Source organism: Phyllobates terribilis, unplaced genomic scaffold (assembly GCF_046119375.1).
Source record: "Phyllobates terribilis strain yellow unplaced genomic scaffold, ASM4611937v1 Scaffold_4__5_contigs__length_816908805, whole genome shotgun sequence".
Classification (NCBI taxonomy): domain Eukaryota; kingdom Metazoa; phylum Chordata; class Amphibia; order Anura; family Dendrobatidae; genus Phyllobates; species Phyllobates terribilis.
This window is the reverse complement of record NW_027362764.1, coordinates 39,534,878-40,688,310: the sequence shown is the minus strand read 5'-3', so window position 1 is coordinate 40,688,310 and position 1,153,433 is coordinate 39,534,878. Positions and strand designations below refer to the sequence as shown.

At 44.9% G+C, this 1,153,433-nt stretch overlaps 2 protein-coding genes, 1 long non-coding RNA gene and 1 pseudogene across 11 annotated transcripts in view; 2 read left to right on the top strand and 2 right to left on the bottom strand.

The window, feature by feature from the left end:
* ETV1 (ETS variant transcription factor 1) overlaps window positions 1–21,873 on the bottom strand; it is a 61,859-nt gene extending 39,986 nt beyond the window's left edge. The window contains exons 1-5 of one of the 4 annotated variants that reach the window (XM_073677275.1): window positions 21,640–21,873; window positions 21,013–21,141; window positions 19,622–19,709; window positions 19,119–19,166; window positions 7,481–7,534 (exon numbers count right to left, since the gene is read on the bottom strand). In XM_073677275.1, coding sequence (XP_073533376.1) covers window positions 7,481–7,534; window positions 19,119–19,166; window positions 19,622–19,709; window positions 21,013–21,057 — 235 coding nt within the window. In that variant the 5' untranslated portion in view covers window positions 21,058–21,141; window positions 21,640–21,873. Of the gene's footprint in view, window positions 1–7,480; window positions 7,535–15,741; window positions 15,875–18,568; window positions 18,986–19,118; window positions 19,167–19,621; window positions 19,710–21,012; window positions 21,142–21,393; window positions 21,529–21,639 lie in introns of those variants that run through there. The other 3 variants (XM_073677276.1, XM_073677278.1, XM_073677277.1) reach the window with 3 other exon arrangements.
* A 19,322-nt stretch (window positions 21,874–41,195) lies between these two features.
* LOC141264159 (uncharacterized) lies at window positions 41,196–165,047 on the top strand. The gene is made up of 4 exons (XR_012319810.1): window positions 41,196–41,291; window positions 141,385–141,472; window positions 162,367–162,456; window positions 163,592–165,047. It is a non-coding gene; the product is annotated as an uncharacterized lncRNA (long non-coding RNA).
* Window positions 165,048–193,181: 28,134 nt separating this feature from the next.
* Window positions 193,182–1,082,588, bottom strand: DGKB (diacylglycerol kinase beta). Of its 6 annotated transcripts, XR_012320016.1 has the most exons (26): window positions 1,082,034–1,082,587; window positions 923,057–923,289; window positions 876,111–876,187; window positions 832,312–832,332; window positions 822,576–822,729; window positions 817,556–817,699; window positions 814,268–814,317; window positions 803,674–803,748; window positions 801,698–801,817; window positions 794,094–794,211; window positions 776,938–777,026; window positions 776,727–776,843; window positions 761,572–761,670; window positions 691,680–691,796; window positions 684,745–684,818; window positions 675,547–675,621; window positions 674,287–674,372; window positions 671,682–671,771; window positions 646,557–646,717; window positions 577,804–577,868; window positions 430,829–430,919; window positions 397,778–397,973; window positions 249,611–249,731; window positions 248,679–248,739; window positions 201,313–202,523; window positions 193,182–201,226 (listed from the first exon to the last, which is right to left on the bottom strand). XR_012320016.1 is itself a non-coding variant. In XM_073677272.1 (25 exons), the coding sequence occupies exons 2-25, from the start codon at window positions 923,133–923,135 to the stop codon at window positions 202,416–202,418; spliced, it is 2,385 nt and encodes a 794-aa protein (XP_073533373.1). In that variant the 5' UTR covers window positions 923,136–923,289; window positions 1,082,034–1,082,588; the 3' UTR covers window positions 193,182–202,415. The 6 variants fall into 6 exon arrangements, 5 of the variants coding, with proteins under 5 accessions (XP_073533373.1, XP_073533370.1, XP_073533371.1 ...); XM_073677272.1 differs by having other exon boundaries at window positions 193,182–202,523; window positions 832,312–832,329; window positions 1,082,034–1,082,588; XM_073677269.1 differs by having other exon boundaries at window positions 193,182–202,523.
* Window positions 509,286–510,286, top strand: LOC141264111 (polypyrimidine tract-binding protein 3 pseudogene; annotated as a pseudogene).
* Window positions 1,082,589–1,153,433: the final 70,845 nt, after the last annotated feature.

Genomic DNA, 1,153,433 nt, shown 5'->3' with positions numbered 1-1,153,433 from the left:
AGCACATGCAAACGTTAACTGTCTCCGCAAACATTAACACTGCGCCGTGTAAAGACAACGCCGAGCTGTGCTTGACATGAATAAAGCAAACTGTATCTCCAAGCTGCGGGTAATTAGCACTTACAGGGGTAGAAACACCCTTAAGATGTCATTGATGAACAAGAAGAAATGACGTAGCTCCAGAGATAAAACTCAAAGCTGACATTTCAGAAGAAGCCGTCCAGTCTGTACACGAGGAATATCATCGATCCAGGCCATTAGATCACTTGTATCCTGCATTTATTAATCACCACTTTCTAATTTTCAGTTGACTCTGAGCTGGTGTGCAGATTAGCTGTTATGATGTCTCCCATAGACATGTAGCGCATAAACAGGACATCATACAGCAGTATCGATCAGTGTAGCTGGGAATCCAGCTCTGGTGGGAGAAAAGCACTTACTAGAAAGCAGCGGCAGCAGTCTCTCTAACTCTGTCAGTCTGGCTTTCTCTAGTCTCTCCAGTTGGTATGTATATCATGTTCAGAAGCAGCATGAAGGAAATTATACATCAGTACTGAGCAGTGTAGCTGGGAATCCAGCTCTAGTGTGAGATAAGCACTTACTAGAAAGCAGCGGCTGCAGTCTCTCTTAACTCTCTGTCAGTCTGCCTCTCTCTAGTCTCTCCAGTCTGTATGTAGAACATGTTCAGAAGCAGCACGGAGGAAATTATACATCAGTACTGAGCAGTGTAGCTGGGAATCCAGCTCTAGTGTGAGATAAGCACTTACTAGAAAGCAGCAGCAACAGTCTCTCTCTCTGTCAGTGTGCCTCTCTCTAGTCACTCCAGTCTGTAATCATGTTCAGAAGCAGAATGAAGGAAATGATACATCAGTACTGAGCAGTGTAGCTGGGAATCCAGCTCTAGTGTGAGATAAGCACTTACTAGAAAGCAGCAGCAACAGTCTCTCTCTCTCTGTCAGTGTGCCTCTCTCTAGTCACTCCAGTCTGTAATCATGTTCAGAAGCAGAATGAAGGAAATGATACATCAGTACTGAGCAGTGTAGCTGGGAATCCAGCTCTAGTGTGAGATAAACACTTACTAGAAAGCAGCAGTCTCTCTAACTCTGTCAGTCTGCCTTCCCTCCATAGACTTTAATAGACAGCTGTAATCTGATAATGCAGTGAAGAGACAGTCCTCTATACTTGACAAAAATAAGTTTTGAGAGTCGATATCAGGAGGCAGGGAGAAGGAGAAGTGGCTCTTAAGTCAAGAAAAAGAGCATATTTTTCTGATCGGATATATTACAAGGTTCCTTAACTTGCAACTACAAATGCAAAAAGGAATTTATTTTTAAAAAGCTGTGTACTGCAGCACTTGTGTATGTACACGAGGAAGAACACTGTTTCTAGCCATTATATATATTTCTGCAGCCTCTATTTCTAATTTTCAGTTATCTTGGAGCTGGCGTGCAGACTAGCTGCTATGTCGTTTCTCATAGACATGAGGGATTCCTGCTCTCCTGTGTAGCACATAAACCGGACATTATACAGCAGTACTGAGCAGTGTAGTTGGAAATCCAGCTCTAGTGTGAGATAAACACTTACTAGAAAGCAGCGGCAGCAGTCTCTCTAACTCTCTATCAGTCTGCCTCTCACTAGTCTCTCCAGTCTGTATGTAGAACATGTTCAGAAGCAGCATGGAGGAAATTATACATCAGCACTGAGCAGTGTAACTGTGAATCCAGCATTGGGATCAGTTAGCTAGAATCTGCACAATCAGTTTCTCTGCATCTCACACTTCTGTAATCCTAATACTGTAGTGACAGATTCATTTTAGCACTTTTTCAGAGTGAATGAAGAGTTCATGTGGCAATGAGAGGAGGAGATGTGGCTCATAAGTGGAGAAAAAAAAAAAAAAAAAAAGGAGCACTTTCCTCTAAGATATAAACATTTCTTACATTCAATTGCATTAGGTCCTAACATGCGCAGCTAAAATTGTTGCAGATATTAGAAAAATTAATTCATTTTACCTATTAAAATAAGTATTTTGTGTGTGTTCTAATAAACCCATACACTGCAGAACTCTGCTTCTTTCAAGGAAGGACCCACAGCAGTGTTCATCCCGAGCCTCCTGGTTCACGAATAGTACGCTAGGTCTACAGTGCGGACTGACATTAGGAAACAGGGAGCAGAAATAGGATAAGAGTGTGGATGTCATTAAGGGCAGTTCCTTACACTCAATGTCCGCTAGATTCTAGGTGTCTAGGGAATATTAGGGTTAGTGCTGTGATCCCAGCATAATGTTAAAGGGACCAAAATCACAGTGGTCTGCAGCCTGACACTATCGCACTACAACCCCCAGCATGTCCTGCTCATCATCACTGGGATGTTCTCTATGTTATTGCTTTTTTTCTACTGACTGAATTTGAGAACTACTACTACTTCTTTCAAGGTTTTTGCAGCATTTTTGAGAATGTGCAAAATGCACAGCAATCAGGTTTGGCTGTTTTTTTTTTTATTTTGCAACATTTTTTTGCTGTGTTTCTTGGCGAGGAAAACTAAAACTTTTAGAAACATGTTCTGTAGACAAAACCACACATTTAATCCACAACCCCACAAAAAAAAAAAAAAAAGCTAAAAAAAAAAAACAGCAAAAACTTGACTTTTGAATGCAGCGTTTTTTACTGAAAAAAGAACAGGTTTTGGCTGTAACAAGAAAAAAAAAAAAAAAAGCCGCTGCATGTGAACATAGCCTTAAAGCGTCTCTCAGAGCAGATACAAAGGTTGCGATACTATTCTGAAGTCTAAAACTAAATGTATCGATCTAGTTCGGAATGTGATCTGCTGTGTATCCAGATGTAGCAGAGCTGGATAAGTCATTATACTTTTCGGAGATGCATTACTTGTGTAGTTGTAATATAAAAAAAAAAACAAGTTATAGTTTGGGATAGGACAGTGAAAAGGGACAAACTCAACTCTGCTACATCTGTATAATACTCTGTTATCTGAATGTAAATCTGCAGTCATTTTACAACACAAAATAAGCTTTGCTACATTCGAATCATGAGACTGAAAACCTCAGCTCTGCTATCTTTGTGTAGTTGTTAGTGCCAGAGGACAACCTCAGCTCTGCTATCTTTGTGTAGTTGTTAGTGCCAGAGGACAATTTCAGCTCTGCTACATTAGTCGGGAAATAATGACAGACTCCACTCCGCTCCATCTCGATCACAAGTTGTACTAAATGATGCAGATGTAGCAGAGCCGCGTCAGTTATAAGCGACAGACTCGGCTCTGCTACATCGGACAAGCTCAGCTCGAACCACAAGGACTTAGCGCAGGTTTAAAGACCATTGAAGTTATTACTGTAATTCGCAGCGGCGCACTGAAGATTAATGAGAATTTAAGGCACAACCACAAACCTCCGCAATAAAATCACCATTGAGCTGCAGAGACATAAAATATCCTTCAAGGCTTCTTCAAGAAAAAGAAGTAGGAACTCTCCATCTCTCTTACGGTCAGCGGCAATATGGGGTACACAATAAGGAATGCGGGGGAGACCCCAATCTCTGGCTGCTCAGTGCCCCTTCTACAAGGTTGATGTGAACCCCCCCCCCCCATCTTCACCAAAACAGTAGCAACACAATTTGTCACAAGGAAACCATCAGCAAGCAGCTTGCAATGATTTTTTTTTCCCTTAGACCCCACCTACTGCACAGGAACAAAGTAAGGGCCCCGCTCCAAGACTGCACATTCACAAGCCCATGTGACACCCACAGGTCGGGTGGGAGACGTCCAGTGCTGGCTCCAAAGAGAAAAGGACCCCTCGTTCAAGTTGTCAGAGGCGGATTATAATCAGGGCGGGACCACGGCCTGAACAGTAACAGACCCCATCATGGAGAGTGGTGTATAGTGGTGACCCCCACTGTGTATCATGTGCAAGCGAGACACAGAATTCAAGATAAGGTCCAAATATACAAAAAGGATAGCACACGTCAAGTTTATAGCGAGAGAGCGAGCGATAGAGAAAGGAGAGCGAGCGAGAAAGAGAAAAAGAAAGGAGAGCGAGCGAGCGAGAAAGAGAAAAAGAAAAGAGAGCGAGCAAGAGAAAAAGAAAGGAGAGCGAGCGAGAAAGAGAAAAAGAAAGGAGAGCGAGCGAGAAAGAGAAAAAGAAAGAGAAAAAGAAAAGAGCGAGAAAGAGAAAAAGAAAGGAGAACGAGCGAGAAAGAGAAAAAGAAAGAGAAAAAGAAAGGAGAGCGAGCGAGAAAGAAAAAGAAAGGAGAGCGAGCGAGAAAGAGAAAAAGAAAGGAGAGCGAGCGAGAAAGAGAAAAAGAAAGGAGAGCGAGCGAGCGAAAAAGAGAAAAAGAAAAGAGCGAGAAAGAGAAAAAGAAAGGAGAACGAGCGAGAAAGAGAAAAAGAAAGAGAAAAAGAAAGGAGAGCGAGCGAGAAAGAAAAAGAAAGGAGAGCGAGCGAGAAAGAGAAAAAGAAAGGAGAGCGAGCGAGCGAAAAAGAGAAAAAGAAAAGAGCGAGAAAGAGAAAAAGAAAGGAGAACGAGCGAGAAAGAGAAAAAGAAAGAGAAAAAGAAAGGAGAGCGAGCGAGAAAGAAAAAGAAAGGAGAGCGAGCGAGAAAGAGAAAAAGAAAGGAGAGCGAGCGAGCGAGAAAGAGAAAAAGAAAGGAGAGCGAGCGAGAAAGAGAAAAAGAAAGGAGAGCGAGCGAGAAAGAGAAAAAGAAAGGAGAGCGAGCGAGAAAGAGAAAAAGAAAGGAGAGCGAGCGAGAAAGAGAAAAAGAAAGGAGAGCGAGCAAGAGAAAAAGAAAGGAGAGCGAGCAAGAGAAAAAGAAAGGAGAGCGAGCAAGAGAAAAAGAAAGGAGAGCGAGCGAGCGAGAAAGAGAAAAAGAAAGAAAAAGAAAAGAGAGCGAGAAAGAGAAAAAGAAAGGAGAGCGAGCGAGAAAGAGAAAAAGAAAGGAGAGCGAGCGAGCGAAAAAGAGAAAAAGAAAAGAGCGAGAAAGAGAAAAAGAAAGGAGAACGAGCGAGAAAGAGAAAAAGAAAGAGAAAAAGAAAGGAGAGCGAGCGAGAAAGAAAAAGAAAGGAGAGCGAGCGAGAAAGAGAAAAAGAAAGGAGAGCGAGCGAGCGAAAAAGAGAAAAAGAAAAGAGCGAGAAAGAGAAAAAGAAAGGAGAACGAGCGAGAAAGAGAAAAAGAAAGAGAAAAAGAAAGGAGAGCGAGCGAGAAAGAAAAAGAAAGGAGAGCGAGCGAGAAAGAGAAAAAGAAAGGAGAGCGAGCGAGCGAGAAAGAGAAAAAGAAAGGAGAGCGAGCGAGAAAGAGAAAAAGAAAGGAGAGCGAGCGAGAAAGAGAAAAAGAAAGGAGAGCGAGCGAGAAAGAGAAAAAGAAAGGAGAGCGAGCGAGAAAGAGAAAAAGAAAGGAGAGCGAGCAAGAGAAAAAGAAAGGAGAGCGAGCAAGAGAAAAAGAAAGGAGAGCGAGCAAGAGAAAAAGAAAGGAGAGCGAGCGAGCGAGAAAGAGAAAAAGAAAGAAAAAGAAAAGAGAGCGAGAAAGAGAAAAAGAAAGGAGAGCGAGCGAGCGAAAAAGAAAGGAGAGCGAGAAAGAGAAAAAGAAAGGAGAGCGAGAAAGAGAAAAAGAAAGGAGAGCGAGAAAGAGAAAAAGAAAGAGAAAAAGAAAAGAGCGAGAAAGAAAAAGAAAGAAAAAGAAAGGAGAGCGAGAAAGAGAAAAAGAAAGGAGAGCGAGCGAGAAAGAGAAAAAGAAAGAGAAAAAGAAAGGAGAGCGAGCGAGAAAGAGAAAAAGGAGAGCGAGCGAGCGAAAAAGAGAAAAAGAAAGAAAAAGAAAGGAGAGCGAACGAGCGAAAAAGAGAAAAAGAAAGAGAAAAAGAAAGGAGAGCGAGAAAGAGAAAAAGAAAGGAGAGCGAGAAAGAGAAAAAGAAAGGAGAGCGAGAAAGAGAAAAAGAAAAGAGCGAGAAAGAAAAAGAAAGAAAAAGAAAGGAGAGCGAGAAAGAGAAAAAGAAAGGAGAGCGAGCGAGAAAGAGAAAAAGAAAGAGAAAAAGAAAGGAGAGCGAACGAGAAAGAGAAAAAGGAGAGCGAGCGAAAAAGAGAAAAAGAAAGAAAAAGAAAGGAGAGCGAACGAGCGAAAAAGAGAAAAAGAAAGAGAAAAAGAAAGGAGAGCGAGAAAGAGAAAAAGAAAGGAGAGCGAGAAAGAGAAAAAGAAAGGAGAGCGAGAAAGAGAAAAAGAAAGGAGAGCGAGAAAGAGAAAAAGAAAGGAGAGCGAGAAAGAGAAAAAGAAAGGAGAGCGAGAAAGAGAAAAAGAAGGAGAAAAAGAAAGAAGGAGAAAAAGAAAGAAGGAGAAAAAGAAAGAAAGCGCAAAGGAAAGAGGGAACGAGAGTAAGCGCGAGAGAAAGAGACAACGAAAGAGAAAGAGGGAACAAGCGAAAGAATAAGGGAACAAAAGTTTACATCTGTCAGTATCAGCTGGGACATGTAGTTTCACAATATGTGACAATAATACAAATTATATAAATGTAATTAACAAATACAAAAATCTATACAATTCCTGTGGCTTAAAAAAAAAAAAATCATAAAACTTTGTTCCAGATGATTTCCTTCATGTCACCACTGATACAGAAGAAGACTGAGCTCTCTGCCTCCTGCGGCCGCCCCCTCTGTGGACCGTTCTGATAATGCACAGAACGTAATAAGGGAATATGTAAAAATTACAAAGTAACAGAGAAATATCGACATCAATGAGGCCCCAGATCAGGACAGGAGGGGCCCCGGCAGCAGGTCAGGACAGGAGGGGCCCCGGCAGCAGGTCAGGACAGGAGGGGCCCCGGCAGCAGGTCAGGACAGGAGGGGCCCCGGCAGCAGGTCAGGACAGGAGGGGCCCCGGCAGCAGGTCAGGACAGGAGGGGCCCCGGCAGCAGGTCAGGACAGGAGGGGCCCCGGCAGCAGGTCAGGACAGGAGGGGCCCCGGCAGCAGGTCAGGACAGGAGGGGCCCCGGCAGGTTTCCACCCTCATTCCAAGTGCACTATTGCTTCCTGTTCACTGCAACAAGTGAGACCAATGAGGGTCCTGGTGCCCATTTACCCAAAGTGCTTACAAGGGGAGGAACAGGGTAAAACTAGCAAAGGACACAACTCCTATGAAGAGGGGATGGTATGAGCTGCACAGGGGGGTATGCCAAATTTTGCAATGGGGCATCCTCTCTACATTCACATTAGTCCAGCTATTCAGTCATGGTCCCAAGACCGGACACCGGCAAAGAAAAGATGTAAAGGAGGCAGGTGTACCAGAGACACCTACAGACACGATGGGTTAAACTGGCGATCACCTCTGCTACATCTGTCCATATAAACACAGTGATTTGCAGATGGCAGAGAACGCCGGACTCCATTCATTTCAGGTTTGCTTCATTACTCAGAATACAAATCACTTGAGAAAAAGTTCAAGCTGCAGGTACTAGCAGAGTAATGGCGGTACACCGAGGAGGTGGGGTACTCACAGTTATCAGCCTGGTAGTCTGGAACAAACTGCTCATCATTGTCCGGCACCTGAGCTGTAAAAAATGGGAAAGACAAGAAAGTTATGTTAAAAATTTAAAAAAAAAAAAAAAAATGACAAGTAAATAAATAATCAAGAAGCAATAGAGCAAAAAGAGATAGATATCGGACACAGCAGCGACTGGCAGCAATGCGTTATCTGTGGTTTTACATAGGACTGCTAATAAACAATCATTTCAGCTCTGCTACATCCGCACATTCCTCTGTAGAATTCATACATATATATATTACACAGACACGTATTATTCCACTTTGAGCACTTGGTAAATCACAAACAGCGGAACATCCATCTGTAGATCCCCGGCCGGCGTTGAATCCACCGATTGTGCGTGTATGTAAATCAGCCATTGTGCTTTGTATCCGCGAGCGATCGGATGGAATCGCTGGGTATTTAGACAGTAAAATAAAGGGTCATTGTGCCAATCAGTAACGGTACTAATGTTTTCGCATTAAGAGATACGGGAGAATCTTATGGAGTCTGACAAAGACACATGACCTAAAGTTTTCAGAAAGTTTCCAGGAATTAAGAGACATTCTAGGAAACGTTTCACTAAAACGCTTTGTCCAGTGCACTGATGGGACGATGAAATCTCAGTTTCAAGCCTTTGAGTCCTCAAGGTGCAGCTTTCAGAACATGCTGGGGGTTGTAGTCATAGATACATATGAAAAATAGATATGGGAAAGGGAGATGCTGTAACCTGCTGGGAGTTGTAGTTTTACAGAAGGATAGATAGACGGACTGATAGACGGACTGATAGACGGACTGATAGACGGACTGATAGACGGACTGATAGACGGACTGATAGACGGACTGATAGACGGACATACAATATAGATATATGACACAGATACCATACATAGATGCCAATCTCTCATATATACACACACAAGGTATAGATACATATGATAGAAAGATAAAATAAGAGATATAAACAGATGGGAAATATAGAAGAAAATAAATATAATAGATGGAAAATCGATAGATACAATATAATTCTAGAAGGAGGAGAAGAAGAAGATGAAGAAGTTTTACACAAGCAAAAGAAGAAAGAAAAAGTGCTATAATCCAGGAGGACATTTTGGGAAATGCCACTGAGCATTTGAATGACAGATCCGAGTAATGCAAACAAGTCATTAGTACGTCCATGGCACAAACAGAGTTAATGCTGCCAAATGGTCTCTGCTACATCATCCTTGGATTACACAGCCATCAATCACCATAATGAGAAGAAAAAGCAGAGGAGACCAATATAAACCCTTTATTCTCTGTACTCCTTAAAGGGACAGTAAACCGAAACTTTTCTATTTTCTGTGTGGACGGATGCAATCTATTGTCTTTGTTATCAGCCATTTATAATGGAAGGAAGTACAGAGAAGTCCCCCAACCTCTTCTTTATATCACAAATCTCCAGTTCTGAGAACCTGCAGAGACATTTATGTCCATAGCGGAGGCTGATATGAGGTTCGTACAACACCTCTACAGTCAATGCCCCCCCCAAAGAAAAGGCCGTATATTACAATAGTCAGCGCAATATAGGTGGAAACCAAGTCACTATACAAGACTCCCATTATACCGCCATAGGCTCCCATTATACCGCCATAGGCTCCCATTATACCGCCATAGGCTCCCATTATACCACCATAGGCTCCCATTACATCATCATAGGCTTCCATTACACGGCCATAGGTTCCCATTATACCACCATAGGCTCCCATTACATCATCACAAACTCCCATTATACCGCCATAGGCTCCCATTATACCGCCATAGGCTCCCATTACACGGCCATAGGTTCCCATTATACCACCATAGGCTCCCATTATACCGCCATAGGCTCCCATTATACCGCCATAGGCTCCCATTATACCGCCATAGGCTCCCATTACATGGCCATAGGCTCCCATTATACCGCCATAGGCTCCCATTATACCACCATAGGCTCCCATTATACCACCATAGGCTCCCATTATACCACCATAGGCTCCCATTATACCGCCATAGGCTCCCATTATACCGCCATAGGCTCCCATTATACCGCCATAGGCTCCCATTATACCACCATAGGCTCCCATTATACCGCCATAGGCTCCCATTATACCGCCATAGGCTCCCATTATACCGCCATAGGCTCCCATTATACCACCATAGGCTCCCATTATACCGCCATAGGCTCTCATTACATCACAGTACATACTGGAAGCCTATGGTGGGCAAAGACAATTCAAGCGGCCATAATCTGGTCATATTATAATGTATATTTTAAGCCTGAAAGACCCAAATTCTCATGCTTGTACTGATCCAAGCGTCTCAGCAGAATCGTGGCTGGTACCAATCTTGTATCCATAAAAGAGAAGCCACTTACCCGAATTCTCTACTGTCAGAACCATTCACCCAAACCAACCAGACAGGGATTTTACATAGGACAGAGATAAGCGGCTGCCATACTGTCTCTGGTGCTGCTTATCCCCTCGACCCACTAAAAAACTGTAGGATTTTCAAGTAATTACCTAATGTCTACTGCCACCGTCACTTAACTTCTAGAACATTCAGACCAAAGATAGGGAAAATTACACCCAGAGTCAAGAAAACTAAAGAACAACTCGCCACCACCCGGGGCACTGACGAAACGTTATCAGCTCCAACCCTGCAGCTCACAAAGGGTTAAACAAAGCACATATTGCGTCTATTGTATATCATGGGAAACCAATTAGACATAGGGGTATCCCCGCCCCCCTAAAAAAAGGGTGGGGAGGGGGGACAGCATTAAGAACAAGATGCAACCAATTAAAGTCAGAAGGGTAGAATGAGGGCGGGGGGGGGGGGGTCCGAGAGAGGGGACCCCTGGGTTGGTAGACCCCCCTCGAGTACACAATGTCCCTTCCAAGATTGATGGGTTTTCCCATTGAAATGAGCCATGATGTTCATTTCCTCCAAACGCTACCAAAGCAGCATTCAAAAGAGAAGAAGTAGCCGCTATCCTGCAAAAGATGGAAACATCAAAAGCTGGAGGGTCTCAAGGGTTAAATTTAAAAAAAAAATGCAGCAACTTGTGCCAGGCGATACATGGGGATACAGGCATCCACAGACTGGTATACAGATGCTTCCGTGCTGCAGAGACCCTGATACATGGGGATACAGGCATCCACAGACTGGTATACGGATGCTTCTGTGCTGCAGAGACCCTGATACATGGGGATACAGGCATCCACAGACTGGTATACAGATGCTTCCGTGCTGCAGAGACCCTGATACATGGGGATACAGGCATCCACAGACTGGTATACAGATGCTTCCGTGCTGCAGAGACCCTGATACATGGGGATACAGGCATCCACAGACTGGTATACAGATGCTTCTGTGCTGCAGAGACCCTGATACATGGGGATACAGGCATCCACAGACTGGTATACGGATGCTTCTGTGCTGCAGAGACCCTGATACATGGGGATACAGGCATCCACAGACTGGTATACAGATGCTTCCGTGCTGCAGAGACCCTGATACATGGGGATACAGGCATCCACAGACTGGTATACAGATGCTTCCGTGCTGCAGAGACCCTGATACATGGGGATACAGGCATCCACAGACTGGTATACGGATGCTTCCGTGCTGCAGAGACCCTGATACATGGGGATACAGGCATCCACAGACTGGTATACGGATGCTTCCGTGCTGCAGAGACCCTGATACATGGGGATACAGGCATCCACAGACTGGTATACGGATGCTTCCGTGCTGCAGAGACCCTGATACATGGGGATACAGGCATCCACAGACTGGTATACAGATGCTTCCGTGCTGCAGAGACCCTGATACATGGGGATACAGGCATCCACAGACTGGTATACAGATGCTTCTGTGCTGCAGAGACCCTGATACATGGGGATACAGGCATCCACAGACTGGTATACAGATGCTTCTGTGCTGCAGAGACCCTGATACATGGGGATACAGGCATCCACAGACTGGTATACGGATGCTTCTGTGCTGCAGAGATCCTGATACATGGGGATACAGGCATCCACAGACTGGTATACGGATGCTTCTGTGCTGCAGAGACCCTGATACATGGGGATACAGGCATCCACAGACTGGTATACGGATGCTTCCGTGCTGCAGAGACCCTGATACATGGGAATACAGGCATCCACAGACTGGTATACGGATGCTTCCGTGCTGCAGAGACCCTGATACATGGGAATACAGGCATCCACAGACTGGTATACGGATGCTTCCGTGCTGCAGAGACCCTGATACATGGGAATACAGGCATCCACAGACTGGTATACAGATGCTTCTGTGCTGCAGAGACCCTGATACATGGGGATACAGGCATCCACAGACTGGTATATAGATGCTTCCGCGCTGCAGAGACCCTGATACATGGGAATACAGGCATCCACAGACTGGTATACAGATGCTTCTGTGCTGCAGAGACCCTGATACATGGGAATACAGGCATCCACAGACTGGTATACAGATGCTTCTGTGCTGCAGAGATCCTGATACATGGGAATACAGGCATCCACAGACTGGTATACGGATGCTTCCACGCTGCAGAGACCCTGATACATGGGGATACAGGCATCCACAGACTGGTATACGGATGCTTCCGCGCTGCAGAGACCCTGATATAATCGCTATTTGGAGACAGAAGCGGAAGCCTGTTTTCGCTTTATTATTAGCGGGTGCGGAGGTGGAGATGGGAGCTGCATTAACATCGACGTGCCAGATCCAACCCACCCCCAAGATGTCAGGCTTTTTACTAGAAAAATCAACAGAATCAAGGAAATATAATGGAACTTTCAGAAAGAGACTCCTGTCAAGACGTCTCAAAAGAAAAGATAAAAAAAAAAAAAAAGAAAAATTAAAGGAGCAAAACCGGCGGCGGATTCAGAAGAAAGAAAAAAAAAAGAAAGAAAGCGAGAGACGAAAGGGTTAACGTTTTAATTAAAACGAGCTCTATCCACTGTAGAAGCCAAAGAAGACAGAAGATGCGTGAGTCACTCTCTGCCAGTGAATGAGACAGCTGATCCTGTGCAATTTCTCAAAGACAAGGAGCGAGAAGGACTGGAGTTCTGCCTCCATTCACAAAAATACACACAGAGGTCCAGCACCGAGCATGTGCACCAGCCTCACGGGCGCCCCCTGCTGCCGAAAGGGAAGAAGAAATATGGAAAAAGTCAAACTCCTGCGGAAACGAGAAAAAGGGCTTAAAAGGAACAGCAACCCCGAAGCCTGGAGATTGTAACAGCGTGACGTATATAGAATCTGGGGGCAAAGTAGCGATTATTGGGGGCGGGGAGTTTTCTGTACTTTAGACCTTTAAGGCTATGTTCACACATTGCGTTTTTTTTTGTAAAATTAAAAGCTACTTTTTACTATACCAGCAAAAGCTATGAGACTTCAGAAATCTTCTGCACATGTTTTTTTTTCCCTGACTGAATTGGAAAACTGCTACTTTTTTCTTTTTTTTTTTAATCTGCAGCGTGTCAATTCTTTCAGGGACTTTGCAGCACTTTTTTCCCCCCCTTAGAAAAAAACGAGAAAGTGCAAAAATACAGCAGGAAAAACAGCAAAACTTGCATTTTGGCGGCAGCATTTTTACTGCCAAAGAGATTAGGTTTGCGGCTTCAGAAAAAAAAAAAAAAAAAAATTCAGCAAACATGCAACATGTGAATATAGCCTGAAACTCACTAGTGTGTCTCTACTTTGGCTGATAACAGAGAACAGAAGGCTTTATCCACCTGTCCCTGAAGGATGATAAAGGGGACAACAGACTGCAGTCACCTACAGGACAAATGGGAAACAAGATTTTAGTGGGGGGGGGGGGTTTGTACTTAGTTCAAAGAGGTCATAAAGGGGGCGTCCGATGTAGGAAACATTACGGGTGGGGGAGGCGGTGATTCTCATGGGAAAAAAATATTCTTGGACTGAGCAAAAAAAGTTCCTAATCCTTGATCAAACGATCAACGAGGATTCGCTCGATCAAAGATCATGTGCTCTTCTGATGTTGATCAGAGGTTTTATGAAGACCTGATCATTTTGGCGGATTCGTTACATGACGCTCATTTTTTTTTATTTATTTTTTTTTTACAAATCTATCTTCGTGTGTAAAGATCAGCCGGATCGACCGTCCGCCAGATCCTCAACATGCCTGATCAAACTAGCGGAACATGGCAATGCAAAGTAGTAAGTGACAAGCCAAATTTGGCCAGTCACGCCATATGTTTATTTTTTTCAGGTGACAACAGCCAGCAAAAAAAAAAAAAAAAAACATGATAGAACAGATTTTCTCAAAGAGGTCATAAAAGGGGGCGTCCGATTTGGGTAACACGTCAGTGTTCTCACTGGGTTACGGGGCGATTCAAAAATATTGTTGGAATGAGCAAATAAAAGTTTCCAATCCTTTACCAGTGATCAAACGATCAAAGAGGAAAAAAGAAGTGAGAGAACGATCAAAGATCACGTGCCTGCTTGATGTTGATCAGGGGTTTCACGATGACCCGATCATTTCGGCGGATTCGTTACCCGCCTGCTTAAACTGGCAGAACATGGCAATGCAAACTAGCAAATTTGGCCGGTCGCACCATATGTTTATTTATTTTTTTTTTTGTTTCAGGTGACAACAGCCAGCAAAAAAAAGAAAAGAAACCATGATTTAACAGATTATTTTTGGCAGTAGTCCCCTGCACCAGCAAACAAGTTTCTAAAGATCGTCCACCAAAATGGTTCAAATCAGCCCACATTCCGCTTTTTATTTTGACAATAAGTTTGGGGGGGGAGGAATTATCCGTTATTCTGAAGTAAAGGCATGGGGTGGGGTAAAGAGCAACCCCCCCCCTTAATTTTACATTAATAATGTTGTTGGTCTCCAACCCAAAAAAATAAATATAAAAAGAATAGAAATCAACCTTGGCTTACAATGTACATCGTCCTCAAGGAAAATTACCTAACTCTTAAACCTTTCTACCATAGATAGAAAACTTTTAGAATGGCGTAAAAACTTTTAAAAGCATTCCCGAAAACCCTCTAAAAAAATGCCCCATCGCCCACTGGGCCGCCATCGAGTGCAGCTCCGGTCGCTTCCTATTGGTCAATAAGCCGAGGATGAGATGAGAAACGTCAGTGATAAATAGATACAATGTTACTATTCAGAATAAGAAAACAAAACAAGCGAACAAAAAAGTGAGCAAGCGTACCCCCAATAAACTTAATCATATCCCCCTGATCGGACGACTTCCATATTTTTAGGAATATATATTTTTCCCTTAATGAACATCTATAGGCTGAGAAATATTTAGTCGTAGGCAGATTTTCATCAGTGAAAAGCGACGGTCACCAAAGACCAGTCAACTCGATCCGGCAGGAGCAGATTCACACGCGACAGATGCGTTACTAGAATTTCTTGGCTGTTCCATCACCTGCATGAGACGTTTAGAAGTCTATGGGAATATATCCTAAATCTTACAGTGGCTGAGACTTGTAGTTACCCAGCAATTAAAGACCCACAGGTTGTTGTCCACTGATCACATGTTAAAGGGTTAAAATATAATTTGCAGAATTCTAAAAACTAACAGAGAAAAAAAAAAAAAACACATCTTCAGAGAAGGGGTGGTGGGTTTAGTTAACATGGAACGAAGCATCACGTTAGATCATATCTAATCCGTGCTCCATCACCAAGACATTAGACGTGGGAAAAATAAGCCTCAGGGTATATTCACACCCGGCAGATTTCTTCCAAAAATTTCTGCAAAAGGAAAAAACAGGGAATGGCGTCGCGTCAGCAGCAGGTGCATAACTATAGAAGGGGAAGGAAAGTTGTAGAAACTTCTGCAACTAAGTTGCCGTGTGTGAACTCGCCCTTAGACTCGAGGGATAGAACCTGACATTTTTATTTTCAGCCTAAAAAAGTCTTTTTGTACTATTGTGTAGAAATGGAATAGAAAGCAAAAATGTTCAAAATTCCCTCCCCCCCCAAAAAAAAAAAACTATCCTTTTTTTGTAATATTGACTTTTGGTACAATCTGAGACCTACCTGCCACTCCTTATTAAAAATCTCTAGTCTTGAGGGTGGTCTCTCTACATTGGGGGGTAACAATGAATATTACATATGATGGTAAATACTCAATGGCACAAATCATCTGCTCCTATTCTCTGGGGGAAAAAAAAGCAACAACAAAAAAAAATACAACTTACCAAGAACTTTGCAGCTCTCGGACTGGATGCAGTTTAATCCATGTCGTACATGAATATCTTGCTCTCCGAGTGGCGTACTGTCACATCGCTGCAAGGTAGTCAAAAACTCACTGGCCATGTAGGAGTCAAGTCGGAGTCATGATAAGTCAGCCCTCCCCTCTACCCATGGCTAGTGGTCACCTAAGTATGTAGACAAGAATTGTTCTCCCTACTCTGCACAGGTGTACGTTCACACACAGCCGAAAATATTCCAAAAATACACAATTTACTACCATTTTGTGAATTTTAGGGAGGCAAAAGATTTATATAAAAGTATAAAAATGGGAGAGAAAGAAAGAAGGAAGGAAAGAGGAGAAAGAAAGAAAGAAAGAAAGAAGGAAGGAAAGAGGAGAAAGAAAGAAAGAAAGAAAGAAAGAAAGAAAGAAAGAAAGAAAGAAAGAAAGAAAGAAAGAAAGAAAGAAAGAAAGAAAGAAAGAAAGAAAGAAAGAAAGAAAGAAAGAGGAGAAAGAAAGAAAGAAGGAAGGAAAGAGGAGAAAGAAAGAAAGAAGGAAGGAAAGAGGAGAAAGAAAGAAGGAAGGAAAGAGGAGAAAGAAAGAAGGAAGGAAAGAGGAGAAAGAAAGAAGGAAGGAAAGAGGAGAAAGAAAGAAAGGGAGAAAGAAGGAAAGAGGAGAAAGAAGGAAAGAGGAGAAAGAAGGAAAGAGGAGAAAGAAGGAAAGAGGAGAAAGAAGGAAAGAGGAGAAAGAAGGAAAGAGGAGAAAGAAGGAAAGAGGAGAAAGAAGGAAAGAGGAGAAAGAAGGAAAGAGGAGAAAGAAGGAAAGAGGAGAAAGAAGGAAAGAGGAGAAAGAAGGAAAGAGGAGAAAGAAGGAAAGAGGAGAAAGAAGGAAAGAAAGAAAGAAAGAAGGAAAGAGGAGAAAGAAAGAAAGAAGGAAAGAGGAGAAAGAAAGAAAGAGGAGAAAGAAAGCGAGAAGGAGAAAGAAAGAAAGGAGAAAGAAAGCGAGAAGGAGAAAGAAAGAAAGAAGGAAAGAGGAGAAAGAAAGAAAGAGGAGAAAGAAAGAAAGAGGAGAAAGAAAGAAAGGAGAAAGAAAGCGAGAAGGAGAAAGAAAGATCACTTCATACATTAATTTGACTCTAAGGCATTTGATTTAGCAAAACAAGGATTTTTTTCTAGATTTTTGTCTACATTAGGCTTCAAAATCAATTCCAAAATTTGCTCTGGAGCCTAAGTTTAAGATTTCATCGCTCCAATTGAAAAAGGGAAAACAATTAGGAAAGAAAATCCAAACTATGGAAAGCATAAGATGTTGTCTGGATCTATAGGGAGGGGATGGGTTAACCAGGATATGAAGGGATCAGATTCCGTATTGAATGGTGGAACGCTAATGATATTATCGAGGTTTAACTCTACGAAGGTTCAATAGTCGTACCTGCAGGGGGACAAGCCAACGAGCTAAGTCACGACCGACATGCAAGTCATGGAATCCCAATAGAAATATACCTGTACTCTAAGGTGTAACATTTTGGGAACCAATATACTGACATAACATCTACCAGAGTACAACTTAAAGAACTTTTCTAAGCCATGGGTCCCTACCATATTCTACAATAATAATTTTGAATATACTTTGCATTTTTCCATGGTACATAAGAAGAAGATATAAAAATAAATGAATAGGATGAAAATCTAGTCCAAAAAGTATTAAGCAAGCCCCCCCCAAAAAAATCACATTAAATTCTAAGAATATTTCTAAAGCCAAAAAGTTATAATTTTTCAGCAAGTTTAGAAACTTAAAAGAAAACAACCAAATAAAAAAAGCAGAAAAATTATATAAAGTTGCTGTGTGTAATACAAACACTATATTTATCTCAATTCTAAATCCACTGCTTTATAATATCAAGATAGACGGCAGTGATTATAATAACAATTCAGTGTATTAATACCAAGAGATAATAATAATAATAATAATAATAATAATAATAATATAGAAAATCCAGAGCCCTCGAGACACACAAATATTCTACACAAGGTCTATAATAAAAACTTGCCCCAACAGGTAAAGTCTACACCTGGTGTGTCTGAATCATCGGCTTGACAAGTCATCCTTCATGGAAGCAAAGTGGTGGAAATGATTATAAAACTATCCAACAATCATCTATATAAAAGGAATAATTAAATACTTTTCTTACACGTCACACTACATTGTAGGTTTAGATGCTCCGTCCCAATTTTACAATGATGGAAAATGTTTGTATATTCTTAATGAATTTTTTTTAAAGAACTTTCCAATGTCAAAGTATAAATCAACCTAGTCAAGACTTAATGTAACTTTGGAATAGATCTTCACAATACTAAATGCTTCTGCCTTTTCTATTAAAATTCCAAAATTGAACAAAAAAAAGAAGTGAAAATGAAAATCCACCAAGGTAAAAGTTTTTAAAAAAAGGAGAGGTCAGTCAACCTCCGTACTGTAAGATATATACCGTATAGAAAAGTCACACAATATTCTGCAAAAAAAAAAAAAAAAAGCATGGAAATAAAAATATACAAGAAGACTTCAAAATACCTATAGAGAAATAATGTATCAAAAATATAGAAAGTTGCTTAAAATATACAATAAAAATCCAACAAAGGGCTAATGGTCACGATGACTTTACATATAGAATTACAGGGATACGTATAACAGCAGTATGCAGAATAAATCATGGAAAAATATATAAGAAAAATGGAAAAAAATAAAATAAAGAAAATAATAATAATAAAATGGGGAATTTTTTTTTTTAAAGTAAAATATAAATAAAGAATTCCAAAAAAAAACCGAAGCATACACACCTAGAGTCCTATGCTGCGCGCAAGGGGGAAAGAAGACACTGGCACTCAATTCTTGAAGCATCCCGTCCTCCTAAACTCAGAGATACCAATTTCTGCCATCAGAAAGCTGCTCTTCCAGAACACCAAAGAGTCATGTGTGCTGCTCAGAAGACAAGAGCGAGCCCTGTTCTGGTTGTATACAGTCTCTGGAGGTGCACTGATATAAACCTGATCAATTGCAATTAAAACCTGAACAGAGGCTCAGAACTTCCAAGTCTTGCTGCATTAGTTCTTGCCAAAAGCAGATGTGATTGTGAGCTGGAAGCAATTTCTCCTGGTAATTTGTGATGACACTGGGTAGAGCAGCCCCTGAGTCCCCAAAGACAAACTCATCAGTCTCTCTAATGTATGCATGACACATGAGGTGGCTCTTTTAAAGCTCAATTAATTGGGCTGAACATTAAGACAGCAAGTTCAAGACTTTTTTTTTTTTTTTCTCCCTCCTCTCTCTCCTTACATCCATGCATTTAGGATTTTTTTTTTTTTTTTTAATTAATTTATTTTTTCTTACCTTCTGCAAGCCACGTCTCTTGCAACTGACTCAGATCCTGGAAAAGCTCTGTAGGTAAAAGTTCAATAGTTGCATTTTAGTCCATTATATAAATCGTATAGAGTATATATATAGGTTATGAGAGAGATTGCAACTGTTTCTCCAGCTTGACAACAGGTGTCAATGTTCTTCTATGGGAAAGTTACAGGTTTTGGCTGCAGGCACTTCATAGCACATTGATCTCACTAATCGTATATATTGGACATAGCTTGTATTACAACCCTGACATACATAGAATATGAAATAGGGTCCATTATAGGAAGTCTAGACCATGTGTGACGCATGGAATAAAGACCAAGCATCACCACATAAAAGAGACACAATGTGCCTATATTATAAGGATGTATATATCATGCAATGGTCAATATTAAAGACTTATTTAAAGTTATATTATAGCTATGAAAAGTCCATAAATGACTATATACACAATTCACCCAAAGCCTTGCACATCTTCCCATTCTCACCTTCTGAGTCATGAGCCAGATCTCTATTTAAGAACTTTCTTTTCCTGCTATTCGTGGTTCTCTCATGGCAGATTGTCCCACTTTGATTCTAAAAACAGCAAGAATCAGAGTCTGAGACCAAAGTCACTGAGAAGAAGGAGCCATAGAAACACACTGCCACATTATATACAGAGATTATATAGTGAGAAGCCTGCTGGGGACCTGTGCAACATTGTATCATCTGTAAAACTAAATATTTACACTATTTACCTTTTTGCAACATTCTAACTATTGATATCAATATTGCTGCATTATATTAACCTCTTCGGGAGGCTTTTGCAACATTGTAACAGAGAAACTAAATATTTTGATACTGTATTAACTTTCTATGGAGGGTGAGGGGTGAATTTTGCAATATAGAAACTCAAAAGTCACATACATTAACCCCCGAGAGGGGCTTTTTTTTTTTTTATAATATTAGTGATCACCTAGCGCAAGAGTCAAAACACTTTCTGCAAATATTTTAACTTTTTTTTTAAACCATTTTGTAACATGAAAAGCGAAGTAATGGAAGACAAATATGCTATATGGGTGTTTATTGAGACGGTCCCAAGTTATATATAAGCCCCTTAGTGCAAAATAGGAAATAATTTGCAAAGCCAACAACTATATGTCAGTCCATCTTGTGGAGATTGAGAAGGTCCCATGTTATTTAAGTCCCTAAAGAGGAAACAATTGCAAAACCAGCTCACTATATACAGGACCAACTGTGTTTATTGAGAGGGTCCCCAGTTATTTAAGCCCCTTATTGGTGCAAAATAGGAAATAATTTGCAAAGCCAACAACTATATATAGGACCAACTTATTGAGAGGGTTCCCAGTTATTTAAGCCCCTTTATTAGTGCAAAATAGGAAATAATTTGCAAAGCCAACAACTATATGCAAGTCCAACTTGTAAAGATTGAGAGTCTCATGTTATTTAAGCCCCTACACAGGTAACGATTGCAAACCAAACACACTATATATAGGTCCAAGTGGTGTTTATTGAGAGGGTCCCATGTTGTCATTTAAGCCCCAGTATTAGTGCAAAATAGGAAACAATAACTATATGGAAGTGCAAACTGTAAGGATTAAGATGGTCCCATGTTATTTAAACCCCTAAACAGGTAACAATTGCAAAACCAGCTCACTATATATACAGGTCCAACTGGGGTTTATTGAGAGGGTCCCATGTAACTTAAGCCCCTTATTAGTGCAAAATAGGAAAGAAATGGCGACATTTTCAAAAGCAATCACAGAGGAAACTGAAGGTAACAAGAAAGTAAATATTTCATAAAGGAAAGATGAAGGAAAGGGGAAAGTAGAGGAAGTGCAATAAGTTTCTAAACTTTATGTGCATTGAAGCCACTCACATTGGGAACCATGTAAGGCACTTGCTGATCATAAAATCCATCCATCCTGGGGAGATTATATTTACACCACTCTTAAGTCACAAACTATCCTTTGCCTGCATTTATCTTGTGATTTCCTCAGGATCTGAGCTGCAAGGGAAACAAGATGGCTTTAGGAGAGGAAAAAAAAATCATGAATGAGAGGCTTGCATTTGCATAGCTAATTAACCTTCAACAGTCCCATTCATAAAAAAAAAAAAAAAAAATCCCTCCTCAGCACTGAGCTACATTTGCATGAGAGGCTGTGGCTTCAGCTGAAAGGGGGGAGAAGAAGGAGAAGAAGAAGAAGAGAAGAGAAAAAAAAAAAAATCAACAACAGGGCATATAGGAAAATAATCCAACCTGGCTATTGTGGGGCCAGGTGGTGAGGCCAGAGGGTCCACCTCCCTCCCTGCACTCTGCCTCTCTCCCTCCAAGGGCTGCAAGTGGAAATCACTGATTTGCAAACGTGTGCACAACTAGTAATGGCGATCAAGATGATTTGCAGTGCGAGTGAGAGGAGGCTACATTGTTATTTCTTGCCTCTAAACTCCACAAGGGCTGAGGATTGCATGCAGGAAAGGCAAAGTTGTTGCAAAAAAGACCCACCTGATGGCGACTGCTTGCACCAAACTCCTTGCAAATTTAATAAAAAACCATTAATTATTTCCCAAGCACTTCCCCCTGTGCAGGCTGCAAGCTCCACTGACAGAGCTGGATTGTGTGGTTTTTCCTCTGCTTCTCCTCCAGGGGCCTCCTATCCAAACTACTGAGAGATCTCTCCCTCCCATTTGCTCTCTGTCTCTTTCACAGGATCAGATTTCTGACTGTCAATCAAGCTTCTCTCTCTCTCTCTCTCTCTCTCTCTCTCTCTCTCTCTCCCTCTCCCTCCACCTTCCCCCCTGATAAGGAAAACAATGGCTCCTGCCTGATCTCCCCCCCCCTTCCCCACTTCACCTTCTCCTGCTCCCCCAGGGGATCTGGAGCTCTGACCTTTCTTCACCCTCACAGTGAAATTCGGAAATGGTTTTGTTTTTACTCCAGTTCCATTAACTTCCTAAAAACAACTCAGGGGGGGAAAAAAAGACAGACGTCAGGCGATCCTGCTCCAGGACACAAGGGGTTAAGAGGCGCACGGTTCGCGCTGCAGGGGCAGAAAGGTTTGCGGTTTGCACGTGATTTAGTGAATGTTGATATATAAAATGATGCATGTAGGAAGCCTGATAATCCAGCGGTTATCTTCTAGGGAAGATTGTAGTCACGGGACCAGATTATAAAAGTTAGAATAATTCTAGTAGCAGAGAAGGACGTCATGGTCAGAGGAAGAGAAGGAACAAGGCGAAGAGGAAGACCAGCAACCCGATAGCTTGATACTATCAACGGTGGAGAAGACCCTGGTGGACCTATCTAGGCTTGGACAAGATCCATCTTCCTACAGAGCGTTCATCCATCAGGTCGCCATGGTTCGATATTGAGCAGAAGGCCATTGTGAGAGCAAATTTGGGGGTAACATTTTATTTTTTGGGGTCCTGGATTTCCCTGAAGGATTCTTCTGATTGTAAGTGAAGTTTGATAATCTGGAGAAGTTGATAATTCATCACCGGTGAGATCCAACTGATGCCAGATTATGGCCTCATTCAGACGTCCATTTTTTTCCCCTACGAGAAAACGGACATATCTTGATCAGAGTTTGGTCCGAGTGTCATCAATTTTTGTCATATTTGGAGAAAAAAAAATAGTTTCTACACCTTCTTCTATGTGACAGTCTGGGAAAATCGGACCGGTCTTATTTTTTTTTTTTTGACCTATCCATTGACTTGCTTTACCAATTCTGATCCGACACTCAGATCGAAGTTGGGCGCGTCTCTGCAATTTTCTGCTCGGTCCATAGAAAATCACGTACATATTAATGGCCCCATACACTATCATCGGCACAAGTACTATCCGTAAAAAACATGGACAACTCTCATAAGCGAAAAACGGACGTCTGAATGAGGCTTTAGGCTGTGGTTACATGGAGACTTGGCCTACAGGCAAAAATTGCTGTGTGCTACTGCTACAATCAGTGGCGTAACTAGAATCTGAAGGGCCCCGGTGCAAGATTTTGACCGGGTATCCCCCCCATCCTGGTATATACATACTGTATGTCCTCCAATCTGGTATATATATCCCCTAGCCTGGTATATATATCCCTAATCCTGTAATATATATCACCTATCCTGGTATATATATTCCCTAATCCTGTATATATTGTACTGTATGTTCTACCGCTGTTCTTTAATGAATTGAATAAAAAAAAAAACAATTCTACTCACCTCCCATCCGCACCCCCGGCGTGCAGCGTCCGCTTCTGAAGCCGGTAGCTGACTTCGACGTGCAAGCGACGGGAGCGCATGATGTCACTGCCACACGCCCCCAGTCATGTGCACGCCGACGTCAGCTGCTGGCCTCTAATTGGCCAGCAGCGTGTATTGCAACGCACGGACCCGACGGATCTGCGTACGGTAATACACTTCAACTGGATATGCATCCGAGGACACACATCCAGTTGAAGTTTCATTGGAAGCTCACTCGCAAGGGCCCGGTCTTGGACGCGACCTCTACAACCGCGGTTGTTACGTCCTGGCTACAATGCAGCCTCATGCAAGTGAATGAGGTCACAGTCCTGCGACCGGGAAATATCCTAGTCATTCTGACTTTTTGTGACTTGTGGTTTTGGTATCTTGTGGTTCTGAAAGAGACCCCAATTAGTTTGCATTATGCTGCAATGTTGCTCCGGCATACAGCCATCATTCTGTGTCGTGATCAAAGTCTCCATTTAATCCCAGCCTTAGGGACCGGGGTCGTGTGACAATGAAATCGCAGTGTTGCATTGTGACATCACATATAATGGCTTCCTATGGTGCTGCCTTACAACCTATAACCTCCTGCGTCTGCGGCAAAGTCATAAATATTTCCAAAATGCATTTATTATGACTGACAAGTCGTACAACCAAAAACATTTGTTCAACTTGTCTGCCGTTTGCGGTTGCTGTGACTTTGCTGTTGCTGTGACTTTGCTGTTGCTGTGACTTTGCTGTTGCTGTGAATGTGCTGTAAAAATAATTGTTAAATTGGACACAAGTGACAGTTACATGCAACTTTCAATGAAGCCTATGACATGTGAGATCACAGCCAGCGACAAAAAATCCAGTGCATTTGGAAGCAGTTGCAATTTTGTTCGGCAGTCATGATCAGTCGCGGGTCGCAATGCATAATCGGAGGAAATCGTTGAATGTCATGTCGCAATACCACAATGATCTCAGTGTCGTGTGACACACGTCGCCATGTGGCCTTAGCTTATCTGGTGCTGGTGGCAAATGCTACGCGATTCGCTTGCTACAGACTTTAATTCAAGTTGCATGTGATTGCGACTTGGTTGTTTTTTCTTTTTACAGCAAAGTCACAGCTTTAAAATAGTCACCCGACAACAAATCATAGACAAGTTACATAAATGTTTTTGCTGGAGTGACTTGTCAAAGAATTGCTGTTGCGCAGCACATCTCTTTGTAGCCCCAGCCTTAAAGGGAATCTGGCGGCGGAATTTCTAATTATATGCGCATGTGGCTCTTTCAAAGACAAGTCCAGCAATATCTTTGCATGACCAGTCCCATCCTCCATTACCACGAAATAAACATTTGAATTGATATGCAAACGAGGCTAAAGAGCTATGGAAGAATGGAAGCCTCTGTCACTCCAGCTCTATTCCCCGCCCAGCGCCGCCTCCTCCTACTCCTTTGCCTGAAGTCACACAGCATGGAGACTGTCAGTCAAGAGGGAAGAGGCGACCAATTCTTGCTTCCTGTCCTGACATAGACAGTGCAAGACCGCTGCATCCGATCAGTGGCCAACGAGTCCCACCTGCATCTAGCGATTGGCTGCAGTGGTCCCTGCTGGGAAAGGAAGCAAAGAGATCAGTAGGGAACCCAGCAATGACTAAGGCTGGAGATCATTAGGTGAGTATAATTTTTTTTTTATATTATATTCAATTATTTAATATATTTTTATTATTAATGGGTCGATGTTTTGAAAAGGAAAAACATACTTTTTTTAATTTTTTTTTTTTTTTTACGTAGCTCATATCTACAAACTAAAATGTGATTTTGTGCCATTTATTATCTTCTGTCCATACACCGTCCTATATATACGACTGGAACCATTATGCTTCTTAGGCTATATTCACACAAGTTTAGTTTTTCAGCGTATTTTGCTGCAGATTTTTATGCAAATGTTCAGCTGCATTTTGCGGTACTAGCAAAGTCTTTGAGAATTCTCTGTTCGCACGTGTTTTTTTTTTTTTTTTTTTTGCTGCGTATTTTGTGACTTGGTTGTGTTTTTGGAAAATAGAGCGTGTCACATCTTTCAGCGTTTTTTCAGCATTTTTGCAGCATTTTTTTCCCATAGGAAGTAATGGGTGGTCAAAAAAAGCAGCAAAAATTCAGCAAAAACGCATAAAAAAAAGCAACAAAAAATGCACCAAAACCTTCGTTTTTAACGCAGCTGTTTTCCCGACAGAGAAAAGTTAGCAGATTTGCAGCAGAAAAAAATCACATGTGTGAACGTAGCTTTACACGTGGGGCCGATTTTGTAGGTTTTTACATAAGTGTGTTGCAGAAATGTCCTGTGGCAGGAACCCCAATGATCGCTCATGTATAGAGAACATGTATAGCTCCTCTATCCCGTACACCTGCACGGAGCGAAGGAAGCTTCTGCCAGATACCTCTGTTGGTAACTTACCTCCTTTGGGGAATATTGGATCATCCATTGTAAAATCCAACTTGTCCAATCCTCCTCTGCCCCAACATTTGAGCCGTAATCCTAAAATGGTTTTCTGGGACTTGGTATGAGCCATCAGTGTTTGATAGGTGGGGTCCGACCTCCAGGATTGCTGCAGCTCAGCAAAGTAAAGGGGCTGCGACGCTCCAGCAGTCATTGATCTTTATGCCGGCTGTAGTGAACGGCTGCGCCTCGTACTTATAGGACACTTACCGTTTTGCTTTCTATCTAAAGTAATCAAGTCCTAACGTGCAGCAGATCCGAGGTGGTTCTGATCTTGATACCCCTACCAAAAAAATCGTGTTGAGCTTCCGCATGAGCATACGCACATAGACATTCTATTGAGTCCATACCCCACTCTATGCATGCGCAGTCCTTCTCCCTGCAGAGCATTTCTTTTTTTTTTAACAATGGGTTCTCAAGAACCGGACCCCTACCAATATGTTTCACTTGTAAAGAAGGAACTAGAAAAATGATACATTCCCTATAAATTCCTGGCGCTATAGTGCTTATAGGGGGGTTAATAATTTTGTATTCGTAAATGTTGTAGCATATAGGAAAATAATGATGTAAAATTATCCCCAGCGTTAGACACCGTCCTAAATCGATCCCATGTGACAGCTCCATCCTCTGAGTATTATCAGTATTACATGTAGCAGGGGGCAGTCAGACCTCGTCTTCCTTGGACTTATGGACTCGCGCTGGTCCGTAACTGCTGTGCCCCAATATGTGTACGATCGTATGTATTTCTGTGTATATGTATGCATGTATCTATGTCAGTGTGCTGCACCATTGATTAACGTGTTACTGATCTGCAAATGGTGAAAAAATGGAAACAAACGTTTTATACCATCTGAATTTCTTCAGTCCGGAGTCTGAGCGACCTGCAGAAATCCTGGCACCTCCAGCCTCGGCTTTTATCACTGAGGTTATTAATGGCCATCTGAGGAAGGTTCTGCCGCTGAATGCACTAAGGCAAATCATCAAGATCCTCTGCTGGCAGCTCCTGTGTAATCACCGACCAATGACGTCCCAGATGTGCTTGATGGGAGACAAGTCCGGTGACGCTGCAGCCATGGGAGCCCAAACTGCACAAACCCCTGGTCCTGCTAATACCCCAATACTGAGTCGCTTCTGCCACATGGCACTCCTCTTACTGCACCACATAATATTGCCCACCACTGTGCCCCTTACATAATCCCACCACTGTGCCCCTTACATAATAATAATGCCTCCTTTGTGCCCTCTAGATGGTAAAATTGCCCAGTAGAAAAAATTAATGCCACATGCAAATACGTTAGAAAACAGTGCCCATATTTTTCCCCTTTCACGGCCACAATACTCTGAGTGCCCCTATAACAATAATGATTTTTAAGTGCCCATTTAACATTTAATAATGTCCACTGAGTCCTCCAATGTACAGCTCCTCTATATACAGTATGATGTCCCCACAGCTCCCATATACACAGTATGATGGGTCCATAGCTCCCATATACACAGTATGATGTCCCCACAGCTCCCATATACACAGTATAATGTCCCCATAGCTCCCATATACACAGTATGATGTCCCCACAGCTCCCATATACACAGTATGGTGGGCCCACAGCTCCTTTATACATAGTATGATGTCCCCACTCAGGGCCGGCGTCAGCACCCGGGCAAGTGCCGGGGCCATGAGCAGGCGGGGGGGCCCACTCGCCAGGGCCGGCGTCAGCACCCGGGCAAGTGCTGGGGCCCTGAGCACTGTTTTTTACCCCTATGGGTACATTTAGGGAATACATAGGAACCTTTGCTTTGTTTAGGGTACTTGCACATGGTAAGTATTTGGTGCAGAATTTTCTGCACTCTTCATCTCTTGGCAGGAAAAACGCTGCTTAAAATAAGCGAGTTTTTGATGCATTTTTTGGTGCAGATTTTTCCCCACTCATTAGTATGGGTGAAATCTGCAGCAAAAATGCTGCAAGAATTGACATCCTGCAGATTTAAATCTGCACCAAATCTGCAAGTGAAAAATAAACAAGGAGTGCATGAGACTTCAGGATTCTCATTCACTTTACTGGCAAGAGGAAATTCTTCAGATTTTGTGACAAAACTACACAGAAGAAAACGGGATAAATCTGCATTAAATCTGCAACATGTGCACAGGCCCTTACTCTACTCATAACTAGGTGTGTATATATGTGTGTAATATATATGTGTAATGCAAATCCTCCTCTTGCACAATGGAGGAATGAACTTGACATTTCCTCTTTCGCACACACATATAATTGTAGACAAGGATCGGGCACTGGATACGTTGATATAAGCTGTTGGGGGGCAGGGTGGTCTCTCCTTCGGTTACATTGTTTCTAGGAGTTTATTTTATACTATGTATTGTATGAATAGCGCTGCAGAATAGGTCGGCGCCATATAAATAAGGAACATTTTTCCAGCTTGCTCTGTGCTTTCTGTAAGGATATTAAGTATCTAGGCTCCTGCCTCCTTGTAATGTGAGCAACAGTTTGCACAGAGACCGTCTGGAGCGGCCTGAGCAGGATTGGTTGCCCTGGTAACCCTGGCGGGGTTTGGATTCTGTCCAGTCTGCCTGGGCGGCTCAGCCAATGGGAGCGCGTGTTTTTCTAATCTGATTGATGTGTTTATTCATAGACTCTCAGCCTAGATATGCCTCCAGGCCCTCAGCTATAGAGCTTCATTCACAAAAATTCCACAAAGGGTCACATGGAACTAAAGGGGTGGAAAACAAGCCAAAGTTACCAGAGCTATGAAAGAGACAGAGAGAGAGAAAGAGGGAGGGAAGAGGAGAGGAAAGGAAACATTTACTTAAAGAAAAGGAAATGCATGTGATGGCCTCAGTGTGTTACTTTGTAGCAGTTATTATCCTGCTTATTTCTCCAAAGTTCTCGGGAGTTGCTGCAGGAAAGTCAGGGGTCCTGGTAGAGAAGAAGCTATAGGGGTGCACAGATACTGGGGCCCTGTCTCTCAGGGGGCCCAAAAGTCCGTTTTCTGCGGGAATTGGATGTTTCACCCCCAGCAATTCGCCCCCGGGTACATTTCACCACCGCACATTTCGTCCCCAGCATTTGGCCCCCAGGATGTTTTGCCCCTGCACATTTCACCCCCACACATATCGCCCCCAGTTCGCCCCGGTCCGGGGGCGAAATGTGCGGGGGCGAATCTTCCTGGGGGCGAAATGATAGGGGTGAAATGTGCAGGGGGCGAAATGTACCTGGGGGCGAACTGCTGGGGGCAAAACTTCCTATAACCGTTTTCTGCTTACAAGAAGGAGGGGAAAGTTTTTATGTATTTTACTCACTTATATAGCGCCATTAATTCCACAGCGCTTTACAGATATTATCACCACTCTCCCCATTGGGGCTCACAATCTACATTCCCTGTCAGTATGTCCTCACTGTGTTTCCATGAAACCAAAACACAACCCACAGCACTGCTTGATTGTCACCAATCCATGAGATCCCACGTCCACTTTTTGCAGTGGGCTCTAGGACACGGGCCAGTGGCCAGAAGTAGTGATGAGCAAGCATTCTCACTACTGCTCGGTACTCGCCCGAGCATCACAGTGTTCGAGTATGTTTCCTGCTGTTTTAACAGTAAATGAACATGCAGGGATTGCCTGCCACTCACTGTAATGCCGTAGCCATGTTGGTTGTGACATTACAGTGATTGGCTGGCCGCGCAGCGTCATCAGGTCTATATCAGACCCGGGACCCTATGCTCATCACAGTCTACCCTTCAGACAGGCAGAGTAGGGAGAGGTGCTGCTGAGCTAGGGAGAGAATTGGCGGTTTATTAGTGAAGTATTAGGTATTCCACAGGTATATATACATCTGGACTAACAGTCCTTCTAAAGACTAATCCGGGTGCATATATTATTCCTGGTGATAACAGGAGTTAGGCAGGCAGAGTTTGTGGAGAGTGTATAGAGCAGAATAGGGTCCATTGCACATTCTGTCTGCTGCTGTTATAGATATATCCATGGCCCTAGATATCAGGGGCCTAATTTTTTTCCTTGCTCTTAATCCTGATTATTTGCTTAAAAAGCAATACATTACTCCATTTTACTGCTCCATGTGCTTGTTAGCAGAATACAGGCAGATTTGTTTGATTTTATTCACATTGCTGTATTGTGGAAGCAGAGAAACTTGTCCATCATCAGACGTGATCCGATATTACTGCCGTAATAATCGTGACATTTTTTTGGAGCGTGCCAAATATTACACTCCAGTTAAAGTCTTCCATTTGTGTGTTGTTCAACCTATTCACGCTTGGTCGCTGACCAATACTATATCTCTAACGTCACTGCCTAAAACTGTGATCATCAGACGTGAAACGATATTACTACGGTAATAATCGTCATATTTTTTGAAGCGTGCAAAATATTACACTACAGTTAAAGTCTTCCAGTTGTGTGTTGTTCAACCTATTCACACTTGGTTGCTGACCAATACCATATCTATAAGGCCACTGCCTAAAACAGTGGTCATCAGACGTGATATTACTGCGCTAACATTTTTTGGAGCGTGCCAAATATTACACTCCAGTTAAAATGGGCAAGGCTCATGGCAAGGGATGGGGAAATGGACGTGATGCTGCTAGTGCCGCAGAGGCAGAGGCCATGGGCAAGATGAAACTGTGCCTGCTGAGGGAGCACAACAAACACCCACATCATGTCGAACTACCTTCCTGTCCCAATTTCTAGGGGATCACGGAACACCACTCTTGAAGCCAGACCAGTGTGAAAATTTTGTTGGTTGGATAGCAGATAATGCTTCCAGTCACTTAGCCACCACCACAACGCTGTCTTCCACACAGTCCAGTCTCAGTAGCCGTGAGTCTGGACCACATATTCATCACCCTGATCCTTCTTCCTCCCACCATGCCGAGTGCCGAGTGCCCGGAGACAACTGATCCCACACTTGGACACTCCAAAGACCTGTTCATATTTCCATTTAAAGATTCGGGCCTCTCATTCGGCCCGCTTCAAGTGGGGCAAGAGGAGATCGCATGTAGTGATGCCCAAATATTTGAGCAGCCACGGTCACACGAAGACGGCGGAGAGAAAGTACAATTACTGTCACAAAAGGAGGATAATGATAATGAGACACAATTACTAGCAAGTCAGGAGGAGGCCCAGGGTGCATACGTGAAGACAAGGTGGTGGACGATGAAGTCACTGACCCAACCTGGAAAGGTGACATGCATAGCGAGGACAACAGCACAGAGGGCGAGGGAGGTGTAGCACCACAACAGGCAGGAAGAAGCAGTGGGGTGGCCACAGACACAAGGCGGGCAACTGTTCCCCGGAACACCAACACGAGGGAAGATGCCAGTCCAACTGTTAAGTCTGCCAGAGTCTGTCTCTTTTTTAAAGACTGTCCAGATAACCCAAAAGGCCATTTGCAGCATCTGCCATGCCAGCATCAGCAGAGGCAGCAAAACTACCAGCCTGACCACCACCAGCATGCTCAGGCACATGACAGAAAAGCATCTGACTAGGTGTGCTGAACGCCTGGGTTCACAATCAGTGTCTGCGGGAGACACCACTGCCTGTTCCGCTGTTGTGCGTGCACTCCAATCCTTTGTCCATGGCGCAGGCAAAGATGCCTCTCGCCCCGCACCTGTCGTTGCACACTTGCAACCACCACTATCAGCAACCACGTCCACGTCCTTGTCCCAGCACAGCGTTCACTTGTCCTTATCCCAGTCCTTTGAATGCAAGCGCAAATACGCAGCCAATGCTCCACAGGCTACAGAGCTAAACTGCCACATTTCTTGACTGCTTGCACTCGAAATGTTGCCTTTTAGGCTCGTGGAGATGGAATATTTCCGCAACCTCATGGCAGCAGCCGTCCCTCGGTACTCGGTCCCCAGCCGCCACTATTTCTCCCGGTGTGCCGTCCCCACCTTACACAAGCACGTGTCCCAGAACATTACCCATGCTTGTGGTACATCTCGCTCATGGCACACTGGGTTAATATAGTGGAAGCCCGGACCCTGTTGGACCCTGGGACTGAACAAGTCCTCCCGATGCTGATGATTGCAGGCCCTAGGTCAATCAGGGTTGCCCCCATGTTCTACAGCTCCTGCACCTCCTCCTCCTCTTCAGCCTCCATCTCCGCAATGACCACATCAGTTGCAAGCTGGAAGCACTGCAGCACTGCCTCGGCCATGCGGCAACAGGCTGTGCTGAAGCTAAGGTGCTTAGGGGACAAACCGCTGAAGAGTTGTTGACAGCTGTAACAGAGCAGGCAGATCTGTGGCTGTCACCGCTGAACTTACAGCCAGGCATGGTCATGTGTGACAATGGCCGGAACCTGGTGGCGGCTCTGAAACTAGGCAAGCTCGCACACGTACCATGCCTGACCCATGTGCTCAACCTAGTGGTTCAGCATTTTCTCAAAACCAACCCGGATCTGCCTGATCTGCTTGTGAAAGTACGCCATGTGTGTGCCCATTTCCAAAAGTCACCTACAGCTTCCGCCACCCTCGCCGTACTTCAGCAGCGTTTGCAGCTTCCTGCTCACCGACTGGTGTTCGATGTTACCACATGTTGGAACTCAAAGTTGCATATGTTGGGAAGGATTTGTGAACAACTGAGGGCATTTTTTGAGTACCAGCTTCAACACACCCGTCGGTATTCAGGTCAGCCTCCGCACATAAGAGCTGATGAGTGGGCATGGATGTCTGACATCTGTGCCGTCCTCCAAAACTTTGAGGACTCCACCAAGATGGTGAGCGTCGATGATGCTATAATTAGCGTCACCATCCCGCTTCTCTGTCTACTGAAACGCTCGCTGCTCGCAATTAAAGAGGAGGCATTGCAGGCAGAGATCAATGAGATGAGCAAGGAACCATACAGGGTGATGCCACACAGCCCAGCTTCATCTCATCTCAACGCAGATTGGATGATAATGAGGAGGAGGAGGAGGAGCAAGAGGAGGAGGAGGAGGAGGAGGAACAGGCGCTGTTTTACTTTGCTGCAGACAGTACTACCCACACAGCATTCATACCGTCTGTTCAACTTGGATGACCTGAGGAGAGGGAGAATGAGGAGGAGGACCAGGAGAAGGATAAGGAGGAGGAGATCATGGACAGTTGTCCTCTTGGTCAGGACAGGGAAGTCTTGGCTGTTGGCAGTCTGGCACGCATGGCTGACTTTACGTTCCACTGCTTTTCCCTTGACCCCCGCGTTGTACACATTTTGGCCTAATTACTGGTTGGTCACACTTCTAGAACCACGCTGCAAGGAGAACTTTCTATTTCTCCTTCCCATGGCGGAGAAGTCTAATCAAATGTTGCAGTACCAGAAGGCCCTTGTTCAAGAATAATTTAAAAAATTCCCATTTGACAACGCTGGCGGCAGAGGTCACTGTTCGTTGGACAACCAAGGAGTACAGGCGAGGGAGACACAAATACGATGCAGCAGAGGAAGAGGAACACTTCCAAAGGTGTGGGACAGTTTTCTCAGACCCTCCCAGCGCCCAGGCCTTGATGCGTGGGGTACTCTGACAAGGAGGGAAACGTTTTGGAAGATGCTGAAGGAGTACCTTGCCGACCGTACCAACGTCCTCCGTGATTCCTCTGTGCTTTATAACTATTGGGTATCCAAGCTGGACATGTGGCATGAACTAGCTCTCTACGCCGTGGAAGTCCTGGCCTGCCCTGCTGCTAGAGTTTTGTCAGAGCGGGATTTTAGTACCACCGGGGGCATTATAATTGATAGGCGCATCCGCCTGTCAACTGAAAATGCTGACAGGCTGACTCTTTTCAAAATAAACAAGGGCTGGATTGGGCCAGACTTCTCAACACCACAGGATGATAGCAGCGGAACATAAAGTCAAATCCAGTTTTTTTTTTGGCGGGGTCCATTCCCATGCTCCTCTTCACACCCAGACATGGGTATACACTTCCTGATTTTGTCTATTTTCTGTTGTCCTTCTCCTTCTCCTCATCCTCCACCACCATATCACCAGGGTGACCGTGATACAACAGCCACATAAATTTTTTAAGGGTGTTTATGATGCCGTAGGAATTTTTTTAGAGGCCTACCTCCACCATTCTGTATGTTATACAGTATGCTCATGTATACCCCCCAGGGGTAAATGTTTTTCAGCCCATGCCCTTAGTGCATGGGCATTACCTGCATAGGCAACCCACTCCTTAACAATGGTAACATTTTTTTTTAAATGAGGACCTCCTCTACGTCTCTACGTCTTTTCAAAGGGGTATTGTAGTGCATCCAATTTTTTAGCAGCTCTTGCAGTCACTGCATAGGCATTACCACTATAGGAAACGACCCACTCCTTACTAATGGTAACAATTTTTTTAATGAGGACCTCCTCTACGTCACTTCAAAGGGGTATTGGAGTGCGTCCAATTTTTTGGCAACAGTTGCGGTCACAGCATGGGCACTATCACTATAGGAGACCCACTCCTTAATAATGGGAATAGTTTTTTTTAATGAGGATGTCTTCTATGTCTCTTCAAAGGGGTATTGGAGTGCGTCCTAATTTTTGGCAGCCCTTGCAGTCACTGCATACTCGATAACAGTATAGGAGACCCACTCCTTTATAATGGGAACATTATTTTTAATGAGGACCTCCTCTCCATCTCTGCAAAGGGGTATTGAAGTGAGTCCAAATTTTTGGCAGCCTTTGCAATCACTGCATACACAATAACAGTATAGGAGACCCACTCCTTAATAATTTGAACAACAAAGCATAACCAGCTGATGGCCCTCTAACAATAGTGAGGGACGACTGCTGGCCCTTTAAGAATAATAAGGGCCACCTGATGACCTTGTAAAAATAGGTTTTGGGACTTTCACAGTCCCTCCTTCATAAATGAAACAGGATGTGTCTGATCATGTCTCACACACCACATGGCCAGATAAGGTAATAAAATGTTAAAATTACATTTACCGGTGAATTTATTTTTCACCGGTGTAAGCAATGCAAAAGTACAAAAATACATCAAAAACGCTATGTGTGAACATAGGCTAAGATGTGGAGGAGTAATTTTGTTTTAGGTGATTTATTTTTCCTTATTTATAAGTCATTACCCTGGAAAGAATGTTCCTTAACATTTTTTCCAGGAAAATCCATTTTGGCTTAGTTTTTGTATGTTTTATTGTCAGTCCGTAAAAGTGGCGTAATACTCTGACAGCATTGTTCACAGCAGTGATCTGGGAGTCAGAGATGCTTCCAGGGGTCTTCCCCATGCTGTTCCCATATCATTTGAGCACTGTTTCCATTGATTTGGCCAATTTATCCCCTTAACGACTGCCATAACGCATTTTTACGGTGGCAGTTAAGGGTACTTATTCCTTAGTTAGTGTTAGGGTTAGTATTAGGGTTAGGGTTGTGTTAGGGTTGTGTTAGGGTTAGTGTTAGGGTTGTGTTAGGGTTAGGCTTGTGTTAGGGTTAGGATTAGGGCAGTGTTAGGGTTAGGGTTGTGTTAGGGTTCTGATAGGGTTAGGGTTAGGATTAGGGTTAGGGCTGTGTTAGGGTTAAGGTTGTGTTAGGGTTATGGTTAGGATTAGGGTTAGGGTTGTGTTAGGGTTAGGGTTGGGGTTAGGGTAGGGTTAGGGTTGGGGTTGGGATTTTTTCAAAAGTATAGAAAAAAAAACGATGACGATATGGCAACTACTGTTGAGCTCACGTGCTCGCTACTTGAGTTTGCATCGGGTGCTCGGGTATGCACCGAGTATCGCGAGTGCTCGAGTGACATGCTCGAGTCCCCGCCCCATATGCTTCGAGGCCAAAAAACCTCACAGGGATTGCCTGCCATGCACGAGCGATCCCCGTGTGGGTTTTTTTGGGTGTCTAATAACCGTGAAACATGCGGGGTGGGAACTCGAGCATCCGTGATACATGGTGCATACCCAAGTACCTGATGCAAACTCAAGTAGTGAGCACTTTCCCTCAAGACTAATGACAACTTATTCATATGATGACCTGATGTTATCAAATTCTGTGTCGTACCTCTCGGTTCAAAATGTTCACTATACCCCTTGATAAAATTTTTGAGGGGTCTAGTTTCCAAAATGGGGTCACTTGTAGGGGGTTTCCACTGTTTAGGCATTTCTGTGGCTCTCCAAACAATGCGACATGGCGTTCGCTCTCGATTCTAGCCAATTTTGAGTTCAAAAAGTCACATAGTGCTCCTTCCCTTCTGAACCCTGCCGTGCACTCAAACAATGTATTTTCCCCACATATGGGGTATCAGCATACTCAGGAGAAACTGCACAACAGTTTTTGCGGTCCATTTTCTCCTCTTACCCTTGTGAAAATAAAAAAATTTGGGGCTAAGAGATAATTTTTGTGGAAAAAGTTTGATTTTTTTATTTTCACGGCTCTATGTTATAAACTTCAGTGAAGCACCTGGGGGTTCAAGGTGCTCACCACACATCTAGAGATGTTCTTTGAGGGGTCTAGTTTCCAAAATGGTTTCACTTGTGGGGAGTTTCCACTGTTTAGGCACATCAGGGGCTCCCCAAACGCGACATGTTCAAGCTAATTTTACAATCAAAAAAGTCAAATGTTGCGTCTTCCCTTCCGAACCCTGCCGTGCTCCCAATCAGTGGTTTTCCCCCACATATGAGGTATCGACTTACTCAGGAGAAATTGCTCAACAAATTTTGGGGTCCATTTTTTCCTGTTACCCTTGCGAAAATAAAAAAAATTGTGTCTAAAGTAACATTTTTGTGAAAAAAGTTAAATGTTCATTTTTTTCTTCCACATTCCAAAAATTTCTGTGAAGCACCTGAAGGGTTAATAAACTTCTTGAACGTGGTTTTGAGCACCTTGAGGGGTGCAGTTTTTAGAACGGTGTCACTTTTGGGTATTTTATGTCATAAAGGCCCCTCAAAGCCACTTCAAATGTGATGTGGTCCCTAAAAACTGGTTTTGTAAATTTTGTTGGAAAGATAAGAAATCGCTGGTCAACTTTTAACCCTTATAGCTCCCTAACAAAAAAAAAATGGGTTCCAAAATTGTGCTGATGTAAAGTAGACATGTGGGAAATGTTATGTATTAACTATTTTGTGTGACATACACTACCGTTCAAAAGTTTGGGGTCACCCAGACAATTTTGTGTTTTCCATGATAACTCATACTTTTATTTATCAAATGAGTTGCAAAATGAATAGAAAATATCGTCCAGACATTGACAAGGTTAGAAATAATGATTTTTATTTGAAAGAATAATTTTCTCCTTCACACTTTGCTTTGGTCTCAGAATGCTCCTTTGCAGCAATTCCAGCATTGCAGACCTTTGGCATTCTAGCTGTTAATTTGCTGAGGTAATCTTGAGACATTTCCCCCCCATGCTTCCTGAAGCCCCTCTACAAGTTGGATTGGCTTGATGGGCACTTTTTCCGTACCATACGGTGAAGCTGCTCCCACAACAGCTCAATGGGGTTGAGATCTGGTGACTGCACTGGCCACTCCATTACAGATAGAATACCAGCTGCCTGCTTCTTCTCTAAATAGTTCATGCATAATTTGGAGGTGTGCTTTGGGTCATTGTCCTGTTGTAGGATGAAATTGGCTCCAATCAAGCGCTGTCCACAGGGTATGGCATGGCGTTGCAAAATGGAGTGATAGCCTTCCTTATTCAAAATCCCATTTACATTGTACAAATCTCCCACTTTATCAGCACCAAAGCAACCCCAGACCATCACATTACCTCCACCATGCTTGACAGATGGCGTCAGGCACTCTTCCAGCATCTTTTCTGTTGTTCTGCGTCTCACAAATGTTCTTCTGTGTGATCCAAACACCTCAAACTTTGATTCGTATGTCCATAAAACTTTTTTCCAATCTTCCTCTGTCCAATGTCTGTGTTCTTTTGCCCATATTAATCTTTGCCTTTTATTAGCCAGTCTCAGATATGGCTTTTTCTTTGCCACTTTGCCCTGAAGGCCAGCATCCCGGAGTCGCCTCTTCATTGTAGACGTTGACAGTGGCGTTTTGCGTGTACTATTTAATGAAGCTGCCAGTTGAGGAGCTGTGAGGCATCGATTTCTCATACTAGAGACTCTAATGTCCTTGTCTTGTTGCTCAGTTGTGCAGCGGGTCCTCCCACTTCTCTTTCTACTCTGGTTAGAGCCTGTTTGTGCTCTCCCCTGAAGGGAGTAGTACACACCGTTGTAGGAAATCTTCAGTTTCTTGGCAACTTCTCACATGGAATAGCCTTCATTTCTAAGAACAAGAATAGACTGTCGAGTTTCACATGAAAGTTCTCTTTTTCTGGTCATTTTAAGAGTTTCATAGAACAGACAAATGTAATGCTCCAGATTCTCAACTAGCTCAAAGGAAGGTCAATTTTATAGCTTCTCAAATCAGCCAAACCGTTTTCAGCTGGGCTAACATACTTGTGCAAGGGTTTTCTAGGGCTTTCTAAACATCCATTAGCTTCTTACACAGTTAGCAAACACAATGTACCATTAAAACACTGGAGTGGTGGTTGTTGGAAATGGGCCTCTGTAAGCCTATGTAGATATTGCAATAAAAACAAGACGTTTGCAGCTAGAATAGTCATTTACCACATTAACAATGTATAGAGTGGATTTCTGATTCATTTAATGTTAGCTTCATTGAAAAAAAATGTGCTTTTCTTTAAAAAATAATGAAATTTCTAAATGACCCCAAACTTTTGAACGGTAGTGTATCTCTCTGATTAAAGGGCATGAAAATTAAAATTTTGAAAATTGCGACATTTTCTAAATTTTCACCAAATTTCCGTTTTTTTCACGAATAAACGCAAGTCATATCAATTAAATTCTACCACTATCATGAAGTACAATATGTCATGAAAAAGCAATCTCAGAATCAGTGGGATCCATTGAAGCGTCCCAGAGTTATTACCTCATAAAGTGACACTGGTCAGAATTGTAACATTTGGCTTGGTCATTAAGGACATAATTGGCTCCATCCTTAAGGGGTTATAGGCCCCCTCCAGACCTCCGAGGGAAGGGGGGGGGGGGGGGCGCTGGAAAAATGAGCATTCCAATTTGCTCGACCCGAGCTACGAGCACCTGAGCATTTTAGTGCTCGCTCATCGCTAGCCAGAAGGAATGTAATGTCAGTCTGCAGTATCAAAAGCAAGAAGCTTCAAGAGCTACTAGGTTTAGAGCAGCTCAGGGACACCATTTAGAAGGAAGCGGCCATAGAGAGAGAAGACAAGCCCAACAACTGCCCAAATTCTTGATGATAGAGGCAGAATGTCATTTGCTAAACAGCAAATTAAGCAGTAATTAAACTTTTTTTAAATATTTAATTATTGAACAACCCATGCAAAGTTATGAATCTTTGTATTATACTGCACTACTTATTTGGCTTCCCAAACTCTGATGAAAGTGTTGTTTTTACTGCCTTCTTCATGCATTTAGTGCACCTGATCTGCACTGCGGCTGGGAGAGTGTAAGTAAATAGGGCATGAGGGAGGGGAGCAAGGAAGCTCATACTGGAATATCGATGGGCATGAAGAAGGCAGGTAAAACAGCACTTTCAGCATGATCTTTAGGAAAAAAAAGGGTCAGCATATGGTAATGGATTACACTACAAAGCTTCATAACTTGAGAAGATTGATTAATACTTAAAAAAATAAAAGTTTAGTTACTCTTCAACCAATTCTTTCATGTTTCTGCTGCAAGATTGGATGCCAGTAATCATATTAGTGGCACCAGCAGATGAGGCTTTCATTTCTTAGCTGTGGTACCTTCAGGAGGACTAACTAACTCATTCATGGGCCAATCCGAGCCCCCACCAATCAGCTACTTTCAGCTCCCATGGCAGTTGGATGTCCACAGTGTACGGCCAGAACGGCACAGCTCCATACACTGTGTAGTGGTCATTCTAAGGCACTGCAGTTCGCATCACATACACTTCAATATGGAGAGGGAATCACAGGTGTGAATATTTATTCCAAGACTGATCTATAGAGGGAAGAAAGGTAAGGACAGGGGCAGCAGGGTGGCTTAGAAGTTGGCACTGTTGCTGGGGTCCTGGGTTCTAATCCCACCAAGGACAACATCTGCAAGGAGTTTGTATGTTCTCCCCGTGTTTGCGTGGGTTTCCTCCGGGTTCTCCAGTTTCCTCCCACACTCCAAAGACATAGTGACAGGGGATATAGATTGTGAGCCCCAATGGGGACAGTGATAATAGTCTTTGTAAAGTGCTGTGGAAAATGAAGGCGCTATATAAGAACATAAATATTACGCCTCTTTATCAGCGGCCGGTCTGTCTATGATGTTCTAGACCAGCCTGCGGCAGTCATGGATGGATGTCCGCTCCTAGTTCATGACAAGGCAATTCCTGACAACCCAAAATGAGTCCTTAATACAGTTTATAAGGTGCCAGATCTCCTGTATATCTAAGGTCATTTGATCCACATGATATGGTCCACAAAGCACCAAAAAGAGCACAATTCTGCTCTTGGGAGCAGAGTCTCTGAGTAAATTTTTCAGGGTGTCCAACAGGGGTTATGCAAAAGGTACCAAGATGTTTCTTCAGCGAATGGGCACCTTGGGCAATACATACTGTAGCACAATCCAAAGGCTATGCATGAAAGTTCTCAGGGTCAGATTCCCCTGAATAGCCATCCATGTCAGCTTTTGTTCCTGTTGGTTACCTGCCAGAAGCCACTTTTCTCCAGTTCCAGCTGTGGGAGTAAGAAGCCCTGCAGTGATCTCCATTAAGTCCTTTGTTTGTATAAGCTTGTGGATAGTCTTTGGTTTCCACAAGTTGGGCTTCAGTCTCTCCACATGGTATTCCCTGATGAACTTGATGACATCCGTCAGGGATTATGCACATGCACGATCCCGATTACTCACTACATAGTTATCGGCAAGCAAACAGTGAGCGTATGGCGTACACTCCTCCGGATTCCAAAGCATGGAATATATGTATACGCTCCCGTAGGTCACTGCCAGCTTGCCGATAACCCAATTAAGATTATTCGCTGCCACCACCAATCAGTTGTGGCCGATTTTGACACATTATGGGTAGCATATGGCTTTGGGGGAGGAACGATTACAGGACAGAAGAAACAGAACTATTACATTTTATATTTAATAAAAAGGAGGGCAGTGTTTATGAAAAAAATCTACAAAAGGTTTTACAAATAGGGACAATACAATATACAGTACAGACCAAAAGCTTGGACACAACTCATTTAAAGATTTTTCTGTATTTTCATTACTTTGAAAATTGTACATTCACACTGAAGGCATCAAAACTATGAATTAACACATGTGGAATTATATACTTAACAAAAAAGTGTGAAACAACTGAAAATATGTCTTATATTCTAGGTTCTTCAAAGTAGCCACCTTTTGCTTTGATGACTGCTTTGCACACTCTTGGGATTCTCTTGATGAGCTGTACCGAAGAGCCTGAGGACTGGAGCCGAGCCGGGGGATGGTGAGTCTGTGTGTGTGTGTGTGTGTGTGTGTGTGTCTGTGTCTGTGTGTGTGTGTGTGTGTGTGTGTGTGTGTGTGTGTGCAGGCAGATATCATTGTGTGACGTTGGTTTATATGTATTTTTGTGTTTCAAATGTGTTTATGCGTGTATGTATATCTGTATATGTTTGTGTGTGTGTGCGACTGCGTGCGTGACTGCGTGCGGCCTCCTGCTGAGTATAGATGGTGCCGTGCGGCCTCCTGCTGTCTCTGGGGGGGGGCGCCGTGCGGCCTCCCACTGTGTATAGATGGCGCCGTGCGGCCCCCTGCTGTGTATAGATGGCGGCGTGCGGCCCCCTGCTGTGTATAGATGACGCCGTGCAGCCCCCTGCTGTGTATAGATGGCGCCGTGCAGCCCCCTGCTGTGTATAGATGGCGCCGTGCGGCCTCCTGCTGTGTATAGATGGCGCCGTGCGGCCGCCTGCTGTGTATAGATGGCGCCGTGCGGCCTCCTGCTGTGCATAGATGGCTACGTGCAGCCTCCTGCTGAGTATAGATGGCGCCGTGCGGTCTCCTGCTGTCTCTAGGGGGGGGCGCCGTGCGGCCTCCCGCTGTGTATAGATGGCACCGTGCGGCCTCCCGCTGTGTATAGATGGCTACGTGTGCTCAATATTGAGTCATACAATTAATGTAAGGCTATGTGCCCATGATACAGAAATGTTCCGGATTTTTTTTGAGCGTTTCTGCATCTCCCTGGCAGAAAAAACGCATGCGGATTGTACATGCGGATTGTACATTCGTTTTTCCTGCCAGGGACATGCGGGTTGTCAAGCGATTTTAGCATCACTTGGAAAGTTCTTGACAACTTGGTTACACTATATAAATCCATGCAACCAGCGTGGATTTATATAGTGTGACCGTAAAAGAATGGTAAAAAATAATAAATATATACTTACCTTCTGATGGCCTGCCGACATCAGCGGTCGCATGACCCGTCACATGACTAAATGACGTCACGGCAGGTCCTTTTCAGACCATCGCGAGCTGCCGGAAAGCCAGGACGCGTGGGATAAAGACACCGGGGGCCATCAGAAGGTAAGTATAATATTTTTATTTTATTTTATTCTTTTTTTACAGGTTCTATGGTACCCGGGTCCGGAGGAGGGTCTCCTGTCCTCCACACCCGGGTACCATCCGCACATTGAAACGCATGGATTCCGCATCTACAGATGCAGTGATGCGGATTCCATGTGGTCTAATGCAAGTCAATGGCGGCGAAAACGCCGCGCTTCCGCAAAATAATTGATAATGCTGCGGATTTTTCCGCAGCGGAAATTTCCGCAGCATGTACACAGCACATGCGGATTATCATTGGGGAACATGGCAGGCCTTCTACCAAGCGTTTTTTAAGCATTTCTGCAGCGGAATTGCCGCTGCAGAAATGCTTAAAAAACGCATAGTGGGCACACAGCCTAAAAAAAAAAATATTATAATTAATATTGTGCCAAATTAATTTCACGTGAACTATCACATGATCTATCACAGGGGATCATGTGACATGTCACGTGATAAATCAGGTGTGTGTGTGTTGGGTGGGGGGTGTCTGGGGGGGGGGCCCGCGCCTTCTAAACTGCCCGGGGCCCTTGCTACTCTTAATCCACCCCTGAGTGTGAGCTCTGTCTCCTTTGACAAATAGTAGAGTGGAGGGGAAAAGAGGGGTTTGGAGGGAGAGAGATATTTTTAATATTTTCTATGACAATATCCCACTAATAATGTCAGGAGATGTCCCAGATGTAACTGTAGTATCTTTCTTTCTTTCTTTTCTTTTCTGTTCCAAACCTCCTCCTTAGAGATAGGAGAAAGAGGCGAGACATATACCAGCCCCCCAAGCAATGGACACTTGTTTTCAGAGTCCTGCAGATGCCGTCACACGCAAAGAAGACCTACAGCAAAGTGGTGATGTCTGGATCTCCCTTCACACCTTTGTGGGGTTCCTTGTACATATCTGTTTGTTTCACTCTGTCCATTTTGGAACCCCAAATGAAGTAAAAGACTGTGTTAGTAATGGCCTGGTGTACAGTAAAGTGGAGAGGCCAAACATGGACTATGTATTGAAGCAGACGCAGACTCTCATTACACAAAACAAGCGTATTTCCTTCAATGGTCAGCTGTCTGAGACTGAAAAGTCTGATGTTTTGGTTCTCCTTGGCCAAGCAATCTTACCAAGACTTGAGGGCTACTCCTTTCTTCTTGAACCAGACCTCCAGGATCTTGATGAAGTAAGGGTGAATAGAGAATGGGAAGCAGTTGCCAGGGGCCAGAGCCCATTCCCCAAAAAGCATGGCTTCTGACTTCCCACAGTTTACCTATGCCTCCCAAGCTCAGAGGTCTCCAAATTTCTTACATGTCTGGACAAAAGCTGTCATTGAAAAAAAGATGATTATGTACAGCAAACACTACGCCATTTGTCCGTTGGGTGATGCACCTGACCTTGGGTTTTTGCCTAACACACTTTGGAAATAAATGTATACTACAAATGAGCTGGAAGAGGACAGTTTGTCTGACCCCAGAGAACACCAGAAAGGGGGCAGTGTTTCAGCCATTCACCAATACCCTGCTGTACATGTCAAGGTATGTAAGCATAACATATGAATGGAACATTTTCCTAAATCCAAACTTTCCAGTACCTTGTCCATGGACACTTGTGACCCATGATAAAATGCCTTTATCTGGTGGAGACTGACCATGGCTGCAAACATGAGTTGATCCTTGATGAATTGCACAATGCTGTCTGCGATCCCGCATCTTGGAACACTAAAGGTCTGATCGGGGTGGATGATCAATCCAGTGACAACCTCCTGCCAATAGGCTAGTTCCTTGGTGAGGATCTTGTAGTCTTCAGGTGAGAGATGGGGCACCAATTTTTCAAATCTTATCTCTCTCTCTTCCACTAATAAAAAGAATAATCATTCCTTCCCTCAATAATAGAGGCATTCTGCCCTGTACCACCAACTCCCTATATAACTCCAACAGGTCCGAGCCAATGAGGTCCCACTGCGCTACATAGAGCTCTGCTGGTAGACCGTCACTGCGAGGGTTCCTGCCAGGCCTAAAGAATTTAGGCCAAAGTGCAGCTCCTCCATTGTCACAGGAGTATCCATGGTTGATTTACTGCTACCTGGTTGTTGACTTCCATCCCTCCATCCTTCCTGTTGTGATGTTTCTGGCACCGTATCACAGCTCTGTCAAATAGCATGTGACTGGGCATGGAGCTCCCTGAAAAAGAGTGAGTTACACTTCTCATCCCTCTCTAGGTGCTCTCCATTGGAACATTGGTTGCGCTTGGTCTCCTCTTCAAAGTATCTCTCCAGGATCTTATTGGTTTCCTGCAGTTCATCTTTGACCTCCCAACCATACTGATAATAGTCCTATAGGGAACGCAGCTGTTACTGCAGATCCCTCAAGTGCCTCCTCTGCTCGCATGCTTGGTGACGTCCTTTTGTCTGAAAAAAAACAACAAAACTTGAGTTTTACATATTCCCAGCAATTAGATCTGTTGTTGAAAAGACATTTATCATTGATCCAGACAATGCAGGCATGCCTAAGTTCCTCCCTTACCTCCTAGATTTGCAGTAGGGTACAGTGGAGCTTCGAGGAGTCAGGACCAAATGGAAACCTGGCACCTAGAACTGCCTAAAGATTGATAGCCCTCTGATCAGAAAAGAAGAAGAATACCCAAGAAGTTTTAGTGCCATGGAAGCAAACACAAAGTCGAAACGGGAAATCTGCTATGCCATTGGCATTGCCCCAACTATAGTTGAGGGAGTCAGCCCCCATGGATCCCACAACAGCATGCAAGGACACGCGTAATCATATTTATCAGCAGCTTAAAGGAAGCACTCAAGTCTTGTTTCTGCTGGGGTATTCTTCTACAATGGGACAAAGTCTCCTCTCAGCACCGCTGACAAACTGGGTGCACAAAAGCTGCAAAAGATCCAATTACTCATTCACGACTCGACCACACAGACTCTCTCGCCCAGGAACCGTCTACCATCAGATGAGTTCCTAGATGGAATTAAGCTTGAAAAGCGCTGCCTCGGACAAGAATGATGTCCTCCGCGGCACCTGTGCTTAGGCCACCAGATCAGCAAGAAGGGTTGTGAGACCGCTGCCAGGCCAAAAGCATGTAAGACCCAGAAGAAGGCAAAACATGTTATTGCAGCATACTGCATATATGTCACATCCCTGGGAAGGCACAAAAGTTAGAACATACTAGATTTATCTCCAATGCTTTTCACATTGATGCTAAAGATGTTTAGATTAGATTCTGTAAGGAAATAAAGGAGGGTTATCACAGAACCATGCACTTCAGTTATCACTCTTGTAGTGTAGATTTTCATCGTTGAAGTCTGCCAGGTCTGAAAAATCTACCAATCCCCCTGCCGCAAACTGGTCAAGCAGAAAAAAGGTCCCTTGCATGTCTAAAAGTTACTGGGACTCTGGTTCATACACCAATTCCTCCACTATCTGCTCCATCTCCTCTTCAACAAGGAGCAGGTCTTGAGTGACCTCCACCGCCTTCTTCTTGGATGGATCTGCACAAACATTGTCCACCCTTTTCTCTTCCCTGAAGAATACCTGCTAAGGCAAGAGGGGCGTGGGAAAGGAAAGCAGCAGTGGTCGGAGGGAGGGTTAGCGCTGCCTTAGTGAGGCTGGGTGGTGCCAGGATCGGTTGAAAGAACCACTGAGTCAGGTGCTGGGAAGGTAAAGGTGGCAGCCTGAGTGGGATAGGCAGGGGGCTAGGGACTTGGGGAAGGCTAGCACTGAGTGCATGTACTTTTATGCATTTGACCCTGTCTAGCCTCTGTGCCCTGTTATTCAATGCCAAATTTTGTTGGGTAAATGGGTTCGACTATCCAAGTAAATTCTGTGACGCTGAGGTTTGCGGCTGTGCACAAATATAATATGTTTGGCAACTTTTGCAAAGTGATTTATACTTGCAAAACCAGAGACTCACCTGTAAGTTCTCCAAATTGGAAAGTTTGAGCTACTTTGCATATTTAGTTATTTTTTTTACCATGGAGCATTGCCTTGAAATTAAAGGGATTCCGCCAGCACAAAATGACTGTTCAAACCAGGTACAGGCACTTGGTGCATCGTGGCGCGGCCAATCACTTAAATGCATTTTCCCACCTGCTTATTTTCCATCTTTCTCCACCTTTCTCTGACTCTATAAAGCCAGAGCTGTCAATCAAAGAAAACGAAGGTGGAGGTAGAGGGAAAACAAGCATGTAGGAAGGTGAACTTAAATGTTTGGCCATGCCATGGAGCACCGAGCACCTGTACTTGGTTTGAACAGTCATTCTGTGCTGAAAGAGCTCCTTTAAGCCTTCGTATGGAGTTGGGTCACTTCAATGAGAACCAGTATCCTCCATGAGTTTGTAACTTTTTCTTTTAAATAGTTTTTTCCTTAGATTGCAAAGTGAAATAAACGTTTTTGAATTCTAAGCCTCCCAATTTTCCAACTTTTTGAATTGACATCAGTCTTACGATAAAGTATCCCGGTGCCATAAACAGAAAAACCTTTGGGATCGTTGCTTACTCGGAAGTTGTAGTAGGCTTCTACAATTTTGCTTACTCTTCCAGGGGTCAAGCATAGAGTATATTGTAGACCAATGGAAAAGGGCATTCAATGGACAAAGCAATTTCATTCCTTTCTGGAAACAGTCTCAAAAACTAAATGTAACGATGCCAAACCGATGAGCACTCGTGTCGCATGTGCGCACTGCCCCAACGAAAGGCTCGTAAAGTGCTATTATTCTAAATTAATATTTATTTTGGAGGCGATGAATCCCCCCCTCCCATCCATTCTTTCTAACAAAATCAGGAGATCAAAAGGACAGATGCCCCAGCATGCTGCGAGGAGAGAACTGGTTACACGAACACTTAATTATATTTATTTCATTCCATCTGTGGGCAGACATTCTCCTCCTCGTGACTGCTTGATGAAAGCCACAGAAAAAGTGTCTTAGTAATTAATATGCATATTAACGATGTTAATACCGTCAGAACAAGTGTTAACCCCTTGGTCTCAGAAACAGATGGGACTTTCTATTGATAACAAGCTGGTCTTTGCCCTCCCTCTTGAACTCTGCACCTGGGGCATTGGCCCCATTAGACACCCGGGGTTTTTAATCATATTGAATGGAAATGATCATATATATATATATATATTTTTTGCAGAAAGTCTTGCAACCTCCTACGTGGAGCTTAGAAAGGATTTACAGGCTTTATGAATAGGAAAAATATACTGGAGTTTGACAAATCTGTCACTGTCCAGAAAATTATATTTAAAGGAGTTCCAAGTTTTACACATTTTGTTAGCTGCTAAGTTTTTTTTGTTTTTTTTTTATAGGATTTTTATCTGCTAGGACATAATCAGCTGTGATCAATCGGAGAATCCGTCAGCAACTATTCAATTTCCCCACAGCTCCACCACAGGACAAATTGAGCATTACACCCTTTACATTAAAATCAATGGGCTCTGATTGAAATGTATTGATCAGCCAGGTCCTCAATAGTTAAATATCTTACTTGTAGTCACCCTCTACTTTGGCTATTAAAATGGAATGTCTACTATAAATTAGGAATAATAATGTAGATAGGTTTACTTAACTACGCATTCCCTTTAATACCTAGACTCTCAATTCAGAGCTGAAATGATTTTGGGGAAGAACAGTTTAGCTCAATCTCACACTCCCCCCCCCCCCCCCCCCCCCATAAATTACTTTCCAAGGGGTCCAAGAAGCTGAAATCTAAGCTGCTGCTCTACATTTGCTTTTCCTGCTTTGCAAAATGTCTTATTAAAGTGAGAACACTGGGGTTAACCTACTGATTATTACCTCCATTGGGCTGGTGAAAGACTAAAGTCCCACCCTTATAGCCAAGGGCTGGGCTTAGTAACCTTCTGTGCAACTACAGAAGAGGCAGTGGGGAGAGGCTCCTGCTGCAGACAGTTATCTCACAGCCACACACAGGACAGTGAGGAGGAGAAGGGGGGAAATGGCTTATCTCCTGAGACACGGAGATTTATTTTTATATTTCACAGTAGTAATTGAAATATGAGACAAGATTGGATCAAAGAATAGAAGTAGATTAATAGAGTAGGTCCTGGGATACTTTTTATTTTTGTGAAGTTTTTTGAGGTTTAGTATTCCTTTAAGTAGGGCAAATGACCAGTGATCTTACTAGCGATAAAAAGTTGCTTGGCTGCTGTACTGGGAGAAAATTAACTGTTTCTCCCTGCATCCACCAGCTTTCAGTCATGTAGGCAGGCGTGCCCGGAGCAAATACAGCACAGAGAATAGTGGCTGAAAGCACAAACCAGAGTACCTTGCCTGACAGCCGGCTCTGTAGTACATCAGTGCAAAATAAGCTGTCAATCAAAATACTGGGGCGTGCTTATATCCACCACCCACTATGTACTGAGCGACGACTGTAGCTGCTCCGGTCACACCTTTATAACTGAAAGCCAGCAGCTCCTGGGAACCAAAAAAAGTTAATTTTCATTTAGGTGCCGCACTTTCAGTATGCAAATTTATTAAGGTATTTATCTGCAGATTAACCCTATATCTGCAGGTTAATAGAGTTATCAGACCAGACAGGTTCCCTTTAAGACATCCTATAAAATCTAGTGACGTTGAAAGCCAAAATATATCACAAAAAATGCATTGAGCGCAATGTGACCCAGATTCACCCAGAATAAGCTGTGGTTCTGGTAGGATCTGGGTTCTCCACTGTAAGTGATCCATATATTGTGAAATCCTGATAAACTGTGGAATCTGGTAGGTTTCTGAAATATTTGACTTTCTTCAGCACCATTGAAAATAACATGGAGGAGTAATGAGGGGCAGTTTCACGCCGCCCCCTGTCATCCCTGCTGAACCAATATATAAATATAAAAAAGACCATATATATATGACGCACCCCCTGGGCCGTGTGTGCACGTGTGTGGGATACCCGGCGCCGGCTTTCTGGGGGTTGTAGTCTCTGTGGCGGCGACCCGGTCCCGTGGCTCAGGGTGGTCAAACCAGTGGCAGTCTTTATAGGGTTTTTGTGGTTTAATGTTCGACTACGCCACCCGTGGATTGCGGTCAGGGTGTACCGCTGCTGCGAGGCAGACCGCTGAGGCTGGTGTGGTGTGCGCAGCAAAGGATGGGATAACTCCCCACGGGAAGAGTATAGCCTCAGGGCAGGGAACGTGGATGATGGGAGTGATGGTGCACGGGCGCAGCAGGAATGACTCAGAGTCTTTGCAGTGCAGTCCAGGGTCTTTACTAATGATAATAAGGCCGACCCTCCCGGGAGTACTGGCTAACATAAGAGGCCTGGTCAGTCTGTGAGCAAACAGGAGTTCCCCTGACCAGGTAGAGTTGTAGGCTTCCCCGTCTGTCTGCACTCTTCCTGGCTACCTTGCTGTAAGCGAGTGGAAGTAGCCCACATCCCTGAGTGTACCGTGTAGTGCTCACCCGTATGGCTGGTGACTTGGGGCCTTCTGATAGCCTCCGCTCCTCGATGGCGGTGCTGGTCCCTTGCTCGTGACTGAGCCTCCGGGCTTCTATGGCCAGAGGACCTGGAATCCCCTGCCGGCTGGTTTCTGCTGCTGGACTTAAAGATCCTTGCAGCCTCGGACTCCGGTGTCCGGTTCTTAGATTCTTCTGCCAGGACGAACTCCGCTTAGCTCAAGTCCCTGGTCTTCAGCTCCTGCTCCTACAGAGCTCCTTGCTGTTACTTTCTCTGTGTCTGGAACTAACTCCAGGCTTTGACTGTCTAACCCCGCCCCAGATCCAGTTTATATGGGGCAGGTTCCTCCCCCATCTGGTCTGGGACAGGAGGTGTTGTATGTCCTGACCAGGAAACCTCCCACTTGCTCTCAGACGTTATATTTCTATTACTGTGGTAACCAGACCCCTGGGGTGCCACATTCCCCCCTAGTAAATTTTAGTACTCCGGGACTAAACACATTTTTAAGAAAACACAAATACATGGTATAACAATAGCCTAACATATGTACAAGGACAATTTTTCTTTAAGGTCACGGCTCTTCCGTAACCGGGTGTCCATATCACCCAAGGTGAAGTTTTAGAGTAGGGGACCTGTCTAAAGCAAACCCCAAACGCCAGACAGGTTTTCCTTCCGTGGCCGTCTTCGCAAGAGGCACAAAGTGCAACTATCTACAATGTAGTTCAGGTTATTCAGCGTCCATAACCTGTCAGTCCAAATAAACCTGAAGGGTAACTAGAGAAACATAATTAATAAACAGGCAACAAACATAAACCATTTTCAACATTTGCAGTTTACAGGTAAATTCACATTACAATTTAGATTCTCCAGCGAGCGGGCATCTGTCCTCTAGTGCTCCTGGTGGACCTATGTAACCCACTATCTGATTCTGCACTACAGGGTGTAGGAGGTGTTACGGGCAGGCCTGGAAGCTTTCTGCGTACTCTTTGGCTTACTAGGGGCACGGCAGGCTCACTACTAGCAGAGGGTTGATTCTCCTGGGCTGCTGGTATGGATTCTTCTGCCTCTTGGGCCGGCTGCTCTTCCGACACTACCTGTTCTTCTGTAGGCCCTTGAGGGGCTGGCTGGAGAAAGGTGAGGACGGGTACCACGACCGCGTTGTTAATTTGAGTCCAGGAACGGGGAAAGTCTCCGAGTACGGTACTGATCATTTCTCCCCTTTCCTCTGCGGGTTAAGGGTTCTCTTGATCTTCGTCAGTGCTTTGCAGCTGCTTGGAACACTTTTTCAGGTGGTCTCTGGAAACAATGGCTGTGGTTTCTCCTCCATCCTTACTGATTATGCAGACTTTTGGATTATCATGGCTTGAGGGCAGTACTGTGTACGAGTCCTTCTCCCACTGGTCCTCCAACTTGTGGAGCTGCCTCTTTCTCTTCAAGACCTGCTCTCCAGGTACCAGGGGAACAGCGGGAGCATGCTGGTTATAAGTCTTCTCTTGCCTTTCTCTTGCTTGAGACAGACTTCACTCGACGCTCTCCTGTACTTTCTGATACTGCTGCTGCCGTTCTGTATCCCAGTCTGCCTCTGGCAAGGTGTCCTCAGGTGTCAGGACTCCCATATCCAGGTCAATAGGCAGCTTACCTGGTCTTGCTTTCATTAGGTAAGCCGGGATACAGTTGGTGGAACCTACGGGGATGTGATTATACAAGTCCACCAGATCAGGCAGTTTTTCAGGCCATAGACTGCGTTCTTCCAGGGGCAACGTTTTTAGCAAGTCTATCACCACCTGGTTCATTTTTTCACATAGTCCGTTGGTCTGAGGGTGATAGGGCGTTGTTCTTATCTTCCTGCAGCCATACATATTGCAGAACTCTTGGAAGACCTCCGCTTCGAAGGCTGGTCCTTGGTCCGTCAGCACTTGCTCCGGATTCCCGTGTGGACGGCAGAAGTGCAGCTGGAAGGCTCTGGCTGCTGTTTGAGCCGTTAAGTCTTTGACAGGGACCACCACCAGGAACCGGGAGTAGTGATCTACGATGGAGAGGGCGTAGACGTACCCAGATTTGCTTGGAGCCAGTTTCACATGGTCCAGGGCTACCAGTTCCAGTGGCTGCCTGGTGATGATGGGCTGCAGGGGAGTCTTCTGGCTGGCATGGTCTCTTCTTCTTAGGCTGCACGGGCCCACAGTCTCTGCACCACCTCTCGATGGCTCCTCTCATGCCTACCCAGTAGAACCGTCCACGCAACAAGAACTCCAGCTTCTTCCATCCGAAGTGTCCTGCTCCGTCGTGGTATGCCTCCAGAACCATAGCCGCGTCTCGTCTTGGGACCACTACCTGCCAGGTCAGCTCATGTGTTCTAGAGTTGACCATTCTCCGGCACAGCTTCTCCTTGTAAAGAAACAGTTTACTTTTATCCTTCCACAGTTGCTTGGTCTCCTCCGGAGCGTCTGGGTCAAGACGGACTTCAGCCTGTGTCAGCATTTCCTTCACCAGACGGACTGCAGGATCACTGTCTTGTGTCTCCGCCCAGCTGTAGGGGGGTAAGGGATTGAACGTAACAAGCGCCTGTCCCTTACATGGTGGGAATACAGGGTAATCCCATGACGGTGGAACGCAGGGAGTTCGACTTCTTCCAGTTCTTCTGGATCTTCCCCTACGTCCGGTAAGTTTGGCATTCTGGACAGGGCATCAGCGTTGGCATTTGAGCGTCCCGCCCGGTATTTGATGGTGAATTCATAGTTGGACAGGCGGGCCATCCATCTCTGCTCCAGGGCACCAAGTCTTGCAGTGTCCAGGTGTGTCAACGGGTTGTTATCTGTGTACACGGTGAACTTGGAAGAGGCAAGGTAATGCTTGAAACGTTCGGTCACTGCCCACACTACTGCCAGGAACTCTAGCTTGAATGAGCTATAATTCTCAGGGTTTCTCTCTGTGGGCCGTAGTTTTCGGCTGGCGTAAGCGATTACCCGTTCTTTCCCCTGCTGGATCTGGGACAGTACGACTCCTAGCCCGATGTTGCTCGCGTCCATGTGGAGGATAAAGGGCTGGCCATAGTCAGGGTACGCCAGGATTTCATCCCCCGTGAGGGCCATCTTCAGCTGGCGGAAGGAATCCTCTTCCAGCTTTTCCCACCTGAAGGGCGGCTTCTGGTTTTTGGCCTTCCTGGATTGACCTATCAGGAGGTCCTGCATAGGAGCTGCCATTTTGGTGAAACCGGGAATGAATCTTCGGTAGTAGCCTACCAACCCGAGGAACTGCCGCACTTCCTTTATGCTAGAGGGTCTTGGCCAGTCTTTAATCACGGTGATCTTATCGGGGTCGGGAGCCACTCCGTCAGCACTCACCACGTGTCCCAGTTACTGTACCTTTGGTTTCAGCAGGTGACACTTGGAGGGTTTCACCTTTAGGCCGTAGCTTGCCAGGGCGTCAAACACCTCTGCCAGGTGTTTCAGATGGTACTCGTAGGTTTTGGAATAAACGATGACATCGTCCAGGACCGTCTCGAAATTCCGGTGTCCCAGACAGCATTCCATCAACCGCTGGAAGGTTCCTGGTGCGTTGCAGAGCCCAAACGGCATACAGTTGAATTCGCGGAGACCCATCGGGGTGGTGAACGCAGTCTTCTCCTTGTCCGCCTCTGCTACAGGAACTTGCCAGTACCTGCTAGTAAGATCCAAAGTGGAGAAGAAGTTAGCAGATTTTAATGCAGCTAAAGATTCTTCTATTCTAGGTAACGGGTACGCATCTTTGTGTGTGATACGGTTGACCTTTCTGTAGTCTACACACATTCTCATTGTGTTGTCCTTCTTTTTCACTAGAACTAGTGGAGCTGCCCAGGGGCTACAGCTGTCCTTGATTACCCCAGCCTCCTTCATGTCCCGCAACATCCCCTTTGTATGCTGATAGTGTGCAGGGGGTACAGGTCGGTATCTTTCCTTTATGGGTGGATGGTCTCCTGTGGGGATGTGATGTTCTACCCCCTTTACTCGCCCGAAGTCTAGCGGGTGTTTACTAAAGACTCTTTCGTACTCCTGAACCACCCGGTAGACTCCCTGCTTTTGGTGTGAGGGAGTGGAGTCAGTACCCAAATGCAGTTGCTGACATCAGTCCTCGATTTGTTTCTTAGAGCCGTTACCTTCCTCTGGTTGAGATGGAGGCAAGGGTTCCACGGCCTTTACAGAATTTTGATTTATGGTGAACAATTTGGCTAGTGTGGCATACCGGGGCAGGTGTACTTCTCTCTCCCCGATATTTCCGATGCGGACAGGTACTCTCCCATGGCGTACATCGACCACCCCCGTGCTGTCAAAATGGTGGGCCTACTGTCTGAGTAAACGGGTTCCACCATTGCTTGGTAGTCTCTACCTCTTAGACCAATAGCTTCCCGGCACCAGATCATCATCACACTTTTCGGGGGCATGGCAATAGGGAACGGGTCACACATTCTCACGCTACCAATCTCACCACCAGATAGTTCCGCTTGTTGCCGTTTCATCAGTGCCCGAATCTCTTTTTGGAGAACACGCTGCTGGCTGGAACTGGCGTTCATGGCAACCTGCTGTAAAATGAGAATTATCTCTGCAAGACAATTTTCAATCACGTTAGTACCCAAGGTTATTTTAGGGTGACTCTCACGACGGTCAATGTCCACTATTATCAGTCCTTGTGCCGCCAGTTCGACTTTACCAATTTAATGGTCACCTCTTTGAATCCCACCTGCGGCACGGGCTGACCATTGCTGGCGATGATACTCAGGTCGTCATCTGGGTAGCGGGTTATGTCCGAGTCATTCCAGTACCGCTTAAAGAGCACATAAGGGATGGTAGTTACCTGTGACCCGGTGTCTAATAGGGCACTCATTGGAATGCCATCCAGTACCACAGGCAAGACTGGACATCCCCCTATGTATTTATCACGCCAGTTTTAGGGGCCTGATGATCTTATGCCTGGAGGTTGGCCCTCTGCCCCAGGTTGTGCCCGTTTAAATGACAGTACCTTGCCATATGTCCGGGTTGATTGCAGCGGCGACAGATGGGTTGTCCGTCCTCGTTGTATCTGTCACTGGGTCTTCCTCTGGACGATGGGATCCTCCTCTGTCGGCGCCACGGGACGTCCTCCGGTCCGGATGCCAGCTGGATCTTTCCTGGAGGAGAGACCTGTAAAGACTGCACAGTTCTGATTAGCGCGGCTACGCTTTTAGTCAGCTCTTGGACCTGATGGTGCAGGTCTGTTGCCGGGTTGTTGTCCAAAGCCTGCGCACCAGCTCCTACAGGCTCTGCAGACAAGGGCGCCACCTCCTGGTGATAGGTAATAGCAGGGCGCTGGTGGGTTACAGCGCTACCCGGTGCCGGTTCTCGGAGCACCCGGATGGCCCTGTCTTTGAACTTTGCAAAGTCTAAACCAGGGTTCTGCAAGGTCATTGCACGTAACTGGGTTCGGTGGGCGTTGGACAGCAGACCCTCAATGAATTGCTCAGTTAACAGTTCATCTGCATTCCGCACACTGTCAGGGTCTGCCTGTTTAATGGCTCCCAGGGCCTCTTGCAAACTCAAAGCATAGTCTCTTATACTGTCTTGGGCCCGCTGCTTGCACCCATAAAATCTCATTTTGATCTCTGCTGAGGTGCGGGTATCAAAAGTGTCCTTCAGACGGGCCAAGATCTCCTTTACGGTCTCCTTGTCCCTGACTTACCAGGACTTTACTTCGCGTTGGGCTGCGCCGGTTAGCTGGCCTATCAATATGCTCACTTTCTGGCCCTCCGTCAGGGGGTATACCTTAAATAGGCTGTACAGTCTCTCTTTAAAGTCGCTTAGGGTATGCGACTCCCCTGAGTATTAGGGCAGCCAGGCCGCTCCGGGGATGTAAGGCATTGTGAACGGCATTACTGCGGCAGCGGCCGCGCTGGTGGTAGAGGGTCCCTCCATGTCCGTCATCTTCCTCCCCCCTAGTTAAGTGTGGCCTACCTTCCGTCGATCCTCTTCCGTAGGCCGCGGCTTCGCTGGTGCTGCTCCGGGCGAGGACCTTGCGTCGCGCCCTGGTGACGTCAGCGTCGCTCCCTCTCCCTTCCAGGACCTTGCGCAGCCTCGGTGCGTGGGGCGGAGCTTCGGGTCTCGCGCGCTTTCGGCGTCCACGCCCCTCTTCTTCCCGCGCGGCGTCCTGAAGATGGCGTCCGATGGCGGGAAAACTGCTGAAGACGGCGGGAAACGACTGAAGATGGCGGGAAACGACTGAAGATGGCGGGAGACGACTGAAGATGGCGGGAAACGGCTCCGGATGGCGGGAAACTTCACTCAGGTAAGTACAAAGTCTTTTTCAGGCACACAATACCTGTTTGTGGCGGGTTGGTCACAATCCTGCCGACTACGCCAAAGTTGACGCACCCCCTGGGCCGTGTGTGCACGTGTGTGGGATACCCGGAGCCGGGTCTCTGGGGGTTGTAGTCTCCATGGCGTCGACCCGGTCCCGTGGCTCAGGGCGGTCAAACCAGTGGCAGTCTTTATAGGGTTTTTGTGGTTTAATGTCCGACTACGCCACCCGTGGATTGCGGTCAGGGTGTACCGCCGCTGCGAGGCAGACTGCTGAGGCTGGTGTGGTGTGCGCAGCAAAGGATGGGATAACTCCCCACGGGAAGAGTATAGCCTCAGGGCAGGGAACGTGGATGATGGGAGTGATGGTGCACGGGCGCAGCAGGAACGACTCAGAGTCTTTGCAGTGCAGGTCAGGGTCTTTACTGATGATAATAAGGCAGACCCTCCCGGGAGTACTGGCTAGCATAAGAGGCCTGGTCAGTCTGTGAGCAAACAGGAGTTCCCCTGACCAGGTGGAGTTGTAGGCCTCCCCGTCTGTCTGCACTCCTCCTGGCTACCTTGCTGTAAGCAAGTGGAAGTAGCACACGTCCCTGAGTGTACCGTGTAGTGCTCACCCGTATGGCTGGTGACTTGGGGCCTTCTGATAGCCTCCGCTCCTCGATGGCGGTGCTGGTCCCTTGCTCGTGACTGAGCCGCCGGGCTTCTGTGGCCAGAGGACCTGGAATCCCCTGCCGGCTGTTTTCTGCTGCTGGACTTAAAGATCCTTGCAGCCTCGGACTCCGGTGTCCGGTTCTTAGATTCTTCTGCCAGGACGAACTCCACTTAGCTCAAGTCCCTGGTCTTCAGCTCCTGCTCCTACAGAGCTCCTTGCTGTTACTTTCCCTGTGTCTGGAACTAACTCCAGGCTTGGACTGTCTAACCCCGCCCCAGATCCAGTTTATATGGGGCAGGTTCCTCCCCCATCTGGTCTGGGACAGGAGGTGTTGCATGTTTAAGGGCTCCTGACCAGGGAACCTCCCACTTGCTCTCAGACGTAATATTTCTATTACTGTGGTAACCAGACCCCTGGGGTGCCACATGTGTGTGTGTGTGTGTGTGTGTGTGTGTGTATATATATATATATATATATATATATATACATACATACATACATACATACATACATACATACATACATACATACATACATATATATACATATACAGTACAGACCAAAAGTTTGGACACACATTCTCGTTTAAAGATTTTTCTGTATTTTCCTGACTATGTAAATTGTACATTCACACTGAAGGCATCAAAACTATGAATTAACACATGTGGAATTATATACTTAACAAAAAAGTGTGAAACAACTGAAAATATGTCTTATATTCTAGGTTCTTCAAAGTAGCCACCTTTTGCTTTGATGACTGCTTTGCACACTCTTGGTATTCTCTTGATGAGCTTCAAGAGGTAGTTACCGGAAATGGTCTTCCAACAATCTTGAAGGAGTTCCCAGAGATGCTTAGCACTTGTTGGCCCTTTTGCCTTCACTCTGCGGTCCAGCTCCCCCCAAACCATCTCGATTGGGTTCAGGTCTGGTGACTCTGGAGGCTAGGTCATCTGGCGTAGCACCCCATCACTCTCCTTCTTGGTCAAATAGCCATTACACAGCCTGGAGGTGTGTTTGGGGTCATTGTCCTGTTGAAAAATAAATGATGGTCCAACTAAACACAAACCGGATGGAATAGCATGCTGTTGCAAGATGCTGTGGTAGCCATGCTGGTTAAGTATGCCTTCAATTTTGAATAAGTCCCCAACAGCAAAGCACCCCCACACCATCACACCTCCTCCTCCATGCTTCACGGTGGGAACCAGGCATGTAGAGTCCATCTGTTCACCTTTTCTGCATCGCACAAAGACACGGTGGTTGGAACCAAAGATCTCAAATTTGGACTCATCAGACCAAAGTACAGATTTCCACTGGTCTAATGTTCATTCCTTGTGTTCTTTAGCCCAAACAAGTCTCTTCTGCTTGTTGCCTGTCCTTAGCAGTGGTTTCCTAGGAGCTATTTTACCATGAAGGCCTGCTGCACAAAATCTCCTCTTAACAGTTGTTGTAGAGATGTGTCTGCTGCTAGAACTCTGTGTGGCATTGACCTGGTCTCTAATCTGAGCTGCTGTTAACCTGCGATTTCTGAGGCTCGTGACTTGGATAAACTTATCCTCAGAAGCAGAGGTGACTCTTGGTCTTCCTTTCCTGGGGCGCTCCTCATGTGAGCCAGTTTCTTTGTAGCGCTTGATGGCTTTTGCAACTGCACTTGGGGACACATTCAAAGTTTGCCCAATTTTTCGGACTGACTGACCTTCATTTCTTAAAGTAATGATGGCCACTCGTTTTTCTTTAATTAGATGCTTTTTCTTGCCATAATACAAATTCTAACAGTCTATTCAGTAGGACTATCAGCTGAGTATCCACCTGCCTTCTGCACAACACAACTGATGATCCCAACCCCATTTATAAGGCAAGAAATCCCACTTTTTAAACCTGACAGGGCACACCTGTGAAGTGAAAACCATTTCCGGTGACTACCTCTTGAAGCTCATCAAGAGAATGCCAATAGTGTGCAAAGCAGTCATCAAAGCAAAAGGTGTCTACTTTGAAGAACCCAGAATATAAGACATATTTTCAGTTGTTTCACACTTTTTTGTTAAGTATATAATTCCACATGTGTTAATTCATAGTTTTGATGCCTTCAGTGTGAATGTACAATTTTCAAAGTCATGAAAATACAGAAAAATCTTTAAATGATAAGGTGTGTCCAAACTTTTGGTCTGTAGTGTATATAAAAATATATACAGAGGCTATCAAATTATTATCCGCCATATTTGTGAGCTTTACTGGCTGGAGTTCTGGATATTAGAGTGATAAGAAAGGAGCAATACAGATAGGACTATCGTTGATAGCCCAATATGCTAAAAAATTGCCAAATTGCGAAGATTCTAAAACTCCAATTTCAAAAAGTTTGGGACTCTGTGTAAAATGTAAAGAAAACAAAAATACAATGATCGGGAAATCTCTCTTATAGCCATAAATTATTCACAACAAAGCATAGAACACATACGAAATATGAGCGGATCTGGCAAAATTAAAATTTGCCTTTTTGCATGGATTTTCCCCAAGTGCTGAATTCCGGGCTGGGACAGTTCTGTGCAAGCACGCATAAGGACACGATGTTCATCATGCGCAGAAACTTCCTGAGCCTCATCAGAGTATAAGCATTATTTTTTTCAACCTTTTGATGGCCCTTAATAGTTCAGAAGCATGGCAGCGGCCGCTGTTTTGTTGAATCTGTCCCCAAGCAAATTACAAAAAATTTTGACGAATGCAGATTTTTATAATATTTGAGTAGAATGCAATTCACCTCAAAGCTATTTTCTTATCTCTATTACTAAAAGTTGAAAGGCAGATATTTTTCCATTTTATTTGAAAAAAAAAACTAATTTAGAAATTGATGACAGCAACACATCTAAAAAGCAATTGGGACAGGGTCAACAAAAGGCTGGAAAACTAAGTGGCACTAATAAAAACAGCTGGAGGGCCATTTGTCAACTAAGTCACATAACTATATAAAAAGAGCATGTTAGAGAGGCACTCTCAGAAGCAAAGATGGTCAGAGGTTACGAATCGGTGAACAACTGCATCCAAAAATTGTGGAATCATTTCAGAAAAATGTTGTACCGTTTCAAAGTGCAAAGACTTTGAATATTCCACCATCTACAGGACATATTATCATCATAAGAATTAGAGATTATGGAGACATTCATGTGAACAAGGGTCAAGACCGACGGTCAATATTGGATGCTCGAGATCTTAGATGGGACCCCATCAAATACAGACATGATTCACTTGTGCAAATCACTGCATGGGCACAGAAATACTTAGAGAAATCATTGTCTGTAACACAAAATAAAACTCTACCAAAGAAGAAGCCGTATATCAGCACAATCCTGAAACACTGCCATATTCTTGGGGCCAAAGCTCATTTATAATGGATGGAGGGAAAATGGAAAACTGTTCTGTGGTCGGAGGAATCAAAATGTGAAATTCTTTATGGAAACCAGAGACTCAGAAGGAGAAGGACCATACAGTTTGTTATCGAGAAAAGGGACCATCCAGCTTGTTATTGAGGAAAGGGACCATCTAGCTTGTTTTTGAGGAGAGGGACCATCCAGCTTGTTATTGAGGAGATGGACCATTCAGCTTGTTATTGAGGAGAGGGACCATCCAGCTTATTGAGGAAAGGGACCATCCAGATTGTTATTGATGAGAGGGACCATCCAGCTTGTTTTTGAGAAGAGGGTCTATCCAGCTTGTTATCGAAGGGGAGAGACACTTCCAGCTTGTTATCAGTGCATAGTTCTTCATCTCTAATGGTACGGGGGGAATTACATTACTGTCTATAGCAAGGGCAGATTACCCATGAGAGGCACTATCAATGCTGAGCATTGTATAGTGGAGCTAGGACAACATTTGCTCCATCCAGACAACACCTATTTCACGGAATGACTTCTATATTTCATCAAGACAATGGTAAACCACATGCTGCCTCCATCACAGCAGATCAGCTCCGCAGAAGAAGAGTTCGAGTGATGAACCCGCCACCTACAGTCCAGACCTTTTATCAACAGAGAACATTTGGGGCATTTCTGAAACTAAAAATCTGGCAAAGACTCTGAACATGTGAAGCAGTGAGTATCCGACAACTGACAATAAGGGGAAACTTTCTTCTCCCAAAATTCCAGCAATTGCCTCCTCACATTCCCGACGTTTACAGACTGTTGTAAGAAGAAGAGGGGACGCTGCACAATGGTGGACAAGGCCCGGCAGCAACTTTTTTGAGATGTGTCGCTGCCATCAATTTCTAAATTAGTTATTTTTTCCAAATAAAATGGAGAAATATCCAATATTGAACTTCTGATCTTTGTTCTATGGGAATAAAATATTCCAGATTTTTGCATTCTAGTTTTCTTTACATTTTACACAAAGTCTCAATTTTTTGGGAACAGGGGGGTTGTACTTCAGTTTGCAAATTTCTACTTAAACTCCAGCATGTCACCACTTAGTCGGTGCTTGTTTGTGATGAATGATGAGATGGTGATAAATGATGGGTAGATGATGACTGATTTACAGATGATTAGCGAGCAGATAAGAACTGACAGATGATGGATGATGAGCTGATGATGGGCAGCTGATAACTAATGGGAAGGTCATGATTGATGAATGATGATGGACCAATAATGACAGACAGGCAGAAGACTACTTAGAGATTATGGTCAGATGTTTAATCATTACCAGATAATGGACAGTTGATGACTGATGGACAGATGGCAGATGATAACTAATGGGCAGATGACAATTGTTTGATCGAAAGATCATGAATCATCAGCAGATAATGGACAGATAATGACTAATGGGCAGATGATGTCTACTGACCAATAATAGGCAGATGATGACTAATGGGCACATGATATCTACTGACCAATAATTTGCAGATGATGACTAATGGCAGATGATCTATACTGACCGATAATGGACAGATGATGAATGATGAAATAATGAAGGGCAGAGGACATATATTAATGATTGATCAGATGATGATTGACATGCAGATGACAACTGACTGATTATGGGCAGAAGATAAATGATGAGGTGACGAAGGGCAGCTGATAAGTGATGGGCAGGTGATGGGCAAGTGATGATTGATTGACATAACTGTGTCAGATGATGCATAATGGACAGATGATGACAGACAGGCAGGTGACAACTAACAGATAATAGAGAGATATTTAATGATAACCAGATGATGGACAGGTGAAGACTAATGGGCAGATGACTACTGATGGATGATGGAAAGATCCTGAATCTTGATCTGATATGGTCCAATGTTGACTAATGGGCAGTTGATACCTACTGATTGAGAATGCACAGATGATGACAACTGACTTATAATGTACAGATGATGAATGACAAGCCAATGATGGACAGATAATAACTGTCTGACAGATGATGAGATGACTAATTGACAGATGATGAAAGGCGAGCAGATAAAAACTTTCAGATGCTGGACAGATATTTAATTATGAGCAGATGATGATCAAAGGATGAATAATGGTGATTGAGAGGCAGATAACAACTGACTGACAGACAGGATTAATGATGAGCTTACGATGGGCAGATGATGACTGATGGGCAGGGGATGATTGATTGACATAACTGTGACAGATACTGTTTTATGGACAAATGATGAAAATGTATAATGAATAGTGTTGAGCGAGCACTAAAATGCTCGGGTGCTCGAAGCTCGGGCCAAGCTCGCCGTGATACTCGGGTGCTCGACCCGAGCAACGAGCCCAATGTTAGTCTATGGGAGACTCGAGCATTTTTTCGGTGGCACCCCCGGCAGCCTTTTAAAAGCCTAACAAGTGTCCAAAACGATAGTAACAGTGCTCAAATGACATGGGGACAGCATGGGGATCGCTCCAGGAAGCATTTCTGACCCCCAGGTCACTGCTGTCAACAACGTGATCAGAGGTATTAAGCCACTTTTACAGGCTCACAATAAAACGTTCAAAAACAAAAGTGAAACTTTTTTCCTGTGAAATATGTTAAGGAACATCCTTTCCAGGGTAAAGACTTGTAAATAAGTTAAAATAAATGACCAAAAACAAAAATACTCCTCCACACCTTCGGCTATGTTCACAAGTAGCATTTTTTATGCGTTTTTGCACTTTTGTATTGCTTTCAACCGTGACAAATGCATTCACCAGGAAATGTCATTTTAACATTTTACAACCTTATCTGGCCATGTGCTGTGTGACACATGCATAAAGTGCTGAAAAGACAAGGGAACAGCATGGGGAAGAACCCTGGAAGCATCTCTGACTCCCAGGTCACTGTCTAAAAGTGTGCCCATCATAAGTGATCCTTACCGCATCAGAAGATGCAGACTTGCAACTATCCCCATGCAAGTCCTAGTCCCAGGGCAGTGTTCAATTGTACCTCCCCCATTCCTTGCAATACAAGCTCAAGTATGCAGCCTGCCACCCACCCACCCCCAGGCTGCAATACCATACTGCTTGCTTGCTTGAACTTGAAATTGGGCCTTTTAGGCATGTGGAGGCGGAATCTGGCCACCACGTCATGGCTGTGTTGGCGGCCTGGAATCCATACTCAGTCCCCAGCCGCCCGGCGGCCGGGTGTCCATACTCGGTCCCCAGCCGCCCCGCGGCCGAGTGTCCACACACGGTTCCCAGCCGCCTGGGGCAGCCGGGTGTCCATAAACGGTCCCCAGCCGCCCCTATTTCTCCTTGGAACGTCCCCCCACACACTTTTCTTAGCCCGGCCTGCTTTAGGCAGCATTGGACGAGCCCACCAGAGAACCAGACTCCTCCGGTGGGCCCTGACTTCTCCATCGGTGGAGTTGAGAGTGCCAAGGTGAGGAGCATGATGATGATGACAGAAGTTAGCATCTGCTATGTTTTCTTTTAATGCAAGTGTAAGTGTGCAGCCTGCCACCCACCCACCCCCAGACTGCAATTCCATACTGCTAGCTTGCACTTGAAATGGGGCCTTTTAGTTTGGAGGAGGCCGAAGCTGGCCACTACCTCATGGCTGCTTCGGCAGCGAGGTATCCATACTCAGTCTCCAGCCGCCCATATTTGTCATGGTGTGCCTTATACATAAGATTAAGCGCGTATACCAAAACATTACCTGTGCCCTCTCCAGTGCATTTAGTGGGAAGGAGAGCCTATTCCGCTGTAGTGTGTGCATGCCAAACCCCTGTTCATGGTACATGCGAAGATGCCTCCCACCTTGCACCTGTCGTTGCAGACTTGCAACTATCCCCATTCAAGTCCTTGTCCCAGGGCAGTGTTCAATTGTACCTCTCCCATTCCTTGCAATGCAAGCGCAAGTATGCAGCCTGCCACCCACCCACCCCCAGGCTGCAATACCATACTACTTGCTTGCTCTTTAAATTGGGCCTTTTAGGCATGTGGAGGCGGAATCTGGCCACCACGCCATGGCTGTGTCGGCGGCCTGGTATCCATACTCAGTCCCCAGCCGCCTGGTGGCCGGGTGTCCCCGCTTGCTCCCCAGCCTCCAGGGGGTGGCCGGGTGTCCATACTCGGTCCCCAGCCACCCCTATTTGTCCCGGTAACCTTTCCCACACTTTTATTAGCCTGGCCTGCTTTAGGGCAGCATTGGCCGAGCCCACCGGACTATCAGACTCCTCCGGTGGGCCCTGGCTTCTCCATCAGGGGAGTTGAGAGTGCCAAGGTGAGGAGCATGATGAGGATGATAGAAGTTAGCATCTGCTTTGTTTTGTTGTAATGCAAGCGCATGTATGTAGTAGCGGCTAGGCCTGAGGTGGTCAGCGTTTTGGCGCATATCCTACCTCCTCCGAGGATTGCTGGATGTTTTCCTGCTACTATCCAAGTTCTATGACTCCCGTTAAAACAAAGCTTCAGGTGATAAATGATGGATGAGGTAGTGGCAAAGGAGAAAGAGCAGGAGGAACAGGGATCATTCACATCAATATCAGGCCAGTCAACCAGATATGTCTTGTAGGATATGTTTCTGTAACAAAAGGAGCGGTTCGGCTACACAGTTATAGGGCATACAGTGAGTGCAATGCCTACCAAAAATTTCGAGCCACTCCAATGCCCCTTGGAAATGACATGGACGTCAGAGGGCGTTAACTAAACCTTTTTTTCTATTTATAGCAACTGGGTCTCCCGTGCACTGTTGGCCTAAGCAGTGAATGGAAGGCTTTCCAAAAATTATGAGGAACTGCAATGCCCTTTACAAGAGCCATGTGTGGCACCCCAGGGGTCTGGTCACCACAGTAATAGAGATATTATGTCGGAGAGCAAGTGGGAGGTTTCCTGGTCAGGATCCCTTAAACATGCAACATCCTCCTGCCCCAATCCTGGGAGGGGAGAATTCTGCCCTTATAAACTGGATCTGGGGCGGGGTTGAGTGAGTCAGAGAACAGTCAGAGTCAGAGTGAGAGCAAGGGAAAGTAACAGCAAGGAGCTCTGTAGGAGCTAGGAGCTAAAGACCAGGGGCTGGAAGCTGAGCAGAGCTCGCCCTGGCAGAAGACAATAGGAACCGGACACAGGAGTCCGAAGCTGTGAGGACTTATATATCCAGCAGCAGAAACCAGCCGGCAGGGGATTTCAGGTCCTCTGGCCATAGAAGCCCGGAGGCTCAGTCACAAGCAAGGGACCAGCACCGCCGTCGTGGAGCGGAGGCTAACAGAAGGCCCCAAGTCACCAGCCATACGGGTGAGCACTACACGGTACACTCAGGGACGTGGGCTACTTCTACCCGCTTACAGAAAGGTAGCCAGGAAGAGTGCAGACAGACGGGGAGGCCTACAACTCCACCTGGCCAGGGGAACTCCTGCTTGATCACAGACTGACCAGGCCTCTTATGCTAGCCAGTACTCCCGGGAGGGTCTACCTTATAATCATCATTAAAGACCCTGAACTGCACTGCAAAGACTCTGAGTAATTCCTGCTGCGCTCGTGCACCATCACCCCCATCATCCACACTCACTGCCCTGAGGCTATACTCCTCCCGAGGGGAGTTATCCCATTCTATGCTGCGCACACAACACCAGCCTCAGCGGTCTGCCTCGAGGCGGTGGTACTCCCTGACCGCAATCCACGGGTGGCGCAGTCGGACAATTAACCTCAAAACCTAAGAAAGACTGCCACTGGTTTGACCAGCCTGAGCCACGGGACCGGGTCACCGCCACGGAGACTACAGACCCCAGAGACCCGGCACCGGGTATCCCACACACGTGTACACACGGCCCAGTGGGCGCGTCACATGCTGTACAGCATATTACAAACATAAGTCCCATTATTGGGGAGTGGGTGTCCCATGGTATTTGCTTATGCTTTCCAAGCAAAAGCTGCCAAAAATTAGGATGGAGCAACTTGCAATGCCCCTTACAAGAGCCATGCAGTACAGCATATTACAAACATAAGTCCCATTATTGGGGAGTGGGTCTCCCATAGTATTTGCTTATGCTTTCCAAGCAAAAGCTGCCAAAAATTAGGATGGAGCAACTTGCAATGCCCCTTACAAGAGCCATGCAGTACAGCATATTACAAACATAAGTCCCATTATTGGGGAGTAGGTGTCCCATAGTATTTGCTTATGCTTTCCAAGCAAAAGCTGCCAAAAATTAGGACGGAGCAACTTGCAATGCCCCTTACAAGAGCCATGTTGTACAGCATATTACAAACATAAGTCCCATTATTGGGGAGTGGGTGTCCCATAGTATTTGCTTATGCTTTCCCAGCAAAAGCTGCCAAAAATTAGGACGGAGCAACTTGCAATGCCCCTTACAAGAGCCATGCAGTACAGCATATTACAAACATACAGTTAGGTCCATATATATTTGGACAGAGACAACATTTTTCTAATTTTGGTTCTAGACATTACCACAATGAATTTTAAACAAAACAATTCAGATGCAGTTGAAGTTCAGACTTTCAGCTTTCATGTGAGGTTATCCACATTAAAATTGGATGAAGGGTTTAGGAGTTTCAGCTCCTTAACATGTGCCACCCTGTTTTTAAAGGGACCAAAAGTAATTGGACAATTGACCCCAAGGCTATTTCATGGACAGGTGTGGGCAATCCCTTCGTTATGTCATTCTCAATTAAGCAGATAAAAGGCCTGGAGTTGATTTGAGGTGTGGTGCTTGCATTTGGAAGGTTTTGCTGTGAAGTAAACATGCGGTCAAAGGAGCTCTCCATGCAGGTGAAACAAGCCATCCTTAAGCTGCAAAAACAGAAAAAACCCATCCGAGAAATTGCTACAATATTAGGAGTGGCAAAATCTACAATTTGGTACATCCTGAGAAAGAAAGAAAGCACTGGTGAACTCATCAATGCAAAAAGACCTGGGCGCCCACGGCAGACAACAGTGGTGGATGATCACAGAATAATCTCCATGGTGAAGAGAAACCCCTTCACAACAGCCAACCAAGTGAACAAGACTCTCCAGGAGGTAGGCGTATCAATATCCAAATGTACCATAAAGAGAAGACTGCATGAAAGTAAATACAGAGGGTTCACTGCACGGTGCAAGCCACTCATAAGCATCAAGAAGAAAAAGGCTAGACTGGACTTTGCTAAAAAACATCTAAAAAAGCCAGCACAGTTCTGGAAGAACATTCTTTGGACAGATGAAACCAAGATCAACCTCTACCAGAATGATGGAAAGAGAAAAGTATGGCGAAGGCGTGGTACAGCTCATGATGCAAAGCATACCACATCATCTGTAAAACACGACGGAGGCAGTGTGATGGCTTGGGCATGCATGACTGCCAGTGGCACTGGGTCACTATTGTTTATTGATGATGTGACACAGGACAGAAGCAGCCGAATGAATTCTGATGTATTCAGAGCCGTACTGTGTGCTCAGATCCAGCCAAATGCAGCCAAACTGATTAGTCGTCGTTTCATACTACAGATGGACAATGACCCAAAACATAAAACCAAAGCAACCTAGGAGTTTATTAAAGCAAAGAAGTGGAATATTCTTGAATGGCCAAGTCAGTCACCTGATCTCAACCCAATTGAGCATGCATTTCACTTGTTAAAGACTAAACTTCAGACAGAAAGGCCCACAAACAAACAGCAACTGAAAACCACCGCAGTGAAGGCCTGGCAGAGCATCAAAAAGGAGGAAACACAGCGTCTGGTGATGTCCATGAGTTCAAGACTTCAGGCAGTCATTGCCAAAAAAGGGTTTTCAACCAAGTACTAGAAATGAACATTTTATTTACAATTATTTAATCTGTCCAATTACTTTTGGTCCCTTTAAAAACAGGGTGGCACATGTTAAGGAGCTGAAACCCCTAAACCCTTCATCCAATTTTAATGTGGATACCCTTAAATGAAAGCTGAAAGTCTAAACTTCAACTGCATCTGAATTGTTTTGTTTAAAATTCATTGTGGTAATGTCTAGAACCAAAATTAAAAACATGTTGTCTCTGTCCAAATATATATGGACCTAACTGTAAGTCCCATTATTGGGGAGTGGGTGTCTCATAGTATTTGCTTATGCTTTCCCAGCAAAAGCTGCCAAAAATTAGGACGGAGCAACTTGCAATGCCCCTTACAAGAGCCATGCAGTACAGCATATTACAAACATAAGTCCCATTATTGGGCAGTGGGTGTCCCATAGTATTTGCTTATGCTTTCCCAGCAAAAGCTGCCAAAAATTAGGACGGAGCAACTTGCAATGCCCCTTACAAGAGCCATGCAGTACAGCATATTACAAACATAAGTCCCATTATTGGGGAGTGGGTGTCCCATAGTATTAGCTTATGCTTTCCAAGCAAAAGCTGCCAAAAATTAGGACGGAGCAACTTGCAATGCCCCTTACAAGAGCCATGCAGTACAGCATATTACAAACATAAGTCCCATTATTGGGGAGTGGGTGTCCCATAGTATTTGCTTATGCTTTCCCAGCAAAAGCTGCCAAAAATTAGGACGGAGCAACTTGCAATGCCCCTTACAAGAGCCATGCAGTACAGCATATTACAAACATAAGTCCCATTATTGGGGAGTGGGTGTCCCATAGTATTTGCTTATGCTTTCCCAGCAAAAGCTGCCAAAAATTAGGACGGAGCAACTTGCAATGCCCCTTACAAGAGCCATGCAGTACAGCATATTACAAACATAAGTCCCATTATTGGGGAGTGGGTGTCCCATAGTATTTGCTTATGCTTTCCCAGCAAAAGCTGCCAAAAATTAGGACGGAGCAACTTGCAATGCCCCTTACAAGAGCCATGCAGTACAGCATATTACAAACATAAGTCCCATTATTGGGGAGTGGGTGTCCCATAGTATTTGCTTATGCTTTCCCAGCAAAAGCTGCCAAAAATTAGGACGGAGCAACTTGCAATGCCTCTTACAAGAGCCATGCAGTACAGCATATTACAAACATAAGTCCCATTATTGGGGAGTAGGTGTCCCATAGTATTTGCTTATGCTTTCCAAGCAAAAGCTGCCAAAAATTAGGACGGAGCAACTTGCAATGCCCCTTACAAGAGCCATGCAGTACAGCATATTACAAACATAAGTCCCATTATTGGGGAGTGGGTGTCCCATAGTATTTGCTTATGCTTTCCAAGCAAAAGCTGCCAAAAATTAGGATGGAGCAACTTGCAATGCCCCTTACAAGAGCCATGCAGTACAGCATATTACAAACATAAGTCCCATTATTGGGGAGTAGGTGTCCCATAGTATTTGCTTATGCTTTCCAAGCAAAAGCTGCCAAAAATTAGGACGGAGCAACTTGCAATGCCCCTTACAAGAGCCATGTTGTACAGCATATTACAAACATAAGTCCCATTATTGGGGAGTGGGTGTCCCATAGTATTTGCTTATGCTTTCCCAGCAAAAGCTGCCAAAAATTAGGACGGAGCAACTTGCAATGCCCCTTACAAGAGCCATGCAGTACAGCATATTACAAACATACAGTTAGGTCCATATATATTTGGACAGAGACAACATTTTTCTAATTTTGGTTCTAGACATTACCACAATGAATTTTAAACAAAACAATTCAGATGCAGTTGAAGTTCAGACTTTCAGCTTTCATGTGAGGTTATCCACATTAAAATTGGATGAAGGGTTTAGGAGTTTCAGCTCCTTAACATGTGCGACCCTGTTTTTAAAGGGACCAAAAGTAATTGGACAATTGACCCCAAGGCTATTTCATGGACAGGTGTGGGCAATCCCTTCGTTATGTCATTCTCAATTAAGCAGATAAAAGGCCTGGAGTTGATTTGAGGTGTGGTGCTTGCATTTGGAAGGTTTTGCTGTGAAGTAAACATGCGGTCAAAGGAGCTCTCCATGCAGGTGAAACAAGCCATCCTTAAGCTGCAAAAACAGAAAAAACCCATCCGAGAAATTGCTACAATATTAGGAGTGGCAAAATCTACAATTTGGTACATCCTGAGAAAGAAAGAAAGCACTGGTGAACTCATCAATGCAAAAAGACCTGGGCGCCCACGGCAGACAACAGTGGTGGATGATCACAGAATAATCTCCATGGTGAAGAGAAACCCCTTCACAACAGCCAACCAAGTGAACAAGACTCTCCAGGAGGTAGGCGTATCAATATCCAAATGTACCATAAAGAGAAGACTGCATGAAAGTAAATACAGAGGGTTCACTGCACGGTGCAAGCCACTCATAAGCATCAAGAAGAAAAAGGCTAGACTGGACTTTGCTAAAAAACATCTAAAAAAGCCAGCACAGTTCTGGAAGAACATTCTTTGGACAGATGAAACCAAGATCAACCTCTACCAGAATGATGGAAAGAGAAAAGTATGGCGAAGGCGTGGTACAGCTCATGATGCAAAGCATACCACATCATCTGTAAAACACGACGGAGGCAGTGTGATGGCTTGGGCATGCATGACTGCCAGTGGCACTGGGTCACTAGTGTTTATTGATGATGTGACACAGGACAGAAGCAGCCGAATGAATTCTGATGTATTCAGAGCCGTACTGTGTGCTCAGATCCAGCCAAATGCAGCCAAACTGATTAGTCGTCGTTTCATACTACAGATGGACAATGACCCAAAACATAAAACCAAAGCAACCTAGGAGTTTATTAAAGCAAAGAAGTGGAATATTCTTGAATGGCCAAGTCAGTCACCTGATCTCAACCCAATTGAGCATGCATTTCACTTGTTAAAGACTAAACTTCAGACAGAAAGGCCCACAAACAAACAGCAACTGAAAACCACCGCAGTGAAGGCCTGGCAGAGCATCAAAAAGGAGGAAACACAGCGTCTGGTGATGTCCATGAGTTCAAGCCTTCAGGCAGTCATTGCCAAAAAAGGGTTTTCAACCAAGTACTAGAAATGAACATTTTATTTACAATTATTTAATCTGTCCAATTACTTTTGGTCCCTTTAAAAACAGGGTGGCACATGTTAAGGAGCTGAAACCCCTAAACCCTTCATCCAATTTTAATGTGGATACCCTGAAATGAAAGCTGAAAGTCTAAACTTCAACTGCATCTGAATTGTTTTGTTTAAAATTCATTGTGGTAATGTCTAGAACCAAAATTAAAAACATGTTGTCTCTGTCCAAATATATATGGACCTAACTGTAAGTCCCATTATTGGGGAGTGGGTGTCTCATAGTATTTGCTTATGCTTTCCCAGCAAAAGCTGCCAAAAATTAGGACGGAGCAACTTGCAATGCCCCTTACAAGAGCCATGCAGTACAGCATATTACAAACATAAGTCCCATTATTGGGCAGTGGGTGTCCCATAGTATTTGCTTATGCTTTCCCAGCAAAAGCTGCCAAAAATTAGGACGGAGCAACTTGCAATGCCCCTTACAAGAGCCATGCAGTACAGCATATTACAAACATAAGTCCCATTATTGGGGAGTGGGTGTCCCATAGTATTAGCTTATGCTTTCCAAGCAAAAGCTGCCAAAAATTAGGACGGAGCAACTTGCAATGCCCCTTACAAGAGCCATGCAGTACAGCATATTACAAACATAAGTCCCATTATTGGGGAGTGGGTGTCCCATAGTATTTGCTTATGCTTTCCCAGCAAAAGCTGCCAAAAATTAGGACGGAGCAACTTGCAATGCCACTTACAAGAGCCATGCAGTACAGCATATTACAAACATAAGTCCCATTATTGGGGAGTGGGTGTCCCATAGTATTTGCTTATGCTTTCCCAGCAAAAGCTGCCAAAAATTAGGACGGAGCAACTTGCAATGCCTCTTACAAGAGCCATGCAGTACAGCATATTACAAACATAAGTCCCATTATTGGGGAGTAGGTGTCCCATAGTATTTGCTTATGCTTTCCAAGCAAAAGCTGCCAAAAATTAGGACGGAGCAACTTGCAATGCCCCTTACAAGAGCCATGCAGTACAGCATATTACAAACATAAGTCCCATTATTGGGGAGTGGGTGTCCCATAGTATTTGCTTATGCCTTGCACGCAAAAGCTGCCAAAAATAAGGACGGAGGAACTTGCAATGCTGGCACCCTGGTGGTATAGTGGTGGTGGAGGCTGAGGATAAGGAGAAGAAGATTAAACAGCCGAAACGAGGAAGAGTATACCCATGTGTGGGTGTGAAGCGGTGCATGTGAATACACCTCCCGAAATAACACAGTGGATTTGACTTTATGTTACTCTGCTGTCATTTGGTGGTGATGAGAAGTCTGGCCCAATCCAGCCCTTGTTCATTTTGATAAGGGTCAGCTTGTCAGCATTGTCAGTTGACAGGCGAGTGCGCTTATCGGTTATAATTCCCCCAGCGGCACTAAAAATACGCTCCGATAACACGCTAGCGGCAGGGCAGGCCAGGACCTCCAAGGCGTACAGAGCGAGTTCATTCCAAGTGTCCAGCTTGGATACCCAATAATTAAAAGGCACAGAGGATTCACGAAGGACGCTGGTACGATCGGCAAGGTACTCCCTCACCATCTTTTGAAACTTTCCACTCCTTGTGAGAGTACCCCGCGCCTCAGGGCCTGTAAGCTGGGCGGGTGTCAGAAAACTGTCCCAGAACGTTGACAGTGTTCCCCTGCCTCTGCTGGATTGGAGTTGCATCTCTCTCGCCTGTACGCCTTGGTTGGGCAACGAACTGTGACCTCTGCCGCTAGCGTGTTCAGATGGGAATTTTTTTAAGAGTTCTGCAGCAAGGGCCTTCTGGTATTGCCCCATTTTTGTAGACCTCTCCACCTCAGGAATAAGAGAGTGAAAGTTCTCCTTGTAGCGGGGGTCTACAAGTGTCACCAACCAGTAATGACTGTCACCCAACATTTTGACAACGCGAGGGTCACGGTTAAGGCAGCGTAACATAAAGTCAGCCATGCGTGCCAGACTGGTAACGGGCAAGATTTCCGTGTCCTCACCAAGATGACGACTGACCATGCTCTCCTCCTCCTCTTCCTCTTCCCCCCTGTCGTCAGGCCACCCACGCTGAACCGACGGTATGACACTTGTACAGGTACTACCGTCTACAACGCATGATAGCAGCTCCTGTTCTTCCTCCTCCTCCTCTCCCTCATTGTCCACCAATGCACGTTGGGATGAGATGAGGCTGGGCTGTGTGTAATCACCCGCTACGGCTTCTTGATCCATCTCATCATACTCTGGCTGCAATGCCTCCTCTTTAATTCTCTGCAGAGAGCGTTGCAAAAGACAGACAAGTGGGATGCTGACACTAATGATGGCGTCATCGCCACTCACCATCTTGGTGGCCTCCTCAAAGTTTGTCAGGATGGTACATATGTCAGACATCCAGGTCCACTTCTGAGGTCTTATGTGTGGAGTCTGACCTGAATATCGACGGCCTTGTTGCAGCTGGTACTCCACAAATGCTCTCTTCTGCTCACAAATCCTTTGCAACATGTGGAGGGTAGAGTTCCAACGTGTGGGGACATCACACACCAGTCGGTGTGCCGGAAGCTGCAAACGCTGCTGCAACACAGCAAGGGCGGCGGAAGCTGTAGCCGACTTGCGAAAATGAGCTGACAGGCGGCGTACTTTCACGAGCAGATCTGGCAACTCGGGGTACGACTTAAGAAACCACTGAACCACGAGGTTAAGCACATGAGCCAGGCATGGTACGTGTGTGATCTCACCTCGCCTCAGAGCCGCCACCAGGTTACGGCCATTGTCACACACGACCATGCCGGGATGTAGGTTCAGCGGTCTCAGCCACAGATCTGCCTGCTCTTTCACAGCTGTCCACAACTCACAAGCAGTGTGAGATTTATCACCTAAGCTTATGAGTTTCAGCACAGCCTGTTGCCGCTTGGCGGAGGCAGTACTGCAATGCTTCCAGCTTGTAACTGATGTGGTGATATCTGAGATGGAGGCTGAACATGAGGAGGAGGAGGAGGATGCGCCGGAGCTGTACACTGTGGGGGCAACTCTGACTGACATAGGGGCCGCAATCCTCGGTGTGGGGAGGATGTGTTCCGTCCCAAGGTCCGACTGGGTCCCAGCTTCCACTATGTTTACCCAGTATGCCGTCAGAGAGATGTACCGTCCCTGGCCACAAGCACTTGTCCACGTGTCCGTTGTCAGATGGACTCTCCCAGTAACTGCATTGTTGAGGGCACGGCAGATGCTTTGGGACACGTGCTTGTGTAGTGCGGGGATGGCACACCGGGCAAAATAGTGTCTGCTGGGGACCGAGTACCGAGGGACGGCCACCGCCATAAGATTGCGGAAGGATTCCGTCTCCACCAGCCTAAAAGGCAGCATTTCTAATGCAAGCAGTCGTGAAATGTGCGAATTTAGGACTGTGGCCTATGGGGCGTTAGCTGCGAATTTCCGCTTTCGTTCAAAGGTCTGGGATATGGACCATTGAACGCTGCGGTGGGACATGGACGTGGACGTTGATGCTGTTTCTTGAGAAACTGCCATAACAAGTGAAGACTGAGAGGAGGGGGCATCTTTACATGCAGTATGGACAGGGGATTGCCTTGCACACACAACAGGGGGTTCTATTGCACGCACAACAGTGGAAGAAGCAGTGGTGACACCCGCTGACACTGGTCGTGGACCCTGGGTTTCGCCCCACAAAGTCGGGTGCTTTGCTGCCATGTGCCTGATCATGCTGGTGGTGGTTAGGCTGGTACTTTTGTCACCCCTGCTGATGCTGGCATGGCAGGTGGAACATATGGCCTTTTTGGGGTTATCAGCAGAGTCTTTAAAAAAATTCCAGACTCTGGAAGACCTACCGCTTGTACTGGCAACGTCCCTCGTGTTGGTGTTACGTGGAACGGTTGCCTTCCTTCTGTCTGCGGCCACCACACTGCTTCTTCCTGCCTGTTGGGGTACTCTGCCTCCCTCCCTCTGTGTGCTGCTGGCCTCACTCTGCATGTCCTCCTTCCACGTTGGGTCAGTTACTAGATCCACTTGCGCACCACGATCCTCCTCCTCACTTCCTGGCAATTGTGTCTCATCATCGTCCACCTCTTGTGACAGATTGCCAACGTCGACTTCCTGTGGCCGTGGCTGTTCAAATATTTGGGCATCGCAACATGGGATCTCCTCTTCCACCACTTCAAGCATATCAGGCGAGGGGCCCAAATATGAAAATGGACCAGTGAACAGCTCTTCAGAGTGTCCAAGTGTGGGATCACTTGCTGTCTGACGACACTCGGCATGGTAGGAGGAAGGAGCATCAGGGTGAGGAGGAGTATGCGGTCGAGACTCACGGCTACTAAGAGTTGACCGTGTGGAAGACAGACCGGAGGTGGTGGTGCCCAGGTAACTGGAAGTATTATCTGCTATCCAATTAATAACCTGTTCACACTGATCAGTTCTCAATACTGGTGTTGTTCTTTGCTTCCCTAGTAATTCGGTCAAGAAGTGGGAGCGAGAAGATGTGGCTGTTGGTTGTGGCACATTTTCACCTTGGCCACGGCCCCGTCCTCTGCACGAACCATCACCAGAACGTCCACTTCCACGTCCCTTGCCACGCGCCTTGCCCATTGTAAATGAAGTAAAATAGCTTACACTTGCACTATCAATGGAAAAAGGATAATAAAGAGTAGATTAGAACCGTGGAAGAGGAAAACCACAGTTATTGTTTACTGGGGTATACCACACTTTTTTAAATAGAGATATTTGCGGCTGAACAGTGAGCGACACACTCAAACTGCTTTTTTTTTAGATACCAAGGCCCAAAACTGGATAGTACAGCGATTTGACCCGTGGAACTGCGAAACCACACTGGAATGTCGGGCCTACACAAGACTATTTTCAACAGATATATTTTTGTGTCACAACAGTCAGGAGACACTACTGTTTTTCTTTACGGAAAAAACTACCAAAACCTGAATAATAGAGATTTTTTACCGTGGGATGGCAAAACCACAGTTATTGTTTACTGGGGTATACCACACTTTTTTAAATAGAGATATTTGCGGCTGAACAGTGAGCGACACATTCAAACTGCTTTTTTTTTAGATACCAAAGGCCCAAAACTGGATAGTACAGCGATTTGACCCGTGGAACTGCGAAACCACACTGGGATGTCGGGCCTACACAAGACTATTTTCAACAGATATATTTTTGTGTCACAACAGTCAGGAGACACTACTGTTTTTCTTTACGCAAAAAACTACCAAAAGCTGAATAATAGATATTTTTTACCGTGGGATGGCAAAACCACAGTTATTGTTTTCTGGGGTATACCACACTTTTTTAAATAGAGATATTTGCGGCTGAACAGTGAGCGACACACTCAAACTGTTTTTTTTTTTTAGATACAAATGGCCCAAAATGGATAATACAGAGGTTTGAACCGTGGAAGTGCAAAACAATACTTCTGTTTCTCTAGCCTACACCAGACTATTTTCAATAGTTATATTTGTGTCTGAAAAATTAGAGACACGCTTTTTTTTGGGGGGGGGGGGGGGCACACCAAAAGGTTAATAAGACGGGTATTTGTACAGTGTGAAGGAGGAAAAAAAAAGGAGGATTTAGATGAAAAAAAAAGGATTTTTCCTGGTCCCCGACACCTGGTGCTAAGTCCAGCAATTTCAGCAACAGGAGCACACAGGACTGTAATGCAGCGTTTGCTGGTATAACCACTGCGTCTCCTATACATCCTGCCTGCCTGGTATCTGGGATGGATATTAGTCCTGAAAAGGACTGTTTGTTTGTTCTGGCAGCCTTTACAGACCCTACACTAACTATTTCGCAGTTTATATCTCTCCCTAAATCAGCAGCGCTGTCCCTACACTGTCTAATCCGGAGCGACTGTGTCCAAGATCGCGGCGCCCCATTTTAAATACTCGAGGTGACGCTGTGCGGCCAGCCAATCACTGTAATGCCCACAACCAACATGGCTGCAGCATTACAGTGACTGGCAATCCCTGCATGTTCATTGGCTTTGTAAAGAGCGCCAAACATGCAGGGCGGAGACCCAAACTCCCGCCTGAGTAACCCGGAAATGCTCGGTGCTCGCCGAACATCCCGAGTAGCGTGATGCTCGGGCGAGTACCGAGCAGTGTCGAGCATGTTCGCTCAACAATAATGTTTAATAATAACCAGATGATGGACAGATGATGACTAACAAACAGTTGACAACTGATGTATAATGGACAGATAATGAATGATGATTTGATAATGGATAGATGATGGGCAGAGGATTACTAATGAGCAGATGATGGACAGATGATGCCTCCAGTACTGACTGATAATGAACAGATGATGTCTGATGAGCTGATGATGGACAGATAACAACTAATGTGCTGATGACAACTTACAGATGATGAACAGTGATGATGCATGGAAAGAAGATGACTAATGTGCAGATGATAACTGACTGACATGACGACAGTTGATGAGTGATTGATAGATGGTGACAGACGGGCAGATAACAACATAAAGATGATCTACAGATTTTTAATGACGACCAGTTAATGTAGAGATGATGATTTATGGGCGGGTGATGGGCAGAGGATGATTGACCGACTGATGACAACTGACGGACAGATGATGAATGATGAGCTGACGATGGAGGAATGTGACAGACGATCATTACTAGAGACATGTAATGTATGTTGGGTTCTTGATGATGTGCACAGCACAGAGCCCTATATATACGTATATATACTCTACCCACAGGTGACCTTTTCATAGGCAGCTCTGGCCTTCTTCACATCCACATGAGTCATCTATTTTATGTCATTTCCATTGTCGTTTCTCCAGCTGCTGCGTAATCGAATACTCTGTGCAGCCTGACAGCGCTCAGCAATGTATGGCTGGAAAAACGCTTGTTTCCATCATTCCATACAGGACCGCACGTCTTCTGCATTATAATAGATGCAGCCTTCAAGCAAAACTCACTAATGTTTCCATCCACAGCGGCAGCTGTCCGTGGGTTGAGTCTGGTATTGCAGCTTTTTGAAGGGAATGGAGCTGATCTGCAATGCCATATATAACCTACAGATAGGTGTGGCGCTATTTCTAGAAGAAAGCAATCATGTTTTTTAAATTCTTGACAACTCCAATGATGTCTTCCATTGTAACAAAAGGTGGTCCTACCAACATATATGTCCTATTTACAGGACAGGCGAAAAAGTATGATCAGTCAGTACTCTCACAAGAACCAGGGTCCTTGTCCCCCGTGTGAATAGATCATTGATGTGCAGTAGTCACTGGCTATAGACTGGTTGTCACATTTACACACTACCGCTCCCATAGATCCACAGAAGGGAGTAGATCAGTGATTGCACATGCAGCTTGCCATTCCCTTAGAGCCATAAGGCTATGTTCCCACCATGAGGTTTTGGTGAGTTCTTGATGTTGCAGATTTTTTGCACCCATTAAATAAAATAGGTTACTTGCATTTTTTCGAAAACATGCAGCATCAAAAACTTATCGTGGGAACGTAGCCTAACAGTGAGTGGAGCAGACGGCACACAAGCGCTCTACCACCTCTATAAACATCTTAGACCTCAGTTCACATTGCTTGGTTTTCTGTCTTGTTTGCATTCTGTGCAATTTAAGGGTGTGGCATCCCCTTTGTTGAGCTGATTAGTATATGTGTAGCTTACCACGGGCCTGGGTGGTCTGGAGTTGGGACCCGGTCCTATTTGTCTACCCTTTTATATGCATTACTTCAACTTTGATATACAGTAAGGTTTTTAATATAGACAGTATAGGTACCGTCCCAATTTAGGGTCACCTTGCCGCTGGTGGGACGGCTTGTATACTTTTTTTGATCAAAAATAGTTCACTAAGTACCCTATATTTATTATGCAACTTTGCTTTACATTTATATATAATGATGGTAGGGTATGAGATATATTTTTTGTCTTCTGTAGGTTTTGCTTCTTTTTGCTAGTGTGAACATGCTCCTATTTCTTGCATGTCTACCATCTTAGACCTCAGTTCACATTGCTTGGTTTTCTGTCTTGTTTGCATTCTGTGCAATTTAAGGGTGTGGCATCCCCTTTGTTGAGCTGATTAGTATATGTGTAGCTTACCACAGGCCTGGGTGGTCTGGAGTTGGGACCCGGTCCTATTTGTCTACCCTTTTATATGCATTACTTCAACTTTGATATACAGTAAGGTTTTTAATATAGACAGTATAGGTACCGTCCCAATTTAGGGTCACCTTGCCGCTGGTGGGACGGCTTGTATACTTTTTTTGATCAAAAATAGTTCACTAAGTACCCTATATTTATTATGCAACTTTGCTTTACATTTATATATAATGATGGTAGGGTATGAGATATATTTTTTGTCTTCTGTAGGTTTTGCTTCTTTTTGCTAGTGTGAACATGCTCCTATTTCTTGCATGTCTACCATCTTAGACCTCAGTTCACATTGCTTGGTTTTCTGTCTTGTTTGCATTCTGTGCAATTTAAGGGTGTGGCATCCCCTTTGTTGAGCTGATTAGTATATGTGTAGCTTACCACGGGCCTGGGTGGTCTGGAATTGGGACCCGGTCCTATTTGTCTACCCTTTTATATGCATTACTTCAACTTTGATATACAGTAAGGTTTTTAATATAGACAGTATAGGTACCGTCCCAATTTAGGGTCACCTTGCCGCTGGTGGGACGGCTTGTATACTTTTTTTGATCAAAAATAGTTCACTAAGTACCCTATATTTATTATGCAACTTTGCTTTACATTTATATATAATGATGGTAGGGTATGAGATATATTTTTTGTCTTCTGTAGGTTTTGCTTCTTTTTGCTAGTGTGAACATGCTCCTATTTCTTGCATGTCTACCATCTTAGACCTCAGTTCACATTGCTTGGTTTTCTGTCTTGTTTGCATTCTGTGCAATTTAAGGGTGTGGCATCCCCTTTGTTGAGCTGATTAGTATATGTGTAGCTTACCACGGGCCTGGGTTGTCTGGAGTTGGGACCCGGTCCTATTTGTCTACCCTTTTATATGCATTACTTCAACTTTGATATACAGTAAGGTTTTTAATATAGACAGTATAGGTACCGTCCCAATTTAGGGTCACCTTGCCGCTGGTGGGACGGCTTGTATACTTTTTTTGATCAAAAATAGTTCACTAAGTACCCTATATTTATTATGCAACTTTGCTTTACATTTATATATAATGATGGTAGGGTATGAGATATATTTTTTGTCTTCTGTAGGTTTTGCTTCTTTTTGCTAGTGTGAACATGCTCCTATTTCTTGCATGTCTACCATCTTAGACCTCAGTTCACATTGCTTGGTTTTCTGTCTTGTTTGCATTCTGTGCAATTTAAGGGTGTGGCATCCCCTTTGTTGAGCTGATTAGTATATGTGTAGCTTACCACGGGCCTGGGTGGTCTGGAATTGGGACCCGGTCCTATTTGTCTACCCTTTTATATGCATTACTTCAACTTTGATATACAGTAAGGTTTTTAATATAGACAGTATAGGTACCGTCCCAATTTAGGGTCACCTTGCCGCTGGTGGGACGGCTTGTATACTTTTTTTGATCAAAAATAGTTCACTTAGTACCCTATATTTATTATGCAACTTTGCTTTATATATAATGATGGTAGGGTATGAGATATATTTTTTGTCTTCTGTAGGTTTTGCTTCTTTTTGCTAGTGTGAACATGCTCCTATTTCTTGCATGTCTACCATCTTAGACCTCAGTTCACATTGCTTGGTTTTCTGTCTTGTTTGCATTCTGTGCAATTTAAGGGTGTGGCATCCCCTTTGTTGAGCTGATTAGTATATGTGTAGCTTACCACGGGCCTGGGTTGTCTGGAGTTGGGACCCGGTCCTATTTGTCTACCCTTTTATATGCATTACTTCAACTTTGATATACAGTAAGGTTTTTAATATAGACAGTATAGGTACCGTCCCAATTTAGGGTCACCTTGCCGCTGGTGGGACGGCTTGTATACTTTTTTTGATCAAAAATAGTTCACTAAGTACCCTATATTTATTATGCAACTTTGCTTTACATTTATATATAATGATGGTAGGGTATGAGATATATTTTTTGTCTTCTGTAGGTTTTGCTTCTTTTTGCTAGTGTGAACATGCTCCTATTTCTTGCATGTCTACCATCTTAGACCTCAGTTCACATTGCTTGGTTTTCTGTCTTGTTTGCATTCTGTGCAATTTAAGGGTGTGGCATCCCCTTTGTTGAGCTGATTAGTATATGTGTAGCTTACCACGGGCCTGGGTGGTCTGGAGTTGGGACCCGGTCCTATTTGTCTACCCTTTTATATGCATTACTTCAACTTTGATATACAGTAAGGTTTTTAATATAGACAGTATAGGTACCGTCCCAATTTAGGGTCACCTTGCCGCTGGTGGGACGGCTTGTATACTTTTTTTGATCAAAAATAGTTCACTAAGTACCCTATATTTATTATGCAACTTTGCTTTACATTTATATATAATGATGGTAGGGTATGAGATATATTTTTTGTCTTCTGTAGGTTTTGCTTCTTTTTGCTAGTGTGAACATGCTCCTATTTCTTGCATGTCTACCATCTTAGACCTCAGTTCACATTGCTTGGTTTTCTGTCTTGTTTGCATTCTGTGCAATTTAAGGGTGTGGCATCCCCTTTGTTGAGCTGATTAGTATATGTGTAGCTTACCACGGGCCTGGGTGGTCTGGAGTTGGGACCCGGTCCTATTTGTCTACCCTTTTATATGCATTACTTCAACTTTGATATACAGTAAGGTTTTTAATATAGACAGTATAGGTACCGTCCCAATTTAGGGTCACCTTGCCGCTGGTGGGACGGCTTGTATACTTTTTTTGATCAAAAATAGTTCACTAAGTACCCTATATTTATTATGCAACTTTGCTTTACATTTATATATAATGATGGTAGGGTATGAGATATATTTTTTGTCTTCTGTAGGTTTTGCTTCTTTTTGCTAGTGTGAACATGCTCCTATTTCTTGCATGTCTACCATCTTAGACCTCAGTTCACATTGCTTGGTTCACCTCTATAAACATGTAGAAATAAGTAGAGCGCTTGCCACATGTGCAAACTGACGCTCCTGTGGCACCCCAGGGGTCTGGTTGCCACAGTGACATTGCCTCCCTCAAAAGGGCTGATACCATGCCTGGAAGCATGGAGGGGTCCCCTAATCAGGTTTACCAGCATACAACACTTTCCTGGCTCCAGACCAGAAAGGGGAGCTCCTCCCTTCAAACTGGATTCTGGAGGCGGGGATAGTAAGAGTGAGTTGAGAGGAGTTGTAGACAGGAAAATGATGAGGAAGGACCTGGTGAAGGGAGCTGTGGATAAGCTCACCCCAGAGAGAAGCATAAAGGAACCAGATACCGGAGTCCGTGGTTGTGGGGCACTGAAGGCCCTGCAGCAGAATCCGGAGGGCAGGAGACTGCAGCTCTCCTGGCTCCACCAGACGCCCGGCGACACAGCAGCACCATAGGGCCCAGCACCGCCACGTGGGAGCAACACTTAAGGAAGGCCTGAGCTGCCTGCCATACGGGTAAGGTAAAAAAACGTTTTACTCAGGGACGAGGGCCGCAGCATAGCTTCAAGCAGCAGGGCCAAAGAGATTAGCTCAGAGGGAAGGCCTACAACTTCACCTGGCGAGGTGGATCCCCAACTTGCTTCCAGGCCACCCGGACCTCTACTACCAGCTAGTACCCGTGCCCCGGTCTGCTCAACAAACTGTAAGTAAAGATAAGAGGAAACCGCCATTAAGCTGTGGACTGGTCATTATCTGCGCCATCACCTGCATTACACCGCACCAACAACATCTACCTCATAAAATCACCATCTACTGCCCTGGAGCTTAGCTCTGCCTGTGGAGAGCTGAACCAACTCTGCTGTGTCACCATCAGCTCCAGAGGATCAGCACCGCAGCGGCGGCCCCATATAGCCGCATACCACAGGTGGCGTCACAAACATTATCTATAAAAACTTTATTCTCCTTTTATTTTCCCTTTAATTGACCGCCCTGGGTCACGGACCGGGTCACTGCCACTGTGACATTCCCCCAGCATCGACCGGTCTGGCTACCGAGTACCCCACGGCCCAGGGGGCGCGTCAACTTGGCGTCACAAACAGGATTCGAAGCCCGGTATAACCGGGTACTGTGTGCCATGGACTTTGCTGAACTGTATCATCATGTCATTTGCCATCAGCGGAGGGGAAGCAGGAGGCCCCGATCCGGAACCGCCGGGTAAACGATCCCTCTCGCCGGCAGAGCAGCATACTGGTACGTCAGCAGAAACCCAGGACCTGGCTGAGGTTCATAAGGGGGGAGGAAGATACCCAACCTGGAATTCACCCGCGGGCACAAGCCGGTGTCACTGTAATGCCGATATCAATGCCATATATACCAGGGGCGGCGTGGTTGCCCCAGTACTCAGGGGAGTCGCACACCCTGAGCGACTTTGGGGAGAGACTGCGCAGTTTGTTCCAAGTGTACCCCCTGTCTGCGGAGCAGAAAGTCAGCATCCTTATAGGCCAGCTAATCGGTGCAGCCCAGAGGGAGGTGAAGTCCTGGCCGGGCAGGGACAAAAGCACTGTTAAGGAAATACTGGCCCGGTTGAAGGATACCTTTGACACCAGCATAGCAGTGGAGATTAAAATGAAGTTTTATGGGTGCAAACAAAGGGTGCAGGATAGTGTTGAGCGAGCATGCTCGACACTGCTCGGTACTCGCCCGAGCATCTCGCTACTCGGGATGTTCGGCGAGCACCGAGCATTTCCGGGTTACTCGGGCGGGAGCTCAGATCTCCGCCCTGCACGTTTGGCGCTCTTTACAGAGCCAATGAACATGCAGGGATTGCCAGCCAGTCACAGTAATGCCGCAGCCATGTTGTTTGTGGGCATTACAGTGATTGGCTGGCCGCACAGCGTCACCTCGCCGCCATCTTGGACACATGCTTGCTTTTTTCCATAAAAAAAAACAGTAATAGTGTCTCCCTGACTGTTCAGACACAAATATATTGTAACATACCTGGCGGCATACTTGCATAGGGCACCATCTCCCACTATGCAAGATCGCAATCTTAGCCTTCAGTCCAGTTTGTAAGCCATGCTCCTGTTCTTACTGTGTGCATATGTAGAACAGGCAAGAAAGCTTGTACAAGAACTTCAACATGACGTTTCAAGGATGGAGCGAGACTGCCATCTACTGGCCAGATACAGTCAAGCGGAACCAAAATATGCAAGGGAAGTTGCAGGGAGAGCAGGTTCAGACGCTGGACCCGATCAGGTGACTTCCAGGAAGGAGTTCCAGGAGATAAGAGGCCAGCGCGCCAAACCTGAGGGGTCTTTGGCGCCAAGCAGCAGAAAGGAGCAGACGTGCTCCCTGCGTCCTGAGAAACCCCGTGTGACAGGCCAAATCCAGAGGCCTGAGAGGTGCTCCAGCCGGGCACCGGTAAAAGAGCACCGGATCCCTCACAGTTGTGACCCGAGTGCTGTGCCTGCTGAGGAGACTAGGAACCTGATCGCGGTGCAGAGTGAGTTCGCGGAACCCGACGTCGCCCGCCGACAGACGAGGCCTGGACCCCCCTATCCAAGGCTCAAGTATCAGTTTACCACATAAATGCAAACTGTGAGTGGGATTAGCATTGCTAACTATAGGAATATTATACTGGAATATGTGAATATATTTGATTAAGGACTACGGGTATAAGGCTGCACCCTTGATATATATATGTGGTATATTGATGTAGCTTGGGAAATAATAGATATGCATTCATAAGCCCCATCTACAACAACCTTCTCCTGCTGTTTTTAAGTTTAGTGACTTGTGTATAGGCTGTTTTTGTCCAAGTTCACACCTATAAATTATATATCCAGTAGTGGAAGACTATCGTCGTCAGCAATAAGGTGTGTAAAAAGAAAAAATAATCATAAAAATAATCATGATAAATGAACAGTTCTACCTGCACTAGGTCACTTTTTATGGGCACTTTATGGGCACTTGTATGTTATATGTGTCACGTATGACTATTAAAGATTACCTTTTAAGATAAATAGACAAAGGGTTTTTTGTGTTAGCCTGTAGGCCAGAAAACTAGAAGTTTGGTTTTGCAGTTCCATGGTTCAAATCTCTGTATTATCCAGCTTTTGGCCTATTTTACATAAAAAAAACAGTACTAGTGTCTCCCTGACTGTTCAGACACAAATATATCTGTTTAAAATATTCTGGTGTAGGCCAGATAACTAGAAGTTTGGTTTTGCAGTTGCACGGTTCAAATCTCTGTATTATCAAGCTTTTGGCATTTTTTTACATAAAAAAAACAGTAATAGTGTCTCCCTGACTGTTCAGACACAAATATATCTGTTTAAAAGAGTCTGGTGTAGGCCAGAGAAATAGAACTGTGGTTTTCCTCTTCCACGGTTCTAATCTCCTTTTTATTACCCTTTATCCATTGATAGTGCGAGTGTAAGCTATTTTACTTAATTTACAATGGGCAAGGCGCGTGGCAAGGGACGTGGAACTGGACGTTCTGGTGATGGTGCGTGCAGAGGACGGGGCCGTGGCCAAGGTGAAAATGTGCCACAACCAACAGCCACATCTTCTCGCTCCCACTTCTTGACCGAATTACTAGGGAAGCACACTACAACACCAGTATTGCGAACTGATCAGTGTGAACAGGTTATTAATAGTGTTGAGCCACCCCCGTAGTGTTCGGGTTCGGTTCGGTTCGTCGAACACCGGGATGTTCGAGGAACTGTTCGTCGAACTGTTCGTCGAACACCTTAGAACACCGTCGAACACCGTTAAAACCAATGGCAGGCAAACAAAAACACATAGAAACACATAGAAAACACCTGCAAAGGTGTCCAAAAGCTGACAAACTGCTCAGAAGACACTCTCTTTAAAAAAGCCGGCCGGCAAATTCAGCAGCGGCATACACCGGTACCCGACAATTTAGACAAGAAGGAATAGAGCATCACACATAGATTAGATAGATAGAAACATGTCAGTCACACATATAAGAAGCACAGTGACAGTGTTGGTTACTGCACTTGTCATTTAGTGTAAAGGATTTATTAAAAAAAATATTAGTGTTTTCATGCACCGTCTCTTTAAGAAAGCCGGCCGGCAATTCAGCATCTGTACCCGACAATTTATAACAGACAGAATAGAGCTTCACACATAGATTAGATAGATAGAAACATGTCAGTCACATATATATGAAGTACAGTGACAATGTTGCTTACTGTACTTGTCATTTAGTGTAAAGGATTTATTAAAAAAAATAATAGTGTTTTCATGCACCGTCTCTTTAAAAAAGCCGGCCGGCAATTCAGCAGCGGTACCCGACAATTTAGAACAGAAAGATAGAGCATCACACATAGATTAGATAGATAGAAACATGTCAGTCACATATATATGAAGTACAGTGATAGTGTTGGTTACTGTACTTGTCATTTAGTATTAAAATAAAGGATTTATTATTAAAAAAATTGGCGTGGGGTTCCCCTTAATTTTAGGCTCTAGCGGAGGTTAAGCAGACGGCTGGGGCAGATGTTTGAAGCCTGGGAAGGGGGTAATACCCACGGAGCTTCCCAGGCTACTAATATCAGCCCCCAGCTGAATACATAGCCTTTACTAGCTATTAAAATGGGGGACCCCCCAAAAAAAATGACGTGGGGTCCCCCCTAATTTAATAGCTAGCAAAGGCTAGGCAGACAGCTGGGGGCTGATATTAATAGCCCAGGAAGGGAGCCATGAATATTGGCCCCCTCCCAGGCTAGAAACACCAGCCGTCAGCCGCCCCAGAAATGGCGCATTCATAGGATGCGCCAATTCTGGCACTTAGCCTCGCTCTTCCACGCTGCCCTGGTGCGGTGGCAGGGGGTAATAGGGTTGGGGTTGATGTCAGCTTATAATGCCAGCTGACATCAAGCCCAGGTTAGTAATGGAGAGGCGTCTATAAGACACCCCCATTACTAACCCCATAGTCAAAGTTAAAAAAAGCACAAACACCCAGAATAAAGTCCTTTAATTGAAATAAAGACACAATCCTTTATTGTTCTAAATTAAACCATACTTACCATCACGCCCATTCCAGCTGAAGCCAACGATCTCCTGCAATAAAAGAAAAATAATAAAGCAACCTCATCCTTACCTTTCCATGGTTCCCACGACAGCTTCAGCTCTGCTACATCGAGATGACAGGCTGGACCGCAGCAGAACGCTGCCATCCAGCCTGTCATCCCGCAGACACTGAGAAGCGCAAGCTTGCTTGCGCTGCTCAGCGTCTCTCTGTGACGACATCCAGATGAGCCGAGTTCATGTCCAATGAACTCGGCTCACCTCATGCACGTCACTGACAGCGTGGGAAAATTCTCACGCTGAAGCGCTGATTGCAGGAGAATTTTCTCACGCTGTCAGTGACGTGCAGGAGGTGAGCTGAGTTCATTGGACATGAGCTCACCTCATGCACATCACTGACAGCGTGGGAGAATTCTCCTGCACTCAGCACTTCAGCGTGAGAATTTTCCCACGCTGTCAGTGACGTGCATGAGGTGAGCCGAGTTCATTGGACATGACCTCGGCTCATCTGGATGCCGTCACAGCGAGACAGTGAGGAGCGCAAGCATGCCTGCGCTTCTCAGTGTCTGCGGGATGACAGACTGGATGGCAGCGTTCTGCTGCGGTCCAGCCAGTCATCTCGATGTAGCAGAGCTGAAGCTGTCGTGGGAACCATGGAAAGGTAAGGATGAGGTTGGTTTATTATTTTTCTTTTATTGCAGGAGATCGTTGGCTTCAGCTGGAATGGGTGTGATGGTAAGTATGGTTTAATTTAGAACAATAAAGAATTGTGTCTTTATTTCAATTAAAGGACTTTATTCTGGGTGTTGTGTTTTTTTTAAATACTTTACTAGAAATTCATGGCGGTCATGTCTAATACTGGCGTAACCCCATGAATTTTGGGCTTGGGGCCAGCTGATAATACCAAGCTGGCCCTAACCCCTTTATTACCCAGTGAGCCACCGCACCAGGGCCCTGGATGAGTTGGGTACAGCGCCAGAAGATGGCGCTTCTATGAACGCGCCATTTTCCGGGGTGGCTGCGGACTGCAATTTGTAGCGGGGGGGGGCCCAGAAAGCTTGGGTCTCCCTGCGCTGCAGATTCCAGCCCCCAGCTGCCTAGTTGTACCTGGCTGGACACAAAAATAGGGCGAAGCCCCACGTACTTTTTTTTTAATTATTTCATGAAATTCATGAAATAATTAAGAAAAAAAGGGCTTCCCTATATTGTTGTGTCCGGCCAGGTACAAATAGGCAGCTGGTGGATGGGGGCAGCCCGTTCCTGCCTGCTGTACCTGGCTGGACACAAATATAGTGCGAAGCCCCACTTCAATTTTTTTTAATTATTTCATGAAATTCATGAAATAATTAAGAAAAAAAGGGCTTCCCTATATTGTTGTGTCCGGCCAGGTACAAATAGGCAGCTGGTGGATGGGGGCAGCCCGTTCCTGCCTGCTGTACCTGGCTGGACACAAATATAGTGCGAAGCCCCACTTCAATTTTCTTTAAATTATTTCATGAAATAATTAAGAAAAAAAGGGCTTCCCTATATTGTTGTGTCCGGCCAGGTACAAATAGGCAGCTGGTGGTTGGGGGCAGCCCGTTCCTGCCTGCTGTACCTGGCTGGACACAAATATAGTGCGAAGCCCCACTTCAATTTTTTTTAAATTATTTCATGAATTTCCTGAAATAATTAAAAAAAATTGACGTGGGGCTTCGCACTATATTTGTGTCCAGCCAGGTACAGCAGGCAGGAACGGGCTGCCCCCAACCACCAGCTGCCTATTTGTACCTGGCCGGACACAACAATATAGGGAAGCCCTTTTTTTCTTAATTATTTCATGAAATAATTTAAAGAAAATTGACGTGGGGCTTCGCCCTGTTTTTGTGTCCAGCCAGGTACAACTAGGCAGCTGGGGGCTGGAATCCGCAGCGCAGGGAGGCCCAAGCTTTCTGGGCCACCCCCGCTGCAAATTGCAGTCCGCAGCCACCCCGGAAAATGGCGCGTTCATAGAAGCGCCATCTTCTGGCGCTGTACCCAACTCATCCAGGGCCCTGATGCGGTGGCTCACTGGGTAATAAAGGGGTTAGGGCCAGCTTGGCATTATCAGCTGGCCCTAAGCCCGAAATTCATGGGGTCACGCCAATATTAGACATGACCACCATGAATTTCTAGTAAAGTATTTAAAAAAAACACAACACCCAGAAAAAAGTCCTTTAATTGAAATAAAGACACAATTCTTTATTGTTCTAAATTAAACCATACTTACCATCACGCCCATTCCAGCTGAAGCCAACGATCTCCTGAAATAAAAGAAAAATAATAAAGCAACATCATCCTTACCTTTCCATGGTTCCCATGACAGCTTCAGCTCTGCTACATCGAGATGACAGGCTGGACCGCTGCAGAACGCTGCCATCCAGCCTGTCATCCCGCAGACACTGAGAAGCGCAGGCTTGCTTGCGCTCCACAGTGTCTCTCTGTGAGGGCATCCAGATGAGCCGAGTTAATGTCCAATGCACTCGGCTCACCTCATGCACGTCACTGACAGCGTGGGAAAATTCTCCTGCACTCAGCGCTTCAGCGTGGGAGAATTCTCACACTGAAGCGCTGAGTGCAGGAGAATTCTCCCACGCTGTCAGTGACGTGCAGGAGGTGAGCTGAGTTCATTGGACATGAGCTCACCTTATGCACGTCACTGAAAGCGTGGGAAAATTCTCCTGCACTCAGCGCTTCAGCGGGAGAATTCTCACGCTGAAGCGCTGAGTGCAGGAGAATTCTCCCACGCTGTCAGTGACGTGCAGGAGGTGAGCTGAGTTCATTGGACATGAGCTCACCTTATGCACGTCACTGACAGCGTGGGAGAATTCTCCTGCACTCACCGCTTCAGCTTGAGAATTTTCCCACGCTGTCAGTGACGTGCATGAGGTGAGCCGAGTTCATTGGACATGAACTCGGCTCATCTGGATGTCGTCACAGAGAGACGCTGAGCAGCGCAAGCAAGCCTGCGCTTCTCAGTGTCTGCGGGATGAGAGGCTGGATGGCAGCGTTCTGCTGCGGTCCAGCCTGTCATCTCGATGTAGCAGAGCTGAAGCTGTCGTGGGAACCATGGAAAGGTAAGGATGAGGTTGCTTTATTATTTTTCTTTTATTGCAGGAGATCGTTGGCTTCAGCTGGAATGGGCGTGACGGTAAGTATGGTTTAATTTAGAACAATAAAGGATTGTGTCTTTATTTCAATTAAAGGACTTTATTCTGGGTGTTTGTGCTTTTTTTAACTTTGACTATGGGGTTAGTAATGGGGGTGTCTTATAGACGCCTCTCCATTACTAACCTGGGCTTGATGTCAGCTGGCATTATAAGCTGACATCAACCCCAACCCTATTACCCCCTGCCACCGCACCAGGGCAGCGTGGAAGAGCGAGGCTAAGTGCCAGAATTGGCGCATCCTATGAATGCGCCATTTCTGGGGCGGCTGACGGCTGGTGTTTCTAGCCTGGGAGGGGGCCAATATTCATGGCTCCCTTCCTGGGCTATTAATATCAGCCCCCAGCTGTCTGCCTAGCCTTTGCTAGCTATTAAATTAGGGGGGACCCCACGTCATTTTTTTGGGGGGGTCCCCCATTTTAATAGCTAGTAAAGGCTATGTATTCAGCTGGGGGCTGATATTAGTAGCCTGGGAAGCTCCGTGGGTATTATCCCCTTCCCAGGCTTCAAACATCTGCCCCAGCCGTCTGCTTAACCTCCACTAGAGCCTAAAATTAAGGGGAACCCCACGCCAATTTTTTTAATAATAAATCCTTTATTTTAATACTAAATGACAAGTACAGTAACCAACACTATCACTGTACTTCATATATATGTGACTGACATGTTTCTATCTATCTAATCTATGTGTGAAGCTCTATTCTGTCTGTTATAAATTGTCGGGTACCGCTGCTGAATTGCCGGCCGGCTTTTTTAAAGAGACGGTGCATGAAAACACTATTATTTTTTTTGATAAATCCTTTACGCTAAATGACAAGTACAGTAAGCAACACTGTCACTGTACTTCGTATATATGTGGCTGACATGTTTCTATCTATCTAATCTATGTGTGAAGCTCTATTCTTTCGGTTCTAAATTGTCGGGTACCGGTGTATGCCGCTGCTGAATTGCCGGCTTTTCATGTTTCACTGTTGGCACTGTTCCCATCGATTTGGGCAATCACTGTAATGCCACAACCACCATGGCTGTGGCATTACAGTGAGTGGCAGACAATCCCTGCATGATTGGTGCTCTAAATAGCGCCAGACATGCAGGACACGCTTTTGGTGCACGAACAGTTATCGAACATAACCTCGAACAGCCGAATTTTTTGCAAATCGTTCGGGTTCGTCGAACAACTCGAACACCGCCAAAAACAGCTCGAATTTGAGATTGGCGAACAGTTCTAGTCGAACACCGCTCATCTCTAGTTATTAATTGGATAGCAGATAATACTTCCAGTTACCTGGGCACCACCACCTCCGGTCTGTCTTCCACACGGTCAAGTTTTAGTAGCCGTGAGTCTCGACCGCATACTCCTCCTCACCCTGATGCTCCTTCCTCCCACCATGCCGAGTGTCGTCAGACAGCAACTGATCCCACAGTTGGGCACTCTGAAGAGCTGTTCACTGGTCCATTTCCATATTTGTGCCCCTCGCCTGCTCCGCTTGAAGTGGTGGAAGAGGAGATCCCATGTAGCGATGCCCAAATATTTGAACAGCCACGGCCAGAGGAAGTTGATGCTGGCAATTTGTCACAAGAGGTGGACAATGACGAGACACAATTGCCAGGAAGTGAGGAGGAGGATCGTGGTGCGCAAGTGGAAGAGGAGGAGGTGGTGGATGATCTAGTAACTGACCCAACGTGGCAGGAGGACACGCAGAGCGAGGCCAGCAGCACACAGGGGGAGGGAGGCAGAGTACCCCAACAGGCAGGAAAAGCAGTGTGGTGGCCGCACACAGAAGGCGGGCAACAGTTCCCCGTAACACCAATACGAGGAACGTTGCCAGTACAACCGATAGGTCTTCCAGAGTTTGGAATTTTTTTTAAAGACTCTGCTGATAACCCCAAAAAGGCCATTTGTACCACCTGCCATGCCAGCATCAGCAGGGGTGACAAAACTACCAGCCTGACCACCACCAGCATGATCAGGCACATGGCAGCAAAGCACCCGACTTTGTGGGGCGAACCCCAGGGTCCACGACCAGTGTCAGTGGGTGTCACCACTGCTTCTTCCGCTGTTGTGCGTGTAATAGAACCCCCTGTTGTGCGTGCAAGGCAATCCCCTGTCCATACTGCATGCAAAGATGCCCCCTCCTCTCAGTCTTCACTTGTTATGGCAGTTTCTCAAGAAACAGCATCAACGTCCACGTCCACGTCCCACCGCAGCGTTCAATTGTCCATATCCCAGAGCTTTGAACGAAAGCGCAAATTCGCAGCCAATGCCCCACAGGCCACAGTCCTAAATTCGCACATTTCACGACTGCTTGCATTGGAAATGCTGCCTTTTAGGCTGGTGGAGACGGAATCCTTCCGCAACCTTATGGCGGTGGCTGTCCCTCGGTACTCGGTCCCCAGCCGACACTATTTTGCCCGGTGTGCCATCCCCGCACTACACAAGCACGTGTCCCAAAACATCTGCCGTGCCCTCAACAACGCAGTTACAGGGAGAGTCTACCTGACAATGGACACGTGGACAAGTGCTTGTGGCCAGGGACGGTACATCTCCCTGAGGGCACACTGGGTAAACATAGTAGAAGCCGGGACCCAGTCGGACCTTGGAACGGAACACATCCTGCCCACACGGAGGATTGCGGGCCCTATGTCAGTCAGAGTTGCCACCACAGTGTACAGCTCCTGCACATCATCCTCCTCCTCTTCCTCATGTTCAGCCTCCATCTCAGATATCTCCACATCAGTTACAAGCTGGAAGCACTGCAGTACTGCCTCCGCCAAGCGGCAACAGGCTGTGCTGAAACTCATAAGCTTAGGTGATAAACCTCACACTGCTTGTGAGTTGTGGACAGCTGTGAAAGAGCAGGCAGATCTGTGGCTGAGACCGCTGAACCTACATCCAGGCATGGTCGTGTGTGACAATGGCCATAACCTAGTGGCGGGTCTGAGGCGAGGCGAGATCACACACGTACCATGCCTGGCTCATGTGCTTAACCTCGTGGTTCAGCGGTTTCTTAAATCGTACCCCGAGTTGCCAGATCTGCTCGTCAAAGTACGCCGCCTGTCAGCTCATTTTCGGAAGTTGGCTACAGCTTCCGCTGCCCTTGCTGTGTTGCAGCAGCGTTTGCAGCTTCCGGCACACCGACTGGTGTGTGATGTCCCCACACGTTGTAACTCTACCCTCCACATGTTGCAAAGGATTTGTGAGCAGAAGAGAACAGTTGTGGAGTACCAGCTGCAACATGGTCGTCGATATTCAGGTCAGACTCCACACATAAGACCTCAGGAGTGGACCTGGATGTCTGACATATGTACTATCCTGACAAATTTTGAGGAGTCCACCAATATGGTGAGTGGCGATGACGCCATCATTAGCGTCAGCATTCCACTTGTCTGTCTTTTGCAACGCTCTCTGCAGAGAATTAAAGAGGAGGCATTGCAGCCAGAGTATGATGAGATGGATCAAGAAGCTGTAGCGGGCGATTACACACAGCCCAGCCTCATCTCATCGCAACGTGCATTGGGGGACAATGAGGGAGAGGAGGAGGATGAGGAAGAACAGGAGCTGGTATCATGCGCTGTAGACGGTAGTACCTGTACAACTGTCATACCGTCGGTTCAGCGTGGGTGGCCTGAGGACAGGGGGGAGGAGGAGGAGGAGAGCATGGTCAGTCGTCATCTTGGTGAGGACACAGAAGTCTTGCCCATTACCAGTCTGGCATGCATGGCAGACTTTAAGTTACGCTGCCTTAACCATGACCCTCGCGTTGTCAAAATGTTGGGTGACAGTCATTACTGGTTGGTGACACTTTTAGACCCCCGCTACAAGGAGAACTTTCACTGTCTTATTCCTGAGGTGGAGAGGTCTACAAAAATGGGGCAGTACCAGAAGGCCCTTGCTGCAGAACTGTTAAAAAAATTCCCATCTGAACACTCTAGTGGCAGAGGTTACAGTTCGTTGCCCAACCAAGGCGTACAGGCGAGAGAGATGCAACTCCAATCCAGCAGAAGCAGGGGAACACTGTCAACGTTCTGGGACAGTTTTCTGAGACCCACCCAGCTTACAGGCCCTGAGGCGCGGGGTACTCTCACAAGGAGTGGAAAGTTTCAAAAGATGGTGAGGGAGTACCTTGTCGATCGTACCAGCGTCCTCCGTGATTCCTCTGTGCCTTTTAATTATTGGGTATCAAAGCTGGACACTTGGAATGAACTCGCTCTGTACGCCTTGGAGGTCCTGGCCTGCCCTGCCGCTAGCGTGTTATCGGAGTGTGCTTTTAGTGCCGTGGATTGCGCACTGCCTGTCAACTGACAATGCTGACAAGCTGACCCTTATCAAAATGAACGAGAGCTGGATTGGGCCAGATTTCTCATCACCACCAAATGACAGCAGAGAAACATAAAGTCAAATCCACTGTGTTATTTCGGGAGGTGTATTCCCATGCACCGCTTCACACCTACACATGGGTATATGCTTCCTCATTTCGGCTGTATTTTGCTCTTCTCCTTATCCTCAGCCTCCACCACCACTATACCACCAGGGTGACCGTGGTCCATGTTGCCAGCATTGCAAGGTCCTCCGTCCTAATTTTTGGCAGCTTTTGCTTGGAAGACATAGGCAAAGACTATGAGAGACCCACTACCCAATAATGGGAATAATGTTTTTAAAATGCTGTACTGCATGGCTCTTGTAAGGGGCATGAAAACAGTCTTGTTAAGCTACTGTGACCTCCACGTCTCTTCCAAGGGGCATTAAAACCATCTTGCTAAGCTACGACGACCTCCACCACTCTTCCAAGGGGCATTAAAACCGTCTTGTTAAGCTACTGTGACCCCCACGTCTCTTCCAAGGGGCATTGATATTGTCTTTTTATTCCACTGCGACCTCCTCCACTCTTCCAAAGGGCATTAAAACCGTCTTGCTAAGCTACTGCGACCTCCACCACTCTTCCAAGGGGCATTAAAAGCGTCTTGTTAAGCTACTGCGACCTCCACGTCTCTTCCAAGGGGCAATAAAACCGTCTTGTTAAGCTACTGTAACCTCCACGTCTCTTCCAAGGGGCATTAAAACCGTCTTGTTAAGCTACTGCGACCTCCACCACTCTTCCAAGGGGCATTAAAACCGTCTTGTTAAGCTACTGTGCCCCCCACATCTCTTCCAAGGGGCATTGATAATGTCTTTTTATTCCACTGCGACCTCCACCACTCTTCCAAGGGGCATTAAGTCTTGTTAAGCTACTGCGACCTCCACGTCTCTTCCAAGGGGCATTAAAACCGTCTTGTTAAGCTACTGTGACCTCCACGTCTCTTCCAAGGGGCATTAAAACCGTCTTGTTAAGCTACAGCGACCTCCAGCACTCTTCCAAGGGGCATTAAAACCGTCTTGTTAAGTTACTGCGACCTCCACATCTCTTCCAAGGGGCATTAAAACCGTCTTGTTAAGCTACTGCGACCTCCACCACTCTTCCAAGGGGCATTAAAACCGTCTTGTTAAGCTACTGCGACCTCCATCACTCTTCCAAGGGGCATTAAAACCGTCTTGTTAAGCTACTGTAACCTCCACGTCTCTTCCAAAGGGCATTAAAACCGTCTTGTTAAGCTACTGCGACCTCCACCACTCTTCCAAGGGGCATTAAAACCGTCTTGTTAAGCTACTGTGACCTCCACCACTCTTCCAAGGGGCATTGATATTGTCTTTTTATTCCACTGTAACCTCCACGTCTCTTCCAAGGGGCATTTAAACCGTTTTGTTAAGCTACTGTGACATCCATGTCTCTTCCAAGGGGCATTGATATTGTCTTTTTATTCCACTGTGACCTCCACGTCTCTTCCAAGGGGCATTTAAACCATCTTGTTAAGCTACTGTGGCCTCCACCACTCTTCCAAGGGGCATTAAAACCGTCTTGTTAAGCTACTGTGACCTCCATGTCTCTTCCAAGGGGCATTGATATTGTCTTTTTATTCCACTATGACCTCCACGTCTCTTCCAAGGGGCATTAAAACCGTCTTGTTAAGCTACTGTGACCTCCACATCTCTTCCAAGGGGCATTAAAACTGTCTTGTTAAGCTACTGCGACCTCCACCAATCTTCCAAGGGGCATTGATATTGTCTTTTTATTCCACTGTGACCTCCGCGTCTCTTCCAAAGGGCATTAAAACCATCTTGTTAAGCTACTGTGACCTCCACCACTCTTCCAAGGGGCATTAAAACCGTCTTGTTAAGCTACTGTGACCTCCACGTCTCTTCCAAGGGGGATTGATATTGTCTTTTTATTCCACTGCGACCTCCACGTCTCTTCCAAGAGGCATTAAAACCGTCTTGTTAAGCTACTGCGACCTCCACAACTATTCCAAGGGGCATTGATATTTTCTTTTTATTCCACTGTGACCTCCACGTCTCTTCCAAGGGGCATTAAAACCGTCTTGTTAAGCTACTGTGACCTCCACGTCTCTTCCAAGGGGCATTAAAACCGTCTTGTTAAGCTACTGTGACCTCCACATCTCTTCCAAGGGGCATTAAAACCATCTTATTAAGCTACTGCAATCTCCACCACTTTTCCAAGGGGCATTGATATTGTATTTTTATTCCACTGTGACCTCCACGTCTCTTCCAAGGGGCATTTAAACCGTCTTGTTAAGCTCCTGTGACCTCTACATCTCTTCAAAGGGGCATAAAAACCGTCTTTTTAAGCTACTGCAACCTCCACCACTCTTCCAAGGGGCATTAAAACTGTCTTGTTAAGCTACTGCGACCTCCACCACTCTTCCAAGGGGCATTGATATTGTCTTTTTATTCCACTGTGACCTCCACGTCTCTTCCAAGGGGCATTTAAACCGCCTTGTTAAGCTACTGCGACCTCCACGTCTCTTCCAAGGGGCATTAAAACCGTCTTGCTAAGCTACTGTGACCTCCACGTCTCTTCCAAGGGGCATAAAAACCATATTGTTTAGCTACTGCGACCTCGACCATTCTTCCAAGGGGCATTGATATTGTCTTTTTTTTCCACTGTGACCTCCACGTCTCTTCCAAGGGGCATTAAAAGCGTCTTGTTAAACCACTCTGAACTACACAGCTCTTCCAACGGGCATTGAAATGTTGTTTTCAATTAACTCTAACCTCCACGACTCTTCCAACGGGCATTGCATTTCCTCCTAATTTTAGTCAGCTTTTGCTTTTCAATGCATAGGCGAACACTAAGGGAGACCCACTCCCCAATAATGGGTAGAAGGTTTTTAGTATGCTGTAATCCACGTCTGTTTCAAGGGGCATTGCAGTTCCTCCATAATTTTTGGAAAGCCTTCCATTCACTGCTTAGGCCAACAGTGTACAGGAGACCCAGTTGCTATAAATGGAAAAAACGGTTTAGTTAAGGCCCTCTGACCTCCATGTCACTTCCAAGGGGCATTGGAGTGCCTCGAAATTTTTGGTAGGCATTGCACTCACTGTATGCCCTATAACTGTGTAGCCGAATCGCTCCTTTTGGTACAGAAACATATCCTGCAAGACATGTGTGGTTGACTGGCCTGATATTGATGTGAATGGTCCCTGTTCCTCCTGCTCTTTCTCCTTTGTCACCACCTCATCCATCATTCATCACCTGAAGCTTTGTTTTAACGGGAGCCATAGAACTGAGATAGTAGCAGGAAAACATCCAGCAATCCTCGGAGGAGGTAGGATATGCGCCAAAGCGCTGACCACCTCAGGCCTAGCCGCTACTACATACATGCGCTTGCATTCCAAGGAACAGAAAGCTAAGGAGATGGATGGTCTCATGATCATGAATAATTTACTCGTTGTGTAGGAGGCCGACCACTGCTGCTGTCTACCTTCTGAACTTTGTGTTGAAGCCTGATTGACACAGGACGCGCAATCCTCTATGTCTGGAGGACGTGTTGCATCCCAGTGTCCAACTGTGTCCCGGCTTCCACAATATTAACCCAGTGTGAAGGCGTCATTGAGATGGACCATCCCTGGCCACATTGTCCACGTGTTTGTGGTATGGCTGTCCTTCAAATAGGGGCGGCTGGGGACCGTTTATGGACACCCGGCCGCCCCCTGGCAGCTGGGGACCAAGCATGGACACCCAGCCGCCGGGCTGCTGGGGACTGAGTATGGATACCCGGCCGCCGACGCAGCCATGACGTGGTGGCCAGCGTCTGCCTCCACAAGCCTAAAAGGCCTCATTTCAAGTGCAAGCAAGCTAGCAGTATGCTATTGCAGCCTGGGGGTGGGTGGGTGGCAGGCTGCACACTTATTCTTGCATTCCAAGAAAACAAAACAGATGCTAACTACTATCATCATCATCATGCTCCTCACCTTGGCACTCTCAACTCCCCTGATGGAGAAGCCAGGGCCCACCGGAGGAGTCTGATTGTCTGGTGGGCTTGGCCAATGCTGCCCTAATGCAGGCCAGGCTAAGAAAAGTGTGGGGAAGGTTACCGGGACAAATAGGGGCGGCTATGGACCGAGTATGGACACCCGGCCGCCGGGTGGCTGGGGACCGAGTATGGACACCCGGCCGCCCCCTGGCGGCTGGAGAATGAGTGTGGACACCCGGCCGCCGGGCGGCTGGGGACTGAGTATGGATACCCGGCCGCCGACGCAGCCAGGGCCCACCGGAGGAGTCTGGTTGTCTGGTGGGCTCGGCCAATGCTGCTCTAAAGCAGGCCAGGCTAAGAAAAGTGTGGGGAAGGTTACCGGAACAAATATGGGCGGCTGGGGACCGAGTATGGACACCTAGCCTCCCCCTGGTGACTGGGGACCAAGCGTGTGTGGCGCCTTGCTGCGCATTGGTGCCACAGAACCCAGAAGGGTGCATGGATGGACTTCTCCACGAGAGGCCCTCACACATTCACACACCTCCACCCTACCACCTCAGACCAGCAGAGGGAGCCCTGATAAGGATATATATAGGGAGGGTGGAGTTAGGCAGCTAGTTAGTTCAGTTCCTGCTCAGACACAGGGAGAGACAGAGCTCAGAGTTGAGCAGAGAACGTTCTGACGCTCAGAGAGCAGCGGTGCTTAGGCGAGCCAAGGCCTACAGCACGTGTGAAGGCCTAGTGAGGGCCTTGAGTGGGCCAAAGGCGAGAGGAGAAGGAAGAAGTAGTAAGGGGGGCAGAGGAGCAAACCAGGCTCACCCTGAGATATATACTTGACACTGGGTCCGCGCCTACAGGGACTCTTTACACCCAGTAGGGACTACCGGAACCTCTGGAGGACTACAGGTCCCAGGTTTGCCAAACGCTGACTACAGTACCAGGGCTAGGAGTCACGGAGGCCCCAGCATCCAGGGAGAGTGATCTCCAAAGAGAAGGCCCTACCCCCAGGTCAGCAGTTGCAAGGGAGAGAGAGACAGTAACCAAGCTAGGCCTAGTTCCAGGCAGGCCAGAAGCTTAGCGAAAAAAGCTACGGATCAGGAGGCCCTATACCCGCTCACTGGGGAGAGTCCAAAAGTGCACCCTTCTCCCGGAGTACCCTGGACTGTGCGTGCACCATCACCAGTAAAGGTACTGAAGCTTACCCCCGTGTGAGTGTCCGTCTTTCCTCCGGGACCGTCCTGCCGTCTCTCCCCAGCATCCTCCATTACACCCCACGCTGCCCTGGAGCTAGCTCTACCTGTAGAGAGCCACACCATCCCTGTTGCCGTAACACCCGCTCCAGAGGACTGCTCCGCCGCGGCGGCACCCCTTTTGCCGCATTCCACAGGTGGCGTCACGAACTTTCCAAATCCCCTATAAATTCCCCTTTTTACTGACCGCCCTGGGTCACGGACCGGGCCGGCATACGCAGAGGCCCGGCTGCCGAGTACTCCCACGGCCCAGGGGGCGCGTCATGTTTTGGCATCACAAACAAGATTCCGTGCCCGTTGCCACCGGGTACTGTGCGCCTTAAAAGACTGTGATACTCACTGTGGTGAAGGTTTCCCGCCATTCCCGAGATTTCCCGCCATTGTCCGCCATTTTCCTGTCGTCGCGCGGGAAGAAGAGGGGCGTAACCGCGGGAATGGGAGAGGCGTAACCGCTGGAAGCGCGTGAAGCCCAGGACTCGCCCCGCCCCTGACGTCGAACCAGGAAGCGACAGGTCCTCGAAGGAGCCCAGACGATGCTCTGACGTCAGACGCGAGTGACGCAAGGTCCTGGAAGAAGACCTTCGCCCGCGGAGCTGCGGCCTACCGGATGAGAAGTGAAGATGGTAGGCTCCGGTTCACTAGGGGGGCGCAACCATGGCCAACGACCAGCAAGCCACCGGAGCACCGGTTAATGCTCCTGATGCTCAATTTGCGCCCGGCGCTGCACAGGCCGGAGCGGCCGCTTCACCAGCAGGGGTTGTGACCCCGTTGATACCCATGGCCCTACAGTACATCCCTGGAGCGAAGTGGCTCCCTCAGTACAGCGACAGAATAGATACGCTGTCCGGATTTAAAAGGAGAATATGCGGTGTGCTGGACATGTACTCGATGACAGGCAAACAGAGAGCCGCTGTTGTACTTGGACAATTGACTGGTGCTGCAGAGCGGGAAGTTGAAACCTGGCCAGCCGCAGACCAGGAATCAGTATCCATCATCTTTAAGAGACTGCAAACTGTGTTTGAAAACCGCACTTAGACAGATCTCCGGATGAGGTTCTACCACTGTGTCCAGAACCCTGAGAACAGTGTCCGGGACTACGCCTGGCGCTTACAGGAAGCCCTGCGGGCCCTGAAACAGGTTAGTCCAGCCAGCATACATAACGAAAATAAAATGCTGACGGAACAGTTCATCCGGGGGATGAGTTCCCAGGAGGAGAGCAGGACTGTACGGTGGTGGGCCTTAGACCATCCAGATGCCACCTTTGACACCCTTAAGGACATGGCTATAAAGGGTCTGCAACCCCTGGAAACAACAGATACTGCTATCCAGCGTTACCAGGGTGGGGCCACCCCAGTGCCCGCAGCACCCACTGCTTCTTCAGTAACGGCTGAAACAAAGATGCAAACAGTGCCTCCTAGCGAGTTGGACAGCCTACGCTCTGAAGTGCGCCAGTTAAGTAAAACCTTGGCCACTGTCCTGAGCACCCTGCAGCTAAAGATGGAGCCTGAGCCGGAAGGAAGGATCCTACTGGCCGACAGCCCTGTGGACATCCCCTGTATGAGGAGGAAAAGGAGGACAACGCCACCCCGTAGGAGGACAACACCACCCTGGAGGAGGACAACGCCACCCTGTGGGAGGACTAACGACCAACGTCACCCTCCAGGAGAATTCATCTGCTACCACTGCCAGAAGGCAAGCCACACAGCGCGGAACTATCCTTTAAAAGAGCAAACCCTGGGGCCGAGGGCCGACACCCAGGAGTAGATCAAGCAGGCCCATCAGGCTGGTACCATCGGTTCGTGGGAGGAAGACCTTTCCTGTCCATTGTGCTGGATGGCATCGCGACACCTGCCCTCCTGGACACTGGATCTCAGGTAACCATCATACCTGATGGCCTCTACAAAAGGTACTGGTCCGTAGATGAACTCCAGCCGCCAGCCCCGAACCTCTCCGTGTATGCCTCTAACGGCCTTCCTCTTAACCTAGTAGGGGTTAAGAACGTGACAGTGAAGGTGGGGAGAGTGGAGCTAAAGGACCAATGACTGATTGTAGTGGAGTCTAATCCTGGTGATACAGACTTGTATATGATACTTGGTACAAATATTGTCGGTAACTGTTTGGGAGAAGTGTTGTTTTTGCTCCAACAGATTGCTGACACTGCCAAACCAGGGCAGAGGAGGGTGCTCCAGAAAGAGATATGAGCCCTTATGTACCAGCAACAGGTAAAGCTAACCGGTGGTGAAATTGGGAATGTACGGGTGACAGACCCGATACTCATTGTGATTCCCCCGATGAGTGAAATGCTGATTTGGTGTAGGGCAGCAATAGGTCTCAAGGGACAGAGCTACCAGGTGGTAGTGGAACCCATTAGCTCAGAGCACAGACCTACACTCTTAACTGCCAGAGGGGTGGTTGATGTATGCAATGGGAGGGTACCCATACGTCTCTTAAATTGTGGGGAGGATGAAGTCAAATTACCACGATATGCCACTGTTGCCAGATAGTACACTGTAAATAACAACGCTATCCACACCGTGGAGTCCTTAACCTCACCAGACAGAGTGGAGGATAACGACTCGGAAACCCGGGTGGGGGATTGGTGTCAACAGCTCCATGTTGGGACTGACGCCACTTCTGTCCATCAGAAACAAGGTGTACACAGGGTGGTTCAGGAATACGAGGGAGTATTCAGCAAACACCCACTTGATTTCGGGAGGATTAAAGGGGTACAACACCATATACACCATTTACCCACAGGTGACCATCCACCCATCAAAGAACCATCCACCCATCAAAGAAAGTTACAGGCCCATACCACCAGCACACTACCAGAAAGCGAAGGAAATGTTGCATGACAGGAAGAAGGCAGGGGTAATACGAGATAGCTGTAGCCCCTGGGCAGCTCCCCTGGTCCTAGTCAGGAAAAAGGATAGAAGCATGAGGATGTGTGTAGATTACAGACAGGTAAATCGCATAACACACAAGGATGCATACCCTTTGCCCCATATAGAGGAATCCCTGGCTGCACTAAAGTCTGCAAATTACTTCTCTACCCTTGACCTCACTAGTGGGTACTGGCAAGTAGCAGTTGCTGAGTAGGACCGAGAGAAGATGGCCTTCACTACCCCGATGGGACTCTGCGAGTCAACAGTATGCCGTTCGGACTCTGCAACGCCCCGGGAACGTTCCAGAGATTGATGGAGTGCTGTTTGGGACACCATAACTTCGAGACCGTGCTGATATACCTGGATGACGTGATAGTGTACTCCAAGACTTATGAGGACCATTTAAAGCACCTGGCGGAGGTATTTGAGTCGTTGTCCCAGTATGGGATGAAATTGAAGCCTTCCAAGTACCACCTGCTCAAAAAGAAGGTTCAGTACCTGGGTCACATCGTCAGTCCAGAAGGAGTAGCACCAGACCCGGAGAAGGTAACGGCCATCCAGAAGTGGCCAGAACCGAAGAGTCTCAAGGAGGTACGTCAGTTCTTGGGACTGGTCGGGTATTACCGGAGGTTTGTAAAGGACTACACCAAGAAGGCAGCACCTTTGCAAGATCTCCTGGTAGGACAGTCCTACAGAGGCAAGAACCCCCCCCTTCCAGTGGGGTAAAGAGCAGGCTGAGTCCTTTGTAGTGATGAAAGAGATCCTGACTGGCGAAGAAATCCTGGCCTACCCTGACTACAGCCAACCGTTCCTGCTATATACTGATGCCAGCAACGAGGGACTAGGAGCTGTGTTGAGTCTGAAGCAGTATGGCAAGGAGAAGGTGATCGCCTATGTGAGCAGGAAGCTTCGTTCGACCGAGAGAAATCCGGAAAACTATAGCTCCTTTAAGTTGGAGTTCCTGGCCTTGGTCTGGGCCATCACTGAACGATTCAAGCACTACTTGGCCTCCAGTAAATTCAGAGCTTACACTGACAACAACCCCTTGACTCATCTAGAGACAGCTAAGTTGGCAGCCATGGAACAGCGTTGGATGGCCCGGCTGTCAAACTATCAGTTCACCATCAAGTACCGGGCAGGCCACAAGAACGCCAACGCCGATGCCCTATCCAGAATGCCGCACCAGTCGGATACTGAAGAAGAAGTGGATGACCTGGAGGAGATTGAGCTACCTGCCTTCCACAGAAATGGGATGGTCCACGAGCAGCGCACCTCCAGGAGGTATCGTGGTAAGACACTAAACCCTTTGCCTCACCACAGTTGTAAGGAGACCCAGGACAGCGACCCGGTTGTCAGCCGTATCAAAGAACTGATAACCCAGGAAGGTTCCTCCCTGGAAAAGGACGCGTCTCCACAAGCCAAGCAACTGTGGAATGAGAGAAGCCGGCTGTTCATCTATAGAGAGATGCTGTGCCGAAGGTATGTCAACCCTAGGACCCATGAGATGGTATGGCAGATCGTAGTGCCCAGGACAGACATCCAGATGGTGTTGGAGGCCTACCACGATCAAGCGGGGCACTTTGGCTGGAAGAAACTAGAAACTCTGCTGAAGGGTCGGTTTTATTGGGTTGGAATGCGCAGTTCCATAGAGAGATTGGGCCGGGATTGTGGACCCTGTAGCCTCAGAAGAAAAGACTACAGCAGCCAGAAGGCACCCCTGCAGTCCATCAAGACAACCCAGCCTCTGGAGATCGTCGCTCTGGATCACGTCAAGCTGTCATCCAGCAGGTCAGGCTACTCGTATGCCCTGACCATGGTGGATCACTACTCCCGGTTCCTGGTGGTAGCCCCCGTCAAGGATCTGACGGCAGAAACTGCACCAAGGACGTTTCAAGCATACTTCTGCAGGCCCCATGGATACCCGGATAAGTTGCTGACGGATCAAGGCCCTGCCTTTGAAGCCGAATTGTTCAAGGAGTTCTGCCATCTGTACGGGTGTAAGAAGATCTGGACTACACCGTACCACCCCCAAACCAATGGGTTATGTGAAAAGATGAATAACATAGTCATCGACCTGTTGAAGACCTTAACGCTAGAGGAGAGAAATCATTGGCCAGACAAACTACCTGACCTGGTTGATCTGTACAATCACATACCTGTGAGTTCCACCAATTGTACTCCAGCGTACCTCATGAGAGCAAGACCCGGAAAGCTGCCCATGGACCTGGAGCTTGGTGTGGTAGAACCCAAAGCAGATATGTCCACTGAAGACTGGGATACGACTCGACAGGAGCAGTACAAGAGAGTACAGGCCTGTGTCGAAGACAGTCTGATTAGCTTAAGAGACAAACTGGAAGCACAGTACAACAAGAGTGCACCAGCAGAACCCTTAACACCTGGAGAAGTTGTGCTAAAACGAAAAAGGAGAAACCACAAACTTGACGACCAGTGGGAAAGAGAACCTTGCACTGTGTTGAATTCCAGATTCGACAATAGGAAAACCTGTCTAATTAGCAAAGACGGAGGAAGAACAACTGCAACGGTATCAAGAGACCATCTGAAGTTGTGCCCAAGTCTGTTGAAGCCTCAGGAGGAAGTGCCTCTCACCGTACCGGAGGAGCCTAAAGAAGAAGTACTCCATACTGACTTAGGAGATTTCCCGGCAGATTGGCCTCAATTGGATGGAGCGGTAATAATACCTGTGATACACTTCTACCAACAGCAAGAAGACCCTCCACTGCAAGTAAGACCTGTAAGTGCCCCAGAAGAGCCTGCTCGGGAGGAATCCCCGGAAGAAGGATCACCGGCAGAAGCAGAGCCAGTAGGCCCAGTAACCAGTGTACTTGCCAGTCCCGTAGAGAGGTTAAGGCAGTCTTGCAGTTCACCAACACATAGAGCGGAAAATAGCGCAAGCATCCACACTACACGCATCCCCGTACTACGTAGGTCATCGCGTAGCACCAAAGGCCAGACCCCTGTCAGGTATAAGGAGTAGTGTTGAGCCACCCCCGTAGTGTTCGAGTTCGGTTCGGTTCGTCGAACTGTTCGTCGAACACCTTCGAACACCGTTAAAACCAATGGCAGGCAAACAAAAACACATAGAAACACATAGAAAACACCTTCAAAGGTGTCCAAAAGCTGACAAACTGCTCAGAAGACACAACTAACACATGGAAAAGTGACAAGTACATATAGTCATGCGAAAAGAAAAGAGGTGGAGGAGTAAAAGGAGGGGGAGACACAGATATAGGCATGTCATGCCCTTCTAAAATCCAAAAAGTGAGAAGCCGAGACGGCCAGTCCGCTCCTGCCCGTGCCACCTCCGTGTCGCCGGGTTTGTGCCAGAGCCGCGGTGAACCCTGACGGCCAGCCCCCCTCTCCCAATACTGGTGCCTGTCCGCTGGTGGGTCGAGAGAGCCCCCCTGTTGGTGAGGCAGCTCTAAGCTTTTTAATTTAAATTGTCCCTCTAATTTGAATGAATACACTTTAAATCCATTTACAAGGATCTATTGGAGGGCAAGTCTCATGCCAGCAGCCGCGTAATTCCAGCTCCAGTAGCGTCCACTAAAGCTGCTGCAGTTAAAAAGCTTTTATAAGGATCGAGCTCGGCTGTCCACCGCAAGGCATCCTAGTGCCAGTCCCAGCCCCTATGCCTTGGGGTGCCTCCTGATGCTCTTCACTAAGTATCCCGTGGTCCCGAAGCATTTCCTTTGAAAAAATTAAGTGTCCAAACTACAGGTGGTGTAGCTTGCTTAACAGCCGGGATAATCCGCTGACTAGCAGACACTGCTACTAGGCACAAAGTATTTCCTGGGCTAGATGCAGTTAAAAATTTGTAAGTAGATACTCTCGTTGGATGCTGAGAAAGCATTCCATAGAGTCTCCTGGCACGCCATATATGATTCTCTTAAAAAGCTTGGGGTAGGGGTCTAGGGGACCCTTTTATAGCCAAAATCACGGCCCTGTATCACAATACGTCACCTAGGCTGAAGATAAATGGAACTGTAGCACCGAGGGCTCGGTTGCTACAGACGTATTGCACCTCACCCAGAGGTGTGATATCTCACTCTCAGATAAGGATGGAGTGTGGATCAGGACCCGACACCTGCATGCATTACACCACATTGCCGTGGGGCAGGGCGACCAATATGCCCCTGAGATGGGCACGACAGTCCCTGTCCCTGGCTGGAGTGGGGGGAGGGAACACTGAGGAAGGGGAACCCTGCAGTGCAGGAGCAGGGAGGAAGCAGTTCCTGGGTGCATTGAGATGGGAGTATAAAAGGTGGGCACCATCTTAGTTCAGTGCAGAGAAGTCTGAGCAGAAGTGGCAGGGAGCAGGAGCTCTGCATGAGCTTTGCTCCGGAGGCGGGCCTAGTAACAGAGGCCCAGGCCTGCAAGAGGGAGAAGGAAGGAAGAGGAGCGGAGAAGGCTCCAGGAATGAAGGGATCCCAGGGGTGCGGACGGGCGAGTCGCCACCGCACGCCCGAATCCACCTGCGTGGAGGGGTCAGGCCAAAGGGGGAGACCGGTCCCCGAACTAGTGGAGGCAGGAAACGACCCTCAGCTAGAAACCGGAGGCTCTGACATTTTATGTGGCGCAGCCCCTTGCTCCACCCGCTAGGAAGGCACCACATAGGGTCAGGGAAACTGGCGCCAAGTTTACCAAGAGGAGGCCCGAGGCAGCCGGACAGAAGTGTTGGTAAGAAAGGCCAGACAAAGGACACACAAAGGGGGTCCTGTGAAGCGCTCCAAAGTTATCTGGGAGTTGTCTGAGCCCCTCACCTGGTGAGCACAGTACGACGTGGGCAGCCGTTACCTGCAGACGTGGTCTGGATAATAAGAACTGTGAGTAAAGGCCCTGAACTGCATCACTGACTCCGTGTCGTTACTGCTGCTGCCCTGCACCATCACCCCCATCCTCCGCATACACTGCCCTGAGGCTATACTCCTCCCGTGGGGAGTTATGCTACGCTCTGCTGCACCCACAACACCAGCCTTAGCGGTCTGCCCTGTAGCGGCGGTTCACTCTGACCGCAATCCACGGGTGGCGTAGTCGGACATTTAAACATCAAAACCACATAAATAGTTCCGCCACTGGTTTGACCGCCCTGAGCCACGGAACCGGATCGCCGCCACGAAGACTACAACCACCAGCATCCACCAAAAAGGGTCCGGCTCCGGGTGTCCCAAGGCCCAGGGGGTGCGTCAGAACATTTTCATCACCTTTCACAATCACCAATGGGACAAGGCAGGGATGTCCTCTGTCCCCTCTCTTATACATCCTAGTGACGGAGCACCTGCTCTCATCAATTCGCCATAACCCCAATATTAGGTGGATTGAGGTGGGAGGCACCGAGTACAAGTGCTCTCTATTTGCTGATGATGTCCTAGTATATATCACTCAATCACATATATCCATCCCTGCTGTTATGGCTGAAATAGATCACTTTGTTACATGGTAAAATTTTAAAATCAATGCAGCGAAGTCTGAGGCCCTCGATGTCTCCCTCCCCAAATCCATATAGGATTCCATCCAGTCCAACTTTCCCTTTGCCTGGCCCTCACAGGGTATCAAATACTTAGGAATTCCTATTCATAGAGACCTCTCCCATCTATGTTATCTTAATTTTGGGCCCTTTATTGAACAATTCCATACAGACCACGGTTGGCAAGTTAGAACTGTAAGATTCACTACGTGAACCACTGGTGTTTTGTGGAAAAGCACATGTACACCGCGTTCCAAATTATTATGCAAAAAGTGTTTAGGAGTGATAAGGGAAGAATTTGTTTGTTTGTCAGTTAAACTCATTGATGGTGATGTGTGTCAGGGCTCTTTATATCACTGTAAGCAATTGCAGACACCTGTGCTAATTAGTTTGGCAGGTGTGTCCAATGAAAGGCAAGACTACTTAAGAAGGCTCTCTCACATTATTAAGCAGCCTACATTTTCTGCCAAAATGGGAAAGAAAAAGGATGTGTCGGCTGCTGAGAAGCAACAAATTGTGGAGTGTTTAGGTCAAGGCATGACTACAATCAACATTGTGCGATGATCAGGATGAAGTGTCTTGGCAATCAAGAAGTATGTAGCTGATTCACAGTACACACGTGTGCGTGCTGATAAGGGCAAATTGAGGACTCTTTCCTACAGGCAATTACGTCAGGTTGAAAGAGCAGCGGCAAAAAAGCCTTGTCATAGCAGCAGACAAGTTTTTGAAGCTGCTTGTGCCTCCAACGTCCCCCGAACAACAAGATGCAGGGTCCTTCAGAGGTTTGCAGCTGTGCATACGCCATCCTGTCGACCTCCTCTATCCACTTCACACAAGCAGAAACGGCTCCAGTGGGCCAAACATTACATGAAGACTGATTTCAAAACTGTTTTGTTCACGGATGAGTGCCGTGCAGCGCTCGATGGTCCAGATGAATGGAGTGGAGGATGGCTGGTTGATGGACACCCCACGCAAACACGGCTACAGCGCCAACAAGGAGGAGGTGGAGTAATGTTTTGGGCTGGAATCATGGGGAGAGAGATTGTCGGCCCCTTTAGGATCCCTGAAGGCGCTAAAGATGAACTCCATAATGTATGTGGATTTTCTCAAACAGCACTTCCTGCCATGGTTCAAGAAGAAGAACCGTGTATTTCACAGCAAGATCATTTTTCTGCATGATAATGCACCATCTCATGCTGCACATAAAACATCTGCATCTCTGGCTGATATGGGCATAAAAGGGGACAAACTTATGGTGTGACCCCCATGCTCCCCTGACCTCTACCCCATTCAGAACCTTTGGAGCATCATTAAAAGGAGTGTCTATGATGGCGGGAGGCAGTTCACATCTAAGCAACAGCTCTGGGAGGGTATTCTGTCCTCATGCAAAACAATTGAAGCAGAAACCATCCAAAACCTGACAAATTCAATGGACGAGAGAGTTCAGAAGCTCCTTTCCAACAAGGGGTCCTATGTGAAAATGTAACATCACCTAGAATAAAGTTTTGAGTTGAAAACTGTTTGATTTCAGTTTCTAACAACCTGCTAATGCTTATAATTTCAAAAATGACCATTTTTTTGGTCTTTATTAAAATGAAAAGGTTGATCGAAAAGTTTGGGGGATCTAAGAGTGTGGCAACCCAGTAGTCATGATTACTTCGAATTCTGACAATATGAGGGTCATGCTGCAGGTAGTGCAGCAAGAAGGCACTTATGTGTCTTGCGCATCTCGGAGCCCCAAAATTATTTTCCGGGCTAGATGCAGCTAAAAATTATTTTTAATTTTAAATCTGGTGAAGCTTATTATAGATGGCCTAATAGGATCAGTGCTGCACACTGCTACAAAGCCCAAATTATTTTCCAGTCAAGATACAGATAAACATGATTAGTAATTTGAAAGCTTAAAACGGTTGGTAGGGTGATTTTAACCAATCATCAAGCTTTTACTCTCCCCAGGATGACACAGGGGTAGAAAAGTCGTTTCGGATCCATGATTTGTTCATCTTTATGAACGTGAGTCTGTCTACATTATCAGTGGAGAGCCGCGTGCGCTTATCTGTCAGCACACCACCAGCAGCGCTGAACACACGTTCAGACAGAACGCTGGCTGCGGGGCATGACAAGATCTCCAAGGCGTAAGTGGCTAGCTCTGGCCATTTATCCAGATTGGAAGCCCAAAAAGAGCAAGGGTCCAGTGACACAGTCGTGGCTTCAATGTTTACTTGGAGATACTCCTGTACCATCGTCTCTAGGCGTTGACTATGTGTCAGACTTCTTGTCTCCTGTGGCCTTGCAAAGGATGGGCTAAAAAAGTGGTGAAATGATTCCGCAAAATTGATGTTACCAGCAGATACTGTGGTTCTGTTACGGTTTGAGTGCTGAACACTTGACGGTCCCACGGTTGGCAAGTTGGAACTGTGAGATTCACTACGTGCACCACTGGTATTTTGTGGAAAAGCACATGTAAGATTCTGCAACAGTCTCTGCTGATACTCCTGCATGCGTGCATCCCTTTCTATGGCAGGAATAATTTCTGCAAATTTACTTTTGTACCGGGGATCTAACAGTGTGGCAACCCAGTAGTCAGGATTATTTCTAATTCTCACAATTCGAGGGTCATGTTGCAGGTAGTGCAGCAAGAAGGCACTCATGTGTGTTGCGCATCCAGGAGCACCAAGTCCCTGTTGTGTTGGTGGCGAGGTAGCAATCATGCTTCCTTCCTCTGTCCTCTCCCCCCAACCTCGCACAACAGAAATGTGATCAAGGTCTCCCTCATCTGATGAGTCTTCCATCAGTTCGTCCTCCACTTCTTCCTGGGCTCCTGCACCTTCCTCACTAGTTTGGCTGCTACCATGCGCCCTGGTAAAATCATCTCCCCCACCCTCACATGCCTGCCGCCTTGGTGCTGCCGACCGTCTGGACCTTGCAGATGTTAGCCCTTCCGCATACAACTCCTCCTCCTCTACTTCCTCCACCTCCTCTTGTGCCACCACCTGACTCCGAATTCTGTTTAACATGTGCTCCAGCATGTAAATCACCGGAATAGTCATGCTGATAATGGCATCGTCAGCACTAAACAGCTTCGTCGCCATTTAAAAACTGTGCAGAAGGGTGCATAGGTCCCTGATCTGAGACCACTCCTCCAGCGTGATTTGCCCCACCTCTGAATCTCGTTGGCCCAGGCTATACGTCAGAACGTATTGCACCAGGGCTTGTCGGTGCTGCCACAGTCGCTGCAACATGTGCAGAGTTGAATTCCACCGGGTAGGCACATCGCATTTTAGCCGGTGAAGTGGCAGGCCCAACGACTTCTGTAGAGATGTAAGTCGCTGAGCTGCGGGATGCGAACGGCGGAAGTGAGCACACCGCGACCGTGCCCTCTGCAGAAGGCCATCTAGTCTGGGATAGTGGGCTAAAAATTGCTGGACAACCAGGTTCAACACGTGAGCCATACAAGGCACGTGTGTGACATTGCCCCGGCGAAGGGCCGCACCCAGGTTTGCAGCATTGTCGCACACGGCCTTCCCTGGTTTCAGGTCCAGTGGAGACAACCATTCATGAAATTGGTTCTCCAGAGCTGACCACAACTCCTCAGCTGTGTGACTCACATTTCCCAGACATTTCAATGTAAAAACCGCCTGATGACGTTGAGCCCTACTGCCAGCATAGTAAGGAGGTGTGCAGGATCCCTTCTGCGCAGTTAGAAAGCTTGTGGCATGACCAGACAGCCTTTGGGTGCAGGTGGAAGACCGAGAGGAGGTTGAGGAGGCAGAAGCAGTGGAGGAAAAATGACATAAAGAGGATTGACGCACAACTCGTGGGGACGGCAAGACTTGGACAGCAGCCCCTTGTCCTGCTGTCACCATAGTTACCCAGTGCCCAGTCAGCGACATGTAACGCCCCTGTCCATGCCTACTCGTCCAAGTGTCTGTGGTGAAATGCACCCTGTCACACACAGAGTTTCTCAAAGAAGCGGTGATGTTGTGTGCGACATGCTGGTGGAGCGCAGGCACACCTTTCTTTGAGAAGTAGTGCCGACTGGGCATCTGGTACTGGGGCACTGCGACGGACATAAGGTCTCGAAAATCCTCTGTGTCCACCAGGCGGAAAGGCAGCATTTCTGTAGCCAAGAGCTTGCAGATGGTGAAATTCAACCTCTTAGCTTTCTCATGGCTAGGAGGAAATGGTCTTTTACTTGTCCACATCTGAGGGACCGAGGGCTGGCTATTGTGCTTAGACGGGGTTGATAAGGGTGTCCCCGGCAAACTGCCGGTCTGTGAGGAAGATGCAGGCGGACATGTTAGGTTGCCTTGATCCAAAGGTGGTGCTATCGATGTCGGACAGCGCTCAAGACCAGCTGGTGTTACCACCTCCAAAGAAAATGATGACCTGCCAATCACGCTGGCTGTTGCGGGTAAAGAGGTGGCAGGTCTGCGCCCCAAAACAGGTGTGACTGCTGTCCCCCCAGTCACAGAGGATGAAGAGGCCGCGGATGCACAAGATATGGCAGACGGTGGTTGGCCCGGCCGGCTAGACCGCATTGTAGCACACTGAGCTTCCCACTGCAACTTATGCTTCATGTCCATGTGCCGGTTCATGCATGAAGTACTCAAACTATGTATTTTTTGGCCTCTACTTAGCTTTTGCTGACAAATGTTACAGATAACACGAGTTGGGTCATCTTTATCGATCTGAAAAAATGCCCAGGCTATGCAAGGCTTAGCACCCATGCGACCTGAAGAGCCACCACGACTTGTGGTGAGAGGCAGAGTTGTGTTTGAGGATGCAGTTGTTGACGTGCTTCCAGTACTACGTCTCTGTCCAGGAAGGCGCAACCTGACCTCGTCGTCACTAGCATCTTCCTCCACCTCCTCTGCTGACCTCATCTCTTGGCTGACTGTGGGTTGACAGTAAGTGGGATCTCCGACCTCATCATCATCACCCTGTGCGTTATCACACCCGTCGTCCTCAGAGCCAACCTGTTCCTGCCCTGACAAAAAACTAAAGTTGTCGCTCCAATCAGGTATTTGAGTCTTATCATCGTCTTCCTCATTGTCTCCACCAACAGGAGTTACAGTTTGGGAATGAGGGTCTACATTATGGTCAGAACCTTCTGCGTCTGGTCCTGGATCCGACTCATAAAGATTCTGGGCATCAGTGCAGATCATTTCCTCGTCTGGATTCACAGAAGCGCTGGAGTCGACCTCTGATTCCCAGGCTATAGTATGAGTAAACAGCTCTGCAGACTCAACCATCTGTTCTACCTCATACTCAGACGGGCAGCTGGAGATTTGGGAGCTGTGAGGAAGCAAGTGCGATTTGGGTGACACCTTTGAGGACTGGAGTATTTGTGATGTTGAAGTTGATGTGGAGGAGAGCCCACTTAAAGGAGCACTTGATATCCGTTGAAGCACCTGCTGTTTTTGTGCCTCATCTGGAATTTGTAGCGATTGGCGTGGCCGTAAGAAAGGGATCTTATCACATTGTCCGCTAAAAGAAGTAGACATTTTAGTTTGGCTGGAAGATGGTCTTTCTTCTGCACCTACCCCACGGACACAACCTTTTTTCCCCTTCCCAACACGCCTATTCCCCTTTCCACCAGCAGCAGGCCTTTTTCCACTCATTTTGGTGGTTAACTAATTCACAACTCTGGAGTTGTTTGCACAAAAAAACAATGGATGGTAACCGAGCAGAGCTGAGTGGCCAAACTGTGGTATTAGGCCAAAACTATTGGCTGGGTTAGATGCAGAAAAAAATTATTTTTAATTTGCAACCTGATGGAGGTCAGTATAGATGGACTAATAGACCAAGTCCCACACACCGCTAGAAGCCCAAATATTTTTTCAGAGCTAGATGCATAAATTTTTTTTATTCAATTTGCAACCTGATGGAGGTCAGTATAGATGGACTAATAGACCAAGTCCCACACACTGCTAGAAGCCCAAATATTTTTTCAGAGCTAGATGCAGAAAAAAATTATTTTTAATTTGCAACCTGATGGAGGTCAGTATAGATGGACTAATAGACCAAGTCCCACACACCGCTAGAAGCCCAAATATTTTTTCAGAGCTAGATGCAGAAAAAAATTATTTTTAATTTGCAACCTGATGGAGGTCAGTATAGATGGACTAATAGACCAAGTCCCACACACCGCTAGAAGCCCAAATATTTTTTCAGAGCTAGATGCAGAAAAAAATTATATTCAATTTGCAACCTGCTGGAGGTCAGTATAGAAGGACTAATAGAACAAGTCCCACACACTGCTAGAAGCCCAAATATTTTTTCAGAGCTAAATGAAGAAAAAAATTATTTTTAATTTGCAACCTGATGGAGGTCAGTATAGATGGACTAATAGACCAAGTCCCACACACTGCTAGAAGCCCAAATATTTTTTCAGAGCTAGATGCAGAAAAAAATTATTTTTAATTTGCAACCTGATGGAGGTCAGTATAGATGGACTAATAGACCAAGTCCCACACACCGCTAGAAGCCCAAATATTTTTTCAGAGCTAGATGCAGAAAAAAATTATTTTTAATTTGCAACCTGATGGAGGTCAGTATAGATGGACTAATAGACCAAGTCCCACACACCGCTAGAAGCCCAAATATTTTTTCAGAGCTAGATGCAGAAAAAAATTATATTTAATTTGCAACCTGCTGGACGTCAGTATAGAAGGACTAATAGAACAAGTCCCACACACTGCTAGAAGCCCAAATATTTTTTCAGAGCTAAATGAAGAAAAAAAATATTTTTAATTTGCAACCTGATGGAGGTCAGTATAGATGGACTAATAGACCAAGTCCCACACACTGCTAGAAGCCCAAATATTTTTTCAGAGCTAGATGCAGAAAAAAATTATTTTTAATTTGCAACCTGATGGAGGTCAGTATAGATGGACTAATAGACCAAGTCCCACACACCGCTAGAAGCCCAAATATTTTTTCAGAGCTAGATGCAGAAATTTTTTTTATTGAATTTGCAACCTGATGGAGGTCAGTATAGATGGACTAATAGACCAAGTCCCACACACTGCTAGAAGCCCAAATATTTTTTCAGAGCTAGATGCAGAAAAAAATTATTTTTAATTTGCAACCTGATGGAGGTCAGTATAGATGGACTAATAGACCAAGTCCCACACACTGCTAGAAGCCCAAATATTTTTTCAGAGCTAGATGCAGAAAAAAATTATTTTTAATTTGCAACCTGATGGAGGTCAGTATAGATGGACTAATAGAACAAGTCCCACACGCTGCTAGAAGCCCAAATATTTTTTCAGAGATAAATGAAGAAAAAAATTATTTTTAATTTGCAACCTGATGGAGGTCAGTATAGATGGACTAATAGACCAAGTCCCACACACTGCTAGAAGCCCAAATATTTTTTCAGAGCTAGATGCAGAAAAAAATTATTTTTAATTTGCAACCTGATGGAGGTCAGTATAGATGGACTAATAGACCAAGTCCCACACACTGCTAGAAGCCCAAATATTTTTTCAGAGCTAGATGCAGAAAAAAATTATATTCAGTTTGCAACCTGATGGAGGTCAGTATAGATGGACTAATAGAATGATGCTATGCCCAAAAGATTTTACTTCACTAGGTGCAGTAAAAAAATTGGTATTCTATACACAGGTGGTATATCTTGCAACACAGATAGGCTACTCCACTGACTAACACACTCTGCAATAGGCCAAAAAGGATTAGCTTTGCTAGATTCAGCCAAATGCTGTGAAAAAAACTTGCACAGCACTGGCACAGATCTGCCTGGCAAAAACTGATAGGAACTGATGTAACCTAGTCCTGAAAAGGACTCCAATTACAATTAGTCTTTACTCCCACAATCTATCTATTTAAGAGCACAGACCTGCCTGATAAAAGTCGTAGGAAATGCTGTAACCTAGTCCTTAAAAGGACTGCAATCACAACTATTCCCTACTCCCAAGCTATCTGTATATTTGTGCGAAAATTGGCTTGAAATTAACAAGGTATAGCGCACACAGCAACAGCGGTGCCGTCTAACACGCAGCTGCAGCAGTGAGAAAATGGTGGCGACGGGGAAAATGGCTTGGTCTTATAGGGCAAGGACATGTGACATACACTGCCAATCACACATGCCCTTGCTTGTGTGAAAAAAAGCACTTCGCTCCGTGTGTGCGCTGCTGATAGGCTGACAGATTGCACCTCCCCACTGCAAATGCGGGAAAGAGAAAAAAAAATGGAGATCTTCATTGTTCCTGCAGAGATCCATCCCCTGCCCCTCCCCCCGCCCCGCTGTACACTCAAACTGCGTATTAACATTAATTTTCATCATTACTGAGAAAAAATCCAGTTATGATTTTGGTGCACGAACAGTTATCGAACATAACCTCGAACAGCCGAATTTTTCTCAAATTGTTCGTGTTCGCCGACCGGCTCGAACACCGCCCAAAACAGCTCGAATTTGAGATTGGCGAACAGTTCGAGTAGAACAACGCTCATCTCTAATAAGGAGTAAGTTAAAAAAAAAATACCTGCCGTATAAATAGTTAACCAGTAGGGTATTGCATAATGTTTATTGTATAAACTGAAAGATATGTGTTTATTTAGCAACCCGTAAGGGTATATATAAAGGACTCGGTGGCTGAGGACTGTGAGCAGCCCAAAAGCAGTCATGTACATAGTTGCACTCCCTTTAGTGCCCCTTGAGTGACCACAGAAAAAAAACCTGTTTGGCGTGGCCAAAGACGTGGTCCAGCATCTGGATCACATATGCCCTGTAGCCACACCCAGGGCCTACGTTGAGGGTTTTCAGGCGGGTCCCTTATGTTCCTCATGTTCCTTCATCGGTGAAATGGACACCAGGTTATGGGACTTGCTGTAACTTTAATGTTATTATAATTGTTATTGTTGTTACCTGTAATGTTCAAGAAAAGTGCCTCCCATAAAGGGAAGAAATGTTATTGTTAAACCTGTTTTTGAATAATGCTTCAGTCCAGGAGTACTGAGTTTTACTAGGGGGGAATGTGGCGCCCTGCTGCGCATTGATGCCACAGAACCCAGAAGGGTGCATGGATGGACTTCTTCACAAGAGTCCCTCACATATTCACACACCTCCACCCTACCACCTCAGACCAACAGAGGGAGCCCTGATAGGAATATATATAGGGAGGGTGGAGTTAGGCAGCTAGTTAGTTCAGTTCTTGCTCAGACACAGGGAGGGACAGAGCTCAGAGTTGAGCAGAGAGCGTGCTGATGCTCAGAGAGCAGCAAAGAGCAGCACGCTGCTGTGGTGCTTAGGCGAGCCAAGGCCTACAGCACTTGTGAAGGCCTAGTGAGGGCCTTGAGTGGGCCGAAGGCGAGAGGAGAAGGAAGAAGTAGCAAGGGGGGCAGAGGAGCATACCAGGCTCACCCCGAGATATATACCGGACACCAGGTCCGCGCCTACATGGACTCTTTACACCCAGTAGGGACTACCGGAACCCCTGGAGGACTACAGGTCCCAGGTTTGCCAAACGCTGACTACAGTACCAGGGCTAGGGGTCACGGAGGCCCCAGCGTCCAAGGAGAGTGATCTCCAAAGAGAAGGCCCTACCACCAGGTCAGCAGGTGCAAGGGAGAGAGAGACAGTAACCAAGCTAGGCCTAGTTCCAGGCAGGCCAGAAGCTTAGCGAGAAAAGCCATGGATCAGGAGGCCCTATACCCGCTCACTGGGGAGAGTCCAAAAGTGCACCCTTCGCCCGGAGTACCCTGGACCGTGCCTGCACCATCACCAGTAAAGCTACTGAAGCTTACCCCCGTGTGAGTGTCCGTCTTTCCTCCGGGACCGTCCTGCCGTCTCTCCCCAGCATCCTCCATTACACCCCACGCTGCCCTGGAGCTAGCTCTACCTGTGGAGAGCCACACCATCCCTGCTGCCGTAACACCCGCTCCAGAGGACTGCTCCGCAGCGGCGGCACCCCTTTTGCCACATTCCACAGGTGGCATCACAAACTTTCCAAATCCCCTATAAATTCCCCTTTTTACTGACCACCCTGGGTCACGGACCGGGCCAGCCACCGTGATATCCCCCACCGGCATACGCAGAGGCCCGGCTGCCGAGTACTCCCACTTCCCAGGGGGCGCGTCACGTGGACACCCGGCCGCCGGGTGGCTGGGGACTGAGTATGGATACCAGGCTGCCGACGCAGCCATGACGTGATGGCCAGATTCCGCCTCCACATGCCTAAAAGGCCCAATTTCAAGTGCAAGCAAGCAGTATGGTATTTAAGCCTGGGGATGGGTGGGTGGCAGGCTGCATACTTGCGCTTGCATTGCAAGGAATGGGAGAGGTACAATTGAACACTGCCCTGGGACAAGGACTTGCACGGGGATAGTTGCAAGTCTGCATCTTATGATGCGGCAAGGATCACTTCTGATGGACACACTTTTAGGCAGTGACCTGGGTGTCAGAGATGCTTCCAGGGGTCTTCCCCATGCTGTTCCCATGTCTTTTCAGCACTGTATGCATGTGTCACACAGCACATGGCCAGATAAGGTTGTAAAATGTTAAAATGACATTTCCCGGTGAATGCATTTGTCACGGTTGAAAGCAATACAAAAGTGCAAAAACGCATAAAAAATGCTACTTGTGAACATAGCCCAAGGTGTGGAGGAGTATTTTTGTTTTTGGTTATTTATTTTACCTTATACACAAGTCTTTACCCTGGAAAGGATGTTCCTTAACATATTTCACAGGAAAGCAGTTTCAGTTTCGTTTTTGAACGTTTTATTGTGAGCCCGTAAAAGTGGCTTAATACCTCTGACCACGTTATTGACAGCAGTGACCTGGGGGTCAGAAATGCTTCCTGGGGCGATCCCCATGCTGTCCCCATGTAATTTGAGCACTGTCACTATCATTTTGGGCACTTTTTAGGCTTTCTACAGACTGCCGGGGGTGCCGCCGCAAAAATGCTCGGGCCTCCCATAGACTAACATTGGGCTCGTTGCTCGGGTCGAGCACCCGAGTATCATGGCGAGCTCGACCCGAGCTTCGAGCACCCGAGCATTTTAGTGCTCGCTCAACACTAGTGCAGAACAGTGTACGGGACTATGCTCTAAACCTGCAGGAGGCGCTGCCGGCTATTAAACAGGTAGACCCCGACAGTGTGCGAGACGAGGACAGATTGCTAACTGAACAGTTTATTGAGGGGCTCCTGTCTAACACTCACCAGACACAGCTGCGCATTATGGCTTTGCAAAACCCTGATCTGGACTTTGCGCAATTTAAAGAACGAGCCATTCGGGTGCTACGAGAACCAACCTCAGGTGGCACTGCATCTCTCCGGCGCTCAGCTATCACATACCACCAGGAGGTGGCGTCCTTTTCCCCAGCACCTGTGGAGGCTGACGCGCAGACCCTAGATAATGACCCCTCTGCATACCTACTCCTTCAGGTCCAGAAGCTGACCAAAAGTGTGGCTACACTAACCAAAACCGTGCAGGCCATGCAAGTGTCTCCAAAGGGAAGAATCCAGCTGGCTTCCAGTCCAGATGACGTCCTGTGGCGACGACAGAGAAGAATTCAACCGACCAGAGGGAGAAACAGCGATCGCTACGACCAGGACGGACAACCCATCTGCCGCCGCTGTCAAAAGGCGGGGCACATCGCAAGATTCTACAATGTAAAAGAGCAACCCCTGGGGCAGAGGGCCAACCCCCAGGAGTAAGATGACCAGGCCCACAAAGCTGGCGAGACAAGTACGTGGGAGGACGACCGGTCCTATCTGTCGTGCTTGATGGTATCCCGATGAACGCATTGATAGACACCGTTTCCCAGGTGACAACGATGCCATATATCCTTTTCAAATGATACTGTACTGATTCAGACATTACCCGCCGTCCAGATGAACATCTTAGCATCTATGCCAGCAATGGTCAGCCCTTGCCTCAGGTGGGGTATAAAGAGGTGACCATAAAGGTTGGCTGAGTAGAATTGCCATCACAGGGAATGATTATTGTTGATATTGATCACCGAAAAAGTCATCCAATGATAACTATAGGCACCAATGTGATAGAGAATTGTCTTGGGGAAATTATTGTTTTGTTGCAACAGGTCGCAGAGACTGCCAGTTCCAGTCAGCAGCGAGTTCTGCAGAAGGAGATCAGAGCCCTGATGAAAAGACAACAGGTAGAGCTGTCTGGTGGAGAAGTCGGCAGTGTCAGAATGAGTGATCCATTCTCCATTGCAATGCCCCCTAGGAGTGAAATGTTAATATGGTGTCGGGCAGCAATAGGTCTCAGGGGCCAAAATTATCAGGCCCTGGTGGAACCCATGTACTCTGATAGTAGGCCCACCATCTTGACAGCCAGGGGGGTGGTTGATGTCCGCAAGGGAGAGTACCGGTACGCATCCTGAATTGTGGGGAGAAAGAGGTCTATTTACCCCGGTATGCCACCCTTGCTAAGCTGTTCACTGTCAGTAATAATGCAATAAAGGCAGTGGAACCCTTGCCTCTGTCCAAACAGGCGGAGGATAATGGCTCCAAGGGGCAGGTGGAGGATTGGTGTCAGAAGCTACAAGTAGGCACTGACTCCACCCCTTTGCACCAAAAGCATGGGGTGTACCGGGTGGTCCAAGTATATGAGTGAGTCTTTAACAAACACCCACTAGACTTTGGGCAGGTAAAAGGGGTCCAACATCATATCCCCACAGGAGATCATCCGCCCATTAAAGAGAGGTACTGGCCTGTACCCCCAGATCAATATCAATGTGCCAAAGGAATGTTACGGGAGATGAAGGAGGCTGGGGTGATCAGAGATAGTTGTAGCCCTGGGCAGCTCCATTAGTCCTCGTTAGAAAGAAAGATGGTACAATGAGGATGTGTGTTGATTACAGGCAGATTAACCGCATTACACATAAGGACGCCTACCCATTACCCAGAATTGAGCAATCATTAGCTGCACTAAGATCCGCTATTTCTCCACTTTGGATCTCACCAGTGGGTATTGGCAGGTTCCCGTGGCAGAGGCGGACAGAGAGTAAAATGCATTTACGACACCAATGGGCCTCTGCGAGTTCAACTGCATACCATTCGGGCTCTGCAACGCCCTGGGAACTTTCCAGCGGTTAATGGAGTGCTGCCTAGGACACAAAAACTTCGAAACCGTCCTGCTGTACCTAGACGACGTAATCTTCTACTCAAAGACATATGAAGACCACCTGGAGCACCTGGCCGAGGTGTTCGAAGCCCTATCTGGTTATGGCCTGAAGGTAAAGCTGTCCAAGTGCCACCTGTTGAAGCCCAAGGTGCAGTAACTAGGTCATGTGGTAAGCGCCGAAGGTGTAGCACCAGACCTGAAAAAGTCACCGTGATCAAGGACTGGCCAAGACCGTACACTATCAAAGAAGTGCGGCAGTTCCTAGGTCTGGTAGGCTACTACAGGAGATTCATCAATGGTTTCACCAAGATAGCAGCACCCATGCAGTACCTCTTAGTGGGCCAGTCCAAGAAGGCCAAGAACCAGAATCCTCCGTTCAAGTTGAGTAAAACAGAAGAAGAATCCTTCACTCGACTGAAAGTGGCTCTTACGGGAGACGAAGTCCTGTCCTACACCGACTATGGCCAATCCTTTATACTCTATACGCATGCCAGCAACGTGGGATTGGGAGCGGTGCTGTCCCAGGTACAGCAGGGCAGAGAGAGAGTGATTGCCTACGCTAGCAGGAAGCTCCGTCCCACGGAAAGGAGCCCCGACAGCTATACTTCCTTCAAGTTGGAGTTTTTAGCCATAGTCTGGGCTGTAACAGAGCACTTCAAACACTACCTCGCCTCCTCCAGATTTACAGTCTTTACGGTTAACAACCCGCTGACGCACTTGGAGACTGCGAAGCTTGGTACCCTAGAACAACGATGGATGGCTCGACTGTTCAACTACGAGTTTACCATCAAGTATCGGGCGGGGCATAAAAACGCTAATGCTGATGCGCTGTCCAGGATGCCCAACTTGCCAGATGGGGGAGAAGACCCGGAAGAGCTGGAGGAGATAGAGCTACCGGCTTTCCATCGTCACGGGGTGACCCAGTGCTCCCACTGTGTGAGAAACAAGCGCTCCGCCAACAGAGAGGTCACGTTTAACCCATTGCCCCACCATGGATGGGCAGAGACGCAGGATAGCGACCCGGCTGTCCACCTAGTAAAGGAGTTGCTGACACAAGCTGACTCGCACCCTGATCCAGATGCTCCACAGGAGACCCAACAGTTGTGGAAGGAGAAGGGCAAGCTGTTCATCTACGAGGGAAAGCTGTGTCGGAGAAGCATCAACTCCCGGACACACGAACTGGTCTGGCAGGTGGTAGTCCCGAGGCGGGATGCGACAATGGTCTTAGAAGCGTACCACGATGGAGCAGGACACTTCGGGTGGAAGAAGTTGGAAGTCCTGCTACGTGAGCGATTCTACTGGGCTGGCATGAGGAAAGCAATCGAGAGATGGTGTCGAGAATGTGGTCCATGCAACCTGATACGGAAATACCGTGATAGCCAGAGGGCCCCCCTGCAGCCCATAATCACCAAACAACCACTTGAACTGGTAGCCTTTGACCACGTGAAGCTAGCTCCAAGCCGGTCAGGCTATGTCTACACTCTCACCATAGTAGACCACTACTCCCGATTCCTGGTAGTAGTGCCAGTGAAGGACCAGACGGCTAAGACGGCAGCCAAAGCATTTCAACAACACTTTTGTCGCCCGCACGGTTACTCTGAGCGAGTGCTTACCGACCAAGGCCCAGCCTTTGAAGCAGAAGTGTTTCAAGAATTCTGTAACTTGTATGGCTGCAAGAAAATAAGGACGACGCCGTAACATCCCCAGACCAACGGGTTGTGCGAGAAGATGAACCAGGTGGTAATAGACCTGTTGAAGACGTTGCCCCTTGAAGAACGTAGCCTGTGGCCAGAGAAGTTACCGGATTTGGTAGACCTATATAAACACATCCCGGAGAACTCCACCAACTGTACACCCGCCTACATGATGAGAGCAAGACCTGGCAAGCTACCCATTGACTTAGACATGGGAGTTTTAACACCTGAGATGACATCACCAGATGCAGATTGGAATACGGAGCGGCAGCAACAATACGGCAAGGTGCAAGAATGTGTAGAGAGAAGTTTGTCCCAGGCGAGACAGAAGCAGGAAAGAACTTATAATCAGCACGCGCCTGCAGTTCCCTTGTCACCTGGAGAACAGGTACTCAAAAGGAAAAGACGAGTTCACAGATTAGATGATCAGTGGGAGGTTGAGCCATACACCATCTTACCTTAGAATTTCGACAACACCAAGGTATGTCTCATCAGTAAAGATGGAGGAAAGACTTCAGCGGAAGTCTCAAGAGACCACCTGAAGATATGTCCTGATCAGTTGAGACACAAAGAGGAAGATCAAAACAGCCCCCAGCACACAGAAACGGTGGAAGAAACAGTTCAAACCATCCTTGGAGAATTTCCCCGGTCTTGGACGCAGGTGAACCAAGCAATCGTGGTACCTGTCCTGACCTTTCCCCAAGCAGAGAGACCAGTCGTCCCCAGAAACAGATGCTTCGTCAGCAGTGGAACAAGTGAATCTAGCCCCTGCTAGCGGTGAATTTGTCATACCCATGGTGAGTCAAAGAAGAGGTAGAAGACTACCAAGCCTACCAGTATTACCTCAGACTAACCGTAGTATTGAAAAAAGCCTTGGACAGGCTGAAACGTCTTGTGAGTTGTGGAATAAATGAATCAACCATCAACACGTGAGTGCCGGGATTTGCTTTTCCTAGAAACATTGTTTTCCACGTGCACCACCCTAGCTATACTGAGTGCCAACTATATTCTCCCATCCATATCTAATAGGGTGGGTTTCTTTCCCTTATTCCCGATGTGGAGATGCATGTGCCATTCCCCTGATGACTCAGATTCCTGAAGAAACGCGAGGGAGGCACTAAAGGGTCAGTTCAGGGCTGTGCTAGTTTAATAGGGCTGGCTGTGTACTGCCCTTGTGAGGGCGGGAGTTTTGGGGTCTCAGGGCCAGCTCCAAGATACAGGGACTGGCAGGGACAGTAGAGGATGAGAACTCCGCCACACACAGGAAACCTTGAGAGGATACAGAAGATAAAACCATACATGGGTGAGATCTTTCTTTTTTATTCCTCTTGACACTCAAATATTCTATTTATATGAGCCTGATCATTCTATAGGCTTATTTGTATTGTGACATTTTTCTATATAGATGTCTCTACCCCGCTTGTTGTTCTGACCACTGTCAGTAAATGTTCTCCTATAGGGACAGGGGTATCTTTTTCTTTTAATTTGAATTTGTAATATGTTTGTTTGCCCTAAACAGTGATTGAATTTTTAAACATATCTAGTAAAAGTTACGTTTTAAGTCCACAATTCTGCTGTTTCTGACAATATTGCCTATGTGGATTTTAGAATAGGTCCTAGTTAGGGTCTATCTCCTATACTCCGGCATTGTTATATTTTTGCTTTATTGGCATTGAAGGCCCAGCAGCAGAATCCAGAGGGCAGGAGACTTTAGGTCTCCTGGCCCCACCAGACGCCCGGCGACACAGCAGTACCATAGGGCCCAGCACCGCCACGTGGGAGCGACACTTAAGGAAGGTCCGAGTTGCCTGCCATACGGGTGAGGAAAAGGCGTTTTACTCAAGGACGAGGGCCCCAGTACAGCTACAAGCAGCAGGGCCAAAGAGATTAGCGCAAAGGTAAGACCTACAACTTCACCTGGCGAGGTGGATTCCCAACTTGCTCCCAGGCCGCCCGGACCTCTACTACCAGCTAGTACCCGTGCCCCGGTCTGCCTAACCACTGCAAGTAAAGATAAGAGGAAACCGCCATTAAGTTGTGGACTGGTCATTATCTGCGCCATCTCCTGCGTTACACAGCACCAAACACATCTACCCTATAGTATCACTACACTGCCCTGGAGCTTAGCTCTGCCTGTGGAGAGCTGAACCAACTCTGCTGCGTCACCATCAGCTCCAGAGGATCTGCACCGCAGCGGCGGCTCCATATAGCCGCATACCACAGGTGACGTCACAAATTATATATATATAAAAACTATATTCCCCTTTTATTTTCCCTTTAATTGACCGCCCTGTGTCACGGACCGGGTCACTGCCACTGTGACATTCCCCCAGCATCGACCAGCCCGGCTACCGAGTACCCCATGGCCCAGGGGGCGCGTCACTCCCATAGACCCATAGAAGTGAATAGAGTGGTCACACATGAGCACTACCACTCTGATAGACCCACAGAGGTAAATGGAGCGGTGTTCCCATAGGCACTCTTTCTCTCCCATAGACCCATAGAATTAAATTGAGCTTTACACATCCACATTACTGCAACTATAGACCCATAGAAGTGAATAGATCATTGGCCACACAGGTGCAATACCACTACTATAGGCCCATAGAAATGATTGGAGCAGTGGTCATGTGGCGTCCCTGAGGGTTCGGTCGCCACAAGTGGGGATACTGCAGCCTGTCAGCAGGTGTAGTGTCTCCTCACCCAGGTAAGGAAGGTGCACTGGTCAGGACCCTGAATCTACATTCAACACTACACACTCCTGATCTATGGGAGGCAAGTATGCACCATAGTGCTGCCTCAGCAGGATCACGAGTGGGGGGAACCAAAAGTTAGGGGAACCATGTAGTGGGTGAAGGGTAGAACACAGTTTTAGTTTACACACATAATTTCATATATAATAGCCAGCCATCTTAAGCACAATGTTCTTTGATTGTGGTCTTTGCAGCTGACAGTGGCCTTGTGTAGGAGCCTGCAGTGTGCTGAAGATGCACGGTCCTCATGCTCTGACCTTGACACGAGGAGCGGGTATGAGTTAACAGTGTCTCTACCCCGGTCAAGTTCCCTTGCTTAAGAAGGTCGGGAGCTATAGTAACAGCTCCACAGGCAAAAGGATCCCAGGGAGCACGGACGGAGCAGCGTACGCCACCTGTACTCTCCATTCTGGCCTGGCCAGAGGGACTCCTGCTGCAAGAGGGGTACCGGCCCCCGATATCTGACTTTGCCACTTCACGTCTCTGTCAGAGAAGCCCGGTAGGCTACAGTGGATCCCGTCGGGTGACGGGCGGAACGGAATTGCCGCCTTACCCTATATCTGTGCATAGTCCAGCGGGAGACCCAGCCTTTGCACGCACACGGACAGGAGAGGTTCAAAGGGGACTATTAGGAACACTCGGAGGGTCCTGATCGAGGTACCTGAATACCTTGGGTGCGCTGAGCCCTCATCCCTGGTGGCCGCAGTGATCCGTGAGGAGCAGGGAGAAGCCTTGCCGCTGCTTAAAAGAACTGTGAGTAAAAGACCTGGAAGACTATCCCTATGGCCTCTGGTTCCTTCATTTCTGCACTGCACCACACAGCACCTGAGTGACCCAGGACTACTCTCCCCATCCTCCTGTCACATCTGCCCTGAGGCCCTGCTCCGCCTGTGGGGAGTTATAACATCGCCTGCTGCCGCTACATCCAGCCTCAGAGGACTGCTAGCAGCGCTGGTAGCGCATCCCCAGACACCACAGGTGGCGTAGTCGATAAATACCACTCAACCCTGAAAGCCCTTACATCCTTTTTAATGTGACAGCCCTGGGCACGGGACGGGTCCAGGCCACGGCTGCATCCCCTCAACATCTGACCCGGCTCCGAGTATCCCCCATCTTCCCAGGGCAGGGCTGCGAGCGTCACATCACTGGCGTAGTCGGCAGGATTGCGTGCCCGCAGCAACGGAAAGAGATTGCCCATTGCTACCGGGTACTGCACTCCTTTTTCAATAGACTGTCGTTTTTCACTTAAAATGGCGCCCACCCAAGAAGAACGGATGCCATAATATGCAGAAAGGACAGCGTCTTAGCACCTCCCATCGTGGGCCTGGCTCCCCCATGGCGCCAAAAGTGCAGACCGCCCCTTCAATTAGAGACTGTCCGCGGGGTAGTGTCTGTCACCCCGGAGGGGACGACCGAAGGAGTGCCTGTCATCCTGCCGATTACGCCAGGTTGCGACGCCTCTACTCGTAAAGCCCGTGTTTTACCCTGGGTGTTGGGGCACTCGGTGTCGGGCCCTGTTGGAGAGATGGGATGCAGCCGTGGCCCGGGCCCGACCGGTGCTCAGGGCTGTCACATTAGAAAGAGATGGTGTGGGCTTGTCCGGGTTTGAGTGGCTGATTAACGACTACGCCACCTGTGGTGCCTGGTGAAGGGTCACCAGCGCCTCTACAGTCCGCTGAGGCCAGGTGTCATGGCGGCCAAAGTTCTCACTGCTCCCCACAGGCGGAGCAAGGCCTCAGGGCAGGCAAACAGGAAAGAGAGGGGGTAGTAGTGCGGGGAGTACGGGCACCGCGTCGCATGGTATGGCGCGTAATGAACAGTCCGGAGGCCATAGGGGTGAACTTCCGAGGCTTTTACTCACTCAGAGATGACAGCGGGAAGGCGACTCCCTGCTCCCCGCGGAGTCCTGCGGCCACCAGGGACGGGGGTCCGACTACTTCCGAGAAAGTCCAGTGTTCGGTAGCGACCCTACACCAGAGTGTTCCTGCACTACAGACTTCACCCTTTCCCGTCTGTGCGTGTGTAGCTAGGCCGGGTCTCCCTCTGAGCTCCTCTCAGGACTAGGGCACGGGTGGCAATTCCTCTCCATCCGACGCCCGGCGGGATCCTCAGGGCCTAACCGGGCTTTCCCGTCCAGGACATGGAGTACAGTGTCGGGGGCCGGTACCCCTCTTGCAGCCGGAATCCCTCGAATAGATCAGGTAGGCGAGGACAGGTGGTGTACTCCGCTCCGTCTGCATCCTCCCCGGGACCCATTTGCTAGGGAGCCACAATCTAAAGCTCCCGGGCCTTCTTGATCCTGGTCCTTGGCCGGGTTGAGACATTCCTTGTCTGCAACCTACCTCTCGTCCCAAGATCAGGGTACGAGGGCTGTGTCCCATACCGGTGCAGGCCCACACAGGATCTGCACTCCCAGGCGGGAGTCACATTACACACAGTAATTGGACAGCACAGTGACAGTCAACAGACTAGCAAAGGCTAGACAGAAGAACGGACGGACCAATTGCCAGAGACCAGCAAAAGACCAAGATTAAAGATGGCTTTCTATTAAATATGAAATCAAAAGTGTAACTTACTGGTAAGTCCTCCACCCTCACCCACTAACTGGTTCCTACCACTCTGTGTTCCCCAGTCTCCCTGTAACCAGGGGAGCAGCACCTAGTGCATACTAGCTCCCTCTGGTGGAGAAGTGTGGTGTTGGATGCAAAAGGTTAGGTCACGACTATCACACTGTTCTTACCTCAGAGGAGGAACACCACACTCCATTAGAGAAGTGCAGCATTCCTGTGGTGGTCGAACCCTCAGGGGCGCCACATTCACATTTGTACTCCTCACCTCCCATAGATTCATAGAAAAAAATCGAGCAGGCATTACACATGCACATTACTGCAACAATAGACCCACAGAAGTGAATGGAGCAGTGGTCACACATGCACACTACCACACCTTTACAGTTTTTGTGATCATTAAAGGGTCACAGCAGTCAATGCCTCCTGGTCATATATATATATATATATATATATAGTGATTAAATATTTCATGCAATAAAATGCAATTTAATTATGTAAAAATCCTACAATGTGATTTTCTGGATTTTTTTATAGATTCTGTCTCTCACAGGTGAAGTGACCTATGATGAAAATGACAGACCTTTCCATTCTTTGTAGGTGGTAAAACTTGCAAAATCAGCAGAGAATCAAATACTTATTTTGCCCACTGTATATGCGTTCCTGTGATATATGACGCGCCCCCTGGGGCTGTGGGGTACTCGGTAGCTGGGCCGGTCGGTTCTATTGGGGTAGTCACGGTGGCAGGGCAGTCAATAATTAAAGGAATAAAGGGAATAAAGTTTTGGGGATAAAGTTCGTGACGCCACCTGTGGTATGCGGCTATATGTGGCTGCCGCTGCAGTGCAGATCCACTGGGGCTGATGCTGACGGAGCAGAGATAGTGCAGCTCTCCACAGGCAGAGCTAAGCCCCTGCTCAGTATATAGGACTTGATGAGGTAGATGTTGTTGGTGCAGTATAGTGCAGGGCCGGTGACGCAGCAATAAATCAAGGACACAGTGGGGGTGCAGTCTTCAGGCTTTACTCACAGTTCTTAGGCAGTTCCAGGTTACCGCTGCAGCCAGTTATAATTTACCACGTCGTCCTGTGTCCTCCGGTGAAGTGATCCAGCCAACTCTCAGATAACTTGGGTGCACTTGAACGGGACCCCCTTCTTATGTACCTTCCCGGGTTGTCTCTCTGCGCTGGCTCTCGCCCTCCTGCCCTGCGCCTCACACACAGTGTCCTGAGCCAGTGGCCACGGGCCTTGTTGGGTGACGTCCTCTTTGTCCCCTTTGTCCTATATAGCCACCTTTTCAGCAATTGTGTGTGGATTTTGGCTACGGCACATGAAGATACTGCAACCTCTGCTTTGCTAGCTGAGTCTTGCAGTCCTCCACTAGTCTGGAGCCGGTCCCCTACTGCGGCCTTGATCCCTCCACAATCAGTGTGAACTCGGGCGCACGGGTGGCCTCCGCACTTCCCGTGCCCCTAGGATTCCTTCTATCTCTGGAGCCCCTCTCACTGCTCCGGTGTTCTCTCTTCACTCTCCTCCTGGGCCCCTCTGGCTGGGCCCCCTCGCTGTCTGGACCTTACTCCACACGGTTCTCCCTTGCTGAACTCACTCCTCAGAACCCCTTTTAGATGTTTCTACCTTGCTTTTATACTCTCCCTTCAGTGCTCCCCTAAACTACTTCCTCCACCCACCTCCTCTACTTAGTTCCACCCTCCTGACAGGGACCGGGTCTGTGCTCTCCCTTAGGAGCTATCTGGACCTTCCCTTATGAAGTGGTGTAGTGTTGGATGTGAGTGTGTGGGTCCCGGATAGTACTCCCTCCTTACCTGAGAGTGGGGTACCACACCTCTGGCTGAGATGCCGTACCTCTGTGGCAACTGGACCAGCAGGGGCGCCACATTCCCCCCCCATTAAACACAGCACATCCGCAGGATGGGACAGAGTAAAACAAGAATTAAAGACACGCAAAATTTTTAAATGCTTTTCCGGATAAAACTGTAAATAAATAACTTTTCTTCCCTTTATGGGAGGCACTTTTTTTTTTAAACGTTATATATAACTGCCAGGTGTATAAAACAATATAAGATCACTTTAAATAACATTTTATCAAACAAGATCAGTAAACTGTAGTGAGATCCCTTTCCGGGTGTCCATCTCACTGGTGTAAGTGCAATGTGAGGGACCCGTTCTAAAACCCCATCGTAGGCCCTGGGTGTGGCTGCAGGGCATAGCTGATCCACTCGTTGGACCACGCGTTTGGCCACGCCAAATGGGTTTTTGTTCAATGGTCTATAGAACCAACAAGAAGCACCTTAAGAAGTGCTAACTTTTTACAATAAAAGTTCTGGCTGTTCACTGTCCACAATCATAATGTCCTTTTCTTGTACGGGCACAACAAAGTTATCAGTTTATAACTTTTTCTATAACAACACCCAATCGGGTAACTATTTAACATTAAGCTGCTCAAAGATGCATCAGCTTAGGGCTCCTGCCGCTGCTGGGGTGGAACTTTTGGCTGCTTCCACGGCAGAAGCTGAGGGCGAGCTCTTTCTCCCTGTCCGGGAAGTTCACCTGATTGTCTACCACTAGACGGCAGATCCGGGTACTTAGCTGCAGTCGGAGCAGAAGCTGCTGTTTATGGCGCTCAGGATCGACACCAGAAGTCAGGGGAATGTCCTCCGCGATCGCCTTATGCACATCAAGCGCGTACCACCCCCTCTCTCCTCAATGCCGGGTGTAGGTGACTCAGTCATGAGGCTACAAGTCACGATCAGGGTGTACTTGTTGAATGTGAGATTCCACGTCCCTCCTGGTAGCAAAGAGATCCTGGGCAGCATTGGGCTCTCTGATTAAACCCCAGCCCTTTCGTAGGTCAAATTGTACAACAGTGCCCAGCATTCTCACACTTGTATGGTATTCACAGAGCTGCAGCAGCTGTGATCTTCGGATGGATGGATGGGATCACACAGCACAGGGCTGCAGCAGATGGGTGGATGGGATCACACAGCACAGGGCTGCAGCAGATGGGTGGATGGGATCACACAGCACAGGGCTGCAGAAGCTGGATGGATGGGATGGATGGGATCACACAGCCCTCTGCAGGGGGAGGTGACAATCTCCCCCTCAGTCTGATGCAAAGGGGAAGGCTGGCACCTTTCAGCCTGAGTGACAGACAACTCTGGTACAGTCTATGCAAGTGGGAGGGACCTATTATGGCGCCTTTTCCGAGGCTTTGCCCACCATGGGACACCCCACATATCATTGACTCCGCATGTGCTACAATAATGGCTGCGGTTTATACAGTTCTACAAAGCCTTTGTGGCATACAGGACCCGATGAATGGGTCGGTTCATCCTGTTCGTGACGCCAAAGTTGACGCGCCCCCTGGGGCCATGGGATACTCGATAGCCGGGTCGGTCGGTTCTATTTGGGGTAGTCACGGTGGCAGTGACCCGGTCCGTGGCCCCGGGCGGTCAATAATTAAAGGAATAAAGGGAATAAAGTTTGTGACGCCAACCGTGGTATGCGGCTATAGGTGGCCGCCGCTGCTATTCAAATCCACTGGGGTTGATGGTGACTCAGCAGAGATAGTGCAGCTCTCCTCAGGAAGAGCTAAGTCCCAGGGCAGTATAGAGGACTTGATGAGGTAGATGTTTTTGGCAGGGACAGTGTAGTTCAGGGCCGGTGACGCAGCAATAAATCAAGGACACAGTGGGGTGCAGTATTCAGGCTTTACTCGCAGTTCTTAGGCAGTTCCAGGTTACCGCTGCAGCCGGTTATAATCGCCCACGTCGTCCTGTGTTCTCCGGGGAAGTGATCCAGCCAACTCTCAGATTACTTGTGTGCACTTGAACGGGACCCCCTTCTTGTGTATCTTCCCAGGTAGTCTTTCTCTGTGCTGGCTCTCTCTCTCTCCTGCCCTGCACCTCACACACAGTGTCCCGAGCCAGTGGCCACGGGCCTTGTCGGGCGACGTCAGGTCTTTCCCCTTTGTCCTATATGGCCACCTTTTCAGCGATTGTGTGTGGATTTTGGCAACGGAACATGAAGATACCACAACCTCCGGTTTGCTAATGTGGCACCCCAGGGGTCTGGTTTCCACAGTAATAGCAGTATTACGTCTGTGAGCAGGTGGGAGGTCTCCTGGGCAGGAATCCTAAGCATGCCACACCTCCTGCCCAGTCCTGGGAGGGGAAGAACTTCCCCTATATAAACTGGGGCTGAAGCAGGGTTAGAGAGAGGAGTTCCAGACAGAGACGGAGTCTGGTCTGGACACGCAGAAACAGGGACAGATAGACATCAGGAGCTCTGTAGGAGCCAAGGAGAAGCGCCAGGGGCTGGAGCTGTGCAGAGTTCGCCCTGGGAGAAGGTACTAAAACCGGACACAGGAGTCCGAGGCTGTGGGGACTAAGATATACCCAGCAGCAGAATCCATCCGGCAGGGGATTCCAGGTCCTCTGGCCATAAAAGCCCGGAGGCTCAGTCACAACGAAGGGACCAGCACCGCCATCCCGGAGCGGAGGCTAACAGGAGGCCCCAGGTCACCAGCCATACGGGTGAGCACCACACGGTATACCCAGGGACGTGGGCTACTTGTAACCGCCGAAAGCAGGGTAGCCAGGAAGGGTACAGACTAACGGGAAGGCCTACAACTCCACCTGGCCAGGGGGACTCCGGCTTACTCGCAGACTAACCAGGCCCCAACTACTAGCCAGTACTCCCGGGGGAATTTGCCTTATACCATCAGTAAAGACCCTGAACTGTACCCTCGCGTTTCCGTGCTTCCTTGTCGCACCGTTAGTGCTGGGACATCCACACCATCACTCCCAACATCATCCACATCCGCTGCCCTGAGGCCATACCTCTCCCGTTGGGGGGTTATATCAACATTGCTGCACACCTATACCACTGCCCTGCAGCGGCGGTTTCATAACCGCATTCAACGGGTGGCGTAGTCGGACACTAATACCATCATACCAATAACCGCCACTTAGTTTGACCACCCCGGGCGTGGACCGGGTCACCGCCACACGAAGACTACTACCCCCATCGGATCCGGCTCCGGGTATCCCCCGCGCGCACGCGCGCCGCACTACAGCACTGGCCCAGGGGGTGAGTCAACTTTGGCGTAGTCGGCATGATTTCGTGCCCGCAACCACCGGGTACTGCGTGCCTGACAAAAAGACTTTTATACTTACCTGTGGTGAAGTTTCCCGCCGTCCGGAGTCGTTTCCCGCCATCTGGAATCGATTCCCGCCATCCGACGCCATCTTCTGCCTTCTTCCCGCCATCCGTGGAGTTTTCCCGCCATTGGACGCCATCTTGAGGGCGCCGCGCGGGAAGAAGAGGGGCGTGGACTCCGAAAGCCTGCGAGAACTGAAGCCCCGCCTCACGTCCGGACGTTGCGTAAGGTCCTGGAAGGAGCCCAGCAGACGCCGACGTCACAGGAGCGCGACGGAAGGTCCTCAACCCTGACGATCCACTGCGGAGCCGCGGCCTACGGAAGAGGATCATCGCAAGGTAGGCCACGGTCCACTAGGGGGGAGGAGAATGTCGGATACGGAGGAGAGCTTCACCACCACAGCCGCCGCCAGCGCCACCGCTGCTGCGGTCATGCCTTTCACCATGCCCTATATCCCGGGGGCAGCCTGGCTACCCCAGTACTCAGGGGAGTCACATACCCTAAATGACTTCAGAGAAAGGCTGGATAGCCTCTTCCAGGTGTATCCCCTCACGGAGGCGCAAAAAGTGAGCATCCTGGTGGCCCAATTAATCGGGGCAGCCCAAAGGGAGGTAAAGTCCTGGCCAACTGGGAGGAAGAGGACTGTCAGAGACATACTAACCCGGCTGAAAGACACATTTGACACCCGCACCTCAGCCGAAATAAAACTAAGATTTTATGGGTGCAAACAACGGGCACATGAGAGTATAAGAGACTATGCTCTAAACCTACAAGAGGCCCTGAGAGCCATTAAGCAGGCAGACCCTGACAGCGTGGGAAATGAAGATAAGCTGTTGACTGAACAATTCATTGAGGGTCTACTGTGCAATGCCCACCGAACCCAGTTGCGGGCAATGGCCTTACAGGACCCTGACCTGGACTTTGCACAGTTCAAGGACAGAGCCATCCGGGTGCTCCGAGAACCGGCACCAGGTGGCGCTGTGACCCACAGGCGCCCTGCTATCACTTATCACCAGGAGACGGCGCCCTTGTCTGCAGGGCCTGTGGGAGCTGATGCGCAGGCTTTAAACAGTGACCCGGCTACACACCTGCACCATCAGGTCCAAGAGCTAACTAAAAGCGTTGCTGCGCTAACCCGAACTGTGCAGTCTTTACAGGTTTCTACTGCAGGGAAGATCGAGCTGGCATCCGGACCGGAGGACATCTCGTGGCGCCGACCAAGGAGGACCCCACCGACCAGAGGAAGACCCAGCGATCGATACAACGAGGACGGACGACCTATTTGCCGCCGCTGCAATCAACCCGGACATGTGGCAAGGTACTGTCATTTAAACGGGCACAACCTGGGGTAGAGGGCCAACCCCCAGGCATAAGACCATCAGGCCCATCAAACTGGCGTGATAAATACATAGGGGGACGTCCAATCTTGCCTGTGGTACTGGATGGCATTCCTATGAGTGCCCTACTAGACACTGGGTCACAGGTCACCACCATCCCGTACGTGCTCTTCAAGCAGTAGTGGAATGATTCGGACATAACCCGCTACCCAGACGACGACCTGAGTATCATCGCCAGCAATGGTCAGCCCGTGCCGCAGGTGGGATTCAAGGAGGTGACCATTAAAATCGGTAAAGTCGAACTGGCGGCACAAGGACTGATTATAGTGGACATAGACCGTCATGAGAGTCACCCTAGAATCACCCTGGGAACCAATGTAATTGAAAATTGTCTTGCAGAGGTGATTCTCATTTTACAGCAGGTTGCCAAGAACGCCAGCTCCGGTCAGCAGCGTGTGCTCCAAAAAGAGATCCGGGCACTGATGAAGCGGCAACAGGTGGAACTATCTGGTGGTGAGATAGGTAGCGTGAGAATGTGTGACCCGTTCCCTATTGCCATGCCCCCAAAAAGTGAGATGATGATTTGGTGCCGGGCAGCTATTGGTCTAAGAGGTAGAGACTACCAAGCAATGGTAGAACCCGTCTACTCAGACAGTAGGCCCACCATTTTGACAGCACGGGGGGTGGTCGATGTACGCCATGGGAGGGTGCCCGTTCGCATCATAAATATCGGTGAGAGAGAAGTACACCTGCCCCGGTATGCCACGCTAGCTAAATTGTTCACCATAAATCAGAATTCTGTACAGGCCGTGGAACCCTTGCCTCCATCTCAACCAGAGGAAGGTAACGGCTCTAAGAAACCAGTGGGGGACTGGTGTCAGCAACTACATCTGGGTATTGACTCCACTCCCTCACACCAGAAACGAGGAGTCTATCGGGTGGTTCAAGAGTACGAGAGAGTGTTTAGTAAACACCCGTTAGATTTCGGGCAAGTAAAGGGGGTAGAACACCACATCCCCACGGGAGACCATCCTCCCATAAAGGAGAGATACCGACCCGTACCCCCTGCACACTACCAACACGCCAAGGGGATGCTTAGAGACATGAAGGAGGCTGGGGTAATCAGGGACAGCTGTAGCCCCTGGGCAGCTCCACTAGTCTTAGTGAAAAAGAAGGACAACACTATGAGAATGTGTGTAGACTACAGGAAGGTCAACCGTATCACCCACAAAGATGCGTACCCGTTACCAAGGATAGAAGAGTCCTTAGCTGCATTAAAATCTGCTAACTTCTTCTCTACTTTGGATCTCACTAGCGGGTACTGGCAGGTTCCTGTAGCAGAGGCAGACCGGGAGAAGACCGCATTCACCACCCCGATGGGTCTCAGCGAATTTAACTGCATGCCGTTCGGGCTCTGCAACGCACCAGGAACCTTCCAACGGTTGATGGAATGCTGTCTGGGACACCGGAACTTCAAGACGGTCCTGTTATACCTGGACGATGTCATCGTCTATTCCAAGACCTACGAGGACCACCTGAAACACCTGGCAGAAGTGTTCGAAGCTCTGGCAAACTACGGCCTAAAGGTGAAACCCTCCAAGTGTCACCTCCTGAAACCAAAGGTGCAATACCTGGGACACGTGGTGAGTGCTGACGGAGTGGCTCCTGACCCTGATAAGATCACCGTGATTAAGGACTGGCCAAGACCCTCCAGCATAAAGGAAGTGCGGCAGTTCCTCGGGTTGGTAGGCTACTACCGAAGATTCATTCCCGGTTTCACCAAAATGGCAGCCCCTATGCAGGACCTCCTGATAGGTCAATCTCGAAAAGCCAAAAACCAGAAGCCGCCCTTCAGGTGGGAAAAGCTGGAAGAGGAGTCCTTTTGCCAGCTGAAGATGGCCCTCCAGGGGGATGAAATCCTGGCATATCCAGACTACAGCCAGCCCTTTATCCTCCACACGGACGCAAGTAACATCGGGCTAGGAGCCGTGCTGTCCCAGATCCAGCAAGGAAAAGAACGGGTAATCGCTTACGCTAGCCGAAAGCTACGACCCACCGAGAGGAACCCTGAGAATTATAGCTCATTCAAGCTGGAGTTCCTGGCAGTAGTGTGGGCAGTGACCGAACGTTTCAAGCATTACCTTGCCTCCTCCAAATTCATCGTGTACACGGATAACAACCCGTTGACACACCTGGACACTGCAAGGCTCGGTGCTCTGGAACAGAGATGGATGGCTCGCCTGTCCAACTTTGAATTCACCATCAAATACCGGGCAGGACGCTCAAATGCCAACACGGATGCCCTGTCTAGAATGCCGAACTTACCGGACGTAGGGGAAGACCCAGAAGATTTGGAAGAAGTTGAGCTCCCTGCGTTCCACCGTCATGGGATTACCCTGTATTCCAACCGTGTGAAGGACAGGCGCTCCGCGATGTTCAATCCCTTTCCCCACTACAGCTGGGCGGAGACGCAAGGCAGTGATCCTGCAGTCCGCCTGGTGAAGGAAATGCTGACCCAAGCCGATGCCAGTCTGGACCCAGACGCCCCAGAGGAGACTAAGCAACTGTGGAAGGAGAAAAGTAGGCTGTTCCTCTACAGGGAGAAGTTGTGCCGGAGAATGGTTAACTCTCGAACGCATGAGTTGACCTGGCAGGTAGTGGTCCCCAGACGAGACGCGGCTATGATTCTGGAGGCGTACCACAACGGAGCAGGACATTTCGGGTGGACGAAGCTGGAGTTCTTATTGCGTGAACGGTTCTACTGGGTAGGCATGAGAGGAGCCATCGAGAGGTGGTGCAGAGACTGTGGACCGTGCCACCTAAGAAGGAAGGACCGTGCCAGCCAGAAGACTCCCTTGCAGCCCATCATCACCCGACAGCCACTGGAACTGGTAGCCCTGGACCATGTGAAACTGGCTCCAAGCAGATCTGGGTATGTCTACGCCCTCACAATCGTAGATCATTACTCCCGGTTCCTGGTGGTGGTCCCGGTCAAGGACTTAACGGCTCAAACAGCAGCTAGAGCCTTCCAGCAGCACTTCTGCCGTCCACACGGGTACCCGGACCAAGTGCTCACAGACCAAGGGCCAGCCTTCGAAGCGGAAGTCTTCCAGGAGTTCTGCAACCTGTATGGCTGCACGAAGATAAGAACAACGCCCTATCACCCACAAACTAATGGACTCTGCGAGAAGATGAACCAGGTGGTGATAGACCTCCTGAAAACATTGCCCATGGAAGAACGCAGTATGTGGCCTGAGAAGCTGCCTGATCTGGTGGACCTATACAACCACATCCCTGTAGGTTCTACCAACTGTACCCCGGCTTACCTAATGAGAGCGAGACCTGGTAAGCTGCCTATCGACCTGGATATGGGAGTCCTGATGCCCGAGGACAGCTCGCCAGAGGCAGACTGGGATACAGGGTGGCAGCAGCAGTATCGGAAAGTGCAGGAGAGCGTGGAGCGAAGTCTGTCTCAAGCTAGAGAAAGGCAAGAGAGGGCTTATAATCAGTATGCTCCCGCTGTTCCCCTGGTACCTGGAGAGCAGGTCTTGAAGAGGAAAAGACGGCTCCACAAGTTGGACGACCAGTGGGAGAAGGACCCGTACACCGTACTGCCATCAAGCCATGAGAGCCCAAAGATTTGCGTGATCAGTAAGGATGGAGGAGAAACCACAGCCGTTGTCTCCAGAGACCACCTGAAGAAGTGTCCCGAGCAGCTGCAAAGCCCTGAAGAAGATCAAGAAAACCCTCAACCCGCAGAGGAAAGGGAAGAAATGATCAGGACTGTACTCGGAGACTTCCCCCGGTCTTGGACACAAGTAAACGGTGCTGTCGTGGTACCCGTCCTCACCTTTCTCCAGCCAGCCCCGCAAGTGCCTACAGAAGAACCAGTAGAGCTGGAAGAGCAGCCGGCCCAAGAGGCAGAAGAGTCCACACCAGCAGTACAGGAGGATCAACCCTCTGCTAGTAGTGAGCCTGCCGTGCCCCTAGTGAGCCAAAGAGTGCGCAGAAAGCTGCCCAGCCTGCCCATAACACCTCCTACACCCTGTAGTGCAGGACCAGTTAGTGAGCTCCGTAGGTCCACTAGGGTTACCAGAGGCCAGATGCCCGTACGTTGGAGAATCTAAGTTGGCTAGTTGCTTTAACTATTTTATGTTTACCTGTTTTGTTGTAGCCGTTGCTAATTATGTTTTTCAGTTACAGGTTTCTTTATATGGACTGACAGGTTATGGACAGTGAGTAACCGGAACTCTGTTGTAAATATGTTTGGAGCGTAACCCAGGAATGGACTACAGACTGTTAAAGACTCGGGGCAGGACAGACCCCTACCTGGTTACGGCTCCCTGTTCTTTGGTGAAATGGACACCCTTATTGCTTCCTGGTTACGGACACGCCGTGACCATCTCATGTATTTAATTGTTATTGTTTATACCCTGTTATGTTTAGTCCGGGAGTACTAAATTTCACTAGGGGGGAATGTGGCACCCCAGGGGTCTGGTTTCCACAGTAATAGCAGTATTACGTCTGTGAGCAGGTGGGAGGTCTCCTGGGCAGGAATCCTAAGCATGCCACACCTCCTGCCCAGTCCTGGGAGGGGAAGAACTTCCCCTATATAAACTGGGGCTGAGGCAGGGTTAGAGAGAGGAGTTCCAGACAGAGACGGAGTCTGGTCTGGACACGCAGAAACAGGGACAGATAGACATCAGGAGTTCTGTAGGAGCCAAGGAGAAGCGCCAGGGGCTGGAGCTGTGCAGAGTTCGCCCTGGGAGAAGGTACTAAAACCGGACACAGGAGTCCGAGGCTGTGGGGACTAAGATATACCCAGCAGCAGAATCCATCCGGCAGGGGATTCCAGGTCCTCTGGCCATAAAAGCCCGGAGGCTCAGTCACAACGAAGGGACCAGCACCGCCATCCCGGAGCGGAGGCTAACAGGAGGCCCCAGGTCACCAGCCATCCGGGTGAGCACCACACGGTATACCCAGGGACGTGGGCTACTTGTAACCGCCGAAAGCAGGGTAGCCAGGAAGGGTACAGACTAACGGGAAGGCCTACAACTCCACCTGGCCAGGGGGACTCCGGCTTACTCGCAGACTAACCAGGCCCCAACTACTAGCCAGTACTCCCGGGGGAATTTGCCTTATACCATCAGTAAAGACCCTGAACTGTACCCTCGCGTTTCCGTGCTTCCTTGTCGCACCGTTAGTGCTGGGACATCCACACCATCACTCCCAACATCATCCACATCCGCTGCCCTGAGGCCATACCTCTCCCGTTGGGGGTTATATCAACATTGCTGCACACCTATACCACCGGCCTCAGCGGTCTGCCCTGCAGCGGCGGTTTCATAACCGCATTCAACGGGTGGCGTAGTCGGACACTAATACCATCATACCAATAACCGCCACTTAGTTTGACCACCCTGGGCGCGGACCGGGTCACCGCCACACGAAGACTACTACCCCCATCGGATCCGGCTTCGGGTATCCCCCTACTGCGACCTGATCCCTTCACGGTCAGCGTGAACTGGGGCGCACTTCCCGTGCCCCTAGGATCCCCTCTCTCTCTGGAGCCCTCCTCACTGCTCAGGTGTTCTCTCCTCACTCTCCTCCTGGGCCCCTCTCTCTGAGCCCCCTCGCTATCTGGACCTTACTCCACACGGTCCCCCCTTGCAGAACTCACTCCTCAGAACCCGTTCTAGATGTTTCCACCATTCTTTTTATACTCTCCTTCAGTGCTCCCCTAAACTACTTCCTCCACCCACCTCCTCTACTTAGTTCCATCCTCCTGACAGGGACCAGGCCTGTGCTCTCCCTTAGGAGCTATCTGGACCTTCCCTCAGAAGTGATGTGAGTGGTTGGGTCCCGGGTAGTGCTCCCTCCTTACCTGAGAGTGGGGTACCACACCTCTGGCTGAGATGCAGTACCTCTGTGGCAACTGGACCCGCAGGGGCCCTCACATATACCTTAAAAAAATATTAGCGTCGGTTTAGAACATATAAACCCCTATGTAGCCGACTTTGTGTTTGTGCCAGCAAAATACATTAGTGACAACCCTAATGGCAACCACCTCAGTGCCCATTAGTCTTTTGACTGAGCTCTACCTAGACTGTGTAAGGCTGCCCGTATTGTGCCATGCTGGCGTCTTCCCGCATGGATCTATGGGAGATTCCTGCTTCACTTCCCGTCACATTCTGAACATTGTATCATTACCATTTTGCTACATTCGGAATGTAACTAATATCCAGCACGCGGGGCAATCTGTAACCCGACGTTCACACCTTTAATAATTAACTTCTGCATTCATTTGTACATCTTGTTTGGCTACAATTTAATTAAAGTGCTCCACATTTATCTATTTTCATGCCATCTGTGTTTGATGATTCACCAATTACGCTTCTGTAATTACATTTATTCTATGTGCATGTCATATTTTAAACCTGTTTTCATTATGAAACATTAGAAGGAAAATCAAGGCTGAGCCTGTAATAACGCCTCACACGGAGCGAAGCCCGAGACTGGTCACATCAATGGGAAAGTCATCTGGAAAGGTGAGATGCCGGATCATCAGATGCTATATCAATCTACTTCTATTAGTTTCATGGGTGTTTCTTTATTGCAAACTGCAAACCTTGGTTGACCCACTGGCATTTCTGCCATGTGATTATGTTTGGGTGGGCACCATCCTATTTTTACAAGATATATATACAGTATCTTGCTGGAGGCATTTGGAAACTTGCTCTCTCTAGGGTAAGCCCAATAGGCGTTGAGCATCTTCTGTCATTATTTAAAGGGACATTACAGGCCATGAGGACCTAGGCACCTACGTTGAGCTTTAGTGTCCAACTTGATGTTCTGCAGCCGCACAACTTATTTCCTAAGTTTTTATTTGGGCAGCGTTGTTTCGGATGGTCAGTATTATCTTGGCGCTCTATGGAACGGTTATTATTTTGGCTTTACACCATAAGATGGGAGGAGGCATCAACAGAATATTTTGCACAGGGAACAATCAGGACCACAACCATCCCAGGTTATCTCCTGTACTGATCAGGAACAGATTTAGGATGGTGGAGATCCCAGGGGAAAATATTTAATGATGTCTGGAGCCTGTTCCCTCTGTGCCCCCTATAGTAGCTGCTACAATTACTTCATTAACATTGAAAACTGCCTAATGGGTCAATACTTCTGCTCCTCCGCAGAAAACAGTGTAGGGACCACAAGAACTTCACCTGCAGTCTCATCTTTCGGAGGATCATTCTGGACTCCAACAATTGATCACGTATCATAAATATCTGCCCATCTCCATTCACATCCAAAGCTGCATTCAAATTCGTTGGGCTTTTTTAGGTAAGAGTTAAGTTACATCTACACTGCAATCCTCCTCGACTATCCTTCCTAGGAACACTCATTTTATGATAATCATTTAGTCTAAACCGGCAGACGATCATCCGACGAATGAGCAAAACTCATGTTTGTTGGGCGAAATGATCCTTAATGATCATCATTCTCGGCAGCACATCGTCCTGTGTAAACAGTGTGTGCTGCCGAGAGCAATGTCAGCCTATGAGCACTGAATAGGAGAAGTTTTGGAATTTCTTTTTTTTTGAGCCATTCCGGAAAACACTGATGACACCTTTGAAGACCTGGGGTTTTCCTTGGGCGTAATACTACTCAGACAACACAGGGTGATGGTAAAACAGGGTGGCAATAGTATATTGAACCACAAAACAGACAATAAACACACAGAACAGTTCCAGCAGATGCCCAAGACGGTACAACATTACACAGTCCTCACCCTTCCGCTGGCCCCCAGGGAATATAACAGCTGTGACTTTGGGACTTCCAGGGTCAACTACCTCAAGCAGTGGCCCCCTGCTTTTGGCGGGCCCCCAAAGAGAGGAGATAGCGGCAAACTGATAAAGCTGACAGTCCATCGTGGTACAAGGCCAGGAGACCCGAGGGTCGCACCCTGGCCTCTCCGAGAGTTTCCATGGGGCCAGATGACCGGCTGGTCCCAATCTGGCTTCTCTAATTGTCTCCATGGGTTCCAGGCGACCGGAGGGTCCCACCTGGCAACCCCAAACAACATATCCATGGGGCTAGGTGACTTCACTGTCCCAACCTGGTCTCCCCAAATGTATACATGGACTCTCTGATGGCCAGGGGAGCAGATCCGTATACTTCCAGTCATACCCTTAGGCTAGAATCATGTAGAATCCAAATCTGTGTCTCTTTGGATCGAGCCATGCTGCCAAGCTGATGTTCTTACGAGTGTCTCTGATCTTTGATTCTCCTTTTAAAGTCCGCCTGCTACAGAGGCATATGTCCCTTAAAAATAGTTACAATTGTCCTAGGCCAAGGATTAAGGAGGGTATTATTCCACAGGTCTCATTGTTTGTGCATTTAATCAATTTATATAGTTGGTATAGCAGGGGGCTCTTTAAATCAACATCTAGCTGGCTTTAGTACAATATGCTATTAGCATAGTAACAAACATCATTTTTTCACCCGGAATCACTGTCCTTGACCAGCCAAAGAAACACACATATATTCACAAGTCAACACAAACACAATAGTGTATTTCTCTTGGCTTAACAAATCTTGATATCTGGCTGATTAAGATAAGAAGCTGTTTCATGACACCACCCATACTGTTTTTTCCGGACATATGAAGGGGGCCTTACTGATCTCTCAGCGTGCATTTGAAAACTGGTCGGCTATCAATGACTGCCGACCGGAAAACATGTTACTGATTAGTGATCATTTAAAGGGAGTCTGTCCGAAGTTCTCTGCTATATAATGTCAGGGCAGAGAGACTGATTTCAGGGATGTAACCCTTGCTCAGTAGTTTAATATAAAAAAATGGAAAGTTCGTGATCTATATTCGCCCTGCCAGCTATTGAAAAGACATCAAGTGCCAGGGATAATGTAACATAACATTTTTTTTTATTTTCTACGAGTTTCGAAGTGTAACACACTTTTTCTTCAGGAAACAAAAACCATATGCATATACAGGGTCCACAAAGGTTTATATAGAGGAATATTTTGAAAAAAAAGCGCCAAGAAAGACACATGACATTGTATGGTGTGTCAGAGTTCATTGGGTTCGAACACTGAAATGCATGTGGAGTAACATAGTGGTGTACTCCACACTAGTGTTGAGCCACCCCCGTAGTGTTCGAGTTCGGTTCGTCGAACACCCGTGTGTTCGCCGAACTGTTCGTCGAACTGTTCGTCGAACACCTTCGAACACCGTTAAAACCAATGGCAGGCAAACAAAAACACATAGAAACACATAGAAAACACCTTCAAAGGTGTCCAAAAGCTGACAAACTGCTCAGAAGACACAACTAACACATGGAAAAGTGACAAGTACATATAGTCATGCGAAAAGAAAAGAGGTGGAGGAGTAAAAGGAGGGGGAGACACAGATATAGGCATGTCATGCCCTTCTAAAATCCAAAAAGTGAGAAGCCGAGATGGCCAGTCCGCTCCTGCCCGTGCCACCTCCGTGTCGCCGGGTTTGTGCCAGAGCCGCGGTGAACCCTGATGGCCAGCCCCCCTCTCCCAATACTGGTGCCTGTCCGCTGGTGGGTCGAGAGAGCCCCCCTGTGGTGGAGGCAGCTCTAAGCTTTTTAATTTAAATTGTCCCTCTAATTTGAATGAATACACTTTAAATCCATTTACAAGGATCTATTGGAGGGCAAGTCTCATGCCAGCAGCCGCGTAATTCCAGCTCCAGTAGCGTCCACTAAAGCTGCTGCAGTTAAAAAGCTTTTATAAGGATCGAGCTCGGCTGTCCACCGCAAGGCATCCTAGTGCCAGTCCCAGCCCCTATGCCTTGGGGTGCCTCCTGATGCTCTTCACTGAGTATCCCGTGGTCCCGAAGCATTTCCTTTGAAAAAATTAAGTGTCCAAACTACAGGTGGTGTAGCTTGCTTAACAGCCGGGATAATCCGCTGACTAGCAGACACTGCTACTAGGCACAAAGTATTTCCTGGGCTAGATGCAGTTAAAAATTTGTAAGTAGATACTCTCGTTGGATGCTGAGAAAGCATTCCATAGAGTCTCCTGGCACGCCATATATGATTCTCTTAAAAAGCTTGGGGTAGGGGTCTAGGGGACCCTTTTATAGCCAAAATCACGGCCCTGTATCACAATACGTCACCTAGGCTGAAGATAAATGGAACTGTAGCACCGAGGGCTCGGTTGCTACAGACGTATTGCACCTCACCCAGAGGTGTGATATCTCACTCTCAGATAAGGATGGAGTGTGGATCAGGACCCGACACCTGCATGCATTACACCACATTGCCGTGGGGCAGGGCGACCAATATGCCCCTGAGATGGGCACGACAGTCCCTGTCCCTGGCTGGAGTGGGGGGAGGGAACACTGAGGAAGGGGAACCCTGCAGTGCAGGAGCAGGGAGGAAGCAGTTCCTGGGTGCATTGAGAAGGGAGTATAAAAGGTGGGCACCATCTTAGTTCAGTGCAGAGAAGTCTGAGCAGAAGTGGCAGGGAGCAGGGGCTCTGCATGAGCTCTGCTCCGGAGGCGGGCCTAGTAACAGAGGCCCAGGCCTGCAAGAGGGAGAAGGAAGGAAGAGGAGCGGAGAAGGCTCCAGGAACGAGGAATGAAGGGATCCCAGGGGTGCGGACGGGCGAGTCGCCACCGCACGCCCGAATCCACCTGCGTGGAGGGGTCAGGCCAAAGGGGGAGACCGGTCCCCGAACTAGTGGAGGCAGGAAACGACCCTCAGCTAGAAACCGGAGGCTCTGACATTTTATGTGGCGCAGCCCCTTGCTCCACCCGCTAGGAAGGCACCACATAGGGTCAGGGAAACTGGCGCCAAGTTTACCAAGAGGAGGCCCGAGGCAGCCGGACAGAAGTGTTGGTAAGAAAGGCCAGACAAAGGACACACAAAGGGGGTCCTGTGAAGCGCTCCAAAGTTATCTGGGAGTTGTCTGAGCCCCTCACCTGGTGAGCACAGTACGACGTGGGCAGCCGTTACCTGCAGACGTGGTCTGGATAATAAGAACTGTGAGTAAAGGCCCTGAACTGCATCACTGACTCCGTGTCGTTACTGCTGCTGCCCTGCACCATCACCCCCATCCTCCGCATACACTGCCCTGAGGCTATACTCCTCCCGTGGGGAGTTATGCTACGCTCTGCTGCACCCACAACACCAGCCTTAGCGGTCTGCCCTGTAGCGGCGGTTCACTCTGACCGCAATCCACGGGTGGCGTAGTCGGACATTTAAACATCAAAACCACATAAATAGTTCCGCCACTGGTTTGACCGCCCTGAGCCACGGAACCGGATCGCCGCCACGAAGACTACAACCACCAGCATCCACCAAAAAGGGTCCGGCTCCGGGTGTCCCAAGGCCCAGGGGGTGCGTCAGAACATTTTCATCACCTTTCACAATCACCAATGGGACAAGGCAGGGATGTCCTCTGTCCCCTCTCTTATACATCCTAGTGACGGAGCACCTGCTCTCATCAATTCGCCATAACCCCAATATTAGGTGGATTGAGGTGGGAGGCACCGAGTACAAGTGCTCTCTATTTGCTGATGATGTCCTAGTATATATCACTCAATCACATATATCCATCCATGCTGTTATGGCTGAAATAGATCACTTTGTTACATGGTCAAATTTTAAAATCAATGCAGCGAAGTCTGAGGCCCTCGATGTCTCCCTCCCTAAATCCATATAGGATTCCATCCAGTCCAACTTTCCCTTTGCCTGGCCCTCACAGGGTATCAAATACTTAGGAATTCCTATTCATAGAGACCTCTCCCATCTATGTTATCTTAATTTTGGGCCCTTTATTGAACAATTCCATACAGACCACGGTTGGCAAGTTAGAACTGTAAGATTCACTACGTGAACCACTGGTGTTTTGTGGAAAAGCACATGTACACGGTGTTCCAAATTATTATGCAAAAAGTGTTTAGGAGTGATAAGGGAAGAATTTGTTTGTTTGTCAGTTAAACTCATTGATGGTGATGTGTGTCAGGGCTCTTTATATCACTGTAAGCAATTGCAGACACCTGTGCTAATTAGTTTGGCAGGTGTGTCCAATGAAAGGCAAGACTACTTAAGAAGGCTCTCTCACATTATTAAGCAGCCTACATTTTCTGCCAAAATGGGAAAGAAAAAGGATGTGTCGGCTGCTGAGAAGCAACAAATTGTGGAGTGTTTAGGTCAAGGCATGACTACAATCAACATTGTGCGATGATCAGGATGAAGTGTCTTGGCAATCAAGAAGTATGTAGCTGATTCACAGTACACACGTGTGCGTGCTGATAAGGGCAAATTGAGGACTCTTTCCTACAGGCAATTACGTCAGGTTGAAAGAGCAGCGGCAAAAAAGCCTTGTCATAGCAGCAGACAAGTTTTTGAAGCTGCTTGTGCCTCCAACGTCCCCCGAACAACAAGATGCAGGGTCTTTCAGAGGTTTGCAGCTGTGCATACGCCATCCTGTCGACCTCCTCTATCCACTTCACACAAGCAGAAACGGCTCCAGTGGGCCAAACATTACATGAAGACTGATTTCAAAACTGTTTTGTTCACGGATGAGTGCCGTGCAGCGCTCGATGGTCCAGATGGATGGAGTGGAGGATGGCTGGTTGATGGACACCCCACGCAAACACGGCTACAGCGCCAACAAGGAGGAGGTGGAGTAATGTTTTGGGCTGGAATCATGGGGAGAGAGATTGTCGGCCCCTTTAGGATCCCTGAAGGCGCTAAAGATGAACTCCATAATGTATGTGGATTTTCTCAAACAGCACTTCCTGCCATGGTTCAAGAAGAAGAACCGTGTATTTCACAGCAAGATCATTTTTCTGCATGATAATGCACCATCTCATGCTGCACATAAAACATCTGCATCTCTGGCTGCTATGGGCATAAAAGGGGACAAACTTATGGTGTGACCCCCATGCTCCCCTGACCTCTACCCCATTCAGAACCTTTGGAGCATCATTAAAAGGAGTGTCTATGATGGCGGGAGGCAGTTCACATCTAAGCAACAGCTCTGGGAGGGTATTCTGTCCTCATGCAAAACAATTGAAGCAGAAACCATCCAAAACCTGACAAATTCAATGGACGAGAGAGTTCAGAAGCTCCTTTCGAACAAGGGGTCCTATGTGAAAATGTAACATCACCTAGAATAAAGTTTTGAGTTGAAAACTCTTTTTGATTTCAGTTTCTAACAACCTGCTAATGCTTATAATTTCAAAAATGACCATTTTTTTGGTCTTTATTAAAATGAAAAGGTTGATCGAAAAGTTTGGGGGATCTAAGAGTGTGGCAACCCAGTAGTCATGATTACTTCGAATTCTGACAATATGAGGGTCATGCTGCAGGTAGTGCAGCAAGAAGGCACTTATGTGTCTTGCGCATCTCGGAGCCCCAAAATTATTTTCCGGGCTAGATGCAGCTAAAAATTATTTTCAATTTTAAATCTGGTGAAGCTTATTATAGATGACCTAATAGGATCAGTGCTGCACACTGCTACAAAGCCCAAATTATTTTCCAGTCAAGATACAGATAAACATGATTAGTAATTTGAAAGCTTAAAACGGTTGGTAGGGTGATTTTAACCAATCATCAAGCTTTTACTCTCCCCAGGATGACACAGGGGTAGAAAAGTCGTTTCGGATCCATGATTTGTTCATCTTTATGAACGTGAGTCTGTCTACATTATCAGTGGAGAGCCGCGTGCGCTTATCTGTCAGCACACCACCAGCAGCGCTGAACACACGTTCAGACAGAACGCTGGCTGCGGGGCATGACAAGATCTCCAAGGCGTAAGTGGCTAGCTCCGGCCATTTATCCAGATTGGAAGCCCAAAAAGAGCAAGGGTCCAGTGACACAGTCGTGGCTTCAATGTTTACTTGGAGATACTCCTGTACCATCGTCTCTAGGCGTTGACTATGTGTCAGACTTCTTGTCTCCTGTGGCCTTGCAAAGGATGGGCTAAAAAAGTGGTGAAATGATTCCGCAAAATTGATGTTACCAGCAGATACTGTGGTTCTGTTACGGTTTGAGTGCTGAACACTTGACGGTCCCACGGTTGGCAAGTTGGAACTGTGAGATTCACTACGTGCACCACTGGTATTTTGTGGAAAAGCACATGTAAGAATCTGCAACAGTCTCTGCTGATACTCCTGCATGCGTGCATCCCTTTCTATGGCAGGAATAATTTCTGCAAATTTACTTTTGTACCGGGGATCTAACAGTGTGGCAACCCAGTAGTCAGGATTATTTCTAATTCTCACAATTCGAGGGTCATGTTGCAGGTAGTGCAGCAAGAAGGCACTCATGTGTGTTGCGCATCCAGGAGCACCAAGTCCCTGTTGTGTTGGTGGCGAGGTAACAATCATGCTTCCTTCCTCTGTCCTCTCCCCCCAACCTCGCACAACAGAAATGTGATCAAGGTCTCCCTCATCTGATGAGTCTTCCATCAGTTCGTCCTCCACTTCTTCCTGGGCTCCTGCACCTTCCTCACTAGTTTGGCTGCTACCATGCGCCCTGGTAAAATCATCTCCCCCACCCTCACATGCCTGCCGCCTTGGTGCTGCCGACCGTCTGGACCTTGCAGATGTTAGCCCTTCCGCATACAACTCCTCCTCCTCTACTTCCTCCACCTCCTCTTGTGCCACCACCTGACTCCGAATTCTGTTTAACATGTGCTCCAGCATGTAAATCACCGGAATAGTCATGCTGATAATGGCATCGTCAGCACTAAACATCTTCGTCGCCATTTCAAAACTGTGCAGAAGGGTGCATAGGTCCCTGATCTGAGACCACTCCTCCAGCGTGATTTGCCCCACCTCTGAATCTCGTTGGCCCAGGCTATACGTCAGAACGTATTGCACCAGGGCTTGTCGGTGCTGCCACAGTCGCTGCAACATGTGCAGAGTTGAATTCCACCGGGTAGGCACATCGCATTTTAGCCAGTGAAGTGGCAGGCCCAACGACTTCTGTAGAGATGTAAGTCGCTGAGCTGCGGGATGCGAACGGCGGAAGTGAGCACACAGCGACCGTGCCCTCTGCAGAAGGCCATCTAGTCTGGGATAGTGGGCTAAAAATTGCTGGACAACCAGGTTCAACACGTGAGCCATACAAGGCACGTGTGTGACATTGTCCCGGCGAAGGGCCGCACCCAGGTTTGCAGCATTGTCGCACACGGCCTTCCCTGGTTTCAGGTCCAGTGGAGACAACCATTCATGAAATTGGTTCTCCAGAGCTGACCACAACTCCTCAGCTGTGTGACTCACATTTCCCAGACATTTCAATGTAAAAACCGCCTGATGACGTTGAGCCCTACTGCCAGCATAGTAAGGAGGTGTGCAGGATCCCTTCTGCGCAGTTAGAAAGCTTGTGGCATGACCAGACAGGCTTTGGGTGCAGGTGGAAGACCGAGAGGAGGTTGAGGAGGCAGAAGCAGTGGAGGAACTTTGACATAAAGAGGATTGACGCACAACTCGTGGGGACGGCAAGACTTGGACAGCAGCCCCTTGTCCTGCTTTCACCATAGTTACCCAGTGCCCAGTCAGCGACATGTAACGCCCCTGTCCATGCCTACTCGTCCAAGTGTCTGTGGTGAAATGCACCCTGTCACACACAGAGTTTCTCAAAGAAGCGGTGATGTTGTGTGCGACATGCTGGTGGAGCGCAGGCACACCTTTCTTTGAGAAGTAGTGCCGACTGGGCATCTGGTACTGGGGCACTGCGACGGACATAAGGTCTCGAAAATCCTCTGTGTCCACCAGGCGGAAAGGCAGCATTTCTGTAGCCAAGAGCTTGCAGATGGTGAAATTCAACCTCTTAGCTTTCTCATGGCTAGGAGGAAATGGTCTTTTACTTGTCCACATCTGAGGGACCGAGGGCTGGCTATTGTGCTTAGACGGGGTTGATAAGGGTGTCCCCGGCAAACTGCCGGTCTGTGAGGAAGATGCAGGCGGACATGTTAGGTTGCCTTGATCCAAAGGTGGTGCTATCGATGTCGGACAGCGTTCAAGACCAGCTGGTGTTACCACCTCCAAAGAAAATGATGACCTGCCAATCACGCTGGCTGTTGCGGGTAAAGAGGTGGCAGGTCTGCGCCCCAAAACAGGTGTGACTGCTGTCCCCCCAGTCACAGAGGATGAAGAGGCCGCGGATGCACAAGATATGGCAGACGGTGGTTGGCCCGGCCGGCTAGGCCGCATTGTAGCACACTGAGCTTCCCACTGCAACTTATGCTTCATGTCCATGTGCCGGTTCATGCATGAAGTACTCAAACTATGTATTTTTTGGCCTCTACTTAGCTTTTGCTGACAAATGTTACAGATAACACGAGTTGGGTCATCTTTATCGATCTGAAAAAATGCCCAGGCTATGCAAGGCTTAGCACCCATGCGACCTGAAGAGCCACCACGACTTGTGGTGAGAGGCAGAGTTGTGTTTGAGGATGCAGTTGTTGACGTGCTTCCAGTACTACGTCTCTGTCCAGGAAGGCGCAACCTGACCTCGTCGTCACTAGCATCTTCCTCCACCTCCTCTGCTGACCTCATCTCTTGGCTGACTGTGGGTTGACAGTAAGTGGGATCTCCGACCTCATCATCATCACCCTGTGCGTTATCACACCCGTCGTCCTCAGAGCCAACCTGTTCCTGCCCTGACAAAAAACTAAAGTTGTCGCTCCAATCAGGTATTTGAGTCTTATCATCGTCTTCCTCATTGTCTCCACCAACAGGAGTTACAGTTTGGGAATGAGGGTCTACATTATGGTCAGAACCTTCTGCGTCTGGTCCTGGATCCGACTCATAAAGATTCTGGGCATCAGTGCAGATCATTTCCTCGTCTGGATTCACAGAAGCGCTGGAGTCGACCTCTGATTCCCAGGCTATAGTATGAGTAAACAGCTCTGCAGACTCAACCATCTGTTCTACCTCATACTCAGACGGGCAGCTGGAGATTTGGGAGCTGTGAGGAAGCAAGTGCGATTTGGGTGACACCTTTGAGGACTGGAGTATTTGTGATGTTGAAGTTGATGTGGAGGAGAGCCCACTTAAAGGAGCACTTGATATCCGTTGAAGCACCTGCTGTTTTTGTGCCTCATCTGGAATTTGTAGCGATTGGCGTGGCCGTAAGAAAGGGATCTTATCACATTGTCCGCTAAAAGAAGTAGACATTTTAGTTTGGCTGGAAGATGGTCTTTCTTCTGCACCTACCCCACGGACACAACCTTTTTTCCCCTTCCCAACACGCCTATTCCCCTTTCCACCAGCAGCAGGCCTTTTTCCACTCATTTTGGTGGTTAACTAATTCACAACTCTGGAGTTGTTTGCACAAAAAAACAATGGATGGTAACCAAGCAGAGCTGAGTGGCCAAACTGTGGTATTAGGCCAAAACTATTGGCTGGGCTAGATGCAGAAAAAAATTATTTTTAATTTGCAACCTGATGGAGGTCAGTATAGATGGACTAATAGACCAAGTCCCACACACTGCTAGAAGCCCAAATATTTTTTCAGAGCTAGATGCAGAAAAAAATTATTTTTAATTTGCAACCTGATGGAGGTCAGTATAGATGGACTAATAGAACAAGTCCCACACGCTGCTAGAAGCCCAAATATTTTTTCAGAGATAAATGAAGAAAAAAATTATTTTTAATTTGCAACCTGATGGAGGTCAGTATAGATGGACTAATAGACCAAGTCCCACACACTGCTAGAAGCCCAAATATTTTTTCAGAGCTAGATGCAGAAAAAAATTATTTTTAATTTGCAACCTGATGGAGGTCAGTATAGATGGACTAATAGAACAAGTCCCACACGCTGCTAGAAGCCCAAATATTTTTTCAGAGCTAAATGAAGAAAAAAATTATTTTTAATTTGCAACCTGATGGAGGTCAGTATAGATGGACTAATAGACCAAGTCCCACACACTGCTAGAAGCCCAAATATTTTTTCAGAGCTAGATGCAGAAAAAAATTATTTTTAATTTGCAACCTGATGGAGGTCAGTATAGATGGACTAATAGACCAAGTCCCACACACTGCTAGAAGCCCAAATATTTTTTCAGAGCTAGATGCAGAAAATTTTTATATTCAATTTGCAACCTGATGGAGGTCAGTATAGATGGACTAATAGACCAAGTCCCACACACTGCTAGAAGCCCAAATATTTTTTCAGAGCTAGATGCAGAAAAAAATTATTTTTAATTTGCAACCTGATGGAGGTCAGTATAGATGGACTAATAGAACAAGTCCCACACGCTGCTAGAAGCCCAAATATTTTTTCAGAGATAAATGAAGAAAAAAATTATTTTTAATTTGCAACCTGATGGAGGTCAGTATAGATGGACTAATAGACCAAGTCCCACACACTGCTAGAAGCCCAAATATTTTTTCAGAGCTAGATGCAGAAAAAAATTATTTTTAATTTGCAACCTGATGGAGGTCAGTATAGATGGACTAATAGAATGATGCTATGCCCAAAAGATTTTACTTCACTAGGTGCAGTAAAAAAATTGGTATTCTATACACAGGTGGTATATCTTGCAACACAGATAGGCTACTCCACTGACTAACACACTCTGCAATAGGCCAAAAAGGATTAGCTTTGCTAGATTCAGCCAAATGCTGTGAAAAAAACTTGCACAGCACTGGCACAGATCTGCCTGGCAAAAACTGATAGGAACTGATGTAACCTAGTCCTGAAAAGGACTCCAATTACAATTAGTCTTTACTCCCACAATCTATCTATTTAAGAGCACAGACCTGCTTGATAAAAGTCGTAGGAAATGCTGTAACCTAGTCCTTAAAAGGACTGCAATCACAACTATTCCCTACTCCCAAGCTATCTGTATATTTGTGCGAAAATTGGCTTGAAATTAACAAGGTATAGCGCACACAGCAACAGCGGTGCCGTCTAACACGCAGCTGCAGCAGTGAGAAAATGGTGGCGACGGGGAAAATGGCTTGGTCTTATAGGGCAAGGACATGTGACATACACTGCCAATCACACATGCCCTTGCTTGTGTGAAAAAAAGCACTTCGCTCCGTGTGTGCGCTGCTGATAGGCTGACAGATTGCACCTCCCCACTGTAAATGCGGGAAAGAGAAAAAAAAATGGAGATCTTCATTGTTCCTGCAGAGATCCATCCCCTGCCCCTCCCCCCACCCCGCTGTACACTCAAACTGCGTATTAACATTAATTTTCATCATTACTGAGAAAAAATCCAGTTATGATTTTGGTGCACGAACAGTTATCGAACATAACCTCGAACAGCCGAATTTTTCTCAAATTGTTCGTGTTCGCCGACCGGCTCGAACACCGCCCAAAACAGCTCGAATTTGAGATTGGCGAACAGTTCGAGTAGAACAACGCTCATCTCTACTCCACACGCATTTCAGCGTTCGAACAAAGGAAATAAAATAAACAAAAATATTTTCAAGAGTAATGAATAGTGATGAGTGAATGTGCTCACCACTACTCAGTACTCGCCCAAGCATCACCATGATCGACAAGCTTGGCGCTCACCTAGTATTTCCGGGTTGTTCGGGAGGGATATGGGGTCCCCTCCCTGCATGTTTGGCGCTCTTTAGAAAGCCAATGAACATGCAGGGATTGCTTGCCACGCACTGTAATGCCGTAGCCATGTTGGTTGTGGGCATTACAGTGATTGGCTGGCCGCACAGTGTCATCAGGTCTATATAAGACCTGGTGCCACTATGCTCGTCACAGTCTACCCCGGAAACAGGCAGAGAAGGGAGTATAGGTATTCCACTACATATATATTTATATATATCCATCTGAACTAACAGTCCTTTTGAGGACTAATCCAGCTGCAGGCAGGCAGGGTATGTGGCAGACTGCAGTGTATGATGCAGCACAGTAAGGTCCATTGCACATTCTGACTGCTGCTATTACAGATATTTTTAGAAATAGGCCCAGGTATCAGTGGCCAGGGCTAATTTTTTTTTTCATCTTAATCATGGTTATTTGCTTAAAAAGCAATCCAGAGTACACAATTTTTCTGCTCCATTTGCTTGTTAGCACTGCAGAATACAGCCAGATCTTTTCCATATTACAGCGATAAAAATCCAGAAATTTGAACTGACCGTGGAAAATATTGGCCTCCTTTTCCATTTTGTTGCAATGTGTCGGTCAAGCTATTCACACAAAGTCACTGTGAAGAATAGTATTCGTAAACTACAGGCCTGCTATTTAAAACCGTGGTTCTCTGTCAGACGTATCACATATAACTGTGTTCTAAAATCAGCCATTTGTAGTGAACATGGAAAATATTGTCCTCCATTTAAAATGGGCAAGGTGCGTGGCAAGGGACGGGGAAGTGGACGTGCTGGTGATGGTGCATGCAGAGGCAGAGGACGTGGCCATGGGCAAGGTGAAATTGTGCCACAACAAACACCCACATCTTGTCGCTCGACATTCCTGCCCAAATTACTAGGGGACCGCTGAACACCACTATTGAACCCAGAGCAGTGTCAAAAGGTTGTTGGTTGGATAGCAGATAATGCTTCCAGTCACTTTGCCAACGCCACCACCACCACCACCCTGTCTTCGACACGGTCAAGTCTCCGTAGCCGTGAGTCTGGATCGCATATTCCTCACCCTGATCCTCCTTCCTCCCACCATGCCGAGTGCTCAGAGACAACTGATCCCACACTTGGACACTCAGAAGAGCTGTTTACTTTTCCATTTGTAGATTTGGGCCTCTCGCTCGGCCAGCTTCAAGAGAGTCAAGAGGGGAACACGTGTAGCGATGCCCAAATATTTGAGTAGACACGGTCATATAAAGGCAATGGTGGGAAAATGCAATTACTGTTGCAACAGGTGGATGATGATGAGACATAATTGCCAGAAAGTCAGGAGGAGGACCAGGGTGCGGAAGTGGAAGACGAGGTGGTGGATGATATAGTAACTGACCCAACCTGGCAGGGGGACATGCAAAGCGAGGACAGCAGCACACATGGCAGGAAGGCATAGCACCACAACAGGCAGGAAGAAGCAGTGTGGTGGCCGCAGACACAAGGCGGGAAAGCGTTTCCCATAACGCCAACACGACGGAAGTTGCCCATACAACTGTTAGGTCTTCCCGAGTCTGGTGGTTATTTGAAGCCTCCGCAGATAACCCCAAAAAGGCCATTTGCACCACCTGCCAGGCCAGCATCAGCAGGGGTAGCAAAACTAGCAGCCTGACCACCAGCATGATCAGGCACATGGAAGCAAAGCATCTAAGTGGGCTGAACCCCAGGGTTCAGAAGCAGTGTCTGCGGGTGACACTATTGCTTCTTCCACTGTTGTGCGTGCACGCCAATCCCCTGTCCATGGCGCATGTGAAGATGCTTCCCGTCCTGCACCTGTTGCTGCAAACTCTCAACTAACACCATCAGCAAGCATGTCCACGTCCTTGTCCCAGCGCAGCGTTGAGTTATCCCTACCCCAGTCCTTGGAACCCAAGCGCAAATACGCAGACAACACCCCACAGGCCGTACTACTAAATTCACACATTTTGCGAATGCTTGCACTTTCGCAACCTGATAGCGGCGGCCGTCCCTCGGTACTCGGTCCCCAGCCGCCACTATTTCTCCCGGTGTGCCATCCCCGCATTACACGAGCACGTGTCCCACAACATTAGCCATGCCTTCAGCAATGCAGTTACTGGGAAAGTCCACCTAACCATGGACAGGTGGACAAGTGCTTGTGAGCAGGGACGGTACATCTCGCTGATGGTACACTGGGTTAATGTAGTGGAAGACGGGACCCAATGGGACCTTGGGACAGAACACATCCTCCTGACGCCGAGGATGTGGGCCCTGGGTCAATCAGGGTTGCCCCAACATTCTACATCTCCTGCACATCCTCCTCCTCTTCAGCCTCCATCTCTGAAATGACCACATCAGTCGCAAGCTAGAAGCACTGCTGCACTGCCTCGGCCAAGCGGCAACAGGCTGTGCTGAAGTTAATATGCTTAGGTGACAAACCGCAGAATGCTGAAGAGTTGTGGACAGCTCTGAAAGACACCACTGAACCTGCAGCCAGGCATGGTCATGTGTGACAATGGCAGGGACCTGGTGGCGGCTCTGAAGCGAGGCGAGCTTGCACACGTACCATGTCTGGCCCATGTGCTTAACTGCCGGCTCAGCAGTTTCTCAAAACCAATCCAGATCTGCTGGATCTGCTTGTCAAAGTATGCCGCGTGTGTGCCCATTTTAGAAAGTCACCTACAGCTTCCACCGCCCTTGCCGTGCTTCAGCAGCGTTTGCAGCTTACAGCTCACCAATGGTGTGCGATGTCTCCATGCATTGGAACTCTACATTGCAGATGTTGGAAAGGATTTGTGAGCAGAAGAGGGCAGTTGTTGACTACTATCATCAACAATGCCGTCAGTACACAGGTCAGACTCCACACATAAGACCTCAGGAGTGGACATGGAAGGCAGACATCTGTACCATGCTCCAAAACTTTGAGGACTCCACCAAGATGGTGAGCGGTGATGACGCCATAATTAGCATCACCATCCCGCCTCTCTGTCTTCTGAAATGCTCTCTGCTCACAATTAAAGAGGATGCATTGCAGGCGGAGCACGATGAGATGGAGCAAGGAACCATACAGATTGATTCCACACAGACCAGCCTCATCTCATCCCAACGTGGATTGGGTGACAATGAGGAAGAGGAGGAGGAAGAGCAGGAGCTAGTTTCTTGTGCTATAGATGGTACTACTTGTCATACTGTCTGTTCAGCGCGGATGACCTGAGGACAGGGAGGAGGAGGAGGATGTCTCTTATTCCTGTGCCGGACAGGCCTAATAAAATGGGGCAGTACCAGAAGGCCCTTGTTGCGGAATTAATGAAAAAATTCCCATCTGAAAACGCTGGCGGCAGAGGTCACAGTTCATTGAACAACCAAGGAGTACAGGTGAGAGAGACACAAATGCAATCCAGCAGAGGCAGGGGAACACTGTCAAAGTTCTGGGACAGTTTTCTCAGACCCTCCCATATCACAGGCCCTGAGGCGCGGGGTACTCTCCCAAGGAGGGAAAAGTTTTGGAGAATGCTGAGGGAGTACCTTGCCGACCATACCAACATCCTCCATTATTCCTCTGCGCCTTATAATTATTGGGTATCCAAGCTGGATACGTGGCATGAACTGGCTTTCTACGCCTTGGAGGTCCTGGGCTGCCCTGCCGCTAGCATTTTGTCAGAGCGGGTTTTTAGTGCCACTGGTGGAATTATAATCGATAGGTGCATCCGCCTGTCAACTGAAAATGCTGACAGGCTGACACTTATAAAAATGAACAAGGGCTGAATTGGGCCTGACTTCTCAACTCCACCGAATGATAGCAGCGTAACATAAACTCAAATCCAGTGTCTTTTTTTTGGGAGGTCTAACTCTATTCCCATGCACCTCTGTCTTCACACCCAGACATGGGTATACGCTTCCTGATTTTGTCTATTTGCTCTTGTCCTCCTCCTTCTCCGCATCCTCATCCTTCACCACCATATTACCACCATATGTACCATATCAACATATCTACATCTCTTGCAAGGGACATTGGAATTCCTCTAAATTTTTGGCAGTTGTTGCTTCACTGCATAGGCAAACAGTATGGGAGACCCACTTCCTAATAATGGGAACATTGTTTTCAGGAGGCCTTCCGACCTCTACAGTGGGTACGGAAATTATTCAGACCCCTTTAAATTTTTCACTTTGTTTCATTGCAGCCATTTGGTAAATTCTAAAAAGTTGATTTTTTTTTCACATTAAAGTACACTCTGCACCCCATCTTGCCTGAAAATAAACAGAAATGTAGAAATTTTTGAAAATTTATCAAAAAAGAAAAACTGAAATATCACATGGTCATAAGTATTCAGACCCTTTGCTCAGACACTCATATTTAAGTCACATGCTGTCCATTTCCTTGTGATCCTCCTTGAGATGGTTCTACTCCTTCATTTGAGTCCAGCTGTGTTTAATTAAACTGATAGGGCATGATTTGGAAAGGCACACACCTGTCTATATAAGACCTCACAGCTCACAGTGCATGTCAGACCAAATAAGAATCATGAGCTCAAAGGAACTGCCCAAGGAGCTCAGAGACAGAATTGTTGCAAGGCACAGATCTGGCCAAGGTTACAGAAGAATTTCTGCAGTACTCAAGGTTCCTAAGAGCACAGTGGCCTCCATAATCCTTATATGGAAGAAGTTTGGGACCACCAGAAGTTTTCCTAGACCTGGCCATCTAGCCAAACTGAGCAATTGTGGGAGAAGAGCCTTGGTGAGAGAGGTAAAGATGAACCCCAAGATCACTGTAACTGAGCTCCAGAGATGCAGTAGGGAGATGGGAGAAAGTTCCACAAAGTCAACTATCACTGCAGCCCTCCACCAGTCAGGCCTTTATGGCAGAGTGGCCTGACGGAAGCCTCTCCACAGTGCAAGACATATGAAATCCCCCATAGAGTTTGCTCAAAAACACATGAAGGACTCCCAGTCTATGAGAAATAAGATTCTCTGGTCTGATGAGATGAAGATAGAACTTTTTGGTGACAATTCTAAGCGGTATGTGTGAAGAAAACCAGGCACTGCTCATCACCTGCCCAATACAATCCCAACAGTGAAACATGGTGGTGGCAGCATCATGTTATGGGGGTGTTTTTCAGCTGCAGGGACAGGACAACTGGTTGCAATTAAAGGAAACATGAATACGGCCAAGTACAGAGATATCCTGGATGAAAACCTCTTCCAGAGTGCTCTGGACCTCAGACTTGGCCGAAGGTTCACCTTCCAACAAGACAATGACCCTAAGCACACAGCTAAAATAACAAAGGAGTGTGACCATTCTTGACTGTCCCAGCCAAAGCCCAGACCTAAACCCAATTGAGCATCTCTGGAGAGACCTGAAAATGGCTGTCCACCAACATTCACCATCCAACCTGACGGAACTGGAGAGGATCTGCAAGGAAGAATGGCAGAGGATCCCTAAATCCAGGTGTGGAAAACTTGTTGCATCATTCCCAAGAAGACTCATGACTGTATTAGCTCAAAAGGGGGCTTCTACTCAATACTGAGCAAAGGGTCTGAATACTTATGACCATGTGATATTTCAGTTTTTCTTTTTTAATAAATGCAAAAATTTCTACATTTCTGTTTTTTTCAGTCAAGATGGGGTGCAGAGTGTACTTTAATGAGAAAAAAAATTACGAAATGGCTGCAATGAAACAAAGAGTGAAAAATTTAAAGGGGTCTGAATACTTTCTGTACCCACTGTATGTCTCTTGCAAGAGACCGTGGGGCTGAATAGTTACAGGATTCATACACGTTTTGCCTTAGAATAGCTCATCCTTTCACTCTATTTTTGCTCACTAAATCTAGAACACTACTTGAAGTTAATTAAATTGTAATGCCGCTTATCTGGTGAGGTTTACACAGCTGTTTACTACATCTCTCTATATATAGCAGACTGTGATTAGCGGAGTGAATACAGGGCACCCGGAACATCATTATGTCATCACCATCAGGTGGGAAGTGTCACAATGTAGCTTTATTTTTTCTCTATTTGCATAATTTAAATAATAAACTATAAATATTATCAAGTGCGCCATTCCCGCCGCTTCATATAGGAAATAGCTGTCTATGTAATGTATAGGGCGGCTGACAGCCTCACGGGGTGCAATGCTGTTCCCCATTAATGTTCCTCTTTCTTATGAGGAATATCAATGTGTTAAATGATTGACGAAGTTTATTGCAACTTATTAAATTGAATCTATCAGCAGAGTTGTGTTATGTAATCCGAGAACAGCATGATATAGGGGCAGATATCCTGATTCCAGCGATGTGTCACTTACTGGACTGTGTTTTGCTGTTTCAATAAAATCAGTGTTTTTTTCAGCAGGAGATTATCACTACAGGACTAGGTGTCTCATGCCTCCTAGTCCAACCTCGCCCCCCACCACTGATTAGCAGCTTTTTGTTAATATAAAGTGTACACAGAAAGCAGCCAATCAGTGTTGTGGGTGAGGTTATAAAGGGCTCAGAATTCAGAGCTTCAGCAGAGAAAACAGTGATTGCATCACAACTGCTGCACCCAGTAAACTAAGTGACACATCGCTGGAATCAGGGTCTCTGACCCTACACCAAGCTGCTGTCACATAACATAGCAAAAACCCACTGACAGATTCTCTTTAATGTTCTCATCAGTTCTGATCAGCTACTAGAACTATTACTACTAAGAACTTGTACTACCTCTACTATTGTAATATTAGCAATGGTAGTAATAAATGACGACTACTACAGCTGTCACTACTACTACTACTATTAAATGGTCACTGTAGTTTCAAGAAACTTTGAATAAATTAATAGTATAATATAAGAAACTTATACTTCTATACTTATGAGCCACTTTTACTCCCCCGTCTGTCTTCATCAAAGGAAAACAGACAGCAGCGTAGTGAGGTGTGAGGTTTTGGAGTATATTGATGTCTATGAAGAGGGTAGTAGCAATCAGCACAGTGAGCAATCAGGCAGACATAAGCAAGATTAGCTGCAGCTTCTTGCAAATTTATTTAATTTCAGTTCTGGATTTACATATACACTGCACAGTACTGGTGTATACTGTCCTCCATGCCGCTTCTGCTAAGTGTTTTATATCACTTCAGAACTGTATTCACAGTTATACTGCTCAGTTCTGTTGTATAATGTTCTCTATGCTGCTTATATTTTCTATTAAGTGTTTTATCTCACTCCAGAGCTGTAGTCATATCTACTCTGCTCAGTACTGCTTTAAAATGTCATCCATGATGTTCCTACTTTCTAGTAAGTGTTTTATCTCACCCCAGAGGTCTATTCACAGCTACACTGCTCACTACTGCCATATAATGTCCTATATGTTGCTTCTACTTTTTATAAGTGTTTTATCTCACTCCAGAACTGTATTCACAGATACACCGCTTACAACTTCTGTATAATGTCCTCTATGTTGCTTATACTTTCTAGTAGTTTATCTCACTCCAGAGCTGTATTCATAGCTACACAGCTCGGTACTGCTGCATAATGTCCTCAATGCTGCTTCTGCTTTCTAATATTTTATCTCACTTCAGAGCTGTATTCACAGCTACGCTGCTCAGTACTGCTGTATAATGTACTTCCTGCATCTTCTACTTGCTAGTAAGTACTTTATCTTCCTCCAGAGCTGGATTCACAGCTACAGTGCTCAGTATTACTGTATAATGTCCTCCATGCTGCGGCTGTTTCTGAACATGTGCTACAGAGAGACACGAGAGCAGTGTGTTGCTTACAAGCTAGCCAACAGTGGTGGTCGGTCTCCTTGGCAATGGAATGTAAGCAAGAGGAAAGTGTTAATATCTCAAGAGCAGATGATACTTTTAATGAGCAGTAAATTGAAAAAGTGCTTGTTTTTTACAGACACTATCCAACAATTGCATCTAAGAAGATGGGAATCACCCTTAAAGCTCTTCCTGACTTTCTGAATCCAGGAAAATGGAGGCTGTTTGGGTGAGAATTCAAACAAATTTGATTAGTTAAGAATAAATTCCCTCGTCTCTTACTTTTACCATTAAGAACTAGAAATGCTCCGTCCTCACCATTTGTTCTATTTCTATTACTACTGGTAGCAATAATACAATTATAATAATTAAGAATCTGCATGATAATAAGATAAGAGATGTGCTCCTGTCAGGAATATTCCCCTATAAGTGATGTCTGATTCTTTCACTAATGGCACTTTTCCTCCCATCTGTTCCTATCAGTGTATGATCAGTGTTATAATACTGATACATTGTTTCCTCCCTTGATTTGGTTATGTATAGCCTGATGCTCGGGCCGGAAATTCCATACACACCAGCAGCAGCGACGGAAGCTTCTTCCATATGATCCTGGCCCTGTGATGTGGCCCTGTGCCCTGATGTAATAGTAATAATGACATTATTTCCAGGGTTTGTAAGAACAACCCTCGCCGTGGGATTGCATAACAGTCTGAGAAATTCTACAACAGCTGCTCATAAAATCCGGGCCCGGGAACACGCGAACACGCCGCGCTCCACAACCTCTCCATTTTATATATATATATATATATATATATATTTTTTTTTTGCAAATTGTGCAATCTGACCCCTATGAAAAGTTTCCGTTGAGTATAGTATGTGCTCCCAGATATTCGCTTCTGTTTATTTAGGCTTAGCGGCATCTCTATTTAAGTTCTCTATTGTTTTTTTGGGGTTTTTTTGTCTATTTTCATTCATTTTTCATTTAAAGTTTGTGTTTACTTTTACAACTATTACTTTTAAAGGTCTTTTGCATCTGAAAAAAATAATAATAATAAAAAAAAAATCTACAGTCGTGGTCAAAAACGTCTAATTGTTTTGTGTACACAACTCCAACGCAATTACATATGTGTCCATGGTTACAGGCTAAGCACATACCCATACATATCCTCTGCTACGTGTTATGATGGAGTGATACTATGAAGTATATCAGGATGAGACTGCACAAGGTTTATTTGTAGTCTGCATGGTAGCCTACATATGTCTGCATTGGAGCTGTAGACACAAAACGGTAGATGTTTTTTTCTTTTTTTAAAAATTCTAATCATTATTATTTACAAAGTTGCTTAATTTTTTTTATTTTCTAGGAAGCTTTTATTAAAGCATGGCTGCCGTCTTACAAAAACAACGTCATCGATCTAAGGGGTTATATAGCTTGTATTGCTGCTCAGCTCCGTTGAAGTGAATAGTTCTTTTTCCGAAGAAGGCTGCCATATTTTTCTAACCCTGGACAACCCCTTCAAGGAAACTGCTGTTGCAGGAAAAAGTGACGTCATTTTGTCATAGCAGATGGGCTCACACTATTTGATCAAAATTTACAGCAAGAACCCCACATTTATAAGTATCGAAACTAAAGCAGCAATGCACTTTAGAATATTCCGTGTTTGCACGTATCTTGATGCCCTTTGGGAGCTGTTGCTGCATTCTAGTATTTTATCTCACTTCAGAGCTGTATTCACAGCTACACTGCTCAGTACTGCTGCATAATATACTTTCTGCAAGTTCTACTTGCTGGTAAGTACTTAATTTTCCTCCAGAGCTGGATTCACAGTTACAGTGCTCAGTATTGCTGTATAATGTCCTCCATGCTGCGGCTGTTTCTGAACATGTGCTACAGAGAGACACCAGAGCAGTGTGTTGCTTACAAGCTAGCCAACAGTGGTGGTCGGTCTCCTTGGCAATGGAATGTAAGCAAGAGGAAAGTGTTAATATCTCAAGAACCGATGATAATTTTAATGAGCAGTAAATTGAAAAAGAAAAGAAACATGTTGACTTTGTATTGTACCGCTCCCACGCATGGTAACCAGCTCTTACCATTGTCTCCTGCATCTCTGAGATCACAGTCCTCACTGGCGGCATTTCTGTAGACTGGACAATGAACCTATGACTTTAGACTGCAGATGCGTTTAGTGGCACCTTGTGCTGGACTCTTTATTTTTGCCCAAAACAGACCAAGCCATCATTATAAATGTGCACACACGGACATCTATATTCCTTGCCAAGTCTACGAAAATATCAGCGAGGCCACCGAAAAAAAAAAAGGAAGACCACCAGGACATCCAGAAAAAGCCATCAAGTCTCTGGACAATACCTTTGTGTGGCGCTAGAATGCTGGAACATCAGATCCAGTGCCCGGACACAAATATTGCAGCAAAACACCACCCTTGTGTATGTTTTTTGTTTGTCTTCCTTATCTGCTGTGACTATTTTTCAACCTATGCTCTGGTGATTGTTGGTGGCGTTGGCATCCGGTGATCTCCAAAGCAATTGAAAAATGAGTCTCATGGTGCCCCTTTTCCTGCTGGGAGGATGCTGTGGACATCCATCTTCACCCATTAAATGGGTTATCTGTAAATTTTAGTACATTTCTTTTTAATAGAGGCTTCTTTTTCCAATTTTTGGACAGCCCCTTTAATTTATTTTTCCTTTTATTTTCATGCAAGGAGATAAGTGGCCACTAGAAACCTATGACACCGATTATCTCGGAGAATACAATAGGCTCATTTTGGTTTGTCCCGGATGGGAGATGTTAGCGTATCACCATATGCATTTGACTTGTGTTGGGTCCCACCAATTTGTAACCTCAAAGTCAGTGGGATCCAACAATCTTCCTCCATTATTCCATTGAATTCTATCATGTTTGACATTCATAAAGTGAAGGCTTTTCCCACGGTTAGGAGGAGAAATTAATGGCTTCTGGCTCTTCCTGGGAGAAAACATAGAGGTACGATTTCATTGAACATTATATCACGTTGCTCTAAGGTGCTACTATGTAGCCCAGCCCCCTCCCATGTTAGAAGACCTCAGTAATATGACACATGGTAGATGGGGGTCCTTTTGTTTGGGACCCAGGATCCTGACATTGCACCTCCACTCCTATGTGCAGACATCTCACCTGAGTTGTTTTATGGTCGACCCCATCCTAAACCGCATGGTGACAGGCGGAGGAGCGGTGGGAGCTGTGAGTTATGGGTCTGCCGCTAATCTCCTCCTTGGTATTTCTTCTCCCGGTCTCCATAAGCCAACGCATATCTGAAATCTTAAGAGACTTTCCTTTTGGATTGATGAAGCCATTGAAAGCCGAGACCTACCACAAGGACAGGAAATGTAATATGTGGTCACTTTCTAGAACCTTTTATGATACAAAATTACCTTGTGTTCCTTCTGTTATTGATGCCAGATACAAAACCTCAGACTAACAAGTAGAAGATGCTACATGAGTGTTAGTGATGAGACCGTGGTAACGCCGGAATCTTCTGGGATCTTTTTTAACTTTGACTTATCTGGATAATGTATTCTATCTATTATCTATCTACATATTTATTATCTATCTATTATCTATCTATTATCTATCTATCTGTCTGTCTATCTATCTAGAATAAAAAAATGAAGACAGCACTCATTATTAGAAAAAATAAATGGTGATAAAATAGCCCATATGGGCTTTAGGCGACGTTTCGGCTCAAGGTGTGAGCCTTTTATTCTATATTGAGGATTGGTGTATGACTGGAGGACTTGGCACCCATACTTTGCTAACGGTTTGCTAGTGCTGCTTTCTGTCTCTTTTTTCTATCTATCTATCTACAGTGGGTACGGAAAGTATTCAGACCCCTTTCAATTTTTCACTCTTTGTTTCATTGCTGCCGTTTGGTAAATTATAGTGATGAACGAACGTGCTCGCTACTACTCGGTGCTCGCCCGAACATCTCACTGCTCGAGATGCTCGGCGAGTATTTCCGGGGTTGTTCGAAGGGAGCTTGGGTCCCCACCCTGCATGTTTGGGGCTCTTTAGAGAGCCAATGAACATGCAGGGATTGCCTGCCACTCACTGTAATTCTGTAGCCATGTTGGTTGTGGCATTACAGTGATTGGCTGGCCGCACAGCGTCATCAGGTCTATATCAGACCTGGCGCCGCTGTGCTCGTCACAGTCACTCCAGAATCAGACAGTGTAGGGAGAGCTGCTGCTGAGCTAGGGAGAGATTCGCTTGTTTCTAGTTAGTGTAGTTGTACCAAACTATATTAGAGACACATATCCATCTTAACAAACAGTCCTTCTGAGGACTAATCCATCTGCAGAGATATCAGGCAGGCAGTGTATATAGGCAGGCAGGCAGGGTATATAACAGACTGCAGTGCACATAGCACAAGAGGCTCCATTCCAGTTCTGCCTTCTGCTGCTGTTAGATATTTCTAGACATAGGCCCAAGTCTCAGGGGCCATGAATAATTGTTTTTGGTATCTTAATTTGCTTAAAAAGCAATCCAGAGAACACCGTTTTTCTGCGCCATTTGCTTTTTGGCACTGCAGAATACAGCCAGGTCCTTTCCATATTACAGCGCTAAAAATCCAGCTATTTAAAACTGTCTTTTGTCCGTCACACGGATCACATATAATTGCACTGAAAATACTGCTGTTTCTGACCTCCATTGAAATTTTGTTTCAGTGTGTCAGTGAAGCTATTGACCCCAGTTTGCTGTTAAAAATAGTTACCTACAGGCCAGGTAATTAAAACTGTGGTTTGTCCGTCACACGGAACACATATACGTTTTCAGAAAATACTGCCATTTATGGTCTCCATTAAAAATTTGTTTCAGTGTGTCAGCGAAGCTTTTGACACTGGTTTACTGTTCAAAATAGTTACCTACAGGCCAGGTATTCAAAACTGTGTTTTCTCCGTCACACGGATCACATATATGTTTTCAGAAAATACTGCCATTTCTGGCCTCCATTAAAAATTTGTTTCAGTGTGTCAGTGAAGCTATTGACACCAGTTTGCTGTTAAAAATAGTTACCTACAGGCCAGATATTTAAAACTGTGGTTTGTCCGTCACACGGATCACATATAAGTTCGCTCCAAATTCAGCCATATGTAGTGAGCGTGGAAGATATTGTCCTCCATTTAAAATGGGCAAGGCACATGGCAAGGGACAGGGGACTGGACGTGATGGTGATGGTGCATGCAGAGGCCGAGGCCAAGGGCAAGCTGAAATTGTGCCACAACAAACACCCACATCTTGTCGCTCGACCTTCCTGTCTCAATTAATAGGGGACCGCAGAACACCACTATTGAACACAGAGCAGTGTGAAAAGGTTATTGGTTGGATAGCAGATAATGCTTCCAGTCACTTAGTCACCACCACCACCACCACCCTATCTTCCACACGGTCAAGTCTCAGTAGCCGTGAGTCTGGACCGCATATTCCTCACCCTGAACCTCCTTCCTCCCACCATGCTGAGTGCTCAGAGACAACTGATCCCACACTTGGACACTCCAAAGAGCTGTTCACTTTGCCATTTATAGATTCGGGCCTCTCGCCAGGTCCACTTTAATCGAGGCAAGAGGAGATCGCATGTAGCGAAGCCCAAATATTTGAGCAGCCACGGTCACACAAAGTCGATGGTGGGAAAGTGTCACAAGAGGTGGACGATGATTAGGCACAATTGCCAGAAAGTCAGGAGGAGGACCAGGGTGCGGAAGTGGAAGATGAGGTGGTGGGTGATATAGTAACTGACCCAACCTGGCAGGAGGACATGCAGTGCGAGGACAGCAGCACACAGGGGGAGGGAGGCATAGCACCACAGCAGGCAGGAAGAAGCAATGTGGTGGCCGCAGACAGAAGGCAGGCAACTGTTCCCAGTAACACCAACACGAAGGAAGTTGCCAGTACAACTGTTAGATCTTCCCGAGTCTGGTTGTTTTTTACTGACTCTGCCGATAACCCCAAAAAGGCCATTTCACCACCTGCCAGGCCAGCATCAGCAGAGTTGGCAAAAGTAGCAGCCTGACCACCACCAGCATGATCAGGCACAAGGGAGCAAAGCACCCGACTTTGTGGGCCGAACCCCAGGGCCCAAGAACAGTGTCAGCAGGTGGTACCACTGCTTCTAACGCTGTTGTGCATGCAAGCCAATCCCCTGTCTATAGTGCATGCGAAGATGCCTCCTGCCCTGCACCTGTCGTTGCACACTCTCAAGTAGCAGCATCAGGAAGCACGTCCACGTCCTTGTCCCAGCGCAGCGTTCAGTTGTCCATACCCCAGTCCTTGGACCGCAAGCGCAAATACGCAGCCAACGCCCCACAGGCCACACTACTAAATTCCCACATTTCACGACTGCTTGCGCTCGAAATGATGCCTTTTAGGATCATGGAGACGGAAGCATTCCGCAACCTGATGGTGGCGGCCGTCCCTCGGTACTTGGCCCCCAGCCGCCAATATTTCTCACGGTGTGCCATCCCCTCATTACACAAGCATGTGTCCCAAAACATTAGCCATGCCCTCAACAATGCAGTTACCAGGAAAGTCCACCTAACCATGGACACGTGGACAAGTGCTTGTGAGCAGGGACGGTACATCTTGCTGACGGCACACTATGTTAATATAGTGGAAGCCGGGACCCCGTCGGACCTTGGGACGGAACACGTCCTCCCGACGCCAAGGATTGCGGGCCCTAGGTCAATCAGGGTAGACTCCACAGTCTACAGCTCTTGCACCTCATCCTTCTCAGCCTCCTCCTCCTCTTCAGCCTCCATCTCCAAAATGACCACATCAGTCACAAGCCCAAAGCACTGCAGCACTGCCTCGGCCAAGCAGCAACAGGCTGTGCGGAAGCTAATATGCTTAGGTGACAAACCGCACAATGCTAAGGAGTTGTGGACAGCTCGGAAAGAGCAGGCAGATCTGTGGCTCACACCGCTGAACCTATAGCCAGGCATGGTCATGTGTGACAATGGCCGGAACCTGGTGGCAGCTCTGAGGCGAGTTGAGCTCACACACATACCATGTCTGGCCCATGTGCTTAACCTTGTAGTTCAGCAGTTTCTCAAATCCTACCCGGAGCTGCCGTATCTGTTTGTTAAAGTACACCGCCTGTGTGCCCATTTTAGAAAGTCACCTACAGCTTCCGCCGCTCTTGCCATGTTTCGGCTCACAGACTGGTGTGTGATGTCCCCACGCGTTGGAACTCTACACTGCAGATGTTGGGAAGGATTTGTGAGCAGAAGAGGGCAGTTGTTGTTTAACAGCATCAACAAGGCCGTCGATATTCAGTTCAGACTCCACACACAAGACCTCTGGAGTGGACATGGATGTGAGACATATGTACCATCCTCCAAAACTTTGAGGACTCCACTAAGATGGTGAGCGGTGATGACGCCATAATTAGCGTCACCATCCCACTTCTCTGTCTTCTGAAACGCTCTCTGCTCACAATAAAAGAGGATGCATTGCAGGAGGAGCACGATGAGATTGAGCAAGGAACCATACAGGCTGATTACACACAGCCCAGCCTCATCTCATCCCAACTTGGATTGGGTGACAATGAGGAAGAGGAGGAGAAGGAGGAAGAACAGGAGCTAGTTTCATGTGCTATAGACGGTACTACCTGCACAACTGTCATACCGTCTGTTCAGTGTGGATGGCCTGAGGACAAAGAGGAGGAGGAGGAGGAGGAGAGCATGGTCAGTCTTCCTCTTGGTGAGGACACAGAAGTCTTGCCTGTTAGTAGTCTGGCAAGCATGGCTGAGTTTATGTTACACTGCCTTTCCCATGATCCTCGCGTTCTCAAAATTTTGGGTGACAGTCATTACTGATTGGTGACACTTCTAGACCCACGCTACAAGGAGAACTTTATATCTCTTATTCCTGAAGAGGACAGGTCTACAAAAATGGGGCAGTGCCAGAAGGCCCTTGTTGAAATATTTAAAAAATCCCCATCTGACAACACTGGCGGCAGAGGTCACAGTTCGTTGGACAACCTAGGACTACAGACGAGAGAGACACAACTCCAATCCAGCAGAGGCAGGGGAACTGTCAAAGTTCTGGGAGAATTTTTTCAGCCCCTCCCATTGCACAGGCCCTAAGGCGCGGGGTACTCTCACAATGAATGCTAAGTTTGGGAAGATGCTGAGGGAGTACCTTGCCGACTGTACCAACGTCCTCTGTGATTCCTCTGTGCCTTATAATTATTGGGTATCCAAGCTGGATACGTGGAATGAGCTGGCTATCTATGCCTTGGAGGTCCTGGCCTGCCCTGCCGCCAGCGTTTTATCAGAGCGAGTTTTTAGTGCCGCTGGTGGAATTATAACTGATAAGCGCATCCGCCTGTCAACTGAAAATGGTGACAGGCTGACTCTTATAAAAATGAGGGCTGTATTGGGCCAGACTTCTTAACACCACTGAATGATAGCAGCGTAACATAAACTCCAATCCAGTGTCTTTTCTTGGGAGGTGTATTCCCATGCACCTTTTCACACCCACACATGGGTATAAGCTTCCTGATTTTGGCTATTTGCTTTGTCCTCCTCCTTCTCCTCATCCTCCACCACCATATCACCAGGGTGACCGTGGTCCGTGATGCAATACCCACATAATTTTTTTAAAGGGTGTTTATGATGTTCATAAGAATTTTTTTTTATACAGTATGTTCATGTATACCCCCCAGGGGTAAATGTTTGTCAGCCCATACACTTAGTGCATGGGCATTACAAATATAGGAGACCTGCTCCTTTCTAATGGGAACATTTTTTTATGAGGCCCTCCTCCACGTCTCTTCCAAGGGAAACCCACTTCCTAATAATGGAAACATTGTTTTCAGGAGGTCCTCTGACCTCCACATCTCTTCCAACGGGCATTGGAGTGCCTCCAAATTTTCGGCCACCCTTGCATTCACTGCATAGGCAAACACAATGGGAGACCCACTTCCTAATAATGGGAACATTGTTTTCAGGAGGCCCTCTGACCTCCACGTCTCTTCCAAGGGGCACTGGAGTACCTCCAAATTTTTGGCAGCCCTTGCATTCACTGTATAGGCCAATACTATAGGAGACCCACTTCCTAATAATGGGAACATTTTTTCATGAGGCCCTCTACGTCTCTTTCAAGGAACATTGGAGTGCCTCCAAATTTTTTGGATGCTTATGCATTCACTACATAGGCAAGCACAATGGGAAACCCACTTCCTAATAATGGGAACATTGTTTTCAGGAGGCTCTCTGACCTCCACGTCTCTTCCAAGGGGCATTAGAGTGCATCCAAATTGTTGGCAACCCTTGCATTCACTGCATAGGCAAACGCTATGGGAGACCCACTTCCTAATAATGGGAACATTGTTTTCAGGAGGTCCTCCTCTAAGTCTCTTCAAAGGGGTATTGGGGTGTGTCCAAATTTTCAAAGGGGTATTGGGGTGCGTCCAAATTTTTGGCAGCCCTGCCACTCACTGCATACGCAATAACAGTATAGGAGACCCACTCTTTAGTAATGGGAACAACAAAGCCTAGCCGGCTGATGGTTTTCTAAGAATAGTGAGGGCCGACTGCTTGGCCATTAAGAATAGTAAAGGCCGTCTGATGGCCCTATAAAATTAGGCTTTGTGACTTTCAGAGTCCCTCCTTCATAAATGAAACAGGATGTGTCTGATGATGTGTCACACACCACATGGCCAGATAAGGTTGTAAAATGTTAAAATTACATTTACTGGTGAATGCATTTGTCACGGTTGAAAGCAATGCAAAAGTGCAAAAACGCCTCAAAAACACTACGTGTGAACATAGCCCAAGGTGTGGAGAAGTATTTTTGTTTTTGTTTATTTATTTTGCCTTATATATAAGTCATTACCCTGGAAAGGATGTTCCTTAACATATTTCCCAGGGAAATCCATTTTGGTTTCGTTTTTGTATGTTTTATTGTGAGTCCGTAAAAGTGACGTAATAACTGACAAAATTGTTGACAGCAGTGATCTGGGAGTCAGAAATGCTTCCAGGGGTCTTCCCCATGCTGTTCCCATGCCATTTGAGCACTGTTCCCATCGATTTGGGCAATTTTTAGGCCCTCTGCAGACCGCCAGGGGGAGCCGCCTGAAAAATGCTCGAGTTTCCCATAGACGTAAATTGGGGGCATTGCTCGGGTCGAGCACTCAAGTACTCCAATGTGCTGGACCCGAGCAATGAGCACCCAAGCATTTTAGTGCTCGCTCATCACTAGTAAATTCTAAAAAGTTCATTTTTTTCTCATTAAAGTACACTCTGCACCCCATCTTAACTGAAAAAAACAGAAATGTAGAAATTTCTGCACATTTATTAAAAAAGAAAAACTGAAGTATCACATGGTCATAAGTATTCAGACCCTTTGCTCAGTATTGAGTAGAAGCCCCCTTTTGAGCTAGTACAGCCATGAGTCTTCTTGGGAATGATGCAACAAGTTTTTCGCACCTGGATTTGGGGATCCTCTGCCATTCTTCCTTGCAGATCCTCTCCAGTTCCGTCAGGTTGGATGGTGAATAGCCATTTTCAGGTCTCTCCAGAGATGTTCAATTGGGTTTAGGTCATGGCTCTGGCTGGGCCGGTCAAGAATGGTCACAGAGTTGTTCTGAAGCCACTCTTTTGTTATTTTAGCTGTGTGCTTAGGGTCATTATCTTGTTGGAAGGGGAACCTTCGGCCAAGTCTGAGGTCCAGAGCACTCTGGAAGAGGTTTTCATCCAGGATATCTCTGTACTTGGCCGCATTCATGTTTCCTTCAATTGCAACCAGTCGTCCTGTCCCTGCAGCTGAAAAACACCCCCCATAGCATGATGCTGCCACCACCATGTTTCACTGTTGGGATTGTATTGAGCAGGTGATGAGCAGTGCCTGGTTTTCTCCACACATACCGCTTAGAATTATCACCAAAAAGTTCTATCTTTGTCTCATCAGAACAGAGAATCTTATTTCTCATAGTCTGGGAGTCCTTCATGTGTTTTTGAGCAAACTCTATGTGGGCTTTCATATGTCTTGCACTGAGGAGAAGCTTCTGTCGGGCCACTCTGCCATAAAGGCCCGACTGGTGGGGGGCTAGTTGACTTTGTGGAATTTTCTCCCATCTCCCGTTTGCATCTCTGGAGCTCAGCCACAGTGATCTTGGGGTTCTTCATTACCTCTCTCACCAAGACTCTTCTCCCACGATTGCTCAGTTTGGCTGGATGGCCACGTCTAGGAAGATTTCTAGTCGTACCAAACTTCCAAACTTCTTCCATTTAAGGATTCTGGAGGCCACTGTGCTCTTAGGAATCTTGAGTACTGCAGAAATTCTTTTGTTACCTTGGCCCGATCTGTGCCTTGCCACAATTCTGTCTCTGAGCTCCTTGGGCAGTTCCTTTGAGCTCATGATTCTCATTTGGTCTGACATGCACTGTGAGCTGTGAGGTCTTATATAGACAGGTGTGTGCCTTTCCAAAGCAAGTCCTATCAGTTTAATTAAACACAGCTGGACTCCAATGAAGGAGTAGAACCATCTCAAGGAGGATCACAAGGAAATGGACAGCATGTGACTTAAATATGAGTGTCTGAGCAAAGGGTCTGAATACTTATGACCATGTGATATTTCAGTTTTTCTTTTTTAATACATTTGCAAAAATTTCTACATTTCTTTTGTTTCCCGTCAAGATGGGGTGCAGAGTGTACTTTAATGTAAAAAAAAATGAACTTTTTAGAATTTACCAAATGGCTGCAATGAAACAAAGCATGAAAAATGTAAAGGGGTCTGAATACTTTCCATACCCACTGTATCTATCTATCTATCTATCTATCTATCTATCTATCTATCTATCTATCTATCTATCTATCTATCTATCTATCTCTGTTATCTATCTATTATCTATCTATCATCTATCTATCATCTATCTATCATCTATCTATTATCTATCTATCTATCTATTTTTATATACAGGTGCATCTCACTAAATTAGAATATCATCAAAAAGTTCATTTATTTCAATTCTTCAATATAAAAAGTGAAACTCCTATATTATATAGAGTCATTACACACAGAGTGATCTGTTTCAAGTGTTTATTTCTGTTAATGTTGATGATTATGGCTTACAGCCAATGAAAACACAAAAGTCATTATCTCAGTAAATTAGAATACTTTATAACACCAGCTTGAAAAATGATTTTAAAATCTGAAATGTTAGCCTACTGAAATGTTCAGTAAATGCCCTCAATACTTGGTTGGGGCTCCTTTTGCATCAATTACAGCATCAATGTGGCATGGATGGATCAGACTGTGGCTGCTGAGGTGTTATGGAAGCCCAAGTTCCTTTGATAGCCGCCTTCAGCTCGTCTGCATTGTTGGGTCTGGGGTCTCTCATCTTCCTCCTGACAATATGTGGCGCCCCTGAGGGTTCGGTCGCCACAGGGATGCTGCACCTCTTCAATGGGGTGTGGTATCCCTCCTTCGAGGTAAGAACGGTGCAATGGTCAGGACCCCACCTCCACATCCAACACCACACTTCTCCCACCAGGGGGGGCAAATAGGCACCAGTGTGCTGCCCCTCCCGGGAAAATGGGAGACTGGGGAACCAAAAGATAGGGGGAACCATCTAGAGGGTGAGGGTGGAGGACGCACATTTAGTTTACACGTAATATTTCATATTTAATAAACAGCCATCTTGGGCTCACGGTCTTTTGATTGTGATCTTCATCCCTGACCGTGGCTTCTGGGTGAACCTGCAGTGGATGGAGACACGGTCCTCGTACTCTGGCCTTGAGTCGAGGGGCAGGTTTGAGTTAAGTGATGTCTCAACCCGGTCAAGGTCCATACCCAAGAAGGCCTGGAGCTTAGGAGTGTAGCTCCATCGCAAAAGGATCCCAGGGGGATGCAGACGGAGCGGTATATGCCACCTGTCCTCGCTTTCTGGCCTAGCCAGAGGGATTTCGGCTGCAAGAGGGGTACCGGCCCCCGTCACCTGACTTTGCTACTCTACGTCCTAGTCAGGGAAGCCCGGCAGGCCCAGAGGACCCCATCGGGTAACGGAAGAAGCGGAGTCGCCACCCGTACCCTTATTCTGAGCGTAGTCCAGAGGGAGACCCGGCCTATCTACACACACACAGACAGGAGTGAACTCAGTCTGAAGTCTAGGAACACTCTGGTGCGGGGCCCTGATTTAAGCCCTGGAATTACCCGGAGGTTGTCGTACCCCCGTTCCTGGTGACCACAGAACTCTGTGAGGAGCAGGGAGAAGCCTTGCAGCTGCATGTTTTACCGTGAGTAAAAAAACTCTGGAAGTCTACCCCTATGGCCTCCGACTCTTTATTTCTGCACTACACCACACCACGCAGCACCAGACCTCCTTCACTACGATTCCCTCCATCTTTCTCTCTGCCCTGAGGCCCTGCTTCGCCTGTGGGGAGTAGTATCAACGTCGGCTGCCACAACATCCCGCCTCAGAGGACTGCAGCAGCGCTGGTGGTCTTCACCAGGTACCACAGGTGGCGTAGTCGATAGCACCACTCAACCCTGATAGCCCATTACATATTTTTTTTAATGTGACGGCCCTGGGCACGGAACGGGTCAAGGCCACGGCTGCAACCCACCAAACATCTGACCCGGATCCGAGTAAACCCCCCATCTTCCCAGGGCAGGGCTGCGAGCGTCATAAATACCCCATAGATTCTCTATAATAGATCCTCTATGGGGTTAAGGTGAGGCGAGTTTGCTGCCAATCAAGCACAGTGATACTGTTGTGTGTAAACCAGATATTGGTACTTTTGGCAGTGTGGACAGGGGCCAAGTCCTGCTGGAGAATGATATTTCCATCTCCAAAAAGCTAGTCGGCAGAGGGAAGCATGAAGTGTTCTAAAATGTCCTGGTAGACGGCTGTGCTGACTTTGGTCTTGATAAAACCCAGTAGACCTACACCAGCAGATGATATGGCTCCCCAAACCATCACTGATTGTGGAAACTTCACACTAGACCTCAAGCAGCTTGGATTGTGGCCTCTCCACTCTTCCTCCAGACTCTGGGACCTTGTGGAGTGTGTCAATGACTGCCTTCTGGACTGTTTCAGCAGTCTTTCCCGTGATTGTGGAGCCTACTGAAACAGTCTAAGGGACCTTTCTAAATGTTTAGGAAGCCTTTGCAGGTGTTTTTTGTTAATTATTCTAATTTACTGAGATAACGACTTTTGTGTTTTCATTGGCTGTAAATAGTGTTGAGCGAGCACTAAAATGCTCGAGTGCCCGAAGCTCAGGCCGAGCTCACCGTGATACTCGGGTGCTCGACCCGAGCAACGAGCCCAATGTTAGTCTATAGGAGACCCGAGCATTTTTGCGGCGGCACCCCCGGCAGTCTGTAGAAAGCCTAAAAAGTGCCCAAAACGAAAGTGACAGTGCTCAAATGACATGGGGACAGCATGGGGATCGCCCCAGGAAGCATTTCTGACCCCCAGGTCACTGCTGTCAACAACGTGGTCAGAGGTATTAAGCCACTTTTACGAGCTCACAATAAAACATTCAAAAACGAAACTACAACTGTTTTCCTGTGAAATATGTTAAGGAACATCTTTCCAGGGTAAAGACTGGTGTATAAGGTAAAATAAATAAACAAAAATACTCCTCCACACCTTGGGCTATGTTCACAAGTAGCATTTTTTATGCGTTTTTGCACTTTTGCATTGCTTTCAACCATGACAAATGCATTCACCGGGAAATGTAATTTTAACATTTTACAATCTTATCTGGCCATGTGGTGTGTGACACATGCGTACAGTGCTGAAAAGACATGGGAACAGCATGGGGAAGACCCCTGGAAGCATGTCTGACACCCAGGTCACTGCATAAAAGTGTGCCCATCAGAAGTGATCCTTGCCGCATCAGAAGATGCAGACTTGCAACTATCCCCGTGCAAGTCCTTGTCCCAGGGCAGTGTTCAATTGTACCTCCCCTATTCCTTGCAATACAAGCGCAAATATGCAGTCAACCACCCACCCACCCTCAGGCTGCAATACTATGCTGCTAGCTTGCACTTGAAATGGGGCCTTTTAGTTTGGAGGAGGCCGAAGCTGGCCACTACCTCATGGCTGCGTCGACGGTGAGGTCTACATACTCAGTCCCCAGCCGCCACTATTTGTCCCGGGAACCTTCTCCACACTTTTCTTAGCCTGGCCTGCTTTAGGGCAGCATTGGACGAGCCCACCAGACAACCAGAGACTCCTCCAGTGGGCCCTGGCTTCTCCATCAGGGGAGTTGAGAGTGCAAAGGTGAGGAGCATGATGATGATGAAAGAAGTTAGCATCTGCTTTGTTTTCTTGGAATGCAAGCGTAAGTGTGCAGCCTGCCACCCACCCACCCCCAGGCTGCAATACCATACTGCTAGCTTGCTTGCACTTGAAATGAGGCCTTTTAGGCATGTGAAGGCAAACGCCGCCACCATGTCATGGCTGCGTCGGCGGCCTGGTATCCATATTCAATCCCCAGCTGCCCCGCAGCCGGGTGTCCACACTCGGTCCCCAGCTGCCGGGGGGCGGCTGGGTGTCCATACTTGGTCCCCAGCCATCCCTATTTGTCCCGATGCGCCTTATACACAAGCGAGCATACCAAAACATTACCTGTGACCTCCCCAGTGCATTTAGTGGGAAGGACAGCCTAACCACAAACACGTGGACAAGTGAATGTGGCCAGGGATGGTCCATCTCACTGACGCCTTCACACTGGGTTAATATTGTGGAAGCCGGGACACAGTTGGACACTGGGATGCAACACGTCCTCCAGACATAGAGGATTGCGGGCCCTGGGTCCATCAGGCTCCAACACAAAGTTCAGAAGGTAGACAGCAGCAGTGGTCGGCCTCCTGCACAACGAGTAAATTATTCATGATCATGAGGCCATCCATCTCCTGAGCTTTCTGTTCCTTGGAATGCAAGTGCATATATGTAGTAGCGACTAGGCCTGAGGTGGTCAGTGTTTTGGCACATATCCTACCTCCTCCGAGGATTGCTGGATGTTTTCCTGCTACTATCCCAGTTCTATGACTCCCATTAAAATAAACCTTCAGGTGATGAATGATGGATGAGGTGATGGCAAAGGAGAAAGAGCAGGAGGAACAGGGACCATTCACATCAATATCAGGCCAGTCAACCACACATGTCTTGTAGGATATCTTTCTGTACCAAAGGAGCGGTTCGGCTACACAGTTATAGGGCATACAGTGAGTGCAATGCCTACCAACAATTACGAGGCACTCCAATGCCCCTTGGAAGTGACATGGAGGTCAGGGGGCCTTACCTAAACCGTTTTTTCCATTTATAGCAACTGGGTCTCCTGTACACTGTTGGCCTAAGCAGTGAATGGAAGGCTCTCCAAAAATTATGAGGAACTGCAATGCCCCTTGAAACAGATGTGGATTACTGCGTACTTAAAACCTTCTACCCATTATTGGGGAGTGGGTCTCCCTTAGTGTTCGCCTATGCATTGAAGAGCAAAAGCTGACTAAAATTAGGAGAAAATGCAATGCCCGTTGGAAGAGTCATGGAGGTTAGAAGTAATTAAAAACAACATTTCAATGCCCCTTGGAAGAGCTGTGGAGTTCAGAGTGGTTTAACAAGACAGTTTTATTGCCCCTTGGAAGAGACGTGGAGGTCACAGTAGCTTAACAAGATGGTTTTAATGCCCCTTGGAAGAGACGTGGAGTTCAGAGTGGTTTATCAAGATGGTTTTAATGCCCCTTGGAAGAGACGTGGAGGTCACAGTAGCTTAACAAGATGGTTTTAATGCCCCTTGGAAGAGACGTGGAGGTCACAGTGGAATAAAAAGACAATATCAATGCCCCTTGGAAGAGACATGGAGGTTCCAGTGGAATAAAAAGACAATATCAATGACCCTTGGAAGAGACATGGAGGTCACAGTAGCTTAACAAGACGACTTTAATGCTCCTTACAAGAGCCATGCAGTACAGCATATTAAAAACATTATTCCCATTATTGGGGAGTGGGTCTCCCATAGTCTTTGCCTATGCCTTCCAAGCAAAAGCTGCCAAAAATTAGGACGGAGGAACTTGCAATGATGGCAACACTGACCACTGTCACCCTGGTGGTATAGTGGTGGTGGAGGCTGAGGATAAGGAGAAGAGCAAAAAACAGCTGAAATGAGGAAGTGTATACCCATGTGTGGGTGTGAAGCGGTGCATGGGAATACACCTCCCGAAATAACACAGTGGATTTGACTTTATGTTACTCTGCTGTCATTTGGTGGTGATGAGAAGTCTGGCCCAATCCAGCCCTTGTTCATTTTGATAAGGGTCAGCTTGTCAGCATTGTCAGTTGACAGGCGAGTGCGCTTATCAGTTATAATTCCCCCAGCGGCACTAAAAACATGCTCCGATAACACGCTAGCGGCAGGGCAGGCCAGGACCTCCAAGGCATACTGAGCGAGTTCATTCCAAGTGTCCAGCTTGGATACCCAATAATTAAAAGGCACAGAGGAATCACAGAGGACACTGGTATGGTCGGCAAGGTACTCCCTCACCATCTTTTGAAACTTTCCACTCCTTGTGAGACTACCCCGCGCCTCAGGGCCTGTAAGTTGGGCGGGTCTCAGAAAACTGTATCAGAACGTTGACAGTGTTCCCCTGCCTCTGCTGGATTGGAGTTGCGTCTCTCTCGCCTGTACGCCTTGGTTGGGCAACGAACTGTGACCTCTGCCGCTAGCGTGTTCAGATGGGAATTTTTTTAACAGTTCTGCAGCAAGGGCCTTTGGGTACTGCCCCATTTTTGTAGACCTCTCCACCTCAGGAATAAGAGAGTGAAATTTCTCCTTGTAGTGGGGGTCTAAAAGTGTCACCAACCAGTAATGACTGTCACCCAACATTTTGACAATGCGAGGGTCACGGTTAAGGCAGCATAACATAATGTCAGCCATGCGTGCCAGACTGGTAACGGGCAAGACTTCCGTGTCCTCACCAAGATGACGACTGACATTGTTGCAGCTGGTACTCCACAACTGCTCTCTTCTGCTCACAAATCCTTTGCAACATGTGGAGGGTAGAGTTCCAATGTGTGGGGACATCACACACCAGTCGGTGTGCCGGAAGCTGCAAACGCTGCTGCAACACAGCAAGGACGGCGAAAGCTGTAGCCAACTTCTGAAAATGAGCTGACAGGCGGCGTACTTTGAAGAGCAGATCTGGCAACTCAGGGTACGATTTAAGAAACCGCTGAACAACGAGGTTAAGCACATGAGCCAGTCATGGTACGTGTGTGATCTCGCTTCGCCTCAGAGCCGCCGCCATGTTACGGCCATTGTCACACACGACCATGCCTGGATGTAGGTTCAGCGGTCTCAGCCACAGATCTGCCTGCTCTTTCACAGCTGTCCACAACTCACAAGCAGTGTGAGGTTTATCACCTAAGCTTATGAGTTTCAGCACAGCCTGTTGACGCTTGGCTGAGGCAGTACTGCAGTGCTTCCAGCTTGTAACTGATGTGGTGATATCTGAGATGGAGGCTGAACATGAGGAGGAGGAGGATGATACGCAGGAGCTGTACACTGTGGGGGCAACTCTGACTGACATAGGGCCCGCAATCTTCTGTGTGGGGAGGATGTGTTCCGTCCCAAGGTCCGAATGGGTCCCGACTTCCACTTTGTTTACCCAGTGTGCCGTCAGGGAGATGTACCGTCCCTGGCCACAAGCACTTATCCACGTGTCCGTTGTCAGGTGGACTCTCCCAGTAACTGCGTTGTTGAGGGCACGGCAGATGTTTTGGGACACGTGCTTGTGTAGTGCGGGGATGGCACACCAGTCAAAATAGTGTCGGCTGAGGACCAAGTACCAAGGGACGGCCACCGCCATAAGGTTGCGGAAGGATTCCGTCTCCACCAGCATAAAAGGCAGCATTTCCAACGCAAGCAGTCGTGAAATGTGGGAATTTAGGACTGTGGCCTGTGGGGCGTTGACTGCGAATTTGCGCTTTCATTCAATGGTCTGGGATATGGACAATTGAACGCTGCGGTGGGACGTGGACGTGAACGTGGATGCTGTTTCTTGAGAAACTGCCATAACAAGTGAAGACTGAGAGGAGGGGGCATCTTTGCATGCAGTATGGACAGGGGATTGCCTTGCACGCACAACAGGGGGTTCTCTTACACGCACAACAGCGGAAAAAGCAGTGGTGACACCCGCTGACACTGGTCGTGGACCCTGGGGTTCGCCCCACAAAGTCAGGTGCTTTGCTGACATGTGCCTGATCATGCTGGTGGTGGTCAGGCTGGTAGTTTTGTCACCCCTGCTGATGTTGGCCTGGCAGGTGGTACAAATGGCCTTTTTGGAGTTATCAGCAGAGTCTTTAAAAAAATTCCAGACTCTGGAAGACCTACCGGTTGTTCTGGCAATGTCCCTCGTGTTGGTGTTATGGGGAACGGTTGCCCGCCTTCTGTCTGCGGCCACCACACTGCTTCTTCCTGCCTGTTGGGGTACTCTGCCTCCCCCCCCTGTGTGCTGCTGGCCTCGCTCTGCTTGTCCTCCTGCCACATTGGGTCAGTTACTAGATCTTCCACCACCTCCTCCTCGTCCACTTCCGCACCACGGTCCTCCTCCTCACTTCGTGGCAATTGTGTCTCTTCATCGTCCACCTCTTGTGACAAATTGCCAGCGTTGCCTTCCTGTGGCTGTGGCTGTTCAAATATTTGGCCATCGCTGCATGGGATCTCCTCTTCCACCACTTCAAGTGGAGCAGGCGAGGGGCCCAAATATGGAAATGGACCAGTGAACAGCTCTTCAGAGTGTCCAAGTGTGGGATCACTTGCTGTCTGACGACACTCGGCATGGTCGGAGGAAAGAGCATCAGGGTGAGGAGGAGTATGCGGTCGAGACTCACGGCTACTAAGACTTGACCGTGTGGAAGACAGACCGGAGGTGGTGGTGCCCAGGTGACTGGAAGTATTATCTGCTATCCAAATAATAACCTGTTCACACTGATCAGTTGGCAATAGTGGTGTTGTTGTGTGCTTCCATAGTAATTCGGTCAAGAACTGGAAGCGAGAAGATGTGGCTGTTGGTTGTGGCACATTTTCACCTTGGCCACGGCCCCGTCCTCTGCACGCACCATCACCAGAACGTCCACTTCCACGTCCATTGCCACGCGCCTTGCCCATTGTAAATGAAGTAAAATAGCTTACACTCGCACTATCAATGGAAAAAGGGTAATAAAAAGGAGATTAGAACCGTGACACTCAAACTGTTTTTTTTATGTAAAAAAGGTAAAAAGATGGATTACACCCAGATTTGAACCGTGGAAGAGGAAAACCACAGTTCTAGTTCTCTGGCCTACACCAGAATCTTTTAAACAGATATATTTGTGTCTGAACACTCACAGACACACTCAATTTTTTTTTGTGGGGGGGATACCAAAAGGTTAATAAGACGGGTATTTTTACAGTCTGACTGAGGAAAAAAAAAAAAAGAGGATTTAGATGAAAAAAAAGGATTTTTCCTGGTCTCTGAGACCTGGGGATAAGTCCAGCAATTTGAGCAGCAGCAGCAGCACACAGGATTGTAATGCAGTTTTTGCTGGTATAACCTCTGCGTCTCCTACACAGACTGCCTGCCTGATATCTGGGATGGATATTAGTCCTGAGAAGGACTGTTTGTTTGATTTTGCAGGCTTTAAATACTCGAGGTGACGCTGTGCGGCCAGCCAATCACTGTAATGCCCACAACAAACATGGCTGCGGCATTACAGTGACTGGCTGGCAATCCCTGCGTGTTCATTGGCTCTGTAAAGAGCGCCAAACATGCAGGGCGGAGACCCGAGCTCCCGCCCGAGTAACCCGGAAATGCTCGGTGCTCGCCAAACATCCCAAGTAGTGAGATGCTCGGGGCTCGGGCGAGTACCGAGCAGTGTCGAGCATGCTCGCTCAACACTAGCTGTAAACCATGATCATCAACATTACCAGAAATAAACACTTGGAATAGATCCCTCTGCGTGTAATGACCCTATATAATAGATCCCTCTGTGTGTAATGACTATATAATAGATCCCTCTGTGTGTAATGACTCTATATAATAGATCCCTCTGTGTGTAATGACTCTATATAATAGATCCCTCTGTGTGTAATGACTCTATATAATAGATCCCTCTGTGTGTAATGACTCTATATAATATGAGTTTCACTTTTTCCATTGAAGAACTGAAATAAATTAACTTTTTGATGATATTCTAATTTAGTGAGATGCACCTGTTTATTATCTATCTATTTATCTTCTAGTGTACTGATCTGTTTTGACTACTTTGTAACATATTCTATAATAAGATGTCAAATAATAAAACTTTTTTTTAATTCTTTTTTTCTTATTTTTATCCTTCGCGTTCACCAATCTTCTCTCTCCTCCCTTGAGCAGAATAGCCTCAGCTTTTTGTGGTTGTAGATTTGAGGGAAAATTAGAGGTCAGAAAACACCTTTGTTAGGAGAGCAGTGGGGTATTGTTCTGTGAGAGTCACATATGTAATAACAGCAGACAGGAAACAATGAAATGCTGATTTCTCTTTTATATGTATAATAAACCAATTTGTGTCTGAAGATCTATGTCTCAAGATGGAGAAGGAATCACTGGGAGGAGTTCGCTGGATGATGAGTGTGTTTGTTTCTCATTGGAATATAAATGTATGGATTTATATGTTTTCAGGGCAGATAATTATAGTAAATCAGAGAGAAAATATCCACTATCTATGTAGGAATGTATTCTTGTCCACTATCTTAGAAGTTCTCGTTTCCCGACTCTCCCAGAATGTCTGGGAAAAGGATTCACCATAGAGAAGATCAATCTCAAGTGCCGCCTCTTTGATATATTCATATTTCCCTTCTCATACAGTCCTGTATACATGCAGATGTGGCGCCCCTGAGGGTTCGACCGCCACAGGGATGCTGCACTTCTCTAATGGAGTGTGGTGTTCCTCCTCTGAGGTAAGAACAGTGCGATGGTCAGGATCCCACCTCCACATCCAACACCACACTTCTCCCACCAGAGGGGGCTAGAAGGCACTAGGTGCTTCCCTTGCTGGAAGTTGGGAGACTGGGGAACCAAGAGATAGGGGAACTAATTAGTGGGTGAGGGTGGAGGATTCACATTTTAGTGACACTTTAAATTTCATATTTAATCCACAGCCATTTTCGTTCTGTGTTCTTTGACTGTTCCTTATCGTGACCTCACTCCCTGAGCGTGGATCCTGTGTGGACCTGCAGAGGACGGAGACACGGCCCTCGTAGACCGGCCTTGGGTCGAGGGGCAGGCTGCAGACAATGTACGTCTCAGCCCGGTCAAGGACCATGACCAAGAATGCCCGGAGCTTAGGAGTGTAGCTCCACCGCAAATGGATCCCAGGGGGATGGAGACTGAGCGGTATACGCCACCTGTCCTCGCCAACCTGATTTATTCAGAGGGATTCCGGCTGCAAGAGGGGTACCGGCCCCTGACACCTGACCTTGCTACTCTACGTCCTGGTCAGGGAAGTCCGGTAGGCCCTGAGGATCCCACCGGGTAACGGAAGGAGCGGAGCTGCCACCCGTACCCCTTTTCTGAGTGAAGTTCAGAGGGAGACCAGGCCTATCTACACACACACAGACAGGAAAGGACCCGGTCTGAAGTCTAGGAACACTCTGGTGCGGGGTCCTGATTGAACACTGGACTTACTCGGAGGTTGTCGGACCCCCCGTCTCTGGTGACCGCAGAACTCCGCGAGGAGCAGGGAGACGCCTTCCTACTGCCATCTCCATCGTGAGTAAAAAAAACCCTGGAAGTTAACCCCTATGGCCTCCGGACTCTTTATTCTGCATTACACCGCACTACGCAGCACCAGACCTCCTAGACTACAGCCCCCTTCTTCCTGGCTCTCTGCCCTGAGGCCCTGCTCCGCCTGTGGGGAGTAGTAACAACGACGGCTGCCATAACACCATGCCTCGGCGGACTGCAGCAGTGCTGGTGGCCTTCACCAGGTGCCACAGGTGGCGTAGTCGAGATCAGCTACTCAACCCGGATAACCCCATACCATCCTTTTTAGTGCGACGGCCCTGGGAACGGGGCGGGTCCGGGCCACGGCTGCACCCCATCTACCATAGAGGACCCGGCCCCAAGTCCCCCATCTCCCAGGGTAGAGCTTTCGAGCGTCACACACAGAGTCTGGGGTATGCTGAGTATATGTATCTGTACATGTGTCCGGTCTGTATTTTGTGGATTGTTTGGTCTGGCATAAGTAATTTAGGGACCGTCTACATTGGGGTCAGTATTTTTGGGATAGTCTACATTGGGGTCAGTATTTTGGGGATAGTCTACATTTGGGTCAGTATTTTTGGGATAGTTTACATTGGGGTCAGTATTTTGAGGATAGTCTACATTGAGGTCAGTATTTTGGGGATAGTCTACATTGGGGTCAGTATTTTGAGGATAGTCTACATTGGGGTCAGTATTTTGGGGATAGTCTACATTGGGGTCAGTATTTTTGGGATAGTCTACATTGGGGTCAGTATTTTGGGGATAGTCTACATTGGGGTCAGTATTTTGGAATAGTCTACATTGGGGTCAGTATTTTGGGGATAGTCTACATTGGGGTCAGTATTTTGAGGATAGTCTACATTGGGGTCAGTATTTTAGGATAGTCTACATTGGGGTCAGTATTTTGGGGATAGTCTACATTGGGGTCAGTATTTTTGGGATAGTCTACATTGGTGTCAGTATTTTGGGATAGTCTACATTGGGGTCAGTATTTTGGGATAGTCTACATTGGGGTCAGTATTTTGGGGATAGTCTACATTGGGGTCAGTATTTTGGGATAGTCTACATTGGGGTCAGTATTTTGGGGATAGTCTACATTGGGGTTAGTATTTTGGGATAATCTACATTGGGGTCAGTATTTTGGGGATAGCCTACATTGGGGTCAGTGTTTTGAGGATAGTCTACATTGGGGTCAGTATTTTGAGGATAGTCTACATTGGGGTCAGTATTTTTGGGATAGTCTACATTGGGGTCAGTATTTTTGGGATAGTCTACATTGGGGTCAGTATTTTGAGGATAGTCTACATTGGGGTCAGTATTTTGAGGATAGTCTACATTGGGGTCAGAATTTTGGGGATAGTGTACATTGGGGTCAGTATTTTGGGGATAGTCTACATTGGGGTCAGTATTTTGAGGATAGTCTACATTGAGGTCAGTATTTTGGGGATAGTCTACATTGGGGTCAGTATTTTTGGGATAGTCTACATTGGGGTCAGTATTTTGGGATAGTCAACATTGGGGTCAGTATTTTGGGATAGTCTACATTGGGGTCAGTATTTTGGGGATAGTCTACATTGGGGTCAGTATTTTGGGGATAGTCTACATTGGGGTCAGTATTTTTGGGATAGTCTACATTGGGGTCAGTATTTTGAGGATAGTCTACATTGGGGTCAGTATTTTGAGGGTAGTCTACATTGGGGTCAGTATTTTGAGGATAGTCTACATTGGGGTCAGTATTTTGAGGATAATCTACATTGGGGTCAGTATTTTGGGGATAGTCTACATTGGGGTCAGTATTTTGAGGACAGTCTACATTGGGGTCAGTATTTTGAGGATAGTCTACATTGGGGTCAGTATTTTGGGGATAGTCTACATTGGGGTCAGTATTTTGGGGATAGTCTACATTGGGGTCAGTATTTTGAGGATGGTCTACTTTGGGGTCAGTATTTTAGGGATAGTCTACATTGGGGTCAGTATTTTTGGGATAGTCTATATTGGGGTCAGTATTTTGAGGACAGTCTACATTGGGATCAGTATGTTTGGGATAGTCTACATTGGGGTCAGTATTTTGAAGATAGTCTACATTGGGGTCAGTATGTTTGGGGTAGTCTACATTGGGGTCAGTATTTTGAGGACAGTCTACATTGGGGTCAGTATGTTTGGGATAGTCTACATTGGGGTCAGTATTTTGGGGATAGTCTACACTGGGGTTAGTATTTTTGGAATAGTCTACAATGGGGTCAGTATTTTGAGGATAGTCTACATTGGGGTCAGTATTTTGGGATAGTGTGTAGAGGGGTCGGTATTTTGTGGATAGTCTGCAGAGGGGTCAGTATTTTGTGGATAGTCTGCAGTATTTTAGGAATCATCTACATTTGGGTGAGTATTTTGGAAATCCTGAGCACATGACGTGTTGGGGATCACGAGCACTGGAGTTTGGGTAACACTGGTATAGACAGAGCAGAGAGGTATGTGCTTTACTGCAGCTTGGTTTTTGGATACCAAAGTGTCAACAGATTAATATATTCTACGGGAAGTAATGGAGCACAAATCCCTCTCCTGGGAAGTGGCAGAGGAGCTGCATACCTTATCTGCCTGTATTGTGTTCCTATCCTGCCTTATCCAGCCCTCTTACAGCACAAATCAGAGTAATGTCGGTAAACTCATCTCTAATGATAACGAGATGACTCATCCAATTCTGTCCCAATCTATACAGCAAAACTTTATGAATTATGCACATATAGATTGCATACTTGATAAATGAAACCCAGAGGATGTGAACTCCAAGATTTATACAAAGCTGAAGCACATCGCATGGTTAATAAAATGAGATACTTGATTTTTTTTTAAATAAGGTTCTTAAAGGCATTGTCTCAACTTCAGAAATGGGTAAAATTGGTAAAATTGCAAAATGCGTGTAAAAACGAGGCACTCTGTAATTCACCTCTTATAAATCCTCAAGAACAAGGGGATTTTTAATTCTATAGTTTACTGCTCGTTGCTTATGTTACTGGCAACCTGTGGAGTGGTCGCCAATTTTCAAGGCACAGAGCTTGCATGCTGTTTGCTATACCGCCTCAGTCCCCCAATACACCTCCAATACTGCAGAGAATAAAAAGCTGCCTCTGCTCACAGCACCTGAGAAAGCACAGTACGGAGCAGCGAAGCAGACATGCCGCAGGTCTGTACTGTCAATCATTAGGAGGGGAGTGCCTCCACCCAGCAACCAGGAAGCTGTTGAGCAGAGGAGCGGTGTGCTCCCGAAGAATGAAGAAGGAAATGACCTTTAAGACTTTGTTTCTATTTTTTACTAAAGTTAATTTCCAAAAGAGTCAATTATGGAGTCTGATTGTTTCCATAATAAAGAAGCTTCTATGTAAAGTGTATTCCTGTGTATACATTGCCTCGTCAGTTATTTCTATTTTCTACAATCACTTCCAGAAATTCATTAAAATAATAACTCATTCAATATAAATAACTTGTCTAAAGTGGCTCACAAGGTCGAAACATGGGTATATTTGATTTTCAACAGATGTTCAATAAAAAGAAAAAAAAACACAGGCTGAAACTGTCAGTAGACAGCAACTGAACTATATTGTTATACGGCTTGTAGTATATCTGTTTTTTTGTTTGCTTACTTTATGAAGTCCACTACTTTAAACCAAGCAAATACTGTAACACAGCCCCCTAAGTACAAGAATATAACTACTATAATACTGCCCCTATGTACAAGAATATAACTACTATAATACTGCCCCTATGTACAAGAATATAATTACTATAATACTGCCCCTATGTATAAGAATATAACTACTATAACACTGCCCCTATGTACAAGAATATAACTACTATAATACTGCTGCTATGTACAAGAATATAGCTACTATAATACTGCCACCTATGTACAAGAATATAACTACTATAATACAGCCCCCTATGTACAAGAATATAACTACTATAATACTGCCCCTATGTACAAGAATATAACTACTATAATACTGCTCCCTATGTACAAGAATATAACTACTATAATACTGCTCCTATGTGCAAGAATATAACTACTATAATACTCCTCCTATGTACAAGAATATAACTACTATAATACTGTCGCTATGTACAAGAATATAACTACTATAATACTGCCCCTATGTACAAGAACATAGCTACTACAATACTACCCTTATGTACAAAAAAAACCTACTATAATACTGTCCCTATGTACAAGAATATAACTACTATAATACTGCCCACTATGTACAAGAATATAACTACTATAATACTGCCCCCTATGTACAAGAATATAACTACTATAATACTGCTCATATGTACAAGACTATAACTACTATTATACTGTCCCTATGTACAAGAATATAACTACTATAATACTGTTCCTATGTACAAGACTATAACTACTATTATACTGCCCCCTATGTACAAGAATATAGTTACTATAATACTGCTCCTATGTACAAGAATATAACTACTATAATACTGCCCCCTATGTACAAGAATATAACTACTATAATACTGCTTCTACGTACAGGAATATAACTACTATAATACTGCCCCTATGTACAAGAATATTACTACTATAATACTGCCCCTATGTACAAGAATATATCTACTATAATACTGCTCCTATGTACAAGAATATAGCTACTATAATACTGCCCCTATGTACAAAAATATATCTACTATAATACTGCTCCTATGTACAAGAATATAACTACTATATTACTGCTCCTATGCACAAGAATATAACTACTATAATACTGTCCCCTATGTACAAGAATATAACTACTATAATACTGCCTCCTATGTACAAGAAAATATAACTACTATAATCCTTCTCCTATGTACAAGAATATAACTACTATAATACTGCCCTATGTACAAGAATATAACTACTATAATACTGCTCCTATGTACAATAATATAACTACTGTGATACTGCTCCTATGTACATGAATATAACTACTATAATACTGCTCCAATGTACAAGAATATAACTACTGTAATACTGCTCCTATGTACAAGTATATAACTACTATAATACTGCTCCTTTGTACAAAAATATAACTACTATAATACTGCCCCCTATGTACAAGAATATGACTACTATAATACTGCTCCTATGTACAAGAATATAACTACTATAATACTGCTCCTATGTACAAGAATATAACTACTATAATACTGCCCCCTATGTACAAGAATATAACTACTATAATACAGCCCCCTATGTACAAGAATATAACTACTATAATACTGCTCCTATGTACAAGAATATAGCTACTATAATACTGCCCCCTATGTACAAGAATATAACTACTATAATACAGCCCCCTATGTACAAGAATATAACTACTATAATACTGCTCCTATGTACAAGAATATAACTACTATAATACTGTCCCTATGTACAAGAATATAACTACTATAATACTGCCCCTATGTACAAGAATATAACTACTATAATACTGCCTCTAATGTACAAGAATATAACTACTATAATACTGCCCCTATGTACAAGAATATAACTACTATAATACTGCCTCTTATGTACAAGAATATAACTACTATAATACAGCCCCCTATGTACAAGAATATAACTACTATAATACTGCTCCTATGTACAAGAATATAGCTACTATAATACTGCCCCCTATGTACATGAATATAACTACTATAATACAGCCCCCTATGTACAAGAATATAACTACTATAATACTGCTCCTATGTACAAGAATATAACTACTATAATACTCCTCCTATGTACAAGAATATAGCTACTATAATACTGCCCCTATGTACAAGAATATAACTACTATAATACTGCCTCTTATGTACAAGAATATAACTATTATAATACTGCCCCTATGTACAAGAATATAACTACTATAATACTGCCCCTATGTACAAGAATATAACTACTATAATACTGCCCCTATGTACAAGAATATAACTATTATAATACTGCCCCTATGTACAAGAATATAACTACTATAATACTGCTCCTATGTACAAGAATATAACTACTATAATACTGCCTCTTATGTACAAGAATATAACTATTATAATACTGCCCCTATGTACAAGAATATAACTACTATAATACTGCCCCTATGTACAAGAATATAACTACTATAATTCTGCCCCTATGTACAAGAATATAGCTACTACAATACTACCCTTATGTACAAAAAAAACTTCTATAATACTGTCCCTATGTACAAGCATATAACTACTATAATACTGCCCCCTATGTACAAGAATATAACTACTATAATACTGCCCCCTATGTACAAGAATATAACTACTATAATACTGCTCCTATGTACAAGACTATAACTACTACTATACTGTCCCTATGTACAAGAATATAACTACTATAATACTGCTCCTATGTACAAGAATATAACTACTATAATACTGCTCCTATGTACAAGAATATATCTACTATAATACTGCCCCCTATGTACAAGAATATAACTACTATAATACTACCCCTATGTACAAGAATATAACTACTATAATACTGCCCCCTATGTACAAGAATATTACTACTATAATACTGCCTCCTATGTACAAGAATATAACAACTATATTACTGCTCCTATGCACAAGAATATAACTACTATAATACTGCTCCTATGTACAAGAATATAACTACTATAACACTGCTCCTATGTACAAGAATATAACTACTATAATACTGCCTCCTATGTACAAGAATATAACAATTATAATACTGCTCCTATGTACAAGAATATGACTACTATAATACTGCCTCCTATGTACAAGAATATAACTACAATAATACTGCCTCCTATGTACAAGAATATAACAATTATAATACTGCCTCCTATGTACAAGAATATAACTACTATATTACTGCTCCTATGTACATGAATATAACTACTATAATACTGCCCCTATGTACATGAATATAACTACTATAATACTGCCTCTTATGTACAAGAATATAACTACTATAATACTGCCCCTATGTACAAGAATATAACTACTATAATACTACCCCTATGTACAAGAATATAACTACTATAATACTGCCCCTATGTACATGAATATAACTACTATAATACTGCCTCCTATGTACAAGAATATAACTACTATAATACTGCCCCTATGTACATGAATATAACTACTATAATACTGCCCCTATGTACATGAATATAACTACTATAATACTGCCTCTTATGTACATGAATATAGCTACTATAATACTGCCCCCTATGTACAAGAATATAACTACTATAATACTGCCTCCTATGTACAAGAATATAACTACTATAATACTGCTCCTATGTACAAGAATATAACTACTATAATACTGCCCCCTATGTACAAGAATATAACTACTATAATACTGCCCCCTATGTACAAGAATATAACTACTATAATATAGCCTCTATACACAAGAATATAACTACTATAATACTGCCCCTATGTACATGAATATAGCTACTATAATACTGCCCCTATGTACATGAATAACTACTATTACACTGCTCCTATGTACAAGAATATAACTACTATAATACTGCACCTATGTACAAGAATATAACTACTATAATACTGCACCTATGTACAAGAATATAACTACTATAATACTGCCCCCTATGTACAAGAATATAGCTACTATAATACTGCTCCTATGTACAAGAATATAACTACTATAATACTCCCCCTATGTACAAGAATATAACTACTATAATACTGCCCCCTATGTACAAGAATATAACTACTATAATACTGCCCCCTATGTACAAGAATATAACTACTATAATACAGCCTCTATATACAAGAATATAACTACTATAATACTGCCCCTATGTACATGAATATAGCTACTATAATACTGCCCCCTATGTACAAGAATATAACTACTATAATACTGCCCCTATGTACATGAATATAACTTCTTTATTACTCCCCTTGTCCCTGTAATGTACTGTAATACTGAGTTACACTGATGTCATACAAGACGCTCTGAATAGTTTGACACAGATTCAATTTACATTCAAATTGTAGGTAAAAGTGATTTTTGACGATTCGCTCATGTCTGCTCACATTTGTGTTGCAAATTTCCATTTGTTCCAAACAAATCAATCAATGTCTATGAAATAAACAGCACACAGGGTTCCTTGAAAGTGCAGAATTTAATTTTCAATTGTAACAATAAAATAAGCAAAAATAACATACAAAGTTCACACTTTCAGGACGTCTCGACAATCAGTGAGGCACGAGCCATGTAGCTTCATGTCAGGTCAGCTCTGTTCTCCACTCACTGTCAGTGATCGGCAACTTTTGTCCACAATGACAGCAATTTACCATCATGCTACAAACTTTCCCAGTGCAACATGCTCGCTGCTGAAATACCGAAGTAGCAGATCATATTCTCCACCCATGCAAATACAATTCCACTTTTTCTAGTCCAAGTTTGCTGTATTTTTTTCTATCAATGGTTTTCATTTTAAAACTTTTTTAAGTTTTCAAATTTCCTTTGCAAATTTTTCCTATGTAAACGTCTAGAAAAGTTATCTTGTGCCGATCTTTTCCTGTTCTCCATTCACAGATATAGCTGTTGGATTCCTGTTAGCTCTCAGGCGCCATTCTGTCACTGATATAGACTATCTCCATTTGGCAAAATGTCCAATATTGCGACCAATATCCTGTGACCGCAATTGCACGATTTGCATACTTCGGGACACATTCCAACTAGACGTATCCGGCGTCACACAATTCACTTGTATTGAGCAAGGCTGTGCACGTCTAGTTGGCTTGTGACCGCATGTGTGTAAAATCGCATAATTAGGCTGCCAGGCGCCTGCACCAGAGAATCCTGACAGTGTGCACACTGCGCGCTGTGAAGATTCACAAGTCTGCAGTCACAAAGAGTAACTGCAGACTTGAACCCCAAGACCCCTTTAAAGGAGAACTTCATGTTATGTGTTCTGCCATCCAGTCTTATCATAGTAACAGTGTGTGGATCCAAACCCCCACCCTAATAAATGTCCTCTCACCTTCCCTAAAGCGATATTTGCTAGCTAATAGGTGGACATTCATATAGATGGAGATTTTGATTAAGAAAATATCTAATTCATAATTGAGAACGGCCCAAATATCAGTAAGTGTTGTAATAGCAAGACTGGTGACATTGAGGCAGAAGAGCTCTATCGCTCATCTCTGGATCTTTTTGATATAAAGGGGCATTTATATATCTCCTTAGGAAGCTTCTCTTACAAGACAAGTACAAATTAGATACAAGACTGTTAAAGAATTTACAAAACTGTTCAACTTTAGTAGTAAATCCTCTAACTGTCCCAGACAGTCAAATTAGAGATGTTCCAAAATGAAAACCATTGGGGTGGACGTACAAGATCGGTTATGGATCTTCTAGAGTTTCTTTAAATGACTTTCCAGGAATACACATTGATGACCTATCATTAAATTATTATAGGATAGATGATATCTTGCTGATCGGTGGGGGTACGAATACTGCAGAGTCCTGCCTGAATGGAGTGGTGGCCCCGGCATGCTCCCCAATCTCCATTTATTCTCTGTAGGACTGCCGGAGAAAGCCTAGTCCTGTTCTTCATCATCTTTGGTAGTTCCATTGGGAATGAATGGAGCTGTGTTGAACATTTAGAGTCAACACTCTATCCAGATGAACCAAGTTCTTGGGATCAATGGGGGTCCCAATAATCAGCAAGTTATCGCTTATCCTATGCTTAGTTGATAACTTCTAAAGATGGAAATAAACCTTTAAAATAGGCCAGTTATTTGTGATCACGAGTGACCTTCTTTGATCAACAGAATTGTTGACTAATGGTTGTCCAAGTCATCAGGCCTTGCCTTGGCTCTCAAGTTCTGAAATTCTTTAAAGAAAATAGAAAAGCTAGGTAGAACCTTAAAAGAAAACCTTTAAGGGGCGCTTTATTAAGAACAGTTGGTACCCAAGGGAGTCTTTACTCCTGCCATTGTATACATCCACCCCTAAAAACCATCATATCTTAAAACCCATTCATTTTTTATGACCCGTTCTGAGAATTAACAGTGTATATACATAGCTAATAAGATATCACGCCTGCACAAAGAAATTCATTTCACTAATTGCCATGTACATGACAGTCATTTTCCATATTTTTTTTTCTATCAATCACATGTACAATTGTGACAAAAGACAACTGCCTCAATATATTGCATCATTTAAAAAATATATATATACTGACAACGAGTAACAAACATTGCATACACATATAGTAAGATATAGGTTATAAACTTCATTATTACAATAGGTGGAATGCTCATATAATGCACAACAAAGAGAAGGTAAAACTAAATTTACCTTGGTTTTCTCAAGACTTTGTTTTAAAGGAACAATCCAGGGAAAAATGAAGACATTGTGCCTAGTCCAAGACCTCAGGGGCAGAGCACATAAAACAGAAAAGAGACGACTCCACCCCTGCAGAGCACTGGGAATAACACAAGATATCAGTTTTGTCTGGTATGTTCCCTTAATTTATGTGCTTTGTAAACATTTACAGAAATTCAAAAAAGTGCAAAATGTATCGCGAGGTTGCAAAAGTAACGACTTCTACAACTCCACCGTCACATTTCGCTTAGTGGCAGGAAATACACCGATATTTCAGTCTATAGAATCAAATATACATAGATATGTTTAATCAAGCTGAATGAGATTAGGTCTTTGGATTAAGGCAGAAAATCTGATTTTGGATATTTCCATAGTATCTTGTGTAAGTGTTTGACGTGTACTGTATGCAAATGGGGAAGGGAAGAGAGTCACATTTAAAACTTTTGCAAAAGTTTTTGGAAATTGCATTGATGGATTTTCTTGTGTTTAAGGCATTTATTCTATTGGTAGTATTTCTTTTAATTAACGTTGTATTCTTTGAATAAAAATGTGTTGTAAATAATTAGTCGTTGTAAAACAATTTACTCATAAGGAAAATGTGAAAAAATTATGGTTTGGAAAAACACTTTTTTTTAATTATTATTAGAATTGTTCACTTAAAGCAAATGCACCTTCCTGGGGTGGGGCATGTCAGAGGATTTGGGGTTTTTTGGGTGGGAGGGGGGTGGGAGTTGTTTTGAATATTTGTGTCATGCCCCACCTCCTTTAGCCCTGGTATAAAAATAATACTGTATTACACAAGAATTATTAAATGGGGCTTTTTGATTTGCTTTGTTACAGAGTACCACCCTTTAGGTCCTCATTTTCCCTCAGAGTGTTCTTTAAAGGTTTAAAGGTTTGTTTTCGATTTATTTTTGATACTGAGCTTCAAAACCCCAGTAATGACATAGAAATATATGATAACATTCTGTCTTCTTGCCTGGAGGAAGTTTAAGATCTTATTTTCAGTACTTCAAGATCAGACAGATTTAAAGGTGTTGACTTAAAGTGGTCCTTTCACTTCCCATGAATATGTAATTTTTCTATCTGGTGTAAATGCCGCTGTTCTCCTGAATCCGACGATGTTTTTCTTTTGTTCCTACGACTCTAAGTTCCTGAGATATGGCCCTCTCCTTCCAGCATCTAAATCTAGGCTTTTTAACTAACTGGGAGTGGTCATCAGGAAGTCACCTACTGAGTTGGTGACCACGCACACTTAGCTAACAAGACTAAATATTAGATTTACATATAGGGAAGAGCTGGCCATATCTCAAGAACAGAGAGGAGCAGGAACAAAAGAAAAACATCGCCGGATTCAGGAGAAAAGTGCCAAGTAATAGGTCACCTTTAAAGTATCTCATATTGAAGTTCCTTCAACCTGAATTGTAGTATTTTGGGTTCCAAGGGTTAACGTTTCTCCTTGCGGAGAGTGAAATGGTAAGCATGTCAAGGTGAGGAGACTTTTAAACTCTTCTGATAAATATGCAAATTGTCTCTTCAGAGAAAAAGAGGACTAGACGAAGGGCAGTACCCCGAAACACAGTGTCTGCAAATTGAGATTATAGTTCTGGCTTTTATCCTAAGTCATGTGACAAGGCTCGATAGAGAGTCGATATTGACTTTTAGGATTGTCACTTCCTATAGTTGGCACTAGAGTTCTAGTCCTCTTCCTCTCTTGAGAGACAATTTGCAGTATTTTGGGTTCTGATTCACAAGGTCTGTTTTCTGATTCCTCAGTCTGGCTTTCAGTACTTTAGCAGAGCATTTCTTGAGTCTGACTCCTACATCCTTGTGTTTTTAATCTATGAGCTTGACTTCCTGTGTCTTAAATTTGGACTTAAGGGGTATAACTTCAAATTCTTTGAGTTTCATTGGATTTGATTTCTAGTACTTTGGGTATAACTTCATAAGTTCTGACTTATTATATCTTGGGTTAAAAATTATAATGTCTAAATTCTAAAACCTCATACGATGATGTATAGAATCAGATTTCTCGCTTGACAGCTTAGAAGAAGTTTAATGGTCCCAGCAATAGTCTTGAAGGGTCTCGGTCAAAGACAATTTAGCGACTCAAAGCATTAGCGAATATTGAAAATACAATATGTAAAAGTGAAAATTAAGACTTCATTTTGAAATAAGGTTAAAATTTGAAGAAACCTTGCAAATATAAATGGTTTTCCATGAAACAAAGGAGTCATTTAGACATCTTGATAGCTTAGAAGAAGGTCTATAGAAGTCTAATGGTCTCACCAACAGTCTGGAAAGATCTAGGTCAACGATATTTTATAAACAATGTTATTTACTTCACCAAACCATAGCTTAGCACATTTAACCCATTGGAAATCTTAATTTTATTTGTAATACTTTCCGGACTAGTAGTTAGCAATTAATTCATTTATAATAAGCATCTCGTAAAAAAAAAATATTATACTCCATACAGGGGATCGGTAACAAGAATAATTGACATTGTCTAAGCAAAAACAAATACAGGTCCACATGCTTTATATACAAGATAAATCAACGTGCAATGCCGAACCGATGAACAATGCCGAGCCTATGAACAATGCCGAACCGATGAACGTTTCCACTTCTTGAAAAGTTAGTAGTCTTATAAAAGGTTCATGCTGCTGCGACTTGTCACTACGTACACAGACTGTACTGAACAACTGAAATCTTATTGTTTGGATCCAGATTCACAAGAGCTCCTAATGGGCGGCTCCTCCTTAGAAATGCTAATCAACAGTGGCTCAATAAATTACATACAGAGTAACTATGTATAGTATATAGTTACATTTTACATAATGGTAGAAATGAAGCACAATATTTGGGGGATAAGGGATACATCTATGGTCCTCTTTAAAGTGGAAAATCATTGGACACATTTTAATTCAATTGTAATATTTAAAAAAATATAATAACATCTGCATCTAATTAAAATGATAAAAACTGCACCCATTGGTGCTTCCATTAATTTATTTTCAACGGGAGGTAAAATACTGAAGTTCTGAATGATTGCCCTCACAATCCAAACCAAACAAGAAGAAAGTTCTGCAGTCTTCATTCGGAGCAGCTCATGCAAAGATTAACTTAGGAGGTAACTGATTTTTGAGCACCATGCAGTGCAAAAGTAAAACTTATGTAAACTGTAACCTGCACCAATACTCATTGAGATAACCACTTAATGGTGGCCAAGCAAAAACAATGTGCAATCTGGTAGAACCTCATCGATTATCTGAAAACTCTTTTATTTTTTTAAGAATTATGCGTTTCTGCACATGGACCTTTTGTAAACCTTCATTTGCACCCAAACTCAACGAGCCCATCATTACCCCAGTGGCAACCAACTACAAGCATTGAGCCAATCTCCGTAAACCCTAAATGTCTCTATGTCTTGGGTTCAAGTACCTCATATTGAGAGGGCTGGACCTTCTCTCAGGGAATCGTCCACTCACCAAAAATGAAGTGTAAATATTTGTTGTGGGCATGCTGGATGTAACCCAAATTTTGGCTACGAGGTCCACTTTTTACATGGGTCACTTGACAAAAACAATGCATTGGGATGATGTCTCGCTTGCCAATCACTTGGGTCACTCTTCCGTCAGATGCAATATTGCTATAACTCAGATAGCCAAGTGCCGTGCTATTTCTGGTGGTGTCATAGACAATTTCAGAGCCCAGTTCTCAGGATGTCTGGGGGGCCGCTATGGTGAGACTCCAATCTAACTTGCTGAGTTGAGACATCTCTTACAAACCCTCCCACAGTTACTATTTTTTTGGTTTTTGGGCTTTCTTTCCTTTCCCTTCTTCCAAGGGATGATTAGCCATATGAGGGCTCGTTTTTTGTCGATCAAGTTGTACTTTTGAAAGAGACCCCGATAATTTTTCCATACAATGTACAGAAAATGGGGAAAAAAATTCAAAAATTCACCATTTTTTTGAGAGCCGTAACTCTTTCATTTCTCTGTTGATTGGGCTTTGCACAGGCTGGATTTTTTGATGTACGACATAACATCTGCTCAATATTGCTGCAGGCTCAGCCCTTGAGCCTGCTCCTTACACGCAGACCCGACTATTACATCCTACATTGGGAAATGGTTAATAAATCTCTCCATAGTCAATATAAGCATCTATGCAAATATATGTTCTAAATTATTTTACAAATATTTACATATATGAATTTTTCTATATGAAAATTTGCAGCAATTTACAGATTGATCCCTATATAAAACCGCTGGAATCTTACCCGGCAACAGAGGTCTATTTCTTAAAGTTTACTTAATGCATCAGGAATCTAATCTGAGCACTTGCCAAGATAATCAAAAGTGCTGTAATTTATTTATTTATTTATTTTCTCAGCTGCGAATTTCATTCAATGCCCTTGATTAATTATGCATTAACCCATTACTCCGACGTCTGGGTCAGTAAATCTTTGGCGGGAAACAGTTTATTAAGCCAGTGTTTTCTAAAGATCAGATTGTTTTTTTTGTGCCACTGTATGGATTTTCACAAATTATTTATGCATACCTTTCTGTGATGGAGGATGTTCAGATAAATAAAAATATAAGCCAAAAACATGATTGATGGATTGAAATGAATGTCCATTTTTTTTTTCAGTAAATAAGTCCAAAATCCCGTGCTCATTACATAGCCTTACACTGGTTGGAGCTACAATATTTAATACAGAGCAGACCTGTGCAGACCCGAAACTGGGAAAGAAATTTGTCTTCCTACAGCCACCACTAGGGGGAGCTTGAAAATTTTCTGCATACAATTAAAACATGGAACTCAATATTAAACCAGTATGCAGTAAGCTCACAAGTTCCCTCTAGTGGTGACAGTAGATACAATCATTTTTGTCTATACAATGGATTGGATCGCCAACTGCCAGGAACCTATATTAAGAAACTGATCAGAACACGATTTGCTGTGTTGAATATATATCATTTTTAAAGAGATGTTCCAGTTTCTAATCCCAAAATTTTATATGGGTGACAGCTTTTCTGCTTGTCTGCAATTAATACTTAGGGGTATGCCAAAAGTTTTACTCAAAAAGTTAGGTCACTTTTGAATAACATTATTTATATTGTAACAATTACGAGTTGCATCCTGTATTATACTCCAGAGCTGCACTCACTATTCTGATGGTGCAGTCACTATGTATATACATTACATTACCTATCCTGTACTGATCCTGAGTTACATCCTGTATTATACTCCAGAGCTGCACTCACTATTCTGCTGGTGCAGTCACTGTGTACATACATTACATTACTGATCCTGTACTGATCCTGAGTTACATCCCGTATTATACTCCAGAGCTGCACTCACTATTCTGCTGGTGCAGTCACTGTGTACATACATTACATTACTGATCCTGTACTGATCCTGAGTTACATCCCGTATTATACTCCAGAGCTGCACTCACTATTCTGCTGGTGTGGTCACTGGGTACATACATTACATTACTGATCCTGTACTAATCCTGAGTTACATCCCGTATTATACTCCAGAGCTGCACTCACTATTCTGCTGGTGTGGTCACTGGGTACATACATTACATTACTGATCCTGTACTAATCCTGAGTTACATCCTGTATTATACTCCAGAGCTGCACTCACTATTCTGCAGGTGCAGTCATTGTGTACATACATTACATTACTAATCCTGAGTTACATCCTGTATTATACTCCAGAGCGGCACTCACTATTCTGCTGGTGCAGTCACTGTGTACATACATTACATTACTGATCCTGTACTGATCCTGAGTTACCTCCTGTATTATACTCCAGAGCTGCACTCACTATTCTGCTGGTGCAGTCACTGTGTACATATATTACATTACTGATCCTGAGTTACCTCCTGTATTATACTCCAGAGCTGCGCTCACTATTCTGCTGCTGGGGTGTATAGACAGTCCATTACTTACTGTACTGACCTTGAGTTACATTTTACAATTTAATCAGTTACATTCCGTGTTACACTTCAGAGCTGTACTCACAATTCTGATGGTTTTAGGAAACAACCAGCAAGTTCTAAAACACACTCCTCAATGATGCAGTAGCCTATTTTTCCCTACATGTAATTGCTGCACTGAGTCTGCGGCAAGGAGAACACTACCCAGAATATAAAACCACCAGAATAATTTCTGGAATAAACAAGTACAGGAATCTATGAAGCTTCAACTCTGCAGCCAGTAGAATTATGAATACAGCTCTGGAGTAGAGGATGTAACTAAAGATCAGTGGAGGATATATAACATCTTGACTAATACCCCGTTATAGGAGGTCACAAATAAACTCTTCCTTGTGCAGCATACTTACACCGGATGGAAGTTGCTGCTGAGGATCTTGTAATCTTTTTGATTAGTATAGAAATAGTGACGAGTGATCTGTGCTGTCTAATAATTTTGTAATATGGAGCTCAATGATGGACATTGAATCATATTGGACCTCCGTTTACCTTCACTTTTATACAGAGATGCATGAGCCTTAATTGTGTGCATAAACTCTTAGATAATAACATTTTGGACACTGGATGTCTCTAAATAAATGATATTACGGAATATATATTTTTTTTAATTTTAAATAATTATTATAAATGTGCATGCACGTTCTCATCAGTTCCTCACTAAAGCAAAATATTTTCTTTTTTCGCTTCTTCCTTTTTTGTGTGCAACAGGTCTGATCTGAGCATTCAGATGCATAAAAGTAAAGTCAATGCATGCAAACATTACAGGCAGTAATGTTGCTTCATAGAAATAAATACTGACTGCAAATGCCAAACATTAAAAAAAAAAAATATTACAATAAATTAGAATCATAATTTAACTTTAAAATAATAATAAAAAAAAAAAAAAAAAACCTGTAAAAACAAGACCATTATTCCAAATACAGCTATTAAGCCCAGCAACACATGGTAAGAGGTCAATATGTCCATTGAATGTATATATGTAACATCATTCACTCTTTGTTTCTGCTCATTGTTCCTTTGATGAAGGATGTGAAGAGGCTGTTCCTCGGGGGAGGTCCCATGAGCATTGGAGCTTGGTTCTTGTGAGTAATCTTGATCTACGTAAAGAAATGAAAATAAACACATTATTACTAGAGCATTTCCAAAGATTTTTGGATGAGTATTTGGGTTGACTTTGATGTGGAAAACCTGTACAGAAAGTTTTAGGAGAAACTCAAAGGGTTTCACACGTTTGCCAGTTTTGATCAAATCAGGGAGTCGATCGATCGGAGACAAGGGAAAACACAACCATTTCTGTCTGTGTCTCAGACTTGTCTGCTCTCAGATGCCTGGTCACAAGTTTTCATTACAAACCATAAAGACAAGGAAAGTTTGAGTGGCTTACATTACGTTACCTAAAAAGGAAGATACGTTGGTAAAAACAAAGTCGTAAATTATGTCTTCTGCTGCATTCCTTAGGAGGCTGGTTATAACTAGTTTACTATATGTTCAGAAACAAAGGAAGGCCGTAATACATCTCCATATCAAAGACAACACCCTGTTATTTAAGAATAACACATAAAGCTAATTTTAAAATACAAAATTATCAAAGATATATGAATTGTCTAAATAATAAAGCAAAGTATAAATATTAACCATAACAACTACCACCTACATCACATTCAGGGGCCTGATAACAAAGCAATGATTCCCACAACATTGTAAATACATTAAAGTGACCCACATGAGTCTCTCTCTTAATTGGGGCTTAAAGCCAAAGAGGCAGTACTTCATTAAAAAGCATTTCTCGATAGGCAGATTTCTTGGTGTTGAGCACCAGTTGTAGAAATAGTGCCACTGTACCTAGTAGGTGGTAAGGGATACTGCAACTCAGCGGGCATATCTGGTGGAGGGCAACTTAGGTCATACGGCATAGGTCCTCAATTATAGGTTGTGCGCCAACAAGCCACTTTGTCTTGATGAGTGACCTGAACTTTTTCTTTGGCAGAAGAAAAATCTCAATTATTATTCTGCATTACCAGATAGACCCCATTGGCCAGTATGGCGCTGTTAAGAAAAACAACAATTCCTTTTCTTTAATCTAATATACTTAAATGATTATTCTGATAAGAAAAAGTTATAAACCAGCCATAAGATACAGGATAGCTTCTGGATTTGTGGAGGTCTGACTGCTGAGACCTTCACCGATTGCCAGAACTTCTGCTTGAATGGGGTGGTGACCAAGCATCTTAAAAAGACCAATAAAGAATAAATGGAACAGCAGTGCACATGCTTCACTGGAACGCGTAGCAGAAGTCCCCCATCCTGGTTATTGGTGGAGGTTTCAGTGGTCAGATTTAGTAGTCCAGTCTAGCAGTTACCATTTAGATGGGGATGGATCATAATTTCTTCTTATCTTGAATATTCTTTTTCTGATGGGTGAAGAAACACAAGAAGTGGCAACCAACAAACACACTGTTCTATGTCTTTCTTGATCAGATTCAAACCCACAACCCTACTACAAGATGGCAGCTACAAGATTGATGGGGGTCTAACTTCTGAGACCCCTTTTCAGTTGCCAAAATGGGGGACTTCTGTCACCTGGTGGAATCAAGTGGAGCATCTTTACCAACTGCTTAGAGAATATGTAGAGAAGCAGTGCGTGCATTTGACCGCTGAGCCATTAAAACAAGGGAAAGAAGTCCCCCAGTCGGGCTCTTTTGGCAGTTGTCAGGTGTTAGAGCTAGTACTTCAATCTAGAAAGCATCATCCTCCTGTGGATAACTTTTCCTTACATAGAATACTCCTTTAAGTTTTCATAATGGTTGAGGAAACCCTTACCAGATGGATCAACCTACAGTACAAACACCAAGTACCTGTTTTTTCTTGACCAGATTCAAACCTATAACTCAACATCAAGATAATATCTACTATATTATTGCAGATCTGCAGCTTGATAAGCTCCCCAATTGCCAAAACGGGGGACTTCTGTCCCACCCCGGTTGAATGCAGTGGTGGTCAAGCATCTTGGACAGTCTCGTAGAGATTGAATGGAACTGCAGTGCGTATGTTCAACCATGGCTCCTTTTAAACATGGGACAAAAGTCCCACATTCTGGTTATTAGTGGGGGTTTTATTGGTCCGATCTAGTAGTTATCACCTACTTATTGCTGGATGATAAAGGGGTATCCCAAAGAATAAAAAGTTAAGTTATAAGAATGGTTGAGGAATCCTTTACAAGAAGGGACAACCTATACAAAGCATACCTTTATTAGATGGACTCGAACCCTCAACTGAAGGCTGGACCCAACCTCAAATTTTTTTTTTGCTATTTTTTTTCCCAAATTGAAACTAAACAGTTGGAAATAAAGGTGTTTAACTAAATCCTATTTGAGAAGTCAGAACCCTTAAATGTTAATAATCATCCACGCACCAGCCCTTTTTTTTTGTAGGTAATAGCACCTTACGTTTTCCGTCACTCGGCCATAGATCTAACAGACACCGATAAAGACCGAGAAAGGTTAGCTCGCGGGAAAAGCCACCAAAGATGAACTAGTTGTCTAATCTGCTAATGATCTGGTAACGATATCACTCTTGTATAACTGCGCCATAGACTTAGGACAATTATACTATTTTTGATTTATTTTAGCATAAACTGCCTTAAATTATACACACTCTGGAAAGATTATGTCTACAGTGTTTCCTAATTCAAAATTAAAGGAGGAAGACATTTTACGAGCGCCCGCTTAGCTTAAAGCTAATTGAAAGTGATTATCAAAGTGGCATTTTCCTTGTGACTTTAAGATACATTGTTGTAAGATAATAGACATCCCTAATTAGGTAATAAAAAGGTTACACGTTGCCTTTGGGCTAGTGATGCGGAAAGTTTTTCCCAAGTATTAAGAGACATTTTTCTTTAAGATCCTTATGACTAATACAAGGATTCATCACTTATTAAATATCAGTTGTCAGCCTTCCCTTAGCCGTCTCACAAAAAGCATTTCCCTGGTCAGAAACACCAGTCTATTAGAACCTGCAAAATATATTTCTTGTAAAGTACATACCTGACATTTGCAACGTATAATGAATATCTTTTTTTTTTTTTCTCGTGCCATATATTAACTGTATTAAATAAAAAAGTATGTCACGCGTAGCAGGGCCATTAGAGACGAAAATGGAATTTTTTTTTTTCTTTTTTTGGAATCGGCAATTTTTCTTGACAAAGGATGGAAATAAAAATGTCCTTAAATTGCTGCTGACTATAATCTACAGAATGGAATTAACACAGACTTCGAAAAAGTTTGGTCTTAACGTGGACCCTCCGGAGTACCCGCCCCTTGCCTGATTTCCTTTTATCATTACTTGCAGCCTCGGATTCCGACTCAAATATTCAACTAGAGCTTCCATCACTCAAAGCCGTGGATGATCTCTCGTGAAATCCTCTGCCCAATGTCATGTTCCATTGCAGAGAAATATTCACTTGTAACTCCATGTAAATAGGGCTGGAAGTGCATTATGGGTGGGCTGATATGTGACTAGTAGTGATGAGCGAGTATGTTTTATTAACCCTTTTTGCGAGTATACTCGGGCGAGCAGCGAGTAGTTACAGCTGCTCGGTGATATGTCTGAATCACTCCCGTGTGCATGATTTGCGACTGTTTGACAGCTTTAATACATGGGAGGAATGTCTATTTCTTACACATTCCTCACATGTATTAAAGCTGTCAAACAGTTGCAAATCATGCACACAGGAGTGATTCAAACATAACACCGAGCAGCTGTAACAACTTGCTGCTCGCCCAAGTATACTCGCTGAAAGGGTTAACAAAACATACTCGCTCATCACTAGTGGCTAGCTCATCGTCCGGCCTCACTGCACCACACTTAGCACCCAAATACTATAGATCGACATTGAATTGCCACTGCTAAGTTACAAGTATCACCTGTGACATATTGAGCATGCACTGTCTGGTCCTGGGTTTGCACATGTGCAGTAGGTTGGTGATGCCTTTGCCCACAGAAGGGAGAGTACTGCACATGTGCAGAGCACAAAAGACAAGTGTGTAAGATATCACCGATGATACCTAACCTGTGGCGATCTCTGTGCTGCTGCTAAGTCAAAGAAATGCTCATGAAATCCTGCGCATGCGCAGTGCTTTCCTTTCTCTAGCAAACCTACCATGCACCAGGGTGGGCATAGATGCAACATATGTGATAGCTGTGATTGAAAAGTGACAATTTATGGGGTTGTCCAGTCTGCAGTTATTCTATGTGACTTGTGAATCCTCAGCGCACAGTGCGAACTGTCAGGATTCTCCGGTGATTTGCATACTTCCGGCCTCAATCCAACTAGACTTGTCCGGCTTCACTCAATTCACTTTTATTGAGCAAGGTCACACAAGTCTAGTCGGCATGAGACAGCATGTATGCAAATCACCATCTCCCGACATCGGAAAACTCACAGCGCGCACTGTGCACACGGTAAGGATTCACAAGTCAGTCAGCAGTTACATATAATGACTGCAGACTTAAAAGTCAAGTAATGTCACCATTGACTGGCTAGCCATACATCAGTCCTCCTTAAATGTTCTTCCACCTTAATTAACATTTAGTTTCAAAGCAGATTTTTCTATCCGTAGGAACATCACTTTGGTGCAAGAAACTTGACTCAATATCCTACAAAGCAATGTACTGAGTTTTCTGATTCTAAAGCTAATGACATTTCACCTTTAATAGGTCTCTGAAGGGGGTTGCCCACCCCTATTTTATATTGAAAAAAAAAAAAAAAATACAGTATGATATTATTTATTATCACACCCCTCATTACAATAATGCAACTTTTTTTTTTTGGGGGGGGTGGGGGTATATTCACAGATTCATTTCAATGAGGTTGTTGTACTAAATACATTAAAATAATAATAATAAATAATAGTAAATAAATAAATCTAACTTTTTTATTTTATTAATGCAAAATACAATTTGTGTATAACATTGGGCAGGTACGAATAAAGTTATGTTACTATAGTACGGAATTATTTATTAGCCCCTTAATTTCATACTTCATTACTTCACGTTTTATCCCCACTCCTATTGTACCAACAATGTATTGGCCTCTAAAGAGTAGATTGTGTACAACATTGGGCAGGTAAGTACAAAATGATATTACTATATTACGGTATTATTTATTAGCCCCATAATTTCATACTTCATTGCTTCACTTTTTATCTCCAAATAGAAATTTCAACAATTCATTGCTGAAAAATTAATCTCATGCATCCAAATGGGGTTATTTCATATGATAAATACATTAATTAAAATATAATAAATATATATATATATATATAAATAGAATAAAAATAATAATATAGGAATAGTGTTAGCAGTACCATTATTTTAAACTATGATCCTAACAAATATGTAAAAAAATAAATCCCAATCTCTTAGATTGAATTTAAGCTTCATTTGCTTACAAAATTGGGCTGGAGTTTATATTTATAATACCGTATTGCAATAAAACGGTTCTATTTATTAGCCCTTAATGTGGACCTGTCACAAGGTGAAAAGTAGCCAGTTTTTGCTCTTATCGTATTTCTCTCGCTCCGCTAAATATTTCGGGGTTTTTTTGTATTTTTTTTCCTTTTTGGCACTCACAGGATCCTCTGGGGCGTGTCTTTAGATGTTCTGCATTATTACCCTGTAAAAGACGCCTCCTTGGTAAATACCATAAAAATAAAAAATAACACTAAATAAAAAAGGCCCATATCTCTGGAACCATATGGCAGATTAAAAAAATGAAAAAAAAGAAAAAAAAAGAATTGGCATAGGAGTAAGGGCGATAAAAATAAATGCAAAAATTGGCCACTTTTGACCATGTCTTTTTTCCATCTACATTTTTTTTTCAACTGGGTTTCATTAAAATTTTTCCATCAATTTGGTTTTTACAGGCTTTTTGTTTCACTGCATATTGCTGGCTGCAGAATGAGTAATCTGCGAACCCATTTATAGCTCCTTTATCTGTCTTTATTTTCTGTTCTTCTGTGTCTTTGCATAACCACATCAAAGTTCAGCTCAACCTTGATGTGGTCTGTGGTCATAAATCAGTATGGAGGGGCTCAGAAAATGACAGATAAAAGAATTGCAAACTCATCGTCAGAGCTCACTTATGGATCCTTAGTTACCTCATTCTGCAGCCAGCTATTGACAGTACAAAACAGAGGCTATAAAAGGCAAAATTTGTAATAGAACCCAATGGCAAACATTAGTTTTAGCTTAAAATACAAGCATTTAAGTAAAAAAAATATACATGATTATCCTTTAATTTCATGCTAGATAAATTTAGCATTATTTTGACTTTTGCAGGCTCTTTGCTTCACTGCATATTGCTGACAGCACACTGAGTTATCTGAGAATTTGTCAGTGAGCATTTGTAGCCCTTTTATGCCTCTTTTTCTGCTCTTCTGTGCTTTTGATTGACCACATCAAAGTTCAGCTCCACCTTGATGCAGTCTGTGGCCTTAAATCAGTATAGCAGGCTCAGTAAATGACAGTTCAAAAAGTTACAAACTCCTGGCCAGAACGGCTCACTGATGGACTCTCAGTTACCTCGTTCTGCAGCCAGCAACTGGCAGTGCGACAGACAGGCTATAGAAGGCAAACGGTGCAAACTTTTGTAATAAAACCCAGTTGCAAAAATACAAGCATTTCAGTAACAAAAAATGTCCATTAAGATGTCTATATCCTATACGATAATTTGTTGCTAAATAAAGTATGGACACTTACAAGACAGATCCATAATATGACCGTGTGCATAAGATCTCACACTCGGTAAGTACAATTTTAAAGCGATAGTTTCCGATAGCGAGGATCCCCTTTAATATAGATTTACATGTTATCTAAGGGAAGCTTCATAATGCAAAACATCCCATGCTTCATGTTGCACATCACTTCTCATATATACAATTATTAATTAATATTCAAATGATCCGATGCATATTCATTTTAGGGCAAACCATTGAGCATGTAATTAAACGGTATTAAATGTACAATGACGTTCATTCTAGTGTTTGTCATCATCTTTATGCAATCAGTGGCTGACGTGAAGATAAGAGGGACTCTGGGCTGATTCCTGAAAGGCGGATTTGTACAGGTCTCCATTGTGATTTTGGCAGGGGCGTGTGCAGCTCACAGGAAAAATTACTGCAAAATAGCGAAAAACATTCCAAAACTTGTGCCAAAATGGGCAGAATGAAGTGCGATTAGGTCAATCCCCGACCATATGCCTTATAAAAGCAGAGTGGCATCAGAGAGGTGGCTCACAACACACGGGGACATCATAGATGAGAGGTGCATTGGGCATTTGGACAAGGTATATACAGTACAGTTGAAACCAGAAGTTTCCATCCACTATATAAAAAGACACATCTGCAGGTTTTTCTCAATATCTGACATGAAATCAGGATAAACCTTTCCCGTTTTAGGTCAATTAGGATTACCATAATGTTTTATATTTGCCAAATGGCAGAATAATGAGAGAGAGAGAATGTTTTAAGGCATTTTTATTACTTACTGCAAAGTCAAAAGTTTCCATACACTAAGATTACTTTGCCTTTAAACAATTCTTGACTGCCCATAAGATGATGTCATGTGTTTGGAAGCTTCTGAGAAAAAAAACTATCAGAAGCTTCCAAACACATGACATCATCTTATGGGCAGTCAAGAATTGTTTAAAGGCAAAGTAATCTTAGTGTATGTAAACTTTTGACTTTGCAGTAAGTAATAAAAATGCCTTAAAACATTCTCTCTCTCTCTCATTATTTTGGCATTTGGCAAATATTAAACATTATGGTAATCCTAATTGACCGAAAACGGGAAAGGTTTATTCTCATTTCATGTCAGATATTGAGAAAAACATGGAGATGTGTCTTTATATAGTGGATGGAAACTTCTAGTTTTAACTGTATATGTGAATAATAATAATAATAATAATAATAGTTTATTTTTATAGCGCCAACATATTCCGCAGCACTTTACAAATTTTAGGGGGGACTTATACAGACAATACAGAATAAGCATATCTCATATCGAACGGAGTGAGGGACCTGCTGCTCGCAAGCTTACAGTCTATGAGGAAATGGGGGAGACACAAAAGGTAAAAAGTACATATATTGTATAATGCAGCCTTGATATACTGAATAGGATAAATAATAATACATGGACTGGTCGCCAGCCAGTATGTGTGCAGTCCTGACAGAGGCTATTATGTGCATGGTTGGTTTGAACCCGAAGTTGAAGAAGATTTTAATATGGGGGAAAGCTGGGATGGACAGAGTGTGTTTAGGCGATACGCCAGTCTAAAGAAATGTGTTTTTAGGGTTCGCTTGAAACTGTGGGTATTGGGAATTAATCGAACTGTCCTGGGTAGTGCATTCCAGAGAATTGGCGCAGCACGCGAGAAATCTTGGAGACGGGAGTGGGAAGTTCGGATTATGGAGGATTTTAGTTTCAAGTCATTTGCAGAACGGAGGGCACGTGTAGGGTGGTAGACTGAGACAAGGGAGGAGATGTAGGGGGGTACTGAAGCATGGAGCGCTTTGTGGGTAAGCGTGATAAGTTTAAAACGAACTCTATATTGGATGGGCAACCAATGCAATGACTGGCACAGGGAAGAGGCATCTGAGTAGCGGTTGGCGAGGAATATGATCCTGGCTGCTGCGTTCAGGACGGATTGGAGAGGGGAGAGTTTAGTAAGAGGGAGACCGATTAGTAGAGAGTTGCAATAGTCAAGACGAGAATGAATAAGAGCGACAGTAAGAGTTTTTGCCGAGTCAAAGGTGAGAAAAGTCCTGATTCTTGAGATGTTTTTGAGGTGTAGATGACATGAACGAGCGAGTGATTTGATGTGAGGAGTGAAAGAAAGATCTGAATCAAAAATGACCCCAAGACAGCGGGCTTGTATACCCGTTAGCTGTTATCCCTGTTATAGTGGAGCGTCTGCTGTAAATCACAGGCGGCTCCTGCACATCTACTGTGCTCCGCTATAGCTGGGATGTACAATTACGGTAGTTTGCATTAAAGGGTTCTTTGATGAAAACACGTTATCACTGATCCACAGGTTAGATAGGTGATAATAACTTATTGGAATCGGACCATTGGAAACCGCACCTATCGGAAGAATGGGGCACTTTTATCCCCATTTTAAAATAGAGCAGCAGGTGAGACGTCTGACCGCAGCTCCATTCATCCTCTTTGGGGCTTCCAGAAAAAGCCAAGTGCAGCCCCTTAGAGAATGAATGGATCAGTGGTCGAGTCGTACATACTGCTCAATACTAATGGGGATAAAAGTTGCACATTCTGCAGATCGGTGCAGGTCCCAGCAGTCGGATCCCCACCAATCAATAACGTATCACTAATCCTTTGGCTAGGTTCACAGGTTCAGTATTTGGTCAGTATTTTACATCACTATTTTTAAGTCAAAACCAGGAGAGGAACAATCAGAGGAAAAGTAAAATAGAAACACGTCACCACTTCTGTATTTATCACCCACAACTGGTTATGGGTTACAAATACTGATGTAAAAAACTTACCAAATACTGAACGTTTCAACATGGCCTTGGGGTAGGTGATTACGTGTTTTCAAAGTAGAACCCCAGTAAGTGCATATTTGCTACTGTGTAATAGTCACAGGACAGGAAGGGGTTAAATATCCAAGTATTTAATATCTATTGGAAGTCAAGAATCTTTCCCTTATTAATATCAGAGAGAACAAGTGACCTCCATACACAACATAATCCACTATACCAAGACCAATAATACCACATACAAGGAACAAATACCACCACACAGTGACCAGACTACATATTATCACCACACAGTGACCAACTAATACCACTTTCAGGGGATAAATACTGCCACACCGTGACCAAACCACATATTATCACCACATAGTGGTAATACAGTGACCACTGGTGACATATTTAAATGAGCTCTGTATATAGTGTACAGGTAATAGTGATCACCGGTGACATTATCCACAGGTGCGCTGTATATAGTGTACAGTGTACAGTATAGTGTCAGTGTGCAGGTAACACACTGACTCACCAGTGACGTCTGTAGTTGAAGTCCTTCATCTTCGCTTTTCTTCTTCATCCAAGAAAGAACCGCAATCACTTCTTCCAGCCAGGACTCATCTTTGCAGAAAATAACACAGTTATCTAGAGCACCATTTCCAGAGCACATTCCCCACTTTTTCCTCGACTTCTACACTACGTCTGATGAAAAAAAAAGTGACATAATGCCGCCCTGCACAGTAACACGACCTCTCTTTTGTTACCCCTCATGGAAGACAGTATCTTCAAAAGCAAATTACATTACAGCAATAATAAAGTCCCCTGATTGGCCCGTACAGTAATTATGTCCCCACATGACACCATAAACCAGTAATGTATGTTCCTCATCCTGACCTCTGTACAATAATTATGTCACCACTTTATTTAATAAGGTCCCAGATCCTTGACCCCCTTTATTTAATGTCCCCATCCTAGGCCACTATGTTGCCCCATCTATGTCCATTTTAATAATGTCCCCATCCTGGGACCCTTCCAGTAATAATGTCCCTGTCCTGGGCCCCTTCCAGTAATAATGTTCCCGTCCGTCCTGGGCCCCTTCCAGTAATAATGTCCCCATCCAGTTATAATGACCCCATCGTGTGCCCTTTCCCGTAATAAAGTCCCCATCCTGGGCCCCTAGGTCCACTTTATTAATGTCCCCATCTTGGGCCCCTATGTCAGCCCGTATGTACACTACCCTGCCCAATCACTGAGGGGGAAAAAAAATTCTTCTCACCTTTCTGCTCTCCCCCGGCATCTTATTGTGGCTTCATATTCGCCGTGGTCGTTAAAATTGTATTATGTGCCCCATATATTGTTCCATACAGTATAATGGACCCCATATATTGCTCCATACAGTATAATGGGCCCCATATATTTCTCCATACAGTATAATGGGCCCCACATATTGCTCCATACAGTATAATGGCCCCACACAGTGCTCCATTCATTATTATGGGAAGATATATTGCTCCATACAGTAAAATGGGCCCATATATTGCTCCATACAGTATAATGGCCCCACACAGTGCTCCATACAGTATAATGGGAAAATATATTGCTCCATACTGTAAAATGGGCCCATATATTGCTCCATACAGTATATAATGGCCCACATATAATGCTCCATGGAGTATAATGGCCCCAGATAATGCTCCATTGTCACGTGTGTGTCAGGTGTAATAGACAGTCGCACTGGATCTAGCTGTAAAAGGTCACTGCACTTGGCATTGCAGACACCTTCTTAATCCTTCTTCCTTTAAGACTCAGGGGCGACCTCCCTCCTGCTGCTTTAACACACCCTAGTATGGGAGTTAAAAACCCTCAGTTTGCTTCAGGCAATCAGCAGTGATACTTCTTTGTTCGTTTGTCCATGGATTTTATTACTGACCTACCAGTATCTGCAGGCAAAACTGTGGTTTTGGTGGTAGTAGATAGGTTCAGTAAAATGGTTCACTTTGCCGCATTAACGGCACTTCCGAATGCAAAAACTCTCGCTGAGGTGTTTTTAAGTGAGATCGTTACGCTTCACGGGGTTCCCTCCGATGTGGTGTCAGATCGTGGGATCCAGTTTGTTTCCAAATTCTGGAAAGCACTCTGTCCTTGACTGGGGGTGCAACTGCCCTTTTCCTCTCCCATCCATCCTCAGTCGAATGGGCAGACCGAATGCATTAACCAGAATCTGGAGACTTACCAAAGGTGTTTTGTCTCCGAAAACCAGGAGGATTGGGCATCTTACTTACAGCTGGCAGAATTTGCTATTAATAATCATTGCCAAGAATCTACCGGCAGGTCACCATTCTTTGGTGCATACAGTTTCCATCCACAGTTTGGTACTTTTAGTGGGGGAGGGGCTTCGGGAGTTCCTGAGGAGGAATGCTTTGCTTCATCGATCTCCTCTGTGTGGCAGGGGGTTCTGAGTAATTTGAAGATCATGGGAGACAGGTACAAACGTATGGCTGACAGAAAACGCTTGCCAGGTCCGGACGTGAGTGTGAATGACTTTGTGTGCTTGTCTACCAGGAATATCAAGTTGAAGGTTCCTTCCTGGAAGCTGGGACCTAGATTTATTGGTCCCTATAAAATAACCTCCGTCATTAACCCAGCAGCGTTTCATCTCGAGCTACCTCAGGCCCTTAAGATCCACAATGTCTTTCATAGGTCTCTGCTGAAGAAATATGTAGAACCTCTTAAGTCCTCTCCCCTACCGCCGCCCCCAAGCATGGTTTATGGTAACTTGGAGTTTCAGATTTCGAGGATTGTAGAGTCTCATCTCCAGCATCGTTCCCTGGAGTACTTGGTGCACTGGAAGGGTTATGGTCCAGAGGAGAGGATGTGAGTTTCAGCATCAGAGGTGAATGCCCCCAGGTTGGTTCGTGCATTTCACACCTCTTATCCTGAGAAACCTAGTCCTGAGTGTCCGGAGGCCACTGGTAGAAGTACTGTCATGGGTGTGTCATTTGTAATAGAGAGTCGCTCTGGATCTAGCTGTAGAAGGTCACTGCGCTTGACATTGCAGACACCTTCTTAATCCTTATTCCTTTAAAACCAGCGGCGACATCCCTCTTGCTGCTTGGACACACCCTGGCATGGGAGTTAAAAACCCTCAGTTTGCTTCAGGCAATCACCGGTGATACTTCTATGTTTGTTTGTGCATGCTTGGAGCACTAGCTGTTGGCTGGATTCTTCTCTGGTGCCCTTGGAGGACAGTTGGCATTTCTCCTCTGGTGTCTGCTCAAGCTAAGTTAATCCCCTTTGCTTGTCTACCTTGCTGTCTTTAGTTTGTAGTGGGGCCTGACCAGTGCTCACCCCTCCCCCTCCCAATCTAAGGCCAAGCTCTAGGGATATACAGGATTTAGGGTCCAGCTCGGCGATTGGTGTGGAACCAATATAGGGATGGTAGGGTAGGCAGGGTGTTATTAGATCTGCCTAGGGGTCTCCATTCCCCCTTACCCTAGTGTTTGGGCTTCCTCCCCCTCTTCCCTTCTTGTTGCACTTAGTCTTTCCCACACCTTGCGTGACACCCATATATTGCTCCATACTGTATATAATTGCCTCCATATAATGCTCCATACAGTATAATGGCCCCATATATTGCTCCATACAGTACATAGTGGCCCCATATAATGCTCCATACAGTATAATGAACCCATATATTGCTCCATCCGGTATAATGGGCCCATATATTGCTCCATACAATATATAATTGCCCCCATATAATGCTCTATACAGTATAGTGGCACCATATAATGCTCCATACAGTATAATGGGCCCATATATTGCTCCATACAGTATAATGGCCAGATATAATGCTGTATACATAAAAAAAATCAAATACCTCTCCCGCTCCCGGCAGGTTCGATATACTCAACGCATCTTCTGACTCTGCAGTGTTCAGGACAGAGGGCACGCTGTAATGACGTCATCGCGCCCTGTGCCCTGAGACATCAGAGTCAGAAGACACTGAAGACAATGGAGCTGCGGGGAACGGAAGAGGTGAATATTTGAGGAAGAGGACCGCAGTCCCAGCGCGGGCCCCATAGTGTGCTGTCGTCCCCTCTTCCCTCCCGGGCCTCAGTACTTGCCTGGGTGTGCTGTGTGCAGACACCAGCCATGGTCGTCGTTGCGGGTCAGGTCAGCGTGCCCCTTCCGCCTTGCACTTTTAAAGGGCCCATGCCTAGTGTTGGTTATGTACTGCATGTAATATCAGTCATCCATATTCCTCAAATGTCTGGCTTGTGGGATAAGGTGGCAAGATTGAAGCCTTTATTTACAAAGAAAAACATCCATGCGCGTCTATGTTATGTTCTAATGAAACCAATGTAGAAATTTTTGGACATAATTCCAAAAGGTATGTTGGGCACAAAGCCAACACTGCGCATTACGAGAAGATCACCATGCTCATAGTGAGACATGATGGAGGCTGCCAGCATGACAAAGCTCCTAAGCGACCTCCAAATCACCAAACGGGTTCTCCGGAAGAAGATGAAAGTTCTGGAAGGGCCCAGATCTGAACCCAAGTGACAATCTGTGGGGACCTGAAGAGGGCGCTGTACACAGGGGATTCCCCCGCAATCTGACAGATGTGGAGCTACTGCAAGAAGGAGCGAGCAAAGGTTGTCAATTCTACATGTGTCGCGCTGATAGAATCTGTCCCTAAAAGACTCAATGCTGCTTGAAATTCAAAGGGACTTCAACAAAGTATTAACTTAAGGGTGTAAATATTTATGCAACTCCATTATTTTAGTTCTTTATTTTTCTTTTTCTACCCAAAAAGATTTCAGCTCATTTTTCATTTGAATTTAGGAGATTACGGGTGACATCATGGGTGTGTTAAGTATTTTCAGCAGACATTTCTGCACGTTTTTGCCACATTTTTGAAGCGTTTTTGATGTGTTTTTTTCCTTATTCATTTGAATGGGTGAAAAATGCTGCAAAAACGCTCAAAGAATTTACATGCTGCAGATTTAAAGCTGTGCATGAGATTTCAGACAGCTCATTCACTTTGCTTATAAAATAAAACGCTGTATTTTATTTTGTCAGCAAAACCACATCATAAAAATGCGGCAAAAATGCAACATGTGAACAAGCCCTAAGGCTGTGTGCACACGATGCGTTTTTTAAGCGTTTCCGCAGCGGCAAAAGCACTGCAGAAACGCTTAAAAAACGCTTGGTAGAAGGTCTGCCATGTTCCCCAATGATAATCCGCATGTGCTGTGCACATGCGGCGGAAATTTCCGCTGCGGATTATCATTGCGGAAAAAAACGCAGCACTACCAATTATTTTGCGGAAGCGCGGCGTTTTCGCTGTCATTGACTTGCATTAGACCACATGGAATCCGCATCACTGCATCTGTACATGCGGATTCCATGCGTTTCAATGTGCAGATGGTACCCGGGTGTGGAGGACAGGAGACTCTCCTCCGGACCCGGGTACCATAGAACCTGTAAAAAAAAGAATAAAATAAAAAATAAATATTATACTTACCTTCTGATGGCCCCCGGTGCGCTTGTCCTCCCTTGCCGGCAGCTCGCGGTGGACTGAAGGACCTACGCTGATGTCATTTAGTCATGTGACGGCAGGTCCTTCAGTGTACCGCGGCAAGCCAGGGCGGAGCGAAGCAAGACTGCGGGGGCCATCAGAAGGTAAGTATAGATTTATTTTTTACCATTATTTTGGTCACACTATATAAATCCATGCCGGTTGCATGGATTTATACAGTGTGACTAAGTTGTCAAGCACTTTCCAAGTGATGCTAAAATCGCTTGTCAACCCGCATGCGGAAATGCAAGTGAAGAACGCTTCACATCCGCATGTCCCTGGCAGGAAAAACACATGTACAATCCGCATGTACAATCCGCATGTACAATCCGCATGCCAGGGGAGACGCAGAAACGCTCAGGAAAAAATCCGGAGCATTTCTGCATCGTGGGCACATAGCCTAAAAGTGGAAAAAGTTCTGAAATTATTCTTCTTGGTATAATTTTTATTTTTAAACCTAGCATTTTAACATGGGTGTGTAGACTTTTTAGATCCACGGCATATGGCTGTGGCTAAACGAATGGTAACCAGTGTTCATTGCCCGGTGGATCCTGAGATGATACAAGCCTTCTCTGGCTGATGTAATCTTCTGCATTGTGTAAAATAGGAGTGGGAATTTTTGGTGATATCTTCAGGGAGAACAAGCCACCAGATTCTGCCTCTTTATAGGAAGACCTTCTCCTTTTGGAGTGGGCTGCGACAGATCACATCCTAGTTCACTTTTTTTGTGTCTCCACATATTTTTTTAAAGCACTTGGGTTGACGATCTCGTCCTTTGAAGGAAAAAAAAATAGAGATGTTTTTAGGTGGCTTGGTACCTTGCAACTCTTACCAGCTCCTTGACATGTCACTCTCCGCAAGGAAAAACATTACCCCTTGGATCCTAGTCAGACGCCTCTCACCCAGCCAAACCAGATCTCATACTTTGCACTGATGAGGGGCAGTACCCAAGTGTCTGCAAATTGAGATTTTGGTTTTGGCTTTTATCCTAAGTCATGTGGCAAGGCTCGTTAGAGAGTCGATATTGACTTTTAGGATTGCTGCTTCCAATAGGTGGCATTCTAGTCCTCTTCCTCTCTGAATATTTCTCAGAGGAGCATTGCAAGGCTTAAAAGTCTCCTCACCTTTGCATGTCAGACTTGACATGTCACTCTCCACTAGAAGAAATGTTACCTCTTGGATCTCAGCTTCTAGGGGAAAAATGGTGCACATGGTAGTCACCTATAGGTGGCACTTAGCGGACTAAGTTTTATGTCCTCCTCGAGAAAAGCCATTTTGCATATAGAATTCCAAAAAAAAGGTAGAAAAATCCTTAAAATTCTCCACGGCTGGAGTCTAGCGTGGGCTGTGTAGAACCATGTTTGCACAATCCACAGCCGGACCCACTGGTTACTTTATTAATAGTTGTTTTTACCACCCAGCACATATTAATGATTGTAGTAATTTGGTAATCCCATAAGTGGTAATTTCTTGATTAATTCTGGCCTGCGCACCTGTGATGGGGGGACGTGGGAGAGAACGTCAATGAATGGGCGCCCTTTATCAATGAGCATATTCATCCGTACGAGCCCTCGAATTCTGCATTGTAAATAACGGAGTGTTTTTGACACTTATGTTATGGCAGAGGTATTCAGAATAAGCTTAGCCCAGTGCAATAAAATTTGCTTTTGAGGAGCGAAACGATGAATACATCTTTTTAAGAAGCACATATGTGGACATTTCAGGAGCGGGGTACCTGCAACGCGTTTTACGGTCTATTTAAGAAAATATATGTCGGTGTGATGATGTTTTCCTAGCATATTAAGGGTTCCTTTAAATTTTATGCATACATTTTTGGGATCCCGTCAAAAATAGCATTTTTCTTTTTCTTTTTTCTTTTTTTTTTCTAAACAAAATTTAATGAGAAGAAACTCAAGTGTGAAATGTTATTTTGGCAGATCTCCTGGGGACCGACACCTTGGACGCTTGTGCAAATGTGGTCGAGGTTAGCTTCAGTTGTTGTTGGTGCAGCAGATTTTCAGGCTGTGATACATGTGATGTTTCTTTCATTTTTTTTTACTTTTTCTTTAACCAATAAAACAAAAAAACAAAAAAAAAATCTAATTTATATTGAATAATGAAATATGACAAATATGTGACTTGAAGATGCAAAAAGGACTTTTTACGAAACTTTGAAGGCCTTTCTCCCACGTGAGATAAATTAGTCTGTTCCAAAGCAGGGTAAGTACTGGATCTTTTGGAGACCACAGACTGGTTCCCACTAAGAATCCAGGTCCGAAATGTCAGATGCGGAAGGTCACATGACTAATGAAGATGGAGGACTCTTGTTCGTTTCCGTATCTGACATTCTGGGGTATCTGACTGTATTCAATACACTGTATTACTTTTTATTACAGTGCATCCCCTCACCTCAAAATAGTGGCCCTGTGCAGTCATGTTGTGGATGACACATGTCCTAAACGTGAAGCACATGCATCACCCCTTATGTGACTGACTGGGCCTCAGGGCTGAAAGAAAAAAGGACCCATGTGGGGGACCGGAGAGCTTCTCCAAAATGGCACAAGGAGAAGTGAGGGCCTAGGACAGGCCTCCATTTATTATGTGTTGGGGTTTGGAAAGAACCCAGTACATAACAAATGGAAACTGGGAAACTTTCGATTCCAACTTTGGACCACATCGAATCTGCCAGATGAATCGAGCAAATGTGCCAAAAATTAATTTTGGGAACTTGTTCATCTTTAACAAAAAGGAAAGCAGGTGCAGAGAGACAAAGATCATTACCCACTTCCTCGTGGGAGAAAAATACCTTCACAGAGAGGGGCCAGTAGATCGTGGCATCTGGTTACGCGAGCTCCTCCACTGGTTAGAATTGCTTCACCATCATACTATACAATGCAAGTTTTCTTTCCTCTGGCATTGCTAGGATTAATCAGTTCAGTTGATCTCCTGGAGCTCCATAATGGATTGCCTCAGCTGTTCTGTGTTGGACACTCCCCTCTGGTATATATGCTTGCCACTGGCATTTGGGAATTGCCAGTGATAGTTCATTCTGCCTGGTTTGGAGTTAGAAGAGTTGTTCGATGTTTGGAGTTACCGGTTGGAGAGTTGTTCTGGAGATTTCTGCGTGGAGTTAGTTTTCGTGTTCATCCTCTCCTATTTTGTTTTACCTACCTTACCCTTCCTTGTGTTGCACTCTGTTGTTTGGGGAGTGTATTTTGTATTATTGCAGTTTTCATTTATTCCTGTCTGTCTTCCCTTGTCTGTTCGATTAGTGTAAATCTATACATCCTTCATCCTCACACCTCCCTGGGTGGGGGAGGGAACAGATAAGGGTAAATCAGGAGCATAGCAAGGCACGTGACCCCGGCGTCTCCACTTTTCAGGGTAATCTGGGGGACAGGGATAGACTAGGGTGCCTCCTAGCGTGAGGGATAGGGAAGGAGCCCCTTTTCCTGAGAAATCCTGCAACAGTACCATCACACCCACTTTTTCCAGAGATATACACTTGCCCCAAATTCCTGTACAAAGATTCAGCCTCACTTCCCCTAATCTGAAAGACGAATTTATTCCTCTAGAGATGAAGAACTACTTAAACTTCCTATTGAGACAAAGTACTGCTCCCACTTCCTGTAATTTATGTCCGGGTCACTTCTGCTAGGGACAGATTGCTCTTAACAACAGGCAGTGTGCAAAAAGTTACATAGAAGGGAGACTCCTAGCTGGTGGCACTTTGGAGAGATTTTTTTTTTTTGCGTACAAATAAACATTTTCATTAGATTATCTATTTTTCACGTTATTTATCAAATCAGATCATGTTGTCTGAAAGTACAGTGACCCTTTACGGAATAGACTGTAGTTGTAGGCTCCCTTTAAGTCCTTTGTTTTCAGAAAGTAACAATATTGTGTAATTTTATTTTACTTTCTCTGTCTTCCATTAGTTCAGGTAAATAAGAAAATGTAATGGTCCCGTCATTAATCCTGAGCGCAAAGTGGAGGTGACAGAGCTGGAAACATTATGTAAATGATTCATACTATTTTTGCATGTTTTGTTTTAATAGGTATCACTGAGCCCTTACATTAATAAAGCCTTTGTGCTCTAGTCTGTAACAGATCAGTGTCAGACTATGGAAGTAATATATTCCACAGATACCAGGAAATGACAGTTTGGATTATTTTAAGCTTAATTAAAATGTGCAATTTTTTTCTCTTAATTATCCCAAATTAATTAGAAATTACTCATAGGTAATCTTTGCTCTTACCAGTCACAGATTTAAAAGCTTGTGCCTTTACACCTTCGCCTCCCAGTTTCTGCTACGCCGCGAGCAAGCATGCAGTAAATTGTGTTGTCAGTGCTAAGAAATAATATTGATGACTGTAAAATGAAAGTAAATTATGAGAAGGTAAACAAATGTAATTAATGGAGCTGAAGGCAATTGCCAAAAATATATATTACGCCTTAAATATTTAGGAATATTGTAGATGGTGATGGCCCTTTTAATGGTAACAAGGGATCATCTGCTGAGAGTGAAAACATTGTTATATTTAACAAAAGGAAAGTGCACCTGATTTTTTTTTAAATTAAAAATATATTCTATTTTTCTTATCTGCTTTATTTTTTGCATTTACTTTATTATATTCTCCTTTTTTATATAATTATGGGTTGATTGCTATTTTACTCGAATTGTGTAACATTATTTGCTTTACAGAATACACCTAGTCTTAATAAGAATATTGTATAATTGTATACTGAGCATTCTCCATGACTGTGTCTTTGTGCCTGTGCAGTAAGCATGCTTTATGACACTGTGGTGAATATGTTCTGTGACTGTGTAATGAGCATGCACTGTGACCCTGCAATAAGCATGCTTTATGACACTGTGGTGAATATGTTCTGTGACTGTATAATGAGCATGCACTGTGACCCTGCAATAAGCATGCTTTGTGACCCTGTGGTGAATATGTTCTGTGACTGTGTAATGAGCATGCACTGTGACCCTGCGATAAGCATGCTCTGTGGAGTTGTAGTGAGCATGCTCTGTGACTGTGTAATGAGCATGCTATGTGACCCTGCAATAAGCATGCTCTGTGGAGTTGTAGTGAGCATGCTCTGTGACTGTGCATTGAGCATGCTCTGTGACCCTGCAGTAATCATGCTTTGTGACACTGTAGTGAACATGTTCTGTGACTGTGTATTGAGCATGCTCTGTGATGGTGTAGTGAGCATGTTCTGTGACCTTGCAGTAAGCATGCTCTTTGGAGTTGTGGTGAACATGTTCTGTGACTGTATAGTGAGCATATTCTGTGTTCTTGTAGTGAACATGTTTGATGACTGTGCAGTGAGCATGCTCTGCCATGATGTAGTGAGCATATTCTGTGTGCAGGATGAAGGAGTAGGGACAGAGCACCGAGCTGAGCAGTCCATGGGGTGATTCTGCGGGTCCCCAGCCTTGCATTCAGGGCCGGCGTGAGCACCCGGCGCACCCGGGCAAGTGCCGGGGCCCTGAGCAGGCAGAGGGGCCCACTGGCGGTCGCGCACCCCGCAGGGCTATGGGCGGAGGAGAGCGGTGTCAGCGCTCGCCCTTTCCCCCGCTTGCTCAGGGCCCCGGCAGCCGGATACTTACCTCTCCCCGTGCCTCCGCAGATCCGCTGTCTTCCTGGTGCGCACTCCCTGTGACGTCTCAGGTCAGAGGGTGCGGTGACGTCTTTACACTCCCTGAGCCGTCACAGGGAGCGCTGAGCGGGAAGACGCCGACAACGCTGGAGTCCGGACCCGAGCAGCGGGCAGCAGGTAGCAGGTGAGAAGGAGGGAGGTGAGTATTTGATTTTTTTTTTTTTAAATGTATGGAGGCATGGGGCATTATAAAGAGAGGGGGGGTGGCATCCTGCATGGGGCGTTATAAAGGGGGGGGGTGGCATCCTGCATGGGGCATTATAAAGATAGGAGGTGACATCCTGCATGGGGCATTATAGAGAGAGGGAGTGACAGCCTGTATGGGGCATTATAAGGGGGGGGACAGCCTGCATAGTGCATTATGTGGGGGGAACAGCCTGCATGGAGCATTATAAGGGGGGGGCAGCCTGTATGGGGCATTATGTGGGTGGTAACAGCCTGCATGGAGCATTAAAAGGGGGGGACAGCTTGTATGGGGCATTATGTGGGGGGTAACAGCCTGCATGGAGCATTATAAGGGGGGGGGCAGCCTGTATGGGGCATTATGTGGGGGGTAACAGCCTGCATGCAGCATTATAAGGGGGGGACAGCCTGTATGGGGCATTATGTGGGGGGTAACAGCCTGCATGCAGCATTATATGGGGGCCAGTATCCTGTATGGAGCGTTATATGGGGGCCAGTATCCTGTATGGAGTTTTATAAGGGGACCAGTATCCTGTATGGAGCGTTATAAGGGGGCCAGTATCCTGTATGGAGCTTTATAAGGGGGCCAGTATCCTGTATGGAGCGTTATATGGGGGCCAGTATTCCGTATGGAGCCTTATATGGAGGCCAGTATTCCGTATGGAGCCTTATATGGAGGCCAGTATTCCGTATGGAGCCTTATATGGGGGCCAGTATTCCGTATGCAGCCTTATATGGGGGCCAGTATTCCGTATGGAGCCTTATATGGGGGTCAATATTCCGTATGGAGCCTTATATGGGGGCCAGTATTCCATATGGGGCCTTATATGGGGGCCAGTATTCCTTATGGGGCCTTATATGGGGGCCAGTATTCCGTATGGAGCCTTATATGGGGGCCAGTATTCCGTATGCAGCCTTATATGGGGGTCAGTATTCCGTATGGAGCCTTATATGGGGGTCAATATTCCGTATGGAGCCTTATATGGGGGCCAGTATTCCATATGGGGCCTTATATGGGGGCCAGTATTCCTTATGGGGCCTTATATGGGGGCCAGTATTCCGTATGGGGCCTTATATGGGGGCCAGTATTCCGTATGAAGCGTTATATGGGGGCCAGTATTCCGTATGGAGCCTTATATGGGGGCCAGTATTCTGTATGGAGCATTTTATGGGGGCCAGTATTCCGTATGGGGCCTTATATGGGGGCCAGTATTCCGTATGAAGCGTTATATGGGGGCCAGTATTCCGTATGGGGCCTTATATGGGGGCCAGTATTCTGTGTGGAGCGATTCGCCGGTTTCTGAGCTATTGAGGAATTTACAATAGATATCACTCATGTAATGTAAGAAGTGAAATCTTTGCATTGTACTATATATATATATATATTTCTCCGCCGTATCTCTGCATCATGAATCGTGGTATGTGTTAAAGAAGCCCACTGAGACTCTTTCGCCCGGGGCCCAGAAAAACCTGGAGCCGGCCCTGCTTGCATTGCACTTTCACTTGGAATTGCACTTTCAACTATATCGGCATCCTAAATGCTGATACAGTTGAAAGCACTCCCATCATTCCCCCTCTGAGTCTGACATCTCAGCACAGCGGAGGTGATGACGTCATTACAACACGCTCGCTGTACTGAGATGTGCAGAGGATCTGAAGACACTGGAGCAGCAGAGGAGCGAACAGAGGTGAGCATTCATTATTATTATTTTTTTTAATGAGGGGCCTATTATGCTCTATGGAGGACTATGTGGGGCCCATTATTCTGTATGGAGGACTATGTGGGGCCATTAAACTGTATGGGGGACTATGTGGGGCCATTATACTGTATGGAGGACTATGTGGGGCCATTATACTGTATGGAGGACTATGTGGGGCCCATTATACTGTATGGAGGACTATGTGGGGCCATTATACTGTATGGAGGACTATGTGGGACCCATTACTCTGTATGGAGGACTATGTGGGGCCATTAAACTGTATGGAGGACTATGTGGGGCCATTATACTGTATGGAGGACTATGTGGGACCCATTATTCTGTATGGAGGACTATGTGGGGCCATTATACTGTATGGAGGACTATGTGGGGCCATTATACTGTATGGAGGACTATGTGGGACCCATTATTCTGTATTGAGGACTATGTGGGGCCATTAAACTGTATGGAGGACTTTGTGGGGCCATTATACTGTATGGAGGACTATGTGGGACCATTATACTGTATGGAGGACTATGTGGATCCCATTATTCTGTATGGAGGACTATGTGGAGCCCATTATACTGTATGGAGGACTATGTGGGGTCCATTATTCTGTACGGAGAACTATGTGGGGACATTATTCTGTATGGAGGACTATGTGGGGCCATTATATTATATGGAGGATTATGTGGGGCCCATTATTCTGCATGGAGGATTATGCGGGGCCCATTATACTGTATGGAGGACTATATGGGGCCATTATATTGTATGCAGGACTATGTGGGGTCCTAGTACTATATGGAGGGCTATGTGGGGCCATTATACTGTATGGAGGACTATGTGGTGCCCACTATGTGGGGCCATTATACTGTATGGAGGACTATGTGGTGCCCATTACACTGTATGGAGGACTATGTGGGGTCCTAATACTGTATGAAGGACTATGTGGGGCCATTAGGCCATTATACTGTATGGAGGACTATGTGGGGCCATTATACTGTATGAAGGACTATGTGGGGCCATTATACTGTATGGAGGACTATGTGGGGCCATTATACTGTATGGAGGACTATGTGGGGCCATTATACTGTATGGAGGACTATGTGGGGCCATTATTCTGTACTGAGGACTATGTGGGGCCATTATGCTGTATGGAGGACTATGTGGGGCCATTATTCTGTACGGAGGACCATGTGGGGTCCTAATACTGTATGGAGGACTATGTGGGGCCATTATACTGTATGGAGGACTGTATGCAGATTACAGTTAGAGAATCATACTGTGATGGGGTCACCATTGTTTGTCGGGATGATTGAGGGAGGAAAGGTACAGTAGGGTCATCATAGCATGTGTGGAGAAATTCACTGTGGGTGTACCTTACTGTGTTTTGGGGCACTTTTGTTTGCATCATGTTTTATCTGTATTATTCAAGGTTTTTTATCCTTTGTTATTACACATTTAAATTAGGCCACAGGGACGTATGCGTTTTACTGATCTTACATAACCTTTTATTCCAATATTTTATTCTAAGATCTGTCTCTCTGTCTGGCTGTCTCTATGATGATGAACATACTTGTGCTTCGGGGCGGCCTGTGGTCTTATCTTGCTGATCTGACCTAGAGCACCAAGGAAAGACCCTGCCTACAGTCCCGCCCCGGAGCACCAGGATAAGCTCCGGCCTACAGTCCCGCCCCGGAGCACCAGAATAAGCCCCGGCCTACAGTCCCGCCCCGGAGCATGGGCAGATCATTAACTCCAAACTGAAAACACTTATTACACAAGAACCATAAGACGGATTTCTTCACCTCAGGTATCATATTAATCAGTACAGAAGCCCCAACATGACAATGCCTGTAGTTTACTTAGCAAAATCTTGCTGACAGGTTTGCTTTAAGTTTGTTTTCATATGAAAAAGTTAATTTTTATGTTTGATGATAAGGAAAAAGTTTCTCAATTGTAGACAATTTTTTAATAAATATCAAGGTTGGCCCATGCCTTTGTCCAAGCTTTTAATTTTGGCCCTCTGTGTATTTGTATCTTATGCTATCTTGCTCAAGTTGTGTAACATCATTTGCTTTTCAAAATACATCTGGACTTAAAGAGCGTACTCTGTACTGTAACATGGCATTGCCCTGTATCTGTGTATTGAGGATGCTTTGTGACTTTGTATTGAGCATGCTTTGTGATGATGTAGTGAGCATGCTCTGTGACTGTGCAGGAAGGAGAAGGAGTGACAACATGCTGAGATGAGTAGTCTATGGGTTGATCCTGAATTTTATACCTCTAACCTTATATGAGAGCCATTTGCATTAATTTTACTCCCACACTATGATAATACTTTGGAAAACAAAGTGTTTTGCTGGATATTATTTCTGCCTTTCAGCCATGAGGTCCTGGGTTCACAACCAATTCTAGATAATAACTACATAAAATTAATATCTTCTACCCATGTATGTGTGTTTCCCCCCCCCCCCCTCCCCCACCCCGTGCCAGCCTCGACACTATCGCTATAATATACAACAAAGAGTTTTGTGTATGGAAATAATGGAAAAAAAACTGTCTTCTTTCCGGGATGCTGGGCACCTAATTTAATATTGATCAGTATTAAGAGCAACGATTTTTAAACCTGCAATTGTAAACTTACTTTTTTGTTAGAATAAAGCACACAATCACATAAAATACAATTATGCCATGTAGCCATTAATGGGTTAAAACAAATATTAAAGGGAGAAGGTGGAAGAAAACCAACTGATAGGGTTATTGGTTTAGTCTGATAGCCAATCTCAATGGTTTGCAACTAAAATAGTATTGATGTCAAGATTGTGTTTTTAATCTGTAATATTTTGGTAGTCTATCTCTTGACCCCAATCTTGATGATGGAGACTCCGGCCAAGGGACAAGAATACTTGTAGATAACTTTCTTTCTTTATGGACACCCTGATGCTTTTACACAGAGTTTCCAAGAGGGCTTTCTCTTTCATTTTGAAACTGTTATATTGGCGCCATTTTGTTCTTTGATTCACATTATCCTTTGCCATTTGCATTCTTTCAAACTTGCTTTCCTCTGCCTGTTGTCAAGAGTAATCTGTCCCTAGCTGCAAAACATCAAGATAGATTACGGAGGTAGGGGTCTTTTTTCTCTACAGAAAGTGGGGACATATCTTTGCCTTTTTACAGTAAGTGGGGGCAAGTCTTTGCCTCTACAGTAAGTGGGAGCAGATCTTTGTCTCTACAGTAAGTGGGGACAGGTCTTTGTATCTCTACAGTAAGTGCAAGTGGGTAATTGTCTGTACAGACAGTGGGGGTGGATCTTTGTCTCTACAGTGAGGGCAGATCTTTGTCTCTACAATAAGTGGTGGCAGATCTTTGTCTCTACAGTGAGGGCAGGTCTTTGTCTCTACAGTAAGTGGGGGCAGATCTTTGTATCTCTACAGTAAGTGCAGGTGGGTAATTGTCTCTACAGACAGTGGGGGCAGATCTTTGTCTCTACAGTGAGGGCAGGTCTTTGTCTCTACAGTAAGTGGGGGCAGATCTTTGTATCTCTACAGTAAGTGCAGGTGGGTAATTGTCTCTACAGTAAGTGGAGGCAGATCTTTGTCTCTACAGTGAGGGCAGGTTTTTGTCTCTACAGTAAGTGGACGCAGATCTTTGTCTCTACAGTAAGTTGGGGCAGATCTTTGTCTCTACTGTAAGCGGGGGCAGATCTTCGTCTCTCTACAGTAAGTTGGGGCAGATCTTTGTTTATACAGTAAGTGGGGGAAGATCTTTGTCTCTACAGTAAGTGAGGGCAGATCTTTGTTCTTCTATAGTAAATACATCAGGCTTTTGTTTCTGTACCATAAGTGGGGGTTGGTCTCTGTATCTCTACAGTAAGTGGGGGCAAATATTTGTCTCTCTGCAGGACATGGTGGGGTCAGACCTTTGCCCCTATAGAAAGTGGGGGGGCAGATCTTTGTCTCTCCATAGTAATTGGGGCAGGGCATTGTTTCTCTACACTAACTGGGGGCGGGTCATTGTTTCCCTACAGGAAAAATGGGCTTGAGTCTTTTTTTTCATACTGCAAACAGGCATAACAGTGAGATTGGCTTTCAGTTCAGTGCAGGCTAGCTATCATAAATGACAGGTGCAACACATACTTGTAAGTTCCAGCACAAGTTGTGCCGGTACAATACTGTTAAAGATAAATCACCCTCTCAAAAAGAGTGGATGGCAAGTTACAGAGAATGAGAATTGGAACAGTTCATGGACATATTAGGTATATGCACCAAAAGAAGTTTTACCTTGTTATGAAGGGCTGCAAAAATATGATTTTCTACAGTTATTTTAGCCCCAAATACAGTTGTGCTCAAAAGTTTACATACCCTGGCAGAATATTTCCTTTTCTTTTGCTTTCCCCATGACTCCAGTCAGTGGCTGGATGAAAGTTGCAAGAGTCTGTCTGGATCCCAGAAACCCACTCAGCTTTTATGCACACACACACTGATTACAAGCAAACAGGTCACAGGTGAGGATGTTACCTTTAGTAGCCATTCAAACCCATTTGTGTCAAATTCTGTGCATGTTATTGACGCGCCCCCTGGGCCGTGTGTGGGGGAATACCCAGATCCGGGTCTCTGTGTAATGCTGGGGGTTTGTAGTCTCCGTGGCGGCGACCCGGTACCGTGGCTCAGGGTGGTCAAACCAGTGGCGGATCTGTTTATTTGGGTTTTCAATGTTTAAATGTCCGACTACGCCACCCGTGGATTGCGGTCACTGAGAACCGCCGCTGCGGGCAGACCGCTGAGGCTGATGTTGTGTGCGCAGCAGAGGGTAGTATAACTCCCCACGGGAGGAGTATAGCCTCAGGGCAGTGAGTGCAGATGGTGGGGGTGATGGTGCGCGGGAGCAACAGTAATGACTCAGAGTCCAGTGATGCAGTCCAGGGTATTTACTCACAGTTTTACACTCCAAGCCACTTCTGCAGGTAATGGCTGCCCACGTCATACTGTGCTCACCAGGTGAGGGGCTCGGCCAACTCCCAGGTACCTTTGGAATGCTTTTCAGGACCCCCTTCGTGTGTCCTTTCTCTGGCCCGTCGTACCCCACAATTAACCACGTTTCTGTCCAGCTGCCTCGGGCCTTGGTGGGCAAATGTATGTTCCGTTTCCCTGGGCCCTATATGGTGCCTTCCTAACGGGTGTAGTGAGGGGCCGTAACACGTGCAATGCCACGGCCTCCGGTTACTAGCTGAGGGTAGTTGCTCTCCTCCACTAGATGAGGGATCCGGTTCCCTTTCTTGGCCTGACCCCCCTACTCTGGTAGCGGCGGGCGTACGGTGGCGACTGGCCGGTCCGCACCCCTGGGGTCCCTTCACTCCACTCCTGGAGCCTCCTCCGTTCCTCTCCTCTCCTTTCTTCTCCTCCAGGCCCAGGCCTTGTGACTTGGCCTGCCTGCGGAGCAGGGCTCGTACAGAGCCCCTGCTCCCTGTCTTCTTCTCTCCCTTACTGAACTGAACTGATCTAAGATGGTGCCCACCTTATATACCTCTCTCATCAGTGCACCCAGGATCTACTCTCCCCACCCACACACTATCGGGTTCCCCCTTTCAAGGTGTTCCCTCCCCCCACTCCAGCCAGGGATCAGGGACAGTTGTGCTCACTCTTGGGAGCATTGTCGCCCTGTCCCCCGGAAATGTGGTGTAGTGCATGTGGGTGTTAGGGTCCTGATCCACACTCCATCTTTACCTGGAAGTGAGATATCGCACCTCTGGGTGAGATGCAATACCTCTGTAGCGACCGAACCCTCGGGGCGCTACATTATCAGGCCAAAATCACCAGGGTATGTGAACGTTTGATCAGGGTCATTTGGATGTTTTTGGTTGTCATTAAGATTTAAAAAGAGAAAACACCGTAGTTTGACAATAAATGGCTTCACTCAACCAATAACCATGAGTGGAGAAAATTTTTTTTGGTTATCATTCATATTCTCTGAAATAAGGCCAAGAAATGAGAAATTTTGCCGGGGTATGTAAACTTTTGAGCACAACTGTACATTCAAAGTAAGAAAAAATATTCCCAAAGGTGGACAACCTGTCTAATAAACCTTTGGACCCTCCATTTCATTTTTTCATCAAAAATACTGAAACCGTGACATAGACCTGATTTGACCTTTATAAGACTTGCGATTCATTGGAATTTTTTTGGATCACAACAGTTCTGGCATAATTGTCATGGCTTTATAATGCCACAGGTGTGAACAGAGACTAAAACGGTGTTCGCTGATGATACAAAATGTCAGAATAGTTCTGTAATAAAAAAAATATATATATATTTCTTATCTGCAATATTCATAACATCACAGATAAACCAGGTTCACATCAGAGACCCTGAAGATCCATTACTATTAATATCTTTCATGGTTTTCAGTGATCCCATAAATATCTTGTATGTCAGAACACTTCTCGGAGTGAGGTATGATAGAATTCCCTCTACAGCTAATTAATAGGATCTCGTAAAAAAATACAGCAGCGCATATCAGACGATGAAAGTCTTGCTAAAGGTAAACCTGTTTCTCAGAATCTATTTGAAGAAAATGAATTCAGTGAGTTTTATTTTATATCTGACTTAACACCTGCCTGTCCAAAATACACTAAAATGAGAGGAAATACACCCATAGTCAAAACAATCCCTTGCTAATAGAGGGGGACCAGCGATGATGGAGGAGCTGTAGCACTCTGGAACAACACAGAAGTATAGCTGTACAGGGACAATTGCAAAGGAGACTCACCCTCATGATCAGTGGTGACCTCTACAGTAGGACCACCACAATCATCATGTCACATCATATACTGGGTATATTGCATTCAATTACTTTGACTTGATTACCAGTTCAAGTAACTTTTGATTGTGTCTGTTCATGAGCTGATTACTAGACCGATGGGGCCATCTTCAACTTTGAGGACTATGACCCTCTAAACTTTTAGCTTTCTGCTCTCTGGATCTTCACGTTCATTCTGATGGGCCAGCCATGACCAAGTCCACTTCCTTCTTACGAACCAGTCTGTACTAAGAGGAAATGAATCAATCGGCCACTGAGTATATTCACTGACACACTATACAACTTCTCAGATTATTTTCCCATCTCGATACACACTACAGATGATTGGAAATTCGTATTATCCAAAAAATACCCACCAATATCTCCACCACAAATGAAAACTTTAATTTGCTAGTGATATAGAAATTAATAACGAAGTCCATAGATGGGTAGAGGTCTTGTCAACATCTAACATCAGTAAAATACTTTCTCATCTCCAGGTTACAGACTAGCAATGATTGAAAGTTCTACCAAAATAACAACAGCAGCTACTATTACCAGGACATGGCCACCACTATCATCATGGCTGGATTACCTTTCAATCTTCATGCCGACTACAGATTATTAGAAGCTTCATCTATAAAGGTTTTACCTCCTCTATCTTCATGGCTGGATTGACTTCCCATCTTCATACAGACTAGACTAGAAATTACTGAAAACTCTGTAAAGGCTCCACCACCATTGTTATCATGGCCATATTATTTTCCAATTGGTACATAGACTAGAGACTATTGGAAGCACTACCTATAAATTCTCCACCATCACTATCATCACCATTGTATTCCCATCTACACATTGACTAGAGATTATTAAAAACTCTACCCATAAATGTTTGACCACCACTATCATCATGGCTGGATTACCTTCCCATCTTCATACAGACTAGACTAGAGATTACTGAAAACTCTGTAAAGGCTCTGCCACCACTGTCTTCATGGCTGGATTATTTTACCACTGGCCCATAAACTATAGATAATTGGAATGTCTAATTATAAATGTTTGACCACCACTATCATCAAGTCTGGATTGTCTTCCTATCTTCTAAAAGCAAAAATATATTTGGAAGCTCACGTTACCAACATGGACTCAACCACACCATCATCATGACTCCCAAGTTATAATATTTAGGTGCACAACTGTATCATGTATCGCATTATGTATATTCAGTTCATACCTTTCTTGGGGTATGAAAACAGTGAAGCCATAAAAATCTCCTTTTTTTTTCGGCACCATGCATGGTAATATTATTCACTTCAGAGGTCAGTTTATAATGATTGATTAGTAGAGGTGATCACATCTTTTGGAATTAAAATTCATCAATTTTTCCCAACAATTCAATTTGCAATGAATACATTTTCCAAGAATTGCAGGCACTCCAATTGCCCTGAAAAGACGTGTTACACTCTGAGGTCTCCTAGGACTGTATCCGAAACCTTTCAAGCTCTTTAACTCAAACAGAAGCCCGGAAGTCCGTGTTACTGTTTGGGTTTGGCAGCCTGAACAAAGCTTGTTGAAAGGCTGCAGCGCAGCCAATCAACAAGCTTTTCCTGTGTGGACACTTCCGGCCCCATCATAGCCAGGTCAAGTATTGGCATGGCTGTGATTGGCCGGCGCACTGTGTAAAAAAAAAATTAAATGACAAACAAAGAAGATGCGGAGTCCCCTCTATTTTTGATAACAAGCGCAGGTAAAGCCGACAGCTGCAGCCCTCAGCTGTCAGCTTTATCTTGGCTGGTTATCAAAAATAGAGGGTGCCCCATGCTGTATTTTTTCAAATTATTTAAATAAATAATTTAAAAAAAACGGCATGGGGTTTCCCCCATTTTTGATAACCAGCCAAGCTAAAGCAGACAGCTGGTATTCTCAGGCTGGGAAGACCCATGGATATTTGGTCCTTCCAAGCCTAAAAGTAGCAGCCGGCAGATGCCCCAGAAAAGACGCATCCATTAGATGCACTGATTCTGGTGCTTTGCCCAGCGTTTACCGCTTGCCCTGGTGAGTTGCCAAGTGGGGTAATATTTTGGGGTTGATGTCAGCTTTATAATGTCAGCTGACACGAAGCTCAGGGGTTAGTAAAGGAGAGGCATTTTTTATCAGACACCCCCATTACCAACCCCGTAGTGAAAATTAATAAAAACACACACAGAAAAAAGTCCTTTAATGGAACAAAACACTCCCCGACAAATCATCCCCAAAGCAAAGAAAATTAACTAAACTATTATAAAATAAAAAAATAAGTCAGTAGGACCAGGTTATCCTAGATTTCAACTTTAGTTCCATTTTTTTTTTTACTTATTTTTTTCTTTGGGGGTAAAAAAAAAAAATACAGAAACCTCTACTAAACCCTTTGAATTTGTATTTTTCTGTAGTGTTGCATCGTTCAGTTTTACCGAGAAGAGGGAAAGAGAGCTTATTAATGCCTTTCCACTTGCACAACAAGCCGCGGCCAAGACAGAGTGAACTTGGCCCGTGAATGGCTTACCTTGATAGTAGTTGATCTAATGTATTTTTTGGCTAAAAACCCATCTTGCATGAAGAGTGAAAAAGCAAATAAATTATGTGAACGCTGTGAATACATTGCATTTAGATGCAGTCCAAGGCTCTTACGGCAGTTTAGGTATGAATACAAATGTACTTATGATCCATATAGAAATCATGTTCAGAGAAACGGGCAACAACATTATTATAAAGCATTACCCAGTAAAATGGACTTGGGTAGGCGAGAGTCTCCAGAATAAAGTAAGATAAAAGCCTCCGAGCTTCTACGGTTGTTCTTTTAACGATACAAAAATATAAACTCGGGTCAGATGTTTGTTGTTTATTTTCCCAGAATTTCTGACAGAATCCAAAAGGTGAGGAGGTAACAGGTAAAAGACCTTATGACTAGTGATGAACGAGCGTGCTCGTTTAACCCTTTAACCGAGCATGCTGGGGTGCTTACCGAGTATCTTCGGCATGCTCGTATATTATGTTCGAGTCCCTGAATCTGCATGATTTACGACTGTTAGACAGTCTCAATGCGTGAGGATTCCCTAACAAACAGGCAATCCCTGCATGTGTTGAGGCTGTCTAACAGACATAAATCATGCAGACGCAGGGACTCGAAAATAATATAAGAGCACGCCGAAGATACTCGGTAAGCACTCGAGCATGCTCGGTTAAAGGGTTAAACGAGCACGCTCGCTCATCAGTACTTATGACTATTTGTAACTCTCTCGATTCATTGAGGTTTTTCGCAAAAATAAAATGAATCATGTTCTGGACTTTTGGCAACAATGGCCACAAAATAAAAGAAAAAAGAAACAAAAATTAATAGTGTTTTCTACTAGGTTGGAGATGTTAAACTCAAATACACAGAGGGCCAAAATTAAAAACTTGGACAAAGTCGCGGGCCAACCTTAATATTTATTAAGAAAAATGCGTACAATTGATGGAGTTTTTCCTTATCATCTAATATGGAAGCAATCTTAAAGGGGTTGCCTTACAAGCAAAGTACATTTTAATTAATAAATCTACAAAGTAACTTTCCTCCTATTGAAGCCCCTAGCTTGCCCTTTCAATGCTCCCATAAAGTATGATGCCAATGCACGATATGACACTCCTACTGTACCCCCCTCAATTCCCCTGGCAAAGTATGGTGACCCCAACACAGTATGATGCCCGAACTGCCATTCCCATAAAGCCCTCCACACAGTATAATGACCCCCACACAGTCCTCCATATGGCATTACAGGCCAAATATACAGTTATATGAAAAAGTTTGGGCACCCCTATTAATCTTAAGCTTAATGTTTTATAAAAATTGGTGTTATTGCAACAGCTATTTCAGTTTGATATATGTAATAACTGTTGGACACAGTAATGTTTCTGCCTTGAAATGAGGTTTATTGTACTAACAGAAAATGTGCAATCTGCATTCAAACAAAATTTTACAGGTGCATAAGTATGGGCACCCTTATCATTTTCTTGTTTTAAATACTCCTACCTACTTTTTACTGACTTACTAAAGCACTTTTTTTTGGTTTTGTAACCTCATTGAGCTTTGAACTTCATAGCCAGGTGTATGCAATCATGAGAAAAGCTACTTAAAGTGGCCACTTACAAGTTGTTCTCCTGTTTGAATCTCCTCTGAAGAGTGGCATCGTGGGCTCCTCAAAACAACTGTCAAATGATCTGAAAACAAAGATTATTGAACATAGTTGTTCAGGGGAAGGATAAAAAAAAGCTGTCTCAGAGATTTAACCTGTTAGTTTTCACTGTGAGGAGCATAGTAAGGAAATGGAAGAACACAGGGACAGTTCTTGTTAAGGCCAGAAGTGGCAGGCCAAGAAAAACATCAGAAAGGCAGAGAAGAAGAATGGTGAGATCAGTCAAGGACAATCCTCAGACCACCTCCAGAGAGCTGCAGCATCAACTTGCTGCAGATGGTGTCACTGTGCATCGGTCAACTATACAACGCACTTTGCACAATGAGAAGCTGTATGGGAGAGTGATGCGAAAGAAGCCGTTTCTGCAAGCACGCCACAAGCAGAGTCGGCTGAGGTATGCAAAAGCACATTTGGAGAAGCCAATTTCTTTTTGGAAGAAGGTCCTGTGGACTGATGAAACCAAGATTGAGTTATTTGGTCATACAAAAAGGCATTATGCATGGCGGCAAAAAACACAGCATTCCAAGAAAGACACTTGCTACCCACAGTAAAATTTGGTGGAGGTTCCATCATGCTTTGGGGCTGTGTGGCCAATGCCGGCACCGGGAATCTTGTCAGACTGGAGAAGAGCAAATGTTGTTCCTATCTTCAAAAAGGGGAAGAAGGTGGACCCAGGGAACTATAGGCCGGTGAGTCTGACTTCTATACCAGGAAAGATCTTTGAACAAATTATTAAACAACATATATGTAAGTACATGGATAAGAATGAAGTGATTAACCAGAGTCAGCATGGGTTTGTAACTAACAAGTCATGTCAGACTAACTTAATTTCCTTCTATGACAGAATCACTGACTGGGTGGATCAGGGAAATGCTGTAGATATAGTATATCTTGACTTCAGCAAAGCATTTGACAAAGTATCTCACACCATCCTTATTGAAAAAATGACCAAGTATGCAATGGACCAGGCAACTGTTAGGTGGATTCATAACTGGCTTAGTGATCGGACTCAAAGGGTGGTTGTAAATGGCTTCACATCCAGCTGGATGAATGTCTCAAGTGGGGTACCACAGGGCTCCGTCCTGGGACCTGTATTGTTCAACATCTTTATCAATGATTTAGATGAAGGAATTGAGGGTAAACTGATTAAATTTGCTGATGACACAAAGCTAGGAGGGATAGCTAATACTAGAGAAGAGAGAGAGAGGATTCAAAAAGACCTAAATAAACTGGAGCAGTGGGCAGCAACCAACAGAATGGTTTTTAACAGGGAAAATGCAAAGTACTACATCTGGGCAATAAAAATAAAAAAAGCATATACAGAATGGGAGGAATAGAGCTAAGCAACAGTACATGTGAAAAAGACTTAGGTATACTAATAGATCATAGACTGAACATGAGTCAACAGTGTGATGCAGCAGCAAAAAAGGCAAATACAATTCTGGGATGTATTAACAGAAGCATACAGTCTAGATCACGTGAAGTCATTATCGGTCTTTACTCCTCTTTGGTCAGACCTCATCTGGAATACTGTGTACAGTTTTGGGCACCACATTTTAAAAAAGACATAGACAAACTGGAGCAAGTTCAGAGAAGAGCGACCAGAATGGTGACTGGTCTGCAAACCATGTCCTATGAGGAACGGTTGCAGGATTTGGGAATGTTTAGCTTGCAAAAAAGAAGACTGAGAGGAGACTTAATAGCTGTCTACAAATATGTCAAGGGCTGTCACATTGTAGAAGGATCATCTTTATTCTCATTTGCACAAGGAAAGACTAGAAGCAATGGGATGAAACTAAATGGGAGGAGACACAGATTAGATATTAGAAAAAACTTTTTGACAGTTAGGGTGATTAATGAGTGGAACAGGCTGCCACGAGAGGTGGTTAGTTCCCCTTCAATGGACGTCTTCAAACAGAGGCTGGACAGACATCTGTCTGAGATGATCTAGTGAATCCTGCTTTGAGCAGGGGGTTGGACCAGATGACCCAGGAGGTCCCTTCCAACTCTACCATTCTATGATTCTATTCTATGATTCTATGATTCCACTCAGTATCAGCAGATTCTTGACAACAATGTTCAAGAATCAGTGACAAAGTTGAAGTTACGCAGGGGATGGATCTTTCAGCAAGACAATGATCCAAAACACCGCTCCAAATCTACTCAGGCATTCATGCAGAGGAGCAATTACAATGTTCTGGAATGGCCATCCCTGTCCCCAGACCTGAATATCATTGAACATCTGTGGGATCATTTGAAGAGGGCAGTCCATGCTCGGCGACCATCAAGCTTAACTGAACTGGAATTGTTTTGTAAAGAGGAATGGTCAAAAATACCTTCATCCAGGATCCAGGAAATCATTAAAAGCTACAGGAAGCGACTAGAGGCTGTTATTTTTGCAAAAGGAGGAACTACTAAATATTAATGTCACTTTTCTGGTGAGGTGCCCATACTTATGCACCTGTCAAATTTTGTTTGAATGCAGATTGCACATTTTCTGTTAGTACAATAAACCTCATTTCAAGGCAGAAACATTACTGTGTCCAACAGTTATTACATATATCAAACTGAAATAGCTGTTGCAAAAACACCAATTTTTATAAAACATTAAGCTTAAGATTAATAGGGGTGCCCAAACTTTTTCATATAACTGTAATCACCATGAGGGCCAGAGTTTGACACGTATGTACTAGATTAAGTAACAATAATAATAAAAAAAAATCTTCATATCCTTTAGGGCAGGGTTCCCCAACTCCTGTCCTCAAGGCCCACCAACAGGTCATGTTTTCAGGATTTCCTTAGTGTTGCACAGGCAATAATTCCATCACCCCTGCAATACTAAGGAAATCCTGAAAACATGACCTGTTGGTGGGCCTTGAGGACAGGAGTTGGGGTGTTGAGGGAGGGCAGCAATGACCCTTCACGGTTAACCAAGTGAGTGTCAAATTATTATGTTACAAGGTTGATTGTGCAATCCAATAGAAAACCAGACGGAGGCAAAACTCTCTATGGGGGGGATTCGAGAATCTCTAACCCCGTTTATTTCTACTTAGCATTTTATATTGTTTTGAGTTTATTAATATCCAATCACCTACAGCCATACTACAAGCTTGAACCAATGTTAGTACAATTATTACGGAAATACACATATGGTCATATTATCGTTAGTTCGGTGCATGATGGAAAGTTACAAGGTTATACATCCCGGCTCAGACTAGCTAGATAACAGGAGCAGGGTGTCTCATAGAATGTTCTTGAGAGAAAAGGTTAGTGTGGGAAAGTTGCATGTGAAACAAGAGGAAAGAAGGAAAGAATGTATGTTATGCAAAGAGTATAATAACATGATTTTGAAGCAAGCAGACAAAATAGAGTTGCCATAGCATGAATATCAATATGTTCTTTACAGGGGAACCCTGCCTTAGGGGAGCCACTTCTCTTTCATTTGCTTTGGTCCCTGCCAGACTACTGGCATCAAAATCCAGAAGCGGAGAAGTCTACAGCCATAAAAGTATTGGACAACATTTTTAATGGTTTATGTCCAAGAGATGGGATCCTCATAGGACGCAGTATTCAATTATTGTTACATGTCTTAGGAAGTCCTGCCTCTGGAACATGCACCTATATGTAAAGCAAGGGTCTTCAACCCATCTGTAGATGTGGGATGTGCATGCACCTCACCAGAAGTGTCAGAGTATCTCTGTTCTCTGGAGAGATACTGGTCAGACCCATATCTATTCTATATTTATGCCATATCAAATAGATTTGACATAATTATTAGAATTAGGAATAACCCATTTAGAAACTGTATAGTTGTGACTTAAAAGGGAATCTGTTAGCGGGATTGCACCCCACAAACTAATTACATGACCATGTAGCTCATTAAAAATCAAGTCCAGCAATATCCTTACATGACCAGTCCATTCCTCCATTACTGAGAAATCAGCTTTTGAATTAATATGCAAATGAGGCTGAAGAGCTACAATAGATCTGAAGCCTCTGGTTATTTGCTTAAAAAGCAACCCAGAGTACACCATTTTTCTGCTCCATTTGCTTGTTAGCACCTCAGAATACAGCCAGATCTGTTCAGCGATAAAAATCAAGAAATTTAAACTGAATGTGCAAAATATTGGCCTCCTTTTCCATTCTGTTGCAGTGTGTTGGTCAAGCTATTCACACCAGGTGTCTGTGAAGAATAGAATTAGTAAATTACAGGCCTGCTATTTAAAATTTTGGTTTTCTTTCAGACATATCACATATAACTGCGTTCCAAAATCACCCATTTCTCGTGAAAGTGGAAAATATTGTCCTCCATTTAAAATGGGTAAGGTGCGTTGCAAGGGATGGGGAAGTGGACGTGATGGTGATAGTGCATGCAGAGGCCGAGGCCGTGGGCATGCTGAAATTGTGCCACAACAAATACCCACATCTTGTCTCTTGACCTTCCTGTCCCAATTACTAGGGGACCGCAGTACACCACTATTGCACCCAGAGCAGTGTCAAAAGGTTGTTGGTTGGATAGCAGATAATGCTTCCAGTCACTTTGCCACCACCACCATCACCCTGTCTTCCACACGGTCAAGTCTCAGTAGCCTGGACCACATATTCCTCACTCTCATTTTCTTTCCTCCCACCATGCCGAGTGCCTGGAGACAACTTATCCCACACTTGGACACTCAGGAGAGCTGTTCATTTTTCCATTTGTAGATTCGGGCCTCTCGCCCGGCCAGCTTCAAGCGAGTCAAGAGGAGAACACGTGTAGTGATGCCAAAATATTGGAGCAGCCACGGTCACACGTAGGCAACGGTGGGAAAGTGCAATTACTGTCGCAAGAGGTGGATGATGGTGATGATGAGACACAATTGCCAGAAAGTCAGGAGTAGGACCAGGATGCGGAAGTGGAAGACGAGGTGGTGGATGATATAGCAACTGACCCAACCTGGCAGGGGGACATGCAGAGTGAGGACAGCAGCACACAGGGGGAGGGAGGCATAGCACCACAACAGGCAGGAAGAAGCAGTGTGGTAGCCGCAAGCACAAGGCGGTAAAGCGTTCCTCGTAACGCCAACATGACGGAAGTTGCCAGTACAACTGTTAGGTCTTCCCGAGTCTGGTTGTTTTTTAAAGACTCTGCAGATAACCCCAAAAAGGCTATTAGCACCTCCAGCCAGACCAGTATCAGCAGGGGTAGCAAAACTAGCAGCCTGACCACCACCAGTATGATCAGGCACATGGCAGCAAAGCACCCGACTAAGTGGGTCGAATCCCAGGGTCCAGAAACAGTTTATGACAAGTGACATCACTGCTTCTTCGGCTGTTGTGCGTGCATGCCAATCCCCTGTCCATGGCGCATGCCAAGATGCCTCCCGCCCTGCAGGTGTCGTTGCACACTCTCAAGTAGCAGCACCAGCAAGCACGTCCACATCCTTGTCCCAGCGCAGCGTTCAGTTGTCCCTACCCCAGTCCTTGGAACGCAAGTGCAAATACGCAGCCAACGCCCCACAGGCCGCACTACTAAATTCACACATTTCGCAAATGCTTGCGCTAGAAATGTTGCCTTTTATGCTCGTAAAGAATGAAGCTTTCCGCAACCTGATGGCGGCGGCCGTCCCTCGGTACATGGTCCCCAGCCGCCACTATTTCTCCCGGTGTGCCATCCCCGCATTACACGAGCAGGAGTCCCACAACATTAGTCGTGCCCTCAACAATGTAGTTACTGGGAAAGTCTACCTAACCACGGACACGTGGACAAGTGCTTGTGGGCAAGGATGGTACATCTCGCTGACCGACAACTGGGTTACTATAGTGGAAGCCGGGACCCAGTCGGACCTTGGGATGGAACACATCCTCCCAATGATGAGGGTTGTGGGCCCTGGGTCAAACAGGGTTGCCCCCACATTCTACAGCTCCTGTACCTCCCCCTCTTCAGCCTCCATCTCTGAATGATCACATCAGTGGCAAGCTGGAAGCACTGCAGCACTGCCTCGGCCAAGCGGCAACTGGCTGTGCTGAAGCTAATATGCTTAGGTGACAAACTGCACAATGCTGAAGAGTTGTGGACAGCTCTGAAAGAGCAGGCAGATCTGTGGTTGACACCGCTGACCCTACAACCAGGCATGGTCGTGTGTGACAATGGCCGGCACCTGGTAGCGGCTCTGAGGTGAGGTGAGCTCACATACGTATCATGCCTGGCCCATGTGCTTAACCTTGTGGTTCAGCGGTTTCTCAAAAAATACCCAGATCTGCTAGATCTGCTTGTTAAAGTACGCCACCTGTGTGCCCATTTTAGAAAGTCAGCTACAGCTTCCGCTGCCCTTGCCGTGCTTCAGCAGCATTTGCAGCTTCAAGCTCATCGATTGGCGTGCGATGTCCCCACGCATTGGAACTCTACATTGCAGATGTTGGGAAGGATTTGTGAGCAGAAGAGGGCAGTTGTTGACTACTAGCATCAACAAGGCCGTCGGTATTCAGGTCAGACACAACACATAAGACCTCAGGAGTGGACATGGATGTCAGACATATGTACCATCCTCTGACGACTCCACCAAGATGGTAAGCTGCGATGACGCCATAATTATCATCACCATCCTGCTTCTCTATCTTCTGAAACACTCTCTGCTCACAATTAAAGAGGATGCATTGCAGGCGGAGCATGATGAGATGGAGCAAGGAACCATACAGGGTGATTCCACACAGTCCAGCCTCATTTCATCCCAACGTGGATTGGGTGAGAATGAGGAAGAGGAGGAGGAGGAAGAACAGGAGCTAGTTTCCTGCGCTATAGATGGTACTACCTGCACAACTGTCATACCGTCTGTTCAGCATGGATGACATGAGGACAGGGAGAAGGAGGAGGAGGATGAGAAGGAGAGCATGGTCAGTCGTCCTCTTGGTGAGGACACGGAAGTCTTGCCTGTTAGCAGTCTGGCACACATGGCTGAGTTTATGTTACGCTGCCTTTCCCGTGACCCTCGTGTTTTCCAAATTTTGGGTGACAGTCATTACTGGTTGGTGACACTTCTAGACCCACGCTAGAAGGAGAAATTTCTGTCTCTTGTTCCCGAGCAGGACAGGCCTAATAAAATGGTGCAGTACGAGAAGGCCCTTGTTGCAGAATTATTTAAAAAATTCCCATCTGAAAACGCTGGCGGCAGAGGTCACAGTTTGTTGGAAAACCAATGAGTAAAGGCGAGAGAGACACAATTTCAATCCAGCAGAGGCAGGGGAACACTGTCAAAGTTCTGGGACAGTTATATCAGACCCTCCCATCGCACATGCCCTGAGGAGCGGGGTACTCTCCCAAGGAGGGAAAACTTTCGTACCAACGTCCTCCGTGATTCCTCTGTGCCTTATAATTATTGGGTATCCAAGCTGGACACGTGGCATGAACTGGCTCTCTATGCCTTGGAGGTCCTGGGCTGCCCTGCCGCTAGCATTTTGTCAGAGCGGGTTTTTAGTGCCACCGGTGGAATTATAACCAATAAGCGCATCCGCCTGTCAACTGAAAATACTGACAGGCTGACTCTTATAAAAATGAACAAGGGCTGGATTGGGCCAGACTTCTCAACACCACCGAATGATAGCAGCGTAACACAAACTCAAATAAAGTGTTTTTTTTTGGGAGGTCTAACTGTATTCCCATGCACCTCAGTATTCACACCCTGACATGGGTAAACGCTTCCTCATTTTATCTATTTGCTCTTGTTCTCCTCCTTCTCCTCATCCTCCACATCAACCTCCATATCACCACCATATCACCATATCTACTTCTCTTGCAAGGGACATTGGAGTTCCTCCAAATTTTTGGCAGCCGTTGCATTCACTGCATAGGCAAAGAGTATGGGATACTCACTTCCTAATAATGGCAACAGCGTTTTCAGGAGGCCTTCTGACCTCTATGTCTCTTGAAAGTGGCATTGGAGATCCTCCAAATTTTTGGCAGCCGTTGCATTTACTGCATAGGCAAACAGTATGGGAGATCCACTTCCTAATAATGGGAACATTGTTTTCAGGAGGCCCTCTGACCTCTACGTCTCTTGCAAAGGGCATTGGAGTTCCTCCAAATTTTTGGCAGCCATTGCATTCACTGCATAGGCAAACAGTATGGGATACTCACTTCCTAATAATGGGAACAGCGTTTTCAGGAGGCCGTCTGACCTCTATGTCTCTTGAAAGTGGCATTGGAGTTCCTCCAAATTTTTGGCAGCCGTTGCATTTACTGTATAGGCAAATAGTATGCGAGACCCACTTCCTAATAATGGGAACATTGTTTTCAGGAGGCCCTCTGACCTCTACGTCTCTTGCAAAGGGCATTGGAGTTCCTCCAAATTTTTGGCAGCCGTTGCTTCACTGCATAGGCAAACAGTATGGGAGACCCACTTCCTAATAATGGGAACATTGTTTTCAGGAGGCCCTCTGACCTCTACATCTCTTGAAGGGGGCATTGGAGTTCCTCCAAATTTTTAGTAGCCGTTGCTTCACTGCATAGGTAAACATTATGGTAGACCCACTTTCTAATAATGGGAACATTGTTTTCAGGAGGCCCTCCGACCTCTACATCTCTTGGAAGGGGCATTGGAGTTCCTCCAAATTTTTGGCAGCTGTTTCTTTACTGCATAGGCAAACAGTATGGGAGACCCACTTCCTAATAATGGGAACATTGTTTTCATGATTCCCTCCGACCTCTACGTCTCTTGCAAGGGGAATTGGAGTTCCTCCAAATTTTTAGCAGCCATTGCATTCACTGCATAGGCAAACAGTATGGGAAACCCACTTCCTAATAATGGGAACATTGTTTTCAGGAGGCCCTCCGACCTCTATGTCTCTTGCATGGGGCATTGGAGTGCCTCCAAATTTTTGGCAGCCGTTGCATTCACTGCATATGCAAAAAGTATGGGAGACTTACTCCTTTTTAATGGGAACATGTCATACTCGTTATTGTGGCCCAGCACCATGTGTCTTTAAATTGTTAGTAGGGTTTTTCTTAAATTTTGGCAGCCGTTGGACTCAATGCATGCTCTATAACCGGATAGCAGACCCTCTCTTTTCTAATGGGAACATGTCGTTATTGTAGCCCAGTTCCATGTGTCTTTAAATTGTTAGTACGGTTTTTCCTAAATTTTGGCAGCCGTTTGACTCACTGCATACCCTATAACTGCATAGAAAACCCTCTCTTTTCTAATGGGAACATGTCGCTACTGTAACATAGCTTCATGTGTCTTTATATTGTTAGTGGGGTTTTTCCTAAATTTTGGCAGCCGTTGGACTCACTGCATACCCTATAACTGTATAGCAGACGTTCTCCTTTCTAAGGAGAACATGTTGTTACTGTGGCCCATATCTATGTGTCTTTAAATTGTTATTGGGGTTTTTCCAAAATTTTGGCAGCCCTTGCAGTTACTGCATGAGCATTACCACTATTGGAGACCCGCTGCTTTATAATGGAAACATTTTTTTTACTGAGACCCTCATCTATATCTCTTCAAAGGGTTATTGGGGTGCGTCCAAATTTTTGGCAGCCCTTGATGTCACTGCATACGCAATAACAGTATAGGAGACCCACTCTTTAATAATGGGAACAACAAAGCATAGCATACTGCTGGCCCTTTAAGAATAGTAAGGCTGTAAAAATAGTTTTTGTGACTTTCACAATCCGTCTTTCATAAATGAAACAGGATGTGTCTGCAAAAGTGCAAAAACGCATCAAAAACTCTACGTGTGAACATAGCCCAAGATGTGGAGGAGCATTTTTGTTTTCGGTTATTTATTTTGCCTTATATACAAGTCATTACCCTGGAAAGGATGTTCCTTAACATATTTCCCAGGAAAATCCATTTTTTTTTTTTTTTGTGAGTCTGTAAAAGTGGCATAATACTCTGACAACGTTGTTGACAGCAGTAACCTGGGCATCAGAAATGCTTCCAGGGGTCTTCCCCATGCTGTTCCCATGTCATTTGAGCACTTTTCCCACCGATTTGGGCAATTTTTAGGTCCTCTGCAGACTGCCGGGGGGAGCCGCCTGAAAAATGCTTGAATTTCCCATAGACTTACCCGAGTATTTCAATGTGCTCGACCCGAGCAACGAGTACCCGAGCATTTTAGTGCTCGCTCATCACTAGAGATTACACAAGATAATTTTTTTAGCCTATATTAGGCCCAGGACTGGCTCTTGAAGTGCTACCAACATCATCTATTCATGAACTAGGCAATAACTTCATGATCGCTCGGAGGGTAACAGCTATAACCCTCACTATTCTTTAGAACGGCAGTCCCATAGACAATTTATTGAGCATGGCACACATGCGTGGTCACCTCTCCATTCTAAGGAGGCATAGCAGAACCCCGAGGTATGACCCTCAGTAATCAGAAAGTCATCTTCTATTCTTTTTTCTTTTACATTATTTAAAAGTGAATAGTTAATGTGTAGAAGACCTTGCAAGACTTTGTGAAGGACGGTTTGACATCACGGCTTGATCATGTGATTGTGGTGAATAAGCGATAGCTTGATAAGATGGACATAACCTTACTGGTAAACATCACCAGGGCTGATGAATGAATATTGAAGAGATCCACCACTTTAGTCACTCAACTGAAATGACAAAACTTGAATCCTGGCATTGCCTCTGGGTGGTTGCTGTCACAGCTCTGCCCCTAATATGGATGCATCTAAAATCATCAGCGAAGGATGAGAAGAAGAGATGAGTCTTAGCCAAAGATGTGTTTTTATCCACCCTGGTCTCATGTTAGACCAATACGTCATGGAGGGTTCCAGTTATAGCAAGCAGCTTATATTGATTGGTATGTGAGGTGGGGTCAACATGGAGGTCTCCTGGGTCAAATATACAAAAAAAATTCATTTGTATGTTTTTTATCTTTATCCATTTTAATTGTATTAAGGGCCAGAACAAGGTCAAATCAATATAGTATGGTAAGAGTCTAGCAAAATTATTAAGTTCCTGTTGAAAACAAAGTTTAGGATATCTAGTACCCCAAGGATTCCCAGCCAGATAAACAGCATATTAACCCTGATATATTACATCCTAGGATTTTACCCGGGAAGAGGCACGCTATGTTCCCTTTGGATATATTTTTTCACAAAGGTTATGCAAAATGGTGTATGGCCATATACTTTGCAGAACTTTTACATACTTTTTTAGGTAGGGTTTTTTGTCTTAGAAGCCATAAGGATCCCAGCTGTACGTTACCTAGGATTCACAACTCTGTAGTGCCACAGTTCACTAACAAGCAGCAAATGATTAGTATTAGATTATGTAGCCCTCAAAAAAATTCTTTTTAGTATTTGTAACCTTTGGAGAAGTCATCGTTGCCTTCCCCTGGTTTCAGCCCTATTTATACTCAAAGTCTTTCTCTTTTTCTCATTTATGAAAAGGTCCACTAAAGGGATCTAAAAAGGAGAAGTTTTTGGAACTCAAGAGTAATGAATTGCTTTATTAAAGTCACTTCTACTTAGGAGTGTTTCTAGTTTCTCATATTGTTATAATGAGCTTGTGTCTACATTTTCAGAGCCGTTCATGGGAATGAACGTTAGTGAGCCGCAAACCCTTTCCTCGGCAGTAAATAACCGAACAATAACAGAGAGTGCTTACGAAAGGAATCCGAAATGAGGAATTCAGCCTTGTTATAATTTATACTTTGTAACGTTTTCTTGGAGATATTCTCTGCTGGGAGGTAAATGGTGGAGAAATGTGATGTGACATTGACATACTGTAATTACCGAATCACCATTTATTTACGCGAGACAGAAGATACAGCTGGAGAAGGTTGACAATCCAGAGGAGGAAAGTGGCTAACCTAGCAAATTTTTGATTTATTTTGGATTTGGTGGTTGGATCCAAATGATCAAAGGCTTTGGTTTTATTCTTGATGAAAATTTGTCCTGAGTCAATGCAGCTTGGATTCACCACCCACTTTAACATGATTCATGACTTTCTTTATTCCTCTTTTCTAGGTATGAAAACTATGTAAGGATTTAATTGACTGATGCAGGTAGATTGAGTTTGAAAGCTAGCCAAAAAAAATTCCCCCAGATTAAGAAAAAATATCATCAAGCTAAATTTACCATGAGTGGGGTCCTTGAGTTTAGAGTATTAGTCATTCTTAATCCAAACTATGACTTGTAAAACCTGAGGCCTTTGGTAACTAAGAGAAGATTTTATTAAAGGGACTCTGTCTGCACAGAATGACGGTTCAAACCAAGGAGAGGTGCTCAGTGCACCCTAGGTGCGGCCAAACATTTAAGTGCACCTTCCCATCTGCTTGTTTCCTATCCTATCTCCACCCTCCTCTCTTCTCTGATTGACAGCTCTGGGTTCACAGAGCCATAGAAGAGTAAATATAGATAGAAAACAAGCAGTTGGGAAGATGCACTTAAATGTTTGGCCACACCAAGGGTGCGCCGAGCGTCTGTACTTGGTTTGAACAGTCATTATGTGATGACAGATTCCCTTTGACAGTTTTTTTCCCTTGCAACACTTTAGACCAATAAATAAGCCCCATTTTGAGTAGTCTATTCTAGGATATAAAAAAGGTAAAGTTTTTGAAAAATGTACTTACCGTGCAAGGTGTCTGCATCCAGGGTTCCCCATCAATCTGCATAGGAAGAGACTTGCTGGTCCTTTGAATAAAGACAAGGGAAATTTAAATTTAACATGTCAGGGTGGATAACAGGTAGATAAATAAGATGTCTAACCCCTGTTGGGTTATATAAATTCCTTATTTTCTCTGTTGCTGAATGATTTGACTTTTCCCGAAGTGATGTATGCGCTTTGTTCTTAAACTTGCCATGCACATTACATAGTTGTGGACTGAATCCCAGTACAGGAACAGCAGTCTGCTCGTCCAGGTGTTTGTGTGTTCTCTATAAGAGCGCTGTTGCAAGAGTCATTTGACAGTGGCTTATCTCTCTGCTGAACAAAAGTCTTGGGTGATTGACTTCCAACCACCCAATCATTATTGCTACAGATCCTTGTACATGTTAAGTGGTCAGCATATCCCACTAAATTTGGCACATTTGACCATCTTTTATGTAATGTACTGTTTAATGGGGCCTTTAGTCAAACAGATACACATTCCCTGCTGCTTTTCTATCACTGCATAGTCGCAGAAACATGGAAAGAAATATTCTACAGCTACAGCTACCTTCTCTCCCTCCTTTCTGTCTTCAATTTATCACATTACAGCAGTTAGATTAGTTGATAACTAAGAAAGTTTTGGAATATTTACAAAGATCCTCAAGCTAGGAGAGCAAAAATACAGACTTCTGGAAGGTCAAGGAGATAACAATTTGCCCTAAAAAGATACTTTAGAACATTTTGGAGGCACTATAAAAGAGCAAAAATTGTATTGGCACAATAAAAGCTAAATTCAGTCCCATTTAAAAAGTGGGGCTGAATTTGGCCCCATTACGGTGCCGTCTAAATTTTTTAATTAAAGCATGTTTTTATTGAAAAATTTAAAAATAACAAAAATAATAATAATAATCCTACCTTATAACCACAGAGGAACATTGTGCAAGACGCCTCCCAGCACTTTTCAGTCCTGTGTAAATCTGTCCCATCTCCATTGCTCCTTCCAAGCCAACTACTTCCAACAGTTGATCACTTAAGTCTAAAAAAAGAAGAAGAAACAGCTATGAAACCACATTTTTGTCCTTCAAATCTACAAATAATCATTTTATCTCTATACTCATTTTCTACATATGTTTTGCAAAAATTATTCTCATAGCTCAAAAATAATTACAATTTATATAAACATATCAGAAAAGGAACTAAAGTAAACAGTTCATTTAATCAAGTGCGACTTCTAAAATTTCTGGATAACACCTTTGACTAGCGATTAGTTTGAATTGCACTGCCATATAGAAATGCAGTAAAAGAAATGGTTGACATGTAATATATGAAGGGTCGGATCTGCTACCGCGAGAGTGACACTTATTTAATAAGTCTATGCTCTAATTCATAAGAAAAGGTCTTGAGGACAGAATCACCCTTTATTTTCATATACCCTCATAGGTCATATGGACATGGGGGTGGTTGTGCTGTGACAATCCATATAATAGTTTGTGGCAAAAAGCAACGAAGATCAATGCAAATACCTCACCTTGTTTGAAAAAAAAATCTTAATACTTAGTGTATAATGGAGTCAGACCATGCCGCTGCTTTGGGACCCCAGAAGATAGAGTCCTAAAGCAGGTTGGAATCATTCGTTATTTAATAAGGGAAAACCCCCCCCAAAAAAACCAAAATGAGCAAATACCCTGTAGTAAGTACATAAGAAAATAGTAATAGTACATGTAAATAATATAGGGGACTTAGTTATCACTATTTTGATCAAAAAAGAATAAAAGACAACCCACCTCGACAAGGTGTACCCATCGGAGACAGTCATATCCTGCCCCTAGTATTAAAATCTCACCTTGTGGCAGCCAACCTCAATGTAGATGGGGGCAGAGCAGGACCGGGGTCAGATACCAGGCCATGGAAAGCTATATAAATGAAATGCTTGGCTCAAAAAAGGAGGCCACACCCCTGTTTGTACAAAGTACAAGAAACTACAGCAAAACCAATGAAATGAGCCGGAGCATAAGTTGGTATAAGTGCGATGTGTAAGAGCACGTACACATTGAGGCCATTTCACAGAGAAAATCCAAGAAACAAAAAAACAAAACAAAAAGAACAAATACCCTGAAGTACGTAAAAAAGAGTTTACTTACTACAGGGTATTTGCTCATTTTTGTTTATGTCTTAGGTTTTCTGTTTTGAAATGGCCACAGTGTGAACGTGCTCTTACACATCTCACTTATACCAACTTATGCTCTGGCTCATTTCTTTGGTTTTGCTGTAGTTTCTTGTACTTTGAATAAATAGGGCTGTGGCCTCCTTTTGAGCTATGTATTTCATCTAGCTTCCCATATTGGTCCTTCTCTGCTCTCTGCCCTCATCTACATTGAGGTCAGCTGACACAAGGTCAGGTTTTAATACTACAGACAGGACATGACTGCCCCCGATGGTTTTGCAATATTTTATAGGGGTTGCCCCATAAACAACATTTTTCTCCTACCCCAGGATAGATGATGACTGTATGATTGTTCAGAGTCTAGCTGCTGAGGCCATCTTCGAGATCAGGGGGGAAATAGAGAGTTACAGAATATGTTCGACTACCATTTCTATAGACAGTCAATGGAGTGATGGTTGCACATGCTAATTACTGCTCCATTCACACAGGGAACCATGGGACCTTGGGACTCCCATTTTTCTGATCAGTGGTGGTCCAAACAATTGGCCCTCCATCAAAAATACATTCATCCCTTATCCTGTAGACAAGTTATTTATGAGGATCCCTATTGCAGGCATTTAAAGTTATCAAAAATGAAAGTTGTCTCAAAAACAGTGCCACTCCTGGCCGCAGGTTATGCAGGGTATTACATCTCTGACTCAAATAATTAAATATGGAATATCAGACAGTTCTCCTGGACAGTTCTTCCCCAGTGATTTTAGGAGTTGCACACCCTATTTTACTCTTTGCTGGTCCCCATAACCTCAGAAGACTTTTCCATGCAATTCTAAAAATGTTGCAGCCCCATGTAAACTTCCTCATCTGTTTCCTCTAATTGAGTGCTCCCTATACGGTGGTCTGAAAAAAATAAGCCCCTTTATTAAAAGCCAGTGAATGAGGAGTGATCTGCAAGAGGGGATTGTCCCAGATGATGCAGACTATTTTTTTAAGGGAATGCATTGTGGAGGATTTGTGAATGAGGGTTTTGCAGGGTTTCACAGTCAATGAGTGGATATAGTGTGTGGGAATGTTTTCACAGCTCTATGTCTCTTCTGGCCTCTTCCATAAACGGAGCTACTTCACGTGTCTCCTCATATTAGAGCTAGGGGCAAACAAAGCGTGCTCTCATGAATGACGGCCGATGTCAGCACATTGTGAATGGCGCACACAGTACGTCTGACCCCTCGCACTCATTCTTGATCCTCGGATAAAAGTCACTAGGGAGATGGGCGTCCCACTTCCTTGCATCGTTTCAGCTGCTCTGCGAAATTAAATGAGTTGTCTTTTTTTTTTTTGTTCTTTTTTTTCCATTCATTACCAGAAATTTATAGAAAATATATTGATTATTATTATTATTATTATTATATTCTTATATTTATTATTTCATTTTAAAACAATCAGCAAATTATCCATTTTTTATTACAATTCTATTATTATTAGTATTAATAATAATACTAATAATAATCAGCAAATTATCCAATTTTTTATTACAATTCTATTATTATTAGTATTAATAATAATACCAATAATCAGCAAATTATCCAATTTTTTATCACAATTATATTATTATTGGTATTAATAATAATACTACAAAAAATCTGCCAAATATCCAATTTTTTATTACAATTATATTATTATTGGTATTAATAATAATACTAATAATAATCAGCAAATTATCCAATTTTTTATTACAATTATATTATTATTAGTATTAATAATAATACTAATAATAATCAGCAAATTATCCAATTTTTTATTACAATTCTATTATTATTGGTATTAATAATAATACTAATAATAATCAGCAAATTATCCAATTTTTTATTACAATTCTATTATTATTGGTATTAATAATAATACTAATAATAATCAGCAAATTATCCAATTTTTTATTACAATTCTATTATTATTGGTATTAATAATAATACTACTAATAATCAGCAAATGATCCAATTTTTTATTACAATTATATTATTATTAGTATTAATAATAATACTAATAATAATCAGCAAATTATCCATTTTTTTATTACAATTATATTATCAATAAGATTAATACTACTACTAATAATAATAATCTAATTGGAATAAAAAAATAATAATTTACTGATTGTTTTAAAATGAAAAAATAAATATAATAATAATATAGTATTATTACTAAAACGCAAATCATATTTTTCATGTTTGTGTAGTGAACAAAAATTATACTAAATATGCTTAAAAACAACAAATTATTATGCAAGTTACTAATATAGTTCATTTATTAAAAGTGCCACAATCTAAAGGGATCTGCAGTCCACTTCCCGCTTCTGCTCAAAATAATATAATCTTTCTTATACCGGGACATCATTGTTGTGTTCTGTATGAAGGGGACGGGTTGACAGGATTATTTCAATAGCAAAGCCAGTTCTATGTTCTCTCTATGCATCAGCTCTAACACTGAAGGATGGCTGGCTTTTCTGTAAATGAGTTGGTCAGCCAGCCCCCTTCACATAAGGAAATGCTAGCAGTGGACCTGAAGTGACCTGGGATTGGAGTCGATATCTTGAGCTTGAGGAACCTTTGACAACTGATCATATTATTTACAGTGGGTACGGAAAGTATTCAGACCCCTTTAAATTTTTCACTCTTTGTTTCATTGCAGAAAATTTGATAAATTCTAAAAAGTTCATTTTTTTCTCATTAAAGTCCACTCTGCACCCCATCTTGACTGAAAAAAAACAGAAATGTAGAAATTTTTGCAAATTTATTAAAAAAGAAAAACTGAAATATCACATGGTCATAAGTATTCAGACTCTTTGCTCAGTATTGAGTAGAAGGACCCGTTTGAGCTAGTACAGCCATGAGTCTTCTTGGGAATGATGCAACAAGTTTTTCACCCCTGGATTTGGGGATCCTCTGCCATTCTTCCTTGCAGATCCTCTCCAGTTCCGTCAGGTTGGATGGTGAACGTTGGTAGACAGCCATTTTCAGGTCTCTCCAGAGATGGTCAATTGGGTTTTGGTCAGGCCTCTGGCTGGGCCAGTCAAGAATGGTCACAGAGTTGTTCTGAAGCCACTCCTTTGTTATTTTAGCTGTGTGCTTAGGGTCATTGTCTTGTTGGAAGGTGAACCTTCAGCCAAGTCTCAGGTCCAGAGCACTCTGGAAGAGGTTTTCATCCAGGATATCTCTGTACTTGGCCACATTCATGTTTCCTTCAATTGCAACCAGTCGTCCTGTCCCGGCAGCTGAAAAACACCCCCATAGCATGATGCTGCCACCACCATGTTTCACTGTTGGGATTGTATTGGGCAGGTGATGAGCAGTGCCTGGATTTCTCCACACATGCCACTTAGAATTATCACCAAAAAGTTCTATCTTCGTCTCATCAGACCAGAGACTCTTATTTCTCATAGTCTGGGAGTCCTTCATGTGTTTTGGAGCAAACTCTATGCGGGCTTTCATATGTCTAGCACTGAGGAGAGGCTTCCGTCGGGCCACTCTGCCATAAAGGCCCAACTGGTGGAGGGCTGCAGTGATAGTTGACTTTGTGGAACTTTCTCCCATCTCCCTACTGCATCTCTGGAGCTCAGCCACAGTGATCTTGGGGTTCTTCTTTACCTCTCTCACCAAGACTCTTCTCCCACGATTTCTCAGTTTGGCTGGACGACCCTGTCTAGGAAGACTTCTGGTGTTCCCAAACTTCTTCCATTTAAGGATTATGGAGGCCACTGAGCTCTTAGGAACCTTGAGTAAGGCAGAAATTTTTTTGTAACCTTGGCCAGATCTGTGCCTTGCCACAATTCTGTCTCTGAGCTCCTTGGGCAGTTCCTTTGAGCTCATGATTCTCATTTGGTCTGACATGCACTGTGAGTGGTGAGGTCTTATATAGACAGGTGTGTGCCTCTCCAAATCAAGTCCTATCAGTTTAATTAAACACAGCTGGACTCCAATGAAGGAGTAGAACCATCTCAAGGAGGATCACAAGGAAATGGACAGCATGTGACTTAAATATGAGTTTCTGAGCAAAGGGTCTGAATACTTATGACCATGTGATATTTCATTTTTTCTTTTCTAATAAATTTGCAAAAATTTCTACATTTCTGGTCTTTTTCAGTCAAGATGGGGTGCAGAGTGTACTTTAATGAGAAAAAAAATGAACTCTTTAGACTTTACCAAATGGCTGCAATGAAACAAAAAGTGAAAAATTTAAAGGGGTCTGAAAACTTTCCGTACCCACTGTATATCATATTTTTGTGTTATTTGCATTTGGTGTTTTTCTCTCATACTTTATGATACTATACTTAAACAAAACTCTGAAATCTTACAGTGTTCACTCTGGTCACTATTTTATTCTGATACGGTGTTCTGTAGAAATCACTTTTGATAACTGATAAGTATCATCAATATATTAATAACACAGGATCCACCATTCACAATAGGTGATGTTACAGCTCACCTCCTCCTCCTCCTGTACAATGACTGATAACACATCTATATACAGTAGATAACACAGGATCCACCATTCACAATAGGAGATGTCACAGCTCACCTCCTCCTCCTGTACAATGACTGATAACACCTCTATATACAGTAGATAACACAGGATCCACCATTCACAATAGGTGATGTCACAGCTCACCTCCTCCTCCTCCTGTACAATGACTGATAACATCTCTATATACAGTAGATAACACAGGATCCACCATTCACAATAGGAGATGTCACAGCTCACCTCCTCCTCCTGTACAATGACTGATAACACCTCTATATACAGTAGATAACACAGGATCCACCATTCACAATAGGAGATGTCACAGCTCACCTCCTCCTCCTGTACAATGACTGATAACACCTCTATATACAGTAGATAACACAGGATCCACCATTCACAATAGGTGATGTCACAGCTCACCTCCTCCTCCTCCTGTACAATGACTGGTAACACCTCTATATACAGTAGATAACACAGGATCCACCATTCACAATAGGAGATGTCACAGCTCACCTCCTCCTCCTGTGCAATGACTGATAACACCTCTATATACAGTAGATAACACAGGATCCACCATTCATAATAGGTGATGTCACAGTTCACCTCCTCCTCCTCCTGTACAATGACTGAGAACAGAAAATCATAGCTTCATCCCAAGAGACATTGGGAGTCAAAACTGCGAAAACATATTCGACCATGTTTTTATGGTACAGCTATAAGTTGCTCAGTATGAACAGTGACCATGAACGTTCTTGATCGTATGCTCACGAGCACAGTGTCCCTTTAACACATGGGAAATAATTAAAACCAGTCAGCTGTAAAAACTGATTTTTGATTAAAAAGAGAAATTATGCATGGGTGACTAATTTGAAATCTCGGGATAGAGGGAGAATATTGAAAGCCTCCGTTTAATGCACTTAACAATGAATATTACACCAATTTCTAAGTGAACAATGTAAACTCAATTTGATATAATACAAATATATGACGTTGTCCCCGTACACTGGCACATCTGCCATCGACAATGCACGCTCGCTCCCAGCTGGACAGTTTCAGAATGAAATGAATCAATTTGTCTAAATTTTATGCAGATTTAAGTATCTTTGGTGGAGGCTCGGATGAAGGTTTTTGTTTTTTCTCGTTTTTTTTTCTTCTTTGCAGCGTGTAACTGAAGATATTTTGCCCTGCTGACAATTTACATGCAAATCAGTGTTTCTCCGGACAGCTTCATAAAGACAAAGTTTTAGCACTGAAGACAAAGCCCAAAGTTTACATCTAAAGTTTGTTTTTCAGGTCACTTAGATTTTGTGGACTATAGTTAAAGGGAAACTCTATCTTGTATTTGTTTTAATTTAAGTTTATTTTTCCACTCTGTTCACATTTAAAACTACATTTGGAATCCGGATGAGAAAGATGGACTCGACACTCACCAGCTTCAGTTAAAATCCACGTAAGTTGCCCTATTCAATCCACAAATGCAACAGTCAGGAGATAATAAAAAAAAAGCAGGCAGTCTATGGTCGTTTCGCATGCACTGAGCTTTTTCAAGGCATACCTAAACTTGATGTCCTTATGGTAGCTAAGGCTAAGAGTTAATGTCTGTGTTTATAGCCTCGGTTCTTGATCCACAAAAGAACACCAGAAATAAGGAAGCATGCTGAGCCATTTGGCCTAGCGTTGAGCAAATAGGTTTGCAGGACCCTGTCCAGCGGGCCCATCAGTAGTCTATGACCTGCAAATCACCTCCTATCTGTCGACATCCCCTGCACTTCTTCTGATTTGTAGTCTGACAAAGTCAACATTATAGCATGACGCACACATGATTGTGTGGCACCCCAGGGGTCTGGTTTCCACAGTAATAGCAATATTATGTCTGAGAGCAGGTGGGAGGTCTCTTGGTCAGGAAACCTATGCATGCCACACCTCCTGCCCAGTCCTGGGAGGGGAAGAACTTCCCCTATATAAACCTGGGGCTGAGGCAGGGTTAGAGGGTTCAGAGGGAGAGTGCAGCCAGGAGGGCTGACAGGGAGCTGTGGCTCCGGCTGGGCCCAGCTCCTGGGCCATGCCAGGAGTAGAGAAGAAGTAGAGACAGAGAAGAGAAGCAGCATAGGAAGAAACAACAGGAGCTCTGTGGGAGCAGTGTTACAAGGAGTCAGGGGCTGGCAGCTGCAGAGCTCGCCCTGACTGAGAAGATTTCTTACCGGACCCGGAGTCCGAGGCTGTGGGGACTAATCCTTACCCAGCAGCAGAATCCGTCAGGCAGGGGATTTCAGGTCCTCTGGCCAAGAAACCCGAAGGCACGGTCACACGCATGGGACCAGCACCGCCGTCGTGGAGCGGAAGCTACTAGAAGGCCCCGAGTCACCGGCCATACGGGTGAGCACCACACGGTACACTCAGGGACGTGGGCTACTTATACCCGCTTCTAGCAAGGTAGCCAGAAGAGTATCGTTAGTTTGGGAGGCCTACATCTCCGCCTGGCCAGGGGAGATCCCATCTGCTCAAGGACTGACCAGGCCCCAATCGCTAGCCAGTACTCCGGGAGGGTCTATCTTTGTCACCAGTAAAGACCCTGAACTACACCGTACCGTCCCCGAGTGGTTCCTGCTACCCCCATCATCCACGTCGGCTGCCCTGAGGCCATACCCCTCCCGTTGGGGGTTATACTATCACGCTGCACAATCCTACCACCGGCCTCAGCGGTCTGCCCTGCAGCAGCAGCTCCTTAGCTGTACTCAACGGGTGGCGTAGTCGTCCAACATCTACCGCTAATACAGCGCCACTTAGTCTGACTCCCTGGGCACGGACCGGATCACCGCCACGAGACTACAACCCTCAAGAGATCCGGCTCTGGGTAAGCTCCCGCGTGCGCAACGCAGCGCGACACAGGCCCAGGGGCGCGTCAATTGTCACACAAGGTGTGGGAAAGACTTAATGCAAAGCAAAGGGATGAGGAAAAGGGAGCCCAGACTCTAGGGAAAGGGGGGAAGTGGAGACCTCCTAGGTTGATCTAGCGTCACCCTGTCTCCCCTAACATCCCTGTATTGGCTCTTAACCAATCGCCACAAGCGTACCTTTCCCTGGCGTTTGGCTCAAGCTAGGGAAGGGAAGAGATGAGCACTAGTCGATCTCCACTAAACACTATAGACAACAAGGAAGGGCAAACAGGGGAAAAGTGCTTAGCTTTAGACGAACTCCAGACAAATGCACACACGTCCTCAAGCTCCAGAGAGGAAAAGATACTGCTCTTGCTGATCCTTCACAAGGATTAATGAATATCGCCAGCACCTCCCTCTGAAACACACCAGGTATTTATAAACCCAGGCCAAGGAGTTAATTAGCCAGAGGGAGGTAGTCGCTGGGTCCTAGAGACAGCCTCTAAGATGTCTGTAATGCCAAACGTAGAGATCTCCTGCAACCAACTGCAGGGCGACTGTCTGTCACCTCTGACACACCCGTGACAATGATATTGCAACAGACCTACTAATCAGAAAACGCATTAGGGATGCCAAGACGTAAGAGGAGCCTTGCAGAGCTCTGGCCTGGCAACCACGGACTACTGAATTGACTACAGGAACTGGGAGCTGTCAATCTGTTTGCTCAACTCTAATCTTGTCAGTTAAAATGGTGAATAGCATGTTGGAAACCCAACGAATCCCATTATAGTCAGTGGGGTCCATCAGGTGCGGCTGATGTCCGTCACGTGACAGACCAATCCGGCACTGCTACCAATTTTGGTGTTCTGCCCATATGATGCAGCAGAACAAAAGAACAAACACAGAAAGAAAAGTATAAAGGAACTAAAATAGGTAAAGCAAAAATATGTAGAAAGCTTTTTTTTGAACTTTTTTGATTTTGGACATAATCTCTGGTCTGTGAGACCCTGCTTACGGGGGGTCACCCCAACCAGACAAACACAGTCTTTATGCCCTACCTGTCAATATGAAAATAGAATCCTAGAATGTTAGAGTTGTAAGGGATCTTCAAGCTCATTGTGTCCAACCCGCTGCTCAATGCGGGAGTCACTAAACCATCTCAGACATCTCAATAGATTTATGGTTGTAGTTATTACGTGGTCAACCATTGGGTATCCAATGACAAGTAGAGAAGAGCTATTCGATCTACAGCTAATCAAATTCGCTACAAATTTCCCTAAATTTTCAGATTCTAGTAGAATCACACAGATCTGCCATTTTTCCTGAAAATTTTTGAGGACCAGGAAGGGATTAAAAATAAAATCCTTATTATTATACTCACCTGTCCTAGACCCTCACTTGGCTCCGCGGACAGCAGTTCCCCACCCATCGGTGTTGGTCTTTGCTTCTGCCGGCATTGAGACCCACCAGGTCATGCAGAGCATACCGGTGTCATTAACGTCAATTATGTGGATGGCCTCAAACATGTCTGCGTGGGCCTCAGCACCAGAAGAACTGAAGACTTGTGACAGGGACCGGAAAGCACCAGAAGAACTGAAGACTTGTGACAGGGACCGGAAAGCTGAGTGGGGGTGGAGGCGATGTAAGGAGCCAGATAAGGCTTAGGACCGGTAAGTATAATGTGTTTATTTTTTAACTCCTCTCCACAGTTTATTAAACTTTTGGATTCTGAGAAAATTCTGAGAAAAATAAATGTTTTTTTTCATGGCAATCAGGGAACTTTTGATTCAGACCAAATCGAATCTGTCACCTGATAAAAGCGGATTTGCCAGAAGTGAATTGCGGAAAATTCACTCATTTTTTAAAGGAAACTTTCCCAGCTGAATCTGGAACAATTAGCTGATCTCTGTGGCGGCTCACAGTTTCAACAGCAGTCAGTGATGACCCCCTTAAAAATAAGCTATCATCAGAAAATAAACAAACTATTGTATAAATCTTTGTGTTTATGTATTTTTACGAAAATTTGGGCAATGTATTATTTGTTAATATCTCAATCTAAACAATTAGTAATCTCGCAATTTTCACACAGGGAACTTTGACGTTTTTTTTTAAACTCAAACATCTTTTAGGAAGATTTTTCAGCAGGTTCATTACCAGCAAAGGCAGGATTACAATGGCTGATAACACCTCTTCACACAGCTGATACCAAAGTATCCACCAATCATAATAGGTAATATCACAGCTCACCTCTTCCCCTTTCCTTCACAATGACCTATGCACGCGCTCTTTAGATACTACAATACAAAAGATAACGTCGGGCTATGTACATGTGTTGTTTCCTGAAACAGCAGGAAATAAGAATCTAAAAAAAGCCCCAGTGGCCAATGTGAGAACTGCAAGATTTCTAATTTTTATTTTTATTACTGATTGTGAAATGAAAATAATAAAACCTTGCCAGAAATAAAAAATAAAAAAAAAAATCACAAAAACCTAAATCAAATAACAAGTCATTTTCTGATAATAGCTTACTTATGCTTTGAATGTGGATCTTTTTTTTTTGTCTGGTGTACACATACAACTTGTTTGCCAAATATTGCGGAAGTCTTTAATAAGTTTAACTCATTTTAGAACCTTTAAAATACTTTGAAAAAATTGTCCCATGGCACTTGCTTCACATTTTTCCCAAAGTATCTTTGAACCTATAGAAATCTCCTCTTCCAGAAGCCACTGTTATATTTTAGGCTCATAATAAGGGACCCTCTTACTGTACGGAGTCCAGTCTACTGCCCATACAATGCCCAATTTATTTTCTAGACAGAACTTAAAAATTAGTAGCCGAATGACAAGAGGGCACGACTCTGGCTCCGAGCTCCGAACATTAAGTCCACAGCTGTTTCAGGTTCACCTCCTAAGTCTTAATGAAGTATAATTAATCATGCGGTGAAAAGTCTCATAATATTTAGCAAGGAACCCAAACAAGTTTCTTTTCTGTTTCTTTATTTTCCAAGTGGACTTTTAATGCACATAAAAAGGACCTGTGAAAACATTTCCCGCATCTGTTAGCAGTATGTCATCATATATTTGTGAAAAAAAAAAAATAGACAGGCTGATTTTCTATTAAAGTAAAAAAAGAAGTTAAATAAATTCAGATTAATTAATAAGATGTTTAAAGGGGCTGTCTAGATTGGAAAACCCATTTTCTAATACCCGATCAAAGCATTTTTGGGGTAATAGACAGGGGCAACATCCATCAATTATCTAGAACAAAAAGTAGTTACAAAAAGCGCCTCTCTTTCTTTGGAGGACTCAACCTATCCTTCATTATACACTGATGGCAGTGGACACCATGTAATACCTTATCTGCCCTGTGGGAGTGCTGCAGGGAAAGTGAGAGACACTTGCTGGAAAAAAATGGATAAACATTTTTAGGTTCATATTTATACTCCTCCCGTTCTTCCAGCTCAATCAAGGATGAATCAGTTTGCTTCTTAGTTATCGCAAATGGTGAAATTGATGCAGAATTAAAAAAATTGAGAATTGGGCAAATTGATCTCATCCCTTAATAAATCATCCCTCCATTCACCCTCAAGCTTTTCTCTCATTATCCCCATTTCCTTGTTTCTATCATTTTTATTTTTTTTTTGCAATCCAAAAAGGCATTAATATCTTCAACAAGACTATTTTTTTCATTGACCGATTCATATTCCTTTGTCTTTCTGCCATATTCTGGTGCAAAACTGTTTCTAATAGTGATTTTTTTTTTTAGTTGCAAGTCCTCAAGAAAACAAGCAAACCCTTTTTTTTTCTTTTTTTTTTTAAATCTCAGACAATCCCTTATTATATGCCGAAGGGAAAACTATCATTGTTGCGTGACGGTGATAAAGTAAAATAAATAACAAATAGACAGCCAGGGGCTTAATGATAGAAGTCATAAAGGGGGAAGGAGAGGGGCCTGCTGATGCTAGCGCCTATCTAACCTGGATGTGCGTCCTTGGACACACGCTCAACTGAAATGTATTGTGGCGCAGAGACCTGCCGGCTCCCTGCACCGCATTACACGCTGTTGGTCAATCAAAGGGCGGCAGCAGACGTCGGTTTGCCAGTGACAGATGGCGCATGGCAGTGACATCATATGCTGCTGGAGTGGGGGGAGGGAAGTATAATTGTTTGTTTCTTTTTAAAATGTGCTGGAGAAGAATGGAAGGGCCACAGGATGGGGGCATTATACCAGGAAGGGGCCAAGGATGGGAGGCATTATACCAGGAAGGGTCACAGGATGGATGACATTATACCAGGAAGGGGCCAAGGATGGGAGGCATTATACCAGGAAGGGGCCAATGATGGGGGGCATTATACCAGGAAGGGGCCAAGGATGGGGGCCATTATACCAGGAAGGGTCACAGGATGGTGAGCATTATACCAGGAAGGGGCCTAGGATAGGGGGCATTAAACCAGGAAGGGGCCAAGGATGGCAGGCATTATACCAAGAAGGGGGACATTATTACAGGAAGGGGTCAAGATGAAGGAGATTATTACAGGAAACATCCAGGATGGGGGACTTTATTATATTGGAAGGAGTCCAGAATGGGGGACATTATACCAGGATAGGGGGCCTAGAATGGAGGACATTATACCAGAATGGGGAACATTATTACAGGAAGGGGCCAGGATGAGGGAGGTTATTACAAGAAACAGTCAGGATGGGGGACATTATTACATAGGAAAGTGCCCGGGATGGGGGACATTATACCAGGGTGGAGGATATTATGACAGGTAGGGGTCAGGATGAGGGAGAAAATTACAGGAAATAGCAAGGATGGGGAACATTATTACATAGGGGGTGAACACGTATGTCTTTATGGGATCTAGAACACAACAATGGCATATACATCTGACCAATATACAGTTGGGAGCCAAGGTCCAAATTTTGCCCCGGGACACATCAGGCTCTAGTTACTTCACTGTTTCCAGAGAGAATACGACACTAAAACTTTTTACTTACATATTTGCTAAAAGGTAGAACTTTTCCTTTAAAGGGGTTGTCGTTATTTTGTTTTTCACCTGTTTTCAAGAGGAATTATTAATGCAGTTTACTGCTCATTGCCTAAATTACCGGCCATCTCTGCAGTCTATGAAAGTGGCTGGTTTCCTTGACTAGAAGTGTGAGCTTACAAGCTGTTTGCTATACAGTCTGTGTAACGGGTCTGGGAGGTGGAACCTCTGAGCAACTATACAAAGGGGCAGTCCTTGTAAGGAAGCGGGTGGCTCCCAGGGAAGGCGGGCAGGTAGTCACGGCAAGTGACAGGGACAGTCTCTGGGTAGAAGGGGCAGGAAGTCACGGCAAGTGACGGGGACAGTCTCTTGACAGGCGGATGGTCACGGCAAGTGACAGCAGGGTAAGAGTCTCAAGACGGGCAGGTGGTCACGGCAAGTGACAGCAGGGAAAGAGTCTCTAGACGGGCAGGTGGTCACGGCAAGTGACAGCAGGGAAGAGTCTCCAGGTAGGCTAGCAGGCAGGTAGCAGGTGAGCGCTCCCAGGTGAGCGGGCAAGAGTCTCTGGACAGGCAGGTGGTCACAGCGAGTGACGGCTAAGCCTCCAGGTAGGCTAGCAGGTAGGTAGCAGGTAAGCGCTCCCAGGTGAGCGAGTAAGAGTCTCTGGACAGGCAGGTGGTCACAGCAAGTGACGGCTAAGCCTCCAGGTAGGCTAGCGGGCAGGTAAGAGTCTCTGGACAGGCAGGCAGGTATCAGGCAGGTATCTGGCGGGTACTTCCTGGTCCGCAGGCGGACTGATCCATAGACAGACTGGCAGGTGCTGGTAGGCGGACTGTCGGACCACAGGATAGCAAGCAGGTAAGCAGATATCAGGCAGGTATCAGGCAGGTATCAAGCAGGAATCTGGCAGGTGACTGGCAGGTAACTGGTAACGGGACCTGAGGGCTGAAGCAGAGTTGAAAGGCTTTGCAACAACATTGCTTGGGCACCTCCATTTTGGAGGAGGTGCCTTATATATGGTGAGGTCCTCTGGCCATTGGCCGGGGACTCCTTAGGACGGCGAGCGCGGTCCCTTTAAGAGAGGGGGAGCGCGCGTGCGCACACCCTAAGCACAGAGGCTGGGAAGCAGCGCGCGCTGCCAGCAGAGTGGGAGGAAGACGCTGGGCACGGAGCGGAGAGGTGAGGGGAACGGCGTCCCTGCCTAGCAGGAGGCAGGGACGCCGATGCTACAGTCTGTAAGTGCTGCTCTGAAGCCGGCCACATAGCTAGCATTTCCCTGCGCCCCTCCAATGCTGCAGAGGCAAAACAGCACCAGAGAGAGCACTCAAACATACCGCTGTTCTCACCTTTAAGTCTACAGAAACACACTACCCCCTGAAAAGCAGGAGGTGCAGATGCAAAGGAGTGAGGCGCTCCCGAAGACAGAAGATTGGAACAACCCTTTAAGCGCAGTTTCATAAATGACCAGCAGGGGCCATGGGGCAATATTCAATATTAAACTTGCCATAAATGGGACAATTTTCCCTGAATCTGATCAGCAATTTAATAATTTTTTAAGTTGTTAAAGGGGCGCACTGTTTACGAGATATCTTCTAGTGAAGAGCGAACGTGCTCGTCACCGCTCAGTACTCGCCCGAGCATCACTGTGGTCGACAGCGAGTATTTCTTGGTTGCTCAGGCAGGAACTCGGGTCTCCTCCCTGCATGTTTGGTGCTCTTTAGGGAGCCAATGAACATGCAGGGATTGACTGCCATGCACTGTAATGCCGTAGCCATGTTGGTTGTGGCATTACAGTGATTGGCTGGCCGCACAGCGTCATCAGGTGTATATCAGACCTGGCGCCGCCATGCTCGTCACAGTCACTCCGGAATCAGGCAGTGTAGGGAGAGCTGCTGCTGAGCTAGGGAGAGATTTGCTTGTTTATAGTTAGTATAAGTATTTCACAACATACAGGGTGGTCCAAAAGTAGGTGGACAGAAAGTGTAATAAGGTTATGAAGGGGGAGATTTATCAAACAAAATCCAGTAATTTTAGATAACATTATGTGGAGTGATGAAGCTTCTCTCCAATTCTCTGGCCATATTAACAGACATAATTGTATTTACTGGTATAATGAGAACATGCATTTAACATTAGAGCAACAACTAAATGAGCCTGGTGTCAATGTTTGGGGCGGTATTTCAAGTTTTGGTGTTCTAGGACCAATATTTTTTGATGGAACAGTCACAGGAGATAAGTATCTCGAAATTCTAATGAATCAAGCTGTTCCCCAGTTACAGCAACAGCCTAATTCACATGACCTTTATTTCCAACAAGATGGAGCCCCTCTACATTATTCAAGAGTGGTCCGCGAGTATCTTGATGAAACATTTCCTAATAAATGGATTGGCCGAAGAGGCCCACTTGATTGGCCGGCACGTTCACCAGACTTGACACAAATGGATTTTTTCTTTTGGGGAGTACTCAAGGACAAAGTTTATAGTCGAAAACCAAAAAGTGTCAGTGATTTGAAAAATTACATAAGAGATGCATTTCAAGAAATGAATACCCAAAGAGACTTGTGCAAAAAAGTTTGTCGAAGCGTAAGAGGCGACTTCAAAGCTGTGCAAATTGTAATGGAAAACAGTTTGAGCACCTGCGTTGATAAAATTTAAGGGCTTTTGTATTATTGTTCAGAATAAAATTAAATTGTCAATGTTATGCTTGTGTTAGTAAATATGATTTTATATATAAATCAAAATAAATGTTATTATTTTCTGGCCACCTACTTTTGGACCACCCTGTATATATATATATCCATCTGAACTAACAGTCCTTCTGAGGACTAATCCATCTCCATATATTCAGTGGTGATAGCAGAAGTAAGGCAGGCTGGCAGTGTATGTGGCAGACTGCAGTGCATACATAGCGCAAGAGGGTCCATTGAACGTCCTGTCTGCTGCTGTAATATTTACAAATATTTGTTGACATAGCCCCAGATATCAGGGGGCAATTTTTTTTTTTATCTTAATCCTGGTTATTTTCTTAAAAGCAATCCAGAGTACACAATTTTTCTGCTCCATTTGCTTGTTAGCACTGCAGAATACAGCCAGATCTGTTCTGTATTTCAGCTATAAAAATCCAGAAATTTGATCAGAACGTGGAAAATACTGGCCTTCTTTTCCATTCTGTTGCAGTGTGTCGGTGAAGCTATTCACACTAGGTCTCTGTTTATAATATATATTAGTAAATTACAGGCCTGCTATTTCAAACCATGGTTCTTTGTCTGACATATCACCTACAACAGTTTCCAAAATCAGCCATTTCTGCCTTCCATTTCGTTGCAGTGTGTCGGTTAAGCTATTCACACTAGGTCTCTGTGTAGAATAATATTAGTAAATTACAGGCCTGCTATGTAAAACCGTGATTCTCTGTCAGACATATCATCTATAAAAGTGTTCCAAAATCAGCCATTTTTTCTATTTTCATTTCGTTGCAGTGTGTCAGTCAAGCTATTCACGCTAGGTCTCTGTGTAGAATAATATTAGTAAATTACAGGCCTGTAATTTAAACCGTGGTTCTCTGTCAGATATATCACCTATAAGAGTATTTCAAAATCAGCCACTACTGCCTTCCATTTCGTTGCAGTGTGTCGGTCAAACTATTCACACTAGGTCTCTGTGTAGAATAATATTAGAAAATTACCGTGGTTCTCTGTCAGACGTATCACATATAACTATGTTCCAAAATCATCCATTTCTTGTGAATGTGGAAAATATTGTGTAGCATCGGTGTCTCTGCCCCCTGCCAGGCAGAGACACCGTCCCCCTTACTGCCGCGGTCCTGCTCCGGCATCTTCCGGCCTCCCTGCAGCTGCTGCTGGTGAACGCAGCTTCCCTGGCTCTGTGCTTAGGGCGCGCGCGCGCTCCCTCTTAAAGGGGCCGTGCGCACCGTCCTAAAAAGTCCCCGGCCAATGGCCGGAGGACTTTCCCTATAAAAGGCACCTCCTCCAATATGGAGGTTCCCATGCAAGGTTGTTGCTCTGTTATACTTACTTTGCTTCAGCCCTTAGGTCTTCTGCAAGTCAGTCCTGTCTGCCAGCCTGTTCTACAGTCCAGTCCGCCAGTCTGACTACTATCCAGCCCGACAGTCTGCCTGCCGTCCAGTCCGCCAGTCTGTCTATGGGCTCTGCACATTCAGTTACCTGGAAGCACCTGCCTGTTACCTGCCGTGCCCACCAGCCTGCTTTACCTGGAAGCACTAGCCTGTTACCTGCCTGTTGCCTGCCGTGTCTGCCAGCCTGCTTTACCTGGAAGCACCTGCCTGTTACCTGCCTGTTACCTGCCGTGCCCACCAGCCTGCTTTACCTGGAAACACCTGCCTGTTACCTGCCTGTTGCCTGCCGTGTCCACCAGCCTGCGTTACCTGGAAGCACCTGCCTGTTACCTGCCAGCTACCTGTTGTGCCCGCCAGCTTGCCTACCTGGAGCACTCGCCTGACTATCAGTCTAATCAGCCTGCTTGTCTACCCGGGCCACCCGTCAGCCTGCCTGCCGAGCTCATCCGCTGTACCGGTCAGTTCCTGCCTTCTGACCCGTGGGAGTCACCTGCTCTCATACAAGGTCGGTCCCAGAATGGCACCTGGTCCCTCTGCTTGGTTCCTCGCTGGTTCACGGAGTCGACTTGGTCGGGCCGAGTAGATACTTAGTCACGCCCCTCTGGCCCCTCCTTGCACCGCAACACAGAGGTTCAACCACCCGGATCCGTAACATATTGTCCTCCATTTAAAATGGGCAAGGTGCATGGCAAGGGACGTGGAAGTGGACGTGATGGTGATGGTGCATGCAGGGGCCAAGGCAGAGGATGTGGCCATGGGCAAGCTAAAATTGTGCCACAACAAGCACCCACATCTTGTCGCTCGACCTTCCTGTCCCAATTACTAGGGGACCGCAGTACACCATTATTGAACCCAGAGCAGTGTCAAAAGGTTGTTGGTTGGATAGCAGATAATGCTTCCAGTCACTTTGCCACCACCACCACAACCCTGTCATCCACATGGTCACATCTCAGTAGCCGTGAGTCTGGACCGCATATTCCTCACCCTGATCCTTCTTCCTCCCACCATGCCGAGTGCCCAGAGAAAACTGATCCCACACTTGGAAAGTCAGAAGAGCTGTTCACTTTTCCATTTGTAGATTCGGGCCTGTCGCCCGGCCAGCTTCAAGCAAGTCAAGAGGAAAACGCGTGTAGCGATGCCCAAATATTTGAGCAGCCACATGGACACGAAAGCAATGGTGGGAAAGTGCAATTACTGTTGCAAGAGGTGGATGATCATGATGATGAGACACAATTACCAGGAAGTCAGGAGGAGGACTAGGGTGCATAAGTGGAAAACGATGTGGTGGATGATATAGTAACTGACCCAACCTGGCAGGGGGACATATGTGGCGCCCCTGCGGGTCCAGTTTCCACAGAGATACTGCATCTCAGCCAGAGGTGTATAAAAGGAACAGTAGAAAGATCTAGAGAGTTCCAGTTCCAGCCCTGGGTCCAGCCAGACCCAGTGAGTGAGGGCCCTGTCAGAGGGGTGCAGTAAAAGAGAGTTAGTCAGTCAGAAGAGTTGGTGACAGGAGTCTGTCACAGGGAGTGAAGAGAGAAGACCGGAGCAGTGAGAAAGGCTCCAAAGACAAAGAAAGGATCTTAGGGGCACGGGAAGTGTGGAGTCCACCTGTGTGCCCGAGTTCACACTAACCGTGAAGGGATCAGGTCGCAGTAGGGGACCGACCCCAGACTAGTGGAGGACTACAAGACTCAGCTAGCAAACCAGAGGTTGCGGTACCTCTATGTGTCGTAGCCAAAAAGCACACATATTCACTAAAAAGGTGGCCATATAGGACCAAGGGGACAGAGAGGACGTCGCCCGACAAGGCCCGGGGCCACTGGCTCGGGACACTGTGTGTGAGGCACAGGGCAGGAGGGCGAGAGCCAGCACAGAGAGACGACCCGGGAAGGTACATAAGAAGGGGGCCCCGATCAAGTGCACCCAAGTTATCTGAGAGTTGGCTGGATCACTTCCCTGGAGGACACAGGACTCGGTGGGCTGTTATAACCTGCTGGCAGTTGTAACTTGGAACATAATAAGAACTGTGAGTAAACAATTGAAGACTGCACCCCGCTGTGTCCTAGATTTAATTGCTGTGTCACCGGCCTTGCACTACACCACCAACATCCAAAATCTCCTATTTACCTGCCCTGGGGCTTAGCTCTACCCGTGGAGAGCTGAACCATCTCTGCTGCGTCACCAACAGCCCCAGTGGATCTGAACAGCAACGGCGGCCACCTATAGCTGCATACCATGGGTGGCGTCACGAAACTTTATCCCCAAAACATTATTTCCCCTGTCTTTTCTTTATTTATTGACCGCCCTGGGCCACGGACCAGGTCACTGCCACCGTGACTACCCCTAAAAGGAACCGACTGGCCAGGCTACCGAGTACCCCATGGGCCCAGGGGGCGCGTCACATACAGAGCGAGGACAGCAGCACACAGGGGGATGGAGGCGTAGCACCACAACAGACAGGAAGAAGCAGTGTGTTGGCCGAAGACACAAGGCGGGAAAGCGTTCCTCGTAACACCAACACGACGGAAGTTGCCAGTACAAATGTTAGGTCTTCCCGAGTCTGGTTGTTTTTTAAAGACTCTGCCAATAACCCCAAAAAGGACATTTGCACCACCTGCCAGGCTAGCATCAGCAGTGGTAGCAAAACTAGAAGCCTGACCACCACCAGCATGATCAGGCGCATGGCATCAAAGCACCCAACTAAGTGGGCCTGTCTCGCCCAGGGGGACATAGGGGACTCAGTACCCGGGCCTTTTACCTTGTTTAGGATGTCACGGCAGTCGGCTCCCGGGCCCGTTCTCTGGGGTCTCTCTTGAAAAAGGGGTTTTAGTGTACAGTTTGTCTCGTGACGCCACCTGTGGTTTCCGGTAATAGTTACCGGCGCTGCTGCAGACCTCCGGGGGTGATGGGATGGCAGCTGGGATGTTTCTGCTCCCCACAGGTGGAGCGGGCCCCCGGGGCAGTGTAGGTGCAGATGGTGATGCTGGGCGTTGCAGTGCAGAAGAGAGAGATGGCGCAGCGGAAATAACTGACGGAGGCAGGGGAGTGCAATCATCCGAGTTTTACTCACAGTTCTGTTCAAGTTCCTCAGGTACGCTGTACGGGTGTCAGCCTCCCGCGTTGCACTGCGTCTACCAGACAAGGGGTTCAGCACTTTCTCAAGTATATCAGGAGCGCTTGACGGAACCCTGCTTTCTTTATGTTCCTTAGTAGACCGACTTCTCGTGCCGGGTCTTCTCCCTCCTGCCCTGCGTTTCCCCACACAAAGTCCCGATCGGGTACTCTGAAGTCCCTCTGGGTAACGTGGAGTTCCCGGACCTATTTGGTGCCCTTCACGGCGGCTAGGGTGAGCCTCCGTTTTTTCCAGCCGAGACCTGGAGTAACACGGCTGGTCCAGGGACCGGTTCCCTTCTTGCGGCCTGATCCCTCTGACACTTGTCAGACTCCGGCGTACGGGTGGCTTCCTGCTCCTTCCGTACCCCTGGGATCTCTTACGTTACCGGAGCCTTTCTCCTCTGCTCCCCTCCTGGGCCTCTCTTACTAGGCCCCAGTCATGGAGCAGAGCTCCTGAAGAGACTCTGCTCCCCTCCTCTCCTTACTACTCACTGACTGAACTTTTCTCTTTTTTAGATGGCTTCCCTATATATACCTCCTATAATGGTGCTCCCCTATTCTACATCCTCCACCCACACCCACTACTGGTTCCCCCTATCTTTGGTTCCCCCCACTCCAGCCAGGGACAGGGCAGCAGAAGAAGAGCATAATGCCCTTCCAGCCGGCCTGGAGTAGTGTAGTGTTGAATGCGGGTGTTGGGGTTCCGGGCAGCACTCCCTCCTTACCTGAGAGAAGGAGACACCACACCTCTGGGTGAGGTGCAGTACCTCTGTGGAGACTGAACCCTCAGGGGCGCCACAGGCCGAACCCCAGGGTACAGAAACAGTGTCTGTGGGTGACACCACTGCTTCTTCCGCTTTTGTGCATGCAAGACAATACCCTATACATGGCTCATTCCAAGATGCCTCCCGCCCTGCACGTGTTATTGCATACTCTCAAATAGCACCACCAGCAAGCACATCCACGTCCTTGTCCCAGCGCAGCGTTCAGTTGTCCATACCCCAGTCCTTGGAACGCAAGCGCAAATACGCAGTCAACGCCCCACAGGCCACACTACTAAATTCACACATTTCGCGAATGCTTGTGCTTGAAATGTTGCCTTTTAGGCTCGTGGAGACGGAAGCTTTCCACAACCTGATGGCGATGGCTGTCCCTCGGTACTCAGTCCCCAGCCACCACTATTTCTCCCGGGTCCCCGCATTACATGAGCACGTGTCCCACAACATTAGCCGTGCCCTCAAAAACACAGTTACTGGGAAAATCCACCTAACCACGGACACGTGGACAAGTGCTTGTGGGCAGTGAAAGTACATCTTGCTGACGGCACACTGGGTTAACCGGTTCAGGACCGCTCACTGTACATAAACGTCGGCGCTGCCTTGGCTCTGTGCAGCGCCGATGTTTAAAAACGGTGGGTGGTCCCGCAGCGCTCAGGACCCCCAGGATCCTGCAAGCGCTGCGGTTCCAGTGTAGAGCAATAGCTCTGATAGGGGACATCATCGGGACCTGATTGGATCAGGTCCCAATGATGTTAACCCTTTGCTATCTTCTATATGCCGCGATCTATAGTGATCGCGGCATATAGAAGATAGTGAGAGGAAAGGGGGTCGTCAACTTACCTCTCCGACGGCCCCCTGATATCTTCCAGGACCTTCCGTTGTTATGGCAGCTGGAGGTCACATGACCGCCTCCAGATCTGCCATATATGGTGTCCTGCTAGGCTCAGCCTGCAGCTGAAGCCTGGCAGGATACACTGACTGTGAAACAGTCAGCAAAGATGTCATTTAATGTAATACATGTCTATTACATTGCATGACATCAGTGATTAGAAAAATAAAAAATTAATGTCCCATACAGGGACTAAGTAAAAATGTAAAAAAAAAAGTCAAAAAAATGTTTTCAAACTGTTAAAAAAATCACAAAATAAATAAAAATAAATAAATAAAATATTAAACCAATAAATCCGTATATTTATGCAAAAACAAAAAAAGTACACATATTTGGTATCGCCGCGTCCGAAACAACCCGATCTATAAAACTGTCACACTAATTAACTCCTTCTGTGCACACCGTAATAAAAAAGAAATAAAAAAAGGAGCAAAAAACTATGCTTTTTCATCATATCGCCAAACTAAAAGTGGAAAAAAATGCGATCAAAAAGCAAAATGGAAATAAAATTGGTACCGCTGAAAACGTCATCTTGTTCCGCAAAAAAAAAGCCGCCTTACAGCTCCATCAGCCGAAAAATAAAAAAGTTATAACGCTCAGAATAAAGCGATGCAAAAAAAAAATTTTTTCTATAAAATTGTTTTGTGTAAAAGCGCCAAAACATAAAAAAAATATACAGTAAGTGTAGTATCGCTGTAAACGTACTGACCCGAAGAATAATGCTGCCTGATCACTTTTACCACACGCAGAACGGCATGAAAAAAAACCTCAAAAAACAATTCCTGAATTGTTGGTTTTTGTTAATTTTACCTCCCAAAAAACGGAATAGAAAGCGATCAAAAAAATTGTCACGTACCCAAAAATGGTACCACTAAAAATGTCAACTCGTCCCACAAAAAACAAGCTGTCACATGACTCTGTCGGCCGAAATATGGAAAAATTATAGCTCTCAAAATATGGCAATGCAAAAACTAGATTTTGCAAAAAAAAGAGTCTTTTAGTGTGTGACAGCTGTCAGTCATAAAAACCCCATATAAATCTGGTATCTCTGTAATCGCACTGACCCGAAGAATAAAGTAATCTCATCACTTATACCGCATGAGGAACGGCTTAAAAAATAATTAAAACCAATTCTTCACCTGCTACTGATTTGTTTATTATGTCTCCCAAAGATCGCAGAAAGGCTTTGCTCACATTTATCCTGCGCTCTGCGCTGAGCACTTACATCAGTGTTTCCGTGTAAATCTCTGAAATACGTGATTCAGACGGAACCCATGACGGAAGATTACCTGTAATGAGGCAGATATAGGCACTGTGGATGCCGTCTGGCCTGTGATCCCACGGTGTCAGTTCTTTTAGCCGTGCATAAAAGTGCGGTTGGCCTCAGTTTTGTGCACTTCTGAAAAAAAGGACACCGCTAAACAAAGGCCAGACGGAGTCCAGAGTAACTCTGCTGCCTCATTATAGTGAATGGATCCCGCAGGGGGTTCATCTGAATTACATCACTTGGAAATTTAGATGGAAATCCCGATGTAAGTGCTCAGCCTTGAGCGCAGGATAAATGTTACGTAAAATGATCCCAATAAAAGCTTCAACTCAGTATTCAAAAAAGCTAGTCCCCACTCAGGTCCGTCATCTGTTAAAAATATTCCAAGTTACTGGTAGCAGAAAGGCTCTGGAAAAGCGAAATGGCCCTTGCCCCCCAAAAGAAATTCAGAAAATTTTGTGCTCCCAAATCCAAATGCCTATTCTACAATAATTTGTTCTCCAATTGTCAAATAGCTCTCCGTCCCCCCCAGATCTCGCCGTATGGCTGAGCGGTACGATACAGCCACATATGGGGTATTGACACTTTTAGGCTGAGTTCACACGATGCGTATTTCATGCGTTTCCGCTGCGTTTTTGCAGTTGCGTAAACGCCGCGGAAACGCATGAAAAACGCATGGTAGAAGGGCAGCAATGTTCCCCAATGGAAATCCGCATGTGCTGTGCCCATGATGCGGATTTTTCCGCAGCGTAAACGCTGCGGTCAAAGATCCGCAGCATGTCAATTAATTTTGCGGAAACGCTGCTCTTTTGCCGCCATTGACTTGCATTAGACCGCATGGAATCCGCATCACTGTATATGTTGATGCGCTTTTCATGCGGTCTAATGTGCGGATGGTACCCGGGTGTGGATGAGAGGACTCTCATCCAGACCCAGGTACTATTAAAAAAAAAAGAATAAAATAAAAAATATATATATTCTCACCTTCTGACGGCCCGCGCTGCGTCCTGCCGGCTTCCCGCGCACTTCGCGGTTGAATGAAGGACCTTCGCTGACGTCAGAGTCATGTGACGGGTCACGTGACGCTGACGTCGGAAGGTCCTACAGTCTTCACTGCCGGCAGCCGGGACCGATGAAGCAGGACACCGGGGGCCATCAGAGGGTAAAGTATATATTTATTTTTTATTTTTTGACATCACACACTATATAAATCCATGCCGGCTGCATGGATTTATATAGTGTGAAGTTGACAAGCACTTTCCAAGTGATGCTAAAATCGCTTGACAACATGCATGCGGAAATGAAAGTGAAGACCGCTTCATTTCCGCATGTCCCTGGCAGGAAACCGCATGTACAATCCGCATGCGTTTTTTCCTGCCAGAGAGATGCAGAAACGCTCAGGAAAAAATCCTGAGCATTTCTGCATCGTGTGCACATACCCTTAGAAGAAATTGTGTGACACATTTCGGCACCATTTTTACCCATTGTCCTGTGTGAAAATGTAAAATCTGAGGGTAAAACATTTTTTTGTGCTTTTTTCACTGCCCAATGGTATAAATTTAAAAATTAAAAAATACTCACTACTTCCCTAGATGAATTCCTTGAGAGGTGTAGTTTACAAAATGGGGTCACTTGTGGGGGTTTCTGCTGTTTCGGCATGTCAGCGACTCTTCAAATGTGACATGGTGTCTGCAACCTATCCCAGCCAACATAGCGCTCCTTTCTCTTCCGAACCCTGCCGTACACCAAAGCAGTGGTTTTCCCCCACATATGGGGTATCGGCGTACTCAGGAGAAATTGCACAACAAATTTCATGGTGCAATTTCTCCTGTTATCTGTAACATACCTGGCGGCGTCCTTGCATGGTGGTCCATCTCCCACTGTGCAAGAGCGCGCACTTGATCTCCAGTCCAGAATGTCTCTCTGGCTTCCCTCCATGCTGTCTGTTTGTGTCTGTTTCTGCTGCTTAAGGGCGGCGCCCGATCACTTCCTGCTTTTTGTACCTGCTGTGGGTCACACCCCTTGTGCGTCCTCAGCCTATTGCTGTCTGTCACCTGGTATATAGCTCAGCTGCTCCCATCTATCCCTGCCTGAGCATAGTGTTTCATTCAGTGTGTGCATGCACTCTGAATGTGCCAGGTCCTGTTCTTTGTCTCCTGCCTTGCGGTATCAGTTCCCGTGTCTGAACTGAGTCCTGTCTATGTCTCCTGCCTTGCGGTATCAGTTCCCGTGTCTGAACTGAGTACTGTCTATGTCTCCTGCCTTGTGGTATCAGTTCCCGTGTCTGAACTGAGTCCTGTCTATGTCTCCTGCCTTGCGGTATCAGTTCCCGTGTCTGAACTGAGTCCTGTCTGTGTACTCTTGCCTGCTGCCTTTCCTGGAGGCTGTATTTCCAGGCCTGTCTGAACACGCTCCTAGCCTGTTCCTCCCGCCTTCTAGGGGCCGATTACCTAGACCCGCTCCTGTATCTTGTCTGTCCTGTCTGAACACGCTCCTTGCCTGTTCGTCCCGCCTCTCTGGGGGCCGATTACCCAGACCCGCTCCTGTATCGTGTCTGTCCTGTCTGAACACGCTCCTTGCCTGTTCGTCCCGCCTCTCTAGGGGGCCGAATTCCAGACCCGCTCCTGTATCCCGCTGCAGTGTCGGTCTCCTCCGTACACTCAGTTCCAGTCTGAACTCTCTCCTATCCTTTACCTATTTTGCCTCTATGTCCGTTCCCTTCCGTTTTCTGCAGAGTCTGAACTCGTACCTAACTCCTGCTTGTTGTCTCTGTACTCTCGTTTGTGAGTTTGTGGTCCACTTGCTACTTCACTGCAAGTACCCTGTGGGTGTCTGGCTCTGCCTTACCCTTCCTGTCTGTTCCGTGTGAACAGAGCCCTGTCCCCCCTACTCAGCCTAGCCTGCTCTGACTCCTTTGCTCACCGCTCCGGCGGTTCTAGCCTGCTCTGACTCCTTTGCTCACCGCTCCGGCGGTTCTAGCCTGCTCTGACTCCTTTGCTCACCGCTCCGGCGGTTCTAGCCTGCTCTGACTCCTTTGCTCACCGCTCCGGCGGTTCTAGCCTGCTCTGACTCCTTTGCTCACCGCTCCGGCAGTTCTAGCCTGCTCTGACTCCTTTGCTCACCGCTCCGGCGGTTCTAGCCTGCTCTGACTCCTTTGCTCACTGCTCCGGCGGTTCTAGCCTGCTCTGACTCCTTTGCTTACCGCTCCGGCGGTTCTAGCCTGCTCTGACTCATTTGCTCGCTGCTCCGGAAGCCTTGCTCCGCTCTGACCCTTTTGCTCGCTGCTCCGGCAGTCTCGCTCCACTCTTGCTCACCGCTCCAGACGGCCTCGTCCTGCTTTACTCTTGCTCACTGCTCCGGCAGTCTCGCTCAGCTCTGATCCTTTGTTCACCGCTCCTGGCGGCCTTGTCCTGCCCTGTTCTCGCTCACCTCTCTGGGCGGCCTCACTCTGCTGTGTTTGTCCGCCACATCTGTGGTTCTGTTCCTGAGTCCCAGTGTGTACTGGGTCCTATCCCGCCAGTGTCCCTACCTGCTAGTGCCTCCCTGTCTGCACTCTAGCTGTGCTTGCCTGTACCCCTCTGCCTGTATTGTTCCTGAGTCCCAGTGTGTACTGGGTCCTATCCCGCCTGTGTTCCTACCTGCTAGTGCCTCCCTGTCTGCACTCTAGCTGTGTTTGCCTGTACCCCCCTGCCTGCATACCCGCCTGCCTGCATACCAGTCGTGCCTGCCTATACCCACCAGTCTGTGTGCCAGCCTACCAGTCTGTTCCTGTATTCCCCTGTGTGGGTCAACAGCCGTGTCCGGGGTCTGTCCTGGAGTAGCACCTGGTCCCTCTGCTCGGTTCCTCCTTGGTGCACTGGCGTCGTATGCCGTCGTGCGACCCTGGTCGGATCGGGTGAATACCTAGTTACGCCCCTCCAGGCATTCACTCTCCGGCACGGTCCAGTGGAATCACTACAATCACACGCACACGCCGCTCAGCCCGGGCGTGTGCATTACAGCATGCTCAGGCCATGGTTCCTGTTGAGCCCCATGGCCTTCGCTCTCTGAGAAGTTTTCCAGTGAATACATGCATTAAAATAAATACATACATTTTTTTTTTCCTTAGCTGAGTTCCAGGCGAATTACGCACCGTCCAGATGGATCTATCAGCTCTCGTTCCTGCGGATCCGCCACGTTACCATGGGGATCCAAGACAGTGTTGTGCATTTGTGGAGCAATGCATGCTACACTTTAAGGCCTACCCTCTCTATTTTCCTTCCGATTGGGCTAAAGTGGCCTTTATGATTGACTACCTAGCGGGTGATGCCTTGAAATGGGTCACCCCCCTATGGGAAGCATGGGATCCTGTCGTCCTTGACCTGCAGGCCTTCCTGGTGGCCTTTCGTATGGTCTTCGAGGACCCTAACCCTGAAGCCCCTGCTGAAGCTTCACTTCCCAATATCCCGGAGCAGCCCCGACTGGTAATGTGTGTGGGTAGCGCAATAGTCCTCCAGCCCAATGAGACTACTGCCCACCCAGAATCCTCACTGGGTGACTACGCTTTCCGGAATACTTCTCCCAACCTCAAGAGGCAGTCCAGACGTGCTAGACGTAGAGACAAGCTGTCACGCCAGGGTCTGTCCTCCCTGAGACCTCCTGACCCCAACCTTGAAGTCCCTACTGAAGCTTCATCTCCCTGTATCCCGGAGAAGCCCCAACGGGTAATGTGCGTGGGTAGTGCACCAGTTCTCCTGCCCGAAGAGACTTCTGCCCATCCAGACTCCACACAGGAGAACTTCCTGCACCCGGCATCAGATGCTTCACCCACTTTAACCGGTGTGCATGTCCAAGGATGCTCCAAAGCTGTGGTTACCTCAGAGTCTGTGCACCTCTACTACCTGGTGGAGGACCCCCTGTTGCCTCCTGAATCCTCCGGGATACCACTCGATGACAAATGGAGAGAGGATTCTCTACACCTGGTACTCGATACTTTGTCCGCTTCGTCCTGTGAGCCTGACAATGGGTACCCCAAAGTGGAAGTTACCCCCGAGTCTCTACACCCCTCCGACCAGGCGGAGGACCTCCAGTTGTCTCCTGAACCCTTCGGGGTGCTACTTGGTAGCGAAAGGACAGAGACTCTCCTATACTCTGTACCTGATACCTCGCTCGCTTCGTCCAGTGAGTCCAACCTAGTGTACTCCGAAGCAGAGGTTACTCCCGAGTCTCTACACCCCTCCGACCAGGCGGAGGACCACCAGTTGTCTCCAGAACCCTTCGGGGTGCTACCTGGTAGCGAAAGGACAGAGACTCTCCTATACTCTGTACCTGATACCTCGCTCGCTTCGTCCACTGAGTCCAACCTAGTGTACTCCGAAGCAGTGGTTACTCCCGAGTCTCTACACCCCTCCGACCAGGCGGAGGACCTCCAGTTGTCTCCAGAACCCTTCTGGGTGCCACCTGGTGGTGAATGGACAGAGACTTTCCTATATCCTAGATCTGATACCTCGCTTGCTTCGTCCAGTGAGTCCGGCCTAGTGTACTCTTAAGCAGAGGTTACCCGTGAGTCTCTACACCCCTCTGACCAGGCGGAGGACCTCCAGTTGTCTCCAGAACCCTTCGGGGTGCCACCTGGTGGTGAATGGACAGAGACTTTCCTATACTCGGTACCCGATACCTCGCCTGCTTCGTCCAGTGAGTCCGACCTAGTGTACTCTGAAGCAGATGTTTTCTCTGAGCCTCTGCACTCTTCTGACCCGGCGGAGGACCTCCAGTTGTTTCCTGAATCCTCTGGGGTACCACCAGATAACAAAGAGACAGTGACTTTTCCTCATTATGTACCAGGATAACCCGTCTATTTCTTCATTGTGAGCTTGACAAGATGTACCTCGAAGCAGAGATTACCCCCAAGTCTCTGTCCCCCTCCAACCCGGTAAAGGACTTCCAGTTGTCTCCTGTACCCTCTGGGGTGCCACCTGAAAATATGTGGAAAGAGACTTCCTTGTGTGCTGTTCCTGGTACTCCACCTGTTTCGTCTGTTGCTGAGGATGGCTGGATAGGAGGTAGCCTCCTAGCTAACCAGATGAGATCTGTTTTTCCTGTGGACAGTGGAAGTGATCTCCTTGAAGTGAACGACTGGTCCTCGAATTCCCTGCGGAAGATTCTGGCAGGCCTGAAGAAGAGGGGGCGTAAGGGGGGGGGGGGTACTGTAACATACCTGGCGGCATCCTTGCATGGTGGTCCATCTCCCACTGTGCAAGAGCGCGCACTTGATCTCCAGTCCAGAATGTCTCTCTGGCTTCCCTCCATGCTGTCTGTTTGTGTCTGTTTCTGCTGCTTAAGGGCGGCGCCCGATCACTTCCTGCTTTTTGTACCTGCTGTGGGTCACACCCCTTGTGCGTCCTCAGCCTATTGCTGTCTGTCACCTGGTATATAGCTCAGCTGCTCCCATCTATCCCTGCCTGAGCATAGTGTTTCATTCAGTGTGTGCATGCACTCTGAATGTGCCAGGTCCCGTTCTTTGTCTCCTGCCTTGCGGTATCAGTTCCCGTGTCTGAACTGAGTCCTGTCTGTCTCCTGCCTTGCGGTATCAGTTCCCGTGTCTGAACTGAGTACTGTCTATGTCTCCTGCCTTGCGGTATCAGTTCCCGTGTCTGAACTTAGTCCTGTCTATGTCTCCTGCCTTGCGGTATCAGTTCCCGTGTCTGAGCTGAGTCCTGTCTTTGTCTCCTGCCTTGCGGTATCAGTTCCCGTGTCTGAACTGAGTCCTGTCTGTGTACTCTTGCCTGCTGCCTTTCCTGGAGGCTGTATTTCCAGGCCTGTCTGAACACGCTCCTAGCCTGTTCCTCCCGCCTTCTAGGGGCCGATTACCTAGACCCGCTCCTGTATCTTGTCTGTCCTGTCTGAACACGCTCCTTGCCTGTTCGTCCCGCCTCTCTGGGGGCCGATTACCCAGACCCGCTCCTGTATCGTGTCTGTCCTGTCTGAACACGCTCCTTGCCTGTTCGTCCCGCCTCTCTAGGGGGCCGTATTCCAGACCCGCTCCTGTATCCCGCTGCAGTGTCGGTCTCCTCCGTACACTCAGTTCCAGTCTGAACTCTCTCCTATCCTTTACCTATTTTGCCTCTATGTCCGTTCCCTTCCGTTTTCTGCAGAGTCTGAACTCGTACCTAACTCCTGCTTGTTGTCTCTGTACTCTCGTTTGTGGTCCACTCGCTACTTCACTGCAAGTACCCTGTGGGTGTCTGGCTCTGCCTTACCCTTCCTGTCTGTTCCGTGTGAACAGAGCCCTGTCCCCCCTACTCAGCCTTGCCTGCTCTGTCTCCTTTGCTCACCGCTCCGGCGGTTCTAGTCTGCTCTGACTCCTTTGCTTACCGCTCCGGCGGTTCTAGCCTGCTCTGACTCCTTTGCTCACCGCTCTGGCGGTTCTAGTCTGCTCTGACTCCTTTGCTTACCGCTCTGGCGGTTCTAGCCTGCTCTGACTCCTTTGCTCGCTGCTCCGGCAGCCTTGCTCCGCTCTGACCCTTTTGCTCGCTGCTCCGGCAGTCTCGCTCCACTCTTGCTCACCGCTCCAGGTGGCCTCGTCCTGCTTTACTCTTGCTCACTGCTCCGGCAGTCTCGCTCAGCTCTGATCCTTTGTTCACCGCTCCTGGCGGCCTTGTCCTGCCCTGTTCTCGCTCACCTCTCTGGGCGGCCTCACTCTGCTGTGTTTGTCCGCCACATCTGTGGTTCTGTTCCTGAGTCCCAGTGTGTACTGGGTCCTATCCCGCCAGTGTCCCTACCTGCTAGTGCCTCCCTGTCTGCACTCTAGCTGTGCTTGCCTGTTCCCCTCTGCCTGTATTGTTCCTGAGTCCCAGTGTGTACTGGGTCCTATCCCGCCTGTGTTCCTACCTGCTAGTGCCTCCCTGTCTGCACTCTAGCTGTGCTTGCCTGTACCCCCCTGCCTGCATACCCGCCTGCCTGCATACCAGTCGTGCCTGCCTATACCCACCAGTCTGTGTGCCAGCCTACCAGTCTGTTCCTGTATTCCCCTGTGTGGGTCAACAGCCGTGTCCGGGGTCTGTCCTGGAGTAGCACCTGGTCCCTCTGCTCGGTTCCTCCTTGGTGCACTGGCGTCGTATGCCGTCGTGCGACCCTGGTCGGATCGGGTGAATACCTAGTTAAGCCCCTCCAGGCATTCACTCTCTGGCACGGTCCAGTGGAATCACTACAATCACACGCACACGCCGCTCAGCCCGGGCGTGTGCATTACATTATCTTTATGATAACGCAAAATTAGGGAATGAAAAACATTTTTTGAGGGAAAAATGTGAATATTTTAATTTTACGGCTCAATATTATAAACTTCTGTGAAGCACCTGGGGTTGCAATATGCTCACCACACATCTAGATAAGTTCCCTAAGGGGTCTAGTTTCCAAAATGGTGTCACTTGTGGGGGATTTCCACTGTTTAGGCACATCAGGGGCTCCCCAAATGCGACATGGCGTCTGCTAATTATTCAAACAAATTTTACATTCAAAAAGTCAAATGGCACTCCTTCCCTTTCAAACCCTGCCATGTGCCCAAACAGTGGTTTTCCCCCACATATGGGGTATCAGCGTGTTCAGGAGAAATTGAACAACAAATTTCATGGTGAAATTTATCCTATTACCCTTATGATAATGCAAAATTAAGGGATGAAAAACATTTTTGTGGGAAAAATGTGAAAATTGTATTTTTACAGCTCAATATTATAAACTTCTGTGAAGCACCTTGGGGTTCAAGGTGCTCACCACACATCTAGATAAGTTCCCTAAGGGGTCTAGTTTCCAAAATGGTGTCACTTGTGGGAGGTTTCCACTGTTTAGGCACGTCAGGGGCTCCCCAAACGCAACATGGTGTCTGCTAATTATTCAAACAAATTTTACATTCAAAAAGTCAAATGGCGCTCCTTCCCTTCCGAACCCTGCAGTGCGCCCAAACAGTGGTTTTCCCTCACATATGGGGTATCAGCGCGCTCATGAGAAATTGCACTACAAATTTTGTATTCAATTTTTTCCTGATACCCTTGTGAAAATAAAAAAATTGAGTCTAAAGTAACATTTTTGTGAAAAAAAAGTTAAATGTTCATTGTTTTCTTCCACATTCCAAAAATTCCCGTGAAACACCTGAAGGGTTAATAAAGTTTTTGAATGTGGTTTTGAGCACCTTGAGGGGTGTAGTTTTTAGAATGGTGTCACAGTTGTGGACAGCTCTGAAAGAGCAGGCAGATCTGTGGCTGACACCGCTGAACCTACAGCCAGGCATGGTCGTGTGTGACAATGGCCGGAAACTTGTGGCTGCTCTGAGGCGAGGCGAGCTCACACACGTACCATGCCTGGCCCATGTGCTTAACATCGTGGTTAAGCGGTTTCTCAAAACCTACCCGGATCTGACTGATCTGCTTGTCAAAGTACGCCGCGTGTGTGCCAATTTTAGAAAGTCAGCTACAGCTTCCGCCGCCCTTGCCGTACTTCAGCAGTGTTTGCAGCTCCAAGCTCACAGACTGATCTGCAATGTCCCCATGAGTTGGAACTGTACATTGCAGATGTTGAGAAGGATTTGTGAGCAGAAGAGGGCAGTTGTTGAGTACCAGCATCAAGAAGGCCGTCGGTATTCAGTTCAAACTCCACACATAAGACCTTAGGAGTGGACATGGATGTCAGACATATGTACCATCCTCCAAAATTTTGAGGACTCCACCAAGATGGTAAGCAGGGATGACACCATAATTAGCATCACCATCCTGCTTCTCTGTCTTCTGAAACACTCTCTGCTCACAATTAAAGAGGATGCATTGCAGGTGGAGCACGATGAAACGGAGCAAGTAACCATACAGGGTGATTCCACACAGCCCAGTCTCATCTCATCCCAAAGTGGACTGGGTGACAATGAGGAAGAGGAGGAGGGAGAACAGGAGCTAGTTTCCTGCGCTATAGACGGTACTACCTGCACAACTGTCATACCATCTGTTCAGCGTTGATGGCCTGAGGACAGGGAGGAGGAGCAGGATAAAGAGGATGAGGAGGAGAGCATGGTCAGTCGTCCTCTTGGTGAGAACACAGAAGTCTTGCCTCTTTGCAGTCTGGCACACCTAGCTGAATTTATGTTACGCTGCCTTTCCCGTGACCCTTGCGTTGTCCAAATTTTGGGTAACAGTCATTACTGGTTGGTGACACTTCTAGACCCAGGCTACAAGGAGAACTTTCTGTCTCTTATTCCCTTGCAGGAAAGGCCTAATAAAATGGCGCAGTACGAGAAGACCCTTGTTGCAGAATTATTTAAAAATTCCCATCTGAAAATGCTGGCGGCAGAGGTCACAGTTAGTTGGACAACCAAGGAATACAGGCGAGAGTGATGCAAATGCAATCCAGCAGAGGCAGGGGAACACTGTCAAAGTTCTGGCTCAGTTTTCTCAGACCCTTCCATCGCACAGGCCCTGAGGCGCGGCGTACTCTCCTAAGGAGAGAAAAGTTTCGGAAGATGGTGAGGAAGTACTTTGCTGACCATACCAACGTCCTCCATGATTCCTCTGTGCCTTAGAATTATTGGGTATCCAAGCTGGATACGTGGAATGAACTGGCTCTCTACGCCTTGGAGGTCCTGGCCTGCCCTGCCACTAGCGTTTTGTCAGAGCGGGTTTTTAGTGCCATCGGTGGAATTATAATACGATAGGTGCATCTGCCTGTCAACTGAAAATGCTAACAGGCTGACTCTTATCAAAATGAACAAGGGCTGAATTGGGCCAGACTTCTCAACACCACAGAATGATAGCAGAGTGACATAAACTGAAATACAGCATGCACCTCTGTCTTCACACCCAGACATGGGTATATGCTTCCTGAATTTGTCTATTTGCTCTTGTCCTCCTCCTTCTCCTCATCCTCAGCCTCCACATCCTACTCCATATCACCACCATATCTACCATATCACCAAATCTACGTCTTTTGCAAGGGACATTGGAGTTCCTCCCAATTTTTGGCAGACGTTGCATTCACTGCGTAGGCAAACAGTATGGGAGACCCATTTCCTAATAATGGGAACATTGTTTTCAGGAGGCCCTCCAACCTCTACGTCTCTTGCAAGGGGCATTGGATTGCCTCCAAATTTTTGGTAACCCTTGCATTCACTGCATAGGCAAACAGTATGGGAGACCCACTTCCTAATAATGGGAACATTGTTTTCAGGAGGCCCTCCGACCTCTATGTCTCTTGCAAGGGGCATTGGAGAGCCTCCAAATTTTTGGCAGCCATTGCATTCACTGCATAGGCAAACAGTATGGGAGACCCACTTCCTAACAATGGGAACATTATTTTTTAGACGGCCCTCCGACCTTTACGTCTCTGGCAAGGGGCATTGAAGTGCCTCCAAATTTTTGGCAGCCATTGCATTCACTGCATAGGCAAGCAGTATGAGAGACCCACTTCCTAATAATGGGAACATTGTTTTCAGGAGGCCCTCTAACCTTTATGTCTCTTTCAAGGGACACTGGAGTTTCTCCACATTTTTGGCAGCCATTGCATTAACTCCATAAGCAAACAGAATGGGAGACCCACTTCTTTTTAATAGAAACATGTCATACTCGTTACTGTGGCCCAGCTTCATGTGTCTTTAAATTGTTAGTTGGGTTTTTCCTAAATTTTGGCAGCCGTTGGACTCTCTGCATACCCTATAACTGTATAGCAGACCCTCTCCTTTCTAATAGGAACATGTCGTTACTGTGGCCCAGCGCTAAGTGTTTAAATTGTTAGTGGGGTTTTTCCTAAAATTGGTCAGCCGTTGGACTCACTGCATACCCTATAACTGTATAGCAGACCCTCTCCTTTCTAATGGGAACATGTTGTACTCGTTACTGTGGCCCAGCTCCATGTGTCTTCAAATTGTTATTGGGGTTTTTCCCAAATTTTGGCAGCCCTAGCTGTCACAGCATGGGCATTACCACTATAGGAGACCTACTCCTTTATAATGGGAACATATTATTTTACTGAGACCCTCCTCTATGTCTCTTCAAAGGGGTATTTGGGTGCATCCAAATTTTTGGCAGCCCTTGCAGTCACTGCATACGCAATAACAGTATAGGAGACCCACTCTTTAATAATGGGAACAACAAAGCATAGCTGACTGCTGGCCCTTTAAGAATAGTAAGGCTGTAAAAATAGTGTTTGTGACTTTCAGAGTCCCTCCTTCATAAATGAAACACAATGTGTCTGATGATGTGTCACACATCACATGGCCAGATAAGCTTGTAAAATGTTAAAATGACATTTCCCGGTCAATGCATTTGTCACGGTTGAAAGTAATGGAAAAGTGCAAAAATGCATCATTTTTGTATGTTTTATTGTGAGTCCGTAAAAGTGGCGTAATACTACTGACAGCAGTGATCTGGGGATCAGAAATGCTTCCAGGGTTCTTCCCCATGCTGTTCCCATGTCATTTGAGCACTGTTCCCATCGATTTGGGCAATTTTTAGTCTTTCTACAGACTGCCGGGGGGAGCCGCCTGAAAAATGCTCGAGTTTCCCACAGACTTACATTGGGCTCGTTACTCGGGTCGATCACCCGAGTATTCCAATGTGCTCGACCCGAGCACCGAGCACTCGAGCATTTTAGTGCTCGCCCATCACTAATATCTGCAAATGATGGAAGTGAATGCCTATCATTCCCAGTATTGCATTTTTTAGTTCAGCAGCAGGCAAAACAGGGTTAAGCCTTCAATATCCTTATATACAGCACTGTTTGGGATATTTTTGAACACCCCCAATAAACAAATGTTTTTTTTTTTTTTTTATATTTTCCCATCTGCTCCATTATTTGGTCTCCGTTGCTTTTATGCTCCTGTTTTTTTGCAGAATAAATGAAGCTCCTGTAAGAAAAAGTCTAAACTTAAAAAAAAAAAAAAGTTCTCTGTTTTTATCAAATTTGATTGCTGCAGCTGTTCTCGGTTTCTGTATTTTACAAACAGGCTTATTCACTGGCTTTTGGCTACAGGCCAGGCGACCATTAGAACAGGCTGTACGAGAACCCTTCTATTCAGTTACAGATACTGAAATATGTTTAAGATCAGGGAGGGTCATCCGCAGCTACGACGCGCGTAGGGGGATGAATTGTAATGTGTTACGACTCGTTCACACCATCAGCAAGGTCCCGAGCGTCGAAAGAGTGACCAGAACATCACAGAAGTTTCATAATGGTGGGTCAAGACAAAAAAATGCTTTATAAGGTTATCTGCCTTAAAAATAAAACCCTTTCAAGATGCAGTGCCAAGACATAGGAATGTAATGGGTGGGGTGTCTCTTGCTTGGGACCCCACACAATGCAAAATATCTTTCTTGCACTGGAGGACCCAGCATGTCCATACATATCGAGGACAGCTCATTAATTTCAAATGGACCCTTGCAATGCTTCATTTCTCCTGCGGTGGTGCTGTAGAGAAACTGAACACTTACTGTCAAGTTCCTTCTTTCACTGATCACAGATGATCACTGTAGTTTTCTAACAAAGGCTATGGAAATGGGTTTTCCTGTCCCGAATGTTAATAACAATAATAATAATAATACAATAATAAAATAATAATATCAGTAATAATAATAATAATAATAATAATAACAACAATAATAATAATAATAATAATAATAATAATAATGATAAAATAATAATATCAGAGGTAGTAATAATAAAATAATATCAGTAATAATAAAAATAATAATATCAACAATAATAATAATAACAATAATAATAATAATACAATAATAAAATAATAATATCCATAATAATAATAATAATAATGATAAAAACACTAATAATAAAATAATAATATCAGAGGTAGTAATAATAAAATAATATCAGTAATAATAAAAATAATAATATCAATAATAATAACAATAATAATAATAATAATAATAATACAATAATAAAATAATAATATCCGTAATAATAATAATAATGATAAAAATACTATTAATAAAATAATAATATCAGAGGTAGTAATAATAAAATAATATCAGTAATAATAAAAATAATAATATCAATAATAATAATAATAATACAATAATAGCATAATAATATCAGTATTAAGAATATTAATAATAATAATAATAATAATAATAAAAATAACATCAGAAGTAATAATAAAAAAATAATATCACTTATAATAATAAAATAATAATATCAGTAATAATAATAAAAAATAATATCAATAATACTAATAATAAAATAATAATATCAATAATAATAATAATAAAAACAATAAAATTAAATCAGAGGTAATAATTAAATAATATCAGTAATAATAATATCAGTAATAATAATAAAATAATATCAACAATAATGATAATAATTAAATATTAGTAATAATAACAATAATAACAATATTAATAGTAATAATAATTACACTATCATTAATAATAATTCTTATTTTAAAGGAAAATTTTTACTAAATGTTTCAGCAGTAGGTGGGAAAATTTAGATTTCTTAGACCAGTAATTGGCTGCTGTGGTCACATGATTAGACAGCATAGTGGCTGCAGAGAAGCATATAGTAAGCATTGGGGTGTAGTAGCACTGACTTTAGGAAAATTTTCCTTGACTCTTGAAAACCCCTTTGGATTATATTTCCACAAAGCAAAAACTCTTGTGCAGAAAATCTTCTGTTTTTAACAGTTCAAACATAACAAGTAGCTGTGATTTAATGAAAATATGTTTCAAATTCCCTGCTTGAAGATGCTGTGGAACTGCTCAGATTGTGTAATATGTTTTTGTTTTTTTTCAGAAAAAATACCCTTGAAAAGTGCAATAGCATGTTTAAGTGCTGAATTCCAGTGTTTCCGTGTTAAAAAGCTCACCTCCTCCTCCTCCTAAACAATGATTGATAACACCTCTATATACAGCAGATAACACAGGATCCACCATTCACAATAGGTGATGTCACAGCTCACCTCCTCCTCCTGTACAATGACTGATAACACCTCTATATACAGCAGATAACACAGGATCCACCATTCACAATAGGTGATGTCACAGCTCACCTCCTCCTCCTCCTAAACAACGACTGAGAACATCTCTATATACAGCAGATAGCACCGGATCCACCATTCACAGTAGGTGATGTCACAGATCACCTTCTCCTCCTGTACAATGACTGATAACACCTCTATATACAGTAGATAACACAGAATCCACCATTCACAATAGGTGATGTCACAGCTCACCTCCTCCTCCTGTACAATGACTAATAACACCTCTATATACAGTAGATATCACAGGATCCACCATTCACAATAGGTGATGTCACAGCTCACCTCCTCCTCCTCCTGTACAATGACTGATAACACACCTCTATATACAGTAGATAACACAGGATCCATCATTCACAATAGGTGATGTGACAGCTCACCTCCTCCTCCTGTACAGTGACTGATAACACCTCTATATACAGTAGATAACACAGTATCCTCCATTCACAATAGGTGATGTCACAGCTCACCTTCTCCTCCTCCGGTACAATGTATGATACTTCTATATATAGTAGATAACACAGTATCCACCATTCACAATAGGTGATGTCACAGCTCACCTCCTCCTGCCTTCACAATGACCTTTGCACATGCTCATTAGATGTTTTTATTGAAGATAGGGTCAGAGTCTGTTCATTGCTGCTAATGTACATGTGCATTTTCTTAAAAAAAAAAAAAAAAAACAGGACGTTGGGGGCAAAAATGCCTTGTTGGCAGGTGTGAATATTGCCAGATTTCTATATTTTCTTTTTAATACAGATCTTGATGTAGAAAAAAAGCAATAAAAATGAGCACGTAACATAAAACACTTAAACAATAAGTCACCTTTTAATGACACATTCCCTTTAAGTAATTTAACACTGGAGCCATTAATGAAAACTTTGATAAGTAACAGGTGTAATTTTTTCTTTTTCTACATTTTTCACATTTTGGTTAGTCATTTCTTTTTTATTATATTATCCTATTGATAATGATTGCGATTGAATATACGTTTTTCCACTATTGTGTAATTTTTACTTTGATAGAACTTATCAGGGACTGGGTAATGACTTGTATATAAGGCAAAATAAATAACCGAGAAAAAAAAGGCTCCTCCACACCTTGGGCTATCTTCACACGTAGCGTTTTTGCACTTTTGCATTGCTTTCGTCGATGAAAAATACATTCACCGGGAAATGTCATTTTAACATTTTACTACCTTACTTTACTGTTATTGCGTATCCAGTGACTGCAAGGGCTGGCAAAAATTTGGACGCATCTTAATACCCCTTTGAAGAGACATAGAGGAGGGTCTCAGTAAAAAAAAATGTTCCCATTAAAAAGGAGCTGGTCTCCTGTAGTGGTAATGCTCATGCAGTGACTGCAAGGGCTGCCAAAAATTTGGGAAAAGCCCCAATAACAATTTAAAGACACATAGAGCTGGGCCACAGTAACGACAAATTCCCATTAGAAAGGAGCGGGTCTGCTATCCAGTTATAGGGTATGCAGTGAGTACAGCGGCTGCCAAAATTTAGTAAAAACCCCAATATCAATTTAAATACACCATACAGGTGGACCACAGTAACAACATGTTCCCATTAGAAAGGAGCGGGTCTTCCATACTATTCTTGTGTATGCAGTGAATGCAATGGCTGCCAAAAATTTTGAGGTACTCCAATGCCTTTTGCAAGAGTCGTAGAGGAGGGCCTCCTGAAAAAAATGTTCCCATTATTAGGTAGTGTTGATATGTTGATATGGTAGATATGGTGGTGGAGGATGAGAAGGAGGAGGACAAGAGCAAATAGACAAAATCATGAAGCGTTTACCCATGTCTGGATGTGAAGACAGAGGTGCATGGGAATAGAGTTAGACCTTCCAAAAAAAGACACTGTATTTAAGTTTATGTTACGCTAGTATCATTCGGTGGTGTTGAGAAGTCTGGCCCAATCCAGCCCTTGTTCATTTTGATAAATCAGCCTGTCAGCATCTTCAGTTGACAGGCGGATGCGCTTATCAATTATAATTCCACCAGCGGCACTAAAAACCCGCTCTGATAAAACGCTGGCGACAGGGCAGGCCAGGACCTCCAAGGCATAGAGAGCCAGTTCATTCCACGTATCCAGCTTGGATACCCAATAATTATAAGGCACAGAGGAATTACGGAGGATGTTGGTACAGTCGGCAAGGTACTCCCTCATCATCTTCCGAAACTTTTCCCTCCTTGTGAGAGTACCCCGCGCCTCAGGGCCTGTGCGATGGCAGGGTCTGAGAAGACTGTCCCAGAACTTTGACAGTGTTCGCCTGCCTCTGCTGGATTACATTTATGTCTCTCTCACCTGTACTCTTTAGTTGTCTAGCAAACTGTGATCTCTGCCGCCAGTGTTTTCAGATGGGAATTTTTTTAGTAATTCTGCAACAAGGGTCTTGTCGTACTGCACTATTTTATTTTGCCTGTCCGGCACGGGAATAAGAGACAGAAAGTTCTCCTTGTAGCGTGGGTCTAGAAGTGTCACCAACCAGTAATGACTGTCACCTAAAATTTGGACAATGCGAGGGTCACGGGAAAGGCAGCGTAACTGACCTCACTCTGCTCCTCATCCTCCTCCTCCTCCCTGTCCTCAGGCCATCCATGCTGAACAGACGGTATGACAGTTCTGCAGGTAGTACCGTCTATAGTGCAGGAAACTAGCTCCTGTTCTATATCCTCCTCTTCGTTATTGTGACCCAATTCATGTTGTGATGAGATGAGACTGGGCTGTGTGGAATCACCCTGTATTGTTCCTTGCTCCATCTCATCGTGCTCCGCCTGCAATGCATCCTCTTTAATTGTGATCAGAGAGCGTTTTAGAAGACAGAGAAGCGGGATGGTGACACTAATTATGGCATCATTGCCACTCACCATCTTGGTGGAATCTTCAAAGTTTTGGAGGATGGTACAGATGTCTGACATACATGTTCACTCCTGAGGTCTTATGTGTGGAGTCTGACCTGAATATAGACGGCCTTGTTGATGCTGGTACTCAACAACTGCCTCTTCTGCTCACAAATCCTTCCCAACATCTGCAATGTAGAGTTCCAACGCGTGGGAAAATCACACACCAGTCGGTGAGCTGAAAGCTGCAAACGCTGCTGAAGCACGGCAAGGGCGATGGAAGCTGTAGCTGACTTTCTAAAATGGACACACGAGTGGCGTACTTTGACAGGCTGATCCGGCAGATCTGGGTAGGTTTTGAGAAACCGCTGAACCACGAGGTTAAGCACATGGGCCAGGCATGGTAAGTGTGTGAGCTCGCCTCTCTTCAGAGCCGCCACCAGGTTCCGGCCATTTTCACACACACGACGATGCCTGGCTGTAGGCTCAGCAGTGTCAGCCACAGATCTGCCTGCTATTTCAGAGCTGTCCACAACTCTTCAGCATTGTGTGGTTTGTCACCTAAGCATATTGGCTTCAGCACAGCCTGTTGCCGCTTTGCTGAGGAAGTGCTGCAGTGCTTCCAGCTTGTGACTGATGTGGTCATTTCGGAGATGGAGGCTGAAGAGAAGGAGGTGCAGAAGCTGTAGAATGTGGGGGGAACTCTGATTGACCCAGGGCCCGCAATCCTTGGCATCAGGAGGACGTGTTCTGTCCCAAGGTCCGACTGGGTCTCGGCTTCCACTATATTAACCCAGTGTGCCGTCAGCAAGATTTACCATTCCTGCCCTCAAGCACTTGTCCAAGTGTCTGTGGTTAGGTGGACCTTTCCAGTAAATGCGTTGTTGAGGGCACGGCTAATGTTCTGGGACACGTGCTCGTGTAATGTGGGGATGGCACACCAGGAAAAATAGTGACAGCTGGGGACCGAGTACCGAGGGATGGCCGCCGCCATCAGGTTGCGGAAAGCTTCCATCCCAACGACCCTAAAAGGCAACATTTCGAGTGCAAGCATTCGTGAAATGTGGGAATTTAGTAGTGTGGCCTGTGGGGCGTTGGCTGCGTATTTGCGCTTGCGTTTCAAGGACTGGGATAGGGACAACTGAACGCTGCGCTGGGACAAGGATGTGGTCGTGCTTGCTGATGGTGCTAGTTGAGAGTGTGCAACAAAACATGCAGGGCAGGAGGCATATTCGCATGCACCATGGACAGGGGATTGGCGTGCACGCACAACAGCGGAAGAAGCAATGGTGTCACCCGCAGACACTATTTCTAGACCCTGGGGTTCGGCCCACTTAGTCGGGTGCTTTGCTGCCATGTGCCTGATCATGCTGGTGGTGGTCAGGCTGCTAGTTTTGCTACCCCTGCTGTTGCTGGCCTGGCAGGTGGTTATCTGCAGAGTCTTTAAAAAAAACAGACTCAGAAAGACCTAACAATTGTACTGGCAACTTCTGTCATGCTGGTGTTACGGGAAACACTTTCCCGCCTTGTGTCTGCGGCCACCACACTGCTTCTTCCTGCCTGTTGGGGTGCTCTGCCTCCCTCCCCCTGTGTGCTGCTGTCATCGCTCTGCATGTCCCCCTGCCAGGTTGGCTCAGTTACTATATCATCCACGACCTTGTCTTCCACTTAAGCACCCTGGTCCTCCTCCTGACTTTCTGGCAATTGTGTCTCATCATCATCATCCACCTCTTGTGACAGTAATTGCACTTTCCCACTGTTGCCTTCATGTGATCGTGGCTGCTCATATATTTGGGCATCGCTACATGCGATCTCCTCTTGCCCCGCTTCAAGTGGACCGGACGAAAGGCCCGAATCTATAAATGGAAAAGCGAACAGCTCTTCAGAGTGTCCAAGTGTGGGATCAGTTGTCTCCGGGCAGATTGCCCATGGCCATGGACTCGGCCTCTGCATGCACCATCACCATCACGTCCAGTTCCCCATCCTTTGCCACGTGCCTTGCCCATTTTAAATGGAGGACAATATCTTCCACGCTCACTATCACCATCACCATCACCATCACTTCCACTTCCACGTCCCTTGAAACGCACCTTGCCCATTTTAAATGGCTGATTTTGGAGCGCAGTTATATGTGATATTGTTGACAGAGAACCGTGGTTTTAAATAGCAGGCCTGTAGTTTACCAATACTATTCTTCACAGAGACCTAGTGTGAATAGCTTCATCAACACACTGCAACGAAGTGAAAATGGAAACCAGAAATGGCTGATTTTGGAATGCAGTTATATGTGATACGTCTGACGTCTGACAGAGAACCACGGTTTTAAATAGCCCACAACCAACATGGCTATGGCATTACAGTGTGTGGCAAGCACTCCCTGCATGCTCATTGGCTCTCTAAAGAGCACCAAACATGCAGGGAGGGGACCCGAGCATCCGCCCGAAGAACCAGGAAATACTTGCAGAGCGCCGAGCTTGTTGGGCACAGTGATGCTCGGGCTAGTACTGAGAAGTGGCGAGCACGTTCGCTCATCACTATTTATTACCAATTTTGAATGATGGATCCTGTGTTATCTACATGTTATGATGATGTTGAGAAGTGATCTCTACAAACAGCCAGGAGGTATCAGCCTATCACACAGCTCAGTAGCCAGGGAGAAATCTGCAAGATCCAAATTATCTGATAAATATTAAAAACACAAAAAAATTAGCTAAAAAAATTTTTTGATGATACATTCCTTTAATTAAATTGTCTTTAAATTATTAATTATATTGTCATTTTTTTAACCATTTTAATTTGATGTAGTTAATTTCGGAGTCCCAAAAACTTTACATTCTTTCAGCTTTCGCCTTACGATACCCTTCAAGTACAAAGTAAGACATTTCTTGCTTTTCTTGTATTACTTTCCATTCTCCGCAGAACTTAAACTTAGGGAAACACGAAGCGAGTCAGGAAACAATAAAAATGACATCCAGTACTTAAATCTCTCCAACCATTTAGCAAATACTAGGAGAAAATATTGATAACAGGAAGTTTCCCTTTATTCAAATCTAACGTTGAAATGTTTAATCAGACAATAATGTGATTCAGGATGTGGTTAGATGGACAATAGCTTTAATCCTTCCATGCGCTATTCTTGGAAATAACTACACAGTGTCCAATGTATTTTAGACTTTTGGCTTCGTTGCTATAGAACTTGCGGTAACTTTATAAAGTAGGCAGCTTTTTCTAATAATTGTAGGACACGGGGGGAACTAACAATACTTTTTTTTATGTTTGGGGGGATATATTTACGCTTATGGCTTCTCAATAGGGCTTTATTATAGCAGATGACAAAACTCTAAATTAATATCTTGTCCTAAATGCTAATCACACAAAAACGCCCAAAACAACAACAAAAAAACAAGGATACATATTAGAACAATGCCAAAACTAAAAATATCGCTGATCCGAAATATTGCTATATAAATAGTGGACAATAAACAAGTCATATATTCGCACGGTGAAAATATCTCGAAAAACAACTGGGCGAGAGCTGGTATTCAGAAAAAAAAGGACTTTATCAATATCCTGGTGCTGAAAGGAGCATTATTATACATTCCCAAAAGCTTTTTGATTGTAGGCCAAATTCCAAAAAACCCACAATTAATATAATGAAATTTGCAGCTTTTGTTGAGACAAGATAACGACGAACTGAGGCAGAAAGACTTCGGGGCCGTGAGACATTTGAAACCATTTCTAAAGTTCGGGGATAAAAAAATTCTTACCATTGGAATAGAAATGAAAAAAATGAGGCTGAAGGTTTTTATTGTAAAGTTGCTCATGAATTTTTCTATTACAGTAAGTTATCACCTCCGCACAGGCAGATCCAACCACATTTGTTGCCAATCGGACTGCCGGAGATAGATGAGCTCTGCGCATGCGCGTCACAGTTCTGTTCATAGTCTATGCTACTGTGGGAGCTAGCGCCACCACTTTCAGTTGAATTATGGGAATTCCTCCTCTACTTTTTTTTGCCTTCCTCTGGATCAACAAGTTAGGCTATGGGTTGGACTAGATGGACTTAGTCTTCCTTCAACCTTAAAAACTATGTTACTATGTTACTGTGCACATTATCTTCAAAAACGATGTTCTCCTCCGAATCTTCCTCGACAAAGCGATAGACGTCCGGTCTGGTGGCGGGTTCAGTTGGCCTCTTTACAATGGAGCTCAGCTATTCATATCGTCATATAGGCAATAAATGGAGCGGTGTTGTGCATACAATGCTCCATTTTTGCAACTAATTGGGGACCCTACAGTCTTGATGAATAACAAAATGGCCCATAATTGGTCACTTTATGGATCATTCTTGTAACAGGACATTCTAATATGTCAAATGTCTGATGATAGATATGGACTGAGGATGGCACTGGTTTAGTGCCGAAACATGTAATTTTAGGCATAGACCTTTGTCCCATGGATCACCAACATCACAACCGGAAAGAAAGTCCTATATTTATTGTAATACCAACTCAATACACCCGAAGGATCAGGATCAGCAGTAGCATCTGGATGTACCATCGCTTTCTACAGGTGTTGGGTTCTCAATATATTTGGCTTTTTCATTTTGCCATGTCAAGAAAAAAAGTCAATTAAGACTTTCAGACCTTTCCACTGAATGTACGACTTAAAGGCTGAGATCTCACACAGCCTAATAGGACACAGCTACAACTCCCGATAGAGCTGAGATTTTACACAACTGATAGTTCTGGCTCCCTACAAGGTTGAAGTCTAACACAACTCACACTGTCTAAAGGCACATTTCCAAGCCAACTTATTGACTGCAATTCTGGTCATCTTCGAGGGCCATGTTGTTCTCTGGGCATCTGGGTCCAGATCTCTAGCCCACACCAACAATCTCCTGCCTCTAATTCTAGGATCCCACTGTGTAGCTTTCCTCCCCATTTGATGTTCTCCATTTAAGTCTACCGGCAGACATGCTGGGTTAAGTATTCGCATGTAAACCAAAACAGGCACCTCATGCAATCACACACAATGTGCAGAGGAGGGCTTCAACGTTTTACTAACCCAACACAGAGATAAAATCATCTCTGCCCAAACTAAAAAAGTTCTTAAGACTTGTCTCACACGCTGCAGCTTTTAGTTGTTGTGTTCTCGAGTTGCCATCTCTTCAGGCGTATTTTACTGGGACTAACATGCCTTTTGGCAGTTGCAGCACTTTTTTCTGAATGCTCTGTAACTCCTAATTTTTAAATAATGTAAAACTCGGCACTCGAAATAAATTTTCAAAGTTTTAATAAGCCAGTCATTCAAGAGTGTTTAAACAGCGGCGCCGCATGCTAACAAGTGGTGGATACCGCGTTAGGACGCCGGATATCAAATAGGCACCGCTACTTGAGTTTTCTGAATCTTGCAGAAATAACTCCATGTATGTGAGGCACTGAGTCCCACACTTTTCCTCTATTACTCACCCATACAGAGTGTACTGATGAAGGTCTATCTGACCGAATTGTTGGCTGTTTAAACACTCTTGATTGACTGGCTTATTAAAATTTTGAAAATTTATTTTGAGTGCCGAGTTTTACATTATATATTTACTGGTGTTGGACCCAGTGTGCGACGCCTCAAAGCCTTCTGTAAGCCCCTTACCCTGGGAGATGGGGGACTCGGAGTCGGGTCCTGTGATGGAGAGATGGGGGTGCAGCCGTGGCCCGGACCCGCTTCGTGCCCTGGGCCGTCACACTAAAAAAAGGATGGTATGGGCTTATCCGGGTTGAGTGGCTGATTACGACTACGCCACCTGTGGCACCTGGTGAAGGGCCACCAGCGCTGCTGCAGTCCGCCGAGGCATGGTGTTATGGCAGCCGACGTTGTTACTACTCCCCACAGGCGGAGCAGGGCCTCAGGGCAGAGGAACAGGACGGAGGGGGGTGTAGTAGTCCAGAAGGTCTGGTGCTGCAAAGTGCAGTGTAGTGCAGGATAAAGAGTCCAGAGGCCATAGGGGTGAACTTCCAAGGCTTTACTCATGAAAAAGATGGCAGTAGGAAGGCGACTCCCTGCTCCTCGCGGGGTTCTGCGGTCACCAGAGACGAAGGGGGTCCGACAACCTCCGAGTAAGTCCTGTGTTAAATCAGGACCCTGCACCAGAGTGTTCCTAGACTTCAGACCGGGTCCTTTCCTGTCTGTGTGTGTGTAGATTGGCCGGGTCTCCCTCTGAATTTCACTCAGAAAAAGGGCACGGGTGGCAGCGCCATTCCTTACGTTACCCGGTGGGATCCACAGGGCCTACTGGGCTTTCCCAACCAGGACGTGGAGTAGCAAGGTCGGGTGTCGGGGGTCGATACCCCTCTTGCAGCCGGAATCCCTCTGAATAGATCAGGTTGGCGAGGACAGGAGGCGTATACCGCTCCGTCTGCATCCTCCTTGGGATCCATTTGCGGTGGAGCTACACTCTTAAGCTCCGGGCCTTCTTAGTCATGGTCCCTGACCGGGCTGAGACACACATTATCTGCAGCCTGCCCCTCGACCCAAGGCCAAGGTACGAGGGCTGTGTCTCCATCCGATGCGGGCCCACACAGGATCCACGTCCAGGGTAGGAGGTCACAGTAGAACAGTCAAAGAACCATCAAAAGACAAAAGACGACCAAGACCAAGATGGCTGGGTATTAAATATGAATTATTAAGTGTCACTAAAATGTGAGTCCTCCACCCTCACCCACTAAATGGTTCCCCTATCTCTTGGTTCCCCAGTCTCCCGATAACCAGGAGGGCAGCACCTAGTGCATTGTAGCCCCCTCTGGTGGGAGAAGTGTGGTGTTGGATGTGAAGGAAGGGTCCTGACCATCGCACTGTTCTTACCTCAGAGGAGGAACACTACACTCCATTAGAGAAATGCAGCATCCCTGTGGCGGTCGAACCCTCAGGGGCGCCACACCAGCTCTTGCACCACGCATAGGAAGTGCAGTGATCTATTACTTTATCCTAATTTTTAAAGTCCTTTCTTTAGGAGCCACTTTATTTAGGCTTAGTTTTCTCTGCTCAGTAACAGGAGACTCCAGCTACACCCTGATTCACTTCCTGTCAACAGCACCCTTATATTACTCCACTTGTATTTTCTATGACAGAGACATATTACATTAGCAGCTAATTATATAATGTTGCAAAACCAGGTATGAATGGGCTAAATCCTAGCACTGCAGGTCTTGATTAGATGCACCTGGTTAGCTTTGATTAATAACTAGGAATGGGTTCACCCTGTGTCAGTCTGCTGGATGTTGAGTAGTCTGTGTGTTGAAGCTGGTGAGTGGCCAGCCAAAATGTGAGCTGTAGATGGGAAACAGATAAACCTGAGTTTCTCTCTCAATCGAGACTATATGAATCAGCTGGAAAGCTGATCAGTCTGTGTGTTGGAGCTGCAGGGAAGGATTCAGCCTGTTCAGTTTGAACTGTTCATGGAGATCTTTTTGGCGCTGGAAACTGCTGTAGCTCGGGCTGAAGGTGATACTGAGACTGGTAGGGCCGTGCCTCTTCTGTGTGTAGAGTTTGCCACAGGAGAAAGGACTGTAATTTGTTTGAATGTGCCCACACTGACATATGTGTTGCTGAATGAACTGTTTATTTGATGTGATACCTTTGTGCCCAGAAGAGGCTGTATTTGGTTTTGAATCCCTTGGAGTTTTATGAAAGCAAGAAAATTGCACATTTGGACAAAACCGCATTCCCTGTGTGAATGCTACCTAATGCCCACCTGAGATAGTGAATCCCTTCAATAGAATAAGCTATTTTACATTGGTTTATGTACAAGAAATAGGAGAGAAAACAACGAACACATATACAATCACATTAGCAAAGAGTGGTAAGAGTATCCCACCTTCCAGTGATTTCAACATGTCCGTTATCTGTTCCCACAAAACATGCATGTAAGAGGAGCTGGCAGCCATGAAACTCCATCATTGCGCTAAAAACACACACTTACTCGAGCCAAGGGACACGTGTATGGGGGACACGGGAGCAATAACTCTTGCACTAATGCATGGTCACATTTAGATTAATCAGAAAATATATTTTGCTCACGCAAGGACATAAATAGAAAGATATAAATGGATACTGAAAATGCAAGCAAAAACCAACATTTACTGCCTGAAAGGGTGTACAGAGGTCCAAAAGTTCATGGTCAAGGTCAACTATTATATATTAACCCAGTTTATTAACTGTATTTTTAAACAACTATAATATATATACACTGCTCAAAAAAATAAAGGGAACACTGAAATACCCCATCCTAGATCTGAATGAATGAAATATTCTCATTGAATACTTTGTTCTGTACAAAGCTGAATGTGCTGACAACAAAATCACACAAAAATCATCAATGGAAATCACATTTATTACCCAATGGAGGCCTGGATTTGGAGTCACCCCCAAAATTAAAGTGGAAAAACACACTACAGGCTGATCCAACTTTGATGTAATGTCCATAAAACAAGTCAAAATAAGGCTCAGTATTGTGTGTGGCCTCCACGTGCCTGTATGACCTCTCTACAACGCCTGGGCATGCTCCTGATGCGGCTGAGTATTGTGTGTGGCCTCCACGTGCCTGTATGACCTCCCTACAACGCCTGGGCATGCTCCTGATGAGGCTCAGTATTGTGTGTGGCCTCCACGTGCCTGTATGACCTCCCTACAATGCCTGGGCATGCTCCTGATGAGGCTGAGTATTGTGTGTGGCCTCCACGTGCCTGTATGGCCTCCCTACAACGCCTGGGCATGCTCCTGATGAGGTTGAGGATGGTCTCCTGTGGGATCTCCTCCCAGACCAGGACTAAAGCATCCGCCAACTCCTGGACAGTCTGTGGTGCAATGAGACGTTGGTGGATGGAGCGAGACATGGTGTCCCAGATGTGCTCAATCGGATTCAGGTCTGGGGAACGGGTGGGTCAGTCCATAGCTTCAATGCCTTCATCTTGCAGGAACTGCTGACACACTCCAGCCACATGAGGTCTGGCATTGTCCTGCATTAGGAGGAACTCAGGGCCAACCGCACCAGCATATGGTCTCACAAGGGGTCTGAGGATCTCATCTCGGCACCTAATGGCAGTCAGGCTACCTCTGGCGAGCACATGGAGGGCTGTGCGGCCCTCCAAAGAAATGCCACCCCACACCATTACTGACTCACTGCCAAACTGGTCATGCTGAAGGATGTTGCAGGCAGCAGATCACTCTCCACGGCGTCTCCAGACTCTGTCACGTCTGTCACATGTGCTCAGTGTGAACCTGCTTTCATCTGTGAAGAGCACAGGGCACCAGTGGTGACTTTGCCAATCCTGGTGTTCTGTGGCAAATGCCAAGCGTCCTGCACGGTGTTGGGCTGTGAGCATAACCCCCATCTGTGGACCTCGGGCCCTCATACCACCCTCATGAAGTCGGTTTCCAACCGTTTGTGCAGACACATGCACATTTGTGGCCTGCTGGAGGTCATTTTGCAGGGCTCTGGCAATGCTCCTCCTGTTCCTCCTTGCACAAAGACGGAGGTAGCTATCCTGCTGCTGGGTTGTTGCCCTCTTACGGCCCCCTCCACGTCTCCTGGTATACTGGCCTGTCTCCTGGTAGTGCCTCCAGTCCCTGGACGCTACGCTGACAGACACAGCAAACCTTCCTGCCACAGCTTGCATTGATGCGCCATCCTGAATGAGCTGCACTACCTGAGCAACTTCTGTGGGTTGTAGAGTCCGTCTCATGCTACCACGAGTGTGAAAGCACAACCAACGTTCAAAAGTGACCAAAACATCAGCCAGAAAGCATTGGTACTGAGATGTGGTCTGTGGTCCCCACCTGCAGAACCACTCCTTTATTGAGGGTGTCTTGGTAATTGCCAATAATTTCCATCTATTGTCTATTCCATTTGCACAACAGCATGTGAAATTGATTGTCAATCAGTGTTGCTTCCTAAGTGGACAGTTTGATTACACAGAAGTTTGATCTACTTGGAGTTATATTCTGTTGTTTAAGTGTTCCCTTTATTTTTTTGAGCAGTGTATAAATATATACACTGGGTACGGAAAGTTTTCAGACTCCTTTAAAATTTTCACTCTTGTTTCATTGCAGCCATTTGGTAAATTCTAAAAAAGTTCATTTTTTTTCTCATGAAAGTACACTCTGCACCCCATCTTGACTGAAAAAAACAGAAATGTAGAAATTTTTGCAAATTTATTAAAAAAGAAAAACTGAAATATCACATGGTCATAAGTATATATATATATACTAGTGTTGGGTGAGCACTAAAATGCTCGGATGCTCGATGCTCGGGTCGAGCACATTGGAATACTCGGGTGCTCGACCCGAGCAACGAGCCCAATGTAAGTCTATGGGAAACTCCAGCATTTTTCAGGCGGCTCCCCCCAGCGGTCTGCAGATGGCCTAAAAATTGCCCAAATCGATGGGAACAGTGCTCAAATGACATGGGAACAGCATGGGGAAGACCCTGGAAGCATTTCTGACTCCCAGGTCACTTCTGTCCACAACGTTGTCAGAGTATTACGACACTTTTACGGACTCACAATAAAACATACAAAAACGAAACCAAAATAGATTTTCCTGGGAAATATGTTAAGGAACATCCTTTCCAGGGTAATGACTTGTATTTAACCCATTAATTATAAGGCACAGAGGAATCATGGAGGACATTGGTACGTTCGGCAAGGTACTCCCTCAGCATCTTCCCAAACTTTGCACTCCTTGTGAGAATACCCCGCGCCTCAGGGCTTGTTTGATGGGAGGGGCTGAGAAAATTCTCCCAGAACTTTGACAGTGTTCCCCTGCCTCTACTGGATTGAAGTTGTGTCTCTCTCGCCTGAACTCCTTGGTTGCCCAAAGAACTGTGACCTCTGCCGCCAGCGTTTTCAGATGGGAATTTTTTTAATAGTTCCGCAACAAGGGCCTTCTGGTACTGCCCCATTTTTGGAGACCTGTCCGCCTCAGGAATAAGAGATATAAAGTTCTCCTTGTAGCGTGGGTCTAGAAGTGTCACAAACCAGTAATGACTGTCACTCAAAATTTTGAGAACGCGAGGGTCATGGGAAAGGCAGCGTAACATAAACTCAGCCATGCGTGCCAGACTGCTAACAGGCAAGACTTCCGTGTCCTCACCAAGAGGATGACTGACCATGCTCTCCTCCTCCTCCTCTTTGTCCTCTGGCCATCCACGCTGACAGTTGTGCAGTAGATCAGGAAACTAGCTCCTGTTCTTCCTCCTCCTCCTCCTCTTCCTCATTGTCACCCAATCCATGTTGGGATGAGATGAGGCTGGGCTGTGTGTAATCACCCTGTGTGGTTCCTTGCTCCATCTCATCGTGCTCCGCCTGCAATGCATCCTCTTTGATTGTGAGCAGAGAGCATTTCAGAAGACAGAGAAGCGGGATGGTGACGCTAATTATGGCATCATCGCTGCTCACCATCTTGGTGGAGTCCTCAAAGTTTTGGAGGATGGTACATATGTCTGACATCCATATCCACTCCTGAGGTCTTATGTGTGGAGTCTGAACTGAATACCGACGACCTTGTTGATGTTGGTACTCAACAACTGCCCTCTTCTGCTCACAAATCCTTCCCAACATCTGCTGTGTAGAGTTCCAACGCGTGGGGACATCACACAGCAGTCTGTGAGCTGGAAGCTGCAAACGCTGCTGAAACACGGCAAGGGCGGCAGAAGCTGTAGGTGACTTTCTAAAATGGGCACACAGGCGGCGTGCTTTAACAAACAGATCCGGCAGCTCCGGGTAGGATTTGAGAAACCGCTGAACCACGAGGTTAAGGGCCAGGCATGGTACGTGTGTGAGGTTCCGGCCATTGTCACACACGACCATGCCTGGCTGTAGGTTCAGCGGTGTGAGCCACAGATCTGACTGCTCTTTCAGTGCTGTCCACAACTCTTCAGCATTGTGCGGTTTGTCACCTAAGCATATTAGCTTCAGCACAGCCTGTTGCCGCTTGGCCGAGGCAGTGCTGCAGTACTTCCAGTTTGTGACTGATGTGGTGATTTCGGAGATGGAGGCTGAAGTGGAGGAGGAGGCTGAGAAGGATGAGGTGCAGGAGCTGTAGGCTGTGGAGGCAACCCTGATTGACCTAAGGCCCGCAATCCTTGGCTTCAGGTGTACACTATGTTAACCCAGTGTGCCGTCAGCGAGATGTACCGTCCCTGCCCACAAGCACTTGTCCATGTGTCTGTGGTTAAATGGACTTTCCTGGTAACTGCGTTTTTGAGGGCACGGCTAATGTTTTGCTTGTGTAATGCGAGGACGGCACACCAGGAGAAATAGTGGCGGCTTGGGACCGAGTACCGATGGACGGCCGCCTCCATCCGGTTGCGGAATGCTTCCGTCTTCACGAGCCTAAAAGGCAACATTTCGAGTGCAAGCAGTCTTGAAATGTGGGAATTTAGTAGTGTGGCCTGTGGGGCATTGGCTGCGTATTTGCGCTTGCGTTCCAAGCACTGGGGTATGGACAACTGAACGCTGTGCTGGGACAAGGACGTGGACGTGCTTCCTGATGCTGCTACTTGAGAGTGTGCAACGACAGGTGCAGGGCAGGAGGCATCTTTGCATGCACCATGGACAGGGGATTGGCTTGCATGCACAACAGCGGAAGAAGCAATGGTGCCACCCGCAGACACTGTTCCTGGACCCTGGGGTTTGGCCCACAAAGTTGGGTGCTTTGCTGCCATGTGCCTGATCATGCTGGTGGTGGTCAGGCTGGTCGTTTTGCCACCCCTGCTGATGCTGGCCTGGCAGGTGGTGCAAATGTCCTTTTTGGGGTTATCGGCAGAGTCTTTAAGAAACAACCAGACTCGGAAAGACCTAACAGTTGTACTGGCAACTTCCTTTGTGTTGGTGTGACAGGGAAAGGTTGCCTGTCTTCTGTCTGCAGCCACCACACTGCTTCTTCCTGCCTGTTGGGGTGCTCTGCCTCCCTCCCCCTGTGTGCTGCTGTCCTCGCTCTGCATGTCCTCCTGCCAGGTTGGGTCAGTTACTATATCATCCACCACCTCGTCTTCCACTTCCGCACCCTGATACTCCTCCTGACTTTCTGGCAATTGTGTCTCATCATTGTCCACCTCTTGTGACATTTTCCCACTGTCGCCTTTGTGTGACTGTGGCTGCTCAAATATTTGGGCATGGCTACATGCAATCTCCTCTTGCCCCACTTTAAGTGTGAGGGAGAGAGGCCCGAATCTATAAATGGAAAAGTGAACAGCTCTTCAGAGTGTCCAAGTGTGGGATCGGTTGCCTCTGGGCACTCAGCATGGTGTGATGAGGGAGGATCAGAGTGAGGAATATGCAGTCCAGACGCATGGCTACTGAGGCTTGACCGTGTGGAAGACAGGGTGGTGGTGGTGGTAGCTAAGTGACTGGAAGCATTATTTGCTATCTAACCAACAACCTTTTGACATTGCTCTGGGTTCAATAGTGGTGTACTGCGGTCCCCTAGGATTTGGGACAGGAAGGTCAGGCGAGAAGATGTGGGTGTTTGTTGTGGCACAATTTCAGCTTGCCCACTGCCTCGGCCTCTGCATGCACCATCACCATCACGTCCATTTCCCCATCCCTTGCCACGCGCCTTTCCCATTTTAAATGGAGGACAATATCTTCCACGCTCACAACAAATGGCTGAATTTGGAGCGAAGTTATATGTGATCCGTGTGACGGACAAACCACAGTTTTAAATACCTGGCCTGTAGGTAACTATTTTGAACAGCAAACAGGTGCCAAAAACTTTGCTGACACACTGAAAAACAATTTTAATGGAGGCCAAAAATGGCAGCATTTTCAGCGCAATTATATGTGATCCGTGCGACGGACAAACCACAGTTTTAAATAGCTGGATTTTTAGCGCTGCAATATGGAAAGGACCTGGCTGTATTCTTCAGTGCCAACAAGCAAATAATGAGGATAAAGATCCCAAAAAAAGTATTCCTGGCCCCTGAGACCTGGACCTTTGTCTAGAAATGTCTAACAGCAGCAGAAGGCAGAACTGGAATGGAGCCTCTAGTGCTATATGCACTGCAGTCTGCTATATACCCTGCCTGCCTATATACACTGCCTGCCTGTTATCTCTGCAGATGGATTAGTCCTCAGAAGGACTGTTTTTTAAGATGGATATGTGTGATGTACTTTTTTTCTCTCTACACTGCCTGATTCCGGAGTGACTGTGACGAGCATGGCAGTGTCAGGTCTGATATAGACCTGATGACGCTGTGCGGCCAGCCAATCACTGTAATGCCACAACCACCATGGCTGCGGCATTACAGTGAGGGGCAGGCAATCCCTGCATGTTGATTGGCTCTCTAAAGAGCACTAAACATGCAGGGAGGGGACCCGAGCATCGGCCCGAGCATCTCGCAATTACTCGGTGAGCTCCGAGCATCTCGAGTACTGAGATGCTCGGGCAAGTACTGAGTACTTGCGAGTATGCTCGCTCATCACTAATATATACATACAGTACAGACCAAAAGTTTGGACACACCTTCTCATTTAAAGATTTTTCTGTATTTTTATGACTATGAAAATTGTACATTCACACTGAAGGCATCAAAACTATGAATTAACACATGTGGAATTATATACTTAACAAAAAAGTGTGAAACAACTGAAAATATGTCTTATATTCTAGGTTCTTCAAAGTAGCCACCTTTTGCTTTGATGACTGCTTTGCACACTCTTGATGAGCTTCAAGAGGTAGTCACCGGAAATGGTCTTCCAACAATCTTAAAGGAGTTCCCAGAGATGCTTAGCACTTGTTGGCCCTTTTGCCTTCACTATGCGGTCCAGCTTACCCCAAACTATCTCGATTGGATTCAGGTCTGGTGACTGTGGAGGCCAGGTCATATGGCGTAGCCCCCCATCACTCTCCTTCTTGGTCAAATAGCCCTTACACAGCCTGGAGGTGTGTTTGGGGTCATTGTCCTGTTGAAAAATAAATGATGGTCCAACTAAACGCAAACTGGATGGAATAGCATGCCGCTGCAAGATGCTGTGGTAGCCATGCTGGTTCAGTATGCCTTCAATTTTGAATAAATCCCCAACAGTGTCACCAGCAAAGCAACCCCACACCATCACACCTCCTCCTCCATGCTTCACAGTGGGAACCAGGCATGTAGAGTCCATCCGTTCACCTTTTCTGCGTCGCACAAAGACACGATGGTTGGAACCAAAGATCTCAAATTTGGACTCATCAGACCAAAGCACAGATTTCCACTGGTCTAATGTCCATTCCTTGGGTTTTTTAGCCCAAACAAGACTCTTTTGCTTGTTGCCTGTCCTTAGCAGTGGTTTCCTAGCAGCTATTTTACCATGAAGGCCTGCTGCACAAAGTCTCCTCTTAATAGTTGTTGAAGAGATGTGTCTGCTGCTAGAACTCTGTGCGGCATTGACCTGGTCTCTAATCTGAGCTGCTGTTAACCAGCGATTTCTGAGGCTGGTGACTCGGATAAACTTATCCTCAGAAGCAGAGGTGACTCTTGGTCTTCCTTTCCTGGGGCGGTCCTCATGTGAGCCAGGTTCTTTGTAGCGATTGATGGTTTTTGCAACTGCACTTGGGGACACTTTCAAAGTTTGCCCAATTTTTCGGACTGACTGACCTTCATTTCTTAAAGTAATGATGGCCACTCGTTTTTCTTTACTTAGAATTTGTATTATGGCAAGAAAAAAGCAGCTAACAGTCTATTCAGTAGGACTATCAGCTGTGTATCCACCAGACTTCAGCACAACACAACTGATGATCCCAACCCCATTTATAAGGCAAGAAATCCCACTTATTAAACCTGACAGGGCACACCTGTGAAGTCAAAACCATTTCCGGTGACTACCTCTTGAAGCTCATCAAGAGAATGCCAAGAGTGTGCAAAGCAGTCATCAAAGCAAAAGGTGGCTACTTTGAAGAACCTAGAATATAAGACATATTTTCAGTTGTTTCACACTTTTTTGTTCAGTATATAATTCCACATGTGTTAATTCATAGTTTTGATGCCTTCAGTGTGAATGTACAATTCTCATAGTCATGAAAATACAGAAAAATCTTTAAATGAGAAGGTGTGTCCAAACTTTTGGTCTGTACTGTATATATATGTATACAGTATGTATATATGTGTATACAGTACATATATATATATATGTATATGTATATATATATACACTGTATATGTATATATATATATATATGTTTGTTTTTGTTTTTTTTCCGATCTGTATATAGAAGGGACTTTATGGGAAGAAGTTCATACATACAATATTGGAATAAATCACATGTATCAATTTGGTGTCTAATAATGTAGAGCTTTTGAAAAAGCTTAAATATTTGATGAGACTTTTTTGTTAGCCTTACTCACATTTGGATTTATATATGTATTCATCTTTCTCATATATATGTATATATTTATGTCTCATGGATCACTACACAATAGTATCTGTGCCCATGTAGTCATCAACAGAAAGGTGACTCCAATAGATATTAAAAATAGCTTACAGGCCGGACATGTTGGCAAATCTGCAGGCAGCATAGCATAGAGCAGGAGGAGCTGACTAAATTGATATATAATTTTATGAGAAAAGAAACCGTATAACTTGTATTTTATCAATTCTATTCCCTGCTGTATCTATGCATAGGAGTCCAGTAGGCGGAGACAGTCTCTCTTTAGGACCGCCCATTGGATTCCTAAGCATAGATTAGAATGAATGAAACAGAAGATATAATAAATATTTTCCCACATGATTATATATTAATCTACCCAGCTCCTCCTGTTCTATAATATGATGCCCACAGATTGGACTAATATACAATGTGAAAGGTTTTCTCTAATGGCCAGAAGAATGGAAACCTTAGATCACAACTACTTCATCCTTCTGCACTAAAGGAAGTGAGTTCTTTCATTTCACCTTCCTAAGAATTTATCTCTGTAGCGACTGGAGCTTCAAATTTTCAGCTTCTCTGTTAAATGATAAATTGTGTCTTCAGCCACCACTAGGGGGAGCTGAGGAGCTGACTGCATACTGGGTCATAGGTGAGTTCAATGTATGAACAGTATGCAGGTAGAATTTTAGTTAAAGGAAATAAAGACATATAAATATTGCTACGTTCTTCTTTACTTTCTATTTTTATCCATATTGTGCAGAAATACCATAGACCTTAGAATAGATGGAAATAGACTAACGGATTGTGAAGCCTTATGTCACAACTACCTCACTCTTCAGCACTAAAGGAAGTGAGTTCTTTCATTTCATTTTCCTAAGAATTTATCTCTGTAGCGTTTGGAGCTTTACATTTTATGCTTCTCTGTTAAATGATAAATTGTGTCTGAAGCCACCACCAGGGGGAGCTCAAGAGCTTTCCGCATACTGGGTCATAAATGAGATTAATATATGAGCAGTATGCAGGTAGCTCTTGAGCTCCCTCTTGTGGTGACTGCAGGCAGCCAAAATGTTATCATTATGCATAAAGAAGTTAGAAACAAAAATTGGGAGTTCTGACCATAATAAAGATACAAATACAAATAAGATGCAAATAAGATACAAGTCAGTAAGATACAAGAAGTCTGAAACAAAAATTGGGAGTTCTGACCATAATAAAGATACAAATACAAATAAGATACAAATAAGATACAAATTAAGAGTTTTAGTTAAAGGTAATAAAGACACATAAATAATGCTACATTCTTCTTTGCCTTTTTTTTGCCAATCGGACATTTTAGTTTTATCCACATTGTGCAAAAATACAGTAGACCTTAGCAAAAATGGAAATAGACTGAGGGATTGTGAAATCCTTCCAAAAATACAGGTGCTGTAATAAAGTGTTGGTCTTGGATTACATCGCTCACATTCAGCACGGCAACTTTTTGAGCAGGAAAGTAATGTTGCACTTTCATAAAAATGTACAACAAGAACATCTGTGTTGAGTAACTGGCATGGCTCACACCTCCAGTGCCAGGTGCAAAGGAAATATCTGTACAGACTGGGTAATTTTTGACTGCTGCCATCTGCTTCTACAAGCAAATCGCTTTTACTCTCCTCTCTTCACTGCCCATTGGAATATCTGGGAAGCTCTAGAAAGCGGAGACACTTCATTACTAGCTTTACACATTCGCTTGCCATCTTTTTTTTTTTTTTCTTCAGGTGATCAGAAATGTTTACGCACATTTAATATTTCATTCCACTTGTTGTACAACGAAATGAAAAAATTAATATTTTTAGAATTATATTAAGCAAGACTAAATTGACATAGTAGCAGTTCGGCTGTGAAACATGCAAATAAAACAATATTCTAGTAAAATAAATAAATAAATAAATAAAATAACATCAAAAAATAAATCAGACATAACAATGAAAAAGAACAATGGCATGAAGACCCCAGCCAAAAGGCCTTTTACGTTTTTTAAAAATATATTTTGATACATTTTTGTTGAATTTTTAAATCTTGTTCATTATTAAATATTTTTTTATTATATATTTTAATATATTTTTTTATTATTATAAAATATAAATTATTAAACAAATGCTTTATTTTTAAGTAAATATTTGTTTTTGGTCTCCATTTAAATAATCAGAATAGGCTTCTCTCGGTCCTGATCCACATTATTGCCTAATATTTTTTTTTTTTTTAAAGAATTTTTCAAAAACTCTAAAACAATTAAAATTAATTATTAAATAAAACAAAAGCTTTATTTATTAGACACATTGTTATTTAACTCCAGGTAAGACTTTTGTAATGGATCCGCACAGAATAAAACGGTTTGCATTTGCTTTTTTCTTTTGATTGGATGTTGGCCAACCAAAAGATGGCCGCCGCCCCACGGAGAATTTCTGTTGCACACGCCCAGTTGGTTGAAGGGAAATTTTCCATTTTTATTACCCGGGTGGCATAACTTTGGAATGGAGGGGTGCAAAAGAAAAAGTAAAACTGTTTCAGAATCAGCGAAGCAGCACTAGAGATGAGCAAAGTTATTTAATTCTCTTCAAATTTTACAAAAATTTCACAATATGCATTGGATTTTTTGCAATTCGCTCCTTATGAATTGAGCAATATAGATGCCAGCTGCAGCCACCATTTTGCAGAACTGTAGAGGACGATCAAATGTTTAAAGATAAATAATAATACTCACCTCAACGCTCATCTGTCCTTCTGCCACCACAACCTGTTGTCTGGTCCTCCACCAAGCATCTTTCCACCTTCCCTGGTCGCACACATCTTCTTCGTCCTTCTTTATTCGAGGCTGGAACTTCCAGCTCAACCAGACCGCTGATGTCACTGTGCACCGTGACGTTGCATCCCCAGGGACTCTGACTAAGGCAACGCATGTCATAATGTCACAACATGCAGCACAACGTGCAGTGACATCAACTTTACCAGTTCAGACAGAAGAGTAAAGAAGGCCACAGCGAACGTGCTTGACTGGGAAAGATGAAAAGAAGGGATGCGGAAGACGGGACACCTGTATGTTGGCCGCATAGGGGGCCACAGAGAGGGATGTTACACCTGTATGGGGGCATAATGAGGGGACAACACTTCTGTACTGGTGCCACATTGGGGGCAATTCTTCTGTGTTTGTGCACAAAGGGGACATGATTATTCCTACTGTATCATGGACACATAGGGGGGCATCACTATTGTGCCATCATTGCATCACTGTGGGACAAATAGGAGGCACTGTTACTATAAAATTGATGGCAAAGTATAGATGATGCTCTTGAAGTAATCAGCTATAGATGTTGGTGTGTTACATTTTGCAGAGACAAGTCCTGTCTGGAAGAAGCCATTATAGCGGTCTGCACCGGATGAAGATAAAAATAATTACTTCAATTGGAGACATCAGCAGTATCTGGAGCTACCTGTATATACTGATACCTTCCACTATGTGGTCAATCTGTGGGTGTAATGTTATTGCCAATATTCTGTTTTTTATTAATAATCAGTATGGTGGTTGTGAAGGATCGCCACCCGCCTGACGTCTCTATTACGTCAGACGGATCACGTGATGCGGGTTCAAACTTTGCACCAACGTGACGTTCCCCACCCCTTAGGGACACATAAGGTCAGATTGGTACAGTTTTACATAGACTCCCCCTGTCCACACAGGTTCAGGAAGGTACTGAGAGTGACACCACACTCACTCAGACCCCTGACAGACTGAGAGGCCCCTTCCACTAGCCCCAGTAAAATAGAAAACTTATCAGCCCGGTAAGGCCGCCACTAGTTCCTATTCAATATAAGCCCCGGTCCATTCATGGGAATTATATCAGGCCAGAAACCAGCCCTGGTAGCATGGGAATTGAACCGAACAACGAACGTGTGGATTCGTGGATTGAGGTAAAAGAGCAGTCCATGATTAAATTATATATTTAATTGCTTTAAAGGCACATTAGACAATACACTATATACACAAGGATTAAACAAATATAATGGTCAGAGATGCAAATAATTCAGTGATAGGACAAAGCTATAAGCAGATGAATCATGTCTATTACCGGTGACGTCTGACCATGTGTGCATTGGGCCTCATGGGTTTCTCGGTCCTTTGCAGCATGTTACTGGACGTGAGCCCCTCTGTTCGAAGTGACCGCATGCATCAGAGAGAGCGAGAGACAGCCACATGGTCTTTCTGTAGCTTATATCTCCTAAGGGTACCTCCCCTTCAGCCCCTTGGGATGAATATACATCACTTCCCCGTGCCCCTGGCAGATAATAACTCCGAAACTTCAGATGGGTCATAACTCCTTAATGGACGGTCCTAGGGAGGCTGTTCTGGCGTCATCGGATCCAGACGGGCCCCTACTACGCATATAGACTAAACACAGCCATATTATCAGTTTCCAAATAGCTGTTCTGTGTATCTCCCTATCCCTAGGTGCTATACTGGGTCGAGACCCAGGTGGACATTCACCATATCTTGGGGATCTCGGAAATATATTCAATGTATGGCTAGGATGTATAGTATTTCCATAACTTGATATGAAATTCCTATCTGTCTGAACAAAGGAAAGCCGCATGGCTTGGATCCACATGGCAAGCAAGTCCTTTGTTCTGAGTTGAGCTGACTAGAGGTGTGATATCTGTCACTCACAGTCTCTTGACCCCTCCTGCTGCTGCTAGGTGTTCTGTTACAACTGCACACTGAAGGGGAGTTTATAATGCCAAATAGGATACAATGATTGACATGGAATTATATCTCCAATATTCTTCACAGTGGTATTATTCAGTCACTATCTAGTGGTAATATAGGGTCTGGTCATGGTGTGGTGGTATTTTTTCCCTGCATGTGGTATTATTCAGTCACAACCTGGTAGTAAGAAGTGGTCTAGTTAAGGTTTGGAATATTCATCTCATGTATCTGGTATTATCTGTATATTGGTATAGTGGTTTTGTTAACTAACAGAAAGGATGGAAATATTATTCAGTCACTATATGGTGGTAATATGTGGTCTGGTCATGGTGTGGCAGTATTTGTCCTTTGTATTTGGTATTATTTGGTCATTATCTGGTGGTAATATGTCATCCTGTCATGGTGTGGTGGTATTTATCTCTTGTATGCAGTATTATTGGTGTATTGGTCTTAGCATAGCGTTTTTTTTTTCATAATAGTATGGTGGTCATACTCATACACTACGTGGTGACAATATATGGTGTTTCTTTTATGTGGAATTATCTACTATATAATCGGCTTATCCTGTCTGTCTGTCCGTCCAGGAAATCCCACGTCGCTGATTGGTCCGGCCACGGCCAATCAGTCAGTCAGCAGGGCTGACTCCGCCCATGTGGTCATGTGACTCACCAACTGCCCATGACGTATTGAACATGTTTTGTCAGTCAGTGTGTGACGTACTTCTGTCACGTTTACTGAACACGTTCTGCCAGTCACAGCGCGCTGAACAGATACTTCTTCACTGTACGTTATCACGATTTACGCTTCCTGTCTTCCAATGGGTCGTAAGCGAAAATACGCCACTGAGGATGACAGAAAAGCAGCAGAAGCAGCAAGGAAACGACAACGTCAAAAGCAACAGACACCACAACAAACTGCTGCCACACAAGCCCAGAATGCGGAATCTCACAGAAAACGTCGGCAACAGGAGACACCACAACACACTGCCGCCAGACAAGCCCAGGATGCGGAATCTCACAGACAACATCGGGAACGAGAGACACCGCAACACACTGCCGTACAAAACCAGGATGAGGGGGCCATACAAGCCAGGATGAGGAGGCCATACAAGCCAGGATGAGGGGGCCGTACAAACCAAGATAAGGGGGCCATAAAAACTAGGACTAGGGCAATGACGGAGCCTTACAAACCACAATTAGGGGATGAGGGAGCCATACATACCAGGATATGGAAATTTAACAGTAGTTGCTGCATTTACCACCCTTATACTCAAGTCAATAAATTTTCCCAGTTTTTTGTTGTAAAATTAGGGGTCTCGGCTTATACTCAGGTCACCGCACACAGGCAGCATGTGACCCCCGGCAGCAGCTGGCTCTTGGTTCCGCTTATGTCACGACTATTTGCGGCTGCAGCCAAGGGGTCTCCTGTTTTGCGTTCCACGGTGAGTGATGGGCTGTGGGCGGGGTTATCCCCCATCCCGTCACACCCGGCATCCACCACGCGCGCATTCATTGACAGAGCGCGCGGTGGATGCTGGGTGTGACACGATGGTGGATAACCCCGCCCACAGCCCATCATTCACCATGGTACGCGGAACAGGAGACCCCTGGCTGCAGCCGCAAATAGTCGTGATGTAAGCGGAAGCAAGAGCCGGCTGCAGCTGGGGGAATTACATGCTGGCTGTGCATGGTCAGCGATGTTGTCACAAGCAGTATTGACAACATGACGTAATTACAAAATTCATTAGGGGTTCCCGGGGGGATACATTGGGGGGTTAATTTAAAGTAGTGCACAACCCATTTAAACACTGCTTCGCTGATTAGTCGCGCCTGGTCGGCCGCATACATATTCTAGAATACCCGATGCGTTAGAATCGGGCCACCATCTAGTTGGCAATATTGGTCTTGGAATAGTGGACACTGTTCAGTAATAGTATAGGGGATAATATTTGTAATTTGGTAACTATATGACAGTATTATTTTCAAGTATTATTTTGAAAATTATATTATTGCTGTATTATCTATCAGACTTATATATAGTATTTCTATTATTTTTATGGGGGCTAACACAGACTATCAACACCACTGGGGCCCACGTATCTGAGCAACATGCTAGTGATGGCGACCAGGTCCAAATATTACCCTGGGCCACTATCTATCTATCTATCTATCTATCTATCTATCTATCTATCTATTATGTATCTATCATCTACTATGTATCTATTATCTATCTATCTATTATCTATCTATCTATATCTATCTATTATCTATATATCATCTACTATGTATCTATTATCTATCTATTATCTATCTATCTATCATCTATCTATGTATCTATTATCTATCTATCATCTACTATGTATCTATTATCTATCTATCATCTATGTATTATCTATCTATTATCTATCAATTTATTATCCACCTATTATCTATCTATCTATCTATTATATATCTATTATCTATATATCATCTATCTATTACCTATCTGTCTGTGTATCTATTATCTATTAATCTATTATCTATCTATCTATCTATTATCTATTATTTATCATCTATCTATTACCTATCTATTATCTATTATCTATCTATCATCTATTTATTATCTATCTATTATCTATCATCTATGATCTATTATCTATCTATTAATCTATCATCTTTCTATTTATCTAATACAATTCAAAAACTAATTTATTGTAAAAGAATTCCATTTCACAACATTGAACCTGATCCCATTTTTGTGATCTTTTTCCGTCATTATCTTCCTCATGAGGATTGTAAACTTTTATAATTAATTTCTTACATTCTTCCAAAAAAAAAAGGAGACATAACTTGTGTTTTTTTACGACCTGAAATGTAAATTGTATGAAGTGTCTATGTAACGTTTAATAAGATAACGCGGCAGTAAAGTCTTTATAACTAAAGATAAAAATTCTGATTTTCAGAAGTTAAAGCTGGACATAAAAATCACGGATTTCTTTTAGGCGACATTTTGCTGACGGTTGCACCTACGGAGTCATCCTTCAAGGCTCTCGAAGGAAGAAACGGTTAAATTGGTTTCACCTACTTCCCTGTGTGCTTTGAGCTTCGTCTTGCAAGGTTCTACAAGGACAAGGAACGGGTCTGGTGGAGGAATCTATCTGAAATAATCAAAGCGACTTTATTCCGATGCCTAGAAATGCAGGTGAACAGGCACTGCGAGCAGAAAAAGTGGTGCTTCAAGATGAGTGGCCACTTTATTCACGGTTCAATTGGATCCTGGCTACAGAGGAACAAGGAGCTCAGAGTCTTCCAGAAAGGTTACGTGTGATGTAGACCATAGAAAGAGTATTTCACTGCTACTGATCATATTAGTGTAGTCATTAACCCCTAAAAAGGACCATAACATAGAAAAAAAAGGATAATTAAGAGAGTGGGGTCCCTATTTGGGGACATCCATCTACTAACCAGAGGCTACAAGGAGCTCCTCACTCTCTGGAGGACCCATCATGTTCTGCATTTCATTTACATCCCAATGATTATAATAGACATCATGTAATACCTCATTTTGCCTAGGGAGGCACTGCAGGGAAACTGAACACTGGCTGTTGAATTCTCCTGCTGATTATAACTCAGGGGTGCAATAGGGGACAACTTGTTAATTTGGGGGGGGGGGGAGGGGCAGAATCCTTTAAAGAATGATCACATAAAGGATACAAATTGTTAAAGCCAATGTAGCTTTCTTAAAGAGGTTGCACTCTTTGCACAATTCCTTTCTTTTACAAGGGTCACGGGACAATAAGGTCATCGTACGATGCTGCAGGTGGCAGGATAACTATGCTGTTCCAATTACGATAGATATAGGGATACCAGGTATGTAATATCCTTTTTAGCTTTATCATTTAAAGTTGTTTTTTCAAGAAACTAATAGTTAATGTTATCTATCCCGACTCCAGACCCATCTTCCCCACTTATCTACTGCTCTGTCCAGCTCCTTCTATGCATCTATGTGTTGGGTTACAGTTATTTGGCATGCCATGAATTTTTTTACGTATTTAAGTTTGCTACATTGCTGGACTCTGCTACATCAACAGTGTGGCAGCTGACACTCAACTCTGCAACGTTGTTGTGCTCTGCTTCTTCACTACAGTGAGATTCCTGACCTTCTCATTCTAGTACATCATTGAGCTCTGCTGCATCACTACAGAGAGTCTCCTTATCTACAGTGGTCTGCTGCTTTGCTGGGCTCTGCTACATCAATAGTGTGGCACCTGACACTCAAATCTGCAACATTGTTGCCCTTTGGTTCTTCACTACAGTAAGGTTCCCGATCTTCTCACTCTAGTACACCACTGAGCTCTGCTGCATCATTACAGACAGTCTCCTTATCTACCCTGTTCTGCTGCTTTGCTGGGCTCTGCTACATTTATGAATCTTCTCTCCTATGCTGTTTTCCCAACTCACCTTCATCGGTTCTTCCTTGGTTTAGTCTCTGGCTACCCTGAGTCCTACTATTGTACCCATACAGTTGCTGTCTTTTCGATAAGATATGTTGCTTTATCCTGTTCACCTTGCTGCACCAACATCATCTGTCCGTGTTGCTGAACAACTGATCTTCATAAGGCATAAAGAATCTATTTCTCCATGTAAAACATAATAAAGCAATGGCCTATTGTTAAAATCCCTGGAAATTTACCATAATGAATTCAACTGAGCTTCAGTAACAGGCACAGCACAGCACATATGATTTGTGGCTGTGCCTGGTTCTGAAGCTTTGCATTTCCATTTTTTAATAACCTAGTGCAGCCATAATGATGACAGCAGCCAATGCTCGCTACTTATTGCAATGGTTGATGTACGCATCTTATATTAATCCTTTACTCTTCTTTGTGCTAGAGTTTATATTAACTGTCAGAAATGTATTAGCTTCAATATAAATTTTGATTACAGTCACAATGATACACAGATAAACGAGGAGGCAGTTACACCACATCTACGTAGACGTCAACAGGAGTAGAAACTGGTAACCTAACATCAAGAGATACAAATCCCCGCTCTGAGGTCTGCAGGTGTATTATTACTTACTGTTGGCAGCCAGTGATTTGAATACACTTTCTGTGCTACAAATAGTATTATACTCCAGAGCTGCATTCACAATTCTGCTGGTTGCATTTCAAAACAGTCAGATTTTTGGCAACAGATAGTCCCCAACATTTTTAGCTGTGCCGTTAAAATGCATGGAAAGGTCGTTTTCTTGTATTTGATGACTGCATACACAAAGCTCCGGGTGGACATGAAAAAAAAAAAATGCAGGGATATTTCAGTTTTGTATCCTGTAGAATACTGAGTGCAGCATCTGAGTGCCATAATACATGTAACTAAGGATCAGTACATACTGACTGCACCAGCAGAATAGTGAGTGCAGCTCTGGAATATAATACAGGATGTAACTCAGGATCAGTAATGTAATGTATGTACACAGTGACTGCACCAGCAGAATAGTGAGTGCAGCTCTGGAGTATAATACAGGATGTAACTCAGGATCAGTAATGTAATGTATGTACACAGTGACTGCACCAGCAGAATAGTGAGTGCAGCTCTGGAGTATAATACAGGATGTAACTCAGGATCAGCAATGTAATGGATGTACACAGTGACTGCACCAGCAGAATAGTGAGTGCAGCTCTGGAGTATAATACAGGAGGTAACTTAGGATCAGTACAGGATCAGTAATGTAATATATGTACACAGTGACTGCACCAGCAGAATAGTGAGTGCAGCTTTGGAGTATAATACAGGATGTAACTCAGGATCAGTAATGTAATGTATGTACACAGTGACTGCACCAGCAGAATAGTGAGTGCAGCTCTGGGGTATAATACAGGAGGTAACTCAGGATCAGTAATGTAATGTATGTACACAGTGACTGCACCAGCAGAATAGTGAGTGCAGCTCTGGAGTATAATACAGGATGTAACTCAGGATCAGTACAGGATCAGTAATGTCATGTATGTACACAGTGACTGCACCAGCAGAATAGTGAGTGCAGCTCTGGGGTATAATACAGGATGTAACTCAGGATCAGTAATGTAATGTATGTACACAGTGACTGCACCAGCAGAATAGTAAGTGCAGCTCTGGAGTATAATACAGGATGTAACTCAGGATCAGTACAGGATCAGTAATGTAATGTATGTACACAGTGACTGCACCAGCAGAATAGTGAGTACAGCTCTGGAGTATAATACAGGATGTAACTCAGAATCAGTAATGTAATATATGTACACAGTGACTGCACCAGCAGAATAGTGAGTGCAGCTCTGGAGTATAATACAGGATGTAACTCAGGATCAGTAATGTAATGTATGTACACAGTGACTGCACCAGCAGAATAGTGAGTGCAGCTCTGGAGTATAAAACAGGAGGTAACTCAGGATCAGTACAGGATCAGTAATCTAATGTATGTACACAGTGATTGCACCAGCAGAATAGTGAGTGCAGCTCTGGGGTATAATACAGGATGTAACTCAGGATCAGTAATGTAATGTATGTACACAGTGACTGCACCAGCAGAATAGTGAGTGCAGCTCTGGGGTATAATACAGGATGTAACTCAGGATTAGTAATGTAATGTATGTACACAGTGACTGCACCAGCAGAATAGTAAGTACAGCTCTGGAGTATAATACAGGATGTAACTCAGGATCAGTACAGGATTAGTAATGTAATGTATGTACACAGTGACTGCACCAGCAGAATAGTAAGTACAGCTCTGGAGTATAATACAGGATGTAACTCAGGATCAGTACAGGATCAGTAATGTAATGTATGTACACAGTGACTGCACCAGCAGAATAGTGAGTGCAGCTCTGGGGTATAATACAGGAGGTAACTCAGGATCAGTAATGTAATGTATGTACACAGTGACTGCACCAGTAGAATAGTGAGTGCAGCTCTGGAGTATAATACAGGATGTAACTCAGGATCAGTACAGGATCAGTAATGTAATGTATGTACACAGTGACTGCACCAGCAGAATAGTGAGTGCAGCTCTGGGGTATAATACAGGATGTAACTCAGGATCAGTAATGTAATGTTTGTACACAGTGACTGCACCAGCAGAATAGTGAGTGCAGCTCTGGAGTATAATACAGGATGTAACTCAGGATCAGTACAGGATCAGTAATGTAATGTATGTACACAGTGACTGCACCAGCAGAATAGTGAGTGCAGCTCTGGGGTATAATAAAGAATGTAACTCAGGATCAGTAATGTAATGTATGTACACAGTGACTGCACCAGCAGAATAGTGAGTGCAGCTCTGAGGTATAATACAGGATGTAACTCAGGATCAGTAATGTAATGTATGTACACAGTGACTGCACCAGCAGAATAGTGAGTGCAGCTCTGGAGTATAATACAGGATGTAACTCAGGATCAGTACAGGATCAGTAATGTAATGTATGTACACAGTGACTGCACCAGCAGAATAGTGAGTGCAGCTCTGGGGTATAATAAAGGATGTAACTCAGGATCAGTAATGTAATGTATGTACACAGTGACTGCACCAGCAGAATAGTGAGTGCAGCTCTGAGGTATAATACAGGATGTAACTCAGGATCAGTAATGTAATGTATGTACACAGTGACTGCACCAGCAGAATAGTGAGTGCAGCTCTGGAGTATAATACAGGATGTAACTCAGGATCAGTACAGGATTAGTAATGTAATGTATGTACACAGTGACTGCACCAGCAGAATAGTGAGTGCAGCTCTGGAGTATAATACAGGATGTAACTCAGTATCAGTAATGTATGTACACAGTGACGGCATCAGCAGAATAGTGAGTGCAGCTCTGGAGTATAATACAGGATGTAACTCAGGATCAGTACAGGATCAGTAATGTAATGTATGTACACAGTGACTGCACCAGCAGAATAGTGAGTGCAGCTCTGGGGTATAATACAGGATGTAACTCAGGATCAGTAATGTAATGTATGTACACTGTGACTGCACCAGCAGAATAGTGAGTGCAGCTCTGGAGTATAATACAGGATGTAACTCAGGATCAGTAATGTAATGTATGTACACAGTATCTGCACCAGCAGAATAGTGAGTGCAGCTCTGGAGGATAATACAGGATGTATCTCAGGATCAGTACAGGATCAGTAATGTAATGTATGTACACAGTGACTGCACCAGCAGAATAGTGAGTACAGCTCTGGAGTATAATACAGGATGTAACTCAGGTTCATTACAGGATTAGTAATGTAATGTATGTACACAGAGACTGCACCAGCAAAATAGTAAGTACAGCTCTGGAGTATAATAGAGGATGTAACTCAGTATCAGTAATGTATGTACACAGTGACGGCATCAGCAGAATAGTGAGTGCAGCTCTGGAGTATAATACAGGATGTAACTCAGGATCAGTACAGGATCAGTAATGTAATGTATGTACACAGTGACTGCACCAGCAGAATAGTGAGTGCAGCTCTGGGGTATAATACAGGATGTAACTCATGATCAGTAATGTAATGTATGTACACTGTGACTGCACCAGCAGAATAGTGAGTGCAGCTCTGGAGTATAATACAGGATGTATCTCAGGATCAGTACAGGATCAGTAATGTAATGTATGTACACAGTGATTGCACCAGCAGAATAGTGAGTGCAGCTCTGGGGTATAATACAGGATGTAACTCAGGATCAGTAATGTAATGTATGTACACAGTGACTGCACCAGCAGAATAGTGAGTGCAGCTCTGGAGTATAATACAGGAGGTAACTCAGGATCAGTACAGGATTAGTAATGTAATGTATGTACACAGTGACTGCACCAGCAGAATAGTAAGTACAGCTCTGGAGTATAATACAGGATGTAACTCAGGATCAGTACAGGATTAGTAATGTAATGTATGTACACAGTGACTGCACCAGCAGAATAGTAAGTACAGCTCTGGAGTATAATACAGGATGTAACTCAGGATCAGTACAGGATCAGTAATCTAATGTATGTACACAGTGACTGCACCAGCAGAATAGTGAGTGCAGCTCTGGGGTATAATACAGGAGGTAACTCAGGATCAGTAATGTAATGTATGTACACAGTGACTGCACCAGCAGAATAGTGAGTGCAGCTCTGGAGTATAATACAGGATGTAACTCAGGATCAGTACAGGATCAGTAATGTAATGTATGTACACAGTGACTGCACCAGCAGAATAGTGAGTGCAGCTCTGGGGTATAATACAGGATGTAACTCAGGATCAGTAATGTAATGTTTGTACACAGTGACTGCACCAGCAGAATAGTGAGTGCAGCTCTGGAGTATAATACAGGATGTAACTCAGGATCAGTACAGGATCAGTAATGTAATGTATGTACACAGTGACTGCACCAGCAGAATAGTGAGTGCAGCTCTGGGGTATAATACAGAATGTAACTCAGGATCAGTAATGTAATGTATGTACACAGTGACTGCACCAGCAGAATAGTGAGTGCAGCTCTGAGGTATAATACAGGATGTAACTCAGGATCAGTAATGTAATGTATGTACACAGTGACTGCACCAGCAGAATAGTGAGTGCAGCTCTGGAGTATAATACAGGATGTAACTCAGGATCAGTACAGGATCAGTAATGTAATGTATGTACACAGTGACTGCACCAGCAGAATAGTGAGTGCAGCTCTGGGGTATAATACAGGATGTAACTCAGGATCAGTAATGTAATGTATGTACACAGTGACTGCACCAGCAGAATAGTGAGTGCAGCTCTGAGGTATAATACAGGATGTAACTCAGGATCAGTAATGTAATGTATGTACACAGTGACTGCACCAGCAGAATAGTGAGTGCAGCTCTGGAGTATAATACAGGATGTAACTCAGGATCAGTACAGGATTAGTAATGTAATGTATGTACACAGTGACTGCACCAGCAGAATAGTGAGTACAGCTCTGGAGTATAATACAGGATGTAACTCAGGTTCAGTACAGGATTAGTAATGTAATGTATGTACACAGTGACTGCACCAGCAAAATAGTGAGTGCAGCTCTGGAGTATAATACAGGATGTAACTCAGTATCAGTAATGTATGTACACAGTGACGGCATCAGCAGAATAGTGAGTGCAGCTCTGGAGTATAATACAGGATGTAACTCAGGATCAGTACAGGATCAGTAATGTAATGTATGTACACAGTGACTGCACCAGCAGAATAGTGAGTGCAGCTCTGGGGTATAATACAGGATGTAACTCAGGATCAGTAATGTAATGTATGTACACTGTGACTGCACCAGCAGAATAGTGAGTGCAGCTCTGGAGTATAATACAGGATGTAACTCAGGATCAGTAATGTAATGTATGTACACAGTATCTGCACCAGCAGAATAGTGAGTGCAGCTCTGGAGGATAATACAGGATGTATCTCAGGATCAGTACAGGATCAGTAATGTAATGTATGTACACAGTGATTGCACCAGCAGAATAGTGAGTGCAGCTCTGGGGTATAATACAGGATGTAACTCAGGATCAGTAATGTAATGTATGTACACAGTGACTGCACCAGCAGAATAGTGAGTGCAGCTCTGGGGTATAATACAGGATGTAACTCAGGATCAGTAATGTAATGTATGTACACAGTGACTGCACCAGCAGAATAGTGAGTGCAGCTCTGGAGTATAATACAGGATGTAACTCAGGATCAGTACAGGATCAGTAATGTAATGTATGTACACAGTGACATCACCAGCAGAATAGTGAGTGCAGCTCTGGAGTATAATACAGGATGTAAATCAGGATCAATACAGGATCAGTAATGTATGTACACAGTGACTGCACCAGCAGAATAGTGAGTGTAGCTCTGGAGTATAATACAGGATGTAACTCAGGATCAGTACAGGATTAGTAATGTAATGTATGTACACAGTGACTCCACCAGCAGAATAGTGAGTGCAGCTCTGGAGTATAATACAGGATGTAACTCAGGATCTGTAATGTAATGTATGTACACAGTGACTGCACCAGCAGAATAGTGAGTGCAGCTCTGGAGTATAATACAGGATGTAACTCAGGATCAGTACAGGATTAGTAATGTAATGTATGTACACAGTGACTGCACCAGCAGAATAGTGAGTGCAGCTCTGGGGTATAATACAGGATGTAACTCAGGATCAGTAATGTAATGTATGTACACAGTGACTGCACCAGCAGAATAGTGAGTGCAGCTCTGGGGTATAATACAGGATGTAACTCAGGATCAGTAATGTAATGTATGTACACAGTGACTGCACCAGCAGAATAGTGAGTGCAGCTCTGGGGTATAATACAGGATGTAACTCAGGATCAGTAATGTAATGTATGTACACAGTGACTGCACCAGCAGAATAGTGAGTGCAGCTCTGGAGTATAATACAGGATGTAACTCAGGATCAGTACAGGATCCGTAATGTAATGTATGTACAAAGTGACTGCACCAGCAAAATAGTGTGTGCAGCTCTGGAGTATAATACAGGATATAACTCAGGATCAATACAGGATAAGTAATGTATGTACACAGTGACTGCACCAGCAGAATAGTGAGTGCAGCTCTGGAGTATAATACAGGATGTAACTCAGGATCAGTAATGTAATGTATGTACACAGTGACTGCACCAGCAGAATAGTGAGTGCAGCTCTGGGGTATAATACAGGATGTAACTCAGGATCAGTAATGTAATGTATGTACACAGTGACTGCACCAGCAGAATAGTGAGTGCAGCTCTGGGGTATAATACAGGATGTAACTCAGGATCAGTAATGTAATGTATGTACACAGTGACTGCACCAGCAGAATAGTGAGTGCAGCTCTGGAGTATAATACAGGATGTAACTCAGGATCAGTACAGGATCCGTAATGTAATGTATGTACAAAGTGACTGCACCAGCAAAATAGTGTGTGCAGCTCTGGAGTATAATACAGGATATAACTCAGGATCAATACAGGATAAGTAATGTATGTACACAGTGACTGCACCAGCAGAATAGTGAGTGCAGCTCTGGAGTATAATACAGGATGTAACTCAGGTTCAGTATAGGATTAGTAATGTAATGTATGTACACAGTGACTGCACCAGCAGAATAGTGAGTACAGCTCTGGAGTATAATACAGGATGTAACTCAGGATCAGTACAGGATTAGTAATGTAATGTATGTACACAGTGACTGCACCAGCAGAATAGTGAGTACAGCTCTGGAGTATAATACAGGATGTAACTCAGGTTCAGTACAGGATTAGTAATGTAATGTATGTACACAGTGACTGCACCAGCAAAATAGTGAGTACAGCTCTGGAGTATAATACAGGATGTAACTCAGTATCAGTAATGTATGTACACAGTGACCGCATCAGCAGAATAGTGAGTGCAGCTCTGTAGTATAATACAGGATGCAACTCAGGATCAGTACAGGATCAGTAATGTAATGTATGTACACAGTGACTGCACCAGCAAAATAGTGAGTACAGCTCTGGAGTATAATACAGGATGTAACTCAGGTTCAGTATAGGATTAGTAATGTAATGTATGTACACAGTGACTGCACCAGCAGAATAGTGAGTACAGCTCTGGAGTATAATACAGGATGTAACTCAGGATCAGTACAGGATTAGTAATGTAATGTATGTACACAGTGACTGCACCAGCAGAATAGTGAGTACAGCTCTGGAGTATAATACAGGATGTAACTCAGGTTCAGTACAGGATTAGTAATGTAATGTATGTACACAGTGACTGCACCAGCAAAATAGTGAGTACAGCTCTGGAGTATAATACAGGATGTAACTCAGTATCAGTAATGTATGTACACAGTGACCGCATCAGCAGAATAGTGAGTGCAGCTCTGTAGTATAATACAGGATGCAACTCAGGATCAGTACAGGATCAGTAATGTAATGTATGTACACAGTGACTGCACCAGCAGAATAGTGAGTACAGCTCTGGAGTATAATACAGGATGTAACTCAGGTTCAGTACAGGATTAGTAATGTAATGTATGTACACAGTGACTGCACCAGCAAAATAGTGAGTACAGCTCTGGAGTATAATACAGGATGTAACTCAGTATCAGTAATGTATGTACACAGTGACCGCATCAGCAGAATAGTGAGTGCAGCTCTGGAGTATAATACAGGATGTAACTCAGGATCAGTACAGGATTAGTAATGTAATGTATGTACACAGTGACTGCACCAGCAGAATAGTGAGTGCAGCTCTGGAGTATAATACAGGATGTAACTCAGGATCAGTACAGGATTAGTAATGTAATGTATGTACACAGTGACTGCATCAGCAGAATAGTGAGTGCAGCTCTGGAGTATAATACAGGATGTAACTCAGGTTCAGTACAGGATTAGTAATGTAATGTATGTACACAGTGACTGCACCAGCAGAATAGTGAGTGCAGCTCTGGAGTATAATACAGGATGTAACTCAGTATCAGTAATGTATGTACACAGTGACCGCATCAGCAGAATAGTGAGTGCAGCTCTGGAGTATAATACAGGATGTAACTCAGGATCAGTACAGGATTAGTAATGTAATGTAAGTACACAGTGACTGCACCAGCAGAATAGTGAGTGCAGCTCTGGTGTATAATACAGGATGTAACTCAGGATCAGTAATGTAATGTATGTACACTGTGACTGCACCAGCAGAATAGTGAGTGCAGCTCTGGAGTATAATACAGGATGTAACTCAGGATCAGTAATGTAATGTATGTACACAGTAACTGCACCAGCAGAATAGTGAGTGCAGCTCTGGGGTATAATACAGGATGTAACTCAGGATCAGTAATGTAATGTATGTACACAGTGACTGCACCAGCAGAATAGTGAGTGCAGCTCTGGAGTATAATACAGGATGTAACTCAGGATCAGTACAGGATCAGTAATGTAATGTATGTACACAGTGACATCACCAGCAGAATAGTGAGTGCAGCTCTGGAGTATAATACAGGATGTAAATCAGGATCAATACAGGATCAGTAATGTATGTACACAGTGACTGCACCAGCAGAATAGTGAGTGTAGCTCTGGAGTATAATACAGGATGTAACTCAGGATCAGTACAGGATTAGTAATGTAATGTATGTACACAGTGACTCCACCAGCAGAATAGTGAGTGCAGCTCTGGAGTATAATACAGGATGTAACTCAGGATCTGTAATGTAATGTATGTACACAGTGACTGCACCAGCAGAATAGTGAGTGCAGCTCTGGAGTATAATACAGGATGTAACTCAGGATCAGTACAGGATTAGTAATGTAATGTATGTACACAGTGACTGCACCAGCAGAATAGTGAGTGCAGCTCTGGGGTATAATACAGGATGTAACTCAGGATTAGTAATGTAATGTATGTACACAGTGACTGCACCAGCAGAATAGTGAGTGCAGCTCTGGGGTATAATACAGGATGTAACTCAGGATCAGTAATGTAATGTATGTACACAGTGACTGCACCAGCAGAATAGTGAGTGCAGCTCTGAGGTATAATACAGGATGTAACTCAGGATCAGTAAAGTAATGTATGTACACAGTGACTGCACCAGCAGAATAGTGAGTGCAGCTCTGGAGTATAATACAGGATGTAACTCAGGATCAGTACAGGATCAGTAATGTAATGTATGTACACAGTGACTGCACCAGCAGAATAGTGAGTGCAGCTCTGGGGTATAATACAGGATGTAACTCAGGATCAGTAATGTAATGTATGTACACAGTGACTGCACCAGCAGAATAGTGAGTGCAGCTCTGGGGTATAATACAGGATGTAACTCAGGATCAGTAATGTAATGTATGTACACAGTGACTGCACCAGCAGAATAGTGAGTGCAGCTCTGGAGTATAATACAGGATGTAACTCAGGATCAGTACAGGATCCGTAATGTAATGTATGTACAAAGTGACTGCACCAGCAAAATAGTGTGTGCAGCTCTGGAGTATAATACAGGATATAACTCAGGATCAATACAGGATAAGTAATGTATGTACACAGTGACTGCACCAGCAGAATAGTGAGTGCAGCTCTGGAGTATAATACAGGATGTAACTCAGGTTCAGTATAGGATTAGTAATGTAATGTATGTACACAGTGACTGCACCAGCAGAATAGTGAGTACAGCTCTGGAGTATAATACAGGATGTAACTCAGGATCAGTACAGGATTAGTAATGTAATGTATGTACACAGTGACTGCACCAGCAGAATAGTGAGTACAGCTCTGGAGTATAATACAGGATGTAACTCAGGTTCAGTACAGGATTAGTAATGTAATGTATGTACACAGTGACTGCACCAGCAAAATAGTGAGTACAGCTCTGGAGTATAATACAGGATGTAACTCAGTATCAGTAATGTATGTACACAGTGACCGCATCAGCAGAATAGTGAGTGCAGCTCTGTAGTATAATACAGGATGCAACTCAGGATCAGTACAGGATCAGTAATGTATGTACACAGTGACTGCACCAGCAGAATAGTGAGTGCAGCTCTGGAGTATAATACAGGATGTAACTCAGGATCAGTACAGGATTAGTAATGTAATGTATGTACACAGTGACTGCATCAGCAGAATAGTGAGTGCAGCTCTGGAGTATAATACAGGATGTAACTCAGGTTCAGTACAGGATTAGTAATGTAATGTATGTACACAGTGACTGCACCAGCAGAATAGTGAGTGCAGCTCTGGAGTATAATACAGGATGTAACTCAGTATCAGTAATGTAAGTACACAGTGACCGCATCAGCAGAATAGTGAGTGCAGCTCTGGAGTATAATACAGGATGTAACTCAGGATCAGTACAGGATTAGTAATGTAATGTATGTACACAGTGACTGCACCAGCAGAATAGTGAGTGCAGCTCTGGTGTATAATACAGGATGTAACTCAGGATCAGTAATGTAATGTATGTACACTGTGACTGCACCAGCAGAATAGTGAGTGCAGCTCTGGAGTATAATACAGGATGTAACTCAGGATCAGTAATGTAATGTATGTACACAGTAACTGCACCAGCAGAATAGTGAGTGCAGCTCTGGGGTATAATACAGGATGTAACTCAGGATCAGTAATGTAATGTATGTACACAGTGACTGCACCAGCAGAATAGTGAGTGCAGCTCTGGAGTATAATACAGGATGTAACTCAGGATCAGTAATGTAATGTATGTACACAGTGACTGCACCAGCAGAATAGTGAGTGCAGCTCTGGAGTATAATACAGGATGTAACTCAGGATCAGTACAGGATCAGTAATGTAATGTATGTACACAGTGACATCACCAGCAGAATAGTGAGTGCAGCTCTGGAGTATAATACAGGAAGTAACTCAGGATCAGCACAGGATCAGTAATGTAATGTATGTACACAGTGACTGCACCAGCAGAATAGTGAGTGCAGCTCTGGAGGATAATACAGGATGTATCTCAGGATCAGTACAGGATCAGTAATGTAATGTATGTACACAGTGACTGCACCAGCAGAATAGTGAGTGCAGCTCTGCGGTATAATACAGGATGTAACTCAGGATCAGTAATGTAATGTATGTACACAGTGACTGCACCAGCAGAATAGTGAGTGCAGCTCTGGGGTATAATACAGGATGTAACTCAGGATCAGTAATGTAATGTATGTACACAGTGACTGCACCAGCAGAATAGTGAGTGCAGCTCTGGAGTATAATACAGGATGTAACTCAGGATCAGTACAGGATCAGTAATGTAATGTATGTACACAGTGACATCACCAGCAGAATAGTGAGTGCAGCTCTGGAGTATAATACAGGATGTAACTCAGGATCAATACAGGATCAGTAATGTATGTACACAGTGACTGCACCAGCAGAATAGTGAGTGCAGCTCTGGAGTATAATACAGGATGTAACTCAGGATCAGTACAGGATTAGTAATGTAATGTATGTACACAGTGACTGCACCAGCAGAATAGTAAGTACAGCTCTGGAGTATAATACAGGATGTAAATCAGGATCAGTACAGGATCAGTAATGTAATGTATGTACACAGTGACATCACCAGCAGAATAGTGAGTACAGCTCTGGAGTATAATACAGGATGTAACTCAGGATCAGTACAGGATCAGTAATGTAATGTATGTACACATTGACTGCACCAGCAGAATAGTGAGTACAGCTCTGGAGTATAATACAGGATGTAACTCAGGTTCAGTACAGGATTAGTAATCTAATGTATGTACACAGTGACTGCACCAGCAGAATAGTGAGTGCAGCTCTGGAGTATAATACAGGATGTAACTCAGGATCAGTAATGTAATGTATGTACACAGTCACTGCACCAGCAGAATAGTGAGTGCAGCTCTGGAGTATAATACAGGATGTAACTCAGGATCAGTAATGTAATGTATGTACACAGTGACTCCACCAGCAGAATAGTGAGTGCAGCTCTGGAGTATAATACAGGATGTAACTCAGGATCAGTAATGTAATGTATGTACAGAGTGACTGCACCAGCAGAATAGTGAGTGCAGCTCTGGAGTATAATACAGGATGTAACTCAGGATCAGTAATGTATGTACACAGTGACCTCATCAGCAGAATAGTGAGTGCAGCTCTGGAGTATAATACAGGATGTAACTCAGGATCAGTAAAGGATCAGTAATGTAATGTGTTATGCACACGCCCGGGCTAAGCGGCGTGTGCGTGTGATTGGTAGTGATTCCACTGGACCGTGCCGGAGAGTGAATGCCTGGAGGGGCGTGACTAAGTATTCACCCGATCCGACCAGGGTCGCACGACGGCATACGACGCCAGTGCACCAAGGAGGAACCGAGCAGAGGGACCAGGTGCTACTCCAGGACAGACCCCGGACACGGCTGTTGACCCACACAGGGAAATACAGGAACAGGCTGGTAGGCTGGCACACAGACTGGAGGGTATAGGCAGGCACGACTGGTATGCAGGCAGGCGGGTATGCAGGCAGGGGGGTAAAGGCAAGCACAGCTAGAGTGCAGACAGGGAGGCACTAGCAGGTAGGAACACAGGCGGGATAGGACCCAGTACACACCGGGACTCAGGAACAATACAGGCAGAGGGTTACAGGCAAGCACAGCTAGAGTGCAGACAAGGCTGAGCAGGGAGGACAGGGCTCTGTTCACACGGAACAGACAGGAAGGGAAAGACAGAGCCAGATACTCACACAGTACTTGCAGAGACAACAAGCAGGAGTTAGGTACGAGTTCAGACTCTGCAGAAAAAGGAAGGGAACGGACATAGAGGCAAAACAGGTAAAGGACAGGAGAGAGTTCAGACTGGAACTGAGTGTACGGAGGAGACCGACACTGCAGAGGGATACAGGAGCGGGTCTGGGAATACGGCCCCCAGAGAGGCGGAACGAACAGGCAAGGAGCGTGTTCAGACAGGACAGACCAGACACAGGAGCGGGTCTAGGAAATCGGCCACTAGAAGGCGAGAGGAACAGGCTAGGAGCGTGTTCAGACAGGACAGACAAGAGAACACAGAAAGGAGTCAGTTCAGACACGGGAGCTGATACCGCAAAGCAGGAGACATACAGGACTCAGTTCAGACACGGGAGCTGATACCGCAAAGCAGGAGACATACAGGACTCAGTTCAGACACGGGAACTGATACAAAAAGCAGGAGACAAGAGACGGGACCTGGCACCTGCAGAGTGCAAGCACACACTGAAGGAAACACTATGCTCAGGCAGGGATAGAAGGGAGCTGCTGAGCTATATACCAGGTGACAGACAGCAATAGGCTGAGGACGCACAAGAGGTGTGACCCACAGCAGGTACAAAAAGCAGGAAGTGATCGGGCGCCGCCCTTAAGCAGCAGAAACAGACACAAACAGACAGCATGGAGGGAAGCCAGAGAGACATTCTGGACAGGAGATCAAGTGCGCCCTCTTGCACAGTGGGAGATGGACCACCATGCAAGGACGCCGCCAGGTATGTTACAGTACCTCCCCCCTTACGCCCCCTCTTCTTCAGGCCTGCCAGAATCTTCCGCAGGGAATTCGAGGGCCAGTCGTTCACTGGGTTGGAGGGGGACAGAGACTTAAGGGTAATCTCTGCTTCGAGGTACATCTTGTCAAGCTCACAGGAAGAAATAGACGGGTTATCACGTACATAATGAGGAAAAGTCACTGTCTCTTTGTTATCTGGTGGTATCCCGGAGGATTCAGGAAACAACTGGAGGTCCTCCGCCGGGTCAGAAGAGTGCAGAGGCTCAGAGAAAACAACTGCTTCAGAGTACACTAGGTCGGACTCACTGGAGGAAGCAGGCGAGGTATCGGGTACCGAGTATAGGAAAGTCTCTGTCCATTCACCACCAGGTGGCACCCCGAAGGGTTCTGGAGACAGCTGGCGGTCCTCCGCCTGGTCAGAGGGGTGTAGAGACTCACGGGTAACCTCTGCTTCAGAGTACACTAGGTCGGACTCACTGGAGGAAGCAGGCGAGGTATCGGGTACCGAGTATAGGAAAGTCTCTGTCCATTCACCACCAGGTGGCACCCCGAAGGGTTCTGGAGACAGCTGGCGGTCCTCCGCCTGGTCAGAGGGGTGTAGAGACTCACGGGTAACCTCTGCTTCAGAGTATACTAGGTCGGACTCACTGGACGAAGCAAGCGAGGTATCAGATCCAGGATATAGGAAAGTCTCTGTCCATTCACCACCAGGTGGCACCCCGAAGGATTCTGAACACAACTGGAGGTCCTCCGCCTGGTCGGAGGGGTGTAGAGACTCAGGAGTAACCTCTGCTTCGGAGTACACTAAGTTGGACTCACTGGACGAAGCGAGCGAGGTATCAGGTACAGAGTATAGGAGAGTCTCTGTCCTTTCGCTACCAGGTAGCACCCCGAAGGGTTCAGGAGACAACTGGAGATCCTCCGCCTGGTCGGAGGGGTGTAGAGACTCGGAGGTAACTACCACTTTGGGGTACCCATTGTCAGGCTCACAGGACGAAGCGGACAAAGTATTGAGTACCGGGTGTAGAGAAGTCTCTCTCCATTTGTCATCGAGTGGTATCCCGGAGGGTTCAGGAGGCAACAGGGGATCCTCCGCCAGGTAGTAGAGGTGCACAGACTCTGAGGTAACCACAGCTTTGGAGCATCCTTGGACATGCACACCGGTTAAAGAGAAAGAAGCATCTGATGCCGGGTGCAGGAAGTTCTCCTGTGTGGAGTCTGGATGGGCAGAAGTCTCTTCGGCCAGGAGAACTGGTGCACTACCCACGCACATTACCCATTGGGGTTTCTCCGGGATACAGGGAGATGAAGCTTCAGTAGGGACTCCAAGGCTGGGGTCAGGAGGTCTCAGGGAGGACAGACCCTGGCGTGACGGCTTGCCTCTAAGTCTAGCACGTCTGGACTGCCTCTTGAGGTTGAGAGAAGTATTCCGGAAAGCGTAGTCACCCTGTGAGGATTCTGGGTGGGCAGTAGTCTCATTGGGCTGGAGGACTATTGCGCTACCCACACACATTACCCGTCGGGGCTGCTCCGGGATATTGGGAAGTGAAGCTTCAGCAGGGGCTTCAGAGTTAGGGTCCTCGAAGACCATACGAAAGGCCACCAGGAAGGCCTGCAGGTCAAGGATGACAGGATCCCATGCTTCCCATAGGGGGGTGACCCATTTCAAGGCATCACCCGCTAGGTAGTCAATCATAAAGGCCACTTTAGCCCAATCGGAAGGAAAATAGAGAGGGTAGGCCTTAAAGTGTAGCATGCATTGCTCCACAAATGCACGACACTGTCTTGGATCCCCATAGTAACGTGGCGGATCCGCAGGAACGAGGGCTGATAGATCCATCTGGACGGGTGCGTAATTCGCCTGGAACTCAGCTAAAGGGGGAAAAAAAAATTTATTTATTTTATTTTAATGCATGTATTCGCTGGAAAAACTTCTCAAAGAGCGAAGGCCGTGGGGCTCAACGGGAACCATGGCCTGAGCATGCTGTTATGCACACGCCCGGGCTAAGCGGCGTGTGCGTGTGATTGGTAGTGATTCCACTGGACCGTGCCGGAGAGTGAATGCCTGGAGGGGCGTGACTAAGTATTCACCCGATCCGACCAGGGTCGCACGATGGCATACGACGCCAGTGCACCAAGGAGGAACCGAGCAGAGGGACCAGGTGCTACTCCAGGACAGACCCCGGACACGGCTGTTGACCCACACAGGGAAATACAGGAACAGGCTGGTAGGCTGGCACACAGACTGGAGGGTATAGGCAGGCACGACTGGTATGCAGGCAGGCGGGTATGCAGGCAGGGGGGTAAAGGCAAGCACAGCTAGAGTGCAGACAGGGAGGCACTAGCAGGTAGGAACACAGGCGGGATAGGACCCAGTACACACCGGGACTCAGGAACAATACAGGCAGAGGGTTACAGGCAAGCACAGCTAGAGTGCAGACAAGGCTGAGCAGGGAGGACAGGGCTCTGTTCACACGGAACAGACAGGAAGGGAAAGACAGAGCCAGATACTCACACAGTACTTGCAGAGACAACAAGCAGGAGTTAGGTACGAGTTCAGACTCTGCAGAAAAAGGAAGGGAACGGACATAGAGGCAAAACAGGTAAAGGACAGGAGAGAGTTCAGACTGGAACTGAGTGTACGGAGGAGACCGACACTGCAGAGGGATACAGGAGCGGGTCTGGGAATACGGCCCCCAGAGAGGCGGAACGAACAGGCAAGGAGCGTGTTCAGACAGGACAGACCAGACACAGGAGCGGGTCTAGGAAATCGGCCACTAGAAGGCGAGAGGAACAGGCTAGGAGCGTGTTCAGACAGGACAGACAAGAGAACACAGAAAGGAGTCAGTTCAGACACGGGAGCTGATACCGCAAAGCAGGAGACATACAGGACTCAGTTCAGACACGGGAGCTGATAACGCAAAGCAGGAGACATACAGGACTCAGTTCAGACACGGGAACTGATACAAAAAGCAGGAGACAAGAGACGGGACCTGGCACCTGCAGAGTGCAAGCACACACTGAAGGAAACACTATGCTCAGGCAGGGATAGAAGGGAGCTGCTGAGCTATATACCAGGTGACAGACAGCAATAGGCTGAGGACGCACAAGAGGTGTGACCCACAGCAGGTACAAAAAGCAGGAAGTGATCGGGCGCCGCCCTTAAGCAGCAGAAACAGACACAAACAGACAGCATGGAGGGAAGCCAGAGAGACATTCTGGACAGGAGATCAAGTGCGCCCTCTTGCACAGTGGGAGATGGACCACCATGCAAGGACGCCGCCAGGTATGTTACATAATGTATGTACACAGTGACTGTACCAGCAGAATAGTGAGTGCAGCTCTGGGGTATAATACAGGATGTAACTCAGGATCAGTAATGTAATGTATGTACACAGTGACTGCACCAGCAGAATAGTGAGTGCAGCTCTGGGGTATAATACAGGATGTAACTCAGGATCAGTAATGTAATGTATGTACACAGTGACTGCACCAGCAGAATAGTGAGTGCAGCTCTGGAGTATAATACAGGATGTAATTCAGGATCAGTAATGTAATGTATGTACACAGTGACTGCACCAGCAGAATAGTGAGTGCAGCTCTGGAGGATAATACAGGATGTATCTCAGGATCAGTACAGGATCAGTAATGTAATGTATGTACACAGTGACTGCACCAGCAGAATAGTGAGTGCAGATGTGGAGTATAATACAGGATGTAACTCAGGATCAGTAATGTAATGTATGTACACATTGACTGCACCAGCAGAATAGTGAGTACAGCTCTGGAGTATAATACAGGATGTAACTCAGGTTCAGTACAGGATTAGTAATGTAATGTATGTACACAGTGACTGCACCAGCAAAATAGTGAGTACAGCTCTGGAGTATAATACAGGATGTAACTCAGGATCAGTAATGTATGTACACAGTGACCGCATCAGCAGAATAGTGAGTGCAGCTCTGGAGTATAATACAGGATGTAACTCAGGATCAGTACAGGATCAGTAATGTAATGTATGTACACAGTGACTGTACCAGCAGAATAGTGAGTGCAGCTCTGGGGTATAATACAGGATGTAACTCAGGATCAGTAATGTAATGTATGTACACAGTGACTGCACCAGCAGAATAGTGAGTGCAGCTCTGGGGTATAATACAGGATGTAACTCAGGATCAGTAATGTAATGTATGTACACAGTGACTGCACCAGCAGAATAGTGAGTGCAGCTCTGGAGTATAATACAGGATGTAACTCAGGATCAGTAATGTAATGTATGTACACAGTGACTGCACCAGCAGAATAGTGAGTGCAGCTCTGGAGTATAATACAGGATGTAACTCAGGATAAATCAAAGGTAAGTAAAGTAATGTATCCTCAGTTCATTCAGCTTTCTACATAGATTGTCCGTACAGTATGCTGTTTATAAATCTAAGATGTTATGAGTTGCTATAATATATACAGTACAGTGAGTTGTAATTTTACGTTATACTCATCGCCTGCCCCAATATCCCTATAAAATTCCAGGATACAATGGACACATTAACAAAGCCTTGTACTGTGCTCCTTTACTAGGAAATTGCTACAAGTTTTCCTTTGTCTTTCTCTCTGAAGGAGCAGGTTGGCGTTGTGCCAGTACAATGAAGCAGCTGCATCCAGGATTATTGATCATTTCATCATCTTAAAGGAAGTAAAGCAAGAGCGCAGCAACTCGGAAAGACGAATGCTACGCTGCTTTTATAGATTAATAATAATCACGGGCATATAGGAATAATTAACAATTGACACATCGTAATTTCAGGCACTATCCTACTGAGATACTTTTATTTCACTTGATGTATTTTGCAAATATGGGACCGTTATTACTGCGTATTATAAAGGGATAAAATAATAATAAAAAGTGAAAAGATTATACGAGAGATAAACGTGGAGCCAGCTTGTCATACGTAACCCTTGAATGTCTTCCAAGACAACGGAGGACGGTGTGTTTAGAGTCTCTCCATTCCATAGGCTTTATTAAGGCATGTAGATGTCACCGAAGGGGGGTCCGCAGTGTAGGACCCCTGTATGAGAAAGGGCAGAGCTCCTCTAACATGCAGAGGCTCTCTCTCTGGTAGATTCATCTATTACAAAACTCGTTTTTTTTTGGGGGGGGGTGCAACATAATGAGCCATCACAATTGAAAAAGCCAATTCTGCAGTCATCATGCCATTTCTTACATTAAAGGGGTTGTCTTTGTTGTAACAACCCCTTTAAACCTTTCCCGCCGATGTAAATTTTTGTTTATTCCCTTTTTTTTCCTTTCTTCCAAGAAAGAAAGCAACAAAACTTTTTTACATTTCCGTACGAGTCGTATTTTGGAATGAAACCATTCACTTTAACATGTAATGATCTGAAAAACAGTAAAAAAAATTCCCAGTGGGATGAAAAAGTGAAAAAAAAAAACCCATAATCCCACTATTGGTAATTGAGTTTTGTTGTTACTTTGTTCATTGTACAGTAAAAAATGAAGTAGTATCATTCTTCTCCCCGTCAGTACGATTACGGCGATACCGAACTTAAATGTTTTCTTTTTTTTTCTTTTTACATTTTAGTGGTTAAAAAAGTTCTGAACTCTTAAAACAATTTTCTTTCTGTTGACATTTTCTGAGACCCCTAAGTTTTTTTATTCTTCCATTAAAGGACCTCTATTATGGATTGTTTTTTTTTTTTTGAGCTGATATTTTTATTGATATGATCTTGGGATACATAGAACGTTTTTATATTTTATCGTTTATATTTTATTGCATTTATTTTTAAAGGGAAGTGTATCGACCTCTCAACGGAAATTCTAACATTTGGAATTATTTTTCCTATTTTGAAATAAATTCCACTTTTACAAATGTAGCCAAACCAAATCTGTTTATTTATTTACTTTTTTAAATTTCTTAATTTTTGTATTGGGAAAAGGAGGGGGAGCTGCTGATTCAAACTTTTTTTTACATTTTTCTAAACTTTTTAAAATCACTTTTTTTCTTTCAGGAACTTGAACTTGCACTGTGTGGACTTTGCTGCTAGAGGCAGGTGCCAGCTGTGCAACAGAGGTGGCACCTGCTCCATACACCCACACCGGTCATGTTGGGAAGGGGGTTAAGTATTGCTGCCATAGACAACCCCTATGCTATTGCTTGCTTGGAGCATATGGATGTAATAAATGGTGCTCCCCATAAGGAACTAGTCTATTAGCCTTAACAAAGAGCAACTCTCCTTCTGTGCTTTACATAGACCCAATGGTTTTAATAATGGCCGTGTCATACTTCACTCTACTACATTGGCAGAGTGGAAATTTGCATTTGTGTCAACACTACTGGGTTAGGTGACCAATCATATAATATATATCTCCATAACGAATATCGCTATTTCTGGCCATTAAGTCACTTGTATCTTGGATTTTTGCCAGTTTTCCTCTCTGTAGGCTCAAATTTAATTTTCAGTTGTCTCTGAGCTGGTGGGTGGATATTATCTGTAATGATGTCTCCCATACAAAGCACACACAGATATGAGGGATTCCTGCTCCCCTTTCTCTATGTAGGAGATGTTCAGAAGCAGCAGCAGCAGCATGGAGATACTATGCGGTAATACTGAGAATGTAGCTGTGAATCCAGCACTGGGATCAGTTTGTCTTATCTGTTTCCCGGCCTCTCTCTCTTCTCTATTGACATCAATATTCTGTGTAATCTCACACCTCACGGTGGTGGCGGTCCATCTTGTCTTGAGCAAGATAAGAATTAACCTTTCTTTTCAGAGTCAATGATGAGTTAAGGGTAGAAACGGCTCAGAAGTGGAGAAAGCGGCAGATCTGAGAAGATTTATTACAAAGTAGATTGGCTTGTACTATTGATTTATGCAAAGTTAGTTCAAAGTACATTTATTTTTTAAATGGGTTGCCCATGAAACATATAATTCCAAAGTCAACGGGGAGAGTGAAATATAGCGTACCTGCAATACACATCTATTAAAAATAGTGTGTGTTTTTATATGTATACAGTACAGACCAAAAGTTTGGACACACCTTCTCATTTAAAGATTTTTCTGTACTTTTATGACTTTGAAAATTGTACATTCACACTGAAGGCATCAAAACTATGAATTAACACATGTGGAATTATATACTTAACAAAAAAGTGTGAAACAACTGAAAATATGTCTTATATTCTAGGTTCTTCAAAGTAGCCACCTTTTGCTTTGATGACTGCTTTGCACACTCTTGGCATTCTATTGATGAGCTTCAAGAGGTAGTCACCGGAAATGGTTTTCACTTCACAGGTGTGCCCTGTCAGGTTTAATAAGTGGGATTTCTTGCCTTATAAATGGGGTTGGAACCATCAGTTGTGTTGTGCAGAAGTCTGGTGGATACACCGCTGATAGTCCTACTGAATAGACTGTAAGAATTTGTATTATGGCAAGAAAAAAGCAGCTAAGTAAAGAAAAACGAGTGGCCATCATTACTTTAAGAAATGAAGGTCAGTCAGTCTGAAAAATTGGGCAAACTTTGAAAGTGTCCCCAAGTGCTGTTGCAAAAACAATCAAGCGCTACAAAGAAACTGGCTCACATGAGGACCGCCCCGGAAAGGAAGACCAAGAGTCACCTCTGCTTCTGAGGATAAGTTTATCCGAGTCACCAGCCTCAGAAATCGCAAGTTAACAGCAGCTCAGATTAGAGACCAGGTCAATGCCACAAAGAGTTCTAGCAGCAGACACATCTCTTCAACAACTGTTAAGAGGAGACTTTGTGCAGCCGGCCTTCATGGTAAAATAGCTGCTAGGAAACCACTGCTAAGGACAGGCAACAAGCAGAAGAGACTTGTTTGGGCTAAAGAACACAAGGAATGGACATTAGACCAGTGGAAATCTGTGCTTTGGTCTGATGAGTCCAAATTTGAGATCTTTGGTTCCAACCACCGTGTCTTTGTGCGACGCAGAAAAGGTGAACGGATGGACTCTACATGCCTGGTTCCTACCGTGAAGCATGGAGGAGGAGGTGTGATGGTGTGGGGGTGCTTTGCTGGAGACACTGTTGGAGATTTATTCAAAATTGAAGGCATACTGAACCAGCATGGCTACCACAGCATCTTGCAGCGGCATGCTATTCCATCCGGTTTGCGTTTAGTTGGACCATCATTTATTTTTCAGCAGGACAATGACCTCAAACACACCTCCAGGCTGTGTAAGGGCTATTTGACCAAGAAGGAGAGTGATGGGGTGCTAAGCCAGATGACCTGGCCTCCACAGTCACCAGACCTGAACCCAATCGAGATGGTTTGGGGTGAGCTGGACCGCAGAGTGAAGGCAAAAGGGCCAACAAGTGCTAAGCATCTCTGGGAACTCCTTCAAGATTGTTGGAAGACCATTTCCGGTGACTACCTCTTGAAGCTCATCAAGAGAATGCCAAGAGTGTGCAAAGCAGTCATCAAAGCAAAAGGTGACTACTTTGAAGAACCTAGAATATAAGACATATTTTCAGTTGTTTCACACTTTTTTGTTAAGTATATAATTCCACATGTGTTAATTCATAGTTTTGATGCCTTCAGTGTGAATGTACAATTTTCATAGTCATGAAAATACAGAAAAATCTTTAAATGAGAAGGTGTGTCCAAACTTTTGGTCTGTACTGTATATACATTACATTTTCATCTGTAGTGGTGTTTGCTTGCTGGGTAAAATCTTGGCCCCCATCAGTGGTGGATGCACATGCTCAGTATCTTCCCTGTTTTGTCCTTGGTGGGATTTAAACTCAGGACCCAAGTGCTACAAAGTAACAGTGCTAACTAGAGATGATCTGTTAATCCCTTTCGGAGAGCATGCTCGGGTGCTCGACGAGTATCTTCAGCGTGCTCGGGTGTTATGTTTTAGTCCATCTGTGTGCATGATTTGCGACTGTTTGACAGCTTTAATACACGTGAGGAATGCCTAAGAAACAGGCATTCCTCACATGTATTAAAGCTGTCAAACAGTCGCAAATCATGAGCACAGAGTGCCGAAAACATAACACACGAGCACGCTGAAGATACTCGGGAAAACACCCGAGCATGCTCGGAAATCTCGAATAACGAGCATGCTCACTCATCACTAGTGCTAACCACTGAGCCAACATGCTGCCCTAAACTTTGGGATAAAATTGAAGAAAATGAAGCAGCATCAATCCAAAAAAGCTGAGTGCAATTTCCCAGATATTCACTTTTGTATTCACCACTCCAAAAATTAATTGTGAAGCAGTGACGTTTTGCTGTTTTGTTTTGTTCATGCGCTGTGACATTTTAGCTGAACAAGTGATTCAGAAAGGTTTCTTAATGTTACTAAAACACAGTCCAGCTCCCTTTTGCTTCCCAATTTTGGAGACTCTTTTTTGGAATCAAGATTGCTGGATTCCTGGTCACATGCGATCATGGGAGGGGGAGTGAACTGACGCTTCCTCCTCCATCATTCAATTGCATCTACGATGGTGATACAGTTGATCGCGGGGGGTGAAGGTCCTGGAGTCAGTGCTGGCACCACCGGCCGGGCCTCCCTGACTCATGGGCCCCATAGTGGCCGCTAATAGTAGCATGCTGCCTGGGGGCCCCTGGGTGAGTGGAGGCCCTAAGCAAATGCCTAATTTGCCCAGCCCTAACGCCAGCCCTGCATTCGATGAGCTGCACATCGACCACTGTAAATGAGGAGACCAGAGCAGCAGAGGAAAGGGGTTGAAATTCTTGAGTATTACACTGGAGAATGTCGCTGTTTGCAATGTTATGAATCCAATAGTGGTGGCCATTATTTCATAGATTTTCATTTTTTTCTTATCTTTTATTTTGCTTTTCATTTCATGTGATAATCACTTTTTGCTAAAATATACTGCCATAAGTACAGCCTCTACGTCACCTCCTTCCTCCTCCCCCAGTAGATTGTAAGTCCTCGGGGGCAGGGCCTCTCTCCCTCTGCACCGGTCCGTCACTCAGCCGTGTTTATTACACCTCGTCCTATGTATTGTTAAATGTATGTTATGTACTATGGACACTGTTGGCTCCTTTATGCACATGGACAGAATCCAGGAATATAAGGGGTATTCCTATCTGATACATTTATAGCACTCTGTCTATCTACATGTACAGTATATTCAGGGCTCATAAACGTCTTTAGAGCAGTGGACCTGACACAAAATTGTGTCAGTGGAGTGTATGAGATAGGAATAACCCCTTTAGGACACTTTAAAATAAATAATGTTTATACATTTTTATTTACCTTTTATCCTTCCTTTATCGGTTTATAAAATTGTCCTATTTGTAAAGTGGAGAAAAAACAGTTAAATGGAAAGAAGTAACAACAGCGACACCTGCAGGACTTGTGTGCATGTGTATAAATAGATACATAGAGATATACATGAGATAAAAAGATATATAGATGATAGATAGATAGATAGATAGATAGATAGATAGATAGATGGCAACATGGCACTCTTGAAATTGCTCCTGAAAACGAAGTATTTCTCCAAGAAAATTACTGCAATTACACATGTTTTGTTTTACACAGGTTTATTCCCTTTGTGTATATTGGAACATCACAAAAAAAAAAAAACACAGAAAAAAATTTAAATTAGATATAATTTCACACAAAACACCAAAAATTGGGCCGGACAACATTTTTGGCACCTTTCCAAAATTGTGGGTAAACAACTTTGTATCAAGCATGTGATGCTCATTCAAACTCACCTGTGGCAAGTAACAGGTGTGGGCAATATGAAAATCACACCTGAAACCAGATAAAAAGGGGAGAGGTTGACTCAGTCTTTGCATTGTGTGTCTGTGTGTGCCACACTAAGCATGAAGAACAGAAAGAGGTGAAGAGAACTGTCTGAGGACTTGAGAACCAAAAGTAGAAATGTGAAAACTATGTTCAATTTGCCTTTTTGTCTCTTGTTTTTTTTTTTTTTGTGTTGTTCCAATGCATACAAAGGAAATAAACATGTATATAACAAAACGTGTAATTCCAATAATTTTCTTGGGAGAAATATTTGATTTTCTGGAACAATTTCAAGGGTGCTAACACTTTCGCCCATGACTGTAGATGGATAGATAGAAGGAGGGTGAAATATTTATATCTGTTGCAGATTACAGACTGCTGTGCGGTGATGTACTTCCAATGAAGGCAGATCAGGCCGCTCCTATGGATTTCATGAGTTAAGATCCATTTACTCTGGAAGATTAAAGTGACCGAGTGGTCCTAGGAAAGCTCGATTCACGATTATCTTCCAAACTTGCTGCCGATCACCCGATGGACAAGCAAAATGCTCGTTCGTCGGGTGAAATAATTATTTATGCTGCACATAAACTGTAAACTGGATCTGCCCTATCTGTGTATCTGCGTTGTCAAGAAAAATGTCACTCTGAATGATCCATTACTGCTCTATTACTGATCGTCCAGTGCACTGCAATGCATTAGAATTGTGACCAGTTATTGGTAAGTGTGACACCTTTATTTCTGTGATTTTTTGGGGGGATTTGATGTCTTTATCAGTGAATTGCCTGCAAAAAAAAAATATCTCTCTAGAACTGCGGTGATACAATGTGTCAGCCTTAGAAGGGAAAAAGTTTAATATTGAGTCTTTTTCTCTAAATGTATTTTTATCCAGCAGTTCTAACTAAAAAAAAAAAGTCAAGATTTCAAGTCATTAAAAGTTTACTTCAATTACTGAATATTCCACATTTGGAGCCGCTGCCGCTATTGATTGGTGTGGGCTAAAAATAATATTTAGAAAAAGTTAAGGCCGGCGTGTTTTACCCTATAACGTCCCTCGTCTGTCATCTGAAAATTAAAGTAAATCAAAATTAAAGTTGGAAAATTGGATTGTCCGTGTGTCTCGCAGCCGTCTATATATGTCAGCTCCTTGTTATGTACCTATTGATATTGAGTTTCCTGCAGATAATTGGACGCTCTGAATAGTCATAAAACTTTATGATAGAAAACAAAAGGAGAACGGTGGATACGTAAGAAGAGACATGAAAGTCCTTACCAGCCGAATTATCATTTCTATGTAGATGTTGCCATAAAAAAACCTGAAAAGAGGTTAATTTAGGTGCGAAACATTGAAGTGAGATAATTATGTTTCATATTTTCTTAATTAGGTTTCATTACTGTTTTTATGTCACTTTTTTAATAGTTGATAATTTTGCTTATCACAGGAATTAAAGACATTTAAAACGATCTGGTAACTTTGTTTGAAAGATTGAGCAGCAGCGACACATTACACCTAGATACATATAGATACAAATACACACACATACAGTACGTATAAACAATTACATACATACATACAGTATATACACTTAGATACATACATACAAATACACACATACACTACATACATACACTTACATACATACATATATAAGCTTACATACATTCATACACACACATACAGTACATACATACCCAATACACATACATATATACACTTACATACATACCCAATACACATACATATATACACTTACATACATACACACAATATACATACATATATACACTTACATACATACACACAATATACATACATATATACACTTACATACAGTACAGACCAAAAGTTTGGACACACCTTCTCATTTAAAGATTTTTCTGTATTTTCATGACTATGAAAATTGTACATTCACACTGAAGGCATCAAAACTATGAATTACCACATGTGGAATTATATACTTAACAAAAAAGTGTGAAACAACTGAAAATATGTCTTATATTCTAGGTTCTTCACAGTAGCCATCTTTTGCTTTGATGACTGCTTTGCACACTCTTGACATTCTCTTGATGAGCTTCAAGAGGTAGTCACTGGAAATGGTTTTCACTTCACAGGTGTGCCCTGTCAGGTTTAATAAGTGGGATTTCTTGCCTTATAAATGGGGTTGGGACCATTAGTTGTGTTGTGCAGAAGTCTGGTGGATACACAGCTGATAGTCCTACTGAATAGACTGTTAGAATTTGTATTATGGCAAGAAAAAAGCAGCTAAGTAAAGAAAAACGAGTGGCCATCATTACTTTAAGAAATGAAGGTCAGTCAGTCCGAAAAATTGGGCAAACTTTGAATGTGTCCCCAAGTGCAGTTACAAAAACCATCAAGCGCTACAAAGAAACTGGCTCACATGAGGACCACCCAAGGAAAGGAAGACCAAGAGTCACCTCTGCTTCTGAGGATAAGTTTATCCGAGTCACCAGCCTCAGAAATCGCAGGTTAACAGCAGCTCAGATTAGAGACCAGGTCAATGCCACACAGAGTTCTAGCAGCAGACACATCTCTTCAACAACTGTTGAGAGGAGACTTTGTGCAGCAGGCCTTCATGGTAAAATAGCTGCTAGGAAACCACTGCTAAGGACAGGCAACAAGCAGAAGAGACTTGTTTGGGCTAAAGAACACAAGGAATGGACATTAGACCAGTGGAAATCTGTGCTTTGGTCTGATGAGTCCAAATTTGAGATCTTTGGTTCCAACCACTGTGTCTTTGTGCGACGCAGAAAAGATGAAAAGATGGACTCTACATGCCTGGTTCCCACCGTGAAGCATGGAGGAGGAGGTGTGATGGTGTGGGGGGGCTTTGCTGGTGACACTGTTGGGGATTTATTCAAAATTGAAGACATACTGAACCAGCATGGCTACCACAGCATCTTGCAGAGGCATGCTATTCCATTCGGTTTGCGTTTAGTTGGACCATCATTTATTTTTCAACAGGACAATGACCCCAAACACACCTCCAGGCTGTGTAAGGGCTATTTGACCAAGAAGGAGAGTGATGGGGTGCTACGCCAGATGACCTGGCCTCCACAGTCACCAGACCTGAACCCAATCGAGATGGTTTGGGGTGAGCTGGACCGCAGAGTGAAGGCAAAAGGGCCAACAAGTGCTAAGCATCTCTGGGAACTCCTTCAAGATTGTTGTAAGACCATTTCCGGTGACTACCTCTTGAAGCTCATCAAGAGAATGCCAAGAGTGTGCAAAGCAGTCATCAAAGCAAAAGGTGGCTACTATGAAGAACCTAGAATATAAGACATATTTTCAGTTGTTTCACACTTTTTTGTTAAGTATATAATTCCACATGTGTTAATTCATAGTTTTGATGCCTTCAGTGTGAATGTACAATTTTCATAGTCATGAAAATACAGAAAAATCTTTAAATGAGAAGGTGTGTCCAAACTTTTGGTCTGTACTGTACATACACACAATATACATACATATATACACTTACATACATACACACAATACACATACATATATACACTTACATACATACAAATACACACATACTGTACATACATACACTTACATACATACGCACAATACACATACATACACTTATATACATACAAATACACACATACAGTACATACATATGCAATAAACATATTATACATATATACACTTACACACATAGATATTTACACTTACATACATACAAACATACACACAAACATATACATTAAAAAAACACAAAAATATACGCAAATATTATACACAAAGATACACAGACATTCGTACACAGTCACATGCATTTATACACACATATACATATCCTAGTACAAGACAAAATTCCAGATTGTGGTAGAACTAAATAAAACTTCAATGATTAATTCATCTTATTTAAAAAAAGTAAAAGTCCATGTTGGTGGATCAAGTTCTACTCAGCGCGTTTCTGGCCTTATCGCCCTTAGTCACTAGTGGTGACTACTGTACTACTGTATCAGCAAGGTCTCTCCAGGCAAATATTTCAAAGCAGATTAGGGTTTCCTGATGTGCTGGTCAAGCTCTTTGAAGAAGCATCAATAAATGGGCAACATTGAGGACCAGATGAAAGACACATAATGATTACTTCCCTTCAAAACAGAAGATGTCCAGCAGTGCCATCAACTCAGAAATGGAAGAAACCAGTGGGACCCAACTACACCCATCTACTGTTCAGAGAACTCTGGCCAGAAGTCGTCCATATGGGAGAATTGTGGCCAAAAACCCCATATCTTACATAGGTAAACAAGGCCAAGTGAATCAACTGAAAACATAGGAACTGGGGTGCTGAAAATGGCAGCAGGTGTTTTGGGCTGGTGAGTCAAAATGTGATATATTTGGCTGGACTTTGGAGAAATGGCCACTGGTTCATGACCAAATCTATGTAACGCCAAGCTGTCAGTGTACCTAAAGTGAAGACTAGACGGGCCACTGTACATTAAACCCCTCACACACCATAATCTTGTTAGTAGGACTAGTGTGTTGTTCCCTCATTAAGGACTCTTGGTGGCATTGCCCACAACGTTTCCAGATCAATCTCTGTCTAGCGATGAGTCCAAGATGAGTCCAATTTCTGGCTAGCGATGAGTCCAAGACAAAAGCAGGATTGGCAGGATAGGCCTCAATTACAGCCTCCATTGCTGTCTAGCACTCCACCACGATTGCTTTTCAGAGTGTTGGCATGAGGTCAATGGACACCTCTACCTCTAAGTCATGCAAAGGGGCAGCATGGTGGCCTTGCAGTGCTGGGGTCTTGGGTTCAAATCCCACCAAGGACAACATCTGCAAGGAGTTTGTATGTTCTCCCCATGTTTGCGTGGGTTTCCTCCGGTTTCCTCCCGCACTCCAAAGACATATTGATAGGGAATGTAGATTGTGAGCCTCAATGGGGACAGCGATGATAATGTCTGTAAAGCGCTGTGGAATTAATGGCGCTATATAAGTGAGTAAAATAAATAAATAAAATGCATATGTCTTCTGATGGATGGACACTGTTAGACGGTATGTGACTTCCAAGTGCACTTATAGGATAAGATCAATTGTAGAATTAGATGCTGAACCTTTCAGACTCCGTGGATGGAGCTTATAGCTGTTACTGAAGAGAAGAGCGGCCATTTTACTATATATAGTGGGGAAAATAAGTATTTGATACACTGTTGATTTTGCAAGTTTCCACACCTACAAAGAATGGAGAGGCCTGTAATTTTTATCGTAGGTCACTTCACCTGTGAGAGACAGAATCTTAAAAAAAAAAACTGAAAGATCTGGGGAAGATCTGTATGGAGGAGGGGGCCAAAATCCCTGCTGCAGTGTGTGCAAACCTGGTCAAGAACTACAGGAAACGTCTGACCTCTGTAATTGTAACAAAGGTTTCTGGACCAAATATTAAGTTCTGTTTTTCTATTGTATCAAATACTTATTTCATGCAATAAAATGCAAATTAATTATGCAAAAATCCTACAATGTGATTTTCTGGATTTTTTTTAGATTCTGTCTCTCACAGGTGAAGTGACCTACGATACAAATCACAGACCTCTCCATTCTTTGTAGGTGGGAAAACTTGTAAACTCAGCAGAGAATCAAATACTTATTTTCCCCACTGTATATTACTATATTGTCATGGAGATTTTGTATGAAAATGTCAGAAATTGATTTTGTACATTGAGCTGTTTGTTTCTTATTCTCACTGTAACAGATGAAAAGAAACAATTGAGAAAATTTTCATTTTTTATTTAGTTGCCCAATAATTCGGCACATAGAGATATTCTCATAAGACAAAATCGCACCTTTACTTTCTTAATTATTCAGGTGGTTTATCAAATTTTTGGATTAACTGACAGCACTGTAGCACTTCAATAATAAAATGAATCATCAAAAATAAAAATTGCTCAATAATTCTACACACATTATAATTATATATATATATTTATATATATATACTGTAATGCAGCGGCTTGCTGCATTGCTAAAATGCCCAGGCGGTGTGTTCTGGCTGACCATTTACCTCCCCCTCAGGTGACTGATCACATGACTGTGACATCATCACAGGTCCTGTGTACACAGAAGGATATATAAATCCTGGTGGTTTTGAAACAGAGAGAAAGAGGCTGGATCCCTGTGTTTGGGATACCAGTAGCCTTGGAAGGCAAGAGGCCTGGTCCCTGTGTCTGGGACTCCACTAGCCTGGAAGGCAAGAGGCTGGATCCCTATGTCTGAGATACCAGTAGCCTTGGAAGGCACGTGGCCTGGAGACTACATCTGGTGAGCCTTAAAGCCACAGCTGTGGCAGAACAGAGCTAATAGAAGAAGCTGAGACCCGGCAAAGGTAAATCGGCGCTTTAAATGAATATTGTTGTTGTACCTTGCTGAAGTCTGTATCTGAAGCCAAGCAGGCATAGCTGCCACTGAAAAGGCTCGAGGATATACATGTGTAACATTCCTGCGAGCCATTGAGATGGACTGTGTTATAAGCAGTTTATGATGTGTAATAAACTGCTGGACTTCATATTATTGGAGAACGTTGCATGTGTGCTTTCATTGTGTCGATGAAGTGAGTGCTCTCAGCGTGATGAATACCGCTACCTTACAGTCGGTGGAGAATGCGGGCAACTGCAGCCTGGTTGCTAGGGGTAACGGCACAGGATGACGAATGTGGATGCAAGCAACTTGCTGTGGCTCGGCGAGGTCACGAAGATTAAAGCATCTGGCTGTAACTCAAACCTGGTTTGCTGTGGCTCGGTGGGGCCACAAAAATTTTTCCAGGGAGAGCGGTGTGAAGTGTCTAGTGTGAACAGCATACCGTGATTGGCTGTGAAGGGAGAAGCAAATGAGACTGAAGCTGTTGAGCGATTACAGTGCCTGTTAAAATTGCAGCAGCAGGTATTTAAGAAATGACAACAGGTCATGGTAAAGGAACGACAGGAGCTGTTGGCCCCTTATAAAATGGCGGCAGTGGACCATCCTTGAGTTCTCCTGTGGCACCGGTACTATCCCAGAGTGCCCAGGGAGGTGGTAAGAGATGTTGTGAACTGGGTCCTAAGACTATTGCTGTTTTTTTTCGTAAAGTACCCCCTACCGGTGTGGTTGTTTAAAAAGGGGGCGGAGTCAAAAAGGGGTGGAGCATACAAAACCAGAATTAGTTACTGGTCATGTGTTGGTACCGCCTAAAAATGACAATTCGACCGTATATACCTGGGTAGCTCCAGTAGAAGGGGTTGACATCTAAGTGGGAGGTGACTTGTTAGTCCACAACACCAGGGGGAGTGACACAGACCCTATAGCTGACGGTGACAGTACAAAAGTAGAAAGAGAGTTCAATCAGTTGGAGCATGACAAAGCGGAGTTTGAAGATGAGCTGTGTGAATCCAAGAAGGAGTATGGTGAACTCAGTAGGGAACTGCAACAAATTAAGAGAGACTATGAGGATCTCCTCAAGGTTAAGGAAAAACTAGAGGATGATAAGGCGGATGCAGACCACATGCACCAAGTGGTTGAGACCACTCTGCAGGACACCGGGGATGAGAATGGTGATCTCCGCAGAAAGATCCCAGGACTGGAAGCTCAGGGGAAGGAGCTGCAGACGTTCTGTGGTGATCTCCAGAGGGCAGAGATGTGCCTTAAGGATAGAATCTGCAGGATGGAGGAGTCTATCGGAGAAGGGAGGTATGAAGCAAATGCCTCTTCGAATAATGCAAGCTTGGGTAATTCGGTGGACGTAAGAGCCGAGATAAGGGAGCTCAAGGAGTCGCTACGAGCCCATTTGAAGCAAGAGAAGCTTGAGAGACTGGCTGTCGAGAGCTGAGTGGGCGCATTGGAGACAGAGAGGTCTGAGACAATTTTGCTGATAAAGGAGCAGTTGAAGCAGGAAGAGCTTCAGAGATGGGTTGCTGAGAGGCGAGTAGCTGAGCTAGAGGAAGAAGTTATCGAGCTCAAAGGTCATCTGTCAAAGTACCAATCAGTGAACGAGGCCTCCTTGGAGAAGAAGAAGGGCAAAAAAATTGCGCTTAATCCTTTAAACCATGAGAAGGTGGACCTGAGGGGAGCTGAGAGAGTGTTAAAAGAAGATAAGTACAAAATGGAAGTGGTCAAGACGAGAATTCTTGAGTTCATAGCTGTGAGTCAGCTCAGGGGAAGCATACAGGGTGAAGAAGCTGAAAGTCAGTTGTCCCTGAAACCTGAGCCAGATGATCATTTGGAGACCACTGGTGAGACAGAAACCTCTCGGTACAAGTGCCTCATAGATATACCTGAAGATTTGAGAGAAGAATGCACCAGAGTGTCAGTGCATGAAGAGTTTAAGAAGGCCGTGGGAGCCTGTAAGGTGTACTTGACCTCAGAAGCTAAACAGCTGGTGGTCCTGTCCACAACCGAAGTCACAGTGAAGAGGGTGGCTATCCTAAGTGACATACACTGGCGAAGTGTTCGCATGAAGCGGTTTGTCCAGTTGAAGATTGAACAAGCCATTAGACAACTGGAGCTTATGAGAAAAGCTCAAAGTCTGCGGGAAGAAGTCATCCGGGTGCCTCATGCTCTGGTAAGAAAGCTCATTGGGAGAAATGGCCGAGCCATGCAGATGATGGTAAAGAATTCTGGTGTGATGAAAGTAAGCAGTCCACGTGATCATCAGGACTGGATACCAGATGAAGACGACATGGTGTCATTCTCCGCTGTAGGAACGGAAGAAAATCTTGCATATATACGCATGCTGATGGAGTACCGAGTGACCTACCTGCGAGAGGTAGAACAGTTGAATCTCGCCAGACTGCGAATGGAAAGGCAGCATCGCCTGAGCAGAAGAAGGTGGCAGCCGTCTAGAAATTGAGAGACCAGACAGAGAAAGGGCCCTTCAAATAATAGAATGGCTACAGTAAAAGTTAGAGACCTTTCAAGATTTCCTGAGGATAGTGGATGTGGGTTTAGAGGTAGTGAGATCTCCAGTAACCCAGGTCTGAGAGGCCCATACAAACGACCCAATAGAGTACGGGACAGTACGGAGTCAGACCTGACCTTAGATACAAGGGCAAGTGAGTCACACTGCTGTATTGACCGCTGGGAGCGGGGGAGGTCTGACAAGGTTACGACTCGGAAATGTGACTTGACGAAGTCAGTGACAATGACAGATGGTAGGTCCCTAAGGAATGGGCTAATGTTGATGACTAATGTTCCAGGAGCTGAGCAGCGCACTTGTCAAGTACATGGTCTCTGTGTGAACCGTGGGTTATAATGTGATTGTGTATATTATGTGTTCAACCCCACAAGGGGGGGGATATGTAATGCAGCAGCTTGCTGCATTGCTAAAATGCCCAGGGGGTGTGTTCAGGCTGACCATTTACCTCCCCCTCAGGTGACTGATCACATGACTGTGACATCATCACAGGTCCTGTGTGCACAGAAGGATATATAAATCCTGGTGGTTTTGAAACAGAGAGAAAAAGGCTGGATCCCTGTGTTTGGGATACCAGTAGCCTTGGAAGGCAAGAGGCTGGATACCTGTGTCTGAGATACCAGTAGCCTTGGAAGGCGCGTGGCCTGGAGACTACGTCTGGGGAGCCTTAAAGCCACAGCTGTGGCAGAGCAGAGCTGATAGAAGCAGCTGAGACCCGGCAAAGGTAAATCTGTGCTTTAAATTAAAATTGTTGCTGTACCTTGCTGAAGTCTGTATCTGAAGCCAAGCGGGCATAGCTGCCACTGAAAAGGCTCGAGGATATACAGTACAGACCAAAAGTTTGGACACACCTTCTCATTTAAAGATTTTAACACATGTGGAATTATATACTTAACAAAAAAGTGTGAAACATCTGAAAATATGTCTTATATTCTAGGTTCTTCAAAGTAGCCACCTTTTTCTTTGATGACTGCTTTGCACACTCTTGGCATTCTCTTGATGAGCTTCAAGAGGTAGTCACCGGAAATGGTTTTCAGTTGATGACTAATGTTCCAGGGGCTGAGCAGCGCAATTGTCAAGTACATGGTCTCTGTGTGAACCGTGGGTCAGTAAGTCCGAAAAATTGGGAAAACTTTGAAAGTGTCCCCAAGTGCAGTCGCAAAAACCATCAAGCGCTACAAAGAAACTGGCTCACATGAGGACCGCCCAAGGAAAGGAAGACCAAGAGTCACCTCTGCTTCTGAGGATAAGTTTATCCGAGTCACCAGCCTCAGAAATCGCAGGTTAACAGCTGCTCAGATTAGCGACCAGGTCAATGCCACACAGAGTTCTAGCAGCAGACACATCTCTATAACAACTGCTAAGAGGAGACTTTGTGCAGCAGGCCTTCATGGTAAAATAGCTGCTAGGAAACCACTGCTAAGGACAGGCGACAAGCAGAACAGACTTATTTGGGCTAAAGAACACAAGGAATGGACATTAGATCAGTGGAAATCTGTGCTTTGGTCTGATGAGTCAAAATTTGAGATCTTTGGTTCCAACCACCGTGTCTTTGTGCGATGCAGAAAAGGTGAATGGATGGACTCTACATGCCTGGTTCCCACCGTGAAGCATGAAGGAGGAGGAAGTGTGATGGTGTGTGGGTGCTTTGCTGGTGACACTGTTGGGGACTTATTCAAAATTGAAGGCATACTGAACCAGCATGGCTACCACAGCATCTTGCAGCGGCATGCTATTCCATCCAGTTTGCGTTTAGTTGGACCATCATTTAATTTTCAACAGGACAATGACCCCAAACACACCTCCAGGCTGTGTAAGGGCTATTTGACCAAGAAAGAGAGTGATGGGGTGCTACGCCAGATGACCTGGCCTCCACAGTCACCAGACCTGAACCCAATCGAGATGGTTTGGGGTGAGCTGGACCGCAGAGTGAAGGCAAAAGGGCCATCAAGTGCTAAGCATCTCTGGGAACTCCTTCAAGATTGTTGGAAGACCATTTCCGGTAACTACCTCTTGAAGCTCATCAAGAGAATGCCAAGAGTGTGCAAAGCAGCCATCAAAGCAAAAGGTGGCTACTTTGAAGAACCTAGAATATAAGACATATTTTCAGTTGTTTCACACTTTTTTGTTAAGTATATAATTCCACATGTGGTAATTCATAGTTTTGATGCCTTCAGTGTGAATGTACAATTTTCATAGTCAGGAAAATACAGAAAAATCTTTAAATGAGAAGGTGTGTCCAAACTTTTGGTGTGTACTGTACCTATACGTATATAATACACATACACAGACGTGTGCACACATTTATACTCAGACATACACAAAGAAAAAAGATTAGCTTTATATTGACGATATATATTATTGTGCCCAAAGAGACACAATTCAGGTTTTAAAAGGATATTCCCATCTTAAAAGGTTAAGCAAGGAGTGGTCCAACTGCTGGGACTACTAGACGATTACGAGACAATCCCGTGTAAGCTAAACAGACCTGACTCCTTATACATTTATCTAATGCGGTACAAATAAAATGAGTTTATACAGGTTCTACTGGCTGAGACAAATCTGAATCAGTTTCCATCTCCGGGATCTGAATTAGAAAGTTTCTATTCATTTGTAACTAGCGAGCAGAGATCCCGAAAAATGTCAGGATTTGAGTAAAGACTATTAGAAACTAGTTTCCATTATACAAGGAAGAAGGTTTATTTACATAAAACTAGCAGATCCCTCTGAAAACAGATGGTTATGTGAGACATGCTAATGAGCAAGCAAAGTGTTAAAAAGTGGGCGTACATTATATTTACATATAGATTGGGGTGAGATAATGTAGTAAATGTGTGCAAGATACAAAAAATCATATATGATTATAATGTAATGTAACATCTACATAGGTATATACACATAAAAATATCTATATATCTACAGTATATATCTATCTCATACCAATTTATGTATCTATGTACAATATCTATATATCTATTATCTATCTATTATCTATCTATTATCTATTATCTATCATCTAGCTATTATCTATTATCTATCTATATATCTATCTATTATCTATCTATATATATATTATCTATCTATTATCTATCTATCTATTATCTATCTATTATCTATCTATCTATTCTCTATCTATTATCTATCATCTATCTATTATCTATCTATTATCTATCTATTATCTATATATTATCTATCTATTATCTATTATCTCTTATCTATCTATTATCTATCATCTATCTATTATCCATTTATTATCTATCTATTATCTATCTATTATCTATCTATTATCTATCTATTATCTCTTATCTATCTATTATCTATCATCTATCTATTATCTATCATCTATCTATCATCTATCTATTATCCATTTATTATCTATCTATTATCTATCTATTATCCATTTATTATCTATCTATTATCTATCTATTATCTCTTATCTATCTATTATCTATTATCTATCATCCATCTATTATCTATCATCTATCTATTATCTATCATCTATCTATCATCTATCTATTATCTATCTATATTATCTATTATCTATCTATCTATTATCTATCATGTATCTATCATCTATCTATTATCTATTATCTATCTATTATCTATCATGTATCTATCATCTATCTATTGTCTATTATCTATCTATTATCTATCATGTATCTATTATCTATCTATTATCTATCATCTATCTATTATCTATCTATTATCTATCATCTATCTATTATCTATCTATTATCTATCTATTATCTATCATGTATCTATTATCTATCTATTATCTATCATCTATCTATTATCTATCTATTATCTATCTATTATCTATCATCTATCTATTATCTATCTATCTTCCCTTTATCTCTAAACTCCTGGAACGCCTGGTCCACTCCCGTCTAATCCGCTATCTCTCAGACAACTCTCTTCTTGACCCTTTACAATCTGGTTTCCGCTCTTTACATTCTACTGAAACTGCCCTCACTAAAGTCTCTAATGATCTACTAACAGCTAAATCTAATGGTCACTGCTCCCTGCTGATCTCCTGGATCTCTCTGCAGCATTCGACACTGTGGATCACCAGCTCCTCCTCACTATGCTCCGCTCTATCGGCCTCAAGGACACGGTTCTCTCCTGGTTCTCCTCCTATCTCTCTGACCGCTCCTTCTCTGTGTCTTTTGCCGGCTCCTCCTCTCTCCTTCCTCTTACTGTCGGGGTTCCTCAAGGATCAGTCCTAGGCCCCCTTCTTTTCTCCTTATACACCGCTCCTATTGGACAAACAATCAGTAGATTCGGTTTTCAGTACCATCTCTATGCTGATGACACCCAATTCTACACCTCTGCTCCGGACATCACCCCTGCATTACTACAAAAGACCAGTGATTGTCTTTCTGCTGTGTCTAACATTATGTCCTCCCTCTGTCTAAAACTGAATCTGTCAAAAACTGAACTACTCGTCTTTCCTCCCTCCACTAACCGACCTGTGCCCGATATTGCCATTTCCGTTTGTGGCTCAACCATTACTCCCCAGCTACAAGCCCGCTGTCTTGGGGTCATTTTTGACTCAGATCTTTCTTTCACTCCTCACATCAAATCACTCGCTCGTTCATGTCATCTACACCTCAAAAACATCTCAAGAATCAGGACTTTTCTCACCTTTGACTCGGCAAAAACTCTTACTGTAGCTCTTATTCATTCTCGCCTGGACTACTGCAACTCTCTACTTATCGGTCTCCCTCTTACTAAACTCTCCCCTCTCCAATCCACCCTTAACGCAGCAGCCAGGATCATATTCCTCGCCAACCGCTACTCAGATGCCTCTTCCCTGTGCCAGTCATTGCATTGGTTGCCCATCCAATATAGAGTTCGTTTTAAACTTATCACGCTTACCCACAAAGCGCTCCATGCTTCAGTACCCCCCTACATCTCCTCCCTTGTCTCAGTCTACCACCCTACACGTGCCCTCCGTTCTGCAAATGACTTGAAACTAAAATCCTCCATAATCCGAACTTCCCACTCCCGTCTCCAAGATTTCTCGCGTGCTGCGCCAATTCTCTGGAATGCACTACCCAGGACAGTTCGATTAATTCCCAATACCCACAGTTTCAAGGGAACCCTAAAAACACATTTCTTTAGACTGGCGTATCACCTAAACACACTCTGTCCATCCCAGCTTTCCCCCATATTAAAATCTTCTTCAACTTCGGGTTCAAACCAACCATGCACATAATAGCCTCGGTCAGGACTGCACACATACTGGCTGGCGACCAGTCCATGTATTATTATTTATCCTATTCAGTATATCAAGGCTGCATTATACAATATATGTACTTTTTACCTTTTGTGTCTCCCCCATTTCCTCATAGACTGTAAGCTCGCGAGCAGCAGGTCCCTCAGTCCGTTCGATATGAGATATGCTTATTCTGTATTGTCTGTATATGTCCCCCTTAAAATTGTAAAGTGCTGCGGAATATGTTGGCGCTATAAAAATAAACTATTATTATTATTATTATCTATCATCTATCTATTATCTATCATCTATCTATTATCTATCTATCATCTATCTATTATCTATCTATTATCTATCTATCTATTATCTATCTATTATCTATCTATTATCTATTATCTATCTATTATCTATCTATTATCTATCTATTATCTATTTATCTATTATCTAATTCAAATTCAAATGGGCTTTATTAGCAGGACTAATTACATGTTAGCATTGCCAAAGCAAGTGGTAAAATAATGGGGGATGGGGATAGGGGTATCTATCTATTATCTATCTATCTATCTAGAGATTTTTCATGCAAAAAGAAGATGCAAAGCCTCCAAGGTGATCAATCACCCAAATGTATTGTATACAAATCAAAAACATGGGGGCAGCACTCCAAAGTCAGATGGTGAGAAAACAGATTTTAATAAGCCCATATGATGTTTTAGCTCAAAATAGCAGATAAAATGCTTGAGGAGGGCTCTGCTATTTTGAGCAGAAATGTCTCATGGGCTGATTAAAATTAGTTTTCTCTATATCTGACACTGAGGTGTTGCCCCCATCTTTTGGATCTATCTATCTATTATCTATTATCTATCTATCTATTATCTATTATCTATCTATCTATCATCTATCTATCTATCTATCTATCTATCTATCATCTATCTATTATCTATCTATTATCTATCTATCATCTATCTATTATCTATTATTTATCTATCTATCTATTATCTATCTATTATCTATCATCTATCTATTATCTATTATCTATCTATCATCTATCTATTATCTATCATATATTATCTATCTATCATCTATCTATCGATCTAATATTTATCTATCTGATATCTATTAATCTAATATCTATTAATCTAGTCTTCACAAAAAGTGTATCCTGCTATAGCACGCAATGCCTTTCTTTGATACACTGGCTTACTTTAGCAAAAGTATAAAAACAACAGAATTTGCTACAGTGCCTGTAGAAAAATCCATAGCGTGCGCCCCCCTCAGTGCCATTTTTTTTGTTTTCAAAGTAAGTAAAGGTTTGTTTGTTTCTGTTCCATTGGGCATTCACCCTGCTTGTATCCTTGACTATGCCTTTTTGTCTCCTACCCTTCCTGACCTTCATGCTTCCAACCAAACTCCATTAGTCTCTAGCAATGCACTGTCTAACTAGGATTCCTGCCTGCTGCCTTACTGATGAAGGCATAACCCCTATAGGAGCTCATACAACTTAGATAAATATCCGATGAATGCTTCTTTGGCCAACAACCATCTTTCCAAGCCACCGCACCATAAACATGAATGTTTGGCTCGGCCTATCTGACTTTAGAACAAAAGGATTTGAATTAATTCATGGATGTCGTGTCATGCTAGGTGAAGGGAGGATCAAGTGTACAACTATTGGAAAAGGTGTGAAGCCCAACAACTAGGGAAAGGGAAAGTGGAGACCCCTAGGCAGATCTTACAACACCCTGACCCCCCTATCGTCCCTAGAAAGGTTCTTCACCTATCGCCAAGCAGGATACCTAATCCCTTACTGTCCCTAGAGCTAGACCCTAGGTAGGAAGGGGACGGGGTGAGCACTAGTCAGCCCCCAATGCAACTAAAGACAAACAAGGAAAGCAGACAAGGGGAAACACTTAGCTTGCGAAGACACCAGAGAGAAGATGACAATAATCCACCAAGAAACTCCAAGAAGAAACTAGCCGACTCCTAGTACTCCAGGCCTGAGTAGGGCAAAATAGTTCTATCACCGGCGACTCTCTGGAGACACTGAGGGTTTTTATATATCAAGCAAGGGTGTGTCAATTAGCAGCAGACGGTGGATATCACTGCTGGGTCCTAGCGAGAGAAGGATACCTCTACACTACAGAGATGATAGAATCAAGAAGGTGTCTGCAAAGCCAAGCGCAGCGACCTTCTACAGCCGGATCCAGAACGACTGTCTGTCAAATCTGATACACCCGTGACATGTCGGGTGGAGAGTTAGGAGGTCTCCAGATACATCAGATGGTCCACCAATACGGTCCCATCAACATCAGGGGGTTAGTCTAATGTAGACACACACACAGGAGTGGTTTTCTTGTTCCATTAAAAATAATGTTGAAAAAAATTGAAAATGTAACAGAAAAATGAAATCTTTAATTTTGGAATTAACCCCTTTAATAAACTCTCCTTAGTGCTGTAAGAGGAATTCAACAGCCCAAAATGTGGTATCGCTGTCTCCTATCACAATAAGCAGCAACATAAAGGAAAGTACCGAGAGCCACGATCCAAATAAGATGGCGATTGGATTAAGTCAGGTGAAGGACGCTGCAATGTCAATGTACAGATGAACAGCTCTCCTGAATCATCCCGATGATGTGATGACTGGCCACACAAAGCTTTTATACCTTTTCAGGAAAGCAATAAAAACAACAGACCTAATGATAAAAATACTCTTGGCTTTATGACAGGCCAAGCGCCTTGTCTTTGATCTCTTCACAGATAAGTCAGATTGGGTGAAAGTAGCCTCAACTCTGAAGTTGTAAGAGAAACGTCGTAAAACCAGAAAAAAAATATCTAAAAAATAAATATATATATAAAATTATACAAATAAATCAGGAAAGTAAGAATAGCAATTAACATAAAATAAATATAAAAACATATAAAAAAAAACCCTATGCAAATAAATAGCGAGCTAAAGCTAATAAAAGAAAAAAATACTGATGATGAAAACGTAAATAATAATCAGAAGACAAAAATGGCGGCGCTGTCAGGAAAGAGTTACTAGAAAAAGACGTATAGATGAACAGGACAATAAAGGCGCAGACTGAGCCTGGAGCAACAGCAGCGGACTGGAAGATGGAGACAGAGGGAAAAATGGCGGTGCTTCACTTGAATGGTGTTGGAGTTTTTTTTTTGCTGAGGACTGTAATTCGCAGGACATTTTTTCACGTATACTACGTTAATTCTAATTCGTAGATAGATGAACACAAACAGACAGACAGATAAGACAGATAAATATTAGATAGATAATAGATAGATTATAGAAAGATGATAGATAATAGATAATAGATAGATAATAGATAGATAATAGATAATATAGATAGATAGATAGATAGATAATAGATAGATAATAGATAGATAGATAGATAGATAATAGATAGATAATAGATAGATTATAGAAAGATGATAGATGATAGATAGATAATAGATAATAGATAGATGATAGATAAATAATAGATAGATAATAGATAGATAGATGATAGATAGATAATAGATAATAGATAGATAATAGATAGATAATAGATAGATAGATAGATAATGGATAGATAATAGATGATAGATAATAGATAGATAATAGATAGATGATAGATAACAGATAGATAATAGATAATAGATAGATAATAGATAGATAATAGATAGATAGATGATAGATAATAGATGATAGATAGATAGATAATAGATAGATAGATAGATAGATAGATAATAGATAGATTATAGAAAGATGATAGATAGATAGATAATAGATAATAGATAGATAATAGATAGATAGATAATAGATAGATAATAGATGATAGATAATAGATAGATAATAGATAGATAATAGATAGATGATAGATAGATAATAGATAGATAGATAATAGATAGATAATAGATGATAGATAATAGATAGATAATAGATAGATAATAGATAGATGATAGATAACAGATAGATAATAGATAATAGATAGATAATAGATAGATAGATAATAGATAGATAATAGATAGATAGATAATAGATAGATAATAGATGATAGATAATAGATAGATAATAGATAGATAATAGATAGATGATAGATTATAGATAGATAATAGATAGATGATAGATAGATGATAGATAGATGATAGATAGATAATAGATAGATAATAGATAGATGATAGATAGATAGATAACAGATAGATAATAGATAGATGATAGATAATAGATAGATAATAGATAATAGATAGATGATAGATAGATAATATGTATATAATAGATAGATAATAGATAGATAATAGTTAGATAATAGATAGATAATAGATAGATAATAGATATATAATAGATAGATAATAGATAGATGATAGATAATAGATATATAATAGATAGATAGATAGATAATAGATAGATAATAGATAGATAATAGATAGATAATAGATAGATGATAGATAATAGATAGATGATAGATATATAATAGATAATAGATAGATGATAGATAGATAATAGATAGATGATATATAGATAATAGATATATAATAGATAATAGATAGATAATATATATATAATAGATAGATAATAGATAGATGATAGATAGATAATAGATATATAATAGATAATAGATAGATGATAGATGATAGATAATAGATGATAGATAATAGACAGATAATAGATGGATAGATGATAGATAATAGATAGATAATAGATGATAGATAATAGATAGATAGATAATAGATAGATGACAGATAATAGATGATAGATAATAGATAGATAATAGATAGATAATAGATAGATGATAGATAATAGATAGATAATAGATAGATAGATAATAGATAGATGATAGATAGATTAAAATACAGAGTTTTTATATTTATTCAAAACTTTATTACGGAAAATCTTTGTGATATAAGTTTTAGTGAAATGGAGGTTTTTATGAAAAGTCAAAATATAAGAATCTTCATCCTTGAGCTTGAGTGGTAAGAAATAATTTTCCATCAAAATACAGTAAATAATTCATGTTTGGATGGGCATAATTCTAGTCTTTTAGAAGGTGCCAACAGATGGTTTACATATATAGAAAGCGCACGCTGGCTTCCAAGAGCGATTAAAATGCATAAAGTATATCATTAGCGTTTCGGGAGCACAATTATGTTCCTCACGTGAGGCTCCAGCTCCCAGGTGAGTTAGTCTTATTTTCCTAAGAAAAAGAACAACGGATAATATCTTGCAGAAGTTCTGTCTTATTTTTTATATACACATTGGATAATTTTATATTTTGAATCAAGCAAATTCTTGAACTCATCTTGAGTTCTTGCCATCTTTGCTGCCATCTCTACCTGTTGTCATCAGCACCTGGGACAGTCAGGCCATTGTAGAGGCCACTGCTCTGTAATCCAATACACCATTTGGCTGTGGGTCAGTAGATGGGTCTAGGAGAATCAGTAGTTATCAATGTGCTTTAAAGGAACAGCAGGCACAAAACTGATGTAGTAATTTATTCACAGTGTTAGGACATGGATACACCCCAAAAGGAGCAGCTCCGCTTTATAGGGGTATTTCATTGCCCTGTTCCTACTCTGTCAGTCCCATAGACAATGAATGAAGCGGTGGCACACATTTTTGGCCTCCTTTCCAGTCTGACGTGGCATTTCAGAGACCTGCTCTCACACATCCCATTGCATATTTGGTTTATTAGCAAAATGTATAAACTTTCTGCTGTTTGGTTTATTGCAAATAAAGAAGAACAATGTAAATTGCTCAACACACAACTAATATAACAAATGGTTTCTCCAAATTCAGCACAAAATGTCACTTTTACAGACTACTGCAATCTCAGGATTATTTACCCCCTGAATAGAATCCATCATAAAAGAGAGTACGTTTGTCTCCAGCATACACGATGCATCTAATCTAGGGCTTCAATTGTTACTTTTGGGTAAAACACATCAAATACCTGGACTGGCTAGGGGGCTTGTTGACTGTGATGTGTAATTGCATGTTAGAAACATGGCTAAGGCAAGGGAATGGGCCAGAATGTTAAGAAAAAACAAGGAAAAGGATACAAGAAGATGTGAAGGCAATGACTGTTCCTAAAGATACAGCTGGAAGGTATAGGAACGCTAACTGGAAGAAGCAGAAACATGAAGGTGTCACCGGCGACCACCAGATTTCGGAAGAGGCAAGTGGTCAAAAACCCTTGGACCTGCAGCAAGATCTTGTGGAACGGGCGCTGAGGTTTCAGTTTGCACAGTAAGATGTGACGCGCCCCTGGGCCTGTGTCGCGCTGCGTTGCGCACGCGGGAGCTTACCCGGAGCCGGATCTGTTGAGGGTTGTAGTCTCGTGGCGGTGACCCGGTCCATGCCCAGGGAGTCAAACTGAGCGGCGATGTATCAGCGGTAGATGTTGGACGACTACGCCACCCGTTGAGTACAGCTAAGGAGCTGCTGCTGCAGGGCAGACCGCTGAGGCCGGTGGTAGGATTGTGCAGCGTGATAGTATAACCCCCAACGGGAGGGGTATGGCCTCAGGGCAGCCGACGTGGATGATGGGGGTAGCAGGAACCACTCGGAGACGGTACGGTGTAGTTCAGGGTCTTTACTGGTGACAACGATAGACGCTCCCGGAGTACTGGCTAGCGATTGGGGCCTGGTCAGTCCTTGAGCAGATGGGATCTCCCCTGGCCAGGCGGAGTTGTAGGCCTCCCAAACTAACTGTACTCTTCTGGCTACCTTGCTAGAGGCGGGTATAAGTAGCCCACGTCCCTCAGTGTACCGTGTGGTGCTCACCCGTATGGCCGGTGACTCGGGGCCTTCGGGTTTCTTGGCCAGAGGACCTGGAATCCCCTGCCTGACGGATTCTGCTGCTGGGTAGGAGTTAGTCCCCACAGCCTCGGACTCCGGGTCCGGTAAGAAATCTTCTCAGTCAGGGCGAGCTCTGCAGCTGCCAGCCCCTGACTCCTTGTAACACTGCTCCCACAGAGCTCCTGATGTTCTGTTCCTATATTTGCTTCTTTTCTCTGTCTCTGCTTCTTCTCTACTCACTAACCCTGCCTCAGCCCTAGGTTTATATAGGGGAAGTTCTTCCCCTCCCAGGACTGGGCAGGAGGTGTGGCATGCATAGGATTCCTGACCAAGAGACCTCCCACCTGCTCTCAGACGTAATATCTCTATCACTGTGGCAACCAGACCCCTGGGGTGTCACATTCCCCCCTAGTGAAATTTAGTACTCCGGGACTAAACATATTTTAGAAAACATAACAAGATATAACAATAACAATACAATAAAGAAACACATAAAGGTGGTCACGGCATGTCCGTAACCGGGTGCAGTCTTTGAAGAAAGCAAGGTGTCCATTTCACCAAAACAGGGAGACGTAACCAGGTAGGGGTCTTTCCTGCCCCGAGTCCTTAACAGTCTTTAGTCCGTCCTGGGTTACGCTCCAACTATGTACACAGGATTCCCGGTAAATCCACCAAAGACTCCTATAAACAACTAGAAACACATAATTATACACAAGCAACAAGAAAAACAGGTAACCACAAATAAAACAATTTATACACTTCAAATCCTCCAACGTGCGGGTAACTGGCCTCTAGTGGCCCTAGTGGACCTACGGAGCTGACTGTCTGGCCCTGAACTACAGGGTGTAGGAGCTGTCAAGGGTAAATTGGGCAGCTGTCTACGGGCCCTTTGGCTCACTAGGGATATGGCAGGCTCACTGCAAGCAGAGGGTTGATCCTCCTGATCTGCTGGTGTGGGGTCTTCTGCCTCCTGGACCGGCTGTTCTTCCAGCTCTACCTGTTGCTCCGTAGGTGCTTGGGATGCTGGTTGGAGGAAGGTGAGTACGGGTACCACAACGGCACCATTGACTTGAGTCCAAGACCGAGGGAAGTCTCCGAGCACAGTACTAACCATATCTTCCCTTTCCTCTACGGGTCGATGGTCTTCTTGTTCCTCTTCAGGGTTCCGTAGCTGTTCAGGACACTTCTTCAGGTGATCCCGGGATACAATGGCTGTGGTCTCCCCTCCGTCTTTACTGATGGTACAGACCTTCGGGTTCTCGTGGCTTGAGGGCAGTACGGTGTACGGGTCCTTCTCCCACTGGTCGTCCAACTTGTGGAGCCGTCTTTTCCTCTTCAAGACCTGCTCTCCGGGCACCAGGGGAACAGCGGGAGCATACTGGTTGTAAGTTTTCTCTTGTCTCTCCCTAGCCTGACAGAGACTTCGCTCCACGCTCTCCTGTACTTTCCGGTACTGCTGCTGCCTCTCTGTGTCCCAGTCTGCTTCTGGTGAAGTGTCCTCGGGTGTCAGGACTCCCATTTCCAGGTCAACAGGTAACTTACCAGGTCTCGCCCTCATTAGGTAAGCCGGGGTACAGTTGGTGGAAGCTACCGGGATGTGGTTGTATAGGTCCACCAGATCGGGCAGCTTCTCAGGCCACAGACTGCGTTCTTCCAGGGGCAACGTTTTCAGAAGATCCATTACCACCTGGTTCATTTTCTCACAAAGTCCATTAGTTTGCGGATGATAGGGTGTCGTCCTTATCTTCCGGCAGCCATACAGATTGCAGAATTCCTGGAAGACCTCCGCTTCAAAGGCAGGTCCCTGGTCCGTCAGCACTTGGTCCGGGTACCCATGTGGATGGCAGAAGTGCTGCTGGAAGGCTTTAGCTGCTGTTTGAGCCGTTAAGTCCTTGACGGGGACGACAACCAAGAACCGGGAGTAATGATCCACGATGGTTAACGCGTAGACGTAGCCACTTCTGCTTGGGGTCAGTTTTACATGATTCAAGGCTACCAGTTCCAACGGCTGCCGGGTGACGATGGACTGCAGGGGAGTCTTCTGGCTGGCACGGTCCTTCCTCCTCAGGTTGCACGGGCCACAGTCTCTGCACCACCTCTCGATGGTTCCCCTCATGCCTACCCAATGGAACCGCCCGCGCAGCAGGAACTCCAGCTTCTTCCATCCGAAATGCCCAGCTCCATCGTGGTATGCCTCCATCACCATGGCTGCGTCTCGTCGTGGCACCACTACTTGCCAGATTAGTTCATGCGTCCGGGAGTTAACCATCCTGCGGCACAACTTCCCCTTGTAAAGGAACAGTCTACTCTTTTCTGCCCACAGTTGCTTGGCTTCCTCCGGAGCGTCTGGGTCAAGGTGAGCCTCTGGCCGAGTCAGCATCTCCTTCACCAGCCGGACGGCAGGGTCACTGTCTTGCGTTTCCGCCCAGTTGTAGTGAGGTAAGGGGTTAAGCGTAGCGCCTTGCTTACTCCTTACCCGATGGGAATACTGGATAGTCCCATGACGGTGAAACGCGGGGAGTTCGACTTCTTCCAGTCCCTCTGGATCTTCTCCTACGTCCGGTAGGTTTGGCATCCTGGACAGGGCGTCCGCGTTGGTATTGGAGCGTCCTGCCCGGTATTTGATGGTGAACTCGTAGTTGGACAGGCGGGCCATCCATCTCTGCTCTAGGGCACCGAGTCTTGCCGTGTCCAGGTGTGTCAATGGGTTGTTATCCGTGTACACGACGAACCGGGAAGAAGCGAGGTAGTGCTTAAAGCGTTCGGTGACTGCCCACACCACTGCCAGGAACTCTAGCTTAAATGAGCTGTAATTCTCAGGGTTTCTTTCGGTGGGTCGCAGTTTTCGGCTGGCGTAAGCGATTACTCGCTCTTTCCCCTGCTGGATCTGGGACAGCACGGCTCCTAGCCCGATGTTACTTGCGTCGGTGTAGAGGATAAAGGGCTGGCTGTAATCCGGGTACGCCAGGATTTCATCCCCCGTGAGGGCCATCTTCAGCTGGCGGAAGGACTCTTCTTCCAACTTCTCCCATCTGAAGGGCGGCTTCTGGTTCTTGGCCTTCCGGGACTGGCCTATCAGGAGGTCCTGCATAGGAGCTGCCTTTTTGGTGAAACCGGGGATGAACCTGTGGTAGTAGCCTACCAACCCGAGGAACTGCCGCACTTCCTTTACACTGGAGGGACTTGGCCATTCCTTAATTGCGGTGATCTTATCAGGGTCGGGAGCCACTCCGTCAGCGCTCACCACGTGTCCCAGGTACTGCACCTTTGGTTTCAGGAGGTGACACTTGGAGGGTTTCACCTTTAGGCCGTAGCTTGCCAGAGCTTCGAACACTTCTGCCAGGTGTTTCAGGTGGTCCTCATAAGTCTTAGAATATACGATGACATCGTCCAGGTACAACAGGACCGTCTCGAAGTTTCTGTGGCCCAGACAGCACTCCATTAATCGTTGGAAGGTTCCTGGTGCGTTGCAGAGTCCGAACGGCATACAGGTAAACTCGCTAAGTCCCATCGGGGTGGTGAATGCGGTCTTCTCCCGGTCCGCCTCTGCTACAGGAACCTGCCAGTACCCACTAGTGAGATCCAAGGTAGAGAAGAAGTTAGCAGATCTTAAAGCAGCCAAAGACTCCTCTATCCTTGGTAAGGGGTACGCATCCTTGTGTGTGATACGGTTGATTTTCCGGTAATCTACACACATCCTCATGGTGTTGTCTTTCTTTTTGACTAAGACTAGTGGAGCTGCCCAGGGGCTACAGCTATCCCTGATCACCCCAGCCTCCTTCATGTCTCTAAGCATCCCCTTGGCGTGTTGGTAGTGTGCAGGGGGTACGGGTCGATACCTCTCTTTTATGGGAGGATGGTCTCCCGTGGGGATGTGGTGTTCTACCCCCTTGACTCGCCCGAAGTCTAACGGGTGTTTACTAAACACTCTCTCGTACTCTTGAACCACCCGATAGACTCCCTGTTTCTGGTGTGAGGGAGTGGAGTCAGTACCCAAATGTAGTTGCTGACACCAGTCCTCCATTGTTTTCTTAGAGCCGTTACCTTCCTCCGGGTGAGATGGAGGCAAGGGTTCCACAGATTGTATAGCATTTTGGTTAATGGTATATAATTTGGCTAGCGTGGCATACCGGGGCAGGTACACTTCCCTCTTCCCGATATTGATTATGCGAACGGGCACCCTCCCATGGCGTACATTAACCACCCCCCGTGCTGTCAAGATGGTGGGCCTACTGTCTGAGTAAACTGGTTCTACCATTGCCTGGTAATCTCTACCTCTCAGACCAATAGCTGCCCGGCACCAAATCATCATTTCACTTTTTGGGGGCATGGCAATAGGGAAAGGGTCACACATTCTCACGCTACCAATCTCACCGCCGGAGAGTTCCACCTGTTGCCGTCGCATCAGTGCCCGGATCTCTTTTTGGAGCACTCGCTGCTCGCCGGAGCTGGCGTTCTTGGCAACCTGCTGTAAAAGGAAAATCACCTCTGCAAGACAATTTTCAATTACATTAGTTCCTAGAGTTATCTTTGGGTGACTCTCGTGTTTGTCAATGTCTACAATGATCAGTCCCTGTGCTGCCAGTTCAACTCTACCGATTTTAATGGTCACCTCTTTAAATCCAATCTGTGGCACGGGCTGACCATTGCTGGCGATGATACTCAAGTCGTCGTCAGGGTAGCGGGTGATATCCGAGTCATTCCAGTACTGCTTGAAGAGCACGTACGGGATGGTGGTGACCTGTGACCCGGTGTCCAGTAGGGCACTCATAGGAATGCCATCCAGTACCACGGGTAAGACTGGACGTCCTCCCACATATTTGTCGCGCCAGTTCGATGGGCCTGGTGATCTTTTTCCTGGGGGTTGGCCCTCTACCCCAGGTTGTGCCAGTTTAAAGGACAGTACCTTGCCATATGTCCGGGTTGATTGCAGCGGCGGCAGATGGGTCGTCCGTCCTCGTTGTATCGGTCGCTGGGTCTTCCTCTGGCCGGTGGGGTCCTCCTTGGTCGACGCCACGGGATGTCCTCCGGTCCGGATGCCAGCTGGATCTTCCCTGGAGTGGAAACCTGTAAAGACTGCACAGTTCGGGTTAGCGCAGCAACGCTTTTAGCTAGCTCTTGGACCTGATGGTGCAGGTCTGGAGCCGGGTCATTGTTCAAAGCCTGCGCATCAGCTCCCACAGGCCCTGCCGACAAGGGCGCCGCCTCCTGGTGGTAAGTGGTAGTGGGGCGTCTGGGGGTCACAACGCCACTTGGTGCCGGTTCTCGAAGCACCCGGATGGCTCTGTCCTTGAACTGTGCAAATCCCAGATGAGGGTCCTGTAAGGCCATTGCCCGCAACTGGGTTCGGTGGGCATTGCAATATAAACCCTCTATAAATTGTTCAGTCAACAGCCTGTCCTCGTCTCCCACGCCGTCAGGGTAGGTCTGCTTAATGGCTCTCAGGGCCTCTTGTAGGTTCAGGGCATAGTCCCTTATACTCTCATGTGCCCGCTGTTTGCACCCGTAGAATCTAAGCTTGATCTCGGCTGAGGTGCGGGTATCAAAGGTGTCCCTCAGCCGGGTTAGTATCCCTGCGACAGTCCTCCCCCCAGGTGGCCAGGACTTTACCTCCCTTCGGGCTGCCCCAGTTAATTGGGCCACCAGGATGCTCACTTTTTGCTCTTCTGTGAGGGGGTACACCTGGAAGAGGCTATCCAGCTTTTCTCTAAAGTCATGCAGGGTATGTGACTCCCCTGAGTACTGGGGTAGCCAGGCCGCTCCCGGGATATAGGGCATGGTGAAAGGCATGACTGCAGCAGCGGTGGCGCTGGCGGGGGTTGAGGCAGTGAAGCTCTCCTCCGTATCCGACATCCTCCTCCCCCCTAGTGGACCGTGGCCTACCTTGCGATGATCCTCTTCCGTAGGCCGCGGCTCCGCAGTAGATCGTCAGGGTTGAGGACCTTCCGTCGCGCTCCTGTGACGTTGGCGTCTGCTGGGCTCCTTCCAGGACCTTACGCGACGTCCGGACGTGAGGCGGGGCTTCAGTTCTCGCGCGCTTTCGGAGTCCACGCCCCTCTTCTTCCCGCGCGACGTCTTCAAGATGGCGTCCAACGGCGGGAAAACTCCACGGAAGGCGGGAAGAAGGCTGGAAATGGCGCCGGATGGCGGGAATCTTCACCGATGGCGGGAAGAAGGCTGAAGATGGCGCCGGATGGCGGGAATCTTCACCACAGGTAAGTTTGAACAGTCTTTTTCAGGCACGCAGTACCCGGTGGTTGCGGGCACGAGATCCTGCCGACTACGCCAAAAAGTTGACGCGCCCCTGGGCCTGTGTCGCGCTGCGTTGCGCACGCGGGAGCTTACCCGGAGCCGGATCTGTTGAGAGTTGTAGTCTCGTGGCGGTGACCCGGTCCGTGCCCAGGGAGTCAAACTGAGCGGCGATGTATCAGCGGTAGATGTTGGAAGACTACGCCACCCGTTGAGTACAGCTAAGGAGCTGCTGCTGCAGGGCAGACCGCTGAGGCCGGTGGTAGGATTGTGCAGCGTGATAGTATAACCCCCAACGGGAGGGGTATGGCCTCAGGGCAGCCGACGTGGATGATGGGGGTAGCAGGAACCACTCGGAGACGGTACGGTGTAGTTCAGGGTCTTTACTGGTGACAACGATAGACGCTCCCGGAGTACTGGCTAGCGATTGGGGCCTGGTCAGTCCTTGAGCAGATGGGATCTCCCCTGGCCAGGCGGAGTTGTAGGCCTCCCAAACTAACTGTACTCTTCTGGCTACCTTGCTAGAGGCGGGTATAAGTAGCCCACGTCCCTCAGTGTACCGTGTGGTGCTCACCCGTATGGCCGGTGACTCGGGGCCTTCGGGTTTCTTGGCCAGAGGACCTGGAATCCCCTGCCTGACGGATTCTGCTGCTGGGTAGGAGTTAGTCCCCACAGCCTCGGACTCCGGGTCCGGTAAGAAATCTTCTCAGTCAGGGCGAGCTCTGCAGCTGCCAGCCCCTGACTCCTTGTAACACTGCTCCCACAGAGCTCCTGATGTTCTGTTCCTATATTTGCTTCTTTTCTCTGTCTCTGCTTCTTCTCTACTCACTAACCCTGCCTCAGCCCTAGGTTTATATAGGGGAAGTTCTTCCCCTCCCAGGACTGGGCAGGAGGTGTGGCATGCATAGGATTCCTGACCAAGAGACCTCCCACCTGCTCTCAGACGTAATATCTCTATCACTGTGGCAACCAGACCCCTGGGGTGTCACAGATGCATAATAATAAATGCTCAAGCAGGAACAGACACGGACAGAATAGGACCCCAAGCAAGGACAGTAAATGGGCGCTTTTGTAGTCCAAAAGTTCATCATAATGCATCCCTTTATGTGTCTGCAACAGAAGCTTATCGCAGCTTTGGAGGTAGATGTAGCCCCGTTACTCCTCTGCGCAGCTGCACAGGTTACAACAATGGTATGTCCGCCCCAGCGCTGAAGGTCTCTATGCCCAAACTCAAAGACTTCACCTCTACTGATATAAAAGTGACCTTAATATGATCAAAACCATTAAATAAGGCATAGAACTTCTGGGATTCTGTTCTATGGAGTGAAAGAAAAAAAAAATGGAAATTTTCTGGCCTAAGGATCAGCAGTGTGCTTGAAGGAGGAAGAATGATGCATACACTGAAAATAATGTGCTGCCTACAGTGAACCATGGTAGGAGCAAGTTGATGTCTACAGTGAAGCATGGTAAAGGCTCAGTGATGTATACAGTGAAGCATTCTGGGGGCTCAGTGATGCCTGCAGTGAAGCATGATGGAGGCAAGTTGATGTCTACAGTGAAGCATGGTAAGGGCTCAGTGATGTATATAGTGAAGCATTCTGGGGGCTCAGTGATGCCTGCAGTGAAGCATGATGGAGGCAAGTTGATGTCTACAGTGAAGCATGGTAAGGGCTCAGTGATGTATATAGTGAAGCATTCTGGGGGCTCAGTGATGCCTGCAGTGAAGCATGATGGAGGCAAGTTGATGTCTACAGTGAAGCATGGTAAGGGCTCAGTGATGTATACAGTGAAGCATGGTGAGGGCAAATTGTGTAATACATGGTGGCAGCCTGGTGATGTTTACAGTGCAGCATGGAGTTGTCACAGTGATTCCTACAGTGAAGCACGGCAGTGGCTCAATGATGCTGACAGTGAAGCATAGAGGTGGTTCAGTGATACCTACAGTGAAGCATGGTGGTAAATGGCATTACCCACTAGTGATGGATATTGTTTTGCTTAACTAGCTCTGCTTTCTTCTTGCTTGTCCATTTTTCTAACTACAAATACTTGTGAGTGTGATGAAGTCTAGATAGATAGACAATCCAGTAAGTTTATGTGATGTTTTGGTCTAATGCGATGAAGCATGGTGGTGGCTCAGTGACGCTCAGAGTGAAGCATTTCATTGCCTGGAGATGGCTACAGTGAAACATGGCGGTGGCTCACTGATGTCTATAGTAAAGCATGGCAGTGGCTCGGTGATGTCTACAGTGAAGCATAGCGAGGGTTCGATGATGTCTACAGTGAAGCACGGCAGGGGCTCAGTGATGCCAACAGTGAAGCATGGTGAAAGTTTGCCAATATCTACAGCAAAGCATGGTGGGGGCTTGGTGATGCCTACAGTGAAACATGGTGGTAGCTCATTTTTGCATACCATAAAGCATAGCGGGGGCAAGGTGATGTTTACAGTGAAGCATGGCAGTGGCTCAGTGATACCTAAAATTAAGAATGGCATGGTTTCAGTGATACTCGGAGCAGTTTTGCTCCCTCTGACACTGAAAAGCTGCAGTGTGTGGAGGGCGAAGGTAGCTAGAAATCCTAGGAGAAAATGTCTTGCCTACTGTATGGAAGCTGAAGCTTGGGCGTCATTGTACTTTCTGACAGGACAATTTTCCCATGCTTCGACCATACTCCACCAAGACTTGGTTTCAGAAGGAGTCCTGGAGAGATTCTAGAGTAGCCATCACAGCCCCAAGTCTGACACTTGTCATAAATGTTGCGAATAATTCTGAGGAATCAGTAAAAGGCATTTTCTGATGAATTTGGAGAAACCACTTACATTAGTTTTCTTGTGTATTTGTTCCTATTTCATTAATTTATTACAAACAGTAGAAAGATTATACAACCAAATTTAACATGGAAGGGAGTGTTTGTTATTGCAACTGTACATGAAAACGTCTACAACTGATATGTTTTGTATTTCAGCTCCTTACAATTTTCAAGATTTTGCTGTCAGTGAATGAGGATGACGTCGGCGGTCGTGTGACCTGTCACATGACTCAATGACATCACCGCAGGTCCTTTCACACCACCGCGACCCATACAACAGACCAGACGCAGCGGAGAAAGCACAGGGGGCCATCGGAAGGTAAGTATAATCTTTATTTTTTATTTTTTACCATTCTTATTCTTTTTTTTTAACTATTACTTGGTCACACTATATATGCCGGTTGTATGGATTTATATACAGTAGTGTGACCAAGTTGTCAAGCACTTTCCAAGTGATGCTAAAATCGCTTGAAAAAGAGCTTGATAACTCGCATGCAAAAACGCTTGACAAACGCTTCTACCTGGTGGGAAAAACGCATGTAAAATCCGCATGCGTTTTTCCTGCCAGGGAGAAGCGGAAAAAATCTGCAGCATTTCTGCATCGTGAGCACTAAGCCTGAGTTCTTCTGAGAATCTGAGAAGTGGATACAATTGTATCCAATGTACACAACATTCCGCAGAAGATGCACAAATCTCTTTGCTAGTTTGGTACAATGTATCAGTCCGGAGTCTGGCAGCTCAGCTCACAGAGCATTGGGCAGATTTTTGCACCCAGTTCTCAGCTGAGAGCAGGAATATGTATAAGATTACTCACTCTGAAAGGAAACACTGACAGTAAATAAGATCTTGAAAAATCATGACGATCTGAAACAAAAAGAATTTTAGAAAGTTGTAAAACTTTTGCAACCTACAGAGTTTAACCTTTATTTATAAAAGCCGTAAAAGTTCTAAATGTTCCAATCCATTTATAAATGGCCTCTGTGCTTGAAATGCTAATATTTCTGGAGAAAAAAAAAATAAGTTCACACATTTTCTCCCCTCCTGTATCTTAAACAAATATATCTATTTTTTCCCTCTATTTATAATTGAACTTCCGATGAAATGATGCATTAAATAATGCTGAGAACAGCTGCCGGAGGAGCTATTTTTATGGAATTCTTGACAGAATAGTCACCGAAAATGTAAATATTGATACGTGAAAAGAGACATTTTTAGCTGTGCTTCTCCAAATAAGACAAAACCTGAGAAGTTCCCATCTGCAGCCCCTGGCCGAACGAGCAAGACTTGCCTGTTAACTGAATAAGTACTGTCATTTACTTGCCATCACCCACTGTGCTCATTTCTCACCTAGAAGCAGGGGAGAGATAGATTGTAACTGTTAGCCTGCAAAAGAGAGCAAATGTCAATGGTTCGGAGGCGCCATGAGCTCCTGTAATGAGCGCCATATTAACCTGTTTAGCATATATCAAAGGCTCGGGATGTAGGACGGGAAAAGAAATAAAGTCTCCTCTGCTGAGGAGGGTGAGGGGTTTCCATCATGAGTGGGTCCGCTATCAGACGGGTACAATGTATGAGCATGATACCAGGAATTGTGAAGATTACAAAGACTGCATTCACATTATATGCGAGGAATCCCATTGTATAGGCATACAGCGGGAATAATTGCCCTTAGGTTCATATGTTAAAAAAAGTATAACACGGAGTATAGGTTTTTATTGGATGTCTCTATATCGAATAACATGGCAAGCTATGGGTTTTTCAGCATGGATATCCTCGTCTTAGTCAGTATACATTATACCCTCTTATTAGTCCTCAATATGGCCACCTGCACATCAGTTTCCAGCATGGCTACTTAGGCTATAGTATGGCTATCCTCCTTATAGTGTACAGCACGCCTGTCTACTTAGTCTGAAGCGTGGCCACCCTCTCTTTAGTTTTAGCTACCCTCTCCTCATTCTTCTACAGCATGGATATCCTCTTCAGAGTCTATAGCATGGGTGCCCTGTGCCCTTTCTTCAGTTTAAAGCATGTAGGCCTTTTCCTGTCTTCCCATAATGGCTGCCCGCTCCTCAGTCTGCAGCATGGCTGCCCGCTCCTCAGTCTACAGCATGGCTGCCTGCTCCTCATTCTCTAGCATGGCTATCTGCTCCTCAGTCTCTAGCATGGTTCCCCGCTCCTCAGTCTCCAGTATGGCTGCCCGCTTCTCAGTCTCCAGTGTAGCTGCCTGCTGCTCAGTCTCCAGCGTAGCTGCCTGCTGCTCAGTCTCCAGCATGGCTGCCAGCTCCTCAGTCTGCAACATGGCTGCCCGCTCCTCAGTCTGCTGCATGGCTGCCCGCTCTTCATTCTCCAGCATGGCTGCCCGCTCCTCAGTCTGCAGCATGGCTGCCCGCTCTTCATTCTCCAGCATGGCTATCCGCTCGTCAGTCTCCAGCATGGCTATCCGCTCCTCAGTCTCCAGCATGGCTACCCATTCCTCAGCCTACAGCATGGCTGCCCACTCCTCAGTCTTTAGCATGGCTGCCCGCACCTCATTCTCCAGCATGGCTATCTGCTCCTCAGTCTCCAGCATGGTTCCCCGCTCCTCAGTCTCCAGTATGGCTGCCCGCTCCTCAGTCTACAGCATGGCTGCCTGCTCCTCATTCTCTAGCATGGCTATCTGCTCCTCAGTCTCCAGCATGGTTCCCGCTCCTCAGTCTCCAGCATGGCTGCCCGCTCCTCGGTCTGCAGCATGGCTGCCCGCGCCTCATTCTCTAGCATGGCTATCTGCTCCTCAGTCTCCAGCATGGTTCCCCGCTCCTCAGTCTCCAGTATGGCTGCCCGCTCCTCAGTCTACAGCATGGCTGCCTGCTCCTCATTCTCTAGCATGGCTATCTGCTCCTCAGTCTCCAGCATGGTTCCCCGCTCCTCAGTCTCCAGTATGGCTGCTCACTTCTCAGTCTCCAGCGTAGCTGCCTGCTGCTCAGTCTCCAGCGTAGCTGCCTGCTGCTCAGCCTCTAGCATGGCTGCCAGCTCCTCAGTCTGCAGCATGGCTGCCCGCTCCTCAGTCTGCTGCATGTCTGCCCGCTCTTCATTCTCCAGCATGGCTGCCCGCTCCTCAGTCTGCAGCATGGCTGCCCGCTCTTCATTCTCCAGCATGGCTATCCGCTCGTCAGTCTCCAGCATGGCTATCCGCTCCTCAGTCTGCAGCATGGCTGCCCGCTCCTCAGTCTCCAGCATGGCTACCCATTCCTCAGCCTACAGCATGGCTGCCCATTCCTCAGTCTTTAGCATGGCTGCCCGCACCTCATTCTCCAGCATGGCTATCTGCTCCTCAGTCTCCAGCATGGTTCCCCGCTCCTCAGTCTCCAGTATGGCTGCCCGCTCCTCAGTCTACAGCATGGCTGCCTGCTCCTCATTCTCTAGCATGGCTATCTGCTCCTCAGTCTCCAGCATGGTTCCCCACTCCTCAGTCTCCAGTATGGCTGCCCACTTCTCAGTCTCCAGCGTAGTTGCCTGCTGCTCAGTCTCCAGCGTAGCAGCCTGCTGCTCAGTCTCCAGCATGGCTGCCAGCTCCTCAGTCTCCAGCATGGCTCCCAGCTCCTCAGTCTCTAGTATAGCTGCCCGCTCCTCAGTCTCCAGCATGGCCACCCGCTCCTTAGTCTCCAGCATTGCTGCCCTCTCCTCAGTCTCCAGCATGGCTGCCCATTCCTCAGCCTCCAGCATGGCTTCCCGCTCCTTAGTCTCCAGCATTGATGCCCTCTCCTCAGTCTCCAGCGTGGCTGCCTGCTGCTCAGTCTCTAGCATGGCTGCCCACTCCTCAGTCTCCAGCATGGCTGCCCACTCCTCAGCCTCCAGCATGGCTTCCTGCTCCTTAGTCTCCAGCATTGATACCCTCTCCTCAGTCTCCAGCGTGGCTGCCTGCTGCTCAGTCTCCAGCATGGCTCCCTGCTCCTCAGTCTCCAGCGTGGCTGCCTGCTGCTCAGTCTCCAGCATGGCTGCCCACTCCTCAGTCTCCAGCATGGCTGCCCACTACTCAGCCTCCAGCATGGCTTCCCGCTCCTTAGTCTCCATCATTGATGCCCTCTCCTCAGTCTCCAGCGTGGCTGCCTGCTGCTCAGTCTCCAGCATGGCTCCCTGCTCCTCAGTCTCCAGCGTGGCTGCCTGCTGCTCAGTCTCCAGCATTGCTGCCCTCTCCTCAGTCTCCAGCATGGCTGCCCACTCCTCAGCCTCCAGCATGGCTTCCCGCTCCTTAGTCTCCAGCATTGATGCCCTCTCCTTAGTCTCCAGCGTGGCTGCCTGCTGCTCAGTCTCCAGCATGGCTCCCTGCTCCTCAGTCTCCAGCGTGGCTGCCTGCTGCTCAGTCTCCAGCATTGCTGCCCTCTCCTTAGTCTCCAGCATGGCTGCCCACTCCTCAGCCTCCAGCATGGCTTCCCGCTCCTTAGTCTCCAGCATTGATGCCCTCTCCTCAGTCTCCAGCGTGGCTGCCTGCTGCTCAGTCTCCAGCATGGCTCCCTGCTCCTCAGTCTCCAGCGTGGCTGCCTGCTGCTCAGTGTCCAGCATGGCTGCCCACTCCTCAGTCTCTAACATGGCCGCCCACTTCTCAGTCTCTAGCATGGCTGCCTGCTGCTCAGTCTCCAGCATGGCTGCCCACTCCTCAGTCTCCAGCATGCTGCCCACTCCTCAGTCTCTAGCATGGCTGCCTGCTGCTCAGTCTCCAGCATGGCTGCCCACTCCTCAGTCTCCAGCATGCTGCCCACTCCTCAGTCTCTAGCATGGCTGCCTGCTGCTCAGTCTCCAGCATGGTTCCCCGCTCCTCAGTCTCCAGCATGGCTCCCTGCTCCTCAGTCTCCAGCATGGCTGCCTGCTGCTCAGTCTCCAGCATGGCTGCCCACTCCTCAGTCTCTAGCATGGCCGCCCACTTCTCAGTCTCTAGCATGGCTGCCTGCTGTTCAGTCTCCAGCATGGCTGCCCACTCCTCAGTCTCCAGCATGGCTGCCCACTCCTCAGTCTCCAGCATTGCTGCCCACTTTTCAGTCTCTAGCATGGCTGCCCACTCCTCAGTCTCCAGCATGCTGCCCACTCCTCAGTCTCTAGCATGGCTGCCTGCTGCTCAGTCTCCAGCATGGCTCCCTGCTCCTCAGTCTCCAGCGTGGCTGCCTGCTGCTCAGTCTCCAGCATGGCTCCCCACTCCTCAGTCTCTAGCATGGCTGCCTGCTGCTCAGTCTCCAGCATGGCTCCCTGCTCCTCAGTCTCCAGCGTGGCTGCCTGCTGCTCAGTCTCCAGCATGGCTCCCCGCTCCTCAGTCACCAGCACGACCGCTCACTCTGCAGTCTCCAGCATCGCTGCCCGCTCCTCAATCTAATGCATGGCTCTGAGCATGCTAGCCCTCTACTCATTTCCCAGGATAACCCTCTTATTCTTTATAGGATTACTCCATCAGCTTGTCAGGCACCATCACGACTCTGTTATTCTGCATTTTAGCTCCTGCATGCTGCAGAGAATTGGTGTGTGAGCCTACCCTTGTATCAGTAAGCATGACCGCTTTCTATTATGTTTTCTTCCCAGCTGTGAAATAAGTCACACAGTTGGCAACGCTCATGCAAATCTACATAAAAGTGGGTGCTATGGTGATGTTTTATGGTGCTCCTTGGGCAGATCCAAAATTTGTGACCTTGACGTATTTTTTTTTTTGAAGCTATATGCAGACTGAATGATTGTGTCAATGTATGTGTGTAGGAGAAGCATAAGGTGTACAGTATATTCCTAACCTATCTTTCCCACAACACCCATTCTGATAGATGACCACCCACCCTATATCCCGTATATCACGACACAGTGCTAATAGTGCTTATATATTGCTAATACTCCCAACTTAGTAATAGAAAAATAATATCAGAATGTTTCCCCTTGGCTCCATCCTCAACAACCGCAGGCGACTTACAAAAAAAAAAGAAGTGAACCTACAAGGAGTAGTTGTTGTGAAACCAATATTATACCTGTTCAAATCCATCATCTGAAAAGGAAAAAGGAAAATAAGTTTCTTCTAGATGATTACCGGTAATTGGTGGCAGCAAAAGAGATTGTAACGTGCACATTTCAGCCTCTAACCACAATTTACAAACGCAGGGCACGAGAGTCTCGAAACAGCACAACTGTACAACATGACTAATTTATCAAGTACTAAAAGCAGCCAAGCCAAGGATCCCAGGCAGACAATGGAAGTCGTCAAAGGGAAAGAGACTCTTGACATTTAAAGAAACAACGCTTCAGTCGAGTAATCAACCAAATTATGGAGCGCAGAACGCATAAGTACAGTCGTACACACTGACAGGCAAATGCATAGGAATGTATTGTATTATTTACATCCTGAAATGCGCCGGCCACGATGTACTAGAGCAAAAAGTCAAGAAGTATAAGCAAGAGCAAAGAAACTTAATGGGAAACTTTTAGCTACGAGACGTGACCAGCGAGAAGTGAGATGATCAGAATGTCATTGTCGGGAGAAAATTATTCTAAGTGTTATCTTCTCATTTGTTATTACCATTAGGTCAAAGCTCATAAATTTAGAAGGTAGGGGGAATCAACTGAGAGGATCATAGAATCGTAGAATTCTAGGATCCTAGAACGTTAGAGTTGGAAGGGTCATCATGTCCAACCCCCTGCTCAATGCAGGATTCACTAAACCATCTCAGACAGATGTCTGTCCAGCCTCTGTTTGAAGACTTCCATTGAAGGAGAACTCACCACCTCTCGTGGCCGCCTGTTCCACTCATTGATCACCCTCGCCTTTTTTCTATTTTCTAATCTGTATCTTCTCCCTTTCAGTTTCATCCCAATGCTTCTCATGTTTCCATGATTTCAGGATTAATTACCAGGATTGGTTTCTGTCTCTGGTGTATTTGTTCTTGTTCTGTTTGGTATCAGATCAGATGAGTTCTTGACCATGTCTTCTTGTCTCCCGCCCATCCTGACCTCCTTTCTACAGCTTCCAACAGTCTCAACTCAGGCACTGTCTGACTACCGTTCTTACCTTGATACTATGACTTAGTCACTTCTACTTTTCAACATAACAGCAGTTACTAAAGTAGATTAGTCTTGGTGTTAGCGACCTGGGTATTCCAAATGGGAAAGTGTGCACCTCATTATGGGTTTTAAGGGAGAAAGATTCTGGGACTCTCTACTGAGCCACTAAATCAACATTTCCTGTGCACCACTTGCACGTAATTTTTAGGAGATTCTTGCAACCTGTGGTCCTCAACCTTTCTGACCTTCAGAGCCACATTCAGCTATGATAGCGACGTGCAAAGCACTCCCCCGAATAGTGACATCTAGCTCCTACCCCCCCTTTACAGTAGTAAAGTTTAAAAATGGATCTGCACTCTGTATGTTCAGCTGGTGCTGGTAGAAAAATATGATAGCAAATTTCAAAAAGTCCCAGCACTCACGTTATGTTGAAAAAAATCTTTTTAATCAGTCAGCAAAGAAATTTCATAAGACGCATTTCAGCCTATCCCAGTTGATGAAAGCATAGGATTGGCTGAAATTCGTCCTATGAAATTTCTTTGCAGACAAATTAAAAATAATTTATTCAACGTAACATGAGCGTGGGGACTTTTTGGAATTTCCCATCACAGTAGTGACACCCAGAGACCTTATTACTGGTATAATAATAGCCAAAATTATCAGTATATCTAGGTCCAAGGGGTTTCACTTCACCCCCATTTAGTATTCTGGCCTCAAGCACTCCCACCAAACTATCACATCAAGCTTCAAGTGCCTCCTCTGACAGGTAGTATCATCCTGTCTTACCATACTTAATTTATCTCTCCAACCCCATGGCCAGTCCTTGCACTTCCACTAATCACAAAAGTCACCATCTGGAGACCTGTTCTTCACAGCGGTTTGCTAGATCTGGTGCTTATGCACCAAGCTGACAGACAGTCGCGAGCCACACATCCCAGGCCCAAGAGCCACATGTGACTCCCAAGCCACACGTTGGGGACTCATGCTCATAGAGCACACGCTCACTTGTCTAACACCTCTATCTCTCGGTTTTCCCATACACACGCACACTTGTCTCGGCTGAAAGCTCTCTCTCTATTTTTCCCAAATACAAGCACCCTCAGGTTGGCCAAATGCCCTTGTGATTTCCACATAGGAAATGGATTTATAGAAAGATCAAACATGTAAAAGTCCAACATGTCGATTTTTCTCCCATTCTAATACAGCAACCATTGGGAAGGAATAAGGACCCCCCCCATAACATTGCTTCATCAGTCAATCCTGCCTCGATAAGTGTGTTTGGTAAACTGACGTCTTATACATTTGGTTACATTTATTTCAAAAGGAAATTTGAATTAGAACATAAGAGAAAGGGAAAACATTCCTTAAAGAAATGTTAGGAAATCATAGAATTATAGAATGTTAGAGTTGGAAGGGCCTCCAGGGTCATCTGGTCCAACCCCCGGCTCAAAGCAGGATTCACTAAACCATCTCAGACAGATGTCTGTTAAGCCTCAGTTTTAAGACTTCCATTGAAGGAGAACTCACCACCTCTCATGGCCGCCTGTTTCACTCATTCTTCACCCTCATGGTCAAAAAGTTTTTTTTCTAATATCTAATCTGTATCTTCTCCCATTGAGTTTCATCCCATTGCTTCTAGTCTTTTCATGTGGAAATGAGAATAAGGATGATCCTTCTACAATGTGATAGCCCTTCAGATATTTGTAGACAGCTATTAAGTCTCTTCTTGGCCGTCTTTTTTGCAAGCTAAACATTCCCAGATTATTTAACCATTCCTTGTAGGACATAGTTTGCGGTCCGCTCACCATCCTGGTAACTCTTCTCTGAACTTGCTCCAGTTTTTCAATATATTTTTTAACATGTGGCGCCCAGAACTGGACACAGTGTCCAGATGAGGTCTGATCAAGGAGGAGTAGAGAGGGATAATTTCTTCACATGATCTAGACTCTATGCTTCTCTTAATACATCATAGAACTGTACAGTCTGATATCTATTTGGATCTATTATCTACTAGATCTATTAGAATCTATTATCTATTTTCACACGTTCTCTGGCTTAGTTATATTCCTCCCATTCTGTAGATGTTATTTTCGTTTCTCTTACACAGATGTAGAATCTTGCATTTCTCCCTGGTAAATATCATTCTATTAGTCGCTGCCCATTGTTCAAGCTTATCTAGATCCTTCTGAATTCTTTCTCTGTCATCTCTAGTGTTAGCTACACCTCCTAGCTTTGCATTTTCTGCAAATCTGATTTGTTTACCTTCAGTTCCCTTATCTAAATAATTTATAAAAATGTTGAACAACACTGGAGCCAGGACAGAAATTAGTGGTACCCCACTTGAGACATTCTTCCAACTGGATGTGCAATCATTTATTACCACTCTTTGAGTATGATCACCTGAATCCACCTAACCATAACCACGTCAATCCCATACTTGGTCATTTTTTCAATAAGGATGGTATGAGATACTTCATCAGATGCTTTGCTGAAGTCGAGATATACTATATCTACTGCATTTCCCTGATCTACCCAGTCAGTGATTCCATCATAGAAGGAAATTAGATTAGTCAGACATGACTTGTTTGCTACAAACCCATGCTGGCTCTGGTTAATTACTGTATTATTATCCAAGTGCTTACATAAATGCTGTTTAATAATTTGTTCAAAGATCTTTCCTGGTATAAAAGTAAGGCTCACAGGCCTGCAATTTCCTTGCTCCATCTTCTTTGCTTTTTTGAAGATAGGAACAACATTCTCTCTTATCCAATCTTCTGGGACTTCTGTTCTCCAGGATTTTTCAAAGATTTTTGCTAGTGATTCTGTAATTTCCTCAGCTATCTCTTTCAGTACCCTAGGATGTAATTTATCTGGACCAGGAGATTTAAATTCATTTAAATTAGCTAAGTGTTCCCTCACTATATTTCTGTTAATATTTAGTGTGGATTCTTTTATTCCTTCAATAGTACAGTGAAGATCAGTTGTTGTTACATTTGCTTTCTTAGAGAACACAGATGCAAAATAGGAATTTAAAAGTTCGGCCTTTTCAACATAATTTTTGACCACTTCACCCTATTCATCCTGTAAAAATCCTATAGCATCTTTGACTTTTCTTTTACTTTTGACATACCCCCAAAATCCTTTTTTATTGCTTTTGTTCTTCCTTGCAAGCCTCACTTCATTACTGGCTTTAGCTCTTCTAATGCTTGCCTCCATTCCCAGGGGACAGCATTATATTCTTTTTTAGATATGCCTCCCTCTTTTCATTTCATATACAAAAATATTTCCCTCCTAAGCATTACATTTTTAAAGGGTCTTAAGGTGGAAATAGAAAACAATAGATGAACGTCGGTCAAGCTTTCCACATTTATCAGATGTATATGGTGTTGTCCTGTGTCCCTATGACAATAAATGTCTAGGAAAGAAGAGTAAGGAATGCCAGATTTCAATATGCCCAAGCCTTTTGTTCTTAAAGAGAATCTGTCACCATATTTTTGCCACCTAATTTGACAGCAGCATAATGTCAAGGCAGAGACCCTGATTCCAGCAATGTGTTACTTACTAATCTGCTTGCTGTAGATTTGAACCCAAGAGGACTAGTAAACCTGCTGCCATGTAGTCATCCTTAGTCATGGGCTCTGTATAAGCCAGCGTCCACCACTGATTGGCAGCTTTCTGACTATGCACAGTGTACACAGAAAGTTTCCAATCAGTGATGTGGGCAGAGTTATACAGGGCTCAGCATTCAGAAAACTGCTAGATCTACTGCAGAGAAAACAAGTATTTTGGCAAAACTGCAGCTCAGTAAGTGATACATCCCTGGAATCAGGGTCCTTGCCTCTACACCATGCTGCTCTCTGATCAGGTAGCAAAACGTGGTGACAAGTTTCCTTTTAGGAAGATAAGTCATCGTCAGTGGAGTCTGGAAGTGGCTTCTCACCCTCTGTCTATTGCGAATGTATATGAGTGTTTGGTAGGAATAGCTTTTGGTCAACAGTTATCTAAAGTACAGTATATGGCCAGCATTAGAACTACTAGTAAGTTCCTGATAGTCTAGGGTCACAATCTCCATACCCAAAAGTCTTAGTTTAATTGCTATAGTGGGTGTTGAAGTAGCATTCACACCCAAGTCCTGGGAACCAAAGCCCCTCTGCCACAGAAGAAAACATCAGTAGAAAAAATAGCAGATGGTGCCCCATTACAGATTTTACATTGGGGCACAGGAGCTTCTAGTAACACACCTTCTCCAATGTCTATCTACTTTTCTCGTAAAAGTGGTCATAAATGATAGCTTGATTTGGAGACTTGAGAAAAGCTGTTGCTCGGATCAGGCACCCAAGGGACATGGGGTCGAGAATGGGCCAAGCATTAGGATAAGAAAAACCTACTTCTGGAGATTAAGAACTGACTAAGACGTAGGGTCAGAAGAAACTCTCACCAGTGATTAAGAATAGGCCAAGCAGAACGGTGAGAGTTATAATTTGGTATATAAAATCAACCTTTAGAGAATAACCACATTTTTAGAAGTAGTTGGACACTTCTCCATCATCAATCTACATTTCTCTTCGTATAAAAGGTCATAAGTGGTAGCTTGATTTGGAGACTTGAGAAAGCAGTTGCTTAGATCAAGCACACTTTGATTTGGAGTCAAGAATGGGCCATGAAGTATGGTAAAAAACAACCTACTTTTGGAAATTAAGAACTCACCAAAGAATGACCACATTATTGCAGTAATTGGACACTACGCCATTATAAATCTACATTTATCTTCGTATAAGAGGTCATAAGTGGTAGCCTGATTTGGAGAATCGAGAAAAGCTGTTGCTCACATCAGGCACCCAAGAGACTTTGGGTCAGTAACACACTTCCGGAGATTAAAAACTAGTCAAACTATGGGTTCTTAAAAAAGATTAAGAACAGGCCAAGAAGAATGGTGAGAAGAACACATTTCCCTAAAAAAATTGTTACATAAAATCAACCTTAAAGAACAACATTTTTGGGATCGGTGGACATTTCTCCGTTGTCGATCTACTTTTCGCCTTGCATAAACAGTCATTACTCTTGTAGCGTGACTTACAGAAAAGCTGGTGCTCAGATCAAGCACCCAAGAGACTTGGGGTTATGACTGGGCCAAAAAGTAGGGTAAAAAAAAAAACTTCTTCTGGGGGTCATGAACTGGCCAAGATGATAGTCCAGAAGAACTGATTTCCCACAACTTGAAAAATAAGTTGCCTATGATCAACCTTATAGAACCAACGCAGTTTTGTTGTAAATTCTCGAACACAAGTTTATATACATATAATTATTAAGCTATTTGAAAGTTGTTATAGAAATATATGACTTCAAACTGCGATAACGGTTCTGGAAGTCAAAGCTGTCAGCCTTAGTTATGCCCGCGACTACAGTATGTCTAATGACACACACTGCTTTTGTCTTCAATCCAGATGTCAACTATTGATGGGAACATTTGATCCGCAGGTGCATTAGTGTCTTTATATGCCAAAACAAATTCCGCAGAGAACATAAGATTTGAGGGGGTAATGCTATTTTTGTCTTTTAAGGTAACCATCTCAATTGTTGTCACAGAGGTGACAACAGCCTTTAAATCAATGACAATATTTCAAAACTAGAACAATTTTTCCTCAAACATTCGGGGATACAGAGAGATGTTCTTATTTTTTGAACGTATCAAAAAGTGTTTCTTCAGGTACAATTACAGTCTCGGCATTTATGTAACAAATGATTGGAATCTTTGTATTTTCCTTTTTTTCACAACTTGAGAAGAAGGATGTAAAAGTCCAAAATTAAAGAAGTTGTCTAAGAACAGCAAATCATGACCCTGCTTTCTTCTCAAAATAGTGTTATTGCTGTACATGGGTTGTATAACGGTACTGTTAGCTGAAAATGGACTTCTACACTAGGACTTTGCATTGGTTCCTCTCTCTATGGCAGGATTTAAGGAACGCCCTGGTATTCACTAGAGGTGAGAGAATCTTTTCAAATTCGAATTACCAACTTCACCCAATTTTATGGCAAAATCTGATTTGTAGCGAATAAATTTGTGCAAATCTCAATATTGGAAATATTGTAATTTCTCGGAAAATTTGGACACGCCTTCTCATTTAAAGATTTTTCTGTATTTTCATGACTTTGAAAATTGTACATTCACACTGAAGGCATCAAAACTATGAATTAACACATGTGGAATTATATACTTAACAAAAAAGTGTGAAACAACTGAAAATATGTCTTATATTCTAGGTTCTTCAAAGTAGCCACCTTTTGCTTTGATGACTGCTTTGCACACTCTTGGCATTCTGTTGACAGGTAGAAAAAGGAGAGAGGCCAGTGACCAGTAAGTGCAGGCTATGCCCTCTGCACTTACAAGCTCAATTGTCTAAACATTTGCCAATGGATTTCTGAAAAAATGGAGAAACGGACTTACAGTTAAATACAAGGATATAGACATAATCAACATTACAGATTCTTTACATCAGTGTTTCCCAAACTCCAGTCCTCACGGCCCCCACAGGTCATGTTCTTAGGATTTCCATAGTATTGGAAAAGTGAGAGAATTCCTGATGCCTTGATGAAATTTCCACCACCTGTGCATTACTAAGGAAATCCTAAAAATGTGACCTGTGGGGGCCATGAGGACTGGAGTTTGGGAAACACAGCTTTACATAGATGAGGTTAGTTTAGGGTCTAAAAACCTGCTGACAGATTCCCTTTAACCACTCTACAGGAATCTACATTTTGCTACAGGAGCTCCTAAGTTGCATCCCCAGAACTGTCTAAATAACTAAATAAGCTGAGGTCAGAACCAGAGATTTACTAGTTAATGAAGAGAATGGTCAGTAAAAAACAGGTCAGAATTCAGGAGTGGAAGAGTATTCAAGAAAAGGGTCAAACAGCCGGAAGTCAGACCAAAGTGGACATCCAAGCTTAACCCGGAAGAGCTGTCCAGTAATATCTGGGTCACAAAGCAAAAGAAAAATCCAGATTTGTAGTTTTGGTAGTATCTATAGAATTCAATAACTGGCATCGGGAGTAGTAAATAGGAAACTAAAATAAGGCATTGGGACCACTGATTGGCTGCTGCCGAGACCATCCTCTGATTAGCCAGCTGACCAGTCTACCGGATTGAATGCTTATACTGGCCAAGGAAGGTGTGGAAATCCAAGTGCACTACACAAGTGACTCACAACATCTCTACCAGCTGAGAAGACCAAAGAGAAGAAACAATGGAGAGATGGCATTCACTACGCTGCCGAAGACACCAGGAAACCAAGTATATTTCTGTGCAGTTTATGGTCGACGTGTTTCAAAGTTAATATGAATTGCGGTTTGTCCTGATGAAGAAGTTTGTTAACTTTGAAAACGCGCTGACGATAAACCGCACAGAACTTTCCTTAATCTCCTGGTTTCATCTACTGATATCTTCGGCAGCACAGTGAACCTCATCTCTCCATTGTTTCATCACCTTTGATTAACTTGCGGGTCTGCAGCAGCTGACATTTTTCAAGCTGCTTTAATTTTTCGTTTTTCACACAACTCCATCAGGTGAGCAATTCCCAGCACCCTGATCCCCCCTTATACACTATATGACCCAATTGTGCTATTGATTTTCCAGCTTTTTTTTTCACTTTTCAAGACCAAAGACTCATTTCCGAGTTTTCTGGGCAAATGCACTTGTAGTAAGGCTCCAAAATGTAAATCTACCTTTCTTCTACTTTATTAAAGTCATCCGGTGAGAATAATATGCCTGCCATCATTCTCCACTATACTGTATAGCCGCACGTCCACAAAAGTTGTAATCTAGGGTTATTTCAGGGCTAAAACTCGACGAGTCTTCTGGTAGTTGGGATACCTAGTGGCGCATGCACAAGTTCTACTTGCACACTGAACCTACAAACTAAACCTGGCTTGTTAGGTTCTTCTTCAGCACCACTACCTATTATACCGATACCCAGCTCTACTTGCGTACTGTTACCAAATACTTGACACTTTTGGTTGATGTATTGAATATTTCAGCACCAATCCGGTTTCTGATTGTGCTCAAATTCTCACACAAGACTTTTGGCTTGACAAATGAAGAAGTCAAAGTATGAGCAATCCACGAGTAAACAACATTTGGTTTGTTTACCATTGGAAAAGGCTCTGATCCGGAGGCCGAAACGCGTTGGTGTGAATCAAAAATCTTATTTTGAACTCAAAAGCTTCTTCATTTTTGCAGCACATAGTTCGCCTATCATGACACCTCGAACTCTAGTAAATATAAATTTTGGAAGAACTGTCTCCTTCAGCCACGAGGCAGAGGATATTCACACTTCTGTAGGTGTTGTGCCTAGATACAACACCTCCACCTGAGCGCTACTACCACTTTGACACCCTCTTTATCCTACGACATTGCCCAATTGTGTGCACTTCTGTCCATATCCACTAGGAGTTTCTACAATCCCTTAAGTGTGTTCCCACTGGGAGTCCCAGCGATCTGTAACCTGTGGGGAAACCTGTCAGCAAGTGTTCAGTATTCCTGCAGCACCCCCACAGGGAAAATTAAGCATTACACATTGTTCATTCACATCAAAAAGATGTCTGTGTGATATAGGACAGGAAAGGTCCTCCAAAGAAAGAGACAGTCTTCGTAAGCACGGTCAACTCTGGCTACGAGATGAGAAACCTCATAATAAAATCCCGAATTAGTTTTATAAAAAAAATAGGAAAACTCCAGGTAGATACTTCCCAATAGTAGAAAAATACTCTACATTCATTTTCACAGGGATCTTTTGCTGCAAAATATTTGAGGAACGACCATGAGCACCTTGCCACTTTAAGGTCTCCTCTTACTTGATTGGATGAAGAATAATATAGATTCCAGACCTATAGGACAATATGGATACAAAACACACAAAAAAAACAGCACATACTATATAGAAAAGACTTCTTCACACTGGCGGACTAGTGTAACGTCGCTTAAAACAATACCAACGGAAAACCTTCTGTTTGAGAATGGCGGTGGGGACACTAGAACTAAAATAGAAATGTTTGGCAAAGTCTCAGATTGCTCTGTCTTTCCAAAAGGCAATCAAATGTTACTTTTTTACTATCCGTGTTACCCGCTCACATTTCCCAATCTATTGTGTGTAGAATGGGATCTATCAGTCACTAATCAGCTCGTGTCTTGTATGGAACAATGAAGAGATAATTCCCCATTGACCCTTGGACCTTAGCGAAGAACACAAATACCCTGATTTAAGAATATATAGATAAAGAATATGGGACTATAAATAAGTATTTATTAGGGTTAGTCAAAAACGATAGAAAAAAAAAAAAATCGACATAAAAATAGGTTGGATACATCTGAACTTGTAGCAAATGAAATATAATGACCGGGAAATGCTCGTCATGAATTTCCTAGATGAAAGATATCTGGCCAAGAGATTCTAGAAGGGTTAGAAAAACTTGACTTCTTTATGTCAAAAAAAGTGCAACCCCCTTTCACCCTTATTTGGTCAGCATACTTGCACAGAAATGTTTGGATCTTCTATGCAAATAAATGGAGACAGCGGCGCATGTGCAATCACCTCTCCATTCCAGAGAGGACCCAGTTCACAAGCGTGATGCAGGTCCCACCACTTGGACAAGTTGATATGCCATTTATGTGCAAAATAGGAAAACCTTTTAAAGATATTCTAATTCTAAGTTAAATATTTGCTCAAATAAAACACTTTTCCTTTACAGTAAACTTTTGTCAGGAATTCTGTCGTCTTCTACAGTTTGACCACTAGTGGCCACTATTGTTCACGTTAATAATTGTGCTGCAGCTTCACTCCTTACCACTGGAGGCTACCGTTGTGTTCTATAATTGCCCTTTTCCAAGATGGCAGATTCTGAATCTGTGGAATCTATCTTGTTTCCTGTTTGGGCCTACTTAAAGCCGCATGGATCTTTCATTCATTGCTTGAGTATTGTGTCTAGCTGTTAGCTTAGCTTCAGTCTCCAGCTCCTGAACATTCTTACTCAGTCTTTTGTAATTTATCTACGGATTGTTTCCTACTACTCCTTTGCTATCTCCAAGAACTTCTACTACCGCTTGCTGTTCCTGCTTGTGCTCCTCAGGCTACTGGTTACCGTCAGTATCGTAACAGGATACTCAAGCCATCATCATGGATGCCGCCGAGGGATGAAAATTGGAGGAGATGAACTGTTTGCTTACCAACATCTATACAGATATGCAAACACTAAAAACAGAATTCCTGACAACTTTCTAGTTTGGGCATTTCTACATTCATACATTGCTTTATCTAGAAAAAGATATGACACTTGCCCCCCCAAAAATGTTTTGTTATGCTCCATAAGGATGAGTTTTCGTGTCACATTTTTAGCAAAAATTGTGATTATTTTTCATAAGTGGAATTGTCTTTATCATGCGATGTATTTACTTTAATTGCGGTGTAACATAGTTCAATCATTTTCTATGCATACACTGTTGAAAACCACCTCCAAAATTTGATAAAGGACTGCATAAATAATGGTTGACCGTCACTGACTGGTAGTAATATTGTGATTGGTCTCATCCAACAGATGTCTGCTTCCTGACTATCTGCCAATTGAAATTTGCCCTAAAGACCCCATATACATTGGGTGGCTGTGAGCCGAAGGATGATTCAGATAATTGTAGGCATCCTGCCCCCCTCCTCCATACATAGGAGCATCAGTCTGGTGCTGGATTTGAAATGTATCCAGGACCTTCTGTGGTCTCCCATTTTGGTCCAGCCAGGGTGGATGCTGCTCAGCATCACTGTCAGCCTCAACGCCTAGCTGGTCTGCAAGTGTTGTTTATTGCCCAGGTAGTTGTGCCTAGCAATGTTAAGCCTGGGTTGCAGAGGGAGACAGGGCTTGTGGAATCTAAGTCCAGGATTTGCCGCACTGAGCATGTCCGTGATCATGATTGGTGGTCTGGTACCCACCTGACCCGGTGACCTGGCACTGCCTGATTGGTTCATGGATAACGTCACCAATGGCGCGTCGGTGGGCAGGGCTTAGTCTTTAAAAGGCCCGCCCGCAAACATGGCAACGCGCTCAGATCATTGAGCATGTGTTGCGGTATGTGGACGACTGGTTCCACGTAGTTTCTGCAGGCAGGTTTAGAGAAAGTAGGCATGCTAGTGAAAGTAGGCAGGTAGCTTCGTCTAGCAGTCTGGCTCTGCCAAAGGGGTCGCCTAACACCCCGAGCAGCCTGCAGACGTCCTATTCACGGCTCTCGCCTGTCTGTCACGTGGAATAGCTCCCTTCAGTCCGGTAGCACACCGGCTGGAGGCACGTGTACCTGTCGGCGTAGTCACACCCGCACACTAGCGCCAACTCCTATTGCGTAGCGCCTGTATCGCAGACAGGGCTACTGCTTCTCCCCCGGTCACACGTCTCCCTGCGGTTCTTGGAGATTGTGTGAACCGTTATACCCACTCTGTTTGCATTAACACGGAGGGGTTAATCAGTTAGGTGCGTCTCCGGACGCTCATCTCCCGTGCAGTTAACGGAGATAGAGCGTACCGCTATACCCGCTCCTGTGTGGACAAACACGGAAGGGTTTAGTATTTAAGTTGTCGCTTTCCTTTCCACCCGGAAAGTGTTCGGCAGCAGCCTTCCAGGCTGCATTGCGGACCCCGGGGTCGGTTGCGTTCCATTTAATAAAGTTGTCTGCAACCTCCCTCCTAACAGTATCTGAGCGCCAGAGTCTTGCCGAACATGGCCGACAACCAACAACTGCAGCGGTATATACAGCAACTGGAGGCCAGACTTAGAACTCTGGAACAAACTGCTCCGGTCGCTGATATCACTGCAGTAGCTTCCCAGGCGGCTACTCTAGCAGCCAACATTATTAACTCGGCTGCGGTGAATACTGCAACCACTGCAAATGCCCCATTACCCCGGTTTGCTCTCCCGGAGAAATTTTCTGGGGACAGTAAACTCTGTAGGGGTTTTATTAACGTATGCTCCATTCATTTGGAGATGATGGAGGCACGGTTCCCCTCCGAAAGAGCCAAAGTGGGATATATCATTTCTTTACTTTCTCACAGAGCTCTGGAGTGGGCTACTTCTCTATGGGAGCGGAACGACCCGGTTGTAGTAAACGCGGGTCTTTTTCTTAAGACCCTAAAAAATGTTTTCCTGGGTCCCCAGGTCACGCATGATATGGCTCTTAAACTTCTTGCGTTGGTCCAGGGTTCAGCCACCGCCAGCCACTATGCTGTCCAGTTCAGAACCCTAGTGGCTGAACTGGATTGGTCTAAGCGGTCGCTTATTCCGGTGTTCTGGAGGGGTCTGGCTGGGCATATTAAAGATGCTTTATCTGCCAGAGAAATTCCAACCTCTCAGGAGGAGTTAATATCTCTCACTGACCGTATTGACTTGCGTCATGGGGAACATAAGTTAGAGCTGGAGGTTGCCAGACCTCAACATCTGTTGGCACCAGGCGCCTTTAGACCCAAACCTAAGACTCTCGACCCAGAGCCTGAGGCTATGGATATATCCCGGACTGAGTCTAGTCCCTCTCGTTCCCGACCCGCACATATCTTGGAGCACCCCGTAAATAAGGGTTCCAAGCAGTCGGTAAAACGAGTAGGTCTTACCACCGTTGGAGGAGGTGTATTAAAGTCCGGGACTTCTTCCTCCAAGTTATCATATAATGTGACATTGTCCTTTGGTAAATCTACAGTTACTGCCAAGGCGTGGGTGGACTCTGGTGCTGATGGCAATTTTTTATCGTCTACATTTGCCCAGAGGCATGCCATCCCTATTGAGTTACTCTCCAGACCAATAAACATTTGTGCTGCCAATGGTTCACTCCTGGATGTGCAAATCACTCATCAGTCGATCCCTCTCACCATGTCATTCCCTCTGGGCCACCGGGAGGTTATCTCATTTCTTATTATTCCCGGTGGATTAGACGAGGTGTTACTGGGTCTCCCCTGGTGACGTTGTCATACTCCACACATTGACTGGAAGACGGGGAGAATTTCTTCCTGGAGTGAGAATTGTGCATCTCAGTGTTTGGTCAAAGTCACCCGGAGGGTAGTCTCTGATCCTCCTATCATTGCGACATCCGGTACAGATTCCTGGTCTGTTTCCAGGACCCGGGCCTTGTCAGATTTTGTCGCAAAAAATTCTCAGGAGGAGAGGGTGGCTGCAGTGTTCCCCAACCCGGTTCTGTCGGGGAGGTCGTTTGTTTCCCCTAATCTACGAAGTATGGTGCTCTCCTGGGCTCATGCCCCTAAGACCGGAGCTCACCTGGGGGTCAAACGTACCAGTAAGTTCCTTCAACAGTCCTATTGGTGGCCCCGGTGGCGCCAGGACGTCAGGGACTTTGTTCTTGCGTGTCCCGTCTGTGTGAGAGATAAATCTTTCCACCAGAGACCGGCGGGTCCTTTCCCTCTGTCACCCGTGAAGGATCCCACACATAGAGAACCAGCTGTCACTTTTTGCCATCCTGCTTCCCGCCCTAAAAAAAGGTATCCTGTACACCGGAGGGGTCACAGTTTCGTGAATCCTCTCTGTGACCCGATGGACCACATCCTTGCCCCCCGGTCATGGAGGAAAATGAGCGTCAAGTGGAGGGGGATGTTAATGTTAGGCATCGGTCTGGTGCTGGATTCAAAATGGGTCCAGGACCTTCTATGGTCTCCCATTTTGGTGCAGCCAGGGCTGATGCTGCTCAGTATCACCAGCAGCCTCAACACCTAGCTGGTCCGCAAGCGCTGTTTATCTCCCAGGTTGTTGTGCCTAACAAAGTTAAGCCTGGGTTGCAGAGGGAGACAGGGCTTGTGGAATCTAAGTCCAGGATTTTCCGCACTGAGCATGTCCGTGACCTGGCGGATCATGATTGGTGATCTGGTACCCACCTGACCCGGTGATCTGGCACCGCCTGATTGGTTCATGGGTAACGTCACCAATGGCGCGTCTGTGGGCAGGGCTTAGTCTTTAAAAGGCCCACCCACAAACATGGCGACGTGCTCAGATCATTGAGCATGTGTTGCGGTGTGTGGACGACTGGTTCCACGTAGTTTCTGCAGGCAGGTTTAGAGAAAGTAGGCAGGCTAGTGAAAGTAGGCACGTAGCTTCGTCTAGCAGTCTGGCTCTGCCAAAGGGGTCGCCTAACACCCTGAGCAGCCTGCAGACGCCCTATTCACGGCTCTCGCCTGTCTGTCACGTGGAATAGCTCCCTTCAGTCCGGTAGCACGCCGGCTGTTGGCACGTGTACCTGTCGGCGTAGTCACACCCGCACACTAGCGCCAACTCCTATTGCGTAGCGCCTGTATCGCAGACAGGGCTACTGCTTCTCCCCCGGTCACACGTCTCCCTGCGGTTCTTGGAGATTGTGTGAACCATTATACATGCTCCGTGTGCATTAACAAGGAGGGGTTAATCAGTTAGGTGCGTCTCCGGACGCTCATCACCCGTGCAGTTAACGGAGATAGAGCGTACCGCTATACCCGCTCCTGTGTGGAGAAACACGGAAGGGTTTAGTATTTAAGTTGTCGCTTTCCTTTCCACCTGGAAAGTGTTCGGCAGCAGCCTTCCAGGCTGCATTGCGGACCCCGGGGTCGGTTGCGTTCCATTTAATAAAGTTGCCTGCAACCGCCCTCCTAACACACTTGCTCTGCTGAGAGCTCCTGTGCTCCCTATGAGAGCGGCTGCTAAATAAGGATCGTCAGTCGGAAATTGGACATGCCGGATAATTATTTACCAACGTCGCCTGTCAGAGGAGAGTTAAGGGCTGCCAAACTGTTGGAAGCACCCATCGTCATCGGCAAATTTGGCCAACATTAGTCTCATGTGTAATAGCTTATAGATTGGTGGGGGTCCAACTGCTGGGGCATGCACCAATCGGCAGAACGGGACACTTTTATCCCTGTTAAAATGGAGCAGCTGGGCATATTCTCGACCTGCACTCTATTAGTTCTCAACGGGATGCCGAGAGCCCGATTTTTCCAGCAGCCCCATATATAATGAATGGAGTGACATTTGGGCATCTGACATGCTGCACCATTTTGGAACGGGGATGAAAGTTCCCCATCACGGATAAAAGTTCCTCATTTTACTGATCGGTGCGGGTCAAAGCAATCCGACACCCGCTGATCAACAAATTATCAGCTAACCTGTGGACTACCTTATCCACACACATCTGGTTAGCAGCTAAAAACCAGGGAGGACAAATTGATCGGGCCTTAAAATTTTAAATATCTTCTAATCCGTCTCTCCTCAGCATCTTTTGGTAGAGTAATGCTATGTTCACACATCATGGTTTTTTTTTCTGCAGCAAAACCTGATCTCTTGCCAGGAGGTTGTTCAGGATTTTTGTTGCTGTTTTCTTGTTTTTTTTTTTGGTGCGTTTTTGGTGCATTTTTTCAACTTTTGTTTCGCTGTCCTTTGATCTCTGTTATTCATGTACATAAGGTTCAGTAAACATAAAAAAATCTCATTCTGGTTTAGGCACAAAAATTGCTGAAAATTTGACACTAGCATTTTTGGTAAGTTTTTTCAGCATTTTTTTCACCACCCATTAATTCCAATTGGTGAAAAAACGCTGAAAAAATGCAGAAAGAAGTGACATGCTCTATTTTGCAAAAAAAAATAAATAAGCAAAGCACAAACGCCAGAACAAAAAAAAAAACATGATGTGTGAACATAGCCTAAGGAGGACCCAATAATTATTAGGTTGCTCTCCAATAGAAAATGGTGTGTCGGGCTAACTTTAATGTTTAATGGGGTCTTTAAGTGGCCATGCGCAATCAATAGCTGTTGGTTAGCTACTAAATTCTCTCCTCATATACATACATGCATGGTGTGATCAAGTGTGCATATGTCGGTTTATTACCTCATAAACCGTCCATAAGCAAAAGCAAAACAAACAGCCTTTAGTGCAGGCAGAACAAAGTAAACACTCCTTTAGTCAAAGTCTCTGGTTAGCCTGTCCTGTAGTCACACAGGCTGGATAGTGTCCAGTACACTGGCTCAGTCTGGAGACAACAACACACAGGAGGCTACACCCAGAGATGAAGTATGTGGGCGACTAGACCCGCCCGTCTCTCAAGTTGCCTTTAAACCTGGTCCCGAATGCACCAAACAATCCTCTTAGTGCTTAGGTACACTAGAGGAACATTCCAGGATTACATCACAGATGACAACCACCTCGGTGACACATACCTCCCATCAACCATATGTCCAGTAGCTGCCTTACAGTGGTTATAGAGGGGGAAAAACTGCTGGCAGACACCTCTTCTTTAAGAAAAAAGGATCAGGCATGTTGAAATTCTACATGACCATTACATTTTTTAGCCGAGATTAGCCAAACAAACTGTGGGTGAAGACCTCATGCACATTATACTATGGAAGTTAGCAATATTGACTGACGTTAGTCAACATTAAAGTAGGCTTACAAAAGGTTCTGTGAAATAAGCGTCTTGAGGGTAGGCCATCAATATATGGTCAGTGGGGGTTCAAACTATGGGACCCAATAGAAAGAAACCGGTGCTGTATTGAGTATTGTTACCCTCAATACTTCCAGCCGTTCCTTTGAACTTGGGCAACTTGAAAGGCATAACCCAATAATTGTTTTTATTATCAACGATATTTCCTGGAAATTATGAACATGTATGGTCATTTCTTACAAGGAGGACAGTCTTTTGTCCTTCTTGCTCTTCAGTTTTTCTCTTGGACTTCAAGTTACTATTGTGTTTGTGAATTGGTCTATGTCTGTAAATTACATCTATGTAGGGTTTTTTTTTATACTGCTCATTGAATTAGTCTTCTCGCATAGAGTCATGACATCAGGGAACAACATCTAAGCTCACAGGCATTAAAGAGGTTGTGTCACAAGCATATGGTCGTCCATATGGACATCATAGAGAAAGGACCTTTGCTCGGGATGGAAAGGAGGAAAGGAGTGCTGCTCTGAACAAGAAGCTCCCTCAAGATTCTGCTACAGGGGAAAATGCCTGGATGGCCATAATGTCCCCTGGAATAATCAGCTGTTTGCCAGGGGGGGGGGGCAGAGAACAGCTGATTGGCAACCCTTGTGAAGGTCATGAGCTCTTCACTAACCATAACTGCAATGATACACAGGATTCAGATCCATAAACTGCAATTGAAGTTGAGAATTTAGGAGTTTTCAAACTTACAATCGGCCCTGGTCGTGTTCTAGTCATGGATACTTTTGTTCATTGGTTTCTTTACAGTTTTAGACCACCACTGTATGAAATAAAGTTTGCAAATGTGTTGTTAATAAAGATTTACAAACTACGGATTTCTTCTTTTCTCTGGAACCTCTATAGAAGATTAATCACTGGATCCTTTTCTCTGACCATTTCAAAATGATACAACCCTGGTCATTTCATCATTGCTTTGTCAGATTATGAGGAATGCCAGGTTTCAGAAGTGAAGACTGCACCAGTCTCGCTGCAACGGATCCCCGCATGAGACTCGCAAATCTTTCTGCTCAGCTGTAGACCAGAGATGCTCATAGTGGCAAGAATACTAATCTGGAGAAAATAGGTAGGGAAAAAAGTGATGCTATCAAGAAATTTGGGGAGGAGGTTCCAAAAACCCCCCCACAAATATTAGATGAAAGTTATCCAAGCCCTTAGATTTTGGCAGTTCTTATGTTTATGGGGCCTCCTGACTGTTCCACCATAAATGATGCGTGGAAGACAAGGATTGGGCAGTCAAAATTCAACAGCCTGAAACTTTTGCCCACTGAAAATATATGAGTTCTTGGCTGAGCCGAGCATGTATAATGGGGGAGGTGGGACAAAAAGCAAAGGTCATATTCACACCATGGTTTTTTTTTTTCATGTGAATTTTGGATCAAATTTCTCTCCAAAATCCACATGAAAAACATCTTCAAATACTCTGTGAATAAGCTTCGCCTATAGTGCCCGAGATGCTGTTTTTTCCAGCGTGCAAAACACCAAAAAGCAACATGTCGATTTTTTTTATGTGGATAATTCTGATGAAAAAAATACACATGAAAACAAATACCTCTGCAACCTGGATTCTGACTTGGATTCGGCGGACGGTACTCTTAGGCAGTCTCTTGGTACAATGTTTAGAGCTCCTCTTCCGCTGTTGACCTCTGCACGCCTAACTTCAAAAGCTTTCTCCACACATGAACGGCTCTTAACATCCTCTCCAATACAGGTCTACAAGTTTTTTTTTTTTCTTTTTTTATGGCATCAGCAACCCATGGAACCAGTAGATTACTAGGACCTCCACCAACCTGGCAGAGTTTACACCCTTGGTGTGTTCGGGAACAAGGTCCATACAAGACAAACAGAACAGGTCAGTGAGACCAACAGCTCGAGGAGACGTTCTTGACAAACTAAAAACTTCTTCACCCCAATGGACATATTTTTGCCCACGATCCCTGTGATTTTTTTTCCCCTCCGTATCAAACCCCTGGTTTGGCAAAGAAGGAGCCAAGAAGACATTTTCGCTACATTTACTTTGCATCCAATGGTCATCTATGTAATTATAGGACATCTTGAGTGCTCCAGACCAGGAGACACTCATTCTGACAGACTCTCTGTTCTGGATCATAAAGATGGGGGTCCAAAGTGGGCGATCGCCCCTCTAATAATGTATCACGTATTGAACAGAATGTGATATGTGTAAGATTTACTGCACCTTGCACTGCGAATTTGAGCTCTTTCACGTCAGTCACCGTGTTCCTCTTTTCTGGAGTCTTCTTTTCAATTCTTCGATTAATTCTTCTTTTTTTAGTCTCTCCCCAGAGGTTTGAGCCACCGTGCATGCTCGGGATGTTGAGAACAGCAATTCCTTCCAGAGAGATATTTCCAAGATCCATCTGAATGCCATCACACTGCAGGGAACAAAGGTGGGTTAATATCTCCATTTCAGCAAATTCAGGAAAGTCTCATTAGAAATCCTAAACTGAATTATATATACAGCCGGTGAAATAAATATTGAACACATCACCAATCTTATAAGTAAATCTATTTCCAAAGGTGCTATTGACATGAAATTCTCACCCGATGTCAGTAACAACCAATCCAATTCCTCACAGGCAAAAGAAATCAAACGATAGATTTAATTTAAGATAAAATCAGTCCACTTTTTTTTTGTATAGTTTTTAAAATTTAGCATTGACTTCTCACAATAATTGGAAGAAAATATTCCAAAATATCTCCAGCAGTCCTATAGACATTGGCATGGTAGTGCTCGAGCGCAGACATTGCTCAAGTAAAACCAGGCACATACAGGGGCTACAAGCTCAGACCAAGAATGCAGGATTGCGTTCGAAACGCGTGGATCCCCCCCCCTCCTTGATTTTTTCCTATGAGTGAAATGGAATTTTGAATCACGAACTTGGAAAGTTTGGAATTTTAATCAAAGGAGCTGGAAGAACCTTTTTAATTTTCTGCATACTTATAGGGGTTCTTCTTTCTTCAGGAGCACATAGCTGCTTTGCCTCTTGGCTTCCTGGTTGTCAAAGAAGGGCAGATACGTTTCCGATTGACTGTTTGGACCAGCGGAAAGTTCACTCTGCTGGTCTAAACTGTAAGTTCTCCCATTGCTGTTTGCAAAGGCAGCTCAGAGGAGTGCAGGGGAGTCTTAAACTGGCCGGCAATTTTAGCAGCACATAGAAGCTCTAAAGCAAAGAGTTTGCAACCACACGACTTGCCAAGAAAACCAGCCGCCTCTCCCAGATGTCTGTCCGATCTTGAGAACTTAGAGGATTTTTAATAAAAGGTAACTTGCAAAGTCACTTGTTCTTATAAGTACAACCCCCTGAAAGAGCCCCGTGGAGGTCCCAATGATAGAAGCCTCAGTGAACAGCTAATTGTCTCCTATATTGTGGGACAACCAAATATTTCCAAGGATATTTTGGACTTCCCGATGAAGAAATTCTCTTGTTCTGCCATCTACTATACAAGGAATACCAGACTAAGCTCTGCGGGATTACTTGATATGCTTCATTCACCCTCTTAAAGGCGATCTCCTGTTTAGACAACCAAAATTCATATACTCTGTTAAGGAATCTCAGTTATTAGAGAGACTTCTGATTATCATATTTATCTCCTGGCCAGATGAAGAAACGTTGCAAAGAGCATCTCAATCTGGAAGACCAATCATATCTTGCTTTACAAAGACATTGAATTAAATGATGTCATGCTTCATTTCCCCTGTGGAGGCGCTGCAGGGAAACTGAAGCCTTTTTGCAAGTTTTCCTTACAGATTACATCAGCTGAAGGGCACTTTGTGATCTGCTTATTATAAAGGGATCCTTCTAACACGTTGAGATTGTTCAAAGTGGAGACACCGAAGCTCGATGAAATCTTATCGTTCTCAGCCCTGAAGCTTTTGTTCAAGGGGTGATGAACTTTAGGCTATTAATTTTATTAGAGGGATCCACTGGCAGTCAGTTGATCAGAGATACACCAGTATCAGTCTGTGATTGGCTGAGCCGTGTTTCTTGTATACTGGGATGGGAATCAAGAAGATCAAACTAGGAGGAGCACATGCAGTGTCCAAAGGGAGATGCAGAGGATTGGGGGGGGGGGGGGACTAGTGCTTCTTTTATTTTTCTAACCCATTTTTCTGAGCCACTCATTAAAAACAATGACCTCTAAGATGACCCCTTTAAATTACATATCAGTTTTCTTTAACTCTAAACTACAGTAGAGACCAAAAGTTTGGACACACCTTCTCATTTAAAGATTTTTCTGTATTTTCATGACTATGAAAATTGTACATTCACACTGAAGGCATCAAAACTATGAATTAACACATGTGGAATTATATACTTAACAAAAAAGTGTGAAACAACTGAAAATATGTCTTATATTCTAGGTTCTTCAAAGTAGCCACCTTTTGCTTTGATGACTGCTTTGCACACTCTTGACATTCTCTTGATGAGCTTCAAGAGGTAGTCACCGGAAATGGGTTTCACTTCACAGGTGTGCCCTGTCAGGTTTAATAAGTGGGATTTCTTACCTTATAAATGGGGTTCGGATCATCAGTTGTGTTGTGCAGAAGTCTGGTGGATACACAGCTGATAGTCATAGAATCATAGAATCATAGAATGGTAGAGTTGGAAGGGACCTCCTGGGTCATCTGGTCCAACTCCCTGCTCAAAGCAGGATTCACTAGATCATCTCAGACAGATGTCTGTCCAGCCTCTGTTTGAAGACGTCCATTGAAGGGGAACTCACCACCTCTCGTGGCAGCCTGTTCCACTCATTAATCACCCTAACTGTCAAAAAGTTTTTTCTAATATCCTACTGAATAGACTGTTAGAATTTGAATTATGGCAAGAAAAAAGCAGCTAAGTAAAGAAAAACGAGTGGCCATCATTACTTTAAGAAATGAAGGTCAGTCAGTCCGAAAAATTGGGAAAACTTTGAAAGTGTCCTCAAGTGCAGTTGCAAAAACCATTAAGCGCTACAAAGAAACTGGCTCACATGAGGACCGCCCCAGGAAAGGAAGACCAAGAGTCACCTCTGCTTCTGAGGATAAGTTTATCCGAGTCACCAGCCTCAGAAATCGCAGGTTAACAGCAGCTCAGATTAGAGACCAGGTCAATGCCACACAGAGTTCTAGCAGCAGACACATCTCTACAACAACTGTTAAGAGGAGACTTTGTGCAGCAGGCCTTCATGGTAAAATAGCTGCTAGGAAACCACTGCTAAGGACAGGCAACAAGCAGAAGAGACTTGTTTGGGCTAAAGAACACAAAGAATGGACATTAGACCAGTGGAAATCTGTTCTTTGGTCTGATGAGTAGTGTTGAGCGATACCTTCCGATATCAGGAAATATCGGATCGGATTGGATCGGGCCGATACCCAAAAAGTATCGGATATCGCCGATTCCGATACCGGAAACCAATGCAAGTCAATGGGACACAAATATCGGAATGAAAATAAACCCTTTCTTTCCTCGTAGGTTAATTCTACATGAAGGAAAACAACTAAGAATAATGTAGAATGTATTGGGGGAGGTGGTTGCCCAAATCGATGGGAACAGTGCTCACAGTGAAACATGAAAAGCCGGCAATTCAGCCGCGGCATACACTGGTACCCGACAATTTATAACAGAAAGAATAGAGCTTCACACATAGATTAGATAGATAGAAACATGTCAGTCACATATATATGAAGTACAGTGACAGTGTTGCTTACTGTACTTGTCATTTAGTGTAAAGGATTTATTAAAAAAAATATTAGTGTTTTCATACACCGTCTCTTTAAAAAAGCCGGCCTGCAATTCAGCATCTGTACCCAACAATTTAAAATAGAAAGAATAGAGAATCACACATAGATTAGATAGATAGAAACATGTCAGTCACATATATAATAAGTACAGTGACAGTGTTGCTTACTGTACTTGTCATTTAGTGTAAAGGATTTATTTAAAAAAATATTAGTGTTTTCATGCACCGTCTCTTTAAAAAAGCCGGCCGGCAATTCAGCAGCGGTACCCGACAATTTAGAATAGAAAGAATAGAGAATCACACATAGATTAGATAGATAGAAACATGTCAGTCACATATATATGAAGTACAGTGACAGTGTTGATTACTGTACTTGTCATTTAGTGTTAAAATAAAGGATTTCTTAAACAATAAATTGGCGTGGGGTTCCCCGTAATTTTAGTCTCTAGCGGAGGTCAAGCAGACGGCTGGGGCAGATGTTTGAAGCCTGGGAAGGGGGTAATACCCACGGAGCTTCCCAGGCTACTAATATCAGCCCCCAGCTGAATACCTAGCCTTTACTAGCTATTAAAATGGGGGACCCCCCTAAAAAATGACGTGGGGTCCCCCCTATTTTAATAGCTAGCAAAGGCTAGGCAGACAGCTGGGGGCTGATATTAATAGCCTAGGAAGGGTACCATGAATATTGGCCCCCTCCCAGGCTAGAAACACCAGCCGTCAGCCGCCCCAGAAATGGCGCATCCATAGGATGCACCAATTCTGGCACTTAGCCTCGCTCTTCCCACTGCCCTGTAGCGGTGGCAGTGGGGTAATAGGGCTGGGGTTGATGTCAGCTTATAATGCCAGCTGACATCAAGCCCAGGTTAGTAATGGAGAGGCGTCTATAAGACACCCCCATTACTAACCCCATAGTCTAAGTTAAAAAAAAACCACAAACACCCAGAATAAAGTCCTTTAATTGAAATAAAGACACAATTCTTTATTGTTGTAAATTAAACCATACTTACCATCACGCCCATTCCAGCTGAAGCCAATGTCTTTTGCAATAAAAGAAAAATAATAAAGCAACATCATCCTTACCTTTCCATGGTTCCCAGGACAGCTTCAGCTCTGCTACATCGAGATGACAGGCTGGACCGCAGCAGAACGCTGCCATCCAGCCTGTCATCCCGCAGACACTGAGAAGCGCAGGCATGCTTGCGCTCCTCAGTGTCAGGCTGTGACGGCATCCAGATGAGCCAACAATGAACTCAGCTCACCTCATGCACGTCACTGACAGCGTGGGAGAATTCTCCTGCGCACGCGGTGAGCGTGAGAGACTCGGCTCATCTGGATGCCGTCACAGCCTGACACTGAGGAGCGCAAGCATGCCTGCGCTTCTCAAAGTCCGCGGGATGACAGGCTGGATGGCAGCATTCTGCTGCGGTCCAGCCTGTCATCTCGATGTAGCAGAGCTGAAACTGTCCTGGGAACCATGGAAAGGTAAGGATGATGTTGGTTTATTATTTTACTTTTATTGCAGGAGATCGTTGGCTTCAGCTGGAATGGGCGTGATGGTAGGTATGGTTTAATTTAGAACAATAAAGAATTGTGTGTTTATTTCAATTAAAGGACTTTATTCTGGGTGTTGTGTTTTTTTTACATACTTTACTAGAAATTCATGGTGGTCATGTCTAATATTGGCGTGACCCCATGAATTTCGGGCTTAGGGCCAGCTGATAATGCCAAGCTGGCCTTAACCCCTTTATTACCCAGTGAGCCACCGCACCAGGGCCCTGGATGAGTTGGGTACAGCGCCAGAAGATGGCGCTTCTATGAACGCGCCATTTTCTGGGGTGGCTGCGGACTGCAATTTGCAGCGGGTGGGGCCCAGAAAGCTTGGGTCTCCCTGCGCTGCAGATTCCAGCCCCCAGCTGCTTGTTGTACCTGGCTGGACACAAAAATAAGACGAAGCTCCACGTATTTTTTTTTTAAATTATTTCATGAAATTCATGAAATAATAAAGAAAAAAAGGGCTTCCCTATATTGTTGTGTCCAACCAGGTACAAATAGGCAGTTGATGGTTGGGGGTAGCCCGTTCCTGCCTGCTGTACCTGGCTGGACACAAATATAGGGCGAAGCGCCACATCAATTTTTTTTAATTCTTTCATGAATTTCCTGAAATAATTAAAAAAAATTGACGTGGGGCTTCACACTATATTTGTGTCCAGCCAGGTACAGCAGGCAGGAACGGGCTGCTCCCAACCACCAGCTGCCTATTTGTACCTGGCCGGACACAACAATATAGGGAAGCCCTTTTTTCTTTATTATTTCATGAATTTCATGAAATAATTAAAAAAAAAAAATATGTGGGGCTTCTCCCTATTTTTGTGTCCAGCCAGGTACAACTAGGCAGCTGGGGGCTGGAATCTGCAGCGCAGGGAGGCCCAAGCTTTCTGCCCCCCCCCGCTGCAAATCGCAGTCCGCAGCCGCCCCGGAAAATGGCGCGTTCATAGAAGCGCCATCTTCTGGCGCTGTACCCAACTCATCCAGGGCCCTGGTGCGGTGGCTCACTGGGTAATAAAGGGGTTAGGGCCAGCTTGGTATTATCGCTGGCCCTAAGCCTGAAATTCATGGGGTCACGCCAATATTAGACATGACCACCATGAATTTCTAGTAAAGTATTTAAAAAAACACAACACCCAGAATAAAGTCCTTTAATTGAAATAAACACACAATTCTTTATTGTTGTAAATTAAACCATACTTACCATCACGCCCATTCCAGCTGAAGCCAATGATCTCCTGCAATAAAAGAAAAATAATAAAAAAACAACATCATCCTTACCTTTCCATGTTTCCCAGGACAGCTCCAGCTCTGCTACATCGAGATGACAGGCTGGATCGCAGCAGAAAGCTGCCATCCAGCCTGTCATCCCACGGACACTGAGAAGCGCAGGCATGCTTGCGCTCCTCAGTGTCAGGCTGTGACGGCATCCAGATGAGCCGAGTCTCTCACGCTCACCGCATGCGCAGGAGATTTCTTCCACGCTGTCAGTGACGTGCATGAGGTGAGCTGAGTTCATTGTTGGCTCATCTGGATGCCGTCACAGCCAGACACTGAGGAGCGCAAGCATGCCTGCGCTTCTCAGTGTCTGCGGGATGACAGACTGGATGGCAGCGTTCTGCTGCGGTCCAGCCTGTCATCTCGATGTAGCAGAGCTGAAGCTGTACAGGGAACCATGGAAAGGTAAGGATGATGTTGCTTTATTATTTTACTTTTATTGCAGGAGATCGTTGGCTTCAGCTGGAATGTGCGTGACGGTAAGTATGGTTTAATTTAGAACATTAAAGAATTGTGTGTTTATTTCAATTAAAGGACTTTATTCTGGATGTTGTGTTTTTTTTAAATACTTTACTAGAAATTCATGGCGGTCATGTCTAATATTGGCGTGACCCCATGAATTTCGGGCTTAGGGCCAGCGGATAATACAAAGCTGGCCCTAACCCCTTTATCACCCAGTGAGCCACCGCACCAGGGCCCTGGATGAGTTGGATACAGCGCCAGTAGATGGCGCTTCTATGAACATGCCATTTTCTGGGGTGGCTACGGACTGCAGTTCGCAGCAGGGGGGGCCAACAAAGCTTGGGCCTCCCTGCGCTGTGGATTACAGCCCCCAGCGGCTTAGTTGTACCTGGCTGGACACAAAAATAGGGCGAAGCCCCACGTATTTTTTTTTTTTTACTTATTTCATGAAATTCATGAAATAATAAAAGGCTTCCCTATATTGTTGTGTCCGGCCAGGTACAATTAGGCAGCTGGGAGTTGGGGGCAGCCCGTTCCTGGATGCTGTACCTGGCTGGCATACAAAAATATGGCAAAGCCCACGTCAAAATTTTTGGGAAAAATTAATTAAAAAATAAATAATAATTTAGGGACTGCATCTTTATTAACTCCTCAAGTGTCATTTAGTGTTAAAATAAAGGATTTATTAAAAAAAAAATTGGCGTGGGATCCCCCATAATTTTAGTTTCTAGCGGAGGTTAAGCAGACAGCTGGGGCAGATGTTTGAAGCCTGGGAAGGGGGTAATACCCACAGAGCTTCCCAGGCTACTAATAAAAGCCCCCAGCTGAATACCTAGCCTTTACCAGCTATTAAAATGGGGAACCCCCCCCAAAGAAATGATGTGGGGTCCCCCCTATTTTAATAGCTAGCAAAGGCTAGGCAGACAGCTGGGGGCTGATATTAATAGCCCAGGAAGGGTGCCATGAATATTGGCCCCCTCCCAGGCTAGAAACACCAGCCGTTAGCCGCCCCAGAAATGGCGCATCTATAGGATGCTCCAATTCTGGCGCTTAGCCTCGCTCTTCCACGCTACCCTGGTGCGGTGGCAGGGGGTAATAGTGGTGGGGTTCATGTCAGCGCCAGCTGCCATGAAGCCCAGGTTAGTAATGATGGGCGTCTATAAGACACCCCCATTACTAACCTACAAAGTGTTAAAAAGAAAACACACACTACACCTAGAAAAAAATAATTTATTTGAAATAAAACACACCATTTTATTTAATTCTTAGTTTACTAAAAAAAAATAGTTACCTGTCCACGTTCCTGCGCTGATCTCCCATGCACAGCTGTCACATCTGGAGATGGTGACAGCTGTGCATGGCTGCTGTAAGCTCACACTGCCGGGAACACGTCCGCTCCCGGCAGTGTGAGCCCTGACTGAGGTCACCGGAGTGCATTCAGTCAGCGCTGCTCCGGAGACCTCCTTTACGGCACTGCTGTACCGTGGGAATTTCTCACGGTACAGCAGGGCCGTAAAGGAGCTAACAGGAGCAGCGCTGCCTGAACTCCGGCGAACCCGCTTATGCAATGACGGGTCATTCTGGCAGCGGCAGCGGTTCAGAGCGGTCACATTCTATGTGGCTGCTCTAAACTGGAGATCTTCGTGGGACACTCGTGGACTACTACGGAGAGGTAAGGATAAGGTTGTGGTTTATTATTTTATATTTTATTACAGGAGATTGATGGCTTCGGGGAATTAGGTGTCTAGGTGAGTATAGGTGTAGTTTTTTATTTTTTACTTTATTTTAGATGGCGATCGGCGGGGACAGGTAATGTATGAACTAATTTATTGTAGGTAACCACTGGCCACCAATGACATGTATTTAAAATTTATTGGGGACCAAAAAAAACATGTATAGGGGCAAAAATAGCACATGGGGCAGTTTAAATAGCAGGATCAGGCTGATGGGAACTACTGCTCCCATCGAGCTGATCCTGCTGGCACGAGTGGACGGGGGACAGACATAGGCCGATTGGAGTAGTAGTGTCACATCGGCCTATGTCTGCCTGCACGCACACACCCGCAGACATTGCACAGACACCGCGCACACCCGCACACACTTGCAGACATCGCACAGACACCGCGCACACACCCACAGACATCGCACAGACACCGCACACACCTGCAGACATCGCACAGACACCGCACACACCCGCGGACATCGCACAGACACCTGCACAGACCTGCACACACTAATCATGACGGGTCTGATGGTCTGAGTTCATGCAGTCAAGCATGAACTCACATGAACCCTCTAAGGGCACCGCGGCTACTTCAAATGAACAGCTGATCAGCATCACCTGATACCTCAGCTGTTCATTTGAAATAACCGGCGGGAAAGCGCAGCACAGAACGGGAAAGTCGGCGGTGAAGTCTTTTCACTGCCGACTTCCCCGCCCGGGTCCTTCGCTCCCCGCTCCTTGGTGCTGCGCTCCCCGCCCGGTCCTAACTTACGATCGGGGTGGGAGGCTGCGGGGAAGCAGTATGGAGCTGTGTGATTGCTTAAAAGCCGGAGGCTTTTTACCGCCCGCCGGCTTTTAAACAATCAGGAGAATTCTCCCACGCCATCCAGCTTGTCATCCTTCAGAGACACTGCAGAGCGCAGGCATTATGGGAACTTCCGATTCCGGTATTCGATATTGTAAAAGTATCGGAATGCTCAACACTACTGATGAGTCCAAATTTGAGATCTTTGGTTCCAACCACCGTATCTTTGTGCGATGCAGAAAAGGTGAACGGATGGACTCTACATGCCTGGTTCCCACCTCGAAGAATGGAGGAGGAGGTGTGATGGTGTGGGTGTGCTTTGCTGGTGACACTGTTGGGGATTTATTCAAAATTGAAGGCATACTGAACCAGCATGGCTACCACAGCATCTTGCAGCGGCATGCTATTCCTTCCGGTTTGCGTTTAGTTGGACCATCATTTATTTTTCAACAGGACAATGACCCCAAACACACCTCCAGGCTGTGTAAGGGCTATTTGACCAAGAAGGAGAGTGATGGGGTGCTACGCCAGATGACCTGGCCTCCACAGTCACCAGACCTGAACCCAATCGAGATGGTTTGGGGTGAGCTGGACCGCAGAGTGAAGGCAAAAGGGCCAACAAGTGCTAAGCATCTCTGGGGACTCCTTCAAGATTGTTGGAAGACCATTTCCGGTGACTACCTCTTGAAGCTCATCAAGAGAATGCCAAGAGTGTGCAAAGCAGTCATCAAAGCAAAAGGTGGCTACTTTGAAGAACCTAGAACATAAGACATATTTTCAGTTGTTTCACACTTTTTTGTTAAGTATATAATTCCACAGGTGTTAATTCATAGTTTTGATGCCTTCAGTGTGAATGTACAATTTTCATAGTCAAGAAAATACAGAAAAATCTTTAAATGAGAAGGTGTGTCCAAACTTTTGGTCTGTACTGTATATAACGATAGTTAAAAGTGTTTTTTTTAAACCAGACCATCCCTTTAATGGCATGAAAGTGGGGAAAATAGTCAATAAAGGAGACATTCCAAGCAGGAACATACAAAGAAATCATAGAGCCCAATAGCGAAAGTCGTAATTGGGTCTCACACACTCCAAAAAAATATTTGGCAGAGTAATAAGGTGCATAGGCGCAGTCACAGAAGGGTGTATATAGTATCCCATCCTACACAGTAATTTGACCCCTTTGAAGTCCCTTAGTGTTCTCATCCCTTTCATGATACCTATGGAGTGTGATGGCAAAAAATTCCCCCCACACACAGCATGATACCCTCACAGCGTCCTTCCCCCACATGCACAGTATAAGGACCTCACAGTGGCCCCACACACATTAAGTGGCCCCACCCCAAAGTATTATGACCCCACAAATCCCCTCCACACATTATGGGGCCCCTAGTGACACATTCCATAGTATGATGTCCTCATAGTCCCCCCATACACAGTATAATGTTCCAATAACCCCCCACACACAGTATGATGTCCCTACAGCCTCTCAAATTGTATGATGACCGACATACACAATATGATTATCCCAGTGACCCCCACATGCAGTATTATGACCCCCACAACTCCTCAAACAGAATACCCCATACAGCCCTCCACACAATATTAGGCCCCCACACCTTGATACTCACAGTATTATGCCGTCAGTGACCCCATACAGTATAATGCCCCCGCAGCCACCCCTCTCAATATAGTAGTGTCCTCCATAGCCATCTCCAAGTAATGATTAATAAAAAAAATAATAATAAAATAGAAACAATATTAAAAAACTACTACCCCTTTTCCCCGAAGCACTGCTCTGGTTTGTGCAGTGGGTGGACTGAGGCTCCATGCAGCAGGTGCTGTCTAGTGACATTATCATATGTGACATGCAGAAGTAGAGCTGTTGCTTCAGAAGCATCCAGCAATTAGAAGGATTAACACAGTCACAGGAGACAGGGAGTGTTTAAGCAGAGCCCCAGGGGGATTGTGGGGAATTTGTTATTGTAGTCTGGCTGAAGCCGAAGAGAAAGGTAGTGTGTTATCTGTATCTGACAGAAGGCAACTGAACAGGATTCAGATCAGGAGAGAAACTAAACACAGGGCAGATAAACTCCCTGAACTAACAGTGCAGAGTATTATCAGGCAGGAAGATAAGGACTAGAAGGAATTGGGATCATCTCCCTCATCAAACCCTCCCCCTTCCATCTCTATGCAGGATAAAGAATGTTGTGTACTATTGTGTCCTTGTGAAGGAAAAGCCTGTGGTTGTGTATACACAAGTGTGCTGCTAAGAGATCTAATCTATGCTGAATTATGCTACTGAAGAGACTATAATACTGTGCCTTGTGAAGAAACCACTGTATTGTTACTAGAGCCGGTTGCTCAAAAAACTCAGACTGTACTGTAATGAAGATTGTTGCTGTAATATCCCTGAATTGCACTAGCCGTGCTTCAGATTAAATTCCACTGTTAAACTGTTGAAAAGGACTCTTGTCAGATGTGTCTGGTCAGCAATTGAATCTATCGTGTGCCTGAGAGAAGCTGAAGCCTATGGTCGCCCTGAGTAACGGTCCCCCCAGGATTCCAAAGAATTAATGAAACCCGTCGCGCCCTATCTGAACCTAGCTGTGTGAGTGTAACACATGCCTGCTGCTCTGAATCTCAGAAGCATAGACTGAATGGATGAACAGGGGGCTAATGGCTTCTCTGCCATATACCATTGGATGCAGAAGCCTTTGAATTTTTAATACCTGGGAGGGGGAGAGGCCCTGACTCATGGGTCCTCGATCACTGGCCTCATAGCGTCTGTCTGGTTTGCTAATATTAGCGGTACATCACTCATCCCAAGAATATTTGATACCAGGCTGATGGTTGAGGTTCTGATTGTTAGGAACCACCCCACCCCAATCCTGACGATGGGGCTCTAGAATGTCACGATAGAATTGAGCGGTGGTCAACTACAGCTGAGTTTTATATACAATGAATGGTGCAGAGGTGCAAATCCGCCGCCATCACCACCCAATGGTGGGAGTCCGAGTGATCACCCTCCCTTTAAATTAGAGATGAGGGTGCAGCTAAGCATTTCACTAATTTTATTGCTCCCAATAGAGCAAGTCAGAACCCATCTCCAGGGTCGTCTCAATACAATAAAGGAAATAAGGAGCTCCATTGGATCCGTGGAGCGCGCTCATTACCACATTGGCCCCTTTAAGCCAGTAGACACCAGTAAGCTGGATCCATAATGAATGGTCCTACACCTGAGCTCATACAAGGTTATATATAGACTCCTAATCACAGTAATCAAAGCGCCGGCAAGAATTCACATAATTAGAAATGCATTTAAGGAAATGACCAACGAAATGTTCTGTTGAACCGAGGAAAGACAACTACTTCCTCCTTCTTCTGTTACATTAGTATCGGTGATAAGAGTTGAAAGCTCGATCGGCACCAAGACAATGGCATAAATAAAATATATAGATGGTCTTAGGAGATGATCAATGTCTGTTCTGCATGAAGTACTAAAGCCGCTCAGTTCCTTACTGTCCTGGATGATATCATAAAGCTCAGGAGGGGATCGGTAAATATACATATATAGCATGAATCAGACACACAAGGATTGTAGCGGAAATGTCATCTTAATGCCGATGTGAATTATCCGCTGTACATTGATTTGTTCTGGTCAACCCCCTCCCTCCCAAAAAAATGCCACAAAAATTATTATCCTTGTGCATGAGAGCAGTAAAATGACATTTATATTCTTATACATAGGTGGCAGTATTATAGTAGTTATATTCTTGTACATAGGGGCAGTATTATAGTAGTTATATTCTTGTACATAGGGAGCAGTATTATAGTAGTTATATTCTTGTACATAGGGGACAGTATTATAGTAGTTATATTCTTGTACATAGGGGGCAGTATTATAGTAGTTATATTCCTGTACATAGGAGCAGTATTATAGTAGTTATATTCTTGTACATAGGGAGCAGTATTATAGTAGTTATATTCTTGTACATAGGGGACAGTATTATAGTAGTTATATCCTTGTACATAGGAGCAGTATTATAGTAGTTATATCCTTGTACATAGGAGCAGTATTATAGTAGTTATATTCTTGTACATAGGAGCAGTATTATAGTAGTTATATTCTTCTACATAGGAGCAGTATTATAGTATTTATATTCTTGTACATAAGGGGGCAGTATTATAGTAGTTATATTCTTGTACACAGGGGCAGTATTATAGTAGTTATATTCTTGTATATAGGGGCAGTATTATAGTAGTTATATTCCTGTACATAGGGGGCAGTATTATAGTAGTTATATTCTTGTACATAGGGGGTAGTATTATAGTAGTTATATTCTTGTACATAGGGACAGTATTATAGTAGTTATATTCTTGTACATAGGGGCAGTATTATAGTAGTTATATTCTTGTACATAGGAGGACAGTATTATAGTAGTTATATTCTTGTACATAGGGGGGCAGTATTATAGTAGTTATATTCTTGTAATTAGGAGCAGTATCATAGTAGTTATATTCTTGTACATAGGGGCAGTATTATAGTAGTTATAGTCTTGTACATAGGGGGCAGTATTATAGTAGTTACATTCTTGTACATAGGGGAAGTATTATAGTAGTTATATTCTTGTACATAGGGGCAGTATTATAGTAGTTATAGTCTTGTACATAGGGGCAGTATTACAGTAGCTATAGTCTTGTACATAGGGGGCAGTATTATAGTAGTTATATTCTTGTACATAGGGGCAGTATTATAGTAGTTATAGTCTTGTACATAAGGGGCAGTATTATAGTAGTTATAGTCTTGTACATAGGGGGCAGTATTATAGTAGTTACATTCTTGTACATAGGGGCAGTATTATAGTAGTTATATTCTTGTACATAGGGGCAGTATTATAGTAGTTATAGTCTTGTACATAGGGGGCAGTATTATAGTAGTTATATTCTTGTACATAGGGGCAGTATTATAGTAGTTATATTCTTGAACACAGGGGACAGTATTATAGTAGTTATATTCTTGTACATAGGAGCAGTATTATATTAGTTATATTCTTGTACACAGGGGCAGTATTATAGTAGTTATATTCTTGTACATAGAGGGCAGTATTATAGTAGTTATATTCTTGTACATAGAGGGCAGTATTACAGTAGTTATATTCTTGTACATAGAGGGCAGTATTATAGTAGTTATATTCTTGTACATAGAGGGCAGTATTACAGTAGTTATATTCTTTTACATAGAGGGCAGTATTATAGTAGTTATATTCTTGTACATGGGAGCAGTATTATAGTAGTCACATTCTTGTACATAGGGGACAGTATTATTGTAGTCATATTCTTGTACATAGAGGCAGTATTATAGTAGTTATATTCTTGTACATAGGGACAGTATTATAGTAGTTATATTTTTGTACATAGGGGCAGTATTATAGTAGTTATAGTCTTGTACATAGGGGGCAGTATTACAGTAGTTATATTCTTGAACATAGAGGGCAGTATTATAGTAGTTATATTCTTGTACATAGGAGCAGTATTATAGTAGTTATATTCTTGTACATAGGGGCAGTATTATAGTAGTCATATTCTTGTACATAGGGGCAGTATTATAGTAGTTATATTCTTGTACATAGGGACAGTATTATAGTGGTTATATTCTTGTACATAGGGGCAGTACTCTAGTAGTTATAGTTTTGTACATAGGGGCAGTATTATAGTAGTTATATTCTTGTACGTAGGGACAGTATTATAGTGGTTATATTCTTGTACATAGGGGCAGTATTATAGTAGTTATATTCTTGTACATAGGAGCAGTATTATAGTAGTTATATTCTTGTACATAGGGGCAGTATTATAGTAGTTATATTCTTGTACATAGGGGGCAGTATTATAGTAGTTATATTCTTGTACATAGGGGACAGTATTATAGTAGTTATATCCTTGTACATAGGTAGCCGTATTATAGTAGTTATATTCCTGTACATAGGAGCAGTATTATAGTAGTTATATTCTTGTACATAGGGGCAGTATTATATAGTTATATTCTTGTACATAGGGGCAGTATTATAGTAGTTATATTCTTGTACACAGGGGCAGTATTATAGTAGCTATATTCTTGTACATAGGGGAAGTATTATAGTAGTTATATTCTTGTACATGGGGCAGTATTAAAGCAGTCATATTCTTGTACATAGGGGCAGTATTATAGTAGTTATATTCTTGTACATAGGGGCTGTATTATAGTAGTTATATTCTTGTACATAGGGAGCATTATTATAGTAGTTATATTCTTGTACATAGGGGGCAGTATTATAGTAGTTATATTCTTGTACATAGGGGCAGTATTATATAGTTATATTCTTGTACATAGGGGGCTGTATTTTTCATGATAATACCAACTGCCAGGGCCGGCGTCAGCTGGGGCCCTGAGCAGGCGGGGGGGGCCCACTCGCCGCCGGGTACCCCGCCACGCTATGGGACCCGTGAGCGGAGGAGAGCAGTGCCAGCGTCCGCTCAAGGCCCCGGCACCTGGCGCAATACTTACCTCTCCCCGTGCCTCCGCAGCAGCTCCGGTCTCTTCCACGGCTGCTGCACTGTGACGTCTCAGGTCAGAGGGCACAGTGACGTCTTTACACCGCGCTCTCTCCTGAATCGTCACAGCGCAGAGCGGGAAGATGCCGGCGCGTGTGAGGAGTCCGGAGCAGCGGCAGCAGGTGAGAAGTGAAGTGAGTATTTGATTTTTTTTTTTTATTAGTGTATGGGGGCATGGGGCATTATATGGGAGGGGGGGGTGTGACATCCTGTATGTGGCATTATAAGGGAGGGGGGGATGTGACATCCTGTATGGGGCATTATAAGGGAGGGGGGTGTGACATCCTGCATGGGGCATTATAAGGGGGGAGAGTGACATCCTGCATGGGGCATTCTAAGGGGGGGTGTGTGACATCCAGCATTGGGCATTATAAGGAAGGGGGAGGTTGTGACATCCTGCATGGGGCATTATAAGGGGGGGGGGTGACATCCTGCATGGGGCATTATAAGGGGGGGTGACATCCTGCATGGGGCATTATAAGGGGGGTGACATCCTGCATGAGGCATTATAAGGGGGGGTGTGACATCCTGCATGGGGCATTATAAGGGGGGGTGACATCCTGCATGGGGCATTATAAGGGGGGGTGACATCCTGCATGGGGCATTATAAGGGAGGGGGTGTGTGACATCTTGCATGGGGCATTATAAGGGAGGGGGGTGTGACACCCTGCATGGGGCATTATAAGGGCGGGTGACATCTTGCATGGGGCATTATAAGGGGGTGTGTGACATCCTGCATGGGGCATTATAAGGGAGGGGGTGTGTGACATCCTGCATGGGGCATTATAAGGGAGGGGGGTGTGACATCCTGCATGGGGCATTATAAGGGGGGGTGACATCCTGCATGGGGCATTATAAGGGCGGGTGACATCTTGCATGGGGCATTATAAGGGGGTGTGTGACATCCTGCATGGGGCATTATAAGGGAGGGGTGTGTGACATCCTGCATGGGGCATTATAAGGGGGGTGACATCCTGCATGGGGCATTAAAAGGGGGGGTGACATCTGGCATGGGGCATTATAAGGGGGTGTGTGACATCCTGCATGGGGCATTATAAGGGAGGGGGTGTGTGACATTCTGCATGGGGCATTATAAGGGAGGGGTGTGTGACATCCTGCATGGGGCATTATAAGGGGGGGTGACATCCTGCATGGGGCATTATAAGGGGGGGTGACATCTTGCATGGGGCATTATAAGGGGGGGGTGACATCCTGCATGGGGCATTATTAGGGGGGGACATCCTACATGGGGCATTATATGGAGGGAACAGCCTGCATGGGGCATTATTTGGGGGTAACTGCCTGCGTGGGGCATTATGTGGGGGGAACAGCCTGCATGAGGCATTATGTGGAGGGAACAGCCTGCATGGAGCGTTATATTGGGGCCAGTATTCTGTATGGAGCGTTATACAGGGGCCAGTATCTTGTATGGAGCGTTATATGGTGGCCAGTATACTGTATGCAGCATTATATGGGGGCCAGTATCCTGTATGGAGCGTTATATGGGGGCCAGTATCCTGTATGGAGTGTTATATGGGGGCCAGTATTCTGTATGGAGCATTATATGGGGGCCAGTATCCTGTATGGAGCGTTAAATGGGGGCCAGTATTCTGTATGGAGTGTTATATGGGGGCCAGTATTCTGTATGGAGTGTTATATGGGGGCCAGTATTCTGTATGGAGTGTTATATGGGGGCCAGTATTCTGTATGGAGCGTTATATGGGGGCCAGTATCCTGTATGCAGCGTTATATGGGGGCCAGTATACTGTGTGGAGTGATTCACCGGTTTCTGAGCTATTGTTGAATTTACAATAGATATCACTCACGTGGAAACCTTCAAAAGGAACCTGAAGACCCACCTCTTCCGACAAGCCTACAACCTGTAGTAACCCCTCGCTCCACCATACCGCTGCACGACCAGCTCTGCACTCACCTACTGTATCCTCACCCATCCCTTGTAGACTGTGAGCCCTCGCGGGCAGGGTCCTCGCGCCTCCTCTACCAGTCGCTGACTCGTTTTGTTAAGATTATGTAAATGCATATCCCTATCACATGTAAAGCGCCATGGAATAAATGGCGCTATAATAATAAATAATAATAATAATAATAATGTAATGTAAGAAGTGAAATCTTCGGCTTTGTATTATATATATATTTCTCTATGTATCTGTGCATCATGAATCGTGGTATGTATTAAAGGGGCCCACTGAGACTCTTTCGCCCGGGGCCCAGAAAAACCTGGAGCCGGCCCTGTCAGTTGCACTTTGAAAACACGTCCTATAGATTTTGGACAGTGCGTCATTATTACCTTGCGACACCCTGAAGATGTCAGCTCATCATATCATGAGTTCGATCCCATCATTAATGCTCGCTGACCGTTCCCGTTCCTGCAGTTCAGAAACCTGAACAGAAAGCCCCTTATTGTTAAACTAGTGCTGAATTTTATTTAACTTATTGGGTAAAAAAGAAAAAAAAAAAAAAGAAAAAGTGGAGATTGTTGGATAAAAATTCTCCTCATGCCTTCTCCGACTTCTATACATTTCAGATAAAAAGATATTAATTTCATAATTAAAAGTAATCTTGTGTAAATACCCTGCAGGCCTCAATGAATCAAACACATACTGTGTGTCAGACTTCCCACTGTCTTCAAGTGGAATGTACTGGATAGATAATTAGATAGTACACATTTTCCAAGCTTATTTGCATGCATATTATATTTTTTGCACACTGACAAGCAGCAGTAACAACAAAAGTCAGATTACCACAGGGAATTCCCACAAAGAAGTCTTCATTCCTTATAATTTACAGCCTAAATTAAAATAATTTGATCTTTGACAAGGATGAAATGTCAGACAGCATGGGGTCTCCTACAAGCCACGGCCTGTGGATTCTGAAATCTGCCTAATTTATGTCACTCACTTCATAATACATATTTAAGTATTACACAAAAAAAAAGACAATAAATATGCAATCTGGCACCTTTGGTATTTTCCTGCTGTTAATTTATAAAGGTCTGGAGTCCCCAAACCAACTGGAATGATTTCAGTCGGTGGCGACGCTTAGGACCAGTTATCGGCTGCTATTTTCACTTAATATTGAGCTCAGCGGGACGTACGATACTGCAATTATTCAGCTCGGCATCGGAACCCCATTGTGACTAGTTAGACTAGCTAGTCTTCACAATTAGCCAGAGGACCTCTAATTAACACCACGTTCGGAGAGATTAGTTTGCACTTTTGCAGTTGATAGCAGGGTCGGACGGTGACAGGAGTGGAAAGGTAGTGTTGATAATGTGACAGGGCATTATGGAGAACTCTACTTCAAACTCTTTGATCTCCGGGCTTTTTTTTTGAAGAAAGGGTATGTTGACATTGAATTTATTTTTGTCCAGGAGTTTTTGGTGGATGGCGGTAGTGATCAACGGATAAGGTGTACTCGAGTATCTCTTGCGTGCTCGAAAAATATGTTCGAGTTCCCGTGGCGTCATGTCTCGTGGCGATTAGACAGCCGCAACACATGCAGGGATTGCCTAACAGGCGCGAGACATGCAGCCGCGGGGACTCAAACATATTTTTCGAGCACGCCAAAGACGCTAGGTTAGCACCCTCGGATAACACCTTATTCGAGCACGTTCGCTCCAACACTAGGTGGTGGCTCCTTTCCTAAATCGGCTCAGCCATAATTTTTGCACTGATTTTCGAGGGGGGGGGGGGGCTCCACCTCCAGCGCCTTTTGCCTATATCTTCTATTATACAGAGCGGATGGTTTGCAAACGAAGCCACCCAAAGAATAAGGATGTCACTTCTATTAACATCATCAAGGTTTCCGAACCCTGAAGCGTTTAAAAGTAGTAACAAAAGATTGAACACGTGCACTGAAAAGTCATTTTTGCTGTGCATTATGTCCCTTTTTTGGTGCATCTTTTCGATACTTTTCTCAAGACATTGTGTGCACTCTCTAAAAACCACGAGGAGTTTGAAAACAGCGAGATGGAATTGGAGAGTAGGAAAGTTTCTGCTCCAAAAACTCCTGAAAAACACCCAGTGCGTACCTAGCCACGGTGTGCACGTAACCTTATGGTATTTCAGGCAGATACTGCAATGTAAAAACGACATTGCTGTGCACATGTTCAGTCTTTTGTTACTTCTTTTAATCGCTTTAGGCTACATTCCCACGATGTGTAATGCAAATAACCTGTCTTACTTAATGAGTGCAGAAAATCTGCAATATCAAAAACTCACCAAAAGCTCATCATGGAAACGTAAGCCTAAGGGTTTGGAAACTGTGAAACAGTTAAAAGAGGTAGCACTTTCATTCTTTGGGCAGCTTCCTGAGGAAAGCTGTTCTCAGGTTATGGTTTAAATAATAGAAAAAAAAAGATGTTGCAAAAACAACGGCAAAATTAGCAGCAAAAATGGTTGCTGGAAATGACAGTTGGCTCTTATCTGAAGTGGCTTTGCCTAGGAAACTCTGGGCAGCTGTGCTAGAGTCTTATTTATGCTGTGTGAACATACCCTAAGAATGGCATTCAGAAAAAAAAGACTCAATTTTGGAGCTTGTTCTCAAAAAATGGTCCTGTCTAGAGGATTTACCCTTTCACTGTTAGGATAAAACCTTTTTATTAATGTATGATCAGAAGAATAAGAGATTCAAAAAATGACATTGTTTGCAAATGTGGGAACCATTGATCTTCTATAAAGGAACCTGGCAGCAAGAAGTAAACTTCCCTATAGCACACCCGCAGGAGATATGAGGCATTACCGTATTCTCATGAAAAATAATAGCCTGCTGCATGGAAATGTCGGGTCCTCCAGAGTAAGGGTATTTAAAACGTACTTTTAGGGTAGGGGTACAAGACGACATGTTACGACTAGTGGTGAGCGAGTATATTCTGTTAACCCTTTCGGTGAGCATGCTCGGGTGCTCACCGAGTATCTTCAGCTGTGCTCGGTGTTATGTTTTCATCACTCAGTGCTCATGATTTGCGACTGTTTGACAGCTTTAATACATGTGAGGAATGCCTAAGAAACATTCATTCCTCAAATGTATTAAAGCTGTCAAACAGTTTCAAATCATGAGCACAGAGTGCCGAAAACATAACACCGAGCACAGCTGAAGATACTCGGAAAACACCCGAGCATGCTCGTAAATCTCGAGTAACGAGCATGCTCACTCATCACTTGTCACGACAGCACGTCTCACAAAAAACATCTATGTGAGTATTATAGGGCAGAGAATTTTGCTGTAGAAAAAAATGTCCAAGTTGCAGAGAAGTCACACGTAAGTCGAAGTCACATTAAAGTCTACAATAAATGAGTTGTGTGTGAGTTGCCACCGGCATCAAAACACTCGACTAAATCCTCTGCCTGCAAAAATGGAAAGGATCAATTCTCTATAGTGTATAAGGTGCAGACTGTGGGTCTGATCACCAACTCCTCATAGTCATAGCCAAAATCAGGGTAAGACCACGTAAGATCAACCATGCAGCCATGCAAAGGAAGATTGATGTCAGTAAGATTCAAAGCGCTCAGCCAGGAGAAAGGGGCACCAGATAATTTGTAGGCAGAAACCAAAGGAACCAACCCTAAAACTGCTCAAAAACATGTGCCATATAAGAAGCCAACATGTGGTGGGAAATGGTGACCTGTAAATACCCTCTAAATCACTAATAAGAGAAGAGAGGCCAAGGCTAAGGACAGGTCGAATGAGGTGACTCAATGCCGACTTCCAAAGAGAAGCCAGGAAAAACAAGACCAGCTTCTTGAATGCACCATGCATGAACCTCAAAGAAACCTATAAGAAAGGCCAAACCAGGGAAACAAGTGAAGAAGCCTTTTTCAGCGTGCCAAACAACATTCAAAGTGATAGGACTGTCATGAGAATAAAATTAGCAACCAGCAGAACATCAATCAGAAATAGAAAGAATACACAGAGGAACTACATGCCTACACAAGCACTGTCCATCAAGAGAAGCTCGGGGGCCAAAAATACCCAGAACCAGATCACCTATTGGAAAGTAAAGTAGATTGACACTGAGGCAGCTACCAAAAACCAACCACCTGGCATTGATGGTATCCCCACAGAGCTGCTTAAACCAGTCACAAGAACCCCACTGAGAGCACAATGCCAGAAGATCTGAAGGACCTCAACTTGGCCAAAAGACTGGAAAAGATCAGTTTTTCTCCTCCTCCCATTGACAAAGAAACGTGACGCCAAAGACAATGCCAACTATAAACAAATCAACCCGATCACCCACACCAGCAAGGTGCTTCTAAAGATCATTGAGAAGTGTTTAAGCAATATCCTTCACAGAGAACTTCTTGACACCCAAGCTGGATTTCATAGAGGCAGAGGGACCCGTCATCACATTGTAAAATTTATTAATCATAGAAAAATTAGGGACTACCAGAAGAAGCTCTACTTGAATATACCAATGATTTTGACTGTGTTGAGCATGATAAGCTTTGGGAAGGACTGAGTGAGGTAGGAGTGCAGATGCTCCTGATTAATGTCACATCTCCACCAGAACTTGCTCCGGCGACATCTGCTTCTGTCAACAGGTGCCACCGTATTCACTCTGTGGGCGGCGCTGGTGATTGATTGAACCAGAAGCTCCGTCCAGCCACTAAGGTTTGGATGGAAGTCATCAGCTCCTTACTTTAGCCTATTGGAAAACACCACAACCTACTAGATCTTCCAGCTTACTGCAGGAAGCTGCCAGATATAGCTTTGTGCTTCCCTGGTTAGGTGTGTGTCTACTATTTGGTTTTAGGGTTTTCCTGTTTTGACTTCGGCTTAGGTTTCTGACTATTCTTATGGATCCTTATTTTGCCCTTGACATAACCTCTCGGTGACCAGGCATGGAGATCATTCCTGCCTCGGGATGGCAGCCCTTCGGTGGTAGCAGTCCACTGGGTCTCTTGTGAAACTAGATCCTTCTACAGCAGTTAAAGGGTATTGGAATCTGCCAAATGGAGTGGCTTCTGCCAAATGGAGTGGCTTCTGCCAAATGGAGTGGCTTGTGCCAAGTATGTTCCAGACATCCTTTTGAGCCTATGACCTCAGACAGAGGTTACAATTAGGTTGTCAGGTCACTGTATCATATTCAGGAAGCTACAGTCCAAGCATGGTATGAAGATACAGAATGGTTCAAGCTCAAAAAGGGCATAAGACTAGGATGCATCCTTTCTCCTTTACTTTCAACCTTTATGCAGACATAATCATGAGGCAGCTGAACTTAGATGATTCGAGTGTCGGTGTCATAATATGGGGACGAACCATCAATAATCTGAGATATACAGATGATACGACCCTGCTGGCAGAGAGGGAGAAGCTCCTGAAGAAGCTGATACTCAATGTAAAAGAAGAAATCAAGAAGATGTGACTTTACGTGGACATCGAGAATAACAAAATCATCAGTGACACCAACGAGGGAGTCAATATAAAGATCAACATTACTGATCCAGTACTGATCCAGAGTCACATCCTGTATTATACTCCAGAGCTGCACTCACTATTCTGCTGGTGCAGTCACTGTGTACATACATTACATTACTGATCCTGAGTTACCTCCTGTATTATTCTCCAGAGCTGCACTCACTATTCTGCTGGTGCAGTCACTGTGTACATACATTACATTACTGATCCAGAGTCACATCCTGTATTATACTCCAGAGCTGCACTCACTATTCTGCTGGTGCAGTCACTGTGTACATACATTACATTACTGATCCTGAGTTACCTCCTGTATTATTCTCCAGAGCTGCACTCACTATTCTGCAGGTGCAGTCACTGTGTACATACATTAAATTACTGATCCTGAGCTACATCCTGCATTATTCTCCAGAGCTGCACTCACTATTCTGCTGGTGCAGTCACTGTGTACATACATTACATTACTGATCCTGAGCTACATCCTGCATTATTCTCCAGAGCTGCACTCACTATTCTGCTGGTGCAGTCACTGTGTACATAGATTACATTACTGATCCTGTACTGATCCTGAGTTACATCCTGTATTATACTCCAGAGCTGCACTCACTATTCTGCTGGTGCAGTCACTGTGTACATACATTACATTACTGATCCTGTACTGATCCTGAGTTACATCCTGTATTAAACTCCAGAGCTGCACTCACTATTCTACTGGTGCAGTTGTGGCACCCCAGGGGTCTGGTTGCCACAGTAATAGAAATATTATGTCTGAGAGCAAGTGGGAGGTTTCTCTGGTCAGGAGCCCTAAGCATGCAACACGGCCCACCCAGACCTGGGAGGGGAGGAATCTGCCCTTATAAACTGGGTCTGGGGCGGGATTAGGGAGTGAAGTCCCAAACAGAGACGCAGTCAGGTCTGGAGGACAGCAGACACAGGGAAAGGAAGACCTAGGAGCTCTGTAGGAACAGTAGCTGAATACCAGGGGCTGAGCAAAGTTCGCCCTGGTTGAAGACACTAATACCGGACACGGAGTCCGAGGCTGTGGGGACATCCAGGTCCAGCAGCAGACTCCAACCGGCAGGGGATTCCATGTCCCCTGGCCTTAGAAGCCCGGAGGCACGGTCACAAGCAAGGGACCAGCACCGCCATCGTGAAGCGGATGCTAACGGAAGGCCCCAAGTCACCGGCCATACGGGTGAGCACCACACGGTATACTCAGGGACGTGGGCTACTTCTACCCGCATAGAGCAAGGTAGCCAGGAAAGAGTGCAGATAGTCGGGGAGGCCTACAACTCCACCTGGCCAGGGGAGATCCTACTTGCTTACAGACTGACCAGGCCCCTACTGCTAACCAGTACTCCCGGGAGGGTCTGCGTTATACCATCAGTAAAGACCCTGAACTGCACCACACGTCTCTGTTTCATCGCCGCACCAGCACCATCAGTCCTGGGACGCTCACACCATCACTCCCATCATTTCTCACATTAGCTGCCCTGAGGCAATACTTCTCCCGTGGGGAGTTATCCCATACTCGGCTGCGCAAACAACATCAGCCTCAGTGGGCTGCAGCGCAGCGGCGGTCCCCACTGACCGCAATCCACTGGTGGCGTAGTCGGACATTGTTATTACCAAAGACTGCCACTGGTTTGACCGCCCTGGGCACGGACCGGGTCACCGCCACGGAGGACTACAACCCCCAGCGATCCGACTCCGGGTATCCCCCTGCACAAGCACAGGCCCAGGGGGCGCGTCAACTTTGGCGTAGTCGGCAGGATTTCGTGCCCGCAACCACCGGGTACTGCGTGCCTGAAAAAGACTTTTATACTTACCTGTGGTAAAGTTTCCCGCCGTCCGGAGCCGTTTCCCGCCATCGGACGCCATCTTGGGTCGTTTCCCGCCATCTTCTGCCATCTTCCCGCCATCCGCAGCTGCTTCCCGCCTTCAGACGCCATCTTCGGGACGCCGCACGGGAAAAAGAGGGGCGTGGACGCCGAAAGCGCGCGAGATCCGAAGCTCCGCCCCACGCTCCGCCCCACGCTCTGACGCTGCGCAAGGTTCTGGAAGGGAGGAAGAGCGACGCTGACGTCATCGGAGCGCGACGCCAGGTCCTCTACCCCGACGATTGACTGCGGAGCCGCGGCCTACGGAAGAAGAGCATCGCAAGGTAGGCCACGGTCCACTAGGGGGGAAGGAGGATGTCAGACACCAAGGGGAGCTCCACCGCCACACCGGCCGCCAGAGCAACCGCTGCTGCGGTCATGCCATTCACCATGCCCTATATCCCGGTGGCGACCTGGCTACCCCAGTACTCAGGGGAGTCACATACCCTGAGTGACTTTAGAGAAAAACTGGATAGCCTCTTTCAGGTATACCCCCTCACGGAAGAGCAAAAAGTAAGCATCCTGGTGGCCCAGTTAATCGGGGCAGCCCAAAGGGAGGTAAAGTCCTGGTCACCTGGGAAGAAGAGGACTGTCAGAGAAATACTAGCCCGGCTGAAAGACACATTTGACACCCGCACCTCAGCCGAAATAAAGCTCAGATTTTACGGGTGCAAACAACGGGCACATGAAAGTATAAGAGACTATGCCCTAAACCTACAAGAGGCCCTGAGAGCCATTAAGCAGGCAGACCCTGACAGCGTGGGAAATGAAGACAAGCTGCTGACCGAACAATTTATTGCGAGTCTACTGTGCAATGCCCACCGAACCCAGTTGCGGGCAATGGCCTTACAGGACCCTGACCTGGACTTTGCACAGTTCAAGGACAGAGCCATCCGGGTGCTCTGAGAACCGGCACCAGGTGGCGCTGTGACCCACAGGCGCCCTGCTATCACTTATCACCAGGACGCGGCGCCCTTGTCTGCAGGGCCTGTGGGAGCTGATGCGCAGGCTTTGAACAATGACCCGGCTACAGACCTGCACCATCAGGTCCAAGAGCTGACTAAGAGCGTTGCCGCGCTAACCAGAACTGTGCAGTCTTTACAGGTCTCTTCTCCAGGAAAGATCCAGCTGGCATCCGGACCGGAGGACATCCCGTGGCGCCGACTGAGGAGGACCCCACCGGCCAGAGGAAGACCCAGCGACAGATACAACGAGGACGGATGACCCATCTGCCGCCGCTGCAATCAACCCGGACATATGGCAAGGTACTGTCATTTAAACGGGCACAACCTGGGGTAGAGGGCCAACCCCCAGGCATAAGATCATCAGGCCCATCAAACTGGCGTGATAAATATGTAGGGGGACGTCCGGTCTTGCCTGTGGTACTGGACGGCATTCCTATGAGTGCCCTACTAGACACCGGGTCACAGGTCACCACCATCCCGTATGTGCTCTTTAAGCGGTACTGGAATGACTCGGACATAACCCGCTACCCTGATGACGACCTGAGCATTATAGCCAGCAATGGTCAGCCCAAGCCCCAGATAGGATTTAAAGAGGTGACCATCAAGGTCAGTAAAGTTGAACTGCCGGCACAAGGACTGATTATTGTGGACATTGACCGTCGCGAGAGTCACCCAAAAATAACCCTAGGTACTAACGTAATCGAAAACTGTCTTGCAGAGGTGATTCTTATTTTGCAACAGGTTGCCAAGAACGCCAGTTCCAGCCAGCAGCGTGTCCTCCAAAAAGAGATCCGGGCACTGATGAAACGGCAACAGGTGGAACTATCTGGTGGTGAGATAGGTAGCGTGAGAATGTGTGACCCGTTCCGTATTGCCATGCCCCCGAAAAGTGAGATGATGATTTGGTGCCGGGAAGCTATTGGCCTAAGAGGTAGAGACTACCAAGCAATGGTAGAACGCATCTACTCAGACAGTAGGCCCACCATTTTGACAGCACGGGGGGTGGTCGATGTACGCCATGGGAGGGTGCCCGTCCGCATCATAAATATCGGGGAGAGAGAAGTATACCTGCCCCGGTATGCCACGCTAGCCAAATTGTTCACCATCAACCAGAACTCTGTACAGGCCATGGAACCCTTGCCTCCATCTCAACCAGAGGAAGGTAACGGCTCTAAGAAACCAATGGAGGACTGGTGTCAGCAACTGCATTTGGGTACTGACTCCACTCCCTCACACCAAAAACAGGGAGTCTATCGGGTGGTTCAAGAGTACGAGAGAGTGTTTAGTAAACACCCGCTGGACTTCGGGCGAGTAAAGGGGGTAGAACATCACATCCCCACGGGAGACCATCCTCCCATAAAGGAGAGATACCGACCCGTACCCCCTGCACACTATTAACACGCCAAAGGGATGCTAAAAGACATGAAGGAGGCTGGGGTAATTAGGGACAGCTGTAGCCCCTGGGCAGCTCCACTAGTCTTAGTGAAAAAGAAAGACAACACCATGAGAATGTGTGTAGACTACAGGAAGGTCAACCGTATCACACACAAAGATGCGTACCCGTTACCAAGGATAGAAGAGTCCTTAGCTGCATTAAAATCTGCTAACTTCTTCTCTACTTTGGATCTCACTAGCGGGTACTGGCAGGTTCCTGTAGCAGAGGCGGACCGGGAGAAGACCGCATTCACCACCCCGATGGGACTCAGCGAATTTAACTGTATGCCGTTCGGGCTCTGCAACGCACCAGGAACCTTCCAACGGTTGATGGAATGCTGTCTGGGACACCGGAACTTCGAGACGGTCCTACTATACCTGGACGACGTCATCGTCTATTCCAAGACCTATGAGGACCATCTGGAACACCTGGCAGAAGTGTTTGAAGCCCTGGCAAACTATGGCCTAAAGGTAAAACCCTCAAAGTGTCATCTACTGAAGCCCAAGGTACAGTACCTGGGACATGTGGTGAGTGCTGACGGAGTGGCCCCCGACCCTGACAAGATCACCGTGATTAAGGACTGACCAAGACCATCCAGCATAAAGGAAGTGCGGCAGTTCCTCGGGTTGGTAGGCTACTACCGAAGATTCATTCCCGGTTTTACCAAGTAGGCAGCTCCTATGCAGGACCCCCTGATAAGCCAGTCCAGGAAGGCCAAAAACCAGAAGCCACCCTTCAAATGGGAAAAGCTGGAAGAGGAGTCCTTCCGCCAGCTGAAGATGGCCCTCACGGGGGATAAAATCCTGGCGTGCCCTGATTACAGCCAGCCCTTTATCCTCCACACGGACGCAAGCAACATCGGGCTAGGAGCCGTACTGTCCCAGATCCAGCAGGGGAGAGAACGGGTAATTGCTTACGCCAGCCGAAAACTGCGACCCACGGAAAGAAACCCTGAGAATTACAGCTCGTTCAAGCTAGAGTTCCTGGCAGTGGTGTGGGCAGTAACCGAACGTTTTAAGCATTACCTTGCCTCTTCCAGGTTCACCGTGTACACGGACAACAACCCGTTGACACACCTGGACACTGCAAGACTGGGTGCCCTGGAGCAGAGATGGATGGCCCGCCTGTCCAATTTTGAGTTCACGATCAAATACCGGGCAGGACGCTCCAATACCAACGCGGACGCCCTGTCCAGGATGCCAAACCTACCGGACGAAGGGGAGGATCCAGAAGAATTGGAAGAGATCGAACTCCCTGCGTTTCACCGTCATGGGATTACCCAGTATTCCCACCGTGTGAGGGGCCAGCGATCCGCTACGTTCAACCCCTTACCCCACTACAACTGGGCGGAGACGCAAGACAGTGACCCCGCAGTCCGTCTGGTGAAGGAGATGCTGACCCAGGCTGACGCCCGCCTGGACCCTGATGCTCCGGAAGAGACCAAGCAACTGTGGACGGAGAAGAGCAGACTGTTTCTCTACAAGGAAAAGTTGTGCCGCAGAATGGTCAATTCCCGGACACATGAGCTGATCTGGCAGGTTGTGGTACCGAGACGGGACGCAGCTATGGTGCTGGAGGCCTACCACAATGGGGCAGGGCACTTCGGATGGAAGAAGCTGGAGTTCCTGCTGCGTGAATGGTTCTACTGGATAGGCATGAGAGGAGCCATGGAGAGGTGGTGTAGAGACTGTGGCCCGTGCAATCTAAGAAGAAGGGACCGTGCCAGCCAGAGGACTCCCCTGCAGCCCATCATCACCAGGCAGCCGCTGGAACTGGTCGCTCTGGACCATGTTAAACTGGCTCCAAGCAGAAGCGGGTATGTCTACGCCCTAACCATCGTGGATCACTACTCCCGGTTCCTGGTGGTGGTCCCTGTCAAAGACCTGATGGCTCAGACTGCAGCCAGAGCCTTCCAGCTGCACTTCTGCCGCCCACACGGGTACCCGGACCAAGTGCTGATGGACCAAGGACAAGCCTTCGAAGCGGAGGTCTTCCAGGAGTTCTGCAACCTGTATGGCTGCAAGAAGATAAGAACAATGCCCTATCACCCCAAACCAATGGACTCTGCGAGAAGATGAACCAGGTGGTGATAGATCTGCTAAAAACATTGACCCTGGAAGAACGCAGTCTGTGGCCTGAGAAACTGCCCGATCTGGTGGACCTGTACAACCACATCCCGGTAGGTTCCACCAACTGTACCCCGGATTACCTAATGCAAGCAAGACCTGGTAAGCTGCCTGTTGACCTGGATATGGGAGTCCTGACACTCGAGGACACCTCGCCAGAAGCAGACTGGGATACAGAATGGCAGCAACAATACCGGAAAGTACAGGAGAGCGTCGAGCGAAGTCTCTGTCAATCAAGAGAAAGGCAGGAGAGGACTTATAACCAACATGCTCCCGCTGTTCCCCTGGTACCTGGAGAGCAGGTCTTGAAAAGAAAAAGGCGGCTCCATAAGTTGGACGACCAGTGGGAAAAGGACCCGTATACCGTACTGCCCTCAAGCCACAATAATCCAAAGGTGTACGTCATCAGCAAGGATGGAGGAGAGACCACAGCCACTGTCTCCAGAGACCACCTGAAAAACTGCCCCGAGAAGTTGCAAAGCACCGATGAAGATCAGGAAGACCATCAACCCGTAGAGGAAAAGGAGGAAATGATCACCACCGTACTCAGAGACTTTCCCCGGTCCTGGACACAAGTAAACAATGCTATCGTGGTGCCCGTCCTCACCTTTCTCCAGCCAGCCCCTCAAGTGCCTACAGAAGACCAGGTAGAGCTGGAAGAGCAGCCGGCCCAGGAGGCAGAAGAGTCCACACCAGCAGTGCAGGAGGATCAACCCTCTGCTAGTAGTGAGCCTGCCGTGCCCCCAGTGAGCCAAAGAGTGCGCAGACAGCTGCCCAGCTTGCCCATAACACCTCCTACACCCTGTAGTGCAGGACCAGTTAGTGAGCTCCGTAGGTCCACTAGAGTCACTAGAGGTCAGATGCCCGCTCGCTGGAAAATATAACTAATGCACTGTAAATTTACCTGTTTCTTGAAAATGTTTATGGTTTATGTTTGTTGCCTGTTATTAATTATGTTTCTCAGTTACCCTGCAGATTTCTTTGGACTAACAGGTTATGGACACTGGATAACCGGAACAATTCTTGTAGATAGTTGCACCTTGGTGCCTCTTGCGAAGACGGCCGCGGAAGAGAAAACCTGTCTGGCGTGGCCTCCTTGCGGCCCAAAGTAGCTAGCTTCAGCCTTGCAGCCACGCCCAAGTCCAACGCAAGAGGTTTGCTTTGGACAGGTCCCCTACTTCGCTTAAAGCTTCACCTTGGGTGACATGGACGCCCTCTTGTTTCACAAACTTCACCTTGGGTGATATGGACACCCGGTTGCGGACACGCTGTGACCTTTAAAGAACTAAAGCTTCTTGTAAATATGTTATTGTATTATTGTTTATACCCTGCATTTATGTTTCTTTAAAAATGTGTTTAGTCCCGGAGTACTAAAATTTACTAGGGGGGAATGTGGCACCCCAGGGGTCTGGTTGCCACAGTAATAGAAGTATTATGTCTGAGAGCAAGTGGGAGGTTTCTCTGGTCAGGAGCCCTAAGCATGCAACACGGCCCACCCAGACCTGGGAGGGGAGGAATCTGCCCTTATAAACTGGGTCTGGGGCGGGATTAAGGAGTGAAGTCCCAGACAGAGACGCAGTCAGGTCTGGAGGACAGCAGACACAGGGAAAGGAAGACCTAGGAGCTCTGTAGGAACAGCAGCTGAATACCAGGGGCTGGAGCTGAGCAGAGTTCGCCCTGGTTGAAGACACTAATACCGGACACGGAGTCCGAGGCTGTGGGGACATCCAGGTCCAGCAGCAGAATCCAACTGGCAGGGGATTCCATGTCCCCTGGCCTTAGAAGCCCGGAGGCATGGTCACAAGCAAGGGACCAGCACCGCCATCGTGAAGCGGAGGCTAACGGAAGGCCCCAAGTCACCGGCCATACGGGTGAGCACCACACGGTATACTCAGGGACGTGGGCTACTTCTACCCGCATAGAGCAAGGTAGCCAGGAAAGAGTGCAGATAGTCGGGGAGGCCTACAACTCCACCTGGCCAGGGGAGAACCTACTTGCTTACAGACTGACCAGGCCCCTACTGCTAACCAGTACTCCCGGGAGGGTCTGTGTTATACCATCAGTAAAGACCCTGAACTGCACCACACGTCTCTGTGTTTCATCGCCGCACCAGCACCATCAGTCCTGGGACGCTCACACCATCACTCCCATCATTTCTCACTCTAGCTGCCCTGAGGCAATACTTCTCCCGTGGGGAGTTATCCCATACTCGGCTGCGCAAACAACATCAGCCTCAGCGGTCTGCAGAGCAGCGGCGGTCCCCACTGACCGCAATCCACGGGTGGCGTAGTCGGACATTGGTATTACCAAAGACTGCCACTGGTTTGACCGCCCTGGGCACGGACCGGGTCACCGCCACGGAGGACTACAACCCCCAGCGATCCGGCTCCGGGTATCCCCCTGCACAAGCACAGGCCCAGGGGGCTCGTCACAGTCCCTTAGTACATACATTACATTACTGATCCTGTACTGATCCTGAGTCACGTCCTGTATTATACTTCAGAGCTGCGCTCACTATTCTGCTGGTGCAGTCACTGTGTACATCCATTACATTACTGATCCTGAGTTACATCCTGTATTATACTCCAGAGCAGCACTCACTATTCTGCTGGTGCAGTCACTGTGTACATACATTACATTACTGATCCTGTACTGATCCTAAGTTACATCCTGTATTATACTCCAGAGCTGCACTCACTATTCTGCTGGTGCAGTCACTGTGTACATACATTACATTACTGATCCTAAGTTACATTCTGTATTATACTCCAGGGCTGCACTCACTATTCTGCTGGTGCAGTCACTGTGTACATACTGATCCTGTACAGATCCTGAGTTACATCCTGTATTATATTACAGAGCTGCACTCACTATTCTGCTGGTGCAGTTGCTGTGTACATACATTACATTACTGATCCTGTACTGATCCTAAGTTACATCCTGTATTATACTCCAGAGCTGCACTCACTATTCTGCTGGTGCAGTCACTGTGTACATACATTACATTACTGATCCTGAGTTACATCCTGTATTATACTCCAGAGCTGCACTCACTGTTCTGCTGGTGCAGTCACTGTGTACATACATTACATTACTGATCCTGTACTGATCCTGAGTTACATCCAGCATTATCCTCCAGAGCTGCACTCACTATTCTGCTGGAGGATTCACTGTGTAGATACATTATTTTAGTCCAGAGCTGCACTTTTCTCATAGTTTGTCACAGTACTTGTTTTGATAAGAAACATAATATTTCACTTACTTCTATTTCAATTGCTTCATGAAGTTTTTTGCAAGTAGCAGAGAACGTTTCAGACGTGCCAAATTCAAAATACCAAAATTTGTTCTTCATTCTGAAAGATAAAGGAGAATACAGTTTGGGTTACCTCTTTATCTTTCTCACATACAGAAGTCACTCCGGCTTCACGGCCACATCATCTGTGATTTTATACTTTGCGTTGGTATTTAGTGCAGATACAATCAGTAACGTTTGGACAGAAGACATTTATTGCAAGTTCCTTTCCAGGATTTCTTCCCTTCTTGTCTCGTTCTAGCTGCAGTAATTTGCCAATCTTCATTATCATCAAGAGAAGGAGGGTTAGTTATGTGCAATGCATTGGGCAGTGGGGCTTGTGCTTTTCCTGCCTCCTCCTGGCATTGGTGCAATAAACCGCCGAGGGCAATCAGATGATCATCATGGATACTAAAGTTGAAACCACTGGTGACAGCAGCTGTAAGTGAATGGTAGTATTACACGACACCCACTTTATAAATTGTTGACCATGTAATACCGGGCTGCGCTAAGTCCTCCAGAGCTGATCTCTCTTTGCTCCAATATAATGGGTGTCCAGCTCGGGATTCCCATACAGGGTATAATGGGAGGACCTCTATAAATGATTTCATTGGGATGCCATGTCCCACAGCAGCAAACATTGAATATCAATACATCACATAGACTCTTTAAGAGGTATGGACAGCGTCACTGGCACTGATTTTACTTTAATGTATTTATATTTGGATAAAAATTATATTTATAAGTGGATCTCGTTAAAAAAATTTGGAACCATTTGCCTATTATAGCTTCTGTTTTGCATTATCCCAAGATCAGTGTGCAAATACAACCTAGTTTAAATCAGCTCTGAGTTGCATCTATCACTCTCCAAATGATGATCCCCCCCAGGCAGGGACATACCACCCATGGCGACAAACTACAAGGCTGCTATGGGCTCAGTAAGCCAAGGGGGCCTGGCGCCGCTCAGCACCGGGATCCTCCCCCCGCCCGTCAGCTTAATTTCAGCGTCATCTCCATCCTCAGGACATGGATAACGTTAAACAGAACAGTGGATCATGGAGACAAAGACTCGGTGATCCACCATTAGCTTGTGCCTGTGAGTCTGAGGCTACAGGTGTGGTGACATCACTATATCTCATCGGCAGTGTGGAGCATGCCGAGGGAATGAGGTGAGGTGAGTAGTTTTTACTTTTTATTTAATGTCAGTTAGTGTAGGGAACCTCATATTGATTGGAGGGTGGGCTGTTGGAACATCATTCTGTCTTGGGGGGGTAGTGGGAAACATCATAGTTGGGGGTGGACTGTAGGAGACATCATGTTGAACTGAGGGCTGTGGGGACATCTTACTCAGTGGGAGCGCTATGGGGCCATCATAGGTAAAATAAATAAATACTTTGTGTGTGTGGGGTCATTTTTGAGAGCATCAAATGATAATAGCAATGAAAGGTGTTTACTGGATGTAAACACTAAGGGGCTTCATTACTGTGTACATGCCACAATACATGTCTCTCTCCCTGTTTATAAAAGTTGGGTAATATGACCCCACCTACTTTGCTGAATATTTTTTTTTAGATAAGGGAGCCCAATTAAAATTCTTGCTATGGGGCCCTATAAATATTATTTACGCCCCTGTCCCCCCCCCCCCCTCCCTCCCGGATTCTCTTTAACCTCCATTGATGCTGAATCTGTCCTCCAGTATTTCTAATGCTTTTGGTCAAGCATGCTCAGATGCACCTATTGACCCTTTCTAATAATAAGACATCTGACAGTTGGGTTGTAGCACAATTCAGCTATGCTATGCTAAAGATTCCTGATGACGCTGTCTAATTTATGAAAAACAAATGCACTTATGATTCATCTGTCCAATATAACATCTGACAGCCGGGTTCAGCACAGCTCAGCTATGCTATATTGAAGATTCCATTTATATCATCTGTATTTTCACCTAATGATCCTGGTTCATTTATAAAAACAGATGCACCTAATGACTTTATCTCTTAAAACATTTGACAGCCCGATTTAGCACAGCTCAGCTATGCTATGACAAAGATTCCTGAGGACCCTGTCTAATTCATGAAAAACAAATGCACTTATAACGCCTATGTCTAATATAATATCTAACAACTGGGTTCAGCACAGCTTAGCAATGCTATGCTGAAGATCACACTTATAATATCGGCATTTTCACCTAATGACTCTGTTTAATTCATGAAAAACAGATGCACCTATTGATCCTATCTAATGAAACATCTGACAGCCGGGTTGTAGCACAGCTTAGTTATGCTAAAGATTACTGATGACCTGTCTAATTCATGAAAAACAAATGCAACAATGACTCTTCTGCCTCATATAACATCTTACAGCCGGGTTTAGCACAGCTCAGCTATGTTATGCTGAAGATTCTACTGATACCAGATGCATTTCCACCTAATGACCCCTTGAAATAAAACATCCCGCAGACCCTATCTCGCCATCCTCATTGCCTCGAGAGCTGTTTTTTAGCACAGTTCAGCTATACTATGCTCAGCTCTGCCATGCATGCTAAGGTATGCATAAATATGCTCTGAAAAATCAATGGAATATGTAAATAGCAATGCATATTGGTCAAATAACTAAATGACTAAATTAACTAAAGTCACTAAATTCAGAACCATCGCTTCATCCATATAAATAAAAATTGGCCATGTTGAGATCACTTTAGCTCTATCAGGAAGCATATAGAAGAGCAGAGTGAGGAGCCTGCAGCACTGAGATGAAGCAGGGTGCTGCTGGGAATTTAGTTTTAACTGATAAGGATAGAACCACCCATTCAGCTATGTGAAACTGGATGCCCCCAATGACGCAGGAGATAAAAAAAGAAGACACAAAGGTCTAAGAATGAAACTTTATGTTGGGCTTGACCTGTGAGAAAAACTATTGTTATTGGGGGATTGGGATTGAAGCATAATAATACTTAAAGATACTAATGTCACAAAAATATGATTCATTTCAACCAAAGGAGACAAGTCTATTTTATAGCCTTTAATGGAGTCACCATGCGCCGTACTTCAGTGCTCAGGGACAGTATGGAAACTTCTTATGCATAAAAAGCGCCAGTGTGTGTTTGGAAAATTGGACATAGTTCATGGCCGGGCATGAATGGGACTCTTTATTAACTTTAGCTTACTACTAAGTTTGCTGCAGCATGAAGAAAGTAAACACAGCTATGGTTCACTGAGAGAGCGAGGGCTCCGAGAATGAGCTCTCCTGGGTCTTCTGGGCTCTAGCACCACACCGGTCTCATTAACATGTGCTAAATCAGTTTATTGTAACTAATAAGAGCATCAGACATTGTAGCAAAAAGTTCTAACGTTACATACTTTACTGTTTTAACTTTCAATTTCTCTTATTCTTTTTCGATATATTTTTAACACAATTTACACGAGGTCTTTTTTTCATCGCTTATTACTTATATTCAGAAATCGTAATATAATACATGCTACATTAAAAATGTAAGGAAAAAATGTAATTAAATTCATTTCTTTGTTTTTTTCCGTTATTTGTAAACAATGACGAGCTTCTTTTAACCCCTTAGTGACAAAGCCAACCTTGACCTTAATGACCAAGCCAAATTTTACAATTCTGACCAGTGTCACTCCCCACTGAACGGATCCCACTGATTCTGTGATTGTTTTTTAGTGACATATATTTCTTCATGTTACTGGTAAAATTTCTTCGATATCACTTGCGTTCATTTGTTAAAAAAACAAACAAAAATTTGGCGAAAATTTAGCAGATTTCAAACTTTTAATTTTTATGTATGCCCTTAAATCAGAGAGTTATTTCACACAAAATAGTTCATAAATAACATTTCCCACAAGTCTAATTTACATCAGCACAATTTTTGGAACATCATTTTTTTTTTGTCAGGAAGTTATAAGGGTTAAAAGTTGACCATCGATTTCTCATTTTTCCAACAAAATTTACAAAACCAATTTTTTTTTACAGGGACCACATCACATTTGAAGTGACTTTGAGGGGTCTTTATGACAGAAAATATCCAAAAGTGACACCATTATAAAAACTGCACCCCTCAAGGTGCTCAAAACCACATTCAGGAAGTTTATTAACCCTTCAGGTGCTTTACAGGAACTGAAGCAATATGGAAGGAAAAAATGAACATTTACCTTTTTTTCACACAAATTTTACTTTAGACCCAATTTTTTTTTAATTTTCACAAGGGTAACAGGAGAATATGGCCCCAAAATGTATTTGTTGTGCAATTTCTTCTGAACATGCCAATACCCCTGATATGGATGAAAACCACTGTTTGGGCGCACGGCACGGCTCAGAAGGGAAGGAGCGCCATTTGACTGTTTGAACGCAAAATTGGCTGGAATCAAGAGCGGACGCCATGTTGCGTTTGGAGAGCCCCTGATGTGCCTAAACAGTGGAAACCCCCAACAAGTGACCCCATTTTGGAAACTAGACCCCTCCAGGATTTTATACAGGGGTATAGAGAGGATTTTGCGCCCACAGGTACAACACAGAATTTGATAACATTAGGTCATCATATTGAAAAAGTTATTTTTTTTTCACAGAAATCTTGCTTTAGCCCCAAATTTCTAACTTTTGCAAGAGGTTACACCGAAAAGTAGACCCCACAGTTTGTTTTGACCGGCAGGTCTATCAGATATACGTACTCCGATGTGAGCTTCTCTGCTCCACTCCTCCGTGCTCAGACACCATTTACAAACACGCTTCTGGGACCCGGTCCTACTTGTCTACCCTTTTATATGCATTACTTCAACTTTGATATACAGTAAGGTTTTTAATATAGACAGTGTAGGTACCGTCCCAATTTAGGGTCACCTTGCCGCTGGTGGGACGGCTTGTATACTTTTTTTGATCAAAAATAGTTCACTAAGTACCCTATATTTAATATGCAACTTTGCTTTACATTTATATATAATGATGGTAGGGTATGAGATATAATTTTTGTCTTTTGTAGGTTTTACAAACACGCTTCTTGTCTGAGCATAGAGGAGGGGAGCAGAGAAATTCACACTGGAGTATGGATATTTGATAGACCTGCCGGTCAAAACAGCTATACAAAGTGCATGAACAAGGCAGTCAAAACAGCCCTTTTCAGCACTGAGCTTCAGAGACAAGGAAGCAAAATAAGGAAATGGAGTATATTACAAAGATTCATAACTTTGCAAACAATGATCGATAACTAAAAAAAAAAAAAGTTTACGTACTGTTTAAGAAAAGCAAATAAAGGAAGCAAAAAGCAAGTAAAGACTTGTCAGCAATAGTCTAAGATGTGAACGAAGATCATCCAGTTGAGTTCACCACTTTATTCCTGACTCCTTCCGCTCAATTAGAAAGGCAAAAATAGAAATACAGATCTGAACATTTATTTGTACGCAGAGGTTTTAGGCAACTCAGGTAATTTCTTTCTTTAAATTAATAATTCCGAAAAAAACAGATTGTTATAATAATGGGCTACTAACTACTTACTGTGGCCTGTTACTTACAGAGAAATGTTAGCCTTTTTATGATTTCTTGATAAATCTGTTCTAGTCTTTAACCCCTTAATGACCATTCTTTCCTCCCCTTCTTCCAAGAGCCATCACTTTTTAATTTTTCCGTTGACATAGACGTATGACGAGTTTTTTTTTTTTTTACAGGGCTAGTTGTAGTTGTGAATGACACCATTTATTTTACCATATATGTAAAAAAAAAAAAAAAAAAACAGTAAAGTTGATCGGCACATCCAAAAAATAAATAAAATCTTCAAATTTTACGCCATAAGTATCAAACAATTAAAATACACATGCTGATGATAGAAAAAACACTGACGCATTTCTGGCGCTTTGTGCGCCCTTAGTCATAGTCAATTACCATAAAATGTACCGAAAAATGAGAACAAAAATTCCAAGATAGATGAAATGGTGAAAAAAATGCATTTCCGCCATTTTTTTTTTGGGGGGGGGGGGTTGTTCAATGTGCACCAAAATTGACCTGGAAACATGATTGTCCATGTCAGTACGATTATGGCAATTAGAGATGAGCGTTGTTCTACTCGAACTGTTCGCCAATCTCAAATTCGAGCTGTTTTGGGCGGTGTTCGAGCCGTTCGGCGAACACGAACAATTTGAGAAAAATTCGGCTGTTCGAGGTTATGTTCGATAACTGTTCGTGCACCAAAATCATAACTGGATTTTTTCTCAGTAATGATGAAAATTAATGTTAATACGCAGTTTGAGTGTACAGCGGGGTGGGGGGAGGGGCAGGGGATGGATCTCTGCAGGAATAATGAAGATCTCCATTTTTTTTTCTCTTTCCCGCATTTGCAGTGGGGAGGTGCAATCTGTCAGCCTATCAGCAGCGCACACACGGAGCAAACTGCTTTTTTTCACACAAGCAAGGGCATGTGTCATTGGCAGTGTATGTCACATGTCCTTGCCCTATAAGACCAAGCCATTTTCCCCGTCGCCACCATTTTCTCACTGCTGCAGCTGCGTGTTAGACGGCAACGCTGTTGCTGTGTGCGCTATACCTTGTTAATTTCAAGCCAATTTTCGCACAAATATACAGATAGCTTGGGAGTAGGGAATAGTTGTGATTGCAGTCCTTTTAAGGACTAGGTTACAGCATTTCCTACGACTTTTATCAGGGAGGTCTGTGCTCTTAAATAGATAGGTTGTGGGAGTAAAGACTAATTGTAATTGGAGTCCTTTTCAGGACTAGGTTACATCAGTTCCTATCAGTTTTTGCCAGGCAGGTCTGTGCCAGTGCTGTGCAAGTTTTTTTCACAGCATTTGGCTGAATCTAGCAAAGCTAATCCTTTTTGGCCTATTGCAGAGTGTGTTAGTCAGTGGAGTAGCCTATCTGTGTTGCAAGATATAACACCTGTGTATAGAATACCAATTTTTTTACTGCACCTAGTGAAGTAAAATCTTTTGGGCATAGCATCATTCTATTAGTCCATCTATACTGACCTCCATCAGGTTGCAAACTGAATCTAATTTTTTTCTGCATCTAGCTCTGAAAAAATATTTGGGCTTCTAGCAGTGTGTGGGACTTGGTCTATTAGTCCATCTATACTGACCTCCATCAGGTTGCAAATTAAAAATAATTTTTTTCTTCATTTAGCTCTGAAAAAATATTTGGGCTTCTAGCAGTGTGTGGGACTTGTTCTATTAGTCCTTCTATACTGACCTCCAGCAGGTTGCAAATTGAATATAATTTTTTTCTGCATCTAGCTCTGAAAAAATAGTTGGGCTTCTAGCGGTGTGTGGGACTTGGTCTATTAGTCCATCTATACTGACCTCCATCAGGTTGCAAATTAAAAATAATTTTTTTCTGCATCTAGCTCTGAAAAAATATTTGGGCTTCTAGCAGTGTGTGGGACTTGGTCTATTAGTCCATCTATACTGACCTCCATCAGGTTGCAACTAAAAATAATTTTTTTCTGCATCTAGCTCTGAAAAAATATTTGGGCTTCTAGCAGTGTGTGGGACTTGGTCTATTAGTCCATCTATACTGACCTCCATCAGGTTGCAAATTAAAAATATTTTTTTTCTGCATCTAGCTCTGAAAAAATATTTGGGCTTCTAGCAGTGTGTGGGACTTGGTCTATTAGTCCATCTATACTGACCTCCATCAGGTTGCAAATTAAAAATAATTTTTTTCTTCATTTATCTCTGAAAAAATATTTGGGCTTCTAGCAGCGTGTGGGACTTGTTCTATTAGTCCATCTATACTGACCTCCATCAGGTTGCAAATTAAAAATAATTTTTTTCTGCATCTAGCTCTGAAAAAATATTTGGGCTTCTAGCAGTGTGTGGGACTTGGTCTATTAGTCCATCTATACTGACCTCCATCAGGTTGCAAATTCAAAATAATTTTTTTCTGCATCTAACCCAGCCAATAGTTTTGGCCTAATACCACAGTTTGGCCACTCAGCTCTGCTCGGTTACCATCCATTGTTTTTTTGTGCAAACAACTCCAGAGTTGTGAATTAGTTAACCACCAAAATGAGTGGAAAAAGGCCTGCTGCTGGTGGAAAGGGGAATAGGCGTGTTGGGAAGGGGAAAAAAGGTTGTGTCCGTGGGGTAGGTGTTAAAGCAACAGTAACATCTGCAGAAGAAAGACCATCTTCCAGCCAAACTAAAATGTCTACTTCTTTTAGCGGACAATGTGATAAGATCCCTTTCTTACGGCCACGCCAATCGCTACAAATTCCAGATGAGGCACAAAAACAGCAGGTGCTTCAACGGATATCAAGTGCTCCTTTAAGTGGGCTCTCCTCCACATCAACTTCAACATCACAAATACTCCAGTCCTCAAAGGTGTCACCCAAATCGCACTTGCTTCCTCACAGCTCCCAAATCTCCAGCTGCCCGTCTGAGTATGAGGTAGAACAGATGGTTGAGTCTGCAGAGCTGTTTACTCATACTATAGCCTGGGAATCAGAGGTCGACTCCAGCGCTTCTGTGAATCCAGACGAGGAAATGATCTGCACTGATGCCCAGAATCTTTATGAGTCGGATCCAGGACCAGACGCAGAAGGTTCTGACCATAATGTAGACCCTCATTCCCAAACTGTAACTCCTGTTGGTGGAGACAATGAGGAAGACGATGATAAGACTCAAATACCTGATTGGAGCGACAACTTTAGTTTTTTGTCAGGGCAGGAACAGGTTGGCTCTGAGGACGACGGGTGTGATAACGCACAGGGTGATGATGATGAGGTCGGAGATCCCACTTACTGTCAACCCACAGTCAGCCAAGAGATGAGGTCAGCAGAGGAGGTGGAGGAAGATGCTAGTGACGACGAGGTCAGGTTGCGCCTTCCTGGACAGAGACGTAGTACTGGAAGCACGTCAACAACTGCATCCTCAAACACAACTCTGCCTCTCACCACAAGTCGTGGTGGCTCTTGCATAGCCTGGGCATTTTTTCAGATCGATAAAGATGACCCAACTCGTGTTATCTGTAACATTTGTCAGCAAAAGCTAAGTAGAGGCCAAAAAATACATAGTTTGAGTACTTCATGCATGAACCGGCACATGGACATGAAGCATAAGTTGCAGTGGGAAGCTCAGTGTGCTACAATGCGGCCTAGCCGGCCGGGCCAATCACCGTCTGCCATATCTTGTGCATCCGCGGCCTCTTCATCTTCTGTGACTGGGGGGACAGCAGTCACACCTGTTTTGGGGCGCAGACCTGCCACCTCTTTACCCGCAACAGCCAGCGTGATTGGCAGGTCATCATTTTCTTTGGAGGTGGTAACACCAGATGGTGTTGAGCGCTGTCCGACATCGATAGCACCACCTTTGGATCAAGGCAACCTAACATGTCCGCCTGCATCTTCCTCACAGACCGGCAGTTTGCCGGGGACACCCTTATCAACCCCGTCTAAGCACAATAGCCAGCCCTCGGTCCCTCAGATGTGGACAAGTAAAAGACCATTTCCTCCTAGCCATGAGAAAGCTAAGAGGTTGAATTTCACCATCTGCAAGCTCTTGGCTACAGAAATGCTGCCTTTCCGCCTGGTGGACACAGAGGATTTTCGAGACCTTATGTCCGTCGCAGTGCCCCAGTACCAGATGCCCAGTCGGCACTACTTCTCAAAGAAAGGTGTGCCTGCGCTCCACCAGCATGTCGCACACAACATCACCGCTTCTTTGAGAAACTCTGTGTGTGACAGGGTGCATTTCACCACAGACACTTGGACGAGTAGGCATGGACAGGGGCGTTACATATCGCTGACTGGGCACTGGGTAACTATGGTGACAGCAGGACAAGGGGCTGCTGTCCAAGTCTTGCCGTCCCCACGAGTTGTGCGTCAATCCTCTTTATGTCAAAGTTCCTCCACTGCTTCTGCCTCCTCAACCTCCTCTCGGTCTTCCACCTGCACCCAAAGCCTGTCTGGTCATGCCACAAGCTTTCTAACTGCGCAGAAGGGATCCTGCACACCTCCTTACTATGCTGGCAGTAGGGCTCAACGTCATCAGGCGGTTTTTACATTGAAATGTCTGGGAAATGTGAGTCACACAGCTGAGGAGTTGTGGTCAGCTCTGGAGAACCAATTTCATGAATGGTTGTCTCCACTGGACCTGAAACCAGGGAAGGCCGTGTGCGACAATGCTGCAAACCTGGGTGCGGCCCTTCGCCGGGGCAATGTCACACACGTGCCTTGTATGGCTCACGTGTTGAACCTGGTTGTCCAGCAATTTTTAGCCCACTATCCCAGACTAGATGGCCTTCTGCAGAGGACACGGTCGCTGTGTGCTCACTTCCGCCGTTCGCATCCCGCAGCTCAGCGACTTACATCTCTACAGAAGTCGTTGGGCCTGCCACTTCACCGGCTAAAATGCGATGTGCCTACCCGGTGGAATTCAACTCTGCACATGTTGCAGCGACTATGGCAGCACCGACAAGCCCTGGTGCAATATGTTCTGACGTATAGCCTGGGCCAACGAGATTCAGAGGTGGGGCAAATCACGCTGGAGGAGTGGTCTCATATCAGGGACCTATGCACCCTTCTGCACAGTTTTGAAATGGCGACGAAGATGTTTAGTGCTGACGATGCCATTATCAGCATGACTATTCCGGTGATTTACATGCTGGAGCACATGTTAAACAGAATTCGGAGTCAGGTGGTGGCACAAGAGGAGGTGGAGGAAGTAGAGGAGGAGGAGTTGTATGCGGAAGGGCTAACATCTGCAAGGTCCAGACGGTCGGCAGCACCAAGGCGGCAGGCATGTGAGGGTGGGGGAGATGGTTTTACCAGGGCGCATGGTAGCAGCCAAACTAGTGAGGAAGGTGCAGGAGCCCAGGAAGAAGTGGAGGACGAACTGATGGAAGACTCATCAGATGAGGGAGACCTTGATCACATTTCTGTTGTGCGAGGTTGGGGGGAGAGGACAGAGGAAGGAAGCATGATTGTTACCTCGCCACCAACACAACAGGGACTTGGTGCTCCTGGATGCGCAACACACATGAGTGCCTTCTTGCTGCACTACCTGCAACATGACCCTCGAATTGTGAGAATTAGAAATAATCCTGACTACTGGGTTGCCACACTGTTAGATCCCCGGTACAAAAGTAAATTTGCAGAAATTATTCCTGCCATAGAAAGGGATGCACGCATGCAGGAGTATCAGCAGAGACTGTTGCAGAATCTTACATGTGCTTTTCCACAAAATACCAGTGGTGCACGTAGTGAATCTCACAGTTCCAACTTGCCAACCGTGGGAACGTCAAGTGTTCAGCACTCAAACCGTAACAGAACCACAGTATCTGCTGGTAACATCAATTTTGCGGAATCATTTCACCACTTTTTTAGCCCATCCTTTGCAAGGCCACAGGAGACAAGAAGTCTGACACATAGTCAACGCCTAGAGACGGTGGTACAGGAGTATCTCCAAGTAAACATTGAAGCCACGACTGTGTCACTGGACCCTTGCTCTTTTTGGGCTTCCAATCTGGATAAATGGCCGGAGCTAGCCACTTACGCCTTGGAGATCTTGTCATGCCCCGCAGCCAGCGTTCTGTCTGAACGTGTGTTCAGCGCTGCTGGTGGTGTGCTGACAGATAAGCGCACGCGGCTCTCCACTGATAATGTAGACAGACTCACGTTCATAAAGATGAACAAATCATGGATCCGAAACGACTTTTCTACCCCTGTGTCATCCTGGGGAGAGTAAAAGCTTGATGATTGGTTAAAATCACCCTACCAACCGTTTTAAGCTTTCAAATTACTAATCATGTTTATCTGTATCTTGACTGGAAAATAATTTGGGCTTTGTAGCAGTGTGCAGCACTGATCCTATTAGGCCATCTATACTAAAGCTTCACCAGATTTAAAATTAAAAATAATTTTTAGCTGCATCTAGCCCGGAAAATAATTTTGGGGCTCCGAGATGCGCAAGGCACATAAGTGCCTTCTTGCTGCACTACCTGCAGCATGACCCTCATATTGTCAGAATTCGAAGTAATCATGACTACTGGGTTGCCACACTCTTAGATCCCCCAAACTTTTCGATCAACCTTTTCATTTTAATAAAGACCAAAAAAATGGTCATTTTTGAAATTATAAGCATTAGCAGGTTGTTAGAAACTGAAATCAAACAGTTTTCAACTCAAAACTTTATTCTAGGTGATGTTACATTTTCACATAGGACCCCTTGTTCGAAAGGAGCTTCTGAACTCTCTCGTCCATTGAATTTGTCAGGTTTTGGATGGTTTCTGCTTCAATTGTTTTGCATGAGGACAGAATACCCTCCCAGAGCTGTTGCTTAGATGTGAACTGCCTCCCGCCATCATAGACACTCCTTTTAATGATGCTCCAAAGGTTCTGAATGGGGTAGAGGTCAGGGGAGCATGGGGGTCACACCATAAGTTTGTCCCCTTTTATGCCCATATCAGCCAGAGATGCAGATGTTTTATGTGCAGCATGAGATGGTGCATTATCATGCAGAAAAATGATCTTGCTGTGAAATACACGGTTCTTCTTCTTGAACCATGGCAGGAAGTGCTGTTTGAGAAAATCCACATACATTATGGAGTTCATCTTTAGCGCCTTCAGGGATCCTAAAGGGGCCGACAATCTCTCTCCCCATGATTCCAGCCCAAAACATTACTCCACCTCCTCCTTGTTGGCGCTGTAGCCGTGTTTGCGTGGGGTGTCCATCAACCAGCCATCCTCCACTCCATCCATCTGGACCATCGAGCGCTGCACGGCACTCATCCGTGAACAAAACAGTTTTGAAATCAGTCTTCATGTAATGTTTGGCCCACTGGAGCCGTTTCTGCTTGTGTGAAGTGGATAGAGGAGGTCGACAGGATGGCGCATGCACAGCTGCAAACCTCTGAAGGACCCTGCATCTTGTTGTTCGGGGGACGTTGGAGGCACAAGCAGCTTCAAAAACTTGTCTGCTGCTATGACAAGGCTTTTTTGCCGCTGCTCTTTCAACCTGACGTAATTGCCTGTAGGAAAGAGTCCTCAATTTGCCCTTATCAGCACGCACACGTGTGTACTGTGAATCAGCTACATACTTCTTGATTGCCAAGACACTTCATCCTGATCATCGCACAATGTTGATTGTAGTCATGCCTTGACCTAAACACTCCACAATTTGTTGCTTCTCAGCAGCCGACACATCCTTTTTCTTTCCCATTTTGGCAGAAAATGTAGGCTGCTTAATAATGTGAGAGAGCCTTCTTAAGTAGTCTTGCCTTTCATTGGACACACCTGCCAAACTAATTAGCACAGGTGTCTGCAATTGCTTACAGTGATATAAAGAGCCCTGACACACATCACCATCAATGAGTTTAACTGACAAACAAACAAATTCTTCCCTTATCACTCCTAAACACTTTTTGTATAATAATTTGGAACGCAGTGTACATGTGCTTTTCCACAAAACACCAGTGGTTCACGTAGTGAATCTTACAGTTCTAACTTGCCAACCGTGGTCTTTATGGAGTTGTTCAATAAAGGGCCCAAAATTAAGATAACATAGATGGGAGAGGTCTCTATGAATAGGAATTCCTAAGTATTTGATACCCTGTGAGGGCCAGGCAAAGGGAAAGTTGGACTGGATGGAATCCTATATGGATTTGGGGAGGGAGACATCGAGGGCCTCAGACTTCGCTGCATTGATTTTAAAATTTTACCATGTAACAAAGTGATCTATTTCAGCCATAACAGCAGGGATGGATATATGTGATTGAGTGATATATACTAGGACATCATCAGCAAATAGAGAGCACTTGTACTCGGTGCCTCCCACCTCAATCCACCTAATATTGGGGTTATGGCGAATTGATGAGAGCAGGTGCTCCGTCACTAGGATGTATAAGAGAGGGGACAGAGGACATCACTGCCTTGTCCCATTGGTGATTGTGAAAGGTGATGAAAATGTTCTGACGCACCCCCTGGGCCTTGGGACACCCGGAGCCGGACCCTTTTTGGTGGATGCTGGTGGTTGTAGTCTTCGTGGCGGCGACCCAGTTCCGTGGCTCAGGGCGGTCAAACCAGTGGCGGAACTATTTATGTGGTTTTCATGTTTAAATGTCCGACTACGCCACCCGTGGATTGCGGTCAGAGTGAACCGCCGCTACAGGGCAGACCGCTGAGGCTGGTGTTGTGGGTGCAGCAGAGCGTAGCATAACTCCCCACGGGAGGAGTATAGCCTCAGAGCAGTGTATGCGGAGGATGGGAGTGATGGTGCAGGGCAGCAGCAGTAACGACACGGAGTCAGTGATGCAGTTCAGGGCCTTTACTCACAGTTCTTATTATCCAGACCACGTCTGCAGGTAACGGCTGCCCACGTCGTACTGTGCTCACCAGGTGAGGGGCTCAGACAACTCCCAGATAACTTTGGAGCACTTCACAGGACCCCCTTTGTGTGTCCTTTGTCTGGCCTTTCTTACCAACACTTCTGTCCGGCTGCCTCGGGCCTCCTCTTGGTAAACTTGGCGCCAGTTTCCCTGACCCTATGTGGTGCCTTCCTAGCGGGTGTAGCGAGGGGCTGCGCCACATAAAATGTCAGAGCCTCCGGTTTCTAGCTGAGGGTCGTTTCCTGCCTCCACTAGTTCGGGGACCGGTCTCCCCCTTTGGCCTGACCCCTCCACGCAGGTGGATTCGGGCGTGCGGTGGCGACTCGCCCGTCCGCACCCCTGGGATCCCTTCATTCCTCGTTCCTGGAGCCTTCTCCGCTCCTCTTCCTTCCTTCTCCCTCTTCCAGGCCTGGGCCTCTGTTACTAGGCCCGCCTCCGGAGCAGAGCTCATGCAGAGCCCCTGCTCCCTGCCACTTCTGCTCAGACTTCTCTGCACTGAACTAAGATGGTGCCCACCTTTTATACTCCCTTCTCAATGCACCCAGGAACTGCTTCCTCCCTGCTCCTGCACTACAGGGTTCCCCTTCCTCAGTGTTCCCTCCCCCCACTCCAGCCAGGGACAGGGACTGTCGTGCCCATCTCAGGGGCATATTGGTCACCCTGCCCCACGGCAATGTGGTGTAATGCATGCAGGTGTCGGGTCCTGATCCACACTCCATCCTTACCTGAGAGTGAGATATCACACCTCTGGGTGAGGTGCAATACGTCTGTAGCAACCGAGCCCTCAGGGTGCTACAGTTCCATTTATCTTCAGCCTAGGTGACGTATTGCGATACAGGGCCGTGATTTTGGCTATAAAAGGGTCCCCTGGACCCCTACCCCAAGCTTTTTAAGAGAATCATATATGGCGTGCCAGGAGACTCTATGGAATGCTTTCTCAGCATCCAACGAGAGTATCTAATTACAAATTTTTAACTGCATCTAGCCCAGGAAATACTTTGTGCCTAGTAGCAGTGTCTGCTAGTGAGCGGATTATCCCGGCTGTTAAGCAAGCTGCACCACCTGTAGTTTAGACACTTAATTTTTTCAAAGGAAATGCTTCGGGACCATGGGATACTTAGTGAAGAGCATCAGGAGGCACCCCAAGGCATAGGGGCTGGGACTGGCAGTAGGATGCCTTGCGGTGGACAGCCGAGCTCGATCCTTATAAAAGCTTTTTAACTGCAGCAGCTTTAGTGGACGCTACTGGAGCTGGAATTACCGCAGCTGCTGGCATGAGACTTGCCCTCCAATAGATCCTTGTAAATGGATTTAAAGTGTATTCATTCAAATTAGAGAGACAATTTAAATTAAAAAGCTTAGAGCTGCCTCCACCACAGGGGGGCTCGCTCGACCCACCAGCGGACAGGCACCAGTATTGGGAGAGGGGGGCTGGCCGTCAGGGTTCACCGCGGCTCTGGCACAAACCCGGCGACACGGAGGTGGCACGGGCAGGAGCGGACTGGCCGTGTCGGCTTCTCACTTTTTGGATTTTAAAAGGGCATGACATGCCTATATCTGTGTCTCCCCCTCCTTTTACTCCTCCACCTCTTTTATTTTCGCATGACTATATGTACTTGTCACTTTTCCATGTGTTAGTTATGTCTTCTGAGCAGTTTGTCAGCTTTTGGACACCTTTGAAGGTGTTTTCTATGTGTTTCTATGTGTTTTTGTTTGCCTGCCATTGGTTTTAACGGTGTTCGAAGGTGTTCGACGAACAGTTCGACGAACAGTTCGGCGAACACACGGGTGTTCGACGAACCGAACCGAACTCGAACACTACGGGGGTGGCTCAACACTAATGGCAATATCATGCATCAATGTTTTTTTTCTGTTTCAGTGAGGAATAGAATTTCTGAACATTGTAAAAACAAAATGTCCATTTTCCGGACCATTTTTATTTTATCAAATTTCGGCAAATTCGCTCTTCTCTAACTGCTTCCTGCGCACACCTACAGTAATTACGCTAAGGCTTGCCTAATAAACATGCTTGTCAACCTAAAGGCAAGCCCACCCATGAGGTGACTACATGCAGCACATGGTGGAAATTTAAATAGAAGAAACACTGGACACACTTTTTTTTCAAGAAGTTTCAGGATTTTTTGGCAACACCCAAATGATATCCCAACTCTTTCCGGACTCCGATGTGTCACCACCTTTTCTGGGAACTTCTTGAATTTTCCATGAGCGTTATCAAGCATGATAATAATACTGGAAAGATGTATAATTAAAAATACTAGCCTGACAGAGTACATTTGCCAATGTTCTGTGTGAACTTATCCTAATACTACCAAATACTGTATTAATACTCCCACACAGAATGGTATTCATCCAAAAAAAGTTTAGTTCAGGTAATTTGCGATAGACATGTGGTGGTAAATGATGGTCATCTGAGGCTTTTTGCCAGTGGTGTACCAAAGTTGTCCATCCATTTAGTTGAGTCGGGTTTGCCAGATTAAAGTCAAAAACAATCCATAGTAAATGCATGGGCACCAACTACCTGAAGACTCAGGCTGAGTCCTGAGGCTTGAGCAGACCAATTAGGCCTGGGAGAGATGCATGTTGGTTTTTCATGGTAACTCAAGGCACCGAAGAATAGATCTGAAGAAGGAGGATGCAATATCCGGCACTGGAGTGAGGACCAGTGAACATGAACAACACTATTATGCTTTTCCATAACCGCAAAAAAAATGTTTATCATAGAGGACAAAATTACACTGTTTGCACTGGCTAGCGTTAAATCCTTGCATTGCAGGTCTTGATTAGATGCACCTGACTTGCTTTGACTAAGAACCAGGGCCTGTGTTCACAAAGGGTGCTGGAGTTTGAGCAGAATCGAGTGTGCTGTTGGTGAGTGACCAGCCAAAATGTGAGCTGCGGCAGGGAGAGAGATGTGCCAGGGTCTCTCTCTCTTAATGGAAACTGCATGGGTCAGTTAGGAAAGCTGAGCAGTCTGTGTGTGAACTGCAGATAAACATGGGTAAGCAGCAGACTGTTCAGTGTGAAGTGCCAGAAGTTGAACACTTATTTTTGGCACTAGGAGCTGCTAGTGCTCAGGCTGAAGGGGATACCGATACTGGTGGGATTATGCCCCTTCTGTGTATGAAGTTTGCTCTGGGACTAATGATTAAAATCTGTTCGGATAAGCCCACACTGGCATATGTGCCTTGCTAAATGAGCTGCTTATTTGCTGGGATACCTTTGTGATCATAAGAGGTTGTTTTTTGAATTTCTTGGAGTTTTATGAAAGCAATAAAACTGCACCTGTTTGAACCAAACAGCATTGCCTGTGTGAACTCTGCCTAATGCCTACCGGAGAGCGTGAATCCCTAAAATATATGTGAACAAAGCCTAAGAGTGATATACTGTGGCATACCTAGTGCAATTTCCACATACCACAATAATTAGTTTTGCCTAAAATGATTTTTTTAATTTTTAGGACCAAGAATATTAGAAAATTCCATCCCCGAAGCCAAATAATGGACATATCACTTAAAAATACAAATGAAATATGCGCATTTGGAGCTTACACATCTAAAAACTGATTTAAAAAAACTTGTTAATTGGGCCCAAATGCATTGAAGAGTAAGCTCGGCTTTAGAAGAAACCCGTAATGAAGCTAATATGGAAAGTTGCAGTGTGCTGCATGATTTTTATTACCTTGGAATAAGAGAAGAGCGTGTTCCATGCAGCCGTCTAAACCCTCAGCAAATCGCAAGCGGCTGATCTACGGAGCTGTCTCCAAACAGTTGTTGCTGATGAACTAATTCTACTTTTTAAATTGGTCTTGTGGCTTTTGGCAAGCATCTGTTTCGATAATTGAAGAGTCCAGCTTAAGCACCGGTGGAACACTGTTCCTAACGAGCTCTCCGCGGTTACTAACTGCGTTCTAATTGAAGCGCTCGAACAAAATGTTACAAACCTGATTTGTACTTTTCTCCCCAGTAAGATTCTATATAAGCTCAATAAACAGGTGAATACTAAATACTACTTAAATGCCACAATGATAACTAAGACATTATCATCAGAAGAGGATAGGAGCAAAAATACCACCTTGGTCATGAGAAAAATACTCTCTTTTATGCTTTTAGGGATAATGTGCCTCAATGCAACTGCCATACACTATCGTCACTTAGAGGTAAAGATCAGAGACTAGAAATCTAAACTTTGGTTTGGTCTTAGGTTGGCAAGAATGTGCACAAGAGCAGTCAAGAAAATGCTCATCTTATCTCCTTTTTTCCTCTACCTCTTCTTTCGATTCTATCCTTTCTTATATTGAAGTTAAAACTGTAAGAAAAATCAGTAATTTTTCCCACCACCTTGACTTGTCTTGAGCTGTAAGACAACTAATTTCCTCCACTACTGCTGTGTCTGCCATAGGAGACCAAGAACGAAAAGCCTTAGTGAAACTTTGTTTTGCCTTAGCGGTCTGCCATCTGAACTAAAAAAAAAGAGCAAGTAGAAATTAAAGTATTTTCCCACTAGAAAATTGACCATCATGTAATACATAGAGAGAAAAAGTTTACCAAGTGAGGGGCTTCGTCCAAGAAGTTCAACGATTTCATCTTATCCTCCAAAACCTCACAGCAGGTTTGAAGAAAGGCAAGATACTTTTGCAGAAGTTCTCTACCACGGCTCTTTTAGCCATAAGTAACCAAGAATGCTAAGCCTTGCCTCTTGGTGAAACTTTGAAAGTAAGGGAAAATTAATATAAATGGCCGTCATGCAATACACAGGTGGCTCAAGTCTAGAGTGAATGCTGGTGTTTTCCAAGGAGAGGACATCCTATTTGTCTCAGGAGATGAACCATTTTACTCCATTCCTCACAAACTTCAGATCAGACGTATGAATGGCTGTAAGATAACTGACTTAAGCAAAAGTTCTTCCCCAATGCTTTGTCTGCCATATGTGACCAGGAAAGCTAAGCTTCACCCTACTGGAAAGTGTAAGGTGGTTGTCCAATCATATAAATGGTCATCATGTAGTTCACGAAGAGTAGAAGTCAGAGCAAAAGTATTACACACCTGTCCCGGGTCTGGGCTCTACTCCTTACACCCCGGTCCTGCTAACTGGTTAGATTCTCTTAGACATCTCCTATCTGCCTGCAGCTTCCATGATGTTCAGACTTTCTAGTTACTCTGGAGTTCTGTCTGCTACCTGTTCCCACTCTTCTAGACCTTCATGTCCACTGGTGGTTTCCAGGAAGTCTTCTAGCTGCCTGCTACTTCCATGGTTTTTAGACTTTCTTGTTACTCCATACTTTTGTCTGCTACCTGTCTGCGGTCTCCATGATGCCTCCTGTGTCGGGCTGTGGCTTCCAGTCCTTCAATCTCCTATTTGCCTGTGGACTTCAGTAACTCTGCAACTTGTCTGCAATTTCCAAGACATCTCCTGTCTGCCTGCGGCTTTCAGTTATTCAGTCTCCTGTTTGTCTGCTGACTTCAGTAATTCTGCAAGCTGTCTGCGGTCTTCAGGACATCTCCTGGCTGACTGCAGCTTCCAGTCTCCCAGTTAACTGTCTCTGTCCTTACTGTGGCGCCCCTGCTGCGCATTAGTGCCACAGATCCTAGAGGGGTGCATGGACGGATTCCTCCACAAGAGGCCCTCATAGCATACACACACCTCCACCTTCCACCTCAGACCACCAGAGGGAGCCCGGATAGGGATATAAAAAGGGAAGGTGCAGCTAGGCAGTTCAGTCTGGAGTAAGTCTGAAGTCTGTAAGGAGCCCAGTTACAGTCTAAGGCTGTGTGGCCACGATGCATATTTCATGCGTTTTTGGTGCGGAAATTTTCACAGCGTAAACGCATGATAAACGCATGGTAAGCCTTCTGCCATGGTCCCCTATGCAATTCCGCACTTTCAATGCCCATGCTGCGGATTTTTCCGCAGCGTTTATGCTGCACTCAAAAATCCGCAGCATGTCCATTAATTTTGTGGAAGCGCTGCGTTTTCGCCGCCATTGACTTGCATTAGAAGGCGCCAATTCCGCAAGACTGAATCTGTACTTGCGTAATTGGCGCGTTCTAATGTGCGGATGGTACCTGAGTGTGGAGAAGAGGAGACTGTCCTCCACACCCAGGTACCATAGAAACTGTAAAAAAAAGAATAAAATAAAAAATAAAGATTATATTCACCTTTTGGCGGCCCGCGCTGCGCTCCTTCTCCTTTGCCGGCACATCGCATTGGACTGTAGGACCTGCGGTGACGTCACAGTCATGTGACGGTAGGTCCTTCAGTACAGGGCATCGCGATATCCCAGCAGCCAGGAACGAGCGCAGCAGCACACCCCGGGCCATCGGAAGGTAAGTATCAAGGTTTATTTTTTTATTTTTAACCATTCTAAAGGTCACACTATATAAATCCATGCCAGTTGCATGGATTTATATAGTGTGACCTAGTTGTCAAGCACTTTCCAAGTGATGCTAAAATCGCTTTGAAAGCGCTTGTCAATCCGCATGCGGAAACGCATGTGAATCCGCATGTATTACGCAGGAAAAACGCATGTACAATCCGGATTGTACATGCGTTTTTTCTGCCAGGGAGATGCAGAAATGCTGCAGAAATTTTCTGCTTCATTTCTGCATTGTGGGCACATAGCCTAAGTGTGGAATCTACAGTCTAAGTCTAAAGTCTGCTGCAGCCAGAGAGGTTGGCAGTCCAGCCCAGACTCAAGGAGCTCAGGTTAGTGAGCCCAAGGCGTGCCGACGCCATAAGAGCGGTGAAGAGTAGCGAGGCCGAAGGCAAGTGGAGTAAGCGAGCTACATCAGGGGCTGAGGAGCTTAGCCAGCTCACCCCAAGTTCATATACCGGACACCGGGTCTGCGTCTGCAAGGATCTCTAGGACCAGCAGAAATAACCGGAACCCCTGGTGAACTACATGTCCCAGGAACACCAGAAGCTGACCGTTATACCAGGGTCATGAGTCACTGAGGCTCAAGAAACCAGGGAGTGTGATCTTCAACAGAAGGCCCTACCACCAGGTCAGCAGGTGCAAGACAGAGTCCAAGTTAGGCCTAGCTTCACGCAGGTCATAAACTTAACTGGAAAAGGCAAGAAACAGGAGGCCCCACACCCGCTCACTGGGGAGCGTCCTGAAATGCACCCTTCACCCTACAGTGCCCTGGATCGTGTCTGAAACACCACCAGTAAAGGTACTGAAATGAACTTTTGTGAGTGTGCCTATTCTTCTTCTGACCCGGCTGGGTCCCCTCTGTCCTGCATCCCTTCTACTACGCTGCCCTGAGGCCCCGCTCCACCTGTGGGGAGCAGAACCAACTAAGCATCCCGACCACCGGCCTCAGAGGACTGTAGCAGCGCTGGTGATCCTCACCAGACACCACAAGTGGCGTCACAAACTTTCCCTATCCCATACACCTTTCCCCATTTTTCCTTGCTTTTTAAAGAGTGACCCCAGGGTATGGCCCCGGGAGCCGGCCACCGCGGCATCCCCCAAAACCGACAACAAGGCCCGGGCGCCGAGTCGCCCCCATCCCCTGGGCGCGTCATTACCGATCAGCTGCACCGAAACAGTAATTTAGTGCACTTCCGCTGAAGCTCTCCCCCATTATTCTGTGAACCATAAGTGGCCAAGAATGGTAAACTTCACCCATTAGAGAAGCTTAGTCCCACCTCAGAAGTCTCCCAACCCACCCTTGTGATAGACTATCTGTCATAGCTGTCAAATTAAAGGGGCTGCGATGTAACCACCCTTTAATAGCCTGTTGATGAAAGGGTATGCGTGGAGTTGTAGTTGATGAACCAATGGTTAGAGACTTATTATCTAAACAAAGGAGTTCATTTATGGTTTACTAGAGACATATGACAATGGATCTCACATTTTGTCAATTATGCTATAAAAATAAATATTGCTTCTGCTTTTTCTCCCCATTAATGCCTAAATGTCTTTGAAAAGGTAATCAATATACACGTTCAGCCGCTGTGCTATTATTTAGCCATTATGTATGGATTTTCTCAGGCTTGTCACACTCCTTGGGGCATACCTATATCCCATGAGAACAAATGATAAATTTGTTATCTGGTCCACTTCTTCTGAGAAAGTTTAAATGGACCATATCCATCAGACGCCCTTGTTAAATGTGCAGCGCCGTGACATTGCCATCAACCTACTCTGGGGTAACACGTGTTAGCTCTTCAGTACTATTTATCATAGGCTGCATACTGTTGGCTTACGTTAAAGGGCAAGAACACTCCAAACAAAGTTAGAATATAGAAAAGAAGAATTTTACAGATCAATTGAAAGTGTATAATTAAGTAGCTCGGCAGTTGTATAGCTGATTTTTTAGGGGGCTTTCACATGGCGTTTCGGCACCCGTTCGGTGGCCCCGTTGAGGCTTATGTGTGGACCCCACACAAAACAGGATTCAGACATATGCGCCGACGGGACTATAGACTATAATGGTGCCAGCAGAACGAACGTGCGCTCTGCCGTGCATCACTTTTCAGCGTGTACGCCTAGGGGAGGAGGACACTCAGACGTAGCAGACTGTGTGTGAGTGTCCGCCTTCAGTAGGCGTATAAGCCATTATAGTGTATGGCTCCTTCAGTGCATACGTCGGAATCCCGTTTTGCAGGGGGCTCAGATGTAAGACCCGGCGTGGCCATTGAATGGGTGCCGGGATGCAATGTGAAAGCACCGTAAATGTAAGGTGTCTGATTTCAGCATCAGAATCTGAATGTATATAACAAAATTGTAAAAAGTGGAGCCATTTTGTAAATGTATTACATGTCTTGTACTGATCCTGAGTTACATCCTGTATTATACTCCAGAGCTGCACTCACTATTCTGATGGTGGAGTCACTGTGTACATACATTACATTACTGATCCTGTACTGATCCTGAGTTACATCCTGTATTATACTCCAGAGCTGCACTCACTATTCTGATGGTGCAGTCACTGTGTACATACATTACATTACTGATCCTGAGTTACATCCTGTATTATACTCCAGAGCTGCACTCACTATTCTGCTGGTGCAGTCACTGTGTACATACATTACATTACTGATCCTGTACTGATCCTGAGTTACATCCTGTATTATACTCCAGAGCTGCACTCACTATTCTAATGGTGCAGTCACTGTGTACATACATTACATTACTGATCCTGAGTTACATCCTGTATTATACTCCAGAGCTGCACTCACTATTCTGCTGGTGCAGTCACTGTGTACATACATTACATTACTGATCCTGAGTTACATCCTGTATTATACTCCAGAGCTGCACTCACTATTCTGCTGGTGCAGTCGCTGTGTACATACATTACATTACTGATTCTGTACTGATCCTGAGTTACATCCTGCATTATACTCCAGAGCTGCACTCACTATTCTGCTGGTGCAGTCGCTGTGTACATACATTACATTACTGATTCTGTACTGATCCTGAGTTACATCCTGTATTATACTCCAGAGCTGCACTCACTATTCTGCTGGTGCAGTCACTGTGTACATACATTACATTACTGATCCTGAGTTACATCCTGTATTATACTCCAGAGTACCATTATCATCAAATGGAAAGAACATGGTACCACAGCAAACCGGCCAAGAGATGGCCGCCCACCAAAACTCTCTGCCCAGGCAAGGAGGGCAATAATCAGAGAGGTAGCACAGAGACCAAGTGTAACCCTGAAGGAGCTGCAGAATTCCTAAGCAGAGACTAAAGTATCTGTCCATATGACCACAATAAGCCATACACTCCATAGAGGCGGCCTTTATGGAAGAGTGGGCAGAAAAAAGCCTTTACTTACACACAAAAATTGTGAGGCTCGTATTGAGTTTGACAAAAGACATATGGGAGACTCCCCAAATGTATGGAGGAAGGTGCTGTGGTCAGATGAGTCCAAAAATTAACTTTTTGGCCACCAAAGTAAACGCTATGTCTGGCACCAAACAAACACAGCTCATCACACCAAAAACATCATCCCCACGGTGAAACATGGTGGTGGAAGCATCAAGCTGTGGGGATGTTTTTCGGCAGCAGGGACAGGGAATATGGTCCAAGTCGAGGGGAAGATGGATGGTGCGAAATACAGGGATATTCTTGAGCAAAACCTGTTTCAGTCTGTCAGTGATTTGAGACTGGGACGGAGGTTCACCTTCCAGCAAGACAATGACCCAAAGCATACTGCTAAAGCAACACTCAAGTAATTTAAGGGGAAACGTGAAAATGTTTTTGGGTGGCCGAGTCACAGCCCAGACTTTAATCCAATTCTGAATCTGTGGTTAGACTTGAAGATTGCTGATCACCAGAGGAAACGATCTACCTTGAAGGAGCTGGAGCAGTTTTGCCTTGAGGAATTGGCAAAAAATCCTAGTGGCAAGATGTGAAAAGCTCATACTGTAGATACTTATTCGAAGCGACTTATTGCAGCAAAGGGAGGCTCAACAAAGTACTGACTTTAGGGGGGTGAATAGTTATGCACACTGAAGTTCTCAGTCAATTGTTCTATTCGTTGTTTGCTTCACAATAAAAAGAAAACCAAATGTTCACTACTGTTGGCATGATCTTTACATTAAAATGATACAAACCCTGAAAACAAACAAACAGGGTAATTCAAGGTTGTGAGGTAGTAAAACACGAAAAATGCCAAGGGGATGAATACTTTCACAAGCCACTGTATGGCAATAGTGCAAAGGAGAAAACTTGTTCCTGAAGAGAAGACAGTTGAGTGATACTTTTATAAACTATTTTATCGTCGCTGTAGTTAACGCAGTCCAATCAATTGGTAAAACAAGAAAAGAAAATCTTTACGAGGAAAGGATCGTAAAGTACAGTATATATCACCCAACCTCCTCAAATCAACTTGAATTATGACCCGAGCATCTCCGCTCTGAATAAAGGTTTTGCTGAGCAGCTGGCATCACGTTCGCTGTTAAAATGTTGGCAACATTTCCCACCAGACAACCTTGAATTAAGAATCAAAAGCAAATTGTGGTGTAAAGAGGCTTGGAGAAAATCTATAATCACTGCTAAGTGAGTTCATCAGTTATTTACCAGCCAGAGGAGTTCATTCTGTTTATAGAAAGCAGAGCTGGTGAAGAGAGGAATTGACTTTCAACCTCTAGTATCACCGGAGCAGGAGAAAGATTTGGTCAGAAATATGTATCAATCTTTTAAAAGGAATTAAAATAATATTGATTGTCCTGTTCAAGGTCATGGAACATCTCATAGAAAGTGACCCTCGTGTTGTGGGGATCCGGCGTGAACTTAGAAAACTTGGAGAAACAATTACGGTTGAAAATAGATTTAAAATGGTCGTCAATTAGACAGGACCTCCAGTGTGAGTGGGGCCATGCCATGGAACCAACTAATATCCATAGTGATGGTAGTAGGTCATAAGGAAATAGGTTTTTTTTATTGAATATTGGTTCCATATAATAAGGATGACTCCAAATAAGCCGAAAAATGATTGAACAGTTGTAAAAAAAACAGTTTTAGTTACTTTACCTAGTTAGTTGATTGTATGACAACCAGTTGACAATGCATATGACATCCAGAGTCAGACTGGTCCATTGGAGTACCAGAAGATTCTCCGATAGGCCAAGGCTTTTATACATGTATGAGCTACAAAGGTTCAGCAGAAGGCAACCCCACATCGAGATGTTTTTGAAGCCATTGTATTAGTGGTGACTGTCCTGCTCTAAACCAACACATCAGGAGGGGTTAGTGCCAAGTTATGAATAATAATAAGGTTCATTATACTAATTAATGACCTACAATTTCTAGGGATGATCATAGGACCCAATAGGGATGTACAACGTCCTAACGAAATTCCTCTTTTGTATATGAAATGCTGCTGATGTTGTAACCCAGCAAGTGTAGCTTGGCTACTCTGCTGATTCTGGATATTGCCATGGACTGCTTGTTTGCTTGTCTCTCTCATACTCTCTGGATTTGACCCCGATTATCTCTTCTTGTATTCTGTCAGTGTCCTTGCCTCTCTGTAGCTACTCTGGGGATGCAACCCTGGATGGCATCTGCAGTGAAGGGTAAAAAGATAAAAAGCAAAATGCCCTTGGGACCTGCTAAGCAGTTGGACAAGCTGAAGAAAGTCTGTTCATGGATGCCCTTTTGAGTTGAAGGATCTTGATGGTTGCCCACTGATGGCAGCCACTATAGGCAGAAGAAGTTACGAAAGTTGTCTCCTAGCTTTCTAATACCTCTGAATACCGAAACTATCTATCTGTATAGCAGTAGATCGCTGCTTCAATATCATTTCATAGCTAGACACAGATATAACCCCAAACTTTTAAGGCAGGTTAGCCTGTAAACAAGCAATTATCTTATCAGTCCACCTGGTCATTCAAGTACATAAATCTAATCAGGAAGGGATGGAAAAAATTAAAAATATTGTAATGGGTGGAAAAAGACACTTGAGAACATTTCGTTAATGTTCTCTTGAAGAAAGTGTCTAATAGTTCAAAATGTTCTAAGCAAAGTTTTAGTCTTGTAGCAATGGAATTCGAGAGATGAAGGTTATGTTTTTCAGAGAAGGACTTATGAGGAGTGTTGTGTAGTAAATTGAGGTCTAATGGGTACAAGGCTACTTGGCTCCATGTACTACTGTTAATTTTTAAGACGTTTTTTTTCCAACTCGGCTCCTAAATTCCACCATGACTGCTTCTCGAGACAAGTCAGTACCACATTCACACCTCTATCTCCACGAGATCCACCTAGGAGAACGCAAGGAAAAGTGATAACTGTTCTGACAAGAAAGTCTACAGACACCATACAGCCAAGTCTCCGGGACTCCATGTATTCCATACATACAGCCTATATTATACTGATATAATAATAATAATAATAACAATAAAGGGATATTACTATCTGGTGTCTTTATCCTTCAACATCTTTAAATGACGAGATACTTCAAGTACAGAACACAAAAAAATTACAAGAGGCACATTTTATTTTTTGTTCTTCAGTTGTAAAGGTAAGTTGTCAAGCACACTCAGAACGCACGGCCCGTTGCTTGGGAATCAGGATCCCTCTCCTGTGCACAAGCATTTACTGCCTAATTAGTTCTCATCATCAGCCCCATGCTGACTGAAGAGACGAAGTGCATCTAAAAAGAGGATTAATATTACTTGTGATGTTTAACGTGGTTTTAAATGTCATCAAGATGGAAGGAAAGATATATATAATAGATAGATAATAGATAGATAGATAATAGATAGATAATAGATAGATTAATATATAGATAATAATAATAATCATTATTTATATAGCGCCAACATATTCCGCAGCACTGTACAATTAAGCGGGGACATGTACAGACAATAAATTCAATACAAGGTAAGACAGTTTAACAGTTACATTAGGAGTGAGGGTCCGGCTGCTCGCAAGCTTACAATCTACAAGGAAATGGGGGGACACGATAGGTGAAAAGTGCTTGTTATTTCAGGTCCAGCAATTATAATAAATAGAGATTTTCATATAAAGCTGCATGATCCGGTCATCAGCCTGTATGTTTAAGTGCAATAATCAAGTATTGAGTGCAGTTATCATGTGCATGGAGGGTGTAGAGACAGATGAATAGTAGGGAGCAGATTCTGAATAAAATTTAGAAGGAAGGAACAGGGGAAGGTTAGTTTACTGAGCAGTTGAGGTGGTAGGCTTGTTTAAAGAGATGGGTTTTTAAAGCGCGTTTGAAGATGTGGGGGCTAGGTATCAGTTGGATCGTCTGGGGTAGAGCATTCCAGAGAACTGGTGCAGCACAAGAGAAGTCTTGGAGACGGAGGTGCGAGGTTCGGATTATGGAGCATGTTAGTCTTAGGTCCTTTGTAGAACGGAGGGCACGTGTAGGGCAATAGACAGAGATGAGAGAGGAGATATAAGGCGGTGCAGAACTGTGGAGAGCTTTGTGGGTGAGAGCGATGAGTTTATATTGGACCCTGTAGTGAATGAGTAACCAGTGTAATGACTGGCACAAGGTGTAGGCATCGGTGAAGCGGCTGGACAGAAATACGACCCTGGCTGCCGCATTCAGGACGGATTGGAAAGGAGAAAGTTTGGTAAGAGGGAGACCAATCAGAAGAGAGTTGCAGTAGTCCAGATGAGAGTGAATAAGAGCGTCCGGAAGAGGTTTAGCAGTTTCAAAGGTGAGAAAAGGTAGGATTCTGGAGATGTTTTTAAGATGCAGGTGACAAGAGTGAGTGAGTGATCGGATATAGGGAATAAAGGAAAGTTTAGTGTCGAATATGACCCCAAGGCAGCGATCGTGCGGCTTGGGAGTTAAGGTTGATCCCCCCAAGGTAATTTCGATGTTAGGTAGAGTTAGGTTAGTAGAGGGGAGAAACAAAAGAAGTTAAGTTTTGGAGAGATTCAGTTTAAGATAGAGGGAGGACATGATGTTAGAGACAGCAGACATAATCCTTGGTATTTTGTATTAGGGTGGGGGTGATGTCAGGGGAAGAAGTGTATAATTGGGTGTCGTCAGCATAGAGATGATACTGGAAACCAAATCTGCTGATTGTTTGTCCAATAGGGGCAGTGTATAGAGAGAAGAGGAGGGGGCCTAGGACTGAGCCCTGCGGGACCCCGATAGTAAGGGGACGAGGAGAGGAAGAGGAGCCGGCAAAAGATACAGTGAAGGAGCGGTCAGAGAGGTAGGAGGAGAACCAGGAGAGAACAGTGTCCTTGAGGCCGATAGAGCAGAGCATAGTGATGAGGAGCTGGTGATCCACAGTGTCAAATGCTGCAGAGAGATCCAGGAGAATCAGCAGGGAGCAGTGACCTTTGGATTTGGCTGTTAGTAGATCATTAGAGACTTTAGTGAGGGCAGTTTCAGTGGAGTGTAAAGAGCGGAAACCAGATTGTAGACGGTCGAGGAGAGAGTAATCAGAGATAGCGGATTAGATGGGAGTGGACCAGGCGTTCCAGGAGTTTAGAGATGAATGGAAGATTACTAGAGACTGGTCTGTAGTTAGCAGTGCAGTTCTGATCCAGGGATGGCTTTTTAGGTAAAGGGGTTATAATGGCGTATTTAAATGAGGAGGGGAAGATATCTGAAGAAAGAGAGAGGTTAAGTATTCTAGCGAGAGGTGACCACCGGTGAGAGAGACTGCAGGCGATGTGAGGGAATAGGGTCAATGTTGCAGGTTGTAGGCCGAGAAGAAGCGAGGAGTTGGGCAACTTCTTCCTCTGTGACAGGCTCAAAGATGGCAAGTGAGCTTGAAGTGGATCCAGGCACTGAGGAGATTGGACGGAAATGTCATTATGGATGTGGTTGATTTTTTCAAGGAAATAAGTGGCCAGATCCTCACTGCTGAGGTTGGTGATGGGGGCCTGTGATTTTGGGCTCAGGAGGGAGTGTAAGGTTTCAAAGAGTCGTTTTGGATTGTTGGACAGTGAAGTGATGAGGGTGGTGAAGTAGGATTGTTTGGCCAGATGAAGGGCAGAGTTATAGGTTTTGAGCATGAACTTATAGTGGATGAAATCCTCTGCTAAAAGAGATTTTCTCCACTGACGCTCAGCGCACTTTGAGCAACACTGAAGAAAGCATGTTTGCATTGTGCGCTAGAGCTGCCTTTGTCTGTGTCAGGTCTTTCTGTGTATAGAAGGTGCTGCTTCATCTAGGGCACTCTGCAGTGTGTTATTGTAGTGTGACAACGCTGAGTCTGGACAGGAGAGGGAGGAGATGGAAGCTAAAGATGTGTGTAGATTGTCCATAAGCTGCTGGGTATCATTGGTACGTGTATTCCTATAAGTGTGGTGAGTGGGGGTGTCCATGGTGAGGAGACAGTTCTTAACAGAGAATGAAAGAAGGTTGTGGTCAGAGAGCAGGAGAGGAGAGTTAGTAAAGTCATGCAGTGAGCAGAGACAGGAGAAAACCAAGTCCAGAGTATTCCCATCTTCATGCATAGGAGAATTAGTAATAAACTGTGAGAGGCTGAATGAGGAGGTTAGAGAAAATAGATGAGAGGCAGACTGGGAGAATGGATCATCGATGGGGATGTTAAAGTCTCCCATGATGAGGGTGGGGATGTCACATGATAGAAAGTGAGGAAACCAGGTGGCAAAGTGATCCAGGAACTGGCGGGAGGAGCCTGGAGGGCAATACACAACCGCCACTCACAGGGAGAAGGGTTTGAAGAGACTGAGGGTGTGGTCTTCAAAGAAACGAAACATAAGTGAGGGAACCGGGGGGATGACCTGGAAAGCAGATTGTAATGAAAGGAGCAAACCAACACCTTCACCCTGTCTGTTCTCAGGTCTGGCGGTATGTTAAAATTTCAGCCCACCAAACGAGAGAGTAGCAGCAGTGGTGTCTGAATGCTGGATCCAGGTTTCTGTAAGAGCCAGAAGGTTAAGTGAATTAGAGAGGAAAAAATCGTGAATGTAAGTTAGTTTGTTACACACTGATCGTGCGTTCCAGAGGGCACATTGAAAAGCGATAGGAGAGGGCATGCACTGAATGTTAATAAGATTAGCAGGGTTTCTATATGCAGCTGGAAGAGAGTTATGTATGCTAGTGGTGGGAAGTCCAGGGTTGGGGGAGATGTTGCCAGCGACTAGGAGGAGGACAAAAAAGTGAAAGAGCAGGTGGTGCAATGAACTGTACGTTTGGAGTGCTGTATAGTGGCAGGGGATGGTTTGGAGTGGATAAAAAATGTCAGTAGAGCCTCAGAGTTATACATGGGAGAGGGGAGAAGGGAGGGGCTGATGTGGAGAGAATACACAGACTGTGTAAGAGGGCGAGAGAGTTGTGAGAAAGCAGAAGTTGAAACATATAAGAAGCAGAGTGATATGACCAATACATAATGCAATACACCTGATCAAGAAGCATGTTTGTTTGAATGTCTTGTGCACCAGAGATAGATAGTAGATAGATGGATAGATAGATAGATAGATAGATAGATAGCCCAAGTGCTACATTTCAATGAAGACATTTTTTCAAGATCTACGTCCCTACTACATTGAATTTTTGGAGTGTTGCATTTTTCATTTGTTGCATTTGATAAATGATAGTTTCCTTAAAGTTTCTCTTTTTGGTATTCAGCTAGTAATGAGACATATTTGGAAATTACTGAGATTAACGATCATTTTATTTTCAGTCTGACGGGATAAGATGAGAATAAGACATAAGAGTAGTAATGTAATGTTAGTAATCTGGATGAGTGTCCTTCCCCGAGCCGGGCGGAGGATTAATAATACACTGCTCCGTCCTCCATGTGTACAGCCTGGCAATCATTCAGCTTACTCTAGCTGAAAAATAAGAGTCTTTTTGTAGTATTGCGGCTCTCGTTAATTACTGTCATTGTCTCATCAGTGGTTTGTTTACGACAAATCGGGATGACAGGAACACTGAGACTCTGTCAAGGGCATCAGCTGATGAGAATTTCATTGTCATATGATTCCTCTGCCCTCAGATACATGGTAATAATTATTGTTTCATCTTCCCTTAATAAAGACCTATAGCTAAGCATGGAAATGTTATCAATGACACAAAAGAAAACAAGGAAGTGGTCACTGCATTTCTATAATGGCCATGACAGATGGATAGCTAGCTAGCTAGATAGATAGATAGATAGATAGATAGATGATAGATAGATAGATAATATATAAACAGATAATAGATAGATAATATATAGATAATAGATAGTGTAAGATGGCCGCCGGACAGGTCCTTGAGGAGAGATATGTGTCAGCGAGGTTGGTATGTCCTGGGTGAAGGCCGACAGCAAGCAAGGGACGTCCGGCAGCATGGAGGAGCTGATAAAGCAACTGGTGCAGGCAAATCTTCAGCAGCATCAACAACAGCAGCAGCAGTGGCAACAACAGCAGCAGATGCAGCAGCATCAACAGCAGCAGCAGCAGTGGCAACAGCAGCAGCAGATGCATCAGCAGCACAAGCAGCAGATGGAGCTCCTTGCTGAGGTGATTCGTGGCAGGGCAACTGCCCCACCCCCAAGTCCAGGTGATGACTCACATGTAAGGAAGACGGTAAGAGGCTTACAAAGGATGACCCCGAGTGATGACGTCAAGGCGTTTCTGACAGTTTTTGAGAGGGTGGCGGAGCGGGAGAAATTGTCTCCGGAGCAGTGGTTGGAGGTTCTGGCGACATATTTAAAAGGGGAGCTGCAGAAGGCCTATTATGACTTGGCCTTGAGGGATGCAAAAGAGTACGCCAAATTAAAGACTGAGATTTTGGCGATCTTAGGAGTGACTCAGACTGTCAGGGCGCAACGGGTGCACTACTGGGCCTATTACAGTGACAAACGTCCCCGGTCCCAAATGTTTGACCTCCTACAGCTGGTCCAAAAGTGGTTGCAACCTGAATCTTCCTCCCCAGCACAGATGGTGGAGAGGGTCGTCACGGACAGGTTCATACACTCCCTTCCGAGGCCGATGCAATCTTGGATAACCAAGGGAGATACCCATAATGCCGTTGACCTGGTGGGGTTGGTGGAAAGGTACCAGGAGGTTGAGAGTGCCTTGGGGAAGCAAGGGGTTATGGCATCTCCATACTGGGGTTCCCAAAGGGGGGCTCACATTCAAAAGAGGGGAACTAGAGCCACATCTGGATGGAGTCCAAGAGCCCAGGAGGGGTCTGAGTTGCTGCCAAAAGCCCTATCGAATAACGTAGTTTGTTGGAGATGTAACACTCCAGATCACATAGCTGTCCATTGCCCATAACCAAAGAGCAAATGGACTGTAGCATAGGACTACGCTGCTCGTATTTTGCATATCTTGCCTGCTGTGCTGTCCTTCAACCAGGTGAGGGACCGCAGGCTTGCTCCATGTCAATGAATGGAGTGCAAATGACTGGTCTGTTGGACTCGGGGAGTTTGGTAAGCCTAGTGAGGGCCACAATTACTTATCAGCTGATACTGGGGAAAAAGGTTAGCGTCCGCTGTATCTGTGGCACCCCAGAGGGTCTGGTTGCCACAGTGGTAGTAATACCATGTCTGGGAGCAAAACAGGGGTTTCCTGGCCAGGAAGACAGAACATGCAACACCTCCTGCTCCATACCAGAAAGGGGAGGATCCTGCCCTTTATAACTGGGTCTGGAGGCGGGGTTAGGTTAGTCTGAGTCTAGTGAGGAGTCTAGTAGGACACGAAGGAGCAAGGAGCTGAGGACTGGAGCTGGCAGAGCTCGTCCTGGCCGGAGTACATACAGAGAACCGGACACCGGAGTCCGAGGCTGTGGGGATTGCATATCCAGCAGCTGAAACCGCACGGTAGGAGATTGTAGGTCTCCTGGCCCCATCAGAAGCCCGGAGGCTCAGCCACACAAGAGCATCAGTGCCGCCACAGAGGAGCGAAGAATACACAGGATCCGAGTCGCCAGCCATACGGGTGAGCACAGCACGTTACACTCAGGGACGTGGGCTACAACACGACTATAAGTGGGATAGCCAAAGAGTACAGTCAGAACGGCAGGCCTACAACTCCACCTGGCCAGGAGGATTCTAGGATTGCTCCCAGACTGACCAGGCCCTCATCCCTAGCAAGTACTCCCGTTTGTGCCTATATAATTGCCACCAGTAAAAACCCTAGGACTGCACTGCAACGACTCCGTGTTATCATTACTGATCCCGGTACTATCACCACCATCATCCATACACGCTGCCCTGAAGCTCCACTTTTCCTGTGGGGAGTCACATCACCTTGCTGCACACACCATCAGCTTCAGTGGACTGCTCCGCAGCGGCGGTTCCCAATAACCGCATCCCACAGGTGGCGTAGTCGGACTATTTATAACAGACACCCATAGACTACCCTGGTTTGATCGCCCTGGGTCACGGACCGGGTCACCGCCACGGTGACTACAACCCCCAGCATTTACAGGCTCGGCTCTGGGTACCCCCACGGCCCAGGGGGCGCGTCAACTTTGGCGTAGTCGGCAGGATTTCGTGCCCGTGACCACCGGGTACTGTGAGCCTTCACAGACTGTGTCGCATACCGTGGTGAAGATTTCCCGCCATCTGCTGCCGTTTTCCCGCCATTGTCTGCCATTTTCGGGTCGCCGCGCGAGAAGAAGAGGGGCATGATCACTGAAAACGCGCGAAGTCCAAAGCCCCGCCCCACGCACTGATGCAGCGCCAGGTCCTGGAAGGAGCCACAGCGAACGCTGACGTCAGACGCGTGCGACGCCAGGTCCTCGACGCAGATCATTGCCTGCGGAACTGCGGCCTACGGAAGGAAAGAGAAGGAAGGTAGGCCACGGTTCACTATGGGGGAGGAAGACACCCGATATGGAGGGAACTTCAACCACCGGCGCGGCAGCTGCCGCCGTAATGCCATTCACCATGCTTTATATACCGGGGGCAGCGTGGTTGCCCCAGTACTCAGGAGAGTCGCACACCCTGAGTGACTTCAAGGAGAGACTAAGCAGTTTATTTAAAGTATACCCCCTGTCCGAGGAGCAGAAAGTGAGCATCCTTATAGGCCAGTTGATTGGTGCAGCCCAGGGAGAAGTAAAGTCCTGGTCAACCAGGGAAAAAGGGACTGTAAAAGAGATACTGGCCCGCCTAAAGGACACTTTTGACACCCGTACTACAGCAGAGATAAAGATGAAGTTTTATGGGTGCAAACAACGGGCACAGGACAGTGTACGGGACTATACTTTAAACCTGCAGGAGGCGCTGAGGGCCATCAAACAGGTAGACCCTGACAGTGTGCGTGATGAAAACAGACTGTTAACTGAGCAATTTATTGAGGGTTTACTGTCCAGCACCCACCGAACCCAGCTGCGCATAATGGCTCTGCAAAACCCTGATTTCAATTTAAGGACAGGGCCATCCGGGTGCTACGAGAACCAGCACCAGGTGGCGCTACAGCTCACCGCCGCCCAGTTATCACCTACCACCAGGAGGTGGCACCCTTTTCCCCGGAGCCTGTAGGAGCTGATGAACAAACTCTGGACAGTGCCCCGTCAACAGACCTGCACCATCAGGTCCAAGAGTTAACTAAAAGTGTATCTGCGCTAACCAAAACTGTGCAGTCCTCGCAGGTGTATCCCAAAGGAAAGATCCAGCTGGCTTCTAGTCCGGAGGACGTCCCATGGCGCCGACAGAAGAGGATTCCACCATCCAGAGGGAGGAACAGCGACCGCTACGACCAGGACGGACAACCCATCTGCCGCCGCTGCAACCAGCCAGGACATTATGCAAGGTACTGTCATTTAAACGAGCAAAACTTGGGGCAGAGGGCCAACCCCCAGGCGTAAGACCACCAGGCCCATCAAGCAGGCGAGACAAATATGTGGGAGGACGACCAGTCCTACCTATCGTGCTGGACGGCTTTCCAATGAGCGCGTTGCTGGACACTGGGTCCCAGGTGACCACCATCCCCTACATTCTTTTCAAACGGTACTGGACTGATTCGGACATTACCCGCCGTCCAGATGAACATTTGAGCATTTATGCCAGCAATGGTCAACCCGTACCTCAGGTGGGGTTCAAAGAAGTGACCATAAAGGTTGGCAAAGTCGAACTGCCAGCACAAGGACTGATTATTGTCGACATTGATCGCCGAGAAAGTCATCCCATGATAACCTTAGGCACTAATGTAATTGAAAATTGTCTTGCAGAAATAATTGTCTTGTTACAGCAGGTTGCAGAGACCGCCAGTTCCAGCCAGCAGCGGGTTCTACAAAGAGAGATCAGAGCCCTGATGAAAAGACAACAGGTAGAACTGTCTGGTGGTGAGATTGGCAGTGTTAGGATGAGTGACCCATTCCCTATTGCCATGCCCCCAAGAAGTGAAATGCTGATATGGTGCCGGGCAGCCATCGGTCTAAGGGGTAGAGATTACCAGGCCCTGGTAGAGCCCGTCTACTCTGACAGTAGGCCCACCATTTTGACAGCCAGGGGGGTGGTTGATGTCCGCCATGGGAGAGTGCTAGTCCGCATCCTGAACATTGGGGAAAAAGAAGTCCATTTGCCCCAGTATGCCACCCTAGCCAAGCTATTCACCGTCAATCAAAATTCTATAAAGACAGTGGAACCCTTACCTCCATCCAAACAGGCGGAGGATAATGGCTCCAAGGGACAGATGGAGAACTGGTGTCAGAAGCTGCATGTAGGCACTGACTCCACCCCTCCACATCAAAAACAAGGAGTATACCGGGTGGTCCAGGAGTATGAGAGGGTCTTCAGTAAACACCCACTCGACTTCGGGCAGGTAAAGGGGGTTCAACACCATATCCCCACGGGAGACCATCCACCCATTAAAGAAAGGTACCGGCCTGTACCGCCAGCACACTATCAAAATGCCAAGGGGATGTTACGAGAGATGAAGGAGGTTGGGGTAATAAGAGACAGTTGTAGCCTCTGGGCAGCTCCATTAGTTCTTGTAAAGAAAAAGGATGGCACAATGAGAACTACAGGTAAATTAACCTCATAACTCATAAAGATGCATACCCGCTACCCAGGATAGAGGAGTCACTAGATGCATTAAAATCTGCTAATTATTTCTCTACTTTGGATCTTACTAGTGGGTATTGGCAGGTTCCTGTAGCAGAGGCAGATAAGGAAAAGACCGCATTCACCACCCCGATGGGCCTCAGTGAGTTCAACTGCATGCCATTCGGGCTCTGCAACACCCCAGGAACCTTCCAGCGGTTGATGGAGTGCAGTCTAGGACATAAGAATTTCGAGACAGTCCTCCCGTACCTGGATGACGTCATAGTATACTCAAAGACATATGAGGATCATCTGAAGCACCTGGCGGAAGTGTTTGAAGCCCTGGCTGGCTTTGGCCTGAAGGTGAAGCTGTCTAAGTGCCACCTGCTGAAGCCCAAAGTACAGTACTTAGGACATGTGGTAAGCGCTGACGGTGTAGCACCGGACCCGACAAGATCACCGTAATCAAGGACTGGCCAAGACCTTCCACCATTAAAGAAGTGCGGCAGTTCCTCGGGTTGCTAGGCTACTACCGAAGGTTTATACCAGGCTTCACCAAGATGGCGGCACCCATGCAGGACCTCCTGATAGGCCAGTCCAGAAAGGCCAAGAACCAGAAACCACCATTCAAATGGGACAAGCTGGAAGATGAGTCCTTCACCAGGCTGAAGATGGCTCTCACAGGAGACGAGGTCCTGGCCTACCCTGATTATGGACAGCCCTTCATCCTTCACACGGACGCGAGCAACGTGGGACTGGGAGCGGTGCTGTCCCAGATCCAACAAGGCAGAGAAAGGGTAATAGCCTATGCCAGCAGGAAGCTCCGGCCCACAGACAGGAACCCAGAAAACTACAGCTCTTTCAAGTTGGAGTTCCTCGCCGTAGTCTGGGCCGTGACAGAGCGCTTCAAGCATTATCTCGCCTCCTCCAAATTCACCGTCTTCACGAATAATAACCAGCTGACACACCTGGACACTGCAAAACTTGGTGCCCTGGAACAAACATGGATGGCCCGACTGTCTAATTACGAATTCACCATCAAGTACCGGGCTGGGCACAAGAATGCAAACGCAGATGCACTTTCCAGGATGCCTAACTTGCCAGACGGGGGAGAAGACCCACGGGGGGAGCTGGAAGAGATAGAGATCCCCGCTTTTCACCGCCATGGGATAAAGCAGTGCTCCCATTGTGTGAAGAACAGGTGCTCTGCCGACAGAGAGGCCACATTTAATCCATTGCCCCACCATGGATGGGCAGAAACACAAGACAGTGACCCGGGTGTCCGCCTAGTCAAAGAGTTGCTGACACGAGCTAACGTGCACCCTGATCCAGATGCTCCTGAGGAGACCAAGCAGCTGTGGAAAGAAAAAGGCAAGCTGTTCATCTATGAAGGGAAGCTGTGTCGAAGAGCCATCAACTCCCGGACACATGAGTTGGTCTGGCAGGTGGTAGTCCCGAGGCGGGATGCGTCAATGGTCTTGGAAGAGTACCACAATGGAGCAGGACACTTCGGATGGAAGAAGCTGGAAGTCCTGCTACGTGAACGGTTCTATTGGGCTGGCATGAGGAAAGCAATCGAGAGGTGGTGTCGAGAATGCGGACCATGCAACCTGAGAAGAAAAGACCGTGACAGCCAGAGGGCTCCCCTGCAGCCCATTATCACCAAGCAGCCACTCGAACTGGTAGCCCTGGACCATGTGAAGCTATCCCCAAGCAGGTCAGGCTATGTCTACGCTCTCACCATCGTAGACCACTACTCAAGGTTCCTGGTAGTAGTGCCAGTCAAGGACCAAACGGCTCAGACAGCAGCCAGAGCTTTCCAACAGCACTTCTGCCGCCCGCATGGTTACCCAGAACGTGTGCTAACTGACCAAGGTCTGGCCTTCGAAGCGGAGGTATTCCAGGAATTCTGCAACCTGTATGGCTGCAAGAAGATCCGGACAATGCCTTATCACCCCCAGACCAACGGGATGTCTGAAAAGATGAACCAGGTGGTGATAGACCTGCTGAAGACATTGCCCCTGGAGGAACGCAGTCTGTGGCCAGAAAAGTTGCCAGACCTGGTGGACCTCTACAATCATATCCCAGTGAATTCCACCAACTGCACACCTGCTTACCTGATGAGAGCAAGACCTGGTAAGCTGCCCATCGACCTGGATATGGGAGTTCTGATGCCAGAGGACGCCTCACCAGATGCAGATTGGGATACTGAGCGGCAGCAGCAATACCGCAAGGTAAAGGAAAGTGTTGAAAGAAGTCTGTTCCAAGCAAGAGAAAGGCAAGAGAAGACTTATAATCAACATGCACCTGCTATTCCCCTGTCACCTGGAGAGCGAGTCCTAAAGAGGAAAAGGCGACTCCACAAGCTGGATGATCAGTGGGAGGAAGAACCATACACCGTTCTACCCTCAAACCATGATAACACCAAGGTGTGCCTCATAAGTAAGGACGGAGGTGAGATAACAGCAACAGTTTCCAGAGACCACCTGAAGAAATGTCCCGAGCAGCTACAGCATGCTGAAGAAGGCCAAGATATCCCTCAACCCGCAGAGGGAGTGGAAGAAATGGTCAGCACGGTACTCGGAGAATTTCCCCGGTCGTGGACACAAGTAAATAATGCAATAGTTGTGCCAGTCCTTACATTTCTCCAACCAGCCGCTCAAGAAGCTACGGAAGTCTCAGTAGAGTTGGAGGAACCATTGGCCCCGGAGGCAGAAGATTCCTCATCAGCAGACCAGGAGAATCTACCCTCTGCTAGTAGCGAACCTGCCGTACCCACGGTAAGCCAAAGAATCTGTAGGAAATTGCCCAACCTACTAGTGTCACCTCAAAGTACCTGTAGCGCAGTGCACGCTGAACCCGCCACACCAGGGGTAGATACAGGGGACCAAGGTAGAACACAGACAGACAGTGTGCTACGTAGGTCTACCAGAATCACCAGAGGTCAGACCCCTGCTCGATGGAGAATTTAAAGTGTAATGTATAACTGTATTATTGCAAATGTTGAAATGTTAGTATGTGTGTATTAAATATGTTTTTTCCAGTTACCCGACAGGGTCCAAAAAGACTTTCAGGTTATGGACAATGGATAACCAAAAACTTTGCTGTAAATAGTTGCACCTGTAAAGTGCACCCTTTTGTGACAGACCACAGAACAAAAACCCGTGCAGGTGGCTGAAGACGTGGTCCAGCATCTGGATCATCAATGCCCTGCAGCCACCCCAGGGCCTCCGTGGAGGGTTTTCGACGGGTCCCTCAAACTACACCTGGTTACGGATGATACTGTGACCTAAAAAGACAGTAATGCTTGTAAATATGTTCATGTATTGTTATTGCTATTGTTTATTGTTATCTGTTATATTTTTGCAAAATATGCTTAGTCCCGGAGTACTGAAATTTACTAGGGGGGAATGTGGCACCCCAGAGGGAATGGTTGCCACAGTGGTAGTAATACCATGTCTGGGAGCAAAACAGGGGTTTCCTGGCCAGGAATACAGAACAAGCAACACCTCCTGCTCCAGACCAGAAAGGGGAGGATCCTGCCCTTTATAACTGGGTCTGGAGGCGGCGTTAGGTTAGTCTGAGTCTAGTGAGGAGTCAAGTAGGACACGAAGGAGCAAGGAGCTGAGGACTGGAGCTGGCAGAGCTCATCCTGGCCGGAGTACATACAGAGAACCGGACACCGGAGTCCGAGGCTGTGGGGATTGCATACCCAGCAGCAGAAACCGCACGGCAGGAGATTGTAGGTCTCCTGGCCCCATCAGAAGCCCGGAGGCTCAGCCACACGAGAGGATCAGTGCCGCCACAGAGGAGCGAGGAATACACGGGATCCGAGTCGCCAGCCATACGGGTGAGCACAGCACGTTACACTCAGGGACGTGGGCTACAACATGACTATAAGCGGGATAGCCAAAGAGTACAGTCAGAACGGCAGGCCTACAACTCCACCTGGCCAGGAGGATTCTAGGATTGCTCCCAGACTGACCAGGCCCTCATCCCTAGCAAGTACTCCCGTTGGGGCCTATATAATTGCCACCAGTAAAAATCCTAGGACTGCACTGCAACGACTCCGTGTTATCATTACTGATCCCGGCACTATCACCACCATCATCCATACACGCTGCCCTGAAGCTCCACTCTTCCTGTGGGGAGTCACATCACGTTGCTGCACACGCCATCAGCTTCAGTGGACTGCTCCGCAGCGGCGGTTCCCAATAACCGCATCCCACAGGTGGCGTAGTCGGACTATTTATAACAGACACCTATAGACTACCCTGGTTTGACCGCCCTGGGTCACGGACCGGGTCACCGCCACGGTGACTACAACCCCCAGCATTTACAGGCCCGGCTCCGGGTACCCCCACGGCCCAGGGGGCGCGTCATATCTATGGGGAAGCTGAGGACTACCCTGTGGCCCGAGTGGTCATAAACACAAACAGTGGCCCCCAGTCCCATGAGGTGGGTGTAGTCAAGGACCTATTGCACCCTGTTATAATAGGACGGGACTTTGCCTTGTTTTGGTACTTGAGGGAGAAAGGAAGGACGTCGCGTTGTCTGGACAACAGCCAGGTTATTCCTAAAGAAACCTCGTCACAGGACGCAGCTGACGGTTTTCCCTTTTGTGTGCTTGTTGGAGAGGAGGAGGAGGCAGCATCCCTGGAGGCCAACATCACTGAGCTGGAGGTGTCTGGGGCAAACTTTGGAACCGCCCAACTCAGGGACCTAACTCTAAAAGTTGCGTTTGATAATGTAACTATTCTTAATGGTGTTGCTCAAGAGCCGGGGCTGACACCCGATATCCATACTTTGCCATAAATGGGGAGTTACTATATCGGATTGTCAAGCTCAGAGGGGAGGTAATTCAGCCGTTACTAGTGCCAGGACCATACAGATGCAAGGTGTTAGACATGGCCCATACACATATGTTAGGTGGTCATCTGGGGGTAGAAAAAACCCAGGAAAGGATCCTCCAGAGGATCTATTGGCCTGGTTGTCACGGAGAAATTGTAAATTATTGTAGATCATGTCCCACCTGCCAGCTGACCTCCCCGGTGGCCCACGTCCGTAGCCCCTTAGTGCAGTTGCCGATCATTAAGGTGCCATTTGATTGCATAGCCATGAATCTAGTGGGACCCCTGGTCAAGTCCGCCAGGAGCCATCAGTATATCCTGGTAGTACTGGACTCCTCTGCCAAATGTATAGCCCGGGAGTTGGTACACATCTTTTCTAGAACGAGGTTGCTTAAGGAGATTCTAACATACCAAGGGACCCCATTTATGTTAAGGGTGATGAGGGAGTTGTGCAAAACCCTGCAAATCACACAACTCCGGACCTCCGTCTACCATCCCCAGACAGATGGCTTGGTATAAAAGTTTAATAAAACCTTGAAGGCCTTGTTGAAGAAGGTCGTAGAGAGGAACGGCCGACACTGGGACTGTCTACTGCCGTACCTTGTATTCTCCATCAGAGAAGTCCCACAGACCTCTTCTGGATTCTCCCCTTTTGAGCTGCTGTGTGGCCGACACCCCTGTGGATTCCTGGACGTAGCAAAGCAGACCTGGGAGGCAGAGTCTACCCCTACAGGAGTGTAATCGAACATGTGGCCCAGATGCAAGAGAGGATTGCAGAGGTGATGCTCATTGTGAAAGAGCACCTCTTCAAAGCACAAGAGGCACAGTCAAGGATGTACAATAGATCGGTGAGAGTGAGACACTTTAACTCTTGGCATAGGGTACTGGTGCTGGTACTTACCGTGGAGACCAAATTCCTGGCCAAATGGAAGGGCCCGTATGAAGTAGTTAAAAAGGTGGGCGACGTCAACTATAAAGTCCACCAACCAGAGAGAAGGAAGCCCTAACAGGTGTACCACGTCAACCTGATTAAGCCATGGCAAGATAGGGAGCCCGTGGAAGCTCCATGTTTGGTGGCCAAGTCTGAAGCCGACATGAAAAAAGTCAAGGTGGCAGAATCGCTGTCACGTGCCCAAAATCAACAGTGCTAAGAGTTGCTACATCGGAACAGAGACATGTTCTCTGAACTACCAGGTTGTACCCAGATCATAGAGCATGAGGTTCTTACGGAGACTCATGTCCGGGTAAACCTGAAACCGTATCAGATTCTCGAAGCCTGTTGAGAGGTGACCTCGAAAGAGGTTAAGAGGATGCTAAGTCTGGGAGTCATTGAAGAGTCCAAGAGTGGCTGGTCCAGTCCCATAGTTTTATTGCCGAAATCAGATGGAGAATGACGGTTTTGCAATGACTATAGGAAACTGAATGAGGTCTGATCCAGGGTTCTTGGACTGATCGCCTTTTCTCGGGGTCAAGAAGGAGTTTTTCCCCATGAAGCAAATTGGCTGAATGTTTCCTGGGGTTTTTGCTTTCTTCTGGATCAACAGATTTAGGTATAGGGATTTTATTAATACCATTATTAGAATCATAAGAGTAATACAAAATATAAAACTAATCAAAAAAAATATAAATGGGTTCATTTTTAATTGTAATAGTGCAGCAATAATAAAAATGGTAATAATACATTTGTAAGGCCTTGCCCTAGTAAGTTAGTATGGTATTGGGGGAGAAAGGTTGAACTGGATGGACCTAGATCTTTATTCAACCTACGTTACTATGTTACTATGTCTCTAAGCTTGATTTGTATCCAATGCCCAGGGTAGATGAACTGATTGAAAGACTGGGGCCGGCCAGATACATTACCACCCTTGACCTCACAAAAGGGTATTGGCAAATTCCTATGTCCCAAGGTGCCAAGAAGAAGATGGCCTTTACAACAACAGGTGGTTGTTTTCAGTACACAAAGATGCCGTTTGGTTGCAAGGAGCTCCAGCTGCCTTCCAGAAAACCATGGACCGGATCCTAGCTTCCCACAAGAAGTACGCAGCGGCCTATCTGGATGACATTGTGATCTACAGCCAGGATTGGGGAAGCCATCTGAGCAAAATCCAGGGAATATTTGATGCTCTACGGAAGGCGGGGTTTTCCATCAACCTGAATAAATGTGCCATGGGCATAGAGGAAACCAAATGTTTGGGTTATGTCGTAGGCAGAGGCGAGATAAAGCCCCAAATAAATAAAGTTGACGCGATCCAGAGTTGGCCACGACCTCTCTCAAACAAGCAGATCAGGGCATTCCTGGGCATCGTGGGCTATGACCTCTGGTTCATAAATCCCCGAGCCTAGATGGGTTCTCCTCCTTTTACTGCGATACTTTTAGCTCAGTCCTCCGCCCTTACTTAGTGAGGCTTTTCAATGACGCCCTAAATGGTACGCCTCTTCACACACAAACACTCTCAGCCAAGATTACTATTATCCCTTAAGAAGGAAAGGATAAGCTATAGACCTACAGTAGGAACGGAAAGTATTCAGACCCCTTTAAATTTTTCACTCTTTGTTTCATTGCAGCCATTTGGTAAATTCTAAAAAGTTCATTTTTTTCTCATTAAAGTACACTCTGCACCCCATCTTGACTGAAAAAAACAGAAATGTAGACATTTTTGCAAATTTATTAAAAAAGAAAAACTGAAATATCACATGGTCATAAGTATTCAGACCCTTTGCTCAGACACTCATATTTAATTCACATGCTGATCATTTCCTTGTGATCCTCCTTGAGATGGTTCTACTCCTTCAATGGAGTCCATCTGTGTTTAATTAAACTGAAAACTGATAGGACTTGATTTGGAAAGGCACACACCTGTCTATATAGGACCTCACAGCTCACAGTGAATGTCAGACCAAATGAGAATTATGAGCTCAAAGGAACTGCCCAAGGAGCTCAGAGACTGAAAATCAACTATCACTGCATCCCTCCACCAGTCGGGCCTTTATGGCAGAGTGGCCCGACGGAAGCCTCTCCTCAGTGCAAGACATATGAAAGCCCGCATAGAGTTTGCTCAAAAACACATGAAGGACTCGCAGGCTATGAGAAATAAGATTCTCTGGTCTCATGAGATGAAGATAGAACTTTTTGGTGATAATTCTAAGCGGTATGTGTGGAGAAAACCAGGCACTGCTCATCACCTGCCCAATATAATCCCAACAGTAAAACATGGTGGTGGCAGCATCATGCTATGGGGGTGTTTTTCAGCTGCAGGGAGAGGACGACTGGTTGCAATTGAAGGAAACATGAATGCGGCCAAGTACAGAGATATCCTGGATGAAAACCTCTTCCAGAGTGCTCTGGACCTGAGACTTGGCTAAAGGTTCACCTACCAACAAGACAATGACCCTAAGCACACAGCTAAAATAACGAAGGAGTGGCTTCAGAACAACTCTGTGACCATTCTTGGCTGGCCCAGCCGGAGCCCTGACCTAAACCCAATTGATCATTTCTGGAGAGACCTGAAAATGGCTGTGCACCAATGTTCACCATCCAACCTGATGGAACTGGAGAGGATCTGCCAGGAAGAATGGCAGAGGATCCCCAAATCCAGGTGTGAAAAACTTGTTGCATCATTCCCAAGAAGACTCATGGCTGTACTAGCTCAAAAGGGGCTTCTGCTCAATACTGAGCAAAGGGTCTGAAGACTTATGACCATGTGATATTTCAGTTTTTTTTTTTCTAATAAAAAGATGTTTAAAAGAAAAAAAAAGAAAAGAAAAAAAAAACTCCTTTGTTCATGCCATGACACAAACATTTTTTGTGAAGTTTAGCTTTTGATAGATCCCTGTTCTTTAAATAAAACAAGAGGCCCACTCACACCTGATTGTCATTCCATTGATTAAAATCTCTAATTTCACCTTCAAATTAACTGCTAATGTCAAAGGTTCACATACTTTTGCTACGCCAGACAAGTGATATTGGACAATTTTCCAATATTAAAAAAACGACAAAGTCTAATATTTTTGATTCATTTGTTCGATTTGGTTCTTTATCTATTTTTAGGGCAAATATTTTATATAGTTTTTGGCTAACTTTTTGCAGAAATATAGATAATTCTGAATGGTTCACAAATTTTCAAGCACTATTGTATATAGATGGACACCACAAAGATTGAGAAGATAGATGGATAATAGACAAACAGATTGATAGATAGAGAGATAGAGAAATAATTGATAAAATATACCAATGAGATAGATGGATGCTGGATAGACAGATAGTTAGTGGGGAGTTGGAGTGCACTCGATGGTTCTGTGAGATGCTGGTGGAACAGGGTACGCGACCCCTCAAGTCAAGGCAAGAGTAACTCACCGCATACTCTTTAGTTCAGGTGATGCAAACATTTTTAATTATCTGTGAAAGCAGATATATGTAAAAATGTGCTGGGAGCTGTGCGACAAAGTTACATTTACATGACGTTTCGACCCTGCCAGGGTCTTTACCACAATGTCGTTGATTCCTGTAAAATCCATCTGGATGAAAGAAAGTCGCAAATGCAGAATTATGACGGTAGGGTACTGCGATGCCTATGCTCCACGTTGCGTTCCCGCGCCTATGTGTGCTCCGGGATAAAGACCCTAGCAGGGTCAAAATGTCATGTAAATGTAACTTTGCATGTGTCTGCTTTCACGGATAATTAAAGCAAACTAGAAAAACTGGAAAGACAAAAAGCGCAAATAGGGTCTTATCTGGTAAACAGGTGGTGTGAACTGTTAAAAGGTACGCTCACCTGATAGGGTTGTGCCAGTCACAACTCCTATAGAGGCATATGAGGGCTGCTGCAGGACCACCAAGAAGTTCTGTTACAGTAAATGTGGAATCCGGTGGTTTCAAAATCCGCGCTGCCCAATAGTTCAAATATGCGATCACACATGAAGGTGAAGCATGAATGCGGATTATTATGTCAACGCGTTTCGAGGTTTTCAAACCTCTTCATCAGGACTAAACCTCAATGATATCATTGTGGTTTGGTCTTGATGAAGAGGTTTGGAAACCTTGAAACAGGTTGACATAATAATCCGCATTCATACTTCACCTTCGTGTGTGATCGCATATTTGAACTATTGGGCGGTGCGGATTTTGAAGCTACCGTATTTCAGGAATAGTTAAACATTTTTGCATCACCTAAACTAAAGAGATTGATTGATAGAAATACATATATATAAATAATTGATACAATATAGCTATAATGGAATCTAGGAGCCAAACTGAATTGGGCAGGTTTGATCCTTTGGTGGCACCATCAAGAAAGTATGCCAGATAGTTGTTTTCCGGTTTTTAATACTTCCATATAGGATGATGCAGATTTGATTTCTGTACTATATAATCTTCTAGATTAGGAATTTATGTTGGGTCATATGCAAGACCTTATACGGTTTTGTTCTAGAGAAGTATCAACTATATAAAATCCTACTTTGAAAGTAACATTGGTATTTAAAGCTGGATATGGTGACCTTATCACACTAAGGTTGAGATCACAATGGTTTCTCTGTTGGGCTTCTGGCTGCCTATGTATGGACTTACAAATAGTGTTTTTACGGTATAGACACCTGCTGATCTTCTTAAAAGGACTGTCCACCCAAGTGCAAATTTTTGACAAGCACAGCAGCTTGCTGAATCCTAACAGCGTGTAATGCACACACAGTTCGATTTCCAATTCAAGCGATTTGCATGTTTGCGGCGATCTGCCAACTACCATCTCAGCTACATCACTTAAAAGAACATTGAGCAAAAATTGGACGTATTCATAGATCATATACTGAGTAGCATCTCAACCATTTCACCAATAAAACATTGAGGGAATCTTGGATCTATTCTGGGATGCCATGTCAACTAGATTCTCAGCCACGTTACTCAGTAGAACAATGACAGATTCTTGGATCTATTCTTGGATCATGTGCTGACTACCATCTCAGCCACTTCACTCAACAGAACATTGATAGAATCTTGGATCTACGCTTCTTGAATCATGTGCTGATTATGCTCTCAGCCAGTTTGCTCAACAGAACATTGATATAATCTTGGTTCTGTTCTTCGATCTATTCTTGTATCATGTACTGACTAACATCTCAGCCTCTTTACTCAACAGGACATTGAGAGTATCTTGGATCTATTCTTCTTGGATCATGTGTCGATTAGCTTCTCAGCCACTTTGCTCAAGAGAAAATCTTGGATCTATTCTTAGATCACAAGCCAACTAGCATCTCAGCTATTTCACTCAATAGAACATTGAAAAAACCTTGGATCTAGTGTTGGGTCTATTCTTGAATGTCTTGGCAGCTAGCTTCTCAGTTTCTTAAATCAGTAGAACACGGGGAGATTCTTTTTTTATCTATTTTTGGATGTTGTGTCGATTAGCTTCTAAGATTCTTTGCTCAGTAGAATACTGACAGAATCTGGGATCTATTCTTCTTGGGTCATGTGCTGAGTACCATCTCAGCCACTTCACTCAACAGAACATTGAGAGAATTTTGGATCTATTATTAGATCATCTCGACTTCTCGGCCACTTTTCTAAAGAAAAATGAGACAATCTGGGATCTATTCCTAAATCACATGCCAATTAGCTTCTTAGCCACATCTCTTAATAGAACAGTAAGTGGCTGCCAAGCAAGGCGGCATTTTTACACAACTAGGCAAATCACATACTTGCGGACACATGATGACCGATTGAATGGGCAAGCACAATGCTTTCCAAAAATTTGCACTGGACTGGACAACCAAATTAGGTGGATAATAAAACAGCAACGTTTTTTTAATTATATTTTAACCAAACCTTATTAAAGGCATTTTCCTAAATATACCTTGTTGCAGACCTCAAACTAATCAGCTGTGGAGAAATGCATATGGCTGGAAATTTCCAACACAAATAGTGTTTTACATGATTAGAGATAAAAAAAAGGAAAAATTCTGCATCACCGTGTTACATATGAAGAAACCTCTAATATCCAAAACCCACATCAATCCATATGGAACTCACTGACCATTGGTGGTATTAGGGCAAAGAGAAAAATCTAGATTGGAAAGGTATGAATAAAATCGGCAATGCTTTATTCCATTCAATTAAAAAGGTTAAAAAATATCAATGAATAAAGGAGTCATTGGGTATCAATTAACCCCTCAGAGTGGCAGGTCACAAGGATATATATATTGTCTTTGCCTAAAACTGGAGCCACAATCAGCTAACTGCTATTCATCTGGGACCAAGTTCTCTAATCCCCATTAAGCTACGTCAGGCCAGTGGCTCATGTGGGGGAAATAAAGGAAATCTAGATTCTAGGCAGAACATAAAGTACACAATGGGTAAATCAATGTCATAAATGTGTACCATCTTATGGTCCTCCTCCTTCAGGACAACAAGTTTTCTTCTTTATCAAGTGACAATTGTGTAGTTGTGTGTTCTCCTTAAAGGAGAGACAGTAAGTGTGAGAAGACTCTTGGCAATGCACGCCCTGATGAGTTCCAATATTCCAAAGGTGACCTTTCCACAGATAGGTGTTTCTAGTTGGATATTGCCAAATTCATGCTCTAAGATCACTCCTGAAGTTGACTTACAGTGTACCATCTATAAAAAAATCTTCTTTAGCTCAACAAAATTTCAATATGGCTCTCAATGAAATTAAGGTCAGCCAATTTCGCCAAACCAACTAGTGGGGATGTCCCAATGTTGGATGTCCCAACTTTCCACCAGATTGGAGATGTTTGGAGAAAGAAAAGTTGGAGTGAGATGGATTTCAACATATCTGACCCTTTGATCTTAAGGAAGTTAAGCTTCTGTCAGTCAACGGCTTACTCTCCTAGCTCTATTGAGAACAGACATACTCTTGACTGAGCCGACTGTGCATATTATGGGGGGGGGAGGGTAGTCAAATAAATAGCTGTTGGCCAAACGAGCATACTATGATCAACAGCTATGGAATGTGTTTAGTCACTTGACAAGACCAAAGTTGGTAGAACTACTGGGGATGTCCCAATGTGGGATGTCCCAACTTTCCACCAGATTGGAGATGTTTGGAGAAAGAAAAGTTGGAGTGAGATGGATTTCAACATATCTGACCCTTTGATCTCAAGGAAGTTAAGCTTCTGTCAGTCAATGGCTTACTCTCCTAGCTCTATGGAGAACAGACATACTCTTGACTGAGCCGACTGTGCATATTATGGGGGGGAGAGTAGTCAAATAAATAGCTGTTGGCCAAACGAGAATTCTATGGTCAACAGCTATGGAATGTGTTTAGTCACTTGGCAAGACCAAAGTTGGTAGAGGCTCTTAAGGTGAAAAAAATGTCCTGCTGTCCTCGGTTATCTTCTCTTGAGGTTCAACATGTACAAATGAAAAAAACGAAGCAGATCCTGAGGTGTCTTGAAGTTGACAGTGCAATTGGCTGGAGTAAACTGTGTGGTGGAAGTCCTTTGTGGTGGGGTCTTTAGAAAATTTGCCTTTTTGTCCAGTCCAAAGGTAATGATGTCCCCAAGTAGCACAACAGCTAGAAATTATCCGGGAACTCTGACTTCATACTATAGCTGTACTGGTCAAGCTTTGTTTTCCAGAGAATAGCTACACAGACAGAGAAGGAAAATAATCTGGAATGAGGTAAACAGTTCTTGATCCACTTTAATCTAATCAGCGTTATGAATAGCACTTAGCAAATGATTTCAGAGATAACTTCATGGAATCGCCTAATCATATAACCTTCCAATCTCATGCAAACCATCTCTAACTAAACTAAATTCCCATTTGCGTTATTGCATTAGTTGGAGGAACCTCGTGACATAATCTAAATAATATTGTTCCTACAGTCAAAACTCAGAAATCACACAAATATTATAAAAATGTAATGGTTGTATTCCAGATGGAGGCTATCATGGCAACGGGTGGTGGGAATTATTTTGTGTTTAGCAATGGGGTTATTCAAGACTTTTACGTTAGCCCAGGAAAAGCTAATTAATCCCTTGATGTTACAATAATATATATATTCAAGTGCATTAAGCAGACTGTTGTCCCTACTTAGGGCCCCACAACCAAGAGCCATTGACGATAGCAGCAATTGGTCTAGACGATCTATGTTGTCCTATATAAGGGAAAATATAACATCAGTAAAGTGACATTAATTTAACCCTGCCATCCACAGGTTTGTCTCTACACAAATGACATGACTTCTAGTTATTTTGATTACAGGAACTCAGAACCAACGGGGGTTTTGCTGAGTATTTGCTGAGTGTCAATCGTGACAACTTGGCCTGGTGAGTCCAAGCTTCAAAGTGTGTGGGAAGGCTGGATATTTCCTATTTATTATATGGGGGGGGGGGTGGATGAAGACACAAGGTATTTAAAATGCAAGGTGCTCACTTCTTTTTCCAAAAGAAGTTCTTAACATTCACAACTGTGGAAACCACCTATTACTTGGATGGACTTCCGGCTACCCAGCATTACACAAATATACAAAGGGTATTATGATATCCTTCAATTTTCTTGAGTGAAGCTACTGTGGCGCCCTGCTGCGCAAGGTGCCACATAACCCAGAAGGGTGCATGGATGGATTTCTCCACAAGAGGCCCTCACTACATGCAAACACCTCCACCTTCCACCTCATACCAGCAGAGGGAGCCCTGATAGCGATATATAAAGGGAAGGTGGAGCCAGGCAGCTGGGTGATGAGATTAGTTGGTGATTAGAGGAGTTACAGTGTGCTCTGAAGAAGAGAGCAGCACGCAGGCTGCTGTGTGAGGCAAGCTAGGCCTCCAGCAGCACAGAAGCCTAGTGAGGGCCCTGAGCGTGGCCGAAGGCGAGAGGAAGGAAGGAGTGATAAAAAGGGGGCAGAGGAGCATACCAGGCTCACCCCAGTATATATATCGGACACCGGGTCCGAGCCTACAGGGACCCTTTACACCCAGTAGGGATAACCGGAATCCCAGGAGGACTACAAGTCCCTGGCAAACATGAAGCTAGACACATACAGGACCAGGAACCACGAAGGCCCCGACGTCCAGGGAAAGTGGTTACCAACCGGAGGTCCTACTTCAGAGCAACAGGTGGAGTAAAAGAAGGACACATAAGCTAGGCCCAGTTGCAGGCTTACACAGAGGCAGACACGGATCAGGAGGCCTTATACCCGCTCCCTGGGGAGAAGTCCAAAAGTGCGCCCTTCACCTGTAGTACCCTGGACCGTATCTAACAGCTGTACCAGTAAAGGTAACGAAGCAAAATCCCCTCTGTCCGTTACTCCGGCTGCGCCATCGTTCTTCCCCTGCACTACAACGCCCAGCGCACTTTCCACCATCTATCAATCTACACTGCCCTGAGGCCCGCTCCACCTGTGGGAGCTGTACCATCTTTAGCTGCCTTGACACCGGCCTCAGAGAACTGTTGCAGCGCTGGTGACCTTCACCAGACACCACAGGTGGCGTCACGAATTCTCTGAACTGTTATTAGCATTTGATACCCCTTTGTGCACTGACCGCCCTGGGCCAGCCACCGTGATATACTACCTCGAATAGTAAGGCCCCTGGGGGCGAGTCACTACCCTTTAGTAAACCATTGCTGTAAGAACTCTTACTCTGAACAGGTAGAATCAAGAATTTTGATGGGGATCATCTATATCTAAGAAGGACTTCTGGTGTCTTGACAGAAGCAAAATACCAAGTCATGTCAACGGGCACCGTCTAATGCTTCAATTTCTTTGAAGAAACTTGAGAATTTGCCAAGTGATAAGGAGAAAGGAAGGCATTAAATTAAGTATAAGGGTCATTTCTCATGGTAAGAAGGTTGCACAAAGTAGACAACCCCTTAAGATTTTGAAGAACTCCAAGGCTTCTCGTTGGACACGACAATATTTCATCCTCATTATCACTCATCAGGAGGGTGGCACATATGAAAGTGGAACATATTTATTACCCAATCGCTATATTATCCCTGTCTGCTAAAGAGGAAACTGGATGTAAAGCGTTATAAAAGACTTCTCTCAGATGGAGAAATATGAAGCGTTCATGAATAAAAATGATAGTCTTAATCATGTGCTGTTCTTTAGAATTTACAAATGTCTTGTTCCTTACTTCGAGAAAGGACAAACATCATTCGTGTCTGGAAATAGTCACACAATGTTGTCACGCTGAAGTTCAAATCACAGTAGTCGCTCTGTGGGATTTCCATGTCAATGTTTATTACAAATTAGCTCCTTGTCAAAAGAAATATTACATTTGACTGATAATCTTATTAAAAAATGGGGCAACAGACTAAATCTCCGGCTGTGACACGCAATTTTTTTTTTTTTCCCTCACAATGGTAACGAAGAATTAAAGAACACAATAACCTACATACTTGAACCTTGGTAGAAAGTTACCGGGCATAAAAAATATCAATTAAATGTTAATGGAGAGAATATGCTCTTTAAATACGTGAAGGGAGCAATGTTCAGACGGATAACAGCAGCCACTAATTCTGCAGAAACGTAAAAGTTGGGGAACGGAACATTTCTGCTACATAGATAATAATGATGGCTCAGAACATTAGAGGATACGATGTTCTGAAAGTCGAGTTCCTCTCGTTAACACCTGATCTGCATCGATTCAGTGACTGTAAAGTTCACTTTTATAAGAAAACTTCTCAACTTTTTGATGTTTTTACTTTTTTGTTTTTAGATTGCTTTTGCTCATTTGAAGAGAAACTTCCTGCATTTTTTTTTTTTGGGAAATGATCATCAAGGAGGCTTGCAGACTTGTGTGGATACCCAGGATAGCTTGTATCACTACACCTTATCCTAGTTAAAGGGAACCTGACAGCTTATTCAAATTGCCCAAACAATGGGCAGCCTGAATCAGAGTCTGACCGTCTCATTGCAACCAGGCATGTTTTTCTCGGAAAGGCCAGCTAGGGACTATGCATCTCGGATGACTAGTTAGAGGCAGGTCCCTGGTGGCTTTTCCCCACTCCACTCCCGTAGATTGACAGGTCTTTCCCTATGTGTGTCAGTCTAAAGGAGCGGGATGAGGAGCAGCCAACTGGGACCAGACTGATCATCTGATACACACGGTCCCTGGTTGGCCTTCACAAGGCTTGTATCTTCTGAGACCATGCAGCATTTCAGAGTAAAACATACATAGTTACAATTAAGCAACTTGGATTTGATTTATGCTCCAAACCATCAGGTTCCCTTTAGCGGTTTAATTTCAAATCACAGTAAGGTCATGTTTTTTTTTAATGCTAAATTTTTCTTCTCTTTTGGTTTTGACTTCAGATCTGAAAAATTTTCGAATTCGCCAAATTGTGCGGATTTTACCAGGAAATTTGATTTGCAGCAAAGTTATTCTATGAGAATTGAATATTCACTATTAGACCCCAGATCATAAAAAATCTTAACATGTAAAAAAAAAAAACATGATATTCAACTCAATGCTCTCCTGTCCATCTACTGGTCCTCAGGACCTATTCTTTCCGCAGTCGCTCACCAGTGTCTTCACTCCAGAACAGGACTTAAAAAGGTATTCCCATCTTCAAGATTCTATCACAATATGTAGCAGGTGTAATAATAATATTAGCAAATAACTTTAATAGAGATGTAGTATAGTTTTCCTGATTAGCTATGTCGTTTACCTCATATGCAGGGTATTGCAGTAGCTTAGGTATCCATGGTTACGACCCCTAGCAACTAACTGTTCACTATATGATTGGTCGTAATCAAGGATACCTAAGCTGCAATGACCTGTACATAAGGTAAATGACATAGCTAATCAGGATAACTATACTACATTTCTACTGGAGGTATTTGTGATTATTATTATTATTACATCTACTACATGTTGGGATAGGATTTTGGAGATGGGAATACCCTTTTAAGGACACAACCAGACCTCAAAGGTCTCACAGCATTTAGTAACATCATGGCACAAGACATGGCATCACGATTATGATGCACCGTAACCCCAAAAGCCTGGTGGCAGGTTTAAGTGCTGTTTTAGAGTGAAGATACCAGAGGGGAACCGCCAAAAGAAGAGGTCAACTGCAGAAAGAAGAGGCTCTGAAGAGGGTGGTTGTGGAAAAAAGAGGCTCTGAAGAGGGCGACTGCGGAAAGAAAAGGCTCTGAAGAGGGTGGCTGTGAAAAGAAGAGGCTCTGAAGAGGAAGACTGTGGAAAAGAGAGGCTTTGAAGAGGGTGACTGTGGAAAAAAGAGGCTCTGAAGAGGGCGACTGCAGAAAGCAAAGGCTCTGAAGAGGGTGGCTGTGAAAAGAAGAGGCTCTGAAGAGGATGACTGTGGAAAGAAGAGGCTCTGAAGAGGGTGGCTGTGAAAAGAAGAGGCTCTGAAGAGGATGACTGTGGAAAGAAGAGGCTCTGAAGAGGGTGACTGTGGAAAGAAGAGGCTCTAAAGAGGGTGACTGTGGAAAGAAGAGGCTATGAAGAGGGCAACTACAGAAAGAAGACATCAGTGCACAACATCAGAAAGAAGAGGCTCTGAGGACTGGATAGCAAGCAATGGGCAATGGAGGCAGCCATCCAGTCCTCAGCTGGCCGCCATATTGCTGAATTTGCATAGAACCATACACAGAATGTCCATAATCTGGAGAACACAGATTTTTGCAAAGTTCAAGAAGAACTCAATTCCATGGTGAGGTGACCACAACGCGTGAAGAAGCCCTAATAGATGAACATCCATATAATCTTTAATAGCCAAATAGTTTTGACCAGACACTTTTTAATGCCTATTTAATTAGACCCTCCTCGGCACTTGTTTACACAGGACAACAAAAACTGATGAAATAGAATGATTGCTATCATGATCGTTCTGTCCCCATACAGCATCATGTCGTCACCCCACATTTACTCAGGGAGATGTGCTGCCGATAAAGACGATTTTTACGTGAACAGGAAATGACCTGATGACCCAATGAGCGAGTATTTTGCATGTCCATCAGCTGAACATCGGCATGTTTACACAGGCTAATAATTGGGACCGAGCAATCTTACAACCACTCGCTTGCCAATTAGTGGCCCATCAAAATGTTTCTTTAAGCCATTTTACATGCATTGTGATTAACTGGTCCTATACGTTATTTTAATAGCCTTTATAGTGATTTTTTTCCATTTTTTAGTTTTATGAGGATTAAATTGTAAAAAAAAAAAAAATCACACGTTCTATTCTTGGTCATTTTGCTAAATGATATCATTAATAGCCGGATTGGTTGGGTAGCTGGTGGGTACAGTTGGGTTTTGGCAAGGCCAGACAACTCCTTTAGGGTAACCCTACTCTTGCTAAGAAGATCGGGTTACAACCTAGACAGATGGGTGACTCTAAACCTTGGTGAGGGATGGTCACTTGTCCTGGACCTTTGAAGAACCTTCTGGCTAAGAATGTTAGAGAATAACCAAAGTCGATATGTATAGATTCGATATGAGTCAAAATTACCATGAGTTACAGGATTCCTATCACTAGTTTTATTTAATCCCTTCGCAATGTGGCCAAATTCCAATTTTACATTTTCGTTTTTTTCCTCCCCTTCTGCCAAGGGGCATAACTTTGATATTTTCCTGGTCTTGTCGACTTGATTTTTTGCAGGACGAGTTGTACATTTGAATAACACCATTCATTTGACCACATAGTATACTGGAAAATGCGTAAAAAAAAACCCCACATGTGGTGAAAGTGCGAAAAAACACAATTCTGACATCACTTTTTGGGAATGGTTTTTAATGGTGGACATTGTGTGGCAAAAATGACCTGGAAATATCATTCTCCTCTCAGTACGTTTTTGGTGATACCCAACATATGCAGTTGTTTTTTTATTTTAGTGGTGAAAAAAAAAGACAAATTTGTAAGAGAAAAAAATAAATTATTGTGTTGCCATTTTCTAAGACCTGTAACATCTCTATTTTTCGGTCGAAGGAACTATGTGACGAATTATTTTTTGTGGGGCAAGCCAATGTTTTTATTAATACCATTTTAGGATAGATATGACATTTTTATCACATTTCATTTTTTGCAGTATTGCGGCAACCAAAAAACCCCTTAATTTTAGTGTTCGGAATTTTTTTCTGTTTACGGTTTTTACCAATCAGGTTGGTTGATTTTATACTTTGATAGATCGGACTTTTATGAACGCGATGATACCGCATACAGTGGAGACCAAAAGTTTCGCTTTTTTTTTTTAAAGCATGATTCCTTCTGTCTGGTTGTTGTGACGCCATTTTCCTGGTGAGGAACTGAAAGTGCAGGAAGTTGTCATTACACAAGACCTTAATTTTACCCACAATGCTTTTGGATATAGGTCTGGTCATTTAATTAAAGAAAACTGACGGTCAAAAGTTTTGCATCTACTATTTATTGATCACAACATAGAGAGTAATTCATTGTTCACAATGCCATAACTTAGTATTTTGTAGCAGAACCTCTTCCTGTAATTACTGCTCCGCACCGACGGGGCATTGAAGACACTCGGGTATTCAAGACATCTTGAGGGATCTCGCTCCATTTGCAAATCTGCAAACAATTCATCTTTATTGCTCTGGTTACAGGCACCAACTCGTCGCCCTAACTCATCCCAAAGGGGCTCTATAGGGTGTAAATCAGGTGATTGGCTCGGCCATTGCAACAGGCGATCATTTTTCTTTGCTAACCAATTTTTAATAAATTGGATGTGTGCTTCGGATCATTGTCTAGCTGGAATCTCCATCCCCTGCCTACTTTGGTTTTACCATGTGGCAGCATTACATTCTCCAGTATATCCTTGCACATGGTAGCATTCATATTTCCATCATTTCTATGCAAGGGGCCAATGGCAGATGCAGAAAAGCAGCCCCAAACCATGACATTGCCTCCACCATGTTTCACTGTAGGTGTTTGGTACTTTACATCATTATGTTTTCCAATTGGGTGGTATATATAGTGCTGCCATCACTACCAAACAGATTGAGCTTGGATTCTTCCGACCACAACACCTTACACCAATCTGTCTCTTTCCATTGTTCTTTGGAAAACTCAAGTCGGACCTTCCAGTTATCTGCATAGATGAAAGGCTTCTTGACTGGACCTCGTGCATTCAACCCTACTGCTCTGAGCCGTCGCACCACAGTTTGCTGACTCACTGACCCCATATTCTTCCTTCATTTTGTGTGAAATCTGTACAGCACTTTTATGGACGTCTGATACTGACTTTTTCTTCTTAATGTGATCAACTTTGGAGGAAGTTTTCCGTGGTCGTCCACTTCTAGGTTTGTCAGCTGTTCAAGAACCTTCTTTTTCTTTCTTTAATATACGTGACACTTGACTCTGAGAACAGGTGAATTCCATAGCGACCTCTTTTTGGCTTTTCCATTACTTCACTTTCAGAATAATAATAAGCTCCCTGACATCTGGGGATACATTTGGCTTTGTCTGTGCCATGTTTTAACCTCAAAACACACACCTAAAAAAAATTTTTAGGCAAAATTCATCTACCCATGACAAAATATGCAAAACATTTGGCCCAGAAAATGTTGAAAACTAACACATAAAGGGATAAATCAATGTCAAAAACAATTTTCGTCCTTATAGCTGACAGCCATTTGCTTCCGGTTTACGTAATCACCTGGAAAATGGCAACAACCAGACAGAAGGAATCACACTTTTAAAAAAAAAAGTAAAATTTTGGGTCGCCACTGTACGTGTGTTAGAACCTTGCTCTTAGGTTTTTTCCTTTGCTGGTCACATGACCTTGTTGGCCTATTTAATCCTGCTCCGCCCTTCTGGCTTTGCTGGACTTCATTGTTTAACTACTTTCTAACTAGCCTGTGCTCTGTATCTAACTCTGTTAGTTTGCTTGGTCTACGGACCTCTATGTTCTATATATTTTGTTTGTTCGTCTGTCTGCTACTATTTCTGTTAGGAGGTGTTCCATATTCCTCCCAGTCCTTAGTACTTGTAGGGATTCCTTCCCCACATCTATAGGTCTCCGTACAGACTAGCTTAGGACTTTAGCAGGTCTGATCGCAGGATCAGGTTCCCTGTTACATCGTAGGGATTCAGCTGAGTTCTATCGTAGGGACAGATCTCCTCTCTTTCCTTAGCTCTGGTAGCAGAACATAACAACGTGTATGTTTTGTATACTTTTAATATCTTTATTCTTTATCAGACCCCCAGCTGTCATCATAGCAATCCATTCGTAACCCTGCGAACACTTTGTGGAGTGGCCGATGGGCCCATAGAGTGATGAGCCCGACATGCCAGGGAGCTGTTAATGCCACTGTGAGAGATTGACAGTAGCAATTAACAGATTAATAGTCACGGGCAGAGGTCTTTTCTAGCCATGATTGTCAGAGGTCGATCATGGCGGTCACACTGTCACATCCAGCCATGATCTGCTGGATATGGGGTGGGCTCAGCCTGTGAGCTCGCTCCATACACTTGTGCCATACATGTACGGAAGATGTTAGGAAGGGGTTAACAAAATAGTGGGCAGCTTGAAACCGATGAGTTTTCCTCATAGAACTTATTATCAAAAAATGTGATTTGTCCCCATGGCCTTACTAATGGACCCAACTCTCTGGCAAAAGTTGAGTCCAAACTTCTGGGTTATGCAGACAACTTACCGTGGCCACCTCGCTGTGAAAGCTTAAATCAGGGTGGTCGCATTTAAGAGCAAAGTTACCAAACAGTAACTGAGATGTTGATAAAGCAGTAGCATTGATTTATTTCGAAGTGTGCGATCTTATAATAACATGTAAGATTTTGGGTTTTCACAGTAAGGAAGGCCACAAAGGGTTTTGGGATACCGCTCTACAAGTCCGGACCCAACTTTTGCTAAAAAGTCAGGTCTATTATGAAAGAATGATGGACACTTACAGTATCATCATTTTTGACCGGATAATATGTAGACAAATCTGTGGCCGTCCAGTCTTTAAGGCGGCCCCAGACTGGAGATAGATACTCTGTAACCATCAGTAACGATCCAGTCTTACCGATGGCCATGAAGAACCAGGAAGGAATGTTTCAATTGTTACATAACTTTGGCTATGACCGGTAAGGAAATTAGATCAGTAAAAGTAATCTGGGATTCCAATTTGGGTTAACTTTAATACAGAAGAAACTAAAATCGTAATCTCAATTACACCATGGAATACGATAATGTAACATGATAATGGTATGCAAAAACATCACCTGAGAAGTGTCGGAAAGAACAATAGCTGGATAATAGCTGGAATTTGTAACCTCTACACAATAAATCAGAAGGACTGAAATCCATAATGTAATCATGATGAGATTAATAAGAGGCCGATGGCCACACAATAAACTTATTACTGATCCATCACTGTCCTCCGATCTGCTTCCACTCACTCCCCGATAGACTGTCAATAATACAAAGCTTTTTAATGATCTTCTAGGGAAGGAGCCGCTCTGTGTCAGCTCGATCATGGGACGGGTCTGAGAGAGAAAAAGTCCACTGGTGAATTTGTATCATCTTTTAGTAACAAATATTTTGAGGGTCGTTTTATTGTAGCTGGGTTCAGTTACATAAGTATATACATACAGTACTAGCCATAAAATAGTGTTTTGTGTCATTGTCTATCAGTCTACCTCATCCATATCTATTACTGATGTATCTAATATCAGTCTATCTAACATTTATCTAATTGTCAAACTACCTAATGACTATCAACGAATCTGTCTACACCCTCTCTACAGTATTTATCATCTATCAATCTATTATCTATCTATCTATTATCTATCATTTATTTATCTATTATCTATCTATCTATCTATTATCTATCATCTATTATCTATCTATTATCTATCATCTATTATCTATATATTATCTATCTATCTATTATATATCTATCATAGTAACATAGTTTGTAAAGCCGAATAAAGACTTGCGTCCATCAAGTTCGACCTGTTAGTTCTGTAATTGCTAAAGTTGATCCAGAGGAGGCAAAAAACCCAAATGATTTGGCCAATCTTCACCTGAGGAAAAATTCCCTCCCGACTCTGAAACCAGCAGTCAGAATAAATCCCTGTATCAACCTATTATTTTATTTTATTTTTAAGTATACGCTGAAATCTGCCTGGTATCTAGAAATGCATCCAGTCCCCGCTTGAACTGGTGTAGTGAATCCGACATTACCGTCTCCTCACTCAGTGAATTCCATATTCTCACTGCTCTTACCGTAAAGAACCCCTTCCTATGCTGGTGCTGAAACCTTTTCTCTTCCAGTCTTAGTGAGTGCCCTCTTGTTACCGTAATATCCCTCCTTTTGAACAAATCCCGGGCAAGATCTCTATACTGTCCCCTAACATATTTTTACACATTTATTATGTCCCCCCTCAACCTTCTCTTTTCCAGGCTGAATAGTCCTAGTTTTGCCAACCTCTCTGGGTATTGCAGTCCCTCCATTCCCTTTATTAATTTTGTTGCCCTCCTTTGTACCTTTTCAAGCTCATTTATATCCTTTCTATATATTGGGGCCCATAACTGAGCACAGTATTCCAAGTGTGGTCTGACCAGTGCTTTGTACAGTGGAAGAACAATGTTCTCCTCCTTTGCAGCTATACCTCTTCTGATACATCCCATTACCCTGTTTGCCCTTACAGCAGCGGCCTGACTTTGGGCACTCCAATTTAGTTTGCTATCAATCAAGATGCCCAAGTCCTTCTCCATCTCTGAATTCCCCAATGATTTCCCATTCAGTGAGTACTGGTGACTTCCATTTTTCCTTCCCATATGTATGACCTTACATTTCTCCTCGTTAAACCTCATTTGCCATTTAATGCTCCACCTACCCAGCTTATCCAAATCCTTCTGTAGGTCTTCACTATCCTCTTTTGTATTAATTGTTTTACATAACTTTGTGTCATCTGCAAATATTGATATTTTACTATTTATCCCGTTGACTATGTCGTTAATAAAGATATTAAATAACATTGGGCCTAGTACAGACCCCTGTGGTACCCCACTAGTGACGCTTACCCAATCTGAGTATATTCCATTTATAACCACCCTCTGCCTTCTATCCTTTAGCCAGTTAGCTACCCACTTGCAGACATTTTCCCCCAGCCCCATCATTCTCATTTTGTATACCAACCTATTATGTGGCACGCTATCGAACGCTTTTGAGAAGTCGAGATACACGACATCCACTGGTTCCCCCTGATCTACTCGAGAGCTCACCTCCTCGTAGAAGTCAATCAGGTTTGTTTGGCAGGAGCGATTCCTCATGAATCCATGTTGGTTCGGGGTTAATAGATTATTAGCATCAAGATGCTCCGTAATTGCCTCTTTAATGAAGCTTTCAAAAATTTTGCCCACAACGGACGTCAGACTCACCGGCCGATAATTTCCAGCGTCACTTTTTGCTCCCTTTTTGAATATTGGCACTACATTCGCCTGTCGCCAATCAATTGGTACAGACCCAGTCTCAACAGAGTCCTTAAATATAAGATATAACGGTCTGTCTATCACATTACTTAGTTCCCTTAGTACCCGTGGGTGTATGCCATCAGGTCCTGGTGATTTGTTTATTTTAATGTTACTGAGGCGTTTCTGTACCCCAGCTTGGGTTAGATTTGTCATACTTAGTGGAGGATTAAGTTTGTCACTTCTCATTTCTCCTGTTAGTTCGATTTCCTTTGTGAAAGTTGTCGAAAAAAAATTATTTAATAGATTAGCTTTATCCTCATCTTTCTCTATGATTTTGCCTTCCTCACTTTTTATCGGTCCAATATTATCCGATTTAATCCTTTTACTATTTATATACGTAAAGAACAGTTTGGGATTTGATCTACTTTCCCTAGCAATACGTCTCTCTGTTTCCTCCTTCGCTATTTTTAATTTGTTTTTTGCAGGTTCTCGTTTTTTCCTTGTAACACATTAGTGCCTCCTTACTGTTTTCCTGTTTTAATCTCTTGAATGCCTCTTTTTTGCTATTTAACGCCCCTTTTACGTTCTTGTTCAACCATATTGGTTTCCTCTTATTTCTGGCCCTTTTATTCCCATACGGTATATATCTCTCGCACTGAGTATTCAGAATTCTTTTGAAGGTTTCCCATTTACTATTCACATTCCTTTGATTAAGAACTTTGTCCCAGTCAATAAGTTGAAGGTTTTCTTTCAGCTGATCAAACTTCGCCCTCCTAAAGTTTAATGTTTTTGTTGTTCCCTTATTGATAACCCTACTGAAGGGCATTTTGAAGTCGATAATATTATGGTCGCTATTACCTAGGTGCCCCCCTATCTGTACCTCAGTTATTCTATCAGGCCTATTAGTCAATATTAAGTCCAACACGGCCTTCCCTCTCGTTGGTTCCTGCACTAGTTGGGAGAGATAATTATCCTTGATATTTGTCAAGAACCTTTTTCCTTTCTGCGATCTACAGGTTTCTGTTTCCCAGTCAATATCCGGGTAGTTGAAGTCCCCCATTACAATCACTTCATTATGTTTTGCTACTTTGTCTATTTGTCCTAATAGCAGATTCTCATTCTCCTCTGTTATATTGGGTGGCTTATAGCAGACCCCCAGTAATATTTTATTATTATTTTTAGTTCCCTCTATCTCTACCCACATGGACTCGACCCCCTCTTCTCCCTCTCCTATATCTTCCCTTAGTCTGGGCTTTAGACATGACTTTACATATAAGCAGACTCCTCCTCCTTTCCCCTGTTTCCGGTCCCTTCTAAATAAACTATAATCTAATAAATTTACCGCCCAGTCGTAGCTATCGTCTAGCCAAGTCTCTGTTATACCTACGATGTCATCACCTCTCCTCCGATATAAGCGCCTGCAGCTCATCCGCCTTATTGGTCAGGCTTCTTGCGTTGGTCAGCATGCAAGATAAAACTTTGGGGTTATTTAGCATCCTATTCTTCTCTAATGATCTAACTGTACTATCCCCACCCCGCTCTCCACCCTCATTATATTCACTTCTCCCCTTCCCCCTTGCTTGCCTCACATCCCACCTATTTCCTTGGTTTCCCCCCCCGTCTCTAGTTTAAAAACTCCTCCAACCTATTAGCCATCTTCTTCCCCAGCACCGCTGCACCCTCCCCATTGAGGTGCAGCCCGTCCCTACGGTAGAGCCTGTAGCCGACCGCGTAGTCGGCCCAGTTCTCCATGAACCCAAACCCTTCTGCCTTGCACCAACTCTTTAGCCACTTATTCACCTCCCTAACTTCCCGTTGGCGCTCCTGTGTGGCTCGCGGGATTGGTAGTATTTCTGAGAAAACTACCTTGGAGGTCCTTGCCCTAAGCTTCCTACCTAGGTCCCTGAAATCATTTTAAGGACCCTCCATCTACCACTCACTTTGTCATTGGTGCCGATGTGGACCATGACCGCTGGGTCTTCGCCAGCCCCACCCAGTAACCTGTCAACCCGATCCGCGATGTGCCGGACTCGAGCGCCAGGGAGGCAGCACACCGTTCGGCGATCCGGGTCTTTGTGACAGATTGCCCTGTCTGACCCCCTATTAATAGAGTCACCCACTACCAGAACCTGTCTTGCCTGCCCTACACTTCCCCCCTCCCCCTCATTACTGGAGCATACACTCCCCCGGCGGTCAGAGGATCTGTCGTGCTCCAATAATGCCGGTTCTGAACCAGCCTTCCTATACTTCTTCCCTCTATCCCTCCTAACTGTTATCCAGCTCCCTGCCTGTTCAGCCTGCACTTCCCCTCTATGCTCCACCCCCAGTATTGACCCATTGAGTGTCTGCTCGGTGAGCAGCAAACTCCGTTCCATGTTGTCGATGCTCCTCAGTACCGCTATCTGAGCACTTAGATTCAGAATTTGGGCTTCCAAGTACACGATATGCTCACATCTCTCGCAGCAGTATGGATCCTCGAGCGGTTGCTCACTGAATGCATACATTGCGCAAGATGTACACTGCACGGCTCCGGCCAAAATGGACGCCATTCTAAATATGGGGATACAGTCAGTATATATATACAAGTACAAAACACAATTATTTATATATAGGTGTATGGACGGGGATCAATTAGGGATGTGCAAGTGTATCAATTAGATATCGGCGGGGGATCAGTTAAGTATCAAGTATGGACGGGGGAATCAGATAAGTAGGTCAGGTGGATTAATTAAGCAAAAAGTAAAGTAAAGAAAGAATGAAATACAGTCAGCAATTTAGTCCTAAGTCCTCCCTTCCAAACTCCCTGAATCCAAAGTCACTGAAAAACAAGTCACACACTTACTTTCGTTCGCACATCTATCTATCATCTATCTATTATCTATCATCTATTATCTATCTATTATCTATCTATCTATTATCTATCAATCATCTATCTATCATCTATCTATTATCTATTATCTATCCATTATCTATCTATTATCTATCATCTATCTATTATCTATTATCTATCTATTATCTATCATCTATCTATTATCTATTATCTATCTATTATCTATCTATTATCTATCTATTATCTATCATCTATCTATTATCTATCTATTATCTATCATCTATTTATTATCTATCTATTATCTATTATCTATCATCTATCTATTATCTATCTATCTATTATCTATTATCTATCTATTATCTATTATCTATCTATTATCTATAATCTATCTATTATCTATCATCTATCATCTATCTATTATCTATCTATCATCTATCTATTATCTATCTATTATCTATTATCTATCTATTATCTATCTATTATCTATTATCTATCTATTATCTATCATCTATCTATTATCTATCATCTATCTATTTATTATCTATTATCTATCTATCATCTATCTATCATCTATCTATTATCTATCTATTATCTATTATCTATCTATCTATCTATCTATTATCTATCATCTATCTATCTATTTATTATCTATTATCTATCTATCATCTATCTATCATCTATCTATTATCTATCTATTATCTATTATCTATCTATCATCTATCTATTATCTATTATTTATCTATCTATTATCTATCTATTATCTATCATCTATCTATTATCTATCTATCTATTATCTATAAATCTATCTATTATCTATCTATTATCTATCTATTATCTATCTATCATCTATCTATCTATCTATTATCTATCTAATATCTATCTGTCTATTATCTATCATCTATCTACCATCTATCTATTATCTATCTATTATCTATCTATCTATTATCTATCTATCTATTATCTATCTATTATCTATCATCTATCTATTATCTATCTATCATTTTATATCTATCTTTCTCATCTCTCTTTACTGTATCTACTGTATTTACTTTTTGATATTTATGTTTTTATTGACATTTAATTTAATTCACAAACATTTTGCTATATTGCTTATATTCCCTGCAAATGTTTTTCTTGAAATGTTTTGTAACTGAGTAAATAAATTGACAATTAAATTAACAACATTGAATTATGCTGAGCTTGGCAGAATAATTTAATTTATGTAACAGGTTTATGAAAAGCAACGCAGTACATCCTGTCAACATATGGACTGCAGTCACTTTTAGCATGTATTTAAATTCATACCGAAAAAAAAAAAGAAATAATTATCAGCTCGTGGCTTATAGTGATATTTTTTTCTTCCTGTATTTTTTTATTTTGCTCCCAAATCAAATTCCAAACTTCACACACACACATATATATATATATATATATATATATATATATATATATATATATATATAGTCCAGCTCTTTTACTATATTTTTCTATTTTTTTTTTAACATAAAAGTACATACGGTAAATGATTCATTTAATATAATAAATAAATATAAAGAGAGAAATATAATAATTTACTTTCTTACAATTTTTTTTAACTTTAGTTACTCCTTGGTTTGATACAATTTTTTTTTTATTTATATATAATGTATATATATATATATATATATATATATATATATATATATATGTATACACACTGTATATATAATATTGTAGTATATATATATATATCATATATATATACATAATATTGTAGTATATATATACAGCATATATATATATATATATATATATATATAAATAATAAAAAATGTAATATCAAACCAAAAAGTAACTAAAGTAAAAAATGATAAGAGAAAGTAAAAAAATATATATAATTATATTTAATAATATTATATATGTTATATATAATATATATATATGTTATATATACTAATAATACTAATAATTATATATGTTATACACAGTATACTAAAATATATAATATATTATTATTAGATATAATTTTATGTTACTATTATATATGCATGTACAAATAATAATAACAATAATAATACAATTAAATATATTGATTGTTTAGGGGGAAAAAAATTGCAATTCACAATTTTCCATGACTTTGTATATGAAATTTGGTTTGATAAATCAATCTGTTTCAGAAAAAAAACTAATAAACAGATTAGACTTGACTTTACTATGAAAAATAAGGTTGTTACAAGCTGGGGAAAATTTGCCTTTTTTACTTTTGGACCTAAAAGACATGTTTTCAAGTTTATTTATTGATTTAATCTACTGTGTGTATATTCGGTGCAGAGGTTGCTTGTCAAGCCTTTCATTTGAGAACAAATGCAAAACAAGTAAAATTTAATGTGTGCTTGATTTGTCTCCTGATTATGCTTGTCAGTGCACTGCTGTGATTGAGATTAATTTTACATCTGCAAAGCAATACCTTGAATTGGGCATTGTTAGTACTTTCCAGCTTTGCTTTTCCCCCTTTAACTCCCACCAATCTGCACCCGTATCTTCTGAGCGCTTGGAGCTTTATAGCTGCTTTGCAACACTTTTTGCAATTAGCTTAAGAAAAGTATTTAATTCCTGTAATTTACATAGGCAAAAAAAAAACCAATATAAACGTAAAATGTTAAAATACATGAAAATTTGTAGATGTTTGAAACTGTATAAAAAAACAGTAATTTCTACAAACAAAGTCTAGTTTGGGAAAATATTAACCAAAATTAACAGACCATGGTCGACCATTGACTTTTATAAAGTGACCATGGAGTTCCCAAAAATAACTGACAAGGGATAAAGCGACCTCTCTGTTCTAGTGATCAATGGTGGACGTCAGATGAATGGTTTCGAAGTAAATCAAATTTGCTACAAAATTTCCCCCAAAAATATGGAATCGCCATAATCTGAATTATTTGCGATTCAATTTGATCAAATCTAGCCAGCTGCTATTTTTCTGGACTATTTTCAGTAAGAGGTTAAAAAAATGTAAATATTTTACTCGCCTCGTCTCTCACCTGATCTGCTGCTGCCCAGTCCTCCACTGGCTCCCGCCTGTCATTTGACGATGACCTTTAGAGATCCAGCACACCCCACGCCCCAAAATTTGGGTCTACAGCAGGGGTGTCAAACTCAAACACACAGAGGGCCAAAATGAAAAATTGGGACAAAGTCACGGGCCAACCAGTATAAGGTATACTGGGCCCTACATACTCCTCCATACAGTATAATGGGCCCCACATAGTCCTCCATACAGTATAATGGGCCCCACATAGTCCTCCATACAGTATAATGGGCCCCACATAGTCCTCCATACAGTATAATGGGCCCCACATAGTCCTCCATACAGTATAATGGGCACCACATAGTCCTCCATACAGTATAATGGGCCCACATAGTCCTCCATACAGTATAATGGGCACCACATAGTCCTCCATACAGTATAATGGGCCCCACATAGTCCTCCATACAGAATAATGGGCCCACATAGTCGTCCATACAGTATAATGGGCCCACATAGTCCTCCATACAGTATAATGGGCCCACATAGTCCTCCATACAGTATAATGGGCACCACATAGTCCTCCATACAGTATAATGGGTCCCACATAGTCCTCCATACAGTATAATGGGCCCCACATAGTCCTCTATACAGTATAATGGGTCCCACATAGTCCTCCATACAGTATAATGGGTCCCACATAGTCATCCATACAGTATAATGGCCCCACATAGTCCTCCATACAGTGTAATGGCCCCACATAGTCCTCCATGCAGTATAATGGGTCCCACATAGTCCTCCATACGGTATAATGGCCCCACACAGTCCTCCATACAGTATAATGGGCCCCACATAGTCCTCCATACAGTATAATGGGTCCCACATAGTCCTCCATACAGTATAATGGGCCCCACATAGTCCTCCATACAGTATAATGGCCCCACATAATCCTCCATACAGTATAATGGCCCCACATAGTCCTTCATACAGTATAATGGCCCCACATAGCCCTCCATACAGTATAATGGGCCCCATATAGTCCTCCATACAGTATAATGGCCCCACATAATCCTCCATACAGTATAATGGCCCCACATCGTCCTCCATACAGTATAATGACTCCACATAGTCCTCCATACAGTATAATGGCCCCACATCGTCCTCCATACAGTATAATGGGCCCCACATAATCCTCCATACAGTATAATGGCCCCACATAGGGGTGATTGTTCTGATGTTGTGGGCCAAATAAAACCACCCTGCGGGCCAGATTTGGCCAATGGGCCAGAGTTTGACATGTATGATCTAAAGAGATGTCAGAGCATATTAAATGTTGTTTAATTAGAAACTTTCAATTTGCAATGAATAAATGTGATGCCAATCAAATTTCCCTGCCGAATTCGAGTGAATCTTCCAAAGACAAATTTCAGGAGATTCCCTTATATGAGGTGAATAAAATAGTCAGTCCACCACTTACTGGACATTTATTCTATATCCTATATCATATTAAACTGCACTTTTAAGACAAGAAACTATAAGCTGATGATCCCTGAGCTATGAGAAGTGGCTTTTTTAAGAAAAAATAATAATTTGAAAAGTGCCCCTGAGACATTTTTAAAGTCCCACGTAAGTTAGACCGATGCAGATATCCTCTTTAGAGAGGAAGAGGGCTGGAACTCTAGCGCCACCTATTGCGGAAAGGGGTGGGGGGGTTGGGTAGTAATTTAAAAGTCAATATTGACCCTTTAATGAGCCTTGCAATATGACTTAGGATAAAAGCCAAATCAGAATATCAATTTGCAGACACGGTGTTTCGGGTTTGTTGCCCCTCATCAGTGCGAAGTATGAGATCTGATTGGCTAGGTGAGAGGCTTAAGACTAGGATCTAAGGGGTAAAGTTTCTAACAGGAGAGTGACAAGCCAGGCCTGGCATGTCAGAATGAGGAGACTTATAGGCCATGCAAGCTCCTCTGGGAAATTAAATTTGCAAATTGCCTCTTCAAAGAGGAAGAGCACTAGAACTCTAGTGCAACCTATTGGAAGTAGCATTCCTAAAAGTCAGAAACCTTACCCCTTAGATCCCAGTTTTAAGCCTCTCACCCAGCCAAATCAGATCTCACACTCTGCACTGACAAGGGGCAATACCCCGAAACACCGTGTCTGCAAATTGAGATTCTAATTTGGCTAAGTCATATGGCAAGGCTCATTATTGGGTCGATATTCACTTTTAGGATTGCTACTTCCAATAGGTGGCGCTAAATTTCTAGTCCTCTTCCTCTCTGAAGAAGCAATTTGCATATTTAATTTCCAAGAGGAGAATGCATGGCATATATAAGTCTCCTGTGACATGCCACTCGCCACAAGGAGAAATGGTACTCCTTAGATCACAAATTTTTGGGAAAGTTTTAGTGAATTTGTCAGGCCGCGGATAACCACACCACCTCCTGTGGACACACAAAAAGTTGCAAACTTTTGAGCAACAGAAAACTGTTGTGAATACTTTGATGATTTCCCTCAAATATTATAGCAAGAAAAGGAGATATGGTGGTATCATTTTTTGCAAGATGAGTTATATATTTCAATTGGTCTAATTTTTGTTTGGAAATTATTTATGGATTAGCGTTCATTCATTTTTTTAATTCAAAAATAACAGCCATACAGTAAAAGTATCAAGGGGTAACAATAACACGCTAACTTTATTCTACGAGTATAAATATACTGCTTTTTTTTTCAAACTTTTAGTACTTTTGCATAGTAAAAACATGTTTTATTAGAACTATTATTTTTTGTTCCTGCATGGTACATTTAGACTATTGACCTTTATTTTCAAAAATTTATTAGGGAATAAGAGAAAATAAAACAAACAAAAAAGTCTTGATATTTTTTCTTTATGCCATTACAGTCATTATAATTGCGGGGGTGTCATTACGTGTTTGTTTTAGTATGTACCCCATAAGCCTTTGTTAAGGCCTAACAGACAATTACCAATCACAGTCCTGAGAATGTATAGTTGCTAGTGAGGTGACCGTGGGATTCTTCTCCTACTGTCAAACAAACATTTTAGACGCTGCAGTAGCTACTAACTGTGGCATCCAAGGTGTTAAACTGCAGAGATCACTGTTATCTGCGAGGGCCACCACTCCTGTCTATGGAGGAGTCGGGAGAGATAGTTGTCAGCTCAATCATCGATTGTCCGACAACTAACTAATGGGTATTAACTCATGGTTATCAGCTTTGATCACCAGGGGAAGCCCTTACACATACATTTCCTCAGTAGTGACGATTATTGGGGAGTTGTGGAATTACATGCCGGACACAGAAAGGAATGGCCAACTATATAAAAGAGTAATGAAAGAAAAGAATTGGAGTCGTTTTAATACATCTGCTCTCTTTTCTGGCTCCTGTCAGAGGGCCATCAGTGGAATAACTCCTCTCTATGACGTCGATATTCCCTAACAGGTCATATTGACAAGGGTTAGTCTCATGAGATAACTAGAGATGGGAGAATCAATTCACAGGACTATGGTCCACTGGCCAGGTCAATAGTCTATGACAGATGGATGGGAGGCCTTCAAATCTCCTTGCCGTCTCTTAAGTACCAGGATTGGAAGTGTTTCTGCGCTCTCCAGCATAAGACACAAATATTGATATGATAAAATTGTAGGTTTATTGTCAACGCGTTTCTGAGTCCACTAACTCCATAGTATGCCTAGTTGGGAGGAGGTGAATGGAGGTCGGAAGCCTACCACATTGAAGACCGAATAGCCTCAGCTGGAGTCCATCCTGTGGGTGCCGCACCCATTGGTGATCACAAGCAAATTGTAGAAAGGAGGAGTTCCACCGGCACATCCAACCAGGATAATGTTAAAAAATAGAAACTCTATTGGAGAAAATTAAAACATGATGGTGAAATGAAACTTCAGGTTCATTTTATTATCCTGGTTGGATATGTCGGTTCAACTCCTCCTTTCTACAATTTGTTTATGACTCCAATGTATGGTTGTCCTGGAGAAGGAGTCAGTGGACTCTGAAACGCGTTGACAATAAACCAACAATTTTATCATACCAATATTTGTGTCGTATTCCAGAGAGCGCTGAAACACTTCCAATCCTGCTACTTAAATCTACTGTTTCATGGAAGATGCTACATCTGTTTTTCAGGCTCTATCAGTGTTGTGTCTCACAAACGCTCATAAGATGAGCAGTTCTACCTGTAATTATCAACCTTTTAACATGGATAAGACCCTATTGCGCTCTTGCATTTCTTTACTGCCTTGCCTTCTTGGCTCTTCTTTAAGTTATCCGGCGCAATGCCAACATTGCGGCATAACGCACACATGACAAATCAAAAAAAGAGTCAGGAATGTCGGAAGGTGAAGAGATTTGCAGGCCTGCCACCCTGCGACCAGACACTACTGACTTGGCCGATAGACCGGAGTTCTGCGAGTCAATTCTCTCATCGTTAGAGACAACCTTCTGGGATAGTATTTCCACATAGCACATTCATATTTAATTGTGACAGTTCATTGAAAAAAATTGTTTTTGTTGGCCTCATTAACACAACGTTTGACTCATTTGTTTGGGCGGATTCACACCTGCTGTTTTTTGCATTTTTTTATGTGAGAAAACGCATCATTCAGAGCTTACCTGAAGATCTATAACAATCTGATTTCCAGTTTACATACTGAATTCTTCAAAAACTTTTTACACCTTTACTGAGCATTCTTCTTTTTTATTTTACTTTTGTGGTGGGAACTGGGGAGGAGTATTTTTAACATTGCAACATGCTATAAATGTGGTACTTTCTGGGATTTTTTTTCTCAATCTTGTATTGTTTAATACACGTTAGGTTTTTTTTTAGAAACAGGGATATAAATATTTTCTAGTGGACCTTGAATATTAAAAAATTGGGTTGAGATGTGGAAATAGACTGATCACCATTTGCAGACATTTTAGATCTTGGGACATTTTAGAACCTTGCAAGAAAAAATACTCTCCCTTCTACTACCATGATGGAAAATGGAAAATAACAATGGCTACAAATTTATGTTTTTGACCAAAATGGTCACTATTTTGGGAACTCTACTACTAAAGAGGTAATGTACCCTCTGTGCCATTATGGGTGACATGCTTATTGTATTTTACATTTTTTCCAATTTTTTGTATAATTGATCTCAATGTTAAATCTTTAAATTAAACTAATAATTTAAAATTGTTTAGCAGAGATGAGTGAACCTGAACACGGACTTCCGTTACAATGCTCGCAGTTCTGAGGGAAGTGCATTGCAGAGAGAAAGAGAATTTTTCAGCTCAAAAGTTTAGGTCACCAGTGTTTTCAAAGCGGTTCGGGTTCTGGTTCAAGTTTGGGTACAGTTCTGGTAACTGAACAAAACTTTGGAATAAAGTTCAGGTCGAGTACTAGAACTCGAACTTCTACGAATCCGCTCATCCCTATTGTTTAGTCAAACTCATATCAAACTCAAATCTACTTTTAATCTATATGTTTTTAAAAATCCTGAGTGAAAACTAATAAGACCAATAGGACAGTTATCTACTTTCCTATAATGTATACATATATATCTACCTGGTTATTCTAAAAACCCGGAGAAAAGACAAGGAATTGAGAATTGGCAAATTTCAAGGGTCAACCCTTGTGGTGACAATTGTAATGTTTCCCCGGTATACCTTTAAACAGATATAAAAAAAAGAACAAATAATTACTAGTGTTGAGCGAGCATGCTCGACACTGCTCGGTACTCGCCCGAGCATCTCACTACTCGGGATGTTCGGCGAGCACCGAGCATTTTCGGGATACTGGGGCGGGAGCTCGGGTCTCCGCCCTGCATGTTTGGCGCTCTTTACAGAGCCAATGAACATGCAGGGATTACCAGCCAGTCACTGTAATGCCGCAGCCATGTTGGTTGTGGGCATTACAGTGATTGGCTGGCCGCACAGCGTCACCTCAAGTATTTAAAACTGGACGCCGCCATCTTGGACACAGTCGCTCCGGATCAGACAGTGTAGGGAGAGTGCTGCTGGGCTAGGGAGACATTTATACTGCGAAATAGGTAGTGTAGGGTCTCTAAAGCCTGCAAAATCAAACAAACAGTCCTTCTGAGGACTAATATCCATCCCAGATAGACAAGGACTTGCACGGGGATAGTTGCAAGTCTGCATCTTCTGATGCGGCAAGGATCACTTATGATGGGCACACTTTTAGTCAGCGACCTGGGAATCAGAGATGCTTCCAGGGGTCTTCCCCATGCTGTTCCCATGTCTTTTCAGCACTGTATGCATGTATCACACAGCACATGGCCAAATAAGGTTGTAAAATGTTAAAATGACATTTCCCGGTGAATGCATTTGTCACGGTTGAAAGCAATACAAAAGTGCAAAAACGCATAAAAAATGCTACTTGTTAACATAGCCCAAGGTGTGGAGGAGTATTTTTGTTTTTTGTTATTTATTTTACCTTATACACAAGTCTTTACCCTGGAAAGGAAGTTCCTTAACATATTTCACAGGAAAGCAGTTTCAGTTTCGTTTTTGAACGTTTTATTGTGAGCCCGTAAAAGTGGCTTAATACCTCTGACCACGTTGTTGACAGCAGTGACCTGGGGGTCAGAAATGCTTCCTGGGGCGATCCTCATGCTGTCCCCATGTCATTTGAGCGCTGTCACTATCATTTTGGGCCCTTTTTAGGCTTTCTACAGACTGCCGGGGGTGCCACCGCAAAAATGCTCGGGTCTCCCATAGACTAACATTGGGCTCGTTGCTCGTGTCGAGCACCCGAGTATCACGGCGAGCTCAGCCCGAGCTTCGAGCACCCGAGCATTTTAGTGCTCGCTCAACACTAATAATTACACATTCTCAAACCTTACAGAATAAGAACCAATAACAAACATTTTTTAATTTTCAATTTTGTTTTATAATTTATTTTAAAATTTCAAGCCAAAAGGTTTTTCCTTTGTCTTTTAAAGGTTAATTCCTCTATAAAAAAATTAGCCAAAAACATTTTACTTTTTATTAGGACTTTTCGGTGTATAATATTGTAGAAGCAGCTAGTAGGTTGTTTGTGTTTTTTTTTATTTTTCAGTTTTATTTTATAATTTATTTTAGATTTTAAAGCCAAAAGATTTTCCTATGTCTTTTAAAGGACAACTTTCATATAACAGCATAGACACAAAAACTGCTACTTTTATCAGAACTTTTTGGTGCATAATATAAGGTATAAGTGGCTCGTAGGTTGTTTGCACACTTCATTAAAATACTTTTTTTTTTTCTCTTTTCGTCACGCATCTTTCAGAAAGATTGCAAATCCCGGGTGTTAAGTAATATGCATGGGATATTTATGTGTGATTTATAGGAGATTAAATAGAGAACGCGTAATGACAGGGAAGTAAATTAAATCAGGATATGAATGAGAACTGTTTGTAGGTGTTCTAGAAAAACCTGCTGCTACTGCGTAAATTCATCTACAGTTGCTGTAAGTTATTTTATTTTTAATTTAACCTTCAAAATTATTTCGAGACAATAGGTTGTTTTGCAAAAAAAAAAAATTGACAAGAAATTTTTTTTTTTACTTTTTTTTCTAAAATCGTGGGTTAATTAATTTAAACTTATCTAAAGAAGAAAAATATATTTTAACAAGCAGGCACACAAGCGCCGTCTGATTATATTCTAATCTGCAAACCTAATTATCACCTTCTTATAAAGTACAAGGAAAAGCTTTGGAAGCAAATTAATGTAACTTATCAGTAGGGCAGTTTGTTGCTTTCATAAATGATCTTCTTTTCAAAAAGAATTGGTCTAAGCTCCAATTATACAGAAAAGTTCACATTTGTTTTTCCCTATCACAGATAGATGAGTTGCTGAATGGATGAATAAACAAATAGATAGATAAGATAGATAGATAGATAGATAGATAGATAATAGATGATAGATAGATAGATAGATAGATAATAGATAGATGATAGATGATAGATAATAGATAGATGATAGATAGATAGATAATAGATAGATGATAGATAGATAGATAGATAATAGATAGATGATAGATAGATAATAGATACTGTAGATAATAGATACTGTAGATATTGGATAGATAATAGATAATAGATAGATAATGGATAGATGATAGATAGATAATAGATAGATGATAGAGAGATAGATAGATTGATGATAGATAATAGATAGATAATAGATAGATAGATAATAGATAGATAATAGATAGATATTGGATAGATTATAGATAATAGAATAATAGACATTAGTTGATGATAGTGAGATAAAAAATAGATGTTAGATAATAGATAGATAAATCAAAGGAACATTTTTTTAAACACATCCAATTGTAGAATTTATTATTATTACATGATCTATTGATTAAAATAAATGGGACAACCCTATTAAGGTTTTGGGAAGAGCGGAAGGAAAAAACAAAAGTGCAAAAATAAAAACTGGAACTGTCAACAAGAGGTTGAAGAGGTTATATCATTTTGCATTTTTTTTTACAAATGGGCTCCACCCCTACCCCCACAAAATAAAAAAAATACAGAAAAAATCAAAGAAACAAAGATAAATAGATAGATAGATAGAAAGTGTAGCATTCGTGTATCTGCCTCCTGCCGGGCAGAGACGCCGTTCCCTTCACCGCCGCAGTCCCGGTCCGGCGTCTTCTTGCTCCCCTCCTGCTCCTGCTGCTGCTGTGGCACGCACCGCGCGCAGCTTCCCGGGCACTGTGTTTAGGGCGTGCGTGCTTCCTCCCTCTTAAAGGGGCCGCGCGCACTGTCCTAAAGAGTCCCCGGCCAATGGCCGGAGGACTTCCCCTTTATAAGGCACCTTCTCCAAAATGGAGGTGCCTGTGCAAAGTTGTTGTTTTGTGTGCTAACACTTTCCTCAGCCTTAAGGTCCTGCTGCCTGTCAGTCCTGCCTGCCAGTCTGTCTAACAGGCCAGCCCGCCAGTCTGTCTAACAGTCCAGCCCGCCAGTCTGTCTAACAGTCCTGCCCGCCAGTCTGTCTATCAGTAACCTGCCGTGCCCACCAACCCGCCCACCTTGAGCACCTGCCAGTTACTTGCCGTGCCCGCCAGCCTGTCTACCCAGAGCACCTGCCAGTAACCTGCCGTGCCCACCAGCCTGCTTACCTGGAGCACCAGCCAGTTACCTGCCGTGCCCACCAGCTTACCTACCCAGAGCACCTGTCTGGCTATCCGCCATACCCGCCTGCTTGCCTACCTGGAGCACCTGTCTGGCTATCAGCCATACCTGCCTGCTTATCTACCCGGACCACCCAACTGCCTTCTTGCCGTGCTCATCCGCTGTACCGATCAGCTCCTGTCAGCTGACCCGTGGGAGTCACTTGCTCTCACACAAGGTCGGTCCCAGATTGGCACCTGGTTCACCTGCCCGGTCCCTCCCTGGTTCACGGAGTCGACTAAGCCGCCGTGTGACCTGGGTCGGTCCGAGTAGGCACTTAGTTAAGCACCTCTGGTCCCTCCTTGCACCAAAGCACAGAGGTTCCACCACCTGGACCTGTAACAGAAAAATAGAAGACAGACAGATAGATGGATAAATAGATAGATACTTTCTGCTCATACTGGTGCTGTTCACACTTTAATCTCTGCAAGCAAGGTACCTGATTATTATTAATGTATGGCTTTTTTATACTGTCTGTACTCTCCTTTAGTCTGCTCCTGTAAATAGCTGTATCTCATCCACAAGTTCTCAGATTGCCTATATAACTACTATTCCTGTGTGTGTAACAGTATCTCTGCAAGCAAGTTACCAGACTGCCTATACATCTACTGTTCTTGTGCATATCCACACACCTGGCTCTGCTTCATCTAGTTCTTCCTGTTGCTCTTGTCTGTCTGCCATCCTGCGCACTTGGTCCTTAGTGATCGACATGCCATTTGGCATTCAGCAAGATCCACTCAGCTGCACCATAGCCACCGGTGCGCTGCTCACCCACACCCATGGCTTGGAGAAACTACCTCACAAGGTGAGTCCATAATAAGATAGAGAGAAAGACAGAGAGATAGACAGATGGATAATAAGATAAATCTAACATTGGATTATGCTGTATGTATAAGCAGGATATATTTATACAGTCATTTATATTCTTGGGGGGGGGATATCTTCATTTAAATAATCAGGTGTGTATCATGGTGTTTCTATATCTACTTTAATATATACAAATGGAAATATCAACCTGAATCTTCAGAGGAAGGTTCTCACTTTCCTGCTTAATGTGGCATTTAGACGACAGACCCTCAAAGTACTTAATTATCAAGAGGCATTGATTGTATTTTCCAAAACACAGCAGGAAGTGAGCACCAGAACCCACCCGTTCCCTGACAACAGAGCGCCATTAATAGTAATTGGCCTCTGTCATGCTTCATGAATAATCCTGTGTACTGTGCACGGCCTATAGCACCCTGCACATGTGGACCGAGAAGTCAGACAAGCAGCTGCATTACATCCACAATAAGACCGTAGGGGAAAAAAACTAAGGAAATGTACACATTATATGGTGTATTAAGTATTTATCTATCTACAAATTTCTTTTCCTTGTCCTCCGGATGTCCTTGGATGGCGGGCGTCTGACAAGTTTCTCCTTTCTGGTATCGCAAACAGGCCTTTTACCATGAGCCATTCCTCTCCAGATACAGCTAATGGGAACGATAGGAACAAATATAAAGGAGATCGCTCTCCCTGTTCCCCTTCACGTGTTCTACACATTCACAAGATTCCAAATGATGTTACAGAAGGGGACATCATCTCATTATTAGGTGTACCTTTTGGGAAAGTTCCTAATCTTTTGATATTGAAAAGTAAAAGTTAGGCATTCTTTGGAATATCTTCTGAAGAAGCAGCTATTACAATAATGAATTACTACACCCCTGTCACTCCTCAGCTCCGGAGTCATCCTGTCTATATTCAGTATTCAAACCACAGAGAACTGAAGACTGACAACCTACCGAATCAGTCGAGAGCACCGGCTGCCTTGCAAGCTGTGAACACTGTCCAGTCTGGTGGTCTGACTCTCACTGGAGGTGAAAGTTTGCTAATAGGTCACAGTCCTGTCCTCAGAATAATTGTTGATAACCTGTTTTATCCTGTTACTCAGATCTTTTGCAAGTTTGGAACAGTACTGAAAATCATCACATTTACAAAGAACAACCAGTTTCAAGCTTTGCTTCAATATGCTGATCTAATGAACGCACATCACGCCAAAGTGGCTCTAGATGGGCAGAATATTTATAATACCTGCTGAACGCTGCGTATTGAATCCTCAAAGCTGACCAGCCTTAATGTCAAATACATCAATGATAAGAGCCGAGACTTCACACGCCTTGACCTGCCTACTGGAGATGGACAGCCATCCCTTGATGCCACAATGGCAGCTGCTTTTGGTGCTCAAGGTATAATTTCCTCATCTTATGGAGGAGCTGCTGGATTTGCCCCCACTATTGGCTTCCCTCAGGCAGAACTGTCAGTATCCGGCGTACCAGGTGCTCTTGGACCTCTTGCTCTTACCACTTCTGCTATCACAATACCTGGCATAACTGCGATTCCAGGACGCTCCGTTTTGTTAAACAGAAGAATACAGCATCCTCTGTAAGTGCTACGATGTGCAAACAATGAATATATGATATTTGAACTGCATTACTGCTAAACAGAATAGACTTATAAAATGCGCAAAAATTGCACAAATTGGCCAATTCATGAGAGCCCACGAGCCATAACAAGGCGAACCTTCCCTGGTAGGAGCCTAAACCTAATATTTATCAGACATGGGACATGACTGAAGCACGGGGACAGCAAGTGATCTTTGATGCACTGTGCAGACAGATGGGTTCACATCTGTATTAAATAGGACCTTTCACTGGATTGTTTTTTATTTAACTTAAGTGCCTCCTCCAATTGTCGCTGCTCCACTGAGTCTGGAACAGTTTTTCTTTTTCTTCTGTGCCCCATCATTCGAAAATTTTGCTCATGGGTAAAAATGGTTCAAAGTTCCCCTTCAACCAACTGGGTGTTTACCACAGAACTTATCTGTAGGCGTTTGTTTTTTTCTCTTCTGATGCTTGCAAATCAAAAACATGGGAAATTCTGTAGTATGTGACCAGTTGATTGAAGGGAAAATTTTCACCACTGTAGGCAAAACTTTGGAACAGAAAGGAGCAGAAGAAAAAAAAACTGTTCTAAAATCATTGGCGCAGCGGCAACTGATACTCGGGTTAAAATGAAAAATCTAGTGAAAAGTCCTCTCTAAATCCATCTGATGATGGACACCAAAGAGACGCCCAACGGCCTCAATTGAGTACAATGGGGTTTGTTTGGTTCTGTCATGGTGTTCATCATTCAGCCAGGTAAAGTAGACCTGTATGCATTATTTTTTTCATCTTTTTTGAGAAAATCTGCAAAGGAGACTGATAACGGAGCCTCTAACTTAAAAATGAACAAGGTTTAAAGGGGACTAGAGGCTCTGAGACTAGAAAGAGACCATCTGCTTGCTGCAAGGAGGTGGACGATCAGGAATAGACTATGGTGCAGAGAGACAATCAGGGTCATTTGGATGTTTTTGGTTGTCATTAAGATTTAAAAAGAGAAAACACAGTAGTTTGACAATAAATGGCTTCACCCAACCAATAACCATGAGTGGAGAAAAAAAGTTTTTTTGTTATCATTCATATTCTCTGAAACAAGGCCAAGAAAGGAAAAATTCTTCTGGGGTATGTAAACTTTTGAGCACAACTGGAGAGCACAGAGGGTGTGGTATGTAGACCATCAAGGGTGTAGTATATAGACCACTGAGGGTGTGGTATGTAGACCATCAAGGGGGTAGTATATAGACCACTGAGGGTGTGGTATGTAGACCATCAAGGGTGTAGTATATAGACCACTGAGGGTGTGGTATGTAGACCATCAAGGGGGTAGTATATAGACTACTGAGGGTGTGGTATGTAGACCATCAGGGGTGTAGTATATAGACCAGTGAGGGTGTGGTATGTAGACCACTAAGAGTATGGTATGTAGACCATTAAGGGTGTGATATGTAGACCACTAAGGGTTTGGCACATAGACCACTACGGGTGTAGTATGTAGACAACTGGGGGTATGGTAAGTAGACCACTGAACATGTATTATGTTGATCATTGCATGTGTGATATAAAGACCACTAAGGGTGTGGCACACAGTCCACTGAGAGTATATGTAGACCACTGAGAGTGTACTACATAGTGTATTGAGAGTGTGGTATGTAGACCCCAATAATGTGATATGAAGACCACAGAGTGTGGCACATAGACCACTGATGGTGTGATTTGTAGACCACTGGGAGTGTGGTATTTTGACCATTGAGTGTCTGTTACATAGACTACTGTGGTAGTAGTATGTAGACCATTAAGAGTGTCATATGTAGACCACTGAGGGTGTGATATATAAACAGCTGAGGGTGTGATATGTAGATCACTGTGTGTTATATGTTAACATCTGAAAGTGTTATATGTAGACCACTGTAATAATCCCCACAATAATCAGTGTGTTTTACAAGGCAGTCTTCACTGTCAAATATTTAAGCTCCACTTTGAGGGCTGAAACGTGTGACTGGCATGGAAATTTGATCAAATATCATACTGTAGACGGAAACGCATTGAATTTGCTAAAAAAAACACAGTGTTATTTATCAGCATAAATCTTGAATGCAAAATTTAGTGAAGTCATTTGTAAAATGTAATTTTCTTATTGGCATATATAATCATTTTAGCTTTATAGGTGCCAGAAATTTACACTAGTGTGGTTACTTTACCGTGAATCACCCAGTTTAACCCATAATATCGAAAATATGTTGGAAGGCTGTGGAGGTTTTTGATATTTCTGTCTGAAATATTTCTAAAAATTGCAGATTTATATCCAAGAACAATGTGGTGATGACTTTCATAAAACCTATGTAGACAATTGATGATGGTCTGATATTCTTCTCCCCAGAAAACATTGCAATTAAAGTGGTTGTCACATTAGGACAACCTCTCCTCAAAACAGAGATCCAACATTTATGGTCAAAACTATTAGCAGACACACACATCCCATGCATCGCCATATTGGAACTGTACGTTTTAGTGGCTCTTGTTACTTCAAAGATGAGGGGTTTCCCTGCTGATTTCCGGATTAACCCCTTTCTGATGTGCTGTCACACAAGGCGTGGGAAAGACTTAGTGCAACACAAAGGGAAGAGGGAAAGGGAGCCCAGACTCTAGGGAAAGGGGGGAAGTGGAGACTTCCTAGGTTGATCTAGCATCACCCTGTCTCCCCTAACGTCCGTGTATTGGCTCTTCACCAATCGCCGCATGCGTGCCTCGCCATGTCTTTCACTGGCGTATGGCTAAGGCTAGGGAAGAGATGAGCACTAATCGATCTCCACTAAACACTATAGACAACAAGGGTACACAAACAGGGGGAAATTGCTTAGCTTTAGACGACTCCAGACAAATGCGCACACATCCTCAAGCTCCAGAGAGGACGAAGTATTTCTCTTGCTAAAGCCTTCACAAGTAGTAATGAATATCGCCGGCACCTTCCTCCAAAACACAGCAGGTATTTATACACCCAGGCAGGGTGTTAATTAGCCAGAGGAAGGTAGACACTGGGTCCTGGAGACCACTTCTAAGAAGATGTCTATAATGCCAAACGTAGAGATCTCCTGCAACCAACTGCAGGGCTACTGTCTGTCACTTCTGACACACCCGTGACAGTACCCCCCTGCTCTACGAGTGGCCTCCGGACACTCAGGAACGGGTTTCTCAGGGTAAGAGGTGTGGAATGAGCGAACCAACCTGGGAGCGTTCACCTCTGACGCTGAAACCCACATCCTCTTTTGTGGACCATAGCTTTTCCAGTGCAAGTATTGTAGAGAACAACGTTGAAGATGAGAATATACAATCCTCGAAATCTGGAACTCCAGATTACCATCAACCATTACTGGGGGTCGTGGTAGAGGTGAGGACTCAAGAAGTTCCACATACTTTTTGAATAAGGACCTGTGGAACACGTTGTGGACCTTAAGGGCCTGAGGAAGTTCAAGACGAAACGCTGCTGGGTTAATGATGGTGGTTATTTTATAGGGACCAATAAACCTAGGTCCCAGTTTCCAAGAAGGAACTTTCAATCTTATATTCCTGATAGACAACCACACAAAGTCATTCACATTCAGGTCCGAACCTGGCAAGCATTTTCTGTCAGCCATACTTTTATACCTGTCTCCCATGATCTTTAAATTACTCAGAACACCCTGTGATACTGAGGAGAGTGACGAAGCAAACCGTTCTTCCCCAGGAACTTCTGAAGCCCCCCCCACTAAAGGTACCAAACTGTGGGTGATAACCGTATTCTCAGAAGAACGGTGGATTCTTGACAATGATTATTAATGGCAAATTCTGTCAGCGGTAAGTAGGATGCCCAATCCTCCTGATTTTCGGAGACGAAACACCTGAGGTAGGTCTCCAAATTCTGATTGACCTGCTCAGTCTGAACATTCAACTGAGGGTGGAAGGCAGAGGAAAAGGACAGCTGCACCCCCAGTCAAGAACAGAATGCCTTACAGAACTTGGAAACAAACTGGGTCCCCTGATCTGACACCACATCGGAGGGAACCCCGTGTCAGTCTTTTTTTTTTTCAAAATGTGCTCAGCCGGCGAAAATGTCACACAAGGTGTGGGAAAGACTTAGTGCAACACAAAGGGAAGAGAGAATGGGAGCCCAGACTCTAGAGAAAGGGGGGAAGTGGAGACCTCCTAGGTTGATCTCCCTGTCTCCCCTAACGTCCCTGTATTGGCTCTTCACCAATCACTGCATGCGTGCCTCGCCCTGTCTTTCCCTGGCGTATGGTTAAGGCTAGGGCAGGGAGGACGAAGTATTTCTCTTGCTAAAGCCTTCACAAGTAGTAATGAATATCGCCGGCACCTCCCTCTGAAACACAGCAGGTATTTATACACCCAGGCAGGGTGTTAATTAGCCAGAGGAAGGTAGCCACTGGGTCCTAGAGACACCCTCTAAGAAGATGTCTGTAATGCCGAATGTAGAGATCTCCTGCAACCAACTGCAGGATGACTGTCTGTCACTTCTGACACACCCGTGACACGTGCTCAGTAATAGTGCGTCTCACCGAACTGGGCCTATTGGACAAGTGGTGCAGGGCGATCGCCACCGGGTGTTAGCTGATTCTCACATCTGACACCCGGTGCTATGTGCCAGGACCACACCGCTCCTAGCACATTAACCTCCGAAATGCTGCAATCAAAGTCGATCGCTGCATTCCGGGAGCAGCTTACTTACCTCCTCTCCGGCGTCCTGCACTGTTTGTGCTGGGTCCCGGTAGTTGCCATAGTGACCCAATGTCGTCCGAGTCACCAGGCAGCAGAAAGTTATTTTGATCATGCGCATTGCGTAACTTCTGCCTGTGCAGGGCTGACACGCAGCATAGCATAGAGATGCTGCTGCATCTCTATGCTGTGCAAATGATCAGCCTGCAAAAAATGAAAGTCCTATAGTGGAACATAGTGTAAAAGTAAAAAAAAGTGTTAGAGAGTGAAAAAAAAATTAGGAAAAATATAAAAAAAATGAAAAATATAATCCAAAAAAATAAAAATATACTGTACCCATAAATAAATATTATTCTGAAAAAACAAACAAACCAATAAAAGTACATATATTTGGTATTGCCGCGTCCGAAACTACCTGACCTTTAACACTGTCCCACTAGTTAACCCCTTTAGTGAGCATGGTAAAAAATAAATAAAAAATGAAGAAAAAAAAGATGCTTTATCATCTTACCCGCAAGCAAAAAATGGAATAAAACGCGATCAAAAAGATAAAATACAAATAAAAGTGGCATCAGTGAAAACATCATCTTGTCCCGCAAAAAACAAGCTGCCATACAGCTCTATCAGCAGAAAAATATTAAAGTTATAGCTCTCAGAATAAAGCAATACAAAAAAAATATTTTTTCTATAAAATAATTTTTATTGTGTAAAAGTGCCAAAACATAAAAAAAAGATATAAATGTAAACATACTGATCCAAAGAATAAAGCTACCTTATCAATTTTACCACAAGCGGAATGGCATAAAAAAATCAGAATAGAAAGCGATCAAAAAATGTCACGTGCCCGAAAATGGTACCAATAAAAACGTCAACTTGTCCCGCAAAAAACAAGCCCTTACTCGACTCTGTCGGCCGAAATGTGGAAAAATGATTGCAAAAACTAGTCTTTGCAAAAAAAAGAGTCTTTTAGTGTATGACAGCTGCCAAACATAAAAACCCGATATGAATCTGGCATCGCTGTAATCGCACCGACCCGAAGAATAAAGTCGTCTAATCACTTATACCGCACGAGGAACGGCGTAAAAAATAAACTCTACGGTTAGGGTTGTGTTAGGTTTAGGGTTGTGTTGGGGTTAGGGTTGTGCTAGGTTAGGGTTGTGTTAGGGTTAGCGTTCTGCTAGGTTAAGATTATGCTAGGGTTAGGGTTGTGCTAGGGTTAGGGTTATGCTAGGGTTAGGGTTGTGCTATGTTTAGGGTTAGGGTTGTGCTAGGGTTAGGGTTGTGCTAGGGTTAAGGTTATGCTAGGGTTATGCTAGGGTTAGGGTTGTGCTAGGGTTAGGGCCGTGCTAGGGTTAGGGTCGTGCTAGGGTTAGGGTCGTGCTAGGGTTAGGGTTTGTGATGAATGGCACCAGAGAGATCCAGCAGAATCCCACCGCTGCCACCACTTGTGAAGGATCCACAGCTCGCCACCCGCCTGATGTCACAGTGACGTCAGGCGGAACATGTGATATACGGATCTCCCCTTTGCACCCCTCGGGGACGCATAAGGTCAGTTCTACACAGACACACCCTGTCCACACGTGTACAGGAAGGCACCGGGAGTGAGAAGAGGTGGTTCACTCACTCACTGACATGGCACCACACTCGCTCACACCCCTGACAGGCTGAGAGGCCCCTTCACTAGCCCCAGTGAAGCAGAATCTTGTCAACCTGGTAGAGCTGCCACCAGTTTCTATCAGATATAACGGGAATGATATCGGGCCAGAAACCAGCCCCAGTAGCATGTTCATTGGACCAAACAATGGACATGAAGATTTGTGGATCGAGATAAAAGAGGAGCCCAAGGTTAAATTATATATTTAATCGCCTTAAGGGCACACTAGATAATACACTATATACATAAGGGTTATACATACATAATGGTCAGAGATGCAAACACAATAGTAGTGGTACAAAAGACATAAGCAGATATTAAGAGTCAGTTACCAGTCAGATGGAAGGCCTGGCTTGTGGGGGAGGGACTGCCACATGGGAGGCTTGTGGGTCCCTCTCTCTTTTCAGTGCCTTCCCTCACACAATGTATCGTCGTTTCCTCCCAGAGAAAAAGACCATGGGCCAGAGCTGCTGGAGCTCTTAACCTCTTTGGGTCACTCCCCCCTTCTGCTCCCTGGGCTGGACCTAAATCTCCACCCCTGGCCTCTCTCAGCTATAAGCTCCAAAACTAAAATGGTCTATATTTCCTTAATGGATGGTCCTAGGGAGCCGGTTCTGGTGTTATCGGATCCCGCCGGGCCCCAGCTACACGTGGAGACCAAACACAGTGGCCCTAGGGGTTTCCGAAAGGCTGTGCCATGTATCTCTCTATCCTTAGCCTGTGCTGGAAGTCAGGGTGACATTCCTCATGTTTGTGTGATTTCAAAAATCTTTTTGGTGTATCGCTGGGATGTATCGTATTTCCATAACTCGATATTGAATTATAATTGTCTGACACAAAGGGAATGCCGCATGGCTTGAGTCCACAGGGGGTCTTCCTGTAGCAGCTCCACAGCTAGCTGCTGTGAGATAATTATCACTCATTGTCTCTCTGCCCCTCCCTTCTTCTTAGCTGAAGCAGTATCTGGTTACAGCTATACACTGTAGACCTTTATAATCCCCTGCCAAACAGGAAGAATGGGATTATATCTACAATATTTTTCACAGGGTTGTGCTAGGGTTAGGGTTGTGCTAGGGTTAGGGTTAGGGTTGTGCTAGGGTTAGGATTGTGCTAGGGTTAGGGTTATGCTAGGGTTAGAGTTAGGGGTGTGCTAGGGTTAGGGTTATGTTGGGGTTGAGATTTTTTCAAAAGTAAAGAAAAAAAATGATGATGATATGGCGAATAGTGTTGAGCGCATGTCACTCGAGCACCCGCAATACATGGTGCATACCCGAGTACCCGATGCAAACTCAAGTAGCGAGCACTTGCGCTCAAGACTAATGACAACTTATTCAATATGATGACCTAATGTTATCAAATCCTGTGTTGTACCTCTGTATTTAAAATGTTCACTATAACCCCTGATAAAATTCTTGAGGGGTCTAATTTAAAAAATGGGGCCACTTGTGGGGGGTTTGCACTATGTAGGCACATCAGGAGCTCCCCAAATCCGACATGGCGTCCGCTCTCGATTCCAGCCAATTTTGCGTTCAAAAAGTCACACAGTGCTCCTTCCCTTCTGAACCCTGCTGTACGCTCAAACAGTGTATTTTCCCCACATATGGGGTATCAGCGTACTCAGGAGAAATTACACAACAGTTTTTAGGGTTTATTTCCTCCTCTTACCCTTGTGAAAATAAAAAAATTTGGGTTAAAATATCATTTTTGTAGAAAAAGTTTGATTTTTTTTATTTTCACAGCCCCATATTATAAACTTCTGTGAAGCACTTGGGGGTTCAGGGTGCTCACCACACATCTAGATAAGTTCCCTGAGGGGTCTAGTTTCCAAAAGGGTGTCACTTGTGGGGGGTTTCCACTGTTTAGGCACATCAGGGGCTCTCCAATCGCAATATGGCGTACACTAATTATTCAAGCAAATTATACATTCAAAAAGTCAAATGGCGCTCCTTCCCTTCCGAACCCTGCCGTGCGCCCAAACAGTGGTTTTCTCCAACATATGGGGTATCGGCTTACTCAGGAGAAAATGCACAACAAGTTGCATGGTGCAATTTCTCCTGTTACCTTTATGAAAATGCAAAATTTGGGGCTGAAAAACATTTTTGTGGGAAAAATGTGAACATTTTATTTTTAAGGCTCAATGTTATAAACTTCTGTGAAGCACCAGGGGGTTCAAGGTGTTCATCACACATCTAGATAAGTTCCCTGAGGGGTATAGTTTCCAAAATGGTGTCACTTGTGGGGGCTTTCCACTGTTTAGGCACATCAGGGGCTCTCCAAATGCAACATGGCGTTCTCTAATTATTCAAGCAAATTTTACATTCAAAAAGTCAAATGGCGCTCCTTCCCTTCTGAGCCCTGCCATGTGCCCAAACCAAGGTTTTTCCCCACATATGGGGTATCTGCATACTCAGGAGAAATTGCACAAATTTTGGGGTCCATTTTTTCCTGTTACCATTGCGAAAATAAAAAAAATTGGGTCTAAAATAACATTTTTGTGAAAAAAAATAAATGTTCATTTTTTTCTTCCACATTCCAAAAATTTCTGTGAAGCACCTGAAGAGAAATAGCTGGTCAACTTTTAACCCTTATAACTTCCTAGCAAAAAACATTTTGGTTCCAAAATTGTGCCGATATAAAGTAGATATGTGGGAAATGTTATTTATTAACTATTTTGTGTGACATATCTCTCTGATTTAAGGCCATGAAAATTCAAAGTTTGAAAATTGCGAAATTTTCAAAATTGTAGCCAAATTTCCAATTTTTTCACAAATAAATGCAAGTCATATCGAATAAATTTTACCACTATCATGAAGTACAATATGTTCCAAAAAACAGTCTCAGAATCAGTGGGATCCATTGAAGCGTTCCAGAGTTATTACCTCATAAATTGACTCTGGTCAGAATTTTAAAAATTGGCCCGGTCATTAACGTGCAAACCACCTTCAGGGGTAAAGGGGTTAAAAGTATAGAAAACTTTATTCCAAATGTAAAAAATTGCCAATTACGGTACTTCCAAAGAATAATAAATTTTCCTACACATTTCATATTAAATTTAAGTCTCTATTCATGTATAAGGACTTAGATTTAGTCTGAAATGCGTAGGTAAAATTACATATTCTTTGGATGTCCTGGGATTATTGATTTTATTACCTTTGAAATAAAGTTTTCTAAATTTTTAATCCAGAAAATGGCTGGAAAACGCTTCATCTTTGATTAATCTTTTACCACATCGGGCAGGAGTGGTGTTTCTGTGACCAGGAATCTTAGAAGCCTCATCTAGGATGAGCTGGTTCACAAATATTTCACAATCTTGTTACTTCTCCTGTTTCCAATGCTGAGTCCCAAAAAGCTGCTGCAGCTCCTGCTGCTTTTGAAATAACCGCTGTATCATCCACTCTTAGATTGCCAGAAAATATATGTCTGTTAAAGTGGCAGGACAGCCAGACTTTGGGACTTACTTGGAGCTAAGTTTTTGTTTGGTGCCCCAACCCATCTGAGTGGTACCAATATGTACCAGCACAGATTGTAGTTCATTGGCCTAATTATAAGCTTGTCTTACTGGTGCTGAGTGGTGTCGTCACTCTCTTCTATCATGTGAGTCTACTACGAATAATGTTTTTCCACTAATATTTACATTTTTTTTGAAGACTATATTGCTTGTTGTACCCATTACTCCGGCTATATTAACAGACTATAAAGGATGCACAAAAGGCACATATACAAGTGCCTCCCCCACTTTAGGGACAACCACTACCCATTATTCAGGCCCATGATGGTTCTTCATTTCTCTACATATTGATATTTTGGACCTGGGAACCTTCACGAAGGAAGGAAGGTATAAAAGTAGTCTCAAAATGTAAAAATTTGTTTGGAATCTTTCAAAAGTTTTCTTTTTTCTTCTTATGCCCCTGACAGTAAATATTTATAAGGGTGATGCATACATTGCTCACCTTTGGGTCTCCCACCTCTCAAGAAATTTGGTGATGATCAATTGACTCTTGAGTTAAGAAGAGATGTAGATGCAAACTTGCGAAATCTAGGAGAATCATTGGTTGGGCTTTTTCCATATTGTAAAAAAAATTTAGAAAAAGGTGTCAAAATTATGTATGAACACCTCTTCTGTATATGGCTGCAATAAACAGTCAGGAGGGGTCTGGCCTCTAAAGGATGGCATTTATGGCTTCTACCAAACATTTTCAACTTATAACCTCAACAATCAACACACAGGCGCATGCTCTGGTTCGTGTCATCAGTATACAGTATAGCGCTCTGCTGTTATCTTCAGCTTGGGTTGTCTATTTTGGACCTCATTGACTCTCATGTGGATATTGTTATGCGCTACATAGAGAGACCCAGCATTGCTGGCCCCAAACCAGCAAAGGCGCAGCCACAGACATACTTGGCGCAAGCTGCTCAGCTAGACGAGCCCTTGAGGGCCGGGAATACTCTTCACCCAGCTCTCAGTAAATAGAAGGGGGACTCTGGCAGAGCCCTTCACAGGACAAATGTCGCCGGACAGCTGGCATCTGGTGACGCGATCGGTGCCTAGTCAAGGACCAGGTGAGACCTCTGCAAGAACCCAAGGAAGTGTAACCAGAATAGAAAATGAGAAAACCCATGAAAAGATAGCAACACTAATGCTAGCATCACTCACCACCAAGCACAAAGGAACTGCAATAAACAGCACATGACTGAACAGGGAGCATGGATAATTAGCCCACCTAATGATCAGGTGTTCATTACCTCCCAATCATCCCCAGACAGCCACTCCCTGCTAGCTAGCACAGCAGAATGGACATAATCCCATCATTGCCTAGTGCCAGACACAGCAGCGTCCAGCATTCCCTGGCAACCTGGGAAATCAGTATGACACACGGAGTCCCGCGTCCTCACACATCCTACAACACCAGAATGTGATGCTCCATAAGATTAGGACGGTATCCCTGCACGCATAGTAGCTCCGACTCCAGGGTCAGGACAATAGCGGCGCTTGAGACCTTTAATAGTAATAGTCTTTTCTGATGGGGCAAAGGGACCTTTGGGGTCCCTCTTGTATCCAAGGCTCAGGTGTGATTGCAACCCCTACACTTATAATAGTTACACCCCTGGTGGTGGCTTTTGTTCCCTGAGATATTGACGACTAACATATTGATCTTGGTTAAAAAAAAGATTGGAGATGTTGGATTTCAAGATCTGAGATATCCCGCTACTCCCCTTTTATTAGAAAGAGGGGAGTAAGCTGCTACCAAATACCTCTGGTGGTGTTTTTTCTTCCCTGAGAGATAAGAATGACTGAGATATTGATCTTGGGTAAAAGTAGGATTGAGCATATAGGATGTCAACCCTGTCTGATCTGAGATATTCCTTTGCTAACTCCTCAATGGACAGAAGAGAATGAGCCAATGTTTGAAACCTCAGGTGGCAACTTTACTTCCCTGAGAGATTTGCACAACTGAGATATTGATCTTGAGTAAAAGAAGGATCAGTAAGGTTGGATTTAAACAAGCCTGATGCGAGACTCAAATCTTATCAATATCTCAGGCATATACGAGGCATGCTAAAAACCATAATCCCGATCCTACTGTTACCCCAGATTATTATTATTTATTTATTTATATAGCGCCATTGATTCCATGGTGCTGTACATGAGAATAGGGTTTCATACAAAATACAGATATCACTTACAGTAAACGAACTAACAATGATAGACTGGTACAGAGGGAAGAGGACCCTGCCCTTGCACGCTTACATTCTACAGGATGGTGGGAAAGGAGTAGGTTGAGGCAGCTCCAGTGGTGGTGAGGAGGCAGCGTGGTCATTGCAGGTTGTAAGCTTTCTTGAAGAGATGGGTTTTCAAGTTCTGTCTGAAGGATCCAGGTGTGGTGGATAATCGGACGTGTTGAAGTACAGAATTTCAGAGGATGGGGGATATTCTGGAGAAGTCTTGGAGGCGAATGGGTGAGGAACGAATAAGTGTGGAGGAGAGTAGGAGGTCTTGGGAGGACCAGAGATTACGTAAGGGAATATGTCAGGAGATTAGTTCAGAGATGTACGGAGGAGAGAGGTTATGGATGGCTTTGTAGGTCAGTGTTAGTAGTTTGAACTGGATACGCTGGGGAATTGGGAGCCAGTGAAGGGATTTGCAAAGGGGGGTAGCGGAGGCGTAGCGAGGAGAGAGATGAACTAGTCCGGCAGCAGAGTTAGGACGGACTGGAGAGGTGCGAGAGTGTTAGCAGGTAGGCCGCAGAGGAGGATGTTGCAGTAGTCGAGGCGGGAGATGATGAGGGCATGCACAAGCAGTTTAGTAGATTGAGGGTTGAGGAAAGGACGGATTCTGGAAATATTTTTGAGCTAGAGGCGACAGGATGTGGTGAGAGCTTGGATGTGTGGTTTGAAGGACAGGGCAGAGTCAAGGGTTACTCCGAGGCAGCGGATTGCCGGTGCAGGGGAAAGCATGATGTAATTTATTGTTCTAGATAGATCAGGTGGGGAAAATATGTGAGATGGAGGAAAGATGATGAGTTCGGATTTGTCCACATTGAACTTCAGGATGCGAGAAGAAAAGAAAGAGGATATGGCTAATAGACATGCTGGGATTCTGGACAGCAGAGAGTTGATGTGTGGGCCAGAGAGGTAGATCTGAGTGTCACCAGAGTACAGATGGTACTGGAAGCCATGGGACTTTATGAGTTGTCCCAGGCCAAGGGTATAGATGGATAAAAGTAGGGGTCCTAGAATGGAGCCTTGAGGGACTCCTTGAGGGACTCCAACAGAGATTGGGCAGGATGAGGAGGTAGTGTGGGTGTGGGAGAAGCTAAATGTGCGGTTGGAAAAGTATGAGGAGATCCAGGATAGGGCAAGGTCTTTGACACCAGATCTGCAGTTAGAGAAGAATTGAGACTTCTCCATTCACAATAGTAAAATATTGTAGTTTCAACCTATTACGCTCACTCCAGTATGTCAAGGCTAGAGACAATAAACTGGTCTTGGACCAAGCTCCTGCTCCTCTAATTCAAGAAACGTTGCTCCATCGGTCAATAACTGGCCAACCACTAATCAATCAAGTCAATATTATGGCCATAGGGCATCGGGCCCTTTAATCCTGAATAGTTTTAGGTTACAAATAGTGTTGAGCCACCCCCGTAGTGTTCGAGTTCGGTTCGTCGAACACCCGTGTGTTCGCCGAACTGTTCGTCGAACTGTTCGTCGAACACCTTCGAACACCGTTAAAACCAATGGCAGGCAAACAAAAACACATAGAAACACATAGAAAACACCTTCAAAGGTGTCCAAAAGCTGACAAACTGCTCAGAAGACATAACTAACACATGGAAAAGTGACAAGTACATATAGTCATGCGAAAAGAAAAGAGGTGGAGGAGTAAAAGGAGGGGGAGACACAGATATAGGCATGTCATGCCCTTCTATAATCCAAAAAGTGAGAAGCCGACACGGCCAGTTCGTTCCTGCCCGTGCCACCTCCGTGTCGCCGGGTTTGTGCCAGAGCCGCGGTGGACCCTGACGGCCAGTCCCCCTCTCCCAATACTGGTGCCTGTCCGCTGGTGGGTCGAGCGAGCCCCCCTGTGGTGGAGGCAGCTCTAAGCTTTTTAATTTAAATTGTCTCTCTAATTTGAATGAATACACTTTAAATCCTTTTACAAGAATCTATTGGAGGGCAAGTCTCATGCCAGCAGCCGCGTAATTCCAGATCCAGTAGCGTCCACTAAAGCTGCTGCAGTTAAAAAGCTTTTATAAGGATCGAGCTCGGCTGTCCACCGCAAGGCATCCTACCGCCAGTCCCAGCCCCTATGCCTTGGGGTGCCTCCTGATGCTCTTCACTGAGTATCCCGTGGTCCCGAAGCATTTCCTTTCAAAAAATTAAGTGTCCAAACTACAGGTGGTGTAGCTTGCTTAACAGCCGGGATAATCCGCTGACTAGCAGACACTGCTACAAGGCACAAAGTATTTCCTGGGCTAGATGCAGTTAAAAATTTGTAATTAGATATTCTCGTTGGATGCTGAGAAAGCATTCCATAGAGTCTCCTGGCACGCCATATATTATTCTCTTAAAAAGCTTGGGGTAGGGGTCTAGGGGACCCTTTTATAGCCAAAATCACGGCCCTGTATCGCAATACGTCACCTAGGCTGAAGATAAATGGAACTGTAGCACCCTGAGGGCTCGGTTGCTGCAGAGGTATTGCACCTCACCTAGAGGTGTCATATCTCACTCTCAGGTAAGGATGGAGTGTGGATCAGGACCCGACACCTGCATGCATTACACCACATTGCCATGGGGCAGGGCGACCAATATGCCCCTGAGATGGGCACGACAGTCCCTGTCCCTGGCTGGAGTGGGGGGAGGGAACACTGAGGAAGGGGAACCCTGTAGTGCAGGAGCAGGGAGGAAGCAGTTCCTGGGTGCATTGAGAAGCGAGTATAAAAGGTGGGCACCATCTTAGTTCAGTGCAGAGAAGTCTGAGCAGAAGTGACAGGGAGCAGGGGCTCTGCATGAGCTCTGCTCCGGAGGCGGGCCTAGTAACAGAGGCCCAGGCCTGGAAGAGGGAGAAGGAAGGAAGAGGAGCGGAGAAGGCTCCAGGAACGAGGAACGAAGGGATCCCAGGGGTGCGGACGGGCGAGTCGCCACCGTATGCCCGAATCCACCTGCGTGGAGGGGTCAGGCCAAAGGGGGAGACCGGTCCCTGAAACTAGTGGAGGCGGGAAATGACCCTCAGCTAGAAACTGGAGGCTGTGACATTTTATGTGGCGCAACCCCTCGCTACACCCTCTAGGAAGGCACCACATAGGGTCAGGGAAACTGGCGCCAAGTTTACCAAGAGGAGGCCCGAGGCAGCCGGACAGAAGGGTTGGTAAGAAAGGCCAGACAAAGGACACACAAAGGGGGTCCTGTGAAGCGCTCCAAAGTTATCTGGGAGTTGTCTGAGCCCCTCACCTGGTGAGCACAGTACGACGTGGGCAGCCGTTACCTGCAGAAGTGGTCTGGATAATAAGAACTGTGAGTAAAGGCCCTGGACTGCATCACTGACTCCGTGTCGTTACTGCTGCTGCCCTGCACCATCACCCCCATTCTCCGCATACACTGCCCTGAGGCTATACTCCTCCAGTGGGGAGTTATGCTACGCTCTGCTGCACCCACAACACCAGCCTCAGCGGTCTGCCCTGTAGCGGCGGTTCACTCTGACCGCAATCCACGGGTGGCGTAGTCGGACATTTAAACATCAAAACCACATAAATAGTTCCGCCACTGGTTTGACCGCCCTGAGCCACGGAACCGGGTCGCCGCCACGGAGACTACAACTACCAGCATCCACCAAAAAGGGTCCGGCTCCGGGTGTCCCAAGGCCCAGGGGGCGCTTCAGAACATTTTCATCACCTTTCATAATCACCAATGGGACAAGGCAGGGATGTCCTCTGTCCCCTCTCTTATACATCCTAGTGACGGAGCACCTGCTCTCATCAATTCGCCATAACCCCAATATTAGGTGTATTGAGGTGGGAGGCACCGAGTACAAGTGCTCTCTATTTGCTGATGATGTCCTAGTATATATCACTCAGTCTGAGGCCCTCGATGTCCCCCTCCCCAAATCCATACAGGATTCCATCCAGTCCAACTTTCCCTTTGCCTGGCCCTCACAGGGTATCAAATACTTAGGAATTCCTATTCATAGAGACCTCTCCCGTCTATGTTATCTTAATTTTGGGCCCTTTATTGAACAACTCCATACAGACCACGGTTGGCAAGTTAGAACTGTAAGATTCACTACGTGAACCACTGGTGTTTTGTGGAAAAGCACATGTACACTGTGTTCCAAATTATTATGCAAAAAGTGTTTAGGAGTGATAAGGGAAGAATTTGTTTGTTTGTCAGTTAAACTCATTGATGGTGATGTGTGTCAGGGCTCTTTATATCACTGTAAGCAATTGCAGACATCTGTGCTAATTAGTTTGGCAGGTGTGTCCAATGAAAGGCAAGACTACTTAAGAAGGCTGTCCCACATTATTAAGCAACCTACATTTTCTGCCAAAATGGGAAAGAAAAAGGATGTGTCGGCTGCTGAGAAGCAACAAATTGTGGAGTGTTTAGGTCAAGGCATGACTACAATCAACATTGTGCGATGATCAGGATGAAGTGTCTTGGCAATCAAGAAGTATGTAGCTGATTCACAGTACACACATGTGCGTGCTGATAAAGGCAAATTGAGGACTCTTTCCTACAGGCAATTACGTCAGGTTAAAAGAGCAGCGGCAAAAAAGCCTTGTCATAGCAGCAGACAAGTTTTTGAAGCTGCTGGTGCCTCCAACGTCACCCGAACAACAAGATGCAGAGTCCTTCAGAGGTCTGCAGCTGTGCGTACGCCATCCTGTCGACCCCCTCTATCCACTGCACACAAGCAGAAACGGCTCCAGTGGGCCAAACAATACATGAAGACTGACTTCAAAACTGTTTTGTTCACGGATGAGTGCCGTGCAACGCTCGATGGTCCAGATGGATGGAGTGGAGGATGGCTGGTTGATGGACACCCCACGCAAACACGGCTACAGCGCCAACAAGGAGGAGGTGGTGTAATGTTTTGGGCTGGAATCATGGGGAGAGAGATTGTCGGCCCCTTTAGGATCCCTGAAGGGGTAAAGATGAACTCCATAATGTATGTGGAGTTTCTAAAACACCACTTCCTGCCATGGTTCAAGAAGAAGAACCGTGTATTCCACAGCAAGATCATTTTCATGCATGATAATGCACCGTCTCATGCTGCACATAACACATCTGCATCTCTGGCTGATATGGGCATAAAAGGGGACAAACTTTTGGTGTGACCCCCATGCTCCCCTGACCTCTACCCCATTCAGAACCTCTGGAGCATCATCAAAAGGAGTGTCTATGATGGCGGGAGGCAGTTCACATCTAAGCAACAGCTCTGGGAGGGTATTCTGTCCTCATGCAAAACAATTGAAGCAGAAACCATCCAAAACCTGACAAATTCAATGGACGAGAGAGTTCAGAAGCTCCTTTCGAACAAGGGGTCCTATGTGCAAATGTAACATCACCTAGAATAAAGTTTTGAGTTGAAAACTGTTTGATTTCAGTTTCTAATAACCTGCTAATGCTTATAATTTCAAAAATGACCATTTTTTTGTTCTTTATTAAAATGAAAAGGTTGATCGAAGAGTGTGGGGGATCTAAGAGTGTGGTAACCCAGTAGTCAGGATTACTTCGAATTCTGACAATCTGAGGGTCATGTTGCAGGTAGTGCAGCAAGAAGGCACTTATGTGTCTTGCGCATCTCGGAGCCCCAAAATTAATTTCCGGGCTAGATGCAGCTAAAAATTATTATTAATTTTAAATCTGGTGGAGCTTAGTATAGATGGCCTAATAGAATCAGTACTGCACACTGCTACAAAGCCCAAATTATTTTCCAGCCAAGATACAGATAAACATGATTAGTAATTTTAAATCTGGTGGAGCTTAGTATAGATGGCCTAATAGAATCAGTACTGCACACTGCTGCAAAGCCCAAATTATTTTCGAGCCAAGATACAGATAAACATGATTAGTAATTTTAAAGCTTAAAACGGTTGGTGAGGTGATTTTAACAAATCATCAAGCTTTTACTCTCCCCAGGATGACACAGGGGTAGAAAAGTCATTTCGGATCCATGATTTGTTCATCTTTATGAACGTGAGTCTGTCTACATTATCAGTGGAGAGCCGCGTGCGCTTATCTATCAGCACACCACCAGCAGCGCTGAACACACGTTCAGACAGAACACTGGCTGCGGGGCATGACAAGATCTCCAAATCGTAAGTGGCTAGCTCCGGACATTTATCCAGATTGGAAGCCCAAAAAGAGCAAGGGTCCAGTGACACAGTCATGGCTTCAATATTTACTTGGAGATACTCCTGTACCATCGTCTCTAGGCGTTGACTATGTGTCAGACTTCTTGTCTCCTGTGGCCTTGTAAAGGATGGGCTAAAAAAGTGGTGAAATGATTCCGCAAAATTGATGTTACCAGCAGATACTGTGGTTCTGTTACGGTTTGAGTGCTGAACACTCGACAGTCCCACGGTTGGCAAGTTAGAACTGTGAGATTCACTACGTGCACCACTGGTGTTTTGTGGAAAAGCACATGTAAGATTCTGCAACAGTCTCTGCTGATACTCCTGCATGCGTGCATCCCTTTCTATGGCAGGAATAATTTCTGCAAATTTACTTTTGTACCGGGGATCTAACAGTGTGGCAACCCAGTAGTCAGGATTATTTCTAATTCTCACAATTCGAGGGTCATGTTGCAGGTAGTGCAGCAAGAAGGCACTCATGTGTCTTGCGCATCCAGGAGCACCAAGTCCCTGTTGTGTTGGTGGCGAGGTAACAATCATGCTTCCTTCCTCTGTCCTCTCCCCCCAACCTCGCACAACAGAAATGTGATCAAGGTCTCCCTCATCTGATGAGTCTTCCACAAGTTCGTCCTCCACTTCTTCCTGGGCTCCTGCACCTTCCTCACTAGTTTGGCTGCTACCATGCGCCCTGGTAAAACCATCTCCCCCACCCTCACATGCCTGCCGCCTTGGTGCTGCCGACCGTCTGGACCTTGCAGATGTTAGCCCTTCCGCATACAACTCCTCCTCCTCTACTTCCTCCACCTCCTCTTGTGCCACCACCTGACTCCGAATTCTGTTTAACATGTGCTCCAGCATGTAAATCACCGGAATAGTCATGCTGATAATGGCATCGTCAGCACTAAACATCTTCGTCGCCATTTCAAAACTGTGCAGAAGGGTGCATAGGTCCCTGATCTGAGACCACTCCTCCAGCGTGATTTGCCCCACCTCTGGATCTCGTTGGCCCCGGCTATACATCAGAACGTATTGCACCAGGGCTTGTCGGTGCTGCCACAGTCGCTGCAACATGTGCAGAGTTGAATTCCACCGGATAGGCACATCGCATTTTAGCCGGTGAAGTGGCAGGCCCAATGACTTCTGTAGAGATGTAAGTCGCTGAGCTGCGGGATGCGAACGGCGGAAGTGAGCACACAGCGACCGTGCCCTCTGCAGAAGGCCATATAGTCCGGGATAGTGGGCTAAAAATTGCTGGACAACCAGGTTCAACACGTGAGCCATACAAGGCACGTGTGTGACATTGCCCCGGCGAAGGGCCGCACCCAGGTTTGCAGCATTGTCGCACACGGCCTTCCCTGGTTTCAGGTCCAGTGGAGACAACCATTCATGAAATTGGTTCTCCAGAACTGACCACAACTCCTCAGCTGTGTGACTCACATTTCCCAGACATTTCAAAGTAAAAACCGCCTGATGACGTTGAGCCCTACTGCCAGCATAGTAAGGAGGTGTGCAGGATCCCTTCTGCGCAGTTAGAAAGGTTGTGGCATGACCAGACAGGCTTTGGGTGCAGGTGGAGGACCGAGAGGAGGTTGAGGAGGCAGAAGCAGTGGAGGAACTTTGAGATAAAGAGGATTGACGCACAACTCGTGGGGACGGCAAGACTTGGACAGCAGCCCCTTGTCCTGCTGTCACCATAGTTACCCAGTGCCCAGTCAGCGACATGTAACGCCCCTGTCCATGCCTACTCGTCCAAGTGTCTGTGGTGAAATGCACCCTGTCACACACAGAGTTTCTCAAAGAAGCGGTGATGTTGTGTGCGACATGCTGGTGGAGCGCAGGCACACCTTTCTTTGAGAAGTAGTGCCGACTGGGCATCTGGTACTGGGGCACTGCGACGGACATAAGGTCTCGAAAATCCTCTGTGTCCACCAGGCGGAAAGGCAGCATTTCTGTAGCCAAGAGCTTGCAGATGGTGAAATTCAACCTCTTAGCTTTCTCATGGCTAGGAGGAAATGGTCTTTTACTTGTCCACATCTGAGGGACCGAGGGCTGGCTGTTGTGCTTAGACGGGGTTGAGAAGGGTGTCCCTGGCAAACTGCCGGTCTGTGAGGAAGATGCAGGCGGACATGTTAGGTTGCCTTGATCCAAAGGTGGTGCTATCGATGTCAGACAGAGCTCAACACCAGCTGGTGTTACCACCTCTAAAGAAAATGATGACCTGCCAATCACGCTGGCTGTTGTGGGTAAAGAGGTGGCAGGTCTGTGTCCCAAAACAGGTGTGACTGCTGTCCCCCCAGTCACAGAGGATGAAGAAGCCGCAGATGCACAAGATAGGGCAGACGGTGGTTGGCCCGGCCGGCTAGGCCGCATTGTAGCACAGTGAGCTTCCCACTGCAACTTATGCTTCATGTCCTTGTGCCGGTTCATGCATGAAGTACTCAAAATATGTATTTTTTGGCCTCTACTTAGCTTTTGCTGACAAATGTTACAGATAACACGAGTTGGGTCATCTTTATCGATCTGAAAAAATGCCCAGGCTATGCAAGGCTTAGCACCCATGCGACCTGAAGAGCCACCACCACTTGTGGTGAGAGGCAGAGTTGTGTTTGAGGATGCAGTTGTTGACGTGCTTCCAGTACTATGTCTCTGTCCAGGAAGGCGCAACCTGACCTCGTCGTCACTAGCATCCTCCTCCTCCTACTCTGCTGACCTCATCTCTTGGCTGACTGTGGGTTGACAGTAAGTGGGATCTCCAACCTCATCATCATCACCCTGTGTGTTATCACACCCGTTGTCCTCAGAGCCAACCTGTTCCTGCCCTGACAAAAAACTAAAGTTGTCGCTCCAATCAGGTATTTGAGTCTCATCATCGTCTTCCTCATTGTCTCCACCAACAGGAGTTACAGTTTGGGAATGAGGGTATACATTATGGTCAGAACCTTCTGCGTCTGGTCCTGGATCCGACTCATAAAGATTCTGGGCATCAGTGCAGATCATTTCCTCGTCTGGATTCACAGAAGCGCTGGAGTCGACCTCTGATTCCCAGGCTATAGTATGAGTAAACAGCTCTGCAGACTCAACCATCTGTTCTACCTCATACTCAGACGGGCAGCTGGAGATTTGGGAGCTGTGAGGAAGCAAGTGCGATTGGGGTGACACCTCTGAGGACTGGAGTATTTGTGATGTTGAAGTTGATGTGGAGGAGAGCCCACTTAAAGGAGCACTTGATATCCGTTGAAGCACCTGCTGTTTTTGTGCCTCATCTGGAATTTGTAGCGATTGGCGTGGCCGTAAGAAAGGGATCTTATCACATTGTCCGCTAAAAGAAGTAGACATTTTAGTTTGGCTGGAAGATGGTCTTTCTTCTGCAGATGTTACTGTTGCTTTAACACCTACCCCACGGACACAACCTTTTTTCCCCTTCCCAACATGCCTATTCCCCTTTCCAACATGCCTATTCCCCTTTCCACCAGCAGCAGGCTTTTTCCACTCATTTTGGTGGTTAACTAATTCACAACTCTGGAGTTGTTTGCACAAAAAAACAATGGATGGGAACCGAGCAGAGCTGAGTGGCCAAACTGTGGTATTAGGCCAAAACTATTGTATGGGTTAGATGCAGAAAAAAATTATATTCAATTTGCAACCTGATGGAGGTCAGTATAGATGGACTAATAGACCAAGTCCCACACACTGCTAGAAACCCAAATATTTTTTCAGAGGTAGATGCAGAAAAAAATTATATTCAATTTGCAACCTGATGGAGGTCAGTATAGATGGACTAATAGACCAAGTCCCACACACTGCTAGAAGCCCAAATATTTTTTCAGAGGTAGATGCAGATAAAAATTATTTTTAATTTGCCACCTGGTGGAGGTCAGTATAGATGGACTAATAGACCAAGTCCCACACACTGCTAGAAGCCCAAATATTTTTTCAGAGGTAGATGCAGATAAAAATTATTTTTAATTTGCCACCTGGTGGAGGTCAGTATAGATGGACTAATAGACCAAGTCCCACACACTGCTAGAAGCCCAAATATTTTTTCAGAGGTAGATGCAGATAAAAATTATTTTTAATTTGCAACCTGATGGAGGTCAGTATAGATGGACTAATAGACCAAGTCCCACACACTGCTAGAAGCCCAAATATTTTTTCAGAGCTAGATACAGAAAAAAATTATATTCAATTTGCAACCTGATGGAGGTCAGTATAGATGGACTAATAGACCAAGTCCCACACACTGCTAGAAGCACAAATATTTTTTCAGAGGTAGATGCAGAAAAAATTATATTCAATTTGCAACCTGATGGAGGTCAGTATAGATGGACTAATAGACCAAGTCCCACACACTGCTAGAAGCCCAAATATTTTTTCAGAGCTAGATGCAGAAAAAAATTATATTCAATTTGCAACCTGATGGAGGTCAGTATAGATGGACTAATAGACCAAGTCCCACACACTGCTAGAAGCACAAATATTTTTTCAGAGGTAGATGCAGATAAAAAATATTTTTAATTTGCAACCTGGTGGAGGTTAGTATAGATGGACTAATAGACGAAGTCCCACACACTGCTAGAAGCCCAAATATTTTTTCAGAGCTAGATGCAGAAAAAATTATATTCAATTTGCAACCTGATGGAGGTCAGTATAGATGAACTAATAGACCAAGTCCCACACACTGCTAGAAGCCCAAATATTTTTTCAGAGGTAGATGCAGAAATTTTTTTTATTCAATTTGCAACCTGATGGAGGTCAGTATAGATGAACTAATAGACCAAGTCCCACACACTGCTAGAAGCCCAAATTTTTTTCAGAGCTAGATGTAGAAAAGAATTATATTAAATTTGCAACCTGATGGAGGTCAGTATAGATGGACTAATAGACCAAGTCCCACACACTGCTAGAAGCCCAAATATTTTTTTCAGAGCTAGATGCAGAAAAAAATTATATTCAATTTGCAACCTGATGGAGGTCAGTATAGATGGACTAATAGACCAAGTCCCACACACTGCTAGAAGCCCAAATATTTTTTCAGAGCTAGATGCAGAAAAAAATTATATTCAATTTGCAACCTGATGGAGGTCAGTATAGATGGACTAATAGAACAAGTCCCACACACTGCTAGAAGCCCAAATATTTTTTCAGAGCTAGATGCAGAAAAAAATTATACTCAATTTGCAACCTGATGGAGGTCAGTATAGATGGACTAATAGACCAAGTCCCACACACTGCTAGAAGCCCAAATATTTTTTCAGAGCTAGATGCAGAAAAAAATTATGTTCAATTTGCAACCTGATGGAGGTCAGTATAGATGGACTAATAGAACAAGTCCCACACACTGCTAGAAGGCCAAATATTTTTTCAGAGCTAGATGCAGAAAAAAATTATATTCAATTTGCAACCTGATGGAGGTCAGTATAGATGGACTAATAGACCAAGTCCCACACACTGCTAGAAGCCCAAATATTTTTTCAGAGCTAGATGCAGAAAAAAATTATATTCAATTTGCAACCTGATGGAGGTCAGTATAGATGGACTAATAGAACAAGTCCCACACACTGCTAGAAGGCCAAATATTTTTTCAGAGCTGGATGCAGAAAAAAATTATTTTTAATTTGCAACCTGATGGAGGTCAGTATAGATAGACTAATAGACCAAGTCGCACACACAGCTAGAAGCCCAAATATTTTTTCAGAGCTCGATGCAGAAAAAAATTATATTCAATATGCAACCTGATGGAGGTCAGTATAGATGGACTAATAGAACAAGTCCCACACACTGCTAGAAGCTGAAATATTTTTTCAGAGCTCGATGCAGAAAAAAATTATATTCAATTTGCAACCTGATGGAGGTCAGTATAGATGGACTAATATAACAAGTCGCACACACTGCTAGAAGCCCAAATATTTTTTCAGAGCTCGATGCAGAAAAAAATTATATTCAATTTGCAACCTGATGGAGGTCAGTATAGATGGACTAATAGAACAAGTCCCACACACTGCTACAAGCCGAAATATTTTTTCAGAGCTAGATGCAGAAAAAATTATTTTTAATTTGCAACCTGGTGGAGGTCAGTATAGATGGACTAATGGAATGATGCTATGCCCAAAAGGTTTTACTTCACTAGGTGCAGTAAAAAAATTTGTATTCTATACACAGGTGGTGTAGCTTGCAACACAGATAGGCTACTCCACTGACTAACACACACTGCAATTGGCCTAAAAGGATTAGCTTTGCTAGATTTAGCCAAATGCTGTGAAAAAAACTTGCACAGCACTGGCACAGACATGCCTGGCAAAAACTGATAGGAACTGATGTAACTTAGTCCTGAAAAGGACTGCAATTACAATTAGTCTTTACTCTCACAACCTATCTATTTAAGAGCACAGACCTGCCTGATAAAAGTCGTAGGAAATGCTGTAACCTAGTCCTTAAAAGGACTGCAATCACAACTATTCCCTACTCCCAAGCTATCTGTAGATTTGTGCGAAAATTGGCTTGAAATTAACAAGGTATAGCGCACACAGCAACAGCGGTGCCGTCTAACACGCAGCTGCAGCAGTGAGAAAATGGTGGCGACGGGGAAAATGGCTTGGTCTTATAGGGCAAGGACATGTGACATACACTGCCAATGACACATGCCCTTGCTTGTGTGAAAAAAAGCACTTCGCTCCGTGTGTGCGCTGCTGATAGGCTGACAGACTGCACCTCCCCACTGTAAATGCGGGAAAGAGAAAAAAAAATGGAGATCTTCATTGTTCCTGCAGAGATCCATCCCCTGCCCCTCCCCCCACCCCGCTGTACACTCAAACTGCGTATTAACATTAATTTTCAGCATTACTGAGAAAAAAATCCAGTTATGATTTTGGTGCACGAACAGTTATCGAACATAACCTCGAACAGCCGAATTTTTTTCAAATCGTTCGTGTTCGCCGAACGGCTCGAACACCGCCCAAAACAGCTCGAATTTGAGATTGGCGAACAGTTCGAGTCGAACAACGCTCATCTCTACTCTTGAGTTAAGAAGAGATGTAGATGCAAACTTGTGAAATCTAGGAAAATCATTTGTTTGGCTTTTTCCATATTGTAAAGAAAATTTAGAAAAAGGTGTCAAAATTATGCTGAACACCTCTTCTGTATATGGCTGCAATAAACAGTCAGGAGGGGTCTGGCTTCTAAAGGATGGCATTTATGGCTTCTACCAAACATTTTCAACTTATAACCTCAACAATCAACACACAGGCGCATGCTCTGGTTCGTGTCATCAGTATACAGTATAGCGCTCTGCTGTTATCTTCAGCTTGGGTTGTCTATTTTGGACCTCATTGACTCTCATGTGGATATTGTTATGCGCTACATAGAGAGACCCAGCAAGGCTGGCCCCAAACCAGCAAAGGCGCAGCCACAGACATACTTGGCGCAAGCTGCTCAGCTAGACGAGCCCTTGAGGGCCGGGAATACTCTTCACCCAGCTCCCAGTAAATAGAAGGGGGACTCTGGCAGAGCCCTTCACAGGACAACTGTCGCCGGACAGCTGGCATCTGGTGACGCCATCGGTGCCTAGTCAAGGACCAGGTGAGACCTCTGCAAGAACCCAAGAAAGTGTAACCAGAATAGAAAATGAGAAAACTCCTGGAAAGATACCAACACTAATGCTAGCACCACTCACCACCAAGCACAAAGGAACTGCAATAGACTGCACATGACTGAACAGGGAGCAGGGTTAAATAGCCTACCTAATGATCAGGTGTTCATTACCTCCCAATCATCCCCAGACAGCCACTCCCTGCTAGCTAGCACAGCAGAATGGACATAACCCATCATTGCCTAGTGCCAGACACAGCAGCGTCCTGCATTTCCTGGCAACCTGGGAAATCAGTGTGACACATGGAGTCCCGCGTCCTCACACATCCTACAACACCAGAACGTGATGCTCCATAAGATTGGGACGGTATCCCTGCACGCATAGTAGGTCCGCCTCCAGGGTCAGGACAATGGCGGCGCCTGAGACCGGAATAGTGTAGCACCGGACCAGATCCATTCCCAGGTGTATTTCTAACAGATATGCACCATTATCCTATCAGAATTAAAGTGTCAATGCACTGCAGATTAGCTGTTGGCTGACCAATCCTTCAGCCAATATATATTCCTCCCTACCACCATATACATATGCATGTTCCACTTTGCCAATATTACATGTGTTTTCAGTAGGGAATGTGTTATAACCTGCTGCCATACACCTTTGGTGGCGGCCAGTGGCGCAATTTGAAGCTTGTGTGCCCAATGCAAAATCCCCAACAGGGCAACCCAAATATCACTGGTCTTTAATCGTAACAGTCTTTTCCTATGGGGCAAAGGGACCATTGGGGCCCCTCTAGTATCCAGGGCTTACACCCCTGGTGCGGCTTTTGTTCCATGAGATATTGATGACTAACATATTGATTTTGGGTAAAAAAATGATTGGGGATGTTGGATTTCAACATCGGAAATATCCCACTACTCCCCTTTTATTAGAGAGAGGGAAGTAAGCTATTACCAAATACCTCTGATGGTGTTTTTTCTTCCCTGAGAGATAAGAATGACTGAGATATTGATCTTGGATAAAAGTAGGATCAAGCATGTTGGATGTCAACATGTCTGATCTGAGATATTCCTTTGCTAACCTCTCAATAGTTAGAAGGGAATGAGCCAACGTCTGAAATCTCATGTGGCAACTTTACTTCCCCGAGAGATTTGCACGACTGAGATATTGATCTTGAGTAAAAGAAGGATCAGTAAGATTGGATTTAAATATGCCTGATGCGAGACTCAAATCTTATCAATATCTCAGGCATATACGAGACATGCTAAAAACCGTAATCCCGATCCTACTGTTACCCAAGATTATTAATATTATTTTTTTATTTATATAGCGCCATTGATTCCATGGTGCTGTATATGAGAAAAGGGATTCATACAAAATACAGATATCACTTACAGTAAACGAACTAACAATGATAGACTGGTACAGAGGGAAGAGGACCCTGCCCTTGCGGGTTTACATTCTACAGGAACGGGAAAGGAGTAGGTTGGGGGGTTGCAGCAGCTCCGGTGTTGTTGGGGAGGCAGCGTGGTTATTGTAGGTTGTAAGCTTTCTTGAAGAGATGGGTTTTCAAGTTCTGTCTGAACGATCCGAGTGTGGTGGATAATCAGACGTGTTGAGGCACAGAATTCCATATGATGGGGGATATTCTGGAGAAGTCTTGGAGGCGAATGGGTGAGGAACGAATAAGTGTGGAGAAGAGTAGGAGGTCTTGGGAGGACCGGAGATTACATAAGGAAATATATCGGGAGATTAGTTCAGAGATGTACGGAGGAGAGAGGTTATGGATGGCTTTGTAGGTCAGTGTTAGTAGTTTGAACTGGATACGCTGGGGAATTGGGAGCCAGTGAAGGGATTTGTAAAGGGGGGTAGCAGCGGAGTAGCGAGGAGAGAGATGAACTAGTCACGCAGCAGAGTTAGGATGGACTGGAGAGGTGCAAGAGTCTTAGCAGGTAGGCCACAGAGGAGGATGTTGCAGTAGTCGAGGCAGGAGATGATGAGGGCAAGCACAAGCAGTTTAGTAGATTGAGGGTTGAGGAAAGGACGGATTCTGGAAATATTTTTGAGCTAGAGGCGACAGGATGTGGTGAGAGCTTGGATGTGTGGTTTGAAGGACAGGGCAGAGTCAAGAGTTACTCCGAGGCAGCGGATTGCCGGTGCAGGGGAAAGCGTGATGTAATTTATTGTTCTAGATAGATCAGGTGGGGAAAATATGTGAGATGGAGGAAAGATGATGAGTTCGGATTTGTCCACATTGAACTTGAGGAAGCGAGAAGAAAAGAAGGAGGATATGGCTAATAGACATGCTGGGATTCTGGACAGCAGAGAGGTGATGTGTGGGCCAGAGAGGTAGATCTGAGTGTCATCAGAGTACAGATGGTACTGGAAGCCATGGGACATTATGAGTTGTCCCAGGCCAAGGGTATAGATGGATAAAAGTAGGGGTCCTAGAATGGAACCTTGAGGGACTCCTTGAGGGACTCCAACAGAGATTGGGCAGGATGAGGAGGTAGTGTGGGAGTGGGAGAAGCTAAATGTACGGTTGGAAAAGTATGAGGAGATCCAGGATAGGGCAAGGTCTTTGACACCAGATCTGCAGTTAGAGAAGAATTGAGACTTCTCCATTCACAATAGTAAAATATTGTAGTTTCAACCTATTACGCTCACTCCAGTATGTCAAGTCTAGAGACAATAAACTAGTCTTGGACCAAGCTCCTGCTCCTCTAATTCAAGAAACGTTGCTCCATCGGTCAATGACTGGCCAACCACTAATCACTCAAGTCAATATTACGGCCATAAGGCATCGGGCCCTTTAATCCTGAATAGTTTTAGGTTACAAATTACTTGAGTTCGACTCTTCTTTCTGGTTTACTATCAAGTTCTGAAATCAGCAATAAAGCAATGAAGACTCCACAGTCGTTGTTTGAACTTTAAGAAAAAAAAATCCCGTTTGCCATTATTCAGCATTTTCATAGATGCTAATCAGACACAATTTTTCTTAAGTCTCAACATCTGATCTGGGAATCCCTGTATTGTTTTTTTTTTCTCTCTTTATTACATGATGATCACCACTTGCAGACACGCTACTTTTAACAAGTATGCAAGGTCATCAATGATTTTGGATGAATACATTTTGATTGTGAAGCATGTGATCATAATTAGGTGTCTATTATGCATTCATTCTATTCTGTGTTTATCATACATACATTCATCATCTCATTGTTCATTTGCATACTTCATATTTTGCATATACTGATAGATTGTAAGTCTCTTTTAAAGTTTTGAAATAAAAAGTCATCTTGGCAAGTTGTCAGATGTCCACACATTACTACCATTGTATCCTGTTAATAAACACTGATAGAGCTCATGAATAGAGACTATAAGTCCCCCTGGATCTGTACGCATGTCATGTGCCGCCATATGGTGCCTATGTATAAATGAAGACTTCATTACCTTTTCTTTAAGGTACAAGATGACCAATTTAAAAAACAAACAAAAAAAAAAGATGATTTTTCATTACTCTGTCAGGAGATGTTTATGTTTATTTGTCTATATATCCCCCCCCCCAGTGGTTGAGAAGGGAATTGCAGCTTACCAAGGATTTTTCTATTATATTGTGACAATTTTTTAACTTGCATAGTGAGAAATTGTAGAAACAGAGTACATTTTCAGAGTGATAAAGAGGTTTTCTGGGACTGAGATACCAAAGACCTATATTTATGATACCTGGCGCTCTTACCGATACTTTGTAATATACCAATAGTGGAATGCTCTTAAAGGACAGGGAGAAAAAATTGGGCTTTCGGAACGCAGCAAATTAAAAAAAAAAAAGTATTAAAACCCCCCAAAAATAGAGAATTTTCTCACCTGATGGAGTTGTGCATAGTAGGGTACAACTCCAAATAACATGTCAACTAGATCAAATAGGCGCAGCCGACCTGGTGTGCTGTTGGAGATTCCTCCAAGGGAGTTCCTGATCCCAGAGTATCAAATAAAAATACAACCAGATATACAGTACAGACCAAAAGTTTGGACACACCTTCTCATTTAAAGATTTTTCTGTATTTTTATGACTTTGAAAATTGTACATTCACACTGAAGGCATCAAAACTATGAATAAACACATGTGGAATTATATACTTAACAAAAAAGTGTGAAACAACTGAAAATATGTCTTATATTCTTGGTTCTTCAAATCAGCCACCTTTGGCATTGATGACTGCTTTGCACACTTTTGGCATTCTCTTGATGGTCTTCCAACAATCTTGAAGGAGTTCCCAGAGATACTTAGCACTTGTTGGCCCTTTTGCCTTCACTCTGCGGTCCAGCTCACCCCAAACCATCTTGATTGGGTTCAGGTCTGGTGACTGTGGAGGCCAGGTCATCTGGAGTAGCACCCATCACTCTACTTCTTGGTCAAATAGCCCTAACACACCCTGAAGGTGTGTTTGGGGTCATTGTCCTGTTGAAAAATAAATGATGGTCCAACTAAACGCAAACCGGATGGAATAGCATGCCGCTGCAAGATGCTGTGGTAGCCATGCTGGTTCAATATGCCTTCAATTTTGAATAAATCCCCAACAGTGTCACCAGCAAAGCACCCCCACACCATCACACCTCCTCCTCCATACTTCACGGTGGGAACCAGGCACGTAGAGTTTACCTTTTCTGCGTCGCACAAAGACTCGGTGGTTGGAACCAAAGATCTCAAATTTGTACTCATCAGACCAAAGCACAGATTTGCACTGGTCTAATGTCCATTCCTTGTGTTCTTTAGCCCAAACAAGTCTCTTCTGCTTGTTGCCTGTCCTTAGCAGTGGTTTCCTAGCAGCTATTTTACCATGAAGGCCTGCTGGACAAAGTCTCCTCTTAACAGTTGTTGTAGAGATGTGTCTGCTGCTAGAACTCTGTGTGGCATTGACCTGGTCTCTAATCTGAGCTGCTGTTAACCTGCGATTTCTGAGGCTGGTGACTCGGAAAAACTTATCCTCAGAAGCAGAGGTGACTCTTGGTCTTCCTTTCCTGGGGCGGTCCTCATGTGAGCCAGTTTCTTTGTAGCGCTTGATGGTTTTTGCAACTGCACTTGGGGACACTTTCAAAGTTTGCCCAATTTTTCAGACTGACTGACCTTCATTTCTTAAAGTAATGATGGCCACTCGTTTTTCTTTACTTAGCTGCTTTTTTCTTGCCATAATACAAATTCTAACAGTCTATTCAGTAGGACTATCAGCTGTGTATCCACCAGACTTCTGCACAACACAACTGATGGTCCCAACCCCATTTATAAGGCAAGAAATCCCACTTACTAAACCTGACAGGGTACACCTGTGAAGTGAAAACCATTTCCGGTGACTACCTCTTGAAGCTCATCAAGAGAATGCCAAGAGTGTGCAAAGCAGTCATCAAAGCAAAAGGTGGCTACTTTGAAGTACCTAGAATATAAGACATATTTTCAGTTGTTTCACGCTTTTTTGTTAAGTATATAATTCCACATGTGTTAATTCATAGTTTTGATGCCTTCAGTGTGAATGTACAATTTTCATAGTCATGAAAATACAGAAAAATCTTTTAATGAGAAGGTGTGTCCAAACTTTTGGTCTGTACTGTATACCAAAAAAATAAAATGAAATTTATTTAAAAAACACAATGCGTTTTGGCTGCATCCGCTGTAGATTGTGAGCCCTCGCGGGCAGGGTCCTCGCTTCTCCTGTACCAGTCACTGACTTGTATTGTTCAAATTTATTGTAATTGTTTGTGCCATGTATATCCCTTTCACATGTAAAATGCCATGGAATGAATTGCGCTCTAATAATAAATAATGATAATAATAATCCAGCATTTGTTAGGTGCCGAAACGCGTTGTTCTTTTTAAATAGATTTTATTTTATTTTTTTGGTATATTCCTGATATTATTTTCATTTGCTATCGTGGGGGCGCATTTTGCCTAGTGGCCGTCCATTCATAATGATATTAAAGATTTTATATCCACTTGTCAAGTCTGTGCACCAGCTAAAGTCTGAATTTACTCCATTGCCAATTACAGAAAGACCATGGACTCATTTGTCCATGGATTTCATCACAGATTTGCCTCTGTCTGGTGGGAAAACTACTATTTGGGTGGAAGTTGACCGATTCAGCAAACAAGCTCATTTTGGTCCTTTGTCGGGATTACCTAATGCAGAGACACTCTCCGGGTTGTTTATTTCTCATATTGTAAGGTTACATGGGATCCCTCTTAACATTGTGTCTGATAGGGGAGTGCAATTCGTCTCTAAATTCTAGAGAGCTTTTTGAGGTAAACTCGGGATTGATTTGTCATTTTCCTCTGCTTGCCACCCTGAAACCAACAGTCACACTGAAGGGACAAATAAATCTTTCGAACAAATTTTAAGGTGCTTCATGGCAACTCGGCAGAAGGACTGGTCTTCGTTTTTACCTCTCTCTGAGTTTGCCGTTAACAATCGAGTAAATCAGCCTACTGGAACCTCATAGTTTTTCTGTAATTATGGTTTTCATCCCTATTTTGGTGAATTTTCTAAGAATATTTCGGAATGTTCTGGGGTGGAAGTCGCTTTGCAGAGACTGGGGAACTGCTCAGATTCGCCAAAAATGGAAGGCTGATAGAAGACGTTTGGTGGGTCCTCTTTCTAAGATTGGGGATAAGGTTTGGTTGTCTTCTAGGAATATTAAACTTAAAGTGCAATCTGCGAAGTTGGGTCCCAAGTTTATTGGTCCATATGAGATCCTGGAGGTGATCAATCTGGTGATATTTAGGTTAAATCTTCCTCCATTCCTTTGCATCCCTAACATGTTCTATAAATCCCTATTAAAGAAGTTTGTCCCTTCTGTCTCCACCATTTTCAGTCGACGGTGGCTTAGAGTATGAGGTTCAGAGGGTTGTGGATTCTCACAGGGTTCGTAATTCCCTTCAATATCTCATCCACTGGAGAGGATATGGACCAGAGTAGAGATTCTGAGTCCCAGCTCGAGATGTGAAGGCCGATCAGTTAGTCGGGGCCTTCCATCTAAAGTTCCCTGTGAAACCTGGGGGTCCGGTGCCCCCCTAGTAGAGGGGGCACTGTAACAATTCCACCCAGTGAGTCTGGGATACATTTACAGATGGTTCAGCCATCCAATCTGGTACAGGGGCGTGCTAAAGCTATAAGTACTTTGACAGCTCAGTGTCCATTCTGGTGCAGGGACGTGCTGAGCCGTCGGTGTTTTGACTGACAGCTCGGCCGTCTAATCTGAGACCGGAAGGTGCTGACTGTCTCCAGGTGTTCATTGTCCCAGGTGATTGCCTGTCAGACTTCTGACAGACGTAGTTTCAGCTAAGTGCGGTTGGTTTTCTCTGTGCCTAGTGGTTTGCTTGACGATCTTTCGTTGCCTGAACTTGGACCTCATTCTGACCCTCTGTCTGTTTAACCCCTTTGTTCTTATTCACTATCCTTCTGGTATTTTGACCATAGGACCGTTACCTGACTATGCCTTTGTCTCTTCCCTATGTTTATGACGTACCCTCCTGGCTTTTGACCTCGGACTCCTTGACTAACCCGACTTATGACTCAGCGTCACTGGTGGATAGAACATCTTTATGACGCAATGATACAAACATATTGTTCACTAAAAGCCATTCTTCTATAATATGGCTTCTGGTGCAGCGTTACAAAGTTCTATGAAATTAGAGTCATACGAAGTCAGCCGCACAGAAGCTATCACAACTTCTAGGCAGCCATAACATGGCCATATGCATGAAGCCCCTGAGGCCAACCAGTGACGTTCAGGTTGGAAAATTGCATACATGAAATGTGTATTAGTTATGTCCCATTATGCATCATGTCGTAGGCGCAGAGTAGCTATTGTATAACATGGTTGTGTGCTCGCTCCTGGTGCAGCGACAGGTAATAAATAATACATGATTTCTTGGGTGGGAAAAATGTGTCATGGAGATTCCAGTCCCCGGGTGCTAGGAATGATATTGTAAGACTGAGTACAGCTAGCAGAAATATAGCATCAGGCAAGGGAGGCATGTAACAGATGATTCATCACTAAAGTGTATTCCCAAGTTTGCATCTGACAGTTAACGTCTAGATTTGTTTGTTTCACCTTTGATTTTGTGTAGTAATTTCTCAGGTTGCAGTTATAGTAATCTATATTGAAGCTCAAGAAGGAGGTGACGTTAGCTACTTACTCCTACATCCATTCTGCCTAATTATATGTGATGTTTTGCAGCGCACATGAAGAAGTTTCTACTGAAACACAAGGTGGAGGAGAAGTCAGCTACTTCCTCCCGGATATCAGATGACAATTTGCACTGTAGAGGAAGTGATATCTCCTAAAACACAAACAGAAAGAGAAGGAATCTACTCCTTCCCAGATATCTTATGATATTTTACACTGTATAGAAAATGGTTTCTACTGAAACAAAAAGTAGAAGGAGGCGCTATTTCTTGCCTCATATCAAAGGACAATTTGACTTTATAGGAAGTGGTTCCTACTGCAACCAGAGGAGAAGCCAGCTACTTCCGCCCACATTGACACTCTTAGATGTCGTGACCTTTTAGCACTGTACAGGAATGCCTAATATTACACACATACTTTTTGTTCTAACTTTTCATCAGCCTAAGGCCTCCTTCACACGTCCTAATAATACCGGTACTGGAAAAAACAGTACCGGTGCTATCCGTGTCCGTATGTGTGTGGTATCCATGTGTTTAATCAGTATTACACGCACCGGCGCCTGGGAAAAAGCAGTACAGTCAGTGCTGTTCCCAGGAACCGGAAGCTGAATCCTACTGTCATCATTGTCGCCTGGTCTTCCTGCGATCAGCCAGACCAAGCGAATCTGATGGCAGTTGTAGTCAGCAGCTGCCGTCTGTGTACACGAACGCAGCTTTGTGTGACCAGCGGTGATGTCATTGAGGTTACTCCCCAGTCACAGGCAGCAGTTCTCACGCTCAGCTCAGTGTCTCCTGGATGCACGCCTGAGTCACATCATGCCACCGCTCAGCAATGCATCCAGATATAGCTGAGTTGGGCTCTTCGTGGGACAAAAGTGAGGAATACTGTGTCTTTTTTATTTTTATTTTGATAATAATAAATGGGTAAAAGAGGGTTGGGGAGTTTTTATTTAAAATAAAGGACCTTTCTCTGTGTGTTTTTTAACTTAAACTTACAGGGTTAGTAATGGGAGCATCAGATAGATGCCTCTCCATTACTAAGCCCTGGGCTTGATGTCAGCTGATATTACAAAGCTGACATCAACCCCACAAATATTACCCCACTTGCCACCGCACCAGGGTAAGTGGGAAAATGTGAAGCTAAGTGGCAGATTTGGAGCATCTTATGGATGCGCCATTTCTGGGGCAGCAGAGGGTTGATGTTCTTAGTCTGGAAGGGGGCCAATATCCATGGCCAATTCCCAGGCTATTAATATCAGCCCCCACCTGTCTGTTTAGCCTTTGTTAGTAAGTAATGTTAGGGGGACCCCATGCCATTTTTTGGGGGAAATCCACCTTTTACTAACCAGTACAGGCTAAGCAAACAGTTGTGAGCTGCTATTAATAGCCTGGGCACCTTAATGGATATTGGCCCCTTTCCCAAAATATTAAAATCAGCTCCCAGCTGTCGACTTTCCTTCAGTTGGTTCGGAAAATGAAAGGGGAGTGCAAGCCATTTTTAAAAAATATATATTTATTTAATACGCGCTAGACAAAGACGGCGACTGCCGACTACAACTGTTATCAGACTCACCTACTCTCGCTGATCACAGGGAGGCCAAGAAACAATGATGACAGTAGTATTCAGCACCTGACGACTGGGAACAGTGGCAAACGTACGCATGTATATAAGTATACAGTTGTGCTCAAAAGTTTACATACTCCGGCAGAATTTTCTCTTTCTTGGCATTGTTTCAGAGAATATGAATGATAACAAAAAAACTTTTTCTCCACTCATGGTTATTGGTTGGGTGAAGCCATTTATTGTCAAACTACTGTGTTTTCTCTTTTTAAATATTAATGACAACCAAAAACATCCAAATGAACCTGATCAAAAGTTCACATACCCCAGTTGTTAATACCATGTATTGTCCCCTCTAACATCAATGACAGCTTTGAAGTATTTTGTGGTAGCTGTGGACTCCAACTCCTGGATAGTCTGTGGTGCAATGTGACGATGGTGGATGGAGCGAGACATGATGTCCCAGATGTGCTCAATCGGATTCAGGTCTGGGGAACGGGCGGGCCAGTCCATAGCTTCAATGACTTCATCTTGCAGGAACTGCTGACACACTCCAGCCACATGAGGTCTGGCATTGTCCTGCATTAGGAGGAACCCAGGGCCAACCGCACCAGCATATGGTCTCACAAGGGGTCTGAGAATCTCATCTCGGTACCTAATGGCAGTCAGGCTACCTCTGGCGAGCACATGGAGGGCTGTGCGGCCCTCCAAAGAAATGCCACCCCACACCATTACTGACCCACTGCCAAACCAGTCATGCTGAAGGACGTTGCAGGCAGCAGATCGCTCTCCATGGCATCTCCAGACTCTGTCACGTCTGTCACATGTGCTCAGTGTGAACCTGCTTTCATCTGTGAAGAGCACAGGGCGCCAGTGGCAACTTTGCCAATCCCAGTGTTCTGTGGAAAATGCCAATCATCCTGCACGGTGTTGGGCTGTGAGCACAACCCCCATCTGTGGACGTTGGGCCCTCATACCACCCTCTTGGAGTCAGTTTCTAACCGTTTGTGCAGACACATGCACATTTGTGGCCTGCTGGAGGTCATTTTGCAGGGCTCTGGCAGTGCTCCTCCTGTTCCTCCTTGCACAAAGGCAGAGGTAGCGTTCCTGCTGCTGGGTTGTTGCCCTCCTACGGCCCCCTCCACGTCTCCTGGTGTACTGGCCTGTCTCCTGGTAGCGCCTCCAGCCTCTGTATACTACGCTGACAGACACAGCAAACCTTCTTGCCACAGCTTGCATTGATGTGCCATCCTGGATGAGCTGCACTACCTGAGCAACTTCTGTGGGTTGTAGAGTCTGTCTCATGCTACCACGAGTGTGAAAGCACAACCAACATTCAAAAGTGACCAAAACATCAGCCAGAAAGCATTGGTACTGAGATGTGGTCTGTGGTCCCCACCTGCAGAACCACTCCTTTATTGAGGGTGTCTTGATAATTGCCAATAATTTCCATCTATTGTCTATTCCATTTGCACAACAGCAGGTGAAATTGATTGTCAATCAGCGTTGCTTCCTAAGTGGACAGTTTAATTTCACAGAAGTTTGATCCACTTGGAGTTATATTCTGTTGTTTAAGTGTTCCCTTTATTTTGTTTTTTGAGCAGTGTATATATATATATATAGTGAAATGGAAATTGAAAAAAAAAAATTACCAAAATACATTTAACATAAAAACTTAATGAAAACAAGATTTCATTTTCTAATAACAGATTCTCTTTAAAGTTCTTTCAATCTAGAAATTTTTTAGCTATGCTCAGGAGGATAGATTAAAAAAAAATGTCTGACAGCTGGTAGCCCCAATAATCACTACAAAGAGGCCCTATATTCCTCATCAATGCAATTGTGCAGAGAGGAGCAATGGAGGGACAGTGGGTCTTAAGCCCCCGTCTCACATAGCGAGATCGCTAGCGAGATCTCTGCTGTGTCACGGTTTTGGTGATGCAACAGCGACCTCACCAGCGATGTCGCTATGTGTGACGCTTTGCAACGATCAGGCCCCTGCTGTGAGGTCGCTGATCGCTGCAGTGTCCTGGACCATTTTTTGGTCGTTGCTCTCTTGCTGGTCAGCACACATCGCTCTGTGTGACCAGTGGGAGCAGGGATCAGGCTGGTAACCATGATAAACATCGGGTTACTAGGGGCACACGCGCTCCTAGTAACACGCTGTTTATCATGGTTATGAGCCTGCTAAAGTGAGCGGTAACCTCCCGCTCACTGTAGCAGAGTGGTAACCATGATAAACAGCGGGTTACTAGGAGCGCGTGTGCCCCTAGTAACCCGATGTTTATCATGGTTACCAGCCTGCTCCTGCTTCAGCAGGCTGGTAACCAGGAGCAGGACATCGTGGAAAGATTCTTTCCACGATGTCGCTGCTCCCCTGATCGTTGGTGAGCCTGACTGTTTGACAGCTCACCAGCGATCACATAGCGACGCAGCAACGATCCCTGACAGGTCGTATCGTTGTCGGGGTCGTTGCAGCGTCGCTAAGTGTGACGGGGCCTTTATTCTACAGTTCGGTGGGGGGTCCTAGTCAGACATCTATCCTGTGGATAGGTGATAGATGTCAATTGAAAAAAAACAAAAACTAAAAGCTCTTGGGAAATGGCTAATTTAGGCCAGGTCGAAAGATTGTCAGGATTGATGAAACAAACAATTGTTTGTTTTGATAGACAATCGATTGATGGTTCTTTGTAACAGGCATATTGGATTTTATCATCGGCAACCAAAGAATGATCGTCCTATAAGCCGGCCCGCTGGCTCATACTTTATTGGTCTGGTGTAAGAACTTTCGTAAGATCGTTGGCCGGTTATTATCTTATGACATCGGACATGAATGGCTACAATGAGCAGCGCCATTGTCCAAAGAAATCTAAAGTGTGTATGGGGCCATCGCACGAACGGACAATCACTTGATTAACGACCATTCCTTTGTCAATGATCGATAGGTGTAGATCCATCTCACCAGCAAGAACTTTTCCTGTCATAGTAACTTCAGGATTTCCTCCTTTTGATATATTAAAATACCTTATATGATTTTTTTTATAATCATTATAACCTTTTCCAGCACTAACAGAGACAATACAGCAATCGCAGAGTTTGATAGGAAGGGCACTGAGATTTGCATGTGCTACATCGATATGCAAAACAAGAAGCTATAAGCTATTATTCCGTATTTGGTGACAAAATATCAAAGGAAAGTTCTGGACATGTTTTGCATGGAAGTGAAACATGTCCAAAACAGCAAATAAACAAGTCGTCTCGCCTATGCAAAATATAATAACGAGACCCGAGACCAAACACCGAAATGTACACCTTGTGTTTCAATGGAAAGTGTCTGATTTACATGTCGCAGGCTTGGAAGTTTATATTTAAAAAGTAAGTACATAGTCTGCTATCAAGTTAGGCAAACCACTAGGGTCGGGTTCACAAGGGGACAAGATTAATTCATTTTGTTTCACCTATTAAATGAGATTTCCTCTGATCGAATGCAATGGCATATTCACAACAGCAGCATAAAACTATAATAACCCCTATGCATAACAAAAAAGCATGCTATATTTATGCCTTCTTAGTACAGGAATATTACTGAGATAATAAAGCCCGCTATAAAGGAATATAACTACTAAAATACTTCCCCTATGTACAAGAATATAACTACTATAATACTGCCCCCTATGTAGAAGAATATAACTACTATAATACTGCCCCTATGTACAAGAATAAAACTACTATAATACTGCCCCCTATATACAAGAATATAACTACTATAATACTGCCCCTATGTACAAGAATATAACTACTATAATACTGCCCCCTATGTACAAGAATATAATTACTATAATACTGCTAATATGTACAAGAATATAACTACTATCATACTGCCCCTATGTACAAGAATATAACTACTATAATACTGCTCCTATATACAAGAATATAACTACTATAATACTGCCCCTATGTACAAGAATATAACTACTATAACACTGCCCCCTATGTACAAGAATATAACTACTATAATACTGCTCCTATGTACAAGAATATAATTACTATAATACTACTCCTATGTACAAGAATATAATTACTATAATACTGCTCCTATGTACAAGAATATTACTACTATAATACTGCTCCTATGTACAAGGATATAACTACTATAATACTGTCCCCTATGTACAAGAATATAACTACTACAATACTGCACTTATGTACAAGAATATAACTACTATAATACTGCTCCTATGTACAAGAATATAATTACTATAATACTACTCCTATGTACAGGGATATAGCTACTATAATACTGCTCCTATGTACAAGAACATAACATCTATAATACTGCTCCTATGTACAAGAATATAACTACTATAATACTGCTCCTATGTACAAGAATATAACTACTATAATACTGTTCCTATGTACAAAAATATAGCTACTATAATACTGCTCCTATGTACAAGAATATAACTACTATAATACTGCTCCTATGTACAAGAATATAACTACTATAATACTGCCCCCTATGTACAAGAATATAACTACTATAATACTGCTCCTATGTACAAGAATATAATTACAATAATACTACTCCTATGTACAGGGATATAGCTACTATAATACTGCTTCTATGTACAAGAATATAACTACTATAGTACTGCTCCTATGTACAAGAATATAACTACTATAAAACTGCTGCTATGTACAAGAATATAACTACTATAATACTGCCCCCTATGTACAAGAATATAACTACTATAATACTGCTCCTATGTACAAGAATATAATTACTATAATACTACTCCTATGTACAAGAATATAATTACTATAATACTGCTCCTATGTACAAGAATATTACTACTATAATACTGCTCCTATGTACAAGGATATAACTACTATAATACTGCCCCCTATGTACAAGAATATAACTACTATAATACTGTCCCCTATGTACAAGAATATAACTACTACAATACTGCCCTTATGTACAAGAAGATAACTACTATAATACTGCTCCTATGTACAAGAATATAATTACTATAATACTACTCCTATGTACAGGGATATAGCTACTATAATACTGCTCCTATGTACAAGAACATAACTTCTATAATACTGCTCCTATGTACAAGAATATAACTACTATAATACTGCTCCTATGTACAAGAATATAACTACTATAATACTGTTCCTATGTACAAGAATATAGCTACTATAATACTGCTCCTATGTACAAGAATATAACTACTATAATACTGCTCCTATGTACAAGAATATAACTACTATAATACTGCCCCCTATGTACAAGAATATAACTACTATAATACTGCTCCTATGTACAAGAATATAATTACAATAATACTACTCCTATGTACAGGGATATAGCTACTATAATACTGCTTCTATGTACAAGAATATAACTACTATAGTACTGCTCCTATGTACAAGAATATAACTACTATAAAACTGCTGCTATGTACAAGAATATAACTACTATAATACTGCCCCCTATGTACAAGAATATAACTACTATAATACTGCCCCCTATATACAAGAATATAACTACTAAAATACTGCCCCCTATGTACAAGAATATAACTACTATAATACTGCCCCCTATGTACAAGAATATAACTACTATAATACTGCCCCCTATGTACAAGAATATAATTAATATAATACTACTCCTATGTACAGGGATATAGCTACTATAATACTGTTCCTATGTACAAGAATATAAATACTATAATACTGCTCCTATGTACAAGAATATAACTACTATAATACTGCCCCCTATATACAAGAATATAACTACTAAAATACTGCCCCTATGTACAAGAATATAACTACTATAATACTGCCCCCTATGTACAAGAATATAACTAGTATAGTACTGCCCCCTATGTACAAGAATATAATTACTATAATACTACTCCTATGTACAAGAATATAACTACTATAATACTGCTTCTCTGTACAAGAATATAAATACTATAATACTGCTCCTATGTAAAAGAATATAACTACTATAATACTGCTCCTATGTACAAGAATATAACTACTATAATACTGCCCCTATGTACAAGAATATAACTACTATAATACTGCCCCTATGTACAAGAATATAACGACTATAATACTGCCCCCTATGTACAAGAATATAATTACTATAATACTACTCCTATGTACAGGGATATAGCTACAATAACACTACTCCTATGTACAGGGATATAGCTACTATAATACTGCTCCTATGTACAAGAATATAAATACTATAATACTGCTCCCTATATACAAGATTATAACTACTAAAATACTGCCCCCTATGTACAAGAATATAACTACTATGATACTGCCCCCTATGTACAAGAATATAACTACTATAATACTGCCCCCTATGTACAAGAATATAATTACTATAATACTACTCCTATGTACAAGAATATAACTACTATAATACTGCTCCTCTGTACAAGAATATAAATACTATAATACTGCTCCTATGTACAAGAATATAACTACTATAATACTGCTCCTATGTACAAGAATATAACTACTATAATACTGCCCCTATGTACAAGAATATAACTACTATAATACTGCCCCTATGTACAAGAATATAACGACTATAATACTGCCCGCTATGTACAAGAATATAATTACTATAATACTACTCCTATGTACAGGGATATAGCTATTATAACAATACTCCTATGTACAGGGATATAGCTACTATAATACTGCTCCTATGTACAAGAATATAACTACTATAATACTGCTGCTATGTACAAGAATATAACTACTATAATACTGCTCCAATGTATAAGAATATAACTACTATAATACTGCCCCTATGTACAAGAATATAACGACTATAATACTGCCCCCTATGTACAAGAATATAATTACTATAATACTACTCCTATGTACAGGGATATAGCTACAATAACACTACTCCTATGTACAGGGATATAGCTACTATAATACTGCTCCTATGTACAAGAATATAAATACTATAATACTGCTCCCTATATACAAGATTATAACTACTAAAATACTGCCCCCTATGTACAAGAATATAACTACTATGATACTGCCCCCTATGTACAAGAATATAACTACTATAATACTGCCCCCTATGTACAAGAATATAATTACTATAATACTACTCCTATGTACAAGAATATAACTACTATAATACTGCTCCTCTGTACAAGAATATAAATACTATAATACTGCTCCTATGTACAAGAATATAACTACTATAATACTGCTCCTATGTACAAGAATATAACTACTATAATACTGCCCCTATGTACAAGAATATAACTACTATAATACTGCCCCTATGTACAAGAATATAACGACTATAATACTGCCCGCTATGTACAAGAATATAATTACTATAATACTACTCCTATGTACAGGGATATAGCTATTATAACAATACTCCTATGTACAGGGATATAGCTACTATAATACTGCTCCTATGTACAAGAATATAACTACTATAATACTGCTGCTATGTACAAGAATATAACTACTATAATACTGCTCCAATGTATAAGAATATAACTACTATAATACTGCCCCTATGTACAAGAATATAACTACTATAATACTGCCCTTATGTACAAGAATACAACTACTATAATACTGCTACTATGTACAAGAATATAACTACTATAATACTGCTCCCTATGTACAAGAATATAACTACTATAATACTGCCCCTATGTACAAGAATATAACTACTATAATACTGCTCCTATGTACAGGAATATAACTAATATAATACTGCTCCCTATAAACAAGAATATAACAACTATAATACTGCTCCTATGTACAAGAATATAACTACTATAATACTGCCCCTATGAACAACAATATAATTACTATAATACTACTCCTATGTACAGGGATATAACTACTATAATACTGCCCCTATGTACAAGAATAAAACTACTATAATACTGCTCCCTATGTACAAGAATATAACTACTATAATACTGCTCCCTATGTACAAGAATATAACTACTATAATACTGCCCCTAGGTATAAGAATATAACTACTATAATACTGCTCCTATGTACAAGAATATAACTACTATAATACTGCTCCTATGTACAGGGATATAACTACTATAATACTGCCCCTATGTACAAGAATATAACTACTATAATACTGCTCCCTATGTACAAGAATATAATTACTATAATACTACTCCTATGTACAAGAATATAACTACTATAATACTGCTCCTCTGTACAAGAATATAAATACTACAATACTGCTCCTATGTACAAGAATATAACTACTATAATACTGCTCCTATGTACAAGAAGATAACTACTATAATACTGCCCCTATGTACAAGAATATAACTACTATAATACTGCCCCTATGTACAAGAATATAACGACTATAATACTGCCCCCTATGTACAAGAATATAATTACTATAATACTACTCCTATGTACAGGGATATAGCTACTATAACACTACTCCTATGTACTGGGATATAGCTACTATAATACTGCTCCTATGTACAAGAATATAAATACTATAATACTGCTCCTATGTACAAGAATATAACTACTATAATACTGCCCCCTATATACAAGAATATAACTACTAAAATACTGCCCCCTATGTACAAGAATATAACTACTATAATACTGCCCCCTATGTACAAGAATATAACTACTATAATACTGCCCCCTATATACAAGAATATAACTACTAAAATACTGCCCCCTATGTACAAGAATATAACTACTATAATACTGCCCCCTATGTACAAGAATATAACTACTATAATACTGCCCGCTATGTACAAGAATATAAATACTATAATTCTGCTCCTATGTACAAGAATATAACTACTATAATACTGCTCCTATGTACAAGAATATAACTACTATAATACTGCCCCTATGTACAAGAATATAACTACTATAATACTGCCCCCTATGTACAAGAATATAATTACTATAATACTACTCCTATGTACAGGGATATAGCTATTATAAAACTGCTCCTATGTACAAGAATATAACTACTATAATACTGCTCCTATGTACAAGAATATAACTACTATAATACTGCTCCTATGTACAAGAATATAACTACTATAATACTGCTCCTATGTACAAGAATATAACTACTATAATACTGCTCCTATGTACAAGAATATAACTACTATAATACTGCCACTGTGTACAAGAATATAGCTACTATAGTACTGCCCCCTATGTACAAGAATATAATTACTATAATACTGTTCTTATGTGCAAGAATATAACTACTATAATACTGCTGCTATGTACAAGAATATAACTACTATAATACTGCTCCAATGTATAAGAATATAACTACTATAATACTGCCCCTATGTACAAGAATATAACTACTATAATACTGCTACTATGTACAAGAATATAACTACTATAATACTGCTCCCTATGTACAAGAATATAACTACTATAATACTGCCCCTATGTACAAGAATATAACTACTATAATACTGCTCCTATGTACAGGAATATAACTACTATAATACTGCTCCCTATATACAAGAATATAACTACTATAATACTGCCCCTTGGTATAAGAATATAACTACTATAATACTGCTCCTATGTACAAGAATATAACTACTATAATACTGCCCCTATGAACAACAATATAATTACTATAATACTACTCCTATGTACAGGGATATAACTACTATAATACTGCCCCTATGTACAAGAATATAACTACTATAATACTGCTCCCTATGTACAAGAATATAACTACTATAATACAGCTCCTATGTACAAGAATATAACTACTATAATACTGCTCCTATGTACAAGAATATAACTACTATAATACTGCTCCCTATGTACAAGAATATAACTACTATAATACTGCCCCTAGGTATAAGAATATAACTACTATAATACTGCTCCTATGTACAAGAATATAACTACTATAATACTGCTCCTATGTACAGGGATATAACTACTATAATACTGCCCCTATGTACAAGAATATAACTACTATAATACAGCTCCCTATGTACAAGAATATAATTACTATAATACTACTCCTATGTACAAGAATATAACTACTATAATACTGCTCCTCTGTACAAGAATATAAATACTATAATACTGCTCCTATGTACAAGAATATAACTACTATAATACTGCTCCTATGTACAAGAATATAACTACTATAATACTGCCCCTATGTACAAGAATATAACTATTATAATACTGCCCCTATGTACAAGAATATAACGACTATAATACTGCTCTTATGTGCAAGAATATAACTACTATAATACTGCTGCTATGTACAAGAATATAACTACTATAATACTGCTCCAATGTATAAGAATATAACTACTATAATACTGCCCCTATGTACAAGAATATAACTACTATAATACTGCCCTTATGTACAAGAATATAACTACTATAATACTGCTCCTATGTACAAGAATATAACTACTATAATACTGCTCCCTATGTACAAGAATATAACTACTATAATACTGCCCCTATGTACAAGAATATAACTACTATAATACTGCTCCTATGTACAGTAATATAACTACTATAATACTGCTCCCTATATACAAGAATATAACTACTATAATACTGCCCCTTGGTATAAGAATATAATTACTATAATACTGCTCCTATGTACAAGAATATAACTACTATAATACTGCCCCTATGAACAACAATATATTTACTATAATACTACTCCTATGTACAGGGATATAACTACTATAATACTGCCCCTATGTACAAGAATATAACTACTATAATACTGCCCTTATGTACAAGAATATAACTACTATAATACTGCTCCTATGTACAAGAATATAACTACTATAATACTGCTCCTATGTACAAGAATATAACTACTATAATACTGCCCCTATGTACAAGAATATAACTATTATAATACTGCCCCTATGTACAAGAATATAACGACTATAATACTGCCCCCTATGTACAAGAATATAATTACTATAATACTACTCCTATGTACAGGGATATAGCTACTATAACACTACTCCTATGTACTCGGATATAGCTACTATAATACTGCTCCTATGTACAAGAATATAAATACTATAATACTGCTCCTATGTACAAGAATATAACTACTATAATACTGCCCCCTATATACAAGAATATAACTACTAAAATACTGCCCCCTATGTACAAGAATATAACTACTATAATACTGCCCCCTATGTACAAGAATATAACTACTATAATACTGCCCCCTATATACAAGAATATAACTACTAAAATACTGCCCCTATGTACAAGAATATAACTACTATAATACTGCCCCCTATGTACAAGAATATAACTACTATAATACTGCCCCCAATGTACAAGAATATAAATACTATAATTCTGCTCCTATGTTCAAGAATATAACTACTATAATACTGCTCCTACGTACAAGAATATAACTACTATAATACTGCCCCTATGTACAAGAATATAACTACTATAATACTGCCCCCTATGTACAAGAATATAATTACTATAATACTGCTCCTATATACAGGGATATAGCTACTATAACACTGCTCCTATGTACAAGAATATAACTACTATAATACTGCTCCTATGTACAAGAATATAACTACTATAATACTGCTCCTATGTACAAGAATATAACTACTATAATACTGCTCCTATGTACAAGAATATAACTACTATAATACTGCCACTGTGTACAAGAATATAGCTACTATAGTACTGCCCCCTATGTACAAGAATATAACTACTATAATACTGCTCTTATGTGCAAGAATATAACTACTATAATACTGCTGCTATGTACAAGAATATAACTACTATAATACTGCTCCAATGTATAAGAATATAACTACTATAATACTGCCCCTATGTACAAGAATATAACTACTATAATACTGCCCTTATGTACAAGAATATAACTACTATAATACTGCTCCTATGTACAAGAATATAACTACTATAATACTGCTCCCTATGTACAAGAATATAACTACTATAATACTGCCCCTATGTACAAGAATATAACTACTATAATACTGCTCCTATGTACAGTAATATAACTACTATAATACTGCTCCCTATATACAAGAATATAACTACTATAATACTGCCCCTTGGTATAAGAATATAATTACTATAATACTGCTCCTATGTACAAGAATATAACTACTATAATACTGCCCCTATGAACAACAATATATTTACTATAATACTACTCCTATGTACAGGGATATAACTACTATAATACTGCCCCTATGTACAAGAATATAACTACTATAATACAGCTCCCTATGTACAAGAATATAACTACTCTAATACAGCTCCTATGTACAAGAATATAACTACTATAATACTGCTCCTATGTACAAGAATATAACTACTATAATACTACTCCCTATGTACAAGAATATAACTACTATAATACTGCCCCTAGGTATAAGAATATAACTACTATAATACTGCTCCTATGTACAAGAATATAACTACTATAATACTGCTCCTATGTACAGGGATATAACTACTATAATACTGCCCCTATGTACAAGAATATAACTACAATAATACTGCTCCCTATGTACAAGAATATAACTACTATAATACAGCTCCTATGTACAAGAATATAACTACTATAATACTGCTCCTACTTACAAGAATATAACTACTATTATACTGCCACCTATGTACAAGAATATAACTACTATAATACTGCCCCTTTGAACAAGAATATAACTACTATAATACTGCCCCCTATATACAAGAATATAACTACTATAATACTGCCCCCTATGTACAGGAAAATAGCTGCTATAATACTGCCCCTATGTACAACAATAAAATTACTATAATACTGCCCCTATGCACAAGAATATAACTACTATAATACTGCCCCTATGTACAAGAATGTAACTACTATAATACTGCTCCTATGTTTGAGAATATAACTACTATAATACTGCCCCTATGTATAAGAATATAACTACTATAATACTGCCCCTATGTACAAGAATGCAACTACTATAATACTGCTCCAATGTACAAGAATATAACTACTATAATACAGCCCCTATGTACAAGAATATAACTACTATAATACTGCTCCTATGTACAAGAATATAACTACTATAATACTGCTCCCTATGTACAAGAATATAGCTACTATAATACTGCCCCTACGTACAAGAATATAACTACTATAATACTGCTCCTATGTACAAGAATATAACTACTATAATACTGCTCCCTATGTACAAGAATATAACTACTATAATACTGCCCCTATGTACAAGAATATAACTACTATAATACTGCTCCTATGTACAGGAATATAACTACTATAATACTGCTCCCTATATACAAGAATATAACTACTATAATACTGCCCCTTGGTATAAGAATATAACTACTATAATACTGCTCCTATGTACAAGAATATAACTACTATAATACTGCCCCTATGAACAACAATATAATTACTATAATACTACTCCTATGTACAGGGATATAACTACTATAATACTGCCCCTATGTACAAGAACATAACTACTATAGTACTGCTCCCTATGTACAAGAATATAACTACTATAATACAGCTCCTATGTACAAGAATATAACTACTATAATACTGCTCCTATGTACAAGAATATAACTACTATAATACTGCTCCCTATGTACAAGAATATAACTACTATAATACTGCCCCTAGGTATAAGAATATAACTACTATAATACTGCTCCTATGTACAAGAATATAACTACTATAATACTGCTCCTATGTACAGGGATATAACTACTATAATACTGCCCCTATGTACAAGAATATAACTACTATAATACTGCTCCCTATGTACAAGAATATAATTACTATAATACTACTCCTATGTACAAGAATATAACTACTATAATACTGCTCCTCTGTACAAGAATATAAATACTATAATACTGCTCCTATGTACAAGAATATAACTACTATAATACTGCTCCTATGTACAAGAATATAACTACTATAATACTGCCCCTATGTACAAGAATATAACTACTATAATACTGCCCCTATGTACAAGAATATAACGACTATAATACTGCCCCCTATGTACAAGAATATAATTACTATAATACTACTCCTATGTACAGGGATATAGCTACTATAACACTACTCCTATGTACTGGGATATAGCTACTATAATACTTCTCCTATGTACAAGAATATAAATACTATAATACTGCTCCTATGTACAAGAATATAACTACTATAATACTGCCCCCTATATACAAGAATATAACTACTAAAATACTGCCCCCTATGTACAAGAATATAACTACTATAATACTGCCCCCTATGTACAAGAATATAACTACTATAATACTGCCCCCTATATACAAGAATATAACTACTAAAATACTGCCCCCTATGTACAAGAATATAACTACTATAATACTGCCCCCTATGTACAAGAATATAACTACTATAATACTGCCCCCAATGTACAAGAATATAAATACTATAATTCTGCTCCTATGTACAAGAATATAACTACTATAATACTGCTCCTATGTACAAGAATATAACTACTATAATACTGCCCCTATGTACAAGAATATAACTACTATAATACTGCCCCCTATGTACAAGAATATAATTACTATAATACTGCTCCTATGTACAGGGATATAGCTACTATAACACTGCTCCTATGTACAAGAATATAACTACTATAATACTGCTCCTATGTACAAGAATATAACTACTATAATACTGCTCCTATGTACAAGAATATAACTACTATAATACTGCTCCTATGTACAAGAATATAACTACTATAATACTGCCACTGTGTACAAGAATATAGCTACTATAGTACTGCCCCCTATGTACAAGAATATAACTACTATAATACTGCTCTTATGTGCAAGAATATAACTACTATAATACTGCTGCTATGTACAAGAATATAACTACTATAATACTGCTCCAATGTATAAGAATATAACTACTATAATACTGCCCCTATGTACAAGAATATAACTACTATAATACTGCCCTTATGTACAAGAATATAACTACTATAATACTGCTCCTATGTACAAGAATATAACTACTATAATACTGCTCCCTATGTACAAGAATATAACTACTATAATACTGCCCCTATGTACAAGAATATAACTACTATAATACTGCTCCTATGTACAGTAATATAACTACTATAATACTGCTCCCTATATACAAGAATATAACTACTATAATACTGCCCCTTGGTATAAGAATATAATTACTATAATACTGCTCCTATGTACAAGAATATAACTACTATAATACTGCCCCTATGAACAACAATATAATTACTATAATACTACTCCTATGTACAGGGATATAACTACTATAATACTGCCCCTATGTACAAGAATATAACTACTATAATACAGCTCCCTATGTACAAGAATATAACTACTATAATACAGCTCCTATGTACAAGAATATAACTACTATAATACTGCTCCTATGTACAAGAATATAACTACTATAATACTGCTCCCTATGTACAAGAATATAACTACTATAATACTGCCCCTAGGTATAAGAATATAACTACTATAATACTGCTCCTATGTACAAGAATATAACTACTATAATACTGCTCCTATGTACAGGGATATAACTACTATAATACTGCCCCTATGTACAAGAATATAACTACTATGATACTGCTCCCTATGTACAAGAATATAACTACTATAATACAGCTCCTATGTACAAGAATATAACTACTATAATACTGCTCCTACTTACAAGAATATAACTACTATTATACTGCCACCTATGTACAAGAATATAACTACTATAATACTGCCCCTTTGAACAAGAATATAACTACTATAATACTGCCCCCTATATACAAGAATATAACTACTATAATACTGCCCCCTATGTACAGGAAAATAGCTGCTATAATACTGCCCCTATGTACAACAATAAAATTACTATAATACTGCCCCTATGCACAAGAATATAACTACTATAATACTGCCCCTATGTACAAGAATGTAACTACTATAATACTGCTCCTATGTTTGAGAATATAACTACTATAATACTGCCCCTATGTATAAGAATATAACTACTATAATACTGCCCCCTATGTACAAGAATGCAACTACTATAATACTGCTCCAATGTACAAGAATATAACTACTATAATACTGCCCCTATGTACAAGAATATAACTACTATAATACTGCCCCTATGTACAAGAATATAACTACTATAATACTGCTCCTATGTACAAGAATATAACTACTATAATACTGCTCCCTATGTACAAGAATATAGCTACTATAATACTGCCCCTACGTACAAGAATATAACTACTATAATACTGCTCCTATGTACAAGAATATAACTACTATAATACTGCTCCTATATACAAGAATATAACTACTATAATACTGCTCCCTATGTACAAGAATATAACTACTATAATACTGCTCCTATATGCAAGAATATAACTACTATAATACTGCTCCCTATGTACAAGAATATAACTACTATAATACTTCTCCTATGTACAAGAATATAACTACTATAATACTGCCCCTATATACAAGAATATAACTACTATAATACTGCTCCGATGTACAAGAATATAACTACTATAATATTGCCCCCTATGTACAAGAACATAACTACTAGAATACTGACCCTTTATACATGTATATTCTATATAACTGCTATAACGCTCTTATCTGGACATGTACGTTGGATCTGTAAATGCTTTGCTCACAATACATAGATGTCAGTAGTATAAGTTTCTTACAATAATTAGAATATTTTCATTAGAGTTTTCTACATTTCAATTAACACGCCGTCTATTCTCCAGTATTACTCACTTTACACATTGTCACAGAAGTTTATCAGATTAAATGGCTTTTTCCACTTTGCTTTTAGATACATAATAAAAAAAAAATGTTTTATTGATTTTAGATGAATTTACATTCCAGTTCTTAAAGCTGTTTCACATCAGCACCCTGCTGGTTTTACACATTTCTCCCCCTCGGATCAGACCTGGGCCTGGTACAGTGATTATACCCTGATTATTTATTCTCTAATTAGAGAGTACGGGGCGATCACTGTAAATTAAATGAGAGAAATATATTAAGAACGATCGAGTCTTATTCATCAATTTTATACAGCTACACATTTTTTTTGTTATTACTTTTTGAGCTTTTAAATGCAACATTCAGATGAATGTATTTTCTGTCAATTGGCCCCAAATACATTAACAATAACTAACGAATTCTTGTACCGTAGTGTTCAAAATAATAGCAGTGTGTTCAAAGACATGAGTTAAGCACAGTCTTTATACTAGTTTTATTTCAAGCATTGTGGACATTGCACACTGTTTTCTAATTCAAAACATGAAGAGAAATGTATTTAATTTTTAACTACTTTACAGAAAATAACAAAAAATGAACATTGGACTGTTCTAAAAAATAGCAGTGTCTGCATTTGTCTTTACAAACTCACAATATGTATCTTTTTTTGAGGATTTAGCATTCCTGTGAATCACTAACCTAATATTTAGTTGTTATACTCACAGTTTTTTAGAACTGCTTCACATCTATGTTGCATAGAGTCAACCAACTTCTGGCACCTGTCACCTGTTATTCCTGCCCAGGATGCTTCTTTGACTACAGTTTCTTTGACATTTTTTGGCTTTGCCTCAGAAATTGCATTTTCGATGTCACCCCACAAGTGTTCTATCGGATTAAGGTCCAGGGATCGGGCTGGCCGTTCCATAACCTCAATTTTCTTGGGCTGGAACCAAGATTTTGCTTGTTTACTGGTGCGTTTAGGGTCATTGTCTTGTTGAAACACCCATTTCAAGGGCATATCCTCTTCAGATTAAGGCAACATGACCTCTTCAAGGATTTTAATATATGCAAACTGGTCCATGATGCCTGGTATGTGGTAAATAGGTCCGGCACCATAGTAAGTGAAACATGCCCATATCATGATGCTTCCACCATGCTTCACTGTCTTCAGAGTGTGCTGTGGCTTGAATGCAGAGTTTGGCTGTCATCGGACGAACTGTCTGCGGCCCTTGGACCCAAAAAGAACAATTTTACTTTCATCAGTCGACAAAATGTTTCTCCATTTCTCTTTAGGCCAGTTGATGTGTTCTTTGGCAAATTGTATCCGCTTCAATACATGTTTTTTTATTTAACAGTGGGACTTTGAAGGAACTTCTTGCTAAGAGATTAGCTTCACACAGGCGTCTTCTAACTGTCACAGTGCTCACAGGTAACTTGAGACTAGTGTTGAGCCACCCCCGTAGTGTTCGAGTTCGGTTCGGTTCGTCGAACACCCGTGTGTTCGCCGAACTGTTCGTCGAACTGTTCGTCGAACACCTTCGAACACCGTTAAAACCAATGGCAGGCAAACAAAAACACATAGAAACACATAGAAAACACCTTCAAAGGTGTCCAAAAGCTGACAAACTGCTCAGAAGACACAACTAACACATGGAAAAGTGACAAGTACATATAGTCATGCGAAAAGAAAAGAGGTGGAGGAGTAAAAGGAGGGGGAGACACAGATATAGGCATGTCATGCTCTTCTAAAATCCAAAAAGTGAGAAGCCGACACGTTCAGTCCGCTCCTGCCCGTGCCACCTCCGTGTCGCCGGGTTTGTGCCAGAGCCGCGGTGAACCCTGACGGCCAGCCCCCCTCACCCAATACTGGTGCCTGTCCGCTGGTGGGTCGAGCGAGCCCCCCTGTGGTGGAGGCAGCTCTAAGCTTTTTAATTTAAATTGTCTCTCTAATTTGAATAAATACACTTTAAATCCATTTACAAGGATCTATTGGAGGGCAAGTCTCATGCCAGCAGCCGCGTAATTCCAGCTCCAGTAGCGTCCACTAAAGCTGCTGCAGTTAAAAAGCTTTTATAAGGATCGAGCTCGGCTGTCCACCGCAAGGCATCCTACTGCCAGTCCGAGCCCCTATGCCTTGGGGTGCCTCCTGATGCTCTTCACTGAGTATCCCGTGGTCCCGAAGCATTTCCTTTGAAAAAATGAAGTGTCCAAACTACAGGTGGTGTAGCTTGCTTAACAGCCGGGATAATCCGCTGACTAGCAGACCCTGCTACTAGGCACAAAGTATTTCCTGGGCTAGATGCAGTTAAAAATTTGTAATTAGATACTCTCGTTGGATGCTGAGAAAGCATTCCATAGAGTCTCCTGGCACGCCATATATGATTCTCTTAAAAAGCTTGGGGTAGGGGTCTAGGGGACCCTTTATAGCCAAAATCACTGCCCTGTATCGCAATACGTCACCTAGGCTGAAGATAAATGGAACTGTAGCACCCTGAGGGCTCGGTTGCTACAGAGGTATTGCACCTCACCCAGAGGTGTGATATCTCACTCTCAGGTAAGGATGTAGTGTGGATCAGGACCTGACACCTGCATGCATTACACCACATTGCCGTGGGGCAGGGCGACCAATATGCCCCTGAGATGGGCACGACAGTCCCTGTCCCTGGCTGGAGTGGGGGGAGGGAACACTGAGGAAGGGGAACCCTGTAGTGCAGGAGCAGGGAGGAAGCAGTTCCCGGGTGCATTGAGAAGGGAGTATAAAAGGTGGGCACCATCTTAGTTCAGTGCAGAGAAGTCTGAGCAGAAGTGGCAGGGGGCAGGGGCTCTGCATGAGCTCTGCTCCGGAGGCGGGCCTAGTAACAGAGGCCCAGGCCTGGAAGAGGGAGAAGGAAGGAAGAGGAGCGGAGAAGGCTCCAGGAACGAGGAACGAAGGGATCTCAGGGGTGCGGACGGGCGAGTCGCCACCGCACGCCCGAATCCACCTGCGTGGAGGGGTCAGGCCAAAGGGGGAGACCGGTCCCCGAAACTAGTGGAGGCAGGAAACGACCCTCAGCTAGAAACAGGAGGCTGTGACATTTTATGTGGCGCAGCCCCTCGCTACACCCGCTAGGAAGGCACCACATAGGGTCAGGGAAACTGGCGCCAAGTTTACCAAGAGGAGGCCCGAGGCAGCCGGACAGAAGGGTTGGTAAGAAAGGCCAGACAAAGGACACACAAAGGGGGTCCTGTGAAGCACCCCAAAGTTATCTGGGAGTTGTCTGAGCCCCTCACCTGGTGAGCACAGTACGACGTGGGCAGCCGTTACCTGCAGACGTGGTCTGGATAATAAGAACTGTGAGTAAAGGCCCTGGACTGCATCACTGACTCCGTGTCATTACTGCTGCTGCCCTGCACCATCACCCCCATCCTCCGCATACACTGCCCTGAGGCTATACTCCTCCCGTGGGGAGTTATGCTACGCTCTGCTGCACCCACAACACCAGCCTCAGCGGTCTGCCCTGGAGCGGCGGTTCACTCTGACCGCAATCCACGGGTGGCGTAGTCGGACATTTAAACATCAAAACCACATAAATAGTTCCGCCACTGGTTTGACCTCCCTGAGCCACGGAACCGGGTTGCCGCCACGGAGACTACAACCACCAGCATCCACCAAAAAGGGTCCGACTCCGGGTGTCCCAAGGCCCAGGGGGCGCGTCAGAACATTTTCATCACCTTTCACAATCACCAATGGGACAAGGCAGGGATGTTCTCTGTCCCCTCTCTTATACATCCTAGTGACGGAGCACCTGCTCTCATCAATTCGCCATAACCCCAATATTAGGTGGATTGAGGTGGGAGGCACCGAGTACAAGTGCTCTCTATTTGCTGATGATGTCCTAGTATATATCACTCAATCACATATATCCATCCATGCTGTTATGGCTGAAATAGATCACTTTGTTACATGGTCAAATTTTAAAATCAATGCAGCGAAGTCTGAGGCCCTCGATGTCTCCCTCCCCAAATCCATATAGGATTCCATCCAGTCCAACTTTCCCTTTGCCTGGCCCTCACAGAGTATCAAATACTTAGGAATTCCTATTCATAGAGACCTCTCCCATCTATGTTATCTTAATTTTGGGCCCTTTATTGAACAACTCCATACAGACCACGGTTGGCAAGTTAGAACTGTAAGATTCACTACGTGAACCACTGGTGTTTTGTGGAAAAGCACATGTACCCTGTGTTCCAAATTATTATGCAAAAAGTGTTTAGGAGTGATAAGGGAAGAATTTGTTTGTTTGTCAGTTAAACTCGTTAATGGTGATGTGTGTCAGGGCTCTTTATATCACTGTAAGCAATTGCAGACACCTGTGCTAATTAGTTTGGCAGGTGTGTCCAATGAAAGGCAAGACTACTTAAGAAGGCTGTCTCACATTATTAAGCAGCCTACATTTTCTGCCAAAATGGGAAAGAAAAAGGATGTGTCGGCTGCTGAGAAGCAACAAATTGTGGAGTATTTAGGTCAAGGCATGACTACAATCAACATTGTGCGATGATCAGGATGAAGTGTCTTGGCAATCAAGAAGTATGTAGCTGATTCACAGTACACACGTGTGCGTGCTGATAAGGGCAAATTGAGGACTCTTTCCTACAGGCAATTACGTCAGGTTGAAAGAGCAGCGGCAAAAAAGCCTTGTCATAGCAGCAGACAAGTTTTTGAAGCTGCTTGTGCCTCCAACGTCCCCCGAACAACAAGATGCAGGGTCCTTCAGAGGTTTGCAGCTGTGCATACACCATCCTGTCGACCTCCTCTATCCACTTCACACAAGCAGAAACGGCTCCAGTGGGCCAAACATTACATGAAGACTGATTTCAAAACTGTTTTGTTCACGGATGAGTGCCGTGCAGCGCTCGATGGTCCAGATGGATGGAGTGGAGGATGGCTGGTTGATGGACACCCCATGCAAACACGGCTACAGCGCCAACAAGGAGGAGGTGGAGTAATGTTTTGGGCTGGAATCATGGGGAGAGAGATTGTCGGCCCCTTTAGGATCCCTGAAGGCGCTAAAGATGAACTCCATAATGTATGTGGATTTTCTCAAACAGCACTTCCTGCCATGGTTCAAGAAGAAGAACCGTGTATTTCACAGCAAGATCATTTTTCTGCATGATAATGCACCATCTCATGCTGCACATAAAACATCTGCATCTCTGGCTGATATGGGCATAAAAGAGGACAAACTTATGGTGTGACCCCCATGCTTCCCTGACCTCTACCCCATTCAGAACCTTTGGAGCATCATTAAAAGGAGTGTCTATGATGGCGGGAGGCAGTTCACATCTAAGCAACAGCTCTGGGAGGGTATTCTGTCCTCATGCAAAACAACTGAAGCAGAAACCATCCAAAACCTGACAAATTCAATGGACGAGAGAGTTCAGAAGCTCCTTTCGAACAAGGGGTCCTATGTGAAAATGTAACATCACCTAGAATAAAGTTTTGAGTTGAAAACTGTTTGATTTCAGTTTCTAACAACCTGCTAATGCTTATAATTTCAAAAATGACCATTTTTTTGGTCTTTATTAAAATGAAAAGGTTGATCGAAAAGTTTGGGGGATCTAAGAGTGTGGCAACCCAGTAGTCATGATTACTTCGAATTCTGACAATATGAGGGTCATGCTGCAGGTAGTGCAGCAAGAAGGGACTTATGTGTCTTGCGCATCTCGGAGCCCCAAAATTATTTTCCGGGCTAGATGCAGCTAAAAATTATTATTAATTTTAAATCTGGTGAAGCTTTAGTATAGATGGCCTAATAGGATCAGTGCTGCACACTGCTACAAAGCCCAAATTATTTTCCAGTCAAGATACAGATAAACATGATTAGTAATTTTAAATCTGGTGGAGCTTATTATAGATGGCCTAATAGAATCAGTGCTGCACACTGCTACAAAGCCCAAATTATTTTCCAGCCAAGATACAGATAAACATGATTAGTAATTTGAAAGCTTAAAACGGTTGGTAGGGTGATTTTAACCAATCATCAAGCTTTTACTCTCCCCAGGATGACACAGGGGTAGAAAAGTCGTTTCGGATCCATGATTTGTTCATCTTTATGAACGTGAGTCTGTCTACATTATCAGTGGAGAGCCGCGTGCGCTTATCTGTCAGCACACCACCAGCAGCGCTGAACACACGTTCAGACAGAACGCTGGCTGCGGGGCATGACAAGATCTCCAAGGCGTAAGTGGCTAGCTCCGGCCATTTATCCAGATTGGAAGCCCAAAAAGAGCAAGGGTCCAGTGACACAGTCGTGGCTTCAATGTTTACTTGGAGATACTCCTGTACCATCGTCTCTAGGCGTTGACTATGTGTCAGACTTCTTGTCTCCTGTGGCCTTGCAAAGGATGGGCTAAAAAAGTGGTGAAATGATTCCGCAAAATTGATGTTACCAGCAGATACTGTGGTTCTGTTACGGTTTGAGTGCTGAACACTTGACGGTCCCACGGTTGGCAAGTTGGAACTTTGAGATTCACTACGTGCACCACTGGTATTTTGTGGAAAAGCACATGTAAGATTCTGCAACAGTCTCTGCTGATACTCCTGCATGCGTGCATCCCTTTCTATGGCAGGAATAATTTCTGCAAATTTACTTTTGTACCGGGGATCTAACAGTGTGGCAACCCAGTAGTCAGGATTATTTCTAATTCTCACAATTCGAGGGTCATGTTGCAGGTAGTGCAGCAAGAAGGCACTCATGTGTGTTGCGCATCCAGGAGCACCAAGTCCCTGTTGTGTTGGTGGCGAGGTAACAATCATGCTTCCTTCCTCTGTCCTCTCCCCCCAACCTCGCACAACAGAAATGTGATCAAGGTCTCCCTCATCTGATGAGTCTTCCATCAGTTCGTCCTCCACTTCTTCCTGGGCTCCTGCACCTTCCTCACTAGTTTGGCTGCTACCATGCGCCCTGGTAAAACCATCTCCCCCACCCTCACATGCCTGCCGCCTTGGTGCTGCCGACCGTCTGGACCTTGCAGATGTTAGCCCTTCCGCATACAACTCCTCCTCCTCTACTTCCTCCACCTCCTCTTGTGCCACCACCTGACTCCGAATTCTGTTTAACATGTGCTCCAGCATGTAAATCACCGGAATAGTCATGCTGATAATGGCATCGTCAGCACTAAACATCTTCGTCGCCATTTCAAAACTGTGCAGAAGAGTGCATAGGTCCCTGATCTGAGACCACTCCTCCAGCGTGATTTGCCCCACCTCTGGATCTCGTTGGCCCAGGCTATACGTCAGAACGTATTGCACCAGGGCTTGTCGGTGCTGCCACAGTCGCTGCAACATGTGCAGAGTTGAATTCCACCGGGTAGGCACATCGCATTTTAGCCGGTGAAGTGGCAGGCCAAACGACTTCTGTAGAGATGTAAGTCGCTGAGCTGCGGGATGCGAACGGCGGAAGTGAGCACACAGCGACCGTGCCCTCTGCAGAAGGCCATCTAGTCTGGGATAGTGGGCTAAAAATTGCTGGACAACCAGGTTCAACACGTGAGCCATACAAGGCACGTGTGTGACATTGCCCCGGCGAAGGGCCGCACCCAGGTTTGCAGCATTGTCGCACACGGCCTTCCCTGGTTTCAGGTCCAGTGGAGACAACCATTCATGAAATTGGTTCTCCAGAGCTGACCACAACTCCTCAGCTGTGTGACTCACATTTCCCAGACATTTCAATGTAAAAACCGCCTGATGACGTTGAGCCCTACTGCCAGCATAGTAAGGAGGTGTGCAGGATCCCTTCTGCGCAGTTAGAAAGCTTGTGGCATGACCAGACAGGCTTTGGGTGCAGGTGGAAGACCGAGAGGAGGTTGAGGAAGCAGAAGCAGTGGAGGAACTTTGACATAAAGAGGATTGACGCACAACTCGTGGGGACGGCAAGACTTGGACAGCAGCCCCTTGTCCTGCTGTCACCATAGTTACCCAGTGCCCAGTCAGCGACATGTAATGCCCCTGTCCATGCCTACTCGTCCAAGTGTCTGTGGTGAAATGCACCCTGTCACACACAGAGTTTCTCAAAGAAGCGGTGATGTTGTGTGCGACATGCTGGTGGAGCGCAGGCACACCTTTCTTTGAGAAGTAGTGCCGACTGGGCATCTGGTACTGGGGCACTGCGACGGACATAAGGTCTCGAAAATCCTCTGTGTCCACCAGGCGGAAAGGCAGCATTTCTGTAGCCAAGAACTTGCAGATGGTGAAATTCAACCTCTTAGCTTTCTCATGGCTAGGAGGAAATGGTCTTTTACTTGTCCACATCTGAGGGACCGAGGGCTGGCTATTGTGCTTAGACGGGGTTGATAAGGGTGACCCCGGCAAACTGCCGGTCTGTGAGGAAGATGCAGGCGGACATGTTAGGTTGCCTTGATCCAAAGGTGGTGCTATCGATGTCGGACAGCGCTCAACACCAGCTGGTGTTACCACCTCCAAAGAAAATGATGACCTGCCAATCACGCTGGCTGTTGCGGGTAAAGAGGTGGCAGGTCTGCGCCTCAAAACAGGTGTGACTGCTGTCCCCCCAGTCACAGAGGATGAAGAGGCCGCGGATGCACAAGATATGGCAGACGGTGGTTGGCCCGGCCGGCTAGGCCGCATTGTAGCACACTGAGCTTCCCACTGCAACTTATGCTTCATGTCCATGTGCCGGTTCATGCATGAAGTACTCAAACTATGTATTTTTTGGCCTCTACTTAGCTTTTGCTGACAAATGTTACAGATAACACGAGTTGGGTCATCTTTATCGATCTGAAAAAATGCCCAGGCTATGCAAGGCTTAGCACCCATGCGACCTGAAGAGCCACCACGACTTGTGGTGAGAGGCAGAGTTGTGTTTGAGGATGCAGTTGTTGACGTGCTTCCAGTACTACGTCTCTGTCCAGGAAGGCGCAACCTGACCTCGTCGTCACTAGCATCTTCCTCCACCTCCTCTGCTGACCTCATCTCTTGGCTGACTGGGTTGACAGTAAGTGGGATCTCCAACCTCATCATCATCACCCTGTGCGTTATCACACCCGTCATCCTCAGAGCCAACCTGTTCCTGCACTGACAAAAAACTAAATTTGTCGCTCCAATCAGGTATTTGAGTCTTATCATCGTCTTCCTCATTGTCTCCACCAACAGGAGTTACAGTTTGGGAATGAGGGTCTACATTATGGTCAGAACCTTCTGCGTCCGGTCCTGGATCCGACTCATAAAGATTCTGGGCATCAGTGCAGATCATTTCCTCGTCTGGATTCACAGAAGCGCTGGAGTCGACCTCTGATTCCCAGGCTATAGTATGAGTAAACAGCTCTGCAGACTCAACCATCTGTTCTACCTCAGACTCAGACGGGCAGCTGGAGATTTGGGAGCAGTGAGGAAGCAAGTGCGATTGGGGTGACACCTTTGAGGACTGGAGTATTTGTGATGTTGAAGTTGATGTGGAGGAGAGCCCACTTAAAGGAGCACTTGATATCCGTTGAAGCACCTGCAGTTTTTGTGCCTCATCTGGAATTTGTAGCGATTGGCGTGGCCGTAAGAAAGGGATCTTATCACATTGTCCGCTAAAAGAAGTAGACATTTTAGTTTGGCTGGAAGATGGTCTTTCTTCTGCAGATGTTACTGTTGCTTTAACACCTACCCCACGGACACAACCTTTTTTCCCCTTCCCAACACGCCTATTCCCCTTTCCACCAGCAGCAGGCCTTTTTCCACTCATTTTGGTGGTTAACTAATTAACAACTCTGGAGTTGTTTGCACAAAAAAACAATGGATGGGAACCGAGCAGAGCTGAGTGGCCAAACTGTGGTATTAGGCCAAAACTATTGGCTGGGTTAGATGCAGAAAAAAAATATATTCAATTTGCAACCTGATGGAGGTCAGTATAGATGGACTAATAGAGAAAGTCCCACACACTGCTAGAAGGCCAAATATTTTTTCAGAGCTAGATGCAGAAAAAAATATATTCAGTTTGCAACCTGATGGAGGTCTGTATAGATGGATTAATAGAACAAGTCCCACACACAGCTAGAAGCCCAATATTTTTTCAGAGGTAGATGCAGAAAAAAATATATTCAGTTTGCAACCTGATGGAGGTCAGTATAGATGGACTAATACAACAAGTCCCACACACAGCTAGAAGCCCAATATTTTTTCAGAGGTAGATGCAGAAAAAAATATATTCAGTTTGCAACCTGATGGAGGTCTGTATAGGTGGATTAATAGAACAAGTCCCACACACAGCTAGAAGCCCAATATTTTTTCAGAGGTAGATGCAGAAAAAAATATATTCAGTTTGCAACCTGATGGAGGTCAGTATAGATGGACTAATACAAGTCCCACACACAGCTAGAAGCCCAATATCTTTTCAGAGGTAGATGCAGAAAAAAAATATATTCAGTTTGCAACCTGATGGAGGTCTGTATAGATGGATTAATAGAACAAGTCCCACACACAGCTAGAAGCCCAATATTTTTTCAGAGCTAGATGCAGAAAAAAATTATATTCAATTTGCAACCTGATGGAGGTCAGTATAGATGGACTAATAGAATGATGCTATGCCCAAAAGATTTTACTTCACTAGGTGCAGTAAAAAAATTGGTATTCTATACACAGGTGGTATATCTTGCAACACAGATAGGCTACTCCACTGACTAACACACTCTGCAATAGGCCAAAAAGGATTAGCTTTGCTAGATTCAGCCAAATGCTGTGAAAAAAACTTGCACAGCACTGGCACAGACCTGCCTGGCAAAAACTGATAGGAACTGATGTAACCTAGTCCTGAAAAGGACTCCAATTACAATTAGTCTTTACTCCCACAATCTATCTATTTAAGAGCACAGACCTGCCTGATAAAAGTCGTAGGAAATGCTGTAACCTAGTCCTTAAAAGGACTGCAATCACAACTATTCCCTACTCCCAAGCTATCTGTAGATTTGTGCGAAAATTGGCTTGAAATTAACAAGGTATAGCGCACACAGCAACAGCGGTGCCGTCTAACACGCAGCTGCAGCAGTGAGAAAATGGTGGCGACGGGGAAAATGGCTTGGTCTTATAGGGCAAGGACATGTGACATACACTGCCAATGACACATGCCCTTGCTTGTGTGAAAAAAAGCACTTCGCTCCGTGTGTGCGCTGCTGATAGGCTGACAGACTGCACCTCCCCACTGCAAATGCGGGAAAGAGAAAAAAAATGGAGATCTTCATTGTTCCTGCAGAGATCCATCCCCTGACCCTCCCCCCGCCCCGCTGTACACTCAAACTGCGTATTAACATTAATTTTCATCATTACTGAGAAAAAATCCAGTTATGATTTTGGTGCACGAACAGTTATCGAACATAACCTCGAACAGCCGAATTTTTCTCAAATTGTTCGTGTTCGCCGAACGGCTCGAACACCGCCCAAAACAGCTCGAATTTGAGATTGGCGAACAGTTCGAGTAGAACAACGCTCATCTCTACTTGAGACTGTCTTTCGATCATCCTGGAGCTGATTATTGGCTGAGCCCTTGCCATTCTGGCTAGTCTTCCATCCATTCGAATGGTAGTCTTCCGTTTTCTTCCACGTCCCTCTGGTTTTGCTTTCCATTGTAAAGCATTGGAGATCCTTTTAGCTGAACATCCTATCATTGTCTGCCCTTCTTTATAAGTTTTACCTTCTCCAATCAACTTTTTAATCAAATTACGCTGTTCTTCTGAACAATGTATCAAACGACCCAAATTTCTCAGGCTTTCAAGGAGAAATACATGTACAACATGTGCTGGCTCCACTCTTAAATAAGGGCCACCTGATTCATACCTGTTTCTTCACAGAATGATTGACCTCACTAATTGACCTCCACACTGGTATTATTTTGAACTCACCCCCGTACAATTAATTATTCAAATACAAAGATTCAGAAACCTGCAGATCATGAATGCGGAGTCTGGTGGTTTTCTTAGAATCTACTGCACCAACTGGTAAATTGTTTGACATGTAGTGATATAATTTATACCAAAAACAGTGATTAATCTGGTTAGTCATATTGGATTGAAATTATTTTGAACACTTCTGTAAGTGGGTTAGTAAGCATGAGTGATTTTCCACACCCACCACCATGGCACTATGCACTAGTCTCATCAGTTTTTTGGTTTCGTGGACAATACAGTACATTCCTGCTTTCCTGTCTCTATGTAGTGCCCTGGTCCTTTCTAATGCCATCTCTTATAAGTGCATGTAAGTGGAAGATGTACTTCCATCATCCACGTAGTGCCCGAAGTCTCATGCCTGCGCAGTGGAATCACTGGCTGCTCAATAGGGCACAGTGATGCTCACCTGCACAGCTCTCCGATTCCACTGTGCAGGCACGAGACTTCGGGCTCTAGGTCGATGACATCATCCACTTATATGCACCTATAAGAGGCGGTGTTTGAAGGGACCAGGGAGGCGTTTGAAGAGACCAGATCGGCGCAGATCACAATGTGGAGACACCCATCGGACCAGATCGCGCAATTTACATACAGCATGGGACAAGTATAAAACACTTTTTCTAAGGTATGTAGGGGCACGTCTGAGGATATAAAGGGGTTGATCTTAAAGGTGATGGGCAGGATTTGTACTCCAAAAAACTGGTGACAGGTTCAATTTAAAAGCAGCAGCAAAGGAGAACATTATATAGCAGTAGTGAACAGTGTAGCTGTGAATCCAGCTACAAAGTGAAATAAGAAATGCAACATAGCCTTCATGTGTTTCTTTCTGCTTTTCTCTCACTCTCTTTGCTCTCGCTCCTCCCTCCTTCACTATAGATTTTAATAGAAAGCTTTAATCTGATTCCTCAGTGAGATGTCAGTCCACCTTGTCTTGAGCAAAACAGATTTTAGCAGTTTTTCAAAGTGAATGATGAGTTCAGGGGGCAGGGAGGAGGAGAAGGTGTGGCTCATAAGTGGAGAAACAAACAGATTTCTCTGATAATACCATTTACTCAAGAGCTTATCGCTCAAGGTTCATGGACTTAAGGGATTCTCCTGGGATAATAACTATTACCGATTATCATGATACTGGAGAGGTTCCGCCCTGGTCGCTGCCATTGATGGGTGGCATGTATGGATAAGGCACAGAACAGTGGAGAACACCTTCATATGGCAAATCGTGTTCCCACTAGAAATTAGCAAATGCCCCAAAACCCATTTTGGGCAGATTTGTTTGATTCGGCCGGCAGATTCAATCCATTCCGAGTAAGACAGGTTAGAAACAAAAGTGGCCGATTTCTGTGAAAAGACATTTATTATGCTCAGAGGTCTATGCAAAATCCAAAGCACTGTAAAAAAAAGGGGAGGGAAGGGGTTAAAAATAATAAATACATAATATTCACCTGTCACCTATCCATACGCTACCTCTCCTGCAGCACGTTGGTCCTCCCATGCGGCAGAGATTGGGCTCACACGGTGAATTGGGGGTCTACGCCCATGACGGAGGAGAAGTGTTGTAGCCATATTTGTAAAACTTACTTAAGGCTTCATGCACACAATATTATAATCATTATACAACCACCAAGTACATATAAACTTCTATCACACCATTGTTTGTCTTGGTATGAAATAAAATAAGAGTGTAACCCGATAAAAGGAGATTTTGTATGAAGTCGACTGAATAAAAATCATCCACGCTACATTTGGTGATCAACAAGCCCTAGAAAGTTAGAGAGGTCCAATCCTGGATTCTGTAGTTTCAATGACAAGAACAACATTGCATCCTCCAAGACTGATTATTACTTATGGTGATTTCCAAAACACTAGAAGATTTTTTATTTTTTAATATAAAAAGATGAAAGCCATTATTAGTCATTTGCGTTTTTGTTTTTTTTAAGAGACTTCTTTGTTGTCTTGTATTCTTTGTCAAAATTCTTCTTTGCACCAAATTTTTTAAAATGGTGCAAGCGAGTTGATGGATTTTTTTGTCTTTTGCCCTATTTGCGCCTTTTTAGAATGAAATGTGAGAATGTCACTAAGATTTTGATGAATCGGCCACAAACATCTGGATTAAAAAAAGGGGATTTTTTTGCCTGTTTTTAAATATATTTTATAGTAAAATAAATGACAACACTACAACTCATCCTGTGTGTCACGGGGATACCGTTACAGAGAGGGGCCAGAAGATGGCGGCGTGTGGTTACACAAACTCCTGCACTGATTAGAACGGCTTCACCATTCTATTAAACAGTGCAGATTTTTCATGCTCTGTCATTACAAGGGTTAATCAGTTTAGTTGATCTCCTGGAGCTTTCCATTCTGAATTGACTCAGCTGTTCAGTGTTGGCCACTCCTATCTGGTATATATGCTCGCCACTGGCACTTGGGAGTTGCCAGTGATAGTTACAACTTCCTGCTTTGGTAGTGAAGGAGAGTTCTGAATTAGTAGCAGTCGGTTTGTGTCGTTTACAGGAGATATCTGCGTGGATTTGGTGTTGTGTGTTTATCCTAATCCTCTCCCATTTGGTTTACCCCTCCTACTATTCCCTTGATTTCCATTCTGTTGATTTGTGAGTGAATTTGTATGGTTATAGTTTTCTTTCATCCCTCTCTGTTTACCCCTGTCTGTCTGGTTAGTGTTTTACAATACGCTTTGGCCTTACACCTCCCTGGGTGGGGGTGGGGACAGACAAGGGTTAAGATAGGAGAAAAGCATGGTACAAGACCCCGGCATCTCCACCATCTGGGGTAATCCCAGGGGCAGGGATAGCCTAGGGTGCCCCTAGTTCGAGGGATTGGATAGGTGTGCAGAGTCCCTTGTCAGTACATGACACTATAAAAAGAAAGTCCTCATATGGCTGTGTCAACGGAATAATTAAGGTTCTTGTATGATGAGAAGAGTGGAGATTTGCTTTAAAAGAGTAACTCGTAGAACCAGTTGGGGCCATTCCTAGAACTTTGGGCTCACAATTTGGAGTTGGAAGGTTGGGCTTCAGGAGGATGGACACCACAACGTTGTTTTTCCACCAAATGCAAATGAGTAATAGGAATATAAGATGCAATTTTATAAAAAAAAAATATATATATTCCTGGACCTCTTACCTGCTGTTGAACTTTTCGGGATGTTTTTCTCGCATCATGTGAAATCTGTGAGCGATGGATGCATCCTGTAAGACAAAAAAATTATTTTATTATTTTATTTTTAATTTGCCTTTTTTGCTGTCCACGTATACTCAAATGTATAGAGCACCGATATGACATAGGTAGAGAGTTCCCAAATGCAATGACTACTTCAGGTGTGCCACCATCCGGTGACCTCATGTCTCCAGCAACTCTTAATATCTCCACTTCCTAGACCCTTGTGCGGCGGAGAAAATGGAGTTGGACATAAGAGTTAAGTAAAGTCAAATTTTCTTGTTTTGCATGGACCTGTACATTTAGTCCAGGCGTAAACAGAAGACAATGCAGACATAAATCCAAGGAAGGGATTATTGAGATACATTTCCATGTCTTATGACTTCACAACCCTCTTATGTTTTATGAATCGTGTCCAGACAGTGATGTATCTACCGGTGTCCAGCCTTACGCAATGCTACCATCCCACCTTCCATTAAACCCTATAATTGCGATGGGATAACCATCGATACTATTGAGGTGAAATACTTTTTACTCAAGACAAATAGCCTGAAAAAAATCTCCATCCAAAAGCATCAGCGTCAACTGCAACTAAAAATCCATATCGCTATTCCCTGCACGGTCGTATCTTCCTAGACAAAGGAAGTTTTTCATTCATACATTATTCGTTATTAATACTCTTGTCTCCGAAACAGGAAACGTTTTGCGCTGGAGATTTGTGAGCAAATTACATAGATTATTAAGGACATCTACAACGTGGACTTGGCTTATTCACTGAGCGGAGGCGATGACAACATTATTTTGACATGAGTCTCGATGCTGATTATACCGTATTTCTCTAAAGTGCCACTTAGATGTACGGTGGAAGTGAATGGTAAAAAACGATATACAATACATACACAAATGTATCAATAAGAAACATAAGCCTGAGAATGAACGTCATGGAGGAATATTACTGTGGTGCTGGAATAATCTAAGACTTTGTGTATACGGCAGCGCCATGTGCATGGCTGCTAAGTCTGTGCCGCCATATAATGCTCCATCGCAAGTCATAAATGGAAGGAAAATCCCAATGAAGCATGCTACGATTTCCCATATGAAAAAAGCATATGGACGTAGAGTAGAGGACCCAGTTCCTCTAAAGGGGCAGGGGCGGACATACCATTGGTGCAACCTGTGCAGCCTCACAGGGGCCCCAGAGCTAACGGGGCACCCTACTTCCTCCATAGCAGGTGCAAATGTGCATTATGATGAGTTATTGGACGGGAAATGGCCCATATTCTTCACAGGGGCCTCTTTTGTCTGTTCCCGCTCCTGTAAGGAGGCATGCACCATGAAAAGAGAGGAAACCCAAATTTGCTTAACCCTTAAGCCCCTATTTCTGTTCCCACACAGTAATAATATACATTTGCCCCCCTTTGTGCCCATTTTTGTACCCTAGAGGGATAAGCGGATCAATCCTCGGATGATCGAGTTTGAGACAAGTTTCCTGAAATTTTTGGTTCTACTCAAATTCGAACATTTTGAGATTTGATTAGCAAAAAAAAATAAAAAAATTGTACCTGTCACCTCCCCTTGCGAAGCATCAGAGAGGGGGGTAATATAGTTTTGCGCGGCTGAGCAGACTTCCTCATAATACACTGCAGCTATGACACCACATCCTAGCTTATCATACCATTTACAGTGGTAGTTAGTACACCCCTGGGTTATCGGAGATGAGCGGTTCCCAGTGGAGCACTGTTGGCCGCAGGACTGGTGACATGTATGACATGGCTGGATCCCATCTCCAGTTTCCCCAGGGAAGACAGAACATATTGAAATTATATGTGTTATTCTTGCAGGGTCTCTCTCTTCCTCTCTCTCCTCCCCTTTCCCATATTGAGTTCCTCTCAAATTTATTCACTGCAAATCAAATCTCCGTGGAAAATTCGGCAAAGCCGGCAAATTCGGATTTCCAATTATCCGCTCATCTCCTGTGCTCTTCTTTCTGCCCCTACTTGTCTCCTTCACAAATACACCCCCTCTGTGCATGGAGTGACAGAGGCTTCGGATCTACCATAGCTCTTCAGTCTCCTTCGCATATTAATTTAAGCCCTGATTTCTCAGTAATGGAGGCACGAACCGGCCGTGTAAAGGTATTACTGGACTTGACTTTTATAGAGCTACATGTGCATGTACATAGACTGGGGTGTGAAATCCTGCTGATGCCCAAGAAACTGTTCCGGCTCCAGCACCGGGCTTTGCTTCTTTTCCCTACATTTGGCTTTTGAAGTGCTAGCCACAATGGGTTGATATGGTAACTCAGCATGCACCTCTGATGTCATCATCTAAGGCTTTTTATGGCCGGCTCAGATGGCTACACGCTGCCTGAGAGTTAAGTTAGTAGTGCATTCTGCTACCATGTGCTTCCGAGGATTTTAGCCACATTTTTGCTGTAGCCAAGTGCCTGATTTATGCACAGCTATACAACATATCAAGCTCTACTACCAACATCTGCTGCTCCTGATGGTGTCCACACCCTTAACTCTGCGGCTACAAGGTACCTGGCAGTCTTCTCCTCTCGTCTTAGCTATTCCAAGGTGCTGTCCGCACACTCACCTCTGTTGTTCCTGTGTGCAATCTGCACTCCTGCAACCAGTTGCCTGATTGCTGAGTCAACTCTGTTGTTCCTGTGTGTTATCCACAGTGCTACAACAAGGTGCCTGATTGCCTGCTCAACTCTGCTTTTCCTGTATGCAATCTGCATTATTGAAACTAGGTGCCTGACTGTCTACTCATCGTTGATGCACATTTAGCTCTGCTGCATCTAGTGCTTCCAGTTTCGGTGATCTACAGTACAGACCAAAAGTTTGGACACACCTTCTGTACATTCACACTGAAGGCATCAAAACTATGAATTAACAAATGTGGAATTATATACTTAACAAAAAAGTGTGCAACAACTGAAAATATGTCTTATATTCTAGGTTCTTCAAAGTAGCCACCTTTTGCTTTGATGACTGCTTTGCACACTCTTTGCATTCTCTTGATGAGCATCAAGAGGTAGTTACCGGAAATGGTCTTCCAACAATCTTGAAGGAGTTCCCAGAGATGCTTAGCACTTGTTGGCCCTTTTGCCTTCACTCTGCGGTCCAGCTCACCCCAAACCATCTCGATTGGGTTCAGGTCTGGTGACTGTGGAGGCCAGGTCATCTGGCGTAGCACCCCATCACTCTCTATCTTGGTCAAATAGCCCTTACACAGCCTGGAGGTGTGTTTGGGGTCATTGTCCTGTTGAAAAATAAATGATGGTCCAACTAAACGCAAACCGGATGGAATAGCATGCCGCTGCAAGATGCTGTGGTAGCCATGCTGGTTAAGTATGCCTTCAATTTTGAATAAATCCCCAACAGTGTCACCAGCAAAGCACCCCCACACCATCACACCTCCTCTTCTGCTTGTTGCCTGTCCTTAGCAGTGGTTTCCTAGCAGCTATTTTACCATGAAGGCCTGCTGCACAAAGTCTCCTCTTAACAGTTGTTGAAGAGATGTGTCTGCTGCTAGAACTCTGTGTGGCATTGACCTGGTCTCTAATCTGAGCTGCTGTTAACCTGCGATTTCTGAGGCTGATGACTCGGATAAACTTATCCTCAGAAGCAGAGGTGACTCTTGGTCTTCCTTTCCTGGGGCGGTCCTCATGTGAGCCAGTTTCTTTGTAGCGCTTGATGGTTTTTGCAACTGCACTTGGGGACACTTTCAAAGTTTTCCCAATTTTTCGGACTGGCTGACCTTCATTTCTTAAGGTAATGATGGCCACTCGTTTTTCTTTACTTAGCTGCTTTTTTCTTGCCATAATACAAATTCTAACAGTCTATTCAATAGGACTATCAGCTGTGTATCCACCAGACTTCTGCACAATACAACTGATGGTCCCAACCCCATTTATAAGGCAAGAAATCCCACTTGTTAAACCTGACAGGGCACACCTGTGAAGTGAAAACAATTTCCGGTGACTACCTCTTGAAGCTCATCAAGAGAATGCCAAGAGTGTGCAAAGCAGTCATCAAAGCAAAAGGTGGCTACTTTGAAGAACCTAGAATATAAGACATATTTTCAGTTGTTTCACACTTTTTTGTTAAGTATATAATTCCACATGTGGTAATTCATAGTTTTGATGCCTTCAGTGTGAATGTACAATTTTCAAAGTCATGAAAATACAGAAAAATCTTTAAATGAGAAGGTGTGTCCAAACTTTTGGTCTGTACTGTATGTACAATAATGCATATCCAGCTCTACTATTCCTTGCAATATCACAAGAAGTCCAACTGGCGCAGTTCTGCTGCATCAATGCCTCTGGTCCGTGCTACTCACTCTGAGCTATGGCATAGCAAGTCTGCCTGATCAGGTAAGCCCATAACAATAACCATATTTACTTTTCTGCCCATACTTTATGAGTCTTTACTGAAGTATTTACCGTTTCTTTGGTGTAGTCTCCTACTGCCCAAACACCTATAATGTTTTTCACATGAGCTCGTGAGATGTCTCCCCACTTCTGCTCCTCTTCCACTCTCTTAGCATATATCTGCAGCTGCATCCCCCTCCTCCCCCTACTACAATTTATTTACTGAGTTTCTGAATACTTTGGGCCCCAATTCATTAAGACTGGCATTTTACACACTAGTCTTAGAGGAGAGGGCAGGAATAAGAGACATCTGCCACTTAATGAATTTGGTGCATCGTATTAGTGGCGTCCACCTCGCCAGAAATGTTAGTCCTGTCCAGGAATGGAGTAACATTTCTGGGATAAGTGATGGCACAAGTTTTGATATATTTATCAGGCAGGCTTTGTCACGCCTCATCCCATACATGCCTTACCCACTAGCCGAAACTTTTGTGAAAACGCAACATTTTTGCGCAACATCAAGTTGCACAAGAGTTTTGCAACTTTTCAAAGTGTTTGAAGACAGAAATGTGGCGAAAATGCTTTGACGAATCGAGGCCATAGTGTGTACAGGCAAAGAAGAGTGAAGAACAGGTAGCATTTACGATATTCTGAAGTTTCCATGCGCACTTGTACTTTTAGCGTCCTCTCGTCTTCTGCTGTACTTTGTCTTGGTCTGTCAGCTTCATTCAGCCGCTCTCTACTTTATTTTGTAAAAAAAGCAAAAAAAACAACGACCACGCTGCGAGAACTTTTGTCGCTACACAATTGTTACATTTATGACTAGTATAGTGAAAATGATGTCATGCCCTTCGAATGGGGACCAGCTGGTGTGGCGAGCCGCCTTTCAAAAGATAATGAAGTCCCACAGCTGCTGGTTCAATCAGCTGGAGTTTAGATCCATCGCTGAATATACGTTACCTACTAACTATCTGCTTCATAGAATCCATTATAATGAGTCCTAGTCTTTAAAATTAAGAAATGTAACAACAAGAGTGATGTCAAGAGAAAGAAACATCTGCAGGATACTGTCAACTTTACATAAGGGAAGCAAAGAAAAAAATCTGTACGAGATGTAGAAGACGGAGCTTATAGGAACCCATGACCTGCAAGCAGGGCGACAACATGAACCAATGCAAAATCATCAGGAGGACCAACAACTCTCACACATCACTGGTAGTATTGGTCCGAAAGAGGACATTTTGGAGAGGAGTTTTCAGAGTCCTTTTTGGCTGCAAGGTACAACTACGAACTTAGCATCGTTACACTAAGCATCAGTGAAGAAGTTGTGCCAGGAGGGCGGCTGCACAGGGGCATCTCACAGCAGAGGAAAAAGGCAAAGACACATTATATGGACAAAAGGATTCAGCCGCACGTCTTAAACATTGAATTCTTAAACCATTGCCCCCAGTGAATAACATCTGGCCCCATTGACCCCACTGTATAACATCCGTCCCCATTGCCCCCTCAGTATAACATCCGGCCTCATTGCCCCCAGTGTATAACATCTGGCCCCTCACCCCCAGTGTATAACATCCGGCCCCACAGCCCCCAGTGAATAACATCCGGCCCCACAGCCCCCAGTGAATAATATTTGGCCCCATTGCCACCAGTGTGTAACATCTGGTCCCATTGCCCCCGGTGCATAACATCCGTCCCTATTGCCCCCAGTGTATAACATCTGGCCCTATTGACCCCAGTGTATAACATCTGGCCCTATTGACCCCAGTGTATAACATCTGGCTCCATTGTCCCTGGTGTATAAATCTGGCCCCATTGTCCCCAGTGTATAACATCCGGCTCCATTGCCCCTCGGAGTATAACATATGGCCCCTCAGCTCCGGTGTATAACATCCAGCCCCATTGCCGCCAGTGTATAACATCTGGCCCCATTGCCCCCAGTGTATAACATCCGGCCCCATTGCCCCTCGGTGTAAAACATCTGGCCCCAGCTTACACTTTACAGGAGAGAGAGAGGACCTTGCTGACCATAAGAGCTTACACTCTACAGGAGAGAGAGGACCCTGCTGACCATAAGAGCTTACACTCTACAGGAGAGAGAGAGAGGACCCTGCTGACCATAAGAGCTTACACTCTACAGGAGAGAGAAAGGACCCCGCTGACCATAAGAGCTAACACTTTGCAGGAGAGAGAGGACCCCACTGACCATAAGAGCTTACACTCTATAGGAGAGAGACGACCTCGCTGATCATAAGAGCTTATGTGGCGCCCCTGCTGCGCATTGGTGCCACTGAACCCAGAAGGGTGTATGGATGGACTTCTCCACAAGAGGCCCTCACTACATTCATACACCTCCACCTTCCACCTCAGACCAGCAGAGGGAGCCCGTTAGGGACATATATAGGGAGGGTGGAGCTAGGCAGCTCAGTTTAGAGTTGGAGTTCAGTTTTCAGTTACAGTACAGTCTAGTCAGTGTGTTCAGAGAGGAACACAGCTCACAGTGAGCAGAGAGCAGTGAAGACGCAGCAAGCCACCTGCCAAGTAGTGAGGGCCCTGAGTGTCGTCGACGGCAATAGGAAAAGGAGAGTGCAACTAAGGGGGCAGAGAAGCAAAGTAAGCTCACCCCGATTTATATACCGGACACAGGGTCCGCGCCTACAGGGACTCCTTATACCCAGTAGGAACCACCGGAACCCCTGGAGAACTACAGGTCCCAGGTCCACCTAATGCTGATTGTAGTACCAGGGCTAGGAGTCACAGAGGTCCCAGCGTCCAGGGAGAGTGATCTCCAAAAAGAAGGCCCTACCACCAGGTCAGCAGGTGCAGAGAGAGACAGTAACAAAGCTAGGCCCAGCTCCAGGCAGGCCAGAAGCTTAGAGAATAAAGCAACAGATCAGGAGGCCCTATACCCGCTCACTGGGGAGAGTACAGAAGTGCGCCCTTCACCTGAAGTACCCTGGACCGTGCCTGCAGCATCACCAGTAAAGGTACTAAAGCTTACCCCCGTGTGAGTGTCCGTCCTTCCTCCGGGACCGTCCTGCCGTCTCTCCCCTGCACCGCCATCCAGTACATCCCCCACGCTGCCCTGAGGCCCGCTCCACCTGTAGGGAGCCATTCCATCACAAGCTGCCCTACCATCTGCCTCAGAGGACTGTTGCAGCGCTGGTGATCCTCACCAGACACCACAGGTGGCGTCACGAAAAATCCTGAAAACCCCATATAAAAGTTTCCCCCCATTTCACTGACTGTCCAGGGTCACGGACCGGGCCAGCCACCGTGATATCCCCCGGCAACCAGAGGCCCGGCTGCCGAGTACCCCACGGCCTTGGGGGCGAGTCAGCTGTTTTGGCGTCACGAACAGGATTCCGTGCCCGTTGCCACTGGGTACTGTGCACCTTAAAAGACTGTGTTACTCACTGTGGTGAAGTTTTCCTGCCATTCCTGAAGTTTTTCCCGCCATATCCGCCATTTTTCCTGTTGCCGCGCGGGAAGAAGAGGGGCGTAACTGCTGTAAGCGCGCGAAGCCCAGGACACGCCCCGCCCCTGATGTCGTACTAGGAAGCGTCAGGTCCTGGAAGGAGCCAGAGGATGCTCTGACGTCAGACGCGAGTGACGCAAGGTCCTGAAAGAAGACCGTCGCCCGCGGAGCTGCGGCCTACCTGTTGAAGAAGGTAGGCTCCGGTTCACTAGGGGGGGCGCAACCATGGCCGACGACCAGCAAGCCGCCGGAGCACCGGTTAACGCTCCTGATGCCCAACCTGCGCCCGGCACTACACAGGCCGGAGCGGCCGCTCCACCAGCAGGGGTCGTATCTCCGTTGATACCTATGGCCCTGCCGTATATCCCTGGAGCAAACTGGTTCCCCCAGTATAATGGTAAACTGGACACACTGTCCGGATTCAAGAGGAAAATATGCGGCATACTGGATATGTATTCTATGACTGGCAAGCAGAGAGCCGCTGTAGTGTTAGGACAATTGACTGGTGCCGCTGAGCGAGAAGTTGAAACCTGGCCAGCCGCAGACCAAGAATCAGTGTCCATCATCTTTAAAAGATTGTAAACAGCGTTTGAAAACCACACTGAGACAGATCTCTGGATGAGGTTCTACCAGTGTGTCCAGAAACCCGAGGACAGTATCCGGGACTATGTCTGGCGCTTACAGGAGGCCCTGCGGGCCCTGAAACAGGTTAGTCCAGCCAGCATCCATGAGGAAAATAAAATGCTGACGGAACAATTCATCCGGGGGTTGAAGTCCCAGGAAGAGAGCAGAACTGTACGGTGGTGGGCCTTAGACCATCCAGATGCCACCTTTGACACCCTTAAGGACATGGCTATAAAGGGCCTGCAGCCCCTGGAAACAACAGACACTGCTATCCAGCATTACCAGGGTGGGGCCACCCCAGAGCCCGCAGCACCCACTGCTTCTCCATTGACGGCTGAAACAAGGATGCAAACAGTGCCCCCTAGCGAGCTGGACAGCTTACGCTCTGAAGTGCGCCAGTTAAGTAAAACCCTGGCCACTGTCATGAGCACCCTGCAGCTACAGACGGAGCCTGAGCCGGAAGGAAGGACCCTGCTAGCCGATAGCCCTGAGGATGTCCCCTGGATGAGAAGAAGAAGGAGGACAACGCCACCCCGGAGGAGGACAACGCCACCCCGTGGGAGGACCAACAACCAACGGCGCCCTCCAGAAGACTTCATCTGCTACCGCTGTAATAAAGTAGGCCACACCACGCGGACCTGCCCTTTAAACGAGGAAACCCTGGGGCCGAGGGCCGACACCCAGGAGTAGACCAACCAGGCCCATTAAACTGGTACCGCTGGTTCATGGGAGGAAGACCTTTCCTGTCCATTGTGCTGGACGTTATCGCGACACCTGCCCTGCTGGACACAGGATCTCAGGTAACCATCATGCCTGATGTCCTCTACAAAAGGTTCTGGTCCATAGATGAACTTCACCCGCCAGATCCCAACCTTTCCATTTATGCCTCTAATGGCCTCCTCCTTAACCTAGTCGGGGTTAAGGATGTGGCAGTAAATGTGGGAAGAGTGGAACTGAAGGACCAGGGACTAATTGTAGTAGAGACTAATCCTGATGATACAGACTTGTATATGGTACATGGCACAAATATTGTTAGTAACTGTTTGGGAGAAGTGATGTTCTTGCACCAACAGATGGCTGACACCGCCAGACCAGGGCAGAGGAGGGTACTCCAGAAAGAGATCCGAGCCCTTATGTACAGCAACAGGTAAAGCTATCAGGTGGTGAAATTGGTAATGTACGGGTGACAGACCCGATACCCATTGTGATTCCCCCGATAAGTGAGATGCTGATTTGGTGTAGAGCAGCAATAGGTCTCAAAGGACGGAGCTACGAGGCGGTAGTAGAGCCCCTTAGCTCGGAGCATAGACCTACACCCTTGACTGCCAGAGGGGTAGTGGATGTACGCAATGGGAGGGTGCCCGTACGCATCCTAAACTATCGGGAGGACGAGATTAGATTACACGCTACGCCACTGTTGCCAAACTGTACACAGTAGATAACAACTCCGTACACACGGCGGAGTCTTTAACCTCACCTGACAAAGTGGAGGATAATGACCCAGGAACCCAGGTGGAGGATTGGTGTCAACAGCTCCATGTTGGGACAGACACCACTCCTGCCTATAAGAAACAGGGTGTACACCGGGTTGTTCAGGAATACGAGCAGGTATTCAGTAAACACCCACTAGACTTTGGGAGGATTAAAGGGGTACAACACCATATACCCACAGGTGACCATCCACCCATCAAAGAACGTTACAGGCCCATACCACCAGCACACTACCAGAAGGCGAAGGAGATGTTGCACGACATGAAGAAGGCAGGGGTAGTAAGGGATAGCTGCAGTCCCTGGGCAGCTCCCCTGGTCCTAGTCAGGAAAAAGGATGGAAGCATGAGAATGTGTGTAGATTAAAGACAGGTAAATCGCATAACACACAAAGATGCATACCCTTTACCCCGTATAGAGGAATCCCTGGCTGCATTAAAGTCTGCAAATTACTTCTCCACCCTTGACCTCACTAGTGGGTACTGGCAAGTAGCTGTTGCTGAGGAGGATCGGGAAAAGACGGTCTTCACTACCCCGATGGGACTCTGCGAGTTCAATAGTATGCCATTTGCCTCTGCAATGCCCCCGGAACGTTCCAGAGATTGATGGAGTGCTGCCTGGGACATCGCAACTTCGAGACTGTACTGCTATACCTGGATGACGTGATAGTGTACTCCAAAATGTACGAGGACCATTTGAAGCACCTGGCAGAGGTATTTAAGTCGCTGTCCCGGTATGGGTTGAAGCTGAAGACCTCCACATGCTACCTGCTCAAGCGAAAGGTACAGTACCTGGGGCACATCGTCAGTCCAGAAGGAGTACCACCGGACCTGGAGAAGGTCACTGCCATTCGGAAATGGCCGGAGCCGAAGAGCCTCAAGGAGGTACTTCAGTTCCTGGGACTAGTCGGGTATTACCGGAGGTTTGTGAAGGACTATACCAAGAAAGTGGTGCCTTTACAAGATCTCCTGGTAGAACAGTCCGGGAGAGGCAGAAACTCCCCGTTCCAGTGGGGTAAGGAGCAAGCTGAATCCTTTGAGGTGATGAAGGAGATCCTGACCGGCGAAGAGATCCTAGCCTACCCTGACTACAGCCAACCGTTCCTGCTGTACACTGATGCCAGCAACGAGGGATTAGGAGCTGTGTTAAGCCAGAAGCAGAATGGCCGAGAGAAGGTGATCGCCTATGCAAGCAGGAAGCTCCGCCCGACCGAGAGGAACCCAGAGAACTATAGCAGCTTCAAGTTGGAGTTCCTGGCCCTGGTCTGGGCCATCACTGAGCGGTTCAAGCACTACCTAGCCTCCAGTAAGTTCACTGCCTACACTGATAATAACCCCTTGACTCATCTAGAAACAGCCAAGTTAGGAGCCATGGAACAACGATGGATGGCTCGGCTGTCAAACTACCAGTTCACCATTAAGTACCGGGCAGGCCGGAAGAATGCCAACGCCGATGCCCTGTCCAGGATGCCTCACAGGTTGGACACTGAAGAAGAAGTGGATGACCTAGAGGAGATTGAGCTACCTGTCTTCCACCGTAATGGAATGGTCCACGAGCAACGAGCCTCCAGGAGGCATCGCGGTAAGACGTTAAACCCTTTGCCTCACCACAGCTGGAAGGAGACCCAGGACAGCGACCCGGTTGTCAGTCGTATCAAAGAGCTGATAACCCAGGAGGGATCCTCCCAGGAGAAGGACGCGTCTCCACAAGCCAAGCAACTGTGGAATGAGAGAAGCCGGCTGTTTATCTATATAGAGAAGCTGTGCCGAAGGTAAGTCAACCCGAGGACCCATGAGATGGTATGGCAGATCGTAGTGCCTAGGACGGACATCCAGATGGGGTTGGAGACCTACCACGATCAAGCGGGGCACTTTGGCTGGAAGAAGCTAGAAACCCTGCTGAAAGGTCGGTTTTATTGGGTTGGAATGCGCAGTTCCATAGAGAGATGGTTCCGGGATTGTGAACCCTGTAGCCTCAGAAGAAAAGACTACAGCAGCCAGAAGGCACCCCTGCAACCCATCAAGACAACTCGACCCTTGTAGATCGTGGCCCTGGATCATGTCAAGCTGTCACCCAGCAGGTCAGGATATTCCTATGCCCTGACCATGGTGGATCACTACTCCCGGTTCCTGGTGGTCACCCCCGTCAAGGATCTGACGGCGGAAACTGCAGCAAAGACGTTTCAAGCATACTTCCGCAGGCCCCATGGATACCCGGAGCAGGTGCTGACAGTTCAAGGCCCTGCCTTTGAAGCCGAATTGTTCAAGGAGTTCTGCCATCTGTACGGGTGTAAGAAGATCCGGACTGCACCGTACCACCTCCAAACCAATGGGTTATGTGAAAAGATGAATAACATCGTCATCGACCTGTTGAAGACCTTACCGCTAGAGGAAAGAAACCAGTGGCCCGACAAGCTACCTGACCTGGTAGATTTGTACAACCACATACCTGTGAGTTCCACCAATTGTACTCCAGCATATCTCATGTGAGCAAGACCCGGAAAGTTGTCCATGGACCTGGAGCTTGGTGTAGTAGAACCCGAAGCAGATATGTCCACTGAGGACTGGGATACAACGACAGGAACAGTACAGGAGAGTACAAGCCTGTGTCGAAGACAGTCTGAATAGGGTAAGAGACAAGCAGGAAGCACAGTACAACAAGAGTGCACCAGCAGAACCCTTTTCACCTGGAGAAGTTGTGCTAAAAAGAAAAAGGAGAAGCCACAAACTTGACGACCAGTGGGAGAGAGAACCCTACACTGTGTTGAACTCCAGATTCGATAATAGGAAGACCTGCCTAATTAGTAGAGACGGAGGAAGAACAACTGCGACGGTATCAAGAGACCACCTGAAGTTGTGTTCAGGTCTTTTGAAGCCCCAGGAAGAAGTGCCTCTTACCATACCGGAGGAGCCTAAAGAAGAAGTACTCCACACTGAATTAGGAGATTTCCCGGCAGATTGGCCTCAATTGGATGGAGCAGTGATAATACCTGTGATCCCCTTCTACCAACAGCCAGAAGATCCTCCACAGCAAGTAGAACCTGTAAGTGCCCCAGAAGAGCCTGCTCAAGAAGAATCCACGGAAGAAGGATCCCCAGCTGGAGCAGAGCAAGAAGGCCAAGGCAATGGTACACTTGCCAGTCCCATAGAGAGGTTAAGGCAGTTTTACAATCTACCCACACGTAGAACTGACAGGGTAGCAGACGGTGCAGACACAGATACCATCCACACTCCCGTACTACGCAGATCAACACGTAGCACCAAAGGCCAGGCCCCTGTCAGGTTCAGTGAATAAGTAGAAATACCAATAGTATAAATAGTTGCCCCTGGGGTATGTTATTCTTGTGTGATTTTCATGTATTTATTTATTGGTTTCAGCTTATGGTGGACAATTTATATGAACATTAGTTACCCGTAAGGGTATATATATAAAGGACTCAGTGGCTGAGGACTGTGAGCAGCCCAAAAACTCTTATGTATGCAGTTGCACTCCCTGGAGTGCCCCTTAGATGACCACGGAACAAAAACCCGTTTGGCGTGGTGGAAGACGTGGTCCAGCACCTGGATCACCTATGCCCTGTAGCCACGCCCAGGGCCTACGTTGAGGGTTTTCAGGCAGGTCCCTCATGTGCCTCATGTTCTTTCACCGGTGAGATGGACACCATTAACTTGTAAGACTCTGAGGACGCTCTAACTTGTATATATTTATTATGTTTTTACACCTGTAACATTCAAGAGATGTGCCTCCCATAAAGGGAAGAGTTATTGTTAACCTGTTTTGAAAATTGCTTCAGTCCAGGAGTACTAAGTTTTACTAGGGGGGTGTTACGGATTCGGGTGGTGGAACCTCTGTGCTGCAGTGCAAGTAGGGACCCAGAGGGGGGTAACTAATATCAACTCGGATCGTACGGTGGCTAACGACTCCGTGACCAGGGAGGGACCGAGCAGAGGGACTAGGTGCTACTCTGGGGACAACCTTGTAAGAGAGCAGGTGACTCCCACGGGTCAGATGGCTGAGACTGACCGATAGTGCAGATGGGCACAGCAGGCAGGCTGACAAGAGGTCCAGGTAGATGAACTGGCAGAGACAGCAGGTGACAGGCAGAAGTCTCTAGGTAGGCTGTCAGGTGGTCACGGCAAGTGACGGGCAGGAGCCTCCAGGTAGGAAGACAGGTGGTCATGGCAAGTGACAGGCGGAAGCCTTTTGGTAGGCTGTCAGGTGGTCACGGCAAGTGACGGGCAGGAGCCTCCGGGTAGGCAGACAGGTGGTCATGGCAAGTGACAGGCAGGAGCCTCCAGGTAGGCTGACAGGTATCAGGCAGGTGCTTCCAGGTAAGCAGGCGGGTGAAGCCCATAGACAGACTGGCAGACTGAATGGAAGACAGACTGTCGGGCTGGAGAGTAGTCAGGCTGGCGGACTGGACTGATAGGCTGGCGGGTAGGACTAGTAGTCAGGCTAGCAGCGGGACCTGAGGGCTGAAGCAGAGGTTAGAACACTGTGCATTAACTGTTGCTCGGGCACCTCCATTTTGGAGGAGGTGCCTTATATATGGGAGGACCTCCGGCAATTGGCCGGGGACTCCCTAGGGCGGCGCGTGCGGCCCCTTTAAGAGGAAGGGAGCGCGCGCCCTAAGCACAGTGCCCGGGAACCTGCGCGCGCCGGCAGCAGAAGCAGGAAGAAGAGCGCTGGAGGACGCCAGGCAGGAAGCGCGGCGGTGAGAGGGACGGCGTCTCTGCCTGGCAGAAGGCAGAGATGCCGATGCTACAGTACCCCCTCCCTTACGCCCCCTCTTTTTTAGGCCAGAAAGAAATTTTTCAAGAAGTAGCAGGGCATGAACGTTCTCCCTGGGTTCCCAAGTTCGCTCCTCTGGGCCAAACCCCTTCCAATCCACCAGAAAAAAGTTTTTTCTTCTTACCCTCTTGGTGGCCAGAATGTTCTCTACCTCAAAAACGTCCTCAGCGGAAACCGGAGCAGGGGGAGTACCTGGATTGTTGGAAAAAGAATTAAACACAACTGGTTTGAGGAGAGATACGTGGAAGGAGTTGGGAATCCGTAAGGTGGCCGGGAGTTTTAACTTGTAGGCCACTGGGTTGATTTGTTTGAGGACTTCAAATGGACTGATGAACCGAGGACCCAACTTGTAAGAGGGTATTTTGAGCCGAACATATTTGGAGTAGAGCCAAACCTTGTCTCCCGGACGGAATTGAGGCGGATCCAGACGTCTCTTGTTAGCATATCTCTTCATCCACTCGGAGGACTGAAGAAGTGCGGACCTAGTATTCTCCCAAATGGTGGAAAATTCGCTGACCAGAGACTCCGCGGCAGGGTTGTCAACAGAAGCGGAGACGGGAAACGGAATTCGGGGATGTTGACCATTGACTACAAAGAACGGGGACTTGGAAGTCGATTCGCTCTCATGGTTGTTGTAGGAGAATTCGGCCCATGGTAGGAGGTCCACCCAATCGGTATGGTGAGCATTAACAAAGTGCCGGAGGTAGCTGGTAAGGATCTGGTTGATACGCTCCACTTGGCCATTGGACTGTGGATGGTAAGCGGAGGAGAAATCCAGGGTAACATCCAGCAGCTTACACGTAGCTCTCCAGAAGCGTGAGGTGAACTGAACCCCTCGATCCGTCACAATATGGAGGGGTAGGCCATGGAGACGGAAAATGTGAAGGAAGAAGTCTTTAGCCAGCTCTGATGCAGACGGGAGACCAGGCAGAGGGATGAAGTGGGCCGGTTTAGAAAAGCGGTCGGCGACCACCCAAGTGACTGTACAGCCGGCAGAAACAGGGAGATCTGTAATAAAGTCCATAGCAATGTGTTGCCAAGGGGCAGCAGGTACGGGAAGAGGTAGGAGGTGGCCGGCTGGAAGATGTCTGGGAACTTTGTTGCGGGCACAAGACGAACAGGCCGAGATGAAGTCTACTACATTCTTGCGCAGGGTGGGCCACCAGTAATGCCGGGTAATGAGCAGGAAAGTTTCTTCTGACCGGCATGGCCGGCTAGTTTAGATGAATGACCCCAGTGAAGAATCTTCTCCCGATCTGGAACTGCTACAAACGTCTTACCGGGTGGGAGACAAGTCAGATTTAAGGGGGCCATACTCATTACTTTGGAGGGGTCGATGATGTGCGTAGGCTCCTCCTCAGGATCGGAGGACAGGAAGGATTGGGACAAGGCATCAGCTTTAACATTCTTGTCCGCCGGGCGGAAATGTAGGATAAAGTCGAAGCGAGCGAAGAACAAAGACCACTGGGCCTGATGCGGATTGAGTCTTTGGGCATTCTGGAGATATGCAAGATTTTTGTGATCAGTATAGATGATCACTGGGTATAGAGCCCCTTCAAGCAGGTAACGCCACTCCTCCAGTGCCAATTTGATGGCTAGCAGTTCTTGGTCTCCTATGGAGTAATTGTGCTCAGACGAGGAGAAGAGTTTGGAGAAGAAGCCGCAGGTTACCATTCTCCCGGATGAAGTTTTTTGGGTGAGCACCGCTCCGGCTCCGGAGGAGGAAGCATCAACCTCCAGGAAGAACTGTTTGTTGCAGTCTGGATGGTGCAGCACTGGGGCAGAGGAGAAGGCTTGCTTTAAGGAAAGGAAGGCCTCCTCAGCTTCGGGCAGCCATACCTTGGGATTTGCTCCCTTACGGGTGAGCGCAGAGATGGGAGCAGTCCGAGAAGAGAAGTGCGGGATGAAGAGACGGAAGTAGTTGGCGAAGCCCAGGAATCGCTGAATCGCCTTCAACCCCTCCGGACGGGGCCATTAGAAGAAGGCAGAGAGCTTCTCGGGGTCCATTCGTAGACCTGTCTGGGAGATAATATAGCCCAGGAAAGGAAGGGAGGTCTGCTCGAAGAGGCACTTCTCAAAATTTAGCATAGAGGTGATTCTGCCTGAGCCTAAACAGGACCCGACGAACATCCCTCTGGTGTGTGGGAAGGTCCGGAGAGAAGATCAAGATGTCGTCCAGATACACCACCACGCAGGAATATAGAAGATCACGGAAGATGTCATTGACTAATTCTTGGAAGACGGCGGGGGCATTGCAGAGACCGAAGGGCATTACACGGTATTCATAGTGACTATCCCGGGTATTGAATGCAGTCTTCCACTCGTCTCCTTGATGGATCCGGACCAGGTTATATGCCCCACGTAGATCCAGCTTGGAAAAGATCCTAGCACCCTTGAGGCGGTCAAACAACTCGGAGATGAGTGGCAGGCGGTATTTGTTTTTGACCGTGATTTGGTTAAGTCCTCGATAGTCTATACAGGGACGTAGTGAACCATCCTTCTTCTTGACGAAGAAGAATCCGGCTCCAGCCGGGGAGGTAGATTTCCAGATGAATCCCCTAGCCAGATTCTCCTTAATGTATTCCGACATGGCCCGGGTTTCGGCCGACGACAACGGGTAAATACGCCCACGGGGTGGAGTGGCACTGGGTACCAGGTCGATAGGCAATCATATGGCCTATGAGGTGGCAGTGTCTCTGCTTCCTTTTTGTTGAAGACATCTGCATAGGACCAGTAAGGTGCCGGTAAACCGGGTAGATTAGTCGGGGTGAGGGGCGGACGAACCGGGCGGACCGGGACCAGGCAGGTCTCTTGGCAATCCTGCCCCCAATGGAGAACTTCACCGGATTGCCAGTTCAGCACGGGTTCATGTCTCTGAAGCCAGGGTAGACCTAGCAATAGGGAGTGAGAGAGACCGGAAAGCACATGGAAGGAGATTCTCTCAGAGTGCAGCATTCCCACCTGCAGGGTTATAGGTTCTGTGACGAGCAGGATGGTCACCGGAAGGAGTCTTCCATCCACGGAGGCGACCGCCAATGGTTCAGCCACAGGTTTGGTGGGAATGTGATATTTCTCTACCAGGGACTGGGAAATGAGGTTCCCAGCAGCTCCGGAATCTAGGTGTGCAATTTCAAAGTAGCGGTTCTCTCCCCAGGAGATGGAGACAGACAAAGTCAAGGAAGGAGAGGGTTTACTTTTGCCTAGGACAACCTCTCCGAGCGGTTCTAGGTACTGGCGTTTCCCGGCTTCACCGGGCAGGAACAGATGAAGTGCTCCTTACTGCCACAATAGAAACAGCTCCCCTCGGCTCGGCATGACTCTTGGCGAGATTTGACCATCTTGGTCTGATCAACTTGCATAGGTTCGGGCGAGCGTGCCCGGGGAGTAGCTAATTGAGAGACAGGTCTCTGGAAAGTCGGAGCAAGGCAAGGAAATCTTCGCTCCCGGGTAGTCCCTTTAGCACGTTCCAGGAAACGGATGTCGATCCAGGTAGCTAGCGACACCAGGTCATCCAGGCTGGTAGGAATGTCCCGGCCGGCCAACTCATCCTTAATCCGGCCGGAAAGGCCCTCCCAGAAGATGTACACCAGGGCCTCGTTGTCCCAGGCAAGCTCAGAAGCGAGGGTATGGAACTGTGTGGCATACTGGCCCACGGTGAGACTCCCTTGGCAGAGACGGAGCAAAGAGGAGGCAGTAGAGGATTTTCGTCCTGGTTCATCGAAGACTTTCCGGAAAGCAGCGAGGAAAGACGATAGATCGGAAAACAGGGGATCCCCTCTCTCCCACAGGGGATTAAGCCATGCCAGTGCTTCCCCAGTGAGGTGAGACATGATGAACGCCACCTTGGCCCGGTCGGAGGGAAACTGATGTGCCAAAAGTTCAAAGTGCAGGGTGTACTGGTTTATGAAACCCCGAGCTAGAGCGGTGTCGCCTCCAAAACGAGGAGGTGCAGAAAGCCGGGGACCTGGGTTGGATGCCGTGGCATTGGTGGGCAGCGGCGCTGCCGGAGCGGGAGTCGCACGACTCGAGGCGGACACAGGTGGAACAGGCAGTGTGTCCAGGCGGGAGTTGACACTCCACAGGAAGTTCAGGATGGTTTCCTGTTGGGATCTCTGACGAGAAACCTCCTGGTACAGGTCAGAGAGCAAGGGGGCTTGGGGGCCACCGGGTTCCATGGCCCGAGCAAACTGTTACGGATCCGGGTGGTGGAACCTCTGTGCTGCGGTGCAAGGAGGGACCCAAAGGGGCGTAACTAAGTATCAACTCGGACCGACCCTGGTCGTACGGCGGCTACCGACGGGACCAGGTGCTACTCTGGGGACGACCTTGTAAGAGAGCAGGTGACTCCCACGGGTCAGATGGCTGAGACTGACCGATAGTGCACATGGGTACAGCAGGCAGTCTGATGAGAGGTCCGGGTAGATGAACTGGCAGAGACAGCAGGCGACAGGCAGAAGTCTCTAGGTAGGCTGTCAGGTGGTCATGGCAAGTGACAGGCGGGAGCCTCTAGGTAGGCTGTCAGGTGGTCACGGCAAGTGACGGGCAGGAGCCTCTGGGAAGGCAGACAGGTGGTCACGGCAAGTGACGGGCAGGAGCCTCCGGGTAAGCAGACAGGTGGTCACGGCAAGTGACAGGCAGGAGCCTCCAGGTAGGCTGACAGGTATCAGGCAGGTGCTTCCAGGTAAGCAGGCGGGTGAAGCCCATAGACAGACTGGCGGACTGAATGGAAGACAGACTGTCGGGCTGGAGAGTAGTCAGGCTGGCGGACTGGACTGATAGTTAGGCTGGTGGGCAGGACTAGTAGTCAGGCTAGCAGCGGGACCAGAGGGCTGAAGCAGAGGTTAGAACACTGTGCATTAACTGTTGCTCGGGCACCTCCATTTTGGAGGAGGTGCCTTATATATGGGAGGACCTCCGGCAATTGGCCAGGGACTCCTTAGGGCGGCGCGCGCGGCCCCTTTAAGAGGAAGGGAGCGCACGCCCTAAGCACAGTGCCCGGGAACCTGCGCGCGCCGGCAGCAGAAGCAGGAAGAGGAGCGCTGGAGGACGCCGGGCAGGAAGCGTGGCGGTGAGAGGGACGGCGTCTCTGCCTGGCAGAAGGCAGAGACACCGATGCTACAGGGGGGATGTGGCGCCCCTGCTGCGCATTGGTGCCACAAAACCCAGAAGGGTGCATGGATGGACTTCTCCACAAGAGGCCCTCACTACATTCATACACCTCCACCTTCCACCTCAGACCAGCAGAGGGAGCCCGTTAGGGACATATATAGGGAGGGTGGAGCTAGGCAGCTCAGTTTAGAGTTGGAGTTCAATTTTCAGTTACAGTACAGTGTAGTCAGTGTGTTCAGAGAGGAACACAGCTCACAGTGAGGGCCCCGAGTGTGGTGGACGGCGAGAGGAAAAGGAGAGTGCAACTAAGGGGGCAGAGGAGCATAGTAAGCTCACCTCGATTTATATACCGGACACAGGGTCCGCGCCTACAGGGACTCCTTATACCCTGTAGGAACCACCGGAACCCCTGGAGAACTACAGGTCCCAGGTCCACCTAATGCTGATAGTAGTACCAGGGCTAGGAGTCACAGAGGTCCCAGCGTCCAGGGAGAGTGATCTCCAAAAAGAAGGCCCTACCACCAGGTCAGCAGGTGCAGAGAGAGATAGTAACCAAGCTAGTCCCAGCTCCAGGCAGGCCAGAAGCTTAGAGAATAAAGCAACGGATCAGGAAGCCCTATACCCGCTCACTGGGGAGAGTCCAGAAGTGCGCCCTTCACCTGAAGTACCCTGGACCGTGCCTGCAGCATCACCAGTAAAGGTACTGAAGCTTACCCCCGTGTGAGTGTCCGTCCTTCCTCCGGGACCATCCTGCCGTCTCTCCCCTGCACCGCCATCCAGTACATCCCCCACGCTGCCCTGAGGCCCGCTCCACCTGTGGGGAGCCATTCCATCACAAGCTGCCCTACGATCTGCCTCAGAGGACTGTTGCAGCGCTGGTGATTCTCACCAGACACCACAGGTGCCGTCACGAAAAATCCCAAAAACCCCATATAAAAGTTTCCCCCCATTTCACTGACTGCCCTGGGTCACGGACCAGGCCAGCCACCGTGATATCCCCCGGCAACCAGAGGCCCGGCTGCCGAGTACCCCACGGCCTTGGGGGCGAGTCACTTACACTCTACAGGATAGAGAGAGGGCTCCACTGACCATAAGAGCTTACACTCTACAGGAGAGAGAGGACCCCTCTGACCATAAGAGCTTACACTCTACAGGTGAGAGAGGACCCCACTGACCATAAGAGTTTATATTCTACAGGAGAGAGAGGACCCCACTGACCATAAGAGCTTACACTTTACAGGAGAGAGAGGACCCCGCTGACCATAAGAGCTTACAATCTACAGGAGAGACAGAGATGACTCCACTGACCTTAAGAGCTTACACTCTACAGGAGAGAGAGAGAGAGAGAGGACCCTGCTGACCATAAGAGCTTACACTTTACATAAGAGAGCGAGAGAACCCTGCTGACCATAAGAGCTTACACTCTACAGGAGAGAGAGAGAGGACCACACTGACTATAAGAGCTTACACTCTACAGGAGAGAGAGGACCCTGCTGACCATAAGAGCTTACACTCTACAGGAGAGAGAGGACCCCACTGACCATAAGAGCTTGCACTCTACAGGAGAGAGAGAGGACCCCGCTGACCATAAGAGCTTACACTCTACAGGAGAGAGAGGACCCCGCTGACCATAAGAGCTTTCACTCTACAGGAGAGAGAGGACCCTGCTGACCATAAGAGCTTACACTCTACACGAGAGAGAGGACCCCGCTCACCATAAGAACTTACACTCTACAGGAGAGACTTACCCAGTGACTCTGGATATAGAAAATGACTCTGCCTTACAAACTGTGCTCCGCTGTGATCTGCTAGATGTCAGAGCTGCAGGGCATTATGAGGAGGCTGCGCGCCAACACAAAATTATGTGAAGCTTCAGGAGTTCGGGAAATGTTGATGGACAAGTATTTTAGCTGCAAAACGCAAATCAAATCTAAAAGTGTTCATATTTGCGTGAAACTGTGAATTTCCGGGAAATTTGACTCAAACTCGATCCTTCGTGGATCACTCGACTCATCTCTACATTTAAGTAAAAAAAAAATATTGGCGTGAGGATGTCCATATACTTTGAAGGACTATAACAGCCTTATAATTGCCATCTGGATGTTGCAAATATTTTAATACAATGCTAATATGGATCTGGGGCTCATCCTCCGAAAAATTGCACAACATCGTTGGCTTGTCAAGAGGAATGGAAGAGTTAACAGAGAATGAAGCAAACATATGTACAAGTTTCTGTCTCCACTGAACACAAGACAACATGAGACTGATAATACACAAGATCTGACTTTGTGCTGCAGATAGGAAAATGGCTGGAGTAGAGGGACCATTCAGCTCCTGCCTAACGACATATCCTATAGTTTTCTGCTGACCTTTCGAACGATGCACTAATGCGTTTTACATTCTGATGCAAAAATAGCAATAATTTCAGACTAATGCACGAGTGCAGCATTTTGCTCTGGCCACTGCTTTTTATTGATTACTTTTAGAGATGAGCGTGTCGGGCAAAATTAGAATTTGCCTGTTCACGTGGATTTTCCCCCCCAAAACCCGATTCGCAGAGAAGTTATTTGATGTCCCATTTATGGAGTCTCTCTGGACCCCGGTGGATAATACACGTATTATGTAAAAAATAAAGAAATAGTTATACTCCACGCTCACCTCTCCTGTCGCTTCTGCTGCACCCTGTCCGCTGTCTGGTCCTCCCTCACATAGCATCACCGGCCCGGTGTTCACTCTAGACCGGGACTTCCAGCTGCGAATACTCCCTGGAGCATGTGCAGTGAACTCCAAGCCTCGCTCAGGGTAAGCACCTGGCTGGAAATGCAGGGCGATAGAGGCACGGAGGACTGGACAGTGGGCAGGGAGCAGTGGAGGCAACCGGTGAGGTGAGCTGTTTTTTTAAATCAAGTGCATGATGCCAAATACTGCTCTTATAAAGACATGATTGCCCACTCCAGCAGAGGGGCCTACCGGGGAATTTACCTATTTCCCGATGGTTCAGTCCATGCTTAGTTGAAACAGGATTTTCATTTATATTGAGTCTACGTAAAGAAATGTCTTTTGGAATTTTTTCATTCCTTTGAACTTCTATGTTCAAACCCAATTTTTTTTTTTTATTGGGGTGAGCGTAACAGTTAGGGGTCTTCCTATAAGTACATGTCTCTGGCAGGACTCCTCATAATTGGATCGCATCTGAAATGCAATGGACGGTCTCTCTGTTTAGACCTTTTAGACCTGTAGTTTGTCCTGGTGAAGAAGTTACGTACTTCGAAACTTCGAAACGCGTTGGCTAATAAACCGCATATCTTTGATATCCAGTCTTCTCATCATCTTTTCCCGGTTAACCCATTCCTTTCCAGTTTCTCTAGACCTTGAGTTGTAATCTAATAGGTTATACAGCCGGGATCAGAGTTATCTCTGTTCTCGGCCACTGCAGAACAGCATTAGCTGCATCTTACCGGATCCTGAGTCTGTACCATCTTCGAGCAGGTCCATGTACAACAGATTGTAATTAGGACTTGGAATGAAATGAGAGCTCCTTACAATGATGATGGGGATGAAGGAGTTAATTCCTTAGAAATTCACTGATGTTGGGGAGTCTCTGAGAAGAGAAGCATTCACCGTAGAATGAGAACTGAGTGACACAGACGGTTACAGAGATGCTATTAATGATTTTCTATTAATGTTTAATAATGCCGAGTGATTAAGACATTATCTACATTTTATTATCCTATATTCCTTCACGGGCTGAATCCCTTCTCTGCGCCATATTTCATTACGAACAAATGTAAAACGTACATTTTCTCATTTATATTAGATACGATAATAATTACACAAGATTACAGGACATTTCCTTCGATGCGCTTCTTCTTGTTCGATACTTTTCACAGTGACGGCTCCGTCTTATTATTCTTTTTAGCTTCAATTACATTACAATATATTATATATAGCTGAAGAATGTTCAAAAATTGGTCTGAGGAAGGCCGAGGCCACCTGTGGCTAGGATGGGGCCAATACCGTGAGCCAAGAATTGCTTCCTGTCTGTGGTCTTTGTTATACAGTGCATTGTGAAAGTATTTGTCCCCCTTGAACTTTTCTATCTTTTGCCACATTTTTGGCTTCAAACATAAAGACTAGTGTTGAGCCACCCCCGTAGTGTTCGAGTTCGGTTCGGTTCGTCGAGCACCCGTGTGTTCGCCGAACTGTTCGTCGAACTGTTCGTCGAACACCTTCGAACACCGTTAAAACCAATGGCAGGCAAACAAAAACACATAGAAACACATAGAAAACACCTTCAAAGGTGTCCAAAAGCTGACAAACTGCTCAGAAGACACAACTAACACATGGAAAAGTGACAAGTACATATAGTCATGCGAAAAGAAAAGAGGTGGAGGAGTAAAAGGAGGGGGAGACACAGATATAGGCATGTCATGCCCTTCTAAAATCCAAAAAGTGAGAAGCCGAGACGGCCAGTCCGCTCCTGCCCGTGCCACCTCCGTGTCGCCGGGTTTGTGCCAGAGCCGCGGTGAACCCTGACGGCCAGCCCCCCTCTCCCAATACTGGTGCCTGTCCGCTGGTGGGTCGAGAGAGCCCCCCTGTGGTGGAGGCAGCTCTAAGCTTTTTAATTTAAATTGTCCCTCTAATTTGAATGAATACACTTTAAATCCATTTACAAGGATCTATTGGAGGGCAAGTCTCATGCCAGCAGCCGCGTAATTCCAGCTCCAGTAGCGTCCACTAAAGCTGCTGCAGTTAAAAAGCTTTTATAAGGATCGAGCTCGGCTGTCCACCGCAAGGCATCCTAGTGCCAGTCCCAGCCCCTATGCCTTGGGGTGCCTCCTGATGCTCTTCACTAAGTATCCCGTGGTCCCGAAGCATTTCCTTTGAAAAAATTAAGTGTCCAAACTACAGGTGGTGTAGCTTGCTTAACAGCCGGGATAATCCGCTGACTAGCAGACACTGCTACTAGGCACAAAGTATTTCCTGGGCTAGATGCAGTTAAAAATTTGTAAGTAGATACTCTCGTTGGATGCTGAGAAAGCATTCCATAGAGTCTCCTGGCACGCCATATATGATTCTCTTAAAAAGCTTGGGGTAGGGGTCTAGGGGACCCTTTTATAGCCAAAATCACGGCCCTGTATCACAATACGTCACCTAGGCTGAAGATAAATGGAACTGTAGCACCGAGGGCTCGGTTGCTACAGACGTATTGCACCTCACCCAGAGGTGTGATATCTCACTCTCAGATAAGGATGGAGTGTGGATCAGGACCCGACACCTGCATGCATTACACCACATTGCCGTGGGGCAGGGCGACCAATATGCCCCTGAGATGGGCACGACAGTCCCTGTCCCTGGCTGGAGTGGGGGGAGGGAACACTGAGGAAGGGGAACCCTGCAGTGCAGGAGCAGGGAGGAAGCAGTTCCTGGGTGCATTGAGAAGGGAGTATAAAAGGTGGGCACCATCTTAGTTCAGTGCAGAGAAGTCTGAGCAGAAGTGGCAGGGAGCAGGGGCTCTGCATGAGCTCTGCTCCGGAGGCGGGCCTAGTAACAGAGGCCCAGGCCTGCAAGAGGGAGAAGGAAGGAAGAGGAGCGGAGAAGGCTCCAGGAACGAGGAATGAAGGGATCCCAGGGGTGCGGACGGGCGAGTCGCCACCGCACGCCCGAATCCACCTGCGTGGAGGGGTCAGGCCAAAGGGGGAGACCGGTCCCCGAACTAGTGGAGGCAGGAAACGACCCTCAGCTAGAAACCGGAGGCTCTGACATTTTATGTGGCGCAGCCCCTTGCTCCACCCGCTAGGAAGGCACCACATAGGGTCAGGGAAACTGGCGCCAAGTTTACCAAGAGGAGGCCCGAGGCAGCCGGACAGAAGTGTTGGTAAGAAAGGCCAGACAAAGGACACACAAAGGGGGTCCTGTGAAGCGCTCCAAAGTTATCTGGGAGTTGTCTGAGCCCCTCACCTGGTGAGCACAGTACGACGTGGGCAGCCGTTACCTGCAGACGTGGTCTGGATAATAAGAACTGTGAGTAAAGGCCCTGAACTGCATCACTGACTCCGTGTCATTACTGCTGCTGCCCTGCACCATCACCCCCATCCTCCGCATACACTGCCCTGAGGCTATACTCCTCCCGTGGGGAGTTATGCTACGCTCTGCTGCACCCACAACACCAGCCTCAGCGGTCTGCCCTGGAGCGGCGGTTCACTCTGACCGCAATCCACGGGTGGCGTAGTCGGACATTTAAACATCAAAACCACATAAATAGTTCCGCCACTGGTTTGACCGCCCTGAGCCACGGAACCGGATCGCCGCCACGAAGACTACAACCACCAGCATCCACCAAAAAGGGTCCGGCTCCGGGTGTCCCAAGGCCCAGGGGGTGCGTCAGAACATTTTCATCACCTTTCACAATCACCAATGGGACAAGGCAGGGATGTCCTCTGTCCCCTCTCTTATACATCCTAGTGACGGAGCACCTGCTCTCATCAATTCGCCATAACCCCAATATTAGGTGGATTGAGGTGGGAGGCACCGAGTACAAGTGCTCTCTATTTGCTGATGATGTCCTAGTATATATCACTCAATCACATATATCCATCCCTGCTGTTATGGCTGAAATAGATCACTTTGTTACATGGTAAAATTTTAAAATCAATGCAGCGAAGTCTGAGGCCCTCGATGTCTCCCTCCCTAAATCCATATAGGATTCCATCCAGTCCAACTTTCCCTTTGCCTGGCCCTCACAGGGTATCAAATACTTAGGAATTCCTATTCATAGAGACCTCTCCCATCTATGTTATCTTAATTTTGGGCCCTTTATTGAACAATTCCATACAGACCACGGTTGGCAAGTTGGAACTGTGAGATTCACTACGTGCACCACTGGTATTTTGTGGAAAAGCACATGTAAGATTCTGCAACAGTCTCTGCTGATACTCCTGCATGCGTGCATCCCTTTCTATGGCAGGAATAATTTCTGCAAATTTACTTTTGTACCGGGGATCTAACAGTGTGGCAACCCAGTAGTCAGGATTATTTCTAATTCTCACAATTCGAGGGTCATGTTGCAGGTAGTGCAGCAAGAAGGCACTCATGTGTGTTGCGCATCCAGGAGCACCAAGTCCCTGTTGTGTTGGTGGCGAGGTAACAATCATGCTTCCTTCCTCTGTCCTCTCCCCCCAACTTCGCACAACAGAAATGTGATCAAGGTCTCCCTCATCTGATGAGTCTTCCATCAGTTCGTCCTCCACTTCTTCCTGGGCTCCTGCACCTTCCTCACTAGTTTGGCTGCTACCATGCGCCCTGGTAAAATCATCTCCCCCACCCTCACATGCCTGCCGCCCTGGTGCTGCCGACCGTCTGGACCTTGCAGATGTTAGCCCTTCCGCATACAACTCCTCCTCCTCTACTTCCTCCACCTCCTCTTGTGCCACCACCTGACTCCGAATTCTGTTTAACATGTGCTCCAGCATGTAAATCACCGGAATAGTCATGCTGATAATGGCATCGTCAGCACTAAACATCTTCGTCGCCATTTCAAAACTGTGCAGAAGGGTGCATAGGTCCCTGATCTGAGACCACTCCTCCAGCGTGATTTGCCCCACCTCTGAATCTCGTTGGCCCAGGCTATACGTCAGAACGTATTGCACCAGGGCTTGTCGGTGCTGCCACAGTCGCTGCAACATGTGCAGAGTTGAATTCCACCGGGTAGGCACATCGCATTTTAGCCGGTGAAGTGGCAGGCCCAACGACTTCTGTAGAGATGTAAGTCGCTGAGCTGCGGGATGCGAACGGCGGAAGTGAGCACACAGCGACCGTGCCCTCTGCAGAAGGCCATCTAGTCTGGGATAGTGGGCTAAAAATTGCTGGACAACCAGGTTCAACACGTGAGCCATACAAGGCACGTGTGTGACATTGCCCCGGCGAAGGGCCGCACCCAGGTTTGCAGCATTGTCGCACACGGCCTTCCCTGGTTTCAGGTCCAGTGGAGACAACCATTCATGAAATTGGTTCTCCACAGCTGACCACAACTCCTCAGCTGTGTGACTCACATTTCCCAGACATTTCAATGTAAAAACCGCCTGATGACGTTGAGCCCTACTGCCAGCATAGTAAGGAGGTGTGCAGGATCCCTTCTGCGCAGTTAGAAAGCTTGTGGCATGACCAGACAGGCTTTGGGTGCAGGTGGAAGACCGAGAGGAGGTTGAGGAGGCAGAAGCAGTGGAGGAAAAATGACATAAAGAGGATTGACGCACAACTCGTGGGGACGGCAAGACTTGGACAGCAGCCCCTTGTCCTGCTGTCACCATAGTTACCCAGTGCCCAGTCAGCGACATGTAACGCCCCTGTCCATGCCTACTCATCCAAGTGTCTGTGGTGAAATGCACCCTGTCACACACAGAGTTTCTCAAAGAAGCGGTGATGTTGTGTGCGACATGCTGGTGGAGCGCAGGCACACCTTTCTTTGAGAAGTAGTGCCGACTGGGCATCTGGTACTGGGGCACTGCGACGGACATAAGGTCTCGAAAATCCTCTGTGTCCACCAGGCGGAAAGGCAGCATTTCTGTAGCCAAGAGCTTGCAGATGGTGAAATTCAACCTCTTAGCTTTCTCATGGCTAGGAGGAAATGGTCTTTTACTTGTCCACATCTGAGGGACCGAGGGCTGGCTATTGTGCTTAGACGGGGTTGATAAGGGTGTCCCCGGCAAACTGCCGGTCTGTGAGGAAGATGCAGGCGGACATGTTAGGTTGCCTTGATCCAAAGGTGGTGCTATCGATGTCGGACAGCGCTCAAGACCAGCTGGTGTTACCACCTCCAAAGAAAATGATGACCTGCCAATCACGCTGGCTGTTGCGGGTAAAGAGGTGGCAGGTCTGCGCCCCAAAACAGGTGTGACTGCTGTCCCCCCAGTCACAGAGGATGAAGAGGCCGCGGATGCACAAGATATGGCAGACGGTGGTTGGCCCGGCCGGCTAGGCCGCATTGTAGCACACTGAGCTTCCCACTGCAACTTATGCTTCATGTCCATGTGCCGGTTCATGCATGAAGTACTCAAACTATGTATTTTTTGGCCTCTACTTAGCTTTTGCTGACAAATGTTACAGATAACACGAGTTGGGTCATCTTTATCGATCTGAAAAAATGCCCAGGCTATGCAAGGCTTAGCACCCATGCGACCTGAAGAGCCACCACGACTTGTGGTGAGAGGCAGAGTTGTGTTTGAGGATGCAGTTGTTGACGTGCTTCCAGTACTACGTCTCTGTCCAGGAAGGCGCAACCTGACCTCGTCGTCACTAGCATCTTCCTCCACCTCCTCTGCTGACCTCATCTCTTGGCTGACTGTGGGTTGACAGTAAGTGGGATCTCCGACCTCATCATCATCACCCTGTGCGTTATCACACCCGTCGTCCTCAGAGCCAACCTGTTCCTGCCCTGACAAAAAACTAAAGTTGTCGCTCCAATCAGGTATTTGAGTCTTATCATCATCTTCCTCATTGTCTCCACCAACAGGAGTTACAGTTTGGGAATGAGGGTCTACATTATGGTCAGAACCTTCTGCGTCTGGTCCTGGATCCGACTCATAAAGATTCTGGGCATCAGTGCAGATCATTTCCTCGTCTGGATTCACAGAAGCGCTGGAGTCGACCTCTGATTCCCAGGCTATAGTATGAGTAAACAGCTCTGCAGACTCAACCATCTGTTCTACCTCATACTCAGACGGGCAGCTGGAGATTTGGGAGCTGTGAGGAAGCAAGTGCGATTTGGGTGACACCTTTGAGGACTGGAGTATTTGTGATGTTGAAGTTGATGTGGAGGAGAGCCCACTTAAAGGAGCACTTGATATCCGTTGAAGCACCTGCTGTTTTTGTGCCTCATCTGGAATTTGTAGCGATTGGCGTGGCCGTAAGAAAGGGATCTTATCACATTGTCCGCTAAAAGAAGTAGACATTTTAGTTTGGCTGGAAGATGGTCTTTCTTCTGCACCTACCCCACGGACACAACCTTTTTTCCCCTTCCCAACACGCCTATTCCCCTTTCCACCAGCAGCAGGCCTTTTTCCACTCATTTTGGTGGTTAACTAATTCACAACTCTGGAGTTGTTTGCACAAAAAAACAATGGATGGTAACCGAGCAGAGCTGAGTGGCCAAACTGTGGTATTAGGCCAAAACTATTGGCTGGGTTAGATGCAGAAAAAAATTATTTTTAATTTGCAACCTGATGGAGGTCAGTATAGATGGACTAATAGACCAAGTCCCACACACCGCTAGAAGCCCAAATATTTTTTCAGAGCTAGATGCAGAAAATTTTTTTATTCAATTTGCAACCTGATGGAGGTCAGTATAGATGGACTAATAGACCAAGTCCCACACACCGCTAGAAGCCCAAATATTTTTTCAGAGCTAGATGCAGAAAAAAATTATATTCAATTTGCAACCTGCTGGAGGTCAGTATAGAAGGACTAATAGAACAAGTCCCACACACTGCTAGAAGCCCAAATATTTTTTCAGAGCTAAATGAAGAAAAAAATTATTTTTAATTTGCAACCTGATGGAGGTCAGTATAGATGGACTAATAGACCAAGTCCCACACACTGCTAGAAGCCCAAATATTTTTTCAGAGCTAGATGCAGAAAAAAATTATATTCAGTTTGCAACCTGATGGAGGTCAGTATAGATGGACTAATAGAATGATGCTATGCCCAAAAGATTTTACTTCACTAGGTGCAGTAAAAAAATTGGTATTCTATACACAGGTGGTATATCTTGCAACACAGATAGGCTACTCCACTGACTAACACACTCTGCAATAGGCCAAAAAGGATTAGCTTTGCTAGATTCAGCCAAATGCTGTGAAAAAAACTTGCACAGCACTGGCACAGACCTGCCTGGCAAATACTGATAGGAACTCATGTAACCTAGTCCTGAAAAGGACTCCAATTACAATTAGTCTTTACTCCCACAATCTATCTATTTAAGAGCACAGACCTGCCTGATAAAAGTCGTAGGAAATGCTGTAACCTAGTCCTTAAAAGGACTGCAATCACAACTATTCCCTACTCCCAAGCTATCTGTAGATTTGTGCGAAAATTGGCTTGAAATTAACAAGGTATAGCGCACACAGCAACAGCGGTGCCGTCTAACACGCAGCTGCAGCAGTGAGAAAATGGTGGCGACGGGGAAAATGGCTTGGTCTTATAGGGCAAGGACATGTGACATACACTGCCAATCACACATGCCCTTGCTTGTGTGAAAAAAAGCACTTCGCTCCGTGTGTGCGCTGCTGATAGGCTGACAGATTGCACCTCCCCACTGCAAATGCGGGAAAGAGAAAAAAAAATGGAGATCTTCATTGTTCCTGCAGAGATCCATCCCCTGCCCCTCCCCCCGCCCCGCTGTACACTCAAACTGCGTATTAACATTAATTTTCATCATTACTGAGAAAAAATCCAGTTATGATTTTGGTGCACGAACAGTTATCGAACATAACCTCGAACAGCCGAATTTTTCTCAAATTGTTCGTGTTCGCCGACCGGCTCGAACACCGCCCAAAACAGCTCGAATTTGAGATTGGCGAACAGTTCGAGTAGAACAACGCTCATCTCTAATAAAGACATAAAATTTGAATTTTTTGGGGGAAGAATCAACAACAAGTGGGACACAATCGTGAAGTGGAACGAAATTTATTGGATATTTTAAACTTTTTTAACAAATTAAAAACTGAAAAGTGGGGCGTACAATATTATTCGGCCCCCTTGAGTTAATACTTTGTAGCGCCATCTTTTGCAGCGATTACAGCTACAAGTCGCTTGGGGTATGTCTCTATCAGTTTTGCACATTGAGAGGCTGAAATTCTTGTCCATTCTTCCTTGCAAAACAGCTGGAGCTCATTGAGGTTGGATGGAGGGCGTTTGTGAACAGCAGTTTTCAGCTCTTTCCACAGATTCTGGATTGGATTCAGGTCTGGACTTTGACTTGGTCATTCTAACACCTGGATACATTTATTTTTGAACCATTCCATTATAGATTTTGCTTTATGTTTGGGATCATTGTCTTGTTGGAAGATAAATCTCCGTCCCAGTCTCAGGTCTTTTGCAGGCTCCAACAGGTTTTCTTCCAGAATGGAGCCAGTATTTGGCTCCATCCATCTTCCCATCAATTTTAACCATCTTCCTTGTCCCAGCTGAAGAAAAGCAGGCCCAAACCATGATGCTGCCACCACCATGTTTGACAGTGGGGATGGTGTTTTGAGGGTGATGAGCTGTGTTGATTTTACGTCAAACATATTGTTTTGCATTGTGGCCAAAAAGTTTGATTTTGGTTTCATCTGACAAGAGCACCTTATTCCACATGTTTGGTGTGTCTCCCAGGTGGCTTGTGGCAAACTTCAAACGAGACTTTTTATGGATATCTTTGAGAAATGGCCAGATTTGTACAGTGTACGACTGATTGTTGTCCTATGGACAGACTCTCCCACCTCAGCTGTAGATCTCTGCAGTTCATCCAGAGTGATCATGGGCCTTTTGGCTCCATCTCTGATCAGTCTTCTCCTTGTTCGAGATGAAAGTTTAGAGGGGCGGCCGGGTCTTGGTAGATTTGCAGTGGTCTGACTTCGCCAAAACAGTATCTCGGACCTGCCTGGTGTGTTCCTTGGTCTTCAAGATGCTATGTGCACTTGAAACAGAACCCTGAGACTATCACAGAGCAGGTGCATTTATACGGAGACTTGATTACACACAGGTGGATTCTATTTATCATTACCAGTCATTTAGGACAACATTGGATCCTTCAGAGATCCGCACTGAACTTCTGCACTGAAAGTAAAGGGGCCGAATAATATTGCACGCCCCACTTTTCAGTTTTTAATTTGTTAAAAAAGTTTAAAATATCCAATAAATTTCGTTCCACGTCACGATTGTGTCCCACTTGTTGTTGATTCTTCCCCAAAAAATTAGAATTTTATATCTTTATGTTTGAAGCCAGAAATGTGGAAAAAGGTAGAAAAGTTCAAGGGGGCCAAATACTTTCACAATGCACTGTATATACTGTATATACAGAGAAGTCCCATTATTCTAGTTCCGTATTATTTCACTCAGAACGCTAACTTGAAACTTCAAGCCCCATTATAAGCACCCACCTACCATGTGCCATTTATTATACTAGTGTCTTCGAATTGTCACTCATCTGACCTGGTTCCAACACTGAGTGCTGCACCCTCCTCGTAACTCAGACGGATCCTTCTGCTCTTCTCCTGTGACCATCTCAAGCCTAGAACCTCCTGTCAAACTCAGCTGTGTCATACCGCTGTGCCAGCTCTGCATTGTACTCTGTTACAAACAAAGCTCTGCTGTCATCTCTGGCATACCAGTGTGCCAGCTCTGCATTGTACTTTCTTACAAACTCAGTTCTGCTATATTGCAGAGTCGTCATAATTGTGTGCAAATCTGCACTGGACTCTGTTACAAACTCAGCTCTACTATATTGCTGGATCAATTCTGGTATACTAGTGTGTCAGCTCTGTGTTGGACTCTGTTACACTCAATTCTGCTATATTGCTTAGTCAATTCGGGTATACCTGTGTGACAACTCGGAAATGGACTCTGCTACAAACACAGCTTTACTATATTACTGGGTCAACTCTGCCATACCATTGTGTCAGCTCTACATTGGACTCTATTGCAAACTCAGCTCGGCTAAATCACAGAGTCAACTCGGCCATACTAGTTTTCTAGCTTTGCATTGGACTCTGTTACAAACTGAGCTCAGCTATATCTCTATGACATACTTCTGTGCCAGCCCGATGCTACAAATTCAGCTTTCTTATATTGCTGGACCATTTCTGTCTTTCAATCGCTTGAGCAACTCAGATCTGTTTCAATAATCTTCAATGCTGAGTTACTTCTTCTACTTCCCTAGCCCAGGTCTATATATGAACCTTCTGTGCAATTCAGCTCTGCTTCACTGGTTCCTCATGGCTGAGTCTTCTCTGCTCCCTTGTGGGTTACAACTCATCTAGGCCTAGTGCAGTAGCTTCAAGTCTGCTTCATCAGTCCACATGGTTCCATTCTGCCACAACTGCTTCCGTTATTCCAGCTGAATCACCAGCTGCGCCAACGTCTCACCTGTCCATGCAGCATAACAACTGCTGATCCGGACCAATTGCTTTGTGGATCATTGAGTGATCTAAAGAGTTAAACAGCCATGATCAGAGTTATTTCCATTTCATCCATTGCAGCATTTATGCTTTATGTTGCAGCTGACACATGCTGCTGATTGCAAGGTCTAAGCGCCTAAATGTCCACTATTCCTGTGCCGGACTTCTGCGTCAGACCACAGGAATGACTTCCATTCTGCGCTTCTGCATATAATTTTCTGGTTTTATGCAGAAGAAACCTAATTAATGCATAATGAAAAGTTAAACAATTTTCCAAGCTTTTTATTTATTTATTATTTAAAGGTCTTCAGCTCAATCTCGAGCCATGGCAACTTGGTTGATGTACGGTCAGTAGGAACATCAGTCTTGTTTAAGCCTAGATAGGTCCACCAGGGTCTTCTCCACCATTATCTTCATTGTATCATGCCATCGGGTTGCTGGTCTTCCTCTTCATCTTCTTCCTTCTGTTCTTCCGACCATGATGTCCTTCTCCAATGATCGCTCTCTTCGTATGATGTGTTCAAAGTAGGCAAGTCGTAGCTTGGTGATCCTCGCTTCCAGTCACATGTCTGGTTTGATTTATTCCAAGATTGATTTGTTTGTTCTTCTTGCCATCCATGGAATTGATAAGACCAACATATTTTGTGTTTTAGTTTTTCACAGTTTTTAAGACCAGTGAAGTCATGCATTGACTCAAAACCCTCTGATCTGGCCAGACAAGGCTACTGGCGGCAATCGTTTGATCACCACAGCAGATACATTCTGAAAGGGGTTGGTCTCACACAACCCCATTATAGCGTCTCTGCTCAACCAATCTGTTTAGAAATAGTGGATGAAATAAAGCCTAGCTAACACAAACCAAAGCTTTAGATATGAAAAATGGAATATTGAATTTTTTTGTTACTTTTTTTGTGATGGAAAAGAGCGTTTTCCCATGAAGAAAGAAAAATATCTCACTAGTATCAGCCTTTGCAGGTAGCTACCATATAAGTCAATGTTAGATCCTTTAACGAGCCTTGCAACATGATTACAATTATTAGCCAAGCTATTGCCAAGCTGGTTACCTCCCAAAGGGCGTCTGATTCAGCCAGCCAAACCCTGCTCCACACCCATGAGGGGCCAGTGCTTCAGATGATATGTCTATAAATGGGAGAGATACACCTTTTATACTTTTTTCCCAGGACCCAAAAGGCAGCTAGTCTCCTTCAAGGGAACTAATGGACAATGCCTTTTTAACTGCTGAAGTGCCGCACATAAAATAAAAAATAAAAAACATATACTCACTTCCCAAACTGGTGTTGAGTATTGAAACTTGCAGCTGATCAGAGGTTTGCTGATTGCCTGCAGTGGTCACGTGACAGAACAATGTAATATGATCTCCGAAAGTGACAGCCCAGATATCGGAGGAGTGGTGTCGATATGGGAAGTGACTAAATGTTGTTTTTATTTTATTTTACGTGGGGCACTTTAGCAGTTAAGAAAGAATTGTCCAATAGTGGAAAAGAATTTTAAGTGCAGCCAATCTTTTTTTTCTAAAAATTAAATGTTATTCCTAATGGCAGCCGCCATTTATTCTCATCCTTGTTTTCTGTAATGATGTTTATTTTTAGCTGTGAAGTTCAAAGAATCAAGAGGAGTTGAAACAACTTTATATTTCAGTGTGATTGGAAAGGGCACATTTGCATCGCGCACAGACAGCCGATTCGGTGGTGAGGGCTTCCAACGTTTCACACTTGTCTGGAGTCAAGTGACAGTTCTACAGAGGAAACGTGGAAAATACCAAAGGACGGGGCACCTGTTGGAAAGGGCACCGGGACTATGCATTAAATTCAATGACTTAGCAACATTTCATAGCATATTATACTGTGTTCTGTGAGTTCTGCCCATCTCAGCCTATTGCAACCCCAATGTTGCCATTGTCCTATGTAGATCAAATGGACCTTTCATTGGATACATTAACGTATAGGGACGAAACTCTTCGTTTATCAACTGGGTGATGATCTGCAAGAAAATGTTCACCATACCACGATGTTAGTGCTGATGCCTAATTGTTTTTGTCAGTAACGTGTATTTTTCTGCGGGTGTCATATGGCGTCGCATAATGCCCATGCACTGTCATGTAGCAGTAGAAACTGAACTCATAGTTTATTTTGTATAACATGTCAAAGTTGTAATATATTTCGCCGCCATTAAGTACAAGTGATGTTAAATGAGCTCCCTTAAGAATTTACTTTAGTTTTACCCTTTTACTGCTGTGGGTTTTCTGAACAATTTTATTTTTATTTTACATATAGAAATAAAACTTCTGTCATAGAATAAAATAAAAATTGTATTATAGACCCAATACTAAACTGCTTTTTTGAAAGTAGACACCTGGATTTGTAAAAGAAAAGCAGTCCAGCACTTTATGGGAGCCAATATGCTTTTTTTTTTTATAACTAAAGACTATGGTTTACTAAGGATTCAAAAATGTAAGACTGAACGGAAACAGAGAGCACATTGTCACGCAAAGTGTAGGAAAGACTAAGTGCAACACAAAGGGAAGGGGGAAAAGGGGGCTTAGACTTTAGAGAAAGAGGGTAGTGGAGACATCCTAGACTGACCTTATATCACCCTGTCTCCCCTAACATCCCTATATTGGTTCCACACCAATCGCCGCACAGGAACCTCACCCTGTTTTCCCTGGCATTTGGCCCTGGCTAGGGAAGGGAGGAAATGAGCACTAGTCGATCCCCACTGTCAACTAAAGACAACAAGGGGGAACAAACAAGGGAAGATAGCTTAGCTTTAGTCGACTTCAGAGAGATGAATTCACATTCTCTTAGCTCCAGAGAGGAAGAAGTACTGCTCTTGCGCAAGCCTTCACAAGGGGTAAATATCGCCAGCACCTCCCTCTAGCAAACAGCAAGTATTTATACACCCAGGCCAGGGTGTTAATTAACAAGAGGAAGGTAGCCGCTGGGTCCTAGAGAGACAGCTTCTAAGAAGGTGTCTGTAATGCCAAATGAAGAGATCTCCTGCAACCAACTGCAGGGCGACTGTCTGTCACTTCTGACACACTCGTGACACACATATTCTCTGTTATTAATAAGAAGAAATCATGTATCTTTTCCACCGTGAGCACTGGAGGCTGTACAGAGGAAAAGGTGACAATAAAGGGGTGATTGTAAGCAGAAAAATACCTATATCCCTATAGGAGCTACTGAAGACTGTACAGGGAAGATATAGAGGCATATCTAGGGAGGGAGAGGCAAATGAGGCATCTACCTCGGGCGCAGCCGGCAGATGGGTGCAGTTGGGCAGCCTAATGCAGCAGCCTGAGTTGTCTCCCCTGTCAGCTGCATTTTCCACACTGAGATTCGGCCATCTTCTGAGCCAGCTGTCAAGCTGACAGCCAGCTCTGAGAAGGTGCAACGCGCAGAGAAGGTGAATGTCTTTCAGACATGAGTACAATTGAAGCTCTGACCGCTGGGTCAGAACGACATCAGCAACGTGATCAGGTCATGTGATTACGCTGCTGACATCACTCGCCAGCACGCAGAGGCGTGAAGAACATCGATGGTAAATACTCCAGAGCAGTGGAGTTGAAGACACCAAAGATTCAGTGTAACGGGGGAAGATTTACTGTGTGGGGAGATTTACTGTATGGGAAATTTAGTGTGGAAAGGAGGGGTGGAGGAGATTTATTGTGGGGGATATATAGAGTAACGGGGGAAGATTTGAGGACACAATCTTAGGGAGCAAGGAAGGCACAGGTGCAGACACAATATGGTGAGCTGTAGAAATTTGAAGACACTGTATGAGGAGCAAGGAGGGAGATGGGAGCATGTATGAGGAAACAGTATGGGGGGATGGGTGCAGACACAGTATGGTGAGTGGGGGGATGAGTGTGGACACAGTATGAGTGGGGGGTGGGTGCAGACACAGTATGAGGAGCGAGAGGGGGAATCTATGATGAGGGATGGGTGCAGACACAGTATGGTGAGTGGCGGGATGCCATATGAGTAGCGAGAGGAAAAATGTATGTGGACATAGTATGGGGAGTGAGGGTGATGAGATGTGTGCAGACACAGTATGGGGAGTCAGGGGGAATATGTGAGGAGGCAGTATGAGGAGGGAGGGAGAAATGTGTGAGGAAGGAGACTATTGAGGGGAATAGTATGGGGGGGGGAAACTGTGAGTGGGCACAGAATAAAGACTGAGTATTGTGTGTGTGCTGGAGTAGCATGGGGGGACAGTGTAAGGGCACAGCCAGGAAGGGATAGTAAGCCAAGGAGGGGGAGTGTGATGAGAGTGCACAGAATAGAGACTGGGCCCTATGGGGAGGACACAGTGTGAGAGGACAGTGTGAAGGAGGGGCCCAGTTTTGAGAGGAGATGGCAGTGTGGAGTGTATGTACCATAAGAGGGACAGTGTGGGGGTCATATTTTATGCAGGGAATATAGTGAGGGGCAATTATTTATTCAGGGGCTCAGCGTAGGGCAGATATTTTTTTTCAGGAACATTATAATGACACTGCTATCTTTAAGGGCATTGTGTGGTGATGTGCTGAAGAAGATGGAGAAGATCGAAGTCTGCAGAGACGAGCTGTGGATGAAAAAAGTCTGGACAAGATGGAGAAGAAAGAGAATGACTCCAGAGACAACGCCATCTACCAGGTGCCTGGATGTAAATGTTTTTTTGTGATTCTGATTAATTCTCATATTTTTTTTCTGTTAGGAGCATTAAAGGGGTTGTCCAAGTGTGTGATGAGTCTGCAGTCACTCTATGTAACTGCAGACTTCTGAATTATCACAGTGCTCACTGCATACTGTTAGGATTCTTTGGTGCCGGCGATTTGCATACATGCGGTCACATGCCGACTAGACATACGTGGCCTCACTCAATGAATGTGAATTGAGAGAGGCCAGACACATCTAGGCAGAACGTGGCCAGAAGTATACAAATCACATACTTGTGCTCACATGATTGTCCACTTTTGCCACCGGCAAGGGAGAATCCTAAATGTGTGCAGTGCATGCGCTGTGAGAATTCAGAAAACTGCAGTCACATAGAGTGACTGCAGACTTTCTTCTCAAACCTGGATGAGCCCTTTAATTATAAAATGAAGCCCTGCAGCCAATCCTAACAGCGTGTAATATCCTCACTGTCAGGATACAGCTCTGCTTGAAGGTTCCAGCAGTCATCAGATGGCCACTTCACTCATACTTACTGTCACGTGACAATGAGCTTGTCTTCCTGCTTCTCTCAGTTTTTCACTGAACATTGAGAGAAATAGGGAGAGCAGTTCATCGGCACGTGACTAAGTAAGTGTGCAAATCGCATATGTGCTTGGGGTGGGGGGGGGGGCAAAATGAATTCTCGCCCCGGGTGCCAGAAAACCTAAAAACACCTCTGGGAAGAGGTGATAGTAAAATTGGTTTCACACGTCCGAGGTGCATGCTCCGTGTACGGACTGTGATTCCAAAGGTCTCCAGCTGGACTCCTGATGGCAGCAACAGACTCCAATTGATAAGTAAGGGGGGTGATATTATAAAGAAATGTATCTCTGACCCCTTCCTAATCTGTCACGTAAGGTGTGGGAAAGACTTAGTGCAAAACAGAGGGAAGAGGGAAAGGGAGCCCAGACACTAGGGAAAGGGGGGAGTGGAGACCTCCTAGTCTGGTCTAGTTTCACCCTGTCTCAACTACCGTCCCTATATTGGCTCTTTACTAGTGTGGAGCGAACATGCATGACACTGCTCGGTACTCGCCCGAACATCACACTACTTGGGATGTTCGGCGAGCACCGATCATTTACGGGTTACTCGGGCGGGAGCTCGGGTCTCCGCCCTGCATGTTTGGCGCTCTTTACAGAGCCAATGAACATGCAGGGATTGCCAGCCAGTCACTGTAATGCTGCAGCCATGTTGGTTGTGGGCATTACAGTGATTGGCTGGCCGCACAGCGTCACCTCGAGTATTTAAAACGGGGCGCCGCCATCTTGGACACAGTCGCTCCGGATTAGACAGTGTAGGGACAGCGCTGCTGATTTAGGGAGAGATATAAACTGCGAAATAGTTAGTGTAGGGTCTGTAAAGGCTGCCAGAACAAACAAACAGTCCTTTTCAGGACTAATATCCATCCCAGATACCAGGCAGGCAGGCTGTATAGGAGACACAGTGGTTATACCAGCAAACGCTGCATTACAGTCCTGTGTGCTCCTGTTGCTGAAATTGCTGGACTTAGCACCAGGTGTCGGGGGCCAGGAAAAATCCTTTTTTTTTCATTTAAATCCTCCTTTTTTTTTCCTCCTTCACACTGTACAAATACCCGTCTTATTAACCTTTTGGTGTGTCCCCCCCCCCCCCAAAAAAAAAAAAGCGTGTCTCTGATTTTTCAGACACAAATATAACTGTTGAAAATAGTCTGGTGTAGGCTAGAGAAACAGAAGTGTTGTTTTGCACTTCCACGGTTCAAACCTCTGTATTATCCATTTTGGGCCTTTGGTATCTAAAAAAAAAAGCAGTTTGAGTGTGTCGCTCACTGTTCAGCTGCAAATATCTCTATTTAAAAAAGTGTGGTATACCCCAGTAAACAATAACTGTGGTTTTGCCATCCCACGGTAAAAAATCTCTATTATTCAGCTTTTGGTAGTTTTTTCCGTAAAGAAAAACAGTAGTGTCTCCTGACTGTTGTGACACAAAAATATATCTGTTGAAAATAGTCTTGTGTAGGCCCGACATCCCAGTGTGGTTTCACAGTTCCACGGGTCAAATCGCTGAACTATCCAGTTTTGGGCCTTTGGTATCTAAAAAAAAAGCAGTTTGAGTGTGTCGCTCACTGTTCAGCCGCAAATATCTCTATTTAAAAAAGTGTGGTATACCCCAGTAAACAATAACTGTGGTTTTGCCATCCCGCGGTAAAAAATCTCTATTATTCAGGTTTTGGTAGTTTTTTCCGTAAAGAAAAACAGTAGTGTCTCCTGACTGTTGTGACACAAAAATATATCTGTTGAAAATAGTCTTGTGTAGGCCCGACATCCCAGTGTGGTTTTGCAGTTCCACGGGTCAAATCGCTGTACTATCCAGTTTTGGGCCTTTGGTATCTAAAAAAAAAGCAGTTTGAGTGTGTCGCTCACTGTTCAGCCACAAATATCTCTATTTTAAAAAGTGTGGTATACCCCAGTAAACAATAACTGTGGTTTTGTCATCCCACGGTAAAAAATCTCTATTATTCAGGTTTTGGTAGTTTTTTCCGTAAAGAAAAACAGTAGTGTCTCCTGACTGTTGTGACACAAAAATATATCTGTTGAAAATAGTCTTGTGTAGGCCCGACATTCCAGTGTGGTTTCGCAGTTCCATGGGTCAAATCGCTGTACTATCCAATTTGGGCCTTTGGTATCTAAAAAAAAAAGCAGTTTGAGTGTGTCGCTTACTGTTCAGCCGCAAATATCTCTATTTAAAAAAGTGTGGTATACCCCAGTAAACAATAACTGTGGTTTTGCCATCCCACGGTAAAAAATCTCTATTATTCAGCTTTTGGTAGTTTTTTCCGTAAAGAAAAACAGTAGTGTCTCCTGACTGTTGTGACACAAAAATATATCTGTTGAAAATAGTCTTGTGTAGGCCCGACATCCCAGTGTGGTTTCACAGTTCCACGGGTCAAATCGCTGAACTATCCAGTTTTGGGCCTTTGGTATCTAAAAAAAAAGCAGTTTGAGTGTGTCGCTCACTGTTCAGCCGCAAATATCTCTATTTAAAAAAGTGTGGTATACCCCAGTAAACAATAACTGTGGTTTTGCCATCCCGCGGTAAAAAATATCTATTATTCAGGTTTTGGTAGTTTTTTCCGTAAAGAAAAACAGTAGTGTCTCCTGACTGTTGTGACACAAAAATATATCTGTTGAAAATAGTCTTGTGTAGGCCCGACATCCCAGTGTGGTTTTGCAGTTCCACGGGTCAAATCGCTGTACTATCCAGTTTTGGGCCTTTGGTATCTAAAAAAAAGCAGTTTGAGTGTGTCGCTCACTGTTCAGCCACAAATATCTCTATTTTAAAAAGTGTGGTATACCCCAGTAAACAATAACTGTGGTTTTGTCATCCCACGGTAAAAAATCTCTATTATTCAGGTTTTGGTAGTTTTTTCCGTAAAGAAAAACAGTAGTGTCTCCTGACTGTTGTGACACAAAAATATATCTGTTGAAAATAGTCTTGTGTAGGCCCGACATTCCAGTGTGGTTTCGCAGTTCCACGGGTCAAATCACTGTACTATCCAATTTGGGCCTTTGGTATCTAAAAAAAAAAGCAGTTTGAGTGTGTCGCTTACTGTTCAGCCGCAAATATCTCTATTTAAAAAAGTGTGGTATACCCCAGTAAACAATAACTGTGGTTTTGCCATCCCACGGTAAAAAATCTCTATTATTCAGCTTTTGGTAGTTTTTTCCGTAAAGAAAAACAGTAGTGTCTCCTGACTGTTGTGACACAAAAATATATCTGTTGAAAATAGTCTTGTGTAGGCCCGACATCCCAGTGTGGTTTCGCAGTTCCACGGGTCAAATCGCTGAACTATCCAGTTTTGGGCCTTTGGTATCTAAAAAAAAAGCAGTTTGAGTGTGTCGCTCACTGTTCAGCCACAAATATCTCTATTTTAAAAAGTGTGGTATACCCCAGTAAACAATAACTGTGGTTTTGCCATCCCACAGTAAAAAATCTCTATTATTCAGCTTTTGGTAGTTTTTTCCGTAAAGAAAAACAGTAGTGTCTCCTGACTGTTGTGACACAAAAATATATCTGTTGAAAATAGTCTTGTGTAGGCCCGACATCCCAGTGTGGTTTCGCAGTTCCACGGGTCAAATCGCTGTACTATCCAGTTTTGGGCCTTTGGTATCTAAAAAAAAAGCAGTTTGAGTGTGTCGCTCACTGTTCAGCCGCAAATATCTCTATTTAAAAAAGTGTGGTATACCCCAGTAAACAATAACTGTGGTTTTCCTCTTCCACGATTCTAATCTACTCTTTACTACCATTTTTCCATTGATAGTGCAAGTGTAAGCTATTTTACTTCATTTACAATGGGCAAGGCGCGTGGCAAGGGACGTGGAAGTGGACGTTCTGGTTATGGTTCGTGCAGAGGACGGGGCCGTGGCCAAGGTGAAAATGTGCCACAACCAACAGCCACATCTTCTCGCTCCCACTTCTTGACCGAATTACTAGGGAAGCACAGAACAGCACCAGTATTAAGAACTGATCAGTGTGAACAGGTTATTAATTGGATAGCAGATAATACTTCCAGTTTCCTGGGCACCACCACCTCCGGTCTGTCTTCCACACGGTCAACTCTTAGTAGCCGTGAGTCTCGACCGCATACTCCTCCTCACCCTGATGCTCCTTCCTCCCACCATGCCGAGTGTCGTCAGACAGCAAGTGATCCCACACTTGGATACTCTGAAGAGCTGTTCACTGGTCCATTTCCATATTTGGGCCCCTCGCCTGATCTTGAAGTGGTGGAAGATGAGATCCCATGTTGCGCTGCCCAAATATTTGAACAGCCACGGCCACAGGAAGTCGACGTTGGCAATCTGTCACAAGAGGTGGACGATGACGAGACACAATTGCCAGGAAGTGAGGAGGAGGATCGTGGTGCGCAAGTGGAAGAGGAGGAGGTGGTGGATGATCTAGTAACTGACCCAACGTGGAAGGAGGACATGCAGAGTGAGGCCAGCAGCACGCAGGGGGAGGGAGGCAGAGTACCCCAACAGGCAAGAAGAAGCAGTGTGGTGGCCGCAGACAGAAGGCAGGCAACCGTTCCCCGTAACACCAACACGAGGGACGTTGCCAGTACAAGCGGTAGGTCTTCCAGAGTCTGGAATTTTTTTAAAGACTCTGCTGATAACCCCAAAAAGGCCATATGTTCCACCTGCCATGCCAGCATCAGCAGGGGTGACAAAACTACCAGCCTGACCACCACCAGCATGATCAGGCACATGGCAGCAAAGCACCCGACTTTGTGGGGCGAAACCCAGGGTCCACGACCAGTGTCAGCAGGTGTCACCACTGCTTCTTCCACTGTTGTGCGTGCAATAGAACCCCCTGTTGTGTGTGCAAGGCAATCCCCTGTCCATACTGCATGTAAAGATGCCCCCTCCTCTCAGTCTTCACTTGTTATGGCAGTTTCTCAAGAAACAGCATCAACGTCCACGTCCACGTCCCACCACAGCGTTCAATTGTCTATATCCCAGACCTTTGAACGAAAGCGGAAATTCGCAGGTAACGCCCCACAGGCCGCAGTCCTAAATTCGCACATTTCACGACTGCTTGCATTGGAAATGCTGCCTTTTAGGTTGGTGGAGATGGAATCCTTCTTATGGCCGTCCCTCGGTACTCGGTCCCCAGCCGACACTATTTTGCCCGGTGTGCCATCCCCGCACTACACAAGCACGTGTCCCAAAGCATCTGCCGTGCCCTCAACAACGCAGTTACTGGGAGAGTCCACCTGACAACGGACACGTGGACAAGTGATTGTGGCCAGGGACGGTACATCTCTCTGACGGCACACTGGGTAAACATAGTGGAAGCCGGGACCCAGTCGGACCTTGGGACGGAACACATCCTCCCCACACCGAGGATTGCGGGCCCTATGTCAGTCAGAGTTGCCCCCACAGTGTACAGCTCCTGCGCATCCTCCTCCTCCTCCTCATGTTCAGCCTCCATCTCAGATATCACCACATCAGTTACAAGCTGGAAGCATTGCAGTACTGCCTCCGCCAAGCGGCAACAGGCTGTGCTGAAACTCATAAGCTTAGGTGATAAACCTCACACTGCTTGTAAGTTGTGGACAGCTGTGAAAGAGCAGGCAGATCTGTGGCTGAGACCGCTGAACCTACATCCCGGCATGGTCATGTGTGACAATGGCCGTAACCTGGTGGCGGCTCTGAGGCGAGGTGAGATCACACACGTATCATGCCTGGCTCATGTGCTTAACCTCGTGGTTCAGCGGTTTCTTAAATCGTACCCCGAGTTGCCAGATCTGCTCGTGAAAGTACGCCACCTGTCAGCTCATTTTCGCAAGTCGGCTACAGCTTCCGCCGCCCTTGCTGTGTTGCAGCAGCGTTTGCAGCTTCCGGCACACCGACTGGTGTGTGATGTCCCCACACGTTGGAACTCTACCCTCCACATGTTGCAAAGGATTTGTGAGCAGAAGAGAGCAGTTGTGCAGTACCAGCTGCAACAAGGCCGTCGATATTCAGCTCAGACTCCACACATAAGACCTCAGGAGTGGACCTGGATGTCTGACATATGTACCATCCTGACAAACTTTGAGGAGGCCACCAAGATGGTGAGTGGCGATGACGCCATCATTAGTGTCAGCATCCCACTTGTCTGTCTTTTGCAACGCTCTCTGCAGAGAATTAAAGAGGAGGCATTGCAGCCAGAGTATGATGAGATGGATCAAGAAGCCATAGCGGGCGATTACACACAGCCCAGCCTCATCTCATCCCAACGTGCATTGGGGGACAATGAGGGAGAGGAGGAGGAGGAGGAGGAGGAAGAACAGGAGCTGCTATCATGCGTTGTAGACGGTAGTACCTGTACAAGTGTCATACCGTCGGTTCAGCGTGGGTGGCCAGAGGACAGTGGGGAGGAGGAAGAGGAGGAGGAGGAGGAGAGCATGGTCAGTCGTCATCTTGGTGAGGACATGGAAATCTTGCCCGTTACCAGTCTGGTACGCATGGCTGACTTTATGTTATGCTGCCCTAACCGTGACCCTCGCATTGTCAAAATGTTGGGTGACAGTCATTACTGGTTGGTGACACTTGTAGACCCCCGCAACAAGGAGAACTTTCACTCTCTTATTCCTGAGGTGGAGAGGTCTACAAAAATGGGGCAATACCAGAAGGCCCTTGCTGCAGAACTCTTAAAAAAATTCCCATCTGAACACGCTAGCGGCAGAGGTCACAGTTCATTGCCCAACCAAGGCGTACAGGCGAGAGAGATGCAACTCCAATCCAGCAGAGGCAGGGGAACACTGTCAATATTCTGGGACAGTTTTCTGACACCCGCCCAGCTTATAGGCCCTGAGGCGCGGGGTACTCTCACAAGGAGTGGAAAGTTTCAAAAGATGGTGAGGGAGTACCTTGCCGATCGTACCAGCGTCCTCCGTGAGTCCTCTGTGCCTTTTAATTATTGGGTATCCAAGCTGGACACTTGGAATGAACTCGCTCTGTACGCCTTGGAGGTCCTGGCCTGCCCTGCCGCTAGCGTGTTATCAGAGCGTGTTTTTAGTGCCGCTGGGGGAATTATAACTGATAAGCGCACTCGCCTGTTAACTAACAATGCTGACAAGCTGACCCTTATCAAAATGAACAAGGGCTGGATTGGGCCAGACTTCTCATCACCACCAAATGACAGAGTAACATAAAGTAAAATCCACTGTTATTTCGGGAGGTGTATTCACATGCACCGCTTCACACCCACACATGGGTATACGCTTCCTCGTTTCGGCTGTTTAATCTTCTTCTTATCCTCAGCCTCCACCACCACTATACCACCAGGGTGCCAGCATTGCAAGTTGCTCCGTCCTAATTTTTGGCAGCTTTTGCTGGGAAAGCATAAGCAAATACTATGGGACACCCACTCCCCAATAATGGGACTTATGTTTGTAATATGCTGTACTGCATGGCTCTTGTAAGGGGCATTGCAAGTTGCTCTGTCCTAATTTTTGGCAGCTTTTGCTGGGAAAGCATAAGCAAATACTATGGGACACCCACTCCCCAATAATGGGATTTATGTTTGTAATATGCTGTACTGCATGGCTCTTGTAAGGGGCATTGCAAGTTGCTCCGTCCTAATTTTTGGCAGCTTTTGCTGGGAAAGCATAAGCAAATACTATGGGACACCCACTCCCCAATAATGGGACTTATGTTTGCAATATGCTGTACTGCATGGCTCTTGTAAGGGGCATTGCAAGTTGCTCCGTCCTAATTTTTGGCAGCTTTTGCTTGGAAAGCATAAGCAAATACCATGGGACACCCACTCCCCAATAATGGGACTTATGTTTGTAATATGCTGTACTGCATGTGACGCGCCCCCTGGGCCGTGTGTACACATGTGTGGGATACCCGGTGCCGGGTCTCTGGGGTCTGTAGTCTCCGTGGTGGTGACCCGGTCCCGTGGCTCAGGCTGGTCAAACCAGTGGCAGTCTTTCTTAGGTTTTGAGGTTAATTGTCCGACTGCGCCACCCGTGGATTGCGACCAGGGAGTACCACCGCTGTGAGGCAGACCGCTGAGGCTGGTGTTGTGTGCGCAGCATAGAATGGGATAACTCCCCTCGGGAGGAGTATAGCCTCAGGGCAGTGAGTGTGGATGATGGGGGTGATGGTGCACGAGCGCAGAAGGAATGACTCAGAGTCTTTGCAGTGCAGTTCAGGGTCTTTACTGATGATTATAAGGTAGACCCTCCCGGGAGTACTGGCTAGCATAAGAGGCCTGGTCAGTCTGTGAGCAAGCAGGAGTTCCCCTGGCCAGGTGGAGTTGTAGGCATCCCCGTCTGTCTGCACTCTTCCTGGCTACCTTGCTGTAAGCGGGTAGAAGTAGCCCACGTCCCTGAGTGTACCGTGTAGTGCTCACCCGTATGGCTGGTGACTTGGGGCCTTCTGTTAGCCTCCGCTCCACGACGGCGGTGCTGGTCCCTTGCTTGTGACTGAGCCTCCGGGCTTCTATGGCCAGAGGACCTGAAATCCCCTGCCGGCTGGTTTCTGCTGCTGGATATATAAGTCCTCACAGCTTCGGACTCCTGTGTCCGGTTCCTATTGTCTTCTGCCAGGGCGAGCTCTGCTCAGCTTCCAGCCCCTGGTCTTTAGCTCCTAGCTCCTACAGAGCTCCTTGCTGTTACTTTCCCTTGCTCTCACTCTGACTCTGACTGTTCTCTGACTCACTCAACCCCGCCCCAGATCCAGTTTATAAGGGCAGAATTCTCCCCTCCCAGGATTGGGGCAGGAGGATGTTGCATGTTTAAGGGATCCTGACCAGGAAACCTCCCACTTGCTCTCCGACGTAATATCTCTATTACTGTGGTGACCAGACCCCTGGGGTGCCACACATGGCTCTTGTAAGGGGCATTGCAGTTCCTCATAATTTTTGGAAAGCCTTCCATTCACTGCTTAGGCCAACAGTGCACGGGAGACCCAGTTGCTATAAATGGAAAAAAAGGTTTAGTTAACGCCCTCTGACCTCCATGTCATTTCCAAGGGGCATTGGAGTGGCTCGAAATTTTTGGTAGGCATTGCACTCACTGTATGCCCTATAACTGTGTAGCCGAACCGCTCCTTTTGTTACAGAAACATATCCTACAAGACATATCTTGTTGACTGGCCTGATATTGATGTGAATGGTCCCTGTTCCTCCTGCTCTTTCTCCTTTGCCACTACCTCATCCATCATTTATCACCTGAAGCTTTGTTTTAACGGGAGTCATAGAACTTGGATAGTAGCAGGAAAACATCCAGCAATCCTCGGAAGAGGTAGGATATGCGCTAAAACGCTGACCACCTCAGGCCTAGCCGCTACTACATACATGCGCTTGCATTACAACAAAACAAAGCAGATGCTAACTTCTATCATCCTCATCATGCTCCTCACCTTGGCACTCTCAACTCCCCTGATGGAGAAGCCAGGGCCCACCGGAGGAGTCTGATAGTCCGGTGGGCTCGGCCAATGCTGCCCTAAAGCTTGCCAGGCTAAGAAAAGTGTGGGAAAGGTTACCGGGACAAATAGAGGTGGCTGGGGACCAAGTATTGACACCCGGCCACCCCCTGGAGGCTGGGGAGCAAGCGGGGACACCCGGCCACGAGGCGGCTGGGGACCGAGTATGGATACCAGGCCGCCGACACAGCCATGGCGTGGTGGCCAGATTCCGCCTCCACATGCCTAAAAGGCCCAATTTAAAGTGCAAGCAAGCAAGCAGTATGGTATTGCAGCCTGGGGGTGGGTGGATGGCAGGCTGCATACTTGCGCTTGCATTGCAAGGAATGGGAGAGGTACAATTGAACACTGCCCTGGGACAAGGACTTGAATGGGGATAGTTGCAAGTCTGCAACGACAGGTGCAAGGTGGGAGGCATCTTCGCATGTACCATGAACAGGGGTTTGGCATGCACACACTACAGCGGAATAGGCTCTCCTTCCCACTAAATGCACTGGGGAGGGCACAGGTAATGTTTTGGTATACGCGCTTAATCTTATGTATAAGGCACACCAGGACAAATATGGGCGGCTGGGGACTGAGTATGGATACCTCGCTGCCGAAGCAGCCATGAGGTAGTGGCCAGCTTCGGCCTCCTCCAAACTAAAAGGCCCCATTTCAAGTGCAAGCTAGCAGTATGGAATTGCAGTCTGGGGGTGGGTGGGAGGCAGGCTGCACACTTACACTTGCATTAAAAGAAAACATAGCAGATGCTAACTTCTGTCATCATCATCATGCTCCTCACCTTGGCACTCTCAACTCCACCGATGGAGAAGTCAGGGCCCACCGGAGGAGTCTGGTTCTCTGGTGGGCTCGTCCAATGCTGCCTAAAGCAGGCCGGGCTAAGAAAAGTGTGTGGGGGGATGTTCCAAGGAGAAATAGGGGCGGCTGGGGACCGTTTATGGACACCCGCTGCCCCCAGGCGGCTGGTGACCGTGTGTGGACACCCGGCCGCGGGGTGGCTGGGGACCGAGTATGGACACCCGGCCGCCAACACAGCCATGACGTGGTGGCCAGATTCCGCCTCCACATGCCTAAAAGGTCCAATTTCAAGTTCAAGCAAGCAAGCAGTATGGTATTTCAGCCTGGGGGTGGGTGGGTGGCAGGCTGCATACTTGAGCTTGTATTGCAAGGAATGGGGGAGGTACAATTGAACACTGCCCTGGGACTAGAACTTGCATGGGGATAGTTGCAAGTCTGCATCTTCTGATGCGGTAAGGATCACTTATGATGGGCACACTTTTAGACAGTGACCAGAGATGCTTCCAGGGGTCTTCCCCATGCTGTTCCCATGTCTTTTCAGCACTTTATGCATGTGTCACACAGCACATGGCCAGATAAGGTTGTAAAATGTTAAAATGACATTTCACGGTGAATGCATTTGTCATAGTTGAAAGCAATACAAAAGTGCAAAAACGCATAAAAAATGCTACTTGTGAACATAGCCGAAGGTGTGGAGGAGTATTTTTGTTTTTGGTCATTTATTTTAACTTATACACAAGTCTTTACCCTGGAAAGGATGTTCCTTTACATATTTCACAGGAAAAAAGTTTCACTTTCGTTTTTGAACGTTTTATTGTGAGCCTGTAAAAGTGGCTTAATACCTCTGACCACGTTGTTGACAGCAGTGACCTGGGGGTCAGAAATGCTTCCTGGGGCGATCCCCATGCTGTCCCCATGTCATTTGAGCACTGTCACTATCGTTTTGGGCACTTGTTAGGCTTTTTAAAGACTGCCGGGGGTGCCACCGCAAAAATGCTCGAGTCTCCCATAGACTAACATTGGGCTCATTGCTCGGGTCGAGCACCCGAGTATCACGGCGAGCTAGGCCCGAGCTTCGAGCACCCGAGCATTTTAGTGCTCGCTCAACACTACTCTTTACCAATCGCCGCACGCGTGCCTCGCCCTGACTTTCCCTGGCTAAGGCTAGGGAAGGAAGGAGGTGAGCTCTAGTCGATCTCCACTAAACTCTATAGACAACAAGGGTAGACAAACAGGGGGAGATTGCTTAGCTTTAGACGACTCCAAACAAATGCACACGGCCTCAAGCTCCAGAGAGGACGAAGTACTGCTCTTGCTAAGCCTCACAAGTAGTAATAAATATCGCCGGCACCTCCCTCTCAGACACACCAGATATTTATACACCCAGGCCAGGGAGCTAATTAGCCAGAGGGAGGTAGCCGCTGGGTCCTAGAGACAGCCAGCCTCTAGGAAGATGTTTGTAATGCCAAACGTAGAGATCTCCTGCAACCAACTGCAGGGCGACTGTCTGTCACCTCTGAAACACCCGTGACATAACCAGAGTAAATGGAGGGATGACAGTAACACAAGGAAAAATGTCAAACATCCCCCTAGAGACACAGTCTTATATACAGCAGTTTCTTCTATTTTTGGGTATTACAGTAACAGTCACTTTTTGGATGTCTGGATTAGAGTTTTTGAGTTTCAAAAATTTTAGAAATAAATGAATCGCCACCCCCTCAGCTGGCAGCGTTAGCGTCCCCCCCGAATGGAGTGGTGTCATCTGACAGTGCTGGAGACCAGTGACAGGAGCAGGTAGGGGTATTCAATGACATATCCCAAATAACCTGTTTAACAGAAGATATATGCATGATAGTCACCGAATGCTGAATTTTTTTTTTGCAATTTTATGCAATTTTCTTGTACAGTAAACTCAAGCTGTAGGCATTTTATTTTAAAATGGTTCTTTAAATTCCACGAATGTGCCACTGTAGTTTCAGCACAATGAGTGTTTTATCAGCAGGAGATTATCACTGCAGGACTAGGTGTCTCATGCCAGGCAGTCCAGCTAATGTGTTACCCTGCCCCCACCACTGATTGGCAGCTTGCTGTGTAGGAAACTGCCAATCAGGGGTTTGGGCGGGGTTTTACAGAGCTCAGCATTGTGACCATTGCTATATCTGCAGAAGAGAAAACAAGGATTCTATCAAAACTGCAACACGCAGCCCAGTAAGTGATACATCATTGGAATCAGGGTCTCTTACCCTATAATATGCTGCTCTAAGAATCCAAAGCAAAAACCTGCTGATGGATTCCCTATAAAAAACCAAAATGGGTTACTGTTGACTTAAAAAAAACAAGACCTAATTAGGTATCTGCAAAAACAAAAAAAGTTATCAACAGTCAAGCAAGCAGGACTGAAAAATTTTCAGGGCGGCCATCTTTTCTCGCTCCAACTGCGCATTAATGGTCAAGTGGGCCATGTTAGTAATATATACAGCAGCTGCCTCCACTCATAATATTCTAGTGGGAGATATACAGGAACCGTCGAAGGTCAACATTTAGGTCAAGTGTGGGGTAAATTTTTTAAATTTCAAAAAAACATCTAAATTAAATGGAAAATTTGCTCATTTAGCCGCCCGGCATCTTCTTAGTGGAAGAGATATGCATCAATTTAAGGCATGAATACTTCATCCCCATGGCCTATTTTACAATTGGCTGTTAGCATGGAGCCTCGTACTTACTTTCTCATAATAAGATGTGAACAAAGACAAGACGTTTCAATATTTCCTTGCTGCAATTTTTCCTTTTTTTTTTTTTAAGCAAAAATGTGTTAAGTAAGCTCTAAAAATCCAGGTTGTAATCTGCATAGCGAGACAAAATACATAATGTGAAGATGAAAATATTATTTTTTTTTTTTTTGGTATATAATTGGCATTTATCCTATGTCTATTAAGATGAAATCTGGCAATGATGTGAGCTTAGGAATTGGGTCATGGGCTTTTGTGTTCCCTTTGAAAAACACTCTCTAGTGTAAATGAGACCTCGAGGTCTCATTTTGCATTTGACACTTTAATATGTTATAAAGGAGGTATTAATATTTCTCGTGCTTTTGCAACATACGAGCCGTACATAGATTCTAGAGAAACTTTTTATCAGTGCAGGTGAGACATGCTCCCAGCCCCGTCCCTCCCGTAACCTTCATTTTGCATTTTCCTGATTACAACCTGGGCCATGGACCTTTGGCGTAATAGATGAATTGATGGTAAAGGACTAATGAAGGGATTAAAACGTAAAAATAGAGCACAAACAACGCTAATACTGTGTGATGTAATTGCAATCAAAGTGTAATAATTTAAAATCACGATTTAAAGGAAAACTCCACTTTTGTTTAAAAGTTTGTTACCGTTTCATAGTTTTAATCTACATTCTACAATAAGATGTTTGGCAAAGAGTTTGCTTTCATTTTTTTTTTGTAATATATTTGAGATACAGGATATTTTGGAATCCTAAACGGCCAAAAACAAAATTAGAAATTCTGTAGATTTCCTATTAGCAGGGTATGGTGCAGTGAGGATGATGGAAAGAATGCTGGCTCAGTGGTTAGCACTGTAACCCTGGGGTCCTGGGTTCAAATCTCACAAGGACGACATCTGCAAAGAGTTTGTATGTTCTCCCCATGTTTGCGTGGGTTTACTCCGGGGTTGTCCGATTTCCTCCCACACTTCAAAGACATACTGAGGAAATTGAGATTGTGAGCCCGATGGGGACAGTGATTGTAATGTCTGTAAAGTGCTGCAGAATAAGATGGCGCTATATAAGTAAATAAATAACATGTTAGGTCTGGGCTCAAGAATGTAAGTAACTTCATGTAAATGTAATTGTAGGTGTTAAAGAAAAAGAATGCAAGAACTCAAAATTAGCATCAGAGCGGAGCACAGACCAACAGATCTTACGCAAGGCAAGTATATCATTCAGCTCGTACTTGAGACTAAACTCAGCCTTTTCTCCCTTATTTCCGAAGGAATATGATTAGAGATGAGCGTTGTCTACTCGAACTGTTCGCCAATCTCAAATTCAAGCTGTTTTGGGCGGTGTTCGAGCCGTTCGGCGAACACGAACAATTTGAGAAAAATTCGGCTGTTCGAGGTTATGTTCGATAACTGTTCGTGCACCAAAATCATAACTGGATTTTTTCTCAGTAATGATGAAAATTAATGTTAATACGCAGTTTGAGTGTACAGCGGGGTGGGGGGAGGGGCAGGGGATGGATCTCTGCAGGAATAATGAAGATCTCCATTTTTTTTTTCTCTTTCCCGCATTTACAGTGGGGAGGTGCAATCTGTCAGCCTATCAGCAGCGCACACACGGAGCGAAGTGCTTTTTTTCACACAAGCAAGGGCATGTGTCATTGGCAGTGTATGTCACATGTCCTTGCCCTATAAGACCAAGCCATTTTCCCCGTCGCCACCATTTTCTCACTGCTGCAGCTGCGTGTTAGACGGCACCGCTGTTGCTGTGTGCGCTATACCTTGTTAATTTCAAGCCAATTTTCGCACAAATCTACAGATAGCTTGGGAGTAGGGAATAGTTGTGATTGCAGTCCTTTTAAGGACTAGGTTACAGCATTTCCTACGACTTTTATCAGGCAGGTCTGTGCTCTTAAATAGATAGATTGTGGGAGTAAAGACTAATTGTAATTGCAGTCCTTTTCAGGACTAGGTTACATCAGTTCCTATCAGTTTTTGCCAGGCAGGTCTGTGCCAGTGCTGTGCAAGTTTTTTTCACAGCATTTGGCTGAATCTAGCAAAGCTAATCCTTTTTGGCCTATTGCAGAGTGTGTTAGTCAGTGGAGTAGCCTATCTGTGTTGCAAGATATACCACCTGTGTATAGAATACCAATTTTTTTACTGCACCTAGTGAAGTAAAATCTTTTGGGCATAGCATCATTCTATTAGTCCATCTATACTGACCTCCATCAGGTTGCAAACTGAATATAATTTTTTTCTGCATCTAGCTCTGAAAAAATATTTGGGCTTCTAGCGGTGTGTGGGACTTGGTCTATTAGTCCATCTATACTGACCTCCATCAGGTTGCAAATTAAAAATAATTTTTTTCTGCATCTAGCTCTGAAAAAATATTTGGGCTTCTAGCAGTGTGTGGGACTTGGTCTATTAGTCCATCTATACTGACCTCCATCAGGTTGCAAATTGAATATATTTTTTTTCTGCATCTAGCTCTGAAAAAATATTGGGCTTCTAGCTGTGTGTGGGACTTGTTCTATTAATCCATCTATACAGACCTCCATCAGGTTGCAAACTGAATATATTTTTTTCTGCATCTACCTCTGAAAAAATATTGGGCTTCTAGCAGTGTGTGGGACTTGTTGTATTAGTCCATCTATACTGACCTCCATCAGGTTGCAAATTAAAAATAATTTTTATCTGCATCTACAGTACCTCTGAAAAAATATTTGGGCTTCTAGCTGTGTGTGGGACTTGTTCTATTAATCCATCTATACAGACCTCCATCAGGTTGCAAATTGAATATAATTTTTATCTGCATCTAGCTCTGAAAAAATATTTGGCCTTCTAGCAGTGTGTGGGACTTTCTCTATTAGTCCATCTATACTGACCTCCATCAGGTTGCAAATTAAAAATAATTTTTATCTGCATCTACCTCTGAAAAAATATTTGGGCTTCTAGCTGTGTGTGGGACTTGTTCTATTAATCCATCTATACAGACCTCCATCAGGTTGCAAACTGAATATATTTTTTTCTGCATCTAGCTCTGAAAAAATATTGGGCTTCTAGCTGTGTGTGGGACTTGTTGTATTAGTCCATCTATACTGACCTCCATCAGGTTGCAAACTGAATATATTTTTTTCTGCATCTACCTCTGAAAAAATATTTGGGCTTCTAGCTGTGTGTGGGACTTGTTCTGTTAGTCCATCTATACTGACCTCCATCAGGTTGCAAATTAAAAATAATTTTTATCTGCATCTACAGTACCTCTGAAAAAATATTTGGGCTTCTAGCTGTGTGTGGGACTTGTTCTATTAGTCCATCTATACTGACCTCCATCAGGTTGCAAATTGAATATAATTTTTATCTGCATCTAGCTCTGAAAAAATATTTGGCCTTCTAGCAGTGTGTGGGACTTTCTCTATTAGTCCATCTATACTGACCTCCATCAGGTTGCAAATTAAAAATAATTTTTATCTGCATCTACCTCTGAAAAAATATTTGGGCTTCTAGCAGTGTGTGGGACTCATTGTATTAGGACATCTATACCAAGCTCCACCAGCTTTGAAATTAATAATAATTTTTAGCTGCATCTAGCCCTGAAAATAATTTTTCCCAATAGTGGTAGCAATAGAAATATGGGGCGCGCGCCTGGCTAACAAAAATATACGCTTCATAGCACAAAACACCAGCCTAGCGCACTGCATTAATAAGATGGCATCATCGTCTCTCCCAGTGCTAGGCCTACTACGCAGGCTAGTATTCCTGTGCCTAAAACACAATGTATGGGTCCGCGCTAGCCACTATGCTGAGGGGTATAAAGCTGCTGCTAACGCTTTATAACAATTCAATTGGCAGATTTTCACAGAGCTCTTCCACAACGCCCACCCATCGGGCAACAGTTGCCCACCCTCCCTATGGGATCTAGTGGCGAATAGTTGATGCCATTAATCAGAGCGTCAGTTGCCCCGTCAACGTGGCAAGCATACGGTAAGGCATGGGAAGAGTGGACACGACTAGTAGCAGGCAGACGGGTTGACCAATGTGAACAAGCCAGATCACAAGTCACCATAGAATTTCTCCACCAGCTAATGATGAGGGGCATATCAGGGGCGTCAGCGCAGCGGTGTCTGACCGGAGTAGCATTTCACTTCCAACTACTGAATTGGGGAGATGTGACAAAGATTCATCATCAGACAATCCATAAAAGGGTGGAAAAGGGGTCAGCCAAGTCAGGAATGTAGACGTCCCGTCCCGTGTCACTAAAACTGATTTCTCACATCTTATCCCTAACACCATTAACATGACACTCACAATTTGAAGCAACACTAATGTCTACTGCATTTGTGATTGCCTTCTTCGGGGCGCTATGTATAAGCGAATTAGTCCCTCAATCCAAAATTACCACCAGTGGACGCTTATTACACCAGGAAGTAGTCATAGCCAATAATGCAATACGTGTACGCATACACCAATCGAAAACGGTTCCAGCGGGCAGGGGTACTTGGGTACTTCTACAACCCACAAACGGTACACTGAGTCGGGTAACAATAGTAAAAACATATCTAACCATCAGATCACAAAGTAATTTCTTCGTATCACACATTGATGGAACGCCATTATCAAGATACCTGTTCCAAGCTATATTTAATAAATGCATAACATCGGCAGGGAACCACCCCAAAGATTACGGGACACACTCATTCCGCATAGGTGCGGCCACGGAAGCAGCAAGAGCAGGACTGTCAGAAACGGAAGTTCAGAGGATAGGGAGATGGCGATCCACGTGTTTGGCGAGATACATAAGACCGGACTTGTTATCCTAACGTGGTTTGTTTCTTTTACAGGTGACGCTAAGCCAACAGTGTGAGAGATAGGCCACTCGTATATATATTGGGCACAAAAAAGGGCGAAAGTCCGCCCAGGCGGGAGGAAATTAGAGTTTCATAACACATATTTCAACTGGAGAGGTATTAGAGGCCTGCTATGGCCACAGGTACTAATGGAGGTAATCAAGGTAGGGAGAGAGGCAAGAGGTCCGGTCATCTTAGTTATACAGGCCGGGGGAAACAACCTAGGTCATCACAAGAGCGCATAACTAATGGCAATAATGAAACTAGACACTGAGCGCTTCAGAGAATTTTTCACAAAATTAGCTATAGTATGGTCAGAGATTGTGCCGATAGCGGTATGGCAAGGTGCGCGAGACATCACGGCCATCGAATGGACAAGGCGGGTAATAAATATTCGGATGGCAAAATTTAGAAGAGACAGAGGCGGTGTAGTGATACGACACCGACAACTGGAAGGAGATAAAGCAGGCCTCATACGGCCCGACGGTGTTCACTTAATAGATATTGGACAGGACATATTCCTGTCAGGACTCCAGGACGGAGTGGAACAAGCGTTAAGAGTGATGGGTGGGGGTCAGAGTCCTGCATACGAGTACGCTGGATCCTCCGTGGCCTGGAAATAGAAAGGACATGTTGGAGAGTTACACTTGTTGGCCAACTTGCCGGAGTGGGGACCCAGGGCATGCTGCAACAAGCTGAATTATTTTAGAAATAAAATGCCTTTCTAATGGAATGAGTATAAAGAGTTAATAAAGCTGTGACCGATCCTCACCCATCCAGTTGTAAGAGTTACATTATTGGGTTGTCCATGAAAGGGGGGCGGTAGGGGGGCTGAGCATCTGGGTTTGGTTGGGGGTCCCCACAGTCTGCCTAGGCTAGATTAATTTAAAAATTCTTATTAGATACACAGGCGGTGCAGCTTGCTTCGCAGCTGGGCTACTACGCCCAAAGTATTGCCTAGGCTAGATGCAGTTAAAAATTCTACGCTGACTAGCAGACACTGAAGATTTGGAGCAGACCTCTGAGTAAACAGCTCTTCAGACTCAACCATCTGTGTTACCCCAAGCCATAGTGTATGTAGTTTCTTACAGTTAAAAGGGGGGGGTGCGACCCAACCCACCTGGAATTGACGATGCCAACGTCACGTAAGACACAGCAAGGGGACTCCCAAAATTGTGGCACAGACACCACTTAACCCTAGAACGCATACCTGTGGCCTTGCAGGCCCGCCCAGTTAATTGTTTTCTATTTTCTGCAAGATTGCTTTAGTTAGAATTTTGAAACTCTAGGTATTCTTCATGTATATAGTTGTTTGTCATTTGAGTTTGAGTTATTCCATGTTATTTGCACACGGGCCTAAAGGGCCCCAGGTATGTGAAAGTGTAGATTTTTATGGTCATGCTTTCTAGGGTTAAGTGGCATCAATTGCCCCACTGTTGCTTAAAACGGTTGGTGAGGTGATTTTACCAAATCCCCAAGCTTTTAGTCTCCCAAGGATGACACAGGGGTAGAAATGTCCTTGCGAATCCATGATTTGATCATCTTTATGAACGTGAGTCTGTCTACATTCTCAGTGGACAGCCGCGTGCGCTTATCTGTCAGCACACCACCAGCAGCGCTGAACACACGTTCAGAGAGAACGCTGGCTGCATGGCATGACAAGATCTCCAAGGCGTGAGTGGCGAGCTCCGGCGATTTTTCAAGATTGGAATACCAAAATGAGCAAGGGTCCAGTGACACAGTCATGGCTTCGATGTTCACTTGGAGATTCTCCTGTACCATCCTCTCTAGGCATTGACTATGTGTCAGACTTCTTGTCTCCTGTGGCCTTGCAAAGGATGGTCTAAAAAAGTGGTGAAACGATTCCACAAAATTGCTGTTACCAGCAGATACTGTGTTACTGTTACTGTTTGAGTGATGAAGACTCGACAGTCCCACCGTTGGCAAGTTAGAACTGTGAGATTCACTACGTGCACCACTGGTGTTTTGTGGAAAAGCACATGTAAGATTCTGCAACAGATACTCCTGCATTCGTCAATACCTTTTTATGGCAGGAATTATTTCGGCAAATATACTTTTGTACCGGGGATCTAAGAGTGTGGCAACCCAGTAGTCGGGATTACTTCGAATTCTGACAATCTGGGGGTCATGTTGCAGGTAGTGCAGCAAGAAGGCACTCATGTGTCTTGCGCATCCAGAAGGACCAAGTCCTTGTTGTGTTGGTAGCGAGGTAAGAATCATGCTTCCTTCCTCTGCCCTCTCCCTCCAACCTCGCACAACAGAAATGTGATCAAGGTCTCCCTCATCTGATGAGTCTTCCATGCCCATTGCCAGTTCGTCCTCCACTTCTTCCTCGGCTCCTGCACCTTCCTCAACAGTTTGGCTGCTACCATGCGCCCTGGTTAATCCCTCTCCCCCACCCTCCCATGCCTGCCGCCTTGGTGCTGCCAACCGTCTGGACCTTGGAGATGTTATCCCTTCCGCATACGACTCCTCCTCTACTTCCTCCACCTCCTCTTGTCCCACCACCTGACTCCGAATTCTGTTTAACATGTGCTCCAGCATGTAAATCACCGTAATAGTCATGCTGATAATGGCATCGTCAGCACTAAACATCTTCGTCGCCATTTCAAGACTGTGCAGAAGGGTGCATAGGTCCCTGATCTGAGACCACTCCTCCAGCGTGATTTGCCCCACCTCTGGATCTCGTTGGCCCAGGCTATACGTCAGAACGTATTGCACCAGGGCTTGTCGGTGCTGCCACAGTCGCTGCAACATGTGCAGAGTTGAATTCCACCGTGTCGGCACATCGCATTTCAGCCGGTGAAATGGCAGGCCCAACGACTTCTGTAGAGATGTAAGTCGTTGAACTGCGGGATGCGAACGGCGGAAGTGAGCACACAGCGACCGTGCACTCTGCAGAAGGCCATCTAGTCCGGGATAGTGGGCTAAAAATTGCTGGACAACCAGGTTCAACACGTGAGCCATACAAGGCACGTGTGTGACATTGCCCCGGCGAAGTGCCGCACCCAGGTTTGCAGCATTGTCGCACATGGCCTTCCCTGGTTGCAGGTCCAGTGGAGACAACCTTTCATGAAACTGGGTCTCCAGAGCTGACCAAAACTCCTCAGCTGTGTGACTCACATTTCCCAGACATTTCAAAGTAAACACTGATGCGTTGAGCCCTGCTGCCAGCATAGTAAGGAGGTGTGCAGGATCCCTTCTGCGCAGTTAGAAAGCAGGTGGCATTACCAGACAGGCTTTGGGTGCAGGTGGAGGACCGAGAGGAGGTTGAGGAGGCAGAAGCAGTGGAGGAAGTTCGAGATAAAGAGGATTAACACACAACTCGTGGGGACGGTAAGACTTGGACAGCAGCCCCTTGTCCTGCTGTCACCATAGTTACCCAGTGCCCAGTCAGCGATATGTAACGCCCCTGTCCATGCCTTCTCGTCCAAGTGTCTGTGGTTAAGTGCACCCTGTCACACACAGAGTTTCTCAAAGAAGCGGTGATGTTGTGTGCGACATGCTAGTGGAACGCAGGCACACCTTTCTTTGAGAAGTAGTGCCGACTGGGCATCTGGTACTGGGGCACTGTGACGGACATAAGGTCTTGAAAATCCTCTGTGTCCTCCAGGTGGAAAGGCAGCATTTCTGTAGCCAACAGCTTGCAGATGGTGAAATTCAACCTCTTAGCTTTCTCATGGCTAGGAGGAAATGGTCTTTTACTTTTCCACATCTGAGGGACCGAGGGCTGGCTGTTGTGCTTAGACGGTGTTGAGTAGGGTGTCCCCGGCAACTGCCGGTCTGTGAGGAAGATGCAGACGGACATGTTAGGTTGCCTTGATCCAAAGGTGGTGCTCTCGATGTCGGAGAGCGCTCAACACTAGCAGGTGTTTCCACTTCCCAATGAACTGACGACCTGCCAATCACACTGGCTGTTGCGGGTAAAGAGGTGGCAGGTCTGCGTCCAAAAACATGTGTGACTGCTGTCCCCCCAGTCACAGAGGATGAAGAGGCTGCGGATGCACAAGATGGGGCAGACGGTGGTTGGCCCAGCCGGCTAGGCCGCATTGTAGCACAGTGAGCTTCCCACTGCAACTTATGCTTCATATCCATGTGACGGTACATGCATGAAGTACTCAAACTATGTATTTTTTGGCCTCTACTTAGCTTTTGCTGACAAATATTACAGATAACACGAGTTGGGTCATCCTTATCGATCTGAATAAATGCCCAGGCTATGCAAGGCTTAGAGCCCATGTGACCTGAAGAGCCACTACGACTTGTGGTCAGAGGCAGAGTTGTGGTTGAGGATGCAGTTGTTGACGTGCTTCCAGTACTCCGTCTCTGTTCAGGAAGGCGCAACCTAACCTCGTCGTCAATAGCATCTGTGATGCCCCGCTGCGCTTGGTATCACAGATCCTACAAGAGTGCATTGATGGAATCCTCCACAAGAGGCCCCCATAAACATTCACACATCTCCACCTTCCACCTCAGACCAGCAGAGGGAGCCCGTTAGGGATATAAATAGGGAAGGTGGAGCTAGGCAGTTCAGTTCCTCTGAAGAGTTCCTGCAGTAGAGAAGCCTAAGAGAGGTCAGTCTGCAGTGGAGCTCAGTCTAGTCTAGAGAACGCAGTTAATAGTTCAGCAGTGGAGCACGAGGCTCCTGCTTGCTAGATTCAGGGAGCCCAGATAGAGCTTAAGGTGTGCCGGTGCCGTAAGATCAGTGAAGCGCGGCAAGCTGCCGTTAGTGTGTATAGCCTAGTGAGGGCCCGAGTAGGCCGAAGGCGAGTGGCGAGTTAGTACATAAGGGGCAGAGGAGCTTAACCAGCTCACCCCGAAGCATTTACCGGACACAGGATCCGAGCTTACCGGTATCTCTATGACCCAGTAAGGCATAACCGGAATCCCTGGAGAACTACAAGTCCCAGGATCGCCAAGGTGCTGATATGTAACAGAGCCAGGAGACGCTTAGGCCCCGCATACTGGGAGCGTGAACTCCAAGAGAAGGCCCTACCACAAGGTCAGCCAGCGCAGGACAGAGACAAAGTTAGGCCTAGCTCCAGGCAGGTCAGAAACTTACTACGCAGAGGCAAGAAACAGGAGGCCCTACACCCGCTCATTGGGGAGGATCCTGATATGCACCCTTCACCCTACAGTGCTCCGGGATGTGCCTGAATTTCCACCAGTAAAAGGTACTGAAGTGACTACCGTGTCCGTTCCCGTTCTTGCTCTGACCCAGCTGGGTCTCGCCTGTCCTGCATTCCCCCTGCATACGCTGCCCTGAGACCTAGCTCCACCTGTGGGGAGCTATACCATCGAGCTGCCTTATCACCGGCCTCAGTGGACTGCTGCAGCGCTGGTGCTTGTCACCAGATACCACAGGTGGCGTCATGAACTCTTATAAAATTAACAATTATCCACCCTTTTAAAGAGAGACCCCAGGGTACGGGCCAGGGAGCCGACCACCGCGACATCCCCAAGGCCAGGCAAATGCCCGGGTACCGAGTCATCCCCATCCCCAGGGCTAGTCACATCCTCCTCCACCTCCTCTGCTGACCTCATCGACTGTCTGACTGTGGGTTGACAGTAAGTGGGATCTCCAACCTCGTCATCATCACCCTGTGTGTTATCACACCCGTCGCCCTCAGAGCCAACCTCTTCCTGCCCTGACCGAAAAGTCAAGTTGTCGCTCCAATCAGGTATTTGAGTCTCATCATCGTCTTCATCATTGTCTCCACCAACAGGAGTTACAGTTTGGGAACAAGGGTCTACATTATGCTCAGAACCTTCTTCATCTGGTCCTGGATCCAACTTATAAAGATTCTGGGCATCGGATCAGATCATTTCCTCATCTGGATTAACAGAAGCTCTGGAGCAGACCTCCGTTTCCCAGGCTATAGTATGAGTAAACAGCTGGGCAGACTCAGCCATCTGTGTTACCCCATACTCAGACGGGCAGCTGGAGACTTGGGAGCTGTGAGGAAGCAAGTGCGATTGGGGTGACACCTCTGAGGACTGGAGTATTTGTGATGTTGAAATTGAGGTGATGGAGAGCCCACTTGAAGGAGCACTTGATATCCGCTGAAGCACCTGCTGTTTTTGTGCCTCATCTAGAATTTGTAGCGATGGGCGTGTCCGTAAGAATGGGATCGTATCACATTGTCCACGAAAAGAAGTCGACATCTTAGTTTGGCTGGAAGATGGTCTTTCTTGTGCAGATGTTACTCCCCCTCCACCGTGGGGGGCCTCGACCCACCGGCGGACAGGCACCAGTATTGGGATAGGGGGGCTGGCCGTCAGGGTCAACCGCGGCTCTGGCACAAACCCGGCGACACAGAGGTGGCACAGGCAGGAACGGACTGGCCGTGTCGGCTTCTCACTTTTTGGATTTTAGAAGGGCGTGACATGCCTATATCTGTGTCTCCCCCTCCTTTTACTCCTCCACCTCTTTTCTTTTCGCATGACTATATGTACTTGTCACTTTTCCATGTGTTAGTTGTGTCTTCTGAGCAGTTTGTCAGCTTTTGGACACCTTTGAAGGTGTTTTCTATGTGTTTCTATGTGTTTTTGTTTGCCTGCCATTGGTTTTAACGGTGTTCGAAGGTGTTCGACGAACAGTTCGACGAACAGTTCGGCGAACACACGGGTGTTCGACGAACCGAACCGAACTCGAACACTACGGGGGTGGCTCAACACTAAATATGATACCTCTAATGCTGAGGCAGTGAATCTCTGCTCCACAGGCATCAAATGTCTTTTCTTCCCCTTCCTCCCCTCCTTGGGCAGATTCATGAGATGCTGCACATCTCGTATCTTGATGGTATGGTGTGGTATATGGGGTACAAAGATAGTGGGGCCATTCTTCATCAATGGAAACCTCAATGCCACTGGATATCTGAAATTGCTCCATGATGATGTGTTGCCCTCTTTATGCACTGAAGATGCCACGTTCCCTGAGTTTTTCCAACAAGATGGTCACCACCACATTATGGGTGTCAGGTCCAAGCATTCCCGTATGAACAGTTTCCTGGAAAGTGGATTGGTCGTCATGGGCCAGTTGAATGGCCACCAAGGTCTCCCGATCTGACCCTCTTAGACTTTTATCTTTGGGGTCATATGAAGGCAATTGTCTATGCTGTGAAGATACGAGAAGTGCAGCATCTAAAACAACGGATACTGGAAGCCTGTGCTGGCATTTCTTCTGCGGTGTTGCGAGTGGGAGAAGAGGGTTGCATTGACAATCCAACACAATGGCCAGCACTTTGAACACATTTTATAAGTGGTCATAAACTTGTAAAAGACTCATGAAAGAATAAAGTTACGTTAAAACTAAGCACACCATTGTTTTTCTTATGAAATTCTCAATAAGTTTGATGTCACATGACCCTCTTCCCATTGAAAAAAGTAAAGTTGGATCCAAAATGGCCAACTTCAAAATGGCCGCAATGGTCACCACCCATCTGGAAAAGTTTTCCCCCTCTCATATGCTAATGTGCCACAAACAGGAAGTTGATATCACCAACCATTCCCATGTAATTTAGGTGTATCCATATAAATGGCCTACCCTGTATATACATCAGCCTCAGTGACTCCTATGTGATGTATATAAAGCAGTCTCTGTGTTTCCTATGTGATATACATATAGCAGTCTCAGCGCCTCCTATATGATGTGTAAACAGCAGTTTCAGTGTGTCCTATGTGATGTGTATATAGCAGTCTCGGTCTCCTATGTAATGTATACAGCAGTCTTGGTGTCTCTTATGTGATGTGTATACAGCAGTCTCAGTGTCTACTATGTGATGTATACTGAAATCTCAGTGTCTTCTATGTGATGTATATACATCAGCCTCAGTGATTCCTATGTGATATATATAGAGCAATTGTGGCACCCCAGGAGTCCAGATGCCACATTGGCATTGCCTCCCTCACAGGGGGTGATGCCATGCCTAGAAGCAAGTAGGGGTCCCCTTATCAGGTAACACCAGCATCCAACACATTTCCTGGCTCCAGACCAGAACGGGGAGCTCTAACCCGGTTTCAGGGGAGCTATCCCTTTAAATTGGAGCCTGGAGGCGGGGTTTAGAAAAGTTAGTTGAAGTGAGAAAGGGGAGTTGGAGACAGGAGAGCGACGAGGGAGCACCTGGGGGAGGGAGCTGTGACCAAGTTCGCCCCAGAGAAAAGCGCAAGAAACAGGACACCAAAGTCCGTGGTTGTTCGGGTACTAAATCCGGAGGGCAGGAGACTGCAGGTCTCCTGGACCCACCAAACATCTGGCGACTCAGTAGCATACTAGGGCCCGGTGCCACGAAGGTGCGACACCTGAAAAGGGCTAGAGCTGCCTGTCATACGGGCGAGGATTAAACGATTCCCAGGAACGAGGGCCGCAGCATAGCTTTAGGCAGCAGGGCCAAAGAGGACAGTGCAGAAGGAAGGCCTACAACTCCACCTGGTGAGGTGGATCCCCAAATTGCTTCTAGGTTGCCCGGATCTCCATCACCAGCTATTACCAGTGCCCCGGTCTGCACCGTCAAACCTCAAGTAAAGGTAGAGGAAACTGCCATTCTTGTGTTGTCTGGTCATTATCTGCCGCTGTGACTACCCCAATACAGGACCGGACCGGCTACCGAGTACCCACGGCTCCAGGGGGTGCGTCACAATCTCAGTGTCTCCTATGTGATACATATAAAGCAGTCTCAGTGTCTCCTATATGATGTGTAAACAGCAGTCTCAATGTCTCCTATGTGATGTATACCACAGTCTCTGTGTTAGGAGGGCGGTTGCAGACAACTTTATAAAAATGGAACGCAACCGACCCCGGGGTCCGCGATGCGGCCTGGAGGACGGCTGCTGAACACTTTCCGGGTGGAAAGTAAAGTAACCAATTTAAATATTAAACCCTTCCGTGTTTCTCCACACAGGAACAGGTATAGCGGTACGCTCTATCTCCGTTAGCTGCACGAGAGATAGGCAGAGAAAAACTATCTGTAGTCCTGTTACAGCACAGGGACTATAGTGGCGGCGCTAGCCGGCGTGCTACCGGACTGAAGGGTTCAACTCCACGTGACGGACAGGCGTTAGCCGTGCACAGGACGTCTGCAGGCTGCTCGGGGTGATAGGCGACCCCTTTGGCTGAGCCAGGCTGCTAGACGAAGCTACCTGCCTCTATAGAGCTAACCTGCCTCTATGGAGCTAACCTGCCTAAGCGGCCTGTGCTAATTAGCCGAGTGAACTCTGGCATCAGCAGGTCACGGAGTGAACAGCTAGGGAGCACGTGGAACAGAGTTGTCCACACAACGGCATCACTTGCTCAAATGATCAGAGCGCGTCGCCATGTTTGTGGGCGGGCCTTTTAAAGACTAAGCCCTGCCCACCGACGCGCAATTGGTGACGTTACCCGTGGACCAATCAGGCGGTGCCAGGTCACCGGGTCAGGTGGGTGCCAACCCACCAATCATGATCTGCCAGGTCACGGACATGCTCAGTGCGGCAAATCCTGGACTTAGATTCCACAAGCCCTGTCTCCCTCTGCAACCCAGGCTTAACATTGCTAGGCACAACTACCTGGGAGATAAACAGTGCTTGTGGACCAGCTAGGTGTTGAGGCTGATGGTGATACTGAACAGCATCAGCCCTGGCTGGACTGAAATGGGAGACCACAGAAGGTCCTGGACCCATTTCAAATCCAGCACCAGACCAATGCCTAACGCTCTGTTTCCTATGTGATGCATACTTCAGGTCTTCTACAGCTTTAGTTCTGTGATATGTGAGCAGTGATGAAGGTTCCTCTGTGAGACCTGCAGTGCAATCTACACCTGTTTTCAGTATGACTTACTGCTGTGAGCTCTTTACAAAAAGTATCATCACAAACAGTTTCCAGCCAACGCAAACCTGGAACAGCAGTTACGAGGAACAACATCATCAATACCACCTCACATCACAGCTGCACCACAGAGAAGCAGATCCAGCCATCACATTAGAGGGAGGTAATGAAATGTTTGACCAAATATAGTAGAATCATTTTTAAGTTGATCATTTTGCATGGCCCTCTGGTATAAATGGTATAAATATCCTATTGTCCTTTGGTAGAAAAAAGGTTTCCCAACCCTGCTCCAATGGAACTAACACTGATACTCCATCTGCACTCTACAGACGCAGTTTTTCTCTGCTCCTCTTCGACATCATGCACCTCAGCTATCTAGCCTTACTCAGGTGGAAAATTTAGATAGTTGGCATCCATGCTACTTTGAACAATCACGACTCCACTCTTCTAATGAATGTCTTCTGCATTATCAGCCATGCTTTCTCACTTGACTCTGCTACATTATCACTCTATGACTCCTCACTAGTGATGGGCGGACCTGTGGATGTTCAGGTCCATCTGGTTCGGAATAAACGTTGAAAAAAGTTTGGTACGGGCACCAGAATGGTACCTGAACTCGAAGGCGAACCCAGACCCTGCAGCCTTTCAGCAAACTTTGTTCAGGCTGCGGAACCCGAGCAGTAGCATGGACTTCCAGGAGAAGTCCGTGTTCGGGGTCCGTCCACAGACACTAGGTGTCCAGTACGGACCCCGAACTTTACCGTTCGGGTTCACCCATCCCTACTCCTGACATACCCATCTCTGCTATGTCTCTGCGCTCTGCTACATTGTCAAACTGTATCTTCTGAAATACCCAACTTTGTCATATTGACCCTGTATTCTTCCAGAAATAACCAACTCTGCTAAATAACTGGACCCTGCTACAGTATGCTACTGGAGATACCCAACTCCGCTACATTGCTGGGCTCCCCTACATAGCCATTGAGTACCTCGTGACATACCCTGCTATGCTATATGGCTGGGTTCTGCTACATGGTCACTATATGCCTTCTGATATACCCTGCTTTACTTGTTGCTGGTCTCTGCTATATTTTCAAAGCATACTCTAATTTGATACATGATGGAACTCTGCTACATCGCTACAATGAGTCTATGCATTTCGCAACTCTGCTACATTGCTGGACTCTGCTACATCTCTTCAGTGAGCAATCTTATCTGCTTCTGCTCTTGTCCTCCAGCTTCCATCCAATATCTACAGCCTGAATAGTTCTAACTCGACCGCCCTGCTGAATCCAGGTCATCTGCTCATGCTACATTCCAGCTGCTCTTCTGAATCAAGGGCTTTGAGGATCCACCTCAACAGATAACACTTAATAGGGTATCGTAACTCAGACTCCTATCAATCAACACTTCTAAACAGGTTATATAACATATAAAAATGTAAAAGTTAATTTCTCTTTAAATTCACAGACAATGTGGGTCCGATTGATTTGATCGATATGATGGGGGTCTCAGGACTTGAATGCCCACCGATCAACTCTATAAATACACAGCATAACATTAAAAAAATTCAATGTTTATTTACCCATTAAAAAGTAAAAAGCCACAATAAAAATAAAAAAGGAGATTCTCTTTAATTTACATTTTCAATAGTTTCCATTTATGTCCTCCAGCAGATCAGTAGAGATCATAGGGTTTTTTTTTAACCATTTTACAGTCATTTTAACTTGATTTACATAGGGCAATACATTACAAGGGCTCTGGTCGATGGATTGATGTAAAGTATGCAAAAAATAAAAAAAATACAAATATCACTCACCACTCCAATGGAAAAGTAATTATTTACGATGGAGTAAGGCACTGGGTCTCCCTTTTCATCTTTGTCATTAGGGATAACTTCGATTTTCCATCGGTCTACCAGGACTACTGTGCCATTCTCAATGTCTTTGAGGAATTTCAGCAGATTTTCCCCTTCATAACCTATGGAAAAAGCAGAAAATATAGTAAATAGACGTAATATCATAGGAGTCCGGCAGCGGGAGCCTCCACCCAACCCAAACGCCTAGACAAAATCCCTATCCTAACAGATGGTGGGCCGGTACAGACCCTCTTGTGAAATCAATTTATATCAAACAGTAACCACAGTGAAGGACAAGACCCCATCTAATCTTTCTTCAATGTAGAGGGGGTATGAACTAACAAACCCACCAATTTGACTCTTAGGGTGGATGTTATTAATGCCCTAGGGTGGGCAGGAAGACCGATAATTTGTGGTCACAACTGGGACTAAATTAAGAGAATGGTAAAAGAGGCATTTTTCCTGGGCCCCAACCCTTACTATATAAAATATTTATATAAAAAAGGGACAAAAAAGTTTTTTGGCTCAGCCACTCTTTTTGTCTATCCCACAGAATAGAAAAAACTGGTGAAGCACGGTTTGTTTCTGCCACGGGTAGAGGGAGATTATCAGTTCTCAGACTCCACATGCTCCTCGCATAAACGCGTTGTACGGATGAAAAAAAAATGGATTATTTCCTCCAAAAGCAGCGCCCCACCTGCCCACAGGTTGAGTGTGTTACTGCAGCCCATTCCCAATCATCTCAATAGAGCTGAGCGGCAATATCAGACACAGTCCATGGACATATATTTTTCTAGCTCCTGGACACTCTCTTTATAATACAACATGCCAGACCCAGTTTTTGGCTCCAGCAAATATTTAGGGACTAGAGATGAGTGAAAAGATTTCAAAAGAATCGATTTTAGTATGAATTTTCTCCGAAATTCAGATTTGTTAGGATCCAAAGTTTTGGAGGGAATTCGAAGAGCAATCATCAAATTCCAAATTTTTGGCAGATTTGATTTGAACCAATAAGGGATATGAAGGGGTAAACAACCAATAAACTATTATATTCACCTCTCCTTGATCCTCTCCATAGTTGTCCTGCTGCCGCTCCCTGCCAAGTCCTCCTATCGCTTCTCTTCGACTTTCTACTCTTTTGGGTTCTCCGACATTTCCGCTGACTAGGTCTCAAATTATCACAAGGGGCATGATTCATGTAACTGATGGTTATTGATGGTAATTGATGGTAATGACGTGCGTTGCGCCTCGCGTGACCATGTGGGGCCTTTTCAGCAGTGGCACCGCCAGAAAATCCCAAACGAGAAGAAAGCCAAATAGTGATAGGAATGATTGGTGAGGATCTGCTATGGTGGGACGGTATGAGGAAGATCATGGGGAGGTAAGTATAGCAGTTTTTGTTTTTTTGGCTTTTAATTCCTTCCTGACTGTTGCAATTGTCAGCAAATTCAAAGCAAGTTCAATCTCTGGCTTTTTTTAAGTCATGGAGAGGAGTAGCTATATGGAAAAAGACACAAGGAGAAGGCTGTGGTCGCACCTGGATTTTGGTTCAATAGGAGATTCAAAAGCCCCTCTTTTGCATTAAATAATGTGTAATATATATGGCGTGGAGTGCTGTTACAGACCTCGCATTGGAGAACGAGAACTTAAATTTATGCCTCTGTTAGTAAAGGTTAAATGGTTTTTCTAAACATTGACAGCTGTCACCTGTCCTGATAACTAGGTGATAACTTTTTGATTCCATGGTCCTCCACTTTGGCACCCACTGCTCAATTCTTTCTTTTTGGGAATGTTGGAAAAATCTAAGTCCTGTAATCAACTACCTCTCACATGCGCAGCCGCCACTCCATTTCGATGGGGCATTTCAGGACCCCATTTTCAGGATCAGTCAGACCTCCACTGATCAAAAAGTTATCTGTCCAGTGGTTAAGTGATAACCTTCAGTGTTGGGAATAAACCTTTACCGGGATAGGGATAGGTGAGATAGGGGTAGAGTGCTCTTTGGCTAAACGTCATTATCAAAGTAACAATTGTAGTAATGTGAAAGGTACAATCCTAATGGACACTTTGTATCAGATTGCCTCTATTGTAACAGTGAAATATATACTTTGTATCTATCTCCCGAGGCCGGTCTGATAATCACTCAGTATATGTGATCTTTAGGATCTGCTCCTATAACTAATAGGACAGGAATGCGGAATCAGAATGTGACCTTTGGATAAATGAATCCCATGGGTGAAGCACGTCTGTGTGATGTCACAGAAGAAAAACAACAGACACACAAGGAGATTATGTCCAAAGCAGGGTGCCCCTAAGCCGGAGAGATGAAGCAATAGTTGCAGTCCCGTGCGCTGATCCTGTGGATTTAGTATTAGCGAAACCCTCATTTGTAATAGTTAATAATGCATGATACGGCACTGGGTGGTGTTTTCTTGATTTTTTCCTAGATAATGAGTTTTAGGTCATCGATGTACCCCCCATGGGTCAAAAATTATTAAATACAACCATACATATGAGAAACAGTGAGGCTTCATTCACACATCCATTTCCTTGTTTTTCATTGATGGAAAATGGACCGTTCTTCTTCCATGTTTCATCTGTTTTGCATCCATGTTTTTTTTCACATCCATTTCGAAAAACTAAAGTAGATACTGCACATGGACGTGTACAATGAATGTGTGAACGCAGCCTAAAATGAAAAATTCTGCATTGCTACATGATATCTGCTGGAAGAGATGATGGGCCAGATTTATCGAGACTGGTGGTTTTTATGCTAGTCTAAAATAAAAAAGATCCTTGGAGTAATTTGCACCCCATTTATTAAAATTTGTATGGCACTCAAAAATTGGTAGTAAATGAAGCCTACATCCACTGTGGACAGGAGCCATTTTATGAAGTAATTTACAAAACTTTTTGTTGTAAAGTTTAACAAATATTTCTAATATTTGTTGGCCATGCCCCTGGGTACACCACAGACACTTTTTCAACTTTTGGTGACCATGGTGCAGACATTGAAAATTTAAGGCAATTTTGCGACCTTTTGCTCAATTTGGGACCCTCCATAAACTGCTTGATAAATCTTGGACAATGTGTTTACTACAACTTCATACATCTTCACTAGTGATGGGCGAGCATGCTCGCTACTGCTCGGTGCTCGCCCGAGCATCTCACTGCTCGAGATGCTCGGCGCTCGCAGAGTATTTCTGGGTTGCTCGGTCGGGAACTCGGGTAACTTCCCTGCATGTTTGGTGCTCTGGAGCCAATGAACATGCAGGGATTGTCTGCCATGCACTGTAATGCTGTAGCCATGGTGGATGTGGCATTACAGTGATTGGCTGGCCGCACAGCGTCATCAGGTGTATATCAGACCTGGCGCCGCCATGCTCGTCACAGTCACTCCGGAATCAGACAGTGTAGGGAGAGCTGCTGCTGCGTTAGGGAGAGATTTGATCGTGCATTAGGTAGTGTAGGGAGAAAAACCGTACATTACACATATCCATCTTAACAAACAGTCCTTCTGAGGACTAATCCATCTGCAGAGATATCAGGCAGGCAGGGTGTATAGGCAGGCGGTGTATATAGCAGACTGCAGTGCATATAGCACAAGAGGCTCCATCCCAATGCTGCCTTCTGCTGCTGTTAGATATTTCTGTATAAAGGCCCAGGTCTCAGGGGCCAGGAATACTTTTCTTTGGATCTTAATCCTCATTATTTGCTTAAAAAGCAATCCAGAGAACACCATTTTTTCTGCGCCATTTGCTTGTTGGCACTGCAGAATACAGCCAGGTCCTTTCCATATTACAGCGCTAGAAATCCAGCTATTTAAAACTGTGTTTTCTCCGTCAAACAGATCACATATACGTTTTCAGAAAATACTGCCATTTCTGGCCTCTATTAAAAATTTCCTTCAGTGTGCCATTGATGCAATTCACCGCAGTTTGCTGTTCAAACTACTTACCTACAGGCCAGGTATTTAAAACTGTTTTCTCTATCACACGGATCACATACAGTATAAGTTCGCTCCAAACTCAGTCATTTGTAGTGAGCGTGGAAGATACTGTCCTCCATTTAAAATGGGCAAGGCACGTGGCAAGGGATGGGGAACCGGACGTGATGGTAATGGTGCATGCAGAGGCCGAGGACAAGGCCGTGGGCAAGCCGAAATTGTGCCACAACAAACACCCACATCTTCTCGCCTGACCTTCCTGTCCCAATTTCTAGGGGACCGCAGCACAACTATTGAACCCAGAGCAGTGTCAAAAGGTTGTTGGTTGGATAGCGGATAATGCTTCCAGTCACTTAGCCACCACCACCAACACCCTGTCTTCCACACGGTCAAGTCTCAGTAGCCGTGAGTCTGGACCGCATGTTCCTCACCCTGATCCTCCTTCCTTCCACCAAGCCGAGTACCCAGAGACAACTGATCCCACACTTGGACACTCTGAAGAGCTGTTCACTTTTCCATTTATAGATTCGGGCCTCTCGCCCGGTCCACTTGAAGGGGGGCAAGAGGAGTTCACGTGTAGCGATGCCCAAATATTTGAGCAGCCACGGTCACACGAAGGCGAAGGTGGGAAAGTGTCACAAGAGTTGGATGACGATGAGACACAATTGCCAGAAAGTAAGGAGGAGGACCAGGGTGCGGAAGTGGAAGACAAGGTGGTGGATGATATAGTAACTGACCCAACCTGGCAGGAGGACATGCAGAGCAAGGACAGCAGCACACAGAGGGGAAGGAGGCAGAGCACCCCAATAGGCAGGAAGAAGCAGTGTGGAGGCCGCAGACAGAAGGCAGGCAACCGTTCCCTGTAACACCAACATGAAGGAAGTTGCCAGTACAACTGTTAGGTCTTCCCGAGTCCGGTTGTTTTTTAAAGACTCTGCCGGTAACCCCAAAAAGGCCATTTGCACCACCTGCCAGGCCAGCATCAGCAGGGGTGGCAAAACGACCAGCTTGACTACCACCAGCATGATCAGTAGAGGTGAGCGGTGTTCGACTAGAACTGTTCGCCAATCTCAAATTCGAGCTGTTTTGGGTGGTGTTCGAGTTGTTCGACGAACCCGAACGATTTGCAAAAAATTCGGCTGTTCGAGGTTATGTTCGATAACTGTTCGTGCACCAAAAGCGTGTCCTGCATGTCTGGCGCTATTTAGAGCACCAATCATGCAGGGATTGTCTGCCACTCACTGTAATGCCACAGCCATGGTGGTTGTGGCATTACAGTGATTGCCCAAATCGATGGGAACAGTGCCAACAGTGAAACATGAAAAGCCAGCAATTCAGCAGCGGCATACACCGGTACCCGACAATTTAAAACCGAAAGAATAGAGCTTCACACATAGATTAGATAGATATAAACATGTCAGCCACATATATACGAAGTACAGTGAAAGTGCTGCTTACTGTACTTGTCATTTAGCGTAAAGGATTTATCAAAAAAAATAATAGTGTTTTCATGCACTGTCTCTTTAAAAAAGCCGGCCGGCAATTCAGCAGCGGTACCCGACAATTTATAACAGACAGAATAGAGCTTCACACATAGATTAGATAGATAGAAACATGTCAGTCACACATATAAGAAGCACAGTGACAGTGTTGCTTACTGTACTTGTCATTTAGTGTAAAGGATTTATCAAAAAAAATAATAGTGTTTTCATGCACTGTCTCTTTAAAAAAGCCGGCTGGCAATTCAGCATCTGTACCCGACAATTTAGAATAGAAGGAATAGAGAATCACACATAGATTAGATAGATAGAAACATGTCAGTCACACATATAAGAAGCACAGTGATAGTGTTGCTTACTTTACTTGTCATTTAGTGTAAAGGATTTATTAAAAAATATAATAGTGTTTTCGTGCACTGTCTCTTTAAAAAAGCCGGCCGGCAATTCAGCAGCGGTACCCGACAATTTGGAATAGAAGGAATAGAGAATCACACATAGATTAGATAGATAGAAACATGTCAGCCACATATATATGAAGTACAGTGCTAGTGTTGCTTACTGTACTTGTCATTTAGTGTAAAGGATTTATTAAAAAATATAATAGTGTTTTCGTGCACTGTCTCTTTAAAAAAGCCGGCCGGCAATTCAGCAGCGGTACCCGACAATTTATAACAGACAGAATAGAGCTTCACACATAGATTAGATAGATAGAAACATGTCAGTCACATATATATGAAGTACTGTGACAGTGTTGCTTACTGTACTTGTCATTTACTGCAAAGGATTTATTAAAAAAAATAATAGTGTTTTCATGCACCGTCTCTTTAAAAAAGCCGGCCGGCAATTCAGCATCTGTACCCGACAATTTATAACAGACAGAATAGAGCTTCACACATAGATTAGATAGATAGAAACATGTCAGTCACATATATAATAAGTACAGTGATAGTGTTGGTTACTGTACTTGTCATTTAGTATTAAAATAAAGGATTTATTATTAAAAAAAATTGGCGTGGGGTTCCCCGTAATTTTAGTCTCTAGCGGAGGTTAAGCAGACAGCTGGGGCAGATGTTTGAAGCCTGGGAAGGGGGTAATACCCACGGAGCTTCCCAGGCTACTAATATCAGCCCCCAGCTGAATACCTAGCCTTTACTAGCTATTAAAATGGAGGACCCCCCCAAAAAAATGACGTGGGGTCCCCCCTAATTTAATAGCTAGCAAAGGCTAGGCAGACAGCTGGGGGCTGATATTAATAGCCCAGGAAGGGAGCCATGAATATTGGCCCCCTCCCAGTCTAGAAACACCAGCCGTCAGCCGCCCCAGAAATGGCGCATCCATAGGATGCGCCAATTCTGGCACTTAGCCTCGCTCTTCCACGCTGCCCTGGTGCGGTGGCAGGAGGTAATAGGGTTGGGGTTGATGTCAGCTTATAATGCCAGCTGACATCAAGCCCAGGTTAGTAATGGAGAGGCGTCTATAAGACACCCCCATTACTAACCCCATAGTCAAAGTTAAAAGAAAACACAAACACCCAGAATAAAGTCCTTTAATTGAAATAAAGACACATTCCTTTATTGTTCTAAATTAAACCATACTTACCATCACGCCCATTCCAGCTGAAGCCAACGATCTCTTGCAATAAAAGAAAAATAATAAAGCAACCTCATCTTTACCTTTCCATGGTTCCCACGACAGCTTCAGCTCTGCTACATCGAGATAACAGGCTGGACCGCAGCAGAAAGCTGCCATCCAGCCTGTCATCCCGCGGACACTGAGAAGCGCAGGCATGCTTGCGCTCCTCAGTGTCTGACTGTGACGGCATCCAGATGAGCCGACAATGAACTCGGCTCACCTCATGTACGTCACTGACAGCGTGGGAGAATTCTCCTGCACTCAGCACTTCAGCGTGAGAATTCTCCCACGCTGTCAGTGACGTGCATGAGGTCAGCTGAGTTCATTGGACATGAATGAGCTCACCTCATGCACGTCACTGACAGCGTGGGAAAATTCTCCTGCACTCAGCGCTTCAGCGTGAGAATTTTCCCACGCTGTCAGTGACGTGCATGAGGTGAGCTCATTCATGTCCAATGAACTCAGCTGACCTCATGCACGTCACTGACAGCGTGGGAGAATTCTCACGCTGAAGTGCTGAGTGCAGGAGAATTCTCCCACGCTGTCAGTGACGTGCATGAGGTGAGCTCATTCATGTCCAATGAACTCAGCTGACCTCATGCACGTCACTGACAGCGTGGGAGAATTCTCACGCTGAAGCGCTGAGTGCAGGAGAATTTTCCCACGCTGTCAGTGACGTGCATGAGGTGAGCTGAGATCATTGGACATGAATGAGCTCACCTCATGCACGTCACTGACAGCGTGGGAAAATTCTCCTGCACTCAGCGCTTCAGCGTGAGAATTTTCCCACGCTGTCAGTGACGTGCATGAGGTGAGCTCATTCATGTCCAATGAACTCAGCTGACCTCATGTACGTCACTGACAGCGTGGGTGAATTTTCACGCTGAAGTGCTGAGAGCAGGAGAATTCTCCCACGCTGTCAGTGACGTGCATGAGGTGCGCCGAGTTCATTGGACATGAGCTTGTCTCATCTTTATGCCGTCACAGCCAGACACTGAGGAGAGCAAGCATGCCTGCACTTCTCAGTGTCTGCGGGATGACAGGCTGGATGGCAGCTTTCTGCTGCGGTCCAGCCTGTCATCTCGATGTAGCAGAGCTGAAGCTGTCGTGGGAACCATGGAAAGGTAAGGATGATGTTGCTTTATTATTTTTCTTTTATTGCAGAAGACATTGGCTTCAGCTGGAATGGGTGTGATGGTAAGTATGGTTTAATTTAGAACAATAAAGAATTGTGTGTTTATTTCAATTAAAGGACTTTATTCTGGGTGTTGTGTTTTTTTAAATACTTTACTGGAAATTCATGGTGGTCATGTCTAATATTGGCGTGACCCCATGAATTTCGGGCTTAGGGCCAGCTGATAATGCCAAGCTGGCCTTAACCCCTTTATTACCCAGTGAGCCACCGCACCAGGGCCCTGGATGAGTTGGGTACAGCGCCAGAAGATGGCGCTTCTATGAACGCGCCATTTTCTGGGGCGGCTGCGGACTGCAATTTGCAGCGGGTGGGGCCCAGAAAGCTTGGGCCTCCCTGCGCTGCGGATTCCAGCCCCCAGCTGCCTTGATGTACCTGGCTGGGCACAAAATTAGGGCGAAGCCCCACGCATTTTTTTTTTAAATTATTTCATGAAATTCATGGAATAATTAAGAAAAAAAGGGCTTCCCTATATTGTTGTGTCCAACCAGGTACAAATAGGCAGCTGGTGGTTGGGGGCAGCCCGTCCCTGCCTGCTGTACCTGGCTGGACACAAATATAGTGCGAAGCCCCATGTCAATTTTTTTTAAATTATTTCATGAAATAATTTTTTTAAAAAAGGGCTTCCCTATATTGTTGTGTCTGGCCAGGTACAAATAGGCAGCTGGTGGTTGGGGGCAGCCCGTTCCTGCCTGCTGTACCTGACTAGACACAAATATAGGGCGAAGCCCCACGTCAATTTTTTTTAAATTATTTCAGGAAATTCATGAAATAATGAAAAAAAAATTGATGTGGGGCTTCGCCCTATATTTGTGTCCAGTCAGGTACAGCAGGCAGGAACGGGCTGCTCCCAACCACCAGCTGCCTATTTGTACCTAGCCGGACACAACAATATAGGGAAGCCCTTTTTTTCTTAATTATTCCATGAATTTCATGAATTTAAAAAAAAAATACGTGGAGCTTCGCCCTATTTTTGTGTCCAGCCAGGTACAACTAGGCAGCTGGGGGCTGGAATCTGCAGCGCAGGGAGGCCCAAGCTTTCTGGGCCCCACCCGCTGCAAATTGCAGTCCGCAGCCGCCCCGGAAAATGGCGCGTTCATAGAAGCGCCATCTTCTGGCGCTGTACCCAACTCATCCAGGGCCCTGGTGCGGTGGCTCACTGGGTAATAAAGGGGTTAAGGCCAGCTTGGCATTATCAGCTGGCCCTAAGCCCGAAATTCATGGGGTCACGCCAATATTAGACATGACCACCATGAATTTCTAGTAAAGTATTTAAAAAAAACACAAACACCCAGAAAAAAGTCCTTTAATTGAAATAAACACACAATTCTTTATTGTTCTAAATTAAACCATACTTACCGCCACGCCCATTCCAGCTGAAGCCAATGATCTCCTGCAATAAAAGTAAAATAATAAAGCAACATCATCCTTACCTTTCCATGGCTCCCACGACAGCTTCAGCTCTGCTACATCGAGATGACAGGCTGGACCGCAGCAGAACGCTGCCATCCAGCCTGTCATCCCGCGGACACTGAGAAGCGCAGGCTTGCTTGCGCTACTCAGTGTCTGGCTGTGACGGCATCCAGATGAGCCGAGGTCATGTCCAATGAACTCGGCTCACCTCATGCACGTCACTGACAGCGTGGGAAAATTCTCACGCTGAAGCGCTGAGTGCAGGAGAATTTTCCCACGCTGTCAGTGACGTACATGAGGTGAGCCGAGTTCATTGTCGGCTCATCTGGATGCCGTCACAGTCAGACACTGCAGAGCGCAAGCATGCCTGCGCTTCTCAGTGTCCGCGGGATGACAGGCTGGATGGCAGCGTTCTGCTGCGGTCCAGCCTGTCATCTCGATGTAGCAGAGCTGAAGCTGTCCTGGGAACCATGGAAAGGTAAGGATGAGGTTGCTTTATTATTTTTCTTTTATTGCAGGAGATCGTTGGCTTCAGCTGGAATGGGCGTGATGGTAAGTATGGTTTAATTTAGATCAATAAAGAATTGTGTCTTTATTTCAATTAAAGGACTTTATTCTGGGTGTTTGTGTTTTTTTTTTTAACTTTGACTATGGGGTTAGTAATGGGGGTGTCTTATAGACGCCTCTCCATTACTAACCTGGGCTTGATGTCAGCTGGCATTATAAGCTGACATCAACCCCAACCCTATTACCCCCTGCCACCGCACCAGGGCAGCGTGGAAGAGCGAGGCTAAGTGCCAGAATTGGCGCATCCTATGGATGCGCCATTTCTGGGGCGGCTGACGGCTGGTGTTTCTAGCCTGGGAGGGGGCCAATATTCATGGCTCCCTTCCTGGGCTATTAATATCAGCCCCCAGCTGTCTGCCTAGCCTTTGCTAGCTATTAAATTAGGGGGGACCCCACGTCATTTTTTTGGGGGGGTCCTCCATTTTAATAGCTAGTAAAGGCTAGGTATTCAGCTGGGGGCTGATATTAGTAGCCTGGGAAGCTCCGTGGGTATTACCCCCTTCCCAGGCTTCAAACATCTGCCCCAGCTGTCTGCTTAACCTCCGCTAGAGACTAAAATTACGGGGAACCCCACGCCAATTTTTTTTAATAATAAATCCTTTATTTTAATACTAAATGACAAGTACAGTAACCAACACTGTCACTGTACTTATTATATATGTGACTGACATGTTTCTATCTATCTAATCTATGTGTGAAGCTCTATTCTGTCTGTTATAAATTGTCGGGTACAGATGCTGAATTGCCGGCCGGCTTTTTTAAAGAGACGGTGCATGAAAACACTATTATTTTTTTTAATAAATCCTTTGCAGTAAATGACAAGTACAGTAAGCAACACTGTCACAGTACTTCATATATATGTGACTGACATGTTTCTATCTATCTAATCTATGTGTGAAGCTCTATTCTGTCTGTTATAAATTGTCGGGTACCGCTGCTGAATTGCCGGCCGGCTTTTATAAAGAGACGGTGCACGAAAACACTATTATATTTTTTAATAAATCCTTTACACTAAATGACAAGTAAAGTAAGCAACACTATCACTGTACTTCATATATATGTGACTGACATGTTTCTATCTATATAATCTATGTGTAATGCTCTATTCCTTCATGTCTAAATTGTCGGGTACCGGTGTATGCCGCTGCTGAATTGCCGGCCGGCTTTTTTAAAGAAAGCGTCTTCTGAGCAGTTTGTCAGCTTTTGGACACCTTTGAAGGTGTTTTCTATGTGTTCCTATGTGTTTTTGTTTGCCTGCCATTGGTTTTAACGGTGTTCGACGGTGTTCTAAGGTGTTCGACGAACAGTTCGACGAACAGTTCCTCGAACATCCCGGTGTTCGACGAACCGAACCGAACCCGAACACTACGGGGGTGGCTCAACACTAATGATCAGGCACAAGGCAGCAAAGCACCCGACTTTGTGGGCTGAACCCCAGGGTCCAGGAACAGTGTCTGCGGGTGGCACCATTGCTTCTTCCGCTGTTTTGCATGCAAGTCAATCCCCTGTCCATGGTGCATGCGAAGATGCCTCCTGCCCTACACCTGTCATTGCACACTCTCAAATAGCAGCATCAGGAAGCACATCCATGACCTTGTCCCAGCGCAGCATTCAGTTGTCCACACCCCAGTCCTTGGAACGCAAGCGCAAATATGCAGCCAACGCCCCACAGGCCACACTACTAAATTCTCACATTTCACGACTGCTTGCGCTCGAAATGTTGTCTTTTAAGCGCGTGGAGACGGAAGCATTCCGCAACCTGATGGCGGTGGCTGTCCCTCGGTACTCGGTCCCCAGCCGCCACTATTTCTCCCGATTTGCCATCCCTGCATTACACAAGCACGTGTCCCAAAACATTAGCCGTGCTCTCAACAACGCAGTTACCGGTAAAGTCCACCTAACCACGGACACATGGACAAGTGCTTGTGGGCAGGAACGGTACATCTCGCTGACGGCACACTGGGTTAACATAGTGGAAGCCGGGACCCAGTCGGACCATGGGACGGAACACGTCCTCTCGACGCCAAGGATTGCGGGCCCTAGGTGAATCAGGGTTGCCCCCATGGTCTACAGCTTCTGCACCTCATCCTCCTCAGCCTCCTCCTCCTCTTCAGCCTCTATCTCCGAAATGACCACATCAGTTACAAGCTGGGAGCACTGCAGCACTGCTTTGGCCAAGCGGCAACAGGCTGTGCTGATGCTAATATGCTTAGGTAAAAAACGCACAATGCTGAAGAGTTGTGCACAGCTCTGAAAGAGCAGGCAGAGCTGTGGCTCACACCGCTGAACCTACAGCAAGGCATGGTCATGTGTGACAATGGCCGGAACCTGGTGGCGGCTCTGAGTCAAGGCGAGCTCACACACGTACCATACCTGGCCCATGTGCTTAACCTCGTGGTTCAGAGGTTTCTCAAATCCTACCCGGAGCTGCCGGATCTGCTTGTTAAAGTACGCCGCCTGTTTGCCCATTTTAGAATGTCAGCTACAGCTTCCACCGCCCTTGCAGTGTTTCAGCAGCGTTTGCAGCCTCCGGCTCACAGACTGGTGTGTGATGTCCCCACGCGTTGGAACTCTACTCTGCAGATGTTGGGAAGGATTTGTGAGCAGAAGAGGGCAGTTGTTGACTACCAGCATCAACAAGGCCGTCAGTATTCAGTTCAGACTCCACACATAAGACCTCAGGAGTGGACATGGATGTCAGACATATGTACCATCCTCCAAAACTTTGAGGACTCCACCAAGATGGTGAGCGGCTATGAAGCCATAATTAGCATCACCACCCCGCTTCTCTGTCTTCTGAAACGCTCTTTGCTCACAATCAAAGAGGATGCATTGCAGGCGGAGCACGATGAGATGGAGCAAGGAACCATACAGGGTGATTACACACAGCCAAGCCTCATCTCATCCCAACGTGGATTGGGTGACAACGAGGAAGAGGAGGAGGAGGAGGGAGGACAGGAGCTAGTTTCATGCACTATAGACGGTACTACCTGCACAGCTGTCATACCGTCTGTTAAGCGTGGATGGCCAGAGGACAGAGAGGAGGAGGAGGAGGAGGAGAGCATGGTCAGTCATCCTCTTGGTGAGGACACGGAAGTCTTGCCTGTTAGTAGTCTGGCACGCAAGGCTGAGTTTATGTTACGCTGCCTTTACCATGACCCTCGCGTTCTCAAAATTTTGGGTGACAGTCATTAATGGTTGGTGACACTTCTAGACCCACGCTACAAGGAGAACTTTATATCTCTTATTCCTGAGGCAGACAGATCTACAAAAATGGGGCAGTACCAGAAGGCCCTTGTTGTGGAACTATTAAAAAAATTCCCATCTGAAAACGCTGGTGGCAGAGGGCACACTTCGTTGGACAACCAAGGAGTACAGGCGAGAGAGACACAACTTCAATCCAGCAGAGGCAGGGGAACACTGTCAAAGTTCTGGGAGAGTTTTCTCAGACCCTCCCATAGCACAGGCCCTGAGGCGCGGGGTACTCTCACAAGGATTGCAAAGTTTGGGAAGATGCTGAGGGAGTACCTTGTCGACCGTACCAACATCCTCCGTGATTCCTCTGTGCCTTATAATTATTGGGTATCCAAGCTGAATACGTGGAATGAACTGGTTCTCTATGCCTTGGAGGTCCTGGCCTGCCCTGCCGCCAGCGTTTTATCAGAGCGGGTTTTTAGTGCCGCTGGTGGAATTATAACTGATAAGCGCATCCGCCTGTCAACTGAAAATGCTGACAGGCTGACTCTTATAAAAATGAACAAGGGCTGGATTGGGCCAGACTTCTCAACACCACCGAATGATAGCAGCGTAACATAAACTCAAATCCAGTGTCTTTTCTTGGGAGGTGTATTCCCATGCACCTTTTCACACCCACACATGGGTATACGCTTCCTGATTTTGTCTATTTGCTCTTGTCCTCCTCCTTCTCCTCATCCTCCACCACCATATCACCAGGGTGACCGTGGTCCGTAATGCAACACTCACATAATTTTTTATATGGTGTTTATGATGCCTGGGAAAAATTTTTTTTATAAAGTATGTTCATGTATACCCCCAGGGGTAAATGTTTGTCAGCCCATACACTTAGTGCATGGGCATTACAAGTATAGGAGGCCCGCTCCTTTCTAATGGGAACATTTTTTTATGAGGCCCTCCTCCACATCTCTTCGAAGGGGCATTGAAGTGCCTCCAAATTTTTGGCAGCCCTTACATTCACTGCATAGGCCAACACTATGGGAGACTCTCTCCTGTCTAATGGGAATTTGTCATTACTGTGGCCCTGCTCTGTGTGCCCTTAAATTCTTAGTGGGGTTTTTCCTAAAATTGGTCAGCCGTTGGACTCACTGCATAACCTATAACTGTATAGCAGACCGTCTCCTTTCTAATGGGAACATGTCGTACTTGTTACTGTAACAACAGTATAGGAGACCCACTTGTTAATAATGGGAACAACAAAGCATAGCCGGCTGATGGCTCTCTAACAATAGCTGGGGCCGACTGCTGGCCTTTTAAGAATAGTAAGGGCCAACTGATGTCCCAGTAAAAATAGGCTTCATGACTTTCAGAGTCCCTCCATCATAAATAAAAAAGGATATGTCTGATGATGTGTCACACACCACATTGCCAGATAAGGTTGTAAAATGTTAAAATGTTAAAATGACATTTCCTGGTGAATGCATTTGTCTTAAAAAATAACGTAAAAAGAATAAAACAATAGGATCTTTCTTTAGTATAAAAAACAGCGTCATCAATTTAAACTCAATGTAATCACATTGTTCAGCTCATGCACCTCCTCCATCTCCGAAATGATCACATCAGTCACAAGCTGACAGCACTGCAGCACTGCCTTGGCCAAGCGGCAACAGGCTGTGCTGAAGATAGCATGTTTAATGCTTAATTGACAAACTGCCCAGCGCTGCAGAGTTGTTGAAAACTGTAACACAGCAGCCTGATCTGTGGCTCTCACCTCTGAACATACAGCCAGGCATGCTCGTGTGTGACAATGGGCGGAACCTGGTGACGGAGAAATGACAGCCGGGGTAGATATGGTTTCCCTCTATTCCAGTCCTTTCACCGAGCTAAAGAATATGGCTGTGGTGAAATACAATTCCCACTGAGAAGCTGTTTCAGATTGAAAAACATTGTGCCCACCAGAGGATTTGATTCTGAGGGCTCACCTTTCTCACCTGCTCAAGAGCCTCATAGCAGCTGCAAACACGAGAACATACAAAGTCCTTGCAGATGTTGTCCTTGCTGGGATTTGAACCCAGGATCCCAGTGCTGCAAGGCTTCAGTGCTAACCACTGTGCTGCCATTCACCCTCTAATATCTAACAGGCTGGAGAAACTTGCACCTACTGCCACTCTATCTTAAGCTCCTTTGTGAGAAATTGTATTTGGTCAGCCACTCAGTCTACCAAATAAAATTCCTGAGAAGGAAATTGGGGATGGCTTCGCTACTGGTACTGGGGGCAGTGCTAATATCATGGCGTTGTACCATAGTTTGCTGGAAATATTCCAGGCTGGTAGGAGGCAAGCAAATCCCCACAGAAAAGTACCAGCAGTAATGTTCAGGCCACATTTCAAGTGCAAGCAACTCTAGAGGACTTCCTGGGAGAAATGACACGCAGGGTACATACGGTTTCCCTCTATGCCAGTGACATGCCCAGGGGATGGGGACGACTCGGTACCCTGGCCTTTGCCTGGTTTTGGGGATGTCGCGGTGGTCGGCTCCCGGGCCCGTACCCTGGGGTCACTCTTGAAAAAGGGGATTGGAACTTGGATAAAAATAAAAATAAAATAAATAGTTTGTGACGCCACCTGTGGTACCTGGTAATGATTACCAGCGCTGCTTCAGACCTCCGGGGGTGTTTGGATGGCAGCTGAGGTGTTTCTGCTCCCCACAGGTGGAGCGGGCCCCCGGGGCAGGGATGGTGTGAAGGGATGCAGGAGAGAGGGGACCCAGCCGGGTCAGAGGAAGAACAGACACACACACCGGAGCTAGTTTCAGTACCTTTACTGCAGATTGTAGTCAGGTACGGTCCGGGGTACTTGTAGGTGGTGTGCACTTCTGGTCTTGCTCCCCAGTGAGTGGGTGTAAGGCCTCCTTTCTGTATCTTCCTGTCTCTCTCCCTGGAGCTTCTGACCTGCCTGGAACAGGGTCTAGCTCCCTTGATGTTTCTCTCACCCGTCTTGCTTGGCGGCGAGGGCTTTCCCACTGGTTACCACGATCCCTGGACGCTGGGGCCTTCGTGGTACCTAGTCCTCTGAATGTGCGGTATTCACGGCTGGACTGAGAGATATGAAATCCTCCTCAGTATGCTGGATTCCCTACTGGGCATAGAGATCCCAATAGGCTCGGGCCCGGTGCCCGGCTTGCATCAGGGGATGAACCCTCTGTGGTTCCTCTGTCCCTCATGGCTCTTCTCTTCTGCTTGCATCGTGTCACACTCACCGCTTCCCACTGACTGACTTCCTGAACTCCACCCCCCAGTATATATATACCTGACAGGGCTCCATCTAGTGGACTTGGGTGGAGGTGTCTGCATGCATTGAGGCCACTGGGGAGAATCCGTCTGTGCAACAGCCAGGAGTTCTGTGACAGCCTGCAGCCGCAGGGCGTCACATAAGCGTGGCGCCCCTGAGGGTTCAGTCGCCACAGAGGTACTGCACCTCACCCAGAGGTGTGGTGTCTCCCTTCTCTCAGGTAAGGAGGGAGTGCTGCCCGGAACCCCAAACACCTGCATCCAACACTACACTACTCCTGGCAGGCTGGAGGGGCAACATGCAGAGCGCAGCTGCTGAGCCCTGACCCTGGCTGGAGTCGGGGGAACCCAAAGGTAGGGCGAACCAGTAGTGGGTGTGGATGGAAGAAGTAGTTAGAGGGAGCACTTTGGTAGGAGGATAATAAAGGGAAGCCATCTTAGGGTGGTAGTTAGATAGTTCTGGAGAGCAGTTCAGAAGAACAGCTCGGGACAGTTCAGAAGAACAGTCCGGGAGCAGAGTCTCATTAGGAGATCTGCTCCACAAGTAGGGCCAAGTCAGGAGGCCCAGGAGGGGAGCAGGGAGTAGGCTCCATTCTAAGAAAGGATCCTAGGGGGTACGACGCGTGCAGGACGGCACCCGTACTCTCCGCATTTGTCAGAAGATAGAGGGATTGTAGCCGCATTCTAGTCCCCTGAGGGTCAAGCAAGTCTGTGTAACTCCGACGGACAGGAGGGACTTCAGAGTACCCGAACAGGATTCAGAGTGGGCAGCGCAGGGCAGGAGGGAGAAGGCCCCAGTGTGAAGATGGTCAAAGTAGGAACATGAGAAAGTGGGGTTCTGCCAGGTATTCCCAAGCTGACTGAGGAAGGATTGAACCCCTGCCCGGTGAACACAGCGCGACGCGGGAGGCCTTTACCTGTACAGTGCACCTGTGGGCTGTCTTACGAACTGTGAGTAAAATCTCGGATGACTGCACTGACGTCACGAACTTTCTAAAAATAATTCCCCTTTTGCACTGACCGCCCTGGGTCACGGACCGGGCCAGCCACCTTGATATCCCCCAACCGGCGTCCAGAGGCCCGGCTGCCGAGGACCTCATGGCCCTGGGGGCGCGTCAAGTCTGGTGTCACGAACAGGATGCGTGACCAGCCCGTACCGGCGGGTGAAGTGTGCCTAAAGAACTGTGTTATGTTACTGAATGTGGCGCCCACCCCAGAAGAACGGGCACCATTATGTGCGTGCTGAAGGACAACAAAATGGAACCTCCCATCGTGGGCCGGGTCCCAGAATGGCGCCAAAAGCATACCCTGCCCCTTGCAACAGTGACTGTCAGCATAGATGTGTCCGTCAAGGCAGGGAGGCCGTCACAGGGAGTGACCGACAGCAGATTGCCATGGGACCGCCCCCGAAAGAAGAGAGGAGGCGGAGAGAAGGAATGGAGACAAGGTGTGTCCTTATTCAGTCTGGCCAAACCGCACCCGGCAGCCAGAATGGAAGGGAGCAAAAGTCCAGCCTCCGCCTCTGGCCTGCCGCAGCGTCAAGTGACCCCCCTCACCCTGGAGGGTGAAGCTGAAAAGTTGTCCCGGGAGGACGTGGAGTTCCTCCAGAACGAGGTCCTTGAGCTGGGCCAACAAGTGGAGCGGGCCCAGCAGGCAGCCGTCGCAAAGTGGAGGAGTGAGCTGCTGGAAAAATTGGCAGCACGGCGGAAAGCGACACCGGATGCCAGAAGCGGCACCTCAGCCCTAGCGGAGCTCGCGGAGAACCAGGAGGCCATATGGAGTACAGGAGCAGGTAGGAAAGAATCCCCTATCCCTGGCACTGCCAGCGCCGACCTGCTCCTGGCCTCTTTTCCCAGCACTCCCCGTATGCCGCCATGCCCACGCTGGAGCAGCAACTCAACCCAGAGCCTCCACCCCCGGGCGCTGACCCCGAGGATCTGCCATCTAGTGCCCTCCCGGAGCCTCTACTCCCGGGCGCAGAAACTGCGGGCCTACTACTGGAGGCCCTCCCGCCACCTCTACCTCTGGCACCCGAGTGGGTATACGGTGCGCCGGTCTTTGATTGGTCCGCCCGGTTTGAGGACCAGCAGCCGTACCCACTCCTCCCAATACCAGTGCCCCCGGTTGCCTGCCCCAGCGGAGAAGAGTTATGCTGGGACAACCACCGGGGGGGACCTGATGGGGTTCTCACAAGAGACCGAGGCCGCCGCCCTGCAGAGGAAAGAGTTCTGCAGACAGGAGCTCCAGCAACTGGAGAGGGAGCGACATGCGCGGCAAGCGCGCTGTGAGCGCCTGGAGGCCCGAGACAAGGCCGCCAAGGCGCAGGTCCGCCAGGCGGAGTCAGCCCACCCCAGCCCCCTTGAGGAAGGCCTCGTGGTGAAGTTCAACCTGAAGGCGGGGTGGGTCTTTATCAGGAGTCAAGATTTCGAGAGGGACATATTTGTAAACCGGCGGGATGTGGAGCCCGAGCTGGAGGAAGGCCATCCCGACCAGAACCTGTTTCCAGGAGACCACGTCACATACACCCGGCACCATGGTGAACGTGGCTGGTACGCCCTGCACGTGTATCATGTCAGCGAAAACACACCCCTGCAGGAAATCCCTCATGACCCGGCTGGGTCAGGGAAGAACGAAAAGTACCCCAGGCGGGGTCCCCACTATTGAGCCAGCAGGTGGGACTGAACACTAATCGTACATAGTCACCTGTAAGGGTACAGTGTTGAGAGTTAAAAATAATGTTTTGCCTTATAGTGTGTGTTTATAGGATTACTCGTCAGGGTATAGAGACTACAGGCTGGGGACTGTGAACAGCCGGACATTGACTTTGTAAATAGTTCTGCACTTCTTAAAGTGCGCCCTATTGGTTTTATATCCACAATCATGATCACAGAACAAAAACCCGTTTGGCGTGGCGGAAGCAGAGGTCCAACTCCAGGATCACCCATGCCCTACAGCCACGCCCAGGGCCTACGTTGAGGGTTTGCGGACGGGTCCCTCATGCTGCTACTTGTTGCACTTATTGAAAAAAGGAAAATGTTATTTAAGAAAGTTTTATAATGTCTCTGGAAAATGTAACCTGTAACGTTTAAGGAAGACGTGCCTACCATAAAGGGAAGAAATGTTGAGTTTCACAATCTTATATGGGGATGCATCTAAAAATTAGCATGTCATGTATACCGAGTTTTACTCTGTTCCAGCCCACGGACGTGCTGTGTTTTACCGGGGGGGAATGTGGAGCCCCTGAGGGTTCAGTCGCCACAGAGGTACTGCACCTCACCCAGAGGTGTGGTGTCTCCCTTCTCTCAGGTAAGGAGGGAGTGCTGCCCGAAACCCCAAACACCTGCATCCAACACTACACTACTCCAGGCCGGCTGGAGGGGCAACATGCAGAGCACAGCTGCTGAGCCCTGACCCTGGCTGGAGTGGGGGGAACCCAAAGGTAGGGGGAACCAGTAGTAGGTGTAGGTGGAAGAAGTAGTTAGAGGGAGCACTTTGGTAGGAGTATAAAATAGGGAAGCCATCTTAGGGTGGGAGTTAGATAGTTCTGAAGAGCAGTTCAGAAGAACAGCTCGGGACAGTTCAGAAGAACAGTCTGGGAGCAGAGTCTCATTAGGAGATCTGCTCCACAAGTAGGGCCAAGTCAGGAGGCCCAGGAGGGGAGCAGGGAGTAGGCTCCGTTCTAAGAAAGGATCCTAGGGGGTACGGCACGTGCAGGATGGCACCCGTACGCCCCGCATCTGTCAGAAGATAGAGGGATCGTAGCCGCATTCTAGTCCCCTGAGGGTCAAGCAAGTCTGTGAAACTCCGACGGACAGGAGGGACTTCAGAGTAGCCGAACAGGATTCAGAGTGGGCAGCGCAGGGCAGGAGGGAGAAGGACCCAGTGTGAAGACGGTCAAAGTAGGAACATGAGAAAGTGGGGTTCTGCCAGGTATTCCCAAGCTGACTGAGGAAGGATTGAACCCCTGCCCGGTGAACACAGCGCGACGCGGGAGGCCTTTACCTGTACAGTGCACCTGTGGGCTGTCTTACGAACTGTGAGTAAAATCTCGGATAACTGCGCCATTGTTCCCCCTGCACTACAACGCCCAGCGCAACCACGCTCTCTCACTTCACTGCCCTGAGGCCTGTTCCACCTATGGGGAGCCGTCCCATCATAAGCTGCCCTAACATCTGCCTCAGAGGACTGTTGCAGCGCTGGTGATCCTCACCAGGTACCACAGGTGGCGTCACAAACTTTCTAAAAATAATTCCCCTTTTGCACTGACCGCCCTGGTTCACAGACCGGACTAGCCACCGTGATATCCCCCAACCGGCATCCAGAGGCCCAGCTGCCGAGTACCCCACGGCCCTGGGGGTGCGTCACCAGTCCTTTCACCGAGCTAAATACAACTCTTAGCAAAAAAAGTTGTGGACTGGCTCCGTACCGTCCCTGGCCACATTCACCTGTCCACGTGTTTGTGGTTAGGCGGCCCTTCACAGTAAGTGCACTGGGGAGGGCACGGGTAATGTTGTGGGACCCATGCTTGTGGAAGGCGGATGCGATACCGGGAAATATAGTGGCGGCTGGGGACCGAGTATGGACGCCCGGACGCTGCCGGCATGAGGTTGTGAAAAGCTTCCGCCTCCACAAGCCTAAAACGCCACATTTCAAGTGCAAGAAGCTGTCAAAAATTTGGCAGTATAGTATTGCAGCCTGTGGGTGGGTGGCTGGCTGCATACTTGCGCTTGCATTCCAAGGAATGGGGTAGGGACAACTGAATGCTGCAGTGGGACAAGGACGTGGACGGTGATTGTTGCAAGTCTGCAATGACAGGTGCATGGCGGGAGGCATCTTCGCATGCGCCAAGGATCACTTATGATGGGCACACTTTTAGGCAGTGACCTGGGAGTGAGAGATGCTTCCAGAGGTCTTCCCCATGCTGTTCCCATGTCTTTTCAGCACTGTATGCATGTGTCTGATGATGTGTCACACACCACATGGCCATATAAGGTTGTAAAATGTTAAAATGACATTTCCTGGTGAATGCATTTGTCTTGTTTGAAAGCAATTCAAAAGTGCAAAAATGCATCAAAAACGCAACGTGTGAACATAGCCCAAGGTGTGGAGGAGCATTTTTGTTTTTGGTTATTTATTTTGATTTATATACAAGTCACTACCCTGGAAAGGATGTTCCTTATCATATTTCCCAGGAAAATCCATTTTAGTTTCGTTTTTGTATGTTTTATTGTGAGTCCGTAAAAGTGGCGTAATACTCTGACCACGTTGCTGACAGCAGTGATCTGGGAGTCAGAGATGCTTCCATGGGTCTTCGCCATGCTGTTCCCATGTCATTTGAGCACTGTTCCCATCAATTTGGGCAATTTTTAGGCCCTCTGCAGACCGCCGGGGGGAGCCGCCTGAAAAATGCTCGAGTTTCCCATAGACTTACATTGGGCTCGTTGCTCGGGTCGAGCACCCGAGTATTCCAATTCGCTCGACCCGAGCAACGAGTACCAGAGCATTTTAGTGCTCACTCATCACTAATTTTCACAGATATTTTAACATTAGTTTGTTTTTTATTTTATTCTTAAATACAATAAGGTTTTATATTACAACTTCAGTTCAAAGCCCTGATAAGGAATTGCCAAAAGTTTCAACAAGTTTTAAAAAAAATGTCTGTGATAAAGTTTAAAAAATTAAGAAAAAGGCTAAATTTTATTTTCTGTCCCCCACCAACCTTCTATACTGCCTTGTTACATACAGTACAGACCAAAAGTTTGGACACATCTTCTCATTTAAAGATTTTTCTGTATTTTCATGACTATGAAAATTGTACATTCACACTGAAGGCATCAAAACTATGAATTAACACATGTGGAATTATATACTTAACAAAAAAGTGTGCAACAACTGAAAATATGTCTTATATTCTAGGTTCTTCAAAGTAGCCACCTTTTGCTTTGATGACTGCTTTGCACACTCTTGGCATTCTCTTGATGAGCTTCAAGAGGTAGTCACCGGAAATGGTCTTCCAACAATCTTGAAGGAGTTCCCAGAGATGCTTAGCACTTGTTGGCCCTTTTGCCTTCACTCTGCGGTCCAGCTCACCCCAAAAAATCTTGATTGGGTTCAGGTCAGGTGACTGTGGAGGCAAGGTCATCTGGCGTAGCACCCCATCACTCTCCTTCTTGGTCAGATAGCCCTTACACAGCCTGGAGGTGTGTTTGGGGTCATTGTCCTGTTGAAAAATAAATGATGGTCCAACTAAACGCAAAGCGGATGGAATAGCATGCCGCTGCAAGATGCTGTGGTAGCCATACTGGTTCAGTATGCCTTCAATTTTGAATAAATCCCCAACAGTGTCACCAGCAAAGCACCGTCACACCATCACACCTCCTCCTCCATGCTTCACGGTGGGAACCAGGCATGTAGAGTCCATCCGTTCACCTTTTCTGCGTTGCACAAAGACATGGTAGTTGGAACCAAAGATCTCAAATTTGGACTCATCAGACCAAAGCACAGATTTCCAGTGGTCTAATGTCCATTCCTTGTGTTCTTTAGCCCAAACAAGTCTCTTCTGCTTGTTGCCTGTCCTTAGCAGTGGTTTCCTAGCAGCTATTTTACCATGAAGGCCAGCTGCACAAAGTCTCCTCTTAACAGTTGTTGAAGAGATGTGTCTGCTGCTAGAACTCTGTGTGGCATTGACCTGGTCTCTAATCTGAGCTGCTGTTAACCTGCGATTTCTGAGGCTGGTGACTCGGATAAACTTATCCTCAGAAGCAGAGGTGACTCTTGGTCTTCCTTTCCTTGGGTGGTCCTCATGTGAGCCAGTTTCTTTGTAGCACTTGATGGTTTTTGCAACTGTATTTGGGGACACTTTCAAAGTTTTCCCAATTTTTCGGACTGACTGACCTTCATTTCTTAAAGTAATGATGGCCACTCGTTTTTCTTTACTTAGCTGCTTTTTTCTTGCCATAATACAAATTCTAACAGTCTATTCAGTAGGACTATCAGCTGTGTATCCACCTGACTTCTGCACAACACAACTGATGGTCCCAACCCCATTTATAAGGCAAGAAATCTCACTTATTAAACCTGACAGGGCACACCTGTGAAGTGAAAACCATTTCCGGTGACTACCTCTTGAAGCTCATCAAGAGAATGCCAAGAATGTGCAAAGCAGTCATCAAAGCAAAAGGTGGCTACTTGGAAGAACCTAGAATATAAGACATATTTTCAGTTGTTTCACACTTTTTTGTTAAGTATATAATTCCACATGTGTTAATTTATAGTTTTGATGCCTTCAGTGTGAATGTACAATTTTCATAGTCATGAAAATACAGAAAAATCTTTAAATGAGAAGGTGTGTCCAAACTTTTGGTCTGTACTGTACATAGTGGGAGGGAGTCTTGAGACTACACCATCGTATATCTACAGATTACCTAGTGATTAGATGGCATCGTCACCTAATGTGATTCAAAATTTTTGGATTTCGATTTGTAAAATGGCAACCAGATGGTTTTCCTTTGAGGGCTGGGAAGGAAGGGGATTAAATAATAAAATACATTACACTCACCTGTTCTGGCCCCTCACCTGTCCTCCGCCGAAGCTCACCGGTCCTCCACGCCCGTATTCTATCCTTTCTATCCTTCCAGTGCTCCATTCTGTCCCTTTGGCCACTGATTGGCCTCACATGGTCACATGAGGGCACATAAATTACATCAATCACTGGCCACATCAATGGAGGTTGTGCCGGAAGAGCCGAAGACCGATGTGGAGGACTGAGAAGCTGGAGCTGAGATGGAGTAAGGATAGGCGAGGGCTAGGACAGGTGAGTGTAATTTATTATTTGAACACCTTATTTTCCCTCAAAAGAAGGTAGAAAAAATAAATAATTTTGCTGTATTGGTATAAATCAAATGTTCAACATTTCGGAATTCACCAGAATCTGACATTTTTGGGGCAAATCGAACTTGATTCACCACCAATCAATTCGCTCATCTCTAACTGGATTTTATTAAATGATTTGTATTATAACCTCCATTGTTTTAAAAGTGTGAACAACTCCTAGTAGAAAAAACTGAGATCAAGCTGCAATACCACATTCAATCTGTGTACAGAGGTGGCGCTGTTTATGGAAAAAAGCAGCCATGTTTTTCTAATCCAGAAAAAACCCTCTAAAAGGGAGAAATTAATCAAGCGCTGCATTAGCCAACATGAAACGTCCATTGTCATAATACAGACTGCCATTAACAAAAAAATACATCGTCAATGGATTTCAAATTCTGGAAATATTATGGTTAGATCAATTAAAGTACAATCAGAATACATATCACTAATAATTAAGACTAAAAACATAATTTTTTTTTACCTCCTCCCCACCTCAAACATCTTGCCAGATCGTTACCAGTACCCAGAGGTAGGATAGCCACCGGGGGCTGTTTGGTCAAATTGGCCTTGTCTGTTGGAAAAAAAAGAGATAATATTGATCACGGTATTAGAAATGAAAGCGGAAAGTCCTACAAAGTTGGGAAACAATCTTCACCTGATTATTCCTTCATCTACACAAATAATTATTACCAATTGCTGTTTCTCAGAAGGGTTAGAAAACCATGTCTGCCACGGTTGGATGTGGTATTAGAGCTTAGCACTATTAGTTTCAATGGAGCTGAGCTGTAATACCAGACACAACCTGTGAATAAGGGTGGCGCTATTTCTGAAAAAAAAATAATAATGGGTTTTTAATCCTTGAAAACCCCTTTAAAAAATATATATTTTTTGTAAGATAGCTGTTCTCCATTTGCCATATAAGCCAAGGCAGTAATGTTAAGAAAAATACCAGGACGACTATGAATTACATGTATGGTCCACTGATTACAATGACTGCCATGTAATGTTTCATAATGTTGTTATTAGGGTAAAGCAAAAAGATTCACCGGATCCTGGCCGAGCGGCCACCTCGACAGTCTGTAGCTGCCGGACCAAAGCCCTGCAAATATCCTCCTACCTCCCAGCATTCCAAGTGCTTCTTCTGATCAACTGACCCTTCATGATGTCATGCGTGCATTGTGGCACAATGATGACATCACTCCAAGCCTAATGAGAAGAGGCGATGAGGATGCCAACAGGAAGGAGGAGGATCACTGGGCTCTGGTTAGGCAACCACGGACCATCAATGTGGCTGCTGGACCAGGGTCCTGCGAATACTTACTTCTATTCATTATTCAACTGGCAGTATAGCAAGGGATACTTAAAAAACTATAAACTTGGACAATAAATAACTTTTGGTTGTCATAACTGTAAATCAAAGGTTCTTTGGGATTTTGATTAGTGGCAGGTAAAGGGATTGTCCTATTTCTACAAACCCTCCATAGAATGACTCTGGTCCAAAGGGTCATCTCATTTATGAAACTTGCCATAGTTGCTAAATTATTGATGGCCATGCCTGAAAATTTCTGTGGGACCAGCTAACCATGTGATGTCTATGGCGGCCTACCAACTTCCGCCCACAGATGATTACGAGGGATAAGAGGATCTGGTATATTGTTTCAATGTCACATTCTTCTGTTCCCAAAGGAGATAAGTCGCCACCAGAGGTGTGGGCCTATACGAAGAAGGATTAGGGGCTCTTTCACACGTCAGTGTGTCCAGTACGTGTGGTGACAGCTTCCAAACGTATTGGAGACACTGACACACACAGACCCATTCAAATCTATGGGTCCGCGCACATGTCAGTGTGTTTCCACCAACCGTGTGTCCATGTGCTCCACACGTAGACATGTCAGTTTTTTACACTCTGCACGGTCCGCAAAATGTCCCACGCTGCACACACATGGATGACATCCGTGTGTCATCAGTGTGACACGTACCGGCGCCTGGGAATCAGTGTACAGTTAGCACTGTTCCCAAGCGCTGGGTGCTGAAAGCTGCCCTCATCATTGTACCTTGCTCGTGCTGTGAGCAGTACGAGCAAGGGACAATGTTGGGAGTAGTATTCTGTTCCCGCAGTGTCCATGTATAAAAATAAGAATAAAATAATAAAATGCTTATACTCACTTGTCCGGAGATGTCTTCCGCTGTAATCCTCAGACTGCTGATGCCTTAGGAGCCGGGGAGAATGACTCGCTCCAGCGAGAGGGGCCCTGCACTGAGCGGGGCTCACTGAGTGACAGGACACCGCTCCTGAGCTCAGCGCAGTTCTGGGGCACGCTCGCTAGAGCGGCTCATTCTCCTTGGCAGAGAGGTGAGTATAAGGATTTTATTATTTTATTCTTATTTTTACACATGGACACTGCGGGAGCAGAATACTACTCCCAACATTGTCCCTTGCTCGTCCTGATCACAGAGCGTGCAAGGGACAATGATGAGTGCAGCATTCAACACCTGGCACTTGGGAACAGCGCTAACTGTACACTGATTCCCAGGTGCCAGTACATGTGCTCCTGATGCGGCACACAGTTACCACAAATGTGCCACACACGGACACATGGACACGGATATCTCCAGTATGGGTTTTCCCGGTACCGGAAAATATCAGAATGTGTGAAACCGGCCTAAGAATTTAGAATTTCAATGCTTGATACTATTATTCTCAAAAGACATAAGCCTCAGTCAGATTTGTCAACCTCTACCAGCAGTTTATTCCCCATACAGAAAACGTACATACTCCACCAAACTGACTATGTTTATAGGAATTTTTGGCTGACAGATATCTTACATGTATGACCCCCACAAAAAAATAAGTCTTACCACCCAATGTAATTATGGCCTTCTGTGTCCTGACAATAGATAAACATCAAGGTAATCAAGAATCAGACATAATGGATTTCAGCATACCCAATCCTTTCTCATAACAATCAGTAAGATACTCCGAAGTTGTACAGTTGGATTTTGACTGCTTTTTCCCAGTGAAATAAAAATGAAACCTTTGCGGCGCATGTTTGTATGGAGGTTTAGATCGTATTACACTTTCTTACCAATGCAGTCTAAAATCCATCCAACTGTCCCATCCCCTCCGCAGGCAAGAACCCGAAAATCTGCAACATCCCGAAAGAAATTCAACCTGAGACACAAAACACAAGTAACATTAAGCATTGCTAATGTCTAGAACGAAAATATTTCCAATTTTTGACTTGTACATGTTTCCTCAATGGGGGCAGCGAAAAGTTTGGAGATACAGCAGCCATAGGGGTCCATCAAACTTTAGAGGCGTAGTTAGTGAAGATAGTGGATAAACTAAAACATCATTGGAAGGTAGGGAAAAAAATTAAAAAATTGTGGACATGAATACATTTGTTGCTGAAGTTGCTCATACCAAAGATCAAACTGAGCCCCCCATTTAAGTGCAGGATTTTCATAGGCGCTGAGCTTGATTACCAATCTAAAACTTTTCCATGACCCTTGAGCCAATCCTCAATGTCTGTGGCTCCTCTGGGGACGGGGACTCTTGCACGCGCTTCACAATTCAAAAGCATATGCAAGCCCCCCAAGGAATACCCCATATCATAGGGTGTGCAAAGGTAGTTAAAATCATGACCTACAGCCAATGAAATCCAAAAAGGCTCCCTTTAACCCATATCAGTATAGTATTTTAGGGTCTTGTTCCAATTTTTGCATTGGGGTACATATCCCCTGTTTTAATAGATTACTTAAATTCAGCAAATCTTATTAGATGAAATCATCTTGTTCTGCTTCTAAATTCTAACTTTTTTTGCATTGAAGAAATTCCCTATTTTTATTGTAGGATTGACCAGGACATTTACAATTTATTGCAATGGAATTACCAATTTGTTTCTTCTTTAGAAGAGGATAAGGGAGGGGGGTCGCAAATTTTTGCCCGTAACATAAAAAAAGTTGCAAACCAAAACAAAATGAATATAAAATATAAATAATAAAATATTTTAAAAAATCATACCAAGCATGCATTTCTCAAAAAGCAAAGTAAAAAAAATTCCTTTAAAAGTCTTACAACCTACAGTTAATCCCGAATAAATGTAGAAACAGAGCCATTACCACAAGCGCAAAACAATTATATCATTTATTAATGTTTCAAAAGTTGATATGAACGGATAAATTGTAGAACGAGGGAAAAACTTTCATGTGGTTTCAAATTATTATTTGGTAAAATTACAAATTTAAAAGATTAATTTTTAAAAAAAAAAAATAACTTCACGAAGATGGAATAGAGAATATCACTCATATAAATGTAAACGTATATACAAGATGAAGCCTCATACCCCGGCATAGGTCCGATCCCAGCAAGACTGTAAACCTGTCGTGGATTTAGAAGGTACTGAAATTTCCTATGTATCCTGCAGATAAAAAATAATGAAAGAAAACTTACAAGAAGTTTATGAAGTGACAAAAACAAAACATATTGGCGTTTTATAGCACAATAAAGACATAGGACTCATTCGGAGCATATTTGTTAATCTCCTCTAATATTGAATGTGTTTTTTTTTTCTCCTACCCTTGATAAAAAATTCATTAATGTGATGGAAATTGTAAGAAAGAAAAATGGTTTTCATAATCAGATAGTAAAATAAAACTGAACACTCCCTGTTGATCACATTCACGGTTCATATATTAAGTAATGTCTCGTAATATGAGGTATATTGATAATAATTATAGAAAGGCAAATGCTGGGACTCGGCAATAAATTACGGGCATATGTGTGACTCTGAGAACAAAAAAAGAGGAAAATTTTACAAAATGTAAAAAAAAAAGCACGATGTTGAAATATTGTTATTATCGACCATTGAACTGTGGGTCTCGGCAATTCTATCGGCAATGGTCAACAGAGTTTAGGGGTTCTCGATAATCTAAAATGTGGTTACAAAGTAAGAGAACCTGGAGTGCTCTCGACCTGACCAATATATCTGCTGCGAGTAATAGGCAATAGAGTTTAGGGGTTTCACACTAATCTAAAACAGGGTTCCAAGGTGTAAGTATGTAAAGTGACCTTCAACCAACCAACCAACCAATGTTTTATGGGAAATGGACCGAGAATGGGGTTCAACACTAATCTTTAACATGGTTACAAGGTGTAAATACGTAGAACGCCCTTGACTTGACCAACAAATCTGTTATGAACAATGGGCGATGAAGTTTAGGGGTTCAACATAAATCTAAAATGTGGCTACAGGGTTTGGGAACGTAGAGTGCTCTTCAACCAACTGACAAATGCTCTATCAGCAATGGAGAGAGTTTAATAATTACACACTGATCTAAAATGTGTTCAATAGAGATGAGCGAACAAATTCAAGTGTAATTGAATACTTCTTGGATTTTACAAAAATCCGCATTACAAACTTGCTAATTTTTTTGTAATTTGCTTCCGTGCAGATACAGTAAAAAGCCGACTGCTGGCCGGCATTTTTCTGAGCCATTATGGACAGTCTTTATGTTCACCTTTCCGCTCACCTCTCTAGGCACTCCGCTATTCACAGCCAATCGTTCAGTCCACATCTTTATTCACACTGGAATCTTTGGGTATCTAAAGCTGTGCCAGGACTTCCAGCTTTCATGTGGCTGGGTCGGTTCTGTGCATGAAGGTCCAGGCATACATCGTGACATCAAGACGTTGTGACCTCTGTGCGCTTACACAAAACCCTCTGGGCCTCATGAAGGCCAAAAGTCCAGCACAGCATGAGAGGCCCCGGAAATCCAGCGAGAGTGGCGGGTGATCAGAAGATGAAACAGAACTGGATGGATAGCCGTGAGTAGAAAAGGGGCTGAAGAGGTGAGCGGTTGTAGCGTCGGCGTCCCTGCCTCCTGCTAGGCAGGGACGCTGTTCCCCTCACCTCTCCGCTCCGTGCCCGGCGTCCTCCTCCCGCTCTGCTGGCAGTGCGCGCTGCTTCCCGGCCACTGTGCTTAGGGTGCGCGCGCGCGCGCTCCCCCTCTCCTAAAGGGGCCGCGCGCGCCGTCCTAAGGAGTCCCCGACGAATGGCCGGAGGACCTCACCATATATAAGGCACCTCCTCCAAAATGGAAGTGCCCGAGCAATGTTGTAGCATAGTTCATCACTCTGCTTCAGCCCTCAGGTCCCGTTTCCAGTTACCTGCCAGTTACCTGCCAGCTACCTGCCAGTTTCCTGTCTGATACCTGCCTGACTCGTGTCTATCTGCTGTTATTCCTGCTGTCCGACAGTCTGCCTACCAGCCCTGCCAGTCTGTCTATGGATCCGTCTGCCCGCTCACCTGGGAGCGCTCACCTGCTACCTGCCTGCTAGCCTACCTGGAGGCTCTGCTGTCACGTGCTGTGACCACCTGCCCGTCCAGTGTCTCTTGCCCGCTCACCTGGGAGCGCTCACCTGCTACCTGCCTGCTAGCCTACCTGGAGGCTCTGCCGTCACGTGCTGTGACCACCTGCCCATCCAGAGAATCTTGCCCGCTCACCTGGGAGCGTCCACCTGCCACCTGCCTGCTAGCCTACCTGGAGGCTCTGCTGTCACGTGCTGTGACCACCCGCTTGTCCAGAGACTCTCGCTCGCTCACCTGGGAGCGTTCACCTGCTACCTGCCTGCTTGCCTACCTGGAGGCTCAGCCGTCACTTGCTGTGACCACCCGCTTGTCCAGAGACTCTCATCCGCTCACCTGGGAGCGTCCACCTGCTACCTGCCTGCTGGCCTACCTGGAGGCTTAGCCATCACTTGCCGTGACCTCCTGCCCTCTTACCCAGAGACTGTCCCCGTCACTTGCCGTGACCTCCTGCCCTCTTACCCAGAGACTGTCCCCGTCACTTGCCGTGACCTCCTGCCCTCTTACCCAGAGACTGTCCCCGTCACTAGCCGTGTCTGCCTGCCTGCTTTCCCTGGGTGTCACCCGCTTCCTTACAAGGACTGCCCCTTTGTATAGTTGCTCTGTGGTTCCACCTCCGAGACCTGTTACAGTTTGCTCAGGCCATGGAACCCGGTGGCACCCAAGCTCCCTCGCTCTCGGACCTATGTCATGAACTGTCCCGTCAGAGGTCCCAACAGGAGTCCATCCTGAGTCATCTGTGGAATGTCAACTCTCGCCTGGACACTCTGACTGCTCCACCAGCAACCACCGCTAGTGTCATGACTCGCAGCCCGGTAGCGCCGCTGTCCACCAATACCATGGCATCCTGCCCCGGACCCCGGCTTTCTGTACCTCCTCGCTTCGGAGGCGACCCCGCTCAAGCTCGGGGCTTCATAAACCAGTGCACCCTGCACTTTGAACTCCTGTCCCACCAGTTTATCTCCAACCGGGCCAAAGTAGCCTTCATCATGTCCCATCTCACGGGGGAGGCGCTGGCTTGGCTAAATCCTCTATGGGAGAGAGGAGACCCCCTGGTGTCCAACCTGCCAGCCTTTCTCACGGCTTTCCGGAAAGTCTTCGACGAACCCGGACGGAAGACCTCATCCGCATTATCTCTGCTACGCCTCCATCAAGGAGATCTCACCGTGGGCCAATATGCCATATGGTTCCGTACCCTTGCTTCGGAGCTGGCCTGGGATAACGACGCCCTGGTGTCTGTCTTTTGGGAGGGTCTGTCCGGCCGTATTAACGATGAACTCGCCGGTCGGGACATACCTACCACTCTCGACGACTTAATAATTCTTGCCACCCGGATTGACATCCGGTTCCAGGAACGCGCCAAAAAGGTCACCCGTGAGAGGAGGTTTCCACGTCTAGCCCCTACCTTTCAGAAACCTGTCACTTCTCCCGCTACTCCCCAGGCGCACTCACCCGAGCCTATGCAGGTCGACCAGACCAAGATTGTCAAGACTCGTCAAGAGTTACGCCGAGCCGAGGGGAGCTGCTTCTACTGTGGCAGTAAGGAGCACCAGATCCGTTCCTGCCCGGAGAGGTCGGGAAACGCCTGTGTCTAGGATCGCTCAGAGAGGTCGTCCTAGACAAGAGTAAACCCTCTCCATCTCTGTTGCTGTCGGTCTCTATCCTCTGCGGGGAGAACCGTTATTTTGAACTAGCCCAACTTGACTCTGGAGCTGCCGGAAATCTCATTTCTCAGTCCCTGGTAGAGAAATACCGCATTCCCACCAAACCTCTAGCTGTACCCTTGTCTGTCGCTGCCGTAGATGGACCACATCCCATCCAACTCATCACCGAATCCATAACCCTGCAGGTAGGAATGCTGCACTCTGAGAGCATCTTCTTTCATGTTCTGCCTGGACTCTCTCACGCCCTCTTGCTAGGCCTACCTTGGCTTCAGAAACATGCACCCATGCTTGATTGGCAGACCGGAGAAGTCCTTCGCTGGGGACAGGACTGCCATAAGACTTGTTTAGTTCCCATCCATCCTGTCCGTCCTTCTCCTACCCCAGCCAATCTACCTGGTCTTCCGGTTCCTTATTGGTCTTATGCGGACGTCTTTAATAAAAAGGAGGCAGAGACATTACCCCCTCATAGACCATACGACTGCCCAATCGACCTGATGCCCGGCGCTACTCCTCCCCGTGGGCGTATTTACCCTTTGTCCGCTGCTGAGACCCGGTCCATGCCTGAATATATTGAGGAGAATCTGGCCCGGGGATTTATCCGGAAATCGACCTCCCCGGCGGGAGCAGGCTTCTTCTTCGTCAAAAAGAAGGACGGCTCACTCCGTCCCTGTATAGACTATAGAGGCCTTAACCAGATCACGGTGAAGAATAAATACCCCCTTCCGCTCATTCCGGAATTATTTGACCGTCTGAGGGGGACTAGAATCTTCACCAAGCTGGACCTCCGTGGGGCGTATAACCTGGTCCGTATCTGTCAGGGGGATGAATGGAAGACGGCATTCAAGACCCGGGACGGTCACTATGAATATCTGGTAATGCCCTTCGGTCTCTGTAACGCTCCCGCCGTCTTTCAAGAGTTGGTCAATGACATCTTCCGGGACCTTCTCTACTCCTGCGTAGTGGTGTACCTGGACGACATCTTGGTCTTCTCTCCGGATCTTCTCACTCACCGGAGGGATGTTCGTCAGGTCCTGCTCAGGCTCAGGCAGAACCACCTCTACGCTAAATATGAGAAGTGCCTCTTTGAGCAGACCTCGCTTCCGTTCTTGGGCTACATAATCTCTCAGACCGGCCTACCAATGGATCCTGAGAAACTGTCTGCCATCCAGAAGTGGCCCCGACCAGAGGGGTTGAAGGCTATTCAGCGGTTCCTGGGCTTCGCCAACTACTACCGCCTCTTCATACCGCACTTCTCTTCCCGGACTGCCCCAATCTCTGCACTCACCCGTAAGGGCACTAATCCCAGAGAATGGCCGCCCGAAGCTGAGGAAGCCTTTCTTTCCTTAAAACAGGCTTTCTCTTCCGCCCCGGTGCTGCATCGTCTGGACGGCAACAAACAATTCTTCCTGGAAGTGGACGCCTCCTCCTCTGGAGCCGGAGTGGTACTTACCCAAAAGTCGTCTTCCGGAAGAATGGTAACTTGCGGCTTCTTCTCCAAACTCTTCTCCCCTTCTGAGCGCAATTATTCTATAGGAGACCGAGAGTTATTGGCCATTAAGCTGGCACTGGAGGAGTGGCGTTACCTGCTCGAGGGGGCTCTTCACCCGATAATTATTTACACGGACCACAAGAACTTGGCTTACCTCCAGAGTGCCCAGAGACTTAACCCGCGCCAAGCCCGGTGGTCCTTGTTTTTTGCCCGCTTTGATTTCGTTCTTCATTTTCGCCCGGCAGACAAAAACATCAAAGCTGACGCCTTGTCCCGATCCTTCCTGGTGTCTGATCTAGAGGAGGAGCCTAAGCACATCATTGATCCCGCCAGAGTAATGCAGGTGGCCCCCTTAAATCTAAATCGTCTCCCTCCCGGTAAGACGTTCGTAACAGTACCTGATCGGAAGAAGATCCTACACTGGGGTCACTCGTCCAAGCTAGCTGGCCACGCCGGTCAGAAAAAGACCCTCCAGCTTATTACCCGGCATTACTGGTGGCCTACCCTGCACAAGGACGTAATAGACTTTGTTTCAGCCTGTGTGTCCTGCGCCCGCAACAAGGTTCCGAGACATCTGCCAGCCGGTCGCCTCCTTCCTCTTCCAGTACCTGCTGCCCCATGGCAGCATATAGCTATGGACTTTATAACGGATCTCCCTGTCTCTGCCGGTTGTACGGTCATTTGGGTGGTCGCTGACCGCTTTTCCAAGATGGCTCACTTCATTCCCCTGCCGGGTCTCCCGTCTGCACCCGAGCTGGCTAAAGACTTTATCTGCCACATCTTCCGTCTCCATGGCCTGCCCCTCCACATCGTGTCGGATCGTGGGGTTCTGTTCACCTCACGCTTCTAGAGAGCCACATGTAAGCTGATGAACGTCACCCTGGACTTCTCCTCCGCTTACCACCCACAGTCCAATGGTCAAGTGGAGCGGATCAATCAGATCCTGACCAGTTACCTCCAGCACTTCGTTAATGCCCACCATTCGGACTGGGTGGATCTCCTACCATGGGCCGAGTTCTCTTACAATAATCACGAGAGCGAATCTTCCTCCAAATCCCCGTTTTTTGTAGTCTTCGGTCAGCATCCTCGGATCCCATTTCCCGTCTCCACCTCGGTGGACAATCCGGCTGCGGAATCTCTCGTTAGCGAATTCTCCTCCATTTGGGAGAGTACCCGATCCGCACTCCTTCAGTCGTCCGAGCGGATGAAAAAACACGCTGACAAAAAACGCCTGGACCCTCCACAATTCCGTCCTGAAATAAAGTCTGGCTCTCGTCCAAGTATGTCCGGCTCAAGATTCCTTCCTACAAGTTAGGGCCTCGGTTCATCGGCCCACTGGAAGTTATCAAACAAATCAACCCAGTGGCCTATAAATTGAAACTTCCGGCCAACTTGCGGATCCCTAACTCCTTCCATGTATCTCTCCTCAAACCCGTGGTACTTAACTCTTTTTCCAAGTCTACAGGTACGCCTCCTGCTCCGGTTTCCGCTGAAAATGAGTTTGAGGTAGAGAACATTCTGGCCACCAAAAGGGTAAGAGGAAAAACCTTTTTTCTAGTGGATTGGAAGGGGCTTGGTCCTGAGGAGAGAACTTGGGAGCCCCGGGAGAACATCCATGCCCCTCTCATCCTTGATAAATTTCTGTCTGGCCTAAAAAAGGGGGGGCCTAAAGGGGGGGGGTACTGTAGCGTCGGCGTCCCTGCCTCCTGCTAGGCAGGGACGTTGTTCCCCTCACCTCTCCGCTCCGTGCCCGGCGTCCTCCTCCCGCTCTGCTGGCAGCGCGCGCTGCTTCCCGGCCACTGTGCTTAGGGCGCGCGCGTGCTCCCCCTCTCTTACAGGGGCCGCGCGCGCCGTCCTAAGGAGTCCCCGGCCAATGGCCGGAGGACCTCACCATATATAAGGCACCTCCTCCAAAATGGAGGTGCCCGAGCAATGTTGTAGCATAGTTCATCACTCTGCTTCAGCCCTCAGGTCCCGTTTCCAGTTACCTGCCAGTTACCTGCCAGCTACCTGCCAGTTTCCTGTCTGATACCTGCCTGACTCGTGTCTATCTGCTGTTATTCCTGCGGTCCGACAGTCTGCCTACCAGCCCTGCCAGTCTGTCTATGGATCCGTCTGCCCGCTCACCTGGGAGCGCTCACCTGCTACCTGCCTGCTAGCCTACCTGAAGGCTCTGCTGTCACGTGCTGTGACCACCTGCCCGTCCAGTGTCTCTTGCCCGCTCACCTGGGAGCGCTCACCTGCTACCTGCCTGCTAGCCTACCTGGAGGCTCTGCCGTCACGTGCTGTGACCACCTGCCCATCCAGAGAATCTTGCCCGCTCACCTGGGAGCGTCCACCTGCCACCTGCCTGCTAGCCTACCTGGAGGCTCTGCCGTCACGTGCTGTGACCACCCGCTTGTCCAGAGACTCTCGCCCGCTCACCTGGGAGCGTCCACCTGCTACCTGCCTGTTTGCCTACCTGGAGGCTCAGCCGTCACTTGCTGTGACCACCCGCTTGTCCAGAGACTCTCGCCCGCTCACCTGGGAGCGTCCACCTGCTACCTGCCTGCTGGCCTACCTGGAGGCTTAGCCATCACTTGCCGTGACCTCCTGCCCTCTTACCCAGAGACTGTCCCCGTCACTTGCCGTGACCTCCTGCCCTCTTACCCAGAGACTGTCCCCGTCACTTGCCGTGACCTCCTGCCCTCTTACCCAGAGACTGTCCCCGTCACTAGCCGTGTCTGCCTGCCTGCTTTCCCTGGGTGTCACCCGCTTTCTTACAAGGACTGCCCCTTTGTATAGTTGCTCTGTGGTTCCACCTCCCAGACCCGTTACAGCGGTGAGGTGAATATGAAGATTTTTTCATTTTTTAACGTTTATTATGCTTTGGGGTCTGGAGAGAACTCAGAACATACTAAAGGACATTGTATTTGCAGAGAATATCAAATTTTCCACGGAAAAAATGTGTGAATTTGAATTTTGCTTGATTTGCTCATCTCTACTGGTTATGAGATGTAAGTACGTGAAGTTTCCTTTAATCAATCAACATATATTTTATGGGCAATGGACAAAGTTTAAGGGTTCCCCAATAATTTAAGATATGGCTACATATTATGCATATGCAAAGTGCCCTTCAACTAACCAACAAATGTTTTTCGGCAATGGTGAACAGAGTTCAGAGGTTCCACACTAATCTAAAATGGAGTTAGAAGGTGTATGTTTTGTCCTAGATCTGATTGATATAAGTCAATTATCTGCAGAGTTTAGGGGTTCCAAACAAATCCAAAGTACGGCTTTCAGGTATGAGTATGTAAAGTGCCATACATCTGCCAGAAGCATGATCTATGAACAATATTCAACAAAGTTTATGGGTTCCAAAGTAACCTTAGGTGTGGTTACAACGTAAAAGTACATTGTGTGCCCTTGTCCTGATCGCGACATGTTCCATAGGAACTAAACACCAGAGTTTGTGGGTTTCCACACTAATCTAAACTGTGGTTACAAAGTGTTAGTATGTAAAGTGACCTCAACCTGCCAAACATAGTCTATAAGCAATGGAATTGATGGGGTTCCACAATAATCTAAAATGTGGTAACAACGTATATAGTGCCCTAAACTTAACCTACACATAGTATACCATTTGGATAATGGTTCTACACTAATCAAAAATGAGTTTAGGGCCTCAGACAACAGGCGTAGCTGACAATTTTTTGGTCCTAGTACAGACAAGGCAGAGGGGAGAGGCTTCTGCTGCAGCCAGTTGTCTTACAGCCAGACACAAGACAGTGAGAAGGAGGAGGAGGTGGACATGGCTGAGCTCTTAAGGCACATAGAGAAGTTTGTTTTATAGCTCAGCTCGGTTTTAACTGCAACATGAGACAATATATGATCAATGGAGAGTAGGAGATGAGGATGGAAAATACTGGGGTATTTTTATGTAAATTTTCTTGGTTTAGTGTTACTTCAAATTTACATACATAATGATTTACATGTCGTTCTTAAAGGTAGGAATTTGTCTGAGAAGGCAAGGAATTTACTTACCTTTCACCTTGCTTTCCACCACTTTTTGGATTTACAAAGATGAGTAGAGGATGTGTTCCTGCAATTGGAGTAATCTGGAGTAATCAAAAAGTAAAATTACCATGACTATTAATAACACTAGATCATAATCATAGCATTCATTTTTTTTGTCCCCATATTCAACAAAAACATTTGCACTTTTTTTTAAAAAACAAACAAAACTAAGCCAAAGTTTGTAAAGATGGTGATTCCCAGACCTGTTCCTGATCAATCTAATACAATCCCACATACATAAGCGGAGGGCTTCAGCGAAAATGCCACCTCACTCCTCTCTCCTTTATATGAATTTGTGGGTGGTCCTGAATTGAATTGTCTATGCTCAATCAATTCTCCACTCTACTAAATTGACCCTAAAAGGGTCCCAAGATCCAAAGATCCAAAAATTCTAGAACCAATATGATATTGTAAATGAACAATAACTGCACATTCACTCATCGCTTGTGTCACTACTTCCCCAAAAAAGCACCACTATGACTCCAGGCATATATGATTGGGAATCCATCAAGATGGGTACGTGCAACTCAAAATGTATAATATGTGTTGCAGTAGAAAAAAACTGCATTCATACACAGGGTAAGCAAGAGAATTTGAACTGTGCATGCGCATTTGAAGTGCGCATGCTCACTCTTTGCAGTGACATTAGCTATAATGCGCATGCGCCATCTCATTCCGCAAATAGGGGAGAAGACCCGCTTTGCGCATGCTCAAACCACTTGTATTAAGAGGTGCAGAAGGACTTTGTCATGGGCAGCTATGGGGAGAATCTTTCCTATCGCCTTATTTTTGTCAATTGATTGCATTTACAATTATTGATTGTTGTTTGACTAAGCAAAACGTAAAAAAATATAGATTAATTAAAAATATCAATTACTAATTAATTTTCTTGAAAACACAAAAAAAAAAAATCAATTTCCCAACGTGGCAAAAAATTCTCCAAATCATTTTTTTTTTTAACTTTTGGAAATAAGGAACGAAAAGATATCTTAAAAGAGTACAAAGCTACAAACTCAGGCACTGGGAAGGATATATATTACCCAGACTAATATGGTGTTTGCTGCAGTTAATTAATTTATTAACATGTTTAGAAAATACATTAACAAAAACGAATAAATAAAATTGAGCGAAAACAAGAAAAAAAAATTCTCGCTAAAGATTCCGCTCATGGAAATACAAAGTGTTCCGTGTAATAATAATTGCAGTTGTCAAACGTATAAGTAATACATTCACTGCTGCTTATTATAATACTGGAACTAATTAAAATTGATTAAACATTTCACGGCTCGCCCTCTTGCATATTACCAAGGTATTGACATCCAGGGTTTCTTTCATTTTTCATCAATTTTAGTTATTTATTTCAATTTCAATAACCATAAAATCATCTATTGTAGCGAAGGATAAACTAAACTTAACATGACAAAGATAAAGTGCTTAGCCCACGTCCCTATGGACTCAGGTTAATTAATGAGCCTCATCCTAAGGTTATACATGATCTATTACTTCCTCTAATTAGAAGTAATAATCATGATCATTATTCTGGTTAGCAAGAATGGAATAAGATGAATGTGCTTAAGTATGATTAATAAGAAGAGAAAAAGAAGAAATTCAGATGATCACGGCCAAACCTAACATATTAGTACTGACTCCGGGAAGAAGTTCTATCATATTCTCATTTTACAACTGCGAATTGAATTAACTGGAATATGAGCACTTGTTAATACTTTTACAATTTTTCTAATTTACTGAATACTAAAACCTCTTATCAGATCATTTCTTTATTGTTTAGATATTTTTTCTTTATTTTTTTGTGTTTTTTTTAAAGGATTACAAATATGAAAAATGAAAATATATTAAAGAAATATTTAAAATTAGAAAATATGAAAACATGATTATAGATTATTTTTTTTATTATATGTGAGATTTAATATCACTTGGATTTATTGGACTTTAAGTTAAAGCAATGGATTCATTATTAGTCTTGATCTATATTATTAGCATGGGGAACCTCAATGTGCTATTTATTATCAATGTAATTTATTTACTTATAATTTGTCATTTTGATTTATGGACACTTTATGCGCACGTTGAGTATTTGCTTGCAGAAATTTCTGCAACGTTTCTGCATCTCTTGGCAGCAAAAACGCTGGGGAAAAAAACGTGCGTTTTTAATGCGTTTTTGCACAGCAATGAATACTTTTTGGAGCTAAATAAAGATATTTGAAAAAAGAAACGTGGGACATCGCTTTAACCCTTGGATTACCATCAGACCTGGGGTGAGTATATTGGGTTAATTTAAATAATTAAAGAATGTGTCTGTTTTAATTCAAATAAAGTGTTTTATTCTCGGTGTGTGTTTAATTATCTCTTTACTTACAGGTTTAGTATTGAGGGTGTCTGGCTGACAACTCTTCATTAATAAACCTAGGGCTTGGTGTCAGAGACACCTAATCCCATTACCCTGATGCAACTGCACCAAGGTATCAGGAAGAGCCAGGGCTAAGTGCCAGAACTGGCACTTCAGATATGAAGTGCTATTTCTGGGCAGCTGAGGGCTGGTATTTTTAGCCTAGGAAGGGGCCATTATGCCAACATGTTCCCTGGCTATTAATAACAGTTCACAGCTGTTTAGTTAGCCTTTACTGGCTAGATTACAGGGGGACCCCGAAAAAAAATGACTTAGGGTCCCCCTATAAATTCTAACCAGCAAAGGCTAACAGAGATCTGCGAGCTGATATTAATAGCCAGAGAAGGTACCATTACTCCCAAATGTTCCCTGGCTATTAATAACAGCTCACAGCTGTCTGGTTAGCCTTTACTGGCTAGATTACAGAAGGACCCCGGAAAAAAATGCCAAAGGATCACCCTATAAAATCTAATCATCAAAGGCTAATCAGACAGCTGTGGGCTGATATTAATAGCTAAGGAAGGGGCTATGGATCCTAGACCCCTCTGAGGCTACGAACATCAATCCTCAGCCACCCCAGAAATGGCGCATCAATAAGATGCACCAAATCTGGCACTTAGCCTCGGCTCTTCCCACTTATCTTGGTGTGGTGGCAAGTGAGGTAATAGGGCTGGGGTTCATGTCAGCCTTGTATTGGCAGCTGACATGAAGTCCAGGTTAGTAATGGAGACACGTCTATGAGATGCTCCCATTACTAACCTCATAATAAAAGTTTTGAAATAAAATCACAGCAAGAATAAAATCCTTTAGTTTAAATAAAAGTCCACACCATGTTTTACACATCTATTTAAAAAATAAAAATACAGTTATACTCACCCAATGCCCAATTTTCTGAAGCCATTGTCCCCTGTAAAAATCAGAAAATAAAAAAGCAACCTTATACTCACCTAACGCCCAATCCATTTGAAGCCATTGTCACCTGTAAAAAAAAACAAAAATAAAAAACAACAATATCCCTCACCTGTCAGATGTGATGAAATAATCCATAGTGTCGCAGGACGATCTGGATCAGTTGTAAAGCAGTCACATCAACAGCCACTAATGTGACTGCTCTATGGGGCAGCTGGCTACACACTGACACAGGGGTGTAATCGCTCCTGTGTCAGTGTATAGCGCTGAGCTTCCATGAGAGAGGTCACAGGAGTTCATCAGCTGATGAACTCCTGTGACCTCACTTATAGCACTGCTGCGTGAAAACTTTCTCATGCGGCGGTGCAGTAGGAGAGATCACAGGAGCTCATCAGCTGAACTCCTGTGACCACTCTCACGGCAGCTCAGCGCTATACACTGCGGGTGCTGCTGGGCAGAACAGTCACATCTGCTGATGTGAATGTTCTACAATTGCTCCGATTGCCATGGGATAGTATTGATCATGAGGCAAATAAAAGGAACAATCTCACCGGTCCAGTAGGGTGGGTTGTCCTATCCATGGCTCCTCAAATCAATCAGGATGTCGATCACTCTCTGACTCTATCAGACCCTATCACATCGGCTGACCCTAGGACCCCAAAACTCTTGCCCTTACAAGGGCAGTGCACAACTGATTGACTTGAGGAGCCATGGATAGTACATCCCACCCTACTGGACCGGTGAGATTGTTCCTTTTATTTGCCTCATGATTGCACTGCATTATTCTGGTGGCCAGTAAGGGCACAAAAGTTATTTTTATGATAGCGGTATGACGTTGTGTAAAGGATCAAGAGATTTTTGCCCTGAAACTGGTTGACCACTGTCGCAGTTTTTACTATACAGGGACAAGGGCTGTTATATTTGTATTGTTGTGTATGTCCAATGTGTGTTTTATGTGCATTATTGTAATTTTAATTAATCTAGCAAAAGTTATAATTCTTTCTGCTTAGTTGCTGCAAAATTGCATTGACTAGCATGTTTTTGGCCTTGGGGCCTTTATTTGTATCTATTGCTTCTATTTTTTTAAGAAAACTAAATAAATAAAAAATAAAAAGAAATGAATAGGCCACCAAAGTAAGAGCCACTCTTTGCTCCTTGGTGATGATGACCTAATAGAACATATGGACAGGAGTTTTCTTAGCAAGAAAGCCCTGTAATACTGCAGAATGAAAAAGCCGTACAGCGCGGCACTGATTAGAAGACAATGAATTGTACAAGAGCAGTAGAGATCAGATTTTAAAGCGGCTATAAAATTTTGAAGAGGCATTAATTGCAATAACTCTCTGAACTCCCTGTACTTAGCGTGCCGTTGCCAAATAATGACCAGGGAGACATCGCCAAGTCATCAGATTTTATTGCTTCATAATTAGAGGCTCACACTTGAGGCCGAGCAGTGGGTTTTTATCATAATGGCTCAATAATTTGTTATTATATCCAATATGTCAGCCTTCAGCTTGAACTCCACTCTCCCTCTGATTTTCTATGAGTATTTAATTTACATTGATATTTCCCCATTAAGGGGGAGTGGAAAATACTCCATACAGTCCTATAATTAAAGATGAGCGAATCGATGTGTAATAAATCAATCTCGTTCTAAATGTCCCAAAACGTTCATGCCTCGTTCGGTTATTACAAATCCAGCCAGCGTCCTTCTTTTTTGAGGGACCTCCTGGGCGGGTCTTTGGTTTTTCCGGCATTGAGGCCATTGGTTGACCTCTCGCAGTGAAGTTGAGAGGCAATGCGCGTTACCGAAATCAATTATGAGCATGTCCCACTGCATGACCGTCTGGACAACAGCACCAGAAGAATTAAACAGTCGTGTAGAGGACTAAGGATCTGCGGCAACGGCAGAGGCAGAGAAAGAGCTTCGTATCAAATCGAATTTACCGATGGAATCGAGCAAGTTTCAGAAGTCTGGTTCATCTCTACCTATAATACTTATTAATCAGGAACAGAAACCAAAATCACATTTTTTTTTAATTGATAGTCAAGGTTATATTGAAAAAAAAATATCAGTGCCTCAGATGTCTACAGATATTTAGCTTACACCATTTTCTTTCCAAACAAAAAATAAATGCATAAAAAACAAATAAATAATAAAAATGCTCAGTTTTGCCTGAAATATTCAGCTATTTCCCACAGTACACAGGGTTGTTCTATAGTTAGAGTTCAGAATATATTAATGAAAAATACTACCTGCAATTAGAGATGAGAGAACCAGAACTGTAAAGTGCTGAACTCCGAACACAGACTTCTCCTACAGTTCAGAGGTTCGGGAATGAGGGAGTTTGGGGGGAGAGAGAGAGATTTTCCAGCACCAAAGTTAGGGTTCCCATTGATTTTGTTGGGTTTTGGGTTCGGGTTGAAGTTCGGGTAGAGTTCTGCTACCTGAACTGAACTTTGGACTAAAGTTCGGCCGAACCCAAACTTCCACAGGTCCGCTCATTCCTACTTGCAATACCACTCCTATCCACATGGTGTGCTGTTAAAAGGAAGTACCGTATGTCCACAAAAAAAAAAAAAAATCCAGTATTTATAATCTATGAGTAATCTAGGACACTATTTAGTGGTAAAACCATTGTGGGGGGCAATTATTTTTCGTCGTTTTTTTGTGCCAAATTTATCAAAGTGCTGGATGATATTTGATAAATGTGATGCATCTTTACATGTTACACTTTTGTCTATAGACTTTTTGTCCACTTTTTACTCCATTCCTCTTCTGGAATAAGTTTGTGACTTTTTTTCTAAAGCTGCAATTGCTAAATCTGGATGAATCCCTGTTTGTATAGCTAGCCACACCCACTTGACAAGTGAGGCCATAGTGTAGGTAAATGGCAAGAAGTTACACATTATTACACAAAATTGGTGAGTGTCAATATTTGTAACTTTTCAACTGCAGAAAACTGTTGAAAACGCTTTGAGACGTGCCTGGTTTTGTTTTCTTAAAGTGTTTCACATTTTAGACATTTATGGCATATCCCCTGGGATCTCCATCTCCTTCCATTTTTTCCATAAACCACCATAGCTTGCGTTGCTCAGAGGGGGAGACCAAATACACTGGCAGTGGTAGGTAACTGGACACAACTCTCCATTGAAGTCCATCGAAATTTTATAACTGGTTGACATACTCTACTACCCAATGGTTCCAATTTTGCAAGGACAGTCCTTTGCAAAAAGAGTGTGGCGGATGCTCAATCCACCAAAAATGGATGTTTTGAGGGTGTTCCTGGGTATTTTGGGGGATTTTGTGGATAGTCCTGGAGGGGGGCTTAAATGTCTAAATTTTGGACATTAAGTTGTTAAGAAGTATGCAGTTGAGCACACTTACTTGGCGGTTTGTACAATTTCCATAAACTTGACCAGAGAGCACCACAAAAAAGTCACCTGTCCATTTCTTGACTTGCTGAAAGAGGATTAAGGGACCTGTGTTCTCCCCATATCAGTAAATCATGACTGTGAGAAATGCAGGGACCATACACAATACAATAATAGAATATACTATATACACAACAATTTGCATCCAAACCTGAAGTCCTTGTCCGTCCACCGTTACCGAGTTCGCTCTTTGCATTTTTACTCTTTCACCAGATTTGTGTCCTTGCTGGGAGCAGTTCTTCTCTCTTTTCACAGTTGACTGTCTCTCCTGTAAGAAGAGTTACCTAGTTTAATCTGACAGCGTAATAATTAGAAGGAAAGTTCACCTAGAGATCATTCAATGTAAATAGTTTGCACAATTTGTAGCACAAAGTATTTTTTAACTTGTACAATAATTTTCGACCATAAAACAAGACCCACCAAGTCAGGATTTACAGATATAGAACAGATGATTTTCAGATCTCATACACCCTTCATAGTAATGCAAAGTATCTGCGTTGCATAGCCATTCCATATACCAGAGAATGGTGCCTCCGTATGGCACAACTTTTTTTAGTAGAAGCCATACTTTTATTGAATACTTTCAAGAAACACCATACAATGGAACATGTTACAATGCTATTGTAGACATAGGAAGGAACAGTATAAGCTTACAGATTTCTGTGGTTGAAAGAGTATATCAGGAGGACCTGTCTTGTCCTGGCACTGTGACATGCCACATTTCTCCTGTGGTGGCGCTGCAGGGAAAATGGAAACCTTACAGCTGATCCCTGGGGTCTAAGCAGGGAGACACTTTGTGATCAACTTACTGTCAAGGGAGCTTTGTAACAAATAGGGGTTGTCCTAAAAGGAGAAACCCTTCGACACGTTCTTGGATGACCAAAGTTCGATAAGACCGTATTTCTATCTAGTGCAAGGGTCAATCTATATATAGGACTATAAAAGCTCCTAACAAACTCGTTAGGGCTGTCATTGTCTAACTGACATAGAATAATATTTTTTTGGGGTGTCGGGATTTATTCTGAGATGATCCATCTCATGGAAGAAGAGAGAAGTAGAAAAGGACAACTGGAGAAATTTTCACTGAGAAACCTAAAGAGAATAATTCACTGGCACCAACTTTTGGAAGTACTCTATATGTTGGGAGGATTTGCCAACACCTAAGATAGACCCAATGATATTGATATACCACGTTGTGTAATTATTTTTACTGTATGCCTTTGCTTTTCTTAACTTCACAAATCGCGATTCTCTAAAATGGAGAACCTCTCCGACATGTTCTTGGATGACCAAACCATTATTTTGTTATCCATTTAGCGCTCCTTCTAAAAGGATCAGGCCCCATTATAGAATATGGTCAATAAAAGATTCTAAGAACCCCATCACGGCAGTCATAGTCCAACCAATGTGGAATAATGTTTTTGTAGTAGATTTATTCTGAGATGACCCAACTCATGGGAGAAGAGAGAAGAAGAAGACAATCATGAATGAGATGGATGGAGACAACTTCAGATAGAATTTGTCATCACATTTCATTGGTACCATCTGTTGGAAGAACTTTATATCCTGGGAGGCTTTGGCAACCTCCTCATTTACAGTCATAGTCCAACCCATGGAGAACCACTTCGACATGTTTTTGGATGACCAAAGCTAGATAAGACTATTCTCTTCTTATCCAGTTAGTGCTCCTTCCAAAATGCCCCATTATAAAACATGGTCAATAAAAGATTCTGGTAACCTCATCATGGTAGAATAATATATAGATTTTTTTTTAAATTTGGGATGAGATAATCCAACTCATGGAAGAAGAGAGGAAAAGTGGAGGACAAGATGGATGGAGATAATGGCACAAAGAACTGGTCATTGAGAAATGTAAAAACTATAAAGCTGGATTCACATTTCAGTGGGGCCTTCTGTTGGAGGTACTGGGTATGTTGGGAGGATTTCCTCAGACAGAAGGCTGTGACATATTATCGGTTTACCACTGCTTTTCCAATGCATATGCCAAACATAGTTCCTAAATTTGAGCAATGAACCTAAGAGAAGTCAGGACCTCCCAGAGGTATTTTTTACATTATCATCATCCCAATGACAGACATTTTGGTTGAAAAGAAGCTTCCAAATTCTTCTCCGTCATTTAAATAAAAATTAAGACTTTTCTCAAATTTTTACCTTGTATCTGAATGTGTCTTCTTATTTTTTATAACTGATCTACTTACCTATATATTTATGTATATTAATTGCTCTTGCGATTAAATAGACCCTAAAGGGCTCTGTTTATCAAAGTGTTTGAAAACCGGGTGTCTGGGGGACTAATTAGGAAAAAAATGTGATGCTGCATCAAAAAACAGCTGTTCATCGTGCTATTAAAGTCAGATTTGTATATTTTAAGCACTTACAGTATATTCCATAAGGGTCGCATCAATTTGAGTTTCTGGAGTTTTTATTTTTTTGAATGGGCGTCGTAACTAGAGATGAGCGTTGTTCTACTCGAACTGTTCGCCAATCTCAAATTCGAGCTGTTTTGGGCGGTGTTCGAGCCGTTCGGCGAACACGAACAATTTGAGAAAAATTCGGCTGTTCGAGGTTATGTTCGATAACTGTTCGTGCACCAAAATCATAACTGGATTTTTTCTCAGTAATGATGAAAATTAATGTTAATACGCAGTTTGAGTGTACAGCGGGGCGGGGGGAGGGGCAGGGGATGGATCTCTGCAGGAACAATGAAGATCTCCATTTTTTTTTCTCTTTCCCGCATTTACAGTGGGGAGGTGCAATCTGTCAGCCTATCAGCAGCGCACACACGGAGCGAAGTGCTTTTTTTCACACAAGCAAGGGCATGTGTCATTGGCAGTGTATGTCACATGTCCTTGCCCTATAAGACCAAGCCATTTTCCCCGTCGCCACCATTTTCTCACTGCTGCAGCTGCGTGTTAGACGGCACCGCTGTTGCTGTGTGCGCTATACCTTGTTAATTTCAAGCCAATTTTCGCACAAATCTACAGATAGCTTGGGAGTAGGGAATAGTTGTGATTGCAGTCCTTTTAAGGACTAGGTTACAGCATTTCCTACGACTTTTATCAGGGAGGTCTGTGCTCTTAAATAGATAGGTTGTGGGAGTAAAGACTAATTGTAATTGGAGTCCTTTTCAGGACTAGGTTACATCAGTTCCTATCAGTTTTTGCCAGGCAGGTCTGTGCCAGTGCTGTGCAAGTTTTTTTCACAGCATTTGGCTGAATCTAGAAAAGCTAATGCTTTTTGGCCTATTGCAGAGTGTGTTAGTCAGTGGAGTAGCCTATCTGTGTTGCAAGATATACCACCTGTGTATAGAATACCAATTTTTTTACTGCACCTAGTGAAGTAGAATCTTTTGGGCATAGCATCATTCTATTAGTCCATCTATACTGACCTCCATCAGGTTGCAAATTGAATATAATTTTTTTCTGCATCTAGCTCTGAAAAAATATTGGGCTTCTAGCTGTGTGTGGGACTTGTTGTATTAGTCCATCTATACTGACCTCCATCAGGTTGCAAACTGAATATATTTTTTTCTGCATCTACCTCTGAAAAAATATTGGGCTTCTAGCAGTGTGTCGGACTTTCTCTATTAGTCCATCTATACTGACCTCCATCAGGTTGCAAATTAAAAATAATTTTTATCTGCATCTACAGTACCTCTGAAAAAATATTTGGGCTTCTAGCTGTGTGTGGGACTTGTTCTATTAGTCCATCTATACTGACCTCCATCAGGTTGCAAATTGAATATAATTTTTATCTGCATCTAGCTCTGAAAAAATATTTGGCCTTCTAGCAGTGTGTGGGACTTTCTCTATTAGTCCATCTATACTGACCTCCATCAGGTTGCAAATTAAAAATAATTTTTATCTGCATCTACCTCTGAAAAAATATTTGGGCTTCTAGCTGTGTGTGGGACTTGCGCCTGGCTAACAAAAATATACGCTTCATAACACAAAACACCAGCCTAGCGCACTGCATTAATAAGATGGCATCATCGTCTCTCCCAGTGCTAGGCCTACTACGCAGGCTAGTATTCCTGTGCCTAAAACACAATGTATGGGTCCGCGCTAGCCACTATGCTGAGGGGTATAAAGCTGCTGCTAACGCTTTATAACAATTCAATTGGCAGATTTTCACAGAGCTCTTCCACAACGCCCACCCATCGGGCAACAGTTGCCCACCCTCCCTATGGGATCTAGTGGCGAATAGTTGATGCCATTAATCAGAGCGTCAGTTGCCCCGTCAACATGGCAAGCATACGGTAAGGCATGGGAAGAGTGGACACGACTAGTAGCAGGCAGATGGGTTGACCAATGTGAACAAGCCAGATCACAAGTCACCATAGAATTTCTCCACCAGCTAATGATGAGGGGCATATCAGGGGCGTCAGCGCAGCGGTGTCTGACCGGAGTAGCATTTCACTTCCAACTACTGAATTGGGGAGATGTGACAAAGATTCATCATCAGACAATCCATAAAAGGGTGGAAAAGGGGTCAGCCAAGTCAGGAATGTAGACGTCCCGTCCCGTGTCACTAAAACTGATTTCTCACATCATATCCCTAACACCATTAACATGACACTCACAATTTGAAGCAACACTAATGTCTACTGCATTTGTGATCGCCTTCTTCGGGGCGCTATGTATAAGCGAATTAGTCCCTCAATCCAAAATTACCACCAGTGGAGGCTTATTACACCAGGACGTAGTCATAGCCAATAATGCAATACGTGTACGCATACACCAATCGAAAACGGTTCCAGCGGGCAGGGGTACTTGGGTACTTCTACAACCCACAAACGGTACACTGAGTCGGGTAACAATAGTAAAAACATATCTAACCATCAGATCACAAAGTAATTTCTTCGTATCACACATTGATGGAACGCCATTATCAAGATACCTGTTCCAAGCTATATTTAATAAATGCATAACATCAGCAGGGAACCACCCCAAAGATTACGGGACACACTCATTCCGCATAGGTGCGGCCACGGAAGCAGCAAGAGCAGGACTGTCAGAAACGGAAGTTCAGAGGATAGGGAGATGGCGATCCACGTGTTTGGCGAGACACATAAGACCGGACTTGTTATCCTAACATGGTTTGTTTCTTTTACAGGTGACGCTAAGCCAACAGTGTGAGTGATAGGCCACTTGTATATATATTGGGCACAAAAAAGGGCGAAAGTCCGCCCAGGCAGGAGGAAATTAGAGTTTCATAACACATATTTCAACTGGAGAGGTATTAGAGGCCTGCTATGGCCACAGGTACTAATGGAGGTAATCAAGGTAGGGAGAGAGGCAAGAGGTCCGGTCATCTTAGTTATACAGGCCGGGGGAAACAACCTAGGTCATCACAAGAGCGCATAACTAATGGCAATAATGAAACTAGACACTGAGTGCTTCAGAGAATTTTTCACAAAATTAGCTATAGTATGGTCAGAGATTGTGCCGATAGCGGTATGGCAAGGTGCGCGAGACATCACGGCCATCGAATGGACAAGGCGGGTAATAAATATTCGGATGGCAAAATTTAGAAGAGACAGAGGCGGTGTAGTGATACGACACCGACAACTGGAAGGAGATAAAGCAGGCCTCATACGGCCCGACGGTGTTCACTTAATAGATATTGGACTGGACATATTCCTGTCAGGACTCCAGGACGGAGTGGAACAAGCGTTAAGAGTGATGGGTGGGGGTCAGAGTCCTGCATACGAGTACGCTGGATCCTCCGTGGCCTGGAAATAGAAAGGACATGTTGGAGAGTTACACTTGTTGGCCAACTTGCCGGAGTGGGGACCCAGGGCATGCTGCAACAAGCTGAATTATTTTAGAAATAAAATGCCTTTCTAATGGAATGAGTATAAAGAGTTAATAAAGCTGTGACCGATCCTCACCCATCCAGTTGTAAGAGTTACATTATTGGGTTGTCCATGAAAGGGGGGCGGTAGGGGGGCTGAGCATCTGGGTTTGGTTGGGGGTCCCCACAGTCTGCCTAGGCTAGATTAATTTAAAAATTCTTATTAGATACACAGGCGGTGCAGCTTGCTTCGCAGCTGGGCTACTACGCCCAAAGTATTGCCTAGGCTAGATGCAGTTAAAAATTCTACGCTGACTAGCAGACACTGAAGATTTGGAGCAGACCTCTGAGTAAACAGCTCTTCAGACTCAACCATCTGTGTTACCCCAAGCCATAGTGTATGTAGTTTCTTACAGTTAAAAGGGGGGGGTGCGACCCAACCCACCTGGAATTGACGATGCCAACGTCACGTAAGACACAGCAAGGGGACTCCCAAAATTGTGGCACAGACACCACTTAACCCTAGAACGCATACCTGTGGCCTTGCAGGCCCGCCCAGTTAATTGTTTTCTATTTTCTGCAAGATTGCTTTAGTTAGAATTTTGAAACTCTAGGTATTCTTCATGTATATAGTTGTTTGTCATTTGAGTTTGAGTTATTCCATGTTATTTGCACACGGGCCTAAAGGGCCCCAGGTATGTGAAAGTGTAGATTTTTATGGTCATGCTTTCTAGGGTTAAGTGGCATCAATTGCCCCACTGTTGCTTAAAACGGTTGGTGAGGTGATTTTACCAAATCCCCAAGCTTTTAGTCTCCCAAGGATGACACAGGGGTAGAAATGTCCTTGCGAATCCATGATTTGATCATCTTTATGAACGTGAGTCTGTCTACATTCTCAGTGGACAGCCGCGTGCGCTTATCTGTCAGCACACCACCAGCAGCGCTGAACACACGTTCAGAGAGAACGCTGGCTGCATGGCATGACAAGATCTCCAAGGCGTGAGTGGCGAGCTCCGGCGATTTTTCAAGATTGGAATACCAAAATGAGCAAGGCTCCAGTGACACAGTCATGGCTTCGATGTTCACTTGGAGATTCTCCTGTACCATCCTCTCTAGGCATTGACTATGTGTCAGACTTCTTGTCTCCTGTGGCCTTGCAAAGGATGGTCTAAAAAAGTGGTGAAACGATTCCACAAAATTGCTGTTACCAGCAGATACTGTGTTACTGTTACTGTTTGAGTGATGAAGACTCGACAGTCCCACCGTTGGCAAGTTAGAACTGTGAGATTCACTACGTGCACCACTGGTGTTTTGTGGAAAAGCACATGTAAGATTCTGCAACAGATACTCCTGCATTCGTCAATACCTTTTTATGGCAGGAATTATTTCGGCAAATATACTTTTGTACCGGGGATCTAAGAGTGTGGCAACCCAGTAGTCGGGATTACTTCGAATTCTGACAATCCGGGGGTCATGTTGCAGGTAGTGCAGCAAGAAGGCACTCATGTGTCTTGCGCATCCAGAAGGACCAAGTCCTTGTTGTGTTGGTAGCGAGATAAGAATCATGCTTCCTTCCTCTGCCCTCTCCCTCCAACCTCGCACAACAGAAATGTGATCAAGGTCTCCCTCATCTGATGAGTCTTCCATGCCCATTGCCAGTTCGTCCTCCACTTCTTCCTCGGCTCCTGCACCTTCCTCAACAGTTTGGCTGCTACCATGCGCCCTGGTTAATCCCTCTCCCCCACCCTCCCATGCCTGCCGCCTTGGTGCTGCCAACCGTCTGGACCTTGGAGATGTTATCCCTTCCGCATACGACTCCTCCTCTACTTCCTCCACCTCCTCTTGTCCCACCACCTGACTCCGAATTCTGTTTAACATGTGCTCCAGCATGTAAATCACCGTAATAGTCATGCTGATAATGGCAACTGTGCAGAAGGGTGCATAGGTCCCTGATCTGAGACCACTCCTCCAGCGTGATTTGCCCCACCTCTGGATCTCGTTGGCCCAGGCTATACGTCAGAACGTATTGCACCAGGGCTTGTCGGTGCTGCCACAGTCACTGCAACATGTGCAGAGTTGAATTCCACCGTGTCGGTGACGCGCCCCCTGGGCCATATTCTTTAGGGGGAATATCCGGAGCCGGATCAGATGGGAGTTGTAGTCTTCCGAGTGGCTGTGACCCGGTCCGTGCCCAGGGTGTCAAACTCAGTTGTATGTGGCAGTCCTACAGATGTTACTAAGTTCTTAATGTCGACTACGCCACCCGTTGTGTTGCGGTCACTGTGGCCGCCGCTGCAGCAGGGTCCGCTGAGGCTGGTGGTGTAGGTGCAGCTTTGGTGATATAACCCCCAACGGGTGGGGTATAGCCTCAGGGGGATCAGGTGCAGAGGATGGGAGTTGTGGTGATGCAGTGTAGACGGCAATCAGAGACAGAGTCGGGTTATGCAGTTTAGGATGTTTACTCACTGCTGATGTTCTGATCACTCCAGCTTCGAGTGACCTCCCGAGCCGTGCTGCGTCCACCAGGTTCTGGATCCAGCCAACCCCCAAATAAGTCCGGAGCGTGACCCTGAGCTCTCCTTCTGTCCTTTCTCTGGCCGTCCCCACTATTGATCCACCCAGGTCCAGCTCCCTCGGGCCTTCTGTTGGGAGACCCTTGGCCTTGGGTTCCCTGACCCTCCACGTGGTATGCCTTCGTGGTGGATGTGGTGGGTGGCCGTGGCAAACGCTGCCCACGGTCTCCGGTCTCTGGCTGGGGTGTGTTTTTGCCCCCACCAGCTTGGGTTCCGGTACCCTGTGCCAACTCTTCACCCGGGGATTTAATTTGGGTTCTTGGAGTCCTTTCTTCTGTTTCCCCCTCTGGGTCTCTCTTTCTCCTCTCTCACTCTGGGTCTCTCTTCTCCTCCGCTCGCTGACTTTCTCTCTGCAACTGACCCTGTTCTTAGTTGGTGCCCACCTTATATACACCCTCTATGTGTGAGCTCAGGTGACCAGCACCCAATGAGCTCCTATCTTTACCCAGGCTGCTCCCCCTATCTGCCCCTACACTACTTGGGATGTACCACCCCCCTCCCACTCCAGCCAGGAACAGACTCGGTCGTACCTGCACATTTCTAAGTGGGAGTACCGTCGGTCTGCTCCTCGGAAATGGGATGTGTGTAGTGCATGCAGCCTACCGAGCTCAGTTCCACACTCCTTCCTTACCCGGGAGTGGAATATCACACCTCTGGGTTGAGGTGCAATACCCCTGTAGCAGCCGAATCCTCAGGGTGCTACATTCCCCCCTGGTAAACCACAGCACGTCCTCGGGCTGTAAGACAAAAACATCACAAAACATACAAAAATTTTCATATAAACATAAACATATAAAACATATAAAACTTTATATAAATTAGCAGCATTAAACATTCTCGTCGTCTCTTGTTCCTCCTCCGGTCACTGGGCAACTGTTGACCGGGCAAAGTGCGACAGTTCCTTTCTTTAAGATGATTTAACAGTAAAACCAGTAGGGGGCGCTTTAGGACGCGCAACTATATACAAGGATATGGCCGCTCTCAGTCCTCGGCCAGTTAAGGAGGGAAAGGGAATGGCTGCTCACAGTCCTCAGCCTGTGGGATTAAGGGTAAACGGGTGAACAGTTCACATCAGCTGGTCCCAACGGGGACTATATTAGCAATAACAGTTTCTTTATACCCTGATCGGGTAACTATTTACAGCACCTGCTCCGCTGTACTCAACAACGTCTTCCTCCTGCTCTTTCTTTGGGGATCTCAGCTTCAGACCCGTCCGGATCCTCTTGCTCTTCCTCCTCACATCGCAGCTCCTCCTCTGTCAGGCGATGCACATGGAGGGCGTAAGGTCCTTTGGCACACTTGTGCCGGGTAAAGGTGACCTCGTCCCCGATATAAAGGTCACGACCTCTGTGCCCCTCCGGCAGATGGGACTCCACATCTCTGCGCGTGACAAATACGTCGCCGGGGGTGTTGTGGTCTCTGATGAAGCCCCACCCATGCTGCATGTTGAACTTAATTACAGTCCCGGTGGTGCGGGGACTGTGCGCTGCACGGGGGTCCCTCCTGGTTCGGCTCTTCTGCTCGGCGCTCCTTATTTGGGCCTGTTGTTCCCGGACCCGCCTCTCTCTCCGCTCCCTCGCAAACTCCTCGAGCTGCTGTCGGTAGCACTCAGCACGCTCCGCTGCAGCTGCCCTGGTTTCTTGAGTGAACCCCATTAGGTCTTCTCCGGTGGGGTCCCACTCAAATTGGGTCTCTTCAAGCGGGGGCGAGATCCTTATCACGGGCTTCGGAGCCGGAATCAGGGGTGCACACATGGCCCCAACTCTCCTCTGGTGCTCCAGTTCATAATATTTCTGGGGCCAGATGAAAGGCTGCCCGTCCGGCCACGTGTGCTGGGCAAACAAGTCCTCTCCCAGACGCGGCACCCTTGGTTTTACGGGTGCGGGCGCGGTGGTGGTGGCGCCCGGGTTGCCCAGGCCTTGCGGCCAGGCCTGGGGCACCTGGAAGGTGAAGGGCACCGTTAGGACGGCGGCGCCCTGGGCTACCTGGCCTTGCGGCCAGGCCGGAGGCTCCGCGGAGGTAGGGGGCGCTGTTGGTGATGCGACGCCCGGGAATTCTAGGCCCTGCGACCAGGCTGGTGTTACTTCCTGTTTTGCCACGCTCGGGGTCGGTGCGCATGGCGTCACAGGGGTCGCGGCGGCGGCTTCCGGTTGGGGCCTAGTCTGCGTCGGTGACATGGCGTTTTCGGGCACAGCAGGGGGACTTTCGGGCTCTGCGACGGGGAGCTGGGGCAGGTAAGCGGTGTCCCGGTTTGGGGTATAGACGTCCCCTTTACCTGCCTCCATGCGTTCGGCTCCTTTCTCGGCGCCGTCTCCGGCCTTGGGTCCTCCCGCGCCATCCTCAGAGGCGGTCTGTCTCCTCATCTTGGCTGGCGTGCTCCGGGTCTTGGTTTGCTGGGCCATCTCTCGGCTCCACTCCGCCAATGTCTCTCGCTGTACCCGGGCCATCCTCCGTGCGAGGCCCTCCAGAGCAGTCTGTGCACACTCCCGGTCTCGGGGGAGCTGTGCAAGGACCTCCACTAGGCCTAGTGGGGTCGTGGTTTCCAGCAGGCTCCTGACCAACGGGTCGGTGCTGCTCTGCTCTTCTTCCAGCAGGCTCCTGGCCAGCGGGCCGGTGCTGCTCTGCTCTCTCGCCATCTCCGGGTGAGCTCCTCTGCTACTCTTCTCCAGGCTTCTTGCCTCCGGGTGCGCTCGCTCCAGACTGCTCCAGGCGGCACCCATCTTCGTTCTTTTCTTTCGTCTCCTCCCACTTCGAGGGCGGTCCCAGGGCCACTTGGTGACTGTCAGCTCCAGGGGCGGTTCTTTCACGCTGACAGACACCTCTAGCATCACAGTCTCTGTTGGTGGGGGCGGTTTCCACTTTTGGCGCCATTTTCGGTCCTGGCCCACGATGGGAGGTGGCCTCTCGCCACCCTCTGGCACGCCCATAATGGCGTCCGCTCTTCCAAGGCGGGAAACCTTTGGAAATGGCGGGAATCGCTTCCCAGTGGCGGGAAACTCTGCAGATGGCGGGAAAACGCTGTTAATGGCGGACAACCGGCGGGAATCGACTGGTGATGGGGTCCGATGGCGGGGACCCTCCGGAACCGGCAGGAGACTTCTTTTTGAGGTAAACTTGCACTTTTCTTCAGGCACGCAGTACTCGGGTGTTGCGGGCACGTAATCCTGCCGACTACGCCAAAGTTGACGCGCCCCCTGGGCCATATTCTTTAGGGGGAATATCCGGAGCCGGATCAGATGGGAGTTGTAGTCTTCCGAGTGGCTGTGACCCGGTCCGTGCCCAGGGTGTCAAACTCAGTTGTGTGTGGCAGTCCTACAGATGTTACTAAGTTCTTAATGTCGACTACGCCACCCGTTGTGTTGCGGTCACTGTGGCCGCCGCTGCAGCAGGGTCCGCTGAGGCTGGTGGTGTAGGTGCAGCTTTGGTGATATAACCCCCAACGGGTGGGGTATAGCCTCAGGGGGATCAGGTGCAGAGGATGGGAGTTGTGGTGATGCAGTGTAGACGGCAATCAGAGACAGAGTCGGGTTATGCAGTTTAGGATGTTTACTCACTGCTGATGTTCTGATCACTCCAGCTTCGAGTGACCTCCCGAGCCGTGCTGCGTCCACCAGGTTCTGGATCCAGCCAACCCCCAAATAAGTCCGGAGCGTGACCCTGAGCTCTCCTTCTGTCCTTTCTCTGGCCGTCCCCACTATTGATCCACCCAGGTCCAGCTCCCTCGGGCCTTCTGTTGGGAGACCCTTGGCCTTGGGTTCCCTGACCCTCCACGTGGTATGCCTTCGTGGTGGATGTGGTGGGTGGCCGTGGCAAACGCTGCCCACGGTCTCCGGTCTCTGGCTGGGGTGTGTTTTTGCCCCCACCAGCTTGGGTTCCGGTACCCTGTGCCGACTCTTCACCCGGGGATTTAATTTGGGTTCTTGGAGTCCTTTCTTCTGTTTCCCCCTCTGGGTCTCTCTTTCTCCTCTCTCACTCTGGGTCTCTCTTCTCCTCCGCTCGCTGACTTTCTCTCTGCAACTGACCCTGTTCTTAGTTGGTGCCCACCTTATATACACCCTCTATGTGTGAGCTCAGGTGACCAGCACCCAATGAGCTCCTATCTTTACCCAGGCTGCTCCCCCTATCTGCCCCTACACTACTTGGGATGTACCACCCCCCTCCCACTCCAGCCAGGAACAGACTCGGTCGTACCTGCACATTTCTAAGTGGGAGTACCGTCGGTCTGCTCCTCGGAAATGGGATGTGTGTAGTGCATGCAGCCTACCGAGCTCAGTTCCACACTCCTTCCTTACCCGGGAGTGGAATATCACACCTCTGGGTTGAGGTGCAATACCCCTGTAGCAGCCGAATCCTCAGGGTGCTACATTGGCACATCGCATTTCAGCCGGTGAACTGGCAGGCCCAACGACTTCTGTAGAGATGTAAGTCGTTGAACTGCGGGATGCGAACGGCGGAAGTGAGCACACAGCGACCGTGCACTCTGCAGAAGGCCATCTAGTCCGGGATAGTGGGCTAAAAATTGCTGGACAACCAGGTTCAACACGTGAGCCATACAAGGCACGTGTGTGACATTGCCCCGGCGAAGTGCCGCACCCAGGTTTGCAGCATTGTCGCACATGGCCTTCCCTGGTTGCAGGTCCAGTGGAGACAACCTTTCATGAAACTGGGTCTCCAGAGCTGACCAAAACTCCTCAGCTGTGTGACTCACATTTCCCAGACATTTCAAAGTAAACACTGATGCGTTGAGCCCTGCTGCCAGCATAGTAAGGAGGTGTGCAGGATCCCTTCTGCGCAGTTAGAAAGCAGGTGGCATTACCAGACAGGCTTTGGGTGCAGGTGGAGGACCGAGAGGAGGTTGAGGAGGCAGAAGCAGTGGAGGAAGTTCGAGATAAAGAGGATTAACACACAACTCGTGGGGACGGTAAGACTTGGACAGCAGCCCCTTGTCCTGCTGTCACCATAGTTACCCAGTGCCCAGTCAGCGACATGTAACGCCCCTGTCCATGCCTTCTCGTCCAAGTGTCTGTGGTGAAGTGCACCCTGTCACACACAGAGTTTCTCAAAGAAGCGGTGATGTTGTGTGCGACATGCTAGTGGAGCGCAGGCACACCTTTCTTTGAGAAGTAGTGCCGACTGGGCATCTGGTACTGGGGCACTGTGACGGACATAAGGTCTTGAAAATCCTCTGTGTCCTCCAGGTGGAAAGGCAGCATTTCTGTAGCCAACAGCTTGCAGATGGTGAAATTCAACCTCTTAGCTTTCTCATGGCTAGGAGGAAATGGTCTTTTACTTTTCCACATCTGAGGGACCGAGGGCTGGCTGTTGTGCTTAGACGGTGTTGAGTAGGGTGTCCCCGGCAACTGCCGGTCTGTGAGGAAGATGCAGGCGGACATGTTAGGTTGCCTTGATCCAAAGGTGGTGCTCTCGATGTCGGAGAGCGCTCAACACTAGCAGGTGTTTCCACTTCCCAATGAACTGACGACCTGCCAATCACACTGGCTGTTGCGGGTAAAGAGGTGGCAGGTCTGCGTCCAAAAACATGTGTGACTGCTGTCCCCCCAGTCACAGAGGATGAAGAGGCTGCGGATGCACAAGATGGGGCAGACGGTGGTTGGCCCAGCCGGCTAGGCCGCATTGTAGCACAGTGAGCTTCCCACTGCAACTTATGCTTCATATCCATGTGACGGTACATGCATGAAGTACTCAAACTATGTATTTTTTGGACTCTACTTAGCTTTTGCTGACAAATATTACAGATAACACGAGTTGGGTCATCCTTATCGATCTGAATAAATGCCCAGGCTATGCAAGGCTTAGAGCCCATGTGACCTGAAGAGCCACTACGACTTGTGGTCAGAGGCAGAGTTGTGGTTGAGGATGCAGTTGTTGACGTGCTTCCAGTACTCCGTCTCTGTTCAGGAAGGCGCAACCTAACCTCGTCGTCAATAGCATCTGTGATGCCCCGCTGCGCTTGGTATCACAGATCCTACAAGAGTGCATTGATGGAATCCTCCACAAGAGGCCCCCATAAACATTCACACATCTCCACCTTCCACCTCAGACCAGCAGAGGGAGCCCGTTAGGGATATAAATAGGGAAGGTGGAGCTAGGCAGTTCAGTTCCTCTGAAGAGTTCCTGCAGTAGAGAAGCCTAAGAGAGGTCAGTCTGCAGTGGAGCTCAGTCTAGTCTAGAGAACGCAGTTAATAGTTCAGCAGTGGAGCACGAGGCTCCTGCTTGCTAGATTCAGGGAGCCCAGATAGAGCTTAAGGTGTGCCGGTGCCGTAAGATCAGTGAAGCGCGGCAAGCTGCCGTTAGTGTGTATAGCCTAGTGAGGGCCCGAGTAGGCCGAAGGCGAGTGGCGAGTTAGTACATAAGGGGCAGAGGAGCTTAACCAGCTCACCCCGAAGCATTTACCGGACACAGGATCCGAGCTTACCGGTATCTCTATGACCCAGTAAGGCATAACCGGAATCCCTGGAGAACTACAAGTCGCAGGATCGCTAAGGTGCTGATATGTAACAGAGCCAGGAGACGCTTAGGCCCCGCATACTGGGAGCGTGAACTCCAAGAGAAGGCCCTACCACAAGGTCAGCCAGCGCAGGACAGAGAAAAAGTTAGGCCTAGCTCCAGGCAGGTCAGAAACTTACTACGCAGAGGCAAGAAACAGGAGGCCCTACACCCGCTCATTGGGGAGGATCCTGATATGCACCCTTCACCCTACAGTGCTCCGGGATGTGCCTGAATTTCCACCAGTAAAAGGTACTGAAGTGACTACCGTGTCCGTTCCCGTTCTTGCTCTGACCCAGCTGGGTCTCGCCTGTCCTGCATTCCCCCTGCATACGCTGCCCTGAGACCTAGCTCCACCTGTGGGGAGCTATACCATCGAGCTGCCTTATCACCGGCCTCAGTGGACTGCTGCAGCGCTGGTGCTTGTCACCAAATACCACAGGTGGCGTCATGAACTCTTATAAAATTAACAATTATCCACCCTTTTAAAGAGAGACCCCAGGGTACGGGCCAGGGAGCCGACCACCGCGACATCCCCAAGGCCAGGCAAATGCCCGGGTACCGAGTCATCCCCATCCCCAGGGCTAGTCACATCCTCCTCCACCTCCTCTGCTGACCTCATCGACTGTCTGACTGTGGGTTGACAGTAAGTGGGATCTCCAACCTCGTCATCATCACCCTGTGTGTTATCACACCCGTCGCCCTCAGAGCCAACCTCTTCCTGCCCTGACCGAAAAGTCAAGTTGTCGCTCCAATCAGGTATTTGAGTCTCATCATCGTCTTCATCATTGTCTCCACCAACAGGAGTTACAGTTTGGGAACAAGGGTCTACATTATGCTCAGAACCTTCTTCATCTGGTCCTGGATCCAACTTATAAAGATTCTGGGCATCGGATCAAATCATTTCCTCATCTGGATTAACAGAAGCTCTGGAGCAGACCTCCGTTTCCCAGGCTATAGTATGAGTAAACAGCTGGGCAGACTCAGCCATCTGTGTTACCCCATACTCAGACGGGCAGCTGGAGACTTGGGAGCTGTGAGGAAGCAAGTGCGATTGGGGTGACACCTCTGAGGACTGGAGTATTTGTGATGTTGAAATTGAGGTGATGGAGAGCCCACTTGAAGGAGCACTTGATATCCGTTGAAGCACCTGCTGTTTTTGTGCCTCATCTAGAATTTGTGGCGATGGGCGTGTCCGTAAGAATGGGATCGTATCACATTGTCCACGAAAAGAAGTCGACATCTTAGTTTGGCTGGAAGATGGTCTTTCTTCTGCAGATGTTACTCCCCCCCCACCGTGGGGGGCCTCGACCCACCGGCGGACAGGCACCAGTATTGGGATAGGGGAGCTGGCCGTCAGGGTCCACCGCGGCTCTGGCACAAACCCGGCGACACAGAGGTGGCACAGGCAGGAACGGACTGGCCGTGTCGGCTTCTCACTTTTTGGATTTTAGAAGGGCATGACATGCCTATATCTGTGTCTCCCCCTCCTTTTACTCCTCCACCTCTTTTCTTTTCGCATGACTATATGTACTTGTCACTTTTCCATGTGTTAGTTATGTCTTCTGAGCAGTTTGTCAGCTTTTGGACACCTTTGAATGTGTTTTCTATGTGTTTTTATGTGTTTTTGTTTGCCTGCCATTGGTTTTAACGGTGTTCGAAGGTGTTCGACGAACAGTTCGACGAACAGTTCGGCGAACAGTTCGGCGAACACACGGGTGTTCGACGAACCGAACCGAACTCGAACACTACGGGGGTGGCTCAACACTAGTCGTAACATAAAAATTCATTGACTGAGACTAAAGTGTGAATCCAAGATCCAACTTAGGATCGGACTTCAGGAGGCTATGAGTAATGATGATAGCTAAAGATAACCTGTCAATTCTCACCAATTTTCTCTTTTGGGGAGGTCTACATAGGTGTACATAAAATATAGGTGCATTTAGAATAACCTATGCACCACTAAAATGTTATTTGGATGCCCTATGGCTAGGTTATTTGGTTGTACAGTTGCTATTTTTCACTTTTAGCCTTATTTTTAAAGGGGAGCAAATTTGTTTAAAAAAAATAGAATTTTTCCAAAAATTCTGATTCTCATCGATCCATTTTTTTTTTGCAATTTGAGCAAATTTGTTTAAAAAAAATAGAATTTTTCCAAAAATTCTGATTCTCATCGATCCATTTTTTTTTTTGCAATTTGCATCATGTAAATTTAGAAAAATGTTGGCCAACACACAATGTCCTCTTTGGTCCTTTTCTCTGTGTAATGGAGCTTCTAGCAGTGAGTTTGCATCTGATGTCACAAAGTGTGCTGCCTGAGGTGCTGACTAGGTTTCAAATCATGCACGGTGTGACATGAAAGCCACAGTGTAGAGTGAGGAGGTCCAAAAAGAAAGTCACATGTCGGAGGAGTGGAGGAACCGACAGCGAGTAGCGGAACAGGTGAATGGAGAAGTGAATCTTATTTTTTGGTGGAAATTTGATGCTGTTAGAATGTCCTTGCCAAATTATGCAAAATGCTGAATTTGAATGTCAGACGATTTGTTCATCACAACTTATTTTTCTTTGCCTTTTTGTTTCCTTGCTTTCCAAAAAGAGAATGGAGAAACCTACACAAAGTTTTTGCTAGCTCATTCAACAAAGCTCTCCATTATGGTTCATAAATAAAAATTCCACATGTTCAGGTGCCTGTTGGGTCCAAAAAATCCATGCGCCACAAAAGGTGACACCGATATTGGAAGCGTCAATTGGCAAGCTGGGGCACTGAATTTTTCATTAGGGCCCAGGAGCTGCAGGTTGAAAATAGCATGATCGAGCCTCCAGATTAGATATATAGAGAGGATATAGACCTTGTGAAAACATTTCTTAGCTGACATTGTTTGGTGTCCAACTATTGATTTTGGCTTCCATTCAGAAGTCAAACACAGGTGTGAAACTTGTAGGGTTTTTGGTCAGTGCCCACCTGAAGAGGCCACTGGCCTCTCATTACTCTTGCCAGATCTCCAACCAGTATCATCATCAATTTAAACTTCACTAATTGCCACAATTTTGAAACTACAAATCCAACGATCTAGGAATGTCTGGGAGGTTCCCGGAAAAGGAGAACACCTTCCAGACTCCCAGAAGAGTTGGCGGATCTCCCAGATGCTCCTGAATGTTTTTTTTTTTGCTGGTGCAAAATCTCAAAGTAAAAAAACAAACTTCCCCTAAGACGTAGCATCGACAGCACCTAAGATCAAGGGCACTGCGTATGTCTCAGACTTCTGGACGGGAACCTTGGATCTCCAAATGAGCGTCACTTTGAATCGTAATATGACGCCGATACCGTTGAACCCTGTGGTAGAGCAGGAACCTAACGGCTTAGAAGATGTCAGCGTCCTGGTGAAGGAGGGGGAATGATGCAACTGGATTGCATCATCAGTCTGTGGGTAGGGGAAAAAAACGACTTGGTTGCCGACTTGGGTGAGTATAAACTTTATTTTTTTTGTTGGATTTCGCATTATCAATTTTGTAGGGGGCATCATTACTTTTTAAGGGGGGACTAATAGGCATAATTCCTGGGTTAGGGGGCGCAGAACGTGCCTTGCCCTTGGCTCTGGCAACCCATGCTTTACCACTGGATAGACCTCTCCTCCATAACCACTAAATCCGACATGACAGCGTCTCCTCCGTTGCGATAATGAGGTCTAAGTGCGGAGTCAGCCGACTTATTTCATCAGCGTTCCCCTGTGATAATTTAATCCATGAGCCACTTGACAGTAAATCTAGCAGATCTTAACCAGGTTAGATCTCCGTCTTGTACCGAGGTTCGATTGCTATAAAGGTTTTTAAATTGACTGACGGACAACCTCGTCATGAACTTTTTATTATCCGCGTGTAATTGTTAATTGGGTCCAATGAACAATGGCTGCCCTGAGTTATAGACTCTTTCTTCTCACCATATAATTAGGATATAATTACCCGCAGGATATCAGGATGATGTAGAACCTTTATACTAAACGTGCCCTCATTAAGAAACTAGTCTAAATGTACATTTATTCAATCAGTATGAATTAATTAAAATGTTACTGGAATCAGGGAGATGGCAATAAAGATGACATTTATTAAGAAATGTGATAGCTGCCTCTGTAGCCGGCAGAAGTGCCATGAATTTGCCCAAATGTGCTATAAAATAGATGCGGCAGTGATTGTAGGGGAGCTCCGCTTGATCTGCACTGCTGTCTGTGCATTGGGGGAACCAGGAAAATGGGGCAATGGGCAGAAAGGAAATTAGAGATCCCCAAGTTATTACAATTTTCCTCTTCAGTTCAACCCACAATGAGTAATAATAGCACAACGTCACCTTACAGAGCATAAATAGCATGCAATACTCAAATCACCCAAATAAACCAATATGATGCCCCATACAGTGCTCAAATAATATGCCATACTAATGTAAAATGCCATAATAAGCCAATATAATACCCCCATATAGGGCATAATATGAACCACTTCAATAACACTCAAAGAAACTGATATAATACCACCATACAGTGCCGAATAGTATGCAGTACTCAAACCACCCAAATAAGCCAATATAATATCCCATATAGAACAGAAATAATATGCAATACTAATTTAAAATGCCATAATAAGCCAATATAATTCCCCTATAATTCTCACATAATTGTATATACTACTCCAATAATACTAATTATATGTTATACTCAACTAATTCTCTTTATGAAACTAAAAAAAGGACACTACGTAGTCCATATAATACCACCATACTGTGAATACGTATTATGCAATACTTAAGAAATACAAAATATACTTAAGTAATACAAAATCATACAAAAAATTGTACAAGAGAACCAAAGATTACAAAACTATTAAAAGTTTATTAATTACATCAATACAAAGAATAATAATACATTAAAAACTGATAAAAAGTGAGAAACCACAAGGTGGCACCACAACCCCATATAAAGTATGTAGCAGGAGGTAAATCAGAGATCATACACATGTCCATTTAATTTTTTACAAAACAGAACAATGCTCTGGGAAGGTAACATGCAAATAGAATACATTATATTCTATCAAAAAAGCATACATAGCCTATATGACCTGAGGAAATTTGGAGCATAGCTAGATAACATGTAGTGGAAGACATTAACTCCTGCAGGATGTGGTGCCTAGCCCCGACGCGCGTTTCAGCATATTGCCTTCTTCTGGGGGGTCTTGTTTCATTAGTTATGTAGCTATACTAGTTTTCCCACTATTATTAGTTTTTAATCAACTTTTTGTAGTGATGTAATTAATAAACTTTCAATGGTTTTGTAATCTTTGGTTCTCTTGTACAATTTTTTTGTAGGATTTTGTGTCTCTACTGTACTGAACCAGATATTTGTTCTATGTAGATATTCCGGCATTAATTTACTTTAAATTGGTTTTTATGTCCTGTGACTGTTTACACCTTTCTAAACAATACTTAGTATTACTCCTTAAAGCACCCATATATTGCTGCCATACAGTACCCACATAATATATAATATTTAACTTTCCCAAAAGAGGCAATAAATTACTGACATACAGTGTCCATATAATGTATATACAGGGTGGTCCAAAAGTAGGTGGACAGAAAGTGTAATAAGGTTATGAAGGGGGAGATTTATCAAACATGGTGTAAAGTGAAACTGGCTCAGTTGCCCTTAGCAACCAATCAGATTCCACTTTTCATTCCTCACAGACTCTTTCGAAAATGAAAGGTGGAATCTGATTGGTTGCTAAGGGCAACTGAGCCAGTTTCACAGATCTAGTTTTCACAGATAGATCTCCCCCAAATCTGTTTTCTTTTCAGATAATTCAGATAACACATAATGGCAAATAATTTAAATACAGATCAAAGAAAATGGATTTTAAAATTGGAAATCTCAAAATGCTGAACCCAATAGAGCAAATTGGGTGTAAACATTTGGTACTCAAGCCCCAAGAGACAAACCATTTACCGCATTGGTGACAAATTCAATGCCACTGGCTCAATCCTTAATGCTCCAAAAACTGCTCGACCCAAAACAGTCTGTACAGAAGATAATAAACAACTTGTTGCTGAAACATTTGTTCAGAGTCCAAAAAAGTCCATCAGAAGAGCCTCTCTGGAATTGGGAATTTCACGAGCTTCTATCATGCGAATCCTGAAATCTATTGGGTGGAAAGCTTATCGTCCACGTCTAATTCATGGTTTATTGGAGGATGATCCAGGCAGGTGGCTGCAATTTAGTGAAATGATGCTTAACGATACTGAAGAAAATCCAGTAATTTTAGATAACATTATGTGGAGTGATGAAGCTTCTTTCACATTCTCCGGCCATATTAACAGACATAATTGTATTTACTGGTATAATGAGAACATGCATTTAACATTAGAGCAACAACTAAATGAGCCTAGTGTCAATGTTTGGGGGGGTATTTCAAGTTTTGGTGTTCTAGGACCAATATTTTTTGATGGAACAGTCACAGGAGATAAGTATCTCGAAATTCTAATGCATCAAGTTGTTCCCCAGTTACAGCAACAGCCTAATTCAAATGACCTTTATTTCCAACAAGATGCGGCCCCTCCACATTATTCAAGAGTGGTCCGCGAGTATCTTGATGAAACATTTCCTAATAAATGGATTGGCCGAAGAGGTCCACTTGATTGGCCGGCACGTTCACCAGACTTGACCCCAATGGATTTTTTCTTTTGGGGAGTACTCAAGGACAAAGTTTATAGTCGAAAACCAAAATGTGTCAGTGATTTGAAAAATTAAGAGATGCATTTCAAGAAATTAATACCCAAAGAGACTTGTGCAAAAAAGCTTGTCGAAGCGCAAGAGGCGACTTCAAAGCTGTGCAAATTGTAATGGAAAACAGTTTGAGCACCTGCGTTGATAAAATTTAAGGGCTTTTGTATTATTGTTCAGAATAAAATTTAATTGTCAATGTTATGCTTGTGTTAGTAAATATAATTTTATATATAAATCAAAATAAATGTTATTATTTTCTGGCCACCTACTTTTGGACCACTCTGTATATACACATATTGTAGCAAAGCCAGCATTGACTAAGAACCAGGGCCTGTGTTCATTAGGTTTTTCAGGCTGCTGGATGTTGAGCAGAGTCAAGTGTGCTGCTGTTGAGTGACCAGCCAAAATGTGAGCTGTAGCTGGCAGAGACGCGCTAATGTATCTCTTTGAATGGAGACGGCATGGGGCAGCTAGGAGAGCAAAGCAGTCTGTATGTGAGAGCTGCAGAATAATGTGTGGAAGCTGAAGTCTGTTCAGTGTGAACTGAGCATGGAATTGAACATTTCTGTTTGGCGATGGATCTGCTGGAGCTTGGGCTGAGGGTGATACCAAGACTGGTAGGATTGTACCTCTTCTGTGTATGAAGATTGCTCTGGGAGAATGGACTGTAATCTGTTCGGGTGAGCCCGCACTGGCATATATGTGCCTGGTGAATGAACTGTTTATTTGCTGTGATACCTTTGTACCTAGAAGAGGCTGTTTTTGGTTTTGAATCCCTTGGAGTTTTCTGAAAGCAATATAACTGCATGTTTGGACCAAATAGCATGATGCACCCCATAAGGAACTAATAAATTACTGACATACAGTGCCCACTAGTGATGAGCGAGTATGTTCTGTTAACCCTTTCAGCGAGCATGCTTGGGTGCTCGCCAAGTATCTTCAGCGTGCTCGGGTGTTATGCTTCAGTCACTCCGTGCTGATGATTTGCGACTGTTTGACAGCTTTAATACATGTGAGGAATGCCTAAGAAACAGGCATTCCTCACATGTATTAAGCTGTCAAACAGTTGCAAATCATGCGCACGGAGTGACTGAAACATAACACCCAAGCACGCTAAAGATACACGGCGAGCACTTGAGCATGCTCGTAAATCTTGAGTAACTAGCATGCTCGCTCATCACTAGTGCCCTTGGTTAGGGAGTCGTCCATTTTCAGTTTTGCTATGGGGCCTCGTGGTCTGACATAGGGCACAAATAGTTGTTGTAAGCTCTTAGAACAAGTGTTCACTCTCAGCTGAGTGATCTGGAAAGGAAAGAACATAAAAGCTTAAAAATGCAATTAAAAACCCGATTACAGAGGTAAATGTCTGCACAGTCTCATCTGCATAGCGCAAAGCTAAGAAGGAACAGTGATTGGAACGCACTTGAAAAATATGCAGGTAAAAAGAACTAGAATGAGGAAACCTGACAGTAAGACGCACCAGCAGGCGGCAGATTCTACAAGACGCTCGTTAACCTTTAGTTTACCAATTAACCTGATTTAAGCAACAAGCTACTACGCTACAGTTTAACTGAGCTCTGCTGTTTCCGAGGCTGTGTCTATATATTGTACACTATTTTTAAAAAATTTTTGGGAAAAGTGACATGACCACAAAGAGTGAACACAGCCTAAAATTTTTTTTTCATTCTAAAAATTCCTCTTCAAACTTTCATAATAAAAAACACCAAACATAATTTAAATCTTTAAAAGATATGGGTAAATGTATTTCCTTCCTTTTCCTTTCTTTTTCTCTTCCTTTTTCTTTCTTTCTATTTCTTTCTCTTTCTTTTTCTTTCTTTTTCTCTTTCTTTTTCTCTTTCTTTCTCTTTCTTTTTCTCTCTTTCTTTTTCTCTTTCTTTCTCTTTCTTTTTCTCTCTTTCTTTTTCTCTTTCTTTCTCTTTCTTTTTCTCTCTTTCTTTCTTTTTCTCTCTCTTTCTTTCTCTTTCTTTCTTTCCCGAAAGTTTTGAGACTAACACCAATTTTTGTTTTCGCATTTTGCTACTTCAATGTTTTTAAATCTTATAGTCTGATGTTTCTATAGTTACTGAAGGACAATTATCAGCATTTCATAAGTTTATTAAACTTTTATTGATAAGTTAATAATAAGATTGTCTTCCAGATGTCCCAAACAGATTAAAGAGGGCTTCATCAGACAAAATCACTTTACCACTGTCCTCTGCAATCCAATCCATGTACTTCTTGCAAAATATCAGTTTGTCCGTGATTTTTTTCTTGGAGAGAAGTGGCTTCTTTGCTGCTCTTGTTAACATCAGTCCAATCTCCAAAAGCCTTCGCCTCACTGTACGTGTAGATGCACAGACTCCCGCCTGCTGCCATTCCAGAGCAAGCTCTGCGCTTGTGTTGAACCAATCCCACAGCTGATCCCTTAGGAGACGGTCCTGAGAATTGCTGGATCTTCTTGGATGCCCTGAAACCTTCTTCACAGCAATTGAATCTCTCTCTATGAAGTTCCTGATTTTCCGTTTAATGGTTGATTTAGGAGCAATCTAACAAGAAGCAATGTCCTTACCTGTAAAGCCCTTTCATGCAAAGCAATGATGATTGTAAGTCTTTCCTTGGAGGTGACATGGTGGTTAACAGAGGAAGAAAATGATTTCAAGCACCAGTACCCTTATAAAGCACCCAGTCTATATGAGTGCAATGAATGGTAATGTTACATGGGCACGGTAAATGGTTGAATTGTAGGGGAAGTGAGAATGGTGCTAATACTAGAATACAGTGAATAATCCTATTCCAGGGATACTACAGATGATGCTATTCCAGGGACACTGTCAATGGAGCCATACCCAGATTACCATGAATGATGTTTATAAATACATATCAGGAATAGAGATAATACAGAGGAACTGTGACTGGTGCTGTTACAATGGCGTTATGAATGGTGCAATTATATGGGCACTGAGTGATATTACAAAGGAACTGTTAATGGTGACTTAACCAGGTTATCATGAGTGGTGCTATTACGAGGCATTGTGAAAGAAGCTATCATCAGCGTAATGTAAATGATGCTATTACAATTATTATTGCTATTATTATTATTAATATTACCAGAATACTATAAATGGTGCTGTTATAGGGGCATTTAAATGGGAATATTACAGGGGGACTATTAATGGTTCTGCTAATAACAGGGTACTTTGAAGAATATTCCAGGGGCACTATTAATGCTGCTGCTGATACTGTGGTACTATGAATGGGAATATTACAGGGACACTGTTATTGCTTCTGCTAATACTTTAGTACTATAAATGGGAATATTATAGGGGCACTGTTATTGGTGCTGCTAATTCCAGGGTACCATGAAGGGGAATTTTACTGGGGCACTGTGGGTGTTGCTTTTACAGAGGCACTGTAAAAGATGTAATTTTCCTCATAGTGATACATTTTACCAGCTGGGGATCTTGTGCCACAGATCCACATTCATCTACAGTGTAAACTCTGATAGCTCCTGTCAGCAGATCAGAATAAATGTTTCCTATATTCTACTGAATGACGATAAGTGGCACTATAGAAAGCCCCATCCCTGCTCTACACCATTAGACTCCACCCCTGCTCTACATCATTAGGCTCCACCCCTGCTGAGCATCATTATACTCCACTCCTGCTCAGCACTATTAGGCCCCACCCCTGCTCTACCCCATTAGGCTCCACCCCTGCTCGACACCATTAGGCTCCACCCCTGCTGAGCATCATTACGCTCCACTCCTGATCAGCACTATTAGGCCCCACCCCTGCACAGCACCATTATGCTCCACCCCTGCTTAGTATCATTAATCTCCACCCCTGCTCAGCACCATTATGATTCACCCCTGCTTAGCATCATTAATATCCACCCCTGCTCAGCACCATTAGGCCCCACCCCTGCTCAGCACCATTATGCTCCACCCCTGTTTAGCATCATTAATATCCACCCCTGCTCAGCACCATTAGGCCCCACCCCTGCTCAGCACCATTATGCTCCACTCCAACTTAGCATCATTAATCTCCACCCCTGCTCAGCACCATTAAGTTACACCCCTTCTTAGCACCATTAGGCCACCACCCCTGCTAAGCACAATTAGACCCCACCCCTGCTTAGCACCATTAGGCAACACCCTGTCTAGCACCATCAGGCCCCACCCCTGCTTAGTAAAATTAGGACCCACCCCTGTTTAACACCATTGGTCCACACCCCTGCTCAGCAGCATGAGTCCCCGCACCTGCTTTGCACCATTAGACCCCACCCCTGCTTAATACCAATTGGTCCCACCCTGTCTAGCACCATCAGGCCCCACCCCTGCTTAGTAAAATTAGGACCCACCCCTGTTTAACACCATTGGTCCACACCCCTGCTTAGCACCATGAGACCCCGCACCTGCTTTGCACCATTAGGCCCCACCCCTGCTTAGTACCAAATTGGCCTTACCCCTGCCTAGCACCATGAGACCCCGCCCATGCTTAGCATAATAAAGCCCCACCCCTGCTTAGTACCATTAGGTCCCGCCCCTGTTAAGCACCATGAGGCCCCGCCCCTGTTTAACACCATGAGGCCCCGCCCCTGCTTTTCACCATTATTTATAGAACTGTACAGAGTCTACAGATTGCTGGAAGTTCTGCAGACAACACTGTGATTCCCTCCACAGCCCGATGAAACTGCGTGATACCTGTAAACCATGTGACTATTAGGAAAAATGATTATATAATGGAAAAGTTTTAAATGATTACAAATGGAGCATAAAATCTAATTAGCTGCCCGTGAGTTTGGTAACACTAATTAAACATTAGTAATTATCCGCGGTAAATCTTCAATTAATTACTGATGAAAGTAATGACTTCATAGAATATGTTGACGCTTTATTGTTCAAATATATTAAATCACTGACTTTTTTGGCTCAATCTAAAGTCATAAGAACATTTTATATGTGACCTGCAAAAACATTACCAGGATGTGACGGCTGAAAAATAGGAACATAGCTCCCCCTGCTGGTCTAGAGGAAAACTGCATGATGATTACTGGAAATAGACAAACTGAAATAAACTATAGGGAGAAAAGTATGTGCCCCCTCCACATCCATCTCCAGGAGCTTTTCTGACCTCCCATCCTACGTCCATAAACATTAATATGGAGTCGTCCTCTGCAGATATAACGGCTCCCGCTGGGAAGTATCTCTATAAGATTTTGGAGGCGTCTGTGGGAATTATTCCCCCTCCATCCAGAAGAGTATTTGTGGGGTCAGACCCTGATGTTGGGGGGTCTGGACTCACAATCTCCATTATAGGATGGGGCTGAGGTCCGGGCTCTGTGCGGCCGCTCATGTTCTCCCCTCCATGTCTGTATGGGGCTCTGTGCGGTCGCTCATGTTCTCCCCTCCATGTCTGTATGGGGCTCTGTGCGGCCGCTCATGTTCTCCCCTCCATGTCTGTATGGGGCTCTGTGTGGCCGCTCATGTTCTCCCCCCATGTCTGTATGGGGCTCTATGCGGCTGCTCATGTTCTCCCCTTCATGTCTGTATGGGTCTCTGTGCGGCCGCTCATGTTCTCCCCTCCATGTCTGTATGGGGCTCTGTGCGGCCGCTCATGTTCCCCTTCATGTCTGTATGGGGCTCTATGCGGCTGCTCATGTTCTCCCCCCCATGTCTGTATAGGGCTCTATGCGGCTGCTCATGTTCTCCCCTCCATGTCTGTATGGGGCTCTGTGCGGCCGCTCATGTTCCCCCCTCCATGTCTGTATGGGGCTCTATGCGGCAGCTCATGTTCTCCCCTCCATGTCTGTATGGGGCTCTGTGCGGCCGCTCATGTTCCCCCCTCCATGTCTGTATGGGGCTCTGTGCGGCCGCTCATGTTCTCCCCTCCATGCCTGTATGGGGCTCTATGCGGCTGCTCATGTTCCCCCCTCCATGTCTGTATGGGGCTCTGTGCGGCCGCTCATGTTCTCCCCTCCATGCCTGTATGGGGCTCTATGCGGCTGCTCATGTTCTCCCCTCCATGTCTGTATAGGGCTCTATGCGGCTGCTCATGTTCTCCCCTCCATGTCTGTATGGGGCTCTATGCGGCTGCTCATGTTCTCCTCCATGTCTGTATGGGGCTCTGTGTGACCGCTCAAGTTCCCCTCCATGTCTGTATGGGGCTCTGTGCGGCCCCTCATGTTCTCCCCTCCATGTCTGTATGGGGCTCTGTGCGGCAGCTCATGTTCTCCTCCATGTCTGTATGGGGCTCTGTTTGACCGCTCATGTTCCCCTCCATGTCTGTATGGGGCTCTGTGCGGCTGCTCATGTTCTCCTCCATGTCTGTATGGGGCTCTGTGTGACCGCTCATGTTCCCCTCCATGTCTGTATGGGGCTCTATGCGGCTGCTCATGTTCTCCCCTCCATGTCTGTATGGGGCTCTGTGCGGCTGCTCATGTTCTCCCTTCCATGTCTGTATGGGGCTCTGTGCGGCCGCTCATGTTCTCCCCTCCATGTCTGTATGGGGCTCTGTGTGACTGCTCATGTTCTCCTCCATGTCTGTATGGGGCTCTGTGTGGCCGCTCATGTTCTCCTCTATGTCTGTATGGGGCTCTATGCGGCAGCTCATGTTCCCCCCTCCATGTCTGTATGGGGCTCTATGCGGCAGCTCATGTCCCCCCCCCATGTCTGTATGGGGCTCTCGTACGGCCGCTCATGTTCTCCCCTCCATGTCTGTATGGGGCTCTATGCGGCAGCTCATGCCCCCCCCCCATGTCTGTATGGGGCTCTATGCGGCTGCTCATGTTCTCCTCCATGTCTGTATGGGGCTCTGTGCGGCCCCTCATGTTCTCCCCTCCATGTCTGTATGGGGCTCTGTGCGGCAGCTCATGTTCTCCCCTCCATGTCTGTATGGGGCTCTGTGCGGCTGCTCATGTTCTCCTCCATGTCTGTATGGGGCTCTGTGTGACCGCTCATGTTCCCCTCCATGTCTGTATGGGGCTCTATGCGGCTGCTCATGTCCCCCCCCATGTCTGTATGGGGCTCTGTACGGCCGCTCATGTTCTCCCCTCCATGTTTGTATGGGGCTCTGTGTGACCGCTCATGTTCCCCTCCATGTCTGTATGGGGCTCTATGAGGCAGCTCATGCCCCCCCCCATGTCTGTATGGGGCTCTGTGCGGCCGCTCATGTTCTCTCCTCCATGTCTGTATGGGGCTCTATGCGGCAGCTCATGTCCCCCCCCCCATGTCTGTATGGGGCTCTGTGCGGCCGCTCATGTTCCCCCCTCCATGTCTGTATGGGGCTCTATGCGGCTGCTCATGTTCTCCCCTCCATGTCTGTATGGGGCTCTATGCGGCAGCTCATGTTCTCCCCTCCATGTCTGTATGGGGCTCTGTGCGGCCGCTCATGTTCTCCTCTATGTCTGTATGGGGCTCTATGCGGCAGCTCATGTTCTCCCCTCCATGTCTGTATGGGGCTCTGTGCGGCCGCTCATGTTCTCCCCTCCATGTCTGTATGGGGCTCTATGCGGCCGCTCATGTTCTCCCCTCCATGTCTGTATGGGGCTCTATGCGGCTGCTCATGTTCTCCCCTCCATGTCTGTATGGGGCTCTGTGCGGCCGCTCATGTTCTCCCTCCATGTCTGTATGGGGCTCTGTGCGGCCGCTCATGTTCTCCCCTCCATGTCTGTATGGGGCTCTGTGTGGCAGCTCATGTTCTCCTCCATGTCTGTATGGGGCTCTATGCGGCAGCTCATGTTCCCCCCTCCATGTCTGTATGGGGCTCTGTGCGGCCGCTCATGTTCTCCCTCCATGTCTGTATGGGGCTCTGTGTGGCAGCTCATGTTCTCCTCCATGTCTGTATGGGGCTCTATGCGGCAGCTCATGTTCCCCCCTCCATGTCTGTATGGGGCTCTGTGCGGCCGCTCATGTTCTCCCCTCCATGTCTGTATGGGACTCTATGCGGCAGCTCATGTCCCCCCCCCATGTCTGTATGGGGCTCTGTACGGCCGCTCATGTTCTCCCTCCATGTCTGTATGGGGCTCTGTGTGGCAGCTCATGTTCTCCTCCATGTCTGTATGGGGCTCTATGCGGCAGCTCATGTTCCCCCCTCCATGTCTGTATGGGGCTCTGTGCGGCCGCTCATGTTCTCCCCTCCATGTCTGTATGGGACTCTATGCGGCAGCTCATGTCCCCCCCCCATGTCTGTATGGGGCTCTGTACGGCCGCTCATGTTCTCCCCTCCATGTTTGTATGGGGCTCTATGCGGCAGCTCATGCCCCCCCCCATGCCTGTATGGGGCTCTATGCGGCTGCTCATGTTCTCCCCTCCATGTCTGTATGGGGCTCTATGTGGCTGCTCATGTTCTCCTCCATGTCTGTATGGGGCTCTGTGTGACCGCTCATGTTCCCCTCCATGTCTGTATGGGGCTCTGTGCGGCCGCTCATGTTCTCCCCTCCATGTCTGTATGGGACTCTATGCGGCAGCTCATGTCCCCCCCCCATGTCTGTATGGGGCTCTGTACGGCCGCTCATGTTCTCCCCTCCATGTTTGTATGGGGCTCTATGCGGCAGCTCATGCCCCCCCCCATGCCTGTATGGGGCTCTATGCGGCTGCTCATGTTCTCCCCTCCATGTCTGTATGGGGCTCTATGTGGCTGCTCATGTTCTCCTCCATGTCTGTATGGGGCTCTGTGTGACCGCTCATGTTCCCCTCCATGTCTGTATGGGGCTCTATGCGGCTGCTCATGTTCTCCCCTCCATGTCTGTATGGGGCTCTGTGCGGCAGCTCATGTTCTCCTCCATGTCTGTATGGGGCTCTGTGCGGCTGCTCATGTTCTCCTCCATGTCTGTATGGGGCTCTGTGTGACCGCTCATGTTCCCCTCCATGTCTGTATGGGGCTCTGTGCGGCTGCTCATGTTCTCCTCCATGTCTGTATGGGGCTCTGTGTGACCGCTCATGTTCCCCTCCATGTCTGTATGGGGCTCTATGCGGCTGCTCATGTTCTCCCCTCCATGTCTGTATGGGGCTCTGTGTGGCCGCTCATGTTCTCCCCTCCATGTCTGTATGGGACTCTATGCGGCAGCTCATGTCCCCCCCCCATGTCTGTATGGGGCTCTGTACGGCCGCTCATGTTCTCCCCTCCATGTTTGTATGGGGCTCTATGCGGCAGCTCATGCCCCCCCCCATGCCTGTATGGGGCTCTATGCGGCTGCTCATGTTCTCCTCCATGTCTGTATGGGGCTCTGTGCGGCCGCTCATGTTCTCCTCCATGTCTGTATGGGGCTCTGTGCGGTCGCTCATGTTCTCCTCCATGTCTGTATGGGGCTCTGTGTGGCCGCTCATGTTCTCCCCTCCATGTCTGTATGGGGCTCTATGTGGCTGCTCATGTTCTCCTCCATGTCTGTATGGGGCTCTGTGTGACCGCTCATGTTCCCTTCCATGTCTGTATGGGGCTCTATGCGGCTGCTCATGTTCTCCCCTCCATGTCTGTATGGGGCTCTGTGCGGCAGCTCATGTTCTCCTCCATGTCTGTATGGGGCTCTGTGCGGCTGCTCATGTTCTCCTCCATGTCTGTATGGGGCTCTGTGTGACCGCTCATGTTCCCCTCCATGTCTGTATGGGGCTCTGTGCGGCTGCTCATGTTCTCCTCCATGTCTGTATGGGGCTCTGTGTGACCGCTCATGTTCCCCTCCATGTCTGTATGGGGCTCTATGCGGCTGCTCATGTTCTCCCCTCCATGTCTGTATGGGGCTCTGTGTGGCCGCTCATGTTCTCCCCCCATGTCTGTATGGGGCTCTGTGCGGCCGCTCATGTTCTCCCCTCCATGTCTGTATGGGGCTCTATGCGGCTGCTCATGTTCTCCCCTCCATGTCTGTATGGGGCTCTATGCGGCAGCTCATGTTCTCCCCTCCATGTCTGTATGGGGCTCTGTGCGGCCGCTCATGTTCTCCCCTCCATGTCTGTATGGGGCTCTATGCGGCTGCTCATGTTCTCCCCTCCATGTCTGTATGGGGCTCTATGCGGCTGCTCATGTTCTCCCCTCCATGTCTGTATGGGGCTCTGTGCGGCCGCTCATGTTCTCCCCTCCATGTCTGTATGGGGCTCTATGCGGCAGCTCATGTTCTCCCCTCCATGTCTGTATGGGGCTCTGTGTGGCCGCTCATGTTCTCCCCTCCATGTCTGTATGGACCTTGTGCACTGGGCGCAGTCATGGAGACAGATAAGGGTCTTCCCCAAACTGTTCCCACAAAGCTGAAGCTACAGTTATCCACAATGTCTTGTGCTGAAGATTAAGATTTCCCATCACTGGAGCTAAAGGTCCGAGGCCGCCCCCTGATAACAGCCCATAGCATTATCCTCCTCCACCATCTGTACAGCGACACAATGCAGTCAGGGGGGTAATGTCCTCCTGGAATCACCAAACCCAGACTCCTCCATCAGACGCAGATAGAGAAGTGTGATCCATCACTGTACAGAACACGTCTCCTCCAGAGTCCAGTGGTGGCGGCTTTACACCACTCCATCCGACGCTCGGCATTGTGCTTGGTGATGTACGACTGAAAGAGCAGTCAACAGCCTCCCCCACCCCCCACAGTTGAAAATCTAACAGTAATATAATGCATTGACCTGTATTATATGTTGTTTTATTTATTCTGTGGCCTGCAGCACTTAGTCAGTCTGCATACAGGGTTAACTATTAGGTCAGCCCATATTGAGTGGAGTTAAGAGGGTATAGGGACATAGCTCCTGTTTGTTAGTTAGTTGTTGGAAAGTAAGAAAGGAGAAGGAACCAGTATTGGCAGAACACCATTGATTAAGGCGGTTGTGTGTAGAGAAGCAGAGAGAAGATCACACTCAGGTTTCAAGTTCTGAAGTAATCAAGTATGGAGTGGCAGAAGTAGTTTACAGCAGCCGTTATCTACACGAGATAAGGCGCTTTATTGTAGCCAGACCTGAGGGTCAAAGTGAAGATGGGGCCAGGCTGGGACATATTACCTCTTAAAGAGTTGCAACAAGTGTTAACAGGTACTAAGATGCAGCGGCGCACCCGGATGCGGGAGGCACAAATTAATCGGAAGTTGAGAATAGTTGTTACTGACACACCTGAACCCGTGCAGCCCTCACAAGAAGGGAAGATGGAGACCTTCATAGTAATCTGCTCTTTCAGTGCAACAAATATTATCAGAAATGTGCTGCCACATGTAACCTTCAAGCTTATACCTCTGAATGGTGCTGAAGATGTATTCTTTAAGTGCCATTCCTGCTACCGGATGCACGTATGTCTTACTATTTTAATTTTTCTTACTCCAGTCTCTTTCATACATCTCTATTTTGGCGAGTCCTGGCCTGAATTGACAAGCGGCAGCATGCAATCTGCAGTAGAATTTGCAAGGGGTAACAACGCACCGCCAGACAGGTACTCTTTTCTCTACTGTTAGGGACACTGAGACAACTCTTGGCCAGGGTGACCCCGAGCATGACATTTGGCGTAGTCAGCAGGATTCGAATCTGTGCGAGGAAACCCAATGGATACAAGTCAGACCGGATCAGAATTGCGTCATTTTCTGTTCCTTGTGACTGAAATGAAAACCCCGTATTAAATCATGTAGTAAAGTGCTTTTACCACAATGACAGCACATTTCTGAAAAACATTGATGTGTGAATCAGCTTTTGAAATTTTATGTACATCACTACTGATAGTCATGGAGGAGGAGCCAGACTGGAAAAGAGCAAAGCTGCAATAGTGTGTATGAAAAGTACTCCCTCCTTGTACTAGAACGTAAAGAGAATACTGTGAGAGTGAATATAAAACTACCCCTATACACAAGATATTAACTGATATAATTCTGCCCCTATGTACAAGAATATAACTACTATAATACTGCTCCTATGTACAAGAATATAACTACTATAATACTGCCCCTATGTACAAGAATATAACTACTATAATACTGCCCCATATGTACAAGAATATAACTACTATATTACTGCTCCTATGTACAAGAATATAACTACTATAATACTGCTCCTATGTACAAGAATATAACTACTATAATACTGCCTCCTATGTACAAGAATATAACTACTATAATACTGCTCCTATATACAAGAATATAACTACTATAATACTGCTCCCTATGTACAAGAATATAACTACTATAATACTGCCCCTATGTACAAGAATATAACTACTATAATACTGCCCCATATGTACAAGAATATAACTACTATATTACTGCTCCTATGTACAAGAATATAACTACTATAATACTGCTCCTATGTACAAGAATATAACTACTATAATACTGCCCCCATGTACAAGAATATAACTACTATAATACTGCCCCTATGTACAAGAATATAACTACTATAATACTGCTCCTATGTACAAGAATATAACTACTATAATACTGCTCCTGTGTACAAGAATATAACTACTATAATACTGCCCCTATGTACAAGAATATAACTACTATAATACAGTTCCTATGTACAAGAATATAACTACTATAATACTGCCCCTATGTACAAGAATATAACTACTATAATACTGCTCCTTTGTACAAGAATAAAACTGCTATAATACTGCTCCCTATGTACAAGAATATAACTACTATAATACAGTTCCTATGTACAAGAATATAACTACTATAATACTGCCCCTATGTACAAGAATATAACTACTATAATACTGCCCCTATGTACAAGAATATAACTACTATAATACTGCTCCCTATGTACAAGAATATAACTGCTATAATACTGCCCCTATATACAAGAATATAACTACTATAATACTGCCCCCTATGTACAAGAGTATAACTATAATAATACTGCCCCCTATGTACAAGAATATAACTACTATAATACTGCCCCTATATACAAGAATATAACTACTATAATACTGCCCCTATATACAAGAATATAACTACTATAATACTGCTCCTATGTACAAGAATATAACTACTATAATACTGCCCCCTATGTACTAGAATATAACTACTATAATACTGCTCCTATGTACAAGAATATAACTACTACTAGATGGTGGCCTGATTCTAACGCATCAGGTATTCTAGAATAGGTATGCGGCCGACCGGGCGCAATCAGCAGAGCGGTGTTTAAATTTTGCACCTATATCGCAGATTGGTCACGGCCAATCAGCATAGCGGGGTTTAAATTTGGTGCCAATAATGCTGATTGGTCGCGGCCAGCGAACGCGTCCAATCAGCAGAGCGGGGTTTAAATTTGGCGGCAATAATGCTGATTGGTTGCGGCCGGCGGTCGCAACCAATCAGCAGAGCGGTGTTTAAATTTGTCGCCAATAATGCTGGTTATTCGTGACCGGTAACCGCGACCAATGAGCAGAGCGGTGTTTAAATATGGCGCCAATATCGCTGATTGGTCACGGCCGGTGGTTGCGACTAATCAGCAGAGCAAGGTTAAAATTTGGCGCCAATACTGCTGATTGGTCGCGGCCGGCGACCGCGACTAATCAGCAGAGCGGTGTTTAAATTTGTCACCAAAATTGCTGATTGGTCGCGTCTGCCGTCCGCGACCAATCAGCAGAGCGTTGTTTAAATTTGGCGCCAATCTCGCTGATTGGTCGCGTCTGCCGTCCGCGACCAATCAGCAGAGCGTTGTTTAAATTTGGCGCCAATCTCGCTGATTGGTCGCGTCTGGTGTCCGTGACCAATCAGCAGAGCAGTGTTTCAATTTGCCACCAAAATCGCTGATTGGTCGGGGCCGGCCACCGCGACCAATCAGCAGAGCGGGGTTTAAATTTGCCGCCCATATCGATGATTGGTCGCTCCTATATACAAAAATATAACTACAATAATACTGCCCTCTATGTACAAGAATATACAGTACAGGCCAAAAGTTTGGACACACCTTCTCATTTAAAGATTTTTCTGTATTTTCATGACTTTGAAAATTGTACATTCACACTGAAGGCATCAAAACTATGAATTAACTAGTGATGAGCGAGCACTAAAATGCTCGGGTACTCGTTGCTCGGGTCGAGTACATTGGAATACTCGGGTGCTCGACCCGAGCAACGAGCCCAATGTAAGTCTATGGGAAACTCGAGCATTTTTCTGGTGGTCCCCCCGGCGGTCTGCAGAAGGTCAAAAATTGCCCAAATCGATGGGAACAGTGCACAATGAAACATGTCAGGCAGGCAGAATATATAGGCAGACAGGCAGTCAGGGTATACAGGAGGGTGCATGACAAACATAGCAGGGCACTGAGAACACACTAGTGCCCTCCGATTTTCAAGCACCCTTCTCTTTAAAAAAGCCGGCCGGCAATTCAGCAGCGGCATACATCGGTACCCGACAATTTAGAACAGAAAGAATAGAGCATCACACATAGATTAGATCGATAGAAACATGTCAGTCACATATATAATAAGTACAGTGACAGTGTTGGTTACTGTACTTGTCATTTAGTGTTAAAATAAAGGATTTATTTAAAAAAAAATTGGCGTTGGGTTCCCACGCATTGAGATGGCAGGCTGGATGGTAGCGGAACGCTGCCATCCAGCATGTCATCCTTCAGAGACACTGCAGAGCGCAAGCATGCCTTCGCTCCTCAGTGTCTCTGAAGGATGGCATGCTGGATGGCAGCATTCTGCTACCATCAAGCCTGCCATCTCAATGCCGTCCCAGCGTGGGAGAATTCTCCTGCTCAAGCGGTGACGTCATTTGCTGGCACCGCATGCGCTGGAGAATTCTCCCACGCTGTCAGTGACGTGCATGAGGTGAGCTGAGTTCATTGGACATGAACTCACCTCATGCACGTCACTGACAGCATGGGAAAATTCTCACGCTGAAGCGCTGAGTGCAGGAGAAATCTACCACGCTGTCAGTGACGTGCATGAGGTGAGCTGAGTTCATTGGACATGAACTCGGCTCATCTGGATGCCGTCACAGCCAGACACTGAGGAGCGCAAGAATGCCTGCGCTTCTCAGTGTCTGCGGCATGACAAGCTGGATGGCAGCGTTCTGCTGTGATCCAGCCTGTCATGTCAATGTAGCAGAGCTGAAGCCGTCCTGGGAACCATGGAAAGGTAAGGATGAGGTTGGTTTATTATTTGACTTTTATTGCAGGAGATCGTTGGCTTCAGAAGGAATGGGCATGATGGTAAGTATGGTTTAATTTAGAACAATAAAGAATTGTGTCTTTATTTCAATTAAAGGACTTTATTCTGGGTGCTTGTGTTTTTTTGTAACTTTGACTATGGGGTTAGTAATGGGGGCGTCTTATAGACGACTCTCCATTACTAACTTGGGCTTGATGTCAGCTGGCATTATAAGCTGACATCAACCCCAACCCTATTACCCCACTGCCACTGCTACAGGGCAATGGGAAGAGCGAGGCTAAGTGCTAGAATTGGCGCATCCTATGGATGCGCCATTTCTGGGGCTGCTGACGGCTGGTGTTTCTAGCCTGGGAGGGCGCCAATATTCATGGCACCCTTCCTGGGCTATTAATATCGGCCCCCAGCTGTCTGCCTTGCCTTTGTTAGCTATTAAAATAGGGGGGGCCCCACGTAATTTTTTTTGGGGTCCCCCATTTTAATAGCTAGTAAAGGCTAGGTATTCAGCTGGGGTCTGATATTAGTAGCCTGGGAAGCTCCGTGGGTATTACCCCCTTCCCAGGCTTCAAACATCTGCCCCAGCTGTCTGCTTAACCTCCGCTAGAGACTAAAATTACGGGGAACCCCACGCCAATTGTTTTTTTAATAAATCCTTTATTTTAACACTATATGACAAGTGCAGTAACCAACACTGTCACTATACTTATTATATATGTGACTGACATGTTTCTATCTATCTAATCTATGTGTAATGCTCTATTCTTTCTCTTCTAAATTGTCGGGTACCGATGTATGCCGCTGCTGAATTGCCAGCCTGCTTTTTTAAAGAGATGGGTGCATGAAAACACTATTATTTTTTTTTAATAAATCCTTTATTTTAACACTAAATAACAAGTACAATAACCAACACTGTCACTGTACATACTATATATGTGACTGACATGTTTCTATCTATCTAATCTATGTGTGATGCTCTATTCTTTCTGTTCTAAATTGTCGGGTACCGGTGTATGCCGCTGATTAATTGCTGGCTTTTCATGTTTCACTGTGAGCACTGTTCCCATCGATTTGGGCAATCACTGTAATGCCACAACCACCATGGCTGTGACATTACAGTGAGTGGCAGAAAATCCCTGCATGATTGGTGCTCTAAATAGCGCCAAACATGCAGGACGGGGACCCGAGCATCTGCCCAAGCATCTCGAAAGTACTCGGCGAGCTTCTAGCATCTCGAGTACTAAGATGCTCGGTCGAGTACCGAGCAGTGGCGAGCATGCTCGCTCATCATTAGAATTAACACATGTGGAATTATATACTTAACAAAAAAGTGTGAAACAACTGAAAATATGTCTTATATTCTAGGTTCTTCAAAGTAGCCACCTTTTGCTTTGATGACTGCTTTGCACACTCTTGGCATTCTCTTGATGAGCTTCAAGAGGTAGTCACCGGAAATGGTTTTCACTTCACAGGTGTGCCCTGTCAGGTTTAATAAGTGGGATTTCTTGCCTTATAAATGGGGTTGGGACCATCAGTGTTGTTGTGCAGAAGTCAGGTGCATACACAGCTGATATTCCTACTGAATAGAGTGTTAGAATTTGTATTATGGCAAGAAAAAAGCAGCTAAGTAAAGAAAAACGAGTGGCCATCATTACTTTAAGAAATGAAGGTCAGTCAGTCCGAAAAATTGGGAAAACTTTGAAAGTGTCCCCAAGTGCAGCTGCAAAAACCATCAAGCGCTACAAAGAAACTGGCTCACATGAGGACCGCCCCAGGAAAGGAAGACCAAGAGTCACCTCTGCTTCTGAGGATAAGTTTATCCGAGTCACCAGCCTCAGAAATCGCAGGTTAACAGCAGCTCAGATTAGAGACCAGGTCAATGCCACACAGAGTTCTAGCAGCAGACACATCTCTTCAACAACTGTTAAGAGGAGACTTTGTGCAGCAGGCCTTCATGGTAAAATAGCTGCTAGGAAACCACTGCTAAGGACAGGCAACAAGCAGAAGAGACTTGTTTGGGCTAAAGAACACAAGGAATGGACATTAGACCAGTGGAAATCTGTGCTTTGGTCTGATGAGTCCAAATTTGAGATCTTTGGTTCCAACCACCGTGTCTTTGTGCAACGCAGAAAAGGTGAACGGATGGACTCTACATGCCTGGTTCCCACCGTGAAGCATGGAGGAGGAGGTGTGATGGTGTGGGGGGGTTTTGCTGGTGACACTGTTGGGGATTTATTCAAAATTGAAGGCATACTGAACCAGAATGGCAGCCACAGCATCTTGCAGCGGCATGCTATTCCATCTGGTTTGCATTTAGTTGGACCATCATTTATTTTTCAACAGGACAATGACCCCAAACACACCTCCAGGCTGTGTAAGGGCTATTTGACCAAGGAGGAGAGTGATGGGGTGCTACACCAGATGACCTGGCCTCCACAGTCACCAGACCTGAACCCAATCGAGATGGTTTGGGGTGAGCTGGACCGCAGAGTGAAGGCAAAAGGGCCAACAAGTGCTAAGCATCTCTGGGAACTCCTTCAAGATTGTTGTAAGAACATTTCCGGTGACTACCTCTTGAAGCTCATCAAGAGAAAGCCAAGAGTGTGCAAAGCAGTCATCAAAGCAAAAGGTGGCTACTTTGAAGAACCTAGAATATAAGACATATTTTCAGTTGTTTCACACTTTTTTGTTAAGTATATAATTCCACATGTGTTAATTCATAGTTTTGATGCCTTCAGTGTGAAAGCACAAGAATATAACTACTATATTACTGCCTCCTATGAACAGTCATAAAAGATATAACAACTACTAATATACTGCTACTGCAAGCCGTCCCAATTTAGGGTCACCTTGCCGCTGGTGGGACGGCTTGTATACTTTTTTTGATCAAAAATAGTTCACTAAGTACCCTATATTTATTATGCAACTTTGCTTTACATTTATATATAATGATGGTAGGGTATGAGATATATTTTTGTCTTTTGTCTTTTGTAGGTTTTGCTTCTTTTTGCTAGTGTGAACATGCTCCTATTTCTTGCATGTCTACCATCTTAGACCTCAGTTCACATTGCTTGGTTTTTTGTCTTGTTTGCATTCTGTGCAATTTAAGGGTGTGGCATCCCCTTTGTTGAGCTGACTGGTATATATGTAGCTTACCACGGGCCTGGGTGGTCTGGAGTTGGGACCCATGTCCTATTTGTCTACCCTTTTATATGCATTACTTCAACTTTGATATACAGTAAGGTTTTTAATATAGGCAGTATAGGTACCGTCCCAATTAAGGGTCACCTTGCCGCTGGTGGGACGGCTTGTATACTTTTTTTGATCAAAAATAGTTCACTAAGTACCCTATATTTATTATGCAACTTTGCTTTACATTTATATATAATGATGGTAGGGTATGAGATATATTTTTGTCTTTTGTCTTTTGTAGGTTTTGCTTCTTTTTGCTAGTGTGAACATGCTCCTATTTCTTGCATGTCTACCATCTTAGACCTCAGTTCACATTGCTTGGTTTTTTGTCTTGTTTGCATTCTGTGCAATTTAAGGGTGTGGCATCCCCTTTGTTGAGCTGACTGGTATATATGTAGCTTACCACGGGCCTGGGTGGTCTGGAGTTGGGACCCGGTCCTATTTGTCTACCCTTTTATATGCATTACTTCAACTTTGATATACAGTAAGGTTTTTAATATAGGCAGTATAGGTACCGTCCCAATTTAGGGTCACCTTGCCGCTGGTGGGACGGCTTGTATACTTTTTTTGATCAAAAATAGTTCACTAAGTACCCTATATTTATTATGCAACTTTGCTTTACATTTATATATAATGATGGTAGGGTATGAGATATATTTTTGTCTTTTGTCTTTTGTAGGTTTTGCTTCTTTTTGCTAGTGTGAACATGCTCCTATTTCTTGCATGTCTACCATCTTAGACCTCAGTTCACATTGCTTGGTTTTTTGTCTTGTTTGCATTCTGTGCAATTTAAGGGTGTGGCATCCCCTTTGTTGAGCTGACTGGTATATATGTAGCTTACCACGGGCCTGGGTGGTCTGGAGTTGGGACCCGGTCCTATTTGTCTACCCTTTTATATGCATTACTTCAACTTTGATATACAGTAAGGTTTTTAATATAGGCAGTATAGGTACCGTCCCAATTTAGGGTCACCTTGCCGCTGGTGGGACAGCTTGTATACTTTTTTTGATCAAAAATAGTTCACTAAGTACCCTATATTTATTATGCAACTTTGCTTTACATTTATATATAATGATAGTAGGGTATGAGATATATTTTTGTCTTTTGTCTTTTGTAGGTTTTGCTTCTTTTTGCTAGTGTGAACATGCTCCTATTTCTTGCATGTCTACCATCTTAGACCTCAGTTCACATTGCTTGGTTTTTTGTCTTGTTTTCATTCTGTGCAATTTAAGGGTGTGGCATCCCCTTTGTTGAGCTGACTGGTATATATGTAGCTTACCACGGGCCTGGGTGGTCTGGAGTTGGGACCCGGTCCTATTTGTCTACCCTTTTATATGCATTACTTCAACTTTGATATACAGTAAGGTTTTTAATATAGGCAGTATAGGTACCGTCCCAATTTAGGGTCACCTTGCCGCTGGTGGGACGGCTTGTATACTTTTTTTGATCAAAAATAGTTCACTAAGTACCCTATATTTATTATGCAACTTTGCTTTACATTTATATATAATGATGGTAGGGTATGAGATATATTTTTGTCTTTTGTCTTTTGTAGGTTTTGCTTCTTTTTGCTAGTGTGAACATGCTCCTATTTCTTGCATGTCTACCATCTTAGACCTCAGTTCACATTGCTTGGTTTTTTGTCTTGTTTGCATTCTGTGCAATTTAAGGGTGTGGCATCCCCTTTGTTGAGCTGACTGGTATATATGTAGCTTACCACGGGCCTGGGTGGTCTGGAGTTGGGACCCGGTCCTATTTGTCTACCCTTTTATATGCATTACTTCAACTTTGATATACAGTAAGGTTTTTAATATAGGCAGTATAGGTACCGTCCCAATTTAGGGTCACCTTGCCGCTGGTGGGACGGCTTGTATACTTTTTTTGATCAAAAATAGTTCACTAAGTACCCTATATTTATTATGCAACTTTGCTTTACATTTATATATAATGATGGTAGGGTATGAGATATATTTTTGTCTTTTGTCTTTTGTAGGTTTTTTTTTTTTTTTTATATACTGCTACTTTGTAGAGGTAGTTTATGTTCTTTAAAAAATTAGTGGATAAGACAATACACTTTGTGCAGAATTATTAGGCAAGTTGTATTTTAGAGGATTATTTTTATTATTGACCAACAACTATGTTCTCAATCAACCCAAAAGACTCATAAATATCCAAGCCTAATATTTTTGGAAGTTGGAGTGGGTTTTTTTTTAGATTTGGCTATCTTAGGAGGATATCTGTTTGGGCAGGTAACTATTACTGTGCAGAATTATTAGGCAACTTAATAAAAAGCAAATATAATCCCATCTCACTTGTTTATTTTCACCAGGTAAACCAATATCAGTGCACAAAATTTAGAAATAAACATTTCTGACATGCAAAAACAAAAACCCCAAAAATTAGTGATCAATATAGCCACCTTTCTTTATGATGACACTCAGCAGCCTTCCATCCATAGATTATGTCAGTTGCTTGATCTGTTTTCGATCAACATTGCGTGCAGCAGCCACCACAGCCTCCCAGACACTGCACCAAGAGGTGTACTGTTTTCCCTCCCTGTAGATCTCACATTTTATGATGGACTATGTAACATACCTGGCGGCGTCCTTGCATAGTGGTCCATCTCCCACTGTGCAAGAGCGCGCACTTGATCTCCTGTCCAGAATGTCTCTCTGGCTTCCCTCCTTGCTGTCTGTTTGTCTGTTTTGGCTGCATAGGGCGACGCCCGCTGAACTTCCTGTTTCTTGTACCTGCTGCGGACACGCCCCTGTTGCACCTTCAGCCTATTGCTGTCCATCTTTGGGTATTTATACCACCTTCTTCCTCAAGATGGCGCCTGAGCATAGTGTTTCATTCAGTGTGTGCTTGCACTCTGAAGGTGCCAGGTCCCGTTCTGTGTTCTCTTGTCTGCCTATCCTGGAGGCTGTATTTCCAGGCCTGTCTGAACACGCTCCTAGCCTGTTCCTCCTGCCTTCTAGGGGCCGATTACCTAGACCCGTTCCTGTATCTTGTCTGACCTGTCTGAACACGCTCCTAGCCTGTTCCTCCCGCCTTCTAGGGGCCGATTACCTAGACCCGCTCCTGTATCTTGTCTGTCCTGTCTGAACACGCTCCTTGCCTGTTCGTCCTGCCTCTCTGGGGGCCGTATTCCCAGACCCGCTCCTGTATTCCGCTGCAGTGTCGGTCTCCTCCGTACACTCAGTTCCAGTCTGAACTCTCTCCTATCCTTTACCTGTTTTGCCTCTATGTCCGTTCCCTTCCTTTTTCTGCAGAGTCTGAACTCGTACCTAACTCCTGCTTGTTGTCTCTGTACTCCCGCTTGTGAGTTTGTGGTCCACTCGCTACTTCTCTGCAAGTACCCTGTGGGTGTCTGGCTCTGCCTTTCCCTTCCTGTCTGTTCCGTGTGAACAGAGTCCTGTCCCCCCTACTCAGCCTAGCCTGCTCTGACTCCTTTGCTCACCGCTCCGGTGGTTCTAGCCTGCTCTGACTCCTTTGCTCACCGCTCCGGCGGTTCTAGTCTGCTCTGACTCCTTTGCTTACCGCTTCGGCGGTTCTAGCCTGCTCTGACTCCTTGCTCACTGCTCCGCAGCCTTGCTCCGCTCTGTCCCTTTTGCTCACTGCTCCGGCAGTCCTGTCCTGCCCTGCTTCTGCCCGCTGCTCCGGCAGTCCTGTCCTGCCCTGCTTCTGCCCGCTGCTCCGGCAGTCCTGTCCTGCCCTGCTTCTGCCCGCTGCTCCGGCAGTCCTGTCCTGCCCTGCTTCTGCCCGCTGCTCCGGCAGTCCTGTCCTGCCCTGCTTCTGCCCGCTGCTCCGGCTGTCCTGTCCTGCCCTGCTTCTGCCCGCTGCTCCGGCAGTCCTGTCCTGCCCTGCTTCTGCCCGCTGCTCCGGCAGTCCTGTCCTGCCCTGCTTCTGCCCGCTGCTCCGGCAGTCCTGTCCTGTCCTGCTTCTGCCCGCTGCTCCGGCAGTCCTGTCCTGCCCTGCTTCTGCCCGCTGCTCCGGCAGTCCTGTCCTGCCCTGCTTCTGCCCGCTGCTCCGGCAGTCCTGTCCTGCCCTGCTTCTGCCCGCTGCTCCGGCAGTCCTGTCCTGCCCTGCTTCTGCCCGCTGCTCCGGCAGTCCTGTCCTGCCCTGCTTGTGCTCGCTGCTCCTGCAGCCCCGTCCTGCTCTGTTCTTGCCCACCGCTTCGGGCGTTCCCTCTCTGCTGTGGTTGTCTACCGCATCTGCGGTTCTGTGACCCAGTCTGTACTGGGTCTTAACCTTTCTGTGCTCCAGCCCGTCCTTTCGGCCAGTACCTCCCTGCCTGCATACTCGCCTGTATCCACCCATCTGCATACCTGCCGTGTTTGCTTATATCCACCAGTCTGTGCCAGCCTAACCTGCCTGTTCCAGTAATCCCAGTGTGGGTCAACCCCCGTGTCCGGAGTTTGACCTGGAGTAGCACCTGGTCCCTCTGCCCGGTTTCTCCCTGGTGCACTGGCGTCGTATGCCGTCGTGCCACCTTGGTCGGATCGGCCAGATACTTAGTCACGCCCCTCCGGGCACTCTCCAGTCCATGGTCCAGTGGAACCACAACACCCGCACACGCCAGTCAGTCCGGGCGTGTGCATAACAGCATGCTCAGGCCATGGTTCCCGTTGAGCCCCACGGCCTTCGCTCTCTGAGAAGTTTTCCAGCGAATACATGCATTAAAATAAATAAATAAAAATTTTTTTTTTTCCTTTAGCTGAGTTCCAGGCGAATTACGCACCCGTCCAGATGGATCTATCTGCTCTCGTTCCTGCGGATCCGCTACGTTATTATGGGGATCCAAGACAAAGTCGTGCATTTGTGGAGCAATGCATGCTACACTTCAAGTTCTACCCTCTATGTTTTCCCACCGATCGGGATAAGGTGGCATTCATTATGTCTTACCTGGCGGGTGATGCCTTGGAATGGATCAACCCCCTATATGAAACACAGGATCCGATCCTCCTGGACCTAATGGCCTTCCTGGTGGCCTTTCTAATGGTCTTCGATGATCCTAACCCGGAGGCTCCTGCTGAAGCTTCACTTCCCAATATCCCGGAGCAGCCCCAATGGGTAATGTGTGTGGGTAGCGCAATAGTCCTCCAGCCCAATGAGACTACTGCCCACCCAGAATCCTCACAGGGTGACTACGCTTTCCGGAATACTACTCCCAACCTCAAGAGGCAGTCCAGACGTGCTAGACGTAGAGGCAAGCCGTCACGCCAGGGTCTGTCCTCCCTGAGACCTCCTGACCCCAACCTTGAAGTCCCTACTGAAGCTTCATCTCCCTGTACCCCGTAGAAGCCCCAACGGGTAATGTGCGTGGGTAGTGCACCAGTTCTCCTGCCCGAAGAGACTTCTGCCCATCCAGACTCCACACAGGAGAACTTCCTGCACCCGGCATCAGATGCTTCACCCACTTTAACCGGTGTGCATGTCCAAGGATGCTCCAAAGCTGTGGTTACCTCAGAGTCTGTGCACCTCTACTACCTGGCGGAGGACCCCCTGTTGCCTCCTGAATCCTCCGGGATACCACTCGATGACAAATGGAGAGAGACTTCTCTACACCCAGTACTCGATACTTTGTCCGCTTCGTCCTGTGAGCCTGACAATGGGTACCCCAAAGTGGTAGTTACCCCCGAGTCTCTACACCCCTCCGACCAGGCGGAGGACCTCCAGTTGTCTCCTGGACCCTTCGGGGTGCTACCTGGTAGCGAAAGGACAGAGACTCTCCTATACTCTGTACCTGATACCTCGCTCGCTTCGTCCAGTGAGTCCAACCTAGTGTACTCCGAAGCAGAGGTTACTCCTGAGTCTCTACACCCCTCCGACCAGGCGGAGGACCTCCAGTTGTCTACAGAACCCTTCGGGGTGCTACCTGGTAGCGAAAGGACAGAGACTCTCCTATACTCTGTACCTGATACCTCGCTCGCTTCGTCCACTGAGTCCAACTTAGTGTACTCCGAAGCAGTGGTTACTCCCGAGTCTCTACACCCCTCTGACCAGGCGGAGGACCTCCAGTTGTCTCCAGAACCCTTCGGGGTGCCACCTGGTGGTGAATGGACAGAGACTTTCCTATATCCTGGATCTGATACCTCGCTTGCTTCGTCCAGTGAGTCCGACCTAGTGTACTCTGAAGCAGAGGTTACCCGTGAGTCTCTACACCCCTCTGACCAGGCGGAGGACCGCCAGTTGTCTCCAGAACCCTTCGGGGTGCCACCTGGTGGTGAATGGACAGAGACTTTCCTATACTCGGTACCCGATACCTCGCCTGCTTCGTCCAGTGAGTCCGACCTAGTGTACTCTGAAGCAGATGTTTTCTCTGAGCCTCGGCACTCTTCTGACCCGGCGGAGGACCTCCAGTTGTTTCCTGAATCCTCCGGGGTACCACCAGATAACAAAGAGACAGTGACTTTTCCTCATTATGTACCTGATAACCCGTCTATTTCTTCCTGTGAGCTTGACAAGATGTACCTCGAAGCAGAGATTACCCCCAAGTCTCTGTCCCCCTCCAACCCGGTGGGGGACTTCCAGTTGTCTCCTGTACCCTCTGGGGTGCCACCTGAAAATATGTGGAGAGAGACTTCCTTGTGTGCTGTTCCTGGTACTCCACCCGTTTCGTCTGTTGCTAAGGGTGGCTGGATGGGAGGTAGCATCCTAGCTACCCAGAGGAGACCAGTTTTTCCGGTGGACAGTGGAAGTGATCTCCTTGAAGTGAAGAATTGGCCCTCGAATTCCCTGCGGAAGATTCTGGCAGGCCTGAAGAAGAGGGGGCGTAAGGGGGGGGGTACTGTAACATACCTGGCGGCGTCCTTGCATAGTGGTCCATCTCCCACTGTGCAAGAGCGCGCACTTGATCTCCTGTCCAGAATGTCTCTCTGGCTTCCCTCCTTGCTGTCTGTTTGTCTGTTTTGGCTGCATAGGGCGACGCCCGCTGAACTTCCTGTTTCTTGTACCTGCTGCGGACACGCCCCTGTTGCACCTTCAGCCTATTGCTGTCCATCTTTGGGTATTTATACCACCTTCTTCCTCAAGATGGCGCCTGAGCATAGTGTTTCATTCAGTGTGTGCTTGCACTCTGAAGGTGCCAGGTCCCGTTCTGTGTTCTCTTGTCTGCCTATCCTGGAGGCTGTATTTCCAGGCCTGTCTGAACACGCTCCTAGCCTGTTCCTCCTGCCTTCTAGGGGCCGATTACCTAGACCCGTTCCTGTATCTTGTCTGACCTGTCTGAACACGCTCCTAGCCTGTTCCTCCCGCCTTCTAGGGGCCGATTACCTAGACCCGCTCCTGTATCTTGTCTGTCCTGTCTGAACACGCTCCTTGCCTGTTCGTCCTGCTTCTCTGGGGGCCGTATTCCCAGACCCGCTCCTGTATTCCGCTGCAGTGTCGGTCTCCTCCGTACACTCAGTTCCAGTCTGAACTCTCTCCTATCCTTTACCTGTTTTGCCTCTATGTCCGTTCCCTTCCTTTTTCTGCAGAGTCTGAACTCGTACCTAACTCCTGCTTGTTGTCTCTGTACTCCCGCTTGTGAGTTTGTGGTCCACTCGCTACTTCTCTGCAAGTACCCTGTGGGTGTCTGGCTCTGCCTTTCCCTTCCTGTCTGTTCCGTGTGAACAGAGCCCTGTCCCCCCTACTCAGCCTAGCCTGCTCTGACTCCTTTGCTCACCGCTCCGGTGGTTCTAGCCTGCTCTGACTCCTTTGCTCACCGCTCCGGCGGTTCTAGTCTGCTCTGACTCCTTTGCTTACCGCTTCGGCGGTTCTAGCCTGCTCTGACTCCTTGCTCACTTCTCCGCAGCCTTGCTCCGCTCTGTCCCTTTTGCTCACTGCTCCGGCAGTCCTGTCCTGCCCTGCTTCTGCCCGCTGCTCCGGCAGTCCTGTCCTGCCCTGCTTCTGCCCGCTGCTCCGGCAGTCCTGTCCTGCCCTGCTTCTGCCCGCTGCTCCGGCAGTCCTGTCCTGCCCTGCTTCTGCCCGCTGCTCCGGCAGTCCTGTCCTGCCCTGCTTCTGCCCGCTGCTCCGGCTGTCCTGTCCTGCCCTGCTTCTGCCCGCTGCCCCGGCAGTCCTGTCCTGCCCTGCTTCTGCCCGCTGCTCCGGCAGTCCTGTCCTGCCCTGCTTCTGCCCGCTGCTCCGGCAGTCCTGTCCTGTCCTGCTTCTGCCCGCTGCTCCGGCAGTCCTGTCCTGCCCTGCTTCTGCCCGCTGCTCCGGCAGTCCTGTCCTGCCCTGCTTCTGCCCGCTGCTCCGGCAGTCCTGTCCTGCCCTGCTTCTGCCCGCTGCTCCGGCAGTCCTGTCCTGCCCTGCTTCTGCCCGCTGCTCCGGCAGTCCTGTCCTGCCCTGCTTGTGCTCGCTGCTCCTGCAGCCCCGTCCTGCTCTGTTCTTGCCCACCGCTTCGGGCGTTCCCTCTCTGCTGTGGTTGTCTACCGCATCTGCGGTTCTGTGACCCAGTCTGTACTGGGTCTTAACCTTTCTGTGCTCCAGCCCGTCCTTTCGGCCAGTACCTCCCTGCCTGCATACTCGCCTGTATCCACCCATCTGCATACCTGCCGTGTTTGCTTATATCCACCAGTCTGTGCCAGCCTAACCTGCCTGTTCCAGTAATCCCAGTGTGGGTCAACCCCCGTGTCCGGAGTTTGACCTGGAGTAGCACCTGGTCCCTCTGCCCGGTTTCTCCCTGGTGCACTGGCGTCGTATGCTGTCGTGCCACCTTGGTCGGATCGGCCAGATACTTAGTCACGCCCCTCCAGGCACTCTCCAGTCCATGGTCCAGTGGAACCACAACACCCGCACACGCCAGTCAGTCCGGGCGTGTGCATAACAGACTACAGGTTCTCTATGGGGTTCAGATCGGGTGAAGAAGGGGGCCATGTCATTGTTTTTTCTTATTTTAGACTTTTCCTGGCCAGCCACGCTGTGGAGTAGTTGGATGCATGTGATGGAGCATTGTCCTGCATGAAAATCATGTTTTTCTTGAATGATACCGACTTCTTCCTGTACCACTGCTTGAAGAAGTTGTCTTCCAGAAACTGGCAGTAGGTCTGGGAGTTGAGCTTCACTCCATCCTCAACCCGAAAAGGTCCCACAAGTTCATCTTTGATGACACCAGCCCATACCAGTACCCCACCTCCACCTTGCTGGCGTCTGAGTCGGAGTGGAGCTCTCTGCCCTTTACTGATCCAGCCTCTGGCCCATCCATCTGGCCCATCAAGAGTCACCCTCATTTCATTAGTCCATAAAACCTTTGAGAAATCAGTCTTAAGATATTTCTTGAACCATTCTTGACGTTTTATCTTATGTTTCTTGTTCATAGGTGTTCGTTTTTCAGCCTTCCTTACCTTGGCCATGTCCCTGAGTATCGCACACCTTGTGCTTTTTGATACTCCAGTAACGTTGCAGCTCTGAAATATGGTAAAACTGGTGGTGAATGGCATCTTGGCCGCTTCACGCTTGATTTTCCTCAATTCATGGGCAGTTATTTTGCGCCTTTTTTGGCCAACACGCTTCTTGTGACCCTGTTGGCTATTTGCCATGAAACGCTTGATTGTTCGGTGATCACGCTTCAAAAGTTTGGAAATTTCAAGACTGCTGCATCCCTCTGCAAGACATCTCACAATTTTGGACTTTTCAGAGCCGTCAAATCTCTCTTCTGACCCATTTTGCCAAAGGAAAGGAAGTTGCCTAATAATTAAGCACACCTTATATAGGGTGCTGAGGTCATTAGTCAACACCCCTCCTCATTACAGAGATGCACATCACCAGATTTACTTAATTGGTAGTTGGCTCTCAAGCCTATGCAGCTTGGAGTAGGACAACATGTAGAAAAAGTATCGAAGTCATCAAAATACTCATTTACCTAATAATTCTGTGTATATCATGATGCAGAAATTTGTAACTCGACTCTTAAGTTGACATGTTTAATGGCTTTTGTTGTGTTAATTTCTTCCAGCCGCATACTATTGTTAATTCTTCCCCTCTTTCACGAGCCATAACTTTATTTTGTCTACATATCTCTGTGAATGCTTTCTGGATGAGTTGTAGTTTTGAAGAATGACACCATTAATTTTAAGATACAATTTGCTGAAAAGAAAATGTGGAAAAATGTGAAGTCACGAAAAAACTGCAATTTGACCATTTCTTTTTTAGTTTTAATTTCATGCTTTTCATTGTGTAGTAAAAATAATCTGGGAATACAAGTTTTCTGTTCAGTACGATTATGGCGATACCAAACTTCAGCAGCTTTTTTTTTTTTCATTTTAGCGGTGAATAAAGTTCACAAAATGCTTTGTGTCGGCCTTTTCTGAAGCCTGTAACTATTTCTTTTTCTGGCCATTTAGCTGTGCGAGAGCTTTTATTTTGCTGATGTTTTATTTTATACTATTTTGGGTAAATACAAAGTTTTGGTAATTTTTAATTACATTTTTTTTTAAGTGCAGCGACTGATTAACAACAATTCCGGATGTTTACCATATAGTTTAAATATTTTATAGTGTAATAGATTTTACTCTTAGGCTGTGTGCCCACTATGCGTTTTTCAAGCATTTTTGCCGTGGAATTTCCACAGCGAAAATGCTTAAAAAACTCTTGGTAATACGCGCCATGGTCCCCAATGATAATCCGCATGTGCTGTGCACATGCTGCGGAAATTTCCGCTGCGGATTATCATTGCGGAAAAATATGCAGCATGTCCATTAATTTTGCGGACACGCAGCGTAATCGCCGCCATTGACTTGCATTGAATCGCTTAATATCCGCATGACTACATGTGCACATACGGATATTAAGCGATTCAATGTGCGGATGGTACCTGGGTCTGGAGAAGAGGAGACTCTCTTCCAGACCCGGGTACCAAAGTACCTGTAAAAAAAGCCTCCTATAAACATTATACTCACCTTCTGATGGCCCCCGGTCTCCTCTATGGTGCATCCTGGTTCCCCGGTGGCTCACAAAGGTGTAAAAGGACCTTCCATGACGTCATTTAGGCATGTGACAGGTCACGTGACCGCTGACGTCGGCGGTCGCTTGATCTGTCACATGACTAAATGACGTCATGGAAGGTCCTTTTACACCACCGCGAGCCACCAGGGAGCCAGGATGCACCAGAGAGAAGACCGCGGGCCATCAGAGGGTGAGTATAATGTTTATTTTTTTATTTTTTACCATTTTTATTCTTTTTTTTAACTATTACTTGGTCACACTATATATGCCGGTTGCATGGATTTATATAGTGTGACCAAGTTGTCAAGCACTTTCCAAGTGATCCTAAAATCGCTTGTCAACCCGCATGCGGAAATGCAAGTGAAGAACGCTTGACAAACGCTTCTACCTGGCGGGAAAAACACATGTAAAATCTGCATGCGTTTTTCCTGCAAGGGAGATGCAGAAAAAATCCAGAGCATTTCTGCTTCGTGGGCACTAAGCCTTATGGACATGATACCAAATATGTATGTTTTATTTTTCTTCATATCTTCATATTTATTGGGAGAAATTCAAATTTTATTTTTTACATTTTTAAATATTTTTAAAAACATTTTTTTTTTTTACTTTGAAAAGTCAGAAATCCTTCCCAGTCTTACACATCTGAGATTGCTCAGATATTGGGATTTGATCACAAAACCGGCAAAAGTTATAGCGCAAATAGTCACCAGGGCGCAAAAATGTGTGAAGAAAAAGGCAGCAAAATCAGAGAATCAGAGGTGAAGCGACCAGGAGCCATTATCATCCAGTGCTGCCATATTCCAGAACTGCTGCCTCCCTGGAGGCCAGAAGTACAAGGTGTTCAGTGCTCAGAGATACGGCCGAGGTGAGGAGGCTGAGCCCGACCACCACTGAGCAAGACACAGAAGTACAAGGTGTCCAGTGCTCAGAGACAAGGCCGAGGTGAGGAGGCTAAGCCCGACCACCACTGAGCAAGACACAGAAGTACAAGGTGTCCAGTGCTCAGAGACACGGCCGAGGTGAGGAGGCTGAGCCGACCACCACTGAGTCAAACACAGAAGTACAAGGTGCTCAGAGACATGGCCGAGGTGAGGAGACCGAGCCCGACCATCAATGAGCAAGACACAGAAGTACAAGGTGCTCAGTGCTCAGAGACACGGCCGAGGTGAGGAGGCTGAGCCCGACCACCACTGAGCAATACACAGAAGTAGAAGGTGTTCAGTGCTCAGAGACACGGCCGAGGTGAAGAGGCTGATCCCGACCACCACTGAGCAACACACAGGAACAAAGTGTTCAGTGCTCAGAGACATGGCAGAGGTGAAGAGGCCGAGCACGACCACCACTGAGGAAGACACAGAAGTACAAGGTGCTCAGTGCTCAGACACAAGGCCGAGGTGAGGAGCCTGAGCCCGACCACCACTGAGCAAGACACAGAAGTACAAGGTGTTCAGTGCTCAGAGACACAGCTGAGGAGAGGAGGCCGAGCCCGACCACCACTGAGGAACACACAGAAGTACAAGGAGTTCAGTGCTCAGAGACAAGGCCGAGGTGAGGAGGCTAAGCCCGACCACCACTGAGCAAGACATAGAAGTACAAGGTGCTCAGTGCTCAGAGACAAGGCCGAGGTGAGGAGGCTGAGCCCGACCACCTCTGAACAAGACACAGAAGTACAAGGTGTTCAGTGCTCAGAGACACAGCTGAGGAGAGGAGGCTGAGCCCGACCACCACTGAGCAAGACACAGGAACAAGATGTTCAGTGCTCAGAGACACGGCAGAGGTGAGGAGGCCGAGCCCGACCACCACTGAAGAAGACACAGAAGTACAAGGAGTTCAGTGCTCAGAGACACAGCCGAGGGGAGGAGGCTGAGCCCGACCACCACTGAGGAAGACACAGAAGTACAAGGTGTTCAGTGCTCAGAGACAAGGCCGAGGTGAGGAGGCTAAGCCCGACCACCACTGAGCAAGACACAGAAGTACAAGGTGCTCAGTGCTCAGAGACAAGGCCGAGGTGAGGAGGCTGAGCCCGACCACCTCTGAGCAAGATACAGAAGTACAAGGTGTTCACTGCTCAGAGACACAGCTGAGGAGAGGAGGCTGAGCCCGACCACCACTGAGCAAGACACAGGAACAAGATGTTCAGTGCTCAGAGACACGGCAGAGGTGAGGAGGCCGAGCCCGACCACCACTGAAGAAGACACAGAAGTACAAGGAGTTCAGTGCTCAGAGACACAGCCGAGGGGAGGAGGCTGAGCCCGACCACCACTGAGGAAGACACAGAAGTACAAGGTGTTCAGTGCTCAGAGACAAGGCCGAGGTGAGGAGGCTAAGCCCGACCACCACTGAGCAAGACACAGAAGTACAAGGTGCTCAGTGCTCAGAGACAAGGCCGAGGTGAGGAGGCTGAGCCCGACCACCTCTGAGCAAGATACAGAAGTACAAGGTGTTCAGTGCTCAGAGACACAGCTGAGGAGAGGAGGCTGAGCCCGACCACCACTGAGTAAGACACAGGAACAAGATGTTCAGTGCTCAGAGACACGGCAGAGGTGAGGAGGCCGAGCCCGACCACCACTGAAGAAGACACAGAAGTACAAGGAGTTCAGTGCTCAGAGACACAGCCGAGGTGAGGAGGCTGAGCCCAACCACCACTGAGAAAGACACAGAAGTACAAGGTGTTCAGTGCTCAGAGACAAGTCCGAGGTGAGGAGGCTGAGCCCGACCACCACTGAGCAAGACACAGAAGTATAATGTGTTCAGTGCTCAGAGACATGGCTGAGGTGAGGAGGCTGAACCCGACCACCACTGAGCAAGACACAGAAGTACAAGCTGTTCAGTGCTCAGAGACACGGCCGAGGTGAGGAGGCTGAACCCGACCACCACTGAGCAAGACACAGAAGTACAAGGTGCTCAGTGCTCAGAGACAAGGCCGAGGTGAGGAGGCTGAGCCCGACCACCTCTGAGCAAGATACAGAAGTACAAGGTGTTCAGTGCTCAGAGACACAGCTGAGGAGAGGAGGCTGAGCCCGACCACCACTGAGTAAGACACAGGAACAAGATGTTCAGTGCTCAGAGACACGGCAGAGGTGAGGAGGCCGAGCCCGACCACCACTGAAGAAGACACAGAAGTACAAGGAGTTCAGTGCTCAGAGACACAGCCGAGGGGAGGAGGCTGAGCCCGACCACCACTGAGGAAGACACAGAAGTACAAGGTGTTCAGTGCTCAGAGACAAGGCCGAGGTGAGGAGGCTAAGCCCGACCACCACTGAGCAAGACACAGAAGTACAAGGTGCTCAGTGCTCAGAGACAAGGCCGAGGTGAGGAGGCTGAGCCCGACCACCTCTGAGCAAGATACAGAAGTACAAGGTGTTCAGTGCTCAGAGACACAGCTGAGGAGAGGAGGCTGAGCCCGACCACCACTGAGTAAGACACAGGAACAAGATGTTCAGTGCTCAGAGACACGGCAGAGGTGAGGAGGCCGAGCCCGACCACCACTGAAGAAGACACAGAAGTACAAGGAGTTCAGTGCTCAGAGACACAGCCGAGGTGAGGAGGCTGAGCCCAACCACCACTGAGAAAGACACAGAAGTACAAGGTGTTCAGTGCTCAGAGACAAGTCCGAGGTGAGGAGGCTGAGCCCGACCACCACTGAGCAAGACACAGAAGTATAATGTGTTCAGTGCTCAGAGACATGGCTGAGGTGAGGAGGCTGAACCCGACCACCACTGAGCAAGACACAGAAGTACAAGCTGTTCAGTGCTCAGAGACACGGCCGAGGTGAGGAGGCTGAACCCGACCACCACTGAGCAAGACACAGAAGTACAAGGTGTTCAGTGCTCAGAGACACAGCCGAGGTGAGGAGGCTGAGCCCGACCACCACTGAGCAAGACACAGAAGTACAAGGTGTTCAGTGCTCAGAGACACAGCCGAGGTGAGGAGGCTGAGCCTGACCACCACTGAGGAAGACACAGAAGTACAAGGTGCTCAGTGCTCAGACACAAGGCCGAGGTGAGGAGCCTGAGCCCGACCACCACTGAGCAAGACACAGAAGTACAAGGTGTTCAGTGCTCAGAGACACAGCTGAGGAGAGGAGGCTGAGCCCGACCACCACTGAGGAAGACACAGAAGTACAAGGAGTTCAGTGCTCAGAGACAAGGCCGAGGTGAGGAGGCTAAGCCCGACCACCACTGAGCAAGACATAGAAGTACAAGGTGCTCAGTGCTCAGAGACAAGGCCGAGGTGAGGAGGCTGAGCCCGACCACCTCTGAGCAAGACACAGAAGTACAAGGTGTTCAGTGCTCAGAGACACAGCTGAGGAGAGGAGGCTGAGCCCGACCACCACTGAGCAAGACACAGGAACAAGATGTTCAGTGCTCAGAGACACGGCAGAGGTGAGGAGGCCGAGCCCGACCACCACTGAAGAAGACACAGAAGTACAAGGAGTTCAGTGCTCAGAGACACAGCCGAGGGGAGGAGGCTGAGCCCGACCACCACTGAGGAAGACACAGAAGTACAAGGTGTTCAGTGCTCAGAGACAAGGCCGAGGTGAGGAGGCTAAGCCCGACCACCACTGAGCAAGACACAGAAGTACAAGGTGCTCAGTGCTCAGAGACAAGGCCGAGGTGAGGAGGCTGAGCCCGACCACCTCTGAGCAAGATACAGAAGTACAAGGTGTTCAGTGCTCAGAGACACAGCTGAGGAGAGGAGGCTGAGCCCGACCACCACTGAGTAAGACACAGGAACAAGATGTTCAGTGCTCAGAGACACGGCAGAGGTGAGGAGGCCGAGCCCGACCACCACTGAAGAAGACACAGAAGTACAAGGAGTTCAGTGCTCAGAGACACAGCCGAGGGGAGGAGGCTGAGACCGACCACCACTGAGGAAGACACAGAAGTACAAGGTGTTCAGTGCTCAGAGACAAGGCCGAGGTGAGGAGGCTAAGCCCGACCACCACTGAGCAAGACACAGAAGTACAAGGTGCTCAGTGCTCAGAGACAAGGCCGAGGTGAGGAGGCTGAGCCCGACCACCTCTGAGCAAGATACAGAAGTACAAGGTGTTCAGTGCTCAGAGACACAGCTGAGGAGAGGAGGCTGAGCCCGACCACCACTGAGTAAGACACAGGAACAAGATGTTCAGTGCTCAGAGACACGGCAGAGGTGAGGAGGCCGAGCCCGACCACCACTGAAGAAGACACAGAAGTACAAGGAGTTCAGTGCTCAGAGACACAGCCGAGGTGAGGAGGCTGAGCCCAACCACCACTGAGAAAGACACAGAAGTACAAGGTGTTCAGTGCTCAGAGACAAGTCCGAGGTGAGGAGGCTGAGCCCGACCACCACTGAGCAAGACACAGAAGTACAATGTGTTCAGTGCTCAGAGACATGGCTGAGGTGAGGAGGCTGAACCCGACCACCACTGAGCAAGACACAGAAGTACAAGCTGTTCAGTGCTCAGAGACACGGCCGAGGTGAGGAGGCTGAACCCGACCACCACTGAGCAAGACACAGAAGTACAAGGTGTTCAGTGCTCAGAGACACAGCCGAGGTGAGGAGGCTGAGCCCAACCACCACTGAGACAGACACAGAAGTACAAGGTGTTCAGTGCTCAGAGACAAGGCCAAGATGAGGAGGCTGAGCCCGACCACCACTGAGCAAGACACAGAAGTACAAGGTGTTCAGTGCTTAGAGACAAGTCCGAGGTGAGGAGGCTGAGCCCGACCACCACTGAGCAAGACACAGAAGTACAAGGTGCTCAGTGCTCAGAGACACGGCCGAGGTGAGGAGGCTGAGCCCGACCACCACAGTACAAGACACAGAAGTACAAGGTGCTCAGTGCTCAGAGACACGGCCGAGGTGAGGAGGCTGAGCCCGACCACCACAGTACAAGACACAGAAGTACAAGGTGTTCAGTGCTCAAAGACACGGCCGAGGTGAGGAGGCTGAGCTCGACCACCACTGAGCAAGACACAGAAGTACAAGGTGCTCAGTGTTCAGAGACACGGCCGAGGTGAGGAGGCTGAGCCCGACCACCACAGTAGAAGACACAGAAGTACAAGGTGTTCAGTGCTCAAAGACACGGCCGAGGTGAGGAGGCTGAGCCCAACCACCACAGTGCAAGACACAGAAGTACAAGGTGCTCAGTGCTCAGAGACACGGCCGAGGTGAGGAGGCTGAGTCCGACCACCACAGTACAAGACACAGAAGTACAAGGTGCTCAGTGCTCAGAGACACGGCAGAGGTGAGGAGGCTGAACCCAACCACCACAGTGCAAGACACAGAAGTACAAGGTGCTCAGTGCTCAGAGACACGACCAAGAAGAGGAGGCTGAGTCTGACCACCACTGAGCAAGACACAGAAATATAAGGTGTTCAGTGCTTAGAGACACGGCCGAGGTGAGGAGGCTGAACTCGACCACCACTGAACAAGACACAGAAGTGGAAACATCAACACTGGACCAAGAGATATCTAAAGACAGTTTGTTCACAGGTTTTATGGACTTATAAGATGAGAGCGGCACTGGACAGAGCAGATGGGTGGCCCGTGGCTGGTTCAGTACCGGGTAAAGTCCTCCACTTCCCTCATATGCCAGTGAGGCTGTCTAAAAAGATGAAGAAACTGATAAACTTCATGGATGGAGCCATTGGCTGTTATTGAAAAAATGGCACCCAAATTACTAGATAGTCGCTGAGATTTTTTGTGAAATGTCAGAAATGTATTTTGCACATTGAGCTGTTTGATTCTTATTCTCACTGTAAAAGATGGAAGTAAAGAATTGAAATGAAAAATTTACGTTTTTCACTAAGTTCCATAATAATTCTGCTCACAGAATTCTCCTAAGACAAAACTGAACTTTTACTTTCTTGAATATTCAGGTTTATTAACCTTTAGGATCGACTGACATCACTGGAGATGTTCCACATTAAAATAATTAACTAAAGTAACAAATTACCCAATAATTCTGCACACAGTATAGATAAAATGATGGTCTCCTATGAAGCCCAGCATGAGGCTGGTCATCACCGGAATACCAAAATTGCAAGTGCGAGAGCCCTCACTAGACCCTTGACTGCCATAACAATCTGTTAGCTCCTTGCGTTCGCATTGCAGGGAGCCTCAGGTCTACGTGTTGTTAACACAGCTGTGAGAGAGCCACCTCCTGCTAAAAGTGGTGCAGGCGCTGCTCCTGAGCCCGTTCCATACTTTCACACCCAACATGAAACATACATGTGCTATGGACGTCTTAAAGGGGTTAAAGTTTTCTTACCATCTTCACAGATGGGTATTATGAGATAATAAACAGTTTTGCAATTTACTGTTAATTAAAATTTACAGCAGTTCTTGAGATATTAACACTTTTCATTAGTTTTCACCTCGTTGTTCCTGTGTAGCAGTGGAGTCAGAACATGTGCAGTGCTTACAAGCTCTTTTCTAAGGGGTAATGTTCCTCCTTGTGGAGAGTGACATCATTTTCCAGAGGAGCATTGCATGGCGAATAAGCCTCCTTACATTGCCAGGGCTGGTGTGTCACTCTCCACAAGGAGAAACCTTACCCCTTAGACCTCAGTCCAAAACCTCTCACCTAGCCAAATCAGTTCTTAAACTTTGCACTGATGAGGGGCAATACCCCGAAACATCGTGTCTGCAAATTGAGATTTTAGTTTGGCTTTTATTAACGTTGGGCGAGCACTGAAATGCTCGGGTGCTCCAGCATATTGGAATACTCGGGTGCTCGACCCGAGCAACGAGCCCAATATAAGTCTATGGGAAACTCGAATATTTTTCCGGCAGCCCCCCCGGCGATCTGCCGGGGGCCTAAAAATTGTCCAAATCGATGGGAACAGTGCTCAAATGGCATGGGAATAGCATGGGGAAGACCCCTGGAAGCATTTCTGACTCCCAGGTCACTGCTGTCAACAACGTGGTCAGAGTATTATGCCACTTTTATGGACTCACAATAAAACATACAAAAACAAAACCAAAATGGATTTTCCTGGGAAATATGTTAAGGAGCATCCTTTCCAGGGTAATGACTTGTATATAAGGCAAAATAAATAACCAAAAAAAAAATACTTCTCCACACCTTGGGCTATGTTCACACGTAGCATTTTTTATGCGTTTTTGCACTTTTGCATTGCTTTCAACCAAGACAAATGCATTCACCGGGAAATGTCTTTATAACATTTTACAACCTTATCTGGCCATGTGGTGTGTGAGACATCATCAGACACATCCTGTTTTATTCATAAAGGCGGGACTCTGAAAGTGACAAAGCCTATTTTATAGGACATTCAGGTGGCCTTTACTATTCTTAAAGGGCCAGCAGTCGGCCCTCACTTTTCTTAGAGAGCCATCAGCCAGCTAGGCTTTGTTGTTCCCATTACTAAGGAGTGGGTCTCCTATACTGTTATTGTGTATGCAGTGAGTGACAGGGCTGTCAAAAATTTGGACGCACCCCAATACCACTTTAAAGAAACTTAGAGGAGGGCCTCCTGAAAATAATGTTTCCATTATTAGGAAGTGGGTCTCCCATTGTATTTGTGGCGCCCCTGCGTGTCCAGTTGCCACAGAGGTACTGCATCTCAGCCAGAGGTGTGGTACCCCACTCTCAGGTCAGGAAGGAGCACTACCCGGGACCCAAACACTCACATCCAACACTACACCACTTCATAAGGGAAGGTCCAGATAGCTCCTAAGGAAGAGCACAGGCCTGGTCCCTGTCAGGGGGGTGGAACTAAGTAGAGGAGGTGGGTGGAGGAAGTAGTTTACGGTAGCACTGAAGGAAGAGTATAAAAAAAGGGTAGAAAGATCTAGAAGCATCCATTTTCCTGGTTCCAGTACTTGGAGCAGGAGTACAGTGAGTGAGGACCGTGGAGAAGAGGGGCCCAGTCAGAAGGACCCAGTAGGAGAGTGAGGAGAGAAGACCGGAGCAGCAAGGAGGGCTCCAGAGATAGAAGGGATCCTATGGGCACGGAGAGTGCGGAGGCCACCCGTGCGCCCGAGTTCACGCTGACCGTGAAGGGATCAGGCCGCAGAAGGGGACCGGCCCCAGACTTGTGGAGGACTGCAAGACTCAGCTAGCAAACCAGAGGTTGCAGTATCTTCATGTGCCATAGCCAAAATCCACACACATTCGCTGAAAAGGTGGCCTTATAGGACAAAGGGAACAGACAGGACGTCACCCAGCAAGGCCCGTGACCACTGGCTCGGGACACTGTGTGTGAGGTGCAGGGCAGGAGAGAGAGAGAGAGCCAGCGCAGAGAAAGACGATCTGGGAAGGTACATAAGGAAGGGGTCCCGCTCGAGTGCACCTAAGTTATCTGAGAGTTGGCTGGATCACTTCCCCAGAGGACACAGGACGACGTGGACGGTTATAAACCAGCTGCAGCAGTAACCTGGAACTGCCTAAGAACTGTGAGTAAAACCCGAAGACTGCACCCTACTGTGTCCTTGAATTATTGCTGCGTCACCGGCCCTGCATTACACTGTCCCTGCCAACATCTACCTCATCAACCCCTATATACTGCCCTGGGGCTTAGCTCTGCCCGTGGAGAGGTGAACCATCTTTGCTGCGTCACCAACAGCCCCAGTGGATCTGAATAGCAGCAGCGGCCATATATAGCCACATACCACGGGTGGCGTCAGAAACTTTATTTCCCTTTTCTTTATTCCCCCAATTCACTGTTCTTTATTCACTGCCAGGTCCACAGACCGGGTCACTGCCACCGTGACTACCCCCAAAAGGAACTGACCGGCCCATCTACCGAGTACTCCACAGCGCCAGGGGCCGCGTCATATTTGCCTATGCAGTGAATGCAAGGGTTGCCAAAAATTTGGAGGCACTCCAATGCCCCTTGGAAGAGACATGGAGGTCAGAGGACCTCCTGAAAACAATGTTCCCATTATTAGGAAGTGGGATTCCCATGGTGTTTGCCTATGCAGTGAATGGAAGGGTTGCCAAAAATTGGGAGGCACTCCAATGCCCCTTGGAAGAGACGTAGAGGGCCTCATGAAAAAATGTTCCCATTATTAGGAAGTGAGTCTCCCATAGTGTTGTCCTATGCAGTGAATGCAAGAGCAGCCAAAAATTGGGAGGCACTCCAATGCCCCTTGGAAGAGACGTGGAGGAGGGCCTCATAAAAAAATGTTCCCATTAGAAAGGAGCGGGTCCCCTATACTTGTAATGCCCATGCACTAAGGGTATGGGCTGACAAACATTTACCCCTGGGGAGTATACATGAACATACTATATAAAAAAATTTTTTTACGGGCATCATAAACACCCTTTAAAAAAATTAGGTGGGTGTTGCATCACGGACCACGGTCTCCTTGGTGATATGGTGGTGGAGGATGAGGATGAGGAGAAAGAGGAGGACAAGAGCAAATAGCCAAATTCAGGAAGCGTATACCCATGTGTGGGTGTGAAAAGGTGTATGGGAATACACCTCCCAAGAAAAGACACTGGATTTGAGTTTATGTTACGCTGCTATCATTCGGTGGTGTTGAGAAGTCTGGCCCAATCCAGCCCTTGTTCATTTTTATAAGAGTCAGCCTGTCAGCATTTTCAGTTGACAGGCGGATGCGCTTATCAGTTATAATTCCACCAGCGGCACTAAAAACCGGCTCTAATAAAACGCTGGCAGCAGGGTAGGCCAGGACCTCCAAGGCATAGAGAGCCAGTTCATTCCACGTATCCAGCTTGGATACCCAATAATTATAAGGCACAGAGGAATCACGAAGGAAGTTGGTACAGTCAGCAAGGTACTCCCTCAGCATCTTCCCAAACTGTGCACTCCTTGTGAGAGTACCCCACGCCTCAGGGCCTGTGCGATGGGAGGGGCTGAGAAAATTCTCCTAGACCTTGGACAGTGTTTCCCTGCCTCTGCTGGATTGGAGTCGTGTCTATCTCGCCTGTAGTCCTTGGTTGTCCAACGAACTGTGACCTCTGCCGCCAGTGTTTTCAGATGGGAATTTTTTTAATAGTTCCGCAACAAGGCCTTCTGGTACTGCCCCATTTTTGTAGACCTGTCTGCCTCAAGAATAAGAAATATAAAGTTCTCCTTGTAGCGTGTGTCTAGAAGTGTCACCAACCAGTAATGACTATAACCCAAAATTTTGATAACGCGAGTGTCATGGGAAAGGCAGCGTAACCTAAACTCAGCCATGCGTGCCAGACTGCTAACAGGCAAGACGTCCGTGTCCTCACCAAGAGGACGACGGACCATGCTCTCCTCCTCCTCCTATCTGTGCTCAGGCCATCTACGCTGAACAGACGGTAAGACAGTTGTGCAGGTAGTACCGTCTATAGCGCATGAAACTAGCTCCTGTACTTCCTCCTCCTCTTCCTTATTGTCACCCAATCCACATTGGGATGAGATGAGGCTGGGCTGTGTGTAATTACCCTGTATGGTTCCTTGCTCCATCTCATTGTGCTCCGCCTGCAATGCATCCTCTCCTGAGGTCTTATGTGTGAAGTCTGAACTAAAAACCGACAGCCTTGTTGATGCTGGTACTCAACAGCTGCCCTCTTCTGCTCACAAATCCTTCCCAACATCTGCAGTGTAGAGTTCCAAAGCGTGAGAACATTACACACCAGCCTGTGAGCCGGAAGCTGCAAACGCTGCTGAAACACTGCAAGGGCGGTGGAAGCTGTAGCTGACTTTCTAAAATGGGCACACAGGCGGCGTACTTTAACAAGCAGATCCGGAAGCTCCGGGTAGGATTTGAGAAACCGCTGAACCACGAGGTTAAGCACATGGGCTAGGCATGGTACGTGTGTGAGCTCGCCTCGCCTCAGAGCCGCCACCAGGTTCCAGCCATTGTCACACACGACCATGCCTGGCTGTAGGTTCAGCAGTGTGAGCCACAGATCTGCCTGCTCTTTCACAGCTGTCCACAACTCTTCAGCATTGTGCGGTTTGTCACCTAAGCATATTAGCTTCAGCACAGCCTGTTGCCGCTTGGCCGAGGCAGTGCTGCAGTGCTTCGAGCTTGTGACTGATGTGGTCATTTTGGAGATGGAGGCTGAAGAGGAGGAGTAGGATGAGGTGCAGCACCTGTAGACCGTGGGGGCAACCCTGATTGACCTAGGGCCTCGGGAGGACGTGTTCCGACTGGGTCCCGGCTTCCACTATGTTAACCCAGGGTGCCGTCAGCGAGATGTACCATCCCTGCCCACAAGCACTTGTCCACGTTAGGTGGACTTTCCTGGTAACTGAGTTGTTGAGGGCATGGCTAATGTTTTGGGACACGTGCTTGTGTAATGCGGTGACGGCACACAGGGAGAAATAGTGGCGGCTGGAGACCAAGTACCGATGGACGGCCACCTCCATCAGGTTGCAGAATGCTTCCGTCTCCACGAGCCTAAAAGGCAATATTTCGAGCGCAAGCAGTCACGACATGTGGGAATTTAGTAGTGTGGCCTGTGGGGAGTTGGCTGCGTATTTGCGCTTGCGTTCCAAGGACTGGGGTATGGACAACTGAACGCTGCGCTGGGACAAGGACATGGACGTGCTTCCTGATACTGCTACTTGAGCGTGTGCAACGACAGGTGCAGGGCAGGAAGGATCTTCACATGCACCATGGACAGGGGATTGGCTTGCATGCAGAACAGCGGAAGAAGCAGTGGTGCCACCCGCAGATACTGTTCCTGGACCCTGGGGTTCGGTCCACAAAGTCGGGTGCTTTGCTGCCATGTGCCTGATCATGCTGGTGGTGGTCAGGCTGCTAGTTTTGCCACCCCTGCTGATGCTGGCTTGGCAGGTGGTGCAAATGGCCTTTTTGGGGTTATCGGTAGAGTCTGTAAAATACAACCAGACTCGGGAAGACCTAAGAGTTGTACTGGCAACTTCCTTCGTGTTGGTGTTATGGGGAACGGTTGCCTGCCTTCTGTCTGCAGCCACCACACTGCTTATTCCAGCCTGTTGGAGTGGTCTGCCTCCCTCCCCCTGTGTTCTGCTCTCCTCGCTCTGCATGTCCTCCTGCCAGGTTGGGTCAGTTACTATATCATCCACCACCTCATCTTCCACTTCCGCACTCTGGTCCTCCTCCTGACTTTCTGGCAATTGTGTTTCATCATCATCCACCTCTTGTGAAACTTTCCCACCATCGCCTTCATGTGACCGTGGCTGCTCAAATATTTGGGCATCACTACATGCGATCTCTTTTTGCCCTGCTTCAAGTGGACCGGACGAGAGGCCTGAATCTATAAATGCAAAAGTGAACAGCTCTTCGGACAGTCCAAGTGTGGAATCAATGTTTTCTGGGCACTCGGCATGGTGGGAGGAAGGAGGATCAGGGTGAGGAATATGCGGTCCAGACTCTCGGCTACTGAGACTTGACCGTGTGGAAGACAGGGTGGTGGTGGTGGTGACTAAGTGACTAGAAGCATTGTCTACTATCCTACCAACAACCTTTTCCTACTGCTCTGTGTTCAATAGTGGTGTGCTGTAGTCCCCTATTAATTGAGACAGGAAGGTCGAGCAAGAAGATGTGGGTGTTTGTTGGGGCACAATTTCAGTTTGCCCACGGCCTCGGCCTCTGCATTCATCATCACGTCCAGGTCCCCGTCCCTTGCCATGTGCCTTGCCCATTTTAAATGGAGGACAATATCTTCCACGCTCACTACAAATGGCTGAATTTGGAGCAAACTTATATGTGATCTATGTGACGGACAAACGACAGTTTTAAATACCTTGCCTGTAGGTAACTATTTTTAACAGCGCCGACCTCGTGTCAATCAGTTCACTGACACACTGAGCCAAATTTTTAATGGAGGCCAGAAATGGCAGTATTTTCTGAAAACGTATATGTGATTCGTGTGACGGAAAAAACACAGTTTTAAATACCTGGCGTGTAGGTAACTATTTTTAACAGCAAACTGGTGTAAATAGCTTCATTGATGCAGTAAAAAAAAATTTAAATGGAGGCCAGAAATGGCAGTATTTTCAGTGCAATTATATGTGATCCATGTGACGGACAAACCACAGTTTTAAAAAGCTGGATTTTTAGCACTGTAATATGGAAAGGACCTGGCTGTATTCTGCAGTGCCAACAAGCAAATGGTGCAGAAAAACGGTGTTCTCTGGATTGCTTCTTAAGCAAATAATGAGGATTAAGATCCAAAGAAAAGTATTCCTGGCCCCTGAGACCTGGGCCTTTGTCTAGAAATATCTAACAGCAGCAGAAGGCAGAACTGGAATGGAGCCTCTTGTGCTATATGCACTGCAGTCTGCTATATACCCTGCCTGCCTGCCTATATACACTGCCTGCCTGATATCTCTGCAGATGGATTAGTCCGCGGACTGTTTGTTGAGATGGATATGTGTCTCTAATATAGTCTGGTATACTAACTATAAACAAGCGAATCTCTCCCTAGCTCAGCAGCACCTCTCCCTACACTGTCGGATTCCGGAGTGACTGTGACAAGCATGGCTGGAAAGCGACTACATCTGTCCTTAGTTTTCCCTTGAGCTATTTACCAGAAGTCACTTTGTTTTTTCGCATTGAGTACTGGGCTGCTTTTTTGGAAACAATTCTGGATGTACCCGATTGAAAAAAGGAGGTGGTTTATGTAAATACTGCCCAAAGTAAGAGGCTTCATTTAGTTTGGGGGGTTGGGACTTAATGTTTCTATTTTTCCAACCTTAATGTTGGAAAGTAAGGAAGACCACCACATAACAGCCCACATGAATGCTGGAAGCGGCAAAAGCAATCTTTACAGATTGCATTCATTGCAACGGGGCCACAACCTCGCAGAAAACACAATCACAGATGGATTCAATGCAAATCCAATTTTTTTGGAATCTGGCGAAATGGAACAATTTGCAATTTGATTTGCACAAATTGCCTACAATTGCTGCTGCTATTTAAAGGGAATCTGTTGCCAGGTTTTTGCATCATGCATGATGTAGGGGCAGATAGGTATGATTCCAGTGACGTATCTACCAGTTCTTTAAATGGTGAGCTCGTCCCACCCACACCACTGATTGGCAGCTTTCTGCCTATGCACAGTGTACACAGTAGAAAGCTGTCAATCAGTAATGAGGGTGGGGTTATACAGAGCTCATAAATATGATATATTTTTATCAAAACTACAGCAAGCAGTAAAGTAAGTGACACATCACTGGAATCAGGATCTCTGTCTCTACATTATGCTCCTCTCAGATTAGTTGTCAGATTCCCTTTAACATATTGAAACAGATTGCATCAGCCAGAGAAAGATCTTATGCCCTCGATCACAGCTCAGTGGGCTTCCTAATAAATGCCTCTCAGATATTACATCACATGGTATAGCAAAGCCAATCAGAAGGAACTATCATTGCCAGTAAAAAAGCCGAGGCAGGGAATGCAGCAGCCATTCTCGGATGAATCTGGATAGTGAGAGGAAGTCAAAGCTCACTGATCAGCCACAGAGATAGAAAGTTATAAAATAGTGAAGAAACTGTACAGATAGTGAGTGACAGCAAAGATAGAAAAGTGTCATATACGAGTTTCGTGGCAATTGGGGACTTCAATTCCTTTTTATAAAAAATGTTTAGCGAATCCGGCGAATATCATTCCCTCATCTCTACAATAAAGTGGTAGAAAAAAATAAAAGGGGGAAACCCAAAAGCCAATGTTTGTGTTGGGCACAAATATACCAAGACGGCCATGTAAAATGAAGCAGTCGTCTCCTGACAGAAAGCACAGCGTCCTGCAATGGGCGTCTCTATCTCGTTAATTACTTTATAACAGAGTCCCAGAATATGTCTGTTGTTGCTTAGGAAAAAAAATAACATTTAGAAAACTAATACAATTTAGGGCTCGCAATGACTTCCTCCTGAAGACGAGGACACAATGAAATCCAGAAAAGCAAAGCTGCCCGTGTCACGTACTGAGTTATTGAATCAAGCCGCCCCATGACTTCACTGCTGAGACCCCCGACACACGTCCCGCTGACAGCAGAGGGGGGGGGGCATGTCATCGTCTCGGACATCGTCAGACTGATTTCTATTGGATTTTTCAATAAATACTGAAACTGAATTAAGCAAAAACAGAGCTTTCCCCGTCCATGATTAGCGCATGGCCTGCACATAAGCGCACTGTACAACCTTATCCGTGCCAGATCTCCGACACTGAGTTACAGAACAGTCAAGTATCGATCTGTTGTTTGTGCCTCTGTTCGAATTATGGAAAGCAGAGCACCATGTAAGAAACCATCAATTACTATGTATTACAGGAGAATCACATTTATGTAATTACAGATGTAGCAGAGCTGAGCGCGTCATCTGTGTCCTCCGGGCACTGAGATAACTCTAGGAGGTAAGATGGCTGTGACATATATATCTATATACATCTGTAGATACATACAAAGATATGAGTACAGGAATGTATCTGCCAAGAGACAGCAATGAGCTCTGCTATTACTAGTCCCTAACCTGCGGAGCGTGTATCTGGGGGGCGGCAGGGACTGAACGAGGAGGAGAACTGGACAAGAGTCGATAAAATACAGTAAAGGATGTTAGAAGGATAGATTGATAAGAGATGATAGATAATAGATAGATAACAGATAATACATAGATGGATAGATAATAGATAGATAATAGATGATAGATAGATAATAGATAATATATAGATAATAGATAGATAATAGATAGATAATAGATAGATAACAGATAATACATAGATGGATAGATGATAGATAATAGATAAATGATAGAGAATAGATAGATAATAGATAGATAATAGATAGATAATAGATAATACATAGATGGATAGATAATAGATAGATAATAGATAGATAATAGATAATATATAGATGATAGATAAATGGACAGATGATAGATAGATAATAGATGATAGATAAATTATAGATAATAGATAGATGATAGATAATAGATAGATAATATATAGATAGATAGATGATAGATAATAGATAGATGATAGATAATAGATAGAGAATAGATAGATGATAGATAATAGATAGATAATAGATAGATAATAGATAGATGATAGATAATAGATAGATAATAGATAAATAATAGATGATAGATAATAGATGATAGATAATAGATAGATAGATAATAGATAGATAATAGATAGATAATAGATAGATGATAGATAATAGATAGATAATAGATAAATAATAGATGATAGATAATAGATGATAGATAATAGATAGATAGATAATAGATAGATAATAGATAGATAATAGATAGATGATAGATAATAGATAGATAATAGATGATAGATAATAGATAGATGATAGATAATAGATAGATAATAGATAGATGATAGATAATAGATAGATAATAGATAGATAATAGATAGATGATAGATAGACAGATAATAGATAATAGATAGATAATAAATAGATAATAGATGATAGATAGATAATAGATAGATAATAGATAGTAGATGATAGATAATAGATAGATAATAGATAGATAGTAGATGATAGATAATAGATAGATAGATAGATAGATAGATAATAGATAGATGAAAGATAGATATATAATAGATAGATAATAGATAGATAATAGATAGATAGATAGATGATAGATAATAGATAGATAATAGATGATAGATAGATAATAGATAGATAATAGATATATAGAGAGATAATAGACAGATAGATAATAGATAGATAATAGATAGATGATAGATAATAGATAGATAGATAATAGTTATATAATAGATCGATGATATATAGATAATAGACAGATAATAGATAGATAGATAATAGATAATAGATAGATAATAGATAGATAATAGATAGATAGATAATAGATAGATGACAGATAATAGATAGATAAATAATAGATAATAGATAGATGATAGATAGATAGATAGATAGATAGATAATAGATAAATAATAGATAATAGATAGATGATAGATAGATAATAAATAAATAATAGATAATAGATAGATGATAGATAAATAGATAGATAATAGATATATAATAGATAATAGATAGATGATAGATAGATGATAGATAAATAGATAGATAATAGATAGATAGATAATAGATAGATGATAGATGATAGATAATAGATAATAGATAGATAATAGATAGATGATAGATAGAATAGATAGATAATAGATAGATAATAGATATATAATAGATAATAGATAGATGATAGATAGATGATAGATAATAGATAGATAATAGATAGATAGATAATAGATAGATAATATATAAATAATAGATAATAGATAGATGATAGATAGATAATAGATAAATAATAGATAATAGATAGATGATAGATAGATGATAGATAATAGATAGATGATAGATAGATAATAGATGAGATAGATAATAGATAGATGATAGATAGATAATAGATGATAGATAGATAATAGATAGATAGATAACAGATAGATAGATAGATAATAGATAGATGATAGATGATAGATAAATAATGGATAATAGATAATAGATAGATAGATAATAGATAATAGATGGATAGTAGATGGATAATAGATAGATAATAGATAATAGATAGATAGATAATAGATAGATGATAGATAGATAATAGATGATAGATAGATAATAGATAGATAATAGATAATAGATAGATAATAGATAGATAATAGATGGATAGTAGATGGATGATAGATAGATGATAGGTGATAGATAGATGATAGATAGATAATAGATGATAGATAGATAATAGATAGATAATAGATAGATAGATAACAGATAGATAGATAGATAATAGATAGATGATAGATAGATAATAGATAGATGATAGATGATAGATAAATAATGGATAATAGATAATAGATAGATAGATAATAGATAGATAATAGATAGATAATAGATGGATAGTAGATAGATGATAGGTGATAGACTGACTGCTCCTATCTTATGCTCTGAGCAGAGACTTGCTGGGTTTTCCAGCAGATACGTCTTATCTATTTGCTGCGCTCGGTCTCATCCTTCACGGTAACCTCTGCATTGCAGATACTCACTGTACATCCAGAACTGACCATAAGAAAACCTTCATCTTTCTGGGAAGTTGGATCTTTAAAAGACGTAAAATGTATCAGTGACCTGCTGTACCGCTTCTGGTAAGTACTATACAAGCCATAAAACCTGACTCAGGCTCCATTATTGCCTCTCCTGATGAGACTTCATTGTCATCTTAATGGGAAAGCAGTATATTAGAGAAACTTCTACCAAGAATCGAAAAAAAGGGATAAACTCACCAACACGACAGGACAGATGGTGGTGGGTGCTAAGATGTGATCCTTCAGGGGTCCGCAGTCACATTCAGGTTTAAGATGTGAAGCACATTTATTGTGAAGCTGCAGAGAAAATAAAAATAGTAAATTGTAAATGACAATTTAATCATTACATTCCCTAATCCTTGTTAAATTCATTTCCATCAATTCTAAAATTAATATAAACATATACTCAAGAAATAGAAGCAATTTGAAAAACACTGGGGTCTCCTCCCATTTATGAGCCGTCCTCCTAAAAGATTATTATACTTTTTATACATCAGGAGCTCCACTTCTCAAAAGTCAAGAAACTATATCCCATGAACACCATGAACACAAACACCCCCCTTTCCCTGTAGACAAGCAGCTCCACCGCTCCATAGACTACTTCCTCATGAAACAGAAGGTCTTGCTTTCCTAAAAGGTAGACCTCTTTAACGAAAAGTTTCTAAAGGTTTCAATTCTGCATAGACTAAACTGTTTCTCTATAAACTATGACCTTCACTTCCCAATATATTAAGTCTCCTTTTCGGGGCTTTTACTTACATATACTAGACTATTTGCCTACAGACTAGGTGCTCCACCTCTCCACAAATCAGGAGATTCATTTTCCTGTATTCTAGAAGCTACACTTCCCCGTAGACAAGGAGCAACAACTCTCCTTAGTTTAGGAGCTCCACTTCCCTGTACACTAGGAGAACAATCTGTACATAAACCAGGGGCTCCACTTCTCCATAGACAAGGAGTACCACCTCCCCATAAATCAGGGGCTCTACTTCTTTATAGACCAGGGGCTCTATTTCCCCATAAATTTGGAGCAAAACTTCTCCATAGACTAGGATCTCCTCTTCTCCATAGACAAGGAACAACACTTCTCCTTTGTTTAGGAGCTTCACTTACCTGTACACTGGGAGAACAATCTCTCCATATACTAGGACCTGCATTTCTCCACAGACTAGCAGTACCAACTCTCAATAAGAGCTCCACTTAGACTAGGAGACACCTCTCCATAAACTAGGAGAAACACTTTCTCGTAGACTAGGAGAACCACTTCTACATAGACTAGGAGCTCCTCTTCTCCATAGACAAGGAGCAACACTTCTCCTTTGTTTAGGAGCTTCGCTTACCCTTACACTGGGAGAACAATCTCTCCATATACTAGGACCTGCATTTCCCCACAGACTAGCAGTACCACCTCTCAATAGGAGCTCCACTTAGACTAGGAGACACCTCTCCATAAACTAGGAGAAACACTTTCTCGTAGACTAGGAGAACCATTTCTACATAGACTAGGAGCTCCTCTTCTCCATAGACAAGGAGCAACACTTCTCCTTTGCTTAGGAGCTTCACTTACCCTTACACTGGGAGAACAATCTCCCCATATACTAGGACCTGCATTTCCCCACAGACTAGCAGTACCACCTCTCAATAGGAGCTCCACTTAGACTAGGAGACACCTCTCCATAAACTAGGAGAAGCACTTTCTCGTAGACTAGGAGGACCACTTCTACATAGACTAGGAGCGCCACTTCTCCATAAACAAGGAGCTCAACTTCCTCAATAACTGGAAGCATCACAATGACATAGGCAATGAGCTTCACTTCTCCATAGACTAGGATTTCCACTTCCACATAGACTAGTACCTCCACTTCTTCATAGACTAGGAGCTACACATTTCTATAGACTAGGATCTCCAAATATTCATAGTCTGGAAGTTCATCTTTGCCATAGTGTAGGAGTACAACTTCCACATAGACTAGGGTCTCCACTTCTCTGTAGACTAGAAGCTCCATTTATCCATAAGGTAGGAGTTCCACTTCCCTGTAAACTAGGATCTCTAATTTCCATACACTAGGTTTCTTTCTCCTATATTATAAGCTACATTTTTTATCAGACTGCAATATTTGCCCATAGGCTTGGCACCGCACTTTCCAGCTAATTTCTGAGCTCAGCATCTCTGCCGATGTATACGACAAGAGCCCCTGAGCTCAGTGATTGGCTGCAGCGCTTTCAATGTTATGTCACCATTGCAGCCAAAAAATCCACTCGTGCAGCAGTGAAGACACAGCATTGCACACAAGGAGGGTAATTAAAGCTCAATTTGTTAACAACAAACACAACAATAAAGACAACCCTTTAAAGAGTTTACACTTTCCTGTTGACTAATATCTTGACTTCAACACAGATTTACCTATTTTTTTTTTTCAATAATAAATGATCTGCAGTAGCCGGCAGGTGAAGTGCAAAGTTGTTACTGCCGTACTCTGTTTACACTAGACCTCCCCCAGAGCAGATGAGAGCTGATCGGTGGAGGTGCCGTCTATTGGACCACCACTGATCGTACGTTGATGGGCTTTCTTAAGGAGAAGTCATCAATATAAAAGTACCGGAAAAAAACAAGACTGATCCAATAGAGGGTTGTCTGCTCCTTGGTAGACCGGTCTGATTCTAGGGTATTCTCAAAACTGTAATTCTGTTAAGTTCTCCTGGAGTCCAGTTTCAGTCATGGTGAGTATGCGCGGCACCTCCTCACTCAAGATAATGCCTGCGCCATTGCGCAGTAATAAATGCACAGGACGAACCTGCACAGTGGTGTCTCGAGTGTCCATATGAGAAGAAATGTCGGCACATGTGCAAAAGTTACATGCAACATAGTATTGTGTTTTTAGTAGTCAGCCACGTGAGCCAATTGTTGCCACTGAATCACCATAGAATGGTCGAGTCCCAAGAGTACCTGTGGAATTGTGCTAGCCCAATTTTCTCCTTATCTGCCAAAGAAAAACTAGTGAAAATTAAAAATGCATAAAATGACGCGCCCCCTGGGCCAGTGTTGTTAGGGATACCCGGAGCCGGATCAGATGGGGGTTGTAGTCTCCGAGTGGCTGTGACCCGGTCCGTGCCCAGGGTGTTAAACTCAGTGTGTGGCAGTCCTACAGATGTTATTAGAGTTCTTTGTGTCGACTACGCCACCCGTTGATTTGCGGTCAAAAGGCCGCCGCTGCAGCAGGGTCCACTGAGGCTGGTGATGTGTGTGCAGCTTAGGTAGTATAACCCCCAACAGGAGGGGTATAGCCTCAGGGGGTCAGCCGTGGAGGATGGTGGTTGTGAAGGTGCAGCAAGGAGACTCAGAGGCATAAAATGCAGTTCCAGGGTTTTACTTACTGGTGTTGCTCGGGTCACTGTGTACAGCAGTGACCACCCAAGCCGTGCTGCGTCCACCAGGTCCTGGACTCGGTCAACTCCCAGGCAACTCCGGAGTGTGGTCCTGAGCTCCTTTCTGTCTCTCCCTTCTTCTGGCCGTTCCCACCAGGGATCCACCTAAGTCCGGCTCCCTCGGGCCTCTTGTTGGTCAAGCCTCCTCTGGGCTCCCTGACCCTATTCTTGGTCTGCCTTCCGGGTGGATTTAGTGGGTGATCGTGGCAGATCCTGCCCACGACCTCCAGTTCCTGGCTAAGGTGTGCTGTAGCCTCTGCCAGCTTGGGATCCGGTACCCTGTTGCCGACCCTTCACCCTATTAGCTCTCTTATGGGCTCTTGGGGTCCCCTCTGCGCCTCTGGGTCTCTCTCTCTTCTCCTCTGCTCTGCTTCTCAGGCTCTCAGACAGACTGACTGACTGACTGACGTCTCACAGACTGACTGACCCTGATCTAAGATGGTGCCCACCTTAAATACTCCCTCTATGTGTGAGCTCAGGTGACCAGCACCCAATGAGCTCCTAACTTTACCCAGGCTGCTCCCCCTATCTGCCCCTACACTACTGGGATGTTCCACCCCCCCTCCCACTCCAGCCAGGAACAGACTCTGTTGTACCTGCACATTTCTCTAGTGGGAGTACCATCGGTCTGTTCCCCGGAAATGGGATGTGTGTAGTGCATGCAGCCTACTAGCTCAGTTCCACACTCCATCCTTACCCGGGAGTGGAATATCACACCTCTGGGTTGAGGTGCAATACCCCTGTAGCAGCCGAATCCTCAGGGTGCTACATTCCCCCCTGGTAAATCACAGCACGTCCTCGGGCTGTAAAATATAAACATCCAAAACATACAATTTTTTTTTCATAAACATAAACATAGAAAACATCATATAGATATATCAGCAATAAACTTTTCATATAAATAACATTCTTGTTTCTGGTTCCTCCGGTCACTGTGCAACTTGTGACCGGGTAAAGTGCGACAGTCTCTCTTGGAATAAAACAGTTCCCTATAAAACCGGTAGGGGGCGCTTTAGGAAGCGCAACTATATACAAGGGGATATGGCCGCTCTCAGTCCTCGGCCAGGTATTAGGGAGGATTGACCGCTCTCAGTCCTCGGTCAGTGGGAATAGGGACACACGGGTTTCAGTTCAATCGGCTGGTCCCAACGGGGACTATATTTTAACTAGAACAGTTCTTATACCCTGACGGGTAACTATGTACAGTCTTTTTACCGTACTTTAATGACGGCGTCCTCCTGCTCCTTCTTGGCCTTCAGACCCGTCCGGGTCCTCTTGCTCCTCCTCACACCGCAGCTCCTCCTCCGTCAGGCGATGCACATGGAGGGCGTAGGGTCCTTTGGCACACTTGTGCCGGGTGAAGGTGACCTCGTCCCCTACATACAGGTCACGACCTCTGTGTCCCTCCGGCAGATGGCTTTCTACGTCTCTGCGAGTCACAAAGATGTCGCCGGGGGTATGATGATCTCTAATGAAGCCCCACCCATGCTGCATGTTGAATTTTATCACAGTCCCGGTGGAAGGGGGACCATGAGCTGCACGGGGATTCCTCCTGGTCCGGCTCTTCTGCTCCGCGCTCCTTATCTGCGCTTGCTGTTCCCGGACCCGCCTCTCTCTCCGCTCCCTCTCGAAGACCTCGAGCTGCTGCCGGCAGCACTCTGCACGCTCCGCTGCGGCCGCCCGAGTCTCCTGAGTGAACCCCATGAGGTCTTCTCCAGTGGGGTCCCACTCGAACTGTGCCTCCTCCAGCGGGGGCGAGGTCCTCCTTGCGGGCTTCGGAACCGGAATCGGGGGTTCGTCTAGGGGTCTCTCTTTCCGGAGTCGGGGATGGTGAAACTCCGGTGGCCATATAAAGGGCTGCCCATCCGGGCACGTATGCTGGGCAAATAGATTTTCACCCAGGTGCGGCACTCTAGATGTTGAGGGCGCGTTGATGGTAGTGGCGCCCGGGTCGACCAGGCCTTGCGACCAGGCTTGGGGCACCCTAAAGGCAAAGGGCACCGTAAGAACGGCGGCGCCCGTGGTTACTCGGCCCTGCGACCAGGCTGGTGGCTCCGCGGAGGTAGTGGGCGCTGTTGGAATGGCGGCGCCCGGGGGTACTAGGCCTTGCGACCAGGCCGGTGGTATTTCCTGCTTGGCCACGCTCGAGGTCGAGGCGTGTGACGTCACAGGGGTCGCAGCCGCGGTTTCCGGTTGAGGCCTAGTCGGCGGCGGTGACGATGCAGCGACGGGCACGGCAGGGGGAATTTCGGGCTCTGCGACGGGGAGCTGGGGCAGGCACGCGGTTTCCCGGCTCGGGGTAGAGACGTCCCCTTTACCTGCCTCCGTCCGTTCAGCTCCCTTCTCGGCGCCGTCTCCTGCCTTCATTCCTCCTGCGCCATCCTCAGAGGCGGTCTGTCTCCTCGTCTCAGGTGGCGTGCTCCGCTGACGGGTTTCGGTCTGCTGGGCCATCTCTCGGCTCCACTCCGCCAACGTCTCTCGCTGCACCCGGGCCATCCTCCATGCGAGGCCCTCCAGCGCGGTCTGTGCACACTCCCGGTCTCGGGGGAGCTGTGCTAGGATCTCCAGCAGGCCTTCTGGAGTGGCGACCTGCAACAGGCTCCTGACCACTGGGTCGGTGCTGCCTGACTCTCCCTCCATCTCCGGGTAGGCTCTCTCTGGACTCTCTTCCAGACGTCTTGTCTCCGGGTGCGCTCTCTCCAGACTGCTCCAGGCGACACCCATCTTTGTTCTCTTGTTCTGTCTCCGCCCACATCGAGGGTGGTCCCGGGGCAACTTTGTGATTGTCAGTTCCAGGGGCAGTTCTCTTACGCTGATGGACACTTCCAGCATCACAGTCTCTGTTGGTGGGCGCGGTTTCCGCTTTTGGCGCCATTCTTCGACCTGGCCCACGATGGGAGGTGGCCTTCTGCCACCCTCTGGCACGCCCATAATGGCGTCCGCTCTTCCAAGGCGGGAAATCTTTGGAAATGGCGGGAATCGTCTCCCAGTGGCGGGAAACTCCATGGATGGCGGGAAAAAGCTGCAAATGGCGGACAACCGGCGGGAAACGACCTGTGATGGGGCCCGATGGCGGGGACCCTCCGGAACCGGCGGGAGACTTCTTTTTAAGGTAACGGTGAACTTTTCTTCAGGCACGCAGTACCCGGTTGTTGCGGGCACGAGATCCTGCCGACTACGCCAAAGTTGACGCGCCCCCTGGGCCAGTGTTGTTAGGGATACCCGGAGCCGGATCAGATGGGGGTTGTAGTCTCCGAGTGGCTGTGACCCGGTCCGTGCCCAGGGTGTCAAACTCAGTGTGTGGCAGTCCTACAGATGTTATTAGAGTTCTTTGTGTCGACTACGCCACCCGTTGATTTGCGGTCAAAAGGCCGCCGCTGCAGCAGGGTCCACTGAGGCTGGTGATGTGTGTGCAGCTTAGGTAGTATAACCCCCAACGGGAGGGGTATAGCCTCAGGGGGTCAGCCGTGGAGGATGGTGGTTGTGAAGGTGCAGCAAGGAGACTCAGAGGCATAAAATGCAGTTCCAGGGTTTTACTTACTGGTGTTGCTCGGGTCACTGTGTACAGCAGTGACCACCCAAGCCGTGCTGCGTCCACCAGGTCCTGGACTCGGTCAACTCCCAGGCAACTCCGGAGTGTGGTCCTGAGCTCCTTTCTGTCTCTCCCTTCTTCTGGCCGTTCCCACCAGGGATCCACCTAAGTCCGGCTCCCTCGGGCCTCTTGTTGGTCAAGCCTCCTCTGGGCTCCCTGACCCTATTCTTGGTCTGCCTTCCGGGTGGATTTAGTGGGTGATAGTGGCAGATCCTGCCCACGACCTCCGGTTCCTGGCTAAGGTGTGCTGTAGCCTCTGCCAGCTTGGGATCCGGTACCCTGTTGCCGACCCTTCACCCTATTAGCTCTCTTATAGGCTCTTGGGGTCCCCTCTGCGCCTCTGGGTCTCTCTCTCTTCTCCTCTGCTCTGCTTCTCAGGCTCTCAGACAGACTGACTGACTGACTGACGTCTCACAGACTGACTGACCCTGATCTAAGATGGTGCCCACCTTAAATACTCCCTCTATGTGTGAGCTCAGGTGACCAGCACCCAATGAGCTCCTAACTTTACCCAGGCTGCTCCCCCTATCTGCCCCTACACTACTGGGATGTTCCACCCCCCCTCCCACTCCAGCCAGGAACAGACTCTGTTGTACCTGCACATTTCTCTAGTGGGAGTACCATCGGTCTGTTCCCCGGAAATGGGATGTGTGTAGTGCATGCAGCCTACTAGCTCAGTTCCACACTCCATCCTTACCCGGGAGTGGAATATCACACCTCTGGGTTGAGGTGCAATACCCCTGTAGCAGCCGAATCCTCAGGGTGCTACAAAAACATGTAAGACCAGTTGTAGTAGACGTAGTTATGAGTATTAAAGAAGGTTGAGAAGGTATAAAAAAAATAGTAGAAAAGTGGCCAAAAATCAGCTTTAGCATAGCACAAAATTCTTTTGGAAGCTGTCCACTGTAATTTAGGAGTGATTAGTATCCTCATTAGCTCCATGAGTAGAACACTTCATATCAAACAACATAATCCAGCACATCCAGGATGAGTAAGCAAATCCCGGCTTTATGTGGAAAATGTCTATATAACAAGAGTGCATTTCTTTTGTTAACGGCCTTTGGCTTGATCTCAAGCCATGGAGACTTTATGGATGAAAGATCTGTAGGAAGACTGATCTCGTGCAAGCCTAGATAGGTCCAACAGGGTCTTCTCCACCATTAGCTTGATTGTATCAACCCAATAGTGCATAGATGGAATTATAATGCTCTAAAGTGCAACGCTTTTCAAACCTCCTGGGTTCTTTATCAAGCATTCATCCTGGATGTGCCTGCATATTCCATGCCTCTTTCCAGACACAAGGTGAGGTTAATACTAGGGTATAGGAGTGTCCCGATTGGGATACATCTTGATGTGATTGGATGGCTTTTACTCGGTTTTGATCAAAAACAGTGTTTACTAGGTACCCTATATTATTTATATGTACTATTACTATTTACTTACTTACAGCAGGGTATATGCTCAATTTTACATAGAATGTTAGAGTTGGAAGGGCCTCCAGGATCATCGTGTTCAACCCCCTGCTCAATGCAGGATTCACTAAATCATCTCAGACAGATGTCTGTCCAGCCTGTCAAGACGTCCATCTAATACCCATCTATGAAGATGGAAATAACACTTTAACCCCTTTAAGACGTCCACTGCACATATATGTTGCATGTCGGGTGTGAAAGTATGGAACAGGCTCAGGAGGACCAGGTCCACCACACATGGACAAGAGGCTCCCTGCAACACAATCACAGGGAACTGATGGATTGTTATGGAAGTCAAGGATCTGCTGAGAGCTCCCATACTTGTAATTTTGGTATTTCAGTGATGACCAGGTTTGAAGACTTCCATTGAAGGAGAACTCACCACCTTTTGTGGCAGCCTATTCCACTCATTGATCACCATCACTGTCAAAAAGCTTTTTCTAACATCTAATCTGTATCTTCTCTCTTTCAGGTTCATTCCATTGCTTCTCGTGTTTCCATGTGCAAATGAGAATAAGGATGATCCCTCTACAATGTGACAGCCCTTCAGATATTAGTAGACAGCTATTAAGTCTCCTCTCAGTCTTCTTTTTTGCAAGCTAAACATTCCCAGATCCTGTAACCATTCCTCATAGGACATTGTTTGCAGACCGGTCATCATTCTGGTCGCTCTTCTCTGAACTTGCTCCAGTTTCTTCAATGTCTTTTTTAAAATGTGGTGCCCAGAACTGGACACAGTATTCCAGATGAGGTCTGAGCAAGGAGGAGTAGAGGGGTATAATTACTTCACGTGATCTAGACTGTATGCTTCTCTTAATACATCCCAGAACTGAGTTTGCCTTTTTTGCTGCTGCATCACACTGTTGACTCATGAGCAGTTTGTGATCTATTAGTATACACAAGTCTTTTTCACATGTGCTGTTACTTAGTTCAATTCCTCCCATTCTGTAGATGTCATTTTCGTTTTTTTTTGTTTTCGCAATTCGGTTCTATCTTGGGATTTGTCTGATAAATGGCCACAGTGTGAACACACGCACTTATACATTGCAATTATACCAACTTATGCTCCAGCTCATTTCTTTGGTTTTGCTGTAGTTTTTTGTACTTTGTACAACAGAGGTGTGGCTCCCTTTTTAGAGCTACACATTTTATCTATATAACTTCCCATGACCAGGTGTTTGAGATTTTTGATCAAGATAAGTTTACGTGAATCAATATTTTTGAAATCAGGATTTTCAAAAGATGGAGAAAATGAGGTTTTCCTGCAAAATCCTGTATTCCAATGTATAGTCTGTTTCTTCATTTGCCATCCAACTATAGTACCCTTTCTGATAACTATCCTAGCAATTTCACAAATAAAATCAGACCTTGATTGTTCAAAAATATGGATAAAAAAAGCCTGCAAACCACTTAAAATAATATCTCCAGGTTTGGGTGATACACTGCTGAAAACTGTTACTACTGGGGGGTTGGGAAAGCAAAAAAAACTGAAAGTAAGGAAGAGTTAAAGACCTTGATATACTCACATATTCACTTGAGATGAGACAATTATCACACACGCAGGTGGCGCATGTGGTTCGTGGACCCACTGTGCCACGGGGCCGGGCTTACCTAGAAGGAGCATAGCTAAGCGGCTAACCGGCTAGCCTGGTTTTCACTTGAGCTACTGATTGTGGAGTCAGGCTTGAGCTGCAGGTAGCCACCAGGTACCACTCCTAGGCAGTACCCAGTACTGCAGCTGCTGACCCCAAGGTTCAGGTACGCTGACACGGACTGGACTCGGAGTCGCTGGAAGGAGAGGGTTTGGACTCTGTTCAGGCTACACAGGTCCTGGATCCTCGGGCAGAACAGTTACTCACACGGAGTCACAGACAGGGCTGGATTTGGATACTGGAACAGGCTCCGACAGTACGGACTCTGGAACACTAACCAGGACTGACACAGGTGCAGGTTCTAGTACTGATGGAACGGTTACAGGTTCGGGTACCGCCAGTGCGGCTTCAAGGGTTCAGGTACCGCGGGTGCGGCTTCAGGGGTAAGGTATCGCTTGATACGGTTTCAGGTTCAGACCCTGCCCACACAAGGGCCAGAGGATTCAGGTACAGGAACTGGGTCCTGCAAGCTCTCTAGTTGCACAAACACTTACTAATGAGAGAGCATTGCTCAGGCACCTCTCAATTGGGGGGTGCATTTTATACAAGATGCTTCCCAGCTATAGGCTGAGGGCATGTTCAAACTACGCGTGTTTCCTTTTTAAGAGCAGATGAGCATGAGCGCACACCAGGTGTGCCTCCGGAAAGCCTGTGTGGCGTGCACAGACAGCAGGAAGCAGAGAGACGTGCCGGGAGACGGGGAGGTAACAGCGCGGCAGCAGTGGTGAGTATGTCTACGTCCCTGCATGGAGGGAGACGCTGCACCAAGGTCCTGCAAATCGATTGGTGTAATGCTAATATAACACCATTCGATTCGCAGGACCTTGGTGCAGCATGCACATTAGTTGTCCATGACTGCAGGAGAGGAGCTTTGTGAACGGCGTTTTTCCCCGACTCCTCTATTGATTAGTTGAACTGGAGCGACGTCATATGTGAGTCACACCACAACGATGATGTTGTACCGGACCTTTAATTCAGAAAGGTGCTGGGGATTCCAGCAGGTAGGAAGTGGTCCACAGGGCTTACTCTCTGGTGGCCACAGACTACTGATGTGACGGCTGGATCAGGGTCCTGTGAATTGTTTCACTTATCCATAATATTGACACATTGATACTTGACTTGAACAAAAATCTTCAACCGTTTTGCTTTGTCTTTAAAACCTCATTATTTAACTCACAAGGCAAGTCTTTATTGTCCAACCACCACAGTCGCTTTGTATATCAGACCACTGCCCTTCCCCAATAACCTCCCTTTCCAACATCACTGAAGGAGAGCTTACTCATCTCCTCTCCAAATCACACCTCACCACTTGTGCACTTGACCCCATCCCTTCCCACCTCCTCCCCAACCTCACTACCACACTTATCCCGGCCCTAACCCACCTCTTCAACCTATCATCAACCACTGGTACCTTCCCTTCTGCTTTCAAACATTCCACAATTACGCCTATCCTCAAAAAGCCATCCCTCGACCCGCCCGCTATGTCAAGCTATCGCCCCATATCGCTGCTCTCATTCGCTTCCAAACTCCTTGAGCAGAATGTTCGCTCTAAACTTTCCTCCCATCTCTCATCTAACTTGCTCTTCGACAATCTCCAATCTGGTTTCCGTCCCCGTCATTCTACTGAAACTGCCCTTACCAAAATTACTAATGACCTACTTACAGCCAAAGCTAACAGACAATTCTCCATACTCCTCCTTCTAGATCTGTCCTCTGCCTTTGACACAATTGACCACTACCTCCTACTACAGATCCTCTCTTCCTTTGGCGTCAAAGACCTTGCTCTATCCTGGATCTCCTCATACCTTTCCAATCGCACATTTAGCGTTTCCCACTCCCACACTACCTCCTCATCCCACCCTCTCTCTGTTGGAGTCCCTCAAGGCTCTGTCCTAGGACCCTTACACTTCTCCTATACTCTTGGCCTGGCACAACTCATAAATTCTCATGGCTTCTAGTACCATCTGTACGCTGATGACACCCAGATCTACCTCTCTGGCCCAGACATCACCTCTCTGCTGTCCAAAGTCCCAGAGTGTCTCTCAGCCATATCCTCCTTCTTCTCCTCTCGCTTCCTCAAGCTCAATGTGGACAAAACTGAACTCATCATCTTTACTCCATCTTACGTATCTTCCCTACCTGATCTATGTATCACAATAAACTACATCATGCTTTACCCTGTATCGAACATCCGCTGCCTCAGAGTAACCCTTGACACAGCCCTGTCCTTCAAACCGCATATCCAAGCTCTTTCCACCTCCTGTCGCCTCCTGCTCAAAAATATTTCCAGAATCCGTCCTTTCCTCAACCCTCAATCAACTAAAATGCTTGTGTATGCCCTCATCATCTCCCGCCTTGACTACTGCAACATTCTCCTCTGTGGAGTACATGCTAACACTCTCGCACCTCTCCAGTCCATTCTTAACTGTGTTGCCAGACTAATTCCTCTTTCTCCTCGCTACTCCTCGGCTTCTCCCCTCTGCAAATGCCTTCACTGGCTCCCATTTCCCCAGCGTATCCAATTCAAACTACCAACACTGACCTACATAGCCATCCATAACCTCTCTCCTCTGTATATCTCTAAACTAATCTCCCAATATTTTCCATCACGTAATCTCCGGTCCTCCCAAGACCTCCTTCTCTTCTCCACACTTATTCTTCTCCAATCGCCTCCAAGACTTCTCCTAAACATCCCCCATCATCTGGAATTCTGTGCCCCAATACGTCCGACTATCCACCACATCAGGATCCTTTATATGGAACTTGAAAACCCATCTCTATAAGAAAGCTTACAGCCTGCCATGACCACGCTCCCTCCCCAACACCACTGGAGCTACTGCAAACCCCCAACCTACTGTCTCCTTCCCTGTTCCTGTAGAATGTAAGCCCGCAAGGGCAGGGTCCTCCTCCCTCTGTACCAGTCTATCATTGTTAGTTTGTTTACTGTAAGTGATATCTGTATTTGGTATGTAACCCCTTCTTATGTACAGCACCATGGAATCAATGGTGCTATATAAATAATAATAATAATATTTATATACTTTTAATTTTTATTTAAAAAAATGTTCAAATTCTAACATCACAGTTGTTTAAAAATAATTAGAAAAATAAAGCTGAAATTGTAACCTGAAAAAGTTTTTGCTGTTATAACTAAAACAAATAATTTCAAATTTTTACATGTTTTTTTAAAAAAAGAACTTTTAGAATATTTATTTGCAAAATAAGAAACGTGCAACTGGGCTTTGTGCATTTTTAGTAAAATTGTAAAACATTGAATTACCATTAGATATTATTGTTTTCTTGGTATTGTTTGAATTCAATAAAAATAAAAACATGAATAAAATATATATTAATGGAGATGAGAGGAAAATAATAATGATAATAGTTAACAAAAAAAAATACTAATGGATAAAAAAGATAAAAAATAATAATAATAATAACAATAATAATAATAATAATAATAACAACAATAATAATAATAGTTACAATAAAATAAATACAAATGGAAACAAAAGGAAAATAATAATAGTAGTAATAATAATAATAAATATTTAGATGAAAAATAAATAAATAAATACAAATGTAAAAAAAGGATAATAATAATAAAGTTATTTTTTTTAAATGTTCTTTAAAATGTGTTTACGATTTCCCCACAAAATGTAGTCAAGCCTTATTTTACTTATTTGTTCTTCAATGTTTTGGGAGAGGTATATGTTCGGCATAGTATACAGAAATGTTCTACCCCACCGCTGTACTTAGTGTTGCTCTACTGTTCTTATTTACTGTATTTTAGCAACTTTCATCCATAAAGACTTATTAAAGCACATAGAGATCGACTGGGCACATTTAGATGTTTTCCTATTTTTACTCAAAGCGAAAAATGCAATTGATCTGAAATACTTACATACAATTGTAAAAATGTTATTTTAATTGTAACTTATATTTTTTATTTTATTTTTTAATGAAAAGGGATATGCATGTCAGATCATAACCCCAAAATCTTCTAAAAAATATGGAAGCAATGAATGAATACAGTTGATTAAAATATTTTCCAATCTAAAATGATAATAATAAAAAAAAATAATATCAATAGAAAAAAAATATTTGTAATTTAATATAAAATATTTTATGTCTCTTTTTTATGGCACTGACATTTTATTTATATATATAAATATATATATATATATATATATATATATATATATATATATATATATATATTAACAGAAGAAACTTATGAATTTTAATTTTTTTTTAACTTTCCTATTCTCTCTCATTAGCATCTTTATGAAAATAGAAGACTGGAAGTTGGGAAAAAATAAAACTTTACAGAAAATCAAAGCAAGTGTCTGTGACTGTGAAGATAGGGGAATTAGTCCAGTGCTCTTAAATGGATGGTCCATATTAGGAAAACTTTTTTCCCCTTTTGTCCTTAGTGGCAAAGCCAGGAACTTTCATGTGGAACCCATTTTGATGTAAGGCCTCTAAAGTCCTCTACGTCCTGGCACAAAATATTATTTTTTTGTTGCTGTGCCCCTATAGGAGAAAGAACAAATTACTCAGTTCCCTCCCTTTGAATTCTTTAGGCCCACCAAGTCCTCCAGCGCTCTACATCCTGGCACTAAGTATTATTTTTTGTTGCAGTGCCCCTATAGGAGAAAGACGAAATTACTCAGTTCCCTTTGTAAATACTTTTATGCCAAAAATGGCACAAGTATTCTCGGAGTGATACCTTTATTGGCTAACCAGAAAAAAAATATATATATTCAAGCTTTCAGAGCACAGAGGCTCCTTCTTCAGGCAAGATTACAAATGAATTCATAAGTCAGTTCCCTTTGAATCCTATAGTCCCACCGAGTTTTCCAGAACAAATGAAACTTGTTAGCTGCTCCCCACTTTTGCTAGTAGATGGAGGACCCCCTTCGATCAACTCAGATTTCCCAAATAGATTATTTTACAAAGTTTTTTTTAAAAAAACATACACTTTTAATGACATTTTTTTTTTTTTACTACAAAACTCCTTTCAGATGTAATTTACTATTTCATAAAGTAAGTTGTTAGCAAAAAAAATCAACATTTTTTTTTTAAATACAAAATGTAAAAAAAGAAAAATTATAAAAGAAAAATAAAAAATGACATATTTTTCTTTTACTAAACAGTTTATATAAAACAAAGAAACAAACAAAAAACTGAAAAGAGGAATAAACTTACTGTAATCTGACACCACACACAGTGTAATCCTGTGAGGCCTTGGTAGCACTTAATGGCTTTGTGGCACTTTTCACATTTGGTGGGGCAATTTCCTTCCACCCAAAAATGATGCATAACCTGGAAAACCAAACAAAAAAAAAATTGAACTTAAAGAGAAATAAAATGGAAATGTTTGAACTTAGAAACCCAACATTTTGTATCCAGGACGTACATTTGTGTTCTTCTTTGACTTTACGTAAGTTTTAATACAAGATGGAGGAGCTCTGGAAACGCAACGTTCATGGGCGGTATATTTGCAGACTGGAAAACAAAAATATGAGTAAAATATAAAAATGCATCCTTTTAAAGATTTAAAGGCAAGCAGAAGAAATTCAACCACATTTCCAGCGAAACAGGAGAATCCATAAATCAGAACTTGGGCTGTTTTTCTCAGTCGTCTTCAGAAGGTCAATAATTACGAGAAACATGATGAATATAAAACAAGAAAACCTTATCAGAGCAGGGCAGGAAATGTGAAATCCAATTAGTCCCAACTCAAATTTTTAAAAAATGACCCCCCGAAATGATAAGTACTTTGAAGACAAATTAATGGCAGCCAAATGGACTGGTGTCATTTGTTAATAAAAAATCTAAAAAAAAAAAAAATCTCCATTTTCCAAAATATACGCTTATGAGCAGCTGGCAAGCACGAAAGTAAAAGCCATATGAGTTTATGATGTTTCGTCTATTGGTTTATCCGATCCTTAAATAGCTGATTAGTCCATTTCCAGATAGCAAGTGTTGTCATAGATGCCATGTACTCAGCAGCACAAGTTCATTTGTAACACACGACGACAACAACGCTATGTCTTCATTGGGTAAATTTGTTGCCTTCCGGAATACACCATCTGCTTCTAACATTTGATTTTCCAGGCACATTAGGCAAAATGTGGGATCATAGGATTATCGATGACATTACCAAGAAAACAAAACATTGTCTGTATGAACGATACAGCCAGGTCCCTCATATTACTGAACTTTTATTCTCTCCTTCTTTTCGCTTATTGATAGAGCTTCGACAGCATTTCGGAAACATTGTCTTTGTTATCGGCCAAAGCTCATCCAAAACTGATACCTAAAGCCTAATCAAAAACTTAAAATTAATCAACTCTGATATAGAAGTCTTTATCTAGGCCTAACCCTACTAATTTTCAAGTTTTATTGACTTGTGGTGGTCATGCATGGTCTGATACATCTACAGTTGGGCCAATTGGGCTACTGAAATCTATCGGATACATTTTGGAAAAATTAAAAAAAAATGTCCTTCCCTTTCTTTTAGTTGGATTGAAAGAGAAAAAACCTGCTGAGAACCTAGTCTATGAAACACAAAGAACATGCGATTCCATCTTGTATGGCTTTGGTCTTTAGCTATTTTACTCTGTCTTTCTAAGGTTTGAGATGGAAAAGATCATAGTCAACTTTCTTTAGCCTACTGGAACCAGAGAAGAATATTTCACGGACTCATCCCCAAATATATAAAAGATGTTCCCGTCCACTTGTAACTGAATAGTAATCTCTGATGTTGTCAAAATCGAATAGGTTTTTACCAAATTATTCCGTAAGAAATAGATCCTAGAAGAAATGGATTGCTCCAAAGTCACCTTTGAACGGGGAGCCTATTGTTGTGTCAAGCCCGTCAGAAGATCCTTGGTAGCTCTGGTGGGGTTGGCTAGTCCAGTGCTGTTCCTACGTGACCTTTATATTCAATGTCTGGAAGACTATATTCCAAAATATAAAGTAGAAAACTACTGCACTTCCTGTTTGGGTGGTGCACAAAGTAGGGTCACAAGCCTTAAAATATGTAGGAAAAAACTTGGCACTCAAAGGATTTTGCGATTCTTGAATAATTTAATGGTGACAAAATAGTACAGTGATATTATTTAGAAGTGGAAGGAACTGCAGCAACTCAGCCACGAAGTAAAGACCCCGAAATGTTACAGAGCGGGGGATCAAGTGCTGAGGAGCAGAGGGCAGAAAAGTCACCACCGCTCTGCTGACCCCATAACTGCAGAGTCCAGACCTCCTCTGGTATCAGCACAAACACTGCGCCCCCGCCAGCAGCTTCATGGCCGTGCAGCTGCATGCAGCCGTACATCACCAAGCACAATGCTAAGTGTCGGATGGAGTGGTGTAAAGCCGCCATCACTCGACTCTGGAGGAGACGTGTTCTGTGCAGTGACGGATCGCACTTCTCTATCTGGGTCTAATGGAGGAGTCTGAGTTTGGTGATTCCAGGAGGACATTTCCCTCGAATGCATTGTGCCACTGTACAGATGGTGGAGGAGGATAATGCCATGGACAGTTATCAGGGGGCGACATCAGCCCCTTAGTTCCAGTGAAGGGAAATCTTTAGGAAGATTTGTGGGAACAGTTGGGAAAGACCCTTTTCTGTTCCCCTTGACTGCGCCCAGTGCACAAGCTCCATACAGACATGGGGGGGGGGGGGGCAATGAGTGGCCGCACAGAGCCCGGACCTCAGCCACATCCAACACCTATAACGGAGATTGTGAGCTCGGCCTCCCGTCAACATCAGGGTCTGATCTCACAAATACTCTACTGGATGAAGGGACAAAAATTCCCACAGACACCTCAAAAATCTTGTAGAAATCCTTCCCAGAAGAGCGGGAGCTGTTGTGTAGGGGGCACATACTTCTCTCTGTAAAGAGTAAATAGATAAATAAATTTATAGATACAGTGGCATGTAAAAGTTTGGGTACCCCTGGTCAATATTACTGATTACTGTTCTTGTGAACAGTGAAGCAAGTTGAAGATGAAATAATCTCTAAAAGGCCTAAAGTTACAGATTATACATTTCCTTTATATTTTAGTCAAGTATATATATATACAATATATATATTTTCATCTTTTTCATTTTCAAAATTACAAAAAGGAAAATGACCTAATGCAAAAGTTTGTTCACCCTTGAAGATTTGTGTGCTCAGATAACTTTGACCAAGGTTTCAGACCTTAATTAGCCTGTTAGGGTTATGGTTGTTCACTATCATCATTAGGAAAGGCTGGTGATGCAAATTTCCCAGCTTCATAAAAACCTATCCTCCTCTAACCTTGTGCCAAAAACAGCAGCCATGGGTTCTTCTAAGCAGCTGTCAAGCACTCTGAAAATGAAAATGGTGGAGATCCACAAAGCAGGAGAAGGCTATAAGAAGACAGTAAAGAGTTTTCCCGTTGCCCTTTCCTCAGTACTAAACGTAATTAAGAAATGGCAGTTACCAGGAACAGTGGAGGTTAAGATAAGGTCTGGAAGACCAAACAAAATTTCAGTGAGAGCTGCTCTTAGGATTACTAGAGAGGCAAATCAGAACCCCCGCTTGACTGCAAAAGCCCTTCAGAAAGATTTAGTAGAATCTGGAGTTGTGGTACATTGCTCTACTGTTCAGAGACACCTGCACAAATATGGCTTTCATGGAAGAGTCATCAGAAGAAAACCTCTCCTACATCCTCACCATAAAATTTAGGGTCAGAAGTGTAAAAGAACATCTAAACAAGCCTGATGCATTTTGGAAACAATTCTGTGGACCGACGAGGTAAAAAAGAACTCTTTGGCCACAATGATCAAAGGTTTGTGTGGAGAAAAAAGGGCACAGAATTTTAAGAAAAAAACATCTCGACAACCATTAAGCACGGGGGTGGATCAATCATGCTTTGGGATTGTGTTGCAGCCAATGGCACAGGGAACATTTCACAGGTAGAGGGAAGAATGGATTCAATGAAATTTCAACAAATTTTTGATGCAAACATAACACCGTCTGTAGAAAAGCTGAAAATGAAAAGAGGATGGCTTCTACAAATGGATAATGATTAGTGATGGGCGAGCACTTAAATACTCAGGTTCTCGATGCTCGGGTCGAGCACATTGGAATACACGGGTGCTCGCGAGCAACGAGCCCAATGTAAGTCTAAGGGAAACTCGAGCAGTTTTCAGCCGACTCCCCCCGGCAATCTGCCGGGGGCCTAAAAATTGCCCATATCGATGGGAACAGTGCTCAAATGACATGGGAACAGCATGGGGAAGACCCCTGGAAGCATTTCTGACTCCCAGGTCACTTTTGTCAACAACGTTGTCAGAGGTATTACGCCACTTTTACGGACTCACAATAAAACATACAAAAACGAAACCAAAATGGATTTTCTTGGGAAAAATATTAAGGAACATCCTTTCCAGGGTAATGACTTGTATTTAAAGCAAAATAAATAACCAAAAACAAAAATGCTCCTCCACACCTTGGGCTATGCTCACACGTAGCATTTTTGATGCGTTTTTTCACTTTTACATTGCTTTCAACTGTGACAAATGCATTCACCAGGAAATGTAATTTTAACATTTTACAACCTTATCAGGCCATGTGGTGTGTGAGATATCATCAGACACATCGTGTTTCATTTATGAAGGAGGGACTCTGAAAGTCACAAAGCCTATTTTTATAGGGCCATCAGACGGCTTTTACTATTTTTAAAGGGCCAACAGTTGGCCCTCACTATTCTTAGAGAGCCATCAGCCGGCTATGTTTTATTGTTCCCATTACTAAAGAGTGGGTCTTCTATACTGTTATTGCATACGCAGTGAGTGGCAGGGCTACCCAAAATTTGGACGCACCCCAATACCACTTTGAAAATTTGGACACACCCCAATACCCCTTTGAAGGGACTTAGAGGAGGGCCTCCTGAAAACAATGTTCCCATTATTAGGAAGTAGGTCTCCCATTGTGTTTGCCTATGCAGTGAATGCAAGGGTTGCCAAAAATTTGGAGGTACTCCAATGCTCCTTGGAGGAGATGTGGAGGTCAGAGGGCCTCCTGAAAAGAATGTTCCCATTATTAGGAAGAGGGTCTCCCATTGTGTTTGCCTATGCAGTGAATGCAAAGGTTGCCAAAAATTTGGAGGCACTCCAATGCCCCTTGGAAGAGACGTGGAGGAGGGACTCATAAAAAAATGTTCCCATTAGAAAGGAACGGCTCTCCTATACTTGTAATGCCCATGCACTAAGTGTATAGGCTGACATGAACATACTGTATAAAAAAAATTTTTTTACGGGCATCATAAACACCCTTTAAAAAAATTATGTGGGTGTTGCATCACGGACCACTGTCACCCTGGTGATATGGTGGTGGTGGAGGATGAGGAGAAGGAGGAGGACAAGAGCAAATAGCCAAAATCAGGAAGCGCATACCCATGTGTGGATGTGAAGAGGTGCATGGGAATACACCTCCCAAAAATAGACACTGGATTTGAGTTTATATTACGCTGCTATCATTCGGTGGTGTTGAGAAGTCTGGCCCAATCCAGCCCTTGTTCATTTTTATAAGAGTCAGCCTGTCAGCATTTTCAGGTGACAGGCGGATGCACTTATCAGTTATAATTCCACCAGCGGCACTAAAAACCCGCTCTGAAAAAACGCTGGTGGCAGGGCAGGTCAGGACCTCCAAGGCATAGAGAGCCAGTTCATTCCACGTATCCAGCTTGGATACCCAATAATTATAAGGCACAGAGGAATCACGAAGGACATTGGTACTCCCTCAGCATCTTCCCAAACTTTGCACTCCTTGTGAGAGTACCCCACGCCTCAGGGCTTGTGTGATGGGAGGGGCTGAGAAAATTCTCCCAGAACTTTGACAGTGTTCCCCTGCCTCTGCTGGATTGAAGTTGTGTCTCTCTCGCCTGTACTCCTTGGTTGTCTAACGAACTTTGACCTCTGCAGCCAGCCTTTTCAGATGGGAATTTTTTTAATAGTTCCACAACAAGGGCCTTCTGGTACAGCCCCATTTTTGTCCACCTGTCCACCTCAGGAATAAGAGATATAAAGTTCTCCTTGTAGCGTGGGTCTAGAAGTGTCACCAACCAGTAATGACTGTCACCCAAAATTTTGAGAACGCGAGGGTCATGGGAAAGGCAGCGTAACATAAACTCAGCCATGCGTGTCAGACTGCTAACAGGCAAGACTTCCATGTCCTCACCAAGAGGATGACTGACCATGCTCTCCTCCTCCTCCTCCTCTCTGTCCTCTGGCCATCCACGCTGAATAGACGATATGACAGCTGTGCAGGTAGTACCATCTATAGCACATGAAACTAGCTCCTGTTCTTCCTCCTCCTCCTCTTCCTCATTGTCACCCAATCCACGTTGGGATGAGATGAGGCTGGGCTGTGTGTAATCACTCTGTATGCTTCCTTGCTCCATCTCATTGTGCTCCACCTGCAATGCATCCTCTTTGATTGTGAGTAGAGAGCGTTTCAGAAGACAGAGAAGTGGGATGGTGACGCTAATTAAGGCGTCATCGACACTCAGCATCATGGTGGAGTCCTCAAAGTTTTGGAGGATGGTACATATGTCTGGCATCCATGTCCACTCCTGAGGTCTTATGTTTGGAGTCTGAACTGAATAACGAAGGCCTTGTTGATGCTGGTACTCAACAAATGCCCTCTTCTGCTCAGAAATCCATCCCAACATCTGCAGTGCAGAGTTCCAACGCGTGGGGACATCACACACCAGTCTGTGAGCCGGAATCTGCAAAAGCTACTGAAACAAGGCAAGGGCAGCGGAAGCTGTAGGTGACTTTCAAAAATGGGCACACAGGCAGCGTACTTTAACAAGCAGATCCGGCAGCTCCGGGTAGGATTTGAGAAACCGCTGAACCATGAGGTTAAGCACATGGGCCAGGCATGGTACATTTGTGAGCTCACCTCGCCTCAGAGCCGCCACCAGGTTCCGGCCATTGTCACACACGACCATGCCTGGCTGTAGGTTCAGCAATGTGAGCCACAGATCTGCCTGCTCTTTCACAGCTGTCCACAACTCTTCAGCATTGTGCGGTTTGTCACCTAAGCATATTAGCTTCAGCACAGCCTATTGCCGCTTGGCCGAGGCAGTGCTGCAGTGCTTACAGCTTGTGACTGATGTGGTCATTTTGGAGATCGAGGCTGAAGAGGAGGAGGAGGCTGACGAGGATGAGGTGCAGGAGCTGTAGACTGTGGGGGCAACCCTGATTGATCTAGGGCCCGCAATCCTTGGTGTCGGGAGGACGTGTTCCATCCCAAGGTCCGACTGGGTCCCGGCATCCATTATGTTAACTCAGTGTGCTGTCAGCTAGATGTACCATCCCTGCTCACAAGCACTTGTCCACGTGTCCGTGGTTAGGTGGACTTTCCTGGTAACTGCGTTGTTGAGGGCACGGTTAATGTTTTGGGACACATGCTTGTGTAATGCTGGGACAGCACACCAGGAGAAATAGTGGTGGCTGGGGATTGATTCCCGAGAGACGGCCGCCGTCATCAGGTTGCGGAATGATTCCGTCTCCATGAGCCTAAAAGGCAACATTTCGAGTGCAAGCAGTCACGAAATGTGGGAATTTAGTACTGTGGCGTTGGCTGCGTATTTGCGCTTGCGTTACAAGGACTGGGGTATGGACAACTGAACGCTGCGCTGGGACAAGGACGTGGACGTGCTTCCTGATGCTGCTACTTGAGAGTGTGCAAAGACAGGTGCAGGGCAGGAGGCATCTTCGCATGCATCATGGACAGGGATTGGCTTGCATGCACAACAGCGGAAGAAGCAATGGTGCCACCCGCAGACACTGTTCCTGGACCCTGCGGTTCGACCCACAAAATCGGGTGCTTTGCTGGCATGTGCCTGATCATGCTGGTGGTGGCCGGGCTGGTCGTTTTGCCACCCCTTAAGATGCTGGCCTGGCAGGTGGTGCAAATGGCCTTTTTGGGGTTATCGGCAGAGTCTTTAAAAAACAACCAGACTCGGGAAGACCTAATAGTTGTACTGGCAACTTCCTTTGTGTTGGTGTTACGGGGAACGGTTGCCTGCCTTCTGTCTGCAGCCACCACACTGCTTCTTCCTGCCTGTTGGGGTGTTCTGCCTCCCTCCCCCTGTGTGCTGCTGTCCTCGCTCTGCATGTCCTCCTGCCAGGTTAGGTCAGTTACTAAATCATCCACCACCTCGTCTTCCACTTCCACACCCTGGTCCTCCTCCAGACCTTCTGGCAATTGTGTCTCATCACCGTCCACCTCTTGTGACACTTTCCCACCATCGCCTTCATGTGACCGTGGCTGCTCAAATATTTGGGCATCGCTACATGCGATCTCCTCTTGCCCTGCTTCAAATGGACTGGGCGAGAGGCCCGAATCTATAAATGGAAAAGTGAACAGCTCTTGAGAGTGTCCAAGTGTGGGATCAGTTGTCTCTGGGTACTCGGCATGGTGGGAGGAAGGAGGATCAGGGTGAGGAATATGCGGTCCAGACTCACGGCTACTGAGACTTCACCGTGTGGAAGACAGGGTGGTGGTGGTGGTGGCTAAGTGACTGGAAGCATTATCCGCTGTCTAACCAACAACCATTTGACACTGCTCTGGGTTCAATAGTGGTGTGCTGCGGTCCCCTAGGAATTGGGACAGGAAGGTCGGGCGAGAAGATGTGGGTGTTTGTTGTGGCACAATTTCAGCTTGCCCACGGCCTTGGCCTCGGTCTCTGCATGCACCATCACCATCACGTCCAGTTCCCCGTCCCTTGCCACGCGCCTTGCCCATTTTAAATGGAGGACACTATCTTCCATGCTCACTATAAATGGCTGAATTTGGAGCGAAGTTATATGTAATCCGTGTGATGGAGAAACCACAGTTTTAAATACCTGGCCTGTAGGTAACTATTTTGAACTTCAAACTGCTGCCAAAAACTTTGCTGACACACTGAAAAAAAAATTGAATGGAGGCCAAAAATGGCAGTATTTTCAGCTCAATTATATGTGATCCATGTGATGGACAAGCCACAATTTTAAATAGCTGGATTTTTAGCGCTGTAATATGTAAAGGGCCTGGCTGTATTCTGCAGTGCCAACAAGCAAATGGCACAGAAAAACGGTGTTCTCTGCATTGCTTTTTAAGCAAATAATGAGGATTAAGATCCAAAAAAAATTATTCCTGGCCCCTGAGACCTGGGCCTTTGTATAGAAATAGCTAACAGCAGCAGAAGGCAGAACTGGAATGGAGCCTCTAGTGCTATATGCACTGCAGTCTGCTATATACCCTGCCTGCCTGCCTATATACACTGCCTGCCTGCCTATATACACTGCCTGCCTGATATCTCTGTGGATGGATAAGTCCTCAGGAGGACTGTTTGTTGAGATGGATATGTGTAATGTACTTGTTTTCTCCCTACACTACCTAATACACAACCAAATCTCTCCCTGACGCAGCACCTCTCCCTACACTGTCTGATTCCGGAGTGACTGTGACGACCTGATGACGCTGTGCGGGCAGCCAATCACTGTAATGCCACAACCACTATGGCTGCGGTATTACAATGAGTGGCAGGCAATCCCTGCATGTTCATTGGCTCTCTAAAGAGCGCCAAATATGCAGGGAGGGGACCAGAGCATCCGCCCGAGCATCCGCCCGAGCATCTCGCAAGTACTCGGTGAGCTCCGAGCATCTTGAGTACTGAGATGCTCGGGCGAGTACCGAGTACTTGCGAGTATGCTCGCTCATCACTAATAATGATCCTAAGCACACGTCAAAATCCACAATAGACGACCTCAAAAGGTGCAAGCTGAAGGTTTTACAATGGCCCCCACAGTCCCCTGATCTGAGCATCATTGAAAATCTGTGGCTAGACCTCAAAATAGCAGAGCATGCAAGACGACCCAGGAATCTCACAGAACTGGAAGAATACTCCAAGGAAGAAAGGATGAAAATCCCTCAAACTATAAGTGAAAGTGTTTACAAGCTGTGATACTTTCAAAAGGGGGCACTACTAGGTGCTAACCATGCAGGATGCCCAAACTATTGCATAGGCCCCTTTTACTTATTTTTTTTTCTTTTTAAAATGTAAAAAAATGAAAAAAAATATATATTTTTTTGCCTAAAATACAAAGGAAATGTGTCATCTTTAACTTTAGGCCTTTTAGAGATCATTTCATCTTCAACTTGCTTAACTGTTCACAATAACAATAATATTGACCAGGGGTGCCCAAACTTTTACATGCCACTGTAAGTAACAGGGATGAGGAATTAACCTTTGCGTAAGTCAGATGTAATAACTCTCTGGGTCGTGTCTCTGCTTCTCGTCTGTACTTTCTTCACCTTCAGTATTATATATTACCATCACATTACTTAAGACTCGCTGAGTCCACATTACTACAGGACTTTAATATCTCAGCAGGGTTTCTGAGGTATAGGCTTGTGGCTTTGGCACAGTGTATTTCTAACTCTTCTGCATCAATGATGTATTTATTGCTCACCTATTGTGGAGTAACACTTTGTGGTCTTTGCTTGGATCAGAAACCGATGAGCTCTGAAAAGATCTCTCTTAAAGGTACAACCAAGATCATAGAAGCCAATGTGCAACGCTCAGATGTATCTAACTCGCACAAGAGAACATGTGGCATGTGAGGTCTCCGCCACCCTAGGAACCTCCATGATCACTTTCCACTATGGCTATTAGACATTATTGGCCAACTGAGAAGAAAGTGGCTACTCATTCCGATTCCTCTATCAAAGTCTAAGGAAGTCACTAATTTGGTTGTCTCCATATTATAATAACGACTTGGGGAAAAGTGAAGCACAAATGCATTGGCCATGTTAGATGGTTGGTCAGTGCCCCAACAAATCTTCTTTCCCCATGGTCCTTCACCAAACCACCTTAATCTACCCCAGGAGCTAAATTTACATTCTGGATAGCACAAAACCATGGTCACAATATTAACTTTAAATCACCTACACTTATATATCACAAAAGGACCATATACAATGTAGTATATTTTTATTGATGGCTCCCTTTATGAGTTAAATTAATTATATGAAAGAAGAAGGATGACAAAGGGATAATAACACCCTTGACAGAGCATCAGTACGCATAGGCTCAGGGGTGTAGCTTTCATGCGAGCAGGTGGTAGAATAACCCTAACCCTACACAGATAGGGTTCATTTACTTATTACTTTATATAAAGGGCTGACATGCAATAATACATGTCACCTGTAGTGGTCCCTGTGGTAGAAATGTGTGGTGAGATTCACTTATCTTAACAGCATGTAATACTACATGTCACCTGTAGTGGCCACTATTGGTAGAAATGTGTGGTGAGATTCACTTACCTTGACAGTATGTAATACTACATGTCACCTGTAGTGGCCACTGTGGTAGAAATGTGTGATGAGATTCAATTACCTTGACAGTATGTAATACTACATGTCACCTTTAGTGGCCACTGTGGTAGAAATGTGTGATGAGATTTATTTACCTTGACAGCATGTAATACTGCATGTCACCTGTAGTGGCTTCTGTGGTAGAAATGTGTGGTGAGATTCACTTATCTTAACAGCATGTAATACTACATGTCACCTGTAGTGGCCACTATTGGTAGAAATGTGTGGTGAGATTCACTTACCTTGACAGTATGTAATACTACATGTCACCTGTAGTGGCCACTGTGGTAGAAATGTGTGGTGAGAGTCACTTACCTTGACAGCATGTAATACTACATGCCACCTTTAGTGGCCACTGTGGTAGAAATGTGTGATGAGATTTATTTACCTTGACAGCATGTAATACTGCATGTCACCTGTAGTGGCTTCTGTGGTAGAAATGTGTGATGAGATTCACTTACCTTGACAGCATGTAATACTACATGTCACCTGTAGTGGCCACTATTGGTAGAAATGTGCGATGAGATTCACTTACCTTGACAGCATGTAATACTATATGTCACCTTTAGTGGCCACTGTGGTAGAAATGTGTGACGAGATTTATTTACCTTGACAGCATGTAATACTATATGTCACCTGTAGTGGCCACTATTGGTAGAAATGTGTGATGAGATTCACTTACCTTGACAGCATGTAATACTACATGTCACCTTTAGTGGCCACTGTGGTATAAATGTGTGATGAGATTTATTTACCTTGACAGCATGTAATACTACATGTCACCTGTAGTGGCCACTATAGGTAGAAATGTGTGATGAGATTTACTTACCTTGACAGCATGTAATACTACATGTCACCTGCAGTGGCTTCTGTGGTAGAAATGTGTGATGAGATTCACTTACCTTGACAGCATGTAATACTATATGACACCTGTAGTGGCCACTATAGGTAGAAATGTGTGATGAGATTCACTTACCTTGACAGCATGTAATACTACATGTCACCTGTAGTGGCCACTATTGGTAGAAATGTGTGATGAGATTCACTTACCTTGACAGCATGTAATACTCCATGTCACCTGTAGTGGCCACTATTGGTAGAAATGTGTGATGAGATTCACTTACCTTGACAGCATGTAATACTACATGTCACCTGTAGTGGCCACTATTGGTAGAAATGTGTGATGAGATTCACTTACCTTGACAGCATGTAATACTATATGTCACCTTTAGTGGCCACTGTGGTCTAAATGTGTGATGAGATTTATTTACCTTGACAGCATGTAATACTACATGTCATCTGCAGTGGCTTCTGTGGTAGAAATGTGTGATGAGATTCACTTACCTTGACAGCATGTAATACTATATGACACCTGTAGTGGCCACTATAGGTAGAAATGTGTGATGAGATTCACTTACCTTGACAGCATGTAATACTACATGTCACCTGTAGTGGCCACTATTGGTAGAAATGTGTGATGAGATTCACTTACCTTGACAGCATGTAATACTACATGTCACCTGTAGTGGCCACTATTGGTAGAAATGTGTGATGAGATTCACTTACCTTGACAGCATGTAATACTACATGTCACCTGTAGTGGCCACTATTGGTAGAAATGTGTGATGAGATTCACTTACCTTGACAGCATGTAATACTATATGTCACCTTTAGTGGCCACTGTGGTATAAATGTGTGATGAGATTTATTTACCTTGACAGCATGTAATACTATATGTCACCTGTAGTGGCCACTATTGGTAGAAATGTGTGATGAGATTCACTTACCTTGACAGCATGTAATACTACATGTCACCTTTAGTGGCCACTGTGGTATAAATGTGTGATGAGATTTATTTACCTTGACAGCATGTAATACTACATGTCACCTGTAGTGGCTTCTGTGGTAGAAATGTGTGATGATATTCACTTACCTTGACAGCATGTAATACTATATGTCACCTGTAGTGGCCACTATAGGTAGAAATGTGTGATGAGATTTATTTACCTTGACAGCATGTAATACTATATGTCACCTTTAGTGGCCACTATTGGTAGAAATGTGTGATGAGATTCACTTACCTTGACAGCATGTAATACTACATGTCACCTTTAGTGGCCACTGTGGTATAAATGTGTGATGAGATTTATTTACCTTGACAGCATGTAATACTACATGTCACCTGTAGTGGCCACTATAGGTAGAAATGTGTGATGAGATTTACTTACCTTGACAGCATGTAATACTACATGTCACCTGCAGTGGCTTCTGTGGTAGAAATGTGTGATGAGATTCACTTACCTTGACAGCATGTAATACTACATGTCACCTGTAGTGGCCACTGTGGTCTAAATGTGTGATGAGATTTATTTACCTTGACAGCATGTAATACTATATGTCACCTGTAGTGGCCACTATTGGTAGAAATGTGTGATGAGATTCACTTACCTTGACAGCATGTAATACTATATGTCACCTTTAGTGGCCACTGTGGTATAAATGTGTGATGAGATTTATTTACCTTGACAGCATGTAATACTATATGTCACCTGTAGTGGCCACTATTGGTAGAAATGTGTGATGAGATTCACTTACCTTGACAGCATGTAATACTACATGTCACCTTTAGTGGCCACTGTGGTATAAATGTGTGATGAGATTTATTTACCTTGACAGCATGTAATACTACATGTCACCTGTAGTGGCTTCTGTGGTAGAAATGTGTGATGATATTCACTTACCTTGACAGCATGTAATACTATATGTCACCTGTAGTGGCCACTATCGGTAGAAATGTGTGATGAGATTTATTTACCTTGACAGCATGTAATACTATATGTCACCTTTAGTGGCCACTGTGGTCTAAATGTGTGATGAGATTTATTTACCTTGACAGCATGTAATACTATATGACACCTGTAGTGGCCACTATAGGTAGAAATGTGTGATGAGATTCACTTACCTTGACAGCATGTAATACTACATGTCACCTGTAGTGGCCACTATTGGTAGAAATGTGTGATGAGATTCACTTACCTTGACAGCATGTAATACTACATGTCACCTGTAGTGGCCACTATTGGTAGAAATGTGTGATGAGATTCACTTACCTTGACAGCATGTAATACTACATGTCACCTGTAGTGGCCACTATTGGTAGAAATGTGTGATGAGATTCACTTACCTTGACAGCATGTAATACTATATGTCACCTGTAGTGGCCACTATAGGTAGAAATGTGTGATGAGATTTATTTACCTTGACAGCATGTAATACTATATGTCACCTTTAGTGGCCACTATTGGTAGAAATGTGTGATGAGATTCACTTACCTTGACAGCATGTAATACTACATGTCACCTTTAGTGGCCACTGTGGTATAAATGTGTGATGAGATTTATTTACCTTGACAGCATGTAATACTACATGTCACCTGTAGTGGCCACTATAGGTAGAAATGTGTGATGAGATTTACTTACCTTGACAGCATGTAATACTACATGTCACCTGCAGTGGCTTCTGTGGTAGAAATGTGTGATGAGATTCACTTACCTTGACAGCATGTAATACTACATGTCACCTGTAGTGGCCACTGTGGTCTAAATGTGTGATGAGATTTATTTACCTTGACAGCATGCAATACTATATGTCACCTGTAGTGGCCACTATTGGTAGAAATGTGTGATGAGATTCACTTACCTTGACAGCATGTAATACTATATGTCACCTTTAGTGGCCACTGTGGTATAAATGTGTGATGAGATTTATTTACCTTGACAGCATGTAATACTATATGTCACCTGTAGTGGCCACTATTGGTAGAAATGTGTGATGAGATTCACTTACCTTGACAGCATGTAATACTACATGTCACCTTTAGTGGCCACTGTGGTATAAATGTGTGATGAGATTTATTTACCTTGACAGCATGTAATACTACATGTCACCTGTAGTGGCTTCTGTGGTAGAAATGTGTGATGATATTCACTTACCTTGACAGCATGTAATACTATATGTCACCTGTAGTGGCCACTATAGGTAGAAATGTGTGATGAGATTTATTTACCTTGACAGCATGTAATACTATATGTCACCTTTAGTGGCCACTGTGGTCTAAATGTGTGATGAGATTTATTTACCTTGACAGCATGTAATACTATATGACACCTGTAGTGGCCACTATAGGTAGAAATGTGTGATGAGATTCACTTACCTTGACAGCATGTAATACTACATGTCACCTGTAGTGGCCACTATTGGTAGAAATGTGTGATGAGATTCACTTACCTTGACAGCATGTAATACTACATGTCACCTGTAGTGGCCACTATTGGTAGAAATGTGTGATGAGATTCACTTACCTTGACAGCATGTAATACTACATGTCACCTGTAGTGGCCACTATTGGTAGAAATGTGTGATGAGATTCACTTACCTTGACAGCATGTAATACTATATGTCACCTTTAGTGGCCACTGTGGTATAAATGTGTGATGAGATTTATTTACCTTGACAGCATGTAATACTATATGTCACCTGTAGTGGCCACTATTGGTAGAAATGTGTGATGAGATTCACTTACCTTGACAGCATGTAATACTACATGTCACCTGTAGTGGCTTCTGTGGTAGAAATGTGTGATGATATTCACTTACCTTGACAGCATGTAATACTACATGTCACCTGTAGTGGCCACTATAGGTAGAAATGTGTGATGAGATTTACTTACCTTGACAGCATGTAATACTACATGTCACCTGCAGTGGCTTCTGTGGTAGAAATGTGTGATGAGATTCACTTACCTTGACAGCATGTAATACTACATGTCACCTGTAGTGGCCACTATTGGTAGAAATGTGTGATGAGATTCACTTGCCTTGACAGCATGTAATACTAAATGACACCTGTAGTGGCCACTATAGGTAGAAATGTGTGATGAGATTCACTTACCTTGACAGCATGTAATACTATATGTCACCTGTAGTGGCCACTATTGGTAGAAATGTGTGATGAGATTCACTTACTTTGACAGCATATAATACTACATGTCAACTGTAGTGGCCTCTGTGTTAGAAATGTGTGATGAGATTCACTTACCTATCAGCATGTAATACTACATGTCACCTCTAGTGGCCACTATTGGAAGAAATGTGTGATGAGATTTACTTACCTTGACAGCATGTAATACTACATGTCACCTGTAGTGGCCACTGTGGTAGAAATTTCTGATGAGATTCACTTACCTTAACAGCATGTAATACTACATGTCACCTATAGTGGTCACTGTGGTAGATATGTGTGATATGTGTGATGAGATTCACTTACCTTGACAGCATGTAATACTACATGTCACCTGTTGTCATGCAAGGTGTGGGAAAGGCTAAATGCAACAAAAAAGGGAAGGGGGGGGGGCAAGAGGGATTGGAGACCCCTAGGCAGATCTAATAACACCCTGCCTACTCTACCATCCCTATATAGGTTCCACACCTATCGCTGAGCAGGACCCTAAACCCGGTATGTCCCTACAGCTTGGCCCTAGATAGGGAGGGGGAGGGGTGAGCACTGGTCAGGCCCCACTACAAACTAAAGACAACAAGGTAGACAAACAAAGGGGATTAAGTTTGCTTGAGCAGACACCAGAGGAGTAACGCAAACTGTCCTCCAAGGGCACCAGGGAAGAAACCAGACAACAGCTAGTACTCCATGCATGTACATAGAAGTATCACCGGCGATTGCCTGGAGCAAACTGAGGGTTTTTTAACTCCCATGAAAGGGTGTGTCAATCAGCAGCAGGAGGGAGGTCGCCACTGAGTCTTAAAGGAAGAAGGATTAAGAAGGTGTCTGCAATGCCAAGGGCAGTGACCTTCTACAGCCAGATCCAAAGCGACTGTCTATTACACCCAACACATCCATGACACCTGTAGTGGCCACTATTGGTAGAAATGTCTGATGAGCTTCACTTACCTTGACAGCATTTAATACTTCATTTCACCTGTAGTGGCCACTGTGGTATAAATGTCTGGTCTGACTTACCTACTTGCAAAGAAGTCGATCATCTGAGGTTTTAAGAGAAGATATTGTCTTCTAAAGACAAGCCCTTTAACTTTTACATTAGGTGTTTCTGCCCTGCTCAACCACATCCAGCACATGAGTAGTAGGCACTTACATGAGCAGCATAGTCCTTGTTTCCCAAGTCCTATCAGCATGTTCAGGCAGAGGTTGCAGTAGGCAGGCTTATTGAAGTGCTTCAGTCTCCAAACATGCTGCCCATCGTCCTTCACGTTCTGCAGGGAACATCGGTAAGACATGACAGTAAATGCTTGAGTGAGCAGTCTGGCTATAGACGTACACGGGAAGAGTCATAAGGCGTAGATCAAATTTGGATCTAGAGGTCTTAAGAGTTGGGTGGGGGGGGGGGGGGGGCAACTGAAGAAGGCGCAAGAGCAACCGGCAGCTCCCGAGTCACTGGTTTGGGCAAAATAAGGGAGATTACTATTTGGAGACATATCGATGCCAAAAGGATCAAAATGTTTAAGGATGACTTGTTTACCAGCGGTAAAAGGAAGAAGACACGTTCTTTCGAACTTTTTCTTTACTTCGAACAGTGGTTAGTTTTCCATTGATGACCTGTATGGAGTCTTGTTTTTTTGCCTGCCGAGTTGTAGCTTTTATTTATATCATTTTGTACCCCATATGATGTTTTGATTTCATTCCATTGCATGTTTTTTGAAGAGGTGGAAAAAAATTGTAATTCTGGTGTTTTGTTTGTTTTTTCTTTACGTTTATTATCCTATGGGTTAATTAGTTTAAGATTTCGATTGGACTTTTACAAATGCGGCGATGCTAAGTATGTTCATTTTTTTTAAAATTTTTAATTCTTTTCTCTTTAGATTTTGAAAAGTGGGTGATTCAAACTTAAGTTTGTTTTCTTTGTAAACTTTTCTTTCATATTACTTTTCACTTATATTGTAGTCCCCTTTGGGGACTTAAACCTGTGATCGCTTCATCACTTCTACTTCGGTACATAGTAAAAATCATAATCAAACTTCATGGGAGTACAAAGATGGCAGTGAAATATTGCTGGGGATCGATGAGCGTCACAATGGACTTACCCTCTGGTGCTGTACCTCTTAAATGCCACAGTTGGAGATTGACAATGGCACCTAAGTGGTTCAGCAGCAGCGATCAGAACCAGCTCAGATTGCTGCTGGCTGCATAACACAGCTGGCATCTTCCTCTATTGAGAGGGCTCAGCTCATACTATGCAGTAGGACTTAATAGGATGACCTACCTCAGGAAGGAGTTAGCGCTGGATTATTCAGTGTCTTTGTTCTCATTTTTAACAATTTTTTTGTAAATCTCTAGAAAAATTACGAAAAGATATACAGCATTTTTAATTTTTGGTATTTTTGTGGCATTTGTGACTTCTTTTTAAAACGCAGCATGCTCTCACTGTGGGGTTTTTTTTTCCTGCGTTTTTCTAGTGAAGGTAAAAATAAAATAAAATATAAAAGATATTTCTGGGCATTACGGTGGCTCAGTGGTTAGCACTTCAGCCTTGCAGCACTGGGGTCCTGGGTTCAATTCCCACCTAAAGGACAACATCTGCAAGGAGTTTGTATGTTCTCCCTGTGTTTGTGTGGGTTTCCTCTGGGTTCTCCAGTTTCCTCCCACACTCCAAAGACTGATAGGGAATGTAGATTGTGAGCCCCAATGGAAACAGTGATGATAATGTCTGTAAACTGCCTGAATTGTAAAGCACTGCAGAATATGTTATTATATTTAAAAGTTTTTTAAAAAAATATGAAATAAAACTTTGAAAAACTAGATGAAAAATTCTTGAAGCTCCTGATATTTTTTATAAGCATCTAAAATCACAGGAAAATCAGTGTGTGTGATGAAAGTGGTTTGAAACGCTGCACTATCCTCAGGATAAGCCATCAAAATCGGAATATTGGGGGTCCACCTCTTGGTACCCCATCTGATCAACTGCTTCACGAAGCTGCTGTGATCCACGTTCCCTTTATAATTTTGGTAAGGGTCAGGTGATGGGCTGATCCGGTGACTTTTACCATTCCGATTTTGTAGCCTTTTCTAAGGATAAGCCATCATTATTTTAGTTCTGATAACTGCTTTTACGGGACAAATTCCTGAACCAGACCTAAAAAAGGGACAGGGTTAAGCAAAACCATACACAAAAAAATTGGCATTTTTTTTGGTTTGCCCCTTATTATATATATATATATATTTCTGGGAAGGGGAGGGCGTTCTAAATGTTGATAAGTGATTTTGGTTACTCTTGGTATTTTTTTAGCTAAATACCCACCACCTCCGATATAATGGGGGCTTCCCACCTGGTGACTTATCAGATGGTCCATGACAGCATTGCTGATGGATTTGGTACAATATGTGACTAAGGGTTTAATAATAAATGTACTCTTAGTTTTCCATACATTTTTAAGGATAAAAAAATAAATAAATTATTGCAACAAGCAAGCAAAACATTCAATAGGCTGCAATTCCCCTCACAACCACTTGGTGGCCACTTACATACACATAAAGCATAAACAATTAAACATCTCTTGATAGAGTATCACAAAATCATGATTTTTTTTTTCAAAGCTGGTCAACTTGTGCTACTCATCTTGTGATATATCAAGCCAAGAGTAAATGGAAGAGACAGATGCCCTAACTCATTTTCTACGGTTCATGATAGCCTTTATAGGGATACCCTTTTCACAATTATAGCAACATTACATAAAGAGCTGCTAAGGGAAAATGCTCAGAGGGTCAGGCCCCTCTAAGAAAGGTATTGGAGGAGGAAGACAATCTCATATCTACAGGGTAATAGTATTGTCCTTTGACCATGTAGTAGTGCATTGGCTTCAAGACTTCTCTAGAGCTGCACCGAGGCTCCGGAGTTGTCTTCCGCATTTTATTTGATTATTTCATTTTCTCCTCCAGTGTCTCAGTGCCAGAAATCATATTCGTATCTACTTTTAATTTTCATATTTAACTCTCTGACGCCTTTATGCAACATTTATAAAGAGGAGTATATTTATCCGTTCATTTGAGGCGAAGAAAAGCTTCATTGAGACAAATTTTCCTAACTTTATAAGCCATTAATGCCAGTTCCGGCAAATTTATTTTTATATGAATCTTCTTTTAGCTGCTGAGAATCACTTTTGTAATCAGACTCTTGGGTACATTAAAAATGTTTTATATACCTGACCTCAGTTATATTCTGAAAGACAAGGAGAAACAGCAATTGGGCAAGAAAGGCAAAAAAAAAAAAAATAGCCAAATTGACAGTGAAATTACAGAAGAGGCAAAAGAAAGGCAAGAAGGAAAGCAGAAAGTGGCTTTTCCCCTATTAAAGCCACCGGTGAGACGCGCGTCGGGTCTGCGTCCATGTTTTGGGGTTAGTATTTACCATTTATGTACATTTAACTTGTTGTTCTGTTCCCTTTGTGTTTTATCATTTTTCACAGGAGTTACATATACACATGCAGTGACTTTTCTTCTGGAGGTCTCCTTACGTAATGAATTTTACACCTAGATATGATATTGTAACCTCTGATGTGTTTAACTGACATGTCTTTAATCTTTTTCATTTCATCTTTCTTATTTATTGATACACATTTGACACTTTAGTTCATACGTTGGTTGTTACTATCCGATAGCACTTTAGGAACATTTGCATTATATGGCTTACATAGCACTGGTCACTTCGATACTCCATAGGTGCAATATATGATCACACTTCTTCATTGACCAATTTTTTTTTTGAATTGTGTTATTTGAAATTTTCCTGTTTTAATGTCTTTTGTGTAAGTGTTTCCCCTTGAACTTTTTAACGTTTATAATAAACTTGATTTCATATTTCCTTTGGAATTTTGGTCATGTGTCTTATTTATAGGTTTATATGTATGTATTGGCGTTTAATGTGTGCAATGTGTATATAATATATATAATATGTGTGTGTGTTTGTGTAATGTGTTTGTATTTGTGGGTGCTGTGTGTTTATGTATGTTTGTTTAAAGTGTGTTTAATGAGTATGTATGTATGTGTGTTGCATATATTTGGGTGTGCAATGTGTATACATCAGTGTATTGCATGTATACTTGTGTTTGAGTGACATGTATATGTGTGTAATGTGTGTATAAATAAAGTAAGTGGGCAAAACATAGCAGTGTTATATAGGTTTCCGTATGTTTCCATATGTCACTATTACGTATGTGTGCAGTATTATAGAACTACATACGCATGGCCACACTAATAATAAACAACTGGTAGATTCTACCAAATAGATAGCAAACACAAAATAAGCCAAATTTAATACATTGCATGGACATTAAAATATTCTTTTTCTTTCTTTCTTTCTTTCTTCCTTCTCACACCATTCCTATCTATCTTATTTGTAAATTATGTTCTCATTTTTTTGTTTCATATCAATCATTTCTTATATCTATCTACAATATCTATTAGTCTTATATATTTCTTTTTCTTTTTTTGCTTCTTTTTTCTCTCATTCTTACTTTCATTCTTTCTTTCTCTCATTCTTTCATGATTTCTTTCATTCTTACTTTCTTTTTTTCATTCTTTCATTCTTTCTTTCATTCTCTGTTTCTTTCTTTCTTTCCTTCATTCTCTGTTTCTTTCTTTCACTCATTCTCTGTTTCTTTCTTTCATTCTCTGTTTCTTTCTTTCTTTCTCTTTCTTTCTGTATGTCTGTCTATTTATCTATCTCTCCCATATTCACCAGTTACCAATGTATTCTATAATCTGTGTCTGCCACCTAGTGGACGTAAAGTAAAATGCTTTCCATTTAGATAATTGTGAAGCTTCTTTTTATGATGAAATGACATATTTATAAAATATACACTTATCTACTGGTCTTTATTACATGGGGTGTAAATATTTAATATATAGGAGAAGACATTCACATTTCCATATCACTTCAGCGAATTTTGTTCTTCAACAATTGTGTCGCTTTTCATATTGCCTACACTAGAAGGCGTTGAGTAAGTGTCATGTACCATAACCTGAGCAACAGTGCTTAGTGCTGCTAATGGTGATTGTGAGGGTCCACCCTCCACCTACAGTGGTGTGACAAAGTGTTTGCCCCCTTCCTGATTTCTTATTCTTTTGCATGTTTCTCACACTTAAATGTTTCAGATCACAAAACAAATGTAAATATTAGATAAAGATAACACAAGTAACCACAAAATGCAGTTTTTAAATGAAGGTCTTTATTATTAGGGGAAAAAGAAATCCAAACCTACAGGGCCCTGTGTGAAAAAGTTATTGCCCCTAAACCTAATAACTGGTTGGGCCCTTAGCAGCAACAACTGCAATCAAGAGTTTGCGATAACTGGCAACACCCTGGAGGAATTTTGGCCACTCATCTTTGTAGAATTGTTCTAATTCAGCCACATTGGAGGGTTTGCGAGCATGAACCGCCTTTTTAAAGTCATGCCACAGCATCTCAATCAGATTAATGTCAGGACTTTGACTAGACCACGCCAAAGTTTTCATTTTGTTTTTTTTTAAGCCATTCAGAGGTGGACTTGCTGGTGTGTTTTTGATCATTGTCCTGCTGCATATGCCAATTGTGCTTCAGCTTGAGGTCATGAAGAGATGGCCGGACATTCTCCTTTGGGATTTTTTGGTACACAGCAGAATTCATGGTTCCATTTACCACAGCAAGTCTTTCAGGTCCTCGAGCAGCAAAACAGCCCCAGACCATCACACTACCACCACCATATTTTACTGTTGGTATGATGTTCCTTTTCTGAAATGCTGTGCTACTTCTACCCCAGATGTAATGGGACATACTCCTTCCAAAAAGATCAACTTTTGTCTCGTCAGTCCACAGAGTATTCTCCCAAAAGTCTTAGTGATCATTAAGATGTTTTCAGACAAAACTGAGCCGAGCCTTTATGTTCTTTTTGCTCAGCAGTGGTTTTCATCTTGGTACTCTGCCATGCATGTCAATTTTGTCCAGTCTCTTTCTTATGGTGAAGTAATGAACACTAACCTTAACTGAGGCAAGTGAGACCTGCAGTTGTTTGGATGTTGTTGTGGGGTCTTTTGTGACCTTTTGGATGAGTCGTTGCTGTGCTCTTGGGGTAATTTTGGTCGGCCGCGCACTCCTGGGAAGGTTCACCACTGTTCCATGTTTTCGCCATTTGTGGATAATGGCTCTCACTGTCATTTGCTGGAGTCCCAAAGCTTTAGACATGGCTTCATAACCTTCTCCAGATTGATAGATATCCATTACTTTGTTTCTCATTTGTTCCTGAATTTCTATGGATCGCAGCATGATGTCTAGCTTTTGAGGATCTTTTGGTCTACTTCACTTTGTCAATCAGGTCCTATTTAAGTGATTTCTTGATTGAGAACAGGTGTGGCAGTAATCAGGCCTGTGTGTGGCTAGGGAAATTGAACTCAGCTTCCCAAATATGTGATAAACCACAGTTAATTTGAGACCATGAGTAAGATGCAAGTCGAAACGCGTAGGTCCCACTTCTAGTACCCCATGAACTCTTGTGTCAATATAAGGATTAGATTCTGTATTTTAGATGGCTCAATAAAAGCTATATTTTAACATTAATAAAACTTGCAACCTCCATCGCTGCATCATTCTCCTCCTATGTAGGTTTCTGCTGTGGATGCCGTGTCCTGATCTGTGCAAGGCTTCGGTCTATTTGGAGATCACACATCTGCTTTGGTGAGCTGACTATTCTTTATTTTTACAGTTAATTTATGCTTTAAGGAGGGGGGGCAATCACCTTTTTCACACAGGGCTCTGTTGGTTTGGATTTCTTTCTCCCTTAATAATAAAGATCTTCATCTACAAACTGCATTTTGTGGTTACTTGTGTTATCTTTGTCTAATATTTACATTTGTTTTGTGATCTGAAACATTTAAGTGTGACAAACATGCAAAAGAATAAGAAATCAGGAAGGGGAAAAACGCTTTTTTACACCACTGTATATAAATATGTGTGTATACATACTGTTTTCATAACTCCTTGATAGTATTCTGCCATCTGCTGGCTACCCTTGGTATTGTAGTCTTATTTTCAATATTTTGTGTCACTCATCGGCCTCCCCTTGCTTTCATGGTTCCTTGATTTTACTATTAACTTTTAAATTCTATTTTTATTGTGAAGTTGTGCATCTGAATAAAATATGTAATGTGCATATGTGTCATTTTTTGGCCCATAGAGAATAATTTGGTTTATTGTGCTATATCCTATATGTGGCTGGCACACTTCTATGGGCACTACTATTCCTTATCACTATTAGTTGTGCACTGTAATTGAATACAATGTTTATGAAGTGTATGGCGGCACAAAATTCAAGGCAATTTAGTGGTGTGGTCATATTTGGGTTGACTTTCTTACTGAGCTGGCACTACTATTTAGCCTCACTTTTTTTGGCACAGTAGTAAGAAATGTTAGGTAACCCGGTGCAGGGATGCTGCCATATAATTTCTGCTGTAAATCGCGTGCCTATCTGTGGGGGCGCCACGCTCTGGCGGAGGGCACCGGACCGACCTTGACGTTATAAGAATGACTTTGTGGTTATGGCTACAATGAAGGGCAGATTTTAGCTAGAAACGGCAGAAACAACTCCATGATTGAGGCTCCTCATTGTCACCCAGGAGGACGATGCCGCATGATGTTACTTTATATAAGGTTATAATTAGTAATATGGAGCCAGTTATACAATAAATCTATTAGAACAAAAAATAAAAACTTACATTTTCCAACCCGAGTAAAACAAGGAGGGGGATGGTGGTCATTCCCCCCTGAATCCACTCATCCAGTGAGACCGTCCCATCGTGGTCATAGTCAATCTCTTGCATCATTTCGTGGAGAATCTGTGGTCAGAAGTGGAGGACGTCACACAAGGTCAATTGGGATTTGCATTATTGTTACAACATTGAGCATTTTCTGGACCTCGTCCTAGTCTGCTGGGGTATAGGAGGAGGATATGGGCAATGGTAAATCTACAGTCAATGTTCTCCAAAATCCTGTAATCCATCAATAGAGGGAGCATAAGAGCTGACTACGAACTGTTTATGCATTGAACACGACACTAAATTCATATGAATTAGGCTCCTCAGCTCCCCCTAGTGGCGGCTACAGGCAGATACAATATGCATTAGACTCCTCAGCTCCCCCTAGTGGCGGCTACAGGCAGATACAATATGCATTAGACTCCTCAGCTCCCCCTAGTGGCGTCTACAGGCAGATACAATATGCATTAGACTCCTCAGCTCCCCCCTAGTGGTGGCTACAGTCAGATACGCAGATACAATATGCATTAGACTCCTCAGCTCCACGTAATGGTGGCTAAAAATAATAATAATAATAATCTTTTTATTTATATAGCGCCAACATATTCCACAGCGCTTTACAATTCAGACACTTTACAGACAATATTGGCTACAGACAGATACAATATGCATTAGACTCCTCAGCTCCCCTAGTGGTGGCGACAGGCAGATGCAATATACATTAGGCTCCTCAGCTTCCTCTAGTGGTGGCTACATTTAGATGCAGTATGCATTAGGCTCCTCAGCTTTCCCTAGTGGTGGCTGCAGGAAAATACAATAGGTTCCTCACTGACACCTAGTGGTGGCTACAGGCAGGTGCAATGTGCATTAGGCTCCTCAGCTCCCCCTAGTGATGCCTAAAGGCAAAAATATAATGATTTAGGCTCCTCAGCTCCCCCCAGTGTTGGCTACAGGCAGATGCAATATGCATTAGGCTCTTTGCCCCCCCTAGTGGTGGCTACAGGCAGACACAATAAGGATTAGGCTTCTAAACTCACCCTAGTGGTTGCTAAAGGCAGATGCTATATGTATTAGTTCCTCAGCTTCCCCCAGTGGTCGTTACAGGTAGATACAATATGAATTAGACTCCTCAGCTCTCCCTACTGGTGAACATGGGCAGATACAATATAAATTAAGCTCCTCTGCTCCCCCTGGTGTTGGCTACAGGCAGATACAATTTGCCTTAAATTCCTTAGCTCCCCCTACTGGTGGCTAGAGGTAGATACACTATGCATTAGGCTCTTTATGTTCCCCTAGTGGCCGCTACAGGACTATGCTATATCCATTAGACTCCTCAGCTCCCTCTAACATTGGCTACAGGCGAATACAATATGCATTACGCTCTTCAACCCCCCCTAAAGATGGCTGCAGGCAGACATAATTGCAGTAGGTTCCTCAGCTTGCCCTAGTGCTGGCTGCAGACAGATATAATTTATATAATTCTTCTTAGCTCCCCCTTGTGGTGGTTGCAGACATACAGAATTTGCAATTGGCTCCTCAACTGCATGCATTTGGTTCCTAAGTTGTTGCAGACAGAATTTTTCTATATTCCCCCAAATTCTCTCTAGTGGTGGCCACAGGCAGAAATGATTTGCATTAGTCTTCTAATCTTCCCCTAGTGGTAGCTCAATGCAGATAGACAATCCATCAGGCTCCTTAGGGCTCTGTACTTTTCTACAATTTTACTCCATCTGATAAACTAGACTCCACTTGTCACACAACCAGATTTGAAAAAACTTACCTTACACAAACAGAACTTGGATCAATGTTTTTTTAATTAGGCTTTCTTTTTGCCATGGACAGAATGTCCAAAAATCAGACGTATTTTTTATGTACGGTCATGAGAAGTTGGCCTTACATATAGAACATCGCATTATAATGGAGTAGTTGTCACTTACAGGACTGAGCTCAGTGACGTCCCATTCCAGATATTCAGCGACGTGCATCATCTGGGTGATTATACTCTCCAGCTCCTGAGAACAGAAGAATATAACAACATCTTGTAAAACAACAGTCTTATAGAATGAGTGATGTCTGCAAGGATGAATGCAGACCATAAAGAGTTAGCACACTGAGCTGCGGTGTGAAATACTAAGTCATTAGTTGAGTGGAGTTAGTATAAGCATTTCTGCCCATTGACCCCTGGATGTTTACAGATAGTGAGTTCTCCTGTTTTGTTTTGCTAGAGAGGGGAAGGATTTGTAGACGAACTGCAGATTAAAGCAAGGAAGACGCTTAGACAGAAAGCTACAATAGCAAATAAGCGGGGAGAAACACTTGCCAATTGTGTATGCCAAAGCAAGAACTCGTTAGGGCCCAAGTAAAGTGGAGGATCGGTGCACTTGCCAATTGGTATACCACCCCTGAATAAAAAAGGACAAAGGGGTGCAAGTCGTCCGTATTGAGAAGTGCCTCTGTGTGCTACCCAGGGTATGGGAGACCAACCCATCCATAGAAAAGGAAGAAACTAAGCCGCCAATGACTAAGGGTGTGGGCAAGAGAACTGTAGAAGAAGCCAAGGAGTTGTGCTGCAAGGAGTGAAAGAGGAGTATTACACCGCAGAAGAAGAAAACCTGCAAGCGAGTAAGAGTAATCACCGAGAAGCGAAAAGTGAGAATATATAAACCTAAAAGAGTTGAGTGGAAGATGTATAACTCAAGCAGAATATGAGCAAACAATGCACTTTATTTTATTTTTAATTAATACAACAAGTAAACAATTAATAACAACTGCAAAAGCGGAGTCAGGCTAAAAGTAATCCATGAATGGATACAAACAGGCAAAGTTTCAAACTATCAATGTGTAGTCAGAGAGATAAAACGCAGATTGACCAGTAGGTGGCAGCAAAACACTAAGCAACAAAGGAAAAAAAAATAATGCGCAAGTGCAGACAATTAAATGATTATTCCCCCAAAAGAACCAGTGTCAGTGAGGAATGAAAGATAACTGGCAGAATGCTGGGGGTCCAACCGCTGGGGCCCAGAGTGATCCCAAGATCGGTGCTCTGGAAGCCTGGGAACAGGGCTCTGCAGCGCCATCCCTTGAATGTAGCAGAGGTTCCTGTGGATGCTCGACCTACACTCCATTTATTATCTATTGGGCTAGAAAAATATTAATAGTTTATTTCTATCAATTAACATAATGCCAAGTAAATGAACAAAGGATACATCTAAATCATATCAATATTTGGTGACTGTCGTCGCCTCCGTTATCAGTATCTGGTGACCGCCCCTCGCCTCCATCATCAGTATCTGGTAACCGCCCGTCACCTCCATCACTTCTTCTCGTCACTTATACACAGGTCATGGAGGATCTCGGCAGGAGGTTGTGCCAAACATCTTGGAGCACTGACCCCAGATCCTCTGTGTACGAGGCTTGTGTGGATCCTTCTCTCTTCATCTGATCCCAGACAGACGGGATGATGTGAGATCACGGCTCTGTGGGGCAGGATCATCACCCCCAAGACTTCTCGCCCTCAATGACATTGGCTGGATTTTGGGGGTTGTTGCCCAGCTGCAGAATAAATTTGGATTTCTCAGTATTGAGGACCCCACAGAGCCGTGATCTCACATCATCCAATCTGTCTGGGATCACATGAAGAGACAGGATCCCCACAAGCGACATCCACAGAAGATCTGGGGTCAGTTCTCCAAGATATCTGGAACAACCTCCTGCCGAAATCCTCCTTTCGCTGAGTAGAATCGATATGAAGAAGGGATGGAGGCGACGGGCGGGCATCAGATAGTGATGATGGAGGTGACGGGCGGTCACCAGATACTGATGATGGAAGTGACGGGCGGTCACCAGATACTGATGATGGAGGCGACGGGCGGTCACCAGATACTGATGATGGAGGCGACGGGCGGTCACCAGATACTGATGATGGAGGCGACGTGCGGTCACCAGATACTGATGATGGAAGTGACGGGCGGTCACCAGATACTGATGATGGAGGCGACGGGCGGTCACCAGATACTGATGATAGAGCTGACGGGTGATCATCAGATACTGATGATGGAGGCGACGGGCGGTCACCAGATACTGATGATAGAGGCGACAGGAGGTCACCAGATACTGATGATGGAGGTGATGGGCGGTCACCAGATACTGATGATGGAGGTGATGGGCGGTCACCAGATACTGATGATGGAGGTGACGGGCAGTCACCAGATGCTGATGATTGAGGTGACAGGCGGTCATCAGATACTGATGACGGAGGTGAAGTGTGGTCACCAGATACTGATGATAGAGCTGACAGGTGATCATCAGATACTGATGATGGAGGCGACGGGCGGTCACCAGATACTGATGATAGAGGCGACAGGAGGTCACCAGATACTGATGATGGAGGTGATGGGCGGTCACCAGATACTGATGATAGAGCTGACGGGTGATCATCAGATACTGATGATGGAGGCGACGGGCGGTCACCAGATACTGATGATGCAGGCGACAGGAGGTCACCAGATACTGATGATGGAGGTGATGGGCGGTCACCAGATACTGATGATGGAGGTGATGGGCAGTCACCAGATGCTGATGATTGAGGTGACAGGCGGTCACCAGATACTGATGATGGAGGAGATGGGCGGTCACCAGATACTGAGGATAGAGGCAACAGGAGGTCACCAGATACTGATGATGGAGGTGACAGGCATTCACCTGATACTGATGAGAGAGGCGACAGGAGGCCACCAGATACTGATGATGGAGGCAATGGGTGGTCACCAGATACTGATGATGGTGGTGATGGGTGGACACCAGATATGATGATGGAGGTGATTGGCGGTCACCAGATACTGATGATGGAGGTGATGGGCAATCACCAGACACTGATGATGGAAGTGATGGACAGTCACCAGATACTGATGATAGAGGCGATGAACGGTCACAAGATACTGATGATGGAGGTGATGGGCGGTCACCAGATACTGATGATGGAGGCGACAGGACGTCACCAGACACTGATGATGTAGGCGATGGGCTGTCATCAGATATTTATGATGGAGGCAACGGGCGGTCACCAGATACTGATGATGGAGGTGACAGGCGTTTACCAGATACTGATGATAGAGGCGACAGGAGGTCACCAGATACTGATGATGGAGGTGACGGGCGGTCACCAGATACTGATGATGGAGGTGACGGGCAGTCACCAGACACTGATGATGTAGGCGATGGGCTGTCATCAGATATTTATGATGGAGGCAACGGGCGGTCACCAGATACTGATGATGGAGGTGACAGGCGTTTACCAGATACTGATGATAGAGGCGACAGGAGGTCACCAGATACTGATGATGGAGGTGACGGGCGGTCACCAGATACTGATGATTGAGGTGACAGGCGGTCACGAGATACTGATGATGGAGGAGATGGGTGGTCACCAGATACTGAGGATAGAGGCAACAGGAGGTCACCAGATACTGATGATGGAGGTGACAGGAGATCACCAGATACTGATAATGGAAGTGATGAACGGTCACCAGATACTGATGATGGAGGTGATGGGTGGTCACCAGATACTGATGATGGAGGCGAAGAGTGGTCACCAGATACTGATGATGAAATTAATGGACAGTCACCAGATACTGATGATAGAGGCGACGGACGGTCACAAGATACTGATGATGGAGGTGACGGGCGGTCACCAGATACTGATGATAGAGGCGACAGGACGTCTCCAGACACCGATGATGGAGGCGATGGGCTGTCATCAGATATTGATGATGGAGGCAACAAGCGTTCACCAGATACTGATGAAGAAGGTGACAGGCGTTCACCAGATACTGATGATGGAGGTGATGGGCGGTCACCAGATACTGATGATGGAGGTGACGGGCGTTCACCAGATACTGATGATGGAGGTGACGGGCAGTCACCAGATACTGATGATGGAGGTGACAGGCAGTCACCAGATACTGATGATGGAGGTGACAGGCGGTCACCAGATACTGATGATGGAGGTGACAGGCAGTCACCAGATACTGATGATGGAGATAGGTGGTCACCAGATACTGAGGATGGAGGCAACAGGAGGTCACCAGATACTGATGATGGAGGTGACAGGCATTCACCTGATACTGATGAGAGAGGTTACAGGCGGTCACCAGATACTAATGATGGAGGAGAAGGGCGGTCACCAGATACTGAGGATGGAGGCAACAGGAGGTCACCAGATGCTGATGATGGAGGTGATGGGCAGTCATCAGATACTGATGATGGAGGTGACGGGCAGTCACCAGATACTGATGATGGAGGTGATGGGTGGTCACTAGATACTGATGAAAGAGCTGACCGGCAATCATCAGATACTGATGATGGAGGTGATGGGCGGTCACCAGATACTAATGATAGAGCTGACAGGCGTTCACCAGATACTGATGATGGAAGTGATGAACGGTCACCAGATACTGATGATGGAGGTGATGGGCGGTCACCAGATACTGATGATAGAGGCGACGAGCGGTCATCAGATACTGATGATGGAGGCGACGAGCGATCACCAGATACTGATGATGAAAGTGATGAACGGTTACCAGATATTGATGTTGGAGGTGATGGGTGGTCACCAGATACTGATGATGGAGGCGACGGGAGTTCACCAGATACTGATGATAGAGCTGACAGGCGATCACCAGATATTGATGATGGAAGAGATGAACGGTCACCAGATACTGATGTTGGAGGTGATGGGCAGTCACCAGATACTGATGACGGAGACGTCGAGCGGTCACTAGATACTGATGATGGAGGCGACGAGCAGTCACCAGATACTGATGAAGGAGGTGATGGGCAGTCACCAGACACTGATGATGGAAGTGATGGACGGTCACAAGATACTGATGATAGAGGCGACGGACGGTCGCAACATACTGATGATGGAGGTAACGGGCGGTCACCAGATGCTGATGATGGGGGCGACAGAACTTCAACAGATACTGATGATGGAGGTAACAGGCTTTCACCAGATACTGATGATAGAGGCGACAGGAGGTCACCAGATACTGATGATCGAGGTGACGAGCGGTCTTCAGATACTGATGATGGAGGTGACTGGCAGTCACCAGATACTGATGATAGAGGCAACAGGAGGTCACCAGATACTGATGATGGAGGAGATGGGCGGTCACCAGATACTGATGATAGAGGCGACAGGAAGTCACCAGATACTGATGATGGAGGAGATGGGCGGTCACCAGATACTGAGGATGGAGGCAACAGGAGGTCACCAGATACTGATGATGGAGGTGACACGCATTCACCAGATACTGATCATAGAGGCGTCAGGAGGTCACCAGATACTGATGATGGAAGCAATGGGCGGTCACCAGATACTGATGATGGAGGTGACAGGCAGTCACCAGATACTGATGATGGAGGAGAGGGGCAGTCACCAGATACTGATGATGGAGGTGATGGACGGTCACCAGATACTGATGATGGAGGTGATAGGCGGTCACCAAATACTGATGGGATTTACATTTCTCTTTTGTTCGTCCTTTTTGAATTTTGTTAATTGATAAAAATAAACTTTCAACACTTTTTTTTGTGAAGCTTCTTAATTAATATTAATAATTATATCATATTTTTCAAGGGGGCAGCACACCAAATGTTTGCTCTTGGTGAGTGAATGGTTAGTCTGATAGATAATCAGAGATGGAAAACTTTATCTCGTCAGGTGTCTCTATGCGAAGAAATAGTAGAAGTGCTCAGGAAATTATAATCTTTAAAGTAAAAATGTCACAAGTGCCCCCTTATAAAGTAATAATGCCTAGACTGCTTAATGGTTTTGGCTGCTTTTCTGCATCCGCCATTGGCCCTCTGCATAGAATTGGTGGAAATATGAATGTTACCATGTACATGGATTTTGTTAGAACCCCCTGTTAGTTTTTTCTATCTTGTGTTTTGCGGTCACGTGACCATCTGCCTTTATATTCCAGCTCCGCCCTTCTGACTGTGCTGGACTTCAGTGTTGTTTGACTGTTTCTCTAGCCTGGTGCTTCGGTGCCTATCTCTGTCAGTTCGCTTGGTCCTCTGGGACCTCTAGTACTTTTTTTTCTGTTTATCTTTTTGTGTTCTGCAACAACTTCTGTTTAGGAGGTGTCCCATTTTTGTCCCAGTCCTTAGTTCTTTAGGGACCCCTCCCTTAATTCTATAGGTCTTCGTTCAGACTAGCCGAGAACTAAGGCGGGTCTGTTCATAAGGAACAGGCAGCCCACTACATCGTAGGGATTCAGCTTAGTCTTACAGTAGGGACAGCTTTCCTCTATCTTTCTTTAGTACTTGTTGCAGATCATAACAGTAAGTCCAGCCCAAAAAACTAAAAGGAAAGAAATTCAGGGATCAGTATGGTTTCCGTCCACGATTTGGCTCAACGCCTGCAGGGATTGTCTCTGAAGGTGGCTGAGCTTCAGCAACACGTGAGTAGCTGTCCTGGAGCGCATTTTGTCGAACCCAAGGTAGGACTGCCTGATGTTTTTTATGGTAAAAAGCAAGATTTTTTTTCCTTTAAAAATGCTTGTTTGTTATATTTTTGTTTGAGACCAAGATCCTCTGGGAATGAATCATAGCGCATTGGTTTTATTATGTTACTTTTGCGCAATGAAGCACAGGGGTGGGCCTTTTCTCTCCAGCCTAATGATCCGTGTTTAAGGTCTGTTGAAGAATTTTTTTTCTGCTATGGGGCTATTATATGATGATCCTGATCGAATCTCATCTGCTGAATCAGAACTTAGACGTTTGAATCAGGGGTCAGATGATGTTGAAAATTATTGCACACACTTCAGGAGATGGGCTTCAGAAGTTAAGTGGAATGATTCGGCATTGAGATGTTTATTTCTTGCTGGTCTGAGTGAAAGGGTTAAGGATTTGCTAATTGCATTCCCTGCACCTGAGTCTCTGCAGGAAGCTATGCAGTTATATGTTCGTATAGACAGGAGACTGAGGTGCAGGCTCAATGAGGTAAAGACTCCTGTAATGTCTGGTCCTAGTCCCCAGAAAATCTGCTCTGACGGCAGAGAACCTATGGAGGTTGTGGCGATGTCACTCCGGTCTCAAGAAAGAGATCGGAGATTCGCCGAGGGATTGTGTCTTTATTGTGGTAAAGCTGACCATTTGATTAAGTATTGTGAGCGTCGTTTAAGTAAAGAAAAAAAAAAGGTCAGTTACGCCCGTATAGCTTGTTTACGCTCTGCAGGAGTGTTTCTTTCTGGAAGTACTACTCTGCAGGGAGATTTGAATGAATTTTAGGTATTTGTGGATTGTGGTTCAACACTTAATGTGATTGATAAAGGGTTTTTGGAAAACCTTAAATTGAAATCCAAACCTTTGTCGTCACCTATTTCTGTGATTGCAATTGATAACACTCCCTTGAAATGTATTACTCACAAGACTGCTGCATTTCCCCTCACTATCAATGGAGATCACCAAGAAATTTTGGACTTTGTTGTTTTGGATAATTTGCCCTCTCCAGTTGTTCTAGTTCTAGGATTGCCTTGGTTAAGACTGCACAATCCTTTATTGGACTGGTCTACTAATGTGATTAAGTCTTGGAGTCCGAAGTGCTATGATAAATGTTGTAATGGTCGCATTGCGGCTGTGGAAAAAGGGGAATTACCGGTACCTATTCAAGATTTTTGGAGGGTTTTTTCGGAGGAGGAGTCGCAAGTTTTACCTCCTCATAGGGATTATGATTGCGCCATTGAGTTTGTTCCAGGTGCTACTCTTCCCAAAAGTCGCTTGTTTAATCTGACTATCCCTGAAAGAAAGGCCTTGGAGGAGAACATACAGACTAGCCTGGCGGCTGGTCACATTAGACCTTCTAAGTCGCCTGTGGCAGTTGGATTCTTCTTTGTTAAAAAAAAGACAGCAGTTTACGTCCATGTCTGGATTTTCGTGAAATTAATAAGATTACTGTACGCAATTCCTACCCATTACCGTTAATTCCTGACTTGTTTAACCAGTTGGTGGGGCCAAGTGGTTCTCCAAAATTGATCTCCGGGGGGCATACAATTTGTTACGTGTGAAGGAGGGTGATGAATGGAAAACGACTTTTAACACTCAGGTAGGTCATTTTGAGAATCTGGTGATGCCTTTTGGTCTTACCAATGCACCTGCATTTTTTCAGAACCTTATTAATGACATCCTGAGACCTTTGATTGGTAAAAATGTGGTAGTGTATTTGGATGACATTTTGATTTATTCACCAGATCTGGAGTCTCATTGGCAGAGTGTACGTGAAGTTTTGCAGTTATTGAGTGATAATTCACTGTTTGCTAAGCTGGAGAAATGTGAGTTCGCTGTGCAGAAAATTAGTTTTTTGGTCTACATTGTCTCCAACGAGGGCTTTGAGATGGACCCGGTGAAGGTTCAGGCTGTGCAGGAATGGCCTAGGCCTATTGGTTTGAAATCTATACAGAGATTTTTGGGTTTTGCCAATTATTACAGGAAATTTATTAAGAATTTTTCTGTAATTGTTAAACCTCTAACCGATCTCACCAGGAAAGGTGCGAATACGGCCCGATGGACTACTGAGGCCATTGAAGTGCTTGAGTATCTCAAAGAGAGGTTCAGTTCTGCCCCTATCCTTATACAGCCTGATGAGACCAAGCCTTTTTTGGTCGAGGTCGATGCTTCATCGGTGGGGGTCGGAGGAGTTTCTCAGGAGAACAAGGGTGGAGTACATCCTTGTGCCTTCTTTTCGAAAAAAATTTCGGAAACCGAACTGAATTATGATGTTGGAAATCGGAAGTTGCTGGCTATTAAACTTGCGTTTGAACACTGGCGTCATTTTTTGGAAGGCGTTAGATTTCCTATTCAGGTTTTCACAGATCATAAGAATTTGATCTATCTGGATGCTGCCAAGCGCTTGAATGCCCGTCAAGCTAGGTGGGCACTTTTTTTTCTTGATTTCATTTTTCTGTTACCTATATCCCTGGTGCTAAGAATGTTAAAGCCGATGCTTTATCTCGCAGCTTCTCTCCTACGGTCGGTGCCGAGGAGGAGGAGAGCATTTTACAGAAAGGAGTTGTGGTGGAAGACGGCGAATATGAAATTTCTCGTATCTTGAATTCTAGATGGCATAGAGGGAGATTACAGTATCTTGTCTCCTGGAATGGTTTCGGTCCCGAAGACAACTCCTGGGTTAGGACAGATGATGTCTCTGCTCCTAGGCTTGTTAGAGCTTTCCATAGGAGGTTTCCGGATAGGCCTGGGCCTGGAGGATCCGGAGGATCCTCATAAAAGAGGGGGTACTGTTAGAACCCTCCTGTTTGTTTTCTCTATCTTGTGTTTTGCGGTCACGTGACCAGCTGCCTTTATATTCCAGCTCCGCCCTTCTGGCTTTGCTGGACTTCAGTGTTGTTTGCCTGTATTTCTAGCCTGGTGCTTCGGTGCCTATCTCTGTCAGTTCGCTTGGTCCTCTGGGACCTCCAGTACTTTTTATTCTGTTTATCTTTTTGTGGTCTGCAACAACTTCTGTTTAGGAGGTGTCACATTTTTGTTCCAGTCCTTAGTTCTTTTAGGGACCCCTCCCCTTATGCTATAGGTCTTCGTTCAGACTAGCCGAGGACTAAAGCGGGTCTGTTCACTAGGAACAGGCAGCCCGCTACATCGTAGGGATTCAGCTTAGTCTTACTGTAGGGACAGCTTTCCCCTATCTTTCCTTAGTAACAGATATACTTGAGAATGTAATGCTGCCACATGGTAAAACCAGAGTAGGCAGGAGATGGAAATTCAAGCAAGAGAATGATCCTAAGCACATATCCAATTTAGTCAAAAATTGCTTAGCAAAGAAAAATGTTTGCCTGTTGCAATGGCTGAGCCAATCACCTGATTTACACCCTGTAGAGCAGCTTTGGGATGAGTTAGGGCGATCAGTTGGGGCCTGTACCCAGAGCAATAAAGATTAATTTTTTGCAGATTTGCAAATGGAGCGAGATCCCTCAAGATGTCTTGAATACCCGAGTGACTTCAATGCCCCGTCGGTGCGGTGCAGTAATAAAGCAAGAGGTTCTGCTACAAAATACTAAGTTATGGCATTGTGAGCAATGAATTACTCTCTATGTTGGGATCAATAAATAATAGATGCAAAACTTTTGGCCGTCAGTTTTCTTTAATTAAATGACCTTACTTACATTCAAAAGCATTTTTGTTAAAATTAATGTCTTGGATGATGACAACTTTATGCACTTTCACTACATCACCAGGGAAATGGCGTCACAACAACCGGACAGAAGGAATCATACTTTAAAAAAAATGCAAAATTTTTGGTTGCTATTTTATGTCACTATACGGTATGGAGTTGCATGCATTATCGGGTCACTTTTGGTGCATGCGCTGAAAGATTTTTCAAATGTACATTACATGATGTAAAAAGACCCCTCAAAGGTAAGTGCTTCGCTCACCAGCTATGAAGGTCTGGAGGACACGTTGGTCAATGCAGCAGTAAGAAAAGTAATACATGACACATTACACAGCTCTGAGACTCACCGCACTGTCCAAGTAGCCGTTCCCATCGGTGTCGTACAGCCGAAACATGACTGAAATATAAAGAAAAGGGAAAAAATATCAGAAAATCTTTACAAGTTCCTGACACATTCTATTAGTGTAAAATTATCATGTCATTTCTGAAATGGCACTGGTCCTAGATGTGAAAATGTGGGTTTTCTATTTTATATGGAGCACTTTAGCTTTCCAGATTGGGTTGTCCAATAGTGGACAAACTATATAATGAAGAAAATGATTTGTAATGCAGCTCCTCGTGGGTGGATACAAAAACTGGGAGATAGAACAATTTAGTGGCTCTTATTTTTTAATGAGGTATTTGTTTTCAGCCTTGTTTGCGCCCGTGACATCCCATTTACAACATGAGACTACTGCAACCAATCACTGGGTTTGGCAGTCTTGCCTAGGTAGCCTTCAATAGGCGACAGAAGACAGTAATTGGCTACGACAGTCACATGTTGTAGATAGCGAAAAAGGATCAGCGAGGAGCAGCAGAGAGGCAGCTATTGAGCAGCAGGGGCTACATCAAGTAACTAATGATTATTTCATTATTTTAAAGCAATCCGTGGGCCAAACTAAAAATGGACAACAGTCATAAAGGCTTTGGGACCTTGGGACTCTAGACAATCACCTCATTAATGGGTCCTTAGAATATCCCTCATATATGTGTCAATACTTATGTCATGTACATATATCCCTATATATCCTGTTTTCATATTGTTTCAAAATTGTGCTTTTTTGCTGTTCAACAATTCAAAAAACTCAAAAAGACCCACCCCCGAGGAGCCACCCTAAGGGTTACCACACAGCTTTACCAGAAACTGAGGAATGGAACATACCTTAAAGCCACCTTCCCAAGACCCTCATCTTTCCTTAAGTTGTCCCCACCACAACTTCAGTCTAGCATGCCAATTTTTGCCTCTTCCGGCACTCTCTTTAGAGTTCAGTGATTAGATTTACGCATTCTCAAGGGGAAACACACATCATTGACATCAATGACAAGCGTCAACCAACTAATGTGACCATTTGAGGCTAATCACTGGCCTGGGAGCACAAGAAGAACTGATGACTGGCAAGGAGGACCGAGGAGCTGTGGTGAAGGCAGCTTAAGGATAGGTGAGGGCCTACAACCGGTGAAGACAATGTATTTTATTATTTCAACGTCCTCCTTCCGTTTATTAGGCTTTGGATTTGGAGAGACGTAAGAAATTGATAAATGTCTTTTCAAGGCTATAGAGGCAATTTCAATTCTGACCCATTTTATCCATACTGAATCGAATTTACCGATCAAATCATTTGCATAAAATTAATTTCAGGAGATTGGCTCATCGCTAGTCCTGTACTTTGGGTTGGGCCTGTGATGTTCACAGTGGGCCTTTTATACCCTACAACTTCTTAATTTTGTCCTTTTTTACCACTATGACTCAGAAGATTAAGCTTACACTCACTGTGGACTTTTGACATCAAATCAACCTGTTATAAGAAGTAATAGAGCGGAGCCGGATTATTGGACGGTAAGTTTCCAGAATCTCGGGCTTCTGACTATGCAACTATGAAACCATGCTAAAAAGAGATGTTAAAAATATAGAAAATTATAATCTATATGTATTAACAACTGGACAAACATTTCCAAGTCTTCACATTTCCAGTTCAGACCATGGCGTGTGCCGCATTGGCTTTTCCCATAATGATTTTGTGAAATGGACGGCGGGAAAAGTGACTCACTACATTTTAGACTAAATAACGTCAGTAAATTTACAGAGACCATTTATCATAGGCTGCTGTGTACTGAATACGGATGATGGAAATGTGGTCTAGAATTGAAGATTTGGCGTGCTATTGCTAAGGTCGTCCAGCAGAGGACGCTGTTTAACAGAGAATGATCACAACTTGCAGTAAGTAATCTTCAAGATGGTAAATAAATCCTTACAAGACTCTGTAGGGAATAAGACTGAATTGACGGCGACACCATGACTGTGTTCACATGATTCTCCAACTTGCTGTACATGCTGATGACACAAACTTTCTGTTTGTGTCATAAATGTTTTTTATAGAATCCAAAATGATAATAATAATAACTATAAAATTGCCAATTTCTACATGCTTTAAGCAGTCAAGGCATGGTGTCACCGCATGGTTGGTTGGCGACCAGGGAACAGGGGCTCCTACCCGGTCCCTAACACTAGGAGAAGCCGTAGATCTCCCTATTTCCTGGGATACCTCTGAAGGTGAGGATGCCGGGCCTCCGCCCTCGCCCTAACTCCTGAGTTAGCCCTCCGTCTGTTCTCCTCCCCCACCCATGGAAAGGGACGCTGCTTTGCACCGTAGTACACTAACCCGACGAACAGGGCAACACAGACAACAGAAAATAAACAAACAGGCATTCCTCACATTTTTTAACGCTGTCAAACAGTCGCAAATCATGTGCATGGAGTAACTCAAACATAACATTCGAGCACGCCCGGAGATACTCGGAAAACACCCGAGCATGCTCGTAAATCTCGAGTAAGGAGCATGCTCCCTCATTACTAATTGTGTTACATTATAATTACATTATATAATTATACTTTACATTATGCTGTATGATTCATTGTATCATGTTGCATCATGCAGTATATTATTGTACTTTACTGTATTTCACTGTAACACTATCATATTATTTATTATTATTTATTTTGCACCATTAAAGGGAATCTGTCAGCAGGTTTTTGCTATGTAATATGACAGCAACATAATGTAAGGGCGGAGACCCTGATTCCAGCAATGTATCAATTGTGATACAATCCCTGTTTTCTCTGCTGCAGATCTAGCAGAGCTCTGAATGCTGAGCTGTGTATAACTCTGCTCATATCTCTGATTAGCTGCTAATCAGTGGTGGGGGAGTGGTTGGACCAGGAGGCACGAGACACCTACTCCAGCAGTGATAATTTTCTGCTGATAAAACACTGATTTTATTGAAACAACAAAACACAGCCTAGTAAATGAAAAAACACTGAAATCAGGGTATCTGCCCCTACATCATACTGCTTCACAGATTCCCTTTAATTCCACAGTACTTTACAAACATCATCAATGCTGCCCCTATCTGGACTCACAATCTGCATTCGATGGAGAACCCAGAGAAAACCCACGCAAACGCGGGGAGAACATACAAACTCCATGCAGATGTTGTCCTTGGTGGGATTTGAATTCTGGGCCCCACCACTGCAAAATAATGCTACGGTATATTGAATATTGGTTATACGGTGCAGTGCCGATGGCGGTAATACTCACATTCCAGCTTATCCTCGGGTCTTCCTCTTTCCAGCAGTGATAAATAACACACAATATCTTTCAGCTGGATGACGTCAGGAGGTCGCAGGGACACCGGGGATGAAGATCGTGATGAACTGTTGCTTCTATAATTCATGCGAAGACCTACAAGGTGAAGAACAATGTCACCAGGACGCACAGTACCGATATTGTAAGAGACATTCAGTGCATAAAAAAACAACAGCGGGGACGACTTGTGGGAATTTCTGTGACACAGTGTCTCAATTTGTCAATTATGGAACCCAGTAAAGTTAAACACTTCATGATCAATTTTGATTAACGGACCAGATGGACCTATTTTAGCAATGTAAGATGAAAGCAGGGTGAACTTTAAGACGTCTTCAGATATTCCACTTAGATAATTTTACTTGACTGTACAGTCAGACTTATTTTAACGAAAGACCAAACAACTTTTGGGGATCCAAAAAAATATTCCAGCTGAAGGATTATGAGGTTAGAAAAATGACCACAGCCCCTTTCTTTTTTCCATCAATCAGAAGAGTATCAGGTCATGGACCCCACTGATATCTCCACGTTGACACTAGATCCCCCACCGTAGCGTAATGCCTGAAGATTTCTGAAGGTTAACCCTAGAGATGAGCCTCAAATTTTACAAAACATCCTGAGTTTGAATTTTTCAAATCACTTTATTCAAATTTAGCCAAATGGCGGCTCCCTCTGGCGTTTTCTTTACTTTTCCACTAGACGCGACGTCCTCTTCATCTGTCTTTAGTCCGCACTTGGGCTGAGCAGGACCCTGACGTCACAAAATTATGACATGACATCACAGGCATGCGTCTCCCAAGGCACTGACTAAGCCTCAGGGTGACATATCATGACGTCATGACATCTCAACGAAACGAGTCGTTGAACTTAATGATTGGCTGCAGCGCTGTCTACCTCCCATCCATATCAGGGGAGGGTAAGTAAAAGAACAGTTTGTTATTTTACAACTCACTGAACCTATGGAGAAAGGTTTTCCAAAAAGGGGATAACATTTTTAAGATAATTTTCTGTGACTAGGTAACAAAGTGTTGCGTCGTGAATCATGAAAACTTTTGCAACAACTGTATGAGTATGTAAGTTACAGATGGAGGAAAGCTCTCTCTCTCTCTAGTGCCACCTATAGGTAACTATACTATGAATCTATGTCTTGAAATATAACTATTCGAGAACTGCATCAAAGGCAACTCATTGGCTCTCCTTGCGGAGCTTCAGCTCGTGTACTCAAGGTTAACTTTACAGGCAATGGAAACAATGCCAAATGTCTCTCCTCCAAAAGTCAATGTATGACCCCTTAAACAACCTTGAAACAGGGTTAGGGCAAATATTGCCACCTGTAGGCAGCTTTTTCAGATTTTTCGCTCATAGGAGGGTACTGAGCGTGCGGGAGCTCTTGGTGGTATTTCTCGGGTGGTCACATTTTAAGACTTTTTCATGGGTCAGACTTTGGCTTACTGTGTGGCACAAGAGAGACGGTTTTCTTCCTTTCAGAGCAGCGAAAATTGGATTTGCATCAAGTTTATTCAATGTAAATCATATCTTCCTCTCCAGATCCCAGAGCATAATAAACACAGGATAAAAAAATAAAGAAAGAAAAATCTTCATCTCTCCTTGGTCCACCTCTCTCTCGCTCCCATTTGGTCAGTCTTTCTGTCACCTTCGGCTCATCCGGCTCTGAATTGGCCACGTGATGTCATGACATTGAGGAACAACAACATCCTGACATGTCTCACTCTACAACATCCACTGGTCCATGGCTGCCAGACCAGAACCCTCCTTCTCTCGACACCTCTTCTGATGAATAAGACCAGGGAAGTTTTATTGTTTTGAAGCAACGCGTGCATGACGTTGTGAGGGTCATAATTGTTATTTTCAAGCCTTTGGCTTGATCTCAATCCATGGTGACTTGATGGATGAATGCTCTGTAGGAAGATGGATCTTGTTCAGCCTAGATAGGTCCACCAGGGTCTTCTCCATCATTATCTTGCCATTGGGTTGCTGGTCTTCCTCTTTATCTTGTTTCTTCTATTCTTCCGACCATGATGTCCTTCTGTAGTGATTGCTCGTTTCATATGATATTTCTACAGTAGGCAAGTCCTAGCTTGGTGATCCTTGCTTCCAGTGACATGTCTGGTTTGATTTATTCCAAGATTGATTTGTTTGTTCTTCTGGCCATCCATGGTATTGATCACATTCTTCTCCAGCATCACATTTCAAAGGCGTCGATTCTTATTCTGTCTTGTTTCTTTATCTTCCAGCTATCGCATCGGTATGTTACCACAGAAAAGACCAAACTATGTACGAGCCGTGTCTTCTTCGCCAGTGAATTGTTTCTTGATATGAAGACCTTGTCCAGTGACTTCATTGAGGGACCTACTAATCAGAAAAAAAGTGCAGAGATGCCTGCAGGGAGGAGGACTCTGACCGGTGGCCACAGATTCTCATGAGGCCTCTAAACCAGGGTCACGAGAATATTTTTGCCCAATTCTAAAATCTATATTTTTCACCACTTATTGACACTGTAGAACTCAGCAAAATGACAGCCAACGGGATGCGCAAATCTAAAAAAAAAATTGGATTCCGGTAACTCTAAATTTTGGTGAGATTTTAGGCAAAAATTCTACTTCGAGATTCTACTTCTCGAATTGATTCGCTCACCTCTAGAGCTGTATCCTCTAGGGTTAGACTGAAGCAGCTCCGGGTAGCATGCCTCCATGTTGCCGCTCAAAGCTTCCTGTGTTAACGGGGCTCTTACTGACGGCAATGAGGCTGTAATGCGCACACTACGATTATTATACTGTTATTACTCAATTTGGAAGGATCTACAACAACCCCCCCGAGGAGATGAGATGTATCGAAAGACATTGATGGGGAGATTATAAATTATATTATATTAGATCAATAAACTCTCGGAAGAATTATCATAAAATAATCTCGGCGACATTTACGATACATCTACGGTCCTCTCCTCGCAGAACGCGTCGCTCCTGATGTGATGTGACAAGCCGCAGACAGCGAGCGATCTCATTGTTTAGCACCTGACAGCGTTAAGCCGACTATTGTCTCTTTCTTCACGATTCACTAACACGGATGAGTAATTACACATTTACACTGCACGGATAGAGACAATCTGTCTATCAGGGAAAGTCATAACTGTGGGGGACATGGTTTACAGAAAGGATAATTGCCTTAAGAATAAGAACATGACATCAGTGAATATCGGCAATGGAGTTTAACAAAACAAGTATGGAGTCTGATAATCGCTTTTTCCTTTCTCATAGAGCGTACCGCTACATAACATACACATATGAATGAGGAGTCGATATTAACCCCTCATTCCCTACATTTTTTTTACCAAATATTGCCTTGCTAAATAAAAATATAACATGAAAAAATATGAACAGAGTGAAGGCACAATTAACAACAGCACTCCATGTGGTCCGGAGTGGTATTGCAAAGAATGGATAATGTAAAAGTGACCATTTTATCGTGGTACCACTACTGTCAAATCAATGCATTTCTATAAATAAGCCAATTGTAATACTATAGGGCAGGGCAGATCTATAAGTGTTATTAAAGGTGATGTCCGGGACTCAAACATTAATGACCTATCCTTGAGAAAGGTCATTCATCTAAGATCATCAGATGGATAGTTCCACGATTAATTGCTTGCAGGACACCATGTAGTGATTGCTTTTAGGTACTGAAGCCGAGAAAACATTCAAATCAATGTTAGCGGAGCTGCAGTACCTGAGAACAGCCACTTTATTTTGGAGCTGTAATGTTCTGGCTGTGATGCCGGTGGGTGTGGACCACTAGCCGGGCTTACCCTGGAGGGGTGTGACTAAGTGACTTCCTGGTCTTCACTGGAGCCTTTGATGGTGAGGATAGGCTTGGGCCATTTGGGTAGTCACCAGGTGCCACTCCAGGGCAGTCCATGAACGTGCAGCAGCTGACTTGAAGGGTCAGAGGGTCACAACACGAAGCACAGATGGCAAAGACAGAAATGTGGTCAGACAGTCAGAGGATGGGGCAGGCAGTACAGGATCAGAATATGAAACCAGGATCAGGAGCGGAGAAGATAGACAAAACGAGTTAATAAGCTGGGTCGGTAGCAAGAAAGGCAAACAGTAATCATCTAGATAGATTACTAGACACGGACTGAAACTAGGAACCTAAGTGAAGGCAAAGTGTCGAGGGAGGAGCTGCCTAATATATCCCCTGCTGGCAGGGGATAGGCCAGAAAAACAAAACTCTGTAGGTCACAGCAGGGTTAAATTCCTACAGAGTCTAGCCACACCTCCTTCTAGCTAGGTTGAGACTCTCCAGCCACAAGAGGGTGCAGCAGTGCTAGGAGTGCTGCAACAGGCAGTGCAGCGAGATGACCTGACACTTGGATGAGCAGAGCGGTGAGCGTAGTGAGTAGGACGGTGCTGAGAAGGCATGCAAGGTACCAGTGTGACACTGGTTTGGTGTCTACAGGAACTACAAACACTTGATAGGTGAAGGTGATGAGTGATAGATCCCCACCATCCCAATAATATTCCTAAGGATAAGTCATCAATGTTTGAGTCCCAGACAATTCCTTAAAATAGGACCAGTCACCACATCAAAAGTGGCCAGTTTATACTTTTATTTTAACAGCAGAACAGCAGAAATAAAATAAGAGTTATAGCTGGCCATTTTTGACCTGATGACAAATTTTCTTTAAAAAAGGTATTTTATTAGAAGTTTCATGATATGTAAGGACGCTGGACATTATTAGCACCATGAGAGCTTTACAAAGGATAGTAGTTTTCATATTTTCAATTGCTTGCAATACCATGCCTCACCACATGGTGTGCTGTAATGCAAACAAGAAAAAGGAGGAGTAATGACGATCACCATGTCATGTAATCACAACTCCATTTAGTGTTAAAAATATTTGTAATGTATTCTTATGGTGACAAAGTTAAACAAGATCATATTCACAACCTACCACCAGAAAGAAGCGCAGTTTTACTCTGCATTGAGGGACTTGGATTGTGGAATCTGTTGCTAAAGGACATGAAAAGATGTTTGCAGAATTCATCAGGTAGGTCAACCTCCAAAAATGTCTTCATAAATAGCTGGAAACCTTCAAAGTCAATTGCCTGGTGGTAAAAAAAAATGTAGACAGGAAGCATTAAAAGACAATTTACTAGTCATCAATCACTGACAGTGTCCTTGTCGCCCTTGCTAAATTCTACCTCTTCTTCAAAGTCCAATGTGGAATAAGGGAAGAGAACTGATCAGTGCCCTAAATAAATTATTACCGTAGTTGGGGGAAAAAAGGCCAGTCTAGCCATTATTACTACTACTATAATTCTACCTTCTAAGTACTGTACTAGAATATAACTACAGTGGTGGCCAAAAGTATTGGCACCCCTGCAATTCTGTCAGATAATACTCAGTTTCTTCCTGAAAATGATTGCAATCACAAATTCTTTGGACTTATTATCTTCATTTAATTTGCTTGCAAGGAAAAAACACAAAAGAGAATGAAGCAAAAATCAAATCATTGATCATTTCACACAAAACTCCAAAAATGGGCCAGACAAAAGTATTGGCACCCTCAGCCTAATACTTGGTTGCACAACCTTTAGCCAAAATAACTGCGAACATCCACTTCCGGTAACCATCAATGAGTTTCTTACAATGCTCTGCTGGAATTGTAGACCATTCTTCTTTGGCAAACTGCTCCAGGTCCCTGATATTTGAAGGGTGCCTCCTCCAAACTGCCATTTTGAGATCTCTCCACAGGTGTTCTATGGGATTCAGGTCTGGACTCATTGCTGGCCACCTTAGAAGTCTCCAGTGCTTTCTCTCAAACCATTTTATAGTGCTTTTGGAAGTGTGTTTTGGGTCATTGTCCTGCTGGAAGACCCATGACCTCTGAGGGAGACCCAGCTTTCTCACACTGGGCCCTACATTATGCTGCAAAATTTGTTGGTAGTCTTTAGACTTCATAATGCCATGCACACGGTCAAGCAGTCCAGTGCCAGAGGCAGCAAAGCAACCCCAAAACATCAGGGAACCTCCGCCATGTTTGACTGTAGGGACCGTGTTCTTTTCTTTGAATGCCTCTTTTTTTTCCTGTACTCTCTATGTTGATGCTTTTTGCCAAAAAGCTCTACTTTTGTCTCATCTGACCAACATTCTTCCAAAACGTTTTAGGCTTTCTCAGGTAAGTTTTGTCAAACTCCAGCCTGGCTTTTTTATGTCTCGGGGTAAGAAGTGGGGTCTTCCTGGGTAACCTACCATACAGTCCCTTTTCATTCAGACGCCGACGGATAGTACGGGTTGACACTGTTGTACCCTCGGACTGCAGGGCAGCTTGAACTTGTTTGGATGTTGGTCGAGGTTCTTTATCCACCATCCGCACAATCTTGCGTTGAAATCTCTCGTCAATTTTTCTTTTCCGTCCACATCTAGGGAGGTTAGCCACAGTGCCATGGGCTTTACACTTCTTGATGACACTGCGCACGGAAGACACAGGAACATTCAGGTCTTTGGAGATGGACTTGTAGCCTTGAGATTGCTCATGCTTCCTCACAATTTGGTTTCTCAAGTCCTCAGACAGTTCTTTGGTCTTCTTTCTTTTCTCCATGCTCAATGTGGTACACACAAGGACATAAGACAGAGGTTGAGTCAACTTTAATCCATGTTAACTGGCTGCAAGTGTGATTTAGTTATTGCCAACACCTGTTAGGTGCCACAGGTAAGTTACAGGTGCTGTTAATTACACCAATTACAGAAGCATCACATGATTTTTCAAAGGGTGCCAATACTTTTGTCCACCCCCTATTTTAGGTTTTGTGTGGAATTATATCCAATTTGGCTTTAGGACAATTATTTTTGTGTTTTTTCATTGAAGACAAATTAAATGAAGATAATAATACCAAAGAATTTGTGATTGCAATCATTTTCAGGAGGAAACTGAGTATTATCTGACAGAATTGCAGGGGTGCCAATACTTTTGGCCACCACTATACAATAATATTTCCATCCATGCGCAATGTAAGTATATTATGCAAATGCAACTTAATACTGCCACATTTATTCTATTATAATACTGCCCCTATGTACAAGAATATAACTACTATAATACTGATCCTATGTACAAGAATATAACTACTATAATACTGCCACCTATGTACAAGAATATAACTACTATAATACTGCCCCTATGTACAAGAATATAACTACTATAATACTGCCCCCTATGTACAAGAATATAACTACTATAATACTGCTCCTATGTACAAGAATATAACTACTATAATACTGCCACCTATGTACAAGAATATAACTACTATAATACTGCCCCTATGTACAAGAATATAACTACTATAATACTGCTCCTATGTACAAGAATATAACTACTATAATACTGCTCCCTATGTACAAGAATATAACTAATATAATACTGCTCCTATGTACAGTCATGGCCAAAAGTATTGAGAATGACACCAAAATTATATTTTCACATGATCTGCTGGCCTCTGGTTTTTAATAGTGTTTGTCTGATGTTTATATCACATGCAGAAATATAATTGCAATCATATTATGAGTACTAATAGGTTATATTGAGAGTTAGAATGAGTTAATGCAGCAAGTCAATATTTGCAGTGTTTCTCCTTCTTCTTCAAGACCTCTGTAATTCTCCCTGGCATGCTCTCAATCAACTTTTGGACCAAATCCTGACTGATAGCAGTCCATTCTTGCATAATCAATGCTTGCATTTTGCCAGAATTTGTTGGTTTTTGTTTGTCCACCCGTCTCTTGATGATTGACCACAAGTTCTCAATGGGATTAAGATCTGGGGAGTTTCCAGGCCATGGACCCAAAATCTCTATGTTTTGTTCCATGAGCCATTTAGTTATCACCTTTGCTTTATGGCAAGGTGCTCCATCATGCTGGAAAAGGCATTGTTGGGCGCCAAACTGCTCTTGGACGGTTGGGAGAAGTTGCTCTTGGAGTACATTCTGGTACCATTCTTTATTCATGGCTGTGTTTTTAGGCAAGACTGTGAGTGAGCCGATTCCCTTGGCTGAGAAGCAACCCCACACATGAATGGTTTCAGGATGATTTACAGTTGGCATGAGACAAGACTGGTGGTAGCGCTCACCTCTTCTTCTCCGAATAAGCTGTTTTCCAGATGTCCCAAACAATCGAAAAGGGGATTCATCATAGAAAATGACTTTGCCCCAGTCCTCAGCAGTCCACTCCCTGTACCTTTTGCAGAATATCAGTCGGTCCCTGATGTTTTTTCTGGAGAGAAGTTGCTTCTTTGCTGCCCTCCTTGAAACCAGCCCTTGCTCAAAGAGTCTACGCCTCACAGTGCGTGCAGAAGCACTCACACCAGCCTGCTGCCATTCCTGAGCAAGCTCGGCACTGCTGGTAGTCCGATCCCGCAGCTGAAACAGTTTTAAGATACGGTCCTGGCGCTTGCTGGTCTTTCTTGGGCGCCCTGGAGGCTTTTTGACAACAATGGAAGCTCTCTCCTTGAAGTTCTTGATGATGCGATAGATTGTTGACTGAGGTGCAATCTTTGTAGCTGCGATACTCTTCCCTGTTAGGCCATGTTTGTGCAGTGCAATGATGGCTGCACGTGTTTCTTTAGAGATAACCATGGTTAACTGAAGAGAAACAATGATACCAAGAACCAGCCTCCTTTTAAAGTGTCCAGTGATGTCATTCTTACTTAATCATGACTGATTGATCGCCAGCCCTGTCCTCATCAACACCCACACCTGTGTTAATGGATCAATCACTAAAACGATGTTAGCTGCTCCTTTTAAGGCAGGACTGCAATGATGTTGAAATGTGTTTTGGGGGTTAAAGTTCATTTTCTGGGCAAATATTGACTTTGCAAGTCCAGTAATTGCTGTTAAGCTGATCACTCTTTGACATTCAGGAGTATATGCAAATTGCCATTACAAAAAATGAAGCAGTAAACTTTGGAAAAATAACTATTTGTCTCATTCTCAATACTTTTGGCCATGACTGTACAAGAATATAACTACTATAATACTGTCCCCTATGTACAAGAATATAACTACTATAATACTGCTCCCTATGTACAAGAATATAACTACTATAATACTGCCCCCTATGTACAAGAATATAACTACTATAGTACTGCTACTTTGCACAAGAATATAACTGCTATAATACTGTCCCTATGTACAAGAATATAACTACTATAATACTGCTCCCAATGTACAAGAATATAACTACTATAATACTGCTCCCATGTACAAGAATATAACTACTATAATACTGCTACTTTGTACAAGAATATAACTGCTATAATACTGCTCCTATGTACAAGAACATAACTACTATAATACTGCTCCTATGTACAAGAATATAACTACTATAATACTGCCCCTATGTAAAAGAATATAAATACTATAATACTGCTCCTATGTACAAGAATATAACTACTATAATACTACCCCTATGTACAAGAATATAACTACTATAATACTGCCCCTATGTACAAGAATATAACTACTATAATACTGCTCTTATGCACAAGAATATAACTGCTATAATACAGCTCCTAGGTACAAGAATATAACTACTATAATACTGCTCCTATGTACAAGAATATAACTACTATAATACTCCCCCTATGTATAAGAATATAACTACTATAATACTGCCCCTATGTACAAGAATATAACTACTATAATACTGCTCCTATGTACAAGAATATAACTACTATAATACTGCTCCTATGTACAAGAATATATCTACTATAATATTGCCCCTATGTACAAGAATATAACTACTATAATACTGCTCCTATGTTCAGGAATATAACTACTATAATACTGCTCCTATGTACAAGAATATAACTACTATAATACTGCCCCCTATGTACAAGAATATAACTACTATAATACTGCCCCCTATGTACAAGAATATAACTACTATAATACTGCTCCTATGTACAAGAATATAACTACTATAATACTGCCCCCTATGTACAAGAATATAACTACTATAATACTGCTCCTATGTACAAGAATATAACTACTATAATACTGCTCCTATGTACAAGAATATAACTACTATAATACTGCTCCTATGTACAAGAATATAACTAATATAATACTGCAACTATGTACAAGAATATAACTATATAATACTGCCCCTATGTACAAGAATATAACTACTATAATACTGCTCCTATGTATAAGAATATAACTACTATAATACTGCCCCTATACACAAGAATATAACTACTATAATACTGCCCCTATGTACAAGAATATAACTACTATAATACTGCTCCCTATGTACAAGAATATAACTACTATAATACTGCCCCTATGTACAAGAATATAACTACTATAATACTGCTCCTATGTACAAGAATATAGCTACTATAATACTGCTCCTATGTACAAGAATATAACTACTATAATACTGCTAATATGTACAAGAATATAACTACTATAATACTGCTCCTATGTACAAGAATATATCTACTATAATATTGCCCCTATGTACAAGAATATAACTACTATAATACTGCTCCTATGTTCAGGAATATAACTACTATAATACTGCTCCTATGTACAAGAATATAACTACTATAATACTGCCCCCTATGTACAAGAATATAACTACTATAATACTGCCCCCTATGTACAAGAATATAACTACTATAATACTGCTCCTATGTACAAGAATATAACTACTATAATACTGCCCCCTATGTACAAGAATATAACTACTATAATACTGCTCCTATGTACAAGAATATAACTACTATAATACTGCTCCTATGTACAAGAATATAACTACTATAATACTGCTCCTATGTACAAGAATATAACTACTATAATACTGCTCCTATGTACAAGAATATAACTACTATAATACAGCTCCTATGTACAAGAATATAACTACTATAATACTGCCCCTATGTACAAGAATATAACTATTATAATACTGCCCCTATGTACAAGAATATAACTACTATAATACTGCTCCTATGTACAAGAATATAACTACTATAATACTGCCCCTATGTACAAGAATATAACTGCTATAATACTGCCCCTATGTACAAGAATATAACTACTATAATACTGCCTCCTATGTACAAGAATATAACTACTATAATAATGCCCCCTATGTACAAGAATATAACTACTATAATACTGCCCCTATACACAAGAATATAACTACTATAATACTGCCCCTATACACAAGAATATAACTACTATAATACTGCCCCTATGTACAAGAATATAACTACTATAATACTGCCCCTATACACAAGAATATAACTACTATAATACTGCCCCTATAAACAAGAATATAACTACTATAATACTGCTCCCTATGTACAAGAATATAACTACTATAATACTGCCCCTATGTACAAGAATATAACTACTATAATACTGCTCCTATGTACAAGAATATAGCTACTATAATACTGCTCCTATGTACAAGAATATAACTACTATAATACTGCTCCTATGTACAAGAATATAACTACTATAATACTGCTCCTATGTACAAGAATATATCTACTATAATATTGCCCCTATGTACAAGAATATAACTACTATAATACTGCTCCTATGTTCAGGAATATAACTACTATAATACTGCTCCTATGTACAAGAATATAACTACTATAATACTGCCCCCTATGTACAAGAATATAACTACTATAATACTGCCCCCTATGTACAAGAATATAACTACTATAATACTGCTCCTATGTACAAGAATATAACTACTATAATACTGCCCCCTATGTACAAGAATATAACTACTATAATACTGCTCCTATGTACAAGAATATAACTACTATAATACTGCTCCTATGTACAAGAATATAACTACTATAATACTGCTCCTATGTACAAGAATATAACTAATATAATACTGCTCCTATGTACAAGAATATAACTACTATAATACTGCTCCTATGTACAAGAATATAACTACTATAATAGTGCCCCTATGTACAAGAATATAACTACTATAATACTGCCCCTATGTACAAGAATATAACTACTATAATACTGCTCCTATGTATAAGAATATAACTACTATAATACTGCCCCTATACACAAGAATATAACTACTATAATACTGCCCCTATGTACAAGAATATAACTACTATAATACTGCTCCCTATATACAAGAATATAACTACTATAATACTGCCCCTATGTACAAGAATATAACTACTATAATACTGCTCCTATGTACAAGAATATAGCTACTATAATACTGCTCCTATGTACAAGAATATAACTACTATAATACTGCTCCTATGTACAAGAATATAACTACTATAATACTGCTCCTATGTACAAGAATATAGCTACTATAACACTACCCCTATGTACAAGAATATAACTACTATAATACTGCTCCTATGTACAAGAATATAACTACTATAATACTACCCCTATGTATAAGAATATAACTACTATAATACTGCCCCTATGTACAAGAATATAACTACTATAATACTGCTCCTATGTACAAGAATATAACTACTATAATACTGCTCCTATGTACAAGAATATATCTACTATAATATTGCCCCTATGTACAAGAATATAACTACTATAATACTGCTCCTATGTTCAGGAATATAACTACTATAATACTGCTCCTATGTACAAGAATATAACTCCTATAATACTGCCCCTATGTACAAGAATATAACTACTATAATACTGCTCCTATGTACAAGAATATAACTACTATAATACTGCCCCCTATGTACAAGAATATAACTACTATAATACTGCTCCTATGTACAAGAATATAACTACTATAATACTGCTCCTATGTACAAGAATATAACTACTATAATACTGCTCCTATGTACAAGAATATAACTAATATAATACTGCCCCTATGTACAAGAATATAACTACTATAATGCTGCCCCTATGTACAAGAATATAACTACTATAATACTGCTCCTATGTATAAGAATATAACTACTATAATACTGCCCCTATACACAAGAATATAACTACTATAATACTGCCCCTATGTACAAGAATATAACTACTATAATACTGCTCCCTATGTACAAGAATATAACTACTATAATACTGCCCCTATGTACAAGAATATAACTACTATAATACTGCTCCTATGTACAAGAATATAACTACTATAATACTGCCCCCTATGTACAAGAATATAACTACTATAATACTGCTCCTATGTACAAGAATATAGCTACTATAATACTGCTCCTATGTACAAGAATATAACTACTATAATACTGCTCCTATGTACAAGAATATAACTACTATAATACTGCCCCTATGTACAAGAATATAACTACTATAATACTGCTCCTATGTACAAGAATATAACTACTATAATACTGCCCCTATGTACAAGAATATAACTACTATAATACTGCTCCTATGTTCAGGAATATAACTACTATAATACTGCTCCTATGTACAAGAATATAGCTCCTATAATACTGCCCCTATGTACAAGAATATAACTACTATAATACTGCTCCTATGTACAAGAATATAACTACTATAATACTGCCCCCTATGTACAAGAATATAACTACTATAATACTGCTCCTATGTACAAGAATATAGCTACTATAATACTGCTCCTATGTACAAGAATATAACTACTATAATACTGCTCCTATGTACAAGAATATAACTACTATAATACAGCTCCTATGTACAAGAATATAACTACTATAATACTGCCCCTATGTACAAGAATATAACTATTATAATACTGCCCCTATGTACAAGAATATAACTACTATAATACTGCTCCTATGTACAAGAATATAACTACTATAATACTGTCCCTATGTACAAGAATATAACTGCTATAATACTGCCCCTATGTACAAGAATATAACTACTATAATACTGCCTCCTATGTACAAGAATATAACTACTATAATACTGCCCCCTATGTACAAGAATATAACTACTATAATACTGCCCCTATGTACAAGAATATAGCTACTATAATACTGCTCCTATGTATAAGAAAATAACTACTGTAATACTGCCCCTATACACAAGAATATAACTACTATAATACTGCCCCTATGTACAAGAATATAACTACTATAATACTACCCCTATGTACAAGAATATAACTACTATAATACTGCTCCTATGTACAAGAATATAACTACTATAATACTGCCCCTATGTACAAGAATATAACTATTATAATACTGCCCCTATGTACAAGAATATAACTACTATAATACTGCCCCTATGTACAAGAATATAACTACTATAGTACTGCTCCAATGTATAAGAATATAACTACTATAATACTGCGCCTATGTACAAGAATATAACTACTATAGTACTGCTCCTATGTATAAGAATATAACTACTATAATACTGCGCCTATGTAGAAGAATATAACTACTATAATACTGCTCCTATGTACAAGAATATAACTACTATAATACTGCCCCCCATGTACAAGAATATAACTACTATAATACTGCTCCTATGTACAGGAATATAACTACTATAGTACTGCTCCTATGTATAAGAATATAACTACTATAATACTACAAATGGGATTTGAGTTAATTCCTCAGATTTTGATCATACATTTTGCAGAAACAATTCATATATTTGAAATGTATTACTTTAATAATTTAAAAAATTACTTACTTGATTCAGAATATCCTGCTTCTGGGTGACATGTAAAGATAACAATAGAAACATATATTACCAAGTGTGGGAAGTGTAACATTTTGTTCATACATTTTCTGTGTATACATTATATAATGTTCTTGCTCATTATAATATTAGCAGTAATAAAAGCTGAATAATTCTTCTCTTGTGTCAGATGCACATTGTGTTTTTTTGATGATTTTTGCAACATGTTTTAATTCCTGCACTATGTTAGAAATATCTGTGCCTACTTCTGAAAAATATCAAAAATGTAAAAAACATCTACGGTATATATAAGTTGATAGGAAGTACGTTACTCAGCAGATAAAGATAAAGTTAATGTAAACAAATAAAATATAAAACAATAAAATTGAGAATGGAATTTAATAAAAAAAATAAAATTAAAAAGTGTAAAATTAGTCATTTTATTAACTTGATTTATTTAACTTTATTTTTTTACTCTAATTCCAAATATTGGTTAAAAAAAAGCAGTATTTTTAAACCCATATCTGGAACTACACTAAAAAAATAAAGTTAAATAAATCAAGATAAGTTGAAAGAAATGGCATTAGGAAGTAGAGTGTGCCATGAAAAACAAATAATAAATAATTCTCATGCTTGGGATTAGTTGAAGAATATAGACACCCTTGAGGGCATTTTATGATTTTTTTTTTTACTTAAATGCATGTATTTTTGAATAAAAATCTTCTCCTCTCAGCTGATTTATGACCACAAAGTTCAGTTCATCTTTTGCATGGTCATAGAACAGCTGAGAGGAGCCCAGAGGAAATATGTAAAAAGTTAAATACTCCTTCATCAAAACGATCTCACTCATTGACACTCTGTTAACTCATTCTGCAGTCAATAGCCAATTCAACATAGAGGTTTATTTTAAGTCAAACAAAGCAACTTTTAATGGAACTGAAAAAATGATTTTTAATAGTGTTGAGCGAGCACTAAAATGCTCGGGTGCTCGAAGCTCGGGCCGAGCTCACCGTGATACTCGGGTGCTCGACCCGAGCAACGAGCCCAATGTTAGTCTATGGGAGACCCGAGCATTTTTGCGGCGGCACCCCCGGCAGTCTGTAGAAATCCTAAACAGTGCCCAAAACGATAGTGACAGTGCTCAAAAGACATGGTGACAGCATGGGGATCGCCCCAGGAAGTATTTCTGACCCCCAGGTCACTGCTGTCAACAACGTGGTCGGAGATATTAAGCCACTTTTACAGGCTCACAATAAAACGTTCAAAAACGAAACTGAAACGGTTTTCCTGTGAAATATGTTAAGGAAGTTCCTTTCCAGGGTAAAGACTTATGTATAAGGTAAAATAAATAACCAAAAACAAAAATACTCCTCCACACCTTGGGCTATGTTCACAAGTAGCATTTTTTATGCATTTTTGCACTTTTGTATTGCTTTCAACCGTGACAAATGCATTCACCGAGAAATGTAATTTTAACATTTTACAACCTTATCTGGCCATGTGCTGTGTAACACATGCATATAGTGCTGAAAAGACATGGGGACAGCATGGGGAAGACCCCTGGAAGCATCTCTGACACCCAGGTCACTACCTTAAAGTGTGCCCATCAGAAGTGATCCTTGCCGCATCAGAAGATGCAGACTTGCAACTATCCCCGTGCAAGTCCTTGTCCCAGGGCAGGGTCCAATTGTACCTCCCCCATTCCTTGCAATGCAAGCGCAAGTATGCAGCCTGCCACCCACCCACCCCCAGGCTGCAATACCTTACTGCTTGCTTGCTTGCACTTGAAATTGGGCCTTTTAGGCATGTGGAGGCGGAATCTGGCCACCACGTCATGGCTGCGTCGGCGGCCTGGTATCCATACTCAGTCCCCAGCCGCCCGGCGACCTGTGTGTCCACGCTTGGTCCCCAGCTGCCAGGGGGCGGCAGGGTGTCCATACTCGGTCCCCAGCCGCCCCGCGGCCCGGGTGCCCACACACGGTCCCCAGCCGCCTGTGGGCGGCCGGGTGTCCATAAACGGTCCCCAGCCGCCCCTATTTGAAGGACAGCCTAACCACAAACACGTGGACAAGTGAATGTGGCCAGGAATGGTCCATCTGACTGACGCCTTCACACTTGGTTAATATTGTGGAAGCCGGGACACAGCTGGACACTGGGATGCAACACGTCCTCCAGACATAGAGGATTGCGGGTCCTGGGTCAATCAGACTTCAACACAAAGTTCAGAAGGTAGACAGCAGCAGTGGTCGGCCTCCTACACAACGAGTAAATTATTCATGATCATGAGGCCATCCTTCTCCTTAGCTTTCTGTTCCTTGGAATGCAAGCGCATGTATGTAGTAGCGGCTAGGCCTGAGGTGGTCAGCGTTTTGGCTCATATCCTACCTCCTCCGAGGATTGCTGGATGTTTTCCTGCTACTATCCCAGTTCAATGACTCTCGTTAAAACAAAGCTTCAGGTGATGAAAGATGGATTAAGTGGTGGCAAAGGAGAAAGAGCAGGAGGAACAGGGACCATTCACATCAATATCAGGCCAGTCAACCACACATGTCTTGTAGGATATGTTTCTGTATCAAAAGGAGCGGTTTGGCTACACAGTTATAGGGCATACAGTGAGTGCAATGCCTACCAAAAATTTAGAGGCACTCCAATGCCCCTTGGAAGTGACATGGAGGTCAGAGTGCCATAACTAAACTGTTTTTTCCATTTATAGCAACTGGGTCTCCTGTACACTGTTGGCCTAAGCAGTGAATAGCAGGCCTTCCAAAAATTATGAGGAACTGCAATGCCCCTTGAAACAGACGTGGATTACAGCGTACTAAAAACCTTCTACCCGTTATGGGGGAGTGGGTCTCCCTTAGTGTTCTCCTATGCATTGAAAAGCAAAAGCTGACTAAAATTAGGAGGAAATGCAATGCCCGTTGGAAGAGTCGTGAAGGTTAGAGTTAATTAAAAACAACATTTCAATGCCCCTTGGAAGAGTTGTGGAGTTCAGAGTGGTTTAACAAGACGCATTTAATGCCCTTTGGAAGAGACGTGGAGGTCAGAGTGGTTTAACAAGACGGTTTTAATGCCCCTTGGAAGAGTAGTGGAGGTCACAGTAGCTTAACAATACAGTTTTAATGCCATTTGGAAGAGACGTGGAGGTCAGAGTAATTTATCAAGACGGTTTTAATGCCCCTTGGAAGAGTGGTGGAGGTCACAGTAGCTTAACAAGACAGTTTTAATGCCCCTTGGAAGAGACGTGGAGGTCAGAGTGGTTTAACAAGACAGTTTTAATGCCCCTTGGAAGAGAGGTGGAGGTCAGAGTAGCTTAACAAGACGGTTTTAATTTCCCTTGGAAGAGTGGTGGAGGTCACAGTAGCTTAACAAGACAGTTTTAATGCCACTTGGAAGAGACGTGAAGGTCACAGTAGCTTAACAAATCGGTTTAAATGCCCCTTGGAAGAGTGGTGGAGGTCACAGTAGCTTAACAAGAAAGTTTAAATGCCCCTCGGAAGAGACATGGAGGTCACAGTAGCTTAACAAGACGGTTTTAATGCCCTTTGGAGGAGTGGTGGAGGTGACAGTAGCTTAACAAGATAGTTTTAATGCCCCTTGGAAGAGTGGTGGAGGTCAAAGTAGCTTAAGAAGACGGTTTTAATGGCCCTTGGAAGAGTGGTGGAGGTCACAGTAGCTTAACAAGATGCTTTTAATGCCCCTTGGAAGAGTGGTGGAGGTCACAGTAGCTTAACAAGACAGTTTTAATGCCCCTTGGAAGAGACGTGGAGGTCACAGTAGCTTAACAAGACGGTTTTAATGCCCATTGGAAGAGTGGTGGAGGTCACAGGAGCTTAACAAGACAGTTTTAATGCCCCTTGGAAGAGACGTGGAGGTCAGAGTGGTTTAAGAAGACGGTTTTAATGCCCCTTGGAAGAGACGTGGAGGTAGCAGTAGCTTAACAAGATGGTTTTAATGCCCCTTGGAAGAGTGGTGGAGGTCACAGTAGCTTAACAAGACAGTTTTAATGCCAATTGGAAGAGACGTGGAGGTCAGAGTGGTTTAACAAGACGGTTTTAATGCCCCTTGGAAGAGACGTGGAGGTCACAGTAGCTTAACAAGACGGTTTTAATGCCCCTTGGAAGAGTGGTGGAGGTCACAGAAACTTAACAAGACAGTTTAATTGCCCCTTGGAAGAGTGGTGGACGTCACAGTAGCTTAGCAAGATGGTTTTAATGCCCCTTGGAAGAGTGGTGGAGGTCACAGTAGCTTAACAAGACAGTTTTAATGCCCCTTGGAAGAGACGTGGAGGTCAGAGTGGTTTAACAAAATGGTTTTAATACCCCTTGGAAAAGTGGTGGAGGTCACAGTAGCTTAACAAGATGGTTTTAATGCCCCTTGGAAGAGTGGTGGAGGTCACAGTAGCTTAACAAGACAGTTTTAATGCCCATTGGAAGAGACGTTGAGGTCACAGTAGCTTAACAAGATGGTTTTAATGCCCCTTGGAAGAGTGGTGGAGGTCACAGTAACTTAACAAGATGGTTTTAATGCCCCTTGGAAGAGTGGTGGAGGTCACAATAGCTTAACAAGACAGTTTTAATGCCCCTTGGAAGAGACGTGGAGGTCACAGTAGCTTAACAAGACAGTTTTAATGCCCCTTGGAAGAGACGTGGAGGTCACAGTAGCTTAACAAGACGGTTTTAATGCCCCTTGGAAGAGTGGTGGAGGTCAGAGTGGTTTAACAAGACGGTTTTAATGCCTCTTGGAAGAGTGGTGGAGGTCACAGTAGCTTAACAAGACAGTTTTAATGCCACTTGGAAGAGACGTGGAGGTCACAGTAGCTTAACAAGACAGTTTTAATGCCCCTTGGAAGAGACGTGGAGGTCACAGAAGCTTAACAAGACGGTTTTAATGCCCCTTGGAAGAGTTGTGGAGGTCACAGTAACTTAACAAGACAGTTTTAATGCCCCTTAGAAGAGACGTGGAGGTCAGAGTGGTTTAACAAGACGGTTTTAATGCCCCTTGGAAGAGACGTGGAGGTCGCAGTAGCTTAACAAGATGGTTTTAATGCCCCTTGGAAGAGTGGTGGAGGTCACAGTAGCTTAACAAGACAGTTTTAATGCCCCTTGGAAGAGACGTGGAGGTCAGAGTGGTTTAACAAGACGGTTTTAATGCCCCTTGGAAGAGACGTGGAGGTCACAGTAGCTTAAAAAGACGGTTTTAATGCCCCTTGGAAGAGTGGTGGAGGTCACAGTAGCTTAACAAGACAGTTTTAATGCCCTTTGGAAGAGACGTTGAGGTCACAGTAGCTTAACAAGATGGTTTTAATGCCCCATGGAAGAGTGGTGGAGGTCACAGTAACTTAACAAGATGGTTTTACGCCCCTTGGAAGAGTGGTGGAGGTCACAATAGCTTAACAAGACAGTTTTAATGCCCCTTGGAAGAGACGTGGAGGTCAGAGTGGTTTAACAAGACGGTTTTAATGCCTATTGGAAGAGTGGTGGAGGTCACAGTAGCTTAACAAGACAGTTTTAATGCCCCTTGGAAGAGACGTGGAGGTCACAGTAGCTTAACAAGACAGTTTTAATGCCCCTTGGAAGAGACGTGGAGGTCACAGTAGCTTAACAAGACGGTTTTAATGCCCCTTGGAAGAGTGGTGGAGGTCACAGTAGCTTAACAAGACAGTTTTAATGCCCCTTAGAAGAGACGTGGAGGTCAGAGTGGTTTAACAAGACGGTTTTAATGCCCCTTGGAAGAGACGTGGAGGTCGCAGTAGCTTAACAAGATGGTTTTAATGCCCCTTGGAAGAGTGGTGGAGGTCACAGTAGCTTAACTAGACAGTTTTAATGCCCCTTGGAAGAGACGTGGAGGTCAGAGTGGTTTAACAAGACGGTTTTAATGCCCCTTGGAAGAGTGGTGGAGGTCACAGAAACTTAACAAGATGGTTTAATTGCCCCTTGGAAGAGTGGTGGACGTCACAGTAGCTTAACAAGATGGTTTTAATGCCCCTTGGAAGAGTGGTGGAGGTCACAGTAGCTTAACAAGACAGTTTTAATGCCCCTTGGAAGAGACGTGGAGGTCAGAGTGGTTTAACAAGATGGTTTTATTACCCCTTGGAAAAGTGGTGGAGGTCACAGTAGCTTAACAAGACGGTTTTAATTCCCCTTGGAAGAGTGGTGGAGGTCACAGTAGCTTAACAAGACAGTTTTAATGCCCCCTGGAAGAGACGTTGAGGTCACAGTAGCTTAACAAGATGGTTTAATGCCCATTGGAAGAGTGGTCGAGGTCTCAGTAACTTGACAACATGGTTTTAATGCCCCTTGGATGAGTGGTGGAGGTCACAATAGCTTAACAAGACAGTTTTAATGTCTCTTGGAAGAGTGGTGGAGGTCAGAGTGGTTTAACAAGACGGTTTTAATGCCCCTTGGAAGAGACGTGGAGGTCCCAGTAGCTTAACAAGACGGTTTTAATGCCCCTTGGAAGAGTGGTGGAGGTCACAGTAGCTTAACAAGACAGTTTTAATGCCCCTTGGAAGAGTGGTGGAGGTCACAGTAGCTTAACAAGACTGTTTTAATGCCCCTTGGAAGAGACGTGGAGGTCACAGTAGCTTAACAAGATGGTTTTAATGCCCCTTGGAAGAGTGGTGGAGGTCGCAGTAGCTTAACAAGATGGTTTAAATGCCCTTTGGAAGAGTGGTGGACGTCACAGTAGCTTAACAAGATGGTTTTATTGCTCCTTGGAAGAGTGGTGGAGGTCACAGTAGCTTAACAAGACAGTTTTAATGCCCCTTGGAAGAGACGTGGAGGTCAGAGTGGTTTAACAAGATGGTTTTAATACCCCTTGGAAAAGTGGTGGAGGTCACAGTAACTTAACAAGACAGTTTTAATGCCCCTTGGAAGAGTGGTGGAGGTCACAGTAGCTTAACAAGACAGTTTTAATGCCCCTTGGAAGAGACGTGGAGGTCAGAGTGGTTTAACAAGATGGTTTTAATGCCCCTTGGAACAGTGGTGGAGGTCACAGTAGCTTAACAAGACAGTTTTAATGCCCCTTGGAAGAGACGTGGAGGTCACAGTAGCTTAACAAGACTGTTTTAATGCCCCTTGGAAGAGTGGTGGAGGTCACAGTAGCTTAACAAGACAGTTTTAATGCCCCTTGGAAGAGACGTGGAGGTCAGAGTGGTTTAACAAGATGGTTTTAATACCCCTTGGAAAAGTGGTGGAGGTCACAGTAACTTAACAAGATGGTTTTAATGCCCCTTGGAAGAGTGGTGGAGGTCACAGTAGCTTAACAATACAGTTTTAATGCCCCTTGGAAGAGACGTGGAGGTTAGATTGGCTTAACAAGACGGTTTTAATGCCCCTTGGAAGAGTGGTGGAGGTCACAGTAGCTTAACAAGACAGTTTTAATGCCCCTTGGAAGAGACGTGGAGGTCAGAGTGTTTTAACAAGACGGTTTTAATGCCCCTTGGAAGAGACGTGGAGGTCACAGTAGCTTAACAAGACGGTTTTAATGCCCCTTGGAAGAGTGGTGGAGGTCACAGTAGCGTAACCAGACTGTTTTAATGCCCCTTGGAAGAGACGTGGAAGTCACAGTAGCTTAACAAGACGGTTTTAATGCCCCTTGGAAGAGTGGTGGAGGTCACAGTAGCTTAACAAACAGTTTAAATGCCCCTTGGAAGAGACATGGAGGTCACAGTGGTTTAACAAGATGGTTTTAATGCCCCTTTGAAGAGTGGTGGAGGTCACAGTAGCTTAACAAGGCAGTTTTAATATCCCTTGGAAGAGACGTGGAGGTCAGAGTGGTTTAACAAGACGGTTTTAATGCCCCTTGGAAGAGACGTGGAGGTCACAGTAGCTTAACAAGATGGTATTAATGCCTCTTGGAAGAGTGGTGGAGGTCACAGTAGCTTAAATGCCCCTTGGAAGAAACGTGGAGGTCACAGTAGCTTAACAAGACTGTTTTAATGCCCCTTGGAAGAGTGGTGGAGATCACAGTAACTTAACAAGATGGTTTTAATGCCCCTTGGAAGAGTGGTGGAGGTCACAGTAGCTTAACAAGACGGTTTGAATGCCCTTTGGAAGAGTGGTGGAGATCACAGTATCTTAACAAGACAGTTTTAATGCCCCTTGGAAGAGACGTGGAGGTCACAGTAGCTTAACAAGATGCTTTTAATGCCCCTTGGAAGAGTGGTGGAGGTCACAGTAGCTTAACAAGACGGTTTTAATGCCCCTTGGAAGAGTGGTGGAGGTCACAGTAGCTTAATAAGACAGTTTTAATGCCCATTGGAAGAGACGTTGAGGTCAGAGTGGATTAACAAGACAGTTTTAATGCCCCTTGGAAGAGTGGTGGAGGTCACAGTAGCTTAACAAGATGGTTTTAATGCTCCTTGGAAGAGTAGTGGAGGTCATAGTAGCTTAACAAGACGGTTTTAATGCCGCTTGAAAGAGTGGTGGAGGTCACAGTAGCTTAATAAGACGGTTTTAATGCTCCTTGGAAGGGTGGTTGAGGTCACAGTATCTTAACAAGACAGTTTTAATGCCCCTTGGAAGAGACGTGGAGGTCACAGTAGCTTAACAAGATGGTTTTAATGCCCCTTGGAAGAGTGGTGGAGGTCACAGTATCTTAACAAGATGGTTTTAATGCCCCTTGGAAGAGTCGTGGTGGCCACAGTAGCTTAACAAGACAGTTTTAATGCCCCTTGGAAGAGACGTGGAGGTCAGAGTGGTTTAACAAGATGGTTTTAATGCCCCTTGGAAGAGTGGTGGAGGTCACAGTAGCTTAACAAGACAGTTTTAATGCCCCTTGGAAGAAACGTGGAGGTCACAGTAGCTTAACAAGACTGTTTTAATGCCCCTTGGAAGAGTGGTGGAGATCACAGTAACTTAACAAGATGGTTTTAATGCCCCTTGGAAGAGTGGTGGAGGTCACAGTAGCTTAACAAGACAGTTTTAATGCCCTTTGGAAGAGTGGTGGAGGTCACCGTATCTTAACAAGACAGTTTTAATGCCCCTTGGAAGAGACGTGGAGGTCACAGTAGCTTAACAAGATGGTTTTAATGCCCCTTGGAAGAGTGGTGGAGGTCACAGTAGCTTAACAAGACGGTTTTAATGCCCCTTGGAAGAGTGGTGGAGGTCACAGTAGCTTAATAAGACAGTTTTAATGCCCCTTGGAAGAGACGTTGAGGTCAGAGTGGATTAACAAGACGGTTTTAATGCCCCTTGGAAGAGTGGTGGAGGTCACAGTAGCTTAACAAGACGGTTTTAATGCTCCTTGGAAGAGTAGTGGAGGTCACAGTAGCTTAACAAGACGGTTTTAATGCCCCTTGAAAGAGTGGTGGAGGTCACAGTAGCTTAATAAGACGGTTTTAATGCTCCTTGGAAAAGTGGTGGAGGTCACAATAGCTTAACAAGACAGTTTTAATGCCCCTTGGAAGAGACGTGGAGGTCAGAGTGGTTTAACAAGATGGTTTTAATGCTCATTGGAAGAGTAGTGGAGGTCACAGTAGCTTAACAAGATGGTTTTAATGCCCCCTGGAAGAGTGGTGGAGGTCACAGTATCTTAACAAGATGGCTTTAATGCCCCTTGGAAGAGACGTGGAGGTCACAGTAGCTTAACAAGACAGTTTTAATGCCCCTTAGAAGAGACGTGGAGGTCACAGTAGCTTAACCATACGGTTTTAATGCCCCTTGGAAGGGTGGTGGCGGTCACAGTAGCTTAACAAGACGGTTTTAATGCCCCTTGGAAGAGTGGTGGAAGTCACAGTAGCTTAATGACGCGCCCCTTGGGCCGCGTGAGGAACCCGGAACCGGGCCTTTTTGTAGATGCTGGGGGTTGTAGTCACCGTGGCGGTGACCCGGCCCCGTGGCTCAGGGTGGTTAAACTAAATGGCAGTCTATATACTAATGTCCAACTATGCCACCCGTGGATTGCGGTCAGGATGAACCGCCGCTGCAGGGCAGACCGCCGAGGCTGGTGTTATGGGTGCAGCAGAGTGTAGTATAACTCCCCACGAGAGAAGTATAGCCTCGGGGCAGTGAGTGCAGATGATGGGGGATGTTAGTGGTGATGGTGCGCGGGAGCAGCAGTAACCACACGGAGTCTGTCATGCAATTCAGGGTCTTTACTGTTGGTGGTATTAAAGGACCCGTCCGGAATACAGGTTAACAATGGAGGCCTGGTCAGTCTGATAGCAACTGGGAAATCCTGCTGGTCAGGGGGAGATTGTAGGGCTACCGTGCTGACTTCACTCTTTCTTGGCTATCCTGCTGTAGTGTAGTGGTAGCCCACGTCCCTGAGTGTACCGTGTTGTTCTCACCCGTATGACTGGCGACTCGGGCCTTCCGTGCTTCACACCCCTCCAGGGCGGTAGTGGTCCCTCTCGTGTGGCTGAGCCTCCGGGCTTCCTTGGGCCAGAGGACTTGAAGTCCCCTGCGTGGAGGTTTTCTGCTGCTGGGCTTATTACCCTAACAGCCTCGGACTCCAGTGTCCGGCTTTCCAAGTCTCTAGTCAGGATGAGCTCTTTTAGCTCCCCTCCTGGCCTCATATTCCTCCTCTGCCTACAGGGACTCCTCAGCCTGCTGCTGACCTGTCCCTATCTCTGGAACTAGACTGGAACTTGTCTCTGGCTTCACTGGACTGGACTGGACCCTCTAACCCCGCCCCAGATCCAGTATATAAAGGGCAGGTTTCTCCCCTCCCTGGACTGAGACAGGAAGTGCTGCATGCTAATTGTCCCCAACCAGGGAACCTCCCACCTGCTCTCAGACATGACATTGCTGCCACTGTGGCAACCAGACCTTGGGGTGCCACATTAACAAGATGGTTTTAATGCCCCTTACAAGAGCCATGCAGTACAGCATATTAAAAACATTATTCCCATTATTGGGGAGTGGGTCTCCCATAGTCTTTGCCTATGCCTTCCAAGCAAAAGCTGCCAAAAATTAGGATGGAGGAACTTGCAATGCTGGCAACACAGACCACAGTCACCCTGGTGCTATAGTGGTGATGGAGGCTGAGGATAAGGAGAAGAGTAAAAAACAGCCAAAATGAGGAAGCTTATACCCATGTGTGGGTGTGAAGCGGTGCATGGGAATACACCTCCTGAAATAACACAGTGGATATGACTGTATGTTACACTGCTGTCATTTGGTGGTGATGAGAAGTCTGGCTTAATCCAGCCCTTGTTCATTTTGATAAGGGTCAGCTTGTCAGCATTGTCAGTTGACAGGCGAGTGCGCTTATCAGTTATAATTCCCCCAGCGGCACTAAAAACACGCTCTGATAACACGCTAGCGGCAGGGCAGGCCAGGACCTCCAAGGCGTACAGAGCGAGTTCATTCCAAGTGTCCAGCTTGGATACCCAATAATTAAAAGGCACAGAGGAATCACGGAGGACGCTGGTACGGTCGGCAAGGTACTCCCTCACCATCTTTTGAAACTTTCCACTCCTTGTGAGAGTACCCCGCGCCTCAGGGCCTGTAAGCTGGGCGGGTCTCAGAAAACTGTCCCAGAATGTTGACAGTCTTCCCCTGCCTCTGCTGGATTGGAGTTGAGTCTCTCTCACCTGTACGCCTTGGTTGGTCAACGAACTGTGATCTCTGCTGCTAGCGTGTTCAGATGGGAATTTTTTTAACAGCTCGGCAGCAAGGCCCTTCTGGTACTGCCCCATTTTTGTAGACCTCTCCACCTCAGGAATAAGAGAGTGAAAGTTCTCCTTGTAGCGGGGGTCTAAAAGTGTCACCAACCAGTAATGACTGTCACCCAACATTTTGACAACGTGAGGGTCACGGTTAAGGCAGTGTAACATAAAGTCAGCCATGCGTGCCAGACAGGTAACGGGCAAGACTTCCGTGTCCTCACCAAGATGATGACTGACCATGCTCTCCTCCTCCTCCCCCCTGTCCTCAGGCCACCCACGCTGAACCGACGGTATGACAGTTGTACAGGTACTACCCTCTACAGCGCATGATACCAGCTCCTGTTCTTCCTCCTCCTCCTCCTAATCCTCTCCCTCATTGTCCCCCAATGCACGTTGGGATGAGATGAGGCTGGGCTGTGTGTAATCGCCCATTACGGCTTCTTGATCCATCTCATCATACTCTGGCTGCAGTGCCTCCTCTTTAATTCTCTGCAGAGAGCGTTGAAAAAGACAGACAAGTGAGATGCTGACGCTAATGATGGTGTCATCGCCACTCATCATCATGGTGGACTCCTCAAAGTTTGTCAGGATGGTACATATGTCAGACATCCAATTCCACTCCTGAGGTCATATGTGTGGAGTCTGAGCTGAATATCGATGGTCTTGTTGCAGCTGGTACTCCACATCTGCTCTCTTCTGCTCACAAATCCTTTGCAACATGTGGAGGGTAGAGTTCCAATGTGTGGGGACATCACACACCAGTCGGTGTGCCGGAAGCGGCAAACGCTGCTGCAAAACAGCAAGGGCGGCGGAAGCTGTAGCCAACTTCTGAAAATGAGCTGACATGTGGCGTACTTTGACGAGCAGATCTGGCAACTCGGGGTATGATTTAAGAAACCGCTGAACCACGAGGTTAAGCACATGAGCCAGGCATGGTACATGTGTGATCTCGCCTCGCCTCAGAGCCGCCACCAGGTTACGGCCATTGTCACACACGACCATGCTTGGATGTAGGTTTAGCGGTCTCAGCCACAGATCTGCCTGCTCTTTCACAGCTGTCCACAACTCACAAGCAGTGTGAGGTTTATCACCTAAGCTTATGAGTTTCAGCACAGCCTGTTGCCGCTTGGCTGAGGCAGTACTGCAGTGCTTCCAGGTTGTAACTGATGTGGTGATATCTGAGATGGAGGCTGAACATGAGGAGGAGGATGAGGATGATGCGCAGGAGCTGTACACTGTGGAGGCAACTCTGACTGACATAGGGCCCGCAATCCTCGGTGTGGGGAGGATGTGTTCCGTCCCAAGGTCCGACTGGGTCCCGGCTTCCACTATGTTTACTCAGTGTGCCGTCAGAGAGATGTACCGTCCCTGGCCACAAGCACTTGTCCATGTGTCCGTTGTCAGGTGGACTCTCCCAGTAACTGCATCGTTGAGGGCACGACAGATGTTTTGGGACACGTGCTTGCGTAGTGCTGGGATGGCACACCAGGCAAAATAGTGTCGGCTGGGGACCGAGTACCGAGGGACGGCCACCGCCATAAGGTTGCGGAAGGATTCCGTCTCCACCAGCCTAAAAGGCAGCATTTCCAACGCAAGCAGTCGTGAAATGTGCGAATTTAGGACTGTGGCCTGTGGGGCGTTGGCTGCGAATTTGCGATTTCATTCAAAGCTCTGGGATATGGACAATTGAACGCTGCGGTGGGATGTGGACGTGGACGTTGATGCTGCTTCTTGAGAAACTGCCATAACAAGTGAAGACTGAGAGGAGGGGGCATCTTTGCATGCAGTATGGACAGGGGATTGCCTTGCACGCACAACATGGGGTTCTATTACACGCACAACAGTGGAAGAAGCAGTGGTGACACCCGCTGACACTGGTCGTGGACCCTGGAGTTTGCCCCACAAAGTCGGGTGCTTTGCTGACATGTGCCTGATCATGCTGATGGTGGTCAGGCTGGTAGTTTTGTCACCCCTGCTGATGCTGGCATGGCAGGTGGTACAAATGGCCTTTTTGGGGTTATCAGCAGAGTCTTTAAAAAAATTCCAGACTCTGGAAGATCTACCGGTTGTGCTGGCAACGTCCCTCGTGTTGGTGTTACGGGGAACTGTTGCCCGCCTTCTGTGTGCGGCCACCACACTGCTTCTTCCTGCCTGTTGGGGTACTCTGCCTCCCTCCCCCTGTGAGCTGCTGGCCTCGCACTGCTTGTCCTCCTGCCACGTTGGGTCAGTTACTAGATCACCACCTCCTCCTCTTCCACTTGCGCACCACGATCCTCCTCCTCACTTAGTGGCAATTGTGTCTTGTCATCGTCCACCTCTTGTGACAAATTGTCAGCGTCGACTTCCTCCGGCCGTGGCTGTTCAAATATTTGGGCATCGCTACATGGGATCTCCTCTTCCACCACTTCAAGAAGAACAGGCGAGGGGCGTAAATATGGAAATGGACCAGTGAACAGCTCTTCAGAGTGTCCAAGTGTGGGATCAGTTGCTGTCTGACGACACTGCATGGTGGGAGGAAGGAGCATCAGGGTGAGGAGGAGTATGCGGTCGAGACTCACGGCTACTAAAACTTGACCGTGTGGAAGACAGACCGGAGGTGGTGGTGCCCAGGTAACTGGAAGTGTTATCTGATATCCAATTAATAACCTGTTCACACTGATCAGTTCGCAATACTGGTGTTCTGTGCTTCCCTAGTAATTCTGTCAAGAAGTGGGAGTGAGAAGATGTGGCTGTTGGTTGTGGCACATTTTCACCTAGGCCACGGCCCCGTCCTCTACACGCACCATCACCAGAACGTCCAGTTCCACGTCCCTTGCCACACGCCTTGCCCATTGTAAATGAAGTAAAATAGCTTACACTCTCACTATCAATGGAAAAAGGGTAATAAAAAGGAGATTAGAACCGTGGAAGAGGAAAACCACAGTTCTATTTCTCTGGCCTACACCAGACTCTTTTAAACAGATATATTTGTGTCTGAACAGTCAGGGAGACACTATTACTGTTTTTTTTTTCGGAAAAAATGCCAAAAGCAGGATAATACAGAGATTTGAACCGTGGAACTGCAAAACCACAGTTCTAGTTATCTGGTCTGCACCAGACTCTTTTAAACAGATATATTGGTGTCTGAACAGTCAGGGAGACACTATTACTGGGTTTTTTTACGGAAAAAAAAGCCAAAAGCAGGATAATACAGAGATTTGAACCGTGGAACTGCAAAACCACAGTTCTAGTTATCTGGTCTGCACCAGACTCTTTTAAACAGATATATTTGTGCCTGAACAGTCAAGGAGACACTATTACTGCTTTTTTTACGGAAAAAATGCCAAAAGCAGGATAATACAGAGATTTGAACCGTGGAACTGCAAAACCACAGTTCTAGTTATCTGGCCTACACCAGACTCTTTTAAACAGATATATTTGTGTCTGAACAGTCAGGGAGACACTATTACTGTTTTTTTTTACGGAAAAAATGCCAAAAGCAGGATAATAGAGAGATTTGAACCGTGGAACTGCAAAACCAAAGTTCTAGTTATCTGGCCTATACCAGACTCTTTTAAACAGATATATTGGTGTCTGAACAGTCACAGACGCACTCAATTTTTTTTTTTTTGGGGGGGAATATCAAAAGGTTAATAAGACGCGCATTTGTACAGTCTGACTAAGGAAAAAAAAAAACAGGATACAGATGAAAAAAAGGATTTTTCCTGGTCCCTGAGACCGGGGAATAAGTCTAGCAATTTGACCAGCAGGAGCACACAGGACTGTAATGCAGTGTTTGTTTGTATAACCACTGCGTCTCCTATACAGCCTGCCTGATATTTGTCCTGAGAAGGACTGTTTGTTTGATTTTGCAGGCTTTAGAGACCCTACACTTACTATTTCAGAGTATAAATCTGTCCCTAGCTCAGCAGCACTCTCCCTACACTGTCTGATCTGGAGCAACTGTGTCCAAGATGGCAGCACCCAGTTTTAAATACTTGAGGTGATGCTGTGCAGCCAGCCAGTCTGTTAGGTGTTGGTCTGGTGCTGGATTTGAAATGGGTCCAGGACCTTCTGTGGTTTCCCATTTTGGTCCAGCCAGGGCTGATGCTGCTCAGCATTGCCATCAGCCTCAATGCCTAGCTGGTCCGCGAGCGCTGTTTATCTCCTGCGTAGTTGTGCCTTGCAATGTTAAGCCTGGGTTGCAGAGGGAGACAGGGCTTGTGGAATCTAAGTCCAAGATTTGCCGCACTGAGCATGTCCGTGACCTGGCGGATCATAATTGGTGGTCTGGTACCCACCTGACCCGGTGACCTGGCACCGCCTGATTGGTTCACGGGTAACGTCACCAATGGCGCGTCGGAGGGCAGGGCTTAGTCTTTAAAAGGCCCGCCCACAAACATGGCGACGCGCTCAGATCATTTTAGCAAGTGTTGCTGTTGTGTGGAAGAGTGTATTCCACGTGCTACCTAGCTGCTCTCTCCGTGACCTGCCGATGCCAGAGTTCGCTCGGCTGATTAGCACAGGTCATTCAGGCAGGCTTAGATTTGCTTAGGCAGGTAGCTACGTCTTGCAGTCTAGCTCAGCCAAAGGGGTCGCCTAACACCTCGTGCAGCCTGCAGACGTCCTGTCCACGGCTATCGCCTGTCAGCCACGTGGAGTAGTACCCTTCAGTCCGGTGGCACGCCGGCTGGAGGCACGTGTACCCGTCGCGTAGTCACACACGCATCCTAGCGCCAACTCCTACTGCGTAGCGCCTGTATCGAAGACAGGGCTACTGCTTCTTCCCCGGTCGCACGTCTCCCTGCGGTTCTTGGAGATTGTGTGAACCGATGAAACCCGCTCCATGTGCTTTAACACGGAGTGGTTTATCAGTTCAGTAGGTGCTATCCCGGACGCTCTTCTCCCGTGCAGTTAACGGAGATAGAGCGTACCACTATACCCGTTCCTGTGTGAAGAAACACGGAAGGGTTTAATATTTAAGTTGTCGCTTTCCTTTCCACACGGAAAGTGTTCGGCAGCAGCCCACCAGGCTGCATTGCGGACCCCGGGGTCGGTTGCGTTCAACTAAATTAAAGTTGTTTGCAACCGCCCTCCTAACAGTATCTGAGCGCCAGGGTCTTGCCGCACATGGCCGACAACCAGCAATTGCAGCGGTATATTCAGCAACTGGAGGCCAGACTTAGAACTCTGGAACAAACTGCTCCGGTCGTTGATATCACTGCAGTAGCTTCCCAGGCGGCTTCTCGAGCAGCCAACATTATTAACTCGGCTGCGGTGAATACTGCAACCACTGCAAGTGCCCCATTACCCCGGTTTGCTCTCCCGGAGAAATTTTCTGGGGACAGTAAACTCTGTAGGGGTTTTATTAACGTATGCTCCATTCATTTGGAGATGATGGAGGCACGGTTCCCCTCGGAAAGAGCCAAAGTGGGATATATCATTTGTTTACTTTCTCACAGGGCTCTGGAGTGGGCTACTCCTCTATGGGAGCGGAACGACCCGGTTGTAGTAAACGCGGGTCTTTTTCTTAAGACCCTAAAAAATGTTTTCCTGGGTCCTCAGGTCACGCATGATACGGCTCTTAAGCTTCTTGCATTGGTCCAGGGTTCGGCCACCGCTAGCCACTATTCCGTCCAGTTCAGAACCCTAGCGGCTGAACTGGATTGGTCTGAGCGGTCGCTTATTCCGGTGTTCTGGAGGGGTGTGGCTGGGCATATTAAAGATGCTTTATCTACCAGAGAAATTCCAACCTCTCTGGAGGAGTTAATATCTCTCGCTGACCGTATTGACTTGCGTCATGCGGAACATAAGTTAGAGCTTGAGGTTGCTAGACCTCAGCATCTGTTGGCACCAGGCGCCTTTAGACCCAAACCTAAGACTCTCGACCCAGAGCCTGAGGCTATGGATATATCCCGGACTGAGTCTAGTCCCTCTCGTTCCCGACCCGCACATTTCTTGGAGCACCCCGTAAATAAGGGTTCCAAGCAGTCGGTAAAACGAGTAGGTCTTACCACCGTTGGAGGAGGTGTATTAAAGTCCGGGACTTCTTCCTCCAAATTATCATATAATGTGACCTTGTCCTTTGGTAAATCTACAGTTACTGCCAAGGCGTGGGTGAACTCTGGTGCTGATGGCAATTTTTTATCATCTACATTTGCCCAGAGGCATGCCATCCCTATTGAGTTACTCTCCAGACCAATAAACATTTGTGTCGCCAATGGTTCACTCCTGGATGTGCAAATCACCCATCAGTCGATCCCTCTCACCATGTCATTCTCTCAGGGCCACCGGGAGGTTATCTCATTTCTTATTATTCCCGGTGGATTAGACGATGTGTTACTTGGTCTCCCCTGGTTACGTTGTCATACTCCACACATTGACTGGAAGACGGGGAGAATTTCTTCCTGGAGTGAGAATTGTGCATCTCAGTGTTTGGTCAAAGTCACCCGGAGGGTAGTCTCTGATCCTCCTATCATTGCGACATCCGGTATAGATTCCTGGTCTGTTTACAGGACCCGGGCCTTGTCAGATTTTGTCGCAAAAAATTCTCAGGAGGAGAGGGTGGCTGCAGTGTTCCCCAACCCGGTTCCGTCGGGGAGGTCGTTTGTTTCCCCTAATCTGCGGAGTATGGTGCTCTCCTGGGCTCATGCCCCTAAGACCGGAGCTCACCTGGGGGTCAAACGTACCACTAAGTTCCTTCAACGGTCCTATTGGTGGCCCCGGTGGCGCCAGGACGTCAAGGACTTTGTTATCGCGTGTCCGGTCTGTGCAAGAGATAAATCTTTCCGCAAGAGACCGGCGGGTCCTTTCCCTCTGTCACCTGTGAAGGATCCCACACATAGAGAACCTGCTGTCACTTTTTGCCATCCTGTTTCCCGCCCTAAAAAAAGGTATCCTGTACACCGGAGGGGTCACAGTTTCGTGAATCCTCTCTGTGACCTGATGGACCACATCCTTGCCCCCCCGACTCATGGAGGAAAAAGAGCATCAAGTGGAGGGGGATGATGTTAGGCATCAGTCTAGTGCTGGATTTGAAATGGGTCCAGGACCTTCTGTGGTCTCCCATTTCAGTCCAGCCAGGGCTGATGCTGCTCAGCATCACCATCAGCCTCAACGCCTAGCTGGTCCGCGAGCGCTGTTTATCTGCCAGGTAGTTGTGCCTAGCAATGTTAAGCCTGGGTTGCAGAGGGAGACGGGGCTTGTGGAATCTAAGTCCAGGATTTGCCGCACTGAGCATGTCCGTGACCTGGCGGATCATGATTGGTGGTCTGGTACCCACCTGACCCGGTGACCTGGCACCGCCTGATTGGTTCACGGGTAACGTCACCAATGGCGCGTCGGTGGGCAGGGCTTAGTCTTTAAAAGGCCCGCCCACAAACATGGCGACGCGCTCAGATCATTTTAGCAAGTGTTGCAGTTGTGTGGACGAGTGTATTCCACGTGCTACCTAGCTGCTCTCTCCATGACCTGCCGATGCCAGAATTCGCTTGGCTGATTAGCACAGGTCACTCAGGCAGGCTTAGATTTGCTTAGACAGGTAGCTACGTCTTGCAGCCTGGCTCAGCCAAAGGGGTCGCCTAACACCTCGTGCAGCCTGCAGACGTCCTGTCCACGGCTATCGCCTGTCAGCCAAGTGAAGTAGTACCCTTCAGTCCGGTGGCACGCCGGAAGGAGGCACGTGTACCCGTCGGCGTAGTCGCACACGCATCCTAGCGCCAACTCCTACTGCGTAGCGCCTGTATCGAAGACAGGGCTACTGCTTCTTCCCCGGTCGCACGTCTCCCTGCGGTTCTTGGAGATTGTGTGAACCGCTGAAACCCGCTCCGTGTGCTTTAACACGGAGTGGTTTATCAGTTCAGTAGGTGCTATCCCGGACGCTCTTCTCCCGTGCAGTTAACGGAGATAGAGCGTACCACTATACCCGTTCCTGTGTGAAGAAACACGGAAGGGTTTAATATTTAAGTTGTCGCTTTCCTTTCCACCCGGAAAGTGTTTGGCAGCAGCCCACCAGGCTGCATTGCGGACCCCAGGGTCGGTTGCGTTCCATTAAATTAAAGTTGTTTGCAACCGCCCTCCTAACACAATCACTGTAATGCCCACAAACAACATGGCTGCGGCGTTACAGTGACTGGCTGGCAATCCCTGCATGTTCACTGGCTCTGTAAAAAGCGCCAAACATGCAGGGCAGAGACCCGAGCTCCCGCCCGAGTAACCCGGAAATGCTCGGTGCTCGCCGAACATCCCGAGTAGTGAGATGCTCGGGCGAGTACCGAGCAGTGTCGAGCATGTGTAGCACCCTGAGGATTCGGCTGCTACAGGGGTATTGCACCTCAACCCAGAGGTGTGATATTCCACTCCCGGGTAAGGATGGAGTGTGGACCTGAGCTCGGTAGGCTGCATGCACTACACACATCCCATTTCCGAGGGGCAGACCGACGGTACTCCCACTTAGAAATGTGCAGGTACGACCGAGTCTGTTCCTGGCTGGAGTGGGAGGGGGGTGGTACATCCCAAGTAGTGTAGGGGCAGATAGGGGGAGCAGCCTGGGTAAAGATAGGAGCTCATTGGGTGCTGGTCACCTGAGCTCACACATAGAGGGAGTATATAAGGTGGGCACCATCAAAGATCAGGGTCAGTCTGTCAGAGTCAGTAAGAAGCAGAGGTCCAGATGAGCCTGCAGAGAGAGAGTGGAGCAGAGAAGGAAAGACCCAGAGAGGGAAAAAGCAAGGACTCTGAGAACCCAAATTCAATCCCCGGGTGAAGAGTCGGCAATAGGGTACCGGATCCCAAACTGGTGGGGGCAAAAGCACACCCTAGCCAGAGACCGGAGGCCGTGGGCAGCGTCTGCCACGGCCACCCACCACATCCACCCCGAAGGCAAACCACGTGGAGGGTCAGGGAACCCAAGGCCAAGGGTCTCCCTACAGAAGGCCCGAGGGAGCTGGACCTAGGTGGATCACTAGTGGGGACGGCCAGAGGAAAGGACAGAAGGAGAGCTCAGGGTCACGCTCCGGACTTGTTTGGGGGTTTGCTGAATCCAGGACCTGGTGGACGCAGCACGGCTCGGGTGGTCACTTGAAGCTGGAGTGACCGGAACATCAGCAGTGAGTAAATACCCTAAACTGCACAACCCGACTCTGTCTTCACTTAACATCTATGCTGCACCACCACAACCCCTATCCTCTGCACCTGACCCCCTGAGGCTATACCCCACCCGTTGGGGGTTATACTACCAAAAGCTGCACCAATACCATCAGCCTCAGCGGACCCTGCTGCAGCGGCGGCCATAGTGACCGCAATACAACGGGTGGCGTAGTCGACATTAAGAACTTTATAACATCTGTAGGACTGCCACATACTCTGAGCTTGACACCCTGGGCACGGACCGGGTCACAGCCACTCGGAAGACTACAACCCCCATCTGATCCGGCTCCGGGTATTCCCCTAAAGAATATGGCCCAGGGGGCGCGTCACATGCTCGCTCAACACTAATTTTTAACCAAAATTACATGCATTTAAGTAAAAAAAACAAAAACCAGAAAACATCTATATTTTATAGCTTTGCATAAAATTGCAAAAAGACGTCCATGTAAAAGGCTATGTTCACATTTTCATCAAAGAATATTGGACTCGCAACCCGCGGAACCATTGCCACACTCCAAATGCTGGTGTTTTTGGATCAGGTAGTGAGCGTTTGTGCAGCTCATGTAAATTTTCTGCTTAACCAGGAACTCTGTGCCTGCCACACCCGGTTAGATGGAACCAAACATGATGCCAATGGCAATACACCTAATGCTTCTAACTCTTGCACTGCTGCTATGGGGCCCGTGAGCTGGTGGCCCCCGCAAGTTAAACTGTATTGGCATCTGACGATACAGTTGAAATTGATGGAGGAGGGAACTGAAGTTTCCTCTCCAGTCATTCTTCCTCAGCGTCTGACATCTCAGCGCAATGACGTCACTACAGGCGTCCTCTATGCTGAGATGTACGACGCTTAGAACACCAGCTGCGGCAACCAGAGCAGTGGGGAAAGAGGAGGAAAGGTGAGTACTGTATTTTATTTATTTATTTTTTTAGAACACTGTGGTGGCCCTAAACCTGTATTGAGGACTATGAGGGTGCATTATACTGTATGGGGGTGCATTATACTGTATGGACTATGGAGGTGCATTATTCTGTATGGACTACAGGGGTGCATGATATTATATGGGGGCGTGTGAAGACACGGGGTCTCCCGTGGGCATAATATTACTCAGACAACACAGTAAAACAGTGTGGCAATACGTTATTGAACCATTAAATAGACAATAAACACATAGAATAGTCCCATCAAATACCCAAGATGGTGAAAAATTACACAGCCTTCTGCTGACCCACTGAGAATAGAGCAGCTGCGACTTTGGGACTTCCCAGGGCCAGCTACCTCAACCAGTGGCACCCCACTTTGGGTGGACACCCACAGAGAGGAGGTATCGGCAAGCATAAGAATCTGACAGTCCATTGAGGTATGTGGCCAGGAGACCTGAGAGTCTCACCCTGGCTTCTCTGAACATATTCATTGAACCAGATGACCAGATGGTCCCAACTTGGCTTCCCCAAATGTATCCATGGGTTCTGTGATAGTCAATGGCACAGATCTGTATCCCTAAGCTGACATCCTGTAGAGTCACATCTGTTTCCCTCCTGATGGAGCCATATGTCCTGGTTGCTGTTCTAAATAGTCTCTCTGATTCTTTTTCCAGCACGATCGAAAACCCTTTTCATATTTACATTTGTGGCTAAGGTTATCATTCACAGGTCAGGAGGGGAAGGTGGCAGGGGCTCATGTCTCATTGTGTGATCATTTAATCAATTTGCATAGTTGGTATCCCATTTCTCTGCAGCTCAACAAACTAGCAGGCCTAGTACAATATGTAATTAGCGTATTAGCAAAATTACCAGACAATACATTGTAGGAGTTGATATAAGATGTAAATAACAGCCATTCATCAGTTAACAATTATCAACTCAAGTGATCAACATCCAGGTTTATTCAAACAATAGTCTGTGTTGATTAACCAAAGAAGAGCACAAATTCAAAAGTCAACATAAAGATAAAGGTGTATGGCTCCTGGCATACTGAATTTACATGTCTGGATAATTAAGATTAAAAGCTGTGTCATCACAGAGTGCATTATACTGTATGGACTATGTGGGTGCATTATACTATATGGGGGTGCATTATACTGTATGGACTATGGGGGCGCATTATACTATATGGGGGTGCATTATACTGTATGGACTACTGGTTTGCATTATACTATATGGGGGTGCATTATACTTTATGGACTATGGGGGTGCATTATACTGTATGGACTATGGGGGTGCATTATACTGTATGGACTATGGGGTGCATTATTCTGTATGGGCTATGGGGGTGCATTATACTGTATGGACTATGGGGGTGCATTATATTATATGGGGGTGCATTAAACTGTATGGGCTATGGGGGTTAATTATACTGTATGGGTTATGGGGCTGCATTATACTCTATGGGCTATGGGGGTGCCTTATGCTGTACGGGGGTGCATTATTCTGTATGGGCTATGGGGGTGCATTATACTGTATGGCTATGAGGGTGCATTATGCTGTATGTGGGTGCATTATTCTGTATGAGCTATGGGGGTGCATTGTACTGTATGGGGGTACATTATACTGTATGGGCTAGGGGGGTGCACTATGCTGTATGGAGGACTATGTGGGGGCCTTTAAACTATATGCCAGCAATTATACAGTGTGAAGGTTTGCGTGGGGTCCATCATGCTGTGTGGAGGCCATTATAAAGTGTGGAGAGGTGTGGGGCCATTATATTGTATGTAGATACATTATACTGCATGGAGGGCTGTGTGGGGGTCACAGTTTGGGGATCATATTGTGTTGGGGTCACAATACTTTTCTGGGGCAGTTCAGGGGTGGGGTTCAGTAGGGTCATCATACTTTACGAATGTAATGAAAGAGGAACCTAGGGCTCAAGTAGGCGGAAAATTAGAGGGCACACAGTACCACACAGTAGGTGCAGTAATAGGGACAGATATGGCAGCAGCGGATCAGTATTAGAGTATCAGCAGGATGAGGAGTTTGTGCAGGTTGGGGATAAATGGAGACGGCGCTGTAAATGTGAGAAGTCATATGTGTCTTTGATGTAATTTCTGCAGACGAGACCTGGCTGGAGAAGTCGTCATGTCGGTCTGGGCCAGATGGAAAAGACGGGAAAAGTGAACAACTCCACCAGAAAGAACGTCAGCTGTAAGTCACTTTCTATAACTGTACTGTAATCTATTACATGTTCTGTAGGTCTGGTATCTACCATTATATGGTCATCATATGGCGGTAATATCAGTGTTGGTCTTTATATAGAGATTTTTATTAGTAACAGAGCGGTCATCGACTGAGGTTCTCCTGCATCCACTACTAGGGTGCGCCACCATAGGCGTAATCAGGGTTACCTGGTTAGGGGCCCACTCAGAAGTTTCGTCCCCCTGAACCAAACCCCTAGCTACGCCTCTAGGCTTCTCATAATCCTCTCCTGGACGTCTACAACAATGATTTGCACCTTCGCACCTCGCCGTGTATATCGCTTTATACTGGGCAGGATCGATTTAGTGACACATTCAGAAGACATATTATTATTATTATTAATTTTAAGACATGAAAAGTATTATTTTATTCTGATCTCTATCTCATAACACTTAAATACCATAATCCGCTCTCTGAGGCTAATATCAGTATTATAAATGATGAGGGATAGAATATTCCCTTTCGTAGATCTGCAGCGAGGGAACATTTATTCAAGTGTCTAATGAGATTTCTTCAGTCACATTGTACAAGTCGCCCCTCGACTTCGCTCTTATTATGTCAGCAGTTCAAATAGCCAAAGGACATCTCAATCCCGAAATAAAAATGCTGATAAAGGCGGCACGTCGGCATTACACCGAGGATATACAGTGCGCTGTCGTGTCATTCCGTCTGTGACACAATACCACAATATTCCTACTAGATCATTAAATGGGCTCAATATTCTTATCTAATTAATTTAATAATCAGGGTGGAAAGCGACAGTAAACGGCCGCTGTGCAGAAGGTGCGTCCTTTACTGCGCTGACATGTGGTTATTAGAGATGAGCGAACCCGAACTGCAAAGTTCGGGGTTCGTACTGAATACCTAGTCCTGGAAGTCTGTTTTACAGTTCAAAAGTCCGAGGAAGAGAAAGAGAGAGTGAGTAAGAGAGAGAGAAAGAGAAACAGAGGGATTTTCCAGCTCCAAACTTCGATTCACAATTGATATCTATGGGATTCGAGTTCAGGTTCAAGTTCCGGTGCAGTTCTGGTACCCGGACCAAACTTTGAATTACTTTGTAAGCTCTTATGGTAAGCGGGGTCCTCTCTCTCCTGTAGACTGTAAGCTCTTATGGTCAGTGGGGTCCTCTCTCTCCTGTAGAGTGTAAGCTCTTATGGTCAGCAGGGTCCTCTCCTGTAGAGTGTAAGCTCTTATGGTCAGCGGGGTCCTCTCTCTCCTGTAGAGTGTAAGCTCTTATGGTCAGCAGGGTCCTCTCTCTCCTGTAGAGTGTAAGCTCTTATGGTCAGTGGGGTCCTCTCTCTCCTGTAGAGTGTAAGCTCTTATGGTCAGTGGGGTCCTTTCTCTCCTGTAGAGTGTAAGCTCTTATGGTCAGCGGAGTCCTCTCTCTCTCCTGTGGAGTGTAAGCTCTTATGATCAGCGGGGTCCTCTATCTCCTGTACAGTGTAAGCTCTTATGATCAGCGGGGTCCTCTCTCTCCTGTAGAGTGTAAGCTCTTATGATCAGCGGGGTCCTCTCTCTCCAACTAATTACAAGCTTTCTAGTATTCAGATTCGCTCAATTTTATTTGCCGAAAATCACATTTCTGTTGAATATTCTGCAATTTGAATTTCAAGAAATCCACTCATCTCTCCTATTTACTAATCACCATAAATAATATGTTCATTGTATTATAGGTGTTGTTATGATTACAGGGATGCCAAATATGTTCGTTAATGACTGGTCTTAGATGTTTAAAAAAAAGTATTACTCAAATGTTACTTATATATTTGTTTTTGCACTGCTATTTTTACTAACTTTACGGAAAGAATCTGTTGCTTTTACTTTTCACCTTTTTTTATTTAATGGACATATACCTTTATATACTATTACAATGTGCCTGAGAAAAAAGAAAGGCTTTGACCTTTTTCAGCAGAGAAAATTCTCTCATACACAACAGTACAGCCTGTGGCTCACTGTTAGAGTTTCTGCCTTCCATACCATATACCCTAAACTTAAATGCTTTAAATATATGAAGTCATCCACAGGTGCCCCTTCCCTAATGTCCTGCCCCGGAGAAGGGAGACACGGAGTAACATGCTATACAGCAAAAAAGGAGATAGGCAATGCCAGAAAGCATTTTCTGACCAGTCTTTTCTCTCCCCATCTGTAAAAACAACTCAAATCCATTTTGTAAGAACAAGACTGACTATGGGATCACTGTCCATTATTCTCTATCTGTGGAGGGAGGAGAAGGAGAGAAAAACATAGAGAGGAAACAAGCAGAGTGAGAGATGCAGAAAGATTGTGCTGAGCTTTCTAACAAGTCTTCTACCTCACCCCAGAATTGGAGTCATATCTACAGTGCTCACTATTGCTGTGTAATGTCCTCCATGCTGCTGCTGATTGTCTTTGTGTGCTAAAAAAAAAAAAGAAATGAAGAGGAAGAAACAACTCATGTTTCTGTGTTCTGTGTTTGGAGGTGATCATACCAGCTTGTTTCCTCCCACCAGCTCAGAGTAGATTGCAAATTAGAGGTAAAGCCTCCAGAAGGGAAATATGGTGAAAATGCAGGATACCAGTCATATAGTTTCCAGAAATAGTGTTATCCCTCATGTATTCACACAGGACAGTTTATTCTGAAAAGTTACATTTATGTATGGTTCCAAAAAACAGCCAAGACAACTCTATCAATTACTATACTTTTATGATATCCTAAGAAAATGACTTTGGAGGAGCACCCCCTTTAAGGTATTGGAAGTTGAAGAGTGATAGATAATATCAGGCAGATAATTCCAAAGAAGAGAGGGAATACTGAAAGAAGAGGTGATTAATGTAGGGGAGCAGAGAAGGAATTGTGCAGATTAGAGACTACATATAGGCTGCTACTTGGAGATCAGTAAAGAAATATGGGCAGATGCTGAATTATACAAGATTAAAGAGATATTCATTTCTTCTAAAGTGATGACTTAATTGGAGGGCAGAGTCCTTCACTTACCCCTCATTGTCCTTCCACCCGGAATCCCTAGGTTATATCCATGGAGTAGCTTCTTGGAGCAGCTACTCAGCTCCGCTGTCTGGTTCTGATTCGGCTGCACACATGATCTCCGCACTCACAGCAACAACTCTACACACACACTTCCTAGCCATGTGCAATTACACTTCTGTGCACCTGAAGTATATGGCAGAATGATGTTACTGTTTGTGTTAATGACGCAGAAATCTGACGGCCATGGTTGGCACAGTTCATACAACACGATAAGACCTTTACAAGTCAGAACAAACAGTGATCTGAAGACTAAGTAAAAAAATAGGGTTAAACCCACATATAGTTAAGAATAAAGGAATTTTGTTGCCCAGGAATAAGCTGAAAATGAATCAGAAAAATGTCCTGTTCCTTTAAAATGTCAGTTTGTGAACGACTATGGAAATCCTGGAAGTAGCCGCCATGGGATAATGACAATGATTAAACTGGTATGTTGTATCACTGAGATAACATGGTCACCACCCGTCCTCAATTTCCTGGGATCTCACTAGGTTTTAAGAATTTCTTCCTGGAAAATGTTTTCCCGTGTAATTGTACTTGTTTTACTGATTCCTCCAAGAAATAAGAGCACATGCTGCGACCATCAATCATGTGCGGAGAAAAGCACAAATACTGCACATGATTAGACTCTCTTGTTCGAGTCGGTGCCACAGGATTGGAGGATGGTTGACATAATACCGATGTTTTAGAAAGGTAAGAATGTGCAAACATCAGTCCTGTGCAAAATTTAAGAGCATTATAAGAGATGACCTGCAAATGTATATTGCCGAGAACAATAAAATAACTAACAACCAGCATGGAGTCATGAAAGATAAGTCGTGTCTCACCAACACGTTGGGATTCTACGAGGAGGTAAGTACAAATCTGGAAGTTGGTCATGTGGCACCACACCAATCTAATCAACCGGGCCATTCACATGTCCATGAAAATCATGAAGACATATTAGATTTTGATCCAAGAGTTGGACCGAAATTGCCAATGAAAGTCTTTTTCTCCATGTACGAAAAAAAATTGGTGACACTCTGATCAAACTCTCATCAAAATAATCGGTCTGTTTTTGTTGTACATGTCTGAATGAGGCTAAGACTTTCAGAAGCAGCGCAGGATGGGGTAGGGTAAAACATCCCCAAAGGTACCTCTATCATTGCCCTGCAGTGCTGCATCGCACCGAAATTCGTCTTTTATTTATTTGCAAATTATCTTCGCAAATGCAGCGGGTGGGTGAATCAGGGCAAGTGCATTCTATGGCTCCTCTTCTCTTCTCCTCGCCGGTGCTGTCCCTTGCTTCTTTATTGACAGCGAAGAGCAGAGGTGAAGTCGTGCAGCAGAACGTCTGTCTCCACTGTCAATCATGAAGCGTGGGCAGCGCCGTCATTCCAAATAAGATATTGGAAAGCTAAAGTCAGTTCAAAGGCAAAAACTAGTTAATTACACCAGGTCTCTCTTATAGGTTAGAAAAGTTGGGCTTGTTTAGCTCACAATAAATACAGAAACCTACAAGGGTTTAACATCGCAAAAGATGACGAGAGTAGAGATGATCAAATACATTCGAGGGGAATTGAATTCTTCTCGAATTTTCCAAAAATCTGCATTCCCGGATCCAAAGAAATGGCGACCAGTTCTGCGCTCACGCGAGTAAGGTCGCAGTGCACATCATGACGTTGTGGTATTGCGCAGAACCCTCTCAAGTCTCATCAGAGATGGAAGTCCCGGCTCAGTGTGAGAGCTTTCAGCACTCATGGTGGGAATCAGAATATGAAACAAGGATCGGACAGGTGATGGTGAGAAGCAAAGAGGTCGAAAAGGAGAGTATAAGTGTTTTTTTTTTTTACATATACGAGAATAACTTCTCCGCTATTCAAATTTCCCAGGAGAAAACTTTGGAAAGAAGCAAATTTGAATTTTCATTGGATCTGCTGAAAACGCTCTATTCATTACATGTGGAAGGAAGGTGATTCCGGCAGCTAAAGAGAGAAGGGTTCTTTACAGTTAGAGTAGACAGACTATGGAATGACCGACTGCAAGGAGTAGTAATGGCAGATACTACATTCCTTCAACATTGAAACTGCAACAAGAAAAAATGAGAAGTTAAGGAATTCTGGAAATCTCCGGATCGATACTTTAGTGATCTGCAAATGATCAAAATACGGAAACAGAATTTTCGAATCGATTTATAAAACATGAATTATGAGCGCCATGTGCAGATTCTCTGCCAGCCGTTTAAGTGATTATCTTGCACTTACATCCAGAGACTCGGAGGTGACGTCTTCTCTGATTTGAGTCTTTCATTTTCTTCTCCACCCGGCCCAGACCACTATAAAAACTTCTTCAAGCAATGACATCTATTATATGAATTTTCCAGTATCCTCCTTACCCATTCCTAACCTACACAAACTCCCCATTGTGTCGAGAACCCCAATTCCATGGCAGATACTGCACCGTTCGCTCCTCTTCATGTACCATCTGTGAAGCACAGGGTCCCTCATCAGAACTTTAATTGCCCCTTGAAAAATTACGTCACACAGATGGTGGTTTACAATGTAATACTGGCACTTTTACTACCCAACACAGTAATAATGCCCATTTTTATGTCTCCTACACAGTAATTATTCCAGTTTTGTGTGTCCCCGTTGCATTAATACCCACAGTTATACCCCCTACAATGTAATTATGCCATTGTTCTCCCAAACAATAATATTGTGGCTTTTATAGTAATAATGCTCCCTCAGTGCTTCAATACAGTAATAATACAACCATTGTGTGATTGACACCTGAACTAATCACACTGCCTCATAATTAATTAATTGAAAACTCCAGAAGTGGATAACTAAGGGTTGGTATAGATGGCAGTGACTGACCTTTAGAAGTGCAGAGCAAAGCATGTGGAAGGTAGGCAGACTACCGAAATCGTAGGAAGACTACCGAAATCGTGGCTTCAACTCTCAGCAATGGCACACACCAATGATCTGTGTGCCACATCCATGACTACATGCTGGGTAAAAAAAAATGGAATTAAGTGAACTGGGGGTCAATTTGACTATGGCGGTTCTGGGAAAATGGGAAAATGCCCATTCCTCCACCCTAAACCTAGTCCTGATTTGGTCACTGTATGACCCTACTTTTTGTAAACTATGGTACTCTGGTTTGCAACATTATGATGCACACTCATGTTTGAAACATGCCATGTGCACATTAAGCACTAGGTCAAATATTTCACTCTCTTCCCACGTAACGTAAAGGGAGCAGGGGAAACATAATAGTCAGCAAGTGAAAAGTGAATTTTTGGAGTTGATGTGTTGGTAGCAGGAAAATGGTCAAGTGTATAGGTCCGAGGAACTTGTGATGGGTAGACGATTGGGTCAGGACTAGTGATGAGCAAGCATACTCGCAAGTACTCGGTACTCGCCCGAGCATCTCAGTACTCGAGATGCTCGGAGCTCGCCGAGTACTTGCGAGATGCTCGGGCGGATGCTCGGGTCCCCTCCCTGCATGTTTGGCGCTCTTTAGAGCACCAATCAACATGCATGGATTGCCTGCCACTCACTGTAATGCAGCAGCCATGTTGGTTGTGGCATTATAGTGATTGGCTGGCCGCACAGCGTCATCAGGTGTATATCAGACCTGGCGCCGCCATGCTCGTCAGTCTACTCCACAATCAGGCAGTGTCGGGAGAGGTGCTGCTGAGATAGGGAGAGATTTAGTTGTGTATTAGGTAGTGTAGGGAGAAAACAAGTACATTACACATATCCATCTCAACAAACAGTCCTTCTGAGGACTAATCCATCTGCAGAGATATCAGGCAGGCAGGGTATGTAGGCAGGCAGTGTATATAGGCAGGCAGTGTATATAGCAGACTGCAGTGCATCTAACTGCTGTTAGATATTTCTAGACAAAGGCCCAGGTCTCAGGGGCCAGGAATAATTTTTTTTGGATCTTAATCCTCATTATTTGCTTAAAAAGCAATCCAGAGAACACCGTTTTTCTGCGCCATTTGCTTGTTGGCACTGCAGAATACAGTCAGGTCCTTTCCATATTACAGCGCTAGAAATCCAGCTATTGAAAACCGTGGTTTGTCCGACACACGGATCACATATACGTTTTCTGAATACTCTGCCATTTCTGGCCTCCATTCTAATTTTTTTTCAGTGTGTCAGAAAAGTTTTCGACACCGGTTTGCTGTTCGAAATAGTTACCTACAGGCCAGGTATTTAAAACTGTGGTTTCTCCATCACACGGATTACATATAACTTCGCTCCAAATTCAGCCATTTGTAGTGGTGGTGGAAGATACTGTCCTGCATGTGATGGTGATGGTGCATGCAGAGGCCGAGGCCGTGGGCAAGCTGAAAGTGTGCCACAAGACATACCCACATCTTCTCACCCGACCTTCCCGTCCCAATTCCTTGGGGACCGCAACACACCATTATTGAACCCAGAGGAGTGTGAAAAGGTTGTTGGTTGGATATTGGATAATGCTTCCAGTCACTTAGCCACCACCACCACCATCACCCTGTTTTCCACACGGTCAAGTCTCAGTAGACATAAGTTTGGACCGCATATTCCTCACCCTGATCCTCCTTCCTCCCACCAGGCTTAGTGCCCGGAGACAACTGATCCCACACTTGGACACTCTGAAGAGCTGCTCACTTTTCCATTTATAGATTCGGGCCTCTCGCCCGGTCCACTTGAAGCGGGGCAAGAGGAGATCGCATGTAGTGATGCCCAAATATTTGAGCAGCCACGGTCACACGAAGGATACGGTGGGAAAGTGTCACAAGAGGTGGACGATGATGAGACACAATTGTCAGAAACTCAGGAGGAGGACCAGGGTGCGGAAGTGGAAGACTAGGTGGTGGATGATATAGTAACTGACCCAACCTGGCAGGAGGACATGCAGAGCGAGGACAGCAGCACATAGGGAGAGGGAGGCAGAGAATCCCAACAGGCAGGAAGAAGCAGTATGGCGGCTCAGACAGAAGGCAGGCAACTGTTCCCTGTAACACCAACAAGAAGGAAGTTGCTAGTACAACTGTTAGGTCTTCCCGAGTCTGGTTGTTTTTTAAAGACTCTGCCGATAACCCCAAAAAGGCCATTTGCACCATCTGCCAGGCCAGCATCATCAGGGGTGGCAAAATGACCAGCCTGACCACCACCAGCATGATCAGGCACATGGCAGCAAAGCACTCGACTTTATGGGCCGAATCCCAGGGTCCAGGAACAGTGTCTGCGGGTGGCACCACTGCTTCTTCCGCTGTTGTGCATGCAAGTCAATCCCCTGTCCATGGTGCATGTGAAGATACCTCCTGCCCTGCACCTGTCATTGCATACTCTCAAGTAGCAGCATCAGGAAGCACGTCCACGTCCTTGTCCCAGCGCAGAATTCAGTTGTCCATACCCCAGTATTTGAAAAGCAAGCGCAAATATGCAGCCAACGTCCCACAGGCCACACTACTAAATTCCCACATTTCACGACTGCTTGCGCTCGAAACGTTGCCTTTTAGGCTCGTGAAGACGGAAGCATTCCGTAACTTGATTCCGGCGGCCATCCCTCGGTACTCAGTCCCCAGCCGCCACTATTTCTCCCGGTGTGCCGTCCTCGCATTACACAAGCACGTGTCCCAAAACATTAGCCATGACCTCAACAACGCAGTTACAGGGAAAGTCCTCCTAAACACGGACACGTGGACAAGTGCTTGTGGGCAGGGACGGTACATCTCGCTGATGGCACACTGGGTTAACTTAGTGGAAGCCGAGACCCAGTCGGACCTGGGATGGAACATGTACTCCTGACGCCAAGGATTGCAGGCCCTAGGTCAATCAGGATTGCTCCCACAGTCTACAGCTCCTGCACCCGATCCTCCTCAGCCTCCCCCTCCCCTTCAGCCTCCATCTCCGAAATGAGCACATCAGTCACAAGCTGGAAGCACTGCAGCCCTGCCTCGGCCAAGCGACAACAAGCTGTGCTGAAGCTAATATGCATAGGTGACAAACTGCACAATGCTGAAGAGTTGTGGACAGCTCTGAAAGAGCAGACAGATCTGTGGCTCATGCCGCTGAACCTACAGCCAGGCATGGTCGTGTGTGTGAAAATGGCCGGAACCTGGTAGCGGCTCTGAGGCAAGGCGACCTCACACATGCACCTTGCCTTGTCCATGTGCTTAACCTTGTGGTTCAGCAGTTTCTCAAATCCTACCCGGAGCTGCCGGATTTGCTTGTTAAAGTCCGCCGCCTGTGTGCCCATTTTAGAAAGTCACCTACAGCTTCTGCCGCCCTTGCCGTGTTTCAGCAGCGTTTGCAGCTGCCGGCTCACAGACTGATATATGATGTCCCCACTAGTGATGATCGAGCATGCTCGTAAATCTCGAGATTTACGAGCATGCTCGGCCGAGCACCTATTATCTTCAGCGTGCTTGGGAGTTAAGTTTTCGTCGCTCTGTGAACATGATTTGCGTCTGTTTGACAGCTTTAATACTTGTGAGGAATGCTGGAAAAACAGGCATTCCTCACATGAATCAAAGCTGTCAAACATTCGCAAATCATGTTCACGGAGCAACGAACACTGAAGATAATAGGTGCTCGCCGAGAATGCTCGTAAATCTCGAGCAACGAGCATGCTCAATCATCACTAGTCCCCACGCGTTGGAGCTCTACACTGCAGAAGTTAGGAAGGATTTGTGAGCAGAAGAGGGCAGTTGTTGAGTACCAGCATCAACAAGGCCGTCGGTGTTCAGTTCAGACTCCACACATAAGACCTCAGGAGTGGACATGGATGTCAGACATATGTACCATCCTCCAAAACTTTGAGGACTCCACCAAGATGGTGAGCAGCGATTACGCCATAATTAGCGTCACCATCCCGCTTCTCTGTCTTCTGAAATGCTCTCGCTTACAATCAAAGAGGATGCATTGCAGGCGGAGCACGATGAGATGGAGCAAGGAACCATACAGAGTGATTACACACAGCCAAGCCTCATCTCATCCCAACGTGGATTGGGTGACAATGAGGAAGAGGAGGAAGAACAGGAGATAGTTTCATGCGCTATAGATGGTACTACCTGCACAACTGTCATACAGTCTGTTCAGTGTGGATGGCCAGAGGACAGAGAGGAGGAGGAGGAGAGCATGGTCAGTCATCCTCTTTGTGAGGACACAGGAGTCTTGCCTGTTAGCAGTCTGGCACGCATGGCTGAGTTTATGTTACGCTGCCTTTCCCATGACATTCACGTTCTCAAAATTTTGGGTGACAGTCATTACTGGTTGGTGACACTTCTAGACCCACGCTACAAGGAGAACTTTATATCTCTTATTCCTAAGGCGGATAGGTCTACAAAAATGGGGCAGTACCAGATGGCCCTTGTTGCGGAACTATTAAAAAATTCCCATCTGAAAACGTTGGCGGTAGAGGTTACAGTTCGTTGGACAACCAAGGAGTGCAGGCGAGAGAGACACAACTTCAATCCAGCAGAGGCAGGGGAACACTGTCAAAGTTCTGGGAGAATTTCCTCAGCCCCTCCCATTGCACAGGTCCTGAGGCGCGGGGCACTCTCACAAGAACTGCAAAGTTTGGGAAGATGCTGAGGGAGTACCTTGCCAACGGTATCAACGTCCTCCGTGATTTCTCCGTGCCTTATAATTATTGGGTATCTAAGCTGGATACATGGAATGAACTGGCTCTCTACGCCTTGGAGGTCCTGGCCTGCCCTGCCGCCAGCGTTTTATCAGAGCGGGTTTTTAGTGCCGCTGGTGGAATTACAACTGATAAGCGCATCCGCCTGTCAGCTGAAAATGCTGACAGGCTGATTCTTATAAAAATGAACAAGGGCTGGATTGGGCCAGACTTCTCAATACCACCGAATGATATCAGCGTAGTATAAACTCAAATCCAGTGTCTTTTTTTGGGAGGTGTATTCCCATGCACGTCTTAACACCCACACATGGGTATACGCTTCCTGATTATGGCTATTTGCTCTTGTCATCCTTTTTCTCCTCATTCTCATCTTCCACCACCATGTCACCAGGGTGACCGTGGTCAGTGATGCAACACCCACATAATTTTTTTAAAGGGTGTTTATGATGCCCGTAAAAAAAATTTTTTATACAGTATGTTCATGTATACCCCCCAGGGCTAAATGTTTGTCAGCCCATACACTTAGTGCATGGTCATTACAAGTATAGGAGACCCGCTCCTTTCTAATGGGAACATTTTTTTATGAGGCCCTCCTCCACGTCTCTTCCAAGGGGCATTGGAGTGTCTCCCAATTTTCGGCAGCCCTTGCATTTACTGCATAGGCAAACACAATGGGAGACCCACTTCCTAATAATGGGAACATTTTTTTTTCAGGAGGCCCTCCTCTATGTCTCTTCCAAGGGGCTTTGGAGTACCTCCAAATTTTTGGCAACCCTTGCATTCACTGCATAGGCAAACATAATGGGAGACCCACTTCCTAATAATGGGAACATTGTTTTCAGGAGGCCCTCTGACCTCCACGTCTCTTCCAAGGGGCATTGGAGTGCCTCCAAATTTTTGGCAACCCTCGCATTCACTGCATAAGCAAACACAATGGGAGACCCACTTCCTAATAATGGGAACATTGTTTTCAAGATGTCCTCTGACCTCCACGTCTCTTCCAAGGGGCATTGGAGTGCCTCCAAATTTTTGGCAACCCTTGCATTCACTGCATAGGCAAACACAATGGGAGACCTACTTCCTAATAATGGGAACATTGTTTACAGGAGGCCCTCCTCTAACTCTCTTCAAAAGGGTATTGGGGTGCGTCCAAATTTTCAAAGTGGTATTGGGGTGCGTCCCAATTTTGGGTATCCTTGCCACTCACTGCATATACAATAACAGAATAGGAGACCCACTCTTTAGTAATGGTAACAATAAAACATAGCCGGCTGATGGCTCTCTAAGAATAGTGAGGGCCGACTGCTGGCCCTTTAAGAATAGTAAAGGCCGCCGGATGGCCCTATAAAAATAGGCTTTGTGACTTTCAGAGTCCCTCCTTCATAAATGAAACATAATGTGTCTGATGGTATCTCACACATCACATGGCTAGATAAGGTTGTAAAATATTAAAATTACATTTACCGGTGAATGTATTTGTCACAGTTGAAAGCAATGCAAAAGTGCAAAAATGCATCAAAAATGCTAAGTGTGAACATAGCCCAAGGTGGGGAGGAGTATTTTTGTTTTTGGTTATTTATTTTGCTTTATATACAAGTCATTACCCTGGAAAGGATGTTCCTTAACATATTTCCCAGGAAAATCCATTTTGGTTTTGTTTTTGTATGTTTTATTGTAAAAATTGCTTAATACCTCTGTCAGAAATGCTTCCAGGGGTCTTCCCCATGCTGTTCCCATGTCATTTGAGCACTGTTCCCATCGATTTTGGCAATTTTTAGGCACTCTGCAGACCGCTGGGGGCAGCCATCTGAAAAATGCTTGAGTTTCCCTTAGACTTACATTGAGCTCCTTGCTCAGGTCAAGCACCCGAGTATTCCAATGTGCTCGATCGAAAATCGAGCACCCGAGCATTTTAGTGCTCGCCCATCACTAGTCAGGACATCTCTGGATGGAAGGTCTTGTGAAATGTGCCCAGTAAAAAGTGGTTACTACAAAAATGGTACATGGAAAGAACAGGACTTGTCGAGCATCTCAGCCTGCTGTGCATGGGGCAGTCTAGCAACAGAAACTCCAGAGTGTCCATGCTGACTCCTGTCCACCACCAAAAGCATCCAGAATGGCCATGTGAGCACCAGAACTGGACCATGGACAAAGGAAGACCTGGTCGGATGAATCACATTTTCTATCATGTGTTGAACCAACATTTACTTGGAGAAGAGATGGTCCTGGGATTTATAAAGCAAAGAAGACAATCGTGATGGGACAATGTTCTGCTGGAAACCAGTTATTTACCTAAACATTGACAGAGCAAGCACCATACTTCATGGCAGTAGCATTTCCTTAAGACAGTCCTTCTCTCAGCAGAAAAATGACTTTGCTCCACTGCAAAAATTATTCAGGAATAGTTTGAGGAACTTGACAAAGCGTTAGTGGCGAAGAATCATCTCTGAATTGTAAAATTGTGGTGTTTTTACTGCGTGGCAAAAAGATGCAGTGTATTCACATTGTGCGAACATAGTCTAAAGGATCTGCTTCTAAAGTCCTGTTCTTATTAAGTCCTATTTTGGCAGCACAAAAGGAGATTAGTGGTTAGGACCCCGGTTGAACTCTTGGTAGTCCTTTCACTTCACAGTCAAATCCTTGTGCCCAAGACATTAGAGTAGAAAGAGTATGAAACCTTGAAGTTGCTGGATAATTCCACAGCTCCAGATTAATATTGTGGATGTGACACTATATTTCCTGACTGCAGAGCAGGATGAACCTCATTGCTCCATATCGAGGATACTTCTTTACGAGACTTTTTTACACTCAGGTTTGCAGCTTTTGATGTTACGGCTGGTGTAAAAAATCTTGCTAAAAGTACAGATGTAGATCAGCCAACATCCAAAAATCACAGTACATTGTAAGTCCCATCCATGTTCTAAAACAGGTTAGAAAATTGGATAAGCTCATCTTATCTCGTGGTTCAAGTCACAAAGCTGTAATGCCCTCCAGCTGGTTTCTATGTGTGACATGTAGAAGTAGTGCTGTTGCTTCAAAAGCATCCAGCAACTATAAGAGTTAACACAGTCACGAGAGACAGGAAGTGTTGTGCTTCAGAAGCATCCAGCAACTAGAGGGGTTAACACAGTCACAGGAGACAGGGAGTGGTTAGCAGAGCCCCAGGGGGATTGTGGAGAACTTGTTTACTATTCTGGCTGCAGACAAAGGGAGAAGTGGTGTGTGTGATCTGTATCTCTCAGAAGTGCAGGAAAGAGAACAGGATACAAGTCCAGGGTGAAGCTCAACACAGGTCAGATACTCTGCACTGTTAGTTCAGGAAGTCTATCATTGGGCAGGAAGATAAGGACTGGAAGTAATTGTGCCACAGGGATCATCTCCCTCATAAAACCCTCCCCCCTCCATCTCAATGCATGATAAAGAATGTTGTGTACTACTGTGCCTTTGTGAAGGAAATGCCTGTTGTTGTGGATAGAAGTAAGCTGCTAAGAGACTTGATCTGTGCTGTACTGTGCTACCAAGAAACTGTTTATTAATGTCCCTTTGCAAGAAGAAGCTATTACTGTTATTGAAGCTTGTTGCTTTAAGAGAATAATGTTTTGGACTGTCCATGCTGTTGCATTAAATTCTACTGTTCAACTGTGATGAGGACTCTGTCAAGTGTGTCTGGTCAGCAATTGAATCCATCCTGTGCCTGAGAGAAGCTGCAGCCTATGGTTGCCCTAAGTAATGGTTCCTCCAGGATTCCAAAGAATTCACGAAACCTGTCTCGCCCCTATTTGAAACCTAGTGGAGTGCACGTAACATTGGTGGCCCGTACGAGGATCCTGAGCGAGAATTAGCGTGTAGTGGGAGAAGAGGAGAAGAGGCAAAGTGACTGAAAAATACAGGAGCACAGCACCTCAAATCAACTTTGCTGCGCCAGTTAAAGGGGACCAGCCCTAAAGAAAACACACTAGCAGCAATGGATGTGGAAATACAAATGGACAGAATTAGTGAGCTGCTTCTTCAGTTAACCTGTGAAGAATTGAGAGCAGTAGCAGAACATATAATGATGTCAGAAGAACAGATCACTAAAGCACACAACCGCAGACAACTGTTAGCTGCCATTAATACACAGATGGATGAGCTGGAGAAGGAAGGAGCTGAAGACATCATGGGAACGTTCCTCCAGGAGCTAACACAGTTTCTAACCGGGTTCTAGTTGGAAGATGGAGGTGCCTGAGAGAAGCTGCAGCCTATGGTCGCCCTGGTTAACAGTTAACCCAGGATTCCAAAGAATTCATGAAACCCGTCTCGCCCTTATCTGAAGCTAGCGGCGTCACGTAACATATGTGTGCACCTAAAGTGCTATCGGAGTGTATGGAAGTGTAGGGGCTTACTGCTACATAAATGTATAACATTTAAGGATTAATATTAGAAATGAATGAATTGATTCAAAACGTATCAAATAGTTTAAAATTTCAGTGGTAGAAGGAGATGTTGGGTGGTACAGCACTGTAGCTGGGACGGGTAGGGTGGTAGACTGTGATATAGGAGCAGATTTAGGGTGGTGCAGCACTGTGGAGAGCTTTGTGTGTGAGTGTGATACATTTATGTTGTATTCTAAGGCGGATGGGCAACCAGTGCAATGGTTGGCACAGGGTGGAGGCATCAGTATAGCAGCTAGACAGAAAGATGAACCTTGTGACTGCTTTCAGGGTCGATTTTTTTAGTAGTTACCATGGTAAGAAATGGGCAGATTCTGGAGATGTTTTTAAGGTACAGGTGACATGATATAAGGAGTGATGGAAAAATTCTCGTGAAACATATCTACAAAACTGTAAAATTCTGCTCAAACAAAATAGTCTCAAAGAGGTTGAAAGTAAATTCAGCACTGCCACAGATGTAGTGTATGTTTAAACTATGGCCCAGATTTATCAAGCAATTTTTGCCTGTTATATAGCATAAAACTGTTTGAAATGTTTCTAAATTTTTGTGCAACTCATAGTTGGCGACTTTTGGTAATTTTTATGCCAATCCCTGCCAATTCCATCAACTTTTAAAAAAGTAGGCAGCGCTCAGGAAATAGCAGATGTAGCTAAGCGCCCCTGAAAAATACATCATAGTTTACAAAAGAAATGTACTTCACTCCCTGAGTATAGTATGTTTTTGGAAGTGGCAGCTGAAAGATGCACCAAGGAGGTGAACATATCTTGAAGAATTTGGCGTATCTTACTCAAGTGTACACTTCATCGAGACAATACAGCCTATTCATCAACCAGTTCTTTCCACAATTCTGCCATAAAATTGTTCAAAATGTAGCAAAATATTTCTGCAACTAAAAGTTGTGCAAAATTGTTATGACTTGGCATTTTTGTATCGGTCCTGGCCAGTTCCAACAACTTCTTGAAAATTGAGTGGGGGTCAAGCGGGACATGGTTTGACCAAGCGGGACAGGGTGTGACCAAGCGGGACATGGTGTGACCAAGCGGGACATGGTGTGAGCAAATGGGACAGGGTGTGACCAAGCGGGACATGGTGTGACAAAGCGGGACATGGTGTGACAAAGCGGGACATGGTGTGACCAAGCGGGACATGGTGTGAGCCAGCGGGACATGGGGTGACCAAGCGGGACATGGTGTGACCAAGCGGGACATGGTGTGACCAAGCGGGACAGGGTGTGAGCCAGCGGGACATGGTGTGACCAAGCGGGACATGGTGTGACCAAGCGGGACATGGTGTGACCAAGCGGGACAGGGTGTGAGCCAGCGGGACATGGTGTGACCAAGCGGGACATGGTGTGACCAAGCGGGACAGGGTGTGAGCAAGCGGGACAGGGTGTGACCAAGCGGGACATGGTGTGACCAAGCGGGGCAGGGTGTGACCAAGCGGGACATGGTGTGACCAAGCGGGACAGGGTGTGAGCAAGCGGGACAGGGTGTGACCAAGTAGGACATGGTGTGACCAAGCGGGGCAGGGTGTGACCAAGCGGGACAGGGTGTGAGCAAGCGGGACAGGGTGTGAGCAAGCGGGACAGGGTGTGAGCAAGCGGGACATGGTATGACCATGCGGGACAGGGTGTGAGCAAGCGGGACAGGGTGTAACCAAGGAAGCCTGACAAATGTATCCAAAGTGGCGTAAATTACTAACGAAATGTGCACCAGCTCAATACTAGCTGTTGAGCATGGCGCTCAAAAGACAAGCCAAACTATTTAAAGAAAAGCACGTCTTGTATTCAAAACTAGTGCATCTTACTCCAGCGCTGCCTGCAGGTCAGGTTTGGTACTACTATACGCATTACTTATAGAGTTAACATAAGGCTGATTTACGCAAAGTGACAGAGTGACTGTTTTTATTGTATCTGTCTCCCGGTTGGCAGAACGCTGCTCATTTGTTGCCAGATAGCAAATACATCTGTTCACCACAACACACAACACCGAGCTCTTCAGTAAGAATATTACTATCTACATGGGAAAACGCAGAACAGAATAATATGGAGTTTGTGTTTCCCGATGGGTAAGAGGGACAGAAGCCGCCATAATGCCGGTCAGTGCCATTTTAAAGCATCATACCAATCATTGTCCAAGAGCAGCGCTGGGTGCCAGTTCCCAGCTGGGTGGCCGCAGCAGGTATGCGGACGACATGTTTTCCGGATAGGGACGTAGAATAAAATAGTCAATAATTTTGGAAGCAGCTTGGCAGTAAGGCAAAAGTACGTTGACAGTGGTTTAGCCAAAAACTCATCTCATCGGTTCTGAGCAACTTGTGCCGTCAACACGAGCAGAACCGCCGAGCTTAGTGATTGGCTGCAGCGCTCATGTCATGTCGACAAATAGAGACACCGGGAGAAGCAATGGAGACTCAGCTTTGGACCCAGCGAGTGTGAGTAAAGCGCAGATATTTTTTTTTAAAACAAATTGAAGCCGGGGACGAGGATTTTCCAAAACTAGAAAACTCCTTTAACTTTATGCTACAGGTCAGTTTGTCTATGGTAATAAATGTAACTTTTTATGCTTTAATACTTAAAAATAAAAAAACTGTTTTAAAAAATAGTTTTGTTGCTGCCATATTCTTAGTCTCATCTTTTTCTAACAATGGGGCTGTATGAAGACTGGCTTTGTGGGAAGAGCTGTAATTTTTGTGGGTAAAATTCAGCGCTCTGAGCACTTTATGAACGTTATTTTTGTGGATGTGAAATATTGAAAAAAAAAACCTTTTGGATTTTTTTTTTCTTCTTACGGCATGATACAGCATGGGCAGCGCAGATATGACGAGACTAAATAGCTTTGCTTTTTTCTTGCTTTTTTTTTTTTACCAGATGAATAATAACAAGGGGGTCCAAAAACTGTCTTAACTTAGTTTTTTTTTTTCCTTATTTATTTCCTTCATAATATGGAAACACTAATTCATTTTCATCACATAAAAAGCCCAAACATATTAAAAGGGTTTAATTTTTTAATCTTGTATTTCCCTGTTTTTTTTTCTTTCAAAGTCCCTATAGGGAACTTGAATCTGCTTAATCGTAGACACAATACCTTACAATACTCCGGTAGTGCAGTGTACTATCTGGTCAAGGCTCTCCTTTGAAGTGCTGCCTGTGACAAGGCTTAATAGTAGTACAAAGATGGCAGAAGTAAGACCATCAGTTGCCTATAAAGTCACCAAAACTGCCCTTTGGCATCCTGTAACTGCATTTTGGGGGGAAGGCATCAATACCGGAAGAGTTGTCAAGTCCATCACTTTCATGACGGAAGCAGCCAATCACTGGCCTTAATCCTGCTGACTGCAAGGCTAGCACATGACCATTGAAGCCAGTATTTTGCTTTTGTGGAGAACTCCCTTTAAGCATGTGACAATTTTTTTTTTTTACTTAAATGCAAGTTTTAGGGGCTAAAATTTATTTTTGCACTAGAGTTTCATTAAAAAAAATTGCCTTTTATTGCCGCTGTTTTACATTGTCAATAACGGGCTGCACAATGAGTTAACTAAGAATTCATCAGTGAGCTCTGATAGAAAGTTTGCACATTTCAGATAGAAAGTTTGCAAATTTGTTATGTGACATTTTCTGAGCTCCTCTCAGCTGATTTATGACCACATGAAAGTTCAGCGCTCCTTGTGGTCTGTGGTCATAAACCAGTTCAAACTACAAAATTATTAGACAGAAGAAGAGATTCAAAAACGACATATTAGGGCCCGTTCACACGACTGTATTTTCAGTCCGTAAAAAATCAGGCCGCGATTTCTTTCGTTGACCAAATCTGTGAAAAAAAATGCAGCATGCACGAGTTTCTTCCGGAAATTGGATGAGACTCAGCAATTCAATTCTTTGGCTGCACAAAACATCGGAAGTCACACACAGTATAACATCAGTGTTTTACGGACACATTGCGTACGTACATTGGACAAAGGAAACTGTAAATGGTCTTGTACATGATTAATATCTGCTGCTGTAAAAAATTGTATAAGGATTGTACATGGATTGTATACAGATTGCACAATGATTGTATTCAGATTGTATACAAATTGCACATTAATTGTATACAGATTGTATATCGATAGAACACGGATTGTACGCAGATTGCACACAGATTGTATATGGATTGGACACGGATTGGACACAGATTGCACACAGACTGTATATGGATTGGACACAGATTGTATAGAGATTGTATATGGATTGAATAGAGATTGTATATGGATTGGACACCGATTGTACACAGATTGTATACAGATTACATGCATGTAAATAGTCTGAGTTTTCTAGCTGAATCTCTAAGGCTTTGTGGGAACCTACCCTCAAAAGGTGCTTTCTGATCGATTCTCAGTTAACTCATTCTGCAGCCAGCAGTGTTCAGAAAATCGAAAAATCTTAAAAGTCGAATGGTGCAAAATTTTTTAAGAAACTCAATTGTAAAAAATGATTTTAATTCCAAAATAAATATACTTAAGTAAAAATAAATATGTGTTTAACTTTTTGGAATACAATCATAGGATTGTCACAGGGCAGAGGTCTACTGTACCCTCTGCTTTTTACCATCGCAAGGAGGTATGGACTTTACTGGTCATATACCCAAGAGACAGAGGCGGAATATATATGTATACAATGGATACCACCCACCCCAGATGGACCCCATTTACCTCTAGGTTTCCCACATTTTTGCTGTCTTCATGCTGCTTTAATGTAAATGTGAATTCAACCTTAAACATATATAGAAAAATTACAATTCAGATAAATAAGTGAATTACCTCCTCCGGATTATATTTGGACAGTACTCCATTACCATGAAACTCCTCCAAGACGTCCTTTAGTTTCTTGGTCGAATCTAAAAGAAAAGGAAAAACATATCCAGGGATTAAAATATTGAACCTGATGATATTGTCCCTGCCCACTGGGCAGAAGAATAGGGACAGGTGCTGGATAGAACCATCTCCTTATCTCCTCCACACTTCAGGGTGAAAGGCTCTTCAGGCTGTGGGTCACATTCTGAGTTTGCTCTGCAGACCTTTCTTTCCCACCCACTAACCACAACATCTACCTCAACTTAATCCAAGTTCATATCAGTTTCTTGGGAAGGATTGTCATAAAAATTGCCTCAAAAACAGAACTTCCCTCAAAACCTTACTGTTGTCACATTATACAGTCAGGTTCAGAAATATTTGGGCAGTGACCGAATGTTCGCTATTTCAGCTCTGCAGGCCACTATTTTGGATCAAACATGAAACAACTGAGATGTAATTGAAGTGGAGGCTTTCAGGTTTAATTAAAATGGTTGAGCAAAAATATCCTGTAAAACGTTTAGGAATTGCAGCCATTTTTCTACAAAATCTCATTTCAGGGGCTCAAAAGTAATTGGACAAATTAAGTTTCCCATAAATAAAATGTTCATTTTTAATGCTTTGTAGAGAATCCTTTGCAGCAATGAAAGCCTGAAGTCTGGAGGCCATGGAAGTCCCTATCTCTGGTTTCCTCCGGTGTGAGGCTTTGCAGCAATGACGACCAAAAGTCTGGGAGTATGGACATCACCATCACTGGTCTCCTCCAGTGTGAGGCTTTGCAGCAATGCTGGCCTGAAGTCTGGAGGCCATGGACGTCACCATCGCTGGTCTCCTCTGGTGTGAGGCTTTGCAGCAGTGACGGCCTGAGGTCTGGAGGCCATGGACGTCACCATCGCTGATTTCCTCCTGGGTGAGGCTTTGCAGCAATGCTGGCCTGAAGTCTGGAGGCCATGGACGTCACCATCGCTGGTTTCCTCTGGTGTGAAGCTTTGCAGCAATGACAGCCTGAAGTCTGGTGCTATGGACGTCACCATCACTAGTTTCCTCTGGTGTGAGGCTTCACAGCAATGCTGGCCTGAAGTCTGGAGGCCATGGACGTCACCATCGCTGGTTTCCTCCGGTGTGAGGCTTTGCAGCAATGTCGACCAAAAGTCTGAGAGTATGGACATCACCATCACTGGTCTCCTCCGGTGTGAGGCTTTGCAGCAATGCTGGCCTGAAGTCTGGAGGCCATGGATGTCACCATCGCTGGTTTCCTCCGGTGTGAAGCTTTGCAGCAATGACAGCCTGAAGTCTGGTGCTATGGACGTCACCATCACTAGTTTCCTCTGGTGTGAGGCTTCACAGCAATGCTGGCCTGAAGTCTGGAGGCCATGGACGTCACCATTGCTGGTTTCCTCCGGTGTGAATCTTTGCAGCAATGACAGCCTGAAGTCTGGGGCTATGGACGTCACCATCACTAGTTTCCTCTGGTTTGAGGCTTCACAGCAATGATGGCCTGAAGTCTGGAGGCCATGGACGTCAGCATCAGTTTCCTTTGCCGCCTTAACTGGAGTGACTTCAGTTTCTGCTTCTTTGTGGCTCTTTCTCCCTTCAGTTTTGTCTGAAATTAGCGTAAAATGTGGCTCGGTGGAGCTGAGATCTGGTGATGACTCGGCCATTGCAGAATATTCCACTTCTTTGCTTTCGCAGGATGTTTTCGGTCATTGTCCATCTGTCCTGGGAAGCACAGTCCAATCATCCTTGCTGCATTTGGTGGAATCTGAGCAGAAAATATCTCACCGTACACAAGATTCATCCGGCTGCTTCTGTCTTCTGTCACATCATCAATAAACACTAGTGACTCGCTGCCATTGGAAGCCATGCATGCCCGCGCCATCACACCACCTCCACCATGTGTTATAGAGGATGTACCGAGGATCAGGAGCTGTTCCAAGCCTTCTTCAGACTTTCTTCTTCCCATCATTCTGGTACAGGTTGATCTTAGTTTTGCTTTTCCAGACCTGGGCGGCGTTTTTAGATGATTTTTGGCAAAGTCTAATCTGGCCTTTCTATTTTCAGGCTGATTGATGATTTGCACCTTGTGATGAACCCTCTGGATTTGCTCTCACGACGTCTTCTCTTTATGGCAGACTTAGATACTCAGACACCGACTTCTTAGAGAGTGTTCTTCACTTGGGTTGATGTTGTGGAGGTTTTTTTTTTTACCATGGAAAGGATTCTGAAATCATCCACCACTGTTGTCTTCTGTGGACTTTCAGGCCTTTTTGAGTTCCCGAGCAGTGCACTCTTTTTTTTGCAGAATTTACCAAACTGTTGATTTGGCCGCTCCTAATATTTCTGATATCTCTTTGATGGATTCTTTCTTTTTTTCAGCCCATTGATGGTCTATTTTTCTTCCATTGAGAGCTACTTTCACCGCGTGTTGTGGGTTCACAGCAACAGCTTAGAAAATGCAAATGCCACACCAGGAATAAGTTCCAGACCTTTTACCTGCTTAAACGATGGATTACTGAAAGCAAACCCTATGCAGCCCTTTAAAGAGCTTTTGAGATAATTGTCCAATTACTTTTGGTCCCTTGCAAAAGAGGCAGATGCATATTAAAGAGCCGTAATTCCTCAACCCTCCAATTAGGATGTGAAATCCCTCATATTAAAGCTGAAAGTCAGCACTATAAGCCCAGATTCATTATATAACTGGATCTTGAACATGTTTTGGTAAAAAGCTACAGTGGGTACGGAAAGTATTCAGACCCCTTTAAATTTTCACTCTTTGTTTCATTGCAGCCATTTGGTAAATTCTAAAAAGTTCATTTTTTTTCTCATTAAAGTCCACTCTGCACCCCATCTTGACTGAAAAAAAAACAGAAATGGAGAAATTTTTGCAAATTTATTAAAAAAGAAAAACAGAAATATCACATGGTCATAAGTATTCAGACCCTTTGCTCAGACACTCATATTTAAGTCACATGCTGTCCATTTCCTTGTGATCCTCCTTGAGATGGTTCTACTCCTTCAATGGAGTCCAGCTGTGTTTAATTAAACTGATAGGACTTGATTTGGAAAGGCACACACCTGTCTATATAAGACCTCACGGCTCACAGTGCATGTCAGACCAAATGAGAATCATGAGCTCAAAGGAACTGCCCAAGGAGCTCAGAGACAGAATTGTGGCAAGGCACAGATCTGGCCAAGGTTACAAAAGCATGTCTGCATTACTCAAGGTTCCTAAGAGCACAGTGGCCTCCATAATCCTTAAATGGAAGAAGTTTGGGACCACCAGAAGTCTTCCTAGACATGGCTGTTCAGCCAAACTGAGCAATCGTGGGAGAAGAGCCTTCATAGAATCATAGAATCATAGAATCATAGAATGGTAGAGTTGGAAGGGACCTCCTGGGTCATCTGGTCCAACCCCCTGCTCAAAGCAGGATTCACTAAATCATCTCAGACAGATGTCTGTCCAGCCTCTGTTTGAAGACGTCCATTGAAGGGGAACTCACCACCTCTCGTGGCAGCCTGTTCCACTCATTAATCACCCTAACTGTCAAAAAGTTTTTTCTAATATCTAATCTGTGTCTCCTCCCATTTAGTTTCATCCCATTGCTTCTAGTCTTTCCTTGTGCAAATGAGAATAAAGATGATCCTTCTACAATGTGACAGCCCTTGACATATTTGTAGACAGCTATTAAGTCTCCTCTCAGTCTTCTTTTTTGCAAGCTAAACATTCCCAAATCCTGCAACCGTTCCTCATAGGACATGGTTTGCAGACCAGTCACCATTCTGGTCGCTCTTCTCTGAACTTGCTCCAGTTTGTCTATGTCTTTTTTAAAATATGGTGGCCAAAACTGTACACAGTATTCCAGATGAGGTCTGACCAAAGAGGAGTAAAGACCAATAATGACTTCACGTGATCTAGACTGTATGCTTCTGTTAATACATCCCAGAATTGTATTTGCCTTTTTTGCTGCTGCATCACACTGTTGACTCATGTTCAGTCTATGATCTATTAGTATACCTAAGTCTTTTTCACATGTACTGTTGCTTAGCTCTATTCCTCCCATTCTGTATATGCTTTTTTCATTTTTATTGCCCAGATGTAGTACTTTGCATTTTTCCCTGTTAAAAACCATTCTGTTAGTTGCTGCCCACTGCTCCAGTTTATTTAGGTCTTTTTGAATCCTTTCTCTCTCTTCTCTAGTATTAGCTATCCCTCCTAGCTTTGTGTCATCAGCAAATTTAATCAGTTTACCCTCAATTCCTTCATCTAAATCATTGATAAAGATGTTGAACAATACAGGTCCCAGGACGGAGCCCTGTGGTACCCCACTTGAGACATTCATCCAGCTGGATGTGAAGCCATTTACAACCACCCTTTGAGTCCGATCACTAAGCCAGTTATGAATCCACCTAACAGTTGCCTGGTCCATTGCATACTTGGTCATTTTTTCAATAAGGATGGTGTGAGATACTTTGTCAAATGCTTTGCTGCAGTCAAGATATACTATATCTACAGCATTTCCCTGATCCACCCAGTCAGTGATTCTGTCATAGAAGGAAATTAAGTTAGTCTGACATGACTTGTTAGTTATAAACCCATGCTGACTCTGGTTAATCACTTCATTCTTATCCAGGTACTTACATACATGTTGTTTAATAATTTGTTCAAAGATCTTTCCTGGTATAGAAGTCAGACTCACCGGCCTATAGTTCCCTGGGTCCACCTTCTTCCCCTTTTTGAAGATAGGAACAACATTTGCTCTTCTCCAGTCTTCTGGGACTTCTCCTGTTCTCCAAGAATTTTCAAAGATTATGGAGAGTGGTTCTAAAATTTCTTCTACGATCTCCTTCAGTACTCTGGGGTGTAATTCATCTGGACCTGGAGACTTGAACTCATTTATGTTAGCTAAATATTCCCTCACAATCTTTCTGTTTACAGATAACTTGGATTCTTCTATTCCTTTAAAAGGACAGTGAAGATCAGTTGATGTTACATTTTCTTTCTGAGAGAAAACAGATGCAAAATAGGAATTAAAAAGTTTGGCCTTCTCAACATCCTCTCTTACCATTTCTCCATTTTCATCCTGTAAAAATCCTATAGCATCTTTGACTTTTCTTTTACTTTTGACATACCCCCAAAATCCTTTTTTATTGCTTTTGACATCTCTTGCAAGCCTTAATTCATTGTCAGCTTTAGCTAACCTGATACATGCCCTGCAGGATCTGCAGACTGCATTATAATCTTCTTTAGATATGCCTCCCTCTTTCCATTTAATAAACATTTCTTTCTTTCTTTTTAGCATGTGTTTAAGTTCTGTGTTCATCCATCCTGGTTTCCTTAAATGCTTCCCATTCTTCCTACTTTTCGGGATTGTTAACGATTGTGCTTTGAGAATCTCATTTTTAAAAATTTCCCATCCTTCCTGGACATTTTTGTCCTTAAGGACATCCAGCCATTGGATCCCTCCTATTCTCTTTCTGAGTCTCTTAAAATCTGCCTTTCTAAAATCTAACCTTGAAGTTTGAGTCTTCACATGTTTTCCTCATCTAGTTATCCAAAATTCTATAATAGCATGATCGCTGCCTCCTAGGGTCCCAGCCACTTTTACCTCCTCAACCATTTCCTCCTTGTTTATAAGGATTAGATCCAAAGTAGCAGATCCCCTTGTTTTCTCCCCTACCTTTTGGAAGATAAAGTTGTCAGCAAGAGAGGATAAGAATTTGCTTGACCTGTTAGTTTTACTTGAGAGAGATTCCCAACAAATGTCTGGATAGTTGAAATCTCCCATGACCACTACATCATATTTTTTTGAGAACTTGGTCATTTGATACATAAAGAGTTCATCCATATCTTCAGCGTGCCCAGGTGGCCTGTAGTAAATGCCTACAATGGTGTCCTTTCCGTTGTTCTCTCCTTGTATTCTTACCCAAACAGTTTCCACAGAACTCCCAGTCTCTGAAGCTTCAATCTCTGTGCAGATATACGCTTTTCTAACATACAATGCGACACCTCCTCCTCGTTTATCAAGTCTGTTTCTTGCAAATAAGTTATATCCTTTTAGCCTTTTATTCCAATCATGTGTATCGTCCCACCAAGTTTCAGTGATTCCAATGACATCATATTTCTTTTCCTGCGTTAGTAGTTCTAATTCTCCTTGCTTGTTGCCCATGCTTTGTGCATTTGTATAAAAACATTTTAGTTTGTGATTGGTTTCTCTTCCTCCCATATTTTTATTATTTAAATTGTTTTGTCTTTGTTCTTCCTTTCCACTTCCAGTAGCAGAGATCTCAATAGTATTTGTCAGCTGTATGGCTTTTTCTGGCCTTTTGCTTCCCTTCCCACATTGTTCTAGTTTAAAGCTCTCCTGATGAGTGCAGCAAGGCAATTTCCAAATACATGTTTTCCAGTCTTCGTAAGGTGCACTCCATCTCTAGCAAGTAGTCCATCGTATAGGTAATTCATTCCGTGATCCAGAAATCCAAATCCTTGTTGACGGCACCATCGACGTAGCCAGTTGTTCACCTGTAGAATCTTATTCCACCTCATTGTTCCATGGCCATCCACTGGGAGGGTGGATGAGAAGACCACCTGCGCTCCCAATTCTTTCACTTTCTTGCCCAAGTCTTCAAAGTCACTGCAGATGGTTTCCAGGTCCTTTCTTGCGGTGTCATTTGTCCCCACATGTATTAGCAGGAATGGGTAGTGATCTGTATGTCTGAAGAGTCTTGATATCCTGTCAGACACATCTTTAATTTTTGCTCCTGGAAGACAGCACATTTCTCTTGAGGTTATGTCTGGTCTGCAGATAGCGGCCTCTGTTCCTCTTAACAGGGAATCCCCCATGACCACCACTCTCCGTTTTTTCTTCACAACATTCTTCTTTCTCCATCCAGGAGGATTCTGAGGGCTTACAAGGTTATTCATTGCTGGCAAAGTCTTATTTTGCTGTATTTCTTCATGGTTCTCCTGCGAGAGAGCCTGGTACTGGTTCCTGAGCAGTATGGGTGCTGACTGCCTCTCGATCCTCCTGCTTCTCTGGGTCACATGCTTCCATTCCTCTGTTTCCTCAGGTGCAGTTCGAATTTCTTCTCTTTCTGAATCATGAAGAGATAATTCTGCTCTGTCTAAGAACTCTTCACCTTCCTTAATGATTTTCAAGGTAGTTAACCTCTCTTCTAGATTTCGCAACTTTTCCTCCAACAGGGACACAAGCTTGCATTTCTGGCATGTGAAGTTTGGCTTTTCCACTGGCAAGTCTGTGAACATGTAGCAGGATATGCAGCTCACCAAATGGCTCCTGGACTCTTCCATGTTCTTATTGTTAATGTTCTGAAAACAGTGAAAAAAGCTTACCGATGTCCTCTTTTCAGCTCCAACAGCCGAAATCCAGTGTTCTTTGAGCTCGCGGAGACTCTTCACTTACCCCAAAATGCAGTGGGAATATGCAAATTATCTCCTCAGGACTCCTCCCCTGGTTTACCGATGTCCTCTTTTCAGCTCCAACAGCCAAAATCCAGTGTTCTTTGAGCTCGCGGAGACTCTTCACTTACCCCAAAATGCAGTGGGAATATGCAAATTATCTCCTCAGGACTCCTCCCCTGGTTTACCGATGTCCTCTTTTCAGCTCCAACAGCCAAAATCCAGTGTTCTTTGCGCTCACGGAGACTCTTCACTTACCCCAAAATGCAGTGGGAATATGCAAATTATCTCCTCAGGACTCCTCCCCTGGTTTAGTGAGAGAGGTAAAGAAGAACCCCAAGATCACTGTGGCTGAGCTCCAGAGATGCAGTAGGGAGATGGGAGAAAGTTCCACAAAGTCAACTATCACTGCAGCCCTCCACCAGTCGGGCCTTTATGGCAGAGTGGCCCGACGGAAGCCTCTCCTCAGTGCAAGACATGTGAAAGCCCGCATAGAGTTTGCTCAAAAACACATGAAGGACTCCCAGACTATGAGAAATAAGATTCTCTGGTCTGATGAGACGAAGATAGAACTTTTTGGTGATAATTCTAAGCGGTATGTGTGGAGAAAACCAGGCACTGCTCATCACCTGCCCAATACAATCCCAACAGTGAAACATGATGGAGGCAGCATCATGCTATGGGGGTGTTTTTCAGCTGCAGGGACAGGACGACTGTTTGCAATTGAAGGAAATATGAATGCGGCCAAGTACAGAGATATCCTGGATGAAAACCTCTTCCAGAGTGCTCTGGACCTCAGACTTGGCCGAAGGTTCACCTTCCAACAAGACAATGACCCTAAGCAGACAGCTAAAATAACAAAGGAGTGGCTTCAGAACAACTCTGTGACCATTCTTGACTGGCCCAGCCAGAGCCCTGACCTAAACCCAATTGAGCATCTCTGGAGAGACCTGAAAATGGTTGTCCACCAACGTTCACCATCCAACCTGACGGAACTGGAGAGGATCTGCAAGGAAGAATGGCAGAGGATGCCCAAATCCAGGTGTGAAAAACTTGTTGCATCATTCCCAAGAAGACTCATGGCTGTACTAGCTCAAAAGGGGCTTCTACTCAATACTGAGCAAAGGGTCTGAATACTTATGACCATGTGATATTTCAGGTTTTCTTTTTTAATAAATGTGCAAAAATTTCTACATTTCTGGGGGGGTTTTCAGTCAAGATGGGGTGCAGAGTGTACTTTAATGAGAAAAAAATGAACTTTTTAGAATGTAACAAATGGCAGCAATGAAACAAAGAGTGAACAATATAAAGGGGTCTGAATACTTTCCGTACCCACTGTAAATGTCAAAACTTGTGTCACTGTCCAAATATTTCTGGACTTAACTGTATATAGTTATGGGCTCAAATACCCAGCATTACCAGTGTGATTAGTGTCATTTCATGAATAAAAAATGATCTGCCCCCTCCCTACATTACAGGACTTTAAGGGTGTATCTGATAACATACTTGTTAACTTTTTCAGTTGACAACCTGCAGAATTCTGATTGCAGCTCTGGAGTATATGATAATGTAACTCAGGATCAGTATAGGATCAGTAATATAATGTGACTGCACCAGCAGAATAGTGAGTGCAGCTCTGGAGGATAATACAGGATGTAACTAAGGATCAGTACAGGATCAGTAATGTAATGTATGTACATAGTGACTGCACCAGAAGAATACTGAGTGCAGCTCTGGGGTATAATGCAGGATGTAACTCAGGATCAGTACAGGATCAGTAATATAATGTATGTACACAGTGACTGCACCAGCAGAATAGTGAGTGCAGCTCTGGAGTATAAAACAGGATGTAACTCAGGATCAGTACAGGATCAGTAATGTAATGTATGTACACAGTCACTGCACCAGCAGAATAGTGAGTGCAGCTCTGGAGTATAATACAGGATGTAACTCAGGATCAGTAATGTAATGTATGTACAAAGTGACTCCACCATCAGAATAGTGAGTGCAGCTCTGGAGTATAATACAGGATGTAAATCAGGATCAGTAATGTATGTACACAGTGACTGCACCAGCAGAATAGTGAGTGCAGCTCTGGAATATAATACATAATGTAACTCAGGATCAGTACAGGATCAGTAATGTAATGTATGTACACAGTAACTGCACCAGCAGAATAGTGAGTGCAGCTCCGGAGTATAATACAGGATGTTACTCAGGATCAGTACAGGATAAGTAATGTAATGTATGTACACAGTAACTACACCAGCAGAATAGTGAGTGCAGCTCCGGAGTATAATACAGGATTTAACTCAGGATCAGTACAGGATAAGTAATGTAATGTATGTACACAGTGACTCCACCAGCAGAATAGTGAGTGCAGCTGTGGAGGATAATACAGGATGTAACTCAGGATCAGTACAGGATAAGTAATGTAATGTATGTACACAGTGACTCCACCAGCAGAATAGTGAGTGCAGATCTGGAGTATAATACAGGATGTAACTCAGGATCAGTACAGGATCAGTAATGTAATGTATGTACACAGGGACTCCGCCAGCAGAATAATGAGTGCAGCTCTGGAGTATAATACAGGATGTAACTCAGGATCAGTAATGTAATGTATGTACACAGTGACTGCACCAGCAGAATAGTGAGTGCAGCTCTGGAGTATAATGCAGGATGTAACTGTAACATACCTGGCGGCGTCCTTGCATAGTGGTCCATCTCCCACTGTGCAAGAGAGCGCACTTGATCTCCAGTCCAGTCTGCTAGCCTGGCTTCCCTCCATGCTGTCTGCTTGCCTCTGTTTCTGCTGCTTAAGGGCGGCGCCCGTTCACTTCCTGTTTCTTGTACCTGCTGCGGGCACACCCCTTGTGCGTCCTCAGCCTATTGCTGTCTGTCACCTGGTATTTAACTCACCTGCTCCAATGAATCCCTGCCTGAGCATTGTGTTTCATTCAGTGTGCTCTTTCACTCTGAATGTGCCAGGTCCCTTTCTGTGTTTGCTTGCCTGCCTTTCCTGGAGGCTGTATTTCCAGTCCTGTCTGAACACGCTACTAGCCTGTTCCTCCTAGGGGCTGCATACCTAGACCCGCTCCTGTATCTTGCTACTGTGTCTGTTCTTGTCTGTATACTCTTCTAGCCTGTTTTCTGTTTTTTTCTCTTTGTCCGTACCTTTCCTTTTTCTGCAGAGTCTGAACTCGTACCTACTCCTGTTCCTTGTCACTGTACTTCTGTTTGTGAGTTTGTGGTCCACTCGCTACTTCACTGCAAGTACCCTGTGGGTATCTGGTTCTGCCTTTCCCTTCCAGTCTGTTCCGTGTGAACAGAGCCCTGTCCACCGCGTCTGCGGTTTCGCTTTGCTCAGTCCTGTCCACCGCGTCTGCGGTTTCGCTCTGCTCAGCCTTGTCTACCGCGTCTGTGGTTTCGCTCTGCTCAGCCTTGTCTACCGCGTCTGCGGTTTCGCTCTGCTCAGCCTTGTCTACTGCGTCTGCGGTTTCGCTTTGCTCTGCCTTGTCTACCGCACCTGCGGTTCTGCTCTGCTCAGCCTTGTCTACCGCACCTGCGGTTTCGCTTTACTCTGTTTGTTGACCGCATCTGCGGCTCTGAATTTTGCCTCCCAGTCTGTACTGGACCCTACCCAGCCTGCCTGTTCCTGTATTCCCCGGTGTGGGTCAACAGCCGTGTCCGGAGTCTGACCTGGAGTAGACCCTGGTCCCTCTGCTCGGTTCCTCCCTGGTGCACTGGCGTCGTATGCCGTCGTGCGACCTTGGTCGGATCGGGCAGATACTTAGTTACGCCCCTCCAGGCACTCTCCGGTTCATGGCACAGTGGAACCACTAAACACGCCCACGCCAGTCAGTCCGGGCGTGTGCATTACAGCATGCTCAGGCCATGGTTCCCGTTGAGCCCCACTGCCTTCGCTCTCTGAGACGTTTTTCAGTGAATACATGCATTAAAAATAAATAAAAACAAAACAAAAATAAATATATATATATTTTTTTCTTTAGCTGAGTTCCAGGCGAATTACACACACATCCAGATGGATCTTTCTGCACTCGTTCCTGCGGATCCGCCACGGTACTATGGGGATCCAAGACAGAGTCGTGCTTTTGTGGAGCAATGCTTGCTACACTTCAAGTTCTACCCTCTTTGTTTTCCCACCGATCGGGTTAAGGTGGGATTCATGATGTCTAACCTAGCGGGTGATGCCTTGGAATGGATCAACCCCCTATGGGAAACACAGGATCCTATCCTCCTGGACCTTCAGGCCTTCCTGGTGGCCTTTCTAATGGTCTTCGATGACCCTAACCCGGAGGCTCCTGCTGAAGCTTCATTTCCCAATATCCCGGAGCAGCCCCGATGGGTAATGTGTGTGGGTAGCGCACTAGTCCTCCTGCCCGAAGATACTCCTGCCCATCCAGAATCCACACAGGATGACTAAGCTCTCCGGAATACTTCTCCCAACCTCAAGAGGCAGTCCAGACGTGCTAGGCGTAGAGGCAAGCCGTCACGCCTGGGTCTGTCCTCCCAAAGACCTCCTGATCCCAACCTTGAAGTCCCTGCTGAAGCTTCATTTCCCTGTATCCCGAAGCAGCCCCAACGGGTAATATGCGTGGGTAGCGCACCAGTTCTCCTGCCCGAAGAGACTTCTGCCCACCTAGAATCCTCCGGGATACCACCTGATGACAAATGGAGAGAGACTTCCCTACACCCGGTACCCGATACTTCGTTCGCTCCGTCCTGTGAGCCTGACAATGGGTACCTCAAAGTGGTAGTTAACCCCGAGTCTCTACACCCCTCCGACCAGGTGGAGGACCTCCTGTTGTCTCCAGAACCCTTCGGGGTGCTACCTGGTAGCGAATGGACAGAGTCTTCCCTATACTCTGTACCTGATACCTCGCCCGCTTCGTCCAGTGAGTCCGACCTAGTGTACTCCGAAGCAGAGGTTATCCCCGAGTCTCTACACCCCTCCGACCAGGCAGAGGACCTCCAGTTGTCTCCTGAACCCTTCGGGGTGCTACCTGATAGCGAATGGACAGAGACTCTCCTATACTTGGTACCTGATACCTCGCCCGCTTCTTTCAGTGAGTCCGACCTAGTGTACTCCGAAGCAGAGGTTATCCCCGAGTCTCTACACCCCTCCGACCAGGCGAAGGACCTCGAGTTGTCTCCTGAACCCTTCGGGGTGCTACCTGATAGCGAATGGACAGAGACTCTCCTATACTCGGTACCTGATACCTCACCCGCTTCTTCCAGCGAGTTCGACCTAGTATACTCCGAAGCAGAGGTTACCCCCAAGTCTCTGCACTCTTCTGACCCAGCGGAGGACCCCCAGTTGTTTCCTGAATCCTCCGGGGTACCACCTGATAACAAAGAGACAGTGACTTTTCTACACCTTGTACCTGATACCTTGCCCATTTCATCCTGTGAGCTTGACAAGATGTACCCTGAAGCAGAGGTTACCCCCGAGTCTCTGCACCCCTCCAACCCGGCGGAGGACTTCCAGTTGTCTCCTGAACCCTCTGGGGTGCTACCTGATAATAAGTGGAGAGAGACTTCCTTTTGTGCTGTTCCTGGTACTCCACCCGTTTCGTCTGTTGCTGAGGATGGCTGGATAGGAGGTAGCATCCTAACTACTCAGATGAGACCAGTTTTTCCTGTGGACAGTGGAAGCGATCCCCTTGAAGTGAAGGATTGGCCCTCGAATTCCCTGCGGAACATTCTGGCAGGCCTGAAGAAGAGGGGGCGTAAGAGGGGGGGGGTACTGTAACATACCTGGCAACATCCTTGCATAGTGGTCCATCTCCCACTGTGCAAGAGCGTGCACTTGATCTCCAGTCCAGTCTGCTAGCCTGGCTTCCCTCCATGCTACCTGCTTGCCTCTGTTTCTGCTGCTTAAGGGCGGCACCCGATCACTTCTTGTTTCTTGTACCTGCTGCGGGCACACCCCTTGTGTGTCCTCAGCCTATTGCTGTCTGTCACCTGGTATTTAACTCAGCTGCTCCAATGAATCCCTGCCTGAGCATTGTGTTTCATTCAGTGTGCTCTTTCACTCTGAATGTGCCAGGTCCCTTTCTGTGTTTGCTTGCCTGCCTTTCCTGGAGGCTGTATTTCCAGTCCTGTCTGAACACGCTCCTAGCCTGTTCCTCCCGCCTTCTAGGGGCTGCATACCTAGACCCGCTCCTGTATCTTGCTACTGTGTCTGTTCTTGTCTGTATACTCTTCTAGCCTGTTTCCTGTTTTTTTCTCTTTGTCCGTACCTTTCCATTTTCTGCAGAGTCTGAACTCGTACCTACTCCTGCTCGTTGTCACTGTACTTCTGTTTGTGAGTTTGTGGTCCACTCGCTACTTCACTGCAAGTACCCTGTGGGTATCTGGTTCTGCCTTTCCCTTCCAGTCTGTTCCGTGTGAACAGAGCCCTGTCCACCGCGTCTGCGGTTTTGCTTTGCTCAGCCCTGTCCACCGCGTCTGCGGTTTCGCTTTGCTCAGCCCTGTCCATGGCGTCTGCGGTTTCGCTTTGCTCAGCCCTGTCCACCGCGTCTGTGGTTTCGCTTTGCTCAGCCATGTCCACCGCGTCTGTGGTTTCGCTTTGCTCAGCCCTGTCCACCGCGTCTGCGGTTTCGCTTTGCTCAGCCCTGACCACCGCGTCTGCTGTTTCGCTTTGTTCAGCCCTGTCCACCGCGTCTGCGGTTTCGCTTTGCTCAGCCCTGTCCACCGCGTCTGCGGTTTCGCTTTGCTCAGCCCTGTCCACCGAGTCTGCGGTTTCGCTTTGCTCAGCCCTGTCCACCGCGTCTGCGGTTTCTCTTTGCTCAGCCCTGTCCACCGCGTCTGCGGTTTCGCTTTGCTCAGCCCTGTCCACCGCGTCTGCGGTTTCGCTTTGTTCAGCCCTGTCCAACGTGTCTGCGGTTTCGCTTTGCTCAGCCCTGTCCACCGCGTCTGCTGTTTCGCTTTGCTCAGCCCTGTCCACCGCGTCTGCGGTTTCGCTTTGCTCAGCCCTGTCCACCGCATCTGCGGTTTCGCTTTGCTCAGCCTTGTCTACCACGTCTGCGGTTTCGCTCTGCTCAGCCTTGTCTACCGCGTCTGCGGTTTCGCTCTGCTCAGCCTTGTCTACCGCGTCTGCGGTTTCGCTCTGCTCAGCCTTGTCTACCGCGTCTGCGGTTTCGCTCTGCTCAGCCTTGTCTACCGCGTCTGTGGTTTCGCTCTGCTCAGCCTTGTCTACCGGGTCTGCGGTTTCGCTTTGCTCTGCCTTGTCTACCGCACCTGCGGTTCTGCTCTGCTCGGCCTTGTCTACCGCACCTGCGGTTTCGCTTTACTCTGTTTGTTGACCGCATATGCGGCTCTGAATTTTGCCTCCCAGTCTGTACTGGACCCTACCCAGCCTGCCTGTTCCTGTATTCCCCGGTGTGGGTCAACAGCCGTGTCCGGAGTCTGACCTGGAGTAGACCCTGGTCCCTCTGCTCGGTTCCTCCCTGGTGCACTGGCGTCGTATGCCGTCGTGCGACCTTGGTCGGATCGGGCAGATACTTAGTTACGCCCCTCCAGGCACTCTCCGGTTCATGGCACAGTGGAACCACTAAACACGCACACGCCAGACAGTCCGGGCGTGTGCATTACAGTAACTCATGATCAGTCATGTAATGTATGTACACAGTGACTGCACCAGCAGAATAATGAGTGCAGCTCTGGAGTATAATACAGGATGTAACTCAGGATCAGCAATGTAATGTATGTACACAGTGACTGCACCAGCAGAAGAGTGAGTGCAGCTCTGGAGTTTAATACAGGATGTAACTCAGGATCAGTTTAGTAATGTATGTACACAGTGACTGCACCAGCAGAATAGTGAGTGCAGCTCTGGAGTATAATGCAGGATGTAATTAATGATCAGTAATGTAATGTATATGCACAGTGACTCCACCAGGAGGATAGTGAGTGCAGCTCTGGAGTATAATGCAGGATGTAACTCATGATCAGTCATGTAATGTAGGTACACAGTGACTGCACCAGCAGATTAGTGAGTGCAGCTCTGGAGTATAATACAGGATGTAACTCAGGATCAGTAACGTAATGTATGTACACAGTGACGGAACCAGCAGAATAGTGAGTGCAGCTCTGGAGTATAATGCAGGATGTAACTCAGGATCAGTAATGTAATGTATATACACAGTGACTCCACCTGTAGGATAGTGAGTGCAGCTCTGGAGTATAATGCAGGATGTAACTCATGATCAGTCATGTAATGTATGTACACAGTGACTGCCCCAGCAGATTAGTGAGTGCAGCTCTGGAGTATACTACAGGATGTAACTCAGGATCAGTAATGTAATGTATGTACACAGTGACTGCACCAGCAGAATAGTGAGTGCAGCTCTGGAGTATAATATAGGATGTAACTCAGGATCAGTAATGTAATGTATGTACACAGTGACTGCACCAGCAGAATAGTGAGTGCAGCTCTGGAGTATAATACAGGAGGTAACTCAGGATCAGTAATGTAATGTATGTACATAGTGACTGTGTGTCACCCTACCTGGATGCCACAAGTGTAATAAAGCTGTGTCTGAGAGCAAGGGGGAGGTTCTCTGGTCAGGGGAACATTAGCATGCAATGCCTCCTGTCTCAGGCCAGTAGGGGGAGCAGGCTGCCCCTATAAAAGCTGGTACTGGGGACAGGGTTAGAGAGAACTGGATTGCCTGTCTCAGCTTTGAGACGTGTCCCAGAGTGGAGCAGGGACAGAAAGTTGATTGCACCTAAGAGGAAGTGTGGCAGTAGGAGAGAGCCACCAGCCAGAGACAAGAGGCGAAGAGAGCCTGTCTTGGCAGAGAAAGACTTAGCTTTACCAGACTTTGGTGTCTGAGGCTGGAAGGATTCTACATCCCCCAGCAGAGAACCAGTCTGCAAGGGACTATACATTCCTTGGCCTAAGAAGTCTGGAGGCCCAGCCACAACCAAAGGGACCAGTGAAGCCGTACAAGGCTGGGAGCAGAAAGGAACCCACGTCGCAGGCCATACAGGCGAGAAAGCACGGAAAGCTCGGAAACGTGGGCTGTTATCCTATCAGGAGGAGATAGCCAGAAGGAGCGCAGAAAGCACGGTAGGCTTACACCCTCACCCTGACCAGGGCCAATTTCCCCGTTGCTCTCAGACATCCAGGTCCCCTCCTAGCCGGGACTGTTTGTGGGTCAGTTTACCTGTTCAGTAAAGACCCTGGACTGCAACCTGTTGTCTGTGTGCTCCTTGCTCCTCCAGCACTATCAGCACTGGGACTCTCACTACCATCACTCCCACCATCCACTATACTGCCCTGGGGCCGCACTCTTCCCGTGGGGAGTCACACTACCCTAGCTGCACACCTCATCAGCCCCAGCGGTCTGCATGCAGCGGCGGTTCCTAATAACCGCAATCCACGGGTGGTGTAGTCGGACATAAACATCAGTACATAACGGACTACCACTGGCCTGACCACCCTGAGCCACGGAACCGGGTTGCCACTACTACTCCCATCGTTCCCCTTATTGCCCGGATCCGAGTGCCCCACGGCCCAGGGGGCGAGTCAACTGCACCAGCAGAATAGTGAGTGCAGCTCTGGAGTATAATGCAGGATGTAACTCATGATCAGTAATGTAATGTATGTACACAGTGACTGCACCAGCAGAATAGTGAGTGCAGCTCTGGAGTATACTACAGGATGTAACTCAGGATCAGTAATGTATGTACACAATGACTGCACCAGCAGAATAGTGAGTGCAGCTCTGGAGTATGATGCAGGATGTAACTCATGATCAGTAATGTAATGTATGTACATAGTGAGTGCAGCTCATTATTGTAGGTGTAGATGAGGCTACAATTTAAAATATGTTTTGTGTTTTTTCCTTTATTCAATGTATTTTTGTGCCGATTTGAAGCTTTGTTTTTAATGTATTATTTTGTACAGTAAAGCTTTGATTCTGCACTTCCCTTTTTACATGTGTTTTTTTCAGGCTATCCACGGGATCTTCCATGGGTGTAACGCTACTCAGACAACACAGGGTGAGGGTAAAACAGCGTAGCAATACTTTACTGAACCACAAAGCGGATAATAAACACATAGAACAGTCCCAGCAAATACCCAAGATGGTACAATATTATACAGTCTCAACCTTATAATAATAATAATATTTGTGTTTATATAGCGCTAACATATTCCGCAGTGCTTTACATACATTATCATCACTGTCCCCATTGGGGCTCACATTCCCTATCATTATGTCTTTGGAGTGTGGGAAGAAACCGGAAAACCTGCAGGAAACCCACGCAAACACGGGGAGAACATACAAACTCCTTGCAGATGTTGTCCTTGGTGGGATTTGAACCCAGGACCCCAGCGCTGCAAGGCTGCAGTGCTAACCACTGAGCCACTGTGCTGCCCTGCTCCTTCTCCATCCACCTGGGATAGAACAGCTGCAACTTTAGAGACTTCCAGGACCGACTACCTCAACAAGTGGCCCCCCGATTCTGGTAAGCCCCCACAGAAAGGAGGCAGCGGCAAGCTTAGGAAGCTATCAGTCCATCAAAGTACAAGGCCAGGAGACCCAACGGTCTCACCCTGGCCTCTTCAAGAGTATCCATGGGGCCAGGTGACCGATGGGTCCGTCCTGTCAACTCTAAATGTTTCCATGGGTTCTAGGCGACCGGTGGGTCCCTCCTAGCAACCCCAAAGCAACATATCCATGGGGCCAGGTGACTTCTTCGTCCTCTCCTGGACTCCCCAAAATGTATCCATGTCTCTCTGATTGTTAATGGAGTAGATCTGAATCTTTCCAGTCAGGGTCGGTACCCTTAGACTAGAATCATGTAGAATACAAATCTGTGTCTCTTTGGATGCCATGCAATCCATCTATTTTCCTGAAGGATGTCTCTCATACTCCTTCCAATGTCTTTCTGCTGTTCTTTGATTCTCTGTCCAAGTCTCATTCTCTCTCCAGCACTACAGAAGCACATCTTCTCCTTTTTAAGTACACCTCCACAGGTTAAAAATGAGGGATGATATTATTCCACAGGGCTTGAGTATCCACAGCTCATCCCCCAAGATTGACTGTCAAACACCTTACAACACCCTACCTTTAGCATATCTAGCAAACATTCATTGTTCTAGCTAATCTATTTACATAGTTTGTATCACAGGGGCTCTTGTAAATACACATCACTGTTTCAGAATCAAAGAGCAGACAACATTCAGGGTTATACAAATTATAGTCTGTGTTAATCAACTAAAGAAGAACACAGATTAAAGAGTCAATATAAAATTAAAGGTATGCTGCTCTTGCCATCAGAAAGTATGTCTGGCATAATGAAGATTTTACGCTGTATCGTCACACCATAGAAATCTATAATTAAAAAATGCACCAATAAGATCACAGTATTTACGCTGCATGAGAACACGGGCTAAAGGCATTATAGGAGATTATAAAATATTCTTGTTGTTTTCTTCGAGAAGCAACTATTATCAACAGACTGTTATCAGCTCCCTCTCATTAATGCTGCAGACCCAGCAATAACCCAGGATTGGATATGACCGACGTTGTCTTTCGTCTTGCCGTAGTTTGTGATCCCTTGGATTCCAGCACTGCAAATGCCTATAATCAGTACAGCACAATGCTCCAAAGCACCCATATAAACGCTGCTGCTTTCTGTGGACATGAACTGTTATTTTACAGCTTGAAATGACCTTCAATAATCTTTACTTCTGCTGCCAACGCTGAGAACAAACAGATCATATATTTATAATGTGTCTAAGACCCTGACAATACCGGATTGCTGCAGGGGATGGAGGGATAACATCGTTGATAAATATTCATATACAGGCAGCATCGAGAATATTTACTATGCTCTATGCTGCAACATTCATTCACCAAGTTACAGCACAATCTGCCTCTGCTTCCGATTACTAACAATCTCATTACTACTATTTTGGCAATTGCAAGCACAGAGCACAATAAATGGCGGCAGAGCTCTATTTTTATACTTTTGACCAATATGATAAATTTTAATTAAAAACAGTAAAAATAAATAAATAAATGAGATATGTTCTTCTTGAATCCAATGCAATAGTGCCTCTAGTGGTCAAGAGTATAAATGCAACCTACACGGAAAGCAGAAGTAAATTCACTAAAACAGGGAGCGCGTCATTGATCCTGCCCATTGGCGCACCAGTCACGTGATCACTGGTCGCCGATGTGTTGTCATGACAGCGCGGGAATCTGCTGAATATCCCCGTGTCTGTCATTATAATCCTCCTGTGAACGTCAGCTTGTGGCCGGCGTTCATAGGAGATCGTGATTTTTGCTATACATAGCAGTGCAGAAGCCCTGCTGTGTGTAGCACAGGCATCGCAGCTTCAAGTCTCTTAAGGGGGACTATTAAATGCAATAAAAAGCAAAAATAAAAAGTTTTAAAAAATACAAAAAAACAGAGTTCAAATTCCCCCTTTTGCCCAATAAAAAATAAAACAATTAAAAAAGAAATACATATATGGTTTCAGAAATATCTGATCTATCAAAATATGAAATAAATTAATCCGATCGGTAAACGTGGTAATGAGAAAAAAAAATCAAAAAGCCAGAATTATGTTTTTTTGCAATAAAATGCAATAAAAGGCGATCAAAACATTGTATCTACCTCAAAATGGTATCAATAAAAACAGCTCAGGGCGCAAAAAAGAAGCCCTCACCCGGCCCTAGATTCCGAAAAATGAAAATGCTTTAGGTCTTGGAAAATGGTGACAAAAGCAAAATATTTTTTGTGATGAATTTCAGCATTTTTTTTCACCACTTAAATGAAAAAAAAACTTTACATGGTTAGTATCTCCATAATCGTACTGACCTGGAGAATCATATGACCAGGTCAGTTTTACCATATAATGAGCATGGTAAATAAAGAATCCAAAAAACAATTGTGGAATTGCACTTTTTTTTGCAATTTCACGTTACTTAAATTTTTTTTCCCATTTTCCAGTACACTATATGGTAAAAGCAATAGTGTAATTCAAAAGTACAACTCGTCCGGCAAAAAACAAGCTGTCACACGGCCATATGGCTGGAAAAATAAAAAAGTTATGGCTACTAGAAGAAGAGGCGCAAAAAACGAAAACGACACATGGAAAATCGCCCTGGGGTGAAGGTGTTAACCGGTTCAGAACCGCCCACTGTACATAAACGTCGGCGCTGCCTGGGCTCTGTGCAGCGCCGACGTTTAAAAACGGTGGGTGGTCCCGCAGCGCTCAGGACCCCCAGGCTCCTGCTAGCGCTGCGGTACCGGTTCAGAGCGATAGCTCTGACATGTGGCATCATGGGGACCTGATTGGATCAGGTCCCCATGATGTTAACCTGTTCCTATCTTCTAGATGCCGCGATCCATAGCGATCGCGGCATTTAAAAGATAGGGACAGCCGGTGGTCGGCGATCGAGACCCCCCACATACCTGTCAGCGGCGGGGATCCCGGTGATTGGCTCAGGTCTCGATGATGTCAGCGTCACACCAGCCAATCAGAGAGATCACCAGGGAAGTTTGTTTTAGCAACAAACTTTCCCGGGCGATCTGCCTGATAAATGCAGTTTCTCCTCCGATCTCAGTGAGAGAGCAGAGGAGAAACAGTGTGACAAGAGCTGTGTCAGCCTTGCCACTGTGAAAGTAAAAAAAAATAAAAATAAAAAAGAAAGTAAGAGTTAGGGTTAGTGAGTCTGTCAGATCAGTCAGTCCTGTCAGATCAGTCCAGTCAGATCTGTCAGTCCTGTCAGATCTGTCAGTCAGATCTGTCAGTCCTGTCAGATCTGTCAGTCAGTCAGTCCTGTCAGATCTGTCAGTCAGTCCTGTCAGATCTGTCAGTCAGTCCTGTCAGTCCTGTCAGATCTGTCAGTCAGTCAGTCCTGTCAGATCTGTCAGTCAGTCAGTCCTGTCAGATCTGTCAGTCAGTCAGATCTGTCAGTCAGTCAGTCCTGTCAGATCTGTCAGTCCTGTCAGATCTGTCAGTCAGTCAGATCTGTCAGTCAGTCAGTCCTGTCAGATCTGTCAGTCAGTCAGATCTGTCAGTCAGTCAGTCCTGTCAGATCTGTCAGTAAGTCAGTCCTGTCAGATCAGTCAGTCAGTCCTGTCACATCAGTCAGTCAGTCCTGTCAGATCAGTCCGGTCAGTCCAGTCCGGTCCCGTCCTTTCAGTCCGGTCCGTTCAGTCCAGTCAAAAAATATAAAAATAAAATGGCCCGTCAGACTTATACCGCAGAGGAGGTGTATGCCCTGCTGTGTTCTGACACTGATGACAGCGCAATCTCAGATGGAGATGTGGATTTTGAGGGCTTTAGTAGCGGCGACACTGAGAGCCCAGAAATGAGCAGTGATTCTGTTCCATCCTCAAGCCCAAGGACCAGTACAGCAATAGGGGCAAATAGCGCTACTGGAGAAACGTCTCCAAATCAGGGAACACTGCCCAGTACAAGCGCTGTCCCTGCTACTAGTGAATTGGCGCACGCCAGTGTACAAGGGGCTTTGCCACATGATCTAGCATTTCCCAGATGGGAGGCTTCGGATTCGGCTGCTCCATTCAGCCCTGATTTCAACGCCATTCCTGGTATAAATGTGGAGGTGGAAGATTTTGGACCAATTCATTTTTTTAATTTGTTTTTTACAGACAGCTTGCTAGAGCATATTGTCGTGCAAACAAATTTATATGCATCCCAATTCATAAGCCAGAATCCCCGATCTTACTATGCTAGGGCAAAGTTATGGACACCAACTAATGTCCCGGAAATTAAAAAATTTTTAGGACTTACATTTGCCATGGGGCTTGTTAAAAAACCGAGCATTCGATCCTACTGGTCCAACCACCCTGTTCAAGCCTCCCCTATGTTTTCAGTCGTTCTGCCTAGGACCCGTTATGAAATGCTCATGCGGTTTTGGCATTTTAACGACAATAGTCAATGCCTGCCCAGAAATGCCCCAGAACATGACAGGTTATATAAAATTAGACCCATCATTGAAAATTTGTCAGAAAAATTCTTAAGCCTCTACACCCCAACACAAAATATTTCTATAGACGAGTCCCTTGTAAAATTCAAAGGAAGACTGCACCTCAAGCAATTTATCCCATCTAAAAGGGCAAGGTTTGGAATAAAGCTCTATAAAATGTGCGAAAGTTCAACCGGATACACATCCGCTTTTCGCATATATGAGGGGAAAGATAGCCAACTAAACCCACCAGGATGCCCTACTTATCTGGGGACATCTGGAAAAATTGTTTGGGAGCTGATAAGTCCATTTTTTCAAAAAGGCTACAATCTATATGTGGACAATTATTACACCAGCATACCCCTATTTAAAAGTCTGGTTGAACACAACATCGGGGCTTGTGGGACCATCCGTAAAAACCGTCAGGGGTTTCCACAACCATTGGTCAACCAAAAGTTTCAAAAGGGGCAGTCAGGGGCTGTACGCAACGGAGAGCTGCTTGCCCTGAAATATAGGGATAAGAGGGATATTTTTGTCCTCAGCTTGATCCACACAGATGCCACAAGGGCCACTGTAGAACTAGGATCCACCACTCCGAAGCAAAAACCTGTGTCAGTCATTGACTACAACAAACACATGGGGGGTGTGGACCTTGTAGACCAGGTTCTACAGCCATACCAGGTATCAAGAAAGTCCTATACCTGGTATAAAAAGTTGGTTATTTATTTGTTTCAGGTGGCCACATACAATTCTTTTGTGTTGTACAAAAAAGCAGGAAATTCAGATCCTTTTCTTGATTATCAAGAAAAGGTAATTGAAAATCTTGTCTTTCAAAGTGTTAGCCCCGCTCATCCATTAGAATCTGAGGATGTGAAAAGACTCACTGAGCGACATTTTATTGCACTTATTCCAGCAACGGAAACAAGAAGGAACCCCCAGAAAAGATGTCGTGTATGTACTAAGAGAGGAATGAGGCGTGATACCCGCTACTATTGCCCACAATGCCCATCATTGCCAGCCTTATGCGTCACTGACTGCTTTAAAATCTTCCACACAGAACCACGTTTTTAAACTGTAAAAATGTATCCCAATTTGTCATTCAAACATTTGGTTCATTTAGTGAATGACACATTCGAGTAGAGCTCACTTAATTTCCAGGGGGGGTTCTCCAGAATCTAAACCTTCCATTGCGTGCTTGTTTCTGGAAATCATCCATTGAGTTAAAATGGTCACTAAACCCATAGATGAATTCCCAGAGGGGTTTCATTTCCAAAATGGGGTCACTTCAGGGGGGATTCTTTAGCTCTGGTACTCTGAAAAGTGCCAGAACAGCATAATCCCCCCTGAAGTGACCCCATTATAGAAATGACACCTCTGTGGGAATTCATCTATGGGTTTAGTGACCATTTACCTATCTACTTATTTTCCCACCACTAGATTAATTTATGCAGAGGAGTAGATTGTAAAATTCGGTCACTTGTTGTGGGTTTCCTCTGTTTAGGCACCTCAGGGGCTCTCCAAATGCAACATGGCGTCCGCTATCCATTCCAGTCAAATTTCCATTCCAAAAGTCAAATGGCGCTCCTTACCTTCCAAGCCATGCCGTGCGCCCAAACAGTGGCTTTGCACCACATATGGGGTATCAGCGTGCTCAGGAGAAATTGCACAACACATTTTGGGGTCCATTTTTTCTGGCTGCCCTTGTGAAAATTAAAAATTTGAGGCTAAAGTAGCAGTTTTGTGTTAAAAATGTGTTTTTTTATTTTCACACTTCAACATTATAAAATTCTGTGAAGCCCCTGGGGGTTCAAGGTGCTCACCACACATCTAGATAAGTTCCTTGAGGGGTCTAGTTTCCAAAATGGGGTCACTTGTTGGGGGTTTCCTCTGTTTAGGCACCTCAGGGGCTCTCCAAATGCAACATGGCGTCCGCTATCCATTCCAGTCAAATTTCCATTCCAAAAGTCAAATGGCGCTCCTTACCTTCCAAGCCATGCCGTGCGCCCAAACAGTGGCTTTGCACCACATATGGGGTATCAGCGTGCTCAGGAGAAATTGCACAACACATTTTGGGGTCCATTTTTTCTGGCTGCCCTTGTGAAAATTAAAAATTTGAGGCTAAAGTAGCAGTTTTGTGTTAAAAATGTGTTTTTTAATTTTCACACTTCAACATTATAAAATTCTGTGAAGCCCCTGGGGGTTCAAGGTGCTCACCACACATCTAGATAAGTTCCTTGAGGGGTCTAGTTTCCAAAATGGGGTCAATTGTTGGGGGTTTCCTCTGTTTAGACACCTCTGGGGCTCTGCAAATGCAACATGGCGTCTGCTATCCATTCCAGTCAAATTTCCATTCCAAAAGTCAAATGGCGCTCCTTACCTTCCAAGCCATGCCGTGCACCCAAACAGTGGCTTTGCACCACATATGGGGTATCAGCGTGCTCAGGAGAAATTACACAACACATTTTGGGGTCCATTTTTTCTGGCTGCCCTTGTGAAAATTAAAAATTTGAGGTTAAAGTAGCAGTTTTGTGAAAAAAAGTTAAATGTTCATTGTTTTCTTCCACATTCCAAAAATTCCTGTGAAGCACCTGAAGGGTTAATAAACTTCTTGAATGTGGTTTTGAACACCTTGAGGGGTGCAGTTTTTAGAATGGTATCACTTTTGGGTATTTTCTGTCATAAAGGCTCCTCAAAGTCACTTCAAATAAGATATGGTCCCTAAAAAAAATGTTTTTGTAAATTTTGTTGTAAAAATGAGAAATCGCTGGTCAACTTTTAACCCTTATAGCTTCCTAACAAAAAAAAATTTTGGTTCCAAAATTGTGCTGATGTGAAGTAGACATGTGGGAAATGTTATTTATTAACTATTTTGTGTGACATATCTCTCTGATTTAAGGGCATGAAAATTCAAAGTTTGAAAATTGCAAAATTTTCAAAATTTTCGCCAAATTTCCGATTTTTTCACAATCAAACGCAAGTGATATCCAAAGAAATTTTACCACTATCATGAAGTACAATATGTCACAAAAAAACAATCTCAGAATCAGGGGGATCCGTTGAAGCGTTCCAGAGTAATTACCTCATAAAGTGACAGTGGTCAGAATTGAAAAAATTGGCCCGGTCACGAAGGCAAAAACAGGCTCTGGCGCGAAGTGGTTAAAGGGGTTATCTTAGATTATTAAAATTACTTTGTTTATGGAAACAGTGCCATCCTTGGCCAAAGGTTTTGTTTGGTATTGCACCTCATTTCCATTAATTTTAAAGGCATGTTTAAATGCCTCTTTTAAGGAGTACTGGGAGTGTTTTTTTTTTTTTTGCCTTTAGTATATATACACTGCTCAAAAAAATAAAGGGAACACTGAAATAACGCATCCTAGATGTGAATGAATGAAATATTCTCAATGAATACTTTGTTCTGTACAAAGTTGAATGTGCTGACAACAAAATCACACAAAAATCAATGGAAATCAAATTTATTAACCAATGGAGGCCTGGATTTGGAGTCACCCCCAAAATTAAAGTGGAAAAAACACACTACAGTCTGATAAAACTTTGATGTAATGTCCTTAAAACAGGTCAAAATGAGGCTCAGTATTGTGTGTGGCCTCCACGTGCCTGTATGACCTCCCTACAGCGCCTGGGCATGCTCCTGATGAGGCTGAGTATTGTATGTGGCCTCCACGTGCCTGTATGACCTCCCTACAACGCCTGGGCATGCTCCTGATGAGGCTGAGTATTGTGTGCGGCCTCCACGTGCCTGTATGACCTCCCTACAACGCCTGGGAATGCTCCTGATAAGGTTGCGGATGGTCTCCTGTGGGATCTCCTCCCAGACCTGGACTAAAGCATCTGCCAACTCCTGGACAGTCTGTGGTGCAACGTGACGTTGGTGGATGGAGCGAGACATGATGTCCCAGATGTGCTCAATCGGATTCAGGTCTGGGGAACGGGCGGGCCAGTCCATAGCTTCAATGCCTTCATCTTGCAGGAACTGCTGACACACTCCAGCCACATGAGGTCTGGCATTGTCCTGCATTAGGAGGAACCCAGGGCCAACCGCACCAGCATATGGTCTCACAAGGGGTCTGAGGATCTCATCTCGGTACCTAATGGCAGTCAGGCTACCTCTGGCGAGCACATGGAGGGCTGTGCTGTACACCAAAGAAATGCCACCCCACACCATTACTGACCCACTGCCAAACCGGTCATACTGAAGGATGTTGCAGGCAGCAGATCGCTCTCCACGGCGTCTCCAGACTCTGTCACGTCTGTCACATGTGCTCAGTGTGAACCTGCTTTCATCTGTGAAGAGCACAGGGCGCCAGTGGCGACTTTGCCAATCCAGTTCTGTGGCAAATGCCAAACGTCCTGCACGGTGTTGGGCTGTGAGCACAACCCCCATCTGTGGACGTCGGGCCCTCATACCACCCTCATGGAGTCAGTTTCTAACCATTTGTGCAGACACATGCACATCTGTGGCCTGCTGGAGGTCATTTTGCAGGGCTCTGGCAGTGCTCCTCCTGTTCCTGCTTGCACAAAGGCGGAGGTAGTGGTCCTGCTGCTGGGTTGTTGCCCTTCTACGACTCCCTCCACATCTCTTGGTGTACTGGCCTGTCTCCTGGTAGCACCTCCAGCCTCTGGACACTACGCTGACAGACACAGCAAACCTTCTTACCACAGCTCGCATTGATGTGCCATCCTGGATGAGCAGCACTACCTGAGCAACTTCTGTGGGTTGTAGAGTCCGTCTCATGCTACCACGAGTGTGAAAGCACAACCAACATTCAAAAGTGACCAAAACATCAGCCAGAAAGCATTGGTACTGAGATGTGGTCTGTGGTCCCCACCTGCAGAACCACTCCTTTACTGAGGGTGTCTTGATTAGAGATGAGCGTTGTTCGACTCGAACTGTTCGCCAATCTCAAATTCGAGCTGTTTTGGGCGGTGTTCGAGCTGTTCGGCGAACACGAACGATTTGAAAAAAATTCGGCTGTTCGTAACTGGATTTTTTCTCAGTAATGATGAAAATTAATGTTAATACGCAGTTTGAGTGTACAGCGGGGCGGGGGGAGGGGCAGGGGATGGATCTCTGCAGGAATAATGAAGATCTCCATTTTTTTTTCTCTTTCCCGCATTTACAGTGGGGAGGTGCAATCTGTCAGCCTATCAGCAGCGCACACACGGAGCGAAGTGCTTTTTTTCACACAAGCAAGGGCATGTGTCATTGGCAGTGTATGTCACATGTCCTCGCCCTATAAGACCCAGCCATTTTCCCCGTCGCCACCATTTTCTCACTGCTGCAGCTGCATGTTAGACGGTCCTTTTAAGGACTAGGTTACAGCATTTCCTACGACTTTTATCAGGCAGGTCTGTGCTCTTAAATAGATAGATTGTGGGAGTAAAGACTAATTGTAATTGCAGTCCTTTTCAGGACTAAGTTACATCAGTTCCTATCAGTTTTTGCCAGGCAGGTCTGTGCCAGTGCTGTGCAAGTTTTTTGGCTAAATCTAGCAAAGCTAATCCTTTTTGGCCTATTGCAGAGTGTGTTAGTCAGTGAAGTAGCCTATCTGTGTTGCAAGCTACACCACCTGTGTGTGGGACTTGGTCTATTTGTCCATCTATACTGACCTCCATCAGGTTGCAAATTGAATATAATTTTTTCTGCATCTAGCTCTGAAAAAATATTTGGGCTTCTAGCAGTGTGTGGGACTTGGTCTATTAGTCCATCTATACTGACCTCCATCAGGTTGCAAATTGAATATAATTTTTTTCTGCATCTAACCCAGCCAATAGTTTTGGCCTAATACCACAGTTTGGCCACTCAGCTCTGCTCGGTTCCCATCCATTGCTTTTTTGTGCAAACAACTCCAGAGTTGTGAATTAGTTAACCACCAAAATGAGTGGAAAAAGGCCTGCTGCTGGTGGAAAGGGGAATAGGCGTGTTGGGAAGGGGAAAAAAGGTTGTGTCCGTGGAGTAGGTGTTAAAGCAACAGTAACATCTGCAGAAGAAAGACCATCTTCCAGCCAAACTAAAATGTCTACTTCTTTTAGCGGACAATGTGATAAGATCCCTTTCTTACAGCCACGCCAATTGCTACAAATTCCAGATGAGGCACAAAAACAGCAGGTGCTTCAACGGATATCAAGTGCTCCTTTAAGTGGGCTCTCCTCCACATCAACTTCAACATCACAAATACTCCAGTCCTCAGAGGTGTCACCCCAATCGCACTTGCTTCCTCACAGCTCCCAAGTCTCCAGCTGCCCGTCTGAGTATGAGGTAGAACAGATGGTTGAGTCTGCAGAGCTGTTTACTCATACTATAGCCTGGGAATCAGAGGTCGACTCCAGCGCTTCTGTGAATCCAGACGAGGAAATGATCTGCACTGATGCCCAGAATCTTTATGAGTCGGATCCAGGACCAGACGCTGAAGGTTCTGACCATAATGTAGACCCTCATTCCCAAACTGTAACTCCTGTTGGTGGAGACAATGAGGAAGACGATGATGAGACTCAAATACCTGATTGGAGCGACCACTTTAGTTTTTTGTCAGGGCAGGAACAGGTTGGCTCTGAGGACGAGGGGTGTGATAACGCACAGGGTGATGATGATGAGGTCGGAGATCCCACTTACTGTCAACCCACAGTCAGCCAAGAGATGAGGTCAGCAGAGGAGGTGGAGGAGGATGCTAGTGACGACGAGGTCAGGTTGCGCCTTCCTGGACAGAGACGTAGTACTGGAAGCACGTCAACAACTGCATCCTCAAACACAACTCTGCCTCTCACCACAAGTCGTGGTGGCTCTTCAGGTCGCATGGGTGCTAAGCCTTGCATAGCCTGGGCATTTTTTCAGATCGATAAAGATGACCCAACTCGTGTTATCTGTAACATTTGTCAGCAAAAGCTAAGTAGAGGCCAAAAAATACATAGTTTGAGTACTTCATGCATGAACCGGCACATGGACATGAAGCATAAGTTGCAGTGGGAAGCTCACTGTGCTACAATGCGGCCTAGCCGGCCGGGCCAACCACCGTCTGCCACATCTTGTGCATCCGCGGCCTCTTCATCCTCTGTGACTGGGGGGACAGCAGTCACACCTGTTTTGGGACGCAGACCTGCCACCTCTTTACCCGCAACAGCCAGCGTGATTGGCAGGTCATCATTTTCTTTGGAGGTGGTAACACCAGCTGGTGTTGAGCGCTGTCCGACATCGATAGCACCACGTTTGGATCAAGGCAACCTAACATGTCCGCCTGCATCTTCCTCACAGACCGGCAGTTTGCCGGGGACACCCTTCTCAACCCCGTCTAAGCACAATAGCCAGCCCTCGGTCCCTCAGATGTGGACAAGTAAAAGACCATTTCCTCCTAGCCATGAGAAAGCTAAGAGGTTGAATTTCACCATCTGCAAGCTCTTGGCTACAGAAATGCTGCCTTTCCACCTGGTGGACACAGAGGATTTTCGAGACCTTATGTCCGTCGCAGTGCCCCAGTACCAGATGCCCAGTCGGCACTACTTCTCAAAGAAAGGTGTGCCTGCGCTCCACCAGCATGTCGCACACAACATCACCACTTCTTTGAGAAACTCTGTGTGTGACAGGGTGCATTTCACCACAGACACTTGGACGAGTAGGCATGGACTGGGCACTGGGTAACTATGGTGACAGCAGGACAAGGGGCTGCTGTCCAAGTCTTGCCGTCCCCACGAGTTGTGCGTCAATCCTCTTTATCTCAAAGTTCCTCCACTGCTTCTGCCTCCTCAACCTCCTCTCGGTCCTCCACCTGCACCCAAAGCCTGTCTGGTCATGCCACAAGCTTTCTAACTGCGCAGAAGGGATCCTGCACACCTCCTTACTATGCTGGCAGTAGGGCTCAACGTCATCAGGCGGTTTTTACATTGAAATGTCTGGGAAATGTGAGTCACACAGCTGAGGAGTTGTGGTCAGCTCTGGAGAACCAATTTCATGAATGGTTGTCTCCACTGGACCTGAAACCAGGGAAGGCCGTGTGCGACAATGCTGCAAACCTGGGAGCGGCCCTTCGCCGGGGCAATGTCACACACGTGCCTTGTATGGCTCACATGTTGAATCTGGTTGTCCAGCAATTTTTAGCCCACTATCCCGGACTAGATGGCCTTCTGCAGAGGGCACGGTCGCTGTGTGCTCACTTCCGCCGTTCGCATCCGGCAGCTCAGCGACTTACATCTCTACAGAAGTCGTTGGGCCTGCCACTTCACCGGCTAAAATGCGATGTGCCTACCCGGTGGAATTCAACTCTGCACATGTTGCAGCGACTGTGGCAGCACCGACAAGCCCTGGTGCAATACGTTCTGACGTATAGCCTGGGCCAACGAGATCCAGAGGTGGGGCAAATCACGCTGGAGGAGTGGTCTCAGATCAGGGACCTATGCACCCTTCTGCACAGTTTTGAAATGGCGACGAAGATGTTTAGTGCTGACGATGCCATTATCAGCATGACTATTCCGGTGATTTACATGCTGGAGCACATGTTAAACAGAATTCGGAGTCAGGTGGAGGCACAAGAGGAGGTGGAGGAAGTAGAGGAGGAGGAGTTGTATGCGGAAGGGCTAACATTTGCAAGGTCCAGACGGTCGGCAGCACCAAGGCGGCAGGCATGTGAGGGTGGGGGAGATGGTTTTACCAGGGCACATGGTAGCAGCCAAACTAGTGAGGAAGATGCAGGAGCCCAGGAAGAAGTGGAGGACGAACTGATGGAAGACTCATCAGATGAGGGAGACCTTGATCACATTTCTGTTGTGCGAAGTTGGGGGGAGAGGACAGAGGAAGGAAGCATGATTGTTACCTCGCCACCAACACAACAGGGACTTGGTGCTCCTGGATGCGCAAGACACATGAGTGCCTTCTTGCTGCACTACCTGCAACATGACCCTCGAATTGTGAGAATTAGAAATAATCCTGACTACTGGGTTGTCACACTGTTAGATCCCCGGTACAAAAGTAAATTTGCAGAAATTATTCCTGCCATAGAAAGGGATGCACGCATGCAGGAGTATCAGCAGAGACTGTTGCAGAATCTTACATGTGCTTTTCCACAAAACACCAGTGGTGCACGTAGTGAATCTCACAGTTCCAACTTGCCAACCCTGGGACCATCGAGTGTTCTGCACTCAAACCGTAACAGAACCACAGTATCTGCTGGTAACATCAATTTTGCGGAATCATTTCACCACTTTTTTAGCCCATCCTTTACAAGGCCACAGGAGACAAGAAGTCTGACACATAGTCAACGCCTAGAGACGATGGTACAGGAGTATCTCCAAGTAAACATTGAAGCCATGACTGTGTCACTGGACCCTTGCTCTTTTTGGGCTTCCAATCTGGATAAATGGCCGGAGCTCGCCACTTACACCTTGGAGATCTTGTCATGCCCCGCAGCCAGCGTTCTGTCTGAACGTGTGTTCAGCGCTGCTGGTGGTGTGCTGACAGATAAGCGCACGCGGCTCTCCACTGATAATGTAGACAGACTCACGTTCATAAAGATGAACAAATCATGGATCCGAAACGACTTTTCTACCCCTGTGTCATCCTGGGGAGAGTAAAAGCTTGATGATTGGTTAAAATCACCTCACCAACCGTTTTAAGCTTTCAAATTCCTAATCATGTTTATCTGTATCTTGGCTGGAAAATAATTTGGGCCTTGTAGCAGTGTGCAGTACTGATTCTATTAGGCCATCTATACTAAGCTCCACCAGATTTAAAATTAATAATAATTTTTAGCTGCATCTAGCCCGGAAAATAGTTTTGGGGCTCCGAGATGCGCAAGACACATAAGTGCCTTCTTGCTGCACTACCTGCAACATGACCCTCAGATTGTCAGAATTCGAAGTAATCCTGACTACTGGGTTGCCACACTCTTAGATCCCCCACACTCTTCGATCAACCTTTTCATTTTAATAAAGACCAAAAAAATGGTCATTTTTGAAATTATAAGCATTAGCAGGTTATTAGAAACTGAAATCAAACAGTTTTCAACTCAAAACTTTATTCTAGGTGATATTACATTTGCACATAGGACCCCTTGTTCGAAAGGAGCTTCTGAACTCTCTCGTCCATTGAATTTGTCAGGTTTTGGATTGTTTCTGCTTCAATTGTTTTGCATGAGGACAGAATACCCTCCCAGAGCTGTTGCTTAGATGTGAACTGCCTCCCGCCATCATAGACACTCCTTTTGATGATGCTCCAGAGGTTCTGAATGGGGTAGAGGTCAGGGGAGCATGGGGGTCACATCATAAGTTTGTCCCCTTTTATGCCCATATCAGCCAGAGATGCAGATGTGTTATGTGCAGCATGAGACGGTGCATTATCATGCATGAAAATGATCTTGCTGTGGAATACACGGTTCTTCTTCTTGAACCATGGCAGGAAGTGCTGTTTGAGAAACTCCACATACATTATGGAGTTAATCTTTACTCCTTCAGGGATCCTAAAGGGGCCGACAATCTCTCTCCCCATGATTCCAGCCCAAAACATTACTCCACCTCCTCCTTGTTGGCGCTGTAGCCGTGTTTGCGTGGGGTGTCCATCAACCAGCCATCCTCCACTCCATCCATCTGGACCATCGAGCGTTGCACGGCACTCATCCGTAAACAAAACAGTTTTGAAGTCAGTCTTCATGTATTGTTTGGCCCACTGGAGCAGTTTCTGCTTGTGTGCAGTGGATAGAGGAGGTCGACAGGATGGCATACGCACAGCTGCAAACCTCTGAAGGACTCTGCATCTTGTTGTTCGGGGGACGTTGGAGGCACCAGCAGCTTCAAAAACTTGTCTGCTGCTATGACAAGGCTTTTTTGCCGCTGCTCTTTTAACCTGACGTAATTGCCTGTAGGAAAGAGTCCTCAATTTCCCCTTATCAGCACGCACACGTGTGTACTGTGAATCAGCTACATAATTCTTGATTGCCAAGACACTTCATCCTGATCATCGCACAATGTTGATTGTAGTCATGCCTTGACCTAAACACTCCACAATTTGTTGCTTCTCAGCAGCCGACACATCCTTTTCTTTCCCATTTTGGCACAAAATGTAGGCTGCTTAATAATGTGGGACAGCCTTCTTAAGTAGTCTTGCCTTTCATTGGACACACCTGCCAAACTAATTAGCACAGGTGTCTGCAATTGCTTACAGTGATATAAAGAGCCCTGACACACATCACCATCAATGAGTTTAACTGACAAACAAACAAATTCTTCCCTTATCACTCCTAAACACTTTTTGCATAATAATTTGGAACACAGTGTACATGTGCTTTTCCACAAAACACCAGTGGTTCACGTAGTGAATCTTACAGTTCTAACTTGCCAACCGTGGTCTGTATGGAGTTGTTCAATAAAGGGCCCAAAATTAAGATAACACAGATGGGAGAGGTCTCTATGAATAGGAATTCCTAAGTATTTGATACCCTGTGAGGGCCAGGCAAAGGGAAAGTTGGACAGGATGGAATCCTGTATGGATTTGGGGAGGGAGACATCGAGGGCCTCAGACTTCGCTGCATTGATTTTAAAATTTGACCTTGTAACAAAGTGATCTATTTCAGCCATAACAGCATGGATGGATATATGTGATTGAGTGATATATACTAGGACATCATCAGCAAATAGAGAGCACTTGTACTCGGTGCCTCCCACCTCAATCCACCTAATATTGGGGTTATGGCGAATTGATGAGAGCAGGTGCTCCGTCACTAGGATGTATAAGAGAGGGGACAGAGGACATCCCTGCCTTGTCCCATTGGTGATTATGAAAGGTGATGAAAATGTTCTAACGCGCCCCCTGGGCCTTGGGACACCCGGAGCCGGACCCTTTTTGGTGGATGCTGGTGGTTGTAGTCTCTGTGGTGGCGACCCGGTTCCGTGGCTCAGGGCGGTCAAACCAGTGGCGGAACTATTTTTGTGGTTTTGATGTTTAAATGTCCGACTATGCCACCCGTGGATTGCGGTCAGAGTGAACCGCCGCTGCAGGGCAGACCGCTGAGGCTGGTGTTGTGGGTGCAGCAGAGCGTAGCATAAATCCCCACGGGAGGAGTATAGCCTCAGGGCAGTGTATGCGGAGGATGGTGGTGATGGTGCAGGGCAGCAGCAGTAACGACACGGAGTCAGTGATGCAGTCCAGGGCCTTTACTCACAGTTCTTATTATCCAGACCACTTCTGCAGGTAACGGCTGCCCACGTCGTACTGTGCTCACCATGTGAGGGGCTCAGACAACTCCCAGATAACTTTGGAGCACTTCACAGGACCCCCTTTGTGTGTCCATTGTCTGGCCTTTCTTACCAACCCTTCTGTCCGGCTGCCTCGGGCCTCCTCTTGGTAAACTTGGCGCCAGTTTCCCTGACCCTATGTGGTGCCTTCCTAGTGGGTGTAGCGAGGGGCTGCGCCACATAAAATGTCACAGCCACCGGTTTCTAGCTAACCCCTCCACGCAGGTTGATTCGGGCGTGCGGTGGCGACTCGCCCGTCCGCACCCCTGGGATCCCTTCATTCCTCGTTCCTGGAGCCTTCTCCGCTCCTCTTCCTTCCTTCTCCCTCTTCCAGGCCTGGGCCTCTGTTACTAGGCCCGCCTCCGGAGCAGAGCTCATGCAGAGCCCCTGCTCCCTGTCACTTCTGCTCAGACTTCTCTGCACTGAACTAAGATGGTGCCTACCTTTTATACTCCCTTCTCAATGCACCCAGGAACTGCTTCCTCCCTGCTCCTGCACTACAGGGTTCCCCTTCCTGAGTGTTCCCTCCCCCCACTCCAGCCAGGGACAGGGACTGTGGTGCCCATCTCAGGGGCATATTGGTCGCCCTGCCCCACGGCAATGTGGTGTAATGCATGCAGGTGTCGGGTCCTGATCCACACTCCATCCTTACCTGAGAGTGAGATATCACACCTCTGGGTGAGGTGCAATACCTCTGTAGCAACCGAGCCCTCAGGGTGCTACAGTTCCATTCATCTTCAGCCTAGGTGACATATTGCGATACAGGGCCGTGATTTTGGCTATAAAAGGGTCCCCTAGACCCCTACCCCAAGCTTTTTAAGAGAATCATATATGGCGTGCCAGGAGACTCTATGGAATGCTTTCTCAGCATCCAACGAGAGTATCTAATTACAAATTTTTAACTGCATCTAGCCCAGGAAATACTTTGTGCCTAGTAGCAGTGTCTGCTAGTCAGCGGATTATCCCAGCTGTTAAGCAAGCTACACCACCTGTAGTTTGGACACTTAATTTTTTCAAAGGAAATGCTTCGGGACCACGGGATACTCAGTGAAGAGCATCAGGAGCCACCCCAAGGCACAGGGGCTGGGACTGGCGGTAGGACGCCTTGCGGTGGACCGCCGTGCTCGATCCTTATAAAAGCTTTTTAACTGCAGCAGCTTTAGTGGACGCTACTGGAGCTGGAATTACGCGGCTGCTGGCATGAGACTTGCCCTTCAATAGATCCTTGTAAAAGGATTTAAAGTGCATTCATTCAAATTAGAGAGACAATTTAAATTAAAAAGCTTAGAGCTGCCTCCACCACAGGGGGGCTCTCTCGACCCACCAGTGGACAGGCACCAGTATTGGGAGAGGGGGGCTGGCCGTCAGGGTCCACCGCGGCTCTGGCACAAACCCGGCGACACGGAGGTCGCACGGGCAGGAACGGACTGGCCGTGTCTCCCCTTCCTTTTACTCCTCCACCTCTTTTCTTTTCGCATGACTATATGTACTTGTCACTTTTCCATGTGTTAGTTGTGTCTTCTGAGCAGTTTGTCAGCTTTTGGACACCTTTGAAGGTGTTTTCTATGTGTTTCTATGTGTTTTTGTTTGCCTGCCATTGATTTTAACGGTGTTCGAAGGTGTTCGACGAACAGTTCGACGAACAGTTCGGCGAACACACGGGTGTTCGACGAACCGAACCGAACTCGAACACTACGGGGGTGGCTCAACACTAGTCTTGATAATTGCCAATAATTTCCATCTATTGTCTATTCCATTTGCATAACAGCATGTGAAATTGATTGTCAATCAGTGTTGCTTCCTAAGTGGACAGTTTGATTTCACAGAAGTTTGATTTACTTGGGGTTATATTCTGTTGTTTAAGTGTTCCCTTTATTTTTTTGAGCAGTGTATATATATATATATATATATATATATGTATTTCAACAAGTCTTTGCCTGCAGTAATGGAGTTCTGATCCAGTCTTTGCCTTGTGGTGATTTTTTCTTAAAATTGGGCTGTGAGTAGTTTTATTTGGTTTGGTCTATGAACAAGACATTCAGTTTTTGTTTATTTGTATGCACAAAAACTATTTATACTGTAAACTTTTAAATAGTCACAAGATATTATTTCAGGCCATCAGCTTATTATTAACCCCCCACCACTTTTACTTTTTTCACTGTAAAATCACCCATGGTCTTACAACCCTTCCTCCTACCATTACCCCCCCCCCCCCCAGGTACAAGCCATATGCCATCACTCTCACTACTGAATAACCCTGGCAACATAACACATATTTAGAAGGATCCTTAAAGGTTTGGGGGCCTGTAATTTCTGATTCAGTGATTGAATGAAAAATAAGTAAATTTTTGCACATTTCATATCTTTTCCATTCATTTATTTTGGATCTGTGCCAGTTATAAATTTAGCACCACATGCATATTTCATTACGGTATTTTGAAAGCACTGGTGCCCTTAAAAACATGAAAGTTTTTACTACAAAATTTTACGTTTTTGTAGCTATTTTAGTTATTGTCAGAATAAAACAATTTTTTACATACAAATTGTAGCATAGCTGGGAAGGACAGGGATAAATTCTAGCTCTGCAGTGTTTGATCAAAAGCACCTGCAGTGTGTCTCTAAGAGTCAGGAAGTAGATTTATTGTGTAACAGTCTCCTGAGGGAGGGTAAGACTGCTGGATGAAGCAGGATTGAGTTTGCTGCTGGTGAGTGACCAGCCAAGATGTGAACTGTAGCAGAGAGATAGATATGTTGGGGTTTCTGTCTGAATTAAGTGTCTGAGGAGTCAGTCAGTCTGCTGGATGTGGCAGAGGCAAGAATCCCTCCCTGAGAAGAGTCTGCAAAGGCCGTGTGCAGAGAACCCCAAGTATCACTGGCTGCTATGAACAATAGATATTTTGTTTGGCCAGGCTGGGGCTAGCTAAGCCATTTATGAGTAGCCAAGGTCTGTTCGGATTACTTACTGCCTGGACAAAGTCGGGATTTATGTTTATGACTTTGTTTTGGTGCTGTACCACCTATGGAAAGCCATAAAAACTGCACCTGTTTGGACCAAATCTGCATTGCCTGTGTGAATGCTACCTAAGACCTAAGGCCTAATGCCTACCAGATATATATACAGTACAGACCAAAAGTTTGGACACACCTACTCATTTAAAGATGTTTCTGTATTTTCATGACTATGAAAATTGTACATTAACACTGAAGGCATCAAAACTATGAATTTACACATGAGGAATTATATACTTAACAAAAAAGTGTGAAACAATTGAAAATATGTCTTATATTCTAGGTTCTTCAAAGTAGCCACCTTTTGCTTTAATGACTGCTTTGCACACTCTTGGCATTCTCTTGATGAGCTTCAAGAGGTAGTCACTGGAAATGGTTTTCACTTCACAGGTGTGCCCTGTCAGGTTTCATAAGTGGGATTTCTTGCCTTATAAATGGGGGTTGGGACCATCAGTTGTGTTGTGCAGAAGTCTGGTGGATACACAGCTGATAGTCCTACTGAATAGACTGTTAGAATTTGTATTATGGCAAGAAAAAATCACCCTGTAAAGTTTCATTTCCAAAACTATCACCTGCATCAAATTAGATCTGCTCGTTAGTCTGCATCTAAAAAGGAGTGATCACACCTGGGAGAGCTGTTGCACAAAGTGGACTGACATGAATCATGGCTCCAACACGAGAGATGTCACTTGAAACCAAGGAGAGGATTATGAAACTCTTAAAAGAAGGTAAATCATCATGCAATGTTGCAAAAGAGGTTGGTTGTTCACAGTCAGCTGTGTCTAAAATCTGGACCAAATACAAACAACATGGGAAGGTTGTTAAAGGCAAACATACTGGTAGACCAAGGAAGACATCAAAGCATCAAGACCGGAAACTTAATATGTCTCCAAACCAGGAAATACACAACAAAACAAATGAGGAACGAATGGGAGGAAACTGGAGTCAATGTCTGTGACCAAACTGTAAGAAACCGCCTAAAGGAAATGGGATTTACATTCAGAAAAGCTAAACATAAGCCATCATTAACACCTAAACAGAAAAAAAACAAGGTTACAATGGGCTAAAGAAAAGCAATCGTGGACTGTGGATGACTGGATGAAAGTCATGTTCAGCGATGAATCGCGAATCTGCATTGGGCAAGGTGATGATGCCGGAACTTTTGTTTGGTGCCGTTCCAATGAGATTTATAAAGATGACTGCATGAAGAGAACATGCAAATTTCCACAGTCATTGATGATATGGGGCTGAATGTCAGGTAAAGGCACTGGGGAGATGGCTGCTATTACATCTTCAATAAATTCCCAAGTTTACATTGATATTTTGGACAGTTTTCTTATCCCATCAATTGAAAGGATGTTTGGGGATGATGACATCATTTTTCAAGATGATAATGCATCCTGCCATAGAGCAAAAACTGTGAAAACATTCCTTGAAAGAAGACACATAAGGTCAATGTCATGGCCTGCAAATAATCCGGATCTCAATTCAATTGAAAATCTTTGGTGGAAGTTGAAGAAAATGGTCCATGACAAGGCTCCAACCTGCAAAGCTGATCTGGCAACATCAATCAGAGAAAGTTGGAGCCAGATTGATGAAGAGTACTGTTTGCCACTCATTAAGTCCATGCCTCAGAGACTGCAAGCTGTTATTAAAGCCAGAGGTGGTGCAATAAAATACTAGTGATGTATTGGAGTGTTCTTTTGTTTGTTTTTTTTGTTTTTTATGATTCCCTAATTTTTTCCTCAGAATTGAAGGATTCCATAATTTTTTCCCTCTGCTTGGTCTGAAAAAAATTACCCTTACTGAGTACCACATTTTTAATCTTGATTTCTTTTAGTGTTTCTTAAAGCCCTAAAGTTGCCATTTGAAATGACTTTAGTTTTGTGCCATGTCCGTGATCTGCTTTTTTTCAACAACATTAAACAACTGAATGAACATCCTCCGAGACCGGTGATTCCATAATTTTTGCCAGGGGTTGTAGCAAACCGGTGGTATACAGTGGTGTGAAAAAGTGTTCGTCCCTTTCTTGATTTCTTATTCTTTTGCATGTTTGTCACACTTAAATGTTTCTGATCACAAAACAAATGTAAATATTAGACAAAGATAACACAAGTAAACCCAAAATGCAGTTTTTAAACTAAGGTCTTTATTAAGGGAAAAAGAAATCCAAACCTGCAGGGCCCTGTGTGAAAAAGTGATTGCCGCCTAAACCTAATAACTGGTTGAGCCAACCTTAGCAGCAACAGCTGCAATCAAGCATTTGTGATAACTGGCAATGAGTCTTTACAACGCTCTATAGGAATTTTGGCCCCTCATCTTTGCAGAATTGTTGCAATTCAGCCATATTGGAGGGTTTCCGAGCATGAACCGCCTTCTTAAGGTCATGCCACAGCATCTCAATTGGATTAAGGTCAGGACTTTGACTAGGCCACTCCAAAGTCTTCATTTTGTTTTTCTTAAGCCATTCAGAGGTGGACTTGCTGGTGTGTTTTGAATCATTGTCCTGCTGCATAACCCAAGTGTGATTCAGCTTGAGGTCACGAACAGATGTCCGGACATTCTCCTTCAGGATTTTTTGGTAGACAGCAGAATTCATGGTTCCATTTACCACAGCAGTCTCCAGGTTCTGAAGCAGGAAAACAGCTCAAGACCTTCAGACTACCACCACAATATTTTACTGTTGGTATGATGTTCATTTTCTGAAATGCTGTGTTACTTCTACACCGGATGTAATGGGACATACACCTTCCAAAAAGTTCAATTTTTGTCTCGTGAGTCTACAGAGTATTCTCCCAAAAGTCTTGGCGATCATCAAGATGTTTTCTTACAAAACTGAGGCGAGCCTTTATGTACTTTTTGCTCAGCAGTGCTTTTCATCTTGGAACTCTGCCATGCATACCATTTTTGCCCAGTCTCTTTCTTATGGTGAAGTCTTGAACACTGACCTTAACTGAGGCAAGTGAGGCCTGCAGTTCTTTGGATGTTGTTGTGGGGTCATTTGTGAACTCTTGGATGAGTCGTCGCTGAGCTCTTGGGGTAATTTTGATCGGCTGGCCACTCCTGGGAAGGTTCACCACTGTTCCATGTTTTTGCCATTTGTGGATAATGTAATTTACTGTGATTTGCTGGAGTCCCAAAGCTTTAGAAATGGCTTCATAACCTTTACTAGACTAATCGATCTCAATCACTTTGTTTCTCATTTGTTCCTGAATTTCTTTGGATCTTTTGGTCTACTTCACTTTGTCAGGCAAGTCCTATTTAAGTGATTTCTTGATTGAGAACAGGTGTGGAAGTAATCAGGCCTGTGTGTGGCTAGGGAAATTGAACTCAGCTTCCCAAAGATATGATAAACCACGGTTAAATTATGTGTTAAGGGGGGGGGGATCACTTTTTCACACAGGGCCCTGTAGGTTTGGATTTTTTCCCCCTTAATTATAAAGACCTTCTTTTAAAAACTGCATTTTGTGGTTACTTGTGTTATCTTTGTCTAATATTTAAATTTGTTTTGTGATCTGAAACATTTAAGTGTGAGAAACATGCAAAAGAATAAGAAATCAGGAAGGGGGCAAGCACTTTTTCACACTACTGTAAATGGAACTAAAACTAAATTAAACACAATAAAACTTAGCCTACTTGTTGATGGTTTCAATAGCAATTAGCCTACTTGTTGATGCTTTCCACATTGTGAATGTTTTTTGTTATAGTGCACACACTAAACAGAAACTAAAAAAAAAAAAATAATGAACCGAACAAATTAGAATTGATATAAGATGACAGGATAAGATTTTGCATGTTCTGTCTATAACTATAATAGTAATCACAGGTGGATCATTGCTAAATATTTTTGGACTATTGAAGGAAATTTTTATGGACTTTAAAATATTGGATCAAAAATGAAAAAAAAAATTTACAAAAAAATAAAAAAAAAACTTTTTTTTCAAACAATGAAAAAAAAACCATACAATTTAATTTACAGGTTCTGCTTCGACTGTTTGCGTCCAGTCTTGCACATCTCGTAAAAGCTAATGTTGTTCTACTGAACTCAGGTGACTGCAGCTGCAAGTTGACCTCCATGGTCACTGCAGTCCCCTGGTGTATTGTCACAATAGATATCACTGATAGATGTATATAGAGAGATCAGTGTAACAATTGGGATGCACAACAGCCCTAGAAAAAGTTACCACAGTGCTAAAATATTCAGAATTGTTTTATATCTGCAGAGTGTGAAGAATGTGTTTTCTAGAGCAGCACAAACTTTGCGGCATAATATCTCCAGTAACTACCTGCTATTATCCATTTCCAGTTGCTATGACAATTCATATACCGCAATGCTAAATGCAAATGGTAATCTTTTCATGAGTTGTGTCATACAGAAGAAGGGCCATGGATGCAATGCGGACGTGCGTGGGTTTTCACAAACAGCTCTGACTGTAATAACAAATAATATAATCTGTGAAAAACAATTCAAGGTCTAGGATTCAGAATAATGGTCCTGCAGCGCTCCAATGTCTCCATAATGCGTCATTTCCAACTACCTGGCTATCAGTAAGAGTGCAGCAACAGAAACAGAAGTTTTTATACAGATTTATAAGACAAAATAAGAGCAAGAAGTATTCTGCAGTGTGAGATGAGTTACAGTGTAATAGTATGTGTTCATTAAACTATTTAAAAAAAATATAACCAAAATACAGCTCTTATGTACAAGAATATAACTACTATAATACTGCTCCCTATGTACAAGAATATAACTACTATAATACTGCCCCTATGTACAAGAATATAACTACTATAATACTGCTCCTATGTAAAAGATTATAACTACTATAATACTCCTCCTATGTACAAGAATATAACTACTATAATACTGCTCCTATGTACAAGAATATAACTACTATAATACTGCTCCTATGTACAAGAATATAACTACTATAATACTGCCCCTATGTACAAGAATATAACTACTATAATACTACTCCTATGTACAAGAATATAACTACTATAATACTGCCCCCTATGTACAAGAATATAACTACTATAATACTGCCCCCTATGTACAAGATTATAACTACTATAATACTCCTCCTATGTACAAGAATATAACTACTATAATACTGCTCCTATGTAAAAGATTATAACTACTATAATACTCCTCCTATGTACAAGAATATAACTACTATAATACTGCTCCTATGTAGAAGAATATAACTACTATAATACTGCTCCTATGTAGAAGAATATAACTACTATAATACTGCTCCTATGTACAAGAATATAACTACTATAATACTGCCCCCTATGTACAAGAATATAACTACTATAATACTGCCCCTTATGTACAAGAATATAACTACTATAATACTGCCCCTTATGTACAAGAATATAACTACTATAATACTGCCCCTATGTACATGAACATAACTACTATAATACTGTCCCCTATGTACAAGACTATAGCTACTATAATACTGCTCCCATGTACAAGAATATAACTACTACAATACTGCTCCTGTAGCATCGGCGTCTCTGCCCCGTGCTAGGCAGAGACGCCGTCCCTCTCACCTCCCCACTCCTGGCGCGGCGTCCTCCAGCGCTTCTCTCCCCGCTGCTTCCGGCACGCGCTCCTTCCCCGGCAGTGTGCTTAGGGCACGCGCGCGCGCACTCCCCCGCTCTTAAAGGGACCGCGCGCGCCGTCCTAAGGAGTCCCCGGCCAATTGCCGGAGGACCTCCCATTTATAAGGCACCTCCTCCAAAATGGAGGTGCCCGAGCTATGTTGTTTGCACTGTGTCTCACCTGTGCTTCAGCCCTCAGGTTCCGCTGCTAGCCTGACTTCCCGTCCTGCATGCCAGCCTGTTACTTGCCTAGTCCATCAGACCGCTCACCTGGGAGCATCTTCTACTTACCTGCCTTGTCTGCCAGTCCGCTCACCTGGGAGCGTCCTTCAGTTACCTGCCTGTCTCCTGCCTCGTCTGTCAGACTGCTCACCTGGGAGCGTCCACCAGTTACCTGACTGTTTCCTGCTGTCTCAGTCTGCCCACTCACCTGGGAGCGCCCGCCAGCTACCTGTCAGGTACCCGCCTCGCCTGTCTACCCAGAGACTGCCCCGGTCACTTGCCGTGACCACCTGCCTATCTACCCAGAGACTGCCCCGGTCACTTGCCGTGGCCACCTGCCTATCTACCCAGAGACTGCCCCGGTCACTTGCCGTGACCTCCTGCCTATCTACCCAGAGACTGCCCCGGTCACTTGCCGTGACCTCCTGCCTATCTACCCAGAGACTGCCCCCATCACTTGCCATGACCACCTGCCTGTCTACCCAGAGACTGTCCCCGTCACTTGCTGTGACTACCTGCTTGCCCTCCCTGGGAGTCACCCGCTTCCTTACAAGGACTTCCCCCTTGTATTGCAGCTCAGAGGTTCCACTTCCCGGACCCGTAACAGCTCCAATGTACAGGAATATAACTTCTATAATACTGCCCCCTATGTACAAGAATATAACTACTATAATACTGCCCCTTATGTACAAGAATATAACTACTATAATACTGCCCCTATGTACAAGAATATAACTACTATAATACTGCCCCCTATGTACAAGAATAGAACTACTATAATACTGCTCCTATGTCCAAGATTATAACTACTATAATACTGCAACTATGTACAAGAATATAACTACTATAATACTGCCCCAATGTACAAGAATATAACTACTATAATACTGCTCGTAGGTACAAGAATATAACTACTATAATACTGCTCCTATGTACAAGAATATAACTACTCTAATACTGCTCCTATATACAAGAATATAACTACTATAATACTGCGCCCTATGTACAAGAATATAACTACTATAATACTGCCCCTATGTACAAGAATATAACTTGTATAATACTGCTCGTAGGTACAAGAATATAACTACTATAATACTGCCCCCATGTACAAGAATATAACTGCTATAATACTGCTCCTATGTACAAGAATATAACTACTATAATACTGCTCCCTATGTACAAGAATATAACTACTATAATACTGCCCCTATGTACAGGAATATAACTACTATAATACTGCCCCCTATGTACAAGAATATAACTACTATAATACTGCTCCTATGTACAAGAATATAACTACTATAACACTGCGCCCTACGTACAAGAATATAAGTACTATAATACTGCTCCTATGTGCAAGAATATAACTACTATAATACTGCCTTTTATGCACAAGGATATACAGTAACTACTATAAAACTACACACACATTTATTCAGGAATTGCTACAATTTATCCAGTAGTATACATAATCATTTTTATTCTATAGATATTGAGTTACCTGGATAGCACTGATCCCTTATCGCATAACATACTGTATATATATATATATATATATATATATATATATATATATATATATATATGCAGTACAGACCAAAAGTTTGGACACACCTTCTCATTTAAAGATTTTTCTGTATTTTCATGACTATGAAAATTGTACATTCACACTGAAGGCATCAAAACTATGAATTAACACATGTGGAATTATATACTTAACAAAAAAGTGTGAAACAACTGAAAATATGTCTTATATTCTAGGTTCTTCAAAGTAGCCACCTTTTGCTTTGATGACTGCTTTGCACACTCTTGGCATTCTCTTGATGAGCTTCAAGAGGTAGTCACCGGAAATGGTGTTCCAACAATCTTGAAGGAGTTCCCAGAGATGCTTAGCCCTTGTTGGCCCTTTTGCCTTCACTCTGCGGTCCAGCTCACCCCAAACCATCATGATTTAGTTCAGGTCTGGTGTCTGTGGAGTCCAGGTCATCTGGCGTAGCCCCCCATCACTCTCCCTCTTGGTCAAATAGCCCTTACACAGCCTGGAGGTGTGTTTGGGATCATTGTCCTGTTGAAAAATAAATGATGGTCCAACTAAACGCAAACCGGATGGAATAGCATGCCTCTGCAAGATGCTGTGGTAGCCATGCTGGTTCAGTATGCCTTCAATTTTGAATAAATCCCCAACAGTGTCACCAGCAAAGCACCCACACACCATCACACCTCCTCCTCCATGCTTCACGGTGGGAACCGGGCATGTAGAGTCCATCCGTTCACCTTTTCTGCATCGCACAAAGACACGGTGGTTGGAACCAAAGATCTCAAATTTGGACTCATCAGACCAAAGCACAGATTTCCACTGGTCTAATGTCCATTCCTTGTGTTCTGCTTGTTGCCTGTCCTTAGCAGTGGTTTCCTAGCAGCTATTTTACCATGAAGGCCTGCTGCACAAAGTCTCCTCTTAACAGTTGTTGTAGAGATGTGTCTGCTGCTAGAACTCTGTGTGGCATTGACCTGGTCTCTAATCTGAGCTGCTGTTAACCTGCGATTTCTGAGGCTGGTGACTCGGATAAACTTATCCTCAGAAGCAGAGGTGACTCTTGGTCTTCCTTTCCTGGGGCGGTCCTCATGTGAGCCAGTTTCTTTGTAGCGCTTGATGGTTTTTGCAACTGCACTTGAGGACACTTTCAAAGTTTTCCCAATTTTTCGGACTGACTGACCTTCATTTCTTAAACCAATGATGGGCACTCGTTTTTCTTTACTTAGCTGCTTTTTTCTTGCCATAATACAAATTCTAACAGTCTATTCAGTAGGACTATCAGCTGTGTATCCACCAGACTTCTGCACAACACAACTGATGGTCCCAACCCCATTTATAAGGCAAGAGATCCCACTTATTAAACCTGACCGGGCACACCTGTGAAGTGAAAACCATTTCCGGTGACTACCTCTTGAAGCTCATCAAGAGAATGCCAAGAGTGTGCAAAGCAGTCATCAAAGCAAAAGGTGGCTACTTTGAAGAACCTAGAATATAAGACATATTTTCAGTTGTTTCACACTTTTTTGTTAAGTATATAATTCCACATGTGGTAATTCATAGTTTTGATGCCTTCAGTGTGAATGTACAATTTTCACAGTCATGAAAATACAGAAAAATCTTTAAATGAGAAGATGTGTCCAAATTTTTGGTCTGTACTGTATATACATATATATATATGTAAATTGGACTGACAGGTAACCTTTGCAGCTGGGACCATCCATTTATAACTATCTATCACTGACCCTTATAACTACAAGATAGGATTATAAAGATATACACACTAGACTGATTTGCCCCCGAGGAAGAGCTTGGTCGCGGCATACATTCACTCCAGCACATTTGTGCTTTTCGACAGAAATTAACTGTGAAGATTAAAATATTCAAAGTAAATCATACTTACATTCTGCATACTTTTGAAGTTGAGAAAATTCTGCAGGGCTGAGATTGACCCACTTTTCTTGATTAGTCATTATGGTCATAGAGATTCCAGTTGCAAAAAAAGGACAAATGTGACAGTCTAAAGGCAGAAATAATTGATAGAATTTTTTTCTGATCCCCAACAGTCTTTAGTCCGAGGTGAAGTGATAAGTACAGAGATGAAATTCTCTATGAAGTCATTTTGCGCTTAAAACTCTGAAAAAAAAAAAAAGTACAATTTAATATTTTTATAAAAAAAAAATTATAAAATCAATTGTGTTATAGTTTTTATTCCTTAAAGGATTCAATATATTAATTTCATGCGGCTCATTCAAAAATATTTAACCTGTTTATTTCCTATTTTTTAGGAAAATGTAAAGCTCTCATTGCAAATAGGTAGGAGCAGTTGCTAGAGGTAATGAGTGGGATGAAAACTTGTATTTGGTTCTGTATCTGTGTAGAGGAATGAGGAAGGAAGAGCTGAAAGTGAGAACAGGAAGAAAAAGCTCCAACAGAGTTGAGCAAAATGATTATATGCAAATCAAATTTGCATTGAATGTTTAGGAATTCCCTGAATTTGGCAAACTTGAACAATTTTTGTTTAGTGTGAAAAGTCTAGGATGATGGCTGCCATTTTATACATTGCAAAATATTGCATCAATTAGGGAAGACTCATATGACTTCAGGTGTGACAGGTTGGGCTTCCTATTAATGCTTTGCAGCTATCACATCACATAGTATAGGACAATCAATCTGGAGGGACTATTGTAGGCAGTATAAAAGCAGAAACTGGAAATGCAGCAGCTATTTTGTGGTGAATCTGGATAGTGAAAGATCGTCACAGCTGACAGCTTCACCACAGAGCCCGGGAATGAAAGCAATAAAATACTGAATAAACCATACATATAATGTATGACAGCACAACAGTGACAAACAGCTGCCATCCATTTACTCAGATATGTTGAAGTCACTTTGACATTACTGAGGCTTTGTATGTATTAAAAAGCTTAGAATGGGGTTGACCTTTCATCTTTTCAAGGCAGTTGGAGACTTCGCTGTACATTTGCATTTCACGGCAAATCGATTTTCTGTGAATCAAAACAATCCATGAAGCTGATTACACCATCTCTAGTATCTAATCTCTAATGATCTCAGAAGAAGCCACGCAGGCTTCCCCATAATGCGTTGCAGCTATCACATGGTATATCAGAGTAAATCAGGAGAGATTATCATAGCCTGGCAGGTAATGCAGCAGTCCCTAGAACCAACCGTCCAGCAAGGTTCCAATTGTCCTACATTGCCCCTCCGAAATGTATTAAAGAGAAGGCAGAGGTGGAATTAATGGAATATACAGTGGGTACGGAAAGTATTCAGACCCCTTTAAATATTTCACTCTTTGTTTCATTGCATTCTTTTAAAAAGTAACTTCTGGTAACTTCTAAAAAGTTCATATTTTTTTCTCATTAAAGTACACTCTGCACCCCATTTTGACTGAAAAAAAAAACAGAAATGTAGAAAAACTGAAATATCACATGGTCATAAGTATTCAGACCCTTTGTTCTGACACTCATATTTAAGTCACATGCTGTCCATTTCCTTGTGATCCTCCTTGAGATGGTTCTACTCCTTCATTTGGAGTCCAGCTGTGTTTAATTAAACTGATAGGACTTGATTTGGAAAGGCACACACCTGTCTATATAAGACCTCACAGCTCACAGTGCATGTCAGACCAAATGAGAATCATGAGCTCAAAGGAACTGCCCAAGGAGCTCAGAGACAGAATTGTTGCAAGGCACAGATCTGGCCAAGGTTACAAAAGAATTTCTGCATTACTCAAGGTTCCTAAGAGCACAGTGGCCTCTATAATCCTTATATGGAAGAATTTTGGGACCACCAGAAGTTTTCCTAGACCTGGCCATCTAGCCAAACTGAGCAATCGTGGGAGAAGAGCCTTGGTGAGAGAGGTAAAGAAGAACCCCAAGATCACTGTGGCTGAGCTCCAGAGATGCAGTAGGGAGATGGGAGAAAGTTCCACAAAGTCACCTATCACTGCAGCCCTCCACCAGTCAGACCTTTATGGCAGAGTGGCCTGATGGAAGCATCTCCTCAGTGCAAGACATATGAAAGCCCGCATAGAGTTTGCTCAAAAACACATTAAAGACTCCCAGACTATGAGAAATAAGATTCTCTGGTCTGTTGAACTTTTTGGTGATAATTCTAAGCGGCATGTGTGGAGAAAACCAGGCACTGCTCATCACTTGCCCAATACAATCCCGACAGTGAAAAATGGTTGTGGCAGCATCATGCTATGGGGGTGTTTTTCAGCAGGATGACTGGTTGCAATTGAAGGAAACATGAATGCGGCCAAGTACAGAGATATCCTGGATGAAAACCTCTTCCAGAGTGCTCTGGACCTCAGACTTGGCCGAAGGTTCACCTTCCAACAAGACAATGACCCTAAGCACACAGCTAAAATAACAATGGAGTGGCTTCAGAACAACTTTGTGGCCATTCTTGACTGGCCCAGCCAGAACCCTGACCAAAACCCAATTGAGCATCTCTGGAGAGACCTGAAAATGGCTGTCCACCAACGTTCACCATCCAACCTGACGGAACTGGAGAGGATCTGCAAGGAAGAATGGCAGAGGATCACCAAATCCAAGTGTGAAAAACATAATTCCCAAGAAGACTCATGGCTGTACTAGCTCAAAAGGGGGCTTCTACTGAATACTGAACAAAGGGTCTGAATACTTATGACCATGTGATATTTCAGTTTTTCTTTTTTTAATAAATTTGCAAAAATTTCTACATTTCTGGGTTTTTTTTCAGTCAAGATGGGGTGCAGAGTGTACTTTAATGAGAAAAAAAATGAACTTTTTAGAATTTACCAAATGGCTGCAATGAAACAAAGAGTGAAAAATTTAAAGGGGTCTGAATACTTTCCGTACCCACTGTATGTCACATCCCTCATCCCAATCAGAACAGGATGATGTTATCTCTTTCAGCAACACTGTCAGCTTGAGTCAGTGCTCTGCATGGTCCACCTCCTCCACAGCTGTAACAGGTTATCTTTTACATTGCAGACTTTTGATTCTGCTAACGAGATCTCTGTTCTGCCCTCTTCTGCAACTACTGTTGGAGGAGGCTCAACAGCACTTGAAAGTTCTAGTTGTGGTGGCTGTGACAAGTTCTATGGCAATTATTTTCTATTCTGCTAGTTGATGAATCTTTTCCAGTGTGCATGCTCTGCAGGAGGAAGATAACCTATGGATGTCCCAGCCCAAATGGTCAGGGAAATACGGCTCTCCATCAGCACATGAATCAACAGCATGTGCTCATTTGGGAAAATAAAGCTGGCCAGCCATTTAAACAAGGCTCAAGCTGTCCTCCTACTCCTTGTTCTCTAGTTTGTCTTTCTAGTAGCCAGACCACATCTTCAAGTAGACCCTGATTGGAGTCATCATGAACATAATCATCCACAGGCAGGGGCAAAACTAAGAGAGAGGGCAGGTGGGAGTGTGACTCAGCCGTTCTGAATCAGTTGTTAAACTGATAGCTGACTCGAAGAACAGGTAAATGGTTGCTTACGGGGAAAAAGTGACATGTAGCAGCATGATGAGGTCACCTAATCACACCACTGATGTCACTCCTGTTCTGCAGAGGTGTTGATGTCGGCAGTAAGGTAAGCACTGAAATGGGACCAAAGAAATAGAGGAGTTTTATGGAGGGAGGAGTGTGAGGGGGCACTGTATAGAGACTGGCCAGTGTGGGGGGACAGTATAAAGATGGGGTAGCATGAGGGGACAGTGTGGGAGGATAGTATGGTAGGAAAAATTTGAGTCAGGGGCACAGTAGTAAGTCTAGGCAATGTGGAGAGGACACAGTAGGAGGAGACAGTATGGTGTTGTGTTGTACTGCAGAAGACCAGAGAAGAGCGAAGTCTGTAGAGATGAGCTGTATATGTCAAAAGTCGTCATGATGTCTAGACAAGATGGAGACAAAAAGCATGAGAATGGCTCAAATCAGAGAAGAATTCACCTATAAGGTACCTATTTGTGATACTGCCTTCATCTCATCAGTACTGTGGTTCCATGTATGGTACACAGTTCGATGATTTCTAGTAACAGCTACTCTCAGTAACTCCTTACAATTATTAAGGACATACTGGGAATTGTAGTTTCATGTGAACTAACGTGGGGCCAACGTGACAATACAATTGACTAAGCTTGATGCTGTATTCATGTACTGATTGTGGTTCTGTTGCTGTATTCATGTACTGATGGTGGATCTGGTGCTGTATTTGTAAACAGTTGTGGGTTCTGGTTCTGTATTCCTGTACTATTATTGGTTCTGATCGTGTATACATATAGCAATCTATAACTTGTCAGATATCGTGATACACGGCTGTCAATAGAGTATTTTGACATTGAATAAGTTAAGGTTTGTTACATTTGAATTTATGTTAGGAGCATTTATTATAAAATTCACCACTGTAGCACATCCAATCTTAACAGAGAGTGATATATTCACTATTAGGATTGGCTCTACTTGCTAATCACAACAGTCATCACATGTCCACACATATCTAATTTTCATACATAGGGTATGTGAAAATCATGTCTTTTACAGGCTAAAAAACTGTCACATAGAATTAATATAATGCGCAACCATGTGAAATTGACCTGACATGCATATGTTCAGTCTATTGTCACTTCATTTAACTTGTTCAGGCTTAGATAGCCGGGAAGCAGTTAAAAGAAGTAGCATGTTCATTCGTTGGGCCGCTTCCCCTTGGAATCCGCTCGCTATATAAAATTTATGTAAAAAAGTTGGCCCCAATACTATGTAAAAAAAAAACAACGAAAACACTTCAGAAAATATACTGTTAGCATTTTCCTAAAGTGTCTTTAGTACCTAAGAAAACTGCTTTTTTTTCACTGAACATTCAGAAAATTAGGAAGTGTAACTCGTTGGCATGTAAGTTTGCAAATCACTTAAACAATCTATAGGTATGGGCACTAAACTGAATTTTTGTCCCGCTGCAGGAAACTCTAGATTAACCTATTTCCAGTTACTTATCATACTCTGACTTTTTCGCCTATTCTTTCTCAATCTGACATCAAATATCCATTGTGTGTTGAGGAATCAAGTGTACACTTCCAGTCAACGACTTATTTGCCAACTCAACTCCCAATCTGGTCAAATTGCTGGTGTTGAAGTCGCTTCTGTACCACTTAGTAGAGTCTGCTGCCTTTTAAGAGATGATGGTGTGCACTCAGCCTCAGTGAAAGATACCCCGTCATTACAATTAGGAGAATTTGGGTCACTCTCGCAACCTAGCATTGAGTTCAAAAGTTCATTGCACCATAGGCACCACAAAGAAGCAGCAATTATGGACAGTGGACAGGGACAGTGTATATTGTTCACGGTCTACAGGGTGAATGATTTGAGTAGAAATGAGATGCACCAATGCAACCAGGAAAGATGGTAAAGCCACCGAGACTGGAGGCTACAGATGGTTCCACCACCAGGAGGCAGTTATCAATCTTCTCCTTAATGAATTTGACCCCACCCCCAACAGCAGCAGGGCATATCGTTGCATCTACTACCCATCCTCAGGCCCTTGTAAGTACATTGGCAACAAAAGCTATAAAGCCAACAAGTTACTCCTCTGCAAAAAGCAGCAAATCTCATACTCGATAGCTTCAGCTGCAACTGGACAATATCATAACTGACAATGTCTGGAATCTTCTGGCTGCCTTACTTTGTGCAAAGTAACTCATGCACCATGCATGGTGCATATCCGAAATTTAATCATGCAAAATTTCTTAAAGGGATGCACCGCCTGAAGAAGATGGTCTCTATTGCCTTTAGAGTGTCTGGGCATTTCAACCATTCTTACATGGAAAAGTAGGCCTTCCAGACTTTGCTAAAACAGAATGATCTTTATAATCATCACCTGTTTTGCAACGTTGCAACACTAAGGAATTAAAATCTATTAGTGTTGGAGTGACTGTATGAGCAGTGTAAAGTGGTGACTGATGCAGCAGGTAAACTGGAGCTTTTGTTATTTTAAAACCTTCCACTGGCAGGAGAAAATGGAAAAGCGAGTTGCCTACCAAAGCTTCTCCAAGAAGATACTAAAATTGTCAGTAAGGAGAAATGTGCATTCAACAATGTCATCCCCCTCGTATTTATATTGGAAAAAAAAACACAAGGATGCAACAGGGGAAGAATAGCAACTTCTACATGTAAAAGCCTTAAAGATTTAAAGACCTTTAAACCTTTTCAAAGTCAATATTCCAGATGCTAAACTTTTTTTCCCGGGGTTCTTCTAGATTATCTCATACCCTAGATAAGAAACTACTGAAGATTCTTCAATATTTAACAACTTTCCTTTAGGAAAATAAAACATTATGTAGCATTCACAGTGAAAAAACGCCTCCTTGTTTCCTAAAGACCATCTTTAACATTTGTGAAGTCACAACATCAAATCTAGACTTGCCGCGGGGTTTCTATATATCCAAAACAACCAATAAGCGACAATTCTCCGAGCTGCTTGCCACCATAATACGCAGCTAAGAACGGAGATGTAAAAAAAAAGGCCAACAGCAATCATAAATATTCCGCCTTTCACGGTTTTAGAAAATTCAGCTTTATTCTCCATTCCGTTTTATGTGTTGCATTTTCTTCACTTGGCCAATTTTTCAATCCACAAGAAAGTAATTTCGAAAGTTGTCGATGTCTTACAAGTCAAGGACATTGAGAAGGCAGTAAGGGTGTTTACTAGTGATGAGCGAGCACTAAAATGCTTGGGTACTCGTTGTTCGAGTCGAGCACATTGGAATACTCGGGGGCTCGACCCGAGTAACGAGCTCAATGTAAGTCTATGGGAAACTCAAGCATTTTTGCGGTGCCCTCCAACACCTTGCGGTCGGCAGAGGGCCTAAAAATTGCCCAAATCGATGGGAACAGTGCTCAAATGACATGGGAACAGCATGGGGAAGACCCCTGGAAGGATTTCTGACTCCCAGATCACTGCTGTCAACAACGTGGTCAGAGGTATTACGCCACTTTTACGAACTCACAATAAAACATGCTGAAATAAAATGGATTTTCATGTGAAATATGTTAAGGAACATCCTTTCCAGGGTAATGACTTGTATATAAGACAAAATAAATAACCAAAAACCCAAATCCTCCTCCACACCTTGGGCTATGTTCACACATAGCGTTTTTGATTCGTATTTGCATTTTTGCATTGCTTTCAACCAAGACAAATGCATTCACCTGAAAATGTCATTTTAACATTTTACTACCTTATCTGGCCATGTGGTGTGTGACACATCATCAGACACATCCTGTTTCATTTATAATGGATGGAGTGTGAAAGTCACAAAGACTATTTTTATAGGGTCATCAGGCGGCCTTTACTATTCTTAAAGGGCCAGCAGTTGGCTATGCTTTGTTGGTCCCATTATTAACGAGTGGGTCTCCTATACTGTTATTGCGTATGCAGTGACTGCAATGGCTTCCAAAAACTTGGAGGAACTCCAATGACCCTTGCAAGATGCGTAGAGGTCAGAGGGCCTCCGGCAAAAAATGCTCCCATTATTAAGAAGTGTGTCTCCCATACTGTTTGCCTATGCAGTGAAGCAACGGCTGCCAAAAATTTGGAGGAACTCCGATGCCACTTGCAAGAGACGTGGAGGTCGGAGGGACTTTTGCAAAAATTGCTCCCATTATTAGGAAATGGGTCACCCATAATGTTTGCCTATGCAGTGAAGCAACGGCTCCCAAAAATTTGGAGGAAATCCAATGTCCCTTGCAAAAGACGTAGATATGCTGATATGGTACATATGGTGGTGATATGGTGATGGAAGATGAGGATGTGGAGAAGAAGGAGGACAAGAGCAAATAGAGAAAATCAGGAAGCATAAACCCATGTCTGGCTGTGAAGACAGAGGTGCATGGGAATAGAGTTAGACCTCACAAAAAATAGACAGTGGATTTGAGTTTATGTTACGCTGCTATCATTCGGTGGTGTTGAGAAGTCTGGCCCAATCCAGCCCTTGTTCGTTTTTATAAGAGTTAGCCTGTCAGCATTTTCAGTTAACAGGCGGATGCGCCTATCGGTTATAATTTCACCAACGGCACTAAAAATCCGCTGACAAAACGCCAGCAGCAGGGCAGGCCAGGACCTCCAAGGCGTAGAGAGCCAGTTCATGCCACGTGTCCAGCTTGGATACCCAATAATTATAAGGCACAGAGGAATCACGGAGGATGTTGGTACAGTCGGCAAGGTATTTTCTCAGCATCTTCCATAACTTTTCCCTCCTTGAGAGAGTATCACGCGCATCAGGGCTTGTGTGATGGGAGGGTCTGAGAAAACTGTCCCAGAACTTTGACATTGTTCCTTTGCCTCTGACACAAGTATTTTCAGATGGAAATTTTTTTAATAATTCTGCAACAAGGGCCTTCTTGTACTTCACCATTTTATTAGGCCTGTCCTGCAAGGGAATATGAGACAAAAAGTTCTCCTTGTAGCGTGGGTCTAGAAGTGTCACCAACCAATAATAACTCACCCAAAATTTGGACAACGAGAGGTCACGGGAAAGGCAGCGTAACATGAACTCAGCCATGTGTGCTAGTCTGCAAAGAGGCAAGACTTCCGTGTCCTCACCAAGTGGACGACTGACCATGCTCTCTTCCTCATCCCCCTCCTCTTCCTCCTCCTCCCTGTCCTCAGGCCATCCACGCTGGACAGATGGTATGACAGTTGTGCAGGTAGTACCGTCTTTAGCGTAGGAAACTAGCTCCTGTTCTTACTCCTCCTCCTCTTCCTCATTGTCACCCAATCCACGTTGGGATGAGATGAGGCCGGGCTGTGCGGAATCACCCTGTGTGGTTCCTTGCTCCATCTCATCATGCCCCACCTGCAATGCATCCTCTTTAATTGTGAGCAGAGATCGTTTCAGAAGACAGAGAAGTGGGATGGTGATGCTAATTATGGCGTCATCGCCGCTCACCATCTTGGTGGAGTCCTGAAAGTTTAGGAGTATGGTACAAATGTCTAACATCCATGTTCACTCCTGAGGTCTTATGTGTGTAGTCTGACCTGAATACCGATGACCTTGTTGATGCTGGTATTCAACAACTGCCCTCTAGTGTTGAGCGAGCATGCTCGACACTGCTCGGTACTCGTCCGAGCATCTCACTACTTGGGATGTTCGGCGAGCACCGAGCATTTTCGGGTTACTCGGGCGGGAGCTCGGGTCTCCGCCCTGCATGTTTGGCGCTCTTTACAGAGCCAATGAACATGCAGGGATTGCCAGCCAGTCACTGTAATGCCGCAGCCATGTTGGTTGTGGGCATTACAGTGATAGGCTGGCCGCACAGCGTCACCTCGAGTATTTAAAACCGGGCGCTGCCATCTTGGACACAGTCGCTCCGGATCAGACAGTGTAGGGAGAGTGCTGCTGAGCTAGGGAGAGATTTCTACTGCAAAATAGTTAGCGTAGGGTCTCTAAAGCCAGCAAAATCAAACAAACAGTCCTTCTCAGGACTAATATCCATCCCAGATATCAGGCAGGCAGGCAGGCTGTATAGGAGACGCAGTGGTTATACCAACAAACACTGCATTACAGTCCTGTGTGCTCCTGATGCTCAAATTGCTGGACTTAGCCCCAGGTCTCAGGTGCCAGGAAAAATCCTTTTTTTTCATCTAAATACTCTTTTTTTTTCCCTCAGTCAGACTGTACAAATACCCATCTTATTAACCTTTTGGTATTCCCCCCTCCCCAAAAAAAAATTGAGTGTGTCTGTGATTGTTCAGACACAAATATATCTGTTTAAAAGAGTCTGGTTTCGGCCAGATAACTAGAACTGTGGTTTTGCAGTTCCACGGTTCAAATCTCTGTATTATCCACAATAAAATGTTAAAATGACATTTCCCGGTGAATGCATTTGTCACGGTTGAAAGCAATACAAAAGTGCAAAAACGCATAAAAAATGCTACTTGTGAACATAGCCCAAGGTGTGGAGCAGTATTTTTGTTTTTGGTTATTTATTTTACCTTATACACAAGTCTTTACCCTGGAAAGGATGTCCCTTAACATATTTCACAGGAAAACAGTTTCACTTTCGTTTTTGAACGTTTTATTGTGAGCCCGTAAAAGTGGCTTAATATCTCCGACCACGTTGTTGACAGCAGTGACCTGGGGGTCAGAAATGCTTCCTGGGGCGATCCCCATGCTGTCCCCATGTCATTTGAGCAATGTCACTATCGTTTTGGTCACTTTTTAGGCTTTCTACAGACTGCCGGGGGTGCCGCCGCAAAAATGCTTGGGTCTCCCGTAGACTAACATTGGGCTCGTTGCTCGAGTTGAGCAACCGAGTATCACGGTGAGCTTGGCCCGAGCTTCGAGCACCCGAGCATTTTAGTGCTCGCTCAACACTACTGCCCTCTTCTGCTGACAAATCCTTCCAAACATCTGCAATGTAGAGTTGCAATGCATGGGGACATCGCCGATCAGTCGGTGAGCTGGAAGCTGCAAATGCTTTAGCTGACTTTCTAAAATGGGCAGACAAGCGGCGTACTTTGACAAGCAGATCTGACAGATCCAGGTAGGTTTTGAGAAACTGCTGAACCATGAGGTTAAGCATATGGGCCAGGCATGGTATGTGTGTGAGCTTGCCTCACCTCAGAGCTGCCACTAGGTTCCGGCCATTGTCACACATGACCATGCCTAGCTGTAGGTTTAGCCGTGTGAGCCACTGATCTGCCTGCTCTTTCAGAGCAGTCCATAACTCTTCAGCATTGTGCCGTTTGTCACCTAAGCATATTAGCATCAGCACAGCCTGTTGCCGCTTGGCCGAGGCAGTGCTTCCAGCTTGTGACTGATGTGGTCATTTTGGAGATGGAGGCTGAAGAGGAGGAGAGGAGGAGGGGGTGCAGGAGCTGTAGAATGTGGGGGCAACCCTGATTGACCCAGGGCCCGCAATCCTCGGAGTCGGGAGGACATGTTCCGTCCCAAGGTTCGACTGGGTGTCGGCTTCCACTCTATAAAACCATTGTGCCATCAGCAAACTGTACCGTCCCTGCCCACAAGCACTTGTCCACGTGTACGTGCTTAGGTGGACTTTCCTAGTAACTGCGTTGTTGAAGGCACATCTAAGGTTGTGGGAAACGTGCTCGTGTAATGCAGGAACGGAACACCAGGAGAAATAGTGGAGGCTGGGGACCGAGTACTGAGGGAAGGCCGCCGCCATAAGGTTGCGGAAAGCTTCCGTCGAAATGTGTGATTTTAGTAGTGTGGCCTGTGGGGCATTGGCTGCATATTGTGTTCCAAGGACTGGGGTAGGGACTATTGGACGCTGCGCTGGGACAAGGATGTGGACGTGCTTGCTGATGGTGCTAGTTGAGAGTGTGCAATGACACGTGCAGGGCGGGAGGCATTGTTAAGGGGACGGTTGCAAACAACTTTATTATAATGGAACGCAACCGAACCCGGGGTCTGCGATGCAGCCTGGTGGACTGCGGCCGAACACCTTCCGGTTGAGAAGGAAACAACCAACTTAAATAGCTATCCCCTCCGTGTTACAACACACCGGAACGGGAATAGGGATTCACACTATCTCTGTTAACTTCACGAGAGATGTGTGATAAATAATATATCTGTAGTCCTGTTGCAGCACAGGGACTACACTGTTGGCACTAGGATGCGTGTGTGACTCACGCCGGCGAATACGAGCCCCCAGCTGGCGTGCTGAGGAGTATCTCACCACATGGCTTACAGGGGGTACCGGGAATAGGGCGTCTGCAGGTTGCTCGGGGTGTAAGGCGACCCCTTTGTCAGAGCCAGACTGTCAGACGAAGCTACCTGCCTATTTCAACTAGCCTGCCTATTTCCACTACACCTGCCTGCCAGAAACTAAAGCACATGTGGAGACCAAGCGTCCACACAACACCATTACAGCTCAAAGATCAGAGCGCGCCGCCATGTTTGTGGGCGGGCTATTTAAAGATTAAGCCCTACCCACCATCGTACTATTGGAGACGTCACCCATGACCAATCAAGCGGTGCCAGGTCACCGGTTCAGCTGACTCCCAAACCACCAATCACGGTCCGCCATGTCACGGGCATGCTCAGTGCGGTGCACCTGGACTTAGGCTGCAGTAGCCATGCCTCCCTCTGCAACCTATGCTTCATGTTGCTAGGCACAAATACCCGAGAGACAACTTGTACATCTCGTGCACCAGCTAGGCGTTGGGACCGACGACGACGATGCTGAGCAGCATCAGCCCTGGCTGGACCAGAATAGAAGACCACAGAATCCACTGATGATTCTGAACCCATTTCAGATCCAGCAAATGCCCGACGCCTAACATTATCCCCCTCCACTTGACGCTCATATTCCTCAATGAGCAGGGGAGCATGAATGTGGTCCACTGGTTCCCAGGAACGATCCTCAGATCCATGGTCCCTCCAGTGTATGAGGTAATATTTTTTCCCACGAACCATCTTAGACCCCACAATCGCCTGTACCTCAAAATCATCCCCCCTGGTGTCTGGAGCAGGTTGGGGTTCCAAAAATTTTGTCAGGCGAACCGGTTTAAGGAGCGACACATGAAAAGTGTCGTGAATCCTCATGTGTTGTGGTAACAGTAACCAGTACACTACGGGGTTTATTTGGGCCAAAATTCTGAAAGGACCAATAAAACGGGGGGCAAGCTTAGCGGATTCCCTGCGTACTCTGATATTGCGAGCCGCGAGCCATACCCTGTCGCCCGGGGAGAATACGGGGGCTGGACGGCGATGAGTGTCAGCCGACTCTCTCATCAAATTCTTGGAGGCCATTATAGCATCCTGGGTATGATCCCAAAACTCCCGCGCCTCCAGAGCCCAATCTCTGACCCCAGGTTCCACAGAGGAAACTGGCATAGGAACCGGGACTCGCGGATGTTGCCCATTATTTAGGAGAAACAGAGTCTGACCTGTGGAATCAGCCACTGCATTATTTAGGGCAAACTCTGCCCATGGGAGCAATATCACCCAGTCATTCTGGTTGGCCGAGATGAAATGGTGCAATTTTGTCACAAGCGTCTGGTTAGTACGTTCCACCAGACCATTGGTCTCCGGGTGATAGGCAGTAGAAAGATTCAGTTCAATACTGAGCAAATTACACAATTCTTTCCAGAACCGAGAGGAAAACTGTGGACCCCAGTCACAGACAATCCTATCAGGCATTCCGTGGAGACAGAAAACGTGGCGAATGAACAGTGATGCCAGAACCCGGGAAGAGGGAACCCTAGGCAGAGGAACCAGGTGAACCATTTTAGAAAAATGGTCAGACACCACCCATATTGTCGTGTTTCCCCGGGACTTAGGTAACTCGACAATAAAATCCATCCTAACCAGCGCCCAAGGTCTATCCGCCACGAGTAACGGATGAAGAAGACCAGCCGGCCTCTGACGGGACGATTTGTTTCTCGCACAGGAGACACACGCTTGGACATATTCTTTAACGTCCTGGGATAACCGAGGCCACCAATACGACCGTTAGAGAAACTCCGTGGTACGTTTGACCCCAAAATGACCTCCGATCTTAGAGGCATGTGCCCAGGAGAGTACCTCATTCTGCAAAATAAGGAGGAACGAATGTTTTCCCGAGAGGAACCTGGTTTAGGGACACTGGAGCCACCGTCCGCATACACTCTGGAGGAACAATAAGCCTGGGCTCGTCCTCATCCTCAGCCGTATCCATAGACCGGGACAAAGCGTCCGCCCGGGGGTTCTTTTCCCCTTATAAAAAGTGAATAGAGAAATTGAACCGGGAAAAGAAAAGAGACCACCTGGTCTGCCTCGAGTTAAGACGCTGCGCCTTCTGTAGGTACGAAAGATTTTTATGATCGGAATATACCACGAAAGGATGTTTAGCTCCCTCCAAGAGGTACCTCCATTACGAAAAAGCCATCTTAATAGCAAGTAATTCTTTGTCACCAATCGTATAATTCTTCTCTGCTGGAGAGAAGGTCTTGGAGAAGAAAAAACATGGTCTTGTCCGACCCTGTTCATTCTTTTGAGAGAGAACCGCTCCTGCTCCCACAGAGGAGGCATCAACCTCCAGGAAGAATGGCTTGTCCACATCCGGGCGATGGAGAATGGGAGCTCTAGAAAAATAGGATTTAATCTCCCAGAACACCTCGGATGTCTCTTTAGACCAATTCTTGGGATTGGCACCCTTCCTGGTTAAAGCGGCTAAAGGGGCCACGAATGTGGAAAAATGTGGCATGAACTGCCGGTAGTAGTTGATAAAGCCCATGAAGCGTTGTATCGCTTTAAGGGAGTGGGGCTCCTGCCAGTTCTGTACCGCCACCAACTTTTATGGGTCCATAGCCAATCCCTTACTGGATATGATGTAGCCCAGGAACGGTAGAGACTCTCGTTCAAACTGACACTTCTCCAGTTTACAATACAAAGAATTTGCTCGCAATTGTTCAAAAACTCTGTCAACGTCCTCTCTGTGTGTGGAGAGGTCCGGGGAAAAAATAAGGATTTCATCTAGATAGACTACCACAGAAGATAGCAGCAAATCCCGAAAGATATCGTTGACAAAATCTTGAAAAACCGCAGGGGCATTGCATAACCCGAAAGGCATGACGAGATACTCGTAATGACCATCACGAGTGTTAAAGGCTGTTTTCCACTCATCACCTTCACGGATTCGCACAAGATTATAGGCCCCCCGCAGGTCCAATTTAGTGAAGATGTTAGCCCCTCGCAACCTGTCAAATAGTTCAGAAATAAGGGGCAGAGGGTATTTATTTTTGATGGTGATGGCATTTAGTCCTCTGTAATCAATGTAGGGACGTAAATCACCCTCTTTCTTCTGGACGAAGAAAAACCCCGCTCCAGCAGGAGAGACCGATTTTCTGATAAACCCCCGGGCCAGGTTCTCTTTGATATAGAGTGACATGTCCTGGGTCTCGGGTACTGACAGGGGATAAACCCTACCGCGAGGGGGCTCCATGCCGGGGACCAAATCAATAGGACAGTCATACGGTCGGAGGGGGAGGTAGAGTCTCTGCACCCTTTTTGGAAAAGACGTCCGCAAAACTCCGATATTGTACAGGCAGAGAGGACAAGTCGGGAGAAGCCTCTGAGACTACCCTCCGTGCAGCAGTAACCATACATTGAGGCACACAATTCTTACCCCAGGAAGATATTCTCCCTGTACTCTAATCAATGTGTGGAGTGTGACAACGTAGCCAAGGGAGATCCAATAGCACCTCATCTAATCCCCCGGGGATAATAAGGAAGGAGGTAACCTCCCGGTGACCCTGAGGAAACGACATGGTGAGGGGGGCTGACTGGTGAGTGATTTGTGTGTCCAGCAGAGAACCGTTGGCCACCCTGATGTTCATTGGCTTTGGCAGTAACTCCATAGGGATGGCATGCCTCTGGGCAAATGTTGATGACATAAAATTGCCATCGGCTCCAGAATCCACCCACGCCCTGGCAGCAACCATGGTTGTTCCGAAGGACAACGTCACCACATACAATAATTTGGAGGAGGAAACCCCTTAATTTAACACACCTCCTCCAACGGTGGTTAGACACCCTCGTTTCCTGACCGCTTGGAACCCTTATTAACGGGGTACTCCAAGAGATGTGCAGGTTGGGAACGAGGGGGTTTAGACTTAGTCCGGGATATATCCATAGCCTCAGGCTCCGGGTCGGGAGCCGCGGGTTTGGAGATAGGTCTAGAGAAAGAGGGTGCCAACCGAAACCGAGGTCTGGAAACCTCCAGCTCTAACTTACGTTCTGCATGATGCAGATCTATTCGGTTAGCGAGAGTGATTAACTCTTTCAGAGAGGTTGGGATCTCCCTGGTAGCTAAAGCATTTTTAATATGCCCAGCCAACCCCCTCCAAAACACCGGGATTAGCGACCGCTCAGACCAATCCAGTTCAGCCGCTAAGGTTCTGAACTGGATGGCATAGTGGCTGGCGGAGGGGAACCGTGCCTCCATCATCTCCAAATGAATGGAGCATAAATTAATAAAACCCCTGCAGGATTTACTGTCCCCAGAAAATTTATCCAGGAGAGCAAAACGGGGTAATGGGGCAGTTGCAGCTGTCGCAGCATTCACCGCAGCTGTGTTAACCAGATTGGCAGCTTGAGAAGCCACCTGGGTAGCTACTGCAGTGATATCAGCGACCGGGGCAGTTTGTTCCAGAGTCATAAGTCTGGCCTCAAGTTGCTGTATATAGCACTGCAGTTGCTGGTTGTCAGCCATGTTCGGCAAGACCCTGGCGCTCTGATACTGTTAAGGGGACGGTTGCAAACAACTTTATTATAATGGAACGCAACCGAACCCGGGGTCCGCGATGCAGCCTGGTGGACTGCGGGCGAACACCTTCCGGGTGAGAAGGAAACAACCAACTTAAAAAGCTATCCCCTCCGTGTTACAGCACACCGGAACGGGAATAGGGATTCGCACTATCTCCATTAACTTCACAAGAGATGTGTGATAAATAATATATCTGTAGTCCTGTTGCAGCACAGGGACTACACTGTTGGCGCTAGGATGCGTGTGTGACTCACGCCGGCGAATACGAGCCCCCAGCCGGCGTGCTACCGGACTGAGGAGTATCTCACCACGTGGCCTACAGGTAGTACCGGGAATAGGGCGTCTGCAGGCTGCTCGGGGTGTAAGGCGACCCCTTTGTCAGAGCCAGATTGTCAGATAAAGCTACCTGCCTATTTCAACTAGCCTGCCTATTTCCACTATACCTGCCTGCCAGAAACTAAAGCACACGTGGAGCCCAAGAGACCAAGCATCCACACAACACCATTACAGCTCAAAGATCAGAGCGTGCCGCCATGTTTGTGGGCGGGCTATTTAAAGATTAAGCCCTGCCCACCATCGCACTATTGGAGACGTCATCCATGACCAATCAGGCGGTGTCAGGTCACCGGATCAGCTGACTCCCAAACCACCAATCACGGTCCGCCATGTCACGGGCATGCTCAGTGCGGTGCATCCTGGACTTAGGCTGCAGTAGCCCTGTCTCCCTCCGCAACCTATGCTTCATGTTGCTAGGCACAAATACCCAAGAGGCAACTTGTACATCTCGTGCACCAGCTAGGCATTGGGACCAACGACAATGCTGAGCAGCATCAGCCCTGGCTGGACCAGAATGGGAAACCACAGAATCCACTGATTATTCTGAACCCATTTCATATCCAGCAAATGTCCAACACCTAACAGGCATCTTCTCATGTGCCATGGACAGGGGATTGGCATGCACACACAACAGCAGAACAAGCAGTGGTGTCACCAGCACACACTGCCTCTGGACCCTGGGGTTCAGCCCACCTAGTTGGGTGCTTTGCTGCCATGTGTCTGATCATGCTGGTGGTGGTCAAGCTGCTAGTTTTGCTACCCCTGCTGATGCTGGCCTGGCAGGTGGTGCAAATGGCCTTTTTGGGGTTATCTGCAGAGTTTTTAAAAAATAACCAGAATCGGAAAGACCTAACAGTTGTACTGGCAACTTCCGTCGTGTTGGCGTTATGGGGAACACTTTCCCGCCTTGTGTCTGCGGCCACCACACTGCTTCTTCTTGCCTATTGTGGTGCTATGCCTCCCTCCCCCTGTGTGCTGCTGTCCTCGCTCTGCATGTCCCCCTGCCAGGTTGGGTCAGTTACTATATCATCTACCACCTCGTCTTTCACTTCCGCACCCTGGTCCTCCTCCTGACTTTCTGGCAATTGTGCCTCATTATCATCATCCACTTCTTGAGACAGTAATTTCACTTTCCCACTGTTGCCTTTGTGTTAACATGGCTGCTCAAATATTTGCTTGTAGCATCGCTACACTTGCCGTTCTCTTCTTGACTCGCTTGAAGCTGGCCGGGCGAGAGGCCCGAATGTACAAATGGAAAAGTGAACAGCTCTTCGGACTGTCCAAGTGTGGGATCAGTTGTCTCCGGGCACTCGGCATGGTGGGAGGAAGGAGGATTAGGGTGAGGAATATGCGGTCCAGACACACGGTTACTGAGACTTGACAGTGTAAAAGACAGGGTGGTGGTGGTGGTGGCTACGTGACTAGAAGCATTATCTGCTATCCAACAAACAACCTTTTGACACTGCTCTGGGTTCAATAGTGGTGTGCTGTGGTCCCCTAGTAATTGGGACAGAAAGGTCGAGCGAGAAGATGTGGGTGTTTGTTGTGACACAATTTCAGCTTGCCCACGGCCACGTCCTCGGCCTCTGCATGCACCATCACCATCACCTCACTTCCCCGTCCCTTGCCACGCACCTTGCCCATTTTAATTGGAGGACAATATTTTCCACGTTTACTAGAAATGGCTGATTTTGGAACGCAGTTATATGTGATACATCTGACAGAGAACCACAGTTTTAAATATCGGGACTGTAGTTTACTAATACTATTCTTCACAGAGACCTAGTGTGAATAGCTTGACCGACACACTGCAACAAAATGGAAATGGAATGAAGAAATGGCTGGTTTTGGAATGCATTTATATGTGATACGTCTGACAGAGAACAACGGTTTTAAATAGCAGGCCTGTAGTTTATTAATACTATTCTTCACAGAGACCTAGTGTGAATAGCTTGAGCGACACACTGCAATGAAATGGAAGGCAGAAATGGCTGATTTTGGAATGCTGTTATATATGAGATACATCTGACAGACAACCACAGTTTTAAATAGCAGGCCAGTAGTTTACTAATACTATGCTTCATAGAGACCTAGTGTGAATAGCTTGAGCGACACACTGCAACGAAATGGAAGGCAGAAATGGCTGATTTTTGAATGCTGTTATATGTGAGATACATCTAACAGAGGACCATGATTTTAAATATCAGGCCTGTAGTTTACTAATACTATTCTTCACAGAGACCTAGTGTGAATAGCTTGACCAACACACTGCAACAAAATGGAAAAGGAGATCAATATTTTCCACGTTCAGTTAAAATTTCTGGATTTTTATCGCTGTAATATGGAACAGATTCTGCAGTGCTAGAATCATAGAATCATAGAATCATAGAATGGTAGAGTTGGAAGGGACCTCCTGGGTCATCTGGTCCAACCCCCTGCTCAAAGCAGGATTCACTAGATCATCTCAGACAGATGTCTGTCCAGCCTCTGTTTGAAGACGTCCATTGAAGGGGAACTCACCACCTCTCGTGGCAGCCTGTTCCACTCATTAATCACCCTAACTGTCAAAAAGTTTTTTCTAATATCTAATCTGTGTCTCCTCCCATTTAGTTTCATCCCATTGCTTCTAGTCTTTCCTTGTGCAAATGAGAATAAAGATGATCCTTCTACAATGTGACAGCCCTTGACATATTTGTAGATAGCTATTAAGTCTCCTCTCAGTCTTCTTTATTGCAAGCTAAACATTCCCAAATCCTGCAACCGTTCCTCATAGGACATGGTTTGCAGACCAGTCACCATTCTGGTCGCTCTTCTCTGAACTTGCTCCAGTTTGTCTATGTCTTTTTTAAAATGTGGTGCCCAAAACTGTACACAGTATTCCAGATGAGGTCTGACCAAAGAGGAGTAAAGACCGATAATGACTTCACGTGATCTAGACTGTATGCTTCTGTTAATACATCCCAGAATTGTATTTGCCTTTTTTGCTGCTGCATCACACTGTTGACTCATGTTCAGTCTATGATCTATTAGTATACCTAAGTCTTTTTCACATGTACTGTTGCTTAGCTCTATTCCTCCCATTCTGTATATGCTTTTTTCATTTTTATTGCCCAGATGTAGTACTTTGCATTTTTCCCTGTTAAAAACCATTCTGTTGGTTGCTGCCCACTGCTCCAGTTTATTTAGGTCTTTTTGAATCCTCTCTCTCTCTTCTCTAGTATTAGCTATCCCTCCTAGCTTTGTGTCATCAGCAAATTTAATCAGTTTACCCTCAATTCCTTCATCTAAATCATTGATAAAGATGTTGAACAATACAGGTCCCAGGACGGAGCCCTGTGGTACCCCACTTGAGACATTCATCCAGCTGGATGTGAAGCCATTTACAACCACCCTTTGAGTCCGATCACTAAGCCAGTTATGAATCCACCTAACAGTTGCCTGGTCCATTGCATACTTGGTCATTTTTTCAATAAGGATGGTGTGAGATACTTTGTCAAATGCTTTGCTGAAGTCAAGATATACTATATCTACAGCATTTCCCTGATCCACCCAGTCAGTGATTCTGTCATAGAAGGAAATTAAGTTAGTCTGACATGACTTGTTAGTTACAAACCCATACTGACTCTGGTTAATCACTTCATTCTTATCCATGTACTTACATACATGTTGTTTAATAATTTGTTCAAAGATCTTTCCTGGTATAGAAGTCAGACTCACCGGCCTATAGTTCCCTGGGTCCACCTTCTTCCCCTTTTTGAAGATAGGAACAACATTTGCTCTTCTCCAGTCTTCTGGGACTTCTCCTGTTCTCCAAGAATTTTCAAAGATTATGGAGAGTGGTTCTAAAATTTCTTCTACGATCTCCTTCAGTACTCTGGGGTGTAATTCATCTGGACCTGGAGACTTGAACTCATTTATGTTAGCTAAATATTCCCTCACAATCTTTCTGTTTACAGATAACTTGGATTCCTCTATTCCTTTAAAAGGACAGTGAAGATCAGTTGATGTTACATTTTCTTTCTGAGAGAAAACAGATGCAAAATAGGAATTAAAAAGTTCGGCCTTCTCAACATCCTCTCTTACCATTTCTCCATTTTCATCCTGTAAAAATCCTATAGCATCTTTGACTTTTCTTTTACTTTTGACATACCCCCAAAATCCTTTTCTATTGCTTTTGACATCTCTTGCAAGCCTTAATTCATTGTCAGCTTTAGCTAACCTGATACGTGCCCTGCAGGATCTGCAGACTGCATTATAATCTTTTTTAGATATGCCTCCCTCTTTCCATTTAATAAACATTTCTTTCTTTCTTTTTAGCATGTGTTTAAGTTCTGTGTTCATCCATCCTGGTTTCCTTAAATGCTTCCCATTCTTTCTACTTTTCGGGATTGTTAACGATTGTGCTTTGAGAATCTCATTTTTAAAAATTTCCCATCCTTCCTGGACATTTTTGTCCTTAAGGACATCCAGCCATTGGATCCCTCCTATTCTCTTTCTGAGTCTCTTAAAATCTGCCTTTCTAAAATCTAACCTTGAAGTTTGAGTCTTCACATGTCTTCCTCCTCTAGTTATCCAAAATTCTATAATAGCATGGTCGCTGCCTCCTAGGGTCCCAGCCACTTTTACCTCCTCAACCATTTCCTCCCTGTTTATAAGGATTAGATCCAAAGTAGCAGATCCCCTTGTTTTCTCCCCTACCTTTTGGAAGATAAAGTTGTCAGCAAGAGAGGATAAGAATTTGCTTGACCTGTTAGTTTTACTTGAGAGAGATTCCCAACAAATGTCTGGATAGTTGAAATCTCCCATGACCACTACGTCATATTTTTTGGAGAACTTGGTCATTTGATACATAAAGAGTTCATCCATATCTTCAGCTTGCCCAGGTGGCCTGTAGTAAATGCCTACAATGGTGTCCTTTCCGTTGTTCTCTCCTTGTATTCTTACCCAAACAGTTTCCACAGAACTCCCAGTCTCTGAAGCTTCAATCTCTGTGCAGATATACGCTTTTCTAACATACAATGCAACACCTCCTCCTCGTTTATCAAGTCTGTTTCTTGCAAATAAGTTGTATCCTTTTAGCCTTTTATTCCAATCATGTGTATCGTCCCACCAAGTTTCAGTGATTCCAATTACATCATATTCCTTTTCCTGCATTAGTAGTTCCAATTCTCCTTGTTTGTTGCCCATGCTTTGTGCATTTGTATAAAAACATTTTAGTTTGTGATTGGTTTCTCTTCCTCCCATATTTTTATTATTTAAATTGTTTTGTCTTTGTTCTTCCTTTCCACTTCCAGTAGCAGAGATCTCAATAGTATTTGTCAGCTGTATGGCTTTTTCTGGCCTTTTGCTTCCCTTCCCACATTGTTCTGGTATAAAGCTCTCCTGATGAGTGTAGCAAGGCGACTTCCAAATACATGTTTTCCAGTCTTCGTAAGGTGCACCCCATCTCTAGCAAGTAGTCCATCGTATAGGTAATTCATTCCGTGATCCAGAAATCCAAATCCTTGTTGACGGCACCATCGACGTAGCCAGTTGTTCACCTGTAGAATCTTATTCCACCTCATTGTTCCATGGCCATCCACTGGGAGGATGGATGAGAAGACCACCTGCGCTCCCAATTCTTTCACTTTCTTGCCTAAGTCTTCAAAGTCACTGCAGATGGTTTCCAGGTCCTTTCTTGCGGTGTCATTTGTCCCCACATGTATTAGCAGGAATGGGTAGTGATCTGTAGGTCTGAAGAGTCTTGATATCCTGTCAGACACATCTTTAATTTTTGCTCCTGGAAGACAGCACATTTCTCTTGAGGTTATGTCTGGTCTGCAGATAGCGGCCTCTGTTCCTCTTAACAGGGAATCCCCCATGACCACCACTCTCCGTTTTTTCTTCACAACATTCTTCTTTCTCCATCCAGGAGGATTCTGAGGGCTTACAAGGTTATTCATTGCTGGCAAAGTCTTATTTTGCTGTATTTCTTCCTGGTTCTCCTGTGTGAGAGCCTGGTACTGGTTCCTGAGCAGTATGGGTGCTGACTGCCTCTCGATCCTCCTGCTTCTGTGGGTCACAGGCTTCCATTCCTCTGTTTCGTCAGGTGCAGTTCGAATTTCTTCTCTTTCTGAATCATGAAGAGATAATTCTGCTCTGTCTAAGAACTCTTCACCTTCCTTAATGATTTTCAAGGTAGTTAACCTCTCTTCTAGATTTCGCAACTTTTCCTCCAACAGGGACACAAGCTTGCATTTCTGGCATGTGAAGTTTGGCTTTTCCACTGGCAAGTCTGTGAACATGTAGCAGGATATGCAGCTCACCAAATGGCTCCTGGACTCTTCCATGTTCTTATTGTTAATGTTCTGAAAACAGTGAAAAAAGCTTAAAAAAAAAGCTTCACGGTTTACCGATGTCCTCTTTTCAGCTCCAACAGCCAAAATCCAGTGTTCTTTGAGCTCGCGGAGACTCTTCACTTACCCCAATATGCAGTGGGAATATGCAAATTATGTCCTCAGGACTCCTCCCCTGTTCCAAGCAACTGGAGCATAAAAATGGTGTACTTTGGATTGATTTTTAAGCAAATAACTAGGATTAAGAAAAAAAAAATTGCCCTGGCCCCTGATACCTGGGGCTATGTCTACAAATATTTGTCACAGCAGGATCACTCAGAAGTTAAACATGCAATGGAACCTCTTGTGCTGTATCATGCACGGAAGTCTGTCACATACCCTGCCTGCCTTGGTTTTTAATCAAATAACCAGGATGAAGATAAAAAAAATTGCCCTGGCCCCTGATATATGGTGCTATGTCTACAAATATATGTAAGAACAGCAGCAGTAGAAACGTGCTATGGACCCTCTTGCACATACACTGCCTGCCTGTCTAACCCCTGCTATCACCACTGAATATGTGCAGCTGCAGCTGGAATAGTCCTCAGAAGGACAGTTAGTTCAGATGTATATATATATATATATATATATATATATATATATATATATATATATACAGTACAGACTAAAAGTTTAGACACACCTTATCATTTAAAGATTTTTCTGTATTTTCATGACTTTGAAAATTGTACATTCACATTGAAGGCATCAAAACTATGAATTAACACATGTGGAATTATATACTTAACAAAAAAGTGTGAAACAACTGAAAATATGTCTTATATTCTAGGTTCTTCAAAGTAGCCACCTTTTGCTTTGATGACTGCTTTGCACACTCTTGGCATTCTCTTGATGAGCTTCAAGAGGTAGTCACTGGAAATGGTTTTCACTTCACAGGTGTGCCATGTCAGGTTTAATAAGTGGGATTTCTTGACTTATAAATGGTGTTGGGACCATCAGTTGTGTTGTGCAGAAGTCAGGTGGATACACAGTTGATAGTCCTACTGAATAGACTGTTAGAATTTGTATTATGGCAAGAAAAAAGCAGCTAAGTAAAGAAAAACGAGTGGCCATCATTGCTTTAAGAAGTGAAGGTGAGTCAGTCCGAAAAATTGGGCAAACTTTGAAAGTGTCCTCAAGTGCAGTTGCAAAAACCATCAAGCGCTACAAAGAAACTGGCTCACATGAGGACCGTCCCAGGAAAGGAAGACCAAGAGTCACCTCTGCTTCTGAGGATAAGTTTATCCGAGTCACCAGGATCAGAAATCGCAGGTTAACAGCAGCTCAGATTAGAGACCAGGTCAATGCCACACAGAGTTCTAGCAGCAGACACATCTCTACAACAGCTGTTGAAAGGAGACTTTGTGCAGCAGGCCTTCATGGTAAAATAGCTGCTAGGAAACCACTGCTAAGGACAGGCAACAAGCAGAAGAGACTTGTTTGGGCTAAAAAACACAAGGCATGAACATTAGACCAGTGGAAATCTGTGCTTTGGTCGGATGAGTCCAAATTTGAGATCTTTGGTTCCAACCACCGTGACTTTGTGCGACACAGAAAAGGTGAACGGATGGACTCTACATGCCTGGTTCCCACCGTGAAGCATGGAGGAGGAGGTGTGATGGTGAGGGGGTACTTTGCTGGTGACACTGTTGGGGATTTATTCAAAATTGAAGGCATACTGAACCAGCATGGCTACCACAGCATCTTGCAGCGGCATGCTATTCCATCTGGTTTGCGTTTAGTTGGACCATCATTTATTTTTCAACAGGACAATGACCCCAAACACACCTCCAGGCTGTGTAAGGGCTATTTGACCAAGAAGGAGAGTGATGGGGTGCTACGCCAGATGTCCTGGCGTCCACAGTCACCAGACCTGAACCCAATCGAGATGGTTTGGGGTGAGCTGGACCGCAGAGTGAAGGCAAAAGGCCCAACAAGTGCTAAGCATCTCTGGGAACTCCTTCAAGATTGTTGGAAGACCATTTCCCGTGACTACCTCTAGAAGCTCATCAAGAGAATGCCAAGAGTGTGCAAAGCAGTCATCAAAGCAAAAGGTGGCTACTTTGAAGAACCTAGAATATAAGACATATTTTCAGTTGTTTCACACTTTTTTGTTAAGTATATAATTCCACATGTGTTAATTCATAGTTTTGATGCCTTCAGTGTGAATGTACAATTTTCATAGTCATGAAAATACAGAAAAATCTTTAAATGAGAAGGTGTGTCCAAACTTTTGGTCTGTACTGTATATATATATATATATATATATATATATGTTGTGGAATACCTATACTAACTATAAACAAGAAAATCTCTCCCTGACTCAGCAGCACCTCTCCCTACTCTGTCTGGTGCTTGTAGGTAGGGACGGTACATCTCACTGACGGCACACTGGGTTAATAGAGTGGAAGCCGGGACCCAGTCGGACCGTGCTACGGAACATGTCCTCGCGACGCCGAGGATTGTGGGCCCTGGGTCAATCAAGGTTAACCCCACATTCTACAGCTCCTGAACCTCCACCTCCTCCTCTTCCTCTTCAGCCTCCATCTCCAAAATGAACACATCAGTCACAAGTTGGAAACACTGCAGCACTGCCTTGGAAAGCGGCAACAGGCTGTGCTGAAACTAATATGCTTAGGTGACATACCGCACAACGCTGAAGAGTTGTGGACAGTTTTGAAACAGCAGGCAGATCTATGGCTGACACCGCTGACCTTACAGCCAGGCATGGTCATTAGTGACAATGGCCGGAACCTGGTGGCAGCTCTGAGTCGAGGCGAGCTCACACATGTACCATGCCTGGCCCATGTGCTTAACCTCGTGGTTCAATGGTTTCTCAAAACCTACTCGGATCTGCCGGATCTGCTTGTCAAAGTACGCCGCGTGTGTGCCCATTTTAGAAAGTCAGCTACAGCTTCAGCAGCCCGTGTCGTTCTTCAGCAGCATTTGTAGCTTCCAGCTCACCGACTGGTGTGCGATGTCCCCACACATTGGAACACTACATTGCAGATGTTGGGAAGGATTTGTGAGCAGAAGAGGGAAGTTGTTGAATACCAGCATCAACAAGGCCATCAGTATTCAGGTCAGACTCCACACATAAGACCTCAGGAGAGGACATGGATGTCAGACATCTGTACCATCTTCCAAAACTTTGAGGACTCCACTAAGATGGTGAGCGGCGATGATGCCATAATTAGTGTCACCATCCCGCTTCTCTGTCTTCTGAAATGCTCTCTGTTCAATATCAAAGAGGATGCATTGCAGGAGGAGCACGATGAGATGGAGCAAGGAACTATACAGGGTGATTCCACACAGCCCAGCCTCATCTCATCCCAACGTGGATTGGGTGACAATGAGGAAGAGGAGGAAGAACAGGAGCTAGTTTCCTGCGCTATAGTAGGTACTACCTGCACAACTGTCATACTGTCTGTTCAGTGTGGATGGCCTGAGGACAGGGTGGAGGAGGAGGAAGAGGAGAGCATGGTCAGTCATCCTCTTGGTGAGGACACGGAAGTCTTGCCTATTAGCAGTTGGCACACATGGCCGTGACCCTCGCGTTGTCCAAATTTTGGGTGACAGTCATTACTGGTTGATGACACTTCTAGACCCACGCTACAAGGAGAACTTTATGTCTCTTATTCCCACGCTGGACAGGCCTAACAAAATGGGGCAGTACCAGAATGCCCCTGTTGGGGAATTTTTAAAAAAATTCCCATCTGAAAACTCTGGTGGTCACAGTTAGTTCGATAACCAAGGAGTATAGGCGAGAGAGACACAAATGCAATCCATGAGAGGCAAGGGAACACTGTCAAAGTTCTGGGACAATTTTCTCAGACCCTCCCATCGCACAGGCCCTGAGGTGCAGGGTACTCTCCCAAGGAGGGAAGTTTCGGAAGGTGGTGAAGGAGTACCTTGCTGACCATATCAATGTCCTCCGTGATTCCTCTGTGCCTTATAATTATTGTCTATCCAAGCTGGACATATGGCATTAACTGGCTCTCTATGCCTTGGAGGTCCTGGCTTGCCCTGCTGCTAGCGTTTTGTCACAGCGGGATTTTAGTGCCACTGGTGGAATTATAACTAATAGGCGCATCCGCATGTCAACTGAAAATGCTGACAGACTGACTCTTATATAAATAAACAAGGGATGGATTGGGCCAGGCTTCTCAACACCATCAAATGATAGTAGCGTAACATAAATTCAAATACAGTGTCTTTTTTTTGGGAGGTCTAACTCTATTCGCATGCACCTCTGTCTTCACACCCAGACATGGGTATACGCTTCCTGATTGTGTATATTTGCTCTTGTCCTTCTCCTTCTCTTCATCCTCATCCTCCACCACCATATCACCATCATATCTACCATATCACTATATCTATGTTTCTTGCAAGGGACATTGGAGTTCCTCCAAATTTTTGGCAGCCATTGCATTCACTGCATAGGCAAACAGTATGGGATACTCACTTCCTAATAATGGTAACATTGTTTTCAGGAGGCCCTCTGACCTCTACGTCTCTTGCAAGGGACATTGGAGTTCCTCCAAATTTTCGGCAGCCGTTGCATTCACTGCATAGTCAAACAGTATGGGAGACCCACTCCTTTTTAATGGCAACATGATGTTACTGTGGCCCAGCTCCATGTGTCTTTAAATTGTTAGTGGGGCTTTTCCTAAATTTTGGCAGCTGTTGGACTCATTGCATACCCTATAACTGTATAACAGACCCTCTCCTTTCTAATGGGAATACGTAGTTACTATGGACCAGCTCTATGTGTCTTTAAATTGTTAGTGGGTTTTCTCATAAATTTTGGCAGACCTACTCCTTTATAATGGGAAATTTTTTTTTACTGATACCCTCCTCTATGTCTCTTCAAAGGGGTACTGTGGTGCATCCAAATTTTTGGCAGCCCTTGCAGTCATTGTATACGTAATAACAGTATAGGAGACACACTCTTTAATAATGGGAACAACAAAGCATAGCCAACTGCTGGCCCTTTCAGAATAGTAAGGGCCGCGTGATGGCCCTATAAAATAGTGTTTGTGACTTTCAGAGTCCCTCCTTCATAAATTAAACAGGATGTGTCTGATCATGTCTCACACACCACATGGCCAGATAAGGTAGTAAAATGTTAAAATGACATTTACTGTTGAATATATTTTTCAGCGTTGAAAGCAATGCAAATGTGCAAAAACGCATCAAAAATGCTACGTGTGAACATAGCCCAAGGTGTGGAGGAGCATTTTTGTTTTTGCATATTTATTTTGTCTTATATACAAGTCATTACCCTGGAAAGGATGTTCCTTAACATTTTTCCCAGGAAAATCCATTTTGGTTTCATTTTTGCCTTTTGTATGTTTTATTGTGAGTCCATAAAAGTGGCATAATACTTTGACAACGTTGTTGACAGCAGTAACCTGGGAGTCAGAGATGGTTCCAGGGGTCTTCCCCATTCTGTTCCCATGTCATTTGAGCACTGCTCCCATCGATTTGGGCAATCCTCCTCTGCAGATTGCCAGGGAGGGAGTGGGGGGCGCGCCGGAAAAATGCTCGAGTTTCCCAAAGACTTACATTGGGCTCGTTGCTCGAACCGAGCACCCGAGCATTTCAGTGCTCGCTCATCACTAAATGTAATGTATATACACAGTGACTGCACCCGCAGAACAGTAAGTGCAGCTCTGGAGTATAATACAGGAGGCAACTCAGGATCAGTAATGTAATGTATGTACACAGTGACTGCACCAGCAGAATAGTGAGTGCTGCTCTGGAGTATAATACAGAATGTAACTCAGGATCAGTAATGTAATGTATGTACACAGTGACTGCACCAGCAGAACAGTAAGTGCAGCTCTGGAGTATAATACAGGAGGCAACTCAGGATCAGTAATGTAATGTATGTACACAGTGACTGCACCCGCAGAACAGTGAGTGCAGCTCTGGAGTATAATACAGAATGTAACTCAGGATCAGTACAGGATAAGTAACGTGATATATTTACAAAGTGATTTAACATTTTGATTAAATCTATTTGTAAATTTCTAAGTAGTTTTTAAAAGTAGATACATGCTTTAGACGCACGTTTGTTTGTTTTCCCTCCTGATATATACAGCATCTTCGGCATTTACCATACATTGAAAAAAAATGTATAATTGCCACGATGACTAACTGAGCAGGAAACATAAAGCACTAGCATTAAGTACAGAAAACGACACAGCTCCTCATGGTACACAATGTCTCGTTGAAAGACTTTAGCACATTATCCATTTAGATTCCATAGAGTGCACTGAGCTCGGTTCACGACTTCTCCCTTTGTCTGAGCTGAATGCCTGATTGCAATTCTCCTTGAATCTGAACTTCAATACATAACATTTAAAAAGCTCTGCTGGAAAAGTCGTGTTTACAGCATAGCGACCATATACTTAAAATCGCACAAATAGACCCCACTGGAAAGATTTACGCCCCCTTATTGACAGAGATGTCTTATGTATTCATTAGAAGGAAAACAAAAAACTTCCGCTGTTTTTACATGACTCATTCATACACAGGGGGTTGAAAAAACAAGGTACACCGCAAGTGTAAGTGCTGTGACATCCAAATATGTGACCCATAGTATCATAGAAAACATGAAGATCCATAGACCTCTCCAGAAAGGGGGCATTTCCCCACCCCCAACCCCTTCCTCTATCACACAGAATTTCCAGTAAGAAAAAAAACTGACATTCTAAACCTCTTTTTTATGTAAAATTACACATTTAACATATGGTGTATTGAGGAATCCTAATTAAAATGCAGGAAGCTCCAGCTTCAAACGTCTTTTGAAGCAGAGGACCCCTGCAGTGATAAAGAGATTGTCTATTGTGAAGGAGACTGAGATTTATAGATTGAACAGGTGATTAAACCAGGAAACCTATTGTGCTCTCCAGAATGAACTATTGTTCCTCCAGGATAAGCTACTATGATAAAAAAAGTCCCCAGGCTTTGTGTCTCCGATGGAAAGTTATGAATATTGGGGTTTGTATAGATTCAATATTGATGGGTCATACATTTTCAACTTTAGGACTAATCGTGGAGAATATGCACAATTGTTTCATAACTGAAACTCCTGCCTATAATCCCCAAATAAGGTAAAATCCCAATAAAAAAACGATGGTGATCTCGAACTTCTGCGATCATCAGGAGTGAAGATATTGTTAATGTTGGGATTTTCACAAAAACCTGAAGGGCTGAGAACATCCCACAACTCAGCCCACGTGAGATCATGGGTATGTAAGGGTGTAACTTAGGTGCTGTTAAAAGGTGAAGGCGAATTATGATCTGTGTTCAATGCAAAGAAAGATACATCTCGGTGTAGGCTTGATCCACGTTAACCAGACGTTTTCAATCAGATAGCTTCCATCTGATAAGCTGAGCCATCTCTGTGATCAGCGTAGTAAGTTTCTTTATTAATCCTATTTATTTTTTGTAACTGAATATGCTGTATTCTTTTGTCCCCTTTGTAAAATCTTTTGTATATTTTTATAAACACTGCCTATTGTTCTGGATTAAATATAAAATGTAATAGTTCTGTTCCTTTTGTTCTGTAAATCACAAGCCGAAGCCGTATGCTACCAGAAATCAGGCATCCAGTCTGCCTGTATAAAATCGACTGGTGGTGGTACGAGTAATCTAAGGTTATCGTGGAGTTAGCAGCTATCTTATCGGGGTGTATACACATATTCCATGCATTGGAACCTGAGGTGTATATACCATATGCTCACTGTTAGTTTCCCGATAACCGGCCTATTAGTACAAACAGCCTGTGGCCTCCTCCGTTAAACATTGGTCAATCGCGTAATTGATCGGTGATAGGGGGCAGCAGGGAGTTGTTCGCGATAAAAAGATAATAGCGGGTGGATCTGCGTGACCTCCCAGGCTGTGATCTTTGACACAGAGATACAAATAAGACCTTCATGACACCACCACAATCATAGCCACTAGGGTCAAAAAGTCCGGCAGCACATTTTAGTGTCCACTTTCTGCAGCGGTCACAAATGGCTCTATTAAATGTATGTCTTTTTGGTACAGAAATATTTCCAGCCCAAACCAAAATGTATCTAATAAGTATAAAAATACAATTGTGTACCAATCGTCACTGACTTGGACAAAGTACTTCGATACAATGCTGGACCAACCTCTGTTGTGGCTACATGTAGTTATGGACAATATTTCAAGTTGGCACCATCTACATAAAACATTGAGTCACTTGTAACTTGCATTTAATATCTTGTTGCTGACCTGAGACCTAAGTGATCGGTAACAGTTTTATTTTACAGAATTGCAAAAGATTAGAAAGAGCAATTGTTTTTTCTTTCCTTTTAACAGAAATTCCATAAATCTTTCCCATGGATTGCACCTGGATTTGCAGGTAGATTCCATTCTCTTTGTTGACAGCGAATTAAAGAGGTTGTCCACTACTATACAGAATTCCCCCATCAATGTAAACAGAGTAAATAAGATTTTTTGTAAGTACCTTACACTGTTAATCTTGCATGTGAGTGGCGCTATTACTGACCGCTCACTAGGCATCATGTGACCTGGCTAAAGCCTCTTCCGACATCCACTGATGTCACATGAAATTCCGGCTGCAGCCAGGCGTGACCCAGTGACGCGCTCCCCCCCTGATATATGGCTGTGGGCGGGGTTTCCCCCGCAATACCACCACTCGCAGGCAAGATTGACAGTGCAAGGTACTTACAAAAAATCTTATTTCCATTGTTTACATCGATTGTGGCATTCTGCATAGTAGTGGACAATCGCTTTAATCCCTTTATTTATTCAGGAACAAAGAAACCAAGATAACACAGCTTACAACTGGTATCTCGTATAGCTTAGGATCTTTGCATCTTGCCAGCTTGCAAAGTGAAAGTAAAATTGTGCTTCAATCAAGCACACAGGGAGCAGGAACTTCCTGGGTGTTTTTTTTTTTTAACAATGTATTATTAACAATACAACACTACTGCTGAAGACAGAAACTCATGCACTCTTAAACAGTAGTAAATAGTAGCTGATGCAATATATACAATAATAAGCATTATACCAACACCCCCACTCAACAACTACTTATCCTGTTAGTCCCATAGTGGTTCAGAATTCTTCAAATTTGGCTATTGGAAGTGGCTTTGTCATTACATCAGCTATCATCTGGTCAGTCTCGCAATAAACTTAATTATGCCACACACAGGTGATGATGTTTAACGTCAATGTGTTTGGTTCTCGCATTGATCTTTTCAATGCATGCAAGTTTAATGCATCCTTGGTTGTCTTCATAAATTACCGTCGGTTGAATTGATGGCTTATCAAGATTGCCTAACAATTGATTTAACCAAATGACCTCTTGACTTGCGTGGGCTGCAGACATATACTCTGCTTCTATATATGATAAGGCTACAGACACATGTTTTCTGCTAGACCAAGAAATTGAACTTTCTCCAAGCTTGAAAAAATAGCCGCCTGTCAATTTACAATCGCTTAAGTCACCAGCCCAGTCTACATCCACATAGCTTGTGAGTTTTACATCTCCTGTTGCAGACATCCTTAAATATATGTCTTGAGTCTCTTTCAAATATCGAAAAACTCAACGGCATTCCAGTATTTTTGGTGTGGTTTTTCCACATGTCTGCAGAAAATTCCAATTGTTGCTTCAATGTGCAGTCGAGTCATAGTTGCTATGTATAGAAGTGTCCCCACTACCTGTCCATATTTCTCATTGTTAGGTAACAGATCATCTTTTCTTTCCAACTTTAAGTAGGATGGTTTCATTGGGGTTGATATATGACATTTACAATATTCCAAACTGATTCAGAATTTGGTTGATTTTTGCAATTTCTGTTTCCTCTTGATGAACCATAATCAAATCGTCCACATATAAGAGAATATACATCCACTTTCCGTCTGTACATGTTGTGTATAAACACTGATCTGCTTGACCTCTTTTAAATCCTTCTTCCAATAAGACTTTGTTCATGTTGGTGTTCCATGCTCTTACCGATTGCTTAAGACCATAGAGAGATTTTTGTAGTTTACATACGAGATTCTCTTCACCCTCTTTGATATAACCCACAGGTTGAGTCATGTACAAGTCCCCTTCAATGCCACCATTTAAAAAGGCAGTTTTGATGTCCAAATATCTGACAAACATCCTTTGTACAGCAGCTACTGTATAGCTATTACAGTCCTGAATGGCCATCTTTGCTTCTTCTTCTCTGGGCTGTTCTCTCTGTCTTTGGGTTTCTAGGTCCCTGGGTCTCTGGGCCCACAACCTGTTGGCAATGGATAAATCTCTATGCTGTCCAGCTGTTAAACAGTGAATATATATTTATTCAGGAACAAAGATAACACAGGTTACAACTGGTATTTCTTATAGCTTAAGATCTTAGCATCTTGTCTGTCAGCTTGCAAAGTGAAAGTAAAATGTGCTCCAGCTACACACACAGTGAACAGGAACTTCCTGTTTGTTTTTTTTAACAATGTATTATTGGCAATACAACACTATTCCTGGAGACAGAAAACCATGCACTATTAAACAGTAATAAATAATATTTGTTTCAATATGTACAATAATAAACATTATTCCAACACTCTTTTACAGAAGTCAGCCAAACACAGTCCAGGGACAGAGAAGGGAATGTTTCTTGACAACCCCCTTAAGGAAGATGTCATATTATATGGATAGTTATATGCATTGATATTCAGCACTGACGCCTTCGGTGCTTATTGTTATTGCTTGTGAATTATCATAATAATAAGAAATCAAGTTTTTAATAATTTATCTTGCTTTCAAACTGAAGATGACAGGACAGGGGCTTCCAGTGCCCATAATTTACTGATTTATATGCAAAGTTCTGTATCTTAACTCTCTTCCATGTGGTGAAGCAATTAGCATACGATAATCAGAGGAGCGAGTTTGTCGATGACATCTCAATACGGTCAACGAATTTTAATTCAGCAATTTGTCAAACGATCGCTCTCTTTGACCGTATTCAAGATAGATTCAATGTGAAACACTTTGATGTGTTTTTGAAAAATGTAATTTTATTAGAGGCCCGGCGCGTGACTTGTTTCCTAATACATTTTAATTACAACTTTCAAACAAGATTTTATATATATATATATATATATATATATATATATATATATATATATATATATATATATATAGTATGTATGTGTATATATACAGGTGCATCTCACTAAATTAGAATATCATCAAAAAGTTAATTTATTTCAGTTCTTCAATACAAAAAGTGAAACTCCTATAATTATATAGAGTGATTACAAACTTGATCTATTCCAAGTGTTTATTTCTGTTAATGTTGATGATTATGGTTACAGACAATGAAAACACAAAAGTCATTATCTCAGTAACTTACAATTAATTAACAAAAAACACCTGCAAAGGCTTCCAAAGCGTTTAAAAAGGTCCCTTAGTCTGTTTCAGTAGGCTCCACAATCATGGGGAAGACTGTTGACTTGACAGATGTCCAGAAGGCAGTCATTGACACACTCCACAAGGTCCCAGAGTCTGGAGGAAGAGTGGAGAGGCCACAATCCAAGCTGCTGGAGGTCTAGTGTGAAGTTTCCACAATCAGTGATGGTTTGGGGAGCCATGTCCTCTGCTGGTGGAGGTCTACTGTGTTTTGTCAAGACCAAAGTCAACGCAGCCGTCTACCAGGACATTTTACAGCACTTCATGCTTCCCTCTGCTGACAAGCTTTTTGGAGATGGAAATGTCATTCTCCAGCAGGACTTGGCCTCTGTCCACACGGCCAAAAGTACCAATACCTGGTTCACACACAACAGTATCACTGTGCTTGATTGGCAGCAAACTCGCCTGACCTTAACCCCATAGAGGATCTATTATAGAGAATCTATGTGGTATTGTCAAGAGGAAGATGAGAGACCCCAGACCCAACAATGCAGACGAGCTGAAGGCGGCTATCAAAGCCACCTGGGCTTCCATAACACCTCAGCAGTGCCACAGGCTAATCGCCTCCATGCCACATTGCCACATTGATGCAGTAATTGATGCAAAAGGAGCCGACCAAGTATTGAGGGCATTTACTGAACATACATTTCAGTAGGACATTTCAGATTTGAAAAACATTTTTCAAGCTGTTGTTATAAAGTATTCTAATTTACTGAGATAATGACTTTTGTGTTTTCATTGGCTGTAAGCCATAATCATCAACATTAACAGAAATAATCACTTTAAATAGGTCACTCTGTTTGTAATGACTCTATATAATATAGGAGTGTCACTTTTTGTATTGAAGAACTGAAATAAATTAACATTTTGATGATATTATAATGTAGTGAGATGCACCTGTATATATATATGTAAGTATATATATATATATATATATATATATATATATATATATACATACATACATACATATATGTATATATATATAGTGACAAAGTCACTGGCAAACTACTAGGGGGAGATATGTTTCAGTGATGCTATCAGATTCAGTGATTTGAAACCTTGAAGTTTTCTTCAGTATATTATGTCCCAAGAGGGTTAATCAGCCATTTTAAAAGGCCATGGTTTTTGTGAATGACCAGAGTGCAGGTGGGAGGCTGTTCACCATATCTCCACCCCAGGGTGTGGTCTGGGATATAAATAGCCAGCATTTTTAAGCATGTGATGTTCAGTATCTGGAGAGGAGCTTTTGTTTTTGTGCTAACCTGAACAGTGTGTGTTGTTAACCCTGAGTGGCCAGACCCTGGCAGAGTAAGGACTGTGCTGAATATTTTTATTTTGCTTTGCTGTTATGCCGGAAGGGCCGTGTTTATTTTTATGAACTCTACATTAGTTCATGACAATTTTTTAATAAACCAATCAGAAACTTAAAGAGACAGCGTTCCGTGTCTATCTATGCGTGCAGGAGAGGGAGCCAATCTACCACAATATATATACACAATATGAAGGAAAGTATTGGGCATCTGGCCCTATTGCCCCAGTGTATAACATCTGGCCCCATTGCCCCCGATGTATAACATCTGGACCCATAGCCCCCGTGTATAATATCCACCCCATTGCCTCCGGTGTATAACATCTAGCCCCCAGGCATTTTGCCTTTACTGACATGCAACAGAATGGCTAGTGGCAAAGAGCTTATTGATACCAGCGCGGTCCTGAAATTTCCATAGCTGAGCAGCTGCATGAAGCCGTACATCACAAAGCACAATGCCGGGTGGAGTGGTGTAAAGTCGCCACCACTAAACTCTGGTGGAAACATGTTCTGTGCATCTGATGGCATCTGATGGATGACTCTGGGTTTTGTGAAGGCTAAGAGAACATTACCCGCTTGACTGCATTGTGACAGCTGTAAAGATTGGTGAACAACTGCTGATTTACTTCTAATCATTTGAATAAAATGAATTAAAATGGGGGAACCTTTAAAGAATGACAAGGGGTCCCCCCTATTTTTAATAACCAGCTAAGGCAAAGCAGGCAGCTGGGGGCTGATATTAATAGGCTGGAAAGGGCCATGAATATTGGCCCCTTCCCAGCCTAATAAGACCAGCCCTCAGCCACCCCAGGAATGGCGCATCCATTAGATGCGCCAATTCTGGTGCTTAGCTTCAGCACTTCCCGATTGCCCTGGTGCATTGGCAATCGGGATAATGGGTTTGTGGGATTGATGTCAGCAGCTGTCGCTCACATCAAACCCACAGGTTAGTAATGGAGAGTTGCCTGTCAGACACCTGCATTACTAACCACACAGTGCAAAAAAATAAACACAAACACACAGAAGTCCTTAATTTGAAAAAAATCACTCCCTGACAATTTCTCTCTCTTACCCATTTATAAAAAAATGATAATAATCCACATTGGTCTGTTGTAATCCAAATGAAAGTCCAACGACGATCCCCATTGTCAAAGATCACAGCCTGGGAGGTCGCACAGATACACACTGCTGTTTCCAGTAAGGCCGGTTATTGGGAAACTAACAATGAGCGTATAGTATATTCCCTCTCAAAAAAATAAAGGCAACACTCAAATAACACATCCTAGATCTGAATGAATGAAATATTCTCATTGAATACTTTGTTCTGTACAAAGCTGAATGTGCTGACAACAAAATCACACAAAAATAATGAATGGAAATTAAATTTATTAACCAATGGAGGCCTGGATTTGGAGTCACCCCCAAAATTAAAATGGAAAAACACACTACAGGCTGATCCAACTTTGATGTAATGTCCTTAAAACAAGTCAAAATGAGGCTCAGTATTGTGTGTGGCCTCCACGTGCCTGTATGACCTCCCTACAATGCCTGGGCATGCTCCTGATGAGGCTGAGTATTGTGTGTGGCCTCCACGTGCCTGTATGACCTCCCTACAACGACTGGGCATGCTCCTGATGAGGTTGCGGATGGTCTCCTGTGGGATCTCCTCCCAGACCTGGACTAAAGCATCCAACAACTGCTGGACAGTCTGTGGTGCAACGTGACGTTGGTGGATGGAGCGAGACATGATGTCCCAGATGTGCTCAATCGGATTCAGGTCTGGGGAACGGGCGGCCAGTCCACAGCTTCAATGCCTTCATCTTGCAGGAACTGCTGACACACTCCAGCCACATGAGGTCTGGCATTGTCCTGCATTAGGAGGAACCCAGGGCCAACCGCACCAGCATATGGTCTCACAAGGGAGCTGAGGATCTCATCTCGGTACCTAATGGCAGTCGGGCTACCTCTGCCGAGCACATGGAGGGCTGTGCGGCCCTCCAAAGAAATGCCACCCCACACCATTACTGACCCACTGCCAAACCGGTCATGCTGAAAGATGTTCCAGGCAGCAGATCGCTCTCCACGGCGTCTCCAGACTCTGTCACGTCTGTCACATGTGCTCAGTGTGAACCTGCTTTCATCTGTGAAGAGCACAGGCCGCCAGTGGCGACTTTGCTAATCCTGGTGTTCTGTGGCAAATGCAAAGCATTCTGCACGATGTTGGGCTGTGAGCACAACCCCCATGTGTGGACGTCGGGCCCTTGTACCACCCTCATGGAGTCGGTTTCTAACAGTGTGTGCAGACACATGCACATTTGTGGCCTGCTGGAGGTCATTTTGCAGGGCTCTGGCAGTGCTCCTTCTGTTCCTCCTTGCACAAAGGCGGAGGTAGCAGTCCTGCTGATAGGTTGTTGCCCTCCTACGGCCCCCTCCACGTCTCCTGGTGTACTGGCCTGTCTCCTGGTAGCGCCTCCAGCCTCTGGACACTACACTGACAGACACAGCAAACCTTCTTGCTGCAGCTCGCATTGATGTGCCATCCTGGATGAGCAGCACTACCTGAGAAACTTCTGTGGGTTGTAGAGTCCGTCTTATGCTAAAACGAGTGTGAAAGCACAGCCAACATTCAAAAGTGACCAAAATATCAGCCAGAAAGCATTGGTACTGAGATGTGGTCTGTGGTCCCCACCTGCAGAAACACTCCTTTATTGAGGGTGTCTTGATAATTGCCAATAATTTCCATCTATTGTCTGTTCCATTTGCACAACAGCAGGTGAAATTGATTGTCAATCAGCGTTGCTTCCTAAGTGGACAGTTTAATTTCACAGAAGTTTGATCCACTTGGAGTTATATTCTGTTGTTTAAGTGTTCCCTTTATTTTTTTGAGCAGTGTATATATCTCCTGTTCCAACAAATGGAATATGTGTATATACCCCCGGTACGGTCACTGCATGATAACTCCATGATAACCCAAGAACTTCTCACTGCCACCAATTGTCAAAGATCAAAGCCTGGGAGGTTGTGCAGATCCACCTACTGTTATCTTTTTGCCACTGCAACCCCGCACGATAACCCAAGAACTACTCACTGCCACAACCAGTCGTTTTTATACAGGTTGACTGGACGTCTGATTTCCGTTAGAGTATGGCTTTGGGGTGCGGTTTACAGAACTATTACATTTTATATTTAATCAAGAACGATAGGCAGTGTTTATAAATAAATACAAAAGATTTTACAAAGGGGACAAAACAATACAGCATATACAATTGCATAAAATAAAGAGGATTAACAAAAGAAACCTACTACGCTGATCATGGAGATGATTCAGCTTAGCGAAGGAAAGTACTTTGATTGGAGACGTCCAGTAAACGGGATCTTGCGTACACTGATATGTATCTCTCTGCATTAACACAGATCATAATCACCCTGACTTTTTATCAGCACCTAAGTTACACCCACACACCTCCCCTTGATGACCTCACATGGCCCAGGTTGTGGGATTTTCTCAGCACTTCAGGATTTTATGAAATTCCCAACTTATGAGATAGCTTCGCCTCTGAAGATTACAGACATTCGATATTGCCATCATATTTTTTATCAAGATTTTACCTTTCCATAGATAGGAAATATGACGTGGCTGGTGTCAAAGATCTGATAACTATTGATTTGGGGCTTATAGGTAGGTGTCAGAGTAATGAAATAATAAGCATGTTCTTCCCCGATTAGTCCTGAGGTCGAAAATGTATGTCCCATCAATATCGGATCTATACAAACCTCAATATTCCTAACTTCCCATCAGTACCGAATAGACTGGCTGCAGATGTAAGGTTTCCACTGAGGTAAGAATAGTTATCTCTAAAGGTGTTAGATATTCACTTCCCTTCCTTTTAAATCTTATACTTTATGGCTATTTTCCCACAATAGATATCCTCTTTCAGTTACCTGGGCACTGCAGGGAGTCTGGGCTTCAAAGGGAATTTTAATTGGATTTGTCACTTCTCAGCTATAGGTAATTTCCTCACTTCCCTGCATCCACTGTGCAATTCTACATCATGGAGGCTTAGATTGCAAGCTCTGTCTCTTTGAGAGATTCTGTGTGAGAGAGGAGGGGAGCGAATGTCCCCTTTTTTTTGGAGATGTATTATGTTTTCTATGACTTCCATCTTCTTCATCCAGTGTATGGAGCCCTGTTCAGAGAACGAAGCTACATAGACTGGAGCAGGAGCCAGTGTCGGGTCTCACGCTGCACTCCACGAGACCTGACCGCTGTGAACTGAAGTGACGTCATTAAGGTTAACTCACTTCACAGCTACCAGTTGTCGCACAGTACAACGCAAGAGATGGAATGATGAACCTTGACATCACAGTTCATTATTTTGGCTCTCGTGCTGCCCTCATGAGACCTGGCATCTGTGAAGTGAGGTAACCTTGCTGACGTCACCTCAGCTCACAGCAGCCAGGTATTACAGAGTGCAGCTCTTATTAGGCTGGGAAGGGGCCAATATCCACAGCAGCTTCTTCAGTGTTTCAGCAGGCATTTCATATAGTCTGAAAAGGGTAAGTCAGTTGGTGAGGTCTGGACGAGGATCAGGCTTCAGCCAGTGGTATAACGCTAATAGCTGTGGACCACTCAACTGCTCTAAGGTCTGTGAATTAGGGGGGCCAGTTCCATTATACTTTTAATGGTATCTGCATCCTGGATGAAGATACAGTTGAAAGCAATGATGTTCTATCATTCTCCTTGGCATTTGAGCTCTAATATATCAGCATAGCAGGTGTAATGACTCCACTACATCTTGCCCGCTTTACGAGGCTTCAGAGTACACGCTGCAGAAACTAGAGCTGCAGGGAAATAGGAAGAGGTGAGTTATTGCTTTTTATTTCATCAATGATTTGGGGGCCATCAACAGTATGTGGGTATAATAAAATTGTGTGGAGGGCTGTGTGGTGGCCATTATACTGTGCAGAGAGGTCATGTAGTCCATTATACTGCGTGGAGAGTTAAATTTGGGCCATTATAATGTGTGGAGAGCTATATAAGGGCCATTATAGAGTGTGGAGGGCTGTGTGGGGAACATTATACTGTATAGAAAGCTATGTGAGTGCCATTATAGTGCATAGAGGGCTGTGTGGGGGTCATTATACTGTGCAGGAGAGTGTGTCGGGCAATTATACTATTTAGAGGGCTGTGTGGGGGCGATTATGTTGTGTGAAGGCCTACAAGAGGGTCATTATATAATACGAAGGACTGTGTGGGGGCCTTCAAACTGTGAGGAAGGCTGTCTGGGAGCCATTATACTGTTTGGAAAGATGTTGGGGGAAATATAGTGTTTGGAGGGATGTGTAATGCCATTATACTGCATGGAGTGCTGTGTGGGGGTCATTATACTGTGGGGGGCATTAAACTGTGTGTAGGGCTGTATGGGGGCAATTATACTGTATGGGGAAATTATATTGTGTGGAGGGCTATGTGAGGGCTATTGTACAGTGTGAAGGGATATGTAGGGGCCATTATACTGTTTGGAGGGCTGTGTGGGCCATCATACTATGTTGTAAGAGTGTGGGAGCTGTCATACTGTGTTGTGTGACTGTGGAGGCCATCATACTGTGTTATGGGACTATGGAGGCCATCATACTGTGTTATGGGACTGTGGAGGCCATCATACTGTGTTGTGTGATTGTGGAGGCCATCATACTGTGTTATGGGACTGTGGAGGCCATCATACTGTGTTGGTGTCACTGATGGACTAATAATATGTGTGGGCAAAAAAAAGAATATCACTGTGTTGGGGGCACTCTGGGGCCTTCATACTTTGTGGGGATGGGGTTTTGTGGAAGATATCCCTGTGGGGTTATCATACTGTGCGGGGATTTTTTGTTGGCAGCATACTTTATGGGGGCCATGAAAGGTTTATTGTAGTGGGTGAGAACACTAAGGGGTTTCATTGGGGAAAAATATTTATTGTCACAATAAATGTTCCGCTCTTTGATTTTAAAAGTTGGGAGATATGACCTTCTGTGACCATGCTTATGACTCTGCCTACACTTCAATATATATATATGACGCGCCCCCTGGGCCTGTGCTGCTGCTGCTGTGCAGGGGGAATACCCGGAGCCGGATCTGATAGGGGTAGTAGTCCTCGTGGCGGTGACCCGGTCCGTGCCCAGGGTGTCAAACCAAGTGGCAGAACTTAGAATAAGATGTTATATTGTTCGACTATGCCACCCGTTGATTGCGGCTATGAAGCCGCCGCTGCAGGGCAGACCGCTGAGGCCGGTGGTACGAGTGTGCAGCGTGGATAGTATAACCCCCAACGGGAGGGGTATGGCCTCAGGGCAGCGGACGTGGATGATGGGGATAGCAGAATTGCACGCAGGCACTAGGAACCACTCAGAGACGGTGCGGTGTAGTTCAGGGTCTTTACTGGTGGCAAAGGTAGACCCTCCCAGGAGTACTGGCTAGCGATCGGGGCCTGGTCAGTCTGTGAGCAGATAGGATCTCCCCCGGCCAGGTGGAGTTGTAGGCCTCCCCAACTTATTGTACTCTCCCTGGCTACCTTGCTAGAAGCGGGTAAAAGTAGCCCACGTCCCTGAGTGTACCGTGTGGTGCTCACCCGTATGGCCGGTGACTCGGGGCCTTCTGGTAGCCTCCGCTCCACAACGGCGGTGCTGGTCCCTTGCGTGTGACCGTGCCTTCGGGTTTCTTGGCCAGAGGACCTGAAATCCCCTGCCGGTCGGTTTTTGCTGCTGGGTATGGATCAGTCCCCACTGCCTCGGACTCCGTGTCCGGTGAGATCTCTTCAGTCAGGACGAGCTCTACAGCTTCCAGTCGCTGACCCCTTTTATCACTGCTCCCACAGAGCTCCTGATCTTGCTCTCCCTGTATCTGCTCCACTCCAGACCAGACTGTGTCTCTGTCTGGGACTCCTCTTCTTCTCCTCTAACCCCGCCTCAGCCCCAGTTTATATAGGGGAAGTTTTTCCCCTCCCAGGACTGGGCAGGAAGTGTTGCATGCTTAGGGTTCCTGACCAGGAGACCTCCCACCTGCTCTCAGACGTAATATTGCTATTACTGTGGTAACCAGACCCCTGGGGTGCCACATATACACTGCTCAAAAAAATAAAAGGAACACTTAAACAACAGAATATAACTCCAAGTAAATCAAACTTCTGTGAAATCAAACTGTCCACTTAGGAAGCAACACTGATTGACAATCAATTTCACATGCTGTTGTGCAAATGGAATAGACAATAGATTGAAATTATTGGCAATTATCGAGACACCCTCAATAAAGGAGTGGTTCTGCAGGTGGGGACCACAGACCACATCTCAGCACCAATGCTTTCTGGCTGATGTTTTGGTTACTTTTGAAGGTTGGTTGTGCTTTCACACTCGTGGTAGCATGAGACGGACTCTACAACCTACAGAAGTTGCTCAGGTAGTGCAGCTCATCCAGGATGGCACATCAATGCGAGCTGTGGCAAGAAGGTTTGCTATGTCTGTCAGCGTAGTGTCCAGAGGCTGGAGGGGCTACCAGGAGACAAGCCAGTACACCAGGAGACGTGGACGGGGCTGTAGGAGGGCAACAACCCAGCAGCAGAACCGCTACCTCCGCCCTTGTGAAGGAGGAACAGGAGAAGCACTGCCAGAGCCCTGCAAAATGACCTCCAGCAGGCCACAAATGTGCATGTGTCTGCACAAATGGTTAGAAACCGACTCCATGAGGGCCCAACGTCTACAGATGGGGGTTGTGCTCACCGCCTAACACCGTGCAAGACGCTTGGCATTGGCCATGGAACACCAGGATAGGCAAAGTCGCCACTGGTGCCCTGTGCTCTTCACAGATGAAAGCAGGTTCACACTGAGCATATGTGACAGACGTGACAGACGTGACAGAGTCTGGAGACGCCGTGGAGAGCGATATGCTGCCTGCAACATCCTTCAGCATGACCGGTTTGGCAGTGGGTCAGTAATGGTGTGGGGTGGCATTTCTTTGGAGGGCCGCACAGCCCTCCATGTGCTTGCAAGAGGTAGCCTGACTGCCATTAGGTACCGAGATGAGATCCTCAGACCCCTTGTGAGACCATATACTGGTGCGGTTGGCCCTGGGCTCCTCCTAATGCAGGGCAATGCCAGACCTCATGTGGCTGGAGTTTGTCACCAGTTCATGCAAGATGAAGGCATTGAAGCTATGGACTGGCCCGCCCGTTCCCCAGACCTGAATCTGATTGAGCACATCTGGGACATCATGTCTCGTTCCATCCACCAACGTCACGTTGCACCACAGACTGTCCAGGAGTTGGCGGATACTTTAATCCAGGTCTGGGAGGAGATCCCACAGAAGACCATCCGCAACCTCATCAGGAGCATGCCCAGGCGTTGTAGGGAGGTCATACAGGCACGTGGAGGCCACACACAATACTGAGCCTCATTTTGACTTGTTTTAAGGACATTACATCAAAGTTGGATCAGCCTGTAGTGTGTTTTTCCACTTTAATTTTGGGGGTGACTCCAAATCCAGGCCTCCATTGGTTAATAAATTTGATTTCCATTGAAGATTTTTGTGTGATTTTGTTGTCAGCACATTCAACTTTGTACAGAACAAAGTATTCAATGAGAATATTTCATTCAATCAGATCTAGGATGTGATATTTGAGTGTTCCCTTTATTTTTTGGAGCTGTATATATATATATATATATATATATATATATATATATATATATATATACAGTGCAGACCAAAAGTTTGGACACACCTTCTCATTTAAAGATTCTTCCGCATTTTCATGACTATGAAAATTGTACATTCACACTGAAGGCATCAAAACTATGAATTAACACATGTGGAATTATATACTTAACAAAAAAGTGTGAAACAACTGAAATTATGTCTTATATTCTAGGCTCTTCAAAGTAGCCACCTTTTGCTTTGATGACTGCTTTGAACACTCTTGGCATTCTCTTGATGAGCTTCAAGAGGTAGTCACCGGAAATGGTCTTCCAAAAATCTTGAAGGAGTTCCCAGAGATGCTTAGCACTTGTTGGCCCTTTTGCCATTACATTTGTTTGTTCTATGAAACTCTCAAGATGGCCAGAAAAAGAGAATTTTCATATGAAACTCAACAGTCTATTCTTGTTCTTAGAAATGAAGGCTATTCCATGCGAGAAATTGGCAAGAAATTGAAGATTTCCTACAACGGTGTGTATTATTCCCTTCAGAGGAGAGCACAAACAGGCTCTAACCAGAGTAGAAAGAGAAGTGGGAGGCCGCGCTGCACAACTGAGCAACAAGACAAGGACATTAGAGTCTCTAGTCTGAGAAATCGATGCCTCACAGCTCCTCAACTGGCAGCTTCATTAAATAGTACACGCAAAACGCCAGTGTCAACATCTACAGGGAAGAGGCGACTCCGGGATGCTGGCCTTCAGGGCAAAGTGGCAAAGAAAAAGCCATATCTGAGACTGGCTAATAAAAGGAAAAGATTAATATGGGCAAAAGAACACAGACATTGGACAGAGGAAGATTGGAAAAAAGTTTTATGGACAGAAGAATCAAAGTTTGAGGTGCTTGGATCACACAGAAGAACATTTGTGAGACGCAGAACAACTGAAAAGATGCTGGAATAGTGCCTGACGCCATCTGTCAAGCATGGTGGAGGTAATGTGATGGTCTGGGGTTGCTTTGGTGCTGGTAAAGTGGGAGATTTGTACAAGGTAAATGGGATTTTGAATAAGGAAGGCTATCACTCCATTTTGCAACGCCATGCCATACCCTGTGGACAGCGCTTGATTGGAGCCAATTTAATCCTACAACAGGACAATGACCAAAAGCACACCTCCAAATTATGCATGTACTATTTAGGGAAGAAGCAGGCAGCTGGTATTCTATCTGTAATGGAGTGGCCAGCGCAGTCACCAGATCTCAACCCCATTGAGCTGTTGTGGGAGCAGCTTGACCGTATGGTATGCAAAAAGTGCCCATCGAGCCAATCCAACTTGTGGAGGGGCTTCAGGAAGCATGAGGGGAAATTTCTCAAGATTACCTCAGCAAATTAACAGCTGTAATGCCAAAGGTCTGCAATGCTGTAATTGCTGCAAAGAAGCATTCTGAGACCAAAGCAAAGTGTGAAGGAGAAAATTATTCTTTCAAATAAAAATCATTATTTCTAACCTTGTCAATGTCTGGACTATATTTTCTAATCATTTTGCAACTCATTTGATTAATAAAAGTATGAGTTTTCATGGAAAATACAAAATTGTCTGGGTGACCCCAAACTTTTGAACGGTAGTGTATGTATATATATACAGTTATATGAAAAAGTTTTGGCACCCCTATTAATCTTAAGCTTAATGTTTTATAAAAAAAATTGGTGTTTTTGCAACAGCTATTTCAGTTTGATATATGTAATAACTGTTGGACACAGTAATGTTTCTGCCTTGAAATGAGGTTTATTGTACTAACAGAAAATGTGCAATCTGCATTAAAACAAAATTTGATAGGTGCATAAGTATGGGCACCCTTATCATTTTCTTTTTTTAAATACTCCTACCTACTTTTTACTGACTTACTAAAGCACTTTTTTGGTGTTGTAACCTCATTGAGCTTTGAACTTCATAGCCAGGTGTATGCAATCATGAGAAAAGCTACTTAAAGTGGCCACTTGCAAGTTGCTCTCCTGTTTGAATCTCCTCTGAAGAGTGGCATCATGGGATCCTCAAAACAACTGTCCAATGATCTGAAAACAAAGATTATTCAACATAGTTGTTCAGGGGAAGCATACAAAAAGCTGTCTCAGAGATTTAACCTGTCAGTTTCCACTGTGGGGAACATAGTAAGGAAATGGAAGAACACAGGGACACTTCTTGTTAAGGCCAGAAGTGGCAGGCCAAGAAAAACATCAGAAAGGCAGAGAAGAAGAATGATGAGATTAGTCAAGGACAATCCTCAGACCACCTCCAGAGAGCTGCAGCATCAACTTGCTGCAGATGGTGTCACTGTGCATCGGTCAACTATACAACGCACTTTGCACAAGGAGAAGCTGCATGGGAGAGTGATGCGAAAGAAGCCGTTTCTGCAAGCACGCCACAAACAGAGTCGGCTGAGGTATGCAAAAGCACATTTGGAGAAGCCAATTTCTTTTTGGAAGAAGGTCCTGTGGACTGATGAAACCAAGATTGAGTTGTTTGGTCATACAAAAAGGCGTTATGCATGGCGGCAAAAAAACACAGCATTCCAAGAAAAACACTTACTACCCACAGTAAAATTTGGTGGAGGTTCCATCATGCTTTGGGGCAGTGTGGCCAATGCCGGCACCGGGAATCTTGTTAAAGTTGAGGGACACACGGATTCCACTCAGTATCAGTAGATTCTTGACAATAATGTTCAAGAATCAGTGACAAAGTTGAAGTTACGCAGGGGATGGATCTTTCAGCAAGACAATGATCCAAAACACCACTCCAAATCTACTCAGGCATTCATGCAGAGGAACAATTACAATGTTCTGGAATGGCCATCCCAGTCCCCAGACCTGAATATCATTGAACATCTGTGGGATCATTTGAAGAGGGCTGTCCATGCTCGGCGACCATCAAACTTAACTGAACTGGAATTGTTTTGTAAAGAGGAATGGTCAAAAATACCTTCATCCAGGATCCAGGAAATCATTAAAAGCTACAGGAAGCGACTAGAGGCTGTTATTATCGCAAAAGGAGGATCTATTAAATATTAATGTCACTTTTCTGGTGAGGTGCCCATACTTATGCACCTGTCAAATTTTGTTTGAATGCAGATTGCACATTTTCTGTTAGTACAATAAACCTCATTTCAAGGCAGAAACATTACTGTGTCCAACAGTTATTACATATATCAAACTGAAATAGCTGTTGCAAAAACACCAATTTTTATAAAACAATAAGCTTAAGATTAATAGGGGTGCCCAAACTTTTTCATATAACTATATATATATATTTTTTTTTTGGTAGGGAGATCGAATTAGGAGTTCTGTTATGGGACCCCATGTTGGCTATGTCCGCCCCAGGCTACAGCTTTAATATATCTGTGGTATGGCAGGCAAAGGTAACTGTCAGTGACTTAGATGTTTCACAACGTTGGGCACCATTGATACAACACATTATCGCCATCCTTTATTGAATTGACAGTTTATGACTAAGCTGTTACCACCGTTCCAGACTTTGCTGCGGTATAATTGGAAACATCACTGGACATTAATAAACACATCCACATTTCAACATTTGCTGTGGGTGAAAGTTGAGCTGTTCAATGTGCAGCTCACACTGTCAGAGATTTACGGGTCTCGCTGGTCGGCTTTCAGATCCTTTTATCTCAACAAGATGATTCTGCCCAAAAAAGCTATTGATTTACAGTGTTTACATGGAAATAGAGCTGGAATAGCTACATAATGCATGTCCCCAAGAACAGGTCACAGGTGTCCGAAAATCATGATTAATAATAAATAGACCCTGATTCATCAAGACCGGCAAGAAGAAGAGGTTGGCATCAGAAGCGTCTGATTCTTCAAGAGACACACGTCTGAAAAGTGGCTCGTGCCTCCGTGCGCCTTACCACTACCTAACTTCATTCAAGGACTATGCTAAGATTTCTGGTACAACGTAGTCACAGCTTGTCACAAATTTGATCACTTGTGGCTTCATGCTTCTGAGGTGGCCCGGCTGTACCCATTTTGGCAGGACTGGGCAAAACTGGTGTGACGATGTCAAAAGTCACAACATTTTTTGCACAACCACGGGATAATGAAAAAATGTTGCAACTTATCAAAGTGTTTTACAGCAACTCTTTGATAAATCAGGATCATAAGGTTTACACTTTGTGTATAAGCAGAGTAAACATAAACAGTATTATAGCAATAATATTCTTGTATATAAGGTGCAGTATTATAGTAGTTATATTCTTGTACATAGGAGCAGTATTATAGTAGTTATATTCTTGTGCATAGGGGGTAGTATTATAGTAGTTATATTCTTGTACATAGGAGCAGTATTATAGTAGTTATATTCTTGTACATAGGAGCAGTATTATAGTAGTTATATTCTTGTACATAGGGGCAGTAGTATAGTAGTTATATTCTTGTACATAGGAGCAGTATTATAGTAGTTATATTCTTGTACATAGGGAGCAGTATTATAGTAGTTATATTCTTGTATATAGGAGCAGTATTATAGTACTTATATTCTTGTACATAGGGGGTAGTATTATAGTAGTTATATTCTTGTACATAGGAGCAGTATTATAGTAGTTATATTCTTGTACATAGGGAGCAGTATTATAGTAGTTATATTCTTGTATATAGGAGCAGTATTATAGTAGTTATATTCTTGTACATAGGGGCAGTAGTATAGTAGTTATATTCTTGTACATAGGAGCAGTATTATAGTAGTTATATTCTTGTACATAGGAGCAGTATTATAATAGTTATATTCTTGTACATAGGGGCAGTATTATAGTAGTTATATTCTTGTACATAGGAGCAGTATTATAGTAGTTATATTCTTGTACATAGGGGCAGTAGTATAGTAGTTATATTCTTGTACATAGGAGCAGTATTATAGCAATAATATTCTTGTATATAAGGTGCAGTATTATAGTAGTTATATTCTTGTACATAGGAGCAGTATTATAGCAATAATATTCTTGTATATAAGGTGCAGTATTATAGTAGTTATATTCTTGTACATAGGGGCAGTAGTATAGTAGTTATATTCTTGTACATAGGAGCAGTATTATAGCAATAATATTTTTGTATATAAGGTGCAGTATTATAGTAGTTATATTCTTGTACATAGGAGCAGTATTATAGTAGTTATATTCTTGTACATAGGGAGCAGTATTATAGTAGTTATTTTCTTGTATATAGGAGCAGTATTATAGTAGTTATATTCTTGTACATAGGGGGTAGTATTATAGTAGTTATATTCTTGTACATAGGAGCAGTATTATAGTAGTTATATTCTTGTACATAGGGAGCAGTATTATAGTAGTTATATTCTTGTATATAGGAGCAGTATTATAGCAGTTATATTCTTGTACATAGGTGCAGTATTATAGTAGTTATATTCTTGTACATAGGAGCAGTATTATAGCAATAATATTCTTGTATATAAGGTGCAGTATTATAGTAGTTATATTCTTGTACATAGAAGCAGTATTATAGTAGTTATATTCTTGTACATAGGGGCAGTATTATAGTAGTTATATTCTTGTACATAGGAGCAGTATTATAGTAGTTATATTCTTGTACATGGGAGCAGTATTATAGTAATTATATTCTTGTACATAGGAGCAGTATTATAGTAGTTATATTCTTGTATATAAGGTGCAGTATTATAGTAGTTATATTCTTGTACATGGGAGCAGTATTATAGTAATTATATTCTTGTACATGGGCAGTATTATAGTAGTTATATTCTTGTACATAGGGGCAGTATTATAGTAGTTATATTCTTGTACATGGGAGCAGTATTATAGTAATTATATTCTTGTACATAGGAGCAGTATTATAGTAGTTATATTCTTGTATATAAGGTGCAGTATTATAGTAGTTATATTCTTGTACGTAGGAGCAGTATTATAGTAGTTATATTCTTGTACATAGGGGCAGTATTATAGAAGTTATATTCTTGTACATAGGAGCAGTATTATAGTAGTTATATTCTTGTTCATAGGAGCAGTATTAGAGTAGTTATATTCTTGTACATAGGGGCAGTATTATAGTAGTTATATTCTTGTACACAGGAGCAGTATTATAGTAGTTATATTCTTGTATATAGGTACAGTATTATTGTAGTTATATTCTTGTACATAGGAGCAGTATTATAGTAGTTATATTCTTGTACATAGGGGCAGTATTATAGTAGTTATATTCTTGTACATAGGGGCAGTATTATAGTAGTTATATTCTTGTACATAGGGGCAGTATTATAGTAGTTATATTCTTGTACATGGGAGCAGTATTATAGTAATTATATTCTTGTACATAGGAGCAGTATTATAGTAGTTATATTCTTGTATATAAGGTGCAGTATTATAGTAGTTATATTCTTGTACATGGGAGCAGTATTATAGTAATTATATTCTTGTACATGGGCAGTATTATAGCAGTTATATTCTTGTACATAGGGGCAGTATTATAGTAGTTATATTCTTGTACATGGGAGCAGTATTATAGTAATTATATTCTTGTACATAGGAGCAGTATTATAGTAGTTATATTCTTGTATATAAGGTGCAGTATTATAGTAGTTATATTCTTGTACGTAGGAGCAGTATTATAGTAGTCATATTCTTGTACTTAGGGGCAGTATTATAGAAGTTATATTCTTGTACATAGGAGCAGTATTATAGTAGCTATATTCTTGTACACAGGAGCAGTATTGTAATAGTTATATTCTTGTATATAGGGACAGTATTATTGTAGTTATATTCTTGTACATAGGAACAGTATTATAGTAGTTATATTCTTGTACATAGGGGCTGTATTATAGTAGTTATATTCTTGTACATAGGGGGCAGTATTATAGTAGTTATATTCTTGTACATAGGGGCAGTATTATAGTAGTTATATTCTTGTACATAGGAGCAGTATTATAGCAGTTATATTCTTGTACATAGGAGCAGTATTATAGTAGTTATATTCTTGTACATAGGAGCAGTATTATAGCAGTTATATTCTTGTACATAGGGGCAGTATTATAGTAGTTATATTCTTGTACATGGGAGCAGTATTATAGTAATTATATTCTTGTACATAGGAGCAGTATTATAGTAGTTATATTCTTGTATATAAGGTGCAGTATTATAGTAGTTATATTCTTGTACGTAGGAGCAGTATTATAGTAGTCATATTCTTGTACTTAGGGGCAGTATTATAGAAGTTATATTCTTGTACATAGGAGCAGTATTATAGTAGCTATATTCTTGTACACAGGAGCAGTATTGTAATAGTTATATTCTTGTATATAGGGACAGTATTATTGTAGTTATATTCTTGTACATAGGAACAGTATTATAGTAGTTATATTCTTGTACATAGGGGCTGTATTATAGTAGTTATATTCTTGTACATAGGGGGCAGTATTATAGTAGTTATATTCTTGTACATAGGGGCAGTATTATAGTAGTTATATTCTTGTACATAGGAGCAGTATTATAGCAGTTATATTCTTGTACATAGGAGCAGTATTATAGTAGTTATATTCTTGTACATAGGAGCAGTATTATAGTAGTTATATTCTTGTACATAGGAGCAGTATTATAGCAGTTATATTCTTGTACATAGGAGCAGTATTATAGTAGTTATATTCTTGTACATAGGAGCAGTATTAGAGTAGTTATATTCTTGCACATAGGAGTCAGTATTATAGTAGTTATATTCTTGTACATAGGAGCAGTATTATAGTAGTTATATTCTTGTACATAGGGGGCAGTATTATAGTAGTTATATTCTTGTACATAGGGGCTGTATTATAGTAGTTATATTCTTGTACATAGGGGGCAGTATTATAGTAGTTATATTCTTGTACACAGGGGCAGTATTATAGTAGTTATATTCTTGTACATAGGAGCAGTATTATAGCAGTTATATTCTTGTACTATAGTACTTACAATATATTAGTTTTATTCTGTGTCACAGAGGCCGTTCTGTTATTATGTAGTTAGTGATGACATTTAACTTCAAAATTAGCCTCAGGATTCTCTTTTTTGTCATTTTTCTATACTATTCTCTTTCATTTACTGTCAGGAGGTCTTTTAACTGATGAAAAGTTTTGTTCTTTGATCTCAGGTTGTAGCTGATCTGATATTACGTTTTCAAAAGAAAAAGAGAAAAATATGAGATCTGGAGTTTATAGTTGTTCGCTGCTGTCAGCCGTATGAATCATTTTTGGTTCTGTGTTGGAGAGACTGCTGGAAGCTACTTGTCTGCCTCTAGGATTGCACTTTGTCAGTGTTAAACAGTAAGGAGTAGTCAATTCAAAGACTATGACATCCAGAGCCCATACAGATAGTGCTGTGGCTTTATTTAAGACTGCGGCTTTATCTAAACGTTGACTTCTTATATTCAGCACGGTCCACCTCCTATGATTCTACATCTGATCTTAAGGAGCTTACCCTTTTAGCTTAGACTGTATGGTAATTTCACTAGGATGATCAGAAGAACAAAAACTCCCTTCTACCAATTACTGTATGCCACATAAGGTGATGATCCGGTGGGACAATCTTGGGAGGTCTACTCATATTCCGCTGGGTGTCGGCACCCTTCTTGTCTCTATGCCTATCCATGACAAAAATCATCAGTCATGTAGCCCACCCTTCCATAGGCTGGTCTTAGAACTCTCTTGTCCCTGTATGTAAATGGATAGATTCCAATAGGGGCGACACAGGTTACATGAATTCTTTGGAATCCTGGGGGAACTGTTACTCAGGGCGACCATAGACCATGTGCTGCAGCTTCTCTCAGGCACACAGGGGCATTGACCCTCAGGCACAGACAAGTAGGTTGTTTCACTTGCTAACCAGACACACTTGACAAGAGTCCTCATAAACGGTAGAACAGTAGCATTTAATAAGAAGCCGCACAGCCAATGCAAGTTAAGTTTTATGAGCAACAGGCTCCAGTGACAAACAGTACAGTTTCCTTAGCAGCACAGCAGTTCACAGTCTCCCCAGTAGTACAGAACAGCACAGTTCTAATGCAAAGGCACATTAATGAACACAGCATTCTTTACAGCACAGTGAGATGAAGGAGAGGGGTAGGGTTAGCAGAGGGGGATGATCTCTGTGACACCATTTCTTCCAGTCCTTATCTTTCTGCCTGACAATACTCTACACTGCTAGTTCAAGAACTCTACCTGACCTGTGCTTAGCTTCACTCCTGACTTGAATCCTTTTCACTTGCAGAGCAGCTTCTGTGAGATACAGAACACAAACACACCACCTTTCTCTTCGGCTCCAGCCAGACAGTAAACAACTTCCCCACAATCCCCCTGGGGCTCTGCTAAAAGACTCCCCTTCTCCTGTGACTGTGTTAACCCCTCTAGTTGCTGAATGCTTCTGGAGCACAACACTTTCTGTCTCATGTGCTTGTGTTACTTCTGCATGTCACACTCTTCCCTCCTTTTTGAATGTCATCCTCGACATTCGTCTTAATTGGTCAATCTGACCAATTCTGAGACAGTGATGAAAGTTGGATAACTTTATATACAAATTGGCATTGTGAAATTGGTATAACGTTCATAAACATTGATAACAACCTAATCTTACGACCTTTTTCTTGTAGGATGCCTGTAAGAAATAAACAATTAACACAATTAAAACAATCAGCATCTCTTCAGCTGGAGCTTTTCGTACGTCTTCAACCAGCTCTCTTTCTCTATGCTTTAACAGTTCTTTGTTTCTACAAAGTCTTTTAAGGAAAATCAAAGCATGAAAACAAGTCTTTCCACCAGGCAACATCTTCCATACTGCCTCTCGGTGGTGAATATCACTCAAGTGGGCTTACGTGGTCCACAGGCACTTGACTCAGTTCACCAAGTGTCTCATATGTCAGCATCATGGGCCTTCTCACTTCTCGAGTCAACATCATCCTGGTGGACTGTTACTCAGAGACCACGGGTTCTTCGGTCACAGAAGTTTCTTCTGCCGCACTCATCTCCAGTGCTTCCTCAGATGCTCTTGAAGCTGGCTCTGTAAGTTCCTGTACTTCTCCTGAGTCGCTTGTTTTCGCACGGTCTGGTAATTCCGCTCCTCCTGAGTGTCGATCGGTCTCTTCAGGGGCTGATGTTCGATCATCAGATCTGAACTGGACTTCATCTGTACTCCTTGCACTTGCTCTGTCCTTGCGTAACCACTTTGGACATTATGTTGTATGCCTCTGCCATACGTTCCTTCCATTTTTGAACGTACTCCGGATACGTTCTGTAAGTCTCTGACACCGGAGTATCGAACATGATGTCTATTTGCAGTCTTGGCGATCGTCCATACAATAGGAAAAAGGGTGAGTAACCTGTTGTATCGCTCTTTGTACAGTTATAGGCATGTATCACTTTTGACAGAGAACTTTTCCAGTCTTTCTTCTCATCAGCTGTTAAAGTGCGCAACATCGACAATAATGTCTGGTTAAAATGATCTACTTGTCCATTACCCTCTGAGTGATAAGGCGTTGTGTGGGATTTCTGAATTCTACAGTACTTTCCTAGCTTGGCAAAGAGCTGGTTCGTAAATTCTCTTCCTTGGTCATGGTGTAGCCTCGTAGGGAACCCAAACGTCAAAGCAAAATCATTGAAGATCTTCTCTGCTGCTGTTCGTCCTGGTTTATTGGTGGTGGCATATGCTTGAGCAAATCAAGTGAAATGGTCCATCACCACCAAGATGTATACGTAACCACCCTTGCACGTCTCGAGATGATGTAGAAATTTTCCCTAGAAATCGGACTTGTCTTTTGAACAGTTCACACTTCTTTGGGGTCAACTTAACTCTGTGTTGTTGATACCGTTGTAATACGGTCCTCACATGCCCAACATGCTCCCGGAAGGTTTTGCTGTGTACCACATTGACATCCAAGTACAGCTGGCAGATATAGTCCCTCAATCCTTCTAAACATGTCTCCATGCTCCTCTGGAATTCTGCTGGAGCTGAATTGAGCGAAACGGTATGCGGATCCACTCATATAATCCCCACGGTGTGATGAATGCTGTCAAGGGTCTACTGGACTCTTCGACAAACCCTTGGTGTTATGCCTTACCCTGATCGAGGACTGAGAACCAGGTGCTTCCTGATAGGCTATCCAGCATATCCTGGATCTTTGGTATCGTGTGTTGATCAGGTACTGAATTTCGGTTTAGTTCCCGGTAATCACAACAGAGTCTCAACGCACCGTCCTTCTTCCTAACACAAACAATAGGAGAGGAATAAGACGACTTCGACTTTTGGACCCAACCTCTGTTTCTGAGATCTTGTAAATATTCTTTCACTTTACAATGTAATGGTTTTGGCACAGACATGTAACTTCTGGTTACTGGGGTTGTGTCTTTCAAATTGATTTTCAAATGCAAAGATGCGATACAGCCTATATCAGAGTCATCTTTGGAGAATGCATGACACTCTTCTCTCAGCATCTGTTTTGCTACCGCTAAATCCTGAGCCCACAAGTGTTCCAGGGGTACAGGGGGATCTCAGGACCCCGAGATGGGTTGCACAATTTCCTCACCTGGGCAACTCCTGTTCCTTGGTGGGGAGACTGAATTCACAGTAGACCCCTGGGCTGGTCTCAAACTGCCTGGATATACCGTTTTAACGGTTTCGATGTGACCTAACACAGTCTTTGGATCCAGTCTAATTTTGTGTTTCGTAGTATTCATCACCGGCACTGTCACTCGAGCAAATCGACTAGTAGGAATCGTAAGCACAGTCTCACCTTGAACTAGGCCTTCTGGAAGTTCTGAAGAGTCTTTTGGCACAAACAGTCTTTTCTGGACTTTCTTCCCGGTTCTGCCCGGACTCCACACCTCACCCCCACTATTTGGTTTGCAGGGATGATGGTTGGGCGCAAGCCTACCTTGACTTCTTTTAGGTCCATTGTATTCTGTGCATTCTTTATTCTATGAATCACGTTTTCCACCATGGCATTGGGTATGGGGATCGATGTGGCGATTGCATCCACCACCAGCGCCCCGGCCTTGTGTTTCGTAATGACCTCACTGATTACATTTGATTAGATTTGGATTTTCTTCGGGAGCCTCCTCCATGTCGCGGTTACCAGTCACCCCGCATTGGTAACCTCTTGTCTTTTAACCCAAATGACCGTGACCATTGGCATTCCTTGGCATAATGTCTTTCCTCACCACATCTTAGACAGTGGACACACACCGTACTCTGATTTGATGAACGTCACGCTTCACAAGCCGGGTATCTTCTGTTTTGAAACCCACTCCTGGGTCTGAGGGAAACCGGTTCTGGCCTGGAACGAATCAACTTTTTCACCTCAATCAACTCGGCTCACAGTTCTCCTATTACTTCCTCCCAGTCAGCGCTGGCAGACCTCTCTTTTGTAGGGGATTTAAGGTTCCCTCTCAGAGGTGGCACTGGAGGGTCTCTATGATGATCTTCAGACTGGCCACTGGGGGTCTCCAACTTCAGGTGACTCATTTTGGTGATTTTAGGAGCAGAGCCTTTCTTTAACTTCTGTTCGCTCTATGACTCCAAACTAGCGGCCTAATTCATTTTTTCATTTAGGACTTCATCCAAAATGCCAGGTTCTTCTAGGTACTGTTTCAGCTGCAACTTGATATATTTGCTGATTAATCCCATTCCCAATGATCTCAAGAACTTCTTCTGGACTAGTCCAGCATCAAGCTTATCTTCCGCTTCTACATCTCTGGATGCAAACAACAGTCTATCCTTCAGTTCAATTGCTCTGAAAAAGAAACTTTGGGTTGATACATTATTTTTCTGTGAGAGGTTAATGAGTCGATGGAACAATTCTGAAGTACTCTCTTTTTTATAGTGCCTTTTTAAAATCATCTTCAGCTGTTGCAAGGTCAATTGACTCTTCATTTCTAGCATACTACGGAGGTTCAGTCCTAGGCTGATCGCTTTCACCACCCCCTCAACGATCTGAATAAGCAGCTCACTAATTCTGTCCATTTGTATTTCCACATCCATTGCTGCTGGTGAGTTTTTCTTTAGGGCTGGTCCCCTTTAACTGGTGTAGCAGAGTTGAGTTGAGGTGCTGTGCTGCTGTGTTTTTCCAGACACTTTTCCTCTTCTCCCTCTACATGCTAATTCCCGCTCAGGATTCCCTGTATGGGCCACCAATGTTACACGCACACTAGGTTCAGATAAGGGCGAGACAGGTTACATGAATTCTTTGGAATCCTGGGGGAACCGTTATTCAGGGCGACCATAGACCATGTGCTGCAGATTCTCTCAGGCACACAGGGGTATTGACCCTCAGGCACAGACACGTAGGTTGTTTCACTTGCTGACCAGACACACTTGACAAGAGTGCTCATAAACGGTATAACAGTAGCATTTAATAAGAAGCCACACTGCCAGTGCAAGTTAAGTCTTATGAGCAACAGGCTCCAGTGACAAACAGTACAGTTTCCTTAGCAGCACAGCAGCTCATAGTCTTCCCAGCAGTACAGGACAGCATAGTTCTAATGCAAAGACACATTAATGAACAGCAGCATTCTTTACAGCACAGTGAGATGGAAGAGGAGGGGTGGGTTTGCTGAGGGAGATGATCCCTGTGACACCATTTCTTCCAGTCCTTATCTTTCTGCCTGACAATACTCTGCACTGCTAGTTCATGAACTCTACCTGACCTGTGCTTAGCTTCACTCCTGACTTGAATCCTTTTTACTTGCAGGGGCACTTCTATGAGATACAGAACACACACCACCTTTCTCTTCGGCTCCAGCCAGACAGTAAACAACTTCCCCACAATCCCCCTGGGGCTCTGCTAAAACCCTCCCTGTCTACTGTGACTGTGTTAACCCCTCTAGTTGCTGGATGCTTCTGGAGCACAACATTTCCTGTCTCATGTGCTTGTGTTACTTCTGCATGTCACATGGACTTACACCAGCTGTTATCTTTTTCCTGTTTCCATTGGTTTTGTCAGCTGGAGGTCATTTAAGAGAACACGAAATGTTACAATGTTTCAGATGAATTAACCCCTGTGCTGGCACAGCAACCCAGGTGCAAGCAGTTTCATGGTTGTGTGACACATGAGCATCATTTATATAGGGAAAAACAGCCAAAATGGATGAGACCATCAAATTTGGAATGGAGTTTATGCAAACCCTGCTCTTTTCAACCTGGCAAATTTGGGACTGTTAGCAAATATGGTTCCCTGTGTCATCCTCTCCCACTTCGTCCGAGATAACAACACCCATTGATTACTAATTGATTACCCCTCTCTTTTAACTTTTTCCTCTTAATTGCCTATCCATTAATCTGATTGATGCCCTTAGACAACGTTCACACGTTCAGTATTTGGTCAGTATTTCACATCAGTATTTGTAAGCCAAAACCAGGAGTGGGTGAGAAATTCAGAAGTGGTGACGTATTTCTACTCTACTTTTCCTCTTATTTTGGCTTACAAATACTGATGTAAAATACTGACCTAATACTGAATGTGTGAACGTGGCCTTAAAGTAAGCATCAGCCCTATATTCAGAAAAAGAAAAAAAAAGAAACAAAAAGGGCAAAAAAAAGTACATTGTTGAATAAAAATTTACTTTATTGAGTCTTCCTGTAAAATGAGAAAAAAAAACAGTTAAGTAGTAAGTTTGCACATTTTGTATGAAGACTCAATAAAGTAAGTTTTTATTCACCAATATATTTTTTTGTCTCTTTTGTTTTTCTTTCTTGAATATTTTCGCGGAGCTAGTGATGAGACTGATTTCAAACAACAGAATGTCATTATTTTCCATCACTAGGGATGAGCGGACCTGTGGAAGTTTGAGTTCTGGTACCCGACTCAAACTTTATTTCAAAGTTTCGTTCGGGTATCATAACTGTATCTAAAATCGAACCTGAACCCTATTGAAAACAATGAGGGCCTGAACTTTGGAGCTGGAAAAAAAATTCTCTCTCTTCTCCTGCAACTCCAAACATTAAAATGGTCTGGTACAAACCCTGAACTTTTAATCCATGTCTATCCATGAGGTCTCCTAACCTAACCTCTGATCAGCGCTGATTAGTTCTTCTAAAGAAAACCTGTGCACTATCATTATTTAATAGGTTAATTAAAGGAAAAAGTCACAAACTTCTACTATATATGACTGCTGATGTCATTATTCTGATAAAAGTCTTTTAGGTTCCTTACTAATTACATTTTTTTTTAAATAAAAATAACTGGTGTACTATTTTTTTTTCATAAATCAATAATATTTGTAAAAATAAGAAACTTTGTAATATATCTTGTTCTTTATGTATTTTACTCAGTTATATAGTGACATTTATTCCACAGCGCTTTACAGACATTATCATTGCTGTCCCCATTGGGGCTCACAATCTACATTCCCTATCAGTATGTCTTTGGAGTGTGGGAGGAAACTAGAGAACCCGGAGGAAACCCACGCGAACACGGGGAGAACATATAAACTCCTTGCAGATGTTGTCCTTGGTGGGATTTGAGCCCAGGACCCCAGTGCTTGCAAGGCTATAATGCTAACCACTGAGCCCCCATGCTGCCCCTTCTTGTTTCTTGTTGGAGAAATCTGCTTCTTTCTTCTACAGGACTGATGATTCATTCTCAAAATTCTCAGTTCATGGATAAAATCTGTATTCAGTGAATACAGGTTTTCCCATTGCTAAGATAGGATATGACAGTTGGTTCTCATAAAGTTCTACGGAGAAGTGTAACTATCGTTTGCAGTAAAATATCAGCGTGTCTCTAGCTCCTCCATAGATATTTATGAGCACCAACTGGCATCTTCAATCTCAAAAAGGGTATGTGCACACGATGCAGAAATGAAGCAGAAAATTTCTGCATCATTTCTGCATCTCCCTGGCAGAAAAAACGCATGCAGATTGTGCATGCGTTTTTCCTGCAGAATACATGCGGATCCACATGCAGATTCACATGCGTTTCCGCATGCAGATTGACAAGCGCTTTCCAGGCGATGTTAGCATCACCTGGAAAGTGCTTGATAACTAGGTCACACTATATAAATCCATGCAAACAGCATGGATTTATACAGTGTGAACCGAGAGAGTGTATATACTTACCTCCGATGGCCCGCGCTGTCCTGCTCAATCTGTTCTCCCTCGCCGGCAACTTTGAATTGAAAGACCTGCCGATGTCAGCGTCACGTGACCCGTCACATGACTCTGACGTCACCGCAGGTCCTACAACTCACTGCAAGTGCCGGGAACCAAGCGGGAGCGCTGCGCGGGCCGACAGATGGTAAGTATATATATATTTTTTATTTTATTCTTGTTTTTACAGCTTTTTTAATGGTACCTGGGTGTGGATGAGACTCTCCTCTCCTCCACACCCGGGTACCATCCGCACATTAGAACGCACCAATTATGCAAGTACAGATGCAGTCTTGCGGAATTGGCGCGTTCTAATGCAAGTCAATGGCGGCGAAATCGCCGCGTTTCCGCAAAATTAATTGACATGCTGCGGATTTTTGACCGCAGCGTTAACGCTGCGGAAAAATCCGCATCATGGGCACAGCACATGCGGATTTCCATTGGGGAACATTGCTTCCCTTCTACCATGCGTTTTTCATGCGTTTCCGCGGCGTTTACGCAACTGCAAAAACGCCGCGGAAACGCATGAAATACGCATCGTGTGAACTCAGCCTAAAGGGAAAATCTGTCTTAACACATTTTACCCATAAATTGAGAGTGAAAGATCAGTCCAGAAAATAAGCAGATTTCCCATATAAGATGTCCTATAAAGTTGCTTAATTTATGACATAAAAGTTAATTACTTTTAGTCCACAGCTCGACTTATGCTAATTAGTTAGGGCCAGTCCGTTGGGGTGTCTATTTTCCCTAAACAGTCCAGCCTTGGAGCATCTAGGCTATGTTCCCACAATGAGTTTTTGACGCTTCATATTTTTGCTGCGTCCGAAATGCAGTGTCTTAGTCTACATTCCCACGATGAGTTTTTGGTGAGTTTTTGATGTTGCAGATTTTTGCACCCTTTCTGAACCTAATAAGTAAATTAGAGTACAGAAATAATGCAGGAAATCTGCAACATCAAAAACTCACCAAATACTCATCGTGGGAACGTAGCACTAATCGTACATCCCTGAATGTGACTGACAGCCTCCTTACAATCCCCATATTAATTAGACTGCTAGACATCGTGCACATGCACTTGATGTGTCGTCAGACGCACCATAAAGGGGATGGCATGAAGGCTGTCAATCACACCCAGAAAGTCATAATCCAAGACAGGACTAGTCTGGGGGAAGAAATGACTCCCTCGACTAGTTCTACCTCATTAGCATATGCCGAATAATTAAATCAGTATGCATACAACTAGCGGTTTTGGACAATCTGACATGTTTGGCTTAAACCTTTTTTTATTCTATGACACCAGTGCTCAAGAATTGGTCAATTTTTTTTTTTTAGTGAGTGCTTTTAAATTTAATGATGGACCCATTGAATCCTAGAAGGTCCATGCATGCTCCATTGGGTACCAGCAGTACTCCCAAAAGTCTGATGACTGTATATCGGTGATTTCCAACAACTTAACAGGTGGATGATGGAAAAGCTTATTGTTTACCACTTTTTGGGGGGATCAATACTAAAATACAAATGTCGCCATGTTTTGTGCGTTGCCTCTTGGAAATATAGATATAGCGTGACGCTAGTCGGTACTCAGGGACAAGCCGTGAGGCTGGGTAATCAAGAGATCCGAGGTCAAAAACCAGGAAGGTACATCATAGACAGAGGGGTGAGACAAAGACGTAGTCGGGTCACAGTCTGGGATCAGAATTCCAAGAAGGTAGTAGATTACAATAAGGACTAGGCAAATTGATGGTGAAGGCAAATTCGAGGTCTAGCAGCAAAGATCAGGTCTTGTAGTCAATACAAGACTAGGAGAACAGAGCAAACACACACTTTTAGAGCAGAGCTACAACTGGCAGCAACCTAAGGCAGAGAGCCGGCTAAATAGCCAGGTAATTATCCGAACAGGAGACATATGGACGAAGCCCCGACACACCCTGGTCCTGTTTAGATGGCAGAACTGTCATTCACTGCGTCCAGACACAATGATAGAAGGAATCGTCACAAATAGGATGTTTTGCACTAGAATAATACAACAGAGATCTTTTATCGTTTAGTAGAAAAAGAAAAACAAGGTGGAGCGAAATGTTGCATTTGACAATGTTTCCATTCACTCGCCACTGACTGATGGAGGCTTTACGCTTTAGAGAAACATGGTGGAAAGGAGAACTGTGGCTTTACACACAGAAGCTTCTAAGCCGGGTCATAACTCGTCAGTTAAATTGAATCTTGAATTTCCGACATGAAGAAGCTGCGAGGATTCTCAGTCCTGGAGAATGACGGCTCACTGTTATCAGAACGTACCTGACACATTGACAGCCAGAAAGAAGGCAGCAAGAAATCACTCCCCGCTTCACTGCTGCACATTAAAATAGACTTATCAACAAAGGAGTTTTGTGGGGAGGAGAGCTCATGGAGAATGATTTGCCTGCAGGTGGCTGACGAGTTCAGTGCACAATATATAACAACCCGGAGGAAGGAAATCAGGAGGTGGACCAAATATTGCAAGCACCTGAATCAGCAGCATTGAATAATTCATGCATTACTGGTCCTACTGCAGCACTAAAGTCACAACTTCATAATTTTCTTAATTATTTAAAGGGACTCCGTCAGTACAGAATGAACTGATCTAACCAAGCACAGGCGCTCGGTTCACCATGGTGTGGCCAAAAATTTAACTGCAGTTTTCCATCTATTTCCACTCTCTCCTCTTCTTTGATTGACAGCTCTGGCTTCAGATAGTCAGAGAAGGGTGGAGAAAGATGGTCAACAAGCAGGTGAGAAGGTGCACTTAAATATATGGCCCTGTCATGGTGAACAGTCATTCTGTGCTGACAGAGTCCCTTTAAAGAAGAATTGTGGTCTTGTATCCAGTAATAGGAAAAAAATAACAATGATGATAACTTAGCTACTGTTTGGAAGGCCTACAAGCTGCAAAGGAAATAACGTTCACGTTAGACACCCCCCTCCCCGCCATTTCCCAGCTACAAGAACACCCGAGGGTTCAGCCTCTGGAGACAATATCACCTTACTTGGTACACCTAAGTACAATTTTTTTATCCATCATTTGCTTCCTAAATGCAAAAAGTTATGCAACTTTCTATATAGTCTTTATTAAAAAATGTTCTACCATTTTGCTGTTGCAGAATGTCTGTAAGTCCTTTACCTAGCTGAGTGATCTGCAAAACTGTTTAAAATTGATCAGAGCTCCCGCTCCTGGCTCTGAAGGCTCTCACTGCATTCCTACTCCCTCTCCCCACTTCCTTCAGTGTTAGAGAGAACAGCAGGGAAAGGGGATTGCATTCAGATCTGCAGTGGAGAGAGGAGAAAGTATCTTCAGGAAGGCAGAAAAAAACAGGCTGTATACAAAGAGAAAAGCAAATGGAGAGGATATAGATACAGGATGTCAGCTGTGCTGATACAACTACTTAATACAGCTACATCCTGGATACACCCAGACCTCACGTCCAACCTTTATTACTGTGAGAGACAAGAGAACAATCTGAAAATTAGAACAGGCTGAAAACTGCATATAAGAGGGACTGAAAAAATAAATAAAGGGATAATATTTAAACTGAAACTTATTGCAGTTTTATTTACTAAAGCTAACCGCTGACATATTGTATAGAAAATTTAGTTTTGTCCAATGTCAAAGGTGACCATAGTCTTTAAGGACATAAGGGGATTCTGTCTCCCCCTTGGACATACCTACCCTATTAATATGGGCATACAGGTTCTAGAATACTTAAACTAGTCATACCTGTATGCCTCATATCTGTGGTCTTGTTGTGGAGAAATCATCTTTTAATCCTTTATGTTAAGGCGTTCATCCAGGCTCTGGGGCGCGCGGTGCCCGGAAGAAATCTCTGCCTCCGGTGTTCATTTGTGTAAAGTGACCGGTGACCTCTAGTGGTTGTCCCGCACCTGCGCCCTGCAACTTGCGATAGTCCACATTACTTTTCTGCCCTTCTATGGGCTTTGGCTTCTTGTTTCTTCTGGCACCGGGACCTACAATTCTGACATTGATTTTTAAGAATTATTTTTACAGCATACATTTTCTGATAAAAAATGACCTGGCAATATAATTCTCTTCATCAGTACGATTATGACGATACAAACCTGTCCACTTTTTAAATAATTTTAGTGGTGAAAAAAAAAAAATTCAGAAATTTAAAAAAATATTTTTTTCTTCGAGTGTGTCGCCATTTTTCAAGAGCCGTAACATGTTAATTTTTTGGTCGATGGAGCTGTGTGAGGGCTTATTTTTTTTGCAGAGCAAGACATTTTTATTGATACCATTTTGGGATAGATATAACATTTTGTTCGTTTCTTACAGCATTTTTTCCAGTATTGTAGCAATCAAAAAAAAAACAACAATTTTGGTGTTTTTAATTTTTTTCTGTTTATGGTGTTTACCGATCGGATTAATTATTTTTATATTTTGATAGATCTGACTTTTCTGAACGCGGTGAGACCACATAGGTGCTTTTTTTATTTTATTCTTATTTTTTTTTACATTTTCCTTTTATTTTTTGGAAAAAAGATGGTGATTTTAATTTTTTTTTAAGTTTTCAGGTTTTTATGAACTTTTTTAAACTTTTTGTTTATTTGTTTACTGTATTTTTACTGTATTTTCCCCTTAGAGAAGTTGATCCTGCAATCGTTTGATCGTTTGTGCTATATACAGTAATGCCACAGAATTGATGCAATATAGTAAAAATCATGGTCTCCTTGCAAGTCCGACCACAGGCTATGTTTCATAGGATTTCCTTGATGACAGGTACAGAGGTCTTCAACAGACCCCTAGCAGTCATAGGAACCTATCGATGTCCAGCAAATGCATCACAGGAGCTCCGATGGGCGATGTGAGGATCTGGCCTTGTTCTAAGACTATTGGACCAATGGACGTAGAGCGAAGTCCACAGCTCCCCGTCACAGGGGCATACAATGACGCCATGCTGGGGCTTGTTAATTTAATAGATTGACAGTTGAGAATAGAGCGCCGCTCCACTCGCAGCTGTTAGAGGCAAGTCCTGGCTGCAACACACAGCTATTACCTGCAGGGTATGGAGAAAACTCACCCCGCTACATATATGACTGTCATAGAAAACATTAAGATCCATAGACCTCTCCAGGAAGGGGGCATCCCCCTCCTCTCTCACACAGAATTTCCAGTAGGAAAAAGAGCTGGAAATGTAAACCTCTTTTGATGTAGAATTACATATTTAACATATGGTGTAGTTAGTAATCCTAATTAAAATGCAGGAAGCTCCAGCTTCAAACTTCTTTTGAAGCAGAGGACCCCTGCAGTGCCAAAGAGGATGTCTATTGTGAGGAAGACTGAGATTTATAGATTGTACAGGTGATTAAACCAGGATACCTATTGTGCTCTCCAAGATGAACTATTGTTCCTCCAGGATAAGCTACTATGATGAAAGAACTTCCCCAGGGTTTGTGTCTCTGATGGAAAGTTATGAATATTGGGATTCGCATAGATCTGATATTGATGAGACATAAATTTTCAACTTCAAGACTATTTGGGGAAGAATATCCATATTTTTTCATACCTTTGGCCCCTGTCTATCAGTCCCAAATCAATAGTGTCACTTAATAAATGGTAAGGTTTTAAATATTAGGGTTAGGACTGTCCCATAAGGGTCGCCGTGACGAGGCGGGATGGCTTTTGGATTATTTTGATTAAAATCATGTTAACTATGTACCCTTTATTATTTTCATTCAATATTGCGATTTATTTATTTTCTGCAGGATATTTGTGTATTGTATTTCTGTCTTTTTTTTTTCAAAATCAATAGTGCAAGATAACTGACAATAGCCATGATATCTACTATCTATGGAAAGGTAAAATAAAGATAAAAAAATATAGCGGTGAACTCGAACTTCTGCGATCGTCAGGAGTGAAGATATAGTTAATGTTGGGAATTTCATAAAACCCTGAAGAACTGAGAACATCCCACAACCCGGCCCATGTGAGGTCATCAAGGGGTGTGTGTGGGTGTAACGTAGGTGCTGATACAAATTCAAGGCAAATTATCATCTGTGTTCCTGTAGAACATTTCGGGTGTATGTATGATTCCCGTTCACTAGACATTTCTAATCTAAGTGCTCTCCTTTGTTAAGCTGAATCATTTCTGTGATCAGCGTAGTAAGTTTCTTTCGTTATTCCTTTTTATTTTATGTAATTGTATATTCTGTATTGTTTTGCCCCCTTTGCAAAATCTTTTGTACGTTTTTTATAAACACTGCCTATCGTCCTGGATTAAATTTAAAGTTTAATAGTTCTGTACCTTTTCTTCTGTAAACATCACTCTGAAGCCATCTGCTACCGGAAGTCAGGCGTCCAGTCAGCCAGTATAAAAATGACTGGTAGTGGCAGCGGGTAGTCTTGGGCTATCGTGGAGTTAGAAGTGACCGTACCAGGGGTATATACACATATTTCATGCATTGGAATCGGAGGTGTATATACCATATGCTCACTGTTACTTTCCCAATAACCAGCCTTAGTGGAAACAGCCTGCTGCCTCCTCTGTTAATCGTCGGTCAATCGCGTAATTGTCCAGACGATAGGGGGCAGCAGAGAGCTGTTTGGTTCTAAAGGATAACAGCGGGTGGATCTGCGATCTTTGAAAATGACAGATGTTAGTAAGGGATTAATGCTGATATATGTACTTACTTTAATCATGTGCCTATAAATCACTCTGTTGTTACATCATTTTTCATAAACTTTTATCAAATCTATCTGTAACATATTAAATCCTAATCATTCTATTGCCATAATAATTATTCCCCTTTCTTGTAATTTTACTTGCTAACCTCTTATTATTTTAATTAAGATTTTTGAATTATATATCAATAAAATCACTCCGAGTTATCTGATGGGTGGATCTTTTATTATTCCATGCTGTTGCTCTTTGCAGGTGGTATATTAATATAGGAATGTCCTACCCAGTTATTTTTAATACATATTGATGGAGACATTTGTTAAATAGAGTTATGTTCCTAGCCAGGAAATATGAGTGGTGCTATTTATATTAAGTTACAACATGGCGTATACATCAGAATTTCTGTTTGGGCATGGCCGCATTTTGATTGGCCAGCATCACAAGAGGAAAAAAAGCAAACCTCCACAGAGAAGTCCTTTAGTATACATCCAGTTGATTTAAGGGAAAATTTGCACCAGTATTACCGGGGGACATAACTTTGCAACGGAAGTGCGCATAGGAAAATGAAAAACTGTACCAGGATCAGTGGAGCAGGGGCAATTGCAAGAGGAACTTGGTTTAAATAAAAAAAAAAATCAAGTGAAAGTGTTACACAGCTTTCTCCGGTAGCCCAGGCTCTGCTTCCTTCCCCTAAGTCTGCTGCCCTCTGTTGTGCTCCACGTTGGGTTTTGCAAGTTGCCCAGCATGGACTTGTGACATAATTTGCCTAGACCTATTTAAACACACACCTGTGTCTTGGGATTGAGTCTCTAGACCTCTATGTTTGGTGTGCTCCAACTTCTATGTTTACTGTGCTTTATGAACTTCCATCCCTCCTGGGTTCCACTTCATCCATCCTGCTGATCCGGATATTCCTGAGTATCCCAGTTCTCGTTACCCACGTGCCTTTCGGCTTGCTGCATCAACGTCTGGAGTCTGTTTGGCCTCCCGGACCTGAGGTTTAGAGGATCCACCTCACCTGGTAAGCCTAACAGAAAGGTCCACTACAAAAATTTTGTGCAAACTAGTTTCGTGACCATGTTTTTTTTTGGCCAGGTCACACCTCATCCGTGCCCTTTTTCCACCACCTGAATATGCTTCATACTATATCATCAGTGCTCGGCAACACTGCAAAAAATTTGGGGTGGGGGGCAATGCTTTTCATGAGGTTTCTACATTATCCAGGGGATTTGCCAACTGTTTTGGAAGTCCCAGGAGGGGTCGTCCCTCTTTTTAGGAGCCTACAAGATGTTCTGGGAGAGGTGGCACATATGATTTTACCATTTTACTAAGATAATTAACTTTTTCACACCAAACCTTGTGCACTGGGAACCTGACGCATGTGGTATCCATGGTTTTGAAGATCTTGCTGTGTACAGTTTATTATCTTATAGTTATATTATCTTACCTTCCAGGGGCGTTTCATCAGTTTACAATGCTGTTTCTCTTGAAGCTTTGTGCGCATATAGAGAAAATGTAATGCATTTACTCCTACACTAATAAGTCTGGTGGCGTATAATAGGTGTCGTTATGACAATCTAACAGAGCTGAATCGCGTTGACATTGTCCGTTTAGCCGCAGGGTGTTATACAGAGGTTGTCGCTTCTCCGCTGTTTATCGAGTGCCAAAATAGTAACAGCTCTGACTACGTAATGCCGTAGCTACAAAATATTATAAATGTATGGATCGTAATACAAAAGATTGTAAAAAAAATACATGAGAGCCGGATATGTCATCTAATTGTTCCTTTGGTGCAAAGTGATACCCAACAAGTTAAAATTGGTTCAACTGCAGAACTACAAGATGGAAAACCACAGAAAACCACACAAGCTGTGCCAAAACGTAATACCGCTACATGCAGGGCCCAGCTCCGGGTTTATGTGGACCCTTACGAGACAGAGTCCTATTGGTCTCTTTGCTTTCCCTTTTTCGTCTTTGCCTTCGAATGGCTATTATTTTTTGATTCATTTTGTCGATAGAGTTGTATCAGGACTCGTTTTTGCCTTTGTGGTAGGAGCTATAGTTTTTATTGTCACCATTTAGGAGTATGGGTCGATTTTCTGATCTACATTTTATTTTTTTCATTCACAATATGTGAACCCTCGCAGGCAGGGTCCTCGCTCCTCCTGTACCAGTCAGTGACTTGTATTGTTTAAGATTATTGTAATTGTTTGCTATGTATACCCCTTTCTCACATGTAAAGCGCCATGGAATAAATGGCCCTGTAATAATAATAAATAATAATAATAATAATATGGGACAAATCTGATAATATTTTATTTGTTCTGAAAGTTACGTAAGCGGTGATTCCAAATATATATATATTTTTTTAAACTTTAGTAATGTTCCAGGAAAAGGGGGGATGAAGAAAACTTTTTTATTACTTATATTTTATAGTTTCACTGTTGCATTTTTTTTATTTTTTATCTGTCTTGAACCTGTGATCTCTTGTACAATATGTTGAAGTATGGCACTGTATATTTAGTTATTTTACTCACTTATATAGCGCCATTAATTCCGTAGCATTTTACAGACATTATCTATATATATGTAAATTGTGAGGCAGTGAGAGGGATCATATGTGAGGGATGGTATGAGTCTCCTAAGATGTACATAGAAGCATATTGAACCCGCTGGAGTGCATTGCAGATACAGCTGTGATTCCAGTGCAGAATAAAAGTAAAGTTTGAACTTGGTCAAGCTATTTGGCTAAGTTGGATTTAAGAAAACCAGGCATGGGCTTTTATTTTGGGAGTGAACTACAGGATGGCAGTGGGGTGGTTCACTCCCTCCAGCCAGGTCTTACAAGTGGCTCATGGCCACAGATTTGTTTTAAAAGAAACGTGCAGCAAAGGTCTTGGTGTGTCAGTGTTTTGTCTGCAAGCTGCAGAGCAGGTGGCTCTGTAACACAGGTCTATGTGAAGCAAACACAGAGCCAAGGAAAGCAAAACTCTTGGCGCACCTCAGCGCGACATGGCGATGTAGTCGCCCACAGTAGCGGGTTTGTTGATGGACTGTGTTACGACACGGCTGCGATCCAGAGGATACTGTTTACCTTTACCTTGTGAGATTATGGAAAATAAAGGCATTTAAGTTGAACTTTACTGGGCCACTGCCTCATTACTAGAGATGAGCGTTGTTCTACTCGAACTGTTCGCCAATCTCAAATTCGAGCTGTTTTGGGCGGTGTTCGAGCCGGTCGGCGAACACGAACAATTTGAGAAAAATTCGGCTGTTCAAGGTTATGTTCGATAACTGTTCGTGCACCAAAATCATAACTGGATTTTTTCTCAGTAATGATGAAAATTAATGTTAATACGCAGTTTGAGTGTACAGCGGGGCGGGGGGAGGGGCAGGGGATGGATCTCTGCAGGAACAATGAAGATCTCCATTTTTTTTTCTCTTTCCCGCATTTGCAGTGGGGAGGTGCAATCTGTCAGCCTATCAGCAGCGCACACACGGAGCGAAGTGCTTTTTTTCACACAAGCAAGGGCATGTGTGATTGGCAGTGTATGTCACATGTCCTTGCCCTATAAGACCAAGCCATTTTCCCCGTCGCCACCATTTTCTCACTGCTGCAGCTGCGTGTTAGACGGCACCGCTGTTGCTGTGTGCGCTATACCTTGTTAATTTCAAGCCAATTTTCGCACAAATATACAGATAGCTTGGGAGTAGGGAATAGTTGTGATTGCAGTCCTTTTAAGGACTAGGTTACAGCATTTCCTACGACTTTTATCAGGCAGGTCTGTGCTCTTAAATAGATAGATTGTGGGAGTAAAGACTAATTGTAATTGGAGTCCTTTTCAGGACTAGGTTACATCAGTTCCTATCAGTTTTTGCCAGGCAGGTCTGTGCCAGTGCTGTGCAAGTTTTTTTCACAGCATTTGGCTGAATCTAGCAAAGCTAATCCTTTTTGGCCTATTGCAGAGTGTGTTAGTCAGTGGAGTAGCCTATCTGTGTTGCAAGATATACCACCTGTGTATAGAATACCAATTTTTTTACTGCACCTAGTGAAGTAAAATCTTTTGGGCATAGCATCATTCTATTAGTCCATCTATACTGACCTCCATCAGGTTGCAAACTGAATATAATTTTTTTCTGCATCTAGCTCTGAAAAAATATTTGGGCTTCTAGCGGTGTGTGGGACTTGGTCTATTAGTCCATCTATACTGACCTCCATCAGGTTGCAAATTAAAAATAATTTTTTTCTTCATTTATCTCTGAAAAAATATTTGGGCTTCTAGCAGCGTGTGGGACTTGTTCTATTAGTCCATCTATACTGACCTCCATCAGGTTGCAAATTAAAAATAATTTTTTTCTGCATCTAGCTCTGAAAAAATATTTGGGCTTCTAGCAGTGTGTGGGACTTGGTCTATTAGTCCATCTATACTGACCTCCATCAGGTTGCAAATTAAAAATAATTTTTTTCTGCATCTAGCTCTGAAAAAATATTTGGGCTTCTAGCAGTGTGTGGGACTTGGTCTATTAGTCCATCTATACTGACCTCCATCAGGTTGCAAATTGAATAAAAAAATTTTCTGCATCTAGCTCTGAAAAAATATTTGGGCTTCTAGCAGTGTGTGGGACTTGGTCTATTAGTCCATCTATACTGACCTCCATCAGGTTGCAAATTGAATAAAAAAAATTTCTGCATCTAGCTCTGAAAAAATATTTGGGCTTCTAGCGGTGTGTGGGACTTGGTCTATTAGTCCATCTATACTGACCTCCATCAGGTTGCAAATTAAAAATAATTTTTTTCTGCATCTAGCTCTGAAAAAATATTTGGGCTTCTAGCAGTGTGTGGGACTTGGTCTATTAGTCCATCTATACTGACCTCCATCAGGTTGCAAATTAAAAATAATTTTTTTCTGCATCTAGCTCTGAAAAAATATTTGGGCTTCTAGCAGTGTGTGGGACTTGGTCTATTAGTCCATCTATACTGACCTCCATCAGGTTGCAAATTAAAAATAATTTTTTTCTGCATCTAGCTCTGAAAAAATATTTGGGCTTCTAGCGGTGTGTGGGACTTGGTCTATTAGTCCATCTATACTGACCTCCATCAGGTTGCAAATTAAAAATAATTTTTTTCTGCATCTAGCTCTGAAAAAAAATTTGGGCTTCTAGCAGTGTGTGGGACTTGGTCTATTAGTCCATCTATACTGACCTCCATCAGGTTGCAAATTAAAAATAATTTTTTTCTGCATCTAGCTCTGAAAAAATATTTGGGCTTCTAGCAGTGTGTGGGACTTGGTCTATTAGTCCATCTATACTGACCTCCATCAGGTTGCAAATTAAAAATAATTTTTTTCTGCATCTAGCCCAGCCAATAGTTTTGGCCTAATACCACAGTTTGGCCACTCAGCTCTGCTCGGTTACCATCCATTGTTTTTTTGTGCAAACAACTCCAGAGTTGTGAATTAGTTAACCACCAAAATGAGTGGAAAAAGGCCTGCTGCTGGTGGAAAGGGGAATAGGCGTGTTGGGAAGGGGAAAAAAGGTTGTGTCCGTGGGGTAGGTGCAGAAGAAAGACCATCTTCCAGCCAAACTAAAATGTCTACTTCTTTTAGCGGACAATGTGATAAGATCCCTTTCTTACGGCCACGCCAATCGCTACAAATTCCAGATGAGGCACAAAAACAGCAGGTGCTTCAACGGATATCAAGTGCTCCTTTAAGTGGGCTCTCCTCCACATCAACTTCAACATCACAAATACTCCAGTCCTCAAAGGTGTCACCCAAATCGCACTTGCTTCCTCACAGCTCCCAAATCTCCAGCTGCCCGTCTGAGTATGAGGTAGAACAGATGGTTGAGTCTGCAGAGCTGTTTACTCATACTATAGCCTGGGAATCAGAGGTCGACTCCAGCGCTTCTGTGAATCCAGACGAGGAAATGATCTGCACTGATGCCCAGAATCTTTATGAGTCGGATCCAGGACCAGACGCAGAAGGTTCTGACCATAATGTAGACCCTCATTCCCAAACTGTAACTCCTGTTGGTGGAGACAATGAGGAAGACGATGATAAGACTCAAATACCTGATTGGAGCGACAACTTTAGTTTTTTGTCAGGGCAGGAACAGGTTGGCTCTGAGGACGACGGGTGTGATAACGCACAGGGTGATGATGATGAGGTCGGAGATCCCACTTACTGTCAACCCACAGTCAGCCAAGAGATGAGGTCAGCAGAGGAGGTGGAGGAAGATGCTAGTGACGACGAGGTCAGGTTGCGCCTTCCTGGACAGAGACGTAGTACTGGAAGCACGTCAACAACTGCATCCTCAAACACAACTCTGCCTCTCACCACAAGTCGTGGTGGCTCTTCAGGTCGCATGGGTGCTAAGCCTTGCATAGCCTGGGCATTTTTTCAGATCGATAAAGATGACCCAACTCGTGTTATCTGTAACATTTGTCAGCAAAAGCTAAGTAGAGGCCAAAAAATACATAGTTTGAGTACTTCATGCATGAACCGGCACATGGACATGAAGCATAAGTTGCAGTGGGAAGCTCAGTGTGCTACAATGCAGCCTAGCCGGCCGGGCCAATCACCGTCTGCCATATCTTGTGCATCCGCGGCCTCTTCATCCTCTGTGACTGGGGGGACAGCAGTCACACCTGTTTTGGGGCGCAGACCTGCCACCTCTTTACCCGCAACAGCCAGCGTGATTGGCAGGTCATCATTTTCTTTGGAGGTGGTAACACCAGCTGGTGTTGAGCGCTGTCCGACATCGATAGCACCACCTTTGGATCAAGGCAACCTAACATGTCCGCCTGCATCTTCCTCACAGACCGGCAGTTTGCCGGGGACACCCTTATCAACCCCGTCTAAGCACAATAGCCAGCCCTCGGTCCCTCAGATGTGGACAAGTAAAAGACCATTTCCTCCTAGCCATGAGAAAGCTAAGAGGTTGAATTTCACCATCTGCAAGCTCTTGGCTACAGAAATGCTGCCTTTCCGCCTGGTGGACACAGAGGATTTTCGAGACCTTATGTCCGTCGCAGTGCCCCAGTACCAGATGCCCAGTCGGCACTACTTCTCAAAGAAAGGTGTGCCTGCGCTCCACCAGCATGTCGCACACAACATCACCGCTTCTTTGAGAAACTCTGTGTGTGACAGGGTGCATTTCACCACAGACACTTGGACGAGTAGGCATGGACAGGGGCGTTACATGTCGCTGACTGGGCACTGGGTAACTATGGTGACAGCAGGACAAGGGGCTGCTGTCCAAGTCTTGCCGTCCCCACGAGTTGTGCGTCAATCCTCTTTATGTCAAAGTTCCTCCACTGCTTCTGCCTCCTCAACCTCCTCTCGGTCTTCCACCTGCACCCAAAGCCTGTCTGGTCATGCCACAAGCTTTCTAACTGCGCAGAAGGGATCCTGCACACCTCCTTACTATGCTGGCAGTAGGGCTCAACGTCATCAGGCGGTTTTTACATTGAAATGTCTGGGAAATGTGAGTCACACAGCTGAGGAGTTGTGGTCAGCTCTGGAGAACCAATTTCATGAATGGTTGTCTCCACTGGACCTGAAACCAGGGAAGGCCGTGTGCGACAATGCTGCAAACCTGGGTGCGGCCCTTCGCCGGGGCAATGTCACACACGTGCCTTGTATGGCTCACGTGTTGAACCTGGTTGTCCAGCAATTTTTAGCCCACTATCCCAGACTAGATGGCCTTCTGCAGAGGGCACGGTCGCTGTGTGCTCACTTCCGCCGTTCGCATCCCGCAGCTCAGCGACTTACATCTCTACAGAAGTCGTTGGGCCTGCCACTTCACCGGCTAAAATGCGATGTGCCTACCCGGTGGAATTCAACTCTGCACATGTTGCAGCGACTGTGGCAGCACCGACAAGCCCTGGTGCAATACGTTCTGACGTATAGCCTGGGCCAACGAGATTCAGAGGTGGGGCAAATCACGCTGGAGGAGTGGTCTCAGATCAGGAACCTATGCACCCTTCTGCACAGTTTTGAAATGGCGACGAAGATGTTTAGTGCTGACGATGCCATTATCAGCATGACTATTCCGGTGATTTACATGCTGGAGCACATGTTAAACAGAATTCGGAGTCAGGTGGTGGCACAAGAGGAGGTGGAGGAAGTAGAGGAGGAGGAGTTGTATGCGGAAGGGCTAACATCTGCAAGGTCCAGACGGTCGGCAGCACCAAGGCGGCAGGCATGTGAGGGTGGGGGAGATGGTTTTACCAGGGCGCATGGTAGCAGCCAAACTAGTGAGGAAGGTGCAGGAGCCCAGGAAGAAGTGGAGGACGAACTGATGGAAGACTCATCAGATGAGGGAGACCTTGATCACATTTCTGTTGTGCGAGGTTGGGGGGAGAGGACAGAGGAAGGAAGCATGATTGTTACCTCGCCACCAACACAACAGGGACTTGGTGCTCCTGGATGCGCAACACACATGAATGCCTTCTTGCTGCACTACCTGCAACATGACCCTCGAATTGTGAGAATTAGAAATAATCCTGACTACTGGGTTGCCACACTGTTAGATCCCCGGTACAAAAGTAAATTTGCAGAAATTATTCCTGCCATAGAAAGGGATGCACGCATGCAGGAGTATCAGCAGAGACTGTTGCAGAATCTTACATGTGCTTTTCCACAAAATACCAGTGGTGCACGTAGTGAATCTCACAGTTCCAACTTGCCAACCGTGGGACCGTCAAGTGTTCAGCACTCAAAACGTAACAGAAACACAGTATCTGCTGGTAACATCAATTTTGCGGAATCATTTCACCACTTTTTTAGCCCATCCTTTGCAAGGCCACAGGAGACAAGAAGTCTGACACATAGTCAACGCCTAGAGACGATGGTACAGGAGTATCTCCAAGTAAACATTGAAGCCACGACTGTGTCACTGGACCCTTGCTCTTTTTGGGCTTCCAATCTGGATAAATGGCCGGAGCTAGCCACTTACGCCTTGGAGATCTTGTCATGCCCCGCAGCCAGCGTTCTGTCTGAACGTGTGTTCAGCGCTGCTGGTGGTGTGCTGACAGATAAGCGCACGCGGATCTCCACTGATAATGTAGACAGACTCACGTTCATAAAGATGAACAAATCATGGATCCGAAACGACTTTTCTACCCCTGTGTCATCCTGGGGAGAGTAAAAGCTTGATGATTGGTTAAAATCACCCTACCAACCGTTTTAAGCTTTCAAATTACTAATCATGTTTATCTGTATCTTGACTGGAAAATAATTTGGGCTTTGTAGCAGTGTGCAGCACTGATCCTATTAGGCCATCTATAATAAGCTTCACCAGATTTAAAATTAAAAATAATTTTTAGCTGCATCTAGCCCGGAAAATAATTTTGGGGCTCCGAGATGCGCAAGACACATAAGTGCCTTCTTGCTGCACTACCTGCAGCATGACCCTCATATTGTCAGAATTCGAAGTAATCATGACTACTGGGTTGCCACACTCTTAGATCCCCCAAACTTTTCGATCAACCTTTTCATTTTAATAAAGACCAAAAAAATGGTCATTTTTGAAATTATAAGCATTAGCAGGTTGTTAGAAACTGAAATCAAACAGTTTTCAACTCAAAACTTTATTCTAGGTGATGTTACATTTTCACATAGGACCCCTTGTTCGAAAGGAGCTTCTGAACTCTCTCGTCCATTGAATTTGTCAGGTTTTGGATGGTTTCTGCTTCAATTGTTTTGCATGAGGACAGAATACCCTCCCAGAGCTGTTGCTTAGATGTGAACTGCCTCCCGCCATCATAGACACTCCTTTTAATGATGCTCCAAAGGTTCTGAATGGGGTAGAGGTCAGGGGAGCATGGGGGTCACACCATAAGTTTGTCCCCTTTTATGCCCATATCAGCCAGAGATGCAGATGTTTTATGTGCAGCATGAGATGGTGCATTATCATGCAGAAAAATGATCTTGCTGTGAAATACACGGTTCTTCTTCTTGAACCATGGCAGGAAGTGCTGTTTGAGAAAATCCACATACATTATGGAGTTCATCTTTAGCGCCTTCAGGGATCCTAAAGGGGCCGACAATCTCTCTCCCCATGATTCCAGCCCAAAACATTACTCCACCTCCTCCTTGTTGGCGCTGTAGCCGTGTTTGCGTGGGGTGTCCATCAACCAGCCATCCTCCACTCCATTCATCTGGACCATCGAGCGCTGCACGGCACTCATCCGTGAACAAAACAGTTTTGAAATCAGTCTTCATGTAATGTTTGGCCCACTGGAGCCGTTTCTGCTTGTGTGAAGTGGATAGAGGAGGTCGACAGGATGGCATATGCACAGCTGCAAACCTCTGAAGGACCCTGCATCTTGTTGTTCGGGGGACGTTGGAGGCACAAGCAGCTTCAAAAACTTGTCTGCTGCTATGACAAGGCTTTTTTGCCGCTGCTGTTTCAACCTGACGTAATTGCCTGTAGGAAAGAGTCCTCAATTTGCCCTTATCAGCACGCACACGTGTGTACTGTGAATCAGCTACATACCTCTTGATTGCCAAGACACTTCATCCTGATCATCGCACAATGTTGATTGTAGTCATGCCTTGACCTAAACACTCCACAATTTGTTGCTTCTCAGCAGCCGACACATCCTTTTTCTTTCCCATTTTGGCAGAAAATGTAGGCTGCTTAATAATGTGAGAGAGCCTTCTTAAGTAGTCTTGCCTTTCATTGGACACACCTGCCAAACTAATTAGCACAGGTGTCTGCAATTGCTTACAGTGATATAAAGAGCCCTGACACACATCACCATCAATGAGTTTAACTGACAAACAAACAAATTCTTCCCTTATCACTCCTAAACACTTTTTGCATAATAATTTGGAACGCAGTGTACATGTGCTTTTCCACAAAACACCAGTGGTTCACGTAGTGAATCTTACAGTTCTAACTTGCCAACCGTGGTCTGTATGGAGTTGTTCAATAAAGGGCCCAAAATTAAGATAACATAGATGGGAGAGGTCTCTATGAATAGGAATTCCTAAGTATTTGATACCCTGTGAGGGCCAGGCAAAGGGAAAGTTGGACTGGATGGAATCCTATATGGATTTGGGGAGGGAGACATCGAGGGCCTCAGACTTCGCTGCATTGATTTTAAAATTTTACCATGTAACAAAGTGATCTATTTCAGCCATAACAGCAGGGATGGATATATGTGATTGAGTGATATATACTAGGACATCATCAGCAAATAGAGAGCACTTGTACTCGGTGCCTCCCACCTCAATCCACCTAATATTGGGGTTATGGCGAATTGATGAGAGCAGGTGCTCCGTCACTAGGATGTATAAGAGAGGGGACAGAGGACATCCCTGCCTTGTCCCATTGGTGATTGTGAAAGGTGATGAAAATGTTCTGACGCACCCCCTGGGCCTTGGGACACCCGGAGCCGGACACTTTTTGGTGGATGCTGGTGGTTGTAGTCTTCGTGGCGGCGATCCGGTTCCGTGGCTCAGGGCGGTCAAACCAGTGGCGGAACTATTTATGTGGTTTTGATGTTTAAATGTCCGACTACGCCACCCGTGGATTGCGGTCAGAGTGAACCGCCGCTACAGGGCAGACCGCTAAGGCTGGTGTTGTGGGTGCAGCAGAGCGTAGCATAACTCCCCACGGGAGGAGTATAGCCTCAGGGCAGTGTATGCGGAGGATGGGGGTGATGGTGCAGGGCAGCAGCAGTAACGACACGGAGTCAGTGATGCAGTTCAGGGCCTTTACTCACAGTTCTTATTATCCAGACCACGTCTGCAGGTAACGGCTGCCCACGTCGTACTGTGCTCACCAGGTGAGGGGCTCAGACAACTCCCAGATAACTTTGGAGCGCTTCACAGGACCCCCTTTGTGTGTCCTTTGTCTGGCCTTTCTTACCAACACTTCTGTCCGGCTGCCTCGGGCCTCCTCTTGGTAAACTTGGCGCCAGTTTCCCTGACCCTATGTGGTGCCTTCCTAGCGGGTGGAGCAAGGGGCTGCGCCACATAAAATGTCAGAGCCTCCGGTTTCTAGCTGAGTGTCGTTTCCTGCCTCCACTAGTTCGGGGACCGGTCTCCCCCTTTGGCCTGACCCCTTCACGCAGGTGGATTCGGGCGTGCGGTGGCGACTCGCCCGTCCGCACCCCTGGGATCCCTTCATTCCTCGTTCCTGGAGCCTTCTCCGCTCCTCTTCCTTCCTTCTCCCTCTTGCAGGCCTGGGCCTCTGTTACTAGGCCCGCCTCCGGAGCAGAGCTCATGCAGAGCCCCTGCTCCCTGCCACTTCTGCTCAGACTTCTCTGCACTGAACTAAGATGGTGCCCACCTTTTATACTCCCTTCTCAATGCACCCAGGAACTGCTTCCTCCCTGCTCCTGCACTGCAGGGTTCCCCTTCCTCAGTGTTCCCTCCCCCCACTCCAGCCAGGGACAGGGACTGTCGTGCCCATCTCAGGGGCATATTGGTCGCCCTGCCCCACGGCAATGTGGTGTAATGCATGCAGGTGTCGGGTCCTGATCCACACTCCATCCTTATCTGAGAGTGAGATATCACACCTCTGGGTGAGGTGCAATACGTCTGTAGCAACCGAGCCCTCGGTGCTACAGTTCCATTTATCTTCAGCCTAGGTGACGTATTGTGATACAGGGCCGTGATTTTGGCTATAAAAGGGTCCCCTAGACCCCTACCCCAAGCTTTTTAAGAGAATCATATATGGCGTGCCAGGAGACTCTATGGAATGCTTTCTCAGCATCCAACGAGAGTATCTACTTACAAATTTTTAACTGCATCTAGCCCAGGAAATACTTTGTGCCTAGTAGCAGTGTCTGCTAGTCAGCGGATTATCCCGGCTGTTAAGCAAGCTACACCACCTGTAGTTTGGACACTTAATTTTTTCAAAGGAAATGCTTCGGGACCACGGGATACTCAGTGAAGAGCATCAGGAGGCACCCCAAGGCATAGGGGCTGGGACTGGCACTAGGATGCCTTGCGGTGGACAGCCGAGCTCGATCCTTATAAAAGCTTTTTAACTGCAGCAGCTTTAGTGGACGCTACTGGAGCTGGAATTACGCGGCTGCTGGCATGAGACTTGCCCTCCAATAGATCCTTGTAAATGGATTTAAAGTGTATTCATTCAAATTAGAGAGACAATTTAAATTAAAAAGCTTAGAGCTGCCTCCACCACAGGGGGGCTCTCTCGACCCACCAGCGGACAGGCACCAGTATTGGGAGAGGGGGGCTGGCCGTCAGGGTTCACCGCGGCTCTGGCACAAACCCGGCGACACGGAGGTGGCACGGGCAGGAGCGGACTGGCCGTCTCGGCTTCTCACTTTTTGGATTTTAGAAGGGCATGACATGCCTATATCTGTGTCTCCCCCTCCTTTTACTCCTCCACCTCTTTTCTTTTCGCATGACTATATGTACTTGTCACTTTTCCATGTGTTAGTTGTGTCTTCTGAGCAGTTTGTCAGCTTTTGGACACCTTTGAAGGTGTTTTCTATGTGTTTCTATGTGTTTTTGTTTGCCTGCCATTGGTTTTAACGGTGTTCGAAGGTGTTCGACGAACAGTTCGACGAACAGTTCGGCGAACACACGGGTGTTCGACGAACCGAACCGAACTCGAACACTACGGGGGTGGCTCAACACTACTCATTACCGCACAGTGTGAACACTGCGGCACTACAAAATGTATATATATATATATATATGTATATATATATATATATATACAGTATATACTGTATACAATGTATTATAAATGATAAAGTTGCAAGTTGCATATTTAGATCAAAAGGTGAAGAACAACATCGCCTAGGTGCCGTGGATCACCTAAAAGGACCAACTCCGACAAATACATATGATAAATAGGAGGAAACAGAGTTAATAATGGTTTAAAATGAATAATGTTTATTAGACACCATTAAATGAAGTATATGACAAGACAAATAAACGGTAAGTCAACCACAAGCAATCAACACCACGTGAAATTGATAAAATCCAATATATCTAGCAAGTGCCAATACGGCAGGCGGCCGCCCTGAGGGAGCCCATAATAAATATATTGTAAAATTCCCAAAGGCCAGAAATCTAAGCAAAAGTTGCCTAATGAAATATGAGAAAGGAGTAAACCATATCAGTGTGGGGCTGAGAGCTCACGTAGACTGGAAGGGAGGATGAACCGATGCGCGTTTCACGTTTTTCTGGTGATGCTTTCTCAAGAGCAAGATGTCTGTGGTGTCCAGCAGGAACCTTTTAAATATCCCAGGTGTGGAGTCATGTGTCCGACAGCGTGACCGGAAGTCCGTCACACAGTTGCTCACGTGACCTAAGGGGAGTGTACCAAGGTTGCATGCGCAGCGCGATCGCCGCTTCACAAGCTCGTGCCCGAGCCGTCAGGCCAACCGCGCGTACAGTCTATATATATTGTAAATTTACCTTTCCCCTATGAAGCCCAGGCATGGGCTGAGCTTCGTAAGTGTGTACAAACAAGGCAGACATGGTGACCTTCCTGACAATGCCATGAGAATGCAATCAGCAGTTAGTCTGAGCTGTACAACACAGCTACTGGGTCAGCTCCATCCATGTAGTGCACAAAGGGCCAATGGTTCCCCCTACTCCCTGGGCGCTGGGTTCACCAGGTGCTGGCGCCTGACATGGTTCCTCATACTAAAGTTGAGGATAAGGTTTCCCTGTGCATTGGTTCTCCTAGACACTATTTGTGAACAACTCATTCACTTAATTACCCTGCTTTTATAACCAACACATATTCGACCCTATGGGCAACATAGATATATGTCTGTATAGTGTCATACGTCTGAATCTTCTTTTGTAAATAATTCCCAATGTTCTACGTATACCCGAAGGAAGTCGGCAATGCAATAGGAGTCCATAAAAGAACGTAGAGGCATGGACCCAAATGCCAGTTGGGCAGATGCCTGTAACAGCCAGAAGTCCCCTGCTGTGCAACATGTCGGAGACAGAAACTTAGGAGGACTGCTGGATCGGCCAGTCATGGAGAGGGTCTTTGATGTAGCTGGCTGGAGTGCAGAGAGAGTAGGGATAGAAAGCTGGAAGGATATTAAGCGCAATAGACTCTTATCCGGGTAAAATGGGGAGATAGTGGGCCATGGTGCTCACTTGGAAAGGTTGTGTCATCACAACCATAAAAAAGTCTCAACGCTGCTGCAGACCCATGGCTTGGAGAACATCAGAGAATGGAATAAAATGGTTAAATCTGTTCTGCCGGTGAATAATGATGGAAAAGGAGTCAGAAATCCAAGAATGCGGTTTATTGGTCAACACGTTTCGAAGTGCCTCACTTCTTCATCAGGACTGACCACCCTTTTTATTCCATTCTCTGATTGAGGGCAAAGAGAGACTGTGACGTAGTTCATTTTGAATGAATTACTCTTCGTAATGTCTTAAACCTCCCATCTGAAACATTTCTGGCAAATCTGGGGCCCCCGTTGCAAACAGTCCAAAATAGAGAGCCATCCTTGGCTTTCTTCATTCATTTGTATGTATTTTTGGTATATATACAAATAGCCTCTTTGCAATTAAGAGAGGAGGAACTTCCGGTGCCACCTTTAGGAAGTAGCATTCCAAAATGTCAATATCGACCCTTTAAAGGGAGTTTTGCAAATTGCAGAGAAGCTGAACAGAGTGGATGTGCTTGTACATAGGGGGCATTATAAAGAAGTATGTGAATAAGGAGAACAAAATCTCAACCACACGCCTTTTCTAATATCCACGTGGAAACAAAATGGCATGTCAATTTAGAAGAAATGTGATACAATGTGCCATCATAATCCTAATTATCTTGCCTCGTTAACTCATTACAAAGCAAAGTAATTAGATGACATATTAACTAGAGAAGAGCGAAGTCTCCAGAATTCCAGAAAGTTTGTGAATTGTCAATTTTCATTTAGCGCTGGCTTTCTGGTGCTGAGTAAGATTCTTTGATGCTGATTTATTGGAGAAGGTGCAAAAGGAGGCGCGGAGGACCAGCTGGCGGGTGGAGGTGGTGGACATGTAGCGGGTCAGTTTTGCGGCAGGTGAGTATTTTTTTTTTACACTATGTTTATTAGGCTTTGGAAACCTCACAGAAAAATTAGAAACATTTGATTCGCACTGAATAACTTCGATCAAAATTCCATGACAAATTTGAACGATTTTCTGAATTTGAATCTCAGCAGATTCTGTCATCTCTAATATTCGCCTGTTCCACATCTACATCTTTACTCCTTAATATTCAGGAGGATTTGAATATCTCATCTCACACGTGCCTCTATCAAGTAATTTATGATGCCGGGACTCAGCACTGGGGATGTGTACGAAATGTATGTTAGGAAAGTCACCACGTAAGAGTTGCGCAGCTACAAATGTCAGCACAAGCCTTTTCCACTCAGGTTGTCTGTTTTGCCTCAACACAATGAGTCACAATGGAATCCTCACAAAGCGCAACGACTTACAGATTATTCCTCAATGTGTTCCGGAAAGGTGATATATTATCGTCTTCAAGTGCCAACAGACGACCTTACTGGAATATAGTAATATGGTGAAACTCACTCCCATACACTGAACTCATCATAACACTTCACAATATTCACAATATAAAAACATAAATACATTAAGTCACAACAATATTATTTTATTTTGGAAATATATATATATATATATATATATATATATATATATATATATATACGATATATATATCCCGCAATGTATACTATTGTAAATAGTTGACAGTTCCTGTTAAATAATAGACTCTATATGAGCTATTAAAAGTTGAGGGGAGTGACAGCAGCCCTGGTTACTGTACAAAAATATAACTACTATAATACTGTCCCCTATGTACAAGAATATAACTACTATAATACTGCTCCTATGTACAAAAATATAACTACTATAACACTGCCCCCTATGTACAAGAACATAACTACTATAATACTGCCTCATATGTACAAGAATATAACTACTATAATACTGCCCCTATGTACAAGAATATAACTACTATAATACTGCTCCTATGTACAAGAATATACCTACTATAATACTGCCCCCTATATACAAGAATATAACTACAATAATACTGCACCTTATATACAAGAATATAACTACTATAATACTGCTCCTATGTGCAAGAATATAACTACTATAATAATGCTCCTTATGTACAAGAATATAACTACTATAATACTGCCTCTATGTACAAGAATATAACTACTATAATAATGCTCCTTATGTACAAGAATATAACTACTGTAATACTGCCGCTATGTATAAGAATATAACTACTATAATACTGTCCCCTATGTACAAGAATATAACTACTATAATACTGCTCCTATGTATAAGAATATAACTACTATAATACTGCTCCTATGTACAAGAATATAACTACTATAATACTGCCCCTATGTACAAGAATATAACTACTATAATACTGCCCCCTATGTACAAGAATATAACTACTATAATACTGCCCCTATGTACAAGAATATAACTACTATAAAACTGCTCCTATGTATAAGAATATAACTACTATAAAACTGCTCCTATGTACAAGAATATAACTACTATAATACTGTCCCTTTGTACAAGAATATAACTACTATAATACTGCCCCTATGTACAAGAATATAACTACTATAAAACTGCTCCTATGTATAAGAATATAACTACTATAAAACTGCTCCTATGTACAAGAATATAACTACTATAAAACTGCCCCCTATGTACAAGAATATAACTACTATAATACCGCCCCTATGTACAAGAATATAACTACTATAATACTGCTCCTATGTACAAGAATATAACTACTATAAAACTGCTCCTATGTATAAGAATATAACTACTATAATACTGCTCCTATGTATAAGAATATAACTACTATAATACTGCTCCTATGTACAAGAATATAACTACTATAATACTGCCCCCTATGTACAAGAATACAACTACTATAATACTGCTCCTATGTACAAGAATATAACTACTGTAATACTGCTCCTATGTATAAGAATATAACTACTATAATACTGCTCCTATGTACAAGAATATAACTACTATAATACTGCCCCCTATGTACAAGAATATAACTACTATAATACTGCTTCTATGTATAAGAATATAACTACTATAATACTGCCCCCTATGTACAAGAATATAACTACTATAATACTGCCCCCTATGTACAAGAATATAACTACTATAATACTGCTTCTATGTATAAGAATATAACTACTATAATACTGCTCCTATGTACAAGAATATAACTACTATAATACTGCTCCTATGTACAAGAATATAACTACTATAATACTGCCCCCTATGTACAAGAATACAACTACTATAATACTGCTCCTATGTACAAGAATATAACTACTATAATACTGCCCCCTATGTACAAGAATATAACTACTATAATACTGCTTCTATGTATAAGAATATAACTACTATAATACTGCCCCCTATGTACAAGAATATAACTACTATAATACTGCTCCTATGTATAAGATTATAACTACTATAATACTGCTCCTATGTACAAGAATATAACTACTATAATACTGCTCCTATGTACAAGAATATAGCTACTATAATACTGCCCCTATGTACAAGAATATAACTACTATAATACTGCCCCCTATGTACAAGAATATAACTACTAAAATACTGCTCCTATGTTTAAGAATATAACTACTATAATACTGCTCCTATGTACAAGAATATAACTACTATAATACTGCTCCTATGTACAAGAATATAACTACTATAATACTGCCCCCTATGTACAGGAATATAACTACTATAATACTGCCTCCTATGTACAAGAATATAACTACTATAATACTGCTCCTATGTAACTAGCTCTACCAGCCCATACATTGTAGGTTTAAAGCCCAAGCAGAGACATATTGTCCATACAGGCTTACAGCCCAAGAGTGGCATATCCAGTGGTAGCGTAGCGTAGTTACCCATCATACGAAGGTGTCCTTGTCGTGGTTGATGGGCACACATAAATTGGCCAAATTATGCGCAAAAAACCTTCATTTTTCAAAGTGACATCAGTCTAGATACAATATTTCTTATATATTCATGTATGGAGTGCCGAAGTTCTTTTTGCAATTTAGATTACTTTTTTCTTCAGAGCACCCGAATAAATCTCCCCTAGCAATGACCGGTCCGGCTACCGAGTACCCCACGGCCCAGAGGGGGTCAAACTCAATTCAAAAATGCAAAAACACATCAAAAACTCTACATGTGAACACAGCCCAAGTTGTGGAGGAGTATTTTTGTTTTTGGTAATTTATTTTGCTTTATATACAAGTCATTACCCTGGAAAGGATGTTCCTTAACATATTTCCCAGGAAAATCCATTTTGGTTTCGTTTTTGCATGTTTTATTGTGAGTCTGTAAAAGTGGGGTAATACTCTGACAACGTTGTTGACAGCAGTGACCTGGGGGTCAGAAATGCTTCCAGGGGTCTTCCCCATGCTGTTCCCATATCATTTGAGCACTGTTCCCATCGATTTGGGCAATTTTTAGGTCCTCTGCAGACTGCCGGGGGGAGCCGCCTGAAAAATGCTCGAGTTTCCCATAGACTTACATTGGGCTCGTTGCTCGGGTCAAGCACCCGAGTATTCCAATGTGCTCAACCCGAGTATCGAGCACCCGAGCATTTTAGTGCTCGCTCATCACTAGTTATCAGCTCTCCTTGGCTCTGTGTCTGCACATAGTATACTGTACATCACATACGCTGCTCATAAATTCCCGATCTGTTCCTTGATTATAAATTCTCCGTAAGACGCTGCAGCAGAGAATCAGCCCGGGAGGTTGCCTGAAAAACGAATCTCATAGCAACTAGAGGTTTATTGTTTTTTTTTTTTCTCTGAACATTAGTCATTTGAAGTTCTATAGAGACAAGTTAGAAAGTTAGATAACCTCTGTGGTTGCAACTTTTTACATTTATTTTTATTGCTCAGTTTAACTTCTTTTTTTTAATACAGAAAATTAATTGGCTAACTAGAAACTCAAATGGTTCAAAGATGAAAAAGAGTGAAAGAAAAACTTCTTATGACGAATGCTTCTAAGGAGATGTAGAAAGGCTGAATTGAATGGTAAATTTCCATCAAAATGTTTTTTTTAAACTTTGCATTTACTGAAAACAAGAGGAATCTCAGTTTACCATTGCTGCAAAGTAATACGATAAAAAAAAGAAGGTGGAGGATTGGATTGACAGAATGACAGCTTTATTGTTGTTATGAGCTAGACTAAATAAATATCACAAACATGAGCAGTGAAATATGGAGAAAAGTTAACAGACGTCTCAGAAAGTATCATCACTGACCTGTAACCCAGCTTTCCCATTGTCTGCAGCAGTTTTAGAAAGTATAATTGTTAAACCACAATCCAGTTTTCCAAGTGTTAGCAGTCTCTAAAAGTATCATTACTGATTTGCAAACCAGCTTTCCTAACATCAACAGCTGTGAAAAAAAAATAAATGAAAAACACGCCAAAAATTTCACTTTTTCATACTGACTCACAAAAATACATGAATAAAAGCGATAAAAAAAGCTATATGTGAAAAAAAAAAATGGTATGAATGAGAACGCCAAATCGTCCCGCAAAAAACAAGCCCTTATATGGCTCATTCGGCAAAAAAAGTAAGAAAGTTACAGCTCTCAGAATATGACGGTGCAAAAACAAATTAATTTTTGTAAAATATTGTTTTTAGTGTGTAAAAACAGTAAATCATAAATATATATATATATATATGGTATTGCTATAATCGTACCAACCCGACGAACAATTTCGGTCTTATCACTTTTACCGCACAGTGAACAATACAAAACAACCCCAGAAAACTGAATTGCTGGTTTTTGTTCATTCTATGTCTGAAAAATCTGAATAAAAAGCGATTAAAAAAAATGATGTGCCCCAAAATGGTGCCAAAAAAAATCTACAACTCGTCCCGTAAACAATAAGCCATCATACAGATCTGTTCGTCAAAAAGTATAAAAAGCTACAGCTCTCAGAATATGGTGATGAAAAAATTACTTTTTATTAAAAAGCATTTTTAGTGTGTGATAGCTGCAAAACCTAAAAAAAAAACATATAAATCTGGTATCGCAGTAATCACACCGACATGAAGAATAAATCCACTTTATCACTTTTACCGCACAGTGAACCGCACAAAAATAAAAATAAGGACTATTTTTGTACTGCTGTCTATATGTTCATTCTACCTCCTAAAAATCGGAACAAGGCTCGGCTCACATTTATCCTGCACTCTCCGCTGAGCGCTTACGTCGGGTTTTCCATGTAAATTCTCCAAAACCGCGATTCAGACAAAACACTTGACGGAACCACTCACTTATGAGGCCGCGATTCAGACGGAACCACTCACTTATGAGGCTGATGGAGTCACTTTGGACTGGTCTGTGTTCCAGCAGTGTACCATAATTTTAGGCGTCTTTTTAGAGCACAAGTGTGGGCGATCACAGATATGTGTGTGCCTAAAAAGATGGAGACCACCGACGCAGACGTCAAATGGGCTCCAAAGTGTCTCCATCAGCCTCATTATGGTGGGTGGTTCTGTCGGGGGTTTCGTCTGAATCGCATTTTTATGGGATTTACACGGAAACCCCAATATAAGCGCTCAGTGTAAAACACAAGAAGGTGATCCTGCCTTACTCTGCAAGCAATCGAAAAATATTATGTACCCAAAAATGTTACCAATAACACCCTAATTTATCCCACATAAAACCAGCCCCCACTCAGGTCTGTCATCTGTCACTGGAACTATAGAGGGTCCCACGTTACTGTTAGAATAAAGACTGGAAAAGTGCAATGTCTCTCGCTCCCTCAAATAAAATCCAGTGAATTCTGCGCTCCCAAATCCAAATGCCCCCCTCCTTCTGAGCCCCACTGTGCATAAACCACAGTAAGTGGTCACCTTTGACATTATTGTAGTGGGGAGAGAGCCGTTAACAATTTACTGGGTGCGTATCGCCAGAAGCACAAGCTGGGTGCAACGTATGGGGGCGCTACACTGTATGGCGGCACAATGTATGAACACTAAACTGGCAAATTTGCAATTCCTCAAAATAAAGCCTGGCGTGGATCTTACAAAATAATTACTGCAGCCATAGATGAATTCACTAAGAGGTGCAATTTCTACAATGGGGTCACTTTTGGGGTTTTTCTGCTGTTTTGGCACCTCTGGGGCTCCGCAAATCTCGCCTGCAAACAATTCCAGCAAAATCTGTGCTCCAAAAGCCAAATAGTGCTCCTTCCTACTCAGCCCTGACATGTGGCCTAACAGTAATTGCTGATGACATATGGGGCATCACTGCGGTCGGGAGAAATTGCGCAAAAAATTGTAGGGTCTAATTTCACCTATTAACCCTTGTGTACCTGCAAAATTTGCAGCAAATACAATAATTACATTTTTACCACTAAAATGCCATATTTCCATTTCTCAATGTTAGAAAATTCTGTGAGGCACCTATGGGTTCAAAATACTCACTACACCCCCAGATGAATTCCTTAGGCAGTGGAGTTTCCAATATGGGGTCACCTGGGGGGGGTTCTGCTGTTCTGGCACCTCAGGGGCGCGGCTAATGGAGCTCATAATTGATTCTAATGGAATCTGCGTTCTAAAAGACAAGTAACTCCTTCCCTTCTTGTACATCCACATATGGGTTACTGCCATATTTGGGAGAAATTGCATTACAAATTCTGGGGTTCAATTTCTCCCATTACTCCTCATGTAAATTATAAATTTGGTGCTTAAACAGTATTTTAGTGGGAAAAAAAAATTTTTGTTCTCACATCTAGATGTTATAAAGTTTCGTAAATCACCTGTAGGTTACAAATGCTCAGTACACTCCTAGATGAATTCCTTGAGGGGTCTTGTTTTCCAAAATGGTGTCACTTGTAGGGGGTTTCTGCTGTTTTCGTAAGTCAGGGGCGCTCCAAATACAACATGGCATTCACAACAACCTATTCCAGAAAAATAGCTCTCTTTCCTTTCCTAGCCCTTCCATGTGCCCAAACTGTTTTTGACCTCATATATGGTATCATTGCGTTCGGGAGAAATTGCAATACAAATTATGGGGTCCATTTTCACCTATTATCTATTATGAAAATTACAAATTTGGGGCTAAAACAACATTTTCGTGAAAAGAATGAAAATTTTCCATATGACAACCTGTTATCAAATTATGTGTTGTACCTGTGGGTTCAAAATGCTTACTATAGCCCTGGATAAAATCCTTGAGGGATGTAGTTTCCAAAATTGGTTCAAATGTGGGGGGGTTTCAACTGTTTAGGCACATCAGGGGCTCTCCAAATGCGACATGGTGTCTGCTCTCAATTCCAGCCTTTTTTATGCTCAAAAAGTCAAACGGTGCTCCTTCCCTTCCAAGCCCTGCCATGCACCCAAAAAATAGTTTTCCCCTACATATGGGGTATCAGCGTACTCAAGAGAAATTGAACAACAAATTTTGGGGGCCATTTTCTCCTGTTAACTTTGTGAAAATAAAAATTTGGGGCTAAAAGTACATTTTTGTGGGAAAAATGTGATTTTCTTATTTTCACGGCTCTACGTTATAAACTTATATGAAGCACCTGGGGTTTCAAGGTTCTCACCACACGTCTAGATACATTCCTTGAGAGTTACAGTTTCCAAAATAGGGTCACTTGTGGGGGATTTACGCTGTTTAGGTACATCAAAGTATGTGACAAAGTATCTCACACCATCCTTATTGAAAAAATGACCCAGTATGCAATGGACCAGGCAACTGTTAGGTGGATTCATAACTGGCTTAGTGATCGGACTCAAAGGGTGGTTGTAAATGGCTTCACATCCAGCTGGATGAATGTCTCAAGTGGGGTACCACAGGGCTCCGTCCTGGGACCTGTATTGTTCAACATCTTTATCAATGATTTAGATGAAGGAATTGAGGGTAAACTGATTAAATTTGCTGATGACACAAAGCTAGGAGGGATAGCTAATACTAGAGAAGAGAGAGAGAGGATTCAAAAAGACCTAAATAAACTGGAGCAGTGGGCAGCAACCAACAGAATGGTTTTTAACAGGGAAAAATGCAACGTACTACATCTGGGCAATAAAAATGAAAAAAGCATATACAGAATGGGAGGAATAGAGCTAAGCAACAGTACATGTGAAAAAGACTTAGGTATACTAATAGATCATAGACTGAACATGAGTCAACAGTGTGATGCAGCAGCAAAAAAGGCAAATACAATTCTGGGATGTATTAACAGAAGCATACAGTCTAGATCACGTGAAGTCATTATCGGTCTTTACTCCTCTTTGGTCAGACCTCATCTGGAATACTGTGTACAGTTTTGGGCACCACATTTTAAAAAAGACATAGACAAACTGGAGCAAGTTCAGAGAAGAGCGACCAGAATGGTGACTGGTCTGCAAACCATGTCCTATGAGGAACGGTTACAGGATCTGGGAATGTTTAGCTTGCAAAAAAGAAGACTGAGAGGAGACTTAATAGCTGTCTACAAATATGTCAAGGGCTGTCACATTGTAGAAGGATCATCTTTATTCTCATTTGCACAAGGAAAGACTAGAAGCAATGGGATGAAACTAAATGGGAGGAGACACAGATTAGATTTTAGAAAAAACTTTTTGACAGTTAGGGTGATTAATGAGTGGAACAGGCTGCCACGAGAGGTGGTGAGTTCCCCTTCAATGGACGTCTTCAAACAGAGGCTGGACAGACATCTGTCTGAGATGATCTAGTGAATCCTGCTTTGAGCAGGGGGTTGGACCAGATGACCCAGGAGGTCCCTTCCAACTCTACCATTCTATGATTCTATGATTCTATGATCAGGGGCTCCCCAAAAACAACATGGCACCCGCTGTCGATTCCAGACATTTTTGCGTTCAAAACAGTGCTCTTTCCATTTCGAGCCCTGCCATGTGCCCAAACAATAGTTTTCCCCACATATGGGGTATCAGCATGCTCAGGAAAAATTGCACAACAAATTTTGTAGTCTATTTTATAATATTACCCTTGTGAAAAGAAAAAAATTGGGGCTAAAGTAAAAAAATTAAAAAAAAAGTGAAATGTTAATTTTTTCCTTCCACATTGCTATAGTTCCTGTGAAGCACCTGAAGGGTTAATAAACTTATTGAATGTGGTTATGAGGACTTTGAGGGGTGCAGTTTTTAGAATGGTGTCACTTTCTGGTATTTTCTGTTATATAGCCCCCCCTAAAAGTCACTTCAAATGTGATGTGGTCTCTAAAAAAAATGTTTTTTGTAAATTTTGTTGGAAAAATGAGAAATCGCTGGTCAACTTTTAACCCTTCTAACTTCCTAACAAAAATAATTATGTTTCAAAAATTGCGCTGATGTAAAATAGACATGTGGGAAATGTTATTTATTAACTATTTTGTGTGACATAACTGTCTGGTTTTATGGCATAAGAATTAAAAGTTTGAAAATTACAAAAATTTTGAAAATTTATGTCAAATTTCCGATATTTTCACAAATAAACGCAAGTCGTATTAAACGAATTTTACTACTATCACGAAGTACAATATGTCACGAAGAAACAGACTCAGAATCACCGGGATCCGTTGAAGCGTTCCAGAGTTATTAACACATGAAGTGACAGTGGTCAGAATTCAAAAATTTTGCCTGGTCATTAATTGGCTCAGTCACTAAGGGATTAATTGCAATCCTGTCTGTGATGACAATGAGACTTCTAAAAAGTCATCTGTACTGAACAAGAAGTATGAATTTAGTAATTAGTAGGCTTAGTAACCAGTTTGAAGATTATTTTTTAATACAGATAATAAATAGAACATTCTAAAAAAAATTTGTTTAACATAAAAACTTACTTTAAACAATAGGCAGATTCCCTTTAACTCTTCTCTGATACTTTTAAGGTAATCTGGGTGATGGCCTCTTGCCCAGGCTGCAGATATTATGTATGTATTATCTGTGTAGGGGGTCTGTGTATTTCCCGCCCGGTAACTATGAGCCGTCCGCGTGCTTTCATCCCTCTATTTATCTTGTACTCGTTGATTAATTGCCAGAATGTTATGAAATTATTATTAGCGCAGAACGTTGCAGTATACGGTATAATGGAAGCGCCTTGTGACACCCGTCCACCCGGAGCTATGCATTCACATTAAACACGTGTCACGCTCCACAACAAGAACGGACTAATTACAGAATCTACTAATCCTTTTCCTGGAAGTCGTTGTGCAATTTTATATTCATATTAATGACTGTTGATAGCGGATCTGACACAAGTGCGGCGCGCGGCTGATTTGTTGTTCGGATGGTAGCTAGGTATTCCTTTATGGATACATTGAAAAAGGCCAAAGATTACAGAGCTCGAGGAACCCCGACTAATAAATATGAGTAATCCGTTCTTTAACCTCTTCATGACTGCTGGGTATAATGCCATAAACTTCAGAATATGCAATTTATTGCATCACCAGGTTGTGGTTAAAGGGGTTTTCCGCAACTTTTATTTTTTTTTACTTTGGGTGTAAGAGCTCGCAAGCAGGTAGCTGACCGTTCTACCCGCTGTCGCTCAGAATACTCCTGCCAGAGATTCTGAGGCTTCCTCTGATGTCACATCAACATAGTATCTACTTGAAAGAAAATAAATCAACTAGTCCTGGATAACCCCTTTAAATGTCCATGCAACCTGTATGGCACATTTGGCCCATTCACTTCATTACTGTAAAGTTACAAAAAATTCTTATTGCTCGGTTTCCTTGAGGAAAGAGTAGGGAGTCAACTCTTTATGGGAGTCAGGGGTGTTTAAAGGGTTTATATAGAACTTAGATATTGATGATCCACCCATCCTTGGTTCGGTATCCTGAGAAAGTTTAGTGTATAGATCCAAAGTACCACGTGTCCCCAAATACTACAGCTCAGATTTCATTCCCTTTAATAGGGAAAAAGTCCTCTTCCTCTCCGATGAGACAATTTACATATTTAATTTTCCAGAAGAGCATTGCATGGCGAATAAGTCTCCTTACGCTGGTATGCCAGGGTCGATACGTCACTCTCCACAAGGTTAAACGTTACCCCTTAGACCTCAGTCCAGAGCCTCTCACCTAGCCAAATCAGTTCTCATACTTTGCACTGATGAGGGGCAATACCCCGAAACACTGTGTCTGCAAATGGAGATTCTGATTTGGCTTTTTTCCTACGTCATATTGCAAGGCTCGTTAAAGCGTCGATGGTGAATTGTAGGATCGCTGCTTCCAACAGGTGCTGGCGCTATGAACCTCTGAAGAGGCAATTTGCATATTCCCTTTTATAGGAACTGAGCAGTACCTGGGAACAGCCATTATACATTGTATGGCGCTGTGGTGCACTAGCATTATACATAGTGTCCTTCCGCAGGAACTTCAAACTTCTGATACCATGCAGATGCCATGTCGCATTTGCTACGTCCCAGAGATGCCACAAAAAGTAGAAACCACCGACAAGTGACACCATTTTGGAAACTACACCCATCAAAGGATTCAAAAAGGTGTATGGCGACCTTCTTGACCCCACAGGTGCTTTACAGAATTTTTTAACAAATGGATGTGAAAATGAAAAATATTTTTTTTTTACACAAAAATGTTGCTTTAGAGAAATTAGACCACACAATTTGCAGTCAAATTTCTCCAGAGTACGATGGTACCCCATATGTGGTTGAAAAAGAATGGACATATGGAAGGACTCGGAAGAGAAGGAGCAGTATTTGAATTTTGGAGCACTATTTTGGCTTGAATAATATTATGGACAATTACGCAATTGACTGACAATTGATGGACGAGGACTCAGTTGCTTTCGCTACTAGGCAGGTTATTTTGTGTTATCCAGTGAACGTACAGTGTATATACATCGAATTCCAACGCATGGAATATATATATATACTTTGGTTCTGTAACCGTTAAGCTCCGCGATAACCCAATAATCCGAGAAAAACTAGCTGCCACCACCAATCATTTATACAGGCCAATTGGACGCTCGTGACTGGTAACATATGGCCTCACAAGGCTTCAGGGCTGCGATTTATAGAGCAAGAGGAACAAAGCTATTACATTTTATAAATTTAATCTGAAAAGTAGGCAAGGTTTAAAAAATATACAAAAAATAATATTACAAAAGGGAACAAAACAATAAAGTATATACAATCACATAAAATAAAAGGGGATAACAAAAGAAATGTACTAGACCAGATGTCACAGAAATGGTGCAGATATTAGCGGAGGGGAGCGCTCCAATTGGAAAATGGCGCTGTCCTACAGCAAGCTGTATCTCCCAGCAGTAAAAATTAGTGATGAGCGAGCATGCTCGCTACTGCTCGGTGCTCACCCCAGCATCTCACTGCTCGAGATGCTCGGAGCTCGCCGAGTATTTCCGGTTGCTCGGCGGGAGTTCAAGTCCCCTCCCTGCATGTTTGGCGCTCTTTACAGAGCCAGTGAACATGCAGGGATTGCTTGCCATGCACTGTAATGCCGTAGCCATGTAGGTTGTGGGCATTACAGTGATTGGCTGGCCGCACAGCGTCATCAGGTGTATATCAGACCTGGCGCCGCCATGTTCGTCACAGTCACTCCGGAATCAGACAGTGTAGGGAGAGCTGCTGCTGAGCTAGGGAGAGATTTGCTTGTGTATTAGGTAGTGTAGAGAGAAAAACCGTACATTACACATATCAATCCTAACAAACAGTCCTTCTGAGGACTAATCCATCTGCAGAGATATCAGGCAGGCAGGGTATATAGGCAGGCAGTGTATATAGGCAGGCAGGCAGGATATATAGCAGACTGCAGTGCATATAGTACAAGAGGCTCCATTCCAGTTCTGCCTTCTGCTGCTGTTTGATATTTCTATACAAAGGCCCAGGTCTCAGGGGCCAGGGATACTTTTCTTTGGATCTTAATCCTCATTATTTGCTTTAAAAGCAATCCAGAGAACACCGTTTTTCTGCACCATTTGCTTGTTGGCACTGCAGAATACAGCCAGGTCCTTTCCATATTACAGCGCTAGAAATCGAGCTATTTAAAACTCTGTTTTCTCCATCACACAGATCACATATACGTTGTCAGAAAACACTGCCATTTCTGGCCTCCATTAAAAATATCTTTCAGTGTGTCAGTGAAGCAATTCACAGCAGTTTGCAGTTCGAACTACTTACCTACAGGCCAGGTATTAAAAACTCTATTTTCTCCGTCACACGGATCACATATAAGTTTGCTCCAAACTCAGTCATTTGTAGTGAGCGTGGAAGATACTGTCCTCCATTTAAATTGGTCAAGGCACGTGGCAAGGGATGTGGAACTGGACGTGATGGTGATGATGGTGCATGCAGAGGCCGAGGACAAGGCCGTGGGCAAGCTGAAATTGTGCCACAACAAACACCCACATCTTCTCGCCTGACCTTCCTGTCCCAATTTCTAGGGGACCGCAGCACCCCACTATTGAACCCAGAGCAGTGTCAAAAGGTTGTTGGTTGGATAGCGGATAATGCTTCCAGTCACTTAGCCACCACCACCACCACCACCTTGTCTTTCACACGGTCAAGTCTCAGTAGCCGTGAGTCTGGACCGCATATTCCTCACCCTGATCCTCCTTCCTCCCACCATGCCGAGTACCCAGAGACAACTGATCCCACACTTGGACACTCTGAAGAGCTGTTCACTTTTCCATTTATAAATTTGGGCCTCTCGCCCGGTCCACTTGAAGCGCGGCAAGAGGAGATCGCATGTAGCAATGCCCAAATATTTGAGCAGCCACGGTCACACGAAGGCGGCGGTGGGAAAGTGTCACAAGAGGTGGACGATGATGAGACACAATTGCCAGAAAGTCAGGAATAGGACCAGGGTGCGGAAGTGTAAGACGAGGTGGTGGATGATATAGTAACTGACCCAACCTGGCAGGAGGAAATGCAGAGCGAGGACAGCAGCACACAGGGGGAGGGAGGCAGAACACCCCAACAGGCAGGAAGAAGCAGTGTGGTGGCCGCAGACAGAAGGCAGGCAACCGTTACCCGTAACACCAATATGAAGGAAGTTGCCAGTACAACTGTTAGGTCTTCCAAAGGTTTGGTTATTTTTTAAAGACTTTGCCGATAACCCCAAAAAGGCCATTTGCACCACCTGCCAGGCCAGCATCAGCAGGGGTGGCAAAACTACCAGCTTGACCACCACCAGCATGATAAGGCACATGGCAGCAAAGCACCCGAATTTGTGGGCCGAACCCCAGGGTCCAGGAACAGTGTCTGCAGGTGGCACCATTGCTTCTTACGCTGCTGTGCATGCAAGCCAATCCCCTGTCCATGGTGCATGCGAAGATGCCTCCTGTCCTGCACCTGTCATTGCGCACTCTCAAGTAGCAGCATCAGGAAGCACATCCATGTTCTTGTCCCAGCGCAGCGTTCAGTTGTTCATACCAGTCTTTGGAACGCAAGCGCAAATATGAGGCCAACACCGCACAGGCCACACTACTAAATGCTCACATTTCACGACTGCTTGCGCTCGAAATGTTGCCTTTTAGGCTTGTGGAGACGGAAGTATTCCGCAACCTGATGGTGGCGGCCGACCCTCGGTACTCGGTCCCCAGCAGCCACTATTTCTCCCGGTGTGCTTTCCCCGCATAAGATAAGCACGTGTCCCAAAACCATGGCCGGCGTCAGCACCCGGCGCACCCGGGCAAGTGCCGGGGCCCTGAGCAGGCGGGGGGACCCACTTCCAGTCTGGCACACCGCCGAGCTATGGGCGGAGGAGAGCGGTGCCAGCGCTCGCCCTTCTCCCCCGCTTGCTCAGGGCCCCGGCAGCCGGATACTTACTTTTCCCTGTGCCTCTGCAGATCCGATGTCTTCCTGCAACGCGCTCCCTATGACATCTCAGGTCAGAGGGTGCAGTGACATCTTTCCACCGCGCCCTCCCCTGAGCCATTACAGGCAGCGCAGAGCGGGATGACGCCGGCGACGCTGGAGTCCGGACCTGAGCAGCAGCAGCAGGTGAGGAGAAGTGAGGTGAGTATTTGATTTTTTTTTTAATGTATGGAGGCATGGGGCATTATATGGTGGGGTAACATCCTGCATGGGGCATTATATGGGGGTGTGACATCCTGCATGGGGCATTATATGGGGGGTGACATCCTGCATGAGGCATTATATGGGGGGTGACATCCTGCATGGGGCATTATATGGGGGGTGACATCCTGCATGGGGCATTATATAAGGGGGGAGTGACATCGGCATGGGGCATTATATGGGGGGTGACATTCTGCATGGGGCATTATATGGGGGGAGACATCCTACATGGGGCATTATAAGAGGGGGAACAGCCTGCATGGGGAATTATAAGGGGGGCCAGTATCCTGTATGGAGAGTTATAAGGGGGGCCAGTATCCTGTACAGAGCGTTATCTGGGGGCCAGTACCCTGTAAGGAGCGCTTTATGGGGGACAGTATTCTGTATGGAGCATTATAGATATCACTCATGTAATGTAAGAAGTGAAATCTTTGCATTGTAGAATACCTATATTTCTCTGCGGTATTTGTGAATCGTGGTATGTGTTAAAGGGGCCCGCTGAGACTCTTTCGTCCAGGACCCAGAAAAACCTGAAGCCAGCCCTGCCCAAAACATTAGATGTGCCCTCAACAACGCAGTTACTGGGAAAGTTCACCTAACCACGGACACGTGGACAAATGCTTGTGGGCAGAGACGATACATCTCGCTGATGGCACACTGGGTTAACATAGTGGAAGCCAGGACCCAGTCGGACCTTGGGACGGAACACGTCCTCCCGACGCCAAGGATTGCGGGCCCTAGGTCAATCAGAGTTGCCCCCACGGTCTACAGCTCCTGCACCTCATCCTCCTCAGCCTCCTCCTCCTCTTCAGCCTCCATCTCCGAAATGACCACATCAATCACAAGCTGGAAGTACTGCAGCACTGCCTCGGCCAAGCGGCAATAGGCTGTGCTGAAGCTAATATGCTTAGGAGACAAACCGCACAATGCTGAAAAGTTGTAGACAGCTCTGAAAGAGCAGGCAGATCTGTGGCTCACACCGCTGAACCTCCAGCCAGGCATGGTCGTGTGTGACAATGGCCGGAACCTGGTGGCGGCTCTGAGGCGAGGCAAGCTCATACACGTACCATGCCTGGCCCATGTGCTAAACCTCGTGGTTCAGCGGTTTCTAAAATCCTACCCGGAGCTTTCGGATCTGCTTGTTAAAGTATGCCGCCTATGTGCCCATTTTAGAAAGTCAGCTACAGCTTCCGCCGCCCTTGCCATGTTTCAGCAGCGTTTGCAGCTTCCGGTTCACAGACTGGTGTGTCATGTCCCCACACGTTGGAACTCTACACTGCAGATGTTGGGAAGGATTTCTAAGCAGAAGAGGGGAGTGGTTGAGTACCAGCATCAACAAGGCCGTCAGTATTCAGTTCAGACTCCACACATAAGACCTCAGGAGTGGACATGGATGTCAGACATATGTACCATCCTCCAAAACTTTGAGGACTCCACCAAGATGGTGAGCGGCGATGACGACATAATTAGCGTCACCATCCCACTTCTCTGTCTTCTGAAATGCTCTCTGCTCACAATCAAAGAGGATGCATTGCAGGCGGAGCACGATGAGATAGAGCAAGGAACCATACACACAGTCAAGCCTCATCTCATCCCAACGTGGATTGGGTGACAATGAGGAAGAGGAGGAGGAGGAAGGACAGGAACTAGTTTCATGCACTATAGACGATACTACCTGCACAGCTGTCATACCGTCTGTTCAGCATGGATGGCCAGAGGACAGAGAGGAGGAGGAGGATGAGGAGGAGGAGAGCATGGTCAGTCATCCTCTTGGTGAGGACACGGAAGTCTTGCCTGTTAGTAGTCTGGCACGCATGGCTGAGTTTAAGTTATGCAGCCTTTCCCATGACCCTCGCGTTCTCAAAATTTTGGGTGACAGTCATTACTGGTTGGTGACACTTCTAGACTCACGCTACAAGGAGAACTTTATATCTCTTATTGCTGAGGCGGACAGGTCTACAAAAATGGGGCAGTACCAGAAGGCCCTTGTTGCGGAACTATTAAAACAATTCCCATCTGAAAACGCTGGCGGCAGAGGGCACACTTCGTTGGACAACCAAAGAGTACAGGCGAGAGAGACACAACTTCAATCCAGCAGAGGCAGGGGAACACTGTCAAAGTTCTCGGAGAGTTTTCTCAGACCCTCCCATCGCACAGGCCCTGAGGCGTGGGGTACTCTCACAAGGAGTGCAAAGTTTGGGAAGATGCTGAAGGAGTACCTTGCCGACCGTACCAACCTCCTCCATGATTCCGCTGTGCCTTATAATTATTGGGTATCCAAGCTGGATACGTGGAATGAACTGGCTCTCTATGCCTTGGAGGTCCTGGCCTGCCCTGCCGCCAGCGTTTTATCAGAGCGGGTTTTTAGTGCCTCTGGTGGAATTATAACTGATAAGCGCATCCGCCTGTCAACTGAAAATGCTGACAGGCTGACTCTTATAAAAATGAACAAGGGCTGGATTGGGCCAGACTTCTCAACACCGCCGAATGATAGCAGCGTAACATAAACTCAAATCCAGTGTCTTTTCTTGGGAGGTGTATTCCCATGCACCTTTTCACACCGACACATGGTTATACGCTTCCTGATTTTGGCTATTTGCTCTTGTCCTCCTCCTTCTCTTCATCCTCCACCACCATATCACCAGGGTGACGGTGACCGTTGTCCGTGAGGCAACATTCACATAATTTTTTTAAAGGGTGTTTATGATGCCCGTAAAAAAAAATTTTTTATACAGTATGTTCATGTATACCCCCCAGGGGAAAATGTTTGTCAGCCCATACACTTAGTGCATGGGCATTATAAGTATAGGAGGCCCGCTCCTTTCTAATGGGAACATTTTTTTATGAGGCCCTCCTTCACGTCTCTTCCAAGGGGCACTGAAGTGCCTCCAAATTTTTGGCAGCCCTTGCATTCACTGCATAGGCCAACACTATGGAGACTCTCTCCTTTCTAATGGGAATTTGTCGTTACTGTGGCCCTGCTCTGTGTGTCTTTAAATTTTTAGTGGGGTTTTTCCTAAAATTGGTCAGCCGTTGGACGCACTGCATACCCTATAACTGTATAGCAGACCTTCTCCTTTCTAAATGGAATTTGTCATTACTGTGGCCCTGCTCTATGTGTCTTTAAATTCTTAGTGGGGTTTTTCCTAAAATTGGTCAGCCGCTGGACTAACTGCATACCCTATAACTGTATAGCAGACCCTCTCCTTTCTAACAGGAACATGTCGCACTTGTTACTGTGGCCCTGCTCTGTGTGTCTTTAAATTCTTAGTGGGGTTTTTCCTAAAATTGGTCAGCCGTTGGACTCACTGCATACCCTATAACTGTATAGCAGACCCTCTCCTTTCTAATGGGAACACGTCGCACTTGTTACTGTGGCCCTGCTCCGTGTTTATTTAAATTCTTAGTGGGGTTTTTCCTAAAATTGGTCAGCCGTTGGACTCACTGTATACCCTATAACTGTATAGCAGACCCTCTCCATTCTAATGGGAACATGTCGTACCTTGTTACTGTGGCCCTGCTCTATGTGTGGTTAAATTTTTAGTGGGGTTTTTCCCAAATTTTGGCAGCCCTTGCAGTCACAGCATGGGCATTACCACTATAGGAGACCCGCTCCTTTATAATGGGAACATTTTTTTTACTGAGACCCTCCTCTATGTCTTTTCAAAGGGATATTGGGTTGCATCCAAATTTTTGGCAGCCCTTGCAGTCACTGGATACGCAATAACAGTATAGGAGACCCACTTGTTAATAATGGGAACAACAAAGCATAGCCGGCTGATGGCTCTCTAACAATAGCGAGGGCCGACTGCTGGCCTTTTAAGAAAAGTAAGGACCGTCTGATGTCCCTATAAAAATAGGCTTTATGACTTTCAGAGTCCCATCAGATGTGTCTGATGATGTGTCACACACCACATTGCCAGATAAGGTTGTAAAATGTTAAAATGACATTTCCCGTTGAATGCATTTGTCTTAAAGAATAACATAAAAAAAAAAAAAAACAATAGGATCTTTCTTTAGTATAAAAAAGAGCGTCACCAATTGAACCTCAATTCAATCACATTGTTCAGCTCCTGCACCTCCTCCTCCATCTCCGAAATGACCACATCAGTCACAAGCTGACAGCACTGCAGCACTGCCTTGGCCAAGCGGCAACAGGCTGTGCTGAAGATAACATGCTTAATGCTTAATTGACAAACCGCCCAGCGCTGCAGAGTTGTTGAAAGCTGTAACACAGCAGCCTGATCTGTGGCTCTCACCGCTGAACATACAGCCTGGCATGGTCGTGTGTGACAATGGGCGGAACCTGGTGACGGAGAAATGACAGCCGGAGTAGATACGGTTTCCCTCTATGCCAGTCCTTTCACCGAGCTAAATACAATTCTCACAAAAAAAGCTGTGGACTGGCTCTGTACCGTCCCTGGCCACATTGACGTGTCCACGTGTTTGTGGTTAGGCGGTCCTTCCCAGTAAATGCACTGGGGAGGGCACGGGTAATGTTGTGGGACCCGTGCCTGTGGAAGGCGGAGACGATACTGGGAGAAATAGTGGCGGCTGGGGACTGAGTATGGACAGCCGGCCGCCACTGGCATGAGGTTGTGAAAAGCTTCTGCCTCCATGAGCCTAAAAGGCCATATTTCAAGTGCAAGCAGCTGCCCAGAAATCTGGCAGTTTAGTGTTGCGGCCTGTGGGTGGGTGGTTGGCTGGCTGCATACTTGCTCTTGCATTCCAAGTAACAGAAAACTAAGCAGATGGTGGACTCTATCATCATCATGTCCTCACCTCAGCACTATGAATTCTTCTGAAGGAGAAGCCAGCGCCCACTGGAGGAGTCTCCGGTTCTCTGGTGGGCCTGTCCAACCTTGCCGAGAAGCAGCCCTGGCTAAGAAAAGTGTGGGGGAATGTTTCCGGACACTCTATGGCTGCTTTTTTAATGTGGATCGGACATGCTTATGCATCTTATTTCTTAAACCGCATTACAGATCAGGCCATTGTCCAACTCTGTATTCATGAAATTAAATGCGCAAAGAAAGATGTTTGTGTGTCAAAGCACCACCAACAAGTGCGAGTTGATGTTGGATGGGCTGCCATTGCTTTGACAACAAGTTGCATTAAAGGACTTCCTGGGAGAAATGACACCCAGGGTAGATACGGTTTTCCTCTATGCCAGTCTTTTCACCGAGCTAGATACAACTCTCAGCAGAAAAAGCTGTGGACTGGCTCCATACCGTCCCTTGCCACATTCACCTGTCCACGTGTTTGTGGTTAGGCGGTCCTTCCCAGTGAGTGCACTGGGGAGGGCATAAGTAATGTTGTGGGACCCGTGCTTGTGGAAGGCGGAGACAATACCGCGAGAAATAATGGCGGCTGGGAACCGAGCATGGACACCGGGCCACCGCCGGCATGAGGTTATGAAAAGCTTCCGCCTCCACGAGCCTAAAAGGCCACATTTCAAGTGCAAGCAGCTTTAGAGGACTTCCTGGGAGAAATGACAGCTGGGTAGATATGGTTTCCCAAGTCCTTTCACCAAGCTAAAGAATATGGCTGTGGTGAAATACAACTCAGCAAAAAAACCTGCGGACTGGCTCAGTACCATCCCTGGCCACATTCACTTGTCCACGTGTTTGTGATTAGGCGGTCCTTGCCAGTAAGTGCACTGGGGAGGGCACGGGTAATGTTGTGGGACCCGTGCTTGTGGAAGTCGGAGACGACACCGGGAGAAACAGTGGCGGCTGGGGACCGAGTATGGACCCCCGGCCGCCGCCGGCATGAGGTTATGAAAAGCTTCCACCTCCACGAGCCTAAAAGGCCACATTTCAAGTGTAAGCAGCTGTCAAAAATTTGGCAGTATTGTTGAAAGCAATGCAAAAGTGCAAAAACGCATGAAAAACGCTACGTGTGAACATAGCCCAAGGTGTGGAGGAGTATTTTTCGTTTTGGTTATTTATTTTGCCTTATATACAAGTCATTACCCTGGAAAGGATGTTCCTTAATATACAGTATAGACCAAAAGTTTGGACACACCTTCTCATTTAAAGATTTTTCTGTATTTTCATGACTATGAAAATTGTACATTCACACTGAAGGCATCAAAACTATGAATTAACACATGTGGAATTATATACTTAACAAAAAAGTGTGAAACAACTGAAAATATGTCTTATATTCTAGGTTCTTCAAAGTAGCCACCTTTTGCTTTGATGACTGCTTTGCACACTCTTGGCATTCTCTTGATGAGCTTCAAGAGGTAGTAAATGGAAATGGTCTTCCAACAATCTTGAAGGAGTTCCCAGAGATGCTTAGCACTTGTTGGCCCTTTTGCCTTCACTCTGCGGTCCAGCTCACCCCAAACCATCTCGATTGGGTTCAGGTCTGGTGACTGTGGAGGCCAGGTCATCTGGCGTAGCACCCCATCACTCTTCTTCTTGGTCAAATAGCCCTTACACAGCCTGGAGGTGTGTTTGGGGTCATTGTCCTGTTGAAAAATAAATGATGGTCCAACTAAACGCAAACCGGATGGAATAGCATGCCTCTGCAAGATGCTGTGGTAGCCATGCTGGTTCAGTATGCCTTCAATTTTGAATAAATCCCCAACAGTGTCACCAGCAAAGCACCCCCACACCATCACACCTCCTCCTCCATGCTTCACGGTGGGAACCAAGCATGTAGAGTCCATCCGTTCACCTTTTCTGCGTCGCACAAAGACACGGTGGTTGGAACCAAAGATCTCAAATTTGGACTCATTACACCAAAGCACAGATTTCCACTGGTCTAATGTCCATTCCTTGTGTTCTTTAGCCCAAACAAGTCTCTTCTGCTTGTTGTTGTTGCCTGTCCTTAGCAGTGGTTTCCTAGCAGCTATTTTACCATGAAGGACTGCTGCACAAAGTCTCCTCTTAACAGTTGTTGTAGAGATGTGTCTGCTGCTAGAACTCTGTGTGGCATTGACCTGGTCTCTAATCTGAGCTGCTGTTAACCTGCGATTTCTGAGGCTGGTGACTCGGATAAACTTATCCTCAGAAGCAGAGGTGACTCTTGGTCTTCCTTTTCTGGGGCGGTCCTCATGTGAGCCAGTTTCTTTGTAGCGCTTGATGGTTTTTGCAACTGCACTTGGGGACACTTTCAAAGTTTGCCCAATTTTTCGCACTGACTGACCTTCATTTCTTAAAGTAATGATGGCCACTCATTTTTCTTTACTTAGCTGCTTTTTTCTTGCCATAATACAAATTCTAACATTCTATTCAGTAGGACTCTCAGCTGTGTATCCACCTGACTTCTGCACAACACAACTGATGGTCCCAACCCCATTTATAAGGCAAGAAATCCCACTTATTAAACCTAACAGGGCACACCTCTGAAGTGAAAACCATTTCCGGTGACTACCTCTTGAAGCTCATCAAGAGAATGCCGAGTGTGCAAAGCAGTCATCAAAGCAAAATATGGCTACTTTGAAGAACCTAGAATATAAGACATATTTTCAGTTGCTTCACACTTTTTTGTTAAGTATATAATTCCACATGTGTTAATTCATAGTTTTGATGCCTTCAGTGTGAATGTACAATTTTCAAAGTCATGAAAATACAGAAAAATCTTTAAATGAGAAGGTGTGTCCAAACTTTTGGTCTGCACTGTATTTCCCAGGAAAATCCATTTTGGTTTTGTTTTTGTATGTTTTATTGTGAATCCGTAAAAGTGGCATAATACTCTGACGACATTGTTGACAGCAGTGACCTGGGAGTCAGAAATGCTTCCAGGGGTCTTGCCCATGCTGTCCCCATGTCATTTGAGCACTGTTCCCATCGTTTTGGGCAATTTTTAGGCCCTCTGCAGACCGCCGGGGAGAGCCGCCTGAAAAATGCTCAAGTTTCCCTTAGACTTACATTGGGCTCGTATTCCAATTTGCTCGACCCGAGTAACGTGTACCCGAGCATTTTAGTGCTCGCTCATCACTAGTAACCATGATTATAATTGAGAATCTGATTTTATTAGATAAACATTACTCCCACATACCTCCTCTTGGTGACCTCAGAGGGAGCTGCTCAATGGTATGTGGCTCTAGTCCAAAAAAAATAAGAGATCCCCAAATTTAAGGATATCTACCCACCTGGAGGTCACAGGTGGGAGATATTACTGTCATATTTACCTTCCTGAGTTTAGCTTTCTATTTATAGGAAACATGGCATATCCAACTTTTTCCATCTGTCTGATATTAATTTGGGGCTGATGCGCTGGCCGCAGAGTGATGTAAGTAAATGCATTCTGTTTGTCACTTCATCACGATGCTAAAAATATGCCTCCCATAACTATAGGACCTACATCTGTTGACACAAAACCCCCAATATTCATAACTGGACTTCAGCTCCAAAGAGTCTGCTTATAAGGCTTTTGAACATAGGAAGTTTTATCTTCACAGGCACAAAGTGTCATAGAATCATAGAATGTTAGAGTTGGAAGGGACCTCCAGGGTCATCGTGTCCAGCCCCCTGCTCTTTGCAGGATTTACTAAACCATCTCAAACAGATATCTGTTCAGCCTCTGTTTGAAGACTTCCATTGAAGAAAAACTTATCACCTCTCAAGGCAGCCTGTTCCACTCATTGATCACCCTCACTGTCAAAAAGTTTTTTCTAATATCAGATTTGTATCTTCTCCCACTCAGTTTCATCCCATTGCTTCTTGTCTTTCTTTGTGCAAATGAGACTAAAGCTGATCCCTCTACAGTGTGACATCCTTTCAGATATTTTTAGACAGCTATCTAAGTCTCTTGTATACATTGAGTCCAGACTTTGTGTCTGCTCTCCAGCAGATAACCCACTTAAATACCTGTTCACAGCAGGGGGTTATAGCTGAACAAGGGGTTGGAATGAAGTGCTTGCTCATTTTCTCTTCCCAAGTTAGAATTAAGCCATGCTTCAATGTTCAATATGAGGGTGACACATCCCCTCTCAAGAGATGGCTTTAAAGATTGGTAACATTTTATCATTATATCTATGACACCGCCACCTTTTAGAGATGGCAATTTACAGATCGTCTCCCAAGCTTATCTCCTAGCACAACCTACTTGGGATCCCACAATACCCTCAATGCCTCTAGATTGGCATCTGCATGTAGTACCATCTGAAACTCCTGGCTAGTGGTAGGCACCCAACCTCATAGTAACCCTCTGGGACCTATTATGCGTCAGTAACTTGTTCTGTTATCCCTCAGAATCCCTCAATTATCCCTCATCATCCCTCAGGATGATGAGGGACCTGAATAGAGTGTTACCTGCATTTTGGGCACCCTGACTGTGGGTGACAGCGTCTATGTAGGCTGTCTCCTTGAGGGATAACAACACTTACCCATAATCCTGACAGGCTGGGGTTAAGACTTTCCCATCATCATGACAGGGTGGGGATAAGACTTTCCCACCATACAGATAGGCTGGGTATACCACTTTTCCACCACACTGAAAGGTTAGGGAGAACACTTTTCAACTATCCTGAGAGGATGTGGAAAACACTTTCCCATCACTCCAATAGGCTGTAGGTACCACTTTCCCACAATCCTGACAGGCAGTGGGTAACACTTTTTTGCATCATCCGTGACAGTGTCACGGCACTGTTTCAGGATATCCTGGGGCTAGGGGCTCCTTCCCTATCCCTCAAGCTAGGGGCACTCTAGTCTATCAGTGGTCCCCGGATTACTTCTGATGGTGAAGCGGCCAGGGCCACATGCCTTGCTGAGCTCCAAAATAAGCCCTTATCTGTTCCCTCCACCACTCAGGGAAGTGGTCAGTTGCAGTGTATAAGAATACAAAAACCAGCCTAACAAGGGAAGACATACAGGGATAAATGAAAGTACCAATCATACAAATAAGCACTCACAAACAACAGAGTGGAACACCGGGAAGTATAGGAAGAAAAAATCAAAAAGGAGAGGATGAGGATATGCACACAGACAAATCACCAAGCAACAGTCTTCTGAACAATACTCGAAATGCCTCCAAAAACAACCAACACCTCCAACTCCAGAACCAGGCAGTATGAACTAACACAAAATGGAGGAATTAGAATTAACTTTGTTGGAAAATAATTATGACATGGTAGGGATATCTGAGACGTGGCTGGACGAGAGCCATGACTGGACAGTTAATTTACAGGGCTATAGTCTGTTCAGAAATGACCGTACAAACAAGCGAGGGGGGGGGTGTTTATATGTAAAATCATCCTTAAAACCTGTCTTGCGGGAGGATATATGTGAATCTAATGAAAATGTAGAGTCCCTGTGGGTGGAGATAAGGGGAGGGGGAAAAAATAATAAATTACTGATAGGGGTTTGTTATGAGTCTCCAAAAATAATGGAAGTAGCGGAGAATATCCTCCTAAAGCAAATAGATGAAGCAGCGACTCAAGGAGAAGTCATTATTATGGGAGACTTCAACTACCCTGACATACATTGAGGGACAGAAACATGTTGTTCAAGCAAAGGTAATATGTTTTTGACAACTATGAGAGACAATTACCTTTCACAACTGGTTCAGGACCCAACAAGAAGGGGGGCACTGCTAGACCTAATATTAACCAATAGGCCAGACCGCATATCAAATATACGAGTTGGGGGTCACTTGGGTAATAGTGATCACAAAATAATACGTTTTCATGTAACCTTTAATAAGATGTGTAGTAGAGGGGTTACAAGGACACTAAACTTCAGGAAGGCTAATTTCCAACGGTTGAGAGATGATCTAAGTGCAATAAACTGGGACGATATCCTGAGACATAAAGCTACACAAAGCAAATGGGAGACATTTATTAACATCCTGAATAGTACCTGTGCACAATATATACCCTTTGGGAATAAACATGCTAGAAATAGGAGGAAACCACTATGGCTAAATAGAGCTGTAAGGGGCGCAATAAGTGACAAAAAGAAAGCATTTAGAGAACTAAAGCAAGTAGGTAGTGATGAGGCATTAAATAAATATAGAAAATTAAATAAATTATGTAAAAAACAAATCAAGGCAGCAAAGATTGAGACAGAGAGACTCATTGCCAGAGAAAGTAAAAATAACCCCAAAATATTCTTTAACTACATAAATAGTAAAAAACTAAAAAATGATAGTGTTGGCCCCCTTAAAAATAGTCTAGGTGAAATGGTGGATGAGGATGAGGAAAAATCCAATATGCTAAATGATTTTTTTTTAACCGTATTTACACAAGAAAATCGCATGACAGAAAACATGATTAATGATAACAAAAATTCTCCAGTAAATGTCACTTGCTTAACCCAGCAGGAAGTACGGCGGCGTCTAAAAATCACTAAAGTTGACAAATCCCCGGGCCCGGATGGGATACACCCGCGAGTACTGCAGGAATTAAGTAACGTCATAGATAGACCATTATTTTTAATCTTTAAAGATTCCACAATAACAGGGTCTGTACCACACGACTGGCGTATAGCAAATGTGGTGCCAATATTCAAAAAGGGGACAAAAACTGAACTTGGAAATTATAGGCCGGTAAGCTTAACCTCTACTGTGGGTAAAATCCTGGAGGGTTTCCTAAGAGATGCTATACTAGAGTATCTGAAGAAGAATAACCTCATGACTAGTGTTGAGCATTCCGATACTGAAATATCGGGTATCGGCCGATATTCGCGGTATCGGAATTCCGATACTTAATTCCGATACTTTTACAATATCGAATACCGGAATCGGAAGTTCCCATAATGCCTGCGCTCTGCAGTGTCTCTGAAGGATGACAAGCTGGATGGCAGCGCTCAGCTGCGATCCATCCTGTCATCAGAATGCCATCCCAGCGTGGGAGAATTCTCCTGATTGTTTAAAAGCCGGCGGGCGCTCCCCTCGCCACCTCCCATCCCGATCGTAAGTTAGGACCGGGCGGGGAGCGCAGCACCAAGGAGCGGGGAGCGAAGGACCCGGGCGGGGAAGCCGGCAGTGAAAAGACTTCACCGCCGGCTTTCCCGTTCTGTGCTGCGCTTTCCCGCCGGTTATTTCAAATGAACAGCTGAGGTATCAGGTGATGCCGATCAGCTGTTCATTTGAAGTCGCCGCGGTGCCCTCGGAGGGTTCATGTGAGTTCATGCTTCACTGCATTGCATGAACTCACATGAACTTTCCCACGGCCGCACAGGTCAGCCTCACCTCCCAGACCGGTCATGATTGGTGTGTGTGGGTGTCTGTGCGGGTGTGCGCGGTGTGTGGGGTGTCTGTGCGGTGTCTGCGGGTGTGTGCGGTGTGTGTGCGGTGTCTGTGCGATGTCTGCGAGTGTGTGCGGTGTCTGTGCGATGTCTGCGGGTGTGTGCGTGCAGGCAGACATAGGCCGATGTGACACTACTACTCCCATCGGCCTATGTCTTTCCCCCGTCCACTCGTGCCAGCAGGATCAGCTCGATGGGAGCAGTAGTTCCCATCCGCCTGATCCTGTTATTTAAATTGCCCTACTGTGTCCCCAATAAATTTTAAATACATGTCATTGGTGGCCAGTGGTTACCTACAATAAATTAGTTCATACATTACCTGTCCCCGCCGATCGCCACCTAAAATAAAGTAAAAAATAAAAAACTACACCTATACTCACCTAGACACCTAATTCCCCGAAGCCATCGATCTCCTGTAATAAAATATAAAATAATAAACCACAACCTTATCCTTACCCCTCCGTAGTAGTCCACGAGTGTCCCACGATGATCTCCAGTTTAGAGCAGCCACATAGAATGTGATCGCTCTGAACCGCTGCCGCCGCTAGAGTGACGGGGCCGTAAAGCAGCCCCGTCATTGCATAAGCGGGTTCGCCGGAGTTCAGGCAGCTCCTTTACGGCCCTGCTGTATCGTCAGAAATTCCCACGGTACAGCAGTGCCGTAAAGGAGGTCTCCGGAGCTGCGCTGACTGAATGCACTCCGGTGACCTCAGTCAGTGGCTCCCGCTGCCGGGAGCGGACGTGTTCCCGGCAGTTTGAGCTTACAGCAGCCATGCACAGCTGTCACCATCTCCAGATGTGACAGCTGTGCAAGGGAGATCAGCGCAGGAACGTGGACAGGTAACTATTTTTTTTTAGTAAACTAAGAATTAAATAAAATGGTGTGTTTTATTTCAAATAAATTATTTTTTTCTGGGTGTAGTGTGTGTTTTTTATTTTTAACACTTTGTAGGTTAGTAATGGGGGGTGTCTTATAGACGCCCATCATTACTAACCTGGGCTTCATGGCAGCTGGCGCTGACATGAACCCCAGCCCCATTACCCCCTGCCACCGCACCAGGGCAGCGTGGAAGAGCGAGGCTAAGTGCCAGAATTGGCACATCCTATGGATGCGCCATTTCTGGGGCGGCTGACGGCTGGTGTTTCTAGCCTGGGAGGGGGCCAATATTCATGGCACCCTTCCTGGGCTATTAATATCAGCCCCCAGCTGTCTGCCTAGCCTTTGCTAGCTATTAAATAGGGGGGACCCCACGTCATTTTTTTTGGGGGGTCCCCCATTTTAATAGCTAGTAAAGGCTAGGTATTCAGCTGGGGGCTGATATTAGTAGTCTGGGAAGCTCCGTGGGTATTACCCCCTTCCCAGGCTTCAAACATCTGCCCCAGCCGTCTGCTTAACCTCCGCTAGAGACTAAAATTATGGGGCATCCCACGCCAATTTTTTTTTTAAATAAATCCTTTATTTTAACACTAAATGACATTTGAGGAGTTAATAAAGATGCAGTCCCTAAATTATTATTTATTTTTTAATTAATTTTTCCCAAAAATTTTGACGTGGGCTTTGCCATATTTTTGTATGCCAGCCAGGTACAGCATCCAACTTCTATGAACGCGCCATTTTCCGGGGTGGCTGCGGGCTGCAATTTGCAGTGGGGGGGAGGCCCAGAAAGCTTGGGTCTCCCTGCGCTGCAGATTCCATCCCCCAGCTGCCTAGTTGTACCTGGCTGGACACAAAAATAGGGAGAAGCCCCACGTATTTTTTTTTTAAATTATTTCATGAAATATTTTTTTTAAAAAAGGGCTTCCCGATATTGTTGTGTCCGGCCAGGTACAAATAGGCAGCTGGTGGTTGGGGGCAGCCCGTTCCTGCCTGCTGTACCTGGCTGGACACAAATATAGTGCGAAGCCCCACGTCAATTTTTTTTAAATCATTTCAGGAAATTCATGAAATAATTAAAAAAAAATTGACGTGGGGCTTCGCACTATATTTGTGTCCAGCCAGGTACAGCTGGCAGGAACGGGCTGCCCCCAACCACCAGCTGCCTATTTGTACCTGGCCGGACACAACAATATAGGGAAGCCCTTTTTTTCTTAATTATTTCATGAATTTCATGAAATAATTAAAAAAAAAAATACGTGGAGCTTCGCCCTATTTTTGTGTCCAGCCAGGTACAACAAGGCAGCTGGGGGCTGGAATCCGCAGCGCAGGGAGGCCCAAGCTTTCTGGGCCCCCCCCCGCTACAAATTGCAGTCCGCAGCCGCCCCGGAAAATGGCGCGTTCATAGAAGCGCCATCTTCTGGCGCTGTACCCAACTCATCCAGGGCCCTGGTGCGGTGGCTCACTGGGTAATAAAGGGGTTAGGGCCAGCTTGGCATTATCAGCTGGCCCTAAGCCCGAAATTCATGGGGTCACGCCAATATTAGACATGACCACCATGAATTTCTAGTAAAGTATGTAAAAAAAACACAACACCCAGAATAAAGTCCTTTAATTGAAATAAACACACAATTCTTTATTGTTCTAAATTAAACTCTACTTACCATCACGCCCATTCCAGCTGAAGCCAACGATCTCCTGCAATAAAAGAAAAATAATAAAGCAACCTCATCCTTACCTTCCCATGGATCCCAGGACAGCTTCAGCTCTGCTACATCGAGATGACAGGCTGGACCGCAGCAGAACGTTGCCATCCAGCCTGTCATCCCGCAGACACTGAGAAGCGCAGGCATGCTTGTGCTCCTCAGTGTCTCTCTGTGACGGCATCCAGATGAGCCGAGTTCATGTCCAATGAACTCAGCTCACCTCATGCACGTCACTGACAGCGTGGGAAAATTCTCCTGCACTCAGCGCTTCAGCGTGAGAATTCTCCCACGCTGTCAGTGACGTGCATGAGGTGAGCTGAGTTCATTGGACATGACCTCACCTCATGCACGTCACTGACAGCGTGGGAAAATTCTCACGCTGAAGCGCTGAGTGCAGGAGAATTCTCCCACGCTGTCAGTGACGTGCATGAGGTGAGCTGAGTTCATTGTCGGCTCATCTGGATGCCGCCACAGAGAGACACTGAGGAGCGCAAGCATGCCTGCGCTTCTCAGTGTCTGCGGGATGACAGGCTGGATGGCAGCTTTCTGCTGCGGTCCAGCCTGTCATCTCGATGTAGCAGAGCTGAAGCTGTCCTGGGAACCATGGAAAGGTAAGGATGAGGTTGCTTTATTATTTTTCTTTTATTGCAGGAGATCATTGGCTTCAGCTGGAATGGGCGTGACGGTAAGTATGGTTTAATTTAGAACAATAAAGAATTGTGTGTTTATTTCAATTAAAGGACTTTATTCTGGGTGTTTGTGTTTTTTTTTTAAACTTTGACTATGGGGTTAGTAATGGGGGTGTCTTATAGACGCCTCTCCATTACTAACCTGGGCTTGATGTCAGCTGGCATTATAAGCTGACATCAACCCCAACCCTATTACCCCACTGCCACCGCTACAGGGCAGTGGGAAGAGCGAGGCTAAGTGCCAGAATTGGCACATCCTATGGATGCGCCATTTCTGGGGCGGCTGACGGCTGGTGTTTCTAGCCTGGGAGGGGGCCAATATTCATGGCACACTTCCTGGGCTATTAATATCAGCCCCCAGCTGACTGCCTAGCCTTTGCTAGCTATTAAATAGGGGGGACCCCACGTCATTTTTTGGGGGGGTCCCCCATTTTAATAGCTAGTAAAGGCTAAGTATTCCGCTGGGGGCTGATATTAGCAGCCTGGGAAGCTCCGTGGGTATTACCCCCTTCCCAGGCTTCAAACATCTGCCCCAGCCGTCTGCTTAACCTCCGCTAGAGACTAAAATTAAGGGGAACCCCACGCCAATTTTTTTTTTAATAAATCCTTTATTTTAACACTAAATGACAAGTACAGTAAGCAACACTGTCACTGTACTTCATATATATGTGACTGACATGTTTCTATCTATCTAATCTATGTATGATTCTCTATTCCTTCTATTCTAAATTGTCGGGTACCGATGCTGAATTGCCGGCCGGCTTTCTTAAAGAGACGGTGCATTAAAACACTATTATTTTTTTAAATAAATCCTTTACACTAAATGACAAGTACAGTAAGCAACACTGTCACTGTACTTCATATATATGTGACTGACATGTTTCTATCTATCTAATCTATGTGTGAAGCTCTATTCTGTCTGTTATAAATTGTCGGGTACCGGTGTATGCGCTGATGAATTGCCGGCTTTTCGCATAATACATTCTACATTATTCTTAGTTGTTTTACTTCATGTAGAATTAACCTACAAGGAAAGAAAGGGTTTATTTTCATTCCGATATTTCTGTCCCATTGACTTGCATTGGTTTCCGGTATCGGAATCGGCGATATCCGATACTTTTTGAGTATCGGTCCGATCCAATCCGATACGATATTTCCTGATATCGGAAGGTATCGCTTAACACTACTCATGACTCAATATCAACATGGGTTTATGAGGGACCGTTCCTGTCAAACTAATCTGATGAGTTTTTATGAGGAGGCAAATTCTGGACTGGACCAAGGAAATGCAGTGGATGTTGTGTATATGGACTTTTCAAAAGCTTTTGATATGGTTCCACACAAAGGGTTGATACATAAAATGAGAACAATGGGGATAGGGGAAAATATATGTATGTGGGTTAAGAATTGGCTCAGTGATAGGAAACAAAGGGTGGTTATTAATGGAAAACACTCAGATTGGGTCTCGGATAACAGTGGGGTACCACAGGGGTCAGTATTGGGCCCCCTTCTTTTTAACATATTTATTAATGACCTTGTAGGGGGAATACAGAGTAATATTATAATATTTGCAGATGACACTAAACCCTGCAGGGTAATCAATACAGAGGAGGACAATTTTATATTACAGGAGGATCTATGTAAACTAGAAGCTTGGGCTGATAAATGGCAAATGAGCTTTAATGGGGATAAATGTAAGGTAATGCACTTGGGCAGAGGAAATAAAATGTATAATTATATGCTTAATTGTAAAAGACTGGGCAAAACTGTAACTGAAAAAGACCTGGGTGTATTGGTGGACGACAAGCTCACGTTTAGTGGCCAGTGTCAGGCAGCTGCTGCAAAGGCAAATAAAATAACGGGATGCATTAAAAGAGGCATAGATGCTCATGAGGAGAAGATAATTTTACCTCTATACAAGTCACTAGTGCGACCACACTTAGAATACTGTGTACAGTTCTGGTCTCCGGTGTATAAGAAAGATATAGCTGAACTAGAGCGGGTGCAGAGAAGAGCGACCAAGGTTATTAGAGGACTGGGGGGTCTGCAATACCAAGACAGGTTATTACACTTGGGGTTATTTACTGTGGAAAAAAGAAGGCTTAGGGGTGATCTTATTACTATGTACAAGTATATGAGGGGACAGTACAAAGACCTTTCTACTGATCTTTTTACTCTGAGGCCTGAGACGGGGACAAGGGGGCATCTTCTACGTCTGGAGGAAAGAAGGTTTAATCATAATCACAGACGCGGATTCTTTACTGTAAGAGCAGTGAGACTATGGAGCTCTCTGCCGCATGATGTTGTAATGAGTGATTCACTGTTAAAATGTAAGAAGGGCATGGATGCCTTTCTTGAAAAGTATAACATTACAGGTTATACTGTATATACTAGATTCCTTGATAGGGCGTTGATCCAGGGAACTAGTCTGATTGTCTTATGGAGTCGGGAAGGAATTTTTTTCCCCAATGTGGAGCTTAGTGTTTGCCACATGTTTTTTTTTTGCCTTCCTTTGGATCAACATGTTAGGCTATGGGTTGACCTAGATGGACTTAGTCTTCCTTCAACCTTAAAAACTATGTTACTGGCAATCTGCCAAAGTTGAGTATATATAGCAGACGAAAGTGGCCAACATTAAACATCTGAGATCAACAAAGCAGGAAAGCTTCAGTAGCTCTCAACTGAACAGATTACCACTGCACAACCAGCAAGAAGAAAACCTGCATTGTTTAATATGATGGTGAAGTGCTTCTAACCAGTGCAGGAGTACATGAAACAAGACACCGAGTTTTTTTGGACCCTCTCTGTCGCAGTATACCTTGACAGACAGGCTGTGAATGCTACTTTCCCATCATCTTGACAAGCTGTGGATACAACTTTGGAATGAAGTATTAGCTCTTTTTCCCTTACAGGTTAAATTAAGACATGCTTCAATGTTCAATAAGAGGGTGCACGTCCCCTCTCAAGACAAGGCATTGCAAATTGGTCACATTTTTACCTCTATGACATACAGGATGAGCTTTTGGAATCCACAGACGCAAATCCGCAACAAACTCTGCAATAAAATCCACACAATTTATTTTAGTTATGACATTTCCTGTTAATTCATGGTGGGAGTTTCTGTGGAATTGTCGACTGAAAATTCCAATTGTGTGGATCCTAATGCCTTAAAGCACTGCAGGTACTGAAACTTTATTTTCCTTATTTACCAGCATGCATTATTCTTGCCATCGTCCAATTACTTGCTGTCCTGAACTGAAAGCCCACCTCCCTGTTATGCCTATATGGAGAGTCACAGAAAGGAGAGCAGGAGCAGTGAGACAAAGACCAGACTCTACTTATTGTAGAGAAAAAAAGATCCACCTCCACTCCTTTTAGAGAAAGAAAGACGCACCTCCACTTACTGTAGAAAAACTAAAACCCACCACCACTTCCAGTAGAAAGACAAAGTCCCACCTCAACTTCCTGTAGAAAAAGTCCCACCTCCACGTCCAGTAGAAAGACAAAGTCCCACCTCCACTTCCTGTAGAAAAAGTCCCACCTCCACTTCCTATAGAAAGACAAAGTCCCACCTCCACTTCCTGTAGAAAAACTCCCACCTCCACTTCCTATAGAAAGACAAAGTCCCACCTCCACTTCCTGTAGAAAAAGTCCCACCTCCACTTCCTGTAGAAAGTAAAAGTCCCACCTCCACTTCCTGTAGAAAGACTAAAACCCACCCCTACTTAGTGTAGCGCGACAAGGACCTTGTGGCACTTAGAAGTGAATTTTTTAAGGGGAAAACACAAAAACAATATGAAAAAAAAAACAGTGATGTGAAGTCTGTTTATTCATCCCATCCTGTATTCCTTTAAGAACATAGCCAGCCATCAGCATTCAAGTTTTTAAAGAAAGTAAAATCTTGTTTATTTTGTTAAAAATATATCTCAAGACTTTCCAGCTAATATATAAACATCTAGAAGGTCAATGCACAGAATCCACTGGGGCAATTTCATGAAGAAAGATAAGGAGTACACAAGGTCATCCTTCATAATTAGAGAGGAGAAAGTTTCATCTTTAGCTTCTACCAGACCTGATAAACAGCCTGGAAAATGCAGAAAAACGGCATCTCTACACGTGTGGGAATAAAGCAAAGAGCTAATGTTATAACCTTTGAAAGTTACCTATGCATGTGGTATACAGCATTATTTTCATTTATGATCTATTATATATCAGGCTGTAGTATAGTAGTTATATTCTTGTACATAGGGGGCAGTATTATAGTAGTTATATTCTTGTATATTGGAGCAGTATTATAGTAGTTATATTCTTGTACATAGGGGCAGTATTATAGTAGTTATATTCTTGTATATAGGAGCAGTATTATAGTAGTGATATTCTTGTACATAGGAGCAGTATTATTCTAGTTATATTCTTGTGTATAGGGGGCAGTATTATAGTAGTTAAATTCTTGTATATAGGAGCACTATTATAATAGTTATATTCTTGTACATAGGAGCAGTATTATAGTACTTATATTCTTGTACATAGGGGCAGTATTATAGTAGTTATATTCTTGTACATAGGAGCAGTATTATAGTAGTCATATTCTTGCACATAGGAGCGGTATTATAGTAGTTATATTCTTGTACATAGGGGGCAGTATTATAGTAGTTATATTCTTGTACATAGGGGCAGTATTATAGTAGTTATATTCTTGTACATAGGAGCAGTATTATAGTAGTTATATTCTTGTACATAGGGGGCAGTATTATAGTAGTTATATTCTTGTACATAGGGGCAGTATTATAGTAGTTATATTCTTGTACATAGGAGCAGTATTATAGTAGTTATATTCTTGTACATAGGAGCAGTATTATAGTAGTTATATTCTTGTACATAGGGGCAGTATTATAGTAGTTATATTCTTGTACATAGGAGCAGTATTATAGTAGTTATATTCTTGTACATAGGAGCAGTATTATAGTAGTTATATTCTTGTACATAGGAGCAGTATTATAGTAGTTATATTCTTATACATAGGAGCAGTGTTATAGTAGTTATATTCTTGTACATAGGGGCAGTATTATAGTAGTTATATTCTTGTACATAGGAGCAGTATTATAGTAGTTATATTCTTGTACATAGGAGCAGTATTATAGTAGCTATATTCTTGTACATAGGAGCAGTATTATAGTAGTTATATTCTTGTACATAGGAGCAGTATTAGAGTAGTTATATTCTTGTACATAGGAGCAGTATTATAGTAGTTATATTCTTGTATATAGGAGCAGTATTATAGTAGTTATATTCTTGTATATAGGGGTAGTATTATAGTAGTTGTATTCTTGTACATAGGGAAGTATTATAGTAGTTATATTCTTGCACATAGAAGCAGTATTATAGTAGTTATATTCTTGTACATAGGGGCAGTATTATAGTAGTTATATTCTTGTACATAGGAGCAGTATTATAGTAGTTATATTCTTGTACATAGGAGCAGTATTATAGTAGTTATATTTTTGTACATAGTAGCAGTATTATGGTAGTTATATTCTTGCACATAGGAGCAGTATTATAGTAGTTATATTCTTGTACATAGGAGCAGTATTATAGTAGTTATATTTTTGTACATAGTAGCAGTATTATGGTAGTTATATTCTTGCACATAGGAGCAGTATTATAGTAGTTATAATCTTGTACATAGGAGCAGTATTATAGTAGTTATATTCTTGTACATAGGAGCAGTATTATAGTAGTTATATTCTTGTATATTGGAGCAGTATTATAGTAGTTATATTCTTGTATATAGGAGCAGTATTATAGTAGTGATATTCTTGTACATAGGAGCAGTATTATTCTAGTTATATTCTTGTGTATAGGGGGCAGTATTATAGTAGTTATATTCTTGTACATAGGAGCACTATTATAATAGTTATATTCTTGTACATAGGAGCAGTATTATAGTACTTATATTCTTGTACATATTGGCAGTATTATAGTAGTTATATTCTTGTACATAGGAGCAGTATTATAGTAGTCATATTCTTGCACATAGGAGCAGTATTATAGTAGTTGTATTCTTGTATATAGGGGTAGTATTATAGTAGTTATATTCTTGTACATAGGGGCAGTATTATAGTAGTTATATTCTTGTACATAGGAGCAGTATTATAGTAGTTAAATTCTTGTACATAGGGGGCAGTATTATAGTAGTTATATTCTTGTACATAGGGGGCAGTATTATAGTAGTTATATTCTTGTACATAGGAGCAGTATTATAGTAGTTATATTCTTGTACATAGGAGCAGTATTATAGTAGTTATATTCTTGTACATAGGAGCAGTATTATAGTAGTTATATTCTTGTACATAGGAGCAGTATTATAGTAGCTATATTCTTGTACATAGGGAGCAGTATTATAGTAGTTATATTCTTGTACATAGGAGCAGTATTAGAGTAGTTATATTCTTGTACATAGGAGCAGTATTATAGTAGTTATATTCTTGTATATAGGAGCAGTATTATAGTAGTTATATTCTTGTATATAGGGGTAGTATTATAGTAGTTGTATTCTTGTACATAGGGAAGTATTATAGTAGTTATATTCTTGCACATAGAAGCAGTATTATAGTAGTTATATTCTTGTACATAGGGGCAGTATTATAGTAGTTATATTCTTGTACATAGGAGCAGTATTATAGTAGTTATATTCTTGTACATAGGAGCAGTATTATAGTAGTTATATTTTTGTACATAGTAGCAGTATTATGGTAGTTATATTCTTGCACATAGGAGCAGTATTATAGTAGTTATATTCTTGTACATAGGAGCAGTATTATAGTAGTTATATTTTTGTACATAGTAGCAGTATTATGGTAGTTATATTCTTGCACATAGGAGCAGTATTATAGTAGTTATAATCTTGTACATAGGAGCAGTATTATAGTAGTTATATTCTTGTACATAGGAGCAGTATTATAGTAGTTATATTCTTGTACATAGGGGGCAGTATTATAGTAGTTATATTCTTGTACATAGGGGGCAGTATTATAGTAGTTATATTCTTGTACATAGGGGGCAGTATTATAGTAGTTATATTCTTGTACATAGGAGCAGTATTATAGTAGTTATATTCTTGTACATAGGGGGCAGTATTATAGTAGTTATATTCTTGTACATAGGGGCAGTATTATAGTAGTTATATTCTTGTACATAGGAGCACTATTATAGTAGTTAAATTCTAGTACATAGGGGGCAGTATTATAGTAGTTATATTCTTGTAGATAGGGGGCAGTATTATAGTAGTTATATTCTTGTACATAGGAGCAGTATTATAGTAGTTACAGTGCCTACAAGTAGTATTCAACCCCCTGCAGATTTAGCTGGTTGACACATGCGGAATTAACTTGGCATTGTGACATTTGTACTGTAGATCAGCCTGGAAGTGGGAAATGCACTGCAGCAAACTTTGTTTTTTTTTTTTTTTTTTTTTTTAAACGTTAAAAGTTAATTCAGAGTGTCATTTATTATTCAACCCCTCAAACCACAAGAATTCTGTTTGGTCCCCCTAAAGTATTAAGAAGTAGTTCAGGCACCAAGAATAATGAGCTTCACATGTGTGGATTAAAGATCTCTTTTGCCAGCCTTTTCTGACTATTTAAGACCCTCCGCAAACTTGTGAACAGCACTCAGACATGGTCAACATGGGAAAGACAAAGGAGCATTCCAAGGCCATCAGAGACAAGATCGTGGAGGGCCACAAGGCTGGCAAGGGGTACAAAACCCTTTACAAGGAGTTGGGCCTACCTGTCTCCACTGTTGGGAGCATCATCCATAAGTGGAAGGCTTATGGAACTACTGTTAGCCTTCCACGGCCAGGACAGCCTTTGAAAGTGTCCTCCCGTGCCGAGGCCAGGCTTGTCCGAAGAATCAAGGCTAACCCAAGGACAACAAGGAAGGAGCTCTGGGAAGATCTCATGGCAGTGGGGACATTGGTTTCAGTCAATACCATAAGTTACGTACTCCACCGCAATGGTCTCCGTTCCAGACGAGCCCGTAAGGTACCTTTACTTTCAAAGCGTCATGTCAAGGCTCGTCTACAGTTTGCTGATGATCACTTGGAGGACTCTGAGACAGACTGGTTCAAGGTTCTATGGTCTGATGAGACCAAGATCGAGATCTTTGGTGCCAACCACACACGTGACGTTTGGAGACTGGATGGCACTGCATACGACCCCAAGAATACCATCCCTACAGTCAAGCATGGTGGTGGCAACATCATGCTGTGGGGCTGTTTCTCTGCCAAGGGGCCTGGCCATCTGGTCCGCATCCATGGGAAGATGGATAGCCCAGCCTACCTGGAGATTTTGGCCAAGAACCTCCGCTCCTCCATCAAGGATCTTAAGATGGGTCGTAATTTCATCTTCCAACAAGACAACGACCCAAAGCACACAGCCAAGAAAACCAAGGCCTGGTTCAATAGGGAAAAAGTCAAGGTGTTGGAGTGGCCTAGTCAGTCTCCTGACCTTAACCCAATTGAAAACTTGTGGAAGGAGCTCAAGAATAAAGTCCACATGAGACACCCAAAGAACCTAGATAACTTGGAGAAGATCTGCATGGAGGAGTGGGCCAAGATAACTCCACTGACCTGTGCCGGCCTGATCAGGTCTTATAAAAGACGATTATTAGCTGTAATTGCAAACAAGGGTTATTCCACAAAATATTAAACATAGGGGTTGAATAATAATTGACCCACACTTTTATGTTTAAAATGTAATAAAATTCAACTGAGCAACATAACTTTTTGGTTTGTAAGATTTATGCTTCTGTTCATAAAACCTACTCTCGTTTGCAGTTTGAAGGCTCTAACTTATTTGCATCTTATCAAACCAGCTAAATCTGCAGGGGGTTGAATACTACTTGTAGGCACTGTATATTCTTGTACATAGGAGCAGTATTATAGTAGTTATATTCTTGTACATAGGGAGCAGTATTATAGTAGTTATATTCTTGTACATAGGAGCAGTATTATAGTAGTTATATTCTTGTACATAGGAGCAGTATTAGAGTAGTTATATTCTTGTACATAGGAGCAGTATTATAGTAGTTATATTCTTGTATATAGGAGCAGTATTATAGTAGTTATATTCTTGTATATAGGGGTAGTATTATAGTAGTTGTATTCTTGTACATAGGGAAGTATTATAGTAGTTATATTCTTGTACATAGAAGCAGTATTATAGTAGTTATATTCTTGTACATAGGGGCAGTATTATAGTAGTTATATTCTTGTACATAGGAGCAGTATTATAGTAGTTATATTCTTGTACATAGGAGCAGCATTATAGTAGTTATATTTTTGTACATAGTAGCAGTATTATGGTAGTTATATTCTTGCACATAGGAGCAGTATTATAGTAGTTATATTCTTGTACATAGGAGCAGTATTATAGTAGTTATATTCTTGTACATAGGAGCAGTATTATAGTAGTTATATTCTTGTACATAGGGGGCAGTATTATAGTAGTTATATTCTTGTACATAGGGGGCAGTATTATAGTAGTTATATTCTTGTACATAGGAGCAGTATTATAGTAGTTATATTCTTGTACATAGGGGGCAGTATTATAGTAGTTATATTCTTGTACATAGGGGCAGTATTATAGTAGTTATATTCTTGTACATAGGACCAATATTATAGTAGTTAAATTCTAGTACATAGGGGGCAGTATTATAGTAGTTATATTCTTGTACATAGGGGGCAGTATTATAGTAGTTATATTCTTGTACATAGGAGCAGTATTATAGTAGTTATATTCTTGTACATAGGAGCAGTATTATAGTAGTTATATTCTTGTACATAGGGAGCAGTATTATAGTAGTTATATTCTTGTACATAGGAGCAGTATTATAGTAGTTATATTCTTGTACATAGGAGCAGTATTATAGTAGTTATATTCTTGTACATAGGAGAAGCATTATAGTAGTTATATTCTTGTATATAGGAGCAGTATTATAGTAGTTATATTCTTGTATATAGGGGTAGTATTATAGTAGTTGTATTCTTGTACATAGGGAAGTATTATAGTAGTTATATTCTTGTACATAGGGGCAGTATTATAGTAGTTATATTCTTGTCCATAGGAGCAATATTATAGTAGTTGTATTCTTGTACATAGGGAAGTATTATAGTAGTTATATTCTTGTACATAGGGGCAGTATTATAGTAGTTATATTCTTGTACATAGGAGGCAGTATTATAGTAGTTATATTCTTGTACATAGGGGCAGTATTATAGTAGATATATTCTTGTACATAGGGAGCAGTATTATAGTAGTTATATTCTTGTACATAGGAGCAGTATTATAGTAGTTATATTCTTGTATATAGGAGCAGTATTATAGTAGTTATATTCTAGTACATAGGGGGCAGTATTATAGTAGTTATATTCTTGTACATAGGGGGCAGTATTATAGTAGTTATATTATTGTACATAGGAGCAGTATTATAGTAGCTATATTCTTGTACATAGGAGCAGTATTATAGTAGTTATATTCTTGTACATAGGAGCAGTATTATAGTAGCTATATTCTTGTACATAGGGAGCAGTATTATAGTAGTTATATTCTTGTACATAGGAGCAGTATTATAGTAGTTATATTCTTGTACATAGGAGCAGTATTATAGTAGCTATATTCTTGTACATAGGGAGCAGTATTATAGTAGTTATATTCTTGTACATAGGAGCAGTATTATAGTAGTTATATTCTTGTACATAGGAGCAGTATTATAGTAGTTATATTCTTGTATATAGGAGCAGTATTATAGTAGTTATATTCTTGTATATAGGGGTAGTATTATAGTAGTTGTATTCTTGTACATAGGGAAGTATTATAGTAGTTATATTCTTGTACATAGAAGCAGTATTATAGTAGTTATATTCTTGTACATAGGAGCAATATTATAGTAGTTGTATTCTTGTACATAGGGAAGTATTATAGTAGTTATATTCTTGTACATAGGGGCAGTATTATAGTAGTTATATTCTTGTACATAGGAGCAGTATTATAGTAGTTATATTCTTGTACATAGGGGCAGTATTATAGTAGATATATTCTTGTACTTAGGGAGCAGTATTATAGTAGTTATATTCTTGTATATAGGAGCAGTATTATAGTAGTTATATTCTTGTACATAGGGGCAGTATTACAGTAGTTATATTCTTGTACATAGGAGCAGTATTATAGTAGTTATATTCTTGTATATAGGAGCAGTATTATAGTAGTTATATTCTTGTACATAGGAGCAGTATTATAGTAGTTATATTCTTGTACATAGGAGCAGTATTATAGTAGTTATATTCTTGTACATAGGGGCAGTATTATAGTAGTTATATTCTTGTACATAGGGAGCAGTATTATAGTAGTTATTTTCTTGTACATAGGAGCAGTATTATAGTAGCTATATTCTTGTACATAGGGAGCAGTATTATAGTAGTTATATTCTTGTACATAGGGGGCAGTATTATAGTAGTTATATTCTTGTGCATAGGGAGCAGTATTATAGTAGTTATTTTCTTGTACATAGGAGCAGTATTATAGTAGTTATATTCTTGTACATAGGAGCAGTATTATAGTAGTTATATTCTTGTACATAGGGGGCAGTATTATAGTAGTTATATTCTTGTGCATAGGGAGCAGTATTATAGTAGTTATTTTCTTGTACATAGGAGCAGTATTATAGTAGCTATATTCTTGTACATAGGGAGCAGTATTATAGTAGCTATATTCTTGTACATAGGAGCAGTATTATAGTAGTTATATTCTTGTATATAGGAGCAGTATTATAGTAGTTATATTCTTGTACATAGGAGCAGTATTATAGTAGTTATATTCTAGTACATAGGGGGTAGTATTATAGTAGTTATATTCTTGTACATAGGGGGCAGTATTATAGTAGTTATATTCTTGTACATAGGAGCAGTATTATAGTAGTTATATTCTTGTACATAGGAGCAGTATTATAGTAGTTATATTCTTGTACATAGGAAGCAGTATTATAGTAGTTATATTCTTGTACATAGAAGCAGTATTATAGTAGTTATATTCTTGTACATAGGAGCAGTATTATAGTAGTTATATTCTGGTATATAGGAGCAGTATTATAGTAGTTATATTCTTGTATATAGGGGTAGTATTATAGTAGTTGTATTCTTGTACATAGGGAAGTATTATAGTAGTTATATTCTTGTACATAGAAGCAGTATTATAGTAGTTATATTCTTGTACATAGGGGCAGTATTATAGTAGTTATATTCTTGTACATAGGAGCAATATTATAGTAGTTGTATTCTTGTACATAGGGAAGTATTATAGTAGTTATATTCTTGTACATAGGGGCAGTATTATAGTAGTTATATTCTTGTACATAGGAGGCAGTATTATAGTAGTTATATTCTTGTACATAGGGGCAGTATTATAGTAGTTATATTCTTGTACATAGGAGGCAGTGTTATAGTAGTTATATTCTTGTATATAGGGCAGTATTATAGTAGTTATATTCTTGTACATAGGGGCAGTATTATAGTAGTTATATTCTTGTACATAGGAGGCAGTATTATAGTAGTTATATTCTTGTATATAGGGGCAGTATTATAGTAGATATATTCTTGTACATAGGGAGCAGTATTATAGTAGTTATATTCTTGTACATAGGAGCAGTATTATAGTAGTTATATTCTTGTGTATAGGAGCAGTATTATAGTAGTTATATTCTTGTACATAGGAGCAGTATTATAGTAGTTATATTCTTGTACATAGGAGCAGTATTATAGTAGTTATATTCTTGTACATAGGGGGCAGTATTATAGTAGTTATATTCTTGTACATAGGAGCAGTATTATAGTAGTTATATTCTTGTACATAGGGGCAGTATTATAGTAGTTATATTTTTGTACAGAGGGGCAGTATTATAGTAGTTATTTTCTTGTACATATGGGCAGTATTATAGTAGTTATATTCTTGTACATAGGAGCAGTATTATAGTAGTTATATTCTTGTACATAGGAGCAGTATTATAGTAGTTATATTCTTGTACATAGGAGCAGTATTATAGTAGTTATATTCTTGTACATAGGGGGCAGTATTATAGTAGTTATATTCTTGTACATAGGAGCAGTATTATAGTAGTTATATTCTTGTACATAGGGGCAGTATTATAGTAGTTATATTCTTGTACATAGGGAGCAGTATTATAGTAGTTATATTCATGTACATAGGGGGCAGTATTATAGTAGTTATATTCTTGTGTATAGGAGCAGTATTATAGTAGTTATATTCTTGTACATAGGAGCAGTATTATAGTAGTTATATTCTTGTACATAGGGGCAGTATTATAGTAGTTATATTCTTGTACATAGGGAGCAGTATTATAGTAGTTATATTCTTGTGTATAGGAGCAGTATTATAGTAGTTATATTCTTGTACATAGGAGCAGTATTATAGTAGTTATATTCTTGTACATAGGAGCAGTATTATAGTAGTTATATTCTTGTACATAGGAGCAGTATTATAGTAGTTATATTCTTGTACATAGGGGGCAGTATTATAGTAGTTATATTCTTGTACATAGGAGCAGTATTATAGTAGTTATATTCTTGTACATAGGGGCAGTATTATAGTAGTTATATTCTTGTACATAGGAGCAGTATTATAGTAGTTATATTCATATACATAGGGGCAGTATTATAGTACTTATAATTTTAATTGCGTTCCTGTAGTATATATTTGAAATGTATTAAACCAGATAGGTACAGTAATATGTCAGAGCAAAAAGTTCTAAATACAAAGCGTAGTGATTATATATGAGCACATGAGAACATTTTCACCAGGTCACAGAATAATAAAAAAAAAAACCTGTTCACTATGATGTATCTCAGGAATGTGAATAAAACATCTCTCCCTTTATGTTATGCATGACTGGATAACATTTGTCCTGTTCCTCATCTAATTTTTCCTCCAGCGTCAACGTTATCTCAACGCACAGAATTTTTGTATTAGTAAATCCTATAAATGAGAGGCTCTTCGGTGTAACGCGGATATACTTTCCTTTTATTTATTTTGCACCATAAGCTGCGACTGCTTTTCGTGTTTCCCTTCATTTACACTTTTGGGATGTGAACAATATCAACGGGCGAAATAAGTGTGAAGTAAAACACGGAGACAGTTTTTAAAACACTCGTGTGCCACCCTCTAATGCTCCTAATTAAATGAAGTAAAACATATACTTTTTGATGACTAATTAACGAAAGAGTGGAGTGGAAAACATAATTTAACATGTATATCAGCACAGCGAGGAACCTCTACCAAATTATAGCAGTCGCCAGCTGGTGACCTTCTTCTATACATGCCGGCAGTGCGCCAGTGATGCCACGTGCTGTAGATGGCACTGTATTTAATAAGTGCAGCGCCATCTGGTGCTTGTAATGTAAAAAAATATATATCTGCACTTTGATTGGTTACTTTCGGTAAATAGGTACAGTGGGGAAAATAAGTATTTGATCCGCGGCCGATTTTGCAAGTTTTCCCGCCTACAAAGAATGGAGAGGTCTGTAAGTTTTATCGTAGGTCACTTCAACTGTGAGAGACAGAATCTTAAAAAAAATCCAGAAAATCACATTGTATAATTTTTAAGTAATTAATTTGTATTTTCTTGTATTCAGTATTTGATCACCTTCCAACCTGCAAGAATTCTGCCTCCCACAGACCTGTTAGTTTTTCTTTAAGAAGCCTCCTACTCTGCACTCATTACCAGTATTAACTGCACCTGTTTGAACTCGTTACCTGTATAAAAGACACCTGTCCACACACTCAATCACACTACAACCTCTCCACCATGGCCAAGACCAAAGAGCTGTCTAAGCACATCAGGGACAAAATTGTAGACCTGCGCAAGGCTGGGATGGGCTACAGGACAATAGGCAAGCAGCTTGGTGAGAAGGCAACAACTGTTGGCGCAATTATTCAATTATTAGAAAATGGAAAATGGAAGAAACACAAGATGACGGTCAATCTTCCTTGGTCTGAGGCTCCATGCAAGATCCTGCCTCGTGTAGTAAGGAGGATTCTGAGAAAGGTCAGGAATCAGCTCAGAACTACACAGGAGCACCTGATCAATGATCTGAAGAGAGCTGGGACCACAGTCTCAAACATTACAATTAGTAACACACTACGCCGTCAAGGATTAAAATCCTGCAGGGCATGCAAGGTCCCCCTGCTCATGCCAGCACGTGTCCAGGCCCCTTTGCCAATGACCATCTGGATGATCCAGAGGAGGCATGGGAGAAGGTCATGTGGTCAGATGAGACCAAAATAGAACTTTTTGGTATCAACTCCACTCGTCGTGTTTGGAGGAAGAAGAAGGATGAGTACAACCCCAAGGAAACCGTCCCAACCATGAAGAATGGTGGGGGAAACATCATACTTTGGGGGCGCTTTTCTGCAAAGGGGACAAGACGACTGCACCGTATTGAAGGGAGGATGGATGGGGTCATGTATCGCGAGATTTTGGTCAACAACCTCCTTCCCTCAGTAAGAGCATTGAAGATGGGTCATGGCTGGGTCTTCCAGCATGACAATGACCCGAAACACACAGCCAGGGCAACTAAGGAGTGGCTCCATAAGAAGTATTTCAAATTCCTGGAGTGGCCTAGCCAGTCTCCAGACCTGAACCCAATAGAAAATCTTTGGAGGGAGCTGAAACTCAATGTTGCCCAGCGACAGCCCCGAAACCTGAAAGATCTGGAGAAGATCTGTATGGAGGAGGGGGCCAAAACCTGGTCAAGAATAGTGTTGAGCCACCCCCGTAGTGTTCGAGTTCGGTTCGTCGAACACCCGTGTGTTCGCCGAACTGTTCGTCGAACTGTTCGTCGAACACCTTCGAACACCGTTAAAACCAATGGCAGGCAAACAAAAACACATAGAAACACATAGAAAACACCTTCAAAGGTGTCCAAAAGCTGACAAACTGCTCAGAAGACATAACTAACACATGGAAAAGTGACAAGTACATATAGTCATGCGAAAATAAAAGAGGTGGAGGAGTAAAAGGAGGGGGAGACACAGATATAGGCATGTCATGCCCTTCTAAATCCAAAAAGTCAGAAGCCGACACGGCCAGTCCGCTCCTGCCCGTGCCACCTCCGTGTCGCCGGGTTTGTGCCAGAGCCGCGGTGAACCCTGGCGGCCAGCCCCCCTCTCCCAATACTGGTGCCTGTCCGCTGGTGGGTCGAGCGAGCCCCCCTGTGGTGGAGGCAGCTCTAAGCTTTTTAATTTAAATTGTCTCTCTAATTTGAATGAATACACTTTAAATCCATTTACAAGGATCTATTGGAGGGCAAGTCTCATGCCAGCAGCCGCGGTAATTCCAGCTCCAGTAGCGTCCACTAAAGCTGCTGAAGTTAAAAAGCTTTTATAAGGATCGAGCTCGGCTGTCCACCGCAAGGCATCCTACTGCCAGTCCCAGCCCCTATGCCTTGGGGTGCCTCCTGATGCTCTTCACTAAGTATCCCATGGTCCCGAAGCATTTCCTTTGAAAAAATTAAGTGTCTAAACTACAGGTGGTGCAGCTTGCTTAACAGCCGGGATAATCCGCTTACTAGCAGACACTGCTACTAGGCACAAAGTATTTCCTGGGCTAGATGCAGTTAAAAATTTGTAATTAGATACTCTCGTTGGATGCTGAGAAAGCATTCCATAGAGTCTCCTGGCACGCCATATATGATTCTCTTAAAAAGCTTGGGGTAGGGGTCTAGGGGACCCTTTTATAGCCAAAATCACGGCCCTGTATCGCAATACGTCACCTAGGCTGAAGATAAATGGAACTGTAGCACCCTGAGGGCTCGGTTGCTAAAGACGTATTGCACCTCACCCAGAGGTGTGATATCTCACTCTCAGGTAAGGATGGAGTGTGGATCAGGACCCGACACCTGCATGCATTACACCACATTGCCGTGGGGCAGGGCGACCAATATGCCCCTGAGATGGGCACGACAGTCCCTGTCCCTGGCTGGAGTGGGGGGAGGGATCACTGAGGAAGGGGAACCCTGTAGTGCAGGAGCAGGGAGGAAGCAGTTCCTGGGTGCATTGAGAAGGGAGTATAAAAGGTGGGCACCATCTTAGTTCAGTGCAGAGAAGTCTGAGCAGAAGTGGCAGGGAGCAGGGGCTCTGCATGAGCTCTGCTCCGGAGGCGGGCCTAGTAACAGAGGCCCAGGCCTGGAAGAGGGAGAAGGAAGGAAGAGGAGCGGAGAAGGCTCCAGGAACGAGGAATGAAGGGATCCCAGGGGTGCGGACGGGCGAGTCGCCACCGCATGCCCGAATCCACCTGCGTGGAGGGGTCAGGCCAAAGGGGGAGACCGGTCCCCGAACTAGTGGAGGCAGGAAACGACCCTCAGCTAGAAACCGGAGGCTCTGACATTTTATGTGGCGCAGCCCCTCGCTACACCCGCTAGGAAGGCACCACATAGGGTCAGGGAAACTGGCGCCAAGTTTACCAAGAGGAGGCCCGAGGCAGCCGGACAGAAGTGTTGGTAAGAAAGGCCAGACAAAGGACACAAAAAGGGGGTCCTGTGAAGTGCTCCAAAGTTATCTGGGAGTTGTCTGAGCCCCTCACCTGGTGAGCACAGTACGACGTGGGCAGCCGTTACCTGCAGACGTGGTCTGGATAATAAGAACTGTGAGTAAAGGCCCTGAACTGCATCACTGACTCCGTGTCGTTACTGCTGCTGCCCTGCACCATCACCCCCATCCTCCGCATACACTGCCCTGAGGCTATACTCCTCCCGTGGGGAGTTATGCTACGCTCTGCTGCACCCACAACACCAGCCTCAGCGGTCTGCCCTGTAGCGGCGGTTCACTCTGACCGCAATCCACGGGTGGCGTAGTCGGACATTTAAACATGAAAACCACATAAATAGTTCCGCCACTGGTTTGACGCCCTGAGCCACGGAACTGGGTCGCCGCCACGAAGACTACAACCACCAGCATCCACCAAAAAGGGTCCGGCTCCGGGTGTCCCAAGGCCCAGGGGGTGCGTCAGAACATTTTCATCACCTTTCACAATCACCAATGGGACAAGGCAGTGATGTCCTCTGTCCCCTCTCTTATACATCCTAGTGACGGAGCACCTGCTCTCATCAATTCGCCATAACCCCAATATTAGGTGGATTGAGGTGGGAGGCACCGAGTACAAGTGCTCTCTATTTGCTGATGATGTCCTAGTATATATCACTCAATCACATATATCCATCCATGCTGTTATGGCTGAAATAGATCACTTTGTTACATGGTCAAATTTTAAAATCAATGCAGCGAAGTCTGAGGCCCTCGATGTCTCCCTCCCCAAATCCATATAGGATTCCATCCAGTCCAACTTTCCCTTTGCCTGGCCCTCACAGGGTATCAAATACTTAGGAATTCCTATTCATAGAGACCTCTCCCATCTATGTTATCTTAATTTTGGGCCCTTTATTGAACAACTCCATACAGACCACGGTTGGCAAGTTAGAACTGTAAGATTCACTACGTGAACCACTGGTGTTTTGTGGAAAAGCACATGTACACTGCGTTCCAAATTATTATACAAAAAGTGTTTAGGAGTGATAAGGGAAGAATTTGTTTGTTTGTCAGTTAAACTCATTGATGGTGATGTGTGTCAGGGCTCTTTATATCACTGTAAGCAATTGCAGACAACTGTGCTAATTAGTTTGGCAGGTGTGTCCAATGAAAGGCAAGACTACTTAAGAACGCTGTCCCACATTATTAAGCAGCCTACATTTTCTGCCAAAATGGGAAAGAAAAAGGATGTGTCGGCTGCTGAGAAGCAACAAATTGTGGAGTGTTTAGGTCAAGGCATGACTACAATCAACATTGTGCGATGATCAGGATGAAGTGTCCTGGCAATCAAGAAGTATGTAGCTGATTCACAGTACACACGTGTGCGTGCTGATAAGGGCAAATTGAGGACTCTTTCCTACAGGCAATTACGTCAGGTTGAAAGAGCAGCGGCAAAAAAGCCTTGTCATAGCAGCAGACAAGTTTTTGAAGCTGCTTGTGCCTCCAACGTCCCCCGAACAACAAGATGCAGGGTCCTTCAGAGGTTTGCAGCTGTGCATGCGCCATCCTGTCGACCTCCTCTATCCACTTCACACAAGCAGAAACGGCTCCAGTGGGCCAAACATTACATGAAGACTGATTTCAAAACTGTTTTGTTCACGGATGAGTGCCGTGCAGCGCTCGATGGTCCAGATGGATGGAGTGGAGGATGGCTGGTTGATGGACACCCCACGCAAACACGGCTACAGCGCCAACAAGGAGGAGGTGGAGTAATGTTTTGGGCTGGAATCATGGGGAGAGAGATTGTCGGCCCCTTTAGGATCCCTGAAGGCGCTAAAGATGAACTCCATAATGTATGTGGATTTTCTCAAACAGCACTTCCTGCCATGGTTCAAGAAGAAGAACCGTGTATTTCACAGCAAGATCATTTTTCTGCATGATAATGCACCATCTCATGCTGCACATAAAACATCTGCATCTCTGGCTGATATGGGCATAAAAGGGGACAAACTTATGGTGTGACCCCCATGCTCCCCTGACCTCTACCCCATTCAGAACCTTTGGAGCATCATTAAAAGGAGTGTCTATGATGGCGGGAGGCAGTTCACATCTAAGCAACAGCTCTGGGAGGGTATTCTGTCCTCATGCAAAACAATTGAAGCAGAAACCATCCAAAACCTGACAAATTCAATGGACGAGAGAGTTCAGAAGCTCCTTTCGAACAAGGGGTCCTATGTGAAAATGTAACATCACCTAGAATAAAGTTTTGAGTTGAAAACTGTTTGATTTCAGTTTCTAACAACCTGCTAATGCTTATAATTTCAAAAATGACCATTTTTTTGGTCTTTATTAAAATGAAAAGGTTGATCGAAAAGTTTGGGGGATCTAAGAGTGTGGCAACCCAGTAGTCATGATTACTTCGAATTCTGACAATATGAGGGTCATGCTGCAGGTAGTGCAGCAAGAAGGCACTTATGTGCCTTGCGCATCTCGGAGCCCCGAAATTATTTTCCGGGCTAGATGCAGCTAAAAATTATTTTTAATTTTAAATCTGGTGGAGCTTATTATAGATGGCCTAATAGGATCAGTGCTGCACACTGCTACAAAGCCCAAATTATTTTCCAGTCAAGATACAGATAAACATGATTAGTAATTTGAAAGCTTAAAACGTTTGGTAGGGTGATTTTAACCAATCATCAAGCTTTTACTCTCCCCAGGATGAAACAGGGGTAGAAAAGTCGTTTCGGATCCATGATTTGTTCATCTTTATGAACGTGAGTCTGTCTACATTATCAGTGGAGAGCCGCGTGCGCTTATCTGTCAGCACACCACCAGCAGCGCTGAACACACGTTCAGACAGAACGCTGGCTGCGGGGCATGACAAGATCTCCAAGGCGTAAGTGGCTAGCTCCGGCCATTTATCCAGATTGGAAGCCCAAAAAGAGCAAGGGTCCAGTGACACAGTCGTGGCTTCAATGTTTACTTGGAGATACTCCTGTACCATCGTCTCTAGGCGTTGACTATGTGTCAGACTTCTTGTCTCCTGTGGCCTTGCAAAGGATGGGCTAAAAAAGTGGTGAAATGATTCCGCAAAATTGATGTTACCAGCAGATACTGTGGTTCTGTTACGGTTTGAGTGCTGAACACTTGACGGTCCCACGGTTGGCAAGTTGGAACTGTGAGATTCACTACGTGCACCACTGGTATTTTGTGGAAAAGCACATGTAAGATTCTGCAACAGTCTCTGCTGATACTCCTGCATGCGTGCATCCCTTTCTATGGCAGGAATAATTTCTGCAAATTTACTTTTGTACCGGGGATCTAACAGTGTGGCAACCCAGTAGTCAGGATTATTTCTAATTCTCACAATTCGAGGGTCATGTTGCAGGTAGTGCAGCAAGAAGGCACTAATGTGTGTTGCGCATCCAGGAGCACCAAGTCCCTGTTGTGTTGGTGGCAAGGTAACAATCATGCTTCCTTCCTCTGTCCTCTCCCCCCAACCTCGCACAACAGAAATGTGATCAAGGTCTCCCTCATCTGATGAGTCTTCCATCAGTTCGTCCTCCACTTCTTCCTGGGCTCCTGCACCTTCCTCACTAGTTTGGCTGCTACCATGCGCCCTGGAAAAACCATCTCCCCCACCCTCACATGCCTGCCGCCTTGGTGCTGCCGACCGTCTGGACCTTGCAGATGTTAGCCCTTCCGCATACAACTCCTCCTCCTCTACTTCCTCCACCTCCTCTTGTGCCACCACCTGACTCCGAATTCTGTTTAACATGTGCTCCAGCATGTAAATCACCGGAATAGTCATGCTGATAATGGCATCGTCAGCACTAAACATCTTCGTCGCCATTTCAAAACTGTGCAGAAGGGTGCATAGGTCCCTGATCTGAGACCACTCCTCCAGCGTGATTTGCCCCACCTCTGAATCTCGTTGGCCCAGGCTATACGTCAGAACGTATTGCACCAGGGCTTGTCGGTGCTGCCACAGTCGCTGCAACATGTGCAGAGTTGAATTCCACCGGGTAGGCACATCGCATTTTAGCCGGTGAAGTGGCAGGCCCAACGACTTCTGTAGAGATGTAAGTCGCTGAGCTGCGGGATGCGAACGGCGGAAGTGAGCACACAGCGACCGTGCCCTCTGCAGAAGGCCATCTAGTCTGGGATAGTGGGCTAAAAATTGCTGGACAACCAGGTTCAACACGTGAGCCATACAAGGCACGTGTGTGACATTGCCCCGGCGAAGGGCCGCACCCAGGTTTGCAGCATTGTCGCACACGGCCTTCCCTGGTTTCAGGTCCAGTGGAGACAACCATTCATGAAATTGGTTCTCCAGAGCTGACCACAACTCCTCAGCTGTGTGACTCACATTTCCCAGACATTTCAATGTAAAAACCGCCTGATGACGTTGAGCCCTACTGCCAGCATAGTAAGGAGGTGTGCAGGATCCCTTCTGCGCAGTTAGAAAGCTTGTGGCATGACCAGACAGGCTTTGGGTGCAGGTGGAAGACCGAGAGGAGGTTGAGGAGGCAGAAGCAGTGGAGGAACTTTGACATAAAGAGGATTGACGCACAACTCGTGGGGACGGCAAGACTTGGACAGCAGCCCCTTGTCCTGCTGTCACCATAGTTACCCAGTGCCCAGTCAGCGACATGTAACGCCCCTGTCCATGCCTACTCGTCCAAGTGTCTGTGGTGAAATGCACCCTGTCACACACAGAGTTTCTCAAAGAAGCGGTGATGTTGTGTGCGACATGCTGGTGGAGCGCAGGCACACCTTTCTTTGAGAAGTAGTGCCGACTGGGCATCTGGTACTGGGGCACTGCGACGGACATAAGGTCTCGAAAATCCTCTGTGTCCACCAGGCGGAAAGGCAGCATTTCTGTAGCCAAGAGCTTGCAGATGGTGAAATTCAACCTCTTAGCTTTCTCATGGCTAGGAGGAAATGGTCTTTTACTTGTCCACATCTGAGGGACCGAGGGCTGGCTATTGTGCTTAGACGGGGTTGATAAGGGTGTCCCCGGCAAACTGCCGGTCTGTGAGGAAGATGCAGGCGGACATGTTAGGTTGCCTTGATCCAAAGGTGGTGCTATCGATGTCGGACAGCGCTCAACACCAGCTGGTGTTACCACCTCCAAAGAAAATGATGACCTGCCAATCACGCTGGCTGTTGCGGGTAAAGAGGTGGCAGGTCTGCGCCCCAAAACAGGTGTGACTGCTGTCCCCCCAGTCACAGAGGATGAAGAGGCCGCGGATGCACAAGATATGGCAGACGGTGATTGGCCCGGCCGGCTAGGCCGCATTGTAGCACACTGAGCTTCCCACTGCAACTTATGCTTCATGTCCATGTGCCGGTTCATGCATGAAGTACTCAAACTATGTATTTTTTGGCCTCTACTTAGCTTTTGCTGACAAATGTTACAGATAACACGAGTTGGGTCATCTTTATCGATCTGAAAAAATGCCCAGGCTATGCAAGGCTTAGCACCCATGCGACCTGAAGAGCCACCACGACTTGTGGTGAGAGGCAGAGTTGTGTTTGAGGATGCAGTTGTTGACGTGCTTCCAGTACTACGTCTCTGTCCAGGAAGGCGCAACCTGACCTCGTCGTCACTAGCATCTTCCTCCACCTCCTCTGCTGACCTCATCTCTTGGCTGACTGTGGGTTGACAGTAAGTGGGATCTCCGACCTCATCATCATCACCCTGTGCGTTATCACACCCGTCGTCCTCAGAGCCAACCTGTTCCTGCCCTGACAAAAAACTAAAGTTGTCGCTCCAATCAGGTATTTGAGTCTTATCATCGTCTTCCTCATTGTCTCCACCAACAGGAGTTACAGTTTGGGAATGAGGGTCTACATTATGGTCAGAACCTTCTGCGTCTGGTCCTGGATCCGACTCATAAAGATTCTGGGCATCAGTGCAGATCATTTCCTCGTCTGGATTCACAGAAGCGCTGGAGTCGACCTCTGATTCCCAGGCTATAGTATGAGTAAACAGCTCTGCAGACTCAACCATCTGTTCTACCTCACACTCAGACGGGCAGCTGGAGATTTGGGAGCTGTGAGGAAGCAAGTGCGATTTGGGTGACACCTTTGAGGACTGGAGTATTTGTGATGTTGAAGTTGATGTGGAGGAGAGCCCACTTAAAGGAGCACTTGATATCCGTTGAAGCACCTGCTGTTTTTGTGCCTCATCTGGAATTTGTAGCGATTGGCATGGCCGTAAGAAAGGGATCTTATCACATTGTCCGCTAAAAGAAGTAGACATTTTAGTTTGGCTGGAAGATGGTCTTTCTTCTGCACCTACCCCACGGACACAACCTTTTTTCCCCTTCCCAACACGCCTATTCCCCTTTCCACCAGCAGCAGGCCTTTTTCCACTCATTTTGGTGGTTAACTAATTCACAACTCTGGAGTTGTTTGCACAAAAAAACAATGGATGGTAACCGAGCAGAGCTGAGTGGCCAAACTGTGGTATTAGGCCAAAACTATTGGCTGGGTTAGATGCAGAAAAAAATTATTTTTAATTTGCAACCTGATGGAGGTCAGTATAGATGGACTAATAGACCAAGTCCCACACACCGCTAGAAGCCCAAATATTTTTTCAGAGCTAGATGCAGAAAATTTTTTTATTCAATTTGCAACCTGATGGAGGTCAGTATAGATGGACTAATAGACCAAGTCCCACACACTGCTAGAAGCCCAAATATTTTTTCAGAGCTAGATGCAGAAAAAAATTATTTTTAATTTGCAACCTGATGGAGGTCAGTATAGATGGACTAATAGACCAAGTCCCACACGCTGCTAGAAGCCCAAATATTTTTTCAGAGATAAATGAAGAAAAAAATTATTTTTAATTTGCAACCTGATGGAGGTCAGTATAGATGGACTAATAGACCAAGTCCCACACACTGCTAGAAGCCCAAATATTTTTTCAGAGCTAGATGCAGAAAAAAATTAGTTTTAATTTGCAACCTGATGGAGGTCAGTATAGATGGACTAATAGACCAAGTCCCACACACCGCTAGAAGCCCAAATATTTTTTCAGAGCTAGATGCAGAAAAAAATTATTTTTAATTTGCAACCTGATGGAGGTCAGTATAGATGGACTAATAGACCAAGTCCCACACACCGCTAGAAGCCCAAATATTTTTTCAGAGCTAGATGCAGAAAAAAATTATTTTTAATTTGCAACCTGATGGAGGTCAGTATAGATGGACTAATAGACCAAGTCCCACACACCGCTAGAAGCCCAAATATTTTTTCAGAGCTAGATGCAGAAAAAAATTATTTTTAATTTGCAACCTGATGTAGGTCAGTATAGATGGACTAATAGACCAAGTCCCACACACTGCTAGAAGCCCAAATATTTTTTCAGAGCTAGATGCAGAAAAAAATTATTTTTAATTTGCAACCTGATGGAGGTCAGTATAGATGGACTAATAGACCAAGTCCCACACACTGCTAGAAGCCCAAATATTTTTTCAGAGCTAGATGCAGAAAAAAATTATTTTTAATTTGCAACCTGATGGAGGTCAGTATAGATGGACTAATAGACCAAGTCCCACACACCGCTAGAAGCCCAAATATTTTTTCAGAGCTAGATGCAGAAAAAAATTATTTTTAATTTGCAACCTGATGGAGGTCAGTATAGATGGACTAATAGACCAAGTCCCACACACCGCTAGAAGCCCAAATATTTTTTCAGAGCTAGATGCAGAAAAAAATTATTTTTAATTTGCAACCTGATGTAGGTCAGTATAGATGGACTAATAGACCAAGTCCCACACACTGCTAGAAGCCCAAATATTTTTTCAGAGCTAGATGCAGAAAAAAATTATTTTTAATTTGCAACCTGATGGAGGTCAGTATAGATGGACTAATAGACCAAGTCCCACACACCGCTAGAAGCCCAAATATTTTTTCAGAGCTAGATGCAGAAAAAAATTATATTCAGTTTGCAACCTGCTGGAGGTCAGTATAGATGGACTAATAGAATGATGCTATGCCCAAAAGATTTTACTTCACTAGGTGCAGTAAAAAAATTGGTATTCTATACACAGGTGTTATATCTTGCAACACAGATAGGCTACTCCACTGACTAACACACTCTGCAATAGGCCAAAAAGGATTAGCTTTGCTAGATTCAGCCAAATGCTGTGAAAAAAACTTGCACAGCACTGGCACAGACCTGCCTGGCAAAAACTGATAGGAACTGATGTAACCTAGTCCTGAAAAGGACTCCAATTACAATTAGTCTTTACTCCCACAACCTATCTATTTAAGAGCACAGACCTCTCTGATAAAAGTCGTAGGAAATGCTGTAACCTAGTCCTTAAAAGGACTGCAATCACAACTATTCCCTACTCCCAAGCTATCTGTATATTTGTGCGAAAATTGGCTTGAAATTAACAAGGTATAGCGCACACAGCAACAGCGGTGCCGTCTAACACGCAGCTGCAGCAGTGAGAAAATGGTGGCGACGGGGAAAATGGCTTGGTCTTATAGGGCAAGGACATGTGACATACACTGCCAATCACACATGCCCTTGCTTGTGTGAAAAAAAGCACTTCGCTCCGTGTGTGCGCTGCTGATAGGCTGACAGATTGCACCTCCCCACTGCAAATGCGGGAAAGAGAAAAAAAAATGGAGATCTTCATTGTTCCTGCAGAGATCCATCCCCTGCCCCTCCCCCCGCCCCGCTGTACACTCAAACTGCGTATTAACATTAATTTTCATCATTACTGAGAAAAAATCCAGTTATGATTTTGGTGCACGAACAGTTATCGAACATAACCTCGAACAGCCGAATTTTTCTCAAATTGTTCGTGTTCGCCGACCGGCTCGAACACCGCCCAAAACAGCTCGAATTTGAGATTGGCGAACAGTTCGAGTAGAACAACGCTCATCTCTAGTCAAGAACTACAGGAAACGTCTGACCTCTGTAATTGTAACAAAGGTTTCTGCAACAAATATTAATTTCTGTTTTTCTATTGTATCAAATACTTATTTCAAGCAATAAAATGCAAATCAATTATGTAAAAATCCTACAATGTGATTTTCTGGATTATTCTTAGATTCTGTCTCTCACAGGTGAAGTGACCTACGATAAAAATTACAGACCTCTCCATTCTTTGTAGGTGGAAAAACTTGCAAAATTAGCAGAAAATCAAGTACTTATTTTCTCCACTGTTCCAAGATCAGTTTTGATAATTGAATTCAAATGTATTTCCCCAGAAAACATACAGGAACTCATCTATGCACATGTAAAGTTAAAATCAGATGTGTACTTTGGTATGGGCAGCTCTTCAGCAAATTTTTGACCTAGTTTCTAAATGTGGCCTAATGTATTTTAATTACTGTGCTCTCTTCTTTAATCGCAAACATCCTCAATATTTCACTTATTTGAGCATCAGTTCTGCCTCCAGAGTATCATTTCCTACTTAACCCCTTGGCGACATCTGCCATTCAACTGTGAAGCAGGATCAGGAGCTACAACCACTGCGGGTGCTGGCTGTGTTAGACAAATATATGTTTATATAAAAAAAGTGAGAACAAAAAGCAAAAAATGATTTCGCCTCAAAAAAGTTAAACTGGAGATAGGAAATAGCAATAATAGATCATGTGGACACCTGTGTTCGGTCACGCATTCATGCACATGTCACAACCTACATATAACCTTTTCTCTACTATTTTCTGGATGATGATGGTATGCCCATTTAGATATAAGATAGGATGTTACAGCCCCTCTATGGTAGACTGGTTCTTCACTCGGGGATGACAGAATTATACACACAGATGTCACTGCGAGCATTTTACTTACAGGGAGGCAACAAGCTTGATGGTTTTAACCATCTCATGAGAGGCAACAGTGTAACTTAACCAAAGGTAGACAATTAATAGTTATATCAAAAGCCAGACTCTGCAGACACTTAACTGATACTTGTAACTCTGACACTAATAACAGTCCGCTTGCAGTCTCTTCACCGGCTCCTCCTTCTCTCTGTTACTGTCTGTTACTAATGGCAGTCTGCTTGCAGTCTCTTCACCAACTCCTCCTTCTCCCTGTTACTGTCTGTTACTAATGACAGTCTGCTTGCAATCTCTTCAACAGCTCCTCCTTCTCTCTGTTACTGTCTGTTACTAATGGCAGTCTGCTTGCAGTCTCTTCACCAACTCCTCCTTCTCTCTGTTACTGTCTGTTACTAATGACAGTCTGCTTGCAATCTCTTCAACAGCTCCTCATTCTCTCTGTTACTGCCACTGTTTTTCTTAATATGCAGTGCGGCTCACACACTGACAGTTTTGGTCACAAACTCTCCCACTGTCACCCCTTTTGCACACTCTTGCGTCTTTCTCACATAGACCTCAGTCTCCCTAACGTTTCTAATGTGAGCACACACTCCTGCATATCATCTCTGATTCTCACTGGTGCAGATACTCCTCACCACTCTTTGGTGTCTAATCACTTAATTCTTTGGCAGATGCACGCTTCACAGTTAGGAATAAGTCTCGGTGCATTAGTCTATGGTGGTATTTAGAGATGAGCGAATAAATTAGAGTGGAATTGAATTCTACTCAAATTTTACAAAAATCTGTATTTGCCAAAATGGGGAATTTTTGCAAGGTGCTTCCACTCAGATTTAGCAAAATGTTGACCGCTGACCACTATTTTTCAAAACCATAAAAGACCATTAAAGCGTTAAAATAAAACAACCTTATATATGCCCCTCCGGACCCCTCCACTTTTCACTGCTACCCATCCAGACGAGAAGTATGACATCATCACATGCGCTGCGACGTTTGCATGTGCATGTACAGAACCCTCCAGAGACTAGCGACCAAGGTCGAGGATTTCACTGCAGCTGACGCCTATCCGAAGATGAAAGGAGGATCAGATGGGTGGCGGTGAAGAGCGGAGGGGCCGGAGAGGTGAGCAGTGAGGGGAATATAAGGATTTTTATTATTTTTTTACATATTACATTTATTATGCTCTGGGATCTAAAGAAACCCTAAAGCATTAATAAGGGATATTTAATTAGTGGAGAATTTCTTCATGATGAATCAAATTTCCTGGGAAAAATTGCACGAATAGGAAAATTCGAATTTATCCTGATCGGCTCATCTCTTATGTCATTCCTAGCCCTTCTTCTAATGGTGGTACGTTCATACAGATGGGTTGGCCTTCATCATTTTAGAAAAACGTCACCATTTGCAGTTCAGTCTGGATGCACCTCTATAGCCCTCACTATGCCCTGGGGTTTCACACCTTAATATTGAGTGCTACTCACTCCCACTTGCTAGACAGTCGTGGTGCAGGTGATTCTCTGCAGAACAGCTTCTCCTCTTCTGCCTTTCTGATTTTCCTCAGTGGAAAAGCAAGATTTTCTGCTCTCAAGAATGCTACCATACTGCCCTCTGAGCCAGCCATGTCATCAGAAACTTACAACACGATATTTTAAAGGACACAGTGCAAAATCCTTGCTTTTACTCGCAGTACAGCTAAACTGCTACCCAATGACAACCTACATTAGGCATTTCTTGCCTTAGACCTTATCTTACATATATTGCACTCTTTTTGCTCTGAAATCACTACTCACTCTTAACATAAGGTATGCCATACAAATTTATAGTACGTTGTTCAGAGCTACGTCTCAACGTATACTGTACATACTAAAATGCCATTAACTTTTCGCATGGCAAAACTGAACATACCTAGATATACTATCCAGCTATACTATACTGCTGAAGGTACACAGGAGGTACAGCACAACATAAATCAGCACTGCACATAAGAAGATACATATAGCAAAATAATGACTTTAGCATAATAATACGAGTGACTTAAACTGCATTTGCGCTGAAAAATTATTGTGAATGAGCGTTCTTAAGAACAGGCTGACAATCGCCTGATGAGAGAGCAGAACGCTAGTTCATCGGGTGAAATGAACTTTGTGCAAAGCAAAAGATCATAATTCTCTGCGGTAAATGTTTACCGATCGGAAGTCGTTTAGTGCCGCCGGTCGGTCCATGTAAAGAGACCCTTAGTGAAGTAGGTGGTAGCTGCAGTGCACATGGTCAGTGCTAACACTTGCCTTGCCCTGGCTCTGATATCACGTCCTTTCCACCAGTGTCTATCCCAGGAGTCAAGACTTTGGTCAGTGCTAACACTTGCCTTGCCTAGGCTCTCATATCACGTCCTTTCCACCAGTGTCTATCCCAGGAGTCAAGACTTTGGTCAGTGCTAACACTTGCCTTGCCTTGGCTCTGATATCACGTCCTTTCCAACAGTGTCTATCCCAGGAGTCAAGACTTTGGTCAGTGCTAACACTTGCCTTGCCCTGGCTCTGATATCATGTCCTTTCCACCAGTGTCTATCCCAGGAGTCAAGACTTTGGTCAGTGCTAACACTTGCCTTGCCCTGGCTCTGATATCATGTCCTTTCCACCAGTATCTATGACAGGAGTCAAGACTTTGGTCAGTGCTAACACTTGCCTTGCCTTGGCTCTGACATCACGTCCTTTCCACCAGTATCTATCCCAGAAGTCAAGACTTACCAGTGTTTTTGGATTTTTGAAAAACACAATTGGACAAATGGTGCTCGCCAAGCAGCATCTACCTCCACTGCGTTCTCCCAGTAACATCCACAGGTTTCAATGAAGTAGCACCAGCAGTCTCGAGTTATAAAAGTGCATGCACTGGTTTATACTAAATAGTAACTAAGAGCAAATATTACGTGCACCTCGGAGTTTACTGGGCAGCTGCAAAATCCAACATAAATACATCCCTGCTATCGGCATTCTCATCAACCTGCCGGCTATGCTCAAATGTGCACGGAAATATCTCAAGTGTCTCTGCTTCATGTCACCATTGTGAACGCTCTCCATTTCTCCAGTGTAAAACAATCAATGTGAGCGCGGGTTGAGGATCCCAAGTACCACCTCTTGGCAGGGACAAATATTTGGATGTTTGCAGCGTTGTAAGACATTGGAAAGAACATGTGTGTTTATGAGTCCTGTCACACATTGTAATCACAGCGCCAAGAGCCACAACGCAGTTCGCCAGAAAGAAGACATATCACCTGTGTGGTCACCCGAGGTCGCTACGGGTGGTGGGGGGATCCTGATGAAGTCACATATGTCAATGCCCTACAGGAAAGTCTGGCGGGTTGGGTGGGTTCGCTACGGGTGGTGGGGGGATCCTGATGAAGTCACATATGTCAATGGCCTACAGGAAGGTCTGGCGGGTTGGATGGGTTCGCTACGGGTGGTGGGGGGATCCTGATGAAGTCACATATGTCAATGCCCTACAGGAAGGTCTGGCAGGGTGGGTGGGTTCGCTACGGGTGGTGGGGGGCTCCTGATGAAGTCACATATGTCAATGCCCTACAGGAAGGTCTGGCGGGTTGGGTGGGTTCATAAACATACCCAGCTGTGCTCCAGTGTAGCATGTCTCTGTCTGCTCTGGTCTTCTTGGTGGCAGTGGAAGAGATACGATATGGCATAGCGTGCTAAGCCATTCTGATTGATGGATAGACCTTAAGGACAATCTGGGGTACTGGTCGGTGGACCAACGTTGGAGAAGTTCGCTGGTCAATAACTTGATTTTGCAGATTATTTAAAGAGGTTGTCCACTACTTTTAGATTGATGCCCTGTCTTCAGCATAGGGCATCAATGTCTGATCAGCCACGGTCCGAAACCTGGCACACCCACCAATCAGCTGTTATCTATGCCGGTGGCGGCCGCCGGCCGGAAGGACCTACTTGCGGAGCTTGGCCGTCTACTTATAGTGGCTGGGGCTTTTTACTGAACATCTACCTCCTATTCAATTCAATAGGAGGCGGATGTGCAGTACCCTGCGGCGGCCACTATCAGTAAATGGAACAGCTCCACAAATAAGCACTTCCGCTGCTGATCAGACATTGATGACCTATCCTAAGGATAGGACATCAATGTAAAAGTAGTGGACAACCTCTTGAAGGGATACCAACATCTTTGGGGCTATTTTTAGTGCTTCTTTAAAATGTGTTTCATTAAAAATTTTGCACCATTTGCTTTCTGTAGCTTTTGTGTTGCATTAGATGCCAAATGAATTAACTGAGAATTAGTCATTCAGATCGTTCTGCGTTTTAAGCGCCTCGAAAATGATTTATGAAGAAAAAAGTTCAGTTCAACATTCATGTGGTCTGTGCTCATCAATCAGAAAAGATGTTTCTAAAATAAAAACATATACAGTGTATTACTAAATTCCGAACAGAATGAGCTCACTGTTCGATTCTCAGTTAATTCATTCTGCAGCCAGTAATATGCAAGGAAACAAAGAGCTTGTATAAGACAAACAGTGCAAAACTTAAAAACAAACTCAAATGCAAAAAAATGATTTTTAAGCCAAAATACACGCATTTAAGAAAAAGAGAAATTGTCCACCAAAAGTGTGCAAGTCCTTTAACGTATGCATTTTTTTTGTTAAAATAATTTCTGCAACATGGGTTGTCAAGGATACACAGCTGGGAGGGGGGTCACGCAGATCCCACCTCTGCCACCAATTGTCAAGGGAGCGCAACTTCGCTGCCTCCAATCGTCAAGGACAATTACACAACTGTCAGACAAGTGATGGACGAGGCCGCGGCTGTTACCATTACTGGTCCGGTTATTGGGGAACTAACAGTGAGCGTATGGTACATACACCTCCGATTCTAACGCATAATATGTATGTATACGTATATTACATAATATATACAGTACAGACCAAAAGTTTGGACACACCTTCTCATTTAAAGATCTTTCTGTATTTTCATGACTAGGAAAATTGTACATTCACACTGAAGGCATCAAAACTATGAATTAACACATGTGGAAGTGTGGACCAGAGCGAGGATCCTGGAAGATGAGGATTCTGCTATAAAGATCAATGATGCTGTAAATTTGTTTTTTTTATCTCTGTCGGGAGATGTCCATGCTCTATGTGTTTTCATATGACCACCTAGTGGCTACAATAGGAATTGCAGCCTGTGGAGGGATTTACTACATCGTTAAAGTATTAAATTTGTATGGTGTATAATTGGAGTCCATAACAAAGCTTGCAAAATGGTAAAATGAACCAATCTGTATCATAGGGACAGCTTTCAGTGCCCCCAGCTCTCTCACTTGAACAGGGATGTGGTGCTGCATTGCACAGTAAAACACTATCGAATTTTCCCATCGCCTCCGGTCCCTGTTCTTCAGTTCTGCCCCTTGTCTGCACCCAGTATCTGCAGCTCAGGTTGTATTAACCACCAGCAGAAACTCAGTTTTCCCTTAACAAGGTGAGGATGGGGGAGGAGGGGTACGCAGCTGCAGCTGAGAATAATCTGTATAGTGATAGAAGCCAGCTCTGCTCACATCAGCACCGCAGTCGGTTCGCCAACATGACAACATGGGATGTAGATTTTCTTTTCACTCAATAACAAGCACAAAATGTGAAACTGTCGGCCATCACTAATTAATCGGCTCGAGGCATCTAACTGTCCAGCTTCACGAGTCAGTAATTAACTGGAAAAGGCCGTATGCCGGCGAAACGTGTGCCAGACCCGAAGTGGGATTATTTATATCCATACAAAACATAGAAATGAGGAGCTCTGTGATATGTCAGGAAATACAGGATCCTTCCACAGCACAGAAAATGTGATAGATAGATAGATAATAGATAGATAATAGATAGATGATAGATAATAGATAGATGATAGATAGATAGATAATAGATAGATGATAGATAATAGATAGATAATAGATAGAGAATAGATAGATGATAGATAATAGATAGATAATAGATAGATGATAGATAATAGATAGATGATAGATAATAGATAATAGATAGATAGATAATAGATAGATAGATAATAGATAATAGATAGATAATAGATAGATGATAGATAATAGATATATATAATATAGAAAATAGATAGATGATAGATAGATAATAGATAGATAGATGATAAATAGATAATAGATAGATGATAGATAGATAATAGATGATAGATAGATAATAGATACATAATATATAGATAATAGATAGATAATAGATGATAAATAGATAATAGATAGATAATAGATAGATAATAGATAGATAATAGATAATAGATAGATAATAGATAGATAATAGATAGATGATAGATAGATAATAGATAGATGATAGATACATAATAGATAATAGATAGATAGATAGATAGATAATAGATTAATAGATAATAGATAGATAATAGATAGACAATAGATGATAGATAATAGACAATAGATAGATGAAAGATAATAGATAGATATATAGATAGATGATAGATAGATATGTGGCGCCCCTGCGGGTTCAGTCGCCACAGAGGTGTGGTGTCTCCTTCTCTCAGGTAAGGATGGAGTGCTGCCCGGGATCCTAACACCTTCATCCAACACTACATTACTCCAGACCAGCAGGAGGGGCAAAATGCGTTGCTTCCCTGCTGAGCCCTGTCCCTAGCTGGAGTGGGGGGAACCAAGAGAGGGGGAACCAAGTAGTGGGTGTGGGTGGAGGAAGGAGATCAGGGGAGAACTTCAGCAAGTGTAAAAAAGGGATGGAAACATCTAGAAGGGTTCCAGACAGAGGAGGACAGTGAGTGGGAGCAGGAGCTCTGCTCAGGCGGAGCGGGCCTAGTGAGAGAGGCCCAGGAGTGAGACTGACTGAAGAGAGGAGAGGAGCAGGAAGGAAGGCTCCAGAAGGAAAGAGGGGATCCTAGGGGTATGGGAAGTGCTGGAGGCCACCCGTATGCCCGAATCTACCAGGATGTGGAGGGATCAGCCCGCAGAGGGGACCGACCTCTAACTAGTGAGAATTGCAACGTTCAACTAGGTAACCGGAGGGTGCAGCATTTCAGGTGCTATGTCACTGAAAAGGTGGCCATAGAGGACCCAGGGGACAGAGAAGAAGTCGCCCGACAAGGTCCGCAGTCACTGGCTTGGGACACTGGGTGTGAGGTGCAGGGAGACGGCCAGAAGGAACACACAGAAGGGGGTCCCGTTACGTACTCCGGAGGTACCTGAGGGTTTGCTGAACCCCTCCCTGAGTAAGCACAGGATGACGTGGGCGGTTATAATCAGGAAAGTGTAACCTCAGGAACTTCACAACTGTGAGTAAACCCTGAAGACTGCGCCCCACTGTCTCTGTGAATTATTGCTGCGCCATCATCCACCTGCACCTTACTGCACCGCAACGTCTACCTCATTCAACATCTATACTGCCCTGGAGCTAAGCTCTACCTGTGGAGAGCTGAACCAACTCTGCAGCATTCACACCAGCTTCAGAGGACTGCTCCGCAGCGGCGGCCCCATATAGCCGCATACCACAGGTGGCGTCACCAACATTAAAAGAACTTTAAATCCCCTTTATTAAATCATTCCCCTTTTCATTGACTGCCCTGGGTCACGGAGCGGGTCACTGCCACTGTGACATCCCCAGCCCCAACGACCGGCCCGACTACCGAGTACCCCACAGCCCCAGGGGGCGAGTCAGATAGATAGAGAGATATCCTCGAAAAAATGAAGGCAGCACACAAATAGAAAAAAAATATATCAAATTTATTAGCCCATGTGGCTGTGGCGACGTTTCGGTCCAATATTGTGGACCTTTCTCAAGCCATTTTTTCGTGGATATTCATAGGTCTGGTATGTACCTGGGTGGCTGAGCACCTTCTGCTACAATTTATGTGCTGCTTTTGTTTTTTGTTTTTTAGATAGATAATAGATAGAATTGGCAAATTAATGCGCTAAGAACCTTTGTATTTTTTGTAAGTAAAGCTTACTCAGTAATAACACAGTTTAGAACAAATGTTTCCATTGTTTTAATGTATCTTGGCCATAATGGAGTGCCGCTGCGCTTTCTTTATATAATAGATAGGTAGATTTTGTAAATACGCACGAAAGCAGAACGCTTCTATGTATTTCTTTACAAATTAGGTTGAATCTATGTCATATGTAATCTTTGAGACATATTATTCAGATTTGCTGTACCTCACCGAGAATTAGGGCCTAGCTCTACAGAAATACAGGGTTTTAGATTCCCGTGCGGCAATTGGTGAGGAACCAAGATAGGGAAGATAGGGGAGACAGGGTGATATCAGATCAACCTAGGAGGTCTCAACAATTCCCCCTTTCCCTAGTGTCTGGGCTCCCTTCCCCTAATTCCTTTGAGTCACAGTTAGTCTTTCCTACACAGTGTGTGACAACAGGATCTTATCAGCTATCCCCCTAGTGGTGGCTGCAGACAGAATCTTATCATGTATCTCTGTATACAGGGAGCTCCCCCTAGTGGTGACTGCAGACAGAATCTTATCATGTATTTCTGTATACAGGGAGCTCCCCCTAGTGGTGACTGCAGACAGAATCTTATCATGTATCTCTGTATACAGGGAGCTCCCCCTAGTGGTGGCTGCAGACAGATCTTATCATGTATCTCTGTATACAGGGAGCTCCCCCTATTGGTGGCTGCAGACAGAATCTTATCCTGTATCCCTGTATACAGGGAGCTCCCCCTAGTGGTGGCTGCAGACAGAATCTTATCATGTATCTCTGTATACAGGGAGCTCCCCCTAGTGGTGGCTGCAGACAGATCTTATCCTGTATCTCTGTATACAGGGAGCTCCCCCTAGTGGTGGCTGCAGACAGGATCTTATCATGTATCTCTGTATACAGGGAACTCCCCTAGTGGTGGCTGCAGACAGAATCCTATCATGTATCTCTGTATACAGTTAGCTCCCCCTAGTGGTGAGTGCAGACAGGATCTTATCATGTACCTCTGTATACAGGGAGCTCCCCCTAGTGGTGGCTGCAGACAGATCTTATCATGTATCTCTGTATACAGGGAGCTCCCCCTAGTGGTAGCTGCAGACAGATCTTATCATGTATCTCTGTAAACAGGGAGCTCCCCCTAGTGGTGGCTGCAGACAGAATCTTATCATGTATCTCTGTATACAGGGAGCTCCCCCTAGTGGTGGCTGCAGACAGATCTTATCCTGTATCTCTGTATACAGGGAGCTCCCCCTAGTGGTGGCTGCAGACAGGATCTTATCATGTATCTCTGTATACAGGGAGCTCCCCCTAGTGGTTGCTGCAGACAGATCTTATCATGTATCTCTGTATACAGGGAGCTCCCACTAGTGGTGGCTGCAGACAGAATCTTATCATGTATCTCTGTATACAGGGAGCTCCCCCTAGTGGTGGCTGCAGACATGATCTTATCATGTATCTCTGTATACAGGGAGCTCCCCCTAGTGGTGGCTGCAGACAGAATCTTGTCATGCATCTCTGTATACAGGGAGCTCCCCCTAGTGGTGGCTGCAGACAGAATCTTATCATGTATCTCTGTATACAGGGAGCTCCCCCTAGTGGTGGCTGCAGACATGATCTTATCATGTATCTCTGTATACAGGGAGCTCCCCCTAGTGGTGGCTGCAGACAGAATCTTGTCATGCATCTCTGTATACAGGGAGCTCCCCCTAGTGATGGCTGCAGACAGAATCTTATCCTGTATCTCTGTATACAGGGATCTCCCCCTAGTGGTGGCTGCAGACAGAATCTTATCCTGTATCTCTGTATACAGGGAGCTCCCCCTAGTGGTGGCTGCAGACAGAATCTTATCATGTATCTCTGTATACAGGGAGCTCCCCCTAGTGGTGGCTGCAGACAGAATCTTATCATGTATCTCTGTATACAGGGAGCTCCCCCTAGTGGTGGCTGCAGACAGAATCTTATCCTGTGTCTCTGTATACAGGGAGCTCCCCCTAGTGGTGGCTGCAGACAGAATCTTATCCTGTATCTCTGTATACAGGGAGCTCCCCCTAGCGGTGGCTGCAGACAGATCTTATCATGTATCTCTGTATACAGGGAGCGCCCCTAGTGGTGGCTGCAGACAGAATCTTATCCTGTATCTCTGTATACATTGAGCTCCCACTAGTGGTGGCTGCAGACAGGATTTTATCATGTATCTCTGTATACAGGGAGCTCCCCCTAGTGGTGGCTGCAGACAGGATCTTATCATGTATCTCTGTATACAGGGAGGTCCCCCTAGTGGTGGCTGCAGACAGAATCTTATCCTCTATCTCTGCATACAGGGAGCTCCCCCTAGTGGTTGCTGCAGACAGGATCTTATCATGTATCTCTGTATACAGTGAGCTTCCCCCTAGTGGTGGCTGCAGACAGAATCTTATCCTATATCTCTGTATACAGGGAGCTACCCCTAGTGGTGGCTGCAGACAGAATCTTATCCTCTATCTCTGTATACAGGGAGCTCCCCCTAGTGGTGGCTGCAGACAGAATCTTATCCTATATCTCTGTATACAGGGAGCTACCCCTAGTGGTGGCTGCAGACAGAATCTTATCCTCTATCTCTGTATACAGGGAGCTCCCCCTAGGGGTGGCTGCAGACAGACTCTTATCATGCATCTCTGTATACAGGGAGCTCCCCCTAGTGGTGGCTGCAGACAGAATCTTATCCTGTATCTCTGTATACAGGGAGGTCCCCCTAGTGGTGGCTGCAGACAGAATCTTATCCTGTATGTCTGTATACAGGGAGCTCACACTAGTGGTGGCTGCAGACAGATTCTTATCATGTATCTCTGTATACAGGGAGCTCCCCCTAGTGGTGGCTGCAGACAGAATCTTATCATATATCTCTGTATACAGGGAGCTCCCCCTAGTGGTGGCTGCAGACAGGATCTTATCACTTATCTCTGTATACATGGAGCTCCCCCTAGTGGTGGCTGCAGACAGAATCTTATCATGTATCTCTGTATACAGGGAGCTCCCCTTAGTGGTGGCTGCAGACAGAATCTTATCATGTATCTCTGTATACAGGGAGCTCACCCTAGTGGTGGCTGCAGACAGAATCTTATCATGTATCTCTGTATACAGGGAGCTCCCCTAGTGGTGGCTGCAGACAGAATCTTATCATGTATCTCTGTATACAGGGAGCTCCCCCTAGTGGTGGCTGCAGACAGAATCTTATCATGTATCTCTGTATACAGGGAGCTCCCCTTAGTGGTGGCTGCAGACAGAATCTTATCATGTATCTCTGTATACAGGGAGCTCACCCTAGTGGTGGCTGCAGACAGAATCTTATCATGTATCTCTGTATACAGGGAGCTCCCCTAGTGGTGGCTGCAGACAGAATCTTATCATATACAGTACAGACCAAAAGTTTGGACACACCTTCTCATTTAAAGATTTTTCTGTATTTTCATGACTATGAAAATTGTACATTCACACTGAAGGCATCAAAACTATGAATTAACACATGTGGAATTATATACTTAACAAAAAAGTGTGAAACAACTGAAAATATGTCTTATATTCTAGGTTCCTCAAAGTAGCCACCTTTTGCTTTGATGACTGCTTTGCACACTCTTGGCATTCTCTTGATGAGCTTCAAGAGGTAGTCACCGGAAATGGTCTTCCAACAATCTTCAAGGAGTTCCCAGAGATGCTTAGCACTTGTTGGCCCTTTTGCCTTCACTCTGCGGTCCAGCTCACCCCAAACCATCTCGATTGGGTTCAGGTCTGGTGACTGTGGAGGCCAGGTCATCTGGCGTAGCCCCCCATCACTCTCCTTCTTGGTCAAATAGCCCTTACACAGCCTGGAGGTGTGTTTGGGGTCATTGTCCTGTTGAAAAATAAATGATGGTCCAACTAAACGCAAACCGGATGGAATAGCATGCTGCTGCAAGATGCTGTGGTAGCCATGCTGGTTCAGTATGCCTTCAATTTTGAATAAATCCCCAACAGTGTCACCAGCAAAGCACCCCCACACCATCACACCTCCTCCTCCATGCTTCACGGTGGGAACCAGGCATGTAGAGTCCATCCATTCACCTTTTCTGCGTCGCACAAAGACACGGTGGTTGGAACCAAAGATCTCAAATTTGGACTCATCAGACCAAAGCACAGATTTCCACTGGTCTAATGTCCATTCCTTGTGTTCTTTAGCCCAAACAAGTCTCTTCTGCTTGTTGCCTGTCCTTAGCAGTGGTTTCCTAGCAGCTATTTTACCATGAAGGCCTGCTGCACAAAGTCTCCTCTTAACAGTTGTTGAAGAGATGTGTCTGCTGCTAGAACTCTGTGTGGCATTGACCTGGTCTCTAATCTGAGCTGCTGTTAACCTGCGATTTCTGAGGCAGGTGACTCGGATAAACTTATCCTCAGAAGCAGAAGTGATTCTTGGTCTTCCTTTCCTGGGGCGGTCCTCATGTGAGCCAGTTTCTTTGTAGCACTTGATGGTTTTTGCAACTGCACTTGGGGACACTTTCAAAGTTTTCCCAATTTTTCGGACTGACTGACCTTCATTTCTTAAAGTAATGATGGCCACTCGTTTTTCTTTACTTAGCTGCTTTTTTCTTGCCATAATACAAATTCTAACAGTCTATTTAGTAGGACTATCAGCTGTGTATCCACCAGACTTCTGCACAACACAACTGATGGTCCCAACCCCATTTATAAGGCAAGAAATCCCATTTATTAAACCTGACAGGGCACACCTGTGAAGTGAAAACCATTTCCGGTGACTACCTCTTGAAGCTCATCAAGAGAATACCAAGAGTGTGCAAAGCAGTCATCAAAGCAAAAGGTGGCTACTTTGAAGAACCTAGAATATAAGACATATTTTCAGCTGTTTCACACTTTTTTGTTAAGTATATAATTCCATATGTGTTAATTCATAGTTTTGATGCCTTCAGTGTGAATGTACAATTTTCATAGTCATGAAAATACAGAAAAATCTTTAAATGAGAAGGTGTGTCCAAACTTTTGGTCTGTACTGTATCTCTGTATACAGGGAGCTCCCCTAGTGGTGGCTGCAGACAGAATCTTATCATGTATCTCTGTATACATGGAGCTCCCCCTAGTGGTGGCTGCAGACAGAATCTTATCATGTATCTCTGTATACATGGAGCTCCCCCTAGTGGTGGCTGCAGACAGAATCTTATCATGTATCTCTGCATACAGGGAGCTCACCCTAGTGGCGACTGCAGACAGAATCGTATCATGTATCTCTGTATACAGGGAGCTCCCCCTAGTGGTGGTTGCAGACAGAATCTTATCATGTATCTCTGTATACAGGGAGCTCCCCCTAGTGGTGGTTGCAGACAGAATCTTATCATGTATCTCTATACAGGGAGCTCCCCCTAGTGGTGGCTTCAGACAGAATCTTATCATGTATCTCTGTATACAGGGAGCTCCCCCTAGTGGTGGCTGCAGACAGAATCTTATCATGTATCTCTGTATACAGGGAGCTCCCCCTAGTGGTGACTGCAGACAGAATCTTATCATGTATCTCTGTGTACAGGGAGCTCCCCCTAGTGGTTGCTGCAGACAGAATCTTATCATGTATCTCTGTATACAGGGAGCTCCCCCTAGTGGTGGCTGCAAACAGAATCTTATCATGTATCTCTGTATACAGTGAGCTCCCCCTTGTGGTGACTGCAGACAGAATCTTATCATGTATCTCTGTGAACAGGGAGCTCCCCCTAGTGGTTGCTGCAGACAGAATCTTATCATGTATCTCTGTATACAGGGAGCTCCCCCTAGTGGTTGCTGCAGACAGAATCTTATCATGTATCTCTGTATACAGGGAGCTCCCCCTAGTGGTGGCTGCAAACAGAATCTTATCATGTATCTCTGTATACAGGGAGCTCCCCCTTGTGGTGACTGCAGACAGAATCTTATCATGTATCTCTGTGTACAGGGAGCTCCCCCTAGTGGTTGCTGCAGACAGAATCTTATCATTTATCTCTGTATACAGGGAGCTCCCCCTAGTGGTGACTGCAGACAGGATCTTATCATGAATCTCTGTATACAGGGCGCTCCTTCTAGTAGTGGCTGCAGACAGAATCTTATCATGTATCTCTGTATACAGGGAGCTCCCCCTAGTGGTGGCTGCAGACAAAATCTTATCATGTATCTCTGTATACAGGGAGCTCCCCCTAGTGGTGGCTGCAGACAGAATCTTATCATGTATCTCTGTATACAGGGAGCTCCCCTAAGTGGCGGCTGCAGACAGAATCTTATCATGTATCTTTGTATACAGGGAGCTCCCCCTAGTGGTGGCTGCAGACAGAATCTTATGATGTATCTCTGTACACAGGGAGCTCCCCCTAGTGGTGGCTGCACACCAACAGATTTATATCATTTAGCACTCTGTGACTTGAAACCGAGCATTTAATAACTATCTCCCTCTGCCTCCTCTTCTGCAGCCTATAGGTTACCAAGTACTCATTTATTTTACTGTCACTATTCTGTACTAATCAATATTTTACAGATAAGTCATTGACTTGTTTTTCTGATACCATAATTCCCTTCATAGACGTAGTGTTAAAGGGTATTTATATCTTTATTTTTTTTAGCCTACATACTGTGTGTATATTAATTTCAATAACAACACAGTATGCAGTGAACTCCCCCTAGTGGTGGCTGCTGGTAGCCAGAATTCTGAAAGTAATCAGGAACTTTGTATCAGGAAAATATAACATTGTAAAGCCTTATAGCAATGTGCACATTCCCTTCAAGGGGGTTTTACATTATTATTTATCACATTCAACTGACATAATGTAGATGTCGTATTGGTGGAGGTCTGAAGACTGGAACTCAGATCTGAGACAGGGTCCATTATCAGACAATCCCAATAAATGACTGCATGGAATGAACAGCAATTCCCTTTGAAAGACCTAGTTAATTGCTCAAATACTAATTCCTTACATCCTTTTTCTTCTACCAGAGGATACAAGCTTGCTTTCTCAATAGCTAAGGTAACGCTGAATGTTTCTCTGCAGCGACATCTATGCTTTGTGGCAGATGACAAACTCAGCTCTGCTGAATCTCCAGGATAAAAGAGATGAATATGTGAAATATAACAATGTACCAATGCATCTTAGGACTCGGTCCAGAAAAATATGTTCAGGCTGACGTGTCCCTTTAACATTCATTTACTGATGTAGCAGAGCCGAGTTTGTCATTTCGCCCATCCTATAAGAACAAAAGCATGTTTTACAATTCCACAGGACTGAAGGTAATCCTAGAACATCTCTCAATGTGTTACCAGGACGTTTGATTGATGAAGCTGCAAAAGGACTTCACGACAAATCCAACTCTGCTACATCTGTAGTCACTTCTTTCAGAGATACTCCAGCAGTTGCCGCTCCGGGTTACTCATTTCCGACAGGTTTTTATCAATTGTAAAACTATTAGCTTATTTCTTTTCTGTAGTTGAGCTAAAGACGTCATATTTAGAAAATCTGAGATTTGCGAGGAAAAAGTAGGTAAGATGTAGCAGAGCTCAGCGTGCCAGATTTGGTTGGATTCGATGTAGCTGTGTTTGTTAGATGCAGCAGAGCTGCGTTTGTTAGGTTCGTTAAATGGTTACAGGGCTAAGTTTGACAAAGACAGCAGAGCAAGGTTTGTCTTATGTAGCAATAAAAAGATTTGTCAGATGTTTTAAGGCCGGATCTATTAGATGTTGTAAAGCTGAATTTGTCACATGTAGCAGAGCTGAGTTTGTTAGACCTGCCAGAGCTAAGCTAGTAGAGATGCACAGTAGTAGAGCTACTCTCAAACTCTCACCCAGCATCTATGTGTCAGATGCAGCAGAGCTGTGTTTGTCAGATTCAGCAAAGCTAAGCTTTTTCAGGTTTCCTGGACCAGTTTGGGTCAGATGGAGCTGAATTGAGTTTCTTAGATGCTGAAGGGTTAAAAGTATCAGATGTAGCAAAACTCTGCTTGACAAATGTGGCAGTAGTGTGTTTGTCAGGTGCAGTCAGGACAGATTTTAGGCAGATCTAGCTTTGCAAAATAAAGAAGAGCTAAGTATGTCACGGGTAGCAAAGCTAAATGTATCATGTAGCAGAGCGACGTTTTGGTCAGATGTAGCAGAGTTTGGTTTCTTAGATTTGCCAGGGCTAAATCCATCAGATGTAGTAACACTGCTGCCAAATGTGACAGATCTGTTTGTCAGGTGAAGCCAAGACAGGTTTGACAGATGTAGTAGATCTGGTTTTGTAAAAAATAAAAAAAGAGCTAAGTTTGACATGTATAAGAGAGCTAAATTTGTCATCTGCGGAGCAAAGTTTGTTGCGTGCAGAGCTATGTTTGTAATGTGCAGTGCTGTGTTTATCGTGTGCAGAGCTATGTTTATCGTGTGCAGTGCTATGGTTGTCGTGTGCACAGCTTTGTTTGTCGTGTGCAGAGATATGTTGTCATGGGCACAGCTATGTTTGTTATGCGTAGAGCTATGTTTGTCGTGTACAGAGCTATGTTGTCATGTGCAGGGCTATGTTTGTCATGTGCAGGGCTATTGTTGTCATGTGCAGAGCTATGTTTGTCATGTGCAGAGCTATGTTGTCATGGGCACAGCTATGTTTGTTATGCGTAGAGCTATGTTTGTCGTGTACAGAGCTATGTTGTGATGTGCAGGGCTATGTTTGTCATGTGCAGGGCTATTGTTGTCATGTGCAGAGCTATGTTTGTCATGTGCAGAGCTATGTTGTCATGGGCACAGCTATGTTTGTTATGTGTAGAGCTATGTTTGTCGTGTACAGAGCTATGTCGTGATGTGCAGGGCTATGTTTGTCATGTGCAGAGCTATGTTTGTTGTGTGCAGGGCTATGTTTGTCATGTGCAGGGCTATGTTTGTCATGTGCAGGGCTATGTTTGTCATGTGCAGAGCTATGTTTGTCATGTGCAGAGCTATGTTTATTGTGTGCAGAGCTATGTTTGTTGTGTGCACAGCTAAGTTTGTAAAATGGAACAAAGCTTGATTTGTAAGACGAAGCAGAGTCAAATTCGTCATATTGCCCCCTGGACAAATTCACCTCTGCTACATCTGTAGCCAACACAATTCCAGTAAAATTAAAATGGCAGCTGATTACTGACTCTTCTTTCTATCTTTGACTGATAACTACAAAAATGACCATTTTTACTGAATGACAACACATTTGCCCGAATACAGATAACACAAGTCCACCAGTTTGTGGCTGCCCCCCTAAATAATGCTTGTGTTGTGATCCCCCATGGTGAAAGTCCTGCTCCATCCTGCAGAATCACTCCGGTCCCTATAAAAAAAAAACCTAAAAAACCTGAAAATTCTAGAATAGACGTGAAACCCAAATCCCCAGTCAATAGACCCCCGACCTCCACCTGCTGACAACTTCCATGGATATCATTACCTTCATTGACTGATATTACATTCTCCTTAAAAAAAAAAAATGCAGCTTTAACCCTTTCCGAGCCCGTATGCACACTCTACCGCCACTGTCTTCCACCTACCTGACCTGCAGATCTTCCCAGCTGCAAAATCCACAGCTCCAGCTGCAAACAACAGACACAAGAAATCCGGTGTCTATGGAAGGAGATGCTCCAACACCCCCACATATCCTGTATCCACCACCTGTAATTCATGGCACCCCCCCACATACCCCCACCAGCACCTCCAGCCAACCAGGGATTGCACAGCCTTACCTGCAACTGGTCCTAATGCTGCCATTGAGGGCTCCAGACACCACCAGCCCTGGGGCTCCAAGGATGCTGCTGCGGCTGCTGTTGTTTTCCTGGCCCCCTCCTCAGATGACAACTTGCATGGAGTGGATGTCAGGCAGCAGCTGGGGGGGCTTGTTGCAGAGGACAGTTATTTCTCCCCCTTCTTGCTTATTCCTTTCCTTTTTGCTAATTGCACAATTCAGATGATCTGATCCCTTTCCTACCTTGCTGCACTAATATAATCCAGCAGAATGTCACCAGGCTCCATCTAGTGGATTTAATGAAGGATTCATTTGCAATTGATTTTCTTGTTTATGTTCCCCCCCATCCTCCACCTCTTTCTCTCTCTCTCTTCTCTCTCTTCTCTCTCTTCTCTCTCTTCTCTCTCTCTAGCATGTCTCTGTTTTCTGTATAAAACGGTGGTCCAGGAGGGGAAGGAGGAGGAGGAGGAGGAAGCTCTCCCCCCCCCCCAACTACTCCATCCCCATCCCTCCCTCAGATCCTGCAGTCTTTCTCAGCTTCAGTGATGTCACGGGCACTGTTCTGTACAATCCTCTAAGCCCCCCTGGGATTCCCCCTATGGTGGAGATGACTGACGCCGACAAGGACTTTTTTTTGTTGTTTATTTATTTATTCTATCATGTGTTACATTGTTGCTCTTTTTTAATATGTTGCAGTGGTGATGGTGGATCACGGGGGGGTGGGATCGGAGCATGTTACCACCCGGCTCTTTTGGTTATATAATCACCGCACATCCCAGGGGACAGCTTAGTGTTATGTCCCAGCTGCACGTCCCTTAGAGACGGAAGTAAAAAAAAAATGTGACGTTTGTGATAACGCAGCCTACGCTTAATGAAATAATGGAGTTTAATATTAATTTCACACTTAACGCCAGATTTAGGGGAATGCATTAAAGTATGAGGACCAAAAAAGGACTTGGGGGACAGCGGAGTACCTGAAGTCGGTGCAGGGGTTGTGGTTGCACCACATGAGAAGGTCAATATTATTAAAGGGTTATTCTACCGCCAAAAAAAGTTATCCCCTATAATTATGATAGCTAATGTCTGATCGCTGGGGGGGGGAATCTCAGCAATCCTAAGAACGGGGCTCTGCAGTGAAGGTGTGCATGATTGATCTCCGCTCCATTCATTGTCTATGGGACTAATAAAAATTTTTCGTACTCTTTAGGTCCATAGGCAATGAATGAAGCGGAGGCCGAGCTCACGCAGTTCTGGTCCATTCAGGACTATTCGATCACACATCGGGGTGCTCGGGTGCGCATCGAGTACCGTTTGTTTCGCAGCTGACAGACAGCCAATAAACATGCGGGGATTGCCTGTGTATGGCAGTAAATCCCCGCATGCACGCTCTCTCATCACTATTTGCTTCTGTAGGGATTGTACTCACTCAGGTGTGGTGTGAGGCAAACAGGAGGCATGTTCCTTTAAGTGTTCATAGCGGTTTATTGGCTTCATAAACCGGTCAGAAAGTAAAATGCAAACAAACAGCCTTTAGGGCAGGCAAAAACAAAGAAAACAGTCGTTTAAGCGAAGTCTCTGGTAAACCGGACCTGTGGTCACACAGGCTGGTACATATCCAGCACACAGCTCAGTCTGGAGACAACACACACAGGAGACCTTCTCCCTCCAAACAAAGACCATGTGCTAAACAGCCTCCATTAAATAGGCCGTTAACCACACACAGAGGAGAGATATGTGGGTAGCAAGACGCGCCCACCTCTCAAACTACCTGTAACCCGGTCCCAGGTGCACCAATAAGTCCTTTTAGTGCGTGCGTACACTAGAGAAAATACTCCGGGTTACATTCCAGGGACCAGCCATCTCTGGGATACATACAGTGCAGACCAAAAGTTTGGACCAAAAATTTTTGTATTTTCATGACTATGAAAATTGTACATTCACACTGAAGGCATCAAAACTATGAATTAACACATGTGGAATTATATACTTAACAAAAAAGTGTGAAACAACTGAAAATATGTCTTATATTCTAGGTTCTTCAAAGTAGCCACCTTTTGCTTTGATGACTGCTTTGCACACTCTTGGCATTCTCTTGATGAGCTTCAAGAGGTAGTCACCGGAAATGGTTTTCACTTCACAGGTGTGCCTTGTCAGGTTTAATAAGTGGGATTTCTTGCCTTATAAATGGGGTTGGGACCATCAGTTGTGTTGTGCAGAAGTCAGGTGGATACACAGCTGATAGTCCTACTGAATAGACTGTTAGAATTTGTATTATGGCAAGAAAAAAGCAGCTAAGTAAAGAAAAACGAGTGGCTATCATTACTTTAAGAAATGAAGGTCAGTCAGTGCGAAAAATTGGGAAAACTTTGAAAGTGTCCCCAAGTGCAGTTGCAAAAACCATCAAGCGCTACAAAGAAACTGGCTCACATGAGGACCACCCCAGGAAAGGAAGACCAAGAGTCACCTCTGCTTCTGAGGATAAGTTTATCCGAGTCACCAGCCTCAGAAATCGCAGGTTAACAGCAGCTCAGATTAGAGACCAGGTCAATGCCACACAGAGTTCTAGCAGCAGACACATCTCTACAGCAACTGTTAAGAGGAGACTTTGTGCAGCAGGCCTTCATGGTAAAATAGCTGCAAGGAAACCACTGCTAAGGACAGGCAACAAGCAGAAGAGACTTGTTTGGGCTAAAGAACACAAGGAATGGACATTAGACCAGTGGAAATCTGTGCTTTGGTCTGATGAATCCAAATTTGAGATCTTTGGTTCCAACCACCGTGTCTTTGTGCGACGCAGAAAAGGTGAACGGGTGGACTCTACATGCCTGGTTCCCACCGTGAAGCATGGAGGAGGAGGTGTGATGGTGTGGGGGGGCTTTGCTGGTGACACTGTTGGTGATTTATTCAAAATTGAAGGCATACTGAACCAGCATGGCTACCACAGCATCTTGCAGCGGCATGCTATTGACGCACCCCTGGGCCTGTGTCGCGCAGCGTTGCGCACGCGGGAGCTTACCCGGAACCGGATCTGTTGAGGGTTGTAGTCTCGTGGCGGTGACCCGGTCCGTGCCCAGGGAGTCAGACTAAGTGGCGCTGTATTAGCGGTAGATGTTGTACGACTACGCCACCCGTTGAATGCAGCGAAGGAGCTGCCGCTGCAGGGCAGACCGCTGAGGCCGGTGGTAGGATTGTGCAGCGCGATAGTATCACCCCCAACGGGAGGGGTATGGCCTCAGGGCAGCCGACGTGGATGATGGGGGTAGCAGGAACCACTCGGAGACGGTACGGTGTAGTTCAGGGTCTTTACTGGTGACAAAGATACCCTCCCGGAGTACTGCTAGCGATTGGGGCCTGGTCAGTCCTTGAGCAGATGGGATCTCCCCTGGCCAGGCGGAGTTGTAGGCCTCCCAACTAACTGTACTCTTCTGGCTACCTTGCTAGAGGCGGGTATAAGTAGCCCACGTCCCTGAGTGTACCGTGTGGTGCTCACCCGTATGGCCGGTGACTCGGGGCCTTCTAGTAGCTTCCGCTCCACGACGGCGGTGCTGGTCCCACGCGTGTGACCGTGCCTTCAGGTTTCTTGGCCAGAGGACCTGAAATCCCCTGCCAGTCGGTTTCTGCTGCTGGATAGGAGTTAGTCCCCACAGCCTCGGACTCCGGGTCCGGTGATAGCTTCTCAGTCAGGGCGAGCTCTGCAGCTGCCAGCCCCTGACTCCTGGTAGCACTGCGCCCACAGAGCTCCTGATGTTCTTTTCCTATATCTGCTTCTCTTCTCTGTCTCTACTTCTTCTCTACTCACTAACCCTGCCTCAGCCCTAGGTTTATATAGGGGAAGTCCTTCCCCTCCCAGGACTGGGCAGGAGGTGTGGCATGCATAGGATTCCTGACCAAGAGACCTCCCACCTGCTCTCAGACATAACATTGCTGTTACTGTGGAAACCAGACCCCTGGGGTGCCACATTCCCCCCTAGTGAAATTTAGTACTCCGGGACTAAACATATTTTTAAACATAACAAGGTATAAACAATAATAGTACAATAAGAAAAACATATAAAGATGGTCACGGCGTGTCCGCAACCGGGTGCAGTTTTTGAAGAAAAGCAAGGTGTCCATTTCACCAAAACAGGGAGACGTAACCAGGTAGGGGTCTGTCCTGCCCCGAGTCCTTAACAGTCTTTAGTCCATTCCTAGGTTACGCTCCAACCATGTACAAGGATTCCCGGTAAATCCACCAAGGACTCCTATAAATAACTAGAAACACATAATTATACACAAGCAACAAGAAAAACAGGTAACCACAAATAAAACAATTTATACACTTCAAATCCTCCAACGTGCGGGTAACTGGCCTCTAGTGGCCCTAGTGGACCTACGGAGCTGACTGTCTAGCCCTGAACTACAGGGTGTAGGAGCTGTCAAGGGTAAACTGGGCAGCTGTCTACCGGCTCTTTGGCTCACTAGGGGTACGGCAGGCTCACTATAAGCAGAGGGTTGATCCTCCTGTTCTGCTTGTGTGGAGTCTTCTGCCTCCTGGACCGGCTGCTCTTCCAGCTCTACCTGTTGTTCCATAGGCACTTGGGATGCTGGTTGGAGGAACGTGAGGACGGGTACCACAACTGCACCATTGACTTGAGTCCAGGACCGAGGGAAGTCTCCGAGCACAGTACTAACCATATCTTCCCTTTCCTCTACGGGTCGATGGTCTTCTTGTTCCTCTTCAGGGTTCCGTAGCTGTTCAGGACACTTCTTCAGGTGATCCCGGGATACAATGGCTATGGTCTCCCCTCCGTCTTTACTGATGGTACAGACTTTCGGGTTCTCGTGGCTTGAGGGCAGTACGGTGTACGGGTCCTTCTCCCACTGGTCGTCCAACTTGTGGAGCCGTCTTTTCCTCTTCAAGACCTGCTCTCCGGGTACCAGGGGAACAGCGGGAGCATACTGGTTGTAAGTTTTCTCTTGTCTTTCCCTAGCCTGACAGAGACTTCGCTCCACGCTCTCCTGTACTTTCCGGTACTGCTGCTGCCTCTCTGTGTCCCAGTCTGCTTCTGGTGAAGTGTCCTCGGGTGTCAGGACTCCCATTTCCAGGTCAACAGGTAACTTACCAGGTCTCGCCCTCATTAGGTAAGCCGGGGTACAGTTGGTGGAACCTACCGGGATGTGGTTGTATAGGTCCACCAGATCGGGCAGCTTCTCAGGCCACAGACTGCGTTCTTCCAGGGGCAACGTTTTCAGGAGATCCATTACCACCTGGTTCATTTTCTCACAAAGTCCATTAGTTTGCGGATGATAGGGTGTCGTCCTTATCTTCCGGCAGCCATACAGATTGCAGAATTCCTGGAAGACCTCCGCTTCAAAGGCAGGTCCCTGGTCCGTCAGCACTTGGTCCGGGTACCCGTGTGGACGGCAGAAGTGCTGCTGGAAGGCTCTAGCTGCTGTTTGAGCCGTTAAGTCCTTAACGGGGACGACAACCAAGAACCGGGAGTAATGATCCACAATGGTTAACGCGTAGACGTAGCCACTTCTGCTTGGGGTCAGTTTTACATGATCCAAGGCTACCAGTTCCAACGGCTGCCGGGTGACGATGGACTGCAGGGGAGTCTTCTGGCTGGCACGGTCCTTCCTTCTTAGGTTGCACGGGCCACAATCTCTGCACCACCTCTCGATGGTTCCCCTCATGCCTACCCAGTGGAACCGCCCACGCAGCAGGAACTCCAGCTTCTTCCATCCGAAGTGTCCAGCCCCATCGTGGTATGCCTCCATCACCATGGCTGCGTCTCTCCGTGGCACCACTACTTGCCAGATTAGTTCATGCGTCCGGGAGTTAACCATTCTGCGGCACAACTTCCCCTTGTAAAGGAACAGTCGACTCTTCTCAGCCCACAGTTGCTTGGCTTCCTCCGGAGCGTCTGGGTCAAGGCGAGCCTCTGGCCGAGTCAGCATCTCCTTTACCAGCCGGACGGCAGGGTCACTGTCTTGCGTTTCCTCCCAGTTGTAGTGAAGCAAGGGGTTAAACGTAGCGGCTTGCTTACTCCTTACCCGATGGGAATACTGGATAGTCCCATGACGGTGGAACGCGGGGAGTTCGACTTCTTCCAGTCCCTCTGGATCTTCTCCTACGTCCGGTAGGTTTGGCATCCTGGACAGGGCGTCCGCGTTGGTATTGGAGCGTCCTGCCCGGTATTTGATTGTGAACTCGTAGTTGGACAGACGGGCCATCCATCTCTGCTCTAGGGCACCGAGTCTTGCCGTGTCCAGGTGTGTCAACGGGTTGTTATCCGTGTACACGGTGAACCGGGAAGAAGCGAGGTAGTGCTTAAAGCGTTCGGTGACTGCCCACACCACTGCCAGGAACTCCAGCTTAAATGAGCTGTAATTCTCAGGGTTTCTTTCGGTGGGTCGCAGTTTTCGGCTAGCGTAAGCGATTACTCGTTCTTTCCCCTGCTGGATCTGGGACAGTACGGCTCCTAGCCCGATGTTACTTGCGTCGGTGTAGAGGATAAAGGGCTGGCTGTAATCAGGGTACGCCAGGATTTCATCCCCCGTGAGGGCCATCTTCAGCTGGCGGAAGGACTCTTCTTCTAACTTCTCCCATTTGAAGGGCGGCTTCTGGTTCTTGGCCTTCCGGGACTGGCCTATCAGGAGGTCCTGCACAGGAGCTGCCTTTTTGGTGAAACCGGGGATGAATCTGCGGTAATAGCCTACCAACCTGAGGAACTGCCGCACTTCCTTTACACTGGAGGGACTTGGCCATTCCTTAATTGCGGTGATCTTATCAGGGTCGGGAGCCACTCCGTCAGCGCTCACCACGTGTCCCAGGTACTGCACCTTTGGTTTCAAGAGGTGACACTTGGAGGGTTTTACCTTTAAGCCGTAGCTTGCCAGAGCTTCGAACACTTCCGCCAGGTGTTTCAGGTGGTCCTCATAAGTCTTGGAATATACGATGACATCGTCCAGGTACAACAGGACCGTCTCGAAGTTTCTGTGGCCCAGACAGCACTCCATTAATCGTTGGAAGGTTCCCGGTGCGTTGCAGAGTCCGAACGGCATGCAGGTAAACTCGCTAAGTCCCATCGGGGTGGTGAATGCGGTCTTCTCCCGGTCCGCCTCTGCTACAGGAACCTGCCAGTACCCGCTAGTGAGATCCAAGGTAGAGAAGAAGTTAGCAGATCTTAAAGCAGCCAAAGACTCCTCTATCCTTGGTAAGGGGTACGCATCCTTGTGTGTGATACGGTTAATTTTCCGGTAATCTACACACATCCTCATGGTGTTGTCTTTCTTTTTGACTAAGACTAGTGGAGCTGCCCAGGGGCTACAGCTATCCCTGATCACCCCAGCCTCCTTCATGTCCCTAAGCATCCCCTTGGCGTGTTGGTAGTGTGCAGGGGGTACGGGTCGATACCTCTCTTTTATGGGAAGATGGTCTCCCGTGGGGATGTGGTGTTCTACCCCTTTGACTCGCCCGAAGTCTAACGGGTGTTTACTAAACACTCTCTCGTACTCTTGAACCACCCGATAGACTCCCTGTTTCTGGTGTGAGGGAGTGGAGTCAGTACCCAAATGTAGTTGCTGACACCAGTCCTCCATTGTTTCCTTAGAGCCGTTACCTTCCTCCGGGGAAGATGGAGGCAAGGGTTCTACGGACTGTATGGAATTTTGATTGATGGTATACAATTTGGCTAGCGTGGCATACCGGGGCAGGTACACTTCCCTCTTCCCGATATTTATTATGCGAACGGGCACCCTCCCATGGCGTACATTGACCACCCCCCGTGCTGTCAAAATGGTGGGCCTACTGTCTGAGTAAACTGGTTCTACCATTGCCTGGTAATCTCTACCTCTCAGACCAATAGCTGCCCGGCACCAAATCATCATTTCACTTTTTGGGGGCATGGCAATAGGGAAAGGGTCACACATTCTTACGCTACCAATCTCACCACCGGAGAGTTCTATCTGTTGCCGTCGCATCAGTGCCCGGATCTCTTTCTGGAGCACTCGCTGCTGGCCGGAGCTGGCGTTCTTGGCAACCTGTTGTAAAAGGAAAATCACCTCTGCAAGACAATTTTCAATTACATTAGTTCCTAGAGTTATCTTTGGGTGACTCTCGTGTTTGTCAATGTCTACAATGATCAGTCCCTGTGCTGCCAGTTCGACTCTACCGATTTTAATGGTCACCTCTTTAAATCCAATCTGTGGCACGGGCTGACCATTGCTGGTGATGATACTCAAGTCGTCGTCAGGGTAGCGGGTGATATCCGAGTCATTCCAGTACTGCTTGAAGAGCACGTACGGGATAGTGGTGACCTGTGACCCGGTGTCCAATAGGGCACTCATAGGGATGCCATCCAGTACCACAGGCAAGACTGGACGTCCTCCCACATATCTGTCGCGCCAGTTCGATGGGCCTGATGATCTTTTTCCTGGGGGTTGGCCCTCTACCCCAGGTTGTGCCAGTTTAAAGGACAGTACCTTGCCATATGTCCGGGTTGATTGCAGCGGCGGCAGATGGGTTGTCCGTCCTCGTTGTATCGGTCGCTGGGTCTTCCTCTGGCCGGTGGGGTCCTCCTTGGTCGACGCCACGGGATGTCCTCCGGTCCGGATGCCAGCTGGATCTTCCCTGGAGTGGAAACCTGTAAAGACTGCACAGTTCGGGTTAGCGCAGCAACGCTTTTAGCTAGCTCTTGGACCTGATGGTGCAGGTCTGGAGCCGGGTCATTGTTCAAAGCCTGCGCATCAGCTCCCACAGGCCTTGCCGACAAGGGCGCCGCCTCCTGGTGGTAAGTGGTAGTTGGGCGTCTGTGGGTCACAACGCCACCTGGTGCTGGTTCTCGGAGCACCCGGATGGCTCTGTCCTTGAACTGTGCAAATCCCAGATGAGGGTCCTGTAAGGCCATTGCCCGCAACTGGGTTCGGTGGGCATTGCAATATAAACCCTCTATAAATTGTTCAGTCAACAGCCTGTCCTCGTCTCCCACGCCGTCAGGGTCGGTCTGCTTAATGGCTCTCAGGGCCTCTTGTAGGTTCAGGGCATAGTCCCTTATACTCTCATGTGCCCGCTGTTTGCACCCGTAGAATCTAAGCTTGATCTCGGCTGAGGTGCGGGTATCAAAGGTGTCCCTCAGCCGGGTTAGTATCTCTGCGACAGTCCTCCTCCCAGGTGGCCAGGACTTTACCTCCCTTTGGGCTGCCCCGGTTAATTGGGCCACCAGGATGCTCACTTTTTGCTCCTCTGTGAGGGGATACACCTGGAAGAGGCTATCCAGCTTTTCTCTAAAGTCATGCAGGGTATGTGACTCCCCTGAGTACTGGGGTAGCCAGGCTGCCCCCGGGATATAGGGCATGGTGAAAGGCATGACCGCAACAGCGGTGGCGCTGGCGGGGGTTGAAGCGGTGAAGCTCTCCTCCGTATCCGACATCCTTCTCCCCCCTAGTGGACCGTGGCCTACCTTGCGATGATCCTCTTCCGTAGGCCGCGGCTCCGCAGTGGATCGTCAGGGTTGAGGACCTTCCGTCGCGCTCCTGTGACGTCGGCGTCTGCTGGGCTCCTTCCAGGACCTTACGCAACGTCCGGACGTGAGGCGGGGCTTCAGTTCTCGCGCGCTTTCGGAGTCCACGCCCCTCTTCTTCCCGCGCGGCGTCCTCAAGATGGCGTCCAATGGCGGGAAAACTCCACGGCTGGCGGGAAGAAGGCCGAAGATGGCGCCGAATGGCGGGAAAACTCCACCGATGGCGGGAAGGAAGCGGAAGATGGCGCCGGATGGCGGGAATCTTAACCACAGGTAAGTTTGAACAGTCTTTTTCAGGCACGCAGTACCCGGTGGTTGCGGGCACGAAATCCTGCCGACTACGCCAAAAGTTGACGCACCCCTGGGCCTGTGTCGCGCAGCGTTGCGCACGCGGGAGCTTACCCGGAGCCGGATCTGTTGAGGGTTGTAGTCTCGTGGCGGTGACCCGGTCCGTGCCCAGGGAGTCAGACTAAGTGGCGCTGTATTAGCGGTAGATGTTGTACGACTACGCCACCCGTTGAATGCAGCGAAGGAGCTGCCGCTGCAGGGCAGACCGCTGAGGCCGGTGGTAGGATTGTGCAGCGCGATAGTATCACCCCCAACGGGAGGGGTATGGCCTCAGGGCAGCCGACGTGGATGATGGGGGTAGCAGGAACCACTCGGAGACGGTACGGTGTAGTTCAGGGTCTTTACTGGTGACAAAGATAGACCCTCCCGGAGTACTGCTAGCGATTGGGGCCTGGTCAGTCCTTGAGCAGATGGGATCTCCCCTGGCCAGGCGGAGTTGTAGGCCTCCCAACTAACTGTACTCTTCTGGCTACCTTGCTAGAGGCGGGTATAAGTAGCCCACGTCCCTGAGTGTACCGTGTGGTGCTCACCCGTATGGCCGGTGACTCGGGGCCTTCTAGTAGCTTCCGCTCCACGACGGCGGTGCTGGTCCCACGCGTGTGACCGTGCCTTCGGGTTTCTTGGCCAGAGGACCTGAAATCCCCTGCCGGTCGGTTTCTGCTGCTGGATAGGAGTTAGTCCCCACAGCCTCGGACTCCGGGTCTGGTGATAGCTTCTCAGTCAGGGCGAGCTCTGCAGATGCCAGCCCCTGACTCCTGGTAGCACTGCGCCCACAGAGCTCCTGATGTTCTTTTCCTATATCTGCTTCTCTTCTCTGTCTCTACTTCTTCTCTACTCACTAACCCTGCCTCAGCCCTAGGTTTATATAGGGGAAGTCCTTCCCCTCCCAGGACTGGGCAGGAGGTGTGGCATGCATAGGATTCCTGACCAAGAGACCTCCCACCTGCTCTCAGACATAACATTGCTGTTACTGTGGAAACCAGACCCCTGGGGTGCCACACTATTCCATCCGGTTTGCGTTTAGTTGGATCATCATTTATTGTGTTTGGGGTCAACAGGACAATGACCCCAAACACACCTCCAGGCTGTGTAAGGGCTATTTGACCAAGAAGGAGAGTGATGCCTCCACAGTCACCAGACCTGAACCCAATCGAGATGGTTTGGGGTGAGCTGGACCGCAGAGTGAAGGCAAAAGGGCCAACAAGTGCTAAGCATCTCTGGGAACTCCTTCAAGATTGTTGGAAGACCATTTCTGGTGACTACCTCTTGAAGCTCATCAAGAGAATGCCAAGAGTGTGCAAAGCAGCCATCAAAGCAAAAGGTGGCTACTTTAAAGAACCTAGAATATAAGACATATTTTCAGTTGTTTCACACTTTTTTGTTAAGTATATAATTCCACATGTGTCAATTCATAGTTTTGATGCCTTCAGTGTGAATGTACAATTTTCATAGTCATGAAAATACAGAAAAATCTTTAAATGAGAAGGTGTGTCCAAACTTTTGGTCTGTACTGTACATCCCATCGACTACATGACCAATAGCCACCTTACACTTCCATCAATGATGAGTGGTAATCACTCTACAATGACGGGACACCACACTCTATTATATTCATGGAGGAATCATGGCTAATGTTCCAAGGTGCCAGGAAAGTCAGAACTATGAGATTACTGCAACAGCTCCACAAAGGCTAAATTTGAGGGAACATGAGTGCTGTGTGCATAATTTACAGCTGGTATCAAGGAAGCAGTACTGTCTCTGCCTACAACATTTACAGTTACTATCAGGGAAGCAGCACTATCTGTGCTTACATAATTTACAGCTGGTATGAGGAAAGCAGTACTATCTGTGCCAACATAATTTAAAGCTAGTATCAGGCAAGCAGTACTTTATGTGCCTACCTAATTTATTGCTGGTATCAGGGAAGCAGTACTATCTGTGCCCACATGATTTACAGCTAGCATCAGGGAAGCAGTACTATCTGTGCCTACATGATTTACAGCTAGTATCAGGGAAGCAGTACTATCTGTGCCTACATGATTTACAGCTAGTATCAGGGAAGCAGTACTATCTGTGCCTACATGATTTACAGCTAGTATCAAGGAAGCAGTACTATCTGTGCCTACACGATTTACAGCTAGTATCAGGGAAGCAGTACTCTCTGTGCCTACACGATTTACAGCTAGTATCAGGGAAGAAGTACTATCTGTGCCTATATGATTTACAGTTAGTATCAGTGAAGCAGTACTATCTGTGCCTACATAATTTACTGCTAGTATCAGGGAAGAAGTACTATCTGTACCTACATGATTTACAGCTAGTATCAGGGAAGCAGTACTATCTGTGCCTACATGATTTTCAGCTAGTATCAGGGAAGAAGTACTATCTGATCCTATATGATTTTCAGCTAGTATCAGGGAAGAAGTACTATCTGTGCCTACATGATTTACAGTTAGTATCAGTGAAGCAGTACTATCTGTGCCTATATGATTTACAGCTGGTATCAGGAAAGCAGTACTATCTGTGCCAACATAATTTAAAGCTAGTATCAGGCAAGCAGTACTATCTGTGGTGCCTATATGATTTACAGCTGGTATCAGGGAAGCAGTACTATCTGTGCCTACACGATTTACAGCAAGTATCAGGGAAGCAGTACTATCTGAGCCTACATGATTTACAATTATTATCAGTGAAGCAGTACTATCTGCGCCTACACGATTTACTGCTAGTATCAGGGAAGCAGTACTATCTGTGCCTACATGATTTACAGCTAGTATCAGGGAAGTGACTCGCCCCCTGGGCCGTGGGGCACTCGGATCCGGGCAATAGGAAACGATGGGGGTAGTAGTGGCAACCCGGTTCCGTGGCTCAGGGTGGTCAGGCCAGTGGTAGTCTGCTATGCGCTATTGATGATGTCCGACTACGCCACCCGTGGATTGCGGTTATTAGGAACCGCCGCTGCAAGGCAGACCGCTGGGGCTGATGATATATGCAGCTGGGATGGTGTGACTCCCCACGGGAAGAGTGCGGCCCAGGGCAGTGTGGTGGATGGTGGGAGTGATGGTAGTGAGAGTCCCAGTGCTGATAGTGCTGGAGGAGCAAGGAGCACGCAGACAACAGGTTGCAGTCCAGGGTCTTTACTAGAACAGGTAAATTGACCCACAAACAGTCCCAGCTAGGAGGGGACCTGGATGTCTGAGAGCAACGGGGAAATTGGCCCTGGTCAGGGTGAGGGTGTAGGCCTACCGTGCTTTCTGCGCTCCTTCTGGCTATCTCCTCGTTATAGGGTAACAGCCCACGTTTCCGAGCTTTCCGTGTATTCTCGCCTGTATGGCCTGCGACGTGGGTTCCTTTCTGCTCCCAGCCTTGTACGGCTTTGCTGGTCCCTTCTGTTGTGGCAGGGCCTCCAGGCTTCTTAGGCCAAGGAATATACAGTCCCCTGCGGACTGGTTCTCTGCTGGAGAATGTGGAATCCTCCCAGCCTCAGACACCAAAGTCTGGTAAATTAAGTCCTTTGTCTGCCAAGACAGGCTCTCTTCGCCTCTTGTCTCTGGCTTGTGGCTCTCCTCCTGCCACACTTCCTCTTAGGTGCAGTGCAACTGTCTGTCCCTGCTCTGATCTGGGACAAGTCTCAGTGCTGAGACAGGCCATCAAGTTCTCTCTAACCCTGCCCTCAGTACCAGCTTTTATAGGGGCAGCCTGCTCCCCCTACTGGCCTGAGACAGGAGGCATTGCATGCTAATGTTCCCCTGACTAGAGAACCTCCCCCTTGCTCTCAGACACAGCTTTAATTACACTTGTGGCATCCAGGCCAGGGTGACACATTCCCCCCTAGTGAAATTTAGTACTCCGGGACTAAACAGTAAACAAAGACAATATGCATAACCATAAAACATTATCAGGAAAGTGACGCACAAATTGAGTTCTTAAGGTCACAGTGTGGCCTGTGACCGGGTGTCCATATCACCAGCACAACGGGGAGCCTTAACCAGGTGGGGGTCTGTCCTACCCCAAGTCCTTTACAGTCTTAGTTCATTCCTGGGTTAGGCTCCAAATGCAGTCCATACAAGGTCCCGGTTATAAAAAGTCCATAACCTGTGAGTCCTTACGGTAGCTGCAAGAAACTGAAACATAGAATTACCAAACATGCATATAACTTGGCAAACAATTCAACATTTGGCAACAAGGTTATTTACAATTTAGTGCATCCTATATTCTCCAGCGAGCGGGTATCTGCCCCTTTGTGCTCCTGGTTGACCTACGTAGCCCACTGTCTGGTGGTGGCCTGACCTGGCTTTCCCCACTAGCGTTAGGGGTACAGCTACCAGCTGGGTGTACAGGTAGGGCAGGCAGCTGTCTGCGGGTCCTTTGGCTTACCGCAGGCATGGCAGGCTCACTGGCAGCAGAGGGTTGACTCTCCTGGGCTGCTGGTACAGGCTCTTCTGCCTCCGGAACCGCTTGCTCCTCTTCACCTTCCGGCTCTGGTGTTGGTTGTTGCTGGGCCGGTTGCAGGAAATGCAGGACGGGTACCACTATGGCATCATTTATGCGAGTCCAGGACCGAGGGAACTCTCCGAGAACGGTGCTGATCATTTCTTCCTTGTTCTCTGCGGGTTCAAGGTCACTCTGATCCTCTTCTGCACTACGGAGTTGCTCGGGACATCTTTTGAGGTGGTCCCTGTAGACGACACTAGTGGTTTCTCCTCCGTCCTTGGTGATTACGCACACCTTTGGGTTGTCGTGGTCAGACTGCAGTACGGTGTAGGGTTCCCTTTCCCACTGGTCGTCCAACTTATGTAGCCTTCTCTTCCGCTTCAGGACCTGCTCACCAGGTTCTAGGGGACCAGCAGGGGCGTGTTGGTTGAAGAGTCTTTCTTGCTTCTCTCTCACCTGGGCCAGGCTCTTCTCCACACTCTCCTGTACCTTCTTGTACTGCAGTTGCCTTTCCGTATCCCAGTCCGCATCCGGGGAGGTGTCCTCAGGTATTTGGACTCCCATCTCCAGGTCTACAGGCAGCTTACCTGGTCTAGCTCGCATCAGGTAAGCCGGGGTGCAGTTTGTAGCATTCACCGGGATATTGTTGTATAGGTCTATCAGGTCCGGCAGTTTTTCTGGCCACAGGCTGCGTTCCTCCAGGGGCAACGTCTTCAGGAGATCAATGACTATATTGTTCATCTTCTCACACATCCCGTTAGTTTGGGGGTGGTAAGGCGTTGTACGAATCTTCTTACAGCCATAGAGGTTGCAGAACTCCTGGAAGATTTCAGCCTCGAACGCTGGGCCCTGGTCTGTCAGGACCTGTTCCGGATACCCGTGTGGACGGCAGAAGTATTGCTGGAAGGCTCTGGCCGCTGTTTGGGCTGTCAAGTCCTTTACCGGGACCACCACTAGAAAACGGGAATAGTGGTCCACGATTGTCAGGGCATAGATGTATCCAGACCGGCTTGGAGCCAATTTGACGTGGTCCAGAGCTACTGGCTCAAGAGGCTGCGTGGTGACGATGGGCCTCAAGGGTGTCTTCTGGCTGGCACGGTCCTTCCTCCTTAGGTGACAAGGGCCACAGTCTCTGCACCATTTTTCTACAGCTCCTCTCATGCCGACCCAAAAGAACCTTCCTCTTAGTAGGAACTCCAGTTTCTTCCAACCGAAGTGTCCCGCTCTGTCATGGTAAGCCCCCAGGACCATAGCTGCATCCCGCCTTGGGACCACGACTTGCCAGGTCAGCTCATGCGTCCGGTGGTTGACAATCCTTCTGCACAACTTGCCTTCGTAGAGGAACAACTTGCTCTTCTCCTTCCATAGCTGCTTGGCTTCCTCTGGGGCATCTGGATCTAGGCGGGCGTCTTCCCGGGTCAGCAGATCTTTCACCAGGCGGACTGCAGGGTCACTATCTTGGGTCTCGGCCCAGCTGTGGTGAGGTAGGGGATTGATCATCACAGTTGTTAGATCCTCCTCCTTCACGCGGTGAGAGTGTTGAGCGGCTCCATACCGGTGAAACGCGGGGAGTTCTACCTCCTCCAGCTCTTCTGGGTCTTCGTCACCCTCAGGTAAGTGAGGCATTCTTGATAGGGCGTCTGCGTTGGCATTGGTTTTGCCTGCCCAGTACTTGATCACAAAGTCATAGTTGGAGAGACGGGCCATCCACCGCTGCTCCAGGGCACCCAGTCTTGCATTGTCCAGGTGTGTCAACGGGTTGTTGTCCGTGTACACGGTGAACTTTGCGGAGGCCAGGTAATGCTTGAAGCGTTCTGTCACGGCCCACACCACTGCCAAGAATTCTAGCTTGAAGGAGCTGTAATTTTCCGGGTTCCTCTCGGTGGGTCTCAGCTTCCGGCTGGCGTACGCGATCACCCTTTCTCTGCCCTGTTGGTTTTGGGACAGTACGGCTCCCAGTCCCACATTACTGGCATCTGTGTGGAGAATGAAAGGCTGGCCATAATCAGGGTAGGCCAGGATCTCGTCCCCTGTGAGGGCCATCTTTAGCTGGCGGAAGGACTCCTCTTCCGGTTTATCCCACTTGAAGGGCGGCTTTTGGCTCCTGGACTTAGACTGTCCGATCAGGAGGTCCTGCATAGGAGCTGCCATCTTAGTGAACCCGGGGATGAACCTTCGGTAGTAGCCTACCAACCCGAGAAACTGTCTCACCTCTTTGATGTTCGAGGGGCTTGGCCAGCTCTTGATTGCCGTGACCTTGTCAGGGTCGGGGGCCACTCCTTCCGCGCTTACCACGTGCCCTAGGTACTGGACCTTTGGTTTCAGCAGGTGACACTTCGATGGTTTCACCTTCAGGCCGTAGCCTGCCAGGGCTTCGAACACCTCGGCCAGGTGCTTTAGATGGTCCTCGTAGGTTTTCGAATAGACGATCACGTCGTCCAGGTAAAGGAGGACCGTCTCGAAGTTTCGGTGCCCTAGACAGCATTCCATCAGCCGCTGGAAGGTCCCTGGTGCGTTGCAGAGCCCGAAAGGCATACAGTTGAACTCACTCAGTCCCATCGGGGTGGTGAAGGCGGTCTTCTGCTTGTCAGCCTCTGCTACAGGAACCTGCCAGTACCCGCTAGTAAGGTCCAAAGTAGAAAAGAAGTTAGCTGATTTTAGTGCGGCTAAAGACTCCTCTATTCTAGGCAGCGGATATGCGTCTTTGTGAGTGATACGGTTGATTTGTCTATAGTCGACGCACATTCACAGGGGCTACAGCTGTCTCTAATGACCCCAGCTTCTTTCATCTCTCTTAGCATACCCTTTGCGTTCTGATAATGTGCAGGGGGTACAGGCCTGTGTCTCTCTTTTATTGGTGGGTGGCTCCCTGTGGGGATGTGGTGTTCTATCCCCTTTACTCTGCCGAAGTCTAGCGGGTGCTTACTAAAGACTCTCTCGTACTCCTGTACCACCCGGTAGACTCCTTGTTTTTGGTGCAGGGGAGTGGAGTCAGCACCCACATGGAGTTTCTGGCACCAGTCCTCCTTTTGTTTCTGGGAGCCATTACCTGTACCTGTAAAAAACAAATAAAAATAGCAAAGGAGGAAACAGAGAGACGTATTGCTAGGGAAAGTAGATCAAATCCCAAACTGTTCTTTACGTATATAAATAGTAAAAGGATTAAATCGGATAATATTGGACCGATAAAAAGTGAGGAAGGCAAAATCATAGAGAAAGATGAGGATAAAGCTAATCTATTAAATAATTTTTTTTCAACAACTTTCACAAAGGAAATCGAACTAACAGGAGAAATGAGAAGTGACAAGCTTAATCCTCCACTAAGTATGACAAATCTAACCCAAGCTGGGGTACAGAAACGCCTCAGTAACATTAAAATAAACAAATCACCAGGACCTGATGGCATACACCCACGGGTACTAAGGGAGCTAAGTAATGTGATAGACAGACCGTTATATCTTATATTTAAGGACTCTGTTGAGACTGGGTCTGTGCCACTTGATTGGCGACAGGCGAATGTAGTGCCAATATTCAAAAAGGGAGCGAAAAGTGACGCCGGAAACTATCGGCCGGTGAGTCTGACGTCCGTTGTGGGCAAAATTTTTGAAAACTTCATTAAAGAGGCAATTACGGAGCATCTTGATGCTAATAATCTTTTAATCCCGAACCAACATGGATTCATGAGGAATCGCTCCTGCCAAACAAACCTGATTGACTTCTACGAGGAGGTTAGCTCTCGAGTAGATCAGGGGGAACCAGTGGATGTCGTGTATCTCGACTTCTCAAAAGCGTTCGATAGCGTGCCACATAATAGGTTGGTATACAAAATGAGAATGATGGGGCTGGGGGAAAATGTCTGCAAGTGGGTAGCTAACTGGCTAAAGGATAGAAGGCAGAGGGTGGTTATAAATGGAATATACTCAGATTGGGTAAGCGTCACTAGTGGGGTACCACAGGGGTCTGTACTAGGCCCAATGTTATTTAATATCTTTATTAACGACATAGTCAACGGGATAAATAGTAAAATATCAATATTTGCAGATGACACAAAGTTATGTAAAACAATTAATACAAAAGAGGACAGTGCAGACCTACAGAGGGATTTGGATAAGCTGGGTAGGTGAAGCATTAAATGGCAAATGAGGTTTAACGAGGAGAAATGTAAGGTCATACATATGGGAAGGAAAAATGGAAGTCACCAGTACTCACTGAATGGGAAATCATTGGGCAATTCAGAGATGGAGAAGGACTTGGGCATCTTGATTGATAGCAAACTAAATTGGAGTGCCCAAAGTCAGGCCGCTGCTGTAAGGGCAAACAGGGTAATGGGATGTGTCAGAAGAGGTATAGCTGCAAAGGATGAGAACATTGTTCTTCCACTGTACAAAGCACTGGTCAGACCACACTTGGAATACTGTGCTCAGTTATGGGCCCCAATATATAGAAAGGATATAAATGAGCTTGAAAAGGTACAAAGGAGGGCAACAAAATTAATAAAGGTAATGGAGGGACTGCAATACCAAGAGAGGTTGGCAAAACTAGGACTATTCAGCCTGGAAAAGAGAAGGTTGAGGGGGGACATAATAAATGTGTACAAATATGTTAGGAATTTGTTCAAAAGGAGGGATATTACGGTAACAAGAGGGCATTCACTAAGACTGGAAGAGAAAAGGTTTCAGCACCAGCATAGGAAGGGGTTCTTTACGGTAAGAGCAGTGAGAATATGGAATTCACTGAGTGAGGAGACGGTAATGTCGGATTCACTACACCAGTTCAAGCGGGGACTGGATGCATTTCTAGATACCAGGCAGATTTCAGCATATACTTAAAAATAAAATAAAATAGTAGGTTGATACAGGGATTTATTCTGACTGCTGGTTTCAGAGTCGGGAGGGAATTTTTCCTCAGGTGAAGATTGGCTAAATCATTTGGGGTTTTTGCCCTCCTCTGGATCAACTTTAGTAATTACAGAACTAACAGGTCGAACTTGATGGACGCAAGTCTTTATTCGGCTTTACAAACTATGTTATTATGTTACTATGTTACCCTCCGCCTGTGGAGATGGAGGCAAGGGTTCCACGGCCCTGATAGCTTGGTGTTCGACAACAAACAGTTTGGCGAGTGTAGCTTACCTGGGTAAGTGTACTTCCCTCTCCCCAATGTTGAGGATGCGGATGGGCACCCTCCCATGACGGACATCAACCACCCCCCTGGCTGTCAAAATGGTGGGCCTGCTGTCTGAGTACACGGGTTCTACCATGGCTTGGTAGTCTCTACCTCTCAACCCGATTGCAGTCCGACACCAGATCATCATTTCACTTTTGGGAGGCATGGAAATGGGGAATGGGTCACTCAGTCTTACGCTACCGATCTCACCACCAGACAGTTCTACCTGCTGCCGTCTCATCAGGGCTTTTATCTCCTTGTTGAGGACTCTCTGTTGGCTGGAACTAGCATTCACCGCCACCTGTTGTAAGATTACAATTACCTCTGAAAGACAATTTTAAATTACGTTAGTACCCACAGTTATTTTAGGGTGACTTTCACGACGGTCAATGTCCACAATAATCACTCCCTGTGCCGACAGTTCAACTTTACCAATTTTAATGGTCATCTCCTTGAACCCCATCTGCGGCACGGGTAAGCCATTACTGGCGATGATGCTCAAGTTACTGTCTGGATACCGTGTGATATCAGTGTAGCACCCTGAGGACTCGGCTGCTACAGGGGTATTGCACCTCACTCCAGAGGTGTGGTATTCCACTCCCGGGTAAGGATGGAGTGTGGGACTGAGCTCAGTAGGCTGCATGCACTACATACATCGCATTTCCGGGGGACAGAACTACGGTACTCCCACCAAGTAAATGTGCAGGTACGACAGCGTCTGTCCCTGGCTGGAGTGGGAAGGGGGGTGGAACATCCCAGTAGTGTAGGGGCAGATAGGGGAGGGGCTCTGGGCATAGAGATAGGAGCCCATTGGGTGCTGGTCACCTGGGCTCACACATAGAGGGAGTATATATGGTGGGCACCATCTTAGGATAGGGTCAGTCAGTCAGTCTGAGGAGAAGCTGAAGGAGAGTTCAGCCAGGAGGGCTGACTAGGAGCTGTGGCTCCGGCTGGGCCCAGCTCCAGGGCCAGGCTTGTAGTGGAGAGGAAGAAGGAAGGCCCAGAGACGCAGAAAAGAGGGAACCCTAAGATCCCAGAATTAAGCCAAAAGGGTGAAGGGTTGGCAGAAGAGGGCACCGGATCCCAAGCTGGCGGAGGCTAGAGTAACCCTTCACCAGGAACCGGAGGTCGTGGTCAAGTTTTGCCACGACCCTCACCACATCCACCAGGAAGGTACACCAAGAGTAGGGTCAGGAAAGCCAGAGAAGGTTTTACCGTAGAAGGCCCAAGGGAACCGGACAAAGGTGGATCCCTGGTGGGGACAGCCAGGAGAAAGAGAGTGAGAGGGAAGCTCAGGACCACGCTCCGGAACTGCCTGGGGGTTAGCCGAGTCCCGCACCTGGTGAATGCAGTACGGCTCGGGTGGTCACTCCCGGCCGAAGTGACTAAAGCAACATCAGTGAGTAAAAACCCTGAAACTGCATCTCACGTCTCTGACTCTCCTTTCTGCACTACCACTACCTCCATCATCCGCACCAGCTGCCCTGAGGCCATACCCCTCCCGTTGGGGGTTATACCACCATTGCTGCACACATACTACCGGCCTCAGCGGACTGTTCTGCAGCGGCGGCCTTGTGACCGCAAATCAACGGGTGGCGTAGTCGACACAGAAACAACATCTACCAAGACTGCCACACACTTAGTTTGACACCCTGGGCACGGACCGGGTCACCGCCACAAGGACTACTACCCCCATCCAGATCCGGCTCCGGGTATCCCTTGAACATGGCCCAGGGGGCGCGTCAACTTTGGCGTAGTCGGCAGGATCACATGCCCGCAACCACCGGGTACTGCGTGCCTGAAGAAAAGTTCACAGTTACCGTAAGAAGAAGTCTCCCGCCAATTCCGGAGGGTCCCCGCCAACGGACGCCATCTCGGATCGTTTCCCGCCGTTTTCCCGCCATCTGAGATGATTTCCCGCCCTGGCAGAGCGGACGCCATTATGGGCGTGCCAGAGGGTGGTAAGAGACGACCTCCCATCGTGGGCCTGGTCCCAGAAGAGCGCCAAAAGCAAGGACCGCCCCCACCAGCAGAGACTGCAATGATTGAGATGTCCGTCAGCGTGGGGGGTCTGCCCCTGGAACTGACAATCACCAAGTTGCCCCAGGACCGCCCTCAGTGTGGGCGGATACAGAACAAAAGAGTGAGGATGGGTGCAGCCTGGAGGAGTCTGGAGAGGTCGCACCCGGAGATGGAGGGAGAGTCAGGCAGCACCGACCCTGTGGTCAGGAGCCTGTTGCAAGTCACCACCCCACAAGACCTGGTGGAGATCCTAGCACAGCTCCCCCGAGACCGGGAGCGTGCACAGACCGCGCTGGAGGGCCTCGCACGGAGGATGGCCCAGGTGCAGCGAGAAGCGCTGACTGAGTGGAGTAGGGAGATGGCCCAGCAGGCTGGAACCCGCCAGCGGAGCACGCCACCCGAGACGAGAAGTCTGACCGCCTCTGAGGATGGTGCAGGAGGAATGAAGGCCGGAGACGACGCCGTGGAAGGAGCTGAAGAGACGGAGGCAGGTAAAGGGGACGTTACTACCCCAAGCCTAGAAACCGCGAGCCTGCCCCAGCTCCCCGTCGCAGAGCCCGAAATTCCCCCTACAGTGCCCGTCGCTGCACCGCCACCGCTACAGACTAGGCCTCAAGTAGGCGCCGCGGCCACGCCCCCTGTGACGTCACGCGCCTCAACCCCGAGCGCGGCCAAGCAGGAGACGCCACCGGCCTGGTCGCAGGGCCGAGTACCCCCGGGCGCCGCCGTCTCCACAGTGCCCTTTACCTTTAGAGCACCACCGGCCTGGTCGCAAGGCCTGGTGAATCCTGGAGCCGCTACTACCACCGCGCCCTCAACCCACAAAGTCCTACCCTTGGGTGAAGACCTGTTCGCCCAGCACACTTGCCCGGATGGGCAGCCCTTTGAGTGGCCACCGGAGTACCTCCATCCCCGACTCCGGAAGGAAAGGCCTCTGTGTGAGCCTCTGATTCCGGCTCCGGCGCCCGCCAAGATCACTCCGCTCCCGTTGGAGGAGGCCCAATTCGAATGGGACCCCACTGGAGAAAACCTCATCGGCTTCACCCAAGAGACCCGGGCGGCCGCAGCCCAGCGAGCAGAGTGTTGCCGGCAACAGCTGGAGGTCTTCGACCGGGAACGGCGAGAGAGGCGGGTCCGCGAGGAGCGGCTGCAAGTCCAGAGTGCAGAGCAGAAGAGCTGGACCAGACGAAACCCCCGTGCAGCCCACGGTCCCCGCGCCACCGGGACCGTAATCAAGTTTCAACTGCAGCACGGGTGGGGTTTTATCCGGGACCACAGAACCCCCGGCGACGTCTTTGTCACCCGCAGGGACGTCGAGAGCCATCTGCCGGAGGGACACAGAGGTCGTGACCTTTACCTGGGTGACGAGGTCACCTTCACCCGGCATCAGTGTGCCAAAGGTCCATATGCTCTTCATGTGCACCGATTGACCGAGGAAGAGCTACAGTGCAAAGAGGATCAAGAGGACCCGGACGGGTTTGAAGGTTACCTGCAGGAAGGAGCAGGAGGACGCCGTTACTAAAGTACGGTACAGTGAAACTGTAAATAGTTACCCGTAAGGGTACAAGAACTGTTACCTGTAAAGTATAGTCCCTGTTGGGACCAGCAAACTGTTACCCGTGTGTCCCTATCCCTTAACAGGCTGAGGACTGTGAGCAGCCATCCCTTGTCCCCACTGGCCGAGGACTGAGAGCGGCCATACCCTTGTATATAGTTGCGCTTCCTAAAGCGCCCCCTACTGGTTTTATAAGGAACTGTTTTTGTACTGTTGCGCTTTTACCTGGTCACAAGTGCACAGTGGCCAGAAGAACAAGAACATTTTATAAGAAGAGTATTATATCAAAAAGGTCTTATAATATAAGAAGTTACCCGTAATGTTATGTTGCTGATAATGTTTATAATGTTTTATATATTCGTGTATGTTTTGGAAAAAAATTTTTTGTATGTTTGCATGTTTTGCTCTTTTACAGCCCGAGGACGTGCTGTGATTTACCAGGGGGTAATGTAGCACCCTGAGGACTCGGCTGCTACAGGGGTATTGCACCTCACTCCAGAGGTGTGGTATTCCACTCCCGGGTAAGGATGGAGTGTGGGACTGAGCTCAGTAGGCTGCATGCACTACATACATCCCATTTCCGGGGGACAGAACTACGGTACTCCCACCAAGTAAATGTGCAGGTACGACAGCGTCTGTCCCTGGCTGGAGTGGGAAGGGGGGTGGAACATCCCAGTAGTGTAGGGGCAGATAGGGGAGGGGCTCTGGGCATAGAGATAGGAGCCCATTGGGTGCTGGTCACCTGGGCTCACACATAGAGGGAGTATATATGGTGGGCACCATCTTAGGATAGGGTCAGTCAGTCAGTCTGAGGAGAAGCTGAAGGAGAGTTCAGCCAGGAGGGCTGACTAGGAGCTGTGGCTCCGGCTGGGCCCAGCTCCAGGGCCAGGCTTGTAGTGGAGAGGAAGAAGGAAGGCCCAGAGACGCAGAAAAGAGGGAACCCTAAGATCCCAGAATTAAGCCAAAAGGGTGAAGGGTTGGCAGAAGAGGGCACCGGATCCCAAGCTGGCGGAGGCTAGAGTAACCCTTCACCAGGAACCGGAGGTCGTGGTCAAGTTTTGCCACGACCCTCACCACATCCACCAGGAAGGTACACCAAGAGTAGGGTCAGGAAAGCCAGAGAAGGTTTTACCGTAGAAGGCCCAAGGGAACCGGACAAAGGTGGATCCCTGGTGGGGACGGCCAGGAAAAAGAGAGTGAGAGGGAAGCTCAGGACCACGCTCCGGAACTGCCTGGGGGTTAGCCGAGTCCCGCACCTGGTGAATGCAGTACGGCTCGGGTGGTCACTCCCGGCCGAAGTGACTAAAGCAACATCAGTGAGTAAAAACCCCGAAACTGCATCTCACGTCTCTGACTCTCCTTTCTGCACTACCACTACCTCCATCATCCGCACCAGCTGCCCTGAGGCCATACCCCTCCCGTTGGGGGTTATACCACCATTGCTGCACACATACTACCGGCCTCAGCGGACTGTTCTGCAGCGGCGGCCTTGTGACCGCAAATCAACGGGTGGCGTAGTCGACACAGAAACAACATCTACCAAGACTGCCACACACTTAGTTTGACACCCTGGGCACGGACCGGGTCACCGCCACAAGGACTACTACCCCCATCCAGATCCGGCTCCGGGTATCCCTTGAACATGGCCCAGGGGGCGCGTCATCAGCATCAGTCCAATACTGCTTAAAAAGTACATAAGGGATAGTGGTTACTTGCGACCCAGTATCCAGCAAGGCGCTCATGGGGATACCGTCCAGCACCACGGGTAAAACCGGGCGCCCCCCAACGTACTTATCACGCCAATTGTAAGGGCCTGGTGATCTTATGCCTGGGGGTTGGCTCTCTGCCCCAGGTTGGACCCGTTTAAATTACAGTACCTGGAAATGTGTCCGGGCTGGTTGCATCGACGGCAAATGGGCTGTCCATCCTCTGCGTAGCGGTCTGTGGGCCTCCCTCGGAATGACGGGATCCTCCTCTGTCGACGCCACGGGACATCCTCTGGACTTGAAGCCAGCTCGATGGGTCTTGACGGGTCCACTTGCAATGCCTGGACGGTCCTGGTCAATGCCGCGACGCTCCTGGTCAGCTCCTGGACTTGGTGGTGCAGGTCTTTCGACGGGGCTTGGTTCAGGGCCTGTGCATCAGCCCCCACGGGATCCATAGAGGAGGGCGCCGCCTCCTGGTGGTAGGTGAGAGCAGGGCGCCGGGGGTTTATAGCGCCACTGGTTGCAGATTCACGGAGCACCCTGATGGCCCTGTCCTTAAATTGGGCAAAGGTCAGGTCGGGGTTCTGAAAGAACATGAGGCGCAGTTGGGTCCTGTGGGCGCTAGACAGCAGACCTTCTATAAACTGTTCTGTTAGTAGCTTATCCGTATCCTGCACGCTGCCAGGGTCAGTTTGTTGAATAGCCCTCAAGGCTTCCTGCAGATTTAGAGCATAGTCTCTGATGCTGTCCTGTGCCCGCTGCTTACATCCATAGAACCTCATTTTTATCTCAGCGGAGGTACGTGTGTCAAAGGTACCCCGCAGCCGGGCCAGAATACCCTTCACAGTCCTTTTCTCCTCAGTGGGCCATGATTTTACCTCCCTTTGGGCTGCGCCAGTTAACTGCCCTGTTAGTATGCTGACCTTCTGTTCCTCTGTCAGGGGGTAGACTTGGAACAAACTGTATAGCCTTTCCTTAAAGTCAGTTAGGGCATGGGGCTCCCCTGAGTATTTGGGCAGCCAGGCCGCTCCAGGGATGTAGGGCAGGGAAAAGGGCATCACCGCTGCTGCAGCTGCGTTGGTGGTAGTGGGCACCTCTGTGTCCGACATCTTCCTCCCCCCTAGTTAAGCGTGGCCTACCTTCCGACGATCCTCTTCTGTAGGCCGCGGCTCCGCTGCTGCTGCTCTGGACGAGGACCTTGCGTCTCGTCCTGATGACGTCAGCGTCGCTCTCTCTCCCTTCCAGGACCTTGCGCAGCGTCGGTGCGTGGGGCGGAGCTTCGGATCTCGCGCGGTTTTGACGTCCACGCCCCTCTTCTTCCCGCGAGGCGTCCTGAGGATGGCGTCCGATGGCGGGAAGCAGCTGCGGATGGCGGGAAGACGGCAGAAGATGGCGGGAAACGGTCCAAGATGGTGTCTGATGGCGGGAATCGGCTCCGGATGGCGGGAAACTTCGCCACAGGTAAGTTACCAAAGTCTTTTTCAGGCACGCAGTACCCGGTGGTTGCGGGCACGAAATCCTGCCGACTACGCCAAAGCTGACTCGCCCCCTGGGCCGTGGGGCACTTGGATCTGGGCAATAGGAAACGATGGGGGTGGTAGTGGCAACCCGGTTCCGTGGCTCAGGGTGGTCAGGCCAGTGGTAGTCTGCTATGCGCTATTGATAATGTCCGACTACGCCACCCGTGGATTGCGGTTATTAGGAACCGCCGCTGCAAGGCAGACCGCTGGGGCTGATGATATATGCAGCTGGGATGGTGTGACTCCCCACGGGAAGAGTGCGGCCCCAGGGCAGTGTGGTGGATGGTGGGAGTGATGGTAGTGAGAGTCCCAGTGCTGATAGTGCTGGAGGAGCAAGGAGCACGCAGACAACAGGTTGCAGTCCAGGGTCTTTACTAGGACAGGTAAATTGACCCACAAACAGTCCCAGCTAGGAGGGGACCTGGATGTCTGAGAGCAACGGGGAAATTGGCCCTGGTCAGGGTGAGGGTGTAGGCCTACCGTGCTTTCTGCGCTCCTTCTGGCTATCTCCTCGTTATAGGGTAACAGCCCACATTTCCGAGCTTTCCTTGTATTCTCGCCTGTATGGCCTGCGACGTGGGTTCCTTTCTGCTCCCAGCCTTGTACGGCTTTGCTGGTCCCTTCTGTTGTGGCAGGGCCTCCAGGCTTCTTAGGCCAAGGAATATACAGTCCCCTGCGGACTGGTTCTCTGCTGGAGAATGTGGAATCCTCCCAGCCTCAGACACCAAAGTCTGGTAAATTAAGTCCTTTCTCTGCCAAGACAGACTCTCTTCGCCTCTTGTCTCTGGCTTGTGGTTCTCCTCCTGCCACACTTCCTCTTAGGTGCAATACAACTGTCTGTCCCTGCTCTGCTCTGGGACAAGTCTCAGTGCTGAGACAGGCCATCAAGTTCTCTCTAACCCTGCCCTCAGTACCAGCTTTTATAGGGGCAGCCTGCTCCCCCTACTGGCCTGAGACAGGAGGCATTGCATGCTAATGTTCCCCTGACTAGAGAACCTCCCCCTTGCTCTCAGACACAGCTTTAATTACACTTGTGGCATCCAGGCCAGGGTGACACAGAAGCAGTACTATCTGTGCCTATATGATTTACAGCTAGTATCAGGGAAGCAGTACTATCTGTGCCTACACGATTTACAGCTAGTATCAGGGAAGCAGTACTATCTGTGCCTACATGATTTACAGCTAGTATCAGGGAAGCAGTACTATCTGTGCCTATATGATTTACAGCTAGTATCAGGAAAGAAGTACTATCTGTGCCTATATGATTTACAGCTAGTATCAGGGAAGCAGTACTATCTGTGCCTATATGATTTACAGCTAGTATCAGGGAAGCAGTACTATCTGTGCCTACACGATTTACAGCTAGTATCAGTGAAGCAGTACTATCTGTGCCTACACGATTTACAGCTAGTATCAGGGAAGCAGTACTATCTGTGCCTACATGATTTACAGCTAGTATCAGGGAAGCAGTACTATCTGTGCCTATATGATTTACGGCTAGTATCAGGAAAGAAGTACTATCTGTGCCTATATGATTTACAGCTAGTATTAGGGAAGCAGTACTATCTGTGCCTACACGATTTACAGCTAGTATCAGGGAAGCAGCACTATCTGTGCCTACATAATTTACAAGTAAACCAAAAAAACTCGCCACATGTAACCGAAGGCGTTAGCTTATAGTATTCAAGATATGTCTGTATAGGCACCAACCCGCCACATGGCATCTCCCCATACATGGCGCCTATATACATGAAGTGACGATTCTGGATGCTTCCATGTTCCTCAGTGTTACAGTGAAGCAATGAGGCTCATCCATATTTTATGCCTGTGTCTTGTATTATTAATCAGACACTCCAGAGATTTCCATTCACCCATGACTGGTGTGAGCTAACAAACTATTCACTGCTAATCTGGTCACAGATTCAGGATGGTGGTTTGCAGTTGCGCCTCAATGTAGCAGGTTTGGATTTCGGCAGACCCTTGCGCCGCTCGCTCGCTCGCTCACGACCACGTTCACTGTCATTAGTTACAATATAGCAGTGGACATTGTGTTCTGTTATCGCTTGGATACAATTCACCATGTGAAGTGTTAGAAGATTGTTAGCTCCGCTCCGCTAGCGATGATCATTGGCTCCGGCTTAGCTGCGGTGTCTGTTGGAGTGTACACTGTGTTCCAAATTATTATGCAAATAATATTTTCTCAGATTTTCCCAAATTACCTATATGAATTGCAGTCATTGTAATTTTCCAGTCAAATAACTATTAGGGTACAATTGAAAGTTTTTTGTACAAACTGCCTATGATAACAGTATATTTTAAAAAAAATAAAAAACTCAAACTGCACTCAAAATGCATGTTCCAAATTATTATGCACAGCAGAGTTTTCAACCTTTTCATTTTAATAAAGAACAAAAAAATGGTCATTTTTGAAATTATAAGCATTATCAGTTTATTACAAACTGAAATCAAACAGTTTTCAACTCAAAACTTTATTCTAGGTGATGTTACATTTGCACATAGGACCGCTTGTTCGAAAGGAGCTTCTGAACTCTCTCGTCCATTGAATTTGTCAGGTTTTGGATGGTTTCTGCTTTAATTGTTTTGCATGAGGACAGAATACCCTCCCAGAACTGTTGCTTAGATGTGAACTGCCTCCCGCCATCATAGACACTCCTTTTGATGATGCTCCAGAGGTTCTCAATGGGGTTGAGGTCAGGGGAGCATGGGGGCCACACCATAAGCTTGTCCCATTTTATGCCCACAGCAGCCAGAGATGCCGATGTGTTATGTGCAGCATGAGACGGGGCATTATCATGCATGAAAATGATCTTGCTGCGGAATGCACGGTTCTTCTTCTTGAACCATGGCAGGAAGTGCTGTTTGAGAAACTCAACATACATTATGGAGTTCATCTTTACCCCTTCAGGGATCCTAAAAGGGCCGACAATCTCTCTTCCCATGATTCCAGCCCAAAATATTATTCCACCTCCTCCTTGTTAGCGCCGTAGCCGTGTTTGCATGGGGTGTCCATCAACCAGCCATCCTCCACTCCATCCATCTGGACCATCGAGATCATTTCACGCATGATAATGCCCCATCTCATGCTGCACATAACACATCTGCATCTCTGGCTGATATGGGCATAAAAGGGGACAAACTTATGGTGTGGCCCCCATGCTCCCCTGACCTCAACCCCATTGAGAACCTCTGGAGCATCATCAAAAGGAGTGTCTATGATGGCGGGAGGCAGTTCACATCTAAGCAACAGCTCTGGGAGGGTATTCTGTCCTCATGCAAAACAATTAAAGCAGAAACCATCCAAAACCTGACAAATTCAATGGACGAGAGAGTTCAGAAGCTCCTTTCGAACAAGGGGTCCTATGTGCAAATGTAACATCACCTAGAATAAAGTTTTGAGGTGAAAACTGTTTGATTTCAGTTTCTAATAACCTGCTAATGCTTATAATTTCAAAAATGACCATTTTTTTGTTCTTTATTAAAATGAAAAGGCTGAAAACTCTGCTGTGCATAATAATTTGGAACATGCATTTTGAGTGCAGTTTGAGTTTTTTATTTTTTTAACAATATACTGTTATCATAGGCAGTTTGTACAAAAACCTTTCAATTGTACTCTAATAGTTATTTGACTGGAAAATTACAATGACTACAATTCATATAGGTAATTTGGGAAAATCTGAGAAAATATTATTTGCATAATAATTTGGAACACAGTGTATTATAGTGTGAAAGTTATCATCTTTCTCATTTTATTTTAAGGTAAGATTCATGTACCTCCCGCCACACTGCAGCTCTTCTTGTTCAAATTTTTCCAAACTACCGTAACATTTTGGACATTGAGCTTTTAAAACCATTAAAGATATATTACATCTCGAACGCTGCCGGCCTATCCACAAAATGTGCAAAAGATGTCTGATGGATGGGACCCGCAACTACAGTTGAAATCAGAAGTTTCCATCCACTATATAAAGACACATCTGCAGGTTTTTCTCAGTGTATGACATGAAATCAGAATAAACCTTTCCAGTTTTAGGTCAATTAGGATTACCATAATGTTTCATATTTGCCAAATGCCAGAGTAATTATTATTGTTTATTATTGGTATGCTAAGCAACTCGAGTTTCGCCAATTGCCACATCTTCTGGGGCTTCCCAGACATCTCACACCTGGTGAAGCTTCTGCTATTTCAGAAAGTGCAGGCTGATTACAGGGTTTTGGTCATTCTTTTGAGATTGGACATGTCTATTTAAAAACTGCATTTTCCTCTGGAGATAGTTTAAGACATTGGAGTAATAGGATAGAATTTAAGATGACGAGGATGAAGAGGATGGTGACTGGTGCAGTATATTGGAGATGAGTGATGTTGATTTAGGTTGATGATGGCTGTGATGAATATTGATCCTTGTAACGATGCTCGTGTTTAATGATGACGGAGATTGATGATGATGATGATGGTCACTTAGAGTGAGCACAGTGTTTAGTAGTTTTCATCAGTCAGAGTCCAGGTCGTGAGATGCCCACCCATCACTCAAAGGAAGAGGCAGGGGCACTAATCCTCTAGAGCGAGCAGAGTAATGTACAGTCTATGGGTCTGAGTACCACTCTGCTGATGCTATGAGGTTTTGTCCCTTCCCTCTAGTGATCATGTGGTTTCAGGACCTGAACCTCCACTTAACAACAGTGCTAAACAGGGTCTGTAATACATGGACGGAAAATATGTGCCCCCTGCAGATTCCCCTCCTGGAGCTTCTCTGACCTCCATCCTACATCCATAGACATAAATACGCAGTCGCCCTCTGCAGATATAACGGCTCCCGCTCTTCTGGGAAGGATTTCTACAAGATTTTGGAGACTTCTGTGGGAATTATTCTCCTTTCATCCAGAAGAGCATTTGTGGGGTCAGACCCTGATGTTGGGGGGTCCTGTCTTACAATCTCCGTTATAGGATGGGGCTGAGTTCCGGGCTCTGTGCGGCCGGTCATATTCCCCCCCATGTCTGTATGGAGCTTGTGCACAGGGCACATTCATGGGGGACAGATAAGGGTCTTCGCCAAAATGCTGAATCTACAATTGTCCACAATGTCTTGTGCTGAAGATGAAGATTTCCCATCACTGGAGCTGAGGGTCCGCGGCCGTCCCCTGATAACAGCCCACAGCATTATCCTCCTCCACCATCTGTACACCGACACAATGCTGTCAGGGGCGTAGCGTCCTCCTGGAGTCACCAAACCCAGACTCCTCCATCAGACGCAGATAGAGAAGTGCGATCCATCACTGCACAGAACACGTCTCCTCCAGAGTCCAGTGGTGGCGGCTTTACACTACTTCATCCGATGCTTGGCATTGTGCTTGGTGATGTATGGCTGCATGCAGCTCCTGGCGGAGGCGCAGTGTTTGTAATGATGTTATACCAAAGGAGGTCTGCACTCGGCAGAGTTAGCAGAGCGTTGGTGACTCTTCCGTCCTCAACATTTGGCCCCCTACTCTGTAACATTACAGGGTCTCCACTTCGTGGCAGAGTTGCTGCGGTTCCTTCCACTTAATAATAATATCACTCACAGGTGATGGGGGAAGATTCAGGAGGAGAAACGTCATGGACGGACTTGTTACCCCGGTGGCTCCGATTACAGGACCGCACTGATATCAGTGAGCTCTGCTCCACCGGCCGGTCTGTCACATGGTAGTAAAGACACACGGCGTGGGGATGGGGTGGGGGCAGAGGTTATACACCGGGTGTGAGGGGCAGAGTGTTATTGTCACGGGTGTGTCAGAAGTGACAGACAGTCGCCCTGTAGTTGGTTGCAGGAGATCTCTACGTTTGGCATTACAGACATCTTCTTAGAGGCTGTCTCTCTGGGACTCATCGGCTACCTTCCTCTGTCTAATTAACACCCTGGCCTGGGTATATAAATACCTGCTGTCTGCTAGAGGGAGGTGATGGCGATACTCACATTACCCCTTGTGAAGGCTCGGAGCAAGTGCATTACTTCTTCCTCTCTGGAGCTGTGAAGACTGGTGTTCATCTCTCTGAAGTCGACTTAAAGCTAAACTATCTTCCCTAGTTTGTCCCCCCTTGTTGTCTTTGGTTGTCAGTGGGGATTGACTAGCACTCATCCCCCTCCCTTCCATACTCAGGGCCTTACGCCAGAGAAAGACAGGACAAGGTTCTCGTGCGGCGATTGGTGAAGAACCAATATAGGGGTGATAGTGGAGACAGGGTGATATTAGATCAGCCTAGGAGGTCTCCACTCCCCCCCTTCCCTAGTGTCTGGGCTCCCTTTCCCTCTTCCCTTTGTGCTGCTCTAAGTGTTTCCCACACCTTGCTTGACAGTTATACATTGGAGGGGTGAAAAGGCTGGATGTTATTCACTGGGGCAAGGAGCCGAATGTTATACATGGGGGAGGGAGGGAGAGGGGTCAGAGGTTATAAACTGGGGGCAATGGTACTGAATGAGAAATCAGACTTAAATTATGAAGACATGTATCCTATACTTTTCTCTATGAATTGTATGCCCAAACTTTTTTTATGGTTTTGGTCCCTCGTAAGGTAATACTGATAATTAATGATGTCAATAAGGACTATGGTGATTAATTATGATGATGCATGATTGATTTTGATGTTATTAATGGTGTTGGGGTGTCATTCTCCTGGGTCTGAACCCTTGAGCCTGTGTTTTGTGGTTTGCTTTTCTGTCCACCGAGCCACAACAGACACCTTTTCTCCAGGTGTTTAGGTGTTGTTATTCTGTCTGCTGTCTGTCTAGCATAACACAGGTGTTTTCATTTGTCTGCCCTATCACCTTTTGGGTGCGGGTTTTTATTCTGTCCCCCTGCTGACATTTCCTGCTGGTGATAGTTTCTTGTGGATATTCAGCCACTCTGCTGTAGCTTAAAACCAATCAGTGAAATTCCAGCTAGGGTTTATCTCCTTGATGTTTATGTTCTTTACCCTGCACCTACCTTCTGTTTCTTTTTAGGAAGTAGTCGGCATATTTTCTAGCAGTACGTACTTTATACTTTATTTTGTATTTCGTGATTTATTTTACTCACTCTGGGATCTTTCCCCTTTTTTCAGCACACTTTCCCTTTTGTAGGTAATTTGCACTGTGCTCTGCCCTCCGGTTCTTTAGGAAAAATGTGATGCGCTAGATGGCCTTTTAGGCTGCATAGGTCCAAGTTGCCATCTTCTAGTGTAGCACCCCGAGGGTTCGGTTGCTACAGGGGTATTGCATCTCACCCAGATGTGCGATATCCAGGTAAGGATGGAGTGTGGATGGAGTGTGGCTCAGGACCCTAACACCCACATGCACTACACCACATTTCCGGGGGACAGCTCGACGGTGCTCCCATTAGTTATGCAGGCACGAGTGAGCATGTCCCTGGCTGGAGTGGGGGGAGGGAACACCTAGAGAAGGGAACCCGGTAGTGTGTGCGTGGGGGAAGTAGATCCGGGGTGCACTCTGTACAGGAGTATAAAGGGAGGCACCATCTTGGAAAGGGAGTGAGTTGAGAGAGGAGAAGACAGGGAGCAGAGCTGCTTTATGGGCTCTGCTCCACAGGCAGGCCCTGTCAGGAGGCCTGAGCCTGGAGGAGGGAAGAAGGAGGAAGAGGAGCAGACTGGGCTCCAGGAAGGACAGAGGGGACCCCAGGGGTGTGGACTGGCTGGTAGCCACCACACGCCCGCCGCTACCTGAGTAGGGGGGTCAGGTCAAGAAGATGGGAACCGGATCCCAAATTAGTGGAGGAGAGAAACTACCCTAAACTAAGAACCGGAGGCTGCGACATTACATGTGGAGTAGCCCCTCACCACACCCGCTAGAAAGGCACCACATAGGACCTGGGAAACGCAGGCCAACGTTTGCCCACCAAGAAGGTCCGAGGCAGCTGGACATAAGCGTGGTCACTAGTGGGGTTGAAGACCAGAGACAGGGGACATAAAGGGGGTCCTGCAAAGCACTCCAGAAAGACCTGGGAGTTAACCGAGCCCCTCACCTGGTGAGCACAGCGCGACACAGGCGGCCACCTCTGCAGCGGTGGCCTGGAGCAGTAACCGAGTAACCGTGAGTAAAGACCCTGAACTGCACCACCAAGACTCCGAGTTGTCTTTGTTGCGCTCGTGTACCACCATCACCCCCATCATCTATCCCTGCTGCCCTGAGGCCATACCCCTCCCGTTGGGGGTTATACCACCACGCTGCACATTCTCATACACCTGGCCTCAGTGGACTGTTCTGCAGCGGCGGCTTCAAAGCCGCACTCAACGGGTGGCATAGTCGATCAAGTTAACATCTACTGCCATAGACCGCCACTTAGTCTGACTCCCTGGGCACGGACCGGATCACCGCCACAAGACTACAACCCTAAAGAGATCCGGCTCCGGGTAAGCTCCCGCGTGCGCAACGCAGCGCGACACAGGCCCAGGGGCGCGTCAACTTTTGGCGTAGTCGGCAGGATTTCGTGCCCGCAACCACCGGGTACTGCGTGCCTGAAAAAGAGACTTTTAAAACTTACCATCCGTGAAGTTTTCCCGCCATCCGGCGCCATCTTCAGCCTTCTTCCTGCCATCCGTGAAGATTCCCGCCATCCGGCGCCATCTTCAGCCTTCTTCCCGCCATCTGTGGAGTTTTCCCGCCATTGGGCGCCATCTTGAGGACGCCGCGCGGGAAGAAGAGGGGCGTGGACTCCGAAAGCGCGCGAGAACTGAAGCCCCGCCTCACGTCCGGACGTTGCGTAAGGTCCTGGAAGGAGCCCAGCAGACGCCGACGTCACTGGAGCGCGACGGAAGGTCCTCGACCCTGATGATCAACTGCGGAGCCGCGGCCTACGGAAGAGGATCATCGCCAGGTAGGCCACGGTCCACCAGGGGGGAGGAGGACACCAGGAACGGACAGCAAGATGGCGGACCGGCAGCAGACTAAGCTGCCCAGCATCGGCAGCGCCCCAGCCGTCGCGGGTCCCGACCAGCACCAGGAGAAGACGCGTGACGCAGGAGCGGTCGCGGGAGCAGGTAAGAGGAGTCTCCCTGTCCCGGACGCTGCCAGCGTCAGCCTGCTCCCGGGCCACCCGGTGGAGCCGCCGATCCCGGGCGCTGCAGACGCAGACCTGCTCCAGACCCCGCAACAAGCCCTGCAGCCGAGCCCTCCAGACCTGGGCACTGCCACCACTAGCCCGCGCCCAGGCCCAAAGTCGCACCCCCTGACCCCGGGCGTCATTAATAGTACCACTCAGACCCCGAGTACCAAGAGGGCCCGGACGGGTCTGAACCTGAGAAAGAGAAAGGAGCGTGTGGAGCACACCGTTAATCGTAAACAGTAAAAGAGGAGATGTAAATAGTTACCCGACCGGGTATAAGGACTGTTGTGGGACTGTTTCCACTAAGAGTGTGGTCCCCGTTGGGACAGAAAGAGAACTGTTTCCCTTACCCCCTACCTGGCTGGGGACTGAGAACAGCCACCCCCTTTTTCCCTCTAACTGGCTGGGGACTGAGAACAGCCACCCCTACCTGGCCGAGGACTGAGAGCGGCCATATCCTGTAAATAATTATGTGTTTCTAGTAATGTATAGGAGTCCTTGGTGGATTTACCGGGAATCCTTTGTACAGTTAGTGGAGCGTAACCCAGGATGGACTAAAAGACTGTTAAGGACTCGGGGCAGGACAGACCCCTACCTGGTTACGTCTCCCTGTTTTAGGAAAATGGACACCTGGTTGCAGAATAAACTGTGACCTGTTATAAAGAGACTTCTTCGTGGATCTGCTGCTAGAAATGTTTTATATGAAAAATTTATATGCTAGAATGTGTTACTATGAAAAAGAGTTCCAGAACAGTACATATGCACTTATACCGTTTAAGAGAGAGCCGTTCCCATAAAGGGAAACTGAATGTTGATACCTGTTATACTTGTTGTTTATGAAAAATTTGCATGTTCTAATGTATACCCTGTCTTTTGCTCAGTTCCAGCCCGCGGACGTGCTGGGTTTTGCCAGGGGGGAATGTAGCACCCCGAGGGTTCGGTTGCTACAGGGGTATTGCATCTCACCCAGATGTGCGATATCTCACTTCCAGGTAAGGATGGAGTGTGGCTCAGGACCCTAACACCCACATGCACTACACCACATTTCCGGGGGACAGCTCGACGGTGCTCCCATTAGTTATGCAGGCACGAGTGAGCATATCCCTGGCTGGAGTGGGGGGAGGGAACACCTAGAGAAGGGAACGCGGTAGTGTGTGCGTGGGGGAAGTAGATCCGGGGTGCACTCTGTACAGGAGTATAAAGGGAGGCACCATCTTGGAAAGGGAGTGAGTTGAGAGAGGAGAAGACAGGGAGCAGAGCTGCTTTATGGGCTCTGCTCCACAGGCAGGCCCTGTCAGGAGGCCTGAGCCTGGAGGAGGGAAGAAGGAGGAAGAGGAGCAGACTGGGCTCCAGGAAGGACAGAGGGGACCCCAGGGGTGTGGACTGGCTGGTAGCCACCACACGCCCGCCGCTACCTGAGTAGGGGGGTCAGGTCAAGAAGATGGGAACCGGATCCCAAATTAGTGGAGGAGAGAAACTACCCTCAACTAAGAACCGGAGGCTGCGACATTACATGTGGAGCAGCCCCTCACCACACCCGCTAGAAAGGCACCACATAGGACCTGGGAAACGCAGGCCAACGTTTGCCCACCAAGAAGGTCCGAGGCAGCTGGACATAAGCGTGGTCACTAGTGGGGTTGAAGACCAGAGACAGGGGACATAAAGGGGGTCCTGCAAAGCACTCCAGAAAGACCTGGGAGTTAACCGAGCCCCTCACCTGGTGAGCACAGCGCGACACAGGCGGCCACCTCTGCAGCGGTGACCTGGAGCAGTAACCGAGTAACCGTGAGTAAAGACCCTGAACTGCACCACCAAGACTCCGAGTTGTCTTTGTTGCGCTCGTGTACCACCATCACCCCCATCATCTATCCCTGCTGCCCTGAGGCCATACCCCTCCCGTTGGGGGTTATACCACCACGCTGCACATTCTCATACACCTGGCCTCAGTGGACTGTTCTGCAGCGGCGGCTTCAAAGCCGCACTCAACGGGTGGCGTAGTCGATCAAGTTAACATCTACTGCCATAGACCGCCACTTAGTCTGACTCCCTGGGCACGGACCGGATCACTGCCACGAGACTACAACCCTAAAGAGATCCGGCTCCGGGTAAGCTCCCGCTTGCGCAACGCAGCGCGACACAGGCCCAGGGGCGCGTCACTAGTCTGTGGCTATGTCGATCTCTGCTCACGCAGGAACCACTAGGGACTGCGGGATCAGGATCTCTAGTCTGTACAGGAACCGGCAGGGTCAGTTGCAGTATTTAGCTTAATCTATTATCCCGAGTGAGTTGCTACACTAGTGCATAACATTATCACCAGCCCATTCCACTTTTTGTATGCTGAGAAGTCATCATCGATGCTGACCATGCAGTTGTGGTCCTTATCGTCGAAGGTGGCAAATATCAAGCCGCAACAACAGCCTATGTTAACCCCCGCTACAAAGGTTCTACTAAACCTAAAACAATCTTCTGAGCCTAAGGTAAATTTGCCTGATTGTTTAGACAGGGACCGAAGTAAGTTTCCATTTTTCTTTCCTCGTGTAAGCTGTTTTTTCGTCTCCACCGTGCCTCATCCGGAGGAGAGAGTCAACACTTGGATATTGTTATATCATTGCTCCATGGGGATCCTCAGGCTTGGTCATATTTTCTGCTTGAGGATTCTCCAGTGCTTTCCTCAGTTGACGCTTTCTTCTTTGTTCTTGGGCTCATTTATGATGACCCCGATAAAGTCCCTGTTGCTGAATCAATGATCCTCAGGTTGGTTCAGGGAAATCGTAGTGTGGAGGACTACTGCTCTCAGTTCAGATGCTGGGCAGTGGAAACCTCGTGGAATGACCCAGCTCTCTGCATTCAATTCTGCCACAGTCTTTCTAGCTGAATACCAGATATGATGGTTTATAGTCCCTCCTCATTGTTCCTGGATGAAATCATGTCACTGTCAGTGCATTTGGACAGACGTCTTAGGGATGAGAAAACATTTGAGGATGTTTTTGTGACTTCTCCCTCTCATCCTATTGAGGAAGGAGAACTGATGCAAATTGGGGCTTGAAAAACTTCCAAGGAGGTAATTAAACTTGAAGCACCTGCTCGTTTCTGTCTATACTGTGGTCGAACGGGTCATGTATTGATTCAGTGTTTCAGATACAATAATAAATTTCTTAAAGCTAAAGAAAGAAAGAAAAGATTCATTATTATGTAATGACACTGGTTCTAAAAGTTTGAGGTTATCTCACCTGCAGACTACTGGTTGTTTTTACAAATGTCTTTGGTTACCAAATCTGGAGTTATAGTTACCTCTATCACATAGATTTGTTCCTGAGTTGAGGGATGAAATTCCAGTCCAAATTCTTAGTGAAGGGGTGGTAGTGGGTGCTCTTGGGATTGATCCTAGACAGAGCATTGTGGAAGCTCATGTTGGTGCACCAGAGGGCTTGCCACTCGTCAAGCTTTTTGTGTCGTCCTCGCTTCGCACTGGTATTCTTTACGAAATGCATGACTCTGTGTTGGCTGGACATCCTGGTTCCTCTGCCACCTGGAGAGCTGTTTCCAGGTCCTTTTGGTGCAGAGTTTTCGAAAGGAAGTTGATGAGTATGTTCGTAAGTGCAGGGTTTGCACCAGGTCTAAAGCCTTTCACCATTCCTGGGTTGATTCTGAAGATTTGCTTGCGGGTCATCTAGTGAGGGTGCTCTGTTAGTGGCATCAGTGGTTGGGGATCTTTGTGGGTCCAGTGGCCCCTCATAAAAGGAGGGGGTACTGTCATGCTCCTGGGTTCAAATCCTTGAGCCTGTGTTTTGTTGTCGGCTTCTCTGTCCGCAGAGTCACAGCAGACATACCTTTTCTCCGGGTGTTTAGGGTCTGCTATTCTGGCTGCAGTCTGTTTAGCATAACATAGGTGTTTTAATTTATCTGCCCTATCACCTTTTGGGTGCGGCTTTATATTCTGTCCTCCTGCTGGCATTTTCTGCTGGTGATAGTTTCTTGTGGATGTTCAACCATTCTTTTGTAGCTTAAAGCCAGTCAGTGAAATTCCAGCTAGAGCTTTTCTCCTTTCTGTTTCTGTTATTTACTCTGCACCTACCTTCTGTTTCTTTATAGGAAGTAGGCGGCAAATAATCTAACAGTACTTACTTTATACTTTATTTAGAATTTTATGGTTTTCTTTATTCACTCTGGGATCTTTCCTTTTTTCAGTACACTTTCCCTTTTGTAGGTATTTCACACACTGCTCTGCCTTCAGGTTCTTTAGGAGGAACGTGAAGCACTTGACGGCCTTTTAGGCTACATAAGTCCGAGTTGCCATAATTTAGTCTGTGATTAAGGCTATCTCAGCTCATGCGGGAACCACTAGGGACTGCGGGTTCAGGATCTGTAGTCTGTACTGGAACCGGCAGAGTCAGTTGCAGTATTTAGATTTACCTATTATCCCTAGTGAGTAGCTACACTAGCGGTACATGGTGATTGTATTTTCTGTGATGGTGATAGCAATGATAATGATTGCTGCTGATTGACAGAGGTGATACTGATAGTCATGACTGAAAGTGATGAATGATAGTAAAAATTGATGCTGATGATATTGACAGAGTGATGATGTGGATGAATGATGTTCATGATGACAATGATAATGATGATTGATAATAGTGGAGGTAAGTGATGATGATGTAGATTGTAGATAAGACTATTAGTGATAATTGAAAGAGATGAATGATGGTTGATGTTGATGATATTGAGATTGATGATTGATGGTGATGCTAAAGATAATTGATAATGATTTAGAATGATGATTGATAGGTATTGATGAGTAAAATTGAGGTGATGACTGAGAGTTTTGGTTCATAGTAATGAGTGACGCTGATAATAATGATGAAGGTAATGCTACAGATGATAGTGATGATTGATATTGATGATTAATGGTGTTGCTATTGATTGAAATGAATGACAATGGTCAATGATTGTGATGAATGACGTTGATCGATGATGATAATTGATAATAATGCTAAAGATGATAGTGATGCTTAACAGTGTTGCTAATCATGGAGATTGATGGTGATGATAGTAATACAGATAGATGAAAGATGAATGATGATAGCTATGATTGATACTGATGATGACAATAAGAGTGACGACTGATAGTAACGATTGAGAGTGATAAGTAATTGTGATGATTGATGAAGATGGTTGATATTGATGATGATGATGATACTAAAGATCATAGTTTTGATTGCTGGAAATAAAATCAATGTTGATGTTCTTGCTGCTGCAGGTGGTAGACCTGATAATCACTCGCATGAACAATATATTGATGAGGGTTCTCTCCACAGACACAGCTATAATTGCCTGTTCCTCAGAGCCAAGAATCAATTTTATTGCATGCAGAAAATCTCCCGCTTGTGTCTTTTTAACAAACCTGATTATAATTTAATTTGCCAACATTGAATAGAAGCTGAAAGAACAATCGCAACACGAAGAACAACTAATGGATTCTCACTGACGCTCATGGCGATGTAATAGACTCAGAACCAAACGAATTCAGAATGTTCCCTATCACAACTCAAAAGCATAATAACACACACCGGTGATTGTGCTGCCAGGCCGCTCATTTTATACACTGGAATTAACAATTGCTCTCATGGAAAACACATCGTGATATTCGACACATTGTGACAAAGTCCAGTCCTCTTCATTTACCACTCAGATCTCATGAATGTGTCACAAAGTCAAATACAGATTGTTACATTGTATATTCTGGTCATAGAGTGGAAGTATATCGTTAGGCTGTGTGCCCACGTAGCGTTTTTCAAGCGTATATGCTGCGGAATTTCCGCAGCGTAAACGCTTGAAAAACGCATGTAGATCCGCACCCCATGGTCCCCAATGGCATTCCGCAATGTCAATGCCCATGCTGCGGATTTTTCCGCAGCGTATATGCTGCAGTCAAAAATCCGCAGCATGTTCATTAATTTTGCGGAAGCGCAGCGGAATCAATGTGCGGATGGTACCCAAGTCTGGAGGAGAGGAGACTCTCCTCCAGACCTGGGTACCAAAGAACCTGTAAAAAAAAGAATAAAATAAAGTTTATACTTATCTTATGATGTTTTCCCTCCGTCGCGCTGTTGTCTGAAGGACCTGCCACGTCATTGAGTCATGTGACCCACCACATGACTCAATGACGTCACCGCAGGTCCTGCACACAACAGCGTGAGCCGCTCAAGCCTCCGGACGGGGCAGAGAATGCATCAGAAGGTGAGTATAAAGTTTATTTTTTTATTTTTTACCATTCTGAACAAGTTGTCAAGCACTTTTCCAAGTGATGCTTGGAGAAGTGCTTGATAACCCGCATGCGGAAATGCATGCAAAGACGCCTCACAAACGCTTCTACCTGGCGGGAAAACCGCATGTAATATCCGCATGCGATTTTCCCGCCAGGGAGAAGCGTAAAAAATATGCTTCAGGTCCGCAACGTGGGCACATAGCCTAAATGTAATTCACAGCGAATATAATTGTGTCGGGTGACTCACTGGATTATATTGTGAGCTGAAGAAAAAGTATATATCAATGAGGCAAAACCTTATTTATGACGTCACAACATCTCTCTGCTAAAGATCTGAGCCGGCGTATTCAAGGGTAATATACTGAACCCGGCTGACCTGAACTACCGACACAATTAGTAATAAAATAATATCGCAAAAAGTAAACCAGAGATAGAAAGTGACACAAGTAAAATACGTAGGCAAAGATTTACCATGAGAAGATTTTTTTAAACTTTTGTTTATTTATTTTCTCAAAAATTACATTACTTCATCTTATGGGCCCCGTTGCAAAATTTGGACCTGGGCCCCCACCTGCATGTTTGTCACATTTATAGGCCCTAGTAGTGTTCTAGATCCTGTGAAGACATACGTGTTCACCCTCTCATGCAGCAATGTCCCACACCCTGAAATAATGTTCCCGATCCTGTGCCATTCCTGTAATAATGTCTCTTATCCTGGCCTGTTTCAGTAATTGTAATAATGTTCCCCATCCTGGCCCCTTCCGATAATAATGTCCCCATCCTGGTCCCTTCCTATAATAATGTTCCCAATCTGGGCCCTTTCCTATAATAATGTTCTCAATCCTGGCCCCTTCCTATAATAATGTCCCCATCCTGGCCCCTTCCTATAATAATGTTTCCAATCCTGGCCCCTTCCTATAATAATGTTCCCAATCCTGGCCCCTTCGAATAATAATGTCCCCATCCAGGCCCCTTCCTGTAATAATGTTCCCAATCCTTGCCCCTTCCTATAATAATGTTCCCAATGCTGGCCCCTTCCTATAATAATGTCCCCATCCTGGCCCCTTTCTGTAAATGTAATCCTTCCAGCTGTAATGTCATCCATCTTGGGCCTTTAACTGATATAATGCTCTCCATCATGGGCCCCTTTCTGGTCCTCCATCCTGGGCCCCATTCTGGTATAATGTCCCCCATCCTGGTATAATAGTATAATGCCAGCCATCCTGGGCCACTTCCAGTAATATATGTCCTCCAGCCTGGTATAATGTCCCCCATCCTGTTATCAGAACAGAGGGATATTTAATTTTAGAGGTTACAGCTTGTTGCCTATGTTACTGGCCACCTCTACAATCTATCGGAAGTGGTTGGCCTCATAGGAAAAGAGTGCAGCACTTACAAGTTGTTTGCTATACAGCTTGGAAGCACAACTCTATAGCTGAATGAGGCCAGTTTTGATGCCCCTGCGCTCCTTTGATGTTGCCTTTGCTTGCACCATAGAATACTGCAGTTTGGAGCAGCAGTGCATCCATGTCACTGGTCTGAACTGTCAATCTTCAGGTAAGCAGGAAGCCGTGAGGCAGAGGAATGGTGTGTGTCAAGATCTGCCATTCCCGAGGTCCTAGGGACGCACTGAATGATAGCTCAGCCATACTATAGAATGCAGGGGCGTGGTGGGCTGACAGTTTTGTGAATGACAGCCCAGCCGCCCAACAAATGGTTGGGGCTTGATGGGTTGTCAGTATTGTGAGTGACAGCCCTGCCGCCCATATAGGTCAAAATTGAATAAAATAAAAAAGCGGTCTATAGGGCGCTAAAAGAATGAACACTAGAGGTGAAAAATTTTTTAGGGCTAAAAAATAATTTTAATGAGCCCTTTCCACAACGCGTTTCGATAGTAAACTATCTTCCTCAGGTGGTACAAGGGTATGAGCACAAGCATAAAATATATATGGACAAAGATTCACAGTGATTGGTTGATACTAATTAGTTAACCTGGGTCCAAACAAAGGAAACCCTTCATGTGCTGGTGCGAAGTGTCCACATTAGTTTCACATAAGCCACCTTCACATGAATACAAAGTATCAAAAACACATTGGATAAGGTATAGAATAGGACAATACATGTTGATAAACAGTTATACAAAAATACATCTGTAGTGCCTACATCAATTTCATAGAAATCACCTACATATAAATACAAAAAAATCTAAACATATTAAGTGAAATATAGAATGAAGTAATACATGTTAAAAAACAGTTATTCAAAACTGCATCATAAAAAAGAGAAAAAAAACAAACAAAAAAAACCCACATTTAAAACATAGCAATAATAATTCCATTAGGAAGGAGAAGGAAATGACCTTAAGAGCTGGTTACATTTTCAAGGGCCAAATTCAGACCCTCAGGGGCCAATGTGCCCAACTTGAAGATTCAAAAACTTTCTTTATTAATCAAACTCACTAATCGGTCGGGGACAGTATCAGGTATGTGGTCTATAATAGTAAGCCTCATATCTCCTGGATCTTTTTGATGAACAATGCTAAAATGTTTGGATACGCTGTGTAATTGATAACCTATCCGAATGTTATGTCTATGTTTATTTAGACGTGCGTGCATAGTTTGTATCGTTCGACCCATGTACTGGAGGTTACAAGTGCACTCAAGTAGATAGATCACATGTGTCGACTGACAATTCACATTGTGTTTGATAGAGAATTTTTTTCCTGTGGTATATGATGAAAAATTCTTTTGATTACCATTTTGAATGACTCTACAACATAAACATTTAGGCATATTACATGGAAGACACCCCGAACACATGCCCTCTTGTGAGGGTTGTATTCTAGATTTCAGGGATGTATTACTTGGTGCTATTAAGTTTCGCAAATTTCTGTTCTTCCTATAAATAATGCTCAGCTTGTTAGGTATAAAGGGTCCTAAAATGGGGTCATCCTTCAAGATAAGCCAGAATTTATCCAAAATATTATGGATGGTAACCCTAGATTAACTAAATGTGGTGACCATGCTCAATCTAGTCAAATCTGAGGCTAATTTATTTTTACTCTTATTTTTATCGGTGAATGACTCAATCCTATCAAGACACATATCCTGTGTAAGGGTTTTAGTTCTGGAGAAAGCATCCATCAATAACTTCTTGGGGTAGCATTTCTGTAGAAATCGTTTTTTCAATATTTTAGATTCCACTAAAAATTCAGAATCTCTGGTGCAGTTTTTTCGGACCCTCCAATATTGCCCATAAGGGACATTGGTGATCCATTTCGGGAGATGTCCACTATCGAACCTTAAATAACTGTTAACATCCTCAGGTTTAAAAAAAGTTGATGTGAACAATCCTGTTAGATCAAACTGCACCATAAGATCCAAAAACTGTAAGGCAGTTTCAGAAAAGGTCGCTGTAAATGATAGACCCCATGGATTGGCGATGAGTTCGTCAACGAATTTCAATGCACTCTCGCTAGTTCCCCTCCACAGGAAAAATAAGTCGTTTATGAAGCGGCGATTAAACACCACATGGTTGGCCGCCAGGGGGGACTGCACGATGAAGACGGTCTCAGTGGGAGGCATCTTCGCATGTACCATGAACAGGGGTTTGGCATGCACACACTACAGTGGAATAGGCTCTCCTTCCCACTAAATGCACTGGGGAGGGCACAGGTAATGTTTTGGTATACGCGCTTAATCTTATGTATAAGGCACACCGGGACAAATAGGGGAGGCTGGGGACTGAGTATGGATACCTCGCTGCAGAAGCAGCCATGAGGTAGTGGCCAGCTTCGGCCTCCTCCAAACTAAAAGGCCCCATTTCAAGCGCAAGCTAGCAGTATGACATTGCAGCCTGGGGGTGGGTAGGTGGCAGGCTGCACACTTACGCTTGCATTCCAAAAAAACAAAGCAGATGCTAACTTGTATCATCATCATCATGCTCCTCACCTTGGCACTCTCAACTCCCCTGATGGAGAAGCCAGGGCCCACCGGAGGAGTCTGGTTCTCTGGTGGGCTCGTCCAATGCTGCCCTAAAGCAGGCCAGGCTAAGAAAAGTGTGTGGGGGAAGTTCCCAGGAGAAATAGGGGCGGCTGGGTACCGTTTATGGACACCCGGCCGCCCCCTGGCGGCTGGGGACTGAGCGTGGACACCCGGCCGCCGGGTGGCTGGGGACCGAGTATGGACACTCGGCCGCCCCCTGACAGCTGGAGACTAAGCGTGGACACCCGGCAGCTGGGCGGCTGGGGACTGAGTATGGATACCAGGCCGCCGACGCAGCCATGACATGGTGACCGGCTTCTGCCTCCACATGCCTAAAAGGCCCAATTTCAAGTGCAAGCAAGCTAGCAGTATGGTATTGCAGCCTGTTTCAGGCTGCATACTTGCGCTTGTATTGCAAGGAATGGGGGAGGTACAATTGAACACTGCCCTGGGACAAGGACTTGCACGGGGATAGTTGCAAGTCTGCATCTTCTGATGCAGCAAGGATCACTTCTGATGGGCACACTTTTAGGCAGTGACCTGGGTGTCAGAGATGCTTCCAGGGGTCTTCCCCATGCTGTCCCCATGTCTTTTCAGCACTGTATGCATGTGTCACACAGCACATGGCCAGATAAGATTGTAAAATGTTAAAATGACATTTCCTGGTGAATGCATTTGTCACGGTTGAAAGCAATACAAAAGTGCAAAAACGCATAAAAAATTCTACTTGTGAACATAGCCCAAGGTGTGGAGGAGTATTTTTGTTTTTGGTTATTTATTTTACCTTATACACAAGTCTTTACCATGGAAACGATGTCCCTTAACATATTTCACAGGAAAGCAGTTTGTTTAGCTTTTGAATGTTTTATTGTGAGCCCGTAAAAGTGGCTTAATACCTCTGACCACGTTGTTGACAGCAGTGACCTGGGGGTCAGAAATGCTTCCTGGGGCGATCCCCATGCTGTCCCCATGTCATTTGAGCACTGTCACTATCGTTTTGGGCACTTTTTAGGCTTTCTACAGACTACCGGGGGTGCCGCCGCAAAAATGCTCGGGTCTCCCATAGACTTACATTGGGCTCGTTGCTCGGGTCGAGCACCCGAATATCACAGTGAGCTCGGCCCGAGCTTCGAGCACCCGAGCATTTTAGTGCTCGCTCAACACTAGTTTGCTGTTCAAAACAGTTACCTACAGGCCAGGTATTTAAAACTGTGTTTTCTCCATCACATGGATTACATATTCGTTTTCAGAAAATACTGCCATTTCTGGCCTCCATTAAAAATATCTTTCAGTGTGTCAGTGAAGCAATTTACAGCAGTTTGCTGGTCAAACTACTTACCTACAGGCCAGGTATTTAAAACTCTGTTTTCACCGTCACACGGATCACATATAAATTCGCTCCAAACTCAGTCATTTGTAGTGAGCGTGGAAGATACTCTCCTCCATTTAACATGGGCAAGGCACGTGACAAGGGACGGGGAACTTGTCGTGATGGTGATGGTGCATGCAGAGGCCGAGGAGAAGGCCGTGGGCAAGCTGAAATTGTGCCACAACAAACACCCACATCTTCTCACCTGACCTTCCTGTCCCAATTTCTAGGGGACCGCAGCACACCAATATTGTACCCAGAGCAGTGTCAAAAGGTTGCTGGTTGGATAGCGGATAATGCTTCCAGTCACTTAGCCACCACCACAACCACCCTGTCTTCCACACAGTCAAGTCTCAGTAGCCGTGAGTCTGGACCGCATATTCCACAACCTGATCCTCCTTCCTCCCACCATGCCGAGTACCCAGAGACAACTGATCCCACACTTGGACACTCTGAAGAGCTGTTCATTTTTCCATTTATAGATTCGGGCCTCTCGCCTGGTCCACTTGAAGCGGGGCAAGAGGAGATCACGTGTAGCGATGCCCAAATATTTGATCAGCCACGGTCACACGAAGGCGACAGTGGGAAAGTGTCACAAGAGGTGGACGATGATGAGACACAATTGCCAGAAAGTCAGGAGGAGGACCAGGGTGCGGAAGTGGAAGACGAGGTGGTGGATAATATAGTAACTGACCCAACCTGGCAGGAGGACATGCAGAGCGAGGACAGCAGCACACAGGGGGAAGGAGGCAGAGCACCCCAACAGGCAGGAAGAAGCAGTGTGGTGGCCGCAGACAGAAGGCAGGAAACCGTTCCCCTTAACACCAACATGAAGGAAATTGTCAGTACAACTGTTAGGTCTTCCCGAGTCTGGTTGTTTTTTAAAGACTCTGCCGATAACCCCAAAAAGGCCATTTGCAACACCTGCCAGGTCAGCATCAGCAGGGGTGGCAAAACGACCAGCCTGACCACCACCAGCATGATCAGGCACCTGGCAGCAAAGCACCCGAATTTGTGGGCCGAACCCCAGGGTCCAGGAACAGTGTCTGCGGGTGGCACCATTGCTTCTTCCGCTGTTGTGCATGCAAGCCAATCCCCTGTCCATGGTGCATGCGAAGATGCCTCCTGCCCTGCGCCTGTCGTTGCACACTCTCAAGTAGCAGCATCAGGAAGCACGTCCATGTCCTTGTCCCAGCGCAGCGTTCAGTTGTCCATACCCCAGTCCTTGGAACGCAAGCACAAATATGCAGCCAACGCCCCACAGGCCACACTACTAAATGTTCATATTTCACGACTGCTTGCGCTTGAAATGTTGCCTTTTAGGCTCGTGGAGATGGAAGAATTCCACAACCTGATGGCGGCGGCCATCCCTCGGTACTCGGTCCCCAGCAGCCACTATTTCTCCCGGTGTGCTGTCCCCGCATTACACAAGCACGTGTCCCAAAACATTAGCCGTGCTCTCAACAACGCAGTTACCGGTAAAGTCCACCTAACCACGGACACATGGACAAGTGCTTGTGGGCAGGGACGGTACATCTCGCTGACGGCACACTGGGTTAACATAGTGGAAGCCGGGACCCAGTCGGACCTTGGGACGGAACACGTCCTCCCTACGCCAAGGATTGTGGGCCCTAGGTCAATCAGGGTTGCCCTCAAGGTCTACAGCTCCTGCGCCTCATCCTCCTCAGCCTCCTTCTCCTCTTCAGCCTCCATCTACGAAATGACCACATCAGTCACAAGCTGGAAGCACTGCAGCACTGCTTCGGCCAAGCGGCAACAGGCTGTGCTGAAGGTAATATGCTTAGGTGAAAAACCACACAATGCTGAAGAGTTGTGGACAGCTCTGAAAGAGCAGGCAGATCTGTGGCTCACAACGCTGAACCTACAGCCAGGTATGGTCGTGTGTGACAATGGCCGGAACCAGGTGGCGGCTCTGAGGCAAGGCGAGCTCACACGCGTACCATGCCTGGCCCATGTGCTTAACCTCGTGGTTCAGCGGTTTCTCAAATCCTACCCGGAGCTGCTGGATCTGCTTGTTAAAGTACGCCGCCTGTGTGCCCATTTTAGAAAGTCAGCTACAGCTTCCGCCGCCCTTGCAGTGTTTCAGCAGCGTTTGCAGCTTCCGGCTCACAGACTGGTGTGTGATGTCCCCACACGTTGGAACTCTACACTGCAGATGTTGGGAAGGATTTGTGAGCAGAAGAGGGCAATTGTTGAGTACCAGCATCAACAAGGTCGTCAGTATTCAGTTCAGACTCCTCACATAAGACCTCAGGAGTGGACATGGATGTCAGACATATGTACCATCCTCCAAAACTTTGAGGACTCCACCAAGATGGTGAGCGGTGATGACGCCATAATTAGCGTCACCATCCCGCTTCTCTGTCTTTTGAAACGCTCTCTGCTCACAATCAAAGAGGATGCATTGCAGGGGGGCATGATGAGATGGAGCAAGGAACCATACAGGGTGATTTCACACAGCCCAGCCTCATCTCATCCCAACGTGGATTGGGTGACAGTGAGGAAGAGGAGGAGGAGGAAGGACAGGAGCTAGTTTCATGCACTATAGACGGTACTACCTGCACAGCGGTCATACCGTCTGTTCAGCATGGATGGCCAGAGGACAGAGAGGAGGAGGAGGAGAGCATGGTCAGTCATCCTCTTGAGGACACGTAAGTCTTGCCTGTTAGTAGTCTGGCAAGCATGGCCGAGTTTATGTTACGCTGTCTTTCCCATGACCCTCGCGTTCTCAAAATTTTGGGTGACAGTCATTACTGGTTGGTGACACTTCTAGACCCACGCTACAAGGAGAACTTTATATCTCTTATTCCTGAGGCGGACAGGTCTACAAAAATGGGCAGTACCAGAAGGAACTTGTTGCGGAACTATTAAAATAATTCCCATCTGAAAACGCTGGCGGCAGAGGGCACACTTCGTTGGACAACCAAGGAGTACAGGCGAGAGAGACACAACTTCAATCCAGCAGAGGCAGGGGAACACTGTCAAAGTTATGGGAGAGTTTTCTCTGCCCCTCCCATCTCCTGAGGCGCGGGGTACTCTCACAAGGAGTGCAAAGTTTGGGAAGAAGCTGAGGGAGTACCTTGCTGACCGTATCAACGTCCTCCGTGATTCCGCTGTGCCTTATTATTATTGGGTATCCAAGCTGGATACGTGGAATGAACTGGCTCTCTATGCCTTGGAGGTCCTGGCCTGCCCTGCTGCCAGCATTTTATCAGAGCGGGGTTTTAGTGCCGCTGGTGGAATTATAACTGATAAGAGCATCCACCTGTCAGCTAAAAATGAACAAGGGCTGGATTGGGCCAGACTTCTCAACACCACCGAATGATAGCAGCGTAACATAAACTCAAATCCAGTATCTTTTCTTGGTAGGTGTATTCCCATACACCTTTTCACACCCACACATGGGTATACACTTCCTGATTTTGGCTATTTGCTCTTGTCCTCCTCCTTCTCCTCATCCTCCACCACCATATCACCAGGGTGACCGTGGTCCGTGATGCAACACCCACCTAATTTTTGTAAAGGGTGTTTATGATGCCCGTAAAAAAATTTTTTATACAGTGTGTTCTTGTATACCCCCCAGTGGTAAATGTTTATCAGCCCATACACTTAGTGCATGGGCATTACAAGTATAGGAGGCCCGTTCCTTTCTAACGGGAACATTTTTTTATGAGGTCCTCCTCCACATCTCTTCCAAGGGGCATTGAAGTGCCTCCAAATTTTTGGCAGCCCTTGCATTCACTGCATGGGCCAACAATATGGGAGACTCTCTCCTTTCTAATGGGAATTTGTCGTTACTGTGGCCCTGCTCCGTGTGTCTTTAAATTCTTAGTGGGGTTTTTCCTAAAATTGGTCAGCCGTTGGACTCACTGCATACCTTATAACTGTATAGCAGACTCTCTCCTTTCTAATGGGAACATGTCGTACCTTGTTACTGTGGCCCTGCTCTGTGTGTCTTTAAATTGTTAGTGGGATTTTCCTAAAATTGTCAGCCGTTGGACTCATTGCATACCCTATAACTGTATAGCAGATCCTCTCCTTTCTAATGGGAACATGTCGTACCTTGTAACTGTGGCCCTGCTCTATGTGTCTTTAAATTCTTAGTGGGGTTTTTCCTAAAATTGGTCAGCCGTTGGATTCACTGCATACCCTATAACTGTATAGCAGCCCCTCTCCTTTCTATTGGGAACATGTCGTACTTGTTACTGTGGCCCTGCTCTATGTGTCTTTAAATTCTTAGTGGGGTTTTTCTCAAATTTTGGCAGCCCTTGCAGTCACAGCATGGGCATTACCACTATAGGAGACCCGCTCCTTTATAATGGGAACATTTTTTTTACTGAGACCCTCCTCTATGTCTCTTCAAAGGGGTATTGGGTTGCGTCCAAATTTTTAGCAGCCCTTGCAATCACTGCATACGCAATAACAGTATAGGAGACCCACTTTTTAATAATGGGAACAACAAAGCATAGCCGGCTGATGGCTCTCTAACAATAGCTAGGGCCGACTGCTGGCCTTTTAAGAATAGTAAGGGCCATCTGATGTCCCTATAAAAATAGGCTTTATGACTTTCAGTGTCCCTCCATCATAAATAAAACAGAATGTGTCTGATGATGCGTCACACACTACATTGCCAGATAAGGTTGTAAAATGTTAAAATGATATTTCCTGGTGAATGCATTTGTCTTAAAAAATAACATAAAAAAAGCAAAACAATAGTATCTTTCTTTAGTATAAAAAACAGCGTCACCAATTGAACCTCAATTCAATCACATTGTTCAGCTCATTCACCTCCTCCTCCATCTCCGAAATGACCACATCAGTCACAAGCTGACAGCACTGCAGCACTGCCTTGGCCAAGCGGCAACAGTCTGTGCTGAAGATAACATGCTTAATGCTTAATTGACAAACCGCCCAGCGCTACAGAGTTGTTGAAAGCCGTAACACAGCAGCCTCATCTGTGGCTCTCACCGCTGAACATACAGCCAGGCATGGTCGTGTGTGACAATGGGCGGAACCTGGTGAAGGAGAAATGACAGCCGGGGTAGATACGGTTTCCCTCTATGCCAGTCCTTTCACCGAGCTAAAGAATATGGCTGTGGTGAAATACAACTCCCACTGAGAAGGTGTTTCAGATTGAAAAACATTGTGCCCACCAGACGATTTGATTCTGAGGGCTCACCTTTCTCCCCTGCTCAAGAGCCCCATAGCAGCTGCAAAGTTAGCGCTATCATGAACTCTCCTGAGGTAGAAGCCAAGGCACACCAGAGGATTCTCTGGTGGGACCGTCCAACCCTGCCAAGAAGCAGTCCTGGCTAAGAAAAGTGTGTGGGAAGGTTCCCGGACACTCTATGGCTGCTTTTTTACTGAGGAGGAAACACACGCAAACATGGGGAGAACATCCAAAGTCCTTGCAGATGTTGTCCTTGCTGGGATTTGAACCCAGGATCCCAGCGCTGCAAGTCTTCAGTGCTAACTAGTGTTGAGCCACCCCCGTAGTGTTCGAGTTCGGTTCGGTTCGTCGAACACCCGTGTGTTCGCTGAACTGTTCGTCGAACTGTTCGTCGAACACCTTCGAACACCGTTAAAACCAATGGCAGGCAAACAAAAACACATAGAAACACATAGAAAACACCTTCAAAGGTGTCCAAAAGCTGACAAACTGCTCAGAAGACACAACTAACACATGGAAAAGTGACAAGTACATATAGTCATGCGAAAAGAAAAGAGGTGGAGGAGTAAAAGGAGGGGGAGACACAGATATAGGCATGTCATGCCCTTCTAAAATCCAAAAAGTGAGAAGCCGAGACGGCCAGTCCGCTCCTGCCCGTGCCACCTCCGTGTCGCCGGGTTTGTGCCAGAGCCGCGGTGAACCCTGACGGCCAGCCCCCCTCTCCCAATACTGGTGCCTGTCCGCTGGTGGGTCGAGAGAGCCCCCCTGTGGTGGAGGCAGCTCTAAGCTTTTTAATTTAAATTGTCCCTCTAATTTGAATGAATACACTTTAAATCCATTTACAAGGATCTATTGGAGGGCAAGTCTCATGCCAGCAGCCGCGTAATTCCAGCTCCAGTAGCGTCCACTAAAGCTGCTGCAGTTAAAAAGCTTTTATAAGGATCGAGCTCGGCTGTCCACCGCAAGGCATCCTACTGCCAGTCCCAGCCCCTATGCCTTGGGGTGCCTCCTGATGCTCTTCACTGAGTATCCCGTGGTCCCGAAGCATTTCCTTTGAAAAAATTAAGTGTCCAAACTACAGGTGGTGTAGCTTGCTTAACAGCCGGGATAATCCGCTGACTAGCAGACACTGCTACTAGGCACAAAGTATTTCCTGGGCTAGATGCAGTTAAAAATTTGTAAGTAGATACTCTCGTTGGATGCTGAGAAAGCATTCCATAGAGTCTCCTGGCACGCCATATATGATTCTCTTAAAAAGCTTGGGGTAGGGGTCTAGGGGACCCTTTTATAGCCAAAATCACGGCCCTGTATCACAATACGTCACCTAGGCTGAAGATAAATGGAACTGTAGCACCGAGGGCTCGGTTGCTACAGACGTATTGCACCTCACCCAGAGGTGTGATATCTCACTCTCAGATAAGGATGGAGTGTGGATCAGGACCCGACACCTGCATGCATTACACCACATTGCCGTGGGGCAGGGCGACCAATATGCCCCTGAGATGGGCACGACAGTCCCTGTCCCTGGCTGGAGTGGGGGGAGGGAACACTGAGGAAGGGGAACCCTGCAGTGCAGGAGCAGGGAGGAAGCAGTTCCTGGGTGCATTGAGAAGGGAGTATAAAAGGTGGGCACCATCTTAGTTCAGTGCAGAGAAGTCTGAGCAGAAGTGGCAGGGAGCAGGGGCTCTGCATGAGCTCTGCTCCGGAGGCGGGCCTAGTAACAGAGGCCCAGGCCTGCAAGAGGGAGAAGGAAGGAAGAGGAGCGGAGAAGGCTCCAGGAATGAGGAATGAAGGGATCCCAGGGGTGCGGACGGGCGAGTCGCCACCGCACGCCCGAATCCACCTGCGTGGAGGGGTCAGGCCAAAGGGGGAGACCGGTCCCCGAACTAGTGGAGGCAGGAAACGACCCTCAGCTAGAAACCGGAGGCTCTGACATTTTATGTGGCGCAGCCCCTTGCTCCACCCGCTAGGAAGGCACCACATAGGGTCAGGGAAACTGGCGCCAAGTTTACCAAGAGGAGGCCCGAGGCAGCCGGACAGAAGTGTTGGTAAGAAAGGCCAGACAAAGGACACACAAAGGGGGTCCTGTGAAGCGCTCCAAAGTTATCTGGGAGTTGTCTGAGCCCCTCACCTGGTGAGCACAGTACGACGTGGGCAGCCGTTACCTGCAGACGTGGTCTGGATAATAAGAACTGTGAGTAAAGGCCCTGGACTGCATCACTGACTCCGTGTCGTTACTGCTGCTGCCCTGCACCATCACCCCCATCCTCCGCATACACTGCCCTGAGGCTATACTCCTCCCGTGGGGAGTTATGCTATGCTCTGATGCACCCACAACACCAGCCTTAGCGGTCTGCCCTGTAGCGGCGGTTCACTCTGACCGCAATCCACGGGTGGCGTAGTCGGACATTTAAACATCAAAACCACATAAATAGTTCCGCCACTGGTTTGACCGCCCTGAGCCACGGAACCGGATCGCCGCCACGAAGACTACAACCACCAGCATCCACCAAAAAGGGTCCGGCTCCGGGTGTCCCAAGGCCCAGGGGGTGCGTCAGAACATTTTCATCACCTTTCACAATCACCAATGGGACAAGGCAGGGATGTCCTCTGTCCCCTCTCTTATACATCCTAGTGACGGAGCACCTGCTCTCATCAATTCGCCATAACCCCAATATTAGGTGGATTGAGGTGGGAGGCACCGAGTACAAGTGCTCTCTATTTGCTGATGATGTCCTAGTATATATCACTCAATCACATATATCCATCCCTGCTGTTATGGCTGAAATAGATCACTTTGTTACATGGTAAAATTTTAAAATCAATGCAGCGAAGTCTGAGGCCCTCGATGTCTCCCTCCCTAAATCCATATAGGATTCCATCCAGTCCAACTTTCCCTTTGCCTGGCCCTCACAGGGTATCAAATACTTAGGAATTCCTATTCATAGAGACCTCTCCCATCTATGTTATCTTAATTTTGGGCCCTTTATTGAACAATTCCATACAGACCACGGTTGGCAAGTTAGAACTGTAAGATTCACTACGTGAACCACTGGTGTTTTGTGGAAAAGCACATGTACACCGCGTTCCAAATTATTATGCAAAAAGTGTTTAGGAGTGATAAGGGAAGAATTTGTTTGTTTGTCAGTTAAACTCATTGATGGTGATGTGTGTCAGGGCTCTTTATATCACTGTAAGCAATTGCAGACACCTGTGCTAATTAGTTTGGCAGGTGTGTCCAATGAAAGGCAAGACTACTTAAGAAGGCTCTCTCACATTATTAAGCAGCCTACATTTTCTGCCAAAATGGGAAAGAAAAAGGATGTGTCGGCTGCTGAGAAGCAACAAATTGTGGAGTGTTTAGGTCAAGGCATGACTACAATCAACATTGTGCGATGATCAGGATGAAGTGTCTTGGCAATCAAGAAGTATGTAGCTGATTCACAGTACACACGTGTGCGTGCTGATAAGGGCAAATTGAGGACTCTTTCCTACAGGCAATTACGTCAGGTTGAAAGAGCAGCGGCAAAAAAGCCTTGTCATAGCAGCAGACAAGTTTTTGAAGCTGCTTGTGCCTCCAACGTCCCCCGAACAACAAGATGCAGGGTCCTTCAGAGGTTTGCAGCTGTGCATACGCCATCCTGTCGACCTCCTCTATCCACTTCACACAAGCAGAAACGGCTCCAGTGGGCCAAACATTACATGAAGACTGATTTCAAAACTGTTTTGTTCACGGATGAGTGCCGTGCAGCGCTCGATGGTCCAGATGAATGGAGTGGAGGATGGCTGGTTGATGGACACCCCACGCAAACACGGCTACAGCGCCAACAAGGAGGAGGTGGAGTAATGTTTTGGGCTGGAATCATGGGGAGAGAGATTGTCGGCCCCTTTAGGATCCCTGAAGGCGCTAAAGATGAACTCCATAATGTATGTGGATTTTCTCAAACAGCACTTCCTGCCATGGTTCAAGAAGAAGAACCGTGTATTTCACAGCAAGATCATTTTTCTGCATGATAATGCACCATCTCATGCTGCACATAAAACATCTGCATCTCTGGCTGATATGGGCATAAAAGGGGACAAACTTATGGTGTGACCCCCATGCTCCCCTGACCTCTACCCCATTCAGAACCTTTGGAGCATCATTAAAAGGAGTGTCTATGATGGCGGGAGGCAGTTCACATCTAAGCAACAGCTGTGGGAGGGTATTCTGTCCTCATGCAAAACAATTGAAGCAGAAACCATCCAAAACCTGACAAATTCAATGGACGAGAGAGTTCAGAAGCTCCTTTCGAACAAGGGGTCCTATGTGAAAATGTAACATCACCTAGAATAAAGTTTTGAGTTGAAAACTGTTTGATTTCAGTTTCTAACAACCTGCTAATGCTTATAATTTCAAAAATGACCATTTTTTTGGTCTTTATTAAAATGAAAAGGTTGATCGAAAAGTTTGGGGGATCTAAGAGTGTGGCAACCCAGTAGTCATGATTACTTCGAATTCTGACAATATGAGGGTCATGCTGCAGGTAGTGCAGCAAGAAGGCACTTATGTGTCTTGCGCATCTCGGAGCCCCAAAATTATTTTCCGGGCTAGATGCAGCTAAAAATTATTTTTAATTTTAAATCTGGTGAAGCTTATTATAGATGGCCTAATAGGATCAGTGCTGCACACTGCTACAAAGCCCAAATTATTTTCCAGTCAAGATACAGATAAACATGATTAGTAATTTGAAAGCTTAAAACGGTTGGTAAGGTGATTTTAACCAATCATCAAGCTTTTACTCTCCCCAGGATGACACAGGGGTAGAAAAGTCGTTTCGGATCCATGATTTGTTCATCTTTATGAACGTGAGTCTGTCTACATTATCAGTGGAGAGCCGCGTGCGCTTATCTGTCAGCACACCACCAGCAGCGCTGAACACACGTTCAGACAGAACGCTGGCTGCGGGGCATGACAAGATCTCCAAGGCGTAAGTGGCTAGCTCCGGCCATTTATCCAGATTGGAAGCCCAAAAAGAGCAAGGGTCCAGTGACACAGTCGTGGCTTCAATGTTTACTTGGAGATACTCCTGTACCATCGTCTCTAGGCGTTGACTATGTGTCAGACTTCTTGTCTCCTGTGGCCTTGCAAAGGATGGGCTAAAAAAGTGGTGAAATGATTCCGCAAAATTGATGTTACCAGCAGATACTGTGGTTCTGTTACGGTTTGAGTGCTGAACACTTGACGGTCCCACGGTTGGCAAGTTGGAACTGTGAGATTCACTACGTGCACCACTGGTATTTTGTGGAAAAGCACATGTAAGATTCTGCAACAGTCTCTGCTGATACTCCTGCATGCGTGCATCCCTTTCTATGGCAGGAATAATTTCTGCAAATTTACTTTTGTACCGGGGATCTAACAGTGTGGCAACCCAGTAGTCAGGATTATTTCTAATTCTCACAATTCGAGGGTCATGTTGCAGGTAGTGCAGCAAGAAGGCACTCATGTGTGTTGCGCATCCAGGAGCACCAAGTCCCTGTTGTGTTGGTGGCGAGGTAACAATCATGCTTCCTTCCTCTGTCCTCTCCCCCCAACCTCGCACAACAGAAATGTGATCAAGGTCTCCCTCATCTGATGAGTCTTCCATCAGTTCGTCCTCCACTTCTTCCTGGGCTCCTGCACCTTCCTCACTAGTTTGGCTGCTACCATGCGCCCTGGTAAAATCATCTCCCCCACCCTCACATGCCTGCCGCCTTGGTGCTGCCGACCGTCTGGACCTTGCAGATGTTAGCCCTTCCGCATACAACTCCTCCTCCTCTACTTCCTCCACCTCCTCTTGTGCCACCACCTGACTCCGAATTCTGTTTAACATGTGCTCCAGCATGTAAATCACCGGAATAGTCATGCTGATAATGGCATCGTCAGCACTAAACATCTTCGTCGCCATTTCAAAACTGGGCAGAAGGGTGCATAGGTCCCTGATCTGAGACCACTCCTCCAGCGTGATTTGCCCCACCTCTGAATCTCGTTGGCCCAGGCTATACGTCAGAACGTATTGCACCAGGGCTTGTCGGTGCTGCCACAGTCGCTGCAACATGTGCAGAGTTGAATTCCACCGGGTAGGCACATCGCATTTTAGCCGGTGAAGTGTCAGGCCCAACGACTTCTGTAGAGATGTAAGTCGCTGAGCTGCGGGATGCGAACGGCGGAAGTGAGCACACAGCGACCGTGCCCTCTGCAGAAGGCCATCTAGTCTGGGATAGTGGGCTAAAAATTGCTGGACAACCAGGTTCAACACGTGAGCCATACAAGGCACGTGTGTGACATTGCCCTGGCGAAGGGCCGCACCCAGGTTTGCAGCATTGTCGCACACGGCCTTCCCTGGTTTCAGGTCCAGTGGAGACAACCATTGATGAAATTGGTTCTCCAGAGCTGACCACAACTCCTCAGCTGTGTGACTCACATTTCCCAGACATTTCAATGTAAAAACCGCCTGATGACGTTGAGCCCTACTGCCAGCATAGTAAGGAGGTGTGCAGGATCCTTTCTGCGCAGTTAGAAAGCTTGTGGCATGACCAGACAGGCTTTGGGTGCAGGTGGAAGACCGAGAGGAGGTTGAGGAGGCAGAAGCAGTGGAGGAACTTTGACATAAAGAGGATTGACGCACAACTCGTGGGGACGGCAAGACTTGGACAGCAGCCCCTTGTCCTGCTGTCACCATAGTTACCCAGTGCCCAGTCAGCGACATGTAACGCCCCTGTCCATGCCTACTCGTCCAAGTGTCTGTGGTGAAATGCACCCTGTCACACACAGAGTTTCTCAAAGAAGCGGTGATGTTGTGTGCGACATGCTGGTGGAGCGCAGGCACACCTTTCTTTGAGAAGTAGTGCCGACTGGGCATCTGGTACTGGGGCACTGCGACGGACATAAGGTCTCGAAAATCCTCTGTGTCCACCAGGCGGAAAGGCAGCATTTCTGTAGCCAAGAGCTTGCAGATGGTGAAATTCAACCTCTTAGCTTTCTCATGGCTAGGAGGAAATGGTCTTTTACTTGTCCACATCTGAGGGACCGAGGGCTGGCTATTGTGCTTAGACGGGGTTGATAAGGGTGTCCCCGGCAAACTGCCGGTCTGTGAGGAAGATGCAGGCGGACATGTTAGGTTGCCTTGATCCAAAGGTGGTGCTATCGATGTCGGACAGCGCTCAAGACCAGCTGGTGTTACCACCTCCAAAGAAAATGATGACCTGCCAATCACGCTGGCTGTTGCGGGTAAAGAGGTGGCAGGTCTGCGCCCCAAAACAGGTGTGACTGCTGTCCCCCCAGTCACAGAGGATGAAGAGGCCGCGGATGCACAAGATATGGCAGACGGTGGTTGGCCCAGCCGGCTAGGCCGCATTGTAGCACACTGAGCTTCCCACTGCAACTTATGCTTCATGTCCATGTGCCGGTTCATGCATGAAGTACTCAAACTATGTATTTTTTGGCCTCTACTTAGCTTTTGCTGACAAATGTTACAGATAACACGAGTTGGGTCATCTTTATCGATCTGAAAAAATGCCCAGGCTATGCAAGGCTTAGCACCCATGCGACCTGAAGAGCCACCACGACTTGTGGTGAGAGGCAGAGTTGTGTTTGAGGATGCAGTTGTTGACGTGCTTCCAGTACTACGTCTCTGTCCAGGAAGGCGCAACCTGACCTCGTCGTCACTAGCATCTTCCTCCACCTCCTCTGCTGACCTCATCTCTTGGCTGACTGTGGGTTGACAGTAAGTGGGATCTCCGACCTCATCATCATCACCCTGTGCGTTATCACACCCGTCGTCCTCAGAGCCAACCTGTTCCTGCCCTGACAAAAAACTAAAGTTGTCGCTCCAATCAGGTATTTGAGTCTTATCATCGTCTTCCTCATTGTCTCCACCAACAGGAGTTACAGTTTGGGAATGAGGGTCTACATTATGGTCAGAACCTTCTGCGTCTGGTCCTGGATCCGACTCATAAAGATTCTGGGCATCAGTGCAGATCATTTTCTCGTCTGGATTCACAGAAGCGCTGGAGTCGACCTCTGATTCCCAGGCTATAGTATGAGTAAACAGCTCTGCAGACTCAACCATCTGTTCTACCTCATACTCAGACGGGCAGCTGGAGATTTGGGAGCTGTGAGGAAGCAAGTGCGATTTGGGTGACACCTTTGAGGACTGGAGTATTTGTGATGTTGAAGTTGATGTGGAGGAGAGCCCACTTAAAGGAGCACTTGATATCCGTTGAAGCACCTGCTGTTTTTGTGCCTCATCTGGAATTTGTAGCGATTGGCGTGGCCGTAAGAAAGGGATCTTATCACATTGTCCGCTAAAAGAAGTAGACATTTTAGTTTGGCTGGAAGATGGTCTTTCTTCTGCACCTACCCCACGGACACAACCTTTTTTCCCCTTCACAACACGCCTATTCCCCTTTCCACCAGCAGCAGGCCTTTTTCCACTCATTTTGGTGGTTAACTAATTCACAATTCTGGAGCTGAGTGGCCAAACTGTGGTATTAGGCCAAAACTATTGGCTGGGTTAGATGCAGAAAAAAATTATTTTTAATTTGCAACCTGATGGAGGTCAGTATAGATGGACTAATAGACCAAGTCCCACACACCGCTAGAAGCCCAAATATTTTTTCAGAGCTAGATGCAGAAAATTTTTTTATTCAATTTGCAACCTGATGGAGGTCAGTATAGATGGACTAATAGACCAAGTCCCACACACTGCTAGAAGCCCAAATATTTTTTCAGAGCTAGATGCAGAAAAAAATTATTTTTAATTTGCAACCTGATGGAGGTCAGTATAGATGGACTAATAGAACAAGTCCCACACACTGCTAGAAGCCCAAATATTTTTTCAGAGCTAGATGCAGAAAAAAATTATTTTTAATTTGCAACCTGATGGAGGTCAGTATAGATGGACTAATAGACCAAGTCCCACACACTGCTAGAAGCCCAAATATTTTTTCAGAGCTAGATGCAGAAAAAAATTATTTTTAATTTGCAACCTGATGGAGGTCAGTATAGATGGACTAATAGACCAAGTCCCACACACTGCTAGAAGCCCAAATATTTTTTCAGAGCTAGATGCAGAAAAAAATTATTTTTAATTTGCAACCTGATGGAGGTCAGTATAGATGGACTAATAGACCAAGTCCCACACACCGCTAGAAGCCCAAATATTTTTTCAGAGCTAGATGCAGAAAAAAATTATTTTTAATTTGCAACCTGATGGAGGTCAGTATAGATGGACTAATAGACCAAGTCCCACACACCGCTAGAAGCCCAAATATTTTTTCAGAGCTAGATGCAGAAAAAAATTATATTCAATTTGCAACCTGCTGGAGGTCAGTATAGAAGGACTAATAGAACAAGTCCCACACACTGCTAGAAGCCCAAATATTTTTTCAGAGATAAATGAAGAAAAAAATTATTTTTAATTTGCAACCTGATGGAGGTCAGTATAGATGGACTAATAGACCAAGTCCCACACACCGCTAGAAGCCCAAATATTTTTTCAGAGCTAGATGCAGAAAAAAATTATTTTTAATTTGCAACCTGATGGAGGTCAGTATAGATGGATTAATAGAACAAGTCCCACACGCTGCTAGAAGCCCAAATATTTTTTCAGAGATAAATGAAGAAAAAAATTATTTTTAATTTGCAACCTGATGGAGGTCAGTATAGATGGACTAATAGACCAAGTCCCACACACTGCTAGAAGCCCAAATATTTTTTCAGAGCTAGATGCAGAAAAAAATTATTTTTAATTTGCAACCTGATGGAGGTCAGTATAGATGGACTAATAGAATGATGCTATGCCCAAAAGATTTTACTTCACTAGGTGCAGTAAAAAAATTGGTATTCTATACACAGGTGGTATATCTTGCAACACAGATAGGCTACTCCACTGACTAACACACTCTGCAATAGGCCAAAAAGAATTAGCTTTGCTAGATTCAGCCAAATGCTGTGAAAAAAACTTGCACAGCACTGGCACAGACCTGCCTGGCAAAAACTGATAGGAACTGATGTAACCTAGTCCTGAAAAGGACTCCAATTACAATTAGTCTTTACTCCCACAATCTATCTATTTAAGAGCACAGACCTGCTTGATAAAAGTCGTAGGAAATGCTGTAACCTAGTCCTTAAAAGGACTGCAATCACAACTATTCCCTACTCCCAAGCTATCTGTATATTTGTGCGAAAATTGGCTTGAAATTAACAAGGTATAGCGCACACAGCAACAGCGGTGCCGTCTAACATGCAGCTGCAGCAGTGAGAAAATGGTGGCGACGGGGAAAATGGCTTGGTCTTATAGGGCAAGGACATGTGACTTACACTGCCAATCACACATGCCCTTGCTTGTGTGAAAAAAAGCACTTCGCTCCGTGTGTGCGCTGCTGATAGGCTGACAGATTGCACCTCCCCACTGCAAATGCGGGAAAGAGAAAAAAAAATGGAGATCTTCATTGTTCCTGCAGAGATCCATCCCCTGCCCCTCCCCCCGCCCCGCTGTACACTCAAACTGCGTATTAACATTAATTTTCATCATTACTGAGAAAAAATCCAGTTATGATTTTGGTGCACGAACAGTTATCGAACATAACCTCGAACAGCCAAATTTTTCTCAAATTGTTCGTGTTCGCCGACCGGCTCGAACACCGCCCAAAACAGCTCGAATTTGAGATTGGCGAACAGTTCGAGTAGAACAACGCTCATCTCTAGTGCTAACCACTGATCCAATGTGCTGCCGTTCACCCTCTAATATCTAACAGGCTGGAGAAACTTGCACCTACTGCCAGTCTCTCTTCAGCTCCTTGGTGAGAAAATGTATTTGGGCAGCCACTCAGTCTACCAAATAAAATTCCTGAGAAGGAAATTGGGGATGGCTTCGCTACTGGTACTGGGGGCACTGGTAATACCATGGCATTGTACCATAGTTTGCTGGAAATATTCCAGGCTGGTAGGAGGAAAGCAAATTCCCACAGAAAAGTACCAGCAGTAATGTTCCGGGACCCGCGCTTGTAGAAGACGGAGACAACACCGGGAGAAATAGTGACGGCTGGGGACCAAGTATGGACACGAGGCATGAGGCATGTGGTTGTGAAAAGCTTCCACCTCCACGAGCCTAAAAGACCACATTTCAAGTGAAAGCAGCTTTACAGGATTTCCTGTGAGAAATGACACGCAGGGTAGATAGGGTTTCCCTCTATGCCAGTCCTACCATCCCTGGCCACATTCACCTGTCCACGTGTTTGTGGTTAGGCGGTCCTTTCCAGTAAGTGCACTGGGGAGGGCACGGGTAATGTTGTGGGACCCGTGCTTGTGGAAGGCGGAGGTGATACCGGGAAAAATAGTGGCGGCTGGGGACCGAGTATGGACACCCTGCTGCCTCCGGCATGAGGTTATACAAAGCTTACGCCTCCACGAGCCTAAAAGGCTACATATCAAGTGCAAGCAGCTGTCAAAAATTTGGCAGTATAGTATTGCAGCCTGTGGGAGGGTGGGTGGCTGGCTGCATACTTGCGCTTGCATTCCAAGGAATAGGGTAGGGACAAGTGAACGCTGCAGTGGGACAAGGACGTGGACGGTGATTGTTGCAAGTCTGCAATGACAGGTTCATGGCGTGAGGCATCTGCGCATGCGCCAAGGATCACTTATGATGGGCACACTTTTAGGCAGTGACCTGGGAGTCAGAGATGCTTCCAGAGGTCTTCCCAATGCTGTTCCCATGTCTTTTGAGCACTGTATGCATGTGTCTGATGATGTGTCACACAACACATGGCCAGATAAGGTTGTAAAATGTTAAAATGAAATTTCCTGGTGAATGAATTTGTCTTGGTTGAAAGCAATGCAAAAGTGCAAAAGCGCATCAAAAACGCTACGTGTGAACATAGCCCAAGATGTGGAGGAGTATTTTTGGTTTTGGTTATTTATTTTGCTTTATATACATTGTACATGTCATGGAAAGGATGTTCCTTAACATATTTCCCAAGAAAATCCATTTTGGGTTCGTTTTGGTATGTTTTATTGTGAGTCCGTAAAAGTGGCGTAATACCTCTGACAACGTTGTTGACAGAAGTGACCTGGGAGTCAGAAATGCTTCCAGGGGTCTTCCCCATGCTGTCCCCATGTCATTTGAGCACTGTTCTCATCGATTTGGGCAATTTTTAGGCCCTCTGCAGACCGCCGGGGGGAGCCGCCTGAAAAATGCTCGAATTTCCCATAGACTTACATTGGGCTCGTTGCTCGGGTCGAGCACCCGAGTATTCCAATTTGCTCGACCCGAGCAACGAGTACCCAAGCATTTTAGTGCTCGCTCATCATTAGCAGACTCATGTTTAACCACATCCTGATGCAACCCGGCCACCAAAAACGACGAGAAAAGAGGTCCGCAGTTGCCTTACCTCCTGGATGACCAGCAAGCACCGAGTTATAACGTTCCCTAATTACTTTAGGGCACAGATTAGATGGTACAAATAACCTCCCCGAAGGGTAGGAGGCCCAACACATCACCCTCCAGGTCAAGGTACAATGCTGAAATGACTACCTCCTTCTGCAAAATCGGGGCAGGGTCACCGCCACCAGTGAAGCTCCGGGACAAAGCATCAACGTTGATTTTTTGACACCTGAACAGAAAGTGACAACAAAATTGAACCTAATGAAAAACAGGGACCATCTGGCTTGCATAGGGTTGAGATGTTTAGCAGATTGAAGATATTACAGGTTCTTACGGTCCGTGATAACAGTAATAGGATGGACAGCCCCCTCCGATCAATGTCGCCATTCTTCAAACGCCAATTTAATCGCCAAAAGCTCCCTATTACCCACGTCATAATTTCTCTCAGCCGAAGATAATTTCTTGGTAAAGAAAGCACCTGGACGCCATTTACCAGGGGACGGCCCCTGAGACAACACAAGCCCAACCTCCACCTCCAACACATCAACTTCAACGATAAAAGATTGAGAAACATTGGGTTGACTGAGTATAGGTTCTGTGGCAAAACAACTCTTTAGGGAGGAAAAAGCCTGTTGGGCGGCATTCGACCATTTAGACAAATCAGACCCCTTCCTTGTCATGTCAGTGAGGGGTTTCACAATTACCGAATAATTTTGTATGAATTTCCGGTAAAAATTAGCTCTGGCACGTCAAGGTAAGGAGGCTTATTCGCCGTGCAATGCTCCTCTGGGAAATTTAATATGCAAATTGCCTCTTCAGAGAAAAAGAGGACTTGTACTCTATAGCGCCACCTATTGGAAGCAGCAATCCTACAAGTCACAATCAACCCTTTAACGAGTTGTGCAATATTACTTAGGATAAAAGCCAAATCAGAATCTCAATTTGCAGACACGGTGTTTTGGGCTGTTGGCCCTCGTCAGTATAAAGTATGAGAACTGATTTGGCAAGGTGAGAGGCTCTGGACTGAGGTCTAAGGGGTAACGTTTCTCCTTATGGAGAGTGACACACCAGCTCTGGCACGTCAAGGTAAGGAGGCTTATTCGCCATGCAATGCTCCTCTGGTAAAGCCCAGAAAACTCTGTAAAGCCTTCAGGTTCTCGGGACGGTCCCAATCAAGCACAGCACGGATCTTCTCCGGATCCATCCGAAAACTCGAAGATGACAACAACAACCAAAAACTGCACCCTCGTGAACAGAGAAAACACATTTCTCTAGTTTGGCATATGGTTTGTTATTCCTTAATATCTGAAGCACCGATTTAACATGCCCCCGATGTGTCTCAAAATCAGGTGAGTAAACCAAAATATCATCCAGATAGACCACCTAAAGGAAGAAGGATATCATTACACTACAGAGATGAGAGGATCAAGAAGGCGTCTGCAATGCCAAGCGCAGTGACCTTCTACAGCCGGATCCAGAGCTACTGTCTGTCACACTTTATACACCCGTGACAGTCTGCCTGATTACTGAGGGATCATATTGCAGCATCAATGTAAGTCTATGGAGAGGTGAGGAAGAGAAAGGAGGAGAAGGAGGGGCAGAAAAGAGAGAAAGAGGGAGGAAGAGAGAGAGAGATGTCTGGAGGGAAAAAGAGACAGAGAGTGATTCGCAGTTACACTGCTCATTACTGCTGAATAATATCATCCATGCTGCTTCTTTCTAATAGTTTTTTGTTTCACCCCAGAGCTGGATTCACAGCTACATTGTTCAGTATGGCTGTATGATGTCCTTCTTGCTGCTGCTGCTGCTTTTAAACATCTGCTACATAGAGGCAGGAGAACAGGAACCTCTCTTTTCTGTGTGTATGGGTAACATTATAGAAGCTAGTGTCCACCTGCCAGCTCAAAGATAATTGAAAATTGGAGCTAGAACCTGCAAGTGGGAAAACTGATGGAAATTCAGGATACAATACATATAATGGACAGAAGTGTGTTATTCTTCATGTACGCAGATATCAGTTTTTTTTAAAAACCACATTGATGCTTGATAGTAAATTAAAAAAATGATTAATTTATAGAAATAATAACAACAAAAGCAAATAAAAATGTCCTGGTAATAATAGAATGAGACCTGAACAAGGCTCCTTTCTAGTTATTGAGGGATGCAAGGAGAATATCAAGAACCTTTTACGTCTTGAAGAAGACTTCAGGGTTTGACAAGAGGCACAGCCTACTCGAGTATGTGTTTGGTTCACGTTTTCAAAAATACAGAAATGAATGTGGTAGAAAAAGCGTCTAGATAAATGTCAGAAAGGCGGATTTATTCACCAGAAGTGGTCTGGAAAATGTCCCCTTTATATACACTATGCTGATTGTTAATGCAACTGGCTCCAAAATAAATTTATTGACCTTTTGTTTGAAAGATTTGTAAGTGTTGCCGAGTCTATTAGTGGTGGACAATGAGAAGAATTCTCTGCTGATAGATTGTTTGTAATGACGAGAACTTATTTCTCTCGGTACTAATGAGGCTGCAAATAACCCTGTAATTTAAAGTGGCTTTAGCTATTCTACATACAGGATGTTCTCAGGACTTAATAGAATTGAAAAAGAAAATAGAATTGAAAGGGAATTAGACAAGGAAGTCGATGTTGATGACCTGGAATTTTTTAGTCCCCAGATTCAATAATTAATAAAAAAAAATACAGATTTAAAGAAGCACCCCTCCCATAAAAGTTTTTATCCTCTTAATGTATTGCAGTCATCATAGCACTGTGTACTCTACCCAGTTAATTATTTTCCTTTCCATCAGGTCTACGACATCACATGATGAAAAACAGACTAGATTAATCCTCATAAGCTTTATGTAGAAACAGGAAGTCTCTTTTCTCTGCGTGAGTCATCATTAGAACTACAATTCTACTCACTGCAAAAGTCCCTGGCAGGGGAAGAGGAGGAAGCAGCTGGGTCAGGAGTTGAAGAGGGAGTGATGCTGGGCTGCCAGGGACTATGCAGTGAGGCAGAATTGTAGTTCTGATGATGACTCATGCAAGGAAAAGAGACTTCCTGTTTTTACACAGAGTTTAGAAGGATTCAGCTAGTCATTTTCTAATCGTGTGATGTCATAGACCTAATGGAAAAGAGAATAATTAACTGGGTAGAAGGGCAAAATGAGAAGTTGTAAGTACACAGTTCTATATAATACCATGATTGCAATATATTAAGAGGACAAAAACTTTGATGGGAGGAGGAGCGTTTCTTTAAAGAATCAAAAATAAAGTGCTTTTAAAATAAATGCATAAATAAATAAAAAATGACAAGGAATTTTACAAAACAACAATGATAATGCTGATAATGCTGAAAAGATAATCAGATAAAGTAGAATGAGAATAGAAATTGTCAAACAAGTCTGATGATCATCTACGATGTGAACTTATGTACAATTATACAAAAATCAATAAAAAAAAATTGAATTTTTGTGAAATTTTCCCAACTCTAAAAGTGACCAACTCTTTTAAAAAAAGAATTAGACAAGTGGGTCTGATGATGCGCTATGATGAATATTTTTTTACTGAGATATTATTAATTAATAGTAAATAAAAAATATAGAAATGAAATGGAATGAGGTGAGGATGTTGTAGTGAATTTGTGTCCTGATATACAATAGTCATTATCCAAAACTAATGAAAACAATAAAGGGTGTTAGACAAGGAAGCCTGGAGATAATGACGAGCTATGGTGGGTATTTTTGCCCAGAGATACATTAATGAATTAGAAAAAAAAAAGCAAAAAGAAATTAAAAAGCGAAAGAGAGTTAGATGAGGAAGCCTAATGACAATGAGCTCTGCGGAGAATTTCTATCCCATGATACAAAAATTAGTTATGAAAATGAATAACATAAAAAGATCTAAGCAAATTAAGAAACAAAGTCTGAGCTGTAATGAGAGTTTATATCCCGAGATTCAATAACAAAAGAATATAAAGAAGTAAAGGAGATTAAACGCTGATTTTATAAGCATCATCTGACCATGTTCTATTCTGAGTACAGATAAGCAAATCAATCTGAAGCAAATCAAATTTATCAAAAATTAGCTTTCATGCAAATCCATATTTTTATGCCTCGCACTGACCTGTCACAGTGGCGGCCAGTCAACCTCCATTTTGCTAGATTCAAAAAAGATGGAAAAGGGTTAAAAAAAAAAATCATACTCGCCTCTCCCCGACCCTAATCTTGTCCATGTCTCCCTGCAGCTCCCTTTCTGTTCCTCACAATCCCAATGTGGTCATCAGTAACAACAGTCTTCTTCACAGGTCTCGTTTGGTCTTTGGCACGTCCAGCGTTGACTAGACCTCGCCACGTCATGATGGGTGTGACCAGACCGAAAACCTGTTATTACTGGAGATCGGACTGAGCGGTAAGCTGTGTGGAAAAGGTAAGGACTAGTGATGAGCGAACGTGCTCACCACTACTCGGTACTTGCCCGAGAATCACGGTGCTCGACAAGCTCGTTGAGTATTTCCAGGTTGCTCGGGCGGGAACTCGGGTCCCCCCCTGCATGTTTGGCACTCTTTAGAGCACCAATGAACATGCAGGGATTGCTTGCCATGCACTGTAATGCTGTAGCCATGTTGGGTGCGGGCATTACAGTGATTGGCTGGCCAAATAGTGTCATCGGGTCTATATAAGACCAGGTGCCGCCATGCTCGTCACAGTCTACCCCGGAATCAGTTTGTGTAGGGAGAGCTGCTGCTGTGTCAGGGAGCGATTTGCTTGTTTAGAGTTAATATAGGTATTCCACAACATATATCTATAATATCTGTCTGAACTAACAGTCCTTCTGAGGACTAATCCAGCTGCATATTTTCAGCAGTAAAGGTGATAGCAGGAGTTAGGAAGGCAGGCAGGGTATGTGACAGCCTGCTGTACATGATACAAGAGGGTCAATTGCATGTTCAACTTCTGACTGATCCTTATGTGACAAATATTTGTAGACATAGTCCCAGATATCAGGGGGCAATTTTTTTTATCTTAATACTGGTTATTTGCTTAAAAAGCAATCCAGAGTACACCATTTTTTCTGCGCCATTTGCTTGTTAGCACTGCAGAATACAGCCAGATCTTTTCCATATTACAGCAATAAAAATACAGAAATTTGAACTGAACGTGGAAAATATTGGCCACCATTTCCATTTTGCTGCAATGTGTTGGAGAAGCTATTCACACTAGGTCTCTGGGAAGAATAGTATTAGTAAACTACAGACCCGCTATTTAAAACCGTGGCTCTCTGTCAGACGTATCACATATAACTGCGTTCCAAAATCAGCCATTTCTGGCTTCCATTTTCATTTCATTGCAGTGTGTCGGTCAAACTACTCACACTAGGTTTCTGTGAAGAATAGTATTAGTAAACTACAGGCCTGCTATTTAAAACAATGGTTCTCTGTTAGATGTATCACATATAACTGCATTCTAAAATCAGCCATTTCTGGCTTCCATTTTAATTTTGTTGCAGTGTGTAGGTCAAGCTATTCACACTAGGTTTCTGTGAAGAATAGTATTAGTAAACTACAGGTCTGCTGTTTAAAACAAGGGTTCTCTGTTAGATGTATAACATATAACTGCATTCCAAAATCAGCCATTTATGGCTCCATTTTCATTTCATTGCAGTGTGTCGGTCAAGCTATTCACACTAGGTCTCTATGAAGAGTAGTATTAGTAAACTACAGGCCTGCTATTTAAAACCATGGTTCTCTGTCAGATGTATCACATATAACTGCATTCCAAAAACAGCCATTTCTGGCTTCCATTTTCATTTTGTTGCAGGCTATCTTCAGGCTGCTAAGCATAATCACCCTGTGAGCCATGCCCCCTAGTAAACACAATTTAAATTAGCACTAAATAAAATGGCCAATATCTTTGAAACCGTATGGGGGATTAAAAAAAAAAATAGATAACCACAGCATTCTCCGATGGGCAGCAAGAATAAAATAAGAGCAAAAAGGAGCCTCTCTTGATCTGCTTAACAACCAAGCAATTATTAAGCCTTTTTATTCCATCATTCCATTCTTCTAGTAGTTTAGTATACAGATGATAAAGGTGCCATTAATCACCGCGCTCCTTAATGGCACCTTTATCATCTGTATACTAAACTACTCGAAGATCCCAGGGGACCTGTGCCTCCTGCAGCACCTCAGCATACACTTTCTGATGAGTTGTGCATTACACAACCCACAAAGGTGAGCAATTTCCCTTTTATCTTTACTGTTGTCTATTGGATAACAGCGCTATTTGCGCTCCTTTCTTTACTTATTTCAATCATTCCATTCTGACATTCATGAAATTAGATTTTTTTTTATGTAATTGAGTATTTTTATGTTCAAGGTTTTTTTTCTTCAGATTGGGTTGAAGTTTTTATTAGTACTCTTGGGAGATTATATGAATTATTGATTAACCCTTTTGCGCCAGAGTCCGTTTTTGCCAATTTTTTCAATTCTGACCACTGTCAATTTATGTGGTAATAACTCTGGAATGCCTCAACAGATCCCACTGATTTTGAGAATGTTTTTTTCATGACATATTGTACTTCATGTTAGTGGTAAAATGTATTCGATATAACTTGTGTTTATTTCTGAAAATATCAGAAATTTAGCAAACATTTAGAATTTTTTTTTTTATATCCTTAAACCAGAGACTTATATCACACCAAATAGTTAATAAATAACATTTCCCACATGTCTACATTATATCAGCACAATTTTTGAAACTTATTTTTTTTTGTTAGGAAGTTAGAAGGGTTAAAAGTTGACCATCAATTTCTCATTTTTCCAACAAAATTAACTAAACCATTT

Bases quoted from the DNA above. Each gene is read 5' to 3' on its own strand.
- DGKB (XM_073677269.1), bottom strand. From the start codon at position 923,135: ATGACCATAATGACTAATCAAGAAAAGTGGGTCAATCTCAGCCCTGCA. The intron at 675,622-684,744 runs GTAAGTAAATTC...TTTTATCTGCAG, and splicing joins GGTGGAAAGCAAGGTGAAAG to GATACATAGGAAATTTCAGT. The intron at 577,869-646,556 runs GTGAGTGATATT...TTTGTCTTACAG, and splicing joins ATTACTTTTCCATTGGAGTG to GATGCATCCATCGCTCACAG.